Consider the following 1,153,433-nt stretch of genomic DNA (forward strand, 5'->3'; position numbering starts at 1 on the left):
TTTCACTTTGTTTATAGTTTCCTTTGCTATGCAAAAGCTTTTAAGTTTAATTAGGTCCCACTTGTTTATTTTTGTTTTTATTTATATTACTTTAGGAGATGGGTCATAGAGGATCTTGCTGTGATTTATGTCATAGAGTGTTCTGCCTCTGTTTTCCTCTAAGAGTTTTATAGTTTCTGATCTTACATTTAGGTATTTAATCCATGGTTGAAATTTTATGTTGGAAATTGGACGCATCTGTTATTTATCTTTGTTCTTGTATGTTTACCTTTTGCACAAGCATCTAGCTAGATAGATATGTCATCACTATTTTTGGAATTGTCTTGAACCAAAAGTATGTATGTATTGTCTTCACTGCGGAGCTCGATGAGCTCAATACAGTTGAAATGAGAGGCTGGTGTTGAAATTGGGGTCTATAATAGCAAGGCAACTTCTAGGTAGATATCACTCCTAGTCAGATCCCCAGAATTGTTACTTTCTCCAGGAAACGAGTGATTATGACAGATAGTCTAAATGATAAGAATATGCCATAAATAAAATATCTGATAGGTTTGTCTATGTTAAAATGTAAAACTTCTGTTTGGGGTGAAAATTCCCAATAAAAAGAGAAAGACAAGCCAAAGTTTGGGCATACACATGGCAGAGTCTTATTTTCACAAGTGTACTAAAGGTAAGATGCATGGCAATAATAACATACCATTTAATGTTCATCAAATAGACCAAAAAGAGAATATCTGACTGTACAAAGGGTTATAAGGGATGTTAGGTAGACAGTGGGGGAAAGAGAGAAACAGAGGAAGGGCTGGGGCTTGAGTGCTATCAATAATATCAATACTTCCGTTTGGGGTTTCCCTGGTGGCTCAGGCTGTAAAGAATCTGCCTGCAATGCAAGTGACCCAGGTTCGATCTCTGGCTTAGGAAGATCCCCTGGAGAAGGAAATGGCAACCCACTTCAGTATTCTTGCCTGGAGAATCCCATAGACAGAGGAGCCTGGCAGGCTACAGTTTGTGTGGTCGCAAAGAGTTGGACATAACTGAATAACTAATACTGTTATTTTTTTCAGTTTGAAAAAGAAGTCTGACACTGAAAGAAAAAAATAGTAAACGAGGGGTCAGGAAGGGATGAGAGATGGGTGACCTTGAAGGGATGAGCAAATGAAAAGGAGTCTTTCTCCCCTTCACTTCAATGTCACTAAATTTCTCCAGTTAAGACTCAGAGCCTAATTTATATTGTTTGTATTTATCCCCCTAAACACCTCCCAGTGCTCTAGTATTGTGATTTTGTTGTTGTTGTTCTGACTGCTCTTCAGTGTGATGTAATACATTCTACTTGGGCTAAGTCTTAAGCAGAGTGTTTTGGAATCAGATTAATATTCTACTTCACAGATAATTAATAAATAAATAGGGACCTACGTATGTTTACATATTAGAATGAATTGAATTGATACAGTATCCACCCCTTCAGCGGTGCTACATTTCTCTAATAGAAAATGTCTGTTGTATTTATAATGATTAAAATGGTGTAGCTACTAGGCAACATCTAGAAGTTACATATTCATAAAAAAAAATTCAGAACTGTCTCCTAATAGCATGGTCAAATGAGATAGCTAGTCAGCAGGGCATTTTCATGGTGATTTTCTGCACTCCAGACAGGAGGAGCTGCCACTTGGAAGAGACATATCGTCTGACTGATCTACCTGCAATGAGTTGACAGGCTCTTTCTGAGCAGCTGGCATAGAGTGTTGTGTATGTGTGTGCTGTGTGTGGGTTTTGTGAGCATAGACTGCATGTGTAACTCAGTATTTAAAATCATTTCAGTTTGCACCTGTGCGGTTTGTAACTGTGTTAGGTTATTTAAGTACATTATTGAACTATTCACTATTATCCTGGAAAGCAAAAGATAGTCTGGGAAAAGGCCCTTATGTTCAATTACTCTTAATACTTATTTAAGAAAATGAACAATTCTGGCTTCTGGTGCCGTTTAACCACCTGAAATAGGGATCAATTGGCCAAGTTCCTGTGTCTAATTGTCTTTATTTTAAAGAACAGAGATGGGGGAGCTTGTACATGTTAAATTCTATAAACATTCAGAATGAATAAAAGAATACCAAGGATGTGAAATCAAAATAAATCTCACTGTAGTCATTACCTTGTTTAACTTTTTCAAAATTCTCCTGAATTCCAAGATAAATACAAACCCTCCAATTCCAAGCCTATGACTTCAAACTTATTTCTTGCTCATCAATATATGAAGTCCTAAAAACAGTCCTGTCATCTGGATTTCCACCCATGTCCCTCGGGAAGTGACACCCCTCTTCTCTTCTGACTGTTACTTATTTTTGGAAGCTCAATTCATAAAACTCCTCTTCTAAGAAGCCTTCCTTGATCATGACATCCATGGTCTTCTTCTGTCCTCCCATACTCCAATATGTATACTTCTGTAATAACACATTATCATTCCTATTGTTATTGAATTTAGCTTATTTTGATTAATAAGGAGTGAGCTGCCTTGTTTCTGAATCTTTATTGCTTTATAGAGATCCTAATACATAGTGACCATTCAGTAAGTAACCTTTGAATGAATGTATGGGAGACATGAGGTCAAATCTATTCCCTTCATGCAATTCATATTCGTCTTACTTTGAAAATAAAGAATTACATTTTGTGCAAGTTTACTAATACTTCATTACTGTTCTAGTTAGGAGTGTGTGGGTGAAGATAGTTGCTCAAATTAGCTTATGTCAGTTTTGCTCAATTGTGACATGCTAGGTCATAAAGAAAAATAGACATAAGACAAACACAATTATAAGTGAAACTCTTATTCATGAATGTAAATTGTTACATTTATAAAGAAAATAAGATTTTATCAAGTGTCTGAGAATTAAACATTATTTCTTACTCACATTTCTCCCATATTCACATGAGAAATCATGAATAACCACAAAGCAAGAAAGGCAACAGTGACCGAACAGATGAAACCATAAGGACAGAGACAAGAAATGAGTCCAATAAGCTATGACCACCCTGCAGGTAATTTCACTATTGTAATTTATTCTTCTCAAATACCAAAATCTTTAGCATAATTTATGTTTTTCAAACACCAGTACCCAAGTATAAATTCTGGCAGAAAATATATTACTTTTCATTCAGATGACGGAAAGACATGTTTATGGATATATAAAATTAGGAACATGCTCCTGCTAAAAAGAGATCATTAATGAGGTATGCAAATAGATCTCTCATTTGCTTTTGGAATATTCATAAAAAGCAAGTTATTCATCTAAGGAAAATACAGCTTCCATAAAGCTTATCAGTCACATCTTCAATCTTTACAATTAAGAAGATACAGTACTTGTGATGTTAGAGAATGCCGATGTGAGATATTTTGGGCAATCTATGCTGTTGGTTCATTTTATTTTCCATACAGAATGTAGCTCAATTACAAATGGAAGCCTCTCTCTCCAAGAGGTGTTTCTACTGAGGTTAAGAATGCCTAAGTTTCAAGCATTTAAAATTCAACAGACTCCACTGTATTAGTCTTTTATTTTATAGTCTCATTCTGTGACCAAGAGTACATTGCTTTGAAATCCTTCCTCAGGGTTGCAGAACACACAGTGTAACAACATGAAAGAGAGCAAAAACAAAACAAAACAAAACAACTTTGCCTTTGCCTTTTTAAAGAGGAAAGATACCCATTTCCAGGAGCCACAGCTGCTTGGAGGGGTGCTTTCCCCATGGGGTGTCAGCACTGGATCTCCTCCTCCTGATCTGCAAGGTGGGCAGCAGTCCTCCTTGGGCACAAAGTGTCTGTCAGCACTTTGGAAAAAAGATGGCTGTGTTGGTGTTATTTCTTAGCACTTGGCTTTGTGCCCATCCTGCTGGGAAGTCAGCTCTGGGTCCCTGGTGTAGGGTAACTTTCTTTTTCATGAAAGGAAGAGCGGTTCTCAGTCATTTCTCATGAAAGCTAGTGGATCCTAGGAAGGGCTGTGATTTCCTCCAGCTGGACAACCAGAATTTTTGTTGTTGTTGTTCAGTTGCTCAGTTGCTCTTTGCAACCCCATGGACTGCAGCATGCCAGGCTTCCCTGTCCTTCACCATCTCCTGGAGTTTGCTCAAACTCATGTCCATTGAGTTGGTGATGCCATCCAACCATCTCGTCCTCTGTCGTCCCCTTCTCCTCCTGCCTTCAATCTTTTCCCAGCCTCAGGGTCTTTTCTAATGAGTCATCTGTTCATATCAGGTGACTAAAGTATTAGAGCTTCAGCATCAGCCCTTCCAATGAATATTTAGGACTGATTTCCTTTAGGATTGACTGGTTGGATCTCCTTGCAGTCCAAGGGACTCTCAAGAGTCTTTTCCAACACCACAATTCAAAAGCATCAAACTGAAAATTTGGACCTCTTCTATTGAGCATATGGCACTTTCTGGGTGTGTGGGGGTAAACAGAGGCTAGAAAACAGGTCTCAAAGCTCTGTAGGATCTCTTCCGAAAAACCTCTGCTTGGTAGGTTCCCAGCTACCCAAACTTGCAACTTATCACAGAATATTATTGATCACAATGGCCTAAAAACCCAAGCCCTAAATTGGCAATGACAAAACCAAACCAAACAAGAAAACAGACCAAAATTTCTAAACAGAGAAGGCTCGCTCTTCCAACTTTCCCTTGAAGTATTTGGGAGCAAATTCGTCTTCTCCAATTATGTTTTTGCTTGTGTGTTTACAGAAGTCATGGGGGTTGCCAGGAGCTGAACTTTCCTATGAAACCAAGTTGAGAGGCTGAACATTTGTTTTGCTATAATACACATTTAGATCTTTCTGCAAGCCTAGTAGTTTAATTTTTGTAGCAACCCAGTGAATAGGTACCATTATTATTAACCCAGTTAAAACATCAAAATAACTCAAATTTATAGATGAATTAAGTTTAGTGAGTGCAGTGACTTATCTAGACCCACAGATTTAATAAATGACAGTTCCTGTGCTCAGTTAAGCTGAGCTAAGCCAAGTCACTTTAGTCGTGTCCGACTCTGTGTGACCCCATAGACGGCAGCCCACCAGGCTCCCCCGTCCCTGGGATTCTCCAGGCAAGAACACTGGAGTGGGTCGCCATTTCCTTCTCCAGTGCTCAGTTAAGCCCTATTTAAATATGAAGTTGATGTCCTTAACCACTTTGCAAACTTTTCCACCTCTGTATAGAATCTCATCATGTTCTAAGTGAGAAGTAAGCATACCGTTTCTGTAAGGACTAGAAAGTAAATAATTTGGGGGTTGAAGAGGCAAAACTGAGGCTATTATGTAGGTACTTATATAACAAAGATAAAGCAATATTCACAAATTTATATTGATTACATTCAAAATATTATAATTGAGAACTATTTTGTAATATACATGTACTGATGAGAAGAATATAATTCATTGGCAATGGGAGAGGATAAATTCCACATAATTGAAGTTCACAGTTAGTATTCCTTGCCATCAAATCTATGATAAAAGTTCATTTGTAAAAAGTATTCTTTAGCCATATGAAAACAGGCAGTGCTACATTAGGCTCAAGGGCTCTCTTTGCTTTAAAAGCATTTGCATTCAAGTGAGCTGGGGATGTTTCCATTTTTGAATTACATATTCATCAAGCATATTTTCCTAACATTTTTACACAGAGGACTTGTTATTTCTTGATACAGTAAGAGTATTTCTTATGCCTACTCTTTGACTCTTTGCCTGAAATTGACTCGGCCTTGTCAACTTCTAACTACACATAGAACTTCTCCTATGAGATTAAATCATAATTATACAGCATTTGCTAACTGTGTTTTAAAAACCCGACATTATTGATAATACAAAACTTAAACGTATAAGCAAAACTCACACTGCACTCAAAGCAGCATATCTTTTATCAACTTGTAAAATATATCAAAAAACTACAGGAAATTTATTTGGCTCTAATTATATACAAACGGCTGTGACGGGCATGCTAAAGCGCAGGTGGCTGCGATGGGCGCACTAAGCGTGGCCAAGAGGAGCCACCCCACGTCCGAGGTCAGGGGCAGAAGCCGGGAGGACCCCATGCCTGAAGGGCGGCGGCCAAGAGGAGTTACCCCATGTCCAAGGTCAGGGGGAGTGGCCAAGATCACCAGACTGGGACTGTGCAGGAACGGCCGAGAGGAGCTACCCCGCGTCCGAGGTCAGGGGGGTGGGGGCGCCTGAGAGGAGATACCCAGCGTCCGAGGTCAGGGGCGGCGATGAGAGGAGTTACCCCATGTCTGAGGTCAGGGGCGGCGGCCGGGAGGAGATACCCTACGCCCCAAGCCCGAGGCCAGGGGCTGCAGTCGGGAGGAGCAACCCCACGCCCGAGGCCAGGGGCGGTGGCCCGGAGGACCAACCCCACATCCAAGGAGCAGTGGCAGTGCGGGTGCAGGAGGGCCTAGAGGAGCTATCGCACATTGAAGGTCAGGAAGGGCGGCAGTGAGGAGATACCCCTCGTCCAAGGTAAGGAGCAACAGCTGCGCTTTGCTGGAGCAGCCATGAAGAGATACCCCACGCCCAAGGTAAGAGAAACCCAAGTAAGACAGTAGGTGTTGCAAGAGGTCATCAGAGGGCAAACACACTGAAACCATACTCACAGAAAACTAGTCAATCTAATCACACTAGGACCACAGCCTTGTCTAACTCAATGAAACTAAGCCATGCCCATGGGGCAACCCAAGATGAGTGGGTCATGGTGGAGAGATCTGACTGAATGTGGTCCACTGGAGAAGGGAATGGCAAATCACCTCAGTATTCTTGCCTTGAGAACCCCATGAACAGTAGGAAAAGGCAAAATGATAGGATACTGAAAGAGAAACTCCCCAGGTCAGTAGGTGCCCAATATGCTACTGGAGATCAGTGGAGAAATAACTCCAGAAAGAATAAAGGGATGGAGCCAAAGCAAAAAGACTACCCAGCTGTGGATGTGACTGGTGATAGAAGGAAGGTCTGATGCTGTAAAGAGGAATATTGCATAGGAACCTGGAATGACAGGTCCATGAATCAAGGCAAATTGGAAGTGGTCAAACAACAGATGGCAAGAGTGAATGTCAACATTCTAGGAATCAGCGAACTGAAATGGTCTGGAATGGCTGAATTTAACTCAGATGACCATTATATCTACTACTGCAGGCAGGAATCCCTCAGAATAAATGGAGTAGCTATCATGGTCAACAAAAGACTCCGAAATGCAGTACTTGGATGCAATCTCAAAAACGACAGAATGATCTCTGTTTCCAAGGCAAACCATTCAGTATCACAGTAATCCAAGTCTATGCCCCAACCAGTAACGCTGAATAAACTGAAGTTGAATGGTTCTATGAAGACCTACAAGACCTTTCAGAACTAACACCCCAAAAGATGTCCTTTTCATTATAGGGGACTAGAATGCAAAAGCAGGAAGTCAAGAAACACCTGGAGTAACAGGCATATTTGGTCTTGGAATACAGAATGAAGCAGGGCAAAGGCTAATAGAGTTTTGCCAAGAAAATGCACTGGTCATAACAAACACCCTCTTCCAACAACACAAGAAAAGACTCTATACATGGACATCACCAGATGGTCAACACTGAAATCAGATTGATTATATTCTTTGCAGCCAAAGATGGAGAAGCTCTATACAGTCAGCAAAAACAAGACCAGGAGCTGACCGTGGCTCAGACCATGAACTCCTTATGGCCAAATTCAGACTGAAATTGAAGAAAGTAGGGAAAACCACTAGACCATTCAGGTATGACCTAAATCAAATCCCTTATGATTATACAATGGAAGTGAGAAATAGATTTAAGGGACTAGATCTGATAGATAGAGTGCCTGATGAACTATGGAATGAGGTTTGTGATATTGTACAGGAGACAGGGATCAAGACCATCCCCATGGAAAAGAAATGCAAAAAAGCGAAATGGCTGTCTGGGGAGGCCTTACAAATAGCTGGGAAAAGAAGAGAAGCGAAAAGCAAAGGAGAAAAGGAAAGATATAAACATCTGAATGCAGAGTTCCAAAGAATAGCAAGAAGAGATAAGAAAGCCTTCTTCAGTGATCAATGCAAAGAAATAGAGGAAAACAACAGAATGGGAAAGAATAGGGATCTCTTGAAGAAAATCAGAGATACGAAAGGAACATTTGATGCAAAGATGGGCTCGATAAAGGACAGAATGATATGGACCTAACAGAAGCAGAAGATATTAAGAAGAGATGGCAAGAATACACAGAAGAACTGTACGAAAAAGATCTTCACGACCCAGATAATCACGATGGTGTGATCACTGACCTAGAGCCAGATATCCTGGATGTGAAGTCAAGTGGGCCTTAGAAAGCATCACTACGAACAAAGCTAGTGGAGGTGATGGAATTCCAGTTGAGCTATTTTGAATCCTAAAAGATGATGCTGTGAAAGTGCTGCACTCAATATGGCAGCAAATTTGGAAAACTCAGCAGTGGCCACAGGCCTGGAAAAGGTCAGTTTTCATTCCAATCCCAAAGAAAGGCAATGCCAAAGAATGATCAAACTGCCACACAATTGCACTCATCTCACATGCTAGTAAAGTAATGCTCAAAATTCTCCAAGCCAGGCTTCAGCAATACGTGAACCGTGAACTTCCATATGTTCAAGCTGGTTTTAGAAAAGGCAGAGGAACCAGAGATCAAATTGCCAACATCCACTGGATCATGGAAAAAGCAAGAGATTTCCAGAAAACCATCTATTTCTGCTTTATTGACTATGCCAAAGCCTTTGACTGTGTGGATCACAAGAAACTGTGGAAAATTATTCAAGAAATGGGAATACCAGACCACCTGATCTGCCTCTTGAGAAGTTTGTATGCAGGTCAGGAAGCAACAGTTAGAACTGGACATGGAACAACAGACTGGTTCCAAATAGGAAAAGGAGTTCGTCAAGGCTGTATATTGTCACCCTGTTTATTTAACTTATATGCAGAGTATATCATGAGAAACGCTGGACTGGAAGAAGCACAAGCTGGAATCAAGATTGCCAGGAAAAATATCAATAACTTCAGATATGCAGATGACACCACCCTTATGGCAGAAAGTGAAGAGGAACTCAAAAGCCTCTTGATGAAAGTGAAAGTGGATAATGAAAAATTTGGCTTAAAGCTCAACATTCAGAAAACAAAGATCATGGCATCCAGTCCCATCACTTCATGGGAAATAGATGGGGAAACAGTGGAAACAGTGTCAGACTTTATTTTTCTGGGCTCCAAAATCACTGCAGATGGTGACTGCAGCCATGAAATTAAAAGACGCTTACTCCTTGGAAGGAAAGTTATGACCAACCTAGATAGCATATTCAAAAGCAGAGACATTACTTTGCCAACAAAGGTCTGTCTAGTCAAGGCTATGGTTTTTCTGGTGGTCATGTATGGATGTGAGAGTTGGACTGTGAAGAAGGCTGAGTGCCGAAGAATGATGCTTTTGAAGTGTGGTGTTGGAGAAGACTCTTGAGAGTCCCTTGGACTGCAAGGAGATCCAACCAGTCCATTCTGAAGGAGATGAGCCCTGGGATTTCTTTGGAGGGAATGATGTTAAAGCTGAAACTCCAGTACTTTGGCCACCTCATGCAAAGAGTTGACTCATTGGAAAAGACTCTGATGCTGGGAGAGATTGGGGGCAAGAGGAGAAGGGGACGACAGAGGATGAGATGGCTGGATGGCATCACTGACTCGAAGGACGTGAGTCTGAGTGAACTCCAGGAGTTGGTGATGGACAGGGAGGCCTGGCATGCTGCGATTCATGGGGTCGCAAAGAGTTGGACATGACTGAACGACTGATCTGATCTGATCTGATATACAAACTACTAACTAAAGAAAATCTTCTTAAAGCTGAGGATAATTCAAACATTTGTTAAACTATAGCAGCAGAAATCATCTAATTTAAGAAGATTCTTGGTTTCAAATGTATTGTTTTCCATCGTGAAGATCCAGAAGTTTTGATCCTCAAAGTAGTACATGCTAACAGTATTATCAAGTCACACAGTTCAGATAAATGGGTTCAAAACCCAAATATACTTTATGTTATATTATAGATGAAGTAATTATATACTGTATTTGGTATTGATCCCCAAGAAAGGCTTTTCCTTTTTTAAAAAATGTATTTGTTATTAGGACTATATAATGCTCAAATTTCTGATTCATTTTTCTTATTTTACTTCAGTTGTTTTAAAAGACCGGTATGATGTCAGTGAGGCAATTAGAGATTCTTAACAAACCTTTTAACACTATTTTCTTAACCACAGGACCTGACTTTGATTTGTTTTTCGTGTAGCATGCTGAGGGAGAAGTCTTTTTTATAAGAATGCTTAGTAATTTTAGCTTTATGTTACAATTAACAAGATCAAAATGAACACATTAGAAAACTGGATGAATAATTGTCCTTGTCATAGTGCTGCTTGTCAGATAATAAGGAATTGCCTTCCTGAGGTTCTAAGATATCAAGTGCATTTATGATCTTCCAACAAGATCATAGATCTTAGAGCTGATGTAATGAAGATAGAGTTTAGCAACTACTTTCTGCTCCTTTCTGAGCATCTGGATTATGTTTTAGATCTTAAATGTGACTGTCAACTCTATAAGAGCTTATCGAGAAATCCAAGGCTTGGGTGCTAAGCCAATGGTACCAATTTAGCTTTCAAGTTAAGGAACAAAAATTGATATGCTTAACGTTATTTTTAAGACAGTCATGAAAAGAAGTGCCTGCCCTGTGACTGGACTCAGAAAGGCAGACCTAAGGGAAATCAGTGGCCTAGTAAAGTGCGGGTTGATCACCAGTGATTGTTTTACACTAGGCCAGGGGATAGGAAAACCTCCTCAGAGAGCTCACAGAGAAATCAGTGATGCTGAAGAGCTGCAGAGATGGACTTAAGTATAGAAGAGGCTGCAGGTACTTTGTCACAGATTTTTTTCTTCTGAAGTTTAAACTGTCAAAAATGGTTTCCCCTTGGAAAGGCATAAGTTACCATATATCACTTGAAAACTGTTGGGAGAATTTAGTGGGGCAGTTGAAAAGTCCCTTTTGGTTGGTAAAATAGATCTTCTGGAAAGACTGCATCAGGATCAATTACCGCAGGTTTCTCTTGAATGGTGGCAAAGCAACTGAGTAGGGGAATGATTTATAGAACTATTTAACAGGTGTCATGCTGGGTGGGTAGTATCTATGGGATGTGTCCATGGAGGAGAAAATAAAATCAATTCTGTAATGAAAGATTTGGCAGTAGTGGGCAAAAGATACATTTCAGAAATGGAGTTCCCCTGAAGAAATTCAGTAGAAAGAAAGGGAGATTGTATATTCTAGATAATGAGGAGAAAGCTGCAATTCATAGCAATAGCCAAGATAGTTGGCTGCAGAAACAGCTAGTGGAATTCACTAATTGTCAATTACTTAAAAGCCAAAAAAAAAAAAAAAAATAGCAAATGCAAACCATAGCTTAGCTAGGAATAGTGCCTCTCAGGCCCACTCCCTGTCCCAAATCCTGAAGCGCCTTCTTACCTTTCTTGATCGTAACACAAAATGTTTTCTCTGTTCTCCAGATCAGTTCACTGTACTAATCAACTCTGTTAACAAATTGTTGTTTTCCATTCTGTTCACTTTTGTGTGTGCGTGTGTGTATATGTGTATTGAACTAGCTATAGAGTGCAAGTTTTTTTTTTTATATATTACTGATATTTCCTTGTTGTGTCTACTCTTTTTTTTTAATGAAAGACAATTTTATTAATCTCCAAACAAATAATCATGATCAACAGATCATTTTGTTGGAGAATTTTAACTTTGCTTTGCATTTTTAGACATAGCAAAGGGTTTATTTTGCCTCATTTCCAAACTATGTGACAAAAGGAAATTTGTTCCTGGAAAAAGCTTAGTGGTCAATTGAGGCAGTGAAAATAGCAGCAAACTAGAACTCCTGGGGCCAGGTTACCCCTGCAAGGCCAACTAGACAGCCAGATGCCAACATTCCAGACAGACAACAAAGCAAGAATTTGACTGTTGTATGTTTAGCTTATTTTTGATAGAAGTGCCTCTTTGATAGTCTCTGCCCTCAGTACACGCATAGTAGTAATGAAAAAATCATCTCATCTACAAGTGAAAGAACTGTATGCCACATACTCTAAAAGTCAGAATGTCAAGTAACATAAAATATGTGTCCTTCATCTTTTCTTCCCTCAATATTATACTCATTTCTGTCCTATTCAAATAATATTGGCTCTCTTCTTTTCAAATCTAAATATACATTGTCAACCTACTGTACTTGATTTCATCAAAGAGTCTTGTTTCCTCTTTGAATCTTTTAAGTATTTTGGAAAATGCATGGGAGGTAAAATCATTGAGTTTGCATAGAAGAGAATCTGTAAAAACAAGTGTTGGTTGCCCTTATTGGTAGGATTTGCTCTTCTGATAGGTGCCTCATAATATCTTTATTCACTGCGATATTTATGACATTTCTGGCAATTTAAAGGAATTATTTAAATATGATGGCAGTTAGCTCTCTAATATCTGTATTAGGAATGTTTCCAAATGTAGTTTATCTGTTGATTTTGTTTTTGATATCTGTTAGCTATTTATCATTTTTGTTTCCCTAAGCGTCCATGTTTCTGAATCTTGAGAATCATGTCCCCAAAGCTTTTTTTCTTTCTTTTTACTCCTGGCATATTTTTCACAAGCTTCGTGTTGATTTTCTTCTGGTTACTGATGTTTTGATGACGGAAAATCGTTTCCTTCCTACTATTTACTTAAAGCAGAGCATGTGAATCGTCCTTGACCCCATTCACTAAGCACTTGAGTTCTGATTTGCTACTCTTCACAGTGGCAGCTTGATATGCTGAGAGTCTAAAACACGCTTAGCTCTGCTGGACTCGTATGATTTCTGGCCCACTATCAGTTTTATGGTTTTGTATTCTTTTGCTTTGCTTGTTGAGCCAGGAGTCATCTGAACCTCATCACACCTAACTGTTGATGAGGCTTTATTCCAAGGACTGTATATCTAGGATGAGGCTTCACCACCACCAGCCTTCACACACACACTCCTTTTGCTCCCATGCCACCCCTCCTCCTTCCTTTCCTTTTTGGTTTTTGTAATATACTTTGACAAAATGATTTTGGAATAGAGTCAGTAAAACAGCAGTGAGGGTGACCCAAAAATCAGTAGTCACATTGCTTTCACCTTTGGAAAAGATTGTATTGCTTAAATAAAGGTCAAGCAGCAAAAAATAGGAAAGAAAAGGGTCATCTTTGTAAATGCATATGCTTTCATTTGAACATGTTCACGCTGCTTCAGAAGGGAGCGGGGAGTCCTTGAATTACTCTGTCCACTATTCATGTCAGCCCTGCAGCAAGTGACTGGACTCTTTCCCTTGGGCGGATTTCTATGTCTAGTTCCCAGTAGTCCTTTGAGTTTTCTTCTCTTCATTTTTAATTTTTTAATGTTCTGCAGCTATTTCAGTAGCAACTTCTGAGGGGTCTCATTCAGAGCTTCAAGGAAAACCTTTTCTCAAAATGTTAAAAGTACATCTATTACCAGAACTCTAAAACATGTTACCTAACTCCGATCATTTAATTTCATTCAAAAATATATAACTCACACTTCACCTTAGGTATTGCTGCTGTCATGTGAAACTTAAGAAAAGATGGTCCACCTCTATTAGAAATAAGTGAGAACAAAAGCTGTGAGGCCACTGGGGTCATTTGTAATGTTATTTTTTTAAAAAACCTATGAAATAAGGAGAAATGTTATAGGAAGCAGGAAGTGCAAGGGAGTCCATAGTGCATGAAGCCAACGATCTCTGAAACCCCTGCCAGTATTCCTATTCCAAACTTAAGAGAGGTTATTTATGAAAGCACATGCTAGGGATAAATCAACATTCACTGTTAGTAATTCGACCCCTAGGATTGGTCCCTAGGATTCCCACACCCTGGTGAGCCCCTCCTGCATAACCCTCTCCCTGAGAGTGTAGGCGGGACATTGTCAACACCGTGCCTTGGCAGTCCTCTGATTAGGTCATACTCCATGGAAAAGGTAGCTTTAGGATCCATTAGTAGCTGACTTTTAAGTAGGCCTGAAGTGGTCTCAGCTTCCCAGATGGCACAGTAGTAAAGAATCTTCCTGTCAATGTAGGAGATGCAGAGATCTTGGTTCCATCCCTGGGTTGGGAAGATGCCATGGAGGAGGGCATGGCAACCCACTTTGGTATCCTTACCTGGATGGCTCAGCTGGTAAAGAATCCGCCTGCAATGCAGGAGACCTGGGTTTGATCCCCGGGTTGGGAAGATCCCCTGAAGAAGGGAAAAGCTACCCACTCAAGTATTCTGGCCTGGAGAATTCCTGGCCTGGAAAATAGCAAACAGCCATGTAGTGAACAGCATATGTGGAGGAGACCAGGTGACCAGGATTCCAAGTTGCTGAGAGTGACCCTCAGTGAACAACCAGAAAAAAATAACAACACAGGGATATCAGTTGTACGGCTACAGAGAACTGAAATCTGCCAACAACCTGAATAATATTGAAAGAGGACTCTGAGCCTCAGACTAGAAGAGCTAGGACAACACACTCTTGGTGTGGACCCAGCTAAACAATGTCCAGACCCCCGACCCATGGAAACTGAGGCAATAAATGTGTGTTGTTTTAAGCCACTAAGCTTGCAGTAACTTGTAAAGAGGCAGTGGAAAACGAGTGTGTGTATGACTGCAATGCTTCATAATTATATGAGCTAAAATATGTAAAGTCCCTTAGCACAGAGGCTGGTACAGAGCAGCCACTTATGAAATAATTGCTGTTATATTCACATGGCGTTACCCCTTTCTCAAGCAAGATACAATACACGTGATCAATGTAATATTCTCCAGTGTTGGCATGAAAATAGAATAAATTCTAAAGGGCTTGTCATTGATGGTCTCCAATGCTGTATCATATTGTCCTTGTAATATAGAACATGGTATTGTTAGAAATTATAAAAATTAGCTTATTTTTTCCCATTTTATGACAACGAAGAAGGGGCATAGTTACCAACTGCATGAGGAAGCTTCAGAGTAATGCTAATGGCCATAAACTAAAGGATTGGTTTTCCTTTGTTTTTCTGTTTCCTTTATTGCTTTTTCAGGTGATAGACTTTTAAGTTTCCTTTTCTAAGGTGCTCGTTTCCTAAGAATGCCATAACACCTCACCACAAAGGGTTTTTTTTTTTTTTTTTTTAATTTTATTTCATTTTTAAACTTTACATAATTGTATTAGTTTTGCACAAAGGGTTTTTTAAACAACAGAAATGTATTGTCTCATAGTTTGAAAAACTGAAAGTCCAAAATCAAGGTGTCAGCATGATTAGTTGCTTCTGGAGGCTTTGAGGGAGAAACAGTCCCCTGCCTTTCTCCAAGATTTTGGTAATTTCTGGCGATTGTTGGCATTCCTTGGCTTGTAGACCCACCTCTCTCATCTGTGCCTTGTCATTTTGCTTACCTTCTGCATCAGTGTGTACATTTTTTTCCCCCTTATCTCTCATAAGAACCCTCTCAGTGGATTCAGGCCTTACCTATACCCAGTATTTATCTTATCTCAATCCTTAGCACATGCTAGGATTTTTATTTTTTTTACAACTGTAAATGTAAAGTATCTGTATCTGTAAAGATCCTATTCCCACATAAAGTCATATTTTGAGGTTCCAGGTAGACAAGAATTTTGACCCACTGACTGCATCCATAGAGAAAAATATTCTGCTGGACATATTTTTCATCTTTAATATGCAAACAAGTTGATAATTGAATAATGTGAGCAATTATTATTGCAAAGTGAAATGAAGTCACTCAGTCGTGTCCGATTCTTTGTAACCCCATGGACTGTAGCCCACCAGGCTCCTCCATCCATGAAATTCTCCAGGCAAGAGTACTGGAGTGGGCTGCCATTTCCTTCTCCAGGGGATATTCCTGACCCAGGGATCGAACCCAGGTCTCCCACACTGCAGGCAGATGCTTTACCGTCTGAGCCACAAATAATAAAGCTGAGGTTCAGGAAGGGTCCCTGAGGGTCAAAAGCAGAAGATAAAGTCTGACCTGCTTTACTCCTTCACTGGGACCGCCCATCTCTAAGCTTCTTGGGATGGGCTGTGTCCATGGCAGATGGCTGGACCAGTTTTTTGTGGGGGTGGGGGGCGGTTGGGCAGGATGCAGGTGGAAGGACAGCAGGCATCACTAGTGGGTAGACTTTCCACAACACCCACCACCACCACCCAAGTACCAAGGGCCTCACAGGCAAAGCAGTCTTTAATTTTATCAACAGGTTTAAGATTATTAGCAAATTTCTAAACTCTTTGGATCTCAGTTTTATCATTTCTAAATTAAATGTTTGATCTATGTCCATGTTACTTGCTCAGTTGTGTCTGACTCTTTGTCACCCCATGGACTGTAGCCTGCCAGGCTCCTCTGTCCATGGAATTCTCTAGGCAAGAATATTGGAATGGGTTGGAGTGGGTTGCCATTCTCCACTCCAGAGGATCTTCCCAACCCAGGGATTCAACCCAGGTCTCTTGTATTGCAGGCAGATTCTTTACCATCTGAGCCACCAGGGAAGACTTAAATGGATTATACTACTACTACTACTACTACTAAGTCACTTCAGTCGTGTCCGACTCTGTGCGACCCCAGAGACGGAAGCCCACCAGGCTCCCCTGTCCCTGGGATTCTCCAGGCAAGAACACTGGAGTGGGTTGCCATTTCCTTCTCCAACGCATGAAAGTGAAAAGTGAAAGTGAAGTTGCTCAGTCGTGTCCAACCCTCAGCGACCCCATGGACTGCAGCCTTCCAGGCTCCTCCATCCATGGGATTTTCCAGGCAAGGGTACTGGAGTGGGGTGCCATTGCCTTCTCCGAAATGGATTATATTTGACCTCTAAAATATTTCCAGCTTCAACATTGTGTGATTCTGTTAAACATATTTGTCACTTAATTTCTAATAGTAAAAAGGCATATATATATATATATATATATATATATATATATAATTTGGGAAATATTACTGTTATTTTTATACTTATGTTTGTGTTAATAGGAAGGAAAAGATAGCTGTCCCCAAGGACCAGTTCTTATAAATTCATACAAAATAAGTTGAAGAAATCTTTCACGTTCTGTAAAGTATCAAACAAGCAGGAACTGGAATTTGGATTAGTGCCAAGAGACTAATTAGAATTCACTAGAATTTCATTCATCCCTGTATATCTAGTACTAAAACATGTTTAGAAGCAAAAATTAATAGTTTTATGTAAGTACGTGATGCTCAAGGCTTTTTTAGGGGAAATAAGCATCCCAAGTAAAAGCACAATGTGCTTATTTACCTTGAACATCTAACAAAAGAAAGAACAAAGACTTTATTTAAAGAATGATATAAGAATAATACAACACAGACTAGAAACATTTTCTTCCTCTTCTCTCCATGCCCCTGGCAAAAATAAAAATGAAAATTCTGGCTCTCATAATCATCTCAGGTATTACCTGCCCAGCAATCCTGCTTCATTTTCCAGCCCATCCACCTTCCTCCTCTCCTAGGTCACTAAGTCAGTTCCGTTCTCAAAGCTTTAACAACTCCTCACCTGCCTTCTCACATGACCTTTTTCTGTTTCACTGAGAAAACAGCGATGATGAAAAGAAACATCCAGGGGAAATGGATGAAGATGCTCTAAAGGTGTAAACTTCTAGTTATGAGATGAATAAACCCTGGGATATAATGTACACATGTTGACTATAGTTAAGAACACTGTGCTGTACTTCTCCAAGTTGCTAAGAGAGTAGAAGCATTCTGACCATATAATGAGAGGAAACAATGTACTATTAGCCACAGCCAAGCCTTACACCTCCTATTTCATCTCCCGATGTCACCCCCTGCTTGATATACTCTAGTCACACTGGTTCTTAACTATATCATGCTTTCTTCTGCTTTAGAACCTTAGAGTTTCAGTTCATTCTTCCTGAAATGTTCCTCTCATTCTCTTCTTTCTTGCTTCTATTTAAATGTTATTTGGTTATAAAGGCCTTACTGAACACTCTAAATATCAGAACAAGGCCCTGACCTCCACAATCCTGTTTGCCACAACATTCTCCCACTCTGATGACATGTACTTGTTTACTTGTTTATTAAATAATTTTTTCTTGTTAGACTATAAGCTTCATGGAACTAGTTATCTTGTCTCTTTTCTTCCTTATTGTATTATTGATTCCAAGCTCAGGATCTGACACCTTGTAGGTGCACAACAAATGTTTATTAAATAAATACACAGATAGTGGCAAATAAATTCTACAATATGATTTCAAAATGTATTTCTACTTATAACTAATTGCTTTCTAATCTGCATTGCACCTTGCTTGAGGGGACTCAATATATGATGCGAGAGATTAAAGCCTTTGAGAATGTTGTTGAAGAGGAAAGAGGTATTTATAGGTGAATGGAAACAACTTTATCTTCTCAGTGTTCGGAGAGTGAAGTAAACAGCATCTGGTTAACCTCTGTTCAATTGGTTTTTAAAATATACCTTCTACATTAAATAGCCAACACATATTGGAGATATATCCAGTAGCTTTATCCAATCTTGAAGTAAATTCAGAAGAGCACAATTAACATGCAAGCCAACGTCTGTGACCTGGATAAACCAGGTTGACCAGTTGGAAGGATAATTAGCTTTGGAAATAGATCTGGATTCAAATCTCACTTTGAATTTGAAAGTCCTAGGGAAAACAAGAGTGAATAGCTTTTCTGAAGGCATCCAGTGAGGCAGTAAAGATGGTAACATTCGAACTGAGAGTTTGACCACAGAAGCTGTACTTTAACCAATGCACCATCAGGTAGTCCTGCCACTTAACTAATGATAAACCTTGAATGAATTATTTAATCCTTCTGAGCCCCATTGTCCTCAGATGTAGGGATTTTCCCTGGTTTGTAGGAGGTGCTTAAAGCACACTAGCCTGTCTGTATATTTTTAAATAATATCTTCCTTCAACATTTCGCTTAATCAAAAGAAATGTCTGACCTCAATCTGCCCTAGGTGGTTCATTTTAATATCTGACCAAAATAAAGTGTTCTGATATGGAATTATTTTTCCCTTTCAAAGAGCTCTTGCAAAATCTCTCTGCTTTTAAATGTAGATAATATTGTCCTACTGAGTATAGTTCATATAGCTTTTATTACACACTTTGAAAATTATATAAGGAAAACTTTAATTATAAATTAAGAATCTGAGAATTTAAAGGACAGCTAACCCATTTTATGGGCAGTGGATATGCACGAAAGTATGTTTGCTAAAAACAGAAATACCGAGATAATTATTATAATGAATTGCTTTCCTAGGTAGCATACAGCAAGATAATAAACATTACAGATGACTACTGTATGAAATCTCATTGTTAGTCTTTTGAATTTTCCCTAATCCAGATCGTACTCACGTTGCACAGAGTTAACTAGAACATGTACACATTGCAAAGGTGCACATGGCTCACTGCAGGATTCCCATGGACAGGGCAGCCATCAGTGCAGTGCTGTGCAAACTGAGGACCAGCTGATGGTGCACTGGCTGAAGTACAGCTTCCATGGTCAAACTCTCAGTTCGAATGTTACCATCTTTACTGCCTCACTGGATGCCTTCAGAGAAGCTATTCACTCTTGTTTTCCCTAGAGTCACTCTTGTACAAAATGAACATAACAATAGTCTTTCTTCATTTGGAGATGTAAATGAATTAATAAAGTATATCTTTTAAAGTGGAACCTACTAGAGATCTCTTCAAGAAAATTAAAGATACCAAGGGGACATATCATGCAAAGATAGGCTCAATAAAGGACAGAAATGGTATGGACCTAACAGAAGCAGAAGATATTAAGAAGAGGTGGCAGGAATACCCAGAAGAACTATACAAAAAAAGATCTTCATGACCCAGATAATCACGGTGGTGTGATCACTCACCTAGAGCCAGACATCCTGGAATGCGAAGTCAAGTGAGCCTTAGAAAGCATCACTACGAACAAAGCTAATGGAGGTGATGGAATTCCAGTTGACCTATTCCAAATCCTGAAAGATGATGCTGTGAAAGTGCTGCACTCAATATACCAGCAAATTCGGAAAACTCAGCAGTGGCCACAGGACCAGAAAAGGTCAGTTTTCATTCCAATCCCAAAGAAAGGCAATGCCAAAGAATGCTGAAACTACCATACAATTGCACTCATCTCACATGCTAGTAAAGTAATGCTCAAAATGCTCCAAGCCAGGCTTCAGCAATACGTGAACCGTGAACTTCCAGATTCAAGCTGGTTTTAGAAAAGGCAGAGGAACCAGAGATCAAATTGCCAATATCTGCTGGATCATGGAATAAAGAGAGTTCCAGAAAAACATCTATTTCTGCTTTATTGACTATGCCAAAGCCTTTGACTGTGAGGATCACAATAAACTGGAAAATTCTGAAAGAGATGGGAATCCCAGACCACCTGACCTGCCTCCTGAGAAATCTGGATGCAGGTCAGGAAGCAACAGTTAGAAGTGGATGTGGAACAACAGACTGGTTCCAAATAGGAAAAGGAGTACGTCAAGGCTGTATATTGTCACCCTGTTTATTTAACTTATATGCAGAGTACATCATGAGAAAATCTGGGCTGGAAGAAGCACAAGCTGGAAAGAAGATTGCCGGGAGAAATATCAATAACCTCAGATATGCAGATGATACCACCCATATGCAGAAAGTGAAGAGCCTCTTGATGAAAGTGAAAGAGGAAAGTGAAAAAGTTGGCTTAAAGCTCAACATTCAGAAAAATAAGATCATGGCATCCGTCCCTTCACTTCATGGGAAATAGATGGGGAAACAGTAGAAACAGTGGCTGACTGTATCTTTTTGGGCTTCAAAATCACTGGTGACTGCAGCCATGAAATTAAAAGACGCTTACTCCTTGGAAGGAAAATTATGACCAACCTAGATAGTATATTCAAAAGCAGAGACGTTACTTTGCCAACAAAGGTCCATCTAGTCAAGGCTATGGTTTTTCCAGTGGTCATGGATGGATGTGAGAGTTGGACTATAAAGAAAGTTGAGCACAGAAGAATTGATGCTTTTCAACTGTGGTGTTAGAGAAGACTCTTGAGAGTCCCTTGGACTGCAAGGAGATCCAACCAGTCCATCCTAAAGGAAATCAGTCCTGGTTGTTCATTGGAAGGACTGATGCTGAAGCTGAAACTCTAGTATTTTGGCCACCTGATGCGAAGAGCTGAGTCATTTGAAAAGACCCTGATGTTGGGAAAGATTGAAGGCAGGAGGAGAAGGGGATGACAGAGGATTAGATGGTTATATGGCATCACTGACTCAATGGACATTAGTTTGGGTGGCAGTTGGTGATGGACAGGGAGGCCTGGCATGCTGCGGTTCATGGGGTCACAGAGAGTCGGACATGACTGAGCAACTGAACTGTAAATGCTACTGATTTATTTTATTGTTGTTATTAGTGGAACTAATTCTCTGTTAGGATGTCTGGATTGATGTAAAGATTACATACTGAGAAATAGTACAGTCTGTTCTTTAAAATGAAAAATGAAGTCTATTCTTTATCTGTAGGAAGTATGACTTAGGCATGGATAGAGTGACTGCCTGACAAACGGTAGAGAATATTTGATGTAAAGACAAAGCCAGTGCTGTGCCCTCATAGCTATATATAGATAAAAATTACACTAGCAGCCTACTTCTTTTACTTCTGTTTTTCATATAAGATGTTAGCAGTAGTTTGAAGTAAAATTCCTGGTGAGCAGAGTGCAGATTGCTTTTGACAAAAGTTAAGCTAGTAGGTTATGTTTTTCTTCAGTCACTCAGTTGGGTCTCATCTTTTGAGACACAACTGTACCCTGCCCTGTCCATGAACTGTACCCTGGCAGGCTCCTCTGTCCATGAGATTTCCCAGGCAAGAATAATGGAGTGGGTTGCTCTTTCCTTCTCTAGGGGAAGAATCTTCCCTTCTCCCTAAAGGCTCTAGTCTCTGAATATGTTATATCACACACACGCCAAAAAAAAAAAAAAAAGACTTTCCAAATGTAATTACAGTCACAGACTAAAACAGAGAAAGTATCCTAGATTATCCCAATGTGCCCAATCTAATTTTAGCCATCCCTAAAAGCCGAGAACTTTCTCTTGATGGAGTCAGACAGACTGGAAGAAGGAGAATTTTGAGAAATGAGACAGAGAGGCAGATCACAGAGATTCAAAATAGGAGAACTTTTTCCACTAGTGATAACTTTGAAGGCCGTGGGGACCATGAGCCAGAAAATAGAAGAAACTGAGACTGAGCCTCAGATGATAGCCAGCAAGGCCCCAGGAGCCTCAACCCCACAGAACTGAATTCTGCCACAATAAAAGGAAGCAGACTTCATTGATGGAAACCTTGACTTAAGCCTGTTGTGAATGAGAGCTCAAAAGCCAACTAAGCCTTCTGGAACTTAGGAACTCTGGTCTGTTTTAAAAATCTGAGTTTGATCATTTGTCAAGGCAGCAATAGAAAACTAATACAGTGTAGGACTGAAATAGTTCAGTTCAGTCACTCAGTTGAGTCCAACTCTTTGTGACCCCATTAATTGCAGCACACCAGTCCTCCCTGTCCATCACCAATTTCCGGAGTTCACCCAAACTCATGCCCATTGAGTCGGTGATGCCATCCAGCCATCTCATCCTCTGTCATCCCCTTCTCCTCCTGCCCCCAATCCCTCCCAGCATCAGGGTCTTTTCCAATGAGTCAACTCTTCGCATGAGGTGGCCAAAGTAGCTTTAGCATCATTCCTTCCACAGAAATCCCAGGGCTGATCTCCTTCAGAATGGACTGGTTGGATCTCCTTGCAGTCCAAGGGACTCTCAAGAGTCTTCTCCAACACCACACTTCAAAAGCATCAATTCTTCGGCGCTCAGCCTTCTTCACAGTCCAACTCTCACATCCATACATGACCACTGGAAAAACCATAGCTTGACTAGACGTACCTTAGTTGGCAAAGTAATGTCTCTGCTTTTGAATATGCTATCTAGATTGGTCATAACTTTCCTTCCAAGGAGTAAGCCTCTTTTAATTTCATGGCTGCAGTCACCATCTGCAGTGATTTTGAAGCTCCAAAAAATACAGTCAGCCACTGTTTCCACTGTTTCCCCATCTATTTGCCATGAAGTGATGGGACCAGATGCCATTCTCTTAGTTTTCTGAATGTTGAGTTTTAAGCCAACTTTTTCACTCTCCTATTTCACTTTCATCAAGATGCTCTTTAGTTCATCTTCACTTTCTGCCATAAGGGTGGTGTCATCTGCATATCTAAGGTTATTGATACTTCTCCCGGCAATCTTGATTAAAGCTTGTGCTTCTTCCAGCCCAGCGTTTCTCATGTTGTACTCTGCATATAAGTTAAATAAACAGGGTGACAATATACAGCCTTGACGTACTCCTTTTCCTATTTGGAACCAGTCTGTTGTTCCATGTCTAGTTCTAACTGTTGCTTCCTGACCAGCATACAGTTTCTCAAGAGACAGGTCAAGTGGTCTGGTATGGTCAGGTATTCCCATCTCTTTCAGAATTTTCCACAGTTTATTGTGATCCACACAGTCAAAGGCTTTGGCATAGTCAGTAAAGCAGAAATAGATGTTTTTCTTGAACTTTCTTCCTTTTTCCATGATCCAGCAGATGTTGGAAATTTGATCTCTGGTTCCTCTGCCTTTTCTAAAACCTGCTTGAACATATGGAAGTTCACAGTTCACATATTGCTGAAGCCTGGCTTAGAGAATCTTGAGCATTACTTTACTAGCATGTGAGATGAGTGCAATTGTGTGGTAATTTGAGCATTCTTTGGCATTGCCTTTCTTTGGGATTGGAATGAAAACTGACCTTTTCTGGTCCTGTGGCCACTGCTGAGTTTTCCAAATTTGCTGGCATATTGAGTGCAACACTATCACAGCATCATCATCATCCAGAATATGAAATAGCTCAACTGGAATTCCTCACCTCCACTAGCTTTGTTCGGAGTGATGCTTTCTAAGGCCCATTTGACTTCACATTTCAGGATGTCTGGCTCTAGGTCAGTGATCACACCATCGTGATTATCTGGGTCATGAAGATCTTATTTGTACAGTTCTTCTGTGTATTCTTGTCACCTCTTAATATCTTCTGCTTCTGTTAGGTCCATACCATTTCTGTCCTTTATTGAGCCCATCTTTGCATGAAATGTTCCCTTGCTATCTCTAATTTTCTTGAAGAGATCTCTAGTCTTTCCCATTCTGTTGTTTTACTCTATTTCTTTGCATTGATTGGTGAGGAAGGCCTTCTTATGTCTTCTTTCTATTCTTTGGAATTCTGCATTCAGATGCTTATGTCTTTCCTTTTCTCCTTTGCTTTTTGCTTCTTTTCTTTCACAGCTATTTTTAAGGCCTCCTCAGACAGCCATTTTGCTTTTTTGCATTTCTTTTCCCTGGGGATGGTCTTGCTCCCTGTCTCCTGTACAGTGTCATGAACCTCCATCCGTAGTTCATCAGGCACTCTATCTATCAGATCTAGGCCCTTAAATCTATTTCTCACTTCCACTGTATAATCATAAGGGATTTGATTTAGGTCATACCTGAATTGTCTAGTGGTTTTCCCTACTTTCTTCAATTTAAGTCTGAATTTGGCAATAAGGAGTTCATGATCTGAGCCATAGTCAGCTCCTGGTCTTATTTTTGCTGACTGTATAGAGCTTCTCCATCTTTTGGCTGCAAAGAATATAATCAGTCTGATTTCGGTGTTGACCATCTGGTGATGTCCATGTGTAGAGTCTTCTCTTGTGTTGTTGGAAGAGGATGTTTGATATGACCAGTGTGTTCTCTTGGCAAAACTCTATTCTTTGCCCTGCTTCATTCCGTATTCCAAGGCCAAATTTGCCTGTTACTCCAGGTGTTTCTTGACTTCCTACTTTTGCATTCCAGTCCCCTATAATGAAAAGGACATCTTTTTTGGGTATTAGTTCTAAAAGGTCTTGGAGGTCTTCATAGAACCTTTCAACTTCAGCTTCTTCAGCATTACTGGTTGGGGCATAGACTTGGATTACCGTGATATTGAATGGTTTAGCAGACAAACAGAGATCATTCTGTTGTTTTTGAGACTGCATCCAAGTACTGCATTTCAGACTCTTTTGTTGACCATTATGGCTACTCCATTTCTTCTAAGGGGTCCTGCCCATGGTAGTAGATATAATGGTAATCTGAGTTAAATTCACCCATTCCAGTCCATTTTAGTTCGCTGATTCCTAGAATGTCGACATTCACTCTTGCCATCTCCTGTGTGAGAACTTCCAATTTGCCTTGATTCATGGACCTAATATTCCAGGTTCCTAAGCAATATTGCTCTTTACAGCATCGGACCTTGCTTCTATCACCAGTCACATCCACAACTGGGTATTGTTTTTGCTTTGGCTCCATCCCTTCATTCTTTCTGGAGTTATTTCTCCACTAATCTCCAGTAGCATATTGGGCATCTACCAACCTGAGGGTTCCCTCTTTCAGTATCCTATCATTTTGCCTTTTCCTACTGTTCATGGGGCTCTCAAGGCAAGAATACTGAAGTGGTTTGCCAGTCCCTTCTCCAGTGAACCGCATTCTGTTGGACCTCTCCACCATGACCCACCCATCTTGGGTGGCCCCACAGGGCATGGCTTAGTTTCATTGAGTTAGACAAGGCTGTGGTCCATGTGATTAGATTGACTAGTTTTCTGTGATTATGGTTTGTGTGTCTGCCCTCTGATGCCTCTCGCAACACCTACCAGTGGGTTTCTCTTACCTTGGACGTGGGGTATCTCTTCACGGCTGCTCCAGCAAAGCGCAGCCACTGCTCCTTACCTTGGACGACGGATATCTCGTCACAGCCGTCCCTCCTGACCTTGAACGTGGAGTAGCTCTTCTCGGCCCTCCTGCGCCCGTGCAGCCACCGCTCCTAGGACTTGGGGTAGCTCCTCCGGGCCACAGCCCCTGACCTTGGGCGATGGACCATGTGGCAGAAACACACTGGCTGTGACAGATCGCGCAGAAGCATAGCCAAGAGGAGCTACCCCTCTCCCAAGGTCAGGGGCGGCGGCCAGGATAAGCTACCCCACACTGAATGGATAGATTCATTTTAACAAGTACCTGAATACATTCATTGAAATGACTTTTTATTCACTAAGGTAGTTGTTGGCTGTTTGTTTTATCATTTTCCAAACTGCCCACAAAGGCATTTTCTCCATCCCACTCTCAAGAAGACATGGTGCTTTTTAGTATAAAGAGATTTTTAAAATCTTGACAAAAAAGTCTAGAATTCTGTCAAAAGTCAATTAATTTTCTATTTCATGAGTTGAAAATTATGTGAGACTTACAGAGAGCTTCATTTATTTTCAAATTGTGTTTCCCTTCTTTCCTCTGGGGCAAAACAGCCTCCACTTTAATTAGGTAAATCTTCCCCAGAATTTGATGTTGGATAATAAGTTCATATATCATAAGCTTACCCACTATGTTTAGAGATCATTTTTCATTAAGGATGTAATAATGCTCACACCTTCATTAACTCTGTTTAGCAGCACTAATTACGATGGATGCTAAAGACTCTCATGCTTCATTTTTCCTCAGTGTCATCTCATCAAACCATTAGGACTCACCACTAAAATATAATGAATATTATAAGTATATATTTATTTAACACACATTATTGTTCCTAGCATCATGACCATAACCTCTAGATAGGTTTCAATTTTTCTGATTAAAGTCATAGGCCAGGAACCAAAACTAATTTATCAGTGTCCCAGTGCCTGACTGTAAGTCCACAGTGGCCTGCCACAGCGGCAGGGGCTCTGGGTGCAGTAGACATAAGCCCTCTTGGAGGATGTCACCATTAACCCCACCATAGAGCCACCAGAACTTACTCAGAACTGGGGAAACAGACTCTTGGAGGGCACAAACAAAACCTTGTGTGCACCAGGACCCAGGAGAAAGGAGTGTCCCCACAAAAGACTGACCCAGACTTGCCCAAGAGAATCCAGGTGTCTCTGGTGGAGGCGTGGGTTGGCCGTTGGCTGCTCCGGGGTCACAGGCACTGAGTGCAGCAGGGCCTGCATGGGACCTTTTGAAGAAGGTCACCATTATCTTCATTTGATCCACCATAGTTTGGCCTCAGGTCAAACAACAAGAAGGGAACACAGCCCTGCCATCAGTAGATTTACTGAGCACGGCCCCACCCATCAGAATAAGACCCAGTTTCCCCCTCAGTCAGTCTCTCCCATCAGGGAGCTTCCATAAGCCTCTTAACCTTCTCCATCAGAGGGCAGATAAATGAAAACCACAATCACAGAAAACTAACCAAACTGACCCGTATGGACCACGGCCTTGTCTAACTCAATGAAACTATAGTCCATGCCGTGTAGGGCCACCCAAGATGGACAGGTCATGGTGCATAGTTCTGACAAAACGTGGTCCACTGGAGAAGGGAATGGCAAACCACTTCTGTATTCTTGCCTTGAGAACCCCATGAACAGTATTAAAAGGCAAAAAGGAGACTGAAAGAAGAACTCCCCAGGTTGGTAGATGCCCAATATGCTACTGGAGAACAATGGAGAAATAATTCAAGAAAGAATGAAGAGACAGAGCCAAGCAGAAATAAATGCAGTTGTAGATGTGACTGGTACTTTGTTCGTAGTGAGGCTTCCTAAGGCCCACTTGACTTCACATTCCAGGATGTCTGGCTCTAGGTGAGTTGATCACATGAAGATCTTTTTTGTACAGTTCTGTGTATTCTTGCCACCTCTTCTTAATATCTTCTACTTCTGTTAGGTCCATACCATTTCTGTCCTTTATCAAGCCCATCTTTGCATGAAATGTTCCCTTGGTATCTCTCATTTTCTTGAAGAGATCTCTAGTCTTTCCCAATCTATTGTTTTCCTCTGTTTCTTTGCATTGATCACTGAGGAAGGCTTTCTTATCTCTCCTTGTTATTCTTTGGAACTCTGTGTTCAAATGAATATATCTTTCCTTTTCTCCTTTCACTTTAGCTTCTTTTCTCAGCAATTTGTAAGGCCTCCTAGCTATAGTTGTATATTGTCACCCTGCATATTTAACTTACATGCAGAGTATATCATGTGAAATGATATGGATGAAGCCAGACTGGATGAAGCACAAGCTGGAATCAAGATTGGTGGGAGAAATATCAATAACCTCAGATATGCAGATGGCACCACACTTACGGCAGAAAGCGAGGCAGAACTAAAGAGCCTCCTGGTGAAAGTGAAAGAAGAGAGTGAAAAAGTCAGCTTAAAACTCAACTTTCAAAAAACTAAGATCATGGCATTCCGTCACATCACTTCATGGCAAATAGATGGGGAAACAATGGAAACAGTGTCAGGCTTTATTTTGGGGGGGCTTCAAAATCACTGCAGATGATGACTGCAGCCAAGAAATTAAAAGACACTTGCTCCTTGGAAGAAAAGTTATGACCAACCTAGACAGCATATTCAAAAACAGAAATATTACTTTGCCAACAGAGGTCCATCTAGTCAAAGCTATTTCCAGTGGTCATGTATGGATGTGAGAGTTGGACCATATAGAAAGCTTAGCGCCAAAGAATTGATGCTTTTGAACTGTGGTGTTGGAGAAGACTCTGGAGAGTCCCTTGGACTGCAAGGAGATCCAGCTAGTCCATCCTAAAGGAATTAAGTCCTGAATATTCATTGGAAAGACTGATGCTAAAGCTCCAATACGCTGGCCACCTGATGCGAAACACTCACACATTAGAAAAGACCCTGATGCTGGAAAAGAGTGAAGGTGGGAGGAGAAGGGGACAACAGAGGATGAGATTATTGGATGGCATCAGTGACTCAATGAACATGAATTTGAGCAAGCTCCAGCAGTTGGTGATGGACAGGGATGCCTGGCATGCTGCAGTCCATGGAGTCTCAAAGAGTTAGACATGACTGAGTGACTCAACTGAAAGCTATGACAATTTGTCTCGAGTCAGTATCAGTTATAAACCCAATACATGTTCATATATGTGGACTTCATGGCCTGGGAGACAACACACCCAACCAATATGCCCTCCTTTATGTTGCAGTGCATGTCTTCCATTCTTCTGGCTTTTATCTCCTGCATTTTCTGCCTGGTGTCTTCTTTTTTGTTGTTGCCCAAACTTACTGGCAGGCCAGATGAGTAAGAAAATTAATTTCTCTGAGGATCAGCTCTTTTTTTCCCCTAATATTTGTTTATTTAATTTTGGCTGTGCTGAGTCTTTTTTGTTGTGCGGGCTTTTCTCTCCGAGAACGCAATGGCATTCCACTCCAGTACGCTTGCCTGGAAAATCCCATGGATGGAGGAGCCTGGAAGGCTGCAGTCCATGGGGTCGCTGAGGGTTGGACACGACTGAGCAACTTCACTTTCACTTTTCACTTTCATGCGTTGGAGAAGGAAATGGCAACCCACTCCAGTGTTCTTGCCTGGAGAATCCCAGGGACGGGGGAGCCTGATGGGCTGCCGTCTATGGGGTCTCACAGAATCGGACACGACTGAAGTGACTTAGCAGTAATAGGGCTTTTCTCTAGTTCAGCGAGTGGAGGCTACTCTCTAGCTGTGGTGTGCAGGCTTCTCATTGCGGTGTCTTCTCTTATGGTGGAGCACAGGCTCTAGGCGCACAGGCTTCAGTAGTTGAGGCACATGGGCTCAGTAGTTGCACTTTGCGGACTTTATAACACAGGCTCAGTAGTTGAGATGTATGGACTTAGTTGCTCTGTGGCATATGGAATCCTCCCAGTCCAGAGATCAAACCCATGTCCCTTGTGTTAGCAGGCTGACCCTTAGCTGCTATACTTCTAGGGAAGTCTGGGATCAGTTCTTAATCAGTATAAACAATCTAGTTTCTTTATGCCTTGGGTGAGATAACATTGAAGTGAGGGCTAAACATTTCTCAGAATTCTCAAGTTAGGTTAACTTTACTTGTTTTCATTCACTATATACCTTAAAATTGCCATTTTATAGTTTACTTATTATATAGTTCTTTTATATCTGTCTATATTTCTATAGTGTTGTGGTCAAAGTAGGAAAGAAAAAATTACCAACAGGAATTCACAGTATGTGACTTAAATCCAGTGGTTTTAGAAGATACTAGAATTCTTCTAAGAGTTTTCATTTTTAGCACAAGATATTTTGAAAATAGAAAATATCTCAATTAAAACTATTTGGAGGTTATTCTTTTTTCCCAAACAAGTGAGTTATTTAGCAGGTTAGATTATTGCCCTGAAGCCAGAGTCATTTATAATTATGTCTTGCTCATAGAATTAAAGAATGAAAAGTTTTTTTAATAATGCAGTGATGCAGTAATCTTTTCTTTTTTAATTAAAAATTAATTTGCCTCCTAATGAAGACAAATAAAACATCAAATCTAATTAAGATTGTGTGAAAGGTTGTGTTAGCCTCAGTTAAGAGGCCTAACAGACAACAAACTTCATAAATACCAAAACTCGGTCTTGTTCCTTTTCCTAGAAGATCCTGGGGGTAAAAGCAGCTGCAGAACATTATTCCTCCTTTTGTTTTAATTGCCTTTAATAGGTGAGCTAGAAAAAGCATTATAAATAATGCATCAAAGTGCTTTGCATAAAAGTAAACAGAACAAATGTGCCAGGTGACAAGTCTATGACAGTATATTTAATAACCAGGTCATTTTTTTTAATTTATATTTTACCTCTCTGTCACTCATCTGAGAGAAAGGGAATTATAAGACAGACCAGGAAAAATTAACAATTGAAGCAATAAAAAGGCACTAATTATAATTAGGAAGCAATAACAAAGAAAGTCAAGGTATAGCCAAGGGAAAGCCCTTTTAATTGTCTTAAAAATTACCTAAGTTTGGGATTTGTAAGAAGAAAGAATAGTGATAATGATGATAATAGTGATAATGATATTTCCACACATTTTCATTGAAACATCCACCAAATTTTAAGTACTAGATTAGGTCATAGAATTACGTAGGTGATCAAATAATTGACCTAGCCTATAAGAAGTCTCAGTTTAGTACAGAACATAGAGATGTAAGACAATTTGTTGTTGTTATTCAGTGGCTCAGTCATGTCCAACTCTTTGCGACCCTGTGGACTGCAGCTTTCCAGATTTTCCTATCCTTCACTGTTTCCTGGAGTTTGCTCTAACTCATATCCATTGAGTCAGTGATGTCATCCAACCATCTCATCCCCTGTCCCCCTCTCCTCCTGCCTTAAATCTTTCCCATAATCAAGGTCTTTTCAAATGAGTCAGCTCTTTACATCAGGTGGCCAAAACTATCCTATAATTTTTAAAGTTCCAAAATAAAAGTTGTTCAGTGCGATACTGGAACCCAGAGGAAAAAGAACTAATATGTCTTGGGGAATCAGAAATATTTAACAAGAAAAATATAAAGTTCTTAAAGAGTAATAATTCCAAGCAGAATGTATTAGGCAGAGGACACATACACAAAGATTGTATGATATTTTCACTGCTATCGGAGCAATATTTGAAGGGGAGAATGGTAGATGGTCAGTCTTGAGAGCTGTCTGTTTCATTGGAGCACAAAGGGACACGCATGCCACAAAACAGAGTTTGGAACTACACAACAACAGATAGCTCATAAACTTTCTAAAGCTATCAGATTTAAGTACTTAATATTATAAAACCATTACAGTTTATCTAGAAGTTGTTGGGAAATCCATGTGGTAGATTTTTATTCCATGGAAGTTTTGTTAAATTTTACCTTCTGTAATTTTGGTGTATATCCAGATTCTTATTTCAAAAGACAACTGTTGGCATTGCTTGATTGTTGGCAAAGACTGTGGCCACAGCTGCTGTGTTGCACAGAAGCAAGGTTCCAATAATCATAAAAAGCTTTGACAAATTTTATTTGAATCATATTTTAAAAACTATGGATTTTGAAACAGTTTCATATATGAGAAAAAAGCACTCTACTGAAATTTCAAACATGTAAAACATTTAAAGCATTGGTTTACCTAAACACAGTAAGTTATTTACATCTATGAGATGTCTTCACTGGAATAAAGATTAACATTTTGGTGAAAAATTAAGAAAACCTTGGAAATATGTTATAAAAATGAATCCAAGTTCAAATGAACTCGATGCTTATGCTTTGTTTTCAGGCTTATTTGGGCATGACATGAAATAAAACCATATGATTGAATCTGTTCAAATTTTAAAGAGTTTTGGTATTATAGGCTTTGAAAGGAGAAGTTAAAGTGTAGCTCCATTTGATCTATCTCTTCGTGCTGATATTCAGGTAGTACACTAGTTGTTAAAATACAGATCTCATTGTTCATGCCTACCCTTCTGAGTTCCACAGTGTTCCCAAGGTGTACTGGCCAATGTTTTGAACCTCTCACAATTCCCCACATTTCAACACCCAAGAGTCAATGCCTGACATAGTAAGAGAGCTCTCATACCTGATTTTGTTGGTAGGTACATGCCCTGTACCAGTGGTTAAATGTTCATGTCTACCTTTTTTCCACAGATATATTTCAAGTAAATGATATAAACCATACAGTAAATTATATAAACCATATACTACACTGCTGCTGCGTCGCTTCAGTCGTATCCGACTCTGTGCAACCCCATAGACAGCAGCCCACCAGGCTCCCCGTCCCTGGGATTCTCCAGGCAAGAACACTGCACTAGTCACTTGGTAAAGCTGAATTAGTTTAAAGGAACAAACAAGCAGAAATGCTTTCAGTCTTCATGAAACTGTAGCAGAGATCAAACATTCAGTTCAGTTCAGTGGCTCAGTTGTGTCCGACTCTTGGCAGCCCCATGGACTGCAGCATGCCAGGCCTCCTTGTCCATCACCAACTCCCAGAGTTTACCCAAACTCATGAGCATTGAGTCGGTGATGCCATCCAACCATCTCATCCTCTGTCATCCCCTTCTCCTCCTGCCTTCAATCTTTCCCAGCATCAGGGTCTTTTCCAATGAGTCAGTTCTTCGCATCAGGTGGCCAAAGTATTGGAGTTTGAGCTTCAACATCAGTCCTTCCAGTGAACACCCAGGATTGATCTCCTTTAGAGTGGACTGGTTGGATCTCCTTGCAGTCCAAGGGACTCTCAAGAGTCTTCTCCAACACCACAGAGATCAAGCATTAAATTAGTATAAACTAGGTGCAAAATTGAATTTAAGGAAAAGTACTAAAGAATTAAAGAATAGAATTCTATGAAAGAATAAAAGGTTGATCAAGTTTATGTTTAGGGATAAGATAAGCCATCAGTGGCAATTTAGCTAATGTTGAAAATTAGAGGATATTAACAGAGCCAAATGTGTTTGGGCAGGACCAGTATGGTCCATGGAGAAGGCAATGGCACCCCACTCCAGTACTCTTGCCTGGACAATCCCATGGACGGAGGAGCCTGGTAGGCTGCAGTCCGTAGGGTCGCCATGAGTCGGACACGACTGAGCGACTTCACTTTCACTTTTCACTTTCATGCATTGGAGAAGGAAATGGCAACCTACTGCAGTGTTCTTGCCTGGAGAATCCCAGGGATGAGGGAGCTTGGTGGGGTACCATCTATGGAGTTGGACAGAGTCGGACATGACTGAAGGGACTTAGCAGCATCAGCAGCAGTATGGCCCAATGATTGAGATATATTTTTGGCTATTGAGTCAAGGGGGATAAGTAGAGAACAGCCAACAGAAAAGGCGTATAATAGCAATACAACTCTTATTTTCCCAAATGAAAACTTCTTGGCTTTGGTGACTGGATTTTATTAGACTTTTTTTTTTTAATTTGTCTGGACCTCAGTTACTTTCTCTGAACATTTTATAATATCTTCATCAAGGCAACTAGTATTTAAAATCTTATTCATTACACTGGGTCAGAAACATAGTAGATGGTTAGTAAATGTCTTTTGAATAAGTAGACTCATGAAATGATAACAAAAATAATTTAAAGAGCTATAGCTCGAGTAAGAATTAAGTTTTTATATGTATAATAAGTATATATGTATGTATTCATGTATATCACATTATATATACACATATATAAATATTTTTGTATATATGCACACACACATACAGTTGTCCCTTGGACAATGTGGGGTTAGGGCTCTGACTCTGCAGTTGAAAAATCTGTGTAAAATTTATGGTCAGCCCTCCTTAGCCTTGGTTCCTCCCTATTGAGATTTCCACGTCTTTGGATTTAACCAACTTTGGATGGTGTCGTACTGTAGTCTTTATTTTTAAAAATCTGTGTGTAAGTGCACCTACATCATTCCATCCTGTGATGTTCAAGGATCAACTTGATATCCACAAACATATATATGTAGTGCTTAGTAGAGTGGTTTAGTAGAGTGGCTCATTCAGAGTCGATGCTATTTGCTCTACCAGTATCTACACAACCCAGAAACAGACCAATCAAAAAAAGGTTTCCATATACGGCTTTATACCAGGTAGGCATTTTTATCTCTAGAAATACTGGGTACTACTAGAAGAATGCTACTCTTCACTGTTGGTTCCTCAAAATCATTATGACCTTTTTTCCTAGACTGGTTTTCAGTTGGCAGGATGTTAAGTAAACAACCAATGCATATGATTATAGAATGTTTATTTTGCATAACTTATAAATGGAAAAAAATTTTTTTCCATAAGCTGATACACTAGTTTTCTGTTGCTGCTAAAACAAGTTAACACAAACTTGGTGGCTTAAAGCACAAAGTTTATATCTACCAATTCAGGAGAACAGAAGTTCGAGATGGCTCTTCTTGGGCTAGAAGCACGTATCAACAGGCTGGAGGAGAATCTGTTTGCCTACCTCTTCCAGTTTCTAGAGGCTGCCTGCATTCCTTGACTCATGGCCGCCACCTCTGTTTTTAAACTGGCAGCACAGCTTCTTCAAATCTCCGACTCTGAGTGTCCTCTTGCCTCCTTTATCTGTTAAATGTCCCTGTTACCACAGGGGCCCACCTAACCAGTTCAGTGTAATTGCTCTATCTCAAGATCCTTAATTTAGTCATACCTCAGAATTCCTTATGCCATGCCAGGTCACATATCACGCTTCGAGGAATTAGGATGTGGACATCATTCTGCCTACTAGAGTTGAGTAGTTTAGTTTCTTACCATGTATGACTTAGCAAATAGTTGAAGTAACTTCTCATGTATCAGATGCTTGTCAAAAATCTTGATGAAAAAATAATAAACATCTGTCCATGGCAAGAGTACCCGAAAGTGAATTCCTAATTGTTTATGTAATCAGCCTGATTTCACAATGTTTTCCCAACAGTTTGGATCCATTGTAGTATCAATCTGAAGTTTTTTTTACAAGGTTAGCTCTCAGATAAAAGAAGGCCCTGATTTTTTAAGAGAACTGAGGGTTCTCTTAAAAAGAGAGGCTGTGAGCCATGGCTATGTTACTGACCTAATACTTGAAGCAGAGATAACACTGTAGAAGCAATTCTTCAGAACTTCTGACATATATTTAATATGGATCATGTAAAATTGGCCAGGATACCACCTAATCAGAACACAATAGATGCAACGATAGTGGCATCATTCATTGTAATCATTGGCTTTCTGCATCTGTATGTACTGGTACCAAAAAATCTCTTCAAAAATCCTTAAATATGTATCTGCTGGCAGGCAAGTTCTCGATTCATCCAGCTAGCCTTTGGATTCCTATCATATTGAGAATTTTTTTTAGGAAATAGGTACTGAATGCACTGTTCTCCCCTATTGCATGAAGTGAACTACCTTTTTGGAGAACAATCTTTGAGCCATCTGTTGATAAATTTGAAAATAACTCTATATTCTTTTTAAATCAAAAATATGATTTTGAAAAAACTTTTCCAGGGTCAGTTTCACTGACTCATCAGACTTAATGGGCACATGCAGCTTCATAAGCGAGGTAAATCTTTTGTTTCAGGGGCACATAAACAGTACCAATTATGCTGCCAAAAAACCCACAGGCTTATTTGGTTAATCTGCCATTTTGGACGGAGAGACTGTAGGAGAAAATTTTGCGAAACTTTTCAGAGCTTCAGAGGATTGAGCTGGACAAAGCATTATTAACTTGGCTACAGACAGAAATCTTCTGATACTTGGACTAATGCTAAATGCTTTCAAACATTACTTTATTTCAGACAAACTGAACATTGAAACATGCTCTCATAATCGATTTCTTGCTGACAAAGCCATCAATGGCAGACACATTGCCAACAGAACCTCACTCATCTTGGGACAAAGTAAATGTTAGGATGTAATTTCAACTCAAGATGGTTTTCTTTGATGAAAGCCTACCTTTATATAGCAGAGGCAGCAGCAGAAGCTCAGCTTTCATTTTCTGTAACATGTCTTTATAAGTCTTAGATTTCAGCACTGTATTGCCATTAAAACAAAGAGTCAAAATTGATTTGGTTTCAAAAACAACTTGATCATTGTCATATCAGAGATCTTGCTATAATTTCAAAATTGTATTTATGCCAAACAGCAGTATCTTTGTCATTAATGCTTACTTTGCTACTGCTAAGTTGCTTCAGTTGTGTCCAACTCTGTGCGACCCCACAGACAGCAGCCCACCAGGCTCCCCCATCCCTGGGATTCTCCAGGCAAGAACACTGGAATGGGTTGCCATTTCCTTCTCCAATGCATGAAAATGAAAAGTGAAAGTGAAGTCGTGCAGTCATGCCTGACTCTTAGTGACCCCATGGACTGCAGCCTATCAGGCTTCTCCATCCATGGGATTTTCCAGGCAAGAGTACTGGAGTGGGGTGCCATTGCCTTCTCCATGCTTACTTTAGGTTAGGATTAAAGTATACTTCCCTTTGGTAAATGTCCAGTTAAATCTAGTTCTTTTTTCAGTAGTGACAAATTTTACATGAAAAACTATAAGAATCAAAGAAATATTTTATAAATACATTCATACGCCAGACATTTTGTATTCCAGACATTCATTTTCACTTCAAGTGAATAGCATAAATACAGTATTTATGCCGTCATCCATCATCTTCTATAAAGATTTCATATTTCTGATTCTCATAAGGATCCATAAGCTCACCATATTTGAAAACTACTTTCAGAAATTATATTTATATCATGTTCCCCTGTATGTATGAATATACTTCTTGAAAATTAATATATTTATTTAAAATGAGTCCCCAAATTTCATGTACATTAGGCAGGTCAGTTAAAATTAGGTAAAACCTATATGCTAGAGACAAGAGATACTAAAGTCTGTGTGTTCCCAATTAGTCACAAATCCTTCTACCTCCCTCCAGTCCCTTTCCCCTATTGGAGAATTCAACTCTTTAACAGTACTGTTCTGTCTGGGTCTTTTGTGATAAAGAATATCGGTAACAGTTAAAAAGAGAAAGGATGAAAAATGATTTAAAAATATATAGCCAGAAAGACTGTCAGGCTATACAAATGCATAATTTGAGAGAGACTTTGGAAAGAAAGGTAGAAAAGGAAGAGAAAAAGAGAAGGACAAATCCAGACCATTCTAGGGGTGATAAACAATTTAACACATGTAAAGCGCTGAGGACAATAGCGAGGACTCTTTTATCTAGTAAATAAATGCTGATTCTCATTATTTGCCTTATGGTCTTCATCATCCTCATCATTGACGGTTGGAAGACTGAAATTGTGAGAGGACTTACGGAAGATGTAGGATGTCAGGAACTATGAGATGAGAGTATAGATAGGGAATCATGAAAACTACTTTCCATGGAATACAGTTAGGCCCCCCTTCAACATTCTTTGAGATATTAAAATAAAAAGTAATTTTTCTTTTAAATCACTGTTAATTGCAGGTGAAAAACCATAGCCTTGACTAGACGAACCTTTGTTGGCAAAGTAATGTCTCTGCTTTTGAATATGCTATCTAGGTTGGTCATAACTTTCCTTCCAAGGAGTAAGCGTCTTTTAATTTCATGGCTGCAGTCACCATCTGTAGTGATTTTGGAGCCCAGAAAAATAAAGTCTGACACTGTTTCCACTGTTTCCCCATCTATTTCCCATGAAGTGGTAGGACTGGATGCCATGATCTTCGTTTTCTGAATGCTGAGCTTTAAACCAACTTTTTCACTCTCCACTTTCACTTTCATCAAGAGGCTTTTGAGTTCCTCTTCACTTTCTGCCATAAGGGTGGTGTCATCTGCATATCTGAGGTTATTGATATTTCTCCCGGCAATCTTGATTCCAGCTTGTGTTTCTTCCAGTCCAGCATTTCTCATGATGTACTCTGCATATAAGTTAAATAAACAGGGTGACAATATACAGCCTTGACGAACTCCTTTTCCTATTTGGAACCAGTCTGTTGTTCCATGTCCAGTTCTAACTATTGCTTCCTGACCTGCATACAGATTTCTCAAGAGGCATATCAGGTGGTCTGGTATTCCCATCTCTCAGAATTTTCCACAGTTTATTGTGATCCACACAGTCAAAGGCTTCGGCATAGTCAATAAAGCAGAAATAAATGTTTTTCTGAAACTCTAGAGTTGGACTGTGAAGAAGGCTGAGCGCCAAAGAATTGATGCTTTGGAACTGCGATGTTGGAGAAGACTCTTGAGAGTCCCTTGGACTGCAAGGACATCCAACCAGTCCATTCTGAAGGAGATCAGCCCTGAGATTTCTTTGGAAGGAATGATGCTAAAGCTGAAACTCCAGTACTTTGGCCACCTCATGCGAAGAGTTGACTCATTGGAAAAGACTCTGATGCTGGGAGGGATTGGGGGCAGGCGGAGAAGGGAACGACAGAGGATGAGATCGCTAGATGGCATTGCTGACTTGATGGATGTGAGTCTGAGTGAACTCCGGGAGTTGGTGATGGACAGGGAGGCCTGGCTTGCTGCAATTCATGGGGTCACAAAGAGTCGGACACGACTGAGCGACTGATCTGATCTGATCTGATCTTAGCATTGTTTAGATATGTCTCTGAGCAGGCCTCAAGTCCTGGACAAACCCCAGGTCTTGTGCAGATTTTATTTTGAAAGCTGTTGCACTTGATTTGGGAGCTAAGTGTCAATTTACTGCTGCAGTTTGTATTAAGATCAGCAACCTTTACTGAAGACAAAATTGCGCATGAGAACACAGAGGGGAAGCCAGACAGGTAAGAACCCTTATGATTCTCAGAAATCAGGAGCCAAGTTAAAGAGACATCCTGCAGATACATTTTTTTTCAAGTAGAGAGTTAGATTTTCTCAACCTTCTAAAGTGTTTACCAAAATTCCTTCATGAAGTTATAAACTGGGATTCATTTTTTCTTTTACCCTCCATGGAAATCCAGTTTCTTATAAAATTGGTGTACTTTCCACATGCAAGAGGAAGGCAATGTCAGTTCTGTGCTCTCAGTCCATAGCTTTGAAGACTGCATCTCCTAGGGATAGCGCCTGTATAGTAAGATTATAAATACTTTCTAACCGATGGCTGAAGCTATTCCTTTTCAGAAAGTAAACCCCTGTGTCAGTCACAGGGATAGAAGGTGTTGAATTATGGTGACTCAAGTGATTCAAGGATAGAGATCTTTAGAACCTGAAAAATGATAGTCATTTATAGGATGACAAAGCCAGTGTTTTTCCACTTCTGTGGAAGAGTATCTTTTTGTTCTAGAGCCCATATAGAGGTTAGTGGATCATGAGTGGATTATTTATGTCAAATGTATAACCTTATGTCAAACAGTTTCATGAATCTGTTGACTCTGAAAGAACTGCCACAGCAAGTTGCTTGTTAAATGGGGATGGAAGAGATGAGTGGTTATGGATTGTATAGGAATGGTGTCAAATAGTTTTAGTAAATTTGAGAGGGATGATACCTTCACAGAATCCTGACGGATGATGTAGCTATCTACTGTGAAAATGCAATGAGAAAACTTTGGGCTCAAGCAATTGATAGTGAAGCAAATATTCCTTCTTTTAAGAAATCTGACCTGTCCAATGAGGTTCTTGTTTGTATGAACGTATATGTCACCCACCATTGAATTCTTCTCCTCCAACCCAGCACTGGGATTGGAGACTAGTGCAACTGATCTGCCTTCTCTGTAGTGGGTTGCATCACAAATGGAATTGGCAAAAGCCAGTGCCCATTTGTTCCTAGATTTTCATAGCTTTCAGCCAGAATGAGACAAATCAAGTTAGCCCACAGTCAATCCAAATCTTTGGTGTCTCTATGTATTATTTTAGCAAAAGGAGCTACAGGGTTTGACTACTCTCAGAAGTGTTAAGAAGCCAGAGCATCCATAATAGTCTTTCTGCATTTTAAGAAACATCTAGTAAATAATCGTCTGATTTCTTATCCAAGTCCTAAGTCAGCTTAGAAATAAGACAAGAGTATAAACATGAAAGAGTCAAAATCTCACTTTAATTTATGATAAAGCAAATATTAAAGAATAGAGATTATTTTTGCGGAGAGCTGGGCATCCTAATACCATATGCCCAGACCCAGGCAGCCAGCACTGCAGGCAACAAGATCAGCTTCTCCACCTTTCCTTCCAGCCAAAGAGCCTCCACTGGAATTCCCTGCACAGCTCCCTCCCCAGAGACAGCTCACTCTCAGAAAGAAAGTGAAATAAAAGGGCCAGCTCTGTATGACAGGGTCTTCCTTTCAAAGTCCCTGATTGGAATATGCAGATCTTCCTCTCTGATCAAACAATAAATGAGAAAAAGGCCAGCAGAAAATCTGCCATAGTGTTAGGAAACGACACCCAAACCCACCGGCCCCTTTGACAGCTCTTACTTACAGAGACACAAATGTTGGAAAGGGAGTGGATTTAAATACAAAACAGGTATTTCTTGTCCAGGGAGTTAACCCATTTAAAAGATTCAAAATAATTTGAAGAAAGGGGCTTATAGGCATGACTGTGTGGAGTTTGAAAGTGAAAGTTAGTCACTTAGTCATGTCTGATTCTTTGTGACCCCATGGACTGTAGCCCACTGGGCTCCTTTGTCCATGGGATTCTCCAGGCAAGAATACTGGAGTGGGTTGCCATTTCCTTCTCCCGGGGATCTTCCCAACTCAGGGATCGAACCCAGGTCTCCCGCATTGCCAGTGGACTCTTTACCAACTGAGCCACCAGAGAAGCCACTGAGTCAGGTTTATTGGTGTTTAATTAATTAAGCAAGGAGACCCTGAGACTGAGAGGGCTCTAGTGTCCTGACAGCCCATGTCATCAAACCAAAACCTAAACCTATAAATGCCTGTAGGTTATGAAATCAAAAAGCTAAAGACAGTCAGTCACAAACTGCCAACTAGGCTTTAAGCCATAGCCAATCAGTTATTTCTTTACTTTACTTCTGCCTTTTCTCTATAAATGTCTGTCCTGAGTTCCTGTGGGTGCAGCACTCCCAACCACTTCTGGTTTGGCACTGTCAAGATTATAATTGATTTTTGTTCAAATAAGCCCCTCAATGTTTTAATAGGCTTGTTTGTCTTTTAATAACTTCAGACATCCCTTGGTTGTATCCCTTTGTAGAATGTGCGCAATTTAACCATGGAGCAAGTGCAATGGCATCACTATTTATTAACTAAACAGTGTATTTAGGGTTAATACAATGAATTTGCAATACCACTCCTTTGCAATGAAGAGTAGAGTGAATGTGGCCACCCACATCTCATTACACTGCAGGGCAAACGCTGATTTCAATATATGTGGCTTTCATTTGCTTGTAATTAATTTTTTTCATTAAAACGATAGATTTATCTCTTTGCTGTAATTGTTTCCTCAGCCTGCCAAATCATTCTTGAGATGGCCAGTCCTGTAGCACAAGGCATCTAGATTTATCATCACATATTACTGATCTGAGGATCGATTTGGATATGGGGGATGAGGAGCAAATAAATTGAGTTTGCAGTGGCTTTTCTGCCAGAGAAGAATAAAAGGGAGTTTGGGGTACTAAAATGAGTGTTCTGGGGTCCATTCTAAATGAGGAACGTGAATGAGGCTGTCAAAACCTGGGATGTACTGTTCATCCCTCTGTTGGAGGCTGAGCTAGCCTCACTTGGGTGGCGCCAGTTCAACACACCATCTGTCAAATGCACACAGTGACACCAATTTCTTTTATTAAAAGATAATGATCTTACCTCCAGTCATTTAATAGTCAGCATTCACATAAGTTGGGATGATTTTTCATATGTTTATTTGGGAAGACTCTGGCAAAGATCGTTCCATTTCTTCCTCGTTTATTGCCCTTGAAAGTCTAATTTCCCTTGATGAAAATCAGTTTTTCCAATGACAGAAAAAAGTAATTAAATATGTTCAGTTCATAGCTAACTTATCTTATTGACAACCATCTAAATAGCTGAATAATTGTGTAAGGGGAACGGCAGTAACACAGAGATACGAGTTACAGGAAATTAGGGGCCTCTGATCTGTTCCTCTGGACACAGCCTGGTGTTGACTGTTATATGCCCAGAATGGGCATAATGACTCACATTTACTGCCCTGTGAGTTGTGCCCTTCTCTGTCACACACTGATACAAGCAGAGCTGAAGTAATCTGAAATGAAATGTGTGACAAAGCCATCTCCATCTGTTTGAACTAGAAAACCAGAGATCAAAGTGTCTGACAAATAAGTCTCCAAACATGGCTTGGGTGTTTTGTTTTCATGTTTAGGCTTTCTTTTCAATGAAGATTTGCCACTGAAAGTTTTGTTTAAACCAAGACCACTGCTCGCTCATGTAATTTAATGAAAAGCTAAAGAAGAAAATGAGAATTCACTGAGTTCAAGACTATTGAGAGAAAAGGGACTAATTATACTGGGAGGTCCTTGAGTGAACTAGTTTCCTAATTGGACAGAGAACACTCGAAACGTGAAAGTGGTAAAGCTGCTCTGAAACAGACATCCTTTGAAACTGATTCTCACAGAGATTGTGGCAGTACCAGCGCGATGACTTTCAAGTCTGTGGGTGCACTTACACACATCGATTGCTTCCTATTTGGCTCATCATCTCTTGAAGCATCAAATTAAAATGGCATGTTTTCTCTCCTCAAATAAATCTAAAACCTGCATATTCACACTATTTACATAAAATTGTATATCATATACCATACTATAAAATAAAGATATGAACCTTAGCCACCAATAAAAAAAAAAAAAGAAATTCAGATTTTCAATTAGTTGGAAGGCCTTTTAGAGTAATTATTCAGAATAGAGTAAAAATTATTCAGGATATTTAGAATAAATATTCACAAATATTCAGTGGGAAGCCTGGCAGGCTGCAGTCCATGGGGTCGCAAAGAGTTGGACACAACTGAGCAGTTGAACTGAACTGATTCACAAATATTTAGGTTTTTAAAACACCCCCACGGGCTACAGCATTCAGGTATGTTCTTACCAGGATGCCTTTATAATGTTGATCTGCCCTTTGTATTCTGAAAAGTGTGGCAGAGTACAGGTAAGTGGGAATAGTATTGTCCTCTGTATGACAATATAGATGGCTTATTTATAAGCAAGTGTTTTGAAAATATTAACATATGAAGTATTATCAAAAATAATTCCTTTTCCACTTCTTATATGTCATAAAACATGATGATCTTTGTGTAAGGCTACTGAAAGTACAATTTATCTTATGTGGGAAGTGTTAGGGATATTCTTTCATTAGTTCTGCTTTGATAAATGTAAAAACTAATGTTCCTATTCAGTTTATACTAAATTACTCCCACCTACTCTGCACTTGGAAAGGAATAACACTGATAAGAATCCAAAACTTCTCACTACTTAATCCTTTCTATGAGTTTCCTGACAATGTCCCTGGCTGTCCTTTGCTTCAACCCTAATCCCAACAGGTATAGAAAAAGATGCTACTAATATATTTAACGTGGGGAACATACAGACACCAAACTATGGAAAGAAATTATTCCAAAGCAGGTCATGTTTGAGAGTACATGGGACACTCTTATAATTCTTCGGGGCAACTGGGAAAATCTGGGGCCATCTTGAATCTACCTTGTGACCTAACTGTTAGTGTTGTCAAATCCCATGTCTTTAGAGTTAATCTTTTATGAGTGGCTTTACTAAAGCACTCTTCCTTAGTTCTGCTTTTTCGGGCTCTGATATCATCCAGGGTTTCAATCACGGGTTCAGAGCAGCTCTTAAGTCTCTATCTCTCCATTTGTTATTGTCTGGATTTACTCTTCAGAGAAAGAAAATTGCTAGCAATGTCTAATCTTCCGAGGTTAAGAAGACAACTTTTCTTTCCTCAAAACCTATATAACAATCCCAGGAAAGACTAATCTGTCTTGCTTTGGTCACATGCACCTCTCTCAACCAATCAGTGAGGAAGGCAGATTGTTTCTTTTTCCCCCCTCACATACTGTAGGGGGAGGGTGGGATACATGATTATCACATGAGGATCATGGAAGAAGCAATTCTGGGCAAGTATGAAATCACAAATACTCACTTTTTGAGGATGACACCTATAAGTGATCAGATCAGATCACATCAGTTGCTCAGTCGTGTCCGACTCTTTGCGACCCCATGAATCGCAGCACTCCAGGCCTCCCTGTCCATCACCAACTCCCCGGGTTCACTCAAACTCACGTCCATTGAGTCGGTGATGCCATCCAGCCATCTCATCCTCTGTTGTCCCCTTCTCCTCCTGCCCCTAATCCCTCCCAGCATCAGAGTCTTTTCCAATGAGTCAACTCTTCGCATGAGGTGGCCAAAGTACTGGAGTTTCATCTTTAGCATCATTCCTTCCAAAGAACTCCCAGGGCTGATCTCCTTCAGAATGGACTGGTTGGATCTCCTTGCAGTCCAAAGGACTCTCGAGTCTTCTCCAATACCACAGTTCAAAAGCATCAATTCTTCAGCGCTCAGCCTTCTTCACAGTCCAACTCTCACATCCATACATGACCACAGGAAAAACCATAGCCTTGACTAGACGAACTTTTTTTGGCAAAGTAATGTCTAGATGGGATTTAAATCTAGATTCTGACACTAAAACTCTTGTTCTTTATAATGCACTGTGCTACTTGTTCTACATATAAAGATAATAAATGATGACAAATTTTAGGGAACACATTTTTAATAGATTTCAATTTGTTCTGATTCTGGTGGCTTTATTGATGTGGTTCTCCATATGCACTTTGACAGTGATGTATTGGTTTATTAAGACATGGTTTTTGTTTTTTTTGTTTTTTTTTGTCAGTTTCTCCTTTTCTGTATTAATAACTGGAGTGCAGTCAAATCACAGGATATGATGGTTTGGGTTGGAGTGAGTTGAGTGTAGCCTTTTCCAGGTATGAACTGTGAACCAATACTTCAATTAGCTCAATATTAAGGGGAAAAAATCTCTACAACAAAATCTCAGGTTTGAATAACATACACTGTTATATCTGGTTCTTACAACACTAACACCTGGAAAATGATGACATTCACTGATTAAATACGAGATAAGAGAAATAATAAGTATATGAAAGGCCAACTTGTTTTCTTAATCTAATTCATTAATGTGCTAGACTGTTTGAGTTCAGCATTATACAATATTCACAATCTTATATTGATTACATTTCAGACAGGAGGATACAAGAGAAATTAAGAAATTTGCCCAAAGTTGTACATCTGAAAGTGGAAAAGTCTAGATTCAAACCCACAGCTTTCTGACTAAACAGCCACGGGACTTCAGTCCCACTCTGTGAGTATCACGGTCATATGGACCAGGATTCTTGGCCTTCCTCAATCAATAGAAATGGACTAGAGACGAGATGAGAAATTCTGACACAGCTTTGTTGGGGCCCCTGCTGCAGCAATGGACACAAGAACATACAACAGGTTCTCTTGCTTGCTAGCTCACTGAGGAGATGCAGACTTGTTTCTTATATCTGATGAGGGTATGGATGGCTTGGGTGTTTTGCCCACCCCTCTGTTGGTGGTGGGTGCAGGGGGTGTGCTCAGGGCTCTGCTTTTACTCCAAACACACTGTTTTTGCTCCTGACTCTTTAGAAGAGGCTGCTAAGTTTTTGTGTCTTTTTGTATCTCATGTCCAGAATTTGTCTAAACTGCACGTGCAAGCAGTTATTTTTAGTCCCATATAGTTTCCTTGTTTTTTGTTGCTGGAAGAGAGTTTTGTTCAGGTACAAGCAGTGCAGCACCGCAGCAGAGGGTCCTGGGTCCAGCTACGTGCCCCACAGAAGGTCCAGATGGCTCTGCTCAGGGTAAGAGTAGCTGTGGAGTTTAGCCCATGATAGAGAGCAGTCTGTCCCCACACTCAGCTGCGACTGACTTATGGAAAAGGGTCATGTCTGCATCTCTGCATTCCCATTGCCTAGCCCAGTACTTACCTACCTCACATGAATGATTACAGAGTAAATAAATAGATGTCTCACTGGTCTATATTCGGGCACATATGGTACTTTGAAAGAATAATTATTTAAAATTTCTCTAAAATTTATTTAGCAATAGCAGATATCAGTTTGAAATTTATTTTTAAGTTTTCAGTTCAAGATTAAGATTTGGTTATGATTTATGCCTAGTGAAACAAGTCAGAGAAAGATAAATACTGGATGTTTTCAATTATATGTGGAATCTAAAAAAATATGATGAATGATCCATTAAAATAAAAACTGATTCATAGATACAGAGAATAAACTGGTAGTTACCAGAGGGAAGTGTGGAGGGGAGAAGGGAAAGAAAGGTGAAGAGAATTAAAAGGTACAAACCATTAGGTATAAAATAAAGGCTCAGCAGGTAAAGGATCTGCCTCCAATGCAGGAGACACAGGAGATGTCGGTTTAATCCCTGGGTAATGAAGATTCCCTAGAGGAGGAAATGGCAATCCACTCCAGTATTCTTGGCCTGAAAAATCCCATGGACAGAGGAGCCTGGTAGGCTACATTCCAAAGGGTCATAGTCGGACACAACTGAGCAACTAAGAAAAATATGTTACAAGGATGTAATGTACAGTACAGGAAATATAGTCCTTATTTTATAACAACTTTATATGGAGTATAACCTATAATATTGAATCACTGTGTTTTATACCTGAAACTAATGTAATACTGTAAGTCAGCTATAATGCTTAATTAAAAAGTTTAAGTATGATTTCCATTCAGTTAATAATAGAAATAGCACAGCTTGTAGATTTTTCTCATTATGTAATCATTTCTGTTAAAGGAGGAAACATTGTGTAAATACATCGTAGCATTTCAAAATGATAATCATTTAAATATTCAGCAAATCCCTGGGTCCACATGAACAAGCTAGAAGAAACTAGCTAGAGAAGCTGAGGAAGGGAGCCACTTATACAGGCAATATAAAGTAAGACAGTTCTATGTGAGAGATGAAAATATATGCATGCCTCCTTTTACTTTTTAAGTAGAATAACCAGACTATGGGTTTATTCTCCTGCAAGCTTTGGCAAATTTTTCTGTAAAGGGACAAACACCAGTTTAGTCTGTGTCAGCTGTAAGGTCTTTGTCATCCATAAGGTCACAGCTACCCACCTCTGCCACCAGTAGCACAAAAGCAGCCATAGACAATGAGTAAATGAATTAGTAGTCGGACACGCTTCAGTCGTGTCTGACTCTCTGCGACCCCACAGACAGCAGCGCACCAGGCTCCCCCGTCCCTGGGATTCTCCAGGCAAGAACACTGGAGTAATTAGTGTGGCTATGTTTCAATAAAACTTTAATTACAGAAACAAGTGGTGGGCTGGATTTGTTCTGTAGGTTGTGGTTAGCCAAAGTAGCAAAATAGGAGATTAATTTGAGAGCTTTTTAAGTTTTCCTTCCTACTTTTAGGACAGGTCCTCCCTCAGGTCCCAGTGACACCTAAGCACCACCTAAAAGCCCAGTAGTCCCTTGCCCCACTTCCTCCATGACACTTCAACTAGCTTTTCTTTCCTTGTATACTGGTCACTGTTTCTCACAGACTCTTCACACACTCTGTACCTTCTTCTAAGGGGTATTTGTATCTCAAAGCAAGACTCATGTAGGCAGTGTCTTGGCCGACGTAATTGATCCCCAAAAGAAAAAAAAACTCTTGAGAGTCCCCTAGACTGTAAGATCAAACCAGTCAGTCCTAAAGAAAATCAACCTTGACTATTCAATGGAAGGGCTGATGCTGAAGCTCTGATACTTTGGCCACCTGAGTCAGCAAACAGCTGACTCATTGGAAAAGACCTTGATGCTGGGAAAGATCAAAGGCAGGAGGAGAAGGGGCGACAGAAGATGAGATGGTTAGATAGCATCGTAAACTCAGTGGACATGAATTTGTGCAAACTCCAAGATACACTGAAGGACAGGGAAGCCTGTCATGCTGCAGTCCATGGGGTTACTATGTGTCAGACACAACTTAGCAGTGGAACTTCAACAACAATAACTTCGAAATCATCAAAGTATTTCAGAAAGTAGAAATTCTTTGGCAGTGTCTTTTATGAAATGTAATGCAGTCAGTTGTTTCCTCTGCTGACTTTTGAAAACATTTACTGCCATACATGTTTATATCAAATTGAATATTTTGTTTTATACTTCTTTACCATGTATTTTACCCATTACTAATCTGGTTGGAGGACCTATTTTGAAAGGCCGTTTTATCCATTTGTGTAATGCCTGGTAGGACTTAAAACTGATGAACCCACTTCCTGTATGTATACCTGGAATTTCTCCAAAGAATCATCAACCAGCACAGGCTGTCCCTTATTCTCTTCCATTGACGAAGATCTGAGTTAAAAACGAGCACTGGCCAAATATGTACTCAGATTGCCCAATTAACATCCATGCATGTGCCAACACTTCAAGCCTTCTGGGAGAACAAGACTAAAAAGTTTTCTTGTCTTTTCCTAAGAGGGACCATTATCAGTGGTAGGAAAATAATAATACTATAATGAATATTATTTGTGTACGTAATCATTTAAAATATTTAACTAGCTTTCTTTGATTGCCATAAATTCTGCTAATATGGAAATTCATTCAGATATGCTAGAATTCAACATATATGATATTTCCAGTTCATGGGTGATTATTAATTTGTCTGATATGACATATAGTATGCTGGACATGTCCTACCTGTTCCACACTTAATTGCTGTAATTACATCATTTAACTTTACGCTTAGTCAAGCTCTGAACACTATAATAAAAACTTCAACTTCCATCGTGATTTTAAAATTTTCAGTTCTTTTTAATTTTTAACATATACTTAAAAAAATCAGCAATTGTTTTTAAAGGAGATTTTTGGATGATTTGGAATGTTTGAAATGATCACGATGTAACTAAAATATGTCTAAGCAGGAAGTCCTTGACTTGAAAGAGGCTTTCAGTTGGTTGCTGCTTTAAGACCAAATGGCACCCCACTCCAGTACTCTTGCCTGGAAAATCCCGTGGACAGAGGAGGCTAGTAGGCTGCAGTCCATGGGGTCATTAAAAGTCGGATAGGACTGAGCTACTTCACTTTCACTTTTCACTTTCCTACATTGGAGAAGGAAATGGCAACCCATTCCAGTGTCCTTGCCTGGACAATCCCAGGGACAGGGGTGCCTGGTGGGCTGCCATCTATGGGGCCACACAGAGTCAGACATGACTGAAGTGACTTAGCAGTAGCAGCAGCAGCAGCAGCAGCAGCAGCAGGGGCTCCCCGAAGGCTCAGCAAGTAAAGAATCCACCCGTAATACAGAAGACACAGGAGACAAGGGTTCAACCCCTGAGTCAGGAGGATCTGCTGAAGAAGGGAATAGCAACCCACTCCAGTATTCTTGCCTGGAGAATCCCCATGGACAGAGGAGCCTGGTGGGCTACAGTCCATGGGGTCACAAAGAGTCAGACACAACTGAGCGGATAAGCACAGCTAGATTCTGATTCTCCTGAGATCAGTGAGGACCCCTCTCTCCAGCTCTTCTAGCACTCTCTCTAGAACTTTACTCTGTAAACTTTCTTTCAGAAGTATCAGGCCATTTGCTATCCTAGAAAGCCTGGATTTTCTTTTTGTTGTGTTTCGTTTTGCTCACTACAGATTTGGACTAGCAAAGTTTCATTGTGAAATGTCTCTTGCATTGACTCAAAAATAATCTTAGATTGTTAGCAATTCTTTAAACAAAGTCTATAAACAAAGCAGATTTTGAATCATTTAGCTATAAAAGTATTTTATAAACTGTAAATGTTTAATAAATATTATGAATTATTATAATTCTTAAGCCTTTTGTGGAACTGGAAAACATTGGCACCTAGATGTCATTTATGATTTAAGTGAATGCCAAGAGGTATTTCACTGTTCAAAATAAGATATATGTAGTACATAGTTTGCTGCTGCTGCTGCTGCTAAGTTGCTTCAGTCGTGTCCGACTCTGTGCTACCCTATAGATGGCAGCCCATCAGGCTCCCCCGTCCCTGGGATTCTCCAGGCAAGAACACTGGAGTGGGTTGCCATTTCCTTCTCCAATGCATGAAAGTGAAAATTGAAAGTGAAGTTGCTTAGTCGTGTCCGACCCTCAGCAACCCCATGAACTGCAGCCTTCCAGGCTCCTCTGTCCATGGGATTTTCCAGGCAAGAGTACTGGAGTGGGGTGCCATTGCCTTCTCCAGTATAGTTTGCTAATATCAAATAAAGATGAGAAATAAGAAAATTATTTAGAAAAATACATAAAATATGATAGTCATTGTAATATAATCATTATAATCATTCCATTCCATTATAAGTATTTCAAATATGTACTATTATAGAATATTATCAGTTCAGTTCAGTCACTCAGTTGTGTCTGACTCTTTGCGACCCCATGAATCGAAGCACACCAGGCCTCCCTGTCCATCACTAACTCCCGGAGTTCACTCAAACTCATGTCCATCGATTCGGTGATGCCATCCAGCCATCTCATCTTCTGTCCTCCCCTTTTCCTCCTGCCCCCAATGCCTCCCAGCATCAGAGTCTTTTCCAATGAGTCAACTCTTTGCATGAGGTGGCCAAAGTCCTGGAGTTTCAGTTTTAGCATCATTCCTTCCAAAGAACACCCAAGACTCATCTCCTTCAGAAAGGACTGGTTGGATCTCCTTGCAGTCCAAGGGACTCTCAAGAGTCTTCTCCAACACCACAGTTCAAAGGCATCAGTTCTTCGGCACTCAGCCTTCTTCACAGTCCAACTCTCACATCCATACATGGCCACTAGAAAAACCATAGCCTTGACTAGACGGACCTTTGTTGGCAAAGTAATGTCTCTGCTTTTCAATATGCTATCTAGGTTGGTCCATAATTAGTCCATAAATAGTCTGTTTTAGCAATGATTTAAAATTTGATTTAATCATCATTGAAATAGCACTGCAGTGCTTTTCTAGAGAGAAATTCAGAGATTATGACATTGAAGTAACCAAAAAAGAAGTATATACTTTTCTAAATGCCCAGTATTCTGCCAGGCATTATGCAAAAGGGAAAAGGACTAGATGACACACATTATGCCAGAAAGAATACACTTCTTGGGAAAAGACAAAGAGATTGCAAAAGACACATAAAAATATATACCAGATTTAATCATTTACCCTCAAATTAGTTAAGGCTGTGTTATAAAAGACCAACCAGATAAAGTATTTTTGCAAAAAATAATTACTTCCAGATGAAGGGCATTTTGTTCAGGAAAGGAAGATACACTAAGAGATCCATTTTTCCTGTCATGAAGGCTACTGCATGGGGTATACTCATTTAGGATAAACATTTCTTGTGCCTACAATGCAAGGTGAGCCAAAGAGATCCTTTAATAAAGGAAGATTTTCATTGAAAAATTATCACCATTTACTAGTTTGTGAGATTTTGCCCTGAATAATTAATTCAGTGTAGATATTGTGAACATAATTGTAATTAAGAAACACTTTCTTGTGTTTCTAATAATTGAATGTCTATAATAGAAAGTGGAAAATATGATTAGAAGTTTTCTAACTTTATGCTATGTATTTTTCAACAAATCCCAATTTATTTAGTGTTCTATTTTGAGTGTAAAGAAAGAGTTAAGAATTTCTAGAAATTAGTTGGAGAATTCATGGAGAAACTGAGATAATCTTTTTATGAGTGAAGTGGGGACAGTTGAGTCAATAATGAATAACGGAGATTTAAGGCAACAAATGTACTTTCTCTCATGCAGCTAAAGAGTATGTACGTAGATTTATAGTCTATTGACAGGGAGAGAGAGTGCAAATAATAAAGATTTGACTTTGTTGTGACAATACAAGAACTTCTATTTTTATTGTGATACTTTGAATTTTCCAAAAGCCCTTTGGTATTGATCATAATTCTTCTACTAAGCATATGTTTGAATACAAACATTTCAACTTTATTTATTCCCGTCAATGTGTGCTTCAGTGTATTATAAAGCCCTAGTGTTGTTGTTCATTCTGTCACACATTTCAAGTTTACTATTGATTTAATAGTAAATGATGATAAATATGACCAGAAATTGTACATTGGTCTGCTCATTTGCTGATATTAGATCCTTCATCTATCTTCTTTGCTGAAGAAATGTGTCTGTGTGTGTGTGTATGTGCTCTGTTGTAGCTGATTCTTTGCGACCCCATGGACAGTAGCCCAACCAGGCATCACTGTCTATGGAATTTTCCAGGCAAGAAGACTGGAGCAGGTTGCCATTTCCTTCTCCAGGGGATCGTCCCAACCCAGGGATTGAACCTGTATCTCTTGCATCTCCTGCATTGGCAGGCAGATTCTTTACCACTGCACCACCTGGGAATCAGAAATAAAGAAATATACTTCTACTGAAATGTAGTAAAATTTCCTATTCCATCACAACCTCTGGAGAGAGAAAAGGGAGAGAAAAGTAAAGAGTGTGTTTTGTTTTTGACTATATTTTGGTAACAGCACTTTCTGCCATAATTATATGGTCCTGATTTTAAAACTCCAGTGCCTGAGATTTGCATACAAATTCCTTATTCTTTGAGAAAACCAGATAGCTATAATTTTACTCTAGTATGACTTACTCTTATTTTAAAACTCAGCTTAGTCTGCAGGCTGAGGTTCTATAAAACACCTTAAGTAAATGTCTCCTACAGTGAGTTTAGCCCAGATACTATAATTTTAGGTATGACTTGTTATGCTTTCTTGCTATTTTTTCTTTCGTCTTGCCCTTGAAAATATAAAAGCTGAAATGGTTTTATTTTTCCAAAAGCAGTTTTATCTATTCTACAGTATGGCTATAGTCCCTTTTCTGTGTTTGCTTCAGCTGTCACTCTAAGGCCAGCTTAAGGAAGTTTAAAAAATATCTTCAGTGCCTTTTTGGCTCAATGCTGAGACTAGTCTTGGTTTGTTTCTCACACATCAGCCATTCTCATCACGTCTGACCCAAGGAACTTGAAGAAGTTTTCCACAAAAGCTTGACAGAAAGGAAGAAATTTAGCATGATTTTAAGTGCACCACTGAAGCCTTTCAGGCCCTGATGAGACAAATATTTGAGAACTCTGACATTAGTGCTGAAATTAAGCTTGCTACTGGGTCTGAAATTGCAATTCATTTGTAACTCCTCCTGAATACTTAGAGCCACAATGTGGGTAACACAAGGGACTTTCTAACAGGCTGTCAGAGCTCTCTGTGAACACTCCAATACAGTGAGAGGACTCTCGTCTAAAATTGACTTTTTCTCTTAAGCAAAAATATTTGTATATACTGTCAGAAAATATTTTTTAAAATCATCTTTACTCTGTCCTTTGAGCCTTAAGTGAGAAAATAGTCACATATCCAACTAGGACAAGCTGTGTCCTCCTCGATTCATCGTCCATACCTGGTCCCTTGGGAATTCATGAACTCTGTGAGGCTTTCCTAAAAGGTTTTTCCTGGATATGACCTTTCACTGCAAATGTAACAACACAGTTATTTCTGAGAGCTGGAGAAATGTGTGTAAGATAGATAAACAGAGAGATAGATGCAGATAGGAGACCACCTTTCTGTATCCAAATGTGTTACAGTCCCCTGAATCCAGTCTTTCGCACCTACTTCGTTCCCCAGTGCCCTTTCTTTCCGTATCCAACTTTAATCACCCAGACTGCTTTATACCATGGGTGTAACAATTTAACCTTGTGACAATTTTCCACGATGCAGTTGTTGTACATTAGCTTCTCATCAGATATTTAGGATGCAGTGCCACGGGAAGACCTTTCTAAGCAGTACCCAGATCTTCCACTTCAATGAAGAATGGAAGATATAGGTACACAAATTCTTGTTCCGACTCACCCTCTCAGAGGAGTTACTAACATATAGTGTCCATCCATTACTGTCAATGCTTTCTTCCTCTCTTCTTCTACACTGAGTGTAAAAGACTCATTTATTGTTTGTTAGCCCTTTCAGTACATATGCCAATGTCTAGTCACAGATGTCAGAGAAGGCAATGGCAACCCACTCAAGTACTCTTGCCTGGAAAATCCCATGGACAGAGGGGCCTGGTGGGCTGCAGTCCATGGGGTCGCTAGGAGTCGGACACAACTGAGCAACCTCACTTTCCCTTTTCACTTTCATGCATTGGAGAAGGAAATGGCAACCCACTCCAGTGTTCTTGCCTGGAGAATCCCAGGGACGGGGGAGCCTGGTGGGCTGCTGTCTATGGGGTCGCACAGAGTCGGACACGACTGAAGCGACTTAGCAGCAGCAGCAGTCATAGATGTAGTAAGCATTTTTCTGAACCCCAGTCTTATCATCCTTGACAATGAGCTTCCTGCCCAAACACAAATACTTTAAGATTGGAATTTTTTTTTTTTTTTTGTCTGATCCAAATTTTCAGACTTGTAGTGACCTGGACTCACAAAGGCACAGATATCAGTGTGAACAGTCTAAATAAATCTAAGTCCCAATGGAGGTGGTGTAAAAACCTCATTCCTAGGTTACCATTCCATTACACTTAGAGTTTTGTAACCGAAAGTGGGGGTCCAGCTGCTCCCTGCATAAAAGCCAACAAAAAGGCAAGTTGGTGGAAAGTTTGCTTTATTTCAAATGCCTGCAACTGGGTTAGGGGGGCACTGGGGTAAGGGTCGATGCCTGTCCAAAGGCCAACTCTCCCCCACTGGCAGGCTGTGGGCCAGAGTTTTTATAGACGGGAGGAGGGGGCTGCATGTAGAAACAGTGCAGTCAGCTCTGACGATCAGCTTCAAATCGGTCATCAGTGGCCTGGTCAGCATTCTCTTGGTTGCTTTGAGTACATGTCATCTTCAGCTCCAGGGTCACTTGGTTCCCATTTCCTGAGGCCAGTTCTGAGAATTGTGGCAGCTTGTGTCATGGCTGCAGTCTGGGCATCACGTAATTAACTTTTCCACCTAGTGGGGTTTCAGTATCTATAAAGGAGCTCAAAGGACATAGAATATTATCCGTAGTCCCTGAGGAGGAACTAAAAGTCCTTGACTTTGCTTAATGACTAAACTATCATTATTTTGTCCTGTTTGCCTAAGCTTGCTTTTGCTTCTCCATGTTTTCACTTCTCTGATTAAACTTATTCTTTGGCTAGAGTTTTTCCACACACGAAAGACAGGCTGGGGACATGGCGGTGTTGAGGGGGCCAAGGACCATAGGGCCCTACCCTGTTTTAGTATCACCTTCAGACATGTCATTGTATCGTGTGTCTATTTGGAACACAAATGTGGTCATGAAACACCAAGCTTATTTGTAGAAAATGATTACTTCTTCAGCCAAATAGTACTATGTTGACAAAATGTACTCAAGAGTTCTAAATACCCAAAAAAATTCAATATTTATTGATAGATTTGCAGACTGTAGTTAAGATTTGATAGATTTGTAAACCATAGTTAAGATGTTAAATAGATGTTGCTGATGTTAAATAGAAAAGAGTAGATTTTACTAAAAAAAAAAAAGCTTTAATGAAAGATTGTGTAATGATCACTTTAGTGTTTTAAACACCAAACAGGAATAGAGTCTGAATTTTATGTTGTCATTCAGTTCAGTTCAGTTGTTCAGTCATGTCCAACTCTTTGTGATCCCATGGACTGCAGCATTCCAGGCTTCCCTGTCTATCACCAATTCCCAGAGCATGCTCAAACACATGTCCATTGAGTCGGTGATGCCATCCAACCATCTCATCCTCTGTCATCCCCTTCTCCTCCTGCCTTCAGTCTTGCCCAGCATCAGGGTCTTTTCCAGGGAGTCAGTTCTGCACATCAGGTGGCCAAAGCTGGAGTTTCAGTTTCAGCATCAGTCCTTCCAGTGAATTTTCAGGGTTCATTTCCTTCAGGATTGACTGGTTTGATCTCCTTGCAGTCCCTTGATGTTGTCATTAAACTAATCTTTATTTTTCTCCAAAACTGTCAATAAAATTTCTACTCTCCCCTGACCTTGTATCATTAAAATTTCATTTGAATATTTTTCTTCCATACAGTTAGCTGTGATTTTTTGTCAATTCTTTTGAATTCCTTAATTAAAAGTTTTTGGAGACAAAAGAATTACAGAGTTTATACTCAAGTTATAAACTGTATTCCATTCATCAAAAAATAATGATATTAGTTCATTTTTAATAAGCAGAGTGCCATTTGACTTTGCGGGGAGAATAGTCATAGCATGTTGGACAGTCCAATTCTAGGCACGTCTGCAAGTCTGCCTGGAGAACTGTGGCAACAGAATAACACATTTAAGATAACGCTGTGTACCTGAAACACATCTGTAGGGGAGACAACTGTGCGATAACCTTAAATAATGTATTTTATAAGAATCAGAAAGAGTAAGAGACTAGACTTGTGCTTTTCTTTCCAGTTTTCTCTAGTGCACCAGAGGATATCAGTCTCTCCACATGCCTGCTTGGCAAAAATATAGGGAGTAAGTATCTCTCTCCCCTAATCCCCCAAAAAATCAAATGCTGCATCACACTACAGTAACTCATGCTTATCACTATTTTGACTTTTTTTACTTTGAAATGTCTTATTTTGAATTTTTTGGTTTTATAGTTAGAAGTGTTTTAAAGCATACCCTGTCAAAACTATTACTATAGGACTGCCCTGGCAGCGCAGAGGTTCAGATGTTACGCTTCTACTGCAGAGAGCACAAGTTCAATCCCTGGTTGAGGAACTAAAATCCCATGTGCTGCATGGAGTGGCCAAAATATACAAAAAAAAAAAAACCACGACAACATTATTTTAATAAACATTCTTATAATAACTTGCATGTTTATCTATGTAGTTTTTCATGATATTTTTCACATCTGTTACCTGATTCAGTCTTGGGAGTGGGGGGTAAAATTACCATAAGGAAGTAAGAGGATGAGGTGGTTGGATGGCATCACCAACTCGATGGACATGAATTTGAGCAAGTTCCAGGAGTTAGTGATGGACAGTGAAGCCTGGCTTGCTACAGTCCATGGGGTTGCAAAGAGTCAGACACAACTGAGCGACTGAACTGACTGAAGGAAGGAAGGCATACGTCATAATCTTTCTATTAGAGCTGAGGGAAATACCAAAACACCACATGCATTACATATGTTCACACAATTAATTAGTAGCAGAAGTCAGGTCTCCTAATTTACATTTAGAAAGACTTCACCACATCAGTTTGTGTACTTCCAGAGGCATGCTTTTTAAGCCTATTTCTAGAGGCATCCTTTTTCATTTTTAATGAAAAGTGAAATGAAAGTCTCTCAGTTGTGTGTGAGTCTTTGAACCCCATGGACTGTAGCCCACTAGGCTCCTCTGTCCGTGGAATTCTCCAGGAAGAATATTGGTGGCCATTTCTTTCTCCAGTGGATCTTCCTGACCCAGGGATCAAACCCTGGTCCCTTGCATTGCAGGCAGTTTCTTTATCATCTGAGCCACCAAAACTCCTCTCAAAAAATGTACTCTTCCAATTTCCAAAGCTGTTCTCAACTTTTGCTCATTTTTCTACTGGATTTGCTGAAAAGTGAGTAGTACAACTGAGCATTCTGTTTTTACATCCTCACTTCCTTTTGTCTCTGAAATACATGATTTTTAAATTACATATGAAAAGTCTCTTTTTTATCTTTGAGTGTACTGGCTGCTCACTCCCCACCTATCCCTAAATGTTACTGGCCACGCCCATACATTCCTTGAACTGCCTTTGTGCTTCCTTTTTACATTCTCACTCACAGTCTCAACCTTCTCAATCACCTGACCTGGGGAATTATTGAAGGGGTTGGAGCAAGGCAACATCAGGATTTATTTTTCTTTTTATTCAACTTGTGTTTGTTGAGAATCTACCATGTGCCAGGCACTACTCTAAAGCTGAAAGGAAAATAATCTTGCTCAGATGTAGCTTGCCTTCTAGTGGGAGCAGACAGTTAGTAGATATAGACACAAATTAAACAAGAAAAAGAATAGGGTGTGCCAGTAGGGTCTAAAATAAATGTGGATTATGGTTCTCCAGAGAAGCAGGACTAATAGGCTGTATATACATACCCTTCTGCTTCAGGGACTCCAGGCTTTTCTGTTAATGGACTTCACCAGATTGGGTTAGGCCCACCCAAGCTTCAAAGGTAATTTGCTCTTCTCAAAGTCTACTTGCTTAAGTGTTAATAGCATCTTAAAAATACCTTTATAGCAATGTCATAACTGTTGTTTGAGCCAACAACTGGACACTGTAGCCTAGTCAGGTTGACACATAAAATTGATCATCACAGATAATAAATAAGAAAATGTGTGAAGACCCTAGTAAGACAGGGGCACCCTGTTTAAGATGTGGTTTTCTGAGGGAAAAAGCAATCAAACCAAAGAAGACAGAGTAAGTGCCCTGTGGTGGGGACTGAGTAGTGAAGATAAGTTCAGAGAGGCGGAGCCTGCACCTCTGTACATCAGGGCCAACGTTTGGATTTTTCTCCTAGTGAGATGGGATGAGTTGGGCACATGATCTGACTTCATTTTAACATGATCTTTCTGGGCACTGTGGTAATCACAGGCTATAGGGCAAACACAAGGAGCAACCTTAGCAAATACAGAAATAATCCAGGCTGGAGTCCATGGTGACTTGAAACAGGGCGGTGGGGCTCTGGGTGGTGAGAAGGGTTTAAAGTCCTGAGAAAGATGGTGGCTGAGGACACTAGTGAGCTGCCAGAGAAGAGGCATCGCCCCTGCTGAATTCCCATTGTCTGATGGTTTTCATCACTTTTAGTTGAATGCCTTCCCAAAAGGTAAAAAGCTGAATGACTTAGCTTCTCAATGTACCATTAATGCAGAGCTCCCCACTGACATGTCATGGCTGTTTCATGATATACCCTTCGGGCTCAGTGCATACAGAGGAGGTGTGGGGTGGCTGGAACCACTATGTCAGTTGTATGCATTGCCAGCAACCTCATCTGGGTCTCTAGAGTCTCCTCCAGTCTACCATACATGCTGCTGCTGCTGCCAAGTCACGTCAGTCGTGTCCGAGTCTGTGCGACCCCATAGACGGCAGCCTACCAGAGTCTGCCGTCCCTGGTGCCATACAAACATTATTATTTATGTGTGTATGCACTCTGGTGTGAAAAAGCACTGCTCTATTTTATAAAGTGAATCTTATTTACCTAGAGTTGTTGAACCAGATTCCCTGTCATTCCTTCTGGCATTTTTTGTGCTTGATAGTGTATTGAATCTATAGAATTCTTGTCATATAGTATGCACTACTCCAAGTCTCTTACATGTATTATCATGTATAATTAAAAGGAGAACCATATTCAGTATAAAGGGACAGCAAAGAAAAGTAGTGCTCCTCAAGATTTTAATAGGATACTTTTGTAAAGGTAATGCCTTACCTCTCAGAGGCCAGACTGATGTTGATTTCATCACTCTTCTATGACTCTGTGTCATGATATATTCAAAATGTTCCCTATTTTGCCATCCTCTTTTTTAGATCCTGTCTGTCTGACTGCTACCCTCTATATTCTCCCTGCTTTCACTCTTGTATTATGCTTTGTCTTCAATTCTTCTCAGCTTTCATGGGAAGCTAATCATGTGACAGGCAGGTTAAATGGGAGAGAAGGAATGCCAGGGACAGAGGCATTAGCCCTAGTCAGTCAGAGCCCCTGCTGGGCGGGAGATTGGCCATCACATTGCACAGGTATTACATTTCACACTCTGCTCTTCTTGGCCTTATTAATCCCTGCTGAGCACTAAGCAGAAATAACTCAAGCTCTTTCTTGGTTCAGAATTATTTTGAAGACATAAGGCTCCAGATGGATAGAAATCATTTAGCAGAGATTTCTCTTTACTTTGTTGCCTAAATTGGAAAAGCATGCGAAGATCCTTCACTTTTTATTGTTGTTGGTCAGTCGCTCACTCATGTCCAGCTCTTTGCCGCCCCATGGACTGCAGCACGCCAGCTTCCCTGTCCTTCACTGCTTCCTGGAGCTTGCTCAAACTCATGTCCATTGAGTCTGTGATGCCTTCAACCATTTCATCCTCTGCTGCCCCTTCTCCTCCTGCCTTCAGTTTTTCCCAGCATCAGGGTCTTTTTCCAGTGAGTCGACTTTTCATATGAGGTGGCCAAAGTATTGGCGTTTCAGCTTCAGCATCAGTCCTTCCAATGAATATTCAGAGTTCATTTCCTTTAGGATTGACTGGTTTGATCTCCCTGCAGTCCAAGGAACTCTCAAGAGTATTCTCCAATACTACAGTTCAAAAGCATCAATTCTTTGACACTCAGCCTTCTTTATGGTCCAACTCTCACATCCCTACATGACTACTGGAAAAACCATAGCTTTGACTAAACAGACCTTTGTTGGCAAAATAATGTCTCTGCTTTTTAATACACTGTTTAGATTTGTCATAGCATTTCTTCCAAGGAGCAAGTGTCTTTTAATTTCATGGCTGCAGTCACCATCCACAGTAATTTTGGAGCCACCCAAAATAAAAAGTCTTTCACTGTTTCCATTGTTTCCCCATCTATATCCCATGAAGTGATGGGACCAGATGTCATGATCTTCATTTTTTGAATGTTGAGTCTTAAGCCAGCTTTTTCACTGTTCTCTTTCACCTTCATCAAGAGGCTCTTTAGTTCCTCTTCTCTTTCTGCCAGAAGGGTGGTGTCATCTGCATATCTAAGGTTATTCATGTATCTCCCAGCAATCTTGATTCCAGCTTGTGCTTCATCCAACCCGGCATTTCACATGGTGTACTCTGCATATAAGTTAAATAAACAGGGTGATGATATACAGGCTTGAGGCACTTCTTTCCCAATTTCCATGTTTGGTTCCATGTTCCATATCTGGTTCTGTTGCTTCTTGACCTGCATATAGGTTTCTCAGAAGACAGGTAGGATGGTCTGGTATTCCCATCTCTTGAAGAATTTTCCACAGTTTATTGTGATCCACACAGTCAAAGGCTTTAGCATAGTCAAGGAAGCAGAAGTATATGTTTTTCTGGAATTCTCTTGCTTTTTCTATGATCCAACAGATTTTGGCAATTTGATCTCTGGTTCATCTTCCTTTTATAAATCCAGCTTGTACATTTGGAAGTTCTCAGTTTACATATTGCTGAATATTGCTTGGAGAATTTTGAGCATGACCTTACTAGCATGTGAAATGAGTGCAATTGTGCGATAGTTTGAACATTCTTTGGAATGAAACTGACCTTTTCCAGTCCTGTGGCTACTCCTGAGTTTTCCAAATTTGCTGGCATATTGAGTACAGGACTTTCACAGCATCATCTTTTAGGGTTTGAAATAGCTCAGCTGGAATTCCATCACCTCCACTCACTTTGTTTGTAGTGATGCTTTCTAAAACTGATTTGACTTCATACTCCAGGGTGTCTGATTCTAGGTTAGTGATCACACCATAATGGTTATCTAGGTCATTAAGATATTTTTTGTATAGTTCTTCTGTGTATTCTTGCCATCTCTTCTTAATATCTTCTGCTTCTGTTAGGTCCATACCGTTTCTGTCCTTTATTGTGCCCATCTTTGCATGAAATGTTCCCTTGGTATCTGTAATTTTCTTGAAGAGATCTCTAGTCTTTCCCATTCTATCGTTTTCCTCTCTCTTTGCATTGTTCACTTAGGAAGGCTTTCTTGATTTTTCCTTGCTGTTCTTTGGAACTATGCATTCAGATGGGTATCTTTCCTTTTCTCCTTTGCCTTCTGTTTTCTTTTCCCCAGACAATGACTTTGCCCTTTTGCATTTCTTTTTCTTGTGCGTGGTTTTGATCACCACCTCCTGTACAGTGTTATGAATCTCCGTCCATAGTTCTTCAAGCACTCTACCAGATCTAATCCCTTGAATCTATTTCTCACTTCCACTTTATAATCATAAGGGATTGATTAAAGTCATACCTGAATAGCTTAGTAGTTTTCCCCACTTTCTTCAATTTAAGTCTGAATTTTGCAACAAGGAGTCCATGATCTGAGCCACAGTCAGCTCCCGGTCTTGTTTTTGCTGACTGTATAGAGCTTCTCCAACTTTGGCTACAAAAAGTATAATCAATCTGATTTCAACATTGACTATCTGGTGATGTCCATGTACAGAGTTGTCTCTTGTTTGTTGGAAGATGGTGTTTGCTATGATCAGTTTTTTTCTCTAGGCAACAGTCTGTTAGACTTTGCCCTGCTTCATTTTGTACTCCAAGGCCAAACTTGCCTGTTACCCCAGGTATCTCTTGGCTTCCTACTTTTGCATTCCAGAGAAATGCAAAAAGAAAAAGAAATGCAAAAAAAAAGCAGAAAGTTACATTCTCTTTTTAGATTTTCTAAAGTTATAAGTGGGCTTATATTGCCAGGCATTCATAGGCACACAATATTACTCAGATATCACCATCAGAATATTGGAAATATCATAGGTACAGGTGCTACAAATCACGCTGCCCGATCCCAGGAACAGGACAGCATTTTGATTAGAAAAACATGCCAACCATTACCATGTATGCTATATTTTCCCTTATTTGTTCTGTATGAAAAGTTTTTCTCACAGAGACTTCCTTGAACTAAGACATATAAAATCATACAAAAAGGATTCTCATTTTAGCTGGGTTTCAACATACATGAAATAATTACACATACTCATTTCAGTATAGCAGGGGATCACAGCATGTACTGGAGGCTTGTAGGTTTGTAGAAATCAATGAAGGATCCCTTAAGCTGGTCCTTAGACTAGAAATAAAAGTGAGGTACCCTTTGATTTTGCTTACAAAGTGCATATATTACCTATTCAAATTATGTGCTTACCTTATGCGTGTAGCGATCTGCCTAAAGTAAATAATGAATAAAAGTAGAGAAGTAAAGAAGAACCGAATAAAGTTAAAAGCAAAGGAAAGGAGAAGGATAGAAGTTTTTCCTCACTTTTGTTCAAACATGGGCAAAAATATAGAAATAGCATAGTAAAAAAAAAAAATAGCATAGTAGATGAGTATGCTCAGAATAAATTGACTGTGTACAAATGCGTGGACTGAGCACTGCAGCTTTTAGATGTATATGTATTTTTATTTACTTATTTAGTCAAGGAATTTGCAGCCATGGCTTCCCTCAGATCTCCCTCCAGGTAAGAATCTTCCAGCTACTGTGTCTTGGGGATCTATCCTGGTGCTCAGGCCAAGGGCATCTTCCCTAGTGACTAGGAGCCAATGACTGAGCACAGTGCATGCTTGGGGTCTGACTGTTTCTGCCCAGTCTTTATGTGACTCTCTCCATTGGGCTTCCCAAGACATTTCTCAGAGCTGCACCGCATTTTCCACTCAATGCCTCAGTCATTTCACAAGTGTCAGACTTGCATCGGTGTCTTAAGACACTTGACTCCTCCAGTGCCCCCTCCCCTCTTTCTCTGGCATGTGTGTAGTGTGTTAATTGCTCAGTCATGTCAGACTCTTTGCAACTCCATGGACTGTTGTCCTCCAGGCTCCTCTGTCCATGGAGTTCTCCAAGCAAGAATACTAGACTGGGTTATCATTCCCTTCCCGAGGGGATCTTCCCAACCCACAATCGAACCTGGGTCTCCTGCATTATAGGCAGATTCTTTACCATCTGAACCACCATCCCCCCAGCAAAACTCTTCTGCTTCTAACTCCTTAGCATCTGCTTCCTGGAGAAGCCAAGCTGACATAGATTCCAAAGTTATCTCCCCTAACAAACCAGAATATTTCCCAAGCCTTAAAAATTCCTAATATGCAGCTATGTTTTTGTTTTTGTTTTGTTGTTTATTTTTATGTTTTGAGAATTTGTAGCCATTTCCCTCTCAGGTAAAACTAGTTCAACAATTAAAGTTATTTATCAGTGGACTAGGACTTCAGAGAGGTTAATTTAGTTGGTGACCAGGTGGGACTGGTGTGGATAAGGTAAGACCCAATGCACTGGATTCGTAAGAGTGGATTGAACAGCGTGGACTCAGCCTTAGGAGCTCACAGAACGAAATAGTTGGGGTGCATTGACAGGGCAACTCTGTCACACAGAAGTAAAGAAACGGCAATAGAGAAGTTTTGAAAACTCCTTTTCCAACATCACAATCTTGCCTGAAGCTCTTCTGAGATGTGATTTAGAGCAAGTAATCAAGTACTGATAGTAGTGGTCTGGCATTGAAAACCTTTGAAAGCCATAGTATAAAGTCTGGTTCTGATTTTGTCTAGGATGAACAGGTACTGGTATGTTGAGAATATTTTAGCAGTGTCTAAAGAATTTCCTCTGTAGCAACAAAAAGCTGTGTGGAGCTTTCTGAGGCTGGAATGCTTAGTGGTATAGTATGCATACCAGTGACTGTTTTTCTTGAAACTTTTGGTGTTCTGTGTTTACTTAATATCTTCTCTCTACTTTAAAATGCCAAAAGGAAAACTGTCACTTGCCTATTAACATTTGTATGTGCATGTCACCAGAAATACATTAAGTATTTAAGTCATATTCATATCATTTAATTTTGGAGGTACCTTGAAAAATAAATGGTGTCATATGCTCTTTTAAGGCATGCTAACTCCAAGGAAAAAATGTTATATCAATTTTATCAGTTGAAATGTTTTTTTTTTTTTTTTTATTTTAATTGGAGGCTAATTACAATATTGTAGTGGCTTTTGCCCTACATTGACATGAATCCACCAGGGGTGTACATGTGTTTCCCCATCCTGAACCCCCCTCCCACCTCCCTCCCCATCCCATCCCTTTGGGTCATCCCAGTGCACCAGCCCCGAGCACCCTATATTATGCTTCGAACCTGGACTGGTGATCCGTTTCACATATGATAATATACATGTTTCAATGACATTCTCCCATATCATTCTGCCCTCACCCTCTCCAATAGAGTCCAAAAGACTGTTCTATACATCTGTGTCTCTTTTGCTGTCTTGTATACAGGGTTATTGTTACCATCTTTCTAAATTCCGTATATATGCATTAGTATGTTGTATTGGTGTTTTTCTTTCTGGCTTACTTCACTCTGTATAATAGGCTCCAGTTTCATCCACCTCGTTAGAACTGATTCAAATGTATTCTTTTTAATGGCTGAGTAATACTCCATTGTGTATATGTACCACAGCTTTCTTATCCATTCGTCTGCTGATGGACATCTAGGTTGCTTCCATGTCCTGGCTATTATAAACAGTGCTGCGATGAACATTTGGGTACACATGTCTCTTTCAGTTCTGGTTTCCTCAGTGTGTATGCCCAGCAGTGGGATTGCTGGGGCATATGGCAGTTCTATTTCCAGTTTTTTAAGGAATCTCCACACTGTTCTCCATAGTGGCTGTACTAGTTTGCATTCCCACCAACAGTGTAAAAGGGTTCCCTTTTCTCCACACCCTCTCCAGCATTTATTGCTTGTAGACTTTTTGATACCCACCATTCTGACTGGCGTGAAATGGTACCTCATAGTGGTTTTGATTTGCATTTCTCTGATAATGAGTGATGTTGAGCATCTTTTCATGTGTTTGTTAGCCATCTGTATGTCTTCTTTGGAGAAATGTCTGTTTAGTTCTTTGGCCCATTTTTTGATTGGGTCATTTATTTTTCTGGAATTGAGCTGCAGGAGTTGCTTGTATATTTTTGAGATTAATTCTTTGTCAGTTGCTTCATTTGCTGTTATTTTATCCCATTCTAAAGGCTGTCTTTTCACCTTGCTTATAGTTTCCTTTGTTGTGCAGAAGCTTTTAATTTTAATTTGTTTATTTTTGTTTTTAATTTGTATTAATTTGTTTAATTTAATTTGTTTTATTTTGCTTTTATTTCCAATATTCTGGGAGGTGGGTCATAGAGGTCTGCTGTGATTTATGTCGGAGAGTGTTTTGCCTATGTGTTCCTCTAGGAGTTTTATAGTTTCTGGTCTTACGTTTAGATCTTTAATCCATTTTGAGTTTATTTTTGTGTATGGTGTTAGAAAGTGTTCTAGTTTCATTCTTTTACAAGTGGTTGGCCAGTTTTCCAGCACCACTTGTTAAAGAGATTGTCTTTTCTCTGTTTTATATTCTTGCCTCCTTCATCGAAGATAAGGTGGAAATGGTTTTTTTAATTCAAATATTTCTGATCACTTGCATGAATTAAAATTGGACTAATTAAATCACTTTTATGTTCTTATAAGAACAAATGGTTGTTTCTCTATTTCTGATCACTAGCATGAATTAAAACTGGATTAATAAAACCACTTTTAGGTTCTTACAAGAACAAGTAGTTGTTTCTCAAGATGAAAGATTTTACGTTAATCTCAAATAACAATGACAAAGCCTTGACAGGAGCACTGTTTTTGGATGACACTGAACAAGTGTCCTCAGAACATTGTTGACTGAGTTTACACAGAGTAATCATCTTCGTGATTTTCATTTGTTTTTCAGATTTTTGATAGTCACAAATAGAATTAAACTGACAGCCTTTAACGCATCAAATTAAATAAAATGTCAACTTTCTTACATTGCATGAGACATTTAGGATAACATTTCTATGCTGCTAAAGAATGATGGACACTCCAATAATTATAAATGTCGAGATAATAAAGATAGCCTTTGAAGCAAGAATCATGATGTCTTTGTGATAAACACAGATATTTGCTGGTGCTCATATTGATAATAAACTCTGAGTTTCTTCCAGTATAGAGACTGCTGAGCATTTGTGATAACTTTTTAGTAGACTCTGTGCTTCCAAAGAAATTCCCTGTAGCTTGCCTCTTTGACTATATTGCCATCTCTAAAAGACCATTTGAAATAGAAAACCAGATGGCAGAGAAGAAAAGATAGGGAAATATCAAAAGAAATGCCACCAACTGAAATGTTGGGGGACACATAGGTAAATTTAAATTTATCAAAGGATGCTAGGAAAGTTTAGCTCTCACAGTCAATATACATGCTAATACATACAAGGGAACCTGGATTCAGTCCCTGGGTCTGGAAGATCCCCTGGAAAGGGGAATGGCTACCCACTCCAGTATTCTTGCCTGGAGAATCCCATGGACAGAGGAGCCCAGTGGGCTCCACTCGCTGGAGTCACAAAGAGTCGGACATGACTGAGCAACTGACAGTTTTCACTTTCAGTACGTACAAATGTTATTTGAATTCTTTTTTTGTCAGTGGTGGTAGTAAGGCAACTTTTGTGTGTATGAGGGTGTCTGACTAAACTGGAGGAGTATCTCCTTATTGGCCCCAGTAGCCTCTACAGCCTCAGTGGAGGGATGCGGTTTTGTTATGCAGAACCATCCAACCGGCCTCCTCTGATACCATCTCAGCTTGAAGAGAAGCTGTGCTTTGCTCTACAGGATAAGCATGAAGTCCAGGCTCACTAACTGGTCTCTACTGACATGGGAGGGTTGGAGTGAAGGCTGGTTCTCTTGTGGCAAAGATGAAGTTCAAATCTCTACATTCTCTGACACCACTCCAGCACAGGGGTTGGCTGCTCATTACAACCTGACCAAGGGTAAAAGTCCACCCCCACTTTCAGTCTTTTTAGCAGGGCTGGGAGTAAGGCCAAACCACCTCCCCTCCTTTTTTTTCTATATATGGCTAAACTGGGCCTGCCGAATGGCTCAAGCAATAAAGAACCTGCCTGCAATGCAGAAGACGCAGGAGACTTGGGTTCAATCCCTGTGTTGGGAAGATCTCCTGGAGGGGGAAATGACAACCTGCTTCAGTATCCCTGCCTGGAGAATCCCATGGACAGAGGAGCCTGGCAGGCCACGGTCCATAGGGTTGCAAAGAGTAGGACATGACTGAACACACATGCGTGGCTAAACTGGAGTGGTCATTGCGCAAAACAAATGTGGCTGACTGTTTCCTCACATTTTGGGTAGAGAGAAGAGGTTTTTCATGGAGTTGTTTGATTGTTTGGGTCTGTTGGTACTTCTGGGTTGCTGGCTTCTGCAGTGGAAATCCACAGTTCCTGACCAGTCTACCTACTTTTCTCCACCTAGCAGAAGATTTTTATGCTTGTTTCATATAAATGTCCAAGGTTTTTAATTTTCCTCAGCAGGGGGAAAACAAAAAAGTACATTTAGTTTATCTTTCTAGAAATGAAAGTCTCTCATTGAATTCTACAATTGAAATGACAACAATGAAAGCAATGACCTTTGTTATGTGTTTCTAATAGTTGCATAAATCAGGTTTTGGTTATGCTAGATATGAGACAACTCTTTGTACCTTAACTCTATGTATGAATTTGTCATTTAACTCTACCTTCTGGAATAATTTCTTATCTATAACATTGCTTCAGTTTTCTACAATAGCAAGCATATCAATTGTTGACTTTATTTCTGTCATTGTCTATTAAATTTATTGTAATCCTTCCTCATTCTATTTCATTATCACATAATTTCATAGTTGTCTCCATAGATGTTCTTCTTTCTAACATTTTTAAACATTCTATTAAAAATTCCATATACATTCCTGACATTTTCCTTTAGATACTGCTGCACTTACTCATTCCAAGTCATTTAAATTCAAAATAATTTAAAAATTATTTTATTGTAAATTGCTTTTTATATATCTTATGATGATGTTCCACTTAAATGAGGCAAAATGAAGCAAATACAATGCTTGGCAATGGGCACTATGATGGGTTTCACTTTGCTCATTTTCCATCTCCTATTGAAATCTAAATAATCTCCTCTATCCACAAATGTCATTCACTGTATGGCTAATTACTGGAAACTCAGAAGCTCTTGACTAGCTTGATTTTTCTTTGAAAAGGAGGCATCTTCTTTTACCATCTGCCATAGTCTTTGCAGACTGTCCCAACAAATACTGTGGACTGGGTGGTTTGAACAATATAATTTTTTTTTCCTCACAGTTCTGAGAGTTGTAAGTCTGGGATTAAGACGCCAGCAGAGTCAGTGTCTATCAAGGCCTTTCCTCCAGTCTTGTGGATGACCACGCTCCTCTCCTCGTATTACCTCTTCTCTGTGCAGACCAGCCATCTCTGGTGTCTCTTCCTCTTCTTATAGGGGCAGCAAGCCTATCAGATCTGGGCCCCACGCTTATGACTTCATTTAATCTTCATTCCCTTAAATATAGTCACATTGGAGGTTAGAACCTTAACACGTAAATTGGGAGGAACACACGGTTCAGTCTGTAATGCCCTCCTATCAGGTTTGTTGATATTCTGATTGTACAAATCACTTGAAGACAGCCATTCCTGATCGGAGTTCTTCTCCCCTCTCTAACGGATAGTGCTTTTGTGGCAATTAGGTGTCTCTCCCATCCACCTCTAACCTCTCACAGTAAAACATGCACACACAATAGCTTCCTTCTTAGTTGTTCACTGGTCGTTTCTGCAAAGATGGTCATTGGGGAACAAAAAGAAGATTACTACTTTGGATACTTCAATAAAAACAGGTTACACAGACTAAAGGAAATAGCTTTCCTATTTCCTGTCAAACTCTGGTTTCTGAGGCATGATATAGATTCAGCACCTTTGCATCTTTCGTGTTATTTTATCTTTTCTAGTAGTTTCTCTTTCATGAAGAAAATCTGGATGTCCTGAGGGAGCACTGCATTGATTTCCTTCAATTGAACATTGTTTCCTAAGTAATTATTTGAGCTCTCTCTCCCATCCTTCCTCAAATTTCTCTGTCCTCATTTTGGATTGTGCTGGTTTTCATCTTAAGAAGTTGGGAGAGACTATGTCGAGTGCATTTTCACAAAAGCCTCTGAAAAGCAGATACCGGAAAAAGGATTTCAACTACAGAACATTTAAACCCCACAACTTTAGACTTTCACCTGACCACTAACATAATCAGAATTCATATAACAAATTTTATCACACGTATTTTTGCTCTAGAATTATACTACACAAAAAATAAGACTGCATGATCTTTCCTGGCTTCAAAAATCTTGTTCTGGAAACAATATAAATAGGAACAAAGCAAAGGGGATAGCTGTATGTTGCCACGGGAGGGCCGAGGAGCCACATCAGAGTGCGTGGAGGCTTCATCTGCTGAGTCCGTGGGTGGAAGGCGTGCCTTACGCTGTTTGGCTTTTCTCTGCACACTGTTTTTCCTTCCAGGTGGTAGAAGTTTAATTGCACTGGTATAAAATTTGCTAGCCTTCTGCAAACCTTTGCAGCAGTTCTCTTCACTGCTGTACAATGGAAAGGGGCCTATGTTGCCTGATGGCAGAAACAATTGAGAATTTATGTTTAGTCCTGTCTAGTAATGCTGTATATTTTACAATCCCTCAGACCAAGCAGAGGTAGAAATAGAATTGTTAGACCACCTCAAATAATGATGGCCACTGACCAGCTGCCCACCCACATCATGACCTTAAAAGAAACAATTCCTCACATTCAAGGCCCCCAAAGTCTTCCAATGCCCTTGAAAAATTGGAATGAGGAATAAAAACAAAATCTGTTTTCTTTGTAGGTTTTTAACACCAGTAAATTTCATTTAAATCCTTTGGGTCAATAAATAATGGTCATGAATGTTAATGTGAATGTATAGATGTAAAATAAGTAGGAGGGTGTAACTTCTGAGGATATTCAGTTTGACAATTTGAGTATATGTTAGCAGTTGAGAGATATAGGTCAATTATGTATTATTCAAACATGGTACTTACTTCCAAGTTTAATAGAATGAAAAATGTGTACAGATATTTATCTGCTTGCTATATTTGATTTTTAATACAGAATCTTGTTTGAGTATTCTCAAAGTAATAACATGATACACTACCCTTCAAATTAGAGTATTAGATACTTTGAACAGTGAAATAGTTTTCACAATCAGTACTGAATTAAACAATATATTATTGAGATAAATATAAATGGTATAATAGATAAATGTAATCACAAAACTTAAATACATGATTTCAATTAGCAAAGACTACTATATGAGAGAGTCATCTATTTAAAGTAATATGTTACTCTAAAATTAGGACAACTGCTGTCCTTGGGATTTTAAAATAATGCTTGAAGGGATTTGCCTACTTAAAAAGGAGAAGTTAAACATCAAGCACCAATGCCTTCTAATGTTACTGATCTCTGAGCTCTCCTGGCATTCATAAACCATGATAAAAAATTCATTTCATGCTTGTCTACTCTGATAACACTCATGACTGAATTGTTTGAAAATGCTGAAAAGAGGAAATGATTATAGGAATGCCCCAAAGTGTGGGGCACACTGGAACAAAAATAGGTCCTCTGAGCTAGTATTAGGCTGGCCCACCTTCATATGTCAACCAGGCTAGAATATTGTTGTATCAAGATATAGCAGATAGTTTACTTAAATTACGGATAAAATATGAAAATTATAATATTAATAAAATATAATGTTAAAACATTTACAAATATGCATATGCAAAAGCACATTTTAAAAAGAAACTATCAAATGTTAGACTCCACTGACCCTAATTCTTACCCCCGTGTTCCCCAGTGACTGATAATGGTATTCTTTGGGATTTACTTCCTTTCTATGCCAGAATCACCACCCTTATGGCAGAAAGTGAAGAGGAACTAAAAAGCCTCTTGATGAAAGTGAAAGAGGAGAGTGAAAAGGTTGGCTTAAAGCTCAACATTCAGAAAACGAAGATCATGGCATCTGGTCCCATCAGTTCATGGCAAATAGATGGGGAAACAGTGTCAGACTTTATTTTTCTGGTCTCCAAAATCACTGCAGATGGTGACTGCAGCCATGAAATTAAAAGACGCTTACTCCTTGGAAGGAAAGTTATGACCAACCTAGATAGCATATTGAAAAGCAGAGACATTACTTTGCCAACAAAGGTCCATCTCATCAAGGCCAGATGGTTTTTCCAGTGGTCATGTATGGATGTGAGAGTTGGACTGTGAGGAAAGCTGAGCGCCGAAGAATTGGTGTTGGAGAAGACTCTTGAGAATCCCTTGGACTGCAAGGAGATCCAACCAGTCCATTCTAAAGGAGATCAGTCCTGGGTGTTCTTTGGAAGGAATGATGCTAAAGCTGAAACTCCAGTACTTTGGCCACCTCATGCGAAGAGTAGACTCATTGGAAAAGACTCTGATGCTGGGAGGGATTGGGGGCAAGAGGAGAAGGGGACGACAGAGGATGAGATGGTTGGATGGCATCCCCGACTCAATGGACGTGAGTCTCAGTGAACTCCGGGAGTTGGTGATGGATAGGGAGGCCTGGCGTGCTGCGATTCATGGGGTCGCAAAGAGTCGGACACGACTGAGCAACTGAACTGAACTGAAGGATGAAAGGGTATTCTCAAGTTAAAAGCTGTACCGTTTGTGAGTGTACCTCTTTTGACTAGTATATAGCAAGTAAAACCTGTACTTACGAGAGTAAGACGCTCCTGGAGGAATTCACTTCCATGCTTTCATTCTTTACTGATTTTTCCTTCATAATTCTCTGCTGCTGCTGCTCAGTCACTTCAGTCATGTCCGACTCTGTGTGACCCCATAGACGGCAGCCACTAGGCTCCCCGATCCCTGGGATTCTCCAGGCAAGAACACTGGAGTGGGTTGCCATTTCCTTCTCCAATGCATGAAAGTGAAAAGTGAAAGTGAAGTCTCTCAGTCATGTCCAACTCTTACCAACCCCATGGACTGCAGCCAACCAGGCTCCTCCACCCATGGGATTTTCCAGGCAAGAGTACTGGAGTGGGGTGCCATTGCCTTCTCCATCATAATTCTCTAAACACCCTTTAATATTTTCTAGCTTTAACTTTTCCAGTAATTATTTGCTTTTGTAATTGAAGTATGGTTGACTTACCGTGTTGTATTAATTACTGGTATACAGGAAAGTTATTCAATTATATATATATATGTGTATGTGTGTGTGTATTCTTTTTTAAATATTCTTTTCCAATATGATTTATCCTAGGATAGCGAACACAGTTCTCTGTGCTCTACAGTAGGACCTTGTTGCTTATCCATTCTCTATATAACAGCCTATCTCTGCTAACCCCAACCTACCTCTCTGTGCCTTCCCCAACCCTCTCCTCCTTGGCAACACCAGTCTATTCTTTATTTTACTAACCCTTTAAAGGTGAGTATTCTTTCTTGTTCTGTTCCTGAACTTTTTTCTCCTTCCTATGTACTTATTCTTCATCTGAGAGCTACACATCTTCTCTACCAGGGACCTATTTTCTCAACTCCACATTGTGAACTGATTATTGGGCATTCCCATACATAAACTCAGAATGTCAAGAAGTTAAATTGACAGTTTTTATTACACCCTAAAACCTACCTCTTTTTTCTTATTCTTAATTATAATAGATAAAAATACCACTTTCACAGTCATCTATGCCAAAATAATTAGAAATTTGAATTAAAATAAAAAGTTACTCATAACTAGCTCAAGTTATTCATGACAGTTGGTCCATATATCTTCCTCAAAATATATGAAACAATTCAGCAATTTTCCCATCATCTTTGTCAGCATCTTAGTTGATAGCTTTAACACTTGCACTGGAATTTCTACAGTGGTGTACCAGTAGGTTTCCCTGATCCTAAGCATTGCCCTTTTGACTTAATTCTTCAAATTATAGCCCAAATGGACTTCCTAAAATGAAATTTAATTAAATAACTTATATATTTAAAGACTGTAAGTGCTCCTCAGTTGCTTTGGGAATGATACTCAAATATACTAAGGCTGTGTCTAATACCCTACATGGTCCGATTGAAGCCTTTCTTCCAAGCACCACCATCCATTGATTTGCCTTTGTTCTTTCTTTCCTTGTTAAAAATTTGCTCCTTGCTTTATTCATACAGGACTATGTCTTACTTGTTTCTTTTCTGGACACTTACCTTTCTACACTTAACTGTGACAGTTTCTGCCGTCACTACTATATGCTTAGTATACAATATTGAAAGTATTTAAGTTTTCCTGTCTTTTGAGACTGGGAAATCTCTGCATCCTTAGCCTTAATGCCTAGCAGGATATAGGTTCTCAATAAATATCTGTTGATAAATTACTTAAGAAAATAAAGAAATACTATTTCTGTAATGTAGGCACTTGAGGAGAAAACCTTGAATTAGAGGGTGTGCTGTTTTGCCATTCTTCTGAAGAGCTGTTAATACAAAGATATCTTCTTTGAAGTTGACTGTCTCCATGCCATTGTTCTCTCTGATTACTTGGTATTTTACAGATACCTGAGCAAACATAGACTTCTCTAATTACTTTAAGAATAGATTTGTGACCTTTAAGATTATAGCAATGAACACAACCTAAAATATTCTTAGAAAAAAAGTGCAAGGTTTTAATTTCATGAGCATGGCTAAATTGAAAAAGTACAAATTAATATTGTCAACTAAAATTTGCTCAGATGTAAGCAAATACTACTGAAGAACTGAATTTGAACTGTTCTATCTTTTCACTTAATTTTCCCAAAACAAGCAAGGTAAAAATGCCTCAGTCTTTTTCTTCTCTTGTGAAGTGAATTTGTTCTTTTTTTTTTTTTTTAAACATTCTAAACCTCTAACCTCTGATTCAGTTGGAATTAACAGTTGGAATAAAACAGCCTTCACTGTTTTAGTCTCTTGGGCTAGAGAAATAATAAGGAAATATTTAATCTATAATTACAGATATTAAAAAATTAAAATGCTACTTGCAAAAATTTAATTGATAGTTTTGGTCTTTTAGTAGCTTAGTCAATGACCATTAAAAACTTGACTGCACCTCACAGTACAAAATACTTTCATTTGTCAGAAGCTACTATACAAGCAAACATACATATGTAAAGTTAATATGATTCACAAAAGTATACATAACCATTTCATAGGAATATCTAAGAAAATACTGATGATTAATTGTGAAATCTATTTCATGAGCCAATAATAGATTGAACTTTGCAGCAAATACAAATAACCTTACATAATCTGACTGATAGCTGTAGTGGCAGTATACTTATTTTCTCACCATTTTCCATATGGAAAGTGAGTAAAATTATAAAGCTCTACTAAAACACACATCACCCTATTTCCAGTTATATGTAATCGACGTGTTTTATTCTGGTAACTAAGCTGCCTTGATGCTTTGACTTAGAGGCAAGCCTCTCTCGCAATAGGACTGGGCAAAACCATTGGCTATATGGGACTCACAGCCTTTGCCCTTTGTCCATCGGGATGAATAGGGTACTCTAGCTCTGGCCAATATATAGTTATAGATAGATACATACATACATAGATTTACTTTCCCTCTCATCCCCTTTAGTAACCTTTGCCTCCATGAGTATCCTTTGTTTCAGCTTAGGTTACAGGACCATAGTGGCCTGAAGAGTTAGTGATAAGCTTAACTGTCCCTATAACTGTTAGAAAAGAACATGCGTAGTTACGTGCATTATCCCCTTTTCTAACCTTGATGGCTCTTCATTTCCATTGTAATAATGTTTTGCTTACACTTGCCAGAAACAATTGACCAGCGTCTTTTAATTCTCTTCTGTAGACTACCTTGATAATCGTCATCTTTTCCCCAGAAGCATAAAATAGTTCCAACTACTATCCACAGTGTGAAATGATCTCCCTAACCCTGTACTCCTTCCTGCTGCTGCTGCTGCTAAGTCACTTCAGTCGTGTCCGACTCTGTGCGGCCCCATAGACGGCAGCCCACCAGGCTCCCCCGTCCCTGGGATTCTCCAGGCAAGAACACTGGAGTGGGTTGCCATTTCCTTCTCCAATGCATGAAAGGGAAAAGTGAAAGTAAAGTCGCTCAGTCGTGTCCGACTCTCAGCGACCCCAGGGACTGCAGCCTACCAGGCTCCTCCGCCCATGGGATTTTCCAGGCAAGAATACTGGAGTGGGGTGCCATTGCCTTCTCCTAGCTGCTCCTATTAAAGGTCCCTGTAGAATTGTGACAGTTTCACAACGAAGTACGAAACCAAGAATCCACGTAGAAATGAGAAGACTGCGTCCATCCTAAGTTATTCTTTCCCCAAACGTTTATTTTTTTGTTTGTTTTATGTATTTTATTTATTTGTTTAAGCTGTGCCAGGTCTTAGTTGTGGCATGTGGGATTTAGTTCCCTGACCAGGGATCGAACCTGGTCCCCCTGCGTTGGGAACACAGAGTCGTACCCACTGGACCACCAGGGAAGTCCCTTCCCAGACTTTTGAGGTCATTTCCCACTTTTGTACTCTCTCATATATAAATAAGGAGACAAACAAACAAAAGTCTCTCTTTGTGTTCACATTGGGGTAAATAGTAGAGAAATGTCCAAGTTGGTCATTGCACTAATTATACAATGCTTTCTAAGGTAAACAAATACACATAAGTTAAAAATTGCCTGAGAATACTACAAGGGTCAAAACCAGCTTTGGCTACAGAGTGTCATTTCTAAAATAAGGAAAAGAATGGTGAGGCACCAGAAGATTATCTCAGAAGTATGAATCTGAGCTATGTAGTTAAGAGTTTAGTCTCTTGTTCTGAAAGTACATGAAAATATCCTTACTTAATTTTCTTCTCCAGATTCCAGTGAGTAGCCCATGTTCTATAATTTTTTCTTCCTTCATTATGCCCCTTCAGTCCTGTAGCATCTTCCCAAATGAGGTCCAAGAGGTGAATGATGACATAAATATTTACTATTCCAAATACTTTTCTTTTCCCACCCCCTCATCCAGGGGTCAGTGACACCCCACTCCAGTACTCTTGTCTAGGAAATCCCATGGACAGAGGAGCCTGGTGGGCTGCAGTCCATGGGGTTGAGAAGAGTCGGACACGACTGAGTGACTTCACTTTCACTTTTCACTTTCATGCATTGGAGAAGGAAATGGCAACCCACTCCAGTGTTCTTGCCTGGAGAATCCCAGGGACGGGGGAGCCTGGTGGGCTGCCTTCTATGGGGTTGCACAGAGTCGGACCCAACTGAAGCGACTTAGCAGCATCCAGGGGTCAGGAAGAAAGATGATATGAGCAAGAAGGTCCTTCCTTCCATCTATGGGCTTCTTAACTCTAATGAATATTGTTAGGCAGAGTTCATGGTTTATAGGTTTTTCATCCATTCTCGACTTCACTTGGATTGTGTCTGCAAAAATGAGGTCCCAGTTCAGCTCAATCAGATTTCCATCAGCTTTTTTTTTTTTTTTTTGCAGTTAAAAGTCTCTATTTTGCCAGTTGTGGTTGCATTCAACTGGGAAGTTTGAACTTGGCTAGGATCACAGGGATGTGATAGGTATCTATTGTCTTTATCATAAATTCAGTTTATGAGACCTCCAGCCTTGGAGCCAGTCCCTGGAATGGGGTTATGGAGAAGCTCACCTTCTTTGGTTAATATTTTGTGAACAACTTGAAGATATCCCCAGTGCTGACCTCTGTTGCATCTTTTTATTTTTTATTTTATTTTTGTCTCTGTGTCTTTTCTAGAACTAGCTACATACAGTGTTGACCCATCATCCAACAAAACAGCAACAGGTGGTTTCTGCTAATACCACCTGCTCCTGAAGGGATAGTGTTTGGGATGGTTGCTCTTTTAAAACCACATGCAGGGTGGTTTCTTCCCTGTATGATCCACATCTGAATCACATGAGACCACCCACAGCATTCTGTCTTCAAGGGTTCTCCTTCCCAGTGTATCACTCTGCTCTCCACCAGATAGGTGGCAACTGCCACAGTGTTTTCAGATGCTCTAGGGCTGTGTTACAAGAGAAATGAATGCTTTCCAGGCTTTTAGAGATTTCTGTAACTGTTTGTGTTACTGCTCAATAGCTTTCTGGCTTGAATAGAGGTGGGGAAGAAGAATCCTCTCTCACCTCTCTCAGAAGTTTCGTTAGGGAAATACCACAACCCTCTGATATCATTCTGCAGACATTTCTTCTTAATTTTTCAACTTCCTGGCTGAATTTTTAAACTTACATTGTCTGCAGAGAGTTGTTAATGAGTGTCATAAGATGATTTTTAGAACGTCTTTTGTAACTCTATGAAGCTGTAGCCTCCCATTATGGAAATTTGGGAAACTTGATCCCTATTGTTCTAGATTGTCCACCTCCCTGAGGGCTATGTTTGAGCAGGTGTAGATGACCATGTGGGACTGAAGTTAGAGCGGGTGTTCCCACTGAAGTGGTGTAATGTGAGGAAAAAGACTGAAAGTTCAATGTTTGGGGATCTAGGCAATAAAATGTTCACTCATTTGTATGAACCAATTTTATATTTTCTGTGAAATGCATTAGTGTTTCTGTTGGTAAGACTGATCTAGATTTGTTTATTATTACTGATAGCTAGTGCTTACAGTACTATTTGCAGTAATGCTAAGGATTTATGCTACATAAATACAAGGTTTCTTGGAAATCCTAAAGGCATATTTTAACTGTATATGTTAGATCATTTGGGACTTCCCTGGTGGCTCAGATAGTAGAGAATCCACCAGCAATGTGGGAGACCTGGGTTCGATCCCTGAGTTGTGAAGATCCCCTGGAGTAGAAAATGGCAACCCACTCTACTATTCTTGCCTGGAGAATCCCCATGGACAGAAGAGCCTGGCAGGCTACAGTCCATGGGGTCGTAAAGAGTCAGACGTGACTGGGCAGCTAAATATGTGTTATATCATTTAGTACTTGCTGTTGGGAGATAATTTGTTTTGCTTAGGTGTCAACAGCCACCATATCATCCACATACACCTGTACCTGTGCGACAGTTGGAAGAATTTTCTGCAGGGTAGTGTTCAGCTGCATATTTGCCAGTCCTTATTTCTCCAATATTCATATATCTCCAGTGTTTCATACCATAGGATATATTTACGTCACAAAATAATATGTGATTCCAACCCTTTTTGGCTGTCACAGTGGTAGGTGAGTTGGGACAATAGTAGATAGCAGATTTCCTGGTAGCCATTTCTACATGGGAATAGCTAAAAACAATTGTACATGGAAAAGACTATGAAAAGAATCACTTTATCCCACTGAATCCAAACAAGATAGATTTCCAACTAACCTCCTCCTACCTAGACGTCGGAAAGTGCCTCTGGTGTTTTCTCCAATGGCACTGAAAGGAAATTGTTATGGGGAAAGTTGTATGGAGCACATCACTGTCCTTAACTACTTGCAGCAAATTATTTAGTTTTGTAAATTTTCAGGAACATATTGCAGGCCACTGCCAACTTGAAGAGGGGTCTGTGCCTGTGAGGGCCCCTAAAGCTAATGGTTCATTAGTTTCGTGAAAAGTTTGTCATTAAAATGTAATCAAACTATCCAAACACGATTTTGTTTTTCTTTACTTAGAATGTGATTTACTGACATCCTTTTAGGAGCAGAGGAGTAAGAAAATGTGCATTATTTCTCAAGCCCACAGGTTATTATCTTGTGTGGGCAAAGCAGGATAGATTACAAAGAGCACATGAACAAAGGTTAATAACCTTTACTGCTTTATTACCTTTTAGGAATTTGTTGCCAACATGATTTGTCCACACAGAATTGTTATAAATTTACATTTAATTTAGGGTTTAAAATAAAAACATTAAAATCAATCTATACTTACTAATCACAAATTATTTTTAAGAAAAAAGAAACAATTTGCTATTGCCAAGTCCCCTATTTAAAATGAACTTTTGTTTTTTAAAGGAAACTTACATTCAGAAAATGATCCTTCCGTTTTATATTCTAGGCCTAGTAAGGACACTGGGGATATAAAGCAGGAAAGGTAGTCAGTAATCTCTGGAATGCTTCCAAGCCACTCCAGGGCAAAGTCAACCTAAGGCTATGTCATCTCCAAAAATCTTTTCTCTATCAAGAAAAAGGCTTAACAGCTACCAAGGAAATCTAAGATCTTAGGTGAAATGAAGCCCAGTATATTACAAAGTTTATGGGCCATGTCCAGAGCAAATTTGTTCTTTAGGAAATCTCCTAGATCTTGGTGAAGATATTTTAAATTTTGAAGTCAAAGCATAAACTGTAGCAAAAGTTTAAGCAAAGGATTTTCCTACGTTCCCATGAAACCAATAAAATATATTGCATGGTATGTAGAAAGCTAGAGGAAATCTCTTTGATTTTATGCCATAATTCTGTGGAATCATTACAATCATCTCTCACATATGAAGACCACCCCAAGGTCTTCAAGTTACCCCAAGCAGGTAACTGCAGCTGTGTCCAGATATTTTAATAGTTTTTAATAAAAGATGTGTGGTAATTTTACTGTACTTTGAGGCGTTTTCAGATAGCATATAATTATTTATCTTAGGTTTATTTCCTTCAGGGAGGAAACTGGAGACATGAACAACGAAATCATAGAGTCCCTGAAACAAATCTTGGCTTCACTATAGTTGGTGAAATTTTAGCAAAACACTTGAGCTCATATTTAAAATGATGATAGTCATACAAACACAAAGCCCTCAGGTATTAACATTGAGAAAAACAGAAATAATGTTATGCCCTTAAAGTGAAAGTGAAGTCACTCAGTCTGACTCTTTGTGACCCCATGGACTGTAGCCTACCAGGCTCCTCCTTCCATGGAATATTCCAGGCAAGAATCCTGGAGTGGGTTGCCATTTCCTTCTCCAGGGGATCTTCCCAACCCAGGAATCAAACCCGGGCCTCCCCTCATTGCAGGCAGATTCTTTACCATCTGAGCCACCAGTTATGCCCTTAGATTTATATTTTCGTGTGGATAGGTTTAAAATTTTCTTAAAGCATTTGAGACTGTTCCATGGGAAGGAAAGTATACTCCTGATGCTTTTTATGTAATTCATAACTTTTAGTGTTTTCTTTAGTCTTTTAAGGAAATTTATAATTTTTAATGCCAACTTGAGAAAATGTACATGAGAGTTGCAAGTTTTATTTGGACCAAAATGAGGACTATAGCCCAGGTGACGGGATTTCAGATAACTCTGAAAAATTGCTCCAGAAAGGTAGGGGGAAGGACAGTATGTATGTGATTCTGGTGAAGGTGGGGTACAAGCAACCAAACAGATTTTGCAGAAAGTTTCTGCTAGTCACAGGAGCAGTCTTCACCTTGCAGGATTTTAGGGCACTTTTAGGTATGATACACTAGAATTGGGGTCCCAAAATTGTCTCCTGAACATGTCTATCTGAAGACCTGTTCTGCCAGTTTTTCCCAAAGCACACAGTGCCTCGTTTCTGATCTCCGCCCCGAGCTCCTTTCATCGGGTGTTGAAGGTCGGCAGCATGATTTAACCCCTGTAGAGGGAGATGGCAAGTGCCAATTTGTAGTTGACATCAACAGTAAAATTTTCAAATATTTGTAAGAAATTCAGATAATTTGGAAGAAATAGACTCCTAATTCACTGGGGAGCATCACACTTGCTCTATTTTTATATATGCACAGATACATTTATTTTAAAAAGGAGACCATCATACATGCTCTTTTGTACCTTAATTCTTTAATCAAAATATATGTTCTAGATATATTTTCATAACATTATACTCTCATGCAACTCATATAACAATAACTGTTTTTAATTTACTTAACTATTGCATCATTAATATTTGGTTATTACTAATATTTACTGTGAGACAAAATGGTGCATTGAATATATTTTACATTTGATGTCATAATAAATGTGCTAAGAACTTTTCTGAATCTTTGTGAACTTATTCACAGGTAAAACCAATCATAATTTTTTTTTCCTTTCCTGTGTCTAGATTTTTTTTATTTATGTTAGTCATTTAAAGTCAATTAGTATCATCCATTTCTATGCTCTGAAACAGTTTGTAGATATAAATAACATTGGAATACTTGTTTCCTGAAATTTTCTAAAATTTGTACCCAAAACATCTTGCCCTGGTAATTACATGCTACCATCATCTACTGTCCTATTAGTTACTGAGGAGTTGAAACACAGAAAGGGAGAAAGCAAAGAATATCCAGAATCGATAAGGCCAGTAGATGAACAGTCAGGATATGAATCTTGAGTATGGTATTCTAGAGAAGATAGTAAATGAGCACTGACTTTATGAACACTGAAAAAATGAAATATGTTCAGGCTTCATCATTCACTAAGTACTTAGTGAGTGAGTGATGTGAGTGGTAGTTGCTCAGTCATGCCTGACTCTGCAGCCCCATGGACTGTAGCCTGCCAGGCTCCTCTGTTCATGGAATTTTCCAGGCAAGATTACTGGAGTGGATAGCCATTTCCTTCTCCAAAGTACTTATTGAAGAGAGGGCTATTTGTAACTTGTAAATTTTATGATTTGGGGGATGTATGAAAATATTTTTCCCTCAAATTTGAATATAGATTGGCTCATTTAAGACTAATTATTTAACAATTTTCTCTAGTGTTTTTGTTATTTTCCTAATATATTTGAGTTCTCTAGAGAAACAAACCAATAAAAGATGATAGACGGGTTCATGGATGGATAGATGGATGGATGGATGGATAGATAGAGATAGATATAAAGATATCCAAATGAGTGTAGGGCACATTTTATAAATAAAACCCAAGAGAACCAATGGTGTATCCTCGGTTAGAATCTGAAGGCCTGAGACTAGGAGAGCCGATGGTATAAACTCGTCAGACTCTGAGTTTAAAGGCAGAATACCAATGTCCCAACTCAAACACAGTTGGACAGTGAGGGCAAATTCTCCCTTCCTCAGCCTCTTTGTTTAGTCTGACCTTCAATGAATTGGACAAGGCCACCCCACAAGGAGGGCAGTCCGCTTTGCTCAGTCTGCTGATTCAAATGTAAACCTCATCAAGAATCTGCCTAGCCAATACACCCAGTATAGCCATGTGGGAAGAAAAGCGTAAGGTGAGTTTGATTTCCATTCTTATGAACTATTTCTCTTTGATAATTTTTTTTCTCACTTTACCAGGCAACAGTCTAATATAGGTCTGTTTTCAGTTTTTCTCTTAAGGATAGACGATTACTTGGCTATTAGTTGAGGTCCTGCTTCAGCTCAAGAAAAGTTCCTTCCTTGGTATTTTCCTCTATGCTGTCCTCCAGTCTCTATTTTTGGATGCCAATTTAACCAGGGTTTTCTGGAATCCCTGGTAGCTCAGTGGTAAAGTGTCTGCTTGCAATGCAGGAGACTCAGGTTCCATCCCTGGGGTGGGAAGATCCCCTGGAGGCAGCCCACTCCAGTGTTCTTGCCTGGGAAATCCCATGGACAGAGGAGCCCGGTGGGCTATATATATAGCCCATAGGGTCACAAAGAGTTGGACAGAACTTAGTGGCTGAACAACAACAATAACAACTCCAGAACCTATCCCCATGTCTTCTGACTTTGTGCTCATTAATGTTACCTTTGGTATTTTATTCCACATTCTAAGAATTCCAACTCATGATTTAGCCAGTTTTCTTTCTCATTCTGTGATTCCATCTTTGTATTATATTCTTCCTCTTTATTTTCCTTTCTTCATGTTATTTGCTTCTTAAACAAATTTGTATTTTTAGTTTGTGGCATCTCTTCATCCCTCTGAAGATACTATTTATTTTAAAGTTAGCTGCTGTTTCAATTCTTGGGATTTTTCAGTCTAGTGATTTTCTTCATGCTTCTGATTTGATTCAAATACACAGTGATTTTTGGTTGCCTACTTAATTTTCATGAAACAAAAGCTTAAGTTGTAAAATATTTCTAGCTGGAGCATTTCCTAAGCACTCTGACTTCCCAAGCTTTCTGACAGTAAAGCAGTTTTTACAGACAACGTAGGGGCTGTGCTGCCTGAAGTAAAGTGTGAAGCTAAAGCTTGCTGCTGCTGCTGCTAAGTCACTTCAGTCGTGTCCGACTCTGTGCGACCCCAGAGATGGCAGCCATCAGGCTCCCCCGTCCCTGGGATTCTCCAGGCAAGACAGTGGAGTGGGTTGCCATTTCCTTCTCCAGTGCATGAAAGTGAAAAGTGAAAGTGAAGTCGCTCAGTCGTGTCCGACTCTTTGCGACCCCAGGGACTGCAGCCTACCAGGCTCCTCCGCCCATGGGATTTTCCAGGCAAGAGTACTGGAGTGGGGTGCCATCACCTTCTCCAAAGCTAAAGCTTAGGGGTTGGTTTTTTAATAAGCAACCAGGTAGACTTGCCTTCAGATAGATGGGAATGGAATGTATTTTCTAGGGATGTGTATTTCATGTCCTTTGAAGTAAACGAATGGAAACTAAGTCCTATGTTGCTTTTTTGCCTGATACTAATATCCATTTTATGATTCCCTGTGGCAGATTGCTTATAAGTGTAGTGTATTTTATGTTATCCTTGTACCTTTAAAGCAAATGCCAGACTCAACAGCTGTGGTACCAAGAGAATGGGACAGTTTTCCCATCATCTTAATTGATTTGAAGACGGTTCCCTTTTAGACCCTGCTGTCTCTGCTTGTGTGACTTCTCCAAGGTTTTGATGGGAAACCCCACTTTCAGGGAGTACTGGACTGCTCCTCACTTGTGTTGTTATTCTGCCATATTGCTTTCCCCCATCAATGCCTTCATATGGTTGCTATCTCCTCAGTTCAGTCCAAAAGACTTTGTATCATCCTAAACTTCAGTGAATTAGCCTTATTTTTTAATATATTCTGGCCTATCAGTTAGATTTAGGAAGAAAAACAAACTTTCACCAAATCTGATGTTTTAATTCATAGGCTTTTAATGTTTTATATTTGCCTCAGACGCAGAGACTGGAGGTGAATCATATTCCTCGCCTTACGACACACCATGCCAGTAGTCATTGAAAGCCTTCTTGGGTATATTATCCCTCAATGCGGAGCCTAATGTATGTGCCTCCCAAACACATTCACTCAAGTGGTTCAATGTGCAACACCAGGGTTTTCAGATCTCCTAATTGCTGTAGGATATTTTATATATCCATCCAATATATTTTATTGTCTATATTACCTTTACTTATTTTGCTGTAAGTGATGCTGTTGTGAGCATCTTCGTATTAACCTTGTGCCCTGGGAACAGTTACAGTTTCTCTGAGAAATGTATCCAGGAGTGGGGGTGTGGAGTGATGTGATGTATCCATTCTCAGTTTTACCAGTTATGACAGAAATATTCTTCACAATAACTACTGTTTTTACTTGTATATAAGTACACACACACACAATACATACATACATACATATATATATATATATATACACACACACACATACATATAAATCATTTCCCCATTCAGCCATTGGTAATATATAACTTTCTTATTTTTGCCAAGATAATGGATATTAAGTGGTATCTCACTATTGTTCAAATTTGTATTTTCTAATTATTAATGAGGTTGAGCATCTTTTCATGTCAGTAGGAAAGTTTGTTTTTCACATCATATAAACTGCCTAGTAAAAACTTTTATCCACTATTTTAACTGGATTGCTTTTGTTGATTTTCTAATGATTGAAAAAATAATACTTACTAGCATAGATATTAGAGAAATATGTTTAATTTGTACTTAATGAGAGCATACGTCAATTATAAAATTAAATCTTTGGCAACTGATGAATAAATATATATGCAAATAGATTTTAGTTCACTTCGAGTTCAGAAAAAATTGATTTCAGCTCATGTTGCAGTTTTAAATCCTATTACATTTTTCTTTCTAACTTTCAAAAGCTATTTGAAATTGATTTTGGACTGTGTTTTATTTAGTTGTATGACTTCTTTTTTGTTTTTTTGGTGTGCGTGTGTTTCTGTGTGCCAAGTATGTGACCATCCAAAGAAACAAAAGTCCTGTGATTTTCTGCTTTTTTTAGAAATCACAGTGATTAAGTGAACATATTTGTTGTCATCTTGGTTATGTCATTATGTCAAGTACATATAGAATCACATTAGAATTCCTGCTTTCAAGCAGCTAAGTCACCCTTGCCACATTCCAAGTTCGCTATGGTTGAGGAAGGAGGTGCTCCGTTAAAATCTAGCTAATTCAGCTGAATGCCGATTCCTTTTAGATTAAGGAATTAGAAATGTAACCTCAGCAGAAATGACAAGTATAGCTCTAAGTTATGTATTAAATTATATCAATACACTATTTGTAGTATTTTGCATGTTGTAAAATTGTAGTATAAAGAGCATTTATATTTTTAAAGGCACATGTATTTTCAAACCCTATGCCAATATTGAGTAGCACTATGAACTTCAGAAAGTTCTAAACAATAAATTTCTGAAAGTTTCCTTACATGTAAAATGCTAATATTAATATCTACATCATACGTATTAGTTTTGTTATGATGCATTATTGTGAAAATTAAATGCAATCACAAATGCTTCCCCTGAATTTTCTTTATTTTTGTTGAAGTGTTAGGCTAGGGTTCTATTATTTAGAGACAACTTTACCCCATATTTTTCATTTAATTACACTGCACTTGAAAAAATTAGAACAATTTGGCACATTAGTAAACTAATGTTTTATAAGTTTTATTAAGGTAAAGTTGAAAAATATATTAAGTGTACATGATGATTTGATATACATTATGAAACCATTTCCCCCATCGAGTTAATTGGCATATCCATCTCCTGACATTTATCTTTTTTATTTATTTTTAGTGAAAACATTTAGTTCCTAGGCTCCCACCAAATTTCAGTTATATGACACAGTATTATCAACTAGGGTCACCATGTTTCATGTGAAGACCTCAGCTCGTATTCATCTTATAATTGGAAGTTTGTAACCATTTGCCAGCCTCTTTCTTTCTTTCCCACCTTCCAGCCTCTGGCAGCCACCATCCTACTCTGTTTCTGTGAGTTTGACTTTTTTTTTTTTCTTTCTGAGTCCACATGTAAGGAAGAACCATGCAATAATTGCCTTTCTCTGTGTGACTTATTTCATTAGAATAATGCCATCTAGGTTCATCCATGTTATCACAAATGACACTGTTTTCTATTTTATGGCCATTCCATCATATCTATAAAACACAAATTTCTACTGAAAACCCACTGATTAACCTTGTAGGGGCTGCCCTTGTACTGGATTGGCCAAAAAGTTCGTTCTGGATTTTCCAATATATCTTACAGATAAACACAAAAAGTTGCATTTCCCGTGCTGCTTTTAAGATTCTCTGTCTTTACCTTTATGACAATGAAATTATCATGAATAATAATGTATCTTGGTGTGGGTTTTTTTTTAACTCAACTTATTTGGTAATCATTGGACTCCCTGGATCTGGAAGATTACCAAGTTAGGGATGTTTTCAGTTATTATTTTTTCAAATAGATTTTCTTCCCCTTTCTCTTTTTCTTCTCCTTCTGGATCCCCTATAAAGTGTAGTGTGTCCTCTTGATGATGTCTGATAAGTTCTTTAATCAATATTATTTTTTCTTTTTTGGTTTCTCTACTTGAATTTCATTGCCCTGTCTTTGAATTCATGGATCAGTTCTTCCAGTTGATCTGGTCTCGTCAAACTCTTCTGTTTAATTTTTCAGTTCACTTTATGGTATTCTTCCGCTCTACAATCTTTGTTTGGTATTAGTAGTATTTTATGTCTCTGTTTAAACTCTCAATTTGTTCATGCATTGCTCTCCTGACTTCAGTGAGCACCTTGATGGCTGATATTTTGAACCTCTCCGTTTAGTAAATCATTCACTTTTGTTTCACTGAGATCAGTTTCTGAAGAGTTAATGTTCCTTTACTTGAGGCCTATCACTTGTTCTGCACTTTCTTAGATCCCCTGCATTGGTTTCTGCTCACTGGGAGCCTCCTCTCCCAGTCTTGATGGAATAATGTCATGTAAATGAATAAGCCAAACCCAAACTTGTGGCTGTCTCTCAACCTCTGTGGTTGCCTAAGCTGCTGTCTTTGTTCTTTATGGCTCCCAGTAAGTGAAGCTGTGTGAAGAGCAGTCAGTGAGTGAAGGAAGGGATCATAGCACCTAGATGGAGGCTGATTAGAAGCCAGACTCTCAGGCAGCAGCTGAGAAACTATGAAATTAAGCCACTCCCAGGAGCACACCTGGGGGTGGGCATTTTTATCTTCGGTCCCTTTGTGCTGAGCTAGGCTGTGTAGCCGTGGGCTTGGGGGGTATCGCTCTTGTGCCTGGTTGGTATCGCTCTTGTGCCTGGTTAAGAACTGCTTTGTGCTTGTTGTTGTCCTGTAGGACTCATCAGCTCAAACCCCAGTGATGATCAGAGCTAGGTGATTTAGGATCCATCTTCAGATGACATTCGTGGAGGTTAGGGTGCTAGATGCACCAGTAAGCTCCTTTCAACTTCCAATGCCAGTGACTTGGTTTTTCTTTTTTTTTCCTTTTATTGGAGAGAGAGCTGAAGGGAGAAGCTGGGAGAAGGGCACACTGGCTCTTTCAGACTTCAGGGAGAATCACGTCAGCACCAGGATGCTTTCTAATCAGGTGTTACATCCTCAGGAGGCAGCTTGTGAAGTACGAGTCACACTCCTTCCAGGGTGTTTGGTGTGTGTATCTGCCCTCTCTGTGCTGTGCCCTGAGAAACACATGCCAGGAGTCCCTGTTTGTCGATTAAGAACTGTTCTGTCTTTGCTGTAATTCTGTGTGACATGTACACTCAAGTTTCATTGGCTTTCAGAGCTAAGAGTTCTGGGTGCTCATAGCTCAGATGAGAGTCTATGAGGTGCTGGATGTGTGGTCCAGGCCGTTCGCTCCTCAGGGAGAAGCTGGGAGTTGCATAGTTCCTGCTGTTTGCTTGGGGCTGTACCAGGACTGGGATCGATGGTGAGACTGTGTCTCTCAGCCTTTCCTCCCTATGTACTGTTTCTCATTTATCCAATTTGCAGAAGTCACTCAGATAGTTTCTGGATTATTTTCAGAAGGAAGTGCTCTGTGTGTTCCTTTACATTTGATACATCTACAGAAGGAAGAAATTTCAAGAGTCTCCTGGGTCACCATCTTGGTCTCTGTCTCCAAATGTTAAAGCATACTTTGGTTCACAAAGAATGCTCTTGAGGAAGGACACTGATGTTTACCGCAGACACAATTCATAATGTTTAGGGTTAATATGACTGGGAAAAAAGTTCAGCATTTACTTCAGAATTTCTTTTAAGACTCTTTAAGAAACAGTGAAGTCAGATAATTAGGCCTTTAGGGAAGTTTGTGGCCTGTGTATGAGTTCTTGCTCTTCTCGGTCTTTGGTCTTTATGTTTTCTTGTCCTTTTCAAGGCCAGAACCCTGAAACCAAAGGCTGCGTCCATTTTTCTCAGAAGTGCTTCCTTATCTTAATAACTGCACTCTTGTCACATAACTCTTCCATATATGACTATATTTTATTGCTGTTGTTAATGGTTATACATGGTTATATGCAGCTAAAATATTTGCATGTTAACAGGAATTCTTTAACACTGAAGTGTAATTGATGATAGACATCTATAACATTAAAGTAAATAGATGGTATGAATATTATGCAGATAGAATATCCTATCTGGATATTTTATATGCAATTAAAATAATGTGAGTATTGGATGGTGAGCTAATCCTGAGTGCTTCTCCTTCATGGATATGAAAGAAGTATCAAAACAGTACCTGATTATTTCAGATCAAATTAGTTACCTTAAGTCATCAAAGTTATATTATGATTCACTACATCTATTCTGTCCTTAATTGTTATAGTCAAAATTACGTGGTTAAAAATGGCTCTTATTCTTATTCATGTTCATTTGTGGTTTTAGGCTTAAATGTGACTCATACATTTGGAATGTCTTTCCCTGGGTCTATTTATATGTGTATTTGGGTGTGTCAGAAATAGGGTTTCTATATTAAATACATTTATGGATCATTTTAACTTTAGAAAATCTTTTAAAGTTCTCTGCCAAGTTAAAACAGTATTTTTTTTACTTCTTTTAAAAAATCAGTGTCTAATAATTAATGTACTTCCACTTATACATTAAATCTAATATTACTTTTTAATCCAGACCACTGAGGTTGTTTGGCTTCCCTGGTGGTTCAGCTGGTAAAGAATCTGCCTGCAATACATGAGACCTGGGTTTGATCCCTGGGTTGGGAAGATCCCCCGGAGAAGGGAAAGGCTACCCACACCAGTATTCTGGCCTGGAGAACTCCATGGACTGTACAGTCCATGGGGTCATAAAGAGTCGGACATGACTGAACAAATTTCACATAGAATTAGTTTGAATTAATTGATCTTGAGATGTTAAGTATTTACACAAATATCTTTTGATTTTTCTACCCAAATACATTTTGACTACAGTCTGTTCCTCTTGCCCTTCAGTCTTTCATGCTCCATTTTTATTGCTTATTAGTCTAGAATTTAACTCACATTGTCTCACTATGTGTTAGTTTCATTATGACTCAATCTTACTGTTTGACAGTTTGTATGGACTTGCATATTTTGGAGTTGTAACTGTCTATAATTGTTAATTACTTTTTAGGTTCACTATCCTTGTTACTATTATTATACATACTTTCTTATTTGGTATATTTTTGGAAGCAAGTATTTCTATGAGCAGCAGATTTTGTAATGATCCATCCATCATCTTAAATGTAATTACATAAATGCAAAAAATAGATTGTAAGGGAGGTGGTAGTGGTAAAGAACCTGCCTACTAATACAGGAGACATAAGAGATGCAAGTTCCATCCCTGGGTTGGGAAGATCCCCTGGAGGAGGAAACGGCAACCCACTCCAGTATTCTTACCTTGAGAATCCCATGGACAGAGGAGCCTGGCAGGCTACAGTCCATGGAGTCGCAAAGAGTCGGACACGACTGAGTGACTTAGCATGCAATCATGCATACACTGATAATTTATAATCATTTTGATCAGAATAATAACATAAAATTGAGCTAATCTCTCACTAGTTTTCTATCATAAAAGCATGCACTCTAGGGATACATGATTAAAAATAAAATAATTTTAGAAATAAAAACAATGACCTAGTAACTCAGGAGACAGCAGCATGTATACTCAGGATCTTGGATGTCCTTCCTGTAGTTTCTGTACTTTGGTTGATCTTGTCTGTCTGTAGTTGTATATTTGAAATGATGAAGTTAAGCTATAAAAATAAGCAATGTGTGGCACTGTAAATCTCTACTGGCTTTTTTTTTCACCCCAACAGAGTTAAACTTCATTTTACATCAAACTCTTGCAATCCAGCTATCTTAATCATTCATCTTTTTCACAAACAAAATTGACTCATAAAATGACAGTTTGTTTCACAGTGAGCAGATGTGGGCATACATTACATGGCAGCCCATCTGTGGCCATCATATATCTCTGCGTCTCATAAAAAACACTGGTTCTCCTAAAGAAATGTTCACCAGTTCTGTCCCAGGAATCCAGGTCTCAGCTGTTCACACTCACTCTCTTGAATATAATGTTTATGGCCTCCCTTTAAGGCACTGTGGTGTAGAATAGGAAGGAGCACCATGTCCTTTTTGGAGACAGGCTGGGGCACCAGGGACCTTTTGCAAGTATGCTGAAATAGATTTACATATAATAGTAAATTTTTCACATGAAAATTTCAAAAGAATGATTGTAAAACAAAACAGAGTACCAATGTGAGTAAGAATAAAGGTTAAACAGAAGAAAATGTAATAATGTCCAACCAAAACCAAAAAAAAAAAGGTGTTTGCTAGAACTTGCAAATACTTGATCTCATGAGTGTGCCAGTTACCTGCCCAGAAAAAAAAAAATAAGCTATGTTATTTAAAAAGAGAAGTGCTGAAGCATAATGAAATGAATTGTAAGAAAAATATGGTAATATTTTTTAAACATGATAACTTCTTTCATTTAAATGAGTCTTTAGACTTAACTGGAAAAAAAAGAAACCCAGTATTTAAAAATGTGACTTTTGCTATTGTGTCAGGCAGCCCCTAAGATGGCTTCATGTGATATTCTGCCTTATAGAATTCCTTTCCATTTAGTAAGTTGTTTCTAATCCATAGAATACTAACAACATTGAAAAGAAGGGTGGAAAAGCATTGAGTTAAAGTCAACTTGTTTCTGATAGTTTAGCTAAAAGATAATCTGACCTCTTTGGTAGGAATAAAATTCTATGTGCATGTAATATGTATATATATCTATTGCTACAAGTTACCTCAAAACCTAGTGTCTTAAAACATCATGCATTTTTTATCTCAAAGTTTCTGTGGGTCAGAACTGTACACAACTTAGGTGGATCCCTCTACATATAGTTAATGGTCTCTCATGGGCTGGCTGAGGCTGAGGCTGAGGCTGAAAGCTGAGGCTCATCTGATGAAGCATCTCTGTCCAAGCCCCCTCACATGGTTAGTTACAGGATTTATAATAGTTAAGTTTTAGTCACTCAGTCATGTCCACCTCTTTGTGACCCCATGGAGTATAGCCCACAAGACTCCTCTGTCCATGGGATTTCCCAGGCAAGAATAGTGGAGTGAGTAGCCATTCCCTTCACCAGGAGATCTTCCTGACCCAGGGATCGAACCCTGGTCTCCCACATTGCAGGCAGATTCTTTAGCATCTGAGCCACCAGGAAAGCCCTTATAATAGTTGCTCGGGGCTTATTTGACAGTTACTTTCTGTTACTTGGAGACTGTCCTCAATTTCTTGATACCTGGTCTTCTCGAACATGCTTGCTTCATCAAAGTCTATAAGAAAAAAGAGAATTACAGAGTCTACTATCAAGAAAAAAATATCACACTATTTTGTAACCAGATCATAGAACTGATAGCTTCTGTATGTGGTCATACTGTACTACTGATTAAAAACAAGTCACTCAACTGAAATGAGTTGTGTAAGGCAGGGAATACCAGGGGTTGGGATCCGTGAGGCCACCTGAGTGACTGCCTGTCACAATGGTAGTGTTAATTGCTCAGTTGTTTCTGAGTCTTCTCAACCCCATAGACTGCTCACCAGGCTGCTCTGTCCTTGGAATTCTCCAGGCAAGAATGCTGGAGTGGGTTGCCATTCCCTTCTTCAGGGGATCTTCCCAACCCAGGGATTGAACCTAGGTTCTCCCTCATTGAAGGAAGATTCCTTACAGTCTTAGCCACCAGGAAAGCCTGTCACAATATCAGAAGTTACATTTATAGTTAACCAGCAGTGGCTACAGAACTGGAAAAGGTCAGTCTTACAGTCCCAAAGACGGGCAGTGGCAAAGAATGTACAATCTACTGCACAGTCGCACTCATCTCACAGGCTACCAAAGTAATGCTCAAAATTCTCCAAGCAAAGATTCAACAACATATGAATCGAGAACTTCCAGATGATGTTCAAGCTGGATTTAGAAAAGGCAGAGGAACCAGAGATCAAATTGCTAACATCCGTTGGATCATAGAAAAGCGAGAGTTCCAAAAAAACATCTACTGCTTTATTGACTATGCCAAAGACTTTGTGTGGATCACAACAAACTGTAGAAAATTCTTAAAGAGATTGGAACACCAGAGCACCTTACCTGCCTCCTGAGAAATCTGTATGCAAGTCAAGAAGCAACCGTTCTAACTGAACATGGAACAATGGATGGGTTCAAAATTGGGAAAGGAGTATGTCAAGGCTGCATATTATCACCCTGCTTATTTAACTTAAATGCAGAGTACATCATGTGAAATGCTGGGCTGGATGAAGCACAAGGTGGAATCAAGATTGGCAGGAGAAATATCAATAACCTCAGATATGCAGATGATGCAACTTTAATGGCAGAAAGTGAAGAGAAAGTAAAGAACTTCTTGGTGAAAGTAAAAGAGGAGAGTGAAAAAGCTGGCTAAAAACTCAACATTCAAAAAACAAAGATCATGGCCTCTAGTCCCATCACTTCATGGCAAATAGATGGGGAAACAATGGAAACAGTGAAAGACGTTTTATTTTGGGGGTCTCCAAAATCACTGTGAAGGTGACTGCAGCCATGCAATTAAAAGACATTTGTTCCTTGGAAGATAAGCTATGACAAGCCTAGACAGCATATTAAAAAGCAGAGATGACTTTGCCAATAAAGGTCCATCTAGTCAAAGCTATGGTTTTTCCAGCAACCATGTATGGATGTGAGAGTTGGAACACAAAGAAAGCTGAGTGCCAAAGAATTGATGCTTTCCAACTGTGGTGTTGGAGAAGACTCTGGAGAGTCTCTTGGTCTGCAAGGAGATCAAACCAGTCAATCCTAAAGGAAATTAGTCCTGAATATTCATTGGAAGGACTGATGCTGAAGTTGAAGCTTCAATACTTTGGCCACCTGATGAAAAGAACTGACTCATTGAAAAGACTCTGATGCTGGGAAAGATTGAAGGCAGAAGGAAAAGGGGATGACAGAGGATGAGATGGCTGGATAGCATCACCGATTCGAAGAACCTGGGTTTGAGCAAGCTCTGGGAGTTGGTGATGAACAGGGAAACCTGGTGTGCTGCAGTCCATGGGATCGCAAAGAGACACAACTGAGCAACTCAACTGAACTGAGGGGCGACTGGTCAATATTTTATTTCTATGTTTATTGTTTGTTTCTTTTTCCTCTTGCTACCTTCATTTTGCCGTAGCTTCTGCTCATTGTTAATTTACCATAATTTGGAGAGCATAGAAAGATAAAATTCAAATTAGTCAATAGTTATCTCTGGTAGAATGTTTTAGGAGAAATTAAGAGCAAGAATTTTGATTTTCATACATCTTTCTATCCTATTCAGTAATTGATGACAATGTCTATAGTTAGTATTATACAGCTAATTGAATGGCCCAAGGTTGGGATACTGCAAATAGATTTGATTTTTTTTAAATCTTTTTTCCACAAATTAATTCCATAGAAATTACTTGAATAAAATGGAATGTTATTTCATAGCAATATGTTTTCATTTTCATAGAATGTTAAGAGTAGCAAGCAAGTTGTTTTTTTGCAGCATGGAGTTTAACTGTAGACTCCGTCTCATTTCATCATCAAATTTAGAGAATATTGGTAATGAACCAGCAAGGACTTAGAAAAGCTTGTTCTGCCTTTCTCTGCAAGACCACTGTGTTGTGTAATTTTTTTAATTATAATTTTTCCTAAAATCATAGCATTATACAATGGTACCTTTCAAATACAGTGATCTAGATTCTTAATATGCAAGGTAAAACACTTTATTAAGCTGTGAAGAGCAATTAGGTTTCCTCAGACTTGTATCACAGCTGGCATAAGACAGTAAGTATCTCAAGAGAACAGTGAACATAAATGATTTCTTTGTCTGATGTCAGCCCATGAGCTCCCAAGAAACTTGTTGGACTGTGGTGTGGTTTCAGGGCAATTGAAGAGCCTCATGTTGTCTCCACGTGTGTCCCTTTCCTGTTCTTTTATGCCATATTTAGAAAAGTATCTTGAAATACAAAGGTCCTGTAGAAGGGTTAAGCTGTTGTTTCAGTTTTCACTAATATTGTATAATTAAAAGATTTCTGGAGAACAGCTATGTTTTGATTAAAAATACATGGGGTTACGAGAGGGAAGGAAAGACGCAGAAAAACTCCCCCTGAGTCAAGGTGCACCTTGGCTACATCATTTTGGTTCAGTCTCATCATCTTTGCCAGACATTCTTCTAGACATTTGACACTATAAAGGTGAGCAAGAGAAATTCAGTTCCTGTCATCTCAGACCTCACATATTAGGAACAGTACATTGTAAATAAATAATATATTTTTGCACAAATGCTAATTGCTATACAGAAAATAAAACAGGATGCTGGAATAAAGCATGAGAGTTTGGGCCAAGGGGGCGCAAAAACCTTGGGGAGGAGCATTTGCCTTAAAAAAGAGCAAAAAAACAATCTCTGGGATAGGAATAAACTTGGTGTGTCCAGAACACAGGATTGACAAAATCAGGAAGTAGTATAAGAGAATGAGGTCTTGAAAATGAGGCAGGAGCCAGATTAAACAGGGCTATTGTAATAGGTCAGAATTTTATTTCATTGCATTGGGAAAACATTGAAGATTTTTAGGCAGAACAGTTGCAGAATCAAATTTAAAAAGCTGTACAATAAAGGAAACCATCAACAAAATGAGAAGGCAACCAGTATCTGCAAACCACATATCCAGACTATACGAGCAACTCTAACAACTCAGTAGGGAAAAAATAGAAAAAAAAATCATATTAAAAAATGAACTGATCTGAATAGACATTTTTTTCCCCAAGAAAGACACATAGATAGCCAAAAGGTATGTGAAACAGAAATCAAAACCATAAAGAGGTTTCACCTGTTAAGATGGCCATTATCAAAAGAACAAGAGACAATAAACGCTGGCTAGAATGTGTAAAAAGGAGAGCCTTTGTGCGGTGTTGGTGGGAATGTAAACTAGTAGAGCTAATATGGAAGACAGTATGGCAGTTCCTTAAATTAAAAATAGAACTGCTATATGATTCAGCAATCCTATTTCTAGGAATATATCCATAGGAAGTAAAACCATTATCTCAAAGAGATTATCTCTACTCTTGTGTTGATTACGGCATTATTCACATTAGCCAAGATATGGAAACAAAATTTCTTTCTATTGTTTGGATAGAATGGATAAATAAAAGATAGATTATTCATTCAAAATTATAAATGAATAAAATCCTGTCATCTGCAGCAAAGTGGATGAACTTGGAGGGTATTATGCTAAGTAAAATAAGCCAAAGAGAGAAAGACACATGTCATCACTTACATGCTACTGCTAAGTCACTTCAGTCGTGTGCAACTCTGTGCAACCCCACAGACGGCAGCCCACCAGGCTCCTCTGTCCCTACGACTCTCCAGGCAAGAACACTGGAGTGGGTTGCCATTTCCTTCTTCAATGCATGAAAGTGAAGTCGCTCAGTTGTGTCCGACTCTGTGACACCATGGACTACAGCCTACCAGGCTCCTCCATCCATGGGATTTTCCAGGCAAGAGTACTGGAGTAGGGTGTCATTGCCTTCTCCAATCACTTACATGAGGAATCCTGAAAAAAAGAAGTAAAACATATGAAAGAAAGTGGAAGTGAGGTCTTTCAGTCATGTCTAACTCTTTGCAACCCTATGGACTGTAACGTACCAGGCTCCTCTGTCCATGGAATTTTCCAGGCAAAAGTACTGGAGTGGGTTGACATTTCCTTCTCTAGGGGATCTTCCTCACCCAGGGATCAAACCCAGGCCTCCTACAATGCAGGCAGATGCTTTACCTTCTGAGCCACCAGGGAAGCCCGTCAAATGTACAGAAGGTAGAAAAATGTTTGCCTGGTATTGGGAAATCAGAGAAATAGGGAGAGGCTGGTAAGAGAGCTAATTCTTAGGTAGGTTGATAAGGAGTCAGGGACCCTCAAGGAGAAAGGGGTCTGAGGCTCTCAAGGAGGAGAAAAGGACAAACTTTTTCTTCTACATTCCTTGTCTTGCTAAGTCGCTTCAGTCGTGTCCGAATATGTGCGACCCCATAGACGGCAGCCCACCAGGCTCCGCAGTCCCTGGGATTTTCCAGGCAAGAACATTGGTGTGGGTTGCCATTTCCTTCTCCATTCTCTTAGTCACATACATTTATTCTTAAACTCTGTTGTTATGACAACAATCTTTAAGACTTTCTTTAAGCTCAGAGCTAATGTGCTGTGCGCTTAGTTGCTCAGTCCTGTCCGACTCTTTGTGACCCCATGGACTATAGACCACCAGGCTCCTCTGTCCATGGGGATTCTCCAGGCAAGAACACTGGAGGGGGTTGCCATGCCCTTCTCCAGGGGATCTTCCCAACCCAGGGATGAACCCAGGTCTCCTGCATTGCAGGCAGATTCTTTACTGTCTGAGCCACTAGGGAAGCTAATGATTACACAACAAAACAACTCATCTTGCCCAAGGGTAGGTTTTTCCTTAAACTCTGTACTAATGATTATATAACAAAAATGTATCTTGCTCGAGGACATGTTTCTCCTTCTTAACAAGAACCCCCTAACTAATCTTTCTTATCATATGTTGTAGGAGTGGGTGTGGTAAGACCTTTCTATTGTTAGTTCTAATCATGTTATTTTAAGATGTATTAAGAGTGGATCTGGTAAAAAGTATATAAGGGCTTGATCAGACTGGCCAATGGGTCGCTCTCTGTCCCACTTCTGATACCTATGTCAGAAGCTTTCTCCATTCTTTCTCACTGTAATCAAACTTCTGCCAAGCTAGTTCAGTTCAGTCACTCAGTCATATCTGACTCTGCGACCCCATGAATCGCAGCATGCCAGGCCTCCCTGTCTATCACCAACTCCCAGAGTTCACCCAAATTCATGTCCATCGAGTCGGTGATGCCATCCAGCCATCTCATCCTCTGTCGTCCCCTTCTCCTCCTGACCCCAATCTCTCCCAGCATCAGGGTCTTTTCCAATGAGTCAACTCTTCGCATGAGGTGGCCAAAAGTATTGGAGTTTCAGCTTCAGCATCAATCCTTCCAATGAACACCCAGGACTGATCTCCTTTAGAATGGACTGGTTGGATCTTCTTGCAGTCCAAGGGACTCTCAAGAGTCTTCTCCAACACCACAGTTCAAAAGCATCAATTATTCGATGCTCAGCTTTCTTCACAGTCCATCTCTCAATCCATACATGACAACTGGAAAAACCATAGCCTTGATTAGATGGACCTTTATTGGCAATGTAATGTCTGTGCTTTTTTTTTGTTTGTTTTTTGTTTTTTTAAATGTTGAGTGTTTTTTTTTTAATTTATTTTAATTAGTGGCTAATTACCTTACAATATTGTATTGGTTTTGCCATACATCATATTGATTTTTAATATGTTATCTAGGTTGGTCATAACTTTCCTTCCAAGGAGTAAGTGAAATCGTTCAGTCGTGTCCAACGCTTTGAAACCCCATGGATGGGTAGCCTACCAGGTTCCTCCATCCATGGGATTTTCCAGGCAAGAGTGCTAGAGTGGGTTGCCATTTCCTTCTCCAGGGGATCTTCTCAACCCAGGGATCAAACCCAGGTCTGCTGCATTGCAGACAGACGCTTTACCATCTGAGCCACCAGGGAAGCCACCAAGGAGTAAGCATCTTTTAATTTCATGGCTGCAGTCACCATCTGCAGTGATTTTGGAGCCCCAAAATATGAAGTCTGACACTGTTTCCCTATCTATTTCACATGAAGTGATGGGACCAGATGCCATGATCTTAGTTTTCTGAATGTTGAGCTTTAAGCTCAACATTTCACTCTCCTCTTTCACTTTCATCAAGAGGCTTTTTAGTTCTTCTTCACTTTCTGCCATAAGGGTGGTGTCATCTGCATATCTGAGGTTATTGATAGTTCTCCTGGCAATCTTGATTCCAGCTTGTGCTTCTTGGATCCCAGGTTTTCTCAAGATGTATTCTGCATAGAAGTTAAATAAGCACGGTGTCAATATACAGCCTTGACTTACTCCTTTTCCTATTTGGAACCAGTCTGTTGTTCCATGTCCAGTTCTAACTGTTGCTTCCTGACCTGCATGTAGGTTTCTCAAGAGACAGGTCAGGTGGTCCAGTATTCCCATCTCTTTCAGAATTTCCCACAGTTTATTGTGACCCACACAGTCAAAGGCTTTGGCGTAGTTAATAAAGCAGAAATAGATGTTTTCCTGGAACTCTCTTGCTTTTTCCATGATCCAGCAGATATTGGCAATTTGATCTCTGGTTCCTCTGCCTTTTCTAAAACCAGCTTGAACATCTGGAAGTTCACAGTTCACATATTGCTGAAGCCTGGCCTGGAGAATTTTGAGCATTACTTTACTAGCATGTGAGATGAGTGCAATTGTGTGCTAGTTTGAGCGTTCTTTGGCATTGCCTTTCTCTGGGATTGGAATGAAAACTGACCTTTTCCAGTCCTGTGGCCACTGCTGAGTTTTCCAAATTTGCTGCCATATTGAGTGCAGCACTTTCACAGCATTATCTTTTAGGATTTGAAATAGTTAAACTGGAATTCCATCACCTCTACTATCTTTTTTTGTAGTGATGCTTTCTAAGGCCCACTTGACTTCATATTCCAGGATGTCTGGCTCTAGGTGAGTGATTATACCATCGGGATTATCTTGGTCATGAAGATCTTTTTTGTACAGTTTTCTGTGTATTCTTGTGCCTCTTCTTAATATCTTCTGCTTCTGTTAGGTCCATACCATTTCTGTCCTTTATCAAGCCCATCTTTGCATGAAATGTTCCCTTGGTATCTCTAATTTTCTTGAAGAGATCTCTCATCTTTCCCATTCTGTTGTTTTCCTCTATTTCTTTGCACTAATTGCTGAGGAAGGCTTTCTTATCTCTCCTTGGTATTCTTTGGAACTCTGCATTCAGATGGAAATATCTTTCCTTTTCTCCTCTGCTTTTCACTTCTCTTCTTTTCTCATCTATTTGTAAGGCCTCCCCAGACAGCCATTTTGCTTTTTTGCATTTCTTTTCCATGGGGATGGTCTTGATCCCTGTCTCCTTTACAATGTCACGAACCTCATTCCATAGTTCATCAGGCACTCTATCTATCAAATCTAGTCCCTTAAATCTATTTCTCACTTCCACTGTATCTGCCAAGCTAAAGGTCTGAGTAATCAAGTCTGGTCCCTGATCCTGAATCGAAGTCTTCTTCTGGAGATCACGAATCTGACACTGTTCCCCATAAACTATCACTGGTAAAATGATACAAACTGAGTTATAAAATACAGTCTGAGGATTATATTCTGGCATGACAACTATAGTAGAATAATACAGTATTGAATGGAGAATTCTTTTATAGCGTATAATGACGTTGTATGATACACTTTAAGTATATAATAATTTTGTTTGTCAATGAAGCCTCCAATAAAGCTGAAAAAAATTACAAAGTAATAAAAAATAGTCTTGTATTAAGTTAAATAATCCGTAAGAACTGCTAAAATAAAAGCCCAAGATTAATTTCAAAGAGAGGAAATGCCATAAAAATTATAAGTAAAAAATATGCTGTTTAAAATTTGTTTTTAATTGGAGAATAATTGCTTTAGAATATTGTGTTGCTTTCTGCCATACACCAACATGAATCAGCCATAGGCCTACATATGTCCCCTCCGTCTTGAGCCTCCCTCCCACCCCTCAAGATTGTCAGAGAGCAGCAGGTTGAGCTCCCTGTGTCATACAACAAGTTCCCACTGGCTATCTGTTTTATAATAAATATGCTTCAGTGCTACTCTCTCAATTCATCCCACCCTCTCCTTGCCCCAGTGTGTTACAAGTCTCTTCTTTCTCTATGTCTGCATCTCAACTTCTGCCTGCAAATAAGTTAATCAGTACCACCTTTCTAGATTCCATATATATACATTGATATATGATGCTAAGTTATTCTTATGAAAGATGACTTGGCTGAAAAAAACTTTCTGGGAGCAAAATGGCTTCAGCTAAAAATCTCAAGTAGAGAACAAACTGGAACTCGGCCAGGATTTTTTTCTAGCTAGAGTCAGGATGCGTGAAGCAGCATATTGTAGGGAACATTCTTACTTGGTTAAGAATTATGAGAACAGACAGTCCAAGGAGGATGCAGGAAGACTGACTGAGGGAAGGAGACGGCAGGACCCGAGGGAAAACATAGCCGTGGAGAACCTTGGAAGTAATTAGTTAAAGACACAATGGAAGGTGCCCCTGAAAGTGACACATTTAGTAATGGAATAGTTACAGGTCTGACAAAAGGTAAGGCTAGGCAGCATGCTTGAATGAACTAGAAAAGAAGTTATGAAGAAGACTGTTTTTCACTGCAGTTTTGCTGAAATAAATGCTTATCACTACCTGAGAAATTAAAGCACACATTTTTGTAAAGGAATTTAAAAGTCTATAAAACAGAAAAAGCTTTTCCTTCTGTCACACCTCTTAGACAATAATTAACCTTGCAGCGACATAGCAGCAGCAGCAGCAGCCTTACAAAATTCTACCTGAAAATTGTAAGTGAACTCAGAATGTTTTGAAAATGCAAATGTCTTGCAAAGTGAAAATTCAAAAAGGCTGTCGTTGGCTAACATGACAGGGACCGTCTTCTGGCGGATGCAGGACACTGGGGCTGTCTGTCATGTCTAGAGAATATATGTCAGAAAATATGAGTTTAAAAGAACCAGAGAGGTAAACCTACGGAGTTAGAAAGAATCTACACTTCCCAGGGGTTCTGATCTTTAATACAAATTCTGAGATTCCATTTGTGAGTGATTTCCTCTGTATCTGTGTCTCATTTTCATTTTCCTGAAAATAGCAGACAATTTTTAAAGAAAATACATACCTATCAATCTGTGTAAGCTCATAATTTACTCAAAAAAAAAATACAGTTTTCTTTTCCCCATACATTTCAAACTTTTCATCTATGTTCAGGTAACATAAAATCAGAAATGAATGCTAGAGACTCCCTGTATCCAGTAATATGTTCCTCAAGCTCAGATACTTGTGAACTTTGGGGACATAAAGATGTCCGAGGCAATCCTCATAGGCACGAGATATAGATGATGAGTGTGAAATGTTTGGGGGGAAAATATATTACTATTGAAACAAGCAAGGGTTTGATATTAAGCCCCAAATCCCATATTTTTTTTTAAATGAACATTAAACAGCATTCCTCACTTTAAGTATCCTGGGATCTGCTACCTTCAGCAATTACCAGGGCTTCACCTGGGGAGCTCACTAGGGAATGTTGCCCTCCCAACCCCAGACTTGGTCCAGAGCTCCTGCCCTGCAGTCTCTGAAGAGAGACAGGTCAAGGACCCTGGACCCCTCTCCAGGCCATGCTCTGAGGAATGTTTGCATTCCGAATTCAAGTGCCCTCATTCCTAGGTCTCTCTATCTGAATCTTCTGCTGAAGTCGTCTTACAGCCTTCCTAATCAGGAGAGGAGGGAGTAACTTTGAAGAAGCCACTTTCCCCTCTCTGATCCTACCACTATTTTTCCAGTCCTCCCCCTCCGTCACAGCCCCCACCCTCAGCATAGGTCCATAAAAGTACAGGGGTCATTTCTGCTTCCTTGAAAGTGAGATAACTTCCATGTCTATGCTGGTCAAATTTATTCAGTTAAAAAAAAACTCATTTTAATTCACCATATTGAAAATATGATCATCTCAATAGATGCAGAAAAAGCAGATTACAACAGTCTCACAGCCATTTCTGAAAAGGGAAAAATAAGCTCTGCAAATTAGGAACAGAAGGAGGATTCAAAAAAAAAAAAAACAAAAACCTACAGGTAACATCATATTCAATGACGAAAGCCTCAGTGCTTTCTCCCTAAGCAAGTGGGACAAGGTGAAAATGTTCACTCTCACCATTTCTATTCCATATTATACATCCTAGGAAAAGAGATAAAAAGCATCCAGAAAGAAAGAAGCAAATCTCTCCTTATTCACAAAGGATTTTGTCTATGTGAAAAATCCTTCATAAAATGTAAAAAGCTACTGGAAAGTATATTTAAGATTAATTGCAGAATACATGTAATATGTATTCAAATACAAAAATCAGTTTGATTCCTATATGTTAGCAAAGGACAATCAGAAATTGAAATTGATTGCAAGAAAGCATCAACAGATATGAAATAGTAAATGTAAATCTGACAAAGTTTTGCAAGTCATGTACATAGAAAACTATAACATTGCAGTGAGAAGTTGAAGAATCCTTATATAAACAGAGAGGAATGTGGTATTGATTTATCAGAAAAATAATATAGTTAAGATGCCAGTTCTCCCAAAATTGATCTATAGCTTAAATGCTATGGTAATCACAATTTCTTTAGACTTATTTTTGCAAAATATGATGATGTTGATTTGCTGCATCAATTAGTGAAAAAGATCTTTACCTTCTTTGCAAGATCATCAAACAGTGAATGTTGACTTTGCATCTATTTTCAAGAAAATGATTTTCTGGATGGGATCTGTACACAAAGCAGACTCCTGGCAGAGCTGACAGCAGGTATCCAGACATACCGTGAATGAGAGCAAGAAGGGCTTAAACAGAACCTCCCACTGGAACTGGAAAATGACCATGGTTATTACTTAGGAAAAGGTTACATAGTCAATGAAGCGAAAGTCACTCAGTCCTGTCCAACTCTTTGTGACCCTGTGGACTATACACTCCATGGAATTCTCCAGGTTTGGGTAGCTGTTCCCTTCTCAGTGTGATCCCTCCCAACCCAGGGATCACATTGCAGGCAGATTCTTTACCAGCTGAGCCACCAGGAAAGCCCAAGAATAGTGGAATGGGTAGCCTGTCCCTTCTCCAGGGGATCTTTCTGACCCAGGAATCGATCCGGGGCCTTCTGCATTGCAGGCTGATTCTTTACCAGCTGAGCTACCTGGGACATAGTCAATGAAATGAACCACAACCACATCTTCCTTTGACAAAGGAATTTTCAGAGATTATACACAACTTGAGTATTTGTAATCTTTATATGCTGTGGTTCCCAAATGTCTTTAACCAGAGAACTCCCCTTTCACATTTATTAACAGCAAAATGGAACACCCCAGTATTTCTTTGACCGTGCTGTAAGAAATGTTGATCCAGACTATCAATCCAGCAACTATTTACTGCTTACCTAATTTATGCTAGGGTGAAAGTTCTAGGTACTCAGGATGCACAAAAATTACAACTCTATAAACAAATTTTCATTCAAAATATCATTTAAACACTGATTCCTTTTAAATGCTTGGTACCTAATACTGTATGTTCAATCCAATTCTCTACAATTTGGCATATAATTTTTATTTTTAAAATTTTTCATAGTTGCTTTACAATGTTGTATTAGTTTCTACTGTACAATAAAATGAATCAGCTGTACGTATACCTACATCCCCTCTTTTTTTGGTTTTCATTCCCATTTAGGTCAGCACAGTGAGTAGAGTTCTCTGTGCTAAACAATAGGTTCTCATTAGCTGTCTATTTTATACGTAGTATCAATAGTGTATATATGTCAATCCCAATCTTCCAATTCATCCCACTGCCCTTTCCCTGCTTGGTGTCCACACATTTTTGCTCTATGTTTGTGTCTCTGTTTCTGTTTTGGAAATAAGATCATCTATACCATTTTTCTAGATTCCACATATATGTGTTAATATATGATATTTATCTCTTTCTGACTCACTTTACTCTGTATGAGAGTCTCTGGGTCCTTCCACGTCTCTACAAATGACCCACTTTTGTTCCTTTTTATGGCTGAATAATATTCTATTGTATATATGTACCACATCTTCTTTATCCACTCCTCTGTTGATGAACATCTAGGTTGCTTCCATGTCCTGGCTATTGTAAAGAGTGCTGCAATGAACATTGAGTGTATGTGGCTTTTTGAATTACTGTTTTCTTTGGGTATATTCCCAGTAGTGAAATTTCTGGGTCATTTGGTAGTTCTATTTTTAGTTTTTTAATGAACCTCCATACTGTTCTCCATAGTGGCTGTATCGAGTTATATTCCCACCAGCAGTGCCAAAGGGTTCCCTTTCCTCCTCATCTTCAGCCTTTATTGTTTGTAAATGATGTTTCTAAATGATGTTTCTAAATGTTTCTAAATGATGGCCGTTCTGACAGGTGTGAGGTATAACCTCATTGTAGTTTTGATTTGTGTTTCTCTAATAGTGATAATTATACACATTTTGTGCCAAGAGGGCAAAGTAGAAGGATACGCGCTCATCTTCTCCTGCGAGAATTCCAAACTTACAACTCGCTGCTCAACAACCATCAACAAGAGAATGTTGGATCCCACCAAAAAAGGATACCCCGTGTCCAAGGGCAAAGGAGACCCCAGCAAGATGGTAGGAGGGGCAAAATCATGTTTAGAATCAAACCTTACACCCGCCAGAGACACTTGGAGGACTCAAACCCTTGTGTGCACCAAGAGATCCCACAGAGACTGAGTCAGACCTGCCTTTGAGTGTCAGAGTGTCTCCTGTGGAGACACAGGTCAGCAGTGGCCTGCCAGAGGGGCAGGGGCTCTGGGTGCAGCAGACCTGTGAGTGGCATGAGCCCTCTTGGAGGAGGTGACTATTAATCCCACCATAGAGCCGCCAGAACTTCCACAGAACTGGGAAACAGACTCTTGGAGGGCACAAACAAAACCTTGTGTGCACCAGGACCCAGGAGAAAGGAGGAGTGTCCCCACAAGACAGACTGACCCAGACTTGCCTGAGAGTGTCCAGGAGTCTCTGGCGGAGGCGTGGGTCAGCAGTGGCCTGATGCAGAGTGGGGGTACTGAGTTCAGCAGTGTGTGCACTGGACCTTTTGAAGGAGGTCCCATCATCTTCATTACCTCCATCATAGTTTGAACTCAGGCCACACAACAGGGAGGGAACACAGCCCTGCCCATCAACAGAAAACTGGATTAAAGATTTACTGAGCATGGCCTCACCATCAAAACAAGACCCAGTTTCCCCCACAATCAGTCTCTCCCATCAGGAAGCTTCTGTAAGCCTCTTATCCTTATCCCTGAGAGGACAGACAGAATGAAAACTACAATGGCAGAAAACTGATCAAACTGATCACATGGACCACAGCCTTGTCTAACTCAGTGAAACTAGGAGCTGTGCCGTGTGGGGCCACCCAAGATGGAAGGGTCATGGTGAAGAGATCTAAAAAAAGGTGGTCCACTGGAGAAGGCAGTGGCAAACCACTTCAGTATTCTCTCCTTGAGAACCCCATGAACAGTATGAAAAGTCAAAAGATAGGACACTGAAAGATGAACTCCCCAGGTGGGTGCCCAATATGGTACTGGAGAAAAGTGAAGGAACAATTTCAGAAAGAATGAAGAGACAGAGCCAAAACAAAAACAACACCCAGGTGTGGATGTGACTAGTGCTGGAAATAAAGTCGATGCTGTAAAGGAACAATATAGATAGGAACCTGGAATGTTAGGTCCATGAATCAAGATAAATTAGAAGTGGTCAAACAAAAGATTGCAAGATTGAACATCGACATTTTAGGAATGGACAGGAATGGGTGAATTTAACTCAGATGACCATTATATCTACTACTGTGGACAAAAATCCCTTAGAAGAAATGGAGTAACCCTCATAGTCATCAAGAGAGTCCAAAATGCAGTACTTAGGTACAATCTCAAAAATGACAGAGTGATCTCTGTTTGTTTCCAAGGCAAACCATTCAGTATCACAGTGATCCAAGTCTATGCCCCAACCAGTAATGCTGAAGAAGCTGAAATTGAATGATTATATGAAGACCTACAAGACCTTCTAGAACTAACACCCAGAGAAGATATCCTTTTCATCATAGGACTGGAATGCAACAGTAGGAAGTCAAGAGATACCTGGAGTAATAGGCAAATTTGGCCTTGGAGTACAAAATGAAGCAGGGAAGAGATTAACAGAGGTTTGCAAAGAGAATGCACTGGTCATAGGAAACACCCACTTCCAACAAGACAAGAGAAGACTCTATACATGGACATCACAAGATGGTCAATACCAAAGTCAGATTATTTTCTTTGCAGCCAAAGATGGAGAAACTCTATACAATCAGCAAAAACAAGACCAGAAGCTTACTGTGGCTCAGATCATGAACTCCTTATTGCCACATTCAGACTTAAATTGAAGAAAATAGGGAAAACCATGAGACCATTCTGGTATGATCTAAATAAAATCCCTTATGATTATACAGTGGAAATGGCAAATAGATTCAAGGGATTAGATCTGATAGAGTGCCTGATGAACTATGGGCTGAGGTTCATGACATTGTAGAGGAAGCAGTGATCATGACCATTCCCAAGAAAAAGAAATACAAAAAGGCAAAATGGCTGTCTTAAGAGACCTTACAAATAGCTGTGAAAAGAAGACAAGTGAAAGGCAAAGAAGAAAAGGAAAGATATGCCATTTGAATGCACATTTCCAAAGCATAGCAAAGAGAGATAAGAAAGCCTTCCTCAATGATCAATGCAAAGAAATACAGGAAAACAATAGAATGGGAAAGACTAGAGATCTCTTCAAGAAAATTAGAGATACCAAGGGAACATTTCATGCAAAGATGGGCTCAATAAAGGACAGAAATGGTTTAGACCTAACAGAAGCAGAAGATATTAAGAAGACGTGGCAAGAATACACAGAAGAACTATACAAAAAAGATCTTTACGATACAGATAACCACGATGGTGTGATCACTGACCTAGAGCCAGACATCCTGGAATGTGAAGTCAAGTGGGCTGTAGGAAGCATCACTATGAAGAAAGCAAGTTGAGGTGATGGAATTCCAGTTGAGCTATTTCAAATCCTAGAAGATGATGCTGTGAAAGTGCTGCACTCAATATGCCAGCAAATTTAGAAAACTCAGCAGTGGCCACAGGACTGGAAAAGGTCAGTTTTCATTCCAATCCCAAAGAAAGGCAGTGCCACAGAATGCTCAAACTACCACACAATTGCATTCATCTCATAAGCTAGTAAAGTAATGCTCAAATTTCTTCAAGCCAGGCTTCAATAGTACGTGAACATCCCCAGATGTTCAACTAGTTTTAGAAAAGGCAAAGGAACCAGAGATCAAATTGCCAATATCTGTTCGATCATTGAAAAAGCAAGAGAGTTCCAGAGAAACATCTACTTCTGCTTTATTGATTATTCCAAAGCCTTTGATTGTGTGGATCACAAGAAACTGTGGAAAATTCTGAAAGAGTTGGGAATACCAGACCACCTGACTTGCCTCTTGAGAAACCTATATGCAGGTCAGGAAGCAACAGTTAGAACTGGACATGGAACAACAGACTGGTTCCAAATTTGGAAAGGAGTACATTAAGGCTGTCTACTGTCACCCTGATTATTTAACTTATATGCAGAGTATATATCATGTGAAATCCCAGCTGCATGAAGCACAAGTTGGAATCAAGATTGCTGGGAGAAATATCAATAACTTCAGATATGCAGATGACACCACCCTTTTGGCAGAAAGCAAAGAACTAAAGAGCCTCTTGATGAAAGTGAGAGAGGAGAGTAAAAAGGTAGGCTTAAGATTCAACATTCGGAAAACTAAGATCATGGCATCCGATCCCATCACTTCATGGCAAATAGATGTGGAAACAATGGAAACAGTGAGAGACATTATTTTTTTGAGCTCCAAAATCACTTCAGATGGTGACTGTAGCCAGGAAAGTAAAAGATGCTTGCTCTTTGAAAGAAAAGCTGTGACCATCCTAGATAGCATATTAGAAAGCAGAGACATTACTTTGCCAACAAAGGTTGTCTAGTCAAATCTAAGGTTTTTCCAGTAGTCATGTATGGATGTGAGAGTTGGACCACAAAGAAAGCTGAGTGTCGAAGAATTGATGCTTTTGAACTGTGGTGTTGGAGAAGACTCTTGAGAGTCCCTTGGACATCAAGGAGATCCAACCAGTCCATCCTAAAGGAAATTAGTCCTGAATATTCACTGGAAGGATTGATGCTGAAGCTGAAACTCCAATGCTTTGGCCACCTGATTCGAAGAACTGACTCACTGGAAAAATCCTGATGCTGGGAAAAATTGAGGGCAGGAGGAAAATTGGGTGACAGAGGATGAGCTGGTTGGATGGCATCACTGACTCAATGGACATGAGTTTAGGCAAGCCCCAGGAGTTGGTGATGGACAATGAAGCCTGGTGTGTTGCAGTCCCAGGGCTCACCAAGATTCAGACACAACTGAGCAACTGAACTGAACTGATACAACTTTTAATTGAAGCATAGAATAAGGATTTTAACTACCATAATATTTACTGAGAAAAAAAATGGCACTGGTAACATTACAATTCCAATTCTGGCATTTCAGATTGTGGTCATTTATTCTCTAAAACCTCATTCATAGAAATAACTAATTTCTTGTTCTTTAAGTTTTCAGAGAGTAAATAATACCAAATTATAACCTCAAATATCTCACAGTTAGATCTTTTCATATCAACATCTAGCATAATTTTAAAGTAAAATCCCCAAGCATTGATAGTAACACAAAATGACAAAATAAATTTACTTCATTCCTATGCCCTCCTGCATTTCTATCCTTATATCCTCTTATTTTCATTTTTTTCATTTGTAAAGTCAAATATTTTCCCTTTAATGTGTGTCCTACTACTCATAATATTTGATACCATTGAGATTCATAAGGATTTTAAACAGCTGCTCTTACAGATTTTCCAAAGTGTAATGTTAAATAGAGTCACTCCCCCTTTTAGAGAATGCTATTTTATGTAGGGGAAGGAAACTACAAAATGGATCCACTGCCTTAAAAATCTCAGAAAAGTAGTTCTCAAAATGTGCAACTTGCTAACAAGCATAAAAATGAAGGATCTGCTAAAAGGTCAGCTCCACTCTAAGCTTTTATCTGCTCAAAGAATACCCCTGTGGGAACATGAGGTGTCTTAAAAGGCAATAATATTTTGATGATTCCAGGAGTTAGATTGGAAAGACTGAAAATGTAGGAAACTACAGTGATGTTAAATTCAGATGGAAGCTGCGTATAGAAACAGCATATATGCTTCAGAAACAATGCAGAGTCATATGAAGTTACAGGTTTATTAATGAAAATGGAGGCTGAAATTTCCCGGTGTGGGGGAAAAAACCATTTAAAGGAGAAGAAAGTTAAATAATACGATGAACCAACTCTTAACACATTGTATTGCAGATCTAGTTGATTAATAAAGGATTTTGCACAAGACTCACCAAAGTATGTGTGTTCGTGTCTGTGTCTCAGCTGGCTAATTGAAATATGTATATAAAATGCTGGGATTTCTTCAGTTGATTCTGTTTAAACCTGGGAATGAAACTGACATAAAAGGAGATGGAACTGCCCAAAAAAAGCAGTGGTTATTTTTTGGAATGTCCCTATTATCTTTTCTTCTCTTGGTAAATAGAAATGAGAATACACCAACTAAGGATTTCTCCAGTCTGGAAAGAGAGAACTTAAATGAAAATATATTGAGTCACCTTCTTGTAAGTTGTATGTTGAAGTCATTTGTGTTCAGATACTTCCTTGTGTTCAGAATCTGCCAGTGATTTGGACTGAATTCACCCCTGAATTGTAATGTCAAAGCTTCGTGTTTGTAGCAGAGATAACACGGGGGATGGAAGACATGGAGAAGACACTCTCTCCTGGTACAAAAAAACCCCTCTGCAGAAAGAAATCTCACCAAGGGTCATTCATGACTTCCCATGCAATATTTCTTTGCACTCCTCTTTTAAAAGACATACATATTTCCAGATAGAGTGACTCAGGCAGTCCATAAAATCCTAGATTTATGAGATCTATATGAGATAACATGGAAGCACAGAATCAGAGCACATAGGAATGGATGACAAAAAGAGAAGAAAAACATCAGGAACAGACATGAAATTAATAGAAAAACAGTGAACTAGGATTCTGTGATTCCTAATTCTCAGTATAATTTATATCATTATCTCATTTTGTGAGTCCAGGGAAGCCATAGTTTTCTTCATCTCCAAAATGAAAGGATGGGGCTCTTTAACCACAAATATTATTTTCAGCCTAAAATTCCAGGAAACTGGTTACCTCCTTATATTTCCTGGGGCTAATTCAGCTTTCCACAACTCTAAGTGAATTCAGGATGTATTGTTGTTCAGTCGTGTCTAATTCTTTGTGACCCCATGGACTGCAGCACACCAGGCTTCCCTGTCCATCACCACCTCCCGGAGCTTGCTCAAACTCACGTCCATTGAGTTGGTGATGCCATCCAACCATCCGCTGTCATCCTCTTCTCCTGCCTTCAGTCTTTCCCAGCATCAAGGTCTTTTCCAATGAGTTGGCTCTTTGCATCAGGTGGCAAAAGTATTGTAGCTTCAGTTCAGCATCAATTCTTCCAATAAATATTCAGGGTTGATTTTCTTTAGGATGGACTGGTTTAATCTTCCTGATGTACAAGGGACTCTCAAGAGTCTTCTCTACCACAGTTCAAAAGCATCAATTCTTTGGTAACTCAGCCTTTATGGTTCAAAGTGGATTGTCAAGCACATTCTCCATTGCTAACCTGAGCTAAGAGCCTGTAGTACGCAGCCCAGCTGAAAAGAAAGGTACAGAAAGGGTTCAGATGAGCCTCTTCTTATCTGTAACCCTGGATGACTTAAATTCTGTTACTCTACCAATAAGAAAGGAGCATAACATTTATAGTTACTAGTAGGCAGTAAAACACACTTTCAGTGCTCTTAAGAGTTCCTGTGAGGCCTTCAGGGTCTAAAGGCAGTTTCACACAAGGATATACACATCAGAAGTGCTGGGTCAGTGCTTTTCAGGAAGCTGATCAATGTATTTACACACAGTACACAAGTATAAAGCCGTTCATTCCGCTTTTTGTCAGTTTTATTGTAACTGCTTTCTCCATAATTTTTTTTTTCTTGCCATCACCAATAGCAAAAAGTTTTCCTTGGGTGAGGGGGAAAGAGTTTTTTAAACAGCCTGCTTCTCTCTCTGATAAATAAAGTTTCATATGATTATGGCAAGATAAGTTTGAGCAGAGGAGAATCTGTTCTTGCTGTTTCTAGAGGTCTGTGTCCAAGTATAACTTGCACAGGACGCAGTGAAACAGGAAAGCAAGATGACTCAAGAAGAAGGCAGAGAGGCCAAAACTCAGTCTGAGCTCATTTCCACTAAGACAAAGGGCTAGGCAGTTTTTAAGAGATGAAGGAAAGGAGAGATGAGTAGGGAGAATTAGAGAGCACCCATGTTTGATAACTGGTCTTGCCCAGAGGAAAAGTAACTGTCTCATATTTTCATGATGAGAGATGGTGTGCAACTTAGAGCAAGGGGCCCTGTGAGGGTTAGGGTTCTGACTTCACAGAAGCTGGAACATGAGACCCTAACTTCCATGGGAATTCCATCTCAAAGATCTGGTTCCCAGGGTCTTGAGAAAGAGTCTTAGGTTGTAAATCTGGCAGGAGGCTTTTAAAATGATCTCCACCTAAAAGGGGTAGAAAAAGAATTTAAAATAAGTTTTCCCAACTAAATGCTCTCAGGAAAGAAAGACCAGTGTCTAGAGTCAGGAAGAAGCCTACTAACCATCATCCAGCTGAAAGCAATGTGAATGTATTTCCATCAAATTCAAAATTTTTTTACAGAAAAATATATATTTTTTCAGAATCTGAGAGTTATAATCATCACTATCAACAAAAACAAACAAGCACAGAATTTAGTAAATGTTAAATCTGGCACTTCGTTTTGGAGTTTAACCAAGTATAAAATGCATTCCTGTTCTCTAGATGTTTCTAGTCTAGCAGAGAAAAGGGAAATTAAGAGATAATGGTCAAATAATTTAAGTTGGTATATTTTGAATACAGATGAGAAGCACTAATAGAAAAGCCGCCTCACCCTAAGCTCAGCCATGAAGAGATGACTCAGGCATGTAAGCAAACTTGCCTGTGTGAGATGTTGTCAAATTAACTTTTAAAAATTATCATCATGAAGTCAGACATACTTTTTGACTACCTATGTTGACCAAGAAAAATGGGCCAGAAAATGCTTGTTCTGTAGTTGACTTGAATGTGGTTTTCAAATTGGGTTTAATGGAGTAACCAGGGCATCAAAGAGGAATTTAGATGGAAAAGACAATGTGGAGCTTCAGTGCTCTTTCCAAACGAGCTAGCGTTTTGATTTTCATGCATTCTATATGAGGGTGATAAGTTTCTCTGATTAGAGAAAGATTTCATTGCTTTCAGAAGGAGCTGAAAGGCTGTAGGAAAACACAGCCAAAAATTGCACACAAGGAACAACGTGTGAAAAAATAATCCAATGATAGTTGAATTTTCATTTATGGTGATGTTCACTTCTGTAATTCTGACCCTTCACTCTGCCTCTTTGTACAAAAAGGCACTACCCTAAGGATAAAAAGATAGTCATTCTTCTTTCATAATTCAGGTCACACTGTGTGGCACTAAAAACATCTTTGTAGTGGTCTTCTAGGAAGTAGGGGTGTGGACAGAGGCCAAAGGATGTGAGCAGAGAGCTTGAAGACATCAACAGGACATACTTCCAGCTGTCAAAGACTCAAGGACTGTTTCAAGCCTTACTCAGTTCAGTTCAGTTCAGTCTCTCAATCATGTCCGACTCTTTGCTACCCCATGAACCGCAGCACACCAGGCCTACCTGTCCATCACCAACTCCCGGAGTCTACCCAAATGCATGTCCATTGAGTCGGTGATGCCATCCAGCCATCTCATCCTTTGTCGTCCCCTTCTCCTCCTGCCCTCAATCTTTCCCAGAATCAGGGTCTTTTCAAATGAGTCAGCTCTTCACATTAGGTGGCCAAAGTATTGGAGTTTCAGCTTCAACATCAGTCCTTCCAATGAACACCCAGGACTGATCTCCTTTAGGATGGACTGGTTGGATCTCCTTGCAGTCCAAAGGACTCTCAAGAGTCTTCTCCAGCACTACAATTCAAAAGCATCAATTCTTCGGCACTCTGCTTTCTTTATAGTCCAACTTTCACATCCACACATGACCACTGGAAAAACCATAGCCTTGACTAGACAGACTTTTGTTGACAAAGTGATGTCTCTGCTTTTTAATATGCTGTCTAGGTTGGTCATAACTTCCCTTCCAAAGAGTAAGCATCTTTTAATTTCATGGCTGCAATCACCATCTGCAGTGATTTTGGAGCCTATAAAAATAGTCAGCCACTGTTTCCCCATCTATTTGCCATGAAGTGATGAGACCGGATGCCATGATCTTAGTTTCCTGAATGTTGAGCATTAAGCCAACTTTTTCACTCTTCTCTTTCACTTTCATCAAGAGGCTCTTTAGTTCTTCTTCACTTTCTGCCATAGGAGTGGTGTCATCTGCATATCTGAGGTTATTGATATTTCTCCCGGCAATCTTGATTCCAGCTTGTGCTTCCTCCAGCCCAGCGTTTCCCATGATGTACTCTGCATAGAAGTTAAATAAGCATGGTGACAATACACAGCCTTGATATACTCCTTTTCCTATCTGGAACCAGTCTGTTGTTCCATGTCCAGTTCTAACTGTTGCTTCCTGACCTGCATACAGGTTTCTCAAGAGGCAAGTCAGGTGGTCTGCTATGCCCATCTCTTTCAGAATTTTCCACAATTTATTTTTTTAATTTTATTTTATTTTTAAACTTTACAATATTGTATTAGTTTTGCCAAATATCGAAATGAATCCACCACAGGTATACCTGTGTTCCCCATCCTGAACCCTTCTCCCTCCTCCCTCCGCATTGTGATCCACACAGTCAAAGGCTTTGGCATAGTCCTTACTAATGGTACAATAAAAGGAAGTGGGGCAGTTGGAATCAAGGACCGAGGAGAAGTATACAGTGAAACAGAGGTCTACAGCCAGAACTGGCCTCAATTCACAACCAATGTATAAACCTATCCACATTTCATATGTGAACAATACTGACAAGCTGACAAGACAATAGTAAAAATGTAGGTTAGTGCAAGATGGGAAGCCTTGGTCACAAGACTTGGGTCTAAGTCTTCTTTATTTTTATTTATTTATTTATTTTTAAGTTTCCAGAGAACAGTTTTAATAACATTTTATCTCCCATTGTAGAATACCTTCTACTCATCAGTCTTTTTTTTAAGATTTATTTTGACATGAACCATAGTTTTAAGTCTTTATTGAAGTTGTTACGATATTGCTTCTGTTTTATGTTTGGGGTTTGTGTCCATGAGACATGTGGGATCTTGGCTCCCCCGCTAGGAATCAAACCCACAACCCTCTGTATTAGAAGACAGAAAACCACTGGACCACCAGGGAAGAATCACCGGGCCACTAGGGAAGTCGCTCATCAGACTTTCAAAGGGCATTTATTCATCTGTAGTATTAGGCTGTTTAATTTCTATTCAAGAGAACAGACATACCTCCTAAAACCTGTCTAAGCAATGTTATGTTTATTTTTTAATCTAATTTTGTTTTATATTGGTGTATCATTGATTTACAATGTTGTGTTAATTTCAGGCATGAAGCTAAGTGATTCAGTTATACGTATGTATATATCCATTCTTTTTTTTTAATTCTTTTCCCAATTAGGTTATTACAGAATACTGAGGAGAGTTTCCTATGCTATATAACATATCTTTGTTGATTATCTATTTTATATTAATAGTAGTGTGTGTATATTAATCCCAGACTCCTAATTTATCCTTGCCCCCTTGCCCCAGACACTTCCCCCTTGGTAACCGTAACTTTTTTTTGGAAATTTGTGAGTCTGTTTTTATTTTGTAAATAAGTTCATCTGTATCATTCTTTAAGGATTCCACGTATAACTGATATCATATTTGTCTTTCTGTTGTCCGGCTTACTTCATTTAGCACGATAATCTCCAGGTCTGTCTTTGATGCTGCAAATGACATTATTTCATTCTTTTTAACGGCTGAGTAATATTTCACTGTATATATACACCATATCTTCATTATCCATTCCTCTGTTGATAGGCATTTACCCTGTTTCCATGTCTTGACTATCATAGACAGGGCTGCAGGGAACACTGGGGTGTATGTATCTTCAAATGATGGTTTTCTCAAGATATATGCACAGGAGTGGGATTGCTGCATCATATGAAAATTCTATTTTTAATTTTTTAAGGAACCTCCATGTTATTCTCCATAGTGGCTGTACCAATTTACATTCCCACCAACAGAGTAAAGGGTACCTGTTTTCTGTATCCTCTCCAGCGTTTCTTGTTTGTAGATTTTTTGGTGATGGCCATTCTGACTGGTGTGAGGTGATAGCCCACTGTAGTTTTGATTTGCATTTCTCTGACAGTTAATGATGTTGAGCATTTTTTTCGTGTGCTTTTTGACCATCTGTATGTCTGTGGGGAAATGTCTATTTAGATCTTCTGCTCATTTTTGATTTTTTTTTTTCTGATATTGAGCTATATGAACTGTTTGTACATTTTGAAGACTAATTCCTTGTCGGTTGCTTCACTTGCTAATATTTTCTCCCATTCTGTGGGTTGCCTAAGTATGCTTCTTTAGAAACAAAATGATTTCCAAAGCTCTCACTGAGATGTGAGGTTACAAGTAAAAGTACAAAAAAATGGAGTGGTGTTCTTCACAAATTTGTACTGATTTTACACTGAGATGTCCCCAGGGCAAGCACTATTCTTGAATATAGGAAGAAATCAGAGAAGTAAAAAGGAAAACTGTTGATGAACTGAACACTCTGGTGAGAAACTTGGCATCTAACCTAACACTCAGTGGGTTCTCTCAGGATTTAGGAGAGAAGAGAGAAGCTGGTAGCCAGGAAGGAGATTAACTTCGTTTGTAACTTCACAGAGCAGAGATGGGGCTGGTTTTGGTTCGAACCTGAATGCTGACCAAAAAATACATCTGGAAAAATAATTTTGACAAGTTTACTTTTCTAAATTCCTTCCCTTCTGTTTTCATGGTGCTTTGGTTGCTACGTCATGCCCGACTTTTGTGACCCCATGGACTGTAGCCTGCCTGGATCTTCTGTCCATGGTATTCTCCAGGCAAGAACACTGGAGTGGGTTGCCATTTCCTCTTCCAGGGGATCTTCCCAACCCAGGGATCGAACCTGGGTCTCCTGCACAGCAGGCAGATTCTTTACCAACTGAGCTATGGAGGGAGATTTCTGACTAATTTTTTTTTTTTCTTTCCCAAGAAAAAGTGAAAGCAGGATAATATCAGATTAACTTCCTTTCTATCCATCCTCCCAATATTCTCCTCAATATCTCCTCCCTATTTTATTTCCCTTGAGAGTGATCATTTATTCTCTTCAACAAGACCAAGGCTAAGAGTTACTTAACTGCTTTCATTTAAATATACAAGGATGTGAATTTTAGCACACAGTCTGGAGTTTTGCATTTTGCATCTTGTCCTTACAAAATGTAATTCACAGCAATGAATGGTTTCTAAAGCCTCATAAGTACATGCAGGATCTTTTCAAACTTAAGGGTTGCTTCTTTACTTCTGCATCCTCACAAACTTTGTACTGCTCTAACAGAGCCCAGATCTCTTGATTAGAAAGCATGAAGCTACAGGGCAGAATATTCTTTGCCAACTCAATTTGAAAAGTCCGAATCCCCTTACCTTCAGAGGAAGCTTTCCAATGGATCTTTTTTAAACAACCTATTTTATGAGTGACTTGAATACTGTTTGCCATTGCTGGTATTGTTTCATGTATCCTTTCTAATTGGTAGTCTTTGATATTTGGGTCCTGCATTAATTTCCCAAAGAAGGTTGTCACTTAAGAAAAATGCAATAAATACTTAACTGACTGAAACATAGTCAAGACCTTATTATCTTTATATATTTGAATAGTGCTGGAATTTAGCTTCTGTTCTGTGTTTACTTTGAGCAATGCCTTGAAAGGACCCAAAATGCTTTTCTTTTTGTGTGAAAATAATTGAAAGAGTTTCCCCATCTCTGTCACTATGACTGAAACAATTTACGGAGCCTCTGTTTGTACCTAGAGAATTACTGCTGTTGTTTGGTGTTGGTCAGGGGTGCAGTCTGCAGCACAAATAATTTCATGCTCAGGCTGAATTTGTGGTAGAGTTGGAATAAGGACGTGAGTTCTAATTCTCCCCTGTCTAAAAAGACAGACTTAGCTGAAGTCCACTGCTCTGTTTCCTACACTATTTCTTCATTGTTTCCTTCCTTCTCATGCATGTTTTTATTGGCTGAATGTAGTGTTGTGATAATATTCTACACAGAGAGGAACATGGAGGAAATAGATGTAAATCAGTAGCATTTTTTCTTATCCCAAGTCACCTGCTGTATATTCCTAACCCCACCAGACTACCACTAAAAGCTACAAACTTTGATACTATAAGGATAAATATAAATTAAAACTAAGAGGCTGAATTCTTCCAGTTGAAAATAAAAGACTTCCCTCCTTTTCTTTTTTTTTTAGAATGTCTGCTTTAGAAAAGTCGCAAATATTAACATAACTACAGACTCTTCCCTTATAAGTGTGTGCCTCCTTTTGAAAACTAGATAGGTTTTTTGTCATCTTTATGCTGTAAGGATATCTTTCTCAAAGATCAGGGATCCATCTCTTTAAAATATAAATATCAAGGGAGACAGCACCCCATCTCCCAATTTGTGTGGGAATATAGTTCCCTAAATTCGGTGGGTGCCTTACTACAAGTGGCAATTACCTCCTGCCATAGAGATATGAAAAGTTTGTTTTTCCTCTGAATAAAGCCAGTTAGCCAACACAGATCGTCACTTCAATTACCAGGTGAATTTAGGATGAACTATGTGTGACAAATGGTCTTGTCAAGTCCGTTCACTGGAGGGCTCATTACTGTTTATCTTGAAAATACGTATGTAAATGGATTGTATCTGCTTGGCTATACTAGAGGAGGAGATGTCTTTCTGTCTTTACAGTCTTTTAGCTGATTGCCCATGATGCAAATCACTTTCTGGTTTAATATTTACTCAGTATTAAAACTGTTGTCTTTCTCTGTTTCTTTTCTGGAGAGGTTTTCTGAATCGGGCAAATACTTTGTTTTTAATATTTCCTTCAAAATGCCAACCCCCATTTTCCAAAATGGAGGCAATTAATAGAGTAACCATTCATTTGCTACCAGCTGGAGAAGGCAGGTACTCGGGACTCCACAACTTTCTCACTTCTCTGAATGTTTTCTCATATTTACTTCTCCCTAAACATGTTTAGGTTAAAATGTGTCTTTTTATAGTCTTCCCGGGTGGTTCATTGGTAAAGTGCCTGCATGCCAATGCCAGAGATACGGGTTTGATCCCTGGGTCAGGAAAATCCCCTGGAGAAGGAAATGGCAGCCCACTCCAGTTTTCTTGCTTGAGGATCCCATTGACCCTGGTAGGCTACAGTCCATATGTCATACAGAGTCAGATGACTGAGTGAGATGACACACGTCTTTTTATGCATATACTGACGTTCATCAAACTCTGTGTAGATATTTGCATAATCAGCTGATGTTGGGTTAGTAAGTTTTTTCCATGACACATTGACATTTAAGTCCTAACTCTGAAACATTAACATAACACTAAAGGCAAACACCATTCTTTTAATCACTGCTAATTAACTCTCCACTCTCATATTCTGTAAAAGATGAGTTACTTAAAGTACATCCTGCATTCTAATTAATTTTCTAATTGTTGTGTAACTCTGGGTAAATTATGGTTCTCCAGACGATAGTTATAAAATTAAAGGAAACTGTTGAAAATGGAGAGTAAAAAATGTAGGTAAATGCTAGAAATTTTGGAATATTTCATGACTATCCCAGTACCTAGATGCCTTATTTACCTGAATTGTTAAAGTTAATCATAATTGACATTAATTGAGTATCCATTAATCCATCCATTAATTGAGTATGCAGCATTGCACTGCTTTAAGTTTTCCATGTATTTGTAAATTAGCAATGCTTTTAAAAATTCATCATGTTTTCTTCAGTGTTATCACTTGCTGTTGTGTTGTTGTTCAGTCACATGCAACTCTTTGTGACTGCATGGACTACAGCACGTAGGCTCTTCTGTCCTCCATTGTCTCCTGGAGTTTTCTCAAATTCATGTCTGTTGAGTCGGTGATGCTATCCAACCCATCTCATCCTCTGCCACCCCCTTCTCCATTTTCTTTTAAATCACTTGGGGAGTATTTATATTAGTCCCAGATATGCTGTCATCACTTGGAATTATTTTAGAACATGGAATCCACCACAAATTCTTTTTTTTTAATGATTTTTTTGGAGTATAGTTGCTTTGCAATGTGTTCGTTTCTGCTGCACAGCAAATCGAATCAGCTGTATGTATACATAAATCTGCTCTTTTATGGATTTCCTTCTCATTTAGATCACCACAGAGCACTGAGTAGGAAGAGAAAATTCTTATTTTGTGTGATTTTCTGTTTTAATCCACCTGATGCTTTGGTATCCAGTGTTCTTTGTTGAAGGTGAATTTGCCCTGGGGAAGCACAAATTCAGTGGAGACCACATCTGGCATATCAAAGGAAGCAAGACGTGAATTATTACTTTTCATTTAAAACAGTTTCAAGTGTTACTAAATAATAACATTTTTTTTCCACATGGGGTCCTTTAACTCAAACTGGTCATTTCAAAGAAAGGCATGGCACAGCCATGAGTTAGACCCTCAGTGTGAGTTGGAGCACATTTTATCATAGGGGTAGGGTGAAAAAATGAGTAAAACTAACATTTCAAGAACAGATTTCTTCATTTTTTGTTTGAGAACATTATCCTGCAAAAGTGATAGAGAAATAGAGGCTTTCTCAGACAAACATAAAGTGAGGAAATTTATTCTTCAAACAAATTGACCCACCTTGCAACAAAAAGTAAAAATTTCCCTGAGAGAAGGAAAATGATATAGGTCAGAAACTCAGATCTATGCAAAGGAAGAGCATTCGAAAAGATGTAAGTGAAGGTAAAACTAAAATTTTATTTCTCATTCTTAATTTATAACAAGTAACAGTTTGTTCAGAATTATATGGAAACAATCTCTGTAATGATTACAGCTTATTTATGAATGAAATGGCAGCAGTGCGTACAAAATGCAATGCAACCTTGTATGAGCTATTGGGCTTCCCTGATAGCTCAGTTGGTAAAGAATCCGCCTGCAATGCAGGACACCCTGGTTCGATTCCTGGGTCGGAAAGATCCCCTGGCAAAGGGAACTACTACCCACTCCAGTATTCTGGCCTGGAGAATTCCATGGACTGTATAGTCCATGGGGTCCCAAAGAGTTGGATATGACTGAGTGACTTTAACTTTCACTGTGAACCAACACAGTATTTGAAAGTGGACTGTATTGATATTATAAATGTATATACAAATTCCAAAGCAACCACTGGAAAACATTTTTGAAGTATAAGTCATACGCTAAGAAAGAAAAATTCAAGTCACATAAAACGCTCAATTAAAACAACAAATGGCAGAAAGGATGTGGAAGACAAAATAAGGACAATGGAGAGAAAGCGTTTAACATGTGGTAAATTTTAACCCCTAACTTTCCTTATCCCATATTGTTCAAGGGTCATATGGCTTTCTAAATTTTCTAAATTTCAAGAATACAAGAGAAAATGCCAAACCCAAGGAATAATATATTCCTATTAGTTTTTAATTGCTTAAATCACTAAGAAAATGCTTGCAAATAATAAACAGAAGTGTATGTGCATGATTCTATTTTCTATTCATTAGTATTTTGTTTTAGAGAAAATAAAATTCCAAATTATTAGTTTCTAATATTGACTTTTTATTCATGCCATTAAAATGTTAACTTCCTCAATTCACTGCCAGAATTCAGAAATTACTCTGAACAAGTCTATGCTTTCTGAAATGTTTGAACAGAAGTTGCTAAAGGATTTGATTTTCAGTCATGGCTGCAGGATAAAATCTCTGACTTTTAAAATGCAATATTAGAAGTCTGTGATCCTCAGAGAATAGAAGTTAATCAGATTGAAGCAAGATAACTGTGACGGACAGTTATTTATTTAAGAGCAGTATGACTTTTCCGTTTTGATAAGCAGAGTGCCCTCTTTTAATATTAAAGTTGACAACTGAAATGAACTTACTTTTAAGTTCAGAAGGTAAGATAATGCATTTTTATAGAACCCTAGGAAGATTTTTGGGACTCCCTGGTGGCTCAGAGGGTAAAGCGTCTTCCTACAATGCAGGAGACCTGGGTTCGATCCCTGGGTCGGGAAGATCCCCTAGAGAAGGAAATGGCAACCCACTCCAGTACTCTTGCCTGGAAAATCCCATGGATGGAGGAGCCTGGTGGGCTACAGTCCATGGAGTCGCAAAGAGTCAGACACGACTGAGCAACTTCACTAGGAAGATTTGTATGTTTCACACTGAAGAAAAAAAAAAAATAGTATTTAGACCACGTGGATACCAGTAAGACTCTATCATAGAATTGTTCTCAGGGAATTCTGAAGCCACTTCACTGAGCACTTGGAGGCCCAGCAGCCAGCCTCATCACTCTCTGTTTCTGAGTCCCTCACACAATACCTGGCTCACAGGATACAGATAACTGTTAACAGAAAACAGAGTAACCAACAGAAGCACAGAGAAACCGCAGGATATGCCGTTCTGTGCTGTTTAATCGCTAAGTCATATTTGACTCTTTGTGACCCCATGGACTGTAGCCCACCAGGCTTCTCTGTCCGTGGGATTCCCCAGGCAAGATTACTGGAGTGGGTTGCCATCTCCTCCTCCAGGGCATCTTCCTGACCCAGGGATTGAACCCACATTTCTTGCATTGGCAGGCACATTCTTTATCACTGAGGTACCAGGGAAGCTCATGCCACTCTCTAGGGATGTACTTTTGTCACGAGAAGCAGTATCATTTCTTCTGCTCCCATAAAAAGGCATTTCAAGGATTCATAACAAGATTCATGGAATGTTAAGTAAACTACTGAGTATTCTGTATATGGCAAAAACTTTTTGTATATAAATGGCTTTTTGTATACAACTTCATGTAATTCTCATAGCAACTACAGAGGCTGTCATCACTATTAACCCTTATAGAAATGAGAAAAGGATAGTGCAAAGAAGCTGAATATTGCCTCCAACCAACTACAGCACAGGGCTTTGAAATCAGATATTCTGATTCCAGACACCAGCTCCTACCTCCCACATCAAGCTGTGTCCCAAAACAGTCAAGGCTGTCCATGCAGATAAAGTTGGTTTCACTGATTCTTAGAGAAACTCTATGTGATATCTAAAGACAATATATGTACTGAAGAATGCAGAGAAAAAAGGAGAAAGGAGTGGAAAGTCCTACCTTCCATGAAGCTAGACTCATAGAAGTAGAAAAGAGAAATAATGGGACAGAAACAACTTACAAAAAGATAAAGACCAAGAATTTTCCAAAATTGATTTAAAATACCAAGCCAAAAATTCAAATAACTCACACAATAGAAGTCAAAGAGCACCACACATTATACTAAAACCTCCGAATACCAGAGACAGACAAATTTTGAAGAAATCAAAAAAGAAAAGTTAATCACCTTCACAGGACAACAGTAAGATACAGAGCTGATTTCTTAAAGGAAATGATGGATAAAAGGGACAATATCTTCAAAGTGCTTTCTATATATTATTTCTATTCCCAATAAAAGTATCTTTCAAAAATGAAAGCAAAATAAACACATTTTCAGAAAAATAAAGCCATTCCACCAGCAGACCAACAAGAAAGGAAATACTAAGAGTCTTCTTTTTTATGACTTTTGACCATAAAAGTAATATTACTACTAATAAGAATTATAATAACAACAGAAATAAGAAATTTAACAAAGAAAACTTAGTCCAACAGAAGGCAAGAACAGTGCAGAGATAAAGAGGAAAGCATGGTTTAATTTTCCTCTGATGGTATGAATGAGTCCATACATATTAATTATTATAATAATTGAGTATGTTACCTTAACCCTGAAAGATGGAGAGACAGATTTTCAAAGTTGAGGATCAGGCAGAGGTACAGATAAATGAACAAAGTCTTTTCAAATGAGGTTTAGCTCTGAAAGGCAAAGAAGTATCTACTCTGAGGGACCTATAGTGAAAGTGAAAGTCACTCAGTCATGTCCGACTCATTGCGACCTCATGGACTGAATAGTCCATGGAATTGTCCAGGCCAGAATACTGGAGGGGGTAGCCTTTCCCTTCTCCAGGGAATCTTCCCAACCCCGGGATCGAACCCAGGCCTCCTGCATTGCAGGTAGATTCTTTACCAGCTGAGCCACAAGGGAAGCCCATAATGAAGGGGACCTATAATGAAGCATTATTTTTCAGGGTTGCCAGATATCCCTCATTGAGAAAATGCTCTTCACAGAATAATTTTGGTTTATTAATGTGGAATTGAAGGCAGAATTATAAAACCTTGATTTTTAACCCATGAAATAATGATGCAGTGATAAACCGGCCCTCTAAAAATAAAAGCTCTAATTTGTAGGATTTGCTGATTTTTGTGTAAATACTTATATCATGGTTAATTTCAAGCTACCAAATGGTTTTTGAACATGGACTTGCAAAGAAAGGCTCTTATGAGCTAATGGAGGGAGGACTTTCTGAATATCAGGAGATAAACAGCAGCTCTTCCTATTGTGTTCCTGCAAAAAAAAGTATTCAAACTGGATCTAATAAAACTTCTGGAACTAATTTGCAGGACAAAAAACTTCTAAAAGGAAATAGAAAAAGTGGCACCATTAGGGGGCAAACAGATTCAGACTGCAGGATATTCTATAGGTCAATTGGCAGGGTTTCTCCACCAAGGAAAAAACATAATTTAGAAAAACAGAGGTGGGAGCACTAGTTTTTTAAAATAGAAGAGGATAAGAGGACTGAATTTCCTAACATAAAGGGTAGATCTTATCTGGATTTTGATTCACAAATGATAACATGACATTTTTCTTTCTTTATTAATTTTATTTGAATACAGTTGATTTACAATTTTGTGTTAGTTTCAGGTGTACAACACAATGATTCAGTTATACATATATTCATTTTTTTTCAGATTCTTTTTCTATGTAGGTTATTACAAAATATTGAGTAGAGTTCCCTGTGCCATACAGTAGGTCCTCGTTAGTTACCTATTTTACGTATGGTTCAGTTCAGTTCAGTCGGTCAGTCGTGTCCAACTCTTTGCAACCCCATGAATTGCAGCACGCCAGGCCTCCCTGCCCATCACCAACTCCTGGAGTTTACTCAAACTCATGTCCATCGAGTTGGTGATGCCATCCAGCCATCTCATCCTCTTTCGTCCCCTCCTCCTCCTGCCTTCAATCTTTCCCAGCATCAGGGTCTTTTCCAATGAGTCAGTTCTTCACATCAGGTGGCCAAAGTATTGGAGTTTCAGCTTTAACACCAGTCCTTCCAATGAACACCCAGGACTGATCTCCTTTAGGATGGACTGGTTGGATCTCCTTGCAGTCCAAGGGACTCTCAAGAGTCTTCTCCAACACCACAGTTCAAAAGCATCAATTCTTCAATGCTCAGCTTTCTTTATAGTCCAACTCTCACATCCATACATGACACTGGAAAAACCAGAGCCTTGACTAGACGGACTTTTGTTGACAAAGTAATGTCTCTTCTTTTTAATATGCTATCTAGGTTGGTCATAACTTTCCTTCCAAGGAGTAAGTGTCTTTTAATTTCATGGCTGCAGTCACCATCTGCAGTGATTTTGGAGCCAAAAAATAAAATAAAATCTGACACTGTTTCCACTGTTTCCCCATCTATTTCCCATGAAGTGATGGGACCGACCAGATGCCAGTGTGTGTATTAATCCCAAGCTCCTAAATTATCTCCCCATCCACACTTCCCCTTTGGTAATTCTAACTTTGTTTTTGAAATCTGTGAGTCTTTTCTGTAAATAAGTTCACTTAGTATCATTTTAAATTAGATTCCACATAAGTGATAGCATATATTTTTCTCTGACTTCACTTAATATGATAATATAAGATTAATGTGATAATCTTAATAAATCCCTGTTGTTGCAAATGGCATTATTTGGTTCTTTTTGTGGCTTAATAATACGCCATTGTGTATGTACACATCTTTATCCATTTCTCTGCAGATGAACATTTAGGTGCTAAATATCACTTACTGTAGGTTCTCTTAATTTTCTTTGCTGTGATAGTAGCATTTTAGTTATGCATGAAAATGTTCATATCTTTAGAGATGGCATAATATCTGGAATTTTCTTTAAAACAAAGGGAAAGCATATTTATAATTTTTGCATATGTGCAGTGGGCATATAGAATTTGATTATGTTTTCCTGTCTTTTGTGCATGTTTGGAATGTTTTAAAATAAAAATTGCAACTTAGCAAAACTTTGGTACAATTTAATAACGTAAGCCTCAAATATAAATATGTGGGCATAAATCTGAGGAGTTTGTAGATTTATATAAAGGCAATGACAGAATTTTTAAAACACTTAAGAGAAAACTTAACTAGCAAGACATAGTATTTCCCCTTATGAGAATAATCAGTGGTGGTGATTCCAGGAAACAGGGACAAAGGTTCAGGGAGAATTAGAAAAGAAAACCAAGTGTATGTGTGTTACTGAGGTTGCCATTTTGGAAAATAGATCGATGAATAGTGCCCTGAAAACTCTTTGCAAAGAGATCCTTCTTACTAATTTCTTCAGCCTTCTAATAAATTATTTCTGTTATGTACCCTGGAGATGGTTACCGAGCATAGGGGTCTTGTAATTGACTCCTCCTCTTAGTGTTTCTTGCCTAGGTGTTCTGGCGGCTTTTAAGATCATCTCATCCATTTTGCCTTCTACCCAGACTCCAAGAAAACAAGAAAAAGCACATTGTCTTATTATGTTTTTAGTCATTCAAAATACTAACAGCAAATTTAGTTAACTCCCTGTCTACTGTTTCTTTCGGAAGAGTTCAGCTAATTTTCTCTACTGAGTTTTATCTTAATGGCTCAAAGATTTTTCTCACCATTGGTAGTTAAAATTAAGGAAACTGGAAAATATTGAGCAAGTTCGTCTCAAGTGATCCAATATCATTATACAATAGGACATCCAACTAGTGCTGTAATATCTTAGCCACATGTGCAATCCTGAAAGAACATGACATCTATCATTTTACATGGTGAGTTGTTCAGTTCAGTCGCTCAGTTGTGTCGAACTCTTTGCAACCCCATGAGCTGAAGTCACTGCAAAACAACTATTTGCAATGATATGTAGAATATGCAAAATATGAAAAAAGTCAAATGTAAGCCTTTTTTTCCTGTTTGTTATAGTATTAAGTTAAACTTTGGTTAAGCAACATCTTTGACTGAACTTTCCAACAATGCTGGTTTACTATGGTGTTATTTTATCTTTGTTTTAATGTATTAATTTTCTTAAGTAGTAATAATGTTCATATAATTTTATTCTGGTTTGAAAGTTGTTTCTATACACTTCTGACCATACACTTAAGTCATGTGATAGAAGCAAAACCAGTCTCCTTTTGATTAGGCCTCTTTCTGACTATGTCAGTACAGGCCAGACTTTCTCAGGCTACTTGAGTAAAGAGAGTTATAATACTGATATCTCAGATTATTTTATCAACTCTCCTACAGGCCAATTTAGATTATATTTCTATCTCAAATGATTGAGGTATTACTGACTTTTCAGTTGCTCCCTAAAATGAAAAATATAATCTCTTCAAACTGTTTTGAGGTGCTTTTGTCAACTGCCAAACTGCTGAGGAGCCTTGAGTGGAGATTTTAATTACCATGTTTTATTGAAGTCTTTCAGAGCAATCAACTTTCCTATGGTTACCTGACATAAGTCCCTTGTTTCAAATATCTCTCATCTCAGGAGTCAACAGTTTGTAGACAGCGCCAAACATTCAAATGCAGTGATACACAATGCCAAATTTTAAATCATTTTTCTTTTTGCCATAATGAATTTCCCTGATAAATTTTCTCTTTAAAAAAAAAAGAAAATCAGGAAAAAATATCAATATGGGTAAAATAAGATGTTTGAAATAGTTTCTCCTCTCAGAAATATTTAATACTGTTACTGAAATTTCAAGGAAATATGTTGCTGTAAGTTTTAATTTGAATGATAATGTTATCTTGGGAAGTAAACAAGAAGGAAAATTGTTTACTCATGAGAGACTCTAATTGAGGAAACACTGAGGAAAGGTAAAGGGAAATGTGAGATAATCATAAACTAAGAGAATGTTAGATGGTTATATTGCAATTCATACTCTCCAGTGCAATAAGACTGTAATTAGGGGCTTTTGCTTGGGTTTTTTTGTTTGTTTGTTTGTTTTAGTGATTCAGTTGCTAAGTTATGTCTGACTCTTTGTGACCCTATGGACTATAGCCTGCCAGGCTCCTCTGTCCACAGTATTTTCCAGGCAGGAATACTGAAATGGGTTGCCACTTACTTCTCTAGGGGATCATCCCGACCCAGGGATTAATAAGAGAAGAGCACTTTATAAGCTAGCAGCTGAAAAGTCACCCTGGAGAATTCACTGCTGCTTTTGCTTCCGAACTTACATAAAATCTTTTCCTAGGTGTTTGAGGGCTGGCTGGCTGGGGAACAAAGCAGGAAAAATGCACTCTTGGCTGCAGAGCACAGATGAACACATGAAAGAAGAGCAGCTCCTATTTAATGGTCATTTATTAAGAACCAAGCTGCCCTGAATGTTTTGCATGCAGCATCGCATTTACTGCTCACAACATGTTTCTGCATTAGGATCTGTTACTTTTCTCATGTAATTATAAGGGAGTAAGGCACAGAGGAAACAGGGACAATAACTTACATTCTAGTGCAGATTTAAGTTAAACAGTTTCTTGGAGACCAAAAAATTTAGGATTAGAACAGCCAAGTATTACTGTAAAATCTGTTCTTGTATAATCTCAAGAAGTGTTTGGTTTTTGTTTGGTTTTTCTCTTGAATATATCAGTCTTATGGACTCTGTGGGAGAGGGAGAGGGTGGGGAGATTTGGGAGAATGGCATTGAAACATGTATAATATCATGTATGAAACGAGTCGCCAGTCCAGGTTCAATACAGGATACTGGATGCTTGGGGCTGGTGCACTGGGATGACCCAGAGGGAGGGTATGGGGAGGGAGGAGGGAGGAGGGTTCAGGATGGGGAACACAGGTATACCTGTGGCGGATTCATTTTGATATTTGGCAAAACTAATACAATATTGCAAAGTTTAAAAATAAAATTAAATAAATAAATTATACTGTTAAAAAAAAAAAAAGGAACTTAGGAGACTGGGAATTGGCAGGTAAAATGAATACTTCTCCAGAGGCACAAATCAGAAAGAGCATCTTGTGTTCCATTCATTACACCTAGATCTCTGACAAAGTACCTGTCTAAAAACAAGGTAAATAAACATACGGGGGAGGGAGTTTAAAGGTGGTTAAAGTCACTCTGTTGACAGGGATTCCCTCCTTACACATTTTGTACATTAGTTTGAATCTCAGCGGGAAAGAAAAGGTACACTCAATTAGAATCAGTAAGAGAATGTAATGAAAGTTCTGGGAAGGCTTCAAGTAACCAAGCAGAGATTTTGCAGAACCAAGGAAGAGCAATTGCAGGAAGCTGTGACCACCAGGCTTCTGTGGCAAAGGAAGAGTGTTTCTGAGGGTGAGCACCACAGCTCAGCAGAGAATTTCAGAGACAGGCAGTCCCTACAGGAACTGAGGAAGGAGGTAGAGAACTCCCCTTAACACGCTTTCCTCCTATTGGAAAATCAACTGCTGCTGCCTGCCACTGGCTGAATCCAGACTGCAGGCAGAAGGCAGGAACCCCCAGACAATGCAGTCTGGATTCAGGGGTCCTCTCCTGTTCTGTGTTCTGTAGAGCACAGAACAAACAAAAGAATAGCAGAAAATAGGTGTGTGGGCAGGCAGGAAGTGGCAAATGGAGTTTAGCCAACACCCTTCATATGTTTTGCAACTCAGCATCCATTCTTGACCAACAGAGAGCAAATCACAAAATCCCACCTACCACCAAATCATCACAAGATGCTGTCAACTTAACCATAACTTCCATGGGTCCCAAATTATAACATCAACTGTGTAAGGTTTAAAAAATGGAGGAAACTGAGATATCCAGTACAAGACATATTGCAGCCCCTATGTCTGTAGCCAGTCAGCTCAAGTCAGCAGCCATAGTTCTGTTCTCCTCTAAGTCCTTACTCCCTTTGCCTTACCCAGGGCCTTTGAGGGTTGGGGTTCTCAAACTTGGCGGGGCAACACGAAGATTTACTTCCACAGAATCCATGTCAGTCCAGACCTTATTCAGTGTCCTCGTTTCCCATGGACATTATTTACTCTATGGCTACAGCTAAGTCACTTTAGTCGTGTCCGACTCTGTGTGACCCCATAGACAGCAGCCCACCAAGCTCCCCCATCCCTGGGGTTCTCCAGGCAAGAACACTGGAGTGGGTTGCCATTTCCTTCTCCAATGCATCAAAGTGAAAAGTGAAAGTGAAGTCGCTCAGTCGTGTCCGACTCTTCTCGACCCCATGGACTGCAGCCCACCAGGCTCTTCCACCAATGGGATTTTCCAGGCAAGAGTACTGGAGTGGGGTGCCATTGCCTTCTCCAGTTTACTCTACATGAGAATACAAAGAAATTCCTTGAAAAGCCCGCAAGTCCAAGCATAGTTCTTTTTCTCTACTTTGTGTAGTAATAACCCAATTTTCTCTCTGTAATCAGTATAAACCACCACAGTTTACAAATTAGTCCCTTCATTTGCTTGTCGGTTCAGTAGAGAATGAGCTCAGAACGGCCAACTGGCAGTCTCATCTTCCAGTTCAACAGAACCACAGCTCTTGGCATAGGTGTCTCTCTCGGGTACGAGGACTGCCAACTCAACTGAATCCAAGTTTCTTTGGATCAAAAGAAAAATATTGTGAATGGATTATTAAATATATAGTGAGAAGGAACTCCTCTCTCCTCCTATTGATATAATGATTTTGGGGGAAACAGTACAATACACCGTCTTCCATTTTAAGGCTTATGCTACAGGCTACAGGACAGGATCTCAAATTTTCTGTGTTTTCTCTCTTCCAAGGTGGCATTACAGTTGAATCATCAGTTGGCCATTTCTGCCCTTTTATCAGGTCAGCTGATTTTGACTGAATTCTTTCACTGGATTCTGTGGTATGATCTCTGGAACCCTTCATTCGTGGAAAATTTAATTGGAAATGATGTTAGTGGTGACATAGCAAGGAAAAGACATTCTGTGAGCATATGAACGGTGGTGCTGGCAAAAAGTACTGGGCAAGGACTGGCCAGTCTGCACCCAGAGTAACTCTGCCTCTGGAAGAACAAACCGCTCTCTTCTTTCATGGCGGAAGTCACTTTGGGTATCAATTTTCGGTTGCATGGCTGGTTAGTCCACCGAAAAATGGTACCAAACTGGCTCAGCATTAGCCTGTTTTTGGTCATTTGGGCACAAAGCGCATCAGTTCTGATGAGGAAAAGTCCATGTTTTTGGCCCCCCTGAGCAAGAACCAGAAATCTGAAAACAAGTGTACTTAATAAGCACACACACAAAAAACACAAAACAGTTCTTGTCTATTTGATTATTAAGGTCCTTCTTTGTCACAGATAATTCTTTAGAGAATTTAAATAGGATGCAAACATCTTTGCACTTTGTTCCTATTTTGATAGTAATGTCCACATTAATTCCCACCACTCCAAACTTCCCTGTCGACAAGCCACCTTCCAGTTTCCTCCTCTCTAAGTTCTTGATGAGCCAGCCCATCCAATAGGCATTGTTGAGGAATTAGTGTAGAACTAAAGCTTTTCAAATAGAGTGAACAGTTAGATTTACTGCTCACATCACAGCCAACTGGAAGGATTTCCCTTCTGCCTGACCGCACCCCTCCTACGTGGAAAGACAATGCAGCCGCGCTACCTCCAGCTGGTGAGGCTGCATGCCATGCAAACCAGGCCTCTGTGAGTCCTTCAGAGAACTTCTGTCATTTAAAAACTGATCAGGATTCCACAGGTACAAGGTTGGAGGAGGGACAGAGAAGCAGTGGAATGTTTCCACCCCCTCCCCCCTACAAATTGAGTCTTTCCAATCTGCTCAGGCCTGATCTTGTACATACCGTTTCCAGCAATAAAGGAATGCTGTGCACACCAGTCATTATGATTTGGTGATCAAAAAAAGAAAGAAAACAATACTGGATTACTTGCTAAGCTGCCATTGCCAAGTGACTTGGTATACCATGATCAGAGACCCAGCAGCAAGCCAGGAGCTTCTTTGCAAACAGAGAGTAGCTGAAGGTAGAAGAGATTGTCGTAGCCTTGCCTCACATTCCTGAGAGTCTGCACTGTGATCTTTCAATTAATCTTAGTCTTTCTGCATGTAATATGGTTTCAAATACTTGGACTAATATAGTTAAAAATTCTGATTGAGTACATCTGAATTGATAAACTCAGTCAGATCAGGATTTATATTTAGCTCTCTTTGGCCTATATCCCTTAGAATCCATTCAAACATGTTTTTCAGCCACTTAGTGATTAATTTTGGCAAGATCTTTCAACTTCACTGGCTGTGTCCTTTTTTCCTGTAAAGAGATATTGTAATTGCCTTTTCTAAGATCCATAGAGAACAATTAGGAAAACTTGGTAAAGAAACAACTGGTGGAACCACTGGATTCCTGGTAATGATCACTTTGACTCGATCTCAGGAGATTCAGCAGAGAAACTGATAACCAGTTAATCGAATATATGACTTTAACTGATCACCTGTTATCTTACTCGAAAATAATCCTCCACTGATTCAATTAACTATAAAACTTCATTCTTTCTAAAAAGCATAAGACATAGCCTTATTCCCTAATCAATGTTTAACATCATGTTGTCAACAGAACATGATGCATAATTTTTGTTATTGCTATGTACAACTCACAATAATGAATTCATGTTTTTCATTAAATGTACTTTTAATTTCTATACATACACATTTTCCAGCCTTATCCTAAGCACACATGAATCTGAATCATGGCTTTGTTTGCTAGCTATAGTTTTTCTAATAAATAAAAATGAAAACACATATTTTTAAAAGATTTTATACATTTAAAAATTTTTTATTGGAGTGTAGTTGATTTACAAGGTTGTATTAGTTTGAGGTGTATAGCAAAGTGGTTATATATATATATATATGCATATATATATGCATACACACATATATTCATTCTTTTCCAGATTCTTCTCCATATAGGGTATTACAGAACACTGAATAATGCCCTCTATACCATACAGTAGTCTTGCATATGTAGAGCATGATGTTAATCCCAAGCCCCTGATTTATCCCTCTCCCCACCTCTGCATTATTTTCCCTTTGGTAACCATTTTTTTTTACTACCTGTGAGTGTGTGTCTGATTTGTTAGTAAGTTCGTGTATCATTTTTTTAATTCTACTTATGAGTGTTATCATATGATATTTGTCTTTCTCTGACTTCACTCAGCATGACAATGTCTAAGTCCATCCATGATGCTACAGATGGCATCATTCCATTCTTTTTTAGGGTAACATTCCACTGTATCTATGTACCACATCTTCTTTATCCATTCCTATGTCAGTGGACCTTTAGGTTGCTTCCATGTCTTGGTCATTTCAAATAGTGATGTAATGAACATCGGGGTGCATTGTATGCTTTTGAATTATGGTTTTCTCTGGATATATGTCTAGGAATGGGATTGCTGGATCATATAGTAGTTCTGATTTTTAGTTTTTCAAGGAATTTTCATAACATTCTCTGTAGTGGTTGTAACCAATTTACATTCCCACCAACAGGGTGGGAGGGTTCCCTTTTCTACACAATATCTATTTTTAAAAATTAACCCACTCTCTTCTGAAAATTCTGTATGCATGCAGCAGTGAGAATAAACTATACTTACATGAATCATATGGGAAAATTTCACGTGTGCCAAAGAAGCAAAAGAAACCACACCCAAATGAACATTACAATGGACTGACTATGTCCCCCTCCACAATATCTGTGTTGAAAACCTAGTGTCTAATGCGATGGTGTTAGGAGATGAGGCATTTGAAAGGTAACGAGGTCTTAAAGGTTGAGCCCTCATGAAAGGAATCAGGGCACTTCAGAGAGAGACGTGACAAAGCTCCCTTGCCCCGTAGACCCTTGTGTGGTTACAGCGAATACAGCCAGCTATGAAGCGGGCTCTCCTCACCAGACACCACATCCTCCAGCACCAAGATCTTGAACTTCCCAGTCTTCAGGATAAACGTTTGCTGTTTACACATTTTCCAGTTTATGGTTCTTGGTACAGCAGCTCAACAGACTAAAACAAGCACGTACTGAATGATTCCAAATCTTACACATCAGCATTTGTACATATAGGAAAAAAATAAAATTGATCTATTTTTTTCAGAAGTTGGATTAGTGGTTATCTTTTGTTGGGTGGGATTTGTGTTGGTAAAAAGAATACGGATTAATCTTTGTTATTTTGGGAAGATTCCACAAGAGTGTCCAGTTTATGAAAAATTTATCCTGTTGTTCACTTACAATAAATGTCCTCTATTATTCCCAATACGCTTCCATTCTTGTTTTCTTTTTTCTCATGAATTCTCTACACTTCAAATACAGAATGTTCTTACTGCCTTTGAGTTGTCTGCTTTATTATTGGTATTTGGCATGCAATAACGTGCCAAGTGCCCAGGATCTTCAATTGTATCAAATCAGATCAGATGAGGTCAGTCACTCAGTCGTGTCCGACTCTTTGCAACCCCATGAATCGCAGCACGCCAGGCCTCCCTGTCCATGACCAACTCCCGGAGTTCACTCAGACTCACGTCCATCAAGTCAGTGATGCCATCCAGCCATCGCATCCTCTGTCATCCCCTTCTCCTCCTGCCCCCAATCCCTCCCAGCATCAGAGTCTTTTCCAACGAGTCAACCCTTCACACGAGGTGGCCAAAGTACTGGAGTTTCAGCTTTAGCATCATTCCTTCCAAAGAAATCCCAGGGCTCATCTCCTTCAGAATGGACTGGTTGGATCTCCTTGCAGTCCAAGGGATTCTCAAGAGTCTTCTCCAACACCACACTTCAAAAGCATCAATTCTTCGCCACTCAGCCTTCTTCACAGTCCAACTCTCACATCCATACATGACCACAGGAAAAACCATAGCCTTGACTAGACGGACTTTTGTTGGCAAAGTAATGTCTCTGCTTTTGAATATGCTATCTAGGTTGGTCATAACTTTCCTTCCAAGGAGTAAGCGTCTTTTAATTTCATGGCTGCAGTCACCATCTGTAGTGATTTTGGAGCCCAGAAAAATAAAATCTGACACTGTTTCCACTGTTTCCCCATCTATAGCATGTTATAAAGACAAACGGGTGCCTTGTGCTTTCAACATAGGGTTTTTTAAGGTTTTTCAAAGATGATGGAGAAAAATTTTTAACTTTTTAACTTTCATCTCTCTCAAATTCTCTCATAAAGATCCTAGCTAAAACATAACACTGGAGTCAGTGCTTTCTTTCTGCTCCAGGTTGCTTGAATCACATCTAAGTGTCTTGACAGTTTCCTCACTCTCTCCAAAATCTTTCTCAGAACTTTTGTTCCCATACCTCATTGGTTTCCATACTCATCTGCACACTAAGGCAGAGTTACATTCTCAAATAAAAGCTTCCACTACTTCCCCTTCACATGGAATTTTGATGAATTCAATGATCACCTCAGGTATATTCCAGATCTAAAAGTACCATAATGTGTTCGGTAGGTTATTAGGTGAGTATTTGACCAAAGCTTTGCTGACCCTTAGCTCTTTTTTCAAAACCACAGTAAACTGCCTGCAAGTTATGTGATCAATAACTACCCTACTGAGGTCACTTGAGTAATTAAAAATTCCTGAGATTTGCAATGGTAGTGATTATATACTCATTGTTGATTGTTTCAGTCCCATTTAAATAAATTGTGCAAATCAAACTGATCATACAAGAGGGACTTCCCTGTCATCCAGTGAATAAGACTCTCTGCTCCCAACACAAGTGGCCTGGGTTCGGTCCCTGGTCAGGGAAGTAAGATCTCATATACTGCAACTGAGCCTGCACGCCACAACTAAAGAAGCCCTCAGGCTGCAAGAAGACCCAGTGCCGCCACCAAAAAAAAAGTTGGTCACGTAAGACTGTGTCTGTATTAACATAGTTAACCACATAGTTAAGGAATTCATTAATTAATGATGGCAAGGCTACAATGCCTATGATAATAACATCTAGATGCTAGTTTGTATCCTGTGTCGCATTGACTTGCATGTTGTTTTATCATAAAGGAAAGACCATGTTTTGTAAATGGAATCCACATCTACCGTAGGAAGCTTGGGAAACTGGTATGCACTGGAGTATCCTGAGTTGATCAACTACACGATTAACATGATGATTATGCAGAAGAGAACTGTGAAAACTGAATGAAAAAAAGACTTGATGACTGAGGCTGAGACGTAGGATCACAAAGTTAATGTTAAAAAGAGTACACATGGTGTCTTTCCTAGAGGCCTTCGAGATACTGAACTAGTGGAGGCCACCGAAAGGTGAGTTTTGGCAGTTTGTCACTTGAGAGTAGTGTTGATGCTCAAATTCCAAGCATAATTGGCTTTTGTGTGTTTCAGCACAGGTATGGCTTTGTTTATTTAAGCCACTTGAGATAATCGCTCTTTTGATTCTGTGGTATTTCTAACATTTATTATTATATTTTAAAGGGCATTTTTGGACACCAGTATGTGAACCTCTCGATATAATGTTTACTAAGGTCTGATGAGGCTCCAATGTAGTGTGCAGACAGGAGTCTTTTGACTTTTTCTAGAACAATTTGCTTGTTTAACTTTTATTAAAAAGTTTAAGTTTTTCTGCATGACAAGATTCTTAAGTGCTTAGGTTTTTGCAAAGTGACATAAATCAAAAACTTAAATTGAAAAAGGCTCAACCTATCTATTTTAAATGAAAGAACTGACAATTTTGTGATTTATAAGTATTTAAGCTGTCACTAGCCACCCAGTGTCTTGCTAATGATTTTTCCCCTTTAGATGACAAATCCAACTGATTAACTGTCCTAATTGCTACTGTGCACATCCCCTCCTTAGCAGGAAGGAGTCTTGGTAATTTGGAAGATATTTTTTCAATGGAAATTTGCTTGAAACCTTAAAATGTGGACAAAAATTTTTTTATAAATAATACACTATGTACCTGAGTTAAAAAAGCACAAGTAAGTGTAGGTGTGTTCACTGATTTATGTGAATGGTAAAGGTGTGTTACACTTCAGGGAAAATGTCTATAATCTCGTATGTCATTAAAAGCATTTTTAAAATTTATTTTTAATTGGAAGATAAATGCTTTACAATGTTGTGGTGGTTTCTGCCAAACGTCACCATGAACCGACCATAGGTATACGTATGTCCCCTCCCTCTGGAGCCTCTCTCCCGCCCCTCTAGGTTGTCACAGAGCACCCGGGTGAGCCCGCTGCATCACACAGCAGATTCCCTCTGGCTATGTGTTACACAGGGTAATGTGTATGTTTCGATGCTGCTCTTGCAATTCGTCCCACCCTCTGCTTCCCTCACTGTGTCCACAAGCCTGTTCTCAATGTCTGTGTCTCTGTTACTGCCCTGAAAATAGGCGCATCAGTAATATCTGATATTTTGCTGTTTCTGACTTAACTCTGTATAGCAGGCTCTAGGCTCACCTACCTCACAACAACTTGTTCAGATTTGTTCCTTTTATGGCTAATTGTTGTTAAGTCATGTCTGACTCTTTTGCGACCCCATGGACCCACCTGGCTCCTCTGTCCATGGAATTTTCCAGGCAAGAATACTGGAGTGGGTAGCCTTTTCCTCCTCCAGGGGATGTTCCTGACCCAGGGATTGAACTTGTGTTTCCCGCTTTGTCAGGAGGACTCGTTACTGCAGAATCACGTGGGAAACCCTATGGCTGAGTAGTGTTCCATTGTAAAAACAAACATTTTGAAGAACAGCTACTGACTTAGGTTTATTGCTCTAAAGAAAAATTAAGATTTATTTAAAAATTAGTCTTACAGGATTTAATTCAATGTGCTATATTCCTAACATGCCAATTTATACAACACACTAAAAATTACATTGATTACTTAAAGGGGGTATACATAACAAAACAATAAATTTTAATGATTTCATTTAATTTTTATTGTAATGGCTTTACAGTGTTGTTAGTTTCTTCTGTACAGTAAAGGGTTGGTTTATAAATACAAGATTATTCTACATTACTATTATTTCTTGTAAATGAAGAGTCCAGTAAGTAATTGATACAATATAACTTTAGCAAATATAGCAAACTACATTAATTCATTTTAAAATGTCTATTATTCTACAGATAATATAATAAACTTTGGTTCTAGTCAACAGTTTTCTAAGCATAAATATATCTCTCCAATTGCTTGATTCTAATGCAATTCTTAAGAACTCTGCTGTTTGGAAACAAAGGGGCTAAAGGAGGTGAAGAACAAGAGCAGAAAACCCAATTCAGTAGTTACTAGAAGTCACAAGCTCCCAGCTACAACGATGGATGAGGTAAGAGAATGTGGTGAACTTTACCCAGTTATTTTAATAATTCCTTGGATGCATTAGTAGTAAAACAGCCACAATTACAAGATTAAAATTGCACAGTACCTGTAAATCAGCACAGTTGTCCAGTGAGGATGACTACGCTTCCTGTTTGTCCAGGACTAAGAGACGTTCAGTGTTAAAACCAGGCGAGGTCCAGATAAACTGCAGTAGTCACCCTAAAGCACCTATTCACGTCTCCACTTGTACCCCATCATCCTCCAATATTTTAATAGGAGTTTTAAAAGAATACCACAGGACTCCATCACAATTATTTTCATTCTTGATTTTCCTTTCCATGTAAAGTGTCATCCACATTATCCAAACTCATGGTTTGTATCATTGCATTTCACCAAAGGGATGTGAATTTTATTTATTTTTTGCTGGCAGTAATGATCTGTGTTTGTATCATTTTCTTTAGTATTTGGCATTAAAGCAGGATAAAATATCAGAGACATATATCACATTAAGTATTATCTGCTGTGAGGCATATTACAATAAACATTTTGTTCAGTTTATTATAGCTTTCTAAAAAGATTTTTAAGATAATTTATCATGATCATTTCACAATATATACAAACACTGAACCATTTTATTATACATCTGAAATGTTATATTTCACTTATACCTCAATTTACAAAACAAGAATCATATGAATTTTATCGAACTTTCAAAGAGTATGGAGAAGAACAGATGTACTTTTACCTATTCCAACCACCAAGTACAAGTTCAAAACTGGGAGATATTTATACCTATGTTTATGTGGAACGACTTGGTGAATTCTGAAGTTTTCTTTTTGTCTCATGTATCTCAGAATGAATACTGGAGAAGCTGCTAAAAGAACCCTCGTACAGCCTCTTCTCTGTAGCCGAAGGACCAGGTAACAAGAGAAAAACCTTCACCCAATAACCGGTGTAGAGTAACCTGTAGAGTAAGCCCCAGCCTCATCCTTTCTAGCAAAGTTTTGCGTGGAAAAGCAAGACTTCCACCCTTGGCAGGCAACAGTGAGATACTCTAACTCTCCTTCCACAGCTTGGTATCAGAAGAGGCTGACTGGAGAACTGAGCTTTCCATCCCTGACAGATCTCGTGCCATGCTGCAGTGGAGACCAGGACAGAGTCTGGATCGCCACTTCTCTGCAGCAGTAACAAGGTACCTCCACTTCCTCACCGAGGGTGTGTGAGAACAAGAACTATGCAGTCAAGGCTCTTAGCACTACTCAGTGATAACGAGTCCACTTCCTCCAAGGAACTGGCAGCAGGGGCCCCAGTGAAGCCTGGTGACGAGATCTTCTCCTGCTTCCAGCCAGGTCCCAGCTGAAGTTGAAGAGAGAGCTGGAACTCTGAGCCCGTCCAGTAGTAACAAAGAGCCCCCGTTCATCCCAATGGGAAACCAGGCCATGTGAAGAACCTGCACTTCCGGCTCGTCTGAAGGTAACAAGACGACACCCCCACACTCTTCTTGCACTGAAGTGGCCATTGGAGGAAGCTTGATAAACACAAAATTTAAATAATAATCAGATTTTAGCTTGAATGTCCAGGTTTAGGGAGAAATCACTCACTTGTCACACAAAGAATGAGAATAAGCAAATAATTTGACTCCGACACCAGGATTATATGGATGTTCTTTTCTACAGGAACCATACAGATGCTTCAGCGAGTAATTACACAATGCTTACATTTGCTTTCCTAAGGAAATAAAAGAAATAAGAATCAATGGAAATTTTAGCACCCCAAAAATATCCATTCATCTCTAGATGATAAAGTGTGATTATCTCTATTAATCAGGATATTGTTCAGTCTTTAAGAAGAAGGATGTCCTGCCATTTGTGACAATGCGGATGAACCTGGAGGGCATTATGCTAAATGAAGTGAGAGGCACCGTGAGACATGCCTCCCTCCCTCAGCTGAACCCGGACAGACAAATGGTAGAAGGCGGGTGAGAGGGGCCGCTGCTGGGCAATGTGAGCAGTTTCACTTTGCAGTAAGTGCTGCAGAGCTACTGTCCAGCACGGGGCCTATGCCTGTGTGCTATGTTAGACATCGAAAGTTTCCTAAAGAAGATTTCAGGTACTCTTACCATACACACAGAAAATGTTAACTATGTGAGGTGATGTACGTTAGTTTGCCTAACTGGTAATTATTCCACAAGGTATATACATAAATCAAAATCTGACACTTGTATACCTTAAATATATACCTTTTTGTCAGTTATACCTCAATAAAGAAAGGGGAGGGAGAGGTAGGTTTCCTCCGTGTTGTAAATGGCATGGCTCATTAATACCAACTTTTGGGCAGTTATCCATAACATTTACGTCCTTGAAGCTTTCTCCTGCCCCAATAAATGGTTAAGGCAAGCAAATTAAGCACTTAGAGAGAACAACAGTTTATATGTTTTGTAGGCTAAGATTCATGAGTTTTTAAAATGTTGTCTAAGTTACTCTATATTTATTCTAATGTTGTCTCTACAGATATCCTCCTACCTCACCCAAACTCTGACATGCGCATTGAAAAGCTCAGTTTTATGTATTTGTCACCACTCCCAACTTAACTGAGTGTTGTTTTCACTTAAACATCTATGTGGCTGAGGGGTCAAACCGACTCATGCTATATAAATTCTCTTGTATAAAGACTGTCTCCATCCTTGGACACAAGTCTAGAAGTTTTACACCTGTCCCAAGGAACTGTTAAATGATTTTGTATTTTGGAATAGAGAACAGTTTGTTAAACTGGGAATATAACACAGAAATGATTACATCAAATTACCTTCAGCTCAAAGAAAAATATATGGACTCCATTTTCTCAGATCAGGATTCCCTTGGGTTTGTTTGCTCTGAAGTCCTGAAAAGAAATGAGAACTTCTCTGATGCTGTCATAGATTTTCACACTGGCAGTCATATGTCTTTAATAAGTCTGAATTATCATTAGATAAAATTCTCCCCTTTGAAGGGTCAGTTTGGGGGACCCCTAAAAATTACACGTTTACTCACAAACCAGTTTCTTAACTGCAGTCATGCGACCACAGCGACCCTATTCACTATCCTGGCTCCCGCGTGCACAGCCCAGAGAGTCGCTTGTAGCATCTACAGCATTGCTCCTGCCCGGGGTGAGAATGCTGATGTTTAGGTGACTGTCAGAGCTTAACCGTAAAGCTGAAGAACATTCTTTGTCTACAAGGGTATACTGTCAAGCATTCTGTCGTCTTACACTTACCACATAAGTCGCCAACTCTTCAGTCCGAACAGTGAGTTAAAAAATTGTCTCATATTTCACTTGGTTGGCTATATCTAAAGTGAAAGTGAAGTCACTCAGTCGTGTCCGACTCTTTGCGACCCTATGGACTGTAGCCTACCAGGCTTCTCCGTCCATGGGATTTTCCAGGCAAGAGTACTGGAGTGGGTTGCCATTTCCTTCTCCATGGCTATATCTAAACTAGCTTTTAAATCTGTCTATATACAAAAAAGAAAAAAATCTAAAATTGGAAAAGTCAAAACTTTCTTTTCAGATTCTTAACAGTCCATTCAGAGAAAAAGGTATTTGTGAGCTGTAAGTTCTAGAACAGGCCACTACATAGACCACATGTAGATTTCGACTGTTTTTTCCCTAAGGGAGTAGAGGAATTTATAATACGTATCTAAGGTGGTGGTTGTGTTTCTGTGAAATAATAACAAACATCATTAATATAACCCTATCATCCACATTTGACAATTACTCTAATAATTGAAGTTTCAAGTTGTATTCTAGCAATGTGTACAGCTAATCCCTAGCTATCCAAGGACCAAAATCCGAGAATGTTCAAGAACCTTGTATAAAATGGCATTTTTTTGTTGTTGTTTTGTTACTAAGCCATGTCTCTTTTGTGACCCCATGAACAGTAGTAGCCTGCCAGGCTTCTCTCTCCATGGGATTTCTCCGGCAAGAATACTGGCGTGGATTGCCATTCCTTTCTCCAAAGGATTTTCCCAACCCAGGGATCGAACTGGCATCTCCTGTATTCCAGGGGAATACACCGAGTCACAAGGGAAGTCCTAAAGTGGCACAGGATTTACATATACTCTACACCCATCCTCCAGTGTACTTTAAATCATCTCTAAATTACCAGTAATACCTAATAAAATGTAAATGCTACTTAAAAAGTCATTGTAATATAAATACAATGTAAAAAAGTTGTTACAATGCAAATTCAAATTTGCCTTTTGGAAATTTCTGGAATTTCGATCCACAGTTGGCTGAACCTACAGAAGCAGAACCTGAGGATACAGAAAGCCTGTATGTCTATAAGTGGGAAGGATACAGTGACAGCTCTGTCCTGTCTGACTAATTAAAGAAACTTTCATACCAAACTCTGGGTAGCCTCATCTTAATCTTTTGTTAACAATCTGCTCATTGGGCTTGTGGTTGGAAAGAAACTATTTAAAAGGTAATGAGATTTCAAAGGTAATGAGCCAGGGTTTGAAAGGAGGGAGGGTGGAAAGGGGGTGCAGAGAAGGAAACTGAAGGAAGAGGGTGGAGAGATTCATGGAAAGGAGAGACGCTGTGGTGGGGTGGGAAGCCTGTGAAGATGAGGCAGAGTCAGAGGGAAATAGTTGGAGAAAGAAAGGCTGTGAAAAGGGGTCAGATCCCCCTGCACTCACCCTCCTCACCGCAGGCAGATCAATCTTTTTAAACCAAGGCTTTGAAGATGTTCCTTCTCAACTCAAAACCCTCCCTGGCTTCAACCTTTTAATCAATAAAGTACTATCTACTCTTAAAAAAAAAAAAAAAAGTAATGAGAAAAACATATCCAATACTCTGACAGGCTGTTTTTAAAGATATTTTAAATGAAAGTAATAGGAAAACAATTATGTACATTCTGTAGTCTGATTTGCATGTTAACTCCTTTAAAGTACCATTATCTCAAATATCAGAAACTGCTATATATTTCAAGGCTTACTGGCAGGTTTTTGAGTTTCATTTTATTTTTGTGTTTGTACTCCAAAAACTTTCAACTGGGAATTTAACAGTGCTTTTTTAATAAATATTTCAGGATGCACTCACTTTTCAAAGATTCTTAGGTCTTAGCTGTGAGAAGAAATGTACCTTGGAGGCATACCTTGGAGATATTATGGGTTTTGGTTCCAGACTACCACAATAAAGCAAGAATATCACAATATAAAATTAAGTATACATTTTTCCTTGGTTTCCCAGTATATATAAAAATTATGCTTACACTATACACTATTCTGAAGTCTATTAAGTGTAAAATAACACTATGCCTAAAAGAACAATGTACATACCTTCATTTTAAAATGCATTACTGCTAAAAAATACTAACCATCATCTGAGTCTTTAGCAAGTCATCATCTTGCTGACAGAGGGTCTGGCTTCGATTGTTGATGGCTGCAGACTGACTTGGGCTAGTGGTTGCTGGAAGCAGGGATGAAGTGAAGTCGCTCAGTCGTGCCTGATTCTCTGTGACCCCATGGACTATAGCGGGCTGCCATGTCCTTCTCCAGGGGATCTTCCCTACCCAGGGATCGAACCCGGGTCTCCTGCATTGTAGACAGATGCTTTTACCCTCTGAGCCACCAGGGAAGACTTGCTAAAGCAGCGATGGCTATGGCAATTTCTTAAAATAAGACTAGGAAGTTTGTCACACTGACTGATGTTTCCTCTCGTGAACAATGAAAATAAATATAGTTTCCCAAGTATGTATACATTATTCTCTTTTACATAATATTACTATTTATGTGTTATGTGTGTATATAGTATATATAAAATTATATATCTGAATCAAATATTTTTTTGCTTAAGGAGTTGCCAATTCTGAGTAAAAAGGGTAGCAAAAACATCATTTTAATGGATGTTAGCCTTTTGGAACTAAAAATGCACTCTTATCTAAATCAAGTCACAATTTTCTGTGGGAACTTTGAAAGTGGGAAGTAATTGCTTTGAATTACATGTACCCATAGAAGACATGCAGTATGCTTGGAGCCTTTACAATGGCACATTGTGGCTGCGTGAAAATGTTGGTTGAATAGGCAAAGTAAAAATGTATTAAAATGGATAAATATTTATGTTAGACATTTCTCCATTGCAAGCAACAGACCTAAGTAATAAACTGTATGCTTACATGAGCTACAGAATGGTGGCAGTCTGTGGAACATACACCTAAAACCAGAATATGTCCAAGCTAGGAAGGCTTCAGTCAAGTCTGAATATCTTCAGAGACTGCAATGCATTCAGCTTCTCTGTCTTCTATATCTGCTTCATGCTAAGACTGAAAACCCTCATGTCATAGAATGGTTGCCAGCAGCTTCCAAAGCAACAGACATCCTCATTTAATTCCGGCTAAGGAAATGATTCTCTCCAAACACCACCTGCTTTTAAAAAATGAAAAATGCTTGTTCCCAAGATGCCTGTTGTGAGAATATATACTCGTATCTCATTGACATTAATGGAATCATGAATCCATCTCCAAACAAAAAACCATCAACAGCTTGAAGGGATGTATGTGCTGACTACATTGGAAGAAAGATCTGAGGACAAGTTCAGCTTCCACAGAGTTACACAGACTGCATGGGGAAGGGATGAATGCCTGAAAAGTGATACGAATGGATAATGGAAAACCCAAACTATTAAGTGACTTTTCCTATATATTTTTGGAAATATTAGTATATCCTACAATTCTTGAAGGAGAATTTATTTAGACTCATAATGTTCTGCATTATGAGTCTAAATAAAAATAATAGAGAAATACTGTAAATGTGCTCATTTCAAATAGTGAAAATATATACCAGAGCAGAAGGAAATGTGTGTTGCCCATTAAATAACTAGTGCCTTACCTTAACATTCTAGAATGCTGCTGGAAAATCATACCAGTAGGAGAAAATGCACTAGAAAATTGTTGGTGTATGTTTGAAGGAATAAATTCATCATATAAGGTTTTAATGTAACTAAAGATTTTCCTAAGCTAATCCAAGGGATCCACAAGAAGCCTGAAATTTTATGTTCAGCAGAACTGTTTACAACCAGAAATTAAGCTCATTTTAGTATAAGGAGCTTTGCATATAAGCTGATTTTAGGGACTGCTGAAATTCAAAATGTAAATGGCTTTAATCTAACGGTGTTCCTGCTTTGTAACAAATGCAGTCCAGCCTGTATCTTCGTTTCCATTATTTTTTTTTTTCCAATTCACTTTGTTAAGACCCCAAGTAGCCAAAATATTGGACCACACACATTTCTCAACTGTTTGGCTCACAGAGGTAATTTTAATTCCTTTATAGCTGGAAAATCTGTCTGGATGGGGAGATGCTTCTAATTAAAAAAAGAAAAGAGCTGTCTCTCAGTACACACACATGGCTGGTGGCTACATATTTCCAATCAGAATGCAGGTATATGAATCAGTCTGTTTTGTTAGGATTCTAAGAATTATTGAAGATATTTTGAGAATTTCTAAATTTCTTCAAGGATTTTCATTTGTCTTTTAGACACCTAAATCAGTATTTTCTCTTCTTTTATTTCTATGTCTGATGCTGCCAACAAATAAAATAATAAATCCTTTCCAATTACTCAGTGCCTTATGTGTGCCAGAAACTGTGCCAGGAACATTATCTATTTATCTCTAATAATAACAGTTTTTGTTCATGTTAGATATTATGGCCCCCATTTTCATTATGGAGAAACTGAGACTGAGGGAAAGTTTTTTTAATTACCTAGTCAATAAAGCTAAGAAGACATAAAACCTGCATTTGATCTCAGAATATAAATTTACTTTCTGGGCATAAAAATGCCACATTAACCTTTCAACCTGATTACATTTTTCCTTTTTCACCTTCATATTCTTAGGTCAAAATGAAGCATTTATGTTGGGCTTCTCTGGTGGCTCAGAAGGTAAAGAATCCACCTGCAATGCAGAAGACCTCTGTTCCATTTCTTTGTGGAGAAGATCCCCTGGAGAAGGAAATGGCAACCCACTCCAGTATTCTTGCCTGGAGAATTTCACGGACAGAGGAGCCTGAAGGGCTACAGTCATGGGATCGCAAAGAGTCAGACACGACTAAGCGACTAACAACACCTCCATATTCTAAAGTATCTCCACTGGCTACATAATCCTGAGACAGTGAGGATTACGAGGGACCAACACTTGCACTTGTGAAGAATTCATGTTAAGTTAGGAATGCCTCGTGCATGTTAGTATTGTTTTAGACATGCAGATCATTAGTATCTTACACAGAAAAATAAGAAAGAGGAAAATGGTCATCTGCCCTCTGACTTGGAAGACGCTTAGGGATTAGTGAAGACTCACTTTCTTAGCTTGACAAGAACCGAGTCAACAACTAATGTTTAACACGACTGCAGCTACACAAAGAGGAAGGAACCCATTAAGGGCTTAGAAGAAACATTAGGATGTCAGGACTAGCTCTAACTTCTCTCCTTTGGGCTGGTACCTGGGCTGCCTATTTTGTGTCTGCCCCACCAAATCCACCCTCTAGACTTTCTCCTCCTGGATCACTGGAAGCTGACCTATGTGAATTGTATCTTCCTGCTGTTACCTTTGGGGCTTCTGTAAAGCTGATGAGTTCTGGCAGAAAATGAAAGGAGAGAAAGAAATTGAGATCATTTTTATTTTACAGATGCCCCTGCTTCAGGGTCACTGTCAGACAGCTGCCTTAATCGGATGGAGAGACCAATTTGTGTGAGACGATCCTTACGATGCAAGTACCCACCCTGGGTCTAGAACACTGCTTTCCTGCTTGCCATTTTAATAAGAGATTTAGGAGGCTACCCACTTTTGCTGGTTTCAGGGTTCTGCAATATCCTTTCGTGGTTTCTGTACACTCTGCCCACACTTTAGTACAACATTCATTTATTAAACTTCCTTAGTTACTCACTGTGAATGTTCCATCTTTTTCCAGCTGGGACACTGACTAGAAAGAGTGAAAGGCTTTCGGAGTAGCTTTAGGAAACTGGGTTTTCCACTGTTCAGGGCTGTAGAATCATATCCAAATAAGACTCTAAGACTGAGTTTATATGAGATATCTGAGAAATAAACTCTTTGCTGGGGTAATGGACCAATGGTAGCTCTGCAGCATGTGGTGGCCTCACGATACTCAAATTATCCCCACTGGTAGCATGGGATGAGGGACGCGCAGACGGAGGCCAACTGGCTAACGTACTTGGTGACTGTGGCAACAATCACCATTATAAAGATGCTGAGTCAGTTGGCTTGCTCTAACTAGCCTAGAAACCACAAATAGTGCAAGGGGCAAACTGACAGTCTTTGAATGCCCAGTTAAGAACAAACTGAGAAAACAAATCAGAAAATCGTGAGGGCCATTTTGAAGCGGCTCTCATCTCCTATAGCTGCAGCAAACACACACTAAAAGCTCCTCATTTACAACACCATTTAAATATCAAATGTTAGAAAAATATATGATACTTTAAGGTTACTACTGAGAAAGAAGGTAAATCCCGAGACATGAGGTGGGGCATCTGAGCAGAAACAATCAATGCTAAAATCTTTGAACAGCTAAACTGCCCTGAATCTACCTTATCAGCAGAGATATCCCCTTTTCATTCTGTAACCACACAACCTACACACATATACAGAAGGAACCAGCCTCTGCAGAGAATTCTGATGGTCCTCCTCTCCTGTATGTAGGTCAGGAAGCAACAGTTAGAACTGGACATGGAACAACAGACTGGTTCCAAATAGGAAAAGGAGTATGTCAAGGCTGTATATTGTCACCCTGCTTATTTAACTTCTATGCAGAGTACATCATGAGAAACGCTGGGCTGGAGGAAGCACAAGCTGGAATCAAGATTGCTGGGAGAAATATCAAGAAACTCAGATATGCAGATGACAACACCCTTATGGCAGAAAGTAAAGAACTAAAGAGCCTCTTGATGAAAGTGAAGAGGAGAGTGGAAAAAGTTGGCTTAAAGCTCAACATTCAGAAAACTAAGACCATGGCATCTGGTCCCATCACTTCATAGCAGATAGATAGGGAAACAGTGGAAACGGTGGCTGACTTTATTTTTCTGGGGTCCAAAATCACTGCAGATGGTGATTGCAGCCATGAAATTAAAAGACGGTTACTCCTTGGAAGGAAAGTTATGACCAACCTAGACAGCATATAAAAAAGCAGAGACATCACTTTGTCAACAAAGGTCTGTCTAGTCAAGGCTATGGTTTTTCCAGTGGTCATGTACGGATGTGAGAGTTGAACTATAAAGTTGAGCACCAAAGAATTGATGCTTTTGAACTGTGGTATTGGAGAAGACTCTTGAGAGTCCCTTGGACTTTGAGGAGATCCAACCAGTCCATCCTAAAGGAGATCAGTCCTGGGTGTTCATTGGAAGAACTGATGCTGAAACTCCAATACTTTGGCCACCTGATGCGAAAAGCTTACTCACTGGAAAAGACCCTGATGCTGGGAAAGATTGAGGGCAGGAGGAGAAGGGGACAACAGAGGATGAGATGCTTTGATGGCATCACCATCTTGATGGACATGGGTTTGGGTGAACTCCAGGAGTTGGTGATGGACAGGGAGGCCTGGTGTGCTGCAGTTCATGGGGTCGCAAAGAGTCGGACACGACTGAGTGACTGAACTGAACTGTCCTGTTACTTTGATATCTGGGGTCTTGCAGACCCTGAAGGGACTGCCCTCGTAGGACTAGCCAGTTCTTAGAAACAGTAACAACTCAAATAGGAATGTGTTTTCAAGTACAAACCAACTAATCTGAAGCCCACACCACTAACCATCTCCTTTACTGAGCTCTCACACTCTGAACCTCTACCCCTTCCCTAAGTGAGACAGGTCTGGGTCCAGGACCCTCGGCTACAGTACCGTTGTGCCTGCACCTGGACACACCTCTCCTCAAACTACAAAAATACAGAGAAACAGTAAAAGATGAAGAATAAGTGTGTGTATGTGCAGTTGAGGCAAATTCTGGACAGAGATGCAGAAAGACCAAATAACCCCAACTATCACTTGTGAAGAGCTGAGAGCAAAAGCTGGGTACTGCACATGCCCCCTGCACACACCACCATTGGGGGTGGGCAAACCACCTAAGCCACCCCTCCTGCCTGACCCCTGGATATACCCCTACCCTCACCCCATAAAAGGAACCAGCTCACCCTGCCTCAGGGAGCCAGTGAGCAAAGGAACCTTGTTTGTTATTGCCCCTGTTGCTGGAGCAAGGGCCCCAGTGAAGCCTTGCCCCAATTTCTTCTCTGGCCTCAGATCGATTTCTGGTGATTAAGGAGGCCCGGAACCCTGGTGGGCAACATACTCCAGGTCCAGGTACCCGACAACTATAAGCAGTTTCTGTGCCCCAGAGCCTGCTGAAATTATTCAAATAGCCAATCCTAAACCTGTTGATCCTTCCTTACCCACTTCCTTCACCCTAGAAACCACCGTGATGGCTCTGGCCCACAGTTCTCTCCCCCTCTGCCTCCCAACCAAGCCTGCTGCTGCCCCATATGGTGTGAGGCAGGCCCCTCCTCTTGGAACTATGAGTAATAAACTATCTTTTCAATGCAATCATTGCCGATCTCTTGGACATACCACGCCTCAAATTTTCTATTAATACACTATATGCTAAAATGGTTATCATGCTGTTTCCTCGTAAGAGGCCGCTGAGTCATCTCAGGCAGTATCTCCATCTCACCTTTTCAGGTCGATGAAAGGTAGGGACTCACAGGCTAGACTGGGAAGTTCATGCCATGCCTCAAAAAGAGGTGGTCTACACCCTAAATATGTTACAGGAAGTCACTAATTTCTGTTGGCAATAGTTTGAAAGATATTTTATGAGTGGACCCTATAGATATTAAGCTGGAAAGGATAAGATATGAACACTGATTGAGAAGAATCTATTGATGGATTTAGAGTACTGAATTGAGTGCCTGGGAATGGTGTTAGTAGGAGATCTTTAAACTCCCAAATACTCCTGAACCTACCTTGCCACCTTCTCTTAATATCTTGGCTAACTTACAGTTGAACCCAACAGTAGCCTTCAGTTACTAGGGATCAAATACCAGAACTTTACTGGTTTAGACTGAATGTTAGATTGACTATGTTATGTATAAACTGTCCTATACCTATAAAAGTCTTCTCTACAATGGCCAAAAATGTTTTCATTCATTAAACTGTTAAAAACCCGTATTGGTGAGGGGCACCCACATATAAAGCTCTGTAGTGATTGTTGCCAATAAGACAGAGCTGACAATAAGGGATTCTGCAATAAAACTGGACTTCATCATCTCAGTGGGGTAGCAGGATCCTAGAGATGCACAGATCAGGTGGCAATGTTGATTTATCATAGATCATCTGAGTGCATCAAGAATAATTAACTCTGTTGGGTGACAGTCTTATTTTTGAGAGACAGAGATCTGTGTCAGTGGTTAACCGATTATGAAGTTAACAGGAATGTTAACTTCATGGCCAGTAAAACAGACTGGTGGCCTAGAAATGTTTAATGTATTAAAGTGGGAAATGCTAGGGCTAGTGGAGAAACCTGATTCTAGAGTAGTAGGGAATTTATGGCAGATACATCTTGTGATTGCTCTCCCAATGTCTGACCATTTGGTGGGGAGTGATAGTTACAGGCAGAATCCTTACACAGGTTCTATGATGGTTATGACAGAAAAGGCCAAGTGGAAGCCCATGGATCTACCCACTCCTGCCAAGAGGCTAAATAAAAGCACGTAGGGATGGCAATTCTCACCATGTAGGAACAGCAATCCTCACCACATGGGGATAGCAATCCTCATCAACTGCCTGTGAGCCAGTGGGAAAAGAACATTCATGAAGAAAACTTACAGATGATCACAAAATTAATCAGTGGCGCTGATAAGCACAGTTAAGTTGCTGAAGTTAGTGTCTTTACTATGGTCAGTCGACACTGTCTCTTGTTTTCAGGCATTTCCTTTTCCCATTCCTATTAAAAGATTAACCTGAAGCACTTTTACCTTTAGCAGCAAAGATATCAGTATACCCTTACTCTTCTGACTTAGGGCTATCATAATAAAGCTGAAAGATCTATTACCCATTTTCATTTCATAACTGTTATTCTACATTGATGACAGCATTTCAATTGAATCTGATTATGAGAAATAATAAACCTTCAAAATGCTACAGTAGGGAATTCCCTGGTGGTCCAGTGGTTAGGACTCCACACTTCCACTACTGAGGGTGTGGGTTCAATCCCTGGTCAGGGAACTAATATTTTACAAGCTGCACAGTGAGGCCAAAATATTTTTTAAAATGTTACAGCAAGATATATCTAAATCTTGCAAAATTTCAGAGATATGCTATCTCAGGGAAGTTTCCATGGTGTTTCCTTAGTGTAGAGAATCTCAATATATCCACTTTAAAGTCACTGCACCATGTACTGTCCACCATGAAGGAAGAAGCTCAATGGCTGCTGAGACTCTTGATTTTGAGACAGCAGGTAACATATTTATGTGTGCTTCTCTGACCCATGACTGGATAACCCATAAACCTGCCAGTTTTGAATACAATCTAGAAAAAGACAAGACTGTGCAGTGGGGACAAGATGCCTGGAGACTGAGATTCCATCAGCAGAGCCTATAGTATGGACAGTGGTTGTATTAGATAGAGATGCTCTAAGGAGCTGCTGGAAAGCCTCATCTCTGATCCTGGAGAATCAGGACAGACCCCTATGGTCTGAGAGTTAAGTCCTGGCCCTTTCAGTCACTAAACTCTCGTCCATTCGAAAAGCATCCTGGTACTGGTCCCCTGTTGAAACAAGATATTTGACCATGGGATAACAAGTAATCACACATGCCCACCTGCACACGGTCAACACGCAGCTAGCTGATCTACTGGATCATAAAACTGGGTGAGTGCAGTAGTATGCCACTGTGTAATTGAAAAGGAACTTATGAAACTGGATCTGAACGGGTCTGGAATGTACAAACAAGCTGCAGAAGGAGCCGCACGTTTTTGCCTGCTTTATCCCTTCTCTATCTTAAACTACATCCATGATGTATGTGACCATATATAGTTAACATCCAAACAAAGACACTTTTAAGAGCTAAAAGCAGCACTATTAATAATTAAGGTGGGGCACTGGGTGTAAGTCAGGAGTGTCCTGGGCAAACTAGGATCTTTTAACACCCCATCTATAATCATCTGACAATGAAACCAATGTATGGATTTGCTTAGAATAATATGTATCATATTCAAGAAACAGAATTCGACAGTTGCAACATTACGAATGTCCTTAAGAGGCCACAGGGCAGGGATGTCCCTCTGGTCAGCAGACTTGGGGTGAGAGGGGACATCTGGTCATACACAAAGAGACAGCCTGGGATACAGATCTGTGCTGGTTCATGGGCAAAAACTCATGGGTCAGTTGGCTAATGAGGGATTTGGAAAGAACAAAATTGGAAGATTAGCAACAAGAACTCTGGGGCTGAGATGTGGACCTCTTGAAACAAGCAAAGTGTATAAAAATAGTTTTGACTCTCTGCCAGTGGACTGCACGATGAATGAGCTCTCACAAATGATTTGGAGCCTGTGAACTACCCCGTGACTGTCAGCCATCTAGGCCTTCTCAGTGGGCCTGTTTATTATACAAAGTGGATACTGACAGTGGGATGAGGGCTGTGTGTGGACTGGACAGGAGCTACCTTTCTTTCCCAGGCTGTTTTGGCTACTGCTACTATGCTCAGCCTGCCAAAAGTAAATGCCAATACTTCACTCCCAATTCTATTTCATTCCCTGGGGGAACTAACTAGCCAGCTGGTGACACATTGATTAGCTTAGATCCCTTACGTCATGTATTAGATAGATTTTGTTACAGTAAAAATCAATCTCAACCTATCGGGCTTAAAATAGTTGTAATAACAGCAAAAACTCTTTCCTGTTTATACGACTTACGTTGACTGTGTCTCAGCTCCATTTGGCTTCTACCTCATTGTTCTAATCGGGGACCCGTGGTGAAGGAGCAACTCCAATATGAAATACCCTGCTATTGTGATAGAGCACAAAATCAGAAAAGGCTGAAACAAACAATGATGTAATTCATTAGAAGTCTCTCTACTGTCTGTGTGCAAATGCTGTACATCACACCCACTCACTTTCTTTTGACCAAAACAATTAACACACCTAAGCTCAGTAAGGCCTCCTCAGATAGCCATTTTGCTTTTTTGCATTTCTTTTCCATGGAGATGGTCTTGATCCCTGTCTCCTGTACGATATGATGAAGCTCCGTCCATAGTTCATCAGGCACTCTATCAGATCTAGTCCCTTAAATCTATTTCTCAGTTCCACTGTATAATCATAAGAGATCTGATTTAGGTCATATCTGAATGGTCTAGTGGTTTTCCCCACTTAATTTGGCAATAAGGAGTTCATAATCTGAGCCACAGTCAGCTCCTGGTCTTGTTTTTGCTGACTGTATAGAGCTTCTCCATCTTTGGCTGCAAAGAATATAATCAATTTGATTTCAGTACTGACCATCTAGTGATGTCCATATGGAGAGTCTGCTCTTGTGTTGTTGGAAGAGGGTGTTTGCTATGACCAGTGCGTTGTCTTGGCAAAACTCTATTAGCTTTTGTCCTGCTTCATTCCGTATTCCAAGGCCAAATTTGCCTGTTACTCCAGGCATTTCTTGACTTCCTACTTTTGCATTCCAGTCCCCTATAATGAAAAGGACATCTTTTTTGGGGTGTTAGTTCTAAAAGGTCTTGTAGGTCTTCATAGAACCATTCAACTTCAGCTTCTTCAGCATTACTGGTTGGGGCGTAGACTTGGATTACTGTGATATTGAATGGTTTGCCTTGGAAACGAACAGAGATCATTCTGTCGTTTTTGAGATTGCATCCAAGTACTGCACTATGGACTCTCTTGTTGACCATGATGGCTACTCCATTTCTTCTGAGGGATTCCTGTCCACAGTAGTAGATATAATGGTCATCTGAGTTAAATTCACCCATTCCAGTCCATTTTAGTTCCCTGATTCCTAGAATGTTGACGTTCACTCCTGCCATCTCCTGTTTGACCACTTCCAATTTGCCTTGATTCATGGACCTGACATTCCAGGTTCCTAAGCAATATTGCTATTTACAGCATCAGACCTTGCTTCTATCACCAGTCACATTCACAACTGGGTATTGTTTTTGCTTTGGCTCCATCCCTTCATTCTTTCTGGAGTTATTTCTCCACTGATTTCCAGTAGCATATTGGGCACCAACCCGAGGCCTTACAAATAGCTGTGAGAAGAAGAGAAGCGAAAAGCAAAGGAGAAAAGGAAAGATACAAGCATCTGAATGCAGACTTCCAAAGAAAAGCAGAGAGAGATAAGAAAGACTTCCTCAGCTATCAATGCAAAGAAATAGATGAAAACAACAAAATGGGAAAGACTAGAGATCTCTTCAAGAAAATTAGAGATACCAAGGGAACATTTCATGCAAAGATGGGCTCAATAAAGGACAGAAATGGTATGGACCTAACAGAAGCATAAGATATTAAGAGGTGGCAAGAATACACAGAAGAACTGTACAAAACAGAGCTTTATAACCCAGATAATCACGATGGTGTGATCACTCACCTAGAGCCAGACATCCTGGAATGTGAAGTCAAGCGGGCCTTAGAAAGCATCACTACGAACAAAGCTAGTGGAGGTGATGGAATTCCAGTTGAGCTATTTCAAATCCTGGAAGATGATGCTGTGAAAGTGCTGCACTCAATATGCCAGCAACTTTGGAAAACTCATCAGTGGCCACAGGACTGGAAAAGGTCAGTTTTATTTCCAATCCCAAAGAAAGGCAATGCCAAAGAATGCTCAATTGCACTCATCTCACACGCTAGTAAAGTAATGCTCAAAATTTTCCAACCAGGCTTCAGCAGTACATAAACTGTGAACTTCCAGATGTTCAATCTGGTTTTAGAAAAGGCAGAGGAACCAGAGATCAAATTGCCAACATCTGCTGGATCATGGAAAAAGCAAGAGAGTTCCAGAAAACCATCTATTTCTGCTTTATTGACTCTGCCGAAGCCTTTGACTGTGTGGATCACAAGAAACTGTGGAAAATTCTGAAAGAGTTGGGAATACCAGACCACCTGACTTGCCTCTTGAGAAACCTATATGCAGGTCAGGAAGCAACAGTTAGAACTGGACATGGAACAACAGACTGGTTCCAAATAGGAAAAGGAGTACATCAAGGCTGTATATTGTCACCCTGCTTATTTAATTTATATGCAGAGTACATCATGAGAAACACTGGGCTGGAAGAAGCACAAGCTGGAATCAAGATTGCCGGGAGAAATATCAATAACCTCAGATATGCAGATGATACCACCCTTATGGCAGAAAGTGAAGAAGAACTAAAGAGTCTCTTGATGAAAGTCAAAGAGGAGAGTGAAAAAGTTAGCTTAAAGCTCAACATTCAGAAAACTAAGATCATGGTATCTGGTCCCATCGTTTCATGGCAGATAGATGGGGAGACAGTGGAAACAGTGTCAGACTTTACTTATTTGGGCTCCAAAATCATGGCAGATGGTGATTGCAGCCATGAAATTAAAAGACGCTTACTCCTTGGAAGGAAAGTTATGACCAACCTAGATAGCATATTGAAAAGCAGAGATAATACTTTGCCAACAAAGGTCCATCTAGTCAAGGCTATGGTTTTTCCAGTGGTCATGTATGGATGTGAGAGTTGGATTGTGAAGAAAGCTGAGCCCCGAAGAATTGATGCTTTTGAAGTGTGGTATTAGAGAAGACTCTTGAGAGTCCCTTGGACTGCAAGGAGATCCAACCAGTCCATCCTAAAGGAGATCAGTCCTGGGTGTTCATTGGAAGGACTGATGCTGAAGCTGAAACTCCAATACTTTTGGCCACCTCATGCAAAGAGTTGACTCATTGGAAAAGACCCTGATGCTGGGAGGGACTGGGGGCAGGAGAAGGGGATGACAGGATGAGATGGCTGGATGGCATCACCGACTCGATGGACATGAGCTTGAGTGAACTCTGGGAGTTGGTGATGGACAGGGAGGCCTGGCATGCTGCTGTTCATGGGGTCGCAGAGAGTCAGACACGACTGACCGACTGAACTGAACTGAAGCTCAGTAATGGAAGCAGCAAAGTATGTGCCACAGACCCTTTACAAGGCGTATGGAAAAATCACAAAAGCAAAGAGCACTGCAATATAATCCTCTTATGAGGAAAAGAGTCGTATCTGTGACAATAATGCAGATTTCCACAAAATGAGAGGAAACTATTCCACCTCACTCTGTACAGACACACAGAAACAGACATATACTCCGAAGCATGTTTATTATTTCTATCCACAATTCTTTTTCTAGGACTACCGTATATGGAATTACAGAATGCGTTATCAATTGCCATGGTATTCCATTCAAAATACCCTTGATCAAGAAACATATGTTACAGCAATACAAAGATAGCACAGAGAATTCATAGGTCTTAGCACATCTTTCATCTCCATGTTTGACAGCATATTCAATAGTCCACAAGATTGGGATGTCAGTCAGAAAGATGTATTATCATACACCTTAAATCAGTGGGCAATATATGGAGCAATCTCTGCAATAGATGGGATGCATGTGTTTAAGAACCAAAGAGTAAAACCAGAAGTGATTTCTCTCACTATTAAAACCATAAACCACTGGAAGGGTTTTAGCTCCCTGTCTCCATTAGATGGGCTCTCATTAAGATTTCACTAAATTGGAAGGTAAGGGTCCACTTTGATAGTTTGTGTTCACTTATAGTTTCTGCGGGAGGATGATCAAGATTTAGTTTCTGTAGGAATGAACTGGGTGACTCTACCAGATAAATAATGCCATTCAGTGGGGTGTACTGAAAGGCTTTAAGAACACATATATTATGATGGAAGAAGGCACCTGTAATTTCCAACTTAGACCTCATGACTGGTAATGAAATGAAGATAACAAGCATGTATGTTCATGATCATTGTTTCTTTTCTTTCCTATTTCTGACAGTAGCTAGTACATTACATTTCAAATAACTTTTAGAACTTTGTATGTTCTCTGTATTAGTTTTAAGTTGCTCAGTCTTGTCTGACTCTCTGCAACACCATGAACTGTATAGCCTGCCAGGCTCCTTTGTCCATGGGATTCTCCAGGCAAGAATACTGGAGTGGGTTGCCATTTCCTTCTCCAGGGGAATCTTCCTGACCCAGGGATCAAACCTAGGTCTCCTCCATTGCAGGCAGATTCTGTACTACCTGAGCTAGTAGGGAAGCTCAGTTAGTGAGTCAGTTCAGTCAGTTCAGTCGCTCATCCAAGTCCGACTCTTTGAGACCCCACGGACTGCAGTGTGCCAGGCCTCCCTGTCCATCACCAACTCCTGGAGTTTACTCAAACTCATGTTCATTGAGTTGGTGATGCCATCCAACCATCTCATCCTCTGTCATCCCCTTCACCTCTGCCTTCAATCTTTCCCAGCATCAGGGTCTTTTCCAATGAGTCAGTTCTTCACATCAGGTGGCCAAAGTATTGGAGCTTCAGCATCAGTCCTTCCAATGAATATTCAGGACTGATATCTGTTAGGATTGACTTGTTGGATCCCCTTGCAGTCCAAGAGAATCTCAAGAGTCTTCTCCAGCACCACATTTCGAAAGCACCAATTCTTCAGCACTCAGCTTTCTTTAATAGTCCAACTCTCACATCCAAACATGACTACTGGAAAAACTATAGGTTTGACTAGATGGACCTTTCCTGGCAAAGTAATGTCTTTGTTTTTTTTAATATGCTGTCTAGGTTGGTCATAGCTTTTCTTCCAAGGAGCAAGCATCTTTTAATTTCGTGGCTGCAGTCACCATTTGCAGTGACTTTGGAGCCCCAAAAATAAAGTCTCTCACCGTTTCCATTGTTTATCCATCTATTTACCATGAAGTGATGGGACCAGTTGACATGATTTTAGTTTTCTGAGTATTGAGTTTTAAGCCAACTTTTTCACTCTCTTCTTTCACTTTCATCAAGAGACTCTTTAGTTCTTCTTCACTTTATGCCATAAGGGTGGTGTCATCTGCATCTCTGAGGTTATTGATACTTCTCTCGGCAATCTTGATTCCAGCTTGTCCTTCATCCAGCCCGGCATTTCACATGATGTACTCTGCATATAAGTTAAGTAAGCAGGGTGACAATATACAGCCTTGATATACTCCTTCCCTGATTTGGAACCAATCCGTTGTTCCCTGTCGAGTACTAACTGTTGCTTCCTGACCTGCAGACAGATTTCTCGGGAGGCAGGTCAGGTGCTCTGGTATTCCCATCTCTTTAAGAATTTTCCATTGTTTGTTGTGATCTACACAGTCAAAGGCTTTGGTGTAGTCAATAAAGCAAAAGTAAATATTTTTCTGGAACTCTCTTGCTTTTTTAATGATCCAACAGATGTTGGAAAATTGGTCTCTGGTTCCTCTGCCTTTTCTAAATCCAGCTTGAACATCTGGAAGTTCACAGTTCACATATTGTTGAAGTCTGGCTTGGAGAATTTTGAGCATTACTTTACTAGCATGTGAGATGAGTGCAATTGTGCGGTAGTTTGAACATTCTTTGGCATTGCCTTTCTTTGGGGTTGGAATGAAATCTGACCTTTTCCAGTCCTGTGGCCACTGCTGAGTTTTCCAAATTTGCTGGTACATTGAGCACAGCACTTTCACAACATCATCCTTTAGGATTTGAAATAGCTCAGCTGGAATCCCATCACTTCCACTAGCTTTGTTTGTAGTGAGGCTTCGTAAGGCCCACTTGACTTTCCATTTCAAAATGTCTGGCTCTAGATGAGTGATCACACCATCATGGTATTTGGGTCATGAAGCTCTTTTTTGTACAGTTCTTCTGTGTATTCTTGCCACCATGTCTTAATATATCTTGCTTCTGTTAGGTCCATACCATTTCTGTCCTTTGTTGTGCCCATCTTTGCATGAAATGTTCCCTTGGTATCTCTAATTTTCTTGAAGAGATCTCCAGTCTTTCCCTATTGCTTTCCTCTATTTCTTTGCACTGATCACTGAGGAAGTCTTTCTTATCTCTCTCTGCTATTCTTTGGAACTCTGCATTCAATTGAGTATATCTTTCCTTTTCTCCTTTGCCTTTAGCTTCTCTTCTTTTCTCAGCTATTTGTAAGGCCTCCTTAGACAAGGGAAGCTCAGAAACATATTTTTTCCTCTGTAGATATGATTCGAGTGAATGCCAAGAGAAAATCAGAGATGAACTGTGCTAGATATCTTTCATTTGTCACTTCTAATATGTTCACTATTCCTTCAATCCTAGTCTGTGACAAACTAGAACAGTATGAACTGCACAACTGACATGTAAATAAATTTAAGAGAGTAAGCACAGAGAACGGATTCTTATTATTGCATGTGAACACACACCATTGAGCATCCACCACAAAAGAAGTGTACAATAATTCAATACAGAAAATGCTCAGCTAACTAAAGTCAGGCGGCTTCTGTTGTCAGTCATAGCTGCTATGGGCAAACTGCTGATAAGCGGGTGGCTATGGCGCAGTGACACTGAGGGAGGCCAGGCCTGGGTTTGACAAAAGCAGTTCACTCACCAATGCAACACCAGCCACTGCCAAGTGTCCCAGCTTCTAGCAACTGGAATCCATTTTGCGACAATAAGACACACCAGTCTTGGGGACCAGTTGGACTGTTTGTCTTAACTAACCTTCCTCTTCTTTTCCCAAAGAATGAGACCAACCATCCTCCCTGAAGAGCTTTGCCCAGATGAGATGCACTCACTATATGAGAGGCAAAAGGGCTGGAAAGCAGTGGAAGGTACGGTGCACCTCTCTTAAGAACTAAACCAATTATTTCCTCAGCTGCTGGGAGGATCGACTGCTGATGGCAAACAGCGAACTCCCTCTCCCAGAATGAACTCAGCCAAGGGGTGCCCACTTGTCATGTATGTATCAGAGTGTAAAACCTGGAGCTGCTGACTCAAGTCAGAATGCCATCCTAATTTCACAGCTGCCCAGAGGAGCAGCTGTGGAGTCTTTTGCAACTACATTGCAATTCAATTGTTCCCTCTGCCCGGTCTTGATTCTTGCACTTTCGGTATATGTATAAAAATACTTTTGAGTAAACTCCTGCTCATAAGTCTTCTCAGAGTTTGCTTCCTAGAGAAATTACATTCATTCTAGAGCAGATATTGAAATTAATAAATGTTTATTCACCTGCCACAGGAACCAAAAAGGTCCGTTTTCATTCCAGCACAAAGAAGACCACCACCAAAGAATTTTAAACTACCACACACACATGCTCATTTCACATGCTAGCAAGGTAATGCTCAAAATCCTTCAAGCCAGGCTTCAACAGTACATGAACCGAGACATTCCAGATGTATGAGGTGGATTTAGAAAAGGCAGAGGAACCAGAGATCAAATGGCCAACATCCATTGGATCATAGAAAAGTGAGAGAGTTCCAGAAAAAAACATCTGCTTCACTGACTAAGCCTTTGTCTGTGTGGATCACAACAAACTGTGGAAAATTCTCAAAGAGATGAGAATATGAGACAACTTACCTGCCTCCTGAGAAACCTGTATGCAGGTCAAGAAGCAAGAGTTAAAACCAGACATGGAACAACAAACCAGTTCAAAACTAGGAAACCTGAACATCAAAGCTGTATATTGTCACCCTGTTTATTTAACTTACATGCAGAGTATATCATGCAAGATTTGGGGCTGGATCAATCACGAGTTGGAATCAAGACTGCTGGGAGAAATATAAACAGCCTGAGATATGCACATGATACCACTCTAATGGCAGAAAGCAAAGAAGACTAAAGATCCTCTTGATGAAGGTGAAAGAGGACAGTGAAAAAGCTGGCTTAAAACTCAACATTCAAAAAGATCACGGCAACTGATCCCATCACTTTATGGCAAATGGATGGGAAAACAGTGGAAACAGTGACAGAATTTATTTTCTTTGGCTCCAAAATCACTGTGGATGGTGACTGCAGCCATGAAATTAAAAGATGCTTGCTCCTTGGAAGAAAAGCTATGACAAAACAAGATAGTGTATAAAAAATCAGAGACATTACTTTGCCAACAGAGGTCCGTCTAGTCAAAGCTATAGTTTTTCCTGTAGTCATGTAAAGATGTGAAAGTTGGACCATAAAGAAGGCTGAGAGGCAAAGAATTGGTGCTTTCGAATTGTGGTGCTGGAGAAGACTCTTGAGAGTCACGTGGACTGCAAGGAGATCAAACCAATCAATTCTAAAGGAAATCAACCCTGAATATTCATTGGAAGGACAGATGTTGAGGCTGAAGCTCCAAGGCTTTGGCCACCTGAGGCAAAGAGCCAATTCACTGGATAACACCCTAATGCTGGGGAAGATTGAGGGCAGGAGAAGAAGGGGTGGGACAGAAGATGAGATGGTTGGATAGCATTAACCACCAATGGACGTCAGTTTGAACAAACTCAGGGAGACAGTGAAGGACAGGGAAGCCTGTCATGCTGCAGTCCATGGGGTCACCAAAGTCAGACATGACTTAGCAACTGAACAACAAATTCACTACTAAGGTGTTCTTTTTCAGACTTCCCTAGTGCCACAGTGTATAAGAACCTGCTTGCCAATGCAGAGGACATGGGTTTGACCCCTAGTCTGGGAAGATCCCATATGCCACTGAGCAAACTGAGCCAGTCTGTCCCATCTACTGAACCTGTGCTCTAGAGCCCTCTTGCTGCAACTCCTGAAGCCTGTGCCCCAAAATAAAGCTGCCACAATGAGAAGCCGCACACGCAACCAAGAGTAGCGAGTCCCCCACCTGCCACAACTGGAGAAAGCCCACACAAACCAGCACAGACCCAGAGCAGCCAAAAATAACTGCTTTTAAAAAGAGGAGCTTTCTCTTATTCTAAGTAAATTCCACTGATAAGCTTTAATTAATACTGAAGCATCTTTATATCGCTGGGATAAATCATTCTTTGGTTGATTTCTGAGAATATTTTGTTATATTCAATTAGCTATCATTTTATTCAGAATTTTTGTTTCCACATGTATCCAATACCTATAAACTTTTTTTTCCTTATCTCTGAAAAGTTTTGCTATATTTTATCTTGATGTTGAGGAAACTTTAAAGTTATATCACCCAATAGAGGACCTTCCAGAGAAGGCAATGACACCCCACTCCAGTACTCTTGCCTGGAAAATCCCATGGACAGAGGAGCTTGGTGGGCTACAGTCCATGGGGTTGCTGAGTTGGACACGACTGAGCGACTTCACTTTTACTTTTCACCTTCATGCATTGGAAAAGGAAATGACAACCCACTCCAGGTTTCTTGCCTGGAGAATCCCAGGGACGGAAGAGCCTGGTGGGCTGCCATCTATGGTGTCGCACAGAGTCGGACACAACTGAAGTGACTTAGCGGCAGCAGAGAACCTTCTTCACTTGATGTGGTATAAATTCAATATGTCATTTTAACCTAAAAATTAATATTCTTGCATTCTGGGGTAGAGTCTATAATTTTTTGTAATTTCCTCCTATAATTTTTTTTTTCTTTCTGAAAGTCACAGTAGTTAGCTGTTGGCCTTCTTAAATTGTTCCTTATTTTTCTTTTGTTCCTCTTCTATTTTATATCTCTTTGTCTTTTCATCATTTTTGCAAGGGAAGTTTGGTGATAGTAAAGTAAGAGTTTTGATTCATAGAAAAACTTTTAATAAATTTTAATATGTAGTTGGGCTTTAGAAAAAAGCGTTAGTATTCCCAAATATTAAGTTTCCAATTTTAAGAGATGTTTAGATAATTTTTGATGCACTGGGTGTCATTTTAATAACACAGATAAGGATGGAAAAATAAGGATGCCAAACTAATAAAATCAACTCTTCAGCTTTCCATTTTTTAATTTCCAAGTTATATACTTAAGTTCTATCCTAAATGTCATTATTTTTATTATGAAATATAGCATACATACAGACTTCCCAGGTAGCGCAGTGGTAAAGAATCTGCCTGCCAATGCAGTAGGCACAAGAGATGCAAGTTTGATCCCAGAGTCAAGAAGACCCCATGGAGGAGAGCATGACAGCCCATTCTAGTATTCTTACCTGGAAAATTCTATGGACAGAGGAGACTGGTGAGCTACAGTCCATGGGGTCCCAAAGAATTGGGCATGACTGAGCACACACACACACACAATATACATACAACACAGTGTAAGAAGTACATGTGCATTCTAAAGAACAATTAATGAAAAGAACAGATGGTGGAATAGAAGGATGTGTACTCATCTTCTCATGCAAAAATACCAAAGTCGCACCTAGCTGCTGAACAACCATCAACATGAGAATGTGGGATACCACCAAAGAAAGATACCTCACTCCATAGGCAAAGGAGAAGCCCCAACAAGACGGTAGGAGGGGTGCAATCACATTTCAAATCAAATCTCATACCCGCCAGAGATGCTTGGAGGGCACAAACAAAACCTTGTATGCACCAGGATCCACGTAAAGGAGCTGTGACCCCACAAGAGACTGAGCCAGACCTGCTCTGAGTCTTTGAGTGTCTCCTGAGGAGGCATAGGTCAGCAATGGCCTGCCACCGGGACCAGGGCTCTGAGAACAGCATTCCTGGGAAGCATGGCGTGCGGTATAAGTTCTCTAGGAAGAGGTCGCCATTAGCTCCATTATACAGCTGTGGAGCAGACGCCCCACAAACTGTAAAACAATTATACCAAAGAAGTTCTTGCACTGTTCTGAAAGTTCTAAGGACCACAACAGATTTTCCAACCTGGGGATCTGGCAAAGGGACTGAGAACCTCCAGGGAATTTGATTTTGAAGGCCAGTGGGGTTTGATTACAGAACTTCCACAGGACTGGGGAAACACTCTTGGAGGGCACAAACAAAGCCTTGTGCACACCAGGAGCCAGAAGAAAGGAGCAGAGACCGAGTCAGACTTGCCTGGGAGTGTCCAGGAGTCTCTGGCAGAGGCATGGGTCAACCGTGGCCTGCCGTGAGATCAGGGGCACTGAATACAACAGTCCTAGGAGCTGCGGCATGCTGGCATAGGTCCTTTTGAAGGAGGTTGCCATTACCATCACCACCCCTAACCATACTTTGGCCTCAGGCCAAACTACAGGGAGGGAATACAGCCCTGCCCAACAACAGAAAACTGGATTAAAGATTTACTGAGCATGGCCCCGCCCATCAGAGCAAGACCCAGATTGCCCCACAGCCAGTTCACAACCACAGAGCCAATTAATTAGAAAAGACCCTGATGCTTGGAAAGACTGAAGGCAGGAGGAGAAGGGGACGACAGAGGATGAGATGGTTGGATGGCATCACCAACTCAATGGACATGAGTCTGAGCAAGCTCTGGGAGATGTTGAAGGACAGGGAAGACTGGTGTGCTACAGTCCATGGGGTCGCAGAGTCAGACACAACTGAGTGATTGAACATGTGTGAGTTAGACCTGGGTCGGAAATGGAACAGAACTGTGCCTCAGAAACCTGCTTTCCCAACGTAACTTTTCTTTTTTCTTTCATTCCACAAATGAATAGCAAACCTATAACAGTCATGAGTTCAGTCTACCATATATTTTAGATTCTTATCTAAACAGAATGTAGAATTACATATTCCATTCCATTGATATTAAGGATTTCATTCAGCCAATGAATTTTGTGTGGGGATGAATTGATATTATTTAGGCAGAAGCTTTAAGGGTCAATTCACAATGCAATACTTCCCCCTTTCCTTCTTCCATATCAACCACTGATGTTCAAGATACTGGGAGATTTATTGTTTTACTCAGAATGAGGGCAACACGAAGCAGAACTTCCCTGTCAATCTGCAATAAACATGTTACATAGATGAAAATTAAACCTCTGTTCCTTGATGTCTTTGAAACTTTGACACTGGTTTATCAGTGCCATCTAGTCAAAGATGACTGGGAACAAACACAGTCACATGAAATGGGGTTTGGAGTACTCTCGTAATAAGGGAGACCACACAAAATGGAAAACCGCAGGAACGACAGTACAGGGGTTTAGAAGAGACCTGCTAATAGTATTTGTACTAGTGTTATGTAATTTGGGTGAGGTTTCAAGTAAACAAGCTGGTTTCACTCTTGTTTGGGTATCCTCAGTAAGCAGGGGACAGTTCTATGATTGAGTATCTCAATATATTTTTATTTAGAAGGCAAAAAGAACAGAGGAGAGCTGTAATTGATAAAGGAGGAGGACTGACATAGCTAATAAGGTGAAGGGGAGGTTTAAGTATGATCATGGTTTGCTCAGTCTGTGTGTGTATATGTGTGTGTGTGTGTGTGTGTGCGCGCGCACACGTGCGTGCATGCGTGCGTGCTCAGTGTTGGTTAGAGTGGTCTTGTTTTTCCCTTGCTTTATCATGGTTATAATAACCCTAACATGGATGTTCTGTAAAATTGTTTCTGTCTAGCAAGAGAACACTACATTGTAGTTGTTAGAGGCAGGCCAGCTTTCTACTAAGAGCAGAATATCTGCTAGGGATATTTTTAACTTTTTTTTTTTTCCAATTCCACTTTTTTTGTCTAAGGTCAAAGTTAGAAGGAAGGACATTAGTTCAAGATATCCACATCTTTACCTATGCCAATATTTTATTGTTTAGATACTTGCCCAGATAACAAATCTGTTTTTATTCTAAACTGAGTCCCTTCTGCTTCTGTGTTGCAGGAGAAACTGTCTAATTAAGATTTGATAATGGCTGTGCAGTTGTATTTAAGGCTCAAGAAAGGATGCCCAGGCTGACTACAACACAAATACCAGAAGTAAAATGGTTATGTTAATTCTTTTAGAAAGTCCCAAAGTAGGGGAATTTGATAATCAAAAAGGGCAATGAAAACAAGTCTGAAAAATCCAGCTGAAACTCTGGAAGAGGTGCATTTCTTGAGCCCAGTCATGGACTATTCAATTTGACATATAGTATTTAAATAGTTTAAGCAACAAAGGCTTGCTCTAGCAGAACCTCCCTCTCCTTGACTAAGTAAGCTAAGAGACAATCCTGTGATTTTAAGGACCCCTGTGATTATGTTGGGTCTACTCAGATAATCCAGGAAAACCTCGCACTTAACAATCCTCAATCATATCTACAAGCTCCCTCTTACAACATGAGGCAAACTATTCATAGGTTCTAGGGATTAGGAAGGGAACATCTTTGGGGGCCATTATTCAACATCCATGCCACATACAGAACACATTAGTTTCATGCAAAAGTCCCAAGGAATCTGAACATGTTACAGTATCAAGTCTAAAATCTTATGCAAGTGTCAATAGCTCAGAAGTCCCAAATCTCATTATCTAAATCATCTAAATTAGGTAGATGAGTTCTGGGTACATACCTTCCTAGGGAAATTTTTCTCTCCATCTCTGGACCTGTGAAGCTCGGAAATAACTGATTTGCTTCCCAAATAAAAGTGTGGGACAGGCACATGGGTGTGGGTGTGTGTTCAGTCACTCAATCGGGTCCAATTCTTTGTGGCCCCATGGACGTGTAGCCCACCAGGCCCATCTGTCCATGGGACAGGCAAGAATACTGGAGTGAGTTGCCATTTTCTACTCCAGGGGATCTTCCCAACCAGGGTTTGAACCCATGTCTCTTGTGTCTCCTGCACTGGCAGGTAGAATCTTTACCATTAACACCACCTGGGAAAGCCCCATGTGACAGGCATAGAACAACAGTTATGGATATTCTTATCCAAGAAGAGAAAATGAAAGAGACAATGGAATTGCCCTTTTAAGCAATTTCAATATCTAGATGGGCTAACACTTACTTATCAGATTTCAAGGCTTGTGGAATAACCTCTGTGGCCCATGGCTCTGCTCTCAAGAGTGGCTCCTTTCTCTTTCAGGAGAAAGAACAAGTTTTTACAGCCCAGCATCTTTACCTTAAATCTACATAACATATAATCACATATACATTATAAAATGCAAACAATTCAAAAGTGAATGACTAAAGGTCAAATATCCTTATGCCTATGCCACCCCAATACAAGCTGCTTCTACACTGGAGCTGTGAGTTCTATCTTATTTTTCCAGATATATTTATGCCACCTTACATAGATAGATAAACAGAGACAACTTGTCCTGATATTTTAAATATTATAGGAAAATGGCATTTATCAGTTTCTTGGCTAATGTCTTCTCTATGAGCTACAGGAATACAAATTTCCATAAAATGTGCCAAACAGGTGAGGTAAGAATTATTTAATTTTTTAGGCAATTCTAAAGAAAAAGATCATAGAAAAAGCAACGGAATTCCAAAAAACAATCTGCTTCTGCTTCACTGACTATGCTAAAGCTTTTGACTGTGTGGATCACAAGAAACTGTGGAAAATTCAGAGAGAGATGGGAATACCAGACCACCTAACCTGCCTCCTGAGAAACCTATAGGCAGGTCAAGAGCAAGAGTTAGAACTGGACATGGAACAATGGACTGGTTCAAAATTGGGATAGGAGTACGTTAAGGCTGTAGTTATTACCCTCTTATTTAACTTGATGCAGAGTATATCATGTGAAATGCTGGGCTGGATGAACCACAAGCTGGAATCAAGATTGCCAGGAGAAATATCAATAACCTCAGATATGCAGATGACACCACCCCTATGTCAGAAAGCAAAGAGGAACTAACAAGCCTCTTGATGGAGGTGAAATAGGGGAGTAAAAAAGCTGACTAAAACCTCAACATTCAAAAAACTAAGACCATGGCATCTGGTCCCATCACTTCATGGCAAATTAATGGGGAAAAAATGAAAACAGTGACAGACTTTATTTTCTTGGGCTCCAAAATCATTGTGGATGGTGACTGCAGCCATGAGATTAAAAGATGCTTGCTCCTTGGAATAAAAACTATGACCAACCTAGACACCATATTAAAAAGCAGAGACATTACTTTGCCAACAAAGGTCCATGTAGTCAAAGCTATGGTTTTTCCAGTAGTCATGTATGGATGTGAGAGTTGCACTATAAAGAAAGCTGAGTGCCGAAGAATTGATGCTTTTGAACTGTGGTGTTGGAGAAGACTCTTGAGAGTCCCTTGGACAGCAAGGAGATCAAATCAGTCAACTCTAAAGGAAATCAACCCCGAATATTCACTGGAAGGACTGATGCTGAAGTTCCAATAGTTTGGCCACCTGATGGGAAGAGCCAATTCATTAGGAAAGACCCTGATGCTGGGAAAGACTAAAGGCAGGATGAGAAGGGGATGACAGAGGATGAGACATTGGATGGCATCACTGACTTAATATACATGAGTTTGAGCAAACTCTGGGAGATAGTGAAGGATAGGGAAGCCTGGCATGCTGCAATCCATGGGGTTGCAGAGTCAGTTATGACTGACTAAGTCAGATATGACTGGGCTACTAAACAACAACAAAAAGAAAATATCATGATTTCTATTTTTATATAAGGTTGCAAAACAGTTCACAGTATCCTAATTTATTTTTTTTCTTGTAATAATAATTTTTTAGCCCTATTTTTGCTAACATCTTACCTGCTTATTTATCTCAAGGACAATTTCTAGTATTATTCAGAATAAAACACATCATGGATATATCAACTCCCAACCGCAACTAAGACTGCAGTATTCATGATACACCCCATCTATTTCTTTACCAGCAGAGGCTCAATAATTTAAAATAGAAATGGCAGCTAACACAGAAGTGTGAAATCAGTGTTGGCACCAACAGATGAGTTTCCATATCGGTTTTTAGTCACACTCAGTTTTTCCTCTCACTGTCCTGGTGTAAAATATTCTTCTTTCTTTCCCTCTAACAGGTGTTACTAAGAGTCAATTTTCATGCTATGTATTCTTTGTTGAATTTCTGAAAGATGTTTAACCTTAACAGGGTTTTTGAAGAAAGGCTTCTCTGTGGGAACTAAATGTTACTTTACATCAGTCATGTCAGGATTCTTATGGTTATTTTCCATTCTGTGCAATCTTTCGAGGTCTTCAGCACCATAAAGTGGGAAGGGCTATGTATTCTAACAATGCTGGCTGTTCAAATTGCCATTTCCACTATTTTTACATTTTTCAATTGTGTGGAATGTAACCTAATACAAGTTGTCATAAACAGAATGTACTGTGTTGGAAAAAAAGTTCAATCAGACAAACTAAAATGTCCTTGCTATTCTTCATGCATTTATTATGTTGTGTGAGAATTACTGACCTCGGGGAATAGGGAGAATTTACTGAAAGGATCTATGTATCCAATTTAGTGAGTAGAAGTAGACATTTTAGTAAATTCAAAAGAAACCATATAGTTCTGCACAAACTTATGAAAAGAATGAAATAATTCCAAAAAGGGGAAACAAACAGAAAGATGAATGGTTCTCTTGCCCTTTAAGGAAGAGGAAATCAACAATACTAAAAATTTAGCCAAATGGAATTAGATTCCCTAACATCCACATTAGGGCTTCCCTGGTGGCTCTGATGGTGAAGAATCTGCCTGCAATGCAGGAGACTCAGGTTCAATTCCTGGGTCAGGTAGATCCCTGAAGAAGGAAATGGCTAACCACTCCAGTATTCTTGCCTTGGAGAATTCCATGGACAGAGGAGCCTGGCAGGCTGCAATCTATGAGGTCACAAAGATGTAAGAGAGAGAAACTTGAAGTGGTCCATTTTCACGGCAAAGTAACCAGCTCTGAGTGGAAACGTACTAACAGTTAAACTTGTGGACATGACAAAATTGAGGCCTGGACTCTTTAGATAAAAGTTAGGATTGAGGGAGGGAGACTAGACTGGATCTTAATCTAAAGAGACAGGACTCCACCCATTGCCTGTGCCCTGGCTCTAAACTTGCCTAAATAGACTTTGCAGATGTGACACTGTTCAAGCACCTGGAGGGTCCCTAAGCAAAGAGGATGCTGGGGAAAGGGATAAACTAGCAAGAAAATCTTTGTTGAAAACTGCAGATGTAAGTTGGGAATGGAGAAAGGATACCCTATATGGAAATAATGAAACTGAGGCAACATCCAGGAAGATTGTACACCCCACAGTACTCAGCCAAGGTGGAACTGGAGGGAAAGACCTATGTGTTAGGGAACACACTGCTTGTTGTAACCGCCTTGGGTGTGCCCGCCCACCAGACACCCAATCTTGCAAGACGGTCATTAAAAGTCCTGCTTTCGTCATGCTTCATGTCTCAGAATCCATCCCTTGGTTTTGGGCTGGTGAGCGTATTCCTCACAAAGAGACACAACTGAGTGACTAACACTTTCACTTTAATATCTACACTACAAAACATAAATTAATTAAATAATACTTAGACTGGGGCAGGATCAAACACAATCCAGGAAACAGCACACCCTGGCAAGTGGACAATTCAAGTGATACATAAATGGCTGATATAACCCTGTACATTTGAGAAAGCTCTGGCATTCCCCAGACCTGTTCAGTTCAGTTCATTTACTGAGCTGTGTCTGACTCTTTGCGACCCCATGAATTGCAGCATGCCAGGCCTCCCTGTCCATCACCAACTCCCAGAGTTCACTCAGACTCACGTCCATCGAGTCAGTGATGCCATCCAGCCATCACATCCTCTGTCGTCCCCTTCTCCTGCCCCTAATCCCTCCCAGCATCAGAGTCTTTTCCAATGAGTCCACTCTTCTCATGAGGTGGCCAAAGTACTGGAGTTTCAGCTTTAGCATTATTCCTTCCAAAGAAATCCCAGGGCTGATCTCCTTCAGAATGGACTGGTTGGATCTCCTTAGAGTCCAAGGGACTCTCAAGAGTCTTCTCCAACACCACAGTTCAAAAGCATCAATTCTTTGGTGCTCAGCTTTCTTCACAGTCCAACTCTCACATCCATACATGACCACTGGAAAAAGCATAGCCTTGACTAGACGGACGTTTGTTGGCAAAGTGCTATCTCTGCTTTTCAATATGCTATCTAGGTTGGTCATAACTTTCCTTCTAAGGAGTAAGCATCTTTTAATTTCATGGCTGCAATCACCATCTGCAGTGATTTTGGAGCCCTCCAAAATAAAGTCTGACACTGTTTCCACTGTTTCCCCATCTATTTCCCATGAAGTGATGGGACCGGATGCCATGATCTGTACTTTGTAATAAAAATTAGGGAACATACACAGTGGAAGCAGTAAACAACACAATGACAAGAGAAAAGCAAACAGGCTAATTAAAAGGAAAAAACTGAAAAAATCCAGAATTCATTAAAAAATAGGAGCGAAAACTAAAAATATGAAGAAAACATCTTTTGAAAGAAGGACAGATACAAAAATTCCAAAAACATAAAAACCACAGCTACAGGATAATGTGTTTCGTGTTGACAAAAGTCTCCAGTTTTCAGAACCAAATGATTCAACTTACCAGAAAAAATATTTTCTTGTTTTATCCTTAAAAATTCAAACTTTACTAAGAATAAAGGCTTACAAGAATTCTGTCCAGGAGAATATTCCAAGAAGTCTGAGGCTAGACTCAGGAGCCATTAAGACTCTAGCTCCAATTCTACTTAAAAATATAACTTTTACCTAATTATTTAACATTTTCAGATATTATTTTTTAGAAAAATGAATTATTCTAGAATTTGTAGAACAAATTGACAGCATTTTTGTTGTTATAAAAAGAGAAATAAATAAAAATCTTTTCCAATGTGGCCTGCCTTTTCTGGAGATTATGCTGAATGGACTGTTTTATTATGATAAGCTAAATAATGCAAAAGTTTCCACACACTGAAAAACTTAATGGTTTGTGAAAGGCAGAATCTAGAATATGAATTTTATTAGATGATCTATATGGTCATTTCCATCTCTAAAATTCTATGACTCTGTTGTGCAAGATAGATATAATAGTTTAAAAATGTTTAAATTTAATGCAATTAAAGTATAGAATGGGTAATATGTTTAATGAGTTTATTTAGTTGTAAAGGAAGCTGTAAAAATAATTTGTTAAACTCTCCTCCCTTTGGCCTTGGCAGGCACTTAACATTTTGCTTAAACAGTAAAAGAAGTCTATTTTTTTTTAATTTTATTTTATTTTTAAACTTTACATAATTGTATTAGTTTTGCCAAATATCAAAATGAATCCGCCACAGGTATACATGTGTTCCCCATCCTGAACCCTCCTCCCTCCTCCCTCCCCATACCATCCCTCTGGGTCATCCCAGTGCACTAGCCCCAAGCATCCAGCATCGTGTATCGAAACTGGACTGGTAACTCGTTTCTTACATGATATTTTACATGTTTCAATGTCATTCTCCCAAATCTTCCCAAAGGAAACCTCAAGTTGCTTAAGGCCAGCAGCACTCTTTGGGCTCATGTTTCTCCACATTTCAATGGGATTTTATTATATGAGGTTTAAAATATTTACACAAGGCTTCTGTTTAGGGGAACAATTATCCTATCTTCACTTTTATGATTTCTAACTGCCACATTAACTGCATTGGTATTGATTCAGATAATAAAATGCAATCAGTAGTCAATGAATTGGATAATTTTCTTATGAATGTGAGGGCCTGGTATATTTGCTTTTATATCCATGCTTTTATATCAGCTCCCAGGACACCTTTCTTTCACAAACCATTAAGTTTCTCAGTGTGTGTAAACTTTGGATTATTTAGCTTATCATAATAAAACAGTCCATTCAGCATAATCTCCAGAAAAGGCAGGCCACATTGGAAAAGATTTTTATTTATTTCTCTTTTTATAGCAACAAAATGCTGTCAATTTGTTCTATAAATGCCTGAATAAACATTTTTAGGAAAAATATTTAGGCATCACGACTTTTACATGTTTTTTCTCAATCCCAAGCCAATAGATTTATGTAGTAAAATTCTTCTCATAACCAAAAAACAAAAACAAAAATTAAAGCTCTCCATATAAAAAGCTGTGTTAGGAAAACAATAAACGTAATGGTGTAAGAGCTTTTAAAATTTGTAGCAGACATCCATCATGAATTTTCACTTTTGAACATGAACTATCCACTGTTTCTGTTCAACCACTTTTACGGCAGCTATGAACCTAATTTGGTGGGCTGGAAGAGAGAACTCTGGTAAGACTCACTCTTAACCTTCTCTGTCACTTCTTGAGGCATATTTTAAGAGTCCAAGTCACATGAGGCTGTAACATCATATGCATATACTCATCTTTCCACCACCTTCACTTGAAAAGTTCCATGGTCACAAAATTCAAAACTGAACACAAAAACCCACAAACTGGACAAAAACCAAAAAACTGAACTAAACTCAGGTCTGTTCTTCATGTGTTCATAAGGCATTCAGTTTCTTTGAGTTCAGGTATCCATGAGAAAGACCTGAACAAGGCTTAACAATTTTGCCTCACTCTGGCTTCTTATGTAATCTGGTACATTTGCAAGAAGAAACCTGGTAGGCTTGGCTCAGCTGCTCCTGTGCTTCTTGTTTATTTGGTCCACTGCAGAGAGGATGCTTGAAAATCTGCATCTTTGAGGGTGGAGTCCCAGTAAAAATTCCACCTACGACTATGGGATAAAGAGAAGTTCATTGTGCCCAAAGGTGTAATTGGTTGATAATCTTCAACCCAGATATATTATAATTACTATTATATTTTGAACTTTAATCACTCCTATACATATCTTCCTAATGAACTATGGAATGAGGTTCGTGACATTGTACAGGAGACAGGGATCAAGACCATCCCCATGGAAAAGAAATGCAAAAAAGCAAAATGGCTGTCTGGGGAAGTCTTACAAATAGTTGTGAAAAGAAGAGAAGCGAAAAGCAAAGGAGAAAAGGAAAGATATAAGCATCTGAATGCAGAATTCCAAACAAGAGCAAGAAGAGATAAGACAGCCTTCCTCAGCGATCAATGCAAAGAAATAGAGGAAAAAAACAAAATGGGAAAGACTAGAGATCTCTTCAAGAAAATTAGAGATACCAAGGGAACATTTCATGCAAAGATGGGCTCGATAAAGGACAGAAATGGTATGGACCTAATAGAAGCAGAAGATATTAAGAAGAGATGGCAAGAATACACAGAAGAACTGTACAAAAAAGATCTTCACGACCCAGATAATCACGATGGTGTAATCACTCACCTAGAGCCAGACATCCTGGAATGTGAAGTCAAGTGGGCCTTAGAAAGCATCACTACAAACAAAGCTAGTGGAGGTGATGGGATTCCAGCTGAGCTATTTCAAATCCTGAAAGATGATGCTGTGAAAGTGCTGCACTCAATATGCCAGCAAATTTGGAAAACTCAGCAGTGGCCACAGGACTGGAAAAGGTCAGTTTTCATTCCAATCCCAAAGAAAGGCAATGCCAAAAAATGCTCAAACTACCGCACAATTGCACTCATCTCACATGCTAGTAAAGTAATGCTCAAAATTCTCCAAGCCAGGCTTCAGCAATATGTGAACCGTGAACTTCCTGATGTTCAAGCTGGCTTTAGAAAAGGCAGAGGAACCAAATTGCCAACATCTGCTGGATCATGGAAAAAGCAAGAGAGTTCCAGAAAAACATCTATTTCTGCTTTATTGACTATGCCAAAGCCTTTGACTGTGTGGATCACAAGAAACTGTGGAAAATTCTTCAAGAGATGGGAATACCAGACCACCTGATCTGCCTCTTGAGAAATCTGTATGCAGGTCAGGAAGCAACAGTTAGAACTGGACGTGGAACAACAGACTGGTTCCAAATAGGAAAAGGAGTACGTCAAGGTTGTATATTGTCACCCTGCTTATTTAACTTTGGAGAAGGAAATGGCACTCCACTCCACTACTCTTGCCTGGAAAATCCCATGGACGGAGGAGCCTGGTAGGCTGCAGCTCATGGGGTCGCTAGAGTTGGACACAACTAAGCGACTTCACTTTCACTTTTCACTTTCATGCGTTGGAAAAGGAAATGGCAACCCACTCCAGTGTTCTTGCCTAGAGAATCCCAGGGACCGGGGAGCCTGTTGGGCTGCCATCTATGGGGTCCCACAGAGTTGGACACGACTGAAGCGACTTAGCAGCAGCAGTAGCAGTTATTTAACTTATATGCAGAGTACATCATGAGAAACGCGGGGCTGGAAGAAACACAAGCTGGAATCAAGATTGCTGGGAGAAATATCAATAACTTCAGATATGCAGATGACACCACCCTTATGGCAGAAAGTGAAGAGGAACTCAAAAGCCTCTTGATGAAAGTGAAAGTGGAGAGTGAAAAAGTTGGCTTAACGCTCAACATTCAGAAAATGAAGATCATGGCATCCAGTCCCATCACTTCATGGGAAATAGATGGGGAAACAGTGGAAACAATGTCAGACTTTATTTTTGGGGGCTCCAAAATCACTGCAGATGGTGACTGCAGCCATGAAATTAAAAGACGCTTACTCCTTGGAAAGAAAGTTATGACCAACCTAGATAGCATATTCAAAAGCAGAGATATTACTTTGCCAACAAAGATTCGTCTAGAGGCTATGGTTTTTCCTGCGGTCATATATGGATGTGAGAGTTGGACTGTGAAGAAGGCTGAGCGCCAAAGAATTGATGCTTTTGAATTGTGGTGTTGGAGAAGACTCTTGAGGGTCCCTTGGACTGCAAGGAGATCCAACCAGTCCATTCTGAAGGAGATCAGCCCTGGGATTTCTTTGGAAGGAATGATGCTAAAGCTGAAACTCCAGTACTTTGGCCACCTCATGAGAAGAGTTGACTCATTGGAAAAGACTCTGATGCTGGGAGGGATTGGGGGCAGGAGGAGAAGGGGACGACAGAGGATGCGATGGCTGGATGGCATCACTGACTCGATGGACGTGAGTCTGAGTGAACTCTGGGAGTTGGTGATGGACAGGGAGGCCTGGCGTGCTGCGATTCATGGGGTCGCAAAGAGTGGGACACAACTGAGCGACTGAACTGAACTGAACTGATACATATCTTTCTGTTTTGGCCATACAAGGTGTTACAATAAAAGGGATTCCCTGGTGGCTCAGACGGTAAAGAGTGTGCCTGCAATGCAAGAGACCCAAGTACGACCCCTGGGTCAGGAAGATTCCCTGGAGAAGGAAATGGCCACCCATTCCAGTATTCTTGCCTGGAAAATCCCATGGACAGAGCAGCCTGGCAGGCTGCAGTCCAGGGTGTCACAAAGAGTCGGACATGACTGAGGGACTTCACTTTCACTTTCTAATAAAAATCCATCTTTTTCATTAAAGCCATCCTAGTGGGTGTGAGGTGCTATCTTACCACAGTTTTTGTTTGTATGTTGATGTTGAATGATGTTGAATGCTTTTTTCTTTTTTAATGTGACTACTTTTTTTTCTTTGGAGAAACAGCTATTCAAATCATTTGTCCCCTTTTACGTTAGGTTTTTTAAAATTGTTGAGTGTCTTAAGTTTTAAATATTTTAGATGTTACACCCGTATCAGACACAGAAAACACCACTATTTTTCCCCATTCTGTGTATTCTTTTCTCTTTCTTGAGAGTAACCTCTGAAGTAACTGATCTCATTTTTGATAAAGTGCAATTAATTGTTCTGTTGCTTATGATTTTCATGGCCTGAACCTTTGTTTAATCCAAGGTCATGAAGATGTACATTAAAGTTCTAAGAATTTTATATTTTGATCTTTTATATTTAGTCTTTGGTCCATTTTATATTAGTTTTTATATATGGTATAAGGAAGAAATTCTATGCATATATTTTTAATCCTTTTCAAATTGAGAAAGGGCTGTTATTCACTGGTCCTCTGAAAACTCAACTATTATAATACAAATGCGAAGGACTCCAACTCTTTTATTATAGTAAATTCAGGTTTAAACTCTCCTTTGAGCTCCAGATGTTTTCATGCAACTTCTTACTGACAACTTTAATTGGTAACTGAATGCTTTATGTACCTTTCAGTAAATGGTAAGACCACATTCTAGGAATACTGACAAACATAATGTGAATCAAACAACCTTCATAACAATCACCGTGCTCCATCACACCACCTACGTACTCACACTGGAAAGCAGATCCAGCCTCTGAACTGTCCCTACTTCCAATCTTACCTTCATATAGCCCATCCTCTCCAAAGAACCTGATCGACACTTTCAAACACACAACAAATCAAGTCACTTTACTCCGGGAAGCACTTCAATGGCTTCCCTGGAGAGTGATTTTGTCTCTGAGGGGAGAAGTGACAATGTCTGGAAATAATTTTGCTGTCACCATGATGTGGAGGTACTACCAGCATCTAGTGCCTAGAGGCCAAGCATGCTAGTAAACACCCCACGACATAGGACAGCCCAACGAAGAATGATCTGACCCCAAATTTCAGTAATATCAAAGGTTGAGACCCCCTGAATATCACTTGGAAGACAATTCAGAATACTTACCACGGACTAGCAGGCTCTTCATGACCCCTGCCTACCTCTCAGGTCTCACCTCCTATTTAGTACACCTCTCAGCATTCTCAAGCCAGACATTCTATTTCTTTAAGATACAAAACTATCTTCTGCATCAAAATCTTTAAATCTTTTATCTGCTTTGCCTAGAGTACTCTCCACCCAGATTTTTGCCCGGTTGACTGTTCTTCATCACCAGGCCTTTGTTTGAGCATTACCTTCTCAGATTCAAGCCCTCCCAACCACAGCTGAAGACAGTATATATCAAATGGAGAGGGTATTATGAGGCAATCATAATAAAAACTGATGATAAAGAAAATGAAAGGATTATAGATCATATTTTATAACAGCAGATCCTGAAGAGCTGAAATATGTAGTGCATGCAGTCTTGTTGAGGCTGAGCAGTCTGGGATTGGCAATGCCATACATAAATGTTCACTCTTGGTTGGGAATTGCTGGGTAAACATGGCAGGATGTCAACAGGAGAGAAGACTGAGATTCCATCAGGATTTAAACCAGACGGAAGAGTCGTGAGGAAGGTGGAGAAGGCACCTACAGAGTATGAAAGTTATGAAACAGAAGTCTCTGAGATGCATAGTGAAAGTAAAACGTACAGTAGAGAAACGTTCCATAAAAGTAAAGAAACATGGCACGTGGACAATGAGGTACTTCAGAGGCTCAGATTTTAAGGCAGTAATTCTCATTCGTGATCATGTACAAATTACAGCTACTCCAGTGAGGATAAACATGTAATTAGATAAAAATTCATGCAGCTAAAGAGATTTAAAAAACTCTGTTGGATGATAAAAGAGTCACCACATAAATATTTAATTCCCCAGTGACGATGACAGAAGATGGCATGAGAAGGCTTCAGATTTTGAGCTGAAGTTAATCAAGAAGATGTTACACAGGACTGAGAGTTCTCGTAAGTGAATTCATATCAGTTAACAGTGGTTGCCTGGACACTTGCTGTATTCAGACTGAATCTAAAGCTGGGTCAGGTTCAACAGGAAACAGTAAGCAATGGGAATGGAAGGAAGAGAAAGTGGTGACCCCTCTTCTGGGTTAAGATAAAGAGTATCTCAGCAGTTGAAAGGTTACAAAAAGTATAACAGAAGGTTACAAAACACCTAGACTATAAGCCAGGGAGAGATGATAAGCAATATTACCTAAAAGAAAGTGCAGTGAAGAACAAACGGAATGTTAACTCTCTTTCCAGATATAACAGTGATGATAAGAAGGAGCAGCAGTGGGAGACTATATGAAATAACTGATGGTGAATTGATCAGATTGAGGATGGGGGCTGACATGTATTCACTTAAGTAGGGGAGGTGAAATTTTTCAAGAAAATAGGTAAAAGAAAAGAGAGACTTCGAAGAATCTATAACTCAGAGACTTCTCTGAGAATGAATTTTAATGTGAAGAATTAGGGCTCTTCCCTGTCTCAGTACCATGTGGTTGTGTCTGGTGATACTGGGGGAGATTATTCCCCTTCCACATCCTCCTCAAAGGGCAAAACAAAACATTGGTTTTTGTTTCATTGCAATAAATCATATCCCCTCAGGCAGCCTTACCCTCTAAATGAAAGCTGGATTTGCCACATAAGTTATCATTAAGTCCCAACACTGTTCTTATACTGTTTTTAAGTTGTTTTGTGTTGATTTCCAGTACATAAACAACATCAATGGAAAGACAGAGGATTTGATTATCAGTTAAAATGTCAGGTGAACTTAAAAATCAGTGGGTGGAAAAGCTCAAGAGTCACTTATAATTTTAAACTGAGCAGACAAAGCCAATTGAGTAAATGAAGTGTTGCTTTTAAACACTGCATTTATTTTGTTACCTAGGCTAAGGGAAATGTTATTATGGACGGTCCTTCCAGGACTGAAATCACAGTTGCTCATAATTTCAGCGTGTCTTCCTAACACACATGACCCACTTTAAAGGGAAGCTAGGCTGGATGCACTTAAGAGTATCTCACATCAATAACAAAAAGTCATAAAGGACCTTTTTGATTTTATTCACAGGTATGTGACCAGTTTCACATCACATGAAAGATTAATATTCTACCTGTACCTTGAGGACCATAATAGCAATGTCTTTGGTGAAATTCACTTGTGACATGAGTGGTATTATTTTTCCAGACATAAGTAGCTTTCATATAATGAAGTCACTTTTGATAGTGCAGGCTTTCCTTTGGTATTAGTTGTTTGCCAAGCTGTCCCTAAAGCTGAGTCAGATTCACGTATTTTTCTATCATACAGACAATTACTTCTGAACCCTTGGGAGTGCTGTCAGTGGCACTTTCTCCCATCCCCACACTTGAGAGAGTCCTATGGAAGACTCATGCTTATTCAACCATAGAAAAAATATATTTGGCCATAATACAAGTTATATTTTCAACACCCAAGAGGCAAAAGAGGCATGTGTATCACTCATCATCTTTTTTCTGCATAATGTCCAAACACATAGCATTATTAAGATATATGGCTATAATTTTCCAAGAAATAAAGCATTAAGATAATGTGAAGAGATAAAACACTATAAAAACATTACTACAGGACAGAATGAAATATGACTTATGTTAGTAAGTTCTACATGACATTGCTTATCATTTTATTATTGAGCATCTCTTTAGAATGGATAGTATGCTAAGAGCCATGTGTCTCAATGGAACATTATACAAACATATATATATATATACACACACACACACACACACACACATACATACATACACTTTATCTGGGAACTTATATGCAAAATAATATGAAAAGGCTATTTTAAAAATCCAACATATATTGGATTTACTCAACATATATAATAAAAATTCAACTTACTGAAGATTCACTTGAAACTCTGACTTCATCAAAATGAAAAAGCTAAAGACTTTACAAAAAAGATCAGAATCTCAATTTTATGCTTCAGTTAAAGATATCAAACATTAGGGAACTGTGAGTTTACTCCGAGTACTTAGTCTAAAGAATGTAATAGGCACTTTCTTGTATGTAAATATATAAATGTGTATCTTAGCAGTATAGCTAAAGATAAGTATCAGATAGAAATAGACTATTATAGACTTTTGAATTGTATTTTAAAGATCCATTTCCAAAGTTAATTAAGCACTATTTTCTGCTTATGACCCTACTTAGTGCAGTCTAATAATGATGTGATTGTGATAAGCACTGACATTTCAAAGGCTTACAATAACAGGCATGCATTTGTCACTCACAGTGTGTGGCCATGCAAGTCAGCTGTGGCTCTGCTCCCAGTGACAGTCATTCTGGGGCTCAGGCTGTAGGGCTGAAGGAGGGCCCCGATGTAGGACAATGTAGATCTATGGAAGAGAGAAATAAGGGTCGGTAACGAAACTTCTGGCCAAAAAAAAAAAAAAAACAAGACATCTATGTAGTGGTGAAATACTCCTCTCATGGGATGGAAGACTCCATAAGAAGGAAAATAAATCTGTGAAGAGTAAATCAAGCTACCCCAATACAGAGATATAATTTTTACTTGACACCCTAATTCGAACGAGAATGCAGGAGTTTTAAACAGAAAAGCTAAAATGGACAGATTTTAGCTGCTTCATTATTCTTAACCTTCTCTGGCCCATCTTCTAGGTTTTTAAGTTGTCATTATTTACTGCTTCTGCTTTCAATTAAATCCTTCATCTCTGTGTTTATGCTTTTCCTGATAAACTGCCTGCTTTCCCGCTTATGTCTTCAGGGTAGGGATTTTATTTCACTCTTCTTAACCTGACAAAGGTAACCAAAATTTCTCAGGAAAAAAGACCAGAGATGATCTTCTTGGTAAATAGGATGTTTTTATATACTCTGAACTTTGCACTTTTTAAAAGATCCACTTATGGAATTACTATAGAATATTTTTTCTGAAGCAAACATCCCATAACCTAGAGTTATGAATATCTCTATTTCTATGTCACTTGTAAGTTTACACAGACAAGCCATGGAGCTGACCTATTTTGTTGATCCCAATGAATAAATGTGCACAAGCAAAATTACAGCTCTATACAAACTGGATGAAAGCATTCCTTTATTTAAGAAAATATTACTAATAGACATGGGAAAAAAAATGTGTCAAGTGTTGAATCCTGGCAGATATTTTACAATAGGGCAAATTAAGGAATATCAAAAACTAACAAGGAGTAAGATTAAGTGGTTTTTAGTTGTACATAACTAAATAGTATTTAGACCCATTTTTAAAATGAGAAAATATAAAATGATTTAGCAAAGGACAGTGACTTTGCCCTGTTCCTACACAGTGTTTTCATCTGCCTGGAAGAGTGTGTGTTAGCAATGTCTGGTGACCAGCAAGGACTCTTATGGAGCACGGATCACTGTAACTCTTTCTGTACCTACTCCGTTCTGAGAAATCAGAAAGCCCAATTTTTTCTGTCCTTTAACGTATCTTGTTCACAACATAGAGAAACTATTACCTAACAAAATTATCTTCAGTGAGACAGAAGAGGGGGAGTGCATTTCAGACCTCAGGTCGGGGAACTGAGATGGGTGGATATAAGACACTGCTGAATCCTTTATTATAGGTGTCAGGGTAATTGCCTCCTCTCCAAATTATCTGTAAGTATTAGGCACATCTCCCAGTGGGGAAATAAATGAATGGTCTCTCCAGTTCTGTTACACTCGTCATTTTTTCCTGTTTGCATAACCAGAATGCACTGGTTCATTAACTGGTCCACATACACGGAGATCAAAGCAAGACCCAAGAAAGAGGCAAACCCCTCCAGATGGGGCAGGTGGAAGGAATAATAAACCACCAAGTTTACCCATAAGGCCTGCCTTGAGATTACAAGACGAGACCTCCACACATACCCCCACCCCCAGGCCTTTTAGTTTATACTCTGATTGGTCCAGTCATGTACACAGACCAGATGGTCTCGACCACACTTACTCTATCAAGGCTGTACCCTTGAAAACAGATCCTGTTGTAGAAATAGAGGACAGACTGTACATTCCAAGCATGGCAGCAGATGAAGAGACCCCATTGCCTCAGTCTAGTTCAACGATCAACTGGCCACCACATACTCAGGACAACTTCCTCCAAAACTACGTTACTGACTTAAAAGAAGTAAGGCTCTTAAAAGAGCCTCTGCTTCCATCACGACCCTGAGTTATTATGTCAAGTCTCCCGTTAGCTTGAGGCCGTGACCATATCCACTCTTTTTTCTTAAATTTTCGTCTCCACTCAATAACGTAATTTAAAGTTTATTTCGATTCCTATTGTGCACGGGCACGTGTCTGTACACAAGGGATGAAACATGAAAGTCTGCAACACCCCTGAGCTTCATCCTCTGAGGACTGAGTATGGAAAGAGGGTCAAGAATGGTAGCAAGAGTATTTCTACTATTGTCTGATTCAAATTTCTGGAAGTTTGCTCTGACTAGGGTGAAAATGGGCATGAGCATGGGAAATACTTCACCAAAGAACAGAAGACTGAATGGTCTTAACCCTGTTTATTTAACTTATATTCAGAGTACATCATGAGAAACGCTGGACTGGAAGAAACACAAGCTGGAATTAAGACTGCTGGGAGAAATACCAATAACCTCAGATATGCAGATATGCCACCCTTATGGCAGAAAGTGAAGAGGAACTAAAAAGCCTCTTGATGAAAGTGAAAGTGGAGAGTGAAAAAGTTGGCTTAAAGCTCAACATTCAGAAAACGAAGATCATGGCATCCAGTCCCATCACTTCATGGGAAATAGATGGGGAAACAGTGGAAACAGTGTCAGACTTTATTTTGGAGGGCTCCAAAATCACTGCAGATGGTGATTGCAGCCATGAAATTAAAAGACGCTTACTCCTTAGAAGGAAAGTTATGATCAACCTAGATAGCATATTGAAAAGCAAAGACATCACTTTGCCAACAAAGGTCCATCTAGTCAAGGCTATGGTTTTTCCTGTGGTCATGTATGGATGTGAGAGTTGGACTGTGAAGACAGCTGAGCACCGAAGAACTGATGCTTTTGAACTGTGGTGTTGGAGAAGACTCTTGAGAGTCCCTTGGACTCTAAGGAGATCCAAACCTGTCCATTCTGAAGGAGATCAGCCCTGGGATTTCTTTGGAAGGAATGATGCTAAAGCTGAAACTCCAGTACTTTGGCCACCTCATGCGAAGAGTTGACTCATTGGAAAAGACTCTGATGCTGGGAGGGATTGGGGGCAGGAGGAGAAGGGGACGACAGAGGATGAGATGGCTGGATGGCATCACTGACTCGATGGACGTGAGTCTGAGTGAACTCTGGGAGTCGGTGTTGGACAGGGAGGCCTGGCGTGCTGCGATTCATGGGGTCGCAAAGAGTTGGACACGACTGAGCGACTGATCTGATCTGAACAGATTTACTTCTACACAACTATTTTTATCCCTCCTATTGTTTTGAATCCAGCAGCATTCTCCTAGGACTGTTGGTTCAAATGCCTAAGCTAATTTACTCATTAGTCTCATAAATGCTACAATCATTGTGCTCTGCCCCATTGCTTCAAACTCCATACCCAGTCTCATCTCCACTGGTTACTTCTTTCTCTGGAAATCAATTCTCATCCCTGATTTCCTCATTTCAAATATGGATAGAAGTGTCCACATCTACATTTCCCCATTTATTGTGATACCACCTCATATTTTTATATAATTCCTGGAGGTGCCTTATCTACCAACATATTTTCTGTCTCCCCTATAGTAACTGAGTATTTCTGATACTTTCTGTGTCTGTATGATAATGCCTACAGAAGCTGAAATAACAATTTAGTTATCACTGTGCAAGTCAACTCAGGAAAACACCCTCTGAGTAAAGTCACCACCAGAAGTTCCCCCCTGAAACCCTGAGATATTGGGAGACTCAATTACATGTAGCATCTTCTGACCACTGGGTGAAGGTGGTCTAACTTGATTAGAACATGTGGGAATGAGCAAAGCAAATTAATACATTGGGCACATATTAATTGAACAACACATGTATAAAATCAACAGAAAGTGGAATGGCAATAGTTTTTAAGCAAGTGTCAGTCATAAATCCCGTGTTATCAAAACCAAGATGACTAAGGTAAATTACTTATGTGCATTTTAACCAATACCTCTGCTGTTTTACTTAACAATTGTTTAGGAATAACAGTGAATTATAACTATTACTGCTTCTATTAATGATGATGATAGCAAATGTTAATATGGTGCTTTGCTCTTTTTCCAGGCCCTGCTCTGAGTTCTTTATATACATTATGACATTTAATCCTCTCAACAACCTTACTTTCATTTTACAGAGAGGAAATTTAGAATAACAAGGCTGAAAACTTGCCTACGACCACAAATCCAGCCATAAGGCTGGAATGGAAACTTACAGCCAGGTTCTAGAACCCATACTTTGAGCCACCATGTCACACCGCCTCTCTTACTAGTTTGCCTCCTAATTGTGGAAACGAGTGTCTGTGGTGCTCAACCATCACTGCAGAAGTCAGCAAGGACTACCCTGAAAAGCATAGACCTGGCCCCTTCATTGTAACAGTCTTCACTTAGTTGCATGCTTGTTGAGAGGCTGGTGTGGAACACTAAGTAAGGATGGTGATAAATTCACACAGGCATCATGTAAATTTAACCATCCCCAGAAAAGAGGGAGAGCAAGTGTTACACAAGCAACTGTCATTCATCTCACCTGAATATACCTTCATATAGTTCACTGGAAATAAAACAAATATCACTGCTTAGTGGACACTAGCTATAATTTGAAACTTCTTAGTAATACACACTAAATTAACATATTTGGCAGAAAAAGTGACCAGTCTGGTATTGAGACATTTGCAGGCTTGCTTATGAGGTCTTCTGAGAAAGTAACAAGTAAAAATGTACTTAAATCAATATAAGTCAACACAAAACCATGATTGTAGGCCTCAGAATTATGAAAGAACTGAACATAATTGAATTTTGGCTATTACCTTTTTTTTTTAATGAAAATTACTACATTTACTAAGAGAAATATTCAGTTATTAACAATAAAACTACAGTTATCAATATAACATGGAATTCGTTAGACATTTATTGGACCCACAAATCAATAGAAGAGGTGATTCCATTCTATCTCAAATACCAAGAGAAAAAGTTTTCTTTTTTATTCTTTAGTAAAGTGGGAGGGGTTTTTTTGTTATTAACACAAAGGAAAAAAATTTCCCCATCTTTGCTTTTATTATTTGAATCTTAGGGTCTTGCTATGTAATTTTAGACCTTTCTTGGACTTCAGAATTCTTAAAATAATGTTTTTTTCAAAACCTGGTCTGGTATGCCAAATCATTTATTTCTGTTTTGTTTTTCCTCTTGGGATTCTCATCTGCTTCTCGAATCTCTCCCTCTCTTCCTTCTGTCTCACCAATCCTCTCCTCCTTCCTGTCTCTTCCTCTCTCCTCTCTCTTTCCCTTGATTCTACTCTTTCTCTTCTGGATCTCTCCTCAAAACACTGGATCTCAAAGGACACCTATCTCTTGATGATCCTTCTCCAACTTCCCTTTTCATTTTAAATAGTTAACAGAGAAAAGGGCATGCCCTCACCGTCACACATCACCCTGCAAGTGATCAGTTTTCCTCCTGGAACATTCCACTTTTACTAGTACTCTGTGCATCCTTCCAGAGTTTAACTGTTTTCCACCCTTTTAAATTTTCAAAAACATATATCTCTATATTTTTCATAAATCATAGCCCTGTTGTGGTGAAGGGGCTTGCAAGATCCAATGAAGCTATGAGCCATGCCTTGCAAGGCCACCCAAGATGGACGGGTCATACTGAAAAATTCTGACAATACATGGTTCACTGGAGATAGGATGGCAAACCACTCCAGTATTTTTGCTATGAGAACTCCATGAACAGTATGAAAAAGCAAAAAGACATGACACTGGAAGATGGGCCCCCCAGGTTGGAAGGTCTCCAATATGTTACTGGAGAAGAGCAGAAGGCAATTACAAATAACTCCAGAAAGAATGAAGTGGTTGGGCCGAAGTGGAAACAATGTTCAGTTGCGGATGTGTCTGGTGGTGAAAGTAAAATCTGACACTGTAAAGAACAGTACTGGATAGGAGTCTGGAATGTTAAGACCATGAATCAAGGTAAATTGGAAATGGTCCAATAGGAGATGGCAAGAGCAAACATGGAAATCTTTGGAATCAGTGAATAAAATGGTCAGGAATGGGCGAATTTAATTCAGATGATCATTATACCTACTCCTGTGGACAAGAACCCTTTCGAAGAAATGAAATAGCCCTCGACATCAACAAGAGAGTCAGAAATGCAGTACATGGGTACAATCTCAAAAATGACAGAATGGTCTTGGTTCATTTCCATTCAACATTACAGTAATCCAAGTCTGTGCCCCAACCACTAATGCTAAAGAAGCTGAAATCAGCAAGTTCCATATTGACTTACAAAACCTTCTAGAACTAACACGAAATAAAAATGTCCTTTTCATCACAGAGGATTGGAATTTAAAAGTAGGAAGTCAAGAGATACCTGGAATAACAGGCAAGTTTGGCCTTGAAGTACAAAAATGAAGCAGGGCAAAGGCTAACAGAATTTTGTCTAGAGCACACACTAGTCATATCAAATACTTTTTCCCAACAACATAAGTGATGACTCTACACATGGACAATACCAAATGACCAGATGGTCAATACCAAAATCAAATTAATTATAATATTCTTTGCAGCTAAAGATGGAGAATCTCTATACAGTCTGCAAAAACAAGACCTTAAGCTGACTGTCGCTTAGATCATGAGCTCCTTATGGAAAAATTCAGGTTTAAATTGAAGAAAGTAGGAAAAACTACTAGTCCATTCAGTTGTGATCTAAATCAAATCCCTTATGATTATACAGTGGAGGTGATGAATAGATTCAAGGGATTAGATCTGGTAGAAGGAGTGCTTAAAGAACTATGGATGAAGATTCATAACACTTTACAGGAGGCGGTGATCAAAACCATTTCAATAAAAAAGAAGTGTAGGAAAGCAAAGTGGTTGTCTAAGGAGCCCTTACAAATAGCTGAGGAAAGAAAAGAAGTGAAAAGCAAAGGAAAAAGGGAAAAATATATCCAACTGAATGCAGAGTTACACAGAATAGCAAGGAGAGAAAAGAAGGCCTTCTGAAATGAAAAATGCAAAGAAATAGAGGAAAACTGTAGAATGGGAACAACTAGACATCTTTTCAAGAAAACTAGAGCCTCAAGGGAACATTTCATACAAGGATGGGCATGAAAAATGACAGAAACAGTAAGGACCTAACAGAAGCAGAAAGGATTAAGACATGGCAAGAATACACTGAAGAACTGTACCCAAAAAAAAAAAGTTCTTAATGACCTGAATAACCATGATGGTATGGTCACTCACCTAGAACCAGACATTCTGGAAATCAAGTGGGTCTTAGAATATTATTCAAACAAAGCTTGTGGAGGTGACAGAATTCCAGCAGAGCTATTTAAAATCCTAAATGATGATAAAGTTAATGTGCTGCACTCAGTATGTTAGCAAATTTGGAAAACTCAGCAGGACTGGAAAAGGTCAGTTTTCATTCCAATTCCAAAGGACAATGTCAAAGAATGTTCCAACTACCGTACAACTGCACTCATTTCACATGCTAGAGATTATGCTCAGTATCCTTCAAGCCATGCTTCAGCAGCACATGAACCAAGAACTACCAGATGTATAAGCTTGGTTTAGAAAGGCAGGGGAACCACAGATCCAATTGCCAACATTTGCTGGATCATGGAAAAAGCAAAAGAATTCCAGAAAAACATCTCTTTCTGCTTTATTGACTACACTAAAGCCTTTGTGTGGAAACACAACAAACTGTGGAAAATTCTCAAAAAAGATGGGATACTGGGCCATGTTCCCTGTCTACCGAGAAACCTGCATGCAGGTCAAGAAGCAACAGTTAGTATCAGGCATGGAGCAATGAACTAGTTCAAAATTAGGAAAGGAGTACCACAAGGCTGTATACAGTCACCTTGCTTATTTAACAAACATGCAGAGTACATCATGTGACATCCTGGGTTGGGTGAATCACAAGCTAGAATCAAGACTGGGCGGGAGAAATATTAACCACCTCAGATATGCAGATGATAGCGTTTTAATCACAAAGTGAAGAGGAACTAAAGAGTTTCTTGATGAGGGTGAAAGAGGAAGAGCAAAAAAGCTGGCTTAAAACTCAACAACAACAACAAACTAAGATCATGGCATCAGATCCTATCACTTCATGGCAAACAGAAGGGGGAAAAGTAGAAACAGTAACAGATTTTCTTTTCTTGGGCTCCAAAATCACTGCAGATGGTGACTGCAGCCATGAAATTAAAAGACACTTGCTCCTTGGAAGGAAAGCTACGATCAACCTAGACAGTGCAATAAAAGGCAGAGACATCACTCTGCTGACAAAGGTCCATATAGTCAAAGCTATGGTTTTTCCATTAGTCATGTATGGATGTGAGAGTTGGATCATAAAGAAGGCTGAGTGTTGAAAAATTGAAGCTTTTTGAATTGTGGTGCTGAAGAAGGCTCTTGAGAGTCCCTTGGACAGCAGAGAGATCAAACCAGTCAATCCTACAGGAATTCAACCCTGAAAATTAATTGGAAGGACTATCACTGAAGCTGAAGCTCCACTACTTTGGCCATCTGATGCAAGGAGCCAATTCACTGGAAAAGACCCTGATGCTGGGAAAGACTGAAGGTAAAAGAAGAAGGGGGTGACAGAGGCTGAGATGCTTAGACAGCATCACCAATTCAATGGATATGAATTCGAGCAAACTCTGGGAGATAGTGGAAGACAGAGGAGCTTCGTGTGTTACAGTCCATGAGGTTGCAGACTTGCAAGGACTCAGGAATGCAAGGACTTTGTGATTAGACCTGAGTTCGATCCCTGGGTGGGGAAGATCCCCTGGATAGGGAATGGCAGCCCACTCCAGTATTCTTGCCTGGAGAATTCCATGGACAGAGGAGTTTTGGGGCCCAGGGGGATACAGTCCATAGGTTGCGAACAGCTGGACACAACTGAGCAACACACACACACAGTGATTTAACAACAAATACTTTTCTAAAAATATAAATAAATAAACTGAAATATCCTGGACCTTGTTCTTTGCACCTTTGAAACACCAACTTCTCTCACTTTCCAAGTCTTCTGGAGGGAACTTTGCAAGGTTAATTTGCTTGCATCATGTCTTCCCCTGCATCCCAGGGTAGGTTCCCAATTTATCCTGACAGGTAAATTAATATTTATCCTACTTTTCACCTTTAAAGTTTTCTACTGTCATATTTTTCTCCATAACTTTGTATGTGGCGTGTGTGTGCTCGGTAGCGGAGTCATGTCTAACTCTTTGCTACCCTGTGGACTGTATCCTGCAAGTCTCCTCTGTCCATGGAATTTTCTAGGCAAGAATACTGGAGCAGGTTGCCATATCCTACTCCAAAGCATCTTCCGGACCCAGGGATCAAACTTGCATCTCCTGCATTGGCAGGCGTATTCTTTACTACTGAGCCACCTGGGAAGCCACTCATCTATGGAGAGTGATATATAGTTGAGTCTCATATTCTGCCACTTCAGTGCAGACCCAGAAGGAAAAGCAGCTAAATCAGTATAACTTTATTTGACACATTCCTTCCCTTGCCCTTCCTAGCTGAATTCCTCAATACAAGGACAATTCAACTGGAATCCCTAAATTCACTTTGGTCATTTCAGAGTTAACTTTCTAGCTCCTCAAAATTCCTTTCATTGCATTATTTAAAACAATAATTTTTTTTCAAAATTTTTAAACTCAATTTTCATGTACATAAAATAATTCTGGATTTTATAATAAGATCAAGAGCAGAGAGCACAGATGTCATTACAAGGCACTATAATATTTTTAATATACAAAAATTTGATTTTGTTTTCCAAATTTTGCATTACCAAAAACAACGGAATTTTCAAGAGGAAATATTATTAGAGTGTTGATGTCTAACTGTACTGACTGCAGGGCAGTGAGGTCGTGTTCTGAATAGTAATTTAGCAATGCTAGGTTGGGCAGACATGGGGCCAAGCAGCAAACCACATGACCTGCTTTAGGTTCTAGCCAACTGTGTCAGTAACTAATTGCAACAAGGCGCTTACCCCTTCTAGAATTCATCTTCCCTGTCAGTAATCTGATGCAATGGTCTGGGAGATCTAACATGCTATACTTGGCCCACTATTCAAACTGCTTCTCTCAGGATTCACTGTGACACTGTAATATCATGTTGCTCCTCTTTACTTTAGCTAGTTAAACTGAATGTGCATTTTCTATAAAACTTTGAAGGTAAATAATTTTATACAGATCTATTAAAAAAGTTTTATAAGATACTTGAGATAAAAATGTATCTTGAGCACAGATATATTAACAGCAGTTTGGGGAAAACCACAGGAAAACAATCGATAAAGGAGATAGTTCATAAGTAGTCTCAACAGAAAAAAATTACAATAGGAACATTCAAGAATTTTTTGTAATAGGCAGTTTTTCTGATTTTTATCCATCTTGGCTGGAATAAAACAGAATTTTTCCTTCAATTCCAAGGTCTCTGAACCATTCTTCTGGTCTCTTCTATGTTTGTTTATATATGTAAAACAACTGGTGAGCACTATCCTGACTGTGAGAAGGGCGTGGTAACCCACTCCAGTAATCATGCCTAGAAAACCCGATGGACAGAGGAGCCTGGTGGGCTACAGTCCATGAGGGTCACAAAGAGTCGGACAGTGAAGCAACTGAGCAAGCAAGCAAGCAACCTGACCTTAACTTATTCATATTTAATGTTTTAATTTATTTTTGTCTTCTCTGAATTTCTTCCCATGTGTCCTTTTCTCTTAGGGCAAATGATTTCCAGGAAATGACTGCACATGATGTTTCAGACACTGCTGGACCTCAGCTGTATATACCAGTACTGCTTCCTAACTGCTTCAAACTGACTCTGACCCAGTGTATTTGCAAAACTGTGCCTGGGGTGTTACTTTCTGCAATCCTCAGGTTCCCACAGTAAACAAATACGCAAAGAAGTTTGTTGTAATGGTGGAAAGATGTTATTCCCATATAGCAGAGTAGCATAATTCTAGGAAGCCTTTCTTTCAAATTATAACTTACTAGACAATTAATTTAATTAATATATAAACAATTAGGTTTAGTAAGTCCTCATCCAAAGGAATAGAGTAATATGAACATGACTGCAACAACTAGACCCAATGCAATCGAGCCAGTAAGGTGCGCCTTGGGAAAAGCCAGGCCCTGCAGGCAACTTTCCTGTTGGGTAAACAAACTGGGAACCACTGAGGGATCTTCACACACCTGAGGAGTCTGTACATCAGTAAACTGTCTGAGACCAGGTCACTATACAGGAGAGTGGTTACCTTACAGTCATTAGGGAGGGTCTTGAATCCTTGTTCTGCACAGCACTGAAGTCTGATTTTTATTTGGCATTTACTTATTGACTGACAATGGCCTGAATCATATATATACTTTCCTGTTAGGTGTAATCTTAGGAAAACAATGGTATACCTGCCTCACTGTTCTATTCCCAGCGCCCAAAACACAGAGGATGTTCAAAAATGGCTTATCGAATTTGTATCAGAACAAACTTAGTAAGAAGGAGTAAGTTAGTGTAATATTCACATCAATCTTAGACTACCAAAACTGTCAATGTATTGTCTTAAAAAAATAGGAACTGTGGTCAATTCATCTATAAAAGCTCAACATATGCTTGCATAGTGGCTTCTAATTATAAGACACTTAACCAGCCCTGGTTTTAATTAGTTAATGAGTTCATTAATATATAGCTGTCTTTGGTGAGGGCTATTATTACTTCAGTTTACAAGTGTGTCAATATTTATTTTAATATAAAAATAATTAGGGATGTGGTATAAGATAAAACTGTTTTTTAAAAGTTTATAACATATACTGGCAGTTGAAATGGAGAGGAGTTTACATAAATGAAAAAGTCTAATGGTAAGGATTTGACCTTGGGAAACCGAAAGATAAAAGTATCAACCAGTACAAATTTTCACTATTTTGTAATGACTAAAATGGCAAATGACTAAAAAATATAGGTCACACTAAGAGAGTCAAAAGAAGAACTGTACAAAAAAGATCTTCATGACCCATATAATCACGATGGTGTGATCACTCACCTAGAGCCAAACATCCTGGAATGTGAAGTCAAGTGGGCCTTAGAAAGCATCACTACAAACAAAGCTAGTGGAGGTGATGGAATTCCAGTTGAGCTATTTCAAATCCTGAAAAATGATACTGTGTAAGTGCTGCACTCAATATGACAGCAAATTTGGAAAACTCAGCAGTGGCCACAGGACTGGAAAAGGTCAGTTTTCATTCCAATCCCAAAGAAAGGCAATGCCAAAGAATGCTCAAACTACTGCACAATTGTACTCATCTCACACGCCAGTAAAGTAATGCTCAAAATTCTCCAAGCCAGGCTTCAGCAATATGTGAACCATGAACTTCCTGATGTTCAAGCTGGTTTTAGAAAAGGCAGAGGAACCAGAGATCAAATTGCCAACATCTGCTGGATCATGGAAAAAGCAAGAGAGTTCCAGAAAAACATCTATTTCTGCTTTATTGACTATGCCAAAGCCTTTGACTGTGTCGATCACAAGAAACTGTGGAAAATTCTTCAAAAGATGGGAATACCAGACCACCTGGCCTGCCTCTTGAGAAACCTATATGCAGGTCAGGAAGCAACAGTTAGGACTGGACATGGAACAACAGACTGGTTCCAAATAGGAAAAGGAGTATGTCAAGGCTGTATATTGTCACCCTGTTTATTTAACTTATATGCAGAGTACATCATGAGAAATGCTGGGTTGGAAGAAGCACAAGCTGGAATCAAGATTGCCAGGAGAAATATCAATCACCTCAGATATGCAGATGACACCACCCTTATGGCAGAAAGTAAAGAGGAACTAAAAAGCCTCTTGATGAAGGTGAAAGAGGAGAGTGAAAAAGTTGGCTTGAAACTCAACATTCAGAAAACAAAGATCATGGCATTTGGTCCTATCACTTCATGGGAAATAGATGGGGAAACAATGGAAACAGTCTCAGACTTTATTTTGGGGGGCTCCAAAATCACTGTAGATGGTGACTGCAGCCATGAAATTAAAAGACGCTTACTCCTTGGAAGAAAAGTTATGACCAACCTAGATAGCATATTGAAAAGCAGAGATAATACTTTGCCAACAAAGGTCCATCTAGTCAAGGCTATGGTTTTTCCAGTGATCATGTATGGATGTGAGAGTTGGACTGTGAAGAAAGCTAAGTGCCGAAGAATTGATGCTTTTGAACTGTGGTATTGGAGAAGACTCTTGAGATTCCCTTGGATTGCAAGGAGATCCAACCAGTCCATTCTGAAGGAGATCAGCCCTGGGATTTCTTTGGAAGGAATGATGCTAAAGCTGAAACTCCAGTACTTTGGCCACCTCATGCGAAGAGTGGACTCATTGGAAAAGACTCTGATGCTGGGAGGGATTGGGGGCAGGAGAAGGGGACGACAGAGGATGAGATGGCTGGATGGCATCACTGACTCGACGGACGTGATTCTGAGTGAACTCCAGGAGTTGGTGATGGACAGGGAGGCCTGGCATGCTGCGATTCATGGGGTTGCAAAGAGTCGGACACGACTGAGCAACTGAACTGAACTGAAGAGAGTCAGGTAAGTTGGATAAAACAATTGCTTTTCAAATTTTGAAATTCTCATAAGCCACCTCTTGGACTAAGTATCACTACAAACTGTGTGGCTTCTGTGATGGTCATTCTGTTTCTTTTTAGAAATCAGCATGTCAGTACTCAAGATGAGGAACTGGACACATCAAGAAAAACTCTTCTTACTTAGGTGCATATAACCTTTTAGGGGTACACAATAATTTTACATTTGTCATCCTGTTTTTCTAAGCGTCCATAAAATAATATTTTCTCAAAAATTATAAGTAACTTTCTAAATCTATTATAATTTTGGCTTTTTCAATGCAGAAATATCTTTGATCACACGATCCCTGACAATTCATCACTATGCCTATTTTTGGCTATTTTTCTTTTAAAAGCATTTGACAGCAAGTCTATCAACTTAGGATTTTACATATTACAAAAGAGTAATATTTTTAAAATGTATACATTTCCACTCTTACTGAACCAAAAATGACATACCAACTTTCAAAGTAAGACAGTTTGTTTATTTAAGTCCAGCTGGAATTATTTTTGACTTGTGATACGTTGTCAGTGGTATAAAATAAAAATGTTGATTTGATATCCTTTCATTTATGTTTTAAGTTTCCTTGTGGCATATGTCAAGTTTCCCTCAAAATGTGGCTAGGCCTAAAATCATTGCTTTTTCAGCCTTACTTGGAATATAAAAAGCTGCTTTATGAGTTGCAAATCAGTAAAACATACATATTTCTCCAAGAGTCTTCAGTAAGTCAGAGAAATGTTTAAGCAAGGTAAACTCTTTGAAGATGTGTTAGAAAAAGCAATGAGTGGCAGCCTGTGAACACACATTGAGTAGTAAAATATTTATTATCTTGCTGGTATAGCTGCTGTCAAAAAAAAATAGGATGACAAATGTAAAAATAAAACACATATAAATGAAAATCTACATTTTTATCATTTGTTTCCTGTTAGCAAACTCACAAAAAAATTTCCCTTTTTTTCTATAAAGACAACAGAAACAAAAGTAAAATGAGTTCAGAAATATGTTGTGAGACTACTTTGACAAAACCTGGGATTACTGCCCTTAAAATATTTCCGGTGACAACTGAGCCAAAAAGCAGTAACAAACTAATAAGCCTTTTGTTTGGTCCTTTTTATAGTATCTTTTTACAATGTAACAACTATACAGAGGTTATAGAGACAGAAGTGTTTTCCACAATATCTTGACAAGTCTATTTTCTGACTTCCACTATTTGGATGTGGAAGTATGATCAGTTATAATTTTTAAAAATTTTAATGTAATAATTTTAATGACAATGCAAAAACAAGGAAGAGATTGAAGCAATTATTAAATATTGGGCAGGGGTATATTCCAAAGTGGTATAACTCCATATTGAAGCATTTCCTGCCCTGTACTAAATTTTTTCCCCCAAAAATGAAAGCTTTAATAAATGCAATATTATGATGTGTTTAATGAAGATAATAGATAATATACTTTCTAGCATCTCTGAAGTTAATAGATAATATACTTTCTAGCATCTCTGAAGTTCAACTTTCATTTTCCGTAAAGTGGCAATAGTAGATGATGACATCTTTTTAGAAATTCTTTCTTTTAAAAAAAAGTTAACCTCAAACATTTTAGGAAATTTTACTCACTGTGGTACCCAATATCCTGAAAGCCACTTTCAGGAGAAAACACCTTTCACAGTGTTTCAGTTCACAACAATCCCTTTGCGTCCCTTTGTCTCACTTCTCACTTGCACTGTGTAAAATGTGGCCATGGATTCTGTCCCAGTTGAATGGATGGGATTTGGCACCTGTCTCAGGTTAGGTTCCCAGGAAGTAGACTCTGAGACGGAGATTAGCACGTGGGAAGGGAGGAAGAAATGGCTGGACAAAGGATGACCCTTATCCATGATGCCGTCCCAGCAGAGGACTTGGCGTGGAGACTGGCATGGCCTCAGAGTTTTTCTGAGCTGGAGATAAGAGGGCCAGGGTTTAATATCCCCTCACTGATCAGGCATTGGTTGTGGACTGCCCTGAAAGGCAGCACAACTCTGGGCAAGGTAGTGTCCTTCAGGATCTCCAAAAAAAAGTTGAAGCTAAGGCTATCCTTTGCAACCCTCTCAACAACCAGGAAGAAAACTGAGAGGGCATCTGTGTGGTGCATCACAATTACATAAGAATTGTTGGAGGGGGGAGTGGGAAGAATCCCAGGTAAATCTGAAGTCGTTCTCTAGGAATTAAGTATTAAAGACCAGTTCTGTCAATCTAGGTAACTGTATCAAATATTCCTCCCTAATATTTATTATGGGCTTCCCTGGTGGCTCAGAAGGTAAAAAATCCACCTGCAATGTGGGAGACCTGGGTTTGATCCCTGGGTTGGGAAGATCCCCTGGAGGAGGGCATGGCAACCCACTTCAGTATTCTGGCTTGGAGAAACCCCATGGATAGAGGAGCCTGGTGGGCTACAGTCCATAGCGTCACAAAGAGTCAGACATAACTGAGTGACTATATGAAAGTGAAAGTTGCTCAGTCATGTCCAGCTCTTTGTGATCCCATGGACTATACAGTCCATGGAATTCTCCAGGACAGAATACTGGAGTGAGTAGCCTTTCCCTTCTTCAGGGGATCTTCCCAACCCAGGGATCAAACCCAGGTCTCCTGCATTGCAGGTGGATTCTTTTCCAGCTAAGGCACCAGGGAAGCCCAAGAATACTGGAGTGGGCAGCCTATCCCTTCTCCAGCGGATCTTCCCAACCCAGGAATTGAACGAGGGTCTCCTATACTGCAGGTGGATTCTTTACCAGCTGAGCTACCAGGGAAGCTCAAAAAGGGTGTGCTGCCTCCCTATCCAGGAATCAAAGCCCAGTCTCCCGGGTGACAGGTGGGGATACTCACCACTATACTAATGAGGATGGTAAGCACACACATTATTTATTATATTCAGTCAGTATGAATTTGGAAAGTTCTGGCCAGAAGTATAAATATAGCCATGTGAAGTACATTGAAAAGTTGAATGAGCTCAAATACAAAGGGTCTATATTTTTAAACAAGGAACTAAAAACATTGACCAATACATGCTACATACTCAAACACATACTTGTAGAATGAGTATGTAAATAATTAAAAGGATTAAATCTAAATCAAACTTGTGCCCTGTTTAGGAATATTTCAGGTGAGCCAAATTAAATAATAATTTACATTATTAGTTGTTGTTCATTCATTAAGTCGTGTCCGACTCTTTATGACCCTAGGGACTGTAGCATGCCAGGCTTCCCTGTCCTTCACTATCTCCCGGAGTTTGCTCAGATTCATGTCCATTGAGTCAATGATGCTACCTAACCATCTTATCCTCTGACGCCCCACGGCCCCTTCTTTTGCCTTTGATCTTTCCCAGCATTACAGCATTTTCCAATGAGTTGGCTATTACATTATAGCCAATATATATAAAATTTGGGTATGATATAATAACTAGGTTTATTTTTATTAACTACAAATGGCCAAAACATCTGAGTAACTACTAATGTGTGATAATGTACATTAAATCAAATGACTTTTTCTTTGCCCTTCAAAATGGTTAAAGCAGAGATTCCAAGGCCTAACTAAATAGGCTTCCAAAGTAGCTTCTAATTTTCTATTTTCAAGGAATTCTTCCTTTTGACATTTATGGTTTATACGTCTTTACACTGATAGACTCCTTCATAAGGTCTATCAGCTGTTATTTGTCACGCTTTTATCCAGAGACTTCATGGATAATTCTTTGCAGATTTTTTTATACCCTTAATGAGCCCACAAGCAGGTTCTGTAAAAAAATTAAAATGTACACATCAGATTTGGTGTCTCTATAAAAGGCAACATTGCAGGGTGAGGAATCAAGCATTCAGGTATTAAATAAGTAGAAATAGCTGTACATAAAGTTGTTAACTGCAAGAAGTTTTGCATTTCTAAAGGCCTTAAGAAAAGAACGTCTTATTTATTACAATAAACTGTCAGTTGATTCTTTCAAAAGCAGCATATACAAATTACCCATTCTAAATACTGTGAAAATCTTTGCTGAATAATCTTATAAATCATGTATACTTGTGTTTGCAGAGGAAATGTTTTTTTAAAAAAGCTCCTGGTGTTTGGTGTTCAACAAAAGATTTATTTCAAAGAATACAAATCAAAATGTTTATTTCTACTGCTGTTATATAAAAACACACATCATGCTGTTTCAGGGAAAACATGATTTTTCCATATTTCTAATAACAATATTTTTATTTAAAGGTGTGACAGATTTTGCAGTCTGTCATTTTTATAGAAAATGTACATAGTACTTTTTATAAAAAAGTACTATTAACAATATGATTTCTAGATTTCATGTTTAATATGTTTTTAAATGGCAGAGAAAAAACTAATTATTCTAATGTAGTGAAAAAAATTAACAGTATTTCAGAGAAGTATGACTTCTAGAATGGCAATGTAAGAAGCTCTTTTGGCATCCAGCAAATGAAAAAAAAAAATCATTCAAGAAAATTTACTAAATCTTGGTAAGGATAAGAACAGTGAGAGTCTATGGCATGTAAATCATGAGCCACTTCCTCCCCAAATCAGCTTAGCTTTATACAAACCCGTGGCAAATATGGTCAAGAAATGGGGTCTCCTCTTCCCCAGCTTTCACTCAAGGATTAGGAAACATAACCATCTTTTCCCATATCCTTCCAGCAATGGGTTCTTGAGTCTAAACTCTGAGCATGTACAGCTTAAAGGAGGCTTGCCAGTGGTAAAGAACCTGTCTGCCAATGCAGGAGAAGCAGGTTCAACCCCTAGATCAGAAAGATCCTCTGGTGACCACTCCAGTATTCTTGCTTGGAGAATTCCAGGGACAGAAGAGCCCAGTGGGCTGCAGTCCATAGGGTTAGAGAGTGGGACAACATGGAGCAAGCATGCAGAGCTTAAAGGACAAGGGCTCCTTGCATATCCCAGTCCCTACACAGAAGGCAGAAGTTCTAACCCCAGTCACGACACACCTAGAATATCCGATACCCTTTTCCCACATCTTTTCAGACAAGTTGAAAAGATGGTAAGACAGCAGTCCTACCCAGCTCCCTGCTTACAAAGCTAGAGTGATACTCCCCGAGAAGTGGGCCATTGTGGCTACCCCAGCTCTGGAACAAGGGGAAAGGCCAGCCCTATCACCAGAGAACTCTGGAGCTCTCCCCAGGAAACAGACTTTATGTAAAACAGAATGTGGGAAAATTTGAGCCTAAGGGGTGCTTTTAAAAACAATGTCAGTTTTGGCGGTAAGAATTTAAGTTGAGAGAGGCTGATAGCTCCATCAGATCAACAAGCTCACAGAGGCCACCTAGTTTACGAGAGAAAATCAGGGACAGAGGCATCTAAGAAGAGTCATCTCAGGATCAGAACAAACCTCAAAGGCTAGTCTCATAGTCTGCCCATCCAAAGTGGTCTGAATTTAATAGATCAGACCATGGAACAGCTTATCCCCAGCTTACTGTCAAAAACAAGAGAGCAGTCAGCAGGTAATTAGTAAAAACTAAGAGCTTTATCTAATACCAATAGATTTCAAGAGTTTAACAGAGATAAGAGAAAGACTCAATGGCAGCCCTGCTAAAATCACTTCATCTCAGAGTGACTGAGTGAATGTTCAAGACTAAAGTTTCCTGAATGCATCCTTGTGAATTCGATGAGGACGCTCCTCTGACTGGATGGAACTGCATACTGTACAAGCTCAGAGAAACGGGCAGTTAACTGCCAGTTTGTTTAACCTTGTGACAGTTCATCCTAATAAAGGTACTTAGTAATCTGCAACAGATACTGGAGGTTCCCATCAACTTCCGGATCTGTTCACCTAATAGCCAGCTCTTCTCCACTTGAGCTCCCATGATCTTTTATCTCACTCTCCTCAATTCAGTAAGACTATTCTGCTTTGCACGAGTTTACTGTTCTTAAGCTACAGTACAAAACTTCTTCCAGGAAGAAATTTAAAATGATCAAAAGATTTCCTTTTAACTGTTTCCCTTATCTCAGGGACCACAGTCCCATTCTGTTTATTGTACACTGGGGAAACACAGTTGCTTTATACATTTTTCTAATTGTTTAGGATAGCAAGGACTGTCTCCTGAGAAACCTATATGCCAAAGAATCAACAGTTAGGACTGGACATAGAACAACTGACTGGTCCAAAACCAGGAAAGGAATATGACAAGGCTATACTGTCACCCTGTTTATTTAACATATATGCAGAGTACATCATGTGAGATGCCCGGCTGGATGAAACACAAGCCAGAATCAAGATTGCCAGGAGAAATAACAACCTCAGGTATGCAGATAATGCCACTCTAGTAGCAGAAATTGAAAAGGAACTAAAAGGCCTCTTGATAAGAATGAAAGAGAAGAACAAAAATGCTGGTTTGAAACTCAACATTAAAAAAAAAAAAAAAACTAAGATTATGGCATCCAGTACCATCACTTCATGGCAAATAGAAGGGGGAAAAGTGAAACAGTACAGATTTTATTTTCTTATGCTCCAAAATCACTGTGGACAGTGACTGTAGCCATGAAATTAAGATGCTTGCTCCTTGGAAGGAAAGCTATGACAAACCTAGACAGTGTATTAGTAAAGCAGAGATATCACTTTGCCAACAAAGATCTGTCTAGTCAAAGCTATGGTTTTTCAATAGTCATGTACTGATGTGAGAGTTGGACCATAAAGAAGGTTGAGTGCCAAAGAACTGATACTTTCAAACTATGGTATTGGAGAAGACTCTTGACCCCTGGACTGTGAGATCAAACCAGTCAATCCTACAGAAAAGCAACTGCAAATATTCATTGGAAGGACTGATGCTGAAGCTGAAACTCCAATACTTTGGCCACCTGATGTGAAGAGCCAACTCACTGGAAAAGACCCTGATGCTGGGGAAGATTGAAGGCAAAAGGAGAAGTGGGTAACAGAGGATGAGATGGTTAGACAGCATCATGATTCAATGGACATGAATTTCAGCAAACTCCGGGAGATAGTGGATGACAGGGAAGCCTGGCGTGCTACAGTCCATGAGGATGCAAAGAGTCGGGACATGACTTAGCAACTGAACAACAGCAGGGACTAGTAAGATCCCACTTACTCCATGTTTGAATGTCTATTTTCAGAAATAAGCTTCTCAAAGAGCGACGTGGGTATGATATATTCTAAGAACAGGGTATTGCCCTTCAAGGTGCATTATATACTGCTTGAAACTAATGCCATTAAATAGGTCTGTGTTTCCCAAACAGGTAGAATAGATTTGTCTTGAAACTAAAAAGCAGAATTAGAATGGACCTTTCAATTCCATTGCTAGTGATTCTCTTGGGAAATCTGTTCTCCCTGTCCCTGAAATGTGAGACTCTGCTGGAACAGATATCGGGCTCTCACGGATGTGTTGCACTTTTACTAGAACAACACAGAGTCCCACTGAACTTCTGTTTCTCTGATTCAGGTTAGACTTTTGTTCACATGATCTAGAACTTTTCTTCCATTGCAGATCAAGAATTAAATAGACTTGCTATGGAGTTCACTTCTAGTAAAACCAAATCAACCAGTCAACACCACTGTATGAATCAGACTATTCTAACTGCTGTGTTGACTCTGCTATACTTTATGATAACTGCACAACCTGATGTATGGCGTGGTAGTGTAGGATGGAAAATAAGAATTTTCAGTTATCTGTGCTGGGAAATTTTAACATTTGGGAAAAAACACAGAGAGATCTAGTTCTGTAAAAAACAGTTACAGACAGACAAGTAATTTAACTGTCAACAGAAAATTTTTAAATTTTTTAAAAGAGACTATAAAACATATGCTTTTGCAGGCACAGAGTTGATGTTACTTCATAGACAAGATACAAATCTTTTTAAAAATCAAGAGTAAAAGAAACACTGGGAGGAGACATTTGCAAAACAGAATTAGTTATCAGAATATCTTAATAATCCAATGACTCAGGAATTAGAGAAGAAGAGAATAAATTAGGAAGAAGAGAATAAATCCAAAAGGAAAACAGATTTTATAAAACAGTGCTATCCTGGAAGCTAAGTAAAAAGCACAAATAACATATCTAACCTAAATCCTTTAACAGTTAAATATACAATATTTTAAATTCATTGCTTTAATGTTTTCATTTGCTTTCTTAGGCATTAGGTAAAAACTTTAGAAATATATGAGGTTCTGAAGTATATGGAGAAATTATACAGTAGAAATTGTATTTATACTTTTAAAGTAAAATGTATCCCAAAGTTTTAAATAAAAGTATTTTGAAATTTTTGAATAGATACAGTCACTTCCAAGTGAAAAAGTTCTCAAAAATGCAACACATTCTGACAGAAAATAAAATGGTACTAAATAAAATGGGATGATAATATCTGTTACCCTACTGGTGAGTGAAACAGAGTATTCAGATGTTCTTTTTACAGACGTCAACAATCCTTCAGCCTTGGCATAATGTCCCTAGACATATATTTTCATCTTTCATTGTCTTGTGTAGTATTTCATATCTTGGCTTTCCTCTGATTGCTAACAAACTACTTTGAGTTGACAGTACACGTTCTGATCTTCCAAATAAAGATTATCTCTTTCTAGCTCAGATAAACTCTATACAGTAATTCAGTATATAAAGGCAATACCACTCTAAAGTTTAAGGAAATTTAATAGCTTTTTAATTCCTGTAAATAAATCCATAAACGCATTTTTGTAAGCACAGTTAATGTTTACAATATGCACTGTAAGATCGTAATTCCCCTCCATCATTTTTGGCAGAAATAGTTCAATGCATTTTTGATATTTTATTTATCTTTGTGTGGGCAGCAGAATGGTATCAGTCCCCAGCCTCATCAGCAGAACAATGTAACTAGAATAAAAGTAGGGCCAGCATCAGAGAGCAAGCATGCACAGAAGCTAAAATGTGCCCTCTAAACCTACAGCATTTGGCCACAGGTTCCTGTCAAGTAGGTTTTCTTGTTTTGCTTTGAGGTGTTTTTAATCCTAAACTTTGAGAATCCTCGTCTTGGGGTTTTACACTTTACCCCAGTATCTCTAAACAAAATCATATGGTTTCATACTGTAGGCAAGAAATAATTCAATGCCAGATCAAATTGTTCTGTATGGCTGTTAATTCCAGATTCATGATGTTCCTCAGTTAGATCACATAAATCTCCAAGTGACTTCTGAACACGAAAGCCTAGATTTAAGAGGTACCGCCTGTCCAGATAGTCTGTGCTGTACTGCTGGGGCCCCAAGACATTCTGGAGTTTGAAGGCAATTATTTTGTTAACCAAGAACCCAACCATAAGCTGTGCTTTTGTATTTCAAAAGTCTCAGAGGCAGATAGCTTAATATATTTGTTTTGTATTTATTACTTGTGATGTATTTAGTAAAATTATACATTAATATCCATATTCACCTTCACATAAAAAATAGAAAATCAATAATTTGACATCTGTAACCTGGATATCAAATAATATATACATGATATATAAAGTTTTTGAGAGATTTTAACTTCTTGAAATTTCTAAAATGTGGTTATTCAAATAAAAAAGAATGTGCTTTCAAGACTACTTTAGATAAGTATATTTTTTAGACTGAAAACTTGAACTTCTTGGGATGATAAGCATCCCATATTATTTTGAGTTGTGATAACTACAAAACAGCAGATTCAGTCAATCCATATGTATGAGCATTTTTAAAAGATGTTATCCTTTGAGAGAATAGACATTATCAAAATTGAGCAAATAAATGTTCATCAGAAGGCACGGAGTGTTACAGCAGGAAAGGAACTGAGAAACTGAAGCCCTTGGCGAGACAGACCACTTTCCCACCTCCACACCACTCTCCTTCCTAACATATATTTTCTTTCAAGCTCTGTCCACCTAAGACACATCACATTTTTCAAACATGCAAACCAAAAATATTTACTGAAAATTATCTGGTCTTGTCCAAGATACTTAAAATACAGAGCAAGTAAAATAAACGGAGCCACTCTCCCTAAGAGTTTCATAAGGAAAATGGCGATAATTTTTAAGTATTTGCAATTACAGACTGTGTTAGGTGATACAATGGAAAAGAATACACTGTGAGATCTCAGTTGAGATCAGAAAGATGAACTTCTCATCAGAAAGATGAGAAGTCAAACAGGTAAAGAGGTGAAACTAAGTTCTGTGAAGAGCCTGATGCACAGGCAAGCACAGTGCAGTGAAGGGACTAAAAAGGAGCAATCACAGCTGGAAAACACTGATTAATGGGAAGACCAGTATGAGATGATGAACAGCCATGGTCTTAGCAAAAAGCAGAAAGAAGCCAACAAAGAATTTAAAGTGTTGACGTTATATCATCAGATTTGCATTTTATCAAATATAGGGACCAGACTTCAGACAGGGAGGAGTGGCTCTCAAGTAGATGAGTTAGAGGACTTAGGCCATGTTCTGGGCAAAAGATTTTAGTTGGGTGCAGACCTAATGGCAGGAATGGAGGAGAGAGAAGAAATTAAAAAAATACTCTATTTGGAAGAAAATTCATCAGGTCTTAGTGATGACTAACTGGGAATGAGTTAGAGGGAGATGTCAAAGAAGGGCCCTATGACTTTTTATTCTGCAACCAGATGGATAATGGCTCCATCTACTGAAAATCAGAATCCAGAAATTTATGGGATAAATTACAAAATCCTGTTAAAAAAGGTTCAATTTGAGGTACATCTGTAGCATCCCAGTAGAAACAGCAAATATGCAGTTAAGCATACATGTCTATATAACAAAAGAGAAATTTACACAGAAAATAAAAATCAGGGACGCATCACTACAAAAATGGGAGATATGAAATGAAGCCACGAAGATAAATGAAATTACTTGAGTAAGAAACTGAGTAAGAAGAGAATGAAAATTCCCACACTGAATGGCAAGGAAAACAAATATGAACAGGCAGTGAGACTCAACGAAGAGTGGCCAGGCAAACAGAAAGAAATAGAAGCCTGTGGTAAAAAATAAGTGAACGTCTGATGTTTTAAAAAGGAATAGGAAGTGACTGTGTCAAATTTTGCTGAGAAGGAATAACTGAATTTGAAATTTATCCACAGAACTTAAAGTCACAGAAGTCTACAAAAACTTTTTTTTAGTTTTTCTAAAACTGATGGAATTAAATTTATTTATTTATTTATTTATTATTATTGTATTGGTTTTGCCATACATCAACATGAATCCGCCACGGGTGTACACATGTTCCCAATCCTGAACCCCCCTCCCACCTCCCTCCCCATACCATCCCTCTGGGTCATCCCAGTGTATTAAATTAAAAAAAAAAACAAATTGTACTAATTAAAGGATCTAGTATGGAAATGGAGAAATGGACATACAGCATATTCAGTGGCTTTACATTTTCAGAGAAGGTTAGAATGATAGGTGGTGAAACAAATTGACTGAACAAATATCTGTTTTGTTCTTAATTCATAACCTGTACAAGACTGAGAATGTATACATGTCAATTCACACAACTAAGGTTCCAAAAATGAAGACACAGAAAAATGAAGAGATAATTAACAGCATCAGGTACCTGACAGATGGGAGAGCTTATCAAAGTATCTCCTGATACAGAGTCCCAAATTTTCTCCTCCACATAGCTTTTCCTGTCTTTTATGATCTCAAGAAACATATTTGTCTTAAAAGTTATTTTTAGGGCATTTATTTTCTACACTAAGAGTTCTCTTTTTTTCAGGATCCCTTTAAACTCTTAAAAAAAAAAAAAAAATCACTGAGTGTCCCAAAGAGCATCTGTTTATAGGCATAGTATCTATCAATACTAACCATATAGATTAAAAGATTAAGAAATATTAAAGTATGTTATGTATTTATTTCTAAATAATAATAAACACATTACATGTTAAGATTAATATATTTTCAGTAAAAATGATTATACTTTCAAAAAGTCATTTAGTAAGAAGAGTGGCATTGATGTTTATTTTTGCAAAAGTCTGGTTTAATAGAACACAGCTATTTTTCTCATATCTGCTCCTGAATTCAATTTATCAATATGTGGTTTAGGTTGATGTATATGAAGAAAATCAGAGGCATTTCCAAATTATTGTGTATATGCTTCTTCGATGCAACAGCATATCTCAACAACAGCTATTTTCTTAAAGGTAAATTTCTATGTAGGATCTGAATGCATTTCAATAAATGTTTTATTCCCTGAACCTTAAAATCCATTGATCTACCTTGCATTTTGTATGGACTTTTTACCCATGCATGATTTCATAACATCATGCATTAGTTGAGAATTACTAGTAATTAAGTTACAAAATAATTGAAAAAGTCTATGTGTTAATAGTACCACCAATTTCATTACAAAAATCTTTGCATATTGGGAAGCTGTCAAGCTCAAGGTGATACACACAAGCCTTCCTAAATTCTAATTTTTACCTGAAAGCTTGAATTTTATCATTGACAATAAATACTGACAGCAGTTTTCCTTGAAGTGACACACTCACTTTGTTCATTCTGAGAAAACATCTCCCAAATGCCCAAATCTGAATAATCAAAGTATGTCAGACATTCTTTAAAGTTAAATGATTCTTCCATTTTAAAGAGTAGCTATTTTAGTTCTGAAAGAACTGTGTAAGTGGTTTTTCCTACTGTACTTTGGTATGCAAAGGGAGCAGTTTATATGTACCTCTTATTTTGTTACACAGAATATTAAAAAGAATCAAGGCTTAATAACACATCATTTGTTCTGCTTCATCAAGGACATTAAGTAAAAACTGCATTGCTTTTTTTTCTTATAAGAGCATGACAGTGAAGAATGTAATGACCAGCAGGTCAGACTGGGGCCATTGCCAGGTTTCTGCCATGGACTCAGCATTTTCACCCACCACTGCTTTAGTCCCAACAACATTCACGTTAACACAATAAAAAAGGCAAATATCTTATTTCATTAGAAAAACAGTTCTGACCTTTTAAATTCCTCTAAAACTGTCCCAAGTTCCCAGGAATCTGTGGATCACAGAAAGAACTACTGGCACGCAACAGTCACTTTGCAATTAACCACAAAATGCCTTAAAAATTTATTCTAATGCATTTTAACCACATCTATATTTTTATTTACTTTTTTACATATATCTGTTCTTCATAAGACTAACCCATTTTTCTTTTCTTTAAAATATTTGGGGTTTTTTTTCTATTATCTTTTCTAGCATACTCTTCTCAAAATATTCAAGAAACCACTGACTAGACATACTTGAATTATTTTAGCAAATTTTTACATTCCAAAGTCAGTCTCCATGACAGCAAATTACTCAAAGCCTGATGTTCTGAATAGATACCATTTATATAAGAAATATTTGCCTCATTTAACTCCTTTCTGTCAATTTGCTTCTTTTTACATAGTCAGTTCATTTCCATTTATCTCTGTGAGAGCTCAATTGTCTTTGATGACTCAACATTAAAAAATTCAAAAAAGAGAAAATACGTGTCATTCATTTGGCAAATTATAAGAAGAAGTATGTGATGAAAATGAAGACTATTTCCTAGTGAGATGTTTTTCAAATGCCAAGTGTCAAATATAAATATGTTGCTGTTGTACTGGGAAAGCAGGGACCCCAGTTTTCTACCTTGGGGGAAAGTGGAAGTGGCTTTGTCCCCAAAGATGAAAGCAGTAAGGACATGATTCTTAGAGGGATCGAGAGTAGGCCATCAACAGATCTCTTCTCATGCCCACAATTTATATCTGTCACTTTCCTTCAAGTAATGGAAGCTCCATTACTAAATTACTAAGAACCAATTCATAATAAAGTCCATAAGGAGCAGTATAAACACAACGCTGCAGAGATGGAGTAGAAGGGAGGATAAGGGAGGGCAAGTGTGAAGGCAATATTTCTAACTAGGTTTTCAACAGTCTGTAGGATTTCAACTGATTGCAGAAATTGTGAAGGTATCTCAAATATAAAGGGCACAAAGGAAAAATAACATACGAGGTGTAAACAACACAGATCTGTGGCATAGCACAGGAAATTATGATCACTATCTTGCTTCTTTTAACCTATAACAAAATATAAACTGCAAAAACACTGAACCACTATGTTGTACAACCAAAACTAATATTGTAAATCATCTATACATCAATAAAATTAATTAAAATAGGTAAGGGTTAAGGTGTGCTTGAGAATTGGCAGCAATCTAGGTAAGGTAGAGCCAATCTAAAAAGCTTTCAGATGTTCAAGCTGCATTTAGAAAAGGAAGAGGAATTAGAAATCAAATTGTCAACATCCACTGGATCATAGAAAATGCGAGAGAATTCAAGAAAAATATCTACTTCTGTCTCACTAACTATGCTAAAGCCTTTGACTGCCTGGATCATAATAAACCACAGAAAATTCAGAGAGAGAATACCAGACCACCTTACTGCCTACTGAGAAACCTGTATGCAGGTCAAGAAGCAACAGTTAGAACTGGACATGAAACAACAGACTGCTTCAAAATTGGGAAAATAATACGTTAAGACTGTATATTGTCACCTTGCTTATTTAGCTTACATACATTATACATCATGCGAAATGCTGGCTGGATAAAGCACAAGCTGGAAGCATCAATCAATAACTTTGGATATGCAGATGACACCACCCTTATGGCAGAAAGTGAAAAGGAATTAAAAAGCCTCTTGATGAAGATCAAAAAGGAGAGTGAAAAAGTTGGGTTAAAACTCAACATTCAAAAAACTTAAGATCAAGGCATCTGGTCCCTTCACTTCATGGTAAATGGACGGGGAAACAGTGGAAACAGTGACAAATTATTTTCTTGGGCTCCAAAATCACTGCGGACAGTGACTGCAGCCATGAAATTAAAAGATGCTTGCTCCTTGGAAGGAAAGCTATGACAAACATAAACAGCATATTAAAAAGTAGAGACATTCTTTGCTGACAAAGGTCCATATAGTCAAGGCTATGGTTTTTCCAGTAGTCATGTACAGATGTGAGAGCTGGACCATAAAGAAGGCTTTGCACTGAAGAATTCATGCTTGTGAACTGTGGTGTTGGAGAAGACTCTTGAGAGTCCCTTGGACTTCAAGGAGATCCAACCAGTCCATTCTAAAGGACATTCTAAAGGAGATCAGTCCTGGGTGTTCACTGGAAGGAATGATGCTGAAGCTGAAACTCCAATACTTTACTTTGGCCACCTGACGTGAAGAACTGACTCACTGGAAAAGACCCTGATGCTGGCAAAGACTGAAGGCAGGAGGAGAAGGTGGCAACAGAGGATGAGATGCTTGGATGGCATCACTGATTCAATGGACATGAGTTTGAGCAAATGGGGAAACTTCGTATGCTGCGGTTCTTGGGGCGCAAAGAGTTGGACATGACTGAGTCACTAAACAACAACAACATCTACAGAGTAAATAAAACCTCCTTCACCTCAGAGATGTGTGTTTCAATTTAGGTTATCTTCACTCTATTTTTCCATGTATCTGTTTTACATCTATAGAAACAAGATTAGAATCCCCAACTCTCCTACTGTAAAGTTAACTGTCGGAATCAATTTATATATTCACAAGTATTTTAGAGCTATGAACTAACGGAATCTGTATATTTTAATTTATATGTGTTTACGTACATATACGGGAGAAGGCAATGGCACCCCACTCCAGTACTCTTGCCTGGAAAATCCCATGGACAGAGGAGCCTGGGAGGCTACAGTCCATGGGGTCGCTAATAGTCGGACACGACTGAGCGACTTCACTTTCATTTTTCAGTTTCATGCATTGGAGAAGGAAATGGAAACCTATTCCAGTGTTCTTGCCTGGAGAATCCCAGGGACAGAGGAGCCTGGTGGGCTGCCGTCTATGGGGTCGCACAGAGTCGGACACGACTGAAGCGACTTCGCAGCAGCAGCAGCATGTATATATACATATATATGCACATATTTATACATGTATCAGTTCAGTTCAGTTGCTCAGTCGTGTCCGACTCTTTGTGACCCCATGAATTGCAGCACACCAGGCCTCCCTGTCCATCACCAACTCCCAGAGTTCACTCAAACTCATGTCCGTCGAGTCAGTGATGCCATCCAGCCATCTCATCCTCTGTTGTCCCCTTCTCCTCCTGCCCCCAATCCCTCCCAGCATCAGAGTCTTTTCCAATGAGTCAACTCTTCGCATGAGGTGGCCAAAGTACTGGAGTTTCAGCTTTAGTATCATTCCTTCCAAAGAACACCCAGGACTGATCTCCTTTAGGATGGACTGGTTGGATCTCCTTGCAGTCCAAGGGACTCTCAAGAGTCTTCTCCAACACCACAGCTTGAAAGCATCAATTTTTCGGCGCTCAGCCTTCTTCACAGTCCAACTCGCACATCCATACGTGACCACAGGAAAAACCATAGCCTTGACTAGACGGACCTTTGTTGGCAAAGTAATGTCTCTGCTTTTCAATATGCTATCTAGGTTGGTCGTAACTTTCCTTCCAAGGAGTGTCTTTTAATTTCATGGCTGTAATCACCATCTGCAGTGATTTTGGAGCCCCAAAAAATAAGTGTAACTTATTACTATATCTGGTTAGAGAGAAGACAAGAAAAATATAGATGCTGTAGAAACTTACTTCATTAAATAAATAAAAAGATGATAGAAACCTTATCCAAGGTGGTACCAGAAGTAAACTAAACACAGGAATGCATTATGATAAAATTCTTTTCATAAATACAGTAGTACTTCATTGAAATATGTAGCTTTAAAATTCAGCAAATTATACAGAAATGTAAAACAGAACCTTATATTTAATAATCAAGATTGATACAAGCTTGTGGAAAATAGGGCAAGTTATCTGTAATACTATACAATGAATCTTACATATCAGGTAGTAGATAATATAAAATTTTTGTAGTAATTTTACTTACTAATTGTACTCAATATTTCTATTGGAGTTACATGTTTTATTAAGTACTTATTAGTTCATTTTACATAAAGATTTAATTTTAGATTCATAACATAATACAAATAAGAAAAACCACTCACCAAATAGCTAGTAAAAGGCAACCAAAAAGTGTTTGTATAACTTCAATTAGTTCACTTTGATTTAACATTTCATTTTAACTCTTAATTTGACATAAATACATAAAAGTGACCAGAACTTTTAAATAAAAAAAATTAGAAACAAAAGTAGAGTATGTAGTCTATATCTCATGGAAAAAACTATTTAAGTTGAAAGGCTTAAGCTTTCACATATTACTGCACCAAGATGCATGTTTTGATTTTAGTTTACAGTATTTTATCAAATCTAAATTAAGCTACTTTGGTGATTTTCAGGCTTAAGGGTTTATAAAATGAATTTTGGATTTGCATGTAACAACATGATTAGAAGTGCTTTTGTAGCTAATTTTAAAATATTAACATAAAAACAATAACAAATTAAGTTGTACTTCTAAAGAGTAATTTCCAGGAAATAATTACCAACAATTTTTCTTCTTCTGGCACCAGTCATGTAACTCCTTAGAAGATAAAATCCTTTCTCACTCTTTAAGGGGTCACAATGACCCACCATTCATCAAGTTGTAGGTACAGATAACTTTGGTGAACTTTATGTACAATTCCAATATATCATTTCTCTTAAACATAGCAACTGGTGCAGAACAGAATGGGTCAGATGACCTGGGAAGATACTGGGCCACACCTAGTGGAAGTTCTTGGATTTTTTCATCCTTTAGTAGCCAAGTCGTGTTCAACTCTTCACAACCCCGTGGACTGCAGCACGCCAGTCTTTCCTGTCCCTCACCTCCCAGTGTTTGCCCAAGTTCATGTCCATTCAATCGCTGATGCCATCCAACCATCTCATCCCCTGTTGCTCTCTTCCCCTTTTGCCTTCAATCTTCCCAGCATCAAAGTGTTATCCAATGAGTCAGCTTAGCTTAGATACTTTCCTTAATATAGTAATCTTACTAGCTAGATGACTTGTATTCTGTCTTACCAAATGTGTGACTGAGCTTCTGATTAAAAAACTGATGATTAGGCTACTTGAAAGGACTGACCAAATATGTAGTTCTACCAGATCAATGAGCGTAACTGTGTAACTCTAGATATGGGAAGAAGTAACAAGAGAGAGCCATTTCCTGGACCATAACAGACCAGTAAAACATGGTGTCCAGATGCTTTGGGCTACTGTTAACAGTAACAGCACACTCAGTGGCCTATTAGTGAAGATGCCAAAACTGAAAAAGAGCATTCCTAGTGCACCGTTGGACATACTGGTCTTGTAAAGACTCCCAAACCTTGGTTAAAATTAGGACCAAAAGAGAAGGAATTGAAAAATAAAAATGGTGCCCAACATCCAGTCCCATAAGAATCAAGTCATTACCCACTGCAGCCACTGACCTACAATACACCCGACAAGGAATTCGTAGTGAGATATGGATGAACTGCTCTGTGCTCTAAGAAAACTGGCAAGAGTAGCCCACAGGAGGTATTTCCAGGAGAAACATTTTATGAACCTGGATTCTTGCATCTTCCCGTATTCATAAAAGTACTAAAATCATTAACTAAGGTACCTCAGAACAGAGGTAACCTTCTACCAAATGCATGCTTGAATGACACATATGCCATCATCTAAATCACATATATACTGGCCTTCCCCTTCAGCTCTTCAAAACCATTCTCAAAGTTCTGAGACTGTCTCCTGGGTTATAATCCTTGAGTTGGCTCAAATATAATTTTCCATTTCTTTCTTAGACTGATTCATTTTTTTCTGTTGACAATATTTATATGTAAATTATTACATACTATGTACATACCTGTGTGTATAAAGGCATGAACAACTACTGACACAAGAAATAGTGTCAATAAATTTCAGATGCATGAAATGAAAAAAAAAAAAATCCAGATTCAAAAAGGTATGTATATTATGATTTTATTTTTATGGCATTTTGAAAAGGGTAAAACTATAGGGATAGAAAACAAATCAGTGTTAGCCAAGGCCTACAGATTCAGGGAGTGGGTATTTACTACAAAGAGGCCCAGGGGGACATTTTGTGGTGATTTAAGTATCCTATAACTTGATTATGGAGGCTGCTATATGATTATGTACCTGTTAAAAGTCATAGACCTGTATACCAAAAAGCGTTAATATATGCATATTTGAGTATAACATACTAATGTATATTATATATCACATATGATATACATTATAATTATACTTGAAAATTATATTTTTATAAATCTGACTTAGAAAAAGCAAAAGAGTTCCAGAAAAACATCTACTTCTGCTTTATTGACTATGCCAAAGCCTTTGACTGTATGGATCACAATAACTGTGGGAAATTCTGAAAGAGATGGGAATACCAGACCACCTGACCTGCCTCTTGAGAAATCTGTATGCAGGTCAAGAAGCAACAGTTAGAACCGGAAATGGAACAACAGACCGCTTCAAAATTGGAAAGGAGTACATCAAGGCTGTATACTGTCACCCTGATTATTAAACTTATATGCAGAGTACATCATGCAAAATGCCAGGCTTGATGAAGAACAAGCTGGAATCAAGATTGCCGGGAGAAATATCAATAACCTCAGATATGCAGATGACAACACCCCTATGTCAGAAAGCAAAGAGGAACTAAAAAGCCTCTTGATGGAGGTGAAATAGGAGAGTAAAAAAGCTGGCTAAAAACTCAACATTTAAAAAACTAAGATCATGGCATCCAGTTCCATCACTTCATGGCAAATAGATGGGGAAACAATGGAAAGACAGACAGACTTTATTTTGGGGGGCTCCAAAATCACTGCAGATGGTGACTGCAGCCAGGAAATTTAAAGATGCTTGCTCCTTGGAAGAAAAGCTATGACCAACCTAGACAGCATATTAAAAAGCAGAGACATTACTTTGCCAACAAAGGTTCATCTAGTCAAAGCTATGGTTTTTCCAGTAGTCATGTATGGATGTGAGAGTTAGACCATAAAGAAAGCTGAGCGCTAAAGAATTGATGCTTTTGAACTGTGGTGTTGGAGAAGACTCTTGAGAGTCCCTTGGACTGAAAGGAGATCAAACCCATCAATCCTAAAGGAAATCAACCCTGAATATTCATCAGGACTGATGCTGAAAGTTCCAATACTTTGGCCACCTGGTGCGAAGAATCGACTCATTGGAAAAGACCCTGATGCTGGGAAAGATTGACGGCAGATGGAAAAGGAGATGACAGAGGATGAGAATGGTTGGAAAGTTTCACTGATGCAATGGACTTGAGTCTGAGCAAACTCTGGGAGTTGGTGATGGACAGCAAAGCCTGGCATGCTACAGTTCATGGGGTTGCAAAGAGTCGGACATGACTGAGCCACTGATCTGAAAATCTAGCCTCTGACTAGAAATTGTTCTATGATTCAATACATAAAATTATCACTAAATATCTTCAGAGAGAAGAAATTTAAAGGTGAGTAATTTCCATATTTTAATCAAAGTAAAGCCTTAACATCAATGGGACTACATATCTTATAAATGAAAAACATCTCTTATGGAAAGGCAATCAGAACATTCACCCACCTATCTGGGTCTTTTAAATAAAATAGATCCTTCCCATGAAAGAGTTAAAAGAATTTCTATAAGAGTTCATCCCATCAAGAAGAAGGAACAGAAAAGGTATAGAAAATGTGCCAATATTGTTTAAGAATTCCAAAGAAAATGATACTATTTAATAATTACCAGTAAGTTGTTTCACGCTGACCATTTCAAGCACTCTCAAAGAAATAAAAATATCCACAGATAGATGTATGACTGTCTGATAAATGATGTGACATTTCATCATTGCTTCTGCTGAAAGTCTCGAGATACTATTTTTCTAGTTTTATTTGTTAGCCCTGTTGAGTATGTGAATGTTGTTTGTGTTATTGAGAGACTATATTTTATAACTTAAGAAAAATGGAAGTAACCTCAGACTTTGGTATATCGTATGGTAGTTGCATTTCACTCTATTCCTGTATACTAAATTAATCATACTCTGAACTAGCCCTCCTAGGATTGGTTTATATAACATTGCTGATCTTCTCTTGCTCCTGCTCATCAATAATTTGCGTTTGTGGGCACAAAGCTGTTTCAAGATTTTGGCTCCCACAGCTCTACATTTAGCTTCCTTACACAAATTGCTAGGTAAACAAAACATTTTTATTCAAACATCAGGGATGAGCCAAATAAATACTACATTCACCCCAATTCTTCAGACATTCCATTCAATAAATTTCAAACAGTTTTCGCTTGGATCCTTTAACTAAATTTCATCAGAGTGTACTTAAGTGTTTTCAAACATATCAGTTCAACTTGTGACACATTTTACTTCTGCCACACTATTGGCATTGTTCAATAAAAACACATGCACTCGAAAATTAGGACATATTTTCCTCTGGGAAGCATATTCTATTTTCATTTTTAACCACTTATGAGACTGTGCTAGTGTCTGTAATTGAGAATTCTCACTTGTATGAAGCAGACATGAGAGCTAGAAACCATCGCAAGTTATGGGAAGCCAGCAACTGCAATCAAAGTCTGACGATGTAGTTTAGGTTTTTACTACAATAACAGAAGAACTTTAAGGATTTTCCAACAACAGTTTTAAATTTCTACATCACTAAAACCTATGCCAGATAGGCCCTTGAAAAAATAGGTAATAAAATTATTAGGAGTATGTACATTCAGGTTATGGTTATCCACTGAAGTGGAGAATGCACCTATCTTAAACCTGCCTCCAGTCAAAAGTAACTAGAGAAAATCCAGGTATCTAAAATTATCTAGAATTCTCCTCACTCCTCATATCACTGTGGTGCAACCTTCTACACTTGAATTCTCACCAGAAGTTAAAATTGCATTCTTTACTCAGGAAAATTATAATATAGGTCTTTCTAGTGGTGGAAGGAAGGAAGGAAGGAAAGAAGGGAAGGAGACAGGGGGCTGACCTAGAGCTCACACAATTCTAAGACAGCATCACATTTATTCACTACAACTTAAATTTAATATTCATATCCAGAAAATAGGACTCTTTAAAGAATTGAGGTGAAAATCAGGTTTTCACTTACTGCAGTTGGATAAATGTTTATTTAAAATTTAAAACATATATATACATATACAAAAAAAAATTAAGCAAGTATCCCTTAAATCTAAGAAACTTACTTAGAACCATTGAGACTGTTAGGCAAATAGCTTTTTCAGAGAAGGCTATGTGGATCACAGTGCATTCCTTTGCAAATTAAATAAAATGTGGTTATGTTTTGGAAAAACACCCTATCTTTCATTCCATGCCTTTTCCATTTCTGTAAGCTATCCCTATCCTTCCCGTTGTGGATCAGGGGAAAATAGTTTTATATTTCTCATATGGAGTCATGGCATTCGGTTAGATTTTAATTTGTGTTTAACCAAATGTGTGGCTAGAGATCTCTTCAAGAAAATTAAGATACCAAGGGAACTTTCTATGCAAAGATGGGCACAATAAAGGACAGAAATGGTATAGACCTAACAGAAGCAGAAGATATTAACAAGAGGTGGCAAGAATACACAGACGAACTATACAAAAAAAAAATCTTCATGACTCAGATAACCATGATGGTGTGATCACTCACCTAGAGCCAGACATCATGGAATGTAAAGTCAAGTGGGCCATAGGAAGCATCACTATGAACAAAGCTAATGGAGGTGATGGAATTCCAGTTGAGCAATTTCAAATCCTAAAAGATGATGCTGTGGAAGTGCTGCACTCAATATGCCAGCAAATCCAGAAAACCCAGCAGTGGCTACAGGACTGGAAAAGGTCAGTTTTCATTTCAATCCCAAAGAAAGGCAATGCCAAAGAATGTTCAAACTACTGCACAATTGCATTCATCTCACATGCTAGCACAGTAATGCTCAAAATTCTCCAAGTCAGACTTCAACAGTACGTGAACCATGAACTTCCAGATGTTCAAGCTGGTTTTAGAAAAGGCAGAGGAACCAGAAACCAAATTGCCAACATCTGTTGGATCACTGAAAAAGCAAGAGTGTTCCAGAAAGAACATCTATGTATGCGTTATTGACTACACCAAAGTCTTTAACTGTGTGGATCACAACAAACTGCAGAAAATTCTACAAGAGATAGGAATACCAGACCACCTGACCTGCCTCTTGAGAAATCTGTATGCAGGTCAAAAAGAAACAGTTAGAACTGAGAGGTGTAACAACAGACTTGTTCCAAATAGGAAAAGGAGTATGTCAAGGCTGTATATTGTCACCCTGCTTATTTAACTTATATGCAGAGTATATCATGTGAAATGCCAGACTGGATGAAGCACAAGCTAGAATCAAGATTGCCAGGAGAAATATCAATAACCTCAGATACCAGATGACAACACCCTTATGGCAGAAAGTGAAGAACTAAAGAGCCTCTTGATGAAAGTGAAAGAGGAGAGTGAAAAAGTTGGCTTAAAATTCAACATTCAAAAAACTAAGATCACGGCATCTGGTCCCATCACTTCATGGCAAATAGATGGGGAAACAATGAAAACAGTGTCAGACTTTATTTTGGGGGGCTCCAAAATCACTGCAAATGGTGATTGCAGCCAGGAAATTAAAAGATGCTTGCTCCTTGGAAGAAAATCTATGACCAACCTAGACAGCATATTAAAAAGCAGAGACATTATTTTGCCAAGAATGGTCCGTCTAGTCAAAGCTATGGTTTTTCCAGTAGTCATGTATGGATGTGAGAGTGGGGCTAAAAAGAAAGCTGAGTGCCAAAGAATTGATGTTTTTGAACTGTAGTGTTGAAGAACACCCTTGAGAGTCCCATGGACTGCAAAGAGATCAAACCAGTCCATCCTAAAGGAAATCAGTCCCGAATATTGATTGGAAGGACTGATGCTGAAGGCGAAACTCCAGTACTTTAGCTACCTGGTGTGAATAACTGACTCACTGGAAAAGACTGATTCTGGGAAAGACTGAAGGCAGAGGAAAGGGGACAACAGAGGATGAGATGGTTGGATGGCATCACCGACTCGACGGACATAAGCTTGAGTAAGCTCTGGGAGTTGGTGATGGACAGGGAGGCCTGGCGTGCTGCAGTCCATGGGGTCATAAAGAGTTCGACACGAATGAGTGACTGAACTAAACTGAAATGCGTGGCTCACTGTCCCCTCCCTTCCAAAGCTCACCACAGTTGTTTCTGCTACATCAGCCTATGACAGATGGCCAGGAAACCATAAAAGTCCTTCTGTCCTTCTCCTGTTCTCTCCCTTCTACGTTGATCCTCACTGTTGCCAGAGCATCACTTAAGAAATAATAGGGGAAGTGTTATACATGCAAGTAATACAGAGAAAAAAGGAAGACATTGCCTACCAGGTATGCAGAGGGGGTGTCCTGGATAGGACTCTTGGTCACTGAAACAAAATACACAAGGTCATAAGCTAGTGCGACAGCCTTGCAGGATTTCCAAGCCAGATCCTTCTCATGTCTCATACCGGAGACTCCCCATCTCCCTCCTACCCATGCAGCCAAGTTTCTGTCCTGAAACCCAAGGGCTCTGGGAAACCTAATTTAATCCTGGTCATCTAAGGATCAAGGAAGTGTTTTCTGTCAAGAAATGAAGATAGGACATATTTTACTTAGCAGCTTATTATTAAGTCCGTATATAACTTAGAAGATTTAGATGTAGGCACATAGACGTGTGGGTCTCCATTTGTATTCAGTTCCCAATTCACAAATATTAAAGTTAGCTCTTAGTTCAAATATGCATATGTATGCATTCGTGGACACACACACAGTCACCACAGTATGGTCTAGATCAGAGTTTTCCACAGCACATTAATATATTTTAAATGGGGATACTGGCATGCCTACATATTAATCTCATAGGTCCCAGGGAAACCAGGCAGTGCCCAGTCTGGAAAAAACTCTGACCAGTTCCCTGAAGCAGCAAGTAGCCTCATTCCTTTCTGGCATCATCACCACAACAATGCCCTTTCGTAAATGTGCTGGAACGTAAACTTCATAAAGAAAAGAATTTGTGTCTGTTTTATACACAGATGCACCCCCAAGGTCTTAGAACAAGGACCACCACAGATTAGATGCTCGGGGATTATTCGTTAACATAATGAATCTTATGAAAAAGTTGGTAGGCACTGGTCTGTAGGAAGATACACAGGAGGCGAGAAGAGAAATAATACAAGAAAGCTCTTAAGTAAATCTAACCAGTCTGGCAGATTCTTCCAGCATGCCCCAAAGATGAAAGAAAATGATAACAACGTCAGGAAACAGCCACTTGCAGTTTTGGCCAAAGCACTGATGTTACTGCCTAAGCTTCAAAGAGAAATCCTCCCACGTGGCTGATTTCATAATGGGAATTAGGCTACTCCAAATAAGAAACGTGTCCTAAGGATTTGGTAGTGATGTCGTATATCTTTTCTGGCGGCAAACTTAACCATCGCTTAGCAGCCAAAAAGTTCCTTCCTTTAGAATCAAAAGGTACACAAAGATCCAGAAGCATATTTTTTAATAATAGTATTCTTTTTCTTCTTCTATAAGAAGAAAAGGAATACTATTATAACAATACTACAGGTCTTAACAAGTTCTGTCTGAAAACCAGCAGGTCCTATGCTGATAGAGCTCATTTGTGTCTACTCAATAGCAAGGTTTCTTTTCCCCCCTTAACAAATGGTTCAGAAGAGAGAAACTGAACTGCTACTGCAACATTTAAAACTCTCATGGTTGTTCAATTATATTAAACTACAACATTTACAAGCTTATTTTTGTTTTGCCTCTATGATGACAGCAACTATGTGACTAGAATAATTTAATACTTCAAGGATTCACATTTCCACCAGTCAGAAGATACTGGATATTGGTGAAAAACAGTGCTGCAGTTGGTAACTTAGATATTTATCATCACTGATGAAATTCAGTCCTCATCCTTTAAAAGCAACTTTCTATTTATTAATACATTCTGCTACATTCCAGTAACAGGAATGTTATAGGACTACTAAAGAATTTTATTATTACTAGTAGAAAATCCTCTGTATTTCTTATTCCAATTTATTTCCACTTTTACTTACACAAGGGTGTGGGGATGAGTCACAGCACTATTTCCCCTGCCTTTTCTTCTGACCTCTGGAACTGTCCGTAGGATGCTAACTGAACTATCAGCAAGATGCCAGCAGACAGGTGAACTGAGCACTTGTGTGTCCTTTCTTCCTTCCAGCAGTCAAGTGCAGTCCTTTCCGAAATTGCAGGAGTCTCTCAGGCATGTAATTTGTGGCTTCCAATGAGTTTGAACTTCATGCTTGAAGTGAAGCACAAGTAAGTGATTTAATTCATGCACCTGTATCTGGATTTTTTCCAGACATAATAAAATGGGTAACTACTTCAGGATTTACCTGATACACACAGCATCCAGGCATCAGAAAGGCACTGACTGGCATATTTGAGCAGGAAAGAAACAACCAGCTTTCAGTAGAGATGTGATAGGCATCTGGATTTAGCCCTTGAGACAAAAACTGAGCATTTTTCAGCTCCCAAGGCCAAGCCCTTTGACTTCAATGATGTACAATTTTCTCATTACAAACACGATTGTACCCAAAGGAATTCCTGTCAGTTTTCTAATTATTTTCTCAGTTTGAAATAAGACCTTGTCTTTAATTTAAAAAAAAAAAAAAAAAAGGTTTTTTTCGTGTGATTGTTTTCAGCATCAACATACAGCACCGAAAAGGAGAACACAGGGAAGCTACAGCAAGGCCTCAGAAGAGAAGAAAGGCGTTTTGAAAACAAATGCAAATTGTCTCCCCTTAGTAATTATAAAAATACAAGTGTGCTGCAGTCAAGTACTAGAGTCTCTGGCTAGAGAGACTTCGAAAGTAAAAGAAAATATTGCTTTGGCCCTCTGTCTTCGGTGCTAAGATTTCCATAGTTACTAGTGATGGGGTCACAGAAACCCTAATCAAGATGAATCCTTAGCATACTCACAGAACCTAGTTTCCAGAGTCTACAGTTTCCACATATCCTAGTCCACATGGAAATTCAACAAAGGCACAGCAGATAACTTCTCCATCTTCACAAAGATTACAAGTGTTTCACATTCAGTATTTTGTTATGATCAGCATTTTAATAATGACCCAGGGTTGTTTTGAAAACTATTTGCTATTCGTGCACTATGTTATACTGAAGATTAAATTTGGAATGTTTCCTCTCCTTTCAAACAAATACTCCCAATATTTGTTAGGTGTAGTAACCCTTGAAATGGACCCAAACTGAACATATATATGCCAACAAACAAAAGTGAGGCGGGCATGGTAACATGACAAAACTGTTTAATTTAATATAAGGATTCATGAGTAAGTGAATCCAAAGGACAGCGCACTAGAAATTCTGGCTGTGGAATAGTAAGTCCTACTAGCAGCTTTATGTTTCTTTCATCATGTCCATTCAGAAAACACAGGACTCCAAGACTTCAGCTCCCTCCTCAGGAGCAGAGGGAAAGGCATGGCTCTGTCATGTAATAGCATATGACCACAGGGAAATCAGTTGACTAATCTGTGAAATAAAAGTAAGGTCCATTTCATTTATGTTTTCATTCACCAAAATACACTTGATATTTACCACCATAGACAAATGTTGAGCAAACTGTAAGTTATAAGAAAGACGAATAGAAGATGTAGGAGAGCATTGAACAGGAAGATCTCAACTAACCAGGGATATGGTTAGAAAAGATCTCTTTAAGAAAGTATCATGTAAGTCGAGACCAGAAAGATGAGTGGAAAAATAAATGGATGGGAGAGAGCTGATAATATTTCAGGTACGGTTACAGGATGTCTGAAGATCCTGAGTTGGGAAAGTGTATGGTACTTGAGAGGAGCCAAAGAAGATGAGATGAGTTTAAGTGTGGACTTCCCTCCAACCACTGCTGAGGTTTTTGTTTTTTCTTTAAGAGAAATGACAATCCATTGAAATCTTTCCAGTGAAACAAATAATACTATCAGTTTGATTTTTTTTGAAAAATAGCTTTGGATCAGTGTGAAGAAAGATTGGAAGAGATCAAATATAGAAGCTGAAAATTAATTATGGGTTACTGCAATAATTTTAAGATTGACTTGAGCATAATGACAGGGTAAACACCAATTTTTTGTAGTAAAATCGAATGGAGGATGGTGGTGACTGACTGACTTATGGGAGACTAGGTAAGACCGTATGTTTAGGGAGTGGAAAGTAAAAGTATCCATGTTCAGCTTTAGAAATGTTTGTTTGAACCATGAAAATCTAGTCAAAAAATGGACTTAAGACATTTCAGCATGTAAGTGGAAATTTAATCCAAAGGAATAGACTCCAAGGGAGTACTAAGTGAGTACAGAGAAGGAAAAATACCAAAGGAGACTAAGAAGTTACTAAGAGATTTTTTAAATTTTTACCCAAGACTGGAGGCAAGAAAGCTAAGGAAAGGATGTGTTTTTAAAAGCCATGAATGGTCAATATGTTGAACTCTGTTAACAGATCAAGTTGGATAAATGGAAAATTGGTTACCAGCATGAAGTAATTATGATGACTATAACCAGAATACTTTCTATGAAGCAATACTGCCCAATACAATGTTTTGAGATTAAATGTTTTTGTATCTGCACCATCCAATAGCCACATGGGTCTACTGAGCACTTAAATGTGGGCAGTGAAGCTGAGGAACTATATAGTCAATTTTTTGAAATTTAATTAGTATAAATAGTGACAAGTGGCTACATACTGGACAGCACAAATGGACTGCAGGAGAAATGTCAGATTTTAGTAGACTGAAGAATGGAACTGGCCGGTAAATGCAATTTATTCAAGAAGTTTGCCTCCAAAGTAGAAGAGTGAAAAAGAGCAGAATGGAAGGGAGTATGACATTAGAAAAGGGTTGCTTTTAAGCTGAACTGCCTTTAGAATATTCAAAGGAGAAGCAGAGCATGCAGGGGAATAAGCTGAAAGTACAGCAGGGAGAAGAGGACTTGAGCTTAGAAAAACATCATAACCAAAGAAGAAAACCAAATATGTATGTATGAACAGTGGTCAACTTGCATATTTGGTGGTAAAAATAATTAGGGTAATTGGTCTTTGGAGTCTTCTATATACTCTTCACAGTAGCAGTTCTCTGGCTGACGGTGTAGAGGAAGAGTGATAGGGCTGGGGGACTCTGTTACTCACTTCTGGATGGTTTTTTACCTCTTCCTAGCTAGTCCACATCTGAGTTTCACCAGCCTGGCTTACACAACTGTTGTGGACATATTAGATTCCAAGGTATGATGTGACAAGCAGAGGAAGAGCTGCCTGCCTAAAAATATCTCACGAAAGGAGCTGAAACTCACCCTGTATTTCCTACCAATTGAATCTATTCCGTTATATTTGGGGGGAAAGATGTATCTTTCAATGAGAATAAAACATCAAGTAAACTACACTCACTGACCTCACATTGAGATCAATTAATTAATCTGATTAAATCTTTAACAGATATTACTTACCAAAAATGCAAATCTGGAAAGAAGTATAAAAGTTTCTGGTCATAGAGGCTCCTGGAAACTACTATGTCCTAGGCTTCTGGGTGGCTGGAGTCAGTTCTGACCTTGAGAGACTGAGGCTGAGATGGTGCCAACAAAGGACAAAACACGGAAGCTAAAACTTGGCTTACAGTTATTATTTTGGTTTATAATTATCTTTAAAGACCATCTTCCAAATTGCATGGCACAATCTATATATCCAGTATCTAATCCCCATAAAGCACCCTCCAAGGTGAACAGCTAGTTTGGAACTAAATTCACAGAGAATAGATGTGGCAGGCTGAGGAGGAAATGCATAGATCTTCTTGCAATGGCTTCTAACAGCTGCTATGGAAAAATATCAAAGTGATGCAGTAACTTTTACAAAGGTTAAATGCAAGGGTAAAGACCAATGGCCATAATAGGATGACCATAAAATGTGAGTCCAATAAACAAGTCAGAGTGGGAAAAGAGAGGGTAAAACAGTGACTTAGATGACAGGGTCCGAAAGTCATGTAAATAGGAGTAGGAATTAAAGTTGAAATGTAACAAACAGGGCAAAGGAGGGGTAAACCCAGAGCCCCAGTATGATACTACCTCATAACTCAGTTCTGTCCAGGTGTCATTTATCAGCACTCAGTCTCACTGAACCTTAATTCTTCTCCACTTCTTAAGGGAACCACAGAAGCTACTGACACCAAAAGGAAAACCAGAAGCCAATACCCACACTGTTCAAGTGTAGTAACATGTGAAAAACCAGTGTTAGTCTTTCAGTCATGTCTGACTCTATGCAACCCCATGGACTGCAGCCCACCAGGCTCCTCTGTCCATGGAATTCTCCAGGCCAGAATACTGGAGTGTGTTGCCATTCCCTTCTCCAGGGCATCTTCCCGACCCAGAGATCGCACCCAGGTCTCCTGCATTGCAGGCAGATTCTTTACCATCTGAGCCATGTCCTATTTTCTTAAAATAATATTGGGTAGCACATGGCCATGTTCAACAGTTAAGGAAAAAAAGTGACCTTTGGCACTGGAATAATTTTAACAATCAAAAGCCTGAGTGTGAACACACAGCACCACAAACTAATCCCATAAACATAGTGCTCTTAAAACAGTTTACATTCTATTCATTTAACATATAATGAAATACAGTTAGGGTTCTTCTCTTTAAATTATTGCAGTTCAAAAATATAGTCTAAAATTATTCAACAGAAGTTACCATAATTTAACATATGCTGCTTCTCCACTTACAACTGCTCTGACCCTAATTTAATCCTTCTCTTACTTTTTTAATAAGCTAATTCTTTTTATCTCAGAAATGTAATACAACTGCACCTAAAACTTTGTTTTAAAAATATAATTAGACATTAACTAGCCCATGTGCTAAATATTCTCCAAGTTGATAAGGAAGAATATAATAAACTTTTCTCGCTTATTCACTGAGTACCAAAATATTCATGTGCAAAACCAATAGCCATGATGAAGGCTTTCAAGCATACACTTGAGTTAATAAGTCATAAAATTCTTTATTGGTCTCTGTATTTTTAACTTCTTCCATATTTTCAACCTGATTAATGATGATGAGTAAGCTAATAAAATCATTAGCTTATAGAAATCTACTAATAATTTTCTAATATTCACCATCAATATATATGTATTACTAATTCAACAGTCTCAGCATAGTTCTGTAGGTCACAAACCCAGTGACCCATGACAGAAGGTTTTATTCTCTATAAATATTTTGCAGAATATCCTATTTTGAGCTCAGACCAAAATGTAAGTGCTCATATCATCTTAATCTATGTCTTACTTAGACAAACTTTATTCATTGGGAAGAAATGCATTTATTAATTATTAACAATTATGTAACCACATCCACAAATAATATTTCTAGTCGGTTATAAACTGGTTATTACTATTTGTGAATTTCTTTATAACTACCACATCCACAATGTCCTTGTTCCATATTTCTCAGTTGACTATTTTGGCCAATTGTATCAAAGGAGTCCCATGAAAATGTTCACTTTATAGGGTCAGTAGTTTTTAATTTGCAAATCTTTCTTTCAGGGAAATTCAGCCTGTTCATAATGGTTTGCCTCTGGATTATAATGGTCTAAAAATGTATTACTTACTTGTAGGAGTTCCAAATTTAGCAAATAAAAATACTGCATGGGACTCAATTATATGAAAAAATGTGTTCATTGTTTACCTGAAATTTGAGTTTAAATGAGCATTCTATAACTTATCTGTCAACTCGAGGAAATGGCAACCCACTCCAGTATTCTTGCCTGGAAAATGTCATGGACAGAGGAGCCTGGTGGGCCAAGGCGTCACAAAGAGTCAGACACAGCTGAAGTGACTTAGTACTATGAGTCTGATCATTTTTATGAACAAGGGGTACAGACTTCTGTTTCCAAGTTCCTAGCAGTTTCATCCAAGGAACTGCTGAATTATAAATCCCTATATTTTCAAGTTCCTGAGATTGTCTCTGGAAGACTTATGTCAAAGAGATCTTACATACAAAAGCCTGACTAGGAAAACTTCCATTCTTCAAAATGGGACAAGTTACATTGCTCCCTGTAGCTTTTCTCTTGATCAGATCTCTGTTTCTCATAGATTTGGTTACTTTTTCTCAGATGCTAAATAAAAGTAAAATACATTTGGAAGAAAAATACATTTTCTCCTTGGAAGAAAAGCTATGACAAACCTAGACGCTGTAATTAAAAAGGAGAGATATCACTTTGCTGACAAAGGTTCAGTTCAGTCCAGTCACCCAGTCGTGTTTGACTCTTAGCAACCCCATGGACTGCAGCACACCAGGCTTCCCTGTCCATCACCAACTCCTGGAGCTTGCTCAAACTCATGTCCATGGAGTTGGTGATGCCATCTAACCATCTCATCCTCTGTCACCCGCTTCTCCTCCTGTCCTGAATCTTTCCCAGCATCAGGGTCTTTTACAGTGAGTCAGTTCTTCGCACCAGGTGGCCAAAGTATTGTAGCTTCAGCATCAGTCCTTGCATTGAATATTCAGGACTGATTTCCTTTAGGATTGACTGGTTGGATCTCCTTGCAGTCCAAGGGATTCTCAAGAGTCTTCTTCAACACCACAGTTCAAAAGCACCAAGTATTTGGTGCTCAGCCTTTTTTATGGCCCCAACTCTCAAATCCGTACATGACTACTGGAAAAACACAAAGGTCCATCTAGTTAAAGCTAAGGTTTTTCCAGTAGTCATTCTATGGATTTGAGAGTTGGGACCACAAAAATGGCTGACCACCAAATAGCTGATGCTTTTGAACTGTGGTACTAGAGAAGAATCTTGAGAATCCCTTGGACTGCAAGGAGATCCAACCAGTCAAACCTAAAGGAAATCAGTCCTGAATATTCATTGCAAGGACTGATACTGAAGTGCCCATACTTTGGCCATCTGATGCGAAGAACTGACTCACTGGAAAAGACGCTGATACTGGGAAAGATTGAGGACAGAAGGAGAAGCGGGTGACAGAGGATGAGATGGGTGGATGGCATCACTGTCTTAGTGGACATGAGTCTGAGCAAACTTGGGGAGATAGTAAAGGACAGGGAAGCCTGGCATGCTGCAGTCTATGGGGTCACAGAGTCGGACATGAGTGAGCGACTGAACAACAACCACCCCAGGTGTTAGGGACTAAATGCTGATGATGCTTCTTGAAAATGCACATGTTAACATCTGTACTTCCATTGCAATGGTATTTGGAGCCTGGTTTTTTGAGAGATAATTAGGGTTAGATAAGGTCATGAAGGACCCTTAGGATGAGATTAGTGTCCTTAAGAGGGATGAGAAGACAGGGGATCTCTCTCTGCTCTCTACCATGTAAGGATACAAGGAATAGGTAGATGGCTGAACATAAACCAGAAAGAAGCCCTTTCAAGAACCCAGCCAAGCTGGTACTGTGATCTCACAATTCTAGTCTTTGGAACTGTGAGAAAACAATGCTGTTCAAGCCACTCAGCCTACAGTATTCTGTTACTGCAGCTCAAACTAAGACACCAGACGTAAAAGGAAATTCACTTCTTTACCCAAATACGTCATAAGGGTTCTTTATCAAATTCTCACTGAAATATCCTAAGGACATCATATTTAAACAATTCTACCACATGCTTACTTTTTACAGACCTCTCTTCAGCACACTCAAGCATTTATCATTCTCCTGGGGGAGGGAGGTAGGACAGAATAAACTATTAATGTTACTGACAAGTCAAGACAAAAATTAAAGAAATGAGAAATGTAAAATAAATTCCAATAACCTCATTTTCCAGAAGCATATTTGAAAATGTACCTTTTTAGAGTAAAAGAAGAAGCAGGGAATAAATGTGGCTAACAAAGTACTATTTTATTTAACTACAAACATATATCCATTGCTATGTAATATATGTGCCCATTTATATCAAATAGATCTAAAGCTGTGTATATGCATGTATGTCCAGCCAGCAAGGGGTTGGACACCAAAAGAGACTAGGCAAGGGAGGAAAATCAACTCCAGAGGCAGGTGTAGAGCTGGGCGTGTGACAGCCAGATACAAGAATATCAGAAAGGCAGATGCCAAACGCAAATTCCGCAAGTAGGAGACTGAAAGTTCATGGACAAATTGGACATCAACACCAGCCAGAACTACAAAATGTTAATGCAGGACCTAGTGTAGGCCTGTAAGTGACGGACACTATTACTACTACTACTAAGTCACTTCAGTCGTGTCCGACTCTGTGCGACCCCATAGATGGCAGCCCAACAGGCTCCCCTGTCCCTGGGATTCTCCAGGCAAGAACACTGGAGTGGGTTGCCATTTCCTTCTCCAATGCATGAAAGTGAAAAGTGAAAAGTGAAACTGAAGTCACTCAGTCGTGTCCGACTCAGCGACCCCATGGACTGCAGCCTACCAGGCTCCTCCATCCATGGGATTTTCCAGGCAAAAGTACTGGAGTGGGGTGCCATCGCCTTCTCCGGACGGACACTAACCCAGGTGAATGGTCCCCAGTCATCATGGAGAACACTGGAAGGCTTAATGTTCACATTTCCATCAGTTTTAAACACACACTCTTCAGCAGTCATTTATGCTTCTTTAGATTCCACTGAACTCTGCACAATGCTTGTGCATTAAATAAACATTGATTATCAATGTACTAATGTTAATATCTGACTTCTCACTATATGCCATTTTTACACATTATTTTCAATAATGTCTGTGATTTATAATGCAATAACAATTCACATAAAAACTTTAATGCATTATCTCTGTGCTTTGTCTCAAATGCAAAGGCTAGTTGAAAGTAAAAAATCATATGGATTAAACACATAGCCATAACATTACATTTTAAAGAATGTATCTGCTTATCTAGTTTGGCTCATCTGTATGTATTACACTGATGACTGTTGACAGAGAATGAAAGAAAAATGACAATCTTTTACAATATACCAAGGAACCTGATGCAAACATCTGACTTCTCTAGGCAAAATATAACAGGAACTGGCTATCTCAGCTCTTTCACAGGGATTGGGAAATGTGCATAAATGTTCAAAAATAAAACTGAAATCAACAGTGATCTGATGCTGTCTAGCCCGGAATATATTTCAGACCAACAATGTTATTACTGTTCTCAATTTGATGCAGGTTTTTAATTATTGGTTGAATTTCAAAACAGAAGAAATCTGAAATTAGAAGAACTTTGAGGTACTAAGAACTGATTATCTGACATCCACAAGAAACCTGGCTTAATGTGGCACCAGAATGTCATCAACCACACGTTAAATGGTGATGGCCCTCACAAGCCCCATATAGCACTTCCTGATATAAGAGGAAGCATCTGCTCACTTTAGGAGGAAGGGAAGTTTTGGAGCTTTTCCACAGACCTATCTACATCTATTTTGATATGTTTCTAAATATATTTATACTCCTCAATGGGGACAGTTTGGTTTCACAGTCATCTGAGACACAAAGAAAGCCTAAGATAATGGCCAAGGTTTCCTTCCAGATAAGATATACATCACTCTTATCAGTCACAGATTGAGTGAGTCTAGATTTTAGCCATGATGATCAAGTCACAGTATGACCTGCCATTTAACAACAGTGTAGTTTCATAAAATTTTGTCCAAAATCAAAGCTGAAGGTCAGGATACAGATGGATATAATATCGTAGTACAGGGAAAAAATATTGAAATGGCTCATACAAATAATGGTAGTGAACATCATTTAGGGATCATCAAGTGTCAGGTACTAAGTTCAGAACTTTGTAGAAGAGTTTATTTAAACCTAAATTGGTACTGATAGATCCACTATGTGTGGGGGAAAACATGGCTAAAAGATATTAACTAACTTACTTGTCACGTACCAGTAAGTGGTGAAGCTAGATGAAACCTAGATGAGAGTCTCCATAAGCCTGTATCCTTGAGCATTAAATGGTTGTATTATTATCACACTGGCTACTGATCATGTATGTGAATTTTATCCTGCTTCAAGTCATTTCTTCTTCCCACCTATATACTATAGTCCTCCAGTGTGTCCATTTTCCTAAGCAATTTAAAAGATGTTTAAAGACTGAGTCATTTCACCCTATTCTGGATGAGATGAGAAAAGTAGCAAGGCCCATCTGTCATTCATACCATTTTTCTCTAAAACCACTTGTGATTCACGGTAATAATTCCCAGATGGAAGTCATTAAAGTTTAATTTGTATGCATATGTGACATCTTGCTTTTCAAAATCTTTTTGACTTTACTCTTTCCATTACTGAAACTAATTGATATATATATATATGAGAAATAACTAATTAAAATGAGTGTAAAACAGTTCTCTCAAATATAAAACATGCTATAAAATGCTAATAAAACCCTAAGAATATATGAAAAAAAAATCTGTCAATTAGAAAATTAACTTCAGATGGGAAAGTAAATATCATTTATCCTTTACAATGTCCAAATAAATGACTTGTTTGGCAGCTCAATGCCTTATTTCTTAATATTAATAAAATTTCGAGAAAAATAGTCTTTCTTTCATAAGGCCCACAGAATAAAACTTTGAAGATGATAATTATAAATTAAATTGGAAAGAAAACCTCTAAGTAGCTATTTGCTGGGGCCATATTGTGATTATGATTAACTAAACATAAATCACTAGTTGGCAAATTGTATCAGAATAGAAGAGCTTCCTTCTCATCTATGAGCGACTCCTGGCTAAGTGATAGGAAAGGGAGAGGATGCAATTTAGAGGCACGACCTGTTCATCAGGGGAGGCAGACACAGTGAGTAAATGAGCAGAACCAAGGTGGCCAGACAATTCTGGTTGTTAAACATCAGAAGAGACACAGGGAAGCCATGCCTCTTAACTGGAAAGACTCACTGTTAACATTTACCTGGAGACCCAAATGAATAAAGAAACTGCCTGGGTTGGATTTTGTACATCCTTTACAAGGAAAGATTAGAAAACAAAGCCCTTGAACAATATCAGCATTTTTAAACAGAATTAAGTCAAACTATTTTTTGTGTTTCTGAACTTTTTATACTTTTTTTAAGTCAGGGTTTTTCTGGGATGGATGACCATTTGGGTACATTCCTTCATTCATTTCTTTACTTGGTCATTTAATTCCTTTTTCTAACAAATGTCTCCGAAATGTACATTATATGCCACATAATCTTTATTACCCTCTGAAGATAAACCTGCTCTCATGGAGCTCATCATCAAATGTAGAACTCAAATAATGATTTGAGTACAATTTTCATAAATTCAAGAACAGGGTGCTACACAACTATAAACTGGAAACTCTGGGCCAGCCTGAAAATCACCTTTCAGTAAATACAAGACACAGACATCAGGAAGTCATTTGTGCCCCATGGGGTACAGACGGACATAGGGGAGTTTCTTTCTGGGTCATGAAGAATGCAACTCAGGAGAATCTCCAAGGGATTCTAAGCACATGTCCTTAATCCCAAGGACTTGAGTGTGACCACAATTTCTTCTGGCTTCCTTGTTCTCTAGATAAGATTCCTAACTAGAAGAAAGTAATATTTTATTTTGAAAAGTGAACACCATTCATCCCACAGTTAGGAAAACTGGATAAAACTAACACTGCTGAGAGAAGGATAACATTCTTGTATTATTCTTGAGATTGTGGGTCCCTAGTCGTCGTCATCGTCGTTGTTGTTTGACAAAGGGCTACACATTTTCCTATTGCTTATCACCACTCTAATGTGGAGTTTGCTGGTAATAACACCACAGGGACAATGATACAGACTAGGGCACAAGAGAAAAGTAAAACTTCGGAGTAGAACTGGCCAAGAACCTAAGAGTCACTTAGGTTGTCCTTCTCACTGGAAGGCCAGGACACCAGAAGAAGGATGTGGCTGAAACAGAGGAATGTTGCAGTAAATGTCACAGAATTTTAAACACCGTCTTAGGAGAATCCTAACAGTACTGAGAATGATGGCAAAGTTTTTAATAAGATAAACAGTATTTTATAATGTTTTGCAAATCCACTATACTCACGTGTTTTTCAGGTCCAGACCAAATCTGGGCTTATGGCATAATACTTTCATTATCTTATCTCATCTCTCTGGCTGACAAACTCTGGATCTGAGGAAATGGACTTTCATAAACAAACTTTTTCTCTGTGGTTATACGTTGCCATCATTGAAGTAACAGTCATATGCAATAATTCCTCCCTCCAAATCCAAATTCCTCGTCACAAAAATATTTATTATTTACTTCCTATACATGAGGTTTTGTACAAGCAAAAAAAAATTTTACATTAAATAATGATAACAGCAATATTTCCTGAGTGTATATAATGTGCCAAGACCCATGTCAAGCAATAGTTCACCTATTTAATCCTCAGAACATTACAGAGCATGTACTTTTATTTTCTTAATTCTGGAAAAGCAGCTAGAGAGGTAAGGAGGGGTATCCTAATTGAAATGTTAATTTACATCAATAAATAAAACGTCAGTAAACCATGAAATATCATCTATTTATTTCCTGCATCCAAATTAATAATGTGGTAAAATGTGGGAAATGTTTATCTTATCATCAGTGAAATAAAGTAGCTTGCTCAAGGTTAAATATCAAGGGTGACTATGACTGCAGAAGTCACGAAGGGAAGGTGATGTAGGGCCATACAATACAAAGGACCACAGCTGGAGAGGTGGGCTGCCTTCCAAAACAGGTGCCCAGATGAGGCATTCATCTTTCAGATCTACCACAATTCTGCCCTAGCATCTGCCATAATAATTCAAAACTTTTATTTTATTGATGTTCCTGAGTTGATTGACAAGTCAATGCCGATTTATGTAACTAAAACTCACAAGAGACTTTCCAGAAGGTCAATTTATTAATTTGTCATGAGAAATCTTTCTGCCAAGACAGTCTAATTGAGTGAGCCTGACCAATTTATTGATAAATAAGTCATACAGGAAGAAAGGTTTTCAAGAAGTGGCTTTTAAGCAAGTTATGGGCTAAACTGTGTCACCTTTTTCCAATTCATGCGCTGAAATCCTAACTTCCAGCACCTATGAACTTGGCTGCATTGGGCCTTTAAAGATGTAATCCAGATAATATGACACTTTCTGGTGGGTCCTAATCCAGTGTTACTGGGTCCTTATATGAAGAGGGATGGACACACTGAGCCACACCAGGAATATGAGGACACAGAGAAAAGAATACATGTAAACACACAGCAAGAAGCTACGATCTGCAGATCAAGAGGAGGAGTTCAGAAGACACCAAACCTGCTACCACCCTGGTCTTGGACTTCTAGCCTCAAGAACTGTAAGAAAATAAATCTCTGTTGTTTAAGTCACCCATCTGTGGTATTTTCTTTTAGCAGCCCTAGCAAACTAACACACAAAGGGGAAAAAAAAAAAAACAGAAAAATGTAATTAGATATATATAAATCAAAATTTTAGTGAACTCAAGTTATAAGAGTTCGAGACATTTTTCTAGTGACAATATACCTGGCCCTCAAACCGAATGTGGGACCCATCTCATTGCAAAGGCAGAGAACTTACCTTGTCAGAAAGTGTCTGAATCGGCATTCAAGTAGAATTCTTAAAAAGAAAAAAATGTTGGTGCTTGCTGAAGTAAAGCACATACTCTGTAGCTACATTCATTCCACTTTGTTAAAAAAAATTTTAAGAAATTCTAGTTAAAGGGGTTTTGTATATTTTTGTGTATTTCTGATGATCCACTATTATCTTGATTTCCAGTATTTAATCTCAGAGCACTGAAGAATTGATGCTTTTGAACTGCAGTGCTGGAGTAGACTCTTGAGAGTCCCTTGGACTGCAAGGAGATCCAACCAGTCCATTCTAAAGGAGATCAGCCCTGGGTGTTCTTTGGAAGGAATGATACTAAAGCTGAAACTCCAGTACTTTGGCCACCTCATGCAAAGAGTTGATTCATTGGAGAAGACTCTGATGCTGGGAGGGATTGGGGGCAGGAAGAGAAGGGGACAACAGAGGATGAGATGGCTGGATGGCATCACTGACTCAACAGACTTGAGTTTGAGTGAACTCCAGGAGTTGGTGATGGACAGGGAGGCCTGGCGTGCTGCAATTCATGGGGTCGCAAAGAGTCAGACATGATTGAGCGACTGAACTGAACTGAACCACTCTAACATTTATGATTCATCTCTTACTTCTATATACAATCTCTAAGATAAGCATGGCTATAAATCAACATAAGATTAGTCTCATAAAATCAAAGTACTATCTAAAGTTTTCACAGAGGCAAACTCTATTCAGAAGTTTCAAAAGAAGATTTTCCTAGAAAATGGTCTTAAAGAATGGGTAAGAATTTAATAGAAAGGAGATTTAAGGACAAGTTATTTTAAACTGAAAGAAACTATAAAACAAAAAGTTTTGACTTTAATGATGTAACTGAGCACAACCTCCCTCAATGAAATTGTACAAGGAAAAAACAAGGGAACCAGGCTTGAAATGGAAGACATACCATAAGGGTCCCTGAACAGCAGAGTAAGAAAATTTGACATGTTTTGGAAAATAATAAACCAAATGGTGGTACAACCATTCCATGAAACACTATTCAGCATGAAAAATAAATTACTGATGTCTTCAACGGTACATTAACCGAGAACTTCCAGATGTACAAGCTAGATTTAGAAAAGGAAGAGGAACCAGGGATCAAATTGCCAATGTCCCTTGGATCATAGGAAATGCAAGGGAATTCCAGAAAAAAAAACATCTACTTCCACTTCACTGACTACGCTAAAGCCTTTGACTGTGTGGATCACAGCAAACTGTGGAAAATTCTCAAAGAGACAGGAATACCAGACCACCTTATCTGTCTCATGAGAAACCTGTATGAAGGTAAAGAAGCAACAGTTAGTGCCAGACATGGAACAGACTGGTTCAAAACTGGGAAGGGAGTAGGACAAGGCTGTATGTTGTCACTCGGCTTATTTAACTTATATTCAGAGTACATCATGAGAAACGACAGGCCAGATCAATTACAAGCTGGAATCAAGATTTCCAGAAGAAATATCAACAACCTCAGATATGCAGTTGATACCACTCTAATGGCAGAAAGTGAATAGGAACGGAAGAGCCTTTTGATAAAGGTGAAAAAGAAGAGTGAAAAGCCTGGCTTGAAACCCAACATTCAAAAAACTAAAATCATAGCATCCTATCCCATCACTTCATGGCAAATAGATGGGGGAAAAATGGAAACAATGACAGATTTTCTCTTCTTTGGTCTAAAAACACTGTTGACGGTAACTGCAGCTATGAAATTAAAAGACACTTGCTCCTTGGAAGGAAAGCTATGACAAACCTAGACATTGTATTCGAAAGCATAGACATCACTTTGCCAACAGAGGTCCGTAGAGTCAAAGCTATAGTTTTTACAGTAGTCATGTGTGGATGTGAAAGATGGACCATAAAGAAGGCTGAGCGCCAAAGAATTGATACTTTTGAATTGTGGTGCTGGAGAAGACTCTTGAGAGTCCCTTGGACTGCAAGCAGATCAAACCAGTCAATCCTAAAGAAAATCAGTCCTGAAAATTCACTGGAAGGGCTGATGCTGAAGCCAATACTTGGGCCACCTAATGCAAAGAGCTGACTCCTTGGGAAAGACCCTGATGCTGGGAAAAGATTGAGGACAGGAGGAGAACGGAGTGACAGAGGATGAGATGGTTGGATGGCATTGTTGACTCAATGGACATGAGTTTGAGCAAATTCTGGGAGATAGTGAAGGACTGGGAAGCCTGGCGTGCTGCACTCTATGGGGTCACAAAGAGTCGGACACTACTGAGTAACTGAACAACAATAACCACAACTTGGATGAATGTTAGACATGATGATGAGTGGAAGAAGCCAATCTACACCATTGCATACTGTAGGATTCCAGGACATTCTAAAGACAACACAACTTTAGACAGACTATCAGCAGTTCAGGTAGAAATTGGAGAAGCGTATGACTACAAAGGGATCACATACAGGATTTGGCGGGGGTGGGTGATGGGACTGTTCTGAATTCTCATTATGATGGTTTTTACATAAATTAATACATTTGTCAAGTTTTGTAGAACCATACATTAAAGAGGGGAAAAAAGCCTACAGGATGCTTTTTAAAATAAAATTACTAAAAATTGTGAATTAAGACATCAACTTCCATAAAGGAAAGAAAAATGGATGTGAACACAATATTTAAAAATAATTTACTGAATTAAGCTAATAGTTTCACCTAAAGGAAAAGGGAGAAAGAAAGAAACCAAGATTATTCAGTTTTAAACCTAAGCAGAAGGATAAGTATTTCTGGTAATGTTAAAAAAAAAAAAATAGTGAACTGAGAGACATGGTTTCACTGAATATGAGGAAAACAATAATTCTGGACTTAACATACCTGCCTACCAGAAAATGCTCTGGAGATTATCACCAATCAGTTGAAAATAGGGATCTGGAATGTAAAAGAGAGTTTTCAAAGAAAAGTCAAGTTGGAAGACAAATTTTTAAAGTCCACCTGCTTAGAAGTGCTAATTGCAACGACAGTCATAGCAAAGTTCACATTCAGCAGGAAACACAAATCACCATGATGAAGAAATCTTGGGGGTGTCAATTCTATGAAGGAGAAGAAGTTCTAATGAATCCCTCTCTGAAAGCACCAGCCTCGCAAGTGCTCTTCTCATGTTATCTTAGTATATTCATTTGGCATTAGTTGAATTTTTTTTTTAACTAGTATGTGGTCACTCTAACCAACTGTACATGAATTTGAGCATTTACCACAATATGTGTACTGAGCACACCTACAATGGACAAGATAGTGCTAGAAGGTATCATGCTACTATTTATTCTTTGGAGACAGGTCTAGCTTTTTATTAAATTCTAAGTGTCTAAACAGAATAAATGAGCCAGGTCTTGGAGCTGCTAGCTCATTCTTGTCATGAACCAAGGTGATAAATACAGGCACTGAGCGTGGAGTGGAGACGCAGGGTCCAGCATCTCACTGAGTGGATTTCAGGCAGAGGGAACTGGTAGATTTCTTACTACAGTACTACATTTCTCTCAGAAAATGTGCCCTGAACTTCACTAACATTTCATTACTTTTGTTATAAATAATCTCTAAAAGCTCTCTCCTTTCACGATATGAATCTTGACCAGAAGCCTGCATCTTATTTCCTCATTTCTCCCCTGCTGCTGTGCACTGTAAGGATTCATGCTCATTGAGTCAACAGAGCAACCCTCTAGAGTCAGGCTGAATTACCTAGTCAGAACCATGGAATTTTCAAGAAATTTACTTTTCACACTGATGTCCTTTTGTGTAGGAATCCTTAGAAACAACTGAGGAAAGCCCTTATCCTGAAGTGTGATGAAATCTTCAGAAAATCTATGTTGGAGACAGCTTTAAGACACAATAAGTAACAGAAAACTATTTCAGAGATATACCATCATGCTTACAAAAGATGATAAATTTTATAAAACAGTATTGGTTAACTACAAGTGCTCCAAAGTAGAAGACAGCATATATGAAAATGTGTGTAGGATGACAGAAGTGCAATGGATAGATCCCCAGAGCAACCTCCCTTTTTTTTAAAAGAACTACTGGATACTATGGGGTTCCCTGGTGGCTCAGAGGGTAAAGCATCTGCCTACAATGCAGGAGACCCGGGTTCAATCCCTGGGTCGGGAAGATGCCTTGGAGAAGGGAATGGCAACCCACTCCAGTATCGTTGCCTGGAAAATCCCATGGACTGAGAAGCCTGGTAGGCTACAGCCCATGGGGTCGCAAAGAGTCGGACACGACTGAGTGACTTCACTTTCACTGGACACTACAGACTAGTTTATCTGAATTATGCCTTCCTTCTAACTGAGGAGTTAAGAACTCAAAGCAAAACAGAACATAAGTTCCCAATTCCTTTGAATCAAGGGTTCAGGAAGGCAAATTAGATTCTCCAATCACATGCATGAAATTTGGAAGGCAACACTAAGGCAGAAGCTATCTTCCCATCACATTTTGTCTGTTTCAGATCGAAAACACATGAGGGAAACAAAGATTTCTCAGCAGCAGTGAAGAAGCACCCTCTCCTGTCCCTGTACCACCTGACATACAGTCTCTAGCCCTGTGTGGTCACTGAGCACCTGAAACGTATCTCGTGCAAGTGGAGATGTTTAATAAGTATAAATAATAGTTTAATAAGTATAAAATAGTACATTTGAAGTCTCTGTACCAAAAAAAAAAGTGGTTCTATTTTCTATTTTGGCTAAATAAATAAATATTTGCCTGTTTCATTTTACTTCTTAAAACTGAGGCTACTGGGAAATTGGAAATTACAAATGAACCTCTCATGTATGTCTGTGACACAGCACTGCTCCAGCTAGGAAGCAGTGCATGGAAAGAAAGTTATGGGGTGAATCAGTTATGGGGCTTCTCTACCCATCCACCCAGTCCCTGGTTGGCAGCTCTGGCTATTGGTTCTCTAGCTGTGGGGATGTTCAGAGGCCATGGGAGCGGGTTCCTGATTCTGGCGTGGTTCCGGTAACACCCTCAGAAGTGGGGCTCTCCTCATGAGTCACTCCTGTACTATTCTAGGAGTCACTGCCACAGGTGCTGCTTAGAATCCTTCCTTCAGTCCCTTCTGCTATTTTGCAAACACCCAATTCTCTTTATTATGTTCCTTCTCCCTTATTTAAAATTCTTAGCATGTTTTCTTTTCCTTGCACTAAACCTTGACTTATTAAAAAGCCAGAATAGTTTAAATAGTAGGAATAATTTCAGGAATGAAACTCCAATTTTTTTTTTAAGTTTCTGAGGAAAAAAATCAATTCTGATGACAAACCTTGTAAAGTTATGAGAATATCCCTAGTCTGTGATGTTGAGGGCAGTGTGTCCATTCTTCTTGTCTGAATAGAGCACTTATAACAACCTGTGTTTGCGTATTCCAAACCAAACATCAACCCTGAAAATCCTCCGAACAATTTTAAAAAGATGTTTTCGTACAACCATAACACATTTTAAAAAATAAATAAATCACAGGGTTTAAAAAAAAAAAAGATTCCAATAAAGGACGAAGAAATGAGGTGAGCTCCATCTGGGACATGAACCATTCCTTGGCCAAATCTGATTTCCATGATAAGGGTCTACAAAATTGCTTGTCGTTTTTCTCATTTTCAGCATATCTTGAGGGTATCAAAGTGGTGACCTCCCTTCCTGTGTTTCTGTTGTAAAAGGGATTTGTTAATCTGTCTGGTTATCACTGGTATCATTCTATTTTGTATAGACGTGGTTGCCTATTTCACATGCAGGCTGCTCCATGCAGTGCAAGTGGGCATTTGGTGATGATATCACAGCCTCAGAAAACTGCCGCCCTCACTGGTGTATCTCACCAGGTCTGCTTTTGCAGTTGGAGCAAATGCATATGTTATCCCCAGCCATGCAAAGCTTGAGAAGGAAATTAACAAAGCACCAGTCTCTACTTGCCACAGTGAGGAACTACAGGTGTTGTGTGAACCCAGAGGCAGTACAATAATCACTGGGACACACACACAGTACATCCTTTAAGATAAGTTCATTTTTCACTTATCCTATTACACATTTGCAAGTATGCTGAGAGATTTTTTTTTAAATAGTATTTTGGAGAAAAAGACTGGGAATTGCTTATTAAGATTTCTAGGTTTTCTGGTGCTGCTTTTCAATCTCACATTTTAGACTGAATTAACCTAGTCTTTAGGTAGTTACATTTCTTGGCATGGCTTCAAGTACAGAAATCTTAGGATAACAGCTCACAGATTACATAAGCACAGGCAAGAGTAGGAAGCAGGGATCCAGTGGAAGGGAAAGGACTACAGGTTCTTCTGCGACTTTCAGGACTGGGCTCAGCCTACTTTTAGGCTGAGAAGCTCTCACGTTATCTGACAGATCTAGAAATAAACTGATTTTTGTATTTGCTATTTTACAGAAAGACAATTTCAGACCTCAAAGAAAGACATGGATTTGCTTATGATAAAGAAGAAAAGGGAAAGGAGGAAAGATATAGGAAAAGAGGGAGAAAAGATGAAATGCAAAAAATGATGGGAAGCTAAGGAGAAAGAAAAGAAAGACACAAGAGAGGAAATAAATTTAAAGAGCAGGGAAGGAAGACGGGGAAATACAGAATGGAGGCTGAAGAGACAGCATTGGCAGGAAATTTGGGAAGAATTAATTTTTGTTAAAGAATTCAAGTGTTGTGTTGTCCTCCTCTGTGACTACCTATATGAACGAGGACTCTTGTCATTCCATAGATACAGAGTATGTACAAGGAAGAATGACACAATGGATTCCATTCTCCATCTGTCCCTCATACTGCAACCAGGACTAATAGAAGATCTTGGGTGGAGGAGAGGAAACAAACAAACAAACAAAAAAAAATCAACAAGTAAGAGGCTGAAAACTAAAATATTGCCTGCCATATCTGTAAAGGGTGTTGCGGCCGTCAAGCCAGCACATTACAGCCACAGCAGGAGCCCTGTAGAAACTCAGGATGGAGACAAAGGAGCTTCCCACTGCCAAGCCCCTCCAGCAGTCAGCTGCTGCAGCCACGCTGACAGAGTACCTTGGAACCTCACGATGGGAAAACACGTGGTATTAGCCCCAGAGAGCTGAGGTACACGTGGAAGGAATGATTTCCGTGAGCCCAGACTCTTGCATTTTCCCTTACATATAAACAGAAAGGCGCTAAATTCCTTAATTTGTGATGATGTCTGGTTTTCTTTAAACAAGAGTACTTCTTTAAGGCTCCAAGCACCTGGTTTTGTTGCAGAAACTCCCACATATCCTGGCTCCCCTCCTTTCTCTTGGAAGCAGCCCCTCAGTGTTATCTGACATGCTCTCTCCCAGGCTAGAAGTTCTAAGAATGTCCAGCGAATAAAATGTTTAACTCTCAACTTTCAGGTTGTGCATGTTTTTTTTCAGTCAATAAAACTGTACTACAATGCCCATTACAATCTAAACTTGGCAGAGGAGGGAATTTACAGATTTAACAGTCGGTTCAATTTCATTCCATGTCCTAGAGCAAAGTTCTTAGAAAGCTGCAGCTCAGCTAAAACTGGGGAGGGAGAGTGACTAAAATAAGGCAAAACAATTTTTTTAAAAAAGCAATTTTGTGCACGAAGACCCCAAAGAACCTCAAATCTTCTTTTCCACACAGATGCTTATCACAGCAAACCCGTAGCCTAGAAGACATCTGTGAGTTAGGAGAGCCCCAAGGCGTAAATTAACAGAATTAGAGAGGGAGAGTATGTACCTTGCAGACTGATTGAACAGATGCAACAAGGAGAAATCTGCATCAGAGGGAACTTTTGAATGATTCACAGAAGATGAGGCTGCCTCATAGTTCTTTACCAAACTCAAGAAGGAAGGAAGGAAAAATGCAGTGTGCTTTTTGAATATGTATTATGTACCTTCACATGTAATTCTGACAACAGTCTTGTAATTTTGAGTACCATCACCCCAAATTTCTGTTGAACAAACAAATTTATTCAAGATAACTCAGTTGGTATATATTAGTCCTGGAATTTAAGTGGAGGTTTACTGTATTTTATGTTGCATGTATGATACTCCACGCTGACCTGGGTTTCGTTACTATTTGCTAAATGTTCATTCAGAAGTATTTACTGAGTTCCTCTTATGTGTCAATGTTGTGGTAGATACATGCCATACATTACTTTAAAACCACAGAGCCTATGATCTAACAAGGAAGACACAGAATTAATACTGCATGTCATGAGAAAGTATAGGAAGTGAAATCTAAATTAGTCTGAGAAAATCAGAGAGGCAGCAACATTTAAGATGAAATCTGAAAGGTAAGGAATCAGGGAAACTAAGGAATGGGGTGGCCAGGTAAAACAAGCCACCCAAATACTGCAAGGGACATACTTGGACTAAAATGTTATTTGCTGTTTATTTGAAATGCAAATTCAACTGGACATCCTATATATTTTTCCTAAATCTAGCAATATCACTGAAAAAAACAAGGAAATATCTTCCAAGAACAGGAAAGAACATATCTGAATATACTGAGTGCAACACACTGAATATACTGAGTGCAACACACTGCAATTCTGAGAAAGTACGAGGCCAGAGAAGCTGGAACAGAGATTGAGAAGGGAAGAGGAGGTTTAGACAGTGATTTTGTAGAATAATCTCAAGAACTGCTTTCTAAGCCACCTTAAGAGTTTGGATTTTATCCTGAGAGCACTGGGAATGGGAAGCTATTGTGTGGTTTTAATCAGGAGAACAAAATGGTCAAATTTTAATTTTTAAAATGTCACAATGGCTAAAATGTCAGTCATAAAAGATTTGTACAGAGCAAAAGCTTAATTGAGTTTGATATGGTAAGAGAATACGGTAGCTTGAATTAGGCTGCTAGCAACTACAGAATTAAATGGATATTAAAAATATTTTGGAAGTGGAATGGGCAGGACTTGATGAATGTGTATATGTACATATGTATGTATACGTAAGTCTACTTTATCACCCTCTCAGAGATGGCTTATCCTGCTTCCCAAAACTCTTTCCCTCCAGCCCCACTGGTAATCCCGCCTTCTTTGGGCATCTACAGCCCCCTGGACTCTCCATGCCACATGCTGCCTCTAATTCTGTGCCCAATACTTCTTGTATCCAGAAACATCTTGATTAGCAAACTTTACTCGAACCTCAGTCTTTTCTCAGAAGTGAATGATATTTAAACATTCCTTGAGGCAATCTCAAGTGGATTTTTCTCCTTAAATTCTGCACTTTTTTTTTTCAGCCATTCCTCCTCCTCTCTTACTAAACTACACTGGCCCTTGGAAATGAACTCCTTTCAGACTTAACATCACTTCTAGTGACTTTAAACTCCTTACTGGATAAAACTTCCCAGAGGGATTTTAAACTGGTAACTTCAACCACAAATAAAAACTCTACACCTTTACTTTTACCTCCTCACTTAAGTTATCAATGTCACAATTATACACATATCTTTTTATGTTTGTACCCAACTAGTATAGTTTTAGGTTAAGAGAGTTTTTGTTGTTGTTGTTGTTGTTGTTGTTGTTTTTAATCTTATTTCAGTGCAGTTGCTCTTAGCTTTGGATTTGCCTGTCAAATTAATTATTGGCATTCTGGGGAAGGTTTTCTACACTGTATAGTACTGTTGAATTAGTGTCTTTGTAGTGGAATGAGGTCCAGGGCTTCCTATTCCACCATCTCTCTGAAGTCATTCCTACAAATCTACTTCCACACACACACCTTATTTCTTTTTGAAAAGTAGAGGATAAACATTTTGTATATTTTTCAATATAAAATACATGGCACTGTTGTATCAATTTAACCACACTACTACACAGCTATTATAATAGAGAAAATCCGTAACACTGACAATGCCTTAAGCTGGAAGGAATGTGGAGCAAGAGGAACTCTCATTCATTGCTGGCGGGAATGCAGTACATACAGTCCAGCCCCTCTGGAAGACTGCTTCTTACACAACTAAACATACTCTTACCTCAGGATCCAGCAACTGCACTCCTTGATATTTATCCAAGGGAACTGAACGCTTATGTCACACAAACATATTTTACAGCAGCTCTACTCAGTTTTCATTCCAATCCCAAAGAAGGGCAATGCCAAAGAATGCTCAAACTACCACACAATTGCTCTCATTTCACACTTATACATTGCTGTGAAAGAAGTCAATCTGAAAAGGTACCTGCTATATATGAACCAACTATATGACATTCTGGAAAAAGCAAAATTGTTGGGACACTAAAAGATCAGTGGCTGTCAGGACTTGGGGGTGGAGGGACATAAGATGGAATCACAGAGCACAGACAAAATTTTTAGGGCAGTAAAACTACTGTAATGGTGGATACATGGCATCATAGGTTTGTCCAAGTCCTTAGAAAATACACCAGAAGTGAATGGTAATATAAGCTTCAGACTTGGGTGACAACGATGCATCAACATTAACAAATACTCCACTCTGTGGGGGATACTGGTTAGGAGGGAAACCATGCAGGTGTGAAGGCAGCAATCTATGGGAAATCTCTCTGCCTTGCTCTCAGCTTTGCTGTGGATCAAAAACTGCTCTCAAAAACAGACTATTTTTAAGAGTCCATATGATTAAATATTAGGGAGTAATTAAAATGATTTACTCCCTAATTTGGAAAACTCAGCAGTGGCCACAGGACTGGAAAAGGTCAGTTTTCATTCCAATCCCAAAGAAAGGCAATCCCAAAGAATGCTCAAACTACCGCACAATTGCACTCATCTCGCACGCTAGTGGAATAATGCTCAAAATTCTCCAAGCCAGGCTTCAGCAATATGTAAACCGTGAACTTCCTGATGTTCAAACTGGTTTTAGAAAAGGCAGAGGAACCAGAGATCAAATTGCCAACATCCGCTGGATCATGGAAAAAGCAAGAGAGTTCCAGAAAAACATCTATTTCTGTTTTATTAACTATGCCAAAGCCTTTGACTGTGTGGATCACAATAAACTGCGGAAAATTCTGAAAGAGATGGGAATACCAGACCACCTGATCTGCCTCTTGAGAAATCTGTATGCAGGTCAGGAAGCAACAGTTAAAACTGGACATGGGACAACAGACTGGTTCCAAATAGGAAAAGGAGTTCATCAAGGCTGTATATTGTCACCCTGCTTATTTAACTTATATGCAGAGTACATCATGAGAAACGCTGGACTGGAAGAAACACAAGCTGGAATCAAGATTGCCGGGAGAAATATCAATAACCTCAGATATGCAGATGACACCACCCTTATGGCAGAAAGTGAAGAGGAACTCAAAAGCCTCTTGATGAAAGTGAAAGTGGAGAGTGAAAAAGTTGGCTTAAAGCTCAACCAACATTCAGAAAACGAAGATCATGGCATCCGGTCCCATCACTTCATGGGAAATAGATGAGGAAACAGTGGAAACAGTGTCAGACTTTATTAAAAAAATAAAGTCTCCAAAACCACTGCAGATAGTGACTGCAGCCATGAAATTAAAAGACGCTTACTCCTTGGAAGGAAAGTTATGACCAACCTAGATAGCATATTCAAAAGCAGAGACATTACTTTGCCAACAAAGGTCCATCTAGTCAAGGCTATGGTTTTTCCTGTGGTCATGTATGGATGTGAGAGTTGGACTGTGAAGAAGGCTGAGCGCCGAAGAATTGATGCTTTTGAACTGTGGTGTTGGAGAAGACTCCTGAGAGTCCCTTGGACTGCAAGGAGATCCAACCAGTCCATTCTGAAGGAGATCAGCCCTGGGATTTCTTTGGAAGGAATGATGCTAAAGCTGAAACTCCAGTACTTTGGCCACCTCATGCGAAGAGTTGACTCATTGGAAAAGACTCTGATGCTGGGAGGGTTTGGGGGCAGGAGGAGAAGGGGACGACAGAGGATGAGATGGCTGGATGGCATCACTGACTCAATGGACATGAGTCTGAGTGAACTCCAGGAGTTGGTGATGGACAGGGAGGCCTGGCATGCTGCGATTCATGGGGTCGAAAAGAGTTGGACACGACTGAGCGACTGATCTGATCTGAAAATGATTTAATTATAGCCACTCTGTCCATCAGATCTAATCCCTTGAATCTATTTGTCACTTCCACTGTATAATCATAAGGGATTTGAAATGCAAAAAGGCAAAATGGTTTTCTGAGGAGGCCTTATAAATAGCTGTGAAAAGAAGAGACCTGAAAGGCAAAGGAGAAAAGGAAAGATATACCCATTTGAATGCGGAGTTCCAAAGAATAGCAAGGAGAGATAAGAAAGTCTTCCTCAGTGATCAACGTAAAGAAATAGAGGAAAACAATGGATTGGGAAAAACTAGAGATTTCTTCAAGAAAATCAGAGATACCAAGGGAACATTTCATGCAAAGATGGGCAGAATAAAGGACAGAAATGCTATGGACCTAACAGAAGCAGAAGATATAAGAAGAGGTGGCAAGAATACACAGAAGAACCATACAAAAAGATCTTCACAACCCAGATAATCATGATGGTGTGATCACTCACCTAGAGCCAGACATTTTGTAACGCAAAGCCAAGTGGGCCTTAAAAAACGTCACTACAAAGTTAGTAGGTAATGGAATTCCAGCTGAGCTATTTCAAATCCTAACAGATGATGCTGTGAAAGTGCTACACTTTCAATATGCCAGCAACTGTGGAAAACTCAGCAGTGGCCACAGGACTGGAAAAGGTCAGTTTTCATTCCAATCCCAAAGAAAGGCAATGCCAAAGAATGCTCAAACTACCGCACAATTCCACTCATTTCACACACTAGCAGAGTAATGCTCAAAATTCTCCAAACCAGGCCTCAGCAATATGTGAACCGTGAACTTCCAGATGTTCAAGTTGGATTTTAAAAAGGCAGATGAACCAGAGATCAAATTGCCAACATCTGTTGGATCATCGAAAAAGTGAGAAGGTTCCAGAAAAACATCTACTTCTGCTTTATTGGCTATGCCAAAGCCTTTGACTTTGTGGATCAAAACCAATTGTGGAAAATTCTTTAAGAGATGGGAATACAAGACCACCTGACCTGACTCCTGAGAAATCTGTATGCAGGTCAAGAAGCAACAGTTAGAAATGGACATAGAACAAGAGACTGGTTTCAAACTGGGAAAGGAGTATGTCAAGGCTATATATTGTCACCCTGCTTATTTAACTTATATGCAGAGTACAATGAGAAATGCTGGACTGGATGAAGCACAAGTTGGAATCAAGATTTCTGGGAGAAGTATCAATAACTTCAGATATGCAGATGACAACACCCTTATGGCAGAAAGCGAAGAAGAACTAATGAGCCTCTAGATGAAAGTGAAAGATGAGAGCGAAAAATCTGGCTTAAGGGAGGGAGGTGGGGGGAGGGGAGTTCAGGATGGGGAACACATGTACACCCGTGGCAGATTCATGTTGATGTATGGCAAAACCAATACAATATTGTAAAGTAATTAGCCTCCAATTAAAATAAATAAATTTAAATTTAAAAAAATAAAATTAAAATTAAAATTAAAAAAAAAAAAAAAACTTAACCAAAAAAAAAAGCTAAGATTGTGGCATCATGCCCTACCACTTCATGGAAAATAAAGGAGGAAAAGTAGAAACAGAAACAGATCTTCTTTTCTTGGGCTCCAAAATCACTGCAGATGGTGACTGCAGTCATGAAATTAAATGATGCTTGTTCCTTGGAAGAAAAGTTATGACCAATCTAGACAGCATATTGAAAAGCAGAGACATTACTTTGCCAACAATGGTCCATCTAGTCAAAGCTATGATTTTTCCAGTAGTCATGTATGGATGTGAGAGTTGGACTATAAAAAGAGCTGAGCAATGAAGCATTGATGCTTCTGAACTGTGATGTTGGAGAAGACTCTTGAGAGTCCCTTGGACAGCAAGGAGATCCAACCAGTCCATCCTAAAGGAAATCAGTCCTGAATACTGATTGGAATGACTGATGCTAAAGCTGAAACTCCAATACTTTGGCCACCTGATGGGAAGAACTGACTCACTGGAAAAGACCCTGATGCTGGGAAAGATTACAGGCGGGAGGAGAAGGGGACAACAGAGGATGAGATGGTTGGATGGCACCACCAACTCAATGGACATGAGTTTGAGTAAACGCCAGGAGTTCATGATGGACAGGGAAACCCAGCGTGCTGAAGTCCACGGAATCGCAGAGTCAGACTTGACTGAGTGACTGAACTGAAATGAATTATCGCCCCACAGGGAAACACTGTTGGGTCTTAGAGCATAATGTCAGATGATGAATGAAAAACAACTGCAGAAGAATAGAGTATAACACCTTTTCTATAAAGCAAACTCAATAAAATACATGATGTTTTATTTAAGGATATATCCATTTGAGGAAAACCATAATGTAAAGCAAAATGATGAAGAACACAAAATTTACCTTAGGCATTCCCTCTCAGAAGGAGAAGCTTAGCTCTCTCAGGGGCTACACAGAACATCAATTGTACAGATAAGGCTCATGGCAGTTTCTCAGTCCATTGTTTTGCTTCGTATGTAGATACTGATTTGTATAAATGAACATGTTACATCCATTAAACATGTAAAATTGCTCAATTTTTATTATGCAAGTATACTTTAGAAAGCCAAAGGCGGGGTGGGTGGTAAACAGATTAAACTGTAGACACTGGGACAGCCTTCCTAAATCAAATACATCTTCCGTTTCTTTTCTCATGACAATCTCAAATTGTGTAATAAAGTATTACTAAGATTATAAATTTAATCTTAGTTGGGAACTTATTTCAAATTGATTAAGCAAACTCCTTTAACTATAGATTTCTTAATAGATCTTAGTGACACCTTTCAGAGTGTACCAATTGTAAAGTAGTTAGGTTCTTAGAAATTTTCTTTTTTTTTTTTTTTTTTTTAATGCAAGGCTTTTGTCTACTCTTTGTGTTAATCACAGTTGAGATTTTAGGGGAAATGCGGTATTTAATTTTTATTTTACTCTTGTCCTAAGAAAAGGAAGGCAAACTCTTATTCCACAACCCTCCTTGGATGATTTTTAAATATCACCCTTCTTCAGAATTAAATCTGTGGGAGGTAAATAATTTCTTTCTACTTTGACCCTCTTTTCAGCTCTTTATAAGTTATGTGGTACTTGTCCAGACTCTTAGTGAGATAAGCCTCTTTGCACTTTATTATTAATGACAATGTAGCTTAAGCAGCATCTTTCCATCTTTGCAGCAATTTGTATGCTAGTGTATCCCTGCTCGAACTAAAGGTCCAACATGATCATATGCATGCTAGGATTCTTATTTCTAATGACTAATCAGACCACAGGCTTTGCAGGTGGCACAGTGGTAAAGAATCTGCCTACTAATGCAAGAGACGCAGGAGATGGGGATTCAAATCCTGGGTCGGGAATCCTCTAGAGAAGGAAATGGCAACCCACTCCAGCATTCTTGCCAGGAAAATCCCATGGAGAGAGGAGCCTGGTAGGCTGCAATATATGGTGTCACAAAGAGTTCGACACAATTGAATGTTAAACACAATCAATCATCAGTTCAGTTCAGTCGCTCAGTCATATCCGACTTTTTGTGACCCCATGAATCGCAGCATGCCAGGCCTCCCTGTCCATCACCAATTCCTGGAGTCTACCCAAACTAATGTCCATTGAGTCGGTGATGCCATCCAACCATTTCATTCTCTGTTATCCCCTTCTCCTCCTGCCCTCAATCTTTCCCAGCATCAGGGTCTTTTCAAATGAGTCAGCTCTTCACATCAGGTGGCCAAAGTACTGGAGTTTCAGCTTCAACATCAGTCCTTCCAATGAACACTCAGGACTGATCTCCTTGCTGTTCAAGGGACTCTCAAGAGTCTTCTCCAACACCACAGTTCAAAAGCACCAATTCTTTGGTGATCAGCTTTCTTTATAGTCCAACTCTCACATCCATACATGACCACAGGAAAAACCATAGCCTTGACTAGATGGACCTTTGTTGGCAAAGTAATATCTCTGCTTTTTTAATATGCTGTCTAGGTTGGTCATAACTTTCCTTCTAAGGAGTAAGGAAATCAATCATAGCCAAATTTAAAATTATCTGGAATATACGGTAGTACTTTTTTTCCAGTGCACATGAACCATTTACTTCCAATGAGACCCCACATCTGTTTTTTCCTGATCAGAGTAAAATCAAGAGTCCATTAGTTGTGTGAAACTATTGTTCTGTTGGGCAAAATCTACCTTGCAATTTCTAATAAAGTACAGATTGTGCTAATCTTAACTGGCTCAAAAACATTAGCCAAATATCTGATTTTATAAATTACTAATTGGGTCACTTTACATACTGGGAAAGTTATAGACACAAACTGACCAAACACTGTGGTCCATGCTGGTTGGGTTCCATTTTGCCATGAACAACTAAGGGAAAATTCTGGTATCCAAGAGATATCAAATTTATAACTATGAAATATATGAGTACAAGCACCACTTGCAAACATTTAGGTGTCTAAACTCTCTCTGGAGGAAACAGAGATTTCCTACAGCAACTTCACTGAAGAGTGCGTCAAGAATAACTATAAGGAAGTAAGGAAAACAGACTGAAGAGAGGGTAAAGTCAAGCTCTTTGTGACCCAGCAAGAGATACACTGAAGTGGCAGGCACCCAAATTTTCATAGGGCTTATTTTCCAACCTGTGGAATGCGTATACCATCACAAGGCCTCCAACACACTTTCTACTTCTCGCTGACCCAGGATTAACAGCACACCACTGATAAACTGCACTGATAAATGGTTTTACAGAATATCTCACTGCACCAGATCCTTCCAGACTGTTATTATGAAAGAGAGTAGGAAAATCAGCACAGTTCTGAGCGATGCCCTAACTGCATAATGTCATCGTAGAACAAAAACTCTAAATCCTCCCTTCTGATGGGAACGGAATAAACTCTGTCAGAGTCTTGACTGCAGACCATATATTCAAGGCCTTGTTATCCAATCAAGCAGATATCACGTCTGTCACCACAGCTACAAATGGGGCTCCTAACCTGGTTGAGTTTGCACCCATCTACAGTCATCACGCAGTATCCAGGGGTCAGACTGGTGAATTAAATGGACATATAATGAACACCGTCATCCCTGTATAATTTAGGTCCTTAACAAGAATAGCATTGCCTTTCTGCCCAGGATGCAAGACTGATTTACCAGTGTACTAGGTCAGACTTAATCAGTTCAGTTTAGTCACTTACTCGTGTCCGACTGTTTGTGATCCCATGAATCGCAGCATGCCAGGCCTCCCTGTCCATCACCAATTCCTGGAGTTCACTCAAACTCACATCCACCAAGTCGGTGATGCCCACAGCCATCTCATCCTCTGTCGTCCCCTTCTCCTCCTGCCCCCAATCCCTCCCAGCATCAGAGTCTTTTCCAATGAGTCAACTCATGCAACTATAATAGCTCTTATTCCACAGGACAAAGAAAATCATGTGATCCATGTGTAACTTGTGATGCTCCACCAAGTATATATCTGTTCTAATCATTCATCTGGACCAAAGAAATGCCCAATTCATGGGTGTATGGACTGAACGGACACCCTGTGAACCAGACTTTATCAGGTTTTTATTTACTGTCTGGTCCCCATAATTTCCCTCATAAACAAGGAGGCTATGTTAATGCTGTGATTTCCGCAGATAACATCTCAGACCCTGTGTCCAGAAGTCTTTATACTGTTTAGCAATTCCCCTTTCCCAGCATAAAGTTACCCCAGTTGGTGCTGTAATTCCTCTGTGGATGTACTGGGAGAATCACTGCAGCATGCATTCACTGTGGGGTCACCAGGTCTCTCCTCAGCAATGGTTCTGGGTCTGACAACTGGTTTAGGTCCAGAAACTAAGCAATGGCTGCTGACTTCCTAGTGGAGCAGTGGCTTTAAGATTCCTGACGATTTATTTTGCATCCTACATTTAGCTTTGATTGTGTAGTTTCAGCAACTCTCACATCTCCACCCATCTCTCTTCCTCCTAGGAACACCATGATCTGAAACGTATCTGCAGATTAAGCTTCCTGGGCTGTGACTTTGACAGTCATTTGACATTTGTGTCTGTCTCAGTATAACAGTGAAGTATCACTGCTGAGACTTTATGATTTTGAGACTGCATCATCCACAGTTCTGTAATAACATCTCCTCTCATCAACTCTAGTCTAAAAAAGAAAGTCACCACTGAGCTGCTTTAACAATCTTGGTACCACTCTCACCAGTGTGTATCTTAAAACTTTGGTTTTAAGGCCCAAAGGACATACTTTAGTAGGTTTTTCAGGGCCTTCTTTTACATGGAACTTAACTGACTGATTTACTAGTCTGCCTATTTCTCAGAGATATCAATGTCATAGTCTACCATCTACCATGGTAAGCTTCACGTTTCTACTTCATTACTTACACGCCACTGTTTTTTTTTTTTTTTTTTTTCATGCTTCAAAGAGCCTCCTGTGTGTGCTAAGTCGCTTCAGTCACGTCCGACTCTTTCTGACCCCATGGACTATAGCCTGACAGGCTTCTCTGTCCACGGGATTCTCCAGGCAAGAATACTGCCCTCACCCAGGGGTCTTCCCAACCCAGGAAACAAAACCACATCTCTTACATCTCCTGCATTGGCAGGAGGGTTCTTTACCACTAGCACCAAGAGCCTCCATACCTGTCATTGTTGTTCATTCACTAAGTCATGCCCAACTCTTTGTGACCGCATAAAATGCAGTTCGCCAGGTTTCCATGTCCTTCACTATCTCCTGGAGTTTGCTCAAATTCGTGTCCATTGAGTCAGCAATGCCATCCAACCATCTTATCCTCTGTCACTCGGTTCTCCTCTTGCCCTCAATCTTTCCCAACATCAGGGTCTTTTCCAACAAGTTGGCTCTTCACATCAGATGGCCAAAGTATCAGTCCTTCCAATGAATATTCCTTTAGGATTGATTTCCTTTAGGATTGACTGGTTTGATCTCCTTGTTGTCCAAGGGACTCTCAAGAGTCTTCTCCAGCACCACATTTCAAAAGCATCAGTTATTTGGTGCATAGCCTTCTTTATGGCCCAACTATCACATCCATAATTGACTACTGGAAAAACCATAGCTTTGACTATAGGAACTCTTGTCAGCAAAGTGATGTCTCTGCTTTTTTGATATACTGTCTAGGTTTGCCAACATGTTATCTATCACTTTGTCTAAAGGCCCTTCCCAAAGTATTACATGTCATGTTCTAGTTTATTAAAAGAAAAAAAAAAAAAAAAAAACCCTCTTTCTTAAAAAAAAAAAAAAAAAAAAAATGGAGTATGACAGAAAACATATGGATACCAAGGAGGAAAGCCAGAGGGGGTGGGATGAACTGGGAAACTGGGGTCGACATATATGCACTGTTATGTATAAAGTAGACAGCTAGCGAGAACCTACTGCAGAGCACAGGGAACTCTAGTCAATACTCCATAATGGCCTCTATAGGAAGAGAATCTTAAGGAGACAGGATATATGTATATGTGTAACTGATTCACTTTGCTATACAGCAGACACTGACACAGCAGTGTAAAACAATTCCACTTCTGGTCATATACCCAAATAAAACCATAATTCAAAAAGACACATACACCCCAATGTTCACTGAAGCACTAATTACAATGGCCAGGACATGGAAGCAACCTAGATGTCCATCAGCAGAAAAGAATCATCTTATTTTCAATAAACTCTTTCTTACCCAACTGTATATTGAATTCCACTTGACTGGAAATCCCCCATTCCATTATCGTACACAGCCTCCCATTCCTGCTGATACACACTGGCGAGCTCCTACAACTCCTTCCAGCCAACAGTATTTCCTCAGCCAGGTTAAGCTGTGACTTGACTCTAATTATCATTCTAGTAACCAGGAGGAGAGTTAGGGGTGGGATCCTGGTGCGAGCACATGATGGTTTAAGGCAGAGGCTTCTACACTGCTTTCAAGCAATATGGTGGTAATTTTCCATATGAAGAAGGTGCCACTTCTGCAGGCCCAGTGTTTTGTTTCAAGTGCACTGACCTAGATATCCCAACCAAAGCTTAGTTTCCTACTCCATCCAAATTAAGGCGATGACCGTGGTATAACAGCCTTGGTGGGGCTGGGAATTAATTCTTTTCTAGAGATCAGTTAGCTTTAAAATCAAGCCCTGAGCCTTATCCTCAGTTGTTTTCTGCTGTTTGACTGAAAAAGGTCAGATTTTTCTTCATATACAGCCAAAAGGCCCTCACTTTCACACTCTGCCTTAAATTGGTGATTACCCATTCTTTTCCTTGACTTTGTCCAATGCTTTGATTTTATCCAGCAGAAACCATCTGGTTCCTTAGTCCTTAGAATTGTTTCTTCCCTCAGACTTCTCAAATAAGAGTAAGTACAGTCCATCCAGTTAGTTAACACCAATGAAAATTTTACCAACTGCACACTAAAGCAAGCCAGACAAAGACCATAGTTCAGACCTTTATTACCATTTAACCAGTGATGGATCCATTTTCCCAAGTCTTACTTTATCCCTGCTTCTTAGGATAACTTCTAATACCAACTATCTTATATCAAAGTTGTTGGTTTCTTTTTTTCTGAAAAGATTCTATTATGGAATCTGTCTATAAGAAGTTAATCAGGAAGTGCATTCAGGAGCCACATATATATGAAAGCAATGACAGCAGGATTGGTCAGGGGAGAATGTGAACTACATTCACATTCTCTTGTTGCACAAGATGTAACAACTACACTGTTCCAAGATGCATCCCCAAGATGCCATGGGGAAATGTGGCTCTGGGGTGGCCCTTGTAAGATTATGGCAAGTTTTTTTGTACCTGCTGCATCAACCAGTCACTGGATATGGACTGTCCTGGGGAAAAGGACATGAACTTGGGTAAAGGCAGTGTTCTTTGGCTAGGGGAGATTCCTAATGGCAGAAGGAATCTTCCAGCCTTTAGACTCCACTAGGGCAATGAATCACAAGCTGGAATCAAGACTGCTGGGAGAAATATCAACAACCTTAGATATGCAGATGATACCACTCTTAATGGTAGAAAGTGAAGAGGAATTAAAGAGCCTCTTGATGAGGGTGAAAGAGAGTGAAAAGCTGGCTTGAAACTCAGCATTCAAAAAACTAAGACCACGGCATCTGATCCCATCATTTCATGGCAAATAGAAGGGGGGAAAGTAGAAGTAGTGACAGATTTTCTTTCCCTGGGCTCTAAAATCACTGTGGACAGTGATTGCAACCATGAAATCAAAAGCCATTTTCTCCTTGGAAGGAAAGTTATGACAAACCTAGACAGCGGATTAAAAAGCAGAGATGAAACAACAAGATGGCAGAGGAGTATGTGGACGTAGAGTACTTCTCCCTCCACAGATGCATCAGGAATACATATTCAGATGCAGAGGATCTCACAGAGCACCAGCTGAGAGATTGCAGGAGTCCATGACGACTGGAAAGGAATATACAGGTTCATGCAAACCTCGCTAGGATGGAGGAAAGAAGAGGAAAAGGAGAGTGAGTGGGACTGGACCTGCAGCTCCGAGGGCAGAGGACTGAAGCAGGGGTGAGATCCCCACATCAGACCAATAGTCTGGGACAGAGGGGAGGCATTTCAGGTTGTTGGAGCATGAAGCAGTTGATCTATGATGGTCTGAATGGAATGCCAATCACACAGACAGTTTGTACCACAGCCCTACATACCCTGGACAGGAACATGGGTCTTGGAGAGGAATACCAAGGTGAGGGCTGCTGTTGATTGCAGGGAGACAGCCTGAAGGGGAGTGAAGGAGGAGATAACTGCAGGGAATGCCCTGGGAGGAAAAGCAGGCAGCCATGGATGCAGGGTGATACTGCAGTCACACACAAGAAATAGAGCCATCACTGCAGCCTCTCTCTTCCCCACATGCCAGCACCAGCAGCTGATCAATAAAGACTTCAGAGAGGGTGGCCCTGGCATGCCCGATGTGCAGAGCAATAGAGAAGGACTTCAGCCAGGGGGACCCTTTGAGCACCTGCTGCACCATGCAACAAAGAAGGACCAGCCAAGGAAGCCCTATGAATGCCAGCTGCAGAGGCTAGAAAAAGATTCTAATAATAGCACCTTATCTTCCACACCCACGGCCACCATCTTCCCTGCATACCTAGCACTGCTGGTTCCTTTCGATCCAAGCAGTCTCACCACTTCCTAGGGCAGAGCTGCCAGAGGCTAGGAAAAAACCCAAATAGCACCAAATCTCCTATGCCTGTGGGTTCCCACTCCCCTGTGCACTTGGTGCTGCCAGGGTCCCCGTGGATGAAACAGCTGTGCCAACACCACACCCGGTCCTCACTGCGGCAGACCCAACTCCTCCAGGGCAGCCTCAGGAGCAAACTCCTGTGAACGATCCACATGCACAATTGTGGATAAAACCAAAATTGAACTCCAGGGGCAGAGCGGCTAAGGAAAAGGATCAAAACCTTTCTACCAGATGTACAGCTTCAGATGAAATCCACACAGTCAACTAGTTATACTCTGTGTTCACGGAATATATAAAAGGACAATGAGTGTTGACATGAAAAAAAGAGTACTAGCTCTGGCAACCAAGGACACACACCTGGAGTACTCCTAGAGCATACACAGGAGGAGCGTCAGATCAGAGTCTGAGCTGTCTTCACAGCAGGTCCAGAAATCAAACATGTAACCAGAAATCATCCAACAAACAAAAGCCCAGGGCAAGATGGCTTCACAGGGAAATTATACCAAAAGTTTAGAGAAGAGTTAACACCCATCCTGCTCAAACTCTTCCACAAAATTGCAAAGGAAGGAAAACCCCTAAACTCATTCTATGAGGCCACCATGACCCTGATGCCAAAACCAGACAAAGATGCCACACAAAAAGGAAAATTACAGGACAATTTTACTGATGAAAATAAATGAAAAATTCCTCAACAAAATTCTAGCAAACAGAATCCAACAATGTATTAGAAGGATCATACATCATGATCAACTGGGCTTTATTCCAGCGATGCAAGGATTCTTCAATATACACAAATTAATGTGATACACAATATTAACAAACTGAAAGATAAAAGCCATATGACCTCTCAACAGATTCAGAGAAAGGTTTTGACAAAATTCAACACCTATTTATTATAAAAATCTCTTCAGAAAGTAGGCTCAGAAAGAATATAGCTCAACATAATAAAGGCCATATATGACAAGCTCACAGCAATCATTATTCTCAACAGTTAAAAACTCCAAGCATTTCCTCTAGATCAGGAACAAGACAAGGGCACCCACTCTCACCACTATTACTCAATGTAGTTTTGTAAGTCCTAGCTAGAGCAATCAGAGAACATTAAAAAAAAAAAAGGAATCCAAATTGGAAAGGAAGAAGTAAAACTCTCACTGTTTGCAGATGACATGATTCTCTACACAAAAAACCCCAAGGATACCAATTACTAGAAAATTACTAGAGCCAATCAATGAATATAGCAAAGTCCTAGGATATAAAATTTGTACACAGAAATCCCTCGCATTCTAATATACTAACAATGAAAAACCAGAAAGAGAAATTAAGGAAACAATTCCACTGACCACTGTAACAAAAAGAATAAAATACCTAGGAATAAACCTACCTAAAGAGACAAAAGACTTGTATGCAGAAAACTATAAGACACTAATGAAGGAAATGAAAGCCAAAATAAACAGATGAAGGGATATGGCATGTTCCTAAACTGGAGAAATAAATATTGTGAAATGACTATACTACCCAGAGCAATCTACAGATGCAATGCAATCCCCATCAAAATACAATGGTATTTTTCACAGAACTAGAACAAATAATTTCACAATTTGTATGGAACCACAAATGACTCCAAATAGCCAAAGTAACCTTGAGAAAGAATGGAGTTGGAGAAATCACCCTTTTTGATTTCAGACTATACCACAAAGCTACAGTCACCAAGACAGTATGGTACTGGAACAAAAACAGAAATATAGACCAATGGAACAAGACAGAAAGCCCAGAGATAAAGCCACACCCCTATGGTAACCTTATCTTTTACAAAGAAGGCAAGAATATACAATGGAGAAAAAACAGTCTCTTCAATAAATGGTGCTGAGAAAAATGGACAGTTACATGTAAAAGAATGAAATTAGAATGATTCCTAACACCATACATAAAGATAAACTAAAAATAGGTTATAGACCTAAATGCAAGACCAAAAACTATAAAACTCTTAGCAGAAAACATAGGCAGAACACTCTTTTAGATAAATCACAGAAAGATCTTCTAGAACCCACATCCTAGAGTAATGGAAATAAAAGCAAAAATAAACAAATAGGATCTAATTCAACTGAAAAGCTTTTGTATAGTGAAGGAAACAATAAACAAAGTGAAAAAACTCTTAGAATGGGAGAAAATAACAGCAAACAAAGCAAGTGACAAATGATTAATCTTCAAAATATATAAGCAGTTCATTCAGCTCATCTTTGCATGAAATGTTCCCCTGGTATCTCCAATTTTCTTGAAGAGATATCCAGTCTTTTCCATTCTGTTGTTTGCCTTTTTTTTTTTTTTTTTTTTTTTTGCATTATTCACTTAAGAGGATAATTGGCCAAGGAGCAGTTGCTGCACGAGTGCAGAAGGGCCTAGAGGAGCTACTCCACATTCAAGGTCAGAAGGGGTGGCGGTGAGGAGATACCCCTCATCCAAGGTAAGGAGCAGCGGCTGCGCTTTGCTAGAGCAGCCGTGAAGAGATACCCCACGTACAAGGTAAGAGAAACACAACTAAGACAGTGGGTATTGCAAAGGGCATCAGAGGGCAAACACACTGAGACCATAATCACAGAAAACTAGTCAATCTAATCACACTGGGACTGCAGCCTTGTCTAACTCAGTGAAACTAAGCCATGCCCTGTGGGGCCACCCAAGACGGAAGGGTCATGGTGGAGAGCTCCAACAGAATGTGGTCCACTGGAGAAGGGAATGGCAAACCACTTCAGTATTCTCTCGTTGAGAACCCCATGAACAGTATGAAAAGGCAAAATGATAGCATGCTGAAAGAGGAACTCCCCAGGTCAGTAGGTGCCCAATATGCTACTGGAGATCAGTGGAGAAATAACTCCCGAAAGAATGAAGGGATGGAGCCAAAGCAAAAACAACACCCAGTTGATAGAAGCAAGGTCCGACACTGTAAAGAGCAATATTGCATAGGACCCTGGAATGTTAGGTCCATGAATCAAGGCAAATTGGAAGTGGTCAAACAAGAGATGGCAAGAGTGAATGTTGATATTCTAGGAATCAGCGAACTAAAGTAGACTGGAATGGGTGAATTTAACTCAGATGACCATTATATCTACTACAATGGGCAGGAACCCCTTAGAAGAAATGGAGTAGCCATCATGGTCAACAAAAGAGTCTGAAATGCAGTACTTGGATGCAATCTCAAAGACGACAGAATAATCTCTGTTCATTTCAAAGGCAAACCATTCAATATCACAGTAATCCAAGTCTATGCCCCAATCAGTAATGCTGAAGAAGCTTAAGTTGAACAGTTCTATGAAGACCTACAAGACCTTTTAGAACTAACACCCAAAAAAGATGTCCTTTTCATTACAGGGGACTGGAATGCAAAAGTAGGAAATCAAGAAACACCTGGAGTAACAGGCAAATTTGGCCTTGGAGTACGGAATGAAGCAGGGCAAAGGCTAATAGCGTTTTGCCAAGAGAATGCACTGGTCATAGCAAACACCCTCTTCCAACAACACAAGAGAAGGCTCTATACATGGACATCACCAGATGGTCAACACCGAAATCAGATTGATTATATTCTTTGCAGCCAAAGATGGAGAAGCTCTATACAGTCAGCAAAAACAAGAGCAGGAGCTGACTGTGGCTCAGATCATGAACTCCTTATTGACGAATTCAGACTCAAATTGAAGAAAGTAGGGAAAACCACTAGACCATTCAAGTATGAGCTAAATCAAATCCCTTATGATTATACAGTGGAAGTGAGAAATAGATTTAAGGGCCTAGATCTGATAGATAGAGTGCCTGATGAACTATGGACTGAGGTTCGTGACACTGTACAGGAGACAGGGATCAAGACCATCCCCATGGACAAGAAATGCAAGAAAGCAAAATGGCTGTCTGGGGAGGCCTTACAAATAGCTGTGAAAAGAAGAGAAGCGAAAAGCAAAGGAGCAAAGGAAAGATATAAGCATCTGAATGCAGAGTTTCAAAGAATAGCAAGAAGAGATAAGAAACCCTTCCTCAGCGATCAATGCAAAGAAATAGAGGGAAACAACAGAATGGGAAAGATGAGAGATCTCTTCAAGAAAATTAAAGATACCAAGGGAACATTTCATGCAAAGATGGGCTCAATAAAGGACAGAAATGATATGGACCTAACAGAAGCAGAAGATATTAAGAAGAGGTGGCAAGAATACACAGAAGAACTATGCAAAAAAGATCCTCATAACCAAATAATTATGATGGTATGATCACTCACCTAGAGCCAGACATCCTGGAATGTGAAGTCAAGTGGGCCTTAGAAAGCATCACTATGAACAAAGCTAGTGGAGGTGATAGAATTCCAGTTGAGCTATTTCAAATCCTGAAAGATGATACTGTGAAAGTGCTACACACAATACGCCAGCGAATTTGGAAAACTCAGCAGTGGCCACAGGCCTGGAAAAGGTCAGTTTTCATTCCAATCCCAAAGAAAGGCAATGCCAAAGAATGCTCAAACTACTGCACAATTGCACTCATCTCACACGCTAGTAAAGTAATGCTCAAAATTCTCCAAGCCAGGCTTCAGCAATACATGAACCGTGAACTTCCAGATGTTCATGCTGTTTATAGAAAAGGCAGAGGAACTAGAGATCAAATTGCCAACATCCGCTGGATCATCAAAAGCAAGAGAGTTCCAGAAAAACATCTATTTCTGTTTTATTGACTATGCCAAAGCCTTTGACTGTACGGATCACAATAAACTGTGGACAATTCTGAAAGTGATGGGAATACCAAACCACCTGACCTGCATCTTGAGAAACCTATATGCAGGTCAGGAAGCAACAGTTAGAACTGGACATGGAACAACAGACTGGTTCCAAATAGGAAAAGGAGTATATCAAGGCTGTATATTGTCACCCTGCTGATTTAACTTCTATGCAAAGTACATCATGAGAAACGCTGGGCTGGAAGAAGCACAAGCTGGAATTAAGACTGTTGGGAGAAATACCAATAAGCTCAGGTATGTAGATGACACCACCCCTATGGCAGAAAGTGAAGAGGAACTAAAGAGCCTCTTGATGAAAATGAAAGAGGAGAGTGAAAAAGTTGGCTTAAAGAGCAACATTCAGAAAACTAAGATCATGGCATCTGGGCTCCAAAATCACTGCAGATGGTGACTGCAGCCATGAAATTAAAAGATGTTTACTCCTTGGAAGGAAAGTTATGACCAACCTAGATAGCATATTCAAAAGCAGAGACATTACTTTGCCAACAAAGGTCTGTCTAGTCAAGGCTATGGTTTTTCCAGTGGTCATATATGGATGTTGAGATTTGGACTGTGAAGAAATCTGAGCACCAAAGAATTGATGCTTTTGAACTGTGTTGTTGGCGAAGACTCCTGAGAGTCCCTTGGACTGCAAGGAGATCCAACCAGTCCATTCTGAAGGAGATCAGTCCTGGGTGTTCTTTGGAAGGAATGATGATGCTGAAGCTGAAACTCCAGTACTTTGGCCATCTCATGCGAAGAGTTGACTCATTGGAAAAGACTCTGATGCTGGGAGGGATTGGGGGCAGGAGGAAAAGGGGACGACAGAGGATGAGACGGCTGGATAGCATCACCGACTCGATGAACGTGAGTTTGAGTGAACTCCGGGAGTTGGTGATGGACAGGGAGGCCTGGTGTGCTGCGATTCATGGGGTCGCAAAGAGTCGGACACGACTGAGCGACTGAACTGAACTTATCTGATTCACTTAAGAAGGTTTTCTTATCTTTCCTTCCCATTCACGGGAACTCTACAGTCAGCTGGGTATATATTTCCCTATCTCTTTTACCTTTTGCTCCTCTTCCTTTTTCAGCTATTGCAAGGCCTCCTCAGAGGCCCATATCTCAAGAAGGCAACCACTTTGCCTTCTTGAATTTCTTTTTCTTGGGGATGGTTGTGGTCACCACCTCCTGTACTACGTTACAAACCTCCATCCATAATTTTTCAGGCATTCTGTCTACCAGATCTAATCTTTTGAATCTATTCATCTCACCTAATTTATATTCATATGGGATTTGATTTAGGTCATACCTGACTGGTCTAGTGGGACAGATTAGAGACCTCTTCAAGAAACTTGGAGATACCAAGGGAACACTTCATGCAAAGATGGGCACAATAAAGGACAGCACCTGTTAAGGACCTAACAGAAACAGAAGAGATTAAGAGGTGGGAAGAATACATAGAAGAACTGTACAAAAAAAGACTTAATGATATGGATAACCATGATAGAGAGCAACTCAGCTAGAGCCAGACATCCTGCAGTGTGAAATCAAGGGGGCCGTAGGGAGCATCACTACAAACAAAGCTAGTGGATGTGATGCAATTCCAGATGAGCTATTTCAAATCCTGAAAGATGATGCTGTTAAAATGTTTCACAGTCTTTGGGACTCTGTGGGAGAGGGAGACGGTGGGATGATTTGGGAGAATGGCACTGAAACATGTATAATATCATATATGAAACGAGTCACCAGTCCAGGTTTGATGCACGATACTGGATGCTTGGGGCTGGTGCACTGGGACGACCCAGAGGGAAGGTACAGGGAGGGAGGAGGGAGGAGGGTTCAGGATGGGGAACACGTGTATACCTGTGGTGGATTCATGTTGATATATGGCAAAACCAATACAATATTGTAAAGTTAAATAATAAAATAAAATTTTAAAAAAATGTTTCACTCTAATATACCTTAGTAAAATCAGCAGTGGCCACAGGACTGGAAAAGGTCAGTTTTCATTCCAGTCCCAAAGAAGGGCAATGCCAAAAAATGCTCAAACTACTACACAATTGCACTAATTTCTCATGCTAGCAAGGTAATGCTCAAAATTCTTCAAGCTAGGCTTCAACAGTCATCAACCAAGAACTTTTCAAATGTACAAGCTGAATTCAGAAAGGACTGAGGAGAGCAAATTGCCAACGTTAATTGGATCACAGAAAATGCAATGGAATTCAGAAAAAAATCTACTTCTGTTTCTTGTTTTTTCAGATTTTATTTTATTTATTTATTTTAATCTATTTATTTTAATTAGAGGCTAATTACTTTACAATATTGTATTGGTTTTGCCATACATCAACATGAATCCGCCTCGGGTGTGCACATGTTCCCAATCCTGAACCCTCCTCCCACCTTCCTCCCCATACCATCCCTTTGGGTCATCCCAGTGCACCAACCCCAAGCATCCTGTATCCTTTTCATTGACTATACTAAAGCCTTTGACTGTGCAGATCACAACACACTGTGGAAAATTCTTACAAAGAGACAGGAATACTAGATCACCTTACCATGAAATTAAAAGATGCTTGCTCCTTGGAAGAAAAGCTATGACACATCTAGACAGTGTATTAAAAACCAGAGACATCTCTTTGCCAACAAAGGTCTGTAGAGTCAAAGCTATGTTTTTTCCAGTAGTCACACACAGATGTGAGAGTTGGACCATAAAGAAGACTGAGCACCAAATAATTGATGCTTTTGAACTGTGGTGCTGTACAAGACTCTTTAGAGTCCCCTGGACTGCAAGGAGATCAAACTGGTCAATCTTCAAGGAAATCAACTCTCATATTCACTGAAAGGACTGATGCGGAAGCTGAAGCTCCAATACTTTGGCCAGCTGATGCAAAGGGCCAATTCACCAGAAAAGACCCTGATGCTGGGAAAGATTGAGGGCAGGAGGAGAAAGGGACAGCAGAGGATGAGATGGTTAGATAGCATCACTGACTTAACGGACACGAATCTGAACAAATTCTGCAAGACAGTGAAGGTCAAAGCATCCTGCACACTGCAGTCCATAGGGGTAGCAGAGTCACAGATGACTTAGCGACTGAACAGCAATGACAGGAACAAGGGCAATAAACGTCTCACATCTACCTGACACGCCAGTATGAAATGAGAGAAACATTTTTTCAAACAAAATATACTAATAGAAACTGGATATTAGGACTCATTCCCTAGGATCGACCTTAATCAGTTTATGTTGACAAATGATTGCTTTCTTGTGGTAGCCACTGGATGGCACACAAAAGCAAAGGGGACATGATAGGTACATGATTAACATGCTTCTGCACTCTGTAAAACCAAGTGCTTATGCCAGGGAGTTCAGCCACTAATGCTGGTCATTTTTTTCCATAGACTGAAGACATCAGTTTTATTATTTGATAGATTGTTTTTTTGACACAGCTGATTCCCAACATGATCATCCTATCTTTATGCTAGAAGGTTATTAATATGATGGGAAATGGTCAATAAATCATTTTCTGATATAGTGATTACTAGTACAACCACAGCATTTTCAAGACCAGTGTATCTAGAACAGAGGAAAAACAAGGGGAAAGTAGTGAGAAGTGAATCAGGAGTAACAGAGATATGTGAATCATGAAAACCAAAGTCTGAACTTGCCTGAATCAGCAAATGCCCTTTGGGAAAAGTAGCTTCTTTGTTTACCATATCTCATATAATTCAGTTCAACCTTGCTGGGTCTTGCTTCTTCCAAAAGGGCATTTAAATTTTGTTTTAACCAAAGAGTTCAGTTATTTTCAGGAGGATGTTGGGTCTGAATAACCTATGTAGCTGTTCTTGAAAATGCAAGTCACAATGGTCTATTGTTCAAAATCGTAACTTCTTGTCCCACTGTTAAAGCTAATTCTGAGTGATGCATGTAGGCAACATATCATGTGCTAAGGAGTCATGCACTTCTTTTGGAAACTGACCTTTAAACTGAGTGAATTTAACTGGGGAGTTAAACATTTTTAACAATGACCATGTTAGCTTTTGCTCCTGGATAAACACTGTTCCTTTTGAAAATATTCATGTAGCTATGAAAACCGATACATAAGAACAGCCTTTCCTCCTCTGGATGAAATCAAGTTATAGAATTACAATGAGCAACTACAGTAGAAGTTGATTTGCTTTTCTTTTCTTTACAAAACCACCTGCATTACGGGCTTGGTAAATTGGGCTGAAATAAATTATACTGAGCCAGGTTGGAAAATTGGAGGCATCCAATTACATTTCTCTATTTCCACCACCTCTTCTTTGCTCTTGTATGCCATCTGATGGCTTTCAGAACTAAGGAAAAGCAGTATATCCTTAGGTGACCTCACACAGTCTTCAGGGGATCATATAAGAGTGATCTGGTAGAAAAAGGTTCTTTTCAGTCTCTAGAAACTCTGAGCATGAGGCCTGATCTTTCAAGGAAACAAAAAAAAGATAGTTTCTTCATTTTTTTTTTTTTTTTTTTAGGAACACGATATTTGCTCTGGAGTGCAGTCTTAATTCAGGTAAAAGAAGCTTAACAAATGATGCGTGTCTCAAGATCTGTCAATGACAATAGCTACCCATGCCTCAAATGGTGTGCATTTTTGAACTGCCAAGTTGGCTTGTAACGTTACTTTGGAAGACAAAAGTAGTTTTTTGCCATAAGAAGCAAACTCATGATTTTTTTTTTAAAGTGAAGCTTTACTTTAGAATCTTTATGATCATTTTGGGATAGAGAAAAAAGGTGAAATAAAGGCTTGTTGATAAGCCTCTTTTGAAAGAAGGCTAATGGAAAAATAATATACAGAACAGAACAGCTAGGAAACGCGGTATCATCCACATCTCTGTGAGGATTTGACAGAATAAAGGACCTTCCATCTGGCTTTGTAATGCAAGTATCTTGGAAGCTTTTGATATGAAAAAATAAAACAAAAATTTGCCAGCAGGATGAGATGGGACAGAATAAAAGGTAGAGCATAAACCTACAATCGTGAAATAGCAGCATGTGGAATACATAAAAAATATAATAGCCAGATCAGGGACAAATGGAAATGAAGACAATGCTATTGCATTTGGTGTCCAGAGGTGCTGTACAAATAGAAACGTGCTTTCTAATTGCTGATAGGAGTATTGCAATGGCTGTTTACCAGAACTATGTCTTTTTTTACAAGAAAAACCGGATTTCCTAGTTCAGTGTTTTCTTGTTCATCTCACCACAAAGGACACTGATGTAACTTTCTAAATAAATGAGCCTGTCCCTTTTAGTCTGATGGTCACTGAATGATCAGCCTCATAGTCTAACCATATAAGCACAATGAAACAAATAGGAGATACAAGAATAAGAGTCACTGGGGCAACAAACTGTTGGTAATTACTCAGTTAAGGCAGCAAACATTGAGAGCTTTTGTTCAATACTTCTGTTTCCATCTCACAACTACCAAATGGCACTCAAAGTTTTAAAAATGAACACTTTTGTAATGGACAGAGAGTAATAAGGGAAGGGATTATTTAGTAATGGCCTGTTGATCTAAACAAGACCCCAAAACACTTGGAAACTGAAGAACAAAGTGTTTTTGGCATTACATTAGCTTGTAACATTATTTAAGTTTCATGTCTACAACAGTACATTTCTATTTCTTAAATTTCTACTGCTACCAACTGTATGATGACAGGTGGAAACTTAATTTTGAGTGATGAGCACTCTGTAGGGTATTCAGAAGTAGAAATATAATGTTGTACACAGAAAACTTATATAATATTATAACCAGCGTTACCTCAATGAAAAATAAATTTAAGCTTTAAAAAACACCCTAGGAAACAAGGAAAGGCTAGGGAATCTTAATTTCTGAGAGTGCAAACTAGACTGCTGTAACAACACTGTTAGAGTAGAGATGAAACTGCAATTCTCCAGGATGTGCTAATCGAGAATTGAAAGGAGGAGTCCACAGGGGCATTCAGAGTCTGAGCTGGAGGGTAATTCTGAATACAAGGTCAGTACGAGCACTGTTTCTGGTGACCTTCCTCAGTATTAGGGTCTCAGCATTAAGCTTTTAGTGAAATCTCCATCTAGTCTTACTGCACCTTGGCTTCTTTCCCTCCTCCTGGGTCTGTCCTCACAACCTTTCTGTGGCCTCAAGTATTTGGCTAATAAAGCTACAAATTTAGTTATTATTTTATTTTTCTTATCATGGAAATCCATGCAATTTAGGGTCAGTTACGGTATTAACTTCAGTTAGTGGGGTTTTTCTGCCAGAGGGATAACTATTCTTGAGTCTTAAATTGTAAACATATTCCAAAGATGCTACTGCTTCAAAAATACTTTCAAAAGCATCACCAAAACCAAATTATTTTGATCATAATCATGCTTTATCCTTGCTTTGTGGTAAACTGTCTTTCAGTCTTATTTTGCTTATTATTAATAATTTTAGTTGAATCAGCCCTTTCAGGGCACTTTCATTTCACATAGCATCTCATAAGCAGCTTTAGCCTAACTGGTTCTGTGATCAGGTCACTGGAGAGCGGGACCTCTCTCTCCGGATCTCCTTTGTGAAGATTATTGTTGTTGTTATTGTTCAGTCAGTCATATCCAAGTCTTCGTAACCCTATGGACTGCAGCACACCAGGCTTCCCTGTCCTTCACAAACTCCCAGAACTTGCTCAAACTCACATCCATCAAGTCGGTGATGCCATGCAACCATCTCATCCTCTGTTGTCCCCTTCTCCTCCTGCTCTCAATCTTTCCAAGCATCAGGATCCTTTCTAAAGAGTCGGCCCTTTGCATCAGGTGGCCAAATAAGAGCTTCAGCTTCAGCATCAGTCCTTTCAATGAATAGTCAGGACTGATTTCCTTTAGAACTGACTGACTCAATCTCCTTGCAGTCCAAGGGACTCTCAAGAGTCTTCTCCAACACCACAGTTCAAAAGCATCAATTCTTCAGTACTCAGCCTTCTTTATGATCCAACTCTCACATTCATACATGAGGACTGGAAAAACCATAGATTTGACTATGTGGACCTTTGTTGACAAAGTAATGTTTCTGGTTTTTAATATGCTGCCTGTCTAGGTGTGTCATAGCTTTTCTTTCAAGAAGCAAGCATCTTTTAATTTCATGGCCGCAGTCACCATCTGCAGTGATTTTGGAGTCCAAGAAAATATAGTAAGCTAAAATGGTCTCTAGTTTGTCACAGACTATCTTATAACATTTCAAGGTGTTAGGAAATACGTTTATAAATATCTTCTTTCCTCAGATGAGCACAGAGCGTGAAAGAAGCACATTCTGACCCAGACCAAGGAGACCTCTTAAAGAGGCAAGCACACAGGTTATATCTACAGTGATAGTGAATGCTTTAAACTGCACTTGACCCTTGAAATCACAATTACCCAGGATGGATGACGAGACTAAGAAAGTGGAGTCACATGGTTTCTCCATCTAGGGATTCGAGAGCCAAGACAAGGGTGGCAATGCCTAGAGCAGAAGGCAACAAAGCACAGCACACACAGCACGCAGCTGCATCATTACTGCAAGGCAGATGATTCTGAAATGATAAAATTGAAAAATAGCCACTTCACCCTTCTGTCTCCTGTTCCGATTAATGAAATGTAGTCACTTTGAGATACACATCAGTTGGGGTAGCTATCGTTGAGGGAAAAAAATGTTCTGTCTTGATATTGTTATTTAAGGATCCTGACTTTATAATTTTTTTCCTGTGAGTCTTTGAGATGGCTCAATTTCTACTTGTATATATATTACAAAGCTTCTCCTCTGCAAGCTGAAGCAAATCATTGAGCCAGAAACACTTTATTGCCAATGGAATCTATTATGCTTCAGAGATTCTTGATTTTATCTGATACTACCTACTGTTTAGCCACATATTGAGTTATCAACTTATTTTTCAAGAAATTTTAAAATACAGTATCAATAATGTATTTGTGTAAAATAAGCAGGGATCCACACAGATGACCCATGTACTTGCTAGGAGATAGTCTCCATTTCTCAATTCAAACTAACTGACACAAAGAGAACAGCACCCATCAATATATCCTTTTTCTATCAAAGTTAAACTTAGAAACAATTATCTTCACCTAACTGATGCCTGGCATTTCAAGCACATTAAATTCATACCACATTTCTTATTCTTTAACAGTTATTTTTTAACAAATTTAAATAGGAAAAGGAGTACATCAAGGCTGTATACTGTCACTCTGCTTATTTAACTTATATGCAAAGTACATCATGAGAAACGCTGAGCTGGAAGAAGCACAAGCTGGAATTAAGACTGCCGGGAGAACTATCAATAACTTCAGATATGCAGATGACACCACCCTTATGGCAGAAAGTGAAGAGGAACTAAAGAGCCTCTTGATGAAGGTGAAAGAGGAGAGTGAAAAAGTTGGCTTAAAGCTCAACATTCAGAAAACTAAGATCATCACTTAGTGATGGTCCCATCACTTGATGGGAAATTGATGGGGAAACAGTAGAAACAGTGTCAGACTTTATTTTGGGGGGCTCCAAAATCACTGCAGATGGTGATTGCAGCTATGAAATTAAAATATGCTTACTCCTTGGAAGGAAAGTTATGACCAACCTAGATAGCATATTGAAAAGCAGAGATATTACTTTGCCAACAAAGGTCCATCTAGTCAAGACTATGGTTTTTCCAGTGGTCATGTACGGATGTGAGAGTTGGACTGTGATGAAAGCTGAGCGCTGAAGAATTGATGCTTTTGAACTGTGGTGTTGGAGAAGATTCTTGAGAGTCCCTTGGACTGCAAGGAGATCCAACCAGTCCATCCTTAAGGAGATCAGTCCTGGGTGTTCATTGGAAGGACTGATGTTGAAGCTGAAACTCCAATACTTTGGCCACCTGATGCAAAGAACTGACTCATTTGAAAAGACCCTGATACTGGGAAAGATTTAGGGCAGGAGGAGAAGGGGATGACAGAGGATGAGATGATTGGATGGCATCACCGATGCAATGGACATGATTTGGGTAGACTCCAGGAATTGGTTTGGACAGGAGGCCTGGCGTGCTGCGGTTCATGGGGTCGCAAAGAGTCAGACGTGACTGAGTGACTGAACTGAACTGAAATAATAAGAAAATAACCACACATATTATTATGGGTTGAATTGTGTCCCTGAAATGGTATGTTGAATTCTTAAACTCTAGAATATGACCTTATTTAGAAATACAGTCACTGCAGATGTAATTTGCTAGGATGAGGTCATACTGGAAGACTGAGACCCTAATCCGGTATGACTAGTGTTCTTATTAGAGATGAGAAAACATAAACAGATACCGAGATGTAGGGACTCAGACACGTTAGGGAAAAGACCATGCAAAAACAACAAGAGTGGAGTGATCCATCCCTAAACCAAGGAAGGCCAAGGACTGCCAGGAATCACCAAAGGTAGGAAGAGACAAGGAAGTACTTTCTCTGCGGGTTTCAGAGACAGTGCAATGTTGATTCACCTCAATTTTGAACATTTAGCCTCCAGAACCATGAGACAATAAATCTGTGTTATTTTAAGCCATCAGTTTGTGGTACTTGACTGTGGCAGACCTAGCAAAACAACACGCACATTTACTCATTAACTGCCATTTCCCGTGACCATCCTTCTTTAACGTAGATTTACATTTCAATGTGGTATCATTTTCCTTCTGCCAGAAGGATTTCCTTTAACATTTATCACAGTGTGGGTCTCCTGATGATGAATCATTTCAGCTTTTGGATATTTGAAAAACATCTTTATTTTGCTTTCATTCTGTAAGGTATTTAGCTAAAGAAAGAATTCTATGATGATAAGGTTTTGTTTTTAACTTTAGTATCCTATGATATTACTCAGCTTTGTTCTCACTTGCATCGCTCCTGATAAAAACAGAGCCACATTTGCAGTTCTGTCCTTCTGCACCTAATGTGTTATTTTCCACTGTTTGCTTCTAAGACTTCTCTTGATCACAGGTTTTGAGCAATCTGATTATTGCATGGACTGGTGTCATCTTCCTTGTGGTTCTTGTGCTTTGGACTTCAAGGAGCCTCATGTATCATGGGTGTATACTTTCCAACAAATTCAGAAACATTTTGGTCATTACTTCTTTAAATGTATTTTCTGTACACCTCTCCACTTCTCTGGTGGACTCAAATTATAAGTGTATTATGCTGCTCTGGTCATTTATCTAATTATTCGTTTCACTTGGGATAGCTTCCATAGCTGTGTCTTCATCCAGCTGAATATTCATCTCACTATTACTGGAGTCACTTTTAACTGATTTTTTCCCTTCTCTTTATGGTTTGCATTTTCCTGTCTGTGAGTGTACCTGGTCTTTTTTTTTTTATTCAATGCCAAAAAATATTTTTAACTTTAACTTGTTGGATGGTAGCTATTTTGTACCTTTGTAAATATTCTTGAATTTTATTCCTTGCAATTAGTTACTTGGAATTTTTTCAAAAATTCAGGAATTTGTTTTTTAGATCCCAAAAAAGGGGGAACGTTAATGATGCAGAAATGAAAGTAAAAGGAGGGGCAGTTCTAGGAGCTAAATTCTAAAGTATGGAGCCAATGTGAAGGAGAATGAGGCTTTCACAATTTTTTTTAACTTAGTGTATATAAAACCTTTAAATTAGAACAGAACTTTAAGTTGAAAATGCAAAAACACATGTTCAGGTAAGCAACCACTGTTCTGGTTGAATAGAAAGATTCATTGAAAATAAAGAGAGATGATACTAAAAATATTAGATGGTTTATGGAAATAAATTATAACTAGATATAGGCATTTGGATTTCACAAAAATAGTATTAAGGAGACACTGTAGATTACTGTCACTCTAAGAGCACTGCTCTTAAATATTCTCCTAGTTTATATTCTCCCAATTAAAAATTATGCAGACAGATTTATGAAAATACCTGAGGCAAAGCTTTCACAAACACAACCAATTTAAGACTAAATTTTGCTTCCTTTTCTGCACTGATCTAAATTTATATGATTTAAAATGCAGAAAAATCAAAATTACTAGCTAATAGTTTTGGCTTTATGAAATATGTGTCATTAAATTAGGATAATCAGTCTACTAGTACATTTAGACCTGCAACCATCAATATGTGATTAAGAAAGTTTCACCCTCAACTAGCTCTTGGCTGCAACATGATGCAGAAGCAGAAACACTGCATAAGTGACTAATAAAACTCAGATACACTTCTGGTCCTCTAGTAGTCTTATACAAAGAAATCTGGGCACATAGACAAGAACTATAGATGTATTTACCCAAAGATGATAAAATGAAAGTCATTTTAGATATTTAACAAGTCAATGATCCACCCATATTAGTGTTTTCTTTACATAAGGCCTATTTTACATTCTTCCTTTAAAGTCTATAGAATGTTTAACATAGTAAATCTCTAAGGTTTGGAAGAGGCAGATTAATTGCTAAATATTACAGCCCATTTTTAATTTGTTTCAAAACATATTAAACTATATATTTACATGTCAAATTATAATGTTGCTGAAGAAACAAAATGCTACAGAATTGGACTAGTATCACTCTCTCAAGGATTTCCATAATTATTTGCGAGAAGGAAATGGCTTTCTGATCTGTAATACAAGAACCCCTTCGGACCATGCAAGGGACCCATGAATCCATGTGAGTACCAAGCGTTGTCCTCAACCTGATCTGTTTGTACCTTACACAATTTTTTCAATTATTTATGGTAACATAAAATTAATAACATATTAGACATTTTAAATAATGAGTAGGTTTTAATAAATTGACTATCTGAAAAAAAGTATTTTGAAGACTTGAATTATAAATGCAAAATAGGGTTTGACAGAAGTGGCATATATTTTTTCAGCACCTAAAACATGCCATGCTACGTGCCATGCACTTTGCACATACTTCAGATTCTGAATAGCTCTATTGCTGAATATGATACCGAGGAATCGAGAAGCTGAGTGATGCGCCCAAGATCACACAGTGAGGAGACTGTAGCACAAGGGCTCTGAGCTAATGCTCTTGGACCACTACTGGCCTCCGCTTCACAGGCATTGCTGTCATCTGTATATTAGTCAACCTATCTCCGAGTAAAGGCTAGTTTTCATTCTTTCCAATGCTTTCCACCTTTGCTATACGTATGTGTTAGTACTACTGTTCTCCTGCACAATGAATTTTCAGAATTTGCTTTCAGTCTTAAAGTACAATTACCATCAAGTGGAGAATTAACAAAACTTTTTAAAAAATTGTACAAGGAGTTGCATCCACTCTAAACCAACCATTCTGAATCACACAATCTCAAATAAGGGTGCCTCTAGTAAGACTCCTAGGATTGTCTTCTTCCATAGCGGCGCGACCATGTTAATGAACTTACTCTTTTCCACGATCATTTAGGACCAGTTCCAATTGTCTCTCAAATCCATGTCCCATGTTCCATTCCTACTGGCTCTCCTCTAACACAGACCCTCTGTGTACTTCACATAGGAATTCTATTTGTCTCATATAACAATTCTACTTGTCTCACATAACAAACTCATAACATCAATTTGACCTGGCAGCCTCAAATATCCCTAAATGAATCCAACATAGTAAACCTCTATAGTCATGTAAAACATCAAACACAAGGGTATTTAATATTTCGTATGATAATCTTCTGTCCCATGGGTTAGTACGAATCATATTTTATTCTGGATATGGAGGATGTTTTGCAGAAAGTTTTACCAGCTTTCAATTCAGTTCAGTTCAGTCACTCAGTCATGTCCGACTCTTTGCAATCCCATGAATCGCAGCACGCCAGGCCTCCCTGTCCATCACCAACTCCCGGAGTTCACTCAGACTCACGTCCATCGAGTTGGTGATGCCATCCAGCCATCTCATCCTCTGTCGTCCCCTTCTCCTCCTGCCCCCAATCCCTCCCAGCATCAGAGTCTTTTCCAATGAGTCAACTCTTCACATGAGGTGGCCAAAGTACTGGAGTTTCAGCTTTAGCATCATTCCTTCCAAAGAAATCCCTTAACAGCTTTACAAATATCTAATCGAGTTCTCAGAAACAGCATGTCTCCTGGTGGGTGAATGAATGGTCTGTGCTAGTTAAAGGCCTGTATTTATTCATGCATCAAATACACATCTATTTCTTGAATGATTAACGTATTCCAAGACAGCTCTGGGTACTACAGTAAGGGTACTTAAGTCGTTATTCTCTTGGACAATGAAACGCACAGTTTTAATATAGAATAACAACTTACAGATGGGAAAAAATACTCAGAAAACAGAGTATTTAAAGCATAAAGATGAGACAGGTTATCGTATAAGTAAATCTTAGCTAGTAACAGAGAAGTAGGGGAAAAACATTCCAGTCAAATATGCAAAAGCAAAGAGACTGAAGAGCAAATTACAAGGCTCTTGGTATAGCTGGGATGGGGCTGGGACAGTTTCACTGAGGCAGTCAGTAAAGTTGGAAAAAGTGGCAAATATCAGATACAGAAACCCTTGCACGCCGTGGTTAAAACTGGATGGCAGTTTTGCTGGCAAGACAGGACCATTGAATAATTTTAAGTTAATGATTGGTATCATCAGATTTATTTTGTTTAGCTTCCTAAGAATATTACTGGGGAATTTTATTTGGAAATGTGGACTTGAGAAAGAAAAACTGAAGGCAGAGAGGGATGTAAGAAAGCGACCACAGTAAATATGTAAGTAATAATAAACAGTTACGAAGAGGTAGAGGCAGAAAGGATGGTGTTCACAAAACTGGGCTCTCAAATGTAGAGAGGAGCAGTTACTAATGTAGGAAATATAAATTGGGGGGCAGGGTGTAGATTTCACAGTATTAGATCAGTAAAGGAAACATGTGGTTTTGTGGTAGACATGCTAATTTGAAGTGCCAGTGATAACCTATAAGAAAAGGCATGACAACTGAATATGCAGGTCTATAATCCAAACAGGGAATATTCATCAATTCAACTGTACACTGGCCCACGTTTAATGTAATGCCACTAGGCTGGCTGTGGGAACTGCTATAATAAGGATGTCGTTTCTGGCCACATCTCCATTTCAAGGAGGCGGCTTACTGCTGCCGCCAGAAGGGTCAGCATTCCACTGACTTCTCAAATGTTTCCACTTCTTTAGCACTGCCAAATTTCTCTCTTCTTAAATCATCAAACAAAGCAATCTCTAAGGCTTCTTCCGCCATTGCAGCATTATTCTTTCAGTTTTGGCAACACTCAGAGCTTTATTTTTCTGATAAGGCCAACTAAAGGGCAAGTATTTTAATAATGTTAACATGCCTGTTTTTCAAATGAAGAAGTATGTTCACAGTTGAAGATTTGTTTAGACAGGATAAAAAAAAAATCAGAATGAAGGCAGTGGAATTTCAAAGTCTGAAATGTGTGATAGCCTCAATAAAAGACTGAGCTGGAATCTCTTTGGTGATGATTCAGAAATCTGATAACCATCTGATGGAGCCAGAGGATGAGTTAATGCATCGCTAATGCATTTGGCCCTGGTGAAACCTATCCTACCTCTTTAATACAACTCTTCCATCCCCCAGTACCCATTAGAAAACCTTTAGCAAAGGCAGAACATTTTTCTCTGAAGAGCTTTGATGGTATAATAAATTTGATGAGTACTTTGTCAATAATCTTAGCATATGAAGACCACTTACCATCTCACATATCTCTAACTTACTCTGAATTTCTAAGCTATCTAGTCATAATAGTGACCTTTGCATACATGAGATGCAGACTGCGTTAAGCCCAGCTTCCTATGCCATTTTCAAATCTTTCCTTGATCTGGTCCCACTGAGAGACAGATTTACTATGAAGCTTAATAGTCAAGACTCCTCAACTTGCATGGGTCTCTTCCAAGGCCCTGGGAAGGCTCCATCAGCACTCTGTTCACAGCATCATATGTGAAATTAATAAAATTAAACTTAAAAAAAAATCAGAACTGTCGCCTGATGCTTCCCATTGTCAGACTTGTCCTCATGTCAAATGATACTGGAATGACTGCAGAGATGTGGAGGATGCAGCTGAAGAAGCAGACAGAACATTTAGTCTGTGCTTGGTGGGGCACATTTTTGATGTTCACAGTCACTAACATGCATGCTTATTTCCATCCATCTTGGATAGGAATGATTTTCAGGAGTACTTCTGCCACCCGCTGTACCAACTCACTCAGTGTCCTGACAAGAACTACAAGACTAGGTGATCTGTAGATGTTCCAAAATATGAGTGTAGTGCAGGATAAACAAGGTCTGAAACATACAGAACAACACTGTATGAAGGATTTTCCATCCTGAATCCTTGAAACTCTAAGCAGGTGATTTATTTCTCCTGGGCCCCTAGTCTAACGCATCAATAATGAAAAACTAAGTATCATGTTAGATGAAAGACAGAACAATCTTTCTACTCCTCCTACACAAAATGATACTTCAAGATGATTATCATAGGAAGAAGGGATTATAAAGGATGCAGCCAAATCATGTAGAGGACGAAAGAGTCTTGCAGAGGTGTCTGGTACTAAGTAATGAAAAATATCATCTTTCTGGACATTCATTCATTTTTCAGATTTGTGACTTGTTGTGACTACTTTTATTCACCCAAGTAAATATTTCCTTCCATAATTGAGATAACGTCCAATCCTTGTGTCAAACCAGACTCCTACAGTTGGGTATCTTTTTTCACCAATAATTTCATAGATAGAAGGCAGTGATGAGGCAGAGACAAAGTGGGAAAGAGCCAGGGCCTCAAATGCAGCTCCCGTAGGACTTCCGTTCTCACATTTGAGCCCAAGTTAATCCAAGATATCTCTATGCAAAGTGTGCAGTCACCCCACAGTGGGAGCCACATGGATTCTGATACATCTCCATTTTATACAAAGATATACAGCACATGTGATGTCTTCCAATAAATTAGTAGGTTCCAGGTTTATTTATTAAAGTTCCATAAGGTCAATCCCCTGTGTATGTGGTGAAACCCCCCTGAATCCCGCCCTGAGGACACTTTTGAACAGGGGACTACCACTCTATGACTAAATTTGGCTGGTTTCTCCATCCCTTTTCAAAATGCTTTCGTATCATCCAAGATGGGATTGGTTTTTCTCACCCAAGATGTCTCTGCTCTGGGTCATTTTCACCACTCCCTAGTAACAAACTGAAAAATGCTCTATAATGGTCTATATTGAGGCAGCTGCTTCAGATAGTTTACTAATCCAAGATGTCTTCACCTCATTTCATTTCTGCCAAACGTTTGGTCCCTGTACAGTCAAATATTGTTCATGGTGACCAAGGGGGGCTGCCTGTACCACCAGCTTCTCTAATTCTGTTCATCATTATTTCTCTGCTCATGAACTAACATTCCAATTTATCTAGTGACTTTGTGAACAGGGGCCATGAGAGGTTCTAGAAGAGGAATGCAGTTTCTCCAACACACGAACAATCCTGAAGGCTTCCAGTGTCTTTCCACTTGGCAGGGTTTCTGAGAACGTATTTCTCAGGGGAATGCCCTATATTGTTCCAATCCACATAATCCCCAGGAATTTCACAGACTGAGCCAGGCCTTGAGTTTTAGCTGGACATGTCAGCCAGCCTCATTTTGTCCTCCAGGGCTGCTTCCTCTGAGGACTCAGTGACAGTCATGTCATCAGTGCAGTATACTAATCATTATCACATTCAAGCCCTCCCTCATTACATTGTGGCCATGTGCCTGAGAATTCAAACTCCTCTGTATCAAAACAACGAATGCATACTGACTTCCGTTTCTCAAGACTGCAAACTGTACCTGACTGGCTCGCAAATTTGCTACTGAGAAGAAAGTGGTACATCATACCAGTCCCCACTGGCCTTCTGCACTTCCTGTGTGACTCCACTGTGTCAAACACAGTTGGAGCAACCAAAAAGGGACCCTGGCCACAGTATGATATTAACTGTCAACACTGTCTTCCATAAGTACTGTCCAGACAGAACTATTAATAAGAGAGACAGAAGAGTCAAAAATGCCCACTCCAACCATTTCTTAATGAGAGTAGTAATTTCATTTCCCTCTTTGAACTCTCTATAGCTTAATGTTTATTACTAAGAAAGACATGGTTCCAAAGGTTCCCATTTATCACAGCCAGTTAAAAAAATTGCACGGGTGGTAGATTTAGCAGATATCTAAAGGGTAATATGCCCTATTTTCATATAATACCCATCCCAAGCATTTCATTAAGAAAAAAGGAGGGGACTATCCTTTGTAGTCCCACTTTCCAAATCCTAATTCCACTCCTACCCTGGTCAACTTAGAAGTACCTCTACCCCTCCTGGGTTTACCTCCATGCCATTCTGAGCACACTCCCTACACACAGGATTTATTTCACACTGAGTGCCTATAGCTAACATTCCTAAGAACATCCTGCTTACCTAGGCCATTAATCACTACTGCTGCTGCTGCTGCTGCTGCTGCTGCTGCATCGCTTCAGTCGTGTCCGACTCTGTGTGACCCCAGAGACGGCAGCCCACCAGGCTCCTCTCTCCCTGGGATTCTCCAGGCAAGAACACTGGAGTGGGTTGCCATTTCCTTCTCCAGTGCATGAAAGTGAAAAGTGAAAGTGAAGTCGCTCAGTCGTGTCCGACTCTTAGCAACCCCATGGACTGCAGCCTACCAGGCTCCTCCGTCCATGGGATTTTCCAGACAAGAGTACTGGAGTGGGGTGCCACTGCCTACTTCGACTAATCACTGAGTACAGTCTAAACCACCCGGCAGAGATGAAGCAAGCAGATCTTGGTCTTTTGGTTATCTTTTTTGGATGTTATGGCTTAGCCTTTTGCTGAGGAGATCAATTTTCTCAAAACAGACAGTTAAGAGGGAATTTAGCATGGCCCTTTAAGAGGTAAGCACGAGGCTGACACTCTCTCTCAGCCTTGTCAACTGCAGCTTGTTCATTGCAGACCATCCAGATGCCTTTGCTCAGCAAAGTTCTCAGCAACCTGGGGATCAGCCATCAACCCAAATAATCACTTCCATTCAGCAATAATCAACTGTACACCTCTTCAATAGCTATTTCTAAGAGATTATACCAATAATATTTCTCCATGCTTTCTGATGTTTTAAGAATCCTAATACTTGAACACACAGAATCTCTTAGGATTCCATAGTTACCTGAACTGGGTCTCCAGCTGCGAGTATGAACTTCTGAGTAACCAATAGTTACAGCTGAGTTACTTTGCTAATGAAAGTAACATCTCTCCCCATTATCAAAGAGACATGAGTGGCTTTCCAGAACTGGAATAACCTTACCTTACTGACTTTATCTTTCCTCACTTCCATCTACTCTTCCTTTAAAAGTCTAGCTTTTATCAAGGATGACAATAACCAGTGAATAGAATTTTTAATTAATCTGCCCCCCTTTCAACCACTCTATCCATTTAGCCATTTCCCTTATATGTAGGGGGATTTTTCTACAACTTCCATTGATTAAGACTTATTCCAGTAATACGCAATGGGTTTTTTACCGTTTCAAAGACTGACAGGGCACTAACTTGGCATCAAGTCTTCATTGTATTTCCCCATCTTATTTTTTTCCAAAATAATAAAAACAACAATAAACACCTTAGCTATTGAGATTTTTAGGTATGAAATACAACCCTGCACATAATCCATGAAAAATCATATTGTTAAATTAGACTCACACGGATCAGTGATCTTAGCCAGTTGCAAACACTACTAGCATTTAAAGAATTCAAGTAATCATGAGGCTCAGGGAAACAAGGGAAAGATCCAGTGCCTTCAATGAAGGCCCCCAGATGAGTCTGGGACTATGAAATTAATGTATAAAATCTCTGAATAATATGTATAGCCACACCCTTTACACAGAAGGAGGCATTCCTGTCATTAAAACATCTTCATTTTATTCTTCATTGCTGTGCTAAGTCGCTTCAGTTGTGTTTGACTCTTTGCAACCCTATGGACCACAGCCCACCAGGCTTCTCTGTTCATAGGATTCTCCAGGCAAGATACTGGAGTGGGCTGCCATGCCCTTCTCCAGAGGATGTTCCTGACCCAGGGATCGAACACGCGTCACTTACATCTCCTGCACTGACAGGAGGCTTCCTTCCCAGGGTGCCACCTGGGAAGCCCACTTAAATAGCTACACATAGTTAACATTACATTCTCCCCAGAGCCATCCCACAAAAGTCTACCTTCCACAAGTGATCCTAGAGAACTAAAATATTTCAAAGATAGTAAATTTTACGATAGCAAATACCACTGGTTCACTTGCTAAGAGATCTGTTATTAAGAAGTTTACACTGAAATTTGAGGAAGTCACCTTGATCTCCTAGGAGCAACCCCTTTTCCTAGAAAGGGAGGAGGATGGATCCACAGACCTGCTGCAGTACCCAAATTTGTATTTGTAATCTTAGATTCTTTTTCCCAACAAAGAGGGTCCCAAAATGATATCTTTCATGTCTTCCCAAATGAATCTATCCTTGACTCTGCTATATGCTAGCAGTGAGAGAATTAACTTCTCAATCCTCTCTTCTCTAATATATCTTTTCTGCTGTACTTTATCCCATCTCCTCCATGCCCCATTTATCCTACGTACATTTCACCCTGGCCTCCGATACACCTGTTTAAATTCTGCCTCAACTCACCCACTTCCTCTCCTAGGGCAAATCTTTTATAGCTTTCACATTTTAGTTTCCTTCCCATTATGCACACAAAACATTCTCTACTTTTGTTGCCCCTTGAAAATGTATCCTTTGAAATTTCACTGCTTGTGCAAACTACTTTGAATTAATACCAACAATAAAACATCAATTGAATGTCCCACTATTTGTCATAAACTTCTCTAGATAACTTACAGAATGATAATATTAATAATAATAATCACCATCATTGTACATTTTATAACCACTCACCCAACATCATACACTTAGCAGGTAATGGAGTCTAAACTCAGTCTCACTTTGTGCCTGGCTACCTTCAAAGTGCAGGATCCTCTCACCATAACATGATGCATCAACCCTATTCTGCTTCACACTTTCCTCTAAATTCTTAATTTTCATATTTCTTAACTTTACTATTAAATAATAAGCAAGTTCCCAGGAAGTACCAGAGAAGGCAATGGCACCCCACTCCACTACTCTTGCCTGGAAAATCCCTTGGACGGAGGAGCCTGGAAGGCTGCAGTCCATGGGACCGCTAAGAGTCGGACACAACTGAGTGACTTCACTTTCACTTTTCACTTTCATGCACTGGAGAAGGAAATGGCAACCCACTCCAGTGTTCTTGCCTAGAGAATCCCAGGGACGGGGGAGCCTGGCGGGCTTCTGTCTATGGGGTCGCACAGAGTTGGACACGACTGAAGTGACTTAGCAGCAGCAGGAAGTACCATGCATTGTAATATTAACATCCCTCTCCTCCACCTTGAATATTATTCTACCCAATTGATATACTTGTTAGGGTGAAGAACAGACTACTTCAGTAAACACCTTAAAGGCAAGGATTTAAAGAATATAGAAGCTGGGACTTCCTTGGTGGTCCAGTGACTAAGACGCCACACCCCCAATGCAGGGGACCTCGGTTCAATCCCTGGTCAGGAAACTAGACCCCACATGCTGCAACTAGGAGTTCGCATGCCGCAACTACAGACACCACATGTCGCGACTAAAAGCTCCCATGTGGCCATGACTGGGAAATGCAGCCCCTAGCCCTCTGAGTGACAATATGCCAGGCCAAAACTAGATTAACGTATGTACAGTAAGACAGACTCAACTCAGCAGTCAATTCTCAACTCTCAGTGGCATCAACAACAAAGTTTTATTTCTTACCCATTTTCTATGTCCTTCAGGGCTCAGCTGATAGCTCTGCTCAGACCTCCTCTTTGTCCTTAATCTGAGATCCTCCCTGGATCTATGCCAGATGCTGTGATATGAGGGAAAAATCTTAAGAGTCTTTCACTGGCATTTATAAGATCTGGCTCAGCACTGGCATTTATATGGCCTGGCCCAACAGTGATACATGTCACCTCCATTAAAAATTCACTGGAAAAAAAACATATACATAGACAGATATAGATATATAGGCCAGACCTAGTCAAGGGGTCTAATCCAACTACAGGGGCCACAAAGATCAAGCCTACTTTGAACCCAGAAGATTGAGAGCAGTCACTATTCAGTGAGCAGCAATAATTGTTACTACAGTCCAGAAACAGGGAACATTGGATTTGGTTTATAATTGACAATATTCAACACTGACTGTCCCTGCATCTGCAAGATGGCAAACAATACCTTGACTTAAAAAAAAATGAACCATGTCAAAGTTGCAAGTTAAGTTTTATTTGGGGCAAAAATGAGGGCTGCAGCCCAAAAAACAGCACCTCAGAAAGCCCTGGGTGACTGCTCCAAAGAGGCAGAGGGCAAGGTCAGTATACATGTGATTTTTGTGAAGGGAAATACATGCCATCAAGTGCATATTTTTCCAGAAGGTTTCTACTAGTATCACGAAGCTTTACTAGTCATGAGAAACAGCTGTCACCTTGAAGGATTTTAGTGCTTTTCTAGATACGGGGAGATACAAGATTTGGGCTCACAAAATTGGCTCTTGAAAATAGCTAACTATCTGAAGACCTGTCCTGCCAGTCTTCCCACCAAGCACAGGGTGCCTTATTTCTGTTCTCCACCCTGACTCCTTTCAGAGGGTGTTCAAGGTCAGCAGCCACAGCAGCTCATGACTTAATCCTTTCAGAGGTGGATGGCAAGCACCCATGGCAAGTGCCCATTTGTAGTTCACATATATATATACACACATGTATTTAAGTTACACTCAAACAATAGGCTTTCTCATTTTAGGATTCACACAGTTTGAGGAAAGAAGCTTTTCATATGGGATAGTTGATAATTATTGGTCTCTTACCCAACACCCTCTCAATCCTAAGATTTTTGTTGGGAAATAAGCCCCAACCCATACTGAACCATATGGACAAACTGAGTTCTTAGATCCACTGGTGGACATTTATTGGTCTAAACTGATCAACATTATCTGATCCACTTAATCATAGTGATTTGAATCAAAATTTTAAGCATATAACATAAATCATCTAGTCAGCATTGAATCCAGAATTTTAGTTTTAAAGTTGAGAGAGAAACAATACTCTGAGTGTAGCCAATAAAGATATTGGCAAATATTAGCACCCACCATTTTGAGAGGGGCCACCCACACATGGAAATTATCAGTTTTGACTTTGTTCAACTGCTAGGTTAAATCAACCTTGAAGCTTTATCATTTAATATAGTTTATGCTGGATATTACATCACTGACAAAATAAAACCTAAAATGAATGATCTGACTATAAGGCTTCATACTTGCATTAGTATGATCATAAGAAAATAAGGGCTTATAAATCAAAATAGAGGAATATTACTTACAAAGTGGCACCAGAATTTCTCTTAGTCATTGCATTAAAAAATAATGATAAAATTAACTAATCCCCACATTCTTTATTTCACATTTTTACTTACTGAAATACAGCTTATGTACAATAGTATATTAGTTTCAGGTATAAAACATAGATAGAATCTAGATATTTTTATACATTGCACAAAGTACAAATTATTATAAAATATTGTATATATTCCCTGTGCTGCATATTACGTCCCTGTGACTTATTTATAGACTGGTAGTTCATACCTCTCAGCCCCCTACTCTTAACCTGTGTCTTTGTGTTGGCTCTTGCAAAGCTTTCTCACAGGAGAACTAAAAGACTTTGTCAACTACAAAGGAAGGCATTTAAAATTCTTGAGATAATCTGAGATAGAGATAACAAAAAGAAATAGAACCTTAAAAAAAAAAAAAACAAAAAACAGATGCTGGCAAAATAGAAGAAAGCTGTGAGCTATGCAATTGACCCCTTATGTAAACAGTCTCCCCCAAAATATACACAGTCAAGTCACCTAACTGGATGACTACTTGGTGTCAGAGGTTTATTTTTATAAATGAGTTCTACTCCAGGGCTGAGATGGTACAGAAACTAAGCTCTACATGGAGAAGCCAAAGCACAGGAAGCAGAGAGGGCAGAATAAAATCATACCTCAACCCAAAGAATCAGCAAGCAATTGGGTGAGAGCTCTGGACTGAAGAAAGTATAATGAAATCTGGAAGGAGAGATGATTAAAACTAAATTAAAACTACACTTCAAGAAAACCTCCAGATTACCTTGAAAGGTACATGCGTAGAATAATATTACTTTCTCCACATTTTTCATTCCCCAAATCAACATATAGGGGAAAAAACATTTCTTTTCTCCCACTGAAGAGTATTCAAACTGGCAGCAATGGTTTATAAAGTCAAATACATCCACTGCATGTACATTCCAATACGAAGCAGTGTCCAAAACGGTGCTATATATGAGTCAGGACGGGAGTCAGGATTTTTAAATCCTATGGCAGATTTGCCATTAATAAGCAGAGGGACACTTGCTAGGACATGTAAGAGGACAATGTAAGATTGTCTTTGATTCTATGAATCTATGAAAAGCCGTAATAACTTGGATATGTGACTCCTTTAATATTTATCTCAAGTCTATACTCTGTGCCAGTTACTCTGCTAACCTATGACACTGTACTATAAACCTATTTATATGTGTGTATTCTAATTTTAAAATTACTTTTCCTGTTTACCTGCTATTTTTCTTTTATAAAGATTGTGCAGGGGGATGACCAATTAAAAGTATGCCCATTTCCCTGAGAAAAAAAAATGAGGCAGATAAGAGCAAGGGATCTGTCCAATGTTGGATAACCAATGGGTGAACTACAACTAGAACTCAAGACTTTTTATTCTAATTTAGGATAATGATGCAAGGTTATGCTCAAAATCCTTCAATCTAGGCTTCACCAGAATGTGGACTGAGAAGTTCCAGATGTACAAGCTAACACTTGATGCAAAGTTATGCTCAAAATCCTTCAATATAGGCTTTAGCAGAATGTAAGCTTAGAACTTCTGGATGTACAAGCTAGGTTTAGAAAAGGCAGAGGAACCAGAGGTCAAATTGCCAACATTCTTTGGATCATAGAGAAAGCATGGGAATTTCAGGGGGGAAAAAAATCTACTTCTGCTTCACTGACTACGCTAAAGCCTTTGACAGTGTGGATCACAATAAACTGGAAAACTCTCAAAGAGATGGGAATACCAGATCACCTTACCTGTCTCCTGAGAAACCTGTATGCAGGTCAAGAAGCAAAAGTTAGTACCAGACATGGAACAATAGACTGCTTCAAAGTTGGTAAGGGAGTACAACAAGGCTGTATATTGTCACACTGCTTATTTAACTTATATTCAGAGTACATCATGAGAAATGACAGGCTGGATAAATCATAAGCTGGAATCAAGACTGCCAGGAGAAATATCAACCTCAGATATGCAAATGATATCACTTTAATGCCAGAAAGTAAAGAAGAACTGAAGAGCCTCTTGATGATCATGAAAGAGGAGAGGGAAAAGACCGGCTTGAAATCCAACATTCAAAAAACTAAGATCATGGCATCCAGACCCATCACTTCATGGCAAATAGAAGGGGGGAAAGTGAAAGCACTGATACATTATTTTCTTGGTTCCCAGACTTCATTTTCTTTCACTATGGACAGTGACTGCCACCATGAAATTAAAAGATGTGTGCTCCTTGGAAGGAAAGCTATGACAAACCTAAGTTCAGTTCAGTTCAGTCGCTCAGTCGTGTCCGACTCTTTGTGACCCCATGAATTGCAGCATGCCAGGCCTCCCTGTCCATCACCAATTCCCAGAGTTCACTCAGACTCACATCCATTGAGTCAATGATGCCATCCAGCCATCTCATCCTCTGTCATCACCTTCTCTTCCTGCCCCCAATCCCTCCCAGCATCAGAGTCTTTTCCAATGAGTCAACTCTTTGCATGAGGTGGACAAAGTACTGGAGTTTCAGCTTCAGTATCATTCCTTCCAAAGAAATCCCAGGGCTGATCTCCTTTAGAATGGACTGGTTGGATCTCCTTGCAGTCCAAGGGACTCTCAAGAGTCTTCTCCAACACCACACTTCAAAAGCATCAATTCTTCAGCGCTCAGCCTTCTTCACAGTCCAACTCTCACATCCATACATGACCACAGGAAAAACCATAGCCTTGACTAGACGAACCTTTGTTGGCAAAGTAACGTCTCTGCTTTTGAATATGCTATCTAGGTTGGTCATAACTTTCCTTCCAAGGAGTGTGTCTTTTAATTTCATGGCTGCAGTCAGCATCTGCAGTAATTCTGGAGCCCAGAAAAATAAAGTCTGACACTGTTTCCACTGTTTCCCCATCTATTTCTCATGAAGTGATGGGACCAGATGCCATGATCTTCGTTTTCTGAATGTTGAGCTTTAAGCCAACTTTTTCACTCTCCTCTTGCACTTTCATCAGAGGCTTTTGAGTTCCTCTTTACTTTCTGCCATAAGGGTGGTGTCATCTGCATATCTGAGGTTATTGATATTTCTCCCGGCAATCTTGATTCCAGCTTGTGCTTCTTCCAATCCTGCATTTCTCATGATGTACTCTGCATATAAGTTAAATAAGCAGGGTGACAACATACAGCCTTGACGTACTCCTTTTCCTATTTGGAACCAGTCTGTTGTTCCATGTCCAGTCTGAACTGTTGCTTCCTGACCTGCATACAGATTTCTCAAGAGGCAGATCAGGTGTTCTGGTATTCCCATCTCTTGAAAAATTTTCCACAGTTTCTTGTGATCCACACAGTCAAAGGCTTTGGCATAGTCAATAAAGCAGAAATAGATGCTTTTCTGGAACGCTCTTGCTTTTTCCATGATCCAGCAGATGTTGGCAATTTGATCTCTGGTTCCTCTGCCTTTTCTAAAACCAGCTTGAACATCTGGAAGTTCACGGTTCACGTATTGCTGAAGCCTGGCTTGGAGAATTTTGAGCATTACTTTACTAGCGTGTGAGATGAATGCAACTGTGCAGTAGTTTGAGCATTCTTTGGGATTGCCTTTCTTTGGGATTGGAATGAAAACTGACCTTTTCCAGGCCTATGGCCACTGCTGAGTTTTCCAAATTTGCTGGCATATTGAGTGCAGCACCTTCACAGCATCATCTTTCAGGATTTGAAATAGCTCAACTGGAATTCCATCACCTCCACTAGCTTTGTTCATAGTGATGTTTTCTAAGGCCCACTTGACTTCACATTCCAGGATGTCTGGCTCTAGGTGAGTGATCACACCATTGTGATTATCTGGGTGTGAAGATCTTTTTTGTACAGTTTTCTGTGTATTCTTGCCGCCTCTTCTTAATATCTTTTGCTTCTGTTAGGTCCATATCATTTCTGTCCTTTATCGAGCCCATCTTTGCATGAAATGTTCCCTTGGTATCTCTAATTTTCTTGAAGAGATCTCTAGTCTTTCCCATTCTGTCGTTTTCCTCTATTTCTTTGCATTGATCGTTGAGGAAGGCTTTCTTATCTCTCCTTGCTATTCTTTGGAACTCTGCATTCAGATGCTTATATCTTTCCTTTTCTTCTTTGCTTTTTGTTTCTCTTCTTTTCACAGCTATTTGTAAGGCCTCCCCAGACAGCCATTTTGCTTTTTTGCATTTCTTTCCATGGGGATGGTCTTGATCCCTGTCTCCTGTACAATGTCACGAACCTCAGTCCATAGTTCATCAGGCACTCTATCAGATCTAGGCCCTTAAATCTATTTCTCACTTCCACTGTATAATCATAAGGGATGTGATTTAGGTCATACCTGAATGGTCTAGTGGTTTTCCCTACTTTCTTCAATTTAAGTCTGAATTTGGTAATCAGGAGTTCATGATCTGAGCCACAGTCAGCTCCTGGTCTTGTCTTTGCTGACTGTATAGAGCTTCTCCATCTTTGGCTGCAAAGAATATAATCAATCTGATTTCGGTGTTGACCATCTGGTGATGTCCATGTGTAGAGTCTTCTCTGTGTTGTTGGAAGAGGGTGTTTGCTATGACCAGTGCATTTCCTTGGCAAAACTCTATTAGTCTTTGCCCTGCTTCATTCCATATTCCAAGGCCAAATTTGCCTGTTACTCCAGGAGAAGGCAATGGCAACCCACTCCAGTGTTCTTGCCTGGAGAATCCCAGGGACAGAGGAGCCTGGTGGGCTGCCGTCTATGGGGTTGCACAGAGTCGGACACGACTGAAGGGACTTAGCAGTAGCAGCCAGGTGTTTCTTGACTTCCTACTTTTGCATTCCAGTCCCCTATATAATGAAAAGGACATCTTTTTTGGGTATTAGTTCTAAAAGGTCTTGCAGGTCTTCATAGAATCGTTCAACTTCAGCTTCTCCAGCGTTACTGGTTGGGGCATAGACTTGGATTACCGTGATATTGAATGGTTTGCTTTGGAAATGAACAGAGATCATTCTGTTGTTTTTGCAACTGCATCCAAGTACTGCATTTCAGACTCTTTTGTTGACCATGATGGCTACTCCATTTCTTCTGAGGGATTCCTGCCCGCAGTAGTAGATATAATGGTCATCTGAGTTAAATTCACCCATTCCAGTCCATTTTAGTTCACTGATTCCTAGAATGTTGACATTCACTCTTGCCATCTCTTGTTTGACCACTTCCAATTTGCCTTGATTCATGGACCTGACATTCCAGGATCCTATGCAATATTGCTCTTTACAGCATCGGACCTTGCTTCTATCACCAGTCACATCCACAGGTGGGTATTCTTTTTGCTTTGGCTCCATCCCTTCATTCTTTCGGGAGTTATTTCTCCACTGATCTCCAGTAGCATATTGGGCACCTACTGACCTGGGGAGTTCCTCTTTCAGTATCCTATCATTTTGCCTTTTCATACTGTACAGACTGTTCATTCTGACAGACTGTGGTCCACTGGAGAAGGGAATGGCAAACCACTTCAGTATTCTTGCCTTGAGAACCCCATGAACAGTATGACAAACCTAAACCGTGTATTAAAAGGCAAAGATATCACTTTGCCAACAAAGGTCCATATAGTCAAAGCCACGGTTTTTCCAGTAGTCATGTACCAGTGTGAAGCTGGACCATAAGGACAGCTGAGCGCAAAAGAACTGATGCTTTCAAACTGTGGTGCTGGATAAGACTTTTGAGAGTCTCTTGAATCGTTAGGAGATCAAACCAGTCAATCCTCAAAGAAATCAACCCTGATTATTCATTGAAAGGATTGATGCTGAAGCTAAAGCTCCAATACTTTTGTCCAACTGAAGTGAAGAGCCGACTCATTTCCCCCAATGCTGGGAAAGAAAAGAAGGGGGAGGGGGCGGCAGAGGATAACATGTTTAGATAGCATCACCAACTCAATGGACATGAACTTGAGATATTAATTTGAGCCAACTCTGGGAAATAGTGGTAAAGAGAGGAGCCTAGTGTGTTGCAGTCCTCGGGGTCACAAAGAGTCAGACACAACTTTGCGAATGAACAACAAAGATGTTGGGACCAAAAAAAAAAAAAAAAAAGTAGTATAGCAAAATGCTTCTTGCTGCTAAGTTGCTTCAGTCATGTCCGACGCAGAAATAATAATGAGTGATGGGGTGGCAGAGAAATCCCTTGATGCTGTGAACCAAATGAAGTTATCCTAGAGAAGCAAAAGATACTTAAGAAGAAAATAATTCTGTTTAAACAGACAAGTTTGCAACATATAAATGCCAGCATTTTTATAAAGGAATAATACCTCAGATCTGACTGAAGTAAACCACAGCCATAAATTACAGTACGTGAATTTCAGTGAGGTTTTAAAAATACGTCACCAACCAAACATTAATCCCCAAGGTTAACAAGCACTGTCTGTGATATAGAATAGCTAGTTCAGAGACAACTGACTCAGAGAAAGGAAGGGTTTCAACCCTGAGCACAGTGACAAGCGAGGTACCATGAGAATCAATATGGAAACCACGGTGGCTCATTTTTTATTTCTAAGGCTGAAGAGGAAGCAAGGAGTAAGAGTGCTGAAGCTTGCAAATGCTGGGAAAGAAAATCCTGAAGACAGGATAAGTTAGGAGAATATAACTGAATTCATATAACGTTGTCAGAATCAGAGTCCAGGGAAATAATTTACTGACTAATGTAACTCAGCATGAGTAAATAAATATGAAATAATAAGTGACAAATACAGCAAAACGAGCAAAACACAGCAATAATGAGCAGAATTTGTATCCTCCTGAGGTTTTCGACTACCCAAAAATGGAGCATTATACTAAATAATTCGGGCAATGGATCACTGCCCAAGAGGAGCAGCTTTGATACACCGATCTTGAATCTTTGGGATGCAGCATAAACAGGTCATGGTTCTGTAACTCTGTTGCATATTCCACAAGTGCCTTATTGTATTTTTGCCACATGTTACACTTTTCACATGTAAATTATTTATTTTCTAAAAACCACAGGTATTTACAACCTAAGGCAATTAGAAATTATGAAGTCCACTAGCTTTGTTTTATAAGTGGAAAAGATTGAGACTCTACATCAATTTTCTTTAAATTTAGAATATGGTTTGTATAGTCACTTTCATCCTACCAGCCTCTGAAACTTTCAAGAGTACATGAATCTCACTTACATGTCTGTAAAGGACAGTAACTCGTCCTATAAAGCAGTAACAAGGGGTATCTTCTACAATACGGATGTATTGTATCCCTGTAAGTACCTGGATACTTAAATTCATCCCAATTCTATAATGTAAATGCTATGTCCGCGCTCTTAACTATAATGAACATTATTTTTGCACTTGCATTTGGTGACTGAAATTAACATTCCAACAGGATTAGAAATGACAGATTTAATGGCTTCCCCCAAGATTTCACTAGTTGCTGTAATTCCAAAATTCCTTACAATTTATTATGGCACTCTACAGCTATGGTAGAACTAATCCCGTCTTGGTCCCAAAGCTGCTTTGCTAAATAAAAAGAAAATCTCATTTTCTGCCTGTCATTAAGGAAGAAGACAGCAATCCGTGGAAGTGATTTGAGAAGGAGAAGACCCCAAAGGCACCGAGAGAAGAGAAACTACTGTAGCCCCCGTGGCAGCAGCATCTCTTAAGAGAGACTGGGGTGAAAGGGTGATGGGAAGTGCAAGCTCCTGGAAGAGCTTCAGAGAAGACTCAGCTGGAAGACAAGATGAGGCATTTCTGAAAACATAGTAAAGAATAGTCTTCGCTGCTAATGAAGCCTTCCCTCCACTTCTTTCCTTCCAATTCTACTGAAATTCCATCAAATTGTCTTACATCTAACCAGAAACAAAACAAATGGGACCCAATTAAAATTAAAAGCTTTTGCACAGCAAAGGAAATGATAAACACCAAAAAGGCAACTCACAGAATGGGAGAAATAGCTGAAAACGATGCACTGACAAGGGATTAACCGCCAAAATTTACAAACTGTTCATGCAGCTCAATATGAAAAAATCAAAAAATGGACAGAATCTCCAAATAGACATTTCTCCAAAGAGGACATACTGATGGCCAAGAGGTATGTGAAAAGATGCTCAACACTGCTAATCATTTTTTTTTCTAAGTCGCTTCAGTCGTGTCCGACTCTGTGCGACCCCATAGATGGCAGCCCACCAGGCTTCCCTGTCCCTGGGATTCTCCAGGCAAGAATACTGGAGTGGGTTGCCATTTCCTTCTGCTAATCATTAGACAAATGCAAATCAAAACTAAAATGAGATACTACCACACTAGTCAGAATGGTCATCATCAAGAAGTCTACAAACAATAAATATGCTGCAGAGGGTGCAGAGAAAAGGGATCCTTCTACACTGTTTGTGAGAATGTAAACTAGTACAGCCACTATGAAGAACAGTATGGAGGTTCCTTAGGAAAAAAAAACTAAAAACAGAGCTACCTCTTGATCCAGCAATCCCACTCTTGGGCATATATCTGGGAAAAACCATGACTGGAAAGGATTCAGGAATCCCAAAATTCATTGCAGCACTGTTTGCAATGGCCAATGCATAGAAGAAACGTAAATGTCCGTCAACAGAAGAACGAGTAAAGGAGATGTGGTACATATATGTACAATGGGACATTACTCAGCTGTTAAGAAGAATGAAATGATGCCATGCGCAGCATCTAGACAGACCTGGAGATTATCACACTGAGAAATCCAGACAAAGACAAATATCATATGATATCACTTATATGTGGAACCTAAAAAATAATATGAATGAACTTATTTACAAAACAGACACACAGATTTAGAAAACAAATTTATGGTTACCAAAGGGGAAAGGTCAGGGGAAGGGATAGATTGAAGTTTGGGACAGACCTATACACACTATTGAATTTAAGATAGATAACCAACGACCTACTATATAGCACAGGGAACTCTGCTCAATATTCTGTAAATACCAAAATGGGAAAAGAATTTGAAAAGGAATAGATACATATATACGTATAACTAAACCATTTTGCTGTATACTTTATAGTAATACAAAATTGTTAATCTCCAATATAAAATAAAAATTAAATTTTAAAAAACAAAATAAATAAAGGACTATTAGTGAACTAAACTGGACAAAGCTCACGCCTACTGAGAGGACAGCCGCTGCTTAGCTCATATGGCAACCGGGACTCCTCATGGCCAAAACTTAGCATTTTTAAAAAGAAAAGCTGAAAATAAGAATTGTTATGTAAAAAATTAATTTTAAAGATGCAAACAATGAGTTCAGTTTTATTTTTAAAATACTATGTTGACCAAACAAAATATATCTACAAGCCAATTGTTGCAAACAGACCATGAATAGGGAAGTTGTATTTTGGTACAAATTCTAGCTTCTAATATAAAAATACATTTATTCCAGGCCAGAATATGTTAATAAAATCTGTTTCTTTTTTTAATAAATCTTATGATGAGCAGCCTTATACCCTGTAGGGTTTTGTAGGATACACAGTTTCCCAGAACTATTATAAAATGAAACCAAGATGAATTTTTGTGTGATTCATCATCGATTCATCATCAGAATTTGTTCAAAGAGTGGCCTGACACCTATAATCATCCCATCACCTGACACCTAATTTGAATTATTTCCACAAAAAATTTTGGAAAATTAAATTTAGATTTTTAAGTAAAGTTAGCAGTTTACTAAAAGCAACCATATCTTAAGGACATCCAATCTCAAAACAAAATATTGGCCATTACAAATTGTCAAACAGAATGAAATCATAATGTGAGAAACCTATGATGCAGTTATTTTATTTTTGATATTAGATCTCATAAGCTAATGGGCAAGGAGAGGACAAGATTTAAGTTAATGATATTACCAGTCAAAAAGCATGAACCTCGAGTGAAAAAAATTTCTGTGGCTAGAATATAAAGCACATATAGATTGGATTTTATTTTGGATTTTAGCTGGAATGACATTTCTGGATCTGAAACTTGTTTTATTAATCAATGAATGAATTAGAATCAACTCTGTGAGAACTACTTTTTAGTCTGTTTAAAAAAAAATTTTTAAAACAGGGACTGAATTGTTTTTACCCTTTTTATCTACTTCTTACATGCCCAGTAAGTCAAAGAGAAGTATGTAGGTATAGAATTGCTATTCTTTTTTGTTCTTGGAACTATTCTTTAAAAAGAACATAAAAGTCAAGTTTAAAGAGTGAGAGAAATAAAGAATGACAATAAGTTGTATCTATTACCCCTGAAATTTGTATCATTATATTATGTATTGAGCTTCCCTGGTGGCTCAGTGGTAAAGAATATGCCTTCAATGCAGGAGACCCAGGTTCGATCCCTGAGTCAAGAAGATCCCTGGAGAAGGAACTGGCAACCCACTCCAGTAATGTTGCCTGGGAAATCACATAGAGGACTCTGGCGGGCTGCAGTCCATGGGGTTGCAGAGTCGGACACGACTGAGTGACTTGATACTACAGGCTTAGAGACCAAATAAAGTTAATTTGGAAAAAGGAAAATCAGTTTTAGAGATAAATAGTACAATGAAAATATAATTTTACTTGTAATATAATCAATTTTAAGCTACTGATAATTCTTACTATAATTTCTCATACTAACAGGTAGGAAATAAGGAAGAGACTGCTAGATTGCCTCCAACATTTATTTTCTCCTTTTCATAAAAAATAAAAAGTCCTAGTTTAATCTGAGCGTATCATTGCTTAGAATAAAGACTTATTTCTCAAACTAACCTTGAATCCAGGTGTGGCCATATGGCAAATTTCTGGTCTTTGGAATGTGAGCTTAAGTGATTTGTGAAACTTTTGAGCCTCAACATTGAAATTAAGTACACTCTCCTCTTTACCTTTTCACCATCTCACTAGCTAGAGTGCAGACAAGGAGATGGGCCACCCTGGACTATGTAATAAAAGGCAATTCCCTAGTGATGCTGAAAAAAATGATGTACAATGATCTGGGTCCCTGGCACAATGCCCTCCCCACATCACCCACCCCAGCCTAGTTATGGCCAGACCACACATGAAAGTAGTCAGAGTAAATTTAGGTCTGTGTTACAGTACTTGAATACCCGAACAAATGTAACATTTGTTATAAGAAGATTCAGAAAGTGAAAGTTGCTCAGTCGTGTCCAACTTTTTGTGACCCCATGGACTATACAGAATTCTGCAGGCCAGAATACTGGAGTGGGTAGCCTTTCCCTTCTCCAGGGGGTCTTCCCAACCCAGGGATTGAACACAGGTCTCCGGCATTGCAGACGGATTCTTTACCAGCTGAGCCACCAGGGAAGCCCTGAGAAGATTCAGAATTACGAGCAATTAAATCATTTAGAAGACAGTTGCACCAACACAGAAACAGCAAATAAGGAAAACCAGTGTCCATACTACGTCTGAGGAAATTATCTGTCTCCTTGGAGGCAGGCCATGTGGCCCTGAGTTTGTAGAAACTATGGGAAGAAAGCCACAAAATTGGTGTGTGTTGGTTGTTTCTTGTCACTTTCAGCAAAGATGAATAAGAGCTACTAAAGGCAATGCTAGCAAGTTTCTATGCTGAAATTGAAAGGAATTTGGCTCCTTTTTTGGATAGATTTTCATCACCCAATGTCTGAAATTTAAGGTGACTAAGAATCTGCTAAACTGGGGCTTTGTGGAATTGATCAAATCAATTGAAATAATTTTAAGATGTGAATCTCAAAAGGTAATTTTGGTGAGATAGAATTTTATAGTCCAAAAGCTTTCTCCCTAAAGACCAGACAATGTGAGCCACTTGAGCAGCTAAAAAGCAGATTAAAATTACAGCCTTATCCCCTTGGCTTATTTTCAAGTGGCAGATTCTCTCCAAGGATACACTTTTAAACTCACTATAGATGTGACTTCTGCAGATTAATGGACAATGAGGAACCCTCCAGATGGCAATATCTGGTATCACAGAGAACAAAGGACAAAAAGATTCTTCCAGAGAGCAAACCAGGAGATGACCTAACCAAGGAATTTACTCATCTACCAGTCTAGAACTCTTTTCTCTTCCTGTCCAGTAAGTTGCACATGATATTTTATACTGACCATTGACTTCGAAAATTCCCATTAAGGTCTTATTCAAATAGTAGTTTACAATATGGCCATTCCATCATTATTGTCCACTACATGTGCTGGGGGACAGGTAACTTATTTAAATCAGAGGTGATACATAGGGAGGAGGATATCTCAAATACCTAAGACTCTGAGTTGAAGATAGTCCCGGTACAGAAATTTAGATTGTCTTTCTTGGGAAGGAGTGCCTGTATTCTATACAGGGCAAAGAGAGAAAGTGTTGGTATTTGTGTGACCAGAATGATGCACATGGTAAAGACTATTTGTTTCCTAGTACCCATTCTTCCCTTATATAAGAGTAAATAGATACTGAGATTAATAGATTTTTAGCTGGCCTGCAGTTGCCAGAATATAGACTATATTCTTCAAATTTCTCAATATTCCCAAAATCCATATAACATAAAGCCTTGGCCAATGATATATCAGAAAAAAGTAATATGAACTCCTCAAAAAGTTAAACATTAAATTACCAAATGGCCCAGCAATTCCACTCCAATGTATGTATCTCAGAGAACTGTAAACATATGCAAAGACTTGTATATGTTTGCTCATAACAACATTATTTGTAACAGCCAAAGGTGAAATAAATCCAAATGTCCATCAACTGTTCAATGGATAAATGAAGACATCCATATGATGGAATATCATTCTTTAAAAGTATAAGATACAAATTTAAAAGTATAAGATACATACATATGATACAGCATGCTGCTGCTAAGTCGCTTCAGTCGTGTCCGACTCTGTGCAACCCCATAGACGGCAGCCCACCAGGCTCCCCCGTCCCTGGGATTCTCCAGGCAAGAACACTGGAGTGGGTTGCCATTTCCTTCTCCATGATACAGCATAGATTCACATTAAAAACATTGTTCTAAGAAGGAAATTACAAAAGGCCACACATTGTGTGACTCCATTTATAGGAAATGTCCAGAACAGACAAATCCACAGAAAAGAAAGTAAGTAGATGGTTGCCAGAAAATGGAGAAGTGGGAATTGGGAGGTAGGGGTTTCTTTTTGGAGTAACAGATAATTTTTAGAATTAGATATTGGTGATTATTGTACAAGTCTTAAAAAAAAACACTGAGTTATACACTCTAAATTTTTTAGGTGTGAATTTTGCATTTTGCAAATTTTATCTCAAAAAAAAAAAAAAAAAAAGTAATACAAGCAACTTGCAGGTCTTATAAAGGAGACATACACTCCCTCTCTCTCTCTTTCCTTCAGCTCCCTGGCTGGAAGGCAGATGTGCTGGTAGGAACTGTCTTGGATACACAGAGGAAGACAACTCACGAGGCGGAGAGAGACAGACGCTTTATGTCTGATACTGCAGCATTAACTAAGCAACCTTGGACAGCATTGTCCCAGTCAGTCAGGTGGAAGGTAATTAAAATTCAACTTAGTTTAAACCTTTGTTATTTAGGGTCTCGGCTACAGCAGCCAAACCTTTATTGTAAATCAAGTATTAAAAGGAAAATTATATAACTCAGAATTGCTGGTAAATTATTGTTATTACCTTTTAACTTCTGTCCTGTCATCCATTTAGACTGAGATTCTAAGCATAAAGCATGTTGAGAGATACAGGGTGGTGTGTCTGGGTGCATAAATGTTGTCCCTAGATAATCCTAAAATTAATTCTTCCTCTGACAGATGCTCCCCTTTTGCCTACTTAATCCCCTCAGCCAAATGTTCACAGGTAAACAGAAAAAAATAAAATCAGCTTTATGCCTAACATATCACAAGGGCTTAATAAACTGTAGATTTTTAGACACAACACTCACAGTTGGGGTATTGTTGGAGATTTTGACTTTTTTTCTTTTTATATGCAAGTTTTTCTCCAGGAAAACCATCATTTTTATTTGCCTTCTCCTTTTTAAAATGCACTCTTAGGTCTAAAATTGATTGCTGACTATACAAAGAAAAAATTTCTTTTTGAGTAATGTTCATTGCTGCTGCTGCTAAGTCGCTTCAGTTGTGTCCAACTCTGTGCGACCCCATAGACGGCAGTCTACCAGGCTTCCCCGTCCCCAGGATTCTCCAGGCAAGAACACTGGAGTGGGTTGCCATTTCCTTCTCCAATGCATGAAAGTGAAAAGTGAAAGCGAAGTCGCTCAGTCGTGTCCGACTCTTAGCGACCCTACCAGGCTCCTCTGCCCATGGGATTCTCCAGGCAAGAGTACTGGAGTGGGTTGCCAATTACTACCAATTAAAAAACAAATGAGAGCAGTCAGCAGCTATGATTGGCTCTGCCTAACTATAACTAAATGAACAAGCAGAAAAAATGAGAAATACTTGTGATAAGCTATTTTTTAAAAGCAACTCAGACTATTCATTTTTATACATTCTCTGGGGATAACAGTGCTCTTGAAAAGTTGCTGTTCACGTCCATGAGATGCAGAAACCAAATTCTAATCTCCAAAAACCTGTGTCATTCAGCCTGATGCATGGTGCCAAGTCACAGTTGGCAGCTGGGAAGAAAGACTGCTAAATTACTGTACTGTCTGACACCTTTAAATGAACCTTAAATGAACAATTCATCTCTTGAGCTCAATATGCTATAGGCATATTACTAAATGAAACCTAAAGAAATACTCTTTTATCGAGAATTTCCCTAATCCATAAGATCCCAGATAATTTAAAAAAACCTCAAATACACATTAAAATAATGTATAAGCTCAACATTATATGAGGCACCATTATTCATACTGAATATCATCTACTTTAGTTTACTGCAATTTTGTTAAATCAATTTATATATCTGAAACTTCTGACTTCTATTATTTTGCATAAATATCATAAATTGCAATAGCTGTCATATTGAGTAAAAGAGACTAGTGGAGTATAACCAGAAAACAAACTCAGGTGGCTTCCCCATTTCCTCATACCACAAAATGAAAACTGGGGCAATAAAAGCTCTTCCCGTCACTATGGTCACAAAACACAGAATCGGTTCAGTAACTGGAACGTTCGATTTCATCTAATAGCTAGTAAGTTGTAATTTCACTTAAGCATGTAGCTCGTTCCTGAAGCAGAAAAGCAGGGCACATTCAGTCAATTTCTCCTTCCCACTCTTTTCTCAGTTTTTATTCATGACGGTTCCGATGCTTCGGGAGGAAGGAGTGAGAAGGAACAGTGAAGCAGGAACAATGGTGGACATCTCTCACTTGGCTTTTCTGGATCTCACAGTGATCTACGCTGATGCCGTCTAGCCCTGGGGCCTTCAAAGTGGTTGCTCGCCTCAGGGGAGGTCACTCATCTAAAGGTTTCTTGATCCATGCATCTCTACTCCAAGTGGCCACACACACATGCTTTCTCAGATCCTGGATACCTGATGGTCCTCCTAACATTTTTCTCCTTCGTTCTGTTGCTTCTCAAGGCTGCTCTCTTACACAGGATATAAGAAGGCTCTGTTCCACGTGTTTAACGTATATGGCCCTGGTGCCAGGTACATAACAAAGAGCAAAAGCATCCTTGACTTGCTCTGACGAGCTCTATGTTAACAGAAAACTCTTCCCCCTGCCATCAGAATCACCACCCAATCACATTTCCTCACCTTTTAGATTGCTGAAGCATGAGTCAAACATCAATTTATTGTGTCCTCCGAGCTCAGGGGACGGGCATCAGACTTCCTGAGTGTCCCCATTAAGTCCCATGCCCTGAGCTTGAGCTGAAAGGATCTGATACGGCACACTGCCCTGCTAAGTCACTTCAGTCTGACTCTTTGCAACCCCATGGACCGTAGCCCACCCGGCTCCTCGGTCCATGGGATTCTCCCAGCAAGAATACTGGAGTGGGTTCCCATTTCCTTCTTCAGGGATCCTCCCGACCCAGGGACTGAACCCGCATCTCTTCTGTCTCCTGCCTTGGCAGGCGGGTTCTTTACCACTAGCACCACCTGGGAAGTCCCAGTACACTGTCAGAGCTCTCTAAAGCCTTCTTCAAACTCCTATTCCTTCCTCCAAATCAATTTCAAAAATCCATGAGTCAGTGATCAGCTGTGATAGCAAAGCCAGTTAGGAAACCTCCTTTCAAAGTTCTGCAGGGGATCCTGCCCCTGACTTTACAATGCAGTACTGTGTCCAGAGACCTCAGCAGAAACAGCAGCTGAAAAAGCTCCGGTTCAACATTCTTTCACATAAACAGTTGTCCCTCTCTTTTTCACTGCTGTTATTTTTTACCCCGTCAATCCAAATTGTTTTATTGGTTTGACTTTGGATCCTGAAAACAGGGACCTATATGGACAGTCAGAAAGCAGGACAGTATTGAGAAGTGAACATGCATCACTGGGTGAGCCTTCACCCCACTGCTGTTCTTTATGGAAAATATACCGTATTAGTCTTCTTGGCCGGAGAAGGCAATGGCACCCCACTCCAGTACACTTGCCTGGAAAATCCCATGGATGGAGGAGCCTGGTAGGCTGCAGTCCATGGGGTCGCTAGGAGTTGGACACGACTGAGCAACTTCACTTTCTCTTTTCACTTTCATGCATTGGAGAAGGAAATGGCAACCCACTCCAGTGTTCTTGCCTGGAGAATCCCAGGGACAGGGGAGCCTGGTGTGCTGCCATCTCTGGGGTCACACAGAGTCAGACACGACTGAAGTGACTTAGCATAGCATACTCTTCTTGGCTGGCATGACAAAGTACCACCCACTCAGGTGGCTTAAGTAACAGATATGTGTCTTCTCCCAATCCTGGAGTCTAGTGGTCTGAGATCAACATGTTGGTAGGGCTGGCTTCTCCTAATGCCTCTCTCCTTGGCTTGCAGCAGGCTGTCTTCTCCCTGTGTCTTCAGGGGTCATTCCTCTGTCCCTGTCTGTGTCCAAATTTCCTCTTCCTATGGTCATGTTGGAGAAGGCAATGGCACCCCACTCCAGTACTCCTGCCTGGAAAATCCCACGGACGGAGGAGCCTGGTAAGCTGCAGTCCATGGGGTCGCTAAGAGTCGGACATGACTGAGCAACTTCACTTTCACTTTTCACTTTCATGCATTGGAGAAGGAAATGGCAACCCACTCCAGTGTTCTTGCCTGGAGAATCCCAGGGATGGGGCAGCCTGGTGGGCTGCCATCAATGGGGTCGCACAGAGTCGGACATGACTGAAGTGACTTAGCAGCAGCAGCAGCATGGTCAGGTTGGATGAAAGTCCACCATAATGACCTCATTTCATTGAGGTCATGATTGATTAATCACCTCCTTAAAGTCCTTATTTCTAAATACAGCTCTACTTTAAGGTACTAAGGGTTCAGACTGCAACATATGGGTTTTTAGGGGATACAACTCAGCCCATAATAAACAGCTAAATAGCAGTCATTTTAGTGAGATTTATTAGACCATTGAGATAACTTTTTAAACTTATCACCAATAATAATCTTGAACCAAATGAACTACTACTCTGTATTTTTTTTTCCCCTTTGCATAAACTGTTGTATTACATCCTTTGTTTTCTTTACAAACTAAAGAGTTCACTTTTCTAAGTTTTACTTTCTGTACCAACTCAGAATCACCCATCTTGGTTTTATCATAATCTTATTAACTTATTAAGCATACAGCTTCTAAGCATATAAGCGCATCTCCCACCTCCTCCTCAAAAAAAAAAAAAACAAAGAGAAACAGTTAAAATGTTGGCTTAAACGTGTCCTGTGCTGTGCTCAGTCATGTCCGACTCTTGTGACCCCATGGTCTGACCCATGTAGCCAGGCTCCTCTGCCCATGGGAGTCTCCAGGCAAGAATACTGGAGTGGGCTGCCATGCCCTCCTCCAGGGGATCTTCCCCACCCAGGGATCAAATTTACATCTCCTACACCTCCACATATTTGGCTTTGATTAATAACAATAAGCCTTGGTTTCTTCTACAACGAAATGAGTATAAACAATGGTTCATCTTATAAATTTGTTGTGAGATTTAAAAGAAGGTGCTATATATTGAAAATATTTAGCATCACAGCCAACAGGTAAAAGAGACTGTTCTATAAACACTACTTATGTTTATTATTAATATCACATATAATTTTGACCATAAACATTGATAATATCTGTACTTTAAATTGCTGTATAGTATAAAATGTTTCAAATTAATCTAAAATACAAGCCATGCAAAAACTACACAATAAAAAATACTTGAGACTTGACACCTTAGTTGATTACTTCCTATTATAGGCATATTTACTGCCCTCTGGTGGCCACTGCCCTAACATGCTGCTGCTGCTGCTGCTAAGTCGCTTCCGTCGTGTCCAACTCTGTGCAACCCCATAGATGGCAGCCCACCAGGCTCCCCCGTCCCTAACATAGCCATTACTAAAGGAAGTGTGCACAAAAAATTCTAAATCATGGTCTTTTAGAAATTATCAATCTCTATTAATAATCAAGGAAATCATTAGATATAAGTGATTATACCCTTCCATTTGATTCTAAGAAACTAAATATCTCTGCCTTATAAAAAACCACAGTCTTTACAATTTTGTATGCTTAAAAAGATTCATTTGGAGAACTTGAGTTAGGAGACTTTCACAAGACTATAGTTTTGCTATCATTTAAAACACTTCACCAACTGAATTCTGAAAAAGCACTGAATTTGATCAGTGATTTCATAAGGATTATTTTCTTAAATATCTGTCCAAAGTTACATGGTTGCTCTTAAGGATTCATATGACAACCTTGCTTTATATCATCTCTTCTCAAGTGTGTATCTAGCTTAGATACAGCCCCATAGTCATTTTTAACATTTCCATAATATTTTCATATGAGTTTAAATACCCTAAATTTGAAGAGGTTAAAAATGTTAACACATGCCTGTTGTCTAGTCAGTGGAAATCCAGTCTTGATAATTTTAGCAAGAAAAATTAGAGTAATATGCAGAACATTGGATTTAAGAATGAATGCTTTTTAAACCAATTACAGAAAGCATCGATGACTGAAGCTGAATAAATGTGATACATCCCAGGGAAATTTAGTTAGTCCAAAGAAATCTCTATCTCAACCTCTTTTTACTATAACGACCAATTTAAAAGATAAATGTAAACCTGATAAGTTTACGTTTTTACACATAAAACCTAAAATAATGTTTAAATAATCACAAAATTAATTCAAATTAAGAAAATTAATTTCACAGTAGTCACTAAATTGCCAATTGTAACTTAAATATGATACTGTTTGGGGACAGGCGCTTTGAAAGGTCTACTCCACTGTGAGCCAGACAAGGACTCAACTCTCCCACATCATCTACCCTATTAAAACTCCCAAGAAATTTTGCTTCCTGTTGAAAATCTCTATTCCCCTTAAAACTTTGTTGCTGCCGCTGCTGCTAAGTCACTTCAGTCGTGTCCGACTCTGTGCGACCCCATAGATGGCAGCCCACCAGGCTCCCCTGTCCCTGGGATTCTCCAGGCAAGAACACTGGAGTGGGTTCTATAATTTAACCATATTCAGAGTTTCCTCTCCTCTTCTCTGAACTATTTTCTGACCTCTAGTTTTCTGCATCAGTAAGAATGTGATCAGAACTGAATTCGCTGAAAGGCTACCCCTGCATGTACCCGTCTGTATGTCTATGCTGCAACGCCATGTCTGGCTTCTTATATCAAATTACAAAATTGACAAGGCAAGTTCATTTATTATGCCTATGACCACATGCTGACATATATTCTGCTTGCAGCAGTTTTAAAACACATCAACAATTTTTTGGCAACTTATTCCATTAACAGGTAATATCTATAACCCCTCCCTTTGAATCTCGGTTGGCTTTACTGACCCATTATAATAGCATCAATAGAACACAGCAAAAGTGACATTATGTGACTTCCAAAGCTGGGTCACAAAAGACGCTGTTGCTTCGTCTTGCTCACTGGAGCACTTACGCTTGCAGCCGTGAGTTACCATAAAGAAGGTCCAAGCTGACGCCACCGTGCTGTCAGAAAGCCCAATCCACCAGAGAAACCACGGGGAAGTGCTCTGACTGAAAGATCTAGCTGCTACATTTACTCACATTAACTTCTGTGCATTAAATTTTACTTTGGCACCACAGAGCTTTGCCCTGTGTTCTTATGTTCTTCCCCTATTGATCAATGCATTTCCTGAGATTTTATCAAGAAAAATACTTGAAAACAAAAGGCAGTATTTCTAAACTTGGCTGATCATTCATAGAAAAGTTCAGAGATGTAAACAAAACATAACTCGGTATAAAAATTGGCCAGGGGCCTTCAACACCCTCCAGATGGAAACTTGAAGAATCCAAACATAAATCTTTGTTGTTGTTGTTAAAAAAAAGCTGATAGGTGATACTCTACTGTGTAGTCTGTTTAATGATAAATTTATCTAGAAAGGATTAGAGACTGAAGGGACATTTCTGGCTTGATATTTTCTGACATGTATTAATACAGTCATTTGCGCTTCTGTGTGTTTAGCAACTCACTGAGGAAAGCTTATGGAAATTATTACACCTGAACAGCTGTTGACTGGATTTTTAAAAAGAGAAAAAAAGAGGAAGCCACATCTTCCCATGCCACTTAAGTAGTTAAGAAAACACTATACGGACTTCATTTTTAATAATTAATGAGCACTGAACGCTGGAATAAGCAAGTTGTTGCTACCCTCAAATTATGAGAAAAAATATGTGAAACTTGGCCCAGGCTTTTTAAACTTCCAAAATTATGCTTATATGCACTCTTTCTTTAGGAGGTCAAAATTCCAAAAAGGATAAAGTTATTCTGCTTGAAGATAAGTAGATGTTAGTCAGTTATAACTAAAAACACATTTCCTCTGTTTGTCTAATCAACTCTTATTTTTTTCATTATCCAACATCCTACCAAATCTTTAAGGTACATTGATTGATTGTTGCATTCATAATTTTTCTGTGTCTGGGAACAATATATAGGCATCTGCAACAAATCTGGATCCTAAAAACGTTGCTTCTTTGGGACTGGTGCAAACAGTTTTCCAGTGATCCCAAGCACAGAACTGAGATGCAGGGCTTGCCAGTCAGTTATGTGGGGGTGGAGGTAGTCAACACCTTAAGTCATACATCAGTTCAGAGCAGGCAAGCGTGTAGGCTGGGAATTCCAGGCTCCTGTATGTGCGTGCATGTGTGTGTGGGTGAATTCAGTGCAGTCCCATGAATTCTTCTTTCAATGTGTTATCTGCTCAGTATGAACATGAAAAACAAAAATTTCTAATACTTTGTTTTCCTTTATGAGCAGAAATTAAGTATACAAACCAGAAAAATATGCAGGCATGTCAACTGTTATTTACTTATAAGGTATTGCCTATGTGCTATTCTGATACTGGGCTAAGTACTTTATTTCCTCTCTGATCTGTATTAATCTCTGTCCTTTTACTGACTTTAGGTTTTGTTCGTTCTTTTTCTGCTAGTAAGTACTCTGGAAAAAGCGCAATCAATGCTGAAAAACACAGATTTTGCAGATGAGGAAAATGAAGCTCACTGAGATTAAGGGACGTGTCCTTGATTTTGTAACAGTGATTTATATAACCGAAAGGAGGATTTGAACCTGGTTCCTTATTTCAGTGTCAGATTAGACTACAAAATAATTTTAATATTCAATAATCAACATAGTAAAATTCTTTCATTCCCAATCAACAAAAACGTTGCGGAAAATTTCTGAATAAAGAATTTTTTATCATTTCTTCAATCAATCAAAAAATCAAAATTTTTTTATCAATACTGCATTTCAGTATGAAACAGTTTACTTATATAAGTCTTCCTAGATCCATGAACTCCAACTTAATTCTTTATAAAAATGCAGCATTCTTGTAGTTTCTCTGTCAGAAGTGAAAATGACAGGTGAAAATGTTTAACCAGGTTAAACAGCCTGGTTTGTTTTAGATGTCAAGGCTCTCATACTTAAAAACAAATGTATTATTTATACATATTATTTGCCCATCTGTTGTCTTGTGACTAATTCAAAGCTAAAATTATAAAAATTGTTTTTTAATCAGTTATAAGTTAGATCAATAAATCTCATACAATAAGTATTGACTATAAATATACAGAGAAATGCATTTTTATGAAGTCAGTGACAAAAGCTAAGGCCTGAAAACAGAAACTGTAATGTTATTATCCATTATGACAAATTAATATATAGGTGTAAGTTTTCAATTTCTAAAGAAGAATATCAACATATTATAAAGGTATCAATCTATCACTTTTTTAAAAAATCTGTAATACAGATTTAATTTTAATTGAATTAAAATTTTTCTGACATTATAGGGTATTGAAAAGTGAGTAAAAGATTTTTAGTCTGCTTTTTTATTTCATTTTATAATTATGTTTGAAAATAGTAATATCACGTTTTAGAGAAAATGTTAAGTACATTAGGAATGTTGTTTGTGAGGTCTATAACATGCTTTTAGTAAAATTCTTTTTCTATTTAAAATAGTTAGAATGGATTCTGTTATCTGCAACTAAGAACTCCAACCTATAGGAAAGGAGGATGAAAGGGATTGTTTTAAAAGAGATTTCAAAGCCCAGAAGCCACATTGCACAACTGCCCTAAAATAAATACACAGAAGAATAACAAGAGCCTTGGGATTATTATGTCACATCTCTAAGACTCAAATAATATTACAACTTCACTTCGTATTTATTTTTAAATGATAGGAAATATTTCAGTGTCTACACCTTTCAATTTCCTTTTATCTGCAGGGCCTCCATTCAACCACATACTGATAATAATACTAAATATACTGAGTTTCATTTATGTATCATATGTTAAAACATACAGAAATGGAAATAAAGCCTACATTTTGCCTTCAATGAATTTACTGTGCCATTTGATCAGGAAGACACATTAAAAAGGAAAGTTGCACAGCTCGAAGGTCAATAACACAAAAGGTGATAGGACAGTTCTAAGCAAATTAAAACACTGAAAGTTTTACAAGTATGTATTATTAACTTTCCTATTGTTTAACATTCAGTATGCCATTAGGTACAAAGTTGTATGAATGCTTGTTTTGAGTTATAAGTAATAATAACAAAAAGAAGAGCTGACATTAGCTGTTTCTTTTGTGCTAGATACTTCTTGATACTGCATTTGCTTGAAATTATGAACTGAGATTATTTTGAAACTTGAGCTAGCTTTAAACCTTAAAAAATCAAAAATCAAAGTCATGAAATAAATACAAATCAAACTTATGGGATTACAATTTATCAGGGGTAAATAAAGTTATATTCTTGTGCTTTTTAACTTTTTTTAATTGTTTACAAATATAATGCATTTTAAACACATTTCCCCTTTCTTGTGTTCTTGTTTCCTGTTCTCTATGTACAGTCAAAGGCTTCTTCCCTTCCACAGACATGTCATTCTAGATATGTATCACTGCACATGCGACCCTACAAAACCATGCACACGGCATGCTCCCCTGTGTCTCTGGGCTATCTCCGTCATTAGTGAAAGTATATGCATTACCACACAGTGCAGACGCTATAAACCACCTTATGTAGGAACGATCTACACTGCCGTCTGCATCCTAAACATCATTTTTACCAGGTGAAAGCACTTCTTTAGGTAATTGATTTTACCTAATTGTTCATTTGTTCTCCACTATGGTGTATTAAATAAAGCAGCTCATAAAGTGTAAATAAAATGCGTAAGTGCATTAACAGTCTTCTCAAATGCTTTTTAAAGGTAAAACTTTTTGTAATCAGTATTAACTAATTTCTGTAAGAGCCTGATGCAGTATGAATTCATTTGATGTTAATATAGGTGCCATTTTCTTCTGGAGGGCAGTGATAATAAGAAACTGAGAAGGTATATGTCTGAAGAGATAAACAGATTATAGTTTTAATAAAAACTATGAATCTCTTTAGTAGCCCACTAAAGTGGAAAGATTGAAGGCAGGAGAAGAACGGGACAACACAGGATGAGATGGCTGGATGGCATCACCAACTCGATGGACCTGAGTTTGAGTGAACTCCGGGAGTTGGTGATGGACAGGGAGGCCTGGCATGCTGCAGTCCATGGGGTCACAAAGAGTCGGACATGACTGAGCAACTGAACTGAAAGTGGAGATACTAAATGCTACCAGATACCAGAGGCTAAAATTTAGAAATAACTTAAGAAATAACTAAGAAATAGAGAATAGCCAGTCTTTGAACACCTCCGCTCATTCTCTCACACCTAAAGCTTACATAGGTCCTCAGTTCAGTTCAGTCTCTCAGTCGTGTCTGACTCTGCGACCCCATGAACCACAGCATGCCAGGCCTCCCTGTCCATCACTAACTCCCGGAGTTCACCCAAACCCATGTCCATTGAGTCGGTGATGCCATCCAACCATCTCATCCTCTGTCGTCCCCTTCTCCTCCTGCCTTCAATCTTTCCCAGCATCAGGATCTTTTCAAATGAGTCAGTTCTTCATATCAGGTGGCCTAAGTACTGGAGTTTCAGCTTCAACATCAGTTCCTCCAATGAACACCCAGGACTGATCTCCTTTAGGATGGACTGGTTGGATCTCCTTGCAGTCCAAGGGACTCTCAAGAGTCTTCTCCAACACCACAGTTTAAAAGCATCAATTTTTCGGCGCTCAGCTTTCTAGATAGTCCAACTCTCACATCCATACAGGACCACTGGAAAAACCATAGCCTTGACTAGATGAACAAAGTAATGTCTCTGCTTGCTGTCTAGGTTGGTCATAACTTTCCTTCCAAGGAGTAAGCGTTTTTTAATTTCATGGCTGCAATCACCATCTGCAGTGATTTTGGAGCCCAGAAAAATAAAGTCAGCCACTGTTTCCACTGTTTTCCCATCTATTTGCCATGAAGTGATGGGACTGGATGCCATGATCTTAGTTTTCTAAATGTTGAGCTTTAAGCCAACTTTTTCACTTTCCTCTTTCACTTTCATCAAGAGGCTCTTTAGTTCTTCTTTACTTTCTGCCATAAGGGTGGTGTCATCTGCATATCTGAAATTATTGATATTTCTCCTGGCAATCTTGATTCCAGCTTATGCTTCCTCCAGCCCAGCGTTTCTCAAGATGTAAGTAAATCCTATCACACCGAAATGTGTGTTCAGCAACTCAGATGCCTCCTCCTTTAGCATTACACCACCTCCCACCAGTCCTTCTCCACCAGGGGGTCTAGTGCCTTTGAAATCCTACTTCTGCTTGTCCCCAATACCACCCCAAAGTCTTTCATCACAAAAGCAGCAGATTAAGGTATTAATTCAAAGGATTAAAAAGAATGAGGTATGGATTTCACCCTCAAATAGACTGTGCATTTTTTAATGTTAAAAAGATAAATCCATTAAGATTGTTCCAAACCCAAAATTACAGTCTTCAGACAAGGAGAAAAAGTCCAAAAAATTATAAAAACCTTTCATTTGAATTTCAGAACACAGCAATTACAGTCTTACTTCAACTGACCATTACCTTTGCTTTACAGATTTAACCAGAATCTGATTCCCATGTGCATGCCCATTCTCAAAAATTTCAACTGCCTTGAAGCTTCTGCATTACCTGTACACAACAGGAACACCAACGCCTTTCATCAGCCAGTTACACCTAGAGTTATTCCACCCCCAAGCTGCTACTTCAGACCCGTATTACTCACACAGTGACCTTTATCCTCCTTAGCAATATCATTCTTTTGCTGAAAACTAATGGGCTTTCTCTTTACCTAATTTCCAGCATCATCATCAGTGACTTCAATATCCAAATTTATTACCGATCCATAAGCCTGACCTTATAGTCCTGTGATTTCATCTCCTCTAACCTTCAACTGTACTCCATTCAGCCGCCTACTCATATGGTCACCCTCTCATTACATTTTTCTCCTTATCATAAAATTTGTGCCTCTGTTAATTTATAGTCACTGACCTCAACAAAGGAACACTTTACAGCAACTCTTGTTTCCAACTTGCCATCTCTTCAAAGTTCCAATCCTCATCACATTTCCCATCAGCCTCAATTTTTTTTAAATAACTATTTTTCTCAAATAAAACCTTATATAAACACTAGCAAAGAAAACAGATGATGTACATTTACAGATTTAATGGTATACATTTATTTTTATAAGTTTATATTTACCATTTCATCAACCTCAAATTTTATCCGACTTATTTTGACGCAAGATATGCAACCTATCAGAAGATAACTTCTACAGTTCTTGCAATAAACATGCAAACCCATCTGCATCTATCCCTTCCTGCCTCTCTGCTTGAGAGAGAAGAGCTTACCCTCTTTGCATCCAAAACCTTCATCTTCTGCTTATAATCCCATTTTCTCCAACTCCACATAAACGTATCCAGTTCTAGAAACTTCACTTTTCAACCATGCATCCCCTCTTCTCCCTGCTGGCTTCTTCTCATTAGCATTTAAATCTCCTAAATTCTTCCTCCAACCCAAAACAAAGTATATCCTCCCCATCTCTCTCCTCCTTTCATGATCAAAGCCTTGAAAGAACTTTTTTTTTTTTTTTACATGCAGTGATTGAAATTCCTCACAGCTCATGATTCCCCCATTTGCTTCTCCTTCCAGGTTTCTCAGGGATATAAAGAAACAAGCAGGCATCAACTCAAGGGAGCCAACTGTGTGCACCTTTCCCCAGCTTCACAAGGATGTAACACTGGTAGCTCAAAAATAGCAGCAGGGATGTTTACCCCATGCAAACTGGCAAATGCTACAATGCTATGAATCAGTTTGTTTATTTGCCAGCACACTGCTGTTTGTCTTCTATGCCGGCTGCAGCTCAGTCTCTTCAGTCATGTCCAACTCCTTGCGACCCTACGGACTGTAGCTTGCCAGGCTCCTCAGTCCATGGGATTCTGCAGGCAAGAATACTGGAGTGGGTTGCCATGCCCTCCTCTGTATCTTCTCCTACAATTCTCCAAATGGCATGTTTTTAGCACTTCTTAGATGCTACTATAGAAACACTAACATCCCATTCTTTTCATTCTCAGCAATTCAAATATTACCAATGTACTGAGAATTCTCACATTATGCCACCACCCCAAAACTCACTCCATAAATCTACCCAAATCCTCCATGTTTCTCTTCATTTAAATTGATTCATGCTCATGTCAACCTTACATAAAGTTTCTTTGAAAAGCTGAGTGCCCTCTGCAATTTTTCAATAAGTGACTCACTTGGTTGCTCAAGCAAGAAAACTGGGTATTATCCTTGACTCTTCAACCTTCCTTCTTTACCAGTGTATTCTGTCTCCTAAACATTTCTCAAAATCACAAACTTCTTTTCTTTTGTTGTTCTATAGCCACGAGCCATAATTTAAGTTACGTGAACACCCTTCTAACTCATTTCTTTGCATCCAGAATTGTTCCAGCTCAATCCATTAGCTTCACTACAACAATAATAGTGTTTTTTAAAAAACAAATATAAAGGCCATGTTATTCTCCTACTTAAAACCCTAAATGCTTCTAACAGTCTAAAATCTTTCCATAGTTCACTAAATATTTTCTAACCTGGCTCCTGTTGCCCTCCAGGTTCACCCCTCTCTTTTCTAGTTTTCTGTATGCTACAGCCCTTTCAAATGACTTCAGTTTCCAATTTTTGGCATGCTTTCCCCTTCTGCACCACTTTCTACCTCCCAAAGTTCTCTACTTCTTCTTGTGCTATTCGTTGTTGCCTCTAACTTTTAATTCAGTAATGATTTCTCCTTCTACACCTTTGCTTTTGAATTCTGTAGTCGTCTCTCCGTGTCCTTCGAGGACCGGTTCCAGGATACCCCTCGGATACCACAATCTCCAGATGTTCAAAACTCTTGCATTAAATGGGATAGTATTTCCACATTTTATAACTGTTTTCAAAGAATTACATTACCATATAGTATGCCTCTCTCTCTTGTAAACAAAGATACTGCTTATCAGCCTATCAGCACCACTGTTTTGTCTTTAATGTAACAAAAATTTAATACATTTAGAGACATGACTATTAAACTAGGTGCCGTAAAAACTGTATAAAGCTTCATTCAGTGTATAGTTCAGACTACTGTGAAGCAATCTTATCCACTGAACTAGGCTACCATTAAGCAATCACACTGCTTCTTAACTATCAATGTACACATCTTTATACATGTAAGTAAACATGAATCTCTCTTTCACGTTATCTTTTCACCTTTGATGCCAAGTCTTAGTAATATGTATAACATCCACATTGTTTTCTATCACATGAGATAATACTGATGAAGGTACTTAGACACAAATGATTCGCTTTCATCTTTAAACAGATGAAATAAAGTTAGGCTATTAGATAAATATAGTTCATACTATAAATGTATTTTCTCTTTATGATTTTCTTAATAACATTTTCTTTTCCCTAGCTTTATGTAAAGATACAGAATTGAATGTTGTTACTGTTGTTTAGTCATGGCTGACTCTTTACAACCCCATGGACTCAAGTCTGCCAGGTTCCTCTGTCCATGGAATTTCCCAGGTAAGAATACTGAAGTGGATTGCCACTTCCTTCTCCAGGGGATCTTTCTGACCCAGTGATTGAACCTGTGTCTTCTGCTCTGGCAGGCAAATTCTTTACTACGGAGCCACCAGTGAAGGCCAAATTATTGATTATATAATGCATGTGTGCTAAGTCGCTTTAGTCACGTCTGACTCTGTGTGACCCCATGGACTGTAGCCCAGCAGGCTCCTCTGCCCATGGGTTTCTCCAGGCAAGAATACTGGCAAGGGTTGTCATGCCTTCCCTCCAGGGGATCTTACCAACCCAGGGATCAAACCCACGTCTCTCATGTCTCCTGCATTGGCAGGCCGGTTCTTTACCACTGGCACCACCCGGGAAGCCCATATAACACATGAAAGTGAAAGTCACTGTCGTGTCCGACTCTATATAGTCCATGGAATTCTCCAGGCCAGAATACTAGAGTGGGTAGCCATTCCCTTCTCCAGGGGATCTTCCCAAACCAGAGATTGAACCCAGGTCTTCCGCATTGCAGGCAGATTCTTTACCAGCTGAGCCACAAAGGAAGCTCATATAACACATATTACATACAAAATATGTGTTAATCAAATGTTTATCAGTAAGGTTTCTGATCAACAGTAGATTACTGACAGTTACATTTTTGTGAACTAGTCAAAAGCTATATACTGATTTTCCACTGTGCATGGGGAGCAGTGGTTAGTGCCACTAACCCCAACACTGTTCAAGGGTCAACTGTAATGTGAAGACTAAGAATATCATAAGAACAAAATTCTCTTTTGCAAAGTGCAATAATCTGAGCCAATAGTCCCTAGTATAAGGTAAAGACTTCAAATATATCTTATTTTATCTTATTTATGCATAATATAAAAATATCAAAGCACAAAGAAAGGTACATCACAGGTCTCTCTCAAAGTTTGCTTACCCTGAATACATGCTAAATATATACAGTTACAGAGCATCATCTAAAAAGTAAGTGAATGATTCCCCCCTTCACTCAAAAAAACAAAACAAAACAAAAAAAAAAACTTTGCAAGTACCTGCATGTGTGAGGCTGTGTGCATCCCACACCGACCTGAGCAGACATGTGGTAAAATGAGACAACTGTTTGAGAAAGTTCTGCCCCCAGATGCTGTGTCCTGTGGTTTGCTGGGCAAATGTTAGTAACCTTCCACTTACTTATTTAGACTTCAAGTGCCACAATTAAAAGTGCTTTAACTTTCAAAATGGATAGTCACAAGAAACCATCGATTAACCACTGCTGCCTTTATTGGTCTCAGTTAAAACACTAAGCTACCTAGGAAGGCATGCAAGACTAAGGACAATGAGAAGCTTCAGAATGAAAAGTTTGGGAAAGAAATAGAGTGGAGTGAGAGCTGGGCAACGGGGCCAAACGAGGCCACAGAGACTGGAAGGGCAAGGAGCGCTTCCAAAAGAGAAGCAGAGGGAGCTCGGCTATGTCACAGTTTGGTCAAGGGCTGTTCCAGCCAGGGATCATTATACTTGCTTTTCTCCTTTAACAGAGTCTAAAAAACATAAAGGATCTGGTCTGGCCCAGGCCTCTTTCAGGCAGCATTTTTTTTTTTTTCTAACAGAACACAATGTAGCCACCCCCATGAAGTGAAGTAAGTCGCTCAGTCATGCCCTACTCTTTGCGACCCCATGGACTGCAGCCTCCCAGGCTCCTCCTTCCATGGGGTTTTCCAGGCAAGAGTACTGGAGTGGGTTGCCATTTCTTTCTCAAAGCCACCCCCATAGAGAGTCTGAAAAGTCTCCAAAGGGGACAGTATACTCAGGGCTGCTCCATCTCTGCTTCTCCAGATTGGCCAGAGAAGTAAAGAAACGTCCTCTGAAAAATCTTTCACAGTGGATAGTACTGAGGGTTTTTACCCAACTTTATTAACTATAATTAACACATGCTGTGCTTACTTCCCATTTCAGACTTTTTCTTTTTTAAAAGAAACAGTCAGGACAAGACATACAGTGAACATTTAAACCTAACATCTCTTTCCTTTAAAAAAAAATTAACCAAATATATTATATTTTAAAAAACAGATACATTTTAATCTGCTTACTATGGCTCAATGAAGAATCATTGCCCTATAATTCAAATATTTAAATCGTACATTTTTTTCCCTAAGCAGTCCCAGAACAACTTAGTATGAGTGGATTCAACTGATTTTCAAATATCAGAATCCAAATGTTCACACACAGCTTTCTGGACCTTTTTTGGTAATGTTTTTAATATTTATTGTTGTTGCTTAGTTGCTAAATCGTATCCAACTCTTTTGTGATCCCATGGACTGCAGCCTGCCAGCTCCTATGTCCATGAGATTTTCCAGGCAAGAATACTGGAATGGGTCGCCATTTCCTTCTCCAGGGGAAACTCGTAAATTTAATAGCTTCATAAAGCCATATTTTATGTAACTAAAAATTTGTATTCGAATGCTATAGTTAACTTTCAGTTCAGTTGCTCAGTCGTCCAACTCTTGGCAACCCCATGGATTGCAACACACCAAGCCTCTCTGTCCATCACCAACTCCCAGAGCTTACTCAAACTCATGTCCATTGAGTCGATGATGCCATCCAACCATCTCATCCTCTGTCGTCCCCTTCTCCTCCTGCCTTCAATCTTTCCCAGCATCAGGGTCTTTTCAAATGAGTCAGCTCTTCGAATCAAGTGGCCAAAATATTAGAGCTTCAGCTTCATCATCAGTCCTTCCAATGAATATTCAGGACTGATTTCCTTTAGGATGGACTGGTTGAATCTCCTTGCAGTCCAAGGGACTCTCAACAGTCTTCTCCAACACCACAGTTCAAAAGCATGAATTCTTCGGTGCTCAGCTTTCTTCATAGTCCAACTCTCACATCCACATATGACTACTGGAAAAACCATAACTTTGACTAGATGGATCTTTGTTGGCAAAGTAACTTTAATGAGTATGAAATTCTCAATGCGCTTTTATTTATTCTCCTAGAACTTCCATAGTTACTCTGGAATGCCATGAAACTATGGTTTTAAAATTCAGTCTCAAAAACTTTCAAAACACCCTGAAATATTTATGTATATTTATATGTACAGACTATATAAGCACATATAATATGTATATGTGTGTGAGCTCAATAGCTCAGTCCTGTCTGATTCTTTGTGACCCCATGGACTCTAGCCTGCCATGCTCTTCTGTCCATGGAATTTTCCAGGCAAGAATACTGGAGCAGGTCACCATTTCCTCCTCCAGAGGATTTCCCCAACCCAGAGATCAAACCCGCATCTCCAGAATCTCCTGCACTGGCAGGTGGATTCTTTACCACTGAGCCAGCTGAGAAGCCTAATATGTATGTATATATGTATAATATACGCACATATACCTATAATATGTCTATACAAAATATATTATGTGTATATATATTTCAAGCTGTTTTGAAAGTCTTTTTTTGAGATTGAGAATTTTAAAAACATATATACACATACATATATATATTTATATACACACATACTGTGGAAACAGTTGTTTGATATTGAAATAAAGGACAGTCATTGAACTATTTACACACTTGATGTATGCTCCTTTTCAAATTACCTAAGACATGGTATTTCAAACACTGAGTCTAAAGGTAATCTGAGTGAAGAGATCAAGTCATTGTGCTTAAGAAAAGCGAACAGACTGTACATCACTGTAAAATATTCAGATTCATTCAAATGACTTTCACATTCCCTTATCAATGATAAATGTCTCTAAAGGAATGTTGTCTATATATTTTTTTCTGATGACAGAATTTTCCAAGTTAGAACAAAAGTTTGAATCTAGTTATAAGAGTCTATCATTTTTAGGACAATAATGTTAGTGTTGATATCCCTTTGGCAAGTCTTGAGTATATTTCTTTTTGCTTTTTGTAATGAATGGTACAAACTTTAGGATAAATCATCTAAATAACAGCATCTATTTTTCACTTATTGACTAAGGTTTGTTGAAATAGTCACAAGGCTGAAAATTCTGTAAGAGTTATCAAATCAATATATTATAAGATTCAAGAAATGGTAAAATAATAATGTAAATCAAAAGCCAGGAAAAAAACATTATGAATTTTAAGTATAATGTTAACATTATAAACTCATTAGACAACCTATAAATGGAAATACTAAATTTTGGTATTGTTTGTAGAATGCTTCTTATAGAAGTGAGATCTCTTTACAATCTTTAACTCTAGTAAAGGAGAATAGCTTGAGGTCTTTTTTTTTTTTTTTTTTTTTTTTTTTTACTGAATCTTGAAGTTTCTACTTGGTGATTTCTCAAGTTATAAAACATTAATGAGCATTACAAGCACTATTTCACAAACTACAAATTAAAGTTCTAAAGCATTTAAAAAGGCTACATTTAAAGGCTTAAGAGCCTACACTTCTGATTACACAGAAGTTATCCCATGAGAGATTTCTAAGTAAGGGTTGGCCAAAAAGGTCACTCAGGTTTGTCCACAAGATCTTATGGACAACCTTGAATGAATTTTTTCAGTCAACCCAATAAAATAATAATGAAAACAAGGTAAAAAGTAACTGCATGATTCTAGCGTGGCCTGATGATAGCTGCTACTATGTCCTGACAGCCATGGAAAACAGTCTCCACATCTCCAAGGAAAACCAGACTTTAAGGTCTCCCAGCATTGAATTCAATGGCACCCCACTCCAGTACTCTTGCCTGGAAAATCCCATGGATGGAGGGGCCTGGTGGGCTGCAGTCCATGGGGTCACAAAGAGTCAGACACAACTGAGTGACTTCACTTTTCACTTTCATGCATTGGAGAAGGAAATGGCAACCCACTCCAGTGTTCTTGCCTGGAGAATCCCAGGGACAGGGGAGCCTGGTGGGCTGCCATCTATGGAGTCACACAGAGTCAGACACAACTGAAGCGACTTAGTAGCAGCAGCAGTATTGAATTAGATCCACTTTTTCTAAATAATTTTATAAATAATTTCTAAATAAGTTTCTAAAATAATCTTTCAGAATCAGTGAGCTATTAAAACTGGGCACATATCCCCCCAGAAATTGGTAAGATTGTTTTTGGTAAAATTATATCAAATAATAAAAACAAAACTTTATTTTGCATTCTGTGTCCCTTCATGGAATTTGCAATCCAACAGGAAACATACAAAGAATATCTGAAAAACCAAGCTATAGCAGGATATAACAGAGTTATGAAACCGGGTTGTTTTCTCTCCTCACATGTTCCTCGTTTCTGACCATGCAAATGGTAAACTGAGGACTTCTTAAAGTGAGGTCTACAGCAAGGTAGAAAAACAAAGGTGGCTTTGAAATACTTTCATTTCTAGCTGTTTTCTCCAAAATCCTAAGACTTTGGGGAACTCAAATGAATTTTGATTTCCACCAAAGGCAACAGACTCAAGGAAAGGGTTTCCACAGTATAAAATAACTGTCCTAGCCTTTTGTTGATAGGGGAAGGGATGGTGAAGTAGGGGCTAAAACAAAAGGAAATAAAAAGGAAAATCAAAATGACATACAAATCAAAGCAAGAATGTCCAGAGTAAATGGTGAACAGGTTCACATCAAGAAAAGAACCATGAGAGACGGCTGTTCTTGATCAAGGACAAAGCTGTCCCACAGGACTACAGAGAGCAGAGCACACAAACTAACAACACAAACATCACACAATCAAGTTTGGCTCAGGGAACAACAACCATTATCGTCTGATATCATCTACAGAAGATTTCAATTTATTATCAGCTAACACACTGCCCAACAGCCAAGCAGGAAGGAGATGCCTGAGTCACAAATTGTATACATAGCACCTGAATCTCTTCCTGATACCATCTCTACGCACAAAGCTTTAGAATTCTTCACCTGAAGCCAATACAACTTTGTAACTCGACTGCACTTCAATTAAAAAATCTTTTTAAACCTTAAGGATTATTTCGAGCCCAAGAAGAAACAGGTGATACACTGAAGATCTGGTAGGCAGATAGGGTTGGCAAAACTGATATAAGCCACCTTGAATCTGTGTTTAGACTCTTCCCCAAGAATACAGTCACTATGTATCTTAAGAGGGAATTTACACTTCCAGAGGAGTTTAGCCGAGTACTAGGATGTAGAAAGTCACATTTAAAAATCACTGCTCAAAAAAAAAAAAACACACTACAAATCACTACAAATATTTTCCTAGGGTTTAAATATTACGTCAGGAATTTTAAGGAAAATATTAAGCGATTTATTGGTAATTCAAAGCATAATTTTTACACATTAAAACAGAATAGACTTATTATGGAACAGAACATGAAACTAAAGTACTAAGTATTATAGCCTTTACCTTCGGATTTAAAAATATTCCCTTCGACTCTGCCCTAGAGTTTTAGCTCCCTCTCCTCTGGGAATAAAATTCTTCAGTAGGAAATGTAATAAACGCTGTTACACGATAACATGTGAAATTCACTGTGAATCTTTGGGGTACTCTTTATCTTTGGGGGTATAAAAACTTTAAAAACGAGATTCCATTGACAAAGTATGTTACAAACTACATACTGAAAGAGGCAAATATTTATATAAACATAGGTGATTTAAACAGATATGAAGAAGCATTTCATACTTTGATGTGGAAAGTTACTCCCTTCATCCTCATTTAGGTAAAAAGGATTTGGGTTGTTTTTTTTCCGACTCACCAGCTCTACGCAGCCGCATCCTTCACCCCTTGCGGCCTCTCAGGGTTTCTTGGTTTTTTCAGAGAAGAGGAGCTGGAGATGATTCCCGTCGCTTCCTCGTGGACGCAATGGGTGCGATGATGGTAGACGATGGTGCCCTTGCTAGGAGCAGGCCCCAGGCCAGGTTCAGGCTCCGCCAGGGCCAACACCGACGCTGGGGCGGCAGCCTCGCAGCACCCAGCCGGGGCCAGCGTCCGGGGCTCGTCCCCACGGGTGGCACCATCCTGCTCTAGCTGGTCCACCTGCACCAGCTCGGGCCGCGCCTCGCCGAGCCTGCGCACCAACCCCTCCTCCGGGCTCAGCTCCACACCCAGCACTGGTTCCAGGCCTTGATAGTCTGTTCCATAGACCCTAGCAGCTCCATCTGCTAAGGTAGTCATGCCTGTAGTCTCAGAACAACCGGCTTCTTGGCCCCTTTTTTGTGAGGTGACTGCGTCAGGAGGACGTTGCTAGGCAGCCCGGCCAGCAGCCGTCAGAAGTTCCTGCACTCCCCACTACGCTGCTTCTGCCGGGACTAGATCTGGAGCAGCTTATATAGTGGGTACTCTTCCGCCGTCGCGTGCTTACTGGCAACTTACAGCAATGCTTCAGTTGTTCCTTCCACCGTCGCCAGTGCCAAGCATCGAACACTGGTACCCCGAGGTCTGTGCGTTGTCCAGATCTCGGCCTGGACGTTGGCCAGCTCTGCTCAGACGCGGTAATACCGCTCCTTCAAGTCCTCCACAGGTGGCTCCGTCAACTGCTGGCGATCATCCCAGGCATGGCGAATGACAAAAGGGAGACCAAAGCAGCGGCTGAGGTCAAAGAGGTGGCCAGTTTCTGCCTCTGTTTGAGTGTCTTGGTGAAGCCAGAGCTGGTACTCCTGCTCTGAATGCACGGGCACCAACAGTCTTATCGAACGTGGGCAAGGGGACAGCCTTGCCCTCCTCAGCTGCCTGTCGCCAGTGGAAGAACGGGCTCCATCCTTGCATGCTGGGTTGGTGGATGGCATCCACTTCCAGGGCCACGTCTTCTTGGTGCCCAACTTGGCCCTCACGGTGCGGTGGCCTTGCCCGTGTCACTGGATAGCAGTGAGTCTACATCCTTCTTGTCAGACTAGAGCAGCGGTAGACTTCCGGGTGCACATCCGCAGACTTCTGGAAGGCCAGGACTTCGTAGGACTTCTTGGACTTTTTCTTGTCTGGCTTGATAATCTGCTTCTTGCTGATGGTCCCGGAAGCCCTGTGCCTCTCTCATCCCCCAGTTCTAGAATCTCCTACACATTTGTGCCCACAGCCATGGCGCCGGGAGATGAATGCCTGGATTTCCAAGCTGCAGCCAGGTGGCTCCTCTATAGCCGCGAAACCATGGACCGTTTTTTTGTGGGGGGGGGGGCGGGGGGAGGAGGAGAAAGGGATGCAACAACTTTATTGAAATAAAATCTAATGAGAACTTAAAAGGAAGTGCTTAGACACCTCCTTTCACGCTCAGGACCAAGTGGCTAAGAATGGATTCTTTGAGGATGTTGTGGTCACAGAGGGCATGCCTATCTTCCAGCTTTTTCCGGGTTCTTGTATGGTGTCTGTATCAGCCAATGTCGGCTCGCAGGCAGTAACCAAACCAGTCGTTTGAATTGGAAAATTTGAATATGAATAATTATCCATTCATCAGAGGGAATTTACTAATAAAAAGGATAGAGAGAATCTAAAAAACACAGAAAAAGCAGGTGTAAGTGGCAGCCACTCCTGCTAGGACTAAAACAGAGTTTTCAAGGAAGAGCATCCTGGGAGAAAGTCCCCCAGACTGAAGCTCGGAACCAGCTGGAGAAGGTGCAGCTGCCTCCCACTGCAGGGAGAGAATTTCCCTGAGGTGTTGAGTACCAGGCCTGGCCAGCCAGAAACTAGCTGCTCTAAGGGAATTCCAGCAGCACCACTAGGAAGCCTCCAGCTGAAGACAATGAAGAGCAGGTCGCTGAAACTTGCTGGGAAGCCCCCTCTAAGACCCCTCACTAGAAAGCTGCATCCAGAGTGCTGATAAAACTTTCTAAGAAGCCACCCACAGGGGGCACACTTTTGAGTGACCCCTCAAGAGAAGGGCACTTCAGCTGCATATCCCTGGAGCAAAAGGGGAAAACCACTGGGTTCAGGTAGAAGAGTGTCCTTTCTCCTGTGGGACCATTGTAGAGCCTTCTACCATAATGCTAAACACTATCCCAAGTGTTAAGTGATGACAAGGTCCAGCTCTGATAGTACAAAACAGGACAAAGGACGGTTTAGGGGCTGAGGCTCTACTTTGAAAACAGACTCATTGTCCTTCCAGACAACTCCAACTATAATCCTTTAGCCATTAAGGAAGACCAGCATCCACTTCAAAATTCTGCATATCCATCTCTCACCTATACATAAACATTTTGGGGTCTGTGTCGGGGGTTGGATTAATATCAAGAAACATTTGCTTCTGGCCGTTTCATTTCTTAGATGAAGCTGCAAATCAATAAGTAACAGTAGGTAATATAAGAGCATTAAGAAAAACATTAAAAAGGTAAAAGAATGACTGCAAGCTCTTTTTCTAAGATACTAGGACACTGTTTGATGGGGAAATCAGTCCTGAATATTCATTGGAAGGACTGATACTGAAGATGAAACTCCAATCCTTTGGCCACCTGATGCAAAGAACTAACTCACTAGAAAAGACCCTGATGCTGGGAAATATTGAAGGTGGAAGGAGAAGGGGACAACAGCAGATGAGATAGTTGGATAGCATCACTGATTCGATGGACATGAGTTTGAGTAAGCTCCCGGAGTTAGTGATGGACAGGGAAGCCTGGTGTACTGCAGTCCCATGCGGTTGCAAAGGGTCAGACATGACTGAGAGACTGAACTGAACTGATTATCCTGTGCATGCATGCTAAGTTCCTTCAGTTGTCCAACTCTTTGTGACCCTATGGACTGTAGCCCACCATGCTCCTCTGTCCTTGGGATTCTCCAGACAAGAATAATGGAGTGGGTTGCCATGCCCTTCTCCAGGGGATCTCCCCAACCCAGGGATCAAACCCATGTCTCTTAGTCACCTGCATTGGCAGGCGGGTTCTTTACCACTAGCACCACCAGGGAAGCCCCTTATTAACCTGTATAGGTCATTGTATTGGTTTGGTACAATTAGATATCTATCTAAATACATATGTAGATGGATAGATAGATATAGATATATAAAATGATTGGATTGTTTCCTTTATCTACATTTAATTTTTTATTGATAGAGTTAGATTATATCTGGCACAAAGCTTTTGTTTTCTGCCTAATATATTTTTTATTCCTCTGTTCCTCCTTTACATTAAGTATTTTTGCACTAAGTAAATTTTTAAATGTAACATAATTTATTTAATATATTTTCACTTTTTTTAAGAAACAATTTTCTTAGTTGCTCTGGGGATTTTTGTATATATTTTATTAGAATATACTCTAGATTTATATTGGAATGATTCCATTGAGATATAAAAACATTAATTCTGAAGAGCTTGGGTTTTTGTGGTATTATTCTTATTTGCACTGCATCTATATATCATGCCAATCCAACAATAAATTGTTCTAATTATTACTTGTATTGTATTTTTTTTAAGGAGCTGAGAAAAGAAATGAGAGCAGGTATAGATTTATAATACTTATCGTATACATATTTATATCTTCTCATGTACCTTTTCTGGTTCTCTACACTTGTCCCTGTAGCTTTGAATTACCACCTGGTATCATTTCCTTAGCCCAATACAGCTTTGTTCCCACCCGCCTCCTTTGTTATGTTGGCAAATAACATTTCTATATGTTCTTGACCAAACAGTACAATTATATACAATTATACTGCTTTATACAAGTTATTTTGTAGTCCTTTAAGAGAAGAGAAAATAATCACTTTACCACTTTCATATTTCTCCAAAATTCAGGGATGAAATCATTTTTTGTATAAATCTTGAACTTTGAGTGACTTAGGAGTTGGGAATTCATAACTAGAATTAAGCAGGACTAACTTGAGAGATGAAGATTCAAAAGAAAATGTGCAACTGTCTCCTTTGACTGCCCTCAAAGCATTAAGGAAATTACAATTTGAATGTGTTAAGGAGTTCTGCTCAATTACTATTTTCTAGTCTTTTTTTAAAAGTCCTATATGTGGAAAGTATATTCCAGAAGAGCTATTTAAAATTATAAAAGATGATACTGTTAAAGTGCCGCACTCAATATGTCAGCAAATTTGGAAAACTCAGCAGTGGACATAGGACTGGAAAAGGTCCGTTTTCATTCCCATCTCAAAGAAGGGCAATGCCAAAGAATGTTCAAACTACCAAGCAATTGCACTCATTTCACATGCTAACGAGGCTTCCCAGGTGGCCCAAGTAGTGAAGAACCCTACTGCAATGCAAGAGACATAAGAAACTCAGGTTCGATCCCTGACTTGGGAGGATCCCCTGGAAAAGGACATGGCAATCCAATTCAGTATTCTTGCCTGGAAAATCTTATAGACAGAGGTGCCTAGCAGGCTACAGCCCATTGTGTCGCAAAGAGTCAAACACGACTGAAGCAGCTTCACACACACACACATACACACACAGGCTAGCAAGGTTATACTCAAAATCCTTCAAGCTAGACTTCAGCAGTACGTGAACTAAGAACTTCCAGATGTACAAGCTGGATCTAGAAAAGGCAGAAGAACCAGAGATCAAATTGCCAGCAATCACTGGATCATGGAGAAAGCAAGGCAATTCCAGAAAAATATCTACTTCTGCTTCATTGACTATGCTAAAGCCTTTGACTGTGTGGATCACAACAAACTGGAAAATTCTTAAAGAGACAGGAATACCAGACCACCTTCCTGTTTCCTGAGAAAACTATATGCAGGTCAAGAGGTACCAGTTAGAATGAGACATGGAACAACAGACTGGTTCCAAATTGGGAAAGGAGTACGTCAAAGCTGTATATCGTCATCTTGCTTATTTAACTTCTATGCAGAGAACATCATATGAACTCCCAGGCTGGATGAATCACAGCTAGAATCAAGATTGCCAAGAGAAATATCATCAACCTCAGATATGCAGATTATACCAATGTAATGGCAGAAAGCAGAGAGCAACTAAAGAGCCTCTTGATGAAGGTAAAAGAGGAAGTGAAAAAGCTGGCTTAAAAACTCAGCGTTCAAATAACTAAGATCATGGTATCCAGTTCTATCACTTCATGGCAAATAGAAGGGGAAACAATGGAAACAGTGACAGATTTTCTTTTCTTGGGCTCCAAAATCACTGCAGATGGTAGACATGAATGTGAGCAAACTCCAGTACATAGTGGAGGACAAAGAAGCCTGGCTTGCTGCAGTTGGGTCACAACAAGTCAGACATGACTTAGCAACTGAACAACAATATGTGGGAGGTCCAATGACTGAAACATAATTAAAAGCCTAAATTGATGACTTAACGATGTTGAAAAAGAAGCATTAGGCCTTGATGCTACAGTGCAGCATAAAAAGATTTTAGACCCATTTATCTGGGTAATTTAACAGCAGATTTCTCCGACAATGAAGGGAGTGAAATAAATGACCTGTTGCTGTATTATCCAGCCACGCATTTATGATTTCAGTAGTTACAAACATTATTACTCCATCTTCTCAATTTTATTCTTTTTTTTTTTTTTTACTGATCTGTAAAATTCAGGTATTATGCATGAATAACACTTTCATGGATGGTAAAAGAGGTCTTATCTGAAATAAGCACCCCTTCTCATTTTACAACCATGATATCAAAAGAGACTTACACTCTGACCTTACATTTGAAAGACTGTTGTATGTAATGTGATAAAAAGTCACGGAAGGATTTAGCAGACTTGTAGGTTCAAGCACCTGAGTTCAGGGGTAAAGATGCAAAAGTAAAAATAGTAAGAAAAATAAAACCTGCTAAAGTAGAATGACTCTTTCCCTCTGGCAAAATCACTGCCTCCCAGAAATAAAATGTAACATCCCAATTCTTTCAAGGGAGACCCTCTGATTTTTCTCTCACCATCGCCCTGGGGCCATATCCAAAGCCATCTTCCTCTTAACTAGATAGCAAGGTTACAGTGAACCTAGAGGAGAAGCTGATACATAAATGGGAATGCGTCTACGTTAGAAAACACTGGTGAGGAAGACCACAAAAGAAAACCTAAAAAGACAAAGAAGTAAATGTGGTATAATCTAGAAAGACAAGAAAGAACAACCTAAATTTAGTATATCAGAAAAAATAAAATGAGTTTCCTTCTCTTTTGACGCTTTCTAACCTAAAGCTGGAAGAAATCTGAGGGCTTATCTAATCTGGCTTCCTGGTTTTTCAGATAAACAAATAGTAGCCTAGAAAGGTCCAGCTCCAGATACACTCTTTGAGATTTTTATGAACATATAGTTTTAGAAAAAGTAATAACTGTTAAAAAAAAAAAAAACTTTAAAGGGAGAGCACAAATGTTTAAAAGTATACTTAAAATGAAGCTAAATTTAAATATGTATTACTTTGTAGATCTATCCCAATATACTAAAAGAGAAAAGTGAAGTGCCACCTTTACAATTTTTATGGTGATTTATAGTTTAGAAAAGATATTACTCTAGGTCTTCCCTGATAGCTCAATTGGTAAAGAACCTGCCTGCAATGCAGGAGACCCAGGTTTGATCCATGGGTCAGGAAGATCTCCTGAAGAAGGGAATGCTACCCATTCCAGTACACTTGCCTGGAAAATTCCATGAACACAGGAGCCTGGAGGCCTATAATCCATGGGATTACGGAGTGTTAGACTGAGCGATTAACACTTTCACTTTCACTTTACTTTGGGAAAGGACTAATTGATAAATGTAAAAATATCGCATTTTATATTTGATATGGCTTGCATTGTTATTACATGAAAATATCCACTAAAAAAGCTGGATTCATTTTTAATAAGTTTTTTAAACAGGCAAATGATAAATATTTATGGCTGACAGCTAATATTGAAGAGGCCAGTGAAGAACTGGAAGATTTAACAATTTAAACATCTTAAAGGAATACCTACTAACATGGATAAATCTATGAAGATTATTCAACTTAAATAAAGGAAAGTGAAGTGAAGTGAAGTCGCTCAGTCATGTCCAACTCTGTGACCCCATGGACTGTAGCCTACCAGGCTCCTCTATCCATGGGATTTTCCAGGCAAGAATACTGGAGTGGGTTGCCATTTTCTTCTCCAGGAAATCTTCCTGACCAGGGATTGGACCCAGGTCTCCTGCATTGTAGGCAGACGCTTAACCATCTGAGCCACCAGGGAAGTCCAAAGCTGCCTTCAATTTTATAAAGCATTTGTGAAAAATTAACAAACATAAATCTCGAAAAACACCAGAAGGGGGAGCTCACACATGCTGTGACAACCGCAGAGCCCAATGAGGAAAAGAAAGGTTCCTTTCCTTTCCATTCTTGACGAGGCTTCAACCAATGAAAAGCCATGCACTCTGTTCATGGTAGCTCCCCCAACCCCGCAACTTCCTTTTCTTCTCTATAAAAGCAATTTGATCTCTGATTCCTCTGCCTTTTCGAAAACCGGCTTGAACATCTGGAATTTCACGGTTCACGAAACCTGTTGCTGCTGCTGCTGCTAAGTCGCTTCAGTCGTGTCTGACTCTGTGCGACCCCATAGACGGCAGCCCACCAGGCTCCCCCATCCCTGGGATTCTCCAGGCAAGAACACTGATGATCATCAAAAAGCAAGAGAGTTCCAGAAAAATATCTATTTCTGCTTTATTGACTACACCAAAGCTTTTGATTGTGTGGATCACAATAAACTGTGGAAAATTCTTCAGGAGTTGGAAATACCAGACCACCTGACCTGCCTCTTGAGAAATCTGTATGCAGGTCATGAAGCAACAGTTAGAACTGGACATGGGACAACAGACTGGTTCCAAATTGGGAAAGGAGTACGTCAAGGCTGTATATTGTCACCCTGCTTATTTAACTTATATGCAGAGTACATCACGAGAAAAGCTGGGCTGAATGAAGCACAAGATTGCCAGAAGAAATATCATTAACTTCAGATATGCAGATAACACCACCCTTTTGGCAAAAAGCGAAGAAAAACTAAACAGACTCTTGATGAAAGTGAAAGAGGAGAGTGAGAAAGTTGGCTTAAAACTCATCATTCAGAAAACTAAAATCATAGCATCTGGCCCCATCACTTCATGGCAAATAGATAGAGAAACAATGGAAACAGAGACTTTATTTTCTTGGGTTCCAAAATCACTGCCAACGGTGACTGCAGCCAGGAAATTTAAAGATACTTGCCTTGGAAGAAAAGTTATGATCAACCTAGACTGCATATTAAAAAGCAGAGCTATAACTTTGCCAACAAAGGTCTGTCTAGTCAAAGCCATGGTTTTCCCAGTAGTCATGTATGAATGTGAGAGTTGGACTATAGAAAAAGCTGAGCACTGAAAAACTGATGCCTTTGAACTGTGGTGTTGGAGAAGACTCTTGAGAGTCCCTTGGACTATAAGGAGATACATCCAGTCCATCCTAAAGGAAATCAGTCCTGAATATTCATTGGAAGGACTGATACTGAAGCTGAAATTCCAATACTATGGTCACCTAATGCGAAGAGCTGACTCATTTGGAAAAAAACCCTGATGCTGGCAAGATTGAAGGCAGGAGGAGAGGGGGATGACAGAGGATGAGATGGTAGATGCCATCACCGACTCAATGGATGTGAGTTTGAGTAGGCTCCAGGAGTTGGTGACGGACAGGGAAGCCTGGCGTGCTGCAGTCCATGGGGTTGCAAAGAGTCGGACATGACTGAGGGACTTTATTGAACTGGACTGGACTATAGTCCACCAGGCTCCTCTGTCCTCTGGAAATAGGATTTCCCAGGTAATAACGGGAGAAGGCAATGGCACCCCACTCCAGTACTGTTGCCCGGAAAAGCCCATGGATGGAGGAGCCTGGTAGGCTGCAGTCCATGGGGTCGCTAAGAGTTAGACATGACTGAGTGACTTCCCTTTCACTTTTCACTTTCATGCATTGGAGAAGGAAATGGCAACCCACTCCAGTGTTCTTGCCTGGAGAATTCCAGGGACGGGGGAGCCTGGTGGGCTGCCGCCTATGAGGTCGCACAGAGTCGGACACGACTGAAGCGACTTGGCAGCAGTTAATAACACTGGAGTGAGTTGCCATTTACTTCTCGAGCAGAATTCCTGACCCAGGGTTCAAACCTGGGTCTTCTACATTGCAGGTGGATTATTTACTGCTGAACCAATAATTCAAACATATTGCAAAATGGTGGTAAATAGAATATTATAAATTGTGTTGGCTTTTTAAAAAGTGCTTTCCAAGGATAGCAATCAGCTGTAACAAGAAGAAAATTTAAATTCATCTTTAGAGTTTGACTGCCACCTACAGGGTTATTTTTAGCCTTGTTTTCTTTTATTTCCTATGATCAATGTGACTAAAACTTTAAAAATTTGATAAAATTTTTAGGAAAAAATAAACTTGTGAATAAAGTTGTTTATTCCACTGACAAACTGCTTCAAAGAAAATCTAAATGATCCCCCTTAAAGCTCTATATATAACTTATTGTACATGAATTTCATTTCTTGTTGAGATTTAGACTAATCATTCTCTTTTTCATGATAAAATACTTAAAAGTGTATTTTCAGGCCATGATATAAAACCACACATAAAGTGACCCTAATTTAGTACAATATATTCTTCTAAACAGTGGAAATCTTAATCTTAAGGACATTGCTAAACGTTTTAACCAAAGTGGATTGAGAGGCAGTGGATGAAACAGATATAGCCCGCCAGGCTCCTCTGTCCATGGAAATTCTCCAGGCAAGAATACTAAAGTGAGTTGCCATGCCCTCCTCTGAGGGTTCGTCCCAAGCCAGGAATCAAACCCAGACCTCCCACGTTGCAGGCAGATTCTTTACCATCTGAGCCACCACGGAAGCCCCATAACTGTGCAAGATAAACAGCAAATAATTTGAAGGGGAATGAGAAGAAACTATTTCCTTGGAAATGTAGCAATGTTACTATGACCTGAAGCCTAATATAAACTTCTAACAAATCAAGTCTACTAAGGGTACTATAATATATTTGTCAAGGTGCAAACTGAGGTTCTGTGCAAACCACCAAAACATCAAACATCCTTCCATCCTGCCTAACATGAGTCACTGCCATGTCTTTACCAGCTACAACTCTATACTCTGGCTTACTGGAGTCATCCTTTCTTCCAGATAAGGTTTATTAAGACACCCGGTTCCCTGACACATCCAGTTCAGAGCTAGGCTTCCCTTTGTTAGACTGTCACCCAAATCACCTAACACAAACCCAAATTCTATTATATATTTTTCTAACATCCATTGGAATGACCCCCACTATTCTTCATGGTGTGTGTTTCCCTTTCTGCCACTGCATAATAAAGCCAAAGCTGATTCCCGATCATGGAGGCATTTTTTCAATAAATCACATAACCTGATTTTTAAAAATTATTTTTTTAAAAAATTTCAGATTTCCCTCTCTTTTTCTCCAGTATTTTTACTCATGCACATTTTTAATGATTACACTATAACTGTTCATTGGATTGGGCTTCCCAGGAGGTGCTAGGGGTAAGGAACCCAATGCAGGAGACATGAGACACACAGGTTTGATCCCTGGGTTGGGAAGATCCCCTGGAGGAGGGCATGGCAACCTAGATTAATTTTTCACTTGGTAAATGTTGCAAAAATAACCAAAATGATTCACCTGTCTGAATACAGGCTCCTGTGCAATGTGATTTTTTAGGTCCTCACACCAAGGGTTAGGGTTTATTAAATGTCTGCTGGCCTTGTGACTTGCTTCAATCACTAGAATATTTTGAAGTGCTGCTGCCAGTCATGAGCTTAGCCCCCAGGGACATGCACTTTTGTCTTCTTGCTCTTGAGCCCTCCACTGTTATGTGACCAGTGTTGGCCCAGTGATTAATCAAAACCGGGAGGAAGAAAAACAAGCTAGGTAGCCAGCACCCAGTCAGACTGGCAGCTGACTGCAGACATGTGAATGAGCCCAACAGAGATCAGAAGCACCCAGACTCAGTGACCTCAACCCCAAATTCCAACTCTCAGACCTATGAAATAAAGGGTTGTTTTTAACCCGCTAAATTTTTTGGTGACATATTATCTAAGAGAGGTGATTTTATATAGTTGGCAGCAGTTGGTTTCTATTTGCTAAATTTATCATTTCACTTTTATGATATTCACAATTTATCTGCTTAGTAGCGTATTGTTCATTAGTTCAAATAGAGGCAACAACAAATACTGAAGAAATAGTGCAATTCACGTTGCATGTTTATTAGCCTGTGTGGTATTAAATAGTCAAAGTGGAAAGTTAAAATTAGGATTAACTATGGAACTGTGGTGTTGGAGAAGACTCTTGAGAGTCCCTTGGACTGCAAGGAGATCCAACCAGTCCATTCTGAAGGAGATCAGCCCTGGGATTTCTTTGGAAGGAATGATGCTAAAGCTGAAACTCCAGTACTTTGGCCACCTCATGCAAAGAGCTGACTCATTGGAAAAGACTCTGATGCTGGGAGGGATTGGGGGCAAGAGGAGAAGGGGACGACAGAGGATGAGATGGCTGGATGGCATCAATGACTCGATGGACATGAGTCTGAGTGAACTCCGGGAGTTGGTGATGGACAGGGAGGCCTGGCGTGCTGCGATTCACGGGGTCGCAAAGAGTTGGACACGACTGAGAGACTGATCTGATCTGATGGAAATTATTTGGTTTGTAGAGAAAATAGATATTTCACATAAGTAGCCACTTGCAGTGGTAAAGAATCCACCTGCAAATGCAGGAGAAATGGGTTTGATCTCTTGTCCAGGAAGATCCCCTGGAGGATAGCATGGCAACCCACTCCAGTATTCTTGCCTGGAGAATCCCATGGACAGAGGAGCCTGGTGTGCTACACTCCATGGGACCACAAAGAGACATGATATAGCAAGTGAATAACAAGAGCAAGCCACTTGCAGTGGTTTACTCATTTGATTGCTTAGAATAATCTATTACAGATGTTTCCTTTAGATGAATGTATTGTTCACCTATATTGTTTTTTTGTTATTTGACTTTGACTTGCAAATGAAAATGGATGGGTTATAAATAGTAATGAGCAAAATGGTGCATTAGTAACATAGTGGCACTACTTTTAACCTCAAAGTCATAGTTAACCTGGAATTATCAAGCTTCATTTAAAAAAATGTCTGTACCTATGAAACATAACATTATGACGCTGAGAACAACTCCTACTGGTTTTTGCAACCCGCTGTGAAACCCAGAAACAGTGCAAAGCATGATCCAGAAACAGTGCAAAGCATGATGCAGAAACAGTAATTATTCCCTGCTCTAATGCTGAGTGGGTGGCAATGATGCAAAATGGGATATTACAAAGCCTAGTGAATCTAACAGAGAAGGCAATGACACCCCACTCCAGTACTCTTGCCTGGAAAATACCATGGACAGAGGAGCATGGTAGGCTGCAGTCCATGGGGTCGCTGAGGGTCGGACACGACTAAGCGACTTCACTTTCACTTTTCACTTTCATGCATTGGAGAAGGAAATGGCAACCCACTCCAGTGTTCTTGCCTGGAGAATCCCAGGGACCGGGGAGCCTGGTGGGCTGCCGTCTATGGGGTAGCACAGAGTCGGCCACGACTGAAGTGACTTAACAGCAGCAGCAGTAGCAGTGAATCTAAACGCTTAAATTTATCTAAAAAATATAATTACTGAGTTCAAAGCCAATGATTCATTGAAATCTGTTCTTTCTGTATCAGATGAACAAAAATGATGTAGTTGTTTTAGGAACACAAGTTTTTCTATTTGAGGGAATCAAATATTCCACTCTACCTTGACTTCCTCTCTCTTCCTCAAACATAAAACATCTCATCTGCTATCCTCATTCTCAAATGATGGCCTTACTACCTATTGAGGCTCGAAGACACCTTCCACTTCCAGGAGGTCTCACTATGACATCTTATCTCCACCGAGCCTGTGCCCAGTGCTTTGCCTTTTTCTGTTACTATGAATGAATTCCTAGTCAAAGCCAACTCCTCTAATTTCCCCTATATTTCTGTGTTCCTTCTGCAAACTTCCTCAATCTCTTCCTCAATATCCAGAGCTAATTCTAAGTCTTTTATAAAGATAGACAATCAGCTCCCACCTTATTTGTAGCAATTACCGTCTCTCTGCTAGATCGTACCTGTTATCTTGCTTTATTCTCTCCCATTTTTGCATTAAATAGTATTTCCCTTGACTCCACGGACTGCTCCTGCTATACCCCTGTCATTTTTTCTTGTTTTATAGAAAAAAAATCTCTTCAAAATTATGACCTGGAATTAATTTTTCTCCATTCATATTTACAGAATTCACTCCAATAAAACTTCTGTTGATCCCATCCCACTGAAACAACATTGAGCAAGATCTCCAGTGACCATTATGTAACCAAAGCAGCTGTATTAATCTCAGTCTTCATTTTATTTAGCTACAGCAAGATCTAACCCAGCTGAATACACCCAGCTGAAAAACTAAACAAAACACTTTTTCCCACTTGGTTTACATGGCATTGCTCCTACTTCTTTCCATATCTCAGTAGTCACCTTCTCTGTCTCCTTTGCTGTTTCCACATCAACTCATCAACCTCTGAATAGTTAAATGTCCCAGGTCTTAGTTCTAGGATAATTTTTCAATGTAAATCACTTTTTATGTGATCTTACTTATTTTCGTGGCTTTAAATTCTAGCAGTATGCTAACATCTCCCATATTTTTTTTCAATCCGTATTTCTCACCTTTGAATGATAATCGAATATTTGATTAATCTATTATACAACACACATGCACATTCTACTTAGTTTTTAAAAGTATGAAATATTTTGTGACTTAAAATATCATCAGTGAGCTCTGATCTGTGACATGATGGAGTAAGCGGTCAACAAATCCTTTCCCCAAGAAAGCAAATATAAAGTTGACTGAAAGTGTCCAAAACAAACATTTCAGCATTCAAGAAACAAACTTTCCCCCAGCAGAAGCACTTATTCTTAAAGACTATGGAGGTTCCCACAAGAATGACCGGCCTGTGGAGTTCTTACCTATGGTTCCCAAACCCCTCACCCCACAAACTCTGTCAGGGCCGAGGATTTAACCAGAACAGGGCAGGTTATGGAAACTAACAGCTTCGCTACCTTTGCAGAGAGACCTTACTTAACTTAGAATGTTACCTGTTAAAGTGGCAGTCTCAGAAACAAGAGGACAGGAAGGCCCAATGGCTGGGCTAGCCCAAGGCAGCATCAAGTTTGGGACAAGCCTGTTAACAGAGATTTCCTTGAGGTGAGACAGCCATGTGGGGTTTTCTCTGAAAACAGCTGGTAGAGCAGAGAGAATTTTAGTCATTCTTCAATTCTTTTTTCATCCCTATCTCCCGTCTGAAGCAAAAGTTTTGATGTCTGACCAGTTAAATCATAGAAAGTGAAAGTGTTAATCGTTCAGTCATGTTTGACTCTTCGAAGCTCCATGGACTGCTCATCTGTCCGTGGAATTTTCTAGGCAAGAATACTGGAGAGGGTTGCCATTCCTTTCTCCAGAGGATCAAACCCAGGTCTTCTGTATTGCAGGCAGATGCTTTACCATCTGAGTCACCAGGGAAGCCCTCAGTTAAATCATAAATGCTAACTAAATGCTAACTCAGAAGATACGAGCGATACATCTTAATACAGGGGAAATAATGTAAAGATGGATGTGTTGTGTCAATGTCTGAGAACGTTGAGTGGACACCCTGAAAGTTCTGTAATCAGTATATCCATATGGAAAGTGAGAAACCGTATATATCCAATCATGTAAAAAGTAATTCCAGATGAACTGTAGCTCTCAGTGAAAGTGAGAGTCACTCAATCGTGTTCGACTCTTTGTGACCCCATAGACGGTAGCCTGCCAGGCTTCTCTGTCTATGGAATTATGCAAGCAAGAATACTGGAGTGGGTAGCCCTTCCCTTCTCCAAGAGATCTTCCCAACCCAGGGATCGAACCCAGGTCTCCTGCATTGCAAGTGCATTCTTTACCATCGGAGCCACCAGGGAAGCCCGTAGCTCTCAGTAAGAATAGCAAAAAATTAAGTTTCCAGAAGATAATAAAGCAGCGTATCTTTATATCTATAGGGGAAGATTTTTTTAAACCATATACAAAAAAAACACATCAACCTTAAAGGAAAACATTAAGAACACAAACCAGTTTAAAATTCAAATGTCTGTTCATCAAAATATATCATGCAAAGTACCATATGTAACACTTCTAAGTCAAGAAAAACCTCATATCCAGAATGTTATAACTCATGAATCAATAAGAAAATGTACAGCCAACACACTGGAAAAATGGGGCAAGAATTACGAAGAAAAGACTAACAATTGAATATGTGTTCAAACTTCACTAGTCATCAGTGAAATTTCAATTAAAACTTCAATGAGATATTACTACTTACGCGGCAGAGGGGCTAAAACTTGAGAGAATGGCACCACCAATTGCTACTAACATGGGGCAAAAGGAACTCAGTACTATTCATAGGAGAGTACATGGTGCAACTATTTGGGAACAATTTTTATTCACTACTGATTTGAAGAAACATGTAACAAAAGACCCCACAGTCTACTCTTAGGTATCTCAGCAACAGAAGTATACACATCTGCATTTACATCTTTATCTCTGTATCTGTCTATCCATTTATTGATCATATATTACAGACAGATAGTATATACATTGTTGTTAAGTCGCTCCGTCATGTACGACTCTTTGCATACACATTAATGTATATAAATAATGATTCTAGTTAATTATATTTCCAAAATCGGGAAAAAACTAAACTACTATATTAAAGCTAAGATTGGCCACATTTGGGTTTCATATTTGGGAGGGACAATCAGAGCTGCTTCTGGAGTGCTGTCTACACATTTGATTTTGACCTGGGCAGTGGTTATACGAATGATCATTTTACAAGAATTTATTGAGCTGTACATTTATGTTTCATGTATATACTGATATTCTTCACATTTTGTTTAAAATTTTACAACTCTGTTTTTTTAAAATACATATGGATCTTCCTATTCCAGAATAAAGAGGAACTTTTGTAACCTGAACAAGCAGATTTCAGGCTCACAAAATATAGACATTCCTTCAGTGCCTGATGTGGAATATAGGATCCCATGCCACCTCACAAAACAGAACCCTATCAACTGAATTTCATTTATCCAAAACTAAGAATAAGTGGGACTCATTAACAAAACAGAGAAAAAGAATCCCATGCTGATTGAAGGTTGTCTAAGCCCTTCCTTACCCCTCTATCTTCTCCATAGAAATTTGTTGAATTCTATGAAGCCTGTTAAATTAAAAAAAAAAAAAATGAAGGATATAAAAAGAGTTCAAACTCACTGTGGCATTGTTTTGGGGAATTTTTATTTGGAAAATTATTTTTTACTTGTATTGTTTGATAGAAATCCTGCTCGTAAAAAAAAAAAAAAAATTAGATCTTAGACAAAGTGAAACTTCCTTGAGAAAATGTAAATTAATATTTTATTTTTATTTGAGAAAAATACAAATTAACATTAGCGGCTAAATTATTTTCATGTCAGAACATGATGCTGATAAGCAGCATACAAGACATGAGAGAGTGTATTTTTTTTTCAAACTTTAAACTTTGTATTTTGTATTGGGGTATAGTCAATCAACAATGTTGTGGTAGTTTCAGGTGAGAAGAGAATAGACTCAGCCATATGTATACATGAATCCATTCTCCCTCAAACCCGCCTTCCATCCAGGCAGCCACATAACATTGATCAGAGTCCCATGCACTACACAGTCGGTCCTTTTTGGTTATCCGTTTTAAATATAGCAGTGGGTACATGACCTTCCCAAACTCCCTAACTATCCCTTCCCCCCAGCAACCATAAATTCATTTCCTAAGTCTATGAGTCTCTGTTTTGTAAGCAAGTTCGTTTGTATCATTACTTTTTCTATTCCACATATAAGGGATGTCATGCAGTATTTCTCCTTTTCTGTCTGACTTAATTCACTCACCGGACAGATTGTATTTAGCAGATGAAGCCAAGTCCTCCAAAGTACCATGCCTCTCAAGCTACTTGTAAGGTGAATTGAGAGCTACCAGGCTTCCAGAAAAGCAATTGGATGCATTGGGACCTATACTCATCTCTGAAATAAGACCAAAGATGGAATTCTGTTCTGAGCAAAATAAATCAGTCTCTTTATTTTTCATACCCTGTGAGTAATGGTAAAATGTACAGTGAAACAAATGATGAAAACCTTCCTAGGTTATTAAACTGCTTATACTGCCCTTGAAACATGGCACCCAAGGTCAGGTATTGCTGTTGACTGAAAGTTAAAGTCTGGGCTTTGAATTCAGAACCTAATAGAGCATTAAGAATTAACCAGGTACGTGGAGAGCCTGCCCGTCTGTGAGTGTGTGCCAAGGCTCTTATTGGAAGAAATTAAGACCCTGTCTGTAGGAAGCAGTCAAACCAAAATGAATCCAAATGGGCTGCCTGGACTCGCCCAGCATTGCAAAGAAGCAGAATTCATTGTACTTTCCTTGCAGGCCCCACCTAAAGCAGTAAATCAAAGAAGAGATTCCATGACCTTTCTTTTTTGTCCATAAAATGCAGTTTGCTCGAGTATAAGAACTGCATAAAACATGAAGAGAAATCTATTTCAATTAAAGAAAACCCTGAGGCAGAGGAAAGGGATCCTTGTTCTGGCTGGTAGTCCCTGCTCTGAGTTATTATCATGTCAGCCACTCAGCATGCGAACCCCGTCTCTAATTTAGAAGTAGAATTCTCTACCAGCTGCCACTCTGGAAAGAAAGGATGTGTGGTTGGGAATAGAAACCCCTCTTGAGACTCCTTCCAAATAATCAGGCAAAGGAATCCCCTCAGTATCTCAACCCATCACCGTCTTGTACCTTCCTGTCTGAAAGCAAAATATAGTTTCACTTTTGCTGTAGGGATGCTAAGAAGAGGAAACTGCAAAATGTCAAGTACTTCTCTGGATACTGCGAACTGTATTAGATGTTTTTCCCCTGAATTACTCCCAGATAATTGCCTTAAATCTCTGCTACTGAAATACAAGCCTAGCCTGTGTGTGTTGTGTGTGTGTGTGTGTGTGTGTGTGTGTGTGTGTTAGTCGCTCAGTCGTGTCCGATTCTTTGCGACCCCATGGACTGTAGCCTGCCAGGCTGCTCTGTCCATGGAATTCTCCAGGCAAGAATACTGGACTGGGTAGCCATTACTTTCTTCAGGGGATCTTCCCAAACCAGGGATCGAATCCAGGTCTCCTACATTGCAGGCAGATTCTTTACCGACTGAGCCACCAGGGAAGCCGAGCCTCTATGTATGACCCCCTAAACATTGACTGTCATGCTTATAATAAGGGGAGCTTTATTTAATATACTGAAATATACACCTCTCAAATTTTATGCCATTGCTATTCAAGATTTTAAATCTATATTTTTAAATTCCAGAAATTAGATGTATCATTACCAATTGACATAGTTGATACTTTTTAAATGTACCCACATGTATTTCATTTTCTGAGCTGACTTTCTTCTTGCTTCTCAGATTTTCCTAAGGGATCATTTTCCTTCTTTCTATATCACATTCATTAAAAATTTCTATACAGTCCATGGAATTTCCTAGGCCAGAATACTGGAGTGGGTAGTCTTTCCCTTCACCAGGGGATCTTTCCAAACCAGGGATCAAACCCAGGTCTCCCGCGTTGCAGGCGGATTCTTTACCAGCTCAGCCCCAAGGGAAGCCTAAAATGTCTTTAGTCTGCTAGAAATAAACTCTCTCGGTTTTTATGTTGTCTGAAACTATAATATGTTTATTTCACCCTCATCCTTGAAACATTTTCCCAAGTCTATAATTCTAGGTTGATAGTTATTTTCTCTCACTCTTTTAAATCTATTATTCCAGGGTCTTCTGGCTCCCTTCATTGCAAACGAGAAGAAAGACATCAACTTAACTACTACTCATTTATGTGTAATCCATTTTTCATTCTGACAGATTTTAAGGTCTTTTATTTTTCTTGGATTCTTTTTCTTCAGTATCTGTTATACATAAATTTAATATATCAATTTATTATTATTTTATATGCACTTTGCTTGTCCTATATCAAGATTATTTATCTTTAATCCATCCTGGATATTTATTCTTTTTGTTTTTGCTTTGTATTTTTATATATTACATATTTTTTATTGTGTTTATCCTCTTATTTACTCATAGAATTCAGATTATACCCATATTATACTGTCCCACTGTGTCTTCCAGTTCTCTTTACACCAATAGACAACAAGAAATAAGCAACATACTCAAATTAGAAAAAAACTCACAGAGAAAGTGTTGGTGCATAAAATACCTAAAATATGACATGAATGATTATATCTACAAAACAGAAAGAGACTCATACATAGAGAACATACTTGTGGTTGACAATGTGGGCACGGGAAAGGGAAGGATTGGGAGTCTGGGATTAGCAGATGCAGACCACTGTATATAGGATGGATAAACAACAAGGTCCTACTGTGTAGCACAGGAAACCATACCCAATACCCCATGAAAACCCAGAATGGAAAGGAATATGAATAAAGGATATATACATATATTTTACATATATATATAATACATATAGCTGAGCCACTTTGCTGTACAGCAGAAATCAACACAACATTGTAAATCAACTATGTTTCAATAAAATGAATAAACAAATAAGAGTCAAAGAGATGAAGGGGAGCCATGACATATGCAGCACCCAAATCCAGCAGTAGTGACTCTGTTAACATCCCAGGTTCTAAGAAACGAGGAGGTGGAGTGGTTGCCGGAACTCAGAAAGACAGACCTCTGACTGGCAGGCCACCTTGCGATAAGCAATGATGCTCTGTGCAAAGACAAGCCTGGACTAAGGCAATTTGCAGGGGGATCAAGGACTGACCATCCCCACTCCATCCATCTTCCTCCCTCCAATCCTCTGCCGGGGCTGCTCACTGACTGGCTCCAACCAAAAGCAGAGGGTGTGGCATGTAGTCCAGACAAGTCAGCCTGCTGGACAGTCATAATGTTGGACTCTCCTGACAAAAATTCACAGGCGGTCAGAGTTGTTGCTTATTAACGCAAACTACAAGAACGCTGCAGCTCTGTCGATTTCATCCGGGGTCTGCGGCTCAGCTGTTTTAGCAGCTCTGCCTTCTCTGTGGAGGTGACCTTCAAAGCATGATCAGGTGGACTCTCTCTTTCAGAATCACCTGAGATCTTTATAAAAATGCACATTTAGGACCCTAAAATCATATAAGAATCAATTATGCTTAGGAATGGGTCCAGAAATCGTATTTAATCTCTCTATAATCACAAAAAAATCACTGAGTTATAAAATAAGACTTTTGTGCAAGCCCTTTCATTATCTTTCTTACTAGGTCCCTTAGAAAAGAGTTGAGATATTGCCAGGCAGAAATAATCATGACTTTTTATATGAAGTAGGAAGTATACAGATTTCTGAGACTTTTTTGTTTAAAATTATTAAATGTAAGAAAAATTTGGGCTTCTCTAATGGCTCAGACAGTAAAGAATCTGCCTGCAATGCAGGAGGCCTGGGTTCAATCCCTGAGTTGGGAAGATCCCCTGGAGAATGCAACCCACTCCAGTATTCTTGCTTGAAGAATTCCATGGACAGAGGAGCCTGGCAGGCTACAAAAGAGTCGGATACGACTGAGCAAATGACACTTTCACTTCACTTCAAGAGAAGTTCCCATAGAATCCTTTTATTTTTTTCTATAAATCATATGGATACCTTTCAACTGTAAAATGAAAAAAATACAAAATTATCACTTATGTTAAATGTTACCTACAAGTACTTTTTGAAAACATGAAGACTGATATAATGTAGACCTGTGGAGAAGATTTCATGAAGAAAGTAGGATTTAAAGAAAGAATATCAGGGACTTACCTGGCAGTCCAGTGGTTAGGACTCCACACTGCCAATGCAGGGGGCACAGTTTCAATCCCTGGTCAGGGGACTAAGATCCCACATGCCTTGCAGCATGGCCAAAAGTTAAAAAACAACAAAAATAATATATATAAATATATATTAGGTATATAAAAATATGTATACTAATATGCATATATATATATATATACATACATATATAGGCTTCCCCAGTGGCTCAGCTGGTAAAGAATCAGCCTGCAATGCTGGAGACCTGGGTTTGATCCCTGGGTTGGGAAGATCCCCTGGAGAAGGGAGTGGCTACCCATTCCAGTATTCTGGCCTGGAGAATTCCATATACTGTATAGACCATGGGGTAGCAAAGAGTTGGACACGACTGAGTGACTTTCACTTTCACTTTTCATAGATAGATTGGGAAGAAATATTTGTAATATATATAAGCAAAAATTTTAAGGAAAGGGATCAGACCTGTGTAGTAGAAGCAAGGATACTAATGCAGCATATGAAGAACCATGAAGGTCTCCTGTGAAGGAATAAAGAGTCCCTGTTAGTTTAAACAGAAGATAAGTCATATCAATCAGGGCTAGATTTGGAGGGCCTTCTGTGAGAGCCAGATCACTTTGGAATTTCAGTGCATGGCAGATCCTGTGGATTTGCTGAACCATGCCCAATACTGGTGCCCTATTCCTTATTTACTGCCACTCTAGGCTATGCAAAAACACCTGCTTCCCAGCATCACAGTCACATGCGGTCAGGAGAAACAGTTCTCCACAGCAAGAAATCACTGGCAGGGTTCAAGTACATATTTTGCTTTCCCATGAAAAGGACAAGTGGAATTGGCACAGTCCCATTCCCTCTTCTTGCCCCGAATGTGGACATAAGTGTGTATCTATCATAACCCAGCCTGCGACCCTAAGATTTAAAACATTAGCAGGAGAATAGAGCTAACATGCTAATTGGGGTAGGTGGACACTAGTGATCAGCTGAAGTAGTACCCTCAGCTGACCTCTGAGCTCGCTGTTTCTTGAGAAAAATATACCCTTATGTTTAAGTCACCTTTGGATGACTTTTCTGCTATTTGTAGCCAGCTGCATTCCTAACTTTGACTTTCTGGAAGTCGAGAGTATGACTTAATTTTGCAACACTGTGCTGTACTTAGTCACATGGTCATGTCTGACTCTGCAACCCCATGGACTGTAGGCCGCCAGGCTCTTCTGTCCATGGGATTCTCCAAGAAATAATACTGGAGTGGGTTTCCATGCCCTCCTCCAGGGGATCCTCCCAACCCAGGGATCGAACCCAGGTCTCCTGCATTCCAGGTGGATTCTTTACCAGCTGAGGCACCAGGGAAGCCCAAGAATACTGGAGTGGGTAACCTATCCCTTCTCCAGGGCATCTTCCTGACCCAAGAGTCTAACGGGGTCTCCTATATTGCAGGAGGATTCTTTACCAGCTGAGCTAGCTATACTAGTGGGAAAGAAATGTCACTTTCTCTTTGTTTTTCCAAATGGAATGTAACCTGCTTTAGTTTTCCAGTTGCCTGACTAGTGGAAAACCCTATATCAATCATGCTTGCAGAATTGCAACTTCCACATTTCGGTGTGTTAAATGGTCATAGGAACTTCCCTGGTGGTCCAGTGGTGAAGACTTCACCTTCCGATGCAGGACCTGTGGTTTCGATCCCTGGGCCAGAAGCTAAGATCCCACATGCCCCATGGCCAAAAAAAACAAACATAAAATGGAAGCAATATTGTAACAAATTCAATAAAAGACTTTAAAAATGGTCCTCATAAAAAAATTCTAAAAGAAAAAAACGGTCATAAACATTCAGTTCAGTTCAGCTCAGTCAATCAGTCGTATCTGACTTTTTACGACCCCATGGACTGAAGCACGCCAGGCTTTCCTGTCCATCACCAACTCCTGGAGCTTGCACAAACCCACGTCCATTGAGTCAGTGATGCCATTCAACCATCTCATCCTCTATTGTTCCCTTCTCCTCCTGCACTCAATCTTTCCCAGCATTAGGGTTTTTTCCAGTGAGTCAGTTCTTCCCATGAGATGGCCAAAGGATTGGAGCTTCAGCTTCAGCATCCAATGACCATTCAGGGCTGATTTCCCTTAGGATTGATTGGTTGGATCTCCTTGCAGTTCAAGGGACTCTCAAGAGACTTCCCCAATACCACAGTTCAAAAGCATCAATTCTTTGGCACTCAGCTTTTTTTATTTTCCAACTCTCACATCTATACATGACTACTGGAAAAACCATAGCTTTGACTAGATGAACCTTTGTTGGTAAAGTAATGTCTCTGCTTTTTAATATGCTGTCTATGTTTGTCATAGATTTTCTTCCAAGGAGCAAGTGTCTTTTAATTTCATGGCTGCAGTCACCATCTGGGGTGATTTTGGAGCTCAAGAAAATAAAGTCTGTCACTGTTCCCATTGTTTCCCCATCTATTTGCCATGAAGTGATGGGACCAGATGCCATAATCTTCGTTTTTTGAATGTTGAGTTTTAAGCCAGCTTTCCACTCTCCTCTTTCCCTTTCATTAAGAGGCTGTTTAGTTCCTCTTCACTTTCTGTCATAAGGGTAGCGTCATCTGCATATCTGAGGTTATTGATACTTCCCCCAGCAATCTTGATTCCAGCTTATGCTTCATCCAACCCAGCATTTTGCATGATGTACTCTGCGTATAAGTTAAGTAATCAGAGTGACAATATACATCCTTGACGTACTCTTTTCCCAATTTGGAATGAGTCCGTTGTTCCAGGTACCAGTTCTAACTGTTGCTTCTTGACCTGCATACAGATTTCTCAGGAGGTAGATCAGGTGATCTGGTATTCTGATCTCATTAAGAATTTTCCACAAGTTTGTTGTGATCCACACAGAGGCTTTAGTGTAGTCAATGAAGCAGAAGTTGATGTTTTTCTAGAATCCCTTGCTTTTTCTATGTTGGTTTTACAGATGTTAGCCATTTGATCTCTGGTTCCTCTGCCTTTTCTAAATGCAACTTGAACATATGGGAGTTCTCAGTTCACGTAACGTTGAAGCCTAGCCATACAGTCTTTCTTCAGTAGTCATCCATAATATGCCTCTTATCTATGCTTCATTAGCAACCCTGGCCTTGAAGACTTCTGTCATAGATCCCAAGGCTACAGGTTTCTTCATCAGTCCTCTAACATCTTTCAACACCAGAAGCATTTTCATGATAGACTCTGCAGGAAATCAGGTGTATGCGTGCATTCTAAGTCACTTCAGTCATGTCTGATTCTTTGCAATCCTACTGTTCTCAGATATTCACAAGACCCATAGATATGTTTCCAGATATCTCCAGCTCCAACTATCTCAGATCTCCAACAAAATAATCCTCACCTCCAATCCATTCCCTCTGGAATGAATGACTATCCATAAAATCCCCTCAATATGCAGAAGCTTGAAAAACTGGAATATTGCTAGTATTTAATTTGCCTAGAATCTTCTCCTTATGGCTCCACAACATAAAAATCTCCTAAAGCAGAGGAAAAAGTAAACTTTGGTTACATTATTGCCATAAGAAAATTGGTAACAGGGAGAAAAATCACCCAGAGCAAAGAGGAAAAAACATACTTTACTACCTTATGAAGTCATCAAGTTTCATGCAGGTGGTATAACATGATAACTCAGATATGCAGATGAAATCATCCTTTTGGCAGAAAGCTAAGAGGAACTGAAGAGCCTCTTGATGAAAGCGAAAAGAGGGGAGTGAAAAAGCTGGCTTAAAACTTAACATTCAAAAAACGAAGATTATGGCATCCAGTCCCATCACTTCATGGCAAATAGATAGGGAAACAATGGAAACGGAGACAGACTTTATTTTCTTGAGCTCCAAAATCACTGCAGATGGTGACTGCAGCCATGAAATTAAAAGATGCTTGCCTTGGAAGAAAAGCTATGAGAAACCTAGACAGCATATTAGAAAGCAGAGACATTATTTTGCCAACAAAGGTCCATCTAGTCAAAGCTATGGTTTTTCCAGTGGTCATATATGGATGTGAGAGTTGGACCATAAAGAAAGCTGAGTGCCAAAGAACTGATGCTTTGGAACTGTGGTATTGGAGAAGAGTCTTGAGAGTCCCTTGGACTGCAAGGAGATTAAACCAGTCCATCCTAAAGGAAATCAGTCCTGAATATTCACTGGAAGGACTGATGCTGAAGCTGAAGCTCCAATCCTTTGGCCACATGATGTGAAGAATTGACTCACTGGAAAAGACCCTGATGCTGGGAAAGATTGAAGGTGGGAGAAGAAGGGGATGACAGAGGATGAGATGGTTGGATGGCATCACTGACTCAATGGACATGAGTTTGAGCAAGCACTAGGAGTTGGTGATGGACAGGGAGGCCTGGCATGCTGCAGTCCATGGGGTTGCAAAGAGTCAGACATGACTCAGCAACTGAACTGAACTGAACACAGTCAGTGTTCAGTGGTGGTGAGCCATCCCAGCTTTTTAAGCAAGTAAAAGCATTTTATGGATGATTAAACTTTTGGAGATGACAATATGCTCACCATCTTGAATTTAATGATTATTTCATGGGTGTATATGTAGGTAAAAATATATCACATTGTATACCTTAAAAGTGTGCAACATATTATACATTAACTATCTCAAAAATACTGTTTAAGGTGTTTTGTGTTTATTTCGTAAGTACACTCTTAACATTACTTCCCAGAGCCACTGTATCATAATAATTCCTAAATATATTTCTTTTATTTATTTACTTATTTATTTCCATGCTACACTGCACAGCACTCTTTCTGCCCCCTTATGTCTGTGTCAGAAGCTTTCTCTATCTCTTTTATACTTATTTCAAATTCTGAAAGATGATGCTGTTAAAGTGCTGCACTCAATATGCCAGCAAATTTGGAAAACACAGCAGTGGCCACAGGACTGGAAAAGGTCAGTTTTCATTCCAATCCCAAAGAAAGGCAATGCCAAAGAATGCTCACACTACTGCACAATTTTCCTCATCTCACATGCTAGTAAAGTAATGCTCAAAATTCTCCAAGCCAGGCTTCAGCAATATGTGAACCATGAACTTCTGATGTTCAAGCTGGTTTTAGAAAAGGCAGAGGAACCACAGATCAAATTGCCAACATCCACTGGATCATGGAAAAAGCAAGAGAGTTCCAGAAAAACATCTATTTCTGCTTTATTGACTATGCCAAAGCCTTTGACTGTGTGGATCACAATAAACTGTGGGAAATTCTTCAAGAGATGGGAATACCAGACCACCTGACCTGCCTCTTGAGAAATCTGTATGCAGGTCAGGAAGCAACAGTTAGAACTGGACATGGAAAACAGACTGGTTCCAAATAGGAAAAGGAGTATGTCAAGGCTGTATATTGTCACCCTGCTTATTTAACTTCTATGCAGAGTACATCATGAGAAACGCTGGGCTGGAAGAAACGCAAGCTGGAATCAAGATTGCCGGGAAAATATCAATAACCTCAGATGTGCAGATGACACCACCCTTATGGCAGAAAGTGAAGAGGAACTCAAAAGCCTCTTGATGAAAGTGAAAGAGGAGAGTAAAAAAGTTGGCTTAAAGCTCAACATTCAGAAAACAAAGATCATGGCATCCAGTCCCATCATTTCATGTGAAATAGATGGGGAAACAGTGGAAACAGTGTCAGACTTTATTTTTCTGGGCTCCAAAATCACTGCAGATGGTGACTGCAGCCATGAAATTAAAAGACGCTTACTCCTTGGAAGGAAAGTTATGACCAACCTAGATAGCATATTCAAAAGCAGAGACATTACTTTGCCAACAAATGTTCGTCTAGTCAAGGCTATGGTTTTTCCAGTGGTCCTGTATGGATGTGAGAGTTGGACTGTGAAGAAGGCTGAGCACCGAAGAATTGATGCTTTTGAACTGTGGTGTTGGAGAAGACTCCTGAGAGTCCCTTGGACTGCAAGGAGATCCAACCAGTCCATTCTGAAGGAGATCAGCCCTGGGATTTCTTTGGAGGGACTGATGCTAAAGCTGAAACTCCAGTACTTTGGCCACCTCATGCGAAGTGTTGACTTATTGGAAAAGACTCTGATGCTGGGAGGGATTGGGGGCGGAAGGAGAAGGGGACGACAGAGGATGAGATGGCTAGATGGCACCACTGACTACTCGATGGACGTGAGTCTGGGTGAACTCCGGGAGTTGGTGATGGACAGGGAAGCCTGGCATGCTGCAATTCATGGGGTTTCAAAGAGCTGGACATGACTGAGCAACTGAAATGAACTGAACTGAAAACTTTATTACACAAAAGCTCTGAGCAATCAAGCCCCCTCACTGGCCCCGGATCGAATTCTTCTCCTCTGGAGGCCATGAATCCTGGTCATTTGTGGTTCAGCAGCAACCTTTCCTCTTGGGGGCTCTTCCGGGATTCTTCAGGACAAGGTAAGGATGCTTGGAGCTCTAGTTCTTTGTTCTCCTAGTGAACACGTCTTCGGCTGTTTTTTACTGACTCTACGGTGTGCTTGTGTGAATGAATGACATGCCCTGCACGAAGCAAGTGAGGAGCCCTGCTCTGTGGTCCCACGGTGACCTCATGTGGCTTATGGCAGAAACCCTGTCAAGGGTTTATGCCAAGCGTTTTCCTACAATGCAGGAGACACGGGTTCAATCCCTGGGTCGGGAAGATCCCCTGGAGAAGGAAATGGCAACCCACTCCAGTATTCTTGCCTGGAAAATCCCATGGACAGAGGAACCTGGTAGGCTACAATCCGTGGGGTCACAAAGAGTCTGACACGACTGAGCGACTTCACTTTCTTTCTTTACACAGCATCTGGAATCTCAATTCCCTGACCAGGGATTGAACCCATTCCCCTTGCAATGGAAGCACAGAATCCTTATGACTAGGCCACCCAGAAATTCCAGTTCCTAAATATATTTCAAGTTACAGCTCACATATGTATTTTTAATGGTTTTGATATGAAGATTTTTCCGTTTACTTTTCGCATTTTTTCTTGATTCATAGGCTATAATTGACCCCATTCTTGCTTTATTTTACCATGACCTCTTTTTTGCCCCTTCATTCCAAGTTAATTTGATTTCTCCATGTATCTATAAAAGGGAAAAAGGGAGTTTTATAAAACTTACTGAAGTTACAATTTGTTGTACTTAGGAATTACATACAAATGGAGTGCTTCTATTCTGATCAGTATATTAGACTCTGGAGATGTAAAGATAAGTAAGCCAGGCCCTGCCCTGGTAGACAATACCTAGTCACATTGCAACATCAATAAGTGGTGGGAATTTTTGCATTCAGGTAAAAAGTTAGTGCATGCAAAGCCCTGCTGTTTACAGGTGGGGTAGGTAATAATATACACATAATAAAACCTTCCAATAAATCCCATTGGAAGGATTTAATAATTATTTAGCAAAAATCATTAAATAAATAAAACTTTTAGGTTAAAAGATGACATAAGTAGTAAAATACCCAGAGTCAAAAATTCAGATTTTTCTCTTCCACCCAAAGTAGACACTGTTAAGATTAAAAATGTCAACATGTATAATACTTTCTATTAAAATTACTCAAATATATATATATATTTAAAACACAATCTATATTTGAATTAAAGCAATAACAACACACACTGTTCTGCACTTTTAGATTTTCTAATAAATCTTGAAACTACTCTCATTTTAGAGTTATTGTTTAAATACCACATAGTATTTTGTTACATGCGAAAGAAATACGAAGGAAATGAATCATTATTTGAAAGTTCGAACTGTCTTTAGTGTCAACCTCTTCAATCTCCAGCAGATGGCGCCATAACAACACGCCAAGAAACGTGAACGGCCTAACAGGATGCCAAGCTTGTTTAAGGTCAGGAGTAAAAGGCTGTTTGCTTACTAAATGAAAAATCAATTTGAGAAATGCCATTCTGTCACAATATAAGGATGATTTTGGCCAAAATGTCACGAAATATTATGTGTGTCAATGGTTGAAGTCTTCATTTTAAAACTTTGCCAAATAGTTACGGTAGGAAATGGGTCAGATGAAGTGTCTAATCACCTACAGTGCAAGCAGTAGTATTTTTTACTGGCTCGTCACTAGTGACATGTCACTTCCATTTCCAATATCCAAACTGGTCCTTACAATGACCCTATGAGTTTAAAAGGTCAAAATTTGTCTTCATCAGACAGGTAGGAAAGCTGAGTTTCTCGTGTTCTGCAAAAGTTCAGTCTAGACTCTGGTTTCCAAGCTGGTCTTTTGACTCCAAAACACTGAGCTAGTCCCAATCCACCAATTCATTTGCCGGATCTATTCTTGTTTTTGTTGTTGCTTTTACTAACTTGTTTGTGCGTGAGGACTATAGATTATAATATTTTAAAGATGAAATAGTGCATTTGGAAGCAATGAGTACCAACAATATGCTCACCCAGTTGAGAGAATAAGAAGGAGAAGAAAGAAGGATAAAGGCAAATTAGAAGGGGATACAGGGAAGAGGCAGTGAAGATGTAGGAGGCAAGAAATACTGAAGGACTGAGGAATGAGAAAAGGAGATGCAAATACCACTAGACAGACTCTCACTTGTTGTCAGACTCAGTCCTAAACACTGATTACACACTCTGCTGCTCACGTGTGAACCTGTTATCCACAGCCCATGGAAATATTTCAACTGCTTTGATTCTTGAATGTATTTATTTGGTGTGTGTGTGTGTGTAAAATGTTTGGCAAATAAATATTTTACTATTTCATGTTAAAGTCACCTGAAGAGAAGCACATGGGACTGGGTTCTTCACCATGCTTTGCCACACATTTTCTGGTGAAGTTGAGCATTTAATCCTCTTAAGTAGGATTTAATCCTGTTAAATCCTACTTCTCCTCTATACAACTGAGCATTTGAAAATAGAGAGTTGTTGTGAGTCTTTAATGAAACTGTCACACAGCAGGTGTGCAAATGTTCATTTTGTTTGGCTGATACACAATGCCTGTATATTTTGGCCTTAGAGTGCTAAGCCTGCGTGATCTGATCCATGTTTATTTCTCCAGCCTTATCTTGTTCCAGGTTTGTCTTCAGTCGCAGCAAGGACAATGGCCTTCCTTCCAGGGTTTTGTTTATTTGTGTGTGTGTGTGTGTGTGTGTTTTACTTCACTTTGCTCTTTTCCTCTCTAAGCCCCCTTTTATCTTTTTTTGTCTGTCTTGTGTGTACATTAGACTGTAAATAGCAAAGCAGAGATCATGCTTGGTTCACCTCCATTGTGAGGAACGCAGCTCAGAGCACAGAGCAGATTGTGGCAGAAATTCAATTAAATTATGTGAAGCCCATTACTTCAGACAAATTAGGGTGGCAGCATCTCTAATTGCTAATGAGGAGATCGATTTTTCTTCCAGCCCAGGACCAACCAGACCTGGGTCCCACATCTCTGTGGTAGACTGAGTCTTAATGTGTTTATACCACAATACCTTGGAAATATCAGGACACCAAGAAAGTGATCACTCCATCTCTGTTGATACAGTGTCAGTAGGGGTGCTGGTGTTGCCCACAGAGCCTCCAGGACTCTGCCTAGGGCAGGCCTCTTCTCTCTCCAGGACTCCCATGTTCCCAAGGCTCACTTGGTCATGTGAGGAACAGCTGGCACAGACAGTAGCTAACTTTTGTGTAGGGAAATAAGGTAACCGCTTCAAAGAGAAATGTTTTCCGATTCCTTTTGTTACCTTCTTTAAAGCTGAAATCCGATGTACAAGGTGTTATCTGTTACTCTCACCTTAAGGCAGGCTAAACAGTGACATCCAATCACACTCATTTCAAGGCACTCAATGGGCAGGCTTTTCTTTAGACACAGGAAACAAGACAGAATAATTAGCAGACGACAAGCTTAGAACAGGAACTTCCTTAGCTATACAGATTTCCCCTTCCCAACATGATTCACATTCCTGGAAATGATCTTCACAGAGCTTGATGGACCTCATTTAAGAACAATAGGCAACAGTCATAATCAGATAATTCCACATTCTCCACAACAAAAGAAAAAGCATCACAGAGTAAGTGCTAGAGTGTTTATTTCTGCAAGAGGCGACCACACTGAGCATCTTGTAACTTATTTCAAACCTGAATACCAATCTTTGGTTGAATTTGAGAAAAATCCCCAAGCTTGCTTTTAATAAATGAGAATGTCATTTTGTGATTAGATTCTTATTTTTATTCAATATGAAGCTTATGTCATGGTCTTTGACCTGGGAAAGAAAAAGAATCAGCAATAGTGATGAATCCTCTATCTCGATTGTCATTTTCTTTTTCATCCCAAAACTCTCCCTAAAGTTTCCACCTGGTTTCCAACAGTAGATAAGACATAGACCTAAAACTTATTTGCTTTACTTTTTTGTAAGTTAAATCAGAAAAATAATGAGTACCTACCAAGGTAGAAGACAGGTTTTTATTGCCCTGAAAGACAAGGAGATCCTAATTATGACTAGTATTCCAACACTGTAGATTACTTTATCTTCATAGAATGTTATTTTATTTTGGGGTGCCTATAAATTTCAAAGATACATAATGGATAAAGTGCAAACTTATCAGCACACTTTCATAAAACTTTTCTGAGAAGGCAGTGGTGCCCCCGATATAAAAACTAACACAAATGGCACTCTTTCTTAAGTTAACCTCTTTAAAAAACTAAATTATGTGGAAAAGTGTTAGATTTCTAACCGAGGACTGGAAGATTTACTGTAGGTTCCATATCTCCAATAATTCCATTAGTTTCGTATTTTGGTAAATTAATTGATTCATTCTCAAGTGACCCAGATGATTTCTCTAGCCACAAATTTTAATAAATGTATTTCGTGGAAGTGATGCTATCGTTAAGAGGTGTTTCTGAATATGGAGGCTGCTGACTAAGGAAGTGTCTCGGTGGAAAGAGTAGGGGTTCTGGAACCAGAAGATTTGGGTTTGAATTACAGCTCAACCGATTTATTCTCTGAATAAACTGAAAACCTGCTAAACTTAATGAGTCTGAATTTCCTCCTCTAGAAAATGAGCATCATTGTTTATTCCCCCAGGTGGCTGCTTTGATTTTTAAATGAGATAATGTACATAAGCACTGAACATAATAGTCTTTCAGAAAGGTGTCCCCTCCTGCACATACACCTGTGCTTAACTTGTCTAGATTTCATAATGATTTCCTATTTTATAAATAAAACTAATATTTATTAATTTATTAAGGAAAATTCTTTATCATATTTAAGATATTAGGGAACTTTATTTCATATTTAGTCTGGTATTTATCGAGTGCCCACTATATGCCAGCTACCTATCCTATATGCTCAAGACATAGCAGTGAACAGAAAACGTCTTCCCTAAAGGAGTCAGACAGCAAATATGTAAACAGAGAAGACAGGGTAGCAAAGGAACCTACGAGATAGCATAGGGCAGCCAAGTAGCCTTCTTGAATAAGTGATATTTGAGTTAAACCGTAATGGTGAGAAAAAGCCAGCCTTGCTCAAATCTGGGAGGAGGAAAGAACAAGAATAGGGAGCAGCAAAGGTCCTGACATTGTAATTCTCTTGGACTGAAGGTAGAAAAGAAAGCTAGCAAGACACATGTGCGGTGAATCAATGAGACACTAGGGAGAAGAGTTGGAAACGTAGGTAAGGACAAGGTCATGCACTGTTAGTCCCTGAAAGCGGCTTAGATGTTTTGCTGAGATGAAATATCCCTGGGGTTTTAAGCTACAGAGTGACTTATTATTATCGCATGCATTTTTCAGACTCACAACAATGATGTAAACAATAAATGATGGTGACATAGCTTAGTTATATTGTTTAATAATTCCCAAATGGATGCTTGTTTACAACCAAGAACACTGTACTTTCCGAATATTTGAGAAGAATAAACACTTGATCCTTGGTTGCAACATCATTTAAGAATTGCTTATAAGAGAATGATTTTCTGACCACCATGAAAACACTGAAGTTATTTCTTAATGGCATTAACAACCATGTAATCATATATACTTCCTCCTGCCTCAAAGACTCTAAAAAATGTGTGCTTTCCCTTCCAGAGGGCTTGGCGCAGCCCACCTTGAAACCAGGAGTAGCCAAGTGGCAAGTACTCATCATAGATTCTGAGCAAACGTGGTATTTGTCACTTTCAGGCAAAGGCTGTCAGGAAGCTGGTGAGTTTCCTCCATTCTGCTTTTCCCTTTTCTTCCACCAGAAAACAAGGGTCTACTAGAGCTGAGGCACTGGGGGAGCCATAAACAGAACAAATCAGCTCTCTGAATTACTGGGTGGAAGAAAGCAGCCCACTGAACTGAAACACCCTATCTTTCCCTCTCTCCTATCTAGATAGTTTTCTTTCGTGAAACTCTATTCATTTCCTGCAAAATAAGCAACACTCTGAACAAGACCATCTACTCTGTCTAATCTCAGATTGCTTGTATGTTCTGCACTTCTCCCCAAAGAACCTCCTGCCTCTCTTGCCTGCCCTGGAGAATTTGGGGTGTTAGGGATCTAAGAGTTTACTGATCGTTTTCCCTGAGGGATTTGTTTCCTACTCAGTTCTTATATTCATTAAATGACATTCATGTAGCTTAGGGATGTATTGTTTTCTGCTAGTGATAAAGACATATCATATTTGTCATGGAGAAAAGCGTTAAATCTGACTGTAAGCTGTAGAGAATTGTGGAGCTGATAAAAATCCCATCACTTTTTCTGGTATTTATCTCCTAAAATTGTTAAGGCAGGAGGTCAGGTAGAGAGAGTCACAGAGTTATCAAAACCAAGGTGGCTATTCTCTTACGTCTTGGAAGAGCTATTCATATCAGGAAAGCCAGTCTTGAGTCAGATATTTAACAAAGACACCAGACAAGCAGCTGAGAATTTAAGAATAAAATGACATCGTTTCCTGAAGAATCCAAGCATTTGACCACAAACTGAAGTGATTAAAGGAAATTGTCCAGATCTCATAAAGATGCTGGCAGCGTAGACTGGGATACAGCTGCTGTTGAAAAAAGATGCTCCATGTTTCCCACATATCCTCACTGTATGAAGTCGCTCAGTTGTGTCCAACTCTTTGTGACCCCATGGACTGTAGCCTACCAGGTTCCTCCATCCATGGGATTTTCCAGGCAAGAATACTGGAGTGGGTTGCCATTTCCTTCTCCAGGAGATCTTCCCGACCCAGGGATTGAACCCAGGTCTCCCGTATTGTAGGCAGACGCTTTACCATCTGAGCCACCATATCCTCACTAGAAGCTGTCTATCCAAACTTATGGGCCTAGACTGAATCTTCTGATGAAGATCTCTACTCTTGAGCTCACATGTTCAAGGGAAAAGAGACCAAGAGAAAGAACAAGGAAGACATCCGAGGGACACTGCGGGGATGGGAGTACTTCACCAGCAACTAGTAATTCTAAATGGTAAGGTCTGAGAGGGTAAGAATCCCTGACGTCAAGTTTAGCGCTCCACTCACATCATGTCTGGCATGTAACAGATGCTGAATGCACGAGTGCGGTGTGAGTAAATGCATGAATGGATAAACAGAATGAATGAGTGATGACTGAATGAATCTTAGCTTTCTGGTTATCATATCAACTTGGTGTATGGAGATGGAACTATTCACATCAACTGATGATCCTCACTCAAGGATTTGGATATGTGCCCTGTCCTCCTACATGAACCTCCTCCCTGTAAGAATCTTTCCAAGAATCACCTTGAGATGTTAGGGAGTGAGCATGAAGCAATGACAAGCTCATGATCACTAAAGTGAAAGAGAACAACCAAGGTGTGGAGTAGGGTGTCAAGTCATCTGGAGCAAAGGTTCTAGATAAGCAATAAGGACCAGATTCAAAGCAAGAAAAGCAATCCAATATTAGCCTCAAAGTTGTGAAAGAAATAAGAATGACATTTTGGAGTAAAAAAAGGTCAAATGCAAGATTTGGTGTTAAAAGCCTATTTCTCATTCAGTACCTACCCTACTCCCTTTTGTAGACTACTGATACATCAAGATTGTATTCTTTTTTTCCCCATGGGAAATATTAAATATTTCAACACAACTGTATAGTAAATAAATTGGCTTGTGACTTCCCATTTAGAATAGCTGTCTTTCCAAAAAAAGTATGTGCCTACAACCACTTAATTTCTGGAATACAGTCAATAACTGGAAAATTGAAAAATGGTCTGGAAATGTTTGCCTTTGCTTAACAAATGCAAAAAACACAATTTGTTTTGGAGAATGAAGATTTTTATAAAGAAAGAAAACAAGTTAATAACTTAAATATTATAAAAATACTTAATCCTTTTGTTAACAGTGAATCTAAAGAATGATTAACAGTATCTACAGGCAAGTTGTCTGCTGTATGTTAAGTACAGAAATGTCCTTAAAGTATATATTTTTTAACTCACTTTATTTAACATCTGACTTTCAAATGTCTACCCCACACCAAATCTTGCTATGGCAATGTCAGATCAGCTCTCTAGGTTACCTCTAGATGGCAACGTCTCTTTAAAATTATAACTGAAGACACTGTCGGTTATATTTACAGTAGACCATGTCAAGTAAGTCCTACTGAATTCAAGTGCCAGGTACACATGACCTTGGGGTTTCCCCGGTGGCTCAGATGGTAAAGAATCTGCCTGAATGTGGGACACGCAGGTTTGATCCCTGGGTCAGGAAAATCCCCTGGAGAAGAGAATGGCAACCCACTCCAGTATTCTAGCCTGGAGAATCCCATGGACAGAGGAGCCTGGCAGTCCATGGAATCACAAAGAGTCGGACATGACTGAGCGAGGAACACTTTCACACTTCATATATAACCTCTGTCTATATAACTTCTTACTTAGCATACTAAAAAACAAACAAAAAATGTAGAGTCACCCTAACCAGTAAGTTCAAAATGGAAGGCTCACTCTGAGCCCACATTGACAAGCTGTGGATAGTTTACATGAAAGGGATTCTCCAAGTCATTGATTTGACCACATTTGGACTCACCTAGCTCTAAGTTCTTTTTATTGTGTGTGTTCTCTTCAATAAAATCTGTATGTCCATTCTGAAGGTCATTTTTCAGTTTGGCTCTCCAAGGCAGATTTCTGATAAGTCTAAAGACTATTTATTTATTTATTTATTTTGCTAGCTTGCTCGATCATGTCCAGCTCTTTGCAACTCCATGGACTGTGGCCCACCAGGCTCCTTTGTCCATGGAATTTTACAGGCAAGAATACTGGAGTGGGTTGCCAGTTCCTATTCCAGGGGGTTTTCCTGACCCAGGGACCAAGCTCACATCTCCTGCATTGGCAGGTGGATTCTTTACCATTACACCACCTGGGAAGCCCAAAAAAATTGTATGATTGAGCTTGGTGGTCACAGACCACCAAGACAAATGTGTATTTGAATCCTTTTTGACCTTAAGGTAGTTACTTAACCTTTCTGCGTTTGGTTTCCTTATTCGTAAGATGGGGACGATAACATCTAACTTGAAACAGTTGTGGTGAAAATAATGAGTTAATACATGTAAAGCAGTGTGCACATGGAGTCTGATAAGAGAGAAACTAAATGGCAGCTGTCATGATGTTTCTTTCTCATTTTCATTGTGAGCCCCGCAAAGTTGCCACCCTGGGTCTAATCTACTTGAATAACTTCTTCCATCATTTTACCTGTCATTTTGCAATCTCCATTCACTCTTCAGGAGCCAAGGTACCAGTTTTTCTGTTTAATTTCCCAAATTTCATAATAAAACTGAGTTGTCCATTTCCCTGGCTCGCACCAAACTTGGTGTTACAACCTTGCCATGTGATTTTATTACTTATCTCTTTGCACACATCAGCATCTTTTAGATAACTGTGAACTTTGTGTGGCCACCTCTGTTCTATTCACCTGTGACTTCCCTGTGCATAATACAGAGCACACCATGTAGTGGGTTCTCAGTAAAATTTGCATCCGTGAATGAATGAATGACCCTTCACAGATTCACCTTGACCGCATTTCAAATCTAATTCCCACAGTCTTTTCTGAGTGGATTGCAAAATTGGTCTGCTCTACACTTTTCCCAGGATGGTGGGAGGAATTGCTTATCTAGTCCCTTTGATTTGGGGCCAGAAGGAATTATTTTTGGGAAGATTGCCCTGCTGCAAACAGCAAACCTTTCAGTCTTTTTTTCCTCTTGATTTCCCTTTTCAAACTCCCTTTGTCGTTATCAGGCTATAAAGGATTTAAGCCATGTTTCTGTGCCCATTAAAAGCCCCTGCCAAAGTTAAGAAAGAAATCGGCAAAATTGGAATAGTCTTGTTCAATATCTGGCATTATAGAAAATTGAGCTTTTTATGGTATAAAAACTTATAATTAAAAAAACAGAAAAAGAATTGCTGTGGTTGAGAAAAGTCCTATTGCTCTGTTAAAACATATTTTCTACTCTACCAAAAATAATCAGACCAATAATGTATTTTAAAAGTTATGGCAGATTCAAGGCATTTTGGAAACTAAAGAACAGATTAGCTGAGTATTTCATTTGGGGTTTTTCTTTCGCCCACTTTTTAACTGGAAGTTGTGTGTTTGCCTGATAAAGTTCAATCATCTGGCTAAGTAAAGAAATGTAATCTATCTTCCTGTGTTCAAATAAGACTTTTAGTCACACCTTTTTAACTGACTGAGATGGTAATTACTTCCTGTACCTCATACCTGTTCTAAATGAAATCCAAATCCATTACTTTAAGTGGAAAGGGTCATACTATAGCCCAGCTTTGCCAAAACTTAACAGTGCCTAGCTTCACGGGAATTTCCTACGTCGAAAAGCCTTGAAAAAATAATTTATTCAAAGAATTTTCAAAAATTGGAATTAACTACCAACTGGAAAAAAAGTTTAATAATAATGTAGTCAGAGACTTCCCTGGCAGTCCAGTGTTTAAGACTCCAAGCTCCCAAAGCCGGAGGCATGGTTTCGATCCCTGGTTCCTTGGTTGGGGAATTAAGATCCCACATGCTGCAAGGCTTGGCCAAAAAAGAAAAAGAATAACATAGTAAGCCATAATAAAATCTCCCGAGTTCATAAAGGGTTACAGGTCTACAGGTGTGGGCAGCCAGCTTGATTTCCAAGGGCGAGGTACCTGACTGCAGATCTTCATAACCGAGGCAAAGCCTGGGAGCACACCCTCCTGTAAGGCCTGGGGAGAAACAGCAATTGTCTCAGGCGGCCTCATAAGGATGCCCATGGGGCAGTGATTTAACCTTTTAAAGACTAGCTTCTAAATGTTTTAAAAATTGAGTCCAAGTGCTTTAGGGATACCACTCCATGAACCCACATACCTGCAGCACTTTCCAAGTTACCCTCACGCAAGTCATGCATGGGAAAAAATCCTGTGAAGGAACAGCTGACCTTCAAGTACTATGTTAACTTCTAAGGATAACCTTTAAGGATTTCAGGAATTAATGCACTCTCAGATGGCTGTTTGGGTCATATTTGATAATTTAAGCAGATTATCGTCATTCTCATTTATCTCCCCCCCTCCTTCCTTCTTTCTCAATTCTCAGTAGTTTTTTCTTCTGTATATCTTATGATTTGGAGATTGTTAGTATGTAGTTCGGAGAAGGCAATGGCACCCCACTCCAGTACTCTTGCCTGGAAAATCCCATGGACGGAGGGGCCTGGTGGGCTGCAGTTCATGGGGTCGCTAGGAGTCGGACACGACTGAGTGACTTCACTTTCACTTTTCACTTTCATGCATTGGAGAAGGAAATGGCAACGCACTCCGGTGTTCTTGCCTGGAGAATCCCAGGGATGGGGGAGCCTGGTGGGCTGCCATCTATGGGGTCGCACAGAGTCGGACATGACTGAAGCGACTTAGCAGCAGCAGCAGTATGTAGTTATGTGGGAAAGGAAACTTATGCCACAGTAATTGGCTCTAATAGATATTATTCTAAATTGTGCTTCTCCCCAACACATGTAAATTGAGAATTCGAAACAATTTAAAGAGACACTGAAGGCAGTTAATAAGTGTTGGTCTAAGCCAACTCCCTGGAGTACTTCATTCCTTTCTTTTTGCCCCAACCATCACCATAAGTTATGAGACATTCGCAAATTTGGGGGGGGGGGTCATATACAAGTATCTCTTGTGTAATAAAAGTGGGTTATATCAAACATGGGACAGCAAACCAAAGGGCTTCCCAGGTGGCTCAGTAGGTAAAGAATCCACCTGCCAATGCAGGAGACATAAGAGACGCAACTCCAATCCCTGGGTCAGGAAGATCCCTTGGAGATTGGCGTGGCAACCCACTCCAGTATTCTTGCCTGGAGAATCCCATGGACAGAGGAACCTGGAAGGCTACAGTCCATGGAGTGGCAAAGAGTCGGACATGCCTGAGCACAGCGCAACACGGCACAATAAACCAAAAAGGTAGCTTAATCAAAATGTACCTTTGAGTAAGTACAAGGTGGTATGTGTTTTGTAGCTGGCCATTAAGAAAATTATTCAAGACTTACATATTTGTGGTAGATCAAAAATAGAAACTGTGTGACAAGTCAGAGAAAAAAAACAGGGAGTCAACATGGTAGTCAACCTGAAGATTCTGGATTTCATAGCACCTACCCAAGGCACAGTGACCGTAATAAATATCAAAGTGAAGCATCCTGATTCCAAGGCATGTTTTAAATGTCTAGTAACTGGGTCAAAGTAAACATTTAATAAAGTATATACTTTAAAAAGAAGTAAATAGCTCTGGTCAGAGTCTGCGTGTTCCTTTCTGAGGTCCCTCGGAGATATGAAAGTTCTTGGATTGCTTTCAAGCTCATGCCTTCACGGTCACATGCCATGGAAGTTATAATTAGCCAAGAAATAAGAACATGCCAATCTAGTCTGTGCAATATTAGTGCTCCAGAATATAAAGACTGCTAACCATATGAACATATTGCTACAAATGACCTCGAATAATAAAGATCATATCCTTCTAACATATATACAAGTTATTTCAATGAAAAATCATTCAGAGGTTAATGGATAATCTGACATCAAGAAATGGCAACACATCAAACATAATTGATTAGTACACTTGATTTATGCTGCTATGTGATTTATCACTAACAACTATTGAGTATCCCTAATATATAGTGAATTGAAACCTCATGCTACTGAATAATTATTTGATGCTAACAAAGAACAGATTATATTCAGATCTTGTGCAACTTATAGTGCATCTGATTTTTATTAGTGCTTGGCTGGTTGCTTCCTTAATTCTTCCAATATTTTTTAAACTAAAATTGTTCTCAATTGAGTTTAGTGGGCAAGATGAGCTCTCATTTTATTATCCAAGTTTCCAGCACATAATAATAAAAAGCTGTGATGTAATTGTATAAATATCTCAATTGCCTAGCAATGAAAAAAGAACACACAAATAAGATAAATAATTATCAACTGAGGCATACTTTAGAGAATTATCAGTGTTTTTCTTTTATCAATTATAAATCTATTGCTTTTTTCATCAAAGTTAATAGCACTATTTCCACCTATTTGGATACAAATAGACTTTTTTATCACATTCAAAATTTTTTAATATTATGGATTGGTTTATTGATGGACATATTAAGCAGATATTTTAAGAAAAGCAGTATTGTAACAATTTAAAAATTTCCAACATATCTAAAGTTTCAGAAATTCTATTACTATTTAGCAATAACAGACCATATTATCATGTTTATACAAGAAATACATGAAACATACACATGGCTCAAAAACTTAAATATTTCTGGAAAATGTTGGATTAAAAACAATATTTCTCCTAATAACTATATTTCATCCTAATAACTATAATTCTTGGTTTCAATTTCAGAGACAAAAGTCATTTGTTGTTCTCAATTCTTCTGGTGGTTATATCTTCACATATGAAGCATGTATTTATATTGACTTTTTTAAATTTATTGACTATAGATATTGTTTATTGAATTTCTGATAGGAGAGAGAAGAATTCAGCTCACTTAAGCTTTATTTTTCCTGCTCTTTCCATCTAATGGTGATTTAATTGCTTGTAGATGTTTACCTGGTTAAAGTACTTACTCTTGATTTGTTAGAGATAGTGTCAATTCTTGCTTTGTGAAATGAAGAATTTCTCACGCCTCCTTTCCTTCCATTCTCCTGTCCTATCCACATACAGTCAACTATGTATGTAACTTTTATTAACAGCCGGGTTGATAATAGACCGAAAAGTTAAAGTGTTAGTCACTTACTCGTGTCCAATCCTTTGTGACTCCATGGACTGTAGCCCTCCAGGCTCCTCTGTCCATGGGATTCTCTAAGCAAGAATATTGGAGTGGGTAGACATTCCCTTCTCCAGGGGATCTTCCCAACCGAGGGATCGAACCTGGGTCTCCACATTGCAGACAGATTATTTACTGTCTGAGCCATAGTTATGAATAATTCTGTGATGTCTATTTAACATCTGGAATGAGTCAATCATTGAAGTTGAACAACAACAAAAAATATTTTAAATTTCTACTTAATTATATTCTCAAGTTTTTCTAAAATTTCATACTTTAGACCACTCTTTTTTCCCTGAGAGAGTTGAGTCTCAGGTAATTCCATTAACTCTTCTCATTCTGACTTTCTGGGCCTACAACCTAACTGACCATCTAGGAAGTCCTTTTATTATTACTTTGGGTTGAATCTACTATTTCCTGAATCCCAAAGATCTTAAAAATCATTCTCAAAAAGAAATGGTATGTAGAAAGGAAATTTTAGGAGATGATGCATATATTAAAGTGACTTTATTTTACTCTTGTATTTGATTAGTAGTTTGGCTGGGTATTGATTTTTTTCTAAAATTTTTCTCTTCAGAATTTTAGAAAAATTTAGAAAAAATTCTGTCCCTCTATACCCTGGAACTTTAACCTCAATATATTTTCCAAGACTTCATTTTTTATTTTAAAAAATTGTATTTTTATTATCCAAGAGACTTCAATATTTCCTGTTCAGTCTCTAAATTGTGTCTGACTCTTGACAAGCCCAGGGACTGTAGCCCACCAGGCTCCTCTCTCCATAGAATTCTCCAAGCAAGAATACTGGAGTGGGTTCCCATTTCCTTCTCCAGGGGATCTTGCTGACCCAGAGATGGTATCTGCATCTTCTGCATTGGCAGGTAGATTCTTTACCCCTGAGCTACCTGGAAGCCCCAGTACTTCCTGATGCTCCCTCAAAAATGTAGCTAGAGTACATATAAGTGTCAAATCTCAGCAAACGTCGCAATTGTGTATTTTATTTTATGTAGATTATACTTCAGTAAAGTTGACTTTATAAGCTGGAAATGATCCATTTATCTCATTTCCACTGTTAGCCACCATTACTTTCTCATTCTTCTGCAATATTTTTCATAATGATATCTTTGCTTCTACTCTTGTCAATACTGAAGATATCCTCCCCAGCTAATATTAAACAACTTTAAGCATGTGATCCACATCATGTAAGACTTTCCACTGGATGAACTGTATCTAGACACCTGGGAATATCAGAAGGTCTATCTGGCGTCTGACCTTCTATCTGATGCCATGTCATGAACTATCTCTGGTATTCACCAAGTTTTTATAATAGAGGCTTTTTGTTTGTTTGTTTGTTGTGTTTTTTATAGCTTATGTTTACCTCATGGCTTTCTGTTACTTCAGCCTGGAACTCTTTCCCTGTGGATGCTTGCAATCTGACTCCTTCTCATTACTTAGGCCTCAGATATATCTCACCTCTTCAAAAAGGTCTTACCTGATCACCTCATGTAAAGATCTTTGTAGTGCTTTGCTGTTGCTGTTGTTTAGTTGATAAGTCCTGTCCAACTCTTTTGTGACTCAGTGGGCTCTAGCCTGCTAGGCTCTCTGCCCATGGGATTCTCCAGGCAAGAATACTGGAGTGGGTTGCCATTTCCTTCTCCAGGGGATCTTTCCAACCCAAGAATCAAGGATTCTTTACCACTGAGCCACCTGGGAAGCCCCCTTTATAGTGCTTGACCATATGTAAAATAATCTTGTTTTGTTTTCTGTCTCCCCCCAGCAGAAATAAGCCTCCTGATAGGTTTGACTGACAGGTTTGTCTATTTACAGGTAACTAATATTTTGTAACATGCTCATATATCTGCATTTCAACAGTATGCACCCCAATATTATCTATATTTACCAACAGATTATACAATCTTGATTCTTAAAAAAAAAACAAACCCAACCTAGACAGACCATGCATAGATTGGAGCCAAAAAGGTCTTTAGAGGAATTCTGGGTCTCTACTTGTTTTGTGATCTTTGTTAAGCTGGCTTCTGGGCTTCAGCTGTGTAATTAGTAAACTGAAGACAATATTTGCAGTAGAAGCAATTATTGAATAAATTATATGACTATTTTCAGACAGGAACAAAGTAGGTGCTCAATACATTTAAGCTATCTTCACATATTCAGTCCAAAATATTGATAGAACATCTGCTATCTGACTTTTCAGTTTCAGGACTGCATGAGCATCCCTAGGGCTGGAAACTTACAACCCTCCAAGAAAAGATCCATTTTGAATTGAATCGATGCTCACGTTAGGATGTTATCATTTGTGTTAATGAGAAACTTGCCCTCTATCATTTTCACAAATTCTTCCATGTGACAGGCTTGCAATAGTGCTTTGTCTCTTCTAAGTTTTCTTTGCTCCAACTTAAATAGTTCCATTTGTAATAAGCATTCCCCATATGACACAGCTATTATTTTCTGGGTGAATCCCTATTTGTCATTGTCCACATAGTGTTTATTGCCTAGAACTTCACAAAACTCCCCATGTGTTTTCATGCTAGGGCATACTGGAAGAAGACTGTCATCTCCTGAATTTATCTTCCTGGTCATCACATTAACTTCTATTATTTCAAAACGCATCCCATGAAGTTCTATGTTGAGGCTCCCAAATCTTTCCACATATGTTTCTGTTAAGTAAAGTCATCTTACTGTTGCACTTATATAGATGAGTTTTTGTACCTTAATTCAGTATTTACAATTATCTCTAATATATTTCAGGCAAAAAAATTTTACCTATATTCCATCCTATCTCGTTTTCCATTTCATATGGACAGAGAATATTATAGCAGAGAACATTATCAACTTTTCCCACAGAATTTGAATACTATTGAATGCTAACCAGTACATAATGCATGTTTGTGTTCATCCAACAGTCATTAAAAATGAAGTTTTGAAAATATTGACATCTGGGCTTTATGTGTGTGTACTTATACCATCTGCTGGATATTTCTGCCTTGTTAAATAAAAGAATTACATAGAATTCTAGGAAGGCAAATTGGGCACACATAGCCATAAATCTAGAATGAATTGTGAACAGCAAATTTGTCAGTTAATTCCAAATCTGTATTTATTAACCAGCAAGCGATAAATGTAAACATTTGGAATGTACAACCACTGAAACAAACTTAAATCTAATTCTTAGATATATCCTTATTTTCATTAAAATGGATATTTAAGGGGTATGGGTTGTTGTATCTTATGTCCATGTTACAAATTCAGAGTATTCATTTATCAGGATATTTTTATATTCCAAAAAGGTTATTTTCATTAGTGTCTTTTAAAAAGAGAATTTTCTCTAAGTGCTTGATAAGCATCCTTTGAGGACCAGAATATTGTTAGAAACTTGTTATTGTAACAGAATATTGTTACAAAATCAGATTTTGTATTGATAGTAAGTATCCTTAGGGTTTGAGGGCTTCCCAGGTGGTGCTAGTGGTAAAGAATTCACCTTCTAATGCAGGAGACATAAGAGACATGGGTTTGATTCCTGGGTTGGGAAGATTCCCTGGAATAGAAAATGGCAACCTGCTCCAGTATTCTTGCCTTAAAAGTTCCTTGGACAGAGGAACCTGTTGGGCTACATCCCTGGGGCCACAGAGAGTTTGACACAACTGAGCATACTTCTGTGCATTGGCTTGACTTGATCTTTAGGGCTTGAACTCAACTTCATAATATTTTTTGTGGTTTTCCTTATTCTCTCCCCCAGAGCAATCATACATGAGGCTTTTTTTTTTTCTAATTTTATTTTATTTTTAAACTTTACATAATTGTATTAGTTTTGCCAAATATCAAAATGAATCCGCCACAGGTATACATGTGTTCCCCATCCTGAACCCTCCTCCCTCCTCCCTCCCCATACCATCCCTCTGGGCCGTCCCAGTGCACCAGCCCCAAGCATCCAGCATCGTGCATCAAACCTGGACTGGCAACTCGTTTCCTACATTATATTTTACATGTTTCATTGCCATTCTCCCAAATCTTCCCACCCTCTCCCTCTCCCACAGAGTCCATAAGACTGTTCTATACATCAGTGTCTCTTTTGCTGTCTCGTACACCGGGTTATTGTTACCATCTTTCTAAATCCCATATATATGCGTTAGTATACTGTATTTATGTTTTTCCTTCTGGCTTACTTCACTCTGTATAATAGGCTCCAGTTTCATCCACCTCATTAGAACTGATTCAAATGTATTCTTTTTAATGGCTGAGTAATACTCCATTGTGTATATGTACCACAGCTTTCTTATCCATTCATCTGCTGATGGGCATCTAGGTTGCTTCCATGTCTTGGCTATTATAAACAGTGCTGCGATGAACATTGGGGTACACGTGTCTCTTTCCCTTCTGGTTTCCTCAGTGTGTATGCCCAGCAGTGGGGTTGCTGGATCATAAGGCAGTTCTATTTCCAGTTTTTTAAGGAATCTCCACACTGTTCTCCATAGTGGCTGTATTAGTTTGCATTCCCACCATACATGAGGCTTTAAATATATATATATACCCTTAAAGTTTATTGAGAAAGCCATGAATAATAAATATATTAAATTATGGATGATAACCTGTTGGTTTTGATCTCCTTTTATGTGTTCCCCTAGTTTCTGATGTAACAGTTTGAGTTTCTTTTAGTTAACCTCATCCACGCTGGATTATCGAAAAAGCAAGAGAGTGCCAGAAAAACATCTATTTCTGTTTTATTGACTATGCCAAAGTCTTTGACTGTGTGGATCAAAATAAACTGGAAAATTCTGAAAGAGATGGGCATACCAGACCACCTGACCTGCCTCTTGAGAAACCTATATGCAGGTCAGGAAGCAACAGTTAGAACTGGACATGGAACAACAGACTGGTTCCAAATAGGAAAAGGAGTACACCAAGGCTGTATATTGTCACCCTGCTTATTTAACTTCTATGCAGAGTACATCATGAGAAATGCTGGGCTGGAAGAAGCACAAGCTGGAATCAAGATTGCCGGGAGAAATATCAAGAACCTCAGATGTGCAAATGACACCACCCTTATGGCAGAAAGTGGAGAGGAACTCAAAAGCCTCTTGATGAAAGTGAAAGAGGAGAGTGAAAAACTTGGCTTAACGCTCAACATTCAGAAAACGAAGATCATGGCATCCGGTCCCATCACTTCATGGGAAATAGATGGGGAAACAGTGGAAACAATGTCAGACTTTATTTTGGGGGCTCCGAAATCACTGCAGATGGTGATTGCAGCCATGAAATTAAAATACACTTACTCCTTGGAAGGAAAGTTATGACCAACCTAGATAGCATATTCAAAAGCAGAGACATTTCTTTCCCAACAAAGGTCCGTCTAGTCAGGGCTATGGTTTTCCCAGTAGTCATGTATGGATGTGAAAGTTGGACTGTGAAGAAAGCTGAGTGCCGAAGAATTGATGCTTTTGAACTGTGGTGTTGGAGAAGACTCTTGAGAGTCCCTAGGACTGAAAGGAGATCCAACCAGTCCATTCTAAAGGAGATCAGTCCTGGGTGTTCTTTGGAAGGAATGATGCTAAAGCTGAAACTCCAGTACTTTGGCCACCTCATGTGAAGAGTTGAGTCATTGGAAAAGACTCTGATGCTGGGAGGGATTGGGGGCAAGAGGAGAAGGGGACAACAGAGGATGAGATGGCTGGATGGCATCACCGACTCAATGGACATGAGTCTGAGTGAACTCCGGGAGTTGGTGATGGACAGGGAGGCCTGGCGTGCTGCAATTCATGGGGTCGCAAAGAGTTGGACATGACTGAGCAACTGAACTGAACTGAACCTCATTTTTAATTCATACGATTTTGTTGGGATCCAAAGATTATCACCAAAGATTGGGAGTGGGGTTCATGCTTAAAATTTATCCTATCCTTTTAATCATCAGGTATAAGGAATGAGCCCTTGATTTAAATTAGAACAAGAAGCCTTATCTGTAAAACATTTGCTGAATTAGGAAAAGAGGACCCATGTATTTACTGAGTGTTAATCGCTCAGTCACGTCTGACTCTTTGCAACCCCATGGACTATACTGTCTATGGAATTCTCCAGGCAAGAATACGGGAGTGGGTATTTACTGAGATTACTAAGCAAGTATGATACAAGCCCAGAGATGTTAGAGACTATTTTTGGAATTACTTGGAAATAACGAACCTAAAAGTGAAAGACCACAGAGAGAAATAAATACAGCTACAAGATAGAGATATATTTTTAAAATATATTGCTTAATCATTTGGATTTTGCTGTATACCTGAAGATCTGTTTCTTGACTCTTTAGTTACATGATCCAAATGGTTTTAATGAATCCCAAAGAAAAAGGAAAAAAACAAACAAGTAAATTGATCGAAGACTATCTTGAGTTTATATGTTAGATTATAAAAGCTAGAACTTACCATACGCTTTTAAGCAGGAAAAAAAGAGACTGAAAATAACTTTCTTATAAAGGTATCAAGAAACTTAGATCACTGCAAATTTTGACCCAGGAGTCAATTCACTCAATTCACTCAAATCACACTAAAGTCAGCTTTAAGTATTTTTGCCAGTAAAGTCTATGGTTGGAAAAAGACATTATGATTGTTACTGGGTCATATGTCTATTTTCAGATACCTCTTCCCAAGGATTCTGATTCAGTGAGATGTAAGCTAAGCATCTACACTACATCTTCCAAAATGCACACTAAAATGATTCTGACAGGAGGTGGAAGGGCTCTATTTTAAAAAACACTTCATAAACTTTTCTGTTTCCAATGGAATGAATTTTCCTATCAGTTAACAGCAAAAAGCAAAATATCAGTAGCGTATAACAAGGAGCAGTTAATGTTCAAATGGCTGAAATCAGCTGGGTGTTCCTAAGCAGCTCCGTGTCTGAAGGTTGGGCTTCTTATATGGCTGGAGATGAGCCAGCAGATCTGCTTATCTGGATTGGCCCCCACTGACCTGCTCCGGGCACTTCTCAGCCTCCAGCAAACCAGCCCAGATGTCCCTAAAGTGATGGCGGACAGGTAGAAGAGCAAGGAGATGCACTCTGGGACTCTAGAGTCTTGGGCTCAGCACAGAACCGCTGCTACTTCCACCGGCCTCTAGTGAACAAAGCAAGTCACATAGTCAAACTCATAGTTTCAGGCAGAAAAAATCACTTCTAACGCTTTAGTCATATCCAACTCTTTGCGAACCCATGGACTATACAGTCCATGGAATTCTCCAGAGCTGTGGTGTTGGAGAAGACTCTTGAGAGTCCCTTGGACAGCAAGGAGATCCAACCAGTCCATCCTAAAGGAAATCAGTCCTGAATATTCTTTGGAAGGACTGATGCAGAAGCTGAAACTCTAATCCTTTGGCCACCTGATGCAAAGAACTGACTCATTGGAAAAGACCCTGATGATGGGAAAGATTGAAGGCAGGAAAAGAAGGGGACAACAGAGGAGGAGATGGTTGGATGGCATCGACTCGATGGACATGAGTTTGAAAAAACTCCAGGAGCTGGTGATGGACAGGGAAGCCTGCCTTGCTGCAGTCCATGGGGTCACAAAGAATCGGACACAACTGAGTGACTGAACTGAACGGTTTAGTGGGAGGAACTACAAAGGAACCTGACAAAGGGCATGGAAACAGCGGGTTATTGCAGTCCACACTTGAGTAGTGAGAAGGTAAGTACTCAGGATGGAAGGTGAGTTGTGAGCTACAGATTTTATTTGGGGGAACAGAGATTTGTAGATATGCTGATTCAAGGGAATTTCTAGGATTTACATCCAATGGGAAAGGAGCTGAGTGCCAAAGAATTGATGCTTTTGAACTGTGATATTGGAGAAGACTCTTGAGAGTCCCTTGAACTGCAAGGAGATCAAACCAGTCCATCCTAAAGGAAATCAGTCCTAAATATTCATTGGAAGATTGATATTTAAGCTGAAGCTCCAATATTTTGGCCACCTTATGCAAAGAACTGTATCACTGGAAAAGACCCTGATGCTGGGAAATATTGAAGCCAGGAGAAGGGGACAACAGAGGATGAGATGGTTGGATGGCATCACCAACTTGATGGACATGAGTTTGAGCAAGTTCCAAGAGTTGCTGATGGATAGGGAAGCCTGGCGTGCTGCAGTCCATGGGGTCGCAAAGAGTCGGACGTGACTGAGCAACTGAACTGAACTGAGAAAGGAGAAGAACACCCTCTTCCTATCAAGATACTTATCTAAAGCCTATACTATCTTTTCTTCTGCCACAAGGAATGTATGTATAAAGAGTTGTGAAAGTTCATGTTTAGCATAAATACAACTTGAGATGTGCTAATGTAATGTACTACCAGGTATCACAAACATTTCAGTTTGTGAAGCTGTCCAAGGAATCGATGCAAATAAACAAAATGGTTTTGGATGAAGTTTTAAGAGTTCCAAACAATAGTTGTAAACATTAAAAAGTGTCATCCAGCTGAAAATCAAGACTGATAAAAAACTGAAAATCCCATGTTTTACAATGCACGATTTTCTGGGATGTGATGTTCTCAAGCTTAAAGTTCCCATAGCTTTGATAAAATTCATTTTTGATCATGAGAGAACATACATTTACACAGCAGGACTTGAACTGCTGACAACACCTTATTTTACAATTTTTTTCTTAAATTATTTTAATATTCGGGGTGGATATTAACTCTAGTTCATTCCTACCTGTTTATTAAACTAAATAATCTCAAGACTTTGACCAGTAACAACTGTATCCCTATAAGGCATATGTGTGTAGAGGTAATAAGACTGGCTTCCTTTAAACATTTTCTAAAACTGAAACATCTTCATTCAGCCTGGTTTTTGTTTTCATTTAATGTGGATTTGTGGGATTTCACATTGTAAAAAAATATCAATATATCTTTATGTTAATAGATTACTGGTACTCTGAAAATTGAAGTTTCTGTATATACAACATGTAAATATTTACCGGAAATCACATTTGACACATACATAAATCAATGCTGGAAGAGTTACTGCTTTCAAATTAAAAGCGGAGAGTGAACAGATAAATTATTAGCCTTGTGCCTCTTCTTGTCATGGGAGAGCATGAAGAATCTCACTCTAACAAATAGAGAGCTCTGTCTTATAAACTCACATGATCTCACATTTATAAAAATAGAAATTACTGTTGATAAATACTATTGATTTGTAATGCCAAAGAGATGTCCTGCTTAGAATGATTTTTGTCCAAAATCTTTACTAAATCCTAATATTCAACTAAGTTTCTAAGGACAAACTTGAGAAGGAAGAGAAGAGTTGGTGCGACTTGAGTGTCAAAAATCAAACTCCTCAGTTTTAAGAACCCCTTCATTGTTAATTAGAATGAAGAGTTATTAGCTTATTTGTTACCTGGCTAGAGTTTCTACTAGCCTTTGAAAAATGGCAACGGCACTTTTAATGGCATTCAAATATGGCAGGAGTACAAAAGATTTACTGATTTGATGTTACAGACTCCATAACATCAAAACAAAGTGAACACTGGGAGAAGGTTCCTGCTAATTCTGAGCTATTTGATGATACGTTAACTACTGCTGCTAAGTCGCTTCAGTCGTGTCCAACTCTGTGCGACCCCATAGATGGCAGTCCACCAGGCTCCCCCATCCCTGGGATTCTCAAGGCAAGAACACTGGAGTGGGTTGCCATTTCCTTCTCCAATGCATGAAAGTGAAAAGTGAAAGTGAAGTCACTCAGTTGTGTCTAACCCTCAGTGACCCCATGGACTGCAGCCTTCCAGGCTCCTCCATCCATGGGATTTTCTTCTACCACACACTGCGCATCAAAAGATCACCTTACTTTATTTCTTGTCATTTTGAAATGTTAAAAGAAAAAATTTGTCTTCATCTTGAAAAGTTACTTTAAAAATGCAATAGGTCCAGGATTTCCCTTGTGGCCCAATGGCTAACACCCTTCCAATACATGGGGCACAAGTTCAATTTCTACTTGGAGAACTAAGATCCCACGTGCCTCATAATGCAGCCAGAAAGTGTGTGTGTGTGTGTGTTGTGTGTGTGTGTGTGTGTGTGTGTGTGTATGTTGGCTGCTCTGTTGTGGCTGACTCTTTGTGACTCCATGGACTGTAGCCCAGCAGGCTCCTCTGTCCATGGAATTCTCTAGGCAAGAATACTGGAGTGGATAGCCATGTCGTTCTCCAGGGGATTTTCCTGAACTGGGGGTCGAACCCGGTTTTCCTACATTGCAGGCAGATTCTTTACCGTCTGAACCACCAGAGTAAAAGTAAAATATATATATATATTTTTAATACAACAGCTCCATAAGGATCTGTCCCCAAAGCTTTTTATGGAATTACAGTTGATACTTAAATTAACATCCTTAAGTTCAGGATAGACTCTAGATTGGAAGGAAAAGACTTCCAAAGTGGGATGTAAGAATAACAAAGAAACACTTTTCCTACATCCAATGCCAATTAGAAACAAGTGGGGACTTCTCAACAGAAGGCACTTCTGCACTATTGTTCAGGCAGTTAAGAACTCATCTATTTATGTGCCAATTGTGTTGGGAATCCTTGAGGTAAAAATTTCCTGAGGAAAACTGAGAAGGTAACACTAGTCTACCAATTAGTGTATTACTAAGCAGCCAGTTGGTAAGCTCCATGAGCCCAGGGAATTTGGTTGCTTGCTTCTATGTAATAAGACCCCAAATCCTCTTGGCAAATAGTCTGTGCATTCAGTTGACTGAATGAACTACAAACTTTAGGTATTTTCTTAAGTTCCCTGTAAGACTGGTGACTCACTAACAAATGCAAAGTTCTCATGCAGATGTGTGTTACAATTACATACTTGTTGGTCTGAGCCAAGACCTAAAGCATCCATGGTAGGCTGTTTTGGAAAAAGACTGTTCACTTAATCCAGACAACAGTGAACATCCATTCCTATTCCATCCACCACCAAGAAAAATATGCTCAAATTCTTTTTTACATCATTGTTGATTAGAAGTAAAACAAATCAAAGCCATCTTCCCTGTTTAATAACAGTGTTACCAATATTCTCTACTGAGTCTGTACATGGGTGTAAGTGATGAAGCTCAAGAAACATGAACATATTCTGTAATTCTTAATTAAAGCAAGGATGAGTATACATTGAGGGCTAAGACTGCCCAGAGAAAATTCTGATAATCATGTAGATTACGACAGAAGTCAATGCTTCTAGAAATCCTTTCACACTCCTAGACCATATCCCTCAAAAGCAAATAAGAACCTCAAGACAGCCATTCCCAGGTGAAGCAGCTTCACTGGTCACTTCAGAAGAAAAACCCCTTGAAGGTCACCTCAGCATTTTATTGATTGATCAGTCTGTGGTCCAGACCCCACATCTCTTAATCTGTACTTTTGGAAGGGCTCTATATAACAGTGAGCCACCGGCTGATAAAGACCCAGTGGGCTTCCCCAGGCTTCCTCTCCACACTCCTGTTCTTCACCCCTCCTTGCCCCATACAACCTAGGCTTTCCTACCTACTTTTTCTTCACTGGGCAAACAAAGCTTGGTAGAGGGAAAACAGTAAAACTCCTTTGAAAGAGTTTACTTACTTCTTCCTCTAAACCTTACTTTATTACTAAATGGCCCCAAGCAAAATACCTCCATTACCAAAGCAACAACAGCAAATCAGTGACTTTAATTAAGATCTTATAACTCAAACTGAACATTTTTAAGGCCACTTGTTTGAAATACAGTTGCCAAATAAAAAATTGTACATATTTAATGTAGACAACTCGATCAGTTTGGAGATAAGTATGCACCCATGAAACCATCACCACAGCTGTGCCATAAACATATCCATCACCTTCAAAGGTTTTCTCCTGCCCTCTTAATTTATTAGCATTACTATGTTATTAAAGCAGAGACTAGCATGGTAGTTTCCAGGGACTAAGAGTAGAGGAATACGGGGAGGGATTAGTCAAAAGGTACAAAGTTTCAGTTATGTAAGATGAAGAAGTCCCAGAGATCTGCTGAACAACTTGGTACCTCTTGGTTAACAATACCGTATCATACACTTAAACGTCTGATAAAGGGGCAGATCTTATATTGTGCGCTTACCATGCAAAAAAACAAAAACAGACAACCCTGTGATTTTTATCCTTTCGTACAGCTCTGTCGTGATTTTTAAATGAACAAACTTAAATGAGTAATACTAGAACATTTTGTCTTAAATAATGCTAAGAAATGCTGGTCCATTATCATTCCTTTTTATTTGGTTGTTTCTTCAAGAGAATTGTGTACTTATTTAGACAGGGAATTTGACCCAAAGAGGAAATGCATCAGGACGCTGAGGGAGAAGGGAACCAGGCACTCGGATTAACTTAGCAAAATCTGAAAAATCTGTAGTGTGGGAAAACTAACAAGCAAAGAAAAACACATGCTCCAAATATTTCGCAAGTTTAAGAGCCAATTGTTGACTGTGAAAGACTCTGTGCTGGTAAAACTCCAAGCTTCTCTGCTTTCCATTTTTTCAGAACAACAACAAAAAGGGGTGGTTTTAAAAACTCTGACATCATGTTATTTTTTCTTTAATTGAGTATCATCATTATAGCCTACACATTGTTAATAATGTACAGTTTTTATGGCACATTTTACTATGGATCATAGCATGTTCACTTCCTTGAGCTTTTCCAGTATTATAAATGGAAATGTGTTTATATTTTTCATTGTCATGGGAATATGTCTAGTCTTACAGATCAAATTCTTCATTCCTCTTGTCTGAACAGCTGACTGATTCCATTCGTTTTCCTTGAATGGAGACTCTTCTCTTTACATGAGAGTGAGAAAAAGAGCACAAGTCCACCTGGGGCACGAAACTGTCCCTCCATTTGTTGGCGGTTCTATTTGTCCACTCAGATCCACCCTCCCTTCTTCTCCCTCGGCCAATATGGACACCATCAAAAGATTGCTTACCCTCTGACTTCTTATGAATGGGGAACGTTAGCAAGAGAAGAAAAGGAGGGAGGAGAATGGGAACACGGCCTCCTCGGAGGAGCACTGTCTCCCTGGAGCATCACCTCCTCCCTGGAGGATCATCTTGGATACTGGCAGCATCCCTCAGCCATAAAGGTTATAGGTAATATCAGGTCACCCTCTTCACACAGTCCTCTCTCTGTTTCTATGCCATTATATTTATCGTCCTTGGACCCTCGCATCCTCTCTCCCAGCTTCTCTTGGTTTCCTTACACCCAACGGATACCTTTATTAAACTTTATTTAACAAACCTCTTCTGCAGGTTTATTAAACTTACCTCTATTATTACACTTATCCCTATTATTAAACTGAACTTTTTTTGTGGTTCTCCAACCACTATCCCTCTCCTTGCCTTAACGATCAGTGAGAGCACTTCACTTATTAAAACAGGAACCTCCCTTTTCTACCTACAGGTCCTCACTGCCCATCACTCCACCGAACCTGCTACCACTGAAGTCACTGGTTGGCATCTGCCAGCCAAATCCAGTACCAATAGATTGATATTATTTGTCCCGTTTAAAGTCCTGGAGAGTATTATTCATGTGTCTTTAAACTGTATTTTGGCTCAACTTTAGCTATATCACTTTCTTTTCTATCTCCTTAAAAGTTTCTATTTGATAATCCCAACTTAAATGATGTTTTCTTCAAGTTTCTGTATTCATAGTTCTAATTTTACATGATTTCTGCAATAACTATAGTTTCAGTGACCATTCACATGCTGAAGCTTCCTAAATCCATAATTCTGGATCTTTTTTGCTAATCCAAGGCCCATATAGTAGTCAACAGCTTCAATATTGGTTCTAAGTTGAGGTGCCTTTCCTATAGGATACATAGGACTCTAGACATATCCTAGACAGTGGCCACTGGAGGGGGACCTGCAAGAGAAGCAAGGAATTTTCTGACTACTTTCTTCTTTGTATTTATACCACCCATTACATGTAAGTTTCCAAAGTTCTCCTTCAGTTATAGGTTGTCCTTGGGCAGAGACCAATTCATCTTTTTAGCACAGATGATGTCATAACTACTGCTGGCATGATTCTTCTATACCATTACTCTTCGCTTTCTCTACTGGACCGAGCCTAGGAGCTTTGCTCTACAGACTAGTAAGAACCTCAGGGCCAATGGATATTTTTCTAGCTATAGTGGGGTATAATTGCCAAATAAAATTGTATAAATTTAAAGTGTACAGTGTGATGATTTGATATACACATATATTGTGAAATCAGCACTACATAACAGCTGGTTACACATCCATCACCTCACATCATTACCTTTTTGTGTTTGTGTGGTGAGAATATTTAAGATCTATTCTCTTAGCAAATTTAAACTATGCAATACTGTATTCTTAACTATAGTCACCATGCTGTACACATATGTACATGTTCGATCCTCAGAACTTATTTATCTCATAACTGGAAATCTGTATGCTTTGAGCCCCCAGCCCGGGCAACCACTGTTCTGCTTTTTTTCCTGTGAGTTGAACTTTTTTAGATTGTACATGAAAGTAAGAGACCATAAGCATTTGTCTTTATGCATTCTGACTTTTTTCCACTTAGCATGATGCTCTTAAGTTCCATATATGGTGTCACAAACAGAAGAGTTGCCTCCTTTTTATCATATATATAATATATATATGTTTTATATATATATAACATTTCCTTTATCTTTTCATCTGTTGAAGTACAGATGTTTCCATTTCTTAGCTATTTATGAATCAAGCTGCAATGAACATTGGGGTGAGAGATATTCCTTCAAAATAGTGATTTTGTTACACACTCAGAAGTGACATTTTTCCAAAGAAGACATGCAAATGACCAACAGATACATAAAAGGGTGCTCAACATAACTAATCACCAGGGAAATGCAAATCAAAACCACAATGAGATATTACCTCACATCTGTTAAAAGGACTGTGATGAAAAATGCAAGAAATAGCAACTGTTGCTGAGGATGTGGCAAAAAGGGAACACTTGTGCAATGTTCCTGGGAATGCAAATTGGTGCCGCAACTATGGAAAACAGTATGGAGGTCCTTCAAAAAAGTAAAATAACAGCCATCAAATTGATTATTTGCCTTCCATGTTTGTTCTATTCATTCTAGAGATCATGCTAGGGTTACTGACTTGGAGGGATTTTAAATCTTTAAAAAATTTAACTAAGCCCTATGTAATTTCTTCTATCTCTGTAATTTTGCCTGAGAGCTTCAAAGAACCCCAAATCATGTGTGGTTATTGCCTGTCCATCTTAATCCCTATTTATCAAAACAAAACAAGGGAGGTAGCTCTCCTGATACAGTTGAAGGAAGAAAATCTCTCAGACATCCAGACAAATCTGACTAGCTTTCCTGGATTCATAAGAAGATTCAAAATTATCTGCGACGTCTGAAAACTTAACAAAGTAAAAGGGAACTTGGTGAAGCTGCTCAATTCCTAAAAGCTGTATTTTGTCACCAGGTTATTGTTTGATGCATGAAATAACAGAAAAGTACCAGGACAACTTTAAGTATGAATCCACTCAATGGGAGACCCATTCTCTCATCTACCTGCGGGGCCGTGCTGTAATCTCTGGCCCTCTGGACTTCCGCTTTGAACAGGTAGATTTTACTTAACATTATACATTTGCCACCCTCTGTCCTTTTAAATTACATATTTATAGCTAATGCCTTTCTCTGCCATCAATGTAGAAAATCTATATTCAGACAAGCACACACACACATACACACTTTATATATACATAACAACAAAAATATTTGTTCAGTTTTTCTGAACTGAAGGTGAAATTATTCTTCAATTACATGGGTAGAAATAGTTTCCTAAGCTTTGCTCCACTAGAGGGAAATAATATATCAGAATCTCCTAGTGGGCATTTTCAGATAATATACATTTTATCTTGAAATCCTGATACATCATGCTTAACCATTACCTGATTTAAAAATCATGGCCACTTAAGTTACCTTTTTTGCTAAATGTACTTATTGACTATATTAGGGTAGAGAAACCACTGTACTATTTTCTAATTCTGTAACCCTAAAACAGTCCATTAACTGTCTCTCATAATCAATTCTCCTAATTGCAGAAAGGGGCTAAGCATTTTATTCTCTATTGTTGCTTAGCAACAGGAATTATTAAGGCACTGGAGTTTGAGTCAGATATATGGTTTCTAGTCTTAATTCTATCATTAAGTAGCTAGATATCATTGATTAAGTTATTTCCTCACTCTGGACCCTACTTACCACTCAGTCAATTAATGAATCAATCAATGAAACACACAGGAGTTCCTCTCTATCCACATCTTTGGGGGTTGGTTCCAGGGCACCCTCCCTTGGATTCTAAAATCTGCAGATGACCAAATCCCATATATGAAATGGCATAGTATTTGCATATAATCTATGACATGCATCTCTATACTTTAAATCATCTCTGCTACTGCTGCTAAGTCGCTTCAGTTGTGTCCGACTCTGTGGGACCCCATAGACGGCAGCCCACCAGGCTCCCCTGTCCCTGGGATTCTCCAGGCAAGAACATTGGAGTGGGTTGCCATTTCCTTCTCCAAAATCATCTCTTGATTACTCATAATACCAAATAGAATGTAAATATTATATACATAGTTTCTGAAGCAGGGAAAATTCAGGTTTTGCTTTTTAGTACTTTATGGAATTTTTTTCCACATATTTTCAATCTGCAGCTGGTTGAATCTTGGGATGAGGAACCCACAAATACAGAGAGCCAACTGTACATCCATAAAAGCATCAAACTAGACTAGATTTATTTAACAATCTGTATCCTTTGGAGAAAAATTTAAGAAATCATTCTGACTCACAAAAAGGCATAAACAATAATATCAACAAATGGGTACTCAACATCCATGTTACAAATACAATTAAGGCTTTCTTAACTCCCAAAAGACATTCCCCAGCTTCCATCATGGGCTTCCCTGGTGGCTGAGAAGGTAAAGAATCTGCCTGCAATGTGGAAGACTTGGGTTCAATCCCTGGGTTGGGAAGATCCCCTGGAGGAGGGCATGGCAACCCACTCCAGTATTTTTGCCTGGAGAATCCCCATGGACAGAGGAGCCTGGCAAGCTTTGGTCCATAGGGTTGCAAAGAGTTGGACACGACTGAATGACTACAGCACAATCTCCTTCACAGAGTTATCCCAATGTTGGATTTGGTTTTTATCCTTATTAAGAATTTCTTTGTACTTTACTACATATGTATGTATCCTAAACCATGTATTGCACACTCTTTAGGGCTTACAAACTCTCTATGACTCATAGCAGACTGGTAAATTCCTTGACATCTTTCTGTTTCTCTCTCAACATAATATATGTGAGAATCATCCAAGAGTGTATATTAACTCTTGTTGACTCATTCTTCACTGACGTTTATATTACTTTTGGTAGACATACCACAGTTTATCCACTATTCTCTCATTGATAACATTTCATTTTCCCGGTTTTTGCTGTAATGCACAACACTGCCATGATGTTTATTGTACAAATCTTTTTAATATGTAGGATATAAGGTTGAGAAATGCAATTGCCGTGACAAACTATATACAACCTTGTATCTACAGATAATAGCAAACTACTCTCCAGCATTATTCTTCATCTGTGAAAAGAAATTCTGTCACTCCCTATCTTCACTAGTGTTTGTTATTCTTGGACTACGCAGATTTTTCCCAGTCTGAAGACAGAGAAATCGTATCTCTTTGTGACTCTAATTTGCATTTTCCCGAATTCTCGTGAGACTGAGCATTTTTTCATGTGTTCATTGGCCATTTGTGTTTCCTCTTCTGTGAACTGCCTTTTCATATCTTTTTTCTATTTTTCTACTTGGTTGTTTTCCTTTACTTTTTGATTTGTAGCTTCAAAAGTCTGTTTTGAATACTAATCTTGGTTAATTTTTTGCATTCCGAATATCTTCCAGACTGCCGTAGTCTTTTCATTTTTATTGTGTCTTTTGCTACCAGACATTTTTAGTTTTAACAGTCAAGTATATTAATCATTTCCTTTGGCATTTTTGTTCTCACTCCAAAATTTTATAAATATTCTTACTTTCTTTCATTCCAAATGATTTTAAAGCTTTCTTTTTGCTTTTCTCTCTCTCTCTCTCTGGCTTATCTATAATGCCAAACTTGTCATCTATAAAATTTCTAAATATGCCAGAGTCAGTCATGGTCTTCATTAATTTTAAGTTCTTCTTATATGCTTACTTTCTTTCATATTTATTGACAAAATTTATATACTTTTCTCCACATAGTTTCTCTGACCTTATGATTGATTTATTCCTAGGCACTTTTTATTTTTTTTTTTCCTCAGTTAAATACAGACTTTATTTATTTATTTATTTTATTTTTAAACTTTACACTATTGTATTGGTTTTGCCAAATATCAAAATGAATCCGCCACAGTATCGTGCATTGAACCTGGTTTATTTTTTATTTTTATTATGAGTTGAATACTTTGAAATTTGTATTTTCTAATTTTCTTTCCGTAATGTAGTAAATTAAACTGTTTCTGTAGATTGTGTATCTAGCAAATTTGATACATATATAAACATGTGCGAAATGAAAGTGTGAGTCAGTCAGTCGTGTCTGACTCTTTGGGACTCCGTGGACTGTGGTCCACCAGGCTTCTCTGTCCATGGAATTCTCCAGGGAAGAACACTGGAGTCATTTCCTTCTCCAGGGAATCTTCCCAACCCAGGGACTGAACTCAGGTCTGCTGCATTGCAGGCAGATTCTTTACCATCTGACACACTAATTATATTCCATTTTAAAATACCTAATAGTATTTATTTGTGAATTCCTTTTATCTCTTTTTTTTTTAAGATCTTTCAGATCTGACTAGTTTATTAGTCTCTTCAAAGAATCAGGTTTGAGTTTGTTGGTCTTCTCTATTGTAACTTTTTCAATTTTACTAATTTCACACTCTTTTTATTATTATCTCTATCATCTTCAGGTCTATTTTGTTTCTTCTATAATTTCTTGGCTTGAATTTTTATGTCACTTATGTCTAAGTTTTTTCTCATTCCTAATATCTACATTTATGGAAATATATTTTGTTTCTCCTATAATTTCTTGGCTTGAATTTTTATGTCACTTATGTCTTTAAGTTTTTCCTCATTCATAATATCTACACTTATGGAAATATATTTTTCTAAGTATTACTACATTGAATATGTAACAATTTATCATTATTTAATCATAAGTATGTTAGATAAATATATTTATAATGATATGTTATTGGCAAGTAGTTTGAGAATATGCCTTTCTATTTCCTAGATATAACTGTTATATAAACTTGTTGTGTTGTTCAAATCATCTTTATGAAATTTTATCTTCAGAGTCAATCAATTACTAAGAGATTTACATTAAAATATTCCCTCACAAAAATAACTTTTCAATTGTTTCTTATAGTTCTAGCAATTTTTGCTCACAAATATTTGTTATATGATAGCAGCATTCTGGTTAAGAATTGTTACATTTCTTAGTGAAATTGGACCTTTTTCATTATGCAATAACCCCTTTAAAACCTGTTTTTCTTTTTTTGAACTAAAACCAATTTATTTACACTAGTAGTCACTTCAGTTTTCATTTGAGTGTTTTCCTAGTTTATTATTCTTTTTCTGTTAACTTTTTTCATCTTTACTTTTAGATATACCTTGAGGTGGAGCGTTTGTATTCAATGTAATAATCTCTCTCTCATAACTGACAAACTAAATTCATTTATATTTATGGAAATTATTGATATTTTTGTATTTATTTCTATCATTAGAACTAACTTAGTTGTTTTCTCTATTCTCCTTTATCTTTTCTTGACATTTTTATGATTGGGTTTTTTAATTTCATTTTCTTTAGTATTGGGAAATCTTATGTTCCATCTTGTTCCTAGCCCACTGCTTTTTGAGCCTTACAAGCTTCACCTACTTCATTTATAGCTCCTACATACCCATCTTACTCTGTGTGTGTGAACTCAGCTAGCATTGACTTTGTCAATTATTATTTTATCCACCTTAGTTAGCTTGTCTTTTCTCGTTGGGAAGGATTTTCCATTTTACCAATTCATGACATTAACTAAAATGAAAATCTCTACCATGAACTCTGTTTCCTGTTAAAGTCTCCTTCTAACTGATCATTTTAATAATGAGGAAGGTAGATTCCACCCAAGGATAATGGAAATTTTTAATGATTATTAATAGACAGAACATGCCTGATCTCATCTGATCTCAGAAGCTAAACAGGGTCAGGCCTGGTTAGTATTTGGATGGGATACCAACTGGGAATACCAGGTGCTGTAGGATTTTTTTGGAGAAGAAAATGGCAACCCACTCCAGTATTCCTGCCTGGAGAATCCCATGGACAGAAGAGCCTGGCAGGCTACAGTCCATGAGGTCGTAAGAGTCAGACATGACTTAGCGACCACCACCAATAAACAAAAGGGAGAAACTCACTTTTCTTTTTTTCTGACTGTCCATGCTTATGTCAATAATCAAATCTATGTGGAGGAGTAGTTCTCTAAAACACGTTCTACTAAATTTTCGCCAATAACGATCACAATACCCTCTTGTAGACATGATTCTCTATTGTCAATAAAGGCATGTTCTGTATAACTTTAAAAGTCTCCCATCTCTCAGTTAAGGGGTGGGGTGGGGGGGCGGGAATGGAATCATTATATGTATATCTTTGGAAAAAGTCATCTTTAGGAACTGTCATTAGATGCCAGGGCAGAGATGGCATTTTCTTCAACCCATAGCCACTTACCATATGTCAGACTCCCTACTGTCTTTCTAAGAGTTTGAAATCTATAATAGGAGAGTTGAGGATGATGGCAGAGCCAGCTGACTCCCAAGGTCTCATGTTCCCTTTCTGTGGTATAGAGTAAGTTCTTGAAAGTGACTAAGTGATACAGCACTACATTCCTAGGTTCTCTTCTTTACATGTAGGTCAGATCATATATCTATTTCTTGCCAACTGAATATGAGTGAAAGTGATATATATCTTCTGGACTAATGTAGTTAAGTATCCAGTGTGTGAGACTCCTCACTCTTTTACCCTCGTGGAAACTTGATGCTGCCAGGAATATCTTGAAATTAAAAGACAGTAGGCTCACAAGAGGGAATTCTGAGCTACTGCCTGCTCTTTCTAGACTCTGATATGAACAAATAATGACATTTCTATATTAATCCATTGAGATTAGGGAGCTATTTATAATATCTTTTGCCTAACCTAGCTTATTCAGCAACACCCTCTTTCAATAAGCACCTTGAACCTTAAATTTCCCCAATACATTGTCTTTGCTGGTCTGCTTCATAGTAAATGTCTCCACACTGTAGGTATAATGGGCTTCCCCAGTGGCTCACTGGTAAAGAATCTGCCTGCAATGCAGGAGACTCAGGGGATTCAGGTTCGATCCCTAGATCAGGAAGAGCCCCTGGCGGAGGAAATGGCAGCCCACTCCAGTATTCTTGCCTGGAGAATCCCCATGGATGGAAGAGCCTGGAAGGCTACATTCCATGAGGTCACAAAAAGTCAGACATCACTGAGCATGCATGCATGCATGTAGGTATAATAGTGAGATGTGCTTTCAAGGAAATGTGTTATTTATCTTTTTAAAATTTCACTTTTGATGAAATCTCGTTATACTAAAATTTTACTGTGAACATGCACTTATTTTGGAGAAAGCTATGTTTAGAGTTAGAAGTATTTTGTAATGTATCTGAATAGCGAGGAAAGTAAATGTGTTATTTGCATTAAATTTGCTGAGTTATCAATAGAGTAAATTAAGTTATTGTTCAAAATGGTGGTAAGGACAGCCAATTTCATTAGTTTAAGTGGTACTTAAAATTCTTCTAAGCCTCTACTCATTTTTTATCTTAAGGCATTAGATGAAAATGTGTTAGCTCTTCTCTAAATTTTTGGTAGAATTCAGCTGTGAAGCCGTCTGGACCTGGGCTTTTGTTTGCTGGAAGATTTCTGATTACAGTTTCAATTTCCATGCTTGTGATGGGTCTGTTAAGATTTTCTATTTCTTCCTGGTTCAGTTTTGGAAAGTTGTATTTTTCTAAGACTTTGTCCATTTCTTCCACGTTGTCCATTTTATTGGCATATAATTGCTGATAGTAGTCTCTTATGATCCTTTGTATTTCTGTGTTGTCTGTTGTGATCTCTCCATTTTCATTTCTAATTTTATTAATTTGATTTTTGTCCCTTTGTTTCTTGATGAGTCTGGCTAATTGTTTGTCAATTTTATTTATCCTTTCAAAGAACCAGCTTTTGGCTTTGTTGATTTTTGCTATGATCTCTTTTGTTTCTTTTGCATTTATTTCTGCCCTAATTTTTAAGATTTCTTTCCTTCTACTAACTCTGGGGTTCTTCATTTCTTCCTTTTCTAGTTGCTTTAGGTGTAGAGTTAGGACATATCTGACTTTTTTCTTGTTTATTGAGGTATGCCTGTATTGCTATGAACTTTCCTCTTAGCACTGATTTTACAGTGTCCCACAGGTTTTGGGTTGTTGTGTTTTCATTTTCATTCGTTTCTATGCATATTTTTATTTTTTTTTATTTCTTCTGTGATTTGTTGGTTATTCAGCAGTGTCTTATTCAGCCTCCATATATTGGAATTTCTAATAGTTTTTCTCCTGTAATTGAGATCTAATCTTACTGCATTGTGATCAGAAAAGATGCTTGGAATGATTTCAATTTTTTTGAATTTACCAAGGCTAGATTTATGGCCCAGGATGTGATCTATCCTGGAGAAGGTTCCATGTGCACTGGAGAAAAATATGAAATTCATTGTTTTGGGGTGAAATGTCCTATAGATATCAATTAGGTCTAACTGGTCTATTGTATCATTTAAAGTTTGTGTTTCTTTGTTAATTTTCTGTTTAGTTGATCTATCCATAGGTGTGAGTGGGGTATTAAAGTCTCCCACTCTTATTGTGTTATTGCTAATTTCCCCTTTCATACTTATTAGCATTTGTCTTACATATTGCGGTGCTCCTATGTTGGGTGCATATATATTTATAATTGCTATATCTTCTTCTTGGATTGATCCTTTGATCATTATGTAGTGTCCTTCTTAAAAAAGAAAACTACAGGCCAATATCACTGATGAACATAGATGCAAAAATCCTTAACAAAATTCTAGCAATCAGAATCCAACAACACATTAAAAAGATCATACACCATGACCAAGTGGACTTTATCCCAGGGATCCAAGGATTCTTCAATATCCATGAATCAATCAATGTAATACACCACATCAACAAATTGAAAAATAAAAGCCATATGATTATCTCAATAGATGCAGAGAAAGCCTTTGACAAAATTTAACATCCATTTATGATAAAAACTCTCCAGAAAGCAGGAATAGAAGGAACATACCTCAACATAATAAAAGCTATATATAACAAACCCACAGCAAACATTATCCTCAATGGTGAAAAATTGAAAGCATTTCCCCTAAAGTCAGGAACAAGACAAGGGTGCCCACTTTCATCACTACTATTCAACATAGTTTTGGAAGTTTTGGCCACAGCAATCAGAGCAGAAAAAGAAATAAAAGGAATCCAAATTGGAAAAGAAGAAGTAAAACTCTCACTGTTTGCAGATGACATGATCCTCTACATAGAAAACCCTAAAGACTCCACCAGAAAATTACTAGAAATAATCAGTGATTATAGTAAAGTTGCAGGATATAAAATCAACACAGAGAAATCCCTTGCATTCCTATACACTAATAATGAGAAAATAGAAATTAAGGAAACAATCCCATTCACCATTGCAATGAAAAGAATAAAATACTTAGGAATATATCTACCTAAAGAAACTAACTCGATGGACGTGAGTCTCAGTGAACTCCGGGAGTTGGTGATGGACAGGGAGGCCTGGCGTGCTGCGATTCATGGGGTCGCAAAGAGTCAGACACGACTGAGCGACTGATCTGATCTGATCTAAAAGAAACTAAAGACCTATATATAGAAAACTATAAAACACTGGTGAAAGAAATCAAAGAGGACACTAATAGATGGAGAAATATACCATGTTCATGGATCAGAAGAATCAATATAGTGAAAATGAGTGTACTACCCAAAGCAATCTATAGATTCAATGCAATCCCTATCAAGCTACCTTTTCATACTGTTAGGCAATCAAGATTGCTGGGAGAAATATCGATAACCTCAGATATGCAGATGACACCACCCTTATGGCAGAAAGTGAAGAGGAACTCAAAAGCCTCTTGATGAAAGTGAAAGTGGAGAGTGAAAAAGTTGGCTTAAAGCTCAACATTCAGAAAACGAAGATCATGGCATCCGGTCCCACCACTTCATGGCAAATAGATGGGGAAACAGTGGAAGCAGTGTCAGACTTTATTTTTCTGGGCTCCAAAATCACTGCAGATGGTGACCACAGCCATGAAATTAAAAGATGCTTACTCCTTGGAAAGAAAGTTATAACCAACCTAGACAGCATATTCAAAAGCAGAGACATTACTTTGCCAACAAAGGTTCGTCTAGTCAAGGCTATGGTTTTTCAGTGGTCATGTATGGATGTGAGAGTTGCACTGTGAAAAAGGCTGAGCGCCAAAGAATTGATGCTTTGGAACTGTGGTGTTGGAGAAGACTCTTGAGAGTTCCTTGGACTGCAAGGAGATCCAACCAGTCCATTCTGAAGGAGATCAGCCCTGGGATTTCTTTGGAAAGAATGATGCTAAAGCTGAAACTCCAGTACTTTGGCCACCTCATGGGAAGAGTTAACTCATTGGAAAAGACTCTGATGCTGGGAGGGATTGGGGGCAGGAGGAGAAGGGGATGACAGAGGATGAGATGGCTGGATGGCATCACTGACTCGACGGACGTGAATCTGAGTGAACTCCGGGAGTTAGTGATGGAGAGGGAGGCCTGGCGTGCTGCGATTCATGGGGTCGCAAAGAGTCGGACATGACTGAGGACTGATCTGATCAAGCTACCAACAGTATTCTTCACAGAGCTAGAACTAATAATTTCACGATTTGTATGGAAATACAAAAAACCTCGAATAGCCAAAGCATCTTGAGAAAGAAGAATGGAACTTGAGGAATCAATCTGCCTGACTTCAGGCTCTACTACAAATCCACAGTCATCAAGACAGTATCGTACTGGCACAAAGACAGAAATATAGATCAATGGAACAAAATAGAAAGCCCAGAGATAAACCCACGCACCTATAGACACCTTATCTTTGACAAAGGAGGCAAGAATATACAATGGAGAAAAGACAATCTCTTTAACAAGTGATGCTGGGAAAACTGGTCAACCACTTGTAAAAGAATGAAACTGGAACACTTTCTAACACCATACACAAAAATAAACTCAAAATGGATTAAATATCTAAACATAAGACCAGAAACTATAAAACTCTTAGAGGAGAAGATAGGAAAAACACTCTCCAACATAAATCACAGCAGGATCCTCTATGACCCACCTCCCAGAATATTGGAAATAAAAGCAAAAATAAACAAATGGGATCTAATTAAAATTAAAAGCTTCTGCACAACAAAAGAAACCATAAGTAAGGTGAAAAGACAGTCTTCAGAATGAGAGGAAATAATAGCAAGTGAAGCAACTGACAAACAACTAATCTCAAAAATATACAAGCAACTGCTGCTGCTGCTAAGTCGCTTCAGTCATGCCTGACACCAGGCTCCCCCATCCCTGGGATTCTCCAGGCAAGAACACTGGAGTGGGTTGCCATTTCCTTTTCCAATGCATGAAAGGGAAAATGAAAGTGAAGTCGCTCAGTCATGTCCAACTCTTAGCGACCCCATGGACTGCAGCCTACCAGGCTCCTCCATCCATGGGATTCTCCAGGCAAGAACACTGGAGTGGGTTGCCATTTCCTTCTCCAATGCAGGAAAGTGAAAAGCGAAAGCGAAGTCGCTTAGTCGTGTCCAACTCCTCCATCTACGGGATTTTCCAGGCAAGAGTACTGGAGTGGGGTGCCATCGCCTTCTCTGAGATAAAACTTAACTTCACCTTTAAATAAACACATGAAAATTTACTCAGTTGTCTAATTATACTAGAATTATTCTATAATTAGAATTTTACATAAAAGCAAAAAAAAAAAAAACAACCATAAAGACTTTTTTGAAAAGAATAATGATTTATTCCATTAAGCTACTGATGAAAGCCTTCAGCAGCTAAGAATGAATAACTTTTCTGCAGTCCTAGACTAAGTAAGAGTGCAATTTACACCGCATATCACTCAAAATGAAACTGTTTACCTCTGTACCAAAGTCATGATTAGAAGCTGTATTTTCCTACCAAATTTGAGCTCTTTTTTTCAATACTGGGGCACAATATCCAAAGCGTTTAATTCCATGATACTTTGTAAGTGAACCTGTGAGAATGCTAAGTGTGCCAGTTGCTTTAGAAATCCTTATTTTAATAATAGTAAACAAAGATATGGTTCAGTTAGTCTGTTAATACGTCATATTGTTATCCCCATTTAAGTGGTCATTTGACTGTATTCCCAAGAGTATTACAATGGAAACATATACATTTTACAGATGGAGTGTATATATGTATACACACATCCTTAAAACATGTTGAGATCATAAGTTTTTGCTATGATCAAATTAATATGTTAGGGCATAGCCCCCATAAACTATAATAGTCACTACTATTTATCAGGAAGTGGTATGTGCCAAGAATTGTGATAAGTGTTTTCCATACCTAATCTCATCTGATGTTCACAGCATCCTGAAAGTTGAATTCCTATTTTGTATGAATAAACTGAGTCTCTAAAAGGATAAATAAATTGAATATTGCTTCCAAAGCTGGTGCAGCTTCCACAAGAACATACTGCCTGGTTTCCCAACTATTTGATAAAATTCTATTATAAATTGCACATTTTCTATTCTATTTGCACAGAATTTAAGTACTTTTTGTCAATGTACTGATTCTATCCCAAATCGATGGAAAGGAGAAATGTCATTATTGTTATCATTTCAGAGATTATATATTAAACTACTGCAAGAAAAAAAATACAAATCTGCTTCCTAGCAAGAAGAATCTTAAGCAAGGAATGCCATCTGGTGTGACAGCCTCTGACACTGGCTACTGCAATCCAATGTCAATTTCCTTCCCTTTCCCAGATCACAGTAGCAATGGTGGAGATCCCTTGGCTTTAGGGATAGAAGGGGTTACTATTCAAATCCCTAGGGATAAAACATGAGTACTGTATGCCAATTACAGTAACTTCTTTCCCCTTAAGAAGTGACTGGTCTTCTGAATGTGGCTTCTACAAAACCTTTGCTTTCGTAATTCAGACATAGTTTCTTGAGATGCTGCAGTCATACTATGGATGCAGAAGGTGGAACGAACAGCTTAAAACTGCTTGATAAGACTGTTTAATCTTTTTCAGATCCAGTGCTAAGATAAATAAATCAAAATGGAAGCACCATTTTATCCTACATGTATGGTAAAGAATCCTCCTGGCAATGTGGGCAATGCAGGAATCGTGGGTTCAAGCCCTGGGTTGGGAAGATCCCCTGGAAAGGGCAAGACAAGCCCACTCCAGTATTCTTACCTGGAGAATCCCAGAGACAGAGGAGCCTGGTCAACTACAGACCATGGAGTCGCAAAGAGTCGAAAACAAATGAGTGACTTAACACATACACAGATGTCACACACCCATGGAGCTAACTGTTCAGAAGATAAAATTTGAAAATAATATAAAAATAATCATTAAAGAATTTCAAATTGCACACTTGATGTTTCAAACAAACAAAATCAGTAAAATTAAATGAAAATTTCCTGTGCCCGTGTTAGAATACTAGGATTAAAAGCAAAATTTTGTATTCACTTTTCTAGCTTAGACTTATCTAAATATGTCCCTGAGGGGCCTCAATAAAGTAGAATTTAGTCTATTTTCACACATAATGGTCCTTTCTTCTTGAGTGAATGAGTGAAGTTGCTCAGTCATGTCCAATGCTTTGCAATCCCATGGCCATAGCCCGCCAGGCTCCTCTGTCTGTGGAATTTTCCAGGCAAGAATACTGGAGTGTGGAGAAGGAAATGGCAACCCACTCCAGTATGCTTGCCTGGAAAATCCCATGGACAGAGGAGCCTGGTAAGCTACAGTCCATGGGGTCGCAAAGGGTCGGACACAACTGAGTGATGGGTTCCATACCAGCAGAAAAAGTCTTACCATGGAAAAAATATATATATACAAAAACCTCAGCACTACCAAAGAATGTATCAGGGTCAATCAACATTAGTATGCAGCAGTGTACAGTAGTAACACATTTAAATCTAAAATGGTTGAGTAATAACCCATACTTTCCTTTTGACAAGTTGAATGGCCTGCGGTTTGTTATTTACATGTTAAGGGAAATTACCATTATGATGTGAAACTCTATCTTTGCTGTTGTATTTTATGTTTCCTTATTTTACTACTAAAGGTGATATCATTCATTATTTGATTTCTAAAGCCTGTGGGAGAATTTCTGGATTGCCTTTGGATGGGGAAAATGTATCCTGTATACCCACAAATAGAGTTTTGGTGAAAGAGCCAGGATGTGAGATGATTCCCTGACTTCCATTCAAGTTTTCTTCCTGCTTGTTCAATATGGCCCGTAAGCCCCATCGGTGCCATTCAGATTTGTTGGTGGCTCATAGACCTGAAGTAGTTTCTTTCCTCTGTTGGCAAGCCCCACAAAAACATCTGCTTGTAAAGACCTGAAATACAGCGATGCATTTTCCTGTATGAGTCAGGTTTACCCGCAACTTTCAATTATTGGTTCTAGTCTGAAGATACACGGTAGGATTTCCAGCAAAGATCACTAAGACTCTAGAACATTCTAGAATGATGCATTATGAGACCACGAATCCTTAGAATTTGGTGTGGTTTTCTGCTTTGAAATTCCTTTGCTGTATTCTGAAAAATGTTAGATGAGTTTGGTGGAGAATTTAGAAAAACTGATCTTCCAATCCCCACTGCCTAAAAGTGCTAATTATTTTCTATAGTTAGCATGTTATCCGTGTGCCAGTATTTTCTCTGCTTTTGATAATTTCCATAAAACTACTACATTAACGCCTTTGAAATATGATAACCACAGATTTTAATACAGCGGACTCCTGAAACTTGTGGTCTGAAGTCTGCCAAAAGGTGACACTGCCCCATCTGGCACATTGCTCATCTGTGGGATGACCTTGAGATTGGGTTTTTTTTACCCTCCTATCTTGTCCTGTCCTTTCCTGGTTTCCTTTAAAATTCTGTTTAATGCATGACTACAGAATACCATTGGAGAATGCAAGAACACTTTCTAATAGCAAAATGTAATATTTTTGTGTGCATGGATATTGAGACTTTCAATAGCAAATCACAAGAAAGTCCAATCATTAAAAAAAAAAATACCGGAGTGGGTTGCCCTTTTCTTCCCCAGGGGATCTTTCCGACCCAGAGATCGAACCCAGGTTTCTGGCATAGTGGGCAGTTTCTTTACCATCTGAGCCACCAGGGAAACATGCACCTCTCTGCTTGCTAACATTCAAGCCCATACATATGTTGTTTGTTCCCTCCCTCTCATAGCCCAACCTTGCCCCTGTGTACTTGGGGAAACCAGACTGTCTTAGGACTTAGGGAGGATGACTGGATAAAAAGAGGTAAAGGAAAGGAGGTTTCTTAAGACCTTGGGTGTAGAAATTAGGGTAATGGAAACATACTTTCAACATGCAGATAACTCCATAAATCCAATTTTTGTAAAAAATGTATTGTTAATCCTCTGGCTTGGTCCAAAAGAGACAAAGATCACTAAGATAATAGGCTTTGATCCAGCCTTTTGGCACAGAGGGCTTCTAACAGCCCCAGCAACATGTGGAGAGTGCTCTTCCTCATGGAGAAAAACTAAAGACACAATAGCACGCTTATAATTCTAGAGCTGTGAAATGCAAATTGCCCTCTCTCATTTCTCAGCACTCAAAGAGAAGGGTTTGATTTTCAGTCATCAAAAAATGTTTATTTTCAAATATAAAATGAGCTTCTCCCAGATGTATATACATGACTGCAATCTCTTCTGAGACACTGTCTTGATTATGAAGTACTTCATCTTTTCCATCACACTATGTACAGCATCAAAAGGTAGAACGGCAGCTGCTAACCATGCAAAAAGGTTTTTCATTTCCAAGGGAAAAGAATTCTTCTACGAATTTAATTTTCTCTAAAGAGAACACAATCTACCTACAAAATGGAGTAAGATAACTTAGTTAACATCTAACTGTACCTTGGTCGCTAATGGATACAGTGTTTCTTGGCCAGTGTTAAATTCAGAAAATGCTGCTGCCGGATTAAACCTCCCTAAAGGAGCACTAAGAAAATATATGTATCTAATCCATTTATATCAGGAGAAATGACCTGGGGCAGTAATGTTATTTTCTATTAAGGTAATCCGGAAAGTGGATGGAAACCAGTTAGACAGTAATCTAATTGAAGCACAACACAGAACTCAGAAAATGAACAAATTTATCCCTTTGCTGAAGAACAGTTAAATGGATTTTTAAGCTTGTATTTGATCTAAAAAAGTGGTTTGCAAAGCCAGGAATATACTAATTTTATGAACTTCAAATGTTGTGGAGAAATATTTTAAAAACAAATATGAAGGACATAGTTCCTCTTTAGTGATTATAAAAGTTGTTAGAAAACTATCATTCCAACTTCTATATTTACAGTAAAAATTTTTTTCACACTAAGAAATTTTTACTAAGAAGCACGTATCTGTCCAGCATCATGGTAACACCATAGATCCCAGGATAGAGTCTCCAAATAGGCTTTTATAACATATTTACATTTTGTTATTACATATTTACATTTAATCCTTGCTTATCAGAAAATAAATATCATCCTCATAAATCTGATATCTAAAAAACACCTTATATACCCATTTATAAAATGTTTGTGCGTGTGTGTGTTTAATGTTCAAAGCTACTTCTACATCTATCGTCTATGTAAGAACTGACGTAAGCTGAAGTGGCATTTCTCTGTGATTCTGTCCTAATTTTCTATTCAGCTCTCGGCCTGGAGAAGTACTGGCAGAGACAGCAGAATGAACTGGGAAGTAAAATTGACAGGAAAACTGGTCAAGTTTCTTATTGGAGAAGGATTACCACACTGCTCTATTCAGATCTGCCCCCTCAGATCAGATCAAATCACATCAGTCGCTCAGTCGTGTCCGACTCTTTGCGACCCCATGAATCGCAGCACGCCAGGCCTCCCTGTCCATCACCAACTCCCGGAGTTCACTCAGACTCATGTCCATCGAGTCAGTGATGCCATCCAGCCATCTCATCCTCTGTTGTCCCCTTCTCCTCTTGCCCCCAATCCCTCCCAGCATTAGAGTCTTTTCCAATGAGTCCACTCTTCGCATGAGGTGGCCAAAGTACTGGAGTTTCAGCTTTAGCATCATTCCTTCCAAAGAAATCCCAGGGCTGATCTCCTTTAGAATGGACTGGTTGGATCTCCTTGCAGTCCAAGGGACTCAATGTTGAAACCTTATTATGAGGCCAGTGGGATGTTCTTCATTCAAATACAAACTGTCTGCATTTGAAGACAACTTATTGTAAAATACCTTTCTGTAAAAAAAAAAAAAAAAATGGTTTTTTTTCCCCAAAGAAAAATGTTAAATATCCACTTTTAAGCAACCAAAAACCAAAATAGGTTTGCATTAGTAACTACATTTTATCTGTCTTAGTAACTGAATGTCTTCTTCAGTATCAGATTGGAAGTCTGAGTATAAACTGTCTTCCAACCCAGGGAGTACAGATTCTGCTGCATTTCTTGCTTTCTTCAGCACTTGAGTGTGTGTGTGTGTGTGTGTGTGTGAGAGAGAGAGAGAGAGAGAGAGAGGGAGATGTCTGAGGTGACTTCACAGGATATAGCCCGCCAGGCTCCTCTGTCCATGGAGTTTTCCAGGCAACACAACTGGGGTGGGTTGTCATTTCCTATGCCAGGGATCTTCCCAACACAGGGATCAAAGCGGCATCTCTTCTGTCTCCTGCCCTGGTAGGCAGATTCTTTACCAACTGTGCCACCCATACCTGGTGGCAAAGTCACATCTTACTCTTGACAGATTTTGCCCATGATCTTGACCTCTTTAGCATATAAATGACACAAAGCTTTTTCTCAAATTTCCTATGGCTAAATTCATGGTTTCACTTTTCCTTGATTAATATATCTCTGAAAGTGAAACAACCTCCACTGAAGTCAGCTGTAAACATTCACTGGAGAAATATTCAGTATTTGCTTGACAGTTCACATGGATGCATAAATTTGCAGCACCAACCTTTTTTGTTTTTCCTAAAATATCATTATGATGGATTCTAAAGAGCATTTGGCAATACCTAAAAAAACAAATAAATAAATAAATATTGGGCTTCCCTGATAGCTCAGTTGGTAAAGAATCTGCCTGCAATGCAGGAGACTCCGGTTCATTCCTGGGTTGGGAAGGTTCCCTGGAGAAGGGAAAGGCTACCCACTCCAGTATTCTGGCCTGGAAAATTCCATGGACTATCCATGGAGTCCCAAAGAGTTGGAGACGACACAGTGACTTTCACTTTCACTTTTTTTCCACCTTAAAATTATCAAATTATTCAACTGCATAAGCATACATGTGTTTTCATCATACATGGTTCAAATAATGTGAATATAACTCAGATTCCATCCCCTGGTCCTCACCTAATAGCTAGTTGCACATATATTTTGGGATTCCCAGGTGTCTCTAGGAGGAAAGAACTTGCTGCCACTATAGGAGACACAAGAGATGTGGGTTTGATCCCTGAGTTGGGAGGAGGGCATGGCAACCCACTCCAATATTTTTGCCTCAAGAATCCCATGGACAGAGGAGCCTGGTGGGCTATAGTCCATAGGGCTGCAAAAAGTCAGAAAAGACTAAGTGACTGAGCACACACACACATATTTTACCATAATTCATTATCTGTAGCAGTCAGACCACAACTGTTGCAATGATACTATGCCTGGATAGTAATTTCAGGTCTACATTATAAAAACTCCTGCACTGATAGTTAACAAAATAATTTATGGAAAGACTTGCATAGACTGCCAAACACTTAACAACTATGTTATGTCACCCATCTATCACTTAAACTGATTTGTTGATTTATTTATCATTTGACAGTTTATTCTAGTTTCTCAACAAGATGGGAAATCTTTAGAAGGCAAGTTTATATTTATATCTGTACTTATGTCCAGTATCTCCCACCATACCTGGTGACACAGATTAGGAAATATAAACTGTGCTAAAAAAATGGTCATTAAGGATGCATAGAGCTCAAGATTTATGAAGATTGGGAAAATATAGCAATGGATAAAATGACTCTTTATCCTGAGGAGCTCTTTATATGGTTTAGAGTTCTCACATTTAAATGAAAACCTCCTGTCCTCGACTCCAGAAAACAGTCTAGTAGTCAAATCTGGTAAGTATCACAAGAAACAATCACAGGTGAAGTAATAAAGGCTTCAATAGTGGCACAAATTTTAGTGAGGGTAGAAAAAGCAATCTAATTTTTTCCCAATGAGAAACATTATTTTTTCTTCTCAATTCTCAATACTGATCTTAGTGGTCAATTACCATCTATATATTGGATTTAATAATAATAATAATAAGAAGAATACAAATGAAAACAGCAATAAAAAGTTTGAAGAGCTGAGAGGTTTCCCTCTATTGTGTGTTGTTCATCAGCAAATATACAAAGTAAAATCTGACAAGGCCAGCAAAACCTTTTGAAGCTTATTTGTAATATCAATTTCCACCCACTAACAGATAATCGCAAAGGTGTGATCACTCATACTCACCTAGAGCCAGACATCCTGGAATGTGAAGTTGGCCGGGCCTTAGGAAGCATCACTATGAACAAAGCTAGTGGGGGCGATGGAATTCCAGTTGAGCTATTTCAAATCCTAAAAGATGATGCTGTGAAAATGCTGCATTCAAAATGTCAGCAAATTTGGAAAACTCAACAGTGGCCACAGGACTGGAAAAGAACAATTTTTATTCCATTCCCAAAGAAAGGCAATGCCAAAGAATGTTCAAACTACCACACAATGGTATTCATCTCACATGCTAGTAAACTAATGCTCAAAATTCTCCAAGCCAGGCTTCAGCAATACGTGAACCTGAACTTCCAGATGTTCAAGCTGGTTTTAGATACGGCAGAGGAACCAGAGATCAAATTGCCAACATCTGCTGGATCATCAAAAAAGCAAGAGAATTCCAGAAAAACATCTATTTCTACTTTATTGACTATGCCAAAGCCTTTGACTGTGTGGGTCACAATAAACTGTGGAAAATTCTGAAAGAGATGGGAATACCAGACTACCTGACCTGCCTCTTGAGAAACTTGTAGGCAGGTCAGGAAGCTACAGTTAGAACTGGACATGGAACAACAGACTGGTTCCAAATAGGAAAAGGAGTACGTTAAGGCTGTATATTGTCACTCTGCTTATTTAACTTATATGCAGAATACATCATGAGAAACGCTGGGCTGGAAGAAACACAAGCTGGAATCAAGATTGCCAGGAGAAATATCAATAACCTCAGATATACAGATGACACCATCCTTATGGCAGAAAGTGAAGAACTAAAGAGCCTCTTGATGAAAGTGAAAGTGGAGAGTGAAAAAGTTGGCTTAAAGCTCAACATTCAGAAACCTAAGATCATGGCATCCAGTCCCACCACTTCATGGGAAATAGATGGGGAAACAGGGGAAACAGTGGCTGACTTTATTTTTCTGCACTCCAAAATCACTGCAGATGGTGATTGCAGTCATGAAATTAAAAGACGCTTACTCCTTGGAAGGAAAGTTATGACCAACCTAGATAGCATATTAAAAAGCAGAGACATTACTTTGTCAACAAAGGTCCATCTAGTCAAGGCTATGGATTTTTCAGTGGTCATGTATGGATGTGAAAGTTGGACTACAAAGAAAGCTGAGTGCTTAAAAATTGATGCTTTTGAACTGTGGTGTTGGAGAAGACTCTTGATAGTCCATTGGACTGCAAGGAGATCCAAGCAGTCCATCCTAAAAGAGATCAGTCCTGGGTGTTCATTGGAAGGACTGATGTTGAAGCTGAAACTTCAATACTTGGCCACCTGATGCGAAGAGCTGACTCATTTGAAAAGACCCTGATGCTGGGGAAGACTGAGGGCAGGAGGAGAAGGGGACAACAGAGGATGAGATGGCTGGATGGCATCACCGACACAATGGGCATGGGTTTGGGTGGACTCCAGGAGTTGGTGATGGACAGGGAGGCCTGGCGTGTTGCCCTTCATGGGGTCGCAAAGAGTCGGAAACGACTGAGCGACTGAACTGAACTCTACTGAACATTAACAAGCAACCTTGCTCTCAGAATTTATTGTGGTTAGTAATTAACTAGTAACTGTGCACAGATACCACAATTTTTATTTTTACTCCATCCTTTAAATTTATTTTCTGTGTGCATGTATAATTTTAAAAGGCAGAGATTACATAATTAAAGAAATCTCACCACTTGTTAAGTAGCAAAACATTTCCCAACCAATTGGTCATTAGCTAGCTGGTCATTAGTTGGTCACTGTATCAAGTGTCCTGAACACCCTTATGGAACTCAGCACCTACACTGGGACCCTGTCTCTGTAACCCAACAAATCAGAGTGATGCTTAGCAAAGTAAGGAGCCACTGAGACTCCACTCCAAGGATTATGGCCAAATTTCATTCCATTTAGTTATTGCCTCAGGTAAGGCTGTTGTTAAATATTCTGAGTATCTTCCCTTCTGCTACTGCTGCTGCTAAGTTGCTTCAGTCGTGTCCGACTCTGTGAGACTCCATAGACGGCAGCCCACCAGGCTCCCCCGTCCCTGGGATTCTCCAGGCAAGAACACTGGAGTGGGTTGCCATTTCCTTCTCCAATGCATGAAAGTAAAAAGTGAAAGGGAAGTCGCTCAGTCGTGTTCGACCCTCAGCAACCCCATGGAGTGCAGCCTACCAGGCTCCTCCATCCATGGGATTTTCCAGGCAAGAGTACTGGAGTGGGGTGCCATTGCCTTCTCCCATCTTCCCTTATGCGTGGCTAAAGATAGCTAAATAGGTTAAGTAGATAAACAGAGAATAGAGACACAGACAGACACGGTCCCTGGTAAAATCCTAAAAGAACTATCCAGTGAAAAATATTTGGGTGACTTCCTTCGCAGTCCAGTGGTTAAGAAACTGCCTTGCAATGCAAGGGGCGTGGGTTCAATCACTGGTCACAGCACTAAGATCCCACACACCCGCAGAACAGCTGAGACCAAGCCCTGCAACTACTGAGCCCAAGTACTGTAACTACTGAGCCCAAGCACCACAACTGGGAGTCTGTGTGACACAAGGAAGGATCCCCCATGACACGATGATGACACCACGTGCTGCAGCCAAGACCTGATGCAGCCAAATAAATAAATAAACATTTTTTTAAATATGTGGGAACATTTTATTTTAAAGCCATCAGACCAGGACTGCTCTGCTGTTGTCCTGTCTCCTACTGCTTTACCAAGTTTTTAGCTACAGCAAATACACTGCTATATATATATTAACCAAACTAATGAAACACCTTAACATTCCAACCATTCTGAAACCACCCAGTCCTATGCATTCTACATCCTCTGAGTTCTAACACATTTGCTCTCTCACATTACTACCTATATCTTAATCGATGACCTGGCATAAACTTTAAAACAGTTACAAATTGATAGAGGCCTTTCACAAATTGAAATTCATATGTTGGTTGCACCATTTTCCCTCACATTGTCTGGAAATAACCACTGGGGCAAACCAGAGATAAAATGTGAAAGTTAATTCTCGCTTAAGGGAGGGTAAAGCTACCCTTACTTGTATGCTGTTTCACAAAACTGACACTTCATGTTTTAATCTCCAGTAAATAGATGTTTTAATACAGATGTACAGATTTTGCTAAAATGAATATGGAAATAAATTTTCACTGTGAAAGAATAAATTAAGACCTATAGTAAATTAATGCCTCAAAGAAGCTTCACATATTTTAAGGTAGAAAAAAGTCTATTAAGAGCATTCAGAATCTTCTGAGAGATTATTTGTGGAAAGAAACCAGTTTTTATGCAGAAAAGATTTTCTTATAATAAAGGTAATTAAGCCAATTGAGCAGATATAAAAGAACATCAGGAAAAAAACTGTCCGTAGGTTCAATTTCAGACTAAAATGCAGTCCAGCCTGGTATCAGAAGATGAATCACAATGAACATTAAGGGGTTCTCAGGTTTTGAGATTTTAAGATACATTAGATAGTTACGCTGTCATAACTATCATAGTAACATAAGCTATCATTAGAATAGACTGATATTTCATTTATTCTATTACATTGTATTGGATAGAATACTCTATAAAATGGGGAAGAAAAAGCAAAGCTTAATCACTCATTCATTTAAAAGCATTTATTCAGTACCTATTCTGCAAAGCTTTATTCAATGCTAAGATAAATCAAAGTCCCCTTTCTCTGGGAGTTTATATTCTTTTGGATGAGATAACTCATAAACAAAAACATATAAATAACTAAATGCTATGACGAAAGAAAGAAAACAAGGTCAGGAGAGTGTGATGAAGGTGTACTTGCTATTTTCACAGGCAGTTAAGGAGGATCCCTTAGTTAAACTGACATTTGAACTGAAAATTAAAAGCAGAGAAAACCATGTGGAGCAGAGTATCCCAGGAGAGTGATCAGCACATCCAAGTTCCTGAGGCAGGAGTGCCCTTGACACTTTTGCGGAAGGGCGGGAAGGCGTGGGTGCCTAGAGTTCAGGGAGCAAGCGAGGCAGTGCAAGAGAAGGTGTGAGAGTGTGAAGGGAGGTCACAGGGCTGGGGTGAGGGGCCAGGCTACAGCAGACTATCACTAAGAATTTTTATTTTATTCTGAATCAGGTTGGAAGATACCAAAGAATTTCAAGATCACTTATTATGAGTAGGACCTTATAGGAGAAGCAGGAAAATGACATGATCTGACAGGTTTTTACAAGATCAGCCAGGCTGTTGTATGGAGAATAGACTGTGGGACTGAGGTGTAGCAAAAGACGAGCTAGTTAGAAAGAGAGCTCCCGGTCAGCTCTGCCAGGGCAGGAGAGGTCAAAGTGGTGGGAGTTGTTGGAGTCTAGATATATACTTAAAGGAACTGACAGAAGTGTCAAAACAAACTAGAAAGACTACACAATACTTCCAGAAAATGCATCTCTCAGACTGATAGTCAAATAAAGCTATCTGCAATGCAGAAATTAAATGTACGACTGTATACAATTATGGTGACAATATTATCCATAAATAACCATCAGATGTAGAGATGTCTAACAGGTTAATACCATCCTGAACTGGGTAAATGTATTAATCGTTCAGTCGTGTCTGACTCTTTACGACCCCACAGACTAGCTCACCAGACTCCTCTGTCCATTGGATTTCCTAGGCAAGAATACTGGAGTGGGTTGCCATTTCCTGCTCCAGAATTGAATAAGGAGGCTCCAAAAATAGGGAGATTCCACTCCCCACCCATCATTCAAATTTTCATGGGCAGAGACGGTGTGTATCCTGCCACCAGCTTTGTTTCAGAGGGCTTCCCAGTATCATTAAGTGAGAGATTATACTGCTTGGAGTTAAGCCTTTTTATGCTTTATGTCTCAACAGGGGGGAAATTAGAAGAAATTAATACACAGTGGAAAAACTTCCAAGAAATGACAGATCGGTCTCATTTTCATGTAATCCTTATTTCAAAATATCCTGCATGCTATAAACTTCAGTGAAATATATGTCAGTCCCTCCACTGATGCTTGAATACACCCACAGCAGATCGTACTTACAAAACTAGGGTCAACAAATGGAGAATGGTTTCATTGTCTGCGACAGCATTCCCTGATTGGAAGCAGTCCCTTGGGAATTCATTGCTGAAGACAAGTCCCACCCCTTCAAACTGCGGCCACCCTCAGTCAGGATCATCCGACAAGACATCGCCTGGGAATCCATCTGTTCTAGCCAGCTTCAGAGAGACCAACACAGGTGATTAACCAGGTAAAATTCTTACTCTTCCTTTTATATTTAATATCATATATAACAATATATGTGCATCATTATGTAAGCCGTTCGCATGTTGAAGTGTTTCTGAAAACACAATCATAATACGTTGCTCATGAAATGAAGTTTTATAAGAAGAGAAAAATGCCTAAGGTTATATATACTTAAACAAAAAAACATAAGATGCTCGCTTGGTGTCACTTTCTGGCATTGATGGAAATTATATTCATCTAAAAATGTAAAATATTTTCTCGTGAAGTATGAATTTTTAACAGTAAGTGATAATTGCAGTGGTATGTCATGTAATTGTTTGGAAAAATGATTTCCTCTACAAAGTTCAAAGTGAAAACGTTTGTTTTGTTTAAAGCAGATGATACTATTCAGGATTTACACTTTCATCTGTTACTTTATTGAATAACTTCAATACAGATTGAACATTGTGCTTTGAAATAATGTTCATCTATGTTTAAAGTTATTTTGACTAGAAAAATAAATTTTACAGTGTTCTTTTTATCATAAACTTTTTCATAAAATTGATCAAGGTCTGTTAGATAAAACACTTGCCTCTTCTGACAATTGACTGATGTACCAAATAGATCAAAGCAATTCTAGAGAAACATAGTGCAAAGGTGTTATTGTCTAAAGACATAGCTTTTTTTTTTAATTCAGAGCTGCTTAATCAACAATGTTACTAATGAAATGATTGGTTGCCTTGAGGTTGAGAGTTAATAGAATGGACAGACAGCCTGTTTTTCCCTTACAGCAACCTATAATGCTAATGGATAAGCTAATTTTCTCTTCCCTAAAGTAATTGCACAGTCTCCTTAATTTAAAATCACTTGCATTTACTCACTTGGTTTTTTTCTAACAGGGCAAAGGTCCTGAACATTTAGACTGGGAAGATTTAAATAGTCAATATAATGTAGAGTGTAGGACCTTTCAGCATAAGTAATTAAAACTTACTATGCATTTTTTTTAAACTTATGTTGAGTACATTGTCCATTTTAATTTGCAGGAAGATAATATTACTACAAATTAATCTTATAAATTCCTGATATGATTCTGTTACCTCTCTGTTGATTCAATAATCTCTCTTCTGTTTAAAGAAGAAAACTTCTGATTCTCATCAATAAAACTTTGTCTAGATCAGTGAACTGTATATATTAATTTCTGTTTTAATATTGCCAGGACTGTTATAAACCAATGAATGATGTTAGAAACATTACATTGAAATAGAGATGGGTGACAGTTAAAGTCAGCATCCTAATGAGAAAAATCAAGTTCATATTTCCAATAGCATCTTTAATGCGCAAGAAAAAATCACTGCAAGTATTAGCCTGCATGTTTTTCATATTTCTTATTACAGAGTTTTCAGAATAAGAAATCTGTTTTTAATTTTGTTAAAATTGCTCATTCTTTGAATGCTTTAATTTACTCATTATCTTTAATTATCTTAAAATTTAGCATGTTCACTTTATATTAACAGCTGTATTATCTAATGTACTGCCACCTAAAAACCTTAAGAAATCTTAATTTCTGATACCTTAAAATAAGTCCTCAACCTAGCAAACCTCTTAAAATTCAGTTACATTATTAGTACATGTGGAAGTGGTCTGATGGCAGATAAAACATTATATTAGCTACAGATGCTTTTATCTAAACAAATTTTAAAAATAAGAGGGAAAATACAGTTCTTCCCTAGAACCTTCACAATTGGAAATTTTATAGCTTAATTTTGGAAATACAGGAATTTGAATAGTTTAGTTTGTTCAATAGCCTGGAAATGCCCTTATTTTGCCCTAACTTTAAAAAGAAATCTATGAAGAATTTTAGACATATGTAAAAACAGAGCAGGGTAATGAATTTCTAGGTCCCTAGGACAAAGCATTAACAATCAACACATATGGCCATTCTTGTTTCATATATAGTCCTTCTATTTGTCTTAGTTCCCTTGTTATGTAGAAGTAATTTTTAGACAACATGTAATTTCACGTTTATATCAGAAAGCTTGTTTTAAAAATAAGCTATCTTCTTTAAAACATTACTGTACCATGATCACACAAATAAAGGCCCTTGATCTGTTGATGCTTGTAGCTATTTATGTGCACAATATGGAAATAAAATTAATGAGAACAAACTTAATTTCAGATGCTGTTTATCACAATGTCAATATTTTATGTTAAAATAAGTTTAAATAAAAAAAGAAACATTTAAATAACCTGTAATTAGGAAAGGCATAAAAATTAAAAATCTCTATTAGGAATAAAAGTAATCATGTCCAAGAATACTATGGTATATATTTATACTGCTGCTTTGCCTTCATGTTAACTATGTCTATTCCACTTTCTTATTTGAGTGAAGATGATTGCTTGAGGGTTATGCTAGTATTTGACAGAAAATGCAAAATTTCTTTGATGTTGAGTTTTATTTTAAAACTCCCTTGGACACTCCAGTTGTAGTTAATTTTCTGGAGTTGAGATAATAGGAAGAACAATGTATGTATCTGAGAGGGAATGTTGACTACTGAGCCTCATTGGAATATTTTAATTACTTTAGGTCTTCATTTCCCCAAGGAATTCTTTTATTCATTTCTTCTTACTAGGTTTCAATCACGGAATTTTTTACAACCCATGACCTAAGAGACTTTATAAATTAGATGAAAGATTATCAGAGACACAGGTATTTCTCCTAACAGCACACTTAATTCAATACAAATCCATTAAAAAATAATTGAGAATTATATAAAGTGGGATCCCAAATAGTCTGAACAGCTAGCACAACTTCTAGAAGAAAAGCATACTTTCTATTGATTTTTCAGACTTAAAGTTCTGGTACTGCCATCTGTGTCAGCTTCTCCAAATAATAACATCAGGTAGTGCTTCTGATTTGGGCAAGGCTCGGTGGAGAATGGGCTTCCCTGGTAGCTCAGCTGGTACAGAATCTGCCTGCAATGCAGGAAACCCTGGTTCAATTCCCAGGTCAGGAAGATCCACTGGAGAAGGGATAGACTACCCACTCCAGTGTTCCTGGACTTGCCTGGTGGCTCAGCTGGTAAAGAATCCACTTGCAATGTGGGAGATCTGGGTTCGATACCTGAGTTGGGAAGATCCCCTGGATAAGGGAATGGCTACTTACTCCAGTATTCTGTCCCGGAGAATTCCATGGACTGTATAGTCCATGGGGTCACAAAAAGTTGAACATGACTGAGTGACTTTCAGTGGAGAATAGAGAACCAATTGAGGATGTTAAACTTGAATCAGATTGTCCAATATGCTCATAGGTCATGCAAACTGATACATACATAGTTAGAGATTCACTTTCCTTTCTCAACTGTACATTTTACTTATTAGATAAGATTTTTCTAATGTTTTTTCTTTCTTCAGAATTATCTTGGGTATTTAAGAAACTTTGCATCTCCCAATTTAAAATTACTTTGTCAATTTCTACCAAAAGAGAGAGATTTTAATTTGTATTAAATTTATGTATTAAACATGGCTAGAATTGATATTTAAGTTTTGAGTCTTCTAATCTCTGTATTTGGTATCTGTGTCCACTTATTTAGATATTTGTTAGTCTTTTAATAATGTTTCATAATTCTCTGAGAGAATGATTCCACAGGTTTTGTAGTTTATTCCTAGATGTTTATGTTCTTGGTTAATCTTTTATTTCTGCCTTCTTCATCAGTATTTGGTAATAAAATCATTATAAAAGTAAGACTTTTAATTCTTCTGTCATAAGACTATTTTGACTAATTAAAAAAGCAGAAAAAAAAATCCACCTTCCCCTAGTTCTATTTTAACAATAAACAAAAATTTTCCCACTCATAGATTTTGATTTTGTACAAGTTTTCTTCTTCTATTCAAGTCACTTTGAGTTATTTATTATTGTTCTATAACACTACTCATTTTATTGAATGTGCAAAATCAGCAACATGAAGTTAACATAATGATCTTTATAATTCTTTAATTGCTCCCACTATTGTGAGTATATCTACTTTATAATTTCTAATGGCATATATATATATTTTTACTTTTGTCTAAATCACACATGAGAAGGGTATTTTTATTATTGCTCTTGCCATAGAAGCAGACTTTTTCAATCAGTATACTTGTTTTCTTTCTAATTCACAATTTTCAGGTTTCATCTGTTTCATTTAATTTTCTTCTGCTACTTCTGTTTGCCCTATTTTTTTGTATTCAAGTTAAATGTTCAATTTATTTTCAGTTCTTGTTCAGTTATAGAAGCAATGAAGGCTATAATTTTTTAGAGTATAACTACAGACGTAGATAACTTTTACATTTATGTTTTATACAGAATCTCATATTTTCTTATTTGAAAAATGAAATAATAGTTTTGCAATGATAACATTCCAAATGGCAAAATATTTCCTAATTGTTTTTCAAACTTTTAGCTCATTCATGGAATGAGGCAATGTTAACATAACAGCATACACTAGGGAACTGACTTCGGGCTGATTTGTTATATACTAAGGCCATTGTGTAAATTGACTTATCTAATACTGATTAATTAAAGCAAAGTAATAAAAGTAATACAATGGTAATAAATTTAGCATTGAGTCATTTAAAGAAAAATCCAGTGCATGCAAATGCAAATATGTTCATATCAGCTTGTAAACTGAAACAAAATAAAGATAACTAGGGAAATTTTATCATACTTTTAGGCTTATAAAAGAATGTGAAAATAGCAGATTATTTCTAAAAGGGATCTTAGGAAGCATTTGGCAGTCACTCTTATATTTTATTCAGTCAAGAAACTCTTCAAAGAAAATATTTGTTGGGTATGTAAATAATGAAACTGACCAAAGCAGATCCACTCTGGGCTCAGCAGTCCCATTTCCCCGCAGCCTGCTCAGTGTAGAGCAAGTCCTGAAAGGGCTTGAATCAGCAGCAGGCACTAAACACTGTGTGTTTGTGCTAAGTTGCTTCAATCCTGACTCTTTGCAACCCTATGGACTGTAGCCCACCAGCCTCCTCTGTCCATGAGATTCTCCAGGCCAGAATACTGGAGTGGGTCACCATGGCGTCCTCCAAGGGATCTTCCTGACCCAGGGATTGAACTGGAGTCTCCTGCACTGGCAGGAGGATTCTTTACCACTGAGCCACCAGGGAAGCCCAACAGTTAAGATTTTTAAGTAAAATTCGAATTATTAAAATGTCAAAAAAATTCAGAAAGGTATTACAAAGAAAATAAAATCAGACTACAATTTCACCATGGTTTCCCTGGTGATTTAGTGGTTAAGAATCCACCTGCCAAGGTGGTAGACACGGGTTCAATCCCTGGTCCAGGAAGATCCCACATGCCTCGGAGAAACTAAGCCCATGCTCCACAACTATTGAATCTGAGCCCTAGAGCTCATGGTCCACAACAATAATAGAAGCCATTGCAATGAGAAGTCCATGGGCCACAACTAGAGAGTAGCCCTTACTCTCTACAACGAGAGAAAAGCCTCTGCAGCAACAAAGACCAGCACAGTCAAAATTAACAGGAGATTTAAAAAATGTTTTTAAATTAATAAATTTATTTATTTAAAAACATTTTTAAAATCACCTGTTAATACAAATACTCTAGAAAATAAGCTTCTCAATTGGATGAGAAAATCGACACCTAGAGGGATTTTTTTTTAAGACAAAAAAGAAAACTACTAGTGCCAGAGAAAAACTAGTAATTAGACTCTTGATAACACTTTTCTTTTTTTTTAATATAAATTTTCTTAGCTCACAATAATTTATTCAAGTCTACATTCCTCACAAAAGGGGCTAAATTTAGTTGTCTGGTGGCTCTCTTATTCTATATATGATGTAATTCCAAATCTTGGATAGAGTAATTCAAATTAAAAATAGATGAGAATATGTCTACAAGTTTTTTTTTAACTTAGTCATTCTATGCAGTTATGAAACATATTTTCAGTGGTGATCTGCAAGAGAGCATGATGTTGACTTTGAATAAGCATATCTTCACTAAATATATATCTGTATACATACACACATTTCATATATCATAATATCATTTGCTATAGTCTTGTCAATGCCTCTTATGTTTGTGTACACTGTAATTCTATTAATGATTTTATCCTCCATCACACACACACACTCATGTGCACACACACATACACACTACGACCTTTATCCTAGTGTAGATACATTAAATAAAATTTGCTTATTTTAACTAAAAAGAGCAAAATATCTAAATTTATCAATAGGCTGAGAAGGATAGCCTGATAAATGCGGATGGTGTTCAAATTTTTTTACTAGTTTTAACATGGTATTAAAACTCATTCAAGTGGCTAAAATTAGCAGTCTCAACAAAGATTGGATGATTAATTGGCATGAGACATGGGAGAAGCAAAGCAGATGGCCCAGTCACTTTTTATGTCATTTCTCTAGTTTGAAAATGGTCCAATGTCAGCTATAATAAAAGCTTGAGATATAAGCTGGAAATGCATCCATCTTTCAGCTGAATTTTTTTTCCAAATTAAATGTGGATAATCTGATTCAGAATGTTAAAATAATATCAATAAATGTGATAAGAACTTTTGGCTCCAGTAGTGTAAAAGTAATACTATTGATATCCGGCCAATGAAAGTTCAAGTGGGCATAGTCAGATGAAAAAATCTAAATTTTTCTTGCTCTTGTTGGACTTTTTATGAAGAACAAGATGGCACCACTGTTTTAATCTCTCCTTCAAATAACTGAACACTGAAGAATAAGCGAGTGTGTATATATCATTTACAGTTTGGAGTGCTGGTCTACACCCCACTACCCCTGCACTGGGTGCACAGGCATTTAGCAGGATAGAACAATTACCATTCTAAAATAATTGCCTTTTTCAGGATTTGCCTATGACAAGTGTTTGATAAGAAAGCTTTCCTGAGGTCTAACTTCTTAGCAAAACTGTGGTTTATGTGAAGTGTTACATGTGATTATTGTCAGTTCTGTGAAGCCAAGGTTTTGGAAGGAAAACCTTGAGGATCCTTGGAAAATTTACAAAGAAAGTAAAAACTTCATTGGAAAATATGTATCCATATGTAACCCAGTGAGCTTCCCTGTTCTCTCTCTGCCTCCTTCCTCAGATCATAGGCTCTCATTCAAAATGCAAGTACCCCTGAACACCCAGATTCTGCTCTTCGGTGAACTTCCTAAGCAGTCCAAGCACTAGCTTTTCCATAAAGATATCAAGTACATTTAGAGAAAGTGCTCTAGAAATCTGATTATCAGAATGTGTGAAGAGGGTTAGGAAATTTCCACAGATCCTCTGTGGCAGAACCTGAAATAAGACACACTTGAGGCTGAAGGCTGTTGCTTCCAGGTTTTGTGAGCCATAAAGAGCTGGAGGGCTTTGCCAAGAAGGCCACCCTTCGATCCTCCAACTGTCTCCAATCTCACCATCCAGCTACTTCCAGAAGATAAAGCAATCATGAAATCAGAAGCCACGTTTGAGAGATTCCTTATGTTTTTTGTGCTGAGGCAGCCACAGGTAAATGACTATAAGATGAAGATGTGACACTATTGGAATCCATTTATTCATCCTTTTCACTTTCTCCATGATTAAACAGAATTAAATCATTTTCATCTCAAAAGAACATACCCAAAGTAAACCATTTGGTATAGGTACACTAAAAACTATCTAATTCAGGGACTTGTTAAGCTCATCACATATAGTTCTAAAATAGTGGTCTCCAACATTTTTGGCACCAGGAACCGGTTTTGTGGAAGACAAGTTTTCCACAGACCAGGGGGATAGAAGGATGGTTTCAGGATGATTCAAGAACATTACATTTACATTAATTAGATCCTGGAGGTCAGGGATCCCTGTTTTAGAAGACATATGCATATATAATGGTTGCTTTATAAAAAGAGGATTTCTTACTATCTCATTTTTCTAGATCATTTTTGAGTGATATATTTAGAAACAAAAACTCCGACACCATAAGGTGCAATGATCACAGATTTCCCACAAAATTTATTGAAACCATTTTACTAAGGTTGATTTAACATTTGTGGGTCTACAGGGGAAAAAATGTGCCTTTCTATTTAAAGATCTTTTTAAAGATATTAGTGTAATAAACCAGAGGCAACTTTTGGCTCTGTATTAATGATACATATTTTCACAATTAGTAATCTTTCTCTACTTGAGAGTATGTTTATGTTTAAATATGTATCTCTAGTAGTTACCAGCATATCTTTCACCCGGGTTTTTTTCCTTTAACTCAGAGTCATAGCTCTTCAACAAATTTGGTGCATGCTTACTTCTTTTTCCTAAATTGCTTCTTTGATGATTGTAAAATGTCTTTGAAGACTTCAAGATTAAAAATAAGTTTTAATATTTACTCAGAACTCATCTTATTTTGATGAATTTCTCTTTGGCAAAATTCCAAAAACACAGATGACTTTTGAATACTGAAAGATATGTTGTTTCTGCTTACCTAATTGTTTTTTTTTATTATTCCAAGATGTTGTACTCATAATGTTGGTTTGATAGTGTACGTTCATGAAAATAAACACACTTATCATAGAACAGTCAGGAGAATTGTCACCTGACATCTAGAACACTACCCTCATTCAAAAGGAGCATGCTTGTGATTTTTTATTAGCCAAAAAATTTGAAAGTAACTAAATGTGCCTTTGATTTGGGAGGGTAGGAAGCATCTCCATCCTTTCTTTCTCATTGATCTTAATGCTTGTGACTGTGTAAAACAGTCATGATTACACTTCATAAATGACCTTTAGCCATTCCGGTCAGATTCTCTAGATGTCTGAAGAGAAAAATGGTGTCTGTGATTCAGACTATCCCTTTTTTTTTTTCTCAGCGAATAAAGACAACTGTACAATAATCTATAGAAACTCACAGTAAAATAGAAATCAAAGAGTGAGAGTCAATTAGTTGCCAAATCTTAGAGGAGCTTCCACAGTCTATAAGATTGGTTGAGAGGGAAGGTGAAATAAATTGGCTTAAACATGCATTGTATGAAGCTTTAAAATAAAAACAACCCAAAATGAGGTTATCACTCAACTTGCTTGAAAACTTTCGGCAACAATCCGTACATTGCAAGTATTTATCTTGAAGGTGGTCAGCTGATTGTTTTGAGGGCTTCCCTGGTAGCTCAGCTGGTAAGAATCCGCATGCAATGCAGGAGACCCTGGTTCGATCTCTGGGTCGAGAAGATCTGCTGGAGAAGGGATAGACTACCCACTCCAGTATTCTTGGGCTTCCTGGTGGGAATCTGCCTGCAATGCGGGAGACCTGGGTTAGATCCCCTGGAGAAGGGAAAGGCTCCCCACTCCAGTATTCTGGCCTGGAGAATTCCATGGCCTGTACAGTCCATGGGGTAGCATGACACGCTTTTAATTTGCTTGAAAACTTTCTACAACAATCCCTACATTGCAAGTATATGTCTTAAAAGTGGTCAGCAGATTGTTTTGAAAAGACAACAACATGAGAAGTAAAGAAATTGGCTTTAAGAGAAAAGGAATGATATCTGCACAATTAAAACAAGGGCTGCAGATACCAAAGAGAAAAGTGAAGAACTGATGTAAAAATGATAAATTTGTGAAATATCTCAGAATGCAGGCAAATAATGGAAGTAATTTGGGAGAATCTGGCATAAATGTTAGGATAGATAGTGAAAGAATAAGTAAATAGCTTGTTGCTAAAAAATAAAAATAACTTCTATAGAATCAACAACTGTAGAAAACTGCTCTAAACTAAACACAGACCCAAGTAGGTCACATGGGTGGCCTTCCCTGGTGGTTCAGATGGTAAAGAATCTGCCTGGAATGCAGGAGACCCAGGCTTGATCCCTGGGCCAGAAAGATTACCCTGGAGAAGGAAATGACAAGCCACTCCAGTATTTCTTGCCTGGAAAATTCCATGGACAGAGGAGCCTGGCGGGCTACAGTCCAAGGGGTCACAAAGAGTCAGACACAAGTGAGCAATTAACACACACACACATACAACTAGGCCACGCAGAAAGCTCTTACACTGTCCCAGGCAAGGTCAATAAGGGGCCTATAAGTAGAAGATCAGGAAGTTTTTTGTTTAAACAAGGAGGCCTTATATTTAGGCTTTATGTTTATTTTAGCATTTTCATTTTCATATGGTGAGAAGATCTTTACATGAACATTTTCTCTCAATTGCTTGGCCTGCGCTTTGCCACAATATGATGGTTTCACCCTGGTGTACAGTAGGGTACCTGTTATAAGCTCAACCACAAGGATGAAGGTCTGCCCACACCAAAGCCTTCCCTCAGGGTGTGCACAACTGATTTCCTAATCAATTTTTACTATATCACTTCTGGATGTGACTAGTATCAATGTCTTCTTTCACAGAATGTTGTCCAGTCAGGCCAGTCCCAGTGAAAGTGAAAGTTGCTCAGTCCTATCCAACTCTTTGCTGCCCCATGGACCATACTGTTCATAGAATTCTCCAGGCCAGAATACTGGAGTGGGTAGGCTTTCTCTTCTCCAGGGGATCTTCTCAACCCAGGGATTGAACCCAGGTCTCCTGCATTGTAGGCAGATTCTTTATCAGCTGAGCCAGCAGGGAAGCCCAGTCCTAGCAACCTACTTTAAATTACCAATTCTGTATCTGTCAGGAGGCACTCTGTTAGATTGTAACAATAAATGACCTGGTAAGGAAAGAGATTTAAAACAATTCGGGTTTGTTTCTCAGTCAAAACTTGTGGCTGCTGCTGTCTCATGCTGGGCGGCGTCCAGCACCCAGGCTGCCAGGACAGCTACTCTGTAGAACTGGCAGGTTGGTGAACAGTGAATTGACCCTTAGGGCTTCCGTCAGAGTGACACGCATCACCTCCACTCAACATCTCACTGATCAGACCAGCTCAGGTGAAACACTTAGTTTTAGGGGAGCAAAGAATTCCACATGGACCCAGAAGAAGACCTGGCAATATCTGATGAATAGAACTCATGGCTGCCACATGTTCCCAGTTGAATTGAGGCAGTTAAATTCTCTGATATTCCTAAAGTAGGTGTGATGATAAAAAAAAAAAAAAAAGTAACCCCGAGGGATGGAGGCAATGGAAATAGAGATGCCAGACTCCCTCTCCAAAACACCTCCTCTTGGCCTGTTGCTAACAAGACTGATGATAGTGCTTATTAAAAATTCCTTGCAGCTGGGACACTAATTGGGTGAGGTGCAGTGGGAAATACTGCAGTACAGAGTCAGAAGAAATGTGAACAGCCGTGCTACCTTAGATCGTAATATCTTATTCCTACACTGAAGCTAAATCCCTTAAAAAGAAATAAAAAGGAAATAGCACTCAAACTTGGAATATTTGGAGGAAAAAAAGGGAGGAGGACATAAGGGTGGGACCCTGTTTAAAGAGCATGACTCAATAAGATTTCTGGGATTAATTACAAGGCAACAGATTCAAATAGAATAGTTGGAAAGCTAACATGACCAAACTTGTTTAACAGAGATTAATCATTGCTTAGTCACTAAAAAGTAGTAAGGCTCACAGATATGTACCAAAATGAACTTGTTGGCTCAGGGAGTAAGGTCTTCTGCTGAGCTCTGCTCTTAGTGCCCTACTTAGGGTTAGAACTACTCCAGTACTCTTGCCTGGAAAATCCTATGGACGGAGGAGCCTGGTAGGCTGCAATCCATGGGGTCGCGAAGAGTCGGACACAGCTTAGCGACTTCACTTTCACTTTTCACTTTCACGCATTGGAGAAGGAAATGGCAACCCACTCCAGTGTTCTTGCCTGGAGAATCCCAGGGACGGGGGAGCCTGGTGGGCTGCCGTCTATGGGGTCGCACAGAGTCGGACACGACTGAAGCGACTTAGCAGCAGCAGCAGCAGAGTTAGGACTCAGGATACTGAGGGAAACCCTCTCAGTGGGAAGAACCTTGGCAGCAAGATTGACTACCCAAGGTTCACTCCAAAGTTTCAAGAAATGTCTGCTCAGTTATCAAAATACATTCCAGATGAATTAGAGAGTGAGATTTTTTTTTTTTTAAGAGTTCATAAAAACTGAAAGAAATATATTGGTCCATGTTTAGTAAATTTGGGTTGGACGAGAAAAAAAAAAGCAATGCATTATCTTGTACACTAAAAAATCAATTGATTTGGCTACAAAAAGCAGAGATATCAAAAGATAAATGAAATTAAAGACAAATGGGGTGCATGGAATTTAAGCATTTTGTTATATATAACAAAGAGTCCATGTCTTTGGTGCATGAAAAAAGTTCAACAATAATTCACAAATATCCTAATAGAAAAAATAGGGGTCATGGGCAGAACAGTTGAATTTAAAACTTCTAAAGTCATTTCAAAAAGTCAATAAATATAAGATCTTTTGCCCCAATGTAGCTACTGTTTTTCATTCGACTTGCTTGATCCTCTTTCCCTGGTTTCTGACTGCTGGGTTGCCCAGGGACATCATCCTTCTTGGCATGTTTCTTTATAAGCAGGTGCTCCCTAGGTGACCTCACCCAATTCTAAGCCTCTAAAGCCCATATACCAATGAAGAAATATCTGATCTCTAGGGGCTTCCCAGGTGGCGCAGTGGTAAAGAATCCACCTGCCAATGCAGGAGATGCAGAAGACGCAGGTTCGATTGCTGGGTCGGGAAGATCCCCTGGAGTAGGAAATGGTAAATCACTCCAGTATTCTTGCCTGGAAAATCCTGTGGACAGAGGAGCCTGGCGGGCTCCAGTCCTTGGCGTCACGAAAGAGTCAGACACGACTGAGCGACTGAGCAGGAGCACTCTACCCACCAACTCCAGGTATTTATTTCCAACTGCTGATTTTAAATTCCCACAATATGGAAAAGGTTCACTCACTACACTTCACAAGGTCAAAGGGAATCTTGGCTTTCTCTCCCTGCTTCATAAATCTAATCTTCCCTCAGTTGTCTTCACGTTAGTGTATTTCACCACCATCCATCTCACTTGTCCAAGTCAAAATTTATTTATCACCAATAATCCACTCTCTCCTTTTATCTGTGAGGAAAAAAAAAAAAAAAAAAGAACATTTCATATAGAACTGGGTAGGAAAGAGACAAAGAATAAGCCATAAGATAAGAAACACGGAAGTAGCTGATCAACATGAAAAAAGATTCTCAAGGTCACTAAAATAAGATAAATGCAAATTTAAAATGCTTCTCAGTGAACCAATAGCTGAGCTTCTGAACAGCAGAAAATCAACTCAACAGAAGTCACAAACACCTGAATGTGATTGCACCTGTCATCTACCCAACAGGGGAAGATCTGCTAAAATTTTCCCAGCAGAAATGGAAAGTCATTGCCCTTGACTATTGCAACAGCAAATGTTGTTCCTTTAGACCTTCCCAAATAGTCTTACAAAGATTTGATTTTGCTTTTTTGTTTTTCCATTAGCTTTTTCTGTAATTACATGAACTCCAAAAACCTCCATTTGTTGTAAATTTAAAGAAGCTTGTCTGGGCTAAGAATGGTTAAGTTTCGTAAACTAACAACAGCCTTTTGTTTAGACAGATGAAGGATAGTGTAATCAAGAATATGGATCATGTGGTTAAAATACAAAGAAAAACTTGGCAAGGACTGGCTTTGGTATTTGACTTCTCACTGTGCACTAGCAACTCATAATTGTTATCAGATTCTGTTTTATGTTGAGTGGATATGGTCCAGAACTGTGAAAAATATCTTCTCGTATAGGAATGTGAGGGCAATCTGACTCCATCTGTCACCTGGTCAACTGCCCTGGGGTGATCTAGCTTGTTAGCCAGGTGATCCTCTCCTTTCTCTGTTATCTTGAAACTGTATGCTTGGTCACGGAATAAAGGAATTTCCCTAAATGTGGAACAAAAGGGTAGCCATGACCTCTCCCAGCCCCCATACTTCTCCTAGTCTAATAAATATCACTTAACCATGAATTCCAAGTCTGTATCTTTAGTCTTTGTGAAAACAGCTGCTGAGATAGTAAAGTAGCCATAATTTCTGAATCATCTTATATTGAGCCAAAAGTTCAAGGTAAATGGTACCAAGATTTTTATTTGAACTTTCGTTTAATACTCTGTCATTTTTATGGAATACACTTTAATTTTATTGCATTATTATCCAGTAAAATTGGGGGTTTTAAATACACAATACACTTAGGCTGTATTTTTTCTGTAGTGGAGTGAATTTATATTTAATGGTCTTGTGTTGGATGAACAGGGTGATTGTAATTTTCTGCTGCCTCCAAAATTTTTATCTTTGCCTCTCTTTCTCTGGCTCTTAGCTGCTGTGGAGTAAATATATTCACTTAGTTGTCATACACCAAATTCAAAATAATGATTTCCTCCTCATTCTGCCAAACCTGTCTTTCCTGGACTCTCTCTTAGGTAATACAAACTATAGCTTAAGGAAAACATCATGCTTGATACCATTTTCCCTTTTTCAATCAATTTGTCACCAAGGCTGATTCATTTTATTATCTGCAATCTTTTTCTGTTTTTCAATTTTCCATCTGTTGGATCTGCCATTATTTCACACCCTCAAAACGCATCAGTTCGGTTAGGACAATGGACTCTTTGCAAAACGTGCTTGTAGTTGGAAGAACTAGAATTTGAACCAAAGACTTTTTAAAACCTAGGCCTCAATACCTGCTGAAAAGTGAAGTAGGACATACAAAATAAAAGCCAAGGATTTGTGATTTTAGTCTATACCCAGTGGAAGTGATGTTACCCAAAGTGTTTTTAAGAGATTAATTTTGAGTTATTATTTAGGGTGTATTAGTATAAAAGCATACTGCCTTCAGTGAAAGAGAGAAAATTATTATAGTAATTGGAGCATGACATGACAAAGGCCTAGCAATAGTAATTCTGGAGGGGAGATTAAAGGGAAAAGATAAAGTACTGACAGAAACTTGAAAGACTGGTTAGCACACTGTTTCAGTTTTCTAAATATCAACATATAATAAAAGACTTCATTTTTACTTCCCAGATAAATACTGGTTAGAGACCCAGCATTCAAGTTGACAACACCACCCAATTTCAAATGTAAATTAATGTCATATCACCCACTGAAAACTGTATTTGCGATGTTTAAAGTTTTAGTTTTATGTTTGAAAAGCACACCAGTACTTTTTATTCTATAAAGCTCTTCAAAGAAAAAGGGAATCATACATGTCCCTTCCACATTTATCATTTTGCTCAGCAGAGTTTTGTTTGGAAAATGTCTGTGATATCCAAAAACAAAGTTCCAGCAGATGGAGGAGGTGAAAATAGACACATGTTCCAGCTGTTTTTAATCTTTTTTTTTTTTTTTTTTTTGCTGCAGTTAAAATGAAAGTACACCCTTTAAAAGGCAGAATCGTCACTCTCTTCGAATATGAGTTTGTCTAAGTGGTCACTCACAAAATTGTGTGTCTTCTAATAGAAGTTGCACCTGTGTGTAAACATGCTTGTGGAGTATGTGTGCACACATCTCTGGATGTGCATGCATGGCTGTGTTTAAAGAATTTCCCCAAGTAGATCTTGTTCTATAGGTGAAGTGGTTGCCTATGTGTACTCCCAAGTCACTGCTAGATATTCATTATGTAAATCCAAAGTTTTAAAAAAAATCCTTATTCTATATTATTACTTTGAGGTACTGAAGTAGGTTGATCTTAGTTTTGGCAGATTTCTGGTACTTTTAGAGTGATCAGTACCAGATAAGAGCACTTCTTATACCATGCCACCTTAACAAATCTCATGTAATCACTATCCATAGGCACCTCAAGCTCATTATATCCCAGTTTGATGGAATTGTTCTGTATCTCGACTGCATCAGTGTCAACATCTTGCTGTGATGTTGGACTATAGCTTTGCAAGCTGTTACCCTAGAAAGAAACTGTGTGAATGGTATATGGGATTTTTTTTTGTATTATTTCTTAGAACTTCATGTCAATCTACAGTGATCTCAAAAAGAGCAAGTTAACTGCTAAAAAAGACCTCAATTCAATTATCATGCTTTCTCCAAAGAAAACAAACTTTAATTTATAACATCTTCTGACAACACCAGCATACACCTGACGGGAACTAACCTGTCACCTTTTGCTCTTCCCTACTGCACCTGTCCCCTCCAGTTCAGTTCAGTTCAATTCAGTCACTCAGTCGTGTCCGACTCTTTTGAGACCCCATGGACTACAGCATGTCAGGCTTCCCTGTCCATCACCAACTCCTGGAGCTTGCTCAAACTCATGTCCATCGAGTGGGTGATGCCATCCAACCATCTCATCCTCTGTCTCCCCCTTCTCCTGCCTTCAATCTTTCTCAGCATCAGGGTCTTTTCTAATGAGTCAGCTCTTGGCATCAAGTGGCCAAAGTATTGGAGTTTCAGCTTCTGCATCAGTCCTTCCAATGAATATTCAAGACTGACTTCCTTTCGGATGGACTGGTTTGATCCCTCCAATTCAATGAGTCATCAAGTCCTGCTGATTTACTTTCTGTTTCTACAAAACATCTATTTCTTCCTCTTTTCCAGTGCTGATGCCATGTTTCAGAGCCTTGTTATCTCTTTCCTTGATGAACAAAACAGCCTTCAAATTGGTCTTCCTGCTTCAAGCTTTATCATCCCAAAACAGTTGCTCTAAACGCAGCTGTATATTATACTCTTAGGAAATTTTATGAAAATACTGCCAGATCTCCACTCAGCAACATTTAAATAAGAATATACAGAAGGAGGGCCCAGGCATGGGTATATTTTGAAAGCTTCTCAGATAATTCTAACGTGCAGCCATGGTTGAAAATTGTTACCTTGAGCATCTCTCTTTAATTAAGATTCTAGAATAGGTTCACTGAGATGAAATTCTGGGCGTTTCATTCTTTTGCTTTAGTGTTCTGTCTGTTATAGCTAGAGTATGTTTCTCTCCAAATGCACATGTTGAAGTTCTAACTCATATTCTCTCAGAAAGTGACTTTACTTGGAGAATCTTTAAAGAGGTGATCAGGTGAGGTCATTGGAGTGAGCCCAAATACTAACGACCGGTGTCCTTCGTAGAAGGAGATTTTGGACACAGATATACATACATGGTGAACGTAGTGTGAGCATGAAGGCAAAGACTGGGGTGATGTGTCTACAGGCTAAAGAGCATCAAAAATGGTCAGCAAACCACCAGAAACTAAGCGAGGGCATAGCACAGATTCTTGCTCACAGCCTTACTTCCTTTTCCCCTAAAGAATCAACATATGGCTAAATATGTAATTACTTTATCGGTGTGGCCAATACTGTGAAATGAAAATATTAAATATCACATTTATGATGTTGTCTTGAAGAGTGGTTGCAGAATTTTTTTTTCCTCAACACTTACTTCATTGTGAGAGAAAATCTCTCTGGGGTGTGCATTGCCACATCCTGACTTTTGGAAAATCTGTTGACCTAGAGCTCTGTGTGATTACTCCCACGGGTTATAGAAATAGTCTCTTGTATGATAGATGAAGTTATTCTCCAGAGAGAGTGGATAGGGTGTTATTTTCCGAAACTTTCTCTCCCAGGGACCCTGTGAGACTAGAATTTTTTTTCCATCTGCTCTACCTCCTTCATACACAGACATACACACAAGTTTTTATTTTATTTTTTAATGCATTAAAAATGTTTTCTAGGTGACTTTGATGTGGATACTTTAAGTTGCATGAAATACAATAAAACTCTTTTTAGGTAGGAAGATAAAACTGAAAAAAAAAAAAAGAGAGAGAGAAGATGAGGAAGAATAAAGTGAGAGTGTTAATCACTCAGTCATGTCCAACTCTTTGCAACCCCATGGACTGTAACCTGCCAGGCTCCTCTGTCCTTGGAATTCTCCAGGCAAGGATACTGGAGTGGGTTGCCATTCCCTTCTCCAAGGGATCTTCCTAACCCAGGCAGACTCTTTACCATCTGAGCCACATGGGAGAGGAGGGGAGCTCAGAAATGGGGGTGGTTGGGGTGGGAGGGTATTCCTGCATTTAGTACAAAGCCCTACAACCCTGGTGAAATTTCTGAAAGTATTTGGTAACCTGAGGACCCTGGCATCTCTGTCAAGAAGCAGCAGTTGACCTTCTCTGCACTCACAATGTTAAACAAGCCCAGTATCTTTTAGGCCTTTGGGGGATCTGGAGGCAACATATTCTTCATTTACAAGTTTTATTAAGCTTTTTTACGCTGTTGTTCACAATTTGTCCCATCTTGAATTGGCGCTCCCCTCCAACAAAGGACTCTGGAATTTCTGAGAGGCAGTCCAGCAGGCTCTCCCCTTAGTTCCCATTCCCTGCCCCCAGAGAACCATTCACTGCAGAAGCTGGAGCAAAGGCCTCTCATAGCTCCTGAAACCTCTGCACCACCCGTGATGACTGTAAGTTGCTTGTGGATTTCTGGTTTGAGAAACTGCCCTCCTGAGCCTCATACTATATACCACTAGAGTGGCTACTGGAGACTGCCTATTGGTCCCCTAGAAATACATATCCACTCTCGCAGTCCCCGAGCCTCTGCAGCTCCATTACTTTCTGTGGGGCAGCCTTCTATGAACTCAGCCTAGCCATTGAGACCTCCTTGCTAAGCAGAAGTGTTAGCTGCAGCCTGGACCTAAGTTGGGGTCCTCTGGAGTACCCCACCTGTAGGAAAAAGGGTGGCCTCCTCTGACCTCAGACCCTTGCCAGTTGAGAGTTAACTTCTCTCTGTGCCCTTGGCATTTGACTCCTTGGAGTCAAATGAGTGAAAGGAGTAGGAGTTTGTACACTTTATGGACAAAACTGCATGTTATAGAGCTTTCCGGAGAGCTGCTACTTTGAATTCCCTAATCCAGACATCCTTGACAAAGGATGGGCTTCAAGGATCAGCAAAATTAGCTGGATTTCATGTAGTCAACAGCTTTACTCTGCCCAACAACTGCCTGCATCCGTGTTTGCTTATAGACTCTCAGGCCATTGCAGTGTTCTAGCCACCTAGTTCCACCAGTGTTAACCACAGCAATTATTTATCCAAGTTTTCCCTCCTTGGGGAAAATAACTATGGGAGTCTCCTGCCTCACAGATACCCAAAATATAAATCAAGGTGACATATTAAAGCCACAATACAGGCCTCACTTTATCCACATTGAGATGCCAGATGTTAAGGGTGACCATTTCAGTTCTAAAAATACACAATGCTGAGCTCTTGAACAAGGTATTCAATGGAACTTTCCCCACCCCTGTCTGTCTCAGGCTACAAGCCTCATAGAGTTCTCTTACTCAAGCATACTCAAGAAAGATAAATTTTAATTAAATGAAATAGGACATCTTTTATCAACAGTCAAACATTAAGGATGACTGGTAATAAAGAGTCTGATTCCATTTTTGATGTTTGACAGTCAAAAACGTGCACGCCCACCTTTCATTCCCACTCCACCTTCGCACTAGCTGATAAAATCCCAGGGGCTCCCTTTGGTACTGGCAGGAAGTTCAGACCATGTAAGCCCAGTCCACAGGTGTGAATCCTCACCTGAGCCCCACTCCCTGATCACAGTAAAATCCAAATCAGTATCTTTCCTCTCTCTCCAGTCATTTTTAGATCAGCTTGGGAGTTTGCCCTGTGTCCCTCAGAAGCAACTTTCAATATGTGAGCGATAGACCTTTTCAGACCTTCTCAGACTTCACGTGGGGTCATCAGTCTTGACATTCAAAGCAAATTTAGGATGGAATGACCATAACATACTTTCTCCTAAACCCCAATTAATACCTCAACAGTGGGCTCATCAAGACTAGGCTCTGGGATTATTGGAGCCACTCTGATAGAATTTTGTAATATCCATTGTAATTTGAGTTTACAGAAAATTGGAGAATTTGAAATTCTCTATTGCAGAGGGCATTGTCAACTGAGAATTCAGTTGTCTTTTCCTTTTCTGTCTCAGATTAACTATTTGTGTATGTACTTTTCATCTGTCAATTCCAAAAAAAAATTGAAGGAGAACCCACACCCATGTAGAACCACAATTCTTATTTTCTTTGCAGCCTGTTTAACTATGTTGCTGCAGAAACAACTATGTTACTATATTAGGCTTCATCATGAAATAAACTAACATGTTTAAAACTGGAGGTATTCTGAGCTGGGTGTCCCAAACATTCCTAAACAGTTCTGAGACTGGAATTTGAATGACTCAGAGGTTCAGGACTGAACTTTCTTTTCTCTCAATCTGGCACATCACTTACTTCTGTTCTAAGGATTTTGTTTTTCTAATACTCGTTAAATGCATAGATTTGTTTCTCAGTGCAGAATTTGTTTTCATTAAAAATCTAGATAAAAAACATAAACTACATGGATGCATATTTATAGATTGTCTATATTACAGTTACATATGCTGCATTTATTTAATCCTGTACCAAGTTGCCAGATACATTTTTAGTGCATTGGGGAAATATGTGGTTTCTTAGCATCTGATCTGATAGATTTTCCTTTCCAGACTTACTGGAATCTCTTGGGTGCCGCTATAAAGGGTTTGGAGAAAGGATATTCATTCCTTTTGAATTTGTTCAGAAGAATTAAAAACTATTTTTCGAGTTTGAGCATCAAGAATTTCTACCTCATTTCAAAACTGCAAAAAGTCATGAATTATCTTTGAAGTTAACAAGTCACATAAATGTTTTTCTATCTGAAAACATGAATTCCAGAGAGATATTTTTATATTCTTCTAAATGAATACTGTATTAATTGGCTGCATATGGAAAGATATCAAAAAGTGTTCCACTAATTTGCCACTGAGAGAAAGTATGAATGTACATGATAAAAAGGAATCCAAGCCATGGAGAGAAAGAGAACAATTATAGAAAATAGCCACACAAAGGCAAAACACTAGCAGATTATTTTCTTGTTCTGATGCAAAAGACATATTAAATCTCATTATTTGGATGCACTTATTTTTCCATCATTGAAACTTTTCTTGAGCACCATCCTGTGTCAGGCATTGTGCTAAGTCCCATGGAAAGTGTATAAGATGGAACCTCCACCCTCCAGTTGTTCAAATCAAGGAAGAAAGAAAAGATTATGAAGACACAAGTGTTATAAATTTATATTAGTGCTTTAGCATACAGACTACAACATCTAATTCTGATTAGTCAGTGTTTCAAGGTTATGGGCTGAGTGCAAAGAAGGTGAGGCATGACAATGGGTTAAGGAGTACATCAAACTACATGATCATCTCAACTGATGAAATACCCCTTTATGATACAAAAACATTCAACAAACTAAGAATAGAAAGGAACTTACTCCAAATGAAAAAGGCCATTTATGAAAAACCCACAAACATACTCAATGGTTAAAAACTGAAAGCTCTTCCCCTAAGATCGGAAATAAGACAAGAGTATTCACTTCACTACTTCTATTCATTACAGTACTGGAAATTAGAGCCAGGGCAATTAGGCAAGAAAAAAAAAGTGTCCAAATCAAAAGAAAGAAGTAAAATTATCTCTGTTTACAAATGACAAAATCTTCTAGCTCTAAAATCCTAAAGAATCCATTTTCTTAAAAACTGTCAGTGCAAATCAATAAATTCAGCAGTTTCAAGATATGAAATCAACAGGCAAAAATCTGTTGTATTTCTACACACTAGCAATGAACATCCAAAAAGAAAATGAATTGAAAAAAAAATCCATTTACTATAGCAAACAATGGAGTAAAATACTTAGGAATAAAGGAAGCACACAACTCGTATGCACAAAACATGAAACACTTGTTTCAAAATTAAAGACCTAAACAAAATTTAAAATCTCTTGTGCATGGATTGGAAGGCCTAATTGACTGAAGGGATGAATTATGACCCTTAATGGGAAAATAATTCAGAATTTTTTATACTAATATGGCAAAGATAAAGCATGACATAGTGTGGATTTCAAATAAAAAGTTACTATGATTTCTTTTCCCATTTTATCTAGGAATGACTAATAGAAATACAATAAATTTTATAGAAAAAAAGGAGCATGTTTATACATAAATGAAGGTCTAAAGGCAAAGACTGCTGCTGCTGCTGCTAAGTCACTTCAGTCGTATCCGACTCTGTGCGACCCCACAGACGGCAGCCCACCAGGCTCCCCCGTCCCTGGGATTCTCCAGGCAAGAACACTGGAGTGGGTTGCCATTTCCTTCTCCAATGCATGAGAGTGAAAAGTGAAAGTGAAGTTGCTCAGTGGTGTCGGACTCCTAGCGACCCCATGGCCTGCAGCCCACCAGGCCCCTCCGTCCATGGGATTTTCCAGGCAAGAGTACTGGAGTGGGGTGCCATTGCCTTCTCCAAGGCAAAGACTAGTACTAAAGAGTTGAAATATGATACAAAAGCTATTTTTTGCTGATTTTTACAAGTTTTTGATTATTATAGGTTTTTGATTATTATAGGTTAGGTGTAAAGACATGTACAAAAATTATCTCCTCCGTTCTCCTTCCACAGCTAAACTTCATGGAGTCTACATACCACTTCCTTTGAAAATAAGATTAGTAACAATTTGTAAGTCATCTAGAAAACTGGTGACATTTACTCAGAATGTAAGAAATTACTCAGAATTTCAGAAATAAGCAGCATTCATAATTGGACTGTTGTTAATCATGATTTGGACAACAAAATGCAAGGGGGCACTAGATCAGCCCTTTATGCTTTCTGATATTTTTAACTGTACTAAAAATAAAGGAGCTTTTCAAGTTAAAAAAAAAAAAAGTCTATACCCATATTCCTCATGTCCTTAGCTTACATTTATTCCTCAATCTGCTTTGTCAGTCTGCCCAGATTCTAAGAGTGAAGTGACTGCTGTTAAGGCCAAGAGGCCAATATGTGACTAAACCATCTCCTGTGAACTCTGTTGGGTTGGCATGTTTTGACAGCCCATCCTTCTTGAAATCTTCTCTTTCTCTGCTCTCTGATACTACACTTTACTGTTTTCCTTTATTCTTCTAGGATGACTCCTCCTCAGTCTCCTTTGCTGGCTTATTCTCCTCTGTTGTTGCTGTTGTTCAGTTGCTAAGTTGTGTCCAACTCTTTTGGAACCCCACGGACTATTCCCTGCCAGGTTCCTGCGTCCATGGGATTTCCCAGGCACGAACACTGGAGTGGACTGGCATTTCCTTCTCCAGGGGATCTTCTCGACCTAAGAATCAAACCTGCATCTCCTGCATTGGCAAATGGGTTCTTTACCACTGAGCCATCAGGGAAACCTTATTCTCCTCTGCTGCTGCAGCTGCTGCTAAGTCGCTTCAGTCATGTCCAACTCTGTGCGACCCCAAGACAGCAGCCCACCAGGCCCCGCCGTCCCTGGGATTCTCCAGGCAAGAACACTGGAGTGGGTTGCCATTTCCTCCTCCAATGCATGAAAGTGAAAAGTGAAAGTGAAGTCGCTCAGTCATGTCCGAGTCTTAGCGACCCCATGGACTACAGCCTACCAGGCTCCTCCATCCATGGGATTTTCCAGACAAGAGTACTGGAGTGGGGTGCCATTGCCTTCTCCTATTCTCCTCTACCCAGCCACTAATTGGTGAATTTCTCAAGAACTGGTCATAGCCTTTCTTCTCTTCTCATTCTATTTTCTTCAAGAAGAGCTCACCACATCTATAACTTCAATTTCTAACTACAGTATCTTCCAGTGATCCCCTCCCCCTCAACCCTTTACTTTAAATCTCTAGGTTAGACCTTGTCTTCAGATCACAAGCACACATAACCAAATGTTTGTCAACCTCTCAATGTGAATGTCCCAAATATTTCTCAAACTAATCATGTCCACATAATTGCCTTCTTAATCAAATACCATCCTCTTTCATTGTTCCTATCTCAATGAAATTATCATATCATACAAATGTACAAGTCAGAAACTTAGTCAATTCTTAACATTTACCTTTTATTAAACCCCTATATTCATTTCTTCACCAAAGAATGACTTCTAAATCCTTGTTAGATTTCTGTTTTTCTTTCTACCTGTACAGTCAAAATCCTAATCCAAAATGCCAGTATCTCTCTCTTGGATTGTTATAAAAACTTTGTAACTCTTTCAACTAAAATGTTGCCTTCTATAATATGAAAAATCACCGGGTGGAAAGTTTTAGTCCTTAAATCTGTGAGAGAAGAATAGTAAACTCTTGTTTCCAAAGTGACTGTAGAAATGTTATAGAATGCAGGTCCATGTGCCCACACACAGTAAGGCCAAAGGATATTAAAACATTAAGAGTTTGGAACATAGAACGGTTTACTGTAAGGCCATGCTTTAAGAACCCCATAATGCCCCAAAAGCTTTCAACAAATCCCCTTAATAGGAAAGGTGAGGGCGGGTGTGTTAGTTGTTACAAATTTGTTAGTGGCAGATCCTTTGTTCCTGAGGTCTGGTCCATGGCCCAAGGTGTTCCTCATAAACCTTCACCAAAATAAATGTTATTCTCAGTTCAGACAAGAAAAGGCAAGATCCCAAAGCTCAACTTTCACCCTCTAAGGTCCAAGCTTGGCTAATAGGAGGGTGATCCTTGCACAGGCCAATAATTGCCTGAAGCGCTTGTCATGCACCCAGTTCGGGTCCTCCCGCCAGGGCCCAGGCCTAGCTGAGGAGGCAGATCTTAGCTGACAGGCACCCTCATGGCTAAGTCCCCAGTCCCTGCCCAGATGGGAACCCAGAACCCAACTGACTCTCAGTCTTATTTAAATCGGAGAGAATCATTTGTTTAGGATTGATAGGAGTATGTGCTGTAGCAAATACCAATCATGTGAATTCCTAGCTCAAACAATTGCCCTTCTTTGAAAAGAGACCCAACCACAGTGGTGGACCTGAAGTAGATGCTCCATGTCTGTGCAAATTATCCCTGACCTCTGGCCACTTCCTCAGGATAGACAACCGATCTAAGCTGGACCAGTTTCTGAAACTTGAACAGAGAGACTGAAGCTGGTTGAAGCTGTTACCTGAGTGGCAGATTCCCCATTTACTCCAGTTGCTGAGGCCTCCTTGAACTGCCAGGCATGGAGACCACAGGTCCTGGAGGTGAGGATGGGAGAGGTTCGCTGCTCCTTTAAGGCCTGGGCCTGGCCAGTTAGGAGGCCATGCCAGGTTTCTGGGGCTCTTCAGGACAGCCCTCAGCCTGTCCCCAGGCATGGCCCCATGACTGCTTCGCACCCCACGTTCTGCCACGATGGCCACTGGGGGGTGACCACAGGAAGAGTGGGACCTTATAACTGCTGTCCTCAAGGTCTCCCAATAACCGTGGCCACGCTAAGGATTGGGTGCTATAGGCTGCGTGCCCACTCCACCCCTATTACAGAGATGATAATTATTCAAATACACAACAGAAACATTAACCCACATGACACATTATCATTAATAAACACCACCCCCTGTTTGGTTAAGAATAAGAGGTTTGCAAATAAGCGGACAAAAAGGTGAATGACAAGCACTATTTCCATTCTGCTACATTTTCTGCTTTATATCTGACCTTTCAAAAACCAGAGTCTCCAATTTTACTTTTCTCTCATTCAGTCTTTCCCAGATTCTTCTGGGGTCATCTGAAAGCCTGGGAAGGCTCTGGTGTGCTTCTCTGACAAGGGTAAGGAAGTCTTGCGTATGAAGATGTTCATCTATTTTCTCTTGGAGTAGAAGTGACTCCAGTAAAGTCTTCTTCTGTTTCAGGAAGGCAGATTGGGCCAGTTCTGCCCTTTTTCTGATACAGTCGGGACACCGAGAAGAAATGTGTTGCTTAGCTGTTCCCACCTGTTTGGGTGTTGTCCTCATGTTTTTAAAATAGATTCTATTCAAAAGCTCGTCAGGGACAGTACACTTTAAGGCATCTACCTCTGGAGCTTCTGCCTCGGGTCCAAGCTGCAGCTTTTTATGTCTGCTGCTCTTTTTCCCCTTGGAGTTTGCTCTACGGTGGATCAGGTTTACCTTAACGGTGCAGAAAGACTGCAGGGCATTCAGTTCTTCAGGGGATGCCTGAGTGATTTCTGTTTGATGGTTAGTGTCCGGTCGGTACTGTTCAGAGTTCGTTTCCTTGCCCTTGAGGTTGTGGATCCATTTTCTGCTCAATTTCTTTACATTAGCTTTGAAGTCCGAAAGCTCAGATTGGTTGTCTCCATATTCCGAGCGAGAAGGCAGCAATCCACTCTCAGACTTGCTCCCAGAGGCATAAGCCCAGGGCTGCAGTCCTCCAGAGGAACTGAATGAACCGGAACTCTTTACCTCATCAGTCAAGGACTCCAAGGTCTCCTTAGAAAGGTCTGCCATAGTCCCGGTGTCCACTGGGGCCAATTCTCCCTGTTTCTCTGAATCCTCCAGCTTCTAGGCAGATGGCCATCACACTGCATCAGGCTCTGAGCCTCATCTGCTTTGCCGTGGTCAAGACTGCCTCAGGAACTGGTCAGTCCCGAGCCCCTCGGGGATGAGTTTTAGGTGCCGGCAGTTCCTCAAGGGAAGCCCTTCCGGGCGACTCGGTCCCGCTGCCTTGGCAACCAGAGGCGGTCATGCGCAGAGGGTCGCTGGGGCGCCGCGCTCCTTCCCTTGCGCCGCGCTCCTTCCCTTCCCCCACGCTCCTCGGAGCCGACTCCGCCGGCACAGTTCGTGTAGTTTTTCGGAGCCTCCCTCTCTTCTGGCTCTCCAGAGTCTCCGCCTCCTCGGTGCTATTTTAGTGCAAAATCCAATAACGATGGAGAAAAGGTTGCAAACTCTTCTTCCCCAGGGGTCAAAAAAGTAAACACGCCTCTTTCCCAACAGGAATAGATGGCCTCTGACTAATCCGATAATGCACACGCGGGCTAAATGCATCCAAAGAAAAAAAAAAAAGAAAAGCCCCAAACAAACAAAAACATACCTCCTCCTGCTGGCCAGAAAAACACAAGCAAAAACGTATCTGCCTATCAGATAGCTAAGAGCTCATCTAATCGCAGAGCACATCTTTGAAAATCTAAATACTGAAACCACCCTGTGAGATTCCTGCGTGGCAGGGCACCGACTCTACCGCTTGCTCCGGCCTCGTCTTGCACAGCTTTTTGTGCTCCGGCATTTTTGGACGACTTTGCAGTTTTCCCAGATCTCAGTTTCTCAGGCCTTTGTTCCGGCAGTGCTCCTCTGAATGGCACTTCAACTGCTGCTCTTCCCTCTTCGTTAAATACTGCTCCTCTTTCAAGTCCACCCCCCCCCCCCCACCACACCTTTTTTTTTTTTTTTTTTCTGGAAGAGCTTCATATCCACCACTGACCCCAACAGTTTACTGCACAGCCTTTCTTTCCGGGTTTGCAACTCTGTATTTTATACACATTTGATAATACCTCCCACACCGCCGCCTCCAGATTAAAAACCCCATGAAAGCAGAAATCCTGTGTCTTGTGCTGCAGTCTCCACGGGTACCTGATACATAGAAAGTGCTCAATAAATCGTTACTGAGTAAATGTGTTGAATGACTATGCAAACAGAAATAAATGTTACCTCACACAGGTACGCACCTCAATCTTGATGCATAAGTACTACAAGGTCGAGGAACTACAGTCTTTTTCAAATGAGATAATTCCAAATGAGATAATTTCCCTCTCCCAGTTCTCTCCGGGGCGGGGTGGAGGGAGGGCGGAGGAGTAGGGGGATGGGGGCGGTTATTCAAGTCTGGCCAGATATATTTAAGGTTATTACAAAAGTGCTCACTTTGGCAGTGAGGCAAAACTCTGCAATGTTCGACAAGCATCTCTCAAATATGAGCCAGTTCATATTGAAGATGAAGAGATCTCAGCTTCATTCATTCCACCCAAATCATATTTTATCATATAATATTAATCTTTAAAAAGAGGTAATATATAATTTGTGGTTAAAGCCAAGTAATCTCCAGTTCAAGGACTCAAGATTTTCATTTTTAATTTTTGTTTCAAAAGTCTCCATCATTCCCTGAAATATTTACACATTCATGTGAAAAGTGGGAAAGTGTTAGTCGCTCAGTCTGTCTGACTCTTTGCCCCCCCATGAACTGTAGCCCACTAGGCTCCTCTGTCCATGGGTTTCTCCAGGCAACAATACTGGAGTGGGTTGCCATGCAGTCCTCCAGGGGATCTTCCCCACCCAGGGATTGAACCCAGGACTCTCTCTTTCTTTGCATATGAGCATGGTCAGTGATACACATGTGAAAACAAAATCTCAGAACAGTCCATGAGCAGTACTGGCAAGAAATATATATAATCTGACTTCTTAACAGAATTGTGAACAAGTGTGTTGCCTTTAATCTTTTTCCTTAGATATCTCAAGTGAGAGCAAAAAATAAAAAGTAAAAAAAATTTTTTTTTTAAGAACAGGAATATATAAAGAAAAGGGAAGGAGAGACAGTTGCAACTTCCCATCTTATCTAAAATCTTTTTACTATCCCAATGGATACAAGTCACTCCTACTCACTCTACTGAAAGCAGATTTTATCAAGCTTTTCAGGGGGGAAAAAAAAACAAAGAATGTCCTTAAAATTTTTTGTTGTTGTTTTTATCAGGAAAAGAAACATCGAGGAATTAACAGGAAACATTTGTAGCTGTCCCAGAAAATTCATAGAAACATTTCAGTGTTTCAGTAACCGTTATATAATTGCTTCTTTATTTATCAACTATCTGTGAAGTTCAGAATCGTTTTTGCAAAAACTGAAATTAACTAAAACTAAAAACAACAAAAAAATTGGCTATCAGTATTCAAATATGCCAAGAACATGCTACATTTTAACTTTGTTTTAATGTCATCTTCTTTACACGTTCTCACTCACTTTGATAGCTATGAAAAACTATTAGCCTGATAATTAAAGATGTCCTGATAGTCTCAGTCTCATTTTGGCAAATCTTCAGTCAATGTTAATACCACTTCTAACAGAGCTGTTTCTTCTTTCACACTCCTTCCTTCTTTCACTCTCTTCCTTCACTCTCTTCCTTCCCAAGACAGTGCTTGCAGAGGGAAAATCCTTATTATCTTTGGGACATCTGGTGTAGGGGCCCTAACTTTGTGCCAGTCTCTTTCTTGGTCTCCACCACAAACTGCAGGTGATACTTGGATGTGCGCTGTTTCCCACCAAGGCACAGTTATTCTGGTCCCTTCCAGTACCCTGACAAAATCCTAGGCTACTGGACCTTGCCAAACCCTCTCTGGGCTCTCTTGCCTGCATCTTGACACCCACAGGTAACTTCATTTCTTTCAAAAGCTTCTGACAAGTGGTGGAGAAAAGGGAGAATGTTTTCCGGGAGACACAGCATAGCCTAAAGCTTTGCAACCTCCTCATCACTCAGACAACTTCCGGTGGCAAGTCCTCCTCCAGAAATCTCAGGCATGGTACCATCTCTTAGGGGCTAATCGTAACACTGGGTCCTTTAGAAACAGCAGTGTGACTGAAAGTTGCCTGAGGTGGAGGTGGAAAGTCCTAAGAGAGAAAGAGACCAATCAGGCGCTCCGGGCCGACTTATGTGGCAGCACTATTTTTATTGGCCCGCTGTCACCGTCTCTTCCCTCGAAGTCCTTAAGGAGAACAAAAGCTCTCCTTCCAGCTTTTCCTGAACAATCAAATATGCTTTGCAGCTACGGGACTTAACCCCAGAGACAGGAGGTCAAAACATATTAGTCTTCCTGTCAGATTCTTTCTCTCTCTCATTTCTCTTTCCTCGGAGGCAGAAGGGCAAGCTTTCAGCCTCTTCCTGTCAGGCAAGCACTTCTCCTCCAAGGAATCACAGTGGCCTCCTCTCCAGGATGGCATTCTGTACCCTTTCCAGGAGCCACTGGGGTGGACCCAGGGTACCAAGAGGGAATCTAGTTTATGAATAAGAGAAATTAAGTGGACAGATTCTTTACAAACAGTCTACCCTCTACATAAACTTCATAACACTGTGCCTGGTTCTGTGATCAAGCAAAATGAAAAATTACTTCCTCTCCTAAGGGGTTAGGTTGAAGGTATCAGAAATCTCATTGTGAGAAACCATTTTTGAGGAGACAGGAATCTTACATCATTCGTGATAAAAAATGATTTCAATTTACAGTGCAGTGGCTGTTCTTCATATTTGAAAAATGTTTTACCAGACAAATATCTCAATCTTTACATTATTTTTTCTATGTCTTCAGTGTTACTATTTTTCTGAAATTGATGAATTGCTTGATGAAGAACTCTCTTTTACTTTAATAGCTATTCTATTTTGCAAAGATAACATATGTTGATTGTCAGTAGTTTAAAAGATAAAGATAAACTACTAATATCCCCAGTGGCTCAGTGGTAAAGAATTTGCCTGCCAATGAAGGAGACACAGGAGATGCGGGTTCGAGCCCTGGGTTGGGAAGATCCCCAGGGGGAGGAAATGGCAACCCACTCCAGTACTGCTGCCTGAGAAATCCCATGGACAAAGGAGCCTGGCAGACTACAGTCCTTAGGGTTGCAGAGTTGGACACAACTTTGTGACTAAACAATGAATTTAAGTAAATGTTGCCTGAATTCTGATTTCCCTAAAATAGTCACTAAAAACACTTGCATAATACCTTAATATTTTTCCTTGAAGAATTTTTTTAAATAAAATCTAAATTATATTGGATTATGGTTTTATGAATTCTTCCTTAGCAATAATATGAACACTTTTCCATTCAATTTATATAAATTCTTTTTCAACATAATTTTAAAGGTGATATTGCATTATTTGATTTATTTAACTAATACAATTATTTAAACACAAGGCATTTCCAGGTTTTTGCCACTAAAAACTTCTGGAATAAGTATTTCTCTAGCTAAATCTTTATACACATTCATAACTATATATTTAGGATAAATTCTAGAAATTGTAATTGAGAGGTCAAAATGTATGTATAATGTTAAGGCTTTTGAGATATCTAACTCCCTCCCTTCTGCAGTATTTAAAAATCCAAAATATAATATTATTTTGTCTGTAATACCTGAGTTTATATCTCTAGTAGGTAAGACCTTTTTAAAAACATAACCACATTATTCTGATTGTCACATCTAAAACACAACATTATAATAATTCCTTAATATCACCTAATAATTATTCTGTATTTACATTTTTCTGGTTGTTTCAAAAATCTGTTTTGGGAATTGCAGTTTGGAATCAAAATCCAAACAAGGTCCATTCACTGCATTTGGCTAATCTGGTTCTCATGTCTCATACTCCACATCACTTACCATGTAAAACAGTTTAAAAAACTGAAAAGAAAAAATAGAGCAGGCAGAACTTTTTTCTATTTACTGTAATGTTTCCTATATCGTTATTTTAACGTTTTTGATGTATCCTTCCAAGTTTATTTTTTAAAATCAATATATACTTGAATCCCCATTCTTATGAAAAAAATATATTCAGCATATTCTACACATTGGTTCACATCTTTTTTGGGTTTTTTTTTTTTCCTCTTAAAAATATATTCTGGATATTACTTTACATCAAACTATAGATACCTTCGTCATTTCTCTCTATGGCTGCATGGTATTCCATTGTGGGAATATTTTTCCCATAGTTATTCCACATGTTGATGAACTTTCTGTGATCATAAAAAATTCAATTTTTCTGTGCATTTTTGGAGATGTAACTCAAGCAAGACTTCTAGCAGTCAGATTATTGGATCCAAGAATCAATGTACATATAGTTTTTTCTAGTATTTCCAAATTTCCCACTATATGGAGTGTGCATTTTGCATTCTTGCCAGAAAACGTGTGAGAGTGGCTATTCTCAAGAGCCTAGCCAACAGGAGTTGCACTTAAATTTAAATTTGTGATTCTAAGGGAAGAGAAATGGTATTGCAGTGTAATTTTACATTGAATTCCTCTAATTTTAAGTGAGATTAAACACCTTCCATGTATACAAGAGACATCTACATTTCTTCTTATGTGTACTGTTTATTCATTTATTTGACCCATTTTCCATAACATTTTTGTTTTATTCTTCTCAATTCTTGAAACCCACTTAAAAATCAAAATATTATTATTCATTTTTCTGTGACATAAGCTGTAAATGATTTCCCCAGTTTGTCTTTTTACTTACTTATGCTGTTTTCCATGCAAAACATTTTTATTTCACAGAACAAATTTATCAATCATTTTCCTTATTGTTCTTGGATTCTTAGCCACATTTAGAAAAATCTCCTATGCCCATGTTATAAAGACATTTACTCATATTTCCTTGTAGTACTTGTGATTCTTTTTATTCCCTTGCTTTAAAACTCTGATCTTTTTATGGTTACTTCTCTAGTACAGTATGAAGAATGAGTTTAATTTTATTTTCTTCCATATGGCTAGCCAGTGAGCCCAACAATATTTTATATCCTTTAGGTGCTATCTTTTGTCATAAATTCCCATATGCACTTAGTCTTTTTTTTTTTTTCCTTGACTTTCAAGTCTAGTACATTAGTCTGTTTTTCTATTTACATATCAATATCATAGAGTTTTAAAGGGCTTTATAATGTTTTAGGGCTTCCCAGGTGGCTCAGTGGTAACGAATCCACCTGCCAATGCAGGAACCACAGGAGACATGGGTTCGATCCCTGGGTCAGGGAGATTCCCTGGAGAAGAAAATGACCGTCCACTCCAGTATTCTTTCCTGGAGAATCCCATAGACAGAGGATCCTGATGGGCTGTAGTCCATAAGGTCACAAAAGAGTTGGACATGACTGAGCATACATGCATAATGTTTTAATCTCTCATTGGGCCAGACTCCTGTCATCCATTTCAACAACTTCTTGGATGTTCTTGTTTATTATTCCAGATGAACTTTGTAACCAACTTGTCTTGATCTAGGATAAAAGTAAAAAACATATGGTATTTTATTGAAATGCACTGAACTTATAAACACTGAGGATTTTTTTAAATTGGTCTTCCTAACCAGAAATACAGGATTCCCAGGTGGCTCAGTGGATAAAGAATCCACTTGAAATGCAGGAGATGCGAGAGACATGGGTTTGATCCATGGTGGGAAAGATCCCCTGGAGTAGGAAGTGGCAACTCACTCTAGTATTCTTGCCTGGAGTATCTCATGAACAGAGGAGCCTAGTGGACTATAGTCCATAGGGTGGCAAAGAGTCGGACATGACTGAGCAACTGAGCACACATCGGACCCTAATGTCCTCATTTTAACTTATCTCTGTAAAGACCCTATCTCCAAATAAAGACACCCTGAATCACTGTCGGTTAGAACTTCAACATAAGAATTGGGGGGTGGGGAAGATAATTCAATCTATAAAATATGTGTTTTATATGAAAACCAGATTAAGGTCTGACTGTGATTTGCTAAGTGAGAAAAATAAAATAGAATTAAGTACAAGGACTTAAGACAAACTGCTTTATAGGTGAGCCTAAAGCTACATTACAGTGTGCTTAATCATTAAGTCGTGTCCAACTCTTTCATGACCCCATGGACTGTAGCCTGCCAGGCTCCCCTGTCCATGGAATTCTCCAGGCAAGCATACTGAAGTGGGTTGCCATTTTCTTCTTCAGGAGATCTTCTCTACCCAGGAACCAAACCCAAGTCTCCTGCATTGGCAGGCAGATTCTTTACCACTGGGCCTCCTGGGAAGCCCAAGAAAAATTCATACAGGGAGACAACAGAGGGGGAAAGACTTTTGGGTTCCCCAGTAGGTGGAACATTAACAGAACAGGATGAGATTTTAACAACTCCCCTCCCCTCCCGCTTTGTATTATTCTTTATGCAGGTCATCATGGCAGTGTTCTCTGTTAATTCCAAGATGCTGCTTCTTAATTGCAAGCTGCACAGCCCTAAGTCCTGTAATTCTTGTCATTGTAATGGGACAAGCCCTGTAACAGTCAGCAGGGTTAAAAAAAAAAAAAAAGAGATTACAGAAAGAAAAACCTCCTACCAAATTTATTGGGTGGAAGGGATTACAGAAGGGAGAAACTCCCACCCACTTTACTGGGAAAAGTGGGAAAAATATCAATTGCAGTGAGTATCACTTATTTCTCTGTGAATTAAGAAGCATATTTGTTTTAGATGGCAACCCATGGGCGTCTTTATGAGTGCAAGTCATACTTTCTGACACTATCTCGAACTTGACTGGCTAGACTGTAGATTGCTTATATCTAGTATTTTAGGTTAGAAATTATTGTTCTTATTGAAAAACAAGTAATTTTAAATTTTAATATTATGTAGTTTTTTAAAGATATTTTGATTGGTGTATTTCAGTATTTTTAATGTTTGCAGGCATTAAACAATGACTTCCCACAGCTTCACTATCCTCCTCCTCCTCCTAAGTCGCTTCAGTCGTGTCAGAGAAGTATAGAACGTAAATTACTCAATTATTTTAGAAACAAATATCTTCAATATTTTAAGGGCAGCGTGATGATATTATTCACAAGGAACAGAGTTAAGTGTGAACTTGAATTGTATGGTATATTTCACCATTTTATTTTGAAAATTCTGTAATAACAACATAATATATAGGTTTTCTACCCTTATTTAGTTCCCCTTCATTGTAGTTTAAATTTGGAGCTGTTCTCAGCATCTTTATGCAATTTCATGCAGCTAGGTCCCTGAGCCTTCCGGCAACATGATTTAAGATTGACCTTGGCATTGAGCAAATTATTATAAATTTAAACCCAAATATAATGTATTTCTCTTCAAAGATATATGAAATGAATTCAGTGATGTTGCCATTGATTTGAATTTGAGTTAAATAGTTTTGTTTTCCTTGAGGGAGAGAGGTCTGTGTCTCTAAATGACTGGGTAAAAGATCAAAATTCACAGTGGTTTCCTGAAAAACTACTGCACAGAATTATTTTTCTTCTGCTCAATATCACTGTAATTTTCCTACTTACAAAGTCAGCTTTCACTGTACAATGAATATTCATATGATTGCATAGGGTTGAATGACACAGGAATTGCAAATAATTTCATCTGAGACCAATCGTTCTGTAGAAGTATTCTACTGAAGTCTTCACAGTCATCATAAAAATATCACTGGGCTCTGGAAAGACATCTAATGCAATAAATTGAACTCACAGTCTTAACTTGTTTTATCTCTTTATTTTAGATAGGCATTTTCCAAAAACAAACTCTATCACTGAAGAATGTAGGACTGTTTCTTTAGAGCCTTCCATGCTTAACTTGAAAGCTGTCAACCCAGGAGGCTGAAACAGAGCGAGATTATGAAACCTGAGTGAATAGCTCATTCTTTGCAGCCTTGCCCTTGCTGCTTGCTGCCCCATGGTACGGGCCTGGGAGGTATGCACTATGATAGCTAATGAAGCACTTCCTTTATGTCCCGCTGACCAGAACTCTTATTTGAAGCCCACATATTATGCCACTGCAATCGCACAATGTCAGCCTTTGTTCTGGCTAGTAGAAGCTGTTTCTTGTCTTTTCTGTGGCTAAATTTTATGCATCAAACTTGTGAGACCCTTTACTCTCTGTCATTAAGCTGCTCTGCTGTTTGTGAAGTCGGTTTTGTTTGTTTGGTTTTCCCCTCTTTTATTATAGCGTCTCCTCAAAGTCACAAATTTATAATTTGGAAATCACTTGGAGATAAAGGCTTAGGGGTGAAAACTCTTCTGCAAGGCCTTCCTCTATGTTAAATATAGTGATAACAACTAACACTATAAAAATGAGAACAAGAATTTAATTCATCTAGAATGAAGAGAAAGGCATCAAAGAGATCAAAATTATTTGGACTGCCTAATCCTAAATGTAGTTGGAAAGTATTGAAAGTGGTCCACTTGTTATATTTTAACATGCTATTCTCCTACTGTGTGATCTGATTAGTCATCTTCCTTCCTCAGCTGTTATTATATAGATATGTCCCAATGCAAGCTTTGGTAAAGTGACCTATAAAACAATAGTGATTGCCATGAAAGTGAAAGTTGGCCACTCAATTGTGTCCGACTCTTTTGTGACCCCATGGACTGTAGCCCACCAGGCTTCTTTGTCCATGGAATTCTCCAGGCAAGAATACTGAAGTTTGGGTATCCATTCTCTTCGCCAGGCGATCTTCCCCACCCAGGGATCGAACCTGGGTCTCCCACATTGCAGGCAGATTTTTTATCATCTGAGTCACCAGGGAAGCCCCAGTCATTTCCACAGGGTTCTATAAAATATGAACTTCAGTTAACCTAGATATACACAATAAACATTGAAAGGTTTGTCAGAGCACATGAATTTTTAAAAGAAAAAAGTTATGAAGGAGTTGCATCAATTCCTTCATCTTTGTCTCTTATAATATGACAGGGACAGCAGCCATCTTTTGGGGGTGGTATTAAGTATTAAATGAGATAATATGGAGAACTCGTTACTCAATACATGACACTGTGGTCACCACCATCATTACAGTTTTGGAGTAGATTTCATAATGAAGCTGAAGACGGAGATCTTCCTAATACTAGCTCTTCATGGTGAATTATCTAATTTTTAAGAAGTGTTTTACTTTTCTGATTATTTCCCATTTTTATCCTACCTACCCAATAAAATGATCCAAAGCACTCTCCTGATCTTAAAAGCAAATTTGAACAGCAAATAACTACAAGTTGCTTGCTGGAATTAAAAAAAAAAAAAAAACGATTAAAACATGTGAGCTCCTTGGGCTCTGCTAGTTCAACATTGCTACCACCTTCATATTTTTTCTGATTCTCTAATCTCCCAACTTTAGCGAGATGATCAAAATGTTCAGGTAAATAGAATACAAGTGCCAGAAAAATAAACTTCACAAAGCCAGCTCCTGTTCTAACCAGCAGAGGTTAAGTTCTGTCCTCTTCCCTGCTAAAATGCATGCACCGAACGTGTTAAATTCTTTGCATATAGATTCATATCCCTACACAGAATTTGTTTTCCTGGTTTCACTTCATATTTTTATATTAAAAAATGTTTTCTATCAAATATCCTGATTTTTGATTAATGAACATGCTGTAAGTAACCTAAAGCTATAATCGTAATTAGCTTTAGATTTGTATTTAATGTTGGAACATATCTAATAACAGAATAATTCATGTAGTATAATACTAATAATAGCATTAATGCATTTGTGTCAGACTTTTACTATTCCTAATAATTGCTGAATCACCTCTCTATATCACATATTAAGGTATTTTTTAAAGTATACTTTAAAAAGCTATTGGATTCTCATAATTTTTCAAAAACGATTATTTTTTTTAGATAATTCTCCATTCTTCACCTAATACTTGTATTGCTTAGAAGTATGTTAGAGATCAAAACCAACTCTGAAGTGGGAATCGTTTGGGATAGGAGTTTAAAACTACAAATACAGTTTCTGCCAACCTTTAAAATATTTATATGCAGATTTCTTTTTCTAAGTATTTCACTTTCTTTTTGTGGCTTAGCTCGTAAAGAATCCACCTGTAATGCAGGCGACCTGGGTTCAATTCCTGGGTTGGGTAGATCCTCTGGAGAAGGGAAAGGCTACCCACTCCAGTATTCTGGCCTGGAGAATTCCATGGACTATATAGTCGTTCATGGGGTTGCAAAGAGTCGGACACGACTGAGCGACTTTCACTTTCAGAAAAAAATATCTCAGTTAAGTATCGATTTTGTATTTGATGAGTGTATCTGAAGTGAAGTGTGAAGTGAAAGTCGCTCAGTTGTGTCCGACTCTTTGCTATCCCATGGACTATAGTGTATCAGGACAACATGATTAACTAACGCAGACAAATTCCATGTGAGATTATCATGCTATTTTGTCAATATTCTTGGCAATTTCTGTTTGAGTTCCAAATTGTCATCTTGATTGAATGTTCTCAGGGTAGGTAATATTTTTTCCAAGTCTTTGGCACTCCCACCCTCCACCCCTCAGCATAAAACTGTATCTCACCATCAGATCTGTCTTAGCCCAGTGACTCCGAAACATCATATTCTAAGAATCACAGGACAAAAGGAATTCAAACGGAATGGTCAGCAACATGCTTCCACTTATATAGTATTCCATTCCTCACTAAAGAAATGGCAATTTTTAAAAAATTTCTATGTAATTTGATTTCCTACTGTTTTTCATACTAAGTATTTGAAGATACTTATGTCATTGAAAGTCTAGAATTATTAGATATTAAAAGTAATCAGATAATAAAAGAGACTGGATACTTGGAATATAGTCAAGAGATTATGGTTATGAGGTTAAAAACTCATGAAACACAAAGCTGAAACCCACTAATGAGCACAGCAGTCTAAATTCTAAGAGCCATCTGTAGGTCCGTCCTCTCCCCCATCACCCCTCCAGTCAGTCCCACAACCCTGTAGTAACAACACCTTTACAAACTGGCTGCTTCCCTTTAGTGACTTCTTAAATGTCCTAGTCAAGGACACCACCATTTTTCACTGGACTTAATGCACCTGTCTTCAAGTTGCCTTCTCAGGCTCTAGACTCCTCACATTCTTCACTTCATCTCTTCCTCCCTTCCACTGCAACTCCTTTTTAAACAATTATCTTCCCTCAGCTCAAACTCTATCCCTCCTTTCCATGTTCCTAATAGCTTCTCCTCATTTTGTCTTGTCTGAAACCACTGGTTTCAAACTTCTTCCTCGGATATGAACTGGCTTTTCCAAATTGCAAAAGAAACCAAAAACAAAGTGAAGCATTTGGGGTAATGCTGTTATTAAAGGCTTTCTGTAAAAACACATTAGGGAAAAAGAGAAAGAAAATTGTTCAAGCATCTGAGAACTATCCCAAGAAATAGACTAATACTTTGTATTCAATAGCAGTTCCCCCCTGCTTCCGACCCAGGTCTCCTGATGACCACTCACCCTTCAGACCTCAGTTTATCTGTCATTTCTTCAGGCAAGCTTTGCCCTCCACTCCCTACTACTCATGATTTCAGTACCCAGAATGTGCATAGAACAATTACCACATTATCAATAATTCACAATTGGATAACAATTTTCTGTCCCTCATAACTAAAAGCTTGAAAGCCCTACCATGCCTGGGAAAACTCTGTCTTCTCCACCATTAAATTATATGCCTTACACGTTTCTGATCATCAATACATTTGGAAAAGAATACATGAATGAAATGATTAAGTGATTGATTTGATAGCCTGGCAACAGCTCTGACAAGTCAGCAGTATCGCTTACAGCTTTCTTCTCTGAAGTCGGCATATGTTTTCCCTACTGTTGCATTGCTCGTAAAGGCAATTCAGGTTCCTGAAATAGTGGACCAGCCAGGCCTCCTTCAGAAGAAGCACACCTGTCAGGTAAACAGCCTAGGTGTGCATTTGCGTCCTTATCCCTGATCCATCAGTTGGAACAGTTCAGTGACCTCTGCCACAAAACCCCCAGCAGACGGCAGGAAGTTGACACCTCGAGGGTCTTGTAGGCTATTGTGAACTCTTCGGGATTTTCTCTAAGAAAAATAGCCATGGAATATTCAAGCAGATATTTTAACAGGACATCTCTGGCTGCTGTGACAGTTTGGATAAAGACGGGAAAGCAAGATGGGGGTTGTGCAGAAAGATAAAAGTCTGAGCAAGACATGATAGTTTCTGGAACCAGAAGGACAGCAGTGGAGTTGATAAGAAATGATCTTATTTTAGAAACATTTTGAATTTTGAGCTTAAAAGATTTCTCGATGGCATTGGGCATATGAGATATGAGGAAAGAGAAGCATCAAGGATAAGAAACTGGAAAGACTGAGCTATCATTAGTGGAAACAGATTAAATGCAAGAAAAACAATTGGAAAGGAAGAACGGAAATGGGGTGTTTGGAAATGCTGAGATGTCTTTTAGCCACCTAAGTACAGATATCAAGTAGGTATCGCAGTATACACATCTGGAGACCAAGAAAAAAAACACGGAGATGGCAGTGTAGAAGGCTGAAAGTCATAAGCATGGAGATTGCATTTAAAGCCAAGAAGCTAAAGGAAGTCATATGAGAAGTGACTACAGATAAGAAGAGAAACAAGTAAGCCCTATGTCCAAAGATTGGGACTGTCAAGGGCCCAGAAAAGGACCCTGAGGAGTGGCAAGGGGCATACAAAAAAAAAAAAAAACAGGAAAATGTGGTGTACTGGAAGCTCAGTGAAGAAAGTATTTCAAAGAGAAGGAAGTGATCAACCATATCCAATGCCCTGAAGTAAGACAAGGGCTGAGAATTAACCATTAGATAATTTATTAATGGAGGAGACTGGGATGACCTTGACAAAAGTGGCTTTGAAGCGATAGGGATCAAAGACACAAGGCAATTAGTTTTGTAGAGGATTGGAAGGGAGAAAACAGAGACAATGAGTATAGATAACTATGGAAATTTATTACTATAAAGGGCAATAGAAAAAGGAGAAAGAGCTGGAGGAACCAGTGGAATCAAAAGGGCATTGTGGGTTTTTTTTTAATTTTTTAAATTATAAAAGTTGGAGGGGATTGTCTTTACTATGAAAGAGAATAGTACAACACAGAGATTCAAGAGATAGAGAAAGAAAGGCTTAGGTGATACCTCTAGCAGGTGGGAGAGGAGGGACTTTAGTACACGGATGAAGGACTAGTCTCAGACAGGCACAGACTCATCGAAGATAATAGGAATAAAGGTAGTAGATATATACATGAAATCCAATGGGTATTGAGTTTGCAATATAATGACTTATACAGGTCGCTTCCTTGATCATTAATAATCCATGGCACATTAGTGGCGAATGCCATCAAAATGTAAGTATGTTTATGTTCTGTGGGTGTTAATAACTATTACATTGATGAGACCAATATTATGTAAGCTGAAATAACAAGCTTTTTCATTTAATAGTACTCTTTATAATTCTGTGGATAGCCAATGACAGCCAGGTAAATTTCTTAAAAGCATATGGCTTTTCTATAAAAGTAAATCATTTTTCCCAGTGTATCAAATAAAAAAGAAAGGATATCTTGGAAGACGTTATAGGAAAGATGAAAGCAATCTGCCCGGATGATCAACTCAACTCACAGGCTTGTTCTTAATACAAATCAATTTTAAGAAACAGATATGACACTATATTCCCTTAAAACTATCTATGCCAACATATGTCAGGAAAATCCCTAAGTTCTCTGAGAGTTATGTGTATGCAAATTGAAGACCATAGTTTAAAAGAATGAGCGCTAATTGAAAATCTAAAAGCAAGATTCTTAATCTTGGCTCACTATAACTGATTTTTGACTGTGTAAATCATTTCACCCACTGAATCGTAATTCTGTCTCTGCAAAATAAGGGAGTTGGGCAAAAGCAATATCTTCCAAAGAGTTTTCCAGTGCATATTCCCATGAAGTGTTCATACTCTTACATGTTCGCATTAAGTGTGTGCATAGTCAGAGTACTTTGGTAAATACTATAAGCCGTGCTCTCTCTTTTTTTGAATCCAGAATGTATTTTGAAAACTTATACACTGATACCAAAGCCAGGCAAAGACACCACAAGAACATCACAAATATCCTTTACAAATATTAACATGAAAATCCTGAACAAAATCTGAGCAACCCAAAGCAGTACATTAAAAGGGTTATACACCATGACCAAGTGGAATCCACTCTTGGAATTTTAGAATGGGTCAACAAACAAAAATCAGTGTGATATATCACCTTAACAGAATGGAGGAAAAAAGACCCAAATCATCTCAACTGATGCAACAAAAAATTTGACAAAATTCCACACCTTTTCACAACAAAAACACTTAGTGAACCAGAAATAGAAGAAACCTACCATGACAAAGGCGATATATGAAAAACCCATGGCCAGGAACACACCCAGTGGTGAAAAACTAAAATCCTTTCCCCCAGAACAAGGAACACTGCCAACTTTTGCCACTTCCAGTTAACATTATGTTAGACTTTCTATGTGCTGTCTATTTGTGGGGAAAAAAAAATACACATTGGGAGAGTAAATTCAGTGAAATTTCCTTAAGAAGAAAACCCAGTTTCACTTCATTTAGCCCATTAATTTCTAAACTATTTGACCATAAAAACTTTTATTTTGTATTATAAAACACACTTCAAGAATCTTGGAACTATAGTCTATGATTCTTTCTGGCTTATGATTCTATGATTAAACATAAATCATGCAGCTAGATTCAAGTGGTAACTGCTGTCACCAATCTAATTAAATTACTTATCTGTTCCACAAGAGTTAAGCTTATTTTAAAAAAGTTGAAGTTGCTTTACAAATAACTAAAAAATGTACAAAATGACATTTTGCTTTAGGATTCTGGTTATATCATTTCTTTTCTATTTCTACAAAGTGCTTCTGCAGAACACCATATGCCTTCCTGTATATTTCATCATCATTAGATGGGAATGAGGACTATCCTCAGCTTTAATTTTAAAATTCAAATTTCCCTTAAACATCTCAAGCAGATCATGTAAAATCTGCCTGGATTAGTGTTTGTCTCTATTGTGTTGTCAAAATAGTTGCCTGGCTTCCAGACCAGACATCTTAGATGAAGATATATCACTCTAATATCAATCATAGCCCAGCATGTAGTAGGCACAATGAATGTAAATGTTCTTGCCCATCCCTATGTATCTCTAAAACAAGCCAGAGCTTCATCTTTGAAAACAATGGGAAGGATAAAAGGATAACTCATTGCTAGACTGACCCTTTAAGCTCCAGCATTTTCATATGATCCTTGAAAATCCAAATGTATTACATCCTTGAACTGCCTTTGTCTATGTTGGCAGTAATACTCTCAGAGTTCTTTTGGAGATTAGTTTAATATGATCTTCCATTTCTGAAACCATGCAGGCCTATTTCAATCAACCTGTTCTTTTCCAGATGTTTTTTTTCCACCACATCCTTTAACATGACTTAAAAATTAATTCCTCTGCTGTTTAATGTATCAACCTTTTTTAGACCAGTTGTGTCACTTACATGAGTTATGTGATGAGTATTAGCTACACAGCGATGTTTCTGTGTAATTTCACTGGGATGTCTTAGGGAAATGTGGATGCACAGAGAGTGGAAATGTAATTGTAGGGTTGAAACCATTAAATTTGCTTACCTCATCTAGTGCTCCATAGAGAGTTTTTGAAGCAATTTTCAACTCAGATAGAAGTGTTTTCTAATACAGTTTATAATTTTCTTCAGGATAATGAGTTGCTAAAGAAAAGGCTTTTTAAAAAGCTATTGAGTCTCTTGTAATCATTTTTACCTGTCCTTCAGTGTTTTGTCCTATTACTCACAGACCCGTCACCTCATGTAGATACAACTTTAGAAGACTTGACTTCAAGTAATCTCTACTTAACGTGCTTATTTTTCTCCTGTATTTTTACTGCTAATTTTTGCCAGCCCTAGAGTGAGAAAATGTCTTTTTAATGGGTGGATTACTCATTTCTTGATTTTTAACATAATTGGTCGATTATAACTATTAAGTTTAATGGAAGGGGGAAAGTCCAGAAATTGGATAAACTTCTTATATTTTATAAATTGAGTGGATAAAGTATAAAAAGAGACAAGACAGATTTCACTGAAATTCAGTCATTATAATTGTCTTCTCACGTGACGTATTTCAACATTTTTCTGGAGGCCCTAAAAAGTATTTTCTAAAAAGAGAAATTCTGTTGTCAAAAACAATATGAGAGGCTTCCTATGACTCAGCTAAGAATATAATCAGTAATAATATCAATCCATAGAAACTAGATTGTATTGATGACCGGCTATCTTGTTTATTTACTTGTGTGTGCTCAGGCGCGTCCGACTCTCTTTGACCCCATGGACTGCAGTCCACCAGGTTCCTCTCCATGGAAATTTCCAAGCAAGAATACTGGAGAAAGTTGCCATTTCCTACTCCAGGAGATCTTCTCAACAAGGACTGAACCTGTGTCTCCTGAGTCTCCTGTATTGGCAGGCAGATTTTTTACCACTGAGTCACCTGGGAAGCCTTGTTTATCTGTATGCTGTCATAGAAATACTTCATATTTCTATGCTATCAAGAGGTGGTGTGCTCTTAAGATATGAGGTAAACTGAAGCTGCTGCATTACTAATTCCATATGAGAGCTGGCCAGGGTTAAGAATAGTATCCTGAACCTCCGTTAAAGTTTTTATGGCAAAGTTCTTTTTCCAGAAGTGATCATATGTATGCATATTTTTACAGTTATATTATTGTTCAGAAGGGCAATACTTTACACTATTTGTTAAACACCTATTATATGCCAGTTATAGACAATAAAAGGAATTGTCTCATGCTTAAGTGAGAGTTATTTTTTTTTCCTTGAAGAAGATATAAACAAGGCACATTGACTTTGAAGAAGATGTTTTGGCAGTTGATGTAAGGCAGCTGAGTATCTCTAATGGAACTGGAGTAAAAGGATAAGGGAGTAAACTTACTCATTTAACAATTCCCTACCATTTCCAGATAAACAGATACTTTATTGGAGTATCAAAGAAAATGCTTCAAATGCCCCTTCTTTTATTTTTATAAATATTTATTGTGCATTCCTCATAGCTTTTTAATTTTATTTTAAAATCCTGTAATGTTATCCATTGTTTCCATTTCTACTTCTGTATTTCCAGACCCTCACATATCTACAAATACCATCTCCTATTCTCCCTCTGGAAACTAATTTGTTAATTCAGCTTAATACTGGATTCTTGGTTTAAAAGAATGAATGAGACATACACAGAAAGACAAATACTAGTTGAGTATATGAGTGTTAAAAATCCAATATGGGAGTACAGAATGCTTTGGAAACATAGTGTTAACTAATCTAGTATGGTGGGGAGAGGGTGAGATGAGGGTAAGGAGAGGATAATTAAACTTAACAATAAGAACTAATTTTAAAAAAAGAAACATGTTGAGTTCTTGCTCTGTGCCAGGCCCCATGCCTATGTATGCATATGTCTCCAATGCAAGAGACTTAAGAGATGCAGGTTCGATCCCTGGGTTGGGAAGATCCCCTAGAAGAGGGCATGGCAACACACTCTAGTATTCTTTCCTGGAGAATCCTATGGACAGAGGGGCCTGGAGGGCTGCAGTTCATGGGATGACAAAGAGTTGGACATGACTGAAAGAACTAAGCACTGAGCACATATATATGCCTATATATAATAGCCTAATATATTAATATATATAAGCACTTAATATTTTAGGACTTAGTATTAGCATTAATGTTAGCATTTCATATTTTAACTATTATTTTAGATCAATCCATGTTGAAGCAAGGGTTCTTGAGAAAATTTCAAAGAAGTGTTAACTCAAATAGATTCTTGAAGATGAAAAATTTTCACCCACAAGACAAGAGTGATTTCAAGGAAGGAACAACCAGTGAAAACTGAATGAGAGATAAAGGTGTTGTAGATAAAGCGTTTAGAGAGAGAGGCAGGTCTGAGAGAAGAAACTGGCAAGAGAGGAAGAGTCAGATATATGAAGGTGGGAACTGAGGCAAAGTACAAATAGAGGCTAAACATTTAACTTACAAGTCAAGCAATCAAACACCTACATAAAGTCTGCTGTATTTTCCAGCCTTGACAAATATGCCTTCTAAATGCATGAACTGTGTCTGTCTCTGCTGCCAGCAGAGGCAAAACCCATAAACCTTTACAACATTCATAGCAATAGGATGTACTCACCTTTCTTTTTCATACAAAGAACAAGAAATGGAGAGAAATATTTCCCTGGGGCCTGAACAGTATTAAGTCAAGAGAATGATATCTATGGTTCCACTTCTGCTTTGTCAGACAGATGTACCCATTTTCTTCTTCAATAAATTTAATAAATTTGACTTACTAGGGAATGATCGGAGCTTTCCACAGTGGCTCAGCAGTAAAGAATCTGCCTGCAATGCAGGAGACGCAGGAGATGTGGGTTTGATCCCCAGGTTGGGAAGATCCCCTGGAGGAGGGCATGGCAACCCATTCCAGTATTCTGGCCTGGAGAATCCCATGGACAGAGGAGCCTGGTGGGGTCCATGGGGTCGCAAAGAATCAGACACAACAAAAGGAACTGAGCACACACTCACCAGGAAAGACCAATAATTAATCAATAATAACTATCAAGAATTTCCCAAAGGCTATACAAATAGCTCTGTCTTAATCATAAGTTCTGAATTGAAAATATTATTAATTTTCCAAATAAACTGCTTTGATATAAGGTAATGCTGTATTTTCATTATATCATCAACTTTCTGTCAGTGTGAAATTGTCCTTATTATTTTACAAAACAGTCCACATGCAATGAAAGTAGTTGATGCAAAACATTTTAAGGAATTATTGGTCATAGATATTTAGCATATGATTATTATTAAGAGTACTTTTTATATGCAACTCAATTCAAGAAGAAAGAACTTCTCCAAAGATTTCTTCACCCTTGAACACGTAGAATGTCTATTTCAGGAAAAGTAGGATTGTTTTAACAATATACAGCATTCTAGAGACTCTTGCCAAGTTATGACAGAAAACCATGATTGATGAATACAATACAGACGATGGAAAGAAGCCTAAACCTGGGATATAATATTCCAGAGTAATTAGGGCCAATTACTAAGATTTTGACCCCATTGGAAGCATGGCCTATCTTCTAATGCTGGCTTTCATTATCAAGAGGCAGTACAGACTGTGTGGATCCTGTAATAAAAGACCCAAGAGAACAGAGGACTCTGGTATTTCCTTAGTTTGCAGGAAACTTCAATGCGAAAGAAGAATGACATGTTGGTGATTCATGGATGAACTAGTCATAATCTATTAATGAGACATCTGGAAGGTGATTTCAAGTTGCACCTTAAACATAATCTTGCAAAACTTTGCAGCTAAATATGGCTTTTTAAAAAGTTCCTCTGTCGATTCCACTATAAAGGATGTAATTCAATCCTGTCAAGGCTTTTTAAAGTGTTCCAAAGTATTTCATCATATTAAAATAGTTTTTCAAGATTGAGATTCATAAACATTTTACATTGCAACTGATTAAAAGAAAACAAATTCTCAAATTCTTGGTCTATTTTTAATGCTTGGGCATTAAATTGCAGAATAATATCAGACCAAGAAACTCCATGGGTATTTAGAATTTATGGTGGTCTGTGATTATTGCTGAAATAAAGATTAATGACCAATCTGAGAAAACCATTACATCTGACAAGCTGACCATCGGCCCTACAAATAGCATATCCTTGATAAGATTTTTGAAACTGTTTTTGACTTTATAATAGATAAGAGTTCCAAGATGCTGCAAAAATGTTTTCTTAATCTGCTCTCTTATTCTCGTCAACATACCTTTGAAGCCAATGCACATATCTAATGACTATGTATGAATTCTTGTGCTTGGCTGGTATCCCAATGTGCCTTTAAAGAAATCAATAAACTTAAAAATTGCAAAAATGGTTAATTTTTAATATGTCTTATAGAGTAGGTGGCATTTTATTCATCATGAAGTATGAAAACACTGGATTCTAAATTGCTTAATTGCTACCCTTAACAGTATAATAATGCTGAAGTTTTACTAACCTTGTAGATAAACAAAAGATAGAAGGCAAATACAAAGTTTTTTTCCAAATATAATATCATTTATGTTAGCATAGATGGTTTAGCCAGATGTAGAATTTTAATCCCCAGATTTCAGATTCAACGTGTTGTCATCATTAGTATCATCATCTGGCTAAATGCTCTCTATATATGGTAGCAAACTAGAACTGACAAAGTAAATTAAACACAGTTCAACATCACCACAGAATCAGTTTACAATAGACAGATTTTAGGAGCAGAGAATGAGAAGGGTAAGCCTTGTCCCTATGATGCTCCATGATCCAGTCCTGGAATGCAGAGAGCCACATTGTGCTCCACTTTTGGCCAGTAAAGACAGGGCCAATCCTAGCAGGCGAAGGTGAACTTAGAGGAAACCATAAGCTTTCCTCCAAGACACTCATGAAGGTGAAGTTTTCCCAGTTCTTTCCTTTTCTTTATAGACACTTCCCTATTACCTTTATTTTTTTTTTTTACTTGTTTATTTTTGGCTGTGCTGGGTCTTCGTTGCTGCATGGATTTTTTTCTCTCTTGCGGCAAACAGGGGCTGCTCTCTACTTGCAGTGCACTGGTTTGTCATTGCAGAGGCTTCTCTTGTTATGGAGCATGGGCTCTAGGGATTGTGGGCTTCAGTAGTTGCAGCTTCTGGGCTCTGGAGCACAGACTCAATATTGTGGCGCACAGGCTTACTTGCTCCATGACATGTGGAATCCTTCCCTATCAGGGATCAAACCCATGTCTCCTGCATTGGCAGGTGGACTCTTTACCACTGAGCCATCAGGGAAGCCCCCTATTACCTTTCAATCACATGTTCTGCTCTCACTTACATAGGATATCCTGAATGTTTTGGTCATTTAATAAATGAGTATTTAATGAAGTATTTATTCTGATAACTATTTCTTCAAACATTATGTTTCTAAATGTTACTGTTTAAATTCAGTTACCATTGTATTCATCCATAATTAATTCTTCTAAGTGCTACTAAGTATCTACTGTGAACCATGCATTGTGTCCTAGCACTGAGGATATTGAAAGGGAACAAAACAGAAATATTCAATTCTGGCCCCTGTAAACAGGGCTGCAATACTGCACAATTCTGGAGGGGGGAGTACTATTAAACTGGAAGTTTATATGAAGAGCGTCCCCTTAGGTTGGCAGTGTATGGACTGTGTGACCCTTATCCTGAGTGGCGGTGACTGCTCCGGAATACATCAAACTCCTCATTTAAGCAGCATAACTGAACAAAGAGATGTTGAAGTGTATTTCCCAAGTGAATTTCCCAAGAGAAAGAAAGCTTACTCCAAGAAGTGCCAAAATATTTTAAACTATTTTAACGGACAGCTTTTTAAAATGGATTATACACTGCCATGCCTTGTTGAGCAGAATATACTGATCAGACTTAACTTATTCTTAATGACTCCATTTCATCATCTTGAACATAGGCTATTAGGCTGTGCTAAAATTCTGTGATTATACTCAGGAGCATGAATCATGCGCAATAGTATGCAGTCACTGAGCAGCCCCAGCTGCTACACTTTGCAGTTCTTTTGTCTGCTTTTTGTAATCTTTCCCTTCATGCTGTCTCACTCAGATCCTCCCATCTCTGCACCTATGGCTGAGTTTCACTTCCTCATGCTAAATTACTTTGTTTAACCCATGATGCAAAGATTAGTTACATGGCAAAACTTGCTCTAAGCAATTATATCACATTCTCTCCCTTATACATAAAGGTTATATATGTTATATAAGAGCATGGGGAAAAACATGAAAAGGATAATCACTGACAAAACTTAACTCAGTTTGGTGGCTCTGAGAGCTTTGCTTGGCCTCTACTTTGCAAGTTGTTGGGTTTGTCATTTAAGTGACCAATATATTAGAGCTTCCCTGTGGCTCAGACTGTAAAGAATCCACCTGTAGTGCAGGAGTCTAGGTTTGATCCCTGGGTCAGGAAGATCCCCTGGAGAAGGAAATGACAACCCTCTCCAGTATTCTTGTCTGGGAAATTCCATTGACAGAGAAGCTGACCGATATATTAAGGTACTTTTTATTTGCCTACATGTGTATGCTTGTGAGTATGTGTTAGTGAACATGTTGTGGCAGGCAATGTGCTTGTGTATGTGACAGAAAGACAGACAGACAGAGAGAATGACAGAGAGGAGAGATAAATTGACTTATTTGTGTGAATATATACAATTTATGTACATATCTGTTATATATGGAATGCAAATGATAAAAAATAATGAATAGTAAAATTGTCATCTTTGTCTTTCCGTATTTGTTTGATGGGTGCATAGGCTATTTGGTCTAAATTATCTATTTCTGAATTTAAGGAAATTTACAACACACAAAAAACCGCACAATTCTGCAAAAAGGCACTACTTCAGGAAAGCCTTAAAAGTTATACTTTCTCTAAGTCTAACCCTTCAAAAATTTCTTTGCTAGTTTGCATTCACTTCTTTTAACTGACTATATTTAAAAGTAAATATTTACTAAGTGAAAATCACATACAGGGCACAGAATCATTAAAACAAGCAATAGCTTCTTCCTCTTCAATTTATCACATCATTGCCAAGCAGAGTTTGTCCACACGCAAAGCTAGTTTATGATTAGAAAATCAATGTAACTTATAACATGAAAAAGAAAAAAATCATATAATTAAAGTATAATAAATGACAAGTATATATTTGTTAAATAAACATTTGACAAATTTATTTTGACATTAATTGCAATATATAAGAAGAACATATTTGTTAAATAGACATTTGACAAGTATATAATTGACTTTTTCAGAGAAGGCAATGGCACCCCACTCTGGTACTCTTGCCTAGAAAATCCCATGGACGGAGGAGCCTGGTAGGCTGCAGTCCATGAAGTTGTGTCCATGAGTCGGACACGACTGAGTGACTTCACTTTCACTTTTCACTTTCATGCACTGGAGAAGGAAATGGCAACCCACTCCAGTGTTCTTGCCTGGAGAATCCCAGGGACGGGGAAGCCTGGTGGGAGGCCATCTATGGGGTCGCACAGAGTCGGACATGACTGAAGCAATTTAGCAGCAGCAGCAGCAGCATAACTGACTTTTTACAAATATGTATTAAATAAAACTGTATTTATTAATAGACAACATAATTATCTAAGTAGAAAACTTTAAGAAATCCACAGAAAAGCTATTAGATATAATAAGTTATATAATCATATAACAAATCACAGTTCAATATACAAATATCAATTATGTTATTATACATTCAGTTCAGTCGCTCAGTCGTGTCCAACTCTTTGCAACCCCAGCAGCTCACCAGGCTTCCCTGTCCATCAACAACTCCTGGAGCTTGCTCAAACTCATGTTCATTGAGCCACTGATGCCATCCAACCATCTCATCCTCTGTCACCCCTTCTCCTCCTGCCTTCAATCTTTCCCAGCCTCAGGGTCTTTTCCAGTGAGTCAGTTTTTCGCATCAGGTGGCCAAAATATTGGAGTTCAGTAACCAACAATTAAAACTATTAAGAATAACATCAAAAGTAGAAAATATTTCTGAGTAAATTTAACCAAAAAATGCAAAACTTATTAACTGAAAACTATAAAACATCATTGAATGTTTAAAAGACCTAAATAAATCCAGAGATATCTCCTGTTTATTGATCTGGAAACCAGTAATGTTAAAAGGTGTCTTTTCCTCAAATTGAGCTACAGATTCAACTCAATCTCAATCAAGATTTCAGAAGACTTTCTTTTGAAGAAATTCATAAACTGTTTCTTAAAATTATATGAAAATTCAAAGCACCTAAAATAACCAAAATAAGTTTAAAAAATAAAAACTTCATATAAGTTTACAGTAGTCAAGATAATACCACATTCTCAAAAGATAGACTTATGACCACTAGAACAGAGGAAAGACTTCAGAAAGAAGTCCACACATACATAGGTAATTTAATAGGTACTTTAATATCAATTACAGTACAAAGTCAATTCAGTAGTTAAACGATTGTCTTTTCAACAAAGGTTAAAAAAAACTTGTATATCCATATGCAGTGTACATGGGGCTTCTCAGGTGGCACTAGTGGTAAAGAATCCACCTGTCAGTGCAAGAAGCATAAGAGACGTGGGTTCAACCCCTGGGTCAGGAAGATCCCCTGGAGGAGGGCGTGGCAACCTACTCAAATATTCTTGCCTGGAAAATCCCATGGACAAAGGAGCCTGGCGAGCTAAAGTCCATCGGGTTAAGAAGAGTCAAACACACCTGAAGTGACTTAGCACACACACACACAAGATATATATAGATATATAGATATATTTATATATATAGATATATAGATATATTTTTTAATTCAAATACAACTGACTACCGTAACTGTTCTCTAGCACAAGAAAAACTGACTACTGAATATGAACATCATTTGGCTTGAGACCAAAGATTAAGTGCACGAGGAAGGGTAAACAGTGTTCAATGGTGGTTGAAGAAAACTGGGAAAGAAAGAATAAAGATTTGCCAAGACATTCTTCAAAACCAACCCCAATGACTTCGCAGAAACAGTTTTCTGGAGTTTTCTGTCAAAGTCCAGTTCAAAATGACCGATGTTTTAGGTGCTTAGGAAGTCTTCAGCTGGAGAGGGAGGTGGGGCTGGGGGTACTTTGGGGCTAGCTGCACTCGGAAGGGCTTGTCTGGATTCCACATCTGAGGGTATTTCCCCATCACTTTGCTTGGTAAATCTTTCTTCTCTCCTGGTCATGGTGATCCTGCGCCTCATCACCTTGGAGGCCAGGTCTCTGTAGGGGAGGTTAATGCTGTAGCCCGTGGAGCCTTTCCCAGCCATGGCTTTGCACTCAGAGGGTTGAGATTCACCGACACCTGTGAATCTTTGATGTCAGATCAGCTTACGATATGACCCTAATATGACCTGTATATATATATATATAGATCTGTATATCTATATATATCTTGGTTCTCACTTCATACCATGTACAACAATTATCTCTACATAGATCACTTACTTAAATATAAAAGCTAGAAAAAATAAATATAAAAACTGAAAAAAAAATATAAAAGCTAAAGCTATAAACCATCTTAAACAAAACATGGAGGAAAATGTTTGTGATCTTAAGCTATGTAAATGTTTATTAAATAAGACAGAAAAATCTCAGACCACAAAACAATGAAAAAATGAACTTGATCATGATTAAAAACATTTGTCCCACCAAAAGACACTCTTAATAAAATGAAAGTCATAGACTGGGAGAAAATGTTAGTGAAATGTGTAGTGAGAAAGGACTTATATTCAGAATTTATTAGAGATCTTACAACTCACTAATTGGAAAACAAAACCCAAGTGAAAAATTAGCCAAAGATTTAAATGACACCACACCAAAGGCAATGCATAAATGTCAAATAAATACATGAAAAAATATTCAATATTATTAGGAAAATGAAAATAATATCACGATTAGATACCATCACACACCCACTAGAATGGCTAAAATTTAAAAATTTGACCATACCAAGTATATTCAAGATGTAAAGCAACTGGACCTCCCAGAAATTGCTGGATATCAAAAAAGTTCATCTAGGGAAACATGCTCAATATTTTTTAATAACTTATAGATAAAGGAATCAGAAAAATATATATGTATAAAAGAATATGCATATAAAATGGAATCATTTTGCTATATGCTTGAAACTAACACAACATTGTAGATCTATTTTTTAAAAACTTCAGCTACACTAAAGAACAGTTTAGCAGCTTTTTCTATAACTAGATATACATTTAACACATGACCCAAGAATTACATTCTTAGGTACTTACCGAAGAGAAAGAAAAACATGTCTCAACCCAAAGACTTGCCCTTGACTATTTGTATCAACTTTATCTGCTATAACCCCAAACAGGAAATAATCCACATGTCCATCAACTTGTGAATAAATACAAAATGGTACATCCATGCGGCTTCCCTGGTGGCTGAGTCAGTAAAGAGTCCACCCGCAATGTGGGAGACCTGGGTTTGGTCCCTGGGTCGGGAAGATCCCCTGGTACATCCATACAGTGGAATCCCACCCAGAAAAAAGGGTTGAATTACTGCCACACACAATGATCTGGATGAATATCAAAACCATTATCCTGAATGAAAAAAGTCAGATCCAAAAGAAAATATAATGTATGATTTCACTTGTATGAAATTCTAGAAAAAGAAAAAACTCTAGTGTTAGAAAGATCAATGGTTGCCAGCGCCAAGGGTTAAGAGAAAGGAATTGTTGTAAAGGATACAGGGAAATTTCTGGTGTGAGTGTGATGTTCCATAGCATAGTTTTGGTGGTGATTACAAGACTCTGTATATTTATCAAAACTCATCAAACTGTAAACTTGAAATTTATAACTTTTCTTTGCGTAAATTATAATTCAATGAAGACAATAATAATAATAAAGAATTACTCTGTTAAATTGTTTATTTGATAGCATAGAAATTTGAAGTATGTTCCATGTCCCTCAAAGAGAATTCTAAACAGTTAAGATCCTGCATTTATTGTATAAAAACAAATAACATAGATTTGCTAACTCCTGAGAGGGTAGTTTCAACCCTTTCTTGCCCTGGTTTTCTTCTGCAGTCAGAGTCTGTTCTGACATTCAGAACCGTGTTTATAGATGGCTATTTGAACAAATCTCCAGATAAGTGATGTCCTGAGGCTTCATTAACAAACTGGGGTTTCTTATCTTGTTTTAACAACCTCATTACCAAATTCAGGAATAATTAATTTTAAGCCTAGCAAACATTTTCATGATAACAAAAGTTAATTGAGTCAAACGTATACTTTTTGAACAATACTTAAGGAGAAAATGTGTGACATAACCAAAGCCAGAATTTGTCCAGACACGATTTTGTAGGGAGGGGAAAGTAACTTATTTGGTGTATCCAGTTCAAGAATTGGAATATTGAGTGGGATTTTCTGTCAAGTACCAGCCTTCAATCACCTCACTTTAATCATATCTGGAAAGGCTCATTAAACCTGGAATTTCATAAAGGCCACAAAAACCATTCACTAAGTATGGATATTTTACTGTGGGGTGGAGTATATGAATGGTTGATTTAAGTTTAGACCTATTTTTAATCATAGCAGCACTTTAAGGGAGTAGTGAAATGCTTATCTGGAGTGACAGAACTGACCATAGTGAATTTTGACTGGGTCTTCTCCAGCTCTTGCTGTTTCTGAACTGCCTATCTGTTCACTTATTTTTGAGGTCTGTGTTTCTCAATATCCCATATCTACTGTTATATTTCCATTATACTTTCCTTTTATTAGGACTGATATACTGTGGTCAGCATGCCCTCAGAATCTATGTGATTATCAAAAATTCAAAGTCCCCTGTGACTAAGTTTATAAAACTCTTATTCACACATTTCTGTGAACCCGGTTTCCTCTCAAGCTTTTCAAAAAAATATATACCTGTGACTAATGTTAATCTTCCCTCTCTTCATTGCTGCATTGGAAAAGATTTTCAAGTTTATCCCGGGTTTGGTCAAGAAAATTAAAGCAGTCATTTAAATCACTGCTACCCAAAATCTTTTTATTTTTCTTTCTCATCACCCCATCCTACCCCATTACTTAGAAACAGTTCACTCTACAGATTCTTTCAATGTTTAGTATAGAACACCTCCCCTCTTCCCACCTTCCCTCCTCTCCCTGCAACTCTCCAATGCCTCATCTCCAGGAGCAGAAGCAAAGAATAAAAGCTATTAACTTGCTGACCTGTAGAAGATTTTATATTTAACCTGAAAGACATTTCCTGGGCACCCACTCTGCTAAGGGCAGGAGGCATCCAGCCACAAGGGGTAAATTGGAGGGAGGTCAGTAAACATGTAGGAAGTAGCTCTCAGCTTACTGATCTCCTCTGAGCTTTCACTGAGATATAATTAGTAGATCTAGCAAAAAAAAAAGCATATTTAAATGTCACCAATACTTTACATAAATAATGATTATGATCGAATGTGACAGTAGGATGTGAAATTATTCAAAAGAATAATATTTTAAAAGATTTAAGAGTAAAGACTTATCTATGAAGAACAGAAGAATATAAAGGACTAAATAGAAAAGAAATGACAGGTGTTTAAATGGCCACGTGTTTTCAGAGTGAGAGGAAAATGTGAAAATAGGAAAACTTTATGAAATGAAATTATTGCTTGTGGGCAAGGGAAAAAAATGTCAATAATATTGTTATCCACTTAGCTGGGGGACAGGGGAGGGACTATTTTTTCAACCAGTACTTTATGTACGCAGAATGAGGGGATAATAAGCGAAGAGTTGAGGTTGAAACCTGCCTCCACCACTTATCACTTGAATGACTGTGGACAAGACACACCAAGCCTCTGATTCTCTATCTGTAAAATGGGGACATTCATCTCACCCTGGTTCAGTGTGCCAGAGAAGAACCGATAGAAGCAATGCCAACATGTCACACCCATGGAAACACCACGCATGGAAGCATGAGAGTCAGTTCCTCGTTTGAACAGCCAAGTGAAAGTCACTCAGTCGTGTCTGACTCTTTGTTACCCCATGGTCTATACAGTATATGGAGTTCTCCAGGCCAGAATACAGGAGTGGGTAGCCTTTCCTTTCTCCAGGGGATCTTCCCAACCCAGGGATTGAACCCAGGTCTCCTTCATTGCAGGCTGATTCTTTACCAGCTGAGCCGCAAGGGAAGCCCAAGTACACATTCAAAACATCTCTGAAGCAAGACGGCCACACAGCATGAGAGTAAGTGCAACCTGGGATTATGTCCTGTTGAATTTTTCATCCACACAGCTGCCCTTGACACCATCTGCCACCTGCAGAGTAGGGTGTCACCAGATCAGGAAACTCTAATTCTGGATGTTCTGCTATACTTTCATAATTAGTATCTACATCATCATTCCGGAAGGGCCTGTCCAACATAAATATATTACCATTTTCAAGAATGTTTACAGACTAGTTTCTCTGGGTTCTGGATCCACATTCAAGCTTGCAAGTCCCCTTCCTCAGCTGGAGGGAAAAGGTGGTATCCATGCTCAGGGGACCCTAGTAATGATCTCTGTTCCCACTTGCCAGCATTTGAGACTGTAGTTAATAACGCTGTATTGCATATTTGAAAGTTGTTGACTAAGTAAATCTTGAAAGTTCTTATCACACAAAAGTTTGTTTTAATTATGTGTGGTGACAGATGTTAACTAATTATGGTGATCATTTCACAATTTATACAAATATGAAATCATTCTGTTGTGCAACGGAAACTAATATAAGGTTATATGTCAATTATATCAAACCTTGATTAAAAAAAAAAAAAGCCTATTTCCCTGCAGAACTTTGAAGGGTTTTGTGAAATTAAATGATATAATCCTATAAAGTCTTAGGTACATAGTGAGTGCTCAATTATTTAATAATTATTTAAATTATTTCAAAAATAATTTTAATCATTTTTATTACACTTCATGGAATCTTTAAATGTGGTCACTGATGTCAAATGCCTAGTTCAGAGCATAGGACATACTAAGCTTTCAAGAGTTGGCTGTTACTGCTATTACTGTTAGTAGTAGTGTTAGTCGCTCAGTCATGTCTGGCTCTTTGCAACCCCATGTACTGTAGCCTGCCAGGCTCCTCTGTCCATGGGATTCTTCAGGCAAGAACACTGGGGTGGGTTGCCATTGCCTTCTCCAGGGCATCGTCCTGAGCCTGGGTCTCCTGCATTGCAGGCAGATTTTTTACCATCTGAGATACAGGGAAGCCCTGTACCCTTAGAAGCAATTAATTCTTGCTGTTGTCATTATTATCCATAGTTGCTGTCACTCTGCACTAGTCTGTGCCTCAGTTCAGTTCAGTAGTTCAGTCGTGTCCGACTCTGAGACCCCATGAATCACAGCACGCCAGGCTTCCCTGTCCATCACTAACTCCCAGAGTTCACTCAGACTCATTTCTATCAAGTTGGTGATGCCATCCAGCCATCTCATCCTCTGTCGTCCCCTTCTCCTCCTGCCCCCAATCCCTCCCAACATCAGGGTCTTTTCCAAGGAGACAACTCTTTGCATGAGGTGGCCAAAGTATTGGAGTTTCAGCTTTAGCATCAGTCCTTCCAAAAAACACCCAGGACTGATCTCCTTTAGGATGGACTGGTTGGATCTCCTTGCAGTCCGAGGGACTCTCAAGAGTCTTTTCCAACACCACAGTTCAAAAGCATCAGTTCTTCAGTGCTCAGCTTTCTTTATAGTCCAACTCTCACATCCACACATGACCACTAGAAAAACCATAGCCTTGACTAGATGGACCTTTGTTGGCAAGGTACTATCTCTGCTTTTGAATATGCTATCTAGGTTGGTCATAACTTTCCTTCCAAGGAGTAAGCGTCTTTCAATTTCATGGCTGAAGTCACCATCTGCAGTGATTTTGGAGCCCAGAAAAATAAAGCCTGACACTGTTCCCACTGTTTCCCCATCTATTTGCCATGAAGTGATGGGACCAGATGCCATGATCTTAGTTTTCTGAATGTTGAGCCTTAAGCCAACTTTTTCACTCTCCTCTTTCACTTTCATCAAGAGGCTTTTTTTTAGTTCCTCTTCACTTTCTGCCATAAAGGAGGTTTAATCTGCATACCTGAAGTTATTGATATTTCTCCTGGCAATCTTGATTCCAGCTTTTGCTTCTTCCAGTCCAGCATTTCTCATGATGTACTCTGCATAGAAGTTAAATAAGCAGGGTGACAATATACAGCCTGACATACTCCTTTTCCTATTTAGAACCAGTCTGTTTTTCCATGTCCAGTTCTGTTTCTTCCTGACCTGCATACAGGTTTCTCAAGAGGCTGATGTATAGAACAGTCTTATGGACTCTGTGGGAGAGAGAGAGGGTGGGAAGATTTGGGAGAATGGCATTGAAACATGTAAAATATCATGTATGAAACGAGATGCCAGTCCAGGTTCGATGCACGATACTGGATGCTTGGGGCTAGTGCACTGGGACGACCCAGAGGGATGGCATGGGGAGGGAGGAGGGAGGAGGGTTCAGGATGGGGAACACATGTATACCTATGGTGGATTCATTTTGATATTTGGCAAAACTAATACAATTATGTAAAGTTTAAAAATAAAAAAAAAAAAAAAAAGAGGCAGGTCCGGTGGTCTGGTTAGTCCCTTCTTTTTCAGAATTTCCCACAGTTTATTGTGATCTACACAGTCAAAGGCTTTGGCATAGTCAATAAAGCAGAAATAGATGTTTTTCTGGAACTCTCTTGCTTTTTCAATGATCCAGCAGATGTTGGCAATTTGATCTCTGGTTCCTCTGCCTTTTCTAAAACCAGCTTGAACATCAGGAAGTTCATGGTTCACATATTGCTGAAGCCTGGCTTTGAGAATTTTGAGCATTACTTTACTAGCGTGTGAGATGAGTGCAATTGTGCGGTAGTTTGAGCATTCTTTGGCATTGCCTTTCTTTGGGATTGGAATGAAAACTGACCTTTTCCAGTCCTGTGGCCACTGCTGTGTTTTCCAAATTGGCTGGCATATTGAGTGCAGCACTTTCACAGCATCATCTTTCAAGATTTGAAATAGCTCAACTCGAATTCTATCACTTCCACTAGCTTTGTTTGTAGTTATGCTTTCTAAGTCCCACTTGACTTCACATTCCAGGATGTCTGGCTTTAGGTGAGTGATCACACCATTGTGATTATCTTGGTCACAAAGATCATTTTTGTACAGTTCTTCTGTGTATTCTTGCCACCTCCTCCTAATATCTTCTGCTTCTGTTAGGTCCCTACAATTTCTGTCCTTTATCGAGCCCATCTTTGCATGAAATATTCTCTTGGTATCTCGAATTTTCTTGAAGAGATCTCTAGTCTTTCCCATTCTGTTGTTTTCCTCTATTTCTATGCATTGATCGCTGAGGAAGGCTTTCTTATCTCTCCTTGCTATTCTTTGGAACTCTGCATTCAGATGCTTATATCTTTCCTTTTCTCCTTTGCTTTTCACTTCTCTTCTTTTCACAGATATTTGTAAGGCCTACTCAGACAGCCATTTTGCTTTGTTGCATTTCTTTTCCACTGGTGATGGTCTTGATCCCTGTCTCCTGTACAATGTCATGAACCTCCATCCATAGTTCATCAGACACTCTATCAGATCTAGTCCCTTAAATCTATTTCTCACTTCCACTGTATAATCATAAGGGATTTTATTTGGGTCAATGGTCTAGTGGTTTTCCCCACTTTCTTCAATTTAAGTCTGAATTTGGCAATAAAGAGTTCATGTCTGAGCCACATTCAGGTCCCGGTCTTGTCTTTGCTGACTGTATAGAGCTTCTCCATCTTTGGCTGCAAAGAATATAATCAATCTGATTTCGGTGTTGACCATCTGGTTATGTCCATGTGTAGAGTCTTCTCTTGTGTTGTTGGAAGAGGAGGTTTGCTATGACCAGTGCATTCTCTTGGCAAAACTCTATTAGCCCTGCCTTGCTTCATTCGGTACTCCAAGGCCAAATTTGCCTGTTACTCCAGGAGTTTCTTGACTTCCTACTTTTGCATTCCAGTCCCCTATAATGAAAAGGACATCTTTTTTGGGTGTTAGTTCTATAAGGTCTTGTAGGTCTTCATAGAACCGTTCAATTTCAGCTTCTTCAGTGTTACTGGTTGGGGCATAGGCTTGGATTACTGTGATATTGAATGGTTTGCCTTGGAAACGAACAGAGATCATTCTGTTGTTTTTGAGATTGCATCCAAGTACTGCATTTCGGACTCTTTTGTTGACCACGATGGCTACTCCATTTCTTCTGAGGGATTCCTGCCCACAGTAGTAGATATAATGGTCATGTGAGTTAAATTCACCCATTCCAGTCCATTTTAGTTCGCTGATTCCTAGAATGTCAACATTCACTCTTGCCATCTCCTGTTTGACCACTTCCAATTTGCCTTGATTTAGGACCTGACATTCCAGGTTCCTATGCAATATTGCTCTTTATAGCATCGGACCTTGCTTCTATCACCAATCGCGTCCACAACTGGGTATTGTTTTTGCTTTGGCTCCATCCCTTCATTCTTTCTGGAGTTATTTCTCCACTGATCTCCAGTAGCATATTGGGCATCTACCAACCCGGGGAGTTCCCCTTTCAGTACCCTATCATTTTGCCTTTTCATACTGTTCATGGAGTTCTCAAGGCAAGAATACTGAAGTGGTTTGCCATTCCCTTCTCCAGTGGACCACATTCTGTCAGACCTCTCCACCATGACCCGCCCGTCTTGGTGGCCCCTAATGGCATAGTTTCATTGAGTTAGACAAGGCTGTGGTCTGTGTGATCACATTGGCTAGTTTTCTGTGACTATGGTTTCAGTGTGTCTGCCCTCTGATGCCCTCTTGCAACACCTACCGTCTTACTTGGGTTTCTCTTACCTTGGGCATGGAGTATCTCTTCATGGCTGCTCCAGCAAAGCGCAGACACTGCTCCTTACCTTGGACGAGGGGTATCTCCTCAGAGCCGCCCCTCCTGACCTTGAACGTGGAATAGCTCCTCTTGGCCCTCGTGCGCCCATGCAGCCACAGATCCTTGGACTTGGGGTTGCTCCTCTCAGCTGCCACCCCTGACCTCAGACGTGGGGTAGCTCCTCTTGGCCGCTCCTGTGCCAAGGCAGCCTGGCACTCTCGGTCACCACCCCTGACCTTGAGTGAGGGGTAGCTCCTCTCAGCTGTGCTTCTGCCTAAACAGGTCAAAATCTCATAGCTTGTGTGTACTTTTTTAACTGAAACCTGGCTTCCCTGGTGGCTCAGATGGTAAAGCATCTGTCTGCAATGTGGGAGACCTGGGTTCAATCCCTGGGTCAGGAAGATCCCCTGGAGAAGGAAATGGAAACCTACTCAAGTACTCTTTCCTGGAAAATCCCATGGACAGAGGAGTCTGGTAGGCTACTCTATCTACCATTGGGTTGCAAAGAGTCGGACTTTGCAGACATTATCCGTGGTGTGTTATGCTCCAAATGACAAAAGAACAATCAGTGAGATTCAGTGTTGCCATTCACACTGTTTGACAACAATATGTGTTAGAATGATTAAGCCCAGCTAACATTAAACAGACCAAATGGTCATGATTTTTTGTGGTGGGTATAAAAAACTGAACCAGAACACAACTACAAAAGGTGATTCTTGCTGTGTTAATGGAAAAACAGAACCTTTATCATCCTTGTTTTTGTTTTCTTGATCCAAAAACAAGCAAGATCTTTCTAGCCTGTGTTTGTGCTCATATATAGCAGACTAGTGTGTTTTTACTTACTGTTTAGATTTGTTACTAAATGTATGATGTGCTTAAAGGAGAAACATCAAGATTCAGAAACATACCACCTTATCAATTGCATAACTCTTTTATAAATCTTTTCTAAATCTTATAGAAGTATAATGGCTATTCCACAGAAGATATTAATAATTTTGGAATTTTAACATAAAATTCCCTTACATCTTATAACACATAATAATAATGTGATTTCCAAAAATATGGTAATTTTGGAACAGATTCCTGGAGGCACTGAGACTTTTTTAAAGTGCAGATGGTCTAATACTTCATAGTTACAAAGAAGCAAAGAGAACATGATAGAAAATTCTATAAATATATGGCTATGTCATCATGTCATATGGATATATAATATCTCTTCTCTAAAAGTCACTACTGGCTTACAGCTAGAGGTCCCTGAGCAAGGCCGGCCCATGATGTTGAAATCAAGAGGTACCTGGGACAGTGGATGGAGACTGTGACTATGGATAATGTAACTTGGGTTTGTCCTGCCCTGAAATTCACTAACCACCTGCCAAGGAGCAAGGCACTTAATCCATCTGAGCATTTGTAAAACAGAATATAGGTGTAATTTCCTTGCTGCTTCATATAGTTAAAGTTTCAATTAAGTTTTGAATATAGAGAAACTTGTTCTTAGGACTTTCATTCCTCCTTCATTGGACCACTCTTACAAATACGCACATCTCTTACCTATCACTCTAAATAATATTAAATCAAAGCTTTGAACTCTGTAATTCCCTGTGATTATAACCTGTAATCTTTAGAATTCCTCTCTCTGTCCAACTTCACCTCCCAGGATGGAAACTCTTAACTTCCTTTGCCTCTCTATTGAATCAGGTCAGCCTCTTCTCTGTGTTTTGTATGAAGTGGCTATCATTACAAGTTATATATGCTCACTTGCTTAATATCTGGTTTCCCCTTTAGCATATAAACTTCAAAAGGAGGAAGGGACTTTGTGTCATTCTTGATCTGTGACCAAAACCTTGGTCAGTGCCTAGCACATAATGAACGTTCAATAAATATATGTTGAGTAATTGATTGAATGATTATGAAGAGATAAGGCATCTCCTATAACTTATCAAAAGGTGAATGAGAGTCCAAAAGGGCTAGGTCAGTTATGGGAATGTGGGCCAGGCTTGCACGGGGCAGATGTGATGTTCAGTGTAAGGTCATTTAGATTTTCCTCCATTACAATTACCAAAGACACAGGAAGGGATGCAACAGCAAACCTATTATAATGAAAACTAAACTCTCTAAGGAAGACCAAGACAACAAAATAATGGGAGCACTGGTCTCAGAGTTTTCAAAGCCAAGAGAGGAAAGGCAATGGCATGAGGGTTGCCAATGCCTGGCTCTGGTTGAGACAGTGATGGATAAACATCCACATGAGCATATTCTTTGCCTGGTTAGTAGGGTTCAGTTCAGTTCAGTTGCTCAGTCATGTCCGACTCTTTGCGGCCCCATGGACAGCAGCACGCCAGGCTTCATTGTCCGTCACCAACTCCCAGAGCTTACTCAAACTCATGTCCATCAAGTCTATGATGCCATCCAACCATCTCATCCTCTGTCGTCCCCTTCTGCTCCTGCCTTCAATCTTTCTCAGTATCAGGGTCTTTTCCAATGAGTCAGTTCTTTGCATCAGTGGCCAAAGTATTAGAGTTTCAGCTTCAGCATCAGTCCTTCCAATGAATATTCAGGATTCATTGATTTCCTTTAGGATAGATTGGTTGGATTTCCTTGCAGTCCAAGGGGACTCTCAAGAGTCTTCTCCAACACCACAGTTCAAAAGCATCAATTCTTCGGCACTTAACTTTATTTATGGTCCAACTCTCACATCTATACACAACTACTGGAAAAACCATAGCTCTGACTAGACAGACCTTTATTGGCAAAGTAATGGCTCTGCTTTTTAATATCCTATCTAGGTTGGTCATAGCTTTTCTTCCAAGGAGCAAGCATCTTTCATTTCCTGGCTACAGTCACCATCTGCAGTGATTTTGGAGCCCAAGAAAATAAAGTCTGTCACTGTTTCCATTGTTTCCCAATCTATTTGCCATGAAGTGATGGGACCAAATGCCATGATCTTAGTTTTCTGAATGTTAAGTTTTAAGCCACCTTCTTCACTCTCCTTCACTTTCATCAAGAGGCTCTTTAGTTCTTCTTCACTTTCTGCCATAAGGGTGATGTCATCTGCATATCTGAGGTTATTGATATTTCTCCCGGCAATCTTGATTGCAGCTTGTGTTTCATTCAGCCTGGCATTTTGCATGGCGTAGTCTGCATATAAGTTAAATAAGCAGGGTGACAACATACAGCCTTGATGTACTCCTTTCCTGATTTGGAACCAGTCTGTTGTTCCATGTCCAGTTCTGACTGTTGCTTCTTGACCTGCATACAGATTTCTCAAGAGGCAGGTCAGGTGGTCTTCTGGTATTCACATCTTTTTAAGAATTTTCCACAGTTTGTAGTGATCCACACAGTCAAAGGCTTTGGCATAGTCAATAAAGCAGAAATAGATATCTTTCTGGAACTCTCTTGCTTTTTTGATGATCCAATGGATGTTGGCAACTTGATCTCTGGATAATAGGGTTCAGTTCAGTTCAGTTCAGTTGCTCAGTCATGTCCGACTCTTTGTGACCCCATGAATTGCAGCACGCCAGGCCTCCCTGTCCATCACCAACTCCCGGAGTTCACTCAGACCCACGTCCATTGAGTCAGTGATGCCATCCAGCCATCTCATCCTCTGTTGTCCTCTTCTCCTCCTGCCCTCAATCCCTCCCAGCATCAGAGTCTTTTCCAATGAGTCAACTCTTCTCATGAGGTGGCCAAAGTACTGGAGTTTCAGCTTTAGCATCATTCCTTCCAAAGAAATCCCAGGGCTCATCTCCTTCAGAATGGACTGGTTGGATCTCCTTGCAGTCCAAGGGACTCTCAAGAGTCTTCTCCAACACCACAGTTCCAAAGCATCAATTCTTCGGCGCTCAGCCTTCTTCACAGTCCAGTTCTCACATCCGTACATGACCACAGGAAAAACCATAGCCTTGACTAGACAAAACTTTGTTGTCAAAGTAATGTCTCTGCTTTTGAATATGCTATCCAGGTTGGTCCTAACTTTCCTTCCAAGGAGTAAGCATCTTTTAATTTCATGGCTGCAGTCACCATCTGCAGTGATTTTGGAGTCCCAAAAAATAAAGTCTGACACTGTTTCCACTGTTTCCCCATCTATTTCCCATGAAGTGATGGGACGGACGCCATGATCTTCGTTTTCTGAATGTTGAGCTTTAAGCCAACTTTTTCACTCTCCACTTTCACTTTCATCAAGAGGCTTTTGAGTTCCTCTTCACTTTCTGCCATAAGGGTGGTGTCATCTGCATATCTGAGCTTATTGATATTTCTCCCGGCAATCTTGATTCCAGCTTGTGTTTCTTCCAGTCCAAGGTTTCTCATGATGTACTCTGCATAGAAGTTAAATAAGCAGGGTGACAATATACAGCCTTGACGTACTGCTTTTCCTATTTGGAACCAGTTTGTTGTTCCATGTCCAGTTCGAACTGTTGCTTCCTGACCTGCATACAGATTTCTCAAGAGGCAGATCAGGTGGTCTGGTATTCCCATCTCTTTCAGAATTTCCCACAGTTTATTGTGATCCACACAGTCAAAGGTTTTGGCATAGTCAATAAAGCAGAAATAGATGTTTTTCTGGAACTCTCTTGCTTTTTCTATGATCCAGCGGATGTTGGCAATTTGATCTCTGGTTCCTCTGCCTTTTCTAAAACCAGCTTGAACATCAGGAAGTTCACAGTTCACATATTGCTGAAGCCTGGCTTGGAGAATTTTGAGCATTACTTGATGGTGTCTTTTCTGGAGTTCAGGACTTCCCTGGTGGGTCAGAAGGTAAATAATTCACCTTCATGCAGGAGACCCAGGTTCAATCCCTGGGTTGGGAAGATGCCCTGGGGAAGGAAATGGCAACCCACTCCAGTTTTCTTGCCTAGAGAATTCCATGGACAGAGGAGCCTGGAAACCTGTGCATAGGGTTGCAAAGAGTCAGACATGACTGAGCAACTAAAACACACTTTTCTGGAGGTCAGTACCTTAAGTTCCATGTAGGACCTCCGGGGCAATTGGAGAATAAGAGGAGGAAAATGGTGCCTACCATACAGGCACTGAAAGTTTACAGAACATATATGCTACTTTATGGGGACTTCAAAACAATGAGCAAGATAATCCTCCAAATTATTATAATCTGCAAAACCTAAGTTAAAATGTGCTGACCTATCTAGTGATTTGCAATTGATAAAGTGTATGTGTAAGAGTTAAATACAATATCAACGAAAGATATAGTCCTTATCGTTAACGAAGTTAGAGCAGATACAAACATGTAAGGTCTTCACATCCTTATTGTGTATGTGCCAAAAGTGGTGAAAAGATACAGTCAGCTGGGCTGATTGAACAAAGTTTTTTGGAGAAATAGGAGAGATAGTCAGGAATTGCTAGCATAAATGGGAAAGAATCAATTGAATGAGACCCAAAAACTTGGAAGGAATTTGAAGGTAATAGTCAAAAGAATGATATGAAGAAAGGAGGTCCTAAGTAATAAGAACTATATGAACATAGCATATAAAATATTTGTGATGGAGGAGATTTTAGGTATCCTCTTTGGAAATACATGGTTTTTATTTTTGGTCCTTACCACACAATGTTTGTTTCTTAAGTGCTCAGAAATTCAACTTTTTCATCCATAAAAAGTTAGCTGATATTGTCTACTTTTCATGGCTACACGGAAGATTTTAAGAGTTACTGTAAATGAAAGCTACAGCATGATATATGGGAGTTGTAATTAATATTTAGTCCCTTGTGCTCTTTTTACAAATGAGGAAACTGAGATCCAAAGAAATTATTTACCTGAGACCACAGGTATTTGCTGACTAAGGATCATGATATCTCAGCTCTTGTACATATACTATTTCTACAAGATTTCATAAGTGTTTTGTCCTTCCACTATTGAAGTATTAGGGCTTCCCTGGTGGCTCAGTGGGAAAGAATCCACCTGCCAATGCAGGAGACACAGGTTTGATCCCAGGGTTGGAGAAGGGAATGGCTACACTCCAGTATTCCTGCCTGGGAAATCCCACAGACAAAGGAGTCTGGCAGGCTGCGGTCCACGGGATCCAAAATGAGTTGGGCACAACTTAGCTACTAAACAAGAATGGAAAACTTAGATACTACCAAAAATTAAGAGAACACAGAAATATCTCACCAAGATCTATTACTCAAAGATAATCACTATTATATTTTGCTGTTTTTTTTTTTTTTTTTTTAACATTCCTCTCTATGGGATGGATTTTTGTGAGTTTTTGTTTTTACTTCATGGTGGTTTTATTGCTTCCAGCTTAATTAATTAGTATTCTAATTTAAGCATTATTAATGGCACACAGCATTTCAACTAATGCATACTCCAAGTTTATCAGCATTTATTCACATTTATTCAACAGGTCACTTCCAAATTTTCACATGGAATTATGCCTTTGGCTTCCCTAATGGCTCAGTGGGTAAGGAATCTGCCTGCGATACAGGTGACACAGGAGATGTGGGTTTGATCTGTGGATTGCGAAGATCCTGTGGAGAAGGAAATGGCAACCCACTCCAGTATTCTTGCCTGGAAAATCCCATGGACAGAGGAGCCTGGTGGGCTGCAGTGCATGGGTCCCAAAGAGTCGAAAACAACTGAGCGACTAAGTAACAAAAACAACTTGGAATCTAATTTTAAAATAATTGGCATTTAAAATATTTATCCTTTCTATTCATCTTATACCTTTCGATGTATGCAACTGAATGATTTCAGGCCAATATTGAGAGGGACTTGGTAAAGGGACAAACACAGTAGTTTAGAAATGGAAGGATAAGTGTCAACAGGGTGAGAAAGGGTAGTAAGCAGTATAACACACACACATAGAAAGGCAGGAGTCAAGAGCGTGTGCTTTGAAGTTCAACACTTTCCAATGTGAGAAGTTTGACAAGTTAGTTAAACACCTCGGCCTCAGTTACCTTATCTATACAAGGAGCATATTAATAGATCCTGGCTCCTAGGATTGTTGTCAGGTTTAAGTAGCAGACCAGTATAGCCCTGAAAATATGGTCTGACAATTAGTGAACACTCAGTGCATATCTGTTATGATTCCCAAAGCTTTAGTAACGAAAAACAGAGTCAGGAATTAAGAGTTCCAAGTGGAGACAGGATTGAATGATGGCTTCCTCCTTTTAGGAAAAGTTGAAGTGTATGTAAGAGAAAGAAAGAAACAGATGGACAGGGCTGCTGAGAGATAAGTCATCCTTAAAATATCCCTTAGATTGTGGTGGGAATCAAGTTTAGAAGAGCCTCTTCCCATTCATTTTCTTAGTCCCATTCCACCCCAATAGGCAGTTCAGTGCCTATTGCCTCCTGGGAAGAGATGTGTTAGCAGAAAGGACGGAAAGAAAGTCTCTTCAGGCTTTTGAAAGAAGCCCCAAATCTCTTTACTTTGTCTTGCCTCTTTTAGCTCTAATTAGGCCTTAATGCGGAAAAGGCAATGGCACCCCACTCCAGTACTTTTGCCTGGAAAATCTCATGGACGGAGGAGCCTGGTGGGCTGCAGTCCATGGGGTTGCTAAGAGTCAGATACGACTGAACGACTTCACTTTCACTTTTCACTTTCATGCATTGGAGAAGGAGGTGGCAACCCACTCCAGTGTTCTTGCTTGGAGAATCCCAGGGACGGGGGAGCCTGGTGGGCTCTATGGGGTTTATGGGGTTGCGCAGAGTCGGACACGACTGAAGTGACTTAGTAGTAGTAGTAGGTCTTAATGAATTCTGAGCACAGACAAACTATTTCTATTTCAAACTATTTATGAGAAAAACATCATAGGATATAGTTAGGCTTTTATGCTGAGACTGAAAGAACTTTCCCTGGGCTGGGAGGAGGGAGCCTTGTCACTAACTGACTAAGTGACTAGAACAGTCACCTACCTAATTGAAATTCTATAACTGGATCTATTTTTAAAAGGAGCAGAAATATATGGTGTTTTCCCCTTTGTAATATATGTTAAGTCTTTTTTTAAAATAGGGGTGCAAAAAGTTTTAATTCCTCTTACAGACAGCAGAGCTGACAATGGTGCATGTGCTCAATGTCTATTATAGCACCAACATTTACTTAGAAGGAATAATAAAATTTCACCCTCATCTTAATTTACTTTGCCCCAGGCATTTTAGCAAGACAGAAAGGATAAGTCATAAAATTCCATTATCCCATCATCATCATTATTACTACTACTATTACTTATATAGACATTCAGTTTCTAGTATTGAGTTTAACTTTAAATGAAGCTTCCAAACTTGACCATGCTCTATTATTTCAGGCTGCTGTAACAAAATATGATAGACTGGATGGTTTAACAATGGACATTTATTTCTTATAGTTCCCGAGGCTGAGAAATCCAAGATTAAGGTGCTGGACAGTTTGGTTTCTGATCAGGTCCCTCTTCCTTATTGGGTGTGCAAATGACCTCCTGTGTGTCCTGGGTCCTCACATGGCAGAGAGTGACCTCTGCTGTCTCTCTCTCTCTCTCTCTCTCTCTCTCTCCTTATAAGGTTTCTAGTCCCATCATTATCCCACAAAGGGTTCCACCTTCATGGCTTCATCTAAATCTAATTATATCCAAATATGACCACATTACAGAGTTAGGGCTCCCAAATATGTATTTGGAGTGTGTGTGTTGGGGGGTGGGGTGCACAGTGCAATCCATAGCAAATGCTAAAATACTGACATACATAAAACAAAAAAGCAAATTGACTCCAATATTCAATTCCATAATAGCTTGGATCTGAAACCAGATTTTGTTGGTATTTGAAAATCTTGATAGAACACACTCTTCCTTTCCTTATTAAAATATGAGTACTAACGTAAAATTGGAACAATATGTCATCTGATTTACTATATTTTGGGTCAAGTGGTGAAAGAACTATTCAGACAACCTGCCAGATTCTGTTAGGTTACACCCAGAGCTTCACGGTTTAAGACAAACCCAGGCTGAAGTTTTGACTCATAGGCATGTGGTCTGGCTCAAGAATATGCTACATGTCTCTGGAAATACACACACGGATGCACACACACACACACACGCACACATACACACATATACAGACATGGAGCCAAGAAACACAGAAATGTCTTCGGAGAATGAAAGCAAAAACCAGAACTGAGTATCTTGTCCTACCAATTTCCGCCATCCCTTAGAGAAGCAGCTAAGAATTTCCTTTGTGGTTTCCATTTCAAGGAATTTTTAAAACTCAGCAGTAACTAAGTTTCTTTTTGTATTATCTCATAATTCTATTTCTCTCAAGAAATGGGTGTATTAACCTTGTGACAGCAGTAAGTTTATAGATAAGCACAGACAACATAGAAAAAGCATTTAAACATGATATGAAAAAAGAAAAGTCACACACTGCTCAACTACACATAAGGTCGCAAAATAGCCCTTTTTGTTTCGTTTTCTTTTGACTTTTAACTTCAATCCCTTAGGTGCCATCATGTTTCACTCTGGTTTCCCATAAGCCCCAAAGTGTCATTATAGACCAGCTGCTCAATCCCACTCTGCCCACACATGCCCCTTGTTCTAAATTACCCTCCTTGGTTCTAACCCTCCTCCCTACAGTCCACACTAATCAAAATTCCTGTTCCTGTGGATAGGAGGAAAAAATCTAATTAAACTAATGCTCAAATGTGATTCCCTGATAACTTTCCATGCTACCCCCCAACCCCAGCTCTTAATTGTGTAGTGTTAGGAATAAAATTCTAAGTAGGACATGGAACTTGAACAGGAGAATCAGATATGATTCATCTTAGCAGGCAGGACAGTAACATATATTTACAACACAGGAAAAACTAGGCTTTTGGCAGTGACATCCCATTAATTTCTAGAATTTTGTTGTTGCATCTTTCTTGCACGACAGATGTTCCCTTTTTTCTTATCTATCTTCTTTCTTCCATCCTGAAATTTTTATTTCAGTTACAAGAAATTATCTCTCTAAATGGCAAAGATCAGTCTTTAATTTAAGGTATTTCTTTAGCAAATCTCCCTTACAATAGTCCCCAGACAAGAGGCATGTTTGAAAAGAGGTGTAAATACAGTATTGTGTGTTAGTTACTCGGTTGTGTCCTACTCATTGCAATTGCATGGACTGTAGCCCACCAGGCTCCTCTGTCCATGGGATTCTCCAGACAAGAATATTGGAGTGGGTTGCCATTCCCTTCTCCAGGGGATCTTCCCCACCCAGTTATAGAACCTGGGTCTCCTGTATTGCAGGCAAATTCTTTACTGTCTGAGTCAGCAGGGAAGCAAGTACAATATTAAAAGAAAATAAAGAAAAGAGTAGTTACATATAATTTTGGGGTCATCTGGAAAGGCATTTACAGAGAAGCAGATATTATTAGAATTAGGCCTTAGGATAACAAACATTTGGAGAGAAATGTTAAAATGACTTTCACTTAAAATGGAAAATAAAACAGTACCAAATGCTTGCAAAGTGTATGCATGTCTAAGTTTTTTATTTATTATATTATAAAGTAATTATTTCAATTTTATTTAAATTGTCACAATTATCTTTAAAATCGTTAACAACAGTGGGCCTTGCTGTGAATGTGTGTTAGTTGCTCAGTTGTGGACTGTAGCCCACCAAGCTCCTCTGTCCATTGGATTCTCCAGGCAAGAATACTGGAGTGGGTAGCATTTCGTCCTCCAGGGGATCTTTCTGACTCAGGGATCAAACCCAGGTATTCTGCATTGTAAAGAATCAAGTGGATTCTTTACTGCCTGAGCTGCCAGGGAAGCCATGGGTCTTGCTGTAGGTAACAAAAACATTTGTTGTGTTTAAAACTTTTTTCCTAATCACCTCTTGGCAAAAAAGAGGCTAACACAATTATTTGATCCATTTCTTTAAATATTTCTAATTCACTTATTCTATTTGTTTATATATCTGTACATGCTGTGGTTTCTATCCAATTTAGTTTTTAACAGTAATTATCATTATTATTATTTTCCCATCTAAAAAAGAAGCAAATAGTCATCCTGGCATGGGCTATATGGTGATTTAGTCACTAAGTTATGTCTGATTCTTGCAACCCCATGGACTGTAAGTAGCCTGCCAGGTTCTTCTGTCCATGGGATTTCTCAGGCAAGAATACTGGAGTGGGTTTCCAGCTCTTTCTCCAGGGGATCTTTCGATCCAGGGATCAAACCCGTGTTTCCTGCACTGCGGGGAAACCCATGGGCTATACAGACATACGGTAAAACAATTTTTCTTACATGTAAAGTTTTGAGATACACGCCAGTGATAGAAAACTCCTCTCTCATGAGCTTCAGTATCATCAGACTGGCTTCGCTGATGCAGAGCCCAAAGAAAACAGGCCTGGGGCCCATCACTCAGGGAATTCTGTTTCCAAGTTCAGTGTGTCTGTTGCTCAAGATGACTTAGCATGTGGAGTTGTTTTTGCCCTAAACTTTAAAGTCAAATGTCTGTGTTTTTGATAGTTCACACTTTCTTCTCAAAACCCCAAATATTATTTTAACTCATTAAAAATCTTGCAGCTCAGCAAGGCCCCAAATGAAATAGCTACTGTGTTTCTCTGATTCATTTGTCTACATAGGAACTTGGCAACTGTAATTGACACTCCATTTTGACCCACGAATACCTAATATAAGGAGAGGAAACTCTCCTATATTTTATTCCACAATAAGATTATTTTCATAGTGAAATTCAACTTTCCAACATAAAGATAGAGGAAACCCATTATGACACATGTTTTACAAACTCTTTTGAACTATTTTTCTAACATTTGAATTTTGGCAATGGTTTTGCTCCATTCTGCCCAACATACGTTCCTTCAACTTAAAATGAGATATATAATTTCATGAAAACATTAATTTTAAAGTTTAAAAATTTTTTTCTCTTCTTATACAAAACGGAAACTGGTCACTGCAATTTATGAAAGAAAACACTGTTGTATATTGTTTTACCCAAGAAAATAAATTAAGATCAGGCTGTAGAAGTGATACTATACAAATGGGAACTTGTCCTATTGGATAACCGAACAGATTATCAACATTTTGCAAGAGTTTGAGAAACAACCTTTCACTTCTAATTGTGTTCGTTAATACTAATGGCTTATATATCACTTCTATCAAGGCTGATAACCCATTGAAACTAATGGTTCTTTGATTATATACCTCCAGTTTATATATAATAGATGCTATTTCATTCCTGCTTGACAAAATAGTGGTGAAAGTTTTTCAGTTCTCTAGATTTTGATCATGTATTTTATCTATAAAAACATTACTAAAAAAGAAAAACCCACATTCTTTTCAAATGAACTATATGTTTAGCCATAAAACAACTCAATAAAAATTCAAATCATCCATAGTGATTCTCCAGTCATAATGAAATTAAATTAGAAATCAACAACAAAGATAACAAGAAAATAACATACTGTTAACCCTTTTGAACATAGCTGCAAAAATTCTTAACAATATTTTAGTAAATTATTCAATAGTGTATGAGAAAATATACATCATGACAAAGTTTTTGGGCTCCAAAATCACTGCAGATGGTTACTGCAGCCATGAAATTAAAGATGCTCGCTCCTTGGAAGAAAAGCCACAACAAACCTAGACAGTGTATTAAAAAGCAGAGACATTACTTTGCTGACAAAGGTCCATATAGTCAAAGCTATGGTTTTTCAGTAGTCATGTATGGATGTGAAAGCTGGACCATAAAGAAGGCTGAGCACCAAAGAATTGGTGTGTTTGAATTGTGGTGCTGGAGAAGACTCTTGAGAGTCCCTTGGACTGCAAGGAGATCCAACCAGTCAATCCTAAAGGAAATCAACCCTAAATATTCAGGGACTAATGCTGAAGCTGAAGCTCCAAAAATGTGGCCACCTAATTCGAAGAGCTGACTCATTGGGAAAGACCCTGATGTTGGAAAAGATTGAAGGCAGGAGGACAAGGGGACAAGAGAGGATGAGACGGTTGGATGGCATCACTGACTTGATGGACGTGAATTTGAGCAAGCTCCGGGAGATGGAGAGGAAAACCTGTCATGCTGCAGTCTATGAGGTCACAAAGAATCAGACATGACAGCGAGTGAAGAACAACAACAATGGTTTATGCCAGGAACGGAAGATTTGTTTAAAGTTTGAAAATCAATTGATGACATGCAGCATTATTAACAGACTTATAAAAACTTTATACAGACTAAAAAATAAAAATCTTATTCAGAAAAATCTTTTTTGGATTGAAGTATCATTTCCTGAGTAAAAAGAACTCTCAACAGACTAGAAGTAGCGAAGGGTTTCTCAACCTCAACATGGTCGACATTTTGGTCAGATAATTATTTGCTGTGGGAACCTGACATTTTGGATCAGATAATCATTTGTTGTGGCAAACTGTAATTGTGCATTACAGTATATTTTGGAGCCAGAAGCACCACTCTGTTCAGTTGCATGACCAAAAAATATCTCCAAACATCTGTAAACATCCTTATTAAATAAAATCCTACTCCTGGTTGAGAACCACTGAAATGGAAGGAAATTCCCTCATCTGATAAAGAACATCTACAAAAAAAAAAAAATCCTTGCAGCTAATATCATAATTAATGGTAAGAGTCCAAATGCTTTCTTCTTTAGACCCAAGACAAGACGAAACTGTTCACTTTCACCTATGTTATTCAACATTGTAGTGCAGATTCTAGCCTGTGGAGTAAAACAACAACAACAAATAAAAAAAGTAACAGGACTTCCCTGGTGGTGCAGTGGAAAAGAATCTGCCTGCCAATGCAGGCAATTCTGGGTTCGGGAAGATTCCACATTTTGTGGCGCAACTAAGCCCCTGAACCACAGCTACTGAAGCCTGTGTGCCTGGAGACCGTGCTCAGCAACAGGAGAACCACAGCAGTGAGAAGCCCATATACTGCAACCAAGAACAGTCCCTGCTCATTGCACCTAGAGAAAGCCTGTGCAAAGCAACAAAGACCCAAAACAGCCAAAATTAATTAATTAAAAAATTAAAATGTTCACGTTGAAAAAGAAGAAGCAAAACTATCTAATCACATGCAACATAATCTATGTTGGAAATCTTAGGGACCATCAAAAAGCTACTGAAATTAGTTTTGCAAGTTTGAAGGATACAAATTCACATACAAAAATAAAGTGTGTTCTATGTAACAGCAATAAACAATTGGAAATGGAATTTTTGGAATATACCATTTACAATATTCTCAAAACTATGAAATACTTAGAGATAAATCTGACAAAAATGTGCAAAACTACATTACAGTGAAAAGAAGGAAACACTTGTAAGAGAAACTAAAAACCTAAATAAAAGAAGAGACAGATTGTGTTCATGAAACAGAAGACAATGTTATTAAGACGTTACTTCTGCCCTAAATTGATCAAAATTCCAGCAAGCACTTACATGGAAATGGACAAGCTGCTTCTAAGATTCATATACATGTGTAATCGTCCTAGATTATCCAAACAACTTTGAAAAAGAAGAACAAAGTTAGAATATTTATACTACTTTATTTCAAATCCCACTATAAAGCTACAGTAATGAATATTATGTGGTATTGCATAAGAGATAGACAAATAAGTCAATGGAACAGAATAGAGTCAAGAAATAGAACATCACATATTTGGTCAATTGATTCTTTTGTTTTTGTTTTTTTTTGTTTGTTTGTTTAAATTTTATTTTATTTTTAAACTTTACATAATTGTATTAGTTTTGCCAAATATCAAAATGAATCTGCCACAGGTATACATGTGTTCCCCATCCTGAAGGGATAAAGACAATTCTGTGGAGGAAAGCTATTACAAATGGCACTGGAGCAACTGGGTATCCTCATTACAAAAAAAAAGTTTAATCCACCCTCTTACTATGGCATATAAAAAAATTAACTTTAAATGTATCAAAGAGCCTAAATGTAAAATCTAAATCCATAAAACTTCCAGCGTAACATATAGGAGAAAATCTTTGTGATCTTAGATCGGGCGATGAAACCTAATTTCTTTGCCTTGAGATGGGAAACACAATCCACAAAAGAAAAAATTTGTTAATATTTTTCTTTTCTCAAAAGTAAGAACTTCCACTTTATAAAAGGCACTGTTAAAAAATGAAACGACAAACTAAACTGGGAAGAAATATTTGCAAATCATCTGATAAAGACCTTGTATGCAGAATACACCAAGATATCTCCACTTTTACTTCCTATGTAGCACATCTAATTCTTCAGGAAAGATCTCTTGGCATCACACACTGAAAAAAGTTCACCTTTCTCATCGCCTCCATCAAAGCCCTTCATGTCTCTCACTGGATTTCCATAGTAACCTCCTACCTGGTCCTTTTTTGGCCCTTAGTTACTTTCAGCCTATTAATACAGCAGCCAGAGTAACCCCATTCCAATGTAAAGCAGATCTTGCCACTCAGCCTTGCCAGGGCACCACTTTTCAGAATCAAAGCCAAAGTCCTTACAAGATACCACCTAACTAACTCACTCTTCCTTACCTTCCTGAGTGCATCTTGTCCTTCTCTACCCTTTCCTCCTTCCATCCCAGCCTCATTGATTTCCTTGCTATTTGGGGAAACTACCAGGCACACTCTTTTTTAAGATCTTGTTTACACTGCCTAGACTCTATGACCCTCAGATATCTATATGGCCATCTCCCTCTCCTTTTAAAACTTTTACTAAAACGTTCCTGAGAGAGATTTCCCCTGATATCCCTTAGTTAATTCTCTAACATGATTGTCCCTCACTCCTCATATTCTTTATCATGCTCTGCATTTTCTGCTTCCCTTAGTAATTATTCACATACTAGATAATTTATGTATTTATGCTTGTTGTGCTTTACTAACCCTCTACCCTCCATTTTAATGTCCGTGAGGGCAAAGTCCTTTTTCTCCTTTTGGTTGGGGGGTGTTTAATGATATTTCCTACATGCACTGAACAGTACCATGAATATAGCAAATACAAAGTAAATATTGCTTGAGTGTGGGGACAGATATTAAGTATGTCACTCGATAAGTATTCTGAGGCTTTCCAGTGGTTCAGTTTTAAAGAGACAAATATGAGAAGTATACTTGTATTTTAACAGAAATTGAACAGATATCCCTTCAAGGCTACAAGCCTTGGTAACGAGTTCATGACTCCCATCCCTGCCGCTCCCCCTCCAGCGGTACACTGAGGACGATGCCCTGGATGCTGGAGTATAGGATAAGGAGTCAGGTGGAATGACTCTCAAAGGGCAGAGATTTAACTGGAGCAGAAGTTTTATGAGATGAAGAAATCTGGACACAGATAGTTTCACCTTTTCCAGGCGAACAGAGGGCGCAAGAGACAATGTCTAAGAACAATAAAAGCATTTGAAAGGACAACAAGAGAAGCTAGAGAGAGCATGAGCTTTCAGCCTAAAGAGAAGAGGAAACATTTTTTGAATAGACTGAAGACACAGGGAAATGAGAATTTCAGAGAAAGTTATATTAACCTCAACAAGGATGCTAAAGAGTACCAAATGGTCATGTTAGCCTAAGTTTTCATACAGAACAAATCTTTGTGGGACATAGAACTAACCTTCACCTCCACTAGCTGGGCACACCTAGACCTCTCTCAAGTATCTTTCATGGCTTGGGATCTTCATGCTTCTAAGAATATTCTGGCCCTTTTGAATAGGCAGGGAGATTCAATGTTTTCAGAGACCATATATATTGTGCCAGTGTAGTTTTTCTTTCTTCTATTTTTTTTTTACTGTTTTCTAAGTTTATGTTTTAATTTCTATTGGGAATTTATCAGTATACTTTTTTTCATAGCTATTCCAGAGTTGTAATTGGAAGGGAAGCAATGTATATAATAATCCAAAAAGCAGATATAATGGGTTTTGGTGAATTTATATGGTTTTGCTACTTTTGTCAGCTTAACATCAAACTTGTGTTCCTTTAATAAATTCTTCTGGATGAATACTAAATGTTTGGCAAAATGTGGTATCAAAAGTGTGACAACATTGATCCAAAAACTAACCAATCAGAATTACATTGATCAAAAATCAGTGATAAAAAATAAAAAATCAACATTTATCAAGAGCTAACCAAATTTGGATCATTGACAACACTGATCCAAAACTAATATGCATATGCAGATTATTAAAACTACAAAATTGTATTTTTTTCCTACATGGGTATGTCTATCAAAATGAGCCTATTGGAAGAAAGTACATGTAAATATTGCTGAAAAAATAACTAGAAATCTATCAAATACTACATCTTTATTGCTCTGACACATATGTGGTTACTCCAATAAATTGCAAGCAAAGTTTTCACGTAGATTTTTGAAAGATCAGTTTTCAGAGACAGTTTCTTCATGGCTTCCTAGGTGGCGCTAGAGGTAAAGAATCTGCCTGCCAGTGCAGGAAATGCAAGAGGCAAGAGTTCAATCCCTTGGTCAAGAAGATCCCCTGGAGGAAGGCGTGACAGCCCATTCCAGTATCCTTGCTTGGAGAATCCCCATGAACAAAGGAGCTGGAGGGCTACAGTCCGTGGGGTTGCAAAGAGTTGAAAATGACTGAGTGACTAAGCACGGCATGTACTTGTGTGGACAATTCTAAAGTGCTTTAAAGAAGCGATAGGGAATAAGATTGGCCTATATCCTCTTAAATCAAGCTTGTTCAATAAAATAGTTACATGTTAAAAAAAAAAAGACACTCTATATTAATTTTAAGTTCATTACTATTAGGACTCTATTCTTTCACTAAAACAGAAAAATAAAAGCCTGCTTATACCCACAATATCACAAATGTTAAATGTGAGTGCTGAATTAATGATGATTGTACTCAATTCATAAAGGGCTAAACACTATTTTCAAAGGATAGGTTCCACTTCACACAATCAAAAGGTTGTTGGACTTTAGAGTCCTTGAATTCTATAAAAGTGCAGATTTAAATTTCCCAATGATAGTTGAGGATTAGCTATCCAGTCATAGCCAGTGTTTATTTTTTAGATCCTAGTACATGGGAAGAAGGACAGGGAAGCCTGGCATGATGCAGTTTATGGGGTTACAAAGAGTCAGATACAACTTTGTGACTGAACAACAATAACAGCATGGAAAAAAAGCTCATCTTCACAATAACTTATAATCCTCGTTCTGCAATTCCTTTTTCTTAAAAAAAAAAAAAAAGTACCTAATTGCTCCACCAATAAAGTTGTTCCAAATGTGTACATTTAACTGAGCTCAGTAGATACAAGTCTTCAGGAAAACAATCATAGAATAGAGATGCAAACATGAAAAAGGCAATTATTTAAATGGTAAAAATAATTCTAGATAACAATGACTGTCACACCAGCCATGAAGTCTAATGACTTGACGTGGACTATCATCTCTAATTTTGAAAAACCCTTAGATCCAGAGACTAAAACCAAGGTTTATGCAGGATAAGTAATTTGAATAGGGTCATCACGGTTGTTAGTTTTGGAGCCAGAGTTCTTTCCTGATACTTTGCTTTCAACTTTTTAACTGCCCCTCTACCATATTTTATTAGCTGAATAATATGCAAACATTTAAAGGAGTTTTGTATTGAGATTTACAAGTGGATAGGAGAAGAGGACAAATATCTTGAAACCCTTCTATGTGCCTGACACTATGTTAAATATTTAGGAAACGATCTCATTAGTTATCTTTATCCTCATATCTGGTAAAGCATTTATGAGAATATAAGTTCTGGGATTTGTTTGGAGTCGGGCAACTGAAGGATGAAAAATAAATAAGAGTGATTAAAGATTTGGGAAGAAATCCTTCTAAATAATAGAGTAAATCGTGAAGTCTTATTTGTTTAGGGAAGAGAACGTTAAGGAGAAAATTACTAATAAGAGTATCTGGATATCTAAAAAACCATTTATAAATCTATGTGAACAGGGTTTTGTTGTTTCCTCAGGCCAATATAAACAGAAACAAGGCTAAATTATACAAGAGGGGGATTATAGTACTCAGGAGGAGAATCTAGTCAAGAAGAATTTGCGGAGTGAGAATGTTTATTGAGTGCCCTCTGTTACCAGAGGCAGAGCTACAAGCAGATAGGTATAGAGATATACAAGTTATTTTAGGAAAGAACTTACATCAATTCTCATTCCATTCTGCTCCAGTGTTTTCTGAAGGGAAAGAGATAAATTTATAAATATATCTGTATATAAATTTAATCCTATTTTCCAATCTGGGAGTTATGTGGAATTGTCCCTATTTATAACGAGGAATCTGAAACTCAGAGAGTTTAAGAAGTCTTCCTAGTTTCACACAGCAATTAAGAGAGCGTCAAGAGAGACAGTTGAACTCAGGGTGTTACAGTTAGAAAATGTGGGTTCCAAAGTAGACTTGGCTACTGTCCATCATTTGATTGTGAGAAAATTACTCTCATAAATTTCTAATACTTCATCTGTAAGATAAAAATAAGAATACACACAATGATAGTTGGGAAGATTAAATAGTTTCAGTGGAAGTATTTTGAATATGAACATAAATGACCCTTTAAAGAATTTATGAAGTTGTGGACTTCCTTCTTGTGGCTGAAGGTTAACTTCAAGGAATCTAAATGCTCATTTTTTAAATCAGTAATATTTTGAGATAAACTCCTAAAAATTGCTTCTCCCTCCAGGTTATTTGAATGCTCTTCATCTGAAAATTATATATAAAATGTTATCCCTGCCACTTACCGTTTTAACCAAATTTAACATACAAACCAAATGTTAAGCATTGGGTTTGATATTTCTGATAGTCCATGCTTTGCACTATCTTTGAGAGATTTTAGCTACCGAATAAGAAAAGAAATAATGGCTATAACATAATACTCTGACTTGTCATCTACTCAGTAGTATCAGCAAGTACTCAAAACATGATCATTATGCTATCTAGGTGTCTGTCAGTCTTGATAAAAATTAGAGAATAAACGTGAATAATGAAAACTGCTTACAATTTCAGAGATGTATCACATACATCTAGGGCTAATAGGTTTAATATTTCTTATATCCCTTTTTAAGTTCCTCTTTTCTCATATATAAATTGGGATTGTTCCTCTCATTATTGGAAATCTCTGGGTAGTTGCAAGCCCCATGTAGACCCAATGATCAGGTTAATCTGATCACTAACCACTGAAAGAAATACCTATGTCATAAACCGCAAGAGAATCCATTGATTGTAAATAAAGTAGAAGGGAGGCATTACTGAACAGTTTCAACCAAGCAAGATAATTAAACTCAGAGATGCTGTTTCCTGTTTCTCTGGTATAAACAACCAGCCTGCTGCACCCGCCTCTACACAACCTGGATGTCTCAAGGCCACAGCACCCTTCTTTCCTTCCACGTTCCCCAAAGAGAATCCTGGGTCATAAAGGAAGAACTGGTGCAACTTCTTTCCTGAAACGACTTGCGCTTCCTCTGCCTTGATATCTGTGTCATCTTATTATAAGAGGAGCGAACATCTATTATTAATTGACGCACTAATTAAAGCCATACTTGCTGTTTCCATTAGCTTATTCCCTACATTCTCCAGAGTTGGCTGTCTGGTTTTAATCAAAACCAAATGGTAGTCCAAGTTCCCAGCCTAGAGCAGCTAGGAGGAAGTCATCCAGTGGAGGCACAAGAAAGCAGAAAAGATAAACAGACGATAGTTCACAACATTTGTGTCGGAGGAAGGATACAGATACTGTGAGCTGCTTGAGAGATGTGAGTCCCAGACTCTGTTCTGCGGGATGGAAGCAGTTGCAAGTGGTTAATGTCAGCAAGACTGTAATAGGATCAAGATGGAGTCTGTCTTCTGCTTTTCCAGCACTAGATGTGTGTGACTGGAGGATTCTGGCCAGAAGCAAGGCTGCCTGGGCCCTGACACAAACTACTTTATTTCCGGGAAGGATTCTTGGGATCAGAGATTTTGAAGAAAACGTTCTGTTTGCTGGATTCCTAGGATCTCACTTAACAGATCTCAGGTACGGTGTGTAATCTGGCTGCAGCAATTTAAATGAAGGAACGGTCAAAAGGTTTTCAAATTTAGAAGAATTACGGTATTAAAAAACTCTAACTGCATCTTGCTCCCTTAAAAGATCTTTTGAAAGGAGTCCTGCAAAGGTATTTTGATTACATTGTGTGTATACACTGAATACAGTGGAAAAGTTGTAGAGGAAGGAAAGAACTATGTTTTCTATCTTTTTTTTTTTCCATAAGCAGTGTGGGATAGAAAAAGGCTTTACGGCTTTATGACTCTCCAGCTAATCACCTCAAGGGTTTTGACAAACTCACTTCAGTTCTGTGTAAAATCAGAACTCCTAAATCGCCGGCCTCAGGGCTCCCCCCTCCCCTCCTCCCGGCTCAGTCTTTCTCACACGCACACCACTCAGAGGCAGGAAATGCTTCGCAGGCAATCTGGGCCTGGTTGTGGAGGCCCCTTTTGCAAAACATCAGTCTGAATTTACTAGACAGAAGTCACTAGGAACGCCTTGACAGACTCCGGCTTCGGCTAAGGCTCCCTCCAGCTGCGGAGGCTGTTTTTGTTAGAATCACACACTGCGCAGAACCGCTTAGAATAGAGCCATGATCTCAACCACGAAATGTGAACTTATATTTTGGAGAAAGTAACGGAGACGGACTCCTCTCCTAGGCTGAGTGTTGAAGCATGTCATGCCTCGGCGTTTCAGCTCCTCCTCGTCGAGGTAAGACGCTGTGGACTATCTATCTCTCCGCTTTGAGGCAATCTACAGAGAGGCAGAAAGATTGAGAGACATGTTAGCATCTTGCACGGAGTGGGTGATTTCTTGGGTGTTAGAGCTGAGCCACGAAATCAGAAGTGGAAAAGGTTTAATAAGAAGAAAACTGTGGGTCAAACTGTTTTAGCAGAATGTCAATTCGGAAATAGGCTCCAGGGAGACTTCACTCTTTTTCTCCGCAAAGTAAGATCTTATTTTCAAGTCCTTTTCATCCTTATTTATGACTAAAGCCAGAAGACCAGTTTCCCTATTTTATGACTTTTGTGAAACAAATACATTATTGTCACACATTAAGTGTGAAGTGTAAATGATTTTTTTTTCTTTCCCCGTCTTTTGCCAAGAGAAGAGTAGTTCCTACTAGAATGACTTTATTTCTTAATAATGCATCTTTCAAAGAAAAGTTTGTGTCTCATTTAAAATATGAAGATTGGAGTCTTCAGTATGTCCCCACCCAGTTTCAACTACAGGTCAAACTGCTAATGTACAGCTTGCTAATAAATGGTTTATTTATTTATTTTTCAAAAAAGTAAACACATGAAAGTTTACAACTTATTTCTATCCTAAATAGAATTTACTCTGATTTTTAAAAATTTAAATATCAGAATTAGATTTAAGATATATATTAACTTTCCTGAATTTTAACTATTCACTGCTCAAATTCTGTGTGAATATTTTTGAATAATTAAAGTAAATCTCAATGACAATGACATTCCTTATTACCATTTTAAGGTTGCTGGAGATCACTAAAATCATATGAAAAGCTGATCTGTGTCCATAATTCATGTAATCATAAAATTACATTTCCACAGGACTGTAGTGTTTTTAACTTATGTTTACACGTGCAGTGTATAAGGAAAGAAATATAGTAATGTCTGAAATAGCAGAGTTTTAATAGATAACATAGTGTTATATTTATACTTCTGAATACTTAGAATGAAAACCATTATTTTATAGAAATAATATGGAAAGATATGTGAAAGAAACAAATAGCCATGCATATTTCCAAATTTATTAGATGAACACAAAATATCCTAAATGAAATATGAAAGCTATTTGACAGTTGGATCATATGAAGTCAAAGTTTTCGTCATAAACTTTGACATGGTATAAGGTGACCATTTGCTGTATTAGCTAATCATGCTTAAATTTTATGCTAGAATAACTTGTGTTGACAAATTCTAACTATTCACTAACAACTTAAGTCATGTTAAGACTTAAAAGTGATAAAAAGAATCTGTTTAATATGTTAAAATATTGACTTTTCTAAATTATAATTTAATAAAATTCCTCAATAGAATTTTAAGGAAGGAAAAAAATATGAGAGGTCACCTCTTCTAACACTGTTTTAAAGGTGCCAATAAAGAAGCTGAAGTATGACATTCAAAAATGACCTGTCCAAGGTCAAACCGCTAGTTGAAAAGATGACATTGGAACCACCATACCCTGTGTCATAATTCAGATAACTTTATATCACATCATCTTGCTCCCAAATAATAATTATGCATAATAGGGTATGAACATATCCATATCCGGTAGAAGGCTACCTTTAAACAGAAAATTGAAATGCTTCTTAAAAAAATAAAAGGCTTACAGCTGCCACTAGTATTACAGCATGGGGGGAAAAGAAAATTCCTGGTTTTAAAAAAGAATCAAGTTTACTAAGTAATGAAATTTCCTCAAATGCAAAAGTTTTCTTCTACCTTCAACAAACACTTTAAAGGAGTAACTTGTTTGTGACCGTTTTGTTACATTTCATGTTTATGCCCAGGAAATCAATCCATATGCTAATAATTATATTAATTTTAAACTGATGTTTCTTAAAAACATAGAGTTAAAAAGGAGGTTGTCTGATTCATATTTTTGTATCTAAATGGTATCATTATAACCCAACCCAACCAGTGACGTTCAGGAAAGATTTTACTGCCCCCCATTGGAATCAGTTTAAGAATCTTACACACCCAGACATGTTTTTATTTAAATAACCTAAATCTCCATTGCTATAGCCTGTTTCCAGTTCTATGCATTTTTACCTGAGTGGAAATGTGAAAAGGCTAAATGGACATGTGAAAATATGTGTACATTTTGAGGCCAAATAAACCCACTTCTTTTCATCATGCCTTCAACAGCTTATTTTTAGTCCTTTAATTGGTTCATATATCTACTCTGAGCCTTCTACAAAGTCCTTTAGTTGTAGAATGCAGAATTTGTTATGGTATATAAATAAATGGCTGACCAGTGCAGTGTTAAATGGAGGAGTTGGCTGTTTCATCTGTACCATTCCTCATATATGACAGTATATGTTGCTGATCATGCTGAAACACTGCACTTTTCATGGCAAGGGCCTTTCTAATAAAACTAATATGTTTCATTTTTAGTACATCCCATGTTGTTAGAGAAAATGTGAGTCGTGACCCTTTTCCCCCCATTTTTATGAACCAGATTGGATTTCCTGATGTTATTACCACTTAAAAGATAAGCTATTCAACACTTCCAATGTCTCTACCCTCTACATGATTGGAATGAGGAATAAACACGTAAAGCAATAGCCCATATAACTGATTGCATGATTAACTAAAGGGCTTAGTGAAAGAGAGTAGTATATCATTTTATTTATTTTTTCTTGAGTACGTTATAATAAAAAAGAGAATTTTTCTGGCCCTATCCAAGTCTGCTCATACCATATGTGCGTGCCAAGTCCCTTCAGTCATGTGCGACTCTTTGCAGCCTTATGGACTGTAGCCCGCCAGGCTCCTCTGTCCATGGGATTCTCCAGACAAGAATCCTGAAGCTGGGGGCTGTGCCCTCCTCTGGTGGATCTTCCTGACCCAGGGATCGAGCGCGCATCTCTCATGTCTCCTGCACTGGGAGGTGGGTTCTTTATGGCTAGCGCCACCTGGGAAGCCCCTACCCATACCTACCCCTGTTTTTGTTTAGTCAGCAAGTCGGGTCTGAGTCTTGGGGACCATGGGGTAGACTTACTGAGTCTACCTGAAGCCTTTCAGGTTTCTCTGTCCATGGGATTCTCCAGGCAAGAATGCTGGAGTGTGTTGCCATTCTCTTCTCCAGGGGATCTTCCTGACTCAGGGATTGAACCTGCATCTCCTGCATTGGCAGCTGAGTTCTTTACCGCTGAGCCACCAGGAAGGCCCACAAATGCTTTAGGCATGTTTTAATCTTACTTATAGAGAAAGAGTCTTATAGGATTGTCTTTTCGGTTTTGTTTTGTTTTTACTGTGCTGATTCTTGGTTGTGCATGTACTATCTTTAGTTGCAGCATGCGAGCTCTTGGTTGAGGCTTGTAGGATCTAGTTCTGTGACCGGGTATTGAACCCAGGCCCCCATGCATTGGGAGTGCAGAGTCTTAGCCACTGGACCATCCTTTCATTCATTTTCTTTTTAGAGAATGAATGAATTGGCATCAGTATCATCTTACAATGAGAATTCTCTCTGTAGATATCATTACAGTACAGCAAAGTTCCAAATGAGTGATGATTTAGGTTTAGATCAGTTATTATTTGAATAAATGTTAAGAATTTTACATCAGAATTTAAAGAGAAAGAGGGAAAATTCCTCCAGATTTTAAGAAAATAGTATATTGAGCCTTCTTCTTCCAAGTGAATGATAAGGCCCTTGTTTGTACAATTTAAGTCAAACAGGTTTATAGAGAAGCCCAAATTCAGATTGTCTTTGGTGTGGATACAGAAATACAGCATGTATTTCTGCCATTCTCATTTGGCACTAAACTGCTGGTCTGCTCATAGAGTTTTGAGAAATAGATGGGCTTAGTTTTTGAGGAAGTTATTCAGAATAAAGATGAAGGTGGACCTTGAGACCTAGTTTAAAAGAGATTATTTATTTTGATTCAGTGTATTATAAAGTATAATAAGTGAACTTGAAAATATTGAATAGGAATTTTTGTGTTTAAAAAAAAAGGCAGTGTAAACAGCATGTATGTGAACTTGTTCATGAAAGAAGATAGAGGATTGAAAAAAGCAGTTGTAACTGCTTGTATGTATGAAAGTGAAGTGAAAGTCATTCAGTCATGCCTGACTCTTTGCAACCCCATGGACTATATAGTCCGTGGAATTCTCCAGGCCAGAATACCGGAGTGGGTAGCCTTTTTCTTCTCCAGGGGATCTTCCCAACCCAGGGATGGAACCCAGGTCTCCCACATCGCAGGTGGATTCTTTACCAGCTGAGCCACAAGGGAAGACCTCTATGTATGAAAAGGTTGTCTTAGACTGAAATAACAGAATGGCTTTAGCGATACAGTTCAGATAATCCAGAGGGAATCAGTCCATTAGTAGAAATGAGATAGAAAGAAAGTAGGAAGAGCAGAAAGCAAGATCAGAAATTCAGTAAGTGTTGCTTTTTATTCCCAGCAATTAGCAAAATATCTAGTGTGTCAGGTACTGTCAATACCTGTTTTTTAGTAAATGTTTGTGGAGTAAATAGGAGGGAAAGAAGAAAGGAAAGGAAAACCAATGTTGAAGAGTGGGTGTTGTGAGACTTTTTTTTTTTACGTTTTCCAGACATCCTGTAATGACTGAATAATAATTTTTAAAGAGGAAAGAAAATAAGAGGTTGGCAAGAGTCATCAGAGCCTGAGGCCAGAGGTTAACAACACTCTCATAAGATGACATTACAAGTTCATTAAGAACCAGAGGGAAGCGTGAGCATCCAAAAATAGTTCAAAGTTAAAAGTTACATGAGGCCAGTGAGAGCAGAGCACTGGTGAATTTTCCACAATTTAAATGGGGTGGTGTACTGGAAAGCTCATGGGAAGAGATGGAAATTGGGCTCAGTCTTGCATCTTTGCCATTTGAATCTGCTCTGTGGTTTCAAGCACGCCCCATATCTACTCTGAGCTTCTGCTTTTTATTGGTAAAATCTGGAAGATACTGTAAATATTTATATCACCGGGTCATTTTGAGCATCAGATGAGACTTTGAATGTGCCAGTTGGGTCACATACAGTATAACAAACAAATTTCTGTTTTTTTTTTTTTTTTTTTTAAAAAGCAGAGGTCAAATGAATCGAGAAAGAAAGAATCATGGCATTTCACTCTGTTGTCAAATCACTCATCTGTATTGAAATAACATGGGCATACAAAGGATAGTTCCAGCTCCTCCTCAGTTAAGGATTCTGCAGCTAAGATCTGTCAAAATAAAGGAATTACTACTGTCACCATCTTCATCATCGTCATCGTCTTCTAGTATCTAGTTTTATTGCACTATGCCATGGATTAAGTGCTTTACATGTATTATCAGCTCATCATTATTATTGTAGCCCAATATTACTATTTCTGTCAATGATTTTCACTATTCCTATTCTTGAAGAATAGGAATACAGAACCTAAGTAATGAATGCAAATCACCTGAAAAAGAAAAAGATTGTTTAACAGACATCTTGCCCTCACAAAAAAATAGAGATAATAAACACCAGCCACCAATAGGTGTTGGACATTGATGTATTCCTTAGTCCTGCCAAAACGTCTCTGTATAAAATAGGATAATAACAGTACCCACTACATAGAGTACTTATTGCTCATGAATATTGTTACTAAGGAGACAGTGAAAGGACAACACCAAATGCAGGGCCTGATCCACTGCTGCTGCTAAGTCACTTCAGTCGTGTCCGACTCTGTGCGACCCCATAGACGGCAGCCCACTAGGCTCCTCTGTCCCTGGCATTTTCCAGGCAAGAATACTGGAGTGGGTTGCCATTTCCTTCTCCAGTGCATGAAAGTGAAAAGTGAAAGTGAAGTCTCTCAGTCGTGCCTGACTCTTAGTGACCCCATGGACTGCAGCCTACCAGGCTCCTCTGTCCATGGGATTTTCCAGACAAGAGTATAGGAGTGGGGTGCCATTGCCTTCTCCAAGGGCCTGATCCACAGTAAACACTTAATACATGGAAGCTTTTTTACTATCACTATTACCATGATCATCAAAAGTTTCTAATGCACCAACTATTTCTTGGGTATTGGGGACAGTTGGTAGTAAAAACAATCTAAAATATACATAAGGAGATGAAAAAAATAAGCTGAGAATGATAGATATTAAATATAGAAGGATACCCCTGGTGGCTCAGCATCTGCAATGCAGGATACATGGGTTCAATCCCTCAGCTGGAAAGATCATCTGGAGATGATCTATATTCTTGCCTGGAAAATCCCATAGACAAAGGAGCCTGGCAGGCTACAGTCCATGGGGTCGCAAAGAGCTGGACACGACTAAACCACCACTACCGCAGAGGACAAAAGTTGATATCAGAGGCATCAATCCCTGATGGGAGACCAACCTAACAGAAGTAACTGAGTTCTCAAATGATTTCATGTTCCTGATTTCAGTGAAAGTTGTACTTATCAAATGGCTGAAATCTCAGGATCATGTTGTCACCGAGCTGTTTGAGCACCTGTGTTGCTGTAGCCCTATCTCTTATTTATATTTAGTGATTACTATGTCTACCGTTGGAGTGTTCTTAGAAATGATAGCAAAGCTAAAAATAGAAAGTGACCACTTAAAGCAAAGCCACATCTCACTATGCTGATGATAAAGCATTATAATTCATGTCTGTTGTGGAATAGAAGTATCTTTTTACAAAAAGGCAGAAATCACATTTCAGTCATATTGCTTTGCCATAAAAAAAGACAATGAAACATTTGATATAAAATTTAATTTTAAGTTGCTTCCTGTTGCATCAAAAATTTCAAGTGCAACAAGTTCAGAGCGAAAGCAATACTTTTCTTTGGTTTTAAGGGAGTTTGCAGAAAAGATATGAAGTCAAAATGTGAAATAATTAATCATTCGTTAATGAATTTATTTGCAGAAATACCTAAGCTACAGTGTAGTTCTAGATGCTCAAAGGGATCTGCATGAAATGGGACACTTATTGAGAAGACTATGTACATAAAAAAAGAAAATAAAACATGGAATCCCTAAGGAAATATAGATATCTAGAAATAACTGCATCCATAATACAATATTATCCCCCAAGACTGCGTTAATTCTGGGATCTCTTGGAAACCAATTATCTCCAGAAAACTTTTAGTGATATCAGGCAAATATCATGACATTTTAAAAGATTTAGTCACATTACACGTGGTTATTTAAGAAAATGTTCTGGGAATATGCAAACCTGGCTGACTTGAGCTATAAAGTGGTGATAAGTCAGACACTGCCAGTATCTGAGCTCCTCCCTGCAAGGGAATTGGAAACTACCAGGGATAGAAGAGCCTGGCGGGCTACAGTCCATGGGGTCACAGAGAATCGGACTGAGTGACTACACACACACACACACGCACACACACACACACACACACGCACACGCACACACACACACACACGGCTACATTATATAGGAGGAAGCTGGAGGTAAAAATAGGATAACTCAGAAATAATAATTTGCAATTTTTTAACAGCTTTCTTTTTTCCGATGAGCTGACTTCTAGTGGATTGACTGTGTTAATTTTCAAATATACTTGCTTCCTGGAACATATTTGACTCTGAGAGCTAAGAAGGAGAAAAGATTACCAAGCTCAGTAAAACTAATATATACATGAAAATAGGTAAACATTTTAAAAAGTATTTTAATTGGGTACCTATTTCTTCATTCTTTTTCTTAAGATCAAAAATGATGGAAGCTTAGATGTGTCTGCCGGAAAAAGTGATGTACTACTTACTCCATTGACTTAGTTTATTCTAGGTGGTTTACCCTATAATTTAAAAGGCTGTTGATAATTTCCAGACAGCCTAAAGACACAGAAGCTTTTTCAGATATAATATTTTAAGCTCTATTAAGTAATTTATCAATAAAGGATTTTAATAGGAGTTTGTTTTTTCCACAGACAGCTGATGAGGGATAATGAATAACTACCAACTTTTGACACAGTATGTAAAAGTAGATGAATAATGACTTTGTGAAGGAATAGACCCAGATTGCCACTAAAAAAAGGAAATCTGCATACGATCATATAGTGAGAAATTTTTGCATCATGTTATGCAAAAACATTAGGCTTAAGGAGAGGAGGAGGTTTCTCTCTCCTTAAGCCTAATTCTAACCCTGTCTAATTTGGATTAGAGAGCATGAATATTTTAAAGAATAAGTGCTAATTGTGTTTTATTAAAAGTTGGCTACCCTGACTAGACTCATAGAAATGCTTTTTTAAAATATGTGATTTTCTTTTTTTTTGGCTATTTGTTCATCATGCATTTACATACAGGGATTGAGATTAACCATGTCTGTCCCAGGCTTTCTCGCTGATCCTAAGCCTCCTGAATACGTGACACCAGTTTTGCATGTTAAAGCACTCCTCTCATGTTATCATTGAGTTGGGGGCAGTGGAAGGTGCCCAGATGTGCTACAGTTTAGTTTGCTAGATGATTTGTTCTTTGACAGCTCCATCAAGAAAATGAATTCCATTTCGACCTCCACCCATGCTCACTGTCAGGAAGATTTACTTTGCCATTCTGAGCACACATTTGAAGACCTGTGTCTGTTTGACTGTTGTTGATCCTGTTCTGATTGTCTAATTCAACTCAATAAGTGTTTGGGTGGCATGATATGCAAAGTTGACTCCCCGAGGGCAGGCCAAGATCCATTAAGATGTCAAATCATTATAGGATGCTCAGATTCCCCATCTCTCCATATCACCAACTTGACCCTTACATTAGTAACAGCATGGGCCATTGTATTAATAGAAATGTTCTTTTCTTGGTTCAGGAGCATTCTCTATTCTTGCAAGAGTTCATGTTAGGGAATTTAATCCGTGTGTGTGTGCATAGTTGCTCAGTCATGTCCAACACTTTGCCACCCCAATGGACTGTAGTCTGCCAGGCTTCTCTGACCATGGGGTTTCCCAGGCAAGAATACTGGAGTGGGTTGCCATTTCCTACCCTGGGGAATCTTCCCGACCAAGGGATCGAACCCGTGTCTCCTATGTGTTCTGCATTATAGGTGGATTCTTTACCTACTGAGCCATCAGGGAAGGAGCTTAACTTACTTTTAATTAAAAGGAGATTATTCCCCTTATAATATTCATTCCTTCTCCCAGTGACTGAATACATACTATGTGGTAACTATTTCCCACACACACATGCACACACACATATGCACATATGCGTTACAACAGTAGTAGGAGAAAAACATGACCTAGAAATTTAATACAGGATGGGTAATTAAGAAGAAAGACGTAAAGGAAAACCAGAAGTAATTCTAGCCAAGCTGTCTAGAAGAAAGTGGGAAAATACAGAGAAACCAGCAGTACTGTTATGCCTTTATTTTCTCTTCTGTTAATATGCAGCATCTGTGTGAAGGTGTCTAAAAACAACCCAGGAGTCAATCATGTGCGTGTGCGTGTGTGTATTTATTTATATATGTGCACGTATATCTATATATGTCATCTGTGCTCTGAAAGGACAAAACAACTTAATATATATTTAGGTTTATATTCCCAGTGTTTAGCAGACTGTCTACAGCCCAGGCGTGCATGCTCAGTCACTCAGTCGTGTCTGACTCTTTGCGACCCCATGGACTATAGCCCACCAGGCTCCTTTGTCCATGGTATTTCCCAGGCAAAAATACTGGAGTGGGTTGCCATTTCCTACTCCAGGAGATCATCTCAGTCCAGGGATCAAACCCGTGTCTCTTGCATCTCCTGCATTCGCAGGTGGGTTCTTTTATCACTGAGCTACCTGGGAAGCCTTCTGTAGCCTGTTCAGTCCTAAATAAATACTTGTTGAATAAATGACTATGATCAGGCAGTGTTGCTGTCAGTTCTAAGGTACTGCCCACTTGATTTCAGCCACAAGTACTTCATTTGCCCCGAGTTCTCCCAGGCTATCGTGTCAGCAGTAGTGATTCCCATCGGGTTCTTCTTCCCTGAGGACCACTGCCAGGTCAAAATACAAAATGTGTGTTCATTTCAGAAGCAGTTGCAAAAGAGAGCATGATAGCTTGATGTCAGAAATAAGTCAGGGATTCTCAAACTAGAATATCTTCCATTGTTTTTAGTACTATATTCAACTTTGATTCATTTTAAAATACAGACTGTATGCCACAAAATGCTTATGTTAAAGGGTGGTAAGTGTTACAAAATGAGCCCACATAATACATTTTAAATCACTCTGTGTCCAAACATCCTATGCCCTAACATCACAAAAAGCAAATGTGGACATTTCACAAATATTTTCCAGAATCATTACATAATTAGAGGTACATAGGGTTTCTTGTTATATTAATACAGTGGTGTTTGAACACATACATTTAAAAAAGTGAAAAATCCCCATGGAAATTCACTTCATAAAATCAACACCCTAGAATGACTTACACTTTTCCAGATCCCTCATCCAAACCCTGAGCAGCTGAGCTCATTCTGAATGAAACTGCATAATAACGATTATTTTAAAAAATGGTAATAGAAGTTTGCAAAGTAAGTCATCAGTAGTTAGAAATGTAATTTTGAATAAGACAGCCTGGTGAGAAGGCTCAAAGGGAAACTTAGGTTTTTTACAAAGACTTCTGAATCTTACAGGACAGATTCGAGTCAATTCAGATGACTTAGAAAATGAGTCCCGGGTGCTCATATGTGATGGACAATAATGTTCTCAGTCACTCAGTTGTGTCCGACTCTGTGACCCCATGGACTCTAGCCCGCCAGGCTCCTCTGTCCATGGAATTGGAATTTTTCAGGCAAGAATATTGGAGTGGGTTGCCATTTTCCTATTCCAGTGGATCTTCCCGACCCAGCAATAGAACCCGCATCCCTTGCATCTCCTGCATTGGCAGTCAGATTCTTTACCCCTAGCACCCTCCGGGCAGCCCAGACAATAATAATCATATTTTAATTAATACTGTTTTCGGCCTTTAGATCCTGCAGACAGATTTTTAACTATAAATCTTACAAATCAGAATTTAATTAAGAACTGTGAATAAGAAAGCTCGTTGAGATAATTAAAAAAAAAAATCTATCAGACCACAGGATTTGGAGTGAATGTCCACGCTATAGTGGTGATGGTCATAATGAAAATTAGAAAATTTTATGTCTTTGAGATGAAGACACTATAAATTCACAGGAATGATATTGGAAGTGTCCAAAGGACCTAGATAAGAAATTAGGACAGAAGGAGTTAATGGTGTATGAACCTGTCTAATTTACAGTCTCTCTTTACATCTAGATTGTCTCAGAACTGTTTAACTGTCTTCCTTTGATGTTATAAAAATACTTGCCAGAGTTGAGTGCAATAAGTTAACTAATATTATGGTAAGGACTTAAAGGCAAAACTTTTATATAATCTGTTCCCCAGGGGGTTAATAAAACTCTTTCACCTTCTTCATCAAAGAAATAAAACCAGAAGTCAGCCTCAACTTAAATGTAAATGTGGCTTAGAAATGACACAGTAATACCACTTGGCATTTCTTAAGTTAGCCTGCTCTTTCTACGCTGGATAAAAATAAAGAAAAGAAAGCATCTAAAACAGAACCGCCCTATTACAACCCAAATTTGCCCATGAAAGCAGAAATTTTCTGGCCTGCATCTATGCGTTTTTTCCACTTTCCGTAGCCTCCCACACGATAATGACTTATGCATGGAATTCAGGGACTTTATATTTTTCTTTTGAATGCAAAATGAATGCCAACATGGAAAATGTGAATGCTGGCCATTTTCAAAAAGATACACACTGACCTCTAAGGAAATCAAATAGCATCCAGAATGCTATTTGGTCAGTCTGGGGTACCAGAATTCTAATACATTCCTGGTCTTTACAGGATGAGAATATTTACCTTTCTGGCATGTGCTTAGTCAGAATAGCTTGAAATTTTTGGTGGACAGTCAGACTCCTTTTCAATAGACTGAAGTGACCCAAAACCAGCACCGCGGTTAATCTTGTTTATGACTGAAATCAATAAGCCAGTCCATGTTATGTGCTGACCGTTCTTGTGTGGCGTAGAAACTAGAAGTGTCTGCTCTTGAATGAGATTTTTTATTTTACAATTCAGTCATTAGGTTTCATTATGGGACACAATTTGGATTAGTCATTTTTATAAGGTTGCGTTTACATTGGTGTAATTTGTTGCCTTTAACTAAGGCTTTGAATAATTCAAGGCAGAGAGGATGGATGGATATCTGGAATGTGTTTATATCCTGACCTTATCTTATGCTTGGTTTTCATGTTTACTTAAAATTTTTATGGCCAAATTCTAACAGAAATATACAAACTAAACTCCTTGGAAGCCAAACAGAATGAGACTGAAATTCCTAAAGAACTGTTTCAATTGTCTTTCTGTGCTCACATCTTCTTTTTGATTCACCTGAATCCTTACCTGAAGAGTTTAGATTTTATACCTATTAAAGGTGTCTGGAAGGAAAGGAGGCTGTAGAATCTCATTCCATGGAGACAATGAAGTTTGTTGCCTCTCTGGGTCTTAGAACTGGTGCCTACTTTGAATCCAGGCTTACCCTGAGATATGTAGCCTTAAGCAAGTCATTTAACTTCTCTAAGCTTTAACAGTACTAGCTTGCAAACTGGTCATAGTAGCAAAGGGATGTATGTAAATATATTTAACCCGAAAGTGGGCTAAGGTGTGTCCTATTCTTTGTGACCCCATGGACTAGAGCCTACCAGGCTCCTCCGTCCATGGAATTTTCCAGGCAAGAATACTGGAGTGGGTTGCCATTTCCTTCTCCAGGGGATCTTCCCGACCCAGGGATCGAACCCAGATCTCCCTCATTGCAGGCACTTTACCATCTGAGCCACCTGGGAAGCCCATTTAACCAAAGGCATTGCAAATGGTGTGTGGTATGCCTTCTTATGCATGAATTATGTGTTAATATGAGCTAAACTGATTACCCCGGGAGTTTCTTAGTCACTGCCTGGGGTAAATGTGTCCTGGTGATTTGGGGTCTGTATTAGCTCTTTCACATGCTAATATATTACACTGTTGTCTCTGTAGCTCAGGTTTTGCATGAGTAGTTCCCTGGTGACCTTTGGTGCAATTCAAACCAAGCAGCCAATAGATTTCTGTAGCAATTTGTTTCCACAAAAGTTAACCAGGGAAGCGTGTAAGCTAGAGCAACTTGTTTCTTCCGGTGAATTATTAAGTATAGCAGTCCAGTTATTTTCCTAGTGGGATTTTTAATTATACACACACACACACACACACGCTTGTGCTCCTGCTGTCGCTCAGTCGTGTCTAATTCTCTGTGACCCCATGCACTGTAGCCCGCCAGGCTCCCCTGTCCTTGGGATTCTCCAGGCAAGAATACTGGAGTGTGTTGCCATCTCTTCCTCCAGGGATCTTCCCAACCCAGGGATCAAACCCACATCTCTTCTGTCTCCTGCATTGACAGGCAGGTTCTTTACCACTAGCACTACTGGGTTATTCATTAATAGGTCAGTCAATCCAGCCACATTTAAAAGTATTGTCAATGATTTTTGACCAGAGATACTAAATGTAAAATTTTCTTCTATTAGCCTGCTTCTTGAAGAAATAACCCTATTAAGGTTGTTAATTGGAAGTTTTATTGAAACCTCTTATTTAATCTTTCATAGCATTGCTTAAGCACTCTCTTTTCCACGATAGATTTTGACTTTAGAATTATATCCTGAACTCTATGTATATATTTTATTTTTTTAATAGGTGGTGAAATGACAAAACTTCCTCTCTTCTTCAATCAGTGAATTTGAAGTAATCTTTCATCAAGTTTCATCTCCTTTAGTCTCATACGGAATGTATCTCTCTGTCTGTTGTTAAACTACGATGACATGTCTGTAGCTATCAGAAAGAGAAGCTGGGAAGAACATGTGACCCAATGGATGGGACAGCCTTTTAGTTCTGATGATTGTAACACAGCATGTCATCATGGACTAGTAGCTGACAGCTTGCAGGCAAGTATGGAAAAAGATGCAACTCTAAATGTGGACCGCAAAGAGAGGTGTGTTTCACTCCCAGACTGCTGTCATGGCTCAGACCTGAGAGAGATTCCTGAGGGGCCAATGGGTCACATTTCAAAGGAGGTGGATGAAGATGACAGCCATGAAGGTGAAGATCAGTTCCTTTCTCTGGAGGCCAGCACAGAAACACTTGTGCATGTTTCTGATGAGGACACCGATTCTGATCTGTACCTCACAGATGATAAACAGATTCTAACTACTCAAGGGCCTGAAACATCAGACCAACATAGCGTCAAAGGAGCAGGCTCCTTAGTAAAGACGCTGCCCATTGTGGAAAGTAACCAAGATTCTTATGACTCCTGGGGAATGGCTGGTGGAGTTGATTTAGGGCTGGTTGAGGAAAAGGGGGACAAGAAAGTTGTTGACATGGTGAGTAAAAGCCTGGAGCTTTGTAAGGAGATAAGCTTAAGTGAAATAAAAGATCGGTCCAAAATGAATGCTTGCAGTTCTTTGAATGTGAAAGATATTGTGCCAGAAAAGCAGTTGGTTAATTCTGCTGTAATTGCTCAACATCGAAGGAAACCCGACTTCCCTAAAGATGAACATGAAAGCAACACCTGCAGTGCAGTACAAGATAAGTTATTGGCTATTCCTCGTATGGACAGAGGACTGCCATTATTAAAAACAGATCCTGGAAGCTGCCTTCTGCAGCCTCCTTCCTGCCCTAGTGGAATGTCAGCTGAAAATGGCCTGGAGACGAGTGGTTTCTCAGAACATCAAAACAAAAGTCTTCCAAAGTTCAACTCAGGAGATGGCATGCAGTGTTTACACTTCAAGGAGACTCTGGCCACCCAGGAACCCACAGATAACCAAGTCAGACTTCGTAAAAGAAAGGTAAGACGCATGCACCAATTATCTGGCTTTTGGAATTTTGTAAATATCCTTGTTTCCATCATTTATTATTCTTGCTAGGGTTAAAAAGATATGTTGCTGTTTCTTTTGCCCCATAGTGTAGCTGTATGACTTAAAGAGAATCTTGGGAAAATCATCACAATATGTAAAAATTAAAACAGGATAACCTATTTCACTAGTGATATTTATAATGGTTCCTGAGCATTTTGTTTTGGAATTGTGTTGAAGACAGAACTGATTTCACTTTCTTTGGAATTAAATAGCTACCAGATAGCTCATAGATCTGAAGGGCAATCTCTAATTTTCTGAAAGAATATCATGATATCTTTAAATTAAAATTATATATTTCAGTTTGTTTCTCTTTCCCCTTTAGAAAATATATTTTATTATAATAAAAGTGGTATAAGTCACATATTTTAAATGAGCCCTTTGCATATACCAAGGCAAAAGTACCCCCTTCCCCCAAAATATGCTAATGCTATTTTAAATGATACCCTGGCACATTTGCTATCCATAGCTATATGAACTTTCTGTTAACTTTTGACCAAAAGGATCAATAACTGAAATAAAATTTTATGCTGAGGCACCTTTGACTAATCCTGTAGATACCATGATCCCTTGAGAAGTGTGCAAGTGAGAGACACAAGGATTGGAGACAAACTGCATGAATCATGGTTTGGTTAGAGAACTCTTGACTAAAGTTTGTCATACCTTCAGGATTTCCCCAGCATTCTTCCCACAATGTAGTACTCTAAAGTCCTGATGTAAATACGAGTACCATTTCTTCTGTAAATCTAACATGCCATTGACATTTAAAAAAACCCTGCAGATTGGACATTTCAGGGCAGCAACCTTGCCCTTCTTGATACAATATGAGTCCATAATTCCAACTCTCCTAAGACAAAACTAAACTTCTCAGTTCTGCACAACTGGAGCTATCAAGAATGAGAAGCAAAAACTCCAGCTCCCTTTTGGTGAAGAAATCTGGTTTCCATAAACCATAAACGTCGTTTTGCTAACAAACTAGATCAGTAACGTGTCGTAAGTTTAAGTGAAGTAAAAACTTTACAGCAAAGATCAATGTGCACAAACTGTTAATACATGCCCACAGAGCATTCTGTGCTTCTGGCGAACTCTTCCTTTCTTGCATAAATTGTATTAGAATGTTAATGCTGCATAAAGTTGTTATGATTGGAATGCTCAGGTTGCTTTTTCAGAAATGTCCATATAGTCAATCAAATCTGTTGGAGGGAATGCAATAATGACATAAGAAAGTATTAACTGACCTATGACATAGTTCCCCTAAAATATGACAGACCCTGCCCAACTGCCGACAGGAACATTAAACATTCCAGAAACATATGCTCACCACTTGGACACTTATATCAATTCTAAGAATGCAGGAAGGAATTCGCTCTTGGATGTGTCACTATAGCATGGTTGCATTACGAGAGCCATAATTGTATCTCATTTACAAGTTCTAACTTAAATGTGCTATTTTAAGCATTTCATCATTCTAAAGTATTATGACATTGTCTGGAGGAGTGTTTGTTTTGACTCTACAACTCATTTGGGGTGCTCTGTAATAAACAGATTAAATTAAAAATTTGAGGTTTGGAAATTACTCTGGAAAAGTATGGTTACAAGAGAAGATACCTCTAGAATCAGTGTGTAGGAAGTTTTGTTCGATTTGATTTTGAATGCATGTTATAATAGCTTCAAGTTGCCCACTAGCCATTTTAGAACTTTACCAAGAGAAATAATAAAACAAATGCATAAATATATATGTACAGATATGTCCATCATTGTATTGTATGTTACTGACAAAAAGGACATAACATAAATTTCCATCAATCAAGGATGTATAATCAAATTCAAAAGCAGAGACATTACTTTGCCAACAAAGGTTCATCTAGTCAAGGCTATGGTTTTTCCTGTGGTCATGTATGGATGTGAGAGTTGGACTGTGAAAAAGGCTGAGTGCTGAAGAATTAATGCTTTTGAACTGTGGTGTTGGAGAAGACTCTTGCGAGTCCCTTGGACTGCAAGGAGATCCAACCAGTCCATTCTGAAGGAGATCAGCCCTGGGATTTCTTTGGAAGGAATGATGCCAAGGCTGAAATTCCAGTACTTTGGCCACCTCATGCGAAGAGTTGACTCATTGGAAAAGATTCTGATGCTGGGAGGGATTGGGGGCAGAAGGAGAAGGGGACGACAAAGGATGAGATGGCTGGATGGCATCACTGATTCTATGAATGTGAGTCTGAGTGAACTCCGGGAGTTGGTGATGGACAGGGAGGCCTGGCGTGCTGTGATTCATGGGGTCGCAAAGAATTGGACATGACTGAACGACTGATCTGATCTGAATCATTGTTTAGTGTATAATGATTGTTTAATCTGTAGTTTGGAATGGTATGCAGCCATGAAAAAGATGGATTGAGATCATGTTCTCTAACTGAACGGTACTCATGATATAGAGTGTGTAGAAAAAGACAGTGGCAGGCCAATATTTGTAGCGTGTCTCAGTCTGATAAGATGAAATATGTGGATACAGACATAGATAGAAATATAGATGGGTTATGACCCTCTCTAAATGCCTACCTAAATAAGAATATGCAAAATTCTAGATAAATAGGCACAAAATTGTTGACAACATTTACTTTGAGATAACAGAAGTAAAAGGTTAGAGGCAGGGCATTTCCATTTTTGGCCTATATATTTTTTATAAAAGGTGTTGTGTCTGACTCTTTGAGACTCCATGGACTATACGGTCCATGGAATTCTCCAGACCAGAATACTGGAGTGGGTAGCTGTTCCCTTCTTCAGGGGATCTTCCCAATCCAGGGATCAAACCCAGGTCTCTTGCGTGGCAGGTGGATTCTTTATCAGCTGAGCCTCCAGGGGAACTCAAAGGTAGTACTATTCTGAGCAAAATGCATACAATGAGCAGATACAAAAACAAAATAATATTAGATCCTAATATTAGACTGTCTTCCTAGGTGGCTCAGTAGTAAACAATCCACCTGCCAATACAAGAGACTCAGGAGATGTGGGTTCAGCTAACTATTAGAAGCATTTTCTACATGGCATAAGATGACCCTTTATTTATACAGTTATTATGATTATTATTACTTTTATGACATGGAAGCAAATACAGACTTTTTTCAGAATATCAACAAAAGTTTCAATCAACTACACAATTATAGTGTAGCTAGTTTAAAACTTATCTCCAGATAAGCCTCCGGAGAGACACATGGACCAGATTTTCATGTCTAAGGTCTTAGGGGCCTGATTGTGAAAGCAGTTTGCTAAGTTGTCTGTATATTTTAAACTATTTCTCAAGCATGGTGACAGCTTTGAGATTAGAGCTTAGAAAGGTAAAGCAGAATAAGCTAATAAAACTTTGGTTAGAGAACTTTAATCAGCTCATTATCTGATGGGCATATGAGTGAACCAAATCTGTCATTGAGTTTATGAACATGAATTTTTTGCAGGAGGGAGATCAGGTTTTAAGACTTGGAAAGAAAACAAAAACAAAAACAGAGTTTCTAAGAGTCGTTCTCAGAATGCACTGAAATACTACTCTAGAGTTATCATTGTAATTTAGACATAAATTCCTTCAAACCTATAAATATTGGCAGGCATTTGTTGTTCAGCATGATGTATTTTTTCTTGTTTTCCAGTGATATTTCTGGCCATCAAAGATAGCCAGACATACTTATTAGAAGTCTCAGTTGGAGTGACTACATTTGTAATAAATATAGATAAATATTGACCTTTTAAGCTAATGATTCCCTTCAATATGGTGAAATATATCATTAAATCAAAGCCACTGAAATCAAAGGAAAACCAAATAGATCATGAGCAGACATCAGTGCATGAGCCAAGAAGGTCATGTGGCATGTGACCAGCGCTTATAGGCTGTGGGTGGGTCTTTGGGGTAAGGCAGCTGGTTAAGAGCAATTCTCAGAGACAAGTTCCAAAGAAATGTGGGGGAGGAAGACAGTCTAAGAAGTGGTCTCTTCAAACCAGATGGGATGTGAAGATGGAAAACATGTAGGGAAAGACTTGAGGTTAGACTTTTTTTTTTAAGAGCCAGTATATTTGTTCTTGATGGTGGTTTACTAATTAAAGAGAGTCCGAAATTAGTCTTCTCTAGAGACTATTTAAATAGTTCCCCAATTTTTGAATAGCCATAATAGTTGTATAAATATATAAAATATTTTTATTGGCTTGCATAAGACATAGTCCATGTTACCAAGCAGAGTAAACTACAAAAGATAATATAAAAATGATTTGAGCTTTGACATCCAATTTTTCCATTTGAACAAAAACCTCACATTCCAACAGGCAACAAAAGTATCCTTTATGTTATCGATCTGACTACTTTCACAGAAAATCAGTATAAACATGGCTTGACCAACATCTTTCTCTCACACATACATAATAATTACGGTAAGGTAAGGTAAGTCACTTCAGTCGTGTCCGACTCTGTGTGACCCCATAGACGGCAGCCCAACAGGCTCCCCCGTCCCTGGGACTCTCCAGGCAAGAACACTGGAGTGGGTTGCCATTTCCTTCTCCAGTGCATGAAAGTGAAAAGTGAAAGTGAAGTCGCTCAGTCGTGTCCAACTCTTAACAACCTCATGGACTGCAGCCTACCAGGCTCCTCCATCCATGAGATTTTCTAGGCAAGAGTACTGGAGTGGAGTGACATCACCTTCTCCGACATAATAATTGGGTATAGGTAATTCTGGAATGGTATGTTTTCTAAACCTTAGACCCTCTTATCCATCTGGTCTACCACCTTGAGCATTTATCTATATCCCGATTAGTAAGAAGAGGGAAGTGTACTGGGATGACCACACTCCTGGGTAAAGGCAGGACCCAGAAAGAGCACATTTCTTTGTTTCAAATATTTCATATTCTAGAACTTAGCTGTATGGCCACATCTAGCAATAAGCACTGAGAAATAGAGTTTGTATCCTGGGCAATCTGGTGTCTGCTAAAAATTCTGTTACCAAAGAAGAAGAAAAAATGTATATTGAAGGATACCTGATAACATGAATATGTTGAGGAATTGCCCAAATTGCCCAAAGCCAAAACAGTATACTGTACATAGTAGTGTAGTGTTAGTTGCTCAGTCATGTCTCACTCTTTGAGTCCCTGTGGACTGTAGCCCGCCAGGCTCCTCTGTCCATGGGATTCTCCTGGCAAGAATACTGGGGTGGATTGCCATGCCCTCCTCCAAGATATCTTCCTGACCCAGGGATTGAACCTGGGTTTCCTGCATTGCAGGCAGACTCTTTACCGTCTGAGCCACCAGGGAAGCAGTGGTAGCTCAGATGGTAAATCCTATACTATACTATACTATACTATACTATACTTTAAGTATAGTACATACTATACTATACTATACTTTAGTATAGTACATACTATACTTTATCTTTGGAGAAATATAATACATTCATTGTTGTTGTTAGTCACTAAGTCTTGTCTGACTCTTTTGCAAACCCATGGATCATAGCCTGCCAGGCTCCTCTGTTCATGGGATTGCCCAGGCAAGAATACTGGATTGGGTCGCCAGTTTCTTCTACAGGGGATCTTTCTGACTCAGTGATTGAACTTGTATCTCCTACTCTGCAGGAGTGTTCTTACTCACTAAGCCACCGGGGAAACCCAATACATTCTGAAATGACTGAAAAAAATTAGCAATGACTGAAAAAAATAAAATATTTTCTCCTTCAGTTCAGTTCAGTCGTTCAGTCATGTCCAACTCTTTCTGACCCCATGAACCACAGCACGCCAAGCCTTCCTGTCCATCACCAACTCCTGGAGTTCACCCAAACTCATGTGCATCAAGTCGGTGATGCCATCCAGCCATCTCATCCTCTGTCATCACCTTCTCCTCCTGCCCCCAATCCCTCCCAGCATCAAGGTCTTTTCCAATGAGTCAGTTCTTCGCATGAGGTGGCCAAAGTATTGGAGTTTCAACTTCAGCATCAGTCCTTCCAATGAACACCCAGGACTGATCTCCTTTAAGATGGACTGGTTGGATCTCCTTGCAGTCCAAGGGACTCTCAAGAGTCTTCTCCAACACCACAGTTCAAAAGCATCAATTCTTCGGCGCTCAGCTTCTTCACAGTCCAACTCTCACATCCATACGTGACCACTGGAAAAACCATAGCCTTGCCTAGATGGACCTTTGTTGGCAAAGTAATGTCTCTGCTTTTGAATATGCTATCTAGGTTGGTCATAATTTTTCTTTTTTTTAAATTTTATTTTATTTTTAAACTTTAGAATATTGTATTGGTTTTGCCAAATATCGAAATGAATCAGCCACAGGTATACATGTGTTCCCCATCCTGAACCCTCCTCCTTCCTCCTTCCCCATACCATCCCTCTGGGTCGTCCCAGTGCACCAGCCCCAAGCATCCAGTACTGTGCATCAAACCTGGAATGGCGACTTGTTTCATATATGATATTATACGTATTTCAATGCCATTCTCCCAAATCATCCCACCCTCTCCCTCTCCCACAGAGTCCAAAATTCTGTTCTATACATCAGTGTCTCTTTTGCTGTCTTGTATACAGGGTTATTGTTACCATCTTTCTAAATTCCATATATATGCATTAGTATACTATATTGGCGGAGAAGGCAATGGCACCCCACTCCAGTACTCTTGCCTGGAAAATCCCACAGATGGAAGAGCCTGGTAGGCTGCAGTCCATGGGGTCGCTAAGAGTCGGACACGACTGAGCGACTTCACTTTCACTTTTCACTTTCATGCATTGGAGAAGGAAATGGCAACCCACTCCAGTGTACTTGCCTGGAGAATCTCAGGGACAGGGGAGCCTGGTGGCTACCGTCTATGGGATCACACAGAGTCGGACACCACTGAAGTGACTTAGCATAGCATAGCATAGCATACTGTATTGGTGTTTTTCTTTCTGTCTTACTTCACTTTGTATAATAGGCTCCAGTTTCATCCACCTCATTAGAACTGATTCAAATGTATTCTTTTTAATGGCTGAGTAATACTCCATTGTGTATATGTACCACTGCTTTCTTATCCATTCATCTGCTGATGGACATCTAGGTTGCTTCCATGTCCTGGCTATTATAAACAGTGCTGCGATGAACAGTGGGGTACACGTGTCTCTTTCCCTTCTGGTTTCCTCAGTGTGTATGCCTAGCAGTGGGATTGCTGTGTTGGATGGCAGTTCTATTTCCAGTTTTTTAAGGAATCTCCACACTGTTCTCCATAGTGGCTGTACTAGTTTGCATTCCCACCAACAGTGTAAGAGGGTTCCCTTTTCTCCACACCCTCTCCAGCATTTATTGCTTGTAGACTCTTGGATCGCAGCCATTCTGACTGGCGTGAAATGGTACCTCATTGTGGTTTTGATTTGCATTTCTCTGATAATGAGTGATGTTGAGCATCTTTTCATGTGTTTGTTAGCCATCTGTATGTCTTCTTTGGAGAAATGTCTATTTAGTTCTTTGGCCCATTTTTTGATTGGGTCATTTATTTTTCTGGAGTTGAGCTGTAGGAGTTGCTTGTATATTTTTGACATTAGTTGTTTGTCAGTTGCTTCATTTGCTATTATTTTCTCCCATTCTGAAGGCTGTCTTTTCACCTTGCTTATAGTTTCCTTTGTTGTGCAGAAGCTTTTAAGATTAATTAGGCCCCATTTGTTTATTTTTGCTTTTATTTCCAATATTCTTTTAGGTGGGTCATAGAGGATCCTGCTGTGATGTATGTCGGAGAGTGTTTTGCCTATGTTCTCCTCTAGGAGTTTTATAGTTTCTGGTCTTATGTTTAGATCTTTAATCCATTTTCAGTTTATTTTTGTGTATGGTGTTAGAAAGTGTTCTAGTTTCATTCTTTTACAAGTGGTTGACCTGTTTTCCCAGCACCACTTGTTAAAGAGATTGTTTTAAATCCATTGTATATTCTTGCCTCCTTTGTCAAAGATAAGGTGTCCATATGTGTGTGGATTTATCTCTGGGCTTTCTATTTTGTTCCATTGGTCTATATTTCTGTCTTTGTGCCAGTACCATACTGTCTTGATGACTGTGGCTTTGTAGTAGAGCCTGAAGTCAGGTAGGTTGATTCCTCCAGTTCCATTCTTCTTTCTCAAGATAGCTTTGGCTATTTGAGGTTTTTTGTATTTCCATACAAATTGTGAAATTATTTGTTCTAGCTCTGTGAAGAATACCATTGGTAGCTTGATAGGGATTGCATTGAATCTATAAATTGCTTTGGGTAGTATACTCATTTTCACTATATTGATTCTTCCAATCCATGAACATGGTATATTTCTCCATCTATTAGTGTCCTCTTTGATTTCTTTCACCAGTGTTTTATAGTTTTCTATATATAGGTCTTTATTTTCTTTAGGTATATTATATTCCTAAGTATTTTATTCTTTCTGTTGCAATGGTGAATGGAATTGTTTCCTTAATTTCTCTTTCTGTTTTCTCATTATTAGTGAATAGGAATGCAAGGGATTTCTGTGTGTTGATTTTATATCCTGCAACTTTACTATAATCATTGATTAGTTCTAGTAATTTTCTGGTGGAGTCTTTAGGGTTTTCTATGTAGAGGATCATGTCATCTGCAAACAGTGAGAGTTTTACTTCTTCTTTTCCAATTTGGATTCCTTTTATTTCTTTTTCTGCTCTGATTGCTGTGGCCAAAACTTCCAAAACTATGTTGAATAGTAATGGTGAAAGTGGGCACCCTTGTCTTGTTCCTGACTTTAGAGGAAATGCTTTCAATTTTTCACCATTGAGGATAATGTTTGCTGTGGGTTTGTCATATATAGCTTTTATTATGTTGAGGTATGTTCCTTCTATTCCTGCTTTCTGGAGAGTTTTTTTATCATAAATGGATGTTGAGTTTTGTCAAAGGCTTTCTCTGCATCTATTGAGATAATCATATGGTTTTTGTTTTTCAATTTGTTAATGTGGTGTATTACATTGATTGATTTGCGGATATTGAAGAATCCTTGCATCCCTGGGATAAAGCCCACTTAGTCATGGTGTATGATCTTTTTAATGTGTTGTTGGATTCTGATTGCTAGAATTTTGTTAAGGATTTTTGCATCTATGTTCATCAGTGATATTGGCCTGTAGTTTTCTTTTTTTGTGGCATCTTTGTCAGGTTTTGGTATTAGGGTGATGGTAGCCTCATAAAATGAGTTTGGAAGTTTACCTTCCTCTGCAATTTTCTGGAAGAATTTGAGTAGGATAGGTGTTAGTTCTTTACTAAATTTTTGGTAGAATTCAGCTGTGAAGCTGTCTGGACCTGGGCTTTTGTTTGCTGGAAGATTTTTGATTACAGTTTCAATTTCCGTGCTTGTGATGTGTCTGTTAAGCTTTTCTATTTCTTCCTGGTCCAGTTTTGCGAAGTTGTACTTTTCTAAGAATTTGTCCATTTCTTCCATGTTGTCCATTTTATTGGCATATAATTGCTGATAGTAGTCTCTTATGATCCTTTGTATTTGTGTGTTGTCTGTTGTGATCTCTCCATTTTCATTTCTAATTTTATTGATTTGACTTTTCTCCCTTTGTTTCTTGATGAGTCTGGCTAATGGTTTGTCAATTTTATTTATCCTTTCAAAGAACCAGCTTTTGGCTTTGTTGATTTTTGCTATGGTTTCTTTTGTTCCTTTTGCATTTATTTCTGCCCTAATTTTTAAGATTTCTTTCCTTCTACTAACCCTGGGGTTCTTCATTTCTTCCTTTTCTAGTTGCTTTAGGTGTAGAGTTAGGTTATTTATTTGACTTTTTTCTTGTTTCTTGAGGTATGCCTGTATTGCTATGAACTTTCCCCTTAGGACTGCTTTTAAAGTGTCCCACAGGTTTTGGGTCGTTGTGTTTTCATTTTCATTCATTTCTATGCAAATTTTGATTTCTTTTTTGATTTCTTCTGTGATTTGTTGGTTATTCAGCAGCGTGTTGTTCAGCCTCCATATGTTGGAATTTTTAATAGTTTTTCTCCTGTAATTGAGATCTAATCTTACTGTGTTGTGGTCAGAAAAGATGCTTGGAATGGTTTCAATTTTTTTGAATTTACCAAGGCTAGATTTATGGCCCAGGATGTGATCTATCCTGGAGAAGGTTCCATGTGCGCTTGAGAAAAAGGTGAAATTCATTGTTTTGGGATGAAATGTCCTATAGATATCAATTAGGTTTAACTGGTCTATTGTATCATTTAAAGTTTGTGTTTCCTTGTTAATTTTCTGTTTAGTTGATCTATCCATAGGTGTGAGTGGGGTATTAAAGTCTCCCACTATTATTGTGTTATTGTTAATTTCTCCTTTCATACTTGTTAGCATTTTTCTTACATATTGCGGCGCTCCCGTGTTGTGTGCATATATATTTATAATTGTTATATCTTCTTCTTGGATTGATCCTTTGATCATTATGTAGTGACCATCTTTGTCTCTTTTCACAGCCTTTATTTTAAAGTCTATTTTATCTGATATGAGTATTGCTACTCCTGCTTTATTTTGGTCCCTATTTGCATGGAAAATCTTTTTCCAGCCCTTCACTTTCAGTCTGTATGTGTCCCCTGTTTTGAGGTGGGTCTCTTGTAGACAGCATATGTGGGGGTCTTGTTTTTGTATCCATTTAGCCAGTCTTTGTCTTTTGGTTGGGGCATTCAACCCATTTACGTTTAAGGTAATTACTGATAAGTATGATCCCGTTGCCATTTACTTTATTGTTTGGGGTTCGAATTTATACACCATTTTTGTGTTTCCTGTCTAGAGAATATCCTTTAGTATTTGTTGGAGAGCTGGTTTGGTGGTGCTGAATTCTCTCAGCTTTTGCTTGTCTGTAAAGCTTTTGATTTCTCCTTCATATTTGAATGAGATCCTTGCTGGGTACAATAATCTGGGCTGTAGGTTATTTTCTTTCATCACTTTAAGTATGTCTTGCCTTTCCCTCCTGGCTTGAAGAGTTTCTATTGAAAGATCAGCTGTTATCCTTATGGGAATTCCCTTGTGTGTTATTTGTTGTTTTTCCCTTGCTGCTTTTAATATCTGTTCTTTGTGTTTGATCTTTGTTAATTTGATTAATATGTGTCTTGGAGTGTTTCGCCTTGGGTTTATCCTGTTTGGGACTATCTGGGTTTCTTGGACTTGAGTGATTATTTCCTTCCCCATTTTAGGGAAGTTTTCAACTATTATCTCCTCAAGTATTTTCTCATGGTCTTTCTTTTTGTCTTCTTCTTCTGGGACCCCTATGATTCGAATGTTGTAGCGTTCGAGTTGTCCTGGAGGTCTCTGAGATTGTCCTCATTTCTTTTAATTCGTTTTTCTTTTTTCCTCTCTGATTAATTTATTTCTACCATTTTATCTTCTAATTCACTAATCCTATCTTCTGCCTCTGTTATTCTACTGTTTGTTGCCTCCAGAGTGTTTTTGATTTCATTTATTGCATTATTCATTATATATTGACTCTTTTTTATTTCTTCTAGGTCCTTGTTAAACCTTTCTTGCATCTTCTCAATCCTTGTCTCCAGGCTATTTATCTGTGATTCCATTTTGATTTCAAGATTTTGGATCAATTTCACTATCATTATTCGGAATTCTTTATCAGTGAGATTCCCTATCTCTTCCTCTTTTGTTTGGTTTGGTGGGAATTTATCCTGTTCCTTTATCTGCTGGGTATTCTTCTGTCTCTTCATCTTGTTTAAATTGCTGATTTCGGGGTGTCCTTTCTGTATTCTGGCAGTTTGTGGAGTTCTCTTTATTGTGGCATTTCCTCGCTGTGTGTGGGTTTGTACAGGTGGCTTGTCAAGGTTTCTTGGTTAGGGAAGCTTGTGTCGGTGTTCTGGTGGGTGGAGCTGTATTTCTTCTCTCTGGAGTGCAATGAAGTGTCCAGTAATGAGTTATGATTTGTCTATGGTTTTGGGGTGACTTTGGGCAGCCTGTATCTTGGAGCTCAGGGCTGTGTTCCTGTGTTGCTGGAGAATTTGCTTGGTATGTCTTGCCCTGGAACTTGTTGGCCCTTGTTGGTGCTTGGTTTCAGTGTAGGTATGGAGGCGTTTGATGAGCTCCTGTCAATTAATGTTCCCTGGAGTCAGGAGTTCCCTGGAGTCAGGGTTTGGACTTAAGCCTCCTGCTTCCAGTTATCGGTCTTATTTTTACAGTAGTTTCAAAACTTCTCCGTATATATAGCATGACTGATAAAACATCTACATTAAAGATGAAAAGTTTCTCCACCATGAGGGTCACCCAGAGAGGTTCACAGCGTTACATGGAGAAGAGAAGAGGGAGGAGGGAGTTAGAGGTGACCCGAATGAGATGAGGTGGAATCAATAGAGAAGAGAGTGGGCTAGCCAGTAATCACTTCCTTATGTATACTCCACAACTGGACCGCTCAGAGATGTTCATGGAGTTATACATAGAAGAGAAGATGGAGGAAGGAGACAGAGGTGTCCAGGAGGATAAAAGGGGGGAATGAAAAGGAGGGAGACAGATCCAGCCAGTAATCAGTTCCCTAAGTGTTCTCCACCGTCTGGAACACACAGAAATTCACAGAGTTGGGTAGAGTAGAGAGGGGTTAGGGAGGAGACACAGGCGACCTGGTGGAGAAAAAGGAGAGTCCAAAGGGTGAAAGAGCAGTCAAGCCAGTAATCTCGCTCCCTGGTGAAAAATGGGTACTGAAGATTGGGTTCTTAAAGGTCCAAAATTGGTAACAAATACATAAAAGCAAAAATTAAAAATCTAGAGTAGAGTTTTGAATTTCAAAAATACAATGTTAAAAAAAAGAAGAAGAAAAAGAAAGAGAGATTAAAAAAAACAAACAAAAACAAAGTCGCAAAAATTATAAAGAAAATATAGGTACAAAATTGATAACAAATACCAAAAGGCATAAATTAAAAATCTAGAGTAGAGTTTGGAATTTCAGATATACAATGTTATATAAAAGAAGAAGAGAAAGAGAGAAAAAAAAGTCACAAAAATTATTAAAAAAAAAGGTACAAAATTGATAACAAATACCAAAAAGCTGAAATTAAAAATCTAGAGTAGAGATTGGAATTTCAGATATACAATGTTATATAAAAGAAGAAGAGAAAGAGAGAAAAAAAAGTCACAAAAATTATAAAAAAAAAAAAAGGTACAAAATTGATAACAAATACCAAAAAGCTGAAATTAAAAATCTAGAGTAGAGATTGGAATTTCAAAAATACAATGTTAAAGAAAAGAAGAAAAAAAAAAACAAAACAAGGTCACAAAAATTATAAAATATATATATATATGAAGTTTGCTTTAAAAAAAATAGGGTCTTTTTTTTTTCAAAGTAATAGTAGGTTATAAAAGTGAAAATTAAAGGAATAATAGAGGACTTAATATTTTTTAAAAAAATTTTTAAAAAAAAGAAAGAAAGAATGATTGTAAAAATAGTAAAAATATATCTAAGACTTTCTCTGGTTTTGTTGTGGGTATTGTGGGGTCAGTTCATTTTTGGCTAGTTCCTTGGTCCGACTTATATTTCTCAAGATCTATAGGCCCCTTCCTCTGTATTCAGTACTAACCACAGGGTTTTAATCTATTGCCTGTAGTTTCCAAGGCAGTTCCCTCTGTTATAGCTTCTTCTGTTTGCTGGTCTCTTCAGTGTCTTGTTTCTGCCCTGACACAAAGGGGACAGTGGTGGACACTTTTTTTTTTTTTTTTTTTTTAGGCTCACTTGTTCAGTCGAGCTGTGGGGAGGGAGGGACGCTGCAAACAAATAGCACTGGCGTGTGCTCGCAGTGCCTCAGCTGCACTGGGTCTGCCCCCACTCACGGAGCGTGTAGCCCCCCTGCCCACACTGCTCAGGCTCTAGGTTGCTCTGTCGGGAACCTTCTGTGGCTGGCCCTGGGCTGCTTGCGTCTCCCAGGTCCAAGCCGCTCAGGTTCAGGCACTCAGGTAGTCCTCAGAGGCGCAGACTCGGTTGGGCCTGCGTTTTGTGCCCTTCCCAGGTCCGAGCAGCTCAGACTGCTCAGTTTGGCGAGGTGTTTGGCGAGTGCGATTGCTGCGACTTATCGCCTCCCCGCCACTCGGTTATCTAGGTGTACAACCGGCACACCTTCTCCGGCTGATGTTGACTGTCCAGACCCCCAAGAAGTTTTAGTTAGCAAAGAAGCCTTCTTACAGTTTTATAGATAATGTCTCTCTGGGGCTGCGATTTTCCCCTTCCGGCTCTGGCTGCCTGTCACTGGAGGGGGATGGTCTGCAGCCGGCTATCTCTGTTCAGTCCTTTGTTCCGTGCAGGGGCCTGGCGGTGTCTTAGGTTAGGGCTGGCTTTTTGTGTGGTAGATATCCCACAGTCTGGTTTGCTAGCCCAAATTATTTCGCTCAGATAGCACTCAAGGTATTCAGGCCAGATCCTTACTCTAAGCGATGCAGCCCGCGCCATGCCTCCCTGCCCAGCCCCCGCTTGCTGGTGGCGTGTGCAGGCGTCTGCACTGCTTCTTAGCTGGGGGAGTTACCGTAGGGCTCGCAATCTGCAGGTTTTAATTGTTTATTTATTTTTCCTCCCTGTTATGTTGCCCTCTGTACTTCCAAGGCTCGGCACAGACTCGGCAGTGAGAAGGTTTCCTGGTGTTTGGAAACTTCTCTCTTTTTAAGACTCCCTTCCCGGGACGGAACTCCGTCCCTCCCTCTTTTGTCTCTTTTTTTGTCTTTTATATTTTTTCCTACCTCCTTTCGAAGACTTGGGTTGCTTTTCTGGGTGCCTCATGTCCTCTGCCGGCATTCAGAAGTTGTTTTGTGGAATTTACTCAGCGTTTAAATGTTCTTTTGATGAATTTGTGGGGGAGAAAGTGTTCTCCCCGTCCTAGTCCTCTGCCATCTTAGCTCCTCCTCTGGTCATAACTTTTCTTCCAAGGAGTAAGTGTCTTTTAATTTCATGGCTGCAGTCACCATCTGCAGTGATTTTGGAGCCCAAAAAATTAAAGTCTGACACTGTTTCCACTGTTTCCCCATCTATTTCCCATGAAGTGATGGGACCAGATTCCATGATCTTAGTTTTCTGAATGTTGAGCTTTAAGCCAACTTTTTTACTCTCCTCTTTCACTTTCATCAAGAGGCTTTTTAGTTCCTCTTCACATTCTGCCATAAAGGTGGTGTCATCTGCGTATCTGAGGTTATTGATATTTCTCCTGGCAGTCTTGATTCCAGCTTGTGCTTCTTCCAGCCCAGCATTTCTCATGATGTACTCTGCATAGAAGTTAAATAAGCAGGGTGACAATATACAGCCTTGATGTACTCCTTTTCCTATTTGGAACCAGTCTGTTGTTCCATGTCTAGTTCTAACTGTTGCTTTCTGACCTGCATATAGGTTTCTCAAGAGGCAGGCCAGGTGGTCTGGTATTCCCATCTCTTTGAGAATTTTCCACAGTTTGTTGTGATCCACACAGTCAAAGGCTTTGGCATAGTCAATAAAGCAGAAATAGATGTTTTTCTGGAACTCTCTTGCTTTTTCGATGATCCAGCAGATGTTGGCAATTTGGTCCCTGGTTCCTCTGCCTTTCCTAAAACCAGCTTGAACATCTGGAAGTTCATGGTTCACATATTGCTGAAGCCTGGCTTGGAGAATTTTGAGCATTACTTTACTAGCGTGTGAGATGAGTGCAATTGTGCGGTAGTTCGAGCATTCTTTGGCATTGCCTTTCTTTGGGATTGGAATGAAAACTGACCTTTTCCAGTCCTGTGGCCACTGCTGAGTCTTTCAAATTTGCTGGCATATTGAGTGCAGCACTTTCACAGCATCATCTTTCAGGATTTGAAATAGCTCACTTGAATTCCATCACCTCCACTAACTTTGTTCATAGTGATGCTTTCTAAGGCCCACTTGACTTCACATTCCAGGATGTCTGGCTCTAGGTGAGTGATCACACCATCGTGATTATCTTGGTCACGAAGCTCTTTTTTGTACAGTTCTTCTGTGTATTCTTGCCATCTCTTCTTAATATCTTCTGTTTATATTAGGTCCCTACCATTTCTGTCCTTTATTGAGCCCATCTTTGCATGAAATGTTCCCTTGGTATATATATTTGGTAAAAGCACACCTATATCTGAAATGACTTTCTTATTTCTTTCTATGACCTTCATGATCTTTTCTGTCTCCTGAATGCCTATGTGAGGGCTTAGTAGCATGAGAAGGCTAACATTGGCCAATGGGTGACATAGAGAACATAATAAATTATGCAGAATATAGGATGGACTGAGATAAGAGGCCAGCTGGAAGAATATAAAAAGGAAGAAAAAATTGTCTATGAAATGAAAACCTAAAGATGGCTAATCTGTGGCCCCAACATTGAATGAAATCAAGGACTAGTGGAAGAATTAGAGTTTGTTTTCATTTGACCATGAGGGAAGGACTGGGAAACAGGGTTAAGTCTACATAGCTCTGCTGATAGATTTTTAATGACAATATGATTTTACATGAAGATCACACTGGTTTTAAAGAGCAGACTGTATTGTTTTTAAACCTTTTTCCCTAGCTCTAACACTAGGGCTGGCAGAGAAAAGTTGTTACCAGGTAGAAAATCTATGTGTAGATGGATAACACAGGTCTTCTCAGCCATATTTTTAGCAGGATTTGTGTCCCAGGTAAAACTGGTAGCTTTGTAAGTAGCTCATTTTGTGTGTTATGCCAGCAAAAACCATCAAGTTATTACACGCCATTTAAACTGGGGTTTTGCCTCAAAAACACCTGGAAAGCCAAAAAAATATTTACAGATAGTTGGGGCTCAAATATTTTGCCTCACAGCAAACATAATTCCCCGAAATCAACCAGAATGCAAAAAACATTTAATTATGTGATAAACGATGACACTAGATGTATTGTCTGGTAAAATTAATAAGTAATTAACATTGATCATCTTCAGTATCCCAGGTCCCGTTCTGTGGACCATGGTGACAGGGAAAGTGAAAGTGAAGTCACTCAGTCGTGTCTGACTCTTTGCGACCCCATGGACTGTACCTACCGGGCTCCTCCGCCCATGGGATTTTCCAGGCAAGAGTACTGGAGTGGGTTGCCATTGCCTTCTCCAGGGACCATGGTATACCACCACAAGCTGAATGGCAGAGTTCATTACACTGTGAAGCATATAGTCCCTGAAATGCTACTGGTATCCCCAGATACAGCTTTTGTTCAACTAACACACAATGGCAGCACTGAGGGAGGGAACAGTAGTGAGAAAGGAAGAGAGGGTGGCATGGAACGAATAGGATCAGGGAGAAGAAGGCAAACAGGAAGAGAGAGAGGCAGAGAGGGATACAGAGAGAGGATGGGCTAAACTGGGTACCAAGGGAAGCACCAGTCAGTTGGAAAAGAAAGCAACTATAGTTCCTTGACATTTTTAGCAGGCAGAAATCAGAACTCTTTCAACATGATGGAGTTATGGTCACCACCAGTACAAGTTTAATAAAGAGACAAGAAACACGACTTTCACTCCAGTGATGACAGAGCAGGTGGAGACAAATAATACTTCCTGCCATTTCACAGGAGGAACTCTGCCAACTAGAGGCAGTGTTCATGCCCTGCGTCTCCAACAGGCTGAAAGCAAACACCTGATAAGCTCATATTTTAAAATCCTCAAGTGTCTTCACCTTGAAGGGACTTTCCCCAGTTTCCTCAGCCGGATCTGTTGCTTGATTGTCTTAACCCATAGAGGACTTACTCCGATTAGAATGTTTATTGCAAATACACCTGGTCCCACCATTACTAACGAAAACGTCGGCTCATTTGGGGGAAGTTTTATGTCTGTAGCGATTCAGTTTCGTGTCTGTAGCATCCATCTCAGTGCTTAGAATCCTGTTCATAAGTGCTTAAATGAATGAATAGCCATGTCAGGGTAAAGGATTTATTTTCAGAAGACCATATCAGATGTCAAGAACCCACGTCATAAGGATACAGAAGAAATGAGGCTTATATAGCCAAAAATCACTGACCAATTATCTCATACTTTATAATCTCCTCTATATTCTCCCTGCTATTAATAGTTCCTTGTTAAAAGAGGGATGAGGGGATGAGAGGGAAGAGATAATTATGTAAATTCTGGTCTCTGACGCATCCTTCAAATTTAAGATGGTTATTATCTTTTGCCACCAAACAGTTAATTGTCACTAAATAGTTATATAGCAATCGGAGTGGTGAATGTTATTTAGAAACTATTCAGTTGTCTTCAGAAAAGAATGGGCAAGGGTGATTGTAAAGAGGAAAATATTAGAATATCTGTTCACATTTGTTTGTTTGTTTGTTTTTTGGCCATTCCTCTCGGCATGTGGGAACTTAGTTTCCTGGACCAGGGATCAAACCCACACGCCCTGCAGTGGAAGCACAGATTCTTAACCACTGGACTGCCAAGGAAGTCCCCACTCACATTTATTTTCATTTATCCTTTAATTTTGTATATATTTTATAAGATATATGATATGTTGCTACAAAAGTGTAAGTAAATAGTATACACATGCTCACTGAAAATTACATAATTAAAAATGTTGGGAGGCCACTGGTTTAGAATATCTCTAGCTTTTCTAGTTTTTTGTCATTTTTTGTCATTTTGGGGACATTGGAAGTAGAAACGAGATGATGGGAATAATAGAGTAAGAAATTAAAGAACAAATGAATAAGGGAGATGAAGAGACTTTTGTTTAGAGAGTGTCAGACAATAGTAAATTTATTTTCAATTTCTGTGTGGAAACCACATAGAGTAGAGAGATTTGATGTCAGGTGCCATTATGGCAGAAAAATATACTCTGAATGAGAGTGATTAGATTTAAATGTTTCTTATTCCAGATATTTTTGAAAAAAGTAGTTATGATGTGTGATAGACCTCTGATCCAAGCAGTGACTTTGACCAAAACAGCAAATTTACATTATTAGTAACAAGATCATTATTAAGTTCACATTAACCCAACATCAGCTTTTATTGGAACAAGAAATAATATACTTTTATGTGTTATTTTAAATAATTAATGGGTATTTCAGAGCCAGTTGCACATTAGAGGCTATCTTAATAGTGAAACTGATTTAGTTTCTTCCTGGTGGGTTTCTGTTACTATAAACCAGAACCAATTATTAATCTTTTAATACCAACAAAACTACCAAAGGTTTTGGCTGCCTCCCTCAAAGAAACGCCAGTATCCACAAAAGTTGGGATAGCTAGCAAAACCTTCAAAACAGGGCCCTGCCTCTGTTATCTGGGCACTAAGCACAGTGGTGCCAAGGAATCTGTTCATTTTCTGGCTCATGTTCTCAGAAATAAAGTACTTATCCCTGCTGCCAACAAGATCTCTATTCTACAAATAATTTTATGTTGAGAAAATTATAGTGCTACTTTAGAGATAACCTCAAAATGTTCAAAGGAAATACAAGCAAATAGGAAAGTCCACTTTTATTCTTTTTTCAGTTCTATTTCTACATTGGCATAGGAATAAAACTAGAGATTAATGAACCTCTTCCGTTTTGGGTTCTATTTTTTGAGCCAGTAAAACTTCAAAAGGATATACTGCTTTTTATATACATTGAAAGTTAACCCAGAGTTTTTTTGTTGTTTTTGTTGAAATAGCATCATTATTTGGTCTAGAAAATGAAAAGCTTGGTCTGAGCTTGATTTTCTAACCAAGAAATTAAGCTATAATGAGGAGGAGCATTGTCTAAATTGAGGGGTGTTTTTAATCTGTGTGAGCTTTATGTATTCTTGAAAAATGCAGACAACAGTCCCTACATCACAGGTTGTTAGGTTATTAAATGAGATGGAAAATGTGGTTCAATGCTACATATCACAACCACTAGAAAAGTCCATTATTTAGCCAAAATTTGAGTTGAAGATTTGACAGATAAATAAGTGAAGAATTGCAGAATTAGATCTGGGAATTGGTCAAATTCTTGTGGAACCTAGAGTCACGGTATATATAGCCAATAAGGGTATAGTAGCTACTTTAGTTGGAAATCTCTAGAACACTTCATAGCTCATGGTAAATCTCCACAGCTCCTACACCATGGTTCTGTAAAAAGTAATTAAGCCAATGAACTCTAAAAGCAAACTGCTTCCCTCACACACAGCTTTGTAATCATTTAGGTTATTTACTGTCTCTGTACCTCAGTTTTCTCACCTATATAATGGGATGCTTCATTTTTTTCTCAAGAAGATAAAGTTCATATGTATGCAGTAATTAGAACAGGGCCTGACACCTAGCAAACTCGGTGTAACTTCATCTCTTAACAGTAGGCGTTGTTATTTTCTGTTTGTCTTATTAAAATGCCCTAGTCACAGATCCAAGAATAAGCTGAACTGTCTGGGAATAATTATGGAAAAAGACTGACGACATGTGAGAGAGGATTTAGAAAGTAAGTCAACCCACACATACATACATACATTGCTATCTAATTATTGTTATAGAGTACAGTCTTGAATATGCATTCCCCCATGCACTTTGCCATGTATGGTGTAGAATCTGAATAAGCATCATATATGCATCCTTACCTCAAGGAGCTTACACAGTGGTAGGGGCAATATAATTCAAATAACAAATAACAAAATATTCAGTTAAACAAACTTTTAACCTTAATACCTCTTTACTGTTAGAACCTAATGTAATACTAGGTTTTGAACCACATGTATAGTAATACCCTGGCTCAACCTAATGCACTGGTACACAGTATTAAGATCTATGGAACGGGATATTCCTGGTGATCTAATGGTTGGGGCTTCACCTTCCAATGCAGGGGATGTGGGTTCGATCCCTGATCAGGGAGCTAAGATCCCACATGCCTCTGGCCAGGATGGGGAACCCCTGCAGATGAGCGGGTCAGGGAAGGCTTCACCCAGGGTGTGCCTGAGCTGAGCTTGGAAGGCACTAGAGACTTTCCGTTTGTGAGAATAAGGGAGAGGGATCTCTTTGTGCTTCCTTTAAACTGTTCTTGGAAAATACCATTTTATTTTTAAATACACAGACTTAAGGAAGTAAGTGAAATAAGCAAATACTTCAAAAAGGCCATTTTGTAAACAGACACTTTTAAATATTAAGGTTTTTTCTTTTTTGAAGAATATTTCATAGTGATATGAAAATCGAAATAGGATGGATGGTACTTCATGTACCAGGCTTTAGCTTCAGCAAAACAGTTTTCTGTTCTTAAACTTAGATTTTTAGCTAAGTAGTTTCTGGGCTCACTTTATCTTAAATAAATACATAAACAAATAATCTCAGTTTCAACATACTAATGGGTTCTGAAAAAAACGCTAGCCATGTTAATTTGCTCCCCAGCTAGTATTTGATTAGTTAGCAGAAAAGCGAAATGAATCATGGAAATTTGCTTGATAACTAAAGCATCAACAGAATGGTTCAGTTATATAATAATGATGAAATGAGTTGAGACAGTGATTCCTACTTTTATATGTTCATAGATATGTTAAAATCATTTATGGCTCTGTGTGAGCGTGCTCAGTTGTGTCTGACTCTGTGCAACCTCATGGACTGCAGCCCACCAGCCTCCTCTGTCCATGGAATTTTCCAGGCAAGAATACTGGAGTGGGTTGCTGTTTCCTTCTCCAGGGATCTTCCCAACCCAGAGATCAAACCCGCATCTGTTGAGTCTCCTACATTGGTGGGCAGATTCTTTACCACTGCATACAAAGTTCATTTATGAATTTCTCAATAAATTAAACTTTTTCTTAAGAGAATTACAGAATGTTTAAATCCCAAATCTATAGCAAGAAATCTAAGAGTAAAATAAGTTCATTTAATAATATACTATATATGTATAATATGTAGTATATAATGACTACATTATATACACATGTACCTAATTTTCAATATATGCAGTAATCAAGCATAATTTGAGATGTGATATTTGCCTGCCTGCAGTAAGTACAGTCTTGACTGAGACATGGAATAGAGGATAGATAACATAAGAACTAAGTGGTTGCTCTTGCCAAGAAGTTAGTAAGTCAGCTGATGGTGCTGTTTCCTCAGTGCAAAAGAAACTAGAAGCAGGCTCTGCCTGTATGGTGAATATCATCTTTGAGACCTGTGGACCTTTTCCTCACACTCTCACTCCTCAAAGGCACAGGGAAGTAGCGTTTGAGTCAACACAGCTGACCAGAGCCTGCATTAAGGAATAGCTGAATTCTTCGTGCAGAATATCTGTCTCAGAATGCATTTGCCATTGTGTAGCTGAGACTTTGGATTTTCAATCCATCCCTAAAATCCCTTGAATTTTGTCTTCATTTTGCTGTAAGATGGTCACATGATGTTGAATGTCCTGTCACATGTTGATTTACTCTACAAGCAACATGTTGCTCAATTGCCTAGACTGTTGTAGGTAGCATCATATAAACAGATAGGATATGGAGAATTTGCTTTTCATAGGTTCATGGACTGTTCCAACAGGAAGAGACTTTAAACATCCATGCATTTCACTTTAACTGGAATAATGTGTGTATCTTGACAAGGCCAAAGAGCTGTAATTTAGCATGTTAACAGAGGTATGTCCCGTTACCAAGGCAAAGTTGCTGCCCCACGGGAAAGATGCTGACTTGCATATTATCCTGCAAAAGCTGTAATTTAAAAGTAATCAGAAAGAATTGGCCAACACTGAAATGTAACACAAACCTAATATTAAGGTTTTTTTGAACGATGAAAGGAAATGTTTTATCCTTCTATTTCAGACATTTGTCCACTCTGTGTGCAGGAAAAAAAAAAATGTCTTTGCGAACTGAACTACTATTTCAGGTATATGTTGACAAAAATATAAATTTTTAGAAGCTGAAAATGGAGTCAAAAATGAAGATTTTCTCAGCTTCTCTTGCTTTCTAGTTTAATAGTAAAAAGTCACTCTTTCCTGAGACATGAATTTTCATTTAATTCAGTTATTCTGTACACTTTCCCTATGATCAACCTAGACCTTTATCATAAATATTATCTCTGTCCACTTAGAAGTTACAAAGTGCTTTCTCTCAGATGTCCACAGTGTTTGGGTTGAGGCATGATAAATTTTAAACAAGCTGAAAAGTATTTCAAACAACTTCCATACTGTGAACAATCCTTAAGGAGGCCAGAAGAGAAAAGAAGCTAGCCAGTCATTTCAGTATCATCTTCATGAAAATTTTTCTTTTAAACATATCGGCAATCATGTAAAGCACTAAATTTTTATGCCTATAATTCTATCTAGATTAGAAACAAAGAGCATGCAACATTGTCCATCAGCCTGTTCTGGACAACTTACAATGAAAACAAATCTTATTTTACCCCATGCAGTACCTTATAATTATTGTAATCCTAAATTTCCAACCCTGACCACTATGAAAAATGTATGTTTTTGATATAGAATGAATGGGCAATAGTTGTATTGCTTGCATGAAGGCAGATGATGAAGAAATTTAAATTCTAACTTTAATATAAATCTTTTCATTTTTAAGAGAACTGCATTTACTCAGGAGATGTAAGATAAGTCACAGCGTTAATAAAGTGAGTGATGCATTTGAGTTGCTACTCAGTTTGTATATGTGCCATGCTGATCTGGAGTGCTGGTTATTGTGCAGATTGTTATCGCAAAAATTGGCACACACATAGTTATTTAAGATAGGGAAGAATGGGCTTCCCAGGTGGCACAGTGGTAAAAAAATTGCCTGCGAACTCAGGAGATACAGGTTCGATCCCTGGGTCAGGAAGATCCCCTGAAGGAGGAAATGGCAACCCACTCTCAGTATTCTTGCCTGGGAAATCCCACGGACAGGGGATCCTGGCAGGCTGCAGTCCATGGGGTTGCAAAGAGTCAGACACAACTGAGCATCCACACAGGGAAGAATAGGTGGGGATGGTATTTGAGAACAAGGAGTGTGCAGGCTTAGTGAGGGAAGAAACATTTTTAGGCTACTATTTATCAATCTACATTCAAGTTGTTTTAAATCTGGGTTTATGCTGAAAGACCAAAGCAGAATGTTGGGAATAACCAAAAAGATCACTCTGTGGTTTCCTATACAATACTGGGGCTTGTAGCAGAAAGAGTATGTCAGTCTCTCCTAGGGAGGAAATAGTAGATGTGTGTTAATTGGAAGGGAGTATCATGCAGCCACAAAGTCATGCTTAAAATACCATAGGGATGTAGTCAACACTCTTAAGGTGGATCAGAACCTTGTCTAGGGATGTTTAATGATGCTGTTCTATATTTCAAATCCATGGGAGTTATACGTGACACAGTATATTGAAGTCATTGTTACCGCTTCGTCAATAAAACAATACTGGAAGAATTATTAGCAAATTAGCAAATATTTCTGCCTGATGTTGTTGGTCAGGCCATTTTCAGGTGCCTGGGAATCTCTCTTCTGCAGGCCAGTTATTATGCAACCCTCTGTCGGGGCCAGTGGACACCCAGGTGAGAAGGAGTGAACTGGATTGCCTATGTTCTCAGTGACATATTATCTCCCAGTGGTACAGAATTCCTTTGCCACTCTGAGAACACCCTTCTGCATTCCTTTTCTCATGCAACATTTTGAAGCCAAAACAATTGAACAGATGTATACAGTTAAGGCGGAGAAGGCAGTGGCACCCCATTCCAGTACTCTTGCCTGGAAAATCCCATGGATGGAGGAGCCTGGTGGGCTGCAGTCCTTGGGGTCGCTAAGAGTTGGACACGACTGAGCGACTTCACTTTGACTTTTCATGCATTGGAGAAGGAAATGGCAACCCACTCCAGTGTTCTTGCTTGGAGAATCCCAGGGACGGGGGAGCCTGGTGTGCTGGTGTCTCTGGGGTCGCACAGAGTCGGACACGACTGAAGCGACTTAGCAGCAGCAGCAGCATACAGTTAGGGGGCTCCCCTGGTGACTCAGATAGTAAAGAATCTGCCTGCAATGCAGGAGACCCAGGTTCCTTCCCTGGGTGGGGAAGATCCCCTGAAGAAGGGAATGGCTACCCACTCCAGTATTCTTGCCTGGTGAATCCCATAGACAGAGGAGCCTAGTGGACCCCTCCTTCACAAGTCCATGGGATTGCAAAGAGTTGGACATGACTGACTGACTAACATTTTCACTTTCATACAATTAAGAGTGAGTCATAAGCAATATCTACCACCCAAACATACACTCCCATCCCTTCAATTTGGAATGAATTTATATTTACCAGCAAAGAGACAGCAGAAAGCATACTTCATACTTCTTCACCTTCCCTCTTGTTACAGGTATGAACTCTCAGTTTCAATCTAAGCCTAGTCCCCCCACTGGGCCCTGGACCTCCTCCTCTCTCATCAGTTCAAGGGCATCACTCCTAGAACAGCCTTCTCTCTTGGATCAGTGATGTTTCCTTTACTGGGTCATTTCTGTCAACTTCCAAATATGATGTCCAAAAATATCCCATTAAAATTTAAAAAGAAATCTCTCTTGACACCACATCCTCCTCTTTCTTTGTGTTCCTTTATAGCAGTTATTAAATCATTATTTAATAGTTGGCCTTACTCACTTTCTTCAATTCCTGTCCTCCCTTTTGTTCTCAACCTCAGTGAAAGCAAGCATCTGCTCCTATCCAAACTGCTATGAACAAGCTGGCCAATGAACTTGATGTTGCTCAGTGCCAAATTTCTCCTTGATCAACTCATGGCATTTGTAAAGTTTGATTTCCCTCTTCTTTTAGAATCTGCTTCTTAACACAACCTCTAGGATCCTAGTCTTGATTCTTTTCCTGCATTTGTTTGGCCCATTCCTTAGTTGGTCTGTTTTATGCTTCCTTAAACTAGAAAGTAAGTTCTTTTGAGAGAAGATGTTGTTTTGTATCCCTCACATCCAGAAGAGTGCTTGGTACATTGTAAGTGCTCAATAACTCTGTATTGACTAGGTGATTGAATGAAAACAGGAAAAGAGCTGTGTAAGTTAAACATATGACCTAAACAAGTGTTTTAATTGATGGCGAATAATAAACTGGATACATCCAAAGACCAAACTGTTGATCTGGTACAGGGAGTCAATGAACTCTCATAGTTAATAAAGCAAAAATAAGAGAAATATCAAATAATAGATGGAAATTAAGAGACTTAGATGCAGGTTATTCAAAAACATCTAATAGGAATTCCAGGCAGAAACAATGGGAGATAGCAATACTCATAAAATATTGAAAGGAGTATTTCCTAAGCTGTTAAAGGGCATGGCGCTTCAGATTTAAAGATCTTAGTAAACATTAGATTACGCTCAAAAGAAGCAAAGCTGCTCTTAGTTACATCCTGATAAGTTTTATATATCCAAGGATTAAGAAAATGCCTTTAACATATTCAGAGACTTGAAAACAAAGCAACAACAACAAAAAACAAGTTATCACTGTGACATCGATATTCATGGTTTAAATACAGGGTCACAGGAAAGTTAAGGAATACCATCAAATAAACCTAGAATTCTAAACCTGTTTAATCACTGAAGTGTGGGAAAGATGATTCTTATGGATGTTAAAGAACTTAAAAATATGTACCCTCATAGCTTGAGGTCCTTAACTTAATCACATCTGCAAAGACCATTTTTCCAAATAAGATCACACTCATAGATTCTAGGCTGTAGGACACACACATTCCTTCTGGGGGCCACAATTCAACTACTGCAGTACGAAGAAGTTAATTGATGATACCAACACTGAGAGATAAGTGTAATGCAGGCCTACACAGGGGCAGAGGACACTGGAACGAGGTTCAAGTTCAGTCTGAGGGGTTCTGGGAGGCCTTTAGAGCGAACTTTTAAGGGAAAACCTGAAGAATGGCAAGGGCAGGAAGGTGGACTGGGAAGAGCCTTCTGAGAGAAAGGAGAGAGAGAGAAGAATACAGAGAGCCTCAGCAACTAGAAGTTGAATGTGGCTATAAAATATGAAATGAACAGAAGCACAGAATGAGACTGGGGAGGCACACAGGGCCCAGAGTGTGACTGTCCTTGAAAACCTTGACTAGCACCTTGGAATTTCAAAGCTATGAATGGGAGCATGACAGAACCACATCGTATAGGTGTATTTGGATGCAGTATGGATCATGGACTGGCAGCAATTAGAACTGGAGTCAAAGAAACCAGTTAGGATGACGTAGCAGTAAATTGAGCAAGAGATGGTGGGAAGATTTAAGGGGCTTGGCATGAAAAATATTGAGGATGTAGAATTATTATTTCCATAATAACAGCTCATTACAGCTAAACTCACAAGTACTTTTCTACATGTTTCTAAAGTAAAGATGGATTCCAAATCTCTAAATTTCTGCCTGAACTTTCTAGAATTATGACCAGCCCAACAGATATATACAGACATGGAGCATGATGTGTCTAATAATGGTTTATAATAGACATTTTGAATTTCTGAAACACATCTTTGATACACGGATTAATTTCCTGTAGTTTTAAGAGCTTTACTCACATTGGTTCAAAGGAAATTTAAATTGCACATGAGGTTTTGAGGTTTTCAATGTGTTTTGGTATTACCTGAATTATTTCTTTTTGTACCATGGTCTGTCTCCCTGCTATTGATTTTTCTTAAAGATACAGTGATTTTGGTTAGCCTTTCCTAGTATGGCTAAGGAAAATTGGTTTGAATAGGTGACTGCTGTTCGATCTCTCTGTGATTCTTGTAGGAATATATCATTTATATATCTCCATTTCCCATATGTCCACCTTATCTAGATGCTCATGTTAGAATAAAAAGGTACTATAATAAATCCCTTGCTATCTCCCTGAATCCAGTATTTTCTCTTATTCTAGCACCTTCTACATAGTATAATCAGCTTAACCTTCCTAAGAAGACATCATTGGCAGGTGATTTCCCTTCATTAAACAGATCTAATCTCTTAGTTTTTATCAGATAAAGTTCATATTCCCCCAGCTTGCATGATAAAGTCCTTTGTATCTGGTCCTTCTTGAATTTTAAGGCTGTTCTCCCCACTCTAATGAGATTCCTATAGAAACATTACAGATCCATGCTCTTTGGCCATTGTGGATTCATAGCAGTTACTCTGTACACCTACTTGCCTCACTTCAGCCTCACTTTGGAACTTACCTGTTCCAAACTCATCCCACTTTCTTTAAGTTTGCAAAGCTATTTCTTCCTCTTCTCTCCCTGAAAATGTCTTCATTAAGGAAAGACATAAAATGAATGAAGGTTAATATTTTTTTCATCTTGCTTGATGATGAACCTAATAAATGCCCTCATTTGGTGGTACTCATATGCTCATTGAGGGCAAATGATATGGGTTTCCCCTGTGTAGCTTCAGTGACCAATATGGATACTGAAAAATAGAAGTCATCTAGTGGATGGATGGATGGATGAATGGATGGATGAATTGAATGGATAGGCTCGTGGACAAATTAATGAGTGAGTCTATACTCTAACCACAATTGACTACAGAACTGTCTCCAATTTCATTAAGGTTGATATAAGAGAAAAATACAGCTTCCTTTACTAGGGAAGAAGGGAAAAAGAAATACTAACTATGCTAGCTTCTCATGTCCTTTATTCTGAATGTTTTAATCTTTGATTTCACATACATGAAGAAGTGTACCCCACAATAAAATTACACTTGTTTGTAATTTTGTTAATTCACTCAATCATTATTCATTTAGCATTTCTTACCATCTAAACTTTAAGTATTATATTAGTTTCCAGATAATCACGGAGAAGGCAATGGCACCCCACTCTAGTACTCTTGCCTGGAAAATCCCATGGATGGAGGAGCCTGGTAGGCTGCAGTCCATGGGGTTGCTAAGAGTCGGACATGACTGAGCGACTTCACTTTGACTTTTCACTTTCATGCATTGGAGAAGGAAATGGCAACCCACTCCAGTGTTCTTGCCTGGAGAATCCCAGGTACGGGGGAGCCTGGTGGGCTGCCGTCTATGGGGTTGCACAGAGTCGGACACGACTGAAGTGACTTAGCAGCAATCAAAGATGAATAAGTTACTGTCATTTTTCCCAAGAAACTCAAAAACCTTGAAGGCAAAACATCCATAACTCTCTCATGGTACATGCTCCATTAGCATGGTGACTATTCATCTTGGTTGGTCCAGCCACTTTGGTTACGCCATTTTCCCCACATCCTGCCTTCTTAGCTCCCACTTTCACTCTGAAGTGTCCCATTTGGATGACAAATTACATAGTTGACTTATGAACTAGCCCTACTAAAAAGAACTGTGCCATTGATGTGTATGTAAAAATGAAAATGTCCTTTGTCTCCTCTCTCTAAATTTAAACTTCCTGGAGGCATTAGAAAATTCTGTTGAAATTATTAGACTATATTTGCATATGTTTTTAATTTTCCTAATATTTGGAAACCTCAATCCAACTTTTTGGACAGAGATTCAGCTTTGGATAATTGGTATAATGTTTTAAAACCATCATAAAAATAAAGCTCTTACAGCTGGATGTTCACAGAAAGTCATGGAGGAGTCAATATTCACAAAGCAGTAAATGATTTGCAAAGCAATTAGGCTGTTGAAGTAGTACTAAAATAATTTCTCATTTATTCTAAAGTTCAAAAAGTATAAATGCTTATTGCTTTTAAATGGATATCTTTTCATCATCACAGTTCACTCCTACAACTTTGTTGTTGTTGTTGTTCCAAGAGGCAACATACTCACTTCTCTGATTCCCTGGGAGATAGTAAATGTACTGAGAACTGATTCTTGTAGAAGTTTCTCCATCACCCATTCGTAATTCAGTGAAGACCTGATTATGAAATAATGACCCAAGCATGCAGGAACTACAGAAAATACTGGGTTGAAGGAAATGATGAGCGTATAAATGAGTCTGTAACATTTCACTCTTGCTAATTAGTCTTCCAAAATGACATCCTGGTCTCTTTCACATCACAAACTCAATTAATACCACATATGCATCACGTGTCAATCACTGACCTCAGTCCTTAGTATGTTCTTTTAAGGACCTGAGTAGCAGCCTCAGGGTTTGCATATCTTCCAGTTTACCTCAGGGCTGAAATTCACCCAGGAGTCTCCCCATCTCTGGAAGAGATTTTGTGGTTACAGTTATGTCTTTCTTTGCATCATGAAACTACTACTGTTTATAAGCTTTATTTTCTATGGTTGCTATTCATAATAGAGTCTTTTATTCAATTTCTTTCTTTAATTCACTAAGTATGTCCAAAAATCTCCATGGCTTCTGGGCACATGCTAAGAATAACAGGAAATTCATTATTTGAACCACTATTTTCTAACCAAAGACCTGATAGGAAAGATGGCCTTTTGCTGGGCCCTTCAGAGTCAGAAGATTTGAGTCTTTTTGAACGAAAATGGAAAATCAATTTTTTTTTTCAAAGTAAAGATTTTCAGAAAAAACTTTAATTATTAAGATATCTCTACTGTACTTCAAACCACTTTTTGAAGACTGTTGAGCAATTCAACCCTGATACAACATATTTTTTAAGTCAAAAAAAATTACAAATATTAAGTAATTTGCTTCTTTTTAAAACTGAGATTACAGTGTGGTCTTCTTTGTCTATGAAAAATGCCATTATATCACTCTCAAAATATGTTCTCATTCAATTGCCCTTTGATTTAGTGTAAAATCACAGGAAACTTAGTGACCAAGTGAAAGAAAACAGAGAAAAAAATGAGGGAGTGAATCTCAGATGTATTTTATTCTCAGGAAGCCAGCCAGATTCACATGTTTTCACATAAATACTACAGAACAGAAACACTGAAATCTGTTATTGCTTCTTACATTATGATCTAGGGGACACAGAGTTAGGTCATGGAAAAATGTTGACAACATCTCTGAAAACACCTTTGAGCAAATCTGTCCCCTCCTCAGGCTTGTGTCGGGGTGATGAATTAGAAACCTTCACATTCCTCCCAGCTCCTCACTTCTCTAATCCCCACATACTTGTTTGTTAGTAAATTGTATTCGTGCCTCAATGTAGTGATTTGTCAGTGTTTACTCTCAAGCATCAGAATTTCTCTCTCACACCCACACTAAGTAGTCACTGCAACTAAGTTCTAAGAGCGTTATAAAAATAAAAGAACTTAAAAATTCTCTTTCAGAAAAATGTCTTCTTGTTTCATGTGGGTTGAATGCTTTACTCAGAGATTCCGCCTGAGTCGCTATAGTTGTGTCTGACTCTTTGCAACCCCACGGATGATAGCCCGCCAGGCTCCTCTGTCCATGGGATTCTCCAGGCAAGAATACGGGAGCAGGTTGCCATTTCCTTCTCCACGGGGTCTTCCCGACCCAGGGACCAAACCCGCTTCACTAACGTCTCCTGCATTGGCAGGCAGCATACCACTAGCGCTACTGGAATACACTGTTTACAATATAGTGTAGTCTATTAAGGACACAACTGAAGCGACTTAGCAGCAGCAGCAGCCACTGTCTAAAAAAAAAAAAGTATTTACCTTCATTAAAAAATACTTGTCGCGGAAAAAAAACCACCAAAGCAATTACATCAGCAACATAAAGGATCACAGATCACCATATAAAGGTATAACTGCTAAGTCGCTTCAGTCGTGTCCGACTCTGTGCAACCCCATAGACGGCAGCCCACCAGGCTCCGGTGTCCCTGGGATTCTCCAGGCAAGAACACGTTTCCTTCTCCAATGCATGAAAGTGAAAAGTAAAAGTGAAATCACTCAGTCGTGTCCGACTCTTAGCGACCCAATGGACTGCAGCCTACCAGGCTCCTCCGTCCATGGGATTTGCCAGGCAAGAGTACTGGAGTGGGCTGCCATTGCCTTCTGCGATAAAGGTATAAAGGTAACGAAAAAGTGAACTCTCGCGAGAATTACCGCAAAAAACGTACATGATGTGAGCAAGTGCGGTGGGAAACCTGCCGCAATTCTCTCCCTCCGTGCCGCCGTCACCACAGACCTTCAATTTCTTAAAAAACAAAGAGTAGTAACCGCGAAGCACGGTAAGGCGAACAGTGAAATGATATACAGCGGTGTTTCTTTCTTCAATTATAACTTCTTTAAAGTAAAGATAGGTTTGTTTTTTTTTTTTCCTTACTCCCACAGTGACTTCCTATTCAGGCCCTCAGTAAACATTTATCAATAGATTGATAGACCGTTTGTAGTGCTGAGTGAAAGATTTTAAGAAAAAGAAATGATAAAGTTAATAAGTTTGAATTTGTGAAGACTACAAATTTAGCATTCTGCTGTAATGGCTTAGACGGTAATGAATCTGCCTGCAGTGCAGGAGACCCAGGTTTGATTCCTGGGTCAGGAAAATCCCCTGGAGAAAGGAATGGCAACCCAATCCAATATTCTTGCCTGGAGAATTCCATGGACAGAGAAAGCTGGCAGCATACAGTCCATGAGATCGCAGACTCAGACACGACTGAGCGACTAACACATTCTTTCACCCTCTGTTGTTACGCCCATTCTGCTGTAATCAGTGTGTTACAAACAATTTAAATTTTAATAGTCATTGTGTTTCTTCTGAACAGAGAATCTCTGCTACTACAAGAAATGTTTGAATCACTCTTTAGCAAGTGGCATGGTTTTGCTTAAGACCCATGCATTCCCTGCCAATTGGAGCCCTTTCCAGGATGTCTCCCCTGGGATGCCTAACCCAGCAAACCATTAGCGGGGTGCAACTGTGACCTAGGAGACAGATGCTGAAGATTTCTTGAGACAGGCCAAGTCTAACAGTGGGAGAAGAATCCCTGAGGATTAATGGCCATTTGTTCAAGATAGTTAAGGAATTCCTACACAAGAAAATGAGTTAATTACATGCTGTTTGGAGGAAGTTATAGCAAACTAAACATTGAACGAAGATATAAATATTTGTGCAAAATTGCCATCTTCTCATCTCCTCTCTCATTCTCCTCCCCCGAGACTGTGAACAACCACTCCCTTCACTCAGTGTATGTCTGTCTGTCTGCATACAAGTAAATCTGTAGGGAGAAAAGCCTTAGCTTCTTCTGGAAGGAGCCTTGGATTCCTAAGGTGAAGGACACTGCTCTCAGCCTCTCAACCATTCCCTGGGAAAGTTAAAAATAAGTCCTGCTGAAAAAAAAAAAAAAATAAGTTGGCACTTGTTATTTGAGAAAATTGCTTTATTCCAGGAACTGCCTCATGTAGCAGAAATTTATTTACCATCTGTGTGGACTTTAAAAATTTTCCATCTTAACTGATACACAACTGAAATAGAAACAGACTTTCCGTGCGTAGGTTTTCCACAGGCCTCAATTTTTTAAAGAGTGTTAGCTAAGAAGCTTTTGGGATTTTTGTGGTCCCAAAGTGGGAGAGCTTCATGACTGCCCCCCAGCCCTGAAATGTCCTTCTGGGGTAAGGGCCCAAGCTGATGTCACTCAGTGGAGTGGGTGGGAGCGGAAGAGCTGAGGGAATCCGCCAGGAGCATTCCAGGGACTTTACTGAAAGGCATTCTTTATACTAAATGGCCATTAGAATAGTCACCTAGCACATTATGCTCAAATAATAAAATAAAATAAAAGTCCCTTGGGCAGTAAATTACTTTTTTTCTGAATCACTTTTAAGTGATATAGTCAGATAAAACAAATGTGCTTTCCTCTTTTCCAGCTTTATCAAAGGATTATTTTATTCAAATGTCATATTAAATTCTTACACAAGAGGAAGTAACTTTGTTCACCAAGGGAAAAAAAAAAAAAACGTGAGGTTGGAAGGGTGGCTGAACACAAGTGGATTTATTATTAGGAAGAGCTTTATATAAGCGACATAAAAATTAACAGAAATCCAATTGCCACTTTTTATACAAAAATAAACTGCCCCATGTGGATGTTCTCCTACAATGTTGAGCTATTATGCCGCTATTCTGGTGGATGGAAACTAGAATTGCTTTTATATATATATATATATGCTGCTAAGTCACTTCAGTTGTGTCCGACTCTGTGAGACCCCATAGACGGCAGCCCACCAGGCTCCGCCACCCCTGGGATTCTCCAGGCAAGAACACTGGAGTGGGTTGCCATTTCCTCCTGCAATGCATGAAAGTGAAAAGTGAGTGAAGTTGCTCAGTCGTGTCAGACTCTTAGCGACCCCATGGACTGCAGCCTACCAGGCTCCTCCATCCATGGGATTTTCCAGGCAAGAGTACTGGAGTGGGGTGCCATTGCCTTCTCCATATATATATATATATATATATATATATATATATATATATATGTGTGTGTGTGTGTGTGTGTGTGTGTAATTTTCTTCACAATTTATCCTCTCCCTGCAGGAAAACTCAAGAGCTTTAGACTGTTTAGATAGTTGAAGTGGATTTAGTCTGTATAGATTTTAGCAAAGCAATATCACACTTCTCTAGACATGCAAACTTTAACAACTAAAGTTGTTTAGAAGGTCAAAATCATGTCAAATTAGGTTACATATTTCAGGAAATCTATCAATCATTTCTTATTGAAGTTATTTCATAATGAAACTATCAGGATTTGGAAAATTGTGTGACTTGTATATACTTTAACTTTGCAAATACCTGTAATTCCTTTTATGTGAGCATTAAGTATGCATTGGCATCAGAACCAGACTCTTTATGTGCATGATCTCATTTATTTACTTATTTTTTAATTTATCAGGATATAGTTGCTTTACAATGTTGTGTTTATGCTGTACAACGAAGTGAATCAGCTATATATATACCTGTATCCCCTCTGTCTGGAACCTCTCTCACATCCCCCCACCCCACCCATCTAGGCCATCATACAACATCAAGCAGAGCTTTCTGTGCCGGTTCCCACTATCCCTCTGTCTTACAATGGTAGTACATATATGTCAATCCCATCCTCCCAGTTCACCCCACCCCCCCCAACCCCATGTCCACATGTCTGTTCTTTGTGTCTGAGTTATGCCCTGCAAATAGGTTCATCTGTACCATTTTTCTAGATTCCACATATAAGCATTAATATATGTTTGTTTTTCTCTTTCTGATTTATTAATTGTCACAACAACTTACACATTAGGTACACAATGGTAGATGAGAAAACTGAGGTCTTGACAAATAAGGAAGATACTTCTGGATCACAGAGCAGTTAAGTGTCAGAGCTTTTATTCAGAGCTTAGTGAATTAGGGCTCCGAAGCCCATTATTCTGGCCATGGTATGGACTAGCCTGTATCTAATGGAATAGAAAGGATTTTTTAGAAAAGCAATATTAATCTCACTTTCTAAGGCTTTATTTAAGCTATAGATGAAGTCTAGAACTTCCAAAGCTATAAAAAAGAAAGGGACTTTTATTCTTTGACCTGTGCATTGGAACATGGGCCTATGGAAATCTAAATGGCAGTGCTGCTATTTAGACTGTAATCACTGTGCCATTCATTGTCAATCCTCGAAAGCAGTGCTGCTACGTAAAATTCATAAAAGCTAGAAAATGTAAGAGAATGCATTCTGGAAAGAATTCTATTTGATTCTGGAACTTCACCATATATGAGATTGTGACAATGAGGAAGTTATTTAATCTGTTAGTTGTATCTCTGTGGTTGGAGTAACAGTGAGATGCAAGTATGGAAAATTATCACAAAATCTGTCACAAAGGAGACAAAGAAATGAATTCTTGCACAAGAATTTGTGTTATTTTTATACTGTTTAGAGTAAGTTGATGGCAATGATCTGAGTCATGGGAACTGATGGTGGTAGGGATTGGTGGTACTAGGAAAATGTGAGGAGATGGATTGGGCTTCCTTGGTAGCTCAGAGGAAAAAAAAAATCCACCTGCAGTGCAGGAGACACAGATTCGACCCCTGGGTCAGAAAGATTCTCTGAAGAAGGAAATGGCAACCCACTCCAGTATTCTTGCTTGGAGGACTCCATGGACAGAGGAGCCTGGCGGTCTCTAGTCCATGGAGTTGCAAAAGAGTCAGACATGACTTAGCAACTGAACCACCACCAGTAGTACACTTATTAACTGAATTCCACATATTCTCTAAAAACAACAGTTGCTTCTATGAAAACAAAAACTCAGATCACATTCTTATTCTACATTCTTTTAGTATTAATGTGTTAAAGTTATTTTTCATCTTTTAATAGTTTTACTATAAAAAAGAATATGGGAGTCTAATTTCTTAAATTGCTCCTGTGTCTTGTGCAGGTTAGCCTCTCTATGTCAAAATTTCTTCAAGATAAATATGTGATAATAATTTTTACTTTATTGCATTATTAAAATGATTGAAAGAGACTTCCCTTTAAACCATGTGGTACAAAGGAGCTTCCTTTTTCACTTCATCTAAATGCTTCCCTAGTAGCTCAGATGGTAAAGAATCTGCCTGCAATGTGGGAGACCTCGGTTCGATCCCTGGGTTGGGAAGATCTCCTGGAGAAGGGAACCCCTACCCACTCCAGTATTCTTGCCTGCAGAATTCCATGGACAGAGGAGCCTGGCAGGCTACAGTCCATGGGGCCGCAAAGAGTCGGACACTACTTGGGCGACTTTCAGGTCACATTAAACCTTGGAAGGTGGTACGTTGGTAAAGAATCCACCTGCCAATGCAGGAGACACCAGAGACATGCGTTCGATCTTTTGAAGATCCCCTGGAGCAGGGAACAGCTACCCACTCCTGTATTCCTGCCTGAAAAATTCCATGGACAGAGGAGCCTAGTGGCTACAGTCCATCGTGTCTTAAAGAGCTGAACACAGCTGAGCATAACACCAAAGAAGGAAAAAACACAACAAAACCTTGGAAAGGACTCTCTCAGCTGCCGTTGGTTTCACAAGGGGTAAGGAAGGTCACCAGTGAGCATCTCTTCGTGTGCTAGGAACAAAAGGAAGACCTGGAACCTTGATAGGAGCCTGAGCAGTGGACAGACACAGCAGGGTTGCCTGAGGACACATGCTAAGAGCAGCATAACAACTGGGAAAGTGAATCTCAAGCCAGCTTCAGTCTGGGAAGGAGAGGCCATGCTGAGCTAAGTCCCTCAAGTTTGGTAGCATCTCCTAGCTACGGGCAGAAGCAAAACCTCTGTGGCCAAAAAAAAAAAAAAGTGGCCCCAACCCCATTTATGGCCACAGACATCTTACCTATTAAAATCAATAAAGAGATTCAATCACAGATTATAAAACACAGAAGGCAGCTACTATAAGGAAACCTCAGAAGAGGGATGATCAAAGTTAAAAAGCTCAAAGTTTATTCTACCTTTCAAGAAAGTAAAGGTTAAGTTTTTTGTTTTTTTTAACTTTAGATTTTTTTTTGGTTTGTTTTATTTTATTATTATTATTATTTTTTTTACTTTACAATATTGTATTGGTTTTGCCATACATCAACATTTAGATTTTATAAGTGTGCCATGTTAAAAATAAATGGTAAATTTTTAAGAATAATTGCTAAAGGAATGGAATTGGGTAAACAAATTCCAGAAAACAGGACTGGACGCAAACAAATAAAGAAGCCAATCAGTACCCAAATAAAAGTAAAACACATTAAAAATGTAATAAATAAAATAAAAAAGTATTAATATGGTATGACAAAATCTGACTGTATCACTAATCACAATAAATGTCAGTGAATTTCAATAGTCAATTAAAAGTTTATTATATGGAAAAAAATTTCAACCTAATGCTGTAAAATATAAGGACTTGGAAAAGAAAAAGAAAAAAGAAAAGATAAATGCAAAAAAAATAAAGATATTTCAGACAAAGAAATTATTAAAATCACCACACAAAATTATGTCACCAACACTGATAAAAGTTTCAATTCACCATAAAAATATGGTTAAACAGCATACAGCAAATAGAAAAGACTAAAATATATAAAGAAAGCGTTAACAATAACTAGGTAGAAATTTTGAGAAATCTACAGTTTTGGTATGAGACTGTCAGATGTCTTGATTATTAAGAGTGCAAGTAAAAAATTAATAAAGGACCAGCTGATTTAAGCAGCACAGTAATCAAGCTTGATCTGATGCACATACAAAACTCTGAACATAATAATTAGAAAATACCTATTATTCTCAGTCACACATGGAGCATTTTGAAAACTGACATTGTAGACCATGAAATATGTCTCAATGAAGTTAGAAAAAAAATGCTATCGGAGACCACATACTCAGGAGCCATGGGTGTTAAATTAGACAATTAGGTTGTAATTTAATAATTGAAATTCCCATACATTTGGAAACTAAAACATATTCACCTTTATCATTCAAGAAATACTCATAATTTAAATTTCAAAAATAACAATTCAGTGGTAATAAAATCAATAATGCACATCTAAACCTGTGGAATTCAATAAAAGAGGTGCTTGTAGGGCAATGTAAAGTCTTAAGCACTTGTGTTATAAAAGAAGAAAAGCTGAAGAATAATGAGGCAAGTGTATTAAGCAGTAAAAAAGTAGAATAATATAAACCCAATTAAAGGAAATAAGATAAAAACAAAAATCAAGGGAAAAAGCAAGCATAAAATCGAAAGAATCAGTGATAACAAAAACATTGATTATTTGGAAAACCTAAAAATAAATGTAACAACTTCTATCAAATGAAGAAAGAAAAAGAAAGTAGAATATAATGACTAATAAAGATGAGTTAGAGAATACAATGCAAAACTTTAGGTCAATAAACTTGAAAAATTAGATAAAATAGACAAATTACTAGAAAAATATAACAACTAAACCAAGAAAAAAATATAATTTTATAAAAATAAAATGTCTTTAAAATTCTCCTACAAAGGAAACAGCAGACCCAGATGGTTTTACAAACAAATTCTACTCAGCTCTGAAAAAACAAATCATTTCAACCCCTTGTAAACTCTTCCAAAGAATGGGAAAGGATGAATCTCACTCATGAACACAGACGCAAAACCAGAACAGAATATTAGCAAACAGAATTCAGAAGTATAAAGCAAGATTAACATCTGAACCAAGTTTGAGTCATACCATAATTAAAGGGTTGTTTAACACTAGAAAATCTGTATGTGTTATTTTAAGCATTTCTTTATTGGTTAAAGGAGAAAAAAATGTATTATCATCTTAAGAGATGCAGAGAAAGTCTTTAGCAAAATCCAAGCCCATTTATGGCTTGTTTGCTTTTTCAATTAAAAACATAGAAACACACTAGAACTATCTTAAACCGACAAAGTATTATCTATTTTGTTTTTTTTAAGCCTCCAGCAAATGGTATTTCTAATGGGGACACACTTCCATGGTCTCTCTGGAGAGGCTTATCATGGGGGAAGAGCAGCAGCAATAAGTCTAAGAATCAAATACTTTGAAGATGATATCATTGCCTGTCAGAAATCCCCACAAAAATTACTGAAAATAATAAAAGAGCTTAGTACACCCACAAAAATTTAGAAAATGTATGTTTTAAAATTTGCCATTTATGAAAGCAATAAGAAGTATAAGTCACAGAGAAGTAAATCTTTAAGTGTTGTACCTTTTTATGTTATACTTTATACAGGAAATTATAAAACTTGAGTGAAAGATTTTAAAGATGATCTAAATAAGTAGAGGGATACATCATACTCACAAGTAGAAAGACTCAATATTGTAACAAATCAGTGTTTCCATAATTGGTCTATCATTTCTATTAAAATCAAATTCAATTAAAATCAAAGTCTCAACAGAGTTTTTCAAGAACCTTGACAAACTGATTCTAAAATGTATACGAAAAGTAACAGACAGAGTACAGCAAAGAGATTATGGAAGAAGGAGCCTAAGGTGAGCGGCTGACCCACCAAATGTCAAAATATTAAGTATTGAATTAGCATAATGTAATATTTATGAAGGACAGACAAATTAACTAATGGAACAGAAGGACCCATGTAGATAGAGACTTTAATATAGAGTGTATGCATGTGTGCTCAGTCGTGTCCAACTCTTTGGCAGCCAGGCTCCTCTTTCCGTGGAATTTTCCAGGCAAGAATACTGAGTGGGTTGTGATTCCCCACTCCAGGGGATCTTCCCTAGCCAGGGATCAAACCCACGTCTCCTGCAATGGCAGGTGGATTCTTCACCACTGAGCCACCTTGGAAGCCCTAGATAGAGGGGGATGAAGGAAAGGGGGATGATATCTGGAAAATTGATTATATAGAAAAGGGTAAAATTAAATCCATCACCTCTCTCTCTCTCTCTCTCATACACACACACACACACATAATTGAGATGGATTAATGATTTAAAGGGCTTCCCTGGTGGCTCAGATGGTAAAGAACTCGCCTGCAATATGGGAGACTGGGGTTCGATCCCTGGGTTGGGAAGATTCCCTGAAGGGAGGGCATGGCAACCCACTCCAGTATTCTTGCCTTGGAGAATCCCTGTGGACAGGGGAGCCTGGCAGGCTACAGTCCATAAGGGTCACAGAGTCGGACACGACTGAGGGACTAAGCACAGCACAGTGATTTAAATATGAAAAGAAAACTTGAAATATTTAAAAAGCATAAACAGATAAATTTATGACCTTGAGTTTCTATAGTAAGGAGTTAATAAATAATACAGAGTGAACACTGAGTGAATACAGAGTGTACATAAGAAAAGATGGCTATATTTAATATGTTAAAATTCAGAAACCCTATTTACCAAAACACAATATAAAGGAAGCATTTTAAGGTGCTTTCAAATCAGATAAATGATAATTAAAATCACAGTGATATACCGTTTTACCCCCTTAAGATTATCATTAATTACAGAGTCTAACATATGAAGTGTCAAGAGTTGATTGGCTTAATGAAAACGCCTATACATTCTGGGTATCAAAATAATTGATAGAGAGCAATTTGGCATTATTTCTTCATGTTGCATGCTAAGTCACTTCAGTTATATCTGACTCTTTGCAATCCTGTGAACTGTAGCCCGCCAGGCTGCCCTGTCCATGGGATTCTCCAGGCAAGAATACTGGAGTGGATTGCTGTGTTCTCCTCTAGGAGATCTTCCTGACTCAGGGATCAAACCTACATCTCTTATGTCTCTTTCATTGGCAGGTGGGTGAGTTCTTTACCACTAGTGCCACGTGGGAAGCCCATAACTTAATGTTAAATATTAATATACTCTAGAAATAGCCAGTATTACTCCTAGATACATCCTTAGAAACAATCTTGAATTTGTCCTCCAAGAAATTTATACAAGAATGTGTGTTAAATTATTGTTCATAATGACAAAAAACTAGAAAAATTCAAATATTCACTGATAAGAAAAATATATTGTAGTCTGTTAATATAGTGGCATATTATACAGATGTAAAGTAAATTAGGGGCTTTTCTGATAGCTCAATGATAAAGAATCTGCCTGCAATGCAGGAGACCTGTATTGGGTCCCTGGGTCGGAAAGATCCCCTGGAGAAGGGAATGGCAACCTCCTCCAGTATTCTTGTCTGGAGAATCCCATGGACAGAGGAACCAGGTGGGCTATAATCCATGGGGTCACAAAGAGTCAGATAATATTGACTAACACTTTCACTTTTTTCAAAGTGAATTAAACACCTCGACCCAACAGTGGGTATTTGTAAAATAATGTAGAGAGTGAAGAAAGCAAGTTTCAGGAAACTACATAAAAATTCAGTGCATTTATAGAGCTGAAAATAAAGCTAAGTAACATCTTATTTAGGCATATATATATATATATGCAATTTCGGAGACGGCAATGGCACCCCACTCCAGTACTCTTGCCTGGAAAATCCCATGGATGGAGGAGCCTGGTAGGCTGCAGTCCATGGGGTCGCTAGGAGTCGGACATGACTGAGCGACTTTACTTTCACTTTTCACTTTCATGCATTGGAGAAGGAAATGGCAACCCACTCCAGTGTTCTTGCCTGGAGAATCCCAGGGACGGGGGAGCCTAGTGGGCTGCCGTCTCTGGGGTCGCATAGAGTCGGACACGACTGAAGCGACTTAGCAGCAGCAGCAGCATATGCAATTTAAAAATTATATTTTTAAGAAAGCAAAGGAATGAAACACAAAAGCAAAAAGCGTAAAGTAAAGGGAGGTGAGGATAAGAAAGAAAAGGAACATGTAAGTGGATTTAAATCATTGGTCATGTTCCAGTGCTGCAGTGAGATGGTGGATTCAGAGGGAATCAGTGTAATCACTGTAATCATGCTTTCAAATTTGCATATATGGAATACATTTCATATATAAATTGATGTATTAAAGAGAAATGCTTAAATGTGGTAACAAATGTGAATATGCTTTCCTGTAAAAATTTAAAAAGTTTTATTTCCACATTTTAAAATTCTTGTGTTTGAAATCTATTTTACCTAGTTCAGTGATTAACTGCCCAAAGGCAAAGATTATGACTTTAATTCTAACGTTGTTGAAGATGAAAGAGTGTCTGCTGTTGCCTTTGGTTTGTCTGTGTTGCTGTTTTGCTTGGGTGAGTCCAGATGAGTTTGGACCCAGTGTGCTTGGTTACAACACATCTAGATCTCCAGACTAATAGGATAATGGTCTCTCTTCCTGAGGTGCTCTGGGCTTTGGGAAGCTTTATTCTCTGTGTCCTGCAACACCAACACTATAAATTGCCCCAGGACCTCTGCCCACATCAATGAAGCTTCAGTTTTTATTCACTTTCAGCCTTAAGCTTGAGTCTTTCTTGACTCGGGGTGGGGATGGGATTGGGGGGACACTTTTCACTGTATTTAAATTTTGTCTTTTTTCTCCTTTATTGTAGTTTATCTCTTAGATTTATTTCATCCCTTGGACTGCAGAGAAGGAAGTATTTTAGCTGTCATTTTCTCCTTCGAGCTCTTCTGAGCTCTTTCATGTCCCCACAAATAGAACTGCCACTCTAGTCCCAGATGGCCCTCTTTCCCTAACAGACATCTCTCTAGGGAAGGGTGATAATCCCAGTCTTTAAAGACATAGGTCCTGGGAATCCAGCAAAATGTCAGGTTTCTGTTTCCTCCTCAGAGACTAATAAGCCAAAAATAATAGCCCTAAACAACTATTAGAACAATGTTTCTTCCCCATGGCCGGAAATGACCAGTCTCAGTTTGGAGACAATTAGGCACAAAATCAAGATTAAAAAAAATTATCTAATCTACATGAAATCTTTACCAGATTCACTAGCTCCAATCGACCTATTGCAAAAGTAAATACAGTTAAGGTTTTTTCGTAAACAAATATCTGTAAGTAACCAATAGAAAAAGCAAGATAGTGAATAGCCAGGTATTCTGAAAATGTATAAAATTAGTCTTTTATTCCTTGAGTAGATACGAAGAAACTAATCTATGTGGTATCAAGTCTTATTTTTAAATATTTCCTTTCCATGATTCCTCCATCTTATCTCCAAAAAGTCAGATTCACCCCTAAGCAGTTATTCTTCTTTGCACCTAATAGAATCTGAAACTTGTGGTCCTAGTCAAGGCTCAAATTCCAGTGATCATTTTCCCACGGAATTGCAAACCTAATATGTATTCAGTCACACCAAGTTATCATTCTAGATAATAGTCTTTTGTGAAGTTCCCTGAATGCTGGCAACCAGATAAAAAGCATCTCCCAAACTCCTCTGCTTGCTTTTCTAAGAATGTAGAAGAGGCTATCTTGCATAGTTGAGATATTTCAATTCAGAACTGCCAGATGTATGGTGTCTGTAATGACAAAGAAAAAAGCTAGTAAGTTTTGATTTATTTACATGAATGATACCTGTGTATCATAATGATCAACAATCAAACCATAGAGCTACGAGAGCTCCAGAAGCAGTTGCAGCAACTAATAAAACATGTTCAGTGATCGTTCTAAAGGCTCTGGGTAGAGCATGACTTCAGCACCTTGTAAAGTTCTTTGATTACGTCCCTGTCCGTTTCTTCCCCTTTCAGGGGGTATTATATTGAGATGTAAAAACAGACGTGTGCAATAAGAACAAGGATGGCAAAGGTATTTCATTCCTCTTCTTCAGGATGGATTACCAACCGAATTATAGAAGAAAAGTTCCCAGGTGGACTCAGGATTTCTGTTATTCTTGGCACATATGGTTTATGTTACTGTAGGCTACAGGATGAAATGACAGCTGAAGAGTTAGAAGATTTTGAATAAAAATTATCTTGAATATATTTGAATAGAATTCGTGTGGACTAAGTTGAAAATGTTTGCTGAATGATAAGATCTGTGTAGCCCTTGACTTTGCAGCCATAGATCTGTGCCTTCCTAGGAAGGGACAGGGGTGGAAGGACATTAAGAGGCTCATCAGACCCCATCCATCCCTGTTAGGTGACTCTCCCCCTTGCAGTGCAAGTATAGAGCAGGGTGATAAAAGCAGATGCTAGAACCAAGCTTTCTCTCCGGTATTGCTAATGTAGAAAGCGCTAAATATTAGCTGAGATAAATGCCCCACTATAGTTGTTGCTGCCAGACGTGCAGAAACATCATGTATTAATAGCATAGCTTAGGCAGCGTTCTTACACACCTTGCATGCTGCCTTGTCCACAAGTCAGAAAGATACCGTGTGTTGATGAGTGCTTGTGTCAGAGAGAAAGATGAGGCTCGGCCCCACTCTACCCCTAACTATCTCTGTGATCTGGAGTAAGTCAATGAACCTGTTTCTAAGCCTGAAGAAAAAGGGGGACTGAATGTAACACTTTGCAAGGGGGTTAAGCAGGGACTTGGGAAAATGCCCCTTTTAAAATACCATGTGTAGTTTGAAATCATCCCAAGACACGTTGGTATAGGAATCTAATTCACTGGCATGGCGGTTTCTACACATTTAGAATTTATTCATTTACTTTTGGCTTCATTAGGTCTTCGTTGCTGTGCAGGCTTTTCTCTAGTTGCGGCGAGGGTGAGTGGGTGCTTCTCTCTAGTTGCGGTGTGCTGATTTCACCTTGCGGTGGCTTCTCTTGTTGCAGAGCACAGGCTCTAGGTGACTGGGCTTCTGCAGTAGTTGTGGCATAAGGGCTTAGTTGCCCCATGGCATGTGGAATGTTCCAGACCAGAGATCAAACCCGTGTCCCTTGCATTGGCAGGTGGGTTCTTAACCACTGGACCAATATTTTTATATCTGTGGGAATGTGAAGCATGAACATAGTTCCATACAAGAAAGGAATCTGTCTTCGGTGTTAGCCGTCACAGCAATAGCGTTTGCTGTGTCATTGGGATTCCTAGGTATGCCTGGCCTTTAACATTGCCTGGCCTTTAATATTAGACATCTACTCCTCACTAGTGGTGATCTTTGTTACCCTTTAAATAGCAGGGGTGTGGCAGCAGGAAACACAGGAGGTAAGTGTCTCCTTGTGCCCCTAAATTTGATCCACATCATCACCTTCCCAAGTGTGCCCTTGCTTTCTTGTGTCCCATCTCAGAACGCTGTACATGCTCCTGCAGGTGTACTGTCTTACTAGTAGATGGACACTCATGACCTTGAACTGTCAGTGTCTATTAACTTTGTCCCTACCCTACGAAATTAGATGCTTTGAGGTAAAGACCATTTTTTATTTGCCTTTGCAACTTCAGCCCATAACGAGGTCTGTATAACTGTCATGATGACTAAATGAATAGATGCATAGAACATTTACAATAAGCATGGGGAAAATCATTATGGAAATTCTTTAATTGGACAACCAACATTTGCTGGGTGTTTATCCTGAACTGGAAAGGCACTTCACAAGGAGCTGGGAGAGAGAAGCATTTGCTAAGAAGAAAAGAAACAGCTCTTTAAATGCTAAATCAATTAGATGAACCTATTCACGTGTAAATGTACAAGACTATTTTAAAAACTTGCAAGGGATACAGACAATACATATCTCAGAGTCAGGTATCCTCACTGACTGCTGGGGTTCATTTGTTCATGTGCTCAGCAATCTTTATTAAGTGCTCAATAGTTTCCAAGCACTGCCCCAGATGCTAATCCTTCAGCAGTGAGCAGAATCATCTGGAGAAGTTTCAGAAGGAAGTCATTTCAGTTTCATGGAAGGAGGGGGGTGGTTTGGGAAACAGGCAGAGTGGAATCAGGATGGCATTTCAGGCACATGTTGGGTGAGCTGGAGGGGGTGTTCCCCAGGCAATCCTCTTACTCATAAACTTATAAAAAGAGTTGTGGGCAAAAATATTTTTATAGAGTATGTTATGTGACATTTGTATCTTTCTACTTTTATTATGCTTATTCACAGGAAGTAGTTTTTACATAACATTTCCCTTTTCTCAGAATCAAAGAGGCCACTCTTTAGACCAGATGGGAAAGGGAAATCATAGCAGCAAACTTTCAGAGATGTTTCTGTGTCGCAGAAATAGTCTGAGCAGTATTAGAATAGAACACACTGATGCCAGGGAGCCCAGGGCCTGTGGACCAGAGGGCTCGACACTGTGCACCCCCAGCTCCCACCCGCACCCCCCACCCCCGTCAGGAAAACAGTGCAGTTTCAATGAGCCAAGAGATAATACTTGTTTCTCTAAAAGCCTAGTAATTAGCCTCAAAGGAGTCTACCTGATGATTTTACAGCTATGGGGAAGGAGGAGGAGAGAAAACATTTACAACTCATTTATTGACACAATTATCTGAAATAAAAAATCAGGAAGAAGTCTAAGATCAGAATCCTTTAAGACCACTTTCTGAGATTGGAAAAGATCCAGATAAGATCAACACCCTCAACTTCCTGTCCCAGGAAGAGAGTTAAAAAAAAAAAAAAGAAACAGAAACAGAATGAATGAGGAGAGAAAGAAAGAAATCTGAAAAACATAGAGCTTCATAGAACTTAGAAATCTTCCAGAGGTAAAGCCCGGAAAAAAAGAACTTTGAAGAGTTTTTTTTTCTTAGAACTTTTAGCACATTTTCTTCGAGAACTTTTAGAAGATGTGCTAAGTTTAGAAAACCAAACTATAGTTTTATTGGTTGCTTAAAAATTGCATTTTATTAGGAAAGAATTCTTATTCACTAGCTGGACACAAGAAATATATTAATCTGTAATAATGGAACTGTACTGAAGGCATTAACTTTTTAGGTTGTTAGTGAATTAGTTGGATTTTATTCAACAAAAGGATGGTCTATATTATTGTGTCATGAGACTTTATATTTATCCTGGCTTACAAAATTGGTTACAAAGTTAGCAATATGTAAATTTGGGCGGGATTTTTAACCAAAAGAGAGAGATAAACTTTTTTCCTAACTGAAAAAAACTCTAGGCTTGTTTTTAGTGTTCATTATAAATGACGGTGGTAGGAGAGTGGTAGAAATGCTTTGAGAGGGAAAATAATTGCAATTATAGATTGAACTCATATTTCAAAAGTTCATGTGAAGTACTTTCAACTTCTGACTTATAATGTGTCAGCAACATCTGTGATTTCAAAATTGTAATAGTGACTTAATATCAGATCACTGTTTTCATATGCTGTACAGTGTGAGCTGTGTGGTAACAGAGAACAAAGTATTATTTTGGAGTTTTCTCAAATGTCAACTTAGCATTTCAAATAACAAGGGAATTATTTATCGGGTTCACCCCCTGTTGGAACATTTTATTGACTATATCTTATCAAGGCTCCAAGAAAATAAAAACTTCAGTTAGTAGAAGTAGGAGTGGACTGAGAGTTAGAAGTTCTGTGTTTTACTTCTTACCCAAGTTGACCCTGGGAAAGTGACTTTATCTTTCTGGACTTCATGCCCATTATCAGAAATGCAAAGGAGTGAGACTAGATGTTGGTTAAGGTTTTCTCCAACTCTCAAATAATGAATCTTGCCAAAATGGCTCCATTGAAGTTGTGCATCTAATAATTATAAACTTATAACATTCAAATTTTGAATAACATTAATTTTTTAAACTCTGATAGTATATGATTGTAGAATATTCATATGGGAGCTTCCCAGGTGGCACTGGTAGTAAAGAATCTCCCTACCAAAGGAAGAGATGTAAGAGACACAGGTTTGATCCCTGGGTCAAGAAGATCCCTGTATATGAGACAGCTAAAGAGACACTGATGTATAGAACAGTCTTTTGGACCCTGGGGGAGAGGGAGAGGGTGAGATGATTTGGGAGAATGGCATTGAAATATGTATAATATATATGAAACGAGTTGCCAGTCCAGGTTCGATGCATGATACTGGATGCTTGGGGCTGGTGCACTGGGATGACCCAGAGGGATGGTATGGGGAGGGAGGAGGGAGGAGGGTTCAGAATGGGGAACACGTGTATGCCTGTGGCGGATTCATTTCGATATATGGCAGAACCAATACAATATTGTAAAATTTAAAAATAAAATAAAATTTAAAAAAAAAAGAAGATCTGCTGGAGGAGGGAATGGCAACCCACTCCAGTATTGTTGCCTGGAGAATCGCATGGACAGAGAAGCCTGGTGGACTACAATCCATAGCGTCACAGAGAGTTGGACATGACTGAAATGACTTAGCATGAACACATATTCATATGACTTAAACTTTGTGCTCTGTAGTTCCTGGAATTATTCTGTTTTCTTTTTGAAAGAAATGTGACTTTGCAGAAACCCTTTCCCAACATTTAGAGAATTTTTCTGGTATCTACTGATACCTTGAGATTTGCACCATCTCAAGGTTCTCATACTTACTACTTTACTATCTAACGTTGTGGTCTGTATTGGTTCTTCTTGAACATATACTATATTTTAATACAGTATTTTTGAGAAGATGGTAAGTGATGATACTTTTGAGAAATAACAAATAATCCCTCTTTTCAAGTATTCTCATACTCTGTAGTCCCACAATACAGAAGTAACCAATAAAGGTTTAATTACTACTTGGATGGGTAAGAGTGTGAGTGTGACTAAATCATATGATTAAACTAAACCACCAGATTTCCAAGGAGAATTTGTGTGAACTTTGTTTTCACTTTCATATTTTCACTTAGCATCATTTGTTTATACATTGGCTTTCTCTAGACAACTGCTCATATTTTATTCTTCTTAATATCCTTAGAATTTCCTATAACATCAAGTTATTTAATTAACTGATCTTGCCTTGCTGTCTTAAAAATGAATAACTATTATGTAAATTTTCTCTTTTTTCCTCAGTAATGTTATATTTGTAAAATAATTTTCAACTTCTTTTTATATATTCTGTAAGACATATCTTTCTTGTCTCATCTCTCCTGATTTCATATTTAAGAAACTTCTAAGATGTCTAAGAAGTCTAATAAATGTCTTAGTCATTATTATAATAATTTATTAGTACAGGAGTATATTTTATAATATACAGTAATTTTTGTTTGATAGAAGAATATTTTAAATAATTCAACAAAATAGACATAGAAATTATGTCTATTTTGTCTTATACTTTTTAAAGTATTTTGTCTTAATTCTTTTATTTAGTAAACATTTTGTCAAATAGTTAACATGAGTAGGGCATAGTGGTAGATTCAGGAAAGGAGTTTACAATACTCTGAGAAAGAGAGATGCATTTTTATTTTTTCTCCCAGTTTTATTGAGATATAATTGATATACAACACTGTATAAGTTTAAGCTATACAGCATAGTGATTTGGTATACATACATGAAATGATTTTCACAAGCTTAATGATTGCCCATCATCTCATATAGTTATAAAATTAAAGAAATAGGAAAAGTTTTTTTTTTCCTTATGATGAGAGCTCTTAGGATTTATGCTTTTAATGACTTTCATATATAACATACAGTAGTGTTAGCTATATGTATCAGGTTTAACCTTACATCCTTATAAGATATTTAAGTACTATTTATCTTATAACTGGTAGTTTGTATGTTTGACCGCATTCCTCTAAATCCCCTTCTTCCAACTTCCCACATCTGGTAACCGCAGATCTGATTTCTTTTTCCATAGGTTTATTTGTTTGTCTGCTTGTTTTTGCAGTATAACTGACCTACAACACATTAGTTCCTGTTACACAACATCGTGATTTGATATTTCTATACATTTCAAACTAATCACCACAATAAGTCTAGTTATGAAATGTCATTATACTAAGATATGACATAGTCATTGGCTGTATTCTCCATACTGTACATTCTACTGATAACTTACTTTTTCTGTAGAGAATCTCATTTTAAAATTCTGAGTATAGAGTCATGCATAAGAATAGAAAGTGTATTAAGAACCAAAGACTTTAAATCCAATTTTTGAAATAATTACAGATAATCTAATTCACAATTAAAGTTGTATTCTAAAAATGGGATAGTGTTTTCAATTATGACAACTGCAAAATAAAATAAGCATGCTACCATTCAAGCCCACTGATAGCATAGCGATTTAATTATATTGTTGTGAGTTGATTTTCTGAAGCTTGATACACAGCCAGACTAGTCTGTGCAGACACTCAGAAGAGTGCTCCAGTATGAACTCAATCAATATTAGTAGAATCTGGACTTCCCTGGTGGTGCAGTGGTTAAGAATCTGCCTGCCAATGCAGGGGACAGAGGTTCGATCCCTGGTCTGGGACAATTCCACATGCTAATCGAAGCAACTAGGCCCGTCCGCCACAACTACTGAGCCCAAGTTCCTCTACGAGCCTGTGCTTTGCAACAAGAGAAGCCAGTGCAACAAGAAGCCCATGCACCACAATGAAGACCCAGCACAACCAAAAAAAAAAAAAAAACACAAACAAAAAAAACCAACCATATTAGTAGAATCTGTATTTTGAGCTGATTGCAGCTTTCAAACCTGAGGGCCACAAAGACCGTCTTATTTGGGGGACCTACTAGCTGTCAAGTCCCATATAAACGAAAGGGAAGCACATAATTCCTGCTTTCAAAGGCTACGTAGGAAGACAACTTTCACATGTGAAACGACAAGTACTACACTGGATGATGCTGGACTTGAAAGTAAAAATAATTGAGAAGAGAGAGGACAATGTGAGCAAAAACAATAGAGAATTGCAACCTGAAGGAACCAGCTAGAGATGAAAAAGGTTATAAACTGTATAGAAAGATGTCATGCAATGCTTCTAAAATTTCATTTTGCCTGAGCTGTTTACATTGCTCTGCATATTTACTTGATAGCATTGAAAAATTCAGTAAATGTCTTGAGTGTTACAGGAAATGTTATGGCTACTATATTACACAGATCCCCGTGAATTCTTCATGGAAGAAGCTCATCAGAAAGTATCCACATAGAGTAAAAGTCACTTCTCCCCAGCCTCAGTTTCCTTGCCAGGGAACAGAGAAACTACCTACCTTTATAGGCCTCACTGTCTTGCTGAGATGGTCAGATGTAAGTAATACTATATAACCTTGAAAACAGCCAGGTGAAATGGTTGTCATATTTGAGAGGTCACAACCTACTGGCAGCAGTGAATCTTGAAATGAAATTTTGATTAAAAGTCAATTGGGAAAATGGCTGCAAAATATTTTATCTCATGCCCATATTCCAGAGATTGTGGCTTCACTGCGTCTAGAGGGGGCCCAGGAATGTACAATCTTTATAAGCACCCCCCCAACATTGGTTATATCAATATAGATGGTAAGGAGACCATACTTTTGTAAATACTGTCTGAGTATGTGACAAAGGCTGTGACCTATTTTACCAGAAAAATAAGTACTATGCATAATACAAGTTAGCCTGAAAATACACAGGTTCAGAGACTCTTTCTGAAATTGTTAGGGATCTGTGAACCCCACATTAAGAACCTTTAATCTAGGACTTTACTTTTAGAAAACTGTATTGCATGAAATCTGCAGAAGAATTGATGTTTTTCCTTTTTTAGACACAAAGCTGTTTCTCTCTTTATAATAGTTGCCATTTTGCTTCATAATTGTCATTTGCATCTTTGAAAATTTTGGAAATGAAGGAAAACAGATGTTCAACAGAAAGCCTCAAAATTTTTGTTAATTTGGTTAATTTATTCATTTGTTTATCATTAATTCCACAAATGCTATCTTTCAGACAATGTTCTAAAGAGTTAGGATACAAAATAGACACAAAAACTACAAAACAGACAAAAATCCCTACCCCCATGAGGCTTACATTACTGTGAGGAAGACAGAACATAAAAGGTATATAAGTAAAATATATAGGAAGGTATATGTGATAAGTGAAAATGAAGCAGGAAAAAAACAGGAGATGCAATTTTAGACAAGGTGGCCAGTGCATCCCTGTGGAGAGGTGATATTGGAGTAAAGACCTAAAGTAGATGAGGGGATGAGCCAGCTTTTCAGGGTGGGGGTCAGGGAACTGCAGTGCCCATGGATACAGCCAGCAGGAAGTGCTTGAAATAGGAGCTGGGGAGGCAGGTGTGGTTGGAGCAGAGTGAAATCGATGAAACCTGTAGGAGAAAAGGTCCAAGAAATGATGGTGTTTGAGGACTTTGGGCCCTAACTCTGAATGTCTTGTGAGCCTTTGGAGGGTTTCCTAGGAGAAGAGTAACATGATCCGATACACACATTTTAACAGGCCAGACAAGTTGATTTCTTTGTGGGCAACACGTGTACAGTGTATACATCTGAACACATCTGATTCTGTTAGTACAACATTCTGTCTCCTCCCTTTTCTATGTGTGTCTGTGATTGTGCTCGGTCACTTAGCCAAGTCCAACTGTTTGTGACCCCATGGAGTCCACTAGGAGTCCACTAGGCTCCTCTGTCCATGGGATTTCCCAGGCAAGAATACTGGAGTGGATTGCCATTCCCTCCTCCAGGGGATCATCCCCACCCAGGGATTGAACCCGAGTTCCTTGCATCTCTTTCACTGACAGGCAGATTCTCTACCACTGCACCTGGGAAGCCCTATTCTTTACCAAAGGCAATTATTTTTGTGCTTGTTTATACTTTTTTGTAATATTTGCTTTTGGAAACAAAGGAGTCATTTCGCCTATTTTGTGATGAACTGTCCACAGGTTCTAGTATCAAATCCGTTCTCACGCCTTTGTCTAATTAGCTTGTTTGCTTTTGCTCATCTATTTGCTGTTTGTTCAGTTGTTCAGCAGTTATTTGTTGAGTCTCCCATGTGCTGAGTGTTAGTGGTGAATGAAACCAGTAGGATCCTAGCGTTGATAGAGGTCACAGCCACCCTTGACTGTACTGCATAATCTTTCCCACCTCCACACCTCCACCACTCTGTCCCAATACTGCCCATTCTACAACTGTTATGAAGCTCTTTTCGTACCCACTTCTCATTACATCAGGCAGTTCTGTTCCTGGCTTAACTCCTCCCTTCTCTGTAAAAATGCTAAAATGTTATCATTTCTCTTTTCTTTCTCAGCAACTTGTTGGAAATGATCTTTTAAGGAAATAATGTACTTTGTAAACACATTTTGCATATGAACTATTATTTTAAGAAGACAATAACTTATTATTTTTTTCCTTAATAGATGTTTCAACTAACAGAATCACATTTTTCCCCAACCACTTCTTTACTTTCTCGTATTACATGCTAGTGTGCTTTTACAAGATTTTTTATGCTCATGAAGCTATGACCTTGTATAAGTTTCCCAGGAGACACAACTCAGCCTTTTGTTGGACAAACATTTGTTTTTTTGTAACTACATGAACAAGCCACACTGCACGTAGTCCAAAAACTAATTCTTCCTTTTTCATTACACAGTTTTAAAATGCCATTACAAGGAGTTCTAACATAGTGGCACTGAAAACATGTTAGTTTTACCATTTAATCATGAAGATTTTAAAACTTAGCACATTTAGTAAAAAAATTTAAATTATTGTATTAGAAAGGTTTTGCAGTAGGTTCTCAATTTTTGATTGTCAGCTGAATGGACATGAATTACAAAGAAGGCAGCCATGTTTTGCAAATTCAGAATGTATTTATTTACATAAATAATTAGCAGAAATCAGTATCTTTTACATTCAAAAACAGATGTTAGCATACAGAGACGGAGTATTTGTAATTAAATTTAACTGTGAAATAATAACATTTCTACAATGATAATTGAGTACTGTTGACTTTCAAAACACAGGAAGTTGAATAAAAAGAAAATCTAGCCAGTCTAGTGGCATTTCTATAAATTCTTTTGAGGATAGTCATGAAATTTCCAGTGAAATATGCTCTCTTAAACCAGAGAAATGAATTGACTACTCAATTTAGACTCAGTAAACATATCTATCTGAAAAAACAAAAATTAAAATATCCTAGGCTGTGTATTCTGTTAATAAATATGTAGGGAATTTCTCTTTTCATAATTATAACAAACAAAAAGGAATAGCTATAAGTGACTTACTGATTTATCAGTCTTTTTTGATAAAATGAATCTGTTTTAATTACTGTGTATCTAATTATATCCCACTTCTCTTTATTTTTATAAATAATTATATATAAAGTATGGCATCCTTTGATTTTGATAAAAATACTGAAGACACTCATTGTAATGTGGCTAGTTAGATCACTTACTTGTTTCTCAGTTTTTGTGTAAGTTCAGTTCAGTTCAGTTGAGTCGCTCAGTCATGTCCGACTCTTTGCCACCCCATGAATTGCAGCACACCAGGCCTCCCTGTCCATCACCAGCTCCCGGAGTTCACGAAGACTCACGTCTATCGAGTCAGTGATGCCATCCAGCCATCTCATCCTCTGTCGTCCCCTTCTCCTCCTGCCCCCAATCCCTCCCAGCATCAGAGTCTTTTCCAATGACTCAACTCTTCGCATGAGGTGGTCAAAGTACTGGAGTTTCAGCTTTAGCATCATTCCTTCCAAAGAAATCCCAGGGCTCTTCTCCTTCAGAATGGACTGGTTGGATCTCCTTGCAGTCCAAGGGACTCTCAAGAGTCTTCTCCAACACCACAGTTCAAAAGCATCAATTCTTCGGCACTCAGCCTTCTTCACAGTCCAACTCTCACATCCATACATGACCACAGGAAAAACCATAGCCTTGACTAGACGGACCTTTGTTGGCAAAGTAATGTCTCTGCTTTTGAATATGCTATCTAGGTTGGTCATAACTTTCCTTCCAAGGAGTAAGCGTCTTTTAATTTCATGGCTGCAGTCACCATCTGTAGTGATTTTGGAGCCCAAAAATATAAAGTCTGACACTGTTTCCACTGTTTCCCCATCTATTTCCCATGAAATGATGGGACCGGATGCCATGATCTTCGTTTTCTGAATGTTGAGCTTTAAGCCAACTTTTTCACTCTCCACTTTCACTTTCATCAAGAGGCTTTTGAGTTCCTCTTCACTTTCTGCCATAAGGGTGGTGTCATCTGCATATCTGAGGTTATTGATATTTCTCCCAGCATTCTTGATTCCAGCTTGTGCTTCTTCCAGCCCAGCATTTCTCATGATGTACTCTGCATATAAGTTAAATAAGCAGGGTGACAGTATACAGCCTTGATGTACTCCTTTTCCTATTTGGAACCAGTCTGTTGTTCCATGTCCAGTTCTAACTGTTGCTTCCTGACCTGTCTATAGGTTTCTCAAGAGGCAGGTCAGGTGGTCTGGTATTCCCATCTCTTTCAGAATTTTCCACAGTTTATTGTGATCCACACAGTCAAAGGCTTTGGCATAGTCAATAAATGATAGTGTGATCACTGACCTAGAGCCAGACATCCTGGAATGTGAAGCAAGTGGGCCTTAGAAAGCATCACTATGAACAAAGCTAGTGGAGGTGATGGAATTCCAGTTGAGCTATTTCAAATCCTGAAAGATGATGCTGTGAAAGTACTGCACTCAATATGCCAGCAAATTTGGAAAACACAGCAGTGGCCACAGGACTGGAAAAGGTCAGTTTTCATTCCAATCCCAAAGAAAGGCACTGCCAAAGAATGCTCAAACTACCGCACAATTGCACTCATCTCACACGCTAGTAAAGTAATGCTCAAAATTCTCCAACCCAGGCTTCAGCAATACATGAACCGTGAACTTCCTGATGTTCAAGCTGGTTTTAGAAAAGGCAGAGGAACTGGAGATCAAATTGCCAACATCTGCTGGATCATGGAAACAGCAAGAGTGTTTGTGTAAAATAAGAATTAAATTGCCTGATAGGGTTGTTGTGAAGAGCAAGTGAGGAAAGTCTAAACTCTTGCTCAAAGGGACAAAGACAAAATTGTAAGCCACTTTTGTTGTTGTTTAGTTGCTAAGTTGTTTCTGACCCTTTTGGCAACCCCACAGACTGTAGCCTGCCATGGTCCTCTGTCCATGGGATTTCCCAGCAAGAATACTAGAGTGGGTTGCCATTTCCTTCTCCAGGACATCTTCCCAACCCAGAGATTGAACCAACATCTCCTGTATCACAGGCAGATTCTTTACCACTGAGCCACCAGGGAAGCTCAAGCCGCTTTGTTACATCATTATTATTATTCATACTATGGCCATTCTCCTCTGGAAGCTGCAGCCAGCTCAGCTGTGAAGACAGCCAAGCAAACACAGCCATAATAGACCATCTTGACATTAGATGTCCCAGGGAGGAAACCCAGCAGTCCCAGAACCACTGAGCATGTATGCCTGTGGGCTCACCCTAACCTTGAGACTCTAGATTTAGCCAGATGAGATCAGCATGGTTTGGATGGTTTGTATCAAATGTATAGCCAAGGCAGCCATTCTCAGATCTAGGTTACGTTGCTCTATGCAGGGTACCATTGTTTTCATTCTAAGATCACTTGTGATCAGTGTTCTCTCCTGAAATGGTTCAAGGAGAACAGAGCAATAATTTCAACTAACTACTTTATTTTTTACCAGTGATTATATGATGGTTATTGGTATCTAATGCTTCAGCTAATGGTTGAAAAGTAAAAATCCTTGTGAAATACAGAAATTGCATCACCAACTTAGCATGAGGATATCTGGATAATTTGATATTAGGTAGAAAATATTTCAGTATCTCCACCAGCCATCCATAGGATAACATGAGTTGAGTAACTCTTTGACTCTCACGTCATGCTGTCTAATTTCTAGAACAGATATTAACTACTAAGGTGAATCAGATTATAGGTAGATGTAGATATAATTATGATCTGCTACAATTTTTTGAATCAACTAATGTTTAATATATTTGTAAACATATATATTTATGTAGAAAAATCAATTAAATATTGTTTGAATGCCTGTGTGTGTGCTAGATTGCCTTAGTTGTCTCGGACTCTTTGTGACCCTATGGACTGTAGCCTGCCAGGCCTTTTCTCATTAGATGACTCCTCAAATGTTGCTGCAGTCTTATTGTTTTTTTTTTTTTTTTTTTTTATGTAAGATTTCTAAACACTGTCTGTCAAACAAAATTTGATGCTAGATGCTGCTGAAAAAACAAGTCAGGCTTAAAGGCAATAAGTCTGTTTAAAAAACTGCCAGCTGTGACTTCCCTAGTGGTCCAGTGGCTAAGACTCCATGATCCCACCTCAGGGGGCTCAGGTTTAATCCTTGATCAGAGAACTAGATCCCAGATGCTACAACTAAAAAGTCACATTCTGCAACTAAAAGATACTGCATACCACAGCAAAGGGCTTCCCTGGTAGCTCAGTTGGTAAAGAATCCGCCTGCAATGCAGGAGACCCCGGTTTGATTCCTGGGTCAGGAAGATCTGCTAGAGAAGGGATAGGCTACCCACTCCAGTGTTGTTGGGCTTCCCTTGTGGCTCAGCTGGTAAAGAATCTGCCCGCAATGCAGGAGACCAGGGTTCGATCCCTGGGTCGGGAAGATCCGCTGGAGAAGGGAAAGGCTACCCACTCCAGTATTCTGGCCTGGAGAATTCCATGGACTACACAGTCCATGGGGGTCGCAAAGAGTGGGACACGACTGAGGGACTTGCACTTGATGATGCTGTCACAGCAGAGACCAAAGATCTCATGAGCTGCAACTGAGGCCCAGCACAGCCAGATACAGAAAGAAATCAAAAAAGAAGAAATCCCCAGGAAATGAAACGTGACCTAAATCACGTAAAAAATGATTTTACACTTTTCCAAATAGGTTTACTCTCTGTTTTTCTTTATCTTACAGTTATCTTAAGGAAATATGACATATGTATGTGTAGGCTTTTATTTTTGTTCTGATGATAGTAGTATTTGGAAAAATTTATTCATGGCCGTTAATTTTGTAAGATTATTCAGGAAAACTTTTCAGTCTTAAACTATAAAATTGTAAAATATTATTAAGTTATATTGGAGAAGGAAAAGGCAACCCATTCCAGTATTCTTGCCTGGAGAATCCCATGGACAGAGGAGCCTGGCAGGCCCTGGTCCATACGATTGCGGAGAGTCAGACACGACTAAAGCGACTAAGCATTAAGTTATATACTAGAAAAATGTTCAGAAAATAAAAACATCTAATTTCAGTTAAAAATATTAATAAATCTACTTATCAAAATCTAGTTCTAATTTTATTCTTACACTAAACTAACTTACATTACCTCTACTTTTAATATGTTTTATTGTAACATTTCTCCTTGATTTGTTAAAAACATGTTTTCCTAAATGTATAAGAAAATGATATCAAAAGACTCATGAATTATGGTTAGGTTCAGAGACTAAAACCTGAGAATCCCAATGGCACACATAATTACTTTCACAATAATTCTGGAGAAGGAAATGGCAACCCACTCCAGTACTCTTGCCTGGAGAATTCCATGGATGGAGGAGCCTGATGGGCTGCAGTCCATGGGGTCACAAAGAGTCAGACACGACTGAACGACCAACACTTCACAATAATTCACATTTGGGGAAATTTGTAATCTGATATTACCAAGTTTTATCTGCCACCGAATGAAAACTTTTCCTCAGTTAGATAATATCCCATTCTGTTCTTGATCAAGATTTTCATTTTCCTACACATCTCATCACACCCTGCCACTGGCACAAAAGGGGACAGCATGGAACTCCTGTCTCCCAAGTCTGATTCCTAAGTCCTGTCTTATGTTTGACAGTGATGCATACAACACCCAGTAAGTAATAAGTAAAACTTGAAAATTGCACTTCTTGAGTTAATTAAAACAAATACCAGTATATTCTCCTCTTTGAGAGAGGCAGTTATCCTTCATTTGACACTAGAAATATTGTCTAATGAATTCCAAAATGACCTTTCCTTGTTTTTTTCTCTTGCAAAGGCAAAGGTTACCTCTGTTTCTATTTTATCAACTGCATTGGAGCTGAGCTATCTGCCAATCTCCACATCTCCAAAGACTATTATTTACTCAAGTCCAACTGTATACTTAGCTTTCTACATAAAAAGCGCCTTTGTCAAGCCCAGTGATCTCTGATTCTAGGTCATTTCACAATACTGGGGTGATTTTTCTTAATTGCTTCATAAGGTTAACCTCTGGAATGATTGTGGCTTGTAAGGTACAAGATGTTCATTAAATTGGTTTTTTCAGTAATCCATGAAGTACCAGCAAACAGACCAGAGTTGCCTGAGTTCATCTTGGTCTCAAAACAAAATGGTTAAAGGGCTCTTAGAAGGAAAGCACAAATGCCCCCAAGTCCCTGTAGGTCCCAGAAAATGTTCAAAAACAATGGCGTTTCCTTTGTTGCCACATCTGCTAGTGTGCCTTTGTGGAAGTATATTAGAAGCTACAGCACCTGCACCCAAAATGTTCTAAACCAAGATGGTATGTTTCTGAAGTTAAAATGAAAAATTAAACACTGTGGAGAAAAGAGATGGATGGGATTCATTTTATGAATAATGTAGATTCTACTCCTAAAAGAAATTTTATAGATACAAAAGAAAAATTATTCTTTCAACCCTGGGAAATCCCATGAATGTTGCTTGAAAATATACTTCTATTCCAGGACTTCATGATTCATTACCAGGCTTTTTTCCGTGTGTCAGTGGATACCCACAGTGACGTACCATAGTCTGAGCATTTGTGAATGCGAGTGAGTCACCTGGTAAGAGCTCTGTCCAGCTATAATCACTGATGTTGACCAAGTTGACTGGGGATAGATTCCAAGATGAGTTTTATTTCAAAAATTGGGCTCTTCAGAGTAAAATATGTGTTAATACTTAGTTATCCATACTGCCAGTATCCTGGACCTTGAATCTTTCCCATATGTCACTATACTAAGGACACAGTTTAGGAAGATTTACACATACAGAATTCAGAAATACTTCAGAGCTTGATAGAATGAACTTCTGAAAATATATCTAAAGTAGTTTAAAATTCTTAAAGAGATGGGGATACCAGACCACCTTACCTGCCTCCTGAGAAACCTGTATGCAGGTCAAGAGCAACAGTTAGAACCGGACAGGGAACTGGTTCAAAATTGGAAAAGGAATACATCAAGGCCGTATATGTATATTGTCACCTACTTATTTAACTTCTATGCAGAGTACATGCAAAATTCCAGGCTGGATGAATCAAAAGCTGGAATTAAGATTGCCGGGAGAAATATCAATAACCTCAGATATGCAGATGACACCACCCTTATGGCAGAAAGTGAAGAAGAACTAAAGAGCCTCTTGATGAAGGTGAAAGAGCAGAGTGAAAAAGCTGGCTTACAACTCAACATTCAAAAAACTAAGATCATGGCACCCAATCTCATCACTTCATGGCAAATGTATGGAGAAACAATGGAAATAGTGCCAGATTTTCTTTTCTGGGGCTCCAAAATCACTGCAGATGGTGACTGCAGCCATGAAATGAAAAGATGTTTGCTCCTTGGAAGAAAAGCTATGACCAACCTAGACAGGGTATTAAAAAGCAGAGACATCATTTTGCCACCAATGGTTCATCTAGTCAAAGTTATGGTTTTTCCAGTAGTCATGCATGGATATGAGAGTTGGACCGTAAAGAAGGCTGAGCACTGAAGTATTGATGCTTTCAAACTGTAATGTTGGAAACTCTTGAGAGTCCCTTGGACAGCAAGGAAACTTGAGAGTCCCTTGGACAGCAAGGAAACTCTTGAGAGTCCCTTGGACAGCAAGAAGATCAAACCAGCCAATCCTAAGGAAATCAACCCTAAATATTCATGGGGAGGACAGATGCTAAAGCTCCGATACTTTGGCCACCTGATGCAAAGAAGTGACTCATTGGAAAAGACCCTGATGCTGGGAAAGACTGAGGGCATGAGGACAAGGAGGTGATAGAGAATGAAATGGTTGGATGGCATCACTGACTCAATGGACATGAATTTGAGCAAACTCTGGGAGGTTGTGAAGGACAGGGAAGCCTGACATGCTGCAGTCTGTGGAGTTGCAAAGTGTGGGACATGACTTAGCTACTGAACAAAAACAGAAACCTTTCTTTAAAAATGTGAAATTAACAGGATATTTTTATATTTGAAATTAGTTTGCAAAGTATTCTCAAAGGATCAGGAAAATCAATTTGGCTGTCTAATTGAAAAACAAAAACAAAAACAAACCTACAGTTTGAAAACTGAAAATAAAAGGACAAACTGCAACCACAACTTCCACTCTAGAATGGTAACAAATACTAGAAAAAAAGTTTTATTGTGTGACTTGTACCTGAAATCTTAGCCTATCATCTGTGTAAACCTAAATAGACAAACTCTGGGAAGATTTTAATGTAAGATTTATCACATAAAAGAAATAGAGACATAGTATCTAATAGGCAAGTTTTTCTTTTCTAATGTAGTATTGAGAGGCAATAAAAAGCCAAGGCCCTGGAGTCAGATTATCTGGACAGAAATCTCCACCACTTTCTAGTTGGGAGAATCTGGTCAATAAAGATAAAATATTTGACAATGTATGGCAGACCAATTCTTCACAACCACACGTTCACTAAACCAAATCTAATGTATGCCAAGTAGATATTACTTGATGTCATAAAGAGTAGCATAAATTGTGTACTTGGTAAGAAAACATGAATGTACAAAAAGTGTTTAGTAAAAAACAGAATATATTTTAATCTCAGTGTTGAAGATAGGTCAACTTCCAGAGACATCTTTTTATTTCTTGGGAAAATGAATCATATTCTGATTCCAAAAATCAACATAGGGAAAATGAGTTGTTAATAATTTGAGACTCATAGAATACATATTACTCAATGCAGTGAAGGCTGGAGCCCTGAACACAGTAAAAGTTTGGGGAACTGTTTTAAAGTCACAAGAGACATAAGAACTAAGACCTACTTGTTGTTGTTTTTCTTTTTTTTCTGGTTTTTTGTTTTGTTTTAATTTACACAGAGCCAAAAATTTCTGCTTCAAGTGTATGATTTAAAACTTAGTCATGACTAAATGAACAAGCCCAGGCCATGGTTTCCAACAACAATTTTTTCCATTGGGAAAGGTTTATGGAAATCAAGAAACCAAAACAAAAATGAATGTTATTTTTTTTCATTCCTCACAATTTGAAAATAATGCAATAAGGAAACAAATAAGCTTACTTAAAATCCATGAGATTAAATTCTGTCATAGTATTGCTGAAATACATTATAATATCATACATTTTATATTCCTAAGGATTGTTGTTTGAGTAGCACCATGACAGTAAGATAAGCATGATTAGAAATCTCATTGATACTGCTATTTTCTATCCTCATTTTTCATGTTTCTTTGTTCTCAATTGTGAAACTTATGTCTGTGTCGATTTTTATTCTTTTCAGAAGGAATTTTACCATTGTTTCACCAGATATCATAATTAGACATTGGGGAGTTTTTTGTTTGTTTAATTTTTAGAAAACAAATTGAAGGTTTTTTGTCTTAATGTGATATTCTGCTTTGTGATCAATATACTACTAAAATTTTCAGGTAGTTAACATGGATAAAAGCAATTTTACCAATGGGCTGATCACTATTTCAGTCAACAACCCTATGATTCAGTAATGGCTTACACTACCTCCTAAGTCTTTTCTTGGGATTCTCTAAATCTTCCTTAATGAAATGAATATATTCAGATTAATATGGGTACATTGAAATATGTTTAGATGAATATGGATACACTGAAATGTGTGTCTCTTTATATCTCTCAGTTGCATGTAGATATGCTGAAATAAGCCTAGACAGCATATTAAAAAGCAGAGACATCACTTTGCCAGCAAAGGTCCACCTAGTCAAGGCTATGGTCTTTCCAATAGTCGTGTGTGGATGTGAGAGTTGGACTATAAAGACGGCCGAGGGTCGAAGAATTGATGCTTTTGAGCTGTGGTGTTGGAGAAGACTCTTGAGAGTCCCTTGGACTACAAGGAGATCCAACCAGTCAATCCTGAAGGAAATCAGTCCTGAATATTCATTAGAAGGACTGATGCTGAAGCTGAAGCTCCAATACTTCGGCCACCAGATGCAAAGAGCTAACTCATTAGAAAAGACCCTGATGCTGGGAAAAATTGAAGGCAGAAGGAGAAAGGGATGACAGAGAATGAGATGGTTGGATGGCATCATCAACTCAGTGGATATGAGTTTGAGCAAGCTCTGGGAGTTGGTGATGGACAGGGAAGCCTGGTGTGCTGCAGTCCATGGCATTGCAAAGAGCCAGACACAACTGAGCGGCTGAACAACATGCTGAATTAGGTTTGGTCCCTTGAAAAACTCTTAGGTGCTGAGTGTGCAGATTCCTTGGGGTTTTAACCTAGAAAAAGAGAGATGTCTGGGTTATTTTTGCTTTGTTTTCCTTTCTTTTACAGCTGTTGCACCTCAGGGAAGGATGATATCACTCAAAAAAGAGGCCTCCCTACAGTAATGTCTAGTTACGTCTGTAGTCACCAGCGTGTCATAGGTGCTAATTCTGTCCCTACCCATTACTGTGGCTTTTGTGGAATTAGCCAGATGTTCTGTTTTGGGGGGGTTGTTCTAGGTAATAGCTTTAATAATTGGTGGTTCCTTACTCTGTGCCTGTGTTTATATCTTTGGGTTTATGATGGAAAGTCAGATGCTACAAGCCCTGCAGCTGTTGTTCCATCCCCTGGTTTACAAGCTCAGTGGAGAGCTAGGCTGTGTGTTTGAGCTTTTGTCTCTGAAGTACAGGCTTATGTTTGTTAGTGCCTAGAGCTTCCTCCTTCTTTCTTCAGATTCCTCCTTTACTCTCCTGCCTCTCTCTCCTCCAAAATAATTCTGCTTTCTGTTCCTGGTTAAACATGTAATAAGCAGAGCAAACTGTGGCCAGCTGCCTACTGACTTTTGGACAAAAGCGGAAAGACACTAAGAGCATGTACTGAGATCAAACCATGACGCTGTTAACTAATTCTGTCTCTCCATCTCACTTTCTTTCTTCCTCCCTCTTTCTTCCTTCAGTCTTTCTCACTTTTCTTCCTCCCGTTTGCTTTATTCTTTCTCCTTTCCTCCTTCCCTCCTTCCCATCTTCCTTCCTTCCTTTCTCTCTCCCATCTTCCCTCACTTTCTTCCTTGCTTCTTTCCTGCCTTTCTGCCTTTCTTATATGTTTTAAATATGGAGTTTGGAGAATACATGACCTTATACATGAACGTCCTGGCCTTTTCCCTTTTTTGTGTAATCAGTGGCCTGAGTGACTTCCTTAATGCAGGCGGTGTTTTACATTTGAAAATTTTACAATTCCCTACACAATTAATACCCTTAAATGGCATTTCCTTCCACTGTTGCTCCATGTCACATTCAAGACAACTAAGATGTTTTGTATTGCATTTTCATTTGTCAAATCCTAGTGCTTTTTTAAGTCAGTTGAGTCCCTCATCACTCAATCATTTTAGAGACAGGCTTTGACTTCCACTTAGATTAAATACCATTGCTTCTGCCTTTTCCCCTCTACTTTGCTGATGCTGATCCAATTAAAAATCCCATAAAAGCCAATCCAAAATAAAGATACTGAAAATGATCAATTACATGAATGTTATCTTGGAAAATATAAAGCAGATAATTTTTATCTAATTGTATTTCCATATATTTTTCATATCTTGCTTTTTGTCTCTGACAATTTCAAGAACTGCTACAAATACAAGTAAAAATAAATGCAGTGATATCCACTTTTACAGAGAAGGCAATGGCACCCCACTTCAGTACTCTTGCCTGGAAAATCCCATGGACGGAGGAGCCTGGAAGGCTGCAGTCCATGGGGTCGCTAAGAGTCGGGCACAACAGAGCAACTTCACTTTCACTTTTCACTTTCATGCATTGGAGAAAGAAATGGCAACCCACTCCAGTGTTCTTGCCTGGAGAATCCCAGGGACGGGGGAGCCTGGTGGGCTGCCGTCTCTGGGGTCGCACAGAGTCGGACGCGACTGAAGCGACTTAGCAGCATCCACTTTTAGGGAAGTCATCATTTAAAAAAGCAGTCAAAGTGATAATCTTAAAAAGTAGTGAAAAGCATGAAGTAAACCAGGCCGAAATAGACAAATATCACATAATATCATATAAAAAAATGATACAAATGAACTTGTTTATGAAACCAAAATAGACTCACAGATATAGAACACAAACTTATGGTTACCAAAGAGAAAATGTTGAGGGGTAGGGATAAACTGGGAGTTTCGGATTAAAATATACACACTGCTGTGCTGTGGTGTACTTAGTCATTCAGTTGTGTCTGACTCTGCAACACCATGGACTCTAGCCCGCCAGGCTCCTCTCCAGGCAGGATTACTGGAGTGGGTTGCCGTGCACTCCTCCAGGGGATCTTCTCCACCCAGGAATGGCACCAGGGTCTCCTGCATTGCAGGTGGATTCTTTACCACCTGAACTACCAGGGAAGCCCAGAATATACACACTGCTGCTACTGCTGCTGCTAAGTCGCTTCAGTCATGTCCGACTCTGTGCGACCCCAGAGACGGCAGCCCACCAGGCTCCCCCGTCCCTGGGATTCTCCAGGCAAGAACACTGGAGTGGGTTGCCATTTCCTTTTCCAATGCATGAAAGTGAAAAGTGAAAGTGAAGTCGCTCAGTCATGTCTGACTCTTAGCGACCCCATGGACTGCAGCCTTCCAGGCTCCTCCATCCATGGGATTTGCCAGGCAAGAGTACTAGAGTGGGTTGCCATTGCCTTCTCCAAATATACACACTACTATATATTAAATAGATAACCAACTAAGACCCGTTATATAGCACAGGGAACTATACCCAATATCTTGTAATAACCTACAATGGAAAGGAATGTTATAAAAGAATATATATATGTATATACACATGTAAAAAATAAATAGAAATTCAGTCATTACTGCTTAAAATTAAGTAGAGAAAAACAGCTATACATTTAAAAGGCAATAAGACCTAAAGGAACAAAAGTCTCAGCAAAGAATAAATATGCATATTCCTGGAATCAGATATCATGGAGCATACATTTGAGGAGAAATAAGAGAAAAGGCTAGACCGTGTGTAAGTGTTTGACTATCGGTTTTTTAATGACATATTAATGAAAAAAGGGACTAGATCATATACAGTCTCCAGTTAAAAAATAAGAAAATGGAGCTGTGCAAACTAATAAGAAATATAATTCGAGACATAAAGCAAAGCTTTAATTATTACTGAAATGGAATGACTGTTTTTTTTTCAAATTGCACTGAAAACTTCCGTGAACCATAACTGTCACTAAATATTATAGATAATCACCCTGAATCTCCTCTAACAATGAATGATAGTTGCTTGTATTATTGTGATTTTACAAAAACAATACAGTAGAATAATATTTTATACTAAAAACTGGATCATAACAAATATATGAGATGAGAAATATTGTAGCTTATAATAATAAATACTCAATATTATTTTGGTCTTCACAATAATCCATTAAAGTGTTTAACAGTAATTTTCTTCATTCATTAAAATGCATCTAAACTTGCTGAATCAATCACTGAAATCTTCTGTCACTCATCTGAAGGCTGAGAATTCTAAACCTATCCTCTGAACTTATGATTCTGAAATATTTTTGCTTTGTTTTACAAATATTTTTGCTTGCATTGTGTATTTACTCTAGAGCTTAAAAAAATATATTGCTGTATTGACATCACGGATATGACTGCTAATGATGTTTTACGGGGCTTCCCTGGTTCCTCAAGCAGTAAAGAATCTGCTGGCAATGCAGGTTCGATCCCTGAGTCAGGAAGATCCCCAAAGAAGGGAGTGGCAACCATTCCAGTATCCTTGCCTGGAAAATTCCATTGACTGAGGAGCCTGGCAGGCTACAGTCCATGCAGTTGCAAAGAGTCAGACATGATTGAGCTTAATGACTAAAACTAAACTATCAATATTTTGTGGATTCTAGATACTGCTGGCTAAACTTACCCCTTAAATAAGAATATCAAATCCTGGGTAAAAGGGATAGCCAAACATTTGCCTAGTTTAAGAAACAGAGGCACTCATTAGCAAAGACGTGTTCTAGAAATGCGATACAACAGTTGCCTTTTGGAACTGCATAAAGCTCCTCATCACACGAAGGCTGAGAGAAGTATTACAGCCTCTTTGAGATGCTTGCTTGTATTTAACATAGTGTTTCCCTAATTAAATAGCCCCCCAGAATTATTTTTTTTCACTAAAGACCTTTTTAGTATTTATGAAATAAACATCCAATGGAACACTTTAATAAAGTATTAAATAGTCAAGAACTTCAGGTTCAAGTTAAATGATTAAAGGAAAAGACAGAGATTCATAAAAAAAAAAAAAACACAAAAAACTTCAGCTGTCCTTGAAACTTACATTGGCCATGAGGGATGATTTCATATTAGGTCAACATAATTTAACAGATCATGGAAGATCAAGGTATCTAAAAGACAAGTTAAGACACTGACATTGTAACTCTTCATATGTATTATATATCTAGTTTGTTCTTTTTAATACTAAAAGGACTGTGGGTAATGAATTAACAGGAAAGCAAAGCTGTGTTCCTAAAATTTCCTTCATATTCCCTTTGGTTTTAATTTTGAAAGAAATATATACAGAGTACCATGTTTTTTCTGGCTTTCTAATCAGACACATTTGTCCACATGGGGGTTTTGAACATATTGACAATGAATGAAATTCTTCATAATGGTAGTTTGGTTAGAAAGATCCCAGGATATATTCCAAATTTGAACTGTTTGAGTGTTAATATCACCTATCATAATTAGGAGTCACTTTATGAGGAAGCTGAATAAAGCAGTGTTCTTAGAAAATATTTCTAAGCATACATACACATAGTGGGAAGTAAAAGCAGTTCAACACAAAATTCTAGGTAGGAAAGTGAAAAGGAAATTACTGCTGAAAAGAAGTAGTTATTGCTCTTTCTGCCTTTTTAAACTAACTTCCTTCTATTAGCTGGCAGTGTTTCTTTGGTTTACTTTTTCATAAACATTACTCTCTTACGAGGTATAATTGTAGAGGAATTATGATGACCTACTTTGAAATATTTCTGTATTACACAGAAATAGAACTAGATGCTTCATCTCAGAAACAAAAAATGATCATGGTTGCTTTAATGTCCTTTAATATTTTTATTGAAATTTTAAATATGCAAAAGCAGTATCACTGTATCTGGGCATTACATTGAGATACATAGCTAATCAACAAGAACTAAGATAGGTATTTGAGATTTGTATGGACAAACTACTTCACATATCTATTTATATTTCTTAACATATTTTCAAATAATCAAAGCAGTTTGTATCAGTAACATTTCCAGAGGTTATTAAATAATTTTAATGGATGTCAAATTTAATTGTTTTTCTCAAGGTGGATTTTATGAAACCCTACTTCTGTGAAATATACTACAAGTTTCTATGATCAGAAAAGATTGAGGAACCTGTATATGCTCTAGCTCCTTCTTGAAAATTCATAACAGATCAAAGTATCCCCTGACCTTTTTATCCAGGATGTTCCTGCAGTAAAGAAACTAGTAGTTCTCAAATTTATGTGACCAAAAACTTTTTCCACCTAAAAACCTAGTATCATTTCACAAATGCAGTTTTCAGTGGAATGCACTTTGTGCTGTGCTGTGCTGTGCTTGGTTGCTTGGTCATTTCCCACTCTGCGACCCCATGGACTGCAGTCCACCAGGCTCCCCTGTCCATGAGATTCTTCAGGCAAGAATACTGGAGTAGGTTGCCATGCCCTCCTCCAGGGGATCTTCCCAACCCTGGGACTGAACCCACATCTCCCACATTGCAGGTGGATTCTTTACCTTTGGAGAAGGAAATGGCAACCCACTCCAATACTCTTGCCTGGAAAATCCCATGGACGGAGGAGCCTGGTAGGCTACCGTCCATGGGGTCGCAAAGAGTTGGACACGACTGAGCAATTTCACTTCTTTACTTCTTTACCGTCTGAGCCACCAGGGATACACTTTGAGGAACACGAGACTATTTTTATGGACATTTCATCTTCCCATTAGGAAGCATATCCTTACAGTAAATTCAAAAGGCTGATGGGTCAGAAAAAGATGTCTACCAGGTTTAAGATGTTTATCATACTCTTCTTCATCAAAGATGAGTTGTCAAGAGAAGGATGTTCTTTCTTAAACTAAGCAGGTTTACAGAAGACAGAGACACCAAGGGATGTTCAGCAGCTGGATAGTAGTACTCAGAAGACAATGTAAATCTTCTTTCTATGAATCACAAACAACTAGCAGTAGTATTTTGATGTTAGATCTGCTACAAATCCCCAAATTACTGGAGAACAAATAGCTAGTTTGGGTTTTATCCCTCAAAGGATTTTTTTGGCTCAAAAAGAGCACACAAGATATATGTTTCCATTACAATTGGAAAGAATACCAAGATTGGTTCAAATAGTAATTACATTTGGAATTTGCTAATTTACACTTGGATGCATTAATTTGGAATATCTTTAGTGGAGGTGATTTTATCAGTAACAGAAAATGCAGTGCCTAAACCCGTTACTGTACTGTGTGTGCTTAGTCTTGTCCAACTCTTGAGACCCCATAGACTGTAGCCTGCCAGGCTCCTCTGTCCATGGGATTTTCCAGGCAAGAATCCTGGAGTGGGTGCCCATTTTCTTCTCCAGGGGATCTTCCCAACCCAGGAAACGAACCTGGGTCTCCTGAATTGCAGGCAGACTCTTTACTGGCTTAGCTACAGGGGAAACCTGTTACCTATGGTCAAGTGCAGCCTGAAAATATTAAACGGAATATTCCAGAAGTAAACAATCCTTAAGTTTTGAGTAGTGCATCACGTGAAGTAGCATGATGAAATCTCGCTAGATCCAGTTCCGTCCGTCCAGGTTGTGGACCACCCCTGTGTCTGCCTGATGGTTAGTCGCTTTGTAGCCACCTGAGTCATGAGGGGGCTATCATGGTGTTGCAGCACTTGTATTCAGGTGATTCTTATTTTACTTAATAATGATGCCAAAGCACAATTGTGACACTAGCAATTTCCATATGCCAAAGAGAAGCTGTGAAGTGCTTCTTTAAGGAAAAGAAAGGTCTCGACCTATAAGAAAAAACATCATATCCTGAGGATGCTAAGATCTATGGTAAGAAAGAATCTTCTATCCCTTAGAAAGCATTGAAGGAAAAAGAAATCCATGTGGTTTTACTGTTGCATTTCTAACTGCAAAAATTATGGCCACACCACGTGATTAAGTGCTTTAGTTAAAAGGGTGGTTGTTGGTCCCTATCAACCCTTATTTTTCCGTGGTGGTGGTGGTGATTACTCATGGTGGTGGTGTGTGCACGCTCAGTCACTCAGTTGTGTCCTACGCTTGTGACCCCATGGACTGTAGCTCACCCGGCTCCTCTGTCCATGGGATTTCCCAGGCAAGAAAGTGGGTTGCCATTACTGTCTCCAGGGGATCTTCCTGGCCTAGGGATAGAACTGGAATCTGCTGCATTGCAGGCAGACACTTCACCACTGAGCCACCAGGGAAGCCCACAGTTAAGATGGGAAAAGCATTAAATTTTTATAAAAGATATTTTGAGAAAGAAAGAGACATATTCACATAACTTTTAATGCAGTATATTGTTATAGTTGTTCTATTTGCTATTTTTTGTTAATATCTTACTGTGCCTAATTTATAAAATAAACTTCATCACAGTTATGTATGTATAGGAAAAAACATAGTATCTCAAGGATTCGGTACTGTTGTGGTTTCAGGCATCACTGGGGGTCTTGGAACACATTCACTTGTTTACATATTGCCTGCAGTTCCATTTCTTGAAATCTAGTTTTATTAAATACTGCTTCTTTGGCATGTGTTTAGAACAACTCTCAAAACATTTTCATGTAGGGATTCAAAATGGTCATATTAAAATACAGCTTTAATATAAAGTTTATCACAGTTTTACAGTATTCAAAAATGATGAACCTTCCTGAAAAACCAAAAGGACCATTACACCCAAGACATAAGAAAACAAATAAACAAGTTTGGCATTTCCATAACTTTGTGTTCACGTATCCTTTTTTTTTGTTTCTTTGCATAGCTGAGCTTGTAAGATCTTAGTTCCCTAACCAAGGATTGAACCCCTGCCCCCCAGCAGGGAAAGTGTGGAGTCCTAACCACCGGACATGCAGGGAATTCTTTTTTTTTAAGCGAGTTCTATTTTATTACTTACAAATACCTAGCGATCATAAGCAGAGAAGGCAATGTCACCCCACTCCAATACTCTTGCCTGGAAAATCCCATGGATGGAGGAGCCTGGTAGGCTGCAGTCCATGGGGTCGCTAAGAGTCGGACACAACTGAGCAACTTCACTTCCACTTTTCACTTTCATGCATTGGAGAAGGAAATGGCAACCCACTCCAGTGTTCTTGCCTGGAGAATCCCAGGGATGGAGGAGCCTAGTGGGCTGCCATCTATGGGGTCGCACAGTCGGACATGACTGAAGTGACTTAGCAGCAGCAGCGATCATAAGTGTACATGTCACAAATTAAAAATGGGAAAAGTAGAGACAAATGCTTGAGGGGAGTTGTTTTTTCATTTTTGTTTTTAGTATCTTAGGGATTTTTAAAAAAAATTTTAAGGAAATAAAATATATACTTTCTGCCAGGGCCATATTAGCAGTAAAGCATTTTTAACTGTGGTAATTGTGGTTTTGGTTCAGAAATAATTTGTATATTTTTCACCCCTGATGATGGAAGACAAATCAGTGTTGTATCTTCATGGGTTGCTCACCTATGGAGATCAGCAGTTACTGTGACTAAGTTGGCCCATTCTGTTTAGAAACATGTTTTAAATATTTAGCAATTAACATGTGGTTGTCCTTGATTACGTTCATAGATTTCACCAAGCAGGCACTGATAAGAGTAAAGCTGAGTAGTTATGAAAGAGATCATATGATGTGCGAAGTCTGACATGTTTACTGTTTAGCCCTTTATAGAAAGATTTGCTGTTCCCTGGTGTTAAAGGGTCTTGTGTGTATTGATAAGTGCAATGAATCACAGTCAGTAGACGAAGAGTAATCCCAGAAGGGAAGTGGCTCTTTGGGACAGAAAAATCTCGGTATGAAAATGATATTTGAGCATAGAGAGACCTGAAAAAGTGAGCAGGCCAGCCTGTAAAAATCCGAGGAAGAGTTTTTTTGGCAACAGCACTCCACTTGGCATGCTTGAGAAACAGCTGGAAATCAAGAGGGGAGGTGAGTGATGTGAGAGATACATGGGTCTTAGGAGATGTGGCCTTAGGGGTGGGCCAGATCACAGTCTCTTTTTAGACACAGTAAATTTGGATGTTAAGTGATAAGGCTTTGAATTTTTTTGAGCTAAGGAAGTAACGTGAACTGATTTGTTTTAAAACAATAGTTCTGGCTATTTTGTTGAAAACTGACTCCAGGGAGACAACTAAGAAAGAAACAGGGCAATTCCAAATTAAAACATTAGCATTTAGTCTACTATCAGGCTACAGAGATACTATTGTTAAACACCTGTCATCAGTAAAGGCGATATATTAAATCAGTGGTTGCAGCTCTGATGGCACATTAAAATCTCAGCAGCTTTAATTGGGTTTGCAGAAAAAGTTGGTTCAGATTTTTCTGTAACATAGCATGGAAAAACCTGAACGAGCTTTCTGGCCAACCCTTAAAAATATCAGTGCTAGAGTCCACAAGGAGATTGTGATTTAATTTGTTCCAAGTAGAGTTTGAGAATCAGTGTTTTGTTTGTTTTAAGCTCTCCAGATCTCCTTAATGTGCAACCAGGATTGAGAACCATCACTTTTAGAGAAAAATACAAAGACAAAAAAACCCCAAAACCAAGTTTTATAGGATAGCTAAGAGCAGTTCAGTATGCAGCATAAATTATCTAGGAGTTCACTTTTCCTGGAGATTGTATAAGAATTTCAAAATTATTCAGTGTCCTGGACAGTTTTAAAATCAGACTGGGAACCCATTTGTCTGAAGCAGACGTTATTCAGCTTAGGAGCTGTGTCAGTATCAGATGGCCTTTAGCGGTCCCAGACAGCCTCCTGATTCTGTTACTTGAATCAATTTGTACTGCATTTATGACCTGATAGTGCTTACTGGCGGGGAATGGCATAGTTTGGGAGTTTTAAACACCATCATCTGTACCCAGATCATCCCCTAAAAGATAGCAAGGAGGCCCCTGCAGGTCTGCATACCCAGTGGTCCCTAGGAGCTAGTTACCCGAGTAATACAATGATATTATTTGCTATACGTAAGCATGTGGACCTTCTGAGCCTCAGGCATAGCCATTACATGAGGTCATGGGTGCTGATGTGATTTGTTGAAAGAAATAAACACAGAGTTAATCACCAGAAAGGAAACCTTATTACTTAATGTGAAAATGATTCACTTGGCATAGATCATGTGTAAGATAGAACTCTGTGTTTTGACTGTAAGAAAATAAAAGACATATTTCAACTTTCAAAAGATGCTCAAAGGACTAACATATCCACTAACATGTCATAGAAATATAAGAAATCAGCGTGGACCTAAAAGAAAGCCAGCAGCAAGTCTAATGACCATCAAGTAGAGGGCCTTCAAATGCATTCTCTTTGCTTTCATCTTCTGACCATTTTTTCGCCACCTTGATTAATGTTTTCATTGAAGGGAAAACTGAGTCTCTTTGCTAACGTCTTTGTTTCTTAACTCATCAACTTTAGAAACAGTAGGAATGGCAGAGAAAAAGGGAGGAGGGCAAAAAGAGGTGGGAGCTATATAAATTTTGAGGACAAGGTCAAAGTTCTGTGCGCCATCAGCGCTTTTGGGAAATCTCTGAGAGATGATGGAAAACCATTTTAATGTCCTACATGACATTAAGATGCCTCAAGATAACATTATCACAACTCAAGATGAACAACTCAAAAACTATGTGACTAGAAACTCAAATATATTCTCTCAAAGTTTGCCTTTTAATAATATATTTTTAGAAATGTAGATTTTATAGAGTATTTTATATAAGAAACCATCAATCTCTTTTTTAACTCAGGACTGAGTCATGTCAACTCCTCCCCTGCCCCTGTCCCTCCAAAAGTACAAAGATACAGGGAAAGTTCCTTTTTTAAACCTCAAATCTGTGAGAGTCCAGTGACCAAATACATTCTCACATTTCTGGTATTATGTGAATTTTTTAATATTCTCTGCATTTTGGCAAGGAGTAAGATAAATAGGACATTGTAGCATCAAACATCTTCACAAGGCACAAGATCTTAAAGGACACAGCAATGAAGTAGACCTCTGGGAAAATACAATTTCCTCCTTAGCTTACCTGTTATCTGTACTTTTCAGTTGCCGTGTGTTAAAAGTGTTAGTCGCTCAATCATGTCCAACTCTTTGCAACCCTATGACTGTCTCTTTTGTCCATGGGATTCTCCAGGTAAGAATACCGGAGTGGGTAGCTAATCCCTTCTCTAGGGGATCTTCTCAACCCAGGTATTGAACTTGGGTCTCCTGCATTGCAGGCAGATTCTTTCCCATCGGAGCCACCGGGGAAGCCCCATGTGTTAAAAAGCTGCTTAAAAAGTAAAAAAGGTTTTTGGTTGCTCCTAAAGGAGCTTCTGAATTTGTACAGCCCCAGTTGTCCTGGGATTTCTTTGGAGGGAATGATGCCGAAGCTGAAACTTCAGTACTTTGGCCACCTCATGCGAAGAGTTGACTCGTTGGAAAAGACTCTGGTGCTGGGAGGGATTGGGGGCAGGAGGAGAAGGGGATGACAGAGGATGAGATGGCTGGATGGTATCACTGACTCGATGGACGTGAGTCTGGGTGAACTCCGGGAGTCGGTGATGGACAGGGAGGCCTGGCGTGCTGTGATTCATGGGGTCGAAAAGAGTTGGACATGACTGAGCGACTGAACTGAACTGAATTGTCCAGATAATTATATTCTTTGCAGCCAAAGATGGAGAAGCTCTATAATACAGTCAGCAAAAAGAAGAGTGGGAGCTGACTGTGGCTCAGATCCTGAACTCCTTATTGCCAAATTCAGACTTAAATTGAAGAAAGTAGGGAAAACCACTAGACCATTCAGGTATGACCTAAATCAATCCCTAACGATTATACAGTGGAAGTGAGAAATAGGTTTAAGGGACTAGATTTGATAGACAGAGTGCCTGATGAACTATGGTCAGAGGTTCGGGACATTGTACAGGAGACAGGGAGCAAGACCATCCCCAAGAAAAAGAAATGCTAAAAAGCAAAATGGCTATCTGAGGAGGCCTAACAAATAGCTGTGAAAAGAAGAGAAGCAAAAAGCAAATGAGGAAAGGAAAGATATACCCATTTGAATGCTGAGTTCCAAATAATAGCAAGGAGAGATAGGAAAGCCTTCCTCAGTGATCAGTGCAAAGAAATAGAGGAAAACAACAGAATGGGAAAGACTAGAGATCTCTTCAAGAAAATTAGAGATACCAAGGGATCATTTCATGCAAAGTTGGGCTCAATAAAGGACAGAAATGGCATCGACCTAACAGAAGCAGAAGATATTAAGAAGAAGTGGCAAGAATACACAGAAGAACTGTACTTCATGACCTGTACTTCATGACCCAGATAATCACGGTGGTGTGATCACTCACCTAAAGCCGAACATCTTGGAATGTGAAGTCAAGTGGGCCTTAGGAATCACTACTATGAACAAAGCTAGTGGAGGTGATGGAATTCCAGTTGAGCTATTTCAAATCCTAAAAGATGATGCTGTGAAAGTGCTGCACTCAGTAGGCCAGTAAATTTGGAAAACTCAGCAGTGGCCACAAGACTGGAAAAGGTCACTTTTCATTCTAATCCCTAAGAAAGACCAAGCCAAAGAATGCTCAAACTACCACACAATTGCATTCATCTCACACACCAGTAAAGTAATGCTCAAAATTCTCCAAGCCAGGCTTCAACAGTAGGCAAACCGTGAACTTCCAGATGTTCAAGCTGGTTTTAGAAAAGGCAGAGGAACCAGAGATCAAATTGCCAACATCCAATGGATCATGGAAAAAGCAAGAGAGTTCCAGAAAAACATCTATTTCTGCTTTATTGACTATGCCAAAGCCTTTGACTGTATGGATCACAATAAACTGTGGAAAATTCTGAAAAAGATGGGAATACCAGACCACCTGACCTGCATCTTGAGAAACCTGTAGACAGGTCAGGAAGCAACAGTTAGAATTGGACATGGAACAGCAGACTGGTTCCAAATAGGAAAAGGAGTACATCAAGGCTGTATATTGTCACCCTGCTTATTTAACTCATATGCAGAGTACATCATGAGAAACGCTGGGCTGGATAAAGCACAAGCTGGAATCAAGATTGCCAGGAGAAATATCAATAACCTCAGATATGCAGATGACACCACCCTTATGGCAGAAAGTGAAGAAGAACTAAAGAGCCTCTGATGAAAGTGAAAGACAAGAATGTAAAAGTTAGCTTAAAGCTCAACATTCAGAAAACAAAGATCATGGCATCTGGTCCCATCACTTCATGGCAAATAGATGGAGAAACAGTGGAAACAGTGTCAGACTTTATTTTTGGGGGCTCCAAAATCACTGCAGATGGTGACTGCAGCCATGAAATTAAAAGACACTTACTCCTTGGAAGAAAAGCCTAGACCAACCTAGAAAGGGTATTAAAAAGCAGAGACATCACTTTGCCAACAAAGGTCTGTCTAGTCAAAGCTATGGTTTTTCCAGTGGTCATGTGTGGATGTGAGAGTTGGACTATAAAGAAAGCTGAGCACAGAAGAATTGATGCTTTTGAACTGTGGTGTTGGAAAAGACTCTTGAGAGTCCCTTGGACTGCAAGGAGATCCACCCAGTCCATCCTAAAGGAGATCAGTCCTGAGTGTTCATTGGAAGGACTGATGTTGAACCTGAAACTCCAATACTTTGGCCACCTGATGTTAAGACCTGACCCATTTGAGAAGACACTGATGCTGGGAAACATTGAAGGCAAGAGGAGAAGGGGACACCAGAAGATGAGATGGTTGGAGGGCATCACAGACTCAATGGACATGAGTCTGAGTAAACTCCGGGAGTTGGTAATGGACAGGGAGGCCTGGCGTGCTGCAGTCCATGCGGTCGCAAATAATTGGACACGACTGAGCAACTGAACTGAACTGAACTGAATTGTCCAGACAATAATAAATATATATATTTAAATCTCAAAATCTGTTTTTATGGAAGAGTCTGGAAAAGTGAAGATAATGAATATTGAAAAAGAGTCAGTCCTTTTGGTGTACCAACACAGTCACTTCAAGGATTAGTCTTGATAGGTAATTAATATTGGATTAATGTGTATAAAATTTGATGTGTTACTTTCAAGAAAGCCACAAAACCTGGTGAACTAATACAATAAGGCAAAATCAGAAATAGAATGTGTCTCTTTTTCTAATGTGTCTCTCCAGAGCTCAGCATGTTTTCTACATACATTTGGACAACATGAAAAAGAAAGTTAGGATGGGAAGTAAGATACCTGGATTCTGGTTCCCGCTTCCCATTAATCAATTTGGGGGAGGTAGTTTTTATCTCAGTAGTCCTAAATCTTCTCATTTACAATTGAGAAAGTTGTACTAAGCTCTGAAATTCCTTATCTCTATCTTATTCTTGGTAAACTTCACATTTGGATCCTTTCCGTGTTATCAGAAACCTTGTGTATTAGTTTCCTAAGGCTGTGGAACAAAGTATTACAAACTGGGAGGCTTAAAACCACAGAAGTTAATTTTCTTATAGTTCTAGAAACTAGAAGTCCAAAGTTAACGTGTCAGAAGGGCCATGTTACCTTTGAAGGCTCTAGGGAAGAATCCACCCCTCTATATCCTCTTTCTAGCTTCTGTGGTCATCAGGAATTCTCAGCATTCCTTGTCTTAAAGGGGTATCATTCCAGTCTATCCCTTTGTCTTCTCGTAGCCTTCTCCCGTGTGGGTCTATATCTGTGTCCAAATATCCCTCTTCTGTTTTGTTAAAAGACCAATGGCTTAGAAGTCATTAGTCTATCTCAACTCTGTTGTTACGGGAATTCTATATGGAATATCATCCTCATTTGTAAAACTACAGAATTAAATTAGAGTTTATCATAAACCCATGCTTATATATGAACATCCTCTTTTCTTTCTCCCTCCAATCAACACATTATAATTGGGGGAAACTTCGTCATTTTTTCGTATTTGTTCCCAAAAAAGAAGGGTTTTGTGTGTGTGTGTGTGTGTGTGTGTGTGTGTGTGAGTCAACAGAGCATCTTGCAAAATTTATAGGACCAAAGTACCCTGACATCATACATAATTGAAAACAACAACCTGCATATAATTATATAATCTCACATTAGTCTGTCAGCTTTAGAGATAAAACAAAAATCAGTTACTTGCTATTTTGAAGGAAGAAAGCTTAAGAATCATACAACTTATATTTGTATTTATCGTTTAGCTATTTGACAGTTAATCAGAAAAATAGACTTGGTGTTAATGCTTCCCAGTTGAGACAGGCCTTTGTGATTGATTTGTATTTAAGAGTAGCTTTCAATCCATGCCTTTTCCTAACCTGCAGCTACCATAATAGAAATTTCCTTTGTGAAAATATGACACTCCCCACCCCTGGAATGGCTATTTCAAAGATTTCTTTCACCACACTCCTCAAGCCTTATGGGGGACACTTGCCCCAGAACACCCTGACACACCTTCAGCAGTGAAACCTGCCTCTTTGTTCAAAGAGAAAATAGAGTGATGGGTGAGACAATTCCTTCACATCCCTGTCCTCTCCCCTCATCTGAATTCTTCCTTTCATGAAACGCATTCCTTTTCCCTCCCCCAACCAACATCTCCCCCCGTGTTCCACATCCCATCCCTTCTTCCTAAATCAATTTTCCTAAATTTCTGTGCTATCAACAACTTTTGTTCTCTAGTTTTTGTCTTCAACCTGCAAATTAGATTTAGTCTCCCCAGTGTTTGAAAAGGGAAAAGGGAAAAAAAATGAAGAGGCAGGATGGGACAAGAAAAGGAAAGGAACCCGAAGCAATTGAACATAAAGAGATAGCAGCTACCTTTGAGCATGTTTTTTCTTCTTAGCCCAGCTTTTTGTAAGGCTAGTCTAATATCATTGTCTTCATGTTTTCACCTCCTGTTTACACTTCATGCAACTGTCTTGCAGCTTTACGACTCTACTGGAGCTACCTTACAAATGTCCCTAACCATCTCCAGGTCACCAAAATTTCAAAGCATTTGAATCTTCTTGCATTTTCACTCAGGCAGTTCATACTCTGCATTCATTGTCAAAATATCTTCCTTTGGGTAAGAGATTTTCCAGCCCTGAATGGTGTAAAGCAAAGATCAACTGTAAAACTAACTTAGAGTATTGCCTTTTTTTGGCCTTCCCTGGTGGCTTAGACGGTAAAGAATCTACCTGCAATGCAGGAAACCCAGGTTTGATCCCTGGGTTGGGAAGATCCCATGGAGAAGTGAATGGCAACCCCTCCAGTATTCTTGCCTGTAGAATTCCATGGACAGAGGAGCATAGCGGGCTACAGTCCATCGAGTTCTAAAAACTGGACATGACTGAGCTTAATGACTAAACTATTGCCTTTCTTAGTGAAAAGAGTTGAACACTTCTACAATAATGTTTAATAGAATGTAAATAAACCTGTTATGTGTATGCTGCTGCTGCTGCTAAGTCTCTTCAGTCGTGTCTGACTCTGTGTGACCCCATAGATGGCAGCCCACCAGGCCCCACCGTCCCTGGGATTCTCCAGGGAAGAACATGGGAGTGGGTTGCCATTTCCTCCTCCAATGCATGAAAGTGAAAAGTGAAAGTGAAGTCGCTCAGTCGTGTTTGACTCTTAGTGACCCCATGGACTGCAGCCTATCAGGCTCCTCCGTCCATTGGGTTTTCCAGGCAAGAGTACTGGAGTGGGGTGCCATTGCCTTATGTGTATAGGAGTCATCAAACTGTAGGATTAAAATGAAAATTCTAATCTTATTAGCATGAGTGCATATAGGATGTATTATATCATTTAATGACTGGGGATATATTGTCTTAAAATTACTCACAGTAATTTTTATTGGGTGTATGTTTTGCTCTCAAACTAGTTCATGATTCCCATGTATACTATTTTTAAGCTATCATTCATTCACATTTGCTTATATTGAATAGCAAAAAAATTGCAATAAATATGTTATTAAGCTTACTATACTTAGGTTTCATTTAAAATAGAATGCATTGGTGAGTTGATTACAATTTGTGAAAGTGGACTTATTTTAGTCAAAGGTAGTAGCCTATTGATATTGTTAACTTTGCTCCATCATTTAAAAATGTCAATGTAAGAATGCTTTCCAGTAAATAAATGTTTGTTACTGTTAACAAGAAAATTTGATAGTGAGGCAGAAAACCACTGACTGAAATAGACAAACATAAGACCTGTGATAAAATGTTACATGTGAATTTCTAAGATCTGGTAAAAAAATATTCCTTTCTTTGGACTTATTTTCTGTACTATTATGGGAAGCCATTGACTTTTATGTGCCCAGAATATTTTTATTTCTGTATCTGCTCTTCTTGGCTGAAGGAGACTGTCAATCCCATGACCCCCTTGCCCAATTCTGCACCCTTTCCCGCCCACAACTCTTTATTTCAAAACCTAGGCATCTGCAAGCATATCACCCATTCTGGCCACTCATAACTTACTTCCCTCGCCACAGTTACCCAGTTTTGTTTTGCTTTGTTTTGTTTTCTGAGAGTACTTTATCCAAGAAAGATTGTCTTGAAAGTATCTTGTACTCAGTCTTAAGCTCCAGGTACCCAGGTTTGGTATCACATTGAGAAAATCTACCTGGAAATGAAGTCATCATAGAGACAAGAGACACAGAGTTGTAATAACTTTGGTATTCCTTTAAAAATAATATAAAAGAGACACTGATGTATAGAACAGTCTTATGGACTCTGTGGGAGAGGGAGAGGGTGGGAAGATTTGGGAGAATGGCATTGAAACATGTAAAATATCATGTGGGAAGCGGGTTGCCAGTCCAGGTTCGATGCACGATACTGGATGCTTGGGGCTGGTGCACTGGGACGACCCAGGGGGATGGTGTGGGGAGGGAGGAGGGAGGAGGGTTCAGGATGGGGAGCGAATGTGTACCTGTGGCAGATTCATTTTGATATTTGGCAAAATTAATACAATTATGTAAAGTTTAAAAATAAAATAAAATTAGAAAAAAAAATAAAAAAAGGAAAAAAGGAAAAAAAAATAATATAAATGAACTTACTTACAAAAACAGAAACAGATTCACAGACTTTGAAAAAAAAATTTGGTTACCAAAGGGGAAAAGTGGGAGGAGGGTTAAATTAGGAGTTTCAGATTAACATATATACACTACTGTATATAAAATAGATAATCCACAAAGACGTACTGTATAGCGTAGGGAACTATATTCAACGTTCTGTAATAACCTACATGGGAAGGGAATCGGAGGGAGAACAGATGTGTATATGTGACTGAATGGCTTTGCTGCACACCCAGAACTAACACAACATTGTAAATCAACTATAATATAAAATAAAAACCAAGTTTCTAAAATGTACAAAGACTAAAAAGAAGCACAAACTTTGGTAGATTCCTAAGTACGTCTGTGCCTGCATCCCTGAATCCATGTCCTAGATTCTTGGTGATATCCCCCAAACATTTCCTTTTTACTTCAACTAGTTTGAATAGTGTTTCTATGAGGGACTCAAACTTATGCTATAGCTTAATCAACCCTCACTTGACTAACATGGAAGAAACATTGTCGATCTTAGAGTTTATCCTCATGTTGTTGAGGACTTTATAACTTATCCTCATTTGTTGTCTGTTCATTCTCTTATTTTTTAAGTGTATCACTGTCTTTCATGCAACCACATGTGATGGCAATTAACTGCACAAGCCATATTTTAATATTTTTAAACATAAAAATATATTCTGAATTTTACTATCTCAGTAACTATTTATCCATAATATAATCCATTGTTGGTAATTTAATGGCCATAAAACGCATTTTGCAAAAAATCTAATGGTTTATAAAATTCTATTTACTATTTAGTTTTAAGGTAGAAAATGTATAAGCAATGTAATGTTGAGTCTTCTCAGCCTTCTCTTATATAGAGTTTTTAAAAATCAGTTACCATGTTGGGTGCATATATATTTATAATTGTTATATCTTCTTGGATTTATCCTTTGATCATTATGTAGTGACTGTCTTTGTCTCTTTTCACAGCCTTTGTTTTAAAGTCTATTTTATCTGATATGAGTATTGCTACTCCTGCTTTATTTTGGTCCCTATTTGCATGGAAAATCTTTTTCCAGCCCTTCACTTTCAGTCTGCATGTGTCCACTGTTTTGAGTTGGGTCTCTTGTAGACAACATATGTAGGGGTCTTGTTTTTGTATCCATTCAGCCAGTCTTTGTCTTTTGGTTGGGGCATTCAACCCATTTACGTTTAAGGTAATTACTGATAAGTATGATCCCGTTGCCATTTACTTTATTGTTTTGGGTTCGAATTTATACACCGTTTTTGTGTTTCCTGTCTAGAGAATATCCTTTAGTATTTGTTGGAGAGCTGGTTTGGTGGTACAAGCAACTCCTACAGCTCAATTCCAGAAAAATAAATGACCCAATCAAAAAATGGGCCAAAGAACTAAATAGACATTTCTCCAAAGACATACAGATGGCTAACAAACACATGAAAAGATGCTCAACATTACTCATTATCAGAGAAATGCAAATCAAAACCACTATGAGGTACCATTTCACACCAGTCAGAATGGCTGCGATCCAAAAGTCTACAAGCAATAAATGCTGGAGAGGGTGTGGAGAAAAGGGAACCCTCTTACACTGTTGGTGTGAATGCAAACTAGTACAGCCACTATGGAGAGCAGTGTGGAGATTCCTTAAAAAACTGGAAATAGAACTGCCTTATGATCCAGCAATCCCACTGCTGGGCATACACACTGAGGAAACCAGAAGGGAAAGAGACACGTGTACCCCAATGTTCATCACAGCAATGTTTATAATAGCTAGGACATGGAAGCAACCTAGATGTCCATCAGCAGATGAATGGATAAGAAAGCAGTGGTACATATACACAATGGAGTATTACTCAGCCATTAAAAAGAATACATTTGAATCAGTTCTAATGAGGTGGATGAAACTGGAACCTATTATACAGAGTGAAGTAAGCCAGAAAGAAAAACACCAATACAGTATACTAACACATATATATGGAATTTAGAAAGATGGTAACAATAACCCTGTGAATGAGACAGCAAAAGAGACAGTGATGTATAGAACAGTCTTATGGACTCTGTGGGAGAGGGAGAGGGTGGGGAGATTTGGGAGAATGGCACTGAAACATGTATAATATCATGTATGAAACGAGTCGCCAGTCCAGGTTCGATGCATGATACTGGATGCTTGGGGCTGGTGCACTGGGATGACCCAGAGGGATGGTATGGAGAGGGAGGAGGGAGGAGGGTTCAGGATGGGGAACACATGTATACCTGTGGCAGATTCATTTCGATATTTGGCAAAACCAATACAATATTGTAAAGTTTAAAAAAAAAAATCAGTTACCAAATTTCATAAGCCAAAATATTTCAGATAATTTTCCCAATTTTTTATTTAATGGATAAAGTATGTTTCCAAGTTGAACCTTTTTAACCTTCCAAAGTTCAGTAGAGAAAAAGAGACAGTGAGCAGCACCTTTAAAAATAACTAAAAATCATCTTTCAAAATGCTGACGTAAGGTAACTTAACGTAACTGAAGATGTCTCGGTGGTCCGTTGTCCTCAAGTGTGTCTCCTGGTGCAGTTAGTGGTTGATCACAAGCGCCCAGGACTCAGATATGTAACTGGTACCTAGCATCCATCACAGATCAGAGGTCTCCAGTCATGTCCCCTGGTAAAGGGTAATTAAACAGAATTGGAACAATAGGTCACATTTTTACTTCTAATGCATTTACTTTTAGATTTCCTTTTAGAATTGGTTTGATTTTTTTCCCCCACCAACTTTAGTTTCTCAAATACACCCCTGCAGCACAATCACATCTAAATTTTTAGATAAACCTATTGAATCAGAATCTCAGTTGTAGGAGAAAAGGGAATTTGCATTTCCAATAAACCCTCCAGGTGACTTTTATGGATTCTCTAACTTGAGAACTATTGGCCAAAACTAGAACCTTGGCTTCACCTTGGAATTCCTTAGAGAGGTTTATAAAATGCTGGAGGTAGGTTCCACCCCTAGAGATCCTGATATAACTATTCAGGAGCATGGCCTGGGTATCATCAAGCTTTAAAAAAAGGTTTAATCCAGAACAACTTAGATGCTTATGAAAGAATCACTTAGTTTTTAAATATGAAATGTATAATTAAAAATAAAAGCCATCAAAAACACATGAGGATTTAACCTTTGGATTTTGTGTTCCTACCACAACAAGAGACATCAAAAAAAAAAAAAAAGGAAATGCAAGAGTGCTTCCAGTAAATAAACATATACTTACTGAGCATTACTTTATGCTCTGCACCTCATGGCAAAAAGATATTTAAAACTTTCTCTTTTTTGCTTTAATTGCTGGAAAACTCAAAGCTAAACTTGCTGCATAATGACAGCAACTGTACACATCTCAATGTTTGGTATTTTACTTCTCTTTACACTGTATCAGTGCTTCTCAGCAGTACACAGAAAATTACTTCTGAAAGTTTTTTAAAAGTACAGATACCTGGACCTCATCCAAAATGTATTAAATCAGAACTTATGGCAGGGGTAGCCAGATACTTACACTGCACAAAACTTAATGGTTGATCCTTATGTGCACCGTTGTTTAAAACCACTGCTCTACATCATTGATTTTCAAACCTCTATGTTTATACGAATCAGCCTGGGGACTTGGTAAACTACAAATGTTCAGGTCTCACCCATTATGATTCACTTGGTCTCAAAGGAGACCAGTGATCTGGCATCTCTAAAAAGCATCACAGTGTTTCTGATGCAGGCTTTCAGTGAACCACATCTTAAAAATCATTATGGGATATGGATTTTATTTTATGATTTTATTTGTCATGATATGTTCACTTATTGTAGTATAAACTGCTAAAATTCTTCTGGTGATTAAATGCAGTCTTTTAAATCTTAAAAAAAGAAACAAACTTAAATATCATTGAATCCAGTGGTTTTCTAGATTTCTGTGCAACTTTATGATTAATTGAAGCTCTACAAAGAGTAGAAGGATGTGCAAGAGAAAAGTCTCTGCCTTCCCCACCCCCCATGTTGCCCTGCAGCCCTACTAAGGTCTACTTTGATCTCTTCATATGTTGGGTTGCTGTTGTTGTTTAGTTGCTAAGTTGTGTCTGACTCTTTTGTGACCCCATGGACTGTAGACTACCAGACTCCTCTGTCCATGGGATTTCTCAGGCAAGAATACTGGAATGGGTTGCCACTCCCTTCTCCAGTGGATCTTCCTGACCCAGGGATTGAACCCATGACTCCTGCTTGGCAGGCAGATTCTTTACCACTAAGTACCTAGGAAGCCCCCAAATTGGGTTTACTATGTAGTATATTCTTGGAAGAAACAGTTCTAAATCTCCAAGGTATTTGAAAACCACACATTAGTCCAATGTTTGTGTTTCACAGATGAGATAACAAAGTCCTTAGAGAAGTTTTCTTTGCTGGCCACAAGCATGAAACTAGAAAATGCAAGAGTCTAGAAAAGCAGAAAACAAGAAAGTAAAATTAAAATTTACAAAATAATAATAAGGTATGTCCCTTGTTCTCAAAGAACCTCAAGTGTAACTGTGAGACAAGAATGTTGGAAATGGAATAAGAAATAAAATGCCCTAGTGTCCATTTTCTTCTGTAGAATGTGCTTTGGGGTGACTAGGAGAGGCTATATGAAAAAAGCAGAACTTGAGCTAGGCTCTCACATTGAGTAAGAATTAGAAAGAAAAGGAAAGCATGGAAGCACACAGCCTGTGTCCTTTTGTGAAGGAGGAGCTTAGCGTGGCATGTGAACAGGCTCAGGAAGAGACTAGACTAAATGGGCCTTACAGCTCTGGGTTGAGGAAAAGGAGAAAGTAAGTTTGAATCAGTGGTTTAGAATTGTTATATGAAGGACCTTTTGAAAAACAATATGAATAATTCTTTCCTAACTTGCTTCTTAACTTTTCAAACCTCCCAATTCCTCTTTGTCTCTACTCAGAAATTGTGTTCTAAAAGACTATCAAATAAATGCAAGCAAATGATCAGACAGTACACTCATAGACTTTCTAGAATGGCATATGTTGGGGAATACACAGACAGAATGCTCCTCACACTCAAGTGCAATACATTGGAACAGACAACAGATCCTGAGAAAGTCAGAGCTGGAACCAAATAGCCACGTGCCATTGCAGAACCTTGGCCCCTAGCTCTGTTCTGCCATTCCAGCCTTCCTTGGTTGGGGAGAACCAACCCTTTTGCTGGAATCCTAATAGCGCTGGGGTCCACAGTAGCCCAGTGGCTTCCAGACTTTATCCACCATCTAAACACTCTACTATCTTGCTACTTAAAAGGCTTCCTGAAGACCAACATTATCAGTATCAGCTTGGACTTTATTAGAAATTCAAAATCTCAGGCTGCAACCCAGACCTACTAAATTAGAATCGCTATCTTAACAAGATCTCCAGGGTATATGTAAGTCCATTAAAGTTTGAGAAACAGCAATTAATTAAAATTGATTTACTTCAGCATTAGCTATAGCTCTTGTCTTGGGCAACTTAATTCTTACCTCTCAGAGACTCAACAGATGGAGTCCTACCATTTCCCAGGGAGAACCTTTTCTTCTGAACTTGAGTCACCCCGGAGTAACTGGGTCAGCATTCCTCAAACTAGTGTTCTGTGAAAAACGAACAAATGGGTAAAAGCATGCCATGCTCAAATGTGTTTGAGAAATGCTTGGTTAAATAAACCTAAATAATTTTATTTACTTCAGGAATTCTCAAAGCTTTCAATATGCTAATGGACATTATAATGCTTCAGTAAACAATCGTGGGAAATATACATCACAGAAAAGAGAATTTTGCTAATTTATTTGACTATTCAGACATTTTTCTCAAGTCAGAACTATTAACATCTCAAGTGAAAAATCCCTGCTAGGATCCTCAGATACCGGTTTGGGGAACATTAAGCTAGACCACGTGTGTGCTGGAAACAGCTGATGAAAGTGGCGCACAGCAGCTCTTGCCAGTGACATGTTTTCTTATCCCAAGACTCCAGTGGACTCAATGCATGTATTTCTGACTTCAATCCCTCTCTTCTCTTTTGCATTGTTATCTTTATACATTGTCACATGACCACCCAAAGACCTAGAAATGGCTGAGATTAAAAGACTAATAAGAAGAACTAAATTCCTTTCTTCCTGAGCTCTAAATTTTAACTATAACCCTTCCCTTGTGTCCAAATCCATCTGTACAGGGGCTTTTGTCTCTCAGAGACCAAACTGGGAACTCTGCTACCAGATTTCTGGTCAGATGGTCAAGCAGTCAGAGTGTCCAGTGACCACCATGTGCTCAACATTTTATTAGCTATGGTGAGGGGTGCAAAGGAGTAAGAAGATATTATCTCTGCATCTGAGAGCTTCAGCCTAATAAAGGATTAAGAATATGTTTCTAGAAAAGGCAGAAATTATAAAAGACTCAAGGGAAAACCATGGGATTTAAAGAAACAAGATTTATTCTTGACCCTAAGGAGTTTACAATTTTTTAAGAAAATAGACAAAAATGACTATAAGAGAACAAGGGGCCCACAAGTGCAGGGCAAAGGGGTTGATTAATTGTTGGGAAAAGGGAATAGGAAAGGAGTCATAGAGAGGACAACTAATAAATTATGCCCTGGAGAATGAGTAGGATTTTCCACATGGAGTAGGAAACGAGGTGAATTCTGAGCTGAAGAGTAGCATCGATTTCAAGCTGACACGAGAGAGACACAGATCAAGAAAGATTTGTCTGATCTTCATGCATGTTAAAAAAATCCCACTCTGTACAAGTAGAGAGAACTGGTGTGAAATTAAGTTGCACTCCCTAGACTGGCGATACAAATGCAAAGGAGGAAGAAATGAGTAAAGAGCAGAGTGGTTCTTGGGAGCTGAGCCAGCTGTCCTTGTGTGGGAAGCCGGAGGAGAGAACAGAGCAGTCCAGTGTTAGGACAGTGCAAGAGGGCGGAATCAAAGCAAAAAGCAGGAAGTCCCAAAATACAGATTAAAGTTTGGGTCACATCTGCATCAGACAAAGGCACTTAGAGGTGGTCAGTTGTGTGCTGACACTGGGCAACATTGAGAAAAGCCCACATAACAAGAAACGTTTCAGTAGGGTCTCATTGTGAGTTATCTTGAGATAAGCTCTAATGCCGGTAGGGAGAATTGGAGGAAATCCTAGAGTAAGAGATAAATGTAGGCAATGTTTAAACAGAAGGGAAAATATATGTAAAATAAAGCAACGGCACTATAAAATTCGTAATCCCTCTGGGAGATGAAGTACATAGGAAAAGTCATGGAACACATCTGGGAGGGGGAAGGGCTGGTTTCTAGATCAGCCTTGTCCTGACTAAGCCTCTTCTTGGTCTCAGTTGTCACTTTGGCTTAAAAATAAAGATAATCTGAATGGTCTCAAGTTTTCCTTTCAGCTTTAAATTCTATGATCCTCAGAACAAAGATGGCACAGAGTGAGAAAATGAAGCAAAAAGACTGAGAGCATGGTTTACTTGAATGTAGACACTGAGTAGAATTCTATCTGAGATATAAAAGATGGTTTTTATTACAATATAGAAGTAAATATTCAGATAACTGAAAATATTAGTATGTACTTAACACTGCATTTATTATTACTAATAAAACCTCTTCCCTTCTCTATCACTGTGTGTAATTTAGAAAATGCTATTGAGGCTAAGAAAACAAGAGAAAAGACATTTGTTGAGTGCCTACTGCTTATCAGTTTGTATACATAATGCCTGAAATTTCTGTATGTGGAAAAAAATGACTGTTACTTAACAATTACTTGGAGTAGTAAGCATAAGCATCTGTTCAATTTGTATACAATCAGATTGGTCCATTCAAAAAAGGGAGGAAATAATTTGTAGATGTTTTGGTTGGGGGGTGGACAGTATGGGGGTAGGTTGTTTTTGCTTTACATGTTAAACTACAGTTACTGTGACCTTGGCAATATGGCATGGTCACATTTGCTGCAACATACTATAATAGTGACATTGATCCAATACATAAAAAATCCCAGCAAAATCCAATTTCTCATTAACCAGGAGGGCTTTTTAATATCCCATGTCACCTTCTGCTGAAAAAGAACCCTCTGCCTCCCAGGATTGGATAAATCCGAGATTGATTGAGATTGTGACCCACCTTCTCTCTATATATCAATCTAAAGATGTCAGGCAGACTGTTAGTGCTGCTTGTACCGTTCCCACTGCTGTTTGTTTGTTTTCGGAGTGTTCCTCTTTGGATGAATAAAAATACTCTGTCCTGTGAGCTCTAAGATTAAGATGTGCCACTCTCTTGACCCCCCCCACTACGGCTCCATCAATATTGATTTGAAACAAACCCCTAGGGTCGTCTGTGTTCCTGGCAACGTTTCAATACTAACATGTGGTTAATTTTTTAGAGGATTTTTCTTTCCCTTCCTGTGCTCAAGAGGAGCCGTGGAGTGTGTGGGAAACAGCAGCTTGATGGGCCCATCTGTGGCGCTTGCATATTTTCCTTAGAGATAGTGACCCTTTCTTCCTAACCCTTCTCCTTCCACTGCACGTTGTGTCCTAGGAACTCAGAAAGACACACATCTCCCGAATGCTTGGAGGCCTTGTAAGAACATTCCTAGTGACCTGGTATATGAGAAAGTTCATAGGATTCTTACTACTCTCTTCCTCACAAAATTTATCAATGTTAATGCATATTATCACGTTCACAGCTGTTTATATTCAATATGTGTTGGTGCATTGTGTTAGTAAATGCAGAGGCTCTTATAAATACTTGCTCAAAGGATGTCAGTTCTACTAAATAACTAATTTCTGACCAAGAGCAGAAGAAACATCTTTAGGTAAATAATGGAGCTCTGACTTTATTTTTTTTTAACCACTGCTCTTATCTTTTCCAGGTAGGGCAGTGAGTTGTGTTGTTTTAATTTGCAAATTTTGTGAGAACTGTCAGCCAGAAGAATATTGCTGTTTCTATTTTCAGTAACATAAGAAACCACCCACCTTAAACTCCTATTATATTGAATAAACACATTTCTTAAGATTATTTAACTTACTTCCTATTTTTATAGACATACTAAAACTCACATTTTGGTTATATTTTGCTCAGCAAATAACAATTTTAAAGATTATAATTCTTATTTTCTCCTTGGTTGGACTTTCTAAGTTTGTAATGAATCGATGTTTTCAATCCAGAAGACCTTTACAATAGGAACACCCAATTCTTTAACTTGCTCACAGTATAAAAATATGTACTTCAAATTATTTTATCAGTAATGGTGTCAGGTTCTATGAAAGGATCTATGTTTTCTCATGTATTTGACCATTTAGTTATCTGCAAACATCTGTGGTTAAATAAAATTTGAATAGAATTTTATCAAATTGAATGACATGCACCAAAGCAGAAATCCTGTGGAAATGCCATTTCTGATTAAATAGCCACAGAATGTTTAAGAAATGCCTGAAAATTTGATAAATGTAAAAGAAAAAAAAAGTTATTCTTAAAACTTTATACTAGGGCTCAACTGTTACCAGACCAACAGAGTGGTGAAACTTTACCAATCTAGCAGGAGATCCTCCGCAACAGCTTATAAAACAGGTCTGCTCCTGCAAATCACTTCAATGGTAAATTTAGGTTCACCTTGAAAAAAATAAGGGAAATATGGGCTTCCCAGGTTGCGCTAGCGGTAAAGAATCCGCCTGCAGTGTAGGAGACCTGGGTTTGATCCCTGGCTGGGGAAGATCCCCTGGAGAAGGAAATGGCAACCCACTCCAGTACTCTTTCCTGGAGAATCCCATGGACAGAGGAGCCTGGAGGGCTACAATCCATCGGGTCACAGAGAGTCAGACGTGACTGAAGTGACTTAGCACGCATAAACACCCAAATACCCCAGACAGAGGTGACACCATGAGGCAGTGGGGATTTCAGAGAGAGAAGAAAGGGAGCATTTGCTTTTTGTAGTTCTAGTATATTTTTACAAAAATACAGTTATTTATTTCATAGAAGTAGCATAATGAAGACCTGGAAAAGGAAATATGGTGAGTAAAGAGAAAAAATAGAAAGATACGTGCATGGCAAGCTTGAGGGACAGGGTGAACCTGTGGAGTTCAAGTCAACTGCTCTCTGTGTATTTGGTTTTATCTTTGCTGTGCTTCACACAAGCCTCTAGTCAGAGCTAATCTCGGATCGTGCCTCAACTCAATCAGTGTAAATCTATTTTTCAAACATGTTTCGTGTCCTGTATTTCCAGAACCCCTTGTACTTCCATGCCACCCATCCCTCTGAGTCTTATTCAATTTTCAAGGCTCAGTTTAATTGCCTTCTTTATGAAGCTGACCCCATATCTCCCAAATAGAATCTCTTATTTTTTTATTTTTTGTTTTTTGCTTTCATGGCACTCTGCTCTAGCTCTAAACTCATACTCATCCCATTTTGTTTTGGCTGCTTGTTTGCATGACAGTCAACTAGATGTAATATGAACTTCTTAAATGAAGAGAAGATTTGTTTTATCTCCTGTATACAATACAGTGTTATTGACCTAAGAGTTGCTCAGTAAATATGGGGGAAAAATGTATACAACCACTTACCTGAAACCCAGACCTGAAAAAAAAAAAGAGAGAGGTGGGCCAAGTTTGCATTATGTGTAACTTAAGCATTCAAAAAGAAGAGATTCACATGGGCTAATATACCGAATTGTCAACTAATGTGTACATTAATCGTGTGTAGTTTTTCAGAGTATATATTTTAACCTTCTCTCTGGAGAAGACTCTTGGGAGTCCTTTGGACTGCAAGGAGATCAAACCAGTCAATCCTAAAGGAAATCAACCATGAATATTCTGAATATGCTGAAGCTGAAGCTCTAATACTTTGGCTACCTGATGTGAAGAGCTGACTCATGGGAAAAGACCCTGATCCTGGGAAAAATTGAAGGCAAAAGGAGAAGAGGACAGCAGAAGATGAGATGGTTAGATAGCATCATCTACTCAATGGACATGAATTTGAGCAATCTCTGGGAGACAGTGGAGGACAGAGGAACCTGGTGTGCTACAGTCCACGGGGTCAAAAAGAGTTGAACACAACTTAGAGACTGAACACAGCTAGTTATCATCCCTTACAGTCAGAACCTAGCAAGCCAATCGTTTCTTGATTTACTAATCTTAGACAACTTTTTCATTGGTAAAAAAGCTATAAGCAACTAAAGTCCTTTCCAGCTTTAAATTGCTACTCCATGGTCTGTTTGTTTCATAACTTCACCATGAAAATAACAGATTTTTATCACTAAGTACTATCCCATCTCCCTTGGGCTTCTGAGAAGAATGATACTGTACTGTCTTAAACCCACCTTCTGAAAACAGAGAAAGTTACTTTTATTTGTTGTTTCAACCTCCATTAAATACGTGTACTATATGTACATGGGGCTTCCCAGGAGACGCTAGTCTTAAAAAGAGTGCAGGAAGGTAAAAGACATGGGTTCGATCCCTGGGTCAGGAAGATCCCCCGGAGGAAAGCATGGCAGCCCACTCCAATATTCTTGCCTGGAGAATCCCATGGACAGAGGAGCCTGGCAGGGTATAGTCCATAGGTTCACAAAGAACTGGACACGACTGAAGTGACTTAGCACGCACACACACGTATTTATTTATACTTCAAACCCAAATATTTTAAGCAAACTCGACCCCATTTTCAAGTGCTATTTAATATTATTCTTAAAGTAACTTGCAAGCTTTATCAATCACATTTTATTAATACTCTGTACTTATTTGTGTTTATACAATTAGTAGCTACATAATCACCATTCATTGTAGTAAGCAGTTAACTCCACAGGAGACTTGTATTATTGAATATGACCATTTGAATTAAAAACCATCGAAACTTATGGGTCCTTTTCATGGGCCCATGGTTTATACAGAGAAAAGCTAGACATGTAGACAGAGACCCTCTTCAGTGTGCTGGAGAGATTCCCCAGGCAGAAATTTGGGTTAAGAGTTATGGCCATATTGGGAAAGAAGAGGCATGTTTGGTTTCCTTATGCACAAGAGAAAAGCAAACAAACAGGTCTTAATGATCTCAGGGAATTGGAGGATGAGTAACCGCAATATTTTGGAAGTAAAAGGCTATTTTTCAAATGTCCCTTTCACTCCAAGAAATATTATACCACAAAGACGTTTTTGAGTTTTCACTGAGTCTTGTAAGGACACAAACAATGAACCACTCCACTGCCAGCACATGTTCTCATCAGTGCATCGGAAGAGTTCTCTTCAATTAAAAAGGAAAGTTCCCATAGTAGCTGTTTATGTTTTCTCTCTTTAGAAACTTTGACTCTTAGAGCTTGACCGTATTATGTGGATGTTCACTAAAGATTGGAATTTTGTAGATAACTGATAATTAATCGAAAGATACTTTTGAATCCTACTATTGGCAGTTTCTTTGCTAGGTCCTTCAGTGGTTACAGGAAGCTTGAGTTCCCATCTCTTCTCATATGGGTTTTAAAACTTAATTCAGGCATCTATATGTGTAGGAAATACTTGATACTATAAAGGAGCTACTGTGTTGCGCTGCGCTTAGTTGGTCAGTCGTGTCTGACTCTTTGCAACCCTGTGGACTGACTAGCTATTTCTTTTCTAATTACTAATCATCAAAAAGAGATCAGTGAAAGAAATACATGTGCTAAAAGTAAATGATCTACAACCTGGATTTTTTTCAACGTTCCTGAAGAACAATTGATAAATATATTTGTATATACTTGAGTATACAACATGATGATTTGATAGTCATATATGTTGTGGAATGATCACCGAAATCAAGATAATTGACACAGCTGTCACTTCACATAGTTAACTCGTGTGTGTGTGTGTGTGTGTGTGTGTGTGTGACGAGAAGACTTAAGATGTCCTCTCAGCAACTTTCAAGTATTAAGTACCATGGTATTAACTATAGTCACCACACTATACGTTGGTCTCAGAACTTCTTCTTCTAAGTGAAAATTTATGTATTTTCACCTATATTTCCCCATTTTCCCCTTCCCCACAGCCCCTGGCAACCACCATTCTCCTTTCTGTTTCTATGAAATAAGTTATATTGAAAAGATTGTCTTTCCCCCATTGTGTGTTCTTGATCACTTTGTCACATGTTAGTTGCCCATATATGCATTGTTTTATTTCTGGGTTCTATTGCATTTCAGTGGAAACTTCTGGTTTTTATGTCAGTCCCATATTGTTCTGATTACTATAGATTTGGTATATACTTTGAAATTAGGAAATATGCCTCCAGTTTTGTTCTTTCTCAAGATTGCTTTAGCTATTCAGTCTTCTGAGTTTCCGTATGAGTTTAGGATTGTTTGTTCTATTTTGTAAGAAACACCATTTGAATTTTGACAGGAATTGCACTGAATACATAGATCACTTTAGGTCACATGAATATTTTTATAATATTCTTCCAATTCAAGAGCATGTGATATCTTTGCAATTATTTTTATCTTCTTCAGTTACTTTCATCTGTGTCTTGTAGTTTTTAGTAAACAGGTTTTTCTTTTTTTTTTGGTTAAATTTATTTCGAAGTATTTCATTGTTTTTGGTGCTATTGTAAATGAGATAGCTAATTTCTCTCATATAGTTAATTGTTAATGCATAGATGCAACTGGTTTCATATGTTGATTTTGTATCCTGCAACTTTACTGAATTCATTTTCTAGTCCTAACAGATTTTTTAGTGGAGTCTTTAGGGTTTTCTATAAATAAAATTATATCACTTGGAAATAGAGATAATTTTACTTCTTCTTTTCTGATTTTAATGTAGTTTATTTCTTTTCATGGCCTAATTTTTATTGCTAGGACTTCCAGTACTACGTTAAATAGAAGTAGTGAGAGTGGGCATCCTTGTCTTATTTCTGATCTTAGAGGAAAAGCATTTAATTTTTGACAACTAAGTACGATGTCAGCTGTGGGCTTGTCATATATGTCTTTATTAAACATGATTGGTTGAGAGTTTTTATCATGAATAAGTTGAATTTTGTCAAATTCTTGTTCTGCATCTATTGAAATGATAATATGATTTTTGTACTTCATTCTATTAATGTAGTGTATCATAGTTATTTTTTTGCAAATGTTAAACCTTGCATCACAGGGATAAATCCCACTTGATCATGTATAGGATCCTTTTAATGTGATCTTGGGAGAAGGCAATGGCACCCCACTCCAGTACTCTTGACTGGAAAATCCCATGGATGGAGGAGCCTGGTAGGCTGCAGTCCATGGGGTCCCTAAGAGTCGGACACGACTGAGCAACTTCACTTTCACTTTTGACTTTCATGCATTGGAGAAGGAAATGGTAACCCACTCCAGTGTTCTTGCCTGGAGAATCCCAGGGATGGCGGAGCCTGGTGGGCTTCCGTCTATGGGGTCTCACAGAGTCGGACACGACTGAAGTGACTTAGCAGCAGCAGCAGCAGCAGCAATGTGATCTTGAATTCAGTTCACTAATATTTTGCTGAGGATTTTTGCATCTAGGTTCATCAGAGACATTGACTTGTAATTTTCTTTCCTTGGAGTGTACTTTTTCAGCATTAATATTAGCATGATGCTGACCTTATGTCTTTCAAGTATTTCTTCCTCTTCACTTTTTGGAAGTATTTGAGGATTGGTATTAATTCATTTTCAAATATTTGGTAGAATTCAGCTGTGAAACTGTCTTGTCCTGGGCTTTTATTTGCTGGGAGAGTTTTGATTACTGATCCAATCTCCTTGCTCCTTCATCTGTTCATATTTTCTGACTTCACGATTTTGTCTTTGTATGTTGTATGTTTCTAGAAATTTAGCATTTATTCTAAGCTATCTAATTTGTTGATATATATTTGTTCATAGTAGTCTCTTATAATTCTTAGAATTTATAATTGTATTAATTTTAGTCATCCCTCTTTTTTTTAGTCTAACTAAAAATGCTGAGAAAGATTAAGGGCAGGAGGAGAAGGGACGACAGAGGATGAAATGGTTGGGTGGCATCACCGACTCAATGGACATGAGTTTGGGGGGACTCCGGCAGTTGGTGATGGACAGGGAGGCCTGGCGTGCTGCGATTCATGGGGTCGCAAAGAGTCGGACGCGACTGAGCGACTGAACTGAACTGAAGTGAAATATGTTTTTTAAAAAATAAAGATAAAGTAAAATTGACAAAATAATGACAACTTTTAAGCTGAGAGGCACACAGTGTTTATTATATTATCTTTGTCTCTCTCTTTTTTTTTTTTGTTTGGTGGGGCTTCCCTGGTAGCTCAGTTGGTAAAGAATCTGCCTGTAATGCAGGAGACCCCAGTTCAGTTCCTGGGTTGGGAAGATCCCCTGGAGAAGTGATAGGCTACCCACTCTAGTTTTCTTGGGCTTCCCTTGTAGCTCAGTTGATAAAGAATCTGCAATGCTGGAGACCTGGGTTTGATAGAAGAGAACAGCTACCCACTGCAGTATTCTGGCCTGGGGTTGCAAAGAATTGCTACTGAGTGACTTTCACTTTCTTTTTTGGTATATGTTTAAAGAAATTCATCAAAAAATGTTTTTTATCTATTTCTTTTGGGATTTTTCCTTATCTTTATTTTTACTTTTTAGTAATCAGCTCTCCACATTCCATTAAAAATCACATGGGATTTTGGGTTAGACTACTTTGGATTTATAAATGAATTGGAGGGCAGCATTTCATTCATTCAGTCAGTCAACTTTTATTGTGTGACAATAATATGTCTACCACTGCTCTAGATTCCTGGGTTGTATCAGTGAGCCAAGCAGGCAACAATTGCTACATTCTAGTGGTGAAAGACGATATACATAATATGTATATGTAATATATACACAAGATGTGAAGCATGTTAGAATTTTCCTATTCAGAACCACGTATCTCCTCATTTGTTCAGTGTTCTTTTAGGTTGTTTTTGGTGACATTTTTGGTTTTCTCTGTAAAAGTTCTTGATTTTTCTCATTCAGTTACTTCTAGATATTGTATGATTCTTTGTTGTTATTGTGATTTTTTCTATTCCATTTTTTAAATGTTTAAAGACAGTGCACACGAATGCGTCTGTTTTACTTTGTTGAACCAAATCCTTTTGTTGTTGTTGTTCTAATAAGTTATCAGATGATTCTCTGAGACTTTAAAGGCACTAATTTTCTTCCTTTGTAATATAATCCTCACTGATTTGTTGTTGCTGCTATTGTTTTTGTTGTATCAGCCAGAACTTCAAGTACAGTGTTGAATAGGATTTGTGATAATGAGCATTTTTACTTTTTCTTAATATTGTAGGAGTGTTTCTAATGTTTCACCATTATCCTCAATATTTACTCTAATTATCTGATACTCAGTTTTAATCAAGTTAAGAATGTTGCCTTTCAAAAACTTGCTACTTGAGACACTTTTTGTTTTGTTGTTGTTCTTTTTATCAAATCACTAACAATTGGTCTTAAATAGGTTTTCAATGTTCTGAATGCCTTTATGACATTTTTGGTGTATAGTTGCCATTAATCTATTACCATAGGGAATTAATGGGTTTCTTGTGGAATTACTCTGGGTCAGAATCTAATTTTTATTCTCATTTTTGTCTGAAGCCATAGAAATGGCTCTCTCTGTCAAGTATTTCAGTGTTCCTCAACCCTCACTATTCTTTGAATACATCTGCGGAACTTTCAGAATGCACTAGCATGGCTCCGTGCTACACCAACTGAATCAGAATTTGGTCAGTGGAGCCTTAGCATGTCAACGTTTCCAAAGCTCTACAAGAATCCTTATAATCAGCCACTGCTGACTATTGCTCTACTGTGTGTGTGTTCATGTGTGTGCTAAGCAGTTTCAGTCATGTCTGACTCTATGCAACTCCATGGACTGTAGCCTTCCAGGTTCAGAGGTTCTCCTGTGTGGCTCCTGGCAGCAGTAGCACTAGCTGGGAACTTATTAAAAATGCAGTGTTCTATCTCCGTCAGACACCTACAAGTCAGCAGTTCTCTGTGTTTAGGAAGTTCTTCAGATCATGTTGATGTGCACTAATATTTAAGAACTCCTGATAGAGTTCATTGTAGACAGGACAGAAAGAAGGGAAAGGGGAAGAAAAGGGAGAGGAGGGGAGGAAAGGGAGAAAAAAGAAGAAAGGCGGGTGGTTTATCTTCTAAATTTCTAGATGAATAGCAGTAAGATGGTGCCAGTCAATGCGTGACTAAGTCTACTTTTTAATCTACATGTATTCAACTCAAATCTCTCACTTCACGTGAATTTGCATGGGCAATATAGCTTTTGGGTCACCTTTATAATTGAAGAAAATGCCTTAAAGGACTAAAGGTGTTAGTGGTTACTAACTGGGTAATAGGAAGCAAAGCTGAGTTGAATCAGGAGACTCAGAGTTTCCAATTCTGCCATTTACTATGTCTGTAGCCTTGGGAAAGTCTTAACTTGCCAAGGTTATCATCACATGGGAAAAAAAATGAGAGGACTGGGCTAGATAAATAGTTCCCATACTTCTTCAATGTGAGGGCTCTTCATTAATGTCAGAAAAACCACAAACACACATAACATGTTGATAGTTATAAAATATACAATGGCAAAAAATTTACTCTGAATTTACTCTCTCATGGAAGATTTACTACAAAACAGTAACAATTTAAGTAAATGTGTAATCCTAAAAATACCATGAGAGTATCCTTATGCATTTTTCACATTTAATTTTGCTACTAAAGAGAAAACAAAGTGCCAATTCTTAGATTTACTTGGGATTATTATCTGAATAATATGCAGATACTTAACTACTCTGAATAAGATACTGAGAAACAATTTCCATTCTTTGAAGTTGTATCACTAAACTTGAAAGGCAGTTAACGTTCATTTCTTCAAGGAAACAACCTTATGAAAAAGTTCTCCATTGGAGTGACATTGAATTTGAAACCAAGGGGTTTCCTTTGATATACTCAGGCAAGGGAGAGGTGTTTTAAGCCAAAGGAGCATTATTACTGAGTCAAAAATAGAGTTGCCAACAGATCCTCTTCCGAGGATGAATAAATTAACAAACTGTGGTACACATTCAATAGTGGAATCCTATTCAGTGCTGAAAAGGAATGAGCTATCTTAAATGCATATTACTAAGTGAAAGAAACCAATGTGAAAAGGCTACATGCTGTATAATTCCAACAAAATAACATTCTAGAAAAGGCAAAACTAATGAGACAGTAAAAGGATCAGTGATTGCAGAGGTGAGGGGAGGGAGGGAGGGATGAGCAGACAGAGCACAGAGGATTTTTTAGGACAGGGAAAACACTCTGTCAGGTGCCATATTGATGGATGCATGTCATTGTGTGTTTGTTCAAACCCACAGAGTGTACAATTGAGTGTACAATTCAAGCGTGAATCCTAAAGTAAACTATGGACTTTGAGTATGATGTGTCAATATAAGTTCATCAGTTGTAACAAATGTTCAATCTGGTGGGGAATGTTAACAGTGAGGGAGGCTTTGTGTGTGCATGCCTGTGTGTGTGTGTATGTCTGCATTGGAGGGGCAGGGAGGGTAAAGGGTATATGGGACATATCTGTACCTTCCTTCTAATTTTGCTGTGCATCTAAAACTGCTCTTAAAAAGTAAATGAATAAAGTCTTAAAACTCCCCCCCCCAAAAAATAGAGTTGTCAGATAAAATACAGAATTCCCAATTACACTTGAATTTCAAATAAAGAACAAAACATGTTTAGAATAAGTATATCCCATACAGTACCATCTCACTGAATATTTGGGACTTTACTAAAAATATATATTTTGTGTTTATCTGAAATTCAAATGTAATTTTTGTTGGCTAAATCTGGTAATCTTAGTTGCAAATGAGAAGGAACATGGCATATTTGAGAACCCAAAAGTTCTGTACTTCTAGTACAGTATTTCCTAAAGTATAGTATGATTTATGTGTGGTTACATCAGATAGTGTAAAGATTTTTTATTTTAATAATTTTGTCATTTTATAGAAAAAAATATAAGAAAAGATTTTCACTTTTATTTTATGCAGCATTATATATTAAAAGTTCATTGTTTCCATTGAGATATATATGATTGACATATAACATATTAGTATTAGGTGTAGATAGTAATGATGTGAATTTTGTATATATTGCAAAATGATCACTACACTGAAGCCTAGTTAACTTTTAGCATTACACATAGTCACAGTTTTTTTGAAATGAGAACTTTTGCGATCTACTCTATTAGTAACTTTCAAATATACAATGCAGTATTACTAATGTATAGTGCTATATAGTACACTCCCTGACTTTTATTTTATAACTGAAAGTTTGTACTTTTTGACTCCCTTCACCCACTTTTCCCACCACATCCCCAACCAGCCTGCCTCTAGTAAGCTCCAATCTGTTCTCTGTATCTACGAGTTCAGTTTTTGTTTTTGTTTGTCTGTTTGTTTTAGATTCCACATTTGCATGAGAGCATATAGTAGTTTTCTTTCTCTGTCTGATTTATTTCACTTAGTGTAATACGGTCAGGGTCCGTTCATGTTGTCACAAATGGCATGATTTCATTCTTATTTGTGGCTGAATAATATTCCATTGTTCATTTTCTTGATTTTCTTTACTCATTCACCCATCATTGGACTCTTCACTTGCCTCCATATCTTAACTATTTAAATAACACTGCCATGAATATAATGATACATTTATCTTTTCCAGTTAGTATTTTTGTTTTCTTCAGATAAATACTTAAAAGTGGAATGGCTGGATCAATTTCATTATTTTTTTGAGGCACCTCTGTACATTTTTCTGTAGTGGCTGTACCAGTTGACATTCCCATCGACAGTGAGCAAAGGTTTCCTTTTCTCTACATCCTCACCAGCACTTATTATTTCTTATCTTTTTCATAATAGCCATTCTGACAACTACCTGTGAAGAGATATCTGATGCTTTTTTGATTTGCATTTCTTTGATAACTCGTGATGTTGAGCAACTTTTCATGTACCTGTTATCTCTACATCTTATTTGAAAAAAATGTCTATTCAGATCCTAAAAGTGCATTTAAAAAATTTTTTTATTGAAGTACAATTGCTATACAGTATTGTATTAGCTTCTGCTGTACAGCAAAATGAAGCAGTTATACATATACATAAATCCCCTCTTTTTTAGATTTCCTTCCCATTTAGGTTAGAAATGCATTTTTAACTGTGAAATGTTAAGTCTACTTAAAGAAAAATATCAAGAAATATGGAGTTGTCCTCAGAATGATTGAATTTGAGGAACACTGGGCAGGATCAGGAAGTGCTAAGAGGTAAAATTAGAAAAGTAGACAGAAGTGAGGTCAATAAAGGACTTTTCTTCTAAATTAAGTCATGTATTTTTCTGGAAAAGAAGTAAATTTTTATTTATGCCTTTCTTTGTTATCTACACCTAAGGAAAGACCATCATAATACTCTTGGAAATAATTTATGGAATTTTAATATTAAGTAGATGTTTTCCAGCCAGAATAAGTCCTGTATCCTTTAATATCTGAGCTAGCAAAGAGCTTCTGAGAATTGTAAACAAAACAACAACAACAACAAGAAAAAACTACAGGGATTTGCAGGTTATTGTGTAGGCATGATGACACAGAACACAGAATAATCCATAAAGGGTGATTTTGTGTCTAAATAAATACATGCATTGATTGACCTTGAATGTCAATCTAAAGCTTTAGCACTTAAAGTGAAAACTGATTACAGAATGCTTACAAAATTATTTAGCTAGAAATTATATCCCAACCAAAAATGAGCCTTTAAAGCCAGTGGAGGAAGTCATCCTCAGATTCCCCTGAGATAGAGAGGAGTTGCTGCCCACACACCTCTCTCCTGGTTCACACTTGCCACTGGTGAGTGCTCCTTAGGACCTGCTGCATAAATGTCCTTTGAAACCATTTAGGAGACTGTGTAGGAAATTTACAAAGTCTGGGCTAAGAAGTGTTCCATTTGAAGCCTCACTGAAGTTTAAAAATTGAGCAAATATGTGACCAATTTTTTTCACATCCCTTTTAAATGGGAGGGGAGATTAATAGAGAGTGAACTACCACACAATTGCACTCATCTCACATGCTAGTAAAGTAATGCTCAAATTATCCAAGCCAGGCTTCAGCAATACATGAACCATGAACTTCCAGATGTTCAAGCTGGTTTTAGAAAAGTTAGGAACCAGAGATCAAATTGCCAACATCTGCTGGATCATCAAAAAAGCAAGAGAGTTCCAGAAAAACATCTATTTCTGCTTTATTGACTATGCCAAAGCCTTTGACTATGTGGATCACAATAAACTGTGGAAAATTCTGAAGGAGATGGAAATACCAGACCACCTGACCTGCCTCTTGAGAAACCTGTATGCAGGTCAGGAAGCAACAGTTAGAACTGGACATGGAACAACAGACTGGTTCCGAATAGGAAAAGGAGTAGGTCAAGGCTGTATACTGTCACCCTGCTTATTTAACTTATATGCAGAGTACATCATGCAAAATGCTGAGCTGGATAAAGTACAAGCTGGAATCAAGACTGCCAGGAGAAATATCAATAACCTCAGATATGCAGATGATACCACCCTTAGGGCAGAAAGTGAAAAAGAACTAAAGAGCCTCTTGATGAAAGAGGAGAGTGAAAAAGTTGGCTTAAAGCTCAACATTCAGAAGACTAAGATCATGGCATCTGGTCCCATCACTTCAGAGCAAATGGAGAAACAGTGGAAACAGTGGCTGACTTTAATTTTGGGAGCTCCAAAATCACTACAGATGGTGACTGCAGCCATGAAATTAAAAGACGCTTACTCCTTGGAAGAAAAGTTATGACCAACCTGGACAGCATATTAAAAAGCAGAGACATTACCTTGTCAACAAAAGTCCATCTAATCAAGGCTATGGTTTTTCCAGTATTCATGTATGGATGTGAGAGTTGGACTATAAAGAAAGCTGAGCACTGAAGAATTGATGCTTTTGAACTGTGATGTTGGAGAAGACTCTTGCAAGTCCCTTGGACTGCAAGGAGATCCAACCAGTCCATCCTAAAGGAGATCAATCCTGGGTATTCATTGGAAGGACTGATGTTGAAGCTGAAACTCCAGTACTTTGGCTACTTGATGTGAAGAGCTGACTCATTTGAAAAGACCCTGATGCTGGGAAAGATTGAAGGCAGGAGGAGAAGGGGACAACAGAGGATGAGATGGTTGGATGGCATCACCAACTCAATGGACATGGGTTTGGGTAGACTCCAGCAGTTGGTGATGGACAGGGAGGCTTGGTGTGCTGTGGTTCATGGGGTCGCAAAGAGTCGGACACAACTGAGCGACTGAACTGAACTAAACACAGACACTTAATATAATGCTACAATGTACATATCAGTTAAAAGATTCCTTGTAGCAACTTTAAATGAGGGTAATATTTATCTCTTTCTGTCATCTAATATTAAAATGATATTGGCATGTTATTATTCCTTAAAGATAACATACAAAGATTTTGTGTTTAAACAGAATATGTCTGGCAAGTGGGAGATAGTAGTTGTGTTTTTTTTATTGCATCTGTTTACCTTTATTACTAGTCTGCATAAATTTTATCTCAAAATGCACCTGAATAAAAATTAAGGCTGACTTATTTAACTTGCCTAGAAATTCTGGCATAAAATAATTACGTTATTTTTAGCTTCTGCCAGTCAACTCAGATGAAAATCTTCACTGCTTCTGAAGAAACAAAGATTTAATCACTTTCTGATTCTTCAAGCAGGATATTATGTTAAGAAAGGAAAGTCTAGAATGAGGAATTTATTGTCAAATGAAATTTATAACACTAATATGAGATTTCATACTAGTCCAGCTGGCTTTAGATCAAATAATTCAGAGTGAAGTTGAGCCAAGCTTTTCGCTGAAAGGTCTCTTTCTTTTACGGGTGAGCAAGGAGTATTAGCAGCCCAGAATAGCCAGTAAGATGTGTATGGAATCAAAGACAGTGTAGAGGCCAGAACCTTGGCTTGTGAATCAGGAAGTCTTAATTCTATTCCTGGCCTAGCCTTTAATTTATTATGCCTGTCTATGGGATGCCACAACTCATTGACAAGCAGAACATTCAGGCAGTGCTGAATTTGCTGAGCCAAATATCTTCTATTTGGAAGCATCCGGGTATTTCACTGAATTTTTTGGTTCCCTTCCAAATGCTTGGCATAAGGAAAACGGAGCCTGTGCAGCTCTAAGGGAGGCGCCCTTTGCTCTGGACCTCATGTTTTCCCAGTCTGTGAAATGTCCAATAACTTACACATCATCCCCACTCCCTGTGTGTGTGCTGTGTTCTATGCTGTTCAATAAAAAGCCTTTGGAGAAAGAGAGAGGGTCAGAATTATCTTCCTCAGAGGGAAGGAAAGAGGGGTCGTAGAAGCTCCCATTCAATGGATTCCAGTTTATGACCCTGGAGAGAATGATCTCCTAAAATCTCTGTTTATCTCCCCCGATATCATTGTGATCGAAGTGACTTCACTGCCCAGGGTCTAAGAAGCTCAAGGGAGTAAAGAAGGAGCTGTTTCCAATTGCCCAATTAACACCGCGTGGCTTGGCCATCTTAGGTTTTGACAACAAATCAAATTGAAAGGAGGATTTTCTTGTAATTTGCCTAAGTATACACTGACTTGTGTTTGAAAAAGAAACAACTGGAAATTTGTTCCACAGCAGCTACGTACATTATCTATACCTTGACAACAGCTGGTTATAGTCTTAAGACAACAGGATGTTTCTGTTCTTAGCAGGACACAGGCACATACTGGGAGAAAGAGACATATATCACATGGTTGACTCAAGGTCAGTGCACAGCCAAAAAAATCCTTCTCATTAAAAAAGCAGATTGAGACTATCCCATTAAGAATAGCCTGTTCATGTTCTCAACAGGCACTTAATTCTTAGGCTGTGTTAAAGAGGGTATACGGAACATGGAGAAATACTTGCCTTCTCTGTCTTCATGGTCAGAAAACATGTAAAGTAATATATGTAATCCTTGGTACCAGCCATTAGTTGGGTCACTGATAGAACTATCTCATATCCAGAGAAGAGTAAACAGAACTAATAAGGATTTGAAAACATTATAATTATGTTTTCATATATATATAAACAATATAACAGAAATAATTAAAGGAACTGAGAATGATTTACCATGAAAAAGAAAATGAGTGCAACATAGTTTTTCAAATATTTGAAAGGCTGTTTCATGGAACAGGCTTTACTTAGGCTGTCTAGTTCTGGAGGGAGAAACTGGGAAGGTAGAGAAAGGCAGAATCTGTCTCCATAACATTTCTAAATGGCAGAGGATGAGATGGTTGGATGGCATCACCAACTCAATGAGCATGACCTTGGGCAAACTCAGGGAGATAGTTAGGGACAGGGAGGTCTGGCATGCTGCAGTCCACAGGGTTGCAAAGAGTCAGACACGACTTAGTGACTGAACAACAGCAACAGCATTTCTAAAACTTATGCTGTAAAAATACGAAAGCAGTAGCTTCCTAGGAAACGCAGTGCATGCAGTAGATGGTCAATAAACATATCTTGAATGATTGTTAAATAAAAGCATAAAGAATTGGGCCAGATGCTTCAAAGATATCTTGTAATAAGTTGTGGTCATTGGCGTTCTTCCAAAACATAGTTTCTATATGTTAGAAAGAATATAAACCAGGGTGTGGGAGTTGGAAGAGAGTGTGCATGATGTGGAAATGATTACTAAACTAATCATGGAAAGAAGGCCAAGTGGAAAGAGACTAGGGCAAGGCACAGGGAGAGCCAGCTCTGGGCCTGTCAGTTTACCAACAGAAATGTGACCTGGACCTAAAACTCGCTGGAATCACTTTCCTCATCTGCAAAGTTAGGACATTGGTACCAATACCACTGTCCTGGACCTGTAGGTTTCAAAAGTCTCAGGTGTTGAATGAAGTATCCAAATGGCGTAATGAATAACCTAAAGAAATGAATTTTGACTTACTTAAGTAAAAATACAAATAGATATGCTCGTGATAATACATTTAGGGAATTTTGCAAACATAGATAAGGGATGATACCAAGAAGGTAGATAAAGGAGCCACTACCAGAAAAAAAAGAGACCCTTCCAGAAGGTCATTAAATTTAAACCTACAATATATACTGAACTCTACCTGGGCAATGGAAGCAAATATCAGGGAGAGTAAATGCATCAACTAAATAAAATGCATTATTCCAATATATGATTATGTTGACTACACCTTCATTACAGCTGTTGGTTTAATTGTCAATATTTCCATTCAAGTCAGATTCTAAGAATGATTCTCTATCCTACTGGTCCCCGCTCCTCGTGTGTGTGTTGGAGCTGCTGTGCATTACCTCGCCACAGACCATAAGAGCCAACTGTGTGCATCTCTCCCAAAACTGCACTCAGTAATGTCTAGCTGGGAGCTTGAAATTGGCCGTGGATGTATTTACACAGAAAAGTCGGCACACACTACAAATTAGGGCTTTCTATTTAGTTGGAGATCCAGTTGCTAAAGATTTCCTGACGTATCACTGCCCACTCACTCCCTACTTCCAAGAAATAGGATCCCTAAACAGTTACTTCTTTTTCACTTTGATCTCAAAATATAGGACTTGATTATATAAATAGGACTTGATTATAAAAATTTCTATTATTTCCTCTTGATCACGGTAACATGGGACCTCAGCAGAAGAAAGGACTATGGCTAGAACTGGAAGAATCATCTTAGGATAAACTAAACTGTTGCACCTGTATTCGTTGTGTGGCATTGCTGGACATACAATGTGATGAGGTTCCAAGAATGTTTGGTTGTCAAACGTGGCAAGAACTCTGAAAGGTTGAAAATCACACTGGATCACTCATTTGCTGATATCCTGCCCGTGGCCCCACTACACGAAGAATAAAATTGACCTCCTTACAGTGACCTTCATAGCGGAATACAGTTTGGCTCCTGTTTATGGTCAGCCTCATTTTGCCCTAGCGCCCACTCACTCTCCCACTCGCTTTCCCTCCCCTGGCTTCCCTAACCTTTTCTCACTTCCTCTTATTCACCACACTTGTTCTCACCCCAGCGTTCTCATACCGCTCTTCACCCTGCATGGGACACTGATTTCCGGCTTCTACTACCCTCTCTTCTCCTCCTCCTCCCTTCCCTCCCCGGCTCGCACCCCCCCTTCCTTCCTTATTTCTCTCTTTCTCTCTCTCCGTTTCTATCTTTGTCTCTTTCTCTCCTCTACCTCATTTTTTTTTTTCATCCCTATCATGGTTTACTCTTACTTCGGCAGAAAGCTCTTCTCTGACCACACTCCACCAGATGGGACACTTCCTCTGCAGTTACTGTATACCTCATTACCCTATCTATTTTCTTCTTACCCTTGTTCCTATCAGAAAATATGTATATGCATTTTTTTCCTTTCCTTATGTCTTCTCATGTTGACTATAATACTGAAGACAGCAGAGATTTTCTATCTCTTATTCACTGATGAACGTTTTGTTCCCTTTCACAGAGCAGTTGTGACTGCAGGGAAGATGGGAGGGGAGAAAATTTCACATCTTGGCTTTGATTTAAGGGGATTAAGTTACTGAAATGCATAGAACTAAGGCCGCCTCGCTCATTAAGAAGTTCCTCTTCCCCTGGCCTGTAGTGACAGCATGAAATGAAAGCTCTGCTGTAGAGTTCAACCTTGCCAGAATCTGCAAACACACAGCTTTGTTTTCAGACATGAGCTATTTGCTGGAGTTTAGCCATGGACATATGAAAAGTTAGAACTTTGCAAAATATTCATACTTGAGCTTTAACAACAAGGACAGAAGATGTATCCAAAGCGTCTGATTTGTAGCCAACTCTATTTTGTGATGTTTAATGTGTAATCTTTGATGCTAGTCTGTGTACCTTACGTTTCAGGCTGAACGTTGTAATAGGTGATAAACAAGGAAGCCTCCATGAATGAAAGGGAAATGCAATAAGTTTATTTCTCTAAAGAAATATCTTAGACCAAGGCTGCTTGATTTTATTCTTTTGGCAGGTCATTTAAAATAATTCAATGTTCAGCCCATAGCCTTGAAAAAGTTTTTAAAGCACAATCTCAGCATCCAGTTAATACAAATTGTTTCTAAGTCTACTGTTGATAGGTAGGATAGCTTCAGGGTATACTGTTTTATCCAACGTTAACTGAGTAGCTGGAAAAATATCAAGACATATTTTCTAACACTCCGGGAAATGTTATTTCACTGGCTCCTATTGATTTCATTAATATTTTTATTCCTGTAAAGTGTTGCATATACAGTGTAAAACTTGACTCTGTGTCTGCCTGGTGGTAAAACCTCATCTTTATGCTTGAGGATGTTATGACTGGTGAATGAAAGACAATCACACAAAAGCTTACGTGAACATAGAGATATGCAAAGAACGTTACCTTGCCAAACACAAGTTTGGTTTAAATGAGAAGGAAATTATATAAGCAAAGAATCTTCTATTCAGGCAGTTTCTTCCATTTTCTGTATTATTTAGAAGAGAATTAATTTTTTTTAATATTTCTGGGACTCTATTTTAAAGTATAAGCAGGGTTTTACTATAAATAACATTTTAAAAATATATAACAAAGTTCTGTAGCATTGAGGAATATGATATAGCGTAACTTTCAGGTCTGTTTGCAAATATCCTGGCCCTTCTTAAGCACAATGAAACTTTATGATCACAAAAGTTCTGTAATTCTCTGTCAGAGCCTTATTAAATGTTTTAGACAACACAGATGATGGCAGGAAATGGAAGAAATAATTACACTATAGTACTCTGAGGGAATTAACATAACTCAGAAAAATTCTTAATGTATTCTCAAAATTAATGACTTTATGGAAGTAGGACTCAGTCTTTCAGTTTGACATTAAACTTTCAACCAAGCACAGGTTCAGCTTACCCAAATAATTTCTTAATGGTAGCTGAACTAATGATTTTTTGACCAACTTCATCTAATAAACCAATTATTTGACTTGTGAAAAATAGTTTTTGTTAATATTAACAGTCTACTTTACCTGTTTGAAGTACAGAGACCCCTATGGCATTAGATGACTCCATGCAATTACCCTAGTCCTTGTTCTTTGGGGTCTGCCCTAATGGTGATTAGGGAATTAAGGGTGATTAAAAGAAAAAGTCCAAAAACAAAATCAAAGATCTGATTCAAGCAGTCACCTCATTCATGCCACTACTCATCCATCCCCTTAGCAAAACCTCCCAACCACTCCCTTGTACCCACTCTTCCGGCTTTCATCACAGTAGAGTTTCCCTTTGAGGTCACTGCTGATGGCCCTTCAAAGCTGATTTCACCCAGGTAAATATCTTAGACAGATGAGAAAATGGCAACATGTGTCACAAATGACGATTTACCTCAAAAGGGCTGGTCCTGAGTCCATGACACCTCTCAGTAGATCTTGCTTCTAAGGAAACTTACAGTGCTTTCATGTTTTGTTTTGTTTTTATTTCATTTACCCTTGTTCTTGGAGAAGGCAATGGCATCCCACTCCAGTACTCTTGCCTGGAAAATCCCATGGATGGAGGAGCCTGGTAGGCTGCAGTCCATGGGGTTGCTAAGAGTTGGACACGACTAAGCGACTTCACTTTCACTTTTCACTTTCATGCATTGAAGAAGGAAATGGCAACCCACTCCAGTGTTCTTGCCTGGAGAATCCCAGGGACAGGGAACCTGGTGGGCTGCCGTCTATGGGGTCACACAGAATCGGACACGACTGAAGTGACTTAGTAGCAGCAGCAGCAACCCTTGTTCTGCCCAACCCTGATACTTTGCACTTTACAGAACATTTTAAAGTTTCCTAATACTAATGACTTGAACACACAAGAGTAGTAAACAGTCATGTGCAAATAACTCTGTATGGTCAGTGAGAAACTTAACTATTTTTATAAGAAAAAGTATTTCCATAAATAATATGTTTATGTTATAGAGAATTCAAAGTAAGTAACCACAATTCATGTGATTGTAGAGGATTTTTTTCCCAAAAGTGTGTGAAAGAAGGTTGAAAATGATATTGGCTTATTAAGCACTATAATATTGTAAAGTAATTAGCCTCCAATTAAATAAATTTATATTAAAAAGAAAAATAAAATTAAAAAAAGAAAATGAATATTGGCAATAACATAGCTTGAAAAAGCAGTAAGTAAGTGGCCTCATGCAAAAAACAAAACAAACAAAAATTTCTGCCTTGTTTGATTCTTTTCCTGTTTTTTTTACTATACTCAGAAATAGTCATCCAAAAATATTATCTTATATACATCCTTAAATGTCTAACCTGAAAACAATTATTAGTATGTTATAAATGATTTGTGTGTATAACTGATTTGACAAAAGAAAATATACAACTTTTCCCAAGAATAATTAATCTGAAAATAATAAATGTATCAGTATCATTGATGTTAAGCCTCTTTTTCATTGTGCCTTGCTCTAGAAAATATGTATTTAATATTCCTGTAAAAATGCCTTCTTGGCAGGAGGGCGGTATCTTCCCAGTGAAGAGTCCGCTGATGGTACAGAATAGAACGTTCCTGCCCCTTAAATACAAGATTGCGTATTACTGTACCCTTTGTGTCCCATTGAAGAACAGGGAACTTTTTATTCTTTCCAAGAAATGGCCTTTCAGATTCAGTAACGGCATGTTCTGTTCCTCAGGAAATAAGAGAAGATCGGGATAGGGCACGACTAGACTCGATGGTGCTGCTGATCATGAAACTGGACCAGCTCGATCAGGACATTGAGAATGCCCTCAGCTCCAGCTCCTCTCCGTCCAGCACACCAACCAGCCTGCGGCGGCAAGTCCCTGTGAGCTTCCCACCTCCCGCTTCCCACGTGTGAATGTGTCCCTGCACCTACAGAGGCCCTCTTGAGAATGAAACATCTTGGATGGCCCAATCTACCCCCTTGCGACCCTTAGTGTTCCATAAAGATCACTCAAATCATTCTAGGCTTCACACAGAGTCCATAAGAGATGTGTGTGATTCAAAAGAAAATGGTTATTATTAGACAGGAAAGAGGGTCACTTTGGGAAGTTACTTTGTTTCCTAGTGATCAAATTCTCTTCATTGCTGTTGTTTCCCTCATTGTCAGTCTTCTCTGATATGCTGTAAACACCATTAGCGATGCTCTGTTTATCTTGTTTAGTATTTTATTTCCAGTATCCCACAAGTTTACACTGGATATAGAAGATGGTTAATAAATATCTGTGGATGAATGGATGAATGATTGGATGGATGGATGAGTGGGTGGATGAGTGGGTAAGTAGATGGGTGGATGGGTAGGCACATGGATGGATGGAGGAATGAATGCTGATTGAACTAACTCAGCAGATTACAAGAAAGAATTTACCTGAAATCAACTTGAGAACACTCTAAAATTCACTCAGTGAAACATAATGAATAGGACAGAGGTGAAAACTATATTGTACTGTGCATTAATTTCATATAAGATAGACTCTCTTTTGAGAATCTAACACCCAAGATAAAATTTAGAAGACATAGATGCCAAAATGTCTATACACTTCACATATTTAATATTATGTTCATATTAAATAGCTTAGTTTTTGTATATCTAGCAAACGTGATGGTAGAATTTACTTATAATTAAGCCATGGACCCCTTTTGAGAACCTACCAAAATAGAACTATTCTGTATCAAATTATTTTGTATAGTTCTACTCTTGATTATTAAGTTATTCAAGACTTATTCTGACTGTGGTACAGAATATTTCACAGAAAATAAGCAAGTTAAGTTAGTAGCTAACCTTAGGATATATGAATGCATTATATAGTGTGCATTACGTATGCTAACACATTCCTTCCTTATAACATTGTTCAGAGTAAAAAGAATAGAAAAGTTAAATTGTATGTACAAGAGCCACGTCATTCAACCACTATCCCATACTTCTTTTCATAGCTGACTATTATGGGAATCTGATACCTTGAGTAAAAAACAATTTTAATTTAAAAATGAAAAATATGTGACATTAAATACTTCAGTCTAGACCTAGAAAGCCAGTAGAAATGACATTTTTCTTCTTGTTTGTAACCTTCTGGATAATTTTTCCTTATCCTTCAGGATTCATCTCAGATGTTTTCTTTACAGTGAAGTCTTCCCTAAATCTCCGTATGTCTTCCCAGACAGAATCACTTACTCCTCTCCTGGTACCATAGTGTCTCACACATACTTCAGTAGGACAGGCATCCAAGTGAAGGAAACACAACCAAAGTGGCCTCCTGAAGACCATCAAGAAGGGTGTTTTACCCTTGTTTACAGGTGAAAGGTGTAGAGAAGCTTCATGCTCATTTTCACCATTTCACTTTGTGCTCATTTTCATTTTCAATAAATGTAAAGCCCTGTTTTCAATAGAGAGGCTTCTCAGTACTTTTTTGCCATTAATGTACATGTGGGATACATTTTCTCTTTTAAAGTTTTCTATTATGAATTGCTAATCTCTCCCTATCTCTTTAATGGTTCTTCTTTTCCTTCTATACTAACCTTTCCTCAGTACTAGGTATTTAGGGGAAAAAAAGCACAGCACAGATTTCTGCTAAATAAAACTCCACATCATTGTCTCCAGCTCAGAGAGCAAAACAGCCCTTACCTGCTACATGTGGTTCTTCACTGAAAGGTAAAGACAATACAAAACAAGAGCTAAGGTGGGCGATGATTAGGATTTGCCTACATCTGTTTCTTCTCCCTCCATTTCAAGTGTAAACTGGATTTTACATCACATGCACTGTCTCATGGACCATCACCATCCTCGCTGAGCAGTGGTTGATTCTGTAAATAAAAATGTGTTTCTGAGTTTTTAGTTGAGCAGATAATTGAAAAAAGCCCAATAATACAATAGAAACATAAACTTTAGAGTCTGCAGGCTTGGGTTCACATGCCAGCTCTGCAACTGAATGTCTGAGAAGATAAGAAAAGTATTTAATTTCTCAACTTCAAGTTCACGTAAAAGCAGGAGAGATTGTTTCCTACTTAATGGCTTGTTGGGAGGAGTTAATGAAAGAAAATATGTAAATGCACCAAAAGATCTGATACAGACTACATATTTGGTATTTGTTAATTTATTTTGCTTCTCCCATGTCTTCACTCACACCAGAGACTGGGCAAAAGATGAATAAGACATAGCCTGAATCCCTCAAAATTTCTTTTTGGTCTCTGTGTTTTTCTAAGTCATCCCTTTTTCTTTATTTCTGTTCCTTGGTGTTTAAAGCTAATTTTAACATTCTCTCATCATCAAAAATTTTTCCACATGCGATTTCCATTCCATTTGATAATTGTGCCATGGAATAAGTGGGTTGTAACAGATGATTATGATCTTGACTGTCCATCAAGGAGCTCTGTCCCAGATTCAGAGGAGAAGCCTCCTCTGACACACCCTCATACTCCACTGTGAATCTACAGTTTAGGACGGAGGGGAAGACATACAATGAAACAGTGACCTCAGTTTGAAATTATTTATAAGAAAAGATTAGAGTGAGTTCTACGTATAATGTGCTGTGTGCTTAGTCACTCAGTCGTGTCCGACTCTTTGCAACCCTGTGGACTGTAGCCTGCCAGGCTCCTCTCTCCATGGGGATTCTCCAGGCAAGAATCCTGGAGTGGGTTGCCATACCCTCCTCTAGGAGATCTTCCCAACCCAGGGATCAAACCCAGGTCTTCCACACTGCAGGCAGATTCTCTATAATAAAGGGAGTGGTAAAAAATAATATGAGCTGGGGTCTTAAAGAATGGCTTTAAAAATAAAATAAGGGTATTTTTATTGGAGTATAGTTTCTGCTGTACAACAAAGTGAATCAGCTATATGTACACTTGTATATCTCCCTCTTGGACCTCCCTCCCAAACCCCATCCCAGCCCTCCTCATTTAGGTGACCACAAAGCACCAAGCTGAGGTCCTATGCTACACGGCAGCTTCCCCCGGCTCTCTCACTTATGAATGGTAGTGTATATATGTCAACCCCAGTCTCCCAGTTCATCCCACCCACCTCCCCACCATGTCCGCACATCTGCTCCGTGTCTGTGTCTTTCTTCCTGCCCTGCAAATAGGTTCATAAGGGTAGAGCTAACAGTTATGAAGGCTGCCTTGATAGAGCTGGATAAGTGAGGGTCGGACAGATCTGAGTTTTAATGTCAGTCCGCCACAGACTGTGAATTTAGTCAAGTTACTTGCTTTAAGCTTTGGCTTCATCATCCATCAGGTGATAATAATATCTTCCAAAGAGTTTGTGAACATGGAACAGTACAGTATTGTCTATAAATGGTAAAAGCACAATGAGTGATAGATTTTTAAAATATTTATTATTTTACCTGAGAATTATTATATTGTTAGAAAGGTGCAAGGTTACCCTCTTGTTTACCTAATTAATTCATAAACAGGAAGGAAAAGTAATGCAAATGGTTTTTGATAAACATAAATGTCAAATAGAAATGGCTTAAAAACTACCTGCTACTTAAGATTATGCATTTGATGTTTATAAATTACTTATGATTATCCATTTAATGTTGATTCAATATGAAATTTTAATACATGGAAAATGTCTTTTCCATGCAAAAAAAAAAGAATATGTAGCCCTTAATCTGAAATCACTCAGGAATGAGAAATTTGGTTAGGGTTATATACACACACACATACTTAAAGACTGTTGTATTCTGTTTCACATTTATTATTCTTTTGTATGTATTTTATACACCTTCTTTGTTTTCCACTTTTTAAATTTCTATTTGGAGCTTTATTGAGATATAGTTGACGTATAACAACATTTAAGGTGTATGATGTAATGATTTGTTACAGTTTTTAATTGCAAAATAATAACCAAATAAGGTTAGTTAACACATCCATCAACTAGTGTAATTACAATTGTGTGCCTGTGTGTATGTATGTGGTGAGAACACTTAATATCTAATCTCTTAGAAACTTTCAAGTATATAATAGAGTGATGTTAATACTGTCACGAAAGTGAAGATTAGATCCCCAGAACTTAAACATTTTATAACTGGAAACTTGTACCCTCTGACCAGCATGTCCGCATTTTCCCCATCTCCCCGCCCCTGGCAACCACCCCTCTACCTTGTTTTTCTTTTGCCCTATTTTAGATTTCACATATAAGTGAGATTTATACAGTATTTGTGTCTCTTATTTCATTTCACGTAATGCTTTTTAGGTCCTTCCATGTTGTCAGAGGAGAAGGCAGTGGCACCCCACTCCAGTACTCCTGCCTGGAAAATCCCATGGACGGAGGAGCCTGGTAGGCTACAGTCCATGGGGTGACTAAGAGTCGGACATGACTGAGCGACTTCACTTTCAATTTTCACTTTCATGCATTGGAGAAGGAAATGGCAACCCACTCCAGTGTTCTTGCCTGGAGAATCCCAGGGTCGGGGGAGCCTGGTGGGCTCCCGTCTATGGGGTCGCACAGAGTCTGACACGACTGAAGCGACTTAGCAGCAGCAGCAGCAATGTTGTCAGAAGAGGCAGAATTTCCTTCTTTTCTGTAGATAAACAATATTCCATTGTGTGTGTGTATGTGTGTGTATTTGTATATGTATATCTCACATGTTCTGTATCCATTTATCCATCAATAGACACTTTGGTTGTTTCCATGTCTTGGCTTTTGTGAATAATATAACAACAGAAGGATGCAGATGTGTCTTCAAGACAGTGATTTCATTTCCTTTGGATGTATACCCAAACATGGAATTGCTGGATTATATGTAGTTCTATTTTTAACTTTTTGAGGAACCTCCATACTGTTTCCCATAGTAACTATATTCATTATATTCCCACCAACAGTGTACTAGAATTCCCTTTTTTTCCACGTTCTCATCAACACTCATTATCTCTTGTCTTTTTTATGATACCCATTCTGACAGGTGTGAGGTGATATCTCACCGTGGTTTTAATTTGCGTTTCCCTGATAATTAGTGACGTTGAGCATCATTTCGTGTACCTGTTGCCTATTTGTATGTCTTTGGAAAAATGTCTACTCAGGCACTCTGCTCATTTTTCAGTCAGATTTGTTTTTTGCTAGTAAGTTGTATAAGTTCCTTATATATTTTGTATGTTAACCCCTTATCCAGTATTAGGTTTGAGATATTTCCTCCTAGTCCTATAGGCTACATCTTCCCTCTGTTGTTTCCTTTGCTGTGCAGAAGCCGTATAGTTAGATACAGTCCCATCTGTTTACTTTTGCTTCTATTGCTTGTGCTTTTGATGTCATACCCAAGAAAATTGTTGCCAAGACCAATGTCAAGAAGCATTTTCTCTATGCTTTCTTATAGGAGTTTTACAGTTTCAGATCTTACATTTACATCTTTAATTCACTTGAAGTTAAATTTTGTGAGGGGTATAAGACAGGGGTCCGATTTAATTTATTTGCATGTGGATATCTGATTTTCCGAACATCACTTATTGAAAAGACTGCTTTTCCCCCTTGAGTATTCTTAACCCCACTGTCGAATGTTAGTTGACTGTACATGCTTGCTTTTATTTCTAGGCTCTCTGTGCCCTTCCATTGATCTCTGTGTCTGTTTCTATGCCAGTACCATACTGTTTTGATTACTATAGTACTAAAATTTGAAATAGGAGAATGTGATGCCTCCAACTTTGTTATTATTTTTGAAGATTGCTTTGGCTATCCACAGTGTTTTGTGGTTCCATCCAAATTTTAGGCTTTATTTTTTCCTTTTCTATGAAAAATGTCATTGGCATTCTGACAGGGATTGCACTGAATCTATACATCACTTTGGGTAGCATGATATTTTTCACAGTTTTATTTTTTCCAATTCAGGAGCATGAGATGGCTTTCCAGTTATTTGTGTCTTCTTCAGTTTCTTTCATCAATGTCTTATAGTTTCTAATGTAGAGATGCTGTGCCTCCTTGAAAGTGCAAGTTGCTCAGTTGTGTCTGACTCTTTGCGAACCCATGGACTATACAGTCCATGGAATTCTTTAGGCCAGGATACTGGAATGGGTAGCCTTCCCTTCTCCAGGGGATCTTCCCAACCCAGGGATTGAACCCAGGTCTCCCACATTACAGGCAGATTCTTTACCAGCTGAGCCACAAGGGAAGCTCTTGGTTAAATATTAACGTTTGTCAGTCTAGTTATTCTTTCATAAAACAATATTTATGAGCATATTCTAAGTGCCAGGTACTACTATAAGCCTGGTGAATGTATCAGTGAACAAGACAGGTGAAACCCCTACTCTGGTGATACATAGATTCCCAATAAAGGGAGACATAAAAGGATTAGATACAGAAATGAATGAAAGGTGGGTAGATGATACATACATAGGTAAAGATGGTCAATGGATAAAATTGATAAAAGGTAAATAAACAAGGTGATAAGATTGTAAAACAGAGAATGATATGCTATGGAGGTTGAAGGGGAGAAACTATTTGAGCTTGGAATGTCAAAGGATGCTTCTCTGAAGAAGTGATATTCAAAATGAGAGCTGAGTGACAAGGGCCGGCAAAGGGAAATACTTGGGCAAGGGATTAGAAAGGGCATAGTTGCTATAGGAACCACCTTGGTGTGCTAGAAGGACTGACAAACAGCAAGTATAACGGAAGCAAACGGAAACAAGAGAATGGTGGAACATGAGACCAGAGAGTCGGGGTACAGGGCAGATGATATGTAAGCATGTGGGCCATGGTACAGCTGAGATGTAGCAAGAGTAGACACAAAGGTATTTAAATCATAATTTTCTCGGGATAAAATTATAAAGTGATGTATGCCTTCACTTCCCGCCCACCCACCATCCTTTGCATTCTCCTCATCCTTGCCTTTCCTTGCGTTCTCAGGCCACTGTATAACACGCAGATAGCATTTAGTAAATTAAAGGCGCAACCTTTGGAGCGATTACTGAGTAACTGCGTTCATTGAACCAGCATGTCTTATCCACATATTGTGCACTAGTTGCTCAGAAAACATAATGATATTAATAATAACATTATTTACAGTAATGCCTAGCATTTAATGAAATTGAATATGTGCTTGTTGCATAAAATTTGCATTATCTGGCTTAATCTTCATAAGCCTCTATGAGTGCCTGCAATTATTATACTCATTTTCAAATGAGGGAATTGAATTACATATGACAAAGTGTAATTCTGCCCTTAAATAGCTTTCATTTAAAATTAAAAATGTTCATTAGATAGACATACCCTTGAGCTAAATGATTCCAGGCCATGATGGTAGGTGTCACCATGGAGATTTAATGGGAACATAGAAGAGAGTGAGGTGAGAAGAAATGAAAACTATCTTTTCATTTGACACCCATAACTCCATTGCATGAGAAATGTGAAGTGAGTTACTCAGGGTCACACAATGAACCAGGGTTGTCTGTGGGCTTATATTAATATCTACCGACTTATTGCAGTGTCCTAGCTAGCTACCTGGAGAAGGCAATGGCACCCCACTCCAGTACTCTTGCCTGGAAAATCCCATGGACGGAGGAGCCTGGTAGGCTGTAGACCATGGGGTTGTGAAGAGTCGGACACGACAAAGCGACTTCACTTTCACTTTTCCCTTTCATTCATTGGAGAAGGAAATGGCAACCCACTCCAGTGTTCTTGCCTGGAGAATCCCAGGGACGGGGGAGCCTGGTGGGCCGCCGTCTATGGGGTCGCACAGAGTCAGACACGACTGAAGCGATTTAGCAGCAGCAGCAGCTAGCTACCACTACTGCCCTTTCCAATGCACAGTTGGCTGTTAAGTTACTAAAGGAGTGTATTACCTCTTTTCAGTATTTGCATTCTAAAGTGAGACCCTCTAAAGAGTACAATCATTAATACAAAATAGTGCATGGTTATGTGTGACAGGCCAGTGTTGGTTGTCATAACTATGTGGTGTGTCTGTGTGTGTTGGGAGGAGGAGGAGGTGAAAATGTGTGGGAGGCAGGGAGAAAGGCATGTAGAGAGTGTGGATATATCTTCCATATCAATTAATTTTTTAATAGGATCTGGAATCAGGACCTGAGAGTGGAACAGATACCACTTCGATAAATCAGACACAAGTAAATTTGTCTTCTAACACTGAGTCCACTGACCCACAGTCCTCCACCCCAGTGGCCAATTCTGGAACCAAACCCAAGTCTATGGTAAGTTATATAGGATAACAGTTTCAGCATGAAGTGTTGATGATCATCATGTAAGAGTTGATATCTCATCTATTCAATTTAGAAGAAATACTCTTGGATTCTTAGTTGTAGTGACTTGAAATGTTTAACTATAACCCAACAAATGTTATTTTTTTTTGTTTTATAGATGATTATACAGGTACTTTCCTAAAATGGGTCATTGTTTTAAAATTATGCAAAATATGGTATTAAATTTTGTTGCTGGATACTCAGAACTTTAAAGAAATAAGAATGAAAACCTTCACATGATTTTCCCTGTATTATTATTTTGACTACAAGGCTTGCTGCTGCTGCAGCTATGTCACTTCAGTTGTGTCCGACTCTGTGCGACCCCAAAGATGGAAGCCCACCAGGCTCCCCCGTCCCGGGGATTCTCCAGGCAAGAATACTGGAGTGGGTTACTATTTCCTTCTCCAATGCATGAAAGTGAAAAGTGAAAGTGAAGTCGCTCAGTCGTATCCGACTCTTAGCTACCCCATGAACTGCAGCCTACCAGGCTCCTCCGTCCATGGGATTTTCCAGGCAAGAGTACTGGAGTGGGGTGCCATTGCCTTCTCCGGACTACAAGGCTTACCAATGGGAAAATTAATGGATGGATGGATGGATGGATGGATAGATAGTACATAAACAGATAGATGGATAGATTAAAGGGTAGAGATAGGTATATAATTTCACACATATGGTAAGTTTTGTGTGGGTATGTCAAGTGCTTGGTAAAATCCTTGGCACAGAAAAAAAAACTGAAAAAGTGTAAGCTACTGTCATTATTATGATGTTTAGTGGACTTTGCAATGCTACAAAAACAAATGAAAAGAAGAATTACCACATATAGAAGTATAGTACGGTGAATTGTGAATAAAAGACATTTTCCTTTAAGTAAAAAAGTTGAACTGCAACAGGAAAGCAGTATTTGACTCTAAAGGTAACATTTATGGAGGAAGTAATTACTACTTCAAATATCTAAAGTCCCAGTGCTCCAAAATAACCTTTCCTAGTTTAGTGAAAATCATAGTGTCGTATTATTTTTTTTTAAATGTCCATGTTAGCTTAACACAGAGAAATGAGTTTGGATTGCTCTTTTTGCCTGCCTTTAAAATAAAAGGCAAATCTGAAATAAAACTCAAAAGAGAATACTTGAATTTAAAACATAGTAGATATGTTCCGTTGCAAGAATGTCTAGATTACTTTTGATGGAATAAATATTGAACACCTATGATGTGCCATGTGTTATGCTAGATGAAACAGACTTAGAGAGCAATGAAAATATATTCTCTGTCTTTAACTATCGCACAGTCTAGCAAAAGAGGAAGGTATGTAAGCAGTGAAATGCAATGACATGCTACATGTTAGTGCTTGTATTTATTGGAAATGGGAAGAACCAATGACATACTACCCAGTGCTATTTTATGGTTCATTGAAAAAATAGGGTCCAGTATGCATGCCACTGGGCAGACTGCAGTGACATGGGTCTCTCCTTTCCACAATGAACAGAGAAAGTTGAAATGCAGAATTCAAATAGAAGCCAAACAATCTGATTTTACCACATTCTTATTAAGGAAAAAGATCAACACCTCTTGAGAGTTTTAGCTTGAGGATTTGGGAAACGTTGGAGCATTGGCTTTCTGAACACTGGAAACAGGTGTGGGGCTGATATATGAGAAAGAAATAGAAAAGGAGGTGAATTCCTTTTTTATGGTATTTATGCTTACATCAGTTTTTAAAGCACCTTTTAATGACCTTTAGAGTGTTCTTTTTACTATAACATTTATTCTGTGTTCATCTTTTACTTTAGAATAATCACTGTTGGTATCTGCTATTTCTCCCTTGAAATGTAAATTTTTTAGTGTGTGGTCACCTTATAATTTGTAAAAATTGCTGCCACTCTGTATACAGTTCCTTAGTCTTTCTTCAGTACTCCCGTGTTTATAGATGTGGCCATTATGTTTCTATTGAGATGTGTACGTGTTTTTATGGTAACCATCTTCAGTAAGCTTTCAGAATAAGAAACATAAAGCCATCGGTTTTCCTAGGACTTTAGTCAAATTCTCCAGCTGGCCATGAGAGGTACCCAGAGTGGGAGAGAAACATTCTACTGTCGAAGGCAACTGACTTTTAGGAAATTCCTTAAAGAAAAAGAACAATTAAAAAAGTACCTTGAAAAACAAGCTTTTGTGTTAGCAGAAGGGCCACTTTAATGTGCACATGTGTTTATTTTTTGCTGGTTTTGGTGTTACTATTATTTTGAGTATTCCTTTTTAGTAAAGTTAGATAAGAAGTCTTTCGCAATGGATCAGTTTTATGTTTTCAGTTATCCCTAGGTTAAAATATTAGAATGAAGAATTTTACCTATTTTATGAGGTATTAAATACGTACTTCCCCTCAATTTGGAGCTTAGGGAATAATGACAGACTGGCTACTTTGTGAAAAATGGAAAGAACTGTAGAATCCTACAGAGTAGTTGTTTTCACTGTGAACTAAAATTTCAACTTTAATATTAAGTAGAAACATTAAATTCAAAGAACACCTACTTCAAATATCCACGTAAAATTAACTAAATTTCTGTTCTGTGTACTTCTCTCATATTTTTACAGAATGCTTACTTTCATTTCAGAATGATTTAATGTTACATTTGATTTGCTGCTATGAATCTATTTATAATGGTGACTAACTACCACAAATATTTGGCTTTCCTTTTGTGTGTAAGGTCTCTGGATTTCTAAGTGCCAATGTTTCAATAAGATTTCTACTTTTATATTTATTATTAGAAGGGGACCAATGAGTAATCTTCAGATTTTTCATAAATACCATGTATATATCAAGCTGAAAACTGAGCATTCAAGTAGATTTCTGAGATGTATTTGACACACAAAAAGTAAAAAGCTAGAAGGTAAGATATCTACTACCAAAAAACACATTATTAAAAACAAGGTCTGGTGCTTTATTTCAAAAATCTCATCCATCTCTCTTTTTTGTTTTTACCAGGTGTAAATGTTTATTTCAGTCCCTACTTTACACACAATGCACAACAAGTAACTAAAAAGTACGTGACTCACAAATAGGTATAAAATGCGATTTACAGTAAAAAGAGGGAACACCCAACTGAAACAGGCACTGAGGTGGTCCCAGATGCAACAATTATCAGAGAAAAGAATCTCACCCATTTCTTACTTAACTTCTTTGTTTTGATCCTCTGAGGCCGTCTTGTAATGCCTCTCACAGTAGACACTTAGGCAGACAACCCGTGTGTAGTCATACCATCTTCATATAGTGCTTTCATCCACTGCAGAGCAGTGTTCTGACATCCTGTGACCAGGATAATCGGTTGCTTGAGTTGTTCCTGCATGAAATAGTATAGGGTTTTTATATGAAAGATTTTAAAGCTGGGCACCAAAACCCCAGAGATATTGTTGTGGTGGTTGTTTTACTTAAAGCTACTAATCAGTATAGGTGGTCATTAAATCACTGTTAATCATGATTAACCTATCTTTCAATTCATTAATTCTTTAGTCAGCTTTGTCTAACCTGCTGTTTAATCCACACTGAGCTCTTTTTTTTCAGTACTAAAATTTCTGTTCGATTCTTCTTTTTTTTAACATTGAGACAGTGTACCAAACAATTCACCATGCACTTCCTGGGCATGTGTATACCTTCTTTAGAGAAATGTCTATGCAAGCCTTTTGCCTTTTTAAAGACTAGGTTTTTTCTCTATTACTGAATTGTAAAAGTTTTTTATATACTCTGAATATATGAAGAAAGAGGCCAAGCCTGAGATAAGAAAAAGCACAGATTTTATTTGTAAAATAAGTACTGCTGGAACAAGGAGGGTGTTCTGTGCTATACAGTAATATTAGCTTCATAGAAAAACAACCCCCGTCGTTGCCATGTGATAGAATTCCAACAACCACAGAACTGAGAACCTCAATCATCTGGGGCATTTGGGAACCCCAGCTAGACAGCTTTGAGTGTATCTTCAACTATCAAAAGGAATGTTGGAGGATATTGGCATTCATATTAGAGTGTATTGAACACTGGAATCACAAAATAACCTTCCTTTGAAGACATCAAAAACAGCAGGAATTATTAACCTTCATTACTATAATTGCCGCAGGGTGAAAATAGACAGATATATCTTTTTCCAGCTCAGTGTGGCAACACTAGCTCTACTTCCACAGACCAAATACATCCCTAATCTTTTCATCATTACTACCAAAGTAGCCCGCAATGCAGGAGACCTGCCCGCAATGCGGGAGACCTGGGTTCCACCCCTGGGTTGGGAAGATCCCCTGGAGAAGGGAAAGGCTACCCACTCATTCTGGTCTGGAGAATTCCATGGGCTTTATATAGTCCATGGGGTCACAAAGAGTCGGACACAACTGAGTGACTTTCACCAAAGTAGCAATGAGATAGATAAGGGTGGAGACACAGCTCATGGAGGAGGTGGAAGCTGAGGGTAGATAGAATGCCACCCAGCCAGGAACTGCCAACTCCTCCCAAGAATGGTTCAGAGTAAGTCCTACCTAAATGCTACTGGAGGGTGACCGAAATAAAGCTTCAAGAGCATGTCCTGACTGCAAGTTCATGGTCATTTCTAGGTGACTTTGAAAAAGAAGGAATTCCAGTGCCACAGTCAACCTGATATTTTAGCCGCTTTCACCAACAGTTTCAAAGTCTGTGTGATCATTGTAACCTATCCTTGAAGAAAAACAAAAAACTCTCAATATGTCTTTGAAACACAACTGTGAGGCACTTATATAAATCTATTTTTCTCCTCTCTGGCATAATAGAAGCAAACAGTAATCTGGGAGTCTTACATTCACTTGTCAATAGCACTGTCCTCCCGAAAAAGCATAAGTGTTTTGAAGTGGAGGTAAAAAGAAGGGTGATGACTTTGTATATGAATTTTGACTTGATGTTATTTTTAATGAATGCTATTAACATTTAAGTCATTTAAAAACAAGATCTTATTTTTTCCTTTTTTCATCCAATATGATACGGTCTAATCTGCTATTGTGGTCATTTGTCCTAATTATATAGCATATTAAGGAAATTAAAACTTATTCAAGAAAGAAAAGAAAAACCATCAGAGATTCCCCATAAAGCTTCCAATGTAAACTGCACTTATACAAATTGTAATCACACCTCTCATACATATAATTATTAAGCTAAAGGCATTATGCATGTGACATATTATTAATATATGGTAGGCAGTAAAACTGAAGAACAGCCTGTAGATTCAGGAGTTCAAATCACATCCTTTTCAAGGATCATTTAAGACGCAATTCATATGCAAAATTTTAGGTCTCTATTTTGTTTTCCCAAGATATTATTCTGTATTTTTGCTTAAGTGATTATCAGATTTTTTAACAAAGCTAGTAGTTTTGTCTAATGCTGTCCATTATTTAAAACAAAGGGATGAAACATTAATTTTTTTTTGCAAACAGGAACTGCAAATACTCCTTTTTACTGATTTCTTAGAGGGAAAATACATAAAATTACTAGAATTTAAATATTGTTTCATAATGTCATTTATGGTAAGTAAGGAAAATAGCATAGTAAAAGAAAAAATAACCACACAGAATTTGTAAAGAGAGTTTAGTCCGATTCTTCTAAAACATCAAAACATTTGAATTAGTAAACTTTACCACTTTGTGAAGAAAAATGTAATGGTCTTAGAAAAATGCCTTTGATTGTAATGCTTTTGAATGTGACAATTTAATTTTGACCTAGCTAAGCAATAACATTAAAGTATGTGGATTTTTTAAGTATTTTTCTTTGTTCACTAAGATCCTCATTGTTTATGAGAGAGAAAAATAAGGCAAATTTTATAGCGTTTTTAAGGAAAAATGAGCCACAAGAGAGCTGAGGAAAACATTTTTCTAAAAAGGAAATCATTCTGTGATTATTACAATGAGATATTTCTTAACACAGAGGATTCCATTCACATTTCTGGATTTTGAAATTATAAATAAATATTAATTCATTAAGCTTGGCTCTGAAAAATAGAAACATTTTTCATAACCATTTACTTTTCTACTTAAAATTATTCACAGTTCTCTCATTTCTTGTGCTTGAAGTTACTGACATCTGTTTCCATTCCAAATGCACATTAATTCCTGATAGTATTGTTTGGGATGGGCTATTTGATCTCCACAATAACCTCCTCACGTAAGATTTTTCACTTTGAATCTAGGAGTTTCATTGTGCCAAGAATAAGTGTAACTTGCATCCAGATACACTAATCCTTCATACTAAAGTCTGAGCACACAGTAGTTATGTTTTTTTTTTTAATTGGAAAATGTGTTTTTCTGTCTTGTTCATATTTCATTTATAATAACCTGGTTAATTAGACATCTGGAGCAGAATTCCTACAACTAGAAGAAAGATGGGGAAAATGAAACATATAAATGAGGACAAGAAATGGTAAAAAAAAAAAAAAATTCTGCAACCTAGGATTTGGTCATATGAATAGTACTTTTGTATGTTATCATCATTACAATAAGAAAAATTTAGTTTTTCCATGTGCTGATGTTACTTCTCGAATCCAGCTCATATTTTCATCCAAGAGAAATAACAACTTCCAGTTATTTCTGGGCAATGTAAAATGGCAAGCCAACAGCATGCCACATCACAGCAACCAAGAATATAATTCATAGCACTGAGCAGTAATAATAACCCGTAAGCCTTTTTCACAGCGCTTTCTTCATTTCAAACTGAGTTGTCCCCAAGTTCTAATTACATATTCAGTGTTTCCATTCTTTTTGTAATTCCATACTTTGATTTTTGATTGATAATTAATGCTGCCCCTGATGTTTGATGGCCTCCTCAATGCTCACTTCAACAGAGTCAGTTGAAATGGTTAACTGGATTTTCCATGTGACTATTCAGTAGCTTTTACACTAAATTTACACAGAGGGTTTTCTTGACTATAGTTTTGAGCTATCTACCACAAACCAGATTTCTAAATGAAAAAGTAAAAACAGCCACAGAGCATTTTGCGTATTCTGAATATCACCCATCTAAACAGTTGGAATCATGTAACAAAAATATGAAAATAAAGGAGTTGTTCATTCTTCATGGGGTCCTAAGACACAATCACTTGAAAGCTACCAGTGTTCTTGATACTCTGGTTAGTTAATGAGCATTTTGTATGTTACTTTCTTATTTTTGAATGCAATGAATAGTTCATATTCTGTACTTTATTGCTGCCACTCTTACTTTTTAGTGACTCTCTATTCTTTCCACTGTGACGACTTGGTGTAAGGGAGGCAACTTCTGGATTATTAAACACCTTCGAAAGAAAATCAGTGGACACTCATGAAAACGGGGCTTCCCAAGTGGCACTAATGGTAAAGAACCCGCCTGCCAGTGCAGGAGATGTAAGAGACAGGGTTCGATCCCTAAGTTGGGAAGACCCCCTGGAGGAGGGCATGGCAACCCACTCCAGTATTCTTGCCTGGAGAATCCCATGGACAGAGGAGCCTAGTGGGCAACAGTCCATGGGGTCACACAGAGTCGGACAGGATTGAAGTGATTCAGCGGCAGCAGCAGCTCATGAAAACAACTCCAGTTACTTCCTTTTTACCGTAGATTGCTTTGTCCATTTTATTTTGCTGTGGTCTGTTGACTCGTTTTGAAGGCACTACCTTTATATAAACACTATGATACCAAATGGGCATTACCAAACTAGTCATACTGTGAAATGCAGAGAATCATACAAACAAGGAAATAATAATAATAAATCAGTGCTATTCAGACGGCGCTCTGGGCACCCCTGAAACTGCCTTCCTCCATCTGTCTCAGCCAGACTTACTTTCATCCCTCTTATATATAAGCCTTCCAAAATGTTGGAGAATTTTTTTTTGGGTCCAGATAGCCTCTGATATCTGTCTACTTTATATCCAAGAGCATCCTGGTAAAGCTGAACTTTAACCCAGAACTTCTCTGCTGCTCGGGCAACACTTTCAGTCACAAAGTTTCATCATCACTGAGTCCTGAGCTCTGGGTGCCAATCAAAAACAAAAAGGCGGGAGAGAGCAGGCCCTGGATCAGAGCAACTCACCTTAGCCTGGGTCTGGAATTCTGCTGGTTCAGATCATTAAATTCTCTATTTCAGACACCGAACTGTAGGTAGATAGTTTTACTTTTTAAAAAACTGTCTATTGGGGAGTTAAGTCAGAATTTTAAATAACTGTTATGAGATAAAAACATTTAGAACTCAGAACTAGTAGAATTTCTATGTAAATGTGTTTCCTAAGCAAATTTAAATTTTACGTTTTGAATTTTGTGAATATATCAAAATTGTGCAATCATTTCCCTACTGATAGCACATTTGTAGTTTTTTTCTGTATTAAATACAATATTATATAACACTATAAAGAATAGTTCTACATATATTTTTGTCTGCATTCTAATATTCTCTTATGTAGTTACATAGACTAAAAAAGGGCTCACATATTTATTAAAGAGTAATTTTCTATTTCTCCTAATATTGAACTTTTAAAATATTTATTAGATATTTGAACATCTTAATCAGAATGTAAAAAAATTTACTAGCCATGTGTAATATATCTAAATGATGTATTCATGTCTTATGAAATTATTCTACATTTTGTTAAACAAAAGCCTTTCTAATTTATAATGTAGCTGAACTTGAATTCTATTAATGTTGTAAACATTAACGTTACAAATCTTAATTCTTTTTTTCCCCCAAAAAACCCCATAAGAACTCACTATGGACTTGTGCTATGTGGTGGGATAGAATAGGCTGGGTTAGGCTCCTGGGGACCTCATGTTGTACTTGACACATCGCCCTCTCCATGTCTGAAGGGTCCCATTGAGGTTCCTCTAACCAGCCTTGAAATGAGAACAGGGTCCCTACTAACCTTTCCTTGTAGGGAAAAATGTGGAAGAGGACTCACAGAACCCAAATCCCTCTCCAAAATCACTTTTCCCCAAATGTTCTGATTCTTCATCCTATTAGATCCTTTGGGGATTAGGGGAGATTGAGAGTTCTCTAATGCATTCTCCTCCAAATCTTTTTATAAGATCTACATTTTTTTTTCCCTGTATCACAACTCACTTTGATATTGAATCTTTCACCTTAGGGTTTAAGTCAGAACTTCAGTTTTAACATCCTATCACACAGATCTGTGTCTGATGAGCTGTGATGATGGCTGCCAGGGCAGCACGTTTCTTCTCTACTGCTGTCTGAAAGGTAAGAACACCGAGCAAGATAAAACCACAGATTCAAGGTTATGGTGGTACCTTTTTGTTGTTCTCTGAAACTGTATTCAGATAAGACTAAAGACCGGTAGGCACACACCCAAATGGGGTGAATACCGCTTTTCAGTTCCTTGATTGGCCCAGCTAAAGGCAGAACTCATAGCCCCTAAAGGAGGGTAAAATATTTAAAAAATAGGTTTTCCTTAAAAACATCAAGTCAGAAAACATACTGATCAGATGGCACATTAAAATACTCCAACATGGTTTGTCTGTTGACAGACAGTTGAGCTGTTGTTGTTGTTTGTTGTTCAGTCACTAAATTGTATCCAACTCTTTACAACCCCATGGACTGCAGCACACCGGGCCTCCTTGTCCTTCACTATCTCCCGGAGTTTGCTCAAACAGATGTCCGTTGAGTCAGTGATACCAGTTGAGCTGTAGATTAACAAATTTGAACACAATTTTAAAAATGAATGATGCCAAAGGTTTAAAATAAATAACTGTATTCTTGCAGAGAGGTAAAATGTAAGTGTTTAGCTGTTTGCCTAGACTTTTACTTTTTTCTACTTTGGGGGTCTACATAGCATAATTTTTTTTGTCTGTTGGAGGGCTTGATTTCTTCTTCAGTACTGAAGAAACATCCTTCTGCATGAGTCCATTTCTTGGGAATTGTTATGGCGACGAGGTCTAATGCAGTGACAAGGGATGAACCCTGCCTGGCAAAGCTACTGGACATATAGTTTGTGGCTGAACTCTAGAAGCGCAAGTAGCTTCTTGGCATAAAGAAGGATGGGTTTCAGCAATAAGTACACTTACTGGGTCTCAAATGGTCAGATCAAGCATGGATGGAGGGAATTAGGTCAGTCTAACTTAGTGGAGGGACTTACCTGGTACCTCAGCTGGTAAAGAATCTGCCTGCAGTGCAGGAGACCTCAGCTCGATTCCTGGAGGGGGAAGATTCCTTGGAGAAGGGATAGGCTGCCTACTCCAGTATTCTTGGGCTTCCCTGGTGCCTCAGGTGGGTAAGAATCTGCCTGCAATGCAGGAGACCTGGGTTCAATCCATGCATTGGAAAGATCCCCTTGCGGAGGGCATGGCAACTCACTCCAGTATTCTTGCCTGGAGAATCCTGTGGACAGAGCAGCCTGGCAGGCTACAGTCCATGGGGTCACAAAGAGTCGGACACAACTGAGTGACTAAGCATAGCACAGCACAACTTAATGGAGTAAATGGATATATTCTGACTTACAAACTGCCTGGGTGGCAGGAATTGACCCCAAGGATACCTGCTTATATTCAGACTCACGCAGAAGGACTATTTTTCTTAAGTGTTTGAAGCAATAGGATACTAAATGTAATTTTTTTCTTACCAAATACCTGAAAACTTTAATTAATAGTATTACTATCAAGCCAGAAATTAATTTTATGGCAAAAACTATATGATTCCATTTAAAAGCAAAAGACATAAAATTTAAATCATTTCAATATTTTTTATTAGTTACCATCATGTATTTATTATTTTCCACAATTATCCTAGTGTATTTCTGAGTTACACAGAATAAACAACATTACTCATTAACTGGTTTGAAGAATACTGTCATTGTGGATGATCCATAATTCTATTTGCTGTACAAATTGGAAGAGACATTAAAAGGACATGGAGTATATGCTCCCCTGTGTATCTTTTCAGTTCAGTTCAGTTCAAGCTGTTAGTTAAGTTAAGCACATAGGAAAATTCTGTTACTCTTTCAGGCTGATGTAGGACTTTTTCTTTTTTAAAGATTTGTAAATAAAATTATATATAGATATATAAAGAGATATATAATTCTCTCTGGAAGAATATTTTCATGTTTTTTAAATTATGTTTCTATATAATGCATTTTGTAGTACACAAGAACTTTCGTCCACTCCAAACAGATATTTTAGAGAAAATTCTAATGCAGTTAATATCTTTCTGGGACATAAATTTGAGTACCATATATATTATTTTAGAATATTATTTTTACTCCAAGAGAAAATGAATACACTACTGACTTAAAATTCAATCTAGATATAATTATTGGATCTTTGAAAGGACTTTCTTCTTTAATGAGAAAATAGTACTGGTAGGCTCTTATGCGGAGAAGGCAATGGCACCCCACTCCAGTACTCTTGCCTGGAAAATTCCATGGACGGAGGAGCCTGGTAGGCTTCAGGCCATGGGGTCGCTAGAGTCGGACATGACTGAGCGACTTCACTTTCACTTTTCACTTTCATGCATTGGAGAAGGAAATGGCAACCCACTCCAGTGTTCTTGCCTGGAGAATCCCAGGGACAGGGGAGCCCGGTGGGCTGCCATCTATGGGGTCGCACAGAGTCGGACACGACTGAAGCGACTTAGCAGCAGCAGCAGCAGGCTCTTATGAGTACTCAAGTTACTATTCTTGGGATTAGGAGATATTATACCTTGAAACAAATAAATTATACAAAAAGTTAACACATTGAAATTGTCATCCTTAAACCCTTGAACAGCATGATGATTGCTCTATCTTGCCTTTTGTTTTCCTGTTTGCTTTCTTGTTTTCTTTTTTCCTTTCAGAATGCTGCCATCTTCTGGTCAAATTTTGTATCACTTCATACACAAAATAGGAGACCACACTATGAGGCAATTTAGTTATATAAATTCACCTTTTATCATTAGGAGTCACTTATTTAAGATTTGTACTTCCAACGCTCTAAAACCAGAGAACTTTAAGTGACTTTTCAGGAACTTTAAGAATTCACCGAGGATATTTGAGGACTTGCAGTGCTATCCAGAAGTGTATGTTGCACAATAAATGCCGAAAGTACAGATAAGACCAAGTATCTTGAGGGAATATTTGTTGTATTTCTGTAAGGATCTATGGCTTAACTGAGCAATTTTGATATATATTTTGTATTTCCTTTCTACAAATTTTTAGTGGTTCCCTTGATAATTATTTTATAGTGTTTTATAAACACCATTAATAAACGTCCTCTTCACAACAGAGAATTCTTGTGACAGACATGCCTTCTTGTCATAGAATTGTTCGTATTTTTAACTTCTTTTAGAATGATTCATTAAGTGATATGTAATATAAAGGGCTAGATTTATATGTATATGTATATAATTATATGTATATAATCATACACATATGATTACTTCCTACTTCTACTAGTTTTTATTCCTTCTCATTGCTTCCTTGAACAAAAAGTGGAGTTCTTACATGTACCAGTATCTCTATCATAGGCACTGAAAATGAAAAGCATGCAATTTAGTGGGTTCTTTTGAGCCAAGCCCTAAAAATCTTCACTGTACCACACTAGATAACCAACTTATCCACCAAAAACATCTTCATCTACCAAGACCAAAAGCTGAAAAGTCACAGTGCAAGAGTTTAGAACAACTGAAAGACTCATTAGCTACTTTTTTTTTGTCACGGATGGTTTCTACCAGATTTTCACTTTTTTCTCCCATGTTATTTATAATCTTCTGACACATATAATCCACCCTGAATAGCCATGAAATCAGCCACAGCAATCAATATTTAACAGGTGGAGAATCTTGACACAGTGAGACCCACTGACTTGAGTCACATGACAAGAAGTAGGATTAAATATTGGCTGAAAAGACCAGTCTTGTCTTACTTCTCGTCACATGGAAGACTTCAGCAGGTAAAAGCAGGCAGTTACTTTGTCAGAGCTTTGGAATGATATCATGAGATAGAATTCTCAAGGAAGATGAAGTGTCCTGACAACTCTAGATTTCCACCCTCCCCGTGCTAGTTATATGAATCCATGAAACAAAGCATGCCTCCTGTCTCCCACACACTTACCTGCCTTATTTCTTAACATTTCTAACTCTGTTATCCCCAAATCACACTTCCTATTCTAATGATTTTGTCTTTCTCATGTTCAAAAATTGCCTGATGAGTAGGGTGGTCATGGTCAGGGAGAAGGGGAAGGAAAGGGTTCTGGGCTTCAGACGAGGGTGTGACTGGGAGGGTCCCCAAGCTCTCTCAGTGCCAGGTCCCAGGGAAGGCTGCCTGTAAGGAAGACCTAGAGGCAGTAGGAATACTGGTTATTGTTTAGTCACCCAGTCATGTCCGACTCTTGCAACCCTATTTTGCAACCCTTGCCTGGGATTTCTCAGGCAACAATACTCGGTCATGCATGTTAAGTCACTTCAGTCCTGTCTAATTCTGTGCAACCCTATGGACTGCAGCCCTCCATGCACCTCTGTCCATAGGACTCCCCAAGCAAGAATACTGGAGTGGGTTGCCATTTTCTCTCTCCAGGGAATCTTCCCAACCTAGGGATCAAACACACATCTCTTGCCCATGTCTCTGGCATTGCAGGCAGGTCTTTACCCCTGAGCCATGGGGAAAGTCACATCCTTACTAATGCTCCCAGCTGGGACAGCACCTCATTGTCCTCTGCCTTATTAAAAGGAAACAGGGAAGTGATCGCATGCATTATTGAATGGAGTTTACAGGGTGGTGTAAAAATCCTCTTCATATTCTCTGTAAGAGAAGATAGGAGCCACTGCACAGACAGCATAAGAATGAATGGGATTAGTTAGTTCCTCACAGAGAAACCATCTCTTCACCCAGAAGACACACGAAGACTACATGGGAACATCTTTCTTCTTTTTGATAATTTTTCTTAGAGCAGTAGCTAGAATACAATTTAAATCTTTCCAGTGTTTGTGCTCTCAAAAGTAATTAGGAGAAATTAGAAGAGAATCCACAAGCCACTCTAACAAGAATCGTAGATATCAATAATTCCTGATATTTTTAAGTTAACAATATGTATATAATACACAGTATTGTTGCAGGAAGGGGGAACCTTTCCAGGGCCGAAACTGGGCTCTTGTCTAACACTCGGAAATGAATTGTCTGAGGAGACACATGTGCTGACAAAGCAAGAGATTTTATTGGGAAAGTGCGCCTGGGTGGAGAGCAGTAGGGTCAGGGAACCCAGGAGAACAGTTCTGCCACATGGCTTGCAGTCTCGGGTTTTATGGTGATGGGATTAGTTTCCGGATTGTTTTCAGCCAATCATTCTGACTCAGAGTCCTTCCTGGGGGTGCACACCTTGTTTAGCCAAGATGGATGCCAGAGAGAAGGATTCTGGGAGGTGGTTGGACATGTGGTGTCTCCTTTTGACCTTTCCCAAACTCTTCTGGTTGGTGGAGGCTTACTAGTTCTGTGTTCCTTACCAGGACCTCCTGTTTTAAAACAACGCATGCAAATGGTTACTATGGCGCCTGGCCAGGGTGGGCGGTTTCAGTCAGTGTGTTTCCTCTAACAGTATTATAATGATAATATGTAATAACATATGAAAATGAAAGTGTCAGTTATTCAGTCATGTCTGACTCTTTGTGACCCCATGGACTATATAGCCAGCTGGGCTCCTCTGTCCATGGAATTCTCCAGGCCAGATTAGTGGAGTGGGTAGCCATGCCTTCCTCCAGGGGATCTTCCCGACCCAGAGATCAAACCTAGGTCTCCTGCATTGCAGGCAGATTCTTTACTGTCTGATCCACTGGAGGAGTGGTATATAATAATATATAAGATATTATATATGTCCTATATAGTATGTAAGATATATAATATATAAGATATTATATATATATATATATAGTCTCACAAGTTTAATACATGACTCATAGTTACATGTATTTTATGCTTTTTGAATTAGAGTGGTAGCCAAGCTTTGAAATACATGAACAATTTAAAAAATTTTCATCACATGCAAAAAAATAATCACTGTTGAAATTTCCCATTTAGATAGTAAATTTAAAGAATTTAGGTTTGAGTCAGCTTGCCCTTTGGCCTCTTGGGACAGAGGTTAAGTTGAAGCTTGGATGTGAAGTGCTCACTGTGGGGGATCTAAATCCGTAACAATACATGGCCATTAACATAGTATTTCTATTCCGTTGAGACCTAGTTCAAGAGGCAAAATTTTAAATATTAAAAAGTAGAGATAGTTCTTTCATTTATGACATTTCCACACAAACCTTTTAAGCAGATAATGACTTGTTATAGTTTGCTATATAACTTGTCCTTTTATGAGTTTTTAAAAATTCTTTTAGAAAATCATTAGATTTAGGTTAAATTTTGATAAAGCACTCCGAACCAAGAAATTATGGTAAATATTTTCATGAAGCAGAGCAATATAGCTTTATACAATATTCTGTAATGATAATTTATACTCATAATAATTATAGTAAATTATAAAAATACTTTATATATAATGTATGCATTTTATTTTTTATTTATAATAAGCTAGTTTTAAAATATATTAATTTTAATTAAATCATTCAACTAGTCCTTTTTAAAGGCTACTCATGAAGATTCAGTGATTACGGAAATAAGTCCCTTGGCAGAGTACTCAGTGCGCAGTGTGCTCTCTAGCCGTGATTGCTGTTATATTTCAGTTTATATAATAGATGTACTCTTTAAAAGGAGTACATAAAGTTACTTTGGTGAATCAATTAGTATTTAAATTGCATGTATGTTTGCATTTTGCTTTAATTCTATGGCAGATTGTTCTTTGAACTGAAGCAAATTCTGGTATTTTCCATGCTAGGGTGAATTAGGGAGGACACATGTGTGTAATTTAGAAAAGGACCAAGACAATTGAGTTAACTAAGCAGATCAACAGCCCATAAAGGACATGCTTGTCCTACACGCCCTAGCCTTAGATGAGGAGCGATTATTAGAGTCAAGTTCCCAGGAAGATCGGGATATTCCACCACAGGGAAAAGTGAAAGAGGAAGGAGCCCTTTCATCAGCAGGGGAAACCCAACAGCGCACTTTTGTCTTCAGAATGACACTAATGAATGTGGTCATTATCTGGGAAGCTGAGGATGACGGAAAAAGATGAATAATTCAGTCACCCCTGTCTGCATACATCTTAATAGCTGTCCTTTGAGTTTCAGTCACAGCCATCTTTGCTGGTTTCTCCAGCTGCTTCTTTGTTGCTGTTTTCTGAGCCAGGGCTTGGTAGATGCTGGGTCATGGTGTGGGTGGCATCCCCACCATCCTTCCTCATTGGGAATACTCTGAAGTACATATATTATAAATTAGAAATACATATATCTCCATAAAATGTGTTATCTGGCTTCTTAATGACCTAATACATAGGCTTCTTTCTGTACGAGCGAAAATCTGTGCTAAACAGAATATTAAGAGGAATTCTGTGTCTTTTGAAATGAAGCATCTGTGTACCCTTGTCAGTTTTTCCATGTCTATCAATGGCATATTCCTTTGTACTCAAGGAGATGAGAAAACACCTCTGTGCTATGTGCTGTGCTTAGTCGCCCAGTCGTGTCCAACTCTGTGATCCTTTGCACTGTGGCCTTGCCAAACTCCTCTGTCCATGAGATTTTTCAGGCAAGAGGACTGGAGTGGGTTTCCATTTCCTCCTCCAGGAGGAAATACTTTTACCTTTGGTCAGAATATGATGGAGAGTACACAAAACATATTTTGTCTCATAATTGTAATAATTCAGATGCCATCAAGTAATCATCTTTTTTATCATGAGGAACACAAACACTTAGAAAGGCTTTCTGCACTTGGTGCCTCTGAAGAAATGATGTTCTGGTCACATTACCAGAGAAGAATTTGTTTGAATATTTTCTTGAAAGGCTAGTGAACTGGTTACCAACCTTAGAATAATACGGCTGTTTGTGTACAAAATGGTTGTAAACAGGCTACCCATGGAAACAATGACATATTGGCTGCAGTTCTCTCTATAAATGTTTAATCTTTATTAGTAATTACCAAGGAAAACAAGATTTTGAACCTTTGTTTTGGAATTTTCTGGGACTTTTAAAATAATCCCTGATAAAGGTCAATTCCCTTCAGCCCCATTTTCTTCAGACATTTAGTATACTATTTCCCATTATCAAAAACACACATGCACACATTTTAGAAAGAAGCAATAAGTGAAGTGTAAATAGAAAAGGAGCTATAGCTGTTTCCCAATAAACACAATCTCAAACCGCAGGTCAGATGAATCATCTCTCAATCTATTTTAATGCATCTGTTACCTGCGTCCATCACTCCTGTTTAGTGTTTACAAGAGGATTTGGCCCTTCAGAATGAAGTGTTATAGAACCAAAACTTTTAGTTGATCTTTTTTACAGTGTATTTGCTCAGTAGTGAAGATGCTTTTATATGCCAAATTTACCTTTTGGCTATTTACAGTTTATTTCCTTACTCATCAATAATTTACTGAGTGCCTACTATGTGCCAAGCACGTGCTAGATACTCAAGATAAAACAGACTTCCTCAGGGAGCTCACAGCTAAACAGGGAGACACACTAATAAACAATCAATTCTAACTTAGAGGCAGGACACCTACACTAGTTTTGAGGGAATCAGGGAAAGATTATATGATGTGTGTGTTCTAAAGTATTTCTTAAGTATTTAAAGACAGATGGAGCTACCTTAGTGGAGGTGTCAGAAACCAAGAATTTTCCAGGCAAAATGGTCACATCTGGGGACTGGCAGGTGATTTGGTCTGGCCTAAGTGCAGGCTCTGAGCTCAGTTCAGTTCAGTTGCTCAGTTGTGTCTGACTCTGTGATGCCAGGCTTTCCTGTCCATCACCAACTCCCGGAGCTTGCTCAAACTCATGTCCATTGAGTCAGCTGATGCCATCCATCTCATCCTCTGTTGTCCCCTTCTCTGCCTTCAATCTTTCCCAGCATCAGCGTCTTTTCCAATGAGTCAGTTCACATCAGGTGGCCAGAGTATTAGAGTTTCAGCTTCAGCATCAGTCCTTCCAATTAATATTCAGGTCTTATTTCCTTTAGAATTGACTGATTGGATCTCCTTGCAGTCCAAGGGACTCTCAAGAGTCTTATCCAGCACTGCAATTCAAAAGCATCAATTCTTCGGTGCTCAGCTTTCTTTATTGTCCAACTCTCACATCCATACATGACTACTGGCAAAACCATAGCTTTGACTAGATGGACCTTTGTCAGCAAAGTAACATCTCTACTTTTTAATATGCTGCCTAGGTTGGTCATAGCTTTTCTTCAAGATATGTTAAAAAAATTATAATTCATGCAGTCATGTATTGAATGTAGAGAGTAAAGAGGAGGGAGGAAGCAAGGCCACTTAATGACTGAATACAAAAGAACATCATTTTGAGAAGGAGGACACAGTTAACACTTTTAAATGTCTGAGAAAAACCAAGGAAATAAAGAGTAAAAATTGACTATTTGATTGAACAACAAAAGAAGAAGCAGGTCTTTGTTGACTTAGGTGAAAAAAATCATCTTTTTTCCCCCAGAGTCAATGATACCAAATTTACTAGACTATGAAAGGAGATATATCTACAGATTGAATGGAAAGAATGAACCTATTAGAAGCTCAAGCAGATTCAACAAATCTATGCACAGCAGGGTGAGATGGGGAGAAGCTGGAGACATGGTGTTTAGGGACCACAGGCTGCCAATATGAAGGTGAGCCCAGCCGTCATACACAGTGCTCCTTTAATGTTGTTGGAGAGGGGTTGAGCGGAAGGAGCATTGCTAACATCAGTACCGCCTCTCTGCTCAGAAAAAAAAAAAAACACCTGTTTATTCTAGAAACTGTGAACCTTTCACACCCAACCCTCACCTGTCCTGCAAGGTCTGTTTAGCCTGAAAGCTCAGAGTATATGTGTTTGTACCAGACTACCTAGATTCACCTCCCCGGAAGCAACTCAGTACATGCCTAAGAATGCCTAATGTGGAAGGTGCCCCCACTGATAAAGCATTAATGTTTTGTAAGATTCTTTTTTACATGTTGGGAAGAATTACCTTGTATTTTCAGTTGGGTAAGGTCCCTTTATATCAACCTCAGGTCCTTCGTGATTTTCCTGGAGCAAATAACTTGACCTTATTATTAGTTCTGTTGCATGAAATGTAAAGGCAACGCTTCAATCAGCCAGAGATGCCCTGACCTTGAAGGAGAAGGGGCCAGGGCTCCGTGGAAAAAGAGTCAGGGAGACTGGAAAGGGAAGGAAGAAAAAGGCCTCGTGAACTTGGGTCTGGTGTCATGGAAAATGTATTTCCCGAGGAGACAGATGACGTGCCACTTAAGGACCTTTATCACTGTGGGCCATTTATCTGTCGGCTCTGAAGTAGGGATCAAAACTTTATCTGTTTGAAAATTCGCTATCACTAATTCCAACAAAACAGCTCTGATTTTCTTTTCCACACTGAGTTAGGCATTATTGGGGAAAAAAGTTTCAGCCATCTGGAACACAGTGATCACTTGAGGTCAGGGTCAAAGCTTCAGCCCTTGATTGAACTGATGAGGTTACACACAGAAAACTGTCCTAGCACCACATTCAGACCCCACAAAACAATTGATAATCAGAGCTAGAAGACAGAGTATGCTTATTTCTGTAAAATCTCGCAGTTGAAAATTTCCCCAAGGCTCCTTTCCTAATAATATCATATCACCCTCATTTGCCAATTTAACTCAAAGATCTCTCAAAACTTAATTCTATCCTGCGTGCTTTGCACTGGTGCTGGCGCGTAGGAGAAGCATTAAATTCACTCTCAATTAGTTCAGTTTGATGAAAGAAAATACACAGAAGAGAAGAATAAACCACAAAATGTTTCCCTTCTACAAACAGTATTAACTAAAGATTATGGACAATTGATTTTAGGATTTCGAAGGGTACAGGAGAGAGTCAGTGTGTTGGCCTGTGTAAAAACAACCTCTTCTTCTCAAAAGCAAGCACTCTTTAGTTTTGTTTTGTACTATAATAAAGAAACAGTTCATGAGAAGTTCTTTAACAGGTGGAGGCTGCTTTTCCCTTTCCTTCCATCATGTCCCCTAATAAGGACTGAGTGATGAGAGCTCACATGTGAGCAGCTCCCAATAACAAGATGCTGCGTGCATTATAGGATCACCGCCAGCAACTCTATATCATGTGTCCCAGCAGGTAAAGGTCTGGACTGGATGGACTGAGGAAGGAGCATTCCACATCCTGAGTCATACGCACTGCAGGTTGCTGTACTTCATGTAAAAGCTGATCAGATCTAACCTTACTGGAGACAGGACTGCAGGTGGTTACAGATGTGAAGAGGACAGAGGCACAGCAGGCAGGAAGCTGAAGTTGAAAGTGAAGCCTGTGACAGTTGCTCAGGAGTGTCCAACTCTTTGTGACCCCATGGACTGATTCTCCAAGCAAGAATACTAGAGTGCCATTCCGTCCTCCAGGGGATCTTCCCAAGCCAGGGATCAAACCCAGGTCTCCTGCATTGCAGGCAGATTGTTTACCGTCTGAGCCACCAGGAAAGCCCTCTAAAGTTGAAACCCAACACTTAAAAGAGAGTGAGGGCTGGGCTTCCTTGGTGGTCCATTGGTGAGAATTTTGCCTGCTAATGCAGGTGACATAGGTTCAATTCCTGATCCAAGAGGATCCCACAAATCGAGGAGCAGCTAAGCCCATGCACCACAACTATTGAGCCTGTGCTCTTAGAGCCAGGGAGCCGCAACTACTGAAGCCCGCATGTGCTCCGCAGCAAGAGAAGCCACTGAAATGAGAAGCCCGTGCACCACAACCAGAGTAGACCCAGCTCTCCACAACCAGAGAAAAGCCCACACAGCCACAAAAACCCAACACAACCAAAAATAATTAAATATATAATTAAAAAAAAAAGTGAGGGCTTTTAAACAGACAGTGAGAGAACAAGACAGAAACACACTCAAAGGGAAAACACATGAAATTGTATCCCGCCCCATCCTGGTTTGCAGCATTATAAAAGTACTATAACAGAGCCCCAGCGGGGACAGAGAAAGAAAAGGGAAAGAGACAAAGGTCGCCTTTGGGAGACTGAGCAGCAGGAATGGGGGCCAGAGGGAAAGTATTCCCCATGCATGGGGGAGGGGAAGGAAGGAAGTGATGCAGGGCAGAGAAGAATGCCAGAGTCCCAGTGATTACACAGAGACCTGTGCAGACCAAGTGAACAGATCGAGACTGAAGGGAAGGCTCCTGGAACAAAGAGCAGTCAGATGGATGACCTCCTATCAGAGGTGAATCAGAGACACTGGTCTGGAAGAAATGAGGCCTATGCATCTGATGTCCCCCAAGCCCAAGAATGGGTATAGAGCATGGACTGCAGCCTGAGAGAATGCTTGAATGAGCACACATAGAGATAAAACCTAGTCATGAACTGAAATTCACATCCTCTGAAGTTGAGCATATTTCTGATTTTTTTTTGTATTCCTTTCTCTACCTGTCTGGGCTCTGGGCTTAGGAGGAAGAACATAGAAATATAAGTCACAGCATCTAGATTTTTCCAATAGTCATGTATGGATGTAAGAGTTGGACCGTAAAGAAAGCAGAGCATTGAAGAATTGATGCTTTCAAAGCATGGTGTTGGAAAAGACTCCTGAGAGTCCCTTGAACGGCAAGGAGATCCAACCAGTCAATCCTAAAGCAAATCAATCCTTAATATTCATTGGAAGGACTGATACTGAAGCTGAAGCTCCAATACTTTGGTAAACTGATATGAAGAGTCGACTCATTGGAAAAGATCCTGATGCTGGGAAGGACTGAAGTAAGAGGAGAAGGGAGAGATGGTTGGATGGCATCATCGACTCAATGGACATGAGTTTGAGCAAACTCTGGGAGATAATAAAGGACAGGGAAGCCTGGCGTGCTGCTGTCCATGGGTTACAGAGAGTTGAACATGACTGAGTGACTGAACAACAACTTCAGTTAATTATTTGGAGGGCGTCATCTCTCTGGGCCTCAGTTTGTTCATCCTCAGAGTGAGCATGTTAGCACTCACACACCTCCCAACAGCCCACAAAGAACCTTGCTGAAGCTATAGGCTCCGTGAGGCCAGGGCCACATCTATCTTGGTCTCTATCACGTAGACCATACTTGGAACAGTGCCAGTAGCATAGTAGATGTTCAGTGAATATATGTTAAATGAATTAAATTCATCATCACCGGAATCCATGAAGCAGCGAAAAGCAGAGCTCTCCTGGCTGTGGCAACAGGGCATCTCCCACTCCAGCTGCCCTCTGCACCCTGGAGTCCTGGGGTGGGGGTGGGGGAATCACCAGGACTTCAGGGAACCTCGTGTGAACACCGTTGGGCTGGATGTAGAACTTCTCTGCTACAAATTGTAACTCTATGGTCCTCACGCAGCACACACTGAAGTATAGAAATTAATCTGGCCTGTCCCACATTCACCTGACCAGGGGATCACTCTTCCCACTTCACCCTCTACTTCAAAGACTTGGTCTTTAAACCTTCTTGCTGGTACCGTTTCCCCCCGCCTCCCATCCCAGAAGATGAAAGCATTTTTCCAGACAGGCCTGCTGTGAGTGACTTCATGGAAATGAATATCTTGTGTCCCTAATGTGCCTCTCACACGAGGAACTCCTTGTATTTATTTATTTTTAAGAATAGGGCTGGGAGGTTGACGTTTCCATTAGCAGTTGAGTGATATTTTTTTAAATAAAAACCCTCCTCCTCAGTGAGACATGCCTCACATTCCCGTCTCCCCACTTCAGGCAGTTATGCCCTACTAAATATGCAGTGGAAATGACACATGTCTGGAAACCCAGCACCAACACCGTCTCGAGGCTGCTTGCTCTGAGGTATACAATGAAGGTGTTGTAGGAGGTTAATTGAGGAAGGCAGACGCCCAGATTCTCAAAATCGACATCTGTGGCACCTTCTGCATTTGAATCCCATGTACTCCAAGGTGCCTTGTATTTGAGGGCTGATCACATCTATAGCAGGATGAAGGCACAGAATCATTCGCCTTCCAGAGGATCCTGGAAATACCGTGGTGTCTTCAGGTGAACTGAGACCAGTAAGTCCTCTTACAAGGGAGGAGGATGCTGCTGCTGCTAAGTCACTTCAGTCGTGTCTGACTCTGTGTGACCCCATAGATGGCAGCCCACCAGGCTCCCCCGTCCCTGGGATTCTCCAGGCAAGAACACTGGAGTGGGTTGCCATTTCCTTCTCCAGTGCGTGAAAGTGAAAAGTGAAAGTGAAGTCGCTCAGTCGTGTCCATCCATGGGATTTTCCAGGCAGGAGTACTGGAGTGGGGTGCCATTGCCTTCTCCGACAAGGGAGGATAACACACCACAAAAGGGGATGGATCAGCTCCTTCTACATAACCTGAGCACAAGCCACGTGGTCACTTGACTAATTAGATTTCATAGCCCAGTGTGCGACTCATTGCAAAGGACAGGGGTAATCAGTTTAACTCAAAGTAATTTTTCTCTGTTTATGTCAACAAATGTATTCCTACAGGGTACTCTGTTGACGTACATGAAAGCTAGTAATAGGATAGAGATTGTGAAATGGAAATTAAAAGTGGAATTAGATGGCTAAGGATTATACTAATGGAATGCAGATTGGATTAAATGTAAATTACTTATCAGAACAGGAGGACATTTGTCCCAGCTGGAGAAAGTGTTGAAAGTCTCTGGGCACTGATTTATCATCCAATCTCAAACATACCAAACTTAATCCTTGGCAGAATATGAGGTTACTTAAATATGAAGGGAAAACTTTTCAGTTACCTTTTAACAAACTCAAAAGAGATTTGTAGGCAACAATTAGTTCTTATTGTTCTGATGGTTTACAGGTAATTGAATTAGAAAAATGAGACAATTTTTCTTAAAATACACATGTTTTTATTTAATTAGGGGAAAGATGTTTAGTTTTGATTGATCTTTGGAAGGTTGGAAAGAAGTCTTAATAAATTTAAAAATCACCTAACTCTATTCCAAGAAGGAAATCTTCTTGAGTTGAGATTGTTTTGTTCCAGTACTTAACTCTATTCCAAGAAGGAAATCTCCTTGAGTTTTGTTCCAGGACTTAAGGTCACCAACACAAGGAGGACTCGGAGTGGCTTTACCAGAGACCTGGTAACTTGAAAACAATGCTTGTGAGGAGAGAAGCAAGCTGCAGGGAGCACATCTGAAAATAAAGGTGATAGGCTGACATTCTGTGCGAAGTTCAGAGTGTCATCTGAGAATCTCAGTCAGAAACCACCTTATTAGTACTCTCTGGCTCCCCTTGAGCTCTTGGCTTTTCTCTAAAGCTGGAGGCTAGACCTGTATTATCCGAGATCTGAAAGGAGAGATCTTGGAGGGAAAATCAGAGGATATAAAAGCAAATATGTGAGCAAAACGCACACCTGCACACACACACACACACACGTGCAAGTCTCTCCCTGCGAACACTCATGTATCATAATTAACAAAGAAACAACTGTAGGCATTTCTTCCAAATTTCCGAGAACTTCTTAGAGAACAGAAAGAGTTAAGAGAGTATGTACCTTTGTACCTGGTTTCCTTTAGCCAAGTCAAGCAAATGCCACACAAGCATACAGCTCTGTTCTTGATTGTTCAAGTTGCCGTTTTGGTGCCAAATATAAAGAGATCCAAACGAAATCCAATTTTGCAATCACTAAACACCAGAAATATTTGAGCTTGCTTGGCAAGGTTAGAGTTTATTGATCCTGAGATGCTATTGGAAAATAAAGTTGTAAGATTCTTTTGCATGGTATCAGGTCGGTTGATCTGTTTCGATTTTTGCACAGGAAAATGATCGCTTACGTTCCACATCAGAGTAAAGCAATTTACAGTAATTTTTTCTTTGCCTCTCCCATACCTTTTGTGAAATAGAAAGAGCAATAACTTGGAATATGAGCTAGTTCAACTTCTGGTTCTGTCACCAGTTTCACAACCTTGAACTAATGTCTTATCTGAGCTTCAGTGCTGTTAATCCGTGAAATTAGGATAATTGTACGCAGTTCTCATGGTCACCATGACGTATAACAGAAAGAGTAAATGTAGGTGCTTGGCATTCATTTATTCAGTAACCTCTGTTAAATGTGCATACTGTGAGGCTACAGTGCAGAACCATATAGAAAGCCAGGACTCTGCCCTTAAGAAACACATATTCAAGCGGGAGACAGATAACAAACCACAAAGAAATCCAAAGTCAGATACTTAAAGGTTAGTTCCACAGGCTCTCATTCATAGATCTTAACAGGATTAGGAATTCGCAATGATTTATGAGAGTGTATGAGCCCTGTTTCTACCCCCAACTAAAGTGTAATCTCCTGGAGACCAACTATTGTATGCCATTACCATGCACAGAGAAGGCAAATATGCATCATTCTGGAATAAATGAATGACTGCATTGTGATTAGGAAAGTAATAGAAAAGACAGAGATAAGAGGAAGTAAATCTTTTAGTAGGATAATCTAGAAAGCCTCTCTAGGATGTTGTAATACTTGAATGATGAGAAGAAGCCATTCATGGGGATGAAAAGAGCCAGAAGAGGAGAATTCTAGATAGGAAATACGGGCAAAGGCCCTGCAACAGGAAAGTATGTGAAATGGGCCCGCAGAGAGGTTACACAGGGACCCAGACTAGGGTAAATTTGAGCATTATTCTAAACACAATGTAAGTTCCGTTCTCTCATCCACACCTTCCCTTGTTTATAGTTTTGTTTTAGTAACAAGACTAGCATACATATAAAAATCAGGCAATAATACTAGAGGGCAAATTCCCTTGCTGGCTCAGATGGTAAAGAATCTGCCTGCTAATGCAGGAGACCTGGATTCGATCCCTGGGTTGGAAAGATCCCCTGGAGAAGGGCATGGCAACCCACTCCAGTATTCTTGCCTGGAGAATCCCATGGACAGAGGAGCCTGCTGGGCTACAGTCCATAGGGTCACACAGAGTTGGACACGACTGAAGCGACTTAGCACAGCCCAGCACAGCATGGGAAACAGATGTCCCTGTTCAGAAATGGAAGCGTTGTGAGCTGAGGTATCTTAGAAAGGTGACGCTACATCAGAGTTTACCTCTCACTGCAAGCTCAGCCTTGAAATGATTACACTATGTGGTGCTTGGCTCCCACTTTAGAGAGTGCCCAGAAATCTGCCTGCACCGAGTGTTCTAATTTCACACTCTAGTACTTCCATTCTGGAGAAGGATGTCAAGGAAATTTTTTCAAGCCAGACTATTTACAGTGTCCCAGACATGGATTCTTTCTCCCGTTTTACTGGTTAACTTCCAGCAGGTGATTGAAGCTTCGTTGCTCAGCTTCTGCATCCTTTAGTGCCATTGAGTTCACCTTTCCTGCAAATTTTATCTTCAGCTTCTAGACTGACTCCACAGACTAGATGAAGCTAGTTTATGCTAATTCATCTTAGCTTCAGCTTAAGCCACCACTCAATACTTTCACTCTTGTGGGACAGGAAACTGGCAAGTTCTGCTGATTTTCTCAGATACTTAGTGGTTGGCATCTATTGATTGTGATTCAGTGACTCTAGCTCTGAGTTCAGATTTATTTCTTTGGCTTTACGATATTCTCTGTTCATCCCTCTTCTTGCCTCAACCATTGGAGGTCTATCTTAGCTTGCCCGAACATTGAAACCATGACCTGGCCCAGTGCTCAGCATCCAGGGCCGTAACTTTCTTGTAGAGGGTCATTGTTTAATGGAATTGATGAGGAGAACTTGGCAGCAATACCAATGTCAGCTTCTTGAGTTCTGCCTTGAACAAGAAGCTTGAGGTTTCTCCTTCCTCGGGGAAACTTTATTTTGGTAGGGGAAGTTTGCCAAAAAATGTTCCTAGATAATTTGTCTGGAATTTTCTTTGAAATATGCAAAATAATAATATGTAATGGAGGCTTTTTAAAGGTAGGCTACTTCTTTAAAATGATATCTGAAATGGATACCAAATGACATTAAAAATATTGTCAAATGCCAGAGAAGGAGAAATATAATATCTCTTATATGTGGAATTTAAAAAAAAATGATACAAATAAACTTACAAAATAGACAGAGATCCACAGACTTGGAGAATGGACTTATGGTTGCCTGGAGGAGGGATGGGGGAAGGGATAGTTGGGGAGTTGGGGATGGACGTGTACATACTGCTATATTTAAAATGGTTAACAAGGACCTACTGTATAGCAAATAGAACTCTGCTCAGTGTTGTGTAGTGGCCTGGATGGGACGGGAGTTTGGGGGAGAAGGAATACATGTGTCTGTGTGGCTGAGTCCCTTCGCTCTTTGCCTGAAACTGTCAATCAGCTATATCCCAATACAAAATTAAAAGTTAAAAAAAAACGATTATAGGTATGTACATATATGTAAGTATAACTGAGTCACTTTGCTGTACACCTGAAACTCACACAACATTATAAATCAACTATACTTTAGTAAAAATAAAAATAAAAAATAATTTTAAAAATAAAAATGTAGTCAACTGTAAAATAAAAAAGAGAAGGAATATAATATTGTATGTGCAGCATAAGCCCCCATGTAAAACAATTAGCATACAAAGAAGGAAACAAACTGTTGAAGATGTTTATATCTGGACAGTGAGATTATGGAATTTTTAAATTACTATTTTCTTCAGTTTTCTGCATTTAATGATTTTTAAAGACATGGATTGCTAGTATAATCACAAAAATTACAGTGTTTGTAAAAGAAAAGAAAACACGTTTTGCCACCTGAGCACACAAGATAAGTGTCATTCTACTAATACTGTGTGGGTCTCAACCTGGGGCATATTAGAAGTAACTGAGGGAAAATAAATAAAAATAAACAAAGAGGGCTGGAAAAATCTTTTGGAGGTGATGTCTGTGTGTGTGACCTTGATGGTGGTGATGGTTTCAGGGTTGTGTTCAGTTCAGTTCAGTTCAGTCTCTTAGTCATGTCCGACTCTTTGCGACCCCATGAACCACACAGCACGCCAGGCCTCTCTGTCTGTCGCCAACTCCCGGAGTTCACCCAAACTCATCTCCATTGAATCTGTGATGCCATCCAACCATCTCACCCTCCCTCATCCCCTTCTCCTCCTGCCTTCAATCTTTCCCAGCATCAGGGTCTTTTCAAATGAGTCAGCTCTCCGCATCAGGTGGCCAAATATTGGAGTTTCAGCTTCAAATCAGTCCTTCCAATCAACACCCAGGACTGATCTCCTTTAGGACGGACTGGTTGGACCTCCTTGCAGTCCAAGGGACTCTCAAGAGACTTCTCCAACACCACAGTTCAAAAGCATCAATTCTTCAGTGCTCAACTTTCTTTATAGTCCAACTCTCACATCCATACATGACCACTGGAAAAAACATAGCCTTGACTAGACGGACCTTTGTTGGCAAAGTAATATCTCTGCTTTTTAATATGCTATCTAGGTTGGTCATAACTTTCCTTCCAAGGAGTAAGAATCTTTTAATTTCATGGCTGCAATCACCATCTGCAGTGATTTTGGAGCCCAAAAAAAAAAATAAAGTCAGCCACTGTTTCCACTGTTTCCCCATCTGTTTGCCATGAAGTGATGTGACCAGATGCCATGATCTTAGTTTTCTGAATGTTGAGCTTTAAGCCAACTTTTTCACTGTCCTCTTTCACTTTCATCAAAGGCTCTTTAATTCTTCTTCACTTTCTGCCATAAGGGTGGTGTCATCTGCATATCTGAGGTTATTGATACTTCTCCCAGTAATCTTGATTCCAGCTTGTGCTTCTTCCAGCCCACTGTTTCTCAGGGTTGTATACTTATTGCCAAAGTCATCAGTTGTATACCTTTACTATGTACCGCTCTGTGTATGTCAATCATATTTCAGTAAAGTGAGATTAAAATAAAAATTAACTGAAAAATGTCTAACACTTCCAATTCCTAAGCTGAATGGTGTACAAATTAAATCAGGAACAGAAATACAGGCATCAGTATTTTTTAAGTTTCCAGGTGATTTCAAAGTGCAGCCAGGGTTTAAAACTACTGTTAGACTAATTAGATAGTTTAGATCAGTGGTTTGCAACCTTGACTGTAATTAGAATCTCCAGGGGAGCTTTTATAATTCCAGCACATGTAGGGTCCCTAACCCCAGGTTCTGATTTAATTGGTTTGTAGTGGGGCCCTGGCACTTCTATGTTTTCGTTTTCCTGGGTGATTCTGATGTATAGAAAGAGTTTCACACTCTTACCACCCAGGGTAAACTAACATTCACTGAGAGTTCATGCTGGGCAAGGCCCTGTGCTGAGTGTTTTATGTGCATTTAATTCTCAAAATAATCCATCGAGGTGGGCTTTATTATCCTCATTTTACAGAAGAGAAAACTAGAACTCAGAGATACGTGGTAAGTTGCTCACGGCAGCCCATCCCATTTACTTCTGTGCTTTCTAAGTACCCTAATGAGGAACCTGGCTTACCCACTTTTAAATGGTGATGCTGTAGCTCTTCATGTTTTCCAACTAGCAACTGTCCCATTCCTATCGAATCCATCAAGTGTAAATGCATCTGCAGTTTGCTAGGCATTTCTGATAATTCTTTCTACGATGACCTAAATAACATTAATGTCATGTACATTTTGATACCTTATCGTAATGCTTTAAAACTTAAACTTACTTGTTGAAAGTTATAACAATGTCTTATTGCTTAAACTTTATGTCACTGTCTGTCATCTCTTCTGAAATCCTGGTATGCTTGATATTTTTTATTTTGTATCATTTTTGATAATAAATAGTTAAGAATATTTTGAGAATTCCTCAAAGAATTTTGCAAAATTCCTTATACAATCGATAACTCTTTGATGTCACAAAGCCAGTTTTTAGATTACCTTTGTGCACAGATTTCAACATCATTGGATTTGCTGAGATTTCCTCTCTGATGTTGTATTTAGAATGAGTTGTGTTTTGCTGAACTGGCTGAAAGTAAACTTCTCCTATTCCAATAGAAGCAGGTCCCCTGACCTCAAGCGGAGCTGCAGGTGCACATGGCCAGCAAAACTGGGCCCTTTTCGTTTACAATCTGAGTCCCAGGTCTTTGAAGTAAAACTCATTTACCCAGATTTGTATAGCATTACCTGAGCGTAACATTACCCAATAAAGTCAAATTGACGGGTTAAGGATACAAGTAAGCCATTTCAATTGCCAGGAATTCTGGATCAGCTTATTGGGGGGCAGGTTTTGTGAGACAGAAGAGAATCAGAGGACAAACACTGTTTAAAGAGTTGATTTGTAACTGCTTTACTTTTGCATAATCAAATAGACATCACCTTTCACATAATTTTGCAAACAAATATCTTCCACAAGCTTGCAGTGTAACATAGTCTTCTTTTGAGCACCTTTGTCAGGGACCATATGCAAAAAGGGAAAAGAAAAGAAGATTTAAAAGAAATGGCCATCTTGGGTGCTTGGGTTCAGATCAGAGGTTCTGCTCACCACCTCATTTTTATTTCTGTTTACTGTTAGCATGTTTATCTGCCTCCTTCCTTAGCAAGAATTTTATGTTGTACTTCCAAGGATATTGTAACCCTGTGTTTTGTAATTATTTGGGAAAGAGTAACTAATGGATAAGATGGAAAAATATTTTAATGTTTATTTCTTTAAAAAAAAGTCTTACTACATTTCTTTCACTTATCATAGGGCAGAAGAAAATATAGGAGGTAAATTAATAATGGTCTATGCTGCTAGTCAAACACATAAGAAGGAATACTTACCAAAGAAATCAAGCACTTTGGTAATAAATACAAATCAAAGGCCATTCCCCTTTCTTCGACTTTCAGATTGGAAAAGAGACTTGTACTGATAACATCAATTTCAGTTAATCAGTAAGTCAGAGTCTTCTGACTTACAGCTTTTAGTTCCAGAAAAACTTAAGGTGGATAGGAGCATGTTCGCTGTAAAGCAAAATACTATAGCATGGTTACCTTTAAAGATTTAGCTGGGAATTTTTTTTAAAGTTCTTATCTCTTTTAAGATAATATCTAGTTTATGAGAATATATGGACAGGTATTTTTATAAAATGTGTACCCTAAAATTTCACAATTAAAAGTGGAATTTTAATTATCAAGTATCCCAGTTCTAATTTCTTCTGTACATTTTTACATCTTCAGGGGATGGCAAAATTTTTAATATCTTATTAATTCTAGATATTCATACAACATTAAAAATAACAATAAAATTTTTTTATCCATCTCAATCTTTGTATGTATGCAACAAATCCGTTGCAAAATACCTCTACTATTGTAATTCTCAGGACAAAACAATTTGAAGAGGAAAAGGATTGGAATTTGAATCATGAAAAGAGAAGCAACCTGTCTTCTTGTAACTTTATTCAGAATTTCACAATCCTTGCTAAACATTAAGGGAAGAGCCAAATGCAATAAAACAGTAGAAACCCAGTAAGAATGTGCCAGAGTTCAGAGAACAGTTGCCCTAGGCTTAACTTCATGACCTTTAATCTATTTGGGGCATCAGTGATTTTTCTAATGTGGCATCTCACAATGTGACCATGTTCAATTCCTGCACAATTCTTCCAGTTCTTCTGCAAGCCAGGCATAAGACGAACATCCAAACGTGACTTTGAGTGCTCAGTTCTTAGGGTGACTTTGCCCCCTGAGAAATATAACAGTTTTCATTGCTGTGGTGTATTTTAACCATGTGGAACATCAGAGAGTGAATTCAGATGTCATGTTTAACTCAGGGAAGGATTTTTCTGAGGCTTCTCTGACTTATGCTTTGCCCTAGAAGGGTTTTGCCATAGGAGACCTCTAGAACTCTAAAAGGAGCATCTGAAGAGTGAAGTGTGATCTCAGAATAAGAGCAACACTGATCAGAAAATTAGGAGACCCAAATTTCTGTTATTGACATATCACTTGTGAGCCACATGACCTTCAGAAATGAAGTTTGAAAATCATTTATTAAAGTCCTATACTATATATTAGGACTTCTGAATATAAATGGAGCCCAGCTGCTAGCTTTAGTAACATCATTATTTAATGAAGAATGTAAATTAATACAAATTACTTTTACATAATTCAAGAAGTGATATACAAGCATTTGGAAACATTCTATAGAGACAGAGAGAAATGAATAATCATTTCTGTTTGGGCAGAATAATCTTGGAGAGATTTCAGTCAGGACTTGAAAAAGTAATTGCCAAATAATCTAGTATGGTGAAAATATACAGTGCAGGAGAAGGAAGAACAATTTTTATAAAATATAAATTGAAACAAATTGTGAAAAACTTTGACTAATTTGCTAGGCATATGGGCAGCTCTAACTCTTTGACCTAAATTTCCTCATCTTTAAATAAAGGAATTGGACTGAGTGATTTCTGAGTTCATGACCAGGTCTGAAAGTCTAAATAAGATGGCATTATAAAGTTCAAGAGGAAATGCCTTGTGTGATATATGGTCAGATTATATAAATTACTGTAAAGATAATGCCAAGTCAGTAACTAGTACTCTGAACTCCAGAAAAATAAACTCCCTTGCATCATCATAACAGTACTTAATTGAAAAAAAAATTTTTTAATGAATTAATACTACTTTGTGTAATATAGACCAAAATTTTTTTTCTCATGGCTTCAAGTTGTATTACTTAAAATGTTATTCTAGAATGATAAAGCTACAAACTGCATTGGATACCCAAAATTCATATCTTGAAGCCCTAACTCTCAATATATTTAGATATTGAAGTAATTAATGTTGAATGAAGTCATAAGGGTGGGGCCCTGATTCAATAAGATTAGTGTCTCTACTGGAGGAGGCTCAAGAGAGCTTGCTGTCCTCCCTCATGTACTCAGAGGAAAGCCTTTGTGACGTTTGAAGTTAAGGTAGTCATCTGTAAGCCATGAAGAGAGTCCACCATCAGAAATCAAATCTACTGGTCCTTGATCTTTAACTACTAGCTTTCGGAACAGTGAGAAGTAAATTTCTGTTCTTAATACCCAGGCTATGGTATTTTGTTACACTGAGCGACTTCCCTTTCACTTTTCACTTTCCTGCATTGGAGAAGGAAATGGCAACCCACTCCAGTGTTCTTGCCTGGAGAATCCCAGGGACGGGGGAGCCTGGTGGGCTGCCGTCTATGGGGTCGCACAGAGTCGGACATGACTGAAGCGACTTAGCAGTAGCAGCAGCAGCACATCCAAACTTTTTCAGTGAACTAAATATTATGTGTGTCCTCATTTGCTCAGTCGTGTCCAACTCTTTGTAACTCCATGGACTGTAGCCCACCAGGCTCCTCTGTCCATGGGATTTCCCAGGCAAGAACACTGGAGTGGGCTCCCATTTCCTTCTCCAGGGAGTCTTCCCAACTCAGGGATCAAACCTATATCTCTTCATCTCCTGCAGTGGCAGGCAGATTCTTTACCACTGGGCCACCTGGGAAGCCTAAGCTAACTATTAGTGGCATTCAAAACATGCAGTGGGGCTAATAAACTTGATGCATAAATGAATTTCACACCAAACATGTTCAATTTTCAGTTTTCTTTTTTCTACTTCATGGGAGTTCTGTTTATATTCATACCTGTGTTAAAAGCTCAGGTAATTATTTTTGGCATTCACTCAACATGAATCTTTTCACAACTGCTTGATGCCAGGTATTGCATTGGGCTCTGGAAATAGGCAAAGGTGAAGATGATAGACCCATTCCCAGCTCTTGCTAAGCTCACAGTCAAGTCCGTATGACAAAGAAATTGGACTTGATGGACAACAGAATATGTTAGAGGCTATGACAGAAGTGCAGGTTGCTGTGGGAGCCGGTGGCAAAGCATCTAACTAGTTACAAGAACCAGGAAAGTCTACCTAGAAAAAGTTTTATTTAAGCAAAACCTGGAAGGAGGTTGTATATATAAGGTAGCAGTAACTAAATCAAATGAGAAGGGTGAATCCGTAGGAATTAGCTAAACGAAGAAGCAGAATATGAGTTTTTAGACAGAATAAATATCATATTGAAGGTCTGAAAAGGAAGATCATTGCCAATTACAGAAACAAAGAGAAGTTCACTGTGGCTGAGGGTAGAATCCCAAGAGGTTGAAGCATGAAGAAGCAGGGGTCCACGGACAAATCCAGTAGCCTGTTTCACTCTTGACCTTCACTAAGTAAATCCAGAACTTTGCCTTACCTTACTAGCTTACTGTAGACCATTAGCGCCGGAAGGGCTCTAGAAAAACAAGCTTTTGTTTTTTTGAGTAAACAAGCAGTAAAAGGTTGTGAAACATTTTACTGGTTTTATATATGAGTTCAAACATATTTTTTTCCATCTGACTCAGAAGAAATGCTACATATGTAGTTGAGGAAAAAACTTCTTTAGATGGTCTGAAACCCCTGACCAAAATGCCTCTGTCCTCTTCCTCTCCCTGGGAGTTCCTCTTCCAAGGACTGGGCAGGGCAAGCCTCCCCTTGGCGTAAGGCTTATAGCCAGTCTAGGCTGTAGCCTAGAAGAGAAAAGACACGTTGGCCAAGCCACCGTTCAGGGCAAAGTGGTCTATGTTAACAAACTTAGAAGGCAGAGTCATATCACCTGTGCTGTGTGCTCAGTTGCTTCAGTTGTTGTCTGACTCTTTGCGACCCCGTAGACCGTAGCTGGCCAGGCTCCTCTGTCCATGGGACTCTCCAGGCAAGAATACTGGAGTGGATTGCCATGCCCTTCTCCAGGAGATCTTCCTCACCCAGGGATTGAATCTGCATCTCCTACATCTCATGCATCACAGGCGAATTCTCTACCTCTGAGCCATTGGGGAAGCCAATAATATCATCTACGACATGAAAATTATATAGTATCTTTGAAAAGGAAAGAAGGTTTAATTTTCTAATAAAATGAATTTACTGTGGGGCTTTGTTGTTGTTTCGCTAAGATATATTTTTTCTTAAGTAGATGTCTATGCGTTTCAGCTTTTGTTTATCCTCTCTACAGAAGAGTTGATTACTTGGGAGAATTAGAATTACCAAGAATACTTGGTATTACCGATAGGTGTGGGGTCAGTGTTGTAAATGTTCTGATCATAAATTTATTTTTCCATAATCATAGTTATCACAATTGGCTAATGATTCTTTTTCCCCAAAAGACAATGTACCATATATGTGAAAGTGAAAATAAAAGCCACTTAGTCATGTCTGACTCTTTGCGAATTCTCCAGCCCAGAATACTGGAGTTGGTAGCCTTTCCCTTCTCCAGGGGATCTTCCCAACCTAGGGATCGAACCCAGGTCTCCTGCACTGCGGGCAGATTCTTTACCTGCTGAGCTACCAGGGAAGCCCAAGAATACTGGAGTGGGCAGCCTTTCACTTCTCCAGGGGATCTTCCTGCTCCAGGAATAGAACCGGGGTCTCCTGCATTGCAGGTGGATTCTTTACCACCTGAGCTATCAGGGAAGCCCTACCATATACATATTAATGACAAAATATTGACTAAACTAACATTATTATTTTATTTATTTAAAGTAAATTCGCATAGAAAGCTTCCTGCACAAAAGGATCCCCCTATACTCACTTTTGCATCTGATGGCTTTCTAGGAATGCATATGTGAATGTGAGCCTATGTGCCAGCACATGTGTGTTAGGTGAGTGCACACACATGCACACACACACACACACTTCACATTGAAAAGTGTTTTTAAACAGTTTTCATAACCCAACTACCCCAAGAAGCTAAAACATAAAAATAAATCATTGTTTAACATAACATATACTTTATTTTAAATGAAAATTCATAAATATTTTCTCAAGCAGTGATAGCCTCTTAAAAGACTGTTGATATTTCAAATGTATGTCTTTTTTAAAATAAGCGTTTTCATCTTACTATCCTATTGATATAATAAAAGTAAAAAGTCTAGGTGCAAAATATTTTCTCAAGCTTGTTAATAGCCTCTTAAAAGACTGTTGATATTTCAAATGTATGTCTTTTTTAAAATAAGCGTTTTCATCTTACTATCCTATTGATATAATAAAAGTAAAAAGTCTAGGTGCAAAATATGTCCCCAAGAAGAGTTATTACTTATCTCTATATTTCTCTAAATGAATCATGTTTTGAACTGGAGAACAAAGGAGGGCTTTTCCAACTATTTAGATTTGATTAAAAAAAATTACTCAGCTTTAACTATAGCTCTGGACAATTTGTTTAGGCATCAAATTCATCTCTACTATTATATATTTATTACTTCACTTTGAAAAGTGAAAAGGCCCATACGCTAATCCATGCATGAATGAGGATTCTACTTTTTAAATGACAATAATTTGTCTAATATTACAAAGCATTGGTTAATGTTTAGCCAATGGTAAATATTTATTTGACCCTGTTCTGATCTTGTTATCCCACATCACACCAAACAACATCTCTTAATGGAAATGTTAAAAATCAAAAGCCAGCATATCTGTTCACAAAATCCTTGAGACCCTACAGATCCTTTCATGTCAAGCACAGAAGTCTACAGATGAGGAAACTGCAGTCAGGGAGCGGGGAGATTTCCCACACTGGGGTTTCTGTGTGTAACTTGAGCAGGAACTTAGTAACACAGCAGGATTGGAAGGCAGACAGTCTGGCTCCAGGATCTGCCTTCAGCTGCAGGGTTCCACTGCCTCTTTTCTAGTTCCATTAATGTTTTACATTTTTTTCATCATAAAGCTGTCTGTGCATAACTTCCTTTTATCTCTTTATAAGCATATGGAGCCTTTCAGCACATAATGGGAAACACACTCTATGTGTAAAATGCGAGAAAATTAATTACTAATAAAGATTTATTGATCTCTTAACAGTGTGCAAAGCACCTTTAGATGTTTGTGGGAGCATGAGAACTGACAGTAAAATAATGATACTTAAGTTTTTATTTTAATCTTTATACTTTCCTGTGTTTTCTACGAGCAGTGTCTGGCATATGTGGATTAAACATTTGATGAATGAATGGATATATGTTATTATGCTATGACTATAAGTTTAATCTAAAATAAGAAACATCAAATCAAATCACTAATATAAACTACTAAAACAATTATATTTTGGAATTTCTTTTAAGAAATGTGTCTGAACATAGACAAGTATTGTTTTTCTAAGCCTGGGGTCAGCAAAGTTTTTCTATAAAGAGCCAGATAGCAAATATGACTTTATAAAATATGACTTTATAAATCTATAGACTTTATAGATCTGACTCTATAGATCTGATCTATAAAGTCAGATCTATAAAATATGAATCTATAAAGAGTCAGATCTATGAATCTATAAAGAGTCAGATAGCAAATATGCAAGCCATTCAGTCTCTGTCACAACTACTGAATTCTGCCATTATATTGCAAAAGCAGCATGGACAATACATATAGCAATGTACATGAATGTGTTCCAGTAACGCCTTACTTCTGGATACTAAGGGGCTTCCCTGGTGCCTCAGATGGTAAAGAATCTGCTTGTAATGCAGGAGACTCAGATTAGAGACCCGGGTATGATCCCTGGGTTGGGAAGATCCCCTGAAGAAGGGAATGGCTACCCACTCCAGTATTCTCCCCTGGAGAATTCCATGGACAGAGGAGCCTGGCCAGCTACAGTCCATGGGGTCATAAAGAGTTGGACACAATTTAGCAACTAACACACTCTACTAAAATTTCAGTTTCTTGTAATTTTCATGCACCATAATATATTCCCTTTGATTGTTTTTTAGACATCAAAAACTGTAGCTTACAGGCTGTACAAAAACTGGGGAGGATGGATTTGGCTCAAGGGCAGAGCATCCACCTCCTTCCTTAGTGAGCATGTTGGAAAAGAGAACATTACCATACTAGTGTTGGGCTTCCCAGGTGGCACCAGTGGTTTAGAACCCGCCTGCCAATGCAGGAGACATAAGAGACTTGGGTTTGATCTCTGGATCAGGAAGATGCCCAGGAGTAGGAAATGGCAACCCACTCCAGTATTCTTGCCTGGAGAATCCCATGGACAGAGGAGCCTGGCAGGCTACAGTCCATAGGGTCGCAGAGTAGGACATTACTGAAGCAGCTTAGCACACATGCACACCAGAATAGTGTAGCTGTCATCAGTGGTGAATTACCTTGATTTGAGACTGAATCCCAACTCTCCTAGTCTGTAACATTTCATTTCTTAGATTCTTTGTGCTTTAGTTTCTTCCTCTGTGAAATGACGATGGTAATAGTACCTTCCTCATTAGTTTATTGTGGTGATAAATGAGTTAAAACATACAAAGGAACTAAAATGATCCTTGGCATATAATAAATACTGTCATCGTATTTACTAAGTAAATAACCTCATTGTTTAAAAGCATTTGGGACTCTTTCAGAAAGATTGTTGAAGCCAATTTACAAAGCGTGGAAGAAAACATCATTACGTTATCATTACCTTCTTCAGGAAGACTGTCCCTGAATTTGTCCATTTCAAAAATATAAATCTAAATCAACATCTGTATCAGAAATTTACTTTAAGAATTCTACTTCATGAAATCTGTCACTAGATTTGACTGTTTAAAAATATAATTGTCTAAAAAAAAAAAAAAAGCTTCACAGGAAAGGCCTTCCCTGGCAGTCCATTGGATAAGACTGTGCTTCCACTGCAGAGGTGCGCGAGTTTCCGTGCCTGATCAGGAAAGTTCCACGTGCTGCGTAATGCGGGCAAAAAAAAGACTCACAAAAGATGTAATTATCATGTAAAGGACAAATATTTTAAAGGAAGAAGATGCTAATAGACTAAGAACAACATAGTGGTTACCAGTGGGGAATGGGGGAGGGGAGGCATTAAACTATCAGGCGTCACACAGGCTGTATTGTGCAAAATGGGGCATACAGCCAATGTTCTATAATAACTAATCTTTAAAATTGTAAAAATTATAAAAATTTTATTTAAAAACATTTTTTTTAAAAAAAGAATGAGTAGTAAGCTTGAAAAAAAATTACCCAAAGGGCCTTCTAGGCAAGGTTTGCGTAGTGAAAGCGTTAAAATCTGCACACTTCCCAGTTCACTATTGGACATTCTCATTTAGGTAGAAACCTTATTGTGTTTTTCCTTATAGTTATATTTTACACTTTCACATAAGGAGCTTAAAATCTCAGAGAGGAGATATAATATACACACATAAAAATGCAACTAATTGTAATAAATGATAAGGGACATACAGGTAATACAGCAGTGGGTGTTATGAAGGAAGGCTAAATGAATTCCAGCTAAGGCAGTTACATCTATCATTATGGTAACCTTTGTAGTTGGGCCTTGAAAGAAGGGAAGACTATTTTTAAGAAAAGTTATGAATGTGGTATGCAGTACTTTTCTGTTAAGACACCTTTTCCTGGTAACACATCCAGCCTCTAGCCACAGAGGGGAGCATGTCATCCAGCCTGGATTGCATAATAATTCCAGAAATTTTCAGACCTGTAGGCAAGACTGCATACTTTAGTTTCTGGTCACAAACTGAAAAATGTAATTCACAACATGCATGCAGCCGCATCAACTGCCGCGTGGGGAAGCTCTTCCCAGAGATTAAAGTAAACAAAGAAAAGATAAGCAAAACGGAAAGATGGATTCCTGATACAGTTAGTTCAGATCATCCTGAGGCCACATCTGCTTTCCAACTCAAGATATCTAAAATGCAGCTTTATCTCTTTTTGTTCCTCATAGCTCTTGCCCCCAGATACCTGGTCCTTTCCGGGAATCAGCTTCCCATTGCCTAATCTAATCATTCACATGTAATACCCTACCTTTGTCACCTCACCTACCCAGCCAACTTCAAATCCAGGTGATTTTCCCTTTGTTTCCTTTTGTGATGTTTACTTTTAATTTGTATCAACAAAAAGCATGCTCAATTTTTAATAGCCAAAATAGTATGACTACATAGTGTGAAAGCATTATTCGCTCAGTTGTGTCTGACTCTTTGCAATCCCATGGACTGTAGCCCATGAGGCTCCTCTGTCCATGGAATTCTCCAGGCAAGAATACTGGAGTGGGTTGCCATGCCCTTCTCCAGGGGATCTTCTGGAACTAGGGATGGAAACCAGGTCTTCCATGGTTGTAGGCATATTTTTTACTGTCTGAGCCACCACAGAAGCCCAGTATGACTACATGTACAATAAAAATTAGCAACATCCACCCCATTTCTCCCCTCTGGATTTCTGCTCCCCAAAGCAATCATTTTAAACAAGTCTTGCTGTTTCTGTTGATGCGAGTGTACTCAATCACTCAGTTGTGTCTGACTCTTTGCAACCCCATGAACTGGGGCTCGCCCATGCCAGGCTCCTCTGGGTATGGGACTTTCCAGGCCAGAATACAGGAGTGGGTTGCCATTTCCTCCTTCAGGGGATCTTCCTGGCCCAGAGATAGATCTTCCTGGCCCCTGCGTCTTCTGTATTGGCAAGAGGATTTTTTATGTACGGAGCCATTAGGAAATCTGTTTTTATTGATATGTGCTTCTATATTTGTAAATAGCATGCTTAACTAATATGTTAAACTGTGATTTTTTGATTTTCCTTTTTAGTTATAAATAACTAAAGCTAAAGCTCTAAAAGATAAAGATTTATCTCTCCTATACCACACAGACACACAGCTCATAATATTTGATTATATTTGATTATATTCCTTTATTGGAAACAATATTCCCCCCTTAGATACCTCCTTTGAGGGAAGTAGGACTTATGCTCTAAATTCTTCTACCATATTCGTCTCCAGACTCTGCCAGAGTGGTAAAACTTTTTTCAATGTGTTGACATTCTTCATCTGGTAATCTCCCTGGTTTTTTTTGGTCTTGTTTTATTTTTTTATTGAAGAAATTTCTCATGTTGCAGTTTTTACTTAGTCAATAAGTCGTGTCCAACTCTTTGTGACCTCATGGACTGCAGCATGCCAGGCTCCCCTGTTCTTCACTGTCTCATGGAGTTTGTTCAAATTCATGTCCATTGAATCTGTGATGCTATCCAGCCATCTCATCCTCTGTCACCCCCTTCTCTTTTTGCCTTCAAATATTTCCCAGCATCAGGTGCTCCAATGAGTCAACTCTTCACATCAGGTGGCCAAAGTATTGGAGCTTCAGCTTCAGAATCTGTCCTTCCAATGAATATTCAGGGTTGATCTCCTTTAGGATTGACTGGTTTGATCTCCTTGCTGTCCAAGGGACTCTCAAGAATCTTCTCCAGCACCACAGTTTGAAAGCATCAGTCCTTCACTGCTCAGCCTTCTTTATGGTCCAGCTCTTACATCTGTACGTGACTACTGGAAAAACCATAGCTTTGACTACATGGACCTTTGTTGATAAAGTGATGTCTCTGCCTTTTAACATGCTGTCTAGATTCATCATAGCTTTCCTTCCAATGAGCAAGCATCTTTTAATTTTATGACTGCAGTCACCATGCACAGGATTTTGGAGCCCAAGAAAATAAAATATGTCACTGTTCCTCTTTTTCCCCTTCTATTTGTCATAAGGTGGTGGGACTGGGTGCCATGATCTTAGTTTTTTGAATGTTGAGGTTTTTTTTTTTTTGCTTTTCTAATTTTATTTTATTTTTAAACTTTACAATATTGTATTAGTTTTGCCAAATATCAAAATGAATCCGCCACAAGTATACATGTGTTCCCCATCTTGAACCCTCCTCCCTCCTCCCTCCCCATACCCTCCCTCTGGGTCGTCCCAGTGCACCAGCCCCGAGCATCCAGTATCATGCATCGAACCTGGACTGGCGACTCGTTTCATACATGATATTATACATGTTTCAATGCCATTCTCCCAAATCTCCCCACCCTCTCCCTCTCCCACAGAGTCCATAAGACTGATCTATACATCAGTGTCTCTTTTGCTGTCTCATACACAGGGTTATTGTTACCATCTTTCTAAATTCCATATATATGTGTTAGTATACTGTATTGGTGTTTTTCTTTCTGGCTTACTTCACTCTGTATAATAGGTTCCAGTTTCATCCACCTCATTAGAACTGATTCAAATGTATTCTTTTTAATGGCTGAGTAATACTCCATTGTGTACATGCACCACAGCTTTCTTATCCATTCATCTGCTGATGGGCACCTAGGTTGCTTCCATGTCCTGGCTATTATAAACAGTGCTGCGATGAACATTGGGGTACACGTGTCTCTTTCCCTTCTGGTTTCCTCAGTGTGTATGCCCAGCAGTGGAATTGCTGGATCATAAGGCAGTTCTATTTCCAGTTTTTTAAGGAATCTCCACACTGTTCTCCATAGTGGCTGTACTAGTTTGCATTCACACTAACAGTGTAAGAGGGTTCCCTTTTCTCCACACCCTCTCCAGCATTTATTGCTTGTAGACTTTTGGATCGCAGCCATTCTGACTGGCGTGAAATGGTACCTCATAGCGGTTTTGATTTGCATTTCTCTGATAATGAGTGATGTTGAGCATCTTGATGTGTTTGTTAGCCATCTGTATGTCATCTTTGGAGAAATGTCTGTTTAGTTCTTTGGCCCATTTTTTGATTGGGTCATTTATTTTTCTGGAGTTGAGCTGTAGGAAACCAGCTTTTCCACTCTCCTCTTTCAGCCTTCTGCTTCACTATGGATTATCTGTTATCTATGCCTCTTCCCAGCTATCAGCCTGTTCCCTTCATCCAGGGGATTCTCTTTGGAATGGATCCCTTGTTTCCTGGAATTCATTCACATACCCCTTTTTTTGGTTTACTTCCTTGTTTTGGTGGAGCCAGTTATCTAACAACTTCCTAAGAATTCGTGCATGAAATGTCATTTTTGAAATTGATTTCCATGTCCCTGTTGTTCAGTTGCTAAGTCGTGTCTGACTCTCTGAGACCCCATGGACTGCAGCACACCAGACTTCCCTGTCCTTCACTGCATGGAGTTTGCTCAAATGCATGTCCATTGAGTCGGTGATGCCATCCACCCATCTCATCCTTGTTCATCCCCTTCTCCTCCTGCCTTCAATCTTTCCCAGCATCAGGGTCTTTTCCAATGAGTCAGCTCCTCACATCAGGTGGCCAAAGTATTGAAGCTTCAGCTTCAGCATCAGTCCTTCCAGTGAATATTCAGGATTGATTTCCTTTAGGATTGACTAGTTTGATTTCCTTGCTGTCCAAGGAAGTCTCAAGAGTCTTCTCCAGAACCACAATTTGAAAGCATCAGTCCTTCGGGGCTCAGCCTTCTTTATGGCCCAACTCTAATGTCTATACCTGACTATTGTCCCAACACTTGACTGAGAGCTTAGACAGATATAGAATTCTAGGTTAGAAATTATTTTCCTGTAAAATATCTAAGTATTGATTGCTTTCTAGCTTGCAGTTTTGCTATTGAAAAGTACAATGACACCCATTCCCAATCCTCCACGTGAACCGTTTCCATCTTACCTATCAAAAATTTATATTCTTAGTTTATCTCTAATGGAGTGAGAATTTACATTGATATGTCTTAGTGTTAGTCTGTTCTTTTTTTCTCTCTTTTTTTCTAGGTACCTGGTTGTCCCTTTAAATCTGAAAACTCATTCCTTCATTTCTGGTGATATCCTTGCAGTTTTAAAATTATTTCTTCCTCTTGGTTTTCTGTGTTCTCTTTCTATATCCCCTGTGATTTAGATATTAGACCCTTGTGGCTTATCTTCTACTTTTTAAAAACCTTTGTTTTCCATTTTCTATGCCTTTTTCATTTTTATCTTCTTTCTGAGAAATTTTTGTGCTAATTTATATTCTAAAACTTATATTGAATTTTTAAATTTTTCTTAAAATTTAACATTAAATTATTTTTTCCTTTTTTTAGATTTATTTATTTTAATTGTATTGTATTACTTTACAATATTGTATTGGTTTTGCCATACATCAACATGAATCCGCCACGGATGTATACATGTTCCCCATCCTGAACCCCCCTCCCACCTCCCTCCCCGTACCATCCCTCTGGGTCATCCCAGTGCAGCAGCCCCAAGCATCCTGTATCATGCATTGAACCTGGACTGGCAATTCATTTCATATATGATATTATATATGTTTCAATGCCATTCTCCCAAATCATCCCACCCTCTTCCCTCTCCCACAGAGTCCAAAAGACTGTTCTATACATCTGTGTCTCTTTTGCTGTCTCGCATACAGGGTTATCGTTACCATCTTTCTAAATTCCATATATATGTGTTAGTATACTGTATTGATGTTTTTCTTTCTGGCTTACTTCACTCTGTACAATAGGGTCCAGTTTCATCCACCTCATTAGAACTGATTCAAATGTATTCTTTTAATGGCTGAGTAATACTCCATTCGGAGATGGCAATGGCAACCCACTCCAGTACTCTTGCCTGGGAAATCCCATGGATGGAGGTGCTTGGTAGGCTACAGTCCATGGGGTCGTGAAGAGTCGGACACGACTGAGCAACTTCACTTTCATTTTTCACTTTTGTGCATTGGAGAAGGAAATGGCAACCCACTACAGTATTCTTGCCTGGAGAATCCCAGGGATGGGAGTCTGGTAGGCTGCCGTCTATGGGGTCACACAGAGTCGGACACGACTGACGTGACTTAGCAGCAAATACTCCATTGTGTAACATCAAATTAAATTTTAAATTGTAATTATGGTTCTATTTGCAGTTTTCTTTTCCTCCTTGCATCATCTATGTTTTCTCCAAATTTCATTTTTTGTATGTATTCTTTTTTATTCTGCCTTTCATGTTAATAGCCTTCCTTATATATCTGATGAGTATTAGCTATATGTTTATATATAAAAATAAGTCACTAAAATTGATTGGATGCTCTGTGTTAAATTGGAGATGGCCACTCTGGGATTTGACTACTGGTGACTAGTGATCCGGTTGAAACTCAGCTCTCTTTAGGAAGTTTCTCAACTGCTAACATCTATTGGTCTATTCCCTTTGGCTGACAAGTTTCTCCAGAAAAAAATTCTCTAGTAATTCCTAGATGAAGTCTGATTGTCAAAATCCAAGGAACTGTGAAGGAGAAGGGAATACCAGCTTTCCACTTACTCTTTCTACTGCTGCATCTCATACTATCCTCAGCTCTGCCCAGATGCCTTGGGTCCAGAACCTGTCTAATTTGTCTCCACAGAGAACCACTTCCTGTCCCCTGCTGACATAGCAGACAGGCAGTTAACTGGCTGTGCAGTGTGGGCCTGTGGATCTGGGAATCTAACTATCACATGTAAAGTCATCCCTCCTCTTTTCATCCTTAAATTCCCAACCCTAGTAACTGATGCCTCCATTCCTTAAGCAAGTTCAGATTTCTTTGTTGTTATTGTTTAGTCACTAAGTCATGTCTAATTCTTTGTGACCCCTTGAAATGCAGCTCACCAGGCTTCCCTGTCCTTCACTATCTCCTGGAGTTTGCTCAAACTCATGTCCATTGAGTCAGTGATTCCATCCAACCATTTCATCCTCTCTCGCCCCCTTCTCCTCTTGCCCACAATCTTTCCCAGCGTCAGGGTCTTTTCCAGTGAGTCAGCTCTTCACATCAGGTGGCCAAAGTACTGGAGTTTCAGATTTCTTTAAGCTTAAGGAATCTGATCCCTTTTTACTGACTTCCCCCAAGAAGGTTGAGAAAACAGCTCTCTGTACCCTCTAAGCAGTTACCAACAGTCCATCTACTTCCCAGGGTTAAAAATGTTACTGGCATGACTTGTGTTACCTCTTTTTCTTACGTTCTCTCTCTCTTTACTATTACAGTGTGTTTGGGGTGAATGTGTTTATTCAGTCATATTTAACCAAAGTATCCATTTGGAACCCACATTTTTAGAATCAAAAACTACACCCTCCGTTACTGCTATCAATACTCCAACGATGGTCTTCATACAGTCTTCACCTTCTTTCTTATGACAACAGTCTCCTAAGCAATATCCTTTCCAGTCTGTCATCCTTGAATCCAACACGCACAATCATCCATCCAAAATGCAAATGTCTCGTGTCACTTCTGCTAAGCTTTGGTATCTCCCTGTGCTCTAGAGAACAATATCCAACTTCCGTAGTGTAGCATGCAGCCCTGAATGATCCTATCTCAAATGCTTGTTTTTGTACCCCTTGCCACATAGTGGACCTTATGCTCCAGCAAAACAAAACAGCTTGTGCCCAACCACCAGGTGCATACACGCCACCCTCACGGAGGCCATGCTGTCTCCCACCTCCTCCCCTTCAGACACACCTTTTTTTCTCTCCCTCCCCATTTACACAGCAACAACAACGACGCAGTGAAATCTCCAGAGAAGACTTTTAAAAATACTCCCTTCTCCCTAGAGAATTAGGAGCCCCTGCTCTATGTTCTTGGACTTACCTGATAGCTCAGTTGGTGAAGAATCTGCCTGCAACTCAGGACACCTGGGTTTTATCCCTGGGTTGGGAAGATCCCCTGGCAAAGAAAATGGCAACACACTCCAGTATTCTTGCCTGGAAAATTCCATGGACAGAGGTGCCTGACAGTCTACAGTCCATGGGGTTGCAAGAGTTATAGAAAGTACCTTTTCCATACATACTTTGTATACTAAAACGAGCTTCTCATGCTTCTGGGGGAGGAAGTGTGGCTTCTTCGTCTTTCCTCATTTGCTGGTGATCCAGCCCTCCTGGAAGTAGCCATGGAAATACCAGCCACTTTTCTTTTCTCTCTTCCCTCCCCTCTCTGCTGTCTCTAACCATTAAACCAGTTTAACTGAGGGTTAAATCTGCACACCAAGGGTGGTCCAGAATGCGTGTATATTACAGAAAAGAGATTAAATTCCCAGGTCCGCACCTTCTTGTGCCTCCGCTCCCACACTGCAGGTTTTGGCCTCAGAAAGCGAGCCCATCTTCAAGCTCCCATGAGGACACGCTCGGGACTATCTGTATCCGATTTTCCTCAGAAATGTAGATAAAGCTTTCTTCGTCACCACTATCACCAAAATGTAATGTTCTTTTTTCACAAATAGACTCATTTAGTAGTTTTTTCTCACTTTGTTTTCTAAAACATTCATTCAGGCTAAGTTGCTTCAGTCGTGTCTGACTCTTTGCAACCTTATGGACCACAGCCCTCCAGGTTCCTCGGTCCATGAGATTCTCCAGACAAGAATACTGGAGTGGGTCACCATTTCCTTCTCCAGGGGATCTTCTCGACCCAGGGACCCAACCCGTGTCTCTTACATCTCCTGCATTGACAGGCAGGTTCTTTACCACTAGTGCCACCTGGGAAAATTACCAAAAGCTGTGTATTCTGGTTTTAGATACTTCTGGACCCAGACTTTATGTTTTTGGGCTCCAAAATCACTGCAGATGGTGATTGCAGCCATGAAATTAAAAGACTCTTACTCCTTGGAAGGAAAGTTATGACCAACCTAGATAGCATATTAAAAAGCAGAGATTTTACTTTGCCAACAATGGTCTGTCTAGTCAAGGCTATGGTTTTTCAAGTGGTCATGTATGGATGTCAGAGTTGGACTATAAAGAAAGCTGAGTGCCAAAGAATTGATGCTTTTGAACTGTGGTGTTGGAGAAGACTCTTGAGAGTCTCTTGGACTGCAAGGAGATCCAACCAGTCCGTCCTAAAGGAGATCAGTCCTGGGTGTTCACTGGAAGGACTGATGCTAAAGCTGAAACTCTAGTACTTTGGCCACCTCATGCGAAGACTTGACTCATTGGAAAAGACCCTGATGCTGGGAGGGATTGGGGGCAGGAGGAGAAGGGGACGACAGAGGATGAGATGGCTGGATGGCATCACTGGCTCGATGGACATGAGTTTGGGTAAACTCTGGGAGTTGGTGATGGACAGGGTGGCCTGGTGTGCTGCGATTCATGGGGTCTCAAAGAGTCGGACACGACTGAGCAACTGAACTGAACTGAATTGAACCCAAGAAGAGATAAAACGTCAGGAAATATCTACTATGCCTGGAAAGGGAAGCAAGAGAACCAGTGCTAGGGGCTGTGAGATAAAAAGAGTGTGTGCTGGGGGGTTACTGTGGCAAGGCCATCCAGTTTCTCTGTCACCTTCCTCCTAGAAACACACCTGCCTGGACAAGGGGAAGGTCAGTGAGTCCATACATTAGAGGAACTATGCACCTTGTCGTTAGGGTCTTGTACTTGTGGCTTATGTTACAAAGCACAAGAACAACAGTTAGATTTTAGGTACATGATGATCTAAAGAGATTTAATGAGCAGATTTCACAGTCTAGGCTACCATGTCAGGTCGGGTTGTTTGTTTATTTTGGTCTACAAAAAGATGATTTCAGAATTCCAAAGAACAGACTGGAAAGTGAACATACAGACTACAACTTACTTGCAAATTCAAATTAGCCTACGTCTCATTCCTGCTGCTAACTGAAAAACCTTAAATTATGATTGTGAACAATTTTACTTCCCTCAAACCCAGCAGCATTGAAATATGGTTCAAAAATTTAGCTGAAGTGAAAGAGCCTCTTTTAATTCTGTTTTGAATCTCGACATTAAAAAGAACATGTACTTAACTTTTACCCAAGCTTTAGAGACGAGTGAAATATATTCTACAAGGATACCATTGTGTAATCCCAAAGTGCCACTCAGAACATATTTTCAGAATATTTTTTCTCATGTCAGACTCTTGTGAAATCATTTCATAATGTGGTAGAAGGTACCTACCCTGTGTAACATGATGTGGCAGATGCACAGAGCAGAGCTTCGCAATAACAAACAAGAATGTTGCTTCCCTGTTGGTTTAGTGGTTAACACTCTGTGCTTCCAATGCAGGGGCTAAGGGTTCAATCCCTGGTTGGTGAATGAAGATCCCACATGATGTACAGCTCGATTAAAGAAAAAGTGAATGGCTTTATAGTATTTATAAACATCTTAAACAACATCATCAAAAGTTTATGAAGTCATTCTTTTCTAGGTTAAAATGAAAGCTTTATCTTTTTACCCAAATTCATTGCTGAGTTTGACACTGTGAATGAGAAATTACTTCAGTAAACCCTCCATCAACCACATAAGTCGATTATCTCTTGCCAGAGGTTTCACCTTTGAGTCATCTGCTGACTCCTTCCCTTCCTCACTCTCATTCCCAAGAGATAGCCTTTAACCCCTGCTTCAAACAGTTTCATTTCCTTCATTTTCTCTGCAGTCATCACTTTCTATTTTCATTCTAGGGAAACTGAGATCAACTATCTTTTTAATTCTTGATTTGTTTGTAATTATACCAACTTCTGTAGGGAGCTCTAAATTCCTGTCCCACTTCACTGTCTGGAATTATAGATTCATTTAATTTTCAGTCTACTGGAGTCACTTTTTCATCATTTCTCATTTTCCATCTATTACCCAATTTGGAGAAATAATTAAATAGTTAGAAGTTGACTAAACTTAAATCACTGCAGATGGTGATTGCAGCCATGAAATTAAAAGATGCTTACTCCTTGGAAGGAAAGTTATGACCAACCTAGATAGCATGTTCAAAAGCAGAGACATTACTTTGCCAACAAAGGTCCATCTAGTCAAGGCTATGGTTTTTCCAGTAGTCATGTATGGATGTCAGAGTTGGACTGTGAAGAAAGCTGAGCACTGAAGAATTGATGCTTTTGAACTGTGGTGTTGGATAAGACTCTTGAGAGTTCCTTGGACTGCAAGGAGATCCAACCAGTCCATCCTAAAGGAGATCAGTCCTGTGTATTCATTGGAAGGACTGATGCTAAAGCTGAAACTCCAGTACTTTGGCCACCTCATGCAAAGAGTTGACTCATTGGAAAAGACCCTGATGCTGGGAGGGATTGGGGGCAGGAGGAGAAGGGAACGACAGAGGGTGAGATGGCTGGATGGCATCACCGACTCAATAGACATGAGTTTGGGTGAACTCCGGGAGTTGGTGATGGACAGGGAGGCCTGGTGTGCTGTGGTTCATGGGGTCGCAAAGAGCGACCAAGACACGACTGAGCGACTGAACTGAACTGACTGAAACTTACTTGGGTACATGTGTACACAGTTAGACTTTCTTCCTTTCACACCACACACAAATTATATCTAATTACAAAGTGAAATCCACTTTTATGGTTATTACTTCCTTCTCTGTTTCTAGCCACAAGAAAAAAAAAAACCCAAATGTTTTTTATCTATACTTGTTGTCCTAATAGAGCAATCTGGCTTGAATTATCATGATCATGGTCTTTATAGTGATGGCTATAGAGGAACAGTGGCTAACCTCATGCATTGTTTCATCCATAATCAGTTCAACCTCTGTTTTGCAAGAACTCTTTTACTGATAAAGCTGCAAATGTTGTCACTAACATCAGTAAACCCACTTGTCACTCTGCTCTGTCCTCCTCTCACTTACTAGAACTTCTCAGATTGAAAGGACTATAAAGAAGAACCTATAGCTAATTCATCTTCATACTTTCCTAAGTTTAAAATAGAGTTTTGATATAATAAGGACTCAGTAAGTGTTAAACGAAAAAATAAATGAGCAAGTGAGTGTGTGGTTTAGAGGATACATACATTCAGAAAATATCAAAGCAAAACAAATCCCAAGATTCTGAGAAACCCTCACCACATTTCCAAAGAAAATGGTATTAACCAAACATCTTGATGGCTTGGACCATTTTGTGCTGGCATTCCAGAAACATAAATACATAAGTATTTCAAATTTGGGTCCCTGAATAGCTCAGAATGATATGCAGTGTTGACTTAGATTCACCTGCTGTAGATTTAGTTTCAGATCAATGTCTAGAGAGGGTGCCTCTCTGAGAAAAATCAAGATGGTGTATCTAAAAAGACATTGAAACTATGTGAAAGTCTCATTTTCCTAGAGTCCAGGCTTTGGAATCAGATATGACTTAAATTCATGTCCTTTCATTTACTAAGAGTTTGACGTTAAGATGTCAATTAATATCTCTGACCTTCTTTTTCTTACCCAGAAAATAAGACTCTTTGTCATCATCAACAACATCATTTGTTTCATAGACATGTTAAAAAATAAAAAAGAGTATATATCTAATTACTTAGTGTAGTGCCTTGCACCAATAGCATCCCACTCCAATACTCTTGCCTGGAAAATCCCGTGGACGGAGGAGCCTGGTAGGCTGCAGTCCATGGAGTCGCTAAGAGTCGGACACGACTGAGTGACTTCACTTTCACTTTTCACTTTCATGCATTGGAGAAGGAAATGGCAACCCACTCCTTGCGACACTCTATGGGGTCGCACAGAGTCGGACACAACTGAAGTGACTTAGCAATGGCAGCAGCAGCAGCAGTGCCTTGCCCAGAATAGGCAACATTCCCCATCTTGTAACTTTTGTTTGAGCACATTTTAGCTCTAAATGTACAGAGACATGTAGTTTACTTTTTTTCCATTCAGTGATCATAATTGATTTGGGACACCACATTGCACAATCCCAGGAGTTGTGCAAGACAGCAGCCTTGTACGTGATGTTCCTGTCTCAGGCAGTGAGCCATCAGTTTCTGGCCAGAATAATGACTTGTTGTAACTACACATAAGGCTGCAAAGGACATGAACTAACTGGAGAAAGCCCAAAAGCTGGACGATCCAATCTCTCAATTTGATCGAATCACTAAGGATCATAAATCTATCCCTCTTGACATCTTTAAAGCAAATCAAATTATAGAAAGGACAGGTTAACCTGTTTCACAGAAGTATCAATAGTAAATAGTGTATATCTCTGCTTTTTGATGGGTAAAGGGTGGAGGCAGTGGAGATTAAGAGAAAAATTAAGTACACCTTCAGGTAAAAAATTATTGTGGCATTCACCATAGTCATATTAAAAACAGTTTGAGGTCCAGCAACTCCAGTGTGATTAGTCTTGTCTTGTCTTTGATATACACTGTGTTAGTGTTCTCCAGAAAAAAAGAATCAATAAGAGATTAAATAGATAGGTAGATAGGTACATAGCTATAAAATGAGAGAGATAAATGCAGACACTGAGACAGACACAGGCAAAGACAGAGACAGAGAGATTTATTCTAAAGATTGACTCATGTGATTCTGAAGTCTGACAAGTCCAAAATCTATACAGTTGTCCAGGAGGATGGAAATTCAAGAAAAATTTGATATTATAATCTTAAGTACAAATTCCACAGAGCAGCAGGTTGGAAAGTTAGGTGAGGTTTCTGTGTTACAGAGTTGAGGCAGAATTTCTTCTTTGGTAAAGTTTAGTCTTTGCTCTAAAGACCTTCAACTGATTGAATGAACCCCACCCCTGCCCCCCACATTATGAAGAGTAATCTGCTTTGGTCAGTCAACTGATTTAATGTTAATCACATCTGAAAAATGCCTTTACAAAATACCAAGATTTGTGTTTGAACAATTGGCATCATAGACCAGCCAATAAAAGTAACTATCACATATTTCTTGCTTGACCAAACTATTTACTTTTCTTGCTATTATTTATCTTATTTTTTATTGAAGAGTTGTAGATTAAATGTTGTAGTAGTTTCAGGTGTACCGTGAAGTGACTCAGTTTCGCGTACATTTTGTTGTTGTTTAGTCATTCAGTCATGTCTGGCTCTTTTACAGCCCCATGGGTTGGTATTTTTCCAGGCAAGAGTACTGGAGTGGGTTGCCCTTTCCTTCTCCAGAGGATCTTCCTGACCCAGGTATGGAACCGGGATCTCCTACATTGCAGGCAGATTCTTTACCACCGAGCCACTAGGGAAGCCCACATACATACATACATATATATCTGTTTTTTCAGATTCTTTTCCCTTATAGGTTGTTACAAAAATATTGAAGATACTAACAATTCCCTTATTGACTTGCTATTTTAATCATACATAATTTTCTGGAGTTCCCTCCAAATTTCCTATGTGTTTTCAAACATTTTTCCCTGAAATATAAAGTTATAGTTTCTTAGCAGAATCATCAACTAGTTTGTAAATAGGAAAGCTCTTATTACCTGTTGTGGATTACTTACATTTTTTACACATAGGAAGAGGTAGGATTCTGCTTTAATTTTGTCATAGCTCATCAATCATATTTAGATTCTTCAAGATCAGAAATGCTTTTTTTTGGAATTCATTTAGTTTGGAAGTGAAAGCAAATAAACTCTTTAATTCACACTGGCTGAGTGTATCACTGCCTGGCTTATAGAATGTTGAACAGTACTATTTTACTTACTGAAAGATTTTTCAGCTGATTTCATGTTCATGTGTGATTAGAGAATTTGATGGAAGACTTTTGGCCCCTCACACTTTGGGTACAGATGCAGTCAGTCTGCTCTCAGCTGGCTTTGATGGGGCCTATCCTTCCCTGGGGCACCAACCTAAGAGCTGCACAGTGTCTGAAAAGAATCTTGCATCTCAGCAGCTGCATACCAGGAGAATGAGCCTGCCAGTTCCACTTACTGGAGTCACACCCTGGCTGCCCTGTTTTAAGGCCTTCTGCCAGGATTCCTTATGACATTCCAACTGCTGGGACACCCTCAGCAGCCCAGTGGCATTTCTCTAATCAGAAACTATTGGGGAATTCTCAAAGTGTGGTCTAGTAGCGTCAGCACCACCTGGAACTCTCAGAAGTAAAAGCTTTCAGTCCTCAGAAAACTGTGCTTGGAGCCAGTGACCTGTATTCCAGGAAGCCCTTTGGGGTATCCCCATGCGCCCTGGAGTTTAAGAACCTGCAGAACTTCCAACATCTGCTCTAAGCTAAAGGCACAGCACACGCCCACACCCAGAGTGTGAGTGACTCTCATGGGCTCCATTACAGGTCCACCCACCAGCTTCATTCTGCGAACTGGTCTCAGTTTTGTGGAAGACAGTAGACAAAGGACAATCCCCGTGATTCTCTTCCATACAGTGGCATACATCAAGCTGTAGAATTTCTTGAGGGCTTTCTTTTGCTTCCCTTTCTTTTCTGTTTTTTGTTTGTCACTGGTTCCTTTTTTTTTTTTTAATGTTGTGATTCCAGGCTAGAGAAATTGGTTCAACAGGAAAAAGAGTAATTTTGCTGAAATGTGAATCTCCATCCATTCCTTTTACTCCAATCCTACCAAACACCTATTTCCCTCAACATGAGGCTCAAAGGAGCAATACTGATTCTGGACATCCCTGAGCTTGAGGGATGGCTGGTTTTGGTGCCACATGTGAGGAACTTCAGATAGGCTTAGGTGCTGGTAAAACTACCCTGAAGAATAAAAACAATTCTCTACAGTTAGATGCAGGGATAGAGCACAGTTAAATTTTCCAGGAAGTTTATCACTGCCAGATTTCAAGCTCTTTAGAGGTGAGGACATACATTTTATTTCTTTGTGACTCTTTGGTGAATTAATTATGGAATGTATTGTTATTGTTGTTTTAGTCACTAAGTCATGTCGTTATTCTCAAATGAGGCAGGTAATGAGTAATTTAATTTGAAAATACTCCTGATTGAATCAGAAGTATCCTTTTCTTGTTTACTCAATCATGTCTGACTCTTTGCAATCCCATGGACTGTAGCCCACCAGGCTTTTCTGTCCATGAAATTTCCCAGGTAAGAATACTAGAGTGGGTTGCCATTTCCTTCTCCAGGGTATCTTCCTAACTCAGGGATCGAACCCTCATCTCCTACATTGGCAGGCAGATTCTTTACCACTGAGTCACCCAGGAAGTATGACTTAGGCCAAATTGTCACTGAATTTGGGAGAACTCTGAAATGTGAAGTTTATAAAAATAATAAAACAACAGTCAGCACAGTATGTTAACATGTTAAGGAACCAGCTGGTCAAACACCCTCATCTCACAAGAGAGGAAATAGCCAAAATCTACAGACATTGGGCCTGTGAAAGAAAACAATCAAAAAAAGGAGCAACAAAAAGTAAGCAGGACCATTGTTGTTCAGCCACTCAGTCATGTCCAGCTCTTTGCAACTCTATGGACTGCAGCACCTCAGGCTTCCCTGTCCTTCATTATCTTCCAGAGTTTGCTCAAACTCATGTGTACTGAGTCGATGATGCCATCCAACCATCTCATCCTCTGACTCCCCCTTCTCCTCTTGCCTTGAATCTTTCCTAGCATCAGGGTCTTTTGCAGTGACTCAACTCTTTGCATCAGGTGGCCAAAGTATTGGAGCTTCAGCATCAGTTGTTCTGATGAATATTCAGGGTTGATTTCCTTGAGGATTGACTGATGTGATGATCTCCTTGCTGTCCAAGGGACTCTCAAGAATCTTCTCCAACACCACAGTTTGAAAACATCAGTTCTTTGGTGCTCAGCTTTCTTTATGGTCCAACTCTCACATCCATATATGAGTACTGGAAAAAACATAGCTTTGACTCTACAGACCTTTGTCAGCAAGGTGATTTCTCTGCTGTTTAATATGCTGTTTAGGTTTGTCATAGCTTTTCTTCTGTAGGCATAAGAAAAGTCAGCATAAAAAAATGAAGATGATTTCTAGCTAAAAAGAGTTCCTGGAATGCTTTTCACCAGTTTTGTGAATGGCTTTCTCCTACCTTTCTTCTGAGGTCTATGCTCTGAGGACACCTCACCAGAAAGGCTTCCCTGAACCCCTGGTTTCCCTTACCCTGTCATGCTTGACTTCTGGGCTCTGCTTTTGTTTCATAACCCTTGTTTCTACCTGATTTTATATTGTATTTTATTAATTATTTTTCATCTATGTCCCTCTAGAATATAAGTCCAGTGAGAACAACAGATATTTTATATGCTTTAGTCACAGCTGTATTCCTGGTGCTCTAAGCACATAGTAGACATTCAATCAATATTTGCTAAATGAGTAGAAAAGCAAAGAAGGAAGAAATAAATATGAACCCTTGAGCCACAAATGTAACACATCATAAACTATTTCATTGTTATGAACTTTCTATACCAATAATTCTTAATTTGGAAAGAATCCCAATTCTTGTGTATATTTACTGAAAGCTGGAGGATTGTTTTCTGAAGTAAATATACACATGCAAAAATAAATTTGTTGCACAATTTTAGGGGTTCAAAAACGAGGAGCCCCATGTTAAAAAACCTGCTTTATGTGCTTTCAGATTTACTTTTGTAGAAATGGACTTTTAAACTTAAATCAGACATAATCTCCGACCCTTAAGAAAATTTTCTGGCAGTGAAAACCTTCTTCTCTTTTTATTTAAGAACAGTGAAGTAATGACAGCACATCTCTACCCTGTATCAAGTCAGAAGAGTGATTTTAAAACACACACAAGTGTCAACTGGAGATGTAAAATACTGTACTGTGTGTGGTCTGTTTTCTGATATGATCATTCCTAGAGAGGTACCCTACAAAGAGAAATTAACTGTAAACTGAGACTAGAGAATTGAGAAGATAATACTTTAATTCTTGAGCACTTATTATGTGCCTGCTAACTGTTTCACATGCAGCATCTCATTTTTATAAATATCCCAGAAAGATTGTCACCAGAGGCCTGAATAGTCATATACTATACCTTGTCTTTTCTGACTTACAGGTCAGTTATTGTATCATTTGAGCTATGTTCATCCCCTTTGAATAGCCATTTTCACTTTGAATATTGTTCTTATATGCATCATTTTGTCTTTTAACCTCACAGCAACTCTATAATAAAGGCAGTTTAGTCTGTAAAATTCCTGTCTGACAAGCAAAAGAATGATTCAGTTAATTAATTCATTATCAGTCATTCTCTGAATAATTGCTTACCTCCTGCTTTTATGGATATTTCCCTGTCTTGTTACCAAACACATGCATGGTTATATACGAAGTACTTCTGGGAATAAAAAAAAAGAAAATCCTAATCCGTAAATGTGTTTGGCTTAACTGCTTGATGAATTTATAGACATTTTGTATTGGAAAATAAAAAGCAAACAAAAGTATACAAAAGTGGAATTCTGGATGTCCATAACTATTGCTGATTCTATAGAATATTTTGATTTCTGCAAACCAACAACAAAGACTACTTATTATTACTCTCCTGTCTCAAGAATTGAGTAAGCTGATCAGCTGCCGGTCAGACTGTAATAGAACCTCACCTGTGACGTGGACACAGAGCCACAGCAAGATATAGAAGGGGGTGAGCAGAAGAATGGGACTTACCTCTTCCACAAGAGACTCTTGCTTGATTCAGTAATTTAGTGAATATTATATTAAGTTTTTATTGTCATGAATCTATCTCTATTAAAGATCAGTAGTGTTATGCTTCCTAGTCTTATTTTACCAAATTTATGGGAAAGGTACATTGTAGGTTTAATTATGTATACGTACATACCATAATATATACATAATATTGGAAATTCAGTTTTTTGAGTTTGTCTTATTCTCCTAAATTCTCTCATGTAGTAAAGTTGAACAACATGGCAAGACACAAGAATCTACCTCTTAGTTTTCTGTTTATAATCAGAGATGCTAATATGGTTGTCAAATCAAATCAAGGCAAAAACTGATGACAAAATACAAATTTCCTCAGTTCAGTTCAGTTCAGTTCAGTCACTCAGTTGTGTCCAACTCTTTGTGACCCCATGAATTGCAGCATGCCAGGCCTCCCTGTCCATCACCATCTCCCAGAGTTCACTCAGACTCACGTCCATCGAGTCAGTGATACCATCCAGCCATCTCATCCTCTGTCATCCCCTTCTCCTCCTGCCCCAAATCCCTCCCAGCATCAGAGTCTTTTCCAATGAGTCAACTCTTCCCATGAGGTGGCCAAAGTGCTGGAGTTTCAGCTTTAGCATCATTCCTTCCAAAGAAATCCCAGGGCTGATCTCCTTCAGAATGGACTGATTGGATCTCCTTGCAGTCCAAGGGACTCTCAAGAGTCTTCTCCAACACCACAGTTCAAAAGCATCAATTCTTCGGCGCTCAGGCTTCTTCACAGTCCAACTCTCACATCCATGTGTGACCACTGGAAAAACCATAGCCCTGACTAGACGGACCTTTGTTGGCAAAGTAATGTCTCTGCTTTTGAATATGCTATCTAGGTTGGTCATAACTTTCCTTCCAAGGAGTAAGCGTCTTTTAATTTCATGGCTGCAGTCACCATCTGCAGTGATTTTGGAGCCCCCAAAAATAAAGTCTGACACTGTTTCCACTGTAGTTACTCTTATTTCATAGATAAAAAAGATGAGGTTAAAGCCAAGAGCATGTGGCTAGTAAGTGACAGAGCGCATATTCAAGCTCAGCCTTCTGATAAATCCAACTCTAACTACACAGCAGCTCCCCACAGTAGAACACATGGTTTAGCTCTGTGTAGTAATCTGATTGCTTAATCTTGACTGCTTTTTCTTTGTAAGATCTCAGTAGCTGTATACTTAACTTCAAAGCAGAAGTTAATCTCTTACATTGAGAAAAATAGGACTCTCCTTCTGAAGGTTAAAAAATTTCTCCTAGAATTGTTATATTTCCTAGTCTGAAATATTAAAATAACTTAGCAAATATAACACATATTGATATGTTGTAATTTATGCATTGTAATTCAACCTCCAGTCTCAATAATAAATCATATTATCTTGTAATCAAGCAACTTCACCTTAGGACTGTATAATTGTTAGAAAAGTAAATTTTATTAGAGGTTTTGTTTTCCTAGATTTTAGCAGATAATGGCTATGTTTTATAGGTTGAGATGAATGATCTCTAGCTCCTATTATAAAACTTGGAAGAAAAAAGACCTCAATATTTTAGAAAGAAAGATGAGCCCTTGGAAATATGCATCCTTTCCAGTTTTTGGAAAGATTCTGATATCATATCTTTTCCTTCCCCAGCTATAATTCAAGTACAATAAGCAGTAAAATGTACCTTCATAAACAAAAAGTAATTTTTCTCATAATTTGTAAAACAGTTATTTGTGAAAACCTATTCTCTTGTCAGAAAATCAGATTGTTTTGAAATTAATAAAGTCTCAATTATACACATTTCAGTATAGGTCCAGTGAACAATGATTGATTAATTTTGCTTCTTCATTTCGTCATGACCATGGTAGTCTTTATGTAGTGTGGATAAGTGAACTGTTGCTGTGGTTTTATGGAACAATAGATCTAGATTTGGCTTGAGTGTTTAGTTTGTTATTAGTGTTATCTCGAAGGCGGAATATGTGATATATATTATACTACTCGAAGGCCTATTCTTATGAAAAATAAGGATTTTCATCAACTTGACCATGGAATGACTTTAACATGAGGGAGATTTAGGATGTTAGTTTCAGATATGTTCTGAGAAATTCAGTCAGGGTTCTGATAACTCTCCCTTAATTGTCTTCTACCATACCTCAAAGTCTCATGACTTGATAGTATAAATGAAGTTATCTGGAAAAGAATTTCTTATGTGCTTATATGGTTTTCTCTAAAAATATTAAAGTTCCATAGAGAAAAATGTTGGGCTCATGTGTCCTCTCTAAATATGATATATTTTTAAAAGTTTTTTATTTGAACACCAATGAACTTTAGACAGATTCTATTTCTATTTGCCTGATTTCTTCCAGTCACACTAGTTGCTATGTCTCACATTCCTTTGCTCTTCCTTCCCAACTGTTGAAAGCCCCAAGACACTATCTCCAGTCATCTTTTCATCTCCATCTACCCCTTTTCTTTGGGAGATCTCAGCCTGCCCCCTGGTTTTAAAGATGCTTTGTAGGCTGATGACTCTAAAATGTAAATCTGATATATAGTTCTCTCCTATAAGCCTTTTCTCTCTTCCTTCAGTTCAGCACAGTGATAACCAGCTCAAGTCTCAAGCCAGGTTTTTTGTGGACTAGTTCAGACTATGACACTTATTACAACCTTAGCAGTTGTAATAGTAGCCTCTACTTGGCATTTATCACTGAGAGAACTAAATTACCTGAAAGGACTTAGAACAGTGTGTGGAGCATAGCCAGCAATGATAATGCATAGCTGTAATTATGACCTATCTCCACTTGGATATCTAACAAGCATCACATGCTTAACATGCCAAAGTAGGACAATTGGTTTCTTCTCCACACACCCAGGTTCCCTGTCAATATCCAACCCAAATACCTAGAAGCAATCTATGATTCTTCTGTATCCTTCAAATGACCCATCCAATCTGTGTCTCAGGAAGTTCCTGCCCATTTCCCCAACAAAAATATTCTGATATCTTCCCCTTTTCTTATCCTTGGCCAGAGACAACTGATCTTTGTCTCCCAAGTCCTAACTCAAGTTTCCAATATTTCCCAGAATCCCAGCTGGTCCCCCACGTTCCCTCCTCCCTGCAGTGGATCCAGGCCACAAGGTGTTCTTTCTAAACATGAATCAGATCAAACTACTCTTCCTGCTTAAACCCTCCCAGCCGCTTTCCCCTACAGCCAGCATAACATTCCTACAAGAGCTCACAGGTCTGGCCTGTGCCCTGCTCCCTGACCTTTTCTTCCTCTGTTCTCTCCCATCTTTCACTCTGCTGCACCAACTCTAGCCTAGTCTCTGAAGAGCAAACCGGGCTCCTTTCTGTCCCAAGCACTTACCAGCAGCTCCTGCTGCTTCCCTGTGTCTCCTCATTGCTCAGCTTACAATTCTAATTCCACCTCCTGAGAGCAGAATTCCCTGACTTCAGCCACCTTCCATCGCCTCTCGCAGCCCAGGTCACTCCGAACTCATGGCCTCATCTCATTTTACCCTCTTCCTTGTGTTTACCTGAATACGACATTAACTTTTTTGTTTTGATGTTTTTAGTCAGTCTCCCTTCCTGCAGTGTTAGCTTCCTGAGAGGAAGGGCTTTTCTGGTTTTGTTCATCACAGTTTCCAGTACTAGAGCAGTGCCTGGAACACAGGGAAGAAGCTTGAAAAATGCTTTGTGTCTGACTAACTCTGGATTTGGTGAGATCTTATGGTGAGAGTCCTACTCTGATGCGGACCTTAAGAAAAGGAACATGCTTATAGATATCTGACAAATGGATGTTAGGTAATGAAGGAGGAGGAGGCATTCTGAACCTTTTAGGAAACTCATGTTGAATTTGGGTTGCTTGGCATTTTGTTTTATATATTCTAAATAAAGTCCTTTTTTTTAATTCCTATTTTCGATGAGAAGAGATGAAGGACACTCTAGTAGTAAACTGGAGAGCCATTTTTAAATTCTCCCTTGAGCAGTTTGAGTCTTAAAAAATTTTTATTCTGCATCTTAAAAACTCATTCAATATTGGTAGGGAAATGATATTTTGCAAGAATTTTACATGCATTTTAGTAATAAGATAACCAAAAAAAAGTTTTTAATTAGATGAGAAGTAATAAGCCCTGTATGAAAATAGTATCATCTTTTCTAAAAAAAGTTATAGTTATTTTACTTAAATTTTACTTAAATAACTGTTTTTCCTTAAATTTTACCTAACTTTCTAGACTCACAGTGCTATAGAAATTCCAGAGAGGCGATTTAATCCATTTCCCTGTCTTCAGGGAGGATAAATAGAGATTGCATATTTGTAAACTTCTGGACAGGATATTCCAGAATCACAGAATCACCCTTATACATCCATTTTAGTAGAGACTCAGTATGATTCAGAAAACATTACACTTAAGTGTATTGTGGTACATAAACTGTCTTAATTTTCTGGGTTAATTGATGGGTTAATCAAGTTACCTTTAACTTAGACAAAAGGCAAATCCAAGAAGATCACCTACAGTGTATATTATATATATATATATGTATGAACGTGAAAGTGTTAGTCACTCAGTCGTGTCCAACTCTGCAATCCCATAGACTGTAGTCCATCAGACTTCTCTGTCCGTGGAATTCTCCAGGCAAGAATACTAGAGTGGGTTGATATTTCCCTTCTCCATGGAATCTTCCCAATCCAGGAACTGAACCCAGGTCTTCTGCATTGCAGACAGATTCTTTACCACTGGGCCACTGGTAAAGCCATATATATATATATACACACATATATATATATACACATACATATATATACATATATATATACATACATATATATGTACACACATACATACACATATACTGTATTTACTATTTCAGGAAATTTCCAGGGTATGGTATGTATGCTTTGCTCACTCTCTGACCCTCAGGTACTTCTTGAAAGTAGAGGATGGGGTGTGCAGCTTAGATGATTAGGAGCTAAAGGCATTGCAAGAGCCAAAGTCTTCAAAGAAAGATTGCATTGTGTTCATTATGCTTTATTTGCTAAGGCAAGAAAATATGCTGATCCACTTTCCAAAGATTTTCAGCAATGGTTGAAATAACCTTTTCCCTTTTTAAATTTAAAGCTACATTAAGAAAAAAAGCAATTTATGTTCCATTTCCAAAATAGTCTGGCCAATCAAAATTTTATTATGTGTGATTTAAAGGTCATTAAAAATGCTGAAGCTAATTCTTAACTTTAGAAAATTTTTGTTGTATTTTACGGAAGCTGCACTCAACTGAACATGGTTTGAGACTTCATACTCAGGAGTTATACACATTGTCCTGTGCTCACATTCTCAGTGCCTTATGTCAAGGAACAGACTAGCAGAAAGTAATAAGGCAAGGGCAGGATAATATTAAAGCTCCTTAAAAACAAAGAGCAAGGACTGACTTCATGCCAATATCAATATTTCACTTTTTGGTATGTAAAAATATTTATGCTACGAAAATCCTAGAAATTTCAAAAAATAGATTGTATTTTTAAACAAAAAGTGGTATATTCTTTGGTTTAGCTTTTGGAGATTTATTTTTTGGTTTAGCATTTGGAGATGTTTCTATCTGCATCATTTCTGAGTTAGAACATAAACATTTAAAATTTGAAGACATTCTAGAGTGACTGTAGTTGAATGACAAAACCAGGCATAATAATTTCTCCCCTCTTCTTAATCGTCCACCACAATAGCTATTTTAACAAAGCAATACCTTATCCTCAGAATTCCTCAAACTGGATGGTCTTTATTCTCAACTTTCTTTGGAGTACTGGCTTTCACAGAGTCAGACTTATTAAAATACATTAGGCTTAGAATTTGTTCTTTGTGCACCTAGGCCATGGTTTCATAACCTAGATCTGTGAGCAAAAAAGAACCCTACTAACTGGAATTGCCACCTAAGAGAAGACAACATTTTCTCCTGTCCGCCATTATTTTGTACATAGAGAGCAAAGAAAGTGTACTTTCAACAAGCTCACCAAAACTCACAAGACCTCAGTTTGATTACTGAAAGAGGAACTTATTTTTGTATCACAGTAAAAATTATGCTTCAGAATTAGAGTCAACAACAGAAGTAATTGTCACTTGGGGTATCTTCTGTTGTTTGTAAATAATTTATGGGAAGACTAAAGCTTGGGGATTCCCAGGTGGCTCAGTGGTAAAGAATTTGCCTGCCAATGGAGGAGACATGGGTTCTGTCCCCAGGTCAGGAAGAGCCCTGGAGGAGGAAATGGCTACCCACTCCAGTATTCTTGTCTGGAGAATTCCATGGACAGAGGAGCCTGGTGGGCTACAGATGATCAGTCGCAAACAGTTGGACACAACTGTGTGACTAAACAAAACAGGACTAAAGCATGCATTGCATGTACTTGCCAGGACCTAGATGTGGGGTACCTTATGGAGTTTTCAGTAAGCTCCCCTCACCTCTCACCTGCCTGTCACATGAGACGAGGCAACACATTGACAAAAGGAAAACTATAATCAAATAACCAAAGTGGCCTGTCTGGTACAGGCAGACCTTGGAGATATTGTGAGCTCGATTCCAGACCACTGCAGTAAAGCAAATATTGCAATAAAATGAGTCTCACCGGTTTTTTGGTTTTCCTATGTATATAAAAATTACACTATGCTATAGTCTATTAAATGTGAAATAGCATTCCATCTAAAAAATTAATATATGTACCTTAATTTAAATAGTTTGTTACTTAAAAAATGAAAAATAATTAGAAAGGTAACATCAAAGATCACTGACCACAGATGACCCTAACAAATATAATAATAAGGAAAAAGTTAGAAATACCTTGAGAGTGACCAAAATGTGACACAGAGACACAAAGTGATCGATGCTGTTGGGAAAATGGTGCTGATAGACTTGCTCAATGTAGAGTCACCGCAGACCTTCCATTTGTTAAAAAAACACAGTATCTGCCAAGTACTAAAGACAAGCATAATAAAATGAGGTCTGCCTGTACTTGCAAAATAATAAAAGTCAAAAATGAAAGTAAAAGTTCAGGCTTATTTACAAACCATCAATCCATATAGCTTCCCAGCATGTTCCTTGTGTACCCAGGCCATCGTTACACAGCCTAGATCCGTGAGCAAAAAGAACCCTACCAACTGAGATTGCCAGCTAATAGAAGACTTTTCTCCTATCCATCATTAGGAGATGGCTAATGGAGTTGGTTTTTTTTTTGTTTTTTTGTTTTTTGTTTTGGATGTTAGTTCTAAAAGGTCTTGTAGGTCTTCATAGAACCATTCAACTTCAGCTTCTTCAGCATTACTGGTTGGGGCATAGACTTGGATTACTGTGATATTGAATGGTTTGCCTTGGAAATGAACAGAGATCATTCTGTCATTTTTGAGATTGCATCCAAGTACTGCATTTTGGACTCTTTTGTTGACCATGATGGCCACTCCATTTCTTCTGAGGGATTCCTGCTCGCAGTAGTAGATATAATGGTCATCTGAGTTAAATTCAGCCATTCCAGTCCATTTCAGTTCGCTGATTCCTAGAATGTCGACATTCACTCTTGCCATCTCTTGTTTGACCACTTCCAATTTGCCTTGATTCATGGACCTGACATCCCAGGTTCCTATGAATATGGCTCTTTACAGCATCGGACCTTGCTTCTATCACCAGTCACATCCACAGCCGGGTATTCTTTTTGCTTTGGCTCCATCCCTGCATTCTTTCTGGAGTTATTTCTCCACTGATCTCCAGTAGCATATTGGGCACCTACTGACCTGGGGAGTTTCTCTTTCAGTATCCTATCATTTTGCCTTTTCATACTGTTCATGGGGTTCTCAAGGCAAGAATACTGAAGTGGTTTGCCATTCCCTTCTCCAGTGGACCACATTCTGTCAGATCTCTCCACCATGACCCGCCCATCTTGGGTTGCCCCATGGGCATGGCTTAGTTTCATTGAGTTAGACAAGGCTGTGGTCCTAGTGTGATTAGACTGACTAGTTTTCTGTGAGTATGGTTTCAGTGTGTTTGCCCTCTGATGCCCTCTTGCAACACCTACCATCTTACTTGGGTTTCTCTTACCTTGGATGTTGGGTATCTCTTCATGGCTGCTCCAGCAAAGCGCAGCCATTGCTCCTTACCTTGGATGAGGGTTATCTCCTCACTGCCACCCTTCCTGACCTTCAACGTGGGATAGCTCCTCTAGGCCCTCCTGCGCCTCTGCAGCCACGGCTCCTTGGACATGGAGTTGGCTGCGACGGGCGTGCTAAAGCGCAGGCAGTGCTGCACTCAGTATGCCAGCAAATCTGGAAAACTCAGCAGTGGCCACAGGACTGGAAGAGGTCAGTTTTCATTCCAATCCCAAAGAAAGGCAATGCCAAAGAATGCTCAAACTACCGCACAATTGCACTCATCTCACACGCTAGTAAAGTAATGCTCAAAATTCTCGAAGCCAGGCTTCAGCAATATGTGAACTGTGAACTTCCTGATGTTCAAGCTGGTTTTAGAAAAGGCAGAGGAACCAGAGATCAAATTGCCAACATCTGCTGGATCATGGAAAAAGCAAGAGAGTTCCAGAAAAGCATCTATTTTTGCTTTATTGAGTATGCCAAAGCCTTTGACTGTGTGGATCACAATAAACTGTGGAAAATTCTGAAAGAGATGGGTGTACCAGACCACCTGACCTGCCTCTTGAGAAGTCTGTATGCAGGTCAGGAAGCAACAGTTAGAACTGGACATGGAACAACAGACTGGTTCCAAATAGGAAAAGGAGTACATCAAAGCTGTATATTGTCACCCTGCTTATTTAACTTATATGCAGAGTACATCATGAGAAACGCTGGGCTGGAAGAAGCACAAGCTGGAATCAAGATTGCCGGGAGAAATATCAATAAGCTCAGATATGCAGATGACACCACTCTTATGCCAGAAAGTGAAGAGGAACTAAAAAGCCTCTTGATAAAAGGAAAGAGGAGAGTGAAAAAGTTGGCTTAAAGCTCAACATTCAGAAAACGAAGATCATGGCATCCGGTCCCATCACTTCATGGGAAATAGATGGAGAAACAGTGGAAACAGTGTCAGACTTTATTTTTCTGGGCTCCAAAATCACTGTAGATGGTGACTGCAGCCATGAAATTAGAAGGCATTTACTCCTTGGAAGGAAAGTTATGACCAACCTAGATAGCATATTCAAAAGCAGAGACATTACTTTGCCAACAAAGGTTCATCTAGTCAAGGCTGTGGTTTTTCCTGTGGTCATGTATGGATGTGAGAGTTGGACTGTGAAGGAGGCTGAGTGCCAAAGAATTGATGCTTTTGAACTGTGGTGTTGGAGAAGACTCTTGAGAGTCCCTTGGACTGCAAGGAGATCCAATCAGTCCATTCTGAAGGAGATCAGCCCTGGGATTTCTTTGGAAGGAATCATGCTAAAACTGAAACTCCAGTACTTTGGCCACCTCATGTGAAGAGTTGACTCATTGGAAAAGACTCTGATGCTTGGAGGGATTTGGGGCAGGAGGAGAAGGGGACGACAGAGGATGAGATGGCTGGATGGCATCACTGACTCAATGGACGTGAGTCTGAGTGAACTCTGGGATTTGGTGATGGACAGGGTGGCCTGGTGTGCTGCGATTCATGGGGTCGCAAAGAGTCGGACACAACTGAGCGACTGATCTGATCTGATCTGAATGGAGTTGGTTTTGGACAGAGAAGTCTGGTGTGCTGCAGTCCATGGGGTGGCAAAGAGTCGGACACAACTGAGCTACTGAACTGAACTGAATGGCTATGAAATCTTAGCCTAGGTTTAAAAAGAACAAATTCTCATAACATGAGAATTGGTTACTAGGGAGCTGGTGTAACAGAAATTAGGAAGCCACCCAAACTCCTGTAACTTGAGGAATCTGGCTTAGAAGAGTCTTGGATGGGTGAGTGAGCTTTTCTACTGGCTCTTAAATCTTTGAGTCTTATTTTAAACTTTTGGGGGTATATTCTTTGTTCTATCTTTTTTTTTCTTTTTCATATCTATTCTTTTTGTTCATTTTAACCTAATTTCAAGTGCACAAGCATTTTTCACAGAGAGGAAACCATACCTGTAAGGCTAAGCTATTTTTAGGATTAGGACACTCTATAAGGACAGTATTTTAGAATAACTGTTCATAGCCAATTATTGCACAGAGAGTCTGGCGAAGAGTTAAGCAGAGAAAAATAAAATTTAAGACAAGAAGTGGGGAAAGACAGATGTATATGATCAGAGCCTCTGGCTAGATGGTCACCTCACAACCTCTTTCCAGGTGTTGTTGCACACGCAGGATGTAGGGTCCTGGGAACGTGATGAGAAGCATTACTGCCACACAATAGGAAGGTCCCTACTGGCCAAGAAGACTTGGAGAAAGGTAGCTGGTTACTGCTTTGAATGTGTTGACACCTACTGTTCTAGTACAGTGAGACAGCTGGCATACAGGGGCTGGCATCAAGAGAACAGGCAAGAAGAGTTTTTGATTGAAGGAGGGAGAGGGGGTGGCATGTGGTAGAGCTGAAGAATCGTCACAATAGGAGATGGAGGGCAAGCTGTAATTTCACTTGCATCTAATGTGAAGAACTGATGCTTTTGAACTGTGGTGTTGGAGAAGACTCTTAAGAGTCCCTTGAACTGCAAGGAGATCCAACCAGTCAATCCTAAAGGAAATCAGTCCTGAATATTCATTGAAAGGACTGATGCTGAAGCTGGAACTCCAATACTTTGGCCACCTGATGCGAAGAACTGACTCATTGGAAAAGACCCTGATGCTGGGAATGGTTGAAGGAAGGAGGAGAAGGGGATGCCAGAGGATGAGATTGTTGGATGGGATCACCAACTTGATGGACATAGGTTTGAGCAAGCTCCAGGAGTTGGTGATGGACAGAGAAGCCTGGCATGCTGCAGTCCATGGGGTTGCAAAGAGTCAGACATGACTGAACGACTGAACTGACTGACTGATGTTGATGGCACAGGTTCTAGTTTCTGGCTGGATTCAATTCTATCTACCCTCTTGAAAAACAATCCAGTGATGTCACAGCAGCCCTGGATTGCATTCTGAGTGGCTGCTGCAGCCTTCCTGTACTGTTATATGTTCAGATCTCGTGTCTCAAGAACACCAGCACCTCCTCAAATAAAGAAAACCCCCTTGTCATTTCCTGCATCATGAATCTCTTCAGTTCTTCAGTTACTTTTCTCCCTCTTGTCTCTCTTTGTCCTTTCTCTCGGGCCTCCAATCTCTCAGCTCTTCATCATTCACATCTTTGGAAGTTCACTACTTGAAGGTTTGTATGTATGGGACTTACTGTACCTATAACTGGTGGAGGTTGCAGAGAGTCAGACATGACTTAGAAACTGAGCAACAACAACTAATGTTTGCTTGGAGCTCACAGAATATGCAATATTCTACTCAAAAAAGGAGGTGCAGAGAAAGAGGCACAAATACCCTCCACCTGTATTTTAGTAAGGTAGACTTTGTGTCCAGTCAAAAGTTCATAGGTATGATAGTTAAATATCTAATAATCGGTTTTTTAAAAATGTGTGCCCACAATCCGCTAGTGTTTCACCTTAGACAGATTTTTGCTGGATTTTTTCAGTATCAGACAAGTCTGTCAGCCAAAGGCAAAAATCAGTGTTGATTTTAATAATTGGATAAGAAAGCAATGCATTCTCTTCTACTTCAAACAAAGCCTGAACACATGGATTTCACATACCTGTGTGTATCAGTCAATAAGCATTACCTACTGTGTGCAAGATACTACACTGGCTTAGGGAGGATGAAAAGAACGAAAATGTATTCAAATCTCCTGTCCTGGGGGATCATAGAGTTCCCTTGGAGAAATAAGACATGACATTATAAATTTAATAAAAATATGTAAAAAAGATTTTTAAATAAAAATCAAATAAAAATTATATTTTAAAATAAAAATATATCAGATAAATGCTACATTAGTAGTGATAACATTTTGTACTCTCATAGAACAATGGAGGGTCAAAAAATAACTAAAGCCAGGCAACCCCAAAACTCAGTAGAAAATTATTTATTTCAGAGAGTATTTATTTTCCACCAGGGCTCCTGAACCACAGTTTTGGTGGATAAATCCTAGATGTGAATAGAACAGACCATACCTGGATTGAGGTGAGTCAGTCTTGGGATGATTCTGTTTATCTCAAAGGCTGGAGGGGTGTGTTTGTCTAGGACATAACTCCAGCCTTCAGCAGCCTTTCTAGTCAACTCAGTGATCTGTACCAATATTATCATTTTTTTATGTACACCTTGGTGTGAAAGTATTGGGAAGGTCTATGAGATCAGAAGATACTTATGCCTCCAGAAAGCAATACTTGTGTGAGGAAAGTCTGGGAAGACGGGCACAAGAGAAGGTATTTGCCATTTTGTCTCCCCTTGTAGACTGTAATGAGCCACTGCAAAGCAGGAACCTGATCCTTCCTCTTTCCCCCAGGGCTGAGCTCACATAATATTTGTTTAAAACTTAATCGGATGAATCCATGTCTTAATCAGTGATTCAGTGAGCAAGTGTCTTTGTTTCTTCCCCTCCCTCTCACTCTTCAGCTCACTCAGTCCAGCTTCCCTACCAGGTGTCCACATCTGCCTCTGCTGGTTTTTCAGCCTTCCTTGACTTCCTTGTTGCTGGATCAAGTGACCATATTTTCATTCTCATCTTTCTTGACCTCAGCATCACCTCCATCTCCAGATTGCCCCTCTCATTTCAAAAATGTTGCTTCTTTAAGCCTCCGTGACATCACACACTGCAGGTTTTTCTTTCTTCTCTTCCAATCCTTGTCTGGAAGTCCTTCTCTTCCAGTTCGCTCTGCTGGCTCCTTCTCAACTTGGTCCTTAAATACCAGTGTCCAGGCCCACTCTCTTCCCATGTGGGACCCTCATACTCTGAAGCCACATCTCTGTAAGTTTTAGGTCCCACAGAACTCATATTTCATCCCAGACCTCTCTTCTGATCTTCACACTCCTGTAACCAGTAATTTAAAAGAGTCTGACTGACCTTGTCCAAAACTGAAGTTGACTCCTGCTACCACCCAGTGCAGCCATGCCCCTTGCAGTTTTCTCTACCTCTACCACTCCATCTTCTCAGCTCCCTGGGGTCTTCTTGGGCATCTGCCCTCCCATGGTCCCACAAACAATCCACTGCCAAGTGTCTGCTAATGATTCTCCCTCCAAAATGTAAGTGATAATTGATCACTTTCCCCATCTTCATCACCAGCCCTCAACTATCACCTCTTACCTATCAGTACTCAGATCTGATCCTCTTCTTCCCAATACATTCTCCTCAATGCAGCCATCATGGTCTTTGAAAACTGCACATCAGATCACATGACTCATCTCCTTAAAAACCACAAAGAGATTGTCAGGGCTTAACATGAACTACAAGTCTATATAACCTAGTTGTCACCTAATTCTGTAGCATCGTCTCATGCCAGCCTTTCCATCAATTTACCAGACTCCAGCCGCAGATTCTGTTTTCAGAACTAGAATCAAACCAATGTGGTCTCCTAGCTCAGCAGTTCTCCACGTACAGCCGCTGGAGCAGCAACAGTGGTATCATTTAAAGAAAATATAAATTCTTGAGCCTCACCCTAGACCTACTGACTGAATGAGAAAACTCTAGGAAGAGGGTTCAGAAGATGATTCTGATGTACACTTGAGTCTGAGAACCATTAACTTTGCTAATCTGAGATGGGAATGCCTAAAATCCTAGTTCTATCTGTTTTACTACCCAGATGTATCTGATTTGTCAGGTTCTTTTGGTGGGCTTAGTGGAGGAAAGTTATTGGAGCTCCAACTTATTGAAGCCCACGATATTGCTTGTCCAACCTAGTAAGTTGACTGGGGAAAGCAGTTCTGAATGACAAGATATATACACACTTATGTGTACTTTTATGTGAGCCTTTGGGCATTCTGCTATACCACATTCCAAAAAATAAGTAGAGGTCAACTGATACTCGGGCTTCCCAGGTGGCGTTAGTGGTAAAGAACTGGCCTGCCAATCCAAGAGTCATAAGAAATGCAGGTTTGATCCCTGGGTCAGGAAGATCTCCTGGAGGAGGGCACAGCAATCCACTCCAGTATTCTTGCCTGGAGAATCCCACGGACAGAGGAGCCCGGTGGGCTACAGTCCTTGGGGTCACACAGAGTCGGACATGAGCGACTTAGCAGGCATTCACGCAACTGATACTCACATAATACTCTAAGTGTACTGCTGCTAAGTCGCTTCAGTTGTGTCCGACTCTGTGCGACCCCGTAGGTGGCTGCCCACCAGGCTCCTCTGTCCATGGGATTCTCCAGACAAGAGTACTGGAGTGGGACTTCCTTAAATAAAGATCTAGACCTTCTTACTGTCAAACATTACCTCTTGTTTTCTTGAATTGTTACTGAAATTTGCATATGGATGTCTTTTTCTCTCTCTTGAATCTCAAGTTTACTGACGCCTTGTAATACTAAGTTTTATTATATATTGAGTGAATGGTCGATAGAGCCATTTTCTTAGTTGAATTTGGAATAAATATAAACCACCTCATGTTTTTAAATATGATGCAAGAGGGAAGTCTTTCCCCAGAGATTATTCAGTGCTAACTTTCATCTGTTATAGTGCCGAAGTTGTTCTTCTATGAATTCTTAAACCTCTATAGAATTTTCCAGAAAGTTCTAGCAGCTGTTTGTCTTCACATGAAAGGCCAATTATGTACTGAGAATTGTTCACTCAGCCTGCTTCATTTATGTCTCCACCTTATGATTGGTCCTTAGAAACCACCCACTTGTCAACCTGTCATGTAGCAGGACAACATTTATGGCCTTCTGAGATTATCTTTGTGTATGCAAAAAATTATTGTCCCAGAACATGTCTAAATGTTTGAGGAGTGTTGTTGAAGGATTGTGCAATTTAGTAGGACTGTTGGAAGCAAGAAAAAAAATTTTTCTGTGTATCATATTATCCCTCCCTCACCATACTTGAACTAATCCAACAGTGTCCTCAAGGGACTGGCTCAGGTCTAAAAGCCAAAACCTCATTAGCCTCACTTTTACTTCCTTTCCAAGCTCTCAGGGCTCTCAACAGGCTATACAGGCAAAGACTGATCAGCTTCTGAGATTTCTCTTTTCTTGTTTATTTTTTCAATTGTTTTGTAAAATAATGGCCATTAGTTACAAAGTTCTTTTTAAAAAAATTCTTTGTTATGATCCTCACTCCCAGTTGTGTCTGTTTGTGTAGTCATTTACACGCCCATGTAATTTCAGGAAAAGCAGAAATGTTTTTAGCACTTAGTGTTTAAACAAGTAAGTTACTTGCATTATCTTATGGTAATCATTTAATAGCATCACCAAAGTATAGTCAAAAGACTACTTGATACTCTAATAGTTGCCTTAAAATACACACATGTATGTATATTTTACACACAAACATAACACTTTTGATGTTTATCAAGGAAAACACAACTATAATTGTATTTTGGTTGCTTTAAGTTCCAAATTCTTTTGTTTAGTAAAGACTCTACAAGTGCTTGATGTGCAATAAGATTCTAATTTGTAAAAAAAAAAACAAAAAACTTCCATTTTCTACCTCATTAGTAAAAGTACATGGTTTGAATTTGGTTTGGAAGCTAAGATCTTATTCAGATTAACACAGAAAAGAAAACAAAGAAGGATGTCGTATCCTGTTGATAACGTTGGCACTTACCTTAAAGTCATGTTTGAGGAATGGCCCTAGAGACATGTCTGTGTCATGTTTGTCAATAATATGAGCTGCTAAAAATCTTCTGTGCGCTTTCAATGGTATTTTAGAGAGTTTCCTTGTGAACTCACTTGAAAGAGAACAGCAGCAAAAACAACACAAATTTTTAAAAACATGGCCAGATCTCTCTCTGATGTAAGACTCGAAGATTTCAGTCTGATTTATTAGACCCTGTAGGCAGTGTTTTCAAGTAACAGACTGTCCCTACTGTGCTCAGCAGCACATGCTGACAGGCTCTAATGAAGCCACAGAATTGGATGCATTGAGATACAGTACTATTTCACATGTTTCATAAGTCAGCTTGCTGGGTTGATATACACTTACATTGCACTAGAGAATCTTTCCGTATTTTTAAGTCTCTAAGATATAATCAGAAAAAATAATCAGAGAAAGTCTATTTTCAAAAGAAATAATACCACCAAGAAGTGGTGGTATTATATTTTATGTATTATTACCGAACAATATAATCTTGTTATATAACACAATAAGGCATTCACTTTACTGCATTACCTTATGTCTGTGTATATGTCAGTTTGGTGTGAACACCATATGCCTGTGTATGCTCACATCATTCCTTGTTGAAAAATCTAAGTTCCTTAACAGTAGAACTAAGTTTTTATTATGTTGTGCATAGTTCTTATTTTTGCTTAAAATGTCCAGAAGAACTCAATAAATATGCTAATAATTGATGATCATCAACCCGAGCAGAATCCTTAGCTGCAAAGAATGATGAGAGAAAAATTGTAAGAATAGAGGCCAATTGTTCTGCCTGTTTACATCAGGTCTGCCACAAAAGAACATCCTATTTAATTGTGTCAAGGGAAATTTGTGATTTTGAATATTAGGAGCAAATTAATGTCTTTGAACATGAAATAGCCTTTTTTAATGAGTTATTTAGAAATATGTTTATTAGTTTCCAAATATATGGCTTTTGGGGGGCCATACTGCGTGGCATGTGGAATCTGGTCCCCCACCAGGGATAGAACCCATGTCCCCTGAAAAGGAAGTGCAGATTCTTAACTACTGGACTGCCAGGGAAGTCCCCATGAAACAATCTTTTAAAGGAGCATGAAAAAAAAATCTAGTTCTCTAGGAAATAAGATGAATTTTAGTTCAGTTAGTTTCACAAATGTGTACAAAAGATAGTCATAAATTCCTTATTTGAATATACAGATAAATGGATTTGTTACTTATTGCTGCATATCAAGGTACCCTGAAATTTAACAACTTAAAATAACAATGAATGATCCCACACAGTTTCTGTGCGTCAGAAATTTAGGAGCAGCTTAGCTGGGTGGTTCTGGCTTAGCATCTGTCCTGCGCTTGCTGTCAGGATTTCTGAAGGCATAACTAGGACTGGAGGATGTTTCCAATATGGCTCACTCACATGGCTGTTGGCAGGAGACTTTGGTTCCTTGCCATGTGAACCACACAGCAGGACTTAAGTGTCCTCATGGTATGGGAACTAGCTGATCCTAGTGCGGGCCACACAAAAGAGAGAGCAAGGAGGAAGCTCCAACGCTTTGTGTAACATCACGTCAGAAGTTTCCCTTCACCATATTTTATTGGAGAAGGGAATGAGCCTTCACCTTTTAAAGGAAGGAGGGTCAAAGATTTCTGGACATATATTAAAACCATCACAGTAAACGCTATGGGTAATACCATCTCTATGCAGTAAAGAAAGATTACTTCCTAGAACTCATATGGTTTCAGTTTGGCTAAGTTTTTTGCTGACAGACATTTCCAAGAGAAACTCGTGACGTTTCAGCACAAATTAAGAATTATTTAAAGTTTGGAACTTTAAAGATATGCTAAAACTTTATAACTAAGAAAACCGTGATCTAAAGTGTTTAATTTTCTTGAGGCTATAGAACTAGCTCCAAGTTCTCCAAATACCCCATTTAATTCCTTTGGGGATTAATTATATGGTAGAATGTCAGCTCTATATGAAGTCCACGGTAATAATCTAAATTCAGTGTAACAGTCTGTGCCTATCAAAGTAAGCAAGTTTTACAAGGGGTAAAAAGAGAGAAAAATACTACAGTCCTTGCCTAAGTAGAACAAAAATCTTCCAAACATTTAACTGTAACAATTAAAACTATTGAATAGCAATAGGTATCTGTTAAAAGAGCTAGTAGATATTATCTTAAATGTTTTGATTAACAAATTAAGGCATTTAATAAAAGCAATTTTGATTTATTTTTATTCTTAATTTTGCATATCATAAAAGAAAATTTACTATAGTTCTTAAAAAAAATAGTTATTCAAAACCCTAATGTAAATAAGGTATTTGAATAGAAATATTTTCAGACCTACCTCAACAAATCTTTAATTTTCTAGTACTCAAGGTTCTCAGCATGGAGAATACATGGAAAAGTACTGTTTATTAATTGAATTTTGACCCAAATAGTAAGAAAAACGGATGTGTAAATTAAAAGTAGGCCTAGCAGAGAATGTGAGACATTTACTGAATTTCTACAAAAGACACTTAAAAATGGGTCACTCTTTCATCTGGGCCATGTGGATTTTGTGTGAATCATTATCAGGAGAGCCTGCAAATAACAGTCCTTTTAAAAGAATATTTGTTTCTTACCTAAAAAAATAAAGATAGAAATTTCGGAAAACCCTGAGAATTGAATGAAGTGTGCTCCTGACTCAGGGCTCATATAGTGGTAATTTCCTATAGAAAAGACAGTGGTTCATAGGAAAGAGGAAAAGTCCTCTTTACAAAGAGAATTTTCTGTTTGTTATCCAAATGCACTGAACTAATTAGATATCTCACTTTAGGATCACATCACTGTCTTCAATTCCTTTACTATTTCCCTATTTAGGTTAATAAACCTAAATATTCAAAAACTGTGTCATTCTTTCCTGGTATTAGATTCTGCATTTTAAGTAAGTGGGATGACATCAGTTTTATGGTTTTAGACTCTTACTGTATTATAATCCTTAAAAATGGGAAATATATTATTTTCATGTTGTAATTTTAAAACATGTTACCAAATATGTTCTTTTGTTAAGTACAGAAAATGGATCCTTGGATGAAGTTGGGCACCCATTACAAAAGTTTGGAGTTATCCCAACAGGATCCTAAGTTCTCAAAAAGAATTGATTGGATAAGTTTTTAACTCACTTCATGGAGAGTGAAAGTCACCATGAGGCCATATATTCCAAATGGAGATCAAAAAGAGTTTATGATAATACAGCGGCATTTGGTTGAAGTTTAGAATATATTTCTTTTTTTTTTTTTTACTTAGTGCCAGTTTGATCATTTAAAACCCAAACTAGCTTTTGTCAGCTTAAACAATAAGTCACAGAGTTGAACAATGTTTGGAGAAGGATCCAAGGAGTGGATTGAGGGAAGCAGACAATAGTGGGGCGGTTTTGATAGCATGATTTCTGCAAGGATTCTTTGCCATGGAGAAGAAACGGGTTCTCAGTTATCATGCAGTTGCTGTCTGGGGTCAGGTGTCTCTTCTATGCTTCCTGTATGCTTTCATTTTTGTTGATGTGCTCATAATCACAAACATTTTTATAAACTAAATATCCACTAAACCAATTACTTTTGACCATGGTGAAAGGTATACCCATTCTAAGTATAAATTAGCCATTTGGCATCCCTGCTGATATGAAAAATCGCAGTCTGCGAAAGCGAGCTCCATCTGAAGTGCTCCTTGTCAGCACCTGGCTTTGGAAAGAGTTCACTCAGTTGTGGCTTCCCAGGGTTGCCAGTGGTAAAGAACCCACCTGTCAACTCAGGAGATGTAACAGACTCGAGTTCAATCCCTGGGTCAGGAAGATCCCCTGGAGGAGGCCACAGCAACTCACTCCAATATCCTTGCCTGGAGAATTCCATGGACAGAGGAGCCTGGCAGGCTACAGTCCGTGGGGTTGCAAAGAGTTGGAGATGACTGAGGAACTTACACACTTTATTAGGCCACAGGACTGGAAAACGTCAGTTTTCATTCCAATCCCAAAGAAAGGCAATGCCAAAGAATGCTCAATTGCACTCATCTCACATTCTAGTAAAGTAATGCTCAAAATTCTCCAAGCCAGGCTTCAGCAGTACATGAACCGTGAACTTCCAGATGTTCAAACTGGTTTTAGAAAAGGCAGAGGAACCAGAGATCAAATTGCCAACCCACTGGACCATCAAAAAAGCAAAAGAGTTCCAGAAAAACATCTATTTCTGCTTTATTGACTATGCCAAAGCCTTTGACTGTGTGGATCATAATAAACTGTGGAAAATTCTGAAAGAGATGGGTGTACCAGACCACCTGACCTGCCTCTTGAGAAGTCTGTATGCAGGTCAGGAAGCAACAGTTAGAACTGGACATGGAACAACAGACTGGTTCCAAATAGGAAAAGGAGTACATCAAAGCTGTATATTGTCACCCTGCTTATTTAACTTATATGCAGAGTACATCATGAGAAACGCTGGGCTGGAAGAAGCACAAGCTGGAATCAAGATTGCCGGGAGAAATATCAATAAGCTCAGATATGCAGATGACACCACCCTTATGGCAGAAAGTGAAGAAAAACTAAAGAGCCTCTTGATGAAAGTGAAAGAGGAAAGTGAAAAAGTTGGCTTAAAGCTCAACATTCAGAAAACTAAGATCATGGCATCCAGTCCATCACTTCATGGCAAATAGATGGGGGAAACAGTGGAAACAATGGCTGACTTCATTTTTCTGGGCTCCAAAATCACTGCAGATGGTGACTGCAGCCATGAATTTAAAAGGCGCTTGCTCCTTGGAAGGAAAGTTATGACCAACCTAGATAGCATATTCAAAAGCAGAGATATTACTTTGCTAACAAAGGTCCATCTACTCAAGGCTATGGTTTTTCCAGTGGTCATGTATGGATGTGAGAGTTGGACTATAAAGAAAGCTGAGTGCTGAAGAATTGATGCTTTTGAACTGTGGTGTTGGAGAAGACTCTTGAGAGTCCCTTGGACTACAAGGAGATCCAACCAGTCCATCCTAAAGGAGATCAGTCCTAGGTGTTCATTGGAAGGACTGATGTTGAAGCTGAAACTCCAATCTTTGGCCACCTGATGTGAAGAGCTGACTCATTGGAAAAGACCCTGATGCTGGGAAAGATTGAGGGCAGGAGGAGAAGGGGATGACAGAGGATGAGATGGTTGGATGGCATCACCGACTAAATGGACATGGGTTTGGGTAGACTTCGGGAATAGTGATAGACAGGGAGGCTTGGCATGCTGCAGTTATGGGGTTGCAAAGAGTTGGACACGACTGGACAACTGAACTGAACTGGATATGTGCCAGGTGCTTAGAAGAGTGCCTGGCACAGAGTAGGTGCTGGATAAGAGTCACCTCTTACTACGTGTTGCTTGTTCCCTGTGGCAGTTAGGCAGTTTGCCATTTTGTCCAACTTTTCCCAAAACACTACCCTTTCTGATGCCTACAATCATGTGACTCTTCTTGACCTGCTTCTCTCTCCGCCTTTCCTTTCTCAACCTCTTTCTGTCCTCCTCAGCTTCCACCTGCCCCTGTAAACACTCGTTCCTTAGTGATATTAGTCAAAATATGGTGCACATGGTCATTTCAACCCTCTCTTTTCTCTAAAACTCTGAACCATTGCCTTCTCCTGCCATCTCCTATCTCCTATTCAGCCTTTGATAAATATTTGTTGAAAACATATCTAGCAGAACATTTAGTTACTGATGAAGTCAAAATGTTATCTAACTTCTAAAGTTATGTGTCAGTTTCAGTTGGCCCTTGTATGTCTACAAAGTCTCACTTTTATGGCTAATGTGCAAAATACACTTAAGTTTTATATAGAAAATTAACGTTGAAGCACTTCTACCTGGATGCAGATGATTTCAAACTTGCTATGGCTAATTATCCTCCCAATCCTTCCATCTAAATTTAAAAACAAGAATGTGGCTAACTGTTCATATTCTTACTTAATCTTATAGTTTACAGGCTTTCATGCCTTCTCTGAGTGCATTGCTCTCCCCAAGTCTTATATTCCTAATCCTCAACAATTCTAACCTTGTCAACATTAGCAGAAGTTGAAAATGTGTCAGTGTCACAAACTTAATTTCTCAGAAGGCTCACAATTCACTGACTTATTTTGAAATGCAGTTTTCTGGGACTAAGATAGACATTAAAAGATACATGAGTGGTTCTTAAGGCTTTTTATTTTATTATCATCTGTACCCTACATAATGCCCCACAGAGAGAGAGGGGAGCAAGCGGAGAAATGAAAATTTTGTGCACATTCATAGAAGAAAGAAAGGAAGAGAGGTGTACCAATTAGGGCTCCAGTAGGAAATAGAAGAAGCACTTAAAATAGGATTATATGGGGGGAAGGATCAGTTACAAAGGGACTGTTTACAAACTCATAAGGAGGAGAAATACAACGGTTAGTGCAATAACCAGTAGGGCGTACCCCGAGCTGAGCCATGATCAGGCCCCAAAGAGAAGTTAGCAGGACCTAGAGGGGAAAAGTCTGCAGAGGTAGCTGCTTGAGAAGAGCAATGACCTTGGGTAAAAAGACAGTTCAAGGCAACTGTAGGATCCATAGGAATAAATACTCCTTTCCCTTTGGAGGGGTTTAGGAATCAATTTCCAATGTGGGAGAGGGTTTCTTCCACACCACCAAGCAGTTCTCCAGACACCACTGAGTCTCCTTCCATTTAACTCAGCTCTGACACTATCCACCTGGAGGTCACATCAGATCTCACGTGTTAAGGGTTCAGTCACACAGACTGCCCCCTCCCTCCACATCAGATGCCACTTGTAAGCCCACGTCATCACCTGTGCTTCAGACCAACAGGCTATAGACTGGAGCTCCCGCTGACTCCCTCTTTGGGTTGAACTAAGCTGATATAGTGGCTTGCAGAGCTCAGAGAAACATTTTACCTACTAGACTACTGGTTTGTTGTGAAAAGATATAACTCAGGGACAGCCAGATGGAAGAACTTCAAAGGGTAGGTATGGGAACATGCCCTCTCCAAGCACACCAGTCTCCTCAAATCTCCAGGTGTTCATCAACCCAGAAGCTGGCCATTTAGGTTTTCATGGAGGCTCCTTACATAGGCATGACTCCTGGCAATTCACTGACCACTGGCAACTGAACTGGGTCCCCATTTACACCCCTGTCCTTCCAGGAGGCTGGTTGGCTTCACTGGCAGCCAGCCCCCATCTCTAAGTGGAGTCAAAGAGTCACCTCATTAGCATAACAGAAGACACCTTTTATCACTCTCCTAACTTAGAAAATTCCAAGCATTTTAGGAGCCCTGTGCTAGGAAAGGGATGAAAGATCCAAAGATATATTTCTTATTATAAATAATATCACAGCCTTGTATCTCCTACTGGGGCTTTCCATAGGCCAAACCTACCCTAAAACCAGGGACATGGGATGCTATTGATGGAATCCTTGTTCTCATATAAATTATTATCCAAACTGGGACGTTTTTGAGAGTTAAAGGAGCTGTTAAAATTAATTATATTAATAACTACTGCAAAAAAAAGAAAAAGAAACCTGCTACCCAACAATTGTATTACTGTTGAAGATTTTCCTACCAGTGAATAATGGGCGCCACTGTAGCAGGAAGGCCCCTACTGCTCCGTTCATTCTGTGGCAGAGTTGCTGCACCTTTGCTTCCCCACACATTTCTTGCATGCACATGTCACATACACCTAGTCCACATCTCCTCCTGGCCCACCAGACTCTGTGCATCCTGTAGGCTGCAGCAGGCACCAGAGCACAACTGGCTTGTCCACCGAGGACGCGTACGGCAGCCACACCTGGCGCTTCTGTCAGTCAGGACTGAGCTGCCCTGAGCTGCTTGGGTCTGAGTGCACTTTGTTAAACCAGTGAGCAGCCTACATGCTGCTCTTGAAAGGGAGGTATTTGTTAGATCATATCTGGAAAGGGTCAGGAAAAGAGGATCACCACCAGTCATCTTTTTTGTAATTTAGTTTTTTAAATTTCTGGCTGCCCTGAGTCTCCATTGTAGTGCACAGCCTTTCTCTAATTGCTGCACACATCCTTCTCTTATTGTTAAACACGGGCTCTGGAGAGCACAGGCTCAGCAGCTGGCAGTGCGCGGGCCTCTCTAGCTGTGGCATGTGAGATCTTAGTTCCCTGATTAGGGGTTGAACCTATGTCCCCTGCATTGGAAGGTGGATTTTCAACCACTGGACCACGAGGGAAGTCTCACCAGTCATCTTTCAACTATAACCATATATTAAAGTAAGAACTTTGTTCTCTGCTCATGAATCTCACACACTACTAGAGGAGCCTATAGAAGTCAGAAGGGTAAACCCATCGTGACTTATTTAATACAACTATTCACCTATCTATGTCATCAAAAAATGAACATTTCAAAACTAAATCCATGCTTACAGCAATTGCACTCATTAGTACTCAGTGAAATTGAAAACTTATGTTCATACAAAAACTTGCACACAGACATTTATAGGAGCTTTATTCATAATTGCCAAAATCTGAAAACAACGAAGAGGTCCTTCAGTAGGTGAATGGGTAAAAAACTAACACATTCACACAATGGAACATATGGAGTGCTAAGAAGAAATGAGCTATCAAGCTATGAAAAGACACAGAGGAACCTTTAAGTGCATATTGCTAAGTGAAAAAAAGCCAATCTGAAAGGGCTACATTGATTCCAACTACATGATATTCTGGAAAAGGCAAAACTATGGGAACAGTAAAAACCTCAGTGGTCACCAGGGGTTAGGAAGGAGAGAGGGCTGAATAGAGTACAGAGGATTTACAGGGGATTTTTAGAGCAATGAAACTGTTCCCTACGATACTTTAATGGTAGATACATGTCCTTATACAGGGGCTTTCTTGATGGCTCAGACGATAAAGAATCTGCCTGCAATGCGAGAGACCCAGAATTGATCCCTGGGTCGGGAAAATCCCCTGGAGAAGGGAATGGCTACCCATTCCAGTATTCTTGCCTAGAGAATTCCATCAACAGAGAAGCCTGGCCTTCACAAAGAGTCAGACACAACTTAGCAGCTAACACTCACTTTTTTCCTGTCCTTATTCATTTGTCCAAACTTGTAGAGTAGACCACACCTAGAGTGAACCTGAATATAAACTATGAACTTTGAATGCCAATAATGTGACTGTAGGCCAATCAGTTGTAACAAGTGTACCATTCTGGTGGGAGTTATTGATAATAGTAAGGCTATGCGTGTGTCCTGGAGAAGGAAATGGCAACCCACTCCAGTGTTCTTGCCTGGAGAATCCCAGGGACAGGGGAGCCTGGTGGGCTGCCATCTATGGGGTCGCACAGAGTCGGACACGACTGAAGCGACTTAGCAGCAGCATGCATGTGTCCAGGCAAGGGATTTAGGGGGAAAACTGTAGCTTCTTCTCAGTTTTGCTGTAAACCTAAAACTGCTCTAAAAATAAAGTCTATGTTTTCAGTGAAAGATGACTGTCAAAGCTGGAGAAAGACTTTGTAAACCAAAACAGATGATATCAGATTGCCAATCAGACACAGCTTTCTCAATGAACTTCTTTGTTCAGATGAAAGCAAACAGAAATCATTGACTGGTTAACAATATCACAGACAGGAGTGATTTCAAAAGCGTCTATAAATAGATATGGAAACGAACCCATTTTCCAGTGTACCTACTTTCCTTTAATGTTGTCTTTCATGTCTTAAAAAAAAAAATGTGACTTTCCAACCCCTTCCTGTTGTCCATGGTGGGCACAAGGGACTCTTGTGTGTTCTCCTCTGAGACCGAGGGAGTTCCATCACTGAGGGACATTTTCTTGCAATTTTTAGGGACATAATTATGCACTTTGAAATTTACTATACAACATTTTGTGGGAATAAAAGGGAATGTTTTTAAAGGAAAGGAATAATTTACTCTGTCACTGATTCTTCCCATTTTTAAGAAGACAAATAGAGAAAAATTCCTATAGAAAAAGACAATATTCCAGACACTTCTGCGCCAGCATCTTTAATATTTGAAAACATACAAAATAATCACTGCCTATAAAGACAGACGGAGAAGGCAATGGCACCCCACTCCAGTACTTTTGCCTGGAAAATCCCATGGACGGAGGAGCCTGGTAGGCTGTAGTCCACGGGGTCGCTAGAGTCGGACACGACTGAGCGACTTCACTTTCACTTTTCACTTTCATGCACTGGAGAAGGAAACGGCAACCCACTCCAGTGTTCCTTCCTGGAGAACCCAGGGACGGGGGAGCCTGGTGGGCTGCCGTATATGGGGTCGCACAGAGTCGGACACGATTGACGCTTCTTAGCAGCAGCATAAAGACAGAAAGGACAAAATAAATGGTAGCATTTTTCCCTACATGGAACCTACAAGTAGAATCTTTCAGCCTCTCATTACTGTCCTTTGTTGTAAGGGGGTGACTTTCAAAGGGCATTTTTTTTTTGATCACACTGAATGGTTTGTGGGACCAAGCAGAAAGAACTCTGTTCTCCCCTGCAGTACAAGTGTGGAGTCCTAACCACTGGACCGCCAGGGAATTCCTTCAAAAGGCCTTCTTAACGGTAGTAGACTATCATCCCAATTCCAAAACACAGAAAAAAGTAACTGTCATAGGCAATATATAAATACATTTCTATATAATATATATACATATTTCTATATTATATATGTGTATATATATTATTTTATATTAAATAATGTATATTCTTGGGCTTCAAAATCACTGCAGATAGTGACTGCAGTCATGAAATTAAAAGACTCTTTCTCCTTGGAAGGTAAGCTATGACAAACCTAGACAGGGTATTAAAAAGCAGAGACATCACTTTGCCAACAAAGGTTCATATAGGTCCTACGGTTTTTCCAGTAGTTAGGTACAAATGTGAGTGAAAGTGAAAGTGAAGTCGCTCAGTCGTGTCCAACTCTTTGTGACCCTGTGGGCTGTAGCCTGGATGGGCTGTAGCCTACCAGGCTCCTCTGTCCATGGGATTTACCAGGCAATAGTACTGGAGTAGATTGCCATTTCCTTCTCAAGGGCATGTTCCCAACCCAGAGATTGAAGCCGGTCTCCCGCATTGTAGACAGACGCTTTACCGTCTGAGCCACCAGGGAAGTCTGGTGAGAGTTGGACCATAAAAAAGACTGAGCACTGAAGAATTGATGCTTTCAAACTGTGGATGCTGGAGAAGACTCTTGAGAGTCCCTTGGATGGCAAGGAGATCAAATGGTCAGTCCTAAAGAAAATCAACCCTGAATATTCATTAGAAGGACTGATACTGAAGCTGAAGCTCCAGTGCTTTGGAGCATCAGGCCACCTGATGCGAAGAGCCGACTCATTGGAAAAGACCCTGATGCTGGGAGATTGAGAGCAAGAGGAGAAGGGAGTGATAGAGGATGAGACGGTTGGATGGCATGATCGACACAATAGACGTGAGTTTGAACAAACTCCGGGAGATAGTGAAGGACAGGGAAGCCTAACGTACTGCAGTCCATGGGGTCGCAAAGAGTCGAACATTACTTAGCGACTGAACGACAACAACAATATATATGACTTGACATATTAATAAAACTAACATATTAAAGAGGAAAAATCCTACTCCATTTTTACCTGAAATCATTAAGATGAACTTAGAAATCATCAAGATCAATTAGAATGTTTTGTCATTTTATAAAATGGGTTCAGATACAACATCCATTACTTGTGTTACTATTTATGTTAGCAGCTTCTGTGTAGTTGGTATAAATTCCTAAAAGGTATCCAGCTGAGGTCCTTCTGTAAGTGCAGAAAGCCATTCTAGCAACAGACCAAATGAATCAGCGTATGTCTACAGCGTTTCCGCAAGGCACGTCAAAATGAGCATTTCCCCAAAACGTTTCATGTCCAGAAACATAAACAGACGCACACACAGTCTAGGTTCCCACACACAGCTTTAAAAGACTTCATTAAGAGAAAGCAAATTGTTTCCTCCCCTTTTACTAAAAAGCTTTCTCTTTAATGGCTTTTTAAAAATTCAATTGTAAAACACCTAAAACAAATGAACATAAATGAAAAATCTTTGCATGTGGAGCACTACTGGAAGGTAAGGAGAGCCACAGAAAAGGTTGTGTTACTATCATTTGAATATCACAGAGAAAAATAACAAAAGACGATGAATAATTTTTTTTCTCTCATTTGGAAGTTATTACTAGACTTCCCTTTGTTCCATTGAGAAATGAGAGAAGAAAATATGAAGTTACAGCGAACCCATATGGCCAGCAGGAAAATCCTACTTAATTGCTTTATTGCCAGAAATGTTAAATCACTTCCTGAGGATACAGTTCAAATGAAACATATGGCAGCTATTAAGAAAAAACCCCTAATGAATTCAAAAATATGCTTTTTATGGGAGCTTTCTCATAAGCAACAGTCATGCATATTACTTAAACTATATATACAAATATACACTTGGTTTTTTATCCCCACAAAAATTTGATGAACACCTACTTTGTACCAGATGATACAGACAGCTTGCATGAAGTAATTTTTTTTCCCAAGCCCAGAAATGCACTTTCCTGGTGGCTCAGTAGTAAAGAATCCGCCTGCCATGCTGGAGACCTGAGTTTGATCCCTGGGTGGGAAAATCCTCTGGAGAAGGAAATGGCAACCCACTCCAGTATTCTTACATCAAAGGCAAAAAGAAATCTCCTGACCAGCACTTTCTCCCCAGGGGTTCAACACCCAGGAAAACCATCCCATTTACGCCTGGGTAGTCCTAATTATTTACTATCTTCCTACACCTTTTAATGTTGCACCAATAAAAGTGCTAATCATTGTCATTCAGCAACCTCTGAGTGGAACTATTCTCTATCTTCTTCAACTGGATCATGAATTCCACACACACACACACACACACATACACACACAAAAGTTGCTACTAATTAAGAAACAACAAATAGCTTTAATTAATTGAAATCCAGGTGTCAGCATTTTTTTTAATTTATTGCCTTTCATCACTAGAAAATTTCACAAATCTAATCAATGTATTCATAAACCATTTTCTAAAGAGATGGTTCTCCCTCAAATTCAAATATAAATCAGCTGAAGGATATCCAGCTGTTATTACTATGTGATTATGCTTTAAAAGAAAAGGTATTAAATGTTGGATACATGTGTTCCCCATCCTGAACCCTCACATGTATACATGGGGAACACATGTATACTAATTAAATAATTTAGAAAAAAAAAAATAAATAAAATAAAAAAAAAAAATAAATGTTGGATACATTAAACTTTGACTTTTCCTTTCTCCATGTGCTGATATAGCCATTGCTGTTATTTAATGGAGGTGAGTTTTGGTAACTTAAAGAATCATGCAGAGCATGGGGTGATATTCTAAAGTAACTGGCACTGTCTACATGACATATTGGTTCTGGCTGTTTGGAGGCTAAAATATTTTTGTTTGATAGGGCTAATATCTTTATGAAATATTTACTTACACATGCTTGGTTACACACTTTGTAATCAAATAGAATAAAATATGGAGAAGGCCTGTCACTGATCAACTTGGAATTGGAGTAAGACATTCAATTTGTCTAAAACACTTTAGCCATAAGAAGAGAGAGCTTATTTAGAAAATTTTTAAATGTTTCATACAGACATCCTGCACAAGTATTTTGTGGTCTAAGTCAATATCTGCCCATAGGACCTCTGCAAACCTTTCTTCTCCTTTGTTTCAAAATACTCTGATTAGCATTTTGAAATTAGTGATCTCGAAGATCAGCATGCGAGTAGTTGTATCCTGGCTTCCATTCTATTAATGTGACCTCACAAAACTTACTGTGCTTTTTAAGACTTCATGGAGTTGGTGTAAGGATTGAGTGAGTTTATGCAGGTAAAATCTTAAAACTGTACCTTGTACATACTGAGAACCTAGTAAGTGTTAGCTCTTCATACTCTGAGGAACCTTCTCCATGAAAGTGAAAATGTTAGTCCCTCAACCGTGTCCGACTCGATGCGACCTCATGGAGTTTAGCCCACCAGGCCCCTCTGTCCATGGGATTCTTTACGCAAGAATACTGGAGTGGGTAGTTATTTCCTTCTCCAGGGGATCTTTCCAAACCAGGGTTCGAACGTGGGTCTCCTGCATTGCAGGCAGATTCTTTACCAGCTGAGCCAATTACCTATTTACCACCCTTTACAACCTTGTCAACAAAAGGGTTTCTATTTTGTTGTTTATTTGCTTGAAACAAAAGAGAAAATTTAATTTTAAAAGCCCTTATCTTTAGTCAGGGGACAAATCTGAGGCTAGGTTTAAAATATATAGTATGGATTTAATTCCATTCTTAGACGTTTCCCAAAATAGAGACATAAGAAGTAAACAAACATTGCCAAAGCTGTAGGATGACTTTCTTGTCAAGGGAAGACAGAATCAGAGAAATTCTTCTTGAAACAAAGAAGAAATCAGATGATCTTGCTGTAAATAAAAGGGTGCTGAGGACAGGGGTGGAAGCCTATGCAGTCCATCTGATGCCCTGCTGTCTGAACGTGGTCCTCCACTCTGCCATTTAATAACCCGATGTTCTCCTCAGGGCTGCATCTTTGCCAGGTTGCAGAGTCAGCATTCACAGCCAGAGAACAAGAAGTGAACAACTAAAGGTAGATCAAGATTAAGTCAAAATATGCTTTCACTGTAGATCAATCTTTGCCAAAACAAATCCTCCATTTTTTTATCCATAGATTTTTCCCTTATTTGAAAAACTGCATCAATCTCCAAATCCTGTAAATTCCAAAGGTGAGGTTCTCGACAATAATCAATATCTCACAAAGAAAATAAGAGTCTTGATCTTTGAGATTTCCAAAAATGGAGATTGATATTATTTTCTTAGGCTGACCTGCAAGAGAGGTGCACATGAACTTTCCTCTGTCCCTCTCTCGCTCTCTCTCATACACATGTGCACCAAAATTAATTTCCCATTTGAGCCTATTTTCCTTCCCTCAACTCTGAAGACTTTGTCCCCTAAAGAAGGGGAGAGAGACATGCTTGTAGACATCTTGTGTGGTCAGCAGTTATGGAGTAGAAAGCGTGAAATCCCAGTAGGCCAGATAGATTTATAAAAGGCTTTCCAATAAAAGTTAATACCCTCATGCTAACTGTATTTTATACATGAGTGACTGAGGTGAATGGCAATCAGAAGCTCACTTCCTTAGTTTGTTTTAAGGTACCTTAAAGTCTGTTGAAGACATCTCATCCTAAACTCTAGTTTCTAAATAATAGTGATAGATAATCGTTACTAGGAATTGAACTTCTAAACCTCTCATTTCAGTAATTTGCTCATTGGACCAGTGCCCAAAGTAGCAAATAGAGCGGCTGTCTTTTCCTAAGGACCTCATGTGCTTTACAGAAGCCACTACATCTGGTGCTTTCAGCAGCCCTGTGAAGTCGAGGTGTTTATCCCCCTTGTATAAAGGAGGAATCTGAGCCTTGAGAGGACTGGACAGAGATTTGAAAGGCCCAGATACTGACCAAACAATTAACATTCTTTGCCTCCCGAAATAGGACAAAGAAATTGAACTATAAAAAATTCGATCCAAATTCAAAGTGTTTTTAGTTTCATTTATTGCAATACCTTTTAAGGGTGAGATGAGTCTATCTTCAGAGAGGAAGACAATTACATGACTAATTTACAATGAGCTTAGCTGGATCTAGTGACTTTACAACAGTACCACAGCTTGCTCTCTTTTTTCTTTTCAGCTTCATTGAAGTATAGTTGTCAAATAAAATGTTAAGACATTTCAAGTGTGCGTTGTAGTGATTTGATATGTATATATCAAATCAATCATCATTTGATTGGTGATTATAGAAATCAGATCATATACCTCATTTGATTGATGTATACATCGTGAAGGGCTTCCCTGATGGCTCAGAGGGTAAAGAATCCGTCTGCAATGCAGGAGACACGGAAGATGCAGCTTCAATCCCTGGGTTGAGAGATCCCCTGGAGGAAGAAATGGCACCCCACTCCAGTATTCTTGCCTGGGAAATCCCATGGACGGAGGAGCCTGGTGGGTTACAGTCCTTGGGCTCACAAAGAGTCGGACACAACTGAGTGACTAAGCACAGAACACATACATTGTGGAAGGATTCCCTCTTTCATTAATTAGTATACCCATCACCTCGCATATTTGTCTTTTTTTGGTGAGAACATTTGAATTCTACTCTCTTAAAAAATACTAATTATATAATACAGTTATCAACTCTAATCCCCATGCTTTACATTAAATCCTTAGACCTTATTCATCTTATAGCTGAACATTTATACCTTTCACTAATCCTTCCCTATTTCTCCCACTCCACCAGCCCCTGGCAACCACTTTTATACTCTCTCTGTTTCATGTTTTTTTTTTTTTTAAAGATTCCACATATTAAAAATACCATGTTGTATTTGTCTTTATTTCACTTTGCATAATGACGTCAAAACACATGTTATAGCAAATGGTATGATTTCCTTCTTATTCAGGCCTGAATAATATTACACACACACACAACCACACACACACATGCACACCACATCTTCTTTATCCATTCATCCATCAGTAGGCACTTAGGCTGTTACCGTACCTTGGCCATTGTGGATAATGTTGCTGTGCAGCTGGGAGTGCAGATACCTCTTTGATATCCTCTTTCCTTTTCTTTAGACATATATACCCAGACATGGGATTGTTGGATCATATATATGGAAAGTATAAAGTATTTTTAACTTTTTGAGACACCTCCGTTCTACTTTCCATAATAGTTGTACCGAATTACATGCCCACTGTCAGTGCACAAGGGTTCCCTTTACTCCACATCCTCACCTGTACTAATCATCTCTCGTCTTTTTGACGATGGGCGTTCTGTACGTGTGAGTTGATGTCTCACTGTGGCTTTGATTTGTGTGTCCCTGATGACTAGTGATGCTGAACACCTTTCATATGCTTGTTTGCCATTTATATGTCTTCTTTGGGGAAAAAAAATGTCTATTCAGTTCCTCTTCTCTGATATCTCTAGTGTCAGGCCCTATTTAATTTTTGCTTCATTTATGGGGCATCATTTTGTTCCTAAAGTATTGTTTGCTATTTCCTTCTAATGATACCACAATTTCTGGCTTTTCTTCTTTTTCAGGCGATTCCAGGTCTCTCAGAGAAGGAAAAGGCTGGTAAGTTGACACTGGTTTTGTTTTCACTCCTATCCATTGTAGAATAAAATTCCATCTTCATGTAGACATTTCATTAAATATCTAAAATGCATACATCTCCTCAGTTTCTGGGCAAAAGTTATGGTTGAATTCCTGGAAAATAAGTTTTGTTCAAAATGCGATGAAAAAATATGGTTTTCTAACATAACATTATATCTTGTTAGAATACGGTGTGTAATTCTTGTGGCCTTAATTGTAAATGCGATCACAACTCTTTTCTTGAGAAAAACAATTAGATGTTGTTCGGTGTACTGAGGAATGGTCTTTGGAGATCTGTTGCTCATACAGTCAGCCCTTTGGATCCATGGGTTCTGCATCCATGGACTCAATCAATCTGGGTCAAAAATATTTGAAAAAGCAAAGATTTCCAGAAAGATCCAAAAGAGAAAAACTGAAATTTGCCACAAAGGCAACTATTTACATAGCATTTACTTTGTGTTAGTTATTATAGCTAATCTAGAAGGAACTTAAAGGATGTAGGAGGATGTGTGTGGATTGTGTATAAGTACTGGGACATTTTATGTAAGAGACTTGAGCATTTGTGGACTTTGGTGCCCACAGGGAGTCCCAGAACCAGTCCCTTGAGGCTACTGAGGGACCAAGAGGTTCGATGCACGATACTGGATGCTTGGTGCTTGACGACCCAGAGGGATGGTATGGGGAGGGAGGAGGGAGGAGGGTTCAGGATGGGGAACACATGTATGCCTGTGGCGGATTCATTTTGACATTTGGCAAAACTAATACAATTATGTAAAGTTTAAAAATAAAATTAAATTAAAAAAAAAAAAATCTTAGTAGCTTGTTTAGTAGTCCTAGAAAAAGTTGTGCTTGTTTAAAGATTATGTCATGCCATCAAAAATACAATTGTGTAGCGATATGGATAGTTCATTAGAAAAAAATGATAATATATTTTTGTGCTCTGTGCTATAATTATAACTGTTTAACAGTATTGTGGGAAGTGGATGAGGATTAATGAGAAATGCAGAAATATGAAAAAAATTAGACTCAGATTGGTGGAATGGTATGCTTTTTAACAATCTGTTGATCATCCTCAGTATGGTCTTAACGTTTTCTGTGTAAAATTTAAAAAAAAAATTTTTAAATCTGTTTTTAAAAAACAGATTAAAGGTGCTTTACCAAGCTTGAAGCACATCACTTAGCTTTTTGATGTGTGTAATTTTTAAAAGCCAAATTAAAAGTTTATAGAATCATCTAAAAGATGTCATGACTTCAAGTGACTTTACACTAATGCGATAGAGTTGTTCTGATAAGATTGTTTTATGGGGGATGTTGTGTCAAGTTCAGTGACTCGATTTTTGCTGCCAGATAGTTTTCACACACGAGTTTTCATAGTTTATGTCCTTCCGAGAGCTAAAGTGTTCTCCTCTGTTTAGGCTCTGTCTAGCCTCTTCTGTCTAATTTGTTGAAAGGTAAGCCTTCCAAATAAAAGAAAAACGTGGAACTGGTATCTTGTGTCAGTTCAAGAGAAAAACTGCTCGGTTTATCATGCGTTGGTATCATGCGCTGGACTAATGCTATATACTAAACAGATTCAAATTACCGTTACCAAGCTCTTATATCTTCAATAATTGATATATTAGCTATCTCCTTAGAACAAAACATAAATGGTGAAGAGCGCATTTGCATCACAAAGAAAAAGGAACTTAGCCAAAGCTGTGCTTTATCTTGTGCTGTGACATTCTCTGTAATTTGCAGGATTGGCTACAATTTAAACAAAGGATGTAACAGAGCAAAGTTGTCATCTTATTCCAGAAAATCAGCACATTCTTCCATACCCCAAGGAGAAAATTAGGATAGGAATTCTTGGCTGGAGGGGCAGGGGGAGAAAGGCTGGAAATGCCATTGCTTGAGAGACTGAAGAGGTGAAGACTTATTCTGCCTAAGTGACGTCAGTGTGCTAGGGAGAAGCACCTCAGTTATCAAGCTCCTCTTAAAGACATTTTTATTAAAACAAAGAGGTAATTAAACAGGGAACATACATATAATGCACACAACACTTTTTAAAAGCCATAGTCCCAGATGTTTTTCTCCTCAACAATAACAACAACAACAAAAAACATGAAATTAAGTGTCACTATTTAATTATCTCTTTGGGTCATTTTTACACTGCTGGGGCAGAAATTTTTAAAGTTGATAAGTTTCATTTACAGATGATTTGTGAAAGGTCAGATGCACTGACCTTTCGTATGTGTGACCTAAGCGGGCCCTCGGATGCCCTATCTCAGACATTTAACCCAGGATGGGCTGATTTGAGCAGAACATGGCTTCTGTGCATTAAAACATTAGAAGGATTGAAATTCACTCCAGAATGGATTCTAATTTAGATTTATTGAGAATGTACAGTACATTATAAGGAAATATAATTGGAAATACAAGAAGGAGGAAATACAGTTTTGTTTGAGAACATAAATACAAGAAAGAAATGTTTTTTTAATCAATGAATTTAAATGTTAAGATAGAGGCTTATGTTTGAATATTTTATTCAGTTGGCAACAGATTTGCCAATTCAAAAGAGAGTATGATTCATTTCAAAAGGTTTTAAAGGACTATGAAAGTCTAATCAGTTTCCTAAATTTCTAAAATTTATTATGCCATATTTAAAATATTTTGAGTGTTTTATGTACAGATATGAATATCTTTATTCCTTTTTATGAATCTTTGTTTTTAAGCTCTGCTAGACAGAGGAATGACAGGAAAGGCAGAGGACCTACTCAATCTTCTAGGGGTTAATTGAGCCTTTAAATAGGATTAAGCTTCATTCCCACCCCTAAGGCCTGTCATTTTTTTTTTGTTTGGCTAAATGAATGTAGCCTATTGTTTCTTATTAAGAAAGTCTATTTTAATCTGTGTGACCTCTCGTCCAAGCCAACTGGAACCAGCTCCACCAGGCTTTATGAAGCTCTAAACAAAATCATTTGGGGAGCATGCTATTAATAATTCTTAAGTTGCAGTTGTGTGGTTGCCCCAGTGTGGGGTCTAAGTAGCTGTCTTCCTTCTGATCTGTGTTGCTACATGAATTGAGCCCAGTGGAATCATTCTGCTGCTTCTCTGCCATCTTGGGATGACAAAGCCCTGCAAAGGAAGACTGCGGTTGTTAAACAGCATCCCATTGGTCCATTTACTCCACAAATATGTATTGAACAGCAACATGCACTAAGCGTCGTATTAGGTTTTATCAAGGAAGCTGTTACGAACAAGACATGGTCCTCGCCCAGAAGGAACTCAGACTCTAGAGGAGAATATTGCATTGGGCCAACATCCTCCTTTTCCTCTTCTCAAAGAAAAATTCTTAACCCAAGTTATTCAGAAAGCCTCCCAAGAAAAGAATCAAATAAAAATACTGTTTTCAAGAAATTCTATATTGGAATGTGCATTCTCCAGATCTTGAGAGTCCAATACATTTTGTTTTAAAAAATCAGAATTAATCACACAAGTATTAGTATGTGTAATTGTATCCAACACAGAATAATTTCAGTTAGCTTCCTTTATGCCACCAGAATCTGTAAAGAGTGAGCCCAAAGCCACTGGTATATTTTCCAGCACATCTGCTTCCTGTCCGTGTAGCCTTGAGCAAGTTACTTAACCTCTTCATTTTCCCATTTCTAGAGAATAAATAAAGAAACTGCCATATTGTAATTGTAAGGCTACAATGCTTGGCACAAAGTAGGCTCTAAAAAATGGTAGCTGTGTCTTGTGATAATGAGTTGTGCTTATAACCACCACGTGTGAAAGCCAGAGAGACTCTAGCTATGTTACTCCTGCCCGTGTCTGCTCAGACTTCTTGAACACTTCCTCAGGGCACCAATTAACACAGCTGAGCAGCTGTCCATGTGGAAGAAAGAGATCACTTTCTTTGAGTCAGTTCATTCAGACAGAGATTATCACAGTGTAGGCAGACTTGTCCATATTTTAAAATCTCTTTAGAAATTCTTAGCTCTATTAATGTGAAATTCTCTCAAGTGAATAGATAATCTTTGATTTTTCACAAAAGATTGCTCCCTGAGAAATGTATGTCCTAGATGCTGGGGTAATTGGATCCTGTCTACTCAGTCTCACTCTCCGTCCCTCGCCTCCTGCATATGGTCCAGTCAACGCTGCCATCCTATCATCCCACGTCAATTCTCCCTGCCATTGTCTTAAAGCAGCCCTCCACTTTGCGCTGGGCTTTGGAAACAGCATCCAGAACTGGTTTCCCTGCCTTAACTTAACATTACATCAGTTCACTCTCTACACTGTCACCAAAATTATCTTTGAAAAGCATCACCTGATCATATTGATTCTTACTTCAGCTTTTTGTTAACCTCCTTACTGATTGCACGATAAGATCAAACTTTCCTGCTTGACGTCATTGGCTGTTTGTAATCTGGATGCTGTGTATTGCACTGGATATGCCCATGTCACCCTTCGAGTTCACCCTCCACCCTCCTTCTCCCCAGTTTTGCGATCTGGAGGTGGACCAGGGTGGGCAAAAGCTTGGGCTGCTCTCTTCTGTGTTCTTGTTGCACCAGTGAGGAGCCTCGACAGGAGAATAATGGTTGGAAGGACAATAGGGCTGTGAGGTTGGGTCGTTTATTCCCCCATCTGCCTCCAGAGGAATCACAGCTGGCATTTTCCACCCAAATTCCCAGGTTCTTTAAATCATTCTCTCCTCTGGCCTCGTGGTTCCCCTACACCTTTGTCAATAGTTCTGTTATTAAACTCTGCTCAATTTACCCGGGTTGCCATCTGTTTCCTGCTAGGGGTTTCACTGATAAACCCACCAATATTTTCTCTTCTTTCTGTTCCTTTGTGTGTGTTGGTTGGTTGGTTTGTCCAACTTCAGCCATAATATACAGCCACAGAACCCATTTTAACTTTGATCCTTCTACTTCTATGTAGATCATGCAACTGCCTTTTTAAAAATACAGATGATAGGTGGAGATAGAGGGAGAAAAAGAGAAATTACTTATTCAGGAAAAAGAGAAGAGCCATTGGACCATGTTTTTCTTTATCATAAATGAATAGAGTTTCATTTAATCACATGGGGGAGAAAAATATCCATCCTTACTATTTAGAACGTGTCCTCCATCGCCCAAAGGCATGAAAATTAGACAATTACCATTGGTTTTTAGTCAGCAAAATGTGACTCTCTAAGCATATTTGAAAAGTAGTCATAGGGAATAATATGAAATCTCTCATTCTAAAGTTAAATCATATAACACAAATTTTGTTAGGCTGCAGAGCAACCCATAAAAAATATACCAAAATCATGAGCCAAAAATAACACTTTTTAATTTTTTTGCATTTTTTGTCTTGAAAATTCTACTTATCCAACAATAACACCTCCTTCATGAATTATTTCCAAGGCAGGGTTAGTCCTGGACTTTTCTGTGCTCCTAGAAAACTCTGTGTTTTCAATTACTGTTTTGTCATCTTGCTTTTCTGTATGATCTCTTCTCTAGGCTATGAGTGTTTCTAGATTAGGAATATCATCTTTGTGTGCTCTGTAATTAAAACAGCTCTTAGCATATAGTAGGTGCTCTGTAAATACCTGTTAACCAATTAATTGTAATTACAAAAATGCTTTGGCTTCAATCTTTACAGTTAATATGGTTCCAAAACATTTTGACTCCTCACCTCAACTCCTTTCTTGATGCCTGCTACCCACACAACTGCCAAGTATCTCAACTAGGTAATTAATTAAGGATGTTATTTGGGGATCTATTCCATACAAATGTGCAAAGGGCGCCATTGAGAAAGATGATTCAGAATCGAACTTTAGTTACATTCATTGGTCATTTTTCTTTGGATGTTTGTTTGCCTGTCTCTAGGTTATTTTGTTGGTCAGAAAATGTTAAAAATCAAGATAATTAATGAGTATAGCCTGAAACACTTGTGAAAGATAGCTTTTGGAGGCATATAACAGATTCAGTCTCTCCAAACTTTGTGTTGTGGTAACACAGAACATAGAAATCAAGCACTTCTTTGTGACACGTGTAAGACGGGAAAACGAGGTTTTCACAATTTCATTACAAGCTCCTTGTAAATATAGTAAATAACAAAGCCCAGACATGGTGCCTTTTGGTATTAATTTTCTTGGCTGCCTTTGACCACTGAGAAGGAAAATGATGATAACAAAAAGAGAAAAACTGAAACGCAAAGATATTCCTCCTTTTCCAGTCTTATTATCATTTCTTTAATTCAGAGACCTACCCATGCAATGTAAGATTCCACTCTGAGTCATGTTCCAATATCGATAGATCCAAAAAGATTTGACAGACAAAACTAGGCCTGCTCGATTTCAGCATTCTTCTTTGAAAGACTGTGCCCCATTCTGTGTCTCCATTTTAGTACAGATCAGGTCAGTTTTAGGGCTGTCTCACTCATTAGACTCTAAGCATCTTGCAAGATGGAATTTTGTTTCATTCAGCTCTGTGTTTCCAATGCTTGGCATTATTGTAGTTGCCCTATATTTGGTAAATGAATGGATAAATGAGATATTTTTAAAATCTTCAAATACAATACTCCCAAAGCCAAATGTAGAATCTTATCATTTTATTCTAGGTGAAACACTTTCTGTACTGCAAAGACCCCCAGCTGTTTCACAGGGTTAAACAGGATCTGAAAATTGTCTTTATCAGGCTAAACTGGCCTTTGGCCAACATTCCAAATTCTTTATTTCCTTTCACTCTCAGAAAATGAATTTCATTAGATTTTTACTAATGGCTTATAAATACTCACTTATTTTACTTTTCTTAGTATTATAGTCTCTGTTTGCCTGATTTTTTATGAGAAAAGAATTCAGGGTATGCCCACAAATAACCTCTCAGTTTTTCTGAAACCTAATGTAAACTAATCCATGAAAAAGTTGGCTGTGGTTGACTGGGCTGTTGAGAGAAAACACATTAGCTTTCAGGTATCAAGGAATTCGTGAAAAATATAAGTAAGTTATTCTTAAATGCGAAAGATCTTGAATTCATAGGATATTTTCCAGTACAGATAATTTTCTAAATCTGTTTCTTAATGTTCTATTGGTATTCCATTTATTGGAGAAGGAAATGGCAACCCACTCCAGTGTTCTTGCCTGGAGAATCCCAGGGACGGGGGAGCCTGGTGGGCTGCCGTCTCTGGGGTCGCACAGAGTTGGACACGACTGATGCGACTTAGCAGCAGCAGCAGCAGCAGCAGGTAAAACAAAGCTACTTATCACCAGAACCAAGCACACATATTTCCTTTTCTTCTCAATTATATTACAAGCAATACAAAGGCATGAAAATTTTTCTTTTAACAAGTAGCAATTCAAATATTGCTTCCTGCACATGGAGTAGGTATCAAAAAGGAATGGTATCTTTTTACAGTATTTAATGATTCCTATGATGTATTGCTGTTCAGGAATTCTCTTCCACATCAGGCTGTGAGCTCCATGAAGGCATAAACCCTTCATTTCATCTTTGTCAGCCCTCACCCAGTATATGATCTTGCACAGAACAGATGCTCAAGAAACAGTTTTAAATCAATCCATTTATGTGATTTACCGAACAACTCATACTGGCATTTAGTTCATCTCTGATCTATCAGTGACTATAGCTGTTCACAGTATTTAACAAGCTTGAAAATTCTTCCTTTAAAAAGTCTTGTGAACATTTTGCTTTCTGACTTTATCACTTGAAAGAATGGCTGTCAGCATTGAAGAGGTGGCTATGAACTACCTGGACAGGCTCATGAGGCAGTTCTGCATTTCCATATTTTAACTGACATTGAGCTTTGATTAGTAGGAAAGTTCATTTGTCATTTTTAATCTCCCCTGAAGAAAGACTGTGTGGATCACAATAAACTGTGGAAAATTCTGAAAGAGATGGGAATACCAGACCACCTGACTTGCCTCTTGAGAAATTTGTATGCAAGTCAGGAAGCAACAGTTAGAACTGGACATGGAACAACAGACTGGTTCCAAATAGGAAAAGGAGTACGTCAAGGCTGTATATTGTCACCCTGCTTATTTAACTTCTATGCACAGTACATCATGAGAAATGCTAGACTGGAAGAAACACAAGCTGGAATCAAGATTGCCGGGAGAAATATCAATAACCTCAGATATGCAAATGACACCACCCTTAGGGCAGAAAGTGAAGAGGAACTAAAAAGCCTCTTGATGAAAGTGAAAGTTGGCTTAATGCTCAACATTCAGAAAACTAAGATCATGGCATCTGGTCCCATCATTTCATGGGAAATAGATGGGGAAAGAGTGGAAACAGTGTCAGACTTTATTTTTTGGGGCTCCAAAATCACTGCAGATGGTGACTGCAGCCATGAAATTAAAAGACGCTTACTCCTAGGAGGGAAAGTTATGACCAACCTAGATAGCATATTCAAAAGCAGAGACATTACTTTGCCAACAAAGTTTCGTCTAGTCAAGGCTATGGTTTTTCCTGTGGTCATGTATGGATGTGAGAGTTGGACTATGAAGAAGGCTGAGCGCCGAAGAATTGATGCTTTTGAACTGTGGTGTTGAAGACTCTTTAGAGTCCCTTGGACTGCAAGGAGATCCAACCAGTCCATTCTGAAGGAGATCAGCCCTGGTATTTCTTTGGAAGGAATCATGCTAAAGCTGAAACTTTGGCCACCTCATGTGAAGAGTTGACTCATTGGGAAAGACTCTGATGCTGGGAGGGATTGAGGGCAGGAGGAGAAGGAGACGACAGAGGATGAGATGGCTGGATGGCATCACTGACTCGATGCATGTGAGTCTGGGTGAACTCTGGGAGTTGGTGATGGACAGGGAGGCATGGCGTGCTGCGATTCATGGGGTTGCAAAGAGTTGGACACGACTAAGCGACTGAACTGAACTGAACTGAAGAAAGACAGTTTATGAAAAGGCCTCCTTCTATCAGTTTTATTTACAAAGCAATACAGCTTGCATTTAGTTTGAAAATCATATCTGATCATCTGATTCCTTCAAATATTTACCTTTATAGAGTCCTCAGTTTGCAGTTCAGTTACTCTTATTAATAGTTTGAATATACACACAAATATGTGCCCACAAGATAACTGTGTGTATTATTCTAATTTCTTTCGAAAGGTGCCACTTACCCTGGAAAGGTACATATAAGAGGTATTACTTTGACATGAGTATGGAATGACTAAAAATTCTGCTGGTATGATCATATTTTTCTTCTCTTCTTGATCTTCCATTGGTTTTAAGGACTTTGGTTTGTGTTTCTATAGGCAAAGGATTGAGATCAGTATCTCTTCCAGATGGATCCATAAGTATTTCTGTTTTATAATTAAAGTATGATTTTGAGATATGGCTTATCTAAGTGGGACATCTAAGACAGTAATTTACAATCATAATAAAGTAACCAATACCCAAGAAAAGGCTGGTGCTCATATTGTTATGTGCTGGCTGTCCAGAGTACCAGTTTGGCCATTTCAGGAGAGTGGTTCATGACTAGAAGGAACTATTTTGCCCTGACTACTGTTATCATGTAGAAATGATCTTCTAGAATTCTATGAGTGATGTTTAAGCAAAATGGTCATCAAGAGCCCTCACTTGCCCACCAAACTGGGGTTTTGCTTTTTGTCTTAATTTTTCTAACCATTGTGCTTCCCCAGAAAACATATTCCAGCGACTCCCAACTGCTAATGTTATAAACTGCTTTTTTTCCCTCTCAGTTTTCTTGAGATTTAATTGACAGACAGCACTGTGTAAGTTTAAGGTATACAGCATAATGATTTGACATAGATATATCATGAAATGATTACCACAAGAAGTTCCGTGAATATCCATCCTCTCATAAAGATACAAAATAAATAGGAAAAACTTTTTTCTTGTGATGAGAACTCTTAAGATTTACACTCTTAACAACTTTCCTGTATAACATACAGCAGTGATGCTAGAGGTAACGAACTTGCCTGACAATGCAGGAGACATAAGAGATGTGGGCTTGAGCCCTGGGTCAGGAAGATCCCCTGGAGAAGGAAAGGGCCATCTACTCCAGTATTCTTGCCTGGAGAATCCCATGGACAGAGGAGCCTGGCAGGCTGTGGCCCATAGGGTCGCAGAGTCAGATATGACTGAAGCAGCTGAGCACCACAGAGTGTTAATTATATTTCTCATGTTGTACATCACATCCCTGCTGCTGCTGCTGCTGCTGCTGCTAAGTTGCTTCAGTCGTGTCCGACTCTGTGCGACCCCATAGACAGCAGCCCACCAGCCTCCCCCATCCCTGGGATTCTCCAAGCAAGAACACTGGAGTGGGTTGCCATTCCCTTCTCCAATGCATGAAAGTGAAAAGTGAAAGTGAAGTCGTGTCTGACTCTTAGCGACCCCATGGATTGCAGCCCACCAAGCTCCTCCGTTCATGGGATTTTCCAGGCAAGAGTACTGGAATGGGATGCCATTGCCTTCTCTGTCACATCCCTAGTATTGCTTATTTTATAATTGGAAGTTTGAACCTTTTGACCTCCATCCAATTCCCCCTCTCTAGCACTGGTAATACAAACCTGATCTCTTTTTCTATGAGTTTGTTTTTGCAGTATATTGACCTACAACATTATGTTAATCCTGGTGATAAACTCCTTAAAATAAATGTTAAATCTGTTGTTTCTATGGATTTGAGGAAATAGATAAATGGGAGAACAATGTGGTACACTTCATCACTTCTGTATCTACCCTTTTTAATCTCTGGTCTTCTATGTATTTATCCAGTGTTTTTCCTGCTGTGTTGTTATTTCCTTAAAGGCAGACATTTTCCCTGCACCTGTATAGCACCAGCCTCTTAGGAGGTTTTTGACTTAATGTCTGTCGAATGAATGGTTGAATGGCTCAATATCAAACATTTACTCTGTGCCTGCACTTTTCCAAGCACTTTATTGATATGACTTAATTTAATCCTCTAGCAATAATATAATGTAGACGTAATGTTTTCCACATTAGGGAGATGAGGAAGCTGAGACTCAGAGAGGTTTCCTAAGATAACCAAAGTCACACTACTGCGGAGGCAAGATTCAAAGCAAGCAACACAGGCTGGAGCGCGTGTTCTTAACCCCTATGCTGCAGGTAGAGGCTAAATGCCAAAGTTCCTAAGGCTGAGGAGCAAATTTTTCCTTAATCAGACAGACCTTACCCTTCCTTTCCCACCTTATCTCCCGTCCTCCCCTGACTTGCATCTTCCGCTGTAACCATGGTAGCAACCTTGCTTTTCTCCTGAATTTGCTTCTATATAAGTTGACCTTTGTTCCTCCTGTTTCCCTTCCAGAAATTTAACTGCCCCATCCCCCAAGGTCTCATTTGGGTCCGACCTTCACTGTAGTCTTCTGTGACAACTCCTGCTCATATTAATTTCATGCTTTTTGAAATGATACAGCATATATAGTCTTGTTATGGTCATTTTCATTCTTAATCATATGTGGATTGCCATTGTCCATTGCGTGTTCTGCCCGCAGCAGTTTTGTAAGAATCCTTCGCACAGTGCTGTGCACCTAAGAAGGAGTTACTGAATTGATAGACTTTATTTTTTTAAAGAAATTTTCAGTTCATAGGAAAACTGAGTGGAAAGTACAGTTCAAATTATATAACATTCTTTTAAAGTATACTTTCAGCAATATGTGAACCGTGAACTTCCTGATGTTCAAACTGGTTTTAGAAAAGGCAGAGGAACCAGAGATCAAATTACCAATATCCGCTGGATCATGGAAAAAGCAAGAGAGTTCCAGAAAAACATCTATTTCTGCTTTATTGACTATGCCAAAGCTTTTGACTGTGTGCATCACAATAAACTGTGGAAAATTCTGAAAGAGATGGGAATATCAGAGCACCTGATCTGCCTCTTGAGAAATTTGTATGCAGGTCAGGAAGCAACAGTTAGAACTGGACATGGAACAACAGACTGGTTCCAAATAGGAAAAGGAGTTCGTCAAGGCTGTATATTGTCACCCTGTTTATTTAACTTATATGCAGAGTACATCATGAGAAACGCTGGACTGGAAGAAACACAAGCTGGAATCAAGATTGCCGGGAGAAATATCAATAATCCCAGATATGCAGATGACACCACCCTTATGGCAGAAAGTGAAGAGGAACTCAAAAGCCTCTTGATGAAAGTGAAAGTGGAGAGTGAAAAAGTTGGCTTAAAGCTCAACATTCAGAAAACAAAGATCATGGCATCCGGTCCCATCACTTCATGGGAAATAGATGGGGAAAGAGTGGAAACAGTGTCAGTCTTTATTTTACTGGGCTCCAAAATCACTGCAGATGGTGACTGCAGCCATGAAATTAAAAGACGCTTACTCCTTGGAAGGAAAGTTATGACCAACCTAGATAGCATATTCAAAAGCAGAGACATTACTTTGCCAACAAAGGTCCGTCTTGTCAAGGCTATGGTTTTTCCTGTGGTCGTGTATGGATGTGAGAGTTGGACTGTGAAGAAGGCTGAGCGCCGAAGAATTGATGCTTTTGAACTGTGCTGTTGGAGAAGACTCTTGAGAGTCCCTTGGACTGCAAGGAGATCCAACCAGTCCATTCTGAAGGAGATCAGCCCTGGGATTTCTTTGGAAGGAATGATGCTAAAGCTGAAACTCCAATACTTTGGCCACCTCATGGGAAGAGTTGACTTATTGGAAAAGTCTCTGATGCTGGGAGGGATCAGGGGCAGGAGGAGAAGGGGACGACAGAGGATGAGATGGCTGGATGGCATCACTGACTCGATGGACGTGAGTCTGAGTGAACTCTGGGAGCTGGTGATGGACAGAGAGGCCTGGTGTGCTGCGATTCATGGGGTCGAAAAGAGTCGGACACGACTGACCGACTGATCTGAAAAGATCAGGAATTGCCAGGAGTTGGGGAAAGGGAGGCATGAACTGATGGAGCACAGAGGATTTTTAAGACAGGGAAGCTATTCTATGTGCTGCTTCAGTGGTACAACATGTAGGCTTTTCACATTGACTGCTTTCACTTACAACTATGCATGTAAGATTCCTCCATGTCTTTTCATAATATAATAGCTTGTTTCTTGTTAGTACTAAGTTAATATTGCATTGCTTGAATATACCACATTTAGAGGAGCTTATTTAACATACTTTTAGTGTAAAAATGTTTCAACTCATTGATCATAAAATATATTGCACACACCACATTTGTTAATTTGTATCTCTTCCTCTTCAGGCAAAAAAAAAAAAAAAGACTCTCTTCTCTAAACCATTGATTGTGATTACTTCATTTCTCTCCTTCAGAATTTCTTCATGTTCTCAAAGGAAAGATACTACTACTAAATGCATTATCCACAGCTGTTATTTATTGTGCACTTACCTCGCGGTCTCTGAGAAGAGACGCTTCCCCAATATCATCTTTAGTGCACCCTGAGCTCATAGAACTTAACTCTCTCCTGCTCCAAAGCTGATGCTCCCTCCACCTTGTCCTGCCTAACAGCACCACGTACATCTCCCATGTCTGAGTCTTCTAATAAAATTATGACCGAAATTAGTAAAAGTCTAATAGTTCATATAGTTTATGTGGTCTACTTATTTCTCTTCTTATGCCTTTGCTCCTGAAGTTTACTGTTCCCAAAACACTCTTCTATTGTTTTCTCTCCAAATCATACACTTCCTTCAAGGATTTGCCTGAGTGCTATTTTTTGTCCAGAACCTCAGCTGCTGTATTGTTGGATGAGCTCTTCCTTTGAATCAGACACATGTCACTGCTCATCTTATCTTCTTCCCTGGGAAGTGGCAGCCTATGTACACTGTGACTTCCCTCCCCCCATCCTATCCTATGGCCAGAGTCCATTGGACTGGGGGCAGGTGGCTGGGGTGAGAGACACATGTGACTCAAGGCCAGAGAATACATTGAGTGACCAGGGGATGATCTGTTTCTCTCTCTCTCTCACTTCTCCTCCTCCTTCTCTTCCTTCTCTCTCCTTCTTCATATTATGAGCCAGAGAAACTCCGTCAACCTGTAACAGGTGCTTTGGACTCCACTGTTAGATGGAGTCACAGAGGAAACATGATTCTGCAGAGAGGAGCAGGGTAAAGGGGCAACTGACCTAAAAAAGAAGAGTAGAGATGATGCAAACTAGAGAAAAAGATGGAAAAGGAAACTGCTTCTATCAGTTCCAACTCTCAGGAGGTCCCCACCCTTCATCTGCAGGGTATCTCTGTGTCCTCACATCTCAGGCTTTTAGTTGGACAGCAAGGAGATCAAACCAGTCAATCCTAAAGGAAATCAACCCTGAATATTCATTGGAAGGACTGATGCTGAAGCTGAAGCTCCAATGTTTTGGCCGCCTGATATGAAGCACTGACTCATTAGAAAATACCTTGATGCTGAGAAAGATTGAGGGCGGGAAAAGGGAAAACAGAAGATGAGATGGTTGGATGACATCACTGGCTCAATGGACATGAGTTTGAGTAAACTCCGGGAGACAGTGAAGGACAGGGAAGCCTGGCGTGCTGCAGTTCATGGGGTCGCAAAGAGTCGGACACAACTTAGCAACTGAACATCATCAAACGTGAATGAGTTCTTTGCATTCAGATGATTAGACATCCTTCTCCAAATCCCTATGGAATATAATTAGTATTAAAAATAGTCAATTATCTATTTTACCTGTCTTATAACACTATTTTCTGCTTCATATCTATGTATAATATAAACATATACATGTTCAAAATATGTAATATGCAGCAACCGTGAAGAACCATGGAATATTTTGATCTCCTGTTTATGATTTATTTTACTCTAAAACATCTAGCAAGAACTGCATATATAGTGAATGTTCAATAAAGTTACAGTTTTTCAGTTACACTGCCATTTTAGACTACAGAACTCTATCACTGCTTCATAATTACCTTTTAGCCCATAGAACATGTTTCTCCATTTTCAGTCACCTTCAACCATCATATCTTGTATTTATGAGATTCATGGGTTGATTGTATTTTCCCCCTTGACCAAATAAATCATCTCCTTTTAAAATCACTTAACGTCATCCTGACCATGCCATTCAGTTTTTAATTTGCATTGTAATTCATTTGAGTCAAGTGCTGTTGCCCTCAACAATTTTGTATTTTTATAGTCTATATTCACGTTCCCTTATTCCACTGAATATGATTAATATATGTCAGATATTAAATAATAAGTGTTAACAGTATAAAACCAGAAGAGGGAAGCATTGAAACAAATAATCAAAGAGTGAGACAGTTGATACATTTTTTAAAATAAAATGTCTTTAAAAGGAAAAAAAATCTGAGTTCTATTAAACTTACCTATATTTTATGATTTAGTATTTTTTTAATCTTAAAAAGTCACCTGTTTGTGGGATATGAAGGCATTTCTATGATTTTTTTTCCCCCTCTGAGACCACCAATGATTGAATTCTAGCTGCAGTCATGAAAACAGTAGCTTTCATCTGTGTAAAACCCAGCTCAGCCAGGTGGGGGATATAAGAGTTTTCTAAATTTGTGATTTTTGCTAAGTCAAAACACCAGCTTATTTATTACAGCATGAAACTTTCATTGTTTTGTAATATTTTTGAGTACCAAATTTGGGGGCCTTAAAAAAAAAACAAGTTATCTTGCTCTAACGTGTGACCCTGGCTCTAAGATGGCACTCATCACTCTGCAGCTAATCAGGAGCCGCGCTCCCAGATGGTCCCTGACAGCAGAACATAAACAGAGCAGTGACCCCACCACCCTCACGTGCAGGCAGCTCCCTGGCCCTCTGTGATGTGGACGCAAGCACTGTGACAAAGAGAAGTTAGAAATGACTTTCGCAATAGAGCTATTCTGACACACAGACAAATCATTTCGGGTGTTTCAAAAGCACTCCCATCTGGAATGGAAGCCAGTTTTTAAAAACTAACTGCAGATCACAGATAGCAAGACTTTTTCCTAGCAGAAACAAAATATAAAATTTCAGCAAAAGAGGTTTAGTTAGATTACAGATAGAAGGAAGCCATGGTTGCATTTTCTTTCCTGGTAGAACTTAAATGAGCCAGGCCAACAGCGCAGATCCATAGGAAGAATTCCACATCTGGAAAATCTTTGCTCCATCTGTGGTAGGTTTCCAGCCTCTTGCTCTTTCTCTACCATTTCCCATGACTTCAGCTTATCTCCTTTCTGTTTTCTTTAGTGAAGTTATTTAACCCTTAGGGGTTTCAGATTTTTGTTTTGTTTTGTTTTTAAGAGGAAGGAGAGCAAAGGAATACTTTATAACTTTTTTGTGATTCTCTAGAATTGAGCCTGGTTTATATTTAAGTGTCTACGTAAGTGATATAGATGGTAAAAAAAAATATGTATATGCATATATATAAAGTACCTAGTCAATTATATGGAATTATATTTTAGAAATGCATTAGATAGACAGTGCTTTGATTTTTATTTTATTAGATTGAATATTGGTATTAATCTTCCAATTTGAGAGTCTTAACTTTGTTTGCCTCAAATCATAGATGTTAATATCATAGAGCACATAGAAATAAAGTTACATTATTCATATCATAGAACTCATTAATATCTTATTTAATGTAATTAACAAATAATATTTATGATTGAATCTTTGTCTCACTGAGCCCCCTCCTAAATGTTAAATGAGTCACGTGGCATTGATGTTTGGATTTTCTTTTCTTGTCTGTCCTTACACTTTCTTAGAAGTCTCATCCAAATAAAGATGTGTCTGCATAATGTCCAGGCCCAGTGAGCCAAACTGCCCACCTCATTTCCAGCCGCCCCTGAGACTCCATCACAGGAATGCGTATACCCTCCACATCCTGCTCTTTCTACTTCAGAGTCTGCACTACTCCTGTGACCTTTTCCTAAAATTTCCTTTCATGCTATCTCCAAATTGCTTCATACACCTCCTCTTTGAAAGCTTCCAAGATCTCCACTACTCTGAAAGCAGCCCTTTTTACCAGATCTCTCAATATTATATTTAAACTTCTCATACAATGTTTATCTTTTTATGTCTTTTGTTATGATTTTTAAGACTTATTTTTTCATGTTATATAATCAAACCAATGTCTAATTTATCTTTGAATGCCTTGCACATAAAGAAGATTTAATAATTTTCTGCTTGAAAGAAAAATGGCATTTTTAATTGAAAATAAAAGCATACTCTCTTAATGTAAGATGTTGAAGTACACTTCAACATTTTCTAGAATTGTTGTTGTTCAGTTGCTCAGTTGTATCCAACTCTTTGCAACCCCACAGACTACAGCACTCCAGACTTACCTGTACATCACCAACTGCTGGAGCTTGCTCAAACTCATGTCCATCAAGCTGGTGATGTCATCCAACCATCTCATCCTCTGTCATCCCCTTCTCCTTCTGCCTTCAATCTTTCCCAGCATCAGGATCTTTTCCAATGAGTCAGCTCTTTGCATCAGGTTGCCAGACTACTGGAGCTTCAGCTTTAGCATCAATCTGAATTCAGACTGATTTCATTCATCCTTCCAATGAATATGCAGGGTAAATTTCCTTTAGGATTGACTGGTTTGATCTCCTTCCAAGGGACTTTCAAGAGTCTTCTCCAATACCACAGTTCAAAAATATCAATTTTTCAGCACTCAGCCTTCTTTATGGTCCAACTCTCACATCCATACCTGACTACTGGAAAAACCATAGCTTTGATTAGATGGACCTTCGTCAGCAAAGTAATATTTCTGCTTCTCAGTATGCTGTCTAGGTTTGTTATAGCTTTTCTTCCAAGGAGCAAGCGTCTTTTAATTTCATGTCACCATCCGCAGTGATTTTGGAGCCCAAGAAAATAAAAGTCTGTCACTGTTTCCATTGTTAGCCTATTTGCCATGAAGTGATGGGACCGGATGCTATAATCTTCACTGTTTGAGTGCTGACTTTTACGCCTGCTTCTTTCCCTGTCCGCTTTCACCTTCATCAAAAGGCTCTTTAGTTCCTCTTTGCTTGCTGCCATAAGGGTGGTGTCATCTGCATATCTGAGGTTGTTGATATTTCTCCCGGCAATCTTGATTCCAGTTTGTGCTTCATCCAGCCTGGCATTTCGCATGATGTACTCTGCATATAAGTTAAATAAGCAGGGTGACAATATACAGCCTTGACGTAACTCCTTTCCCAATTTGGAACCAGTCTGTTGTTCCATGTCCAGTTCTAACTGTTGCTTCTTGTCCTGCATACAGATTTCTCAGGAGGCAGGTAAGGTGGTCTGGTGTTCCCATCTCTTTAAGAATTTTCCACAGTTTGTTGTAATTCACATAGTCAAAGGCTTTAGCATAGTCAGTGAAGCATAAATAGATGTTTTTTTCTGGAATTCTCTTGCCTTTACTATGATCCAGTGGCTGTTGGCAGTTTGATCTCTGGTTCCTCTGCCTTTTCTAAATCAAGCTTGTACATCTGGAATTTTCTAGAATATTTGTTTTAAAACCCAGGTTCCTATATTCCTTCGTGCTTCCTTAATCAGAATATCTTAGACCCAAGAATCTTAAATGTTACATACTCTCCAGGGAATTCTTATCTGTACTAAAGTTTAAGGATCATTGCTTAATGTCAATGAAAGTTTCACATTTATTCTTCCACATGCACATAAATTTCATTACATAGTTCAAAGTTTGTACAGCATAACAAAAGCCTAAGGCTTAAGAAAAATTATCCTGACACTGAAAGACTGAAGTAATGTCATGTTTTATCATAAATATAACCAGAAATATTTCTGAATATTTATTTTTACCAAATAGTGTGCTGTGGTTATAAAACTACTTAAGGTACTAGCTTCAGAGAGCTTATGGTCAAGGTGAGAGAAATGATATATATGAAAAGTTGGTTGAAACAAGCAAAGTCATCAGAGGTGTCCTATTGTGTCCTATAGTTTCACATATTATCCAGCATCAGTTCAGTTCAGTTCAGTCACTCAGTCGTGTCCGACTCTTTGCAACCCCATGATTCGCAGCACACCAGGCCTCCCGGTCCATCACCAACTCTCAGAGTTCACCCAGACTCACATCCATAGAGTCAGTGATGCCATCCAGCCATCTCATCCTCTGTCGTCCCCTTCTCCTCCTGCCCCCGATCCCTCCCAGCATCAGAGACTTTTCCAATGAGTCAACTCTTCGCATGAGGTGGCCAAAGTACTGGAGTTTCAGCTTTAGCATCATTCCTTCCAAAGAAATCCCAGGGCTGATCTCCCTCAGAATGGACTGGTTGGATCTCCTTGCAGTCCAAGGGACTCTCAAGAGTCTTCCCCAACACCACAGTTCAAAAGCATCAATTCTTCGGCGCTCAGCCTTCTTCACAGTCCAACTCTCACATCCATGCATGACCACAGGAAAAACTATAGCCTTGACTAGATGGACCTTTGTTGGCAAAGTAATGTCTCTGCTTTTGAATATGCTATCTAAGTTGGACATAACTTTCCATCCAAGGAGTAAGCGTCTTTTAATTTCATGGCTGCAGTCACCATCTGCAGTGATTTTGGAGCCCAGAAAAATGAAGTCTGACACTGTTTCCCCATCTATTTCCCATGAAGTGATGGGACCGGATGCCATGATCTTCGTTTTCTGAATGTTGAGCTTTAAGCCAACTTTTTCACTCTCCTCTTTCACTTTCATCAAGAGGCTTTTTAGTTCCTCTTCACTTTCTTCCATAAGGGTGGTGTCATCTGCATATCTGAGGTTATTGATATTTCTCCCAGCAATCTTGATTCCAGCTTGTGTTTCTTCCCGCCCAGCGTTTCTCATGATGTACTCTGCATATAAGTTAAATAAACAGGGTGACAATATACAGCCTTGACGTACTCCTTTTCCTATTTGGAACCAGTCTGTTGTTCCATGTCCAGTTCTAACCACTGCTTCCTGACCTGCATACAGATTTCTCGAGAGGCAGGTCAGGTGGTCTGGTATGCCCATCTCTTTCAGAATTTCCCACAGTTTATTGTGATCCACACAGTCAAAGTCTTTGGCATAGTCAATAAAGCAGAAATAGATTTTTTCTGGAACTCTCTTGCTTTTTCCATGATCCAGCGGATGTTGGCAATTTGATCTCTGGTTCCTCTGCCTTTTCTAAAACCAGCTTGAACATCAGGAAGTTCACGGTTCACAAATTGCTGAAGCCTGACTTGGAGAATTTTGAGCATTACTTTACTAGCGTGTGAGATGAGTGCAATTGTGTGGTAGTTTGAGCATTCTTTGGCATTGCCTTTCTTTGAGATTGGAATGAAAACTGACCTTTTCCAGTCCTGTGGCCACTGCTGAGTTTTCCAAATTTGTTGGCATATTGAGTGGGCCTTAGAAAGCATCACTACAAACAAAGCTAGTGGAGGTGGTGGAATTCCAATTGAGCTATTTCAAATCCTGAAAGATGATGCTGTGAAAGTGCTGCACTCAATATGCCAGCAAATTATCTAGCATACTCACTGCCTAATCAAATCAAAATAACAGCATTTTAAAGCAGTGGAAATAACTCCAAATGCAGACATGATAGACAGAGAAAAAAAAAAACAGAGACTCTGCAGTGAAGAGCTGGAGGTCCTGGTTGTTCCACTTCTCACATTCATTGTGCTCAGTCACTTCGGTCGTGTCTGACTCTGCAACCCCTGGATTGTAGCCTGCCAGGCTCCTCTGTCCGTAGGATTTTCCCAGTAAGAATACTGGAGTGGGTTGCCATGCCTTCCCCTAGGGGATCTTCCCAACATAGGGATAGAACCCATGTCTCCTCTGTCCTTTATTGCAGGCAGATTCTTTACCTGCTGAGCCATTGGGGAAGCCCCTCGCATTCAATAAGGAGATGTTTATCTGGACCAGGTTCTTGTTTTAGATATAAATTTCTCCACACCCTCCTTGTCCTCTCCTACAGCTAATCTTCATCTTTGAATGGCCCAGCAAGGATTATCAAGCACCACATAACAGAAATTCCACCCTCTGTGAGATGGAGGGTGTTTGGAGATGAAGGAGTAACCTGTGCAGTGGTGATTCTGGACAGTCAGATGGCAGAAAGACTCGATGAATTAGGGAAAAGGAATAAATCTCAGGAGTCATGTTCAGAGAGGGAAATGAAGGAATGACATAAGTAGTTTATACATAATTTATGGAATCCTAGAAACAGCCCAAGTGACACTGAAAAATCACTGCCATATATTGCTGACAGCTGATGTAAACATTATAGTTCTTTAGTAAGTCCACAGTCTTTAGCTTCCCCTCAATGGAACCTGTTATCCCTATTCCAGGTTAATCCAAGTCCAGCCAAATGTCAGCCCATCCCAGAAAGGGTAACCTCTTTCTCTCTCCTGCCCTCCACTATAAAGCTCAGCACCGGAGATCGGGGTCGGAGGGGAGGTCTGGGAATGAGGGGTGTCAGTACGTGCTTCTTTTCCTGCCTCTTCTGTTGAGGCAGCACAGAGTTTCCTTATTCCAGACCTTGAGGACACATCCCTTGAGAATGCCTCCAGCCTGCTGGGCAAGATACATAGCAATGACTAAGTGGTGAGATAGTCAAGAGACTCTAGACTTTTATCTGAGAGAGGACACCTGGGCTGGAACGATCCAGAGAAAATCTGGGGAAACAGAAAGCTGTGAAAACTGGAATGGAAGATCTGACACATTTCTAGGCAAGGACAGTGGTGTTGGCAAAGTTAGGCTTTGTGGGAACGCACAAGACACGGTGATGCAATGGTGTGGCCTGGCCAGCTGGAACACAGAGTTTGTGTTTGGAAGGAGAGAAGATAGGAAAAAATGGGATGAGTCCAGACTCTAGCAGGCCTCAGAGAGTGATTTTATTTTTCACTAAGAATAGTAAATCTTTTCAAATTAATCAGTGGTATTACCCCAGCTGCAAAAATCTAGACATCCTCATTCTTAACTCTTTATTAAGTAGTTTGGAAAAAGGAGGCAGAACCTTTTTTTTTTTTTTTTTTTAAATGATGCACTCAGTTCAGTTCAGTTCAGTTCAGTCACTCAGTCGTGTCCGACTCTTTGTGACCCCATGAATCGCAGCACTCCAGACCTCCCTGTCTATCACCAACTCCTGGAGTTCACTCAGACTCACATCCATCGAGTCAGTGATGCCATCCAGCCATCCTCCTTCTCCTCCCCTTCTCCATCTCCCCTTCTCCTCCTGCCCCCAATCCCTCCCAGCATCAGAGTCTTCTCCAATGAGTCAACTCTTTGCATGAGGTAGCCACAGTACTGGAGTTTCAGCTTCAGCATCATTCCTTCCAAAGAAATCCCAGGGCTGATCTCCTTCAGAATGGACTGGTTGGATTTCCTTGCAGTCCAAGGGACTCTCAAGAGTCTTCTCCAACACCACAGTTCAAAACCATCAATTCTTCAGCACTCAGCTTTCTTCACAGTCCAGCTCTCACATCCATACAACCCATTAGATTACAGCTATAGTCAACACTGATCAAGGACTTTTAATATGTATACATCACAAGGAATTCAGTGATGAGTTTAGAGAAAAGTCAGAAGATTTTGGTTTTTGTTTTGGTGATACACTTTTAAAACTTGAGTTCTACTTTATTATAATTCACCATGCTCATGATAATAAGTAACGAGTGATACCATTAAGATAAAAAGGAGGTAACATGAATTTAGGGAACTAAAGAAAATCAGTTCAGTTCAGTCTCTCAGTCATGTCCAACTCTTTGCGACCCCATGGACTGCAGCATGCCAGGCTTCCCTGTCCATCACCAACTCCAGGAGCCTACTCAAATTCATGTCCATCACATTGGCAATGCCATCCAACCGTCTCATCCTCTGTCGTCCCCTTCTCCTCCCACCTTCGATCTTTCCCAACATCAGGGTCTTTTCCAGTTAGTCGGTTCTTCTCATCAGGTGGCCAAAGTATTGGAGTTTCAGCTTTAGCATCAGTCCTTACAATGAATATTCAAGACTTATTTCCTTTAGGATTGACTGGTTGGATCTCCTTGCAGTCAAACAGACTCTCAAGAGTCTTCTCCAACACCGCAGCTCAAAAGCATCAATTCTTCAGTGCTCAGCTTTCTTTACAGTGTCTTTGCACAAGATTTTAGGGGCTTCCCTGGGGACTCATCGGTAAAGAACCTGCCTGCCAATGCAAGAGATGCAGGTTCGATTCCTGGGTTGAGAAGATCCCCTGGAGAAGGAAGTGGCACCCCACTCCAGTATTCTTGCCTGGGAAATCCCATGGACAGAGGAGCCTGGTGGGTTACAGTCCATGGGGTTGCAAAGAGTCAGACACGACTGAGTAACTAAACAACAACAACAAAGGTTTTGGAGCAAGTCATCCTCCTACAAAATGCTAACCATTTCTTAAAAAATAGCTAGATAAAAAGAGGCTTATTTTAAAACAATTATATTTTACACTTAAATGACAAAATTCCCTGGTCTTTTTCCTGCCACCATCCATCCTTTGCTTTTCTTTAAATATTTCAGGTTTGGATGTGCTTGTATCACCAGTGATCTATGGTCTTGGTGGCAGAAATGAACCTCTTATTGTGCACGAAATTCCAAAGGCAAAAAAATACTTCTATGTCCTTTCATTTTTTTTTTCAATTTCCAACTTCAGATATTATTGCTGCCTATGTTACTTTATTTGTAAGTAACAAATAGCAAGAAATGTGCAAATAATGAAAGTTGTTTAATTTAGAGGCTAATTAAACACTTATGAAATAGTGTTTTAACCTTTTTTCTCCATGTAGATTGTTGTTTTTGTCTAATGTTTAATTGCTAAGTTGTATCCCACTCTTTTGCCACTCCCTGACAGGTAGCCAACTAGGCTCTTCTGTCCTTGGGATTTCCCAGGCAAGAGTACTGAAGTGGGTTGCCATTTTCTTCTCCAGGGAATCTTCCTGACCCAGGAATCAAACCCAAGTCTCTTATGCCTCCTGCATTGGCACGCAGATTCTTTACCATTGAGCCACCAGGGAACCCCTCTCCATGTACATACAAGGAAGCTAAATTACCACCCCTTGAAATACCCAAGCAGTTATTTTCTCTAGGTATATTATACATACATTTAGAGCAGGGTTTCCCAAACTATTTATGGTGACCAATTTTTTTTAATCTCTTCTGGACGTATACCATTTTAAAATGAAAAAGAGAGCACTGAAAAAATAAAATTGAGGGAAAAACAGAAAAAAAAATAGAAGGCAAAGTGTGTTATCGTCAGATTCAACAGACATAGAATTACTCTGTCAAACTATTATACTCTGCTATGCTGTTCAGTTGCTAACTCGTATCTGACTCTTTTACGACCCACCAGGCTCCTCTGTCTATGGGATTTCTCAAGCAAGAATACTGGAGTGGGCTGCTATTTCCTTCTCCATGGGATCTTCCTGACCTAGGGATTGAACCCACATCTCCTGCTTGGCAGGCAGATTCTTTACCACTGAGACTCCTGGGAAGCCCACCTAACACTTTTTTTGTTGTTATTCAGTCACTCAGTCACGTCCGACTCTTTGCATCCCCATGGACTGCAACACGCCAGGTTTCCTTGCCGTTCACCAGCTCCCAGAGCTTACTCAAACTCATGTCCATTGAGTTGGTGATGCCATCCAACCATCTCATCCTCTGTCGTCCCCTTCTCCTGCCTTCAATCTTTCCCAGCATCCTGATCTTTTCTAATGAGTCAGCTCTTCGCATCAGGTGGTCATAGTATTGGAGCTTCAGCCTCAGCATCATTCCTTCCAGTGAATATTCAGAATTGATTTAGAGGTTTCTAAATGCTTCCTCTATTTCTGTGCTCATCTCCAGACAGCTGTCTGTCCATTCTACATTCCCACCAGCAATGTATAAGAATTCCAGTTGCCTCACATCCTCTCCAATATAGTTCTTGGTATGGTTTGTCTTTTTAATTTTAGTAAGTAGTGGTATTTCAATACAGAGAAGGTGATGGCACCCCACTCCAGTACTCTTGCCTGGAAAATCCCATGGACGGAGGAGCCCGGTAGGCTGCAGTCCATGGGGTCGCTCAGAATCGGACACGACTGAGCAACTTCACTTTCACTTTTCACCTTCATGCATTGGAGAAGGAGACGGCAACCCACTCCAGTATTCTTGCCTGGAGAATCCCAGGGACAGGGGAGCCTGGTGGGCTGCTGTCTATGGGGTTGCACAGAGTTGGACACGACTGAAGTGGTATTTCAATATGCTTTTAATTTTCATTTCCCTAATGAGGCCAATCATCTTTTACTGTACTTACTGGTCATTCATACATCTTCTTTTATGAAGATTCTTTGCCCCACTGTTAAAGCCTGGTTATTTGCCTTTGTGTTACTGAATCATAAGAGTCTTCATACATTCCAAATACAAGTTGTTGATGATGTATGCTTTACAAATATTTCTTCCCAGCCAGTAGTTTGTCTTTTCCTCTTCTTCACAGTCCTTTTAAAAGAACAGAGGTTTTTGTTCTGTTTTGTTCTCTCTCTTTCCTTTTTTTATGATTCATGTTTATCAAGGCCTAGGAAAGCTTTACTTAACTTAAAGTCACAAAATTTCTCCTGTGAGTCTTAAGAGTTTTACATTTAGGTTTCTGGTTCATGGTCCATTTAGACTTAATGCTTAAAGTGTGAGGTCAGTGTGGAGATTCATTTTTCCCAAATGGTTACCCAATTATCCCAGCAACATTTGAAAATAATTATCCTACCCCATTGGCTTACCTTGGCATCTTTATCAAAAATCAACTGAACGTGTAGTAAAGTATGGACCTATTTTGGGAATTTTTATTTTGTTCCATTGGCCTGTACATCTATCCTTATATCAGTATCATCCTTCCTTGAATTGATTACTGAAGATTTATAGTAAATCTTCAAATCAGGTAGTGTAAATCATCTAAAAATTGCTCTTCTTTTTAAAAGTCTTTTAGGTTCATTTGGTTGTTTGTATTTTCAAATACATTTTAGAATCAACTTGTCAAGTTTTTTCTAAAAAACCTTATGGAATTTTCATTGTTTCCATGTTGAATCTGTGCATCATTAAGGGGAGATTATTATGGGGAAAACCCTAACAATTTTGAGTTTTCAAATCCATGAACATGGTATATGTCTCTATTTATTTCGGTCATTAGTTTCTCTTAGCAGTTTCTTATAGCATTTAATGTATATGTTTTTGTCTACATATTTGTTAAATCTGTCTCTAAGTAGTTTGTATCTTTTAATCATAAGTGGCATTTATTTTAATTACAATCATTAATTGCTAGTATAGGGAAATACAACTGATTATTTTATGTTAACCTTGAATCTTGTGACCTAATTAAACTTAATTTTTATTTCTAGTTAACCCAAATAGATGTTAATCAATTTTGTTGATTATTTTCAAAGAAATAGATTTGATCTTCTCTATCATTTGTCCATTTTCAATTTCCATGATTTCTGTCTTATCTTTATTATTTCCTTTCTTCTTCTTTCTTCTTCTTCTTTCTGACACTAATTTAGTCCCCCTACTGACACATAACTCTTTTGGGGATTTCATCCAGTGCCCCAGATTACCTGAGGACTCCTCATGCCAACTGGTGGGAACAGAAGTAATCCTAGGCTTCAGTGAAAGTGAAAGGGGCTTCTCTTGTGGCTCAGCTGGTAAAGAATTTGCCTGCAGTGTGGGAGACGTGGGTTTGATCCCTGGGTTGAGAAGATCGCTTGGAGAAAGGAAACACTCCCCACTCCAGTATTCTGGCCTGGAGAATTCTATGGGCTGTACAGGTGCAGAGAGTCAGACACGACTCAGCGACTTTTACTTTCACTTTGTGAGCTCCAGGAAGTTATCTGCCTCCTGACCTCCAATACCTCTTTCCCTGGCTTTGGAGAGTTCCTTCTTACACCTGTGCCAATTAGCATTCAGTCAAGCGTTTGGGGAGACCCCTCTGCAGACCCCCTAAGCTCACTATGCCACTCCTCTGTCCTGCTTCAGTCCCCACAAACTCTGATCCCTTTCCCCTCAAGACTGTCAGGTTGTGTGTGGCTTTCCTATTTCTACTCCGTGACCCAGAAACTTCTCCCAGGCAATAGTACACCTCATCTATTTGGGGCAATGGTATAGCTCATCTATTTGTTTTTTTGACCTTTTAGAGATTACAGTCCTGCATTACCTATTTTACATTTTCTGGAAAACACTGTTTTGTATTCGTGTGTGTGTGTGTGTATGTGTGTGTATGAGAGAGAGAGAGAGTGAGAAGAGAAAGAGCAGGATCCCTTCATGGACAAAAGCTAAGTCAACCTGTAAAAGAGTTTTTTCACAAAAACATCCCAGCCTTTTAGTATTGGCACTGTTTCAGGTCTTATCACAATATAAAACATTTATTGGAAGGGTGTAATCAATAGGTTACATTAACATAGACAAATATTTGGATTCCTATTTGGTCTGACTTTGAAATTATTCCTGAGTGTATATGCTTGAGTATACCATTCAGCTATCATCCAGAATTACTTTTGGTTTATTATTAGTGTAGCATGTTATTTGAAGTTATTGTTAATTGTTATAATCCAAAGGATAATCATACCTGGCATTCCTTACTGAGACTTGTGGCAGTGGACATACATAAAGGTAAAATAAACAGTTTTAATATATTATTTGCTTTTCAGAAGGAAGCCTTATAATTCAGAATTGGTGAGAGGTTATTTCTTTTTGATCCAGATCTCAATAAGATTATCCATAAAATAGCTGGTATGAATTGAAATAAATATAATTTAAAAGCAATCCATAGTAGTCATAATAAACTTTAAACCTGAATAAGCAGAGAAATTACATGACCATAATTCTGTGTCATATGCTGCTGCTGCTGCTGCTGCTGCTGCTGCTAAGTCGCTTCAGTCTGTCCGACTCTGTGCGATCCCACAGACGGCAGCCCACCAGGCTCCCCCGTCCCTGGGATTCTCCAGGCAAGAACACTGCAGTGGGTTGCATGAAAGTGAAAAGTGAAAGTGAAGTCGCTCAGTCCTGCCGACTCTTAGCGACCCCATGGACTGAAGCCCACCAGGCTCCTCCGTCCATGGGATTTTCCAGGCAAGAGTACTGGAGTGGGTTGCCATTGCCTTCTCCGGTCATAATGTTAAACTCCTTTAATTAATAAAATACTGGAATTTTACATTGTGAAGAATAAAGGATAGGAAACTAAAAGAATAAAAGGAAGAATTTAAAATTAAAAGAAAGTGAAGACTAAGAAAAAGGAGATCACTTCCTTCTAAAGTTTTTACTGTATCCATAATTTATTTTACCATTAGATAGCCTATTATTTTATAAGAAAGAAAGAAAGTTTATATTTATAGAAAATATAAATTATATATGCATTATTTTCTTTAGCATTAGTATTGGTGAGGTATCCATGTATGTTTTTCTATAGAAATTTAAAATATTTTAACTTTCTGAAATCATAAAATTTGAAATTATTATATTAAAAAATTCTGGGAGCACCATTACTTTCTCTTTTCATTCTCTATCATTTTTTATTATCTCTTTGCCAAAAATGTCAGTATAGAAAATAAGTCAACTACAGAAAATGAGAAAGAAATAATTGAGACAGGAGTAAAACAAGATAAATGAACAATTCCAAAGAAATATATTCAAAGCCACTTGAAAATAGCTTGAGGAAAGGATTAAAAATGGTCCATTAATTTATTAATAGTTAAGATTCTGTTGAGGTATTTTTCAGAAAGGGAATGAGGCCATCTAGCCCAGTAGAATTATTTTCCTTTTTTGTTTCACTTGAATAGAAGAGGCCCCATCCTGTATGATTCTGATATTCACCATTTCCATCTTCCCCTCTGGGCCAGAATTAGCGATCTAGTCAATCCCATCTTTAGCAGTTGTGAGAATGCTGTCTCAAAGTCACAGAGCTATCAAGAAGCAGGACTGAAATAAAGCCTGCTTCTGTCTAAGTCTGTTTTGGCTGCTTTAACATAATACCATAGACTGAGTGGCTTACAAACAACAGAAATTTATTTCTCACAGTCTGGAGCTAGCAAGTCTGAGATCAAGGTGCTGGCTGATTCAGTGTCTGAGGGCTGAATTCCCAGTTCATAGACACTATCTTCTTGCTGAACCCTCACATGGCAGAAATGGCAGAGGAGCTCTTTGAGGTCTCTTTTTTAAGGGCACTAATCCCATTCATAAGGGCTTCACTCTCATGACCCCATCATCTTCTAAAAGCTCTTTCTCCTTACCATCAGAATTTGGGGGTAACACAAACATTCCATAGCAGTTTTTACAGGCGTGACTTCTCTCAGCCCAGGTGAACTTTGTTTCAGAAAGCATGAGATATCCATAGTTGAAAAGGAAATAAAAAATTGTTGCATCAATCAAGAAGAAAAGGAAGTCTTTTTCTCTCTTGTTATATTCGTTTCCTATTCTATTACACCCTTTCCTCTTTTATATTTATTCAATACTATGCCCCAAACAAGTTTTTACTCTGAAATATAGTGTGATTTTGGTATATATCATTAGTTTCAGAGAAGGTCTCTGAACTTTGATCATTAACTCCCATCAGTAAAACTTTCTTAGCATGGAACCCCAATATATACATTTATTTGTAAATTAGGTAATAAATCACTATACTTATATGCTTTGCACATTTGACAAAAGTAGAAATATTTAAAGAACTATATACATAGATATAGATTCTAAGATTTTCTTCCCTTTCTGAGGAGAGTCCTGTCTGCCAGGTGAGAGATCACCAAGAATATTGTCATTATGGTCTACTGGTCCATCAAGCATACATAGATACCTAATAGTGTAAACGACCTTGACTTGAGCCCTTTGAGAACATTAGAGTTTATCACAAAAGAGATGCTCAACCAAATTCAGTGTAACCCTTAGCATTCCAAAGTGTTAATAGCTCAATTGTGTCCAACTCTTTGCCACCCCATGGACTGTATAGCCTGCCAGGCTCCTCTGTCCATGGAATTCTCCAGGCAAGAATCCTGAAGTGGATTGCCATTCCCTTCTCCAGGGGATCTTCCCAACCCAGGGATCGAACTTGGGTCTCCCGCACTGCAGGCAGATTCTTTACCCTCTGAGCCACTAGGGAAGCTCCTTAGTGTGCCAAACGTAGAGGCAAATTAAGAAATAAAATTGCCATTTGCACCAAATGTAGTAGTAAATATACAAACGTAGTAAATGTAGTAAAGATGATCATATTAAATAAACAAAATTCAAAACGAAGCAGTCATTGGCAGCATGTAATCTACACGCTAGATGTTATTCACTGGAGTAAACAGAAAGCATTTACACGTTCTTCAGAGTTACAGAAGCTTCAGACTATGAATTCTCCTTGACATGGGCTTTTGGATACCTCCCTAATGGAAGAGAACTCCTTTGTGAAGTTGCAGCCCTGGAGACAGACTTATTTTGCCAGGGCAGACATTGTCATTCACTAAACCTGCTGTCCTATTGCAGGCACTGTCTCACTCACAGGGCTTAACCAAATGCAGTTTTAATAATGTCCTTCCTATACCAAAGACCTAGGTCCATGCATGGCAGTGACTCTTAATAAACATTCCATTTCCCATCATTGACATTATTTTGAAAGAATCTACCAGAACTTTGAAAGTGTTAGTCATTCAGTTGTGTTCAGCTCTTTTTGACCCCATGGACTATAGCTCGCCAGGCTCTTCTCTCCATGGAATTCTCCAGGGGAGAATACTGGAGTGGGTAGTCATTCCCTTCTCCAGGGGATCTTCCCAACTCAGGAATCGAACCCATGTCTCGTGCATTGGCAGGAAGATTCTTTTCCTTCTGAGCCAACTTTGAGTAGTCCTAAAAGGCTTAAGTAAGTTGCATCAGCAAGTGAGAGTAACCATAAGACCAAAGCAGATTTATGTTACACTGGCTCGGACAAGAAGGTATCCCTGCTGTTAGATCAAAGCACACAGACCTAGAAACACTATGAAATTAAAAGATTAATTTGCAATAAGAAGATGACATTTATAAATTAGATAAAATCTGTAATACATTGCCAGAGTGGGATGATTTGCTTAGATGGAAAATACCAGAGACATACATAAGCCAGAATCTCTAGCTTGGTATACTGACCAGAATCCCTGCTCTCCAGGGATCTAGACGAGTTTGCAAAGCTTCCTCAGGTCAGAGGGCAGCTCCACCAATGGCTGAAACTGGTCCTTTATCATAAAAAGCACGAGCTGGAAAGCAATCAGGGCATGATGTTGCTATTTTCACTGCTCTTACAATTCCCAGCAGGATCTTGAAAAACATCAAATGACTTCTCGTATTCCCACTCCTCCCATCTGCTAAGCTGAAACCAACACTAATTATCACATACTGTATTCACCTCTCACAATTACAGGAGACTTGGATTATCTCAAATTTGTAGAAATATAACTTGAGGAGTTATTCTATAAACAATAAATTCTGAAAGGCACTTTTTTGTTGTGGAACACTTCTGATGGCCAGTAAGTGCAGATAGGAAACAGAAATAAAAATATAATTTTAAATTGGTTGTGTATTAGAATGTGTTTGCACCATACCCATGGTATGTGGCCAAGTTTCTCCATAAGGACTTGAAATGACCTTACAATGAAATTTGGATTTAATGAGTTTTTAGAAATGAGGGGCCAAGTTGCCAGCCCTACTTTGGGCTATGGTAAAATCAGAAATTAAAGCCCATCTTGCTTGAAAACATTTAGCTGTGTCTCCTCTCTAGTAATCTCTCAGTAAAAGTTACATTATGGGAATTCCCTGGCGGTCCAGTGGTTAGGAATCCTCACTTCACTGTAGAGAGCACAGGTTCCATTCCTGAGGAGGAAACTATGATATCGTATGCCATGCAGCATGGCCAGAAAAGAAAAAAGCAACCTTTATGTTGGTAATTTTCCTTTTAAAAAAACATAAAAATCTTTCAGATAGTTTAGGTCATTCTACCTAATGGAACTTGTACTTAGCATAAGAAGTACTTTTTCTAAGAAGCAATGTATCAAAACTGGGAGTATTGTCCTGGAAAGAGAGTGCTGCAAAGCAGGAGAGTCATTTGGGAACACTTTGGAGAAATGAGCAGAGTGCTCCATCATTTGACAATATGTGTTGACTAGCTCTTGGTTCTCTTGACTGATTGACCCTGATGTTCCGTAGGTGGCATCACCTCAAACATCTAAAACTCTGGCTTCTTCCTCCATACAGTGGGTCCAGTGGTAGTTTTAGTTGAATAAGATTATGGAGTTTTGATCCATAACTTAGCATCAACTGAGCCTAGATAGTTTTAATGAATCCGTATCATCACTATTATTTGTTTCTGACCATTAAAATTGATTGGGAGGCTAATGAGTTTTGGACGCAGACAGCACTGGGTGTGAATCCTGGATCTGCCAGTTACTATCTGACCTTTCTCAAAACATTTCTCTCTGTGCTTCAGCTTCCTCATCAATAAAGAGGACAAAGTAACACTGATAGTAGTCTGTGTAACAGCAGTGGTCTATATACGTGGGTCTATAGCCAGTGCTAAGAGAGCCTGTGATACATCATAGGTACTCAGTAAATACTATGTGCTCTCTTTTGCTCCCCTTCCTTTCTGTGTTTGGGTAGAGAAGAGCTTTGTGCCTTTGTAGTCGGTCTCTTTGCATGACTCAGACTATCAGTTGTTGATATCTGTGCTAGAAATGACTGTACGTCCCTGACTCTGTCATAGTTCTAGAAATTTAGGTGAAGTCCGTGCCTAACAGGAGTGAGGAGTGCAGGCTACCTTTTCCTTCTCGGTGGTTCTTGGCACATGCTTCAATCATAGAACTAATCACACTATTTTGAAATCATTTGTGAGTCAGTGTGATTTTTTCCCTCCTCCAAGACACAGCCAGGGTCCCATTTATCTTCCGCTTCCCCATGCCTAGCACAGGGTGTGGTTCCCTGCTTATGCTATGGTTGCTTCATGCTGCTCCTCTGCAAAAAGTGTCCACGTAGACCTGTTCTGTTCCATCTGACCAGTAAACGAGTAAACTGGGTTCAAAGTGCCCAGGTTTCTTTGAAGGACACACACACACAGAGACTTTTGGTACTTTGTTTTAAAAGGGAACCAGACATTAGGCAGTCCAATTTTTTGAGATTTTTATGGAGAATATTCCCTTAGGATTGTCCCCCACAGGCACAGAAGTCTACATGCCTCAGCAGTTGGTACTGACTCCTCATCTATGCTCAGCCCAGTGATAAAGCAAAGTGGTATCTACCAAGGAGCACATTCTCAGTTTGAAGGGACTCAAGGGCATGAGCACTCTGGAAACAGTAAATTTAGGACACATGAGTTACTGATAAGCAGTAGTACTAGTATTAGTTGTAACTCGTGAGCATAACTACACTAATTTAATTCTCACCCTTTGTATAATTCAGTTGTCAAAGGTGATGGGAAAGAGGATGCACACTACAGAAATTTGGAGATTCAGGATCAGCACGGGTTGAAAATGATTTCATGTACAAAAATAATTACAATAATAATTAGCATTTGCATCATGCCTTGCGATTTACTAAGTGCTTTTACAGCATCTTGTAATTTTGAAAAGTTATAAATTAGCTCTTAGATACTATCTGATGCCAGTATTAAGCCTCCATGCCAAAGGCTGAAAGTTTTAAGATTGGATTTAGGGAACAGTGAAAAAAAGACAGGATTATTAACGCACTGAAAGGCCGAAAATTAGCCAAACTCATTGGCAGAGAAATAGATTTACTTGGCATTTTAGAAACTCAAAAACATATCTTGTAAAAGAAGCAGTTGGCTCATATTTTGATTTCATGCTGCTTGGCACTATTTATTTTTTAAGTTCTTTTGGGCAGAGTTTTTGATGTGCAATTACAATGATGAAGTTTGCTTAGTGGGAGCCAAAAGATTCACAAAACCAGGGGACATCTGATCCTTATTTAAGGGTAAAACCTAGAATTATCTGATGAAACCACTGGCTGTAAGTAGAAGCATAGTTAGAGGGGAAATACGAGGAGCTGATTAATATTTCGCTTTAAAACGCAGGTGTCTGTTTCCTAGAGGGAATCTAGATTGATCTGAAGAATGTTCGCTACAGCCCTAGCTCCTTCCCACAACCACAACTAAAGGCTGGACTTTCTGTCTCATAAACAGCCTAATGAAGAAACACACATGAGTTAATAAAACACAAATGTGAGTGAGAATTAGCCATGAAGATGGAAGACAGCCCCACCTGCCCACCCCTCCTCTCCCTCCGTCCCTTTTCTGCCTCCTGCCCGGCCTTTCCTTCAAAACACGCAAGGGTACCCGGCCTGCCAGGGCAGGGGGACACGTTATTGCCTAGACCAACAGCCGAGCTCTGCCAAGTCAGGTTACTGGATCACACAGGAAGCCAAAATCATCTAGACAGCCACGAAGGCAGCCCGAGAGCTGCGCGCGGGTGTCGCTGGCTCACTTGTAAGCCTTTCCAGATGTGGCAGCCGCGCGGACCTGGCGCGGGGCCAGGCGGCCGCCTGCAGTCGGCGCTCCCCGGGCCGCCGCGCGAGCCCAGCCGCAATGCCAGGCCCTTGAGGGCGCGGGGCTCGCGCGCGGCTCGCTCGCCCCCGGGCCCGGCGCGCACGCACCCCGGCCGCCTCGCACGGCGACCGCCCGCAGCCGGGGAGGGACCGCCGCAGGAGCGCGCCCCGCGGGAGGGTTGCCGCGCCGGGGGTGCGCTGAAGTCCGCTGCGGCCGCGGCGGATGGGGGACTCCGAGGCCCACGTGATGGCGCGGCCCCTGAGAGCCCCTCTCCGGAGGTCCTTCAGTGATCACATCCGAGACTCCACGGCCAGAGCCCTGGATGTCATTTGGAAAAACACCCGAGACAGGCGGCTGGCAGGTGAGAGGCGAAGAGGGGCGGGCGAGGACGAGAGGTCTGAAAAGGAAAACAATTAAATATACAGGCACAGTTATTAACTCGGATCATGCATGAGCTCATCAACGGGGTGAAGTTCGTCACTGTCATGGCAAGGATTTCAGTCTCCCTTGTTCTGAGGTTTAGCTTTTCCGGAGTGATTTTTTTTTTTTTTTTTTTTTGAAACTCCAGTGCCTCTCTGGTTTCTGGTCTGATTATTTCTAGATAAGGTTTCATGAGAGGTTTTGTGGGTTGTGTTTTTTTTTTTTTTTTTAACCTTGAAAACAAAAGCAAGGACCTTTCAAATGTCAGGAAATCAGTGGTGATGAACACCACCAGGCAAAAGCACCGAGGTCAGATGGGCCGGGGAGGGTCGGCTGTGGAGCTGGTCTGGTGAGGTGGCCTGGCCTATGCAGAGAGGGGCCTGGGAAGCTGGGTGGCAGGGCAGTCATCTATGCAGCCCAGTGAAAGCCTGCTGGTATTTCCTCTGGCAGCCTGGGGCTGCTCTGAGTTCCAAGAGGGTGTCAGATATGCTGGAGGCAGGCGTTTGAAATATAATAAAACATAAATACAGTGTGCAGTTCAAACGTTCTAGGGTTCATGTGACAGAGACAGAATGGCAGACTGTTTGAAAGGGTATGTTAAGGAAAAGGGAACCTCTGCCTGATTGTGGTGTTAAGAATATTCATAAATTGATGTAAAAAATAGCTTCTCACAATAAAAAACAAAACCTCTCTGCATCCAGGGAAGACGCACCAATAGTGTTTAATGGCTGCTTCTTGTTTGCTCTCCAAGTCTGTATACTTCTGCTGTTTGCATGGATGGGTCAAAGATTATGTTTTCTTAACCTTCTTGGTTAATCCAATTGTTTTTCCATAGAGTAAATGAAGTTCTCAATGGTTAAAAATATTGGATGTGGCCTCCAAGTGTCAATCCAGGTTTCTGTGCTATGTGTTCTTGATAAAAGGCCCTTTGACTTTGACCTAATTGTCCTGACATGACTTGAAGAGGTGAAAGTTAAGGTTTGTGATTGTGATAAAGCAGATTAAGAAGATAACCTGGCAGTTACTTATCATTGTAGGCTGTAAATTTGTCTCAAATGCCCACGAAAATCTTTCTCTCTGTTAAACTAAATAATGCTGCTCAGGACTGGAAAAGAGTAAACAATGTCAAGTCTACCATAAGGTAGTGAAGAAAGAGTAAACCATTTTAAATTTAATAATTTTATTGCGGCTTTAGAGTAAAATATGATACCTTGAAGAAATCCAACTTTATAGTAAGATTTTTTTAAAGTAGATTTATGTAATGATAATTTCCACTTGGCCAAAAGAAGTTTAAGACATAAGATATGGGAGTGTAAAATTCATGACTCTATTGATTGGCTCTTTAAAAAAACAGTTCCTTCACTGTTGCTTTTCTTGACAAATCCTTTGTCCCAAGTGGAAAGATTTCACAAATCATGCCTTATTAAAAATAACACAAAAATATTTTGTTGTAGCTTGGTGCTCTAATTTGAAACTAGAGGTTGATTCATACAGTCTTGCTTCCCGGACCTCCTCTTGTATTTTCATAAATGAAGAGCTTTTGACAGCTGTTGGTCTCTTAGAATGAGGATATTATCCCTAGAAAGTTATTGTCTCTGCTTTGTCATTTGTCTGTTATATATTAATGGTCTGTATGGAGTCCAAAATATAGCACCTCATGAAGACCTCGTGGAGAAAAATAGTTACTTTTTACATGTGATAAAAATTAAACATTTCCCCAGCTCTAACAGCAAGTGGGACTTTAGCTTTAGGTCTACTGAAGGAAGAAATTCTTTATATTGTAAGGGTTCTCTAAGACAAATATGAACCTCTTTCATAATTTACACAGTGGAATAGCCAGATATGATACTTGAACAAGAACAGACTTTGGCTACCATAGCTGACTGTGATTGCTGGGGACTTGGACTCTTTCTGTGTCCTCTCTCCTGCTTGGCTCATAGCTCAGTCAAGTGGAGACCTATTTGGTGCACATCCAGACCTCAGGACACTTCTATGCTTTCCCTCAAATGTCTCCTCTGCACCCCCGTCCCACTGGCCAAAGGCTAAATATTAGCTGTTAATTATCCACAAAAAGCCACTTCTCTAAACATCAAATCCAGTCTTTATTCTACATCACGCTACTTTGCCCTCTCTTGCAGAATGGAGGGCAGTAGAAAATCCAAACCGCCCACTTCTCTTATGTTGTGAAGTTAATGAGGTGACAGGTGAAACGTGTTTGGAAGCCTCTGGAGGGAAATAACTTCTGTTAATAGTACCTGGAATGTTATTTCCATGATGGTCGTTACCTTGATGACTTTCACCAAGTTTCTCAAACACTAATCTGAGATTTCAGTTTCTTTCAGAGGTTTCCCCTGACTGGAGTGTTTGGCCATGGGACAGAGTTTAAAGTTTCCTTGTTAGGTATCTTCTCTCTCAGTCAATGTAGGTCTCTGTTTTTCTCTCTCACACACACATACGCGCATGCATGCACAGACGCACTACATAACTTAGAAGCTCCTAGTTCTTCTACTCCAAATGGTGTTATATACGCAAACCATCATTTACCTCTCCTCCCCTTAACTCTCTTATGTATAAAACAAATTCCATCTGTTATTTTTAAGGATCCACAGGCTTACATAAACGAAAGAATTGTTGCTGGCTGCTAGTGAAAGACCGACAGGTCGTGAGGAAGGACAGAACAGACTGTCTTAATTGCATCCTCCTTTATATGTAATTGCTGGTTCTGCACAACCACAGCCCACAGGGCTTCTCTTACTCCTGTCCCCTCTGCAACCATTATTCTCAGTCTCTTTTCTTTCCTAAAAGCATAGGACGGCATTGTGTTTTCGGGGAATTAGAACTTTGAGGTTAACAGTGAGTGACAGATGGGGCTGACAGCCCTTCTCTGGACAAATTTGCATCGGTCTTACGTGTGTGCTGTGTCCTTGCCACTCTTCCCCTTAGGCTCAGTGACATCTTGGCTCTGGGGAGCATTTCATTCCTGAAAAACCTGTTGCCCCTTAATCCTTTCATGTAGGACTTCACATTTTTGTGCCAGTGGATCTCTTTAGCATTCTGGTGAAACCTCTGAACTCACTTCTCAGAATAATATTTTTAATATATAAATAAAATGTATAGAATTATAGCAGAAACCAATTAGAATGAAATATAGGGATCAAGGTGTTCAAACCCAAAATTTATAATATGGCACTATAACATGAATGAATTCTATAACAGGATAATGTGTTCAAAACAGGTGCTACGTCACTTCAGTCGTGTCCAACTCTTTGAGACCCTATGGGCTGTAGCCCACCAGGTTTCTCTGTCCATGGGATTCAACATAGGGAATTAAATACAAATTTGATGTTTTTAAAAGATGTGGGTGTGCAGTTTGTTACTGCAGCCATAATTAATAGCATTAAACTGAACAGCCATCCTTAATTCGTCTCCTTGTCACCAACCATCAGAGAGAGGAAATCCTGGGCAACAACATCCGTATCTAGGTGGCAACATGCAGATCTTCAGCTTTCCTGTTTAGTGGCTGAATGGGGCCAACAGCGTCGCATGAACATCTGTGGACAGAACTGCAGTCGTGTGTGATCTGGAGTGGATGTGACATCTGCCATAACTATCGAGGAAGGATGAGTGTAAATGATATTTTGTGATAACTGTAATGTGGTTTGGAAGAGTCTCACTTCCACTGGTGATGAAGTCACAGGGACACTAGTACCACTGGGTGTGGAATGGTGTCAATTTGTCAACATTCATAATTCAAAAAAATGCTACATCTCAATTACATTTAGTGACAATAAAAATGTTATTTCCCCCTCCAAGTTCATGGACACCTTGAATTCTCTCCAAAGACCCTAAATTAAAAATACCTGCTTAATGCTTACCATGGGTTTCAGATACTTTCAGTCAAAAATTCTTATTGCCTGAGATGCTAGGCTATCGTACATGAGATGGCTGGAATCCTTTGATGTATATTTCACAAAGATCCGCTAACAAGTTTAAACTGATGCACCAACAGGACGCCCTCTAAGGAAATTTAAAAAAAAAATTAAGATGAAGACACAGAGAGACTGAAAGTAAGGCAAAATCCAGAGGACATATGTGAAGTATCTTTCATCAATTTGGAAAGTGGACTGAAGAAATTAACCAAAAAGCAATAAAATGTTAGCTCTTATTTGACCTGTAATAAGATAAGAACAGGGCTTCCCTGGTAGCTCAGTTGGTAAAGAATCCACCTGCAATGCAAGAGACCCTAGTTCGATTCCTGGGTTGGAAAGATCCCCTGGAGGAGGGCATGGCAACCCACTCCAGTATTCTTTCCTGCAGAATCCCAAGGACAGAGGAGCCTGGTAGGCTCAGTCCATGGGGTCCCCAGTCCATGGGGTTGCAAAGAGCCGGACACAACTGAGCAACTAAGCACACACACACAAAATAAGAACAATTTCTACAGTGTAAGACATACTGATTTTTAAAAGTATTCAGTCTATTCTTTTAGGGAAAGATGACATAAGGGGAAAAAACCTAAATACTGCAAACTGTTATGAACACATGTCACTAGTTCCATGGCTAAACATTAAAGAGAGGAGGAACCGAATTGCCTATGAAGAAATTAATAAAATTTAGACCAGTCTCAGTGAGATCCCCGGAGAAGGCAATGGCAAGCCACTCCAGTACTCTTGCCTAGAAAATCCCATGGATGGAGGAGCCTGGTGGGCTGCAGTCCATGGGTTCACTACAAGTTGGACTTGACTGAGCGACTTCACTTTCACTTTTCACTTTCACACAATGGAGAAGGCAATGGCAACCCACTCCAGTGTTCTTGCCCGGAGAATCCCAGGGATGGCAGAGCCTGGTGGGCTGCCGTCTATGGGGTCGCACAGAGTCGGACACGACTGAAGCGACTTAGCAGCAGCAGCAGCAGTGAGATTCAATAGGCATAGAATAAATGCTTCAGATATCTATGTTAGGTTAGAGTCCCCCTCCCCACCCCCGGGGATACTTTGTTGGATGTTCAGCATCTTCTATCTTTTGGAAAGTAGATTTTTACATTTCAGCTGACCAAGTCTCCACTTCACCAGTAAAAAAGAATGCTTGACACACGGTGCAGTATATTGGCTCTGAATTTGGTAGGGCATCAAGAATTCTGGCCCATTTCCCATGACAGGCAACCACAAACACTGACTCCTGTGAACTGTTTTCTACTCATTGGTTCACTGTGAAAAGCAAGTAAGGGCAAATAGAATGTCTTTTAACCAGGAGTGATGTATGCCTCAAACTATGCAGGCTCCTCCAGTAAACAAAGACTTCTCTAGAAGAATGCAGCACTATGGAACATTTCAAAGGGCCTGAGAGACAACCATTAATAGTGCTTCATGAGACACGGTCACCTTCTGAAGGGTGGATATGAGCGTGTATTAAATTAGATATTACTATTTCAGTTTAAAAAAAAAAAAAGAAGCATTCTGATGTTGAGACCAACTTGAATGAGAGGAAATATACAGTTACTGAGCGAGCTGGCTGTGCTATCAGACTGCCTGGGTAACTTTGGGCAAGTCTGTTCCTCACCAATTTAAAAAGGGATGAAAATAGTATCTATGCCATAAATTGTTTTAAGGATCATGTGAGTTACTACGCAAAGTCCTCAGAAAAGTCATTGGCATAAGTAAACCCTCTGTCAGCTTTTGGTTGGTATAACTTCCCATTTCCTTGTGCTCTACTTGCAAGGAAGCTTCACCCCTATAGGGTGACACCTCAACTTTTGCCTAAGTCTTTTGGGCAAAAGGAGTTCATCAGTCCTAAGGAAATGAAAAGAAAATGTAACATTTGAATGGAACATGGGATGTACTTCTGTACCTGTGGTGCAAAACAAAGAAGACTCTAACGAAGGTGACTTTTACAGAACCTGGGTTGAAATCCAAAAAGAATTGATTAGAGAATAACTGTTTTCACACACTAGTCTTTGCATATGAGTTTGTCAGGCTAGATATATTATACAATATCTGAGAGTCTTCCCAAACGAGTTGGAACCTGCTTTGAAAATTGCTGGATAGTTGGAGCCAAACATGGGAAAGAGCAGCAGCACCAGCAGGCGAGATCCAAGCACGTGGGCCAGCTCTGAAGTAGGAAAAAGTATGCTCAACATCAAGGCTGCCACTTGAAAGGGATAGTTCTCACGCCTCCCTTTCTGTAGTGAAACTTCTGTAACTTTCTTCACCTAAAATAGTATGTCTCTCCAGAAAAGAATGGCATAAAATAGTATGTATGAACAGTCAGCACAGTTTGCCAAAGGTCATTATAATTACAATCATGAGATGTGTTCAAAGTCAGGGGCTTAATAGAAGGGTTATATTTGTGACTTCCCTAGCGGCTTCCCTGATGGCTCAATCTGTAAAGAGTCTGCCTGCAGTTCAGGAAACCTTGATTTGATCCCTGGGTTGGAAAGATTTCCTGGAGAAGGGAATGGCTACCCACTCCAGTATTCTTGCCTGGAGAATTCCATGGGCAGAGGAGCCTGGTGGGCTGTAGTCCATGGAGTTGCAAAGAGTCGGACACAACTGAGTGACTGTTTCATATTAGTGATAGGTCTGCCTAAGCATCAGAATCTGTATCAGGAAACCAAAACTGGATTTAAAAGAACATTCCACTGGAGGAGCTCTATTCTAGAGGAATGATTAAGGAGTAGATTGAAGTCAAGCTTGCCTTTTATGTGTTTTTCAATTTCTTGTTCCTGTCACTTAATAATAATAGGCCATTCTTGAAGAAAGAAGATATGCTGTTCACAAGGCATGTGTTGGGGCTATTTACTTGTAATGATGATGTGTTCATATTGATCCTTCTGTGCTCGTCCCACATTGCTTGTGAACAGCCACTGATATTTTTGAATCATTTTCCTGGAATTATTGATGAAGACCTAACCATGGAAAAAAACAAAGTTACTCATCCCTTTAATAATCAAACTAGCAACTACAGGACTACTGTTACATTCCTCAGGCAATCGTCAAAGACAAAGCAGCTAGTATGAACTAATTTTTTTTGTAATATGAACTAAATATGGCACCCAGCCTGAGGTGGTTATTATCATTGGATGGATTCTTTATGACAAATAATATAATAACAATAACTAAGTTGTTATTTGAGTGTTTACCAAGTGCTTTAATCTTAAAAATGATCCTCAGAGGTATGTAGTACTATTTTTATTCCCATTTAAGCTAGGGTATTTTTGGCAGTACCTTAAAAATCCATTAATGAATGTCCATAGACAAAAATCAGAAACATCCAAATATGCCATCATCATTAATTAATATCACAAATATGTATTGAGAATCTATCATATGCAAAATGTTGTGCTAAGCACCAGATAACTAACAAGACAGACACAGTCCTTAACCACCAGCCATGAACATCACATCTGAATTCTACCTTTGAATTTAAGAGGGACCTGGCATGGGCAACATGAACCCCATTTTCTTAAGGAAGAACTGTGCAATGTCTCTTGACATTGCTGCTAAGTCACTTCAGTCGTGTCCGATTCTGTGCGACCCCATAGATGGCAGCCCACCAGGCTCCCGCATCCCTGGGATGCTCCAGGCAAGAACACGGGAGTGGGTTGCCATTTCCTTCTCCAATGCATGAAAGTGAAAAGTGAAAGTGAAGTCGCTCAGTGATATCCGACCCTCAGCAACCCCATGGACTGCAGCCTTCCAGGCTCCTCCATCCATGGGATTTTCCAGGCAAGAGTACTGGAGTGGGGTGCCATTGCCTTCTCCACTCTTGACATTGAGAGAGGTCTAAAACTCATCACTGATTTGATCTTTAAACCAATGACTCTCAAGGGGATGAGAAAAGACACACTTGGAAGGGGCAGTATTGGAAAGAGCACATGTAGTTTTTAAAGATACACACGATCCGTTTATTGTTTCCATAGTGTAAACTGCATCCTCCAAAATGCTGAAGATAGAGAAATCATGCACAGGTGGGAGGGATGGAACATGAGCATAAAGGTTGAGAAACATCAGTTTAAACTGATCCGTGCATCCCAGCGAGCCCAACTCCTCTCATGAGCAGAGTAACCTATAAATGTAAATCAGTAAATCAGGCCATCAGTGGACAACCCGATGGAGCAAGGGGAGACCCTCTCTGCAGAGGATCGGACAAATTAGTGCATCTTCCCTGATGAACTAGCCATTCTCTTCATGGAACAAAGACTCGATACCTCCAAAGTGCTATGAGATCATAGCTTTAACCATTTCTTTAAGATGAGATACTGACTTTTTTACAAAGTTGAAATGTACTAAAGTTGAAAATATGTCACTATCTAAAACAGGGTGCTTTTGACTGATTCAGAATTCAGAATGAACTAAACTTGGAGATTGTGTTTTAAATATTTTAGTTTATTGATGAGATTGATCTCAGATCTCAACATACATGGGCTATAGACTTAAAATTGATTTTTCAAAATCTTTTGTTATTTCACAGAATTTCTCATGGAACCAAACTGGAAGTAAGGACATTTTTTCTTCCCATAATAACTTTAAAAGAGATATTCCTATTTTGGATTTTTAAAAGAAAAGAAAGATAATGATGGATGAGTTATATTAAAATATGACATAATTATTACACCTCAAAAATACAGCATAATTATTATATTCTTAAATGTTTACCAGTCACCAAGGTTGTATCACACTCTGAACAGAAAAATACTTGAGGTAATAGAATTTGAGGGTCAAGTATGTAATCATGGGGGCTTCCCTATTGGCTCAAACAGTAAAGAATCCACCTGCAGTACCGGAGACCCAGGTTTGATCCCTGAATCGGGAAGATCCCCTGGAGAAGGGAATGGGTACCTGCTCCAGTATTCTTTCCTGGAGAATTCCATGGACAGAAGAGCCTGGTGGGCTACAGTTCATAGGATCACAAAGAGTCATATACAATTGAACAACTCACACACACACACACACACACATAATTATAGTGAAGCAATTCTGTATTCTCATATATATATAATGAGCTCAAAAAATTCTAGTTCATTTCAGATCAGTGACATTCTAGATTGCTTTCAGTAATTTTAAAATTAGAGAAAAAATAATTTGAACATTAGTTATCTATCAAATGCAGAGTTTAAATCAGTGAGAAAATTACCAAAGAAGGTATGACTTTGAATTAATACTGCTTTTAACAGCCTCCACATTTTAATTAGAGCATATTTTGAGTACTGAAAGTAAGTTCACCTATCATGGCCTCATTTTCTCTTAGAAGTGACTTCTCTAATATATTCCAAAGAATCCAGCTAATTGTGGCATCTTAGTATTTCCAGGTAGAGAAGCCAAAGGATGAAAGAAAGCAAGAAAGTTTTTAAAGCTGAACATTTTGTTTTCAAATAAGGGGTCTTGGAGAAAATGTGAGATGTGGCTCGGATGCTGTACAACCAAGAAGGCAGACAGAGCATCCACTGAAGCAGAGAGTTTTTGCATTGCATGGGCATAACCTTGTACTAGCTACTAATTAGCTAATATTGGTTGTGCACTGACTGTAATGCTGCTGCTACTGCTGCTAAGTCACTTCAGTCATGTCTGACTCTGTGCGACCCCATAGACGGCAGCCCACCAGGCTCCCCCATCCCTGGGATTCTCCAGGCAAGAACACTGGAGTGAGTTACCATTTCCTTCTCCAATGCATGAAAGTCAAAAGTGAAAGTGAAGTCGCTCAGTCGTGTCCAACTCTTGGTGACCCCATGGACTGAAGCCTACTAGGCTCCTCCATCCATGGGATTTTCCAGGCAAGAGTACTGGAGTGGGGTACCATTGCCTTCTCCAGACTGTAATGCTAGCTGCTAGAAAATATACAGCGTAAAGTAAAAACTGTCCCTAGACTTCCATAGATTCTGGTTGGCAGGAAAAAAAAGTAACCTACAGAGAAAACTAGCCTCTAGGGCATGGTTTGACGGATCCCATAAGGCACTTGCTGAGCCAATCAGTATCTGTCCTTCCCCCTTGCTTCCCTCCTTTTCTCTTCCCTCATTTCTTCTTTCCCTCCCTCTTTCCCTTTCTTCTTCCTCCCCTTCCTCCCTCTTTCTCTCTCCTGTCTATCTACAGTAGGAACTGACTACTGACCCAAGTACCTTATAACAAAAGGATGTCCAGACTATTTCATTACTGGTTTTTCTGTACTTTGGTAGAGTCATGCTCATTTGTATCCCAATAAACATGATTTATAAGTGAAAATTGCTTTGAGATAACTAGCTTTTCAACTCATAAATGATCACTTTTCCATTATTGCACATGGAAATGAAAACATTTGAATCATTGCAGAGAAGAGCCTCTATGTCACTATGGGGATGTGACAGCAGTGATATGTGTGTGTGTGCGCGCGTACGTGCATTCACACGCGTGCATGTGTGCTCAGAGGATGATAAATACAGGGGTTTCACATTGAAAATTTTTTTTCACAATAGCATTGATATGTTCAGCCAGATAAGTTATACGGGTGTTCCTCAACACTGGAAAAAAACCCTCACACTAGTAACTGAATGGATTCATCTGTTTGCTTCCTCCAAAGAATAAAAATAAGAACGTAAAGTATCCCAGGACAATTTTGCCCCAGTATAGGCTGGAAGCAGTAAGGTTTGCCCTTTTTTGAGACAGTCATTGACCCACATCTTGCATTCAGTATAACACAAATGTATTCCCAGTCGAAAGTTCAGTAAGGGCTTGAGAGTAGCAACCAAGAGGTGGAGAGAACAGAGGCTGTTTTTATGATTTGCCAAGATATCCAGTCTCCTCTTTATTTGATTAGTAAAAATATCTTTGTGTTGAATTCAGTGTCAGTTTTGATCCTGTACTGCAAGAATCTCCAATCAGTAAATTATTTCAGTCAAGAACTGAAACACTATTAATGAAAAACTAATTAACAACCTCTCAACAACAGAAATCACCAGGACATAGCAAAAAACACAGCATATTTTGCCGGCTGAAATCTTGCTTGGTCATCTCTAAGTATCCTGACACCACAAATCACTTTTCTCTCTGTGTCTCTTTAAGAGATTTATTATTAGTATGAACACATCTAGGCAGTTGTGTACATACATACACGCACACTCAGCACACACACGTACATCCCTCAGGAAGCCAAGACTTCAGGGAACCTCTCTTCAAAAACAGACTAAGGCTCTCTGATTTACAGGATGATGCTGTAAAAGTCACAACGTAGCATCTGGTTGTTGACAGCCTGGAGTAGGGGCAGAGATTCAGCTCCTTTAATGATGTCTAGACTTTGTTTTATCTTGTAGAATTTTGGTGACATATTTAGTTTTTTGCAGACAACTTTCAAATCACTGACTCAGCATTCGGTGTGGTTCCGTTTATCATGAGCCATCATCTCTAATCTGGTTTTGAATAGCAGGATGTTGTAGGTCCAGATTGAAGTGTGACCTCTGAATGTTTTCCATTCATGCTTGATTACTATATCCTAGAGGTCTAGACAGTGTTATTGGTTTCTCACCAACATAAACATCTGGCAAAAAAAAAAAAGAGAGCTAAACTGGATGAGTAAGGACATTCCTCATATACCTTTACGATATGCTATATTTAAAATAAAACTTTTGAAAATGAAGCCCATCTCAGGTTGTAAAGGATGCCATCACACATATTGTTTTTCACCTCAGATGAGTCAGTCTTTGGACTATAATTTTTCACCGATGAAAACAAGTTTGAGCATGTACTTTCAGACTGCAATAGGAACATCTCTCCTTTGTGCTATTACAAGAAGCTAGAATTTCATTTAGTGAATTCCAGCCAAATGAAATGAGCACATGCACACTGACTCATGTGTGGCTCTGGGTGAACAAATGAGATGATAAGCCAGTGGGGCGGGAAGGGAGTGATAGGACCAAAGCCACAGCAACGTGGGGATGCGCGTGGTACCAGGCCTCCTCACATCTTGGTTCACCTGGGCAGATGTCCTTACTCTAAGTGTTATTGATTGATAGGAACTCTGCAGAGGGCTTACTTAAGAGCCGGCACTCATTCCCAGGTGGCACAGTGGTCAAGAATCTGCCTGCCAACGCAGGAGACCCAAGAGACTTGGGTTCGATTCCTGGGTCAGGAAGATCCTCTGGAGAAGGAAGTGGCAACCCGAACCAGTATTCTTGCCTGGGGATCCCATGGACAGAGGAGCCTGGTGGGCTACAGTCCATGGGGTCACAAAGAGTCAGACACGACTGAACGACTGAGCACACACCAGAGTGGAATACTTGTCCCAGGGAAAAACTGAGGCCCTTTCTTTTATGCTAGGGCTACAGACCACATTCAACCAAATGCCAGCAAAACCTGTGTGCAGCTGGGAGCACCAGGATGAAAAATGTAGAGGTGTGACAAGACAACCCAAGGAGTCTGCCTTATTTGTGTTCTTTGCATGCAGGTGGCCTCTATAGCAATAGGATGAGAACAGCACTGGGAATGTTACACGTAGGATTACACTGTGCATTTGTGAAATGTACATTCAGTAATGAATCCCAATTTGTGTACAGCATCTTGTGCATAATATTAAGCTTCTTTCTTTCTTCTTTCCTTTTTTTTTTTTTTGGCTAGGGTAAGAAAAGAAGAGAAAGATTTCTTTCAGTCTTTCAGTGATCCTTTGTATAAATTGATGACTTAGAACCCAGGCTGTGTTTCCAGCCAGACAGAGCTCTTTGGCACAGCATAATCTTTGCACAACTGAAGATAAACATGGAGGTTAAACCTCAGAAAAGTGATTTCAAAGTGCAGGCTGAAAATCTGTTGTAAATGCCCCTTTGCCCTATTTAAGCCAATAACAGCAGTTTGTGACCAGCCACACTGCACAAACCCCAAGGATTAGCCAAGTGTTAATAAGCTGGGAAATGGGAAAAAATAAACATTTAATATTTTTTAAAGAAAGAAAGGAAAATAAAAAGACGGCATCTGGAAAGGGCTTTAACAGGGAGGTGAGGGTAAACCCCTGCTCACTGATCACACCAGAATGAATGGGTCACAACAGCGCACCCATCTTCTCAGCCACCGCCACACGCATTCCAGGTTCCCATTCTTGTGAGCTCAGTTCGCAGAAAATGTTTTTATTTCTGTGACCCTGAGCATGACTCCCACTTTGCCCATGAAGTATTCCCGGAGTGAACCTTCATGGCCTTTCATCCTCATTAACCCCCCTATCAACCCACACGGACCCTGACTCCAGCCGATTTTGTGACTGTCTGCTTTTTCTTTATCCAGTTTGCACTGAAAATGAGCTACAAGTGGAATTAGGTCAGAATTCATAATCTGTCCGGTGTGTGCTTACTCTCCTGTCCTTGTTCCGTATTCTTGTCCCTACCTGGACTTAAAGTATTTTAACTGATTAATGAAACACCATGACATGAGCTATCCACTCTTCTTACATGCACTTACATAAAAGTGCATGCTTATGAATCACAATAACTTACGTAACATCTCTGTTTTTAAACAGAGTCTAGGAAAATGGCATTTTGTAATTTTTATTACAATGGAAAAAAGCTGAGCCATTCTTTGGACCCAGTGAGCTCTAAGGGTCAAAAGCCAAGTGCTTTTAATAACTTTTTAAGAGTAGGTAATCCTTGCTCACTTTGAAGACTGAAGCATGTACTAATTGCTTTTGTAAAATGAAGGTGATGTTGCTTTAGCTAATGGTCCATGCAGTCTTACCCTGGGACATTTGATCACAGTGTCTCATGTGGCTTAAGTTGCTGTTTTCATAACATACTCGCTGTTTTTTTGATTCAATACAGTTCAGGTAACATTTGAAATCAGTACCTTTGCCTTCCAAAAATATTTTGTCCAAAAACATCTTTAGATATGTTACCAATTAACTAATGGCAAGATTATCATTATTAAGTGTTTGACATACACACAAAAAAACCCCATGTATCAACCACTAACTTAAGTAATAAAATATTAAAATTACTGTCTCAAAATTTTTAATTTAAAATTACTATGTGCCCCTCCTGAATCCCATTCCCTCCCATTTCCTCCCCAACTCCCCCTGACATTCTAGTCCTGAACTTGGGATTCAATCCTTCCCATAATGGTTTTGCACTCTTATTATATATGTAAGTAACCCAGAACAGTGCTAATTATTGTTTTGTACGTTTAAAATTTTTAAGTGGGACCATACTGCAGATATCATTCTGTAAGTCATCTTGCTCAGAATTATATTTTTGAGTATATTTTTATAAATTAAGCTTTTTATTGATGTTTAGTTTTTGTTCAATATTATATGGGCTTCTCAGGTGGCACATGGTAAGGAATCCTTCTGCCACTGCAGGAGACTCAAGAGATGTGAGTTCGATTCCTGGGTGGGGAAGATCCCCTGGAGTAGGGAATGACACCCCACTCCAGTATTCTTGCCTGGAAAGTTCCATGGAGGAGCCTGGCGGGCCATAGTCCATGGAGCTGCAAAGGGTCAGACTTGACTGAGCAACTGAGCACACAATATAGTGAGTCACAATTTTTAAAGGTTGTACTTAGTTTATAGTTATTATAAAATTGTGACTGTATTCTCTGTGTTATACGATATATCCTTGAAGCTTATTTTATACTTAATAGTTTGTACATCGTGCTACCCTATCCCTTTATTTCGACTCCCCACTGGTAACTACTAGTCTTTCTTTAGTCTGTTTTGTTGTTGTTGTTGTTATTTTCACTAGTTTGTTGTGCATTTTTTTATTCCATATATAAGTGATATCATAGTGTTTGTCTTTCTCTGACTTATTTCACTTAGCATAATACCTTCCAGGATCATCCATGTTGTTTGCAAATGGCAACATTTCATTCTTTCTTATGGCTGAATAGCTTCTTTATCCATTTATCTGTTGATGGACACTGAGGTTGCTTCCTCATCTTGACAATTATAGATAATGCTGCTGTAAACACTGGGATGCCTGTATCTTTTTGAATTACTGTTTTTGTTCTTTTTTGATACATACCCAGGACTGGAATTAAGTCATATGGTATTTCTGTTTTCAGCGTTTTGAGAAACCTCCATATTCTTTTCCACAGTGGCTGTACCAGTTTACATTCCCACCAACTCTGTATGTAAGAGCTTCCTTTTCTCTACATCCTCACCAACATTCGTTATTTATGTTCTTTTGATGATAGCTGTTCTGAAGGTGTGAAGTGATATCTCATTGTGATTTCGGTTTGCATTTCCCTGATGATTAGCAGTGTTGAGCATCTTTTCATGTGCCTGTTGGCTCTCTACATTTCCTCTTTGGCACAGTGTCTATTCAGGTATTCTACCTATTTTTTAATCATATTGCTTGGTTTTGGTTTTTGTTTTGATGTTGAATTGTATGAACTGTTTATTTATGTTGACTATTAATCCTTTATCACTCATATTATTTGCAAATATTTTCTCCCATTCAGTATGTTGTTTTTTGTTTTGTCGATGGTTTCCTTTGCTATGCAAAAGCTTTTGAGTTTAATTAGGTCCCATTTATTTTTGCTTTTAGAGGCAGTTCCAAAAAAATACTGCTGAGATTTATGTCAAAAAATATTCTGTATAGGTTTTCCTTGAGAATTATTTTATTCATGTTGAAACTTAAAAGATCATTTGTTCTTATTATTTATTTTATGAATATGCTGTATTTTACTTAGTCATCCTTCTGTTGAAAGGCATTTAGTTTGTTTTCAGTTATGCACTTTTTCAAGCATCTGCTATTAGGAATGAATACTATTGTTTATACCTCTCTGTACATATGTGTAGAAGTTTCTCTGTGACAGGGTAATTCTTGTAAGGATGGGATTTCTTAGTAAGTTATGCACATCTTATATGGCCAAACTGTTCAGACTGTGGTGGGTGTTCATGTATTGTTCACCCACCAATGATATAGAAGAATACCCAATATCTCAATAGAAGAGAATTTTTCAAGTGCTGTAAAACTCGTAGAATATTTACTTTAAAAAAAACACAAAAATATAAATAGTATAAGATATTAACAAAGTCAAATTTATATATATCAATATGTATGTATGAGTACATATAAATGTATGTGTTCTTATATATATAGTCATATACATATGTACATTTTTATATGTATATATCATATATAAGTATATCATGAAGGGTTTTTTAAATTATTAATAGAATTAAGCAAAAATTAGATAAATAGGGTTGGAATGAAGCTTATAAATAATAATATTTTTCATTTTAATTTTTTAATTAAAATGTAATTAAATATCTGCTTAAAGGTGACAATAAATGTCAAGTTCATTTATGCCTATTCTGGGTCTATATTTGGGTACAAATCTAGCTTAAGGGCTTCCCAGGTGGCTCAGTGGTAAAGAATCTGCCTACCAGTGCAGGAGACATGGGTTCAATGCCTGGGTCAGGAAGATCCCCTGGAGTAGGAAATGGCACCCCAGTCCAGTATTCTTGCCTGGAAAATTCCATGGAAGGTGGAGCCTCGTGGGCTACAGTCCATGGGGGTCACAAAGAGTTGGATGTAACTAAGCGACTGAGCTGTTGCACTTGTGCAACTTAGGTAGGTAATGAGGATAGAAAATGGAGGGAAAATCTATCCCAGAATTAGAGGAAGCAGAAACTGTGACTCAGAAATAATATTCTCACAATAACCTGTATTAAGAAATACCTGCTGCTGCTGCTGCTAAGTCACTTCAGTCGTGTCCGACTCTGTGCGACCTCATAGACAGCAGCCCACCAGGCTTCCCCGCCCCTGGGATTCTCCAGGCAAGAACACTGGAGTGGGCTGCCATTTCCTTCTCCAATGCATGAAAGTGAAAAGTGAAAGTGAAGTCACTCAGTCGTGTCTGACTCTTAGCGACCCCATGGACTGAAGCCCACCAGGCTCCTCCATCTATGGGATTTTCCAGGCAAGAGTACTGGAGTGGGGTGCCATTGCCTTTTCTGAAGAAATAGCTCCTCTTCACCAAAGTTAAAAAAAGATTCCCCTGAAGGCTTCCTTGAGAACCAAGGGGTCCCTGGAATAAGTGTGAAAACCAGGCATAAGGGACAAACTTTTTTTTTTTTTGCCATTCCATGCAGCATGTAGAATCTTACTTCCCTGACGAGGGATCAAACCTGAGCCTCTTGTATTGGAAGCACAGAGTCCTAACCACTGGACTGCCAGGGAAGTCCCAGGGACAAATGTCACTGAAAAGCAAGTCTTTCCTCAAATGGTGGATAATTATCCTCAAATGGCAGAAGCATTAATTTTTCAAAAATAAGTGTAGATTTTATTTTTTTTATTCTTCTCTGTTAAATGAGTAAAATAGCAATACTTTATTTAAAGATGTCTTTTGTAAGCAAAGCATCATGCTTTAGAATAATATGCCTGTTAAAAATCAATGTCTTTACCTCAACTTTTTCTCAGAGATATATAACTAAAGATGGTTATTCAGTTTGAAAATTGAGACTGCTGAGTAAGGGCACGGTGGCCTCTGCATATGTGTTTTCCCATCCGCCTAGCAGTCTTTCTTCTTTCTGTATTGATTGGATATAAGTTGGAAGCAGTGCACTGTGTGATATTGTGAAGACCTCAGATGTGATTGTGGAAGTGGGCTCCTCAGAGTTGCCTGGCAATATTGGTGAATTTACGGCTTCCTTAGTTAAATGATCTCTTTTCACTTTACTGTTGATCACAAGTCATTCTTTGAGAACATGAAGTCTGGATGGAAACAAGCCATGCCCTGTAAAACATATGCTGATTTTCTTATAATCACATAATTATTGATTTTCCTCCTAATTTTAATGCCTTTTATAATTTCTCATGGAATATGTTCCCCTCAAGCAATTCTGTTCAGTTCTTTCTGTTCTTCTCTTCAAAATATAAACCTTGTCTCTTCTTTTAAGTCTCCTATTTCAGTTAGAATGTCTCTAATATCCATCATTTTTATACTAAATTTACTTATTCAATGACAGTCACCATAAAAATGATTATTTTTAGCACTCATTATGTTAATTGACATTTAGAACGAACGCTGTTTCCCACACCAACTGTAGTGCCCATACCCCAAAAAAGGACTCAGCGAAAGAAATTGTAGCTAAAGTTTTTAAACTTTTTTTTTCTTTAAACTCAGAAAGATGATAAGTTTCCTCAACTCCCTGACATTTACTTTTAGCTGGACCCCTGACATGCAGTGTGTTGCTCTGCTCAGAGCCTCTCTTGTAGTATTGTTTAATACTTATGTAACACTATGAAGTGGGCTTCCCTGGTGACTCAGATGGTAAAGAATCTGCCTGCCAGTGAAGACTTGGGCTCAGTCTCTGGGTCAGGAAGATCCCCTGGAGAAGGGAATGGCTACCCTCCCCAGTATTCTTGCCTAGAGAATCCATGGAGAGAAGAGCCTGGTAGCTACAGTCCACAGGGTTGCAAAGAGTCAGACACGACTGAGCAACTATGCACACACACATAAAGTAGATTCTGAAGTAGATTTATTAGCCCTGTTATATTTTTATTTTACAAATGAGGAAATATGTCCAGACAGGTAAATAACTGGCCAAAAATCACATAACATGTCCAAAATTGGCAAGTTCTTCACTTTTCCGTAAAACTTATCTTTTCATCTCAGTTCATCATTAATTTCTCTCTTCCTTCATACCTCGCACTCCTTCCATCCACCAGTCTTGTCAGCTCTCCCAGCAAAACGCCTGGACGTTCTGACTGCCATCTTCAGAACGGCCGCCCTGGGCCAAGCCACCGTCACTCCAACCTGCGTTCACACTATTGCCTCCTAACTGGCCTCCCTATGGACAGAGGAGCCTGGTGGGCTACGGTCCATGGAGTCACAGAGAGTCAGACACAACGGAGCAGCTCAGCCCACACTCACTCACTTCTGCCTCTGCCTCTCTCCAGTAGCATATTCCAAGCATGCAACCTGAGGGATATTTTTAAATGTAAATCACGTTTTGTAACTCCTCAACTCAAAACCCTTAGTAGCTTTTCCTCACACTTAGAATAAAATCTGTTCTGTGGCCAAGAAGTCTTCACCTGACCTGAAGCCTGCCTACCTCTCCTAAGTCACCTTCTTATATTCTTCCCCCAGCTCATTCCTTTCCATGCACTCTGGCCTCTGCTCTTCCTTGGCAATTGCTGTTCCCTCCTCTAGGAAAACTCTTCCCGATAGTCACATGGCTCTCTCCTTCACTTCATCCAGGTCTCCAATAAATGGTACATCAACTGAGAGGCCATTCTGGCTCATTCTATTAAAATCACATTCTCCCATCAACCAATTGCAATCCTTTCATCCCAGTATGTTGTGGGTTTGTTTATGTCTCTCCTTCTAAAATCTACATTCTTCTTGGAAGCCAAAACCAAATGTACATATACATATTGGCAAAAGCAGAAATGCATGTATGAACATTGTATATCAAAATATACAAGTACATTTAGTATAGAGCCAACTAAAAGGAAAAAATAGGTATCAGGAAGCTGAGACTGAACATCTCACATTCTTTCTGTATCAACCAAACACTTAGGAGCTATTTGAATCAGTACCCTCTCTCTTGTACATCATGTATATTGTTTTTCATAAATTATTTTTGGATTATATCCTTACTTTTATGTGATAATTCCTAAAGCTCAAACTATTATATATATATACACGATAGGATAGTTCCACCTGTACCAATCAGCATTAGTTAAGCCTTTCTCCTTTATCTATTTTATCTATGTACATGTCTGTCTATTTACACATTTATCTATTCATCTAGCTAGCTAGCCAGCTTTGTCTATCCTATCCTCACCTTTAAACTCTAATCCTGTATCTCAAACTGTCTACTGGACATGTTCATCAAATGTTGGTGGTCTTGCAACATCAGATTAAACTCAACAATTGCAAGGTTAACCTCATAAACTTCTATAGCTTGCTTCCCTCACCCTTTATCCCTCATACCACCTCGGTGACAAAATACTGTCAAATTCACTTTCTGTGTATCTCAGCGTCTGCCCCTTCCTTTCCCGTTCCACATCCACCACCGGGACACAGACTGCCATTATTTTTCAGTAGATAAAGTCTAACAGGTCTTCTAAGCCTGTCCTTGTAACTCCAGCATCTGCCACTTCAATCCATCTTGCATGCCACTGCCGTCTTAACTTTGTCACTGTTTTTGCCCAAAAACCTTGTGTTGTGCATTTCTTAGGCATGTATAACCAAAACCCCTCAATGCATGTGTGAAGGTCTTCTGTTACCTAGATGAACTCTCTTTAGTCATCCCTAGCTCCCTATGTTCCACTAAAGCACCATGCTCATTTCTCCTCCAACAGAGCAGGGTCCCCTAGTACAAGTCATCTCCACCTTTCAATTCTCTTGCTTTTATAACATTTAGAACAATATCAGCCTTTATTGATGTCCATGTTATTTGCACTCTTGTAACACAAAGAGCCTCTTGATGAAAGTGAAAGAGGAAACTAAAAAGTTGGCTTAAAGCTCAACATTCACAAAACTAAGATGATGGCATCCGGTCCCATCACTTCATGGCAAATAGATGAGGAAACAATGGAAACAGTGGCTGACTTTATTTTTCTGGGCTCCAAAATCACTGCAGATGTTGACTGCAGCCATGAAATTAAAACGCTTACTCCTTGGAAGGAAAGTTATGACCAACCTAGATAGCATATTAAAAAGCAGAGACATTACTTTGCCAACAAAGGTCCGTCTAGTCAAGGCTATGGTTTTTCCAGTGGTCATGTATGGACTTGAGAGTTGGACTATAAAGAAAGCTGAGCACCGAAGAATTGATGCTTTTGAAACTGTGGTCTTGGAGAAGACTCTTGAGAGTTCTGTGGACTGCAAGGAGATACAACCAGTCCATCCTAAAGGAGATCAGTCCTGAGTGTTCATTGGAAGGACTGATGTTGAAGCTGAAACTCCAATACTTTGGCCACCTGATGCAAAGAGTTGACTCATTGGAAAAGACCCTGATGCTGGGAAAGATTGAGGGCAGGAGGAGAAGGGGACAACAGAGGATGAGATGGTTGGATGGCATCACTGACTCAATGGACATGGGTTTGGGTAGACTCTGGCAGTTGGTGATGGACAGGGAGGCCCGGCGTGCTGCGGTTCATGGGGTCGCAAAGAGTCGAACACGACTGAGTGACTGAACCGAACTGAACTAAACTGAATACTTAATGATTCAGTGTTGTAATTAATTAATTATATGCTTCTTTTTATTTATTTCATCTCTTTGTTGCTATTTCATATGTTAGTATTCTCCACCCAATTAGATAGGAATCTACTTAAACAGAAAAAACATCTCTGGTGCTTGTATATAGCACTGGTATGCACCCGCATAGCATACCAGTACACTTTTTTTTCAGGCAGCATACACACACACACACACAAACACACACACACACACCAGTTCAAATAAGTCAACATTCCCATGGCTTACTCAGAAGAAACAAGTTTACATGCCAATTCAAGCAGGGCAGGTGGGAGGAAAAAACGGAGGAAATATGATGGGTTTGAAGAAGTTGTGAAATTTTTGAAGATTGTAGTATCTAAGTTTATAAAATAATTATAATAAAAAGCACTGACTCCCTGTACCCCCACAGTCCGAGGCAGATATATAATCACTCTAATGACCTTCAGAGTCCCTCACTTGCTCATATCCCTCTGAGGTCCTAAGGAAATCCTAGCTCTGTATTCATATGTTTTTCATAAAATTTGTTATATTAACGTATTTCTAACTTCTCTCAATTCAGGTCATTACAGTTCATTATTATTCATGCCAGTGGATTGTCTGTGGGCATTTGGTATTCATAATTTCTCATATTGTTTAGGAATGGGGTGGCCAAGATCTTTATTTATAGCTGTAATTTTTATGACAGATACTGCTGGGGTGACTGATGGGCATTTTGTAATTATCATTTTTAATTTTTTTAATTTTGTCATTGTTCCTGTAGTTGCAAAATGAAACTGTTCTAAAGGCTAGCTCTAGACAGTCTCCTGCCCATATGAGAAATCACAGAAATGCAGTATCAGAAGAGAGCGAGACCAATTTTCATTGAGAACCTATGGAATAGCCCAGCAGTTTACATGGGTCATCCATTTCTCTGAGTGCTGCTTTAGCCATTTAAGGCGCATAGCCTTCTCCTCATTGACAAGTCAGGAAACCCAAGCTCAGACTGTTAAGCAACTTGTCGAAAGTCACATTATTAGTAGGAGTTTAAATACAGATGTGAGCTCAATTCTCTTGAACCCCACGTCCATGATGTTTCTATTATCTTAAAGAAATGAAATAAAACTCAGGAAGCAGATATATAAATAAACGGGAGCATATGTGGGTAACCATTTTTAGAAACTAACAAAAATCAAAATCACTCACTCTTTACATATTTTTCCATAGCATAGTTTCATAACCAAAAGTAAAAATGTTATTTCTTTCCTTCCTTCTGTGTATCCTCTTGACCTATTACTTCAAGAGATTCAGAGTAAATCTACAGTTTCCTCTGTAGTCAAGGATTTATAATTTGTCAGTCCCTAAAGAAAAATGTGAAGGAGGAGTAGTTGAAAGATCTGAGGAGTTTGGAGTGTGACACTTAGACTATTTATCTTCAGGTGCTGGAATGTTGTGTTTCTCTCACCCTTGCACTTGTGATTTGCTGGGTGATTCAACTTGAGATAATAACCACTCTAAAAACAGGCTAAGTGAATTGAAACTTGCTGTGTTCCAGTAGTTACTTAATTGTGGCTCCTTGGCATTTAACAGCCTTAGAGAAGTCTGTTTTTGGTACTTACATACATTTTGTTTAAGTTGGCTTTTGAATATGACCTTCTTGAATTGTCTTAGACACTTTGGTAGTTGGAAAACAGCTCTGTCGTTGCTTTGATAAAATGCATACAGAGCAGGCTACTCACCAAGCACATTATGAGAAAGAGAGAAATTGCTGTTAAATTCACATGCATTCAAGCAAGGACAGCTGGTTAGGATTAAGGGAACACTCTAGCTTCGGTGTACCACTTTCCCACAGCTTCTATTCCTTTAAAAAAAAAAATTTTTTTTTTCTACAGCTGACATAAACAAAAGTCGGCATCATATCCTGTAGGCAGTTGACATGTTTGATATAATCAGGATATTCCCCTAAAATACTTCCAATGCTGAATTCAGCCAGCAATTCCTTATTCATGAATCTGCATTTTAACCAGAGCATCCATTCACACGATGACTAAAATATAGAAAGTAGATTATCACATGAGATCATCTGTCCTTGCCAATAGCTGTAGTGCTATTCACTTGCTCAATGGGCATGTCAGACTTTTGGCTTTTTTTTTTTTTAAGATAAATGTTTGCATTCTTTTGAACTGCCTATCAAGATTAGACAGAAAATCCTTGTCAGACAACTTGGTCTTGCAACACAAGATATGACCACTGTGGTCAACCATCTTGATTGCCATGCTTCAGAAAGAAGTTCAAGGGAGAAGTTGGTCCCCGATCCTATCTTCCAATACATACTAGACAGTGTAGAGAATGCATGTAATAGGTTCCGAGCCTCCAAAATGTGTTTTAAAAGTATCCTTCATTCTACACGTTAATCAGTATGTAACTGGTATTTATTCCAAGTCACCTGTGGCCATCTCCAAGGAGCCTGCCCTTGTTCCTTGACTAGTTAAATTATTTTAGAAATCTGTGGCAAGAAAAGCAATTATTCTTGGGATAAATTAATCTAAGCGAGACCTTGTTTGAGTTCTTAGGAATTTTGAGAGCTTGAGTTACATAGTAATAAATACATGTGATTACTACAAACCTCCTTTAGGAATTTTTTTTTCCATCTGTTCAGCCAAGCATGATTAGTTAAGAGTCTGATTTGTATTCCCCAGTCTGGGACTGTACCTGCTCTGTGAGACTTGAGCAGGTCATTAACCTATGCCATCCTCATGTTCTTCATCTTCAGAGATGGGGTTCAATTGCATTATTGCTAAATGTCCTTCAATCCAGATCTGCTGTGTGCTAAGTAGTTGTTCATCACGATGCTGTGTTGTGGTGAAAAGGTATAGAATACGAGCCCTACTCCCAAGACGGGCACAATAAACATTAAACAATAAAAAAAGGGCAATATTCTTTTATTTAACAAGTATGAATAACTTCCTACTTGAAGAGAGGTGAGGCCCAGCTCTATGGCCGTTAACAAAGAAGGTGTCCCTGAAGTCCTGAGGAAAGTGATCGTGACAGACAGTGGGGATGGAACTGGGTTGGTTAAGTCAGGCAAATGTAGGCAAGATGCAGGAATAAGAGGGAACATGTGAACCCTGGCAGAGGGTGCAGAGGCAGTGAAAACATCTAGCAGGTAGAGGCCAGGGACGCTGCAAAGTACCCTGCAATGCACAGGACAAGCATCCCCACAAAAAAATAAAAACAAGGGCCTGGAAACCGAGGGTAAACTCACTTGGTTTCAGTAGAGGCTGTGGTTTCAACCCCTGAATTTATTCATTTCCTCTTTCCTCTTTCATTCATTCATGTATTTAAAAACTATTGCTGAACAGTTATCAAGTTACTGTATACTGGGATACAAAAATAGACAGAACTCATCTCTGCCTTTAGTATAATTAATAATGTAATCTGTTGAGCTTTTATATGCCAGGTCAGGAAGGTTCCCCGTTGAAGGGAATGGCATATCCCCTTGCCATAGAAGGGAATCCTACTCCTGTAGGATTTTCAGACATTTATCACTGATTTTCACAAAAATACAATAGGATAGATATTACTTTCCCAATTTTATAATAGATTGTCACTCAACGAGATTCTAAACTCATCCCAGCAGGTTGTTAAATCTTTGAAGATCATATAGTAAGTGAGAGAGTCAGGATTTGAAACCAGATAATCTGTCTCTAGGATCTTTGCCTTAACCAGCACTATTCTGCCTTCTAGGTATTTGTTCAGTGAACTCTAAGTATTTTGTTAAAGCAAAGAGGCTTTTAGTCATGTCATAACCCCCGTATGTGAAATCACAAAGGGGTGAAAGAAAGTGAAAGTGTTAGTTGTCAGTCGTGTCTGACTCTTTGTGACCCCATGGATGGTAGGATTGTAGCCTCCCAACCCGCCCGACTCCTCTGTCCATGTGATTTCCCAGGCAACAATACTGAAGTGGGCGGCCATTCCCTTCTTACAGGGGACCTTCCTGACTCAGGGATTGAACACAGGTTTCCTGCACTGTAGGCAGATTCTTTAATGTCTGAGCCATCAGAGAAACCCAAGAATACTGGAGCAGGTTGTCATTCCCTCCTCAGGAGATCTTTCATCTATGAGTAACTCATGCTTTTAACCATAGTTTGGTCTTTATCCAGTCGCTTTTTCCAATGGTATTTGGCAGTTGGGAGTGTGGGTGGGTTAGGAGATAGGGAATGTAGTTTTATTCCATTTTATGTCAGTATCATCCCAAAGACAAGCCCATGTAGCATAGCTTCATTAATTATATGACTGTGAAAAGTATATAAGGCATCAGTTATGCATTACTTCAATATAGTAATCAAAAGTGGAAAGAAATTTAAGATACAGTTTATTGTTTTCTTTTCCATCTGTTCTCTAATGTCTTCTCTTGTTCTTCAACTGCCTAGAAGATGTGGAGAGAATACATAAAACACAGACATCCTGACGCTCATCCCAGCAGGCTGCCATAGGCAACCTGCCCTTGAATGGGGAGGAAGCGTGTCCTGACTTCTGTCTGCATGTCTTTTAAGGCCCAGGACTGGTCATTTCTCATTTGTGCATTCACAATTTCCCTTCTTGCCATTCTTTCCAAGTACTTGTTATTTCTTTTCTTTATTCTTTTCCTAGGGGGTGGAGAGAGGAAGTGGGATTCCAGGTAGGTGGCCACAGCATTCCGAGAAGATAAAAACACATAGAAAGCTGGTGTATTTGTGTAATACCAAAGTTGGTTTCCTAAATATTTGGTAGACTACTTATATCCCTGAGTTGTAATGTTTTCAAGGATTTTTGCAAGAAGGATTTTGTAAATTAAAGGGAAGACCACATTCACCCAAACTCTAGATGGTTACTCTAGTTAACATCTGGGCTGTGCCCTGACATCAGGGTTGTGGTGATAAAGTCCAGATGTTATAACTCAGCCATGTTTTCGTTACTTGTAAGCATTTGCTGCCTTTTTGGGGTTTGTTTGTTTGGTTTTTTTTTTGGTTGTTATTTTCAGACTCTTCTTAATCCACGATGGTGTCAGAGAAGACGGGAAAATGCAATTAGTGTATGGCCCGGGCCCCGAGCAACAGTTCCTCGCCTTTTTAAGCACACTTTCAGGCCATCCTAGGATGTGCAGCCTGTGGAAGATGGGCCCCGGGGCCTGCTCAGAGAAGCCTATTTTCATTCCATTGTTATTTTGACTTAAAACAACGTAAGCGGTTTGTTAAGTCTTTTCAGGTTCAATATCATGTAGTAAGGAAACAGGAAAAGGAATAAAATCAATAATGAATATTTGAAAATTTCTGTAGTTGTTTTCTTTTAATCTGATTTTAGCTGTGTGTGTTGTTGTTTAGTTGCTCAGTAGTGTCCGACTCTTTGCGACCCCGTGGACTGTAGCCAGCCAGGCTCTTCTGTCCATGGGATTTCACAGGCAAGAACACTGGAGCAGGTTGCCATTCCCTTCTCCGGGGAATCTTCCCAACCCAGGGTTCGAACCCATGTCTCCTACATTGGCGGGGGGATTACTCACCACTGAGCCACCTGGGAAGCCTAGTTGTATGTGTACATACACGCATGCATCTATAAGTATGTAAACACAACATGTATGCACAACACACAGTGCTTACTGCTCTGGAGGAGAACTGGCACCAGAGCAGTTACACTGGAGCAGACTCACGTTACCGTGAACGTCCCAGGACAGTTTGGAAAAAGCATTGCTGCTGTTACTCTCTGACATGCATGCCCAGAAATTCAGAAAATCCTCAGTAAGAATGTCTTCTTTCAAAACTCATTTTAGCTCTGTATCCACTAATGTATTTATGATATTCGCACGGCTTTTCATTTTTTAACTGATTTCACGTCTTACGGTAACGAGTGCCATACATATTTTGAATACTTCTTACATAGTGTTTAGTGTCTCAACTTTGGTTTAACCTGACACTGTTCCCACAGTTTTCTGGGTGTTACCCCAAGTTCTGCTCTGCTATTGCCAGGTTTGGGAGCAGGATCATATGATAGCTTCCCATTTACCTCAGTCCTTCAGATGACTTTATGTGAACATTTTATAACTTCACAGTATGTACATGGAGATGTACATGGTAGTTTAACAGTGAACCGATGTGATCTGTTCATGATGAGATTACCTTTCTGGTTTCAGTTCTTGATCATACTTAACATGTTCTGTGAACACAGCTTGCACCTCAGTAGAAGTGTGCCCTTACAGTCAAGACATTCTTCTTACTCGCAGTCTTGTGCCTTTTCTATTTGGTCAGACACCTTAACAGAACAATTATAATGGGGCTATCCTGAACCTTTAGGTATTTGAAAGCCAGTAAGAAAGTTAAGCTCTTATTTCCAGGATATATGTCCTTAATTATGTCAGCTTTTTCTTACTGGAAAATGTCTCAGAATCTTTTAAACAGCCTTTGCTAGATGCTGGCTAGCCTCCTGGCAGCCCTGTGTAGTGGATAAGATACTCTCATCTGCTCTGAGCAGGGTAGGATATGGTACTATTCTTTCCTCTCTTAGTCTCGGCTGTGTGAAAGCATTAATGTAATCTTTAATTGCAATGTATTTATTCTTTGTCTTTTTATCACTTATATCTTGTTGATGATTCATATTAAGTTTTGATCACCTATAAGCAAGAGGTCTTTTTAGCAGAAACTGGAATTCTCAGGCCTTTTCTCTTGTGAAGCATGGTTTTGTTTAGATTTTACTGAATCTAAATAGAAGGTTGGCCCATGTTCCAGTTAAATCTAATTTTGCTCACCCTACATATACCTCCCCTTACCCATCATTCTAGTCTATTGAGATAATTTCGAGTCTTTATCTCTTCATATCCTAGCTCTTTATTTTAGCTTTGTGACACCCATAGACTTTGTAAGCATGCCACTTGGAACTTGTAATCAAAGATTTTTAAAATTTAATTTAACCAAAATGCTACTTAGGACAAGATCAGTGACAAAATAAAGACTTCTCTCCATATGTATCCAGTTATCAATACTCTTAAAACTCAGTTGTTCAGCCAAAGTATTACTACTATATCTGGTTTTCCCAGCACCCATCCAGTGTGAAAAAACATCACTAAAACTTGTAAAATGTTTTGCTAATACCAGGGGCAGGCCAAGTCCCCGATCAAGTAGCCTAATAACTTTAGAGAGTGAATTGTGTAAGAATTGCTTTGTCACCTAATTCTTTCATGTTTCAATATTCTTATTTATTGATTTTTGTCTGTGCTGGGTCTGTGTTGCTGCGCGGGCTTTTCTCTAGCTTCAGTACGCGGGCTTCTCTTAGCAGTGGTTTCTCCTGTTGTGAAGCACAGGCTCTAGATGCTTGGGCTCAGCAGTTGCAGCTTACGAGCTCTGGAACATGGACTCAGTAGTTGTGGTGCGTGGGCTCAGTTGCTTCTCGGCATGTGGGATCTTCCCAGACCAGGGATCACCGAACCCTTGTCCCCTGAGTTGGCAGGCAAATTCTTATCCACTGTGCCACCATCAAAGTCCCATGTCTCAATATTTTTAACCCAACTGCGTTATCTCTAATAATTATTATTTTTCCTTTATTTGTGTAGTGTTTACACCTTAAAAAAAAAAGTCAACAAAAATTCCCATGGAATCCCTTCAAAGAGATTAAGGAAACATATGTGATTATCTCCATTTTAAAGATGAAGAAGCTTAATCTCTGAGAGTTTAAGAATCCAGATCTTATTATTTTAAGCATAGATTTCTTTCCATGACACCACAACTGGCAATATTTGATTGCATTCTATTTATATGTTAGGTCCTCAATGACTATGTTTGACTGGGTGGCTAAATTTTTTTCTAAAAGTATTTGCACCCAAGGATTCTGCCTCAAGCACTTTGCCATTTAAAATAAATAGAAAATTTTAGAAAGAACAAAAATTAAAGACCATATTCTACCAAGAAGTACAGCAACAAGGCGTAAACCTATACATAAATAAAATAAGTAATTTTTAAAAACAGTATATGTGATATGGTTTTTCCAGTAATCATGTACAGATGTGAGAGTTGGAACATGATGAAGGTCAAGCACCAAAGAATCAATGCTTTCGAACTGTGGTTTTGGAGAAGACACTTGAGAGTCCCTTGGACTGCAAGGAGATCCAACCAGTCCATCCTAAAGGAAATCAGTCCTGAATAATCATCGGAAGGACTGTTGCTGACGCTGAAACTCCAATACTTTGGCCACCTGATGCAAAGAGCTGACTCATTGGAAAAGATCCTGATGCTGGGAAAGATTGAAGGCAAAAGGAGAAGAGGGCGGCAGAGGATGAGATGGTCAGAGAACATCACTGACTCAATGTGCATGAATTTGAGCAAACTCCAGGAGATTGTGAGCAACAGGGAAGCCTGACATGCTGCAGTCCATGGAGTCGCAAAGAATCAGACATGACTTAGTGACTGAACAACAAATACGTGATTTTTGCAGTGTTTATAATTGTGTTTTCCAAATCCTGGCCTGCAGATTGGTGCCAGTCCAAGAGGAAATTTCCAGTGACCTGCAACAAAATGAGAAATGAACAATTATTATGGATTGAACTGTGGCCCTTCCAAACTTAAATGCATGTATGCCATCCTAAAGGAGACCAGTCCTGGGTATTCATCAGAAGGACTGATGCTAAAGCTGAAACTCCAATACTTTGGCCACCTCATGCAAAGAGTTGACTCATTGGAAAAGACCCTGATGCTGGGACGGATTGGGGGCAGGAGGAGAAGGGGACAACAGAGGATGAGATGGCTGGATGGCATCACCAACTTGATACACATGAGTTTGGATGAACTGTGCGAGTTGGTAATGGACAGGGAGGCCTGGCATGCTGTGGTTCATGGGGTTGCAAAGAGTCGGACATGACTGAGTGACTGAACTCAACTGAACTGTGCTAAGTCACTTCAGCCGTGTCCAACTCTTTGTGACCTTGTGGACTACATGTAGCCCACCAGACTCCTCTGTCCATGGAATTCTCTAGGCAAGAATAGCGGAGTGTGTTGCCATGCCTTCTTCCAGGGGATCTTCCTGACCCAGAGATCAAACCTGCGTCCTTATGTCTCTTGCATTGGCAAATGGGTTCTTTACCACTGGTACCACCTGGGAAGCCCCCAGATTTATATGTTGAAGTCCAAACACCCAGGACCTCAGAATTCAGTGACTGTATTTGGAGATAGGGTTTATAAAAAAGTAACTGAGATTAAATGAGATCTAAAGGGCAGGGTCATAATCAAATAAGACTAGTGTTTTTAAGAACAAGAAGCACCAGAAACATGCACACAGAGAGAAAAAAGACCACTTGAGGACACAGCTGGAAGGTGACTGTCTACATTCCAGAAAGAGTCCTCACCAGACCCCAGCCCTGCTGGCACCTTGAACTGTAATAAATATAAATCTATTAGATTTCCAGCATCCAGAACTGTAAGAAAATAAATTTCTGTTGTTTAAGGCACTCAGTCTCTGGTATTCCTTTATGGCAGCCTGAGCAGACTAATCCAGAAACATGCTGAATGTTTTTAAGTATCAAATGCGTTAATACTTTATTAAATTAATACTAAGGTTAATGTTAATTTCCAAGTATTCTATTTAAAATCGTATCCTTTATTCCATCTTTATTCGTTATTCCTTCTAACTTTTTTGTTGCATTAAAATATCCTGACTTTTATGAAATTGTAATCATCTAGAAGTTGGTTTTGGGTGATGATTTGGATAATGCACTTACTTAAGATAATAAAAATTAGCAATCAAATCCTCTGCCCAAATAGTTTAGAAATCTTATTAGTTTATGACATTCCTAAGTGTAGAAGTCATTGAAGAAGAACATGAGAGAAGAAATGATGTTCTGTTGGCAAGCTGACTTCATCCAGAACTCTGAACTGCAAAGAACTCTCTGAGATCTTTGCAGAAGCTTAATGAAGCAGATGGGAACAATATTGTTCTGGCAGGGAGCAGTGATTATTTGGGTCGAAAATGATCAAGTCATATTAAAGCAATAAAAAGGTAAAATGAATGGAGCAGAGCCATTAGGTAGAACTTTATAGGGAAGCATTTATTCAACAAAAACTCACTGATGCCCTCCCATGTACCAGGCATTGTGCCAGACTGTGGAGATACAGCACTGAAGATGACTCGCTCCATGTGTGAGAAGGTCTCACTTCTACTCAAGTAGACTGAAGGAAATGGTAGAAGTTCCAGAAGTGGGCACAGTGTCCCAAAGAAATTCCAGGGAGAGGCCCCAGCCCAGCCTGGAGGGTCCTAGCAGGCAGAGACATTTCAGAGAGAGTGGGTAACATGCAGAAAGGCAAGAAGCAGCCGGGTGTGTCACTGAAGGGATGACATCACTGAAGGCTTATCATTTGGAGACATTTGTCTAATATGGAAAAAGAGTGATAAATGGGGATTGTTTGGGATGGGAGAGAATTGGTTCCAGATATGTTTTGGTTTTCTGTTAATTGCTGTTTTTGTTATTTTGGTCTGGGTTGTTTGGTTTTTAATAAGGATGAAAGAGACTTAAGCTGAAGGGAAAGTTGCCAGTTGAAGAGGATGAAGAGGGGGAAGGGGAGAGGGAAGGAAGGGAGGGAGAGAGGGAGGGACGGAGAAAGACATAGAAGTCAAAACTCTGAGAAAGGGATAAGAAAATAGTTAAAGCCTGAGACTAGTGGAAATGGAGTGGAGATAGTTGTGGTAAGAGATCACTTGACAAGGAGTGTCTGGAGAGCTGACACAGATCATAATAGATAGTCTCAACTTTCTTAATGCAGTTCTGGCAATGCAATCTGATAAAAATGGTTCAGAGCCTGAGATGAGTCAGGAAGGTTTGGAGGAATCACTAAGGAATGGAGAGAGAGAGAGAGGTCCAGAAATGAGTCAAGAGCCCCATGAAGGTTAGGGAGCCTGGAGTGGTGATAGCTCCTGTCTGCAAAGCTGCGGGATCCTCTCCAGCAGTAACTCACTGTCACAGTAAGGAGAAAGGAGTGGATTGCAGCTCTAATTCTGTGTGGAGATTTGTCTGGCTGAAGGCAGGAAGAAGCTGGGATGCCAGGGAATTGAGGGTGCATGTCAGAAAGAAATGAATGAGTGGTTCACCCAGAACTGGGCTGTGGAAGGAGAGGGATTGGAGGTTGGAATCAGAATGAGGTATTGGAGCTGAAAACTTCTGAAGCAAGCCCTCTAGGGGATAAAACAACCCATATTGTGTCCAGTGATGGTCTTGGAATTGCCAGGTTGAAGCACAGATGGAAATTGTAAGGTTGCAGTCTGTACAGGAACTTGGCCTCCTGGTAAGTCTGCTGGAGTTGAAATGAAAGAGAAGTGTATGAACCAAGAGCTAGAGTCTTCCATGAAGAAGGAGGAGCAGCAGGAGATGGGATTGATGTAGAGTTGATGGCCTCAACTTCAAAGAAATGGGAGCATTTGGAGTGTTAGGATCAGGAAACAGTAGTTCAGAGAGAACAGCTCTTCCTGCAAGTTATTTAATGGATGTGAAAGCAGGAGAAAGCTGCAAGAGAAGAGGTGTGCTTCCAGAGATCCAGGTCTCTAGTCAGAGCAGGAGGTACAGAAGCAGCAGCAAACGTTAGGGACGTAAGAAAGTACGTTAACGGTTAAGTGAGGATACCAGTGGTACAGGGACAGGGACTGGGAGGATAAGACAGGAGTGAGGAAATGCTGTGCCAGGCAATGCGATGTAAGAGGTGCTTCAGTTAGTTACTGAGCCCCCGCTCTGTGCAAATACAGAGCTGATGACCAGGACTAACAGGTCCCTGCCTTCCTGAAACTTCCATATCAAAAGGCTTGCCTTTTACTTCATAACTAAAGGTGACAGAGAGCAGAGGCATGGTTTCAAGTGACTGAAGACTGCAACTAATCACTTACATGTTATTTACTAGGTTTGCCATAAGCAATATCTCACTAAAATGAATTGCAGACCAGAAAGAACACTTAACTTTGAGCAATTTCAGGTAGGGCAATGGGGCTGGTTACTAATAAAATATTGCATATTTCGGTTAGAAAATTATTCCTGCACCATTGTTAGCTTTCTGCATTTGGATTTAGCCTGGGAGCTAAACCTGGACTATTTTTTGCACCTGTTTGAGTGTACTTGTAATGTGTCTTCATAGTCAGATATTTGCACTGCATCGGGACAAGCAGACACCGTTGTTGTCAAAAGCAGTGTGGCTACTTGGAGCATAGATCTTGGAGGCAGATTTAGGGGACTTGAACTCCCTTTCTGCCACGTACAGTGTGGGTGACTATGGACTGGTTACTTCACCTCTCTGTGCCTTAATGTTCTCAACCGTGAAATGGGCATGATAGTAACACATCTACCACATGAGGTTGTTGTGAGGATGAAAGGAGCCACTTTAATCAAAGCACTTAGAACGCTGCCTGGCATATTCTCGGTAAGTGTTAACAGGTACTATAATTGCATATAGTGTGTCTCTCTTTTAAAAGGTGCTATATCTTCTATAGTGGATCCTTCAGGGTCAAGTATTGGCTGTACTAGCTTTGCAATTATATTCCAGACCTAGTAGCAACTGTGCCAAATTGCACAAGCAGATAGTAATGTCTGGCAGTGCCTGAAGTTTGGACTGCTAATGGAGCAACTGGAACTGACTTTCAGTTGGCATCCAACCAAGTCGTGAATCCTCACCATCACTTCAGCCACATTTTTTGTCTCTTATCTATTTTCAGTGGTTATACATTAAATACTTACTTTTAAAAAGCGACTTGCTGGCTTCTTTCTGGGCAGGAGGTGAAACTCCTTGCAACGTGGTTAAGGACACAGGCTATCCGGATGGTATGCTCGTTAACAGAGGAGGCTGTTTCTGCCTGTGTTGAATAGAGACACTCAGTCTGGGTTTGTTCATTATAGTTTTGCAATCAAGGTCACTTCTGGGTGGGGCACGGTACTGACAACAAGACAGGAATGAACAGTATTTATGATCTAAATCATGGGAGGCATTGCTTTATGCACTGCTTTATTCATCCAGTAAATATTAGAAACATGTCTTGGGCACTGTGCTAAACCCTGGGACGCCATGCTAGCCCTTCTCCCTGGACTATCTCCAGATACTTGAATTGGTAAAGGAATGAGTGAGGCAGTGCTATGCAGGTGAATGTTGGATGATGGAATGTGGTCATGTAAAAACAGTCATGGTTTTGTAGGTACCTTTATTATGAATACTAAACTGATATCAACCCTGGACTCTTTATTCAATAAGATTTCTGAATGGTCTTCATTTTCTAAAGCGTTTGAAACATCAAAGTCTTCTATTTTAGACGAGATACACACACATACATAAATACATGCAATCCAGAACGCCACCATGTGACTGGGTCTCCCCAGTAAAAGGAGGAACACTGCGTATGTTGAATTATCAATAACTTCACTGAACACTAAGGATACCACTATTGCCATCTTAATTCCTAATTCTTTTTTGATTAAATCAATCTTACCTGAGATACCTGAGACTCCTACAGAAAAAAAAAAAATCTAAGATATTTTAAAGGCAAGCTTTCAGACTTTTGGAAAGAAAGTTATTTTTTTCTTTAAATGAAACATATCTTTACCTCAGTTCTTCTTTTAATTTGCCATCATTGCAAATGGCCTCTAAAAATCTCAATTCTGGGCAAAAGCTGTTACTGGACTTTTAACCTTCAGTATTTGGTATTTGGGCTTCCTCAGGTGGTTCAGATGGTAGAGAATCTGCCTGCAATGCAGCAGACCCGGGCTTGATTCCTGGGTTGGGAAGATGCTCTGGAGAAGGGAATGGCAACCCACTCCAGTATTCCTGCCTGAGCCTTGTGGGTTACAGTCCATGGGGTTGCAAAGAGCCTTGGAGGTAAAGCAGGCTACTCTGCTTTCTCTAGTAATTGTGCTTTCTCAGGACCACTGTCTCGGTCTAAGTTCTGGCCCCTTCTGTAGCCTGTTAAAGTGGTTTTTTAAACCATTTTTAGTGTTTTACATCCACCTGAATAACTTCTGAAGGTGGGGGCTGGGCAGTATCTTTACTTAGATTTCGCTTGTTTAAAAAGTCCCTGAGACAATGACTTGGGGGCATTAGCTTACTTAGGACACGAGCACCAGGAGCATGATGAAATAATGAGGTGAGATCAATAAGTGATGAGTCAATAAAGAGTTAATGAGCAGATTACTGCTGTGGTGTGCTTAAGTTACCATTGCTACAAGACCACCCCAAACACTGTGGTGCAAAACAACCATTTAGGAAGCTTCCCGAGCCTGTGGGGCAGGATTTAGGATGAACACAGGGGCCTCTGCATCACAAGATCTGGGGCCTCAGAGGGGAAAGTTTCAAAAACTGGGGTGACGCCATAGCCGGGGGCTCGAGCCACCCAGAGGTTTCTTTATCTGGGTCTGGCCGTCAGCTGGCACCTCAGCTGGGGCTCAAGAGAACACCTACACGTGGCCTCTAGGTATGTGACCTGGGCTTCCTCCCAGCACGGGAACCTCAGGGCCGCCAGACTTCTTATCAGGTGGAACTGGACTCCAGAGCAAAGGCCAGGCAGCATCACGGCTTCTGACCTGACCTTAAGGTCACACAGCCACATTCTGTGGGTCACAAGCGTGTGGTAGTCCTGCCCCAGTTCAAGGCAGTGCAAGGACTACAGCTTGGCTCTCAAAGTATGTCAGAAACTTTCTGAATTTTTTCGAAAAACAAACCATTGCATCACAGTATAGGCAACCATCTTCCTTCAGGACTGGAAGCATCAGATGGAGGGGGAAAAATGTAGGAGGGAAAAATGCATTAACGTTAATTACAATATAATGTAACATACGGGTGATAAGAGACAGGTATGCACCAGGTATCATAGGGTCACAGAGGAGGGGCACTTAGCTTAGTCATAAGGTTCAGAGAAGGTGGGTTAGAGTCAGTCGGATGAAGAAAGGAAGGACGGGGGCAGATTTGAAGTAAAGGGAATATAAGCAGTTGTTAGTATGTACAGTCTGGTGAAGTGGACCAAGGAAAGTGGCAGATCAAAGTGGAAACGGAAGGTCACGAAAAGTCTTGAATGTCACATGAGCAGACAGGGACCTTATTTTTAGGCAGAGTGAAGAGTCGTTAAGGGTCCCTGTAAGCATCCAGGGTAGAGAGCCTGAATGAAGGAAGTTTAGCTGAGCTCCACAGTAGGGGATGGACTTGATAACTATTAGAAGGTAAAATAATACTTGGGGTGTTAACATTGGGCTTCCCTAATGACTCAGCAGTTAAAAGAATTGCCTGCAGTGCATGAGATGCAGGAGACGCAGGTTCAATCCTTGGGTCGGGGAGATCCCCTGGAGGAGGGCATGGCAACCCATTCCAGTATTCTTGCCTGGAGAATCCCATGGACAGAGGAGTCTGGCAGGAAACAGTCCACTGGGTTGCACAGGGTCGGACACGACTGGAGCAACTTAGCACACATGTGGAGTGAAGGAAAGAGCAAAGTATATATAGATTTACTACCCAGTTCCTACTCTGGGTGCTTGAAGGAATGGTGGTTCCAGTAAGATGAGGAATTTTGGAGGAGAATCAGGTTAAGGAGGAAGAGGTGAGCATGAGGGGCCTGTGGCCATCCCACTGCACATGGCCAGTGGTCAGGTGCATGTCTGAGTCTAAACTGGAAAGAGACGATAGATAGGCCTGGAGATACCGACTTGGGAGTGATCAGCAGATAGGAAAAGAATGGGGGAGGGAATGTAAGAATCCATGGAAAGATAAGAGCAACTCTTTTTGGTTCCAAGAATGCAGATGTTGCTAATTACTTGAAGTCGTTCAAACCATATCACCTCTATTTTCTTGATGATGAAGACTAATTATCTGTTGAGAGAAGATGGAGTCCAGATACTGAGAACAATTTGTTCAAACGATGAACAAAGAGAAACAACAAATGTGGACCATGCACAGGAAAAATAAAAGGTTGCTCTTTTTGACCATGCACCTCTTAGCAACTCTTCCTCATGCTGGTATGCCTTTCACGTGTCCTCTGAAATCCTCACCCTGAGGCCCATCACTAACTAGGCAGCAACACTGCTAAAAACACATTAGGATCATACTGTCCATAATCTCCAGCATTCTTAAGTTGATTTCAGTTTCTTTGGATTCACACATACATTGAATCATCACTAAACAAGAAAACCACTAACTATCTTCAAATTTAAGCCTTCACAAATGGAAACACCTATCGTGAAATGGAAAGAGATTTTTCTTTCGTTTTCCCTTGTTATTCCTAGTCATTATTCCAAAACATCTCAATAATCTGTATTTGTGTCAGTAAGACTTTCCAACAGATGATAGATACCAGGCTTCTCCTGTAAACCTTCATTGCTTTACTTGAGTCTGAACCACAAGGAATTCATAGTATTGTTGATGCCCTAGGAAAGATGGCTTTCCAAGAGGAGTTGGCAGGAGAAGAGAATGTGTTTGAAGAGCAAGAAGACGAGATGAACAAGACTTTCTTTTTTATGAGCACATGCTCACCTTCCTCAGCAGACACAAACAGTATAATTACTGTCCCGTCAGGGTGCTCAAGTTTTTTGTGTTTTTTTTTTAACCTGTAAAAGGACTCCTAGTTTAAAAAGTTGAAAACCACCAGGTTAGATAATCCTAATCCATCGGTAATCCCCATAGCCCTTTCGATTGCCTTCCCCAAGAAAGCTGCCATCCGTGCTCCTAAGGGTGAGACAAATGGGCAGATCTGAACTTTACCCCGTTGCTGAAGCATGGTAAATGACCAAAAGGCAAGCTGCCAAAGGAGGAATGAAAGGGACACACGGTCTGGATAGTCCATACCAGCTAATTAGTTCCTGAAAGATAGTGAGTGGTGCGCGAGTAATGCCTCTTATTTCCTTGCAGCCCAGCAGGGTCCCCTAGGAAGGAACTGGGGGAGGGGGGCACCAAGAGAGACATTCTCCATCAGCGTCCTTTGTTCCTGTTGAAAAGCCTGAGAGCTGCTCCTCACAGCACTCCTCTGCCCTTCAGAGAACGTGAGGGCAGAGCATGAAGAAGGAAAGGGAAAAAGCTTTTCTTTTGTTTTCTCTGTTACATCCGTAGAGCCTCTTACCTCAACATTAATTCTCTAATTCTCTTCCTTTTATGATCTACAGTCGAAACTCAGCTAGAATGTAAAAACGTATCAAAGGGCAGAATGAGTTTGAAGACCAGGAACTGAAGAAAAAGAAACCAAAGGAAAAAATGTACCCCAAACAGGTACATTTCCTTAGTCTGGGAAAACTTGTATGCGAGTGCAATAGGACCATCTGCTTGTTCATACTGAAGGTGTTTACTACAGAAATTTGCATAATAATACATTTCGAAGTGGCCTTAACTCTTAATTAAAAGCCCGTCTCACCTCTTGGGATAATGTCTGAGCATCTGCTTTTATTTCAGGTGAAGAGAAGTTCAAAGTGTGCATACAGGGACAATGGTGGTTTCGTCCCTAAGTTGTATATATGACTCTTGTGACCCCATGGACTCTTGCAACTCCCTGGACTGTAGCTTGCCAGGCTCTGACTCTTGTGACCCCATGGACTGGCAGGCTTCTCTGTCCATGGGATTCTCCAGGCAAGAATACTGGAGTGGGTTGCCATGCCTTCCTCCAGGGGGTCTTCCCAACCCAGGAATCAAACCTGTGTTGCAGACAGATTCTTTACTGACTGAGCTGTGAGGGAAGCCCCATGCAGGGACAATAGGAATCCACAGTTTGTCATCCCGAAGCCCTTTATGAAAGCACAATATTTCACAACTAGACTTTGAGTCTATGTAAGAATAACTTAGATGTAGAAAAGCCCCAAAGCTTTTCTCCTTTCTTTCCCAGCTGTCTCCTTCTTTTCCCTCATAGATTTATTTCTTCATCTCTGCTTTAGCTGTCCTTTCCATCTTTCTCAGCCTCCTGAATACAGTTAGTAGAGAGAGCCTCTTGTTGGTTCTGTCTAGTCGTTCAGTTGTGACCTTCTCTTTGCAACCCCCTGGATTGCAGCATGTCAGGCTTCCCTGTCCTTCACCATCTCCTGGAGTTTGTTCAAACTCATATCTGTTGAGTTGATGATGCCATCCAACCATCTCATCCTCTGTCATCACCTTCTTCTGCCCTCGATCTTACCCAGCATCGGGGTCTTCTCCAGTGAATCAGCTCTTCATATCAGGTGGCCAAAGTATTCAAGCTTCAGCTTCAGCATCAGTCCTTCCAATGAATATTTAGGGTTGATTTCTTTAGGATTGACTGGTTTGATCTCCTTGCTGTCCAAGGGACTCTCAAGAGTCTATTCCAACACCACAATTTGAAAGCACCAATTCTTCGGCACTCAGCCTTCTTTATGGTCCAACACTATCCAGAACAACTCATAATTGAATAGTTTGCATGCCAAGCCACCCTTACCTGCTGCCAGTGTGACAGTGTGAAGCAAACAGGCTGATCTGTGCTATTAATGTGCATCTCCAGAAAAAATTCAGATTTTCCCCATCCTGGGGCTTTCCCTACCAATATTATGAAATTAAATTAATATTATGAAATTAAAGAGAATCCATATATTTCCACCTGAATAGAAATTGTTCATGAATAACTTAATGATGTTGCTTAAAAAAAAAAAACACACTGCCGAGTGATCATTATATCCTTTTCCTGTACCTGTATTTAAAACATCTTAAGGACGACTAGATGAACTATCACATGACTCACTCAAATGTCATTTTCATGTTCCTTTGAACAACCAGCCCCTCTGTGTGAGTTTGAAACTGGCTAAGCCCTCTACTTCTTCTACAGCTTCTGTGGCTTAGGGGTCGATATTACAGGAAAAGAGCAAGTCCAGTCTGGTAAACTGCACAGAGATACACCTGAGGTTCCAGAAACAGCTATTCCAAGTGAGATTTCCATAGTAGGCTGAAGTTTGTTCCTCTGGAAGTTTCCATAAAGGGCTAAGGAAAAAGTCTCCCTGAATTGTTCTCTTGTGTCTACTCTTCATTTGAAGATTAAGATTATTTATGTTCAGAAAGCGCTGTAGCCACTTAGATAGCTCTCGCAGGCGGAGGGCTGGTGGGATGCACTCGTGTTTATCACTGGCACCAGAACAAGCATCACAGAAATGCAAGCTCCTTGGCTTACCTCCCAAACTCTGCTTTCTCTCCAACTGACTTCAAGCCACTTTGTAAACTGTTTTGTTGTTTGAGGAGAACATTTCTCTCTGGGTTACGGTTCTGCAGGAGCCAATATTTTAACACTCTTCTTCTGGAAAGCTTCCCATTTCTAATACTTTCCCCTCATTGGAGTCTTCTTTGAAGCAGAGAACATGGCATAGGCCAGAGATGACATATCAGGATTGTTTCCCTCTTGAGGTCTGGGCCCATGTGTGAGTGTGTGTGTGTGTGTTGGGTAGTTGTTTCATTGGGTCCTTAGAATATGGTGTAATATTGACCGGGATCCTGGATCCCATCCTGGAACATTTCACACTGAGGAAGGCTCTCCATGGTGACAGATCCAACTAATATCCCCAAATGATATCAAGTCATTTGGCGATTATGTGCCTGTGATCCACTAGAGGTGATGGAATGGTAGACCCCAGTCTGATCTTGTCCTACCTGTCTTTCCCCCCGTATAACCCAACCTTGATACCTGTTTCAGTTACCTTGGACTTCTCACTGCTCCACACACAACTTAAAAGTGGTTCCTATTTTTGTGTCTTTGCCTCCATAGTATCCCAATCCTGGAATATTCACCCCAGTCTTTAGTGATTTAACATGAAGCCCTTAATCTCCCCAGACATCTGCAGATCGTAGCTACTCTTATAGTTTTTCTTCACCATGAGCACTGGATGTGATGTGTTGCACACTGTTGTTTGTAGATTAGAGATAAGAAACTTACAGCCGTAGGTCAGTACTCTCAAAGTCCTCCTACCCAGTGTCCTTTGTGTATAAGGAAAAGAGAGAAAAATCAAGTGATTGTATATTCAGAACCTGACTTCTGACCGCACCATTTTGCCTGGTTTTGTTCTGGCTTTCCAACCAGACTGTGTGCTCTGAAGACAGGGACCTGTCTTCTTTTGTTATACATTCCCGCACCTCGCAGCAGAGTACAAGGCACTCAATTGTTTGTTGTTCAGTCACTCAGTCGTGTCCAACTCCTTGTGACCCCATGGACTGCAGCACACCAGGCTTCCCTGTCCTTCACTATCTCCCACAGTTTGCTCAAACTCATGTCCATCGAGTTGATGATGCCGTCCAACCATCTCATCCTCTGTTGCCTTGTTCTCCTCCTGCCCTCAGTCTTTCCCAGCATCACAGTCTTTTCCAGCGAGTTGGCTCTTTGCATCAGGTGGCCAAAGTATTGGAGCTTCAGCTTCAGCATCAGTCCTTCCAGTCCTTCAGGGTTGATATGCTTTAGGAGATCACACAGTAGGCTCAGAAAATGCTTGGTTCTGGAGAGGAGTGGTTTTTATGAACTTCCAGGACATTGGGCTGATTCCAGTTGCTAAGTGTATAACCCAGAGCCATGATTGGGCAGCAGCAGCCCTGCTGCAGGGCTTCCAGCCTCGGAGCTGAAGTCCAGCCTGTCCTCAGATCTCCAGGTCCTGGAGGAGGACAGCTTCACCTGAAGACAGGAAGCTTTTTCCTAATGTGTTAAAAGGTGCTAATACCTCACTAAACCACATACCTGTGGGGCGGGGTATCCTGAGAGGGTACATATTCTGATTTCCTCGATGGTTTTGTGTGAGTTAGAGATTCAGGTCTAATACCCAGAGAGGAAGGATGGTCAAAGTTAGTTTAATGAGCTGATAGGTTTTAGTTTTATATTATCAGAGTCTGTAGAGAATAGAGGGTTTTGTTTTTAGATTTCCTTTATAATTAAGCTGCTTCTGTATACCAATATAAATACATATTGGTTAACACATGCATATTTATACACATGCACACACACATACACACAAAGAACTTGGTTTGGGCTAAAAGTAAAAATATATGCAAGCCTGGATGTTTAAGAGCATAGAGTTACCTGACACTTATAAACTTAATCCAAAGGATGTCAGAATGAATGACCTGTTCATTCATTCATTCATTCTTTTAGCACGTGTATAGGTCCATACCATTTAAAATCGATCAGTTATAACCCAGGAAGAGATGTGTGGCTTTGATTGCTCTACTCTGAAACTACTGCAGATGATCTTCTATGTGGTCAGAAAGGTCAACAAAATGCAAGGAATCTGAGCAACAGAAAGCTCCGTCCTCTCCGTGTACAGTCACTGTGCCTGTTCCTAACCACTGCACTGCAGGGTCCTCAGAGCAAGCAAAACACCTGAAAGCATGGAAGGACTTCCGGATGAGAATAATTTGTGTATAATCATGGACGATCTGGGCCGGAAGGGACTTGGAAGCCACATAAGCCTCCAGTCTCTCCATTTTACAGAGGAAAAAAAAAAAACTCCATAACTGAAAAGACTTGGTGCTTTGTATTTTATTTCTTATTTTAGAAAGGTCAAATTATGTTCAGGACCCACCGTGTCTCCTTTATCCCCTTGATGCCTAGGAGCCAGGAACATCTAGCTGTAGCTTTGTTCTACTACCTAACAGTTCACCTGGGTGAGTAGTAAGTCCTTGTAGATAGAGATCAGATTGTAACATCAACCTCAAGTTTTTATTTCAATAGAAAGGTGATAATCGTTGCTCTGTACAACATTTATGCCAAATATTTTTAATTGATTCTTTTGAATCCATCTCCAAAGCACATGCAATAAGAGTTACCTGGCTCAGAGTATAAAAGGAATACTGTCAGAGTTTATTAATTTTTAAAAGTAATTAAGAACCTATGGTTTAATACACTCAAACAAATTACTGTTTTTCTTTTTTTCCCCACTGAAGGCATCATTATATAGGTAATTTCCTATGGATGTGGGCAGAGTAACTGTATGACAAGGTTGACAGCCTAATTAGGGGGTTAGGAATTCTAAGTTTTAATTCTGTTTTTAACATCAATTTATAAAGAGGATCAGACAGAATTTTATAATCACATTTCCCATTAGTTAAGGTAAAATAATGCCATTAACTGATGTGGCAATCAACTTGAACTAAGACTGTTAAAAAGAATTGAACTAATAAATAAAATCTTTGAAGTTTGCAGAAAATCAAGAATCTGTAACATAACAATGTATTAGAAAACTGAGTGAGACTTAAAGAGATCATAGTCAAAGAGAGGCTTCTACACCTTGATTTTGCACCATTTTCCTTGCTGAAACACCATAGTAGAGCCTACCTTCTGCATTCTTTTAATCTTTAAGTAAATTCATGATTTCTTCTAGTTTATATGGTTTAAAGCATGCTACATTAACAGAATATATTTTTGATTTACTAGAAATATATTATTCAGAATTTCCAAAATGGGTTCCATTTTAACATCAGAAAATGGGTAATACCTTAATTGTAGGTTTTTAAATTTCACTTTGCCTTTTACTGCTTCTTCCTGCTTCTTACTGTTAGCATTTTGTATAAGTACAAACCTTCTAGTCTTCAAACAATCCTCCTAAAAACTGCCAGCTATTTATAGTCCTTTCTCCTCTATTTTGCTTTAATGGATGCTTTTAAAGCTGTTAGAAATTAAAGGCTGCCACGACTGAATGTGTATATGGCAATTTGTCCAAATTGACTTATTACTGGGGCCTAGTGGGTGATGATGAGCCATCTGGCCCCATTTCTTAGGAAATATCCTCCAAGACAATGATTGCTGGGAAAAGATTCAATTATCTTTCAGCTAAAAAAAGAAAAAAAAAAAAACAAAACTCTAGATTTGGTGGGTTCAACCTATGGATTCATTATTGTGAATCCATAGTTTATGAGGCTTTGTCCTTTAATACTGCATTTCTTTCTACTGCACAAGAAAATTAACACAAATTAGCCCCAAGGTTGATATTTTATACACAGGCTCAGAATACCACCCCTTGAAGAAATTTATCAAGAAATTTAACCATGAAGTGGTTGGAGTTAGTTGAATATACAGATTTCCTTTTGGCTTTAAGCTTTGAGGAGAATGAAAATGCTTTCTCTCCGTATTTTCCATATAGCTCCCAGAGGAAAGAGGGACCAGGTTTAGACCCAACATCAAGCTATCAATACCTCATTTTATAAGTGCAAATAAGGCCATTGTCGTCCTTGGCCCATCGAATGTCATTCCATAGTCAAAGAGACCTTAGATACTTCATCTGTAAAATTAGAGTCAAAGATAAAGTGTATTTCTTCCTTTCACTGCCTTGCTCCCAGTTTTTCATTTCTAAATGGATATGCTTATAGAAATGCAAGCAGCCTCAATGTTCTTTATTATTAAATGCTGGTTAAGACCCTATCACAATAAAAACGAGCAGGAGAAAACAGCTGTCACAAGTAAATTGCCTGTTAATCAAATGTATTACACACTCCTGTACAGCTTCTTTATACCCTAGACACAACTTGAGTTCCCTTTGGGGAAAAATATGGCTGATATGATGCAGAAAATGTAAAAGTACACAAATTGCTCCATTTTTTAATGTTTTATTTTATTTTTGTAAATCTGCTAAACTTTACCTTATCTTTTTAAAGTAATGTATGCGTGCGTGTGTGCCTGCTCAGTCGTGTCCGACGCTTTGCCACCCCATGGACCCTTTGTATCCCACCAGGGTTCTCTGTCCATGGAATTTTCCAGGCAAGAATGCTAGAGGGTGTTGTCATTTTCTACTCTAGGGGATCTTCCCAACCTCAGGATTGAACCCGCATCTCTTTCATCTCCTGTATTGGCAGGTGGATTCTTTACCATTGGTGCCACCTGGAGAGCCCTTTTAAATTAATGTACTGTGGTAATTGGTGCTTCAAGTGCAACGTGCATAGTAATGAAGATTATCCTACCTACCCAGTTCCGGTGACTCCTGTACACAGTACAGAGCGCTCCCAGGTCAGCAGCAGGGGTGCAGAGGAGCAGCATTTCCCACCCGCTTCTCTGTTAGGAGGGATGGCCCGTCCCAGGTAGCCTGGTCTCACTGTCTCATGGGCTCCTGACCTCCACCTGGAATTCAGCCTCTCCCTTATTGATTCAGACCAACATTCCTTGATGCTGGGAAAGATAGATGGCCAAAGGAGAAGGGGATGACATGGTTAGCATAACCAACTCAATGGACATGAATTTGAGCAAACTCCAGGAGATAGGGGTGGAGAGAGGAGCCTGGCATGCTGTAGTTCATGGGGTCACAGAGTCGGGCATGACTTAGTGACTGAAAAACTTTTATTTATTTTTTATTTTTTAAAAAACTTTTAGAGGCTTCAAAATGTGTGAACAGCAAAGAACATGGGCTTTGACTGTAGCCTGACAGGCTCCTCTGTCCATGGGAGTTTTCAGGCAAGAGTACTAAAGCAAGTTGCCATTCTCTTCTCAAGGAGATCTTCCCAGGGATCGAACCTGGATCTCCTGTATTGCAGGTGGGTTTCTTTACCAACTGAGCTACCAGGGAATCTGAATAAATATGAGTTAGGTTCAAATTTTGTGTCAGTGGTTTAATAGCTGAATGAGCTGGGTAAGATGCTGAACTTTTCTGAATCTTTCTACTGTAGTTCATCTCAAAAGTAGGTATAATAATGTCCAATTTATAGAAAGGTGATGATGTTTAAAAGAGAAAACTCAAGTCCTCCTAAAGGTCTCAAAATATTTTCTGGTTTGTCTTCTTTTAAACAACATTATTTATAAATCAGTAATTTGGGCTTTTTCTTCTTTATATACAACTCATTTCTTTGCCAAAACGACTCCCCAAAATTCAACTTCCCAGCATTTGTGTGCTTTTTATGGTTGAGTGAGGCTTCAAAATTTAATCCATGTAACTCTCAAATGTTCATTCTACAAATATAACTTACATGTACCACTGTTTTATTTTATGTTCAACCTAAGACAGATGTTTAAATAAAGAACCAAGCAAAGGTATTTCTACCCCTTAGCAAATGTTTCCCTATGTAGCCTCCTTTGATCTGAAATGGTAGTGCTTAGAAAGTTTTCTTCATTGTAATATTGTCCTCAGATCTCCATGTATACAAATCTTTTCTTCATAGGCTGTGTGTTTTCTTAAATGAACTATCCAAAATACATGTACTAATTAAGGCTGATTTCAGGATGCTAATTAGAATTAGACTTGGATGCTTATGTAAACAGGAAATAGGCTTGAAATAGACCTGTCCTGAATTACCCAGCCACTTACTAAATGTTTTATTGGAACCTGTGTTTGTCTTCAACTCATGGATGAGGGACCAGTATCTAGCTTGGAGTGAATTGTGTGCTGTTATCAAATTTTTTTGAATGCAAATAAACTGTGTAAAAAATAATTACAGTGTGATTCAGGGCTTAACACTGCCTTGAATATACTCCATTGTTTTAAAAATAAGAAAGATAAAAAAAGAAAAACAAAAAATTTAATTGTTATAGCTTGTGAGTGGTTGAGACTCCGTGGCATTTAGTTGTTATGATCTTAGCCTCAGAGAGAGACGATAAACCAGTAGAATTCATTCCTGCAACCAGATCCTCAATCCCAGACTCTCTTGCTCTAAGGACTTATGGCACATGAAGGTTGTATTTATTTAATTATCAAACAGCTGGATGAAATGAACAACTCAGAAATATCCAAGTATCAAAACATTGTGTTGATGAAATATCCAGATGACAGGCCAAATTATTTGATGTTTGTTAATGGGTTTAAATATTTTGTTGAGACTGAAGCAGTGTGCTGGAAGATGAGGTGTGCACTGAATGTGGGATTACAGGGCCTTCACTTAAAATTCCTTGGGAGTACATTCTTATCCTATGCAAATTTCCTTCCATGAAATATACTCCTGACCTGAATAGAACTAAAAATAAGAGTCAGTCTTTAAAATACATTATCTTTTGAGAAGAAAAATTTTAACTATTAGGAAGAAAGAGAACATACTAAAAAATGTATTGAAACTTCTTTCAGATGAAAATAGGAACATCTGTCTGAAATAAGGATCACAGTGGCCAAGGGCGATACACAAACATAAACCAGAGTTGTAAAATATCTATTTAGCAGTAGTCAAAATGTGAATACATACTATCCTTTTAATACTTTTTTTTTGCTACACATGCCATTATTTCTTCCCCAAATATTATCGCTCCTTCAGAGAAAACAAGCAAACAGAACCAATCATGGAAGAGCTTTATTTCTTTCATGTTAAAACAATTTTTTCTCCTATTACAAAAGAAGACAATGTAATGAAATAAATGGCTATTTTTAAGAACTCTAATACAATGTGATATTTTATGAATATACAGAAATAGCTTATACTTGAATTTAAAATTCCAGAAGTGACAAGGTAAACATGCTGCTTCTCTTGCAGTTGCCAAGGCAGCCTTAATATCACTTGATGTGAAGATGGATTGCAGGGAGCAGCCTTTCAGTCATGGTTTTCTTCACACCCCAAAGTCTGCGATTTTAGTTGAATGGTCAGGTTGGAATGGCAAAGAAATAAGAATGGCTACCTAGTTCCTGTGTGTGCAGTTGACTGGAGGAAGAGAATCTTAATCTGTCCCCACACATTATCCTCCAACCCAGCTTCAGCATTCCTTGGCCCAGAACCGTTGGTCTCCCCAACCCTTTAAGTTTGGCTCTCTGGTCTCCTAATATTGCTTTACCTCTGACCCCATACTGTGTCTGCTGCTGAGACCAGTGGCCAAGTGAAACAGGGTCACCTCTCTATTTAGAACAGCTGCCACCACACTGATTAGGGAACTAAGAACTCAAGAAGGGCCATTGTGACAGACGTGGATAAGTCAGAGTAAACAGTGGACTAAACTGGATGTGCCAGATATGTCGGGATTCTTAGGTTATTTGTGTCTTGTGGAGATGTCAGCAGCTGAATACAGCAACATGTTTTTTAAAAAGCCACAAGGATTCCCTTTGTGAAGAAAATACAGTCAAGTATATCTACATATAAGAAGTGATGGTTTGGTATTTCCTGGTGGTCCAATGGTTGGGACTCTGCGCTTCCAGTGGGGGAAGGGGTGCTGGTTTAATCCTTGGTCAGGGAAGTTTTGCATAGCATGAGGTGTGGCCAAAGAAAAACAGAAAGAATGGTTCCAAGTTCCCACTTTTGCAGCGAACACTAAAGGGGAAGATCAAAAAATGCCATTTGCAAACAATTAGGGGGTAAGACATTTTAAAGTAATGAGCACAGGACGCTCAATCGAGTACTCTGTGTGATCCTGGAGAAGTCGTATCTCAGGCTCCTCATCTGTTAAATTTCAAGAAGTTTGGACAAGATAACTGTTGCTGTATCTCCCTATTCTAACAGTCTTTGACTTGGCGGTGCCCAAGATTATAAAGTGAATGAAATTTCCAACTCTTTGATCCTCTGTGTTTTCTAAATTTTATGCAAAGAACATATATTCCTTTTGTAAATTAGGAATTAAGGACTTAATTGTGTCTTTTTTGATTTAAAATATTTAGAGGCACAGCAACACTAGAGATCACCTCCTTTAGTCATGGAAAAGTAAAAAGGTTAAGTAATTTGCCCAAATGTGTACAGTCGTTAATGCTGAGTCATGGATTCTAACCAAATGCCTTTGACCCTAAGGCTGGCGCTCTTCAGTGATACATTAAACAGAAAATGGCAATCATCTCCATCAGTTAACAAGAATAAAACCCCTCCCTTGATTCTCTCTCGTCTTCCTATCAGGATTTAAAAGAAATTGAGGCTTAGCAATAAAACCAAGAATTTGAAGAACTTGGAGGTCAGGCATTTTTTTGTACAGTACACAAGTCCTGTGATAGACAAGCCCACTTTCTCCTGTGCTGAGTATCCTGGCCCACATGTGTCTCTGCTGTTAGCCCAGCGGCATGTGACACAGTGACCCACCAGCCCCTTCTCCAACCGTAAGCAAAGTGGCAAATGCTTACAACCCTTTGCATGGTGTTTCTTTTCTGTGTAATCCTGAAAACAATGTCCATCTGGATAGAACCCTCCTGTACACATACTCCATACACTGTGCACAGACAGCCTGTCTCCCCTCAACTCCCCAGGAGTCAAAACCTAAAAGAGGAGCGACGTTGTGAGCTATCGTGGATGCGTTGCAACCTAACCTTGCTTTACAATTTACCGTTTTAACAGTTTTGTGAGACAAACAATGACTCGTAAGCTTAAGAAATAAACAATAAACTAGAAAAAGTAAGATGCTGCGTGAGTCTGATGAGGACTTCCAAGGCATTCTGGACTTTCAGCTGTAACCCTTTCCAGCGCACCTTCTGTTCACACCAGCAGAAGCTAAATATAGTAGTTTTTAAGGTATCCTATAATCGCTATTTACTGGCTGAGAGTGCAAGAAATGGTTTATTGGCGAGTATCAATAAAACATCAAAGCCCCCTCTTAGAAGGCAGTGCCGTTTCCCGCCTGTTTGATGCACGTGAAATCAGTGACCCTAATAAGGCCGGGAAGGCTCATTAGGAAAAAGCAACAGTTTTCAGTGTCCTTTATGAGCGAGCAGCCACCGCAGAGGAGATCAAAGACTCCCTCAGTGGTGTCTGTACGTCTGTTTTCTTTTCATCTAACGTGTTATTTGCTTAGTTGTTTGACAGCATCAAAGCTTTTGACCATTAGCTTCTTTGGTCTGCACGGGACCAAATCATTTTACTAATCCATCTGGTTTAAGATAGAAATGCTCCCGATAACCGCAGGTCACCAGTTTGAAGGAAATGAACACTTTCAGAATTTACCATTAGTTTCTAGGGGCCAGGTTCTCTTCATCAGTCTGGAGGTAGATAGCTTCTTTGTTCCTGTATCTTATCAAGTCATCCATTATTTTTAAGGAAAAACACAATTTAGAATCCAGGAAAAAGAAGCATATTCTCCCTCTACCTGCCGCCTTTCAAGAGCTTTAATGAGATATAATTCACATACTGTACAATTCACCTTTTTAAAGTGTATAATTCAAATTGTTTTTAGTATATTCACAGAGTTGTACCATCTTAGAACAGTTCATCACCTGGTAAAGAAACCCTCGACTGAATCATGTTGTTTACCTTAAATTTACACAATGTTATAAGTCAGTAAAGCTGGGAAACAAAAGTGAGGGAGAAAAAGGAAAGAAACCTATGAGCAGTGACTCTACCTTTTCCCCCCAAACCTCTCTACCTCCATCCCCCCATGACCAGGCAACTATTCCTCTACTTTCAGCTTCTATGAATTTGCCTATTCCAAATATTTCATCTAGTAGAATTATGCAAAATATGATCCTTTACAACTGGCTTTGTTCACTTAAAAGTCTTGTAGCATGTGTCAGTACTTAATTACCAAACAATATCCCATTGTATGTATATACCACATTTTATTTATCCATTTATCAGTAGACAGACATTTGGGTTGTTTCTGCTTTGGGCTATCATAAATAATACTACTGTGAACATTCTTATACAAGCTGTGGTGTGTACATGTATTTTCATTTCTCTTGTGTATATACCTAGGAGTGGAATGCTGGATCATATTGTAACTCTATGGTTAACCTTTTGAGTATGTGCCAGGCTGTTTTCCACAGCTGCAGCAGCATTTACAGTCTCGTCAGGTGAGAGTTCCAAGCCCTCCGCATCCTCACCAACACATATTACTGTCTGTCTTTTTGATTAGAGCCATCCTAGCAGGTATGACATGGTATCTTTTTGTGTTTTGATGTACATTTCCCATTCTGTATTCCTGGATCATACTGCTTATCCTGTTTTTATACTTATTGACCATATTGGTATACCCTCCCTGAAGAAATGTCCATCCAGATCCTCTGCCTATTTTTTAACCAAGTTGTCTTTTTATTACTGAGGACATGCAGAGAGGCAGGTTCAATGCCTGAATCGGGAAGATTCCCTGGAGGAGGGCATGGCAACCCACTCCAGGATTCTTGCCTGAAGAATCCAATGGACAGAGGAGCCTGGTGAGCTAGAGTTCATGGGGTTTCTAAGAGTCGGACACAACTGAAGTGACTTAGCATGCACACATGCTTCATGTATTCTAGACATGAATCCTTGAATATGTAATTTGCCAGTGTTTTCTCTTTTTAATTTTATTTAGATGTTCTACAGTAATTGTGTGCTTCCTGTTTATATGAACAGGAAATTCCTTCAAAAGGAATCATGAGTCACAATAGAGGAAATAAAATATGTTTCAGAATTCTCTTTTGACAAATATACAGATTGAAAGAGAAAAAGCTCTGATCATAATATTAGAACAAGAACTTAGTAAGTCATTACCATAGCCCATTCAGTTTTGTTGCAACAAGTTATTCATGTCTGTATATAGATTTTGAGTTTACAAATTACCCTGATATACATACTCTCTTGTAATTTTCCTAACAGCTCTTCAAAATATTACATTTATCCCATTTACTAATGGAAAAAATGAAGGGACGGGAACAGAGTAGAGATATTTTGTAAAGTACCTTCTCACACTTAAGATTAAGTCCACTACATAAATGCCCCAATATGCAGGTCAAAGTATTTTGTATTTCTATTCAGTGAAATATAAGAGCCATCACACTGGTTGTGTGAAATGATTTTCTTTAATACTTTACCTCTTTGTATGTGATGTCTTAATATAAGATGGGAAGTAAAACAATAGCCAGTATCACAATAAATTAGCCATGGAATGACTACAGATACCAGATATCTCAAAAACTTAATTTATCTTTTAACATGTCTTAAAATGCATACATCTGTCCCTCTGAGAGTGTGTGTTGAATTAAAGGACTCATTATGACCACAGAGCGTGTGTATTGGGTTTTTATCTAATAGTAATGCATAAACTTGAGAAAATAATACACATACTCTATTCTGCCATTAACTTAAAGTGTAAAACCAGACAAAGCATTTCTGGTAAAGTGCAGTATATATGTGTGTTCACTATCACGTAAGCAGCACTAATTTCTCTATGAAAAAGTGCAAGTGTTAGTCACTCAGTTTTGTCTAACTCTTTGCGACCCTATGGACTGTAGCCCACCAGGCTCCTCTGTCAATGGGATTTCCCAGGCAAGAATACTGGGAGTGGGTAGCCATTCCCTTCTCCAGGGGATCTTCCTGGCCCGGGGATTGAACACGGGTCTCCTGCGTTGCAGGCAGATTCTTTACTATCTGAGCCACCTGTATCTTTACCAAAATATGAAAGTATATGCGAAATAATTGTATTCTTATTTCCTAGGTAAAAACTCAAAACGTAAATCAAAAGTAGCATTCATCAGGAGTGTTATATTCAAGTCAATTAATCAAATTTTGGGAAAAACTAATTTTCCAACTGCAGAAAAAAAGGCAATCTCTGCTGTTTTGTTTGCCCCAAAATGGACCCATGCACATGGGCATCTCCCTTTCTGTGTGTTGCGTATGCAGTTTAGTGTTCTTGTTCGCTCTCTTCTAACCAGTGGTGAGTTCAGAAATACCTGTTCCGCGGGAAGGAAGTGAATGATGTGTTTGCCCTCTTTGGTTGTAGGTGCCAGCCAGGCTGTTCACATTCCTTCCTGAACTCTGTTGGACCGATCTCTTTACTTCCCCTGTTTGGGAAATCTTCAGATGTAGATGTGATGATTACATTGGTTGGAGTGCCTGGAGAATGAAGCCTTTGAAAGCATCCTGGGGCTGCCTCAACAGTCCAGGGGAAACATGCTCTCAGTCAAGAGCCACTTTGAAAAAGAAGTATGGTTTTCTTCTCAGCAGAACTCCCACCTTTACACAAGAATATCAGCTTTCTATTTAAAATCACACAGGGGTATAGAAGAAACAAGCATTTCTGCCTGTGAAACAGACTTTAATTAGTTGAGATTAAGTGGCTGAGCTCTCCAAGAATTCTTCAGATTGGCGTTTCGTTTCCTGATACAGATAGGAAAATTCATTGAAACCCTCACAAAGAAATAAATGACTGAGCCCCTAATCCAGGAGCCCATCTTCCGTTATTACCTAGAAAATTCCTAGAGAAGCTTCTGTGTTTTGGTTTTGTCTTTGATGGTTAACTTACCCAATGCATTATATTATTTGCGGGGTGAGAAAGTTGGCCTTTGGCTCTCGGGTGAGCAGCTGCAGTCGACATAGCTGGAAGAGAGAGAATCTGTAAGCACTCAACCCTGTGGATTACCACCCTATCTCACCCTTACTGTGCACGTGGCCCTGTGCTAATATGGGGCAAGGAAATGTCGTTTAAGAGGAAGTAGCTCCTTAAGGAAGGAAGTGGGCAGTGCAGGAAAAACAAACCAGAACCTTCTCAGAATAGAATTCACCTTTGACCACCACTTGAAGCTCCCCACCCCATGTCCGAGTCCTGCCGGACAGGGATACACATGTCAAAACCTGTCCAAGCCTGCCCTGCCCATAAACAATCACCAGTGTTCTAAAATCAACTTCACTGGCGTTTGGAGCTCTCAGATACTACGTGGGCTCTCACATCCTTAATAAACAGATGAGTCGACACCATTTGTTCACACTTTGCAAAGAATTTTACAATCCTCCAACAGCAGCCAAGAAGCAAAAAACATTACTGAGATTCAGTGGCCCCTTAGTTCATGAAGTAGCTCTTCTGACCAGCAGGGTGGCCATCTGCTCATCGGCAATGAGATCCTCTAGAAAATAGGCTCTGGCTTCATGTACATGTCTCAGAAAACAAGTAGCTAGTCATTGTTTTTATAGAAGATTCACTGTTTTCGTAAAAGCTTTTTGGTTGTTTTACGGAGAAAATATGTTTAATTTATTTTATTCTGAAGCCCGGAAAGTCCAAGATCAAGGTGCCAGCAGATTCAGTCTCTACAAGGAGCTCACTTTTCTTTTCTTTTCAAGCTCTCATCAGAATCAGCCTGAATAGTCCATTTATGACAATGGCCGTTTTCCTTAGGCTTTTTCTAGCATGCACCTGAAAACTTTTCCAGCTTCTCCAGTAGCCCAGCTCTGGTCACCTCATTCCCCAGTTCACAAACCTTCAGAAGTTCCTCCATTGCTTTTGAAATAGAGTTCAAACGCTTCACTTGGCTCTGAATGTCTCCATAACCTTGACCACTGCTTCTCCAGGTTTCCTCTCATTTTGTATACTCTGCATTCCTTCGCCCTGGCATGAACATATATCATGAACAGGCATCATTTTTTCCCTCTAATTTTTCCAGTGTTGGAGCCAGGGAATGGGTGAATTGCCCACTAACTGTTAAAGACTTCTACTTACAAATGTTCATTTAGCCAAAGCAAGCTATGAAGATACATATATCTTCAAGGAGGTAGAGAAAGACAAACGTGACATATACCCAGTAAAAGGAGAATTGAAGTACTGGTGAGCATTCCTAGGGACCACCGCATTCTGAAACCATCATATGCTAAACAGAAACAGTTTATGTGAAATATTAAGTAACTTATAATCAAAAGATTCCAAATGTTTGTAATCAAAAAGAAAAAGTTTTGTTGTCAGATATTTTATATGCCCTCAGAGCCTATAGTTATTCCAAAAATTTAATAATCTGGTCTTGGCAATTCAGGGTAAAATAAATGCAAAAAGAAACAGCTTCTTAAAACATACTCTCTGTACATTTTCCTTTCTTATTAGAGTTAGTTTCAGACATTCTTCACATTTTTAGGAAATCATTTGATTTGTTTCTATTTTACTATGTAATTTAAAACCCTCTACCTTTTACTGAAATGTATTAACCACTGAAAAATTAAAAGCAATATAAAAGTAAAAACAGTTGAAGCCAGTTTTAAAGACTTAAAGACTAAAATAAAATTTTCAAATTATAATGCTCTACTTTCATATATATATGTATGTATTCCTAGCAGTCCAATAAAATGGAGTGCTTGTTATTTATTGGAATTTGACATTCCAGTGGTGTTAGCCAACCAAGTAATTCTTTTTTCAAGTTTCCTGCTCAAAAATGTGTACAGAGAAATGTTTCTATAACAATTAATATTGATGGTTTGGTTTGCAACATCAAGTTAAAGTTAGTTTTATGTATTCTCTTTTTGCCTTATTTAACGACTATCCTTGGTGGTCAGCTTTTCCTTTTAGACTTTTTAATCCTTGTTGCATTGAAGAAAAGTATCAAAGGAATGATCAAAAATAGACACAACACAAAAAGTAAGCTTCAGAGACATAAATAGATTATAATGTTAGTTTAAATGAGCATTTATTGTTCTTTAAACAAAGCACAACTGTCTTAGGTGCAGAGATACCCCAGAAGATATTAGACACCAACTGAGAGACTTGTGGGGTGAGGGGAAGGTGCAGTTCTTGTCTGATGGGCTAAGGAAACAGTTTTTATTGAGTGCCTACTGTGTGTACTCCGGGAGTTGGTGATGGACAGGGAGGCCTGGCGTGCTGCGATTCATGGGGTCGCAAAGGGTCGGACACGACTGAGCGACTGAAGTGAACTGAACTGAGCTATGTGTACTACTCTGTACTAAGTGATTTAAATATAGTCTCTCACATTAGCCTTTAACAAACCTATAATGTTACTCTCCCTTTTCTGCAAATGAAGGCATCAAGGCACAAATATTTAAGAAGACTGCAAAAGGTCACACAACCAGTAACTGATGGAATTAAGATTTCAACCAGGTTTGTTCAATTCCAAATCCTAAACTCCTCTCATTATGGTGGAGAAGGGAGGCATAGTTCTAGAAAGCAGAAAGGTGTGGAAGAACAGTGTCTCGGAAAAACAATCGGCAGGAGCAGGAGGAAAGCTGTGCTAGGAGACAGAGTTCTGGAATCACCAGGGAGTGCCTGGGGTTTAGAAACTCTTTTGAAATTTTAGCAAGTAGAATTTGGGGCAATTCTGGTGAAGGAGCAATCAGAAGGTAAAGTCCAAGGGGAAATTTTTAATAGTTTCTTATTTTACTATGTTTCTAGACATGTTTCTAGCCTGTATAAAACATTATCAATATACTCAATAAAATGCTGATATGGAATGTAAATTTCCTTTCTCAAAACACTTTTAGTACAATGGCTTAAAGTCCAGCATAGGATAATCTACACTATCTACCTTTTTAAATTTTCTTACCATAATCTGAAGAGTTTGAAGATATAGGACTTCCTCTATCCCCCTCTCATCTACAATAGCAAGGGTGAGTGATTAAATCAAAAATATATTTTTGAGGATGGCTCTGTTTCCTGATGTAATATGTCTGTGATATCTTCCAGTGCACAGTACTGTGAATGCCAGAGATTGCCAAAATATTAATTGATGAAAGTAATCAAAAGGCCTTCTTAGACTTCAGAATTTCAGCCTTCTTTGTTGTCTCTTAAAAGAAGAACTAAGACTAACTTCTCCTTGGCAGTGCTTTCCTTGGCATTAAGAAATGGAAGCCTTTGGAAGCAGTTTCGCCATTGTGTGGGATGGGTCCCTGGGGAAGGATTCGGGTTGCCAGCCAGCTTTGGAGGCCTCTCTCCAGCCTAGATGTCTCTATCTGGGTGTGCTGCCAGCAGCAATCATCGAGAGCAGTGGTGTCTAACGTCTCCCCGGGAGCGAACGAGGTGGCGACACGACAGTGTTTGTTTAGTTTGTAGGGAAAACTCGTGAAAGGTGACAACCTTAGTTCAGGGCTGAGAAAACCCAATGAGTTTAAAGTGGCTAAGGATTGAAGACTTGAAAGATAGTCCCTTCACCTCCTTGTGCACAGGAGTCACCTCCAGGCCTCCCTTGGCCCGAGTCTGCACCATTAGCTTTGAGACCCAGTCACCTCACACCTTCTTCCTGGGGCTGCCTCTCATCGCTCAGCCCACAGCCCTTCTTGCCGACATTCCAGGCTGTGACTGTGTGGCTGTCACCGTGCTTCCCCTGCAGGACACACAGTCACACCTCCTGAGTCTGTTAATCTCCACGTGAACGGGTAGCAGTCCTTATTTGAAACTGTATATTTTTTTTTTTGAGGGGGGACACTTTAATGCAATAGTAAATCAAAAGCTGTATTTAGTCCCTAAAGCAGTGATGTATGGAACCCTCTGATGTAGAAAAAATAAATATGCAATGTGTGTCTACGCCTCTCTCCTCCACAGGAACGCAGTATTTATAAAACAAATGTTATAAAAATTGATGAACTGTGAGTGAGCCGAAGGATATTTGCTCCTTTTCTTAAGGGTAAGAAGACAATAATATCTGATTACAAAATCCAAGGAACATAGCATCCTACTTGATGTGCTCACTTACTGATACTTGTATTTAATAATCTGGAAGCATCTGGTCTCTGAGGAAAATATATTTTGTGCTTTAAAGCAATTCCTGCTTGGATCAAAATTATAGAATATAGTTCTATAGTTACATTCTATAGTAGAATGTAACTCTATTATAGAATGTAATTATAGTGGAATATAAAAGAACTTACCTTAGCATTTCAATATGAACCCCACTTGTCCCACCAGCCATTCTGCTCAGGCCTCCATCTTTATTTTGGTCACCCTTATATTTCTTGGCTGAGAAGTTCAAATTTTGTATCTCCTTTGTGCTCAGAAACCTACCTTGTTCAAAAGAGCCCTCACTGACATCCCTACTACTGAACCATTACCAGCCATTCATTTTTCTTTATTGTAGCAAAATATGCGAAACACAAACTTCACCATTTTAAAGATTTAAAAATATGCAATTCAGAAGTACTTAGTGTATTCATATTGCTTTGCATGCCACCATTATATAGCTCCAGAAAATTTTGATCACCCCAAAGGGAACCCCTCATGCCCATTAAGCAGTCGCTCCCCATCTCCGATGCTCCCCAACACCTAGAAACCACTGATCTGCTTTCTGGGTTTGCCTATTCTGGATATCTCATGTAAATACATTTATGCAATATGTGACCTTTTGTGTCTGGCTTGCTTCACTTAGCATAATATTTTAATTTTTACCCATGTTGTAGCATGTATCAGTATTTCATCTTTTTATGGGTAAATAGTATTCCATGTATGATTCTACTACATTTTATTTATCTATCCATCCAGTGACGGCTGTTTGAAATGTTTACACTTTTTAACGATTGTGAAAATACATTTATTGTAAAATATATTTAACTAGCTATTGTTCAGCTGTTATGAACATTCTTGTACAAGTTTATCTTTGAACATCCATTTCCAATTCTTTTGTTATCTATACCTAGTAGAATTTTTGAGGGATAGTTATTTATTTTGAACTTATTCAAAGGATTAACCATTTTACATCTACCAGCAATGCATGAGGGTTCCAATTTCTCGACATTCTCACCAACATTTGTTATTTTCCATTTTTTAAATTATAGCTATGTTAGTGGGTGTGAAATGGTATGTTATTGTGGTTTTGATTTACTTCTTCCTGATGGCTAGTGACCTGGAGTTTCTTTTCATGTACTTGTTGCTATTATCTTCTTAGGAGACATGTCTATAGGCTTGCAAATATTTTCTTTCATCTGTGGGTTGTCTAATAAATGATAGAGGTGATTTTAATGCCCATTTCTTAAAATTCTATAGCCTGGACTTTTAATTACTATGCCATAAAACTCAATCAGGAATGTGAAGATAGGGTCAGCAGCTCCCATATGAAACTGGAAGGAGAGGCAAAGGTCCGTTATATTTATTGAGTGCAGAACATCTTCAGAGAATACAAAGAAAATGCATTCTGCCCACACTTGAAGTCTCATGGGGAGACATACCAGACCCACATCATTCAACTAGAGAATAACTGCAGGCTTAGCCAGACTTAACCGTCTTTTGGCCCCAAAAGATGTTTGGCAGTGTTTGGAAATACTGTTAGCTGCCGCAGCTGGAGCCACCACTAGCATCTAACGGGTAGAGACCAGGGATGCTGGTCCACCCACTGCAATGCACCGGGACAGCCCCTCCATGGCAGAAGTTATGTGTCTCAATATGTCAGTAATTCTGAGGTTGAGAAACTCTAGGCTAAACCTTCGCTAAGGAACTTTTTCAGAAAAAGAAGAGAAAACTTTGTGGGAAGCCTGGGGCAAGGAAGGGACCCGAACCGTCCAGCTGGGGACAGGGCTGGGGAAATTGAGCAGAAGGGTATTACCAGTCGGTGAGGAGTGTGGCCAGTGGTGGGAACTGAAAATGAGCTGGAGCCCACTGGAGCAAAGAGTGTGTCATGGAAAGGAAAAGCAGTAGCCAGAGAAATGATTTGGAACTCAGAAGTACTGGGGTCTAACTTGGCAACTGGGTGGCTTTGAGCAAATCACTTGACCTTTCTGAAATTCAGAGTAAGCCTCTGTCAACAGAGATCATTTTAATCAAATGAAATCCCATGTGTACAATCAGTTTATAAGAGGAAATATGAAATATTGCTGTTAACTTTATGATTGTGGATGTTACCAGATTGGGTTGATTTAGAGTGTTAGGACCTTGAAAGCCTGACAAGGAGATAAGGTTGGGTCTGACAGGACCATCTGGAGCAGAAACCCATTAGAGCAGAGTGATGCTATGTGTGGTTTATTTTGTCACAGAGCAAGGAGGCAGTGTGGTAAGGATGACCATCTCAGACACCTTTCCAGGGAAACAGCATGAGTGGAGGAGGGGCCAGCATGGAGGCAGCTGGGGGAAGACCCCACCCCATCATTTCCCCCAGGTAGCTGCTGCCCCTGCACTTCCATGACCTGGTAAACTGACTCCTGCAGCTCTTCTGAGGGTGTGTTGGGGAGTAAGGTGTGGCCCTTTGCAGAGGTGGACAGAAATGCAGGCAGGTTACTCCATGAGCTTGTGCACTGGTTTTGTGTAATGAGGTAGAATTGAACAAGTAAAAGCTATATGCGGTTTCTAAGAGTGGCTGTTTAATATTTCATAATCAACATACAATAGAATTCTAAGGAAAACTAGATGCTGGATTTTCCTGAATCTGTCCTACCTTGCAGGACGCTTGCTGCTGTGTGCTTAGTTGTGTCCGACTCTGTGCTGCTGCTAAGTCGCTTCAGTCGTGTCCGACTCTGTGCAACCCCGTAGACGGCAGCCCACCAGGCTCTTCTGTCCCTGGGATTCTCCAGGCAAGAACACTGGAGTGGGTTGCCATGTCCTGCTCCAGGGGATCTTCCTGACCCGGGGTTCAAAGCCGCACCTCTTGCATCTCCTGCATCGGCAGGCAGATTCTTTACCACTATGCCACCTGGAAAGTCTAAGCATTACCATGGTAGTATTTTTGAAGCATATATAGGTAATGGAATACATTATCTTTGAGGTTTTATTTTCCCATATTCAATCTTTAATTTCAGATTTTGCCAGCCTGGCACCAAGGTAGAAAATTTAACATGTTAATTATTTTTAATTAAAATAATTTATTTTTAAGACATTTGGAAAATGGCTTACTGGCTTTATCATGTCTATAGAGAATGTTGAATGTAGGCTTCACTGGGATGTAAGCTTCGAAAGGCCAGGGGTTTGGGGTTGGTTTGTTCACTGCTGTGACCCTAATTCACTGCTATAACCCTAATGCTTAGAACCAGTGCCAGCTCATGGTAACACTCAATAAATTGTCAAATGAATGAATGAATGAACGTACGAATGAACAAGAAGTATGTGCTGTCTGTGCATTCTCCCCAGGTGGCTGTGTGATTGATCAAACACCGTGTACACCTGTGGGGCCGGGTATGACAGTACCTGACCCCCGTCCTGAACTAAGACTGTTATCAAAGCCGTCCACCAAGACCCATCTCTTGTCACTCATTCGTGGCCATGAGCACTCACATCAAGCGTTTTCCGCTCTCCTTTTTACCTTCTCTGGAACCCAGCAGAGATGAATCAGTACTGTTGGAAGTGGATGCAGATAAGAGCACAACGGGATCAAATTTTCCCCCTTGGAAGTGGCAGCTGGTTTGTCTCCTTACACCTTTCCCCAAAAGTGGCCTTTCCATGTTCCGAGGAAGAAAACATAGTCTGGGCGGGTGTGCGCCTGGCAGGACTGTTGTACTCCAGTCTCTTCAGTGGCTACAGAAATAAGGGCTCTTCAGTAAGACTTGACAAGATGCCAGTTCCGCCAGCGATAAGAGGAGCCTGAAACACAGCAGTCACCGCAGGCCACTGGCCCTACTTCCCCAGGTAGGGCTGTGAGACCGCCAAACCAAGCAAGGAGGAGGGCTATCTTGACAGCCTGTCAGCAGAGTTCCAAAAATGTAAAATGTGGCTTTCCTAAAGACCTACTGAAACAACAGAAGAACGCTAACTCAGTCATTTACGGATCCTCTTCATGGTTTGAAGGACTCGCATTTGCCTATTTTCCATTCTCTTTAGCCATTCTGAGTATATCTATGTTTCTTTTTTTTTTGGTATTTTATGTGTTTATTTACTTGGCCTCACCAGGTCTTAGTTGTGGCATGCAGGACCTTTAGTTGCGGCACTCGAACTCTTAGCTGAGGCATGCGGGATCTAGCTCCCTGACCAGGGATCAAACCCAGGCCTCTTGCATTTAGAGCTCGGGGTCTTAGCCCTGGACCACCAGTGAAGTTCCCATTCTGAGTATTTCTTAGTCATTTATATTAATAATGTTTGTTCATTTTCTACATCAACATGCAAGTTGTTCTTTATGATACCTGAGCCCTTCATTTGGTGTAGGGGGAAATTCCAGGATAGATCTTCTTATAAAGGAAAACAGAAAAAAAAAAAAGGTACTTACTCTGATATGAATTGAAGTACCATTCTCATGAAACCTTAGTCTGAGGTGTTTTTGCATTGTGGGAGCCTTAACTGCAGACTTGGCCAAGACTCCTAAAAGATGAAGTTTCATCACTGAAGAGGAGCCAAGGAGGGGAAAGGAATCTGCTGGGGGTTTCTTTTCACTGGAAATAGAATCCCTCTGTTTCAGATGGGATTCATGGGCGAAGCCAGCTCTATTAGTTTTCTTTCTTAATGTCTAATCTTTTAAAATGCATATCCTTGGTGTAAAAACCAGTAATTTTCCAGCATCTTCCCAAATTATATGTTTTCTGAAATCATGAAGATTTTTGATAAACTCAGTGAGGCACATTTTTTGTCAAAATTTACATAGAAATAGAGAAGAATATGCGTTTCAAGAATATAGCGTCATAGATTGGAAGGGTGTGCTTGAGGGTTTGTGAGGGGCTTCACAGGTGGTGCTAGTGGTAAAGAACCCGCCTGCCAATGCAGGAGATGGAAGAGACTCGGGTTCAATCCCTGGATTGGGAAGATCCCCTGAAGGATGGCATGGAAACCCACTCCAGTATTCTTGCCTGGGGAATCCCACGCACAGAAGAGTCTGGTGGGCTATATCCATAGGGTCACAAAGAGTCGGACACGACTGAAGTGACTTAGCACACATGAGGTTGTGTGATACATAACTGTGAGCCCATGCACAGTGGGTATGAGTGCACATTCATGAGGTTTGTGTGATCATTTTGCTTTCCTGAGCTACCTGTAGCCAGTAATCACTCTTGAGGGAAAGACCCGTTTTCTCAGTATTTTAAAGTTAATTATTGGGGCATTTTAATGTTGATATTATCCTGCATTATTTTTATTAAAAGTCTTTCACCATCATCTCTGAGACTATAAAGAAGGGCAATAAGTTAATAAAAATTAATATGAATAAATAAATGTTACTTTTAATTGTGAAATTACAAATAAATTATAGTTAAGCTCCCACATTAAACATCTTTTCTCAAAAAACTTAAAGAATCAAAAGTAAATCACAAGCCATTTTAAAATTATCTATTACAGCAAACAGAATATAGCTATGCAAATAAAAACCAGTCCAGTACCCTGGAGTAAAGCAAATTTTGATCAGGTCAAACTAAAATGAGTGAAGTCCAGAAGTAGACACAAACATTTGGTCAAATGGAAAACATTTCTGGACTTCTGCCTTTCAGACCTGCCTGCCTCCCAAGCTGTTATATGGTGATATCAAAAATACTTCACGTATCACAGAGATAACATGAGGATGAAAGGCATGTTTGAAGTTCTTGAAACTATTCTGAGAAAGCTACTTGAGAAAACACAAGCACTGACAATGATACCAGGCAGCCTGTCATTAAAACCAGGTAATTGAAACTTCCTGGCAGTCCATTGGTTAAGATTTCACCTTCCAATGCAGAGGTTCGGTGTTCAATCCTTGGTCAGGGAGCTTTAGAAAAAAAAAAAAAGAAAAAAAGCATAAAACAGAAGAAATATTGTAAAAAATTCAATAAAGTCTTTAAAAATGGTCCACATCAAAAAAATATTTTAAAAATTCAAAAAGAAAAAGCTAGGCCATCATTTTTCATCCATTTCACCTTTCTCTTAAGTTTATGACATAAAAGTATCACATCAAAATGAACATTTCCTAAATCAATCTTCGTTGGTAAAATGAGTGCCAAAAGCAATACCAAGACCAAATCCTCAGATGAAGCAAGATAGAAAGAAAATACAGCCTTAGGAAATGAACAAACCCAAATTCATTCATTCTTTCGTGTATGTCAAGCATTGTCCTAGGTGCTAGAGACATATCAATAAACAGAGCCATCACAACCCCTGCCCTTGCGGAACTTACAGTTCAAGAGAAGAAACAGCAGTTACTGAGCGTTCCAGAGAAAAGCTGAGTACTGTTTAACTGTGTCTTAACAGACCTGACTTATCCTAGGAGAGGATTAGGGATACGGACAAGATCGAGGCAACTCTGCAAGCTTGGCTGGTCATCTTATACGACCCAAATAAAAAGAATGCCATTTATCTAGCTGTTAAACAGAGATGGAAGCCTTTGAAATATTAAGTTAAATTCTCCCTAGAGTGTTTATGTATTTATACCACTGTTAGTTTAAGCTGAAGGCACCAATTATTTCTTGTCCATCAGGCAAGGTGCCAAGCATTTGTAGGAACAACTTTTCTATGTTGAGTAAAGTCCTGGTTATGATTTATTTAATCTCACGCTTGATCAGCTGCAGTTTGCCAACATACAATGTGTGAGTTGTATTCAATTTTCATTCTAGAACACTAATATTTACAACACATAGGGTTGTTTTACCTGCCAGGACCTCATGGAGATTTTTTTAAAGTCCCCCACTCCTTGCTTTGGGGTTTCTTTTGTTTTTTTTTTTTTTCCTTGCTTTTCTTTTCAGTGCTAGCTGACTTTTCATTTCTATTTTATAGCTATTAAACTATAACAGTTTCAGTGATAAGGAAATAGGAAAAAGAAATTGACATTTCCCTTACCAAGCATGATATGGTATTATATTGGTGTTTATCTAGTAGACAGAGGAAGCATGACTAGTATTTGTTGGTAACTAATGCAGTGGATGCCAGTGGTTTTTAGAAATAGATCGATGCTCATCTTTAAAAGGTCCCTGCAGGAGATACCAGTCATTCTTCTCTTGGCTTTTACTCTCCCTCCCCATCATTTGTTCAGGAGTTTTCAGTCTGGAAGAATGAGAAAACTAAAACACTATTCATTTTGGATTTCTGTTTCACTCCTACAGATGAAATGACCTAGATTACTATATTATTTAAGATTTATATGAAGAACTTCAGAGAAAGAGATTTAAAAGCAGCAAGAATGACAAATGCCTTATGTAGCTTCCGTTTTGAAGATAATGAAGGCATAAAACAGTTTTTCCAAAAAATGTCAAAATATACGTGTTTAACTATCAAATCACTAAAGGATGGAAAATTCAAAGTGGTTCTATTGAGCCACTAGTTACCGAATAACAAATAAGTAGGACCATCTGCCTTATGATACCAAAGCAGAAATTTCCTTCTTTCCAAATGTCTGAGAAGGAGCTTTTCCAAAACTGATTTAACATGATAAATGAATTTGCAGAAATGATTTTGAAATATGGATCTCTATTGGAGATCAAATCCATTGTTGCTGTTCACTTTATGTTCCAATTTTACAACTTATTAATAGGCTCAGTGTATTTTATTTCTTCTTCTGAAGTTTTTTGCTCCCAGTAAATATTATAACCATTGTCGATATATTTCAGTCCTGTAAACTTTGAAATTCTCCTTTAATGAATACTTTTTATTACTAAAACACTATTTAAATGTAGTCAGAATTGAAAAAAAATGCTTAATACAAAAGAACAGCAGAGAATGTACAGGCTTTAGGAAAATTCAGTAGAAAAATCAAAGCCATCAGTGACTCTTAACATTCTCTTTATTTTCTTATTCTTTAGCGTTCTTTACATTCTTTAGCATCAACTAAAACAAAATAACATGAAAATCAATCAATACAGACAATATAAATTACATAAACTTAAGTTGGTTTCCTTCTGTCTTCCTCCATCTTTTCACAGGAATACAGAACTATGCCCTACAGACATTCAAAGCTATGGAAGCTAAAATCACTCACTTCCCCTCCCCAAATAAGGACTACTACACAATTAATTTTTGTTTATTTATAGAAGGTTTTTATGATATCGTTCCTCCATCATCAGCTTCTCCAGGTTTTAAGGAAATATTTGTAAAACTATCTTGCTTCATTTCATTGTGTGTGAGTGTGTCTGTCTGTTGGTCTGTCTTTATCTCCATCTGTCTGGTCCTATATTCAAAACTCCATTGCCTTTTTAATTTTATAACTCAATCGCTAAATCTCTATTGTGAAGCCATGATTCATGAATGATCTGAAGCTCTGGGCGTTGCAGAAGGGAAACGGAAGTTTGATAAACTATCAGATAAGAGGAATTTAAAGTTGGAAAGTGACTGTTAACACCTCTGGTCAATTTTTAATCTCCACCCCCTGTACCAAAAACAGGAAAACTAATATACTAACCTTGAAAACTAAAATTGTAAATCTGCAACTTTTGGGTAAGATTTAATACCCTTTTACTGGAGGAAAAATAAAAGTGATAACTGCTAACAATTGTGTTTATCTCCACAATTTTCTTTTAAAGGCTGACCAAAGTAGAGACAGAGATCCTGATAACAAAAGTCTTTAGCTGTTTTTAAATTCAGTTCTTTGCCTGGAAACTCCAAGGTAATCAGAGGATAAGTTTTATGAAATTCATCATAGTGCCACTACTTTGAGATTAAATTTCTTGCATTCTGTATGCAAATGTAATAGAAACTTATGAAAATCTAACTTTGTTTTAAACATTTTGGCACTTTAGAAAAACAACAGAAAAAAAAGAAAAAGAAAAACAACAGAAAAACAGCTCTGTGGCCTTGCTTCCTAAGAAGTCCTTCTTTTGTCAATCATGATTTATAATTCACAGGGGTAAAAATTAGGTGAACTTTGAGTCAAGATATGATGGTATATTGAAACAAATACCAGATATTTTGCACTTTGAACCAAACAGCATAACTGAACTTCTGAGAAATCATAACTTGCAGTGGTTTAGAACTTTAAATTGAGTACACACCTAAGTGAAATATCTTGAGTGCATACTATGTATATACGTATAGTATATATATAGTATATATAGTACATATAGTACATATAGTATACTATGTATATATGTATACATATTTATATATCTCTAAAGCAGAATTCCTTAGGCTCTGCACTATTGGCATTTTGGGCCAGGTAATTCTTACCATGGGGGATTGTCCTGTGCATTGTAGAATGTTTAGCAGCATCCCTTGTCTCTACAGTCTAGACGTCAGAGTACCTTCCTCAGTTACGACAGCCAAAAACATCTCTGCTGCTGCTGCTGCTAAGTCGCTTTAGTCGTGACCGACTCTGTGCGACCCCATAGATGGCAGCCCACCAGGCTCCGCCGTCCCTGGGATTCTCCAGGCAAGAACACTGGAGTGAGTTTCCATTTCCTTCTCCAGCGCATGAAAGTGAAAAGTGAAAGTGAAGTCGCTCAGTCGTGTCCAACTCTTAGCGACCCCATGGACTGCAGCCCACCAGGCTCCTCCACCCATGGGATTTTCCAGACAAGAGTACTGGAGTGGGGTGCCACTGCACTTCCAAATGTTCTCTTGCGGGTAAAATTGCCCCAGTTGAGAACCACTACTTTAAATCATCTACATGTAATGCTATGTATAATAATACTAATATATTACGTAAAGCAAACATGGAAAATGTCTTTTTAAGGTTGAGGTTTACATTTTAGTAGTGCTAAACAATTTTTTTTGCTTTCTCTATAAATGTTATCATTAATAATTTTTAGAAAAAGAAATGTGACAGACTGTACTTCAACTTGGTTTTTAAATCTTGATGTATTGCATCCTGATTCAAACTGCCAGTTTATTTAAGTACTTGAATTTAAAGGCCACCAGGCAAAGGATAGGTAACTCCAGTTGGACAACATGAAACTATGAAACTTTTGAACTATATCATGATACAAAATTGTCCATTCAGTCTAAAGAAAGGATTTTGCTGAAATTTCACTAATAAATATCTTTGTGTTGATCCCTTAAAAACTAGTAGGAAATTGCATTTTTATATTTTTAACACATATGCTTGAAATTATTACAACTCTTCATTTAGAAAAAAAAATAGTTAGAAAGCTGTATTAAATTTCTTTTAACTTTGTTTATGGGAGTTTTAATAGGAGACACAACACATAATTTTCAGTAAAAAATTCACATAACAATGCACTCATTTCCAAAATATTTTCAGAGTGCTTTATAGATAATCCACATTGTTTGTTTATTTTAAAAAGCAGTTACTTCCCCCCTCATTGTTTAAATGTCACCTTTATCTTGGGGAAACAAATCATATAGGATTTTTTTAAATGTATGTTCAGGTCATGTAATAGTAATAGCAACTTACCATCATAGAAATTTTAACAAATTTTAAACATATGCTTTTCTAAAAAAAGAAAAATAAGTAACATCTTCAGGTTCAACTTCTTTCCTGTAAAATAACCAGTGAACCTCTGTATAATAATAAGTGAATTTTGTGGTCACTCCCTACCTCATTTCAAATACTGTAAAGAATTCACTATGCTTTATTAGTTTCTTAAATTAAAATCATTAGAATGTCAACATCATCCTATAGCATTTTGTACACTTTTAGTTTTTACTTCCTTCTTAAAATAGCTCATCTATTAATTTTGCAATGTTGTCCCTGTAAACTTAGCCTAGAATACTTTCTGTGGTTAAATTAACAGCTTTTTTGAAAAATATTATTTTTATTGAAAGAGTCATTTATTATAAGAATATCACCTCATTGGTTTTTCTTTCCTTTAGTGACTCATAATACAAGTGAGAAGGTAATCGTTCATATTCCATCATTGAAATAAAATTTAGCAAATACTATATAAGCTGAGACCTATGAGAAACATCTGTGCTTTCATTTAACCATACCATGCCCTTTCCATTACATAATTTGTTATAAAAGTTGTTTCTTCAAATTTTAATAATATTTACTATGAATTTTTTGTAAGTGTTTACTGTCAAAGGAATGTAATCTAACTTGACATTGTATTATTTTTCAAGGATTATATTAAGCATTTTTACCAAGGCAGGAAGAACAAGTGTTTCCTTAATATGTCTTTAGTGTATTGTCAATCTATCAAGTGAGAATTTTCAATTGTGGCTTCCAAACATTTAAAATTAAACATTAGATTGAGTATCACATAATTAATCATCATGGAAGCAATCAAAGGAGTATATTTTGGATACATAGGGTGGATGCATCATAGTAATTATTATAACTTTATTTCATCTCAAGGTGTACTTGTACCCCAGGTCAAGCTTCATTCTGAAAAATCATGAATATCATGAATATCAATATGTGAATATTAGTATAGTCTTTTTGAAAATTTCATGGCAGAGGCAGGTGGCGGAAGACATTTTGCCAAATCTGATTTGTCAACATATCAAGAGTTTACATTAGGAGTAGAATAAATATCAGCTTTAGCTTGTTCTTCTTTATGGGTATTGACTGATTAGCATTATTTTCAGTCAGGTTTCTTTTCAAATGCATAATATGTCTTTTAAATCTCTTAAGGTTACCTCTGTTTGTCCATAGGTGAGTATTTGTGTGTGTGGGGTTGCTGTGCTGGGTCTCTGTTGTGGCATGTAGGCCTCTAGTTGTAGCAACTCAGCCTTAGTTGCACACTCATTGGGGTGGGAGATCCCACTTTCAGGGCCCTGCCTTACAATATGTACTGGGTATCCTTGGAGGTGCAAATGATGTGTATTAGACTACATCGCAGGCTGAAATGAACCCTGTTTTCCTATAGAAAAGTAAAACTCGCAGTGCTGTCTCGATTTTCCTAGGGTGACCTCCCAGTAATGCCATCTGTGCTATAAGAGTTTCACTTTAGCATGTGATCACAAAGTGCTCCATTACAAGACTGGCCCAGTTCAAGCACTGTGATCGAGAAAGTGCTAAGGAACAAGCCAATTAGTGTCACAGTCACAGTGTCCCAAATACAAGACAGGTGCTTGGACCGCTAACCGACTGAGAAGCATTCTCTCCACTGAGTCATAGGTAAAAGCAATGGAGGAATTTGACCACAAGCATTCTCATAAATTTTAAAACAGTTCTCTGGCTGAGTTAATAAATGAATAGAATGGTTCAGAATTTCCAACCAACGTGTGACAAGTAATTGGCAAAATCGGCAAAATATCTAGTGACCATTTAAAAAGATGTTATGCTTTAAGATCATTAAAGTGCAGCATTTTATTTGCCGATGATTTATTTCATTTGTAAAGTATCCTACTCATAATGAAATGAAATAGCCATGACTTTAGCTTAATAAAATATTTTATTGCTTCTAAAACCTGTGAGTATATAGGTGTGTGCATATATTACCCTGAAATTGTCTAGATCTACAGTAATTTATTTATTTATTTTTATGTAAAATTTTTTTTAATCTAGAATTTGAGTTTTGCCCATATGAATAATCAAGAGAGTACTAAAGCGATCTTTAAAGTCTGAGGGTAATAGTGTATTTAAGCTTAGTCTGTGCCAGGGGTTCTCATTACCTTGACCTTCAAATATCTGAAAGTAAGTGAACTTTGTGACAAAATTTACTGCTGTCAGAGTTCAGCAGAGCCCACAGGCCCTCTGTTTTCCAACCCCTCAGCCCACACAGACCCTGTATGTTAGCACACCCAGGAGAGTTTATTAGTTCATGGGTCCATTTGTCCTTGGAGTTTGCTAGACTGAATGAAGACTTTAGAAATATTTCTGGTTTACAGCAATATGTTTCTTAACAGGAACTTTTCCTCCTGAGTGTTTTTGCCACTACAAGCCTCAAGACTCTGTTCAAAGTCACTCCCATGATAGGTGTGCTGCAATGACTCTGTTGACCCAAAGCACATCAAAGACCCAAGAAGTTACTAACACTTATGAGTATGTGCGAGACGTGTAATGGTGTCTGCCCCCAGGGTTACAGCAGAGGGAGGGAAATGAGTCAGCACCAACTTTTAACAACTCACCTAGTGAAGAGGTTGGATTTGAAATTAATGCAAAAGTACAGAGCTCTTTTCTTATCATGTTATTTCCCATCCATTCTGTTTTGTTTCCCAAAAGGTTTATTTCGTGTAAAGGACAGAAGTTCTATCACAAAGCTATTTTAAAAGGAATTTCCTCTAGTGTCCATAACCCTGAGGAACACTGGCCTTTAAAAGAGGGTGCCTGTGTTTACAATTCAGTACAGAAGGAGAGGAAATATATTCTTAGAGTAAAGCCAGCCAAAGAAACAGGTGGGATACCACCAGTTCACTCTATCAGGCCATGCAAACAGCTGATTCGTTGTTTAGAGGGGATTATACACAGCTTCGGGTTTGTTCCCTTTCTGCCTTTTCATAGAAAATTCATTCTTCATGTCACTTTTGGTAATTGTCCAAGTTAGAAATACTCATCCCAGCATAATTCCAAAACCAATAGAAGGAAACTAGCCACTTCTTATCACCTCTTACTTATCTTCCTTGTTTCTAATTTCCGAGTGAAACTCCCAACTCATTATCTTGGCTGAATAGAGCCCAGGTATTGTTTTAAAAAAAAAAAAAATCACCCAATAAAAATTTTAAAAGAGGTGCTATGCTATGCTATGCTAAGTCACTTCAGTTGTGTCGGACTCTGTGCGGCCCCGTAGACAGCAGCCCACCAGGCTCCCCCGTCCCTGGGATTCTCCAGGCAAGAACACTGGAGTGGGTTGCCATTTCCTTCTCCAATGCATGAAAGTGAAAAGTGAAAGTGAAGTCACTCAGTTGTGTCCGACTCCCAGCAACCCCATGGACTGCAGCCTAACAGGCTCCTCCATCCATGGGATTTTCCAAGCAAGAGTACTGGAGTGGGGTGCCATTGCCCTCTCCGTTAAAAGAGGTGAGCATGGTCATTATTCACACTTCATTCTGAGTACCCTCTAGTACCTCACAACCTGAAACAGAAAACACAGTAACTTTTCCTAGGACAGTGTGTATATGAGCATCACCTAAACACTAGGAGGCCAAATGATGTTAGCTTAGGGAAGGACAGGATAAAGTGAGTGAAGCGAGGGTTCAGGAGGGACCTAGGAGTGGATCCTACTTTCCCGCTGTTCATTTTGTAGGAGAGACTGATTCTAAAAGCTCAAGGTGTCCCTGACAAAGAGAGGACATGTAATATGTTAAAAGGGGGAAGTTTCAATTTTGGTAAATAGGAAGCTGTGGTGTAGGAAGTGAAATAGATGTCGCATGAATGAATGAGTAAGTGAATTAATTAATAAAGAGGAAAAGGATGGAAAAGTGCAGGAAACAGGCAAATTAGGAAAATGTAGGGACAGAAAAAAAGACAGTAATTTAAGAAAGCCTGAAGGAGAAAGAACCAGGTCATTTGGCCCAAATGTCCAGGAATAAAACTGTATATATAGTATTCAAGATATAGTTTAAGGAAACAATGAAAGATGTATATTCAGTATTGCTAAGGTGTAGATGAGAATGTCCAGAATATATATCAGGCATTTTAGTGACTCCTAAAATCTCAGAGGCATGAATTGTTTTTTCTTCTTAATTAGTAAACTGCAATAGCATTTAAATAACTATAATAGTGACTATGAATTATATTTTAATGTCTTAGAAATGAGAAGTTTTTCTTCTTGGATACATTCTCAGCTATATTTTGTGATTCTGATAGTTGTTCAATATTGCCTCCTTAAATTTACTTTCTTAATAAAGTGAATTTTTGATTGATTATTATCAAAGGGCGCAAAATATTTATGAAGATTTTTTCTTACATATGCTTTTAGTTTGTTGTTATTTAGGTTTTATACTCAGATAGTGTTTACAATGTAAACTGTAATGAAAGTGTTCCATTCTTTATTGTTCTACATGTAAAAAGTCTTTCACATAGCAGCTTGTCACAACATATTTTACTATTTTATTTTTTCATCTCAAAGTGACGTCAAAAGAGAACAGTTGTTTTGAACACTCTGAAACGCAACTCTGAATGATACCTTCAACCTTGAATGGAGTCCCAAACAAATCAGAAATTTTGTTTGTTTGTTTTTGTCCTTTTCTCCCTCAATTCCCAGTTTCCTTTATTATCTGTAGAGGAGGAGGGGGGGAATTCCAAAAATTAAAAGCCTACTTGTTTCATAATAACTGTCCATATGAAATTCAATGTAGTCAATCATCTGAATCGACCCCAACTCTCTTTTGTGCTGTGTAATTAGAGTTGAGGCTATAGATGTAAAACTAAAGATAAATCTTGGTTCCATAGTATGTATAGTATCAAAATTGAAACTCATCTTGTAGACATTGTTCATGATCAAAGTTCCATTGAGGAGAGAAAAGACCAGTAGTTAAGTCTACTTCCATTAAGAATAAATATAGGTGACAAATCCAGACCACCTGGGTGTGGATTTCTACTCTGCCCCTCTTTAGCTGGGTGGCTTCAAGCAAATTATCTCATCTCTCAGCACCTCAATTTCCTTACCTGTACAGTAAAGATAATAGTAGTACTTATAGGATCATTATGAGGATTAAATGAATTAATACATCTAAATCTCTTAGAACATTGTGGGAATATTATAAACACACAGTAAATGTAGACTGTTAAGAGTCATTGTTACTTTTCTTAAATTATTTCATTACTATCATTTTAAAGAACAATGATGATGCTTGTAGTATTTAGTGAAATTGGGCATCCTATCATGCATCCTATCATGCAGAGTAGAAAGAACACGAGTTAGAGACAGAAGACCTAGTTTCAAGCTCAGGGTCTTAAACTCACCTGGTCTGTGATTTTACTCATTTCGCCTATCTCTATGTCATCATTCATAAGCCATGGAAATGACATCCTCTCCTCACTGTCCTGTATGGAAGACTTACATAAAATATAATTTTAACATAAAATAAGAACTATTTTAATATAACAAGAATACTTTAAAGTAGGAACTATTTAATAAAAGTGTATTTAAAAAAAAAAAAAACAATGAGAACACAAAGGGAGCAGCAAGCGAGGACTAGCAGAGTAGAAAGAAAAGCTTCCCAGGGGAAGTTATGTTTCAGTGGTATTCTAAGGAATGAAGAGAAGTTTACTAGTCAGTGAGTTCAATGGCCTAAAAAGAAGTGATGTCTGGACATCGGTGGTCAGGGATGAGTTTACAGTGAAACTTCATAATAAAATGTAAATTGCTATTAGTTGTAGATATTGATTGAACTTCATGATCTCAATGTCATGCCAAGGAGGTGCAGCTTTATCTGAGTTGTTAAACATCTAAAACCAGGTCCACCATCTCTGTGCCGCCTTTGTAAACAGTCCCAGTTCAAAGCAAACACCATCACCATGAAATCAAGAATCACTAGCATTAATTTGAGGAGTGAACATTTTTTGCTTTTTCCCCTTGCCAACACTTTCTAAAATTTATTAATGTAACATAATTATTATATTATTTTATATAATGGATATTACATGTTATATAATTAGTATTATTTTTATGGGCTTCCCAGCTGGTGCTAGTGGTAAAGAACCCACCTGCCAATGCAGGAGACATAAGAGACACAGGTTCGATCCCTGGGTTGGGCAGACCCCCTGGAGGAGGGCATGGCAACCCACTCCAGTAGTCTCACCTAGAGAATCTGTTGGACAGAGGCCTCTGGCGGGCTACAGTCCAGGGGGCTGCAAAGAGTCAGACATGACTGAGCAACTAAACCACTAGCTTCCTGGAGATTCCTTCATTCTTTTTTTTTTAAAAAAGCTTTTTTCTTCAGTCTCCCTCCTTCTTTTTAAAATAAATCAAGGGCTTAAATAGCTACCAATTAGAGAGTCTAATCATAATCAGCATACAATAGCTTCTATTAACAAACTATGTTGACATAATTGGAGTTTTTTTCCTGGTTTCAGAGGAAATGTAAGATCAGAAAGCAACTTTACAAGGAGTATCTACTGAAAATGAGAATCATAGAACCACAGAATCACAGGCTAGAAGAAAGCACAAGCACAGTACCTGTCCCACCGTGGGCAGTGAGATACAATTGATAAAGGAAGACTCCTGTCTCCCAGATAGTGGCCTGTGGATCGGTGCTGATAGACAGTTTAATTTACGTTAGTGCCTGTTGAAATGAGAAAAATACAGACAATGTAGTAAAGCTTGATGTTTTGTTCTGTTTTATTTGGTAGGAGAGGGTGGTTATTTTAACATAGAAAAACACAAACTAAAAAGATAACAGACATTCTTGCTTCCTGCATCCAGAATTGAAAAGTGTGGGCATTTTATCACATTTGTGTTGTCATTTTTTATATAAAGAAGTAAAATAGTGTAGATCAGATTGTTGTCATTTTTAAACTAGATGTCCCATCTAGCCCCAGTGGAATCCCATGGACAGAGGAGTCTTGGCAGGCAACAGCCCATAGGGTTGCACAGAGCTGGACCCAGCTGAAGCAACTTAGCATGCATGCACACTATCCTAGTCTCTCTTCCCATCCACTCCAATATATGCACATTTCTAATTTCTTTTTACACCCACATCTGTGTGTATGTGTATGTATATGTGCCTGTGTGTGTGTGAATGTAGAATGTACAGTATTGGTTGTTGTATGTTTCAAGTTGGAGTTCCCTGGTGGCTCAGAGGTTAAAGCGTCTGCCTGGAATTCGGGAGATCCGGCTTTGATCCCTGGGTTGGGAAGATCCCCTGGAGAAGGAAATGGCAGCCCACTCCAGTACTCTTGCCTGGAGAATCCCACGGAGGGAGGAGCCTAGTAGGCTACAGTCCATGGGGTTGCAAAGAGTCGGACATGACTGAGCGACTTCACTTTCACTTTCACTTTCACTTTCAAGTTACATAGATGGTACATCTTTCATGGTGCTGAATTTATTTAGTACTACTCCAGAACTATCCTTTATTCTTACAGTATTTCCTTCCTATTCTTCTTAGCTTTATACTTTGTTCTGTTAAATGGTTATAGTAAAAAATATCAATTAAAATATCCTTAAGTGGCAAAATAAAAAGCTACAGCCTAAATTTCTGTGATGATCCCCTTGCTTATTTTTAGATGTTCCTTGAAATCTAGGAAAAGAGGAGTACTTCTGTAGTAAAATCACAGTGTTTCTGCCCCATGACCAGCAAATGTCCACTTGGACACCTCCAGGGAAGAGCATGTTATTCGGTATTGGGGCATCTTTAAGGAGACTCCTGAGTTGGTCTGGAATCTGTTTCCATGTGGCTTCTGCTGTGGCCATATTCTATACTTTGATATCACACAAGCAAAAACATATTTAATTCTCCTTCCCAGAAGTCCTTCAGTCACACAGAGAAACTACTAGATTTTCTCTGAATCGTCTTTTCTACAAATTAGCTATCCTCCTTTCAATCAACTATTCTTCATGGGACATGGTTTCAGTAGTTATCGTATGTTGACTTGGTTTCAACAAGCTGCATTCACAATCCCTTTAGCCTGATGGCTCACCATTGACAGGAGCTCTTTATATGTGAAGGGTCAGAAATGCCATTGCAGCTGTCACTATTTGTAAGAACATTCTGATGAGATGATTCATCTGCTTTTGATCTTGCAACAGAATGACTGCCATCGCCGAATGCTGCAAACTCTATCAGTCAACTTCAACAGGTATCCTGGGGAGTCTAGGCAACTTGAAAAGTGCACAGCAAACTGGCAGTATAAAGTGGCATTAGCTCCCAAAGGTTTCAAGGCTCCTGCCATTCCTTCCCACGTGGTAGGACACTGTGGCATCAGCTGTGGCCAAATAAATGAGAAATAGCTAGAAAACTACTCTCAATGTTTTTCTCAGTGTATACATAGCATTTTTTTTTTTTAAGAGAGGTTTTCTTGGGTCTATTTTCTCATCTATAACAAAACCAGATAATTGAAGATCACAATGCTCCTTCAAATTGACTATAAAAGGGCTAAAATTCATTGTTGTTTTCTTTTAATTCCCAAAAGAAATCCTTGTGCTTTTGCCAGACCGTCAGGCTTTGACTGTGACAGACAGCCCTCCAGATCAGGTATTTGTCTCAGAATCAGAGAAGCATTTGCACACATTTTTGGAATGTATTCAATTCAGGGTACACTGCACACCAGGCCTGCTTTTACTCTGGGACTGTCTAACGTCATCAGGGAAAGCATTCTTTTTGTTTTGTTTTAACTTTAATAATATATTTTATTTAGCATAACATATGTAAAATGTTGTCATTTCAACATAAAAGTTACTGAGATAATTTTCCTCCTTTAGGAAAAGCATTCTTTACAAAAATGCAAAGTGTTATTTTCACATAATATTCCAAGGTGATCGGTAGTGACATGTGTAAAGGGTGAGAGATGATTCATGGCCGCCCACTCAGCTCCCAGGGAAGTTTCCGAAGCTGAGGTTGAATCATTCCACAAGGCGATTGGCACAACAGCCTTGGAAAGCCGTTCTGATTGCAAAAGCAGGCCTCTCACTTTCCTGAGGATGGTGATGGATGTCTCCCCTAGAGGACCTTGGTTTACTGGAAAAATATGACATTTGATAAATATTTTGAACCCAGATATATTTTCTTACTAGGAGAATAAGCGTACATTTCTCTGTGAGGAGCAAATGCAGATTTGGAGGTACACTTATTCAGGGACTACATACTTGCCACTCTCTTTTATCAACCTTTTAATGAATTACTATATTTAGTACCCAGTCAAGCCTGCACCCAAAAAAGTGCAGATAAGCATAGTTCTATGAAACTCTGTATCAAGCATGCTTGTGAACTTGGGAAAGGACCACAGATATTCCCTATAAATAACCCCAAAAGATACTCATTTCCTTCGAACACTTATTTAAAATTAATTTCTGGTTGAAATCCAATGACTCCTGGCAGATTTCCATCTCCCAGGGAGCACCATGGTAATTACAACTTGTTGGCATTCTTTTCAGAAATTTCAGAAGGAATACCAAACCAAGAATTAAGCACTGAAAGAGGTTGAATCATCCTTTCACCCTTGAATGTACTCATTTCCTTTGGTTCTGGCCAAAGTTTTTTGGAAGATATTCTTGTGAACTTCCGTTACTGTTGTAAGCAGTGGAAAAACAGAAGGCAACCTCCAGGATTGGGTTGCTGCAGCAGAAACAAAGATAAATGCCTCTGACCCACTGCATTAGTAGGAAGCAATGGGAGAGATTAGGGGATTTCAGCCATAACTGCCGTGATGCAGATGTAGCACTAAACTATCAGCAAGTATGGTGAATTCTGTTCTCTTTTAACTTTGAAAATAACATTTTTAAAGAGTCCCCCACACCTTGTTTTTGTTTTATCATCCACAGCATTGGATGGGCCTCCTCCCTCCTAATTTAAAAAAAGATAGCTGAAGAAATGTTTGAGGGAGTTCTCTGGTGGTCTGATGGGTAGGATTTGGTGCTTTCGTTGCCATGGCCCGGATTCAATCCCTGGACAATGAACTGAGATCCCACAAGCACATCCCCCCAGAAAGAAATGTTTGTGATATTCCTATTTGATATGACACTGTCCCTGATAGTCTTGAAGTCTTGTCCCTCCTCCTAAGGGAGGAAAGATATGTTGAAAAGTCAAAGTAACACTACATGGGACTAACATGGGAGTGGTCCCATGGAAGCTCGAGTTCCTTAGTTAAATGATGGAAGTCAATCAGTGTAAATGCACTCTGAGCCCAGGAGGTCTCTCCACTAGGAAGACTTGAAGAGAGCTCACACTGGGTTGGATCAGAGCTACCGAGAGGAGGAGGTTGCTGGTGAGCGAGGGGATAAGGCACGAAAGAGCAGAGTCCATAAGCAGAGGAAGTTTCCCAAGAAGCTGATTGTATTAGTTTGCTCTGGCCTGTTCTCTCCATGTCTCTTCCTCTTCTTCTAAGGACACCAGTCATACTGGATTAGGGCCCACGCCTAATGGCCTCGTTTTAACTCAGTCACCTCTTTAAAGACCTTATCTCCAACATTTTCAGGTGCTAGGGATCAAGGCTTCACCTGTAACACTAACAAAACTTAAACACTTAAGAGACCCTGACGTAGGTGGGGCCCCTGTGAGTGCCAGGAGGTGTCCTGTTCAGGTTGGGGAGGGGAAGCCAAGTTGGAGTCAGGAAACAATTCTGTGTTAAGTATTTCTGGTGAATTGCCAAGAGAGAGGTCAAAAGGGTGGAGTGGGGATGGGGGTGGCGCTGAATCTTCAAATCTCCAGTAATTCCTTGTGATGCCTTTTTAATTCTAAATTAACGTTCACTGTCATATATAATTTTGTATTATTAATGTCGTCTTTTTGTTAAAGATGGCTATATCATCTACAGTTGCAAAGCAGTAGGTTCCACAAATGGATCCACTCTTTGAAATATAAAATACACATCAGATTTAAGACTTATTGTGAGAAAAAGAATGTAAACAATCTCATTAATAATCTCTATATTGATCACTTGTTGAAATGATGTTTTGGATATACTGGGTAAAATAAACTATATGTAGTATTAAGATTAATTTCACGTGTTTCCTTTTTCAAAGTGGCTACTAGAAATTTTTAAATAACAAAAGTGGCTATATCATATTTCTGTTGCTCCAAACTCTCGTAAGACACCTATCTCAGGCCAGATGCGTCTCTCCTGACCTGCTAAAGCCTGGAGCTTATGCAGAAGCAAACTCTAGGAGTCCCTTCTTTTGTCTCCATGCTACTTGTGTTCCTAATTTGGATCTGAATGCCTTTTTATTTAATTATAGTTAAATAGTGGTTAGGGGCTGTGTGTCATCACTAGAGTTCTTTGAGTTATTAAATAGGCTTTTCCCCTTTGCTGGAATTCTAAATATTGGCACTAAGAGAAGATTATTTAGAGTTTAAAACAAATGACTTATAAACAAACAAACAAAAGAAATCTGTATACAACCTTCACAGGAAAAGGCTATTTTAGATTCTATTGTTGAAAGACCCTTACATAAAAGCTTTCCACAGGGAGGGCTGAAATGCTTACAGTTATTTTACCCTGGAAAATTTTAATGCTACTGAAGTGACTTACTTTAATTCTAATATAGGGTCTTTAAATGGTTGTTTGAGAAAAGTCTTGGTCCAGAGGAGCAATTAGTTTTTTTAATATTTCATAAAAATATGTATCTCATAGAAATATATTGAAAAGTAATAACATGTACTCACCATCTAGCTTAAGAAGCTGTCTCCAATGCCTTGGAAAGTTCCTCCCACCTCCCAGTAGTAACTACTAGTCTAAATTTCATGTTTATCATTACTTTCCCTTTAGTAAAAATTTTACTGCCAATGGAGCTGCTTTAAAAGCTGGTTTAGTCATTTAAATCTGCCTCTATTGTATGGACCTCCTTAAAATAATTATCCTGGATTCTATATAGCAACTTAAACTCCCAAAGCAACTATTTTGTTTTTACGAATACTTTTCCATTAAGGAGAAGGAGGAGGAGGAAAGGGAGCAAGAGAAAAATATTAACTTTTAGTATGATTTTACTTCTTCTATAAGAAAGTGTCACCACATAGAGAAATACAGTTATTCAGGCTGGAGCTCAAGGGGTGCGGGCCAAGAAAACACCAGTGGGCAGCCACTGGAAATCTCATCCAGAAGTCTGGCACATAATAAATATTCCATAAATGCGAGAGGCTCTCCCGAAGAGGTAGCAGTGTTGAACCCCTCAAATATTCCCAGGTAATTATGATTAAAATCCTCACTCCCTACTCTCATGATAGTAAGAATCCAGAATCTCCCTAGCCTCTGTTTATTTCTCAAATTCTATCTACATTTTTGTGTAATATAAAATTTAATATCGATGTATTTGTTGGTTAACTGAGGCCTTCTCTGTTTCTCCTCTGTATCATGTATCCAGCCCTTCTTGGAATGTCCATCTTGGAATGCAGTATTCAGAGACTCATAGAGTGTGTTTTTCTTCAACAGTTCACTTCAATATTAATGGCCACTTACCCTTTGCCAGAGACCATATTAAACTCTGAAAGATGAATTTGACATGATCCCTGCCTGAAAGCAATTTGTGTTTATTTTAGTGAGAAAAACAGAGAGGTTAAAGAGACTCTCTCTCATTCAACAAATATTTATTGAGCACCTATTATGTGCCAAATGCCCTTAGGCTCTGGGTACACATCAATGACTGTAACAGAATTTCTGCTGTCATGGAGCTTACATTCTACTGGTGAGAGACAAATCACAGAGAATAAGTAAATTATATATTATGTATATATTATTATGTTGGTAGGTATTAATAATAGGTACTGTGGGGTGGTATAAAACAGAAAAGAAAGAATATAGAGCTGGTGGGAATAAGGAGAATGTGAGTGTCATTTGAAACAACATAGTCAGAGAAGGGCCCTCTGAGAAGGTGACATTTAAGTCAAAACTTGAAGGGAGGAGTAGCAGCCTTATGGTTCTTGGGAGAAAGGGCTTTCTAAGCCGAGAAAATAGTAAGTGCAAAGTCCTTTAAGTGAGAACAAGCTTCAGGTCCCTTTTTCCCCCAAAGGTCTTTCTTTTATATATCAGATCAGATCAGATCTGTCGCTCAGTCATGTCTGACTCTTTGCGACCCCATGAATCGCAGCACGCCAGTCTCCCTGTCCATCACTAACTCCCGGAGTTCACTCAGACTCACGTCCATCGAGTCAGTGATGCCATCCAGCCACCTCATCCTCTGTCATCCCCTTCTCCTCCTGCCCCCAATCCCTCCCAGCATCAGAGTCTTTTCCAATGAGTCAACTCTTTGCATGAGGTGGCCAAAGTACTGGAGTTTCAGCTTTAGCATCATTCCTTCCAAAGAAATCCCAGGGCTGATCTCCTTTAGAATGGACTATATATATGTGTGTGTGTGTGTGTGTGTGTGTGTGTGTGTGTGTGTATTTGGCTGGGCTAGGACTTACTTGTAGCATGTGGAATCTATTTCCCTGACTAGGGATTGAACCTGGGCCCCCTGTATTGGGAGCACAGAGTCTTAGCCATTTGACCACCAGGCAGGTCCCCAAGGTTCTTTCTTAAGAAGCATCAAGGAGGCCGTATGTGAATGAGAGTGGCAAAGGAAAAGATATAGGAAAAAAGGTCAGAGAGGTAACAGAAGGAAGGACCTGATAGAACATTGAAAGGACTTTGGTTTTTACTCTAGGATAGAAAACCAATGGAGGATTTTCAGAGGAGTGATGTTCAGATCAGATCAGATCAGTCGCTCAGTCGTGTCCAACTCTTTGCGACCCCATGAATCACAGCATGCCAGGCCTCCCTGTCCATCACCAACTCCTGGAGTTCACCCAGACTCACGTCCATCGAGCCAGTGATGCTATCCAGCCATCTCATCCTCTGTCATCCCCTTCTCCTCCTGCCCCCAATCCCTCCCAGCATCAGGGTCTTTTCCAATTAATCAATTCTTTGCATGAGGTGGCCAAAGTATTGGAGTTTCAGCTTTAGCATCATTCCTTCCAAAGAAATCCCAGGGCTGATCTCCTTCAGAATGGACTGGCTGGATCTCCTTTCAGTCCAAGGGACTCTCAAGAGTCTTCTCCAACGCCACAGTTGAAAACCATCAATTCTTCGGCGCTCAGCCTTCTTCACCATCCAACTCTCACATCCATACGTGACCACAGGAAAAACCATAGCCTTGACTAGATGGACCTTTGTTGGTAAAGTAATGTCTCTGCTTTTGAATATGCTATCTAGGTTGGTCATAACTTTCCTTCCAAGGAGTAAGCGTCTTTTAATTTCATGGCTGCAGTCACCATCTGTAGTGATTTTGGAGCCCAGAAAATTAAAGTCTGACACTGTTTCCACTGTTTCCCCATCTATTTCCCATGAAGTGGTGGGACCGGATGCCATGATCTTCGTTTTCTGAATGTTGAGCTTTAAGCCAACCTTTTCACTCTCCACTTTCACTTTCATCAAGAGGCTTTTGAGTTCGTCTTCACTTTCTGCCACAAGGGTGGTGTCATCTGCATATCTGAGGTTATTGATATTTCTCCCGGCAATCTTGATTCCAGCTTGTGTTTCTTCCAGTCCAGCGTTTCTCATGATGTACTCTGCATATAAGTTAAATAAGCAGGGTGACAATACACAGCCTTGACGAACTCCTTTTCCTATTTGCAACCAGTCTGTTGTTCCATGTCCAGTTCTAACTGTTGCTTCCTGACCTGCATACAGATTTCTCAAGAGGCAGATCAGGCGGTCTGGTGATGTTAGTTGACTTTAATTCTAAGAGTCACTCTGACCACTAAACTAATAGATTCAAAGGGGACAAAAGTAGAAGGAAGGAAACTAGGAAGCTACTGGTGCTACCCAGGCAAGAGATGATGCTGGCCTAGAACAAGCTGATAGCAGTGCAAGTGCTGGGAGGGGGTTTATTGTTGTTGTTGTTGTTTAGTCACTAGTCATGTCCAGTGCTTTTGCGACCCCATGAAAAAGCATAGGCCCATCTGTCCGTGAGATTTCCCAGGCAAGAATCCTGGGGAGGGTTGCCATTTCTTTCTCCAGGGATCTTCTTGACCCAGGGATCAAACCTGTGTCTCCTGAATTGGCAGGTGGATTCTTTGCCACCCAGCCACCTGGGAAGCCTGAGAAGGGATTTAGGTGTGGCTAAAGGTTGAGCCAACAAGGTTTACTGAAGCAATATGTGGCTTCAGAAGACTGCAGATCTGGAGTCCTGAAGACAATCTAGCATTTATTTCGTATCTGGTCACTGTGCTGTGTGACTCAGAAAAGGTACTTCTCCTTGGGGAGGCTAACAATCCAGTGGACAAGCTTAGATACACAAACAACTAAGTACAGCTTCCTAAGTAACAGAGTAAGTGCTGTAACACAAGTACAAATGAAGAACAGTGGAAGCGCAGAGCAAAGAACAATGAGTTTGGGCTGCAGACACTTGGTCAGCTCCAGAAAAAAGATACCCATCAGTGGATACCTTGAAACGTGACCTTAAGAGGTAGAGGAATGTTTGCAAACACAATCTGCATTTGATAAGAACCCGGATTACTAACCATCTATATGAAAATCCACTGCAAACTCAACGTTTACATCTGGGGCTGCCACTGATATCCAGCAATCCACAGTAAATCCAGCATCACAAAGCCAAGGACATGTTCATGAAAAGAGAATCAAACCAAATAGGCACACTAAGCCCGAATGCAAAGTAATTGCCTTTTAACTTTTTATTAAAGGATAATATATACACAGAAATATGTAATTGTAGAGTTTGGTAACTTAACACATCTATTTACCCAGAAGCCACATTGAGAATCAAAACATCGCCAGCTTTGCAGGAGACACCTCACTTACCCCTTCAGGTCATACCACCACACATCCCCAAGGTTCCTGGTTTCTAACAGCAGAGCTTTGTTTCCTTCCTCATAATATAGTCACAGGCTTCCCTGGTGACTCAGATGATAAAGAATCTGCCTCTAATGCGGGAGACCCGGTTCCATCCCTGGGTCAGGAAGATCCCCTGGAGAACGGAATGGCAACCCCACTCCAATATTCTTGCCTAGAGAATTCCATGGACAGAGGAGCCTGGCGGGCTACAACCCATGGGGTTGCAAAGAGTCAGACACAACTAAGTGACTAACACACACACAGAACATACTCACACAGTCTGCACTGTTTTGTGTCTCGTTTGCCTCACCCAGAACTATGCTCCTGAGATACATCCACTATTGCTGGGCATAGCTGTTCTCACTGCTCTGTGGCATTCTGTTCTGTCGATGTACAGTTGACCCTTGAACAACTTGGGTCTGAACTGTGCAGTAGTTTTGTCAGCAGTAAATATTACACTACTTCACTGTCCTAGGTTGGTTGAATCCTCCGATGATGAACCCGGGATATGCAGAGCTGACTCTTAAGTTACATGTGAATTTTTGACTGTATGAAGGGTACCACTAACATGTTGTTCAAAGGCGAGCTGAACTATACTTTGTTATCTATTCTACTCTTGATGTGCATTTGGATGGTTTCCAGTTTGGAGCTGTTACAGATACTGCTGCTATAAATGTTCTAGTGCTTGTGTTTTGGTGAACAAGTGTGCACATTTCCATTTGGTGTATATTTGGTAGAATTGCTGTATCACAGCTGATTAATACTACCAATTGTTTTCCAAACTGTACCAACTTATCTTCCTACAGTTTTTGAGACTCTCATTTGTGGCACATCTAACATTTGATATTTCCCATCTGTCTCATTTTGACCATTCTCATGACAGACAGAGGATTGTCTTTTTCTTACTGATTTTTAGGAGTTCTTCATATATTTTGGATATAAAAACCATTATTAGATGTATATATATATAGTGAAAATTTTCCCTCATTCTTTTTTTTTTCTTTCATTCTCTTAATACTGTCTCCTAATAAACAGATCTTAATTTTAACATAATATATCTATCATTTTTCTTTCATCATTAATGGATTTTCTGTGTGTTTTTTTTCTTTTTTGCATTATCTATGAAGCCTGCCTACTTCCAGGTCAGAAAGAAGTTCTGTTTTTTTGTCTTAAAGCCCTATTGTTTACTTTTCACACTTAGACCTGCAATTCATGGAAATTATTCTTTTTAATTGCTGTAAGATCAGGATTGAGATAAAAAATTTTTTCTGTATGGATATCCAAATGACTTAGAACTATTTTACTGAAACATAGTTATTTTAATTTACTTGAGATGTTTTCTATCCACTGAAATAAGTAAGAATCAAATATATGTTATCATCTTAAATGTTTTCTATCATCTGAAATCTTAGTTTTAAGTGTGTGGGAAGTGTGGGTGTGTGTGTGTTTGACAAACTCAAATTTCCAGCAAATACTAGGGAGGAAATTACAGAAGGAATAAGTTAATTTCACTGCTGTAAATCTATCCTACAGATATTAAATTGGAGTAGTTCCACTGTGATTCTGCATTTTCCATTCTGTCCAGAAACAGCACGTGGTTTTTACGTGATTCTCAGTCCAAGAACCAGAATTTCTCCTGGTCACAGTAACGATGGGAACAGCATCTGGAGTATAAAATAGCAAAATGGACGGGAACATTGGCACGTTTGCCCTAGACCACCACAATTTCATTTGCAGCCCCTGCTATCACTCTGGATTATTTCCTTCAAATTCCATTTGAAAGAGTGATTGCTTTGTAATTTATATTCCAATAAGCCTCTAAACCTCAAGTGCGTTACCACAACTCTCAGGCAGGAATTTGAGGGAAGGGTGGTTGGAGGCACTTATTAATTTCTATAAGCAGTATACTCATTATGCTGAGAGCAGCTATATTTAAATACTTTAAGTGTGCATTTTAGTTCTTTATGGCTTCCCAGGTGGCTCAGTGGTAAAGAATCCACCTGCACTACAAGAGACACGGGTTCAATCCCTGGGTCAGGAAGATCCCCTGGAGAAGGAAATGGCAACCCACTCCAGTACTCTTGCCTGGAAAATCCCATGAACAGAGGAGCCTGTGGGCTACAGTCCATGGGGTCACAAAGAGTTGGACACGACTTAGTGACTAAACAACAACAATGATAAAGACTGCGAAGACTGTTATTCCTCAGAGTAAACGGATGACACATAGAAGGTTTAATGGCATATCATCCCAGAGCTAGCTCCTCTTATTAAAAAACTTTCAGAGAATATCAGGAAAGGTGGGAAATATATTTCGAATTTTCATGCAACCCAAGTATCCCACAAAAGTTGTGTCTAAAACAAAATTTAAACTCAAAACCCTCAGAGTCAGTAGACTTAATCGCTAATATATCATTGTCACATAAAAATGCTTTGTTCCACTCTGATACTCAACTAGAAGAAATAAAATTTTTTAAATTGTGGGAGAGTTAAGGATTTGAACATTTAATAGGTATCATGGTTAGAGACATCATGAGAAACACTGGGCTGGAAGAAGCACAAGCTGGAATCAAGATTGCCGGGAGAAATATCAATAACCTCAGATATGCAGATGACACCACCCTTCTGGCAGAAAGTGAAGAGGAACTTTAAAAAGCCTCTTGATGAAAGTGAATGATGAGAGTGAAAAAGTTGGCTTAAAGCTCAACATTCAGAAAACGAAGATCATGGCATCCGGTCCCATCACTTCATGGCAAATAGATGGGGAAACAGTGGAAACAGTGTCAGACTTTATTTTTGGGGGCTCCAGAATCACTGCAGATGGTGATTGCAGCCATGAAATTAAAAGACACTTACTCCTTGGAAGGAGGGTTATGACCAGCCTAGATAGCATATTAAAAAGCAGACATTACTTTACCAACAGAGATCCGTCTAGTCAAGGCTATGGTTTTTCCAGTGGTCATGTATGGATGTGAGAGCTGGACTGTGAAGAAAGCTGAGCGCTGAAGAATTGATGCTTTTCAACTATGGTTTTGGAGAAGACTCTTGAGAGTCCCTTGGACTGCAAGGAGGTCCAACCAGTCCATTCTAAAGGAGATCAGTCCTGGGTGTTCATTGGAAGGACTAATGTTGAAGCTGAAACTCCAATACTTTGGCCAATTGATGCGAAGAACTGACTCATTTGAAAAGACCCTGATGCTGGGAAAGATTGAGGGCAGGAGGAGAAGGGGACGACAGAGGATGAGATGGCTGGATGGCATCACCGACTCGATGGACATGAGTTTGAGTGAACTCTGGGAGTTGTTGATGGACAGGGAGGCCTGGTGTGCTGCAATTTATGGGGTTGCAAAGAGTCAGACACGACTGAGCAACTGAACTGAACTGATGGTTAGAGACTATCATTAAATTCTTAGTGTGCTTATTGTTAAGTCTTTTAAAACTTAAATTTAGCCTTTAGAGATACACTCTGAAATATTTATGGATGATATGATATGATGTCAGGGGTTTGCTTCACAGTTAGCCACTCAGGTTGGGTGGGATGGAGTGAGTGGGATTTGGACCAAAGAAGTAGACAATGAATTGATTGATTGTTTAAAGCTGAGTGCTTGGTACATAGAAATTGATTATATTGTTTTTCTCTATTTTTGTTTATTTTTGAAGTTTCAAAATATTTTATTTCTGATACGTACTAATATGCTGAGGCAGTAATCTTTCCCATTTTTTTATTTTGCTTAAAGTACTATTTAATGCTTTTCCTGATTCTATTAATGTCTATAATGTACATACTTGTGTTCTGAAAATTGGGGTCGAAGGTTGCTGTTTCACTTTGGAAAGTTGTTCTACCTAATTGAAAAACAAAAATAACACAAAAATACATGTATGCATGTTATGTGTAAATATTTGTTCATTTCTTTAGGTATGTATATATGTGCACGTGGCTTCGCAGGTGGCTCGGTGGTAAAGAATCCGTCTGCATTCCTGGAGACTCTTGTTCGATCCCTGGGTTGGGACGATCCCCTGGAACGGAAGGTGGCAACCCACCCCAGTATTCTTGCTGGGATAATCCCATGGACAGAGGAGCCTGGCAGGCTATCGTCCGTGGGTTCACAAAGAGTCAGACACAACTGAGTGACTGAGCACACATGCACATATATGTACATATACAACAAAGATGCACTAATACAGTAGAAATGTTGATTATGTTGATGGTTCAAGTAAGAATTCATTTTTGCAGGAAATAGAGTTTTTATTGAAGTATAGTGATTTACAGTGTTGTATTTTTTCAGGTGAATGGCATAGTGATTCAGTGTTTTTGCAGACTGTATTCCACTATAGATTACTACACAATAGTATAATAATAATTAGATTATTATACAATAATGGGTAAAACTCTATATACTAACTCACCATCAGTCTAAATGGGCAAAACTTTATTCTGTTCTTAAAGATCATGGAGAAATATTTGTATAAAATGCCTCCTTCAATTGTTTTAAGGTTGACTATTGTATTAGTATGACTTCTTATTTCTGTGACTCAAAACAAAATCAGTTTATTATTTGTATTAAAAAATTACCACAAGCTTTCAAAAACACAGATCTATCACCTTACAGTTCTGGAAGGCACAAGTCCAAAAGGGTCTCACTGGGCTCCATTCCAGGTGTTGGCAGGGCTGCCTTCCTTCTAGAGGCTCAAGGGAAGAAACCTTGACTTTTCTATCTTCTAGAGATTGTCCCACTTTCCTTAGCTCATGGTTCCTTCCTTCATCTTCAAAGTCAGCAACAGCCAGCAAATTCTTCTTGTACTTCTTACTTCCAACTTCCTATCTCCCTTGTCCACTTGTAAGGATCCTTGTGATTACACTGGACCCACCTGGATAATTCAGAGTAATGTTCCCATTTGAAGGTCAACATATTAGTAAACTTAACTTCTATCTGTAGTTTAATTCTCCCTTGCCAAGTAACATGACATCTTCATAGATTCCTAGGATTAGGACATGGAATTGGAGGTGGGAGAGGAAGGAAGCATTAGTTATTCTTCCTCCCTTGCTGTCTTTTCTATAACAAAGAAAGTGCTTATGTGTAGACAATTGTTATCCTTCTCTTGGCAATTTAAAACTTATTCCATTTTTTTCCCCTAGAGGAAATGGAGAAAAAATGAAAAACAATTAAACTCTTGCTTCAGAAGCAATAAAACCAAACCAGGTCCTAACCTGATTGTAATATATTTGACTTTTTACGAAATATAGTAAGGAATTCTGTATCCAGAAAAACAAAGCAGAAAAGTAGAAATACAATTTAAGGACATAAGGTGCTGAGAAGTTTGAGTTTTACAGATTCATGTCTAAAAAGTGGGGAAGTTTATCCTCTACTCATAATGAAGAAGCAATACAAACTGTAGGACTCTGTGTCTGTAACATTGTTGAAGACAAAATTATAAAACCGGAGAACAGATAAGTGCTTGCAGTGGGTAGGAAAGAGGAAGGAAGGTGTGGCTTTAAGGGAGCAGCAGGAGAGAATTGCCTTGTGGTGACAGAACAGTAGTGTATCTTGATGGTGGTGATGGCTTTAGGCATCTTTATCTGCAGGTAAGGAAGGGTCAGAGAAGACTTTTCTTTTTAATGAGGGCATGCAGAAGAAATTTGACTAAAGTCTGTAGTCTAATTAATTGTATTATGCCAGTCCCTTTCCTGGTTTTGATTATGCACGTTGGGAAAGCTGAGTGATGTTTGTAACTATTTTTGCAACTTCTTGTGAGTCTATAATTATTTTGGACATATGTTGATTTTTTAATGTGTGTTTATAAAACGAGAGAAGTGAGAGTGTGGGCAGATGGTTAAAAGTTGAAGATAAGCACTTAAACATCTGTCGGCCATGTTTAAATTAGGAAAAGTGGACTTTATTTATGGTTTAACATTTGATGGAGACATAGACCAAATAAATCGATACAATATGGGTTCTCAAAATGCATTTTAATTCTTAAATCGTTCCAGATCTCTAGTCTCATATGTACTTCAAATTCAATACACTAAATAGTTCTATCCTCAATCCAGTAGCTAAAAAAAAGAGAAGAAAGTGTAATGTTGTTTGGTTTCTTTAGAAGCACCAAAAGTTAAGTCATCAGGCTGGTCTGAAAAGAGACCACGTGAAACGCTTCAATTCCCATCCTACATGAGCTCTGAGGGAGTGGAGTGTATTCAGAAAGAGGTTCCCCTACTGGTGTGCAAGAAGCCAAACCTCTGATGAGGACCTTTTTTTTGGTAATGTTAAAATTATATTTTTAATTGAAGTACAGTTGACTTATAATATTACATTTGTTTCAGGTGTATGACATAGTGATTCAATATTTTTAAACATTATAAAATGCTCACCACTATAAGTCTAGTTACCATCTGTCACTGTACAAAGTTATTCCAATATTATTGACTATTTCCTAAGCTGTATTACATCCCTGTGGCTTATTTATTTTATAACTGAAAGTTTGGACTCAATCTATGGGGACCTTTAAAAAGAGGATTCAAATCTTTATTCACTTTGAGATAGTCAAGACAATTTCAGAAAGCACCTTTCAAAAATATGTCAGTTTTTCAAATATGTGAGTTTACTCAGAGTTCAAAACATTTCAAAACAATCATCCTAACTGTGCTGGGAAGAAATGCAGTCTCAATGACCTCTCAACAGAGGGAAAAAAGGAAATATTTTATACAGACTGATAATTTTGGGATGACCTGATGATGAGGGTCTGAAATAAAGAAGTAGCAATATCAATTTGACAATGCTGGAGAAGTAGCAGAATTTAACAAGAGACAGGGAACTCAGAAAGAGAGTTATCTAGGGGTTGCTAAATCTGGGATTTATTTGAATCTTGCAGTCTCTGAAAGATTCTGGGAGCTGATTCCTGTGTTCCTTTTCATAGAGGATTAGGAAACTCCTATTAGATCAGTTAAGCAACCAAAACATAGAATTTCCATTTTCTAATTTTTGCACAAATATATATATATATATATATATATATATATATGTATATATAAAATCAGAAGTTTGTTCAAAATAGTATCTATTCCTAACCAACTGAAGTAAGGCAGGTTCAAATCCGTTTTGGCACTTGCTGACTATGTGAGTTGGGGAAGTCTATAAAATAAACTGAGTCTAAATTGTATCATCTGTCAAAGAGAATTATAATAATGGTTGACATTTATTGAGGAATTGCTATTTTGCAAGCCCAGATATAAATTCCTTATACAAATGGCCTCATTTAATCCTAGTATAACAATAATACTAAAATACTACTTATCTCACAGGAAATTATTCTATGTGAGGAATAAATGCACTCCTAAGTGTTAAAACCCCAGCCCTTTGTGTGTGGAACATACTTGATACTAAGTAACTATTGATTTCCTTCCTTTAGTTTCTCTAATTCACATATTTTCTAAAGCAGGGATTTAGGTTTGAAAAGCTGCTAGCCACACCCTGTTGAGCTCTCTGTTAATGAAGCTGCAAGTGTATTACTGAAATATTTGCATGAGCATCTTACAAGTCTAGGAACTTAACTCTTAAAATAAATAATTACATCTTTAACTCCTCAGACTCTATAAATTAGATATAAAAATAGCACCCCCAAATGATGTCTATAAAAAATACATTTTTTCTCAAAAGCATGGAGCCATATAGACGAAGCATAATTATTGTTCTTGTTGGGTTGATGTTAATTAGGATCAGCTTTTTTATGGGGTGATTGCGTATAGATGTACTGGTTTTATACTAACTCCTGAGCCTGTAAGCTAATCCTGAGCTCTGTTCTATGATGGACATAAACCTGCTCCCAAGGGCAGCCTTTCCTGTAGCTGTAGCACTAGGATTCATTCAGAATTTGCTTTGGACCCAAATTTCTTCCTTTCTCTCCTCCACAAAAGGTCCTCCTCTGGAGCATCAGCTTCTCTAGAAACACTGACTTCCCTCAAGGAATTTGAGCCTTAAAGTCATCATTAGCAGTGCCTTTTGGAAGGATTTAGTTAGATGTTTCATGTTAGACGTTACAAAAAACGTCTATTTCTCCTGTATGTGAACAATGTTTGAAGAGGAAATGGAGCACCTAGGAACGCTCGGTGAATGCGGAGTCCCCACAGACGTATATCTATTAGAAACTTTAAAAAATATGAATTGAGGATAAGAATAAGCCTAGATCAGTTCAGCCTAAATGACATAAATAATACCATTCTGGAAAATTTCACTTTGTTCTTGTTGTTCGGTGGCTAACTTGTGTCCGACTCTTTGCAACCCCACTGACTGTACCATGCCAAGCTTCCCTGCCCTTCACTATGTCCTGTAGTTTGCTCAAACTCATGTTCATTGAGTCAGAGATCCCATCCAACTATCTCATCCTCTGTTGTCCCCTTCTCTTCCTGCCTTCAATCTTTCCCAGCATCAGGGTCTTTTCCAATGAGTCAGCTCTTTGCATCAGGTGGCCAAAGTATTGGAGTTTCAGCTTCAGCATCAGTCCTTCCAGTGAATATTCAGGGCTGATTTCCTTTAAGATGGACTGGTTGAATCTCCTTGCAGTCCAAGGGACTCTCAAGAGTCTTCTCCAGCACCACAGTTCAAAATCATCAATTCTTAGGCGCTCAGCCTTCTTTATGGTCCAGCCCTCATATGGATCTCTGTTTTTTAATACACTCCCTACGTTTGTCACAGCTTTTCTTCCAAGAAGCAATCGTCTTTCAATTTCATGGTTGTGCTTACTGTCTGCAGTGATTTTGGAGCCTAAGAAAATAAAGTCTGTCACTGTTTCTATTTTTTCCCTACCTATTTGCCATGATGTGATGGGACCAGACGCCATGATCTTTGTTTTTTGAATATTGAGTTTTAAGTTAGCTTTTTTAACTCTCCTCTTGCACCTTCATCAAAAGGCTTTTTAGATCCTCTTCACTTTCTGTTATTAGAGTGGTAAATTTCACTTAGTCCTTTATAGAAACACTTGACACCGTGTTGGGAGAGATGATAATTTCATAGCAACTTCTTATTTCTTCCTTTCTTGCCTTCATCCTCAGTTGTAACTAGTGAGAATAGGGTATTCGCTTTTTCGTCCTGTACCATGCAGGATTTCTAAATCTTTGATAAGAGTAGTAATTTTCTTCCTCTGTTTCAGCAGTTTCTGAGATGGCTACCCATCAGTCCAGTTCAGTTGCTCAGTCGTGTCCAACTCTTTGCAACCCCATTGACTGCAACACGCCAGGCCTCCCTGTCCACCACCAACTCCCAGAGTTTACTCAAACTCATGTCCACTGAGTCGATGATGCCATCCAACTGTCTCAACCTCTGTCATCCCCTTCTCCTCCTACCTTCAATCTTTCCAGCATCAGGGTCTTTTCAAATGAGTCAGCTTTCTGCATCAGGTGGTCAAAGTATTGGGGTTTCAGCTTCAACACAGTCCTTCCAATGCACACTCAGGACTGATCTCCTTTAGGATGGACTGGTTGGACGTCCTTTCAGTCCAAGGGACTCTCAAGAGTCTTCTCCAACACCATAGTTAAAAAGCATCAGTTCTTCGGTGCTCAGCTTTCTTTATAGTCCAACTCTCACAACCATACATGAATACTGGAAATACCATAGCTTTCACTAAGATGGACCTTTGTTGGCAAAGCAATAACTCTGCTTTTTAATATGCTGTCTAGGTTGGTCGTAACTTTTCTTCCAAGGAGCAAACGTCTTTTAATTTCATGGCCGCAATCACCATCTGCAGTGATCTTGGAGCCCCCAAAAATAAAGTCTGTCACTGTTTCCACTTTTTCCTCCTTCTACTTGCCATGAAGTGATGGGACAGGATGCCTTGATCTCACTTTTTTGAATGTTGAGTTTTAAGTCAGGTTTTTCACTCTCGTCTTTCACTTTCATCAATAGACTCTTTAGTTATTCACTTTCTGCCAGAAGGGTGGTGTCATCTGCATATCTGAGATTATTGATATTTCTCCCGGCAATCTTGATTCCAGCTTGTGCTTCCTCCAGCCAGCATTTCTCATGATGTACTCTGCATAGAAGTTTAAATAAGCAGGGTGACAATATACAGCCTTGACATACTCCTTTTCCTATTTGGAACCAGTCTGTTGTTCCATGCCTAGTTCTAACTGTTGCTTCTTGACCTGCATACAGATTTCTCAGGAGGCAGGTAAGGTGGTCTGGTATTCCACCTCTTGAAGAATTTTCTTGAAGACTGTTGTGATCCACACAGTCAAAGGCTTTGGCATACTCAATAAAGCAGAAGTAGATGTTTTTCTAGAACTCTCTTGTTTTTTTGATGATTCAGCAGATGTTGGCAATTTGATCTCTGATTCCTCTGCCTTTTCTAAATCCTGCTTGAACATCTGGAAGTTCATCATTCATATAGTGTTGAAGCCTGGCTTGGAGAATTTTGAGAATTACTTTGCTAATATGTGAGATGAGTGCAATTGTGCAGTAATTTGATCATTCTTTGGCATTGCCTTTCTTTTTGATTGGAATGAAAACTGACCTTTTCCAGTCCTGTGGCCACTGCTGAGTTTTCCAAATTTGCTGGCATATTGAGTGCAGCACTTTCACAGCATCATCTCTTAGGATTTGAAATAGCTCAACTGGAATTCCATCACCTCCACTAGCTTTGTTCATAGTGATGCTTCCTAAGGCCCACTTGATTTCATATTCCAGGATGTCTGACTCTAGATCAGTGATCACACCATCATGATTATCTAGGTCGTGAAGATCTTTTTTGTATAGTTCTTCTGTGTATTCTTGCCATCTCTTCTTAATATCTTCTGCTTCTGTTAGGTACATACCATTTCTGTCCTTTATTGAGCCCATCTTTTCATGAAATGTTCCCATAGTATCTCTAATTTTCTTGAAGAGATCTCTAGTCTTTCCCATTCTGTTGTTTTCCTCTATTTATTTGCATTGATCACTGAGGAAGGCTTTCTTATCTCTCCTTGCTATTCTTTGGAACTCTGCATTCAAATGGATATATCTTTCCTTTTCTCCTTTGCCTTTCACATCTCTTCTTTTCACAGCTATCTGTAAGGCCTCCTCAGACAACCATTTTGCCTTTTTGCGTTTCTTTTTCTTGAGGATGGTCTTGATCTGTCTCCTTGGTCTGATCTCCTTGGTCATTGTACTGTCTCCTGTACAGTGTCACAAACCTCCACCCGTAGTTCTTCAAGTACTTTGTCTATCAAATCTAATCCCTTGAATCTATTTGTCACTTCCACTATATAATCGTAAGGGATTTGATTTAGGTCATAGCTGAATAGTCTAGTCGTTTTCCCTAATTTCTTCAATTTAAGTCTGAATTTGGCAATAAGGAGTTAATGATCTGAGCCACAGTCAGCTCCTGGTCTTGTTTTTGCTGACTGTATAGAGCTTCTCCATCTTTGGCTGCAAAGAATATAATCAATCTGATTTCAGTATTGACCATTTGGTGATGTCCATGTGTAGAGTCTTCTCTTGCGTTGTTGGAAGAGGGTGTTTGCTATGACCAGTGTGTTCTCTTGGCAAAACTCTGTTAGCCTTTGCCCTGCTTTATTCTGTACTCTAAGGCCAAATTTGCCTATTACTCCAGGTGTTTCTTGACTTCCTAGTTTTGCATTCCAGTCCCCTATAATGAAAAGGACATCTTTTTGGGGTGTTAGTTCTAGAAGATCTTGTAGGTCTTCATAGAAGTGTTCAACTTCAGCTTCTTCAGCATTACTGGTCAGGGCATAGACTTGGATTACTGTGGTATTGAATGGTTTGCCTTGGAATAAAGAGAGATCATTCTGTCATTTTTGAGATTGCATTCAAGTACTGCATTTCTGACTCTTTTGTTGACTATGATGGCTACTCCATTTCTTCTAAGGGATTCTTGCCCACAGTAGTAGTCATCTGATGGCATGTTCTAATAACCAGTAAATAACAGTAAAATTAGTACTCAGTAAGCGTTAAGTGAGTTGTATTTTGTAAGTCACAGAATTTCAGAGATGCAGGAGCCCTCAGGCACAAAGTGGTCTCTGTGGGTCCCACTCCTCTTGAGTTGTTTGTGAAAGATTGCATCAGTAGCTAATACCAGTAGACTTCATTATTTTTTCAGCTTCTTCAGTATTACTGGTCAGGGCATAGACTTGGATTACTGTGATATTGAATGGATTGCCTTGGAAATGGACAGATGATCATTCTGTTGTGATGAACAGAGGTCATTCAGACGTTCTAAATGATTGTTTCCTCTAGCATTAGATGTCTGCAAAATAGGTAGTCTGCAATAAGGTATAGAAACATACTTTCAAAGTGGTCTTCTGGGATCAATAGCACATGCCCATTACATCTTACTAACTCTCAAGTCATAATACTTCTCTCAATTTCTAACAGTGAAAGACTGTTCAATAACTTTTCTTCCCAGCGATGATGACTGTGTTTTAATTGAGACATTCTACTGTGCTTGACGGAGAAGGCAATGGCACCCCACTCCAGTACTCTTGCCTGGAAAATCCCATGGACGGAGGAGCCTGGAAGGCTGCAGTCCATGGGGTCGCTAGGAGTAGGACACGACTGAGCGACTTCACTTTCATTTTCACTTTCATGCATTGGAGAAGGAAATGGCAACCCACTCCAGTGTTCTTACCTGGAGAATCCCAGGGACTGGGGAGCCTGGTGGGCTGCCGTCTATGGGGTCACACAGAGTCGGACACGACTGACATGACTTAGCAGAGACTGCTTGAATCATCATCTGAGAACTATTGGCTCTTCAAATATTAAGGAACATGTAGAAATGCATCTATCGTATCTTTTAATCTATGAAGAATTTTTAATATATCAATAGTCCTGTCTAGCATGGCATGGCCTAATAACAGTTGCAAAAATTAAAATTTTGTGCTAAATAAGCTTGAAATCAGCTTTATTGCATAAATCACAGAATTTTAGTGCTTAAGTGATCTAAATCATGAAATGTTCTTCCATGTTCTTAATGTCTTGGGGAATTTGATGAAAGGCAATAATAACAATAGGCTTTTAACAAAATACTGATTTAGACCACCTCTTTCATTTTTCAGAGAGGGCAACTGAAGTTCCATAGGTTAAGATTTGACCAAAGCCATAAGCAATTTCTAGAACCCAAGTGTGAACTGAAGCCTAGGTGCCCTGACACCTGACCAGTTGTGGTTTTTATTAGTAAAAAGAACTGTTTATTATTGCATCTCTACTAAAAGCCAGGCAATATTCCAAGATATTTTACACATATTAGACCTTAAATTTAAAAGCAATAAGCCCCTACAAGATGGTGATTATTTCCCCATTTTATAAAAACACTCAAGTCTGGAGGATTAAGTAATTTGCCCAAGTTCTCTTAAGTAATTCAACAACAGAGCCAAGATTTAAATCCCTGTATATCCAAACTTCAAAGCAAAAAAAAAAAAAGTTACATTCCACTGCTTTTCTTTCTAGTTCTTAGATATTAAAATATAAACATTCTGAAAACAGTCTCATCAGATGTAGTTGATCTATGAGAAACAAACACATCAAAATTTAAAAATGAACAGTATTATTAGGTTCTAACCTTGAAGTATCTAGAAGTAAAGCCCCCAAATTTCCAAGTTCTACACGTCACATTTCCTCCTGACCCATAACATGATGAAGATAAAGATAAATGGCTGTGCACTATTTCTGGACTAGTAATACACTTCACAGAAAATTCTAAATCTCATTTCCTATACCTGTGACCTTTGCTACAATGCTAAGAGGAGTATGAGTTCCCCTAACGTTATGACAATAAATTAGACGCTTCCATCCATCAGTCATAACTGCAGGGTCACCATCAGGAAAAACAGCCCTCTAATCTCCAAGTCCATTTCCTGACTGCCGTGGGGGTTTGGGGGCATCCTTAGGAAAGTAGATAGAATAACAAGAAGGTCACTTCTGTAGTTGGCTCTCTGACTGAAATAATGCCCATCAACAATTAGTTCGTTGTAGACTTCACTTTGAATTTGTAAAAGCAAATTTAAAACATCCAGTTGTTTACCTCTCCTTATTCCAAGAGGAAGATCAAAAGGAGGCTTATCATGATGGGAGAGGGTTTATTTCCATCTCAGGACAAAAGACAAAAGATTCTGTGTCCTTTCCTTTCCTTTGAGGTTCCTGTGTTCCTTTCCACTCCCTTTCCTGATTAGCAATAATATCCTGACCATCAGTCTATGTATTTTAAGCGTAAAATCAATTTCAGGGACTTGTCTCATTTATTTTCATGATAGGTACAGTAAAAATGGCACCAATTGCTGTTGGTGGTAAAAGATTTTTTTTTAAACCCTCTTAGATTTTCCTTTCTGGCACCTGAGGATACAAAAAACTGGAGTGGATCTGGGACAAATCTAGATACAGATTAGAGCTCTGAGAAGAAGAGTTTCATCTGGGAAATAATACGGGCTTGGCCACCCATTAGAATTTTGGAAAGCCATCTAATATTCATATTAGTACATTTCTTTATAGAGAAGCAGCTCTAAAAACTGTGCTGCTTTACTTATTTAAGAAAAGCCTTAATGACACAGTTTCTATTTTAGATGTGACCTCTAAGAAATAAAAAATGGAGATTTGAGTCCAGTGTGGCAGCATTACTAGAAATGTTTTCACTGTGGCATAGAGAGGCTTTATTTGCAAGAATTAGTCTGATCCTCATTTTCAGATGCTCTATATCCCTTGGGGCAGAAAAAATGAAGAGAAAATAGGAATTTGTTGGGTTTTTTATTTTGAAAACAAAGTAAGACTCTACATGGACTAAGTAAATGGTACTCAGTAGTATTGTGAGTCATAAAAGACCAGATTGATTGATTGAGTGATCTAAAAATAAGAAGTTTAGTTTTTGCTTTTGTTTTAAATCATGGCTTCATAAAATGCCCAGTTGGAGATTTGACAACGAAAATAATCCATGCAGGTGATGCCTTTGCAAGACTGTACGGACTCAAGAAATACTGTTTTGTGGGGCTCCTTCTGGAGTTAAGTCACTGATCCAATGGCAGTTACCATAGAAGATGGTTTTCATAGCTGCTGTGGCGAATTCTCACATAGCCAGACTCACGGGAAAAGCTGTGCATTCCTTGGGGGCTGGACTCTGATTTTAGGCATCAATCAGGCCACAAATAACAGCGTCAAGACCCAGAAGATAAAACGTTTCCCCACTGAGAAGCCATTCAGTTTTAATCCGTAATCCTCGGGGAAATGAGTGTAAGAACCCAGGTAAATCCAAAGGGAGCTATGGTCCAGGTCGCACACATAATACATGTAATTCTGTGTCATCAGAGTCGCTTACTAAAGAGTCCCCAAATCCCTAACATGAAGATTAAATTCTACTGCAACCTTTCAGAAAAAGTCTGAACCAATTAGTCTTAAGAACCTAGGAAATGTTAAGACAAAGGGCGATTTGGCAGAGTCTGCTTCTGTAAGCTTTTGTATCTTTTACTTCCTTAACTCCCTTTTTAACCATTTTCCGAATTATCTTCTTGCTGAGTGTTTACCCTAGAATGTACACAGATTTCTTCCACTAGAAAAGGTCTTTTGTTCATTTCCTCTAGTTGTATAGTTCAGCTCTATACAAGTCTTCTTGAAGTCTTCTGATTTGTTTGTTCAGAATTCAGTCCATTTTCATGGTTTTGTTTCCTTTGAAAGGAGATGAACTGGACACAATTTCTCTAACTTTCTTCATTCTCATCATATGGAAGTGGGTTCAGGGCTCAGGAAACCTGCCTCCTTTCTTGCCAGTTCTGACAAACAGGAATTCTCTCAAGAGCTACAGGGCAGCTAATTAGCAGCACCCACTGGGCTCACCTGCCAGCCCCCACCTTCTTCCTCTCTTGTAGGCAGACCTGGTGTGAGATAGGAAACCTCTGGTGGATTTTCAATGGCCAAACTCACAATCAAAGGCGTGTTTGAGAAAAAATTAGTCAGCAGCCTCAAGTTGGCTTGTTTGATCAGTTTAAATAAGATGACTTAACAGCAGAGAGATCAGGTACTAGGAGACTAGTTAATGGTCAGTGGTCCTAATGAGAAGTAATGATGCCCTGAGTGAGGGTGGTGGCAAGGGCAATGGGAGATGCCCTGCAGAGGTCAGATGTGTTGGGCTTAATAGCTCATCAGCTGTGTGGGAAGAGAATGACATGCAGCGGTGGGTGGTCAAAAAAAGATGCTGGGACCTGAGCTCATGTGACTTCTGTGATATCATGCCATTAAGGAAAGCCTGAGAGAAAAGATGGTCTGTTTAGTTAGTGCTCAGTTGCTGAAGCGACTTAGCAGCAGCAGTACCACTAGGGGAGCGTAATAGGAGTGAACCAAACACTTTTTTTCTGGGTTAGCTTTCTGGACTTCTCTAATCATCTGATTGATTCAGATGAGCCAATATAACGATATGTGCTTAAGGAAATGGACCAAAGGAGGCCACTCATCCTACTTCCTGTCAAGCCACAAGACTGAGTGGATAGAGAGTCACTGCCACTCAGGTGTGGTCAGCTCATTTAGCCAGGGTAGGGGAATCCACAGAGGTGTGGATGCTAATGGTTTCATTGGAGCTTCCCGATGCTTTGGCTATACTCTTCAGGAAAATGTAGCTGAAGTAGCAACTGTTTAAGTTTTAGGAAGCCAGGTCAAATCTTCCTTTCCAAAAGAGCCATGGCAAACAGAAATCCTGGCCCTGGGTCCGCTGTCACAACTAACAGTTCTGTGCCAGCAGAACTTCACTCATTCAGGGAGACACCACTAGCTGGGCGTTGAAACTAAGTGCTCAGAACTAGAAAATTTTGTGACAAGGTCAGAATCTCTCTGGAAATATAGAAATACTGCTGCTCAGTCTATATGCCATTTATCTAGCAGTCACCTTTTCAGTGTATCATGCTCAAACCACTTTAAGCTCTTTGCCTTCTGAATAAAGCCAATTACCCTTCTTTCATCTGCCCTTTTTTTTTTTTTTTAACAACATTGAAAATCCATTTAGACCACGGTGTGAAATAAAGTTGCCAGATTTAGCAAATAAAAATAACCAGCACTCAGTGAAATTTGGATTTCTGATAAACAGTGAGGGTTTTGTTTTTTAAGTATATCCCAAATATCACATGGGATATGATGTGATATATTTTTGTGTACTAAGATATTACTTGATATATATCTGAAATTCCAGTGCCACTGAGCATCCTGCATTTTATCTGGCAATGCGACTGCAAAGAAAACAACTTGAGAACCACTTCCAGAGCCAGATCAGTCTCCATTCTGCTGCTTACCTGTTCTAATGGTGGTCTCCTTTACTCGTCTCCAGGGCTATCTCATGTCCACAAGCTTGTGCTCACAAAATACTGCAAAACCCACCAGGAAGTGGGAAGTCCAGGCTCACAGTCTCTTCTGATTTGGATTTAATTTCACAGTCATCATAGCTCCTTTTTCACTAATATAGTTTTGCAGGTTATTCTACTGAATTATCCAAGCTGACAAACAACTTTAGTCCTGTTTCAACACAGTCAAGTTTCTGTGTAGAACATTTGCAAAAACTTTGGTGGAGAAGTCTCCAGAATAAACACACATTATTAAAAAAGTTCTTTCCTGGTGTATAAGTATAATCATCTCCTCTGGGTGTGTACTGCTTGCTCCAGAGGAGTGATGTTTCTAGCTCAAGATCCAGTTAATATTTTTATAAAGATAAGATTGGGTTAAAGTCAGTGCCACAGAAAGTCTTCAAAGGGAATATCAGGAGATAAGATGTCGCAGAAAGATGCTAGGAAACCAAGGGAAGAAGTCAGGCTGCATTGGCCAAAGACCAGGCTACTCTCATTGGTTGGATGATTACTATCTCACCACGTTGGACCATGGGTACCATCTCGATTTTGCTGGCTCCTTCTTCCCTGACTGCCTGCTGAATGCATTTAGCTACTTTGTTCTAGAAGCAGTAGACAGCTCTCTTCTGCTTCCCACTGTTTCACTCACCATAATGCATCACCACCCATGACCTCCCCACCCCACTCCACACACACAAAGGGAAGAACTACCCAGTTGGTGCTACCACAGGTACTTTGTTCATCTGCCTGAATGAACCCCTTACGTGAGATTGGAGGGGTCACTCCTCCTCCGCCTAAATGTCTGCCAGCCCTAGACTAAGGAGCCTGCCATCCAGTTTGAAAAGCATTTCTTAGTCCTGGGTACTTTCTGAGAGGTCTTGCAGGCAGTGCTGAACACAAAGTGATTAATTATGTTCCTTTCTCCTAAAGTTGATCAGCAGTTCACCAATCAAACAATCCAATACTAATAGAATGAGGTAAAATGTTCTATAAATGTAGGAATTAACATTTGTGTTATGTCACAGCTCTAACATACTAAGGAAGTGTGGTCGTATTATAAAAGGATGGACTTTAATTGAGTACTAACAAGGTAACAGACATGCAAAAGTGAAAGTGAAAGTTGCTCAGTCGTGCTATGGACCGTATAGTCCCTGGAATTCTCTAGGCCAGAATACTGGAGTGGGTAGCCTTTCCCTTCTCCAGGGCATCTTCCTAACCCAGGGATTGAACCCAGGTATCCTGCATTGTAGGCAGATTCTTTACCAGCTGAGCCACAAGGAAGCCCAAGAATACTGGAATAGGTAGCCTATCCCTTCTCCAGGGGATCTTCCCAACCCGGAAATCAAACCAGGGTCTCCTGCATTGCAGGCAGATTCTTTACCAACTAAGCAATGAGGTTGGAGCTAAAAAAATAGGCTACCTGACTATCCTTCAGCTGTTAGTGTATGCATGTCAGGAGCATGCCTGTACTACTAACAATATCTGGTTATGACTTAGGGAGGAGGCTCAGTCTTACTTAGGCTATTTAGTGTCAACCTCACAGTGCAGACAATGACCCGAGAGAGATCTGCCAGTTCGATAAGCATTTAAGCATCTCCAAACCCAGTTATATAAAACGATAGCCTACCACCATTTAGTTGCCAAGATAATAATTGCTTTTACTTTGATACTCTTCAATCTCCAGAATTGTTTCAGTTTCTCTACCAGGGTCCTACTGCTGCTGCTGCTAAATCGTTTCAGTCATGTCCGACTCTGTGCGACCCCATGGACTGCAGCCTACCAGGCTCCTCCATCCATGGGATTTTCCTACGCTTGTTTATCTTTTCCTGAACTCCTTCTTATGATGTTTCTATTAAGTGGTAAAGCTGTTCCAATAATAGTAATGACAGTGTTTCTTTTATCAGAAGTTTCCATTATCTAGGCACGCACTCGTCAGTCTTGGTTCCTAAACTTTCAGTTTTACATTCTTTATTGAAGGAAAAAGCTTTTGTAAATGCCTGCAGAATTTTATCTTTCCTTTTATTTCCTATTGACTGAAGTGTACCCCTCCCAAAAATGCTGTTATAAATTTAGTATACTTTGAAACAAATTTGTATTTTATTCATCACAAAAACATCTACCTGTATTTTAATCAGATCAGATCAGTCGCTCAGTCGTGTCTGACCTTTGCGACCCCATGAATCGCAGCACGCCAGGCCTCCCTGTCCATCACCAACTCCCAGAGTTCACTCAGACTCACGTCCATTGAGTCAGTGATGCCATGCAGCCATCTCATCCTCTGTCGTCCCCTTCTCCTCTTGCCCCCAATCCCTCCCAGCAGAGTTCATATCAGAATGAAATAGTTTGTCCCTTCAGTCTACAAATACTGATTTATAGACCTTCTACTTGAAGTTCTGGCTTCCCAGCTGACTCAGTGATAAAGAGTCTGCCTGCCTGTGCAAGAGACGAAAGAGATCCAGATTTGATCCTAGGTCAGGAAGATCCCCTGGAGAAGGAAATGGCAACCCACTCCAGTATTCTTGCCTGGGAAATCCCATGGAGAGAGAAGCCTGATGGGAAATGCAACCCACTCTAGTATTCTTGCCTGGGAAATCCCACGGACAGGGAAGCCTGGCAGGCCTACTGTCCATGGGGTCCTAAAGAGTCAGACTTGACTTAGCAATTAACAACAACATGAGGTGCAGTGTTCCTAACATGGGCCCACATTCCACTCTACCATTTGATACATTCTATATGTTCTGTATCTCAGAAGGGATGCTGACCAGGAACTGTTCTCTCTGGGGATACAGTTCCTTAAGTGACAGAGGCACATAAAACCTATCAGTCTCACTTCAGAAGAATCAGGGAGGGGGAGTATGGGCTAATTTAGGATCAGGACTTTTATTTGAAAAAGCCCTCACAGCTTATCCTAAAAGATCCCTACCACTCTTTACTCCATTGAAAGCTGCTCTTGGAATTTTTAGCTTTGTTGTTATAGCTATTTATGCTAGTATTGTGAACAAATGTATTCACCATCGAGGTTTCAGTTCTGTTTCCTGTACACAGAGATGGTACCTTTAAGGTGAAGAGAGATGAGTAGATTAGGTTGCACGCATACGTTGTAAGTAGCTTCAGTCTTGTCCGAATCTTTGCTTAGATATAGAATAATGTCTTATAGGCCTATCTCCCCCAGTGCCAACACCCCAGATCCATCCTAATATCACCCCCTCCTCCACATAATGTTTCCCCAAAACAGTGAGGGGCACTGACTGTCCTTACCTCTCCTGTCCCCCTCCCTGATAAAAGTCCTCTCTCTTAAGCAAGAGTTAGCATGCAGTAAGCTTTCTATGGAGAAGGCAATGGTACCCCACTCCAGTACTCTTGCCTGGAAAATTTCATGGACGGAGGAGCCTGGTAGGCTGCAGTCCATGGGGTTGCAAAGAGTCGGACACGACTGAGCGACTTCCCTTTCACTTTTCACTTTCATGCATTGGAGAAGGAAATGGCAACCCCCTCCAGTGTTCTTGCCTGGAGAATCCCAGGGACAGAGGAGCCTAGTGGGCTGCCGTCCATGGGGTCGCACAGAGTCGGACACGACTAAAGTGACTTAGCAGCAGCAGCAGCAGCAAGCTTTCTGTGGTTTCAAAGCCAAATCATCCTGGAGGTTTAACCAATGCCAATAAAAGAGAGAGAAGAAAAGCAGTAGAAAGTAGGGAGACATGTCCAGGGCGAGAACCCTCTGAGTGAGGAGAAAGGGAGATGGGACCGCCTAACCGCCAAGTCCAGGAGGGCAGCACCCCCGAAAGCCACAGGCAGATGCTGAGAAATGTGTCAAAGTTTTAAATCAAGCTGGGACAGGTACTGGAATACTCTGACTTAAACAGCGCTTGGTCCACTCATCAGCTATTCTTTATGACTCAAAGGTTTATGACTTGAAGCTGGCGCTACTGATGCTTGTGTTCCTCTCCCCTTCTTTTTTTTTTTGCTAGGTTTCCACTCTTTCCCTGGTCCCCTCCCTTCCTCCTCTTTGTTGTCTGCCCTTCAGCTGGAAGAATGGCCCAAGGACCATGCATCAGCTGACCCACCAAGGGCTCTGGACATTGCCCGGGCTGCCACCTGGGGAGCTAGAGGACTTGTGCGGATGTGTTCCACAGGGCGGGTGCCAGCTCACCCAGGGCAATTTATTAGGCGACAGGGATGCGGGTGTGGGGAGGGGAAAGCCCCTGTCTGGGTTTATAATTGAGATGATACGCCTATAGTTTGCATAATAAACAAACAAAAGAGGGGATGTTGAATGACATGGTGCCTCAAGCGAGGGAGAGGGTTCTCAGGCTTCATGTCAGGGCACAGAGCAAGGAGAGTCAACCAAGTCCCTCCTCCACCCCTAGAAAGACCTCAAAGCAAGAATGTGCAGCTTTGTCCCAATCCCTGGATAAAGGACACTGCTCTGGAGTCATTGTGAGTGAACAGTCCTGGACCTCTGGGGTGGCTGACACCACCGCCTCACAAGGAAAATAGTGTGAGATCCCCAACTTTGCTTCCCTTGTTTGAATTTCACCTGAAACTGTGAATCCCAAACTCTGGGGAGTGGATGCATGAGAATTTTCTTCCTCGATCTCTTGCAGTTTCTTGGGCCCTCGCCACAGTACTGGTATTTGAGTTAGAGGCCTAAGAGGGAAATCAGTCCCACGTGGGTAGATAACAAAACACTCTCCACCTTGGAATCATGAAGTGGAATTTCAATCTGAAGCCAAAAATCCTATCTCTGCCTGCTTCGCTAATTACATAAATTTCCTTGCTAGATTCTGCAGCTGTTTCTAAGAATACAACTCAGGTTCCCAGAAGTGGCACTGCTCATGGAGGGGTAGATGGCACTCACGCCTGGTCGGGAGCTCAGACTCTTAAGTGCTCATCTTATTTCTGTTGACGATGCTAGGTGACCCTAGATCCATTTCATGCTTTGAGACAATGAGACAGACAGACAGGTGTGTGTGTGTGTGTGTGTGTGTGTGTGTGTGTGTGTGTGTGTGTGTATTTGTTCTGAATGTGGTGGTGGTTTAGTCGCTAAGTCATCTCCGACTCTGTGCAACCCCATGGACTGTAGCCTGCCAGGCTCCTCTGCCCATGAGATTCCCCAGGCAAGAATAATACTGGAGTGGGTTGCCATTTCCTTCTCCCTTCCCCACCCAGGAAATCAAACCTGGGTCTCCTGCTTTGCAGGTGGATTCCTTACCAACAGAGCTACCAGGGTAGGGACTAGCAGTAAAGATTAAGTGCAGAATCCTTACAGAGAGCACTGGAAGAGAAGCAGGGCTATAGCTGAAAATAAGTATATATGCAGCTGCTTTGAGAATGTTCCAGATTCTACTATGGGAAGTATCATCTCGCTTTATAGGTACCCCCCTAATATACTGTTGGACTTGAGGAAGAAAAAGCTGATGTGATAGGATGCATCTCCCCCTCTCTTATCTGTGCCAGAACCTCACCGCCTGGTCTGACAACGTCCCATCATAACTTTCATGGAGAATAGAGAAGTTAGGGGAAAGGTTTAGCTGAATAAAAATGAGTTCTCCCCAAATATGCAGATTATTTCAGCATGGGTATGTGTGTGCACACAAGTGCACTCAGAACAGTTGTTTCTAAATTGAAATGTAACCTGGTTACCCAGAGAAGAGCAAGTGCTTTGTAAAATTTTACTTCTTTTGTTTCTTGAATTCCTTTTAATAGAAAGATGGACAAGTGTGAGTAAATGTGATTCCCACAAATAAGTACTGTATTTTAGCAAAAATTAGACTCATAATAAACCCGTCTTGATGATATAGGGTGATTGGGCAGAGAACCTAGAGACCTACTGTGGTTAAAAATATTAAGGACTTTTTATTTGACACACAGATGAACCAATAAAAATGTGACCTCTTGACATCTATAAAAAAAAGATATCTTGGGTTTCTTTCAGTGAAATATTTGAAGGCTTTAAAATTTTAAACAAAGCCCAGCTGGTTTATATGCACAAGTTCCAAATCCTGAAATATTCCCATGGTTTCTAGTTTCAAAGAATTCTGCTGCTGTAAACTAGTGGATAAACTAAACTGGTAAGATATTTTTCTTTTTTAAAAAATGTTGCTTTATTTTTGGTATCAAGTAGTACGTAGAATAAGTAAACATTGAGAGGAAAAATGTGAATTACTCTGGTGGGAAAAGAAAAAGAGTATCATTGTGATTCAAATGTAGTAAAAACTATAAAAGCTAAGTTCCCAGTCAGAGTGTGAAAGCATACCAGATTCTCTCCCAGGTTTTACATTTAGATTTAATTCAAATATAGTCACAGTGCCACATATTTAGATTCTAGAGCTGAGAACAACATTTTTGAAGTTCCCCCTTTCGGTCACAGTCCCTGTATTATATTTATTATTTTTGTGAAGGGACAGACAGTCTGACCTTTCTTCCCTCAGCCTGCCTAGATTAAGCTCCGTTAGCCCATGATTTGGAAGCCAATAAATAGCTCCAATGTGATTACCAATGCTTTGTTATTTTTCAAATGCTAAATGACCTCTAATCATGGTCATTTTAAAGTTTTTTTTTTTTTTAATTTCATCGTAGCTCTTCTTATTCCTGTTGTTCCCTCTGGATCTAACTACTAGCAGGCTTTCCTGCAAAACACATGTTCTTCTTCTCAATAGTGAATTTTCATTTTCCACACTCCTCCAGGCTCAAGCACTTTCCACTCTTGCACTTTCTCTAACCCCACCTCAAGTTACTAAGTTTTCATTTTGTCTTTTACTCTCAAAAAGTCTTCAGTCTGCCAGTTCTTAATGTGTCAGTGTTGCAAACCTGCTGAACAGTGTCTACTGTAGTTGCAGTGGGCACCTGCACTCACTGTGGAAGTCACAGTGTGGAGAAGCACTCTGCCTCTTCTGACTTAGGGAGTGGAGTTTGCATGAGGAGTCCCAAAGAGCTCCTGGTAAATCAGTCTGAAGGTTCTGCGTGGGCTCCATTCACACAATTGTTTACGCTTCCTGTCTGGGAATCAAATTTCTGTCACTGCAGTGAATCCTGGCATTTTCATTTAAACTTTGTACCTGGAGGGAAAAAAAAAGGTTATTCCCTCAGAAAGGCAACAGGAGGGAGCTATTCTTTCTCTCCTTTATGTATTACATTAACTTCAGGCAGGTGTTCACTTCCAAAGGGGCAGAGGCATCAAGTTGCTCCTGAGCAGATCTTGTAATAGTTATCACAAGCTGGCTGCATCCTAGCCAGGCATGCTCTCTCAGCAAGCCTTTCGCCCAAAGTCCCTGACCTTTGAGTTGCAGACATTCTCTCTTTAGCCATTTCAGACACAGGGACATTTGGACTTTTCATAACCTCTCATTCTATAGTTTATACATGTGGGAATCCACCCTTTCCTCCTCCAAACCGACAACTATGATTAAACCCTGGAAGGAAGGGATGGGAAGTGTGTGAGTACACAGCCCACCAATGACTCAGGAGTCAGAATTTCCGAGAGAAAATATCTGATGAGTTTTTCTAGGCTTTGGTGGGAAGGAAGAGAAGAGTTTTCCTCCAGGCGTCTCACAAGGCAGAACAAAGTAAGGCAAAGTTAGGGCTAAAATATAAAAAGTGTCTGGTGCGTCCAGCACACTTTAACCTCATAACCTTGTAATCATTTGGCACAGCAGGAAGAAAGTCAGGACAAAACCAAACTATGCACTCAATATTCTTTGTGTGACTGTAATTTAGATCCTTTGGGATGGCCTTTGGGGCATCATATTGATGGTAGGAGCTTGCTGTAAGGCACAGCTTGAGGCAAGGGTTGGAGTGGTTGGTCACCAGTGAGCTTAACAATGTCTTAATTGAAACTAAGAATAGTACTGGAGTTTAGAGATTATTCATCTTGAATACCTAGTTGCATCTTTGCTGAGTGGATTCTCCTTGCTGAATAAGCAAAGCAACAGGAGAATAAATTACTACATTTTCCCAAATTTAAAAAGTAAAAACATATTGAAAATACATTTAGAGAGCTCATTTCTTTTTTAAAAAAAAAATCTTAAAAATTAGGATTCAGAATGAAAAATTAAACAGGATTAGTCTCCATTTCATCTATTCAAAAATGTTTCATTTTTATCAAACAGAAACTAGTTAGGAGTTTTCAAATTCCTTTATATAGGCTTTTGGCATATAGTTAATATAGACAGATAAAGTTACTATTCACCTATGGCCCTGGGTTCTTTTATTCCTCATACAAACTATTTAAATGATATCTTTATTGAGTTTTCATCAATAAGTATTATTTAACAGGAAATCTCAAATAAGGGGTAACTCTAAAATGAGCAAGATTTTCAGCAAAGTTATGATGAGAACCTTCAAATTACAAGTTAGTATAGTAAACAATATAAAGTACAGGGGAATGTATTAAACAAATATTAGAATGCTTAACTTTAAAAGCATTTATCTCAATATTTTAGGGTCCTTCTGAGGTATTGAAAATAATCTGATTTTGTTGAACGTGTTTTTTTCTATAGCATATAAGTAGATTAAAAGTTTAAAACTGAAATAATTATAAAGTAAGACATCCATTATGATTATAGTATTTATAAGCTAGTTATATAACTATCTTAGGATTAGGATATAGATATGTAACAGAATTCTATCCAAACCTTGAAAGAAATTGGGTATATCTGTATACATTAACATGAAGATATGTACATTATTTTTACTATATATATTTTTTTAAGCAAGTTGTAGAACAATTTACGTAGAAATTTGTGAAAAAAAATGTGTTCATATACATGTATGCAGAATATATAAAATATACTGGCAATTGCTTAGAAAATGATTTGAATAATCATATTAGCTACCTCAATAGATGGGGGAGCTCCACTTCCAAGTTCATTCGATTCTGTGTTGATTTTCTAAATGTTAGCCTGTATGATGTGAATTTTTTCAATTTGTGAAAAACAAAGATTGATATAATAGGGTACCCTTATCTACATATTAAAATATTAAGAGTACTTGTTTCTATATTTTTTTCTTCCTTGATCATTTGTATTGTCTATTTTTTCCATACTTTCTATATGTAACTGTGTATTGAGGGCAGGAGGAGAAGGGTGTGACAGAGGATGAGATGGATGGATGGCAGCATCGACTCAATGGAGGTGAGTTTGAGAAAACTCCAGGAGATAGTGAAGGACAGGGAAGCCTGGCAGGCTGCAGTCCATGGGGTTGCAAAAAGTCAGACACAACTGAGCAACTGAACAACAAAATAAAGAATTATTTTTAAAAATATTAAAGCAGAGAACAATCCCAACAGAGGGACAACATACAGCGAGCGGCAACAGAGTGGAAAGGAAGACGCCTGAGTGTGTGGTGCCCAAAATAGTTACCAAGCCTTATTATTAAGTCATAAGCTTAAACAAAATTCCTCTCACCTCAGGGCAAAAAAGGCAGACCTTTTCAGATAATTGATGAAAAGGCCCCAGGTGGTTGCATACAGACATTTCTTAAGCATAATAAAAAGACAACATTAGTTTAACATTAAGGCTTACAGCCAGTCAGATTTCTAAAAACTAATATTTGACTGGAAATAGTTCAACTCATTTCTCGTCATTGCCTCCATGTCCCATGCAGGGTAAAAACCATCGCTTCTTTTACTGAGAACAATCTATAACTTGACTAAACAAAGATGCTTTAAAGCTTACTTGAGATAGCATTGAAACCCATCAAATGTATTGAGTCATTTCTTTTGGATATATATGTATAAACTCAGAATTGTTGTGTTCTTCTTATAAACTAGTAAATGAACCCAAAAGAAGGATTTGCACCTGTCAGGAAAAGCACACAGACTTGTCCACTGTGATCAACACTGACTGCTGTTTCAGCACAATTTTTGCAGACCACGATGTAAACTTCAGAAAATCTGGCACAACTGCCTTTTTATAGGCACTGAACTTCCCCAAAGTGTGCTCCAAATTCTAGCACCATCTCTCACTCAGAGAAACTCAGACACTATATTCAGTAACCTGGAGGAAAAGTTCATACTCTTAATAAGAAAGTATGAAAAGTGAACCATCTAAAGCATCACATAGGCATAGACACGAGACAGCCACATTTTCCCGGGTAGAGTAAACCTCCAGAGAGCGATTCCTTCAGGAACAGCTCTGAATAGCACTAGCATTAATTCATGTCACTTACACACACACACACATACACACACACATATACACACACACATGCACACGCACACACATACATACACACACTCTGTCTCTCACTCACACCCTGTAGGCAGCCCTATCATTTCATTTTCTTTCTCTTTTACAAATAATTTTAACAGACAATAATTGCCAGTAGTATAAAATTTAAGTGTCGTCCCCCAATTCCTGTCATTTACTCACCCAGATTATCTTCAGATGGTTACATTTTAAAATTTTCAATACATTTGAAAAATACTTTGGGGTAAAGAGTAGGCTGGGGTTCAACTTTATTTGCTTCCAGATGGCCACATAAGATGGCCACATGATTATCCCTCTTTTTCTCCCATGTTCCACAGCGCTACATTTGATACCATCTAAACTCCTGTATTTAAATCAATTTCTAGACTCACTCTTCAGTTCTATTGATGTGAAAGCACAGATAATGGTTAAGTTCTAGAGCCTGAACCCTTGGGTTCAAATCTCAGTTCTGCTGCTTACTGGCTGTGTGACCTCAGGCAAGTTGCTTAAACTCTGCCTAAATTCCTCACTTATAAAATGAGGAAGTGAATAATTATAAGATTATTGAGGGATTAAACTATTTAAGCGATGAGAACACTCAGAAAGTACTTCACATAGCATGCAATTCGTATTAGTGATCATTACTCTTAAAACATACTGTTGTTGTTTTGTTGGTACTTAATTAAATTTAAACTCAACATTCAGGAAACTAAGATCATGGCATCTGGTCCCATCTGCTGCTACTGCTAAGTCGCTTCAGTCGTGTCCGACTCTGTGCGACTCCATAGACGGCAGCCCACCAGGCTCCTCTGTCTATGGGATTCTCCAGGCAAGAACACTGGAGTGGGTTGCCATTTCCTCCTCCAGTGCATGAAAGTGAAAAGTCAAAGTGAAGTTGCTCAGTTGTGTCCGACTCTTAGCGACCCCATGGACTGAAGCCTACCAGGCTCCTCCGTCCATGGGATTTTCCAGGCGAGTACTGGAGTGGGGTGCCATTGCCTTCTCCATCACTTCATGGCAAATAGATGGGGAAAGAGTGGAAACAGTGACAGACTTTATTTTCTTGGGCTCCAAAATCACTGCAGATGGTGACTGTAGCCATGAAATTAAAAGACGCTTGCTCCTTGGGAGAAAAGTTATGACCAACCTAGTTCAGTTCAGTTCAGTCGCTCAGTTGTGTCCAACTCTTTGCGACCCCATTAACCGCAACACACCAGGCCTCCCTGTCCATCACTAACTCCCGGAGTGTACCCAAACCTATGTCCATCGAGTCGGTGATGCCATCCAGCCATCTCATCCTCTGTTGTCCCCTTCTCCTCCTACCTTCAATCTTTCCCAGCATCAGGGTCTTTTCAAATGAGTCAGCTCTTCACATCAGGTGGCCAAAGTATTGGAGTTTCAGCTTCCACATCAGTCCTTCCAGTGAACACCCAGGACTGATCTCCTTTAGGATGGACTGGTTGGATCTCCTTGCAGTCCAAGGGACTCTCAAGAGTCTTCTCCAACACCACAGTTCAAAACCATCAATTCTTCGGCGCTCAGCTTTCTTTATAGTCCCACTCTCACATCCATACATGACCACTGGATAAACCATAGACTGGACTAGATGGACCTTTGTTGACAAGGTAATGTCTCTGCTTTTGAATATGCTGTCTACGTTGGTCATAACTTTCCTTCCAAGGAGTAAGCGTCTTTTAATTTCGTGGCTGCAGTCACCATCTGCAGTGATTTTGGAGCCCAGAAAAATAAAGTCAGCCACTGTTTCCAATGTTTCCCCATCTATTTGCCATGAAGTGATAGGACCGGATGCCATGATCTTAGTTTTCCAAATGTTGAGCTTTAAGCCAACTGTTTCACTAGACAGCATATTAAGAAGCAGAGACTTGACTTTACCAACAAAGGTCCATCTACTCAAGGCTATAGTTTTTCCAGTAGTCATGTATGGATGTGAGAGTTGCACTGTAAAGAAAGCTGAGCACTGAAGAATTGATGCTTTTGAACTATGGTGTTGGAGAAGACTCTTGATATCCAACCAGTCCATCCTAAAGGAAATCAGTCCTGAATATTCATTAGAAGGACTGATGCTGAAACCAATACTTTGGCCACCTGATGAGAAGAACTGACTCATTTGAAAATCCCCTGATGCTGGGAAAGATTGAAGGCAGAGGAGAAGGGGATGACAGAGGATGAGATGGTTGGATGGCATTACTGACTTAATGGACATGAATTTGAGTAAACTCTGGAAGTTGTTGATGGACAGGGAGGCCTGACGTGCTGTGGTCCAAGGGGTCGCAAAGAGTCGGACACGACTGAGTGAACTGAACTGAACTGAATTAAATTGATGGATTAATTAAAGGAGAACTGACGTGTAAATATTGTGTCTTCCCAAGTAAACATCATGTCCTTGTTTTTATGGACTCAAGTCTTTTTTTGTGTTGGACATACACCCACATATCTTTATGCATGTTTTATAAGGATTCATATTCCCCTCACTACAGTTCTTCTTCCTGGGATATTTTATCATCATACGGTTCCATCCCCTGTAATTCTAGTTATTACCTCCCAACTGGCTTGCTCTGTCTCTAAACATCTCTTGTCCAGGAATCTTAATGGAAGGCCTTGACTACAACTGGTCCCTAATGGTACAACTTTTTGTATTTCTTTAAAACAATTGAGATTCAGAATCTTTTACCAAGGCTCAAGCATTTTTTCAGGCTGGTGTTTTCTCTGGTGAAAATGTTCACAATTGTCATCTTTTTCTGAATGTAAAGTCTTGAGTTTATAGAAAGCGTTTTGAGAAATCAGGCTCTTCAGTAAGATTTTATGCTTGAACCCTTTATCTGAGTTTTTGCTTCATGGGCATTAAGTATTGCTGAAAAGCACAGGTCCTTTAAAGTTCAGGGGGAAAGTGTTTATAAAGATCTGAGACTGAGCTAAGACAAAGCTATAGCCAGAGGCCTGGTTTCCTGAGAAGGAAGGAGCTGCCCGCTAATCTGTCATGCTTCTGTCTCACGGGATATTAAAGCCATCGCAGGCTCCTTTCCTTTACAGCCAGTCCGGTGTCTGACAATCTTGTGTCTGTCCCCACGAACCACATGACCAGGGCTCCTCCAGGGCTCCTTGTCAAGTACCACAGAATGAGTCATTAGGGTATGGGCAACAAAGAAAACAGGAGAGACAATGAAACCCTTATTATTAGTGACCATCCTTCCAATCACTGTCTAATGTAATTAGAAGAAAGAAATATACCTTTAAAGGACTCACTGGGCCTGCTGGGCAAACCATTCCAATTCTTATTCTCCATCACTTCTCTTTGGTTATGATCCTTTGATTAGGATGAGATGAATTTTAAAACAAAACACTCATTGGGACTTCTCTGGTTGTCCAGTGGTTAAGACTCTGCGCTTCCAATGCAGGGGGCACAGGTTCAATTCCTGGCTAGAGAACTGAGATTCCACATACTGTGTGGCATGGCCAAAAATAAATTAAAATATAATATTTTAAGAAAGGGGAAAAAAAGAAAACACTCATTAAATGTTTTCTAACCAAAATAATGGTTGTTGAAAACAGATGGTGCGTGTAATAAAAGAAAATCCTCTCCTGACCCAACCAGAGTCCTGTCTTTCCTGTATGTTTCTCTTAAGCTTCTAAAAGGGTCGGAGGAATATATATTCACACACACACACACATACATGTATACACCACAGGCTGCAAAAGACATTTTGGTGGTGTTGGTTTTGCAGGCAGTATTACACCCTTCAGAGACAAATGGCTGATTTAATCCTGACCCAGAGCTGACAGATCTTGGGAAATGCCTATTACATCCTCTGGAAGAGTTATGTAAACAAGTATTGTGGTTACCAACAGCATGGAGTCTCAGTTTCAGACGCTGTGAGTAATTCACTTAGGCAAGCTTTCCCAAACCAAGTGCAAACAAGAGGCCTGATGACCCCGGTGACTGTTAATGGAGCCTTTGGTCTCATAGGCACCTGTTTATCCCAGCCCCAGCCAGTCGGGATGCTAGTTTGTTTATATCGCGTTCCTTCCTATGTACAGATGTTGTTCCAGCTGGTGGGAAGGCTGGCCAAGTTTACGGGATCTCTTTGCCTTTCTGAAGATGCAGGACACAGTCATCCACCATAAAGGAGCACTTGGGAAATGTTAATGTTGTCTGTGTTTGTCTGGGGAGATTTGACGGTGTAGGTGGATCTGCATAGAGCCGGGAAGAACTGTAGAATGAGGTGAGGAGTAGACAAAGAAAGGACAAATACGGAGATTTTTATGAACTAATGGTGAACAGGGCTTTGCCTCAGTAGGGCTTTGCCTACCCTTTGTAGGAGGCAAGAGAAGTTGAGTCGATAGTTTGTCCCTAGGAAATAAAGAGACTATTTCAGAGTGAGTTCTGGGAGTAGGAAATGAGGCGATTATTAATGTCCAGACTATAATGGGGCAGCTTAGTCTCACTGTTTTGGAATTTCAGGGAAATTAAAGAATAGGGTTCACATATGAACAACAAGTTAGGAAGAGAGCTTGATTCTTGGATGGGATTCGGACAAGGAAGTGCAAACAGAGAGGTTTTGAAAGTTTGCATCAGTTAAGCTTTGTCAGGAGACTAGGAATAAGATTGTGCCTTCTGTACCTTGTTTCTGCTGAGAGATTTCCAATCAGCTTCCTTAAAAAAATACATATTATTCACCTTATTACTGATCAAACTGGGTGCTTCCTGTTCTGGAAGAGTGAGAAGTAAGCATCAAGGCTAAAAGCTAACAGTCAGGTCTTTAGGAAAAGCCCTCGTAAGCCCTCTATGAGGAAATGCCAGCATATGTGTGCCCCGTGTGTGTTACATACACCTGCACACACACACACTCTCAGGAGTTAGTTGAAGTTTCTCCCTTTAGTTCCTTAGTGGCTGTTGGTGGCCTAGAAACCAAAACCGGGTTCTACATCTCTGACAGCCTCCTTTTCTCAGTCACAGGGTGTCCCCTCAAACATTGTTTAAACCTTAGCTTCTGTCACAGCAGACCTGCTTCTTCACGCACCATGCATGTAATTTTTGGGTAAAGGCTCCTACCTCTTCCTAATTGTGGAATATCCAGATGAAGCTTTGCCAGTGGGAGCCGCAAGATCTGAAAATGAGCATGAAAGAACTTTCTTTTCTGAGTTCAGGATTTGAGGTTGGCGATAGAATGAAAGCTACTGGGATAGAACAATTTAGGTCACAAAGCTGTATGAAGAAGCGCTGCATTCATTTTGAAAAGGGGGGAAGTAAATCTGTGCATACTAATTTAGCTTCCCTAAACTTGCCATTCTTCAGTTCTGCCCTTGAGATTTATGTAGGTCAGGGTTTTGGGTTAGATCTCTTACTCCCCAGGGAGACTGAGATTATTATTTAAAATCTCAGTTCTGAGGAAGAACCCCAGAGATAACGACTGTTGTGTTCAGTTTCTATTATAACCTCATGAGCAAAATCGTTCTTTTGACTGAAGTGTGGCTCTTAGACACAGATATGCAAACCTACCCTACCAGACAAATAAAGAAAAAAATATATAAATTGTGAACTGATAGATTCATATCTAACACTGTTTGTTTTGCTAATAAAAGCCTTAATATGAGGTTGAGTATCCCAGAAAGATTTAAAATTTATACCACATTCATCAGTGTTCCTTCATTCTTTCTAAATTCAATGCAGATTTCAAAGTGTCTTTCAGGAGTAGGGCTATATCAGAACCAGGTTAAGTCAGAACTAACCAGCAATGTCTTGTCACTTCCAGATAAAGTTTTGGGGTTTGCTTTTCCCTCTGGATCTCTGTGCTAAGAAATGTTAGAAGCCTTTCTGTAACCCTTGGATAAAATCTTGGATTTTATCTTCCCAACTTTAAACATTCTAATAGCATAAGCGATAGCAATATGATACAACTTTTTTAAAAACATAGAACTGAAATAAACATGAAAGTCTCATGTCTTAGATGTTATACAATAAGAATAAACTTTAATAGCAGAAGGTAGATGTTCCTTTGCGGCCTCCCGGATTGCTCAATGTTAAAAGAATCTGCCTGCCAATGCAGGGGACACAGGAGATGTTCATTCAATCTCTGGATCAGGAAGATCCACTGGAGGAGGAAATGGCAACTTAACTGTAGTATCCTTGCCTGGAAAATGCCATGAAGAGAGGAGCCTGGCAGGCTGTAGTCCATGGTATTGTAGAGTTGGACACAAGTGAACAACAGAACACGCACACACAGTTGTTCCTTTACAGAGTCAAATTATTATTACTACTATTATTATCATCATTATTAATATTATTTAGCTTTCATAATGCAAATGAAGGTAAAAGGAGAAAATAAGATAGCTGTAGGGGATTGCTTTGAGTGAAAAATTTAGATATTAAAAAGTTAAGTGTTTTTAGTTTCATTAAGTCATTAGTTCTGGAACTTTTCAATAATACTACAACACACAATAATAGTACAATAATTAAAAGAGAAAGAATCCTTTTAAGACAAATAAAATAGCAGTGTAATATAATTGCAGCTATAAATATAGTATATTGAGACGTTTAAACAGATAAAATATGCACATGTACCCCCAAAACAGATTTTTGAGTTACAGTTTCAGTTCCTATTTTTTAATAAGTTCATATATAAGTAAATATTGAGCCCTTTATAAACATAATCTATTTTAATCCTCACAACTACCCAAGAAGGTATTACTGTTGCCTTGTATGCTGCTGTTGCTTGGTCACTTTAATCTTGTCTGACTCCTTGCACCCCATGGACTGTAGCCCATCAGGCTGCCTGTCTGTGGAATTTTCCAGGCAAGAATACTAGAGTGGGTTGCCATTTTCTCCTCCAGGGGATCTTCCCAACCTGGGGATTGAATCCAAGTCTCCTGCGTCTCCTGCCTTACAGGTGGGTTCTCTACCACTAAGCCCCTGGGGAAGCCCATTGCCATGTATGTATAAGGAAAATAAAATTTGAAAATAAAGTTACTTCTCCACAGTCATGCAGCAAATAAATGGAAGTTTCAGGATTCTTATCAGTATAATAAACAAATTTTCTCCAGGATTATGTCACTTAAAATCTTAGTGATGTAATATTTAATACCAACAAGAAAATGTATGTGAATATAAATTATAAAGTATAATAATACAACAAGCCATTAACCCCAAACCCAACTAAATATCTGAAATTACCTTTCCTGTTAAAGCTACCTATGCACTCTACCCTAGCTAGTCTCCCTGACTCCAGAGACTAACACAATCCTGAATGTTGAATTTATTATTCCCTCTACATTTTATGAAATGTTTTTACCATGTAAGGCTTCATTTTTAATGTTGATATTTTACCCAAAGTTGTTATAAAGAGTTGTCCATGTCATTCCATGTAGCTATGGCTCACTTACTTTCACTGCTCATGTAGTATTCCTCTGTGTAAACATGCCATTTTAAAAGATCTGTTCTCCATTAGATGGACATTTAGATTATTTCCAGTTTTTCCTAATATAATATTAGTGCACGCTTCCTTCAGTTTTCTAGATGCACAGTTGCAAGAGTTTCTCTAGGCAACAAGCCACAGAGCAGAATTACTGGGTCATAGCATAGACAGTGTTCAGCTTTAAAATGAATGTGAAATTGCTTTCCTAGGAGGTTGAACTAGCAATATAAATGGGCTCTCATCTTTCCAACATTTCCTGACATTGTCAGACTTTTTCACTGTAAATATTGTATATGTAAAATATGGTCTTGATTTTCATTTTTCATTACTAACCAGTTTAAGTATCTTGCCATGTGTTTATTCACTACTTGTTTTCCATGCCTTTCTTATCCTTTAATTTTATTAATTTTTGCTCTTTTATTAATTTCTTTATTTTGCCTTCTTTAATTCCCTCGTTCTTTTTCAAAACTGGGTGCTTTATTAATAGTTAGCCTTTCTTCTTTGCTAATATAAATAATTAAGTTTATATATTTTATCAAATACTTCTTTCCACTGTGTTTCACCATTTAAAATATAGACTACTTTCACTGTCATTCAATATTTAACATTCTCCATTATAATTTCTTCTTCAGTCCTGAGATATTTAGTAGTTTCTTAAATTATGAGTGAAAATGAAAGTCAGTCATGTCTGACTCTTTGCGACCCCATGGACTATCAGTCCATGGAATTCTCCAGGCCAGAATACTGGAGTGGTGGCGGGTATTGTTGTTGTTGATTTCTAACTTATTTGCATTTTGGTCAGAGAATGTGGTGGTTCTGAGTATCTGTTTCTGTAGAACTAACTACTAGGGGCAGAGTGTGATAGCAATCACGTATGCATTTTCCTCTGGAGGTTGGCTGGACTCACCTAGGCATTCCTCAGAGTCTCTTGGACAGTTGCAGTCAGAAAGTGACTGGAATTGGGATCTCCATTCACATGACTGGTGCCTGGGCAGGGGAAACTCAAAACAGCTGGATTTCTTCTGGCATCTCTCTCCTGGCCTTTCTATTTGGAGGTTCCACATCAGGAACTCAGGGCAGCCAAATGTCTTACATGGAAGACACCAGAGCGAGAAACTGTCCAAGAAAAACTTGCTGAAGCTACATGACTTTCTCTAACCCACCTAAGGGCAGAAGCCCTTAGGCCACATTCTAGTCACTGAAAGTCACAAGGAACGCCTGGGTTCCAGGAGAGGGGACACTGATTCTATCACTTGATGAGAGGATTGCAAAAGGTTTTGTGACGTGTTTTAAAACTACCACAGTGGTTGACATGATACCACTTCTTTAAAATGTGTTGAGATTTGCATTATGGCTTAGTATATGGTCAGTGGTTTTGTTTTGTCTGGTTTGCTTGGTCTTAATATTGCAATGTTGAGAATGTATATATTCTTTTTTTTAATTGATGGGTACAGATATCTATACATGGTCATTAAAACTTGCCTATTTTACTTTTCTTTCTGCCTACTCAACCTATCCAGAATTGAGAGAAGTATGTTGAAATCTTTCAACAATATGATATTTGTCCATTTCTCCCTCAAATTCTACCAATATTTGCTTTGTAAATTTTGAGGTTATTTTATTAGAGGTACATAGCTTCAGAATTACTTTATTTTCCTCATTAAATGAGCTTTTTAGTGCCGTATAGTAACTTTTCATCATTTATAGTCCTTTTTGAATCGAAGCCTTTTATTTGTATTTATGTAGCTACCCTAATTTTTTTAAATTTGTATTTGGTTTGTAAATTATTTTCTATTCTTTTACTTTCAGCCTTTCCATATTCCAATCTTTTTAATGTAGGTCAAATAATATATATGCTGCTGCTGCTGCTGCTAGGTCACTTCAGTTGTGTCCGACTCTGTGCGACCCCAGAGAAGGCAGCCCACCAGGCTCCCCCGTCCCTGGGATTCTCCAGGCAAGAACACTGGAATGGGTTGCCATTTCCTTCTCCAAATAATATATATAGCTGTATTTTTATTTTTAAGAGACCAATATAATCTATAAATTTCAACTTTTACGTGACAACTTGAGACCATTTATACTTATTACTACTGATAAATACTAATATGGTTTTTCCTGTGGTCATGTATGGATGTGAGAGTTGGACTGTGAAGAAGGCTGAGTGCCGAAGAATTGATGCTTTTGAACTGTGGTGTTGGAGAAGACTCTTGAGAGTCCCTTGGACTGCAAGGAGATCCAACCAGTCCATTCTGAAGGAGATCAGCCCTGGGATTTCTTTGGAAGGAATGATGCTAAAGCTGAAACTCCAGTACTTTGGCCACCTCATGCGAAGAGTTGACTTATTGGAAAAGACTCTGATGATGGGAGGGATTGGGGGCAAGAGGAGAAGGGGACGACAGAGGATGAGATGGCTGGATGGCATCACTGACTCGATGGACGTGAGTCTGAGTGAACTCCGGGAGTTGGTGATGGATAGGGAGGCCTGGCGTGCTGTGATTCATGGGGTCGCAAAGAATCGGACACGACTGAGCGACTGATCTGATCTGATCTGATCTGATCTGATTGAAAATGAAATTTAATTATAGAAATATAAATTTCATTTATATTTAAGAGTACTACGCAAAAGAGCATTGTTACATGCCGAACATAATAGATAATGGCTCAGATGTAGCAGGTTTTAGTGCATAAAAGCAAGACAGCCAGCGCACATATTGTCATCTTTTTATTAGTTTGGTAGTTGTTTTAAAACTGTTTGTATCACTGTGAGGAAAGGCATGGGTCCAAAATATTCTATCAGTAATACTTTGCCATGGTGATTTTATATTCTTTTATAACAATCACAATAGGTTTCTTAGAAAGAAGAATAAATTCTGAAGAGAGACTAAGTGTATGAAAAGTGGAAAATAACTCTTAGTCAAAAGTGTGAAAGAAATCACACAAATAAAGGCATTCCGTTTCAAAACCCAGGTGGGAAGATTAAAATCGAAATATGATCGGCAAATTAGAACAATGACACAGGAAAAAAGGAAGAGATCATTTTGAAGAAGATCATTTTGGCAAAGAGCCTTGAAATTCTACAAAACCACACTGCATGGTCTGAATTTCACGAGCATGTGTAGGGACCACATCACATACCTCATGAGGCCTCAGTGATGGTCAAGAAGGTTGTTCAGCTTTCCCTGGGGATTTTCAAGAAATGTGGCTCTGTACATGAGAAACTGCCTGTCACGGGAAAAGAGTTCGGCCAAGCAGGTGCAATCCTGGGATTTGCAGCAGCACACTCAGGGGACACCATGTTCTGTTTTGAATTGGTGTGAGGCATGGTGGCCAAAAGAGTGGATCCTTCTTCCTTTCCACTCTTTTTTTAAATTAGTAGATTTTTTGAAAGTTGGATATGTTAGAGCTCTAAACAAGGAAAGGAATGTGAGTGTAAATTCAGCTTTACACTGTAAGTCAGGACAAACTAGAATCTATAGACGGCTGAAAGGAACTGAGAGAACCGCTGGTCCCATCCCCTCAATTTACATTCTAGAAAAGGTGAGACCCAAAAACCTGCTCCGAGCTCACAAGTATCACTGCAGAGAGACCCAGGATCAAGTTTTGCTTCTTCTGCTCTTAACAGTGTTAAATCAAGCAAGCTGCTAAGTATAATCTCTCTGAGTTAAATATCTTATTTGTGATAGTAATGTTCACCTCCAAATTATATTATGTCTTCAGCCTAAAGCTAAATGATCCAGTATCCTTGTCATATAAGTTATACCTATTTTTATTTATCTATAGTAAAATATAGAGGCTTCCCAGGTGGCTTAGTGGTAAAGAAAACATCTGCCAATGCAGGAGATGCAAGTTTGATCCCTTGATTGGGAACATCCCCTAGAGAAGGAAATGGCAACCCACTCCAGTATTCTTGCCTGCAGAATCCCATCAACAGAGGAGCCTGGTGGGCTACAGTCCATAGCGTAACAAAGAGTTGGACACAACTGAGCACTGAGCACAGCACAATAAAGCATAATACGAACATATCATATATATCTAATATATATAATTTTTAAGATAAACTAAGGAACAAGCGATAATATTATGTAAGCAACTCAAGGTCACTGATAGAGTCTGTGACCAGGGCAGGAACGTGAGTTGCATCAGCATTCTTTCTTCTACACATGCATGGACTGAAGGACCCTCACACATTCATTTTTCTAATTCAGACCTGGAGAACTCAGTTGTGACATTCAGTGGGCTTTCCTAATTTTTTTGCCCTTTATTGTATGTTTGTTTTGTCAACCCATGAAAAAGATTACAATAATCAATACAGAAATAGCTGTGAGTCCAGCAGTAGAATATTTGTATAGGAGAGAGTCAACCTACTCTGGTCTCTCCTGATAAATCTTCAAAGGTCAGTCTTTCACAATTCATGACTCCTATAACCAGGGCTATTTTTAAAATGTCTAATGTGTTGTCATTTAGTTCCCCCCAAGCAGCTTAATTCAACTGAATTCATAAGAGATAATTGACTGAGTTAGCTATGCATGAAAAGCCAAGCTTAACGACTGACTGCAGCTTCATTCTCCTTCTGGCCATTAAAGTAAGTTAATGATCTGGAGCTGTGTAGGAGTTTCCAGAAATAATACTATAATGGCCAACATGCTGTAGTTAGCAGCTGAGAAAAAGAGCTGTTTATTAATTTTCAGGCAGTCACCCTAACCCATGCCATAGTATTTTTATTTTAAGACGCAGTCTACTATGAAGAAAAGCAACGCATTACAACTCAAGTGAACACAAAACATCTTGTTTGTAAAAACAAACTCGTGAATGATTTCATGCAGATTTTCATAACTATGGAAACTCAATGCCCCTAAGTCTCCAATTTATACACTAAACCTGCGAGCCTTTTGCAGTAAGTCTTTATGGAGGCCTTACTCTATATGTAGCATCTATATGTGATGCTAGAGTAAACAGAAAAATCAAATAAGATACCTAGAATATTTCTTTGAGTAAATAAGGAAACTTATAACTAAAGCAAAAGTCCCACCTGTTAAATGACCTTGCTTTGCAAATTGATTTTGTGTCTTAGCATTTCTGGCTTCAAACCACATTGGGAAAACTTCTTAAGTAAATTCCTAGTTAATCATTAAGAAAAACAAATAAGATCTTTGAATGTTGTTTGTTAATTTTTTAAAATATCATAATCAAGCTTAAAAGGCAGATAACAAACTACTAAAAATATTTTTATAGGGACAAATGACAAATGGTTAATATCTTTAAGAAAAGACAAAATGCTTCATCAAAAAAAAAAAAAAGAACAAAACTGTGGGATTAAATAGGCAAGTTTTAAAATTATCACTGGTTAATAAATATGAAAACACTCAACCAGTATAACAAAAGGACTGGACACAAAAAGACAGATACTGTATGATTTCAGTTATATGAGCTACATGGAATAGTCAAATTCCCAGAGACAGCAAGTAGAACAGCGGTTCCCAGAGGCTGGGGAAGGAAGAATGGGGAATTAGCTGGGGAGGATGACAGACCTCCGGCAATGCATGGTAGTGACTGCTAGAAAAATGGTGTGAATGTACTCAGTGCCTTTGAACTGTACACTTCAAAGTGGTTAAAATAAATTTTATGGTACATATATTTTACTATAGTAAATTAATCCAGTTTAATATTCAAACAAGTGTAGACTTAATAATGAGATAATATATTTTTGCTTATTAAATTAGTAATGGAAATTATTACGATGCTTAACATTGTAGAGAAATGGGTACATTCAATCACTGGTGAAAATGTAAAATAAGTACAGACTTTCTGGATGACGATTTAGAAATATATATCAAATGTCCTAATGTCTTCCTACCTCTTAATTCGAAGTAAGTGAATTTTCCTGAAGGAAATAATCATTCTTGGTCTTTAAAAATTTTTATTCAAGAATGTCCATGAAAGGAAAAACGGTGAAAAATTTGAAATTCAATATTGATTATTTGTTGTCTATCCATAAGAAGAAATACGAAGCAACTTTCAAAAGCTATATTCTTCAGTTATATGAAGTGAAAGAAAATATTACAAACAATATACACTATGATTCCAATGTTGTACAGTAAAGGATCTGTCCTTAGAAAAACAGACTGGGAAGAGAGACATAAAAATGTCAATCATCTCCAGTTGTCTCTGGTAGTGCAATTATGAGAAGGTTTTTATTTTCTTCTTTATACTTTTTCATATTTTCCAAATTTCTAAACAATGAATATTTTATAGTCACAAAAGTTAAATAAGAAAGCAAAAGATTAAATATTATTAATTTGTATAAAAATAACATTGTCCATCCTCAGTTTTCAATAAGTTATTTGCTACAAGCTCAAAAAAAAAAAAAAAAATCCTGTTCAATTGAGAATAATGTCAGAATAGACAAAGAATCAAAAGCATGCCATTAAAATTGTCTAATTCAGTGGGAAATTAGACCATTTTCTTCTGTGGATTCAAAAAGGATCCCAGTTTTTACTTTTCTCTGGCCTGATGTTTGTGTTGTCAAAGGCCACTTGAAAGGATCAGAGCCATCCTTGGTAAAGCACAGATGGAAGGTGGGGGTGGCAGAGGCACTGATGAGGTGTCCTGGGGTCACTTCTCTGCCATTTGGGGCTGTGAGGCCTTGGGCTGATTAACTATCTCAGCTATTAAATGAAATAGCCTTTCAAAGGAGATTCTACTGTGAATATTATAATTCTCTCAGGAAAGCATGCTTTACCAAATCAAGATTGAGAATTCAGTGTGTCCAGCACACCAGTGAACTGTGGCAGACTCTATTTGCTTCTACTGTCTACCGAAGAGCTTTCTCTTCCAAGCCTTCTCTTTATATTCTGTTTTTTGTTTGTTTGTTTTTGTCATTTACTGAAGTTTTTAAAAATTGAGATATGAAAGTGAAAGTCGCTGAGTTGTGTCCAACTCTTTGCAACCCCGTGGACTATACAGTCCATGGAATTCTCCAGGCCAAAATACTGGAGTGGGTAGCCTTTCCCTTCTCCAGGGGATCTTCCCAACACAGGGATCAAACCCAGGTCTCCTACATTGCAGGCAGATTCTTTACCAGCTGAGCCACAAGGGAAGCCCCAAATTGAGATATAATTGACATATAACATTATATCAGTTTTGGGAGTATAACATAATGATTCAATATAAGTATATATTGCAAAATGATCACTGTGATAAATCTAGAATAAGTCTAATTAACATCAGTCACCACAAATATTATAAGAAGAGATGGCAAGAATACACAGAACTATACAAAAAAGGTCTTCATGACCCAGATAACCACAATAGTGTGATCACTCACCTAGAGCCAGACATACTGGAATGCGAAGTCAAGTGGGCCTTAGGAAGCATCACAATGAACTAAGCTAGTGGATGTGATGAAATTCCAGTTGAGCTATTTCAAATCCTAAGAGATGATGCTGTGAAAGTGCTGCACTCAATAGGCCAGCAAATTTGGAAAACTCAGCAGTGGCCGCAGGACTGGAAAAGGTCAGTGTTCATTCCAATTCCAGGGAAAGGCAATGCCAAAGAATGCTCAAACTACTGCACAACTGCACTCATCTCACATATTAGCAAAGTAATTCTCAAAATTCTCCAAGCCAGGCTTCAATAATACATGAACCGTGAACTTCCAGATGTTCAAGCTGGATTCAGAAAAGGCAGAGGAACCAGATATTAAATTGCCAACATCTGTTGGATGATCAAAAAAGCAAGAGAGTTCCAGGAAAACATCTACTTCTGCTTTATTGACTATGCCAAAGCCTTTGACTGTATGGATCACAACAAACTGGAAAATTCTTCAAGAGGTGGGAATACCAGACCACCTGACCTGCCTCCTGAGAAATCTGTATTCAGGTCAAGAAGCAACAGTTAGAACTGGACATGGAACAACAGACTGGTTCCAAATTGGGAAAGAAATTTGCCAAGTCTGAATATTGTCACCCTGCTTATTTAACTTAGATGCAGAGTACATCATGCGAAATGCCAGGCTGGATGAAGCACAAGCTGGAATCAACATTGCCAGGAGAAATATCAATAACCTCAGATACACAGATGACACCACACTTATGGCAAAAAGCAAAAAAGAACTAAAGAGCCTCTTGATGAAAGTGAAAGAGGAGAGTGAAAAAGTTGGCTTAAAACTCGACATTCAGAAAACTTAAGATCATGGCATCCGGTACCATCACTTCATGGCAAGTAGATGGGGAAACAATGGAAACAGTAACAGACTTTATTTTTTTGGGCTCCACAATCACTGCAGATGGTGACTGCAGCCATGAAATTAAAAGATGCTTGCTCCTTGGAAGAAAACCTATGACCAACCTAGACAAAATATTAAAAAGCAGAGACATTACTTTACCAACAAAGGTCCGTCTAGTCAAAGCTATGGTCTTACCAGTAGTCATGTATGGATGTGAGATGGGACTATAAAGAAAGCTGAGCACCAAAGAATTGGTGCTTTTGAACTGTGGTGTTGGAGAAGACTCTTGAGAGTCCGCTGGACTATAGGGAGTCCAACCAGTCCATCCTAAAGGAGATCAGTCCTGGGTGTTCATTGGAAGGACTGAAGCCGAAGCTGAAACTCCAATACTTTGGCCAGCTGATGCGAAGAACTGACTCATTTGAAAAGACCCTGGTTCTGGGAAGGATTGAAAGTGGGAGGAGAAGGGGATGACAGAGGATGAGATGGTTGGATGGCATCACTGACTCCATGGACATGAGTTTAAGTCAGCTTATGGAGTTGGTGATGGACAGGGAAGCCTGGCGTGCTACAGTCCATGAGGTCTTAAAGAGTCAGACACGACTGAGCGACTGAACTGAAGTGAACTGAACCACAAATTGTTGCAAATTGTTTTTTCTTATGGTGAGAGCTTTTAAGATCTACTCTTAACAACTTTCAAATATGCATGCGTGCTAAGTCACTTCAGTCATGTCCGACTCTGTAGATCCTATGGACTGTAGCCACCAGACTCCTCTGTCCGTGGGATTCTCCAGGCTCTATTCTAATGATTAATATTATATATCATTGATATTGCCGGAGGGCATCCTTCTTTCATTTTTTTTCCACTAAAAAAGAGAATAGAACTCAGGTATCTACAGACACTCAGGTGATGCTGGTGAGGAAAGCAAGTCACAGTGGTATGGCAAGAAGTGAGGAACCCAGAAGCCCTCCAGGCGAGAATACTGGTTGCCATTTCCTCTCCCAGGGCATCTTTCTGACCCAGGGATTGGACCCAAGTTTCTTGCCTCTCCTGCATTAGCAGGCGTGTTCTTTACCACTGGTGCCACCTGGGAAGCCCTTCAAATATGCAGTAAGATGTTATTAACTATAATCACCATTCTGTACATAACATCCCAGAACCTATTTATTCCTGTTGAATTTTATCTCATCAGCACAGTGTCTTTTCTAGGATTTTATAAATATTTGTTGAATAATAAAAGTTCTGTGCTAGGCTGGATCATATTTGAGGCTTAAGTGATTATGCAGAAAATAGATTTTTACCACCTTTATGCAGGAACAAGGGACTTCCTCCTCTGAACTAAAACTGACTGACAGATTGTTAACCTTCCCCATATTTTAAACTTCATGTGTTCAAAAGATGTAGTCAAAAAATGGTCTAAGAGAGCTATCGTGTGCATGCATGCATGCATGCTAAGTCACTTCAGTCATGTCCGACTCTATGACACTATGGACTGTAGCCTGCCAGACTCCGCTATTGTAGGTAGAATTACAAGCAGGCTAATTCATTTCCCCTCCTAAACCTTGCTTTTTCTCTTCTTTCACCATCCTATACCCGCTGGCATCTGGGTTTCAAATATTTTGGAAAAGGTTGAATACCAGGGTAGACGGTGGGAAAAGAATCCAGATTTGGGCCATGGAAGCTTCACCATGAATGAATGTTTTAAGGACAACCATTAAACTTCAAATTTAATTATTTCTCTGAATTGTATACTGTTTACAAACTATTTCACTACTTTCTACTATTTATCACATTTCCTTTGAACAGTAAAAATAAAAAACTTATTTCCCACACACATTTCACAATGGTCCATTGAACACAAATTATATTACAACATTCTCCAAGTGCAGAAATCTTTTAGTTCCTGTGGGAGAGAAATAAATTTTTAAAGAGAGTGCTTGGCTTGTATCACTAGAGCAGAGGTTTACGCTAGCTGCCCCAGAGCTAAATGAAGCCCAAAGTTGAAACAGGGATGGGTTTCAATGTTTGTTTTTTTTTAAATTAGTTGCCAGCATCTAAAAATTGGCACATGTGGTATAAAAATTTAGAAATCTAGGGGCTCTTGAAAACAAAATCTTTAAACCCAGGACAATGGGTTGCTGTGTTAACACAAGCCAAGAACCAAGTGAGCCTGAGTGGCGCTGCCCTCTTGGAGGGGCCCTGGGTTCCTCAACTTCTAGCCATCCCTCTATGACTTGCTTTCCTCATCGGCATTATCTGCATGACTGCCTGTAGGTACCTGAGTTCTATTCTTTTCTTTAATGGGGAAAAAAAAAAAAAAGCAAGAAGGATGCCCTGGGGCAATATCAATGATACATAATATTAATCATCAGAAAAGAGCCTGAAGAATCCCATGGAAAGAGGAACCTGCTGCTTCTAAGTCGCTTCGCTTCAGTCGTGTCCGACTCTGTGTGACCCCATAGACAGCAGCCCACCAGGCTTCCCCGTCCCTGGGATTCTCCAGGCAAGAACACTGGAGTGGGTTGCCATTTCCTTCTCCAATGCATGAAAGTGAAAAGTGAAAGTGAAGTTGCTCAGTCATGTCCGACTCCTAGCAACCCCATGGACTGCAGCCCACCAGGCCCCTCCGTCCGTGGGATTTTCTAGGCAAGAGTACTGGAGTGGGGTGCCATCACCTTCTCCCAGAGGAACCTGGTGGGTCGCAAAACGGACACAACTGAAGCGAGTTACCACACACGGGAATCAAAGGGTAGCCCAATTAAGTCACCCAGCCTTCTGTTTGGCAGTTTAGAAGTTCGCCGTGTGATTTGTTTGCCTTGGTAATACAGCCCTTGAATGTGAAAACATCCATGTAGATGACAGGGCCTGGCTATCCTTGTGAATAACTTCACTGAAATTGATGCTCCAACTGAGAGGAGTGTGGCAGGAAGTGAAGAGCAGCATCACAGGTCCTTATGTCCAATATTTTCTTTGTTGTTGGTTTTAACCTACCATTGAGAACAGCAGCAGCTACAGTAGCAACAAAACCTGGGGTAATTTGTGATGTTTTTTAAAATATTTATTTATTTGGCTGCATCTTTCTTAGTTGTGACACGTAGGATCTATCTCCTGACCAGGAGCCTCTGCGTTGGGAGCACAGAGTGTTAGCCATTGGACCACCAGTGAAGTCCCTGTGAGGGCTTTTTATTCTCATTTATCAAAGGAGTATCAGAGGACCGTATATACTGTGGGCAGGGAAATGGGCTCCCTTATTCCGTGCCTCTTGGAGTCCAGTGTTTCAATATTCAAATCTCATGCCATGCATTGGCTGACAAACCCTGGCTAATGGCGTCTTCCAGTGATAGACAAATGAAACCGTGGGTGATGAGTTGATGGTTAGATGGAGAGGCAGGATGCTGCTCTTTCCTGGGGACCTTCTTTCATCCGGAAAGGACCACTGTGTGTTTAACTCTTAATGACATCCCCACTTCTTCCTTGCCCCAGTTTGTACAGGTTCCTCAGATTCACAAAGATTGAAATCAAAATCTTGTTGTTTTCATCTTCTGCTGCTGCTAAGTCGCTTTAGTCGTGTCCGACTCTGTGCGACCCCATAGACGGCAGCCCACCAGTCTCCCTCGTCCCTGGGGTTCTCCAGGCAAGAACACTGGAGTGGGTTGCCATTTCCTTCTCCAATGCAGGAAAGTGAAAAGTGAAAGTGAAGTTGCTCAATCATGTCTGACTCTTAGTGACCCCATGGACTGCAGCCCACCAGGCTCCTCCGTCCATGGGATTTTCCAGGCAAGAGTACTGGAGTGGGGTGCCATTGCCTTCTCCTCATCTTCTCCTAGATGGTTATTTAAATACTAATTGCCTGGCTTAGTTTGATGTGCCCATTTACTAATATATAATAATAATGTCTAGCCTTATCAAGTACTTACTGTGTGCTAAGCTGTAATGTGCATGAGCTTATCAATCTTCATGAAAAACCTCATGAGATATGCACTATTTCAAACCTCTTTTTTCAAAGATGAAGCTAAAGTTTAGGGGGCTAAATAATATATTCATCACACAGTTGGTAAGTGACCTATTTCCAAAGTCCTGTTTCAACCACATTCTACAAGTGTAGCAGTTTTCTGAATGTAGCATATCCATTTCTAATGGGAGTAAGAAGAAGAAGTGAAGTCTCTCAGTCATGTCCGAGTCTTTGCGACCCCATGGACTGTAGCCTACCAGGCTCCTCCATCCATGGGATTTTCCAGGCAAGAGTACTGGAGTGGGTTGCCATTGCCTTCTCCACGAAATGGGAGTAAGAATTTAAAAAATAAAATTTGGGATTTGGCCCAGGTCACAGGCTATGTTAGGAAACCAAAGAATGGAAGAAGACAATGAGATTCAGGGGAGGCTATATGAAAACCAATGCATCACCAAGGAAATGTGTCTGGAGTTACTATTATTTTTAGATGGTGAGCAATCCATGTCACACAAACCTCCAAAGAGATGGAATGAAAAAAGAGAAAACAACATAAATAGTCAAGGAGAAAGAGGCTTCCCTGGAGGCTCAGTGGTAAAGAATCTGTCTGCCAATGCAGGAAACAGGGGTTCGATCCCTGATCTGGGAGGATCCCACATGCCGCAGAGCAACCAGGCCCATGCACCACAACTACTGAAGCCCACGTGCTCTAAAGCCCGTGCTCTGTAACAAGAGAGGCCACCGCAACGAGAAGCCTGCACACCACAGCTGAGAGTAGCCCTTGCTCGTTGCAACTAGAGGACAGCCTGCACAGCAACAAAGACGCAGCACAGCCACAAATGAATAATTAAATGGGCCACATCAAAAGATATTTTTAAAAAATCAAGGAAAAAGGAATGAGACTTGAGACAAAAATATTAACATTAGTAGGTTTTATTCTGGAAAGATGAATAGCTTAGTGGCAGATGGTACATCAGACTTGCACAGATGCCTGGAAACCTAATTCAAGAAAAATAGAACTTCAACCAACTAATAAGCATTAAGAACTTATTCTGAGAATTGATATGTTTTGGAGGAGAGGCTTAGAGTATCTATATTTTTAAGGTTTGGATTGTTTCTAAACAAGAGAATTTACTGTATAAGGGAAGTTTAGGGAAATATTCCTCTTTTTCAAGTTTTGAAGAAGTACGCACTGAGCAAAGATTTCAAAATGCAAATCTGATCATGGGATGCCTTCTTTCTTTATAGTGGTTTACATTGTTTTTTGCTGTTAAGGATTTTTAAAAATTGTCAACACAGTAGTGTAGGGAATTGAAAGTTCTTGCCTTTATTTTTCCAGTTTCCCCTGAATCGAATTCCCCCTTGCTGGCGGCTGTTTTGAGCGTTCTTCCAGCTCCTGGACTTCAGAGGGACATTCCCTTTTCTTTCTTCTTGGGCCAGGTCGGGTCCCCACTTTTCAGGCCCTTCCAGGACCTCTTTCTCATAAGCCCTTTGCTTTGTTAGCAGACTAAACTCTGAGCAGGCAAAGGGCCTGCCCTTGCTTATCTTGGGGTCCCCAGCAGCTCTAAGTAGGTAAAAGCCCTGGAAATAACCGTTAAATAGAGGAGCCCCATGCACTCCCAGGATGCCACTCCTCAGAGCCCAATTCCAGTTTGGGTAAATTAGGAAATCAGTGGTGAAATGAGTGTTTTTATTTTGTTTTTGAAGCAATGGGGTGAAAAAGTTGTGTATGTCAACTAAGACCCAGCTATGAAATCAACACATTTTAAACTAATCAAGAGATTAGTTTAAATTCTCCCATTTGTATTTAACCCTATTTGAAAACAGACTCTGCTTCAAGCTTCCCTGTCCCCTCCCCTACTTTATATATCTCTATCTAAGACATTATATATATTTCACTGACTTATTTTTTTTATTGTGCATCTTCCCCACTAGGAAGTATACTCCAGAAGGGAAGGGATGTGTATCTTTTTTGCTCACTGCTGAATCTCCAGAGCCTAGAACAGTGTTTGGCTCATGGTAAATAAATGCTCTGGATGTATTTAATGAATAGGTTTAGACTGGTGTTTTCTTTACCCAGAGGAAATAGGCAGAAAGCACTGACTAGCCTCAAAGGAAATTTTCATGCAATCTCTATCAGAGTTTTTTTTCTTTTTAATTTTACAGAGATTATAGTCAATTGTAATCTTTTTAAATGAAGCTTCCTTTTATATCAGGGGTCTTCAAATTGCAGTGCACCAGAATCACCCAAGGGCTTGTAAAAAAAAAAAAATGCAGATTCTCAACATCAGAGATTCTAATTCTGCAGTCTGGAGTCTGCTCTACCAGTTCCAGGAGCTGCACTGGGTTGTGGCCCAAGGGCTTTGGTTAGGAAACCTTTAGCTCTGGCTGCACACAGCAGACTGGACACGTGGAGTTACAGCTGTCCCTCTCTACTACAGCGTCAGTTACATTCCTCTGTACCCCTGCGCACCTTAGCAATGAATGATGAATGTCCAAGGGACAGGTTGTCTTCTTCCCATTTTACATGTAATGAAACACTGATTCACCCCTCCCTCCCCACCTCGCCTTGGTTCCCAGGAATTTATGCGGTTCCAGTCATGATGAAAGGCAGGATAACAAGTGAAAAAAAAAAGAAAAAAGTGTGCAAACCTACCAAGAAAAAGATGAGGGAAAGTGTTCCCAGAGTGGAGCCCAGACCTCCCCAGCAAGTAAATGCCCCCAGGGTCCAGCCTTTGCCTTTGCCCCCAAGACCACTAATGAGAGACTTGTAGGCGCTTCCTTCAGCGGATTTGCCGGCCAGGGGAAAGACATTCCAGCCCGGGGCGGAGGAGGAACGGGGCGGGGCTTGACGGGGGGCAGCGCCAGGGGAGGCCTCGGGCGGTGGCGGGCTAGCTGGGCGGCGCGGGATGAGGGGAGGGGCGGGGCCTGGTAGTGAGGGGGCGGGGCCGGGAGAGTAGGGCGGGGCCTGAGGCCGGCGGGAGACGCTGCTGGAAACCCCGGCGGCGGGGAGGAGGAGACGCGCAGGGTCTAGTTCCTCCCCTCTGGGGTGGGCGCTGCAGGAGGGCGCGGCCTGCCGGCTAGGCGGGAGGCAGAGCGCTCCTGCGGCTAGTACGAGGGCGCAGGGCTCCGGTCCCGGCCATGGCCGAACTTCCCTGCGGCAGGAGCCAGCAGCGCTCCCGGGCTTCTGGCTCAGCTCTCTGAGCGCTCCCCCTTTTCGATCTCGGGCAAACCCCGCGTTCTTTCTGGGGTGGCGAGCAAGGATGCTCTGAGGATCGCTCGGAGGGGCGCGCGCGTCTCGGGTGCCGTCGTGGGTCCCGGCGCCGGAGCCGAGCTGCGTGGGGCTGCCTCGATTTCCCCACCGCGCGCCCGCCGTCCCCTGCCGCACTTGATGTGCAGAGAGAAGCCGGACACCATGATCCTAACACGTAAGCTAGACTTGTGCCTTGCCGTCCGGCCGGCCTCGAGAGCCAGCTGCGGAGGGAACCCGCCGCGGAGGAAATGTCACCCTGCCTTGTCAAGTCGGTGCCTGACGTTCTGTGCTTTGGCAGCGCTTTCCGAGGAGGCTCGGAACCGAGTCGCCCGTGTTTCTTGGAGTGCAGGAGGTGGAGTGTGGGGAAAACCAGGGTCGTCGTCCGGGAGGGAGGTCTTAATCTCGGGTAATGCCGCGGGCTGACGCGCCCCGTGGGCTCTGGGAAGGGCTGCGGGCTGGTGAGGGTGGGGGGTGGGCGACCGTAAATGATGAAGTGAAACCCACAATAACTTCCCGCGCAGGCTGGGGGTGCAGGCCGGGCTGGGGGGCACAGGGCCGGGCCGGGGTCGCAAGACGCGTAGTCCCTCTGCCCAGCCTCACTGGCGGTCTTTCTATTCTTATTCTAAATCCGAGGCGGTGGCCTCTGGCTCCGAGGGGGCGCGGAGCGACCTTCTTTCTACTCTCTTCCCTTTGAGGACCTTTGCAGGGCTCGGCGCTTGCTGTCCTTCACGCTACAAGTCCAAAATCAGCGTTGACTCCTTTGAGAATCTTATTATTTAGGGGTATTTAGACTGCGGTGACCCTTGGAAAAAAATGTTCAACTGCTTAAAAGTGAGCCTACCAAAAAACTTTTGATTTCCAACCGTTTTTGTTCAAATATTTTAAACACTGGAAAATAACTCAGGCTTAGCCAGGAAAGTCTTGCTTTGGTGGCTGCCTGCCCCTGGAGAGTACTGCAGCTGTTTTAGCCAGCCCCAAGGCTTGCATGTGGGGCGCTTGCTGGAAGACTGTGCCTTCACGTGCTGGGGCGTTGGACTGGGTTTCCTAAAATGCCCCACGGGGATGCCCACGCCCTTGGCTCCGGAGGAGGCGCCCGCGCGCCGCGAATCCCGGGGCCGCCAAAAGGAAGGAAGCACAACGGGCGATCTGGCTTTTTCCGTATATCGAGGTGACGGCCTTTTGGACCTCTGCCCCTCCGTGTCCTTGTCCCCACCGCCAGCCTCGCGGACCGAGCCTTTGATCCTTAGGCAGGAGTTACACCTCTGGCCGCGGCAAGTCGACGCCGCCACGTGTAACTTAACAGTCTCCGCGTGCCTTTCCAGCGCGCGGACCCTGGGTGAGGCCGGCAGGGTGGGAATAGTGGTCTGCAGCCTTCTAGCTGAGTGAATCTGAGAAGTGACACCTCGCCGTACCTCCTTCAGCTGCACCAGGGGCGTCATAACTGTGTTTACCGCGCTGGGAGGTGCTGAGGATCAAACGACAAGGGCTGAGCACAGTCTCTGTGATGTTCAGTACCCAGTGTGTGCTAATTAGAGAAGGAGGGAACCCCTGCATGTAGAGTGGAGAAGAAAATATTGCCCAAGCTTGCTTTGCCCCAGTCATTTTACACTCAACTTGGCTAGCAAATGGGTACATTCTTAGGATTCAGAAGCTGCCTTAGTGATGGCCGGTGAGGCGGAGGAATGCAGTCCAGGCACAGCCTCCGTTACCGGAAGATTCGTGAGGGCGGGGTATATGACGCATTTGGATGGGGAAAAAAAAAATCATAGCTCTGAAGAAGGCAGAATACCGAGTCTCAGATTACTTTTTTGTTTTTTTCAAAACTCTATTTGCTGAAGATTTGAAGGAAAATAATAGCCCAGCAGAACTCTGGATGTAAATCTATCAGCAGCTCCAAGAGGTTGACTAATTCAGCATCCATCTGGCCTGCAGGCTGGTCCTCCGCAGAGATAATTTGCGGAGCATAAGTGAGAAATTAATGGAGGGACCTAGTGCCATCTTGGCTTGCAGACTGCAGCAGATGGTCGGAGGGGTGCCCTGTAAGTCAACAGTCCCCCTAATAGAACTGAGTCCTGGGAAATGAGTGTCAAATAGTTAGCAGATGTGCATTCAGACGTTATTTCGAGACGTTTTCTGAGAAAATGTTGGCGATTGTGTGTATTAACTTTTATTGTGGCATGCCAGATTTACAGCGTGGCCCAAACCTGAGTGCATATTTTTTTCATTAGCACTACTGTTCAGCGTTTAAAATGAAGCACAGCGGACTGACTTTCTCTCCCAGCTGGTTTTAAAACTTTGCTTTTGACAAAAACAGATTTTATTTTAATTCATGCCGAGTGACACCTTACACCAAACTGGCTGGAAGCCCAAGACAGAGAATTGACTTGGTTTCCCTCCTCCACAGAATCAGACTAAGTAGCTTCCAACTTCATCTTTCCCTCCAGTGAATGAGAAGTGTCATATCAATGACTTACTTGTGTCTTAACTTACTAATTGTGGACCTTAGGAGAAACACCACCTCTAACTCCTTAAAGACCAAAAAGCTTAAACAGTTACTATGGCTAATTGAAGGCAGTGTTCCAAGTTTTAATACACTGGACTAATCAAAGGATTTTCCTATAGTTCTGGAGCAAAGGTGAGAGATCGGATGCCCCTTTCAAGCCTTTTTATTTTTGTTTATTATTGTTCTGTCTTGTAGTTCAAAAACCGAAGATGGAGCGAAGTTTCTGGGTGTTTTTACATTAAAGGGGAATGCTTGGTTGCTTCTGGAAAATATAGCAGATTAATAGAAAAGCATGTTATGATTAAACAGTTTATCACTGTGAAGTGAAAAATCTGGATAGTAGTTAAACTCTTTCTTGTAAAACTAGTGTGGGGCTTTAAGAGGGTATGGGAGGCCCCGGTGAGATGCCTTCTAATCAGAGGCTTGGTGGGATTCCAAGAGGTGGTTTCAAATACAAAAATAAGTACTTGGGTTTCCCTTGGTGTCCCCATGGAGATTTTAAGCCATGATGCAACGTTCAAATGAAAGTGGTATTTTTATGGCTTCAGTGGGTAAATATGCAATTTGAAAATATTCAGGGGAGGGTGGTTTGGTTCAGATGAATGGGGCATCCAGAGTACAGTGGGTGAAGTGAATTGTACTCTTTTGAAGAGAGCCTTGTGCTGGACAGGATGGTCCAGTATTGTAAACACGCTTTTCTCATGCTTAGCTCCCCTTCCTAGCAACAGGAAGACGGAAATGAGGCCATGCAAAAAAAAAAAAAAGACTCTGAAGGTTCTAGACAATACTTGACCCACCCTAGCATTCACTGTGCACAACCAGAGGACTTGCAAAAGTAAAAATAACTTCAGATGTTTCCCCTTCCTCCCTGGACATTGCCAAAGTGCTAAAGACCAAATTCTCTGTGCTTTAGAACATTACAGCGCAAGCAGGCTCGTGGTACAGCTGGCAGAAAGTCTCATCATTGCCAAGCCTATTCTTGAAATTATAAAGCTGGCTTGGGAAGACGAGTGGTTTTCATTTGTAAAGTTGACTTAGTCTAATGCTTACAATGATATGAGTTGGAATCCAGTGGAGGAGAGAGAATTTAATTTCTAAATGGAGTCATTTCTCTGAATGTTCATTTTAGCAAGATTTACCTCTAATATACTTTGGCATTGTGGGGCTGCAGTACAAGGAGTAATCTTCATAGCATGCAGGACATCAAAAATTGTCCTCGCTGTGGTGGGGGTGGGGGGGTGGTGGAAACTGATGCTCAGCCATAAGGTATAAAGGTCCAGCATTGTGTCCTAAAAAGCACAGTGCCAAGTGCCTCTTTTCCATGGCTGTGAAGTTAGGAGGAGAATGCTTTTCTGGAGTGGATTTTCACAGTTGTCTGTGTATCTGATTGTGTGGCCATTGTGTAGAGAGGAATTCCAGAACTTGAGGGTAATTCTTACTCTTTTTAAGGAGGACAGTGCTGTAGGGTTAAAATACGTTTTTATAGGAATAGATGGCTGGAGGGAGTATGATCAGTGGTGTTTTCTTTCCACCTCAAGTTAGTCAGAAATCTAATTAATGTGAAAGGGGTAAGATTCCCAGCTGAGAAAGCCTCTTCCTGCCTGTTTGCGTTTTTCCTTGTGGGATCCTGTGTTATTGTTAAGGATTATCATCATCAATGATAAGTAAGTATAGTTCCGCTGGAACTTCTTTAATTGGGTCTCAACAGTTTTTTTTCACTAGCTATTTCCTCCTTGCCATCGTAATTAACAGTGGGTAGGAATAAAGTATTGTGGTTTTAGCCTATACATATGTATATGTACATGTATATGTATATATAAAAATTTCATAGTTTCTAATAAGCAACAGTCAGCTTTCTCTAGTGTGGATACTTCTTTTTAATTTTTATAAAAAATACATAGACTTTTTTTTAATATATAGACTTTTAACAGAATAGTAGTGACATTATGTATGCGTGCTCAGTCACCGCAGTCATGTCCAACTCTTGGCGACCCTATGAACTGTAGCCCACCAGGCTCCTCTGTCCTCTGGGATTCTCCAGGCAAGAATACTGGAGTGGGTTACCATGCCCTCGTCGAGGGGATCTTCTTGACCCAAGGATTGAACCCATGTCTCCTGCGTTGCAGGCGGACTCTTAACCCACTGAGCCACATTATAGAAGTTAAAATGTATTCTTAAGTTTGCTTTCATTGTCACATGTAATCTTCATGCAACCTCACAAAGTAGATCTAGTTATTTCCATTCCTAAGATGAGGAATCTGAGCCCTGGGAGAGAGTTAAATACCTTTCCTGAGATCACTGTATATGACCAAGCTAGGATTTCAACCAGGTGTCTGTGACTGTAGATCCCGATTGTGGACATACATTTGGCAGGAGTTGATTCGGTTGAGGAAACAATATTTGGTGGCCAAACAGAGCCTTGCAGTTACTCCACAGTTTCTTTGTGCTGGTAGGTAGAGACCTGTAACGTTAGGGTCCCAGGTTGACAAATGAGTGGTTTCTCTGTCCCCTCTCAGGGGCCTCGTGAATGGAGAACTCAAGCCTCTGTCTTTAATATGTGAAGAAGGAGTTTTGGATACCATTTTCTAGTTTCTGTTGACTATACTGAACAGTGCTTACTTCTGTGAAAGCACTCCAAAATAATGTTTCCAAGGGAAAGTTTTCTCCCAGAGGTCATTGGAAACATTTTGAATGGCATTTTGAAAAGGCCTACCTATTAGGAAATAATGTTCTTCGGCACCAAAAGGTAAAAACAGTATTCCTTTGCTGAAGTCAAGCCAACACACACGGTGGGAATCAAGTCTCTCAGTCCTTCATTCTTGTTTTTTATGCTGCTACTGGAGTGAGTTTCACAGTGGAAAGTATGCTCCTTTTCCATCCACACGTTCTACCTCGACCGGGTGGCCTCCTCATGTCTTCCCCTTTCTGCCCCCAGGAGGAAAATCAAAAGCTAGCTGAAGGCTGAGGTCAGTGCGTAGAGTCCTCAGATGCCTTTGACGCCTCCCATCCACATTTTGTTCTCTCCCCTGCCCCACCTCTGAGTGTCCTGTGGAGAGGGCTAGAGGCTGCTTCCTGCAGCTCGACAGAAAGGCGCCTTCCTCCTCCTTGCAAGAGTCTCCAGAGGATGTCTGAGGGACAAAAGTTTTCCACACCCTGAGTTCATAGCATTTCCCAGGTTGCAGCACTTAGGAGGCCGGAGAGGAAGGGACCTGAGAGGTGAAATGGCCTGTGGCCCATGCACTCCCGCCCTGCCTTGCCTTTTGTCTCACTCAGATAACCGAGGAGATAGAGGATGCCGAAATTCTGCAGTCATTTTCACCATCAAGGACATCTCTTTACAACTCTGTTTTTCAAACTGTGTGACACCAAAAAGGGATCTTGTATGATGCTTATGCATTTGTAAAAGTCTTTCCAGGGGAAATTCCAGATCTATGCAAAGGCAGCCTGGAAAAACATTGCCTCTTCCCTACTGAGGGGCAGCTGAGTTGCCTGGAAGTTCAAGGACTAGTCCAAGGTCATATGTGAGTTGAATGGAACTGGAGACCTCTTCCTGTCCTCGTGTGTAAATAAAACAGGGAAGCAACAAAATGAGGATTTTAATGTGTTTGTAGGAAAAGCGTATATTATAAAACCATTAATGTCCTAAACTAAACAAAAATACTTGGGTCAAATTTTGACCAGTGGATTGTGTGTGTTTGTGGGGGCGGGGGCTGAATGTCATAAGCAGTTTTGATGAAAATAATTCTTTTGCTCACCTAGGAGACAATAATACTTCTATTTCTTACACCTTCTACTCAAGAGTCAGAAAGTCTAATTGAACCCAGGCATGTCTTGGAGGTTCTGCAGGTTTGGTTCCAGGCCACAGAATAAAGCAAGTCATACAGATTTTTTGCTTTCCTTGCACGTATAAAAGTTACATTTACCTTATACTGTCATCTATTAAGTGATTTTTTAAAAGGCTGTTGAAAAGTGGCCCAATAATAGACTTGCTTGACAGAGTTGCCACAAACCTTCCATTTGTAACAACTGCAGTATCCGTGAGGTACAGTAAAGGCAAGGTCTGTCTGTAGTGTTTCCTGTTTGAGGTTAGACATAGGAGTGGCTAAAGTCTGCTTGTATTAGCCAGTATCTGGCATGTTGTTAATTTCATTGGTCTTTGATAAGGCAACTTGATGTTTCGTTCAATTCTAGATTTCCTTTTTTTCTCTGTCAGGATGGACTGCAATATGAGTGAATATTTCTGTACCATCCCTCACTATTCCCTTTATTTCTAACTTGAAGTTTTGTAGCACTACAGTTTGCACAGTATTTTATCTTTCCTGAGCTGTGACGCTGTAGAACTTAGGGCAAAAGCCACGGACTGGGGAGAGGTGCTTAGTGTTATAGAATAGGCTTTGCAGACATATGTGAAAGACTTGCTGACATGTCAGTCTTGAATGGTGGAGATAGGGAAGTAGGTGCTATTTTAGGTTTGTAACCAGGTATTTTTGCCTTGAAAAAGTAAGTTTAAAAGGAAGCAAAGTATATAATTTTAAACCATCTTCTTCATTTAGCAAAAAAAAAAAAAAAATGAGACTCAGAAAAACAAGGACCCTTAAAGTTGGTTTAAGATGGCTTCCTCTCTTGAAATCATTTTCCTAATCTATCCAGTTATCATCTAAGAAACTACTTCAAATCTTTTTTCTTAGCAACAGGTGGTTTGAAAGGCATAAATATTTGGTGCAGAATACTGGAAGAGAGAGAGAGTGTGTGTGTGTAGATGGAGGTGGGTTTTGTTCCACCTCAGATTGCAGTGAAGTAGAAAGATGTGATGATGCAATATCCATTTCCTTAACAGTTTATTTTCATTTAAGTTTGATTTTTGTGTGTGTGCTGGGTAGTAAGTGCCAGTTTCTGATTCACTGGGAGATGATTTCTGTTCCTGGAAACAGTTGGATCAGCTCAAGCCTGGAGTGATAGCACCCAGTCCTGCCTGAGCTTAAATGGATCCAGAGCTGTTTGCCTTTGCACGGAAAGGGCATATATTTTTTGATGTGAGCTATGTGCTTTTTTCCTGGTTTGTGTGTTAAAAATAGTGTTTTGCAAACACTTGAACTCAGTGATCCCCAAAGGAAACTTGAATTGATTTAATTTCTACAATGCTGGAGTGTGGACTCCTGTGCAGACTATCAGGTGTGGGCTTGCCTTATGTGTCCCTTCTTTAAAGCAGAGCCATTTATTAAGTTGTCATCACATCATTAGGGAAAATGGGTCCTGCCCCCCTCCCTTTATATTATTTCTAGGAATGTTCTTTACTAGAAAGCAATGTATCTGCCTCTGAATCTCAAGTAGGAGGAAAAAAAAAAAACTTAAAAGAGAACTCCCTCAAAACTCCCAGTTCTTACTTGTATTGAAAACAGTCTAGTGATTTCAAAGTGAGGGTAATCTTTGTGGGCAAGACTGCCACGTGCAGAAAGTTCTCTAACCAGGAGTGAGGGCTGGTCGGGTGAGGGGGGGTGGGGGTGCCCTCTGGGACCGTAAGCAAATTATTGTTGGCTAAACTTTGGACCAGCTTCCTCATTTGTAAAGAGGAAAAAATGGACAAGTTCCAAGAGTCTTCCCAGCCCCCAGTTCACTGATTGAGTTGATGTCAAGATGGTGCTGTTAACTGAAACACAAATGTACAAGATCAATAAGCAAAGTAAAACTTTGGGTTTTTTTTTTTTAAACTCAAGAGTTTTCTATGCATTGGAGTGTTTTCTTCCTGTAAAGACTAATTTTAGTTTGAGGGCTGGAGACATGGATATGCAAAAATGCCTTTGAGTTCTTGTAATATGATCATAGGCTTCAGGGAACAAATCTAGAAACTCATCTATTAAGAAGCAAATTAGAGGGAATTGCCTGGTGATCCAGTAGTTAGGATGCCATTCTTTCAGTGCAGGGGTGCATATGTTCGATCCCTGGTCAGGAAGTAGGAGCCTGCAAGTCACAAGGCATGGCTCCCCCCCCCGCCCCCCCAAAAAAGGAAACAAATTAGATATTTTAGCAATAAGCCAGTCAATTTTGTACATTTGATCAGTTTTTTGAGACATACAGAATGTCTCCATGTAATTGATGATAAATCTGGAAAATTAACAGATGGAACCTAGTCTGAGGGTATGGGCATAAAGGAATTCTTAGAATCAGAAACTTAAGGAATCTGCACAGCCTGTGGCAATCTCAGATTTTACAGATGAGGAAACCAGTCCAGAAGGATTGTGTTCTTAAGGCTACTTAGCTAAGCAATGGATTCTTTCCTGGACCTGTTTCCCTGACCTGTTACAGGTCATACTTTGCCCCCTTTCTGTGGCGGATTATTAGTAGGAACTTGGGACACTCAGATGCAAAGCTCTTCTGTATCTGAGGAAATCATGTTGGTTGCTCATTGGGTAACCAGGCTAAGGAGATGCTTGTATCTGCTCTTAGGCATAACCTACTTTTCACTGCATACCTCCCCTTCCTCTGTTGTGTGTTACAGTAAATCGAGTCTGCTTACCGTACCTTCACACACACCTGTGCTTTGCCAGCTCTCCACTTAGCTTATTCTCTTTTATTCCCAGTCTCCTGTCCTGCAATCCAGCCTTCTATAAAAGATCATAATCCCTACTTATAAATAAAAGCTGAGCATTGAAATGAATGCCCAGTAGCCCCCTCCCTCCCTCCCCCGCCTTCCTCTGAATTCATAGCCTCCTCTGTACTATACAGAGATTAGTTTACTTTTCTTCCTTCCTTCCTTCGTTTTTCTTTCTTTCTTTTCCTCTTTCCTTCTCTTTAAGAAAAAGCTGTGTGAGAACAGTGTATTTCAAACAGGTTGGTTTTTTTTTTTTTTTTTGGAGGTAACAAATAACTTTTTTTTTTTTTTTTTTCCATTAAAAAAATGTAAGACTGCATTACTTATTGTAAGTGTTATTTGGGGAAACTTGTTTCAGTTTTATATATGCTTATATACACACATGTTTGTGTACATGAATGCGTGCATAGGTACACATATGCATGTGTGTGGGGGGCCAATGTAAAATATATTTCTCACGGTGGCTCCTGATCTGAAAAAATTAAGACCACTTTACTAGAAGAAAATCACATTGCAGTTTATTTATTTATATGGTATTTATTGAGTAACTAGTATGTATCCCACACTGTTGGTGGTGCTTGGGATATATCAAAGAGTAAAACAGGCAAAGAAACTGGCCTTCGGCGAGTTTACAGAGGGCAGAGACAACATAAACATAATAAATGTTTTGGGAGAAGAAAAGATGAAGCAGAAGAGGGAGCATGGGGTGGGTGAGAAGAAGCCTGTGAGGGTGGGTCAGTTAGCCCGGGGGCCTTGGGGTAACAGGCTGGAGGAAGGCTCGAGGGCACGGCGGCCGCCGTCAGAAGTCTGGCTCTCATCCATGAAACGAGGACTCTTGGGGGCTGCCTGGACAGAGTCCCTTGGGACTAAAATACATGGATCTCAGAAGAGCCCTTCAGAAGCCAGCTCATTCATAAGAGAATCAGCTGAGTATCCTCAATGGTGAATTACCTTTCCCTTTGGCTTCCTGCTTCAGGGCAGCGACCTGTGTCTTTGATTGTCCCTGAACACAGCAGGCAGCACAGACCCTGGATGTGCAATAAATAAATATTGAGCTGAACAGGGAAGTGAAGGGTGATTCGCTGCACGTAAATGTGTGGCTGTGCTAGAATATATCTAAAGGTGGATTTGGGTCAGCTACTGGAAGGCCAGATGGCCCAGGAACTGAATTATATTGACTGGTCTTGCAGAAGCTTCCTCTCTGGTCTCTTTGAGAAGAGGCACAGCAGATGTTTAGAATTTTTTTTTTTTAGGCACCTGAGGGTAGGAATGTTGCTAGTGGCTAGTCATAATCTTTGCTGTGATTAGATAACAGAAGAGTTTAATAACTATTAGCATATACATTGGCCTATCTGACTTAGCCCAACTAGAAATTCACTTTACATAGGTAATTCCCAGTAGCCAGTCTTTTGGCAGCATGTGTGTGCGTGTGCTAAACATTTATTTTTGTTAATTGCAAAGAGATAGGGGTTTAAGTCGTAGTTCTCAGTCAAATGTCAATGGATTCTTAGCCTTCAAACAAATGTAAATGTGCTTCCAATGTGGAAATAGTAGTCTCTCGGGATAAATGAATGAATTAAGAAGCTTCTAGTAGGTATACTCACTGTCCAGGGAAGGAGAGGGAGAGGGGTTGATGGGGTACAGAGGGAGAATTTATCTGCAGCAAGAGAGATAGGAGATGAAGAGCCTGTGCATCCTGGGACCCGAAAGGAGTTCAGGAAGACTAGAGTGGAGCTTGCATTTGGAGGCCTTCCGTGAGCAGAATGGCTGGGCAGAGGGTGAGTTAAGATGGCTGTGGGGTCTGCTGAGGAGTCATGTCTGAAAGGCAGTGGCAGTCATCTAGGAATTCTGAGCAGAGGAGTGACATGACATGACATGACATAAATCATGTATTTCCTACAGACCAATCCAGGGCTCACCTGCCCTTTGGACTAGGAGAGAGTTCATGAGGGTAAGGACGAGCAAGGGTTATCAGAGTTCTGTGGGAAGGATGCTAGGATACCTTGGGAAGAAAGAGTCTGGGATAAAGGAATATGAAGAAATGCTACCTGGTTCAGTGGTCCCCGATCCTGACTACCTTTACATTTACTTAGGAGCTTCTTTCAGAGAAGACAATGGCACCCCACTCCAGTACCCTAGCCTGGAAAATCCCATGGATGGAGGAGCTTGGCGGGCTACAGTCCATGGGGTCACTAAGAGTCTGACACTGAGCAACTTCACTTTCACTTTTCACTTTCATGCACTGGAGAAGGAAATGGCATCCCACTCCAGTGTTCTTGCCTGGAGAATCCCAGGGACGGGGGAACCTGGTGGGCTGCTGTCTATGGGGTCGCACAGAGTCCGACACGACTGAAGCGACTTAGCAGCAGGAGCTTCTTTAAAAAGATGTTGTCGGATCCTCTCTAGGTGGAGAAAATGAGAACACTTGGGAGTCGTGGGTAGGGGGTAGGGGCGGGTTAGAAGACTCCCCCAGGTCATGCCGCCAGGACCCGGGCTCAGAGCCTCCGAGGTCAAGTGTCTGAGGCTGTGGTTTGCTCCTCTGCCCCTGAGAAACCCACCTGCCAGGGAAGGTGGGCCTGTTGGTGCCCAGCTGTATGGCAGTCCTGTAAAGTGGGTGCCCTGAATGGAGGCAGGAGAACTGATCCTTTGAAGTAATTCTTCCTTCCATTTGAAGGAATGTTTGTGACCGGGATTAGGAATCATGGTTTAGATCAGAAAGCAGCGCCTGCCTTCACACAGCCACGTGCTTCTCCGCGGCTGGTAAAGCACCCGCGTTTCTATGGATCTGTGCCCGCAAGTCTGCCCGCGTAGGGGAATCCACGGAATCCGGAACGTGCTTGAATTTTCTTACATTCCTCCCGATTCCTTAGAATTGTATTTAAGAGATGCATTCCGTGGAGTATTTGCCTTGAGGCCTGATTTTGGAAGCACAGGGCAAATCACAAAGAAGCCAGGAAGCTCGATGAGAGTTTCCACCTTGAAGTCAGAGCAGAGGGGAGGTGGAAGTACTCACATCCTGCTCAGACCCGATCGTTGCTCAACCACTGAGATGGCGAGTTCCGCGGAACGATGACGGAGTTGGGGAATTTCTAACTTACTGTTGAGGGGTGAGGGGAAGCTAGGGTCACCCCATCATGCCAGGAAGTGTGCAGATACGGCCTCATGGTTCCCAGTAAGACACCAAAGGTTCTCCCGAACCTCGTTCATCTAACACAAGTCATTACTGAAGCTGGTTCCAATAAAAATTTCCTATTTCCTCCTTCACACGTTTGTCTGTTGTTGGCTTAGAGAAAACCCAGATCTAAATGTATCATTGTATTTCCACTGCATTTTCAGTTTCTGATGGCACTTGTGCCTGGTGGGGAATTAAAAAAAATTGTCCCGAGAGCCTGTTCAATTCAGTTCAGTCGCTCAGTCGTGTCCAACTCTTTGCCACCCCATGAATCGCAGCACGCCAGGCCTCCCTGTCCATCACCAACTCCCAGAGTTCACTCAGACTCATGTCCATCGAGTCAGTGATGCCATCCAGCCATCTCATCCTTTGTCGTCCCCTCCTCCTCCTGCCCCCAATCCCTCCCAGCATCAGAGTCTTTCCCAAGGAGTCAGCTCTTCGCCTGACAGTAGTAATGCTGCATTCACATGGTTTGGCTTAATATTGTTAACGTTGTTCATTGATTTTTTTTTTTTTTTTTCAGGGAAATTGGGGTTGCTTATTTCTGCAAGTCTTTGCTCTCTGTCACACTATGGCAATTGAATGGCAAGAAGTGGTTGTTTCTCCACTTGTTCCCTCATCTTCATATCTTAGGGATATTCCCAACTCACGTGTTAGGATCAATATGAGGAGTCAGAGAATTCATACACCTTTGAAGTGCTTAAACTAGGCCTTGTACATAGTGAGTGCTCAATAAAAGTTAACCATTGATGGAATTGTTGGGAGGCATCTGGGAAGACTGCCTATAGGAGGTGACACTTGGCTGAAGCCTTGAAGGATGAGTAAAATTTGATAATGAGAAAATGGGAGAGTATTTTCCACCAGGGATGTGTTGGGGGGTGAAGAAGGATCATGTTTACTCTGGCTGGGGTATGGAGCAGGAACAGGGAGCTGAACAGTTCCATGCCACGTGGAGAACCTTAAAAACCCCGGGGAGATGTCTAGACTTGTTTTCTAAGCAGTGGAGCAGGAGCTCCAGGGAAGTTTGTGCAGGAGACACAAGATCAAAAATGTAATGGAGGAAGTTTGATGAGGCAAGGTTGGTGGCAGGAGTCTCAGGAAAGAGAACAGGAGACCTGGAGTTTCAGTTAGGGTAAGAGTGGAAGTCGTGGCCTGGATCAGAAGGGAACTAGAAAGGGTAAATCCCTACCTGACCTGGTAGGAGACATGGGTTCTTTTCATATTAAATAAAATGGATCTTAGACTGTTACCATTTTCTCTTGGTAACTACAAAGGGGTGAGAGTGAAGTCAGTAACTATCCCATTTATTAAAAAGTCAATGACAGCTTTTTACAGTTTTTCTAATTCTGATTTCTATAGAAGCAACAGGTTCTCATTTATTATGCATCCTAAACTTTCATGAGTGGACACTGTTAAATGTAAACTAAATAGAGGCGTGTCTGTTTCCCATGGTTTGATATCTAAAAGAAAGACATTCTCATCTATATTAGGGAAAGGAAAAGGCAGGTAAAATTACTGATCTCTGTAGTTCTTGAAAGTGCTGCTTTTTAGCCATTGTAAGCCTTCCATTAAATTATCTGCACAAGATGCAAATCTTGGCTTAGTCACATCGTTTCTTTCTAACCAACTGCCCCCAAGAAGAGTGGGTATGTGAACAGATTTTTAGATCAATTTTTGGTCATTTGGGGACATTTCTTTTTCTTAGTGGTGGGAAATGAATAAGAGTAACGACATCAGTAGGCATTTATGTATTCCTGAAGTGGCTTTACAGATGCTGACTGCAGCCATGAAATTAAAAGATGCTTATTCCTTGGAAGGAAAGTTATGACCAACCTAGATAGCATATTCAAAAGCAGAGACATTACTTTACCAACAAAGGTTCGTCTAGTCAAGGCTATGGTTTTTCCTGTGGTCATGTATGGATATGAGAGTTAGACTGTGAAGAAGGCTGAGCGCCGAAAAATTGATGCTTTTGAACTGTGGTGTTGGAGAAGACTCTTGAGAGTCCCTTGGACTGCAAGGAGATCCAACCAGTCCATTCTGAAGGAGATCAGCCCTGGGATTTCTTTGGAAGGAATGATGCTAAAGCTGAAACTCCAGTACTTTGGCCACCTCATGCGAAGAGTTGACTCACTGGAGAAGACTCTGATGCTGGGAGGGATTGGGGGCAAAAGGAGAAGGGGATGACAGAGGATGAAATGGCTGGATGGCATCACTGACTCGATGGACGTGAGTCTAGGTGAACTCCGGGAGTTGGTGATGGACAGGGAGGCCTGGCGTGCTGCGATAAATGGGGTCGCAAAGTGTCAGACACGACTGAGCTACTGATCTGATCTGATCTGGTCTGAAGTGGCTTTAAATGAATAGGCTCAGACAGTAAAGTATCTGTCTGCAATGCAGGAGACCTGTGTTCAGTCCCTGGGTTAGGAAGATTCCTTGGAGGAGGGATGGCAACCCACCCCAGTATTCTTGCCTGCAGAATCCCCATGGACAGAGGAGCCTGGTAGGCTACAGTCCATAGGGTCACAAAGAGTCGGACACGACTAAGCGACCAAGCACAGCACATATGTGAAAACACTTTGTGATTTGTTAGGTATTATATAAATAAATTTAAACATTCTTTAGAAAAAATAATGCCATACATCTTTCATGCCTCTTGTCATGAAGCCATTTTAATAAGAAATCAGGAACATGTTCTAAATAAGTGGTGATGCTGGCTGGAGAATTGTGTCCAGTTAAGGCTTGTGTGTGTGTTCTGATCTGATAGCATGTCTGAATATAGTCCAGAAAAAGTAGATGTTGAGAATTTGTGGCTATTCACCACTTATTAAGTAAAATAGGTAGAAAGCAAATACTTTTTAACAATCTATTGTTTGACATCTAACAATCTGTTGAATGGAAATAACCTCTAGAGAGTAGAAGAAGCAAGATACTTAAAATATTTTTAAAAAACAAACGTTTAGCTTCTTTTCTCTCCATGTCTATCTTTGTGCCATGGCCATGGGGGTAGAGGGAAAGTAGTTTCCACATCTCTTAAAATAAAATGTTGAACTTTTATATGTTTTTCCAGCAATACAGTTTTCTGGGAAATGTTTATTTTATGATTTTATTTAAAGATTCTTTAATTCCTTACTGAATGAGGTATGGATATAAATACAAGAATAACTGTTAAGTGTAGATAATTCTCACTGGACAATTTGATACATTGTTTGATTCAGTATGGAGATTGAGATTCTTCAATGTCAATAGAGTGACACGTTCCAGCCACTCTGTCCTTCAAAACCCCAAGTTCAGTCCTGAATCTTGTGTTTATGATGCTACTTTCATCGCCACTCTGAAAAGATTCATCAGAATAATAAACCTTGCCCTGTCTTTTATTGCTTCTCTGCTGCCATAAGTGGTTTTGTTTGGGTATTAACTAACTTATCAAAAGATAGTAGCAGGCTTTTTTCTTTGGCATGTTCATTCAGTAAGGCCATCCTTACTTGTTTTAATGAATTTGAGTGTTCTCAATTCTCTTTTCTCTAAAGACTCAAAGAACTCATGAAATAATAAGTTAAAACCTATTCTCTAAAACAATAAAGTTACTGCACAAAAGTGAGATATATATTACAGTGAGACATATATATATTTCTCTCTGATGGCTTATCCGCCTCCTATCTGGCTCAGAGGATTAAAGTGTGATGAACATTTGAATGTGGAGTAAATTAAGCAATACTGAGACATTTACAAATGAGTGAATAGCCTTACACGCTAAGTACTCTGCGGATCTGAGGAAGGTGGGAAGAAGGGTTGAAAGAATATTTTTTGTGCAAACTGAGAAACTAATGACTGTGCCCCGAACTCCTCTGTGAGTCAGTTTTAATGGGGTCGTAACCGCACAATTGCACTCATCTCACACGCTAGTAAAGTAATGCTCAAAATTCTCCAGGCCAGGCTTCAGCACTATGTGAACTGTGAACTTCCTCATGTTCAAGCTGGTTTTAGAAAAGGCAGAGGAACCAGACATCAAATTGCCAACATCCGCTGGATCATAGAAAAAGCAAGAGAGTTCCAGAAAAACATCTATTTCTGCTTTATTGACTATGCCAAAGCCTTTGACTGTGTGGAACACAAGAAACTGTGGACAATTCTGAAAGAGATGGGAATACCAGACCACCTGATCTGCCCCTTGAGAAATTTGTATGCAGGTCAGGAAGCAGCAGTTAGAACTGGACATGGAACAACAGACTGGTTCCAAGTAGGAAAAGGAGTTCGTCAAGGCTGTATATTGTCACCCTGTTTATTTAACTTATATGCAGAGTACATCATGAGAAACGCTGGACTGGAAGAAACACAAACTTGAATCAAGATTGCCGGGAGAAATATCAATAACCTCAGATATGCAGATGGCACCACCCTTATGGCAGAAAGTGAAGAGGAACTCAAAAGCCTCTTGATGAAAGTGAAAGAGGAGAGTGAAAAAGTTGGCTTAAAGCTCAACATTCAGAAAACGAAGATCATGGCATCCGGTCCCATCACTTCATGGGAAATAGATGGGGAAACAGTGGAAACAGTGACAGACTTTATTTTTGGGGGCTCCAAAATCACTGCAGATGGTGACTGCAGCCATGACGCTTACTCCTTGGAAGGAAAGTTATGACGAACCTAGATAGCATGTTCAAAAGCAGAGACATTACTTTGCCAACAAAGGTTCGTCTAGTCAAGGCTATGGTTTTTCCTGTGGTCATGTATGGATATGAGAGTTGGACTGTGAAGAAGGCTGAGCTCCGGAAAATTGATGCTTTTGAACTGTGGTGTTGGAGAAGACTCTTGAGAATCCCTTGGACTGCAAGGAGATCCAACCAGTCCATTCTGAAGGAGATCAGCCCTGGGGTTTCTTTGGAGGGAATGATGCTAAACCTGAAACTCCATTGGAAAAGACTCTGATGCTGGGAGGGATTAGGGGCAGGAGGAGAAGGGGACGACAGAGGATGAGATGGCTGGATGGCATCACTGACTGGATGGACGTGAGTCTGAGTGAACTCCGGGAGTTGGTGATGGACAGGGAGGCCTGGCGTGCTGTGATTCATGGGGTCACAAAGAGTCGGACACGACTGAGTGACTGATCTGATCTGATCTGAAGCAGGGCTTGAATGAATTTGAACACCACGTCAGTTGCTCTTGGCTGTACTGTTTATCCGTACTGTCTATAAGATATTAACCGCGGGGTGCCAGAAGCTGTTTCGGGTGTTTCAGCCTGCCATGACTGTGGGGTTCATTGGCTTAGTGCCCTCCAGCGCCTCTGTGCCGCCTGATAGACCCAAAGAGGCACCTTCACAGCACACAGGCCGCTGCACGCATCCCATCGGGTCAAGCCAGTTCTCTTCCAAGGTGTCAGATGTACTTGGTGGCCTTCTATTGATGTGAAAAGTAAACCCAGTTAAGCCACCCAGACCTAAAATCAATTGTTTAATCCTCTTTCAACTGTTCTCATGATGCCCTGTTTTTGTAATTCTTTGTAACCAGAGCACAGAAGCAGCGCAGAGGGACTTACTGCTGAGACTCCATTTTTGTTTCTTAAAGGAAAGATGGATAATTATATGTATCTTTTAAAGTCCAAAAAGATGCAAAAAATTTAAACCATTTGAATAAGTGGGTTTTGTTTTTTGCTTATCCCTTCTCCAAAAGGGAATTATGTAGCTAAACCAGAGTTTATTAAGGAAGAAGAAGCAGAGTTACACATGGCTAACATGCTTGTTTGTCCTCTCTTCTCTTCTAGAAATCGAAGCCAAAGAAGCTTGTGATTGGCTCCGAGCCGCAGGATTCCCCCAGTATGCCCAGCTTTATGAAGGTAAGCTGGAAGCGCCTTTCTTTTTTTTTTTTTAATTTTCATTTATTTACTTTTGACTACGCTAGGTCTTCGTTGCTGCTCACAGGCTTTCTCTAGTTGCAACCAGCGGGGGCCACTTCCTAGCTGCGGAGCGCAGGCGTCTCACTGTGGTGGCTTCTCTTGTTGCAGAGCATGAGCTCTAGAGCACAGGCTCAACGGCTGTGGCGCACGGGCTCGGCTGCTCAGCCACATGTGGGATCTTCCTGGGCCAGGAGTCAAACCCGTGTCCCCTGCGTCGGCAGGTGGATTCCAAACTCCTGGACCACCAGAGAAGTCCCATGCCATTCCTTTATAATGGCCATAAGCGTATCCTTGGTATATGATTATTATTGATCTGCAAGTTATTTTCAGATATTTTATTATTTACTTGAATATTTCATGAAGGAAAAAATATAGCAAGCACCTAAAACCACCACCACCGAAAAAAGCCAGGACCTTGATAGCAGCAGACCTACCAGTCTCCTGTCACTCTGCCGCCCCCTGGCCAAAGTAACCATCATGGAATCACACACACACACACACACACACACACACCTGCTGCTGCTACTGCTGTCACTTCAGTCGTGTCCCACTCTGTGCGACCCCATAGACGGCAGCCCACCAGGCTCCTCCATCCATGGGATTCTCCATGCAAGAATACTGGAGTGGGGTTCCACTGCCTTCTCCGACACACATACCTAGGAAAAGCATTACTGGGTAGTTGGAAAGATGTACATGCAACTTTGTAATGGAAGTTTTTGAAAAGTTCCTGTACTGATCCCACCCCTCCATATAATATAAAAAGATCCTGTCTCTGCACATGCTCTCAACCCTTGACATTGCCAGACTTTAATTTTTGCCATTCAAATGGATATAAAATGATATCTTACAAATTTTGACTGCCATTTTTCTAGCTATTGATGATAAGACACATTTATTCATGTCATCTGGCCATATGTGTTTGCTCTTCTGTGAAATATCTGTTGCCTATTTTTCCCTTGAGTTGATTGTGCTTTTCTTGATAATTTATAACAGTTCTTTATTCTAAACACTGAGGCTTTGTTGGTCATGTGTCATAGATATATTTCCCTACTTTGTCATTAGACTTTTCCTTAGATTGTCATTTGATCACTATTATTTCTCCTGAGTCATTCAGTTTTTAATTAAGAAAAAAGTGGACCCTTTTAAAGAAAAAAAAATCAAGATCTAGGCTGACTTTTAGTGGCTTCCCTGGTAGCTCAGACAGTAAAGAATCCGCTTGCAATGCAGGAGATCCGGGTCCGATCCCTGGGTCAGGAAGATCCCCTGGAGAAGAGCATGGCAGCCCACTCCAGTATTCTGGCCTGGAGAATCCCATGGACAGAGGAGCCTGGCAGGCTACAGTCCATGGGATCGCAAAGAGTCAGATACGACTGAGTGACTAGCACTTTCACTTTCAGGCTGGCTTTTTGCTGGTTCTTCATGTCTTCCTCAGCACCCTGAGCATCACTTGAATGCTGAAACAGGGTGCTGAGCACCTTGAGTCTCACTCATGTCTTTGGCTGCTTGGGGTGGGCAGAGTGTGCTCTGTATAACGCAGGGAGGAAGAGGTTTTTCATTCAAACTGGAGGCTTATTGTTCTTATTGCCAAGTGTCTCTCATTCATCTGTCCAGCCATCTATCCATCCAACCATCCATTCAGCTAATCAACAAGCCAGTATTAATTCTGCACCATCAGGGGTGTCCACCACTTGGGTAGATGCTGCAGATTTTGTAGAAATAAAACAGTTCATACCTCAAAGAACACCATTAAGAGGTTGCCAGATATCTCAAAAACAAGCATAATTTTAGTTGATTTACACTGAAAGAATACATCTTTTTCACCACTAAAGAGGAAGGAGATGCTGTGAGACAGGCATTGTGTGACAGAACTGCTGAAAGAGCCAGGTTAAACGATGTCATTCCAGTCTTTTCACCAGGGATGTTCAACTCTTCTCACAATAAATAGTGATTTTAAGATGTTTCTTTTGCTCTCCCATCCTTCTAGGATGATTACAAGCAGGCTGCTTCCTGTAGCAGAGGCAGTGGGCTCCCTCTTGTATCTACTGGTCACCAGCATTCTTCTTTAATAAATGAACAGAATGCAATGATGCTGGGAAAGACTGAAGATAGGAGGAGAAGAGGGCAACAGGGTGAGATGGTTGGATGGCATCACTGACTCAAGGGACATGAGTCTGAGCAAACTCCAGGAGATAGTGAAGGACAGGGAAGTCTGATGTGCTACAGTCCATGGGGTGACAGAGTCAGATGCAACTTAGCAACTGAAGAACAACAGATGCTAAATGGATGCAGTTTGTCAGCTTGGAGGTGCTCCCGTGATAAACAGGCTGCATTTTTAGGACATATTTATTTGGCTCCACTGGCTTTTAGTTGCAGCTTATGGGATGTAGTTTCCCCACCAGGAACTGAACTGGGCCGCCTGCATTGGGAACATGGAGTCCCAGGCCGTGGACCACCAGGGGAGTCCCCTTGCAGCAGGTTGCACTGAAGAGGGAAATGGAGGGAGTAGGGATGCTCCCCAGAAGCAAACTGGGGTGAAACCACAGAGATCACTTTTATATCCTTAGCTCACTCAGCTAATCTAACTCATTACTTCATTAATAATGCCTGTTCTTCCTCTTTGTAGCCCAGACTGAATGTATGATAGTTCCCCATGAAGATGGGTTTAAAATTATTTTATAATTAGACTATGTAGAATATCTTACTGTTCCTCCATTTCACAGAATATCTCCAATTCCTTTTCCTTCTTCCTTCCTTTTTTTCTCTCTTTTAAGGTGTTTGGTTAGCCCGCGTGTGTATTATGTGGAGTTGCTTACTGTTCCCGTAGGAGAATTTTGGACCTGGTACCATTTACAGCACCTCTGTCTCTCAGTAGGGCTTTGGCGGGGGTGGGGGTGGGGCGGCCAAGCATTCTATTGGATTTTCAGTTCACAGCTCTACTGGAGATGTGGAAAGATAATTGCATTTGCAGTGGCAGGAACATGCTTGTCCTTTTGTTCTCCTGTTTAGAAATTAAATTTCCTTCAATTATGTCAATTTTTAGTGTTGATTTGCTGCCAAGCAGCCCTTTCTTGTGATGTGTATCTTTGCTGAGATCCCCTTCCGGTCTCTGCTTACATCTTTCCAAATCCTAAGAGACAGACTATATTTTCGCAAGTTACAGTTTGGGGGTCCCTTGATGTTTATAAGTCTTTTGAAGCCTGAGTCTACTTTTGAGGTTGTACTAGACATTGTTCTAAGCATTTGTAATTTCTCTCCTTTGTCCTGCCCCTGGGTGCGGGGCAGGTACACACACCCCATACCACCACACTCATTCCTAATTCCTAGCTTTATTTTGGTCATTGACAATATATACATCCTGCACTTAAACCCAAGCTGGAAGTTTAGATCCTAACCTGAAGAACTCTGAGAACTACTGAACAACAACAACAAAAAGTAATTATTTCACAAGTCCCTACTTTTCCTAGAATTTCTCTTCTAAACAGAATTTTAAAGTTAATTTGGGTCAGGAAAATAATCTAAAATATAGCTCTGGGCACACTGAGTTCGGAATTGCTAAAATAACAAAGTTGCTGTCTCAGATGCACTCAACGGGCGTGCTAACTTTATGATTTACATGTATTAAGTATACAAGCGTATTCTCTAATATAAGCTTTGTCCTTTAATACTTAGAGTGCATGGTGTCTGTTCAAAGTGAAATACAGTTGCCAGAAGCTTCAAACAGCTTTATAATCGGTTTTGCTTCTATTTACTAATCATTTACATTTACTAGAAGTCTCTCTTATTGCTACTATAGGGGTGCCACTAATCATTTCCCTAATCATTTGGTCTATGAGGTAATGAAGAAAGGTAAACCCTCCAATACTGAATTTTATAAATTTCTTCATGACTCTTTAAGCTCTACCTATTTCATTGGTCTGTCTGTCTTACCATTCAGAGAACAGGATCACTAACTTTAGCCTTCAGAAAAAAGAATGGACCCCAACACTCATTATGTTAGTTTTCAACATTGGAACAAAAAAAAGGTATTTATAAGTATAATCTCTGGGAAATTGATGACTGAAAATAAGGAGCTTGATACCATCCTCTAAAACCAATGATCATAAGTTAGAAGCCATAAAAACATAACGAACCATTATGTGCTCCCACGTCAACCCCAGAACTAGAATACTGTTAGTTACTTGTGTCTCCAAAACTACCAACAGCCATGTCAGTTTCCCCTGCAGCATTACCCATTCGGGAGGCCAAAGGGATCTTTAGGCTCTGTGTATTCTGGTGTCCTGCAGTGCTCTATTCCTGACCCACAGAGTTGCATAGAAGGAGTCTTCCTCACGATTTTTTACAAGCTTTTAATAGGAAGGCCCGTTATTTACTTTAACAGCTTGGAACACCACAGAGGGATAACTTGCTCTTATCTAGTGGCAGTTCCAGAGCTCTGTCGTTTTCCACGGAAGCACTGCTGGTCTTCTTCCTCCCTACTCTTCCTGTGTGTTTATCAACGAGGGACAGAAAAGGGAATTCTTCCATTGAGTTGACTCTTCCCCCTTTCTGCTTTTCGATTTTGATATAACTTAACGTATTCGTAGAGTAGTGAACTCTTCTACCGATAAAAGGATTTGGGATTCTGTCCTTCCACACCAGCTTTTAGAGCTGGCCTTTGTTTCAGGGGGATTTATATAAACCCCTGGAAAGCCATATGGAAGTGCTTGTATTTGTTTAAAAATAGCACATCCTGAATTCTCTTCAGCTTTTGATGTCATGCAAATGGTTGGATTCCATTGACAACCATCATTGTTCTCTAGATCTTTCCTTGGCCTGGTTTTCTGTGACCTCTTCCCTGATCAAATGTGAGCAAAGACACACATGGTGGGGGGAGGGAGGAAGCAGCCACATTAGAAGGGAGCATCCTTCTGGTATTCATTCTGGTTTAAATTATTATTTATATAGCAGGTCTGTTGACTGCTGATTTGTTTAAAGGTGAAACAGTGTTTTGAACCACTTATCTCTGACAACAGATACTTGAGTCTGCAGACCACTTGATATCCAAGCTCCTTTAGGACACAGAAGATATTGTCTTAAACTGCTTTACATTCCCATAGCACTTGGTAGGGAAGGAGGTAACCTGCACACAGTAAGTATTCAAGAAATTATCTTGTTTTTGACGGTTTTGTGTTTTTTTTTTCTCTCTCTGCTAAACTGGGCTAGATTGGCAAGACTCTGAATGCTCAGTAAGTATATTTGTTTTTATTTTTCTTACAGATCTTCTGTTCCCCATTGATATTTCCTCAGTCAAGAGAGAGCATGATTTTTTGGACAGAGATGCTATTGAGGCTTTATGCAGGTAAATTGAAATGTTTCGTGTGTTTTCTTTCTCTTTCTTCCTTTTTAAGAGCATAGTATTTATCACTGGGATGACTTTGCTCTTGTTCTAATTAGGTCAGGTGTCTTTTTCTTTTTGGCTGCACAGTATGCACAGTCTCAGTTCCCCAGCCAGAGAGCGAGCCCGTGCCCCTTGCAGCGGAAGCACGAAGTCTTAACCACACGACGGCCAGGGAAGTCCCTGTTTATGTCCGGTTTTTGAATAGTATTTGTATATAGAGATTTACTTCTTCATGAATCATAGGCCTTTTAATTAAAATTAGTAACTTCCTATTATTTAATATTGCCATTAAGGTAGCACTGTCCTAGGGCATACTCAGTACCATTCCATATTTGATACCATGTGCTTCCTGAAACAGGTAATGTTCAGGCAGTTTGAAAACCTGGAACAGGGTTTTTTTTTTTTAAGGCAGTGTAGTTGACTGCTCAGCCCCACCCAGGTACCCTCAAAGAGTCAAAGCTGCTGTTGAATGGAAGTAACACGTTTAGAGGAATCAGTGGACGTGGGAGACGGGGAGACTACGCCAAACTAGAGGCAGGAGGACCGTGGCTTAAATTCCAGGAAAGCATCTCTGAACCTCTCGAGCTTCCCCACGTACACATTCATAACAATAGGATTAAGTACGACTGTAAAATAACTCAGCACAGCCTTTAACAGAAAGTAGACAGGCAGCAAATGAGCACTGATGGGAAATGTGAGAAAAACTGTCAGAAAGCCTTGTTCGTGGTGCTGGTGGATTTTCACACTGAGCAGCTCGCGGGCTTTAACGAAGTGGAAGTGATAAAATACGCCGCAGACGGTGACAGGACACTGATAATCCTCTCCAGCTCTTCAGGACATATTATTCGTTTTTAAGCTAATCATCCTTGTAATTTTTCTCAAAACCTATAAGCCATCAAAGGTGAATTCTGGGGAGAAAAAGATCATACACAGACTAGCTCACTTGTTTATTTGATTGTAAAATTAGTTTTCTTTTAATTTCGGTATTACCTTTAACTTGGAAAAGCATCATTGAGGTGGAATGGCACCCAGGATGTATTTCCCTTTTACAGGCAAAGAAAGCAGTTGTAGCTCTGTGAAAATACTGTTTTCTGCCTTTCTTATGTCATCCATTAGTTTTTGAAGCACCGAACTTAAGCAGGAGTTTTAGGGAAAGACAAATAGGGTATTTACAATGGAATATGGAATAGACTAGTTCTCCTGGCTTCAGAAAGAAAAAAAAAAGCCACATTAACCACAGAAACACTGTCACTTTTCACATCCAATTGAACGACTGCTTAGAAAAGCCCAGGGTATGTAGACACTTTCTGAGAGGAATCTGATGCCAAGGCCCCCACCCCCACCCCGCAGAGTGTATAATATCATAGCTATGTCATCTGTAATGAAAAAATGTCCCCGACGCAGTTTAGGAGGGAAGGAGACCGCATCTGGAATATAAATGACTCCAGACATTTCTGAAATGTTTGAATGCTTAGCTGTGGGACAGAATAAATTTCTTCTCAATTCATCACTGGTGATAACGCATAGAAATGAGGTCACTCCTAAGATGTGTCCTAGGAGACATACTCGTTGCCTCAGATCATCCATCTCACACATTTCAAGCTATTTAGTGAGTGTGCCCTGTAAACAGCAGCAATGGCTTAGGAATTTCTGGGTCATAAAAATATCATGGCAGCATCACAGCCCAAGGGGTCATGATTAGATTCTTGTTTTTGTTTTTTTAATATCAGTTTGAAATGTAGTTACCCTGTCTGGGTCTAAGGACATCCTCCATACTTTGTGGCCTACACTGGCTGTCAGCACCATCAGAGAGTCTGCCTCTCTTTGAAGGGAGTAGATCTGTACTCTTAGATCTTTGATGAAAAGAAAAGCCCAAAAACAACTAGACCTTGCTCTCTCTTTGGATTCCACAGGTGTATTCTGATTGGTCTTTGGTTTCTCTTGCTGTTATTGTTGTTCAGTCAGCCACTCGTGTCCAGCTCTTTGTGACCCCATGGACTGCAGTCCATCGGATCAATTTCTCTTATGTGCAGAATAATATCTCATAGGTTAAGTATAAGAAGAAAATGCAATGATGGATGTCAAGTGCTTTAAAAATTACCAGGCCTAAAACCGACACCCAGATTTGAGTATGTGGAGAAAGGCTTGGGGTAGGATTCAGAATTCACAGGAATAGTCATCAAGTTGATTGTAATGAAAACCCAAGGTCTCTTGTCCACACTTTCACATAAACAGACTTTTTATGGCAAATGATTTTCCTTGGAGAGGGCTAAACGAATGTTCTGAAGAAGAAGGAAGTGGCAAGCATCTTCCTTGGAAATGCCCTCCAGATCCTGGGATGTCATCAGAGTAGTTGGGGACACTTGCTTTTACTGATGATGATATTCATCTCATTTGCTAGACTGGCCTCTTCTATGTACTCTCTCAGCCCACAAAATTCAAAGGGCCAGCAGATCCTGAATCTATAGTGTTGTTTAAAACTTTGCCTTGTGATCTGTTAAGTTTTCTTCTAGACAGACTCTTTCATAGACTTCCATCTTTTTGCCTTGTTGAAACAGTTTGAGCAGTTGATTTTAAATACATACGGTAATGTAGTTAACAGAAACTCAGCTAAAAGTTTTACTTTAATAAAATATTATTAAATATTTAATAGTTTTTACTTTAAAACTTCTTTAGGTTTGTTTTAAATGAAATAATTCTTACATGGTTTCTCTTTCCTGCCACCACCCCCCCCACACACATACACACAGATCAAATGCTCCCATTTACATACTAGTACACACTCCCATGTTCTGCTTAAAGGTTATTATAAACATTCATGTACTTAAAACTTGTGCAGATCTTAAAGCTCCTTTTGGTCAATAATCTAGTAGGCGCTGACCTCTTAACATAATCTACTAAGAGCAGAAAACTTGTAGGCAGTGTGTTCTTGAGAATGATAATGATACTGTCTTAATATAAAGTTTTGTAATGACCGAAAGTTGTGTAATTATGCAACTACTAGATTGTTTGGGTTTGCATTGCTCACCAGCATTCTTAACATGCACACTTGTAAGGAGTAAACATACTTGTTTCCTTGGAGAGATTGGCTTTTGTCCCAGTCGCGCTAGCTTTGCTGTTACGATCCAACCCCGATGATAAGGCCAAGATTCTGAGAGCATCACATTCAGTATTAGTACTAAAGGAGTGACTCACTTGTCTTGAAGCATATGCAGATGATAATGCAAACTGTGACCTCTTAGAATACCTTTTCTGAAATCTTCTCTCTATAACTTCATATATCCCACATTGCTGTTTTCCTGTGAGGTTACAACTGACTCCTATGAATACACCAAAGAATTACTTAAATAAAGTGATAATCATATAATGACAAATCGTATAATGACAGTAGCATCTTCAATCTGAACTTTATTATAAAACCGCCCTTGAAGAGCCTACGCTCTGTGAAGCACCCAGCCACTTAGTACATTTCAGCTATGTTACTATTTTGGTCCTATTAAAATAAAAGCAATTGCAGTAATTCCAAGAAAATATCTTTAAGGCCTGGAAGAATTTTTATTTGTCAGGTCTATGTGGGAAATTGTTCCTTTTTTATTTTTTTTTATATTTTTAAATAGTATATTTCTTAGGAAACTCAAAATTATGCTTTTAGTGCCAAATAATAACAGCATCTTGGAAATACATTTCTTTGAACCTTTCATTTCACCTTCAGCATCTCAAAGCAGAATAAAACTGGTAAGCTATTCATGGATGTTCTTGACACCTGGCTAGTATTTATTCTTTGGGAGGGGGGGTATATTCTTAGAGAGAGATGGGGGAACAATGTTCTTGGGTTTTGTTTTTTAAGTTTTATTCTCTTTTTTAAAAAATTGCTTATTTATTTTAATTGGAGGATAATTACTTTAAAGTATTGTGATGGTTTCTGCCATATATCAGGTCATAGGTATACGTTCCTTTTTCCTTTCTCACTTCTCTTCTGCTTTCCCTGTTTCCACTTTGAGTACGTGAGGCCCAGGACCACGCCTGCCATGGTTTTATCAGGGTGCTTGCAGCTCCGCCAGCAAAGCTCTTGAACCTCTGATGGCTCACTCCGTGCTCCCTCCCACTCTGAGCAGAGTGCAAGTTGCCCAGCAGATAAGACTGACACATTCCTGAGGAGCTGAGCCAGCAGGGACCCTGGAGGCCAGAAAGGACCCCCGGGCTTCCGGACAGACAGTGTGAGATACCAGTGTTCTGCCACTCACTGGAGGAGTCATACTTAGGGTAGAAGCTGCTTCCGTATATTATCATGATTAACATTTATTTTAGAAAGGAACACGGAAGAGACTGCTTCTCAGGGCCAGAGTCACCGTGTTTTAGTCCTGTAGCCTTGGACCAGGTTTGTGTCCACTCCAAGCCTCATTTCCTCATCTATACATTGAAAATAAATAGTAGTATCTCTCTCAAGATGAAATAATACACGTGAGGCTCCAGGCACAATGCCTGGCCCAGAGTGCATCCCCAGCTGCTACTTCATGTCAGTACCCTCTCTAAATTGGTAACATCCCACTTTGGAGGTGCCTAGGGGACACGTGAATTCCATAAAAACTTCAGGAATAACTCCTGGGCTTCAGTTTTGAAGCGCCATTAGCTTGGTGCTACCTAGAGAAAAAGATAACGCTAACCTTTACAAAAATGACCTTCTTTTCTGTTTGACTCAAATCTGCAGCTTGTGAAGTAAGTCCCTCCCCCACCCCCACAGGGACCCATGCCTAGTAAACTTGATTATAAACACCACTCGACCATTAAAGCCCTAATGAAGTCAAGTGGGTATTTGATTTCAGGTTTGATTAATGAAACCCAGACCTAAGACTGTAACCATCCTGGATTCTTTACATCTTAAAACATTTGAGAACTAAAACACTGTGGATACAAGTCATTGAAGTAATGGATGCCCCTTTGAAAGGGACTTTATGTCTACTCGTTTTAATGTCTGTGGACTTTTTTTTTAAGTTATTTGCCTTCTTTCCATTCCCATTATCAGAGAGAATTTTCCTGAGCATAGGTGCTCTGTTTAGGATTATCTTTGTTTATCCTATAAGCAGGCTACCACATAATCTATGAAATCAAAGGCAGTCTTATCACCAGGCAAAAATACTTTCTACCCTCCTTTATTCAAGTTATTAGACAAGCTGCAAGAACAGGATCAGAACGATAGAGCCTTGAAGAGGGCTCAGAATCAGTTTGAACTTGTGTGCATTAAACGTGCTTGTCCTGTGAAATAGGAAGAACTGCAGTCTTAACTGATGGTGGACGGCAGCTATGTTAAGGATCCATTTGAAGACAACTAAGTGATGGTCATCTGGAAGATGTTAGAAAGATCTGGGGCCTGAAAAGCTGTCATTCACAATTTTACATGCCATTTATTCCTGCATCTGTAAAGGGTTTCTTTCTTTGAGCTATTTCATTATTTCCCAGTGAGGTGGAGTTTTGCTTTAAGTACTTCATTTTCAATGAAGCTAAATTACTTTCCTAATTTTAAGTTATTACTCTTTGGCAGGAATTTTTTTTAAAAAAGCATTCAGAGTAAAAAATTTGACTCCTGTTCCAAAGAAGAATCTGATTCAAGCTCTCATTTTTTGAATTTTTAAAGATGTTGACCTTTGAAGTATACAGTTTTTAAAATTAATCATTTGCACTGTTGCTACGACTATACCAATGCATTTCCTGTCCTATACAGGAAGCTGAAAAAAAGAATTAGGTAGTAAAGAGAGTTCAAATCTCCTTTCTATATAGAGCTCACTAAATTTTTTAAGACTACCTATCATTTGTTTATCATTTGCAGAGATAACTAAAAATAGCTTTATTTTTGTATTTGAATTTTGATCTGAGATAGAATACATTACAACAGCAAACACTTTATTCACCAGCATCTCAGCTTGGTTACATGTTCATGTTCCTATTTCTGTGAAAGGAGACATCACTGGCTTTTACTCCTTGGCACTGGGTGGAAACACTTAATGGCTCAACTTAGGGGCTGTTGGAAGAATACATGTCTTCAAATGAGGGTTGTTTGTTCTGTCAAGAATAAGAGGCACTTTACAGAACCACTGCAGTGTGCCATTTCACTGTAAAATAATAATATTAAATGTAAATGAAAAAAACTTGTGAAATATATAAGTATTTTTAAACCACTTTTTAAAGAAGTTTCGAATACTCTTCTCAATTGTAGATATTAATGGATTTAAAGAAACTCAAACATGTCAACTGTTTGGAAAAATATTTAGCCACCCATCCATGGTTTCCTGTCTTTGCTAATGTTATTTCTTTGCTCTGTAGGCGTCTAAATACTTTAAACAAATGTGCGGTGATGAAGCTGGAAATCAGTCCTCATCGGAAAAGAGTGAGTATATAAAATGTATATAAAATGTATCATAGGGTAGGAGCAAAGGAGAAGATGAAAAACTGGATTATGTGTTCTCTGATAGATTTTGTTTCACAAATTCTTACTTCCTTGTTCTAAAAATACCTACATTTTAAATGTTATAATCCACACAGGTTTACCAAAAACTGTGTAGCCTTATGTAGTTGGAACCAATAGCTACAGCTAGCCAATAACCTGTATCTCACCTGCTATTTTTGATCTGAACAGATTTTCTGTGATTTTGCCTCATTAACTCAATGCCTACAACGTATTAAAGGGATGAGGCTTAAGGAATTCCGGTGCATTTTGCATTGCCTCCCTGCAGAAACAGCAATTGAAGTTCTTGGGAACTCTGTCTTCCCATGTGTAAGAGTATCTGTGTTTTGAAGCTGTAGAGATGGCAGGGAAGGCTGGCTGGTGGGATATGGAAGACTAGAGCTTTGAAGGGAGAAAAGGAATTAGAGGAGAAAGAGGGAGGGCTGGAAATCCCACACATTCTAGTGAAATGCCGGCACGTAACTGATTCGGATGGTATTTTCTCCTGTGTTTGAAATGTGAGGACATCTTATGAGATCTTAGGAGAAGAGGAGGTGGGTGTAGTGGTGGGAGTGAATACCACAAATTAGAGTAAACAGAAGTGAGTTTGGTCAAAGAACAGATTTTTCATTGTCAGAGTACCGATTTTAATTATCTAACCTACGCCAAGTTGCCTTCTTGGGGGAGTCAAACCTTTTAAACAAATCCCACCGCACACTGTGAGGAGCTGTGGAGAGGAGCCTGCAGGTCAGCGTTCAGTGCTCTCCACCCACTGTCCCAGGGGGCCCTGCTCACGGGAGACACTCCCATGCATCACACTGAACTTGATGTCCCATCAATAGTCTGTCACGGTGTAACCCTGGGTCCTGTCCATAAGTCGGGCATCACCAGCAGAGATGTTCTGTCGGCTGTGCGCATGTTACATGCCGGCAGAACTGGGTATTTGTGTAACCTTATTGAATGGCCTGGAGCATGCCTGAGTTTGAAACATCATAGGACTCTTGTGGCATTAACTCTGGTTCCCATGTCGATGGGGGAGGAATGAAAAGGAACAGGGAAGAGGCTGAGAGATGAGAGTGTTCGAGAACCACCATTTTAGTTGCAAAACGGAATATAAACACATACTGTCAACAGACAGCAAAACTGGAGGCAGACCAGAGGGAGTCCTACCCATTGCTGATGCCAGTTCAAAATATTTTACATGCCTGGAATTTTCACAGATCTCAGAGGTTTCCTCTGTGAGTGATTTAAGAGCAGCCTATAGATCCCAGAGTTTCCATAAAATAACTCTTCTTTAGCTTGAAACACTTGCTCAGGCTTTTTCCTGTGAAATGCTTACATTCATCTTGGCTATTTTAAAAAATAATAATAAAGCTGTAAGGGGGGGTATTGACACGAATGGCATTATGGTCAGTCTCCTGGCCCCTGGGCCTCGGGGCATGCCCTGCCCCGTGCTGCCTGCCAGTTTCAGGGGACGAATGGTTCCCTTCTGTCTTTGCAGAGCGAAGATTCCGACGAGGACGAGCCTTGTGCAATAAGTGGCAAATGGACTTTCCAGAGGGACAGCAAGAGGTGGTCCCGGCTTGAAGAGTTCGACGTCTTTTCTCCAAAACAGGACCCCATCCCTGGGTCCCCAGACGCTGTCCACCTGAAGAGCGCCCCGAGCCATGAAAACATGCAGACGGACCTCAGCGATCGCCAGGAGGTGGCTTCTGTCCACAGCACCGGCAGCCTCACCACCCACGTGCCCCAGCGCGGGGAGGCGGCCCCAGCCCGGACTAACTCCGTCCTCAGCGTCTGCTCCTCAGGCACCTTTGTAGGCAATGATGATTCCTTCTGCAGCCTGCCCTCTCCCAAGGAACTGTCCAGCTTCAGCTTCAGCATGAAGGGCCACGAGAAGACTGCCAAGTCCAAGACGCACAGCCTGCTGAAGCGCATGGAGAGCTTAAAGCTCAAGGGCTCCCACCACAGCAAGCACAAGGCGCCTTCCAAGCTGGGTCTGATCATCAGTGGGCCCATCCTGCAGGAGGGGGTGGACGAGGAGAAGCTGAAGCAGCTGAACTGCGTGGAGATCTCCGCCCTCAACGGCAACCACATCAACGTCCCCATGGTACGGAAGAGGAGCATATCCAGCTCCACGCAGACCAGCAGCAGCAGCAGCCAGTCTGAGACCAGCAGCAACGTGAGCACGCCCAGTCCCGTCACCAGGACCCGGAGCCTCAGCGCCTGCAACAAGCGGGGAGGCATGTACTTGGAGGGCTTCGATCCCTTCAATCAGTCCACCTTCAACAACGTCATGGAGCAGAACTGTAAAAACCGGGAGAGCTACCCAGAGGACACAGTGTTCTACATCCCGGAAGATCACAAGCCCGGCACCTTCCCGAAAGCCCTTTCCAATGGCAGTTTCTCTCCCTCAGGGAATAACAGCTCTGTGAACTGGAGGACCGGGAGCTTCCACGGCCCCGGCCACATCAGCCTGAGGAGAGAAAACAGCAGCCCCAAGGAACTTAAGAGACGTAACTCCTCGAGCTCTGTGAGCAGCCGCCTGAGTATCTACGACAACGTGCCAGGCTCCATCCTCTATTCCAGCTCAGGTGACCTGGCCGATCTGGAGAACGAGGACATCTTCCCTGAGCTGGACGACATCCTCTACCATGTGAAGGGGATGCAGAGGATAGTCAACCAGTGGTCAGAGAAGTTTTCCGATGAGGGAGACTCCGACTCGGCCTTGGACTCGGTCTCACCATGCCCGTCCTCTCCCAAGCAGATACACCTGGATGTGGACAATGACCGAGCCACCCCCAGTGACCTGGACAGCACAGGCAACTCACTGAATGAGCCTGAGGAGCCCTCTGACATCCCGGAAAGGAGGGATTCTGGGGTCGGGGCCTCCCTGACCAGGTCCAACAGGTGAGTTTTTCTTACCTGGTGGGGGTGAGGGGCGGGTGATCAGAAAGGGGCTGCTTCTGCTTGCTGTGTAGGGAACATGGGATTGAACCATTTATAGCCATGAAATTCCTAAGGAAAGTGCTAGATGGGAAAATCCTATCATCCTAAACAATTAATGAACATTGTTCACTGGGTACCGGAATTTCAGTTTGGGAAGAAGTCAGTTCTGTGAATGGATAGCGGGGTTGATTGATTGTATAACACATTGTTGTCGTCGTTGCTTAGTCACTTCAGTCGTGTCCAATTCTTTGTGACGCCATGGACTGTAGCCCGCAAGGCTCCTCCTTCTGTGGGATTTCCCAGGCAAGAATACTGGAGTGGGTTGCCATTTCCTCCTCCAGGGGATCTTCCCGACCACAGGGACTGAATCCATGTCTCCTGCTTGGCAGGCGGATTCTTTACCACTGAGCCACCAGGGAACTCCAACACCGTGGATGTATTTAATGCTTCATGTACTTGACTGAGTGAAAGTCACTCGGTTGTGTCTGACTCTTTGCGACCCCATGGACTATACAGCCCATGGAATTCTCCAGGCCAGAATACCGGAGTGGGTAGCCTTTCCCTTCTCCAGGGTATCTTCCCAACGCAGGGATCGAACCCAGGTCTCCCACCTTGCAGGCAGATTCTTTACCAGCTGAGCCACAAGGGAACTTAACTGTATACTAAAAGTGGTTAAAGGAGTAAATTTTAAATAAAAACAAACTGGAATGGAAATTGAATCTTCTCAGTTCCTAAGATTAGAGGCCAGTGAGTGACCCACTGCTGACTGTGCCTCAACCCATTAAAAAGCTTTCGTACTAACATTCCTCCCCCTTCTCTCGCAGGCACAGGCTGAGATGGCACAGCTTCCAGAGCTCTCATCGGCCGAGCCTAAACTCCGTGTCACTGCAGATTAACTGCCAGTCAGTGGCCCAGATGAACCTGCTGCAGAAGTACTCCCTCTTGAAGTTAACCGCCCTGCTGGAGAAATACACGCCTTCTAATAAGCATGGCTTTAGCTGGTAAGGATTTAAACTGCCCAGTGAACCATATTTGAAAACATTTTCAGCCAGCGCTGTCCCAGCACTGAGGGTGTAACAGGTGGATCCTGTATCTTTAGTTCATCGTCCTGACGCTGTAAGTGTCTGCATTCTTGAGTCCACGCACAATACGGCTTAAGCTGGCATAGCTTTAGAGAATTTCCATCAGGGTTGGTTGAGTTTTCAGCGCTAGGCATGATAAACTGCCAGTCGATAGGGTGAGACTTCTTTACTCTTCCACCACATTGTCCGGGCTCTTCCTTCCCAGTGGTAGGAATAGCCCACCACAGGCAAATACGTGTGCAGAATCAGATCATATTTTGGAAGGAAGGGAAGAAAATTTTAGATCATAGGATGTTATGAGAGCAACTTTGAAATGCTTAATGTACAGCACTTGGCTTTGTAACCCTCTTCATGCACATTTTTTAGAAATCATTTTTGATTGATATAGGTATCTGCAATATCACAAAAATCTACCTGGGCTAAAGAGTTTAGGTTATGTTTTTTCCAACAAAGATTCTTGAGCAGTGAATAATAAAGGAATATACCACTCTAATATATTATAAACAAAAATAATGTACAAAAATAAAATGTATTGAACTGTCTGCACTTTTGAAAGCACGGCCCTTGGTGTGTATACTGTGAGACATAGACTGCTGGGCTGAATAGGTCATGGACAGGAGCCATTATGTGCATATTTTTTTCTACTGAGTGCAAAGCAGATAAATGTCTCTACATTGACATCCCAGCGCATTTTGCAGTATCAGCTGGGTATCCTTCAGTCTTTTCACTAATCTTAAGTGTTCATTATCCACTTGCACAATTTTAGTTCTTGATAAAATGGAGACTCGGTCCATTTCATGAGTAGCACTTGGTAGCAAAACCAGAATCAGCGCAGCAACGTAACTTCTCTCCCCAGCTCCTCCCCTCCTTGGGACTCATAGTGAGGTTAACTTCGGCATCAAAGCATCTCCTGTTCAAAGGCTGTTATTATGTGAGCCCTGCTAAATACAGAAGTTGTTTGTTCTGAATGACAGAAATAAGTATTGACTGGTTTATCCCCCACATGCTTCAGATTCTCGGTGGAGATCGTAATGTGTTCCTTGTACATTCCGCCGCTGGGCTTTTCTCCCCTGACAAAGCGAGTATTATGCATACTTACAGCCACGATCCATATACTTCACTGTATGGAAATACGGATTTGGCCCTGCGCTTCAGTTTTACCTTTCCCTGAGCTATAAACAGTAACACACGGTGGCTGTGGGTTTAGCACTCTAAAGTCAAGGCAGTCTGCCTTCCGCAATGTTCCTCTATGCTTTGAGCCAGAGTTTCCCTGCTGGCTATTTAAAACTGCATATTTCACATTCTCAGTTCTGAGTGGCCCACCACCCCCCCTCACCACCAAACCCTCAAGAATCTGAAAGTCCAGAATATTTCTTGAGTTCTGGTCAGTTTTTTCCAGTGAGTCAAAACCAAACGTTAAAGCCTCATACTGTGGGATCCACGGAATAAGGAGAAATTCTACACAAAGTTCTTTTCCTGTTCAGCTTTGCCCTTTCTTGTCCCATTCAGAGAGGTCATTTGTAGAGCTGGAATTTCTGCTTGACAGCATTAAGTACATGACAGCGGTTTCCTGCTGTTGCACACGCTGCTCAGGCTGGACCCGGTGTCAGGACTCCAGGGAGCCTGGGGTGGGCTCACAAAACCCTCATTGTTCTCCTCTGTCTTCCTTTAGAAAGCTAAAGATGTTGTGTTCTCTCGGGTCATCAGCAGGAGAATTTATTTGAACTTCAGGTCATTAGCTTGCCTTTCCCCGCAACATTGAGCTCTGGAGTTGGTTCTCATTATGTGGGACCAACATTATGCATTTGCTGGGTTTTTTTCCATCCTGATCTTTTTTTTACCCTAAATACTTTTGGATCTCATCAAGAGCTTAGAAATGATTCTCATGCATTTTCAGGACAAATGGGAACGTGTTTCTCAGCTCTATCCTGCAGTGCCTACTTAGGGTCTTGACTGTAGCTTTCTCCTCTCGTTCCTTCCTGTGCCGCCGTTTTGGAAGGAAGCCCATCTTCTCCCTTAAGAAGACAGACCCCATTCTCAGAGCTAACAGTGGAGGGAGAATCCCCAGCTGAGGAGATGTTATTGGGCCTCATGGCCCCAAAGGTTAGAAAATCTAGAACAGCACTGTCCAGTGGGCTTTTCTGTAGTGGTAGGAATGGTCCATATTTGCACAGACCAGTAATAGCTACCAGGCACAAATGGCTATCTAGCGCTCAAAGTGTGGCTGATACGACTGAGGGACTGAATTTGTAATTTTGTTTAAATTGAAATCGCCAACTTATTAGCACAGATCTAGAACCCACATGGTTTACCTGCAGAGATGGACAAAATGTGCAGAAGGTGAGTAAATGTATCCCTTCTGACCGCAATATTTTTTCGATAGGGCTGTGCCCAAGTTCATGAAAAGGATCAAGGTTCCAGACTACAAGGACCGGAATGTATTCGGAGTCCCTCTGACAGTCAACGTGCAGCGCACAGGACAGCCCCTCCCCCAGAGCATCCAGCAGGCCATGCGCTACCTCCGCAACCATTGTTTGGATCAGGTGAGAGCTGACGTCTGCAGGTCCCACGTAATCATGGGAGCTCAGGTGCATGCATCATCTTCTAGTTCTGCAGTGAAAATGTTGCTTTCCTCTTGACACTTTACACTTTGTTTTGTTTTTCCAACAAAGGTTGGACTCTTCAGAAAATCGGGTGTCAAATCCCGGATTCAGGCTCTGCGCCAGATGAATGAAAGCACCATAGACTGTGTCAACTATGAGGGACAGTCTGCTTATGACGTGGCAGACATGTTGAAGCAGTATTTTCGAGATCTGCCTGAGCCACTGATGACAAACAAACTCTCAGAAACCTTTCTGCAGATATACCAATGTGAGTATTCTTTGACCTTGACATGGTTGGCGGTGGGGAAAGTGGGGTCAGCCAAAACCTGTAGCTCCTTTGATGCCATTCTTTTGGACCCACATCGTGACCTCTTAGAGACAGGTCATCAGTTTTTGTTTTGTTTCTTTTTTGCTTTCTTGTTTGCAAAACAGATTTGTGTACATCTGTTGAGCAGTGCAGGAAAAACTCCTTTGTCATCATTCTCCAGTTACTAAGCAATTGTACATTTTTACATTCAAATCCAGGAACTCATTTTTTTTTTCATTCAAGAACAGTGTTAATCTAACATACTTAAAAGAGCAGATTCCAAGATCTCTCTCTCTCTCTGTCTTGTCTATAGGTATTTCCGTTGCTTCACTTCTCTCTAGCAAAGCCTGTTGTGTTTAAAATTTCACAGGTGTCCATGTGTTTTATCTTGCTGTAAAATGAATAAATAATCTTTCTGTTATGCATCTCAGCTTCTGCCAGAAATAGTTGGGAAAACAATCCCCATGCCCATCTCACTTTTAAGTAAAGCTTAAAGCAAACAGTTGTCTAAATTAATGATCAAGATCAGGATTATAGCTTTTACAGCCTTGTGTTTTTCTTGGCTCGGTGTGGTATTACAGCAATGTAATTTAAAAGCAGCTTCTCTCAGAGCTAGAATTGTCTTTAGAATTGGCGCATGGGACTTGATTTTATGAGACATGGAGCTGGTCTGGATTATTTCATTATTTGTTTCATCCTTTCAGATTTTATGAAAACACAGGTCACATTTCCCCCACCAAGGTATTTGTTATGTATTGTAACCATGGAGCTGTTTAATCGGTTTGTCCTATGGAGCTACGTTTGAGTGACTTGAATTTTCCACCACATGCCTTTCAAAAGAAAAATTTTGCCTAGTATAGGAGACCTGAAAGTTGTGTTTAGCATTTTCTACCTGTTTTATTAGTTTCTACATATATATACATTATATTACATTGTTAAATTATTTATATTTTTATGGGTTTATTTCTCAAGCATGTATTTTTACTACCAGCCTCTCAGTAGGCTTTCCAAAGCTTAAATTACTACATAAAAAACATCTGTTGTTTAAATTGAAGATTTTCGCAGCTTCCTTTCCTCATTTAAAGAAGGAGCAAATCGGTTAAAATTACGAAAGTCCTCGGAGATGCTGAACACTTTGTAGTCAAAGTGAAGAAATCTCAGTTTTTGTACTTTTGTATGTGTCTGTAATAAATTTCTTGAAACTGAACAAAAGTATAAGCCTATAATGTTCAGTAATTGAGAATGGTAAACTAGGAGTTTTGGAAAAAAGTACTTAGAAAAGAAAGAAACCAAATTTCTGTAAACTAAAAGAAAACAGCAGACATCATCTGGAGTTGAACTCTGGGTGGATTTAGGAGTATATTGGCATGGTGGGTGTTTAAAATTCTCAGTTCCTCCACAGGCAGGAAATGCTTGAGGGTAGTGACGTTGGTGGCAATCCCTAATCTCTTCCATATTAACCTCAAGTACACTTTCTGAAAGTGCTTGTTCAGTGCTGGGCTGAGGTCTTTGGTGCCGATATTTGCTTTCGGGACGTTTCCTTGCAAAAGTACATGGAAAATCACTGGGTTGACGGGGGAAGTGCTGGTGTCGTGCAGATGTGCCCAAGGACCAGCGTCTCCAGGCGATCAAGGCGGCCATCATGCTCCTGCCCGACGAGAACCGGGAGGTCCTACAGACGCTCCTTTACTTCCTGAGCGATGTCACCGCAGCCGTCAAGGAGAACCAGATGACCCCCACCAACCTGGCCGTGTGCTTGGCGCCTTCTCTCTTCCACCTCAACACTCTGAAGAGAGAGAACTCCTCCCCCAGGTACGGGGCCAGTGAGCTGCGGGCGCGGTGACGATGCACACGCCCCGTTGTTCGGGCAGCGGCAGCCTCCCTGTCCTAACAGGGCTGTCCGCCTGTTTTTTTGTTGTTTTAATACCTGAATCCAGCAAAACGGAGTTTGACCTCCTTTCGCAGCTCACGTTCCTCCCCTGTGCTTCTCCCATCCTTCCTACTCAGCCCTGGGGGTGTGGCCTCCTAGACAATGTAGTTTTAACCCGCTTTTGAGAAACATTTGCATTCCTGCTTTGCTGCGGCAAGGGTTTCCCCTGACCCTTTGTCAGTGCCCTCGGTAACATGGTCATCGTACTTTGTACCCACAAAGAATCATGAGGGTTTACTGACCTCAAAAACAGTCCTGGCTTCTGCATAAATAAAACCAGTCTGGCTTGGCTTCTTCAGTAGAACCGAGCTGCTGGCCTGTGCCAGAGGTTGAAAGGAGCTGGATGTGAAATAAGGAAGGATGGTGTTCAGCCTCGAAGTTAAGAACCCTGCTGAGCCAATGTTGCAGAGTTTCTCCTTAGATGTAGAGAAGGTGAAGTGACTGTGGAAGTCGAGGAATCTGGAAAATAACTAAGGCTGATGTTTGCTCAGCACCGTATTCTGTCCCCAGCAAGGAGCTACACCCTGGGTTTCATTATCAACTTTAATCCTCCTAACAATTGAAGGAGGTGAAGCTGCTGTTAGTATCTATTTTATACATGAGGTGGGACTGCGAGGCAGGTCCATTAAGGAACTAACTTGCTTCTGTCTGATGGATGGGGAAAACACAAAAAATGGCAGAGGAACTTCTTACTTACACGAATATTTTATATGAAGTAGGAAAAGCGTCATTAACTCCTTTCTACCAAATTCATCCTGCTGATCCTTTTCCTCAGCTCTAAAGGAACTTGACAGATAGTTCTCAGCTGTTGGGGTGGGGTCTAGTTGTGTTAGGTGAAGTTAGCTTTGCTTCCAAAAGACATACAATGCTTAATTAACTAGTTCTAACCATTGACTAGAGCATTCCTGCTTTAATGGGATAGAGAACTAAAGGGGAGCAGTAGAAAGAGATCAGATAAGATTAAGACAAAACCTCTAGGAAACAATAGACTTCTCTCACCAACAGGAGGGGCTCCTGTTTAATTTTAAACTGGAAAGAATGGTCCTGTTTACCCCAATGATGAGTGCTTCCCACCCACCCACCAGTCAAAGCTGCCTTTCCTTCTTCCTACCCCACATTTATAGACCTTAAAAGCTTCTCTGTTTCAGTAGCAACCTATTTAACATGGTGGTTTTATTTTTATGGGCTGCGTGGTATGGGGGAATCTTAGTTACCTCGACCAGGAGTCGAACCCATGCCCCCTGCTTTGGGAGCTTAGATATGTAATCACTGGACCACAAGGGAAGTCCCTAACATGATGGTTTTAAATAGCCTGGATTTCATCACAGACTGTCTCTTTCATGTTTTTTGTGTGTTGTTGATACAACTGAGAAATTTTAGTGACCAAAGTAAAACTCTCTTCAACTACTTAATGTCAAATAAGCTCCAGTGAAATAGCCTTTTTCTCTCCTTTAGGTTTCCTAGAATAACACATTGATTAAAAATATATAAACATTTGAATCTTGCCTCTCCCTCATTTCTCTCTCTAGGGTAATGCAAAGAAAACAGAGTTTGGGCAAACCAGATCAAAAAGATCTGAATGAGAATCTCGCTGCCACTCAAGGGCTAGCCCATATGATTGCTGAGTGCAAGAAGCTTTTCCAGGTAGGGAGATGGAAAGTTTTGTTATTTGTTGATGCTGCTGCTGCTAAGTCGCTTCAGACGTGTCCGACTCTGTGCGACCCCATAGACGGCAGCCCACCAGGCTCCCCCGTCCCTGGGATTCTCCAGGCAAGAACACTGGAGTGGGTTGCCATTGCCTTCTCCAATGCATGAAAGTGAAAAGTGAAAGTGAAGTCGCTCAGTCATGTCCGACTCTTAGCAACCCAATGGACTGCAGCCTAACAGGCTCCTCTGTCCATGGGATTTTCCAAGCAAGAGTACTAGAGTGGGGTGCCATTGCCTCCTCTGAGAACTACCTTATAATCCAGCAATTCCACTCCTAGGTGTATATCCAAAGAAAAAACAAAACAAAACACTAAACCTAAGTGTCCATGAGATGGAAGGATAAAGAACTAAAGAATATGTGGGGTGTGTCTGTGTGTGTGTCTATAAAATGAAATACTACTCCGCCATTTAAAAAAAAGAATGAAATTTCAAGTTTTGCCATTTGCAACACCGTGGATGGACCTGGAGGGCGTTATGCTTAGTGTAATAAGCCGCACAGGGAAAAACAAGTACTGCATGCACCTGTACGTCCTTATATGTAGAACCTAAAAAATAAAACAATGAACACAGTGAAACAGAAACAGACTCATGGGTATAGAGAACAAAATAGTGGTTTGAGGGGTTAAACCACAAGATACATTGTACAGCACAGGGAATATAGCCAATATTTTATCATAAGTTTAAATGGAGTATATAAAACAATTAGCTATACTTCAGTTTCAAAAACAAAATTCTGTGTCCTCGTCAGTGTACGCCTTGTTTGGTTACTTTGTCTTCTACTCTAACTTCTTCCTAAAGAGGAGGGCCTCGCACAAGAATAAGCTTAGGTACCTTTATGAAGGTGCTCTGCTTGTGTCCTCGTGATACCTCATGGAGTCAGCAGGGACACCCTTCACCTGGTGGAAGCCTGGGGATTAGACTGCTTTCTCAGCCTGGAGGATCCTGCACCTCCACCGACGGGCAGCAGACATCCTTTTTGTCTCTCGTGTCCCTCCCAGGTTCCTGAGGAAATGAGCCGATGTCGAAATTCCTACACCGAACAGGAGCTAAAGCCCCTTACCCTCGAAGCGTTAGGACGCCTTTGTAATGATGACTCAGCCGACTACCAACACTTCCTCCAAGACTGTGTGGACAGCCTGTTTAAAGAGGTCAAGGAGAAGTTCAAAGGCTGGGTCAGTTACTCCACATCTGAGCAGGCCGAGCTCTCTTATAAGAAGGTAAGTCATATCCTCATTTTCGGCCATTCGAGTCTGGTGGTTGGGACTTGGATTCATTAGAGACCAGACCTTTTTGCCAACACAGGGGCGGCCTGTCACCCATCGCTTTCCCTCTAGAGCTGGGCAGATAGGTGATTCATATCCCCGCGGTAAGAGTGGAAACCAGTTCAATGAGGGGTGGTGCTCATTGAACTCATGTCAGAGGAAACTCCCTAGTGAAATCCTTTGACTCCACAGAATCATGCAAGAGTTTCCTGGAATGTTTTACTAATGGTCTTGGGCCTCCGGGCATTTTATGAGGAGCTGGCTGTTTCCATCCTTTGATTAGAACCTCCTCAGGCTCTCCTCTGTTCTCAGTCACTCTTCTCACCTTCTAATAAGCAGGGAGTGCTGGGGGCAGGGATGGTTGGTTTAACTTGAAAACCCCTTGAGGGCAGAGGTATCCTGTGTGGCTTTCCATGCACGTGGAGGTATTTGTTGACTTGTCTCCACCACCTTGAGAAGAAAGAAACCTTGAGCACAGTCCAGATGGCCATGCAGGCTTGGACGTGCAAACGGATCTTACTTTCATTGCACTGACCCTAATATGGGTCCCAGGAAAACATAAAATCAGAGGTGACGCCAGCAGTCCTATCTGCTTTCTGTTCTGATCTTGAATATGCTTGAGGTCAGCAGCCTGTTAAAGTCAGAAATAAGCATTAGGTCCATGTACCCGGCTAGCAGTTTGTCTTAAGAGTCTAGATGCGTAGGGACTGTCTTGGCACTGAAAAGTCTATCTTCTTCTTAGGTGAGTGAAGGACCACCTCTGAGGCTTTGGCGGGCAACCATCGAAGTCCCTGCAACACCCGAGGAAATCTTAAAGCGCCTCCTGAAAGAGCAGCACCTCTGGGATGTAGACTTGTTGGATTCAAAAGTGATTGAAATCCTGGACAGCCAGACTGAAATTTACCAGTATGTCCAAAACAGTATGGCACCCCATCCTGCTCGGGACTATGTCGTTTTGAGGTGAGAGCTTCCGGATTGATTATTATGACAAGAATGAGCTTATATGTCACTGAACGTTACATTAAAATTACTTAAAATAGAACATACGCTTCCATAAAAGCATTGAACCCTTCCAGATAAGAAAGATAACATCTGCATTTATTCCAGCAGTGTGTCCATCCCTGAAAATGGTTTGAAGTCTCAGAACTGAGCTCAGAGAGAGAGGCACAGTCCATCAAATGTGCTCAGTGGTAGCTATTTTTTCCCCTTTAGGATAGATTTTCTCAGAAATAGCTAGTGAATGCATCAGCCAGGAAATAACATTTGAGTCCCAAGTGAGCTGTGGTTGAAGCTGATTTATATGTAGTTCCTACATTCTCTGAAGACATTATTGAGGGAAGAATTTCAACAATCTTTGAGGAAATGTCACATCATTAGTCCAGAACTTCTCCAACAGAGTAACATTCATTTGGACGTCCACGTTCTAGTACATTTGTGAAACATAAAAAGGGTTTTCAAATTTGCTTCAGTTTGGTTCTCTTTCAAAGAACTGACTGTGTGAGCCTGTATACACACTGCAGAAGGGGCTCTGTACAGAGTGAGCCATTCGTGAGTTCTTGCACAAGGATGCTTTCTGCCCAGGCTGGGTCACCAGGGGGCCCCTATCCTGCCTTTCAGCTCCCTCCTGTAAGAGTGAGGCCCCGTTTTAAACTTGGCTTTCAGGAACCTCCTCCCATTTACTTCCCGTCTCGTTTTGTCTCTGCAGAACATGGAGGACTAATTTACCCAAGGGAGCCTGTGCCCTTTTACTCACCTCGGTGGATCATGACCGGGCCCCTGTGGTGGGAGTGAGGGTCAATGTGCTCCTGGCCAGGTATCTGATCGAACCCTGTGGGTCAGGGAAATCCAAACTCACCTACATGTGCAGAGCAGACTTAAGGTACGTTCTGATGCTGATTTTTTTTTGTTTTTTTTTGACATCGTGAGTGAGGGGCATAAAGTAGATTCAGACTTTTTGTCTGATGCAAAAAAGAAAATGGCTTAAATGAATACATCCTTGCATCTTGGATGCTCCATGAAGAGCAGTGTTTATAAAGTAACTCCTTCACATTTCTGGGTCTTCTGGATACCACTTACTAATTTCCACCCTTTAGAGAATTTGGTATTAAAGCAATGCAGATATGGTGGTTCTACCATGAGCTTAAAGCCACAGGAAATGAGAGTTTGAATCAGCAAGCCGATGTGTGTTATTTTATATTCAAAGATATTTGAATAATATGACATGCCCTTTTAGTAATTAATTAGGCCTATGCTCTGTGTCTTAGATCACTGTGAGTTCTTATCAAAAAAAACAAGAAAAAAAAAAAAATCAACCTCTGAAAACTTTCCAAAGTGGCTCTCCTACTAAATCAGTTCTTGTTTGAAGTCTTTACACTGCCATACTTTTGTTTTTGTTCTATATGCCAGAGGTTTCCTGAACAGTTATACCCAGTCTGTGTGGGTTAGTTGTTCGGTCACGTCTGACTCTTTGTGACCCCATGGACTTAACCCTCCCTCTGTCCGTGAGATTCTCCAGGCAAAAATACTGGAGTGGGTTGCCATTTCCTCCTGCTGGGGATCTTCCCAACCCCGGGATCGAACCCAGGTCTCCTGTATTGCAGTCAGATTCTTTACTGTCTGAACCACCAGGGAAGCCCAGTCTCATCCGATATTTGCACTCAGTAGGCTGTTCCTTGAGAAACTTCTGGTTCCATAAGTGTGATCAAGGTGCCAGGAGATTACTTTGGAATAGTAAGAAAGATCTTTACTTGCACATTTGCACATCAAGAAATAGAAGTGTATTCAGAAATCCCTTCAGCTGATTCAGGGTTTTCCAACTTGAATAATTTGTTTGCGTTTCCTTTCTGTCTGCCATAGGGGCCACATGCCAGAGTGGTACACGAAATCTTTTGGACATTTGTGTGCAGCTGAAGTGGTAAAGATCCGAGACTCCTTCAGTCATCAGAACACTGAAACCAAAGACACCAAATCTAGGTGATTCCTGAAGCGTGTCCACTGTCTGGGCGTTTGTTTCTAGAACACTTGCCAGTTCTTGGAAGATTGGGTTCAGTGTCTGATCCTGAAACGAAACTACAAATTGGAGAGTGGGAACTGACTATAGCGATTTGATACCTTTTTAAAGCTGCTTCTTGTTTGTGTAAGGTCTGTATTATGGACCTTGACTGGAATATATGACTGTGCAAAAAAAAAAAAAAAATGTATTCTTATTTGAATTGCTTCTGAGAAGCAAAACTCTATAACTGCATTCGGGAAGATAATGAAGAGACTTCATTTTCTTGCAATGTCAGCGTCTGTGTTACATGTACCTATGTCATTTTCTTTGCAGTGTGTGGAGGGATGGGTGTATCCACTGGAATAGTTGGTCCTCTTTGACATGTTTTCTCACTGAGAAGAGCAAAGAAAGGTTTGCACAGAGGAGCGTGTGTATGTGTGTTTGTTGCTGGTTGAATGGCAGAGATGTGTAAGTTGGGCCGCAGTGTCTGGCACACTGAGACACCTCCAAGAAGGATTTTGATGCACCAGGTCCAGTTTAACCGGGAATATCTGACCACCCATGGAATCGTCCAGAAAGGGAACCCGTTTATTTTGGGGTGTTGGACAACCCACCCATGTCTTTTTTTTTCTTTTCTTTTCTGAGGTAGTAGACATATTCCTTTTCCACCAACCTCTTCTTTACCTTAAAAGTGGTTGTAATTACTCAGATAGCCCCTTTCGAACGCAGTTTGTCTCTAAATCTGATTGCGAGGAGCAAAGTTGTTGTTATCCAGTAGAGGTGAATTCAGGGATGGAAATTCTTCCTTGCTAGCGCCAAAGCAGTTTTGTTTTGGTTTGGTTTGGTTTTTAAGTTGAGATGTGAAAACTGACCACTCTATCTACTTCTGAATCAAGTATCAATACTTTCTATGTATCTGCAAAGTCTTTGCATGTCTGTGTTAGGAGAAACTCTTAAAGGCACTATGTGTGGGAACACAGGAAACTTATGTCCCAGGGAACTCCGTGCAAATGTAACCCAACCAAAAAGTTGCTTGTTGTTGTTATGGTTATTAGCAGCATTTTTTTAAAGCTGCATATGTTTATTAATTGGATTTGTCCTTATCAGCAAAGAGGGTTTGTTTTGTTTTTCCTATATTTCTTTTTCTTCTCTTTTCTGAAGCCCTTGGGATAGATTTTAGTAGTAATGGAAAGTTCTAATCACAGTAAAAACAAATAAAAATACACTTGTGCAGGGTTTTGGAAGGGTGGTCTTTATACAGGTTTTACTGTAATAGTAAAGGTTGGCTCAAAAGACAGTATTAGTGAAATTTATTTTATATGGATCAAAAGTGAATAATGTATGAATGAGAGTTGTAAGAAGGATTTTAATTTTGTTATAATTTAGTTACCATTGTCAGTGTTATTTCAAAGGTTCTTTGAAGAATTAAGGGGCGGGGGACAGATGAGAGTTTAATTTGAGTATTTTGGATATTAGTGTTCCTCATGAAGATATACTTGTATATGCAATTTTAATGGCCTTCAGATTTGTAAGATTGTATGTTGTATATACCATTCTATTAAGAAATATGTACACCTACCTGTCCACTGTGCTTCCCAACATAGATAAAGCATGATAAAAATTATTATTTAAAATATACTTGTATTTATACCTCAGATATTCTTTTGGATTTTGTACCTCAAGTCTTTTTGGTTTGTTTTTTGTTTTTTGCTAATGTAAATACACTTTACATGAATACAGTCTAAGTGAAAAAAAAGTAAATAAAAGAAGAGGTTTATAACTTGCTCTATATCTGTACAGAATATAATCAATAAGTGCACTATTAAATGTTTAAAGTAAGGGAAATGTCTGGCCTGCTTTCCATTGTATTGCATCTCTCTACCACCCTTCAAACCACAGATGGCAAGGCTTACCATCCTAGCATCAATTGAAATGAAAATACAGATTTGCTGCAGGAAAAAATCAGACTGCAAATCATTCCAAGGCCAAACTGCAACTGAGCCACTCACTCACAAACAGGAAACCCTGGTGAAGGTTCAGGAAGCACAGAGATGCTCTCCAAACAAAGGTCACGAGGAAACGATGCTGAGAAAGTTACAAGAATAAGCAACAGCAACCGAAAGATGCCCCTAAGCAAAGCCAAGGTCATGGATTCATTCCATAAAAGGTCTCTTTCCCACTGTTTGCTTTCCTGTTCAAAGGATTCCTTACATATTTGACCGGAGGAGAATGTGAAGGATATGAACATTTTCAAGAAGTCTGCTTTAAGCCACCTACCGTGACATTGCCCCAACTTACTAATTGTGACTAATTGCCTAGACTGTAAGCTCTCTGAGAGCAGGGCTCTTCTACATGTCTTTATAATCCCCGGCAGCAGCTTTCAGTGTTTTGTACTTGTAGGCACCTAATAAATTTATTATTTGCCAAGTGGAATTGATTGAATTTGTGTCTGTTGTTTGAAAATGGATCGAATCTATGATGCTCTCTGTCACTGTGGCTCTTCCGTGCCCATTTGGAGATGGCAGGGACTGGAACTTGTTACATCTAGTGAAATCTCAAAGTTCAAACTGAAGAAGACATAGATGCTCTGCAGAGATGCTCTGGATTCTAAATTAGAGAGTTCTTTGTGCTCGAAATTCAGCCAGTCTCATTTCTCCAATACAATGTGATACAGATCTTAAAATTTGCTCTTCACAAGTACTATGGGCGTAGTAAAGGGGAAAAACCAACCTTAATAGAATTTGTTTTGTTAATTTTTTTAAAAAGACACACAGCCCAAAGCCTTTTTTATTTGGCCCTGCCTCCAGTCCTGGTTTCCTCAGAGCCATATAAAATGAAAAATCAAAATGTCTCAGGCCTGAAATAGTAAAAGTTCAGTTGTTTGAATGCCTCTGGAGTCATGACTTACACATAGGCTAAGTGTGGTTACCACGGTGGGAGACATGCTCTCACGGGCAGCAAGGTAGATTCAGATTGCTCCTGTCACCACCATTGTCCTTGGCACCTCATTTAGTCAGTTATTCCAACACCTGTTTATTTCACCCATATGGAGCTCAGACCTGAAGATACCGCAGTCCTGAAAATCTGCTCTCATGGACACTAATATGGAAATAATAACACCCCATAGCATCCTGCCCACCAGTTTACAGATAGAGTAACTGGGGAGATTCTAACAAAATTAAATAGATTCTTAATTTTACGAATTAAAATTCTTGAAATTTGCCTGCAGGGCTAAGGGAAACAGCTGAGATTTTGGAAAAGTAAAAAAGTGGGGAAAGCCAGGAAAGATAATCCAAACTGCTGCTTTTCCAACACCACTGGTGAGAGGGGTATGTGTGAGTGTGTATGCATGCAAAAGAAGATAAAGGCAAAAGAGCTGTGTGAGATTTTCTTTTACTTTTTTTAATTATGAAAGACTAACACATTTGCCAGGAGACTTGGAAAATACAGAACAAGGTTATAAATACTTCCACTATATATTATTTTGTGTATAATATATATAATATACAAAAATATATACAATTATTTTAAGTAGTAAATTAAGACTTTTAGAGTTTCAATATCAAACTCCCCAAAATTAATAGAATGAATATACAGAGAAGTAGAAGGATATAGTAGACCTGAAAAGCACGGTGAACCAATTCAACATAAGATTTATACAATTTTCACACGAGTAGGTACAAATTCTGTTCAAGTTCTCATAGACAAACCCATAGACCAACATTCATGGTTTCTTTTTGCCACTTCTGTTAACTTTTCACATACTCAATCCTCACATGCACCCCTTGAAGCGTAGGTATTATCCTAAGCCACAGGTTAAAGTGTTCAGAGCCTGAAAGAAGTTTAAATTCCAGCTCACTTGATCCCTACCCCAGCCCATCTCCCATCTGCTGATCTTTCTTTAATCCAGTGACAAATTTCTCATAGCAAGATCCAGTTCACTCAGGTCATCTCAGCATTGGAATCAGAAGGAACATAGAGAAAAGGGAAGTCCATAGCAAAATCACATTAAGTCAAAGTTCCCAAGAAATTATTCTGTCACCCAATTACTGAGAGGCTTAAGGAAAAATTAAGTAGGCTAAAGTTAAATATAAGGCAAAAGTTTTGCTTCAGATTAATGGTTTAGAGAATTTGTAGTTCTGTTTGCAAACTGAATATGTGATTTGTGGTGTACCAAGACTCCAGTGATGCCTCCTGTGAGACAGAAGACCCGCTCCTCCCCATCTGTACCTGCAGAAAAATCTTGACATGTCATCTGATTGCAACCCACCTGACCTGGGTGGGTCTTGCTGTGCTTCATGGATACAAGGGAAATAGCTATTTACAGGCCCCTTAGACTGCGGCCCAGGCTTAGAAACCCCGTCCTGTGATCTTCTGCAGTTCATCACGGTGCCCTTTCCACCAGCCAAGAATACCATGAACTGCCACTGACATATTCGTGAAGGTGCTTTGAAAAACAAGAGCACATTGAAAGGTAAAGGATCCTTCGTGAAACCAAAGTGGGATTTAGCCCACATGTTTTCCCTCACCTGCCTGTTGAAGCATACATATATGATTCTAAAGCAGAAAGCCTAAACAATGAGATCATGGCATGCATGTCATCTTGGTATTCCATCAGGATGAAATTTGCCTAAGGAATTTAAATTCCAGTTGCCTAAGGAATGCAAATTACAAAAACCCTCAAAGAGCCTGTGGCAGGGAAAACTCAGGTAGGTCTGTGCAGTTGCAGTGAAATTGGACCCATTCTCCAGGGAATGATCAGATCTTTGCAGGCTGGGGGTTTGCTAAATCATGTCGGCGGCTGTAGCCAAAGTAATTACCCTCACTGTGTATACACAGTTCCCATTAGAGCAGCCGGTTTGCCTGTCTGGACCCAAGGCTGTGTTGACACCTATAGTATAAACACCTCTTTGGAGAGATTTTTCATCTCATTAGACTTAAAAAAAAAAAAGTGAGGGCTAGAAATGTTATTCCTCATAGGGGATTTTCATTTCTTTCTTTCTTTCTCTTTTTCTGTCAAGATACAGAGCACCATGGAGAGCAAAAACCTTACTCTTTTTATTATGACTTGACATCAACCATTATTGGCTGATGCTGTTCCCACAAAAACAGTGACTTGTTCCCATAAAAATTGTCTGATTCCTGAGGAAATTGTTTCAAAAAGCTTCGTAGGTTATAGGTACTTGACAAATACAAGTGAGTTTGGCTTAAGTCTGAGAGGACTTGCTGCTGAGCTACCCTTTAATAAGCATATCAATGTGCAAGGTACTGAAATACATGCTTTCCTGATTAATATTACATTTAAATCTCACAGCAGTCCTTTGAAGGAGACCTTACTAGCCTCATTTTATAAATGAAAAAGCTTAAAGACAGTGGGACACTTAAAGAAATAAAGCAGCTATATAATATATGCAAAGGGACTCAAGAAATTCTAGAACAGCACAATACAACACAGCATTCTGCCACTGGTACACGTGACTGTTGCTGAAATGTGGCTACTGTGACTGAGGATCTGATCTGAATGTTTCATTTTACTTAATTTTTATTGAATTTAAATAGTTCCAGGTAGCTAGTGGCTACTGAACTGGACAGTGTAGTTTTTATTCCAAAGATCTGAGAATAATTCCAAGCAATCCAATTCTTCTCTCTCTACCACCTACAATAATCCTCTTAAGAACAAGAGAAGGAAGGAGAAAAAAAAAAAAGGAAGGCAGGGAAAAGAAATCTAATCAATTGTAGAAACCCACATTTCAGGTCAGATAGTATCCACTAACCATTCTACCAGTCACGAGGCTAAAACTGTGTGTTCCTTGTCCTGTGGCCAGCTCCGGCATTTCTCAAGCTTGAGTTGGATGACCTCTTTTCTTTGCTGGTAGAGTATTTTTACATAACCAAACCAGAGATAAGCTGGAGCTGGCCTGAAAGAATGCTTTGTCATTCAGAACATTCTCCCAGGCTTGTTGCAGGCCCAGGCATCCTGGCAGATGCTGCTGTCCAGGAACCACAGTGGTCCCTTCGCGGTCAACATCTGTCCCTTCAATTCCCTTGTCGCTGGTGTCTAGGCCTTCCTGCATGCTGGTGAGAGTAGCCACTTGGCAGCAGCTGTCAGAGCCCAGGGTGTGCTTCAGTAATAGTTCTTTTATTTTTTTTTTTTAATTTCACTGTACAGCAAAGTGAATCAGCCATACATAATCCCCCCTCTTTTGGATTTCCTTCTCATTGAGGTCACCACAGATCACTGAGTAGAATTCCCTGCGCTATACAGTAAGTTTTCTATTTTAATTAGTTATCTATTTAATACATAGTATCCATAGTATATATATGTCAGTCCCAATCTCTCAATTCATCCCCACCCCACCCCCACCCTTTGCCTCTTGGTATCCATTCATTTATTCTTTACATCTGTGTCTCTGTTTCTGCTTTGCAAATCGGTTCATCTGTACCATTTTTTCTGGATTGTGATAGGAGTTCTTGATCCAGGTTTGATATGTGTGAGGCGTCAGAACTTCAAGGCCCGTGGTAACAACTCTAAGATAAAGATACATCTTCAACAGTGGGTCCTAGCTTTTTGCTTCCAAGGACTCACTACATTGCTTACTGCCTTCCACTCTTTTTCAGAGTTGTCAAAGATTTAAGGTATTAAACAGTACAGTTTACACAGGGAAGCCTGGTGTGCTGCAGTCCGTGGGGTCACAGAGTCAGACATGACTTAGCAACCGAACAACAATGTTTTATTTGAATTTTCAACAAGATACATACTATTTAAAACTGCTAATGAGGTTTAGATGGCATCACCGACTACATGGACATGAGTTTGAGTGAACTCTGGGAGTTGGTGATGGACAGGGAGGCCTGGCATGCTGCGATTCATGGGGTCGCAGAGTCGGACACGACTGAGTGACTGAACTGAACTGAACTGAATGAGGTCTAGAAGGGTCTTAGACCTGTGTGTGAAATATCTTTTATTGGCATATGGTTTGAGAGTTTTCTTAATGAAAAATAGCTTACGAAGGCTGTTAAGCTGAACACTGTCCAAGGCCACTGACTCCTCCCAGTCACTGGTCTGTAGTTGAGTGATGGTTCCTAGCCCTGCTCAGATAATTCATCAAGGAAACGGGGGATTTAATGTCAAGTTCCAGAGAAACCAGTTTTCTTGACTTCCTGGAGTGATAGGATGTATTTTTTTCAATAGCAAAGATAAGTCAAGCTCTATTTTGTTGCAGTATTTTTAAATGTAAAAATATGAATAGACCATTAATATCATTCCAGGAAAGCAGGAAATGAAGAGGTCATACAGACTGTAAAGATTATTAAAGCAAGAAGAGATGTGAAGTCCCTGGGGCCATGCAAAATGTTGCAATATCTCAAAAGAGCTAGAGAATATTTCACCCCATGGCCCAGAATACTGAAAATGGGATATGTTTTCCTGCCACCATCCGGAAAGGAAAGAAGATAAATTTCCAGAAACGGAGCAACCTGACTGGTAAGGCAGGATAAGGACGTAGATGTTTGTTCTTAACCAGCCTAATGCCATAAACGCTCTTGGTCAGATTAATCCTCACCACGTTGCCACCCATGGGCAGCTCCGGCTGGCTGATCCTGAGGTCCAGCAGGATCCTCCGGGAACTCCCGCTTGTCAGTGACTCCAGGACATAGGTCAGCCTGGCATCGGTGGGACCAGTGGCCATTTAAATTTCAGGATCGCGTTTTTTGCTGACTTCTTTTTTTTTTTCCCATTTCATAACAAAGCAGACCTAACAGTTAAGAAAGCAGTTTCTAAGACTGATAACTTCATTTCTTGGCATTGACTGACTTTCCAGTTTTCTCTGATCCTAAACCCATTCTATGCCAAGAAAAGTACAAATCAAGATAAAAATCAGGAAATATAGGGGCCGTGCCTCTCAACAAAACCCTCAAGTAAGCAGCAAAAGAAAGAAATAGGATAAAGAGGGAACAAGCAAGAGAATCTAATCATTAAAATATACTCACTAAAGTTCTTAACTCTCCATCACCCCTTCTGCACCTACCTCTGTGTTTGGAGACACAAAGAGCCAGATGCTTTTTCTTATGTTGCCTAATGAAATGCCATTTTTTTACTTCAATTTTCACACTAAACTCCTTGACCTCCTCCTCTTCACATCCTCTTGATATTTGAATTCCCCTCACTCTGGCCCCTGTTCCTTCACACTAATACTTCCTCTCTCCTGTGACTTTTCTCTCCTCATGCCTTCCAACCAGCTTATTTTCCAGGCCCTCCCCTGGGCTCCCAGATGGCCTGAAAGACTCCCTCTGTCTCTTCCTTCATCTCTTTCCATCTCTCACATCTCCATATGCTTCCTCTTCCTGCCCCACATCCTTCCAAACGAACAAACAAGAAAAAAAAAAAAAAAAACATAAAAACAAAAAATCGTTCAAGTAGTTTCTTAGGCTTCAATTTGCAAAGCAGGAAGATCACTTTGTATTTCTCTTGCTTCTGTTAATTGACAGGTATTCAGCCTATCTCTGCTAGATGGATTGAAGAATTCTTTATCCCGCTGCCCTCACTGGGCAAGGACAGCAATATGAGGGAATGCTACGGGATGTGGTAAGGCACCGGGGAGAGAATTAATGGTCCTTCACTCTGCTGGACAGGTACAGGCACAGCAGGGGATTTGGAGAAAGCAGATCAGGGCAATGTTTTCTTAAGTTCGGGGGCATACATGCATAGGTTTGAGGACAAAGGGAATTTGCCCATGGAGATGGAGGGATGCGGACAGCCTCGGAGTCCCTCTGTTACAGGGACAGAATGGGCTCACAAGATGAAGGGTGACTTTAAGAAAAGAAGGAAGGTGCCTTCCTCTGGGACAGCAAGGAAGGACAGACTGAGAAAGGATCCTGGTCAACCAGAGCGTGGGGCTGTGGGGTCAGAGCATGTTGAACTGGATGAGACTTTCAAGATAACTAAATCCCACCATCTGATCTTCCAGAAGTGGAAGCAGTAACCCTGTAAGAGTCTGTGACTGCCTTTAGGTTTCAAACTGCAGCAACAAATGGACCAGAAGTCACATTAGGGTGACAGCGGTCACCCGGAGGGCCTTGAGTTCTCCTCTCCAATAAAACAGCACATGAATGCTTTGATGATAGCCATTTCCCTCTGAGTTTACCTCCATCAGGTGCTCCAGTGTGACTGTCATTCACACTTCTGGCTCTTCTAGGGCTGGGACCCATGTCACTGTTGGCCAGAAGTGTCATGCCTACTTTACTCCCTAAAGCTGTGGGTGGCCACTGGGTTACGTGAATTATTGTGTGCTTAAGTGCGTAAGTCTGCACAATTCTAGCGTTTCCATCTATTATCTTGCTTAATCCTCACTGCACACCTATAAGGTTGGGAGGCATTGTTACGTCATTTTACAGATGAGAAAATCAAAGCATGGCTAGGTTAAACTGTCTGGGTCCCCATCAGATAAATCACATAAAGCATTTAGAACACAGCCCAGCATGTGGTGAGCACTGAGTCAGTTAGCTATTGTTATTTTTAATATTATACTAGAGGTCGTTTGGGGCTTCACACGTGGCTCAGTGGTAAAGAATCTTCCTGCCAATGCAGAAGATGCAAGAGACTTGGGTTCGATCCCTGGGGTCAGGAAGATACCCTGGAGAAGGCAATAGCAACCCACTCCAGTATTCTTGCCTGGAAAAATCCCACAGACAGAGGCGCATGGTGGGCTACGGTCCATGAGGGTCACAAAGAGTCCGACACAACTTATCAACTAAAGAACAACAAAAACAACAGACCTCATTTTGTGCAACAGGTGGGAGCACAGACTCTGGACAGAGTTTCACAGTTAAACCATCACTGACACTGAGCATATAATCTCAGAGAAATTGTTACTTAACCTCAGTTTTCATATCTGCAAAATAGACATAACAATAGCAGAGAAATTATTATACAAAAACTGTTAATAGAACCTTGCCCAATGCACAGTAGTTACTAGGTATCATTACTTCTAAATATCGGGTTCTTATTCTTTCCTGGTTTAAATTTGTGCCTAAAATACACTATCCATATTCATCAAATTAATATTAAGATGAATACTGTCCAAGCTTGGATAACCAGACTCCATAAGCGAAGTGGTGAAGACCTGACAATTTCTTTTCTTCATGAAGTCTCTAGAATTCAGCAGCATTAGCCCTCCATTTTAACTTGGTTATTCATTCAACAAACATTTGTTGAATACCTACTCAGTTCAGTTCAGTTCAGTCACTCAGGCGTGTCCGACTCTTTGCGACCCCATGAATCACAGCACACCAGGCCTCCCTATCCATCACCAACTCCCGGAGTTTACTCAAACTCATGTCCATCGAGTCGGTGATGCCATCCAGCCATGTCATCCTCTGTCGTCCCCTTCTCCTCCTGCCCCCAATCCCTCCCAGCATCAGGGTCTTTTCCAATGAGTCAACTCTTCGCATGAGGTGGCCAAAGTATTGGAGTTTCAGCTTTAGCATCAGTCCTTCCAATGAACACCCAGGACGGATCTCCTTCAGAATGGACTGGTTAGATCTCCTTGCAGTCCAAGGGATTCTTAAGAGTCTTCTCCAACATCACAGTTCAAAAGCATCAATTCTTTGGCGTTCAGCTTTCTTCACAGTCCAGCTCTCACAGCCATAGCTACTAGGTACCAACAAAGGAAAGCCACAGAAACATATGTCATCCCTCTTGACTTGGAGGTGATTGTAGTCTTTTCAAGAAGACAGACAGAGAAATCATTACAATAAAATGTGTTGGAGTGGTGACCCCACCCCGACGCCCTGAGGAGGAGATGACATTTGAGTTGGGTGTTGACGGATGAAGGTGAGGGAGAGGGCAGAAATGCATTCCAGGCAGGGCGATGATGGGCAGCTTGGAGGAGCCTGGCTTGGGGAGGAAGTTGGGAGGGCCTTGCACGTGGGAAACATCTTCCCTGGTGGCTCAGTTGATAAAGAATCTGCCTGCAATGCAGGAGAGCTAGGTTTGATCCCTGGGTTGGGAAGATCCCCTGGAGGAGGAAATGGCAACCCACTCCAGTACTCCCTTGCCTGGAGAATTCCATGAGCAGAGGAGCTGGGCAGGTTACAGTCCATGGGATTGCAGAGTCAGACACAACTGTGTGACTAACTTTCACTTCACGTGGGGGGAGGTGTTCTGTAGGGAAGGTGTGGCAGGAGAAAGACCTGGGAGAAGCAGGAGCTGTGAGGTGGACAAGGGCCTTGCATACCTTTCTCGAAAATCTGAATGTCACCCTACAGGCAGTGGGAAGCTTGCAAATCTTTAAAGGAGGGAAGCAATAGAATCAGATCTGACTTTTTAAAACAAGAGGCTGCAGGCGGTGTGGAGAGTGGATCCAATAAGAAGGCTGGAGGCCAAGAAGGCAGTACTGAGTCCTTCACAGGAGTCCCCCCACCCCGAGATCATGAGCGCCAGGACCTAGAGGGCGCCGTGGGGAGGAGGAGAGGAGGCACTGGAAACACTGTTGGTTAGGAGGTAGACAACAGGGCTTGGTGACAGTCTGGCTGGAATGAGAGACGGGCAATGAGGATTAAACCCCACCCCGCAGCCTGGGTGGAGGGGTGGCGGCTGCCGTCTGAGATAAGCAGTTCAGGAGCAGAAACAGATCTGGGACAATGCTGGAAGGTACAGTGAGTTTAGCTGTGAGAGCACTGAGGCTTCCGAAGGCATCTCAGGGAGCTGTCCGTGGGTGGTGGACATGATCTAGGTCAGGAGTTCCCAAGAGAAGCCTGGTGTGATGCATGGATGGAAGGGTAGATGGTAGCTGAAACCATGGACTGTCCTGGCCCGGGGAAGACTAGAGAAGCCACCTATGCTGTGCAAGCCACAGGGCCTGGAGGTCACGTTATGAAAGATCCCAGGACCCTGGGATGCGGGGAGAGAAGGGCGCCTGGATAATTACTAGGAATCTAAGGGCTTTTCTCCCTAACTTGATGTTTTAGGTTCACGAATGCCCTAGGTTAATTAAAGAGGATGAATTTTGTTTCTGCATCCCTTCCATACAGGGCTGGAGGCCTCATGGAGAAGTGGAATGGAAAAAGAGTGACTGGCATCAACTAAAAAACCCAATTAAATGGAATAAATGTGCACATCAAAATTTTTAAAAGTCAGAAATTGCCCTAGAGTCCCTGATACTCAGACCCAGTCCCTGTTTCACAAAGTTAGTGTTTCCCAGAGAAAAGAACTGGTTGCTACTTCATTATCTTTAAAAAAAATAAAATAAAAGGCAAGAAAAGTCTAATTCAAACCATGCCTTAGCACAATAAGCCTGTACACACTAATTAAAACACTTGGTTGATTTTATAAGAAACTACATACTCCCCTGTGTAGTGTCTTTTGCTATCCCGTGATAAGCAGCAGTTTCAACCGGCAGTTATGTGCCATTAAATTGATAATAATTAATAATAGTCATATGTCATTTAGAGCTTCCCAGGTGGCGCTAGTGGTAAAGAATCCACCTGCCAACGCAGGAGGTGTAAGAGACGTGAGTTCGATCCCTGGGTTGGAAAGATCCCCTGGAAGAGGTCATGGTAACCCACTCCAGTATTCTTGCCTGGAGAATCCCATGGTCGGGGAGCCTGGAGGGCTATGGTCCACAGGGTCGCAAAGAGTCAGACACACAGAGCACATATATCACTTAGATTATTAAATTATTTAAATTATAATGGGAAAAATAGTTAGGTTTACTTAATCAACACACTTTAATTGATAGACATCAGTTTTCAAAATATGAAGTTTCTGAGAATTAAAAATAAAACGGTACCCTGCCTGGCAAAGTGCCTAGGAACCCACAGCAAATGCTTGGCCCTTAGTTAGTGGGTTGGGAGCCACCCGCAAGGCCACAGGCATCTCTGGAGGTGACCAAAGTGTCCGGCCTGCTCACATTTCCAAACACTCTGAGACAGAGATGAATGGAAAATTTTAAATCCTCCCCAGCGAACTCTAAGCCATCCTTCCAGAGACTAAGAAGCCCACCAAGGTGGGTGAAGTCTCCCCCTGGGTTCTCTTTTCCCAGATTCTCTGTCACTGTCTGGGTTTTGTTTTGGTTTTGGTCTGGCTCTGCTACCAGACGGCAACCTCTTAGGGGCAAACATTACCTTACTCCTGCCTCTGTTCCCAACACGTAACATGGTGCCTGGCGTATTTCCAGAACTCCAAAAATGTGTGTGGAGCAGAACACAGACCGTTTGTTTTACAACAATGTGTGCACACGTGCGTGCCAAGTTGCTTCAGTCATGTCCAACTCTTTGCAACCCCATGGACTGTAGCCCACTAGGCTCCTCTATCCATGGGATTTCCCAGCAAGAATACTGGAGTGGGTTACCATGCCCTCCTCCAGGGGATCATCCCAACCCAAGGGATGGAACCTGCGGCTCCTGCATTTCAGGGGGATTCTTTACGCTGAGCCACCAGGGGAGCCTGCCTGTACGATGATACTTGCCTTTGAAGACAGAGGATGCTGACAGGAAAGCTCTCATGGCTAATTGTGATGGTGTTCAGAATGGCTTCAACATTCCTCAAAATACCCAGAAGTAAGAGAGAACTTGACAATGTCCCTAGAAGATCTGTATTCCTTAGACTCTAGAATAATCCAAGACTGTGGACGAAGACTTCTCTATGATGAATACAGGAGCAACAGTGAGTTTATACAGATAAACAGGGTTATCTGGACAAGGTCAGAAACCAAATGCATAGTTTTATAGTTGCCATTCACTCAAGCTGGCGATTTCATTTAACATCCACTGCCGGCAATGGATATCTTTGTGGATTCTTGTGTTTAAAGGATTCTTGTGTTTAAAAACAAATTGTTTTTGGGTTACCAAAGTATTTAATAAGAAACATTTTGCACTCTGGTAAAAAAAAAAGAAAGGGGGGCTCTGGTCTCAGGAAAATGGTGGAGAGGAGCCTACCAGTCTGGATACAGGAATCTCTTCCTCCAGGCCATGCCCGCAGCCGAGAACTGGATGGTGGTTATCGTCTTCTCGTTATCAGTTTGGACTCTGTGAGAATATGGATCTAAATAAGCTTTTATCCTCAGAGTTAGGACTAGTGGAGCCTGGAGGAAATTTTAATTAGGGTAAAAATTTCTTTCTGGAAAATGGCAAGAGTAAGGTTCAACTCCAAATGCGTCCTCTGTGTGTTTCTCCCCGATTGTAATGAAGACCTCAGCTGTCTCCAGCATTACCAGAGCTGTGTGTAGTTGCATTCCTTGTCTGCACTGAGAATTACGTTGGCCATTTTCCAGGGGCGGGGGGCTCTGTTATATGTACTTCCTGGTAGGTGTACTGTAACTTAGCCAACTTCTCTAGTCATTTACCCCCTCGCTTATACAAGCGGCTCTCTTTAAAAAAAAAAGCAATAGAGTCTTCAGGTATTTATTTCACTCAGCACAAACAGCTCACAAACAGAAGTCTAGGCTTACAAAAGCATTTGGGGAAATGCTACCTTTAAAATCTTTGAACTGCCAGACGTGTGTCCCTAATGGATAAGAAGCATATTGTATGTAATTTAACTGCCACCCTCTCTTTTCTATTCTACATTTCTCTTTCCAGATAAAGGGGCTCTCCTCACATCCCCTTATCTTTGCCTAAAGCCTCCCCTCTGGAAGAGGCATGAAGAGAATGAATGTGGTTGCAACAACAGGGAGAAAAAAAATGTTTTTAATGCATGAAGCTGAAGGGCTGAGGTTTTCAGTTCAGACTCCCGTTGCTACTTCCACATCCCGGTCCCCTTGAAGTGCATCAGTATAAACCGCTGGGACCATGGGAGGAGGCTGCATCCTAGTTCAAAAACGAGGTGTCAGACTGGGATTTCCCAACCTGATCCATAAGGGGAGACCAGGATTCCACCAAGCCGGGAAGAGACCTCTGGACTTGACAAATCCTTCAAATTAATCCTCTCCACGAAAGGGCTTATCATCTACTCATCTGACTTTTCTTTTTCTTTTTAGCATTATCTTTAACACCTGCTTTTCATAGGTATAAGAAGCTGCTTGGAAACCTTCAGAGGCTCATGATGCATAGGGGTCGGGGAGGCAGAAGAGAGGAGCAGATTTCAAGGTAGAGAGACCCAGTTCTATGACTCATTGGCTGATACTTCTCCATAAGATCAGATGCTAAAGTAGATGGTTAGTGCTTCCGGTGGCTAGGATGAACTCTGTCCGCCAGCCAGGATTTTCAGGCCCACACTGCAGTGCCTAAGAATCACGTCCGTTTATGTGCAGGCCGAGCTGCTGGCCTGAGGTATGTGTGTTTGTGGGGTGGGGGATGGGGAAGGTCACACTGTTATCCATCCTGTAATCCTGTAACCTACATCCTGTTACTTAATCTTCCATCTACGACTATCCCTTTGATACCACTAAGTCCTGTAGTTGGGAGAAACAGGACATGATTAGTGGGGAAATTCAGTGGGATCAGATTTTTAAGACGCTGCTTCTTAAACTGAGTATCTGTCTCCGTGTCAAGAGACAGGAAGAATAAAACTGTCACCCAGATGAAGGGTCAGGGTAGGTATGAAGGGACTTCAGGTATACTAGACTCTGGAGGGGCTTTGGGAGAGGAACGCAAGTTTTCTGTCTGTACATACAATGTAAGCATTGCTGGAATTTTTTCAGGGGGTGGTGGACTTTGAAAATCTTCCAGAATAAGATCACCTTGAGCCCTCTCTGTAAAATAAAGCTGGGACTTGTTCATGGGCTAGGGCGGACCCCAAACCGTTTCCTGAAAAAAATTCCTGGCTTGGCCTGCTAGTGGTTTCCCCTTCCACAGTGCTCAGCTATTTCTAAAGTCCATGGTTTGTTGCTGTCGTTCAGTCGCTAACTCATGTCCGACGCTTTGTGACTCCATGGACTGCCGCACGCCAGGCTTCCCTGTTCCTCACTACCTCCTGGAGTTTGCTCCGACTCATATCCATTGAATCAATGATGTCCATGGACTGTCCCTCAATTAATGACACAGAATAGGGTCTCTCTAATCCCATGAACAGATGCCTTTAAGTCTTATCCAAAGGATAGTGAGAAAGAGTTCCCTGTGAAGGGTTATTGCAAAATTATTCAGTCCATCACTCTTTTGGGTACTTTGAGTTCTTTCTTGGGATACAGCCAGACATCAGAAAAGTAAATACTTAAGACACTTAATCCTTAGGTTCCCCCACAGAGCTGTGTTTTCATTGGGGAAGCCCCGAGAGGAGAACAGGACAGAGTTAGGCATTTGGTTTGGATCTGCTTGGGTTGTGGAGCTGAGGCCCCTCCGTCTGCTGGGTCCACTTAAAGAGACCCTGCATTAGAAAAGGCTTCCATAGTGGCTTAGACAGTAAAGAATCCACCTGCAATGCAGGAGACCCCGGTTTGATCCCTGGGTGGGTGGGAAGATCCCCTGGAGAAGGAAATAGCAACCCACTCCAGTATTCTTCTGAGAAGGCAATGGCACCCCACTCCAGTACTCTTGCCTGGAAAATTCCATGGATGGAGGAGCCTGGTGGGCTGCAGTCCATGGGGTCGATAAGAGTCGGGCACGACTGAGTGACTTCACTTTCACTTTTCACTTTCATGCATTGGAGAAGGAAATGGCAACCCACTCCAGTGTTCTTGCCTGGAGAATCCCAGGGACGGGGGAGCCTGGTGGGCTGCCGTCTACAGGATCGGCACAGAGTCGGACACGACTGAAGCGACTTAGCAGCAGCAGCAGCCAGTATTCTTGCCTGGAGAATTCTTTGGACAGAGGAGACTGGTGGGCTACAGTCCATGGGGTCACAAAGAGTCAGACACAACTGAGCAACTAACACCCGGAACTCCTAAGGGCTGCAGAAAGACTTTCCTCCATCGAGTCTGCTCCCAGAACTGACTTTCTGTTCCCTGTCCTTGTCTTTTGAGATGGGAATCTTCAGAGTTCAACCTGAAACTCCGCAGAACCAGTCCACAGCCCCTCCTGCCTGCCTGATGGTACTGCCTCACTCCTCAGACCTCTGCACCGTCTCTCTGTCTCCCTCCTCCCGCTGTATCAGGGGCTCAGGTTGTAAACTGCCTCCACCCTTGCTGGATCGAAGAAAGTCCTAACAAGCAAACTGCTTAATCCGTTTCGGAGACCGATGATCCAAGTTATAAAGTGGCCAGGCCCTGTGTGTCAAGGCTCCTCTCCTCCCAGAAGCCTTTCACACTCCACTTCTCAGGATACTGACAAGGGACGTGCGTGTGTGCTAAGTTGCTTCAGTCGTGTCCGACTCTGTGCAACCCTGTGAACTGTCTCCCGCCAGGCTTCTCTCTCCATGGGATTCTCCAGGCAAGAATACTAGAGTGGGTTGCTGTGTCTTCCTCCAGAGGATCTTCCTGACCCAGGGCGCTCACCCATGTCTCTTCTGTCTGCCTGCAGTATCAGGCAGGTTCTTTATCACTATCGCCCTCTTGGAAGCCGCTGACCAAGGCGGGGGCGGGGTAGGGCGGTGTTCCTATTTAAACTAGTAACTCTGAACAGCTTACCACTCTCAGCACAGACTCCTGCAAATGTAGAAGTATAGATAAATGTTTGCTGAATGAAAAGCAGATCGTGAAGGGAAGACACTGAAGCTTTGACTCACAGTTTGAAAATTCTCTCCACACGAATAGTAGAGTGGGTAGCCTTTCCCTTTTTCAGGGGATCTTTCCAACCCAGGGATAGAACTGGGGTCTCCTGCATTGCAGGCAGATTCTTTACCAACTGAATTATCAGGGAAGCCCCCCAGATCAATATTTGTGTGCATTTGCAGTCACTTTATGGGTGTCTGACCCTGGAGAAGGAAATGGCAACCCACTCCAGTATTCTTGCCTGGAGAATCACATGGACAGAGGAGCCTGGTGGGCTGCAGTCCATGGCATCACAAGAGTCTGACATGACTGAATGACTAAACCACCACCATGGGTGTGTGAAGAGCAGGAAAACGTACGAATCACCTGACACCCACGTTCTCAGCAGTGAGGGCAGACAAGAGCTCCTGCCTTCGTATTTCAGCTCACACACTGTGCACAAGCATTCTTTCTGGGGTCTATTTTGTGTCATGTTTATTTCACTGTGTGAGTGATTCTGCTGTTTAAAACGGCTCCCAAGTGCTGCGCTCTGCAGTGCTGTCTGGTGTTCCCACGCACAGGAAGATGTGCTTTAAAAGAGGAAAATTCACGTGTTACGTAAGTTTTGTCCAAGCATGAGTTACACTGCAGTTGGTCTTGGGTTCAGTCTTAGTGAGCGAGCAATATACATTAAAATAATGTTTCTGTAAACAGAAATACAAAACATAAGGTTATGTATTGATCTGTTAACAAAAATGTGGCCAGAGGCTTGCAGGAACTTCACCCTGTATTTCCCTAGGGGCAGTGGCTCAGTATTGCTGATTTAGTATTCCTGGTGACTTTACAGAACATAAGGGCCACAAATAACAAGAACCCATTCCATTCAACTCTGCGTTTGTAATGTGAAAGCAGCCACAGACAATATGCAAGCAATGAACACGCTGCGTTCCTATAAAATTTCACGTATGGGCAGGGAAACTTGAATTTCATATAATTTTCATAGGCCACAAAATGTTCTTCTTTTGATTATTTCCCCCACAACCATTAAAAAAAAAAAAGTGTCCACAAAATGTTCTTCTTTTGATTATTTCCCCCACAACCATTAAAAAAAAAAAAAGTGTAAAAACCAGTTTTAACTGGCTAAATGTACAAAAACTGGTGACAGGCTGGAGTAGCCCATGGTCCATAGGCTGCTAACTCTTGTGTTATTTCTTTTCCACAAATCCCCCTGCTTTGGAGCCAGCTCATGGTAGGTTAGAGAGACCCACATCTCCTTCCCCCGGCAAGTCTCTACCATCCCAGGACCATTACTCCGATGGAGTCCAAAGACTCCTGGAGTCCAGGGAGACAGTTCTGAAGCTGGACTTGAGATGGCTGGGTTTGAAAGCTGGTCCTATTACTTCCCAGCTGTTTTACTGGAGGCAACTTTCCTGGGCCTCATATATGCGGCAGTGAGGATCATGGTCATGTCTCCTAGGCCTGCAGTGCAGGTTGAACTGCACCCAGGGGGGTCTGGAGAGGAGATTCCTTTACCACCTCCACCACGCCCACCCAGACCAGTTAGACAGCTTGACCTCCACCCTTGAGGTTCCTTGGACATTCATCACCCAAGCGTCACAAAGGAAGCAAGAGGATGTGGACAAATCTCATTCCTTTCTACCCTGCTCACCATTTTCAGGGGTCTCGGAGACCGTGCCACACAACCAATAAAGGAGCAGGAAGGTATTAATATTTCCCTAAAATCTGCAGACCCCATTTCTACCATTTCCCAGCTCATCATTTTAGGTGATCCCCAGATTGTCGAAGCCATGCTTAGGCTCAAGTGATGGTGAGAAACCTCTCAAATGTCAGTGCTTACAGAAGAGGGAAGAAAATAGAAAACTGTTTATTTTCCTGATTTAAAAGATAACATCGCTTTGCTCTTTCCTTTTGTGTAAGGTCAGATGGGAAGAATTCTTTGAAAGTGGCTCCAGAAGACTTTCTCAGATATACATGTATTCAGCAATTTATGTTTTTCACTCAAAATGGATCATTCAGTAATAATAATATCATGGTGATTACTATTATAATAAACAATGTTTCATTTCCTTATCTGTAAAAATGAAGTAATGATTCAGATCCTAGCCTGACATTTAAAGTATTTGGCAAGCTGCACAGGAAGGTTGTTACGGTTGGGTTACATCTAAGTAAATGTTGATTTTAAAATGCCATTTTAGTTGACTTTACGAGCAATGGGTGACAAATTAAGTCAGCACTTTTATCTCAAGGAACTCACGGCGCTTTACAGATAAGGTCTCATTGATGCTTGCAGAGTGGAAAAGCATCATTCATGGAACCACAGCCCCAGACCTTAGAGCATCCGGAAGGGCCCTTAGGGAGCCTCACCAAGTTGTGAGTCTAAGAACTAGGAAGCCAAGACTCAAGATTGGTGACCTTTAGCGTCCTGGATCCAGGAAGGAGAAGGAGGTGCCTGCGTCTGGAGGGTCCAAGGTTCCCAGGACTTGGACACCTGGAGCTGCGCAGAGGCGGGGGAGGGGGCGGGGGAGGGGGCGGGGGAGGGCGGGGAGGGGCGGGGGGGGGGCGGGGGGGGGGTGGGGGGGGGCGGGGGAGGGGGCGCGGGAGGCCGAGGGGCCGCCCCTCCCCTCCGCCCGGGCTGCGGGGGCGGGGCCAGCCAGGGGCACGCATCTGTCCCGAGCGGCTGGGGGCGCGGCGAGCGCGCAGTCACGTAGCCTCCAGCCAGCCATCCCCCGCCGAGCCAGCCCCTGACCGAGAGGACTCCGAAGGTCAGCGTTTTCAGATATGGGTGTGATGCAGGAAGGAAAACTCCTCCTTTTCCTTCCCTTCGCCGCATCTTCCCAGAAATGGACAGAAAATGGGGATCTGGCACGTTCGTGTACTTGTTATACTTTTCAGAAGCAAAGAAATGTCGTAGAATGAGCCAGTGGCTGCAAGAGCACGAGTTTCTCCGGTTTGGCAGATAACGAAACGAGTTTGGCCCGAAAGGGACCAGCCCAGTCCCCCTGCCCCACTCCCTGACCTCCTTTCCCACCCCCACCCCCACTCCCACAGCCCCGTGGTCCTTACCCCTCCCCCCGCCGCGCTCTCTGCCCTCGTCTCATTCCGGCCCGTTGCACTGTTTTTATCTGGTGGTTTAGGGCTGTAAACAATGCTTTAAAAACGGCAGAGTTGGGTAGAGCTAACCCCACCTTTGCCACCAAATGAAGGTGTGGGTCTTTTCGCGAGTTGCTTTAAGTCTTGGGCAGCAGCGAGTGCAGCGGCACCGATCACAGGTGCGCCGCAGGATGCCGGATTTGTTAGTTACACGCATGGAAGGCCGCTGTGCTCTCGGGCCGAGCCTTGATACGGCTCTAGCCCTGCTTAGAGCCCAGGTTTGGTTTCTGCACCCACTGCTGCCAAAGCTGACCAAGAACACCTGCATATTCTTAACCCACCTCACCGCCCCTCCGCCCCCAAGCCTGGCCTGCCCTCCTGTGTCGGCCAAAGGAAATGATTGATTCTCCTTGGACTTGGTGTTTCTTTTAAGGCCACAGGTTTCATTACTGGCCGAGATGGTTTTCAAAATGCTGGTGGGCGGGACTGGAGCCTCCAGGAGAAGGACTCATCAGAAGCATGATATGTAAACCAATGGAGGCTAGAACACCACTTTCCATCCTGCCTGACTGCCGTCGGCCAGTGGCCTGGCAGGTGTGAGGCCCTGAGACTTCGCAGGGGACAGTTTGAAAGTCTCTGGCCTATAGGTTAAAGGCTCTTGAGTGTGCGCTCCGCCAGACCTTTCACAGTCTGCCTTCAACCGGTCCCGGTCTCCACCCCCACCCCCACGGTCCTGACACATCACATCGGAGTGTGATGCCCCTCTCCTGTTCCTGTATTCTCTGCTCCAAAGTTGCTTCCTCCCTCATTCCTTGGAGACCTCTTAGTGCTTTTGCATGCTTCAGATGTAGCAGCTGTCACCCTGTGATTGGAAGTCACAAGTCCTGAAAACAGGAATTGTGCCTTATTTTTGCAGCGTTTAACTCGTGTTTGGAGAACACTTGAGTCCTCCATTTTGGGGATAGAGTTCAAACTGCTGAAGCTGACACCCTAGAGAAGTGAGTGAAGTGAAGTGAAGTTGCTCAGACGTGTCGGACTCTTAGTAACCCCATGGACTACAGCCCACCAGGCCCTCCGTCCATGGGATTTTCCAGGCAAGAGTACTGGAGTGGGGTGCCATTGCCTTCTCCGTTAACAGTGGCAAGGCATATTATATTTACTTGGAGCTGGTATACTTGGTGACAGCCTTAGTGCCCTCGGACACGGCGTGCTTGGCCAGCCCCCCAGGTAGCAGCAAGTGCATGGCGGTCTGGATCTCTCTGGATGTGATAGTCGAGCGCTTGTTGTAATGCGCCAGGCGTGATGCCTCGCCAGCGATGCGCTCGAAAATGTCGTTGACGAGGAGTTCATGATTCCCACGGCCTTGGACGAGATGCCGGTGTCAGGATGGACTTGCTTCAGCATCTTGTACACGTACACAGAGTAGCTCTCTTTGCGGCTGCGCTTGCACTTCTTGCCGTCCTTCTCCTGGGCCTTGGTCACAGCTTTTTTAGAGCCCTTTTTAGGGGCAGGAGCAGGCTTAGCCAGTTCAGGCATGTCTATAATGACAACACCCAACAACACAGAAGGGGAGATGCAAAAGGCAAGACCAGGTAAAAGATGTGGCCTGTAGAGTGATCAGTAGGGAGAGCAAGAGAGCAGAGGACGGAAGAGAAGGTGTGTCTGTGGGGATGGGAGTTTCAACTGCAGGACCCATTGGAGGTCACACTCAGAAGGCGATGGGCATCAGCTTGTGGGGAAGGAAGGAGCAGTGTGGACCTTAATGAGGAAACTTCTACGCGTTGAGAGGCAGAAAGCATAGACACCTGAGGTGGGAGCAAGGAAGAGGCCAGGTGGCCAACGGGAAGAGAAGAAAAGAGAAGGTGAGGTTGAAGTCGCTCAGTCCTATTGGACTCTTTGGGACCCCGGTGGACTGTAGCCTACCAGGCTTCGTCCATGGGATTTTCCAGGCAAGAGTACTGGAGTGGGTTGCCGTTTCCTTCTCCAGGGGATCTTCCCAACCCAGGGATTGAAGCTGGGTCTCCCGCACTGCAGGCAGAGGCTTTACCCTCTGAGCCACCAGGGAAGCCCAAAAGAGAAGGTGGGAGGGGACAGAGGAACAGAGGAGTGACAGGTGTTACATGAGCCACTGAAGGACTGTTGGTGTTCGGGTCAGACCCAGCATTTTGACGGTCCTAACCAAGAACGCAAAGGGTGACCCTTCCGGTGCCCATTTCCAGGCCTTGGTAGATTTCCTTTTTTTTTCCCCTTTAATTTTTTTTTTTTTGCCCTCGCCTCATGCAGTGGTATGTAGGATCTTAGTGCAGGGATCTTAGTTCCCCAACCAGGGATCAAACCCGTGCCCCCTGCAATACGAGAGTGGTGTCTTAACCACTGGACCACCAGGGAAGTCCCCTTAATTAGATTTGTTACCTTTGACAGCATTAAGCGCTCCCTCTTTTTTGAAACTCTGACTTTTGGAGTTCCTCTTTCTCCTCCTCTTTCCTATTTCAGTGGCCCCTCTTTCGTGGGTGGCTGAGCAGAGCATTCTGCCTCTGCTCACCCTTGAGGGTTTCCCCTTGACTCACTGTCCTTTACACGCACGTCCTCCCAGTGTGACCTCCTCCAGATGCCACCCAACACGTGAACAAGACGGGGTCCATCGGCCGGGGGAGGGAGGGGCGGCAGAGTGTACCACGGCCGAGGATCATCTGGCCGCTGCTTTCCTCTCCATCTCCTGCTGGTCCCCCACATGTAACCTTCTCTGGGGTCACCCCAAATATCTCCCATTGTTAGAAATTTTAGATGTAGTATGTTAAACTAACTATTGCTGAGAAGCAAATCCACCAAAACTTTTCCGTGGCTCATGGAACCAGTGATCACTTACATGACTTTCCGTTCCGCCTTAGGTTCCCTCACGAGGCTGCCGACAAGACATTGGCCAGGGTTGCAGCCACCACTGGGCTGGGGGATCCGCTGCTAAGATGGCTCGTTCACCTGACTGGTGAGTTGCACTTGCTCTTGGTCAGAGGCCTGGGTGCCTCTTCACTTGGGCCTCTTCACAGGGCTGCTCGAATGGCCCGAACATTGACCCCCTCTAGAGCAGACAGTCCAGCAGAGCACGAAGGACACTGCAGTGCTTTTTATAACCTAGTCTCAGAGTTCACACACTTGTCTTCTCTATTGGGCACTCAGAACGGCCCTGATCCAGGAGGTCGGGATCACTGGGTGCCATCTTGGAGGTGCACTATACCATGGGGTTATCCACTCTCTAAGTCTGAGTGACTCGGACTTGTCCCTCAAATTTCAGCCCACTGATGCACAGTTAGTCCCATGGAGAAGCTGCCCCGACTCCTGAGCCTCCTCCCCGGCTTCCGTTAGCTCTGTGGCACCTCTCCCTTTCCTCATCTACCACACCACACTGAAGCTGGTGGTTTCTTTGTTTCTGTCTTCCCTAGTCTTTAAATTCCTTGAGGGATAAGAGAGCATCTCATGCGGCAACGTGGTATCACAGTGTCTAGAACAGTGGTGCATGGCGGAGTCTCGGTACATTTTAGATAAGGAATAAATGAGTGAGTAAGTTACAGTCCCTTTTTCTAATCAGAAACATTTATGTAACACTTAATTTATGCCACACCCCACTTCAGGTCTCTGTTGATTGGTTTTCATATTGCATTTCCCACCCCAGTCTCACCCTTGACACAGTCCCACTCTCTTCTGACCCAGCAATTCCATTCTAGGAATTTATTCTAGGGAAATAATTCATGCGAGTCCAAAAAGTAGCTGAACACTGTCCATTGCAGTTTGTTTATAATGTTTGAGTTTTGTAGAAAATGTGAATTTGAAAAAAACCAGTAATTTGGTTAAATAAGGTATGGAACAATAAAATAGGCTTTTCCAGAACCGCTAAGATAATACCAAAAATGTTCAACTAATATGAAAAGATGTTCAGCAGATATTTTTAAATGAAGTAAAATTATAAAATGTTTTTAATTTTAATTTTCAATTGTGGTAAAATCTATCATCTTAAAAAGGGCACGGTTCGGTAGGAGTAAGTGCATTCACATTGTTCTGCAGCCAATCTCCAGAACATTTTTTTTTTTTTTAATCTTGCAAAACTAAAACTCCCTACTGTTCAGCAGCATTGCTCCCTCCCCACTTTTCTTTCTGCCCTCAGTCCCTGGCAACAAGCATTCTACTTTCTGTCTTTATGAATTTTGATACCTCGTATAAATGGAATCATTCAGTATTTGTATTTTTGTGACTGCTCATTTCACTAAGCTTTATGTCCTCGAGGTTCACCCACATTATAGCATGTGTCAGAATTTCATTCCTACTCAGGGCTAAATAATATTCCATTATATCTATGTATCATGCTTTGTTCATCCATTTGTCTGTTGGTGGTACTTGTGTTGACCTTGTGATTTGGCTGTTATGACTAATGAACGTAGGTGTGCGAAGATCTCTTCGAGACTCTGGGTTATAATTCTGTTTTTAGTTTTTTGAGGAACTGCCATACTTTTTCCATAGAGGCTGTGCCATTTTATATTCGCATCACTAATGCACAAGTGTTCTAATGTCTCATCTTTGGAAACACCTGTTATTTCTGGTTTTTTTAGATAACGGTAGCCACCCTAGTGGGTGTGAGATGGTATGTCATTGTAGTTTTTAAAAATTTATTTTTTTTTAATTGAAAAGTAATTGCTTTACAGTATTGGTTTGATTTCTTGTTCCAGAGAGATTAGCTTGCCTTTTTGGAGGCCTGGGATCTTCTGCTCTGGTTTAGAAGTTGCTCTGTAGGAGTGGCTTCATATTTTAAGGAGTTTTTAATGTATTTGTGGGGAGGCAGTCCATCTCCCCATCTTACTCTCTGCCGTCTTCCGCTCCCCTCATTGTGGTTTTGATTCACATTGCCCTAACGATTAGTGGTGTTGAGCATCTTTTCAAATGTTTACTGACCATTTGTTTGTCTTCTTTGGAGAAATGTCTATTCAAGTCTTTGCCCATTTTTATTTTGTTTTTATTATTGTTGAGTTGTAGGAGTTCTTTATATATTCTGGATATTAGCCCCTTATCAGGTGCAAATATTTTATCCCATTCTGTGGCTGCCTTTTCATGCTACTGATTATGTATAAAACATTTTTTAAAGAGAAATATATAAACATATGTTTATATAAACATACATGAACTTAGGGAAAAAATGGAAAAAAAACACTAAAAAGTTAGTAGTATGGATTTAATTTTAGCATTAATAAGTTTAATTTTCTTCTTTATGTTATGTTTATTGTTGAAAATTTCTGGGATAAATATATTACTTTCATGGAAAATTTTAAATAAATAACATTTTCACATGAATAAAGCATAGGTCATAGGTTTATCTTCTGAAGATCTAACCAAGAAAGTCTGAAATCAAGATAGTATTTAGGTTGTTGGGATCCTCCCAACTGGGTACTGAGGCAAGTTATAATGCCAAGTTGCTTACTTTTCTAAATTTCATTTCCTTCTCTCTTTTTTAAATGCAAGGCTTTTTTATTTATTTTTTTTTTAGGACTGGCATTATTTATTTCAAAGAATTTACATTCCATGCATCAATTTAGTGTCCTTCAGATCAGATCAGATCAGATCAGTCACTCAGTCGTGTCCGACTCTTTGCGACCCCATGAATCGCAGCACGCCAGGCCTCCCTGTCCATCGCCAACTCGCGGAGTTCACCCAAACTCACATCCATTGAGTCAGTGATGCCATCCAGCCATCTCATCCTTTGTCGTCCCCTTCTCCTCTTGCCCCCAATCCCTCTCCTCTTGCCCCCAATCCCTCCCAGCATCAGAGTCTTTTCCAGTGAGTCAACTCTTCGCATGAGGTGGTCAAAGTACTGGAGTTTCAGCTTTAGCATCATTCCTTCCAAAGAAATCCCAGGGCTGATCTCCTTCAGAATGGACTGGTTGGATCTCCTTGCAGTCCAAGGGACTCTCAAGAATCTTCTCCAACACCACAGTTCAAAGGCATCAATTCTTCGGCGCTCAGCCTTCTTCACAGTCCAACTCTCACATCCATACATGACCACAGGAAAAACCACAGCCTTGACTAGACAAACCTTTGTTGGCAAAGTAATGTCTCTGCTTTTGAACATGCTATCTAGGTTGGTCATAACTTTCCTTCCAAGGAGTAAGCGTCTTTTAATTTCATGGCTGCAGTCACCATCTGCAGTGATTTTGGAGCCCCCAAAAATAAAGTCTGACACTGTTTCCACTGTTTCCCCATCTATTTCCCATGAAGTGATGGGACTGGATGCCATGATCTTCGTTTTCTAAATGTTGAGCTTTAAGCCAACTTTTTCACTCTCCACTTTCACTTTCATCAAGAGGCTTTTGAGTTCCTCTTCACTTTCTGCCCTAAGGGTGGTATCATCTGCATATCTGAGGTTATTGATATTTCTCCCAGCAATCTTGATTCCAGCTTGTGTTTCTTCCAGTCCAGCATTTCTCATGATGTACTCTGCATATAAGTTAAATAAGCAGGGTGACAATATACAGCCTTGACGAACCCCTTTTCCTATTTGGAACCAGTCTGTTGTTCCATTTCCAGTTCTAACTGTTGCTTCCTGACCTGCATACAGATTTCTCAAGAGGCAGATCAGGTGGTCTGGTATTCCCATCTCTTTCAGAATTTTCCACAGTTTATTGTGATCCACACAAAGGCTTTGGCATAGTCAATAAAGCAGAAATAGATGTTTTTCTGGAACTCTCTTGCTTTTTCCATGATCCAGTGAATGTTGGCAATTTGATCTCTGGTTCCCCTGCCTTTTCTAAAACCAGCTTGAACATCAGGAAGTTCACGGTTCACATATTGCTGAAGCCTGGCTTGGAGAATTTTGGGAAACTTTAAAAGAAATTTTATTTATTTAATTGGCTGTTCTGGGTCTTAGCTGTGGATATGGGTGTGGGTCCCTGACCAGGAATAGAACCCAGAGCCCCTGCACTGAGAGTGCAGAGTCTCAGACACCGGACCACCAGGGAAGCCCTATCCTTAGGAAACTTTGCAGTACCCACTCTGCTCGCAAAGGCACTTGTTCCTGTTTCTGTGAGTGGTCGTCCCACAATATGGTATCTGCTTTCCTGTCTAGATTGGGGTGTCCTCAGTCTAGACACCCATGAGCACGGTACTAACAGACTTGTTGAATGACACTGCCAGATTCAAAAGGCACATTTCTGCTCCTCAGCCTCCCAGGAGCGTTTGACTCGGGGAGTCAGCTGACTGTTCTTCCTCTTGAAACCGTCTCCTGGTTTTGCTTGTGGAACACCACGCTCTTATTTTCTCTCCTAGGTCTCTGGCCAGTCCTTTCAGTCTTTGCAAGTTCCTCTTTACTGTCTAGCTAAGCTCTTAACGTCGGAGTGCTTTAGTGCTTGGTCCCTTTTCTTCTTTCTCTCTGCATCCATAACTTTGATTCCAAAGCTTTGATTCCAGACCGTACACCAATCATTTCCAACTGGCCCATCCGTCTTTTTGGAGCTCAGTGTATCCAGCTGCCTTGTGTGTCCTTGATTCACTCTCTACTCTTGTTGACCCTCCCCTCTGCCCTTGGTACTTTGACCTTTGTGGGCCACGTGGACAAAATCTCTCGCTTCCTGTGGGCTTGGCCAGGAGAAGTTTCCAGCAGAAAGTTGAAAGGCAGGAAGAGAGTGAGGTCAATAAATTTAGTACCCAGCCGCCTGTTTGTGGTTCACCTTAGACTGGATCTCCCTCCTAAGGGCCGCGGCTCCTACCACAAGAGCCTCTCCATCTAGCCAGCTCTCTGTCTACCAGTTACTGCCCCATTCACTTGCTCCTTCAGGCCTAGCTGCGGTTACTAGTTTCAGGGTAACCACATCAGCTCTCTTTGCTTGTCCGAAACTCTGCTCCCTTAGAGTAGGAAATGGCAGTAGGAAATGGCAATATTCTCCAGTATTTTTGCCTGGAGAATTCCATGGACCGAGAAGCCTGGTGGGCTACAGTCTGTGGAATCGCAAAGAGTCGGACACGACTGAGTGACTGAGCACGGCAAACTCTGCTCACACTTTTGTGTTAGATTGGCCAAAAAGTTCCTTTGGTTTTTCAATAAAAATGAAAGACACGTTTTTCATTTTCACCAAGAATTTTATTGAACAACATAGTCACCTTTTGGTTCTACTATCTTTTGCCATATTTCAGGCAACTTCATAATCCCATCTTCCCAAGACTTTCTATCTTTTTGAGCAAAGGCCTATTCCAGGTCCCTTTACAGTCTTCTGGGGAATTGAAATCTTTTCCAATAAGATAATTTTATAAAGAGCAAAATAAATGGACATTTGAAAGTGCAGTGTCTGGTGACTGTGGCAGATGAATCGGGACTTCCCAGCCAGGCTGTAACAGTTTTTGCCTGGTCATCAAAGATACATGTGGTCTTGCAGTAGCCTGATGGAAGATTATGAATTTTTATGTTTCTTGAAATAATGAAGCATAATATGCCGAAAATGTTGCTTTTTTTTCATTTCCAATATTGAAATGGCTACACGGAAATTCATCAGTTTTGATAAGTTTTTGTTTTTAATGCATACTTATATGACAGCTATCACAAGACAATCTAACAAAATTGTTTTAAATGAAGTTAAAGACAACTAAGTGCTACTAGAGACATCCTATGGAAAAAAACACAAATGATCCTTTTGGCTTAATCCTTTTATTAAACTCTGCTCACATAACCCTGGTTTCCAGCCAGGATCCTGACACGTCTGTATGTATTTGACAGCTCCCTTGGGAATTCTCATAGTCGGCACACACATGGCAAACCCAGAACATACCTTTTGACTTTTCCTGTAATCCTCTCCTTCTCCCTTTTTTCGGTCTCTGGGAACGAACATTAGCACACCAAGCCAGGTGCACAAAGCAGATGCCTGGGAGTCCTGCGTGGTTTCTCCCTCTCCTTCACACTCCCCCTCCTTCATCTTATCCATCACTAAGTCTGAAAATTGAGCTTCACACAGCTGGCTCCTTACTCTTTAGATCTCAGCTTAAATGTTATTTGCTAAAAACAAACAAACAAACAAATTTTCCTCTCCCGAACAGTAAGGGCCCACATCCCTTTATTCCCCATGTACCAGTCTGTTTGCTTCTTAGGAAGCCATGTTACTTAGGGCTGCTGCTGCTGTTGCTAAGTCGCTTCAGTCGTGTCCGACTCTGAGCGACCCCATAGAGTGCAGCCCAAGAGGCTCCTCCGTCCTGGGGATTCTCCAGGTGAGAATACTGGAGTGGGTTGCCATTTCCTTCTCCACCAGATGGCGCTAGTGGTAAAGAATTCACTTGCCAATACAGGAGACATAAGAGACATGAGTTCGATCCCTGGGTTGGGAAGATCCCCTAGAGGCGGGCATGGCAACCCACTCCAGTATTTTGCCTGGGAAATCCCATGGACAGAGGAGCCTGGAAGTTTACAGTCCATAGGGTCTCAAAGAGCTGGACACAACTGAAGTGACTTAGCATGCACACACTCAATACGCACTGTAGAAATGAATTACATGATGTCTAGGGTTTCAAAAGAGTCCAGTTCTATTGGCAATAAATCCAGCGTTTTATTCTTGCCTGTAAATTTGTTTCAAATAAATGCCACATGTAAAAGCAACTTTAAAAAAGATGTAATCTACATGCCTGAAGTGCCAGATTCATGATTTAATTATTTGGCCCAGTCAGTGAGCTGAAAGTTCAGAAAACAAAACAAACAAAACCATAAATGAAAGAAAACATTTCTAAAACAAATTGCCTTCCTTGTGTCAAAAGTCCTCCTATGCCTGCAGTCAGACAGGAAACAGAAATAGACCTGTGTGTTATCAGAACTGAACTAAAGTATTTGTCTGTTTCTCCCCATGGAACATCCCCTGAAAGAACTTTGTGTTTGATGTAGGGATTCCAAGCAGGACTTGCCATGGTGCTTGGGTCTCCTGTGTATTGGTTTCATCTGCTTGAACCTTGAGTTGAAGCAGGCCAAGGAAATCAATACCTTGGATGCTGCGTCTGAGTAGGGGCTCAGGAAAATATATAAAGATGGGGAAAGTATAAAGTGGAGCTTCCCAGGTGGCATGGTGATAAAGAATCTGCCTGCCAGTGCAGGAGATGTAAGAGATACAGTTTCAATCCCTGGGTCAGGAAGGTCCCCTGGAGTAGGAAATGGCAACTCCAGTATTGCCTGTAAAATCCCATGGACGGAGGAGCCTGGCAAGCTATAGTTCATGGGGCTGCAAAGAGTTGTACACGACTGAGCGTGCACGCACGAAGTATAAAGTGAGAGGGTAGCTGTTCTATTTCCCAAACAGTTATTGAATGCCACAGATGAGGCACTTCTCTAGGGTATTCAGAGTAAATAGATGAAGTTCCTTCCATTCAGGAGATCATCATCTGCCTTGAAAAACATAGGACTTTCCTGGTGGCTCAGATGCTAAAGAGTCTACCTGCAATACAGGAGACCCATGTTCGATCCTTGGGTCGGGAAGATCCCCTGGAAAAGAGCCTGGCAACCCATTGCAGTATTCTTTCCTGGAGAATTCCATGGACAGAGGAGCTTGGCGAACTATAGTTCATGGGGTCACACAGAGTCGGACACGACTTAAGCACCTAACACGTATACATATGTGTATATGTATGTGAGAAACATAAAGCACTACGCTGCTATAGGAACACCAGTTTTCTATGGCATGGCTGAAGACATCCATTTGTCATCCCCCAAGTGTGAATGTCACATGTTTGTCAAGCTTCTCCTGCACACTCACGTTCTATATTCTGGGAATTTAGCTGAGGAGAGTTTCTGCTTCCTCAACAGCAATGGCCAGAGTGCTCTCTGGCTTTAGTAAATAATGTATTAATACATTCACGGAGCGTGCATATGGAAGTTGATTGCATATGTTGTTCTCTGACTGTGCAGAGACAAAGAAAAATAACTGAACTCTGAACCTCAACTTTTTAAAATTTAACATTATCAGTGCTTACTACCTTCCATCCAGGCCTTAGGTGGAAGGTTACAAAATAGGAGAAAGTGTTAGTTGTTCAATTGTGTCCAACTCTTTGCAACCCCATGGACTGTAGCCTGCCAGGCTCCCCTGTCCACAGGGATTCTCCAGACAAGAATACTAAAGTAGGTTGCCATGCCCTCCTCCAGGAGATCTTTCTGACCCAGGGATTGAACCCAGGTCTCCTGCATTGTAGGCAGATTCTTTACCGTCTGAGCCACCAGGGAAGCCCTACAAAACAGGATAAATTTTCATCTAAAAAGAAATGAGCAGGTATTACATAATGGAAAATCTACATAGGTTAGGATTTCAGCTCCTTTTATTTCTCTTCTCTATGAGCTTAATTATGGTGAAAAACTTAAAATATTTGAAGAGTTAAGATTTGGGCAGAAAACACAACTTTCATTTTATTCACTTAATGTAAAAATGTTACTGACATGCAGTTGATTGTTGTGTTAGTCTCAGGTGTACAGCAAAATAATTCATTTATATGTATGTTGTGTTAGTCACTCAGTCACGTCTGACTCTTTGCAGCTCCATGGACTGTAGCCCGCTAGGCTCCTCCGTCCATGGAATTCAGGCAAGAACACTGAAGTGGGTTGCCATTTCCTTCTCCAGGGGATCTTCCTTACCTAGGGATCAAACCCAGGTCTCCCACACTGCAGGCAGACTCTTTACCATCTGAGCCACCAGGGGTTCCTGGTGTTTTCCATGTATGTATGTGTGTATATATTCTTTTTTAGGTTCTTTTCCATTATAGGTTATTATAAGATACTGAATGAAGTTTCCTGCACTTTACTTTATAATATGTAGTAGTGCACGTGTGCTCAGTCACGCAGTTGTGTCTGAATCTTTGCAACACCATGCACTGCAGCCCGCCAGGCTCTGCTGTCCATGGGATTTTCCAGGCAAGGAAAATGGGTTGCCATTTCCCACTCCAGGGTATCTTTCTGACTTAAGGATCAAACCCACGTCTCCTGTGTTGGCAGATTCTTTACTACTGTGCCACCTGGGAAGCCCATTATGTCGTAGTGTGCATCTGTTAATCCCAAACTCCTAATTTATCCCTCCTCTGTCACTTTTCCCTTTGGTTACCATAAGTTTTTTTTTTTTTTTTCCCAAAATCTTTGAGTTGGCTTCTGTTTTATAAATAAACTCATTTGTATCTTTTTTTTTTTTTTTTAGATTCTAAATGTAAATAATATGATATTTGTCTCTATCTCTCTGGCTTCACTTCAGGGGATAATCTCTAGGTCCATTCATGTTGCTGCCAATGGCATTATTTTATTCCTTTGTATGGCTGACTATCATTCAGGTGTATGTATGCACCACTTCTTTATCCCTTCGTCTGTCCATGGACATTTAGGTTACTTCCATGTCTTGGCTGTTGTGAATAGTACTGCTTTGAACATTGGGGTGCATGTAACTTTTCTAGTTAATTTTCATCTTTTCCAGATATATGCCTAGTAGCAGAATTGCTGGATCATAGGGTAACTATATTTTTAGTTTCTAATATTGATTTTAAGCAAGAACGTGTTTTTTCTTCCTTTCCTATTTGTGTGTTTATTTGGCTGTGTCGGGTCCTAGTTGCGGCACACAAGGGCTTAATTGTCCAACAGCATGTGGTTTCGCATCTACCCGACCAGGGACCGAATCCTCGTCGCCACTTTGGAAGGCAGACTCCCAACCACTGAACCACCAGAGAAATCCCAAGAGTGTGTTTTTGATCAGATCCTTGAGTGCAGGCTCTCCCAGGCTTACCACTGACCACTGGTTCAGCCAGGGGTGATGGAGCCAGTGCTTTCTTGGGATTCTCAAGGACTATAAGGAGACGCTCAAAGTGAGGGATTGAGCAGCCTCAATGGGACAGGAAGCAGGCTCCACTTCAAGAAGCTAAGAGGCAAATCAGATGTTTGCAGAACCCAAAGAGCTGGAGGTATGGTTTGAAGGTGGATATAAAGCTAAGAATCTGGGATGAAGTGGGATAAAGTGGCCAACTAGGATGTACCCCCATCTCCCTAGGTTCCCTTTTCAGGGTGTGAATTTGCTATAAAGTGTAGGGTTTTCAGAAGAATGGATGAAGGAAAAGCAGCTCTTCCGGAACTTTGCTTTTCTCTGTGATTTCCGGCTGGCTTCCCTGACCTTTGGCCACCACCCACGCTGTCATGGCTTCCGCCTACCCCCTTCCTAATCCAGTCAATCGGCAGGCAAAGCTGATGACTCATGTTATTACTTAGAGTTCTATCTGGTGGAATAGAACTAGGTTCTGCAGCTGTGAAAACCTACTGGCTCCCTTGTGATACCGACTTACCTTAACCTTATTAAAACATGCTGTTTCCCTGCCGTGTTCCCCAGGGCCCCTGTGAAAGCTCTTAGTGATTCATGGGATTTGGAAATGTGAAAAATGTCCCTGCAATAGACATGTGGGACTAACTTGTTAACGTTTCTACAGCAGTTTGTTTTGGGGAGATAAAATGTAGCCAAGACACATGTCAGAGGTGAGAAAGGAAACGGGAGAGAAGTGATGAAGTTGTGATGATTCAAGCAAAAGGATGTTGAAAGTGAGAAATGTTAGACGAAGCCTTTCATGTATCTGATTCTTACCATGCTGGTGATGAGGTCCTGGAGGGCTGCTGAAGTCACTTCAGTTTAGTTGCTCAGTTGTGTCCAACTCTTTGTGAACCATGGACTGCAGCACACCAGGCCTCCCTGTCCATCACCAACTTCCGGAGCTTGCTCATGCTCATGTCCATCGAATTGGTGATGCCATCCAACCATCTCATCCTCTGTCATCCCCTTTTCCTTCTGCCTTCAATCTTTCTCAGCATCAGGGTCTTTTCCAGTGAGTCAGCTCTTCACATCAGGTGGCCAAAGTATTGGAGCTTCAGCTTTAGCATCAGTCCTTCCAATGAATATTCAGGACTGATTTCCTTTAGGATTGACTGGTTTGATCTCCTTGAAGTCCAAGGAATTCTCAAGAGTCTTCTCCAGCACCATAATTCAAAAGCAGCAGTTCTCCACTGCTCAGCTTTCTTTATGATCCAAGTCTCACATCCATACATGACTACTAGAAAAACCATAGCTTTGACTATAAGGACCTTGGTTGGCAAAGTAATGTCTCTGCTTTTTAATATGCTGTCTAGGTTGGTCATAGCTTTTCTTCCAAGGAGTAAGAGTCTTTTAATTTCATGGCTGCAGTCACCATCTGCAGTGATTTTGAAGCCCCAAGAAATAAAGTCTGTCACTGTTCCCATTGTTTCCCCATCTACTTGCCATTAAGTGATGCGACCGGATGCCTTGATCTTCATTTTTTGAATGTTGAGTTTTAAGTCAGTTTTTTCACACTCATCTTTCACTTTAATCAAGAGGCTCTTTAGTTCCTCTTTACTTTCTGCCATAAGGGTGGTGTCATCTGCATATCTGAGGTTATTGATATTTCTCCCAGCAATCTTGATTCCAGCTTGTGCTTCATCCAGTATGGCATTTTGCATGATGTACTCTGCATATAAGTTAAATAAGCAGGGTGACAATATACAGCCTTGATGTACTCCTTTCCCAATTTGGAACCAGTCTGTTGTCCCATGTCCGGTTTTAACTGTTGCTTCTTGACCCACATACAGGTTTCTCAGGAGGCAAGTAAGGTGTTCGGGTATTCTCATCTCTTTAAGAATTTTCCACAGTTTTTTTGTGATCCACACAGTCAAAGGCTTTAGCATAGTCAAAGAAGTAGATGTTTTTCTGGAATTCTCTTTCTTTTTCTATGAGCCAACAGATGTTGGCAATTTGATCTCTGGTTCCTCTGCCTTTTTGAAATCCACCTTGAACATCTGAAAGTTCTCAGTTCACATACTGTTGAAGCCTGGATTGGAGAATTTTGAGCATTGTTTTGCTAGCGTGTAAGATGAGTGCAATTGTGCAGTAGTTTGAGCATTCTTTGGCATTGCCTTTCCTTGGCATTGGAATGAAACTGACCTTTTCTAGTCCTGTGGCCACTGCTGAGTTTTCCAGATTTACTGGCCTATTGAGTGCAGCACTTTCACAGCATCATCTTTCAGGATTTGAAATAGCTCAACTGGAATTCCATCATCACCTCCACTAGCTTTGTTCATAGTGATGCTTCCTAAGGCCCACTTGACTTCACATTCCAGGATGTCTGGCTCTGGGTGAATGATCACACCATTGTGGTTATCTGGGTCATGAAGATCTTTTTTGTATAGTTCTTCTGTGTATTCTTGCCACCTTTTCTTAATATCTTCTGCTTCTGTTAGGTCCCTATCATTTCTGTCCTTTATTGTGCCCATCTTTGCATAAAATGCTTCCCTTGTGTCTCAGCTGGTAAAGAATCTGCCTGCAATGCAGGAGACCTGGGTTTGATCCCTGGGTTGGGAAGATCCCCTGGAGAAGGGAAAGGCTACCGACTCCAGTATTCTGGCCTGGAGAATTCCGTGGATTATATAGTCCATGGTGTTGCAAAGAGTCAGACACGACTGAGTGACTTTCACTTTCACTTTCTGTTAGGTCCATACCATTTCTGTCCTTTATTGTGCCCATCTTTGCATGAAATGTTCCCTTGGTATCTCTAATTTTCCTGAAGAGATCTCTAGTCTTTCTCATTCTATTGTTTTCCTCTATTTCTTTGCATTGATTACTTAGGAAGGCTTTCTTATCTCTCCTTGTTATTGTTCTGAACTCTGCATTCAGATGGATATATCTTTGTTTTTCTCCTTTGCCTTTCACTTCTTTTCTTTTCTCAGCTATTTGTAAAGGCCTCCTCAGACGACCATTACCTTTTTGCATTTCTTCTTCTTGGGGATGATTTTGATTACCGCCTCCTATACAGTGTTGCAAACCTCCATCCATAGTTCCTCAGGCATTCTGTGTACCAAATCTAATCCCCTGAATCTATTTGTCACTTCCACTGTATAATCTTAAGGGATGTGATTTAGGTCATACCTGAATGGTTTAGTGGTTTTCCATACTTTGTTCAATTTGAGTCCGAATAAGTCTGAATTACAAACTCATTTTGCAATAAGGAGTTCATGATCTGAGCCACAGTCAGCTCCCGGTCTTGTTTTTGCTGACTGTCAAGTTGGTGTATAAATAGACTTTAAACATTTTAGAGCCAGCCCAGAAGGGGACTGTATGATAAGTGACACCACTGGGGAAGGGGTGGTTACGGCAGAAGTCCTCTTTTGGGGAACAGAGATAAGACAAAGACCGCCCTCCTATTTATCACCACCCCTCCCCCACCAGCTGCCTCTGGGAACGGCAGGCAGAACCCTGGGTGGCTGAGTAGGGCACATTTTTTGACATCCTTTCCATAAAAGCATCAGCAATCTGCAAAGATTGGGGCTACAGGGAAAGGTCCCTGCTCTACAGAATTTTATGATTTCGTAAGGAGAGAGAGCTCAGCTGGTAAAGAATCTGCCTGCAAGGCAGGAGACCCCAGTTCGATTCCTGGGTCAGAAGATTCTTTGGAGAAGGGATAGGCTACCCACTCCAGTATTTTTGGGTTTTCCTGGTGGCTCAGATGGTAAAGAATCCACCTGCAATGTGGGAGACCTGCGTCTCATTCCTGGGTTGGGTAGATCCTCTGGAGGAGGGCATGGCAACCCACTCCAGTATTCTTGCCTGGAGAATCCTATGGACAGAGGAGTCTGGTGGGCTACGGTTCAGGGCGGGTCACAAAGAGTCAGATACGACTGAGCGACTTTCACAAGTAGAGGGAGTTGTTCATGATTTAATGGGTGGAGGGGGTTGCGTGGATGCCCTCGAACGAGCGTTTCTAGCTCAGGGAGGTTTTGCGTGTTTCAAGTTCCATAGATACCATCTGTGTCCCGTGCCGCATCCCGCGGAGAGACCCTAGGCCTCGCCAGCGTATGCTTCTGAAAGACAGGAAGTGGCTACAGAGAAATGACCAGGGAAAGAGAAAGTACACCTTTGTTGGGGTTACAGTAACTCATGGGAAAAGTGTGAGACTTGTGAAACACGACAGTGGCTCGTGGAGGAAGGAGCAGTCAGTCAGAGGAGGTGGATCGTAGGGGAAGGAGGTTCAAAAAGCTGAGCCACAGGCAAGAAGGGATGCCTCCCAGGGCTGAGCAGAAGGGTTCGGTGAAAGAAAACCCCAGAAACTTCCTGAGAGACGCAGCCCGCCTTCAGAGGACACGTTCCTTCAGCATGAACCACAGTGTCGTCCTGTTGGGATAAAGCACAGGGGAGAGCCAGCCAAGAAGTAATTCTGGAGAAAAATTCTCAAGGGTGTGACGTGATTTCCTCCATGCAGTGGAACCTCCAAGCCATTCTTGCCAGTTACGTGTGATTTCTTTTTTTATTTTTGTTTATTCCTGTCTTAGTTTAGGTGCGTACTGGTTTGGATGGAAAATATTAGTGAACTCTTGTAATAACTTGGGAGCAGAAGTGACAGGTTGTGGATGTCACTGTGAGTTGGGTCTGGCAGCCAGGGTATTGGAAGCATCATAGTCTAAATAATGCCGGTCCCCTCCTTGTCCCCTCCTCCCACCAGCTTCCAGGCAGGCCAGGTGGCGCCTGGTCCTTCAGCAGCCGCATCAGCCGTTGGTGGAGCGGCAGAGAGAGTGGCTTCTTGTCTAAGTCCCAGCCGCCCTTCTTAGGTCACTTCTCCCCAGTGCCTTGCTTTCCCCCTGGAGGACTGAGAGCTGCCCAGTCCTTACCACCCCCGAGCTGGCAAATACCTTTCAAATACCAAGCACCGTGCCCTCTCCCCTCCTCTTCCCAGTTTTCCAGGAGGTATTCCAGTGCTGCCCCAGACAGTCTTCTGGGAATGTCCCCTATTCCCATTTCTACCCAGGAATTACCATGAATCAGGTGCAAAAACGTGACACCTCTCCTTTGAGCATCTCTTACCACCTCACCTGTCTCTCTCCCTTACATCAGTTTCTCTCTCTTTCTTTTTTTTTTTTCTCATGAGTCTTGGAGACTATCTTGTATGGTATTTGCAAGTTTATTGTCTTGTCTTCTCCCTTTAAAGTATAAGGATGATGAGATCAAGGACTTTGCTAATCTTCTTGATGACTGTGTTTTTAGTGCTGAGAACAGTGTTTGGCATGTAATAAGTATGGAATCATTTTTGTTGTTGTTTTTGAAGAAAGAGGATGTTGTTGTTGAGTCGTTCAGTCGTGTCCGACTCTTTTTGACCCCATGGACTGCAGCACACCAGGCTCCCCTGTTCTTTACCATCTCCCAGAGTTTGCTCAAGCTCGTGTCCATTGAGTTAGTGATGCCATCCAACCATCTCGTCCTCTGTCATCCCCTTCTCCTCCTGCCCTCAATCTTTCCCAGCCTCAGGGTCTTTTCCAGTGAGTCAGCTCTTCGCATCAGGTGGCCAAAGTATTGAAGCTTCAGCTTCAACATCAGTCCTTTCAATGAATATTCAGGATTGATTTCCTTTAGGATTGACTGGTTTGACCTCTTTGCAGTCCAAGAGACTCTCAAGAATCTTCTCCAACACCACAGTTCAAAAGCACAGTTCAAAAGCATCAATTCTTCGGCACTCAGCTTTCTTTATGGTCCAGCTCTCACATCCATACATGATTACTGGAGAAACCATAGCTTTGACTAGACAGACCTTTCTTGGGAAAGTAATGTCTCTGCTTTTTAATATGCTGTCTAGGTTGGTCATAGCTTTTCTTCCAAGAAGCAAGTGTCTTTTAATTTCATGGCTGCAGTCACCATCTGCAGTGATTTTGGAGCCCCCCAAAATAAAGTCTCTCACTCTTTCCATTGTTCCCCATCTATTTGCCATTAAGTGATGGGACCGGATGCCATGATCTTCGTTTTTTGAATGTTGAGTTTCACGTCAGCTTTTTTCACTCTCCTCTTTCACTTTCATCAAGAGGCTCTATAGTTCCTCTTCACTTTCTGACATAAGGGTGGTGTCATCTGCATTTCTGAGGTTGTTGATACTTCTCCTGGCAATATTGAATCCAGCTTGTGCTTCATCCAGTTCGGCATTTCGCATGATGTACTCTGCATATAAATAAGCAAGGTGACAATATACAGAGAGGATATAGTCAGCCCTAAACCAGAGAACTTGGGGAAATAGGGCATTTCGCTGAATGCAGCCAGAGGGGGACTTAGAGCAGCCAGAGGTCACTGGTCGGGGGAGGAGGGGGATGGAGAGCCAAGGAAAGAGGAGTGTCAGGGTGAGGGGAGGGAGCTAGAGCAGAGGTTATCACAGTGTGGTCCACAGAGGCCGGAGGGCATCGATCTCTGAGACACTTTCAGGGAGTCTGTAAGGTCAAAACTATTTTCAAAACAGTGTTTCGATGTTGACTCTTTCACTGTGGTGACATTTCCACTGATGTTGCTGAAGCGGGAGAAGGTCCAGCATGAATCAGGGCAGAGGCACCAAACTAGGACCATATGCAGCAAAACAGGTTCCAGCTTCACTGAAGAATGTCCTCAATCTATCAGTGAAAGCTGTTCAGTTTATGAAATCTCAACCTGGAGTACGTGTCTGTTTCATGTCTGCGTGATCAAATGGGAAATACACATAACATTTCTGAAAAGTGAAATATGTTGGTTTTCTCGGGGAAATTTTTTTTAATTTATTTTATTAATAATTTAAAATTTATTTTAATTTTTAAAAGTTAAAATTAAAAAATTTACTTGGCAGTTGAATTCTGAGCTAAATAAATTGGCTCTTCTTTGTTAAGGAGCATCATTTTTACTTTAGACAATGAAAGACAAACAGTAGTTGTTTAGACTGGGGCATTTCTCAGGGATTCTGCTGAAAATGAATAAAGTGAGCTTGTCAAGTGAAACGATGAATGACATTGTCAGTTGCCAGGGATAAAATTTTAATTTTGAAGAGAAAATTAGAATTATGGAAAACTTGAGTCCATCACAGGCAGCTCAACAGCTTCCTTACAGAGACTTTTCTGATGAGATTGTGAAATGAAAGTCGCTCAGTCGTGTCCGACTATTTGCGACCCTTTGTGACCTATTCAGTCCATGGAATTCTCCAGGCCAGAATACTGGAGTGGGTAGCCTATCCCTTCTCCAGCAGCTCTTTCCAACCCAGGAATCGAACCGGAGCCTCCTGCATTGCAGGCTTATTCTTTACCAACTGAGCTGTCACAGAAGCCTTCTGATGAGATTGGTGGTGATATATTAATAATGGGATTTTTGATGTTGTGTAATAAAATAGATCAGCATTTGGAGTGATCTGTATAGCTCAGTGAGTCAGTATTTTCCAAATGTTAACAAAAATCACACGTGAGAACACATGAGAAAACCAACTGTTCAAAGAGCAAAACAGATCAATGACTTTCATAGAAGAGAGCTTTAGAAGTTCATCGACAAGGTTGCAGATTCCACACTGAAAATTAACTGGAAAGAAATGAGCACTTTAGTGTTTTTAGTTGTATCAAAGAATATATACAATTATCTTTCTTTAAAAAGCATATTAAACTCCTCTTGCACTTGGGGACTGATTTTTCTTCATAAACTTCAACTAGGATATTACAGCAGGCTAAATGTAGAAGCAGAGAAGCTATGAGAACCCAGCTGTTTTCTATTAAGCAAGACATTAAAGAGATTTGTAAATGACATCACCCTTCTCACTAAACGTTTTTTTGTTTGGGAAAAGCATCATAATTTATGTTAGCGTGTAATGCATGATTATCTTTTTGATAAATAAATATTTTTTAAATGTCTCAGTATTAATGTCTAACATGGTAAATACTGATAACCCGTGTTTTTTTTTTTTTTTTTAAAAAAAAAGGTCCTCAGAATCCTCTTTTGTGAGTGTAAGTGGTTAAAAAAAAAAAAAAAGTGTTAAGGGGATTCTGAGACCAAAATGTTTGGAGAACCCCTGGCCTAGATTAGGCTTAAAAGGACTCAACAGTGGCTGCAAAGAAAATGAAGCATTTTCTTCTCACTTTTCTCTTTATACCTGCTATGTACCTCCTATCTGTTAGTCGCTCAGTTGTGTCCGACTCTTTGTGACCCCACTGACTGTGGCCCACCAGGTTCCTTTGTCCATGGAATTCTCCAGGCAAGAATACTGGAGTGGGTTGCCATTCCCTTCTCCAGGAGATCTTTCCAACCCAGGGGTCGAACCCAGGGATTGAACCCAGGTCTCCCACACTGTGGGCAGATTCTTTACCATCTAAGTCACCAAGGAAGTCCCTTTTCTTTTTAGTTGAGGCCAACTCCACACCAATGGTGTGGATTAGAAAACAGCACTCAAGGAAGGAGGCTCGTGTTTCCGGATGCTCCTTTGTGTTGTGTGATGGCTGTTCTCACTTCTTTTCAGACCTGTCCTGTGAGGTCATAGTTATTCAGTCCCATTTTGATAGAAGAAAGAGGCTCAGAGGAGTTAAGTGTCTTTCCCAATATCACACAGCCCTAAAGTGGGTGGCAGAATCACAGGTCTGCCCAGCATTTCCCACCAAACCACAGTACATCTGATAATTATCAGAAGTGTTTAGGTCCAAAATAACTGTCAGGAAATGGCAACCCACTCAGCATTCTTGCTGGACAAATCCCACGGGCAGAGGAGCCTGAGGGGCTATAGTCCATGGAGTCACAAAGAGTAGGACACGAACGTGCAGCTGAGTGCACACGCACACACTGTCACTTGAAATATAAGTGTGATTGAGGTGAAATATGGTTCTGATGTATTTGAATGATCCCAGTGACTGCCTGGTCATGCCATCACCCTGGGCTGGCAAAGGCAGTAGTATCACAGAATTCCAAATTTGCTGTGAAAGTATGAACTAGCTGGATCTTTAAACTTCTTGGAATGATTCTTCTTCATAAGGAAAAAGGGTTTGTGTGTGTGTGTGGTTTTTCTTTCCCTTCTGTTTCTGCTCCGGCATTCTTTTGTGAGCATGTAACTGATTATTAAACAGGGTCAAACAACTCCAGTTGGGTTTCCTGTGTGAACGCACAGCATGGATTTCAGCCTTTCGGGTCCTACGTTGCCTGCAGCAGCTGTGCCCGCGGTTGAAGATTCAGATCACTTCCTTCAGTTTCCCATATTGTTGGAAGAGTGGACGTGTGTGCATACTGCCCATGGAGACGGAAGGAAGGGTGTCTCTGCATGGCTTTCCTTGGATTTTGTGAAACATTTTCATTCAGACATGCGGCGTGCCACGTGTTTTCCTGGAAAGAGCGCTGGCTTAGCACAAATACAGGTCCAGTGCTTGTCTGCTATGGATTATGTGTGTAGTTCGGGGGAAATTTTTTAGTTCCCAGGCCCAATTCTGCTTCCTTATAAGGTTCCTTCCCTGTCTGAAATTTTGCAACTCTGAGTCCTTGTAGAAACCTCATTTTCCAGCTCACCACACTCTGTTGTTCTGAAACATTCATTTTTCTTCTTTCTGATTTTACTTTCCACCTACTGTTCATCCTCTTTCCTTTCCCTTTATTAGCCCAACATTAAGCACAAGAGTATTTCAGTTCTTCCAGAATGGCTGTCTTTCACTGGCTCTGTCATTCAGCTCCCATTGTCTCTAGAATGATATTATGGACGGTCTCCTTCTCTGAGAAAGAAAACCCCGCAGTGTGTTCACTTAGGGTTCAGCTAGTGGTGGATCTGGAGCTTGGATTGTGTCGGGATCCTCCCGCCCCGCTGCAGTAGAGCCCAGAGGTGCTGGGCCGGCAGCCACTTCTCCAGCTTTGCTCTATTTTTGTTCAGTGTAATTAGATGTAAGCACGAAGGATGATCATGGCAAATCGAACTCATTCCGCTTTCGCGGCCCAGTATGAACATTTGAACTAGAACCAGGATACGATAGGTCTCTGTACTCCTCGACCTGGGCTGTCCGTCCCTTCCTGGCTTCCCCAGATGCGTCGGGAGTGGGTGGAGCGCCATCTAGTGATGGGCTGGGCTGACGCTTTGCTGCCCGATTCCTGCTACGCCTGCCCGAGAAAACCCGTGGGCTGTGAAACAGGCAAACAGGACCTTAAAATACTGGGGACATTTTGCAGCAGGTCACTTAGTATACAGGAGGTTCCAGTGTGTTATTAACCATGCAAATGTGTGTAAGTACGGAATCCCTGGGGCTGTGAGAAGTGAAGATTTATGGGCATCTTCACTTTCCTGGTGGCTCAGACCGTAAAGGATCTGCCTGCCATGCAGGAGACCCGGGTTCAATCCCTGGTCGGGAAGATCCCCTGGAGAAGGGCATGGCAACCCGCTCCAATATTCTTGCCTGGAGAATCCTATGGACAGAGGAGCCTGGCGGGGCTGTGGTCCATGGGGTAGCAAAAGAATCAGACACGGCTGAGTGACTAATGCATTCACTTGAGATGAGTCTTGTTCAGTTTTAAACTTTTCAGTGAGGTTTTGTGTTTTTAGTTTGAAGTCCGAGTTTTGGGGTTTAGGAATTTACACCCCTGTGAAAAACATGGGTAACTGGCTTGATTTTTCTCAGCCTCAGTGTCCCTGTTTCTCACCTGTAAGTAAAAGATCATTTCTAAAATCCTTCCAGCCCTTTAAGAAATGTCCTCTAACCACAGGCACTGCAATTTTTGTGATTTGCTCTGGTGATTGTACACGCTTCGGATCCATTGTTCTTTCCATCTTCCAAGAAGAAGTGTAGAAAGAATACTAATGGTTATCATTGATTGGGTTCCGCTGCATCTCTGATACTGTTTGAAATTCACACACATTTGCCTTTTTAATATTTAAAAAGTTCTCACTGACAGATTCTGTAACATGAACATTATTATGCTCGTTCCACAGTCAAGGAATCTAAGGCGCCCACTGCCTGTTCTCTGTGCTAACAAACGGGTAAAGAAGATAAAGAGAAACAAGTGAGCAAATAGGCTGTTGTCATTATAATTCATCATAACACCACTCACAGGGTTCCCGCAACACCAAGTGTATTCAGGCCTCATCGGAAGAGGAGATATTTATCTTTCACATACTTGTAAAGCTTCTGTCACAAAGTGATTGCTGGAGAAAAAGTAAAAAAAAAAAAAAAAAGTTTTCCAAGGATTCAGGGGGAAGGTCGCCTTTTTAAGTGCTAACATGGTACTCAGATCTCTTCCCTGGGAGCTGAGCAGTAGGAGAGACAGAGGGCCAGGCCCCAGGGCTAGCTGCTGTGTCCTGGCTGCTGGCGCGGTGATGGCACGTGGCAGAGGTCCGTCAGCACCATCGCAGAGACAGCTCTGGGTGCCCCGGGCATGGCCCCGTAGCAGCCTCCTGTGTGTTTCTGTTGATTGGTTTGCTTGGGTCTTCTTTTTTGAAAGCTGAGCAGCCTTCCCCAAAGTGTGCTTTCTAGGGTGTTAATACATTTTATGAGGCAGACAAAGCTTTCAGATCAAACAGCATGAGAACTGCTGGGCTGAATAAAGTTAATGGGTTTCTTGGCTCTGGTGTAAGACTGCTTGAAATGTTTTGCAGTCAGCGTGTGTTGTTCAGTCACTAAGTCGCATCTGACTCTTTGCAACCTCGTGGGCTGCAGCACGCCCAGGCTTCCCTGTCCCTTACCAACTCCTGGAGTTTGCTAAAGTTCATGTCCATTGCATCGGTGATGCCATCCAACCATCTCATCCTCTGTCACCCTCTTCTCCTTCTGCCTTCTGTCTTTCCCAGCATCAAGGTCTTTTCCAGTGAGTCGGCTATTCATGTCAGGTGGCCAAAGTATTGGAGCTTCAGCATTGGTCCTTCCAGTGAGTATTCAGGGTTGATTTCCTTTACAGTCAACTGGTTTGATCTCCTTGCCTTCCTAGGGACTGTCAAGAATCTTCTCCAATACCACAGTTCCAAAGCATCAATTCTTCAGCACTCAGCCTTCTTTATGGTCTAGCTCTCACATCCGTACATGACTACTGGAAGAACCATAGCTTTGACTCTATGGACCTTTGTCAGCAAAGCGATGTCTTTGGTATTTAACACACTGTCGTAGCTTTTCTTCCAAAGAGCAGTAGTCTTCTAATTTCATGGCTGCAGTCACTATCCACAGTGATTTTAGTGCCCAAGAAGAGGAAATCCGTCACTGCTTCCACTTTTTCCCCTTGTATTTGTGATGAAGTGATGGGAAGTCAGTGTGTAGTTTTAATTAACTGGATGTTTGTTGAGGTGCGTGGGCGTCTCAGTGTGGGGCTTCTCTGGTAGGGCGCAGGGTCTGGGGTGGCCCGGCTTCAGGAGTTGCAGCTTGTGGCCTCCGTTGTGGCTTTCGGGCTTAGTTGCTCTGAGGCACGTGGGATCTTCCCGGACCTGGGATCAAACCCATGTCCTCTGCGTTGGCAGGCGGATTCTTATCCACTGCACCACCTGGGAAGTCCTACATTAACTGTATTTTAATATATAAATCAAGTAACCCTCAACAGTTGGGGACAAGCGGGAAAGTGCAACTGTTCTCCCTGTGCTAGGAACCCTGGTAGCTAAACACTGGTTAGTTCATGTGCGTGGAGGTTTCCAAAAACGTCCTTGTGGCATCACTTTGCTTTGTGGATAGCACATCCACTCTGATGAAAGGTGGAAATGTTCCCTCGCAGTCACCTGGCAACCTGGTAGACACTCCTGCAGAGCGGTGAGCCCAGTAGCTGCTGTCCCCCGGAGGTGGGGTTGCAGGCTTCATGCTCCTCGCAGCATCCTGGTGCTGGGATGCTTAGGTTGCTCTCCTGGTCCGTGTTGGCATTGCCGTGCGTGTACATGCTCAGTTGTGTCTGACTCTTTGTGACCCCGTGGACTGTCGCCTGCCAGGTTCCTCTGTCCGTGGGATTCTTCAAGCAAGAATAGTGGAGTGGGTTGTCACTTTCTGTTCTAGGGGATCTTCCCCACCCAGGGATCAAACTCACGTCTCCTATGTCTCCTGCATTGGCAGGGGATTCCTTACCACTGTGCCACCTGGGAAGTTCTCTTGACATTGGTATTTGTTATCAATGATTTTGATTAATGATCAGTCCCACACTGACCTCATGTCCAGATGGACTGTCCTATATTATACAATAGAAATTAGTCATCAATTAGTTTATTTTAGGGCATAAACTGTATGCTTAAGAGGTCTCTTAAGAATGGCTACTAAACATTTTGGGGTAAATCCTAGATCCTGATTCATGGAATCATTTTAGTAATAACAGCTTTCCCGTATGCTGGGCACTTGACACATTTTAATTTGACTAACCCTTCTACCAGCAACCCTATAAAGGTAGGTGCATGTAACATCTATGATTTATAGAAGAGGAATTGGATCAGAGATTGGTTAGGTAGTTAACTTCCCCCTTAGACCACAACTTCCGGTATCTCTCAGTACCTCCTGCTGTTTTGCCTCACCGGCCTTTTATAACTTCCAGGACTTCTCCTCGGAACCTCAGCTGATCCTGACATAGCCTTCTTGAGCACTGACTGATCCGGGATGCCTCCCCTTCTCCCCCCACCCCCAACTCTCACCTCCCACTTCCACCCTCAGCTGACTGCCCTAAGTATGACACATCTTGAACCACTTCTGTATAAAACTCTGAAGTTTCAGGATTAAGACATAGAGTGAAAGAAACAAAAAGCAAACTTTTATGTACATTCTTGACTCCAGTTACGGGAAAACTGCATAGAAAAAGAGGCTGGAAGGAAAGATGGTGATGAGATTGTGTTAGAGTTGCAGGGTAATGGATTTTTTTTTTTTTCCTGAAATGTAGTTATATGAGGAAGAGATTTATATGTGGTTATAAAATGGGAGAGATTTATTTTTTATGAATCTATAAATTTCTTTCCAAAAACTGAAAGACATCTATCAACTCAGATGGTTCCACTACACTATCATGAATTATGAAGTAATCTTTACAATAGTTATTTTTATCAATTGATTAATAATTGCTACTTGCCTTACACATCCAATTTTGAAATCTCCATAAAATTTAATCAAAGAAGCTCTTACTGTACTCTTTTTGGAGCTGAGTAAACAAACCAAGGAAGAAAGCAAGCCAGTGTTGTTTTTTTTCAAGACCACAATTGCCAGCTCCACGTGACTTCAAAGTGCCCTCTGCAGATAAACATGTGTCAGCGATGCCTGAATGTCTGTGGGCTCTTTTCACACAAATCCTCTTGGTCAGTCATCATCATTCAGTCATCATTCATTTGGTAGAAACAGTTATTATATAAGACCCCCAGTTTCATGGTGCCCATAAATTTTGCTGTTACTTCCCGGGTGGCTCACTGGTAAAGAATCTGCCTGCCAATGCAGGAAACATGGGTTCGATCGCAAAGATTGTCTGGAAAAGAAAAGAAAATAGCAACCCACTGCAGTATTCTTGCTTGGGAAATGCCAGGGACAGGGGACCCTGGTGGACTACAGTTCATAGGGTCACAAAGAGTTGGGTACAACTGAGTGACTAAACAACAGAAAAAGATCATATGAAAAGTGGCAGAAACATCACAAGATGCTGTCACAGGGGCCTCAGACAGTGCTCCTGGGCTCAGATTCTAAGTTAACTCATCAGGCTGTGTGCTGGCCTGTCTCCAGGATGGCCCCCATGGAGCCCTGCCTCCTGCATCCATGCTCTCGTGTAGCTGCTTCCGTATCATTTCAGGGTTGTTCCACGTGACCAGGGGACCTGGCAAAAATGATGCTTTGTCAGCTCTGAGACTAGGTCATAGACGACTTCGTGGCTTCCCTCTTGCTTGCTTGCTCCTGGATCACTGACTCTGGGCAGAGCTAGCTGTCATGTCCTGAGGACATCTAAGCACGCACAGGTCCACGTGGTGAGAAACTGAGGCCTCCAGCCACCAGCCGTGTCAGAGAGGGATCTCAGAAGCACGTCCTCCGGCCTCATCACATCTCCAGGTGATAGCCCCAATTGATACTTGATCGAAGCCTCCTGAGAGACCCAGGGTCAGACCCGCCAGCAAAACCTCCGAATTCCTGAGCTGCAGAAACTGAGCAGATAAAGGGGCATTGCCCCGGGATTGGGGTTAGAGCGACCATACTGATCAATAACTGGTGTATTCTGTGATTGGCGTGTTGCCTGTCAACTATCTAATAGGCCACCAGACAAACTTGTTGATTCAAGAAAGAGTGTGCTCATTAGTTATGGGCTCATAGTTGCTGTGATCACTCATGGGCCGAATGGAAGCCTCCTAAATCTTTCTCTTGCTCTTTTTAACAGAGTTGCTACGTTCACTAGTCTTAAACATTAAGGTGCATTCTTTAATAAGAGACATCTTTCAGAGACAGTATGCATTGTTCTCATCAAAAAAATGTTATTGACTTATCTTCTCTTGTCTCCTGGAAGTGGAAGCTGGATAATGGATAATTAATTATGAGGGAGAAAAGCCCAGATTAGGAAGTGGGTGTTACTTCCAGGACATAGAGTAGAATCAATGGGCATTAACGAGTATCTACTGAAAGTATTCAGAAAATTACTTCAGACTCTCTCCAGTCATAGTAATAAGAGTGACGTTAAGATTGACTATATAAACTTAGATGATTTCCTCTTATTTCACTTCTTATTTGCTATTTTTTCATTAAAAAAGCATTTCTGAGTTTTTTGTTTGTTTGTAAAGCTAAGTTTATTAGTTCTGTCGCCATGAGGAAGACACCTATCACCTAGATTGTCTTTGTTGTGTCTCAAAAAAGGAGACTAGGGCAGGGTATTTGTGTAGTTTCGGGGCCTCGGCTGGGTGAATTTCGGGTGCATCTTGCACTGTGGGGTCGGGTTCCGGCCGAGTTCCGCCTTCCCAGCTTTCTCTGGACCGGCGGGCGTGGTGAGGTGGGGGCCTGGGGCCCCTCTCCATGCACCAGCTGTGAGTCTTGGTGAGTCAGCGGTCTGGTTGGGCCAGGGTTTTCTTCTAGGAGCACGTGTTTCCTGAAGCGAATAGCTTGGTTATTTTGTTTGGTCCTAGCATCATTTAACAAAGATACAGGGAAGTATGTTGGCTTCACTGCTTGGGTGTTACAGATGTGGAATCATGAAGCAGGAGGGTTAGTTCCTTGGAGAAGGGGGTGAGGACGGAAGAGGATGAGGTGAGAGGAGGTTCCCAGAAGAGTTACTCAGGTGCGAGATAGAAGTGTGATGTGAATTCTGCAGAGATGTGAGCTGGGAAAGAATTTAGATGGTCTCTCAAACTTGAATGTTGCTACGGATCAGCAGGAAATGGCACCCACACCAGTGTTCTTGCCTGGAAAATCCCATGGACGGAGGAGCCTGGCAGGCTACAGTCCATGGGGTTGCAAGAGTCGGACACAACTTAGTGACTAAACTACCACACCACCGATCAGCAGGGGATATCGCCGCAATGCAGATGCTTTATCCTGCAGTTCTTGGTTCCCAGGTGTCACTGACGCTGGTCTGGGGACTACACTTTTGAGTCGTGAGGTCCTTGACCCCATAGCTGCTGCTGCTAAGTTGCTTCAGTCGTATCTGACTCTGTGCGACCCCACAGACGGCAGCCCACCAGGCCCCGCCGTCCCTGGGATTCTCCAGGCAAGAATACTGGAGTGGGTTGCCATTTCCTCCTCCAATGCATAAAAGTGAAAGGTGAAAGAGAAGTCGCTCAGTCATTTCCGACTCTTAGCGACCCCATGGACTGCAGCCTACCAGGCTCCTCTGTCCATGGGATTTTCCAGGCAAGAGTACTGGAGTGGGGTGCCATTGCCTTCTCCATAGAGGGGCATGCAAAACCTCCCCGGCATAAAGTGGTTGGGTGTATTCGGGGAGCATCCCCTAGGTGTTTGTGTGGACGGTGGTGAGCGAGGCGGTGAGAGAGAGAGGCCCTGGCTTAGGAGGGCTTGTGGCCAGGAGAGGCTCTGGGACTCCAGCGGCCAGCTGCCCAACCGTGACTGCACATCCAAGGTGAATTAGAAGCACGAGTCTGAATTGGTGGGTTCAGAGTGGATGGTGTTCACTGGGATGCTTTTCACCGTGGCTGGGCTGCCAACCACTTCTGTAAGTGAACGGGGGCCGGGGGAGGTTTAGGCGACTCTGATGGTGTGGTGAGCCACAGTGGATGGGGCCACACAGGAGGAGGCCTGAGTTCCCTGGGAGCTTTGGGAATTTCCTTCATCTGTTGAGTTAACATGGGTTAGAAAACTGGGCCCAAGGGAACTCGAGTGCCCAGCTGGAGAAGGGACAGCCAGGTTCAGGAAATTTCCTATTCTGGGCTTGGGATGTTCTCCAGGGATGGATGCCCTGCAGGACACCTCGCGTCCCTGGGCTCCTGGCCGTGGAATGGGACCACCAAGGCCAGCTGGGGACATGGAGGGACCAGAGCGGGCACAGAGCGAGGCGGGGACAGTGAAAATCAATGGGTATGCAGCCCGGCTTTCCTAAGCCTGGCCCTGACCTGGGTCTGACACCACTGGACTGTTCCTAGTTGGATATGTTCCTGGGGAAAATGCCTTTGTATAAATCAGAAATTCAGAAGTTGATCTGTTGATGTTGCAAATGCTTGCTTCCTCTATTTCTTTCAGTTTCATTTGTATCCTTCTAACTAATACTGCGGAGAAGGCAATGGCACCCCACTCCAGTACTCTTTGCCTGGAAAATCCCATGGACGGAGGAGCCTGGTAGGCTGCAGTCCGTGGGTTCGCTAAGTCAGACAAGACTGAGCGACTTCACTTTCACTTTTCACTTTCATGCATTGGAGAAGGAAATGGCAACCCACTCCAGTGTTCTTGCCTGGAGAATCCCATGGATGGAGAAGCCTGGTAGGCTGCAGTCCATGGGGTTGCACAGAGTTGGACACGACTGAAGCGACTTAGCAGCAGCAGCAGCAGCCAATACTGAACTCTTAATGCTTTTCCTGTTCCAAGCAGAACGGGACAAGTGTCTCAGCTTCGTTACTCACAGCTGTTCTTGTCCTGTTTGTCCTTTTAAACGATGTCTGGGCGACCTGTTCAGAGAGGATGTTCGGTTTGACCCTGTGCTGGGGGCCCTCCTTAACAGCCCTTGCTTTTCCTGATGCTCTGAAACTCAAACACAGGTTGTGTCTTACTCAGCTTGCTTGGAACTGGTAGCACAAACCTCAGTTTACCGGTGAGGAAACTGTACAGGTGAGAAAGCTGAGGCTCAGGATGGGTCAAGCCGATTGGTTAAGGCCATGGACAGAAAATACAACCACAAAACTGAATGCAGGTCCTCTTAGAGCCCTGCATCCTGGGGAGTGGAGAGGAGGCAACGTACACAGAGAAAATGTAGTATGTAGAGATGGTGAGGGCTGTGGGCCAGCACGAAGCTTGGAGGGGAACGTGTGTGTTTGTGGGGTGTCTGTGGGGGGTGTGTTGTAAGAGTGTGTGTGTGTGATATATGTAAGGAGTGTGTGGTGTGTGTGTGTGCTGTGTGTATGTGGTATGTATCTAGTGTGTGTGTGAGTGTGTGTGTGGTGTGTGTGTGTGTGGTGTGTGTGTATGTGGCGTGTGTGTGTGGTGTGTAAGTGTGTGGTGTGTGTGTGTGCAGGGTATGTGTGTGGTGTGTGTGTGTGCGGGATATGTGTGTGTGGTATGTATCTGTGGTGTGTGTGTGTGTGTGTGTGGTGTGGTGTGAGGGCATCTGTGGTATGTATGTGTGTGCTGTGTTTGTGTGGTGTGTGTGTGGTGTGTGAGTGTATGTGTGGTATGTGTGTGTTGTGTGGTGTGGTGTGAGTGTGTGTGGTGTGTGTGTGTGGTGTGGTGTGTGTGAGTGCATGTGTGGTATGTATGTGTGGTGTGGTGTGAGTGTGTGTGGTATGTGTGTGTGGTGTGAATGTGTGGTGTGGTGTGAGTGTGTGTGGTATGTATGTGTGATGTGTCTGTGTGGTATGTGAGTGTGTGAGTGCATGTGTGGTATGTATGTGTGGTATGTGTGTGTGTGGTGTGGTGTGAGTGCATCTGTGGTATGTATATGTGTGCTGTGTTTGTGTGGTGTGTGTGTGGTGTGTGAGTGTGTGTGGTATGTAGGTATGTGGTGTGTGTGTGTGGTATGGTGTGAGTGTGTGTGGTATGTATGTGTGATGTGTGTGTGTGGTGTGTGAGTGTGTGTGAGTGCATGTGTGGTATGTATGTGTGGTGGGTGTGTGTGTGTATGTGGTGTGATGTGAGTGCATCTGTGGTATGTATGTGGTGTGTTTGTGTGGTGTGGTGTGAGTGGATGTGTGGTATGTATGTGTGTGTGTGTGGTGTGTGAGTGTGGTGTGAGTGCGTGTGTGGTGTGTATGTGTGTGCTGTGTTTGTGTGGTGTGTGTGTGGTGTGTGTATGTGTACAATTGAGTGATCAGGGGGACGACTTTGAGGATGTGATGTCTGAGCCAAGGTTGGGAGAAAGTGAGGGGGACATTGCTTATACTTCAGGGAAAAGCATTCCCAGTAGAGGGAACAGCAAGTGTGGAGACCCTGCGTCCTGAAATGTGGTAACTACTGGTAACTCAGTAGTAATTCAAACAGATCTGTGCAAACAAGAGGCTGTCCAAGCCAAGGAATAGCCAGGAGGCAGTAAGGCCAGAGCTGGGGGCACCGGGAGCTGAGTGAGAGGTGAGACTGGAGGGCGCTGGGGTCGTGCAGTGGGTGCTGGAAGGCTGCTGACAGTTCTCTTCTCATGACTCTCTGGCTCGAGCAGCCCTTTCTCTTTGTACAGGACATGTGTGCGTCGCAGGATGGGTGTGGAAATCAGGGAGTTGGTGTGGGGGTGAAAGCCTAGCAGGGTGCTGGGGGGTGTCTCGTGTGGAAGCCCCAGAGGCCTCTCACGGAGTCACTTCACACCCATGCAGCCCAGTTTCCTTCTGCTGTTCTCTTTGCCAGGTTGCATGTGCAGTATTCTTAAGTTCTTCAGACCCTCCACATTTCCACACTCCATAGCCTGAAGTATTCCAGTGTCGCCTTAGCAGCTAAAGATCACCATTTCAGCCCTTTATCACATTTAACATTCCCCAAAAGACCTCCCTTGATTTTTCTCCCACAGATTATATTCTCTTGCGCCTTCTGTCGAGTGTGATTCTTTGTTATCACTAAACACATCTGAGTATGAGGCAGTATGCTGTAGAAGATGCAGCAGCTGGCCTGGACCGCCTCTTGTTTGCACAGATCTGTTTGAATTACTACTGAGTTACCAGTTTGTTAGTTATGGAGCCTGGTAGGCTGCAGTCCATGGGGTTGCTACGAGTCGGACACGACTGAGCGACTTCACTTTAACTTTTCACTTTCATGCGTTGGAGACGGAAATGGCAACCCACTCCAGTGTTCTTGCCTGGAGAATCCCAGGGACGGGGGAGCCTGTTGGGCTGCCGTCTATGGGGTCGCACTGAGTCGGACACGACTGAAGCGACTTAGCAGCAGCAGCAGCAGCAGCAGGTGTTTGAAAGTTAGTGTTGACTCAGCATCAGCTAGTTCTGGAAAGACCTTTAGGTGGTGCTGGCGTGTGCTGACGGCGTGGTTCACAGCCGGCTTTTATGTCCAGAAGAGGGCGCCCTAGTTCCACCGTCGCTGCAGGGTCCTCTAGTCTCAGCTCCCCCGCTGGGCTCTGTTAGCCTCCCTGGCAGCCAGGTTGGATGTAGGAGCTATTTCCTCCTTTTCTTCTCCCTGATTCTCTGATCAGATTCTAGCTCGTTGTCTCTGAACTCTGCACTGTCTTATTTTCATTTCCATCTGCTCCATCGTCAGAATCTGAACACGTGTTTGCTCAGTCCTGTCCGACTCTTGGGACCCCTTGGACTATAGCCCACCAGGCTTCTCTGTCCATGGGATTCTCCAGGCAAGAAAACTGGAGTGGGTTGCCATTTCCTCCTCCAGGGGATTGAACCTGTGTCTCCTGCATCTCCTGCATTGGCAGGCAGATGCTTTACCACTGGTGCCACCTGGGAAGTTCAGTCCCTCCCACCACACCTTTGGTCTTCCAGAGGAATCTGCCCAAGCAGCTAGTCAAAACCCCTTCCATGCTTCCTGACATTATAGGTTGAAGTCTGAATTTCCAGGGAGGCATTCGAGGCCCATGAGAATAGTCTGTGACGTGTGCAACAGTATTACATCTAAAAAATTGTACAGAACTTAAATACCTTATTCAAAATACCTTCTTTCTGAAAAATTGCTAACCATGCTCTGAGCCTTCAGTGATTCATAATCTTTTTGCAATAGTAACATCAAAGATAACTGATCACAGATATCATAGAAGACACAGGAATAACGAAGAAGTTTGAAATATTGCAAGAAGTACCAAAATGTGACACAGACACAAAGTGAGCAGATGCAGCTGACAGAATGGCTTGGACAGCCTTGCTCCACACAGGGTTGCCACTGACTTTCCATTTGTGAAAAAAGGCAGCATCTGTGACATGCAGGCACCTGAGGTCTGCCGGTACCAACGTATCTCGGTAGTGACAGCAAGGCAGGTTCTCCATGGACATCCCCTTCTGAGGGCGGAGGCCTCACTAGATGGAACGGGTGTGGTTCTTCCAACTGCTGTGCTGAGCCTCCCCCTGGACTGAGGAGCTCTGCCTGTGGGAGGCGTGCAGGTCACTTCAGCCCACACACTGAGGCCCCCCAAATGATAAAACAGAGGGGTGCGGGATTGGATGACGACAGTCTAACGATCAACGTCCACGCGGTCATCTTGTGTCATGGAACTTTGGGGGTTCAACTGCATTTCTTTTGATGAGAAAACTTCGGATGCCTTTGGTGTGGGTGCACGCAAGCAGATCACTGCCTTGTTTGGGTAGGGATGGTGGTCTCTTGTTACAGCCTAGGAACAGGACCCGTGGAAATGGCTCCACCAAGTCACTGGGAAGTGGCAGCTCCACCCACTTTATGCCAAGCCCAAAGCATGGGCCCAGGAATCTTTGCCAAGTTTCCCAGATGTGGGGCAGCGCTCAGGCTCGTGGTACATGTGGGGCTACCCTCAGGCAGGTTCCTTGCCTCCATGGGGCAGTGTTGGGAGCCCAAACTGGCTTCTTGCTAGTGGGACTGCTCCAGCCTGCATATCATGTGGCATCTCTGTCAACCAACAACTGAGCCCTGGCTGCTCAAAGGCATGGATCGGGTTAAGTTCATGGTCAAAGAGAGTTCTGTACACTGAGGCTTGGCTGCCCAGATTTTTCAGGAGTGACTTGTGAGAAGGAAGGGATTTACTTTTGTATCAGTATCTCCAACTCTCATGCTCTTCACTGTTTGCGGGGATGCTAAGTTGCTTCAGTCGTGTCCGACTCTTTGCGACCCCATGGACTGTAGCCCACCAGGCTCCTCTGTCCTTGGGGTTCTTCAGACATGAATACTGGAGTGGGTTTCCATGCCCTCTTCCAGGGGATCTTCCTGACCCAGGGATCGAACTCACTGTCTTCTGCATTAGCAGGCGGGTTCTTTACCGCTAGCACCACCTGGGAAACCCCCTTCATTTTATGCACTTAGCCAAATATGGTGGCCTCTTTCAAGAGAAAGAAACAGCTAGTAATTGATGGTTTAAATATTGGTGACTGTCATTTTAACCCTTGATCAGTGAACTCCAAGGACCAAGCCCACATCATCAGTTGTCATCAGGCCTCAAAGAAAAATCTCACAAATAAGTGAACACTTAACTCTTCCCACTTGGGGAGTCTTAGAGGACTTAGAACCATGGGACCTATGAGAAGTTTTCTTGGGAGGAGACTCAAAATTCAGGGAGTCAGTGAAGTTGAGACATGGCCTCCCCGGCCAGCTGAGCCCACAGTGAGCAGAATTCCAGTGGCCAGAGCCGGACTCTACCTTCCTCAAGTTGAGAAGGCAGCCTGGGAGTCGCCAGTGGGTGGGGGAGTTCCTTTATGTCCCTTTACTGCTGCTTTTTAAAATGGCAAATGAGAATCGGTTTCTGGAGCTCACAGTTTCTGGAGCTCACAGTTAGCACAGAGGGGAAAGACCCTAGGCAGAAAAGTGAGTGGAGTTGGGAAGGTGTTGGTCAACTCGCTTGTTTTTTTTACTGGAGAGACAGGAGGAGACCAAATTGTAGCTGGTTCAGGAAGGTTGCAGGAAGATTCTTGGCTGAAAGTGAATGCAGCAAATACTGCAGTCAGTTATCCTAAATGCACAGGGCTGCAGGACAGTGAGGAAGAAATCAACGTGGAGTAGCAGGTTGGGGTGATTTCCCTGGAGATAGGACTTGGGCTGGGGGCTGCAGTGTGACAGAGTCCTGGATGGATGCAGAGGCCTGGAACTCCCCGAAGGAGTGCGGGGTGGTGTGGTGGGAAGCGCAGGCATGGTTCTTGGCTTGGGTGAGTCCCTCCTTCTCAGGCTCAGTGGCAGCCGGGGGCTCTCGCAGCTCCAGCATCTGACAGCCCCCCACCCTGCGGCTCAGTGGCAGCCGGGGGCTCTCGCAGCTCCAGCATCTGACGGCCTCCCACCCTGAGGCTGTTCACAGGTGCAGCGTCATCCTGGGAACTGTCTTCTGTGTCCTCCCCCGGGGACTGGGCCGGGGGTGATGAGCGCAGTAAAAAGGTACTGCAACTAGCTATTTCCTTCTGATTCCGACCATCAAGAAAATGCTAGAAACTGCTAACAAACCCACAATGCATACGGCTTTTAAAGCTGAATTTACGCTTAGATATTTCAAAAATTCCAAGATGAGCACAAAGATGAAAGAAGTGATGGTTTCTAGAGACAAGAACTAGTGATGATTTTTAAGTTGAGAGATTTCCACCAAAGAGTATTCTCAGCTTCATTGATTCTTGCCAAAAGGTGGGTGTGGAGTGTATTTCATTTGTTGTACTTTTCATTTTTGTGTCCCAAGCAGCCGGGCTGGGGCTCGAAACTGATGGCTAGATATTGGCTTTCTTTTTAACCCTTGACCGATGACCTCCAGGGACCAAGCCCACATCATCAGTTACCACCAGCGCACGGATGCTCGGAGATTTGCCATAGCTTCCTCCATCACAGGGAAGGGATGGGAGGTGCTCGGCGCTGCCCAAGCCAGGGTGCCATCTGCTGCTAGAATGTGGCCCCGCAGAGCTTCGTTGGAGCCACAGCAGGGCTGGCCTCAGGCCCCTCTTACTTCATTCACCCCGTGCCCACCACCTACCCCCACCCCAGCTCTGCCAATGAGCTGACTGGCTGCAGATGGAGCAGGTCAGGAAAAAGAATAAATGTACTTGCATTCCTAGAATGTAAAACATGACGCTCTTTCAATATTAATACTGTTTTTTCACACATGCCCACTTTCAGATATGCCGGGAGCCGGTGAGGCATTCCACTCGTGACAAAGGTCATGAGGAAGGAGGCTTGGCATATGCAAAGGTGGGATCGAGCCTCAGGAGTCCCCCTGGATATTCTCGAGCATCTACCCCCAAAAAACCAGAGTCTGCCTACTTTATTGCTTTGTGCTCTCACCTCTGACTTTACTGGGGGCTGTCCCCCACCACCATCTTGCTCTTTCTGTCAAAGAGTTAACTTACAGCTCCAATTAATAAAGTTCGTGGGCAATTAGGAGTGTTTAAATCCAAACCCCTCAGATAGCTCTCTAACTCGCCTGACAAGTTTACCCGGACTCCTACAGCTATGCATAGGATTGTTTACAGTCTCCCAGCCTCGAGAGGCAAGGGAAGCTTAAGACATTCAAATAGCTTAGAGCCTCTCAAAGAGTTAGAAACTGTCAGAATAAACTAGTAAAAGATTTCATTGATGAGCCAATGCTTGCTGCCAAGTTTCTACATCCCCTGTATTGTATCCTTGAATGTGTATTAATTAATATAGTTTGTATGTAGAAAAGATAAGTAGTGGCCTTGGTGTTAGCAACTTTAGACCCTTAAGGTAATAAATTCTTTCCTTTGTTGTAAACCCATTGCACCTCTGCCCTATAGGAATACAATTTTATCTAACACCTTCGGAAGATGGCGCCAAACCTTAAAATAATTACTCTTAGAGAAAATAAGTCTTACGGTTGACAAACTTTTACCAAGAGTCATAAAATGTTAATAGGCCTTCTGGCCAGAAGATGATGTAAATCACCTAAACCATTTGTATACGATAAATTTGCAGGAAAGAAACCCTGGTTTTTGATAAGGATCAATGACTGCTGACTTTGCATCCACTATTATCCTTTATGTGTAACTTAGGGTATAAAAGCCCCTGTTGAAAATAAAGCTACAGGCCTTGCTCACCAACGCTTGGTCTCCCCATGTCATTTTTTTCCTTAACTTCCAGCTGAGTCTCCATCTGGAGTGCAAAATCCTCTGCGACCATTTATTTGCCTGGGCTTCTAAGACCCACTCGAGAAGGTGTCTAAGGTGGGGCACCTTGCGCTATTCGAGAGGGCGCCTGCGGCCTCCGTGGTCAGAGCTAACCTGGTGTCACAGGTTATATTGATTTTCCGCGTAAACCAAGCTACTCAGCCTCTTTTCTCCACTGAATTTTCCTACTGAGCTATCCTCATTCTATTACTCCTTGTACTAATTTTTACTAAATAGTACTAAAATTTACTAAAAAATAGTCGCTGACGCCGTCTCCCCTTCGAATACTCTGGATCAGCTGGGGCTGGACCTCGGCACAGATAGTCTAATAGTTTTATTCCATCTTATAGATGTCTTTTGTTTTAGTCAATAACAGCCTTTTATTAGCCCATTAATGATACTCTGTTACTCAATTCCTAGCTTGGTTTCTTCTAGACAAAGATAACAGAATCCAAATACAAATTTGCCCACTTCTGTATGTCCAAGGAGAGGTGGCTGTCTGAATAGAAAGAGGGTGACACCTGTCGTGTCACACTCAGAGTGGAAATGAAAGGTGATTTTGTTCATCTTAGTAACATTTTTTTAAAGCGCATTTAGACATAACTGAAACTATCATACATTTCATAAGCATATGAATCACATTATTTTTAATAATACTTATTGCAAAAGATCCTAAACATTTGTTGGTTAATGCAAATAAAATATGTTCAGGTTTGTATAACAGTCACGATATTTTACATCAGCTTGTGCTTTTAAAGGTTTCCCAGGTGGCTCAGTAGTAAAGAATCTGTCTGCCAATGCAGGAGCTATAGGAGACACAGGTTCGATCCCTGGGTTGGGAAGATCCTTTGGAGAAAGAAACGGCAACCCACCCCAGTATTCTTGCCTGGGAAATCCCATGGACGGAGGAGCCTGGTAGGCTACAGGCCATGGGGTCGCAAAGAGTCAGATATGGCTGAGCATGCACACACGTGCTTTTAAAATTGTTGCTAGTTTCTTCTAGGAAAAGCTAAAGTAACTGACTGTATAATGTACAAGAATAGGATTTTTGCACTTTTGATACAAATACACATCAACATCAGAGGAGGCACAATAATAAAAGACAATTCTCTTCATAGTTCCCCAAACAAAAAAATCTATTCAATGAAATACGTTTCTACTGTAATTGCTAATTTAATATTTCACATATACATAAAAAGGTCACTAGTGATAGCAAATGCTAGACATCTAGGAATATATATATATATATATATGTATGCACACACACATATATATTTACATAATACATGTTTAAGAGAACATCTGAAGAAAATGGGACAGCTTTTACATACAAATCTAAAGCATCTCAGAAATTTCACTGGGGAACACATTAGTGTGCCGTAAGTATTGCTAGCTTCTGTGTAAATGAGCAGAAAAGCAAACCTTTACTAATGGTGTCCATCTACATGCATTAATAGAAACTCTCAAGGAAAGTGGTATGATTAGCTCATTAGAGAAATGCTCGTTATTTAGCCAAATCCTGTGGTGGGTGTAAAAATAGGTGGTAATTTCTTCATGCAGTTCAATATTCAGTGACACTGGCTGCTGTGACCCTGTGTCTTTTCTGTGCAGGGGTAATATCTAGAGAAAAATAAATGTTTTGTGTGAAGGGAATGCAGTTACATGTATGTTAATTAATAATAAATTGGGTTGGAGTGAATTATATTTTTCCCAGCTCTAGTTGAAGAAAAGACAAAATATGTTCTGATTTGCCCCATGAGAGATCCAGTTCGACAATCAGCTCTCACGAACAGTCCATCGGATTGGCCACGCAGATTGCATTACAGCTCTGCTCCCACCCAAATTGGAGAGGGAAATGGCAGCCCACTGCAGTATTCTTGCCTGGAGAATTCCATGGACGGAGGAGCCTGGCAAGCCACATGGGGCCACAAAGAGTCAGACACGACTGAGTCACTGACATCCACCCACCCAGATAGAATGGTGACAAGTGCATAATCAACTGGGAAAGACCCGCATCTAGAGGGGGACAGAAAGAATGTGGGTTATAACTGAAATGATTCACATTCCTACTGTGGGACCCATGGTGAATAAAAAATAGGGCAGTTCACAGTGAGTGTTTTCTCTTTGATTGGCTCTCAGGCTTCTGTGTTGACATTCCCCATGCCATGCCAAATGCTTTCTATTTGCAGTATCATTTTAATCCTTGGTTGATGAGAGTCCTTTCAAAATATCCCCACTCCAATTTTGTAGACAACTGTAGCTGCAAATATGGAGTCTATAATATCAAATCAATAATCATGCATTTGAGTTAAGACTGTGATGAGAGGAGTTGAGCATCCTGGTTTGGGGTCTGCTGATGCTTCTGTAATTTCACTCCCGTGGTGTGTCCATCTGCTGGATGGATGTGTGATAACACGTATCTCAGATGCCCTTTGAATCAACAGGATGAAGCCAGTTCCATGCATTTTTCTTTGGAGAAGGATTACCATTGGCATTTAAAATCCAAGTTTTTATCCAGGGGAAGTGATAATTACTTGTCATTATGTAAACCCTAATGAAAGTATTGTTTAAAACAGCAGATTGCAGAACAGAAAAAAAATTTTTTTTTGCAATAGCAGGAGATGAGACTGAAAAATACTTAAGAGAATTTATGCAGGGGGGCATGTACAGGTCATCCTGAGAAGTTTTAATTTTACTATGTTGAATGAGTTGCTTCTTTTAAATTATAGTACAGTTGATTTACAATGTTGTGCCAATCTCTGCTGTACAGCAGAGTGACTCAGTCTCAGTTATACCCATAGATACATACTTTTTAAATATTTGTTTTCATGATGGTTTGTCCCAGGATATTGAGGATAGCTCTCTATGCTTTACAGTGGGACCTTGCTGTTTATCCATTATATATGTGATGGTTCGCATCTACCAACCTCTGACTCCCAGTGCTTCTTTCCCCCTCCCCTCTCGCAACCACAAGTCTGTTCTCTGCGTCTGTGAGTTCTGTTTCGGATGAGCTATTTCATGAAACGTGTTCCACAGAATGCTTGTGCTGGAGTATGTTAACATGTCGAGGGCAAGCTCAGGTAAATCCCAGCTTACTTTAGGGGAAGCCTTAAATACGCTCATATGCATTGTGATTCTCTAAGAGGGGTTTTTGTAGATTGCTTTTCTCAAACAAAACAATATAATGCGGTAGTAGGTGCACAATGAATATGAAAACTGCTCCAGTCTGGCACTTTCAGTTTAGTTAGTTCTAATATTCTGTGTATACTTGTGTGCATGCATGCTAAGTCACCTCAGTCATGTCCAACTCTTTGTGACCCTATGGACTGTAGCCCACCAGGCCCCTTCTGTCCATGGGATTCTCAAGGCAAGAACACTGGAATGGGTTGCCATGCCTACCTCTAGGGAATCTTCCCAACCCACGGCTCGAACCCATATCTCTTACATCTCCTGCATTGGCAGGTCGGTTCTTGACCACTAGCGCCACCTGGGAAGCCCCTGATATTCATTTCTTTGTATCCTATGTGTCTGGCACATAGTGGGGTTCAGTAAACAGAAGAAATGAAATATCTGCATAGCCCTCTCTTTTCTCACCTATAAAATGAGAAAACAGTAACAACAATTTTTAGAGGATCAAAGAGTTGGATAAAAGTGGTCATAGAGCATTTTGTGACTATTTTTTTAAAAACTTAAATGGAATGAGATTTACAAATGAACAAAGTTAATGTAAAAGATAGAGGGAAATATGAAAGGGATTCCTGTCCAATTACTGTCTCACTATGGAATCTTGGTTTAGCCTTACCAAAGCTTACTTGTAAAGGGGATAATCACACTTCGCTCGAAAGGCTCTCATAGTCTGCCTGGTGCCGTGACTGGTGCTGAACGGTGCTGCAGGTAAGTGCAGAGACTGGGAGGCAGACGGCCTGGGTTTGAATCTCAGCCCTGCCCCTTACTAGCTGTGTGATTCTTACTATGCATGTGGCATTGGACAATTTAACTGAACTCTTTCTGACTCAGTTTTCCTAATCTGCAGAATGGGAACAATAAGTATACTTAGTGATGGTCAGGATTACAGATAAAATAATACATGTTAGAGATTCAAGAAGCTAGCTTCTCTTTATTATTTCCTACTTCCTTCACAACAGGAGAGAAGTGCTCAGGCTTGCCCTCATTTATTCTTCCCAGACTGTAGCTGCCTGGCCAAGGGTTATACCCCACTTACCCCTCTGTCCCCTGAACTGATGCTCACAGCCCCTTTTTTTTTTTTTTAATTTAAGGTAGTTTATTAAATGTTGAAGTATAGATTAGGTGTACTCTTTATTTTCTCATTATGCTTATTTGTGTTTGTTTTCTAAGTAGCTAGTCATCCCCTTTCCCCCAAAGAAAAGCCCTTTGTATCTTTTTATTCTGAAAAGTGTTGAAGATTGGACATTGAAAAAATTATTTTTATTTTTAAATTTATTTTAATTGGAGGCTAATTACTCTACAATATTGTGCTGGTTTTTGCCATACACTGACATGAATCCACCATGGGTATACATGTGTTCCCCATCCTGAACCCCCCTCCCACCTCCCTCCCCATCCCATCCCTCAGGGTCATCCCAGTGCACCAGCCCTGAGCAGCCTGTCTCATGCATTGAACCTGGACTGGTGTTCTGTTTCACATATGGTAATATACATGTTTCGATGCTATTCTCTCAAATCATCCCATCCTCGCCTTCTCCCACAGAATCCAAAAGTCTGTTCTTTACATCTGTGTCTCTTTTGCTGTCTTGCATGTAGGGTCATCGTTACCATTTTTCTAAATTCCATATATATGCATTAATATACTGTATTGGTGTTTTTCTTTCTGACTTACTTCACTCTGTATAATAGGCTCCAGTTTCATCCACTTCATTAGAACTGATTCAAATGTATTCCTTTTAATAGCTGAGTAATATTCCATTGTACATATGCACCACAGCTTTCTTATCCATTCATCTGCCAATGGACATCTAGGTTGCTTCCATGTCCTAGCTATTGTAAACAGTGCTGCAATGAACATTGGGGTACATGTGTCTCTTTCAATTCTGGTTTCCTTGGTGTGTGTGCTCAGCAGTGGGATTGCTGGGTCATATGGCAGTTCTATTTCCAGTTTTTTAAGGAATCTCCACACTGTTCTCCATAGTGACTATACTAGTTTTCATTCCCACTAACAGTGTAAGAGGGTTCCCTTTTTTCCACACCCTCTTCAGCATTTTTTGTTTGTAGTCTTTTTGATAGCAGCCATTCTGACTGGCGTGAGATGGTACCTCATTGTAGTTTTGATTTGCATTTCTCTGATAATGAGTGCTGTTGAGCATCTTTTCATGTGTTTGTTAGCCATCTGTATGTCTTCTTTGGAGAAATGTCTGTTAGTTCTTTGTCCCATTTTTTGATTGAGTTGCTTATTTTTATGTATTTTATCTGCAGGAGTTGCTTGTATATTTTTGAGATTAATTCTTTGTCAGTTGCTTCATTTGCTATTATCTTCTCCCATTCTGACTCCATGGTGGCTCAGATGGTAAAGCATCTGTCTAGAATGTGGGAGACCTGGGTTCGATCCCTGGGTTGGAAATATCTCCTGGAGAAGGAAATAGCAATCCACTCCAGTACTATAGCCTAGAAAATCCCATGGACAGAGGAGCCTGGTAGGCTACAGTCCATGGGGTCGCAAAGAGTTGGACACGAATGAGCGACTTCACTTTCACTTTCACTTCTCCCATTCTGAAGGCTGTCTTTTCACCTTGCTTATAGTTTCCTTCATTGTGCAAAAGCTTGTAAGTTTAATTAGGTCCCATTTGTTTATTTTTGCTTTTATTTCCAGTGTTCTGGGAGGTGGGTCATAGAGGATCCTGCTGTGGTTTATGTTGGAGAGTGTTTTGCCTGTGTTTTCTTCTAGGAGTTTAATAGTTTCTGGTCTTATGTTTAGATCTTTAATCCATTTTGAGTTTATTTTTGTGTATGGTGTTAGAAAGTGTTCTAGTTTCATTCTTTTACAAGTGGTTGACCAGTTTTCCCAGCACCACTTGTTAAAGAGATTGTCTTCTCTTCATTGTATATTCTTGCCTCCTTTGTCAAAGATAAGGTGTCCATATGTGCGTGGATTTATCTCTGGGCTTTCTATTTTGTTCCATTGATCTATATTTCTGTCTTTGTGCCAGTACCATACTGTCTTGATGATTGTTGCTTTGTAGCATAGCCTGAAATCAGGCAGCTTGATTCCTCCAGTTCCATTCTTCTTTCTCAAGATTACTTTGGCTATTCAAGGTTTTTTGTATTTCCATACAAATTGTGAGATTCTTTGTTCTAGTTCTCTGAAAAATACTGTTGGTAGCTTGATAGGGATTGCATTGAATCTATAGATTGCTCTGGGTAGTATACTCATTTTCGCTATATTGATTCTTCTGATCTATGAATATGGTATATTTCTCCATCTATTTGTGTCATCTCTGATTTCTTTCATCAGTGTTTTATAGTTTTCTGTAAACTATCAGATCAGATCACTCGCTCAGTCGTGTCCAACTCTTTGCGACCCCATGAATCGCAGCACGCCAGGCCTCCCTGTCCATCACCAACTCCCGGAGTTCACTCAGACTCACGTCCATTGAGTCAGTGATGCCATCCAGCCATCTCATCCTCTGTCGTCCCCTTCTCCTCCTGCCTCCAATCCCTCCCAGCATCAGGGTCTTTTCCAATTAATCAACTCTTCGCATGAGGTGGCCAAAGTACTGGAGTTTCAGCTTTAGCATCATTCCTTCCAAAGAAATCCCAGGGCTGATCTCCTTCAGAATGGACTGGTTGGATCTCCTTGCAGTCCAAGGGACTCTCAACAGTCTTCTCCAACACCACAGTTCAAAAGCATCAATTCTTCAGTGCTCAGCCTTCTTCACAGTCCAACTCTCACATCCATACATGACCACAGGAGAAACCATAGCCTTGACTAGACGGACCTTTGTTGGCAAAGTAATGTCTCTGCTTTTGAATATGCTATCTAGGTTGGTCATAACTTTCCTTCCAAGGAGTAAGCGTCTTTTAATTTCATGGCTGCAGTCACCATCTGTAGTGATTTTGGAGCCCAGAAAAATAAAGTCTGACACTGTTTCCCCATCTATTTCCCATGAAGTGGTGGGACCGGATGCCATGATCTTCGTTTTCTGAATGTTGAGCTTTAAGCCAACTTTTTCACGCTCCACTTTCACTTTCATCAAGAGGCTTTTTAGTTCCTCTTCACTTTCTGCCATAAGGGTGGTGTCATCTGCATATCTGAGGTTATTGATATTTCTCCCGGCAATCTTGATTCCAGTTTGTGTTTCTTCCAGTCCAGCGTTTCTCATGATGTACTCTGCATATAAGTTAAATAAACAGGGTGACAATATATAGCCTTGACGAACTCCTTTTCCTATTTGGAACCAGTCTGTTGTTCCATGTCCACTTCTAACTGTTGCTTCCTGACCTGCATACAAATTTCTCAAGAGGCAGATCAGGTGGTCTGGTATTACCATCTCTTGAAGAATTTTTCCACAGTTTATTGTGATCCACACAGTCAAAGGCTTTGGCATAGTCAATAAAGCAGAAATAGATGTTTTCTGGAACTCGCTTGCTTTTTCTATGATCCAGTGGATGTTGGCAATTTGATCTCTGGTTCCTCTGCCTTTTCTAAAACCAGCTTGAACATCAGGAAGTTCACGGTTCACGTATTGCTGAAGCCTGGCTTGGAGAATTTTAAGCATTACTTTACTAGCGTGTGAGATGAGTGCAATTGTGCGGTAGAAAGGCATTGCCTTTCTTTGGGATTGGAATGAAAACTGACCTTTTCCAGTCCTGTGGCCATTGCTGAATTTTCCAAATTTGCTGGCATATTGAGTGCAGCACTTTCACAGCATCATCTTTCAGGATTTGGAATAGCTCAACTGGAATTCCATCACTTTGGAAACATATTAAATACATATAGAAACATATACAAGTTCTATAAACTTTTCTATAGGTCTTTATTTCTTTACGTAGATTTATTCCTAAGTATTTTATTCTTTTCATTGCAATGGTGAATGGAATTGTTTCCTTAATTTCTCTGTTTTCTCATTGTTAATGTATAGGAATGCAAGGGATTTCTGTGTGTTAATTTTATATCCTGCAACTTTACTATATTCATTGATTAGCTCTAGTAATTTTCTTTTGGAGTCTTTAGGGTTTTCTATGTAGAGGATCATGTCATCTGCAAACAGTGAGAGTTTTACTTCTTTTGCAATCTGGATTCCTTTTATTTCTTTTTCTTCTCCTATTGCTGTGGCTAAAACTTCCAAAACTATGTTGAATAGTAGTGGTGAGAGTGGGCATCCTTATCTTGTTCCTGATTTTAGGAGAAATGCTTTCAATTTTTCACCACTGAGGATAATGTTTGCTTTGGGTTTGTCATATATGGCTTTTATTATGTTGAGGTATGTTCCTTCTATGCCTGCTTTCTGGAGGTTTTTTTTTTTTGAAATCATAAATGGATGTTGAATTTTGTCAAATGCTTTCTCTGCATTGTTGAGATAATCATATGGTTTTTATCTTTCAATTTGTTAATGTGGTGTATCACATTGATTGATTTGCAAATATTGAAGAATCCTTGCATCCCTGGGATAAAGCCCACTTGATCATGATGTATGACCTTTTTAATATGTTGTTGAATTCTGTTTGCTAGAATTTTGTTAAGGATTTTTGCATCTATGTTCATCAGTGATATTGGCCTGTTCAGTTCAGTTCAGTTCAGTCGCTCAGTCGTGTCCGACTCTTTGCGACCCCATGAATTGCAGCACGCCAGGCCTCCCTGTCCATCACCAACTCCTGGAGTTCACCCAAACTCATGTCCATCGAGTTGGTGATGCCATCCAGCCATCTCATCCTCTTTCATCCCCTTCTCCTGCACCCAATCCCTCCCAGCATCAGAGCCTTTTCCAATGAGTCAACTCTTTGCATGAGATGGCCAAAGTATTGGAGTTTCAGCTTTAGCATCAGTCCTTCCAAAGAACACCCAGGACTAATCTCTTTAGAATGGACTGGTTGGATCTCCTCACAGTCCAAGGGACTCTCAAGAGTCTTCTCTAACACCACAGTTCAAAAGCATTAATTCTTCGGTGCTCAGCTTTCTTCACAGTCCAACTCTCACATCCATGCATGACTACTGGAAAAGCCATAGCCTTGACTAGACGGACCTTTGTTGGCAAAGTAATGTCTCTGCTTTTGAATATGCTATCTAGGTTGGTTATAACTTTCCTTCCAAAAGAGTAAGTATCTTTTAATTTCACAGCTGCAATCACCATCTGCAGTGATTTTGCAGCGCCCCCCCCCCCAAAAAAAAAAGTCTGACACTGTTTCCACTGTTTCCCCATCTGTTTCCCATGAAGTGATGGGACCAGATGCCATGATTTTCATTTTCTGAATGTTGAGCTTTAAGCCAACTTTTTCACTCTCCTCTTTCACTTTCATCAAGAGGCTTTTTAGTTCCTCTTCACTTTCTGCCACAAGGGTGGTGTCATCTGCATATCTGAGGTTATTGATATTTCTCCTGGAAATCTTGATTCCACCTTGTGCTTCTTCCAACCCAACGTTTCTCATGATGTACTCTGCATATAAGTTAAATAAGCAGGGTGACAGTATATAGCCTTGACGAACTCCTTTTCCTATTTGGAACCAGTCTGTTGTTCCATGTCCAGTTCTAACTGTTGCTTCCTGACCTGCATATAGGTTTGTCAAGAGTCAGGTCAGGTGGTCTGGTATTCCCATCTCTTTCAGACAAAGATGGAGAAGCTCTATCCAGTCAGCAAAAACAAGACTGGGAGCTGACTGTGGCTCAGATCATGAACTCCTTACTGCCAAATTCAGACTTAAATTGAAGAAAGTAGGGAAAACCACTAGACCATTCAGGTATGACCTAAATCAAATCCCTTATGATTATACAGTGAAAGTGAGAAATAGGTTTAAGGGACTAGATCTGATAGATAGAGTGCCTGATGAACTATGGACGGAGGTTCGTGACATTGTACAGGAGACAGGGATCGAGATCATCCCCATGGAAAAGAAATGCAAAAAAGCAAAATGGCTGTCTGGGGAGGCCTTACAAATAGCTGTTTAAAGAAGAGAAGTGAAAAGCAAAGGAGAAAAGGAAAGATATAAGCATCTGAATGCAGTTCCAAAGAATAGCAAGGAGAGATAAGAAAGCCTTCCTCAGCGATCAATGCAAAGAAATAGAGGAAAACGACAGAATGGGAAAGACTAGAGATATTGGTCTGTAGTTTTCTTTTTTTGTGGCATCTTTGTCTGATTTTGGTATTAGGGTGATGGTGGCCTCATAGAATAAGTTTGGAAGTTTACCTTCCTCTGCAATTTTCTGGAAGAGTTTGAGTAGGATAGGTGTTAGCTCTTCTCTAAATTTTTGGTAGAATTCAGCTCACAGCTCATTTTTAAGGAGTACCCTCTCATCACTTATATGTGGAATCTAGAAAAAGGATACAGATGCAGTGGCACCCCACTCCAGTACTCTTGCCTGGAAAATCCCATGGATGGAGGAGCCTGGTGGGCTTCAGTCCATGGGGTCGCTGGGGGTCGGACACGACTGAGCGACTTTGCTTTCACTTTTCATTTTCACGCATTGGAGAAGGAGATGGCAGCCCACTCCAGTGTTCTTGCGTGGAGAATCCCAGGGATGGGGGAGCCTGGTGGGCTGCCGTCTATGGGGTCACACAGAGTCGGACATGACTGAAGTGACTTAGCAGCAGCAGCATTTATTTGCAAAGCAGAAATAGAGACACAGGATGGTACTGGGGGGATGGATTGAAAGATTGGTATTGACATATATTTGACCATATGTAAAATAGATAATTAATGAGAACCTACTGTATAGCACAGGGAACTCTCCTCAATGCTCTGTGATGACCTAGATGGTAAGGAAATCCAAAAGAGGGGATATATGTATATGTATAGCTGATGCACTTTGCTGTGCAGCAGAAAGTAACATAATATTATAAAGCAACTATCAGTTCAGTTCAGTTCAGTCACTCAGTTGTGTCCGACTCTTTGCAACCCCATGAATTGCAGCACGCCAGGCCTCCCTGTCCATCACCAACTCCTGGAGTTCACTCGACTCAGGTCCATCGAGTCAGTGATGCCATCCAGCCATTTCATCCTCTGTCGTCCCCTTTTCCTCCTGCTCCCAGTCCCTCCCAGCATCAGAGTCTTTTCCAATGAGTCAATTCTTTGCATGAAGTGGCCAAAGTACTGGAGTTTCAGCTTTAACACCATTTCTTCCAAAGAAATCCCAGGGTTGATCTCCTTCAGAATAGACTGGTTGGATCTCCTTGCAGTCCAAGGGACTCTCAAGAGTCTTCTCCAACACCACAGTTCAAAAGCATCAATTCTTCGGTGCTCAGCTTTCTTCACAGTCCAACTCTCACATCCATTCATGACCACTGGAAAAACCATAGCCTTGACTAGACGGACCTTTGTTGGCAAAGTAATGTCTCTGCTTTTCAATATGCATTGTATAGTGTAATACACATTAATCTTAAAAAAGTAAGTGAAGAAAAAGAAAAAGAGCCACATAGTCTATGATACCTTTTAAATGAAAGGTCCAGAATCGGCAAATCTATAGAAACAGAAAGCATATTAGTGGTTACCTTAAGTTGGGGGGACTGGGTGGGTCATAGCAGGGTTTCCTCCATCTGCAGATGATGAAAATGTTCTAAATTTTATTACAATGATAGTTTCACAACTCTATGAATATACTAAAAACCTCTGAATTATATACTTTAAGTGGGTGAATGGTGTGGTATATGAAGTATATCTCAATAAAACTGCTACCAAAAAAGAGTACCCTCCCCCACCAAGATCAACAACTATTAGAGGGTAGATCTTCTGTCCTCCTCCAAAACTATTTATTAAAAAAAAATCTGACAGGGCTTATTCTTTTGTGGCCATGAATATACGAGCACATTAACATTCCTGGCTGATTTATATTGGGATTATTTTTTCTCTGGTTTACTGCCAGTTTTTGCCTGTCCAACTGATGGTCAGTTAAAACCCAGAGGAAGTCCGGACATCTAGAATTTGGAAGGACACAGAAAAGCAAACAAAAACGGGAATCACACACCATCCTGTGTATAGGAATGTGTGGTGAAAGGGAGGACTGAACCAAATTGATACTCCAGGACATGTTAGATGGCTTGTTAGTGACATGCTGGTGTCATTTGGTCATGTTGCTGCTGCTGCTGCTAAGTCGCTTCAGTCGTGTCCGACTCTGTGGGACCCCATAGACGGCGGCCCATCAGGCTCCCCCGTCCCTGGGATTCTCTAGGCAAGAACATTGGAGTGGGTTGCCATTTCCTTCTCCAATGCATGAAAGGGAAAAGTGAAAGTGAAGTTGCTCAGTCGTGTCCGACTCTTTGCGACCCCATGGTCTGCAGCCTACCAGGCTCCTCTGTCCATGGGATTTTCCAGGCAAGAGTACTGGAGTGGGGTGCCATTGCCTTCTCCATTGGTCATGTTAGTGACAGTTTTAAAAGTAAAAATTTAAATGGGCCAGCTGCTTATTTCTTACTCTAATGTTATTTTGCATCCTTTGTCTGTGATAATGCACTTTCCCCCAGATCATTTCATTATATGGAATTCCTTAAGTAGGCCAGCAAGGAATTGATAAGCCCACGGAGGTTTCTATGGACCTTCCGACATGCTTCCTTCCATGTCAGATAGTGGCATCTGCAATGATGCCAGCAAGTAAAGGAGAAGCAGGAAAGACACTCCAGTGTTAATAATGGAATCTAAGTTTTCAAAGTACATACTTTGAATTGAAAAGTAAAATCTATAATAGAGGAAGTTAAGGCCAACTAAACACTCACAAATGCTGTGTGTGTGTTTAAACTCACTTAGATTTGTATTTCCTTTTGGGTATAGTCCTAAGATGAACAAAATTTTAAATCATCAAGATATTTACATGTATGTATCATGTATATATGAAGTATAAGGATATATTATATCCATATGTGTGAAAGTGAAATTGTTAGTCGCTCAGTTGTATCCGACTCTTTGTGACCCCATGGACTATAGCCAGGCAGGCTTCTCTGTCCATGGGATGCTCCAGGCAAGAATACTGAGGTGGGTTGCTGTGCCCTTCTCCAGGGGATCTTCCCAACCCAGGGATCAAACCCACATCTCTTATGTATCCTGCATTGGCAGTGGGGTTCATCCCTAGCACCACCTGGGAAGCCCCAAGAATACTAGTTCAGCTCAGTTCCGTTGCTCAGTCATGTCTGACTCTTTGTGACCCTATGAACCGCAGCACACCAGGCCTCCCTGTCCATCACAGACTCCCGGAGTCCACCCAAACCCACGTCCATTGAGTCAGTGATGCCATCCAACCATCTTATCCTCTGTCGTCCCCTTCTCCTCCTGTCCTCAATCTTTCCCAGCATCAGAGTCTTTTCAAATGAGTCAGCTTTTTGCATCAGGTGGCCAAAGTATTGGAGTTTCAGCTTCAACATCAGTCCTTCCAATCAACACCCAGGACTGATCTCCTTTAGGATGGACTGGTTGGATCTCCTTGCAGTCCAAGGGACTCTCAAGAGTCTTCTCCAATACCACAGTTCAAAAGCATCAATTCTTGTGCACTCAGCTTTCTTTATAGTCCAACTCTTTATAGTTGGACTATAAAGAATAGTAGAGTGGGTTGCTATTCCCTTCTCCAGGGAATCTTCCCAACCCCAGGTATCAAACCCAGGTCTCCTGCATTGTAGGTGGATTCTTTACTGTCTCAGCCACCAGCAAAGCCCACATATATATAAAGTAAAGAATCTGCCTGCAATATAGGAGCCGCAGGAGATATGGGTTAGATCCCTGGGTCGAGAAGATCCCCTGGAGGAGGACATGGCAACCCACTCCATTGTTCTTGCTGGAGAATCCCATGGACAGAGGAGCCCAGCTGACTATAGTCCACTGAATGACAAAGAAGACTGAAGTGACTTAGCACACACGTATGCGAGTGTGTGCGTGTGTGTGTGTGTGTGTATATATATATATATATATATATACACATACATATATATATACCTCTCCAAAGACAGAAGTAAGATTTAAGAGTGTTTTTCACATGAATATACCAAAGAGAGATTATCAACTGGAAAGTCAGTTGTTTGCATACAAAATAATCTGGGTGAATAGAATCCTTGTGCTCAGCAGTTGAAGACTGAAAGATTGGTAGTATTAGTGTTTTTTTATTTATAGCCTTGTCAAATCAAAATTATGTGAAAATATTCTTCTCTCAAAAACCATTCTAGAGAGTTAGCTTATATAAAGTGGTGTGTGTGTGTGTGTGTGTGTGTGTGTGTGTGTGTGTAGGACGTTGCACATAAAGGTTTGCTCAAAGCTTTTCTGGCGCCGTCTAATGAACTGAGTTCCACGTAAGTGGTGGAACTTACGTGGTGGCTTCCCTCCCAGAAAGCCATGACTTTATAAACAGATTTCAAGCAACAAGGCTGGTAATGAAGATGTATGTGACAACAGATTTCAAGGAGAGGAAAAATCCATTCATAATAGAAGGGTCATCAAGCCTTAATTAGAAGAATGTCTCTGACTCTGAGAACATTTCTTTCCAACAAAAACCCCACTTACACTCATGGCTTAATATCCTCATTTAAGAAATGGAAGACATTAAATTAAATTTTAATTTATATTCCACTTTTATGTTTGTTTTTATCATCCCTCTAATGCAGACTGTGTGCAGAACAATACAAATCATAGATCTCATTTCCACCCAACAGCCTCATCAACTGAAAAGGTGATGACACAATCTTATTTTGAAGCCAAGAGAATAATAAACTTCAATACTTTCAGATGCACATTAAAAATAATCCTTTAAACTTCTTTGAAAGTATCATCAGTATTTTTAGTTAGTGCACAATCACTGAAGAGAAAAAGTTATACTATTTTAGTAATTTCAGTGGAAAGCAAAACAAGAATTGGGTATCTTCCAGGTTTACAGTAGCCCATACAGTAAAAAGGCTTTTGTCAAGTGTTGATTCTCTCCTCATTAAGGAACTGTCTGAGACTGTATTCCTGGGTCAACTCTTGCCTGCTTTTCCGAATCATAGCTATGTCTCAGTGTCCACGACATGGATATAAACAGATCCATGGTTAAAAGTAAACATGTGGTGATCAGGCAATGCCCACCTATCCATTTGTCTATAAAGTGGCAGAAATTGAACCTTTAGTTAGTAAGATTTGATTGTGTAAATTCTTACTACAACCATTAAAATGTAGTCCCTTTCAAGAGGATAAATGCCCAGATATTATTGTTTAAAATCCAATAGTTAGCCCTCCACCAAGTCCAAATATCTTGCACTTTAATGATCTACTTGTATCGAGAACCAAAATAAAATGCTGCTTCAACCAGATTTTTATTTTCTAAATATCCCTTCAGTGCATAAGAAAAGCATCATTCCCAGATGAAAATTCATTAGTCAGTCTTGGACCTTCCGTGACTGGATACTCCTGCTTCTAATAAGGTTGGAAAAATACCTCCTGGATAACTTGCAACGTCTTCTAGTGCCCACATATCTACTCTGCATGCTGACAGTGCCTTTAAAAGCCTTCTGGGCAACATCAAAAACCTTGTTATTTACTTACCTTGAAGCAAGTTCGCTTATCATTTAGAAAAGTTCTCAGAACCCTGCTTGTCTCTCTCCACTGTCTCTCACATTTCTAAAGACTTTAAGCAGAAGCAAGGCCTTGGCCATGAAATAATTGATCACATTTGTGCAGTGGTAAATTATAACTAGAGATAGGAATTACCCCTTACTGCATACAAATGATGTTTTTACAAGGTATACTTAAAAGCAGAATCTTTTGAAATCACAATATAATACTGAAAAACATGTACACATGTATTGTTAGGGCAGTTTGCCCATATCGGAGTTCATGTTCTATTGCTTATTCAGATCTCTTCTATTAACCTTTAACCACAAAGACTCTGTCAGATGCTTTAGATAGCCAAGCACTGCGCTTGACTGAAAAGATGCTGAATTCATAGTCTGTAGAGAATCTAAATAGATTAAACACAGACCAAATAACAACGTTGGATGCCAGTTCCAGGAACCACATCACAAACCCAGTGAGAAGAACGTGGTTCCTCTTTTGGAGGGCGTCTCTGAGATGATCCCATCAGTCACAGCTCTCCCTCTTCTCTGCAATGACACACCAGTTGCCATGGTCGTTCCCAGAGCTCAGAATATGGAGCTCCGACACACTCTCCTTCAGCAGGCCGCAGAGCTCACCTTCTCGAAACACGTGGTAATAACGCATAAAGGCTCTGGAATCCAAAACGTCGGGCTGTTGTTCTTCGACAGAAATGGCGTCCCCTGGGTTGGAGTCTGTGGAATCTGCTGCAGAAATCCTCCTCCATAATTTACTACCAGAAGCGGTGCCCTCTTCTAAGTTACCTTCATCCACACAGCTCTCCTTAGCATTGACGCCACCCAGAAAATGCCCATCTCCGTTTCTCCTTATGACTCCGGGATGGTCTCCGTTTAGCTGTTTGCATGTGGTGGGCGCCCTCAGCCACTCCCGAGGTCCTTGAGATGGCTCCACAAACACTTCCTCATCTAAATTTTGCTCTCCTGCTGACAAAGTCTCTGGATGACCTAAGTCGAAACTTGAGTGTCTTGTAGGCTGGATGGATATCGCGCTATTGGCCCAACTTTCTGTGCTTTTCAGGGGTCTCACTTTTTCAATTTGCTTCCTCAGAGTGGATTCATCCAAAGATCTAGAGGAAAACCAGGAGCGAAACGATTTCCCCAGTGTGTTATAGAATCCGTTTTCTTCCTCGCCTTCCTTGGAAATATTTGCACAGCAGGTGCCAGCCAGAACAGAGTCGCAGTCCACACTGTGGGACCGCTTCGAGTTGCAGCGCCCCTCAAAACACACGGAACAGTGACAGGCGGAGCAGGCCGGGTGGTAGGGATAGCCTCTTTCTGGGTGCCCACACTCCTGCTTTCTCCCCGGCTGGCCGGATTCCGAGAGGCGTTGGGAGCACAAGGCTTTGTTCCAGGGAACAAGCACGTCTTGCTTCTCAAAGTGCCGGTTCTTCTGTTCCATGGCCCAAACATAAATCATCAGCTGGCCCCCAGGAACTAGGACCCTGGCCATTTCTTTTATGGCTCTGATTCTTCTTTGTTTTGTAGAAAAATGATGTATGACTGAAAAAGAAGAAACTGGATCTCAGTGTGTATACACATTTATAGACTAGTATTTTCTATATAAATACTAGTCTACACATTTATAGACTAGTGTTTTCCATATAACAGTGATGCAATTTTGATGAATACTGGAGTGGGTTACCATTTCCTCCTCCAGGGGATCTTCCCAACCTAGGGATTGAACCTACATATCTTGCATCTCCTGCATTGGCAGGTGGATTCTTTTCCCACTGTGTCACCTGAGAAGCCCTTGACATGTTGTAAGTTCTCCTTATTTCCTGCAGCTTGGGCAGATGGTAGAAATAGCACAGACCTGGTTTCAGGAGAAGCATAATTTTTAACTTTGTTTCCTATATCGGCAGACCCTGGAGATACTGTGGGTTTGCTTCCAGACCACTGGAATGAATAAAGTCACACGAATTCTTGGTTTCCCAGTGCATGTAAAAGTGATACTTACACTATATTGTAATCAGTTAAGTGTGCACTAGCATTATGCACTAAAAAACAATGTATGTACCTTAATTTAAAAATATTGCTAAAAACTGCTAACCATCACCTGAGCCTTCCTTAAGTCATAATCTTTTTGCAGCAGTACACCCAAGATCACAGGTCACCACACAAAGATAATGATAATGAGAAAGTTGAAAACGTTACTAAAATGTGACACAGGGACCCAAAGTGAGCAAACGCTGTTGGCAGAACAGCGCCAATAGACAACAGGCTCAGTGCAAGGTTGCCCCAACCTTCCATTTGTAAAAACGCAGTGTCCGCAAAGTGCAACAAAATGAGATGCCTCTGCTTATTAGACAGCTGCTGCTGCTGCTGCTAAGTCGCTGCAGTTATGTCCGACTCTGTGCGACCCCACAGACGGCAGCCCACCAGGCTTCACCGTCCCTGGGATTCTCCAGGCAAGAACACTGGAGTGGGTTGCCATCTCCTTCTCCAATGCATGAAAGTGAAAAGTGAAAGTGAAGTCGCTCAGTCATGTCTGACTCTTAGTGACCCCATGGACTGCAGCCTACCAGGCTCCACTGTCCATGAGGTTTTCCAGGCAAGAGTATTGGAGTGGGGTGCCATTGGCAACTAATCTTGGACAATTATGTAACTTCTCTGGAGTCTGTCTCTTCATGTATAAGAAGACACCTAGAATAAACAATCTGTAAGGCCTCTTCCAGTTCTAAAATCCTGTGAATTTCATTAGCCAGAAGAACGACCAGTGTGAATTAATACAATTTGAAAGGGAGAGCTAACCCTAAGTTAGGTAAATGTTCCCTAGTAGAATTCTATGAAATAACTTGTTTTAATGAATGATTTGTACTTCTGAAGCATCACAAGATTGACACCACTGGTTGATTAATACAGTTGGTTAATAAGCAAGTGTAAGTAGAGAAAATGTTAAAAAAAAATTTCTGTTTAGAAAATGCAAAGGTAAGCCATCCAATCTCCAAACCAAATGATTCCTTATAATTTTTAATAATATAATATGAAATTGTATTTACTTAAGAAAAAGCAACTTACCGGTCACTGTTTTACTTGCAGTTCTTTGCAAGTTAAAATGAGAGTCAAGTGGGATTGCCTGTATCTAGTCTTAGGGGGGTTATTAGATGCATTTTTATCAAACAGGATTTAGAAAGTACTAGTCTGTTATCTATGGGGTCACACAGAGTCAGACACGACTGAAGTGACTTAGTAGCAGCCACAGTCTGTGAGCTCCTAGAGTTTAATCACACTGTGTTAAGAAAAAACATCACATTATTTTTCCTCACACAAGCTTATCACTTATTTCAGGTAGGAAATTGGCTCTAAAGAGAATCTGGACATTGCTGCTCAGATGTGAGTAGAGCGGCTGAAACAGCGCCTATAACCTTAGCATAATGCAGAGGTACAAATAAATCTCTTTAGTTTACACGGCACAGAGAGCTAGTAAATGTCTAAAGTGAGATTATTATATAGACAAAGCTGTCAAAGCAAGATTATCCAGGAGGCACACTTTGTGTTGTTCCCAATCAGGTTTGCTTTCCCATCAGCAGAGCACAAACCCTGGTTTCTCTTACTATACCATGCAGGAACCTAGAGGCCCAAGGTTCAAATGCATTTAAATTAGTTATTTACAGCTGTGCTGGGTCTTCGTTGCTGCATGGGTTTTTCTCTAGCTGTGGCCACTCTCTGGTCGCAGTGCGCAAGCCGCTTGTTGCAGTGGTCTTGTCGCAGAGCACAGGCTCCAGGCCTTGCGGCTTCAGCAGTTTGCGACACACGGGCTCAGTAGTCGCAGCGCCGGGCTCTAGAGCACAGACTCAGTAGTTGGGGTGCATGGGCTTAGGGGATCCTCCCAGATCAGGGATCAAACCTGTGTCTCCTGCACTGACAGGCGATTCTTTACACTGAGCCACCAGGGAGACCCTCAGATGCATTTAGAGAACAAGACACCAGTGTATTTTGTCCTGGATCTAGCAGTGACCAGCTTTGTGATTGTTGACTGATCACTTTACTTCACTAGGTGTCAGGCTAGTGACAGTGAAGAATGAGCCCTTTGCAAAGGTCAGTTTGAAAGCTTACACTCTTTTTTTTTTTTAATTTATTGATGTCTTTTTAAATTTTTGTTATTTTTTGGCCACACCATGCAGCAAGCAGGGCCTATGGGATCTTAGTTCCCCACCCAGGGCTCCAACCCAGGCCTCCTGCATTGGGAGTGCAGAATCTTAACCACTGGGCCACCAAGAAAGTCCCCCCCCCAGAGCTTACACTTCTTGAGTAGTGTCTTGGTCAATGAGCCAAAAGGGGGCAGAGAAGTCAGGATTGAGTCAGATTTAGGAGAGCACTAACATTCAGATCTGTGACTACTCCTGGTCGTTAATATATCCCATAGCTTGCACCTAATTCACCCTGAAACTTCCATGGGTGTGTTTTCTAAACGTAGTTGATCCTTATCACCTGTGGATTCTGTATCCACAAATTTGCTCACTTGCTAAAATTTTTTTATAACTTCAGAAGTCTGTATGCTCAGCATTTTTGTGGTCATTCCTTGACGTGCATAGAACAACCCAAAAGTTGAGCTTCCCAAGGCACGTGTTCCCAGCTGGGGTCTGAGGAGGAGCTGATCCGTTCCTGTCTCAGCTCTCGTAGTGTCAACAAGTGTCCTTTTCATGGTCTATTTAGTGCCGTGTGTTTTGCATTTTTGTGTTTTTGTTCATGATTTCTCTGTTGATTAATTGATAAAAATATTGTGACCAGAGGCTCACAAGAACCTAATCCTGTGTTTCCCCTGGGAGCAATGGTTCGGTATTTATTAATTCAGTGTTCACAGGACATTATAGAACATAACTTCTGTGAATAATTAGAATTGACTGTGTTTTTGTGTTTTGACTGTGAGAGGGGAAAAAACACCATTAAAATAGGATGATTTTAATACAGCAATGTCTTTTTAGCAGACTTTATAGGCCTTCAACACTTTAGGATTCTTGGCTTCAGAAGTTTTGCTTTTAAGGAAGAATATCTTTACACTTTTCATTCCTTAATATTGCTTATGTGATAATCCATTTTAATACCATAATTTCACCCAGGAAATATCTGTATCTTTTATATATTTAATATATAATACTAAGTAACTTTTAAGCCAGATGTTTTAGAAAAAGAAAAACTTACAGTGCATATAAAATGTATTATACATGCCTATACACACATATTCTATTAAGAAACATTGTAAATAAGTGGGACTTAAAGATGTATTTATATGAATTAGCAATGTCAGGAAACTGTGTTGAATTTTAAAGAATAGAGAAGTCCCTTGTTGTTTAAAAATCATAATTTAAAGGCAAAAGTAGCACTTGGTGTATGTTTCCTGTAGGATAGGGTGTTGATTGAACACATGGGTAGGTCGAATTCAGTGACTGGATTCCAGAATCATATGAGGTTACACATAGTCATCTTAAAAGTCCTGTTATATCTTGGTATTTTATGATGTATTGTTATTTAATTTTTCAGGTGTGTCTCATTTGACTATAAGTATTCGGAATCCATGGGTTTAGTAGGGTATGGTCATGCCACCTGAAGAACTAGAAACTGCAGAGAGGTCAGAGAAGTGCTTGCTCTTCTTTTGTTTACTTCAGTTGTAGAATTTCTATGGCCAGCAACCTACAACAGGCTGTGCTGCTGAACCTATAAAGTCTATAAAGGTCTATAAAGTCTGCTAAAAAGACATTACTGTATTAAAATCATCCTATTTTAATGATGCTTTTTTCTCCTCTCACAGTCAAAACACAAGAATACAATCAATTCTAATTATTCACAGAAGTTATGTTCTATAATGTCCTGTGAACACTGAATTAACAAATACTGAGCCATTGCTCCCAGGGGAAACACAGTAGAAGCAGAATTCTACAACCTCAGCACTATTGGCATTTTTATTTTATTTATTTTTATTTTTTTTATTTTTATTTTTTTATTGGCATTTTTAAACAAGCTGGATAATTCTTTATTGCAAGGCAGTGGGGACCAAGTAGACAACAGTTGAACATAACAACGCTCAGTTGTGACAACCAAAAATGCCTCCAAACGTTGACAAATATCCCCTGAGAGTGGGGTACAATATAATCTCAAGTTGAGACCCACTGGCATGAAAAGTTGTTTTACCCCATTTCAATATATGGACAAATTTTTATAAAAATTTTATCATCCTATTCTAAAAGTAAGTAGAAAGACTGTTTCTTTTTGTTATCTGTCAGTAAAACAAAAGGAATGTATAATTGGGTTTGATGCTTACCCTCTCATATTATTATTAAGAGACATGGAAAATATATATTTATATATTTAAAAATAGTAAAAATATATTTCTTCATGTTAAGCAAGAAATGCCAACATACAGCATTCTAAATAGGGAAGTAAATCTATATGGACATAGGAGAGACAGTTTAGTGAAATTTCTCCTAGTTCTAAATGTAAAAACTAACTGGAAAATGACCACAGTTCATAAAAACACATGCTGGGTTTCCACTGAAGGAAGCGTTTTTCACTGGAAGATGGCAGCCAGCTGTTCTCATCTCATCTTCGGGCAGGAGACTTCAGCTGGACGAAAAGAAGGACTCAACAATGTACAACATGGAGCATTTTCTGAAAGAGCAAAGTTGGTCAGTAGTCCCACACCCCAGCGGTGGTTCAGCAGCACAGCCTGTTTGTAGGTTGCTGGCCGTAGAAATTCTACAACTAAAGTAAACAAAAGAAGAGCAAGCACTTCTCTGACCTCGCTGCAGTTTCTAGTTCTTCAGGTGGCATGACCAGACCAAAAACTTTCTTCCTACTGAAGATTCAGAGGACAGTGTAGTGTTTCTTGGTTCAACAAGAATCCCTTCTCTTAATTCTTACAACCAAATGGAGTTAACAGTTTCAAAAGCAGAGAAGTAGGGCTGTCAAAGAGCAGGTTTCCATGACAACCATCTCTTGCCAGTCCTAACTGGTTCCAAGGTCATGACATCCAGGTCTGCATCCCCTCACTTTGCAGATATACAGTTCCCAATTAGTGTGAATAAATTGATTTCTTGTTTATTTCAGGAGAGAGAAAATAGTCATATTCTGTATGTTTATTAATATCTAGCAGTTTTGTATAGATTCACCTTGCTTTGATAAAGCTTGTTATATTCAAATATGTTAATTATTTTAAAAGTGTGTTGGAGGAAATAATTTGCCTTGCACAAGATTTCTCACTTTGAAAAAGAACTTGCCATGATATTCCCTTACATAGCATGATTCTCTAGTATATTTAAATATGACTAACATACTAGGTTTCAGGAATACATGTATTGGGTAAAATGAGCCTTGTGCTCAGTCACTCAGTTGTGTCCGACTCTTTGCGACCCCATGGACTGTCAGGCTCCTCTGTCCATGGGATTTTCCAGGCAAGAATTCTGAAGTGGGTTGCCATTTCCTCCTCTAGGAAAATGAGCCTTATCTGTACATATCTCAGGCATGGATTTTTGCTGTTTCTTTTCATTTTTGGCATGTGTATTTTATGGGCACACTTGTTGGGAGAATATGACAGGTGTATTCCCTAGATTTTTGAATGATCTCTGACAGTGAGAGAACGGGGAGGTGGGCAATGTAAAACCAGTGCAGTCTGGGACCAGGTGGGGCTGTCTTCCCCAGAGACTTCTGTACCATGAGTGGCAGGTTGGTGACATCCTTCCAGTGACAGTCAGTGCATTACTCTTAGAATATTCTGCTAGTAAAGGCCACACTTGTGGGCTGAAAAAAGTAGCATGACTTCTAGAGATCTACTTCACGTTGTAAAAAGCTGGCTTCATTTCAGTAGAGCAAAGTACTGTTTTCAATGAGTACAAGCCTAATAGTTAGTTTGTCATTCATAAGTGGAAGAAACTGGAATGAGTCGTCCAAAAGAGGAAAGCAACAGTTTGAGGGTTAAACTAGATAAAAGAATCTCATGTACCACTGTAAGGACACTTGAAATTAAATAATTCAGTTGAAATGCTTTTTTAAAAATTAGATAAAATGAATTACATGGATCTTTCTGCAAAGAATGGCTGTTGAGTTGTGAGAGTGTCCTCAACCAGGTAGCGTTATTCTCACGGTGAAGAGCGACCCTGTGATGGGGTTGCCTTACCGCCTATGGAGATGATGGCATCGAAGCCCTGATCCCTGAAGGGGAGGTTAAGGTTGTCACACACCATGACTTCACAGCCTCTGCTCCGGGCAATCTCGACCAGTGGTGCACAGTAGTCACAGCCCAGGGTATGTACCTGGCTGTTCACTTTCAGATACTTTCCAGTCCCACAACCTGTAAGAGAAAAATCTGTGTTACATGCTATCCTTAGTGGAAAATGCAATACTGTTGGTTACTTTGTCTTGCTGCTGCTGCTGCTAAGTCGCTTCAGTCGTGTCCGACTCTGTGCGACCCTCTGGACTGCAGCCCACCAGATTCCTCCGTCCATGGGATTTTCCACGCAAGGGTGCTGGAGTGGGGTGCCATTGCCTTCTCCATACTTTGTCTTAGGGAATAGCCATAACTTTGATACAGGCCAACCTTGGAGATATTGCGGATTCCATTCCTGACCATGGCATTAAAGCAAGTGTTGCAATAAAGTGAGTCACGCGACATTTTTTTGGCCTCTTGGTGCATTTAGAAATGGTGTTTACACTGTAGTCTTTTCAGCGTGCAGCAGCATTAAGTCTACAAAAACCATGTACATACCTCATTTTTAAAATAGTGTATTGCTGAAAAATGTTCACCATCATCTGAGCCTTCAGCAAGTCATAAATGTTTCTTCTGGTGGAGGCTTTGAAATACAGGGAGAATCACCACAATGTGACAGAGAGACACAAAGTGAGCAAATGCTCTTGGAAAAATGGCACCAGTAGACTTGCTCAGGCCAGGTTGCCACAAACCTTCAGTTGGTGCCAAACACAATACAGTATCTGGGAAGTGCAATAAAATGAGGTCCACCTCACTCGCCAAGATGGAACCCAGCACGGACTGAAGGTGCACACAAGCGAAAAGCCTCAGAGAGCAGGACATGTTAGTACATAGAGAAAAGGAAATGGAAGTGGGAAAAGGAAACATTATGTATTGACTATTTAATAAGGTCATGTCCATAGGGGTTTCTTAACATGACAGCAAGAAACATCAGCTGGCCCCCAGCAGATAGTAATAGTTCCTAGTATTATTATTTAAATATAATTAAATATTAATATATAATATTAATAATAGTAGTGCTATTATTATTCATCCTATTATTAATAATAATAGTTCCCTAGTATTCTAGTGATAGGGTCCAGTCTCTTTATAAGTTACTTGCACATACATTTTTCTCTAGATTTATGTGTTCTGGGCATTTAGTCTTGTGTTATCAAAACTTCTTACCACTTGCCACTATGTAACAACTTTTCAACTTCTATAACAACTTATAAAATAAGTTATACAATGGAACGGGCCTTTCAGAAATTTAAAATTTGAATGAAAAAAGGGTTTCAGTATCTTTTTATCCAATCTGTTGTCAGTGCTAGCTCTCGTAAGTTTATTTTTAAAAGAACTTCTTTGTTCACTTATGGCTGTGCTGGCTCTTGGTCACTGAGCGCGGGCTTTCTCCAGTTGCGGAGAGTGGGGGCCAGTCTTCGTTGCCCTGCGCTGGCCTCTCGCTTGCTGGCTTCTCTCGTGGCAGCTCCCGGGCTCTAGAGCACCGGCTCAGCGCTGATGGCTTGCCCTGCGGCATGTGGGGTCCTCCTGGACCAAGGATCAAACCTGCATCCCCTGCGCTGGCAGGCAGATTCTCCACCACTGGGCCACCAGGGAAGTCCTCTAACAAAGAACCATTTTTTTCTTAAATAGACCAGTTTTGACATTCGCTTTCCGGTGGCAGAGACCCAGATAATTCAGGGTTCACACAGCACATAGATTTAGATCAGTCAGATTTCCCTGATACTATCCTGAAGAAGCTAGTGACATAAAGAAATGGTCATCTTGAAACAAAACCTTCCGTGGTCTAGTGCCTAGTACTCTGTTCTAGTGCAGACATATCATCTATTTCTTTTTTCAGAAATATTTAAAGATCTCATAAGCTCATTAGAGCTTATATCCCTGCCTACTGGCATTGGCTGTAGATTTTTTTGCCTAAAAGATAGCTACCACTATTCAAAGATGATTCCGTTGCTGCTTTTGAAATACATCACAACACTCTTTGATGATAACTCCTAAATAGGAGCTATTCAAAATTGTATGAGACACTAAAAACATAATTAAGATTCGCCAATGCCAGCTGAGACAGTGGAGAGCTTGTGAATAAAAAATAAGATTTCCAACTTTATTGTTTCAGTGTAAATGATTGAGGTCTTAGAAATATTTTAGATCTCATAGCCATACTCCCTAAGAATGCTTTTGAGAAAAAGGATCCAATATGTGAGAGCAATCATGGGGAAAATATAACCCATAAAGTATTTTAAAATTGAAATCCAAAGCATTTCAAAGATAATGCTCGTATTTTAAGAAAAATAATCTTGTAAATTTTTCTGCTGTTTTGAACTGGCTCAGGGGATACATTTAGAAAAATAAAAGGGGAAATTACTTCCAAGATACTAATAAAAACAGCTTCATGGAATGTGAGAGCTAGAGGGATGTGTTCAGAGAGCATCTGGTAGCAATGAGGAAACTGAGGTCTTTTTAAATCTTATCATCTCCTGAAGTGTTTCCAGTGCCCCTGATGCCCTTGATCTATCCCATATTCATTTCTTGGTGTGTGTGGGGGGGATGCTGTGCTCTTCTGCTTGCAGGGATCTTAGTTCCCTGACCAGAATTGAACCCTGAGCACTGAGTCCTAATCACTGGACTACCAGGGAATTCCCTCATGTTCATTTCTAACAGCATTCTTCTTTTTTTTTGTTGTTATGAATACCTTTTCTCTTTTAAATTGAATTGCTTTACAATGCTGTGTTAGTTTCTGCTGTACAACGAAGTGACTCAGCTATAAGTATACACATATCCCCTCCTTCCTGGACCTCCCTCCAACCCCAAGCCTCTCGGTCATCACAGGGCACTGAGCTGAGCTCCCTGGGATATCCAGCAGCTTCCCACTAGCTCTCTATTTTACACATCATAGTGTATGTGGGTCTGTGCTGCCCTCCCAATTCGTCCAACATGGCATTCATTTTTAAGGATAGTAATGGGACTCCTGAATACAGCGCAATTATCTGTTTCCTAAGTGCAGACATGGAGGTGCTAGAGAGGGGAGATTTTATCCTAATGAGGAAATGAAGAATACTGCCAAGCCTAGTCACCCCATTATCTTAAACAAACAAGAAGTAAATCAGAACACTTTTGATTTGGCAGCTCCTGTACACAGCAGTCATGCTCCTTTACAAAATCTCATTAAATGATAACCTCCTGCAGAGCAACAATAGCAGGTGTCTGCGTGCTTCCATCCCCCTCTATTCCGTATTCTGCACCACAGTAGAGCCAAGGAAGAAAACAGATAATTGCCTCAGTTCAGCAAGATGTTTTGGCCCATGGTGAGTAAGTACTTGCTAGAAATAATTAATCTGAATGTTCCCGCTGAAGTTTGCAGAAAGAGCTACATTTTTAAAATTGAAGTGTTTTTTTTTTTTCTTTTTGGCTAAGACCTTCTCTGAAAGAGAATTCTCTTTTCCTTTGGAAAAAGGAAGAATACAGCCTATTTATTTCTCCTAAACCTTTTGAAGTCAGAGATGCGGGAATATGTTTTGTTCTGTAGGCATGGTGCCTGCCCCTTAGTAGGAGCTCTAAATTTTTATTGACTCAGAGAAGAAATGGTAATTAGAGAATGACTTAGCAAAATAAGTCTGACCACAGAATATGGGAAAAATAATTGAGAGTTAAAAGGCAAAGAGGAACTTTGATTATTGAAAATTAGTTTTAGTTTATGTACACATAAGTGTACAAAAATAAAAATTTCAATCCTGTTAGGATAGTTGTCTCTGATGTCAGGTAAAAAGGTCACCTTGCTCAGAAAGGAATATAGCTCTAGTCTTTATTTTGCTTCTAAACTAATAAAAGTAAAGATTTTAACCCAAAGAACACCCACCATGTACCATGTTCTTTTTAAATATTATAGTCTATTCATAATTTATCAGTTTAAGACTTTGTTGAGTTGAGAGAAATACGAGTTTTATATATAAGGATAAAGTGTTGGAGAAGACTCTTGAGAGTCCCTTGGACTGCAAGGAGATCCAACCAGTCCATTCTAAAGGAGATCAGTCCTGGGTATTCTTTGGAAGCAGTGATGCTAAAGCTGAAACTCCAGTACTTTGGCCACCTCATGCGAAGAGTTGACTCATTGGAAAAGACTCTGATGCTGGGAGGGATTGGGGGCAGGAGAAGGGGACGACAGAGGATGAGATGGCTGGATGGCATCACTGACTCGATGGACGTGAGTCTGAGTGAACTCCGGGAGTTGGTGATGGACAGGGAGGCCTGGCATGCTGTGATTCATGGGGTCGCAAAGAGTCGGACACGACTGAGTGACAACTGAACTGAACTGAAGGTTATACTAAAAGGGATTGGTTAGCCAAATATGGTTCTGTTTTATTTATTTTTTATTGGAAAACAGATGATTTGCAATGTTGTGTTAGTTTCAGGTGTACAGGAAAGTGAATCAGTTATACATATACATATATCCCCTCTTCTTTTTAGATTCTTTCCCATATCAATTATTACAGATTATTGAGTAGAGCTCCCTGTGCTCTACTCAGCAGGTTCTTATTAGTTCTCTATTTTGTATATAGTAGTGTGCATATGTCAGTCCCAGTCTCCCAGTTTATCCCTGGCATGTACCCTCTTCTAATGGCCTTCAGTTAGTAGCCCATTTCAGGAAAAGGTTGCCTTCATTGTACAAGCCACAGTATTTCCTGAGGGTACTTTCATTTCTGCTGTCTTTGAATCTTCAGCGCTCTTTATATTTAGACACAGTTGCTCTCCCTTCATTCCTGATCCCTCCCTGAAGACATAGTTCCCATCAGGAATCGTCATCACACACCTCAGCAGATCAGCTTCTCTGGGGAACAGGGTGATGTGCTTAATAAAATTTAGCCAATAAACAGTTGCACCACTAAAATAGCATAGCAGGTAGAGTATCCCAGTGTGGGCAACTGGAGCCCAGTTACCTTGCATGCTTGTTACCTATGCAAAGTTTTATTAATCATCAATACTGGAGTGGGTAGCCTATCCCTTCTCCAGCGGATCTTCCCGATCCAGGAATCGAACTGGGGTCTCCTGCATTGCCAGTGGATTCTTTACCAACTGAGCTGTGAGGGAAGCCCAAATCATTAATTACAAATTGCTAATCTAAATACCAGTCAAACTAGCCAACATAGACTTGATTTTTTTAACTAAGTGGAAAACCTAGAAAGAAAAAGTATTTCCTTTGGAGGATAGTTCTGTTGTTCTATGGGCTTCCCTGGTGGCTCAGTGGTAAAGAATCCACCTGCAATGTGAGAGACACAAGCTCAATCCCTGGGTTGGGAAGATCCCCTGGAGTAGGACATGGCAACCCATTCCAGTATTCTTGATTGGAGAATCCCATGGACAGAGGAGCCTGGAGGGCAACAATCCATTGTGTCACAAAGAGCCGGACACAACTGAGTGACTAACAGTATTGTTCTCCTTCCTTTTCTCTACTAATGCCTTTGGATTCTTTCCTTTTTATTGATTTTTCTTAATTTCAATTTTATTTTTAAACTTATCTTTCATTGTGTAATTAAAATAATCCTACTATTGAGTAGTAAAAAAACTATAAATAACATAAAAGTCAAAAGATACAGATGAGTAAAATAACATTTGGATTTCTAAGCGCAGTGGTAAAGAATCTGCCAGCCAGTGCAGGAGACACAAGAGACACAGTTTCGATCCCTGGGCTGGGAAGACACCCTGGAGGAGGAAATGGCAACCTGCTCCAGTATTCTTGCCTGGAAAATTCCATGGACACAGGAGTCTGATGGGCTACTGTCCATGGGGTCACAAAGAATCAGACAGGACTGAGCTACTGAGCACACAAAATAACATTTACTAAATTGATTTGCACAGGGATCCTTAAAGATTATTATTTGTGCTGTAATTCGTAGTAGCAAAATGTAGCAAACGACATACATGTCTGTTCGTGTGGTGTTATTAGCATAGAAAGCTACGCAACTTTCATACTCAATAGCTATATAAGAACAAACGCTATGCTGTGCTGTGCTCAGTCGCGTCCAACTCTTTGCAACCCTTTGGACTGTACTCTGCTAGGCTCCTCTGTCCATGGGATTCTCCAGGCAAGAATACTGGAGTGGATTGCCATTCCCTTTTCCTGGGGACCTTCCTGACTCAGGGATCAAACCCACATCTCCTATGTCTCCTACATTCCAGGGGGATTCTTTTGATCTCAATATACAAAAAGAGACAAAAGCTAGCTGTATAGCAGTCTGTATAACATACTAATTTGTATAATTGAAAAAGGTGAGTCTACCCAGGCACACACTTACATGCACAAATATGCTTATATTTATGTGAAGTATCTCAAGATTAAACGAGAACCTAAGAGCATAGTGCCTCTGATGTGGATTACTTGGTGCTGGGAGCTGCGATGGGAAGATAATTCTTACTATACATTTTTATGTACCTTTGTTACTAAGCCATTTAAGTGGATTACCTATCAAAAAAATTTAAGCAATTTGTATTCCCCTAATATTTAAACTGTTTACTCATATGGTTTCATCATTGGGAGTTATTGATCTTTTTCATATTGACTCTGAAGAAGGTTCTGTTGGTTAAGAAAATTACTTTTTTTCCTATCAGATATGTTACACTTAGTTTTACCTAGTTTGATTTTGGTTTTTTACTTCCCTTATATTTATGTCTAGATTTTTGCCTTGTAGAACCTTTTACATTTTATGCAGTCAAAAATACCAAATGCAGCCAATCTTCCTTACTCACAGACTCAGTATTTGCATGCTCATCTATTTGCTAACGTTCATTTGGAATGCCAGAGCCTGTACTGACAGTGCATGAGTGTCTTTAAATAGAAACACACGTGAAAAAAGATTAGGTGTTGATCAGTTGACAAAAATATTGTGACCACAGGCTCATAGGAACCTAATCCTGTATTTCCCCTTGGGGCACCAATTCAGTGTTCACTAATTCTGGGTTCACAGGAGCTTTATAGAATCTGACTTCTGTAGATAACGACAATCAATTGTATTTTCTTTCATGGTTTCTGACTTGTTTTGTGTCATGCATGGAGAGGCCTTTTGCTTTTGAGAATATTTTAAAAAATAACATAGTCATCCTCTAGCCCTTTAATCACTTTATTTTCTTATATTTAAATCTTTGCTCCATTTGGAATTTTTGATGTAAGATATAATCAGGCTTCCCTGGTAGCTCAGACAGTAAAGAATCTGCCAGCAATGTAGGAGATCCAGGTTCAATCCCTGCATTGGGAAGATCCCCCAATTATTATCCCCCAATTATTGGAAAATCCCCCATGGGATTTGTCCAATTCCATGGACAAAAGGGCCTGGTGGGCTGTGGTCCATGGGATCGCAAAAAGTCAGACACGACTGAACAACTAACACGCACTTTTTTTCATGAGAAAGTAGCATATACATTCTGTTGTTTCCAAACCTTTTCATCCCAATTGATTTAAGATCCTGGTACTTTGCTTATATTATGAGTGGTAAGAGTTCCAAACCCACAGCATCTTCTGAAACCAGTTTTGTTTTTTTTAAGTTAACAAAATAGAGATATTTTTAAAGATTCTCCACTTCTACATGACATGTACCCCTTCTTCAAATTCTGCCCTGCTCACACCATCTTTAACAAGCTGAAAGCCCTGGGCACATCTATTTCTCTTACCAGCATTTTGATTGAATGTCAAATTAAACAGAACTTGTGACTCCAGACTTAGGATTCATACAGGTCCTGTGTGCGTGCAGTTGCTAGAGAGCAGATTTAGGTGGGAATGCTTCCAGTGGAATCATACCTTGTCTTAAAACTTAATCTGAGCTCTCCTGGGCTGTGGCTACCACTTCTAGATTCCAAAACATACTGAGCCGAAAACTTCCCAGCAAATCAGGGATTATGAAGATACGATCCAATTTATGTTCTAATAATAAAGCACCTACAGAATAGTTAAGGGAAAGAATTCCTGAGATTCATAAGAGGTGATAGGGCTTCTTGAGTGTATGTTAGTCACTCAGTTGTGTCCAACTCTTTGTGACCCTGTGGACTGTAGCCCTCCAGGCTCCTCTGTCCATGGGATTTCCCAGGCAAGGATACTGGAATGGATAGCCAGTCCCTTCTCCAGGGGATCTGCCTGACCCAGGGGTCGAACCCAGGTCTCCTGCTTTGCAGGCAGATTCTTAACTGTCTGAGCTACCAGTCTGAGCTGCCAGGTAGAACCTCTTCTATATACACAATTCTGGCTCTTCTGTAGAAGGCATGGGAGCCCCTCAAGGTGAGCCACCAAAACACTGTACTCACAAATGTGAAGGAATCTACATTTAAAGTGGTCAGATTCGCAAGCGGCCATTTCAGTCCAGGCAGATTCAGCCAAGGTCAGGTTGATTTTGTGAAAGGATATGCACAAAGGCTCTGAGAAGACCACCTCTGTCTAAATGTTAATTCGGGGAACTTTTCTACTTTCTCGTGAGACCTCATGAATTTCTGCTATAAAGTGAATATTCTAGGTGCTAACGTGCCAAGGACACGGTTTCAGACTTCCGGTTAGAACAGAGATGAAAAATGAATCTGAAAAGGAAAGGCACAATGGAGTATATATACATCAGACTGCGTGGCCCCGACAGGTTACCTATGTCAGCGATGAGACTGCCTGGCTTCTGCTCCTGGAGGAACTGGCGGACGCGGGGCCAGGCTTTGCTCTGCAGGTCGCTGAAGTAGGGCGCGGTGCTCTCATACACGTCATGCACGTGCTGCTTCTCCAGCTGGGCGGCTGCATGGTCCATCCTGGGGAGAGCGGGGCCATGCCAGGGGATGCGGTTCAGAGCGGGCACCGGAAACGGCTGACGGAGATGCAGGTTTCCTAAAATGGGAACTTAACGACTGCCAGGGTTACGCTGTTTTTATCCTTTCTTTTTCTTTCTTTTTTTTTTTTAAAAATATTTACTTTTTAATTGAAGGGTAACTGCTTGACAGAATTGTGTTGGTTTCTGCCAAACATCAACATGAATCAATCAGAGGTATACATATGTCCCCTCCCTCTCTTACAAACTGCAAAGAACACAGCCTTCACCGGAACCTCACCAGCGTTGTTGAAAGACTAGCAGATGCATCGCTCTTAGCTGTACAACTTCAGAAAACAGTCATTTGGGAATGAGCTAACTGTAATGTGTTTCTGTGCAAGATGAGTCCTTAATTTTGGAAACATGTACAAAGGTCTTAGCAGTGGTTCACTTTGGATAAAGCTCTTCTCTTGGATGCTAAAGAGACAAAAATTTTATAGCATGCATTTTGCAACTCCAGGCCAATCACAAAGCCCAATTGATTCTACCTTTTGAATGTCTTTGGATTCCAACCATTTTCTTTACATCCTACTGATTCTTAGAAAAGACCTCATTTCTTATTTCAGTTACTTCAACTACCTGTAAATGTTTTTTTTTTTTTTTGTCCCTTCAGTCTCTTTCCTTCAGTTGTGCCACAACTGTTTTTCTAAAAACATAAAACTGTGCTGCTCCCTATCTTGCTGCTGCTGCTGGTAAGTCGCGTCAGTCGTGTCCGACTCTGTGTGACCCCATAGACTGCAGCCCACCAGGCTCCCCCGTCCCTGGGATTCTCCAGGCAAGAACACTGGAGTGGGTTGCCATTTCCCTCTCCAATGCGTGAAAGTGAAGTCACTCAGTCGTGTCCAACTCTTTGCGATCCCATGGACTGTAGCCTACCAGGCTCCTCACATGGGATTTTCCAGGCAAGAGTACTGGAGTGGGTTGCCATTGCTCCCTATCTTAGACTTCTTCAAAGGCATTTTATCGCTTGTCTGCTCAAGGCCGGGTGTCTCAGGAGGGTATCCATGGCTCTTTCTGATCTGGCCTTCACTTACCTCTTGCAGCGATTTCTCACCTTCCTTCCCCAGCGTCGGGGCACCTGTCATACTTAGTGACCCGAGGTTTCTCAGACTTGATGCACCCTCTCTCATCCAGGGGCTGCTACAGATTCTGTGCCTTTCCTGGCTAACTTCTATTCATTCTTGGCCCAACCGTCACCTCTTCCAGAAGGACTTCTCTGACCTCCCATGCAGGATAAGGGCAATCAGAGAGCAGTGGGGAGGACTTTCCTGATGGCACAGTGGATAAGAACCCACCTGCCAGAGCAGGGGACACAGGCTTGGTCCCTGGTCCGGGAAGATCCCACATGCAGTGGAGAAACTAAGCCCGTGTGCCACAACTCCTGAAGCCCGTGTGCCCTGGAGCCCAGACTCTGCAACAGCGAGAAGCCCTTGCACCACAGCTAGAAAGCAGCCCCCACTCACCAAAACTAGAGAACACCCACAGGCAGCAGTGAAGAGCCAGTGCAGCCAAAAATTTAGCAGAAAAAAATTTTAAATAAAAAGGAGTGGGGAAAGTAGAAGAGCAGGTCTTCGAGGCTTCTGTTTGTTTAGGGTTTGGTCTTTTAATTATTCTCCTGTGGCATGTGAGTGAGTATATCCCAGGGCAGCGGCCAGGGCTCAGGCTGTGGCTTTGTACCAATCAGTATTAAAGTGTTTTTAATCACTGAGTAACCCACTCGGCCCTACCGCTGCTCACCAGCTGGCTGAGTCCCACCCCTTGTCCTCTTGCGTCCCATGCGTCCTCTGTGGTTACTGAGGGCTGTAAGTCTATTAGGTGTTTTTTCTCTAGCCCTGACTGGAAGAGCCTAGGTAACAAGGGCTTATCTTATTTAATGCCAAGTCCCCAGTAGTTGGCACACAGCAGACCTTCAATAAATGAACAAAGAAAGAACCAGAGTGGACTCTGAGTACAGAGGGTAAGAGAATATCCTGAGGAGTGTGGGAAGAGGGGACCCTGGACACCCACAAGCTTGCAGATGGGAATGTGGTAAGAGAAGGTGCTGTCCTTGGCCAGCCTCTGTATTCCCTCCACCCCCACCCCCTGGTCTCTGTCACTCTGGGGAATAGAAGGCACTTGGCTCAGATAGCATCTGAGGAGTTACCCCACTGTAAAGTGCCCACCTTTCACCTTGTATTTAAGAAATATCTTGATGAGAGATACTTAAAGACCATGTAAATATTGTTTCCATAATCTCAGCCACCAATTTTTTTTTATTTTAATTTTTATGGCCACTGTACATGACATGTAGGATCTTAGTTCCCCAACCAGGGATCAAACCCATTCCCCCTGCAGCAGGAGCTTGGAGTCTTCACCACTGGACCACCAGGGAAGTCCCCGCTCACCACCTTCAGCGTCCAATCCATTGACGACTCTTTCTAACCGAAGTATAGTTGATGTACAATAGTAGATTAGTTTCAGGTTCATAACATAGTGATTCAGTATTTTATTGACTATACTTTTAAAGTTGTTATGAAATGATGACTGTATTTCCCTGTGCTATGGTGTAATCTTGTTGCTTATCTGTTTTATGCCTAGTTTGTATCTCTTAATTCCATAACCCTACCTTGCCCTCCCCTTGCCCTCCTGTTAACCACTGTGTTGTCTAGTCGCTTCAGTCGTGTCTGACTCTTCTGTGACCCCAAGCACTGCAGCTGCCAGGCCCCCCTGTCCATCGGATTCTCCAGGCAAGAATACTGGAGTGGGTTAACCACTAGTTTGGTCTTTCTATCTGTGAGTCTGTTTTTTTGTGTGTGTTTTGTTATGTACATTTGTTTAATTTTTTAGATCCCACATGAAATCTTATGGTATTTATCTTTCTTTGTCTGACTTATTTCACTGAGCATAATACTCTCATTGAGTATTATAAGCATAATATCCCCGTTGTTGCAAATGGCAGACTTTCACTCTATTTTATGAATGATGATAAGATGATATTCTCAAATGATGAGAATGATGATATTCTCATTCCATCATTCCTTTCACTGCAAGGAAGAGCTTTTCAGGATTTACTCTTAAATTAGCAGTAGGTTATCCTTAATTGGGCTTCCCTGATAGCTCAGTTGGTAAAGAATCTGCCTGCAGTGCAGGAGACCTTGGTTCAATTCCCGGGTTGGGAAGATTCCCACTCCAGTATTCTTGGGCTTTCTTGGTGACTCAGCTGGTAAAGAATCTGCTTGCATTGCGGGAGACCTGGGTTCGATCCCTGGTTTGGGAAGATTCCCTGGAGAAGGGAACGGCTACCCACTCCAGTATTCTGGCCTGGAGAATTCCATGGACTGCATAGTCCATGGGGTCGCAAAGAGTCAGACACGACTTTGTGACTTTTACTTTTCACTTTGTCCTTAACTATTATGGGCCTGCCCACAGTCCCTGCAAAAAATCTGGCAACTCTAACAGAGTACAAATCTCATTTGTGATGTCTGACAAAACTTCCACCCAAACTGAAGCAGCTTATATTACACCCTCAACTAGAATACAAAGTAAACATATGGCTGCCTATAACTGCCTACACATGAGGAAAAACCCAAACACTGAATGCTTTTCTCTGTAATCAAAATCTCAGTAGACTTAGGTCTGTTTAAAAGTGTCCCCCATTAAGGAATCACTTAGGCAGTACAGTCTTGAGAACTGTAGAACAAATACATTTTGCTTTATTGCACTTGCCAGTGTTAAGGGCTTCCCGGGTGGCTCAGTGGTAGAGAATCAGCCTGCAAACGTAGGAGCCCCAGGTTCGATCCCTGGGTTAGGAAGATTCCCCTGGAGAAGGAAGTGGCAACCCACTCCAGTATTCTTGCCTGGAGAATTCCATGGACAGAGGAGCCTGGTGGGCTACAGTCCAGGAAGTCACAAAGAGTCAGACACAACTTAGCGACTGAGCGCACACACCGATTAAGTGACAGTCAACACGAGCTTGATTCCCCTCAAGCTGGCTCCATCTGTAAGCTCAGAATCTGTAGTATTTGAAGAGCACCACATGGAGACCTTTCTGTTATTCTTCCCCAATGTTTCCCAGCTTCTACCATAAACAAGTAACTTCAAAGAGCTGTTTGAAAGCTTGTGAACAATATAAATCCGTTTTGTTGTATTTTTCACTTAAGATTATATTCTGCAGAATATGTAGCTAACTGTGAAATTGATTTGCAGAGCTGGGGCCATCCAATTTGACATCCTTGACACTCTATGGATTTATATTTCGTCCTCTGTGTGCGTGTGTGCATGCTAAGTTGCTTCAGTCATGTCTGACTCTTTGTGACCCTATGGCCTGAAGCCCACCAGGCTCTTCTACCCATAGGATTCTCCAGGCAAGAATACCAGAGGGGTTGCCATGCCCTTCTCCAGGGATCTTCCTGACCCAGGGATGGAACCTGCATCTCTTAAGTCTCCTGCATTGGCAGGCGGGTTCTTTACCATTAATGCAAACTGGGAAGCCCTTCCTACACTATACGTATATGCAGATTCCTTGTGAATTTGGTCCTATGACTAAGCTAGTAAGACTGGTTCTATAGCACTAGCTGAAGCTAGGGATGTGGGGTTTGCTTTAGCCAGGCTCCTAGTCTGCATGCTGACAAACTTGAAAGGAAGAATAAGTCACAGAAAGTGATGCCCTGAACATCTGAGAACTAGTTTGGATTTCAAGTGCAGTGGAAAGTGGTTCCCTGGAGAGCAGAGGAGGGGAGAGAAAGTGCTAGGAAGCTAGTAGGAGGGGTGGGCAGCTTGGTGTGTTCCCCGTGGAGAGAGGACCAAACAGAGAAGCATCAGTGCTTCTTGCTTCTAGCTACAGCGTGGTCAGTAATAGGCCACAGATATTTGGTTTTCCTGTTCTGGGCGTGTAACTAGGGTAACACTTCTCCACCCAGCTTGATTCAGGCAAAGCCACGGGATGTGCTTTGACCATTACACGTGATCAGAAAAGATCTGGGCAGAGGAAAACTTCTGGGCAGAAGTTTTACCAACCAGAGTGTGTGTCTGCGATCCTGGAAGCACCGGCCCAGGTCTCCAAGTGACTGGTCTTGATGGGTGGACAGTGTGCATGTTTTTAGCCAAAAATAGGGCAATACACAGCTTATCATATGAGATGTGGATTATCTACCTAGATATGGAAAAGTAAACTCTATCAGCCATGTTCTATTAGAAGATCACTTGTTACTATGTAAGTTTGTCCTGTTTTTTCCTTCATAAACATTAACATTTTTCTCATTACTGTAGATAGAACTAAATTGGGAGAAAACTGAATATAATTCTGTCTCCCACTTTTTAAAATTAATACTGTGACCCAAGGAAGGAAAGGAGAGAGGCAGGGAGAAACTATGCTAATGTCTGGGGGCCTGAGAGCATGAAGGCATCAAGGTGTTGCTGAAAGCACTTTCTGTCAACATGTGTGTGTGTGTGTGTGTGTGTACTTAACAATAACATGTAGTTTGAAAAGTAAGAGGATCTGTCACAGGTAGTAGTGGAAACACATTTGGAGATATAAGGTTCTAGGGAATATGTAATCTATCCCCAAGCCTGAGCCTATGCATTTATGACCATTATTTACAGGCCTAGACACTTTAGAAATTAAATACTTCTAAAAACCTGTGCCATCTGCTCTTCCTTTGAGGAACTGTACCTCCCTTTGGACTCCAAGTGATGTTGGAGCCTGTCGTCATGTAGGACGGGGTGGACACATGACCTCATCTAAGAAAATCATTCTCTCTCCCCTGGAAAACTGACAAGAGATAGTTGAAGCCAGATTACTAGAGGAAATATCCTCCAGTTTCTCCTAAGTCTTACCTTTTCTGAGGTTTTTTTCCTATTCTATCAGCTGCTTGGTATACCCGCAACAGATCCCTTCTTGCTTGGGGAAGAGTTTGTTTTGCGGGCAGAGGACTTTAGTTATTTCGGACTTGAATGCATCTTCATGATCATAGCATGGACCTTAGGGGGTGCCACGGTGGAAGAGAGGTGCTGTGGCCTCTAGAGGCCCGTCAGGACTTGGCTCCCACAGATGGAAGGACTCTGGTTGGAGCCCTGGAAACGGAACACTGGGGTGCAGTGTCCTGTTGGAACCAGTGCCAGCCCAAGAGATGAGCAGATTGTTGCACTGCTGCCATCTTTGCTACTGCTACATCTTTTTTTTTTTAATGGCCACAGCCTGGTATCTGAGCTGTTATTACAGCTTCCTAGTCAGTCTCTCTGTCCCCCTGTCACCTCTAATACAGCCATAATGCAGGGAGGTTGCAGCTCTCTTTTCAGTTAACATTCACTGGCTGGAGACATATCCTATAGTAAAAGGCGACTGCAGAGACCACACTGCATGATGCTCTTCTTGGCTTGATGGAAGTAGCTTGTAATCTCCGTCCAAGAACTCAAGAAAAGCAGTTTAGAATCTATTTTCATACTGGTACTGGATAATTTTCCTCTAATATCCATTTGATCATCTCCTCTCCCTGTTGAAAACCCTTCAAGAGACCTCTCTCGGACAAAGCTTACACTCTTCCATCCAACATTCAGAAGCTTCCAGGACCTGGTCTCAGTCTGGCTTTCTAGCCATATCCTCTTACTGCAACAACTCAAATTCTCAGCTCCACCCAAAGAACTCTACTCATGTTTCCCTGAGTGGGCCTTGTTTATAGCTCCTCATTCAGGTCTTTGCTAAAGTCAGCAGGCTATTTCTCATCTGTAGTGCTTCCCTTCTGAAATCTTAACCTGCTCTTCGAAGTCTAACTCAGCTTCCCCCTTCTCTGTAAAGACTTTATGGATAGCTATCAATAAAAAATAATCATTTCCCCTAGTATTTCTATATATTGCATATTTATTATTGCTGTCACTTTTAGAGCATTTTTCCTGATTCTGTCTTGAACTCTCAACTCTGTGTATGTTCCCAGCTTGTTTAGAAGCTCTTGGAGGGCAGAACTGAAATTGGACCTCTCTTTTATACATATGTGTAGAACCAATGAGCTCCCTATGCAAGACAACAATGCTTTACTCCAGATAAACTGGTCCTCCAATATTTGGTCATAAATCACTAATCCCCTGATAAGAGCCAAGAGGCTCTCAGAGGCTCCCAAGGCTAAAACTAAGCTTTCCCAGTCATGTTTTGTGTTTCCTAATTTCCTTCCCTTGCAGAGGCAGAGATATACCCTAGACACAAAATTGTCCCAGTTTTATAACTGAAAACAAATATAAATACTGTAAATTGTTCTCTTATTATAAATGCCACAGAAGACACATATTTTAAAAAGAGCATAGGGCTGCTTTAAATTTCAAAGATATATTCAAACTGTGATTCTAAACTTTAAATACAAAATGGTCAAGTCGGGTCAGAGACTTTATTTACATTATAAAAAGACTTCATCATGATATAATTGAGTTTAATCATTTACAAAAATATTAAATCATGGTACTTATACCTACATATTATTTTCAAATACAAATTATACTGCAATCTTTTGTATGATAAAAAACTATCATTTCACAATATGCTGACGTCCTAGAAACACATTTTGTTTTCTAATAGAACATTGAATACATTCTTGTTATTTTAAAACTACTTTCAAATTCTTTTTTCCACCTAGTGCAAAAATAAACTCCAGCTTACTTTATATCACAATGTCATAACTTTTAAATGATAGGAATTGGGCCTAATTAGGTTTACTGCATATGCTCATATTATGTGAATTGCTGTAATAACTGAAAGCTACTAACCTGAGTCATCTTGTGATTACAGAAAATTACTTCTTGTCTTTTTGATTCATGGCAGTTTCCACCCTCGGAGAGTGACAGTTGTTGCTCGTAATTTCCTCAGTGTATACTGTAAACGCGTGTAGCGAGAGGAGAATCTAACAGCGAGGCCCTTTCATGCGCTGAGCCACTCGGCGTACGTCTTCGCAGGGAATGCAGGCTCTGTTAGGAAAAAACAAGTACTGAAGTTCATTTTACATAATACAACCATTGAACCGGCTACAGCCCATGCTGACCTCTTGACATGCCTGAATTACCCAGAGAAGAAGGGATTAGAACAAACTGTTAATATATGGAATGTGCCAGAACTATAAGAGCAGTTTCTGAATCAATCCCTCAGCTTTCTGTAAAACACCCAGTACTTTCTCCCCAAATTAAATAGGATGATTTCATCTTGTTCCTCAAAATTTACAAGTATGGAGAGTCAATTTCGAATCCAGTGGTTTAATTACTGTAACTTTTTAAGACATATGACTAAATGTTATTAAGTCATCCCAGTACAATTTAACTGTTCAATAATTGTCGTTAGCAGCTATTTCCATGTCACTTTGACAAGTACCCCTATTCTTCACTGTTCACATTTATTTTTTTTCTTTTTACATAATAGAACAGGTTTGTCATGAAATTCATCAAAAGACTCTGAGTTACATTAAAAAGAGGACATATGCAGAAAACCCCTCTGTAATGGGGAGGTCTTGGGGTGTAAAATGAGGTCTGGAGAGATGCCCGGTGCAGTAGGAAAAGCCTGTCGTGTAACATTTGGGGGCCTGATTCATCTGTAAATGAGGCAAATGGACTTTCATCTTGATCACAGTTCTCAGTCACTTTCCTCGGTCTTCACGTCCTTTGCATATGCACCTCAGTACCGCAAACTGTGCCCGTTTATTACACACAGTGATTCTCAGAATGGTGGGGTGGGATGTACGTGGCTTCCCTGAACTTGGTGGGGCTCTCCATCCACCCCAGTCTTGATCCCTGTTTAAGAAGCACTGATCTGCTGTGCACTTCTTGCTGGTCTTCAGAGTGTGCATATAACCCATCGTCTCTCAGTCACATGCAGGCATACAATCTGTACCACTGACAGCCACGAAGTTTGGCATTTTAGGAAGAACACTTAGAAAGAGTCTTGAAAGAGTTACAGTCAAAAGATTTCATCTTTCCTTTGGCAATTTCGAGCCTGCCTTTATCATGAAGGAGAGGATGTTTTGTGTGTATGTGTTGTGTCTGTCACATGTTCTTTCTTTAATTAATTTATTTTTAATTAGAGGATAACTGCTTTAAATACTGTGTTAGTTTCTGCTGTACATCAACATGAATCAGCCATATGTATACATACATACGTCCTGTCCTTCTTGAACCTCCCTCCCACCTCCCACCCCATCCCACCCCTCTAGGTTGTCACAGGGGAGCAGGTTTGAGCTCCCTGCATCATAGAGCGGATTCCCACTGGCTATCTGTTTTACATATGGTATTGTATATGCTTCTATGCTATTCTGTCAACTCGTCCCACCCTTTTCTTCCCCCACTGTATCCGCAAGTCTGTTCTCTATGTCTGTATCTCCACTGCTGCTCTGCAAATAGGTTCATCATATGAATCCTTTCTAGATTCCACATATATGCGTTAATATATGATATTTGTTTCTCTCTTTCTAACTTACTTCACTTTGTATAACAGGCTCTAGGTTCGTCCACCTCATTAGAACTGACTCAAACACATTCCTTTGTATGGCCGAGTAACATTCCGTAGTAAACCTGTGCCACAGTTTGTGTATTCCATTCATCTGTCAGTGGGCATCTAGGTTGCTTCCATGTCCTAGCTACTGTAAATAGTGCTGTAATGAACATTGGTATACATGTGTCTCTTTCAATTACGATTTTCTCAGCGTATATGCCTAGTAGTGAGATTGTTGGGTCATATGGCAGTTTTATTCCTAGTTTTTTAAGGAATAGGAGATGACGTTGTCTGAAACTCCATGCTAGTGGCAAAGCTTAAAGCGCGTCACCTCAGGTTCACCCTTCCGGCCCTGACCTACGGGCTGCTCTGCCCCCAGCCAGCCTGACTGTCTAAGCCCCTTGCCTTCAGGCATTGGTGTCCAAATGCATTCACCCTCTCAGATAGGCTCTGAGGACAGGGTGTTTTGAGACTTAGTCAGAAAGTGTAGTGAACGAAAAGAATTTCAGATAGTGTAGCGGGCATGTGTGAGCTGCTGGGGTGAAAAAGAACGCATGGTGGGGAACTTCTCTATTCACCCAAATCATAGTCCTCAAACACCTGTAAAGATAATTGACTTTCCATAAGTTTACTGAATTATGATCCAAACTTGCCTCTCTTAAAAATGAATCATTTTATCTTTTCCAAGAAGTTTCTGGGCAAAGACAAAATAGGGTAGGTAGTATGTTTCTTTTAATAAGTTGAATTGGATCAGTCCTTTCATTTTATCAGCCACACATCTTTGGGGTATCTAGTATTAAAAATGCATTTCTTCTTCTTTTCTCCTTGAATAAATCGGAAACCATCTTCAAGAACAAAGGTGACTCAAACCTTATGAAATTTTGAGGTTAACCAAGTGTGTGTATTTTCCTGGGAAGAGACTCAGCACCTCAACCTATGTCTCAGGGGAAAAATTAGTTTTTTGGAAAAAAAGTAGTTTCTGTATTAAAGAGATACATTCATTCATTCAACAAATACTAACTGAACTTCTGTTATATAATAAGGTGCTAGGGATAAAGATTTTTTAAGTTTCCCAATTTAGGAATCCAAAGTTTAATATAGGAAGCATACAAAGAAATAGAAAATTAAAATATGGTACTACTTTCATTTTCGGTATGGATACATCCTGAGAGCTTTTGAGCTTCTGAATCTCTAAACTAATTATGCCTTGGCTGTTATACCTATCAATCGACAGATCAATCAGTTGATTGATAAATTAATAGATAAAACACACCTATTACTGATTACGACATCATAGATCTTTGGGCCATCATCAAATATTTAAAACCACAGATGCCCAGAGCCCACACCAGGTGTGAGGAATGTTATGATCCAGGTGTGCACAGGTTCTATAGGAACTGTAGGTGAGGCAACTCATCCAGCCTATTCACGGGGAGGGGCAGTGAAGCCTCCCTTGAGAGGCTGACAGCTCAGAAGAGGGTAGGGGTGAGTCAGGAAACATGGGAGTAGGCGATTCTAGCTATCAGACATCATATATGGAAAAGAAATGAGACTCTTCGATGAACTTCAAGTAACTTAATGATAATAGCAAGACATGCACACACACACAATGTGTATTAATTATTTACTGTTATTGAGGCCCTGTTATAAGCATTTTAACATATATCAACTCATTGAATCTATACAGTAACTAAATGAAACAGGAACCACCATGTCCCCATTTTACAGATAAGGAAGCAGAGGCACAGAGAACACAAGTGACTTTCCAAGGTCACATAGCTAGTAAGTGGCAGAGCCAGGATTTCAGACCAGAAAGTTGGATTCCTGACTTCACACTCTTAACTATACAGTCAGTGGGGAGGCAGGAAGGGAGAACGGATGATACTATAAGAACCTGGAAGAGTCAGACCACGTAGGACCTAGTTTAACTTTCTAAGGAGTTTAGATCTTTATCCTGAATATAATGGTGAACAACAATTATGTCAGTGAGAGAAAAGACAAATTTGGATTTGGTTTCCAGAAATCCACAGCAGGAGTGTAGACTAGTATTTCCTGGACAGGTTCACAGAGACAGAACCTAGTAAAATCCTTTAGACAGATAATGATATTAAGGATGCTTAGGAGGGGGTGAGATACAGGAGATGATAAGGAGAGAGCATCACATTAGTAGGACTTGCTAACTGATGAACCGTCTAGTCAAAGCTATGGTTTTTCCAGTAGTCATGTATGGATGTGAGAGTTGGACCATAAAGAAGGCTGAGCATCAAAGAATTGATGCTTCCAAACTGTGGTGTTGGAGAAGACTCTTGAGAGTCCCTTGGACAGCAAGGAGATCAAACCAGTCAATCCGGAAGGAAACCAACCCTGAATATTCATTGGAAGGACTAATGTTAAAGCTGAAACTCTAATACTTTGGCCACCTTATGTGAAGAGCTGACTCATTGGAAAAGATGCTGGGAAAGATTGAAGGCAGGAGAGGAGGGGAGAACAGAGGATGAGATGGTTGGATGGCATCATCGACTCAATGGATATGAGTTTGAGAAAACTCCAATAGATAGTGAAGGACAGGGAAGCCTGGTGTGCTACAGTCCATGGGGTTGCAAAGAGTCGGACATGACTGAGTGACTGAACAACAACAAAAATTGATGAGTTAAGGGAAAGAACACACTGAAGAGGAAGCAGTGCTACTGATAAGGCTGACCCTGTAAGAGGTACCACCAGCATCCTAAAATAGAGGGAAAGAGAGTAAGAATGAAAGACAAAAGGAAACTTTGGTAATGACCATATATAAACTCTGAAAGACTCTTCCCTTGGAATACCTGTGAATACGTCCAGAGAAATTTACTTAAGATACTTGCATCTACAGGAAAAAGGCTGTAAGAAGGACTAAGTGTTGGTAATGGAAATGCCATAGTGATCGGTAACACATTATATTTCGCATTATTGCCTTGGCTGTTTGTATATATCCGTTATGTCTGTAATTGATGGCAGCATTTTCTAGATATGGACAGTGGAGCTCATGATCGCTGATGTCTTGTTGGGTATTGCGGTTTACACAGCATTCAGTCAATGTTTATGATAAAAATACATGAAGAAAGGCAGAGAAGAATAAAAAAGAGGGTACTTTAGATGGTGCTGTAGTTCACCATCAGAGGGAATACATCTGCGTGAGGGTTTAGGTTTGGACATAACTGTTTCTGTTTATCTGAAGGACAACCAAGTAAGATGGACATGAAGCTCAGAGCAAGCTGTTCTAGAGATCATTTAAAAATCATTGTTCTAAAATTTGGCAGTGATGTTTCTTACCATTTACTCCCAAAGAGAGAAGGCATATAGTGTTCAGCCACGACCAAATACAGTTTAGTCCTATTCAGAGAGCTTAAAAAACAGATTTCTCCTGAGCACCAGCCTAGTCCAGTGGACGGACCCAAGAGGCAAACTCGAGGAGCCAGTTAATGACCATCTCTATTTACATGGACAGTCACTGCACAATTAACAAGTTAAAGTTGTTGGGCCGGTCCAGTGAAGAGGTAATAAGGTGTTTATTAGAAACTCTTTTTCACCCAGAAACAGTTAATATTTATAATTTAAAACCCAGCCCACTACAAAAAAGGAAGTGAATTAAATCAAGAGATTGTGCAGAACAAGAAAGAAATGAGGTTAGGACATCACCAGTAGTAATCAACGTGTTAGTGGGCTCCTCGGGTGGCTCATAGGTAAAGAACCCACCTGCCAATGCATTCGACGTGGGTTTGCTCCCTGGGTGGGGAAGATCCCCTGGAGAAGGAAATGGCAACCCACTCCAGTATTCTTGCCTGGAGAATCCCATGGACAGAGGAGCCTGGCGGGCTACAGTCCCATGTGGAGGCAAGAGTCGGAATGACTTAGCAACTAAAGAGAGAGAGAGATGCTACACAGAACCTCTTAACAATACACCGGAGGTTATAGCAGAAATGGTGGGGACAAAGGTAACTGGCATTTCTGGTTGAAATCCTATGAGCAGAACAAATGGAGGGCTTTAAAACAATAACATATGTAACCCTGAGAGAATAGGACCCTCTCTGCAATCCCAACAGGGACTGAAAGGTTACCTTGGAGGAAATACATGTGAAAAGAACGTGGATAAAATGAGGGAAAGATCAAATAGTCCCAAAGAATATTTGGTTTTCTTGAAAAAAAAAAAAAAAAAACAACGACTTTTCTTCAAAAACTTGCACGTCTGCATTGATTTTGTGTTGGGAGCAGAATGGTATCTCCAGAATCTAAAAATAAAGGAAATGAAGGTGGTCATATCTGGGTGAGGAATGTGTGTCCCTGTGAGGGGTGGGGGTGGCTACAGGAGGAGAATACAAGGAAGTAGGAAATGGCATCCGGTCCCATCACTTCATGGGAAATAGATGGGGAAACAGAGGAAACAGTGTCAGACTTTATTTTTCTGGGCTCCAAAATCACTACAGATGCTGACTGCAGCCATGAAATTAAAAGACGCTTACTCCTTGGAAGGAAAGTTATGACCAACCTAGATAGCATATTCAAAAGCAGAGACATTACTTTGCCAACAAAGGTTCGTCTAGTCAAGGCTATGGTTTTTCCTGTAGTCATGTATGGATGTGAGAGTTGGACTGTGAAGAAGGCTGAGCGCCGAAGATTTGATGCTTTTGAGCTGTGGTGTTGGAGAAGACTCTTGAGAGTCCCTTGGACTGCAAGGAGATCCAACCAGTCCATTCTGAAGGAGATCAGCCCTGGGATTTCTTGGAAGGACTGATGCTAAAGCTGAAACTCCAGTACTTTGGCCACCTCATGTGAAGAGTTGACTCATTGGAAAAGACTCTGATGCTGGGAGGGATTGGGGGCAAGAGGAGAAGGGGATGAGATGGCTGGATGGCATCACTGACTCGATGGATGTGAGTCTGAGTGAACGGGAGCTGGTGATGGACAAGGAGGCCTGGCGTGCTGCGATTCATGGGGTCGCAAAGAGTCAGACACGACTGAGCGACTGATCTGATCTGATCTGATCTGATCAAAGGCCACTCCCCCATGGGCACCGAGTAGGCAGTATTTATTATAACTGGATCACAACTCATTTTGATGGTGTAGATTAGAGAATGCCAGAAAAGAACAAGAAAATCAAAGATGAGATTTAAGAAAAAATGAAAATATAACACCTGACTTGCCCCAGGCATTTGCTACTGGTGTCAATTTGACAAAAGCAGTCCTCAGTCTGTGTTAAAATTGAGGGGTGGTGGTGGTCCCCTGAACAGCAGCTTAGAAGAAGATAGGTGTGATGTCACAAAAGGCAAGACAGGAAAAAACACAACACATTTCCCATCCCCTTTCCTCCTAGGAAGGGAGGTCCCAGCAGGTTGGGTGACAAGGAATTTACCGTCATTTTGGTGTGAAATGATTGTTCAAGGAGCTTTTACAGGAAGCCCGTGTAGTCAGCCATAACACTATAAATCATCTGATGATTATTCTAAGAATGAAATTAAGGGGAGCAATGTGAGGATGAATTATACATTCTTATATTTCATGAAAACATGTTTATAATACAATTGACCCCAAAGAGGGGCACTCATGGGGTTATTACTGAAAAAAAAAAATCCGTGTCTTTGAGGTACAGGAAGAGAGTGTGTGTGCATACAACAGTAAAACCTGGACTGTCAGGCGTCTTCTGTAGACTCCACCTCCGTCTCATCCCCCCCAACCCCCTGCTGCCTCAGCCTGAGCTTAAGCCTTCCGTGTTAATCCAGGAGTTCCTGCAGACCTGGGAAACCTCGCCAGTTGCTTTACCTGAAGGCGAGCACACACCTATATGTTTTTTAGAACCTATTCTTTACTAACACCATCACTGCAGTGGACGATTTACCCTCCATAAAAGCTGCTGCTGCTGCTAAGTCGCTTCAGTCGTGTCTGACTCTGTGTGACTCCAAAGACGGCAGCACATCAGGCTCCCCCGTCCCTGGGATTCTCCAGGCAAGAACACTGGAGTGGGTTACCATTTCCTTCTCCAATGCATGAAAGTGAAAAGTGAAAGTCAAGTCACTCAGTCGTGTCCGACTCCTAGCGACCCCACGCACTGCAGCCCACCAGGCTCCTCCGTCCATGGGATTTTCCAGGCAAGAGTACTGGAGTGGGGTACCATTGCCTTCTCTGCCATGAAAGCTGGGAGGTCATAATTTTGAACTGAAAAAATCCTTTAAAATTAAATAAAATTTAGCTTTATGAAAAATTTACCTTTTGAAAATGCCTCAATTTACTAGAGATTGATGAAAACACCATCACACACCAACGCGGTAGAAAGAACTGGGTCAGCTTAATAGCGTAGCTCTGAGATTCATTCTCTACAGCATCGCCAAACTGATGAACGGTTCCCCCTCTTCAGACTTAAAGCGGAAGTCCAAGTACCTTAGCATTTCATAGAGCCCACCAGCATCTGACCCCAGCCCACCCTCCAGCATCGCCCCACACCCCACCTCCATGCCTTGTGCCGCACCAGTTACTCAATGTAGCCGGCCCCCCTGCCCCCCACAGAAAAACCTGTCAGCTTAGTGACTCAGCAGATTTCCACTCAGGCACAAGCTCCTTACCTAGGCTCACTGCTTGACGTTTGTGACTTGCCATTCTCTCAGCACGTTAGACATTTGAGGTCTTCGTGCCTTTTGCTCACCTGTTCCCTCTGCCTGGTATCACCTGTCTCCTCCAGCCCACCTGCCAGACCCTTCTCTTCAAAGGTTCAGCTTGGCTCGTTTTCTCTACGAAGCCTTTCCTGTCCCCGGCTAGATTCACTGCCTTCTGCCCGCTGTGTGTCTACCCTGTATTATACAGAAGCTTGCAGCACTAGCGTTTTGGTGGCCATTGTCTCCTTGCTCCGGGCTGCCTCACACCCAGCTGTGTTTGTGATTAGGGGCGACCGCTAGCGTGTGGTTCTGGTGAACGGGGGCCTTGCCCTTCTGCACAGATGCTGAAGCGGGCAGAGTTTCCTGTCCCCGCTTCCTGGTGGGATGGTGTGTTAGTGTGTTAGGGCTGCCATAACAGAGTACCAGAGCCTCTGTCATACTGAGTGAAGTAAGGCAGGAAAACAAATGTTGTATATTAATGCATGTGCGTGGAATCCAGAAAAACAGTGCAGATGAATCTGTTTCTAGGGCAGGAACAGAGACACAGCCATCCAGAACAGACCTGTGGACACAGCAGGGGAAAGAGAGGTGGGATGAATCAGGAGATTAGGACTGACGTATATACACGACCGTGGTGAAACAGATGGCTAGTGGGAAGCTGCTGGATAACACAGGGAGCTCAGCTCAGTGCTTGGTGATGACCTAGAGGGCTGCGATGGGGCAGGTTGGAGGGAGGTCCAAGAAGGAGGGGACATATATACATATATATATATATGTGCGTAACGGATTCACTTTCTTGTACAGCAGGAACTAACAGGACATTGAAAAGCAATTATACTCCAATTAAAAAAATAAACAAAGTACCACAGACATGTGGTAAACAACAGGAATCTATTTTCTCACAGTTCTGTAGGCTAGAAGTTCAAAGTCAAAGCATCAGCAGGGTTGGCTCATTCTGAGGGCTGTAAAAGAAGACTGTGTCCAGGCCCTTCCTCTTGACTTGGAGATGGTCGTCTTCTCCCTGTGTCTTTATGTCATCTTCCTCTACACTTCGACGGGTTAATTTTCTCTTCTTACAGGGACACCAGCCCTACTGGATTACTGCGTGTGTGCTCAGTCACTTCAGGTGTGTCCAAGTCTTGCCGACCCTATGGACTGTGCCCGCCAGGCTCCTCTGTCCGTGGAATTCTCCAGGCAAGAATACTGGAGTGGGTTGCAGTGGCCTTCTCCAGGGGATCTTCCCAATCCAGAGATCGAACCTGCATCTCTTAAGTCTCCTGCATTGGCAGGCGGGTTCTTTACCACTTGTGTCATCTGGGAAGCCCCCTGGGTTAGAGCTCACCCTAATAAATTCATTTTAACCTAACTACATCTTTAAAGACTGCATCCAAAACACAGTCACATTCTGAAGTCCTGAGGGTTAGGACTTCAACATGTGAATCTGGGAAAACGCAGATCAGTTCCTAACAGATAGCATAGAGGGTGGAATGTTGCTCCCCATCGCCCCCCAAAAGAAATCAGTTCAGTCGCTCCGTCATGTCTGACTCTTGGTGACCTCATGGACTGCAGCATGCCAGGCTTCCCTGTCTTTCACCAGCTCCCAGAGCTTATTCAAACTCATGTCCATTGAGTCGGTGATGCCATCCAGCCATCTCACCATCTGTCTTCCCTTCTCCTCCCACCTTCAATCTTTCCCCACATCAGGGTCTTTTCCAGTGAGTCAGTTCTTCTCATCAGGTGGCCAAAGTATTGGAGTTTCAGCTTCAGCATCATTCCTTCCAATGAATATTCAGGACTGATTTCCTTTAGGATGGACTGGTTGGATCTCCTTGCAGTCCAAGGGACTCTCAAGAGGCTTTTCCAACACCACAGTTCAAAAGCATCAGTTCTTTGGCACTCAGCTTTCTTTATAGTCCAACCCTCACATCCATACATGACTACTGGAAAAATCATAGCTTCGACTAGAGGGACCTGTGTCAGCAAAGTAGTGTCTCTGCATACTGTCTAGGTTGGTCATAGCTTTTCTTCCAAGGAGCAAGTATCTTGTTCCTTGGAAGTCACCATCTGCAGTGATTTTGGAGCCCAAGAAAATAAGTCTGTCACTGTTTCCATTGTTTTCCCATCTATTTACCATGAAGTGATGGGACTGGATGCCATGATCTTAGTTTTTTGAATGTTGAGTTTTAAGCCAACTTTTTCACTCTTCTCTTTCACTTTCATCAAGAGACTCTTTTGTTCTTCTTCACTTTCTGCCATAAGGGTGGTGTCATCTGCAGGTTATTGGTATTTCTCCCAGCAATCTTGATTCCAGTTTGTGCTTCATCCAGTCGGGCATTTTACATGATGTACTCTGCATATAAGTTAAATAAACAGGGTGACAATATGTCCATATGCTAACCTCTTGAATTTGTAAATGTGACCTCTTTTAGAAAAAGCCTTTTGCAGATGTGATTAAGTCGCAAAGATCTTGACATGAGATCCTCCTGGATCCAGGTGGGCCTTAAATCTAAAAGCAAGCATTCTTATGGGAGATGGAAAAGGAGAAGGCCACTAAAGACAGAGACAGAGGCTGGAGCTATGCTTCTAAGCAGAGGAGCCCCTGGAGCCACCAGCAGCTGGAGGAGGCACCTCCTTGGAGCCTCGAGTGGGAGCTTGGCCCGTCTTTCTCACAGCCTTGGTTTGTGCCCATATTCCAACCTAGACTCTTGATTCTGTGCAGTCCCTAGTGTATTCCAGAAATTTTTCTTTCTTACTGAAGATATCTAGACTTAGTATCAGTAGTTGTTACAGTCCAGTCTATTCAGAGAAATATGACCATTCTGAAAAGCATCGTTAATGTTTTCAAAAGGAATCTGGCAGCTAATGGCTTACAGTAGCAAAAGGCTAAACCTATCAACCCCCACGTGGTCATAGGAATTAGGTGTTGAGAGAGGCAAGGCTGTGGTGACCCAACAGTGCTGTTCCCAAGAACAGTACAGCAGGCCATGAGGAATTCTGGAAGGGCCGTAAGATGTTTGCGGAGCTTCCGAAGGAGTAAAACAAATGGAGATCGCATTATTCTTAACCCAAGCCTGATTCTCTTATGTCTTGAAGCTGTAGCTGAAAATTAAACTCCAAGTTAGAGTTTGTGGGTTACCAAATTAGGTGAATTTGCAGAGTCACTGAGTATTTTATGAGAAAGTTAGGACATTTCTTGGGAGGAGAGATTGGGACCCTGAGAACAGGACTGAGAATTAATGGGTGCAGCACCTCCTTACTTCCTTGTGGACCCTACAGTTCCCCACCCCCACAGTGGGTTTCTTGCAAGAGGGACTCAGTTCACCCCCTCCACACCTACAAAATGCCTCCACCTCTCACTGTCCCCAGCTCTGTACCGGTCACTTTCCTGCATGGTCCAGGGAGACAAAGGCAAGCCCCGAAGGCTTGCACCCCAGGAGAATTACAGACAGCTGAAGCTAGAAAGCAGAGAACGCTGGGGTAAATGTCCACACACATGGATTCAGAGGGGGACTGGCAAAAGGAGAAATATAATTTTAGATTGCCCCAGGTTTATCTATGACAGGTGCCCTTACCAGATGTTCTGCCAACCTGACCAAAGCAAGGGGCTCCTAGGAGCCTGCCCATCAGGTACATCAGAGTCTGGACTCAGTAGTGGCCCAGACAGAATGGAGGTGCCACACATTGCTTGGCCAGAGGTCAGCTAAGGTCTGGTGAGATGGCTGCTGCATGCACAGAGTGGTTACTGGATTGCTAACAGAGAAACACAGTTCAGGGAAGAATGCTATGGATAGGCTTCTCAGAAGGGCTCACTACATGAGGATATCTTGTTTGATTTTTTATTATTTATTTTGGCTGCATCAGGTCTTAGTTGGGGCATGCAGGATCTTTGCTGTGGTAGGCGGGCTTCTCTCCAGTTGTGGCTCTCTGACTTAGTTGCCACATGGCATGTGGGCTCTTAGTTCCCTGACCAGGGATCGAACCCATGTCCCCTGGGTTGCAGGGCAGATTTTTAACCACTGGACCACAAGGGAAGTCCCGCCGTGGCCAAATATTTTTGACTGAAGAATATAAGATGGCCAGGCTACCCCCTCCTTCATGACTCCAGAGCCTTGACTCCTTGGGAGCACGAACCTCTTGGGCTGCCATGTTGGCAAGGATGGGGCTATATATATGTGTGTTTGTGTGCTCGCACTCAATAATATGGTGCTTCTTCCAGGCTGACCCTGTTACCCCCACAACCAAGTGCTCAGTCAATCAGCAGAGGTCCTAAACCCTCAGCCCAGGAAGGGGTACAGAGCACCAAGGGAACCACACATTTGCCTGGTGGTAGGTTGATTGTCTGGGGCCACTTTTCATCATGGAGGGGGCAGCAAATGGAGGCGCATTAAAAGGGGGCTGGGGCTTCCCTGGTGGCTCAGATGGTAAAGAATATGCCTGCAATGCAGGAGAGCCTGGTTCGATCCCTGGATCAGGAAGATCTCCTGGAGAAGGGAATGGCCTCCCACTCCAGTATTCTTGCCTGAAGAATTCTGTGGACAGAGGAGCCTGGCAGTCTACAGTCCATTACACGACTGAGGGAGTAACACTTTCACATTTTTTTTCTTTGCCTTCCACAATTCCGTTAGCAGCACCATCTCCTAGCACTACCTCCAGGGGGCTCTTCTTTGCCCTCAGGCTTCCAGCTGGGTTTGGTCAGTGAAGGGCAGAAGCAGGATTTGGGAGGAGACAGAGGTGGAGTTATTTATTACATCATGTCAACTGCCTCCCACAAGGGCCTGGGTTTTTTTTTTTTTTTTAACTTTACAATATTGTATTGGTTTTGCCATATATCAACAAGGGCCTGGGTTTTAACAATGGCTTTGTTTCTCTCCTGAAGGCCACAACTTCCATGGGCTGCTCTCTCCTGAGATTAAAGTTCTCATTAAGTAACTAGTCTTTTTAAAATTTTTATTGGAATATAGTTGATTTACAATGTTGTGTTAGTTTCAGATGTATAGCGAAGTGAATCAGTTATGCATACACGTATATCCACTCTTTTTCAGATTCTTTTCCCATATGTCATTATAGAGTATTGAGTAGAGTTCCTTGTGCTGTACATTAGGTTCTTATAAGATATCTATTTTATATATAGTAGTGTGTATATCGGAGAAGGCAATGGCACCCCACTCCGGTACTCTTGCCTGGAAAATCCCATGGACAGAGGAGCCTGGTAGGTTGCAGTCCATGGGGTCACTAAGAGTCGGACACGACTGAGCGACTTCACTTTCACTTTTCACTTTCATGCATTGGAGAAGGAAATGGCAACCCACTCCAGTGTTCTTGCCTGGAGAATCCCAAGGATGGGGGAGCCTGGTGGGCTGCCGTCTTTGGGGTCATGGGGTCGCACAGAGTCGGACATGACTGAAGCGACTTAGCAGCAGCAGCAGCAGCAGTGTGTATATGTCAATCTTAATCTCCCAATTTATCCTTTCCTGCCTTTCCCCCTGGGTAACCATAAGTTTATTTCCTACCTCTGTTACTATTTCCGTTTTGTAAATAAATTCATTTATACCATTTTTTTTTTAAGATTCCACATCTAAGAGATATCATATGATATTTGTCTTTCCCTGTCTGGCTTACTTCCCTCAATATGACAATCTCTAGGTCCAGCCCTGTTGCTGCAATGGCATTATTTTGTTCTACTAGTATTTATCCCTTTCCCTTTTAAGCCCAGGATGATAAATGTGCCCAGCTGCTACCCCAGAACGCTTCACCATCCCTGGTCAGTTTCTCTAGGGACCCTGCTGCTTGGGGATGAGACAGACATTTCCCTCTCTTTCTCAGGATGCTGTGGTGTGTGTGTGTGTGTGTGTGTGTGTGTGTGTGTGTGTGTGTGTATGTGAAAGAGAGAGAGAGGGAGAGAGCAGGGAAGTGGATATCAAAAACAATATCTCTAAATCAGTCATCTCCCCAGTGTCCAGGTCCTTCAGCATGGATGTTGCCCTAAGGGTCATAAAACCAAATTTCATATTGTGCTAAACCACTTCAATCATGTCCAGCTGTTTGCAACCCTTTGGACTGTAACCTTCCAGGCTCCTCTGTCCATGGGATTCTCCAGGCATGAATACTGGAGTGGGTTACCATGTCCTTCTCCAGGGGATCTTCCCGACCCAGGGATCAAACCTGTGTCTCTTGCATCTCCTGCATTGGCAGGTGGGTTCTTTACTGCTAGCACCACCTGGGAAGCACAAATTTCATAGTATTCAGCCTTAAAAAGGAATGGAAATTCTGACATGTGCTGCACCATGAATGAAGCTTGAAAACGTTATGTCAAGTGATATAAGCCAGACACAGAAGGACAAATACTGGGTGATCCACTTCTGTGAGCTTTCTAGAGTAGTCAGATTCATAGAGACAGAGACTGGAGTGGGGGTCAAGATGGGGCCTGGGGGATTTGGGAGAGCGAGAGGGGGAGTTACAGTTTCATGGAGAGGGAGTTTCAGCTTAGGAAGAGGAAAATCTTCTCGAAGTTGGTTGCACAAGAATGTGAAGGCACTTAGGCCACTGTCTCTACACTTAAAAATGGTTAAAATGGGAAGTGTTAATGGACTTCTGCCCGTCCTCCTGCATGACCTGCTTGGGTATTGTAGCAAGTAGCTTCACCCCATGAGGCTAACTGCCCCCTCAGGTCTTTGGGACCATGCCTGCTGTGAAGTTGTGGGCCTTGCACCCCTTTCTCCACAAGCTGTGTTGTGGGCGTGAGGGCTCTGCAGACAATACTTCTTCCTTGCCAAGTGGCTTTGTACCCAGGACACACTGCACCAAAGCGAGTCCTGGAGGTGAGAGGAAGGAGGGGGACCAGCCTCTTTCAGGTTGCTTCCTGTTCCTGTGAGTGTCACCTGGCAACCGCCCTGTGCCCTGGCAGACCATTTGTTTCTGGGAGCAGTCAGTCCCCAGCTCTTTTGCGCTCTCCAAACCTCAGCCCTTTGCCTACCCCTGAGAGACCCCTCCATGCCAGGCAGCGCCCAGGCCAGGAGATCTGCTCCCAGACCCTCAGGGCCCCCTGTCTGGGCTCTTGAGGAAACAGCACTAGCTGGCCAGTGCCAGCTTCCCAGACTCTGGGTCCTACCTCCATAGACCCTCTCTAGTCTCCTGCGTCTGGTTGCTGCTCTAGGGGCCCCTCCTCTAACCCTCCAGGTTTTGAAAAGCCCACTCTCTTTTCTTGATTCCGACAATGCAGGGTGGCAATTCAGTTGCTTTTACCGTCCTGCCCCTATGACTTTTGATCCTCTAATATCTGTTTAACCATCTCCTTGCATTAAATTCTCTGTGTTAACGTAACTGGTGAGGTTTCTGTTTTCCTGACAGCATATTGACCAATATTACTGTATTCCTGCACTTCTGTGCAAGAAATGAAAACAAGAGAGGGTGTTCCATTTCAACAACCTGCTACAGTTGCGTATTGCCTATCTGCTTTAACTAGTTTGTAAGCACCATGAAATCAGCTGTTTTTGGTTCACTGAGCTATACCCTGTGAATGCAGGCACAGAGCAGGCACCCATATCATCTTCGTTGAATAAATGAACAGGAAATATTTAATTTGAATATAAAAAACCAGAATAATTCTAGTCATGAAAATGTGCTTGTAATATATAAATATACATGCAGATATCTCCAGGGGGAAAATAAGTAGCTGGAATTTGCAAACCTCTTTCTGAAATTGTAGCAGTATCCATTTTATGTCCCCCCCCCCATTCTCTTGTTTAATGATTTCACTCAGTGGGGGTTTCTCCATATTTTTCTTGTGCTTTTGGGGCATGTTATCCATAAGTAGTCAGTCGAGGTGATATTGTGATTTATACTAAGAAATATGTATTCACCACTGTTTCTTGCCCAGAGCTTCTAAACCCTTATAATTTCCTGTATGAAAGCCTTAGAGGCATCTTTTGTTATGTGTTTTTTTCTCAGTTCCTGAAACAGTTCCAGAGCATAAAGGTGAAATGGGAGTCTTTTGTAATTAATAAATAACAAGCCCCTTTCAACCACACCAGAGTTTCCGTTAATGAGGTGACCTTTGGAAAGTCCCTAAGGATGATGCTGGTTGCCTGGGGGACCATGTGATTAGAGAGTTGGACCTAGCGGCCTACGCCTCAGCCCTCCAGAGAGTTCAGACACCAAGGGCCAAGGATTTAATCAATCACTCCTCCGTAAGGACTCCAAAGGATAGGATTTGGAGAGCTTCTGTGTTGGTGGACAGAAACCCATCCACGTGTCAGGAGGGTGTCACGCTCTAAGCTCCAAGGGCAGAAGCTTGGGGCCTTGAAAGGTCCAGATCCCGCCCTGTGCATGCCGTCCATCTGGCTCTTCCTGAGTTACGCCTTTTGAGAGACAAACTGGTCACCCAGTAAGTAAAATGTTGTCCTGAGTTCTGTGAGCCACTCCAACAAATTAATCTGAGTAGGGGGTCATGGGAACCACCAATTGATAACCAGTGGTCAGAGCACAGATGACAACCTGACTTGCCAGTGACATCTGAAGTGTGTGTGGTGGGAAGGAGGGTGGCCGTCTTGTGGGACTGAGCCCTATCTTGTGTGTCCGAGTCTGGCTCAGGTGGGTGGTGTCAGGATTGAGTTAAATTGTAGGATGCCCATCTGGTGTAGCAGAGGTGCCTGATGTGTGGGAAGGCTCTACGTCTGGGGACCCACAGTGAATCGGTGTGAGAGCAGAGGAGACACACGAGGGTGCTCTTCCTTTACATTCATTCAGTCAATAAAATACAGTTTGAAAACCGAAACACCAGTAGTTATACTTCACAAATAAAAGACTTCCAAAGGAGAACTCAGGGAATTTTGATGTGATAAAAAAATAACTATTGGTGACCACATAGGCTCACATCGTCACTGCTGTGACAAGTCGCTTGGCACGTCGCTTAGCCCCTCTGGGTATCTGTGACTTCATCTTTGATATAAAAATGTATAGATCATTTGTAAAGTGTCTTCCTTCATTTTAGACTCTTGATTCTTCAGATAGAAGAGTGCTTTACCATCCCAAGAGCACAAGAGAACTTTCAAGCCTTGAGACTCTATCCCAGACTTGAATTTCTTCTCATCACTGTCCTCAGGCGTATCCTTTCCATAGATGGAGCCTGGCAAAGTGTGAAGTGACTGACAGTCGAATAAAAAGCTTTGGTGCCAATTCCTATTTCCAGGTCCAGAGGCAATTCTAATTTTCTGTAGCTCATACGTTTTAAACTTGTCTGGATATCTTTAAGACCCTAATCTGCAGAGCAGTGTTAATATTGAAAGCTGCATGAAACATCTGACACTCGGAATACATTGCAAAAGCTCAACAGAGACCAGGTCAGAGCAGCCAGCTCTTCTTTTTCCCTGACATTTAAATGGATCAGACAGCCCAGAACGCACCAGCCTGACATCTGAGCAAGGACACAGGCTCACGGGAGGGAACCCTGCATCCATGGAGCCATGAGAATGAACCAGAATAATGATCCACAGAAGGAACTGGAAAATGGTCCACAGAATGAACTGGGATAGTGACCCATGAATGGAACTGGAAAATCATCCATGCAGTGGACTGGAATAATGGCCCATGGAAGGAACTGGAATAATGCTACAATACAGAGTAGTGTGCACCTGCCATAACCATTCTCTCTTTACGGTTCTGTGTAACGGAGAACAGTGCAACATAAATTTGGTCTAATTCTACTTTAGAAACAGAACAGAGGAAAAACAGGCTTATGTAAAAGACATCACGGAGTCAAAAGTTCAAGGACAGGGAAAGAACAGACTGGTCTGTTTAAGGACAGCTGCTGCTGCTGCTGCTAAGTCGCTTCAGTCGTGTCCAACTCTGCTCGACCCCATAGACGGCAGCCCACTAGGCTCCCCCGTCCCTGGGATTCTCCAGGCAAGAACACTGGAGTGGGCTGCCATTTCCTTCTCCAATGCATGAAAGTGAAAAGTGAAAGTGAAGTCACTCAGTCGTGTCTTGACTCTTTAGCGACCCCATGGACTGCAGCCCACCAGGCTCCTCTGTCCATGGGATTTTCCAGGCAAGAGTACTGGAGTGGGGTGCCATTGCCTTCTCCGTTAATGACAGCACATGTCTACAAAAGTGAACAGAGTAAATTTGCCTGTTGTTGTTGTTTTATATCTAAGATGAAGTCACAGAGACCCAGAGAAGATTGTTTCTACATTTTTGTTCACAGAGGTGAAATACAATGTGTATGTGTACAAAATGTATATGAGTAAGAAAACATAGTTTTCATTCCTGGAAGAAAACCGAGTAGTGTTGTAGTGATCATCAGGGGGGCTCACTATCAGTGAGGGAGCCTGGGATCTCAAATAATTCTCTCTCTCCCCCCCCCCCAACCAAACATATACACACACACATGTACATATACATATTGTGTATATACACACATGTGTATACATATGTGTATGTGTTTATATATGTAAGTAACACAAAACAGGACAGTGGACTCACAAGCCATGTGAACACAGAAGCAGGCAGCTCTGTCCCATCCCAGGGTGGAAGCCTGGGTGTAACCGTGACGGGAGGGACTCCGGCTCTCGCAGGTGTCTGAGGAAGAGATGCCTCTTCGACGGCTTCTGAAGGACGGCAGGTCGGTTGCATTTCTCTGTGACGCTGCTCAGGCCAGGCCAGAGTAGTTAATACAGGGCATGTCGTCTGTTCATCACGGCTTGGCTCTTCTCGTAATTAGCTGACATTGTTGGATTGGAAAATACCTGTGGAGAGGTGGGGGTGTCTTGCTGGTGCCTCCCGTGAGCAACTCAGAGCTGAACCCTCTGGGCTGCCTTGGCTCCTCACCCTGAGGGTTGATCCCTCCCAGAGGGGGCGATGGAACATCCCGGCAATAGGGACTCCAGGTCTCACATCAGAACATCACCCGGGTTCCTGGTGACTGATTCCCTGACAGGATTCCTCTCACTCTGACTGCATGCCATAAACACCCAGATCTCAGAGAGCATGAGGAGATTCTAGTAATTAAGAGCGCTGCAGTAGCTCTTTATGACAAATACATAAGAAATTGCTAAAGGATCAGTGTTTGTTCAAGAAGGAAAATTCTTCTTTTCTGGCAATTCCAAAGAAGAAGCCCATGGCTTTCTAGATGAAAGGAATAGAAATCAGGAATCTCTGCCCACTTTGTTCCCCTTCTGACCTCATCTTTATAAAACAGGCCACATCCCAGGAAAGGCACATAATTCTGCAGACCTGTATAGTCCCTTAGCATGAGTGTCTTTATGATCTGGGTAACATCTCATTTAAAACGGAAATTCATCTGTGGTGGTATCTCTTTTTAGAAAATGTATCACAAGGTCATTCAGCCTGACAATGGTAGTGACAATGGTAAAACTTGCAACAGTGCTTTAAAAGAAATTCATCATTTGCTAATAGCGTACTCCCAGTTATTGCATTCATATGGACATTCACTACTTTCTATTTTAGAAAGACAGTGTTCTAAAAATGTGTTCAGCATTGGTCTGGCTTTCTAAGTTGATTAGTGATTGTAATTCTACTGTGGGAGGGACAGCTTTCATTCTTAACAAGAAACATGGAAAATTCAGGAGAATTTGCCTTCCCTAGAAATTATGAGTGTTAAAGAGCTGCTTTAATTAGGAAGGTTTAGCTCAGTAGGGGCAAAATGTTCAAAATAATCTAAAGGGAGAGAGCTTGAATTGGTCACATGCCAACAGAGGAAGTCATTTTCATGTCAACTCCACAGGAAGAGCCACTGGGGTAAGCAAATGTTTGCCATTGTCCCTCTGACTTCCTGAGGTCTGCTGAGGGTCTGTCTGTGTGTGGAAGTGCTAAGATGGAGCAGGAGTTAACAACATGGTTTTGAAGCCCTGAATTCCTAAGTTTTCGCTCTGCTGCTGTCTGTGCCATCATGGAATATGTTTTCCTAAAGTCTCGGATGGCATTTTGCACCACCCTTGTTGGCTTTTGCCTAACACATTAGTATTTAATTTAACTGACAAGAGTTTGGGGCCCTGGGCATACCTTTAGATGATTATTTCAGAGAGAAAACAAATACAGGAAGTGACTTACCTTGTGCCCTAGAGTTAAACAGAATTTGCACACGAAATCCATAGAACATTTCTGCTTATCAACCCAATTCTTCTGTGGACTGTGAAAAAATTAATTTTCGTGCTACCTAGCATCTTGTCACTTATACTTCCCATAACTCAGAAGAATTAGCCAGTGGTGTTATGCTACCTGATCCTAAAATACCTTTGAATTATAATCACATAATGTAAAACTTGAAAGGGACACTGAAAAAGGTGAACAAGTAATATCGTAACCTCTATTTTTTGCTCCTCTGAGCTGGGGAAGTGAGGTGGTCAGCTTCCCCTCCCCTGCCATGCACCTCCCCTTGGGCCAACTCCAGGGCACACAGGCTCTGCCCACCTCCAACGGGACCTGTTTCTAGAAGCCTAGCCTCTCTGATCTCCTGCGTCTGTCTTGCTCCTCCTCTGGGAGGGTGGTGGTATGAGCATGTGCCAGCCAGCTCCTGTACTGGTCTGCGAAGTCCTGTGCTAAATAGACAGGTACTGAACTCCAAACAGAAGCAGAAGATATTAAGAAAAGGTGGTAAGAATACACAGAAGAAGTATACAAAAAAGATCTTAATGACCCAGATAAACACAATGCTGTCATCACTCACCTAGAGCCAGACATCCTGGAGTCTGAAGTTAAGTGGGCCTTAGGAAGCATCACTACAAACAATGCTAGTGGAGGTGATGGAATTCCAGCTGAGCTATTTCAAGTCCTAAAACATGATGCTGTGAAGGCGCTGCACTCAATATGCCAGAAAACTTGGAAAACTAAGCAGTGGCCCCAGGACTGGAAAAGGTCTGTTTTCATTCCAATCCCAAAGAAAGGCAATGCCAAAGAATGTTCAAACTACTGCACAATTACACTCATCTCATACACTAGCCAAGTAATGCTCAAAATTCTCTGAGTGAGGCTTCAACAGTATGTGAAATGAGAACTTCCAGATGTTCAAGCTGGATTTAGAAAGGCAGAGGAACCAGAGATCAAATTGCCAGGGGTCATCAAAAAAGAGAGAGAGTTCCAGAAAAACATCTACTTCTGCTTTATTTTCTACGTCAAAGCCTTTGACTGTGTGGATCACAACAAACTGTGGAAAATTCTCAAAGAGATGAGAATACCAGACCACCTTAAGTGCCTTCTGAGAAATCTGTATGCAGGTCAAGAAGCAACAGTTAGAACTGGACATGGAACAACAGATTGGTTCCAAATTGGGAAAGGTGTACTTCAAGGCTGTATATTGTCACCCTGCTTTTTTAACTTATATGCATCATGTAAAATGCCCGACTGGATGAAGCACAAGCTGGAATCAAGATTGCCAGGAGGAATATCAATAACCTCAGATATGCAGATGACACCACTCTTACGGCCAAAAGTAAAGAGGAACTAGAGTCTCTTGATCAAAGTGAAAAAGAAGAGTGAAAAAAACTGGCTTAAAATTCAACATTCAAAAAACTAAGACCATGGCATCTGGTCCCATCACTTCATGGCAAATAGATGGGGAAACAATGGAAACAGTGACAGTATTTTCTTGGGCTCCAAAATCACTGCAGATGGTGACTGAGCCATGAAAATAAACGACTCTTGCACCTTGAAAGAATAGCTATGACCAACTGAGACAGCGTATTAAAAAGCAGAGACATTACTTTGCCAACAAAGGTCTATCTAGTCAAAGGTATGGTTTTTCCAGTAGTCATGTATGGATGTGAGCATTGGATTATAAAGAAAGCTGAGCGCCGAAGAACTGATACTTTTGAACTGTGGTGATGGAAAAGACTCTTGAGAGTCCCTTGGACTGCAAGGAGATCCAGCCAGTCCATCCTAAAGGAAATCAGTCCTGAATATTCATTGGAAGGACTGATGCAGAAGCTCCAATACTTTGGCTACCTGATGCAAAGAACTGACTCACTGGAAAAGACCCTGATGCTGGGAAAGATTGAAGGCAGGAGGAGAAGGGGACGACAGAGGATGAGATGGTTGGATAGCATCACCGACTTGATGGACATGAGTTTGAGTAAGCTCTGGGAGTTGGTGATGGACAAGGGAAGCCTGGCGTGCTGCAGTCCATGAGGTCTCAAAGAGTCGGACACAACTGAGAAACTGAACTGAACTGAACTCAAAATTTAGACCAATTTTAATAAAAAAAAAAAAAAAACCTGGGTCATATAGTTGAACATTAGAAGTATCTGAGGTTGATCCTTTTTGTTACCAAGATATTGTTTATTTAATCACTTCTGGGGAAATATTTCTAATATGCCACGTACTTTTTATGTTTTTTTTTCTTTTTGGCCATTCCCCACAGCTTCCCCACAATTTAGTTCCCTGACCAGGGATTGAGCCCATGCCCTCAGCAGTGAAAGCATGGAGTCCTAGCCACTGGACCACCAGGGAATTCCATTATATCTTTCTAAAGAGACTACATAATGCATTTGTAAAGAATCCGCCTGCAGTGCAGGAGACCTTGGTTTGATTCCTGGGTCGGGAAGATCCTCTGGAGAAGAGATAGGCTACCCGCTCCAGAATTCTTGGGCTTCCCTTGTGGCTTAACTGGTAAAGAATCCGCCTGCAATGCGGGAGATCTGGGTTCGATCCCTGGGTTGGGAAGATTCCCCTGGGGAAGAGAAAGGCTACCCACTCCAGTATTCTGGCCTGGAGAATTCCATGGACTATACAGTCCATGGGGTCGCAGAGAGCCGGAGATGACTGATCGACTTTCCCTTTCAGGTTCATAGTAGAGCAGCAGTGCCCTCCAGCATCCAGCAATGCTAACAGAACCTCTGCATTTATGCTGAGTGGCATCTTGACTGTTTCTCTGCCCTGCACTGCTGTGGGCACTTTTCACTCTCTCTCTCCTCCTTTCTAATTTGCTGCTCTTCATTGGCTTGGCGTTTAAGAGAGATCAAACAACTAAACCTGTTGGAAGCCTACCTAAAACAGGAAGAAAAAAACATTTGGGTCATTAGAGGCATGTGTTTTAGATGAACCAGTTTGATGACATCTGTACTGTGTTGGTTCTGTGTTACGATCTGGGGGCTAAGAAAGGCTTACTGCCTCCTGCTCAGTCCTTGGGCGCTGGTCCTCTGATTGTCAAACTTCGTTTTTTTTTACCCAGAGCTCGCTGACCTCAGCTCCTGGCTGTGTGTTCATGTCAGTGCTAGTTCTGTCTCATTTCTACTGAGCTCCTTCTTAATAGCTCAGACCTTGCAATGCCCTCTGTTGTGTGCAGCAGCCCTCACCTCTGAAAACCAGCCAGTGCGTGACGGGGTTTGAATGTTTACATCACACGCTGAAGCATTCAATTCAAAGCGAGGGCCACAGCTATAAAAGCTGCACAGAAGGAGGAAATATGCCAGTTGAAAAAAAAAAGAAAAAAACGTCTAATTTGCAGGCAGCTTGCATTGTATTTTATAACAATATGTTTGACATTTTCAGCTTTCCTATGGCAGTAAATTGTACTTCTCCTAGCAGCAAGAGTTATTAAGTCTGTGCCCAGAATAAACCAGACTGTTTTGGAAAGTTTAGTTTTTTCAGTTTTCATATTCCATTTTATGACAATGTTGGTTTCTTCAGCAGTAAGCCTATAAGGAAGCTCTGTTTATTATTTCTAATTGAAAACTATAAATACCATTTGTACCCTTCACAGTTTCATCATAATTTACTTTAAAAAAATAAACAAATACAATTTGATTCTAAATTAAAAATTAAGTAAGACAGAAGATTTAACATAAAGCACTGATGGCAAGATATCTTGGTGATGGTGGTAAGCACTTAATGGAATCCAGGGTGCCATCTTCATGGACGGAATGTCCATGTCTCCTGCAGGATTCACATGTTAAAGCTCTGACTCTCCATGTGGCTGTATTTGGAGGGGGCCTATGCTATACTATGCTATGCTAAGTCGCTTCAGTCGTGTCCGACTCTGTGCGACCCCATAGACGGCAGCCCACCAGGCTCCATCGTCCCTGGGATTCTCCAGGCAAGAATACTGGAGTGGGTTGCCATTTCCTTCTCCAGTGCATGAAAAGAGAAAAGTGAAAGTGAAGTCGCTCAGTCGTGTCCGACTCTTAGCGACCCCATGGACTGCAGCCTACCAGGCTCCTCCGTCCATGGGATTTTCCAGGCAAGAGTAGTAGAGTGGGGTGCCATTGCCTTCTTGGAGGGGGCCTATCAGGGGGTAATTAAGATGAAATTAAGTCATAAGAGTATGGTCCTGATCCAGCAGGGTAGAGACACCAGAGAGGTCTCTCTCCACGTGCACACAGAAGGAAGGTCAGATAATGACACAGGGAGAAGGAGGCTGTCTGCAAGCCAGCAAGAAGGGAGCTCTCACCAGAAATCAGACCAGCTGGAACCTTGTGGGAAAACATATTTCTATTGTTTAAGCCACCCTGTCTGTGGTACTTGGTCATGCCAGCCCATGCTAAGACACTATTTTGTGACATGCACACTTATTTTACCAGGAAAGGCGATGATGTGTCTGTCATGAACGGGAACTCACTCACTCGTACTCAGTGGTGTCCAGCTCTGCGACCCCATGGACTGTAGCCTGCCAGGCTCCTCTGTCCATGGGATTCTCCAGGCACGAATACTGGAATGGGTGGTCATTTCCTCCTCCAGGGCATCTTCCCGGCCCAGGGATCAAACCCGCGTCTCCTGCGGCTCCTGCTTTGCAGTCGATTCTTTACCACTGAGCCACCTGGGAAGCCCCCCAAGGTGTACAATTCCAATAACATGGACATGTGAAATATTGAAAAATAAAGATGAAATACAATGTTTTTGATAAATAGTTTTTAAATAATAGCCCAAAAAGGACAATAATGACTTGAGTTTTTAAAAGTAGGCTTTTCCTTAGAAGGGCCAAGCAGTAGTGTACTTTCCTCATCAGGTCTTTGTTTGATGGCCTCCTAAACTGTTAGAAAATGAGACATTGAACAGCTCATGCACGAAAAAACTAGGGTCAGATGGGGGCAAATGGATATGAAACCAAAGCTTTCACTTTGATTGTTTACATCAGGATCTTAATTCCCTGGGCAGTCAGGGATATTGACAGAACAGTGCCTTTTCAGGCTAACTCTGCCCCGACTTCACTAAGAAAATGCAGACAGACCTCTTCCATTTCCATCTTTTTGCTCCACAGTCTCATGCATCCCTTTTGTTTCAGAATCCTCAGACTCCTCACCAAGGCTGGCCTCTCTTCTCCATGGATCCCATCTTTACGGGGACATCAGCCTCATTCATTGCTCTTTCTGTTCCGGCCTTTGGCTTTTGCCCATGGCCTCCTCTCCTCAGCCAGCAGACACACGGAGCCCCCTCTGCTTAAACAGAAACACAAAGCCACACACAAGGCAAGCCCTGCCAGGCCCTGCCTCTGCTCTCAAGCTTTACCCTCGTCTTCCTCCTTCCTTTTCAAGAGGGGTCCATGAATCCCACCTGTCTGCTTGTCCTCCAGTCTCCTCTCAACCCATCGCAGCCTGGCTGCCGTGTGACACACTCCATCACCAAGGTCTCTTGGGTCATCCTGCCACCTGTTTCCATCACTCGGTTTCAGAGAAACACCATCCTGGAGAGAAACTATGGTTGAGTTCCATAGGATGGTCATTTTGCTGGGACTTCGGGAACTCACTGTTAGTATGTGGACTAGAATATATTCTTTCTGAAGCCACTGGTCATCTTTCCAACATGAAGCCTCAGTTCAGTGCTGCTCAAGTGAAGGGTTCAGGATGCTAAGGAAGACTTGAAAGGAAATGGGTGCAGGATGTAAGGATGTTGAGGGAAGACCATGATGCTGGCATGGTCAGGCGAGGGAAATGTCAGCTGTGGAGTGAAGTTTATTTAAGCTCTGGGTCACAGTGAGAATGCAGGCCGTTATAAATACTTGAGAGCCAATGGGTAAATAAAAGAAAACTATATAATTATGTTTCTGAATGACTAAAACCTTCCTGTACTAATTCTGCATGTGCAGGGGTCTACCCTGCCACACTGTGGTCTAGTTTAAATAAACAAATCCAAGGTCTAACTAAAGTAGTCACAGCTTTAACTAAAGTAATTGATACACAAAGTATTCAATAACCTGAATAAATGCTTTAATGATTACTATTACCTGTAAGAAAATTTTCTGTGTCGAAATACATAGTTTTCCTTCATTTTAAAAATTATTCCATTATCCTTCAATTTCCTTTTTTTTAATGGACAAATCATAATACACAAAACCCTGGGTATCATTCAGAGCAGCAAACTATGTGGTTAAAACTTTGTAACTTGACAGTTGAGTCCACAGGGTGTACCTTGCCTACAATGCAGTTTTCTGTTTTTAACAGCACTTACAGTGGGATTCCTAGTAACTTCTGCTTTCTGAACATTTGCTGTCATCCTAAAGTGGTATGTTATACATAAAACCATCAACATATCCAAAATATAATCATCTTAATGAGAATAAACATCTCCTGTATGCGCATACTTCCACTGCATCTCAAAAGGCCTAAAGTTTAACAAGTAAAATAGACAGATTACCTAACATAAATGACTTTAAAAATATCTGGCTGAACATTCCACTTGGAGGTTTAAACATCTCCTGCATACATAGGAATGTGCACGTGTGTCTGTGTAGCTTTTTTAAGGGAATGGTGGATTGTCTGGCCCAATTTTTCATGGTCATGTGGGAATATAACATTCTTGGCTCGCGAAACAAGAAAAGGTAGGTCTGCATTTCTGCCAACTAGATGCAAAGCCTCAAGAGCTTCCTGCAAAGGAAAGCCAGCCTGGAGAATCCAGGCAGTGTCTGCAGGAGGAAAAATTAATGGTAGAAGGTTGCAGGGCCTTGATGATGAATGGCCTTAACAGCTTCAAAAGCAGCCTTTTCTCTGGTTTCAGGCCTGTCTGTCAGTGGATTCTCTGGGCTCTGGTCCTACTCTTTAACCCATATTCAACTGGATGGCAAGAAGTAGTTTGCTCAGAAGTCTCACTGAGTACATCCTCCTCATCTCCTAAGAGCTTGGGTGAAATGTCAGTGCCTAGGGTGAGTGCCGCTTGTAAAAGGTTTCAGCTGGGCCTGGAATGACAGCAATGCTCTCATTTATTAATTTCCCTCAATTGAGCCATGTTCCCTGACATGCCATTACCTGGCCTACTGAAGGTAACATTGTCTACATTTCTCTAGCACATGAAGTACCTATTAGTACATTTTTTAAATATTTAGGTAATTTAAAAATTAACAGCATGCATTGGTGTGGAACTTTGGCTACAACTGATGAGCAAATCGTGATGCATTATTATTAGTAAGTGTCCATAGTAGGTAGTAGACTTCACAGTTTGTAGTGTTGTGTACTGTGGGTTTTGCCACATGCAAATGTCATGTATCCACAGTTACCCACACACCATGCAGAATAGTTTCACTGCCATAAACCCTCTGTGTCCACTTAATTCACCTCTTTTTCCCCACCAAAAACCCCTGATCTTTTTACTGTCTTTGTAGTTGTTCCCAGATGTCAAAAAATTGGGATTATATATAGAATTTAGCCTTTTCAGCCTGGTGTATTGACTTAGCAATTATGCACTTAAAGTTCCTTCTCCATGTCTTTCTGTAGCTCCATAGATATCTTCATCATGGAATAATATTCCAGGACTTCCCTGGTGGCCCAGTGGTTAAGACTCCACACCACCAATGGAAGGAGCGTGGGTTTGATTCCTGGTCAGGGAAGTTGTGCATGATGCAGCCAAAAAAAAAAAAAAACACGACAGCAGCAACTATGACTAGTATAGCACTGTATGAACAGCTTATCCATCCACCTATTGGAGGACTTGTGGATTATATGTGAATTTGGGATGTTTGCGTTATAAAACGTGTGTGCAGGTTTTTGTGTGGATTTGCCTGATAATTTTTTGGTACTCAGCAATACAAGTGTGGTCTAATGCAAGCAGACTTGTGGATGCTGTTCATTTTTGGTGCTCATGAGATATTCACTTTGAGTCTTCTTTTCTCAATGCTCCTTAACACCTGTTGGGCTCTCAGCTATCATCTCTGGCTGGAAGGTAACTTCTGTAGATGTATTTTCTGAAGCTCAGTTACTACTGATCACCAAAAGTTTATTAAGTTTCTTCAAGTCTGCTATTACAGATGAATGAGATTTCTTGGTTGAGTCCACAGAAGGCTGGTATCTGCCAATGAGACTTCAAGAGAGGGAGCAATTCCCACCCAGCAAATGTGGCAATTTCTTGTTTGTTCCAGACATGTCAGTATTACTGTCCAGATCTATAAACCCCCAATGGAAACCAAGTTAAAAAATTTCAAATGAAGGGTCATATTTTAATGCTTCTATTTCCATAAAGGTCTTCCCTGGTGGCTCAGACGGTAAAGAATCTCCCTGCCAGTGCAGGAGACGCGGGTTTGATCCCTGGGTCAGGAATATCCCCTGGAGGAGGAAATGGCAACCTACTCCAGGATTCTTATATGGAGAACCCCCAAGACAAAGGAGCCTGGTGGGCTACAGTCCATGGGGTCTCAAAAGAGTCAAGACATGACTGAGCGAGTAAATAACAACAATTTCCGTAAAGGGACTAATAAGTTGAGATCAGATGCATCGGGGGTTTTTTTTTGTTTTTTGTTTTTAACTTTCTTATTTTGTATTGGGGTATAGGTGATGAATCAGGGCTTCCCTGGGAGCTCAGCTGGTAAAGAATCTGCCTGCAATGCAGGAGATCCTGGTTCCATTTCTGGGTTGGGAAGATCCCCTGGAGTAGGGATAGGTTACCCACTTGGCTAGTATTCTTGGCTGGAGAATCCCCATGGGTAGAGGAGCACTGGTGGGCTACAGTCCATGGGGTCTCAAAGAGTTGGACACGACTGAGCGACTAAGCACAGCACATGGCTGATTAATAATGTTGTGATGGTTTCAGGTGAGCAGTGAAGGAATGCAGCCTTACATTTACATGTGTCCCTTGACCCCCAAACGCCCCTCCCATCCAGGCTGCCACATAACATTGAGCAGAATTCCATGTGCTATACAGTGGGACCTTGTTGGTTATACATTTTAAATAAAGCAATGTGTACATGTCCATCCCAAGCCCCCTAACTTGACATTATTACCTACTTCCACAGCCAAAGGAAGCATATTTTTCTCTTTATGTAGAAGGACCACATTCTGCTACCTGTCTCGTTTCATCTCACCTTCCAAGCCAACAGGTGGCTGTTGGTTTGTTGCCTGTTTCCAGGAAGTTCATGTCCCCTGTGTTATGTTTTTGGTCACGTGGACTAGTTCTGTTTGATCTCATGCTGTCGATCCCCTGGTTCTTTGTGCTGCTGGAGGCTGTTCCCTGACTCCATTCTAGATGCCACGCCTTTTCTCTTAAAAACATCTGTGGTCAGCGTATTATGACAGTTGTAACAGAAGAGCTAGCTTCCTTGTGTGAGGATGGAATTCGAGACCCTGGGTGCTTTTATCAGCAGGCAGCTTGTTTAGATGATCCCAGATTCCTTTCTCTGATGAATTCTGCAGAGACAGTGCTGGACTTCCGCCCAACAAAGTGTGATGCTGGAGAAGTATAATGAAAAACATCCTGACGGGAAATAATGTTCTTTTCCCCTTCCATTTTTAACTTCATTTAAAAATCGATATGGTGGATATATACCCCAAAGAACTGGAAGCAAGGGCTTGTGGAGAGATTTGCACACACATGTCCATAGCAGCATTATTCACAGCTGCCAAAGGTGGAAGCGACTCAAGTATCCACTTAGACATGAATGAATTAACATAATGTGTATATACATACAGAAGAATACTTGTGTTGTTTAGTCGCTCAGCCGTGTCCAACTCTATTGCCACCCCATGGACCTCCAGACTCCTGTCTGTGGGATTCTCCAGGCAAGAATACTGGAGTGGGTTGCCATCTCCTCCTCCAGGGGATCTTCCAACCCAGGAATCGAACACGCATCTCCTGCATTGGTAGGCAGATTCTGTACCACCGAGCCACAGGGAAACCCATAGAAACATACTATTCAGCCTTAAATAGAAGTATAACTCTGATATATGCCACAGCATCAATGTATATTTTGCTAAGTGAAATAAGGCAGTCACACAAGGACAAATACTGTGTGATCCCACTAATATAAGGTACCTAGAGTAGTCGATGGCACCCCACTCCAGTACTCTTGCCTGGAAAATCCCATGGATGGAGGAGCCTGGTGGGCTGCAGTCCATGGGGTCACTAAGGGTCGGACACGACTGAGCGACTTCACTTTCACTTTTACCTTTCCTGCATTGGAGAAGGAAATGGCAACCCACTCCAGTGTTCTTGCCTGGAGAATCCCAGGGACAGGGGAGCCTGGTGGGCTGCCGTCTATGGGGTTGCACAGAGTCGGATACGACTGAAGCGACTTAGCAGCAGCAGCAGCAGCAGAGTAGTCAAACTCATAGAAACAGGAAGTAGAAACAGTGGTTGCCAGGAGCTGGGAGGAGAGGTAAATGGGGAGTTGCTGTTTAATAGGTGTAGTTTCAGCTTTGTAAGATGATAAACATTCTGGAGATAAACGATGATGATTGCACAGCAATATGAACATACTTAATGCCACTGAATTACAAACTTAAAAATGGTTAAAATGGTAAGTTTCATGAAAGTCACTATTACAATTAATGCAATAATGCTACACAACACTTAATCTTGGGTGAGATCTTAAGTGCAGGCTTGCTGGGGCAGTCCCCACCCACGCTTCTTTTCCCCAGGGCACTCATTAATACAGGCAGACCTTGAAAATACTGTGGGTTCGGTTCCAGACCACCGCAGTAAAGCAAATATGGCAATAAAGTGAAGAACGTGAAATTTTGGTTCCTGTTACAATAAAAGTTATGTTTGTAATATACTGTAGTCTATAAGTGTGCGACAGCATTATGTATCAAAAATGTATGTACCTTAATTAAAAAATACTTTATTGCTAAAAATGCCAACTGTCATCTCAGCGTTCAGTGAGTCTTAATCTTTTTGCAGTAGTTAACATCAAAGATCACTGATCACAGATCAACATAGCAAATATAATAACAATGAAAAAGTGTGAAATAGTGTGAGAATTACCAAAAAGTGACACAAGGTGAACACATGGTGTTGGAGAAATAAATGGCACTGATAGACTTGCTCGATGCAGGGCTACTTCCAACCTTCAATTTGTAGGCAAGACAAAATCCACAAAGTGGAATAAAATGAAGCACAATATAATACCATCTGCCCGCAGTGCCCCCGCTCTTTGCTCTCAGAAGTGCCCCAGGTTGAACAGTAAGTCACATGATCACCCTGGTTCTATTTTGTGATCGCATAAATCATTGTATTGCCATCTTCATTTTAAAACATCTTAACATTTAGAACATGCCTGCATTTTCTAGAATCACTCTAATTATAAACACGGTGTCCCAGAGAACGCTACAGTCTCCAGTATTTTTATTTTTTAATTTAAAACAACACTTATTTATTTGCTCATAACTCTGTTGGTTAGATGTTTGGCACAACATGGCTGAGTTTTCCTCTCCGACTATGGTTAACACTGAGACCAAGATAATCAGCCAGGGTGAGCTGTCAGCTAGAGGTTCTGGGGTAAAATCTGCTTCCAAGCCAATTCTTGGAATTGAATTCAATTTCGTGTGGTCATAGGACTGAAATCGTTGATCAGAATGAGGTTCCCCTTTCCTTGATGGCCCTCTTCACATTTAAAAAAAATTACTGATTACTTGCCGAACAATGACTGAAGTACCAAAAGCAGCCCTCCATTCTCACGAACTCTTTACTTCTTTAAACACTAAAAGCCTCTTTTTTTTTTTAATTGAGGTAATCCTGGTTTGTAACATTATATACATTGCACGTGTGCAGCATTATATTTTGACTTCTGTCTACACTGCAGTGTGCTCACCGCTAAAAGTTTAGTTTCCCATCACCCACTCCATAACCACTTCTCTGCTCTCTGTACCTGTATGTTTGTTTGTGGTTTTTAAATTTTGGTTTGTTCGTTTATTTTGTTTTGTTCTATATTCCACGTAAGAGTGAAAATACATGGTATTTGTCTTTCTCCATCTGACTTATTCCACTTACCATAATATGTTCAAGGTCAGTGTTGTAGTAAATGGAAGATTGCATCTTTTTATGGCTAAGCGATATTCCGTTGTGTACATAAACCACATCTTCTTTGTCCATCCATCCATAGACAGAGTGGGCCTTTGTTTCCATGTATTAGCCGTTGTAAGTAGTACAATGAACGTGATGGTGTATATATCTTTTATAATTAGTGTTTTTGTTTCTTTAAATAAATATCCAGGAGCGGAATTACTGGATCATATGGTAGTTCTATTCTTAATTTTTTGAAGGATCTTCATATTGTTTTCTGTAAGTGATTGCACTGGTTTACATTCCCACCAACAGTATATGTGGGCTTCGTTTTCTCCACAGCCTTTCCAACACTTGCTATTTCTTGTGTTTTTGGTAATAGCCATTCTAATGGCCCGGAGAAGGCAATGGCACCCCACTCCAGTACTCTTGCCTGGAAAATCCCATGGACGGAGGAGCCTGGTAGGCTGCAGTCCATGGGGTCGCTAGAGTCGGACATGACTGAGCAACTTCACTTTCACTTTTCATTTTCATGCATTGGAGAAGGAAATGGCAGTGTTCTTGCCTGGAGAATCCCAGGGATGGGGGAGCCTGGTGGGCTGCCGTCTATGGGGTCTCACAGAGTCGGACACGACTGAAGCGACTTAGCAGCAGCATTCTAATCGCCATGAGGTGATACCTCATTGTGGCTTTGATTTGCATTTCCCTGATAATTTGTGATATTAAATATATTGTCATGTGCCTCTTGGCCATCTGCATGTCTTCTCTGGGAGAATGTCTATTCAGCTCCTCTGCCTGTGTTTTAATTGGGTTGTCTGGCTTTTTATTGTTGAGTTGTAGAAGTTTTTGGTATTTTGTTTAGATATTAACCCCTTACTTGATACACGATATGCAAATATCTTCTCCCACTTGTTAGGCTGTCTTTTCATTTTGTTACTGGTTCCTTCTGCTGGGAAGAGGCTTCTTAGTTTCATGTCGTCCCATTTGTTTCATGGCTGATTTTGTTCCCCTTGCCTGAGGAGACATGTCCAGAAAGACATTACTAAGACCAACTGCAAAGAGAATACTGCCTGTGTTTTCTTCTAGTAGGTGTATGGTTTCAGGTCTTACATCAAGTCTTTAATCCAATTTGAGTTTCTATTTGTGTATGGTTTAAGACTAGTATGATTTCATTCTTTTGCATGTGGCTGTCCGGTTTTTCCAAGAACATTTATTGAAGAGACTATCCTTTCTCCTTGTATGTTCTTTGCTCTTTTGCCATAAATTAATTGTCCATATGTGTGTAGGTTTCTTTCTGGGCTCTCAATTCTGTTCCATTGATCTGTGTGTCTATTTTTCTGCCAATACCATGCTGTTTTTACTACTATGTTTCTATAGTATAATTTAAAGTCAGGCAGTATAATTTTATAGTATAATTTAAAATCAAACCCAGCTTTACTCTTTTCTTCTCAGGATTGCTTATTTGGGATCTTTTGTGGCTCTAAATACATTTAAGGGGTTTTGGTTCTATTTCTATGAAAAATGTTGAAATTTTGATAGGTATTGAACTTAACCTGTAGATTGTTTTAGATAATATGTAAATTTTAACAATTTTAATTCTTCCAATCCATGAGCATCTAATATCTTTCAGGGTTTTTTTGTCTTCTTTTGATTTCTTTCAGTAATGTCTTATAGTTTTCAGGGTACAAGTCTTTCACTTCCTTGATTAAATTTATTCCTAGATGATATTATTCTTTTTGTTGTGACTATAAATGGGATTGTTTTCTCAATTTCTCTTTCTGCTAGTGTGTTGTTAGTGTGCACTTTGGCAGCACATAATACTAATATTAGTTTGTTACTAGTGTATAGAAATGCAAAATCCAATTTTATGTATTGACTTTGCACCCTGAGGCTTTACTTCTAATAGTTTATTATTTCTAATAGTTTGTGGTGGGGTCATTAGGATTTTCTATATATAAAATCATGTCATCTTCAAATAGTGACAGTTCTTCCTTTTCAATTTGGATGCTTTTTATTTATTTTTCTTGCCTAATTCTCTTCAATACCATGTTGAATAAGTGTGGTGAGAGTGTGCATCCTTGTTCCTGATCTCAGAGGGACAGCCTTCCGTTTTCAATGTTCAGTATGATGTTAGTTGTGGGTGTGTCATATAAATTTTGCCTTAAAAAATGTATCACAACCCCGTGGTCTCTCTTCCCACATCCCTGATTCAGTTTGGCACGTCAGTGATCTAACCAGTGATTTAAGACTTGGATGTTCTTCTGCTCTATAATACACTTGGCAAATCAAAAGACCATTTTGATTTTCAATCTTAAAAAAAAAAAACAACAGAGTTGTGTCCTACAACTTAATCTTTAAGCTCCATATAGCTAGACAAGAACTCATCATGCTTATAGCCCAGAGGGAGGAAAAAACCAGGTTTTTCTCTTGAATATTTACTCAAATAGGAATGAGAGAGAAAAAGAGGAGGGTGGGGGAAAGCTGGAATTAGGTCATTTGTGTGTTACTGTAACTTACAAAGGTGAATACCACTTACTGTTCCTCACAGTGAATCCGATTAAGGTTAGATTCAACCAGCTCCTCCCTGAGAATATACTCTAAATGGGCTTAGATGGGGGCTCACTGTGGAAGAGAATGCATTTGTCCTGAAGCTGCATTTACAGAGAAAGAGTACTGTTTTTATTTTGATGTGTTTATTTATGGTGACGTGGGGTCAAGTGGCTAAACTCTTGCTGTCACCACTGGATGTATAATATGATAGTGTGGTTTATCCCAGGCAGCGTTTATAATTCTGCATTTAAATTCTTTCATTACCTACCAGAGCAGATCTCTGAATGAACTCTCACCTTTTGAGACATGAAAATCAATTAGAAATTATATATGTATTAGACTAACAAATTCACTAAGTAACTCCATCTCCCTCAGCTACTCTTCTCTAATTTTAAGGTTCAAATATCAGAAGCAAATATAAAATGATTTCATTCAATAATCAAGACTTAATTCCTAGATGTGATAATATAATTTCTGAGTACAAATAAATGATAATGTGTTACTTAGGAATTATAAAGACCGAATCATATTTGATCTTCAACAGGGTTTCCCTGATAGCTCAGTTGATGAAGAATCTGCCTGCAATGCAGGAGGCCCCAGTTCAATTCCTGGGTTGGGAAGATCTGTTGGAGAAGGGATAGGCTACCCACTCCAGTATTCTTGGGCTTTCCTTGTGGCTCAGCTGGTAAAGAATCTTCCAGCAATGTGGGAGACCTGGGTTTGATCCCTGGGTTGGGAAGATTCCCTGAAGAAGGGAAAGGCTACCCACTCCAGTATTCTTGCCTGGAGAATTCCATGGACTGTATATAAGTTCATGGGGTCACAAAGAGTTGGACATGATTGAGTGACTTTCACTTTCAATCATATTTACTTTAATAACTCAAAAAAAAATCTGACAAGACTTAGAGTATGAAATAAGTAATTAGAGTGAATTCAAGCATACTCTTATTTTAATCTCCAATTAACAGGACATTTCTCTATTTAATCCTCTAAGGAAAAAAAAAATTAAAGTTCCAGAGCAAAGAAAGATTCAGTAGAAACACAGCCACACAGATAATTCATTTAATGAAAGAACCAGTCTTCCAGAAGCTATTATATCCCTGATCAAACCCTAGTTCCTCCTTTGTATTGCTATTCATTAAGTAGATAGGCTTTCTGGAACTTGAGTGGGGAGGAGCTTTTAAAAATCATTTTCTTGATATTTTACCTCAATTAAAAAACAGAAAGAAAAGAAGATTATTTCATATTCAAATAGAACCACCACAGGAAGGGGTAGGTCCTTAGGAATTTTAGTGATTTATTTGCTTGATGCTTTTTCTAGCAATTTCATCTGTAATGACTGTAACATCCATCTGCTTGAAATGCAAATTGGTTAGCAACTGGATCCTTTTTTGATTCTTACAATATATCATCTCTCTGCTTTGAATGAAATATTCTAGCTAAGTCTCTGATGAAATCTGTTTCCAGTAAGCTTTGGAAATGGAGTGTCACACAGCATCCATTCTGGTCTCCTCCAGGTGTGCCTTCCTCTGTCTCTAGGCTGGAGAACCATCAGCTACATTTCCCAGAGTCCCTTGCAGCCAGGGTTCTGGGCACAGCTTAGGTTCTGCCAAGTGAGAGGACCTGGATAAGAAGCGAGGTAGACGGTGTCTAAGGAAGATGTTCTGTTTCTGTCCTTGGTAACCAGGTTCTGTTACTAGCTTCCTGCGTGGAGTGGTGCTTTGTAGCAGCTTCTCTGATCACTGAACACAGCTCAGAGAGTGAGCTCTGATGTCAGCAGCTCAGGCAGCAGCTCCAATTTCCAGCCTCCGGACTTGGGCGATGATGGCAGCAACCCTAGGACACCAGTTCCGTGGAGCTCTCTGGGGCTCACCCCTCCAGTCCAGCCTGCAGCCTCTCCTCTCTAAGCAGCAGCAGCCTTTCCTTCCAGCCTTCCTGTGAGCACCTACTTCCCATATTAAACCCCTTTCTGCTTAAAATAGCTGGGATAGTTTCTCTTATCTGCACCATGACATTAAAACAAGAGAAAGGAAAGAGGACAGCCTTCGGTGCCCAGGACAGCAGGTAAAGCCTGGAGAGAACCACGAAAGGGAAAATGACCTCCACAGTGACTCCTTAAGGACCAGGGAGAAGTCACAGGCCCTGCCACCAAGAACTCCCCAAATCTGGGCACCACTCTTAGGGCCCAAGGATGAGGCCACAGCATAAAGGCTTAGAAATAGTCATGAGACATTTTGGAGAAAAAGGAAAAAAGAAAAACATGAAAGGAAAAATAACAAGAGGGGAGAGAGGAAGGAAAAAGAAGGGAAGAGAGAAGAGAAGAGGAAATAAAAAACCAAATAAAACCAGGCACTGGTGACAGTTCTCTGCCAGCTTCCTCACGTGACCTGGCCTGGGTGGCACTGCCCAGTCCGACCTGTTAGTGTCACAGAGCTGGGCTCACGGGGTCTCAGATGCAGATGCAGGGGCGCTTTCCACAGGAGAAATCAAGTGAATCCATCAGCTCTTGAATAGGTAGATTCAAACTGGATAAATACATATATTTTGTTTATTTCCAGCTATCCTATACACGTGTGCGTGCTAAGTCACTTCAGTCGTGTCCAGCTCTTTGTGACGCCATGGACTGAAGCCCGCTGGGCTCCTCTGTCCATATATTCTCCAGGCAAGAATATTGGAGTGGGTTACCGTGTCCTCTTCCAGGGGATCTTCCAGATCCAGGGATAGAAACCATATCTCAAATCTCCTGCCCTGGCAGGCAGCTTCTTTACCACTAGCGCCACCTGGCAAGTCCATCTATACATAGTGTTCTTTCTCTTGATAGATAGATAAAAAGAAGTCTAGTAGCTGGAAATTAGAGTCCATGGAATTGCAAGGAGTTGGACATGACTGAGCCCGAATGCATGCAGCTGAAAATATACAAAATATGTATTCTAAACAAAAATCTATTAGATTTTTAAAAAGGAAATGAATCCAGATGGCTTTAAAGTCAGACAGTTAATAATGCAAAGAGTTGACAAAACTAGTCAATTATGGTAAATATTGGCTTAGGCTCTGGGCAGCTTAAAAAAAAAAGATTGTCAATATGTTTTTTATAATTCAGTAGAGTGATCTGTAAGAAAAACAAATCCTAAGCTGTTTACACAAAACAATTAAGATTCTATGGAGATGTAATTCTTAATGTAAAAGAAAAGCAAGCGTGTCTCCCAGCCCAGCTTGCTGTTCAAGCCCCGCTCCCACACCACTGCCCCCCCTCGGCAAAGATATCTGTTATCTCTGCTGCTCGCTCTCTCCTCATCAGGAAACCTGCACACAGGAAGCGCACAGAGTCTCTGCAGGTGTTGTTCACTGGGCTTTAATCCTTCCCAACCCCAATATCACTTCCTAAAGCACACGTTCCTGACCTCCCTCCCTCTATGGGTCAAATTCCCTGTCTCCTCCCTTGACGTGTTTCCTGCATAGCACTCAGCACAGGTATAACGATAGGTTTACCTGTGTAGTACCAGCAGCCATGCTTCCAGGAGGGGTTACATCTGCTTTTCTTGCATCCTGAAGGCTTTAGCATGGTGTCTCAGGTGACTTAGGGATGCTCAACAAATAAAACCCTGCATGAGTCATATTGCTGCTTCAGCCCCAACTACTCCATTTCTAAGTATGTACCTGCCCAGGGGAAAACTATGGACTCTTATCGTTTTATGAGAACCACACTTTAATGGCATTAACAGAAGCTAGTTTATAAAAGATTTAAATTTGATTTTAGAATTTCATCTCCTTCCTCTCCCTGCTATCTCATCATTACCTCTCAGAACCACCACACATAACTTCGTTCAGCTAGATAAGCCGGTGGTCTGTCCATGGGGGAGGAGATACAGACTTGACAGTATAAGCCTCTAATTCTCCCCCAAACACTGATTACTAAGAGTCTATTGTACCCTGTAGTGTATTGTACAAAAGTATAATAAGTTAACCAGGACAGGAGAATGAGTCACCCAAATATTGAGTTCTACCATCAATTACACAGCAACCCCTCTGCAGCCCTAGGAGATGAGATTTAACCCATTTCTCTTTCTTGTAAGACAGCTCACAATGTGCATTTTACACCAGTTATTCCATTTGCTCCCGACTACCACCTTAGTTGGGCTTCCCAGGTAGCGCTAGTGCTAAAGAACCCACCTGCCATTGCAGGAGACATAAGAGATGCAGGTTTGATCCCTGGGTCGGGAAGATCCCCAGGAGAGGGCATGGCAACCCACTCCAGTATTCTTGCCTGGAGAATCCCACAGACAGAGGAGCTTGATGGGCTACAGTCCATAGGGTTGCAAAGAGGCAGACACCACTGAAGCAACTTAGCATGCATGCACGCACCACCTTAGTTACGAAATATTATTCCCATTTCACAGATGAGGAAATGTGGCAATTCAGTCCAGGTGATGGAGCTCAAACTCCAAGTGTTTCTCTGTTTGGAAAGTGAGTACCCAAAGTGAATGGTGCAACTCCTCTAGGACACTTCTTAGCTAGAGGTTCAGGCTGTCTGATGACATCAAGAAAGGAGAATCACACAGGCGAAGGGACGTTCGGTGGGTCGATTAGCACACCCACACTTCCAGCCTGACCACCAACCAAGCTGCACCAGAATCAGCCTCCATATTTAGTTCCTTCTGTCTTTAAGTAAATCACCACACAGTCTTCATCCCTTCCTGCCACTCTCCTCAGAACGCGTCCTAATTTATCTACGCTTAAAAGCATAAGACTGCACAGGCAAGTGCTGACAGCTTAATCGCAACGATACTTCATAGAAGGGCTAAATCACAGTGAGAGCTGATTCAGCTCCCATTTAAAATACGAATCGGAACATCAACATGCAGTAAACACAGGATTTAGTTGCATTTCTTCCTCAGCACGGAGGTCCTGTTTATTGCCAAGCTTGTCTGGCCCTCTGCCTTCCTCGAGGTAGTGCTGATAATTGTCCATCATAATGTGTCTCAGATTCTGGACACACGTTCTCTAAAGGCGCATGTGAATTCTTTACAAGTGGAATGCATATAAATATCCCCGTATCCACCTATCAGAAATACTGAAAGTATTAATACCTTCTTTACAGTCCTGTTAATCCCCTTAGGATTTGGCTTTAGAAGATATAGGTACACAGAGGGTTAAGATGTATTGGGAAAGCACCCCTCCCCCCACCACTGCCCCTCTGCTTTAAGGCAGAGTTAACCATGAGAACATAGCGTTTTTCATTTCCCATCCCTCCAGTAAGTAAAATCTTATTAAAACCTTGATGCTTTTGCTATACGAAGACAGACACACAAAAGGACAAAGTATTTCCAAAGAACATCATTTCATTAATTGAATCTTCCTAGAAAAAGGATTTCTTTTGGACTAAGAGAAGGGTCTATAGAGAACCCGCCTCTCAAACCTGACCGAATGCATTAAGAAAGCAGTTCTCTGGAGCAGTTTCCTTGGTGAGGAGATCCTTTCCAACCTGTCAAGGTCCACTTTAAAAGAAGTTATGGGCAATCAGGGGCCACCAGGGAGTCGCTTTCATTCTCTTCAAATGATCTTTCCCTCTGAGCTACTCTAGAGCAGCCCTCACCATCCCTGGAGACTCCTTCATACTGCGTTTCCAGCCGGGCATCAGGACAGAAAAACCTACAATTGTTCCTTCCTAAACTTCAAGACAGATTAACCGGTCATCAGTCAGAAATGTCAAGGATTCGCTGTGCTAATGAGTCACATGAATAATAGTACTTCAGCTCCTTAAACAAGGAGTTAAAAGCCAACTGTTAACCTGTATTATTGCCAGTAACCTTAAACTCAAATGACATAGCTGTGTTCTAGCTTTTCGCCCCCAGGAAATACTCCGTGTACATTTAAATGCATGCAGACATACCAATATAAAGATTCATCTGTGCTGTAGTTCACAACCGTACCCTGTTTCTATGCATCGCACGCTTAGAATGTTTATCACGAAGAACTCAAATAATATGTAAGGACATTTAGAGCAAATACTACACAAATTCTGCCAATCCCGTTTTGATATTCTTTCTTAAACTGTATTTTTGACATCAGCTTGGACTATTTCAATAAGTTTTTCCAGATCAACTAAAAAATATTCCCTGACAAACTTTCTGGCCTCAAGTTATGTTCGTTTATTGCCTCCAGCTAGTTAAAAATCAATTCCCAAGTGATAGCTTCCAAAGGGAAAGATACACATGTACTCCAGGAAAACACAAATTACTTTTCACCTTTAGATACGAAACAGGTCTCCTGCAGCTCCGGGTTCTGATTTATCCGCTGTCACATCCGAAGCCCATCCCCGCAGTCCCTTCCTGCACGTCAGGCTTCGCTGTTCGGATCACGTCTAAGTTTTCAAGGTAAGCAGGTCACCCTCGGCGACTGGAATGACAGCGGAAGAGCAGGCACTCACCCCAGGCGGTCAGACCCGGGACGCGGGCGCCCTAGAGCGCGGGAGGCGACCTGTCGCGCCCCCTCCTCCGGATCCAGGCGGGGAGGGCAGGAGCGGGGCCGGCCCAACTAGGGTGGAAGGGAGGCTCCTCGCCTCCCACCCCTGCGGACCACGGTCAACGCCACGGTCGCTGGTCCTGGCCGCGAGGTATGGGGGCGGGCAGCACTACGAAACCGAGTAGTTCCAATGCATTCTCGCACCCCCCGCCCTTCCCCGGAGCCGAGGCGGAAAAGCTGCCTTTGCATCAAAGCCAGGGGCTGCGCCGGGTGTAACTTCCACCCGGTGACCTACTTTAGAGTGTGAGAATGAACGCGATGGGGGGAAAACAAAATAGGGCGCGCGGGAGCCGGGCTTCGGGGACGCGCGTGGCCGAGTGGCATCGCGCGCCCGCGCGCGCCCGGGGCTTCCAAAGAGAAGTTGCGGCGCGGCCCCCGGAGGCCTGGGGCAGAGCCCGGGGGCCGTCGCCCCGCCAACGCCTCCCCCAGCCGCGGCCCGGGTGCGGGCTTCCCGGGGCTCGCGGGCCTCCGGACGATCAACGCGGCTCCCCGCCCCCACCTCTGTCCCCGCCTCCCCGACCCGCCCTCACCTCTCCGGGCGGCGCGCGAGCTCCGGCGGCCTGGGGACCCGGGTCAGCGGCGCCTCCGGGCCGGGAGGGCGGCGGCGGGCGCAGAGCGGAGCCCGGGGAGTGCCGCCTCTCGGCCCGGTCCCCTGGGAACGCCCCGCCCGAACGCGCCCGGAAAGTGAGGCTCTGCCGCGCCGCCTGGCCGGGAGATCGGGGTGACCTTCCTGCCTCTTCTCGTCGGTGTCTCCCGGCGCGGCCCGTCCTCCGTGGGGAGGCCAGGCCGAGGCGAGCACACCTGGAGCGCAGCAACGCCGTACCTGGGTGACAGCAGCGTGACGTTTCAGCGCGTCTTTTCTCATTTGATCCTGGCAACCACCTTCTGCCACCGAAAGGTCCCCATTGGGTATCTGGCAAAACCGGAGATCAGAGGGATTCAGTCCCAGGTGCCGCTGCTCGCTCTCTCCAGATCTTTTCACTCACATGGCCTTCGGACTAGACCCATCCAAGTAGCGTCAGTCAGAAGAAGGGATGGAACTTAGGTTGAAAGTTTCTGCGGCAAGTTGGACACAGATTCCTCCCTCCCCAGTCCCCCGCTTCTGTAACAGTAGGGCTAGCTACTTTCTATCAGGTCCTTCGCCTGGTCCAACAACTTAATCTTCAGAGGCCTATGACTTAAAAATGCGGCTACCCGATATTGGAAAAATAACATGTTGAGTAACTGTTCTGCCCCTCCTTGAGTTTGAGTATGACACTCCTGACCCCATGGGACAGAGATGAGTTGTATTTCCAGGCACGGTTTTCTGTGGGGACCCAACTACACCTCTCATATAACACCTCGATGATGTTATTTAAGGCAGTACCAAGAGGAGCTCAGCAGATACAGTTTGTGATTCTGGAATAGTTTTCTAGTGACTTACTATATTGGGAAACTTTGCTTGGGCATCTCTGTCTTAATGCCCAAGGGTAATCAAATTGACATTTCCTTTTTATATAAACTCCGTTTGGCATTTAAAAGGGGAAGAATCATGAGTCTGATGGTACATGTTCTTCTTGCCCAGAATGCCAGCCCACAGAAGTGCCACTGCTCATTTTTGTTTCCATTCAGTAGAGTTAGAGCTGCATTGTGTCCTTGGACGAGGGCTCCATACTGGATACTGGGGTATTCCTTGCTGCTGCTACTGCTGCTAAGTTGCTTCAGTCGTGTCTGACTCTGTGCGACCCCATAGACCTCCACCGTCCCTGGGATTCTCCAGGCAAGAACACTGGAGTGGGTTGCCATTTCCTTCTCCAATGCATGAAAGTGAAAAGTGAAAGTGAAGCCGCTCAGTTGTGTCTGACTCTTATCGACCCCGTGGACTGCAGCCTACCAGGCTCCTCCGCCCATGTTCCTTGCTGCTGCTGCTAAGTCGCTTCAGTCGTGTCTAAAAGGGCAGCGGGAGACAAAACTGCATATATATATGGGTTTTATGGGCCTCTCCCTTTTCCTGAACTATGTAAAAAATAACACTACCAAAAATCTCAATCTTTCTCAAGCACCTGTCCTGGTTCTCTGCTTTTCTCTATCTTCTTTCCCTGGACAGCCTCATCCATTTTGATGACTGCAAGCAGAATCTCTGTGAAGGTGCCTCAAGAGCTAGTCTTTGCATAAACCTCCCAACCCATATTGCCAGCAGCTTGCTTGACATCCCCTGCAGAGTGACCGCAGTACATTTGAATCTGAGGTCCTGTGCCCTCCATGACCTCATCCAGCTTCTCTTTGCATTTCTCTATCAATCCCATCCTCCCACTCCCCTGGTTTCACAAACTCTGCTTCTCCTGGCCCTCCGTATCCCACTGGCAGCCACCATCTACCATCAATCTTTGCAATACTTGTATTTACCTACTTCCCTCCCTTCTAACTGTTTCTACTTTACTTGTTTATGTCCTATTCCTTCTCACCTATGTGATTATATTGTTTAATTCCATGTCCTGACTTTCAAAACCATCTCTTCTTTGAAAACTTTTAGCTTTTATCTGGAACTAATCACCCTGTCCTGAGACTTTAGTGGTCTTTATCTATGTACCTCCTATAACACTTATCACCAACTTTTGAAAGTATTTGTTCATTTTTTTTTCAACAAATATTCATTGAACATCTATTATGTGCCAGGCACTATGCTAGGAAAACAGTGGTGAGCAAAACAGATAAAATTCCTACCCTCGTAATACAAAGGTGAGATGACAAACATTAATCAAATAATCACAGATACCAAAAATGAAATATGTCATCCAAACTGAAACCGGTCCCAGGGAGGATAGGTACAGACTGTCATGAAAGTTCACGTGTCTAATCTCTCTCCTTGCGGGAATTTGGCCGACTCAGCCTCAATATGTAGCCCAGAGCTGTATGTGGGGAGGTGTTCAGAGTTTTTGTTGAATGAACATATGCATCTATTTTTTACATGTAAGTGACTTGATATGTTTCTATATTGCAAAGTATTGAATAAAATAACAACAAACACTCATCACAACCCACTGTCGCTTAAGCTATTGGCTATTGTTCCATTACGGCAAATCCATGGATCGTCTCTCTCTAAATGCATCCTGTTTTCTTTGTCAGCATGGTGACAGGTGAATTTTTTGTAATCCCAGTAGCATTATCAAGAACATTCTTTATGGCAGAAGTTCTTCTATGTACGAACAGTTCACTGTTCTCACCAGCATCAGCCCCTTCACCTTCCGTATAGTTCAAAACATTTGCTGAGGAAGTAAAATAGCCTTGTGTTTTCTGCCCTGCTGGAAACTGTGTCATCCTCCACCCTCTGGGTCATTTCCCTGCTTCCTCTCCATCTCTGTAATTGTGTGAGCGTTGTTTCTGCATCCCCTTTCTTTTCATTTCTGCTATGTTGCTTTTTAACATCTTTTGCTTGTGATCCTGTCATTTTTGGGAATCAGTCTTTCACTGGAACAGTAAGTGACACATGTCTCCTAGTTTATTTTATCATTTTTTTTTTTTGTAGTGCTACTACGGAGAAGGCGATGGCAACCCACTCCAGTACTTTTGCCTAGAAAACCCTATGGACGGAGGAGCCTGGTAGGCTGCAGTTCATGGGGTCGCTAGAGTCGGACACAACTGAGCGACTTCACTTTCACGCATTGGAGAAGGAAATGGCAACCCACTCCAGCGTTTTTGCCTGGAGAATCCCAGGGACGGGGGAGCCTGATGGGCTGCCGTCTGTGGGGTCACACAGAGTCAGACAGGACTGAAGCGACTTAGCAGCAGCAGCAGCAATGCTGCTATGTAATTCTTTTTCAAAGAAGCACTTTTGAAAAAAAGACACAGAATCTCAAGTCTGATTTTTTTAATCTATTGTTTGTTTTCAGCCTCAAATAGATATGGAGTGGGAAAGTGACCTTATTTTCATGGTAGGAAAATAAAGAGTAAAAAAGAAGTTCAAACAACAGAAAATGTGTCATATAAAAACTAGAACATTTAGCATGTAGAAAAATACAGAGACATGATTTTGAAGATAATTTTAATGACCTGGAAATACAATAAAATGTTAAGTTAAAAAGCATTTTGAATAGATTTTAGGTTAGGTAAATCATATGTTCACATATGTGTACAGGAAAAATACTGTGTAAGTATACCAAAATGATAATAGTGATTTTCTCTGAGTGATACAATTTTCACTGTTACATTCTTCTATATATTTTTTTAAAGAGAAGGGGATGATATGCAGTTTCATAGCAAAGCATATTTCTATTTGTAGCCACAGTCTGTCCTCATGGATTTTATGGATTGTGCCTCCCTGCTGTTACTAACACTAATCAAGTATGTGAGAAGTAGTATTAACATATGAAAGGCCCTCTTGTTTCTTTCCTTTAATATTATTTTAAATACTCTGGTGCCGCAGTTTAAGTCCAGTTGTTTTAAATATAGAAGTCACAATTACCACACTGTTTCCATACCGGAAAGCTGCTCATGGCTATGTTAAAGACGCAGCCATATGTGCCCCATCTTGTACTGTGCTTAGATTACTTGTTGTATTTATGTTCTGCTTGGAGAAGGCAATGGCACCCCACTCCAGTACTCTTGCCTGGAGAATCCCATGGATGGAGGAGCTTGGTAGGCTGCAGTCCATGGGGTCACTAAGAGTCGGACACGACTGAGCAACTTCACTTTCACTTTTCACTTCCATGCATTAGAGAAGGAAATGGCAACCCACTCCAGTGTTCTTGCCTGGAGAATCCCAGGGACCGGGGTAACCCCAGTGGGCTGCCGTCCATGGGGTCACACAGAGTCAGACATGACTGAAGCGACTTAGCAGTTGTTAGGTACAGTCAAATGTCAACCCCCTGGGTAAACATCTTGATTACATCTACCTATTGTTAATGGTGATCTTGAGTTTATCTGAATGTCGACTCTAGGAAAAATGGAGATGTAGATTCATTGTGTGTGCTTGCACGCGTGTGCACACGTGCTTATGTGTGCACTTACATGTGTATATGCAGTTGCCAAAGATTAGATATTCTGGGGAAGATGGAAGGTGAATTTTAAAGTGGTTTTTATTTTTCCTTGATGATAATTTTGGAACTCTCTTGTGGGGTTAAAACTTTTTTTAAAAATTTAGACTAAATTAGTAATTAAGATTAGGTCCTAATACATGGCTTCCCTGGTGGCTCAGTGATAAAGAATTCGCCTGCAGTGCAGGAGATGCAGGAGTCCCAGGTTCAATCCCTGGGTCAGGAAGAACCCCTGGAGGAGGGCTTGGCAACCCACTCCAGTTTTCTTGCCCGGGAAATCCCATGGACAGAGGAGCCTGGCAGACCATGGTCTGTGGGGTCACAGAGGGTCAGACTAAAGTGACTGAGCACCCACCCACCCACATTACTAGAAGTCAACTTGATGTAAAATAGTTGCAGAAAACTGTACAATAACAAAAGTTGTTGGAAAATCACTTGTAATTGTCACATCACGGTGTTTTATCTTCTGAGAACAAGCAAGACAATACTGCTCTCCCACAGTCCTACCACCAGAATTACAATGACCAGAGTTCTTTGACCCCGATCTCAACCAAGATCTCTGGGTCTTAGATGATTCACCTGAAAATTTAGGGAACCAAGTTATACCTCCATGGGGTCGTAAAGAGTCGGGCAGGAGTGAGGGACTCACACTTTCACACTTGGTACCTTGTTTATCTTACCCGTTTATGATCTTAAGGCTGAATAAGAGCTTCCTATTTTCCAATCTGAATTTAAAAGGATCGGATGAGGAGCTCATAGGTGGTACTAGCTTCTATTTAATTCACAGGAAGAATTTAGGAAGAACTTGCAGGATGAAAGAGGAAGGAGATTTATTTCAAGGGGCTCCAGAGGGCAGACTTGGGCCAGCAAAGGCAAGTTACAGGCCAGCACATTTAGACTCAACAAGAGCAAGATATTTCTGGAGTTTGAGCTGCCTGGAACCCAGCTCCTTTTAACAGGTACAGTTCTTTGTATCTGGATAGACGGACAAAGAGGCCCTCTGATTTATCGCCGACCTTTTCAGAAGGAATCCACACATAAGATGGGAGATCATGCTTCCCAGGCACCCACAGTCCCTTCCCAAGAACCATGGGATTATTTGATGTGTTGTTGACAAAGGGTGTTGAGAAACGGTAGAACACAAAGTCTCTTCAGGCGTTTGGACAAAGAATGAGGCTGATATTTTTACAACACAGCCTTTGCCATGCTGGTTTCTCCTTCCTTCTCCAGTTGGTTTCATCTTTTGTATTATGGAAAAGCAACTGATTGTTTTTGGAAATAGCAGTCAAGCAAAGATATACACTAACATGAGGAAGAGCTGCAAAGATCAGTTTCACCCATTATTCAAGGCAGTTGGCTGAGACCAGAGCAGGGTATTGGTTCAGTGGTTTAGTTGCTAAGTTGTGTCCAGGTCTTGCAAAACTATGGACAGTAGCCCATCAGGCCTCTTTGTCCCTAGGATTTTCCAGGCCAGAATACTGGCGTGGGTTGCCATTTCCTTCCCCAGGGCATCTTCCCAACCCTGGGATTGAACCTGAGTGTCCTGCACTGTAGATGGTCTCCTGCAATGCAGGCAGATTCTTTACTGCTGAGCCACCATGAGAAAGGGCTGCAAAAATCGGTTTCACCTTGTTATTCAAAACAGTTGGCTGAGCAAGGAGTATAACCTAAAGACTATGAGGAATCTGTGTGCAGATCATCAGAGAAAACAGCATCTGTGGCTTGAGTAAGACTGGGCTCATACCTGCTCACTTGGAATTTGTTCTTCCTTTTCCTCTTTAACATGCGAAACAAAAAGGAAATAAGATAATGAGTAGGGAGGTAACTAAAAGCATTAAAAAAATTCAACTGAGCAATCAGAAAAGCCACAGGAGGCCAGAAAAAGGGTATGTTGGGTTTTGCAAATTATTTTTTCCTTTTTTAAAGATTTTTTTTTAACTTTTGTGGAAAACTTTTAATGTCTTTATTGCATTTGTTACACTATTGTTTCTGTTTTGTGTTTTGATTTTTTGGCCACGAGGCATGTGGGAACTTGACTCCCTGACTAGGAATCAAACCTGCACTCCTGCATTGGAAGGCACAGTCTTAGCCACTGGACCACCAGGGAAGTCCCTGTTTTGTTTTCTTATTTAAAAGGAAAATGAACAATCATCACCTAACAAGAATAACAAAACAGAAAAAAATGCCTTCCTACGGGGAGGATTGCAAGTGAACTGGCCCAGAGGTTGAAGTCATTGCCAGTTAGACAGGTGGGAAAGCCCTTGGCCCAAACATTCTCTGTTATTGCAGGAGCAAACTCGTCCATCATTTTGGATAGTGGCTCTTCCATTCCCGAAGGCCAAAGTTCTTTTGCACTCACTGTTCTGGCCACATACAGGCATGGTAATGTAATATACATAGCCATCCCTCGTGAGCTCAGTTCTATCTGATAGGAAATCAAATCAGTCTAATGTGAAGAGAACAATTTAAGAGAAGTGCCAAGCACAATTTTCCTGTATCCAAACTGAGTCCACGTTAAAATAATTTTCTTTATCCATGGGCTAACTTGACTGAAGAAATGTTCATGCAAGAGAGAAAGGCGTCTTACGTGGGAATAAAAATGAACTCTTTTCCCAAAATTCTATTTACATCTAAATTCATAAACTACAGCATATTGAACATTCAGTATATTTTAGTTCCAGCTTTAAAGAAAGTCTGAAATGGCTTGGAGTTCTAGAGTTCTGTGTGTCTGATTGTCACGTTCAACCGTTCAGTGAAATTTTATCTTAGAAATCATTTGAAATTAGTCCAAATGATTTGGGATCCAGGTACATGTTAGAGAAAGAAGGGGAAAAACAAGGATTTGAAAAAATATCTTTGCTCTTTACTATTGACTGAGAGAGAAAAAAATCTTAGAGCAGGGACTGTTTGCTTCTCAGCAGGTTAAACTTTAATGTTACTGGCCGATTATTCTAACATGAGAGTAAAGCGAAGAATTTCCTCTGGGAATTTTTCTTGATTTCATGAGAAAATAACATAAAAGAATCACATCATGTTAATAAAGCAGTTGTGTGTACATATAAAGAGATGGAAGGAATTTTTGAGGTATTAGAGTATGTATGAAATAAATGTTTACTCTAAAAACATCTGAAAATTCACAATTATATGAAAAAGATGCATAACTGTACCACTTCAGGACACTATCCTTAACACTGTAGTGCATTTCCTCCCTGTCTGCCTGTGAGTCCATTTAATATTTTTAAAATCAAAATTGGGTATTGTATTCATTTTTATTTTAAATTGTATCTTTGTGCAACATATCACGTTGTTAAGTAATCTCCCAAAACCCTGCTGTTAACATCATTGTAAAAATTCATTTAAAAAATATTTGGCACATGCCCGGTATTGGAGAAGGAAATGGCAACCCACTCCAGTGTTCTTGCCTGGAGAATCCCAGGGACAGAGGGCCCTGGTGGGCTGCCGTCTGTGGGGTCGCACAGAGTCGGACACGACTGAAGCGACTTAGCAGCAGCAGCAGCAGCAGCAGCAGCAGGTATTGGACAAAGTACAGCAATGCATTAACTATGTAACCTTCAGGAGAGCCCAAGGCAACAGTATCATTACTATTATCTTTGTTTTTTAACAAATGGGGAAACTGAGCTCAAGAGAAGTTAAATAACTTGCTCAAAGCTAATAAATGATGGGCTGGGACTTAAAATGATTTCGTTCTAACCTCAACGCTAGTATTCTTAATTATTATGATCGACCACCTCTACATGATGAATGTAAATGATCCCAATAAAAATGTCAAAAGTTTTATTTACTTCTTTATTTTTACTTGTCAGAAAATCAATTAACTTCCTTGAGAAGCCTTCCTGAATAAATCACTGTGACAGCTGTATGAATTGCATCTCCCCTCAGAGAGCAAATATTGCTCTCTACACAAGGTTTTCAGTTTTCCTTTTTGAAGCTCTGAATTTTAAAAGGCAGTACTGTGCATTTGTCTCTGTGTTTGGAGAACACTATAAGCCTACGTTAGAGCTGTATGAAAATCTGGAGAACATTATATCTGCGTCTCTTTTTGTAGTAATGTTGTATGAGTCATAACATAAAGCCGTAATTACTGTGGCTCTGTCTCTTGGCACTTACTGTAGGTTATTCTGTGTTACTTCTCTCATTATGTGCAAGTCCTGATGCCTTTCTTGTTTGTAAGCTCCTTCAGTATATTGTCACTTCTTGCATGTTCAGAGTCTAGCACATCACCTTGCAAAACAGTTTCTCAACACTTGTTTGTAATATACATGATGGTGATTATGGTCTGAGAATTAATACTTAAATACTAAATGTGTGCATACTTAGTCACTCAGTCATTTCCAACTTTTTGTGACCACATGGACTGTAACCTGCCAGGCTCTTCTGTCCATGGAATTTTCCAGGCAAAAATACTGGAGTGGGTTTCCATCTTCTACTCCATGGGCCCTTCCGGACCCAGAGATGGAACACGAGTCCCTGAGTCTTCTGTGTTGGCAGGTAGATGCGTTGCCACTGTTCCACCTTGTTGTCATTGTTGTTCAGTCACTCGGTCATGGCCGACTCTTTTCGACCCCATGGACTGCAGCTCGCCAAGCTCCCCTGTCCTTCCCTGTCTCCCAGCGTTTGCTCAAACTCATGTCCATTGAGTCAGTGATGCCATGCAGCTATCTCATCCTCTGTCGCCCTCTCCTCCTCCTGCCCTCTTTCCCAGCATCAGGAAATGAGTTCCAATGAGTTGGGTCTTGGCATCAGGTGGCCAAAGTATTGGAGCATCAGTCCTTCTGATTAATATTCCAGGTTGATTTCCTTTAGGATTGGCTGGTTTGATATCCTTGCAGTCCAAGGAACTGTCAAGAGTCTTCTCCAGCACCACAATTTAAAAGCATCAATTCTTTAGTGCTCAGCCTTCTTTATGGTGCAATTCTCACATCCATACGTGACAACTGGAGAAACCATAGCTTTGACTAGATGAACCTTTGTTGGCAAAGTAATGTCTCTGATTTTTAATATGCTGTCTAGGTTTGTCATAGCTTTTCTTTCAAGGAGCAAGTGTCTTAATTTCATGGCTACAGTTACTGTCCTAGTGATTTTGGAGCCTAAGAAAATAAAATATGCCATTTTTTTTCATTTTTTCCCTATTTGCCATGAAGTGATGGGACCAGATGCCATGATCTTTGTTTTTTGAATGATGAGTTTTAAGCCAGCTTTTTCACTCTTCTCTTTCACCTTCATCAAGAGGCTCATTAGTTCCTCTTCACTTTCTGCCATAGGTGTGGTATCATCTGCATATCTGAGGTTATTGATATTTCTCCTGGCAATCTTAATTCCAGCTTGGAATTCATACAGCCCAGCATTTTGCATGATGTACTCTGCATAGAAATTAAATAAGCAGGGTGGCAATATACAGCCTCGTCATACTCCTTTCCCAGTTTTGCCAGATGATTGTTCCATGTTAGGTTCTAACTGTTGCTTCTTGACATGGATATAGGTTTTTCAGGAGGCAGGTGAGGTGGTCTGGTGTTTCCACCTCTTTAAAAATTTTCCACAGTTTGTTATGATCCACACAGTTAAAGGCTATAGTGAAGTCAATGAAGCAAAAGTAGATGTTATTCTGAAATTTGCTTGCTTTTTCTATGATCCAGTGTATGTTTGCAATTTGATGTTTGGTTCCTCTGCTTTTCTAAATCCACCTTGTATATCTGGAAGTTCACATACCGGGGAAGCCTAGCTTGAAGGATTTTGAGCATAACCTTGCTAGCATGTGAAATGAGCGCAATTGTACAGTAGTTTGAACATTCTTTGGCATTGCCTTTCTTTGGGCACCTGAGACGCCCTAAATACTTAAATGCTTCAATGTATTACCTTCATAGATGATTTTATTTCTGTGGCACAGACAATGCTAAGTGGTGACAAACTGGTGTACTTACATTCTCAGCACACGGAGAAATGACCTAGTCATGTCTCCTTTCCAGTTTAGTGGGACCATGTCTGCGTGACTTAGTTCTGGCAACAAGAATGTGGGCAGAAGTCATGTATGCCCTTCCAGGCATGGTCCCCACTGCCTGCAGCCTCCTCTGTGGCTTGATCTCTCTTTCTGTCTCTGTTTCTGCCTCTGTGTCTCCCTCTGTCGCTCTTTGTCTGTGTGTCTGTCTCTCTCTCTCAGATCCACGCACACACAGCTTCAGGGAAGACATAACTAGTGGATGCATAGGGATGTGGATCTCCTTATGGAAGACTGCCGACTGAATACCAAATCTGGCTGTGATGGGATGTGAGTTGTTGAGAGTCAGGGGTTGTTGCCAGCACTTCGTATCCAACTGCGTTTGTCACGTACTGTTTCTCGTGCACTTTGGGCACCAGGCCCTTCTGTCCTCTACAGTCATGGTTCTCTTCCATTTAGTCCCACTATTTCTTCCACCTGAAATTCCCTCCTCCCATATCTGTGCCTTTTAAAACCCTACCTATGACTCAGCTCTAATGTCCTTTGTGTGCAGCTGTATTTCCTATCACAGGCGATCTAATTTTGCTCTGCTCTAAACTGTTACTGAGCTTCATTTGCTTATTGTGTTTTCATCATCGAGTGTGGTGGCCATTGTGTTCCTGGTATTGGCCCAGTGTTGGCGTTTGTGAGCATTCAGTCATGCTTGTCAACCAGTGACTGAGTGAAGGAGCCGTGGCAGATGAGTGCCTGACATTCTTTACAGATTGGATAAGCTCTTTGCTTGTAGGGTCACATATAATTTATTTCTGTATTTCCCAGCAGCAAACACAGAGTGTGGCACTTGGGAGGCAATTAAAATATACTTGTGGCGGCATGCTCACAAAACATGCTGAACTTTTTTTTCTTTTTAAAATTTTAAATTGGAGTATAGTTGATTTGCATGGCGTATGGCAGGCTCGCTTTGCTGTACACCCGAAACTAGCAAAGTATGCTGAATTTAAAAGGGTCCCAAGCTTACCAAGTTCTGCCCAGGGTAGCCTGATTTACCAGTATTTCATGAGAAAACAAAACTCAGACCTTTTAAGGTGCCAAAAAAAAGAAAGAAAAGGCTGTGGAATGGCTAAAGTGCAATCAGTGATGGTGGAGAGAAGTGCATTTTTTTCCCTTAGAATAGGTGTTCATCAGGGTTTCATAATTCTTTGAATATTTAATAACACTCCCAGATGGGAAATTCATCATTAAACTTGACCTAAATTCCTTTTGTTGCAATTTCAAGTCTTCCATGATTCTTAGTTACCCTACAATCAGCACACTTTGAAGAAGGAAGAGGTTCCGTTCTCATAAGCTATTTCTGTCTGGTTGATGTATTTACAGAAGAGATGGTAATGATTCAACTGCTCTGGATCAATACTGCTGTATTGTTTCAGGAAAGACAGAGTTTTGAGAGTCCTCTACCGTGTATTACGTTTCGCTTGTGGTTTCTGTAATTTGTCACAAATTCATGCTTACATGGAGGTGGAAAATTAGACCCTCATAATCTGGGGAGAAAGTAATGGGGTAGCAACCTGTGAGGCTGCCTCTATTGCTGAAGGCTCAGGAATTAGTACTATCCCAGTGATACAATCAGGGAGTGTGTCACACGTGAATAAGTAAAGTGGTGAAAATTCCATGGAATTAATTATTAAGAATATGGCCATTATCCAAAATATAAACACAATCTGATTTCAGAAAATATAGCTAAGCACTGAAAATGCCTACCATAATCGTTATTGTACTAAACAACCCCAAGTTATACCCTGAAGTATAATAAAATATATTTATTGCCAAATATCAAAAGGGCAGCAAAATACACTTTTGCATTTTAATTGTAAGATCCAACTATGTTTTGGTGAAAAATTAAACAATAAGTAAGATGTACAGATTTTTTTATATTGGCTCTTTTCATGGCCTCTTTCCCACCCCAGATGCACTGTCCTTCCCAGAGATCACTTTTATTAAGGGTGTGTGTAATGTCTCTAGAAAAGTGAAAGTTGTGTCTGACTCTTTGCAACCCCATGTAGTATAGCCCACCAGGCCCCTCTGTCCATGGAATTCTCCAGGCAAGAACACTGGAGTGGGTTGCTAATTCCTTCTCTAGGGGAATCTTCGAAACCCAGGAATTGAACCTGAATCTCCTAAATTTCAGGCAGATTTTTACTATCTGAGCCAATGTCTCTAGACTTCTATGCAATTGCTGATAAGTTTTTGCCTGTACAAATATGATGGAGAGCAGTTTTTACATAGATGTTATCTTACTGCATATATTATTCCACAACTTGCTTTATTATTCAACCATTATATTTTGAAAACACATGTCCATACAGATAGATTTGCCTCATTCGTTTTTAACTGCTGTTGCAACATCCATCGTGTGGATTTACTACATTTTATTTAACCATGTCTCCAAGGACAGAGATTTAAATTTACTCAATATTTATTATTATGAATTGCTATAAAGAAAATCACTGCCTATGTCCTTATAGGCACAAATATGAGTATTCTTACAGATTGGAAAGTGTCAGGTAAATACAATATCTGTATCAAAGGATATTTATCAGTTCAGTTCAGTTCAGTCACTCAGTCATGTCTGACTTTTTATGACCCCATGGATTATAGCATGCTAGGCTTCCCAGACCATCACCAGTTCCTGGAGCTTCCTCAAACTCATGTCCGTTGAGTAGGCAATGCCATCCAACTATCTCATCCTCTGTCATTCCCTTCTGCCTTCAATCTTTCCTGGCATCAGGGTCTTTTCCGATGAATCAGTTCTTTGCATCAGGTGGTCAAAGTATTGGAGTTTATTTATTTATATTTATATATAAATATTTATATTATTTTATATAAATATTTTATATATTATATAATTATAAATTTATTTTATGTAAATATTTGTATTATTTTATCTTATTATATATAAATATATATTTATATTAATTCAGTTCAGTCGCTCAGTCATGTCTGACTCTTTGTGACCCTGTGGACTGCAGCTTGCTAGGCTTCCCTGTCCATCACCAACTCCTGGAGCTTACTCAAACTCATGTCCATCGAGTCATTGATGCCATCCAGCCATCTCATCCTCAGTCATCCCCTTCTTCTCCTGCCTTCAATCTTTCCCATCATCAGGGTCTTTTCCAATGAGTCAGTTCTTCACGTAAGGTGGCCAAAGTATTGGAGCTTCAGCTTCAGCATCAGTCCTTCCAATGAACACCCAGGACTGATCTCCTTTAGGATGGACTGGTTTGATCTCCTTGCAGTCCAAGGGACTCTCAAGAGTCTTCTCCAATATCACAGTTCAAAAGCATTATATTTATATTATATAAGGATATTTATAGTGCATTTAAAAATTCCATGGTGTTCCTCAGTAACCTTCCACAAGAACTACACTTCTTTATTGTCCCATTAACAGAATGAGCATATCAATTCTGGATGTGAAAAGTCATTTTGTTGAGAATACCTCAGTTTAAAAAAAATCCAGATCTTGATATAAGTGTGATTCCCCCTTGTGGCTTCTGGCGTGGAAGAAAAGTAGGAGAGTGTGGTGGAGGCTGGGACTTGTGCAGTAGGCAGCGGAGATGGTGATGATGCTGGGGTTGTGATTAAGATGGCAGAGATGGAAGACGTTTAGGAGGGAGCAGGGGCAGAACCCGTGACTGAGGAGGAGACTAGAGGTGAAGGGAAGGGAGCGTTTTAACGACACTCAGGTTTCTGATCTGGTGACTGGGTGGAGAGCAAAGCCATTGGCTGAGATGGGAACATGGGAGCCAGAGCAGGTTTGGGATCTAGTGATGAATTTGGCTTTGGACATGTCTGCAGGGTCTCAAAAGTGTCTAGGTCATGCTCCTCATTTTCTAGCTGAAACAGGGGCAATCTTGAGGAACCTTGTGACCCACTGCACACAGTAAGGCACTGGTAGCCCCAGAGAGACTTTCTTCCCTGCTTCCTCAAGGTCTAATGTACGACAAATATTTTCTACCAGTTAGGGCAAGTCTTTTTAATTTTGTTTGTGTTTCTGTTTTTCATGTAACAGCTTTAAAATTTTAGGTAGTCAAACCTATCAGTTTATCATACAGGGGCCTCTGGGGTTTGTATTTTGCTTATGAAATCTTTCCTCTTCTCACGATTATAAAAATACTGGCCTGTGTTTTCTTTTTTTAAATATTTATTTATTTATTTGACTGCCCCAGGTCATAGTCACGGCATGTGGGACCTAGTTCCCTGACCAGGGATTAAGCCAGGGCCCTGGCACTGGGAGCACAGAGTCTTAGCCACTGGACCGCCAGGGAACTTTCTAGCCTATATTTTCTTATAACACCTTTGTAATTTGTTATTGTTATGGTGCAAGATAAGGATCATGGGTAATAATAGAAGACCTCACTCAAAGATTGTTCCACTCTCTTCCAGATTTCAGTTTCACTAGGACTTTTAGATGAGAGTCTGGTTCCCTCAGTAGGAGATACTTACGAGGCTTGTATTTGAACTGAGTTGTTTAGAGAGAAAAGAAGGACGTGGGGTATTCATCTGGCAGACTTGGATCTTGGCAGTACCAGCAAGTTCTAGATTCAATGTCTATGGTGGCTGCTTCTCATTAGGCAGATGGGTTCCTATGTTGGCTGCTTCCTGAGATAGCAGAGGGTTGTTCTGAGGCAGCTGTGGTAGCAGCTCCCGATTCTGCAGCTGCCTCTGGTGCGTGCATCAGGTGCCTTAACTGTTTAATTCTGGGGGTTGGTTTTGATAATCATTCCTGGAAATTCAGCCAGGAATCTTTTTCTTCATTTATTTACTAAAACAATGTGAACTCCACATACCCCTTAATAAATTCCTTGTATCTTAAGCTAGTTTGAGTGGATTTTATTACCTACAACTAAGGACCTTAACGAAAACAGAATCCAACATTGTTTTTCATCTAAATCTGTCCGTAATTATATTTTGAGTCAGTTTCTTCATTTTTTTCCATTTTCTCCTTATTTACTTCTATACCCAGTACAATTATAATTACTGTAGTTTTCTGTTATGTTTTAATATAAGTGGGGATATCCCTTTTCATTGATTAGTTTGTTGAAATTTCCTTGATTATTAATGCACATTTTCTTTTTCAAAGGAACTTTAGAATTAATTGGTTGAGTTGCATAAAAATAGGCTTCCCAGGTGCCTCAGGGGTAAAGAATCCACCTTAATGCAGGAGCTGCTGATGCATGGTCTTGAAGATCCCCTGGAGGAGGGCATAGCAACCTACTCCAGTATTCTTGCCTGGAGAATGCTATGGACAGAGGAGCTTGGTGGGCTATAGTCCATGGGACTGCAAAGAGTTGGACACGACTGAAGCAGCCTGGGATACACGAGCACATAAAAATATATCATTAGTGTATGGTTTCCTCTGAATTTAACTTGCATATTAATTTGAGAATATACTTTAAAACAGCAGTTTTCAAATTTTTGGTTTCTAGATCCCTTCATACTCTTAAAAAATTATAGGACTTCAGGGAGCTTTTGTCATATGGAATATATCTATCAATATTTTCCATATTAGAAATGGAGACTGGTAGTTTAGAAATATTTACTAATTCATTAAAAATAACCATAACAATGCACATTGTATTTAAATCTCTATACCATCCGTGCGTGCATGCTAAGTTGCTTCAGTTGTGTCCAACTCTTTGCGACCCTATGGACTGTAGCCCACCAGGCTCCTCTGTCCATGGGATTCTCCAGGCAAGAGTACTGGAGTGGGTTGCCATTCCCTCCTCCAGGGGATTTTCCCAACTCAGGGATCGAACCCACGTCTCCTACAGCTCCTGCATTGCAGGTGGATTCTTTTACCGCTGAGCCACTGGGGAAATCCATATATACCATATTCATTATGAAAAATAACTTTGTTTTCTAAAACAAAAGAATAGTGAAAGGGGAGCCCTTACAATTTTGCAAATCTCTGTAATGTTTGTCTTAATAAAAGAGACCTAGATCCTAATCTGCTTCTGTATTCTGTCATTCGTGATACGCTCTTTTGATCGAAGTATACGAAAACAAATTTAGTCTGACACATGTATGTCGTTAGAAAAGGAAAGGGTATTTTAATAACTTGCTCAGATAAGTGTGGATGTTTTTGTTTGATACTACATCACAACCTGATAATTAGTGACTTCATAGAGGTTAGTAAAACTGTAGAATCTGAAATCTTATCAATGAAATTTTTGTACTCTAGTTTATTAAAATCTCTTGATCGTCTTGAAGCTTAAATAGATCTTTTACCCATTCATTTTGTAATATGATGCATTGGCTATTTGGCAAATACTTGTTTAAGGAGTTATGCTGATTTTGCAAATGTTAGCGCATTTCATTATACAAAATTATAAAGTTCTTTTCATTAATATAACTACTGAGCTCATCAAAAATGTTGTCAACTGTTGGAAAGCTGACAAGCTTACTATGGTGAATACAAGTTTTCAGAATTATAATTTTCACTTAAAAGCTTAAATTTCAAGCTTAATAATAAACATTGTCAGTTGTTTTCTTTGAACCTACACGCCCACTTCACTTTAAAAATATGTTTGTCATAGTTTTCCTGTCATTTGTTCTCTCAAGTAAAAATGGTGTTCCATGAAAAAAGTAGATTGAGTTTTATTTTTTTTAAATTGCCAAACTTCGAGTTAATAGTTTTTGGCTTTTAGAGTTGAGGTTAAGGAATGTGGACCCGAACTACATTTCCTTCATTACTGATACCTACATTTCTTAGTTCACACTTTGGAGATTGTTTTGATGGAACTGAATAATCAATTTATTTTACAAATATATATTTACTGACCTCTGCTGTGGGCCAGACATTATTGTTCCTGGCCCCAAGTATAACACAGCCAAATTGTGAATCTTATATGTTAATGAGGTGAGACAGATTATAGTTGACCCTTGAAGTCAGAGTTGGAGGTGTTAACCCTCCAAATATTGGAAAATCCTTGTCAGACTTTACTGTCTGTCCTCCATATCCATGGTTCTGTATCAGGGAATTCAACCAGGGATGGTATCATAGTGTAGTATGGATTTAGTGAAAAAAAAATCTGAGTCTCAGCAGACCCTCATAGTTCAAACCCATGTTGTTTAAAGGATAACTGTATAAACATTTAAACAGATAAATAGAATCCCCAGTAGTGTAAAAGTTATCAGGAGGGGAAACTTCCCCAGTGGTCGAGTGGTTAAGAATCTGCTCACCAGTGCAGAGGACACAGGTTCGATCCCTCATCTGGGATGATCCCACGTGGCTCAGAGTAACTAAGCCCATGCACGACTACTGAGCACGCACTCCCGACCCTGCACTCCAGAACAAGAGGAGCCACCCCAAGGAGAAGCCCACGCACTGCAACGAAGAGTAGCCCCCATTCACTGCAACTAGAGAAAGCCTGCCCTTAACCAGCAACAAAGACCCAGCACAGCTGAAAATTAAAAATAAATAAAATAATTAAGCAATAAAAGCTATCAGGTGAAATAAAGCAGGATACAGACATAGAAAACGACACGGGTGTGATCAGGGGGCAGGGGTGAAGTGGGAGAGGAGCTGTGGAGGGTGCGCAGCAGAGCTGATGGAGCAGGGTGGTCAGGGGAGGGCAGCTTGGCCTTTTGACCAGAGTGCTGTGTGAAGTAGGGCAACAGACAGTGTGAGTATCTGAGGGAAAACCTTTCTGGACAGAGTGAGAAGCAAGCAGTCTGGGAATAGGAATATTTCAGCGTGGTGGGGGTGGGGCGTAAGAAGCCAGGGGAGCCCCAGCAGAAAGAGCAAGGAAGAGAGCGGAAGGAGGGTCTGCAGCCAGCTGCCATCCCATAAGGACTTGGAATCTTATTCCCAGTGATGGCGCACCTTCTGTAAGGGTGCTGACCAAGGAGGGATGGGATCATGAGCCTTTTGCTTAACCACGTTGAAATGGACCAGTATAATAGGTCCTAGAGTCTGATGATCAGTATCTACTCCAGCCTCTTTCTAGAGCACCTCTTGGTCCTGGAGACACCAGAAAGATAAAACCCACATTCCAGGGTTCCTGTTTAGCGGGAGCTCTGGAGGTAATGTAGGTTCCACTGAACAAATACAGGCACATGAGATTTAGTAGGGTTGAGGCCGTGAGATGGCTGGTTCCTCTGTTTTCTGCTGGCTGGTCTCATTGCCAGGAGAAGCAGCTTCTGATCATGCTGGCTTCCTGTTTGTGGCGAGGCTGTACGGTTTGGGGTGTGTCGCCTTACCAGTCGAGTGATTATAGCAGTGGCGGTAGCTCTCTTGGTGGCCTGGTTCTACCGTATGGATGATCAAAGTTTTGATTGCGACTCAAGCTGGTGTTTGTTTCTGTAACCTTTTTACTGCTTCTCTTGAAACAGCTTCTAGTCAATTCCTTTCTGCGTTATTAGCAAGATGAAATTCTAGTCTATTCCTCAGGAGAGGAAGCCATGGTGGAATCTGGAAGGCTAATTAGGGGGCTTCTGCAGAACCAGGGTGGAGGATGCTCGGTATTCTGTGGTTTGGACCATGTTCACACACAGGGCTGTGTGAACGCAGTATTAGGAAGCAGTCTTGTCTCTTGTTTTGATGCCTGATGGTCGCAGCATGGCCTTGTTTAAGGTGGATTTTCTGTGAAATTGTTTATGTTTAAGGGGAGTCCAGCAGTGCATGCAGGCCAGATACTGGCAATACCAAGTTCTGACTGTTAGCATCAGGCTAGCTCCAGGCTCTTGGCTGCCATTCTCCTTCTCAGAAGAAACCAGAAGAGTGTGGTGTTATCAAAGCCAGGATATCAAGATGACTCAAGAAGGGAAAAATGATCAGTTGTTTAAAACCCTGCCACAAAGTCTGGTGAGATGGAACTGAGACGGTCCTATTGGACTTTATAATATGGAGTTTTTGGAGACCGTAATAAAAATGTGGAAAGTTAATTGGATTAAAACTTTCTAGAAAAAATTTGAGTTCTAGTTTTAGCTATTTAAAAAAAAAAAAAAAGCAAAACTGAGGAATTTTCTGGAGGTCCAGTGGTTAGAGGGCTTCCCAGATGGCGCTAGTGGTAAAGAACCTGCCTGCCAATGCAGGAGACACCATAGACTTGGATACGATCCCTGGGTTGGGAAGATCCCCTGGAGGAGGGAATGGCAGCCCACTCCAGTATTATTGCCTGGAGATTCCCATGGATTGAGGAGTCTGGTAGGCTGTGGTCCATAGGGTTGCAAAGAGTCAGACACAACTGAAGCGACTTGGCTTGCATGCACTCCGGTGGTTAGTATTCAGATTCAATCTTTGGTTAGGGAACTAAGATCAGATCCCACAAACCATGGTGTGGTGGGGAGAACCTACCAATTTGACCTTGGGAAAGTCAGTTCGCTTTTCTGAATCTAAGCTTGCTATTTGTAGGAGATGAGGTTGACCTTGATGCTTCCTAAACTTTGCGGGGAGACAGCATGGGATAGACTTTTATTTTCTTGGGTTACAAAATCACTGCAGATGGTGACTGCAGCCATGAAATTAAAAGACACTTGCTCTTTGGAAGAAAAACTATGACCAACCTAGACAGCATATTAAAAAGCAGAGACATTACTTTACCAACAAAGGTCCGTCTAGTCAAAGCTATGGTTTTTCCAGTAGTCATGTATGGATTTGAGAGTTGGACTATAAAGAAAGCTGAGCACTGAAGAATTGATGCTTTTGAACTGCATTGTTGGAGAAGACTCTTGAGAATCCCTTGGTCTGCAAGGAGATCCAACCAGTCAATCCTGAAGGAAATCAGTCCTGAATATTCACTGGAAGGACTGATGTTGAAGCTGAAGCTCCAATACTTTGGCCACCTGATGGGAAGAGCTGACTCATTGGAAAAGACCCTGATGCTGGGAAAGATTGAAGGCAGGAGGAGAAGGGGATGACAGAGAATGAGATGGTTGGATGGCATCAGCAACTCGATGGACATGAGTCTGAGCAAGCTCTGGGTGTTGGTGATGGACAGGGAAGCCTGTAGTGCTGCAGTCCACGGGGTCACAAAGAGTCAGACACGACTGAGTGACTGAACTGAATGAACTGAAGTCATGTCTGACTCTTAGTGACCACATGGAGTGTAACCTGCCCGGCTCATCTGTGCATGGGATTTCCCAGGCAAGAATGCTGGAATAGGTTGCTGTTTCCTCTCCAGAAGATCTTCTGGACCCGGGGATTGACACTGAGTCTCCTGCATTGGCAGGCGGGTTCTTTGTCACTGATTCACCAGGGAAGCCAGACATGGTACTAAATCCTGGTTCCACTTCCTAGCTATTGTATTTTAAGGCTGCCATTCAAACTCTTGGAGTCTCAATTGCCCCAACTCTGTGTATTTGACAAGCTGCTGCTTCCCACACCTCTGGCCCTGGCAAACTCTGTTCTCAGTCCATGCCCTTTTTGAAGTAAGACTTAATGTTGCTCCACTGTTGAGTTTATTAAAATATGGGGGATTTTTTGGAAGGAAGAGTGGAAATGGTTTATAGTGCAAATATTTAGCTAGAAAAAAATTTTTAATTCTTTAAAACACTTTTTTCCCTCCTGACGTCCCTCCTTCCTGGCCTGCTCTTGGCTTCCTTCCCTTCATCCTTGGACGCTGTCTCGTGCAGCCTCTTCTTTCTCTTTTTCTATTTATCTTCTCTATTTTTCTCTGCTTTTCTTAAGCAGAGACATTTGATACCAAAATCTCCAAGTTATACAATACTTCTGCTCTCTCGAGATCAGCACACATTGGGCTTTTAGGTGATCAGAGCTTACATGAAGTAACCCTTAACAGATTTGAAAAATCAAAAGCATTTAGCTTGTATCAAGTAACAACTTAGTAAGACTGTTTCTACCTTTATGGGTGTTTGGAGGATTAAATGAGATCTAAAATGTGATGTGTCTAGCTTAGTGTTTGACCCATAATATGTGATCAGTAAAAACAAGTTCTTAGGCTTCCCTACTTCCAGATCTCAATTATTGTGATCTACGATTTTATCTCTTTTATGTTTTAAGAATAATCATGGAAAACACCTCATGTGCAATTGGAGAGCATTCCCAGATACAGAGTCCTGCTCATCCCAGTGTTCCTTGCCCTTTCAGCACAGTTGCTAAGGACTCACCAGTGGGTTGTTCTGATCCCTTATAATGGTTGCCTTGGGAGTCAGACATAAGGGAATATGCCAGTGGATCAAAGTATGATATAAACAATGTAAAAGACTTTTGGGGTATATTTTCATTTCCATCTCCCAGTTCTTATCTGTCAATTCCTACCCGGTAGCTAAAAGATTGGAAAGCTTAAACTTAATGTTCTAGCTTAAATGCAATGTTCCCAAAACCTTCCAACCTGACAGCAGTAAAATATTTAAGTCTGTTAGTCGTATGGTTCCAGAAATTTCACAGAGATGCTTTTGTCAGATGATTCCCAGCAAGGACATATTAAGATGCATTTATCTCATCTGTCTGTGAAGACCTTGAGCTGAAAACAGACCATTGGAGGGATTTTGCCATAGGATCAGGTCCTTCTTTCAAGTCCTCATCACCTGGCTCTTAGTTTATGACATCTGAAGCGCTAACTTGCCAACAGAGATGAAAGGTAACTATTGATCCAAGATATTGACAGTACGTGGTTGGACTCCTACGTATAACCCAGACACTGGAATGGATTTTTAAATTAACCTCGCTACCCAGTCTTCTCTTCAGCCCCCAGATCTGGAAAAACACTCCATTAACCATCAAATGCTGCGATAATATTTAAAAGCTGCATCTCTCTGTTACCCAGTAACCTCAGATATCATTCCTTTCCTTGCACCTCAGATCTGTCTCCCACCTTGGAGATGCAGGCATCTTCCATATGCATTTTTCTCCCCCCAGGATGCAGTGTAATGCCTTATACATGGTAGAAGGAAATCAACAATTATTGAAGCCTGAAGAAAAAACTGAGTACTTATAAGATCCACAATTCAGAGTCCTGAAGTGGTTTATGATTTCTGAATAAGATCCTTGCATTTAGGTCTTATCATCTCAGGAAGCAAGCTGAAGCTCTTTATGTAAGAATGCTCGGACCGCACCCCCCCTGCCCCTAAAAAAAACATCCTCTGTTTTCTCACAGGGAAACAGTGTGTCCTCAGAGACTGCTTCACTAAATTAAAAACATGGTCCTACCTTCAGAGCCATGGAGCCCAGTTCCTAAATATCACCTTTCCAAATGTAAAATGCTCCTGTCTGAGTCCAGGGTCCACAGGTTTGGGACCAAGGGACATGGTCTACTGACTTTTTCTCAGTAAGGAAATTGTCACCAGACTTTTGGGACCATCGTTCAAACTCCACATTTATGAAGAGGCCCACCAGGAAGCATCTGTGTGCAGGCCATAGAATCAGGATAGTAAAGGGATGTAAAATTTATGGGATTCTACATTGCAAACCACTTTCATTAAAGGGCTGGATTAAGGGAGGGATAATTTTAGCTACTGGCTTCCCTCATAGCTCAGTTGGTGAAGAATTTGCCTGCAATGCAGGAGACACCAGTCTGATTCTTGGGCCGGGAATATCTGCTGGAGAAGGGATAGGCTACCCACTCCAGTATTCCTGGGCTTCCTTTGTGGCTCAGCTGGTAAAGAATCTGCCTGCAATGTGGGAGACCTGGGTTTGATCCCTGGGTTGGGAAGATCCCCTGGAGAAGGAAAAGGCTACCCACTCCAGTATTCTGGCTTGGAGAATCCCAGGGACGGGGAAGCCTGGTGGGCTGCCGTCTATGGGGTCGCACAGAGTCGGACACGACTGATGTGACTTAGCAATAGCAATACAGTCCATGGCGTCGCAGAGTCGGACATGACTGAGTGACTTTCACTAATTTTAGCTTTACATAAACCAATAGTTAAGATGGCTAGGAAATCCTCCAATTGAGCTGAGCTTTTTCTTTGTTTTCTTTCTCCTTTCATCTTCTCCTTCCTCCCTCTCTTCTTTCCTTGTCTGTAGAAAGGAGTAAACAAAACCATATTGCTGTTTTGTGTTGGGAGCAGTATACATTCAGCTGGGTCATAACCTTTTTGTTATTTTGATGCAGTTATTTCATTAGCAAATGACAGATTATTCCTGGTTGATTCCTCTGATCAAGATTTGTATTAAATCAATAGACGAGATTAAATCAAGGTAAACTGAATAGATTTGTAATTCTTTAAATGCAGTCATTCATTTCTAAATCAAATTCCAGTGACAAGCCTAGGCTTGAGTCATCTTCCTTCTCTGATAGGGAAATTTTGTACTAGGCAGGACCCACCTCTGGACAAAGAGGACATAGTAATGCTTTCAGGCTTTGGCTTCAGGAGAACAGACTCAGTGAATGCAGAATAGCTCTCTACAGAGTGCATAAGCAGTGAGAATTAAAGAGATGGTGGAGGACATTTGGAAGAGTCTTTCCTTCCTTTTCCCACACACTCTATACATGGATAGGCACATATACCTTGGTAGAGTCCCCAGCTGGTAAATGAAAAAAACTGCACACAAATGTCCAGCCCCTCCAGGCTAGAAGGAACAGCTCAAAACGGGTGACCTTAAAGGAAATCAGTCCTTAATGTTCATTGGAAGGACTGATGCTGAAGCTGAAGCTGCAGTACTTTGGCCACCTGATGCGAAGAACTGAGTCATTGGAAAAGACCCGGATGCTGGGAAAGATTGAAGGCAGGAGGAGAAGGGGACGACAGAGGATGAGATGGTTGGATGGCATCACCAACTTGATGGACATGAGTTTGAGCAAGCTCTGGGAGTTGGTGATGGACAGGGAAGCCTGTAGTGCCGTCCATGGGTTGCAAAGAGTCAGACACGACTGAGCGACTGAACTGAACTGTGCTTGAGAGGCATGAGGTGGGTCGGGACAGAGAGGCCCACCTCCCAGCCCTAAGATGGAAGGTGTAACTCCACTGTATTAACACAGTCATTTAAAAATTCTAAAAATATTAAAAATTTTAGAATAACATCTAGTTGAGATCCTTTGTAGGAGGAAATTCTGGTTTGCAGGCAAGTCATGTAGTGAAACAAGGTGGTAAGTGACTCTGGAGCATGGCAATAGTAGGTTGGGGAGCAGCAGCGGGTGGAGGATGCTGTTTGCACTCTGAGAGGAGGGCCATTCAAACCTGATGGGAGCCCTGCAGCTCAGGAGCTTACCAAAGAGAACTGAATGGTTTCATCTGGAAATCATACTACACGCCTTGTGACTACATTTTTTAAGAAGTAAATTCTAACTTCCAGCAATTATCTTTATTTAGTCAAAGTATTGGCTAATTATTTGTGGTTTTGTTTCCAGAGTCCTGCCAACAATCTAATGTTGATTTTTGCCATCTGTCACTTAGCTGTGTGTCTCTCAGATTTGTTTCAACTACATGATTGCTTACTATGTACATATCCAAATCACAAAAATGTTAAACAGTGCAGATCAAAGATGAGACCTGCATGGTGCTTTGCAACTACTTCTGTAGTTTATAAGCCTTAGAATTTTGGAGATAAATGGATTTTTCAGAATATCTCATGAAGCAGTCATATTGATGAGAAACAGAGACCTGGAAAGTGGGTTGAATGGTTCAAGGACACACAACTGGCTTTTCATTTTTTCAAGAATTGTGTGAGTGTGGTTGTTGTTTAATCCATTATTATATGAACTCACTTTTAGTGGAAGAGTCCAGATTCTCCCCTGACTCCAAGACCACTACTCTTTTCCACTAATTCTTTTGACAAAGACTCATGAATCATCACTGCTGAATACAAATATTTATTATGTAACTCTCATCTATCTGCAGGGATCTCATGGGGTCGTCTATTAAATACTCTGCTAATATTAATGTAAATTTGACTGAGCCTTCTCCTGCCCTAATAAGTAAATGGTTTTGTGGATTTAACTTGGCATTGCTTGTATGAAAATTAATAAAGAAAAACTTTACCACAGCGGAGAAGGAGGGCAGAAGAGGGAGCTCTCACACATGTAGATATGCACAGGGCCAGTATGTATTCCAGCAGGAAGTGGTGCACCTCGCCTTTCTGAAAGGAAGTGAACACTACGTTACTACCACCCGCAGGAGCAAGAAAGATTTTGCTCCCAGTCTAGCACCAGCTCAGCCACTGAACTTCACACTTCCACTTTCATCCAACAAACTTTTTGTTTAGACATCCCTTCCCAATTTCCCCTTCTCCTCTATAAAATAGTTTCCTTCCTTTTGCTTTACTGATTTGTATATGGTTCTTCATAGTAGCACATTGCAGTTCCTTGCTGCTCTCAAGTAAACCTGTTTTTCAGGTAAAATAACTGGCTCTTTTATTGTTTTTAGATTAACTCTTGCGTTTTAGTGAACATGTTTATTCACTCCATCCCCCTTCCTCTTCCATGCTCTTCTATTCACCCAACTTAGGAAATCTTACTCATCGTGGTGACTCCCACATACATATCATCAATTCCTGTCTTTTCTTAAACTTTCAAACTTTTCTCTTCCCATGTGTAGCAAAGCTCAAACTCAACATATTGAAAACCAAACTCATTGTCTCTTTGTCAGTTCTGTTTCTTGTCCTGAACTTAGTAGTAGACATTTCTTGTCTGCTATTTCCTACTCTGTTCCTCCTCAAGTTATCTTTATTCTGTCTCCAACTTCTTTCAGTTTAGATGCTCGTTTTATCTTGTTTTGATAGCCACGATAGCATCTTAACCGGTTTCCGAGATTCCACACTTCTGATACTCTCTCTGGAGTATTCTTTCTACAACATCTGTCCAGTTTTTTACCAAACTGGGCAGCTGTGAAATATTATTTTGCAATATCCTAAAATATTTTCCATGGAAAAAATTGCTTATTGTGGTAGGCAGAATTTTAAAATGGATCTTCAAGATTCCTGGTTCCTCAAGCAAATAGTCATTACTGCTGTAAAGAGATTTTATAGATGTAATTAAAGGCCCAAATCGATTGACTTTAAAATGGAAATTTTATGCTGGTGGGTCTAAGCTAACCTATGAGCCCTCTGGTCGGAGACAGGAAAACAGAGAAATGTGCCCTGGCTTGCTTCAGTTCAGTTCAGTCCCTCAGTCGTGTAGGACTCTTTGCGACCCCATGGACTGCAGCACACCAGGCTTCCCCGGCTGACTTAGAAGACAGCAAGCTCCCCTCTCCCGCATGCTGTTGACTGTGAGTGAGGCAGCAGGGTCCGCAGCCAGCAAGGAAATGGCATCAGGTCTGCAACAGCAAAGAGGCAAAGCACCGAATTCTGCCAACAATATTAAAGTTTGGTGGTGGATTCCCCTCTCTTCCCCCACCCAGGCCCCACAAAGCCTCCAGATGAGAATTTAACTTGGGCAACACATTGATATTAACCTTGTTAAACTTCAGCAGGGAACCTAGCTGTGCCATGTCAGACTTCTGACGCACAGACTGTGAGCTAATAAATAGACTTTCATTTTTTAAAACTGAGATATTTTGTTACACAGCGATAGAAAAATAATACACATACTTAATTGTATTTGGGAAATACTGTGCTAAACCAAGTTAAGCTTCTTTATTTTAAGAATTCTCAAGTGTGGGGAGTACAAATGAGCAGTATGAGATTAACGTATACAAACTACCAGACATAAAATAGATAAGCAACAAAGATTTAGTGTGTAGCACAGGGAATTATACCCAATATCTTGTAATAACTTATGATGGAATATACTCTGCAATAAAGATGAGAATTACTATTCGATACACCTAAAATTTATGCACTACTGTTAGTCAACTATACTTCAATTAAAAAGTTAAAGAAAAAAGTACAGGGTACAAATATTCTTGCACATCCTCCTTCGAATGCCAAAAAAAAGAATTATCAAGTGTATAGTATGTTCATTAGAGTTTTTGTGACTCTCTAGGAAAGAGATATGTTGTGATATATTTCCCAAACCATGTTGACTGCAGGCATTGGTGAGAGACATTGTTATACAAACAGCAGTTTGGGGAGCTTCTCACATAATCATTCTATTTCCTATAAAATCTGTGATAGCTTGCTCTTATTTGCCCCCAGATGTTCAAATATCCTAATTTGGTTTTGGGGGACTTGCATGCTGTGATCCTAACCTCTATTTCCAGTATCATTCCCATCATTTTCCCACATCCAGCTTGGCTCACTCTTGCATACCAAGTCATGATAGTTCAGGGCTTTGACTTTTCCTGTGTCTCATTTTTTTGAGACACGCACATCCCTTTTGTGACAGGTCCCTGCCCACCTTCCTCACAGGCAGGTATGCTTGCTGGGCATTGCAAACTGCCATTGTAACCTTGTGCATAGCGCTCTTAGGCCCCACGTCATATTACATGACAGTAACAGTTCACCTCCTCTTACCTGATTGTGATCTACTTGAGAAAAGGGACTGTATTTCATTCATCTCACTCTTCTTCACGATAGAAGTGGACCTTAGGCTTCATCTTCTCAAGTCTCTTGATAGCTTATTCTTTCCTTATAAAAACTGGGGTAATGTTAGCTTGTCTCTAATCTTCAACCTTTTTTTCATGAATTAAATGTTCGATTTTTTTTGCATGTGACCAATTATGAGAAATAGAGTAGAGAACTGGAAAGAGGAATATTGATGCAATCCTAGGGAATAAGAATGAGCAAAGGTTCAGTATGTGAAGAAGAGTTCCTGAAACTGAAAACCTAGCTACTCCCTGACCTTCCAGAAATACCTTGAAAATTGAATATCATTCTCTTTTTCAGACCCCAACCCTGTTTTCTCTCGTCTCTCCCTTCCCAGGGGCCACACATAACTTTCACTTCATTCTAAACTGAAACCAATCTCACTGCCTATCCACACTTGTCACCCAATTATGAGTGTTCCACTTGTTCCCAGTAAGAATCAGTACCTTCTGTATCTATGCTTAGAAAATTCCAACATGCAGTGTTAAAGCAACGGCAAGCAAGCAGTAAAGGTACAATGTTAAAACAGTTTTCTTCCGCTCTGTTTTTCTACCTTGGGGAGTTATTTTAAACACTTATCTAATGTAGACACTGATGGTACCTAACAAATATCCCTCCCCTGTCTGTCTTCCATCCCTTCCCCCTTCTTTTGGATGAACAAATACCCATCCATGTGTCACAGTTCCCTTGCTGTTGAGCTCAGAGTCTGCCCATTAGAATCTGGAGAAAAGTAAAGCAAGTCACATTAAGTCCTGGTACATAAAAGACCCCATACATTCTTTTTACCCTCTCTTCCCCTGTCACAGTGCCCTTAGAGCCCTCCATGCACCAGATGATGTCATTCCAAAATGGAAGACAGACAACTGGTCTACCTCACTTTGTGTAAAGCTGTTATTACATTAAACCTCTGAAGTTTCAGTGTTTAGTCATTCACGTGGCAGAGTGGAGCCTTCCCTTAGTTTAGTCTGTTAAACATTTAAAACTTGAAAATAGTCCATAAAAATGTACTGGCTATAAATATGTAAATGAAAATAAAAGGTGAATTTGAGAGAAGTCAGCCAGGAATCTCCACAGTTGTTTTTTTTCCAAGTGAAGCTTTGTTGTTAAGATTTAAATGCTAAACAAATGCTATAAGTGCTTAAGTTATAATTAAAGTAATCGGAAGGAAATAAATTTCCCAGGCACAGATATAATTTTATCCAAGAACTAGGCTGTACCCCTTCCAGTTTTCTTTCGGAATTCTTAATTATAGAGATTACTAGCTCAAGGAACAGGAGGTTAAACATCTGCTTCCTAAAATGAAGCCAAAGGCATGAGACAAATAGTGTGAATCATATACTAAAAGGGAAGAATGAGAGGCTAAAGTTAAACATCGCCACCAGCAGCTGATACCGTTTCTAATGAAATAGTCTTACATCAAGAGCTTGATGGAAGGAATAGGGTTAGATATTGAGGAAACCTAGAAGAGAGGCCTTCTCAAGCCTTCTTAGCCACTCACGGTTATAATTACCCCCTGCACATGCAGATGGGAGTACACTTTGTCCTCAGATCCTCCTGTCCCTGTGGGTTAAGGCACTTCAATTGTGTCCGACTCTTTGCAACTCCATTGATTGTAGCCCACCAGGCTCTTCTGTCCATGGCATTCTCTAGGCACGAATACTTGAGTGGGTTCCCATGCCCTCTTTCAAGGCATCTTCCCTACTGAGGGATTGAACCTGAGTCTCTTGTGTCTCTTGCATTGGCTCAGACAGTAAAGAATCTGCCTTCAATGTGGGAGACCTGGGTTTGATCCCTGGGTTGGGAAGACCCCCTGGAGAAGGGAATGGCAACCCAGTCCAGTATTCCTGCCTGGAGAAGTCCTTGAGCAGAGGAGCCTAGCAGGCTACAGTCCACAGGGTTGCAAAGAGTTGGACATGACTGAGTGACTAAGCACAATTATTTTTACTGCTAGCGCCGCCTGGGAAGCCCTTGCACCTACCTGAAATGTCTGTTTATCCCTTTGGTAATAAAATTGATGAAAGTTAAAGTTCTTTTGATTTAATTTTCTGTTTAGTTTTTATATTAGATTTTTGTTGAAGAGTTTATTTTATTTAAATATTACATTTGTTTTACTATGAGTAAAATAAGCTATAAGGATATATTATACAGCATAGGAAATATAGCCAATATTTTACAATAATTTGATTTTTTTATTTTTTCAAGATTTTTTTTTTATGTGGACCACTTTTAAAGTCTTTGTTAAATTTGTTATAATATTGCTTCTGTTTAATGTTTTGGTTTTTTGGCTGTGAGGCATGTGAGATCTTAGCTCCCCAACCAGGCATCAAACCCACACCCCTGTATTGGAAGGAGAAGTCTTAACCGCTGGACCACCAGGGAAGTCCTACAATAACTTTAAATGGAATATAGTCTACAGAAATATAGAATCACTGTGCTGTACACTATTATACTAATATAATAGTATAAGTATATACCAATTAAATATAAATAAAGTTAATGATAGAGTTAAATATAAATAAATGTATACCAATTAAATATAAATCAATATGTTATTTACCAATTAAATGTAAATAAATATACTAATTATAAGTTTATTATAATATAAATAAATATAAATAAATTTAATGATGGAGTTTCCCTGGTGGCTCAATTGTACAGAATCTTCCTGCCATTGCAGGGGACACAGGTTTGATCCCTGTGTTGGGAAGATGCCCTGGAGAAGGAAATGGCAGCCCACTCCAGTATTCTTGCCTGAGAAATCCCATGGACAGGGGAGCCTGGAGGGCTACAGTCTACAGGATCGCAAAGAGTTGGACACAAGTTAGTGACAAAACAACAGCAACAGATTTAGTGATAAATAAATACCAGATGGTTTTAAATGCCACAATATTTACAGGGTTGTACAACATGTCTCACTCCAGTACCCTTGCCTGGAAAATCCCATGGATGGAGGAGCCTGGGGGGCTGCAGTCCATGGGGTCGATAGAGTCGGACACGACTGAGCGACTTCACTTTGACTTTTCACTTTCATGCATTGGAGAAGGAAATGGCAACCCACTCCAGTGTTCTTGCCTGGAGAATCCCAGGGACGGGGAAGCCTGGTGGGGTCGCACAGAGTCGGACACGACTGAAGCGACTTAGCAGCAGCATAAATGTCTGTTCTGTGTCTTTTGGATGACAGTCAGTCATGTGCAGCCACAAGAAGGGACACACGAGAGGCTCAGGGAGTCAGACCTGCGTGGTTCTCATGGGTCCTCGATATAGGAAGCTCAGCAGGTGGAACAGGGCCAGGTAGGGAAGCCTAAGGATTGTCAGGAGACAGCAAGAGCAAAGGGAAAACCAAGACCAGAGCCTGTCTGGGCGCGCCCAAGAAAGGCAGGACAGGGGAAACAGTTTGCAATTGGCTGCTGCTGCTTAGTCACTTCAGTCATGTCTGACTCTGTGTGACCCCGTGGACTGTAGCCTGCCAGGCTTCTCTGTCCATGGGATTCTCCAGGCAAGAATACTGGAGTGGGTTGCCAGGCCCTTCTCCAGGGGATCTTCCTAACCCAGGTATCAAACTCTGGTCTCCTACGTTGCAGGCACATTCTTTACTGCAGAGCCACCAGGGCACCTCTTGTAATTGGCTAGTTGGAATAATTTGTTCAGGCTCTAAACTACACGGGTGGTCCCAGATGCCAGGTACCTGGCCTTGGGGTGACTGAGGCAGGAATGTTACCTCGTGGGGTGCACAGGCCACAGAATGGAAGTGTGACTCTGGATCAGTTAGTTTGCATGTCAGAGACTCCCTGGGCTGAGCCCTGTCCTGTCTCAGAGGAGTGGCCAGATCAGGGAAAGGGCAGTCTCTCCCCAGCCAGAAAGGTTTTGTAAGATCTCAAAACAGTGTACAGAATATTTAGACACATGTACCCCAGTGTTCATTGCGGCACTATTTATGATAGCTAGGAAGCAACCTAGATATCCATTGACAGATGAATGGATAAGGAAGTTGTTTTACATATACATCATGGAATATTCCTCACTATAGAAAGAAACTAGTGGATGAACCTAGAGCCTATTATACACAGAGAAGTAAGTCAGAAAGAGAAAGACAAATGACGTATATTAATGCATATGTATGGAATCTAGCAATATAGTACTGATGATCCTACATGCGGGGCAGCAAAGGAGACGTGGACATAAAGAACAGATTTTGGACACAGTGATGGAGGGAGAAGGTGGAATGATCTGAGAGAATAGCATTGAAACATATACATTACCATATGTAAAATAGATGGCCAATGGGAGTTTGCTGTATGAAGCAGAGAACCCAAAGCCGGAGCTCTGTGACAGTCTAGAGTATGGGAAAGGGAGGGAGTGGGGGAGGGGTTCAAGAAGGAAGGGACATATGTATACCTAATGCTGACTCATGTTGATGTATGGCAAAAACTATCACACTATTGTAAAGTAATTATCCTCTAATTTAAAATATATATAAGCAATACAAAGTCAAACAATCAGATCAGATCAGATCAGTCGCTCAGTCGTGTCCGACTCTTTGCGACTCCATGAATTGCAGCATGCCAGGCCTCCCTGTCCATCACCAACTCCCAGAGTTCACTCAGACTCATGTCCATCGAGTCAGTGATGCCATCCAGCCATCTCATCCTCTGTCATCCCCTTCTCTTGCCCCCAATCCCTCCCAGCATCAGAGTCTTTTCCAATGAGTCAACTCTTCACATGAGGTGGCCAAAGTACTGGAGTTTCAGCTTTAGCATCATTCCTTCCAAAGAAATCCCAGGGCTGATCTCCTTCAGAATGGACTGGTTGGATCTCCTTGCAGTCCAAGGGACTCTCAAGAGTCTTCTCCAACACCACAGTTCGAAAGCATCAATTCTTCAGCGCTCAGCCTTCTTCACAGTCCAACTCTCACATCCATACATGACCACAGGAAAAACCATAGCCTTGACTAAACGGACCTTTGTTGGCAAAGTAATGTCTCTGCTTTTGAATATGCTATCTAGGTTGGTCATAACTTTTCTTCCAAGGAGTAAGCGTCTTTTAATTTCATGGCTGCAGTCACCATCTGCAGTGATTTTGGAGCCCAGAAAAATAAAGTCTGACACTGTTTCCACTGTTTCCCCATCTATTTCCCATGAAGTGATGGGACTGGATGCCATGATCGTTTTCTGAATGCTGAGCTTTACAGAAGCACAAAAATGAAACATTAACAAACAGCCATCCCCTTCCTCACCCCCATCTGCAATTCCATCTCACTGGCAGTGGAGTTAGCACTCTGTGTGTGTTCTTCCAGGCCTTTCTCTGTGCAAACATATGCAAACAAACATGTTGATGCCAATGTAGGAATTTTTATAAATATGAATTCACACTCTATACATCTCTCTGCTGCTTATGCTGTCACTGACTATATTTCATGAACAGCCCTCCAAATTAATACTTGTAATATACTTCATTACTGTTAGTAGATGCTTAGTATTTTATAGAATATATTCGGGCTTATTCAGCCACTGTTTTTATAAACATGTTGGTTATTTTCAGGTGGGCTTTTTTTTTTAATAACTGCATGTATGCTTTAATACGAGACCTCCCTGGTGGCTCATACAGTAAAGAATCCGCCTACAATGCAGGAGATCTGGGTTTGATCCCTGGGTTGAGAAGATCTTCTGCAGAAGAGAGTAGTAACCCACTCCAATATTCTTGCCTGGAGAATCTCATGGACAGAGGAGCCTGGCGGGCTACAGTCCATGGGGTCACAAAGGGTCGGACATGACTGAGTGACTAAAACTCTGCTACATGTATGCTTTAATGCATATCCTGGTGCATAAATCGCCATGTCCCAATGCTTTTATTTCCCAGTGAGGTTGTTGGGTCAATGAATGCATTGTAAACATGAGGAAAGATAATCGATAGCATCAGATTTGTTTTTCCAGATTGTTGTAGTAGTTGAAACCAGTGTCAGCAGCATGGGAAGTTTTAACCACATTTTGAGCAGCCCTGGATGTTATAAATGTTTTAATTTTTATAAATCTGATAGGTGATAATGGTTTCATTATTTTTCTAATTTATTTTTCTCTTGGCTATTAATAACACTGAACGTCTCAGAGCTTCCTTATTGAATTTTATAAGAACGCTGAGAACCATATTTTTCTCCTGGTCTCTTGTGAAGATGTGTTCCCAGTGAGGAAGCTGGTTGAGTTACTGCGTACCACACAGCAGTGCTGACCTTGCTTTTTCCTCTGCAGGTCTGCGTTATATGTCTTCAGTCTCCCAGAGTGAGATGAAATAAAACTTAGCCATTTCCAAATTCATTTGATTCAGGCTGTGTATAGGATTTTTTTTTTAATGCTGTTTGTTATCTCATCTTGGAAAATAGGACAAGAGAATGGCTGTCAGCTACTTGCTTCTGAGTGTATTGTAATTTATTTCCTTTGAGGAAGTAACACTGAATACCTTTAGCTATTGAATATACTCGGTTTAAAACGTACCATCATTTTGTGCTGATGTTGAGGCATGATGACACCACGTTCTGTAGTTTCGGTATAAGCCTTGTCTTGCTAAGCAAGGTGAATCTAGGAGCAAAAAATAATTAAGCCCTGGTTTCTTTGGAGTGAGTCTAAGGTAAATAAACCTGTGAGGGTTCAGTGATTACTTCTGATGTAGCGGCCTTGGGAGGAGGGAGATTGACAAGGTGGCAGTGGCCTTATATTAATAGCCAAGACTCATCAAGGTGAGAGGGTGATGGTGAAGTGATGATATTAGTCAGAGTTCTCCAGAGAAACAGAATCAAAAGGCTCTTTCTCTCTCACTCTCTCAGTGTCTCTCTCTGTTGATAGATAAGGAATTGGTTTACTCAGTTGAGAAGCTGATAAGTCTCAAATTTGTACAGCAAGCCAGCAGACTAGAAATTCAGGTAAGAGTGGATTTACAGTTTGGGGCCCAAAGGCTGGAAACCCAGGCAGAATTTCTGCATTGCAGTCTGGAGGCAGAATTCCTTCTCCAGGAAACCTCAGTCTTAGCTTTTAAGGACATCAACAGATTGGAGGAGGCTCCTTGTATAGAGGGTAATCTGCTTTACTTGGAGTCAACTGATTGTAAATGTTAATCACATCAAATAAAAAATACTTTTACAGTAATGGACACATTATTCTTGCCAAGTTGGCACTCAAAATTAACCATCACTGTTGAGTATGTTTGGTTCAAAGGAGTTCAAATGACGCAAGTAGTATTCATTTCTCTATGAAGCAAGTAATTTAAAGTGAAGCCTGGCTGTAGTCAAACTGTGGTCAGGAGAGATCTCTAATGTCCCATTCGTTTCCAGCATTTCTATCCCCATGAACAACAAATGCAGAGACCATGAACATACTCTCATTTAGGGAAAAGTAGGAAAGTAAGTGGACAGAGGAGCCTGGCGGGCTGCAGTCCATAGGGTCTCTAAGAGTCGAGCACAACTTAGCAACAGACTTTCATGAGAATGCATGATTCTCTTATTCCACAACTTTCCTTCTTTTCCTCCTTTGTCAGCATAGCCCAATAAATTGACCTATTTTTCTTGTTTAAAATAGCTGGTGTGAAGAGTGCTCCATTGAAATGGAACAAACCATTTATTTTCTTGGCACAATTTTTCTGCCTAATGGGGAAAAAACATTCTGTACCATATGGTGAACTTTAAAATTTGCACCTAAATCATTGGTCTTACCATCCATATCGATGAAATACACGGGAGAATTTTTAAATTATCCACTTCTACTTCACTTGTGTAATTAAAATAATTGACTGAGGTGAAATTCGCATAACATAAATCATTTAAAAGTGAACAATTCATTAGCATTTAATACTTTCACAGTATTGTGCAAACACCACCTCTCTTTAGTTCCAAAGCATTTCCATCTTTCCAAAGTGAAATCTTTATCCATTAAGCCATTTTACCCCATTCCTCCCAGCTTTTGGCACCCACTAATCTGTGTTCTGTGGTTATGGATTTATTCATTCTGGGTATTTCTTATAAGTGGAATGATACAGTATGTGATCTTTTATATCTGGCTTCTTTAACTTAGCATAAAGCTTTGGAAGAATAGTGTACATTGGTCCTTCATCCCTTTCCATAGCTGAGTAACACCCACTTCCTGTATATACCTCAGCTTCCCAGGTGGTGCGGTTGGTAAAGAATCCTCCAGCCAATGCAGGAGATGAAAGAGACACAGGTTCAGTCCCTGGGCTGGGAAGATCCCCTGGAGGAGGAAAGGGCAACCCACTCCAGTATTCTTGCCTAGAAAGTTCCGTGGACAGAGGAGCCTTGTGGGCTATAGTCCATGGGGTCACAAAAACTTGGAGACAACTGAGCACTGGGCTGGAAGAAGCACACACTGGAATCAAGATCGCCGGGAGAAATATCAATAACCTCAGACATGCAGATGACACCACTCTTATGGCAGAAAGTGAAGAGGAACTCAAAAGCCTCTTGATGAAAGTGAAAGAGGAGAGTGAAAAAGTTGGCCTAAAGCTCAACATTCAGAAAACTAAGATCATGGCATCTGGTCCCATCACTTCATGGGAAATTGATGGGGAAACAGTGTCAGACTTTAGTTTTTAGGGCTCCAGAATCTGATTGCAGCCATGAAATTAAAAGACGCTTACTCCTTGGAAGGAAAGTTATGACCAACTTAGATAGCATATTAAAAAGCAGAGATGTTACTTTGCCAACAAAGGTCTGTCTAGTCAAGGCTATGGATTTTCCAGTGGTCATGTATGGATGTGAGAGTTGGACTGTGAAGAAGGCTGAGCGCCGAAGAATTGATGCTTTTGAACTGTGGTGTTGGAGAAGACTCTTGAGAGTCCCTTGGACTGCAAGGAGATCCAACCAGTCCATCCTAAAGGAGATCAGTCCTGGGTGTTCATTGAAAGGACTGATGCTGAAGCTGAAACACCAATACTTTGGCCACCTCATGTGAAGAGCTGACTCATTGGAAAAGACTCTGATGCTGGGAGGGATTGGGGGCAGGAGGAGAAGGGGACGACAGAGGATGAGATGGCTGGATGGCATCACTGACTTGATGGATATGAGTCTGAGTGAACTCCTGGAGTTGGTGATGGACAGGGAGGCCTGGCGTGCTACGATTCATGGGGTCGCAAAGAGTTGGACACGACTGAGCGACTGAACTGAACTGAACTGAACTGAGCACTAACAAGGACTAGGAATGTATATACCACAATTTGTTTTTTACCCTGTTGATGGGCCTTTGGGTTGTTTCTACCTTTTGGCAGGAGGGGAAGGGGACAACAGAGGATGAGATGGTTGGATGGCATCAGCGACTCGATGGACATGAGTTTGAGCAAGCTCTGGGAGTTGGTGATGGACAGGGAGGCCTGGCGTGCTGCATGACTGAGCAACTGAACTGAATTGAACTAGTGACTAGTGATGTTTCATATCTCTTCAAACATTTGTGTAATTTCGTCCTAAATTTTAGGTATATGGCAAGGTTTCTATTTGGTATAGCATACATAGCAGAGGTCACAGATAAGCTGAATACTGACCCCCTTGAGTCCTTGGGGCTACCAGCGGAGACTTCAGATGGCCAGAGTCCCTGGGGTCATTTATCTCAGGTGTGAGCAGACCCTTCCACTTTCTCTATCCCTCTCTGTGTGTGCCAGTATATGAATAATTTGGGGAGTACTGGTAGTGGGGGTGTAGGAAACCAGAGTCGTCTTGAGCTATCTCAGTTAATGGGACAACAGATGGACTCTCAGCTGCTGTATAGCATTGTAATTTAATTTTTTTTCACAAATTATAACAGAACTTTCTGTAATGTCTCGCTAAGAATAGCCATTCTTAGATTGTGTTCTTAAAATAGGGCTGTATATTAATGTAATATACAGACTTTTCTAAAAAGTTAGAAAAGTCCAGTGATACAGTACAGTAATCATGTTAAGTCATTGAACTTTGGACAATTTTAATTTTCAAAATGGCATACAACATATGGATACTTAAATACTAAAATGCAAAGCACTATATATTTGTTTTATATGATGACTTATGGGAGATCAGTGTTTGAGATTAAATCCCAATTCTAGGCAGTGTGAGGATCATCCATCTAAAGTTAACATTGTGCTCAGTTGCCCAGTCGTGTCTGACTCTTTGCAACTTCACCAACTGGAGCACACCAGGCCTCCCTCTATTCAGTTCAGTCGCTCACTTGGTCGTGTCTGACTCTTTGCTACCCCATGGACTGCAGCACGCCAGGCCTCCCTGTCCATCACCAACTCCCAGAGCTTGCTCAAACTCATGTCCATTGAGTCAGTGATGCCATCCAACCATCTTATCCTCTGTCGTCCCCTTCTTTTCCTGCCTTCAATCTTTCCCAGCATCAGGGTCTTTTCAAATGAGTCAGTTCTTCGCATCAGGTGGCCAAAGTATTGGAGCTTCAGCTTCAGCATCAGTCCTTCCAATGAATATTCAGGACTGATTTCCTTTAGGATGGGCTGGTTTGATCTCCATGCTGTCCAAGGGACTCTCAAGAGTCTTCTCCACCACCACAGTTCAAAAGCATTGATTCTTTGGCGCTCAGTTTTCTTTATGGTCCAACTGTCAACATCTGTACATGACTACTGGAAAAGCTGTATCTTCGACTAGATGGACCTTTGTTGGCAAAGTAGTCTCTGCTTTTTAATATGCCATCTAGGTTTATCATAGCTTTTCTTCCCAGGAGCAAGTATCTTAATTTCATGGCTGCAATCACCATCTGCAGTTATTTTAGAGCCCAAGAAAATGAAGTCTGTCACTGTTTCTGTTGTTTCCCCATCTATTTGCCTTGAAGTGATGGGACTGGATGTCATGATCTTCATTTTTCGAATTTGGAGTCTCAAGCCAACTTTTTTTTTTTTTGTATTTCAGTAGATATTTCAGTATTTAGCTTAACAGATATTTTGTGTACCTGGTGCTTAATCAATAGTACTGTCTTCGAGTAGCATTGAGAATTATAATTCAGTGAGCTCACAACATAACACATTTATTTAGAGTTACATAGAAGAACATTTAGTTGCATTTCAAACTCCTTCTGAAGCTTCCTCTGACAGAGACTAGATGTTATCATGTCTGGCTTCTGGGCAGTAAGTGAAGGATGTGGAACTGGGTGATCTTGGTGATGGAGAAACCATTGAGTCTGGCCCTTCAAGTCAGTCTCCAACCTAATCCACTCCTGGAGGACAGATAGGAAGGGTCGATGTTAGGTTTCATGGATTGATGGAAACATTATCTGAAACAAAATTCGGACATCTGAACATCAGGGGTCATGTTGATCAAGTTAACCCACCATTTCACATTCTTTTGGGTCCTAATCCAAAGCTCTTTTCCCCATCTAGGACATTTCTGTGCTCAGAGAAAATAGAAAACTTCCCCTCCTCAAATGGAGCCATATCAGGTTAATTATATTAGATTAAAATGAACATTGTCTCCTTAAAAAAAAGTACACGACATGAGAGTTGCAAGTTAAGTTTTTTTTGGGGCAAAATAAGGATAGTAGCCCAGGAGATAGCACCTCAGATAGCTCTGAGAGACTGCTCCAAAGAGGCAGGGGGGGAAAGGTCAGAATATATGATTTTTGGTGAAGGTAGAGTACATGCAACCAAACGTGAATTTCTCCAGAAGGTTTCTACTAGTCTCGTGAAGCCTTTGCTAGTTACAAGGAACAGTCATCACCATGAAGGACTTTAGTGCTTTTCTAGATATGAGGAGATAAGATAAAAGAATTGGGCTCATAAAATCAGCTGCTGAGAATATCTAACTATTTGAAGACCTGTCCTGCCAGTTTTTCTCAAGCACAGAGTGCTTCATTTCCGCTCTCCACCCTGAGCTCCTTCAGGGGTTGTCAAAGATCAGCAGCCTCCGATCTGATCTAATAGCAGCACACGATCTAATCCTTCTAGAGGTGGATGGCAAGCACCCATGGCACGTGCAATTTGTAGTTGACAACATCATAGACAATCTGCAGTCAGTGCAATATAGAAGATAAAGATTAAAGAAAACAGTGGGAAGTGTCTCAGCGAGGCAGTTAGCAGCCTGATTGGTAACCTCGTGCGAACGGCACTACAGATGCAGAAATCCAACCCTACCGGCAGCCTCTTCTCTTAGCCCTGGCTTGGAGCCCTTCAAAATTCAGAACTGTGGGAAATGGACATTCTAGTTCTAGAACCACCCTAGTATCAGTATGAGCCCAGGAAACATATAGCATTTAGGAAAAGAGTCAGTGCCAGTCACAGCCAGGAAGGGAAATCTATTGGGCAAAATATATTTAAGATAAAAAATTTCTAACTGTCTACAGGGTGACTTGCACTAAGGAATGTTTAGAGGTAGAAACTATAGGTGATCTGCTCTTTCTTAAGACAAATTGCAAAAGACAGGAATCTCCCACAGGAGCTGAACATGTCTGCATGCCTTCCCAAACACAACTTCCTTGCATTTCTTAATTATGCTGTTTTACTGAAGAAATTAAGTTATACTGTTTAGTCATTAGCTAAGTAATAGTATGCATGAATATGACGTAAAACTTGGCTTCTGGAGAATATCTGCAAATAAATAATAAATCTTCTTGTGAAACAAATGCTAGAATAGTATTACCTGCTTTAATGGCCTTTTGTCCTAGAACAAATCTCATAAGAATCCATGAACAGAAGAAAAATATGGCAATGTAAAAAGAAATAAAACAACAAAAGCATCAAAAACAAAACCCTTATTTATAGCATCATTTTGTACTATCACAAGAACATTCACTTAAAAATCAAATATCTTACCCGATGGCAGAAACAATCTTGTAAGTCATAAGGAACATCTTGTTATGAACATTTTCTACTTGCAGTAGAATGGAAGAAATTGAAGGTACAGTGAAATCAAAAGGTCAAAGTGTCCATGTGATGTCTGCGAAATTCATGTATTTGCATTAGCTCAAATATATGAAACATCAGTAGCTGCTGACCTCGAGTTTAGAAATAGCCAGTGAAGGATGTTTAGGAAATGAGGATACCAGGAAAATTATTTAAAATATGGATAATAAAGATATTTGCATTGTGATGAAGAAGAGAAAAACATAACCAAGGCTTTCTGTGAATGAGGTGCTGTGTGTAATTCATAATTTTAATTTTAAAAATGAAATGGCTTATTAATAACAACTTATTCTTTCCTTCATCAAGTAATTTTGAGGACCTGCAATGGGTCAGGCAGTTTCAGGAACTGGGCGTATACTAGTGAACAGTAGTGAAATAGCCCCTGCTCTCAGGGAGCCTATGTTCTACTGGGGGTGGGGATTAGATTACAGAGACAATGCATGATAATGTGTCAGTTTATGTAGTATTTTGGAATGGCAAGTGCTGTGGAAGAAGAGAAAAAAGAGCATTCTGGAAGGGGATGGTAATGGAGGAGGTGGGCAGGGTAGTTCAGGTTACATTTATGTGCTGGGGTCATGGGGACACATCATAGAGGTGACACCAGAGCCAAGACTTGGTGTCAAGAGTTGGCCACATGCAAACCTGGGAGAGAAAATGTTCCCAGCAAAGGCAGCAGCAAGTGCAAAGAGCAGAAAGAGAAAAGACCTGGGGGCAGGCGAGTGCAGTACACACCCTGGAGTGCCTTGGAACCATGGGAAAAATTCTGGCTTAAAAAAAAAAAAAGTATTTATTTGGATCTTCTGTCTTCGTTGCAGCACGTGCAGCGTGTGAACTCTTAGTTGTGGCGCAAGGAATCTAGTTTCCAGACTGGGAATCGAACTCGGGCCCCCTATATTGGGAGCACAGAGTCTTAGCCAGTGGACCACCAGGGAGGTCCCAAAACTCTAGCCTTTTGTCTAAGAGAAATTGGGAGGCATTGGGGGAGTTGAAACAGAAGAGCAACTTGATCTGGCTTCTATTTGAGGGCGATCACCCTGGTGGCTGTGCAGCTTGGGCAAGGGCAAAATTCAGGCGACCAGATTGAAATACTGCAGGGGAGAGAGGAGGCAGCAAAGACCAGGGAAGAGGCAGTGGGGCGTGAGAAGCGCTCTGATTCTGGAAGCATCAGTAAGGCACGTTTCCTCAGACCGCAGGTGTCATAGACTCACCTCCTGTTTCTGGCGCTAATAAACTGAGACCAAGCAGGGCAAACCTTCTCTGCAGAACTGCTTAAAGAAACAGTTAGTGTAACTAACTGTTCAAAGGTTAGTGTAACCAGGAAAAACTTCCTTGATTTTAGTAAACATTTATCCTTCTGAGAAATGAACACTGTTCTGTTAATGCGGCCTTCCTAATGAAGACCAGTTTTATTTCTTAAGTTATTTAAAATATTTTTTGTTTTCATTTTCATGCTTCTGAATTAGTTATTGTGTATCTAGTAAGGTGAACTAGACACCTGGTCATTACCTAAAAAATTGTTTGGGATAATCTAGGTTCCAGAGTTTATTTTCGTCAGTTTGAGTGTTTTATGTTGATCTTTGCTGTTGTTGCCTAGTCGCTCAGTCGTATCTGACTCTTTGCGACCCTGTGGACTGTAGCCCACCAGGCTCCTCTGTCCATGGGATTTCCCAGGCAAGAATACTGGAGTGGGTTGCCATTTCCTTCTTCAGGAGATCTTCCTGACCCAGGGATCAAACACATCTCCTGCCTTGGCAAGCAGATTCTTTACTGCCGAGCCACCAGGGAAGCTGCATATTAGTCATATAAATAATTTATTTTTAAATGTCTACTTGATTTCATACTATTTAGAAGCTACCGTAGTTATAAGGGGGGAAATCTCTTTTTATTATTCATGTTAACAGCAAAATGACTATGAAAGGAATATTTTACTTCAAAATATTAACTCACCAGTTACACCAGGATCATAAGATCAGTAAGGTTATAATGAAAAATGATGGTTGCCATTTCTATGCCTTTTCTCATTTTCCTTTATATTTGCTCACGTGAAGTCCACAAGGGGATTTTGGGTTCAGATTTATGTGAGAACTAAGAGTTTTCTTTAAAGAGAAAAGTAAGGATGCTTTTGAATCTTAGTTGTTGGGAAAAAGCCTGTTTTTACCTTAAGAGCAAGACTTCTTTCTTGCAATTCATATTTTATTCAAAAGGCTCAGGCTCCTGGAGGTTTAATAAAACACCAGTTCTCATAGACATAACTTCTATATACAAGCTTTTGCTGTACTAGCTTCCTCCCATTCTTTGAGATCATTAGGATCAGAGATGGTCCACAGATACTGGGAGAAATCACGGAGTGTGATGTGAATAATAAACACAGTCTGGCAACACAAACTCGTCTGTGCTGACCAGAAGCGAGACGAGGATGCCCTTATTAAGATCGAGGCCCAGTGGTCAGGAAGTTGAGTACTGGAGTCAAATAGAGCTGCATTCAAATCTCAGCTCAGCCATTTACTAGCTCCTTATCGTGGTTGCATTTCTTAGCTTCCAGTTTTTAATCTGGTAGCAGCCTACCTGTGGTGCAAAGTGGGGAAACGACATAAATATCAGGACCTTACCCTGATGTTTAAGGAAAGAAGGGCAAACAATGCTCTTAAACCATGATCTGGGCACTTAGTGCTACTGAGGTTCCCACCTTGGGCTTTCTCAGCAGACAGAGCTGGGGTACAGCTGTACACATATTCAAACAGATACATGTTTGTGGGCACATCTCTATGTGTGTGCATACATATCTTGCACATAATTTCAGTGTTTGCACTTACATGGACACCTGGGTTCATTTTAGCAGGATATCTGCTGTGATCTTTAGGCCTTTTTGGCATGTTGTTTTTGTTTAGTTGCTAAGTCATGCCCGACTCTATGCAGCCTCATGGACTGCATGGCCCATCTTGTAGACCTTTTTGCAGGATATTGGAGCCAATCTCCAGATAGCAGAGAGTTCAGTTAGCAAGGGATGAAGAGGTATGTGTACATAATAAGCATCAGATAACCAATTTTGATTATTTATTATAAGCATGGGTGGTATTGATTCCCTCTTTGTCCTTTGTGGGCATACCTGCATGCATCCTAAGTCGCTTCAGTCATGTCCAACTCTTTGTGACCCCATGAACTGTAGCCGCCAGGCTCCTCTCTTAATGGGATTCTCCAGGCAAGAATACTGGAGTGGGTTGCCATGCCCTCCTCCAGGGGATCTTCCCAACCCAGGGATCGAACCTGCATCTCTTACGTCTCCAGCATTGGCAGGTGGGTTCTTTACCACTAGTGCCACCTGGAAGCTCCTCTGTCCTTGGCTCTGAGGCAAATAATTGGAAGGATGTGATTAATGATAAGAAGAGTTACAAGTCAAAGTTATAGAATGGAATTTCTGACGTCCTTCTGTGTCCCTGCAGCTGAAGTCATTATTTATGTGAAAAAGAGGGATTATAGATGTATATCCAGTATGCTTAAACCTCAGATCCTCTTTTCTTTTTGTTTTTTGGCCATAGCACCCAGCTTGGGGATCTCAGTTCCCCAACCATTGGTAGATCCCAGGCCCTTTGCAGTGGAAGAACAGAATCCTAACCACTGGACCACCAGGGAAGTGTCTCTGCTTTTATTTTAAAACAAGTTGTGATTTCTGGGCAGTGAATTGGCATCCTCCTTGCTGAATATAAACCTGTTAATGGGCAAATTTTCCTGGGGATTATCACTATATGGAGTATTGTCAGACCTTTGCTAAGTTTCTCTAAATAGGAAATTGGCCACTGCAAGCCTAAATATTATTTTACTATATTATTTATTAAACTAATACTTCTGTGCTTAGTCGCTCAGTCGTGTCTTACTCTTTGTGACCCCATGGACTGTAGCCCACCAGGTTCCTCTGTCAAGGGGATTCTCCAGAAAAGAATACTGGGTGGGTTGCCATGCCCTATTACCTAAAAAGGACATTAAAGTAAAGTGAAAATGACTTACATGCTGTCAGAAGTAATGTCTCAAACTCATGCTGTTGATGAACCTGCTATTCATCAGTAAGTCACCAGCTCACAGATATCAATTTTTTAAATAATATACTCATAAATCAGTTTGATGGATTTTTTCCTTATAATGAGCAGAATATTGTGCTTATCAGAGACAGTTAAGTTAACCATTAACCTGCTGCTAAGTCTCTCCAGTCATGTCTGACTCTGTGCGACCCCATAGACGGCAGCCCATCAGGCTCCCCCGCTCCTGGGATTCTCCAGGCAAGAATATTGGAGTAGGTTGCCATTTCCTTCTCCAATGCATGAAAGTGAAAAGTGAAAGGGAAGTCACTCATCATGTCCGACTTAACTTAGGGACCCTATGGACTGCAGCCTACCAGGCTCCTCCGTCCATGGGATTTTCCAGGCAAGAGTACTGGAGTGGGGTGCCATCGCCTTCTCCAACCATTAACTTAGGGGTCATGAAAAATTTGGTCTGGTATTCCCATCTCTTTAAGAATTTTCCACAGTTTATTGTGATCCACACAGTCAAAGGCTTTGGCATAGTCAATAAAGCAGAAGTAGATGTTTTTCTGGAACTCTCTTGCTTTTTCAATGATCCAACAGATGTTGGCAATTTGATCTCTGCTTCCTCAGTTCACTTCAGTTCAGTTGCTCAGTCGTGTCCAGCTCTTTGCAATCCCATGAACTGCAGCACGGCAGGTCTCCCTGTCCATCACCAACTCCCGGAGTCCACCCAAACCCATGTCCGTTGAGTCAGTGATGCCATCCAACCATCTCATCCTCTGTTGTCCTCTTCCCCTCCTGCCCTCAATCTTTCCCAGCATCAGTGTTCTTTTCCAATGAGTCAAGTCTTCACATGAGGTGGCCAAAGTATTGGAGTTTCAGCTTCAACATTTGTCCTTCCAATGAACACCCAGGACTGATCTCCTTTAGGATGGACTGGTTGGACCTCCTTGCAGTCCAAGAGACCCTCAAGAGTCTTCTCCAACACCACAGTTCAAAAGCATCAATTTTTCAGTGCTCAGCTTTCTTTATAGTCCAAATCTCACATCCATACATGACCACTGGAAAAACCATAGCCTCGACTAGACGGGCCTTTGTTGACAAAGTATGTCTTTGCTTCTTAATATGCTGTCTAGGTTGGTCATAACTTTCCTTCCAAGGAGTAAGCATCTTTTAATTTCATGGCTGCAATCACCATCTGCAGTGATTTTGGACCCCCCCCCCCAAAAAAAAGTCTGACACTGTTTCCACTGTTTCCCCATCTATTTCCCATGAAGTGATGGGACCAGATGCCATGATCTTCATTTTCTGAATGTTGAGCTTTAAGCCAACTTTTTCACTCTCTTTCACTTTCATCAAGAGGCTCTTTAATTCTTCTTCACTTTCTGCCATAAGGGTGGTATCATCTGCATATCTAAAGTTATTGATATTTCTCCCAGCAATCTTGATTCCAGCTTGTGCTTCTTCCAGCCCAGCGTTTCTCATGATGTACTCTGCATAGAAGTTAAATAAGCAGGGTGACAATATACAGCCTTGAAGTACTCTTTTTCCTATTTGGAACCAGTCTGTTGTTCCATGTCTAATTCTAACTGTTGCTTCCTGACCTGCATATAGGTTTCTCAGGAGGCAGGTCAGGTGATCTGTTATTCCCATCTCTTTCAGAATTTTCCACAGTTTATTTTGATCCACACAGTCAAAGGTTTTGGCATAGTCAATAAAGCAGAAATAGATGTTTCTCTGGAACTCTTGCTTTTTCAGTGATCCAGAGGATGTTGGCAATTTGATCTCTGGTTTCTCTGACTTTTCTTAAACCAGCTTGAACATCTGGAAGTTCACAGTTCACGTATTGCTGAAGCCTGGCTTGGAGAATTTTAAGCATTACTTCACTAGCGTGTGAGATGAGTGCAATTGTGCGGTAGTTTGAGCATTCTTTGGCATTGCCTTTCTTTGGGATTGGAATGAAAACTGACCTTTTCCAGTCCTGTGGCCACGGCTGAGTTTTCCAAATTTTCTGCCATACTGAGTGCAGCACTTTCATAGCCTCATCTTTCAGGATTTGGAATAGCTCAACTGGAATTCCATCACCTCCACTAGCTTTGTTCATAGTGATGCTTCCTAAGGCCCACTTGACTTCACAATCCAGGATGTCTGGCTCTAGGTGAGTGATCTTACCATCGTGGTTTTCTGGGTTATGAAGATCTTTTTTATATAGTTCTTTTGTGTATGCTGCGACCTCTTCTTAATATCTTCTGCTTCTGTTAGGTCCATACCATTTCTGTACTTTATTGTGCCCATCTTTGCATGAAATGTTTCCTTAGTATCTTTAATTTTCTTGACGAGATCGCTAGTCTTTCCCATTCTATTGTTGTCTGAAGCAACAGTTAGAACTGGACATGGAACAATGGACTGTTGTTTGGACTGTTGGACAACAACAGTTCCAAATAGGGAAATGAGTACGTCAAGGCTGTGTATTGTCACCCTGCTTATTTAACTTCTATGCAGAGTACATCATGAGAAACGCTGGGCTGGATGAAGCACAAGTGGGAATCACGATTGCTGGGAGAAACATCAATAACCTCAGATATGCAGATGACACCACCCTTATGGCAGAAAGTGAAGAAGAACTAAAGAGCCTCTTGATGAAAGTGAAAGAGAAGAGTGAAAAAGTGGACTTAAAACTCAACATTCAGAAAACTAAGATCATGGCATTTGGTCCCATTACTTCATGGCAAATAGATAGGGGAACAGTGGAAACATTGACAGACTTTATTTTGGGGGGCTCCAAAATCACTGCAGATGGTGATTGCAGCCATGAAATTAAAAGATGCTTGCTCGTTGGAAGAAAAATTATGACCAACCTAGATAGCATATTAAAAAGCAAAGACTACTTTGCCAATAAAGGTTCATCTAGTCAAAGCTATGGTTTTTCCAGTAGTCATGTGTGGATTTGGGAGTTGGACTATAAAAAAAGCTGAGTACCGAAGAACTGACGCTTTTGACCTGTGGTGTTGGAGAAGACTCTTGAGAGTCCCTTGGACTACACGGAGATCAGACCAGTCAATCCTAAAGGAAATCAGTCCTGAAAATTCATTGGAGGGACTGATGTTGAAGCTGAAACTCCAATACTGTGGCCACTTGATTCAAAGAGCCGACTCATTAGAAAAGACCCTTATGCTGGGAAAGATCGAAGGCGGGAGGAGAAGGGGACGACAGAGGATGAGATGGTTGGATGGCATCACTGACGAAATGGATATGAGTTTGAGTAAACTTCGGGAGTTGGTGATGGAAAGGGAGGCCTGGCATGCTATAGTCCAAGGGATCACAGAGTTGGACATGACTGAGCGACTGAACTAAACTAACTGACAGCTGTCATGTGGGCCTTTATTACTTTGTTAGACACAAAACTTGCTGATTTTTCTCTAATGCTACTGTGAGGTAATACAAAAACATATGTATTTAGGTCTCTGCCCCATTTCCTGGCACAGAGGTCCTAAAACTCTTGCAATTTCCTAGTGATTAGAGCACTGGGAGCACCTTCTGTTCTAGTATTTGGTCTTTGAGCCCCTGTCCTGACAGAGTTCCTCTATCCCTTGGAATTTCCTGGGTGATAACAGCGTCCTTTGTTCTAATGAGGTGACTCTTGGTGGGTTCCCGAATAGGGGCTGGTCACCAGAAAGACCAACAAGCCAGGATTAGAATCTTAGGATCTGCAGCACCATCCCTTTCTCCCACGAGGGAAGAGGGGCTGCAAGTGGAGTTAATGATTGATCATCCCTATGGAGAAAACCTTCCACAGAATCCCAGGGGATTGGGGTTTGAAGAGCTTCTCGGTTGGGGGCCATGTGGCGGTGCTGGAAGAAGGGTACACCTGGATGGGACATGGACTCTCCCCCACTTCTCACACACCTTCCTACACACCTCTTCCACCTGGGTGTTCATCTGTGTCCTTTATCATATCCTTTTAAAAAATATTTGTTTATTGCTTCCTTGTGGCACAAGGGCTAGTTGCTCCAAGGCATGTGGGAATCTTAGTCCCCCAACTGGGGATTGAACCCACATCCCCTGCACTGGAAGGAAAGTTCTTAACCATTGGACAACCAGGGCAGTCCCTATCACAGCCTTTTATAATAAACTGGTAAACAGTAAATAAATTGTTTCCCTGAGTCTGCAAGCTGCTCTAGCAAATTAGTGAAACCCGAGGAGGGGTCATGGGAACCTCTGATTTATAGCTGATTGGTCAGAAGCGCAGATAACAGCCTGGCTTTGCACTTGGTGTCTGAAGTGGGATGTGGGTAATCTTGTGGGACTGAGCCCTTAACCTGTGGAATCTGATGCTATCTCCAGGTAGACAGTGTCAGGTTTGAGTTATTGTGGGACACAGCTGGGCTTCCCTGGTGGCTCAGTGGTGAAAAATCCGTCTGCAATGATGAAGACCCAGGTTCGATCCCTGGGTCAGGAAGATCCCCTGGAGGAGGACGTGGCAACCCACTACAGTCTTCTTACCTGGAGAATCCCATGGACAGAGCCTGGGGAGCCACGGTTCATAGGGACATAAAGAGTTGAACGTGACTAAAGTGACTGAAAACGGCACGGCACAGCACGGGACTCAGCTCGTGTTGCAGAGGATGACTTGATGGGCAGGAAACTCCCACGTATCTGGTGTCAGTAGTGTGAGTATGTTGGTTGTATGAGAGTAAAGGAGAAACACACATGAATAGTGTAGGTTTTTCTGTACAACTACTGTGTTCTATTTGTTAATGTTAATAAAAAGTACCACAGGTTTTATAGCCAGGGTATTATTATAATTTTTGTGGGCAAGAAAGTTGTGTTTCTATATCTTAATAAAATGATTTTTATCATTGAGTATTGGTATTAGAGTCTCATGTATGTGTTCAGAAGTTGTCATGTGGCCCAAGAGACTTCATAGGGTCTTTCTAGTGTCTAATTTATTAGAGACGAATTTTGGCATTACCTGTATTTGGCATAAAATTAAGTAATTTTAGAGTGTAAATGTTAACCTCGAGGCACTCTACTATCATTTTTTAATTTTACAGATAATTTTACAGATTCAGGAACCTGAGCTCAGAAAGGTGATGTAACTAGTACAGAATAACAGCAGAAGAGCTCAGTCCAGAATACAGGTGTTGGACTGTGGTCCCCAAAATGTGCCTCCTTAAAATGTAAGAAATGAGTGAACAAGCTACACAATCAGATCTGTGCAGCAGGCACTCTGAGAGAGGTCTGTCCATGACATCATCAGCTGGAGCAAAACTTCAGCATTCATAACCCTGAGAGGCTGCAGCTCGTAATATTAAGGAGAATAAGAAAAGTATATTGACTTGCTTTTAACAACTCTGGTTTTACTTTCTCTAAAATTATTTGCATTTGTAGCCATTGCAAACCTAACCAGAGAATTAGAAATACATTTTTATTGTCAGAGATCTTGTTTTTCAAAAACCATGATTTTGTAACCATGTTATTAAGCTATAGTCCATTAGCTCTACAAACTCAGTTAAAATTATGTTTTGATCCTTTCTCGGTTTTTTTGTTTTCTTGGTCTTTTTTTGGATGTTAGGTTGTGATTAATTTGTTCTTGTTTGTGGTTTTATGTCAGTGCTGCCTAGGATATGGCAAGTTTGCTAATGATGTTTGCTAATGATGGCAAGTTTGCTAATATGTTTATACATTATTTAGTTTTTCTTTTTTTCAGCAGTGACTCTCCACGTGGATGTTGCCCTGCTCATTGTACCATGGAACTCAGAAGTATGCTGTTTTTCGTACATCAAGTACGGACATTTAGCATGTGAAACTAGCTTGAGTTTAGTTCCCTTTAGACATTTTATGTTTGACTATGCAAAAGCACAGTGAAAATAACCAGGGTTCAGAAGGTCTTTTTATAGAGCAGAAATAATGAGCCTGATTCCCTGACTCAGAGGCTACAGATGGATCCCCCTGTCAGATGAGCAAGAGAGGAAGAAAGAGAACCACTTTCCCCGGCTTGCTGGTTGGGAACAGGTGGTAACCTCCTTGCTTCTTCTGTCCCCACAGCCTACTGCACCCCTGAGAAGAGAGCTTCCCCTCAAGCCCCTCAGCTCCGACTTCCCAGCCTGACAACTGTTCAGGGGAGCTCTTGCGATGCTGCACAGGGGGCGACCAGATTCTCAGGGCCCAAACCAGCTGCCAGGCAAGCCTCTCTCTGTTGGCTCTTCTCCGAGCTCCTGGACACTGGCAGGATCCTTATGACCATCATCTCAGACAGAAGAACAAGTGAGTTTTTGTTTTTATTGCCTATTATTGTTCATGTCGCTTAGGGCTGAGATTGAGTTTTTAAATCACAGTAGATGCCTTTGAAGAAGCTTAGGACCAAAAGACAGACTTTCCCCCAAGGCCTATAACCAGCTAGTGGCAGAGTTTGTATTCATTCCTGTCTCTACCACACCACCCTTTATTTCTGTCTCTCTATAGTGTCTACATACTAGTTGCTCAACAAATTGTTAACTGGTTTAATCTGATGCAGTTAAGTGAATCATCATATGAGTTAATCTTGTCACAGCATTTGGCTCTGCTGCAAAGCTCCTGCCCAGGGAGTAACTCCACTCAGACACGAGCCCCCTCATCCCTCTTCTGAAGGCCGGCTGGAGCTGTGAGGAAGCCCAGGCTGCCATCCCTACATCCTTGAGACCAAGGGGCGGTGCAGCAGAGGAGAACCATCCCCCCTGACCGTCTGTCCAACCTCTCTGGGTTCTGTTCACCTTCCCTGGGAGATACTCATCCTCCCAAGGGTGTGGAATTGAATACAAGTCAATCTCCACTCATGTGATCAGCAGACATTTTCTGGTGCCTTCTCTGGGCCTGATACAGTGCTGGGCTGGGAGTATAGAGATTCAGGACATGGCTCTAATTCCTTCCAGGATCTCAAGGATGGAAGGATGTGGCTGGCCAGGGTGGAGCTTTCATAGGCCTGATGAGCAGAATGCAGTCTTGCTCAATTGAGGAGTAGGTAGAGCCTGGAGAGCCAGCCTGATATTTACCAGGCAAGTTCACCAACTTCCCACCAAGTTCATGGCTGCTGCTTTCCTTTTCCCACCCAAGACTCGTGTTGGGGCACCTCTGTGGGGACTGGGTGAGGCACTGGGAGGTGAGGCCACTTGGCTCACAGATTTTTCCTGCTGTACTGATTTTTCCTGCTGTCCAGAAATGCACCGTTCCTAGGAAACCTTTCCTAAGCCACAGTGGCATAAAGGGAAGAAGAAATTACCTTCAGTCAGTCAGTCAGTTCAGTCGCTCAGTCGTGTCTGGCTCTTTGCGACCCCATGAATCGCAGCACGCCAGGCCTCCCTGTCCATCACCAACTCCTGGAGTTCACTCAAACTCACATCCATCGATTCGGTGATGCCATCCAACCATCTCATCCTCTGTCGTCCCCTTCTCCTCCTGCCCCCAATCCCTCCTAGCATCAGAGTCTTTTCCAATGAGTCAGCTCTTCACATGAGGCGGCCAAAGTACTGGAGTTTCAGCTTTAGCATCATTCCTTCCAAAGAACACCCAGGACTGATCTCCTTCAGAATGGACTGGTTGGATCTCCTTGCAGTCCAAGGGACTCTCAAGAGTCTTCTCCAACACCACAGTTCAAAAGCAGCAATTCTCTGGCACTCAGCTTTCTTCACAGCCCAACTCTCACATCCATACATAACCACAGGAAAAACCATAGCCTTGACTAGACGAACCTTTGTTGGCAGATTACCTTAGGACACATCTTATTAACAGATGCTCAAAATACATCAAGGTAAAGCAGAGATGTCCACAGCCACAGTTCACAGCTCTGGTGGCTTCATGCTGAGTCGTTGAGATGCTGAGTGTGGTTCCTGGGGAAGGAGCTTGGAGAGGCCACTCCAGGTGCTGGGGGTGTGTGCTGCCTCTGTAAAGGCCGCTACAAAACACTTGCTGAACACTGTTCTTTGCTTTTCACCTATTTTCATAAAGAAAATATCCTCTTCAGATTTCTTTTGGTTGGAGAAGAGAGGTACTAATTAGGGTAGGTCTTTTGGAAAAGTAGTGTGGAACTGGTGTAAAGCGAATCTTCGAAAAACAGGCATACTTGTATCTAGACTTGTTGCCCAGGCTCGTTAAACGTTTGAAGGAAAACAAAAGTAAAGGCAGTTTCAGTCCTAATGGTCATTCTTTTTTGTCTTTGATCTCAGGACCAGCTGTTTATTGCCTGGTTCAGTTCATTTGGAGTCAGTAGGGTGGGCGAGAATAATTTGCAGTTTAGCAGGAATAAGAAGAGCAGGGTAAGAGTTGGCTTTCCTAGCTGCCAGGAGGCCTGCTTCCATTTTTTTCAATTCTTTTCCATTATGGCTTATCATAGGATATTGAATATAGTTGCCTGTGCTGTGCAATAGGACCTAGTCCTTTATCCTTTCTAATAGTTTGCATCTGCCACGCCCAGACTCCCAGGCCAGCCCTCCCCGTTACCCCCTCCCCCTTGGCAACCACACATCTGTTCTCCATATCTGTTTCTGTTTCATAGATTCCTTTGTGTCCTATTTTAGATTCCACATAAAAGTGATATTTCTCTTTCTGACTTACTTCACTTTAGTATGATAATCTCTAGGTCTACCTATGTAGCTGCAAATGGCATTATTTCATTCTTTTTATGGTTGCATAGCAGGAGATCTTGCCTGGAAAATCCCAGGGATGGGGGAGCCTGGTGGGCTGCCGTCTATGGAGTCGCACAGAGTCAGACACAGCTGAAGCGACTTAGCAGCAGCAGCAGGTCTGGGTTTGACCCCTGGGTGTGGAAGGTCCCCTGGAGGAGGGAATGGGAACCCACTCCAGTATTCTTGCCTGGAGAATCCCCATGGACAGAGGAGCCTGGTGGGCTACAGTCCACGGGGTCGTAAAGAGTGGGACATGACTGAGTGACTAAGCACAGCCCAGCCCAGTATTACAGATAGAGATACACTCACACCGTCTTCTTTATCCATTCCTCTGTACATGGACTTTTAGTTTGCTTCCATGTCCTGGCTATTGTGACTAGAACTGCTGTGAACATTGGCGTGCATGAGTCTTTCTGGATTATAGTTTTGTCTGGGTATATGCCCAGGAGCGGGATTGCTGGATCATATGGCAAGTCTGTTTTTAGTTTTCTGAGGAGCCTCCATACTGTTTTCCGTAGTGGCTGCACCAATTTACCTCTCACCAGCAGTGTAGGAGGGTTCCCTCTTCTCCACACCCTCTCCAGCATGTGTTGTCTGTAGACTTTTTAATGATGGCCATTCTGACCAGCGTGAGCTGGTACCTCATTGTAGTTTGGATTTGCATTTCTCTAATAATGAGCAGTATTGAGCATCTTTTCCTGTGCCTGTTGCAGGAGGTCTGCTGCTTGCCCTCCATGTTCTAGCTCAGAGCAGCCAGACTCTGTGCCCTGAAGGCCGTGGCATTGCGGGAGGAGCCCGTGGTAGAAGACCTAGTGCCCCACCCAGGTCCCCCTCTTGGCAACAAATGGGCCCAAAACACAGATCAGATGGAGAATGTCCAGGTGGAGGAGAGCACAGCTCAGCCTGCCTACTTGAGGCTTCAGTGCTGGTGGCAGCAGTCCCAACTTTGTCCCAGCTGCTGTGCTGTCACAGCTATTCTTGGAGACCCCAAGGTCCCCCCTCGTTCATTCCCTGGGCAGGTTCCTAGACTGGGGCGTCTCAGCAATGGTGCCCCACCGCCAAGGACTAGCAGCGCATCTAGACTTATGACAGGCAGCGAAGGCGGAGCTGGTGGGAACCACTCACTGCACTGTAACCCAGGACATGCTGGTGCGCCTGTGGGGCGCCTCCGTTACTATGGAGATGAGATGCTGGCACCATCAGATCTTGGAGCTGGAAAGAGGCCTGAGCCTTGTTAGGGGAATGGGCACAAAGGCAGGTCGCAGCAGTGTCATCCACACTGCATCAAGTTACAGAGCCCTGAGGAAGTCCAAGGCTGAGGGGAGCGAGCCCTCCTCTCAGGGAAACAGTAGGGAGGTCCTATTCAAAACGAGTCTGGGAGAAGGAGCCTGGGCCACCATTGTCACATGGAAGTGGGTGCAGTGATCACAGGAGCTCCCCGCCTGACCCTGGGGTCCCCTCAGAAGCCAGGGACTCAGGAGGAAGGGGCAGCCGGGTGGTCTCAGTGGGCGCTCCAAGCACTCTGTCGAGAGCTGGCATCCATGGCCCTGAGCTTTCCAGCCTGCAGAGTTTCTCACCCACCCCCACCCGGGACCCAGTCTGTGTCCCTTGAAGACACCCCTCGCTGACAATGAGTGAGGCCTGGAAGCAATGTCTGCCACTCGATTGTACCCTTATTCTGAATATCCTTTGTGCATTTACAAGCCCTCAAACCTGAGCGGGAGCTCTGAGTTCTGGCCGAGCACACGCGGGAAACCTGTATAGAACAGAACTATTCAAGTTCAGGAAGATCTGGGGGGGAGATCCACACCTACTTTCAGGCAAGCGGTACCAGTGACCCTATAACCCAGTCTGAGGTGGGAGACTCCAGGGTCTCAGCTTCTGAGCTGAATTGGAAAAGAATGAAAAGTTATTCAGGAAAAGGTGGGTGGGGACAGATGTGTAGGAGAAGGATTCCAGGCAGAAGGGTCCCTGTGGGCAGGGTGTGGAGTTCAGGGAACCTGTGGTAGGGCTGCTCAGACTTTATTTTCAAAGTTGTTAAATATCCTGAGACACTCGGAAAGTTTCTAGAGAGACTTGTCTATCATTAAGGCATTCAGTCATTCAGCAGACGTGTATTGAGAGCCCACAGGGTAAAGGCAAAAGGAATTAAGAGATTAATAAGGCTTGAGAGAAAGAGGTAAGGCAGATTAAGAGATACAAACTTTCTGCTGCAAAATGAATGAGACTTGGTTGGTTATGAAGTGTACAGGTGGGGAACGTAGAAAAAAAGAAAAAAAAGAGAGGTATAGTGTAAATGTGTCCAGCTTTGTTGCGTATCAATTATACCCCCATGAAGCGAAACAATTTTTCCCCAATGTTGCAAACTTAAAAAAAAAAAAAGTAGATAAGACTTATTCTCTGTCCTCAAGGAACTCACAGTTTAGTAAATATTATTTATAAAGGAACATGTGCAGTGATAGACGTTAGAACACAGTGTTACAGGAACACGAAGAATGGAGTGATTACTTGTGATTAAGCAGGTCAGGAAGGCCTCACGGGGAAGAGATTTTGAAATTACCAGATAGAATGGGGAAGGGCCATTTGCATTTCCAAGATGTTTAAACATGTCCAGACTTATTTTAGTTTGCCCTATTTGCAAGAATGTTTCAACTGTTGAGATGCTTATAAATTAGATGTTAATTAATGAAGTGAAAATGACGCAGGGAAGAGATCCAGATTGCTTTTAGAAATGGTGTGGTAGAAATGAGCTCCTTTCTAACTTCAAGTTATGTAAACGAAATGAACTGCATTTATAATTGTAAGAATTGGAAATGTTATTTAATATGTAAATATATTCTAACAGATAGGGGATATTTATAATGCCAAAAAATATTCTATTTAAGATAATGTATATTTAACTTCATGCATTTCTAGTTTTTTTAAAATAATTTCCTCCTCAATATTAATGTTTTTCTTCTCTTGTACATAAGTGTCGTGTATTTGCTATAGCACAGTTTCTCAAACTTGATGGCCCCTACTCTGCTTTCATTTTTTACCCTTGCTTTAAAAGATTTTTTTATTGGATCATAAGATACATACTTGTACAAATCTTAAGGGTATCATTCAGTTAATTTTTACATGTGTATCTGTTTATGTTAACTACCATTCAGATTAAAACATTTCCAGAGCCTTCCAAGGCTCCCTCATGCCATCTCCCAATTAATACCAAATTCTGCTAAAGTGACTACTGCTGTGAGTGTATCACAGTGGATTAGTTTTGTCTGTTTCTGAACTTTACATAAATGAACGTACTTTTTTTTTAAGTCTGGCTACTTTCCTCAACATTGTCTCTAAGACTGAACCCATGTCCCACTCAGTTTTTTCTTTTTCATTGATATGTTATTTATGAATATACCAAACTTAGGTATCTGTTTCCATTGGTGGCATATTTCCACTTTGGGGCTATTATGAACACGTCTTGGAGATGTCTTCGGTGGACACATGCATTGATTTCTCCAGGGTAAATAGTAGTGGAATTGCTGGGTTACAGGGTAGACATATGTGGGACTTTAGTAAAAACTGCTACTGAGTTTGGAGAAGGCAATGGCACCCCACTCCAGTACTCTTGCCTGGAAAATCCCATGGATGGAGGAGCCTGGTAGGCTGCAGTCCATGGGGTCGCTAAGAGTCGGACGTGACTGAGCGTCTTCACTTTCACTTTTCACTTTCATGCATTGGAGAAGGAAATGGCAACCCACTCCAGTGTTCTTGCCTGGAGAATCCCAGGGACGGGGGAGCCTGGTGGGCTGCCGTCTATAGGGTTGCACAGAGTCAGACACGACTAAAGCAACTTAGCAGCAGCAGTTGGGTATCCTCTTGTGAAAGGCCTACTTTAATATTTTGTGCATTTTTTAAATTGGGTTGTCCTTTTTTACTGAACTGGAGGGCCCTTTGACCGATATGTGTATTGTACGTCTTCTCTTGGTCTTCAGAGTGCCTCTCACTCTTTCAGTGGTGTCTTTTTCTTGGAAAGAAGTTCTTAATTTCAATAACATTCAACTGGAGCAGTCTTTTCTTCTGTGGCTAGTGCATTCTGTGTCCTTTTAAATGAATATTTGCCTCTTCCAGAGAAAAATTCTAATGAAACACATCAAAGGTTGTAACATTTCTCATAGAACCCTCAAACCTCTACGCATGCACTTGTAGATTGCCACCTGAGAGCTACGCTCTACTGTGCTGTTGCAGAACATTCTAGTCATAGATAGATCCCCCGAAACAACACCACAATACAACCATGGTAGGATTCCATTTTAAGCCAAGGAGGCAACAGGTTTAACTTTAAAGAAGCAGCTACTTAGAATTATTACATAGTAAATAAATATAATATAGGTAAATATATATTAAATAAGTATTTTTGCCCCATTATATTTCAGAGATTCAATAATATAGGAAAGTTCTAAAAAAAAAAGAGTGTGAGATGAGAAAATCAATTCACTTGAAAACGCTGGAGCAAAACGTTGGTCCTTCCCCGTCTGTGCCTAATTAGGAACACTCGTCTCTCCCCTTGACCTACTTTTATCACTACTCCAACACACACACACACACACACACACACACACACACGGCACTAGTCCCAAGGAAAAAACACAACCGAGATATTTATGACTTCTGAAACCTGCTCCAACTTGACAGTCCGCAAACATAACAGATGGTCTGTAATAACCGAACTGTTGTTGAATGTGTCTTCAGTGGTTAATTACACACTCATTTCTTAAAATTTAAAATACATGGAGAGCAATTATTCTTACCAAAGGAACATACTCATATTTTCATATTCTGTAAGTCATATTATCATAGTTTTAGATAGACATAGATAGATGATAGAGAACAAGATAGATAATAGATTTCAAACAGTTAGATGTATTTAAAACACAATTACCATTTGTGATATCAAACATAACTTTTAATCTTCAAGTCTCTGAAAAACTTATAAACATCAGGGTCTTGGGTAAGTAGCCTGCCTTTCTTCATGATACCTTAAAATTCAGAGTTGTCTTGCTATTCAGACTTTTTGTATAAATAGGATTTCATAATCTACAAAACATTTCTCTTTCTAGCAAGTTTCCAATAGAAAGCAAGAGACATACCAAGAATGCATATGCCTTACAAGGGTCAGAGCAAATTACTGAAATATTTGAAACTATTTTAAAACTGGACAGAGACCTCTTAATATTCAGATGAAGATAATTCACGATACTAAAACTGTCTTCTTTTTAGTATGATCTTTTCCCAATTCATCATGATTATTTTGAGGGAAAAAAAGCCCTCAGTGCAGGAATATTGCGTCTTTATTTTTCATTTGTTCATTTTTTAATCCCTAACTTATAAAAACTTTTGTTCATATGTAAATAATAAATGCAACCACAGTTACATATGCTTGATAGAAGTGGGTATGGAGAGCAGTGGGCCTTAAAAGAAGGAAGAGAGGAGTTTAGGAAAGTTGGGCTTCCCTGGTGGCTCAGACGGTAAAGAATCTGCCTACAATGCAGCGCTGGAGACCTGATCAGTCCCTGAGTCGGGAAGATCCCCTGGAGAAGGGAATGGCTACCCACTCCAGTATTCTTGCCTGGGGAATTCCATGGATGGAGGAGGCTGGTGAGCTAAAGTCTATGGGATTGCAAAGAGTCAGACATGACTGAGAAGCTAACACTTACAAAGCCATAGAATGACTCTTGAAAATCAGTGGGTTTTTCACTTGCCCATGTCTTCTCTGCCTGGATTTTCTTTTTCCGTTCTCTTCACTGCTGTTCTGTTCTCCAAAAAATGTCTTCATGGGTGTCTTATCACTGGTACAACCAGTAAGGTGGAATCTAGAAGATCCCTTTAATACCAACACTGCAGAATTCACATCTATTCCTGGGCTCAGTGTCAACAGATCACCCACCAATAACAAAATACATGAGAGACTGCTTAGGGTAGATACTTGAAAAGCGACAGGTCAGAAGGATACCTTGTATTAGTAGGAAAGCTCTGGAAGTCTGACTTGGGTAACAGAAAATTTGGTGGTCTTTGGTTTAGCTTTGCATTTCTAATGAAGGTTGGGTTTTTAGTCATCCATTCCATATTGTACTGTTCCTTCTTGTGCTTAAGTACATTTCATTCTGTTCTCCTTGGAGCAGGACTAAACTTCAGATTGCAAGGAGCCTAATAATGCCAGATTTTGAACATTTATATTCTGCAGGGGTTTTAGTTCAATAATTAGTATAGAACTGAACCAGCTCAGTTGTTCTTCCTCAGATTCAATTCACAAGGATACTTTAGTTTCAGGGAGGAAGCAGTGAGGGGCAACTTATAATTCCACTATGTTTCTTTTCTTCTAGACTTTTCCTGAAACTTTACAACCTATTGTTGAACAGCGTCCTCCGATTCTGATAATTAATTTGCCTGTTTACAAAAGAAAAATGAAATACAGAGATAACAGTCTGAGCTGAAGAAATCATGTATTATTCATCCAACCAAAAAACTCTTTGCTATTGCTAAGATAATGGGCTAGACTTTTCAATCCTGCCAAGTTTTTTTTTTTTCTTTTTAATTCTTTCCCAAAGGGCTATGCTTATTTCTTTTTCACACTATTATCAGATGCATTTTCTACTTCAAGACTTGTTTCTCAGCAAGTTTAAATTAGGAAGACACTTTTCTTAAGCAGGAAAGCATTTAGGATTTTTTAAAGTTTGAGTCTTTTGATCAGAGGAAAGGAGAGAGAGAGGAAGGGAATAGAAGAAGCAGAAAGTGTGTGTTATCTTGACAGATGTAGGGACCTAATACAGGGGAGGAAAAAGACATTTTCAAGAAAATTGCAACAGTTATGATAGGTCTTTTATTAGTGGCTACTTAAAAAGTGCTGGTCTTCTTTGGGTGTGGTGTTGACTAGATCTGGTGCAGTAAGCTTGAGAAATGTAGTACCTAAGGTTTCTGATCACTTCGCTGGGGTGAAGGTGTGTAGGTTAACCCGGAAACTTTATGGTCTTGTTACGATGACTTTGTTCAAAATGTCTTTCTTTACCAGCTATATTTTTGTTGCACTAGCCTCCAGTCCATGGGGTCACTAAGAGTCGGACACGACTGAACAACTTCACTTTCACTTTTCACTTTCATGCATTGGAGAAGGAAATGGCAACCCACTCCAGTGTTCTTGCCTGGAGAATCCCAGGGACTGGGGAGCCTGGTGGGCTGCCATCTGTGGGGTCGCACAGAATCGGACACGACTGAAGTGACTTAGCAGCAGCAGCAGCAGCTTCCAGTGTTGTTTCTTAAGGGCTTTAAGTCAAAATCGCGATACCGTTGGCATTGTCACTGGCAAAAGCTTGATGCTTCAACAGATAATCACAGTCAAAATTCAGACACCCCATGTGAGTAGAAAAGGTAAGGCTCATCTTTAACTGAGACTTAGTCTCATTTTGATGGGCAACTCCTGACGTTTGCTCTGGTTCACGAGGTCTCTGAGGACACTATAGAAGACATGAGGAAACACTGCTTTACTTGTGTATGGGTGAAGTCAACAGCCACCTCCGTATTCAATTAAAAGTTCCCCAAGTTCCCTTAGTTTAATATTATTTGCATTGTTTTAAACTTTTGCTTTGTCAGAGCTGGCGTTCTTGCCTTGAGGTTAGTATTTCCCTTGCAGCCTCTTGAGTTTGCTCATGGTTCTGTTTCTTCTGTTAGCTCTGTTTCCACGATTGGTAGCGCTTCTAAATTTGGGGCTGCTCCTTCATGACACTATTTTTCTGAAAGGTTGGGCGATTTTTAGTTGCTTTTCCATATTAATATCTATCTTCAAGGTGAAGGGAGGTGAGACACGTGAATGGAGAAGACTTGTCCTTGAATGGGTGGTTGTTGGTGATAATCTGTACATGTGGGATTCATTGTACTCTCTACCTCTAACATTGAATATTTGTTTTCAATATTAATATTTGCTGTCTGTCTTAGGGTGGGTGGAATTTGCCATTCTTGGTAAGAGAAAACATTGCACTTGCTCGAGGCTGACTTTGGTGATACGAGTGTGAGTAAGTGTGATAAAAGTGGTAAGAATATGTGAATAAAGTCTAATCACTAGCACAGAGCAGGGCTTTCCCTCTGAAATCAGCATACCATCTTAACTTCTTTTTTGCCACTTCTTTCCAGCAAGTCGTTTCCCTGCCTAACCTTTCTCCCGTGGCCACTGTGTGTTCCCTGAAAATGTTTACGAGCGTCATTATGGAAAGATCCCAGAATAATAGCTTTAAAGCCAATATTATTGTTGGTTCAAACTGCCATTTTGTGTGATCACATGGGTTGTGCAGTAGAATCCTCAAGGTTACACCACGGATACTGGTCTTACGTTAGGCGAATGTCCTACGATGTCTCTTGGAAATACACTGTCCATTACCTGGGACACATAGGATGCAGAAATCACCCAGATTAGCTGCATCTTAATCTGGGAGTAAAGAAGGAGGGGAACTTGGGGCCCAGCCATTTTTATGAGCGGCTCAGAACTGAGAACTGTTTCGACTTTTCAGTTACAATTAATATAAACCAAAATTCTGCTGTTAATAATTTTCAGTTATTTGAAAATGTGAGCCCTATGTCTGGATTTAGAACAGTGATAAATTGTATTTCTCTGCATCAGACTTTCTGGGGGCACGCCTTGCTAAAGTGTCACCCTTTAATAGTGTCACACACAGCTGATAATAGTGTGACACACATATTAATAGCTAAATATCCGTGGGACACATCCACAACCTGGAGCTCTGTGTGATGGTGTTGGGCCAGGGATCTCCTTTAGTAAAAGAGCACTCCAAATCGTCTTTTGAAATTGAATTTTCGGAACTCTTGATCTAGTGATTTCTTCCCTGTTTCTGTCAGACATCAATTTGATTGACACTTCAAATAGGGAAGCATACACTCGTATTTAATATATGGCTCCAAAGGGACCTCTACAAGGGGCCAAATGACATAGAACCTTCAAGGCCAAGGTGAAATGTTTGGGTTTTATTCCAACTGGGAAAGAGATGAGTTTTTAAATATAAATAGGTCTATAGGTAAGAAATGTGATGAAATGTGATGTGATTCTGTTAAGGCTCTGTACCTAGCATTGTTTTTGTAACTTGGTATTCTTTTTGCTAAAGAAGGCCCCAGGTTGGATGTCTTAGACCTGCAAAATCCTGGGTCTGCCTGGTGATATGGAGCATAAAGGGCCTGCCAGGGGTGCTGGCACACAGGTTCTCAGGAAGTGCAGGTGTTCCCACTCTGTTTCTCTTCGTCTTGAAAGGTTTATCTCACCCTAGATATGAATACTTCTTAATCTCCTGCTCAGTGACTGTCATCAAGGGACATTCTTAAATATTTGTTGAATGACTGATGGAAAGCAAGACAGGAGGGAAAGAGAACTGACTCATTGGTATTTTTCTTTATATACCACTAAGGGTACCAAGTAGCTGGCTTTTCACATATTTTAACTCTAGAAAATGCAGACCAATCTCATATTGATGCATAGCAGAGCCTCCTCAATGTGTATGACTCTGGTTTTCAATGGACAGAGTAAAAAGTGGTAGATAAGGATTTTATTGGGAAATACTACTGATTTGCCCAAATGCTAGAAAGTCATGACAGTATGTTAATAGAGGCAGTCTGTTTCCTTGATTATGAGGCTGATAAGCTACTGACCTCTTTTTAGGAAACCTTCACATTTTGTCAAAGAAATTACCTGGAAGAAATAGGAGTTCTCTTGTTTATGTATATAGCATATATATCTTCCACTCCCCCCAAAAAACATCTTAGACATTTTGCAAACAGTAATCAATATTATTTGATCCCAATTATTACTCTAAATAAAAACTTTTAAAATTGCCCTGTCTTCACAATGTGAATTGTGATTCCAGAAATACTCTGACAACCACCTCAGCAGAAATACAAATTTTTTTTTTTTTTTTTTTTAAAAAGCTTCCTCTTATTCTGATTACTGGGATGGGATTCCCACTTTTTCCTACCTTTCCTATCCTTGTTCATCTCTTTATGGACTCCTATTATTTTCTCCCCCTTAAATTCAAAATCACCTCGAACAATTACTGCAGCCATAAAATTAAAAGACTCTTGCTCCTGGGAAGAAAAGCTGTGACAAACCTAGACAGCATATTAAAAAGCAGAGATATCACTTTGCCAACAAAGGTACATCTACTCAAAGCTATAGTTTTTCCAGTAGTCATGTACGGATGTGAGAGTTGGACCGTAAAGAAGGCTAAGCATCAAAGAATTGATGCTTTTGAACTATGGTGCTGGAGAAAACTCTTGAGAGTCCCTTGGACAAAAAGGAGATCAAACCACTCAATTCTAAAGGAAATCAACCCTGAATATTCATTGGAAGAACTGATGCTAAAGCTCCAATACTTTGGCCTCCTGATGCAAAGAACTGACTCATTGGAAAAGACCCTGATGCTGGGAAGGATTGAAGGCAAAAGGAGAAGGGGACGACAAAGAATGAGATGCTTGGATGGCATCACCAGCTCAAAAGACATGAATCTGAGCAAATTCCAGGCGACAGTGAAGGACAGGGGAGCCTGGCGTGCTGCAGTCCATGGGGCTGCAGTGAGTCGGACGTGACTTAGCAACTGAACAACAACAAAAATTCAGACATTTTCTAGGCTTATGTCCAAAGTTTCTTTCCTACTTTCTATGTTCTCCCTGGAAAATTGCTGTATGTATGTCTGTAGCTTCATCAGCCTCCAGCGTCTCCAGGTCTCCATCTCGAGCTCCAAGCCCTTTCTTGCTATAATGAGACTCAGTCTGGTGCTCCTGGGAGTTTAAGACTCAACTTGCAAGAGCTCATAAATAGTCAAGAATCAGTTGGTTTAAGATCCTTAAGAAAGAGTGCTGTGTTCTAGCCATGGGGCTCCAGATGAAGCTGACGGTACAGAAATGGAAGCCAAACAGACGCACACAAACATACTGTCTCATGGTGAAATGATGCAAAGATGGATAATACTTCCTAATTAGTTTCTGCAATTGAAAATGGTAAAATTAACATCAATTAATTATTTCTATTTTCACTAATTCATTTGTCTGTCCCCCATTATTCTGAATTAGAGTGATTCTTCTTTCCAATCTTTCCCTTCAAAATAAACTTCTGATAATTATTTTTGAAACGTATTATACCTGAAAGCCCTGTGGAAAGTAACTAAGAACATTGTGTTCCAGCATTAAAATGACATACAAACTCCAGATTAAAATATAATGCCTCATTCCAAAGCTTGAATAGAATGAAACTCAAAAAGAATTGTATCTGATAAAATTCAGGTCATTGAAAAAAAGTTCAAAAAAGAACAATCTCTATAACAAGTAGCACTTTTATTCGATGATTGGTTCCGTTAGATTTCATCCACTTTAAATGTTGAGGTTAGCAGCCTCAGATATTAACAATCCTGGTAACACGTGGAAATAACAAATTTCAGGTAGATTGCAATTAGTTATGAAGGACTTTAACCTCCATCTCCCTATAAGGTTTGTCCTCATCACCTCCTCCCATTTCTAACCTTCTCTTACTCCTTCCATGATCATTACCCCAAAATCCATGAGGCAAGGACAAATAAACAGAGCTTAAATATAAGCCTCAAAAGATCCATATTTTAACAAACATTGAGGAAAGAACTTCTTTGTGGTTCATAAATTTAAAATGAGTTGAGGTTGAATTTCTAAAACTGTTTCAAGTGGATACAAAAAACACCATCTCCAAATCCAGTTGGTTTTGACACCGGTTCTAAAGATAATCGATGCTCATGATTCTCTGAGCTGTGTTCCCCCATCATAGAACTTTTGTCTTTCCAGGAACAGTAAAGCCACTGAAGGACCTGCTCAACTCTTCTAATCAAAAATGTGCATGAGTGATCTATCAAAGTACCTCTTGGCACATGTGACTCACAAATCCTTGAGAAGTTGTTAAGTGAGCCTTGAATCTGCGGACCTGATGACTACATTCTGATAGGAATGGAGGTATCTCTTCAGGGAACTGTCATTTTATATAGTTCAGATAAACTGTGACTGCATAGGTGGTATCATGTGAGAAAGATTATTTGGGAGTGTAGATACTTCAAAAGAAAAAAATCTGTAGTGGTATCATGAAACTAAAGCAAGATAGGAATCAAATCTAGCTTGGAATCACCCGTTGAAGAACAATTTTGAATGAAGAAGAAAAGGTGGTGCAGCAGAAATGATTCATTTGCCCTCAGCATCTGCAGATGGCTCCCCAGAGCTCCCCTCCCCACTCCTCTCTGCTACGTAATTAAGCATTAAGAGGGGCCCCATGTTAAAAAAAAATCCTGCAAAATTCTTTATAACTGAGGCCACTAGCTAAAGTCAGAATAACACTTGAGAATGGCTGCAAGTCACACAAGAAAACCTTCCAATTCAGCCCCACTGGGAAAAGACTATTCTTTTCCCTTCAGAACATCAGTTTCTGAGTGGAGGGTAAAATATTTATATGAAAGGAGGCACAGATGTGCAGGCTCCTCTCATAGAGCCTTCTGGGAAAAAAACCAGCTTGCTAATCAAATTAAAGACCTCTGTCTGGAAGAGATTGCCAGTCTCAGTGTTCAAAGAATAAAGTCTGCAAGTGAAATATGCATTCAAGACTAGGAAAAAGAAATTAAGTTAGATTAAATAGAAAATAGACTTGAAGATAAAGTAATCTTATATATTACATTTTTAGAAGATAAAAACATGAAAAATAGTGGATGGAAAGTAAGTTTTCTGCTATCAGAGTAGATAAAATATCTAAAAAAAGATTTTTAAAAGTTCACTAATGGCTTATTAGCCTTTTTTATTCTAGGGTCTTGTGATGAAACCACTTAAAATTATCTCTTTGGCTTTTTCAGCTAAATGCTTCTTTTTTAGGGATTTGTTTTTACTGAAGTACACTTTGGGCTACAGAGGATGAGATGGTTGGATGGCATCACCGCCTCAATGGACATGAGTTTGAGCAAACTCTGGGAGATAGTGAAGGACAGGGAAGCCTGGCATGCTGCAGGCTATGAGGCTGCAAGGAGTTGAACAGGACTGAGCGACTGAAATGAACTGATAGTTTTGTTTTGTTTTTTCTTTTGGCTGTACTGGGTCTCTTTTGCTGTGCTCTGGCTTTCTCTAATGGTGGCGAGCCGGGAGCTAGTCTTCATTGCAATATGCAGGCTTCTCACTGTGGTGGCTTCTCTTGTTGCAGAGCACAGGCTCTAGGGCTCATGGGCTCAATAGTTGGCAGCTCACAGGCTTGAGAGCACTGGCTTAGCAGTTGTGGTAAACGAGCTTTAGTTGCTCTGCAGCATGTAGGATCTTCCTGGACTAGGGATCGAACCCAGGTCCCCTGTGTTGGCAAGTGGATTCTTAAATTCTGGACCACCAGGAAAGTCCTTTATTGAAATATAGTTGACTTACAATATTATGTTAGTTTCACATGTGTGTGTGTATGTGTGTGTGTGTGTGTGTATTCAGTCATGTCCAACTCTTTGAGACTCGATAGACTATAGCCCACCAGGCTTCTCTGACCATGGAATTTTCCAAGCAAGAATACTGGAGTAGATTGCCATTCCCTTCTCCAGGGGAAATTCCCAACCCAGAGATCGAACCCTAGTCTCCTGCATTGCAGCAAGACCAGATTCTTTACCGTTTGAGCTACAGAGAAGTTTCAAATGTACAACATAGTAGCTCAATATTTTTTATAGACGCCATCAGGAAAATTATTAGAGCTAATAAATGAATTCAATAGAGTTGCAAGATACAAGATTAATATAAATAAATCTGTTGTGTGTCTATATGCTGCTGCTGCTGCTGCTAAGTCGCTTCAGTCATGTCCGACTCTATGCGATCCCATAGACCGCAGCCCACCAGGCTTCCCCATCCCTGGGATTCTCCAGGCAAGAACACTGGAGTGCCTTGCCATTTCCTTCTCCAATGTGTGAAAGTGAAAAGCGAAAGGGAAGTCGTTCAGTCATGTCCGACTCCCAGCGACCCCATGGACTGCAGCCCACCAGGCTCCCCCGTCCATGGGATTTTCCAGGCAAGAGCACTAGAGTGGCTTGCCATTGCCTTCTCCGGTGTGTCTATATACTAATAGTGAATTATCAGAAAGAGAAATCAAGAAAACAGTTCCACTTACAATTGAATCAAAAAAGAATAAAATATCTAGGAATAAATGTAACCAAGGAAGTGAAAGACCTGTACTCTGAGAAGTATAACACACTGCTGAAGTGTATTGAAGACTATACAATAAATGGAAAGATAGGGACTGGAAGAATTACTATAGTTAAAATGTGCATGCTACCTAAAACAATCTATAGAGTTAATGCAATCCCTATCAAAATGCTGGTGACATTTTTTTCACAGAGCTAGAACAAATAATTCTATAATTTGTATGAAACCATGGAAGATCTTGAATAGCCGTACCAATCTTGAGTAAAAACAGCAAAGCTGGAGGTATCATGCTCCTTGGCTTTATATTATACTACAAAGCTACAGTACTCAAAACAGTATGATATTGGCACAGAACAGACACATAGATCAATTGGAAACAGAGAGCCCAGAAGTAAATCCACTTATTTATTGGATCCTTTGATCCATATGACCAATCCAAGACAAAGAAGGCAAGAATATACAAATGGAGAATAAACAGTCTCTTCAGTAAGTAGTGTTGGGAAAGCTGGACATAAAATAATGAATAGTTGAATTAATAATGAATAGAAACTTTTTTGGAGAAGGCAATGGCACCCCACTCCAGTACTGTTGCCCGGAAAATCCCATGGATGGAGGAGCCTGGTAGGCTGCAGTCCATGGGGTCGCTAAGAGTCAGACACGACTGAGCGACTTCACTTTCACTTTTCACTTTCATGAGAAAGAAATGGCAACCCACTCCAGTGTTCTTGCCTGGAGAATCCCATGGATGGAGAAGCCTGGTAGGCTGCAGTTCATGGGGTTGCACAGAGTCGGACATGACTGAAGCAACTTAGTAGTAGTACTAGAAACTTTTTTAGAACTAAATGATTCTTGAAGGAAATTTCTCCCCAAATTTAAAGATCTGAAGTAATTTATAAAGTAGTTATTAACAATCATTGAAATGCCATTAAATTTTTTAAAAGTCTTTTATCACAGAGATATCAAGGCTGGTTCCTAGAGATCACCTCTCAGATGAAAAAGGAAGATTAAGCAGAGAGGCGAGAATGAGCTGCCTGTTCTGTATTTGCCTGCCCCATGCTCCAGGATGGTGATGGATTGTTACCACTGACTCTGTGTCTCTGCAGTGCTCCTATTTTGACTGTAGCGACAGGACAGTCTCTTGATTTTCTTCTCTTTTCCTTACAAGCGACATTTCACTCTTTGATGCAGATTCTTCCACTTTGGCCCAATATGAAAGCTCTTCTCTTTTATTTACCTCTCTTATGGAACTGACTGGAAAATACAAGCCTGCTCTTGGGTCAATTTAAAAAAAATGTTTCCATAAATGTTTATATGTTCTGCAGTTTTCTCCTAAGCATCTATAATGTTTTAAACTATGTCTATATAAAGCCCCCAAATATTCTTAATGAGTAAAAAATCAATGGGGGGGTTATGATTTTGATCTGAACATGCTTTCAAACATTATCATCCCAATGGATGATTCGTCCAAGATGGCTGAAATGATTGCTCTTTAGTATTTCTGAGGGTAGCCCACAACTATGTACTTTTTAAAAAATTCAAACATATTCATTTATTATGTTAATAATAAAAACATAATAAATAATACCAACAGAATAATAGTGATCTGCTGCTCCAGGCCCCAGTTGCCACATGGGGGAACTTTAGTTTAGCATGTGAACTCCTAGTTGTGCTTTGAGGGATCTAGTTCCTTGACCGGGGATGGAATCCGGGCCCCTTGGATTGGAAGTGCCAAGTCTTAGCCACTGGACCATCAGGAAAGTTGCTACTATCTTTAATTTTTGTTTCTTTGCCTTTTAAAATTTATTTTTAATTGAAATATACTTGATTTACAATGTTGTGTTAATTTCAGGTATCAGCAAAGTAACTCAGTTATATATATTTTTTTTTCAAATTCTTTTCAATTATAGTTTATTACAAGATATTGACTATAGTTTTGTTTTACATTTCTGGCTGTGTTGGGTCTGTGTTGCTGTGCAGGCTTTCTCTAGTTGCAGCGAGCGGGGCCTACTCTCTAGTTGCAGTGTGAGGGCTTCTCATTTCAGTGGCTTCCTTTGACTCTTGTTTAGGAACACGAGCTGTAGGGCACGTGGGCTTTAATAGTTGTGGCACAGGCCTCAGTTGCTCCATGGCTTATCAGATCTTCCCAGATCAGGGATTGAACCTGTGTCTCCTGCATCTCCTGCACTGGCAGGCAGATTCTTTACCACTGAGCCAACAGGCTTTTGTTGGTTATCTGTTTTGTGTATAATATCAACTACTTACCTTCTAGATGAATGGTGCAGAGAAGTGATTGGCAGGTGTGATAGACATCACCATGGCAACTCTTCATAAAGGAAATTGATGGCTGAGTAAGTTGAGGGTTTATATTAAGAGATTAATAATCCCCAGGCTGTTTGTTCAGGTTCTGTAACTTCCTAAGGATTTCAGAGGAAGGATAATGAATCAAATATTTTATTAGTTCAGAAAGCCTCACCCACAAAATATATATTTATCACTTCAATTTGTTTTTTGGCTGCCACATAGTTTAGCCCGCTGAAACATTTTATTTTTCTGTCAGTGGCATTTGCGTCAAGAGCTCTGACCAAATATGACCTCGGTCAGTGCTAGATTCCAGCCAACACACACCAGACACCGAAAGGGTCACACCCTGTCTTCAATTTCCCCTCCAAGACCAGCTACATAATTCTAGGGACTCAGTGCAAAGTGAAAATGTAGAATCATTTGTTGAAAAATTAGGGAGAATTTCCAAACAATGACAGCACGCATTAAGGCACGCCAAGTCCCTTTGGCACAGCTGTACTTTGTTCGTCCTCAAGGGCAACCAGGCCCCCTGTCTCCTTGCCCTCTCCTTCTTTCATCCAGGCTGACATTTTCTTCTCTCCTGCTCATTTCAAGAAGGTGAAAATAGCTAGAAGCTTCCCCAGGCAGCCGAGTCTTACTGAATCCTCATTATTCCAGGTGAAAGAAAAGAAAAAGGCTCACTCCTCTTGCAGATTTGGGTGATAAAAGCGAATGCCACTTCTGAATGCTGACTGTACAAAATTATTAGCCTGAAAAAGTCAGAAAACGTTGCCCTGAAAGGATACCTGCCTTGACAGAGATGAGACTGAATAGCCTTTTGGTCTTTTTCCACTTTTTAAAAAAATTTCTAGAACTCTGTGCAAATGTGTCTAAGTATAGTCGATACTTAATATACCAAATCAGAGCTCTGATTGTTTTAATAATGGGAGAAACATATCTATGGTTTCGAGCAAGCCATTGTCTTTCCTTCAAGTATATTAACAATAATAAGAAAAAAAGAAAAGTTCTTTTAAGAAAACATTTGAGAACCAGTCTCATCCTAATTCCGTAGTATGGATACAAGAAAGGCATTTGTGGTTGAAGGATTTATGTCTTTGATGGAGGATAACTTAGTATTTCCCTAAATGTGCCTTGCAATTGCTAGTGTTCCATGATTGTAAGAAGGACTCCATACTCAAATAGGCTGGGAAATTCTGCTTTAGAGATCTGCATAAAAGTCTCCTGGATGTCCTGCAGCTTAGAAAGGGAAAAAAGAAAACAAAAAGAGAATCTATAACCCATCTGCTCTTCGTTTAATCCAGTTTTGCCCAAACACATTTAATCACAGAATGCTTTCATTGTGTAGTAACTATTAAAGTCATGGTGTTGATTAGGCACACTGTGGGAAATGCTGATTTAATGAATCCATGGAGATCATTGGAAAGGATTTTGTATTGTTGGTCACCTGCTAGATTTCAACCAGTGTTTTATGCCACTGCCATGCCTTCACTCAAATAGAACCAGCCCTCAGAGGTGGTTACTGTAATCCTGATTTTATATACAAGGTGAACAAGTTAAGTGATTGACTCAGACATACAACTTTAGGTGGCATAGGGTTTCTGAACTGGTGTCTGACTCTCCAGCACAAGGCCCCTTCCTCCACAGCACTCAGAATTTACTAACAGTGGTGAAACAGGGCCGCATAAAGTATTTATAACATCTTATGAATGCATGCTCTCAGTTCTGAAGGTTGAGTTTTTCTTAAGATACATGGAATTCTCTTGACAGATTTTTTTTCCACAAATGAAACAATAAATCTGCCTTCTCTTGTGGTTTGCCATCTGTTATGAAGCCCAAGAGAAAAATCTTTCTCTTTACAGCGAAGCTTGGCTGAACATTTATACCAAGTAACTAAGGTGCAGAATGCAGAATGCCTCAGTGGAGAATCACAGCTAATAGGCTGGTCTGCATACTGTTAGACTGAAACTGATACTGAGAATGTTGTACTTCTCAGTAAGTAGGTTCATTAGCCTCTAGCAGAAATTTCGGAGAAGGCAATGGCACCCCACTCCAGTACTCTTGCCTGGAAAATCCCATGGACGGAGGAGCCTGGTAGGCTGCAGTCCATGGGGTCGCTAAGAGTCGGACGTGACTGAACGACTTCACTTTCACTTTTCACTTCCATGCATTGGAGAAGGAAATGGCAACCCACTCCAGTGTTCTTGCCTGGAGAATCCCAGAGACGGGGGAGCCTGGTGGGCTGCCGTCTATGGGATCGCACAGAGTCGGACATGACTGAAGCGACTTAGCATAGCATAGCATAGCATAGCATAGCATAGCAGAAATTTGGAAACTTTTATTAACCAGCTACCAGAGGCATGCATGGGGACTAAGCTGGATCAAAATCAAAGGAAATAATCAGGTTTGCATTAACTTCTGCTCAGATCCTGATTTACCCTTAAAAAATTTTGGCTGTGCTTGGTCTTAGTTGCAGCACACAGGATCTTCGCTGTGTCATGCAGGGTCTTTTGTTGTGCTGCATGGACTGTCTAATTGTAGCTCATGGATTCAGTTGCTCCACGGCATGTGGGGATCTTAGTTCCCCGACCAGGGATTGAACCCATGACCCCTGCATTGCAAGGCAGATTCCTAACCACTGGACCACCAGGGAAGTCCCCTGGTTTACTCTTTGTACTTAAAGCTAAAAATGATATTTACTGTTGAGCATCTTCTCTCACTTGATCTGAAATAATTCAGTGTTTTAGACTTACTAGTTTCTCCAGATTTTCAGGAAAACTTAATTGGTGAATCATTGCACATATTAATATTAAAGGAAGTATTCCATAAATAAAGCCAGTCTAGGATAGAGGCTGCATCAAGTAGGCACCTGTACAAACAGCCATAGCAATAAAGAAGAATACATGGTAAGAAGGGTTAGAATAGGCTGCTCAGACCAAAGGTCACAGAGAGAGGAGACCCACCCATTTAGAGAAAGCGCAATTCATGTCAGCACTTGAGGGATAAGCGGGGATTAATTAAAGACACCAAGTGGATTGGCTGTAAGCAGTCTGTTTGAAACACTGACATATAACTAGGAAGCCGTAGACCTAAGATTACAAGAGAAACTGCTTCTCCTGGCAGCTGGAGGCCCTGAGAGCAGTGTCTCTTCTCCAGTGTGGGTTTTAGGGTAAAATAGCATCACTGGGGGCTTCCCTGTCGGTCCAGTGGTTGAGACTTTGCCTTCCAGAGCAGAGGGTGCAGATTAGATCCCTGGTTGGGAGCTAAGATCCCACATGCCTCAGAGCCAAGAAACCGAAACATAAAACAGAAGCAATATTGTAGCAAATTCAATAAAGACTTTTGAAAAAACACAGCAGTCACCCATGCAGGTCTGTTCTCAAAAGGGCCACACCATCATGAAGGGGCTGCACCAGAGACAGCAGCCAGGGATTGAGATGGGGAGACAAGGGCCAGAAAAGCTTATTCTGGAACATACAGGAGAAGAACCTTTCAAAACTCTCTGAAAGAATTGAAGGGATTCTTGAGGGTGGCTAGTCGATTAGAGCCTATACAGGAAGTATCAATATAAGTCTATGTTACAGAGGCAGGCTGGAAAAGGAAGCAGGAACTAACCATCTACTTTGGGTTGCATCGGTTTTACTGGCTGTGGTTTGTGTCTCTTCAGCCCCCACTTAGCCTGTAACAAAGTCCTCTCCTCCTGACCAGGGTTGTGAACAATCACAGAATGTCATGCATGCCCACAGGGCTCTGCAATTAATAGAGATGTGAGCATGTAACCAAGATGGAGCCTCTTAGGATATATCCTGGAGCTTGTTAAGAGCTGGATTCAAATAGTACCAAAACATTTATAATAAAGTTTGGGAGATTAAATGCTGACTGTTTAATGGAATTGCAATTCATGTGTTAGGTGCAATGATGTGTGTGTGCTCAGTTGCTAAATCATGTCTGATTCTTTGCAACACTGTGGCTGTGGCCCACCAGGCTCCTCTGCCCATGGGATTTCCCAGACAAGAGTACTGGACTGGGTTGCCATTTCCTCTTCCAGGGGATCTCCCTGACCCAGGGATCATCTTTGGTATTGGCAGGTGGATTCTTTACTCCTGAGCCACCTGGGAAGTCTATAAATTACATTTAGTGTATTGTCCATACAGACATATATAAAATAATATATTTAAAACTTTAGTCCATCTGGACTATATTTTAGAACATGAGAAGCACATAACTTTTTGTCTCCAAATAATTATACCAACACCGTTTATTGAATGATTCACAATTTTCCCACCAGTTTGATATGCCACTGTAATCAAATCATCAGTAGTTAGGTTCATATAATCCATTATGTTCTTTTGGTCTATATGTCTTAGCACATGTGTGATAGCATGTTAATTATTACTATTACACTTTATGACATGATACAAAATCTGAAAGTTCAGATTTTGTAAAAGTTCCCTCTTTAAAAGTTATTTTCATTTTTCAGTATTTTAAATGCCTTCATAATGTTGTATTTTGGGGTGTAAAATTTAGAATAATCTTGTGAAGTTTTTAAAAGTGCTATTGAAATTTAGATTGTAGTCTCATTATATTTATATATTGTTTGGAAGAGTTTTAGAACCTTGAATATTTAATAAGCTTTCTGAAAATTGCATGGTTTATATATAGGCCTAGATAAGAGAATTCAAAATGCATAGTACTTCTGACTTTCTTTTTGAAAAAGCTATCATGACTTTAAAATTCCAAGTTCTTTGTTTAATGTTTCTACTAGATATCTTTGTATAAGCTTCTCCTTTATTCCCATTAGCATGGGTAATGCTGATTTGTTCTGCCAATATAAATTTATTTGAATGGCATTTATCTCTATTTCTAATGTATGTTTGAGTTGCTGGTGAACTTTTATCAAAGCTGAGTTTTCTGTTTTTCATTTGCATTGCTGCTGTATTCCAAGAGGAGGCAAAGAGCATATATATATGAGAATTAGGCTCCCCCTGCTGGTAGATTTAACACCCTACAGCATCTTACTCTTCAGTTACTCAGTCTGACTCTTTGAGACCTGGTGGACCATGGACTGCAGCATGCCAAGCCTCCCTGTCCATCACCAACTCCTGGAGCTTACTCAGACTCACATCCATTGAGTCAGTGATGCCATCCAACCATCTCATTTTCTGTCGTCCCCATCTCCTCCTGCCTTCAGTCTTTTAAGCATCAGGGTCTTTTCCAGCGAGTCAGTTCTTGGCATCAGGTGGCCAAAGTATTGAAGCTTCAGCTTCAGCATCAGTCCTTCCAGTGAATATTCAGGACTGATTTCCTTTAGGATGGACTGGTTGGATCTCCTTGCAGTCCAAGAGACTCTCAAGAGTCTTCTCCAACACTATAGTTCAAAAGCATCAATTCTTTGGCACTCAGCTTTCGTTATAGTCCAACTCTCACATTCATACATGACCACTGGAAAAAGCATAGCTTTGACTAAATGGACCTTTGTTGGCAAAAATAATGTCTCTGCTTTTTAATATGCTGTCTAGGTTAGTCATAGCTTTTCTTCCAAGGAGCAAGTGTCTTTTAATTTCATGGTTGCAGTCACCATCTGCAGTGATTTTGGAGCCCCCCAAACTAAAATATCTCACTGTTTCCATTGTTTCCCCATTTATTTGCCATGAAGTGATGGGACCAGAAACCATGATCTTCATTTTTTGAATGTTAAATTTTAAGCCAGCTTTTTCACTCTCTTTCACTTTTATCAAGAGACTGTTTAGTTCCTCTTCACTTTTGGTCATAAGGGTGGTGTCATCTGAATATCTGAGGTTATTGATATTTCTCCTGGCAATCTTGATTCCAGCTTGTGCTTCATCCAGCCCAGCATTTCACATGATGTACCCTGCATGTAAATTAAATAAGCAGGGTGGCAATATACAGCCTTGACATACTCCTTTCCCAATTTGGAACCAGTCTGTTGTTCCATGTCCAGTTCTAACTGTTGCTTCTCAACCTGCTGACACTTCTCTGCTACATGGTCTGCATGGATGTTGATGTGAAAATTAGGAAGGCACTATAATTCAAAGATAGTGGTATGCTGATATATATTTAGCAGTTAACACTCTGAAAAGCACTGATTTGTAATGTTTGCTAATTTGGGAGTATAAACACTCCATCATGGCTCACTCAAAGTCACAGATCTGAAGTCAGTGAACGTGCAGCCAGAAACATTTAAAATTGACTCATGATTGGTTCTGACAAGCCAGCTCCAGTACACTGCTGGTCAAGGCTGGTAAAGGCTTGAACTAGATTTTATATTCGGCGTAGGGTATGTGGGGCTTCCCTGGGTGGCTCAGCAGTAGAGAACCCGCCTGCCAGTGCAGGAAACGCAAGAGACGTGGGTTCAATCCCTGGGTCAGAAAGATCCCCTGGAGAAGGAAATGGCAACCCACTGCAGTCTTCTTGCCTGGGAAATCCCATAGACAGAGGAGCCTTGGCGGGCTACAGTCCATGAGGTCTCAAAAGAGTCGGACACAACTTAGCAACTAAACAACATCAGCAACATGGAATATGTGGGAGGCAAGAGTGCATAGCAGGAAAAAAATCCAGTGCTTTAAAGTTAGATCCAAATTTAAATCTCACTCCACTGATTTCTAGCTTTGAGCAGAATGTTCTTTGAAATTGTGTTCTAGCCTCTAAAGTGAGTTAATACCTCACCTGCAAAACTATTATTGAAATTAAATAGAGTATGTATGTAAATCACCCCAACAAAACATTTCTCATAATTTTTTCTAATAATAATAAGTATTTCTAATAATGGCAAGTTAAACATCCACATCTAGTCTGGAGTAAAGATAGACACCAAGATGCTCACTGAACGCTGAAACAGAAACTGCTAACCTGACAGGTGCTCCTGACCTCTGATCTCAGGGAGTTTCTAGTCTAGGATGAGCCTTCTGCTCAGCTGACTCTGAGGAAGTCCTTCTGATTAATAAGACAGGAAAATACTGGAGGATTATGGAGCAGTAACTGCAGATAAATAATCTTGTATTTGGTTTTAGTTTTCTGGGTAAGAGGCAAGAGAAGGCAGTTAACCATGGAATAACCGTGAGCACTTTGTCTTGGATTTCAGGTTGGGGCCCAGTGGCAGAAAGAACGAAACACACCTGACTCCTTGCTGTGTCTCCTGCTGCTAGGCTGGATTTATTAATGGTGTTTTGAAAGTTCTTCCTTTGTGCAGGCCTCTTGGTTCCGAATTCCCACCTGATAAAGACCCCAGCCTTCACTCAATTCCTGTCTCTGTTTAAGTATTAAAAGACATGCTCTAAGGATCTGGGCTTCCCACGTGGCCCCGTGGTAAAGAATCAGCCTGCCAATGCAGGAGACATGGGAAAGCAGCTTTGATCCCTGGATCGGGAAGATCCCCTGGGGGAGGAAAAGGCAACCCACTCCAGTATTCTTGCCTGGAGAATCCCACGGACAGAGGAGCCTGGTGGGCTATAATAGTCCATAGGGTCGCAAAGAGTCAGACACGACTGAGAGTGACTGAGCACACACGTATCTAGGCAGCTGAAGGCAAGCAGGTCACTGGGTTACTTGGATGAACAGCACAACAGTCATTCCACAGTCCCGCCTCTCAGGAGTTTCGGTAGGAGGGCTCCCGGGAACACCCCCGGCGAACTGAGAAAGACTCCCTCAACAAAACGTGCCTGGTCTTCTGTAAGTTTAATTTCTCCACAACATTAACATTAAACTCAGAAGATGTCAAAATGTCTTTTTTTTCTCCCTCTGATAACTGTTAGGCAGGAATGGACCTCCCAGACTCATTTCCCCAGCAGGATTTCTAGCTGGAGAAGCCTATAGAATGCCAAGACTTTTTGTTGGGGGCAGGGTTGGGGGGTGGAGGGCGGCTGCAGCCAAGTGCCCAGTCCTAACCACGGGACCTCCAGGAAACTCCCAACCAAGACTTTTTTTTAAGGTTTTGTCTTTGTAATAAAAAATAAGCTGTGACAAGTTGTTTTCTGAGTCCCTAAGCTAAGAGACGGACACTACTAAGCGTCTTCACTTTCACTTTTCCCTTTCCTGCATTGGAGAAGGAAATGGCAACCCACTCCAGTGTTCTTGCCTGGAGAATCCCAGGGACAGGGGAGCCTGGTGGGCTGCCGTCTATGGGGTCCCACAGAGTCGAACACAACTGAAGTGACTTAGCAGCAGCAGCAGCAGCAAACAAAGGGAAGAGGGGAGAGATAAAGGGTCAGTGAAAGTAAAGGCAGAACAAGACTCGGATTACCCGTGCCTTTCTAGCCAGGGCAGAAGGACCACAGTCTGCCCCGATCAGGGCAAGAAGGAGGGCGGTCAGACTTCAGGAAAGACATGCAGGAGTCAAAGATGCACAGTTGACAAGTGATCAGCGCCCTGTAGCACCCGAGGGGGCACTTCTGATGTCCAAGGTGGCAGCTGCTTTCAGAGTGGAATCTCCAAGAAGATTTTCATCTCCTGGTTGTTCAGCTGTTTGACATTTATTACTATGGGATCCTCTAAGATATTCTTAAATAGCCCCCGGCCCCCTGTACGTTCTCAGAGAAAAGGCACTTTTAAACTATTTCAGTAAAAAGCATGAAAATATACCTAATATTTGTACTTAGTTAGCTCCCAGTAAGCATGTCCTCAAGATGATTGCAACAAATTCAGAGAGTTCATTTTAAACTGGGTATACTTTTCTTATATTTATTTTGCAGTCAAACACAAGATCATTTTGGAAGGGCCCGAAGAATACAACGTGATAAAGAGATTCTGAAAATTCCAGTCGTTTTTTGACATCCCAGTTGCCACTCCAGGATGCGCTGTCCTCCTTACGGATCCTGAATGAAGCAGGAGGTGGAGGACTGGACATGGAGAACAGGTGCCACCTTAGAGCTTCTTTTGGAATATCTGCCCCACAAAGGTAGATCCCAGGAGTGTGTCCATTGAGTTCTGTTTCAGGTGTCAGCTCCGCAAAGCCCTAAATCCTGCCAAATACTGTTTCTTTACTTCGAAGCTATCAGAGGAGAGGGAAACAGATTTTGTGGCCAATTTTAGCCCTTTGTAATTGACTTCCAACTCAGGAGATGGTAGATTTTTATTTTTGAAAGAAGATTCTTTTTCTCATTAAAAAACAGTGTTTTTTTTTTTTAATAAAACTTTTAGAGAGGAGGTTTGAGAACATTTAGGGGAAGCCTCCTTAGGGAAGAAACTTAGTTTGTGTATGAATTTAGTTTGTATGCTCTTCTTACTGTTTGTTTTCATTGGAAACTTAACTTGGTAGGTTTTTGCAAAACATTTAGCCAAGTTTTGCTTTGGGGCTTTGGGCTGCTATTTTTGTGGCTTGTTTTATTTGAAAACTTTATTTGTTTAGAAACTGAGGCCACAGGACTTTCAACAAAATCAAGTTTCTAAAGAGGCTCCCCATTTTTTCCTCCCTACTTCAGGTCCAAAAATATGGTGGAAGATTTCTATAAATAATTTTTTTTAACTTCTGGACTTGAGCTTGCCCATTTTTAATTGGAAACTGAGGCCAGGGAATTTCAATATGTCTTTTAAAATCTGAATCTTTCTCTGCTATCTTTATTCTTTATATCAGAAGATTTTTGTTTTCTTAGCGTATGTCTGTACTTTGTTTTATATTGGTAACGGTAGCATGGGAGCTTGAAATACCATCCCACATTGGAAAACTTTAAAGGCACTTAAAAACTGTACAACCAAACTTTGGGGTGCATATTTTTGCTATCTTCATTTTGTTTGAAAGTAGAAGTTTTGATTGCATGTTGTGTATTTATACCATATGGTATTTCAGTGTGAGTGGCAGTTAAATTCATTTCTTCTTTATTTTACTTAACATATATTTACTGAAATCCTTCTTGGTGCTAGGTACTCCCCTGGGTATAGCAGTGAGCAAAAAAACCAAGCCCTTGGCCCTATGATTGGATTCAGTGGGTTCTTGGTCAGATATTCCATTTAGGAATGGGGGCTTTTGATTTGGGGTTTCCCAAATGACGCTGGTGGTAAAGAACTCGCCTGCCAGTGCCGGAGACATAAGAGACTCGGGTTCAATCCCTGGGTCAGGAAGATCCCCTGGAGGAGAGCATGGCAACCCACTCCAGTATTCTTGCCTGGAGAATCCCTTGGGCAGAGGAGCCTAGCAGACTAGGTGTCCATTGGGTTGCCAAGAGTCAGACATGACTGAAGTGACTTATTATGCACACACAGTATTTATGGCTGGACAGGAGACTGAGGGTTGAAGGATGTCAGAGACAGGTTTCAGGTTGAGCTGGAGTTGGTGGTCAGTGCTGGTTGTAGAATTGGGAAGGGTGGGCTGGAAATGGGAGAGTACGGGGAGAAGGATGAAATCCAGATTTGGGTATTTGGATTGAGGACTAATAGGGTCAGGGTTTCCTAATGTCACCCAGCATATGGGATGGTAGAATGCATGCCTGTTTTTACAGATATGTCTCCTTAGTGCTGACTGGATGATCTGCAAAAGATCCCACTCTAAACGTGTAGAATTGCCCTTTACCTACCCCAGCATATACACACACATACTAGGGAGAGAGTTACATTCATTAATTCTGTCTTCATTTCTTTTGACAAATATTTACTGAGCTCCTGCCTTGTGCCAGGTACTTATCCAGGCCTTGGGGTATGTCAGTGAACAAAACAGATGAAATCCTTGACCTCAGTCTAATAATGCTTAGATTGAAGTGAGTGTACATCTAAATAAGTACTCTTTGAAATGCATAGCTGAGTTAGAAATTAAGACAAAATAAAGTCATGCTTTGCTGGGATGTCAGGCAGAGTCAAGTAGGGAGTTGAGTTTAATGCTTGAGTGGGGAGTTGAGTTTAATGCTTGAGGAAGTTAGACTCTGGGGCTACACATGAAAGAGTTATAACCAAGACCCTCCCCACCCGTTGAAAAGTCATGACATCTCAGTTGGACCAAGGAAAATGTCACACTCTGGCACAGAGGGACCACAGGGAAGCTCTGCCTCAGTGTGGAGAATCTGCAGGGAAAAAATTCAGTTCTTACTCTCAAAAGGCACAGACCAGAACCTCACCTGAATTTGTGATCTGAAATGCAATAGCCAGGACATTGGGAAGACTTAAGAAAGTCAAGTCTGGGGGGTAAAAAGTAGAGCCATCAGGAAGAGCATATGTAACACTGCTTAAAACGACATTCCTCCAGCCCACACCACAGAAGGGTCTCAGGGAGAACCAAGCTCTGATAAAGATGAGCTCGTTGTAAAACGTGTCAACTTATATAAGAGGACAGTGAATGGCAATTTATATAAGAGTGAGTGAAGGGCAACAGAAACAATATAATGTGAGTTTACAGTTCTGAGAACTAAGTTGAATGGAATGACTGTCAGAAAGAGGATATAAAGAAAGGCTGTTTAAAATAATTTAAAATGTGAATCAAAACTTTTAAGAAAGAATAAGACCCTGAGTTGACAGAGCCAGCAGATTTGAAAAAAACCATCAAATAGAGATTCCAGAAATAAAGAACACAGACATTTAAGGTTAAAAAAAAAAAATCCTGTGAGAAGTTAGGTTAGACATAATCAATGAAAAAATTATGAGGGGAAATTATCTATAATACAGCAAGAGAAACAAATACACGGAAGTATTTGAGATTAAGAGACATGACGGTTGAGAATGGAAGTTATAGGTATACATAAAATGACTTTTAGGAAGAAAGAATATAGAGAGAAAAATATTTGTTGCAGATGATAAAAGGAATAATTCATCAGGAAGCTATATTTCTAAACTTGTGTGAACCTAACAGTAAAGAAAATTTTGTCATAATTACATAAAGAAATTGTTTTAAAAAACAGAGTGATTTCTAGTTTTAACACACCTCCCTTTGTTTGTGCTATTGTGTGTCTGAGGCAGGATTAGTAAGGATATGGAATATATAAAAAACACAAAGTAGACTTGATTTAGTGAACCTGGATAGAGCTAAACACTAGCCAGACATTCTTTTTTAAGTACGTACACTTGAAACATCAGCAAAAACTGACCAGATGCTTGTCCAAAAGGCAAATCTAAAAAAAAACTCAAAGAGTGAATAACCAACCATGTTGTCTAAATGCAAATTTATAAAATTTAAAAGGAATAAAATAATCTCTCCCCAAAATATTTAGACATTTTAAAATCATGTATTTAAGTAATTCACAGATCAAAGAAAATTTTAAATCAAAAATGAGAAAATATTTAGGCGGACAAAACCATCACACATGAAAACTGGTATGATACAGCTAAAGCCATACTGAGACGAAAATCTAACTGCATGTTTTAGGCAGGATTTTGGCCAAAGGTAGAAAAATACTAGCTTTCTTTCTACAGATTCAAATACTTAAGAAGTTCTTTTTAAAAGAGTCTCTGTTATTAAATATTTTCAACATATGTGAACGTGTGCATGTTTAGTTGCTCAGTCGTGTCTGACTCTTTGCGACCCCATGGACTGTAGGCCGCAAGGCTCCTCCGTCCACGGGGATTCTCCAGGCAAGGATACTGGAGTGGTTTGCCATGCCCTCCTCCAGGGAATCTTCCCGATCTAGGAATCAAACCGGGGTCTCCTGCATTGCAGGTGGATTCTTGCAGTGAGCTCAACCAGCTGAGCTACCAGGGAAGCCAGCCTATCTAATGAACCTTCAAACACCTATCACCCAGCTTCAGTAGTTACCCACTCACAACCAGTCCTGTTTCATCTGTATCTCTGGGCTGCCCCCCTCCCAGACACGACTGGATTATTCTGAAGCAAATTAATGGCATCATACCATTTCATCCACAAACATTTCATTATGCATATCTAAAGATGAGGGACAGGGAGGTCCGACATGCTGCAGTCCATGGGGTCGCAAAGAGTCGGACACGATTGGTGACTGAGCAACAACATCAAAGATAAATGTTAGTTGCTCAGCTGTGTCCGACTCTTTGCCACCCCCATGGACTGTAGCCTGCCAGGCTCCTCTGTCCATGGGAATCTCCAGGCAAGAATACTGAAGTGGGTTGCCAATCCCTTCTCCAGGGGATCTTCCCAACCCAGGGAGCAAACCCAGATCTCCTGTATTGCAGGGAGACTCTACTGTCTGAGCCACCAGGGAAACCCCTTATTTAAAGATAAATTTTTTTTCTTCAAAAAGAAAAACAAACCACAATATCTTAATCACAGTGATGTTTCAAGACAACAATCCCTTAATATAATCACGTGTTCAGGCGACTTCCCTGTAACCGATCAGATTGTGACCCTCTGGCTGGCTCCCCCTCTCCCACACTCAACATCTTTAGGACTGTGTTCAGGAAAGAAGGAGAGAAAAGAACTTTCTTATTCTCTTTGTAATGTCTGTAGGTAGCACATTCTTGTGACTCTGGAACTTGCTCTCCAATATTGAAGCCACTAGCCATACATAGTTATTTAAATTTCAATTAACTAAAATTAAATCAGCTTTAAACTTCAGTTTCTCACGTCGACTAGCCACATTTCAAGTGTTCAATAGACGAAATAGACAAGAACATTAATGAAAGAAAAATTATTGGATAATCTCACTTTTGAGCAAAATCCAACATGGTGTTTTTAAAAGCCCACCCGAACCAGTGAGAAGTTTTCTCAGGAAAACAGAATAACATGTCTTTAGAAAATATAAAATTCATCACATTAATGAATATAGAGACAACTGAGTCAGGAAAATTATTTTGCTAAACTTAAACTCCTATTCATGATACTGCCTTTAGCAAACCAAGGATAGAGGGGTCTGTCTGCCTTAACTTGTTGAAGTGTATCCATGAAAACCCTACAACAAACACCCACCTGGATGGAAGTATAGATTAGTGCAACTTTAGAGGACGATTTGGCAGTGTGCTGAAGTAGGCTAAAGGTGCACACACTTAGCATTTCAGAAATTCCACTCTAGCCTCTAGAGCAGTGGTTCTCAAACGAAGAGATTTTGCCTCACAAGTGACATTTGGCAAAGTCTGGAGATATTTCTGGTCATCATGATTCAAGGGGAGGAGTGTGGATGGGTGATGGGGTAGTTGATACTGGCATCTAGTGGGTAGAGTCGAAGGATGTTGCTAAACATCTTATTACGGACAGGCAGCCCCACAGCAAAGAGTTATCCAGCCCCAGATGTCACCAGAAGCTCTGCCCCAGAACCATGATCAGTAGTATTCATAGCAGCACTATTTGTAATCTTTTCTTAAAAAGTAGAAGCAGAGTTCTTGAAATGGAGCCGCAGTACATGGACTCATTTGCATGGATTACAAAGATGTGTTTCAACACGAGAAATCTCAAAGCAGTGCTGAGTGAAGAAAAACACACATCGCCAAAGGATGTGCACAAATGCAATTTATGTAACTTTGTAAACCTAATTCTTCCTCATGGTTTACTACCACTGGCCATTGTTGGCGCCTGCCCTCCTCCTCCTCCTCAAGTCTTCCTCTTAGCTTTACTAACCCAGTGACAAGACGTCACGTTTTATAGGATTCATTTTTTTGGGGGGGGGGGGATTCTATTTATATTGTTTTTGTAATTTGCATGTATGATAAAAGTAAAAGGATAAGCTCCAACTTCAGGAGAGTAGTTATTTTGGGGAGGAAGGGAAAGGAAAGGCCTGGGTGGTGCTCTGACAATATCTGGAATGTTTTATTTCTCTTAAGAAGGTAAAGAGATTGATGCCACTGCAGTAAAATATTTTCTGTTTTAAAATACCTCACAGTTAATGACTAAGAACAAAAAGAAAAGGGATGAAAGGCCAGCCCTGGTCTTCGAATGAGAATAAATATGCATCACAGCTCTGATGTTTTCTGGATTAAACCCTGGGGAAATAACTGCATTTTCCCTGGCATTCTTCCTCACCTGTGAAACAGGCTGACGATTCTTAGTCTCCATCAGAGTTTTTAAACTTCAGTCATCCCGCGATGCCTCAGCGTGTCTGCTGATACTCTCTTACTGCCTGTGATATTTGAGAGACTCGCTGCGCCACCTGAAACCATCTCCCGTCCTGTGACCCTCATCCCCCACTTTGGAAAACATTGCTCTCTTATAATAAGGCGTTTTGTGGACGAACTGAGGCTCCGCATGTAAAAACCCTCAGCTGTGTAAGCACATATTATGCCTTCAGCAAATGCAGTAAATGTATGTTGAATCTTAAGCTACATAGTTTATGTCGTAACTTACTTTTTGTAATTTAAAAATATTTAATTCAGGCCTTCTAAATGCACATTTTAAAAAACCTGTGATTTTATGTAGCTTGTGGAATATAGTCAATATTTTATAATAACTCTGTAGGGAGAATAAGCTATTAAAATATAGAATTGTTTTGTTGTATACTAATATAATATTAGTCAACTATACTTTAATGAAAGTATAAAGTGAAATATGGTAAAAAATAAATCTGTGATTTTAGTAATCTAGAAAACAATGCTTTTAGGGTTTTTCCCTTGAATTTTCCCTAGATACAGTAAATATTTCTTCTCCAGCCTTATCTATAGCATTAAATTTTTATACTGATAAACTTGTTGTTCAATGATAAGAAAATGAGTACAACTTGAGAGGTTCAAAACTGTTTTATTGAATAATGAATGAGTCTTAGGCATACCAGAAGCAAGAGATGTCAAAGCCCCCTGCTCCTCTCCCCACCCCTTCTCTTGCTTGTGACCCCTACTTCAGATGTTAATTCTTTGGGGACAGAGACTACTCTATGCTCCACTCCAGTGGATAATAAGTAAGCAGTGTCACAGGTGGTGACTCCAGCTCTAAGTCAAACATTCATCTTTTCAGAAGCACAGATTGCAAAAAAAAAAATCTGTGGGGGGTTATACAGAGGCCGTTTCAGCCTCACCCACATGAATAAACTCACTGGAGCCTCACACCAGCAGGGCCGCCTGGATCCCGGTTTACAGACCACTGCACAGAGCTGCTGAGTGAGGAAGTCCTTTTGCTCGTGGACGTCCTTGGATAGGCTCCAAACTGAAGCCTCACTGGGCTAACATTTCCACAGTGATCCCCATTTTCAGTGAAGCATTCATGCTGATAATTGAAAATCTCAACCCAGCCCGCATTTTCAAGAATGACAAAAAGTATAATCTACAAGCATGTATTTCTCTGTCAGGGGAGCCCGTCCTTAAAGGCTTGGAAGGGGAGGGAGCTGAGAGTTGGAGAACATCTAAAGGTTAAGTTGTCCAGGTTGTTCCTGGATGGAATCAGTGGAATACGTAAATGCAGAGTTAGCGCCACACACCGGGACAGCTCAATCAAAAAGTATTTTGAGAATTTATTCTGTACAGCATATCAGATTAGGAGCTTTGGAGCATATATAGAAAACCCGGCGATGGCCTTCAGTCTCTAGAGTCTAAACTGTATTGGAGAGAAACCCATGTGGAGATAAAAATACCAGTGCACACGAAGAGATAATCAGAAATTCACTTCAACACTTTAAGAGATGGACTATGACACCCACATACAAGATTCTGAATAAATGGGAATGATAGTGGCTCGATAGTGACACAGTTGTTATTCTTACCATACTCTATTTGAGTGCTTCCTTTCTCTTAGGCATCACGTGAACTGATTTTCAAATGTAACTCAGTTGGTGCCATGTCCTTTGGCTTTCTGTGGGCCTGTTTTTTTAATGTTGAGATAAAACGCCTGGAGCTTCTATCCTTCATAATGTGCAAAGTCTGACACAATATTGGGGGGAGGTGGGCTTTTTTTAAATTGAAGTATAGTTGATTTACAATGTTGTGTTAGTTTCAGACATATAAAAAAGTGCTTCAGTTTTATATGTATATGTATTATGCACGCTCTGTGCATGCATGCTCAGTCACTAACTTGTGTCCGACTCTTTGCAGCCTCATGGACTGTAGCCTGCCAGGCTCCTCTGTCCATGGGATTTTCCTGGCAAGAGTACTGGAGTGGATTGCCATGCCCTCCTCCAAGCGATCTTTCCAATCTAAGGATCGAACCCACGTCTTCTGTATCTCCTTCATTGTAGGCAGATTCTTTACTGCTGAGCCATCAGGGAACCACATTATGCATATGTGTGTATGTGTGTATGTGTATATATATACACACACACACTATATATATATGCTGCTGCTACTGCTAGGTCACCTCAGTCGTGTCCGACTCTGTGCGACCCCATAGACGGCAGCCCACCAGGCTCCCCCATCCCTGGGACTCTCCAGGCAAGAACACTGGAGTGGGTTGCCATTTCCTTCTCCAATGCGTGAAAGTGAAGTCGCTCAGTCGTGTCCGACTCTCCTCGACCCCATGGACTGCAGCCTACCGGGCTCCTCCGTCCATGGGACCTTCCAGGCAAGAGCACTGGAGTGGGTTGCCACCGCCTTCTCCGTATATATATACATACATGTTATATATATATAGCAATAAGGATTTTCTGCATAGCACAGGAAACTATATTCAACATCTTGTAATAACCTATAGCAGAAAGAATCTGAAAAAGATATATATATATATATGTAGGTGTAATATATGAGGTATGTATAATATATATATACATTTATATGTATTTTCATATGCATATGAGTTACATTTGAAAATATACATACGTAAATATATGCTCTCTCTCTCTCTATGTATATATATATAGAGAGAGAGAGCATATATATACATACATGACTTCCCAGATGATACAGTGGTAAAGAATCTGCCTGCCATGTGGTAGACACAAGAGACACAGATTAGATCCCTGTGTCACGAAGATCCCCTGAAGTAGGCAGTGGCAACCCACTCCAGTATTGTTGCCTGGAAAATTCCATGGGCAGAGGAGCCTGGCAGGCTACAGTCCATGGGGTTGCAAAGAGTTGGACACGACTGAGTGACTGAGCACACATACACACATATAAATATACTGTGTGTATATATATATATATATATATATACACACACAATACATGTATATGTCTTCTTTTTCAGATTCTTTCCATTATATATATAAGGATGTTGTATATATTTATATAAAGATATTGCATATAGTTCCCCGTGCTATACAGTAAATCCCTGTTGCTTATCCATGTCATATATAGTAATGTGCATCTGTTAATCCCAAACTCCTAGTTTATCCCCCTCCACTTTCCCCTTTGATAAGTGTAAGTTTGTTTTCTGTGTCTGTGATCTATTTCCGTTTTGTAAATTGGTTCATTTGTACCATTTTTTTGATTCCACAAATGAGTGATGCATATGATACTTGTCTTTCTGGGTCTGACTTCCTTCACTTAGGTCCATCCATGTTGCTGCAAACAGCATTATTCCATTTCTAATGGCTGAATAATATTCCACCATATATAGGTACCACATCTTCTTTATTCATTCATCTGTCAGTGGATACTTAAGTTGCTTCTATGTCTTGGCTATTGTGAATAGAGCTCCTGTGAACATTGGGATGCATCTATCTTTTCGAATTAAGAGTTTTCATCTTTTCTGCATAAATGCCCAGGACTGAAATTGCTGGATCATGTGGTAGTAGCTTTGTTTTCAGTTGTTTAAGGAATTTCCGTACTGTTCTCCATGATGACTGCATGAATTTACATTCCCACCAGCAATGCGGCAGGGCTCCTTTTTCTTGGGAGGCTTCCTCAGTGTGTCTTGAGGAAGACAGAGTGGGTGGTGAGTGTTACATTCTCCTGCCTCCTCTCCCCAGATTCCCCCTCCTGAATTGAGTCTAAAGCACACCCCTCTGAGCCATCCCTTTTATGCTGATCCTCTTCCCTCTTAAGCCCACTCAGAAAGTCTTCCCTTCTTCTTCATTAATTAAAACCTCACTCCCACACATATATTATAGCAACAAACTTTTCTGAAAGTTAGAGAGAAAAAATAAAGGGAAAAATTAAGTACAGAATAGAAAATAGCCTAAGATTGAATATTTTACAATGAATACTTTCTTTTCCCTCCAAAGTCCCCTTCTACTTCCCCACCTTCTCTCCATATTTCAGCCTCATCAACCTTATGCCCTCTTTCCTGGGCTGGCTAGAGATACCTGATTTCAAATACTGTATTCAGCAGAGAACGTTAGCTCTCTTTGAATTCAGTTCTTTGCATGATCTAGACTTCTGTGGCAGGAGAATAAGAAATGTAGGTTTGCCTTTCAAACCCAAAGACACAATATTTTCTAAACAAAAGAGCAATTCTCTCTTTAAGAAATATTATTCTGCCTTGACCAGTGACTCAGATGAAAGAAGTATTTAAAAATAACCAGTCTTGCTCTGCCTCACTTTACGTTTATATGCCTGGAACAACTGATTATTTACTCCCATTTTACAGATGAAGAAATTAAAGTTTAAGGAGATTAATGTGTTTAACTTACCCAGTTTGTGAGGGACAGAATTGGTATTCAGACCCATATCTACTGAAGCCTTATCTTCTTGACTACCTCCTCCTTATAGATCTCTGGTACAGAAAGCAAAGGCAACAGGCATTCAAGAAAAATAAGATACTGGCAGAAAGAAGAAGAGGGGGAGATTTCAGTTGGAAGAGGAGGCACATAAGTGAGAATTAGTCTAGACGTGACACTGTAAAGATTTAAACTAAGGGGTGGCAGAAGGTAAAGAGAGTCTTGACCATTTGATGGGGGCAGAAAAGAAGCAGCCATTAAAAATGGCTTCACGTTTTCTAGCCTGGATAACAAGCGTCATTCATTCATTCAGCTAAGAGGCATCGATGAGTCAGGCACTGGGTGTGTCAGCATTGTGCCCAGTGTTGGGAACAGTAGCAGGAATAGGAAAGTCCGGGGTGAGAAGATGCGGCGTCTTCAGCGAGACAGGGAGAGGCTGCAGTGAGAGACACACCCTGTTTAATGTCCAGCAGGCCGCAGGAAATACCGAACTCATTTGTGTCCAAGTTTGAGGCCCTCAGAGAGCACCAGGTGGCAGCACAGACTCAGAAGCCAAAGGGAGGCAGGCCTAGCTAAACTCTCTGAAGTCCTGTGTTGTGCATCTGAAGCTGATTAAAACAAAATGCCCTTATTCATTGGAGAGCACTTTTAAAATATTAGCAAATAATATTAATGTCGTTAAATGCTTGTTTAAATGTTTATTCAATGACCTTTCCATCTGGCAAGCTAAGAGTTGTTTTAGTAGAAGGATATGTGTACTAATACTGCTAGGTTTTATATATAGTATAATTTATCTGGATATCGAGGGGAAATATGCAGATGATTAGGGCACAATTCTTCCAGCCAGACACATATTCCCAATATTATTAAATTGTCCATTACCATGTTCACGGTTTATAAGCTAACAGTTACCCATATTGGCAGGCATGAAAAGACTGTGAGAACCTTGAGGTTATGACACTGCTAAATGAGGTGGATGTTTTGTTACATAATTAGCACATTATATTCTGTTTCTCTACTTAGCATATTCCTACCCACCTCACCCTGCCTTCCCTGAAATGAAGCCCACTTAATAGCTCCTTTGGTCTCAGGTTGTTTTATCTTTCCTTACAATTAGTTGTCTGTCTTTTCACGTTATATATTACACGTCTCCTTACAACACAGCAGTGCACTGTTATTAAGGAAGGAACCAGTGTGAGAGCTCAACAAGGAGTCAACACGATGAAGACCCTTTGGAACAGAATCCGTACTCTGATTCCTCCAGGCTAAGAGGTTTAGAGGTGGTCTAGAAAGACGCAGTTGGTAATTAACACCGATCTCATACTGTGGGTGTGATGGTTCGTGAGCCCATAATCTGTACCTTGCTGTATAGAGTTATCGTAGTTCTTTAGTCAGTGATAAAGAGTTCATTCCAACTGTGAACTGAGTTCTTTTCAACAAATCTGTTTGTGGTCCTCATACAATTCTAAATTGTTGAAACTTCTCAGAGATTGATCCATGGTTCATCCAGCAAATTTTTAAAAAATTAGAATAAATTGTATGTTGTGAACAATCTATACAGTCAGTAAAAACAAGACCAGCAGCTGACTGTGGCTCAGATCATGAACTCCTTATTGCCAAATTCAGACTTAAATTGAAGAAAGTGGAGAAAACCACTAAACCATTCAGGTATGACCTAAATCAAATCCCTTATGACTATACAGTGGAAGTGAGAAATAAATTTAAGGGACTAGATATGATAGACAGAGTGCCTGATGAACTATGGATGGAGGTTCATGACATTGTACAGGAGACAGGAATCAAGACCATTCCCATGGAAAAGAAATGCAAAAAAGCAAAATGGCTGTCTGAGGAGGCCTTACAAATAGCTGTGAAAAGAAGGGAAGCAAAAAGCAAAGGAGAGGAGGAAAGATATACCCATTTGAATGCAGAGTTCCAAACAATAGCAAGGAGAGATAAGAAAGCCTTCCTCAGTGATCAATGAAAAGAAATAGAGGAAAACAATAGAATGGAAAATACTAGAGATCTCTTCAAGAAAATTAGAGATACCAAGGGAACATTTCATGCAAAGATGGGCTCAACAAAAGACAGAAATGATAGGGACCTAACAGAATCAGAAGATACTAAGAAGAGGTGGCAGGAATACACAGAAGAACTGTACAAAAAAGATCTTCACGACCCAGGTAATCACAATGGTGTGATCACTCATCTAGAGCCAGACATCCTGAAATGTGAAGTCAAGTGGGCCTTAGGAAGCATCACTATGAACAAAGCTAGTGGAGGTGATGGAATTCCAGTTGAGCTATTTCAAATCCTGAAAGATGATGCTGTGAAAGTGCTGCACTCAATATGCCAGCAAATTTGGAAAACTCAGCAGTGGCCACAGGACTGGAAAAGGTCAGTTTTCATTCCAATCCCAAAGAAAGGCAATGACAAAGAATGCTCAAACTACTGCACAATTGCACTCATCTCACATGCTAGTAAAGTGATGCTTAAAATTCTCCAACCCAGGCTTTCAAGCTGGTTTTAGAAAAGGCAGAGGAACCAGAGATCAAATTGCCAACATCCTCTGAATCATGGAAAAAGCAAGAGAGTTCCAGAGAAACATCTATTTCTGCTTTATTGACTATGCCAAAGCCTTTGACTGTGTGGATCACAATAAACTGTGGAAAATTCTGAAAGAGTTGGCACTACCAGACCACCTGACCTGCCTCTTGAGAAACCTGTATGCAGGTAAGGAAGCAACAGTTAGAACTGGACATGGAACAACAGACTGGTTCCAAATAGGAAAAGGAGTACGTCAAGGCTGTATATTGTCACCCTGCTTATTTAACTTCTATGCAGAGTACATCATGACAAACACTGGGCTGGAAGAAGCACAAGCTGGAATCAAGATTGTCAGGAGAAATATCAATAACCTCAGATAATGTAGATGACACCACCCTTATGGCAGAAAGTGAAGAAGAACTAAAGAGCCTCTTGATGAAGTGAAAGGGGAGAGTGAAAAAGTTGGCTTAAAGCTCAACGTTCAGAAAACTAAGATGATGGCATCCGGTCCCATCACTTCATGGCAAATAAATGGGGAAACAGTGAAAACAGTGGCTGACTTTATTTTTCTGGGCTCCACAATCACTGCAGATGGTGATTGCAACCATGAAATTAAAAGACGCTTACTCCTTGGAAGGAAAGTTATGAACAACCTAGACAGCATATTAAAAAGCAGAGACATTACTTTGCCAACAAAGGTCCGTCTAGTCAAGGCTATGGTTTTTCCAGTGGTCATGTATGGATGTGAGAGTTGAACTATAAAGAAAGCTGAGCACTGAAAAATTGATGCTTTTGAACTGTGGTATTGGAGAAGACTCTTGAGAGTCCCTTGGACTGCAAGGAGATCCAACCAGTCCATCCTAAAGGAGATCTGTCCTGGGTGTTCATTGGAAGGACTGATGCTGAGGGTGAAATTCCAATACTTTGGCCACCTCATGTGAAGAGTTGACTCATTGGAAAAGACCGTGATGCTGGGAAAGATTGAGGGCAGGAGGAGAAGGGGACGACAGAGGATGAGATGGTTGGATGGCATCACTGACTCAATGGACATGGGTTTGGGTCGACTCTGGGAGTTGGTAATGGACAGGGAGACCTGGCGTGCTGCGGTTCATGGGTATGCAGTGCATGCGGTGCATGCAACTCATGCAAAGAGTTGGACATGACTGAGCGACTGAACTGAACTGAACTGAGCAATCTGCCCAGCAAAACAACTGTCTATTTCTGGGATTTGGTGGGATGCAAGAACATAGAAAAAGGGCTATCTATAACAGGTGGGAAAACCTGTTATAATAAAGGCAAAGAAAAGAGGAAGTAAAAGAAAAAT

The 1,153,433-nt window shown here is 40.1% G+C and overlaps 3 protein-coding genes, 2 non-coding genes and 2 pseudogenes across 20 annotated transcripts; 2 read left to right on the top strand and 5 right to left on the bottom strand.

Annotated features, from left to right (window-relative positions):
• Positions 1 to 76,188: 76,188 nt before the first annotated feature.
• Positions 76,189 to 76,261, bottom strand: TRNAG-CCC (transfer RNA glycine (anticodon CCC)). Its single transcript has one exon. It is a non-coding gene; the product is annotated as a tRNA-Gly (tRNA).
• A 61,981-nt stretch (positions 76,262 to 138,242) lies between these two features.
• LOC139180157 (DNA methyltransferase 1-associated protein 1 pseudogene) lies at positions 138,243 to 320,121 on the bottom strand (annotated as a pseudogene).
• Positions 320,122 to 385,533: 65,412 nt separating this feature from the next.
• C27H8orf48 (chromosome 27 C8orf48 homolog) lies at positions 385,534 to 426,230 on the bottom strand. Of its 3 annotated transcripts, XR_011564468.1 has the most exons (3): positions 424,542 to 426,228; positions 411,987 to 412,145; positions 385,535 to 391,682 (listed from the first exon to the last, which is right to left on the bottom strand). XR_011564468.1 is itself a non-coding variant. In XM_070781610.1 (2 exons), the coding sequence occupies exons 1-2, from the start codon at positions 425,327 to 425,329 to the stop codon at positions 391,589 to 391,591; spliced, it is 882 nt and encodes a 293-aa protein (XP_070637711.1). In that variant the 5' UTR covers positions 425,330 to 426,230; the 3' UTR covers positions 385,534 to 391,588. The 3 variants fall into 3 exon arrangements, 2 of the variants coding, with proteins under 2 accessions (XP_070637711.1, XP_070637712.1); XM_070781610.1 differs by lacking the exon at positions 411,987 to 412,145 and having other exon boundaries at positions 385,534 to 391,682; positions 424,542 to 426,230; XM_070781611.1 differs by lacking the exon at positions 385,535 to 391,682 and having other exon boundaries at positions 404,738 to 412,145.
• DLC1 (DLC1 Rho GTPase activating protein) lies at positions 399,077 to 921,428 on the top strand. Of its 8 annotated transcripts, none has more exons than XM_070781604.1 (18): positions 399,077 to 399,161; positions 495,175 to 496,322; positions 607,116 to 607,265; positions 615,428 to 615,568; positions 705,382 to 705,415; positions 892,216 to 892,287; positions 897,604 to 897,685; positions 904,043 to 904,106; positions 905,665 to 907,073; positions 907,937 to 908,113; positions 910,578 to 910,737; positions 910,867 to 911,065; positions 912,703 to 912,916; positions 914,564 to 914,678; positions 915,740 to 915,958; positions 916,746 to 916,963; positions 917,709 to 917,882; positions 918,860 to 921,428. In XM_070781604.1, exons 2-18 carry the CDS (start codon positions 495,300 to 495,302, stop codon positions 918,978 to 918,980), a joined length of 4,572 nt encoding a protein of 1,523 aa, XP_070637705.1. In that variant the 5' UTR covers positions 399,077 to 399,161; positions 495,175 to 495,299; the 3' UTR covers positions 918,981 to 921,428. The 8 variants fall into 8 exon arrangements, with proteins under 8 accessions (XP_070637705.1, XP_070637704.1, XP_070637709.1 ...); XM_070781603.1 differs by lacking the exon at positions 399,077 to 399,161 and adding an exon at positions 480,460 to 480,762; XM_019953385.2 differs by lacking the exon at positions 399,077 to 399,161 and adding an exon at positions 481,163 to 481,482.
• On the top strand, positions 854,707 to 854,779 carry TRNAG-UCC (transfer RNA glycine (anticodon UCC)). The gene has a single exon. It is a non-coding gene; the product is annotated as a tRNA-Gly (tRNA).
• Positions 921,429 to 940,823: 19,395 nt separating the features above from the next.
• On the bottom strand, positions 940,824 to 941,203 carry LOC109553331 (histone H2B type 1-L-like; annotated as a pseudogene).
• A 47,301-nt stretch (positions 941,204 to 988,504) lies between these two features.
• Positions 988,505 to 1,060,628, bottom strand: TRMT9B (tRNA methyltransferase 9B (putative)). Of its 7 annotated transcripts, XM_070781310.1 has the most exons (8): positions 1,060,311 to 1,060,628; positions 1,059,504 to 1,059,654; positions 1,043,133 to 1,051,722; positions 1,037,041 to 1,037,303; positions 1,018,237 to 1,018,434; positions 1,010,298 to 1,010,452; positions 1,001,594 to 1,001,767; positions 988,505 to 994,983 (listed from the first exon to the last, which is right to left on the bottom strand). In XM_070781310.1, exons 6-8 carry the CDS (start codon positions 1,010,449 to 1,010,451, stop codon positions 993,950 to 993,952), a joined length of 1,362 nt encoding a protein of 453 aa, XP_070637411.1. In that variant the 5' UTR covers position 1,010,452; positions 1,018,237 to 1,018,434; positions 1,037,041 to 1,037,303; positions 1,043,133 to 1,051,722; positions 1,059,504 to 1,059,654; positions 1,060,311 to 1,060,628; the 3' UTR covers positions 988,505 to 993,949. The 7 variants fall into 7 exon arrangements, with proteins under 7 accessions (XP_070637411.1, XP_070637406.1, XP_019808866.2 ...); XM_070781305.1 differs by lacking the exon at positions 1,043,133 to 1,051,722; XM_019953307.2 differs by lacking the exon at positions 1,043,133 to 1,051,722 and having other exon boundaries at positions 1,010,298 to 1,010,528.
• Positions 1,060,629 to 1,153,433: the final 92,805 nt, after the last annotated feature.

Source organism: Bos indicus, chromosome 27 (assembly GCF_029378745.1).
Source record: "Bos indicus isolate NIAB-ARS_2022 breed Sahiwal x Tharparkar chromosome 27, NIAB-ARS_B.indTharparkar_mat_pri_1.0, whole genome shotgun sequence".
NCBI classification, from domain to species: Eukaryota; Metazoa; Chordata; class Mammalia; order Artiodactyla; family Bovidae; genus Bos; species Bos indicus.

What these genes read in the sequence shown, in the direction of transcription:
- C27H8orf48 (XM_070781610.1), bottom strand. Translation starts at nt 425,329, where the DNA reads ATGGCAGACCTTTCTAAGGAGACCTTGGAGTCCTTGACTGATGAGGTA. An exon ending in GAGACTCTGGTTTTTGAAAG is followed by an intron (nt 391,683 to 424,541) that starts GTCAGATATAAA and finishes TTTTTTTTACAG; the next exon opens with AAAGGTATTTTACAATAAGT.
- DLC1 (XM_070781604.1), top strand. Translation starts at nt 495,300, where the DNA reads ATGTCTGTAGCTATCAGAAAGAGAAGCTGGGAAGAACATGTGACCCAA. An exon ending in TCAGACTTCGTAAAAGAAAG is followed by an intron (nt 496,323 to 607,115) that starts GTAAGACGCATG and finishes TCTGTTCCTCAG; the next exon opens with GAAATAAGAGAAGATCGGGA. An exon ending in AGAGAGAACTCCTCCCCCAG is followed by an intron (nt 912,917 to 914,563) that starts GTACGGGGCCAG and finishes TTCTCTCTCTAG; the next exon opens with GGTAATGCAAAGAAAACAGA.
- TRMT9B (XM_070781307.1), bottom strand. Translation starts at nt 1,010,451, where the DNA reads ATGGACCATGCAGCCGCCCAGCTGGAGAAGCAGCACGTGCATGACGTG. An exon ending in CAGTCTCATCGCTGACATAG is followed by an intron (nt 1,001,768 to 1,010,297) that starts GTAACCTGTCGG and finishes TTTCTCTTACAG; the next exon opens with GTTGTGGGACTGGAAAGTAT. An exon ending in TGCCATCATCTCCATAGGCG is followed by an intron (nt 994,984 to 1,001,593) that starts GTAAGGCAACCC and finishes CTTCTTTTTCAG; the next exon opens with TCATACATCATTTTTCTACA.